Here is a 943,385-nt window from a genome sequence, read left to right as displayed (position 1 = left end):
ATATTGTGTGTGTTTGCACACACACACATGTGTGCTTGTGCTCACAGGTATGTGCATACCCATGTGTGTGCAGGTGCCCGTGGGTGGGAATGCATGCAGACATCAGATGTCATTCTTCCGTCCCCCTATTACAATCATGGTGCGACTTGCAGCTTTTTGTGTGGATTCTGGGATTGGACTCAGGCTTCATGTGCAGCAAGCACTTTATCTACCGAGAAATCGCCCCAGTCCCCATTAATGGTATTTTTGAAGTGGCTTCTTGGTCAGCTCTGTCCTCTACATGACACACCTTCTATTCCTTACATCTCATTTCATTTTCTTATCTTATTGCATTTGCTTGATTTAATGTTGGTTTTTAATAATGGGGATAGGATCTCACCATGTAGCCCAGGTGGCCAAGATCTTGACACCCTTCAAGCTTATTTTTAGGAAATCCTTTGTGTATTTGGATGAAGCCTTACTCTCTCTGAGGAGTGTGTGTGTGGGGGTGAAGTAGAGGGAGCAGGAGGAGGGGAGGGAGTGGGAACTGAGATTAGTATGTAAAATGAGGAAAGATAGTTTTTTTTTTAAAAAAAAAGAATAAATTTAAAAAATTGTGCTTACTTATGGGGTGTTGTGTGACATAGTCACACATGCACACATTGTGTGACATTAGATCATGGTAAGTCTATCTATTGTATCTCTATTCATCAATTCTTTGTGTGGAACTCAATACCTTCCCTTTTAAGATTTTTTTTTGGGAATATAGTTGTAAGGGAGGTTGGCCCCCTCAGGGTGCAGGGCATATCTGTACGCCAAATCCTTAGCACAGAGGAGATTATTACCCTGGATGGGCAAGCAGTGGGGGTGGGGAGGGAGAGGCTGCAAAGGCAGACAGCAAGCAGCAGCAGCAAGCACAAGCAAGCAAGAGCAAGTGTTTCTGCAGGAGTGGGTTTCTAAGGGGAAAAGCGGGGCGTCTGCTAGGGGGAGTTGATAACTCCTGATTGGGCATGTTAGCTAAATAATTCATTTTGATTGTCGGACCTTGGTGCTTGGCTCAGGAATGAGTCAGTGGCCAAATAGGGAATGGACCTTGGGGCCTAGCTTTAGGAATGTAATCTAATGGCTTTTAGGAAGGGGAAAAAGAATAAAAAGCAAAACCCTGTCTATGCGATGTCAGCCATTCTTGGGCCTGTGCTCGCCATGCTTGGCCCTTCAACAACATACTGTTATTGCCATCTTGTGGGGCGACACTTGCTTCACACTGTAACTCAGTGTCCATTGTCCACCCTCCCACTGTCCTCCACGTTCAGTTGATGTGGAACTGTATGATGTGTTCACTCTGCCTTGCCTCTGACTTCCCCGAGGCTGGTTTGAAGCTTACTACTATAGCCCTTGCTGTCAGCTCCCAGGATTAAAGCGCCCCTTGTTCAAACATGTCCACAATGCCTTCCCGTCCTGTCAGTGCCTTTCTTTAAGCCAGTCGTCCTCTCCTGGGATGACGTCACCAAGCTCTTACCTCTTCTCGCTTTCACACTTTACAGCCCTCTCCCATCATTCCCATCAAACAGCTTGAGTTGCCCCACAAAACCACAAGTCAGCTCATGGCTTTTACTCACAACTTGCTGCTGGCTTTGCACCACTTCTAGCAGGCCAGGACCGCAGTGAGGGCTCCGGGGAGAGGCAGAGATGGAGGGGTGAGCTGGGCTCTGTGGAGGGGCTGAGGTGGAGGGACGAAGTGGGCTGGGCTCATGTGGCTTGCTCATCCATCAACTGTAGTGATATTTTGTTTATGTTTTAACAAATAAAGCTTGCATGAAGATCAGAGTGCAGAGCTAAGCCAATAGAGGCCAGGGAGTGGTGGCACACACCTTTAATCCCAGGACTCCGGAGACAGAGGCAGAGGGATCTCTGCTAGTTCAAGGCCACGCTGGGCTATACAACATTGAATTTGTCTAAAAGAGAAGCAGAGCTCACACAAAAGTGATCCCAGAACTTGGGATCACACTCCTTTAATCCCAACACTTGGGAGGTGGAGACAGGAGTGATGTGGCTGGGCCGAGAGAGAAATATAAGGTGGAAGGAGACAGGAGCTAAGGGCAGTCTGAGGTTTGGTGGAGATAGCTGGAGTCTGGAGATAGTCTGAGGACAGGACTGTCCCTTCTGTCTGAGCACTGGTAGAGGTAAAAGAACTCTCACGCAGCCATCCATGCAGTAGTACACAACCCGTCCATCTCAGCCTGCATACCTCCATCCTTCCCGCCATGATGATAAAGGACTAAACATCAGAATCTGTAAGCCAGCCCCAATGAAATGTTTTCCTTGTTAGAGATGCCATGGTCATAGTGTCTCTTCACAGCAATAAAACCTTAAATAAGACTGTAAACAACTCAAAATAGCTGCAGGAAGTCCCCGAAACTGACCTGATTCACTAGGCCCCTCCCTGTCAGAATAAACATTACAGCTGAGAGTCCACCACAGAGGGAAAAGGCTGAGCTGTGAGGACGAGTCTCCTGCAGAGAAGACCCTGGGACCAGATCAGCTGCCCAGAGGAAGCAGAAACCAGCTGAGCTGCCTGGAAGAGGCTCAGACCAGCTGAGGCACCTGGAAAGGAAAGGCCGCTCTCCAACCTGCTGAGCTGCCTGCTGGCTGTGCACTGTGCTCCAGGTTCCCAGCTTTGTGGGCTCTGGGGTGGGCTTTGGTAATGCAGCTGTTTCTGAGCTATTTTTGCTCCTATAAGTAACCCCTCCCCTACATTCCTGTGAGCAACCCCAGTAAAACTCATTGGTTCACCAAACTGGACTTTGGTGGGATCTGTACTCTAGTCTGTCATGGGTTCCCTGTCTGAGATGAGAAGACTTGGATGTTGAACCCCCCCCCTCCACTAAGTTTTGTCCCACAGCAGGTGGCACCATCCCAAAGACTGGAGTGCTGGGATGGAATGAAAAGAGAAAGTCAGCCTCTGTTTTTCCCTCCCTCCCTCCCTCCCTCCCTCCCTCCCTCCCTCCCTCCCTCCCTCCCTCCCTGCCTGTCTCTTGCTTTCTCTACCTCCATTCTTCCTTCTTCCCTCTTTTTCTTCTCTCTCTCTCTCTCTCTCTCTCTCGTCATCTTGTCATCTTTTTCCTTCTCTTCCTCCCCTCTCCTCTCCCTCCCCTCCCCTCTTCTCTCTTGTTCTTTCTTCTCCCTTTGAATCCCTCTCCTCTCTTTCTCTCCCTCCCTCCCTTCCCCCTCCCTTCCTCCTTGTATTCCTGTGAGCTCAAGGCGATTCTGGTCTACATAGTGAGTTGAGGGCTAACCTGGACTACATAGCAAGTTCCAAAACAGCCATAGCTACAAAAAGTCCAATTCTTTTGAACATACATTTACATAATTAAATTATGGAAGTGGTACAGAATTGTTATAGAGATTTTTGGCAATCCAAAATATAGAAAGCAAAAATCTTTAGGAAGTCCATCTGAGAAAAATGGCCTTCACCACAAATGCTTCTGGGTAAGCGGGATATTAACATAGGAAAGACTGACAGTGCCCTCTGCCTCATCTTGGCTCGGAAAGTCCCTTCCATGCAGTTGCAGATCTGATTGGAAGGCAAAAACGAAAAGCTCCCAAGCCTCGGAACGGCTGCTCATCCAGTGAGCCATTATCAGCTGGCAAAATAAGAACTTCTGTCATTAGAGAGGGTGAAAAAGAAAACTAAACTTTTGTTTGTTTGTTTTTCTGAGACAGGGTTTCTCTGTGCAGCCCTGTCTGTCCTGGAACTAGCTTTGTAGACCAGACTGGCCTTGAACTCACAGAGATCCGCCTGCCTCTGCCTCCCGAGTGCTGGGATTAAAGAGGTGCATCGCCACTGCCCACTGCCCAGCTTGAAAGAAACTCTTTTTTTTTTTTTTTTTTTTTTTTGGTTTTTCGAGACAGGGTTTCTCTGTGGTTTTGGAGCCTGTCCTGGAACTAGCTCTTGTAGACCAGGCTGGCCTCGAACTCCCAGAGATCCGCCTGCCTCTGCCTCCCAGGTGCTGGGATTAAAGGCGTGTGCCACCACCGCCCGGCTGAAAGAAACTCTTAGAATGATGGTCAGTTGGTTATCGCTGTAACCTGTGTGAGGGCTAGTGTCCAGAAATAGAGTCATGGTTCACAGAGGACAGAAAGCCCCACGGAGGGAGTGCACGGAGGGATGGTGCTCCTCACAGGTCATGTTAGTTATTTTCTCATTACCCGACAGAACAGCTTAAGGGAGAGTTTATTATGGCTGTTCATGAGTACAGTTCATCATGGCGAAGAAGGCATGCACTCATACTCAGGAAGCAGAGTCATGAGGGCTGATGCTCAGCTCTCTTTCTCCTTTTAATCCAGTCTAGGACCCCAGTCCATGGGATGATGCCACCCACATTCAGAGTGGATCGTCCCACCTCCATTAGACAAATCTAGAAACTCCCTGGCAAATAAGCCTAGCAGTTTGTTTACATGTTAAGTCTAAATCTCATCCAATTGGCAGTCAGGATGAACCATCACACAGGATATTGGCAAAGAACATGGAAAACTACTGAATCCCATCAACTATGAACAAGATACAAATAAACCACAGTATGAAGCCACTACCAACTCCACCAACAATTGAAATGAGAGAGCAGTATTATGTGAGATGTCATCTTGACCTATTGGGCTTCGGGTTATTTGTTATGTGACTGTAGCTAGCTAATGCATTCTTCTGGGAAGGGCTTTAGTAATGTTTCAGAGGGTTAAAGGGGTACCTTTGGGAGTCAGGTTTTGAATGACTTAGTTTTGTATTATGTGGGGGGGGGTGCTGCAGATGAGTGAAGTATAGGAGGAGGTCAGAAGGCATCAGACCCCCTTGGAGTTGGAGTTACAGGTGGTTGTGGACAACCTGATGTGGGTACTAGAAGCTGGACTTGGGTCTTCTGTGAGAATAGTACTTTCTCTTAAATCTTAAATCATTTCTCTCTCTCTCTCTCTCTCTCTCTCTCTTTTTGGTTTTTCGAGACAGGGTTTGGAGCCTGTCTTGGAACTAGCTCTTGTAGATCAGGCTGGTCTCCAACTCACAGAGATCCGCCTGCCTCTGCCTCCCGAGTGCTGGGATTAAAGGCGTGTGCCACCACCGCCTGGCTTGAATCATTTCTCCAGCCCACTAGAATTCAAGGTTTTAGAGCTGAATATATCTTCTTTTTAGATGCAATGTAAAGCCAGGCAAAGGTGGGGCACACTGTAGTCCCAGCACTGGGAGGCTAGGCAGGAGGATGTGCGTTTGAGGTTAACCTGGATTACATAGTGAGAGATTTCTTATCCCCCACTCCCCAAAAAGCAACGACCCAAAGGCATTGAAAACATTAAAGTTTTTGGAGAACTTTTTACTATAATTGAATTTCAGTATAATGGCTCTCATCTCCACTTTCCGTGGCCAAGGCTGACTCTGCTTTGACCAGCAGATTTTATCCCAAACCTGGCGAGCTCCGGCCACCCACTGCAGCTGCTGTGCCCTGTGCTGGATGCTGAGAGGGAAAGGCAATTCATGCGAGAAAATGCTCACCAGCAAGCATGCAGGAGCATGTCACGGAGATGGGGTCTGAACTATGAGCTGCCACCCATGGGGCACATTGCACAAGCTTTGGAGTGCACAGCAGCTGCTTAGTCTGATTCTTCTGCCCTTTGTATGACCAAACCATGGTGTGTCTCTAGAACCTTCTACCTGGGACCCAACTCATTGTCACACCCTTACCCACAGATAACATGACCACCCTTGATGGAACTCAGCAGCAGGGGCAGGAACTGGTCCTGGCCTTTCGACAGAACAGCTTGACAGGCTGCCCCGTGGCTGTGCAAGCTTTTAAAGAGCCAGTCCAGGCTCAGCTCTCCTATTCTCAAGCTCTACCCAGCGACTCAGTTCACTTCCTGTTGCCTGCAGATCAAGAGGCAGCAGTCTCAGCTCCTTCTCCAGCACCATGTCTGCCTGCATGTTGCCCTGCATGTTGCCCTGCATGTTGCCATGTCCCGTCGTGATGACAACGGGCTAAACCTCTGATGCTGTAAGCCAGCCCCAATTAAATGTTTTTCCTTTATAAGAATAGTCATGGTGGTGATACACACATTAATAGAAATGGGCCAAGCAGTGTTTATATGGAAAAAAGAAAAAAAAAAAAAAAGAATAGTCATGGTCATGGTGTCTCTTCATAGCAATAAACACCCTAAGACACCCATCTCAGTCACACTGGTGCTCCGTTCCCACACTCACTCTCAGTGACCATGGAGGGTTATGACATCAGTTACCCTACAACAGCCCACCCTCTGCCCTCACCACACCCTTCTCACATGCAAAATGCCTTCACCCCTATCATTCCCAAAGCCCTGTGAATGCTAGCATTGCCTTGGAGTTAGAATCTCACACCATTAATTCTAAATCCCAGGTCTCTTACCTTCTCTGAGGTTGGGCCATGGATAGAATCCTGAAAGTTGTCCTTTGACCTCCACATACATGGCATGCTGTGTGTCCCACCCAAATAAATAAGATAAAAACAAAAATATGCATATAATCCAGGCACGGCCATTGTGAGAAGTAAACACCTACATACCATCCTCACTGACACCCACTTCTGACCCCACTTCTTGTCTCACGCCCAGCACACAAGTGTGTTTTCTCTCCCTGCTCTGGAAACGCCATGCAAATGGGGTCTTATGATCCCTGGCTTGTTGTAAATGCCTTCTTTTGCTTGACATCAGATTTTAAAGGTCCTCCTATGCTGTGTCCTATTTCGGGGCTTCACTCCTTTCTGTGGCTAAATACCATTCCTCGCTGTCTCAGTGTATGGACAGGCCCCGTTTTGTCCACGTGATATTTGATGGGCATTTGGGCCATGCCCACTTTTTGGCTTCTGTGAACATCTGTGTGTGCATCTTTGTGTGGATATATGCTTTCATTTTTAGGTATTAGTCACTTTCCTGGCTGCTACAACAAATGCCGGACCTAAGCAACTTAAGGGAGGGCGCTACTTTGGCCCACGGTCTGAGGGTACAGTTCACCGTGGTGGGAAAGCATGGCCACAGGAGGCCGTTGGTTACATTGTGTTCACTGTAAATGTAAAGCAGCTGGTTACATTGTGTCCTTAGGAAGCTGAACATGCTGGTGGATAGCTTGCTTTCTTCTTTTTAATTCAGATCGTGACTACAGGGCATGGGATGGTGCCGCTCTCACAGACAGGCCCGAGGACATCTCCTAAGTGGTTTTGAAACTGGTAAGACTGACAGGAGAGATTCCCCATAACGTGTGTGTGTGCCCAGAATTGGCATGCTGGGCCTCATGGAATTCTACCTGAGAAAGGAGCAGACTGGCTTCCAGAGCCATCCCAGCGGCTCACATCCCCATCAGCAACCCCCGCATCCTTTTTTCTCTGTCTTTGTGGACTCGTGTCCTTATCTCCTTTTGGTTTTGATCTGTAGTTCTCTGCTGCCTAACGAGCCCAGCATCTCCTCATAGGCCTCCGCAGAATACCTGCCAAGGTCCTCCCTTCTTTAGGATTCTATTGCAGGACCACTTTACACATTCTGATACAATCTTTTAGCAGATGCGTGGTTTAAAGTGTTTTCTTATGGCAGGTTGTCTTTCTCCTTCCTGAGTGTGTCCTTTGATAAACAATGTTTGGGTTTGATGAATTTCCTGTGCCTAAAATTTTGTTATTGTCCCCCCCCCTTTTTTTTGTTTGATTCTAAATTTGAGACTATGATGTTGCAACCCTACGTATTCTGTCTATGTGGTCTCCATTACTGGCCTGAAGCTTGCCAATTCAGCCAGGCTGGCTAGCCAGCAAGCCCCAGGGATCCTGCTGGCCCTGCCTCTTCAGTGTTAACAGTACACCCGTGTGCCACCACTCCTGGCCTTTTTTTTTTTTTGCACGGGTTCCTTGTGTGTGTGAGACTGAGGCACATCCCCAATTCCTACTCTGTGTCTTCTATGGGTGGTTGAGTTTATGCTCTTCCAGGCAGCCATCTGATCCCGTGTGAGGAAACCCAGCAGTTCAGCCTGGATCAGAGAGACAGTCCATCCCTGATGCAACCTGCTGAGCTGTCAGGGGTCCTAGGATAGAGCTGGGTCAGTGTTGGGGACTACTCAGTGAGACAGAGCCTAGTCAGACCCAACAGTCTGGAAGCTTCAAAAGGTAGCTGAAAGACCAGCCGTGGATGTCCCCTCAAGGGCCTGCAAAAGGATGGGAATGGGCAGGGAGAGTCTTAAGAGGGAAGGGTTTCTGTCTTATGGAGGCTAGGCAGGGAGTCTCAGAGTTGGAGTCAGAACCAGCTCCAAGTCTCCCAGCCCCCACCTCTACATGGAAGAGCTGCCACAAGTTGGAGGGGAGCCCTGGTGGTCAGATCCAAAGACACTGCCCAGCCTTGGGCCTCTGGGGTGCCGAATCTCCTGGGTCACACTCTATTTGCTCTGGAATTCCTGTCCCAGGCTCCTTTTGCCTGGCTAATAGCCATCTTTCTATTTGGGTCCTAATCTGGCTGTCACCCCCTTTGGGCAGTATTTCAGGATTTGCCCAGTTCGGTTTCTGCATGTCCCCTCTCTGCCTCACTCCCCCTGGCATGGGCTCTCTGGGAAATCTTTGCTTTCACCTGGGTTGCAGGCAACTGCCCCAGGGCTCGGGAGGGAGCTATTTTTCCTTCTGCCCTCCCTCATTCCAGCTTCCTAGCTGGGAGCATTCACCCCCATCGCTTTGCTGATTCCCCCATGCTGGGAAAATTGCAGAGCTGACTGAGGGCTGGCAGGGCCTGTTGAGTCCAGCCTCCTTCTGGGCCCCCGCCTTGCCTTCAAGTCCTCCATGCCAGCATGATTTACTGGACTTAGTGGGCCTATTTGCCAGGTGTCTGGCCCTGTCTGGAAACAAGTGGTATGTCTCAAGGTGATAAACGGGCACAGTAGGGCTCAGCCTGAAGCCAGTGGGTGTGAACAGTGCAGCCTGGCTGCCTCTGTTCTTATTGCAGACTTCAGCCAAGAAAGCATTTAAAAGATAAAACCCCTGGCCCTGAAGTTTCCTTGTTCCTAGAACTCTCTTCACACACTATTTATGTTTTGAGAAATCAATGCAGGAAATCCTGTTCAATATGCTCTTTAGCTGGAGAGATGAGACTCTCAAGGTTCCTCAATTTGTATTCCTCCTAGAAGGCAGATACCCACCTGCTGTGACCATGGCATGGGGTATGTCCTCTCAGGGCTCAGGATGAACAACCTTGAACCATGCTGGGGGAAGTCTGTGTCCTTGGCTTGTGAGTATTCTGAGTGATTAACATGACTCAATGTGGCCCTGCTGGGGCTCACAGTGAGCTAGCTGTTGGAGACCCTGCCAACATGGTGTTGCCTGAAGAAGAATCCATCCAACCCCTTTCTGCTGCTCTGTACTGGAAGCCCAGGACTGTTGAAGGGGTTGATCAGGACCATGTGTGTAACCAAGGCTGACCAGCCAAGGACGCTGCATAGGAAGGTGAGGATTAGATGTTCCCAGCCACTGAACACTCTTCTCTAGTTGTCCCAGCTCCTCCCACAGGGCCCCTCTCATCTTCTTCTGAGCCGCCTTAACTGGGCTTCTTCTGGGGCATTGGATAAGACAACCATAACCTTCTGAGCCCTAGGCAATGCCCTGTGCTGAGTGAGCTAGTGCCCCCTTGCTGTTCGAGTGTGTAAGTACCCTCTGCATGCCTGTGTCTGTATGCATACATGTGAGAACATATGTGTATGTTTTTTTGTGTGCGTAGGTGCAAGGGCATGCACACAATGTGCACTGTAGGCACGTGAGTGAAGAAGTCCATATGTATAGTCCATAGGCACATGTATGAAGGCACTCAGATGTATGCACATGTGTGAGATCACATACATGTGTATCCTGTTGACAGGGGGTAAAGTTGTGATGGTTAGGGTAAGCATTACTGGTCAGCTTGCCAGATTCTAGAGTCACTAGGGAGATGGGCCTCTGCAAATCTGTGAGGGATTTCTTGATGGCAGTGAGGTGTGAAGACCCTCCCACAGTGGGTGGCACCATTTCCTGGCCAGGGACCTGGACTGTGTATGTGGAGAAAGGAAGCTGAGCAGGAGCAGCAGCAGCAGCAGCAGCAGCAGCAGCAGCAGCAGCAGCAGCAGCAGCAGCAGCAGCAGCTTCCCCTCTCTGCTTTCCCACTGAGGATGTGATGTGGGCAGCTGCTTCAAGCTCCTGATGCCATGGCTTGTCCTTGGATGACACAAGACTCCATGATGGACTGTACCTTGAACTGTCAGCAGAAATAAGCCCTTCCTCCCTTGGGTGGCTTTTGTCATGGTCTTTCGTCACAGAAACAGGAAAAAAAAAACAAAAAAACAACTAAATCACTGCCCTTTCTGCCTGGGCTGCAGCATGGCCCTCTGTGTACGTGACTACTGGGTACAGGGCTATTTCAGAGGAGACTTGGGACCTGGGCTGCCTGGGTCAAGCCTTGCCTCTGCCACAGCAGGTCACCAAACCTTGAGAGTTCACACCTCTGCCCCCAGCTTCCGTTTCTATAGAAAGGGATCCCCTTCACCCCCACAGCCCAATGGAAAGCCTATGGGGTGCAGCAGACAGTGATTACAGCCCAGTGTCTGAGCTGATAGGTCCCCAGAGATCCCCTCTGTGTAAGCTGAGCCAGGCTGAGCTGGCCACTGGGGTCCCTCACAGTCTCTCTCAGCCTTGTAATTTGTCCTATGGGAGTGGCCCAGAAGCCTGGTCCCCCACTGTGCTCATGGCCAGAGTTTAGGGTGCGCATCTGGGCACGTGACAAACTGCAACTTCAAGTGGGGGGGCGGGCTCCTCAGCTTGGTCCTCCGGGCTGCTGGGAACCAGGGTGCTCTTTCAGTTACCATTATACCAAGAGAGATTCCTCCAGGGGACTCAGGGTCTGTCAGTTTCTGTTTGGCCACTGCTGCGTGACAGTCACCCTCTGACTCTCTCTTCTCCTTCCTTTGCTCCCTGCCCTCTTTCCTTGAGCCCCTCTCAATATCCATCCAAGCTCCTGGTGTGAAGTCTGCTCATACCTGTCCCGGCTGTGGTCTTGTGGTCTCTCACAGGGATCGAGGCCAAGGCCATTCCATTCATGTATGTGTGTGTAAAGGGAGCAGGAAGGGGAGGAGGCAGCTCACAGGAAGAGAAGGCCCCGAGTGCCTGTCAGTTCCTCATTTTCTAGCTGAATCATGGTGGCATCTTGCTCACACCTGCGCCCCTCTAAACTGGGCTCACATGCTCTTTATAGCACCATTGAAGACCAAAATGCAGTTGTGGCTGCCTGAGATCTTTGGAAATAGCATAGATCTCCTTGTATTTCTGCTTTATTGGATGCTTCTCATGTAAACTAAATGTTTCTGTTTAAACATTTTTTAAAAATTCACCCAACTAAAATTCACACACTGAGAAAAGTTGAAACGCACACAGAGCTATGAAAGGCAAAGCTTCACACTGAGTCTAAGGGCTGCTGCTTGTATTCAGCCCCCTATAGAGGCAGAGACAAGAAGAGGAGATTCTCAGGCTGGGGAGGCTGGACTCTTTCTGGCTCTGCATACTCACAGGCTGTGTGTCCTGAACAAGTGCCACTGAGCCCATGGCCAGACCTGAGAGCTTGGCTCTCCTTGTTCATGGTCAGGCTGCCCTCTCTCCGGCTGCACTGTTGGGTAGGCTGAGTGCTCGCTGCCTCTCTTGGGGATTCACAGTGGAGAAGCGCTGGTCTGCTGAGCTAGCATTGGCTGGTCATAGCTAGGGTTTTGCAGAGGCTGAGCGGCTCCCATCAGGATTCCAGGGGTAGTTTTCACTGCAAAAACGCCATATATTTTGGGTTTCCCCACTTGATTTGCTGGAGACGCCTAATGCGATCTGTTTTGTGTATTTCAAGTCATCTATCCAGAGACTTTTAAAAATTGTAATAAAATACACATAGCATAAAAAATTTCCATTATAATGGTTTTTTGATGTCAGTTCAGTGGCATTAATTACATTCATATTGCCGTGTGACCATTGCCACATCTGTCTCCAGAACTCCTTTTTATTTTCTTTCTTTGCCCCCCCCCTCCCCCCACCTCCTCTCTTTTGAGACAAGATCTCATATGGCCTAGTCTGGCCTCAAACTCAGTATGTAGCTGAGGGCAACCTTGAACCTCTGGTGCTCTTGTGCCTCTGGTTCTCCGGAGCAATTCACCTCACTGACTCTTCTCCATACAGGTTCCTCATCCATCCTCTTCTGTGGTCCTGTCACCACCATCCCACTGCGCTGTGACTCTGACCCAGATGTACCCTCTGGGCTGTGAGCAGACAGTACAGGGTGCTACCGAGTAGCTATGAATGCTGGCTGGTCTTTCTAGATGGGAAAACTGAGTCATGGGAAGTCACCCTATTCATCACGGCTTTAGCATCTGGAACCCTGGTTACTAATCTGTTCTTGATAGCTGCCTTGTCAGTGACATCCTATTCGGGTGCCAGAAAGGAGCCACTGACTCTCAGTGGCCCCGTTGCTGGGAGCGCCTCGCTCATGTCAAAGGGAGGGGCAGGGCTGCTACTGGGCGATGCTGAATTGGACTTGGTTCTGTCATTCTTACAGACCAGTGCTGCTGGCTTCTCAGCTCAGCTGTGTGTGGCAATTTTTCCTGGCAGGCCAGGCTCCGAGGTTCCAGCAGGCCAGGCTCCAAGGTTCCTGGAACTCGGATCGCAGAGCCGGCAGGCATCCCCCGCCCTCGTGATCCATGAACAGGAGTGGGGAAGTGGTTTGGTGCCAAGAGCAGTCATTCAGTCAGGGGTGGGCTGGTTCCATAGGGGGCTGGCAGCCAAGGGGACCCACATGAGGGCAGAGAAGCAGGCTGGGCAGGGCAGGAGAGAGCAGAGGATTAGAAAAGGATGGAACGCAGGTCTGTGACTTGTAGAAGGCAGAAGCTCCAAACGTTTCATCTGCTAAGTGATTGACGTAAAAACAACTCCTCTTTGAAGAACACTGTGTCGTCTATCACTGAAGGGCTTCCCTCCCTGAAGCACGGCCTCTGGTGTCTGGAATGGTAGTTTATACTGGGTTTCTCGGTGCGCGTAGACAGTCTTCTGCCCGCTCCCAGGCCTTAACCTTGTGGCTCCCACAGGCTGAGGGCTGCATTTGTCCCAGCAGTGGTAGGGCTTGGGCTGTGCAAACGGCTGAGAGCCAGAGGCCTGGTTGGGGTTCTGTTCTGTGCCAGGCGGCTGGCTCGTGGTTTGTAAGTGGCCTCCACAGCTGGGAGGGAGTGTGGTGGTGTAATAAATAGTTTGGTGCAGAAAGACCCGAGTCAAAAGGTCCATAGACCACTTTACAGGTTGCATTGTGGGGGCGGGGGTGTCCCCTCACCTTCCATCTCCTCTGACTTCTCGAGACATCAGGACCCTGACACCGTCCTCCACAGGCTCTCAGAACTTTATCTGCTATCTGTGAAATTCTGAGCCCACAGGACACCCAAGGCCAGGTGAATCAGGTGAACTCAGTGAACCAGGTGGATGGGGTGGTGGCAGCTGTGTCAAGGGCAGCTTCATTTGGAGATGGGTGTCAGTACTGTGAGTGACTCCCATGTGTGAGGCAGGGAGGGGGTGCTGGTATAACACAGACATCTCTGGAGGTGGCAGCGCCTGTGCCGAGGTGGGCAGAGATGTATGGGACCCAGTGCAGAGGAGGGAGCGTGGCTGCCCGCCCAGCAGGAGCGACAGGCAGAGCAGGCCTGGGAAGACACGGACTAGCATTAGACCTACAGACCCCGAGAGGTCTGCCCCTTCTAGGAGCAAGATGGGCCATACTATTTTATTGATTTTTAATTTTAGTCTTTTTATTGAAATGTGTTTCTCCTACAGTGTGCTTCACCCAATGTGCGATGCAGCTCACTGGATGGCAGTAGGCTCGCAGTTGTATCTTCATTACTTTGTGAAAAAGATGGTTTTGAGTACCCAACCCATAGCAACTATGCATCATGGAGTATGGCCTTCTCCTGAGAATGTCATATACAGTGAGGTCTTCTCTTGGCTATATCATACAGTATGTTCCTCTGCTGGGCATGTCATATAAAGTGTGGTCTCCTGGGCAGTTCATGCAGTGCAGTCCTCATCTGGGCACAGCATGGAGTGAAGACTTCTCCTGGGCACACCATGGCATGTGGTTCTTCCCTGGACATGCCATACAGAGTGTGGGCCTCTCCAGGACACGTCATGGAGTGTGGTCCCTTTCTGCAGTGATGTCTTTAGTGACCGGCTTCCCTGAACATCATGTTTTCATGGTCAGTCCATGCTGTGGCAGGTGTTAGAGTTTCAGTCCTTTCTGTGCCTGCCTCCTGTCATCATCCTAATGCTTCTGAGGCCGTAGCAAGGAGGACCGTGAGATTGAGGGCATGGTGGGTGGGGGAGGATCGCAAAGGAAAGGAAAAGAAAGGCAGACCTGGTAGGCTCATGGGTTGGAAAACTGTGCCTTTGAGCTCACTTTAATGTCACAGGCATTTCAGAAGAGCTGAGCACTGGTTTCCCCTAATGCTTGTGTTGAGTCTCATTTTTGGAATAATTACTTAGGGATTAGCTAGGTAACATTTGTGCATGACACAACATTTAAAATAAGCAAAGAAGAACTCCAAGAGTCCAGTCTCCTTATCATCCTGTCCCAGGCCATCAAGACTGCTTCCCCACAGACACCCGTGGATAGCCTAGGGACACGTAATCGTATTATCACCAGCCCAGCATCTCTCAGCTGGAAAGAGGGTTTCCTTATGGTCTGTGGCTCACCAGGCAGAGGCTGAGTTCCACAGCATCTAGTGCCTTGTAGCACAGGTGTCCTTTACCTATGATGAGGTCATGTCTGCATGGCGACCCTGTATGCATAGCTGGCTTTGTATGGGCCACATATGAAGTAAGGGAGTGGTCACTCTGGCTCATGTTTCTGGAAGCTCAAGTCTATTGGTCTGAGCATGTTGTAAGGCCAGCACGGTGTGTGTAGAATGAACACCTACGTGGCAAGCCAGGAGATAAAGAGACTGAGAGGAGAGGTATCCCCTATTCTCTGATGACCTGAGGATCTCCCACTGGCTCTCTCCTCCTAAAAGTCCTCAGTATCTCCCAATGATCCCACCTTGGGGGACCGAACCTTTGCATATAGACCTTTTAGAGACACCCACCGTCAGGTCCAAACCATAAGCTGAAAGGACATTTACCACACCCTACCTATGGAATGCCCTGGCATCAATGCTCAGAGTCATAGAACATTGATCATTTCCCCTTGGAATCTCAAGGCCCCTGGGACATGCAGTCTCTCAGGAATGCACCATCGCATGTTGCCATCCTGAGAAGGCACCCAATTTCCAAGTTGCAAGTGCAGTTCCTACACAGCGTGCATTGCTTTTGCACTGCTGTGGAGGCAGAGAACCTGAGCCTCTGCAAGTGGGAGACTGTGTTGGTTGAAGTAAGTGTCAGTTTGCCATAGCCTAGAGTGCTGTGGGAGGAGGCCTGGAAGAGGGAGCACCTGCATTAGGTTGGGCTGTGGCAGGTCTGTGGGGCTGTCTTGATTGCCTTTACTGTGCTGGGAAGATGCGTCCTGAATGTGAGTGACACTCTCTCACAGACCGGTCCCTACAGTGTAAGAGTGGAGAAAGCAAGCCAAGAGCAAGCAAGGAAGGACCTATACCTCCCCTCCACAGTTCCGCTGGACTGGTGTCCAACTCTCTTGTGTAACCTCATTGCCAGGGAAAGAGTGGGGCTCGGGTCTTTGAAGCATTTCCCTACCCCTTCCCCTCAGTCATCTGCTTGCTTGTTACTGCCTTCCTGGCAGCTGGCTCTGCCCACACAGGGCCTCCTCCCTCAGGGATGCCTTTAATTAAGGAATGTGTCCTCTCGTTAACTTGTCTTATTGGTCAGTATTAGTCCCTCACAGCTAACTACTATCCAATATAAGAAGCAAACCACTCCTCTTGATGGGGAAATCAGTCATGGAAGTGGACATTTACTTAGGGGTGCACAGAGGCACCTACACATAGCAGGCATCTTTTCTCCTTGTCAGTGTTGGCTGGCTGCAAGGCTGAGCAGGAATTTGATTATTTTTATTTATGGGTATGCATGTGTGCCTGCATGAATTTATGTGCACTACGTGTTCAAAGGAGCCTACAGAGGTCAGAATTGGATGTCAGGTTCCCTGAAACTGGAGTTATAGATGGTTGAGAGCTCCATGTAGTGTGGGGAACTGAACCTGGGTCCTTTGCAAGAGCAGTAAGTGCTCTTAACTGCTGAGCCATCATTTTCCTAGCCCCAGAACTGGAATTTGAAGTGAAGTACTGCGTTGGTTAGGGTTTCTATTGCTGTGACGAGACACTATAATCAAGGCAACTTGGAGAGGAAAGGGTTTATTTCAGCTTACACTTCCAGGTGACAGTCCATCAAACTCAAGGCAGGAACTCAAACAGGGCCGGAATCTGGAGGTAGGAGCTGATGCAGGGGCAATGGAGGGGTGCTGTTTACTGGCTTGCTCCTCATTATTTGCTCAGCCTGCTTTCTTATAGCACCCAGGGCAGAACCCCAGGAGGGCACCACCCACAATGGGCTGGACTTTCCCTCATCAATCACTAATTAAGAAAATACCCTACAGGCCAGATCTTGTGGAGGCATTTTCCCTTCTCTCAGATGAATTTAGCTTGTGCTAAGTTGACATAAAAGTATCAAACTTTAATCAGTTTGAACAGTTTTGCATGCAGGCTACCAAATGGGCATGTACCAAAAGTACTTAGGCGGTATCAGCACACAGTAGGAGCTTTAGTGATATTGGTCAGCTAAAAATTGAAGTTGTTCTTTGGAGCTCCCATATAAATGATATAAGTGCCTTCCAGTTCAGGCCATTAATTGGGCCTGCAAGGAAGTGTGCATACAGTGCTGGCACACAGTGGGAGCTTAATATGGCTGGATGGCTAAAAGGGAAGCTGGAATCGAACCGTTATTATCTCCAAGGAGTGTTAACTACGGACTACCAACCAGAAGTGCCCAGGTGGGGGCTTGCACACATTAGGTACTCAGTGGACTTCTTGGCCTGTACCATCATCCTCTGCCTTGGCCCCTCTCCCCAGTGCCTTCCCATGCTCTGCCTTCCTTCAACGGTGTCACCCTCACCCCACCAGTGACAAGGGACTGTAAGCAGAGGGTGGGCCTAGGCTGACAAAATGCAGGCTTGAAGCCAGATGTTTCCACAAGAAAAAGAATTCTAAAATCTTGCAAGTCTTTTGCAAGAGAGTCAGTCAGCTGAAGCCTTCCTTGGCTGCACTCCTTTCCGCTGAGATGTGGCCCAGAGATTAAGCATGCATCTGCAGCACTTTATTTCATTGTTTTTGGCTAGGATCTTACACTTCAGCTGAGGCTGGCCTCAGATTTTTAGTAATTCTCTTGCCTCAGTCTTCCCAGAGTGCTGGACTATAACAGCAGGTGTCCACTACCATGCCTAGATCCATTTTTTTCTGGTCTCTTTTTCTTTTCTTACTTTCCTCCCTTCCCTCCCCCCCTTCCCTCCCCCCTTCCCTCCCTCCCTCCTTTCCCTCCCCCCTCCCTCCCACTCTCCTCCCTCCCTCCCTTCTTTTCTTTCCTTTCTTTCTTTCTTTCTTTCTTTCTTTCTTTCTTTCTTTCTTTCTTTCTTTCTTTTTTCTTGTGACAGGTTTTCTCTGTGTAGCCCTGGCTTTCCTGGAACTTGCTCTATAGACCAGCTGGCCTCACAGTCACAGAGATCTAATGCCTGCCTCTGCCTCTCAAGTGCTGGGATTAAAGGGGTGCACCACCACTGCCTAACTTACTTTCTAGTTTCTTAGCAGATGTTATTCTTCAGAGTGACGTTCAATTCATGCAAAAATTGGGCATCAAGCATGGGAGCCCACATGTGCTCCGTCTGCCTCACAGCACACACACAGCCTCCCCGTGTCATCATTCCCTCAACACGGTCCCTTCTGTGTAGCAGTGGCCCTATGGTGACGTGTAATTGTTGGAAGCTGACCTCGGGGTCACTTATCTACTGCCTGCTGACCCTGCCTCTCCACTGTCCCTCATGCAGAACAGTCTGCACCCTGGACACCCTTTATACCCTGCCCAGAATTCTTTTGCCAGCATTTATGGATTACATGGACAGGTCTTGTGGACTATATTCTAAAATACTCTGGCTGAGGGACTCAAGATAGATGCTATTTGCTGCCCTGACAGACTGTGAAATGCAACCCTGTTCTTCCTCTGGGATTTGAGTCAAGAGCCACCTCAGTCACTGCAGCTCCTCTCTCTGACTCTTTTTTTTTTAAATATTTATTTATTTATTATGTATACAATATTCTGTCTGTATGCCTGCTGGCCAGAAGAGGGCACCAGACCCCATTACAGATGGTTGTGAGCCACCATGTGGTTGCTGGGAATTGAACTCAGGATCTTTGGTAGAGCAGGCAATGCTCTTAACCTCTGAGCCATCTCTCCAGCCCCCTCTCTCTGACTCTTTGGTGAGGTAGCTTGTGGCTCTGAAAAGAATCAGATAGCCAAGGTTCAGGTTCAAGTCTAGCCTTGGCCGGCTGTAGGGGCTGGGGCAAGGTCAGTGTCCTTGGGCTTCAGTTTCCCGGCTGTCCAGTGTTCAGGGAAGCACTCACTCACCAATGCCTCATCTTCCCTGCCTCCCAACGAACACCCTTCTCTGGGACCTTTCTCTGCAGGCACCTGAAAAAGCAGAGCCTTGTGGGCTTGGCTCAGCATCCTAGGCTGGTGTGGAGAATACACATGCCTCCTTGGAGAATCCCACATTACCTCCTTGGCTCTGTAGTACTCAGGAACTGGGCATCACAGACAGTGACAATTGGTTTTCCCTGACTGGGTTCAATGCCAGGATATAGGGGCCCAGGACAGACTCTGGGCAGGCGTGTAAAGTGGGGAATGCTCGAGGGTATGGTCTTATCTTAACGTTCACATGTGTAGCCTGCGGATTTGAGCAAAATAAATGGGAACTCCTCAACTAGAGGGGCTCCCCAAGCAGTTATTTTGGGAGGAGAATGATGCAGAAACACAGGGAGGGGTTTGAGACTTCCCAACCCCAAATATGGCATCTGGGGTGCACCTGCCTTTTTGCATCATCACAAAGCCCACAGCCCGTCTTTATGCACTGGCTTTTGCACAGTCCCTGGGGGCCAGTGCAGCTGGCATTGATTGACAGCCCTAAGAGACAGGCTACAGTCAGTCTGAACCAACACAGGACCTAATTTGAAATTCAAATTCTGCTAAACAGAAAATTAATATGAATCTCATGTTTTCTTTTCAAGGCCCAGCTGTGCCTCTGCCAGCCAGCATGGCAGTCGCATACAGTCCTATTGCTCCTAGCTACCCACAGTTTCTGATATGTGAGGAGGAAGGGTCTCCTCTCTGCGTACTCCACCTGCGAGTAAGAAGAGCTCCAACCTGGAACCCCAACACAATCAGTCTCAACCTGGAGCCCAACACAGAGAACCTCAGCCTGGAATCCAACACAGAAAACCTCAACATGGAACCCAACACAGAGAACCTCAACATGGAACCTAACAGAGACAACTCAACCCAGAACCCCAACACAACTCAACCCAGAACCCCAACACAACCAACCTCAACCCGGAATCCAACACAGACAACCTCAACCTGGAACCCAACACAGGCAACCTCAACAAGGAATCCAACATAGACAACCTCAACCCAGAATCCAACACAGACAACCCAACCCATAATCCCAACACAAACAACTCAATCCAGAAGCTCAACACAGACAACTTCAACCTAGAACCCAACATAGCTAGCCAGTTTCAATCCAGAATCCCAACACAGCCAACCTCAACCCAGGACTCCAACATAGACAACTCAACCCAGAAGCCCAACACAGACAACTCACTCTGAGGAGGTACAGAAAGGGTACTTAGAGGCAGCCTGCTGGGTTTGCTCCACAAGAGGCCTTGGATTTAGAGCAGTCTTGGTTGGGGTCTCTGGGACTGCCTATCAGGTCTGCTTTGTGGGCAGAGTGAAGGATGGGAAGCCCTAGCCAGACCTGAGAGCAGAGCTGAGGAGTCCATTGGGCCCTTGCAGAAGGCAGGAACCTCCTTCCTGTCATAGATTTACAGTCTTTCTTGGTACATGCCTTGCTATCCCACATACTCCTTACCCCTGTGGGACAAGGCCATGACCAGGTTTAATCTACCATCTCTCTACTCAGTCCCTTTCAGAACATCCCAGCCATTCCCACTCTTAGTAACCCTCAGTGACTTTCTATTGCCCGAGAGGCAAGATGACATCATAATGGCAAAAATGGGCTGCGAGTTCAAATCTTGATTCAGCCATTTCCTTAGCAGAATCATAGCTGCTTTGAACTTGTTTGCTAATCCATGAAGTGGGGATTGGAGGGCTGTTGGGCCCAGGTGTGGTGGGATGTGGGAGGAACTGGAGACACTATGTATGACAAGTTCTGCTTCTTTTGCATTTGTTGCTAATCTGGGGTCAAGTCAAGAGAAAGGACCCAACCCTGGCACTCCTTTGTGTCCTCCTATCTAGAGCTCCCGTGCTTGGCTTCCAGAGTTCTTCTTCTGGGGAAGGCCATACCTGTCAGTCCCTCACCAGTATACGAGGAGCAAGCTGGGCCAAGTTCATCTTTACTGTCATCCTCGGCCTTGGCATAAGCCTGCCTCCTGCTGGGATAGTGAACCTTGGAGGCTCTAAGGTCCTCTATGGTGAGTTTTTGTTTTTGTTCCTTCTAGTCTGTCTTAGGAGGTCTCTGTGGAGATGGATGCTCAAATCCTAGCTTCCTCAGGCCCCATGGGTATCCTAGCCCCTAAAGCAGGGATTTAACATTACATGCTGCTCATCCATCCCATCTTTGGGACTCACCAGCCAGGGCCATAACCTGTTTTGGGCCCTGGATGCTGGGCTGGATGTTATGCCCCGTATGACATGAGGAAAACATCTGCTTTCCTTGACCATCTTGGTGCAGATGAACTGTTTGGAAGAGGTGTCTATCTGCCCTGAGGGCTTTGGAATGCAGGCATGAGGGCCAGAGCGTCCTTCTATGCTTGTTCCCAGTGATCTTCCATGCCTGGCACGCGGCGGTGCTCATTGATGAGTAGGTGACAGGTGAGTGATGTCGCTCAGAACCCTCCTTCACCTGGGGAGAATGGAATGGAACTGTATAGTGTCTGAGCGTGGGCAGACGTATCAGTGTTTCTGAGACTTCTAGAACAATGTAAAATGAAACTTTTGTGGACTTCTTGCCTTGGTCCTTGAGAGTCAGACTGCCTCTAACATTTCCACCAAGTGATCAGGAGGGTCAGTGCTCTGTATTCATGCTCACTTTGGACATGAACCATCCTTGCATTCCGGAGATTCTTGGCCATCAGACACTTGAACAAAGCAGGCTTATGCTTGTTGGAGCTTTGTTTAGGACTCTTCCACCTTTGTCCATGTGTGAGCTGGGCTGTGCTTTTCTGTCCTTGTATTTTGGTATTAATAGCACTACAGTGTGGTTGCCATTTGTTCCCCAGTGGTTTACTTCTTGGGAACTCACTCCTCAATGTGAGGACCTTCAAGGTAGGAAAGTAACCAATGTCACTGGGGAGCTGGGCCCAGCCACACTGTGGTGGCAGCTGGGAGGGTGGAGCCTGGGCTGCTGTTTATCAGGCAGCCTTGGGAGAAAAAAAAAAAAAAAGCTGGGCTTCCAAGCCAGCTCAGTGGGAAAGGTGCTGCCACTCCCAGGTCCCGTCTGAGTCTACACGTCCAGCACCCACCGAAGGCTGAGCCTGGCAGCCCACTGCTGTGAGGATCCCTGAAATCTGTTGGTCAGTCAAGTTAGCTTATTCAGTGAGCTCTGGGTCCAGTGAGAGACCTTGTTTCAAAAAACATAAGGTAAGGGCTCAGTGGTTAAGAGCATTGGCTGCTCTTCCAGAGGACCTGGGTTCAATTCCCAACACCCACATGTTGGCTCACAGCTATCTGTAGCTCCAATTCCAGGGTATTTGATGCCCTCTTTACCTTCCACCACCCTTGTATGCGTAAGGTACCCAGATACTCATGCAGGCCAAACACCCATATACAATAAAATAAAAATTAAAAAAATAAGGTAGAGAGTGATGGAGGAAGGGACCCATCATTGACCTCTGACATCCCTGTGCACATGTGCACTCCTGCACACACACGTCACATACATCTAGGGAAGAGATACCATGAATTAACTCTGATGATTGAGTTCCATACATGTGTGGTGCACAGCTTTGTTAGGGTCAGCCTTGTGGGAATCAGGGTCAAGGGAAAAAATACAGAAATTAAAGCCAAGACCGGGAGGAACCCTGAAATACCACCCTTGGGTACCAAGAGCTACAGAGACCAACGGCAGCTTTTGGGCAGCTGTGTTGTGAGCTTCCGGATGTGAGCTGCTGTAGTGTCTCTAGAACTTTCCTACTTGGCTTGACCATTTAGTCTTGGGAGCTGGTGGGGAGGGGAGGAGAAAGAGAGCTGGAATCACGGGTGGGGGTGATGAGTGTTTTCTCACAGGCTACACGCCAGGAGAGTCTTTGTTTCCATAAAAACGGCAGTGATGAAAGCTCTAGGGAGAAAATTATGGTAAAAACACAATAGGGAGACGCGCACACATTGCATGATACAGGTGCGAAACTTGCAAATACAAAGCTTCTAGAGAAAGTTGGCAGGACTGTTACCATCTCTCAGCTGGTGTTAGAAACAACCGATGTATCTCCATAGCTAATATTCGTGTCTCCTTCAAGAGAGGGGGCTGGGGTCGATGGCAAGATGTCACTTTCTCCGCAGTCCTTTCCCATCCTGCGAGGCAGGTGTGAGTTCCAGGTAGAGAATCTGGACAATGGCATTCCCTGGGGAGGGAGAAGTCTTTCTCTGAGAAAGGCTGACAGAAGGTCAAGGTGGGCGCCTGCATCTGCTGGCTGCTACACCAGGCCACTTACTTCACCTCCCTGTTAGGGTTACCTTTCTGTACAATGGGCTTCGAGTGTCTGAGAGGACCTGCTTGTTGCAAGGCGCTGGCAGGCAGTATGCACCTGCTGTGGTGTTTTGGGGTCTATTTTGCAGAGAGATGGCAGACAGAGGTAGACGGAGAACACTCTTTTGACCATGCTTAGAAGAGGGTGGGATAGGACTTGGCAGCCAACCCTGCTGTCACTCGGAAAGAGGGTTTCTTTTTATTTTTTTATTGAAAGTTGACATTTATTTTTTTAAAAAACTATCTGTTCTCATTTTACATACCAGTCCCAGTTCCCACTCCCTCCCCTCCTGTTATCTCCACCTTCCTCTCCCCCCATTAACTCCTCAGAGAGGGTAAGGCTTCCCATGGGGAGTCAACAAAGTCTAACACATTGCTTTGAAGCAGGATCAAGGCCCTCTCCACTATATCTAGGCTGAGCAAGGTATCACTCCAAAGAGAATGGGCTCCAAAAAGTCAGTACAAGCAGTAGGGATAAATTCTGGTTTTTCTTCCAGTGGCTCCACTGTCTGCCCCAGCCAACAACTGTCACCCACATTCAGAGGGCCTTGTTTGTTACCTTGCTGTCAGGCTAGAGTTGGTGGGTTCCCATTAGCTCAGTGTGACTTCTTTGTTTGTATTCTTCCTCTTCCTACTCTTTGTCTGGACTTTGGGAGCTCAGCCCAGTGCTCTCCTGTGGATCTCTGCCTCTGCTTCCATCAGTTGCTGGATGAAGGTTCTGTGGTCACAGTTAAGATAGTCATCAGTTTGCCTACAGGGCAAGGCCAGTTCAGGCACCCTAGGAAGAAGGTTTCTTGCAGGGTCCAAACCCAGACAGCTCCTACCTCCAACCTGCTCTGACTGTCCTGAGGCCCTATTTGGGAAGAAGCATTTGCACCCTGCGTGGATCTCAGTCAACAGCCAGAAGAGATGAGAGACTGACTGTCCCAGAAGAAGGGAGCTCCGTTAGCCGGGGCCTTAGGATTTGGGCCACAGTGCAGCTCCTCCCTGGGCTCCAAGGACCCTGCACATTTCAGGGTTGCAGCCTCAGGATGTGTGGGCCAGCTCCTTACGGGAAACCTCTGCAGTGCATCTCCCTGTCTCTTTCCATGGCGTCTGTGCACTATCCTCCAGGCTACCCATGGAGAACTCCAGGACCTGAAGACCAGGGCAGTATGGGTTCTTGAGTTCTTCCTGACAGGTGGTATGGATTTGCACAGGGCTGTGCACTCCTCCCGCAGACGGGAAATCCTCTCCAGATAACACAAACCCTGTAGCAGTGTGAGTGCTGTACAAATATTTGCCACACTGCTTTGTGTTGGGAATCATGACAGAAAGATGTCTGGATGGACAATTTGCAATAGATGCATTTTAGTTTTCTACATGTTTTTATTTAGAGTGTAGGTATGTGTGTGTGTGCGCGCATGCGCGTGTGCGCATGCTTATCTCTCTCTGCATGTGTGTGTGGTTAGATGACAACTTGTGGGACTCTGTCCTTCCACCATGTATGTTCCAAGAATTAAATTCAGGTTGTTAGGCTTGGCAACACAATCAGTATCTACAGGCTGAGCCATCTCTGATCCCATTTTTTCCTTATTATTTTAGATCTTTGGTTGAATCCATAGATTTGGATTCACTGGATGCAGAATGGTCAACTGTATACACATATACACTACCATACATATACACCACACATACTACACACACACTACACACTTATGCACCATATACACACATACACATACCATACACACTACACATATGCCCACACTGCACATAAACATATATACACACACTACATGCACCACACACACTAAACACGCATATACTACATAACAACACACTCATACAACACACACATATACTATGCACACTACACAGACACTATGAATACTAAACACACATTAGATGCACACATGTATAACACACAAACCATGCACATACACATTACACACCACATACATATCACACACCCACCACACTAAACACACATACCATGCACACATATAAACACAGCACACACATGCACAACATACACACATACCATTTGATTGTGGAGAATGTTACAAAGTGACTAACAGGTGGGTAGCAGGTACAGGGTGGGCACTCTGGATAAAGGGATGGATTACGTCATCGTAGGACAGAACAGGTCCACCTGAGTTCTCATCCCAGTACTCACAGCTGGACATAAAATCACATTATGGATGTTTAATTCTGGAAATTTCTGTTAAATATTTGGACTGAGGACGACAGAGGGTGACTGAAGCTGTGGCTAAGAAGAGATTTCAGCCCACTCCCCTCTGGAGAAGCCTCGTCAAAGCTGGTCTGTGACAGCTAGGCCTAGAGAGGCACCACACCGAATCCTGAATCTCTCGGCAAGTTCCCCATGGATTCAAGGGCGTGGCTTCTCCTGCTGTCCATCACATGGATGTCTATTTGTTAGTGGCCCTGAGGAACTCTGCTCCTGCAGGAAATCCCGTCCGGGAGTCTTACATTCCAGCCACGTGCTTTTTTCTGAGCCTTCCTCCCGGCTTCCCCCTGTAGATCAGCCCTGTCTGGGAATTTCTCCAGTTTCTCCTGCGATTCTCCCCCGCACTCCTGCCCGGTACCTCTGGCGAACCTGCTCTCCTCTAGCTGCTCCGATCAGCTTTTGCTAATCTCTTCTCATAAATCACATCCCAGCCATTAATCATGCTGTCCCTAGGAGCAATCTCCCTGTTTCTTCCTGTGGGTAACAGCGCAGATTCCCCGCTTTCTGCCCCCAAATGGAGATAGATTCTCTGCCTGTGGGTGCGGGTAGAGTGGCCACGTCCTGTGCTCCCCCTGGGTGGGGCAGGAAACCGCTCCAGCAGCCCTGCGCAGGCACAGCTGGAACAGCAATATCAGCGGCAGGAGAGGCTTCCCAGTCAGTCCTCACCTGTATTATAGGTACCACTGTGGCCCAGCCCACATCAGGCGCCCGCTATCTATCTGAACCTGGGCTCCATTCATCATCTTCCTTTTTGCCTCACCCAGTCACATACCCTTCACACTTTAGTGAGAGCAACCTGTATCTGGCAGATCTGACCTGCCTAATCTACAGGAGGGAGGGCCCAAATGCTCCGCCTGCCTCTGGGGGAGGGGATTGCCTGCCTTTCTTTGTTTACACTCTCCTCCAGACAGGTCTAGCCCTATGACCCAGGGATGTTGACCTACCCCTCCTCTGAGAGCCTGTATGGGCTATGCTCTTTTTTGGGTCTCAGTTCAAGCTTAAGTAAATGTCAGCAGCGATGATGACATTCTGTTGCCGCTTTGGTTCTTCCTTGTCCGTCTGGCACTGAGTTAAGTACACATTAGATAGTCACCGTCTTGCAGACCCTCACTATAACCTCTGAGGTCCTCTGTGTCTTTCGGGCTTCCTTTTTTAGATGGGAATGCAGGTCCAGAAGGTCTGTGACTAGACCGAGGTCTTACAGCTAGTACTGCTGGGAGCTCAGGCTTGCTTGTCTGACTGATGTGGTGTCTCACTATGAAGCCAAGGCTGGATTTGAACTCACAATTCTAAGTACTAAGATTACAGTACTAAATACTAAGTATAAATACTAGATTACAGGTCTGTGCCACCGTTCCTGGTTTGGCACTGGGGTTTAAAGCTGGCCTGTCAAAACCTGGGATTTGTCTTCTTGCCTAGTATATGTGGGTCCCAGCTATCTTCTTCACCCTTTCCGTCCGCCATGTCTGTCATTGACGCCTACCACAGATTACCCCGTGAGCTCTAAGTTCTCACACCTAACATCAGAGCCCAGCAGTGTTTGCTGTGTTTGGGGTGTGTGTGTGAGGGCCATGGGTCCTGCAGGCACAACTGTGGACCACGCATGAAGGAAGGGCTGGTCCGTGGAAACAGAGATGTGGAGAGGGCAGCGTATCGCTGCAGTCACACATGCACTCCAAGAACATGGGCTCAGCAGAGCCAGGAAGAGCCTCTCTTGTGTCACTTGTGATAAGGACGCCATTTACCTGAGCCAGCCTGCTAGGCATCAGTCACAGGCTTCGGTCATACCTAGCTTGTTAAAAGTCAACCAGAGGGTGCACAATTTCCTAAAGAGACACCCAGGGTGAGAAGAGAGAGAACCCAGTGCACCCAGTTACACACACACACACACAACTCCTGTATAGAATGAACATAACTTGTTTTTTTTTTTTTTTTTTACCAATTCTTCCCTTCCGCTGTAGGAGAGGCCTTGGTTCTTGTTAACTCATTCTCCGGGGCTTCCAAGTGGCCTCTCTCCGACTCTCGGCTTATGCTGCTGTCGCGGACATTCTGTGTTTCCCAGTCTTCAGCTAGCCTGTTGTCATCTCCCTGTTCATGCTGATGCTGTCGCGTGCCTGCCAGTCTTCGGGGTGTTTCTAGATATGGATTTGCTAGGCTGACGAAGTCATGTCCTCAAAGCTTCCCCAGAGAATGCTGAGGTATCTCCCAGAGGCCATGCCTGTTAGGAACAAGCTGTAAAAATCCCCAAGTCTCCACTTGGACAGTACTGAGTGTTAGCAGCCTTTAGATCTCCTGCTGGTGAGCGTGGGGACTTCCTTGACGGTGACACAAACCGCTGCCAGGCCTGATGCTGCTTCTGTAGGGTGGCTTTCCTTGGCTCCCAGTTCCCAGAGGGCCAGAGAAGCAGAGAGCTCCAAAGGGTGGGTCTCTGAAGCTAATAAGTTAGATGAGGCCATCTAGTCCCCAAGAAGCTCAGGAGGGAGTGGCCAAGATGGGGCAGGGCCTTGCAGCTTATGGGCGGTGCCTGGAAGCTCAAGGATAGACCTTAGAAGGCTTTGCTGCTGTGGTTTGGAACTGGACTATCTTTGGGGCCCTTGCTCTGCCCCTGGTCTCCTACCCTATCTCCTGCTCCTCTGCAGAGGCTAACCTGGCTGGTTGGATGACTCCCTAGCTGCTTGCTTTCTGATAGCAAGGTTGAACTTGGGTAGTCTGGGTCATTCTCTTTCCCACTGTCTGGATCAGTGACAAGGAGGACAAGAGAGCTGGTTGACTCATGCTTCCCTAGACTCTGTCACTCGGGGCGCTCTCTCTACCCACTGACCATGTACCAACAGCTGCTATTCAGGGCCATCTCTGCACCCAGTGATCATGTGCCAATGGTTGTCATTGTGGCCGTCCCTCCATTCACTGACCACACATCAGAGGATATCATTTCAGGTCTCAATGTTCAGAATCAGAGCAGGAATGTGCGATTCTGTTTAATGGTCCCTCAGCACCCAACAGTTTCCTGAACAGGCTCCGAGTCTGGACCTGATCCCAAAGGTCATAGAAAGGTGATATCAAAAAGCATCCCCAGCCAGATGTGGTGGTGCACACCTTTAATGGATCTCTATGAGTTCAAGACCAGCCTGGTCTACCCAGTGACTTAGGGGCCAGCCTGCTGTAGACAGTGAGTTTGCATCTAGCCAGAGTTACAGAGTGAGGCCCTGTCTCAAACAAATGAACAAGCAAATAGACTAACAACAAACAACAAACCTACCCGCCACAGCCTGCATGTTTAGTGATAAAACATAGAAACCCCTCCAGACAGGTTGAAAGACTAGAACAGCGTGCTGGTGAGATGCTCAGCAGGTGAAGCATTTACTGCACAAGCTTGATGACCTGAGTTCAATCCCTGCAACCTGTGCAAAGCTAGAAGGACGGACTGATCCCATGAAGCTGTGCTTCAACTTCTACATGCATGTTGTCACTTGTGCCCCGCCTCTCATACACACATACACACAAATACATAAACAAACAAACATTTAAAAGAAAGAGCAGCATAAACTCGTGTGTCACTGTTGATCTGGGAGTTGTTAACATGTGCGTATGTACATTTACAGAGGATCTAGAGCTCACACACAGCACAGATGCACAGAGGTCCCTCAACACAGGCACACCCTCGAGGCTGTCAGTGACATGTGGAACTGTGGCTTGCAGTCTCATGTGAGGATGGCATACACGTACATTACATGAGTATGCAGACACACTAAGTGTTTTCCTATACATGTGCTCCCGTGATGAAGTTTAGGTAGTGTGTTAGGCATAGTAGGAAAACAACAACTCTATCATAAGAACAGTGTGAACCTAGTCTATCGGAAAATATTGCGTTTATCTCTAGAATATTTCCAAAGTCAGTTGAGTTTGGGTAACTGATGCAGCAAAAATCAAAGCTGGGGGTAGAGATTCCTTGGCACAAACAGAACACCACATGTGGTTTATCTATAGGTACATATGACAGTCACACACTGTCACATGTACATATGTCATGGTACATATGACAGTCACACACTTAATGTATTCAAATTGCATCAAGGCCTTTGTCTAACTGAATGAGGCCAATCACATCATGGAACGCTACCTCCTTTTCCCAGAATTCCTCAGTTTGGGCCTATTCTCACGCAGCTTACTTTCTCCCTTGACACCCTGAGTCAGTCATCACGGGATCACCGTACTCAGCATTGTTAAGGTTGATGTGCTCTTACTGGCTAACACATCTACTCAGATTTGCCGAGTGTAAGACAGTGTTCAGCGTCCCACCTTCCCGTCTCCCTTCATCTAGAATAGTCGCCCCCTTTCTTCTCAGGTAACTGGGTTTGTGGTGTGTGGGAGCCCAAGACTGACTTCTGAAGTCCCCCTCAGCCATTCTTCACCTTACTTGTTAACAGAGAATGTGGTGGTTCTGACGAAAATAGCCCTCATTGCCGGGCGGTGGTGGCGCCTGACTGAAGCCGTGTTTTCTGCACGCTTGGGGAAGGAAAGATCTTTGGGTGGGGGTGGGTGGAGAATCTAGCCTTGTTTCCAAGTTCCTGAGCCCCACCTGACGCCTCTGGACCAGAAGTGGTGTTTAGATAGGGAAGAAGGAAGCCTGGAGGGGATCTTAGGAGGAGAAGGCCTCCGTGTTCTGGCTGCACACCCCTGCTTACGTGTTGTTGGGTGTGGGTTCCCAGGTAGCAGAAGGAAGGGTCACGGATCTGTCTCCAAGTTCCCTTTCTACTGCCTGGTTGTGCCGCTCTGGATGAGGAAGCCACCTGGAGGTCCCGGGTCTAGTTTCCCGGTTCCTGGAGATAACACCTGTCCCTGCCCTCAGGCTTATGTGAGTTAAGAGAGGAATAGGAAAGAGCTGGCCAGACTCTGCTTTGTGGCTAATCAACAGTGGCTGTGTTTCTTTTTGTTTGTTTTGTGTTTTGTTTTGTTTTGTTTTGAGTTTTTCCAGATAGAATAATGAAATCCCAATTGCTTAGTCCCTGGGCCCACTGTTAGTAGCTAACAGAAGTGGGCGGGGATTACAGGGAGCTTTCTCAGGTTTCCCACAGCTGTGACGTAGGCCCATCTCAGCCACCAGGGACCCTTAGACTGACCTCAGCCTGCACAAAGTGAGGGGGGACTTCTGCTTCCTAGAATGTATGGGGCTCCCCTCCCAGGACACACAAAGTCAGGGGACATCGTGTGAGGGTCTGTTCTCTTCTTCCAGCATGTGGATCCCACGGATCAAACTCAGGTTGTCTGTGTGGCAAGGGCCTTTACCTGCTGCAGGGCCAAGAGTGGGGGAAGGTGTGGTAAGAGGAGCTGAGGGGGTGTCCTGTGCTTCCTGAGACTCAGGTGGGCACTGAGGGCATTAGGACATGGAGGGACATAGCAAGATCCAGGGCTGTTGGGGTAAGTGCCCTGAATGTAGACGGAGCAGGTCACCATTTGGAGTTGCTATGATTTAATACCTGAGGCAGGAGGACTTGGAAAGAGAAGCTTCATTTCTTACAGTACTGGAGGATAGGCAGCCTGAGGTTAGGGAGCTGACAACATCTGGAGAAGACCTGAATATGGCTTCACCCGTGGTAGAGGACAGACTGGCAAAAATGTTCACGCCTGAGAGCAGAGGGCTCCATTCATCCCTGTATCAAATTTCATCCTGCAGGCAGAGCTCACAGTCTTCACATCTCTTCAGGGTCCTGCCTCTTGGCCCTGGGGCCTTTAGAAGAGCTGGGCAGAGTGGACCGAGTAGAGCTACGAACGAGCAAGAAGCAGAGAGAAAACTTGAAGCGACCTAGTGACATACTTCCTCCAGAAAGGCTGTACTTAAACCTCCCTAGACAGCACAGTCAACTGGGGACCGAGCACTCAGGTACCAGCGCCTATGGGGGATATAACCACCCAGTGGTCGGCATGCAGCTCACCTGGGTTTGGTAGCAGTGCAGTGAGAGCCAGGCTCCCGTGCTCCAGAGAGGTCAGAAGAGCTCTAGGCTGGGATTCAGGCACTGGCGGAAAAGCAGCCTGTCCCAGCCTCTCAGATGGGCTTGTAGAAGGCCTGGGGACATTCAGCTATCAGAAGTTATGCCAGCGCTTGTCAAGTCTCTGTCTCAAGATAGAGACTAAGCTCAGAGGCATCAGGCAGAGGTTGGTCAAGGAGAGTCTGCCTCAGGTCTTTCTCCAGCTCTGGGGTGGCAGCCGTCTTTGGAATTTCTGAGCTTGGAGAAGCATCACTCCAACTTCTGCCTTCATCTTCCTATGGTGTCACTATAGGTACTGGGTCATGCTCTTCTTTCTATGTGGTATTGATCCTATTGGATTAGGCTCACCCCCCACCCCCTAGTGTAACCTACCTGAGGTAGTGACCTGTAGCCACTCTGTCTCTGAATTCTGGCCTACCTACCAGGGAAAAAATTTCATCCATGACAGTTTAAAACAATTCTTATGGGCCTGGAGAAAAGGCTCAGTGGGTAAGAGCACTGGCTGCTGCTCTTCCAGGGGATCCAACTTCCAGAACCACATAACAGCTCACTATAGTCTGTAAGTCCAGTCTGATGTCTTCTTCTGGCCTCTACAGATGCTGCATGCGCTGTACACAGACAAATAAAAATAAATTAACAAATATTCCTGAATAAAGAAACACATTAAAAAAATAGTCGAGGGCTGAAGAGATGGCTCAGAGGTTAAGAGCACTGACTGCTTTCCCAGAGGTCCTGAGTTTAATTTCTGACGACCACAGGGTGGCTCACACCATCTATCTGGTACCCTCTTCTAGTGTGCAGGCATACGTGCAGCCAGAACACTGTATACATAATAAATAAGTCAAAAAAATCAAGTGGTGGGGGCCCATGCCTTTAATACCTGCACTGGGGAGAACAGGCAGGCGGATCCCTGTGAGTTCAAGGCCAGCCTAGACTACAGAGTATGTGTTCCAGGACAGTTAGGACTGTTAACACAGAGAAACTCTGTCTCAAAAAAACCAAACCAAGCCAAACTCAAAACATATTTATTACATATATTTATTTGTGTACGTGTATGTGGGGGAGGGGCACATGTCATAGTATAGTTGTGGAGTCAGCAGACAGCTTGTAGGAGTCACTTTTCTCCTTCTGACATGTGGGCCCCAAGGATCAAACTCAGGTTGTCAGGCTGTGCGGTAAACGCCTTTTACCTGCTGAGCCACCTTACAGACCCGTGACAGTTCCTATGAGGAACTTAGTGTTGGTTTAGCGTGTTCCCTCTTACCACAGAGAGCCTCTGTGACTGGGAGACACTGCAGTGCCCTTGGCCCTTTCACAGAAGGTGGGAGAAGAAGGTGAGGTGAGGGTCCCAGCTCTGGTCTGTTGTTACTGCTGCAACTGGGGAGGCCTGGCCTCTCCAATACCCAGAGCTCTCATCTGGGGAGACTGAGCCCTTGGCCATCATGGCGGATCCATCTTTAGGCCAAGTTTATCCACACAATTGGGAATGGGCTTCATGTTATATGAGTAGGGCAGAAAATCTGCTGTCTCAGGGCCTTACTGGCCCAGGAAGCCTTAGGACTGGACAAGACCTGGCCAACCGTGGAGGGTGATGTGGGACAGGGGCTTGAAGTGTGGGCAGCTGCTTTCGATGCCATAGGGAAGGTGAGGTAAGGGATGGTGCTGGTGGATGTTAGGTCATTCTGGCAAGGATGCCGACTGTTCCTGGAGTGGGCGTCTTTCACCACGCTGCCTCATTTTAAGAGGCCCGTGGAAGTCGCAAAGGTCTAACTTAAGCAGCAAGCTGGTGCAGGCCTTTTGAACCCTTCTCCTGGGCTTACTCTGGACTGGAAGCTACTGGAACTCTAGGGAGAGCCAAGTCAGGGGTTAGGGGAGGTCATCGACACAAAACTAGCCTGGTTGAAGTTCATGGTTTTATCAGGACTGGGGACTATGGCTGAAATGTGGTCCCAGGATGCCTTGTTTCCCTTGAAACAGTGCTGAGTCCGCCCACCTGACCAGAGGAACAGCAGCCAGGCAGGGCAGGGAGGTCCAGGTCCAGCCACTCCTGTGGCTCCTCTATGCCCATGCAGTGTGGTTGTCTGATTCCGCTGTCTCCCAGGTCTCATCTATGCCCTAGTCACTCATGAATCAAACGTGGGCGTGGCCTGGGATTGCAGTGTAGCTGCTGGAGAGTGTGATTGACCTGGTGTGCCGTGCTGACAGTGTAAGAGGGTTGGTCTGGGGACAGCGAAGTGTTTGCTGCTTACAGCAAGCCCTGTCAGTGCCTCTCCTTCCTGCATTTTCTTCTTGGCCTTGGGGCCTGCAGAGTTGGCTCTGAAAGCCCTCTGTGGACATTTGAATGAAAATGGCCCCCACAGGCCCATGGGGAGTGGCACTATTAGGAGGGGTTGCCTTGTTGGAAGAGGTGTGGTCTTGTTGAAGGAAGTATGTCAGTGGAGATGGGCTTTGAGTTTTCAGATGTTCAAACCAGGCCTAGTGTTGCTGTCTCTTCCTATTGCCCATGGTTCCATAGGTACAGCTCTTAGCTACCTCTCCAGACCCATGTCTGTCTGCATGCTTCCAACTATTGCTATAATGGACTAAACTTCTGAACTGTAAGCCAGCCCCAGTTAAATGTTTTCCTTTACAAGAGTTGCCAGTGTTATGGTGTCTCTTCACAGCAATAGGAACCCTAACTAAGACATCCTTACTCCATCACCAGTTTGCCGATGTGACTGGACCTCAGGTGAGTGCTGGCCCAGGTCCAGAGTTGCATAGGCCAAGTTCTAGTCTTAGGTCTGATGCATGGCTAGGGATCCAAAGGCAACTCCAGAGAGAAGCGACACATTTGGCTCAAAGTCCTGGGTTAAGGTCCATATAGGGAAGTCAAGGCAGCAAGACCATGACACAGGAGGTCACATCCCCAGTCAAGAACAGAGAATGAATGCATGTATTGCTCAGCTCACCTTATATGCTTTTATATAGCTCAGAATCTCCTGCCTAGGGAATTGTAATTGGGTTCTCTTTCTCTTTTCTTTTCTTTTCTTTTCTTTTCTTTTCTTTTCTTTTCTTTTCTTTTCTTTTCTTTTCTTTTCTTTTCTTTCCTTTCTGCCGCCCAGCTCCCAAATAAATACATGGAGACTTATTCTTACTTATGAATGTCCGGCCTTACTTGGCTTGTTTCTAGCCAGCTTTTGTTAAATTAATCCATTTCTAATCTTTTATGTTTTGCCTCTGGACTTTTTTTCTTTCTCTATTCTGTATACCTTTCTTTACTTCTTACTCTGTAGCTGGCTGTGTGGCTAGGTGGCTGGCCCCTGGCATCCTCTTCTCCTTTTCCTTTCTTCACTACTTCCCCTTCTCCTCTCTTTTCCTCTTTATTCTCTCTGCTTGGAAGCCCCACCTGTCCTTCTCCTGCCTTATGATTGGCCATTCAGTTCTTTATTAGACCAATCAGGTGCTTTAGACAGGCAAAATAGCACAGCTTCACGGAGTTAAACAAGCGCAACCTAAAAGAACGCAACACATCTTTGCCTCATTAAATAAACTTTTCACAGCATAAACAAGTGTAACACACCTTAAACCAATAATTCACAACAGGAATGGTGTCACCCACAATGGACTGGGCCTTCTCACATCAATGAATATTATTAACAGTCCCCCACAGACATGCTCAGTAAACTCCCTGGGTATATGGGACAGTTTCAGGCAGTGCTGTTTTGGAGCAGGTTACATGGTAGTGGAAGCTGGGAACTGATGCCAGGTGTAGGCTCCCCAGATACCAACCCCCTAAAAAAATTTCCCCAAAACTCTGGAGATGGTCTGTTCCCATTCATGCTCAGAGTCTGCAGTGATACTGAGCTTACAGGTGGGGACCAACCAGAACACGCTGAACTTAGTTCTACAAGAACCTTCCATGCTGTCTGCATTGCTGTGGAAGCTACTGTAGCCAATAGCTTTTAAGATACCAGCCTACTTGGGCGTGATCTCTTATACTATAAATGCAGTTGTAAAGCATGTTTTCTCTCTCTCTCTTTCTCATTCGCTTCTGGCTCTCGCTCTGGCTGTTAGATTTGGTTCCTGTTCCCCATTCACACAGAGGATTATGATCTGTGAGTCTACTCCTAAATAAATCAGCCTTTATTATATGTAATTCTGAATTAGTGTGGGATTATTTTATAACTTTCAGTATCATCTGGCACCTGAACGTGGGGACCAGTCCACATTTTTTGGGATTGGTTTGCCAGCTGCATGGTGCACTGGGCACTGACTTTCCCACCCATGGCTCTAGCCATCACTCAGACGCAGCAGGCTGATGCTCAGCACTCCCTGGCTTGTGACCCACATGCTGCTCCTTGGCATGTTACACACCAGCCTATGCGCTGCTGCCTACAATCCCTGTGGTGCACGCAGTCCACAACTTGCAATGACAGAAAACTTTGGGTTTTCTCTTTATCTTGGACCTCAACTCTCAGAATCATTTGACCACCTTAATAACTGCTCTTAATTTGTTAAACAAAGCATATTTTTCAGTACCTAAGTAAGCAACATGTGCTGTTCATTGCTGATAGTATCTCTCGGCCACGTGGCTGCAACTGCGACACCTGCTGGCCGATAACAATTATTATATCAACTCCATTTCATTGTAATTGCACTACAACAGGTAATATCTGAAAAACTACAAAAATGACTACTAACATAACAATAATTATTTAGCTTATACTATGGATGATATTCTACAAGGCTTGTGTGATTTTCCTTCTACATCCCTTTATTTTATTCTAGGAATTTGTTTTAATTTTCATATTATCTCATTAAAATCATTTGACAACAGGCCCAAGAATGAGGCACTTTTAGAAATAATACAGTCTTTACAGACTAATAATGAACAGCTAGTTAAGGGGATCAATACTATGGAGAGGGATAGCATTAATTTAACAAAATTATCTGAAAGAACTTGTGCTGAATATACACACAATCAAAATTATGTCCAAGGATAAGACATTATCTTTACTGGACAAGTTTTATACCTTGGAATCCTCAGTGAGGCCATTAGAGCATAACACTGGACAGGAGATTCAGATTTTATAAAAGTCTGTAGTAAAAAGAATTGAAAAGATTGAGGAATTTATTGAAATTGATGAACAGGGACAGAAGGTACAAGGACAGGATTTAGCATCATCAGTACATGTCAGATGCTGGGATGACTTACAGAGAGTTTTAATTGCATATCTGGTAATTTCCTCAGAAAGATCATCTGACACAAAGTACCCTAAGGTGCTCAAAGAATATGCATGGGAACCAATATGTATGAGTGATCTAAAAGAAATTAAACAAGCAATAGTTTCTTATGGGCTACATTCACCTTTCATCAGGGGAATGGTGAAAATGTGGGCTTCAGGCAATAAGGCTACCCCACACAATTGGCTTCAGTTAATCTCTGTGGGGCCTTACAGCAATGATTCCACCTGGTTGGTATGAGGTTATGATGCTGATAACGTTGTTATGAGACTAATTTTTGGGTACCAGCTGCAGAAATGGTGCACCTTCTTACAACATTCTGGCCAGAACTCCAAATAAGAACTTCAAACAAATAAACAATCAAAAAATCCCCCAAACCCTATCAACTACTTAGAGACCATTTGCAATTATACAAAACAGCAATCTTGAAACTTATCCATCATTTTTCTTTTACAGGATTCCATAGAAAGAACATTGCCCTCAATCTGATGGCTCTAAGCAATTCTAGAAGATGATGTCCCTTCTCCCAACAAAGTTTGTCCTCATGGTTAGGGACACCATTTAGGGGTTGTTTACTACTCATATAGGGTTGGGATTTGGGGTGAAAATTATGTAGGCCCAGAGATCTAAAAAAAAAAAAAAAAAAAAAAGGGAAAACTGAATGGGATAATAGGTAGATTAGTGTGAACTTACTCACACTAAAAATATTAATAGTGAGTAATAGAGTGAATACTTGTGAGCTATTATTTATGGACAATGTACATTGTTATATATTTTTGATATTGATACGAGTTCAAATTATATTTATTATATTGAATATGCTTCTATTTCTGTTTGCAATATTTGTACACCTATGCAAAGTTATTTTGTCAGATTGTATGCATGCATGTTTCTACCTTTGTTTAAGATATTTTGTATATTGATGCAATTTTAGAATATATTTATCATATTGCATTATATATTTCTATCTCTGATCAAAATATTTATACATTGTTTATATTTTGAGGTCATTGTCCTCCTTTTCTGCACAGTTGTTTAAAGATTGTTTAATATTCTGATATGAAGTCTTAATCTTTATATAGGTATTAAATATTATAGGTCAATAGTCATTAATATTTGTTATACTTATAGTCAGAATAATTAGGTTCTTTAGATATATAGAGATTGTATTCTGCATAGATAGGTAACCTTCAACCACCTCCAAGATCTGTAGAACATGGCATTTCAATAACTTAGGATTCTGTTAACGTGATGCATGATTGCTCCTGGCAGCACCGATCTATTTCTGAGAAAGTGTTGAACACCACAGACACTTCACTTGGAGTTTGTTCTTGGCACAACTGGCCTTTGGGCAAGGAACTGTCCATGTCTCAACCACTGACAAAATACACAATGTCCAGACTGGACAAGCAGGATACAAGAAAAAAAAAGACTGCAAAACCTTGCCTAGACAGGGTCAAATGGTTCTGAAAATTTTCCTGCCTCTGAAAATGGTCTGTCAGTTACTCTAGGTCTTAGCTAAAGTTGGTTGCTTCAACATTGCAACTTTGGGTGATTGCTCAGGCAGCCAGTTGTCTCTGTCATCTACTGCTCCTTTTGGAAGGTGCTTGATTGCATTTCTTGCCTACTCAAGTAATATACTCCCTTCTCAGGCCTTTGATGGGGTTGAAGATTAGATAGTCATAGTTACCATCCTCTTAAGATCTAGCCAAGCCATTTCCAATACATTTCCAATACATTCCTTAGGATAGATTGTTTATTAAAACATTAATAGAGCCAGGCGGTGGTGGCGCAAGCCTTTAATCCCAGCACTCGGGAGGCAGAGGCAGGCAGATCTCTGGGAGTTCGAGGCCAGCCTGGTCTACAAGAGCTAGTTCCTGGACGGGCACCAAAGCTACAGAGAAACCCTGTCTCGAAAAACCAAACCAAACCAAACCAAAACAAAACAAAAAAAACATTAATAGATTGTTTATTAAAACATTAGGATACATTCCTTGCTTAATATTGTTTATTCTGGTTGTAATTCTAATTTTATACTTGATATCTGTTCCTAGTGTACACAGTTTTGTATTGGGCTTGGAACTCTTTTATTTAAACAAAAAGGGGAGGAGCTTCTACAACCAATAGCTTTTAAGATACCAACCCACTTTGGTGTGGTCTCTTATACTATAATGCAGCTGTAAAGCATGCACTTTCTCTGTCTTGCTTCCTGCTCTCACTTCCAGCTGCTAGATTTGGTTCCTGTTCCCTGTTCATGCAGAGGACTGTGATCTAGAACTGTGATCTGTGAGTCTACTCCTAAATAATTAACACTTTATTATATGTAATTTTGAACTAGTGTGGGATTATTTGATAACTTTCAGCATCACTGCGTGGCCACAAAGTGGGAGCACTATCCGGGCTCTGTTGAGGAGCAGTAGTTTGCAGAGATAGATGAGCACGCACACAGGAACAGCAGAGCAACAGGACCAGTGTGAGGCTGCAGCAGGAATGGGGAACACCACCTCTGGGAGAGTAGGTGTCAGGAAGGATTTCCTGGAAAAACAAGCATCAGTTTTAAGAGACGAGCAGGAAGAACAAGCCAGGGCTAAGGGAACACCAACACGAGCATTGTACAAAAACCAAGGTGGGATGTGTCCAAGGGATGTGCTGGGAATCAGTTTGGTCCCTTCTTTCTTCCCATAGGACTTACTGGTGATGAGTCCAGAGAAAGGCAGTGTTCACCCATTGAACATCAGCTTCTCAAGTTAGGGCAGGGCTAAGCCTGGGTGCTGCATCTGCACAACTGGCCTATGGGGCTTAAGCAGCAGCATCTATTTCTCAGCACTCTGGAGGCTGAAGGCTGAACCAGGATACTGTAGTCTGGGTACTGGTGAAGACTCTCTCTCGAGCTTACAGTTGGCCGCCTTTAGGGAGAGATGAAGGGAGGGGAGGGAGAAAAAAGGAGAAGGGAGGAAGAAATGAAGGGGAGAATATGAGAAAGAGAGAATGTGCTTTGGTGTCTTCATTTTTTTTTTGCTTTATTTTTAATTATATGTTTGTCTGTGTGTCTGTCTGTGTCTGTTCATGTGAGTGCAGGTGCTGGTAGAGGTCAGAGCTGTAGCCACAGGAGTTTGTGAGCTGCTCAGTGTGGGGACTGGGAATTGAACTCTGGCCTCCTGGAAGAGCAGTGTGTCTCCTCTTATGTGCTGAGTCATCTCGCCAGCCTTTATAAGGGCGCTAATGCCATTACGGGGGAGGGGGGCACCCTCATGAACTCATCTAACCCTGTTCACCCTCCAGCACCTCTACCTCCAAATGCCACCACCTTGTAGGTTAGGGCTTCCGGGTATGAGACAGGAGACATCTCTTCTGTTTGCAGCAGAGGAAGACCCTTCTGGCCTGCTTGTCTCTCAACCTCTGGAAGGTATGAAATCAGTTTTCTTTCATACTTGGAAAACTGCTGATTTTGCTGGCTGTGAGCAGCCTCTGGGAAATACAAGGCCCCAGCTCCCCCTCCCTGGCCCTGTCACACTGATCACCAGCATGGATGAAGGGGATTGTATACCACGGAGGGCCTGCGCTTTGGAGAGGATAAACCGCCCTCTAAATGCACATTATTGTTATTTTTATTACAGGCATCAGAGCAAAACCACTGGTTCAAAAGAGCTAATTTAGTTAGATCAGGAGTAAGAGCTACTTGAGCTGAAAACTCATTCTCCTTGGTGATATTTCCTTTGGGTATAAATCAAGAGAAGGGCTTTTAAAAATATTTTTAGTACAAACATATTTCAATCACCCGGTCAGTCACCTCTTAGCATGGTTACTGAACAAGGGCTCCTGGGAAGAGAGAAACTGGCAGGCTGTGGAGTTCTGCAATCCTCCCTTCCCTTCGTACTATATTTGATTTCACTGATCTGAAAAGGGAGGAAGGGAAATTACCGGTGTATGGCAGGTCAGGTGTCCTGCGAGTGGCAGAGGGCTCTGTGACACACCTGACCTCAGTTGGAAATTATTCTGGTAGTCTCAGGTGGGGACTCCATGAACGTCCCAGCGTCCAGCATGCCATGCACCAGATTTGCATTAAGGTCAAGTGTCCATTGGAGGCTAAGTGCCTTAAGTCATGATGGATAGCCATGCCACATGGCTGTGGATGTTCCTAAGCCCGTGACAGACATTGCTAATGCAGGCACAACTTCTCACTAAGCCTTGACCTCTACTGGGAGCTCCTGGAAGATATTCCTGATGGAGCAGTCTGGGATAGTTGATCTTGGTTGTCAACTCAATTGGACTATGGTTGTGAGACACCTGGGGGAGTGGTAAGGTAATTTTCTGTGTGCTTCTGTAAAGATGTTTCTGAGCTGGGCATGGTGGCACATGCCAGAGGCAGGCAGATCTCTGAGTTCAAGGCCAGCCTGGTCTACATAGTGAGTTCCAAGACAGCTGGAGACATACAGTGAGACAAAAACAAAAACAAAAAAAAACTAAAAAACCCTAAACCAAACCAAAACAAAAAGATGTTTTTGTTGTTCATTGATATCTTTAACATCTGAGTGGGCTATTGGAGAAGACAGAACTGTAGAAGGTGGGGCCTGTTTGGAGAAAGTGGGTACCTGGGGCATGTTTCTTTCTTTCTTTCTTTCTTTCTTTCTTTCTTTCTTTCTTTCTTTCTTTTTTTTTTTTAGGTTTTTCGAGACAGGGTTTCTCTGTAGCTTTGGTGCCTTTCCCGGAACTAGCTCTTGTAGACCAGGCTGGTCTCGAACTCACAGAGATCCGCCTGCCTCTGCCTCCCGAGTGCTGGGATTAAAGGCGTGCGCCACCACCGCCCGGCTTGGGGCATGTTTCTATGATTGCATCTTGCCCTGCCCTCTTCCTGTTGTTCTTCAGTGTCTCCTGATGCCATGAGGCAAGCTGCTCTGCTTCTCTGCCCTGATGTTTCTTGATGTTTCTTCCAGTTGTGATGTCCTTTCTCACCAGCAGGCTCGAGTGATGGGGTCAACAGCCGTGGGCTGAGACCTCTGAAACCAAGAGGCAGGACAAGCTCATCCTCCCTTGAGTTTGTGCTTGGGGAAAAAGCTGTCTGGCACACTTGCCCAGCCTGGAAATACCCTGGGCTGGCGAGGAAGAGCTGTGAGGGCTGTAAGGGCAATCCACATGCTTCAGAAGGCATGGGTTGGAGGGATGCCTGGAGTGACTGCTGGGATGCTCAGCCAGGAGGATCGGGAGTTCCAGGCCGGCCTGGGCTACATAGTGAGACTGCCTCAAACAAGCAAGAAGCGAACTAAAAATTATAATTAAAATATACACACCATACAACTTTGCATTCAGCCATTTCCAGAAGTGGTCCAGGGTCATCAGACACATTCACACTGCTGTGTGACCATCACCACCTTCTCCAGAACTCCTGAGGTCTGTGTGACAGCAACTCCCCAGCCCCTCTCCAGCCCCAGGTAGCAACCATTTTCTTCTCTGTGTCTGATTTTGTCTCCTGTGAGGACTGGCTTATGTCCCAGAGTGTAAGGTCCCCAAGCTTTACCCATGTACGGTGCTGTGATGATGTGGCAGAGGGGGCTGTTATGTTCTGCTAACTCTGTTAGGAGTTAGGAGATGCCCTGCCCTGAACCTGGACTTCTGTTTGACTGGCCCTGAAAACATGTTTCCTTCCTGCTGTGTGTGAGCTTCTTAGGTATGAAGGGAAGGCAGTTTATGCCCATAGTGCTTGGCTCCTTCTTTCAATTAAGGTAAGAAGCTGCCTCCATGGGTGCCCTGTGCCTTTTCAAAGACTATGCAGACCACTGGGAGCGGGAATTGAAAGGCAGCTTCCGTTCACGGTGAGTCACTTTGTGTGGGAGCATGCCACCTTCCCCATGTTTCCTGTCATTCTAGGAGATTCATGCAAGTGGCCTCTGCTGGCTGTGGTGACAAGAGCCTCTTGAGAAAGCAACGGAGAGCTTGCCACAAGGAAAAGGCAGCAGAGGCCTGGTAGGTGTAGGCCACTGTGCCAAATCTGCATTTCCAGAAAAGATAAAATCACTTGCCACGTTATGCCTGCTGGTCTCAGGGAGGGTGCTCTAGCTGACTACTCAGAGACTCGCTGAGGTTTGGACCCAAACAATCTGGTTCCTCTGAATAGAACTGACTGATGCTGAGTCAGGGTGGGGCTGGGTGCAGGGCGCTACCTCCCCTTCCTGTGACTGCTGTCAAAAATGACCACAGTGTTCTGTCACAGTAGAGAAAGCCACAAGTACAAGGTCAGAGTGTGGGCAGGCCAGTTCCTTCTGCAGCTGGGAGGGAGGCTCAGGAGGCCTCTGCCTGACTTCTGTTGCCATGTTGCTGAAGGTTGTGCTCCTCAGACTGTTGGCTTCAGCCTCTCCTGCTCCACACGGCTTCCCTCCAAACCTGCCTCTCTCTCTCTCTCTCTCTCTCTCTCTCTCTCTCTCTCTCTCTCTCTCTCTCTCTCTCTCTCCTATTTCCTCCCTCTCTTTCTGCATGTATGCTGTATGATGTTTATGCAAATATTGCATAAATTCAAAAATTATCTGCATATGGGGGCATATAGGTGGAAGTTCAAGGACAGCTCAGATGTTGGTCATCGGCTCTCATCTTTTCCCTCTTAGCATCTGCAAGCATCAGGGGTTCCACCATCCTCATGCCCATCCTTGCTGCAGGAACATGTGGGGGGTTGATTAAGATCAGCACCCATAGGCTCATATATTTGAATGTTTACTCATCAGGGAACGACACTCCTTGAGGAAGATTAGGAGGTGTGGCCTTGTTAGAAGAAATGTGTTATGTGATGGTGTGGGGGGTGGACTTTGAGGTTTTCAGAAGACCAAGCCAGGCCCAGTGGTTTGCGGCTCATTCCTGCTGCCTGCAGATCCAGATATAGAACTCTCAGCTCCTTCGGGACCGTGTCTGCCATGTGTGCCACATGCTTCCCACCATGATGATAATGGACTAAACCTAAGTCAGCCCCAGTTAAATGCTTTCCTTTATAAGAGCTGCCCTGGTCACTGTGTCTCCTCGCAGCACCAGGACAGTGACTAAGACAGAGTGCTAGGGTTATAGACACGTGCTTGCACACTGGGCTTCACATAGGACCTGGGGATTCAAATTCAGGTCTTTAAGTTTGTGCACCAAGTGGTTTAACAGACAGAGTCATCCCCCTAGCTCTCTCTCTCCTGTGTTTTATAAGGGTGTCATGTCAGGGACTTTGGACCCACCCTGAACCAGATTATTTAGATTTAAACTTGAGATTTCTATCATATCTTCTTCGCAAGGACCCTGCTTCCAGAGAATGGTAGATTCACAGCTTCTTAGGGTCAAGGTGTGGATACATCTTTGTGACGGGAGCATGCCAATCACTAAAGAAGACAGCTGCTTAGAATAACTCTCAGGGTTGAAGTGGTGTGCCAACGAGGCAGGTATGCCAATAGCCGATGGCCATGCTGAGACTCAGAGGGTAGGTGTCTCTGCAGAAGGGACAAGGAAGCTCAGGGCCCGGGCACGGGTTGTGGAGTCTGGCTGGGATATGTGGAGGCAGAAGTCAGACAAGAGCTATCGTGGGGTGAGCGCACGGAGGACCAGCTCAGGGGTCGAAGGATCAGGGTGAGAGTCTGACAGAGCGGTCCCAGTTGAATCTTCAGCAACAAACTGACTCAGATCCGGAGAAGCTAAGACCCTGAGCTTCTGGAGGTTGTGTGAGGGTGGAGTGGCTGAATGCTGTGGAGTTCAAGGTGAGACTGATGGCTGGTGGGTTATGGAACCTGGCACAGTGTACTTAACATCTCAGAGCCTCGCTCTTCTCATCTGTAGAATGGGATGGTGGTAAGAGGGGAGGGCTGCAGGAAGGCATGGACACACTGACCTTTCAGTCACCAAGAGCTACTGGTATGGTCATTCTACTCTGTCCAAGACGGGGCAGACCCTCAAGGAATGGCAGCTCAACAAACGGGGACAGCTGGAAGCACATTTCTGTCTTTAAAAGAGCTTTACTGAGGTATAACTTACACACCATAAAATCCACCCACTTAAAGTGTGCCCTTCAGCGGTCTGGGGCCAGTTACAGCTGTGTGCAACCTTTCCACAGCCCAGCTTGGGAGCAGCCAGCATCCTGCTCCCATTCCGTTCGCCATACCTGGGCCATGGGCAACACAGCGCTGCTTTCTGGGTCTGTAAATTTCAAGTAAATGGAATCATATACTGTGGGATTTTCTGTCTGGTTTGCTCTCACATGGAAAAAAATATTTATGAGGTGCATCCCTGCGGCAACAGGTTCCCTAGTCCTGATGTGTCACTGTGTGGGGATGCTGGGCTGTACCACCCTCAGGTGTCGCCTGATGGCACTTCCTGTCTGGGCCGTTGGGAGAACCCTCAGCTATGGTTCAACTGTGCATGGCTAGTTTTCCATACTCCTTTAGCGGGGCAGTTTAATGTCACCCCTCTTTACAGACCGTTGAGTAGGGGCTGAGATACTGTGTTGTGAGATATTTAATGTGAACTTTCTGAAAGCTACCATTTCCCCCCGAAGAGGTTGTGCATCGTACATTACCTCAGCCATGTATAACGTCTTCCTTACTTTATTTTAGCAGGGCTGGACACTGAGCCCAGAGCCTGGTGCTTTATAGGCAAGCGCTCTATCACTGAACTGCATCCCCAGACTTGAAGTCCTGTCTTCACTAGAGTTACTTGCTGGATATGGAGATTTTTTTTTTTTGCAATGACTAAGGATGTTAGTGTCTTTACTTTGTTGTCAGCATTTACTTGTGTTTCTGTCTTTTCTCATGTATGCGTGTCTGTCTGTCTATGTATGTGTGTGTGTGTGTGTGTGTGTGAGAGAGAGAGAGAGAGAGAGAGAGAGAGAATAGAGGGAGGGAGGGGGGAGAGACAGAGACTCTTTAGTAGTGGTGGCTGTCCTGGAATTTGCTATGCAGACCAGACTGCCCATGAACTCACAGAGATCCCACCTGCCTCTGCTTCTTCAGTACTAGAATTAAAGGTGTGTGCCACCATGTCCAACTATGCTCATGCTTTCTTGAGTGAAATGTCCGTTCGAATTCAATTCTTTTCTCTAGTTTAAATTGAAAATTATATTTAATGTGTGTGTGTTTGTATGTGAGTACGTACATGTGTGTGGTGTTGTGTGTTGTGTCGCAGGAGCTGGCAATCTCCTTCTACCATGTGGGTCCCAAGGACTGACTTCAGGTCCCTAGGCTTTATGGAAGGCTTCTTTACTCACCGAGCCGTCTTGCTAGCCTGAAGTTTCTTTTCTTCTTCCTTTTAAAAAAAATCATTCTAAGTTTTAGGAGTTTTCTGTAGAGTCAGAAACTATTTGGTCCTTTATCCAGTGAGCTGTTTGAGCATTTGCCAGAAATCAGTTTCCTCAAAACCTGCCTTCAGGAAAGTCTGCGGTGCTGACCTTTGAGAGTGGGCGATGTATTGGGGCAGGCGGCACTGGCCTTCCACTTTTGCTTTCCTTTTCAAGATTGTTTTGACAACTCTAGATCTTTGGATTTTCCATTGAAAATTCAAGACTAGTTAGCCAATTTCTATTTAAAAGCCTACAAAACGTTGACAGAGATTGGGTTGACTTTCTAGATCAGTCTGTGGAAATTGCCATCTTGCTAATACTGACACTGCTAGCCCAGGAGCAAAGACTGTCAATCATCCTTGATTTCTCTCAGTGACGTTTGTGGATGTCTGTGTGGCTCCTGCTATTCTTCTGTTAGATTTCCTCCTAAGCCTTTTGCTTGTTTTGATGCTGTTTGAAAGAAAGGAATCCGTGCGCAGTAGCCTGTTTGGTAGCTCATTTTTGTAAAAGTACAACTAATTTTTATACATGGCTCTTTCACTGCACAACCTTACTGTATTAGTTATTCTTCTATGGCTGTGATAAAACACCACAACCAAGACAATTTAGAGAAGAAAGCGTTTATCTGGGCTTGTGGTTCAAGAGGGTTAGAGTCCATGATGGCAGAGGAAGCAGCAGATGGGAGACTCGGTGGCTGGAGCAGCAGCCGAGAGTTCATGTCTTGAACCACAGGGATCAGAGAGAGGGAGCTGGGGATGGTGCCTGACTTTTGAAACCTGAAAAGGCCACCTCAGTGACTTCCTCCAGCAGGGCAGACCTCCTAAACCTACCCAAACAGCACCCTAAGTGGGAACCAAGCCTTCAAGTGTCCAAGACTATGGGACCTCTATGTTACTAGGTTAGTTTAGTAACATAAATAAAAGCTATCTTTCGAATGATAGTTTAATTTGCTACTGAATGTTTGTTTTGTCTTATTTTCAGACTGAACATCTGTTGGCTCATTGACTAAAGCTGATGAACATGACACACATGTCTGTTTCTGATCTAAGGGGCTGATAGTCATTTTTCTTTTTATTATTGAGTATGAAACTGACTGGGTTTTTAGAGATGTGCTATACCAGGCAGAGGAAGTTCCTTTTGTAGATTAAATTAAAATATCTTTTGTCAACATGAGCACTGAATTTTTCAAACATCTTTGCTTTGAGAGAGATGTTTCCTCTTTGTGGGATACTGCTTTAGTTGATGCCTCAATGCTAAAACAGCCACACTCCTAGTTAGCTCTCACTGGGCAGAGTCCTGGTCAAGCACTAACTGGATTTGCAGTATTTTTCTCAAGGACTTTTTTTTTTTTTTCATTTAGTAAAGGGTTTTCTTTTTTGCATTTTCTTCCCTGTGTTTATTTGGTTTGGCCTTCAGGCAGCAATGAGAACAGTTCCTTTATTTTTTTCCTGAGAAACTGCAGGTGTTGGTACCCTTTTTTTCTTAGATATTTATCAGAATCCATCAGGAAAGCCACAAGAGTCTGGCTTTTTATTGTGGATTTTTTTTTTTTTTTGGTTTTTCGAGACAGGTTTCTCTGTAGCTTTGGTGCCTGTCCTGGAACTAGCTCTTGTAGACCAGACTGGCCTTGAACGCCCAGAGATCCGCCTGCCTCTGCCTCCCGAGTGCTGGAATTAAAGGCGTGCGCCACCACCGCACGGCTTGTGGATGTTTTTAAATTGATAATTTCCTTATTTGTCATCTTGAGTCAACTTGGATACCATGAGTATATCCAGAAATGCACCTGTTTGTCTTTAGTTCTTTGATTAATCAACATTAAATCACTCTCTCTTCCTTTTTCTCCCCTTCACCACTTTCTTTCCAGAATCTTGCTATACAGCTCAGGCTAGTCTCAAACTCACAATCTTCTTGCCTCAGTCTCTTGATTGTGCAGTTGCTGGCCTGCCCTGCTGGCCTCGGCTCTCCTTATAGAACTTACGACCCATCTAATTTCTGTTTGACTGGTAGTGGTGTCTCCTTTTTCATTTCTGTTATAACCTTTGTTTGTGCTTCTCTCTCTCCCCCTTTCATCTGATTAAAAGTTTATCAATTTTATTATACTTTTTAACATTCCCTTTTGTTTTTGTTTTACTGATTTCTCTGTTTTTCTGCTTTCTACTTCTGACAAAGGTGTTTAAAGGTATAGACTTCTTCCTAAGCACTCCATAAATTTTCATCAACACAGACCCCAGCTTCAGCTGGACCTTGGTAGCAGCCTGGGCTAGGATGACATCCTGGCTCTGGGTGGAAGAAATGGCCACTCAGGTGGGAATGGTTCTGGCAGCCGTGTGGCTGCTGGACACAACCAAGGCCTCAGGTTAAGGCCCCAACCCTGGGCATCTATGTGACCATAGGTGTCAATGCAGGACTTGGACTTCAGCTCAGACCCCAGCCGCAGTAGGACCATATTGACCCAAATATTGACTTAGGCAGCAGTTGAGTCTGGATGTCACCATCGCCCCCAGAGGCAGTATGACCCTGAGACACCGACAGGGCCCTTGACCTCGGGTGTTGCATAGCCTTCAGACATCAGTTCAGACCCTGGCTGCAGTGAGACCATGAACCCTGACATGCCCCCCTCCACATCGTCATATCAGTGAATAGCTGCATAGGTCACTCAGGTCCAGATGCATCCTGGTCCTCAGACACCAACCTGGACTCAGAGAACTGGTTTGACCCTGGGCTTCTTCATGGTGATCAGTGGCAACTGAAGCCATACATGTCAGTCTGGGCGCTGGCCGCTAAAGGGCCACAGACCCAGACATTGCCCTTGGCAGCAGTTTGGGCCTGGATGACATCTTGGCCCTGGGTGGTAGCATAGACCACCCATATCTGTATAGTCCCTACTGTGGCATGGCCCCCTGACTCCAACCAAAGTCCCAGGCCTTGTGGTAACCTGTGCCACAGAGTTCAACATAGACCCCCACTGCAGCTGTGCCATGGACCCAGACCTGGCCTCAGGCGGCAGCTTAGCCTGGCTGACATCCGTGCTCTAAGTGGTAGCTCTGAGCACTCAAGTCAGGATGGCTCTGATGGCAACTCGACCCCTGGACACCAACAAGGCCACAGATGAGACTCCGACCCCAGGTTTCACGTGGCCTTTGGCGCACTGTCAGGACCTGGACCTGGCACAGGACCTCAGCTGCAGTAGGATCGTGGATCCAGACATCCTCCTCGGCAGCCCCCTAGGCCTGACTGACACCATGGCCCCGTACAGCAAAGGTCTCCCAGATCAGTACGGCCCCAGAGGCAGCTTTACTCATGAACCTGAACTCGGCTCCAGGAGGTAGCCTAGCCCACTGGAGTCAGCGTGGCACTCGACAGCAACAGGCCTAGGGATGCACCATGGCTCTCGGCAGCAGCCTGATCTGGACATCACCACAATTCCTTGTGGCAGGCAGACCTCCCTCCTCAGTCTACGCCTCACCGCTGCCTCAATGGACCCAGGAGGCAAGCTGGCCTCCGACATCCGCCCATTCCTCTCCATCTACCTTTCTTCCTTTATATGTCCTTCTGCGGCGGCATATGAACCATTCTGCCCCCCTTCTCCCCCCATATTTCCTTAAAATGATGGGGTCCACATACCTGGTGGCATTAACCGCTGGGTGGGCTCTGGCTCTTTTCCCACAGGCCTGGGCCTAAGGACCTGGGCTTGCTTTTTTCTTGCCTGCTGGGGCTTTGAGGGTCCCAGCAGGCCGGGCTGGACCCCATTGGAGCAGACCTACATCAGGCGGGTGTGGCTGTCTTCCCGCCAGTCTGGGCCTAAGGACCTAGGCTGACTTTCTTCTTGTCTACTGGGGCCTCGAGGATTCCTGAAGGCTGGAATGAACCGGTATTAAATATTTTTTTAAAGATTTTTTTATTGGCCGGGCAGTGGTGGCGCACGCCTTTAATCCCAGCACTCGGGAGGCAGAGGCAGGCGGATCTCTGTGAGTTCGAGACCAGCCTGGTCTACAAGAGCTAGTTCCAGAACAGGCTCCAAAGCCACAGAGAAACCCTGTCTCGAAAAACCAAAAAAAAAAAAAAAAAAAAAAAAAAAAAAAAAGATTTATTTATTTATTATGTATACAGTGTTCTGTCTGCATGTTTCCCTGCACGCCAGAAGAGGGCGCCAGAACTCATTATAGATGGTTGGGAGCCACTATGGTTGCTGGGAATTGAACTCAGGACCTCTGGGAGAACAGTCAATGCTCTTAACCTCTGAGCCATCTCTCCAGCCCATATTAAATATTTTTAATGTCACACTTTATTTCCTGCTTTTTAAAAAGCTAGTTCTATGTCACCTCGATACAAGTTATAGTCATTTGAGGGGAGAGAAGCTCGATTGAGGAAATACTTCCTTTAAATTGGGCTGTAGGGAAGCCTATAGGGCATTTTCTTAACTAGTGATTGATGGGGGAAGGCTCAGCCCATTGTGAGTGGTGCCATTTCTGGGCTAGTGGTCCTGGATTCTATAAGAAAGCCGACTGAGCAAGCTATGGGAAGTAAGTCAGTAAGCAGTACTCCTTCATGGTCTCTGCATCATCTGCAGAGGTTCCTGCCTCTGGCATCCCATCCTGTTTGAGTTCCTGTGCTGACTTCCTTCCATGGTGAAGAGTTATTTGGAAGTGTAAACCAAACAAACCTTTTCCTCCCCAAATTGCATTAGTCACGGTGTTTCATCGCAGCAGTAATAACCCTAACTAGGACATTATATATTTGAGTTATATTCTTGAGTAATCTGTGAGCTAAAAGCACTTTTAACTTGTCATATCAATGCTAACTTTTTAGATTTGTCTCAGTGTGTCTCTCTTCTTCCCCATCCGTGTGCTAGCCTTATTGCCTGTATCTTTAAAATAATAACAGAGAAGTGAGACTATTTCACATCAACTTTCATTCTTTTCCTTCCTTCCTTCCTTCCTTCCTTCCTTCCTTCCTTCCTTCCTTCCTTCCTTCCTTCCTTCCTTCCTTCCTTCCTTCCTTATCTTCAGCAAGGCATATCAAGGAATTCTACTATCAAGGAATTCTACCAATATTTTTTTATTACTTCTTTAATACACTGTTGTTTTTTCCTGTTCTTTTTTCCACTTTCATTTTGATAGGATAGTTTTCTGGGTACTGACTTTTTTAGTTGACTTTTTTCTTTTTTTTTTAAATAGCTATTCTACCCCGCAATGCTGTTAATTATATTATTGTTTCTCAATATATGATGAATTGTTTTCCTCTTGCTTCTTTCTTGGTTTTCTGTTTTTCCCTTGTTTGGTTGTGATGTTACAATGTACTCATTTCTTTAACGTATATGGGGGTAGTAAGATTGCTTAGACATTTAAAAGTTTACTACAGCTTAGAAAATTTTTTGCCATGTTTCCTTTACATATTCTTTCCGCACCATCCTCCCTCTCCACTTGTCTGGGGTTCTTACTTACGAGTTTCTGTGTGGATGCTGCCTCAGAAGCAGCCGAGGATGATCCGTTTTCCTTCTTGTGTCTTTGGTCATGAGGTCTTTATTGCTTTTACTTCAATTCCATTGATTTTTCTGCTCTCTCAGATCTGTTGTTGAAGCAGTTCAGTAAATTTTCCATATTATTGTACTTTTAATTTTTAGAAATTTTGTTTCTTTAATGTTTTTCCTGTCTTTCTTGAGACTCTATTTATTTATTTATTTTTTAAATATTTATTTATTTATTATGTATACAATATTCTGTCTGTGTGTATGTTTGCAGGCCAGAAGAGGGCACCAGACCTCATTACAGATGATTGTGAGCCACCATGTGGTTGCTGGGAATTGAACTCAGAACCTTTGAAAGAGCAGGCAATGCTCTTAACCACTGAGCCATCTCTCCAGCCCCCGAGACTCAATTTATTGATTTATGGTTGTCAATAACAATCTGTTTTCTTGTTAGTATGTTTCTTGCCAAGCCCAGTATCCGGAGGCCTCCAGATACTACCCCATTCCTGTAGAGAGCAGATAGTATTTCCTTTTCTTTGTATTTCTTATGTTTTGGTAACACGCAGCATCAACGCATGGTAACCACCATCATGGATGCCAGCACTAACTGTGGTGTTCTCTCTTTGCTATGCTGCTGCTGGTGCTTGGGGTATTTTTTTTTTTATTTCTAAACTGAATTTTTAAGGCTGGCCCTTGTGTCTTATGTCTGCATAGCTCAGAGACCAGGCTAACCTCAGTCACTTAGGCCTAGTCAGCCTTCTGTACGGTGCCAAGAGCTTTGTGTGGGAAGGGAACATTCAGAATGCATACGTGTCCAGTCTGCTTGGCTGCCTCCTCTTGCTGGAACTTTCATGCTTGCTGTATGTCTCACTCAGCCTTAGGATCAGCTAGAACCCAGCACTCGCTGGAGTCCTCTGCAGACTCCACCACACCAGTGCACAGCCATGCTACCGACCCCACCTCTCAGACTGTCACCTCCAGCGTCAGTGCCACCAAGCAGGCGTGATGCTCTCAGTTCTAGATTCTGGGGTTCACCTTCAGTGCTGCGGGTGCGACTCCTGCTGCCTGTTTCATGGGAAAGGATCCCCAGGCTTGCCCAGCAGGAAAGGGAATATGGGGCTGAAGCTCTCAGGCGTAAACCTCCCCAGTCTGGAGTACCGTCGTGTGGTTCCACAGCGTGGAGATACTGCCTCCATCAGTCCTGTGCAGCTCTTGAGACGGTTTGCCAGCCTCACAGTTGATCGTGAGTATGTGTGCTGCATCCCCGAGGGGTGTTTCTGAATAGCAAGTGCAGAGGCGAGAGCCTTAGGAAAGATGAAGTAGGAGGCAGTGAATATGAGGTTGAAAGGTGTCCTGGCTGAGGCTGGGCAAAATGCCTTTTAGGGAAGGAGAAACAGGGTGGCATCTCTCAGGGGAGCGATTCAGGATGTCAGAGGAACTCTGACTCCCAGCACAGGGCTCTTTCCTTAGAGCACATTGCTGTCTACAGCAGTAGTTGTTGCTGAGAAGTTAAGATCTAGAAAACAGGCACATCTACTTGTCAATCCTTCATTATCCTTTCATCCTTACACACTGCTCATCCATCCATCCATCCGTCCGTCCGTCCGTCCGTCCGTCTGTCCATCCACACACCTACCTATCCATTATCCATCTATCTACTCATTCACCTACTCACTCATAATCCATGCATCCACCCATTTACCTACCCATCTTCTCATCCATTTACCTACATGCAGCTACCCATTATCTATCTGTTCATTCATCTACACACTCATCTACCCATGCACTTCTCCAGCCATCCATCTATTTATTCATCCATACACCCACTCACTTATTCATCCATTTACTCACCCACCTTCCCATTTACCCCTACTTATACTTTCTTCTATCCATCCACCCACCTACCCACCTACCATCCATCCACCCACCCATCCATCCATCCATTCATCCACCCACCCACCCATCCATCCATTCACCCATCCATCCATCCACCCACCCACCTACCTTCCCATCCACCCATCCACCCACCCACCCACCTACCATCCATCCACCCACCATCCATCCATCCATCCATCCATCCATCCATCCATCCATTTCTCTACCCACCTCAGAATGCAAGTATCTGCTATAGTGAACAAAAACTGGATATTCCACGACTTAGTCTCAGACTGTGGATACTTTACCTCGCCTCGCAAGTGCAGTTTGAAAGTTTGAAGACATAGCCTGTACCTGTCCACTAGTTTTCATTAAAGAAGGTGTTCTGAGGAAAGCAAAGGGTTTTTTTTTTCATTTTTTTTTTGTTTGTTTTTTTACGAGACAGGGTTTCTCTGTAGCTTTGGAGCCTGTCCTAGAACTAGCTCTTGTAGACCAGGTTGGCCTCAAACTCACAGAGATCTGCCTGCCTCTGCCTCCTGAGTGCTGGGATTAAAGGAGTGTGCCACCACTGCCCAGCTGGAAAACCGAGTTTTAATCAACCCCCAAGCTGAAACTGTTCAAGCCATGATTTTCCACCAAATTTTTACGATGAGAATTTTTTTTTTTTTTTTGGATTTTTTTCGAGACAGGGTTTCTCCGTAGCTTTTGGTTCCTGTCCTGGAACTAGCTCTTCTAGACCAAGCTGGCCTCGAACTCACAGAGATCCGCCTGCCTCTGCCTTCCAAGTACTGGGATTAAAGGCGTGCGCCACCACCGCCCGGTACAATGAGAATTCTTAAACCTGGAAACAGTTTAAATCAGCATCAGTCTCACTTTGAGTAATTTGGTAGCAAAACTTAGGATTTCTATAATGGAGCGAACAAGAGGCCTCTTTGCCGATGCCTACGAGAGTGGAGACTCCTTCAGAGAAATCTGGACTGGGGAGGCTTTGTGGTGAGCTCCAGGCCTGTAGTGGGCCCAGACCTTGCCAACTGCTCCTGGCTGCCAGTGTGGGAACCAAGAGGCACAGTGGAGGGTGAGGATGCTCTCTCTAAATGAAACAGGAGCTTTTTGCACTAACCCCTGAGTCTTCTCTCAAAGTATCCAGACAACCTCTGAGTACTCCCTCCTTAGTCTTCCCATTGACCTCCAGCAGCCATGAGTTCCTAGACACAGCCTTGGAGGAGCTGAGGGTGCTTCCTGCTTGGTCCTCTCATCAATCTCCAGCAATCACGAGTCCCCTCTGGCCATTCCCGAAGAGCTCCTGAGTTCTCCCTAGGGGGCAGTGATATCAATGCCTGCATGATGGCCTGTGCTCTGTGTCTCTCAGCCTCCCATGCCAGCCCCAGCTTGTGCGATGTGGATAATGGAGGGGACTCCTAGGTCCCAAGCTTCTGGAACATCTCGAAGTTCACTGGCTCTCTCTTTTCTGTCATATGTGATCTAAAAACCACAGACTTTGGGAAAGGACAAAATGAATTTTTCTTGGGATACACACTGAGACCTGAGGCCGGTTTGGTATGATAGTCCCACCTGACTTCTCCCAGTTCATTCCCCCAGGACAACTCACAGAAGCTTTAGAAGCTACAGGGAGACACATTGGCACCGTCTTCACACAGGCGTACTTCAGAAGGAAGGGAGCCATAGTGCCCCAAGCCCACAGGGTTTCCCATCTGCTCTCTCACTCTTACCCTGTATGGTTCAGTTCCTGGGCCTCCCCCTCCCCTTCTCTGCACGCCTCTCCTCTTGCTCACATCCCATTGCCCCTAGCCTGGACCCTTGTCCTGGATGCTCGGCTCTGCTTTCCCTCCAGCCTTTAGAAGCTGCCAGAATTCACTTTCTGAATCATAGATCTGACCATGTGATTGCTATTCGTAAAAAGACTAGAAGGTTCTCTTTGACTTCAGGATAAAGCATAGGCATGTTGGTATGGAGACCTGAAGACTCTGGGTCTGTCTTCCTGGAGGCTGGCCTACACCAAGGGTCCCCATTGCTGCTCTCTGGGCAGCCTGGAGCTTCCCTATCCACTCCTGTGTACCTGTGGGTATGGTGTGGTGGTAGTGGTATGTGTGTATATGGTATGGTGTATGTGTGTATGTATGGTGTGTGTGTGTGTGATTTGCTTCTACTGGGTCCTGACTCATCATTCAAGACCTGTACATTTGTATTTTTCTCGGACGCCAGCGCCTCAGGCAGAATAAATCCTTCTTCGTCTTCCTTCAGCCACATTCAGCACACATTTCCATAATGGCCTGTGTTCTCCAGGGTGTTTGCAGCTGTTAAGCAGAAATAAAGAGCTACAGGGTCAAAAAGTTGGGGAAACAATGGGAATGAGCAAAGTCAGAGAGGATTTTAAGTTGCAGCACCTTGCAGCCCTTAGTGGGCAAAGTCACATGACTTCTTAAGAGGGGCAGAGTCTGCAGCAATTTCTGTCTGAAGAGTGCCCAGGGGCTGAGGATCTCTAGGGTCCTAAGAGAACCCATCCTCTCTTTTTGACAGATGGACAGACTTGGAGGGGATGCTGGAAGGATGAAGCATGCTTCTGTGTGTGTGTGGGGGGGGGGTGGCAGGATGTGGGTGTGGGCGGCAGTGGCTACTCTTATTCAGAACACGGTGCCCAATAGATGCTTGCCTAGTACATGGATGTACTCTGTGACTGCAGGGCAGGTGTCAAAATGGGCTGTCATGGACTCCACCTCATAGGGATGTCAGTGGGACAGCCTAGGGCTATCCCTCTATAGTCCTAAAGAGGACATTTCAGTAGCATGAATGGCAGTTACTATTTTCTAAATGGTTTTTGGAACATGGTGCAGGAACTCATTTATATGCATGATAAGTGGGACTCCACTGTGATTGGGGGCTGGGCCTCTTTAAGAGGCAGTTCTAGTAGGTAGTTCTTAGGCAACCTGGGTTGTGCCCTGGGGAGTGATGCGGGAGTGTGTGCAGGTGTGTGTATGTGTACATGTGTGTGTGTGTGCGCGCATGTGTCAGGTGTGCATACCACATATACTCAATCTCTCTTTCTAGGCTTGAACTCTGATTATCCCTTCTCATTCTTCTTGGTCTGAGTGGCTATCAGCATGCAAGCCCAGGAAGGCGGGGCCCAGGAAGGCGGGGATTTTGCCTGGTTCGTCTCCTGCCATCATCCTGGCGCCTGAAATGGTGCCAGATACACACTAGGTGTGCATTAACTGTGCCTCTCATCAGCACGAGGGCCTGGCTGGTCTGCAGAGGGGTGTTCCAAGGGTCAAGGAGCCCCTGGCTCCACCACAAAGCAAACCCTTTAAAATTCAGCACAGTACAGACCTGCAGACTCCACTACTCTCCTGTCTCTACTCTCTTTATTGGCTTACCAATGTGCCTGTTCTGCCTCAGCCTCTGGCTCCTGATCCCAGCTAAGGATCTGACCCACTGCTGTCCCGCCTGCCTTGCTCTGTTGCCCCTGACAACCTGATAAGGAGATGCCACACTTGATCTTTCTGGCTCAGGGCTATTGCCTTTTATCCCTAGGAGATGTCTCTGTTACTTGCCACCGCCAGAGACACTGAAAGATGTGGGGGTGTGCCCTAGGGGCCTCCCTTCTTGATTGAGTCCCTTGTTGCATGTGGCACTCACTCCTGGGTTCCTTATCTGTCTCTGAGATTGACCCCACTTGGGACAATGCAAGTTTCAAGTTTGTCACATGTATAAAGATTAAAATATCACCTAAGAGACCTCTGGTAACTTAAGAAAGCTGTGACTTTCGATGTGCAAGTGCGATGGTCAGTGAGAATCCCTCCTCTTTCTGGGACACAGTGAGTGTGCAAAAGACAGCATCCCTCCTCTTTCTGGGACACAGTGGAGTCACAGGATTGGCAAGGGACAGGGTTTGCACCAGAAAGCCAGGGCTCAGCTGAGCCCTACTCTCAGTTTACTGGGCACCTAATATTTATTACTTTCTGAATCCTTTAACCTTTCTAAATTATTCTTTATTTTACCTTAAAATTTTGTTGAATTTGTCTTCTCTCCATCTTCCTCTCTTGTTTTCTCCCCCTTTCTCTATTTTCTACCCCCTTTTTAGTTTTTTTGGGGTGGATGGTTGGTTCTTTCTATGTAGCCCAGATAGACCTTAGACCTGCACTGTCACCCCCATCTCTCTTGACTTCTTATAAAAGTCCGTCAGTGGAACCAGTCGTGGTGGTACATGCATTTGATTCCAGTTCTTTGGAGTCTGAGAGAGGTGGATCACTATGAGTTTGAGGCATTCTTACATAGTGAGGTCCAGACCCTGTCTCAAAAGAAGATGAAGAAGGAAGAGGGGGAGAAGGAAGAGGAAGAGGAGGAGGAGGAAGAGGAGGAGGAAGAGGAGAGGGAGGAAGAGGAGAAGGAGAAGAAGAAGAAGGAGAAGGAGAAGAAAGGAAGTCATTGTCATCGCTCAGGGTTGAATTGTCTGGCGTGTGCGAAGCTGTGGGCTCCATCCAGCACTGGGGGGAAATGGTAGGGACAATTGTCTGTACTGGAGGCACAATAAGATCACCATAAGAGCTTAAGATGACTGAGTGCTGCGGTTCCAACCTCAGAAAACGTGAGGCTAGGAGTGAGACCCAGGTGTTGCAATGTTCCTCAAGTTTCCCAGGGAAATCTAAAATGTAGACTGGGACACTGAGATAGGGTTGGCTTTCAAGTTTGGGATATATGAGATCTACCGGAGTATGTGCTTAGACCTAGGCCCGGGGTCACACTTGGGGTCTTCAGGTTTTTCTGGATCTGGGTGGGGCTAGGAGCCTGCCTTCTTCACCAGTTCTCTGAGAACATAGCACATGCTCGCCCGGGCACTGCATTTTGAGAAGCACAAGGTCCAGACAGGCTGGACTGTTTGACAGCTGAGACATCGGAGGACCAGGTGCGGTCCCTGGAGAAGCAGGACACTGAATTATCAGGGTCCCCTGCTGTGACCCATAGGAGCTTCCTATGGACACACTTCCCATTGTCTGTGATGTGTGAATTTTGTGAGCGAGTCCACCTGGAGCCAGGATGGCCTACAGTGGACATTCAGGACAAATCCTGGGGTCATCATGGCACTGACTCCCAGAACCTTCCCTTGGAGCATCTGCCTAGTGTCACTGTCTGTGAGGCTGTGAGGTCCAAGGAGCAGGATCAACCTTTGGTCCTCTCTGGGGCATGGAGCAGGGAGCAGAGCTGCTGGGGAGGGTGTCTGAGGCTTTATCTCAGGACCTCTGTATTTTAAATACCAGGAGCTTTACAACCCTGAAGAGGATTGCGGTTTTCTGATTCCCTTGGAGGGCCGGTTCTGAATCATAGTTCTTGTGCAAGCCTGGATCCAGAGGCTGCTGCTAGGCTTCATGAAAGGCACCCCTATGGGCCTCACATCCCCATGTCTGCTGAGCCTCTGGCCACCCTGGCATGCATTGCCGACGGTGCTCCCTCCTCACTGTAGCCGGAGACTCAAATGTGATACCTAGAGGCGGTCAGCCACTTCTCTCCACCGTCCCCACTTTCCCTACATCACTCTCTTGGATCTCTGTGCCCCCAAGTCTTTGTTCTGGGTCTCTGAGGAAGGTGAATGCAAGGAAGTGGGAAGTGCCTGGAAGTGGGGTGACAGGTCAGCAGAGATTACCTCTATTCTCTCCTCTGTTCCAGCACCCTAGCCGTTCTCTCCCTAGCCGTCTGGGGGAGTTGCCTCTGGGTCTCTGTGCCTGTCCTCATTGCCAGGATGGCTGCTATAAAAAAAGCAATAATCTCACTCCCCTTTTTCAAACACTCCAGCCGCACTCTCTGTCTCTGAATACCAATTGAGCTACTCCTGGGCATGCCAGTGGGATCACCGCTCAAGAGCTTCTTCCCTCTGCCAGAACGGGCACCCGTGGTGGCTGTGGCTGGCTCCCTCTTGACACTCACTTCCTTGGTTGACAGGTCTATGTTACTTCAAAATAAGTGGGGCATCCCCCACTCCTGCTCCCTTCACCCTTCATTACACAGCAACTTTCTTTTTTTCCTGGGTGCCAGCTAGTAGCTAAGCTAGTTAGCATCTGTCCATCCTGCTGGGCCCCAGCCTCCTCGCCTTCATCAGAGTCCGTGGATCCAGCGGTAGCTGCAAACTGGGTGATCCCAATAGCTTTGGGCTCTGGGTTCATGGAAGAGATGAACCAGCCATAGTCTGAAATTCCTGTAACCTCACTGGAGCAAAGATGATAGATTGTTCTAGAAAGATCCCTGGCAGGGCATCACACCTGTATTCCAGGCCTGGATAGTCTTGTCTCTTCATGGGGGGCCTTGACCAAGTCTCTGTGACCTGAGTCTCGGATAGGCAGTGATGGCCAGTAGTGGCTTCCATCCCTGTCCCCTGCCCCTCGCTGGCTTCGTCCTCCCGGAGTTGAGTTCCTGAATGGAGTAGTATTCCAGAACCCCATTGCCAGGTGATAAGAGGTATGGGTGGTACAAAGGACGCCATCTTGGACCAGAGCACCCGGGTTGGAATCTGGCCCCTGACATGCACTGGCCAGGAGACTTCAGGCTGCAACTAAACTGAGTGTTTTCTCACTTGTAAATGGAGACAGTTCTATCCACTAACTGTCCTGGTCATGAGGTGGCATATGACAACTTGCAGTGGCAACTTATCAGGTACAGAGCACCCCAAGAAAATGTCCAACACATAGTAGGTGTTCAATTGTCTGCAATAGTCTGAGGCTGTTATTACTTAGAAGCTTTCCAAAATATTAAAATACAATAAAGCCAAACTTAGCCAAAGTTGGAGGAGACTACAGAAATGGTGGCTTATAGTTGTGACTTGGAGCCCCCTTCTCCCAGCTGGGAAAGACCCCATGGGAGTCAGCGGCACTTCCTCCTAGCTTCCCATCCCTCCCCACCCCGTTCCTCCCCACACTGACAGGCTTCACCGGCCTTTCCTTGTGAGACCAAATGCTGCCTTGCTGTGCGACCTCCCTCCTTGCTTGGCTTTGGGTGTCAGTTCCTGAAATTTTCAGGTTGGAAGTTGACATCAGGGTGTAGCCTGGGCACATTCCACAGGAGAAGGCCTTTTTGGACACCTGGCAGGGGCTCCAGTCCCGCTCAGCCCAGGGCCCAGGGGCAGCCCTGACCAAGTGGCCCCTGCTGCTCAGGAACTCCTGGAGAGGGCACTGGAGCACCAACCTTGGCAGCAAGCTCAGAGTTTGCTGGGGTTTTGTCCTCCACTCGTCTTGGTTCTCCGGAGTGAAGAGACCCAGCAGGCAGTGTGGTGTGACCCGGACCCGAGCTGGAGAAGAGAGGAGGCAAGGCTCACCTGTACTCCTGGCCTTGTTTGGAGGGCTCCTGCTTTATGCTCTCATAAGCCGGTCTGGATGGCAGAGGGGATGGTAATGATGACTGTTTTCATAAACAAGAAATGAAAGCGGCCAAGTGACTTTGACTGGAAACTTAGTGGGCTCTGGATCTAGTTTCTATGTGCTCTGTGGTGGTCTGTACCATCTGGCTGGGACCTCTCTCTGTCCTTCTCGCCTGGATACCCTACACAGGTGTAGTCTTCTGCTCAGGGGCTCCCCCTGGGGGTGGGAGATAAAGCCCGTGCCTGAGATACAGCGTTGGTCTTGGGGTGACACCCCAAGGCTCCTGCACAGTTCTTAACTGTGAACTGCTTGGAGCATCCCTGGTTTTTGTGACTCTCAGGCATCCCCCCCCGAACCTCTCCAAAAGCGCCCAGAGGAGGCGCTTTCACTACTTTTGCTGATGGGCAGCTCTGAAGTTGTTTGGCCTCTAACCAGGCTACTTGGGTGTGGCCTGTCTTTCTTTGTTGCACCCCGTTGTGCCCCAAGTGCCTGGAACTCTGGCTGGCCAAGTGTAGAGGTTCCATAACCTCCCGAGAAAGGCAGGGAGAATGGAAAGAAGGAGAAAGAGAAGGTTCTAGGGTGAGCTTGGGAGTCACTGTGAGGGAAGGAAGGGGGTCTTGGAGGTGTTACTGCGCTCAGGACATCCTGGTCTGGCCCGGCCCAAAGCTGTGGTGGCTCGCGCGCAGCCGGCAGGTGGCGGTGTTCCCTTGACTGCGTGGCGGCTTTGAGTCCCCTCCTCCCGCGCTCCCTCCCTCCCGGCTCCTTTCTCTGCGCTCTTGCTCCAGCTCCCAGCGCCCTCCCGCTCTCCCGGCCGCGGTGTCGCCCGCACCGCACCGCCGCTGCTTACCGGCGACCATGGCGCACCGGGGAACCCCAAGCGCCCCGAAACGTCCTGGCCTCACCGTGCTGGCCCCGAGCTCCCATGCTCCGCCGCCGCCGCGCTGGCCGCGCTTGTGGCCGCTGCCGCTGCCTCTGCCGCTGCCGCTGCTGCTGCTAGTGCTGGTGGCTGCTTGTGGGGCGGCGGGGCGCTCCCCTCAGTCCGGGAGCCTGGGTTCCAGCGTGCAGGTCACTCGGCTGCTGCACGCGGGACGCCCGAAGTCCGGAAATCGCGAGGATCCTCAGACACGAGGATCCGAGCCCAGCGCTCCGGGTCATGGTCCGGGTCTTGCTTCGGGTCCCAGCCCAGATGGAGTCCCAGCTCCGGGCAAGGGGCGCAGGGCGCGGGCGGCGCCGGTGGCCAGTTCTGCCTCGCGCGTACAGGTCTCGCTCATCAGCACGTCGTTCGTGCTCAAGGGGGACGCGACACACAATCAGGCAATGGTGCACTGGACAGGAGAGAACAGCAGCGTAAGTGACCTCCGCGCGCCCCCTGCCCTGCCGGGACACCTCTAGATACTCAGGGAGACCACCACAGACCCCTACTTCCGGACCACCCGCGGTCATCCCTGATGGGCATTCTTGACGACTTGGGGGACTCGTGTCACCTCGGCGGCGCCCCTACTGGCTTTTGGCTATGGGTACTTTTGGAAGGGTACTCAAATTTGTGAGACTCGGTCTCGCTCATGTGGCATTCCCGGAGATCTGGGGATCCCAAGCATCCTTGGCTTCTAAATCTGGGCTATGGGGAAGTCCTTAGAGTCTTTCGGATCCGGGCAGCATGACTCCAGGTCCTTGAGGGCCACCTGACTCTGTGCGGCGTGGATGGTGGGTCACCCACACACTGCACTGCACCCAGAGGCTCCAGCGTGCACCTCTGGAACTGCTGGCTCTGGAGTCCTTACGACCCAGATCTACGCTGATTTTGGGGGTCCAGGATATCCCTGTCAGTTTCATGCCCTGTTCTAAGACTCTTAATTCTAGGATTGTTCCTCGTCGTGTCTTTGGTCCGCCGGGACTTAGGGGTGTTTAACGTTATTTAACGTCGTGAGGTCTTCAGCACAGGGTGCCAACTCTCTGCCTTTCTCCCACACCTCTCCCTCTGGATGGAGAGCTCCAAAATCGTTCACCCTCTAACACAACCAGATCTAGGAACTAGACCCATTCCTGTTTTGGTAGTGCACCTCAGGGGCTTTGTTGTTCCTGGTTAAAGATCATAGTCCCTCTGTCCCCTCTGGGCTGTCCCAGGTGTATGCACACCAGTTTGCAAGTTTGTGCTATTCAGGGAAGTGTGTTTTCATGAAGGGGAGCTAGAAATCTCTCGTCAGTGGCCTGTCCACTGTCCACTCACACTTTCCACTTGCCCACCCCCACCCCCAGTAACTAACTCCACCTCTTCTCTTTATCTTCCAAGTTTGGGGGGAAATACATAGGACCAAAGTCCCTGCATGTACTGGGGGTGGATTGGGAGGGGTCTCCTCTTTTGGACGTCGGGGGCTGCAGACAGTTTTACCCCTGTCCTGTCTCCTAGCACTCTTGGTGACTATTAGGAGGCTTCCATTTGTGCTGGAGAAGGGACAACCATGTGGCCTTGGCTGGCCCAAAGCCCAGTCCTGCTGGCCCCTCCCCCACTGGCTCACTGTGGAGGATGCAGGTGCCTTCACTGGCCCCTTGTGAACCGCAACTCCGGGAAGACTAGCAGCCCTCAGAGGGCAGAGCTAGTGCTGTGACTGCAGCTGGCCAGCAGGGGGCAGTTAGGGCGCTGATCAGAGTGAATTAGGGAAGGCGGGGAGGGGGGGGGGCGGGGGGGCTTCTCCCAAGAAGGGTGTGGAGGTGTTCTGCTGTCCTTCTCACCTGAACTGGAGCACGTCCTTCGACTCTAGGTATGTCACTGGTCCCAGCATCTCAGGACTGGCTGTACCTGAAGATAAACTGTATCCTCTGTGCCTTAGGCTATTCTTCAGGACAGAAAGGCAGCCAAGAAACCAAGGACGGAAAGGAACAGAAACTCACTGAGAGTAAGCTCCATGCGTTTGGAGTGTTGAGACTGATGATCCAACTAGCTTACTCTTGCCACTCTGTTGCTTAGCTTCTTGGGAAGAGGGCATGCAAGAAGAGAGTGAGACACTGGGTGGGTGGGGGTGAAGGATCCACAGGAGAGAGGACCAGCTGCCTCTAGGATGGGTTTGTGTCCAACTGAACCCCTTCTAGGCTCAGAGCCTGGCCCCAGAGTGACCTCCTTGGAGAGTTGAGGATGGAGAATGACTGACCAAAGAACTGGGAAGGAGACTTGAGGGACGCTCTTCTGGAGCCATTATGACGGGCAGGTGTCAGACGTGGACACAGCCTGGCCCTTAGACGACATCTAGCTGAATGTGTGTGGGACCACATGGAAACAGTGCCTGGGCATCTGACTCGACCCTTCTCTCTTCTCCTCCCTCACTGCACTCAGCCCGGGACCATAAGGAAGACAGGATGGGATTCTTTCCAGAAAACCTGGCCACCCGTGGCTGGAGATGTGCTCAGAGGTTTACCTTGCCCGAGAAAACCCAGGAATAAAAAAAGATGAGTGAGGGCCGCCTCTGAGAGCTGCCCCAGTAACCTGGGCCCTTTAGACGTGGCCCTCTCAGATCTGATTGTACACAGCACATTCTTTTTTTTTTTTAGTTTTTCAAGACAGGGTTTCTCTGTAGCTTTGGTGCCTGTCCTGGAACTAGCTCTTGTAGACCAGGCTGGCCTCGAACTCCCAGAGATCCGCCTGCCTCTGCCTCCCGAGTGCTGGGATTAAAGGCGTGCGCCACTACCGCCCGGCCACAGCACATTCTTGACGCATGAAGTATCTTAGAAGTGCCCCGCTCCCTCCATGCTCAAGGTGCAGTGGCAGGGACAAAGATGAGAGGCAGCACTTGGCAACTGACTGGACCTCTTGCTCAAAGCCCCACCTCTGTGAGCTTACAGGAGACTGGAGCAGACCGAGGGACTCTTTGCTAAGTGCTGTCTTTATGAAGTTGCCTTCTGCTGCTCGCTCCTGCCCTCTGCGGATGTGGTCCACGGCAGAGCCTTGGCTTTCTCCTGTCAGATGCTTTTTTCAAAAGGAGAGTGCTGGGGGAGGGGCACAGGCACTTCAGAAATGGCATTAGAGCGGATCCCGCTAAGGGATGGGCTGAGGGATTGCGGGACTCAAGCTGGTTCCCAGACAGTCCCTGTCACTGCAGCTCAGGGAACATATGTGAGTTTTCCTCGATTCTTCCAGCTCCCATGGAGATAGGGACAGGGATTCGCTTGGAAGTTCAAACAGGGCCTCTCCAGCTGACGTTTATCTGTGGCAACACATTGTTGTATGCGAGATGAATGCTTCATGGAAACCGACCACGGTTGCCTTTTGAGAGACCCAGATTGGCCTGTGCACACAAGGCCCTGCGTCTCCACACTGCCCTTGGAGCCAGTGAGGTTGTACGAAGGCAGGAAATAGAGCACAGTGCTGGGCTCCATCTGATGTTGGCAGTTTCTTGTTAGCCTGGTAGGAGTATGAGGTACTGTTTTTTGGGGGATTGCTAACTTTAACCAAGCACAGCTCCCCCAAGTTCCTTCCCACAAGGCACTTGCATTGCAACTTTGACTAATGGTCCAACTTGGACATGAGCTTCCCACAGCCAGGTCCCATATCTGTACCTCAGACTGATGGTTTACCTCCACCCTGCCTGATCACCCCGTGCTGTGTCTCCCAGTAGGAGTGATGAGTGTTCACAGGTATTTCTGGGCAAATTAAGCACACTCCACCCCAGGCATCTGGTTGGACTTCCTACCTGTGTCATTTCGTATAAATACATAGAGCCCAAGGTGGGTCAGAATGTGGGTTCTCTGTTGGGAGGTCAAAGGCAGGCTACCCGCCTCCATTTCTTGAATAGAGGTATCATGGCCTATGCCTGAGTTGTATAGGAATTTGGTCATGACCCCTGCTGCAGGTCAGATTCCTTGAGGGCAGGTGGATTAGTTTGCTCTAGCTTTGTGACAAAGGACCATGATAGCATGGGCCCCAGGACAGCAGACTCCTTTTGTCCCTTTGTGCTTGCACCTGGGATGGGACCATTCCTTCCAATTGGGACACCAGTATTGGTTATACTGGTATTGGGTTATAAGGCTACCTTGTCAGACTCGTTATAATGGAATCACTGTTAGAAGCCCTACTCCAGAGCTACTCAAGTTTGGAGGTCCCGGATTAGGACTTCAATTGAAGGACTTCGGGGAAGGGGCTGACACAGTTTGGACCCCTTTGTCATCCTCGGAAAGTCACACCTGGACCTCAGAGTCATCTGGTGGGAGAGATGAGATGGCCGTAAACTGGCAGATATGAGAAGGGAGGATAGCACAGAAGAGGTGGCCTAAGGCCCGGCTCAAAGCATGAGTGGGGGGAGCAGATGAGAGAGGGAGAATGTTCTAGCAGTAGGGACAGCCCAAGCAAGACCTGTGAGGTAGGAATTTGAAGGTCACAAGTGCCCTGTAGAGACACTGGATGCCTTGTGTGGGAGCAGAAGCCTGAGGAGAGAAGCTGGGAGGAGAGTAAAGTTTGCCCATGTCCCCCGGATGTGTAACTGAGGAGGCCATGGCAGTGTTGGGTTGGCGGATAAATAAGCTCTGGAGCCTGCTGGGCTGCATGTGTCTCAGGTCTGGGATCCTAGGATAGATGGAGGGGATGCTCTGGGCCTCCGTCTTTACCATGGAAAGGGAGACTTGGCTGGGCAAGAGTCAGATTTTCTACATGAAATGCATAGCTCAGAGCATGGCATGTAGCCAGAAGTCAGCATGATACCCAGCCCGGGTGTGGCCAGAAAGGCCGTAGGAGGGGTACAGGGTTGAGGCTAGTGGGACTCTGTACTGTTTGGGTTGTGCCTGGGCTGTTCTGGGGAGATTGAGCCTGAGGGAGGCGTCCAGGTAAGGATGAATGATTTCCTGTCAGCCTCTCATGGTCTTCAGTGCTGGGCTCTGAGGCTCCAGGTCAGTCTCCAAAATGAGTGGGTCCTTTCCTGGCACAAATCTAATTTAGAGCCTTGCTTTCTTCAGCTGTGGTTTTGCTGTGTCCAGGTAGAAGCATCTGAGTGACTCCCAAGCATTTGCAAGTTCCTAAGTACAGGACTCCGGGGAGCCACAATCCCTTTGCTCTGGGCTGGAGCAGAGGTCTAGCTTCCCATGGACGCTGAGGCTGACAGCCTGTGGGCACTGAGTATTTGTCCTTGCAGCCACTACAGAGGTGTCCAGTGACCACCCAAGTGAGACCGAGACCAAGGATGCTGTGGCTGATGTTGAGTGTCTGTCACACGGGCTGTCAGGAGCTCACCACTGGCATGCAACCCTGTCAGGACCTTAAGTCTAGTGTCTGGATGAAGAATGAGGAGAGAGACAGAGATGCCTGTGCCATGTGACAGGCGGCAGTCACAGAGCAGTGTGCCGTGACACAGAATCTATAGGGGCAAACCACAGGTGCACACTCTGGGGGCCTCCTGATCTATGCTGAGGGTGTTCCAGGGTCCCGTGCTGAGGGTGTCCTGGGTTCTGTGCTATGCAGAGTGTCATTATATGGAGGGATCACAGGTGCTGATCACACACCAGAGCGGGGGAGGTGGGTGGGGGGGTAGGGGGTGGGGAGCGTCTCTGGTGACACTGGGAGCCATTCTTGAGGGCAGGGGAGGCAGGCTAAATTTTTCTTTGGGCCCAGGCTGACACTCAGGAAAGGCTTTTCAGTCCTTGTGATGACATCTTTCCGTGTAAGCATTTGATGTCTGGGGGAGTGCTGCAAGAACCCCAGGGCCTGCAGTTCCTCTCAGTTGTGGTGGCGTCTGAGGAAAATGAAGTCAACAACCACGTCAGTGAGCTACGTGTGGGGAGCAGTGGAGGCCTGGATGGGAGGGGGCGTTTGAGACTGGAGGGGCTGCAGACCCCTTCCCAGTGCATTCCACCTGAGCCAGGAGCTCTTTCAGGGATCTTCCCCGCTGGGGTCTGACAGAGACTCTTGGCTCTGGTGGCACCGCCCACTTCTAATGTCCCCATTGGGCACCTTTTCTGACTGGAGGCTGACAGCTGTCTTCCTCTGCGTTCTCCCCCAATGTCAAGGATGTGGTGTCACTGTGGACCAAGGTTCTCTTGCAGTTTGAGTCACCTTCTCTGGGCCCCTCAGGGCTGATCTGTTCTTGATGCTTCTCAGGGTCCCTAATGGTGCTTGGTGTCACTCTCCTAGTACCTCCTGTAGACAGACCCCAAGGTCCTGTCCTGCTTAGTTCTCTACAGGGAGACCCAGAGTCCAGAAGACCCACCTCTCTGTGTGTGTGTGTGTGTGTGTGTGTGTGCGTGCGTGTGCGTGTCTCTCTCTCTGTGTGTGTGTGCACATTTGTGTGTGTGTGAGTCTATGTGCTGTGTGTGAGTCTATGTATGTGTCTCCATGTGTGTATCTGCGTGTGTGTGTGTGTGTGTGTGTGTGTGTGTGTGTGTTGGACTGGGCTGAATGAAGGGCTCTTCATTTAGCTCCTGTGTGCCAGGTGGGGCTCATGGCATGTGTCAGCATGAGTGGGAGAATGGGGGTGTAGTCACTAGTGTGAACCCCTGTGTGGTGGGTTCTCAGTCTCTGACCTTGGGGAACCCTGCCCTGTCCTCCAGGATGTCCGCTTGTCTCCCCATTAACTCTGGGCTTTCATTCCTCTCCACGCTCAGTCAGAAGCTCACACCTCCAGTACCTGTCCCTGCTGAAAGTGTTTACCCATGCACCCATGCTTTCTTGGGTCTCAGTTTCTTTATCTGTAACATGAGCAGCAGTGCCGGGTGATTTCCAAATCACTAGCAACTATGGACTCTATGCATACATTTAATTTATTCATAGAGATGTGGTGAGCAGGACTGAGGAGTGGGAGGACTTGCAAGGCCTAGTGCTGGCACACACAGCTCCCCCTTTCTTTTCTTTTTTTTTTTTTTTTTTTTTTTTTTTTTGAGACAGGGTTTCTCTGTGTTAACAGCCCTAGCTGTCTTGGAACTAGCTCTTGTAGACCATATTGGCCTCTAACTCACAGAGATCCGCCTGCCTCTGCCTCCCGAGTGCTGCGATAAAGGCGTGCACCACCACCGCCCAACAACTGTTCCCTCTTAAGGCTGCTGTAGGTGCAAGCCTCAGTGCCCCAAGGCCCCAGTGTGGACTCCAGCATCCGGCCCAGCCAGGCTCACCCTGATCCTGCTGTTCTACTTGGGGGAGGACAGGACATCTCTGAGCCTGCTTTTAGTTGGTAAAGTATGGATAACTGTTCATGTGTCAGGCTGGTAGATGGGCCTGGGTACCTGTGGAGCCCGGGCAGCATGGATGGGGCCTAGCCATGTTGTCAATGCTCTCTTCTACTTTGCGGTTTCCCAAGACCTTGGACATCACTTCTTTGTTCTTTCTTTTCTAGCAACAGTGTAGGCCCCAGCTCCAAGGAGCTGTGGACTCAGCTAATATTTGCTAAGCATTTCTCGTGTTCCTGGCAGGGTTAACTACCAGGGCCACAGCACGGAGCCCAGGGAAGCAAAGACCTTGCCTGGTGAGATGCTGTGTGGGGACAGAATTCTGCCTAGAGTGTCCTCAGGGCTGTGTGAACTTGTGGACGGGAGAATTTGGTAGGACTTCCTGGAGGAGGTGCAGAGGGAACCAGTCTGAAGAACAAGGAGAAGAGCCTCACCCGATCCGAGGTGGAGCCTGGGAAAGCGGGGATATCGAGACCAAAGGGAGGCGAAGAGCTGAGAAGCCTGGGGAGTTCACAGGCAGAGAAGAGCGACAGCTGCCACCAGGGAGCCTGGCACGGAGGTGCCAGGACAGCCCTTCAGCAAAGTTCCTGACACACTTCACACACCCACTTCTGCTTTAATGAAGGGCCTCTTTAGTCTGCAGTTGCAGAAGGTTCCAGAGCGCATTCTAAAGAGGTCATAAATTAGTTCATCCGCGCACCCCCATAAATTAGCTCGTCCGTGCACCCCTGCAGGGTTAGAGCGCAGCCTGTGACTTGCACAGGCCTCTCCAGAGTTGCCGTTACTCCATGCTGATGAGTTTCCAGTCAGGCCAGGACTTGCCAGCGGGTGATGTAAAGGAGCGAGTTGGAGCGCCTGGAAAACCAGCTGGGTGCCTTCATGGGCGCCTGAGCTTACAGGCTGCCATCTGGTTGGAGCTCTCTTGGGCCCGTACTCTAAGGGGGGGGAGATTTCTTATCAACCCTTGCAAGGGGTCCACTTATGCTTCATCATCTTGAAGGCCCTCTTTGGGTGCTTCGGGAGTCACCAAGGGAGACTGAGCCCTGAGGGTGTAATGTCACTAGGACTGCTGCTCAGGGCCTTTATCTTCCCTCTGGGGGTGTAGGGAGCAGGACTGTGCGCTGCCCCCAGGACTTCTAGGCTGTAAAATGTGGATAAAATCTATGTGTGTTAGGTTGGGCTTTGGCCTGGGCATTATGGGCATCAGCAGGGTGCACACTTGTATTGGATCATTTCGTGGCTGCTTTGACTATGGGAAATCCTTTCAGGGTTTCGTGTGAGTGTGAGCTGGATTCTGGGTGTGAAAGAAGTCACATGATGGTGGGGATGGGTAGGCTACCACACAGCAGGTTCATGCAATCACAGGTCTTCCTGGACCTGCCCCACAAGACGGGAAACTGAAGACACAGACATCTAACTCCCAACCTGTGTAGGTGCTGGGTGATGGCGGACACTGGGCCTTCTCCACGACACCGTCGGATCGCTGACACTTTGCAGTCCACAGAGTGCTCATCATCCTGAATCCAATTAAGCTGCATTCATCATTTGAACATTGCCTGAGGGCTACCTGAGGGAGCACAGACCCTGGAAAGCTAGGAATAAGAAATAAAAAGTCCCCCATTCTTTGAAGGTGGAAAAGCCCCTTCCTAGTTTGTGCTTCTGTAGCAGTTGGTTGCTTATTTGCACAGAAAATTACAATCATTTAATTAGTTTCTCCTCACACCAGCTCGAAGATCTTAAAATAACAGCACTCTCCTTCCTTACTAATTTTCTAGCAGAAGCAGACGATTTGCTCCAGCGTTGAGCTAGCCTCAACTTGAGCACAGCGTGTCTCTTGCGCACGCCATTTCCTGATGTTCATGGATAAATCGAGTTCAAACGAGAGCAAGAAAAGAGCCAGGTCAAGTGCAGGCTCCCGTGTAGATCAATCTGAAGTCCGAGAGTTCTTTTGGAGTTTTCTTGCCCTTGCATGTTTTGTGAAGTATTGGAATAGATACTGTTGCCAAGGCTCAGAGGAGAGGGGCCTCTGCCAGTGAGGGTCGCCTCCTGCCTCTGCCTCTGATGTAGCTTGACTTTACTGTAGCATTCTTCTCTGTTTGCAGAGAGCGCTGGATTAGGGACAAAAAAAAAAAAATGAATAACCGCAGCTCCTTAGAACCGCCACATCCGGCAGCCTGTGCCCCCTCATTGTATAGATGATACTACCATATCGTTTACGGCTGTGACCAATACACATGCAGTTGTCTTCAGGGCTTGCTGGACACACTCATCCCAAGCACGATTTGAATTTCATTAGTACCGAGCACAAGCTCTCGCTCTCTTTCAAAAATATAAGAAATATTTTGGGACCAATGAGATGGCTCAGCAGGTGCTTGCTGCCAAGCCTAAGAATCAGGGTGGGATCCTTGGAACCCACATGGTAGAAAGAGAGCCTCTGACCTCCACACACATGCCACAGCATGCACAAATGCATTCGCATATGCACATATATACAACATGAGAAATGTAAACATTTTTTAAAAATAAATATTTTTATTTTTCTTTACTGTGATTTGGGTTGTGGTTATATAACATAAATCATTGTGCCTATTTTTAAATTCAGAGCTCAGAGGCATTAGGGCACTTGTGTTGCTGTGCAACCATCCCCACCTTTCATTTCTAGAATGTTCCCCCAGCTGAAGCTCTGTCTCTACTAAATGCTAATTCCCCTAGACCTGGCAGTCATCACTCAGAGTTTGACAGCTCTGGACCTCACGTGAGCGGGAGCTACAGTATCTTGTCCTTCTGTGATTGGCTTGTTAGCCTCCTGTCCTGTGTTCATCTATGCTGTGACGTGTGGAAGCGTGTCCTCTTTGGGGGGGCATATACTAGTCCATTGAATGGACTGAATTTGTTTCCATTCATCTGACGGTGGGTGATTGATCGTTTCCACCTTTGGCTGAGTGACTGAAACTGTGAGTGCAGACCCACAGAACCTCGTTTAACCCTGGCTTCAGATTCTTTGGGCATTTCCTTGGAAATAGAACTGCTTGGTCACAGGGTGGCTGTTTAATTTCTGGATTGAGCATGAACTTGAATGGTATCAAAGTCTTTTTTGTGCTGCCTTGAATTTTGATACCTGCCAAGTTGGTGTATGTCTGCAATCCTCAGAGAGCCTTGAGTGCCTTGGCCTGCCTGTGCCCAGGAAGGAGGGTGGCGCGGCTGTTGCTGGAGCCAGCGTGCTTCTGAGACTCCGAACAGAGGTTGTTAGCGAGCTCAGGAAATCTACATCCGCCACCTTGTGATACAGAACTGGGCTGGTGTGGTGTTGGGCCAAGGGTGGGAACCATGGAGGGCTGGACTTGTGTGGTACCGGGTCAAGGTGGGAACCATGGAGGGCTGGACTTGTGTGGTACCGGGTCAAGGTGGGAACCATGGAGGGCTGGACTTGTGTGGTGTTGGGCCAAGGGTGGGAACCATGGAGGGCTGGACTCGTGTGGTACCCGGTCAAGGTGGGAACCATGGAGGGCTGGACTCGTGTGGTACCGGGTCAAGGTGGGAACCATGGAGGGCTGGACTCGTGTGGTACCGGGTCAAGGTGGGCATCACCATCTTGAGGTAGAGGTATTCTCCAGGTGTTGTGGAAGCTTCAGATCCCATTTCTAGTTCATGCCCCTTTCTCTTCCTCCTAGCTTTTAGGCATTTTTCCCTATTGACTTCCTCATTGACCAGCTAAGTAATTCAATTTTCACTCCGTAAAAATAAAGCACTCAATAAAAATCCCTATGTTTTTCTCAATTTATTCCCATCAATACCTCTTAACCCTGCTGGAGTTTGTTGTCTGATTTATCATTGATGGCCGAACAGGGCTTTTGGGTGTTTGAACCCAGCCATCCAAATACCCTGCTCTGTGATTTGAGGCAGCTTCTGGGTACCCACCTTCCTCTGAGCCAGGCCCTGGGGGAAAGCCCAGCACACAGTGTTGAGTTTCCTGGCTTGGTGAACTCCTTGTCTTGGCATGGGTGGGGGTTCCTACCTCTCTATACCATAGACCCCACACACCTCATTTTTGGAGAAGTGTTGTGAAGGACTCTCCTGGAATGTAGATTTTATAGTTACTGCAAAATGGATAGGTATAAAGGAAGTTATCAAGACACAACTAATCTCTTTGAAAACATTTGGTAAGAGGTGTGGGAGCTGTCATGATTTTGAAGCTGTTACCAGTGTAAGGCCTTTTGAGATGCAGGACTACCGTGACTTGTCTAAAGTGATGGCGGCTCTAGTCCTGATGCTACTGTTGTGACTTTCTAGTGCAAGGAATCGCCTCATTTTGTAGTCTTGAGAATAAAGACGTTGTTTCTTGGGCTAAGGCCATGGCTCTGGAAGAGTCTGCACGGAGACACACACAGAGAACTGGGCTTATGTGGTGCTGGCCAAGGGTGGGAATCGTGGAGATCTGGGCTGGTGTGGTGCTGGCCAAGGGTGGGAATCGTGGAGATCTGGGCTGGTGTGGTGCTGGCCAAGGGTGGGAATCGTGGAGATCTGGGCTGGTGTGGTGCTGGCCAACGGTGGGAATCGTGGAGATCTGGGCCTCCGAGGAGGCTGTGCTCCAGTGCGTGGCAGATGCTCAGTTAACGTCTGCTTATGATGCGATGCCACAGGAGACCACTGACCCAGCTCAGAGGCGCAGCTGCTGAGCTTCTGTAAGCACAAAGGAATCTCCATCTTATGCTGCAAGGCCCAGGTACACCACCACAAGGGGAACAGCTAAGAAATGGAGATGTATGTGTCCTACTCAAGACGAGCCAGGCCGGAGGGCAGGAGCTGCCTTGGTCCTATTGGAAGCTGTGCAGTCAGACTTAGCACAGGCTGTGCCCATTGCTGGACCAGCCTCGGCCCTCCTGTTTAGGTCAGCCAGGAGCCATTGTGCTCAAAGGAGAGAAAACTCTCTCTCCCAAAGGAAGTTGGGAAGTTTAAACAGTGCCCTTGTCCTCATCCCATCTCACTTATGAAAGGCAGAGCCAAGCAGAAAACCCAGGGGACACAGCTGCCTAGCCTTTGACAAAGAGGGTTGACAGAGATCAGAGACTGGGAAGGTGGAGTTGCTGGAGAACTTTCTGGAAAGAGCAAGTGGGAGGATTCAGGTCTCAGGGTTAGCGGCAGGGAGAGACCTTCCACAGAATACTTTGCTAAGTCGCTTTTCTTCTCCACTGCCTACCGACTCAGCCACCTGTTAAAATGTTTTACTCTTTTGAATTTCTGAGGGGCCCACCACCCATCTCCCACGTAGACCACACTGAGGCTTATTACTACTTATAAACGTCCGGCCTTAGCTTGGCTTGTTTCTTGCCCGCTTTTCTTAACTTAAATTATCCCATTTATCTTTGGCCTCGGGGCTTTTACCTTTCTCTATTCCTGAGTAACTTTTCTTTCCTTTTCACTCTGTGTCTGGCAGTGTAGCTGAGTGATTGGCCCCTCTCTTTGTTCTATCTTCCTCCTTCTCCACGTTTCTCCGTCTATTTATCCTCTCTGCCTGCCAGCCCTGCCTATCCCTGCTCCTGCCTCGCTATTGGCCAGTCAGCTCTTTATTAGCCCATCAGGTGTTTCAGACAGGCACAGTAACACAACTTCACAGATTTAAACGAATGCAGCATGAGCAGAGGCAATACACCTCAAAATAACATTCCCCAACAGTCACCCTCGTTCCTTCTGGGACACCGCCTTGCGGTCAGCGTCCAGGAGATACCGGCTTTGAAAGTCTGGGGATCCCTCTGTGCAGGAGCCCTTCAGATGACCTCTGCATGACCTCTGGGGCCTTGGCTTCATTCTGTGTCTGGGAATTGATAATGCTATTTCTAGAAGGCTGAAGAGGTGTCCTTCTGAGAGGTAATGATTGAGCACCTCCTGCTTGCACCCCCTCCTACCTCCTCCCGTTCTGCTTGTCACCCCCCCCCCCCCCCATGCAGCCTGGGTTAGGGGACCTCCTGCCTATGCTCTGATGTGCTGGACTGTGCTGTTCTTGGTGGCCTCCTTGATGAGGGTGGCTTTGGTGGCTGTGCTCTGAGGAAGGGCTCTCTCCCCTGTATGGGGCCTCAGTTTCTCCATCCACTAAGGTGCTGTTACCCCTGGACTATCAGGGAAGAGACTGGTCACACAGTTGCCAGAAATCATAATTTTCTGGCTTCTTAAACAGGGTTTCGTGTGGTTCCATTTTCTTCCCATTTCCGGAGTTGCTCACTTAAGTGAGACAAAGGCCCTCAGCCCCTCATGAAACACTCATCTCTAGAGCCTGTCTCTGAAGAGAGCCTTTCTCGTTGACATCTGGTTTTTCACAAGTTTCCTGATCTGAGTCATTGCTGGAATGTTACCTCTTAAGAGCAAGCCAGAATTTCTCTCCCTGTCGCTGGAGGCGGAGCAGAGACCTGGCAGTGACCAGGAAACCTGAAACCCCGCGCAGAAGGGGCTGACATAAGGGACAGGGTCCCTGAGCTCTCCAGCTCGGTGCTGGCTTTGCCGGTCCTTCCTTGGGCGAGGTTCTGGGAGGCAGACACTGGTATAGAGGAAGCTGTGGCACCGGGTGGCCTCTGTCTGGCCTGGCTGCTCCAACTTGGCGTTTGGTTCTGGCCACTTAAACTTGTGAGCTGATGTTGTGGGGGTTTGACGCTGTTTGTCCATGTGGCAAGACAAGGAGATCTATTGCCCCTCTTTTCCAAGGCAGGGGAAAGCCCTGCTTCCTATTGTGTTTCCAGAGGCCTGTGGTGGTGGTGGGGGCTACTGTTTGCTAGAAACTTTGAGCATGGCCAGACAGGAAGAACAGTGTCAAGGCTGATCCACTCTTTCCTGCCCTGTAGACACACTGTGTGTCAGACTTGGTTCAAAGGATTCCTGAGCTATGATGTCAAGACCCTCCTGGCTTGATTGATTCAGTCTTAAGGGTGTGTGTGTGTGTGTGAGAGAGAGAGAGACAGAGACAGAGACAGACAGAGACAGACAGAGACAGAGACAGACAGAGACAGACAGACAGAGAGAGACACAGAGAGAGAGAGAGACAGAGAGAGAGAGAGACAGAGAGAGAGATGGGCTGGGATGCTACCCACAAGAGCATGGGAGGTTGCGCAAGGGCTCTGCAATGGGTTTTTTAGCACACATGAAGCCACAAGCCCCGACTTGGATGTGCTTTCTTAGATCTTAGTGTGTGAACCCCAACACTGGTCACTTGGTGTCCACCTCAGCCCTGCTGCCCATGCTCTCCATCACTCAAGTTCTTCCTCCACCAAGGGCTCCACCACGTGACTCTGCTCCCAGTCCCAGCCAGCACTGCTAACTGGGTGGGGTAAGAGACACTGAGAGGCTCTGTGCCTGGGACACCTGCTAAGCCGAGGACAGCATTGTATGGGCATTGCTGCCTGATTCCCCACAGACAGATAAAGCAGGTGATTGGGTAACTGCTCTAGGCTCTGCCTCCATCCTGGAAGCCTGGCCACACCTCCCCTGGGTTTCACGCTGGCCTTTGTGGGTCTCGCCTGCCTCCCTCTTTGGTCTTGTCACGTAGCCTGTGGAGAGTGGCCTCATCTCATGCTGGCTTGTGAGCTTCTGAGGAAGAGGAGGGGGTTCTGAGACTAGCCAGGAGCAGTGCGCACAGTCTGTGTGCCAGGAAAGGGTGACAGGCGGGGACACCTACTCCTGCAAAGTCAGCCCATCCTGCCTGCCTCAGTGGCCCTGCAGCCACACTTGCCTGTGACCACACTATCCTCCTGGTTGTGCAGCCTCTGTAAGCTGTTAACCTCATTAGCTTTGTCCTGTTCCTTAGGCAATATGACTGGCCAGGCCTGGCAGACCTGGTGGACCTGTACAAGACCCTTGCTGAGCTACCATCATCCACTCACACACTGTCACCCCAGTCCCCAGTCCAGAAAGACTTGGTCTTGTGTCTCTCACCTCGCTCCTCTAGGCTTTCTCTGAGGGTCTGATTGTCCCACTGTCTGGGTAGAAAGGGACCTGTATGCTGGAGCCAGGAAGGGCTGGTTCGCCAGGTGTGGTTGGCTACCTCATCCTTTGGAGCTGCTCTGTGGGTTCTGAGACAGCCCCAATCTAGTTTTTCTTGTCTCCTGAGCTCCCTTCCAACCTGTGGGGTCAGGGTTGGGTATGACTGGGGAGGGAGCGGAGTGCCAGTGAACCCTTTGAGCTGCCAGTCTGCCAGTCTTTGCTATGCCTGGGCTTGGCCTAATTTGCCTTTGACCCAGACAGTCAGTGTGTCAGTGAGAGTGATGTGGTTGGAGCAGCTGATTCATCTGTGAAGCTGTGAGGGATGTCGTGGCCAGACCCTTCACACAAGGGGGTGACATGGCTGGGTTGGTATCTGCCTGCCTGAGGTGACAGCCCAGTGGGAGGGGCCCATGGTGACTTGGGCATGGGTGGGCAGGAGCTGGGGGGAGGAGGCTCTGAGGCAGAAGCCCAGTGAATGTGTAAGGAGTCCTCTCTGTGTGTGTGTGTGTGTATGTGTGCACGTGCATGCATTTACAGAGGATGACATCATAGAATTGTGGTAGGGAGAGGACATTCAAGGTATGACATCAGGCTGGATCCTGCTAGCCACACTTACCCCTCTGCTAGGGTCCATGGCCCCGTTGCTGACTTGATGCTGGCTCACAGGTGACCACTGTGAACATCCTACCTGTCTGCATCAGGCAGACGATGCCTGACCCCCTTGAACATGCTCCCAGGGAAACAGGAATATGAGGTGTCCTCCTTACTGTCAGGGCTGCTCTCTGATCCTTTACCACCTGTTGGTTCCCATCCAGAAGCCCATGGCCGTGGAGCCTTAGTGGGGCTTCGTGAGTCCGAACACTGTGGTGACCCCAGGACCTTGAGTGGGCTGTGGCTAGCTGCACTTCTCAGAACTCTGCTTGGCCAATGGCAGGGCTGAGTCATGGCCGCAGACTCTGTTCAAGAAATCTCACATTTCTCCATATTTTTCTCAAGGCGATAAATTCTGCACCAAGGCCCCTATTCTACTGCAGGAAAGAAAATCCCCAACCCCCTGCCTAGAGGAGCCTGGAAGCTTCTAGAGGTGGTGGAGGCCAGGAAGGAGGAACCTGGAAGGGCGTATCCTCAGGGCAGGCAGTGACATGCAGTCCATCCTCTTACACTCACTGAGGTAGCTTTTTAAAGGCTGTGGTTTGTTCTTGCGAAATTCCACCAAGTACAGACACATCCCAGTGGCCATGAAGAGGGAAGCAGGTGTGCTGATGTGGGGGCCACTTCCAGGAGGGGCCGTGTGTGCCTAAGACTCCATCCCTAATCCTCTAATCCTTAATCCCCTTAATTCTCTCTCCTCTGGAAGACAGTGAAAGGGAAATTTTTTTATGGCTGTGGAAGTAGATAATGATTGCTCTCTGGTGTTGGTCCGCATAATTCTATCAAGAGTGTCCTGTTATCTGGGTGGGTAGCCTTTACCTGTGGCCCCGAGTACTCAGCAGCTTCCCATCCAAGTGGTGGCGGCTGTGTGTGTATGTGTGCATGCTTGTGTGTGTGTGTGTGTCTTATGTGTGATTCTTATGGAAACTGAAGATGGTTGCAGAGTGTGGGAGGCAGGGTGGCTCCTGAGAGTGTCACTCAAGGCTTCATCTCTGGGATGCTGCATTTTGTCTCTTGGTTCTAGAACCTTCCTTTTTTTTCCAGTGTCTGCACCCCATACTCTTGACCTTGACTGTGTTCTGACTGACAAGTCAATTCTTCCCAGCCAAGTTTCAAGTTGGGTGCTCGCTTCCACTTCCATCTCCACTGATGTGCCTTGTAATGTTGTTCACAAGAGCAGACTCTTGGTCACAAGTCACAGAAGTCCAGCCTCTGCTAACTGAAGTGAGGGATTGGAATTCACTCAGAACCGAATCACCCTGTGCTGGCTTCAGGCATGTCTGCCTCTAGGGGCTCTGATGTAGGCACCAGCCTTGGTCCCTCAAGCTGTCTGGACTCTGGCTGTCTGTGTTTTGCTTCCTTCTTGAAGCCCTAGGCCACTCTGTGAGAATCAGGCTAAAGATGGCTGCATACCCAAGCTTGCCAAGAAGCTTACAACCGAAGCTCTGGCCTTGCTTGAACCTTTCTTGTTGGCCGGAGGTTAAAATGCTGGGTGAGCAGTCTGGACTCACACACCCACCCTGAAACCACAAGCACAGATTCTGGGGGTGGAGTTTTATCTCCATAAATAGATCAAGTACCCCTAATGCAAGGAAGCCCAATCAGAAATTGTTGGGGAAATGTGACAAGCCCTAAGTGTGGTTGTCATATCTCTGGAGAGAGGGACCTCGAGGTCACCTCTGTTTAACACCGATGATGTATTTCAGCAGCTTTGGGTACAGCCCCAAAATCAGAACCCAAACAAGTTGAGAATCTCCGTGTAGGGTTAGGGAAGACTGGTCGTTCTGGAGCCTGGCCAAGGCTCGCATTGCAGAGTTGAGGAAGGCCCTCTAGGAGATGGGAGGCTCAGCAGGATTCAACCTCTGAGATCGGAAATGCTGTCAACCAGGTCTGGTCTTCCCAGGCCAGCACCTCTCCAGAGGGACCTGGAGAGGCTGGAATAGTGGGATAGTGGTTCGGGGTCTCAGGAGACAGCATTGTCCACAAGCCTCAGGGGATTTTCTTCCTCACTCCCTTTCCCCGGAAGAGCCTGAGGTTTCCTCAGGGAGTGAGTGAGCCTTACTGTCCCTGGAGGTGAGGTTGTTTCCTATGCCAGGAAGCTGGCTGGCAGGTTTTGTTTGGGCGCCTTCAGCCTCCAGCCTGGCATTAGTGACTGCTGAAGTGTTTATAGGAAGTTGAAGTGGAGGTGAACCCCAGATGGGAATCCTTATGGAAATCCAAGAAGGAAACCAGGCTCTGCCCACGGCCCCGCCTGCCAGGGATAGCAGGAAGGCGTCTCATCCATCAAACACCATGTGGGCACTTGCCATGTGTGTGTGGTCTCCAGGGAGCAGTACTCGAGCATTCACAGGCCCTTAGAGTTTCCCGGGTGCTTGGAGGGTGCCCACTGGGGTACCCCCAGACATGGGCTGCTTACCCCTTGCTGAGTCAGCACATTCCAGTGTGTCTGGTCTTTGCCAAGAGGTGAGGTCAGCATGGAGATAGGCTTGTGCAGGTTGAGGAGGCTGCAGCAGGGCCACTTCTGCCTGCTCCTTAATGGTGGGCGTTCCTACATAGGTAGCTCAGAGAAGGCGGCATGGATTCAGTGCTCAGCGGTTCTGAGCTCTGCCCAGTTGCCCTGGTTGCTGGTGAATGGAAGAAAGCAGACGCTAAAGAGAGATTGGCTTCCTCAGCCTTGGAAGGGGGACCTCCCACTTCACAGAGCACCTAGGTCATAGTGTGTCCACCTGGAGCTGGGGTGCAAGCTCTGTGACCTGAGGTTGCTGCAATGGGTTACATAAACACCTGTTATTCAAACAATACAGGTTTGTTTTTATCCTAGATGCCAGAAGTCAGCCATATTGAGCCAAAGTTAGTGGTGGGTAGATCTGTCTCTTCCAGAGGGGTGTGTGTGTGTGTGTGTGTTTGCACTTGTGTTTATGTGTGGTTGTATGCTTATGTGTATGTGTATATATGTGTATGTGTTTGTGTGTATATGCTTGTGTGTATGTGTGGTTGTGTGCATATGTGTATGTACATGTGTGTATGTGTGTATGTATATGTGTGCTTGTGTGAATGTGTGTTTGTGTATGTGTGTGTGCTTGTGTGCATGTGTGGTTATGTGTGTGTATGTATGGTTGTGTGTGTGTAGGATCTGTTCAGCTGCTGCAGATTTTCCAGTTTCTGACCCATTGGCCTTTCTCTCATTTGTTGCCTCTCTGCTCCTAATGTGACAGGTCTCTTTCTCAGGATAACTTTCCTGAATCCCTCGGGGAGGACGCTGTGGTGACAGTGGGCAGTCCTCCCCCCTGCCCCGATCCTAAAACCCTCAGTGCCATCCACAAGGCCCTTCATTAGAGAACCTCTACCTGACCCTGAGACTTGGCTGTGGGCGTCAACTCCTGACGTCCTCCTCCAGTACAAAGGTGAAGACCTGGGCTTGTAGCTCAGGAGACCCACTATCAACACTGCAGCCCCTCTGAGGCTGTGGTTTGATGCTATGTGTTAGCTTAGAGGCTTCCTGATGGGGAATATTATTAAGGTGTGTGGCTTCTGTTTATGCTGTGTTTGTTTAACTCTGTGAAGCTGTGATTCTTTGCCTGTCTGAAACACCTGATGGTCTTAATAAAGAGATGACTGGCCAATGGTGTGGCAGGAGCAAGGATAGGTGGGTCTGGCAGGCAGAGAGTATAAATAGAAGGAGGAAAAGGCGAAAGATAGAACAAGGATATCATTATTTTTTTCTGCTGTGTAGTACTCCATTGTGTAAATGTACCACATTTCCATATCTATTCTTTGGTCGAGGGGCATTTAGGTTGTTTCCAGGTTCTGGCTATGACAAACAAAGCTGCTATGAACATAGTTGAGCGCATGTCCTTGTGGCACGATTGAGCATCCTTTGGGTATATACCCAGAAGTGGTATTACTGGGTCTTGAGGAAGGTTATTTCCTAATTTTCTGAGAAATCGCCATACTGATATCCAAAGGGGCTGTACCAGCTTGTACTCCCACCAGCAATGCAAGAGTGTTCCCTTTACCCCACAACCCCTCCAGCATAAGTTATCATCAATGTTTTTTGATCTTGACCATTCTTAGGTGTAAGGTGGAATCTCAGAAAAAAAATATAATGACATCTTGAAATTTGCAGACAAATGGATGGATCTAGAAAACATTATATTGAATGAGGTAACCCAGACCCAAAAAGACAATTATATATACTCACTCATTAGTGGTTTTTAAACATAAAGCAAAGAAAACCAACCTACAAATCACAATCCCAGAGAACCTAGACAACAATGAGGACCCCAAGAGAGACATACATGGATCTAATCTACATGGGAAGTAGAAAAAGACAAGATCACCTAAGTAAATTGGAAGCATGGGGACCTTGGGAGAGTGTTCAAGGGGAGGGGAGAGAAAGGGAGGGTAGCAGAGAAAGATGTATAGCTCAATAAAATCAATAGAAAAAAGAAAATAATTACTAAAATAATAAAAAAGATAGAACAAGGAGAGGAGGACACTAGGGGTCAACTACCCAGCCAGCCACCGAGTAAGAAGAAATGTAAGATATACAGAAATAATGAAGATAAAAGCCCAGAGGGAAAAGGTAGATGGGATAATTTAAGCTTAGAAAAGCTGGTAAGAAACAAGTCAAGCTAAGGCCGAGCATTTATAAGTAATAATAAGCTTCTACATGTTTTATTTGGGAGCTGGGTGGCGGACGCTTCAAAGGAGACCAAAAAAGAACAAAAACATCCAACAACAGCTTCTTATGCTGCTATCGTAGGAGTGGCCTGCTCTTCACACCGAGACCATGCCACCTTCACCCCTCTGCAGCCTCCTACTGACCATTTCTGACAAGTCCCTGCCCCGCTGGCTGTTTCTTTCACTCTCTAGCCCCTGGCTTGCCTGCTGTTGCCCTTTTTAGGTCCTCCATTCTAGAGACAGCATGGTCCACCCTTGCTGTCCTTTTGTATTCTGTGATCACCTCAAGGTGCAGGACCAGATCCTACCATGACCATGGGCATTGTGGTACTCAGCAGGTAGCTGGGGACAGGTCTGTGCATGGGCACTAGTGGAGAAGCTGTAGGTGGACCAGAGGAAAGGGCCTTAAAGTGATGTGTGTGTGTGTGCGCGCGCGCGCGCGCGCACATATGTGTGTGCGTGTGTGTGTGTGTGTGCGCACGTGTGTGCATGCGTGTGTGTGTCTATATGTGTATGTGCCCACATAGGCCAGAAGAGGGTGTGAGAATCTCTGAAGCTAGAGTTGCAGGCGATTGTGAGCTGCCTGACGTGGGTCCTGGGAGCCAAGCTCAAGTCATGTAGAAGAGTGGGGTGCACTCTTAACTAGGCAGTTATCTTTGATAAAACCATTGGCTAGGCCTGCCACCTCGAAGCCTTTCTGACCAGCCTCCTCCTGTGGCCAGGCTTTGGCTCTGCAGAACACCCATGCAGCGGGAGGCCCAGTGTCGCCTACTTGTCAACGCTGAGGCCTTCAGGCTGCTGTGGCATCTAGAATGGCAGGTGGCTCCTGGTCTGGGGAAGGGAGCGGCCTCTGCACCTGCCACAAACATATTCAGAGACTGTTGTTAGTGTCCTTGGGTTACTTCCTGCTCAGTGTGTGAGACAAACATAGAAACAAGGGAATGAGACAGTACCCAGTTGTTAAGCATGAGTCAGAAGAGAACCCACGTTGGGTAGGGCCACTGTGGCCCAAAGGGCCAGGAGGACACCAAAGACAATGGGGGTTTTCCATGGATGTATGTGCTTTGGAGTGTGCAGTTGAGGACCTGCGAGAAGGGACATCTGGCTGGCATTACAGGGACAGAGGTCAAGCCTTCCTCTGCCACAGCTAACCGAATGAACTTAGGCAGGTGGTAGCCTCCGAGACCTGGTTTCCCTGAGTGTAAATTGGACCCTTGGCTATGTGTGAGCCTCCCAACCAGCCTCCATAAGCCAAGGTCTTGCCCTGGATGTTCGTGTTCCCGAGGACTTGGCTAAGCTAATGGTCATATAAGACAACAGGAGAAACCCTGGTGAGGCATCCATGCTCTTAACTACGCCTGGCTAGCGGCCCTGCTGTGGCCAGGTATCCCCCATCTGCATGCCTAGGATGCGTCCTAATGGTTCTCTTTGCTTCTGCCTCAGAGCAGGGAAGTTTCAGATGCAAGCCTGCTTTCATTGTTGGAGAGCAAACTACTTACCCAGAAAGCTGTTGATCATGCCATACCCCGCCCTAAGTTAGCCCATGTTGTGTAAATGGGAATTTATCGTTGTTCAGTGAATTCTAACATTGTGGAAGGACACATGTTCATCTGTTTCTGTCGCAACAAAATCTCCTGAGGATTCATAGGCTGAGGAGTTTTTCTTTCTTTGCGTTTAACTTTTCATAGACATTAATTATAGATATCGACTCCAGCCCAGGAAAGTTATTCCTCCCTCCAGAGTCTGAAGGCATTTAAAGACATCTTCCTGCCAAACCCATGCAACCCTCACCCTGTGTGGGGTGGGCACGTGGGCCTGAGGAGTTAAGGATGCTTGAGAGCATGGCAGACCCATCCTTGACCCCCACCACCCCAGACCCTGCTTGCCCTGAAGCCTCCTGCACCGCTCTTGTCCATGCTCTTGGGAGATGACCAATGCTCAGGGCAGTGAGGCCACATTGCTGTGATAAGAATATGTATCTCATTCCCTGAAAGCCACCCGAGACACATCTGAGGGCTTCAAAACAAATTCACCAGCAAGATTTAGAGATTCGCTAGCGTCCCCTCCAACCCTAGAAGCGGAACCTGAACTCGCTGAACCGGCTTGAGGCTGTGGATCAGAGGCCTGGTGCCATTGTGTCCTGTTTGGTGGAGGGAGCACTAGTGTGGAGATGTCCCCTCTGAGGACACAAGGTCAGTGCTAGGAGCTATCCTAAAGCAGAAATCCACGCTCAGGGACAGCAGGTGACAGCCCCTGCTCCCCCTGTGTGGGGCACGTGTTAGTTATGACGTGACATCTGCCCATCACCTTATATGCTTTGTACTCTGGGTGCCTAAGGCACAGCCCACAGTAGGCCTGGGGGCGGTGATTGAAGATAGTGGAACAGAGCATCAGAGGGAGAGGGACCTGGGCAGTCCCTGGTGCCATGTGGTGAATTTGATTGAAGATAGGAAGAGAGTGTGGAACAGAGCATCAGAGGGAGAGGGACCTGGGCAGTCCCGTGGTGCCACGTGGTGAATTTGCAAACCAGTTTCCTGGAAATATCAACCCGTCATTCACTTAGATGAGTAGGTTGGTTCAGGCAAGTGGATTGGCTGCTTTCTGGCTTAGGGACAGGGGGGCCATGGATATTTCCCCAGTTCTGGGAAGTTCAGTGTCCAGAGATTTGAGTCAGGTACTGTTTTTGAGGGTGTGGCGTGACTGCTGTGGACATTTGGATGAGCGTTCGTTCCTTCCCACCACAGCTTGGGCTCCGAGCAGTGGCAAGGGAGAGGGAGCGAGATCCAGCGACCAGGTCCACCGCCCCCACCCCCCCACCCCCGTGTTGCTCTTTGTTTCCAAACCTGCTGGAGAAACTAAATGATTAATTAAGCGGCACCCACACAGATTTTTTTCTTCAAGAATGATTTTTTTTTTTTAAAAAAAAAAAAACAAAGCAATGCTCTAGTGGCTTATCAGAGTGGGTGGAGGGGAGAAAGCTTTAATGGTCTTAATAAATCACAGTTACTCACATGCGCAGGCAGCAGGCAGAGGAGGTGCCTGATTAAGCATCTAATTGTGTTCATTGAGCTGGCCACGCCCCTGGAGGGGTGGCCATATTGCCCAGTGATCTTGTGAGCAATCCCTACCAGGCTTCTTGCTTCTTTCCTTCCTGTTTCAGAACCAGTGCTACAGAGGAGTCTCTCCGACCTTTGGCAGTCACCTTCTGGTGATTTCTCAAGGCTCTACATGAAGGTGGATATGGGAGCCTCCTTAGTTCTCTCAAGGAATGGGGTGTACAGCCTCCACCCGTGGCAGGCATGGCCAGAGGCACAAAGACTCTATAGTGACAATCTGTGTGGCCTGCCCCTCTTTGGCATCTCAGGTCTGTGATGATCAAGAGTAACGGGGGTTGCCAGGTGCTGGAGGCACGCACCTTTGATCTTAGTACTTGGGAGGTAGATGCAGGTGGATTTCTGTGTTCACGGTCAGCCTGGTCCACAGCGGGAGTTTCAGGACAGCCAGAGCTACTCAGAGAAACCCTGTCCTGGTGTATGTGGTATGTGTGTAGCTGGGGTCATGTGAGGGTGACCCGTAGCCACTGGCCAGTGAGCACAGCTGCTGTGTGAGTAATGCCTGCTGCATCTGGAACATGGCAGAGTTTTGTGCGGGACTGGTGCAGGCATAAGGGACAGAAAGACATGCACAGTCAGCTGAAGTGGGAAAGGCAAGTGCACTAAGAGCAGTTTCATTCAGAAGAGGGTCGGCAGCTTCCTGGAAGGGGAGATTCTCAGGGAGCCCCCACTTGCCAAGTCTCTCCTGAGGTAGCAGCTCAGACAGGGTCTGTCTTGCCTCAATGGATCTTATTGGGAAGTATGGCCACAGACCTACAGACAGTGACATAAACCTGGTTACTGCTGGTGGATAAACCTAGCAATAGCAACCTGAAGGATCTTGAGTAGTCAGGATAGATCTGGGGAGGGGGCATTTTGGAGCCAGAGGTAGGAATGAGTCTGTCTCACTGGGGAGACAAAACATGGCAGTGTCTGACCCAGCAGTCTCCCTCTGAAGCATAGTTTGAAACTCATGTCTACGTTGTAACTTGCACATGAATTCTCTGCTCTATTTTCATATCCCAAAGCTGGCAGCAATTCTAATGTCCATTGCAGACCTGTGAGTAAACTAAACATGGTATATCCATACATATCCATACTACAGACTTTAATTCGGTCATGGGAGGGAGTGGAGTATAAACATTCACTAAAACATGGCTGCACCTCTAACACCTTCTGCTAAGTGAGTCCCAGAAGGCCTCATATTGTTTGATTTCCTCTTATGAAATAACTACAGTGGGGAAGTCTATGGAGGCAGGAAGTAGACTGGTGGAGGCTTTAGCCTGCAGGAGGTTGGGGGTCAGGAGCTAAGGGTGAGACAGTGGAATGTTCTGAAGTTGCGGGGGGGGGGGGGGACGGACCTGCGGATGTCCTCAAAACCTGGGGTGGTGCCCTTGGGTGGATGAGAGGAGCACAGGGGTGATGTCTCTGTGAGGCTATGAAAAGAGGAAGGAGGGAGACCGAAGGGTGGTGGGAAGGGGCCGCCTGCTGAGAGACACATGGGCAAAGGTTGGGCAGAGTGCAGAGCTGGCACAGCAACAGCAGGCACAGTGGCAGGGTACCAGGGCTCCTGGGTGGGGGAGGCGTGCAGAGGAGCTGCACTGGCGAAGATCATTCTTGTGCACTTCATCTCTGTTGCAGCTCTCTGCGGTGAGAGCCCCGAATCTCTGCTGTGGCTCTCTGCCCTGTATCTCTGCGGTGAGAGCCCTGAATCTCTGCTGTGGCTCTCTGCTATGTCCCTCTGCCGTGAGCTTTCTGCTGTGACCTCTCTATCATGGCTCTCTGCCTTGACCCACATGTCTTCCTTCTCTCAGTGTGGCAGGAACCTTCTAGGCCCCAAGCCTTAGAAGTTACTGAGAGCCACTTCCATTATCAAAGACCTGTCCAGGTTCCAGGAGGCTGATGCTCTTCCCTTTCCAGTAGAGTAATACCACAGAATTTTGGGGCTTTACCTGAATCCTGCCATAGTGAGAAAGTGTGCTTGTGGCAAGTCTGAACCACAAGCAGCCTCTTTAGCTCAGGACCTCTGAGATGACAACATCCCTGACCTCTGTATGACCGAGGGCTGGAGTGCCCTGTGGCCAGTCTGAGGTCACAGCCAGGGTCTGCCCCCAGGTCAGATGCCTTGGCATCCACATATCCTTCCAGAACTGGGATCCAGGGCAGCGCGTGATGGGGCTTGAGCATCCCTGTTTGCTCAAGGGTTAAGTCTGGTTGAGGGTCGTCTGGTGTGGAGATTGATGAAGAGGATTTATTGCTAACAGGTGGAGGGCACAGGCATTTCTGAAGACCCAGAGATAGCGTTCCCCTGAGACCCACTAATCCAGAGGCCATCTGTCCCCATGAGTCATTTCTCTGGTTAATATGCAGAAACACTGCAGGTTCCAGTGTGGAGCTGCTGTGGACCACAGCACACAGAGAGGGCAAGAGACTGGCCCTGAGTTCAGAATTCCTCTGTTTTCTGGGGGGTGTGGGGGCTGCCCCACTCCCCAGGTCACGGCTTGGAGGACATCCAGGAACTTCTGGGTGTGACTCCTTCCTGTTTTGTTTTCCCAAACTGGTCCTGCCCCTGGTTCTCAGAGGTCTCACTGGATGACATGCTTCACTGGGTGATTTCTGGACTCGGGTTGAGGAGAAGGGAGTCGCCTTTACGCCTCATGTGCGCCACACCCGCTCGGGCTCAGAAGTCGAGCATGCCTGTTAGCTCCTGGAGCTAACCAGATCTTAGCTGTCTGTTTGGTCCTTCAGACTGTACCAGACTGGTGCCAACCTCGAGTGCCCCCTTTTTCGGACTGAAGATGCCCCCCCAACCCTCCAGTCATGTCCAGGGCCTGGTGCTTATATGCTCTTTGGCTGTGCACCCTGCTGTGTGGGTGGAGGTGGGAGGTGTAAGTTTCTTTCTCAGATTCTCTGAAAAAGTGCCCTCAGCACCACATGGTGAGGAGGGATGAGGCTGAGGGACTGGTCAGTTAGAGTGGGTGGCTGCAACGGCACTTTGGATCTTCTAAGACTCCCAGCCCCAGCCCACACACAGCAGGTATAGTGGTTTAAATGAAGAGTGGCCCCCATATGCTCTGGTATCTGAATGACAGGTCCCCTATTGGTGGGACTGTTCCAGGAAGGATTAGGAGGTGTGGCCTTGTGGAGGGAGATGTGTCACTGGGGGTGGGCTTTGAGGTTCCAAAAGCCCATGATAAGCCCAATCTCTCTCTCTCTCTCTCTCTCTCTCTCTCTCTCTCTCTCTCTCTCTCTCTGTCTCCATGCCTCCAACTCATGGATAAGATGTCAGCTCTCAGCTGTTGCTCCAGTACCATGCCTGCCTGCCACCATGCTCCCCACCATGATAGTTATGGATTCATCCTCTGAAAACGTACGCAAGCCCCCCAATTAGGTGCTTTCTGAGTTGCCTTGATGCTGGTGTCTCTTCACAGCAATAGAAAAGTAATTAAGACAGGAGGTGGAACCTGGGACCCCTCACTGCAGGGAGGTTGTGGGACTGGGAACAAGCCTGGCGTGTCTGCTCTGTCCTCATTGTCACTGATGTCCAAGACAAGGGTGAGGCAGGCCCAGCTTCTCTCAAGGCCTCACTTGGCTTCCAGATGGTGTCTTCTCCCTGGGTCCTCACAACATTATCCCTTTGTGACCCAGTGCCAGCCGGTCTCTGGGTGTAGGCCTCCCCTTGTGACCTGTAACCTCAAGATTTTAGTAAGGATTCTTTCTGGTTCTGGGGTTCACTGCAGCCTGTGGATATGAGGGGAAAGCCAAGCCCACCGCTGTCTTAATTACTTTTCTATTGCTGTGAAGAGACACCAGCATCAAGGCAACTCAGAAAGCACCTAATTGGGGGGCTTGCGTATGTTTTCAGAGGATGAATCCATAACTATCATGGTGGGGAGCATGGTGGCAGGCAGGCATGGTGCTGGAGCAACAGCTGAGAGCTGACATCTTATCCATGAGTTGGAGGCATGGAGAGAGAGAGAGAGAGAGAGAGAGAGAGAGAGAGAGAGAGAGAGAGAGAGAGAGAGAGAGAGAGAGAGAGAGATTGGGCTTATCATGGGCTTTTGGAACCTCAAAGCCCACCCCCAGTGACACATCTCCCTCCACAAGGCCACACCTCCTAATCCTTCCTGGAACAGTCCCACCAATAGGGGACCTGTCATTCAGATACCAGAGCATATGGGGGCCACTCTTCATTTAAACCACTACACCTGTTGTGTGTGGGCTGGGGCTGGGAGCCGAGTTGGGACTGAAGCCATAGACTTCCCTTATCTCCACCACGTGCTGATTCTGTGACCAGTTGGTCCCTCCTCATCCCAAACTTTTCACCAAGTGGCAGAGTGGTGACGCTGCCCACACAAGTTGGCAGTAAAGGGGTCACAGGTCACAATGAAAGCAGGAACGTGGCTTTGAGCCAGCCCCAGAAGAGCTGAGGAGGACTTCGTGATACCATCTGGGGCAGGAAGCTGGTCACAGGCTGTGTGGTAGTTTTGTGGCAGGGCTTTGGGATAGCCACACTATTTCTGTGGTGGCTACAGACTCACTAGGCTGGGGCCAAGAGCTACCCTCTAAGGACTCTGTCTATATGACCCAGGGCCACCACTCAGGTCCAGAAGGCCCATGGGTGCCTCTTACAAGGGCTGGCACCCTTACAGCTCACTGGATACCTACCTGTTGCTCAGGTCATGGTCAAACACCTGTGCCTGTGGCACAGACTGCTCTGGGCAGGTGCCTGAAGGGGCTCGGGGTAAGGCCCACCCTGCCTCACGCATTGTCGGCCTCTGAGGTCCTTGGGCTCTGAGTCTTTTTTGGGTTTGTTCCTTGTGTCCTCCTTGGATCCCAGGTCAGGTCTGCCCATGGGAATTTCCCTGCTCTCTGAAGTCAGGGTGCCTCCCCTTCACAGGTGGCCCCATTTCTTCTGCTCTTCCTATTTCCTCCCTTCAGGATCTAGCGAAAAATGGAGCCCCCCCCCACTGATAGGAGTCCCTAACCTGGAAAGTTCAAAGTGTCAATCCCCCACCCCAAATGAAGAAGGAGTCTTCTCCCTTGTGTAGGTGCTGAGAGCATTTTGAGGAGGATCTTCCCTGTATGGGGAGATTGTCTTCCAGCTCAGAGAGCCCCACTGAAGGGAACTGGTGGTCCAGGTGCTGGAGGCTATGATGTTTCTCTTGGAAGCCTGGGCTCCTCCTGGCCTCCAGGCTGGTTCTCTTTGCTTATTCAGAGGGTGGCCGAACTTTCAGGTAGATGGTCTAAGAGCTACTGGCAAGGTTGACTGCGGTGTGGTGGCAAGAAATGCCATCTCAGGGTCACATCTGCCATTGAGGTGGGAACAGTGTCACCATGCATGTGAGGGAGACAGGCCACATCACAGTCAGGATCTCCAGTGAAATGAGAATGCTGGAGGCAGGTGGGTGGACAGACAGAACACCTACATCAATTGTGAAATTGTGTGTATGGGTGTTTTGCCTGCATCTTTGTCTGTACACCATGTGAGTGAAAAGCCTGTGGGTAGGGTATAAGATCCCCTAGAAATAGAGTTACAGATGGTTGTGAGCCGCCATGTTGGTTCTGGAATCAAACCCACATCTCTGAAAGAGCAGCCAATGCTCTTAACTGCCAAGCCATCTCTCTAGCCCCAACACCCATGTCTTTATATTTGTGCATGGAAACCTTTCGTGGGGAGTGCCATCCTTGGGCAGGTGGTCCTGCGAGTGTATAACCATGCCCCAGAGTTCCCCCATCTCCATTTCTCTAGCATTGAGATTATGAGCATGTGGCATTTTTGACTTGGGATCTGGGGATGAAGCTTAGGTCTTCACACTTGCAAGATAAACACTTGAGCAACTAAGCCATTTACCCAGCCCTGTCTCTACTTCTCTATAGGCAGGTTCACAGGGCCTAGGAACCAGTGTCATCATCTCCACCTAGGAGCTGGTAGAGATGCCACTGCTCAGGTCCCCTCTGCACTCTGACGAGGGTGTCATGTGTCACAGGGACGTTCGGGTTTGAGAAGCTGAGTTTAGATGCTGTACCTGTTAGTTTTATGTCAACATAAAACTAGCTAGACTCATTGGGAAGAGGTAATTTGTATTGAAAAAATGACTGTATGATTGGCCTGTAGGCAAGTCTGTGGTGCAGTTTTCCTAATTAGTGATTGATGTGGGAGGGTCTAGCCCATTGTGGGCAGTGCTGTGGGAGGGTCTAGCCCATTGTGGGCAGTGCTGTGGGAGGGTCTAGCCCATTGTGGGCAGTGCTGTGGGAGGGCCCAGCCCATTGTGGGCAGTGCTGTGGGAGGGCCCAGCCCATTGTGGGTGGTGCTGTGGGAGGGCCCAGCCCATTGTGGGCCGTGCCTTTCCTGGGGTGAACAACAAAGGCTGAAAGCCAGTAAGCAGCACTCCTCCAGGGCCTCTGTTTCAGTTCCTGCCTTGAGACCCTGCTCCGACTTCCTTCGCTGATGCCCCACAGCCTGCAAGCTGGAAACTGAAAGAAATCATTTCCTCCCCGAGCTGTTTTGGTTATGGTGTTTTATCAAACGGTGACAGAAGCCGTAACAAGACAGGTGCTGGGGGCACAATGGTAGCTTGAGAGGGCCACGCTGAAGCCACCATCCCACATGTCCTGGGGCTCAGCATGGAGAAGGGCTAGAGGGTCATAGGCTGTGGTCCTTGTGGTACCTTTGGTATGGCCCATAGAGGGTGGTAGGGAGAGCCCTATCTAGCAAGACTGATAGGGAAGAAGGGAAAGGGAGGATCATCTGATAGGTGGGAGGAGGGCGGGCAAGCCCTGTTGACACTGCTGGCTTAGCATGGGGAGGCTGCAGTGGTCTGAGTCAGTGCAGGGTCATCCCTATGGGGTCCTTTCTGGGTGCCACTGGCTCCTGGGGCCCATGTCCTGGTGTGCTAGTTAGTGAGTGGCAGGTGGCCTAATTATAACACAGCCCCGGCAGCTCAGGATGTCCACTCATTCTTTTTATCATCTCTACAGCCCCCCAGGGTTCCCATCCAAGCTCTTAATTTGCTTCTCTGCCAAGCCTCACGGTCCATGACCTTTAGACTTAGCTGCTCGCCTGGATACAGATCTGTGCTGGAGCTTTGCATAATGTGTAACCCCCCTCCCCAGTTTGCACCAGCTGTCTTGTCTCTGCAGGAGGGTGCCCTGCTGGGAGCTGATTGCCTGCTCTGAGTCACTGTGGGCCTGAGCTCCATCTGTGGGTGGCAGTGCTGTGGGTGTACCAGGGACCGAGTCCATGTCCACCCAGAAAACTGAAGGGCACAGGCCAAACCAGGGCCAAGGTCAGGATGGGCAGGGTCCCGGTGACTCCTGCTTATGACTCCTGCTTCCCCTGAAAAGGGTTCTGTGCCAGATCCTCTCTGCTCCCTCTGGTACAGGTTAGCTGAGCCTGGGGAGCCTGACTCCAGTGCTTATCTGTGCTGTCATGTTCTCCCTGACAGTTGTCCTAGCTAAAAACAGGTGTGGTCCTCTTACCCCGGGCAGTGAAAAAATGTCCCCATGTGTCTATAGAAGACACAGCACCCAGACAGCAGGAATGGCCTAACAGAGGCATGGTGAGGTGAGCTGCTGGGGTAGGGGCAGGGGCAGGGGCATGGGCAGGGGCAGGGGCAGGGGCAGGGACAGGGGCAGGGGCAGGTCCAGGCAGCCCCGAGTCTGGGCAGGATTCTGTGCTGGTGTACACAGACGGACGCTGCAGTTTTGGCTGAACTCTGTTCCCTCAGCCCCTCTCCACCTTCTGCCGCTTGCGCTTGAGGAAGGGCTCTCTGGGGTCTGTCCCTGAAGTAAGCCTGTCTATGGTTGTCTCTGGTTGGGGAGGGAGGTTACTCAGTGGGGGAAGTGACAGCTCTGTGCCAGGTGAGTGGTGGGGACATGGCAGGAGACGCTGATTGGGAGAGTAGAATGTGAATTCTGAGGACCAAAAGCTGGACTCTGTGGTGGGACAGACATGGATCCTGCTGGCTTCCAGTGACCCCTCTTCCCTGACCCTCAGTGCCACTTGGGGGGATCTAGATTCAGAGTGTGGGGGAGATACTCACTCAGTAGATGGTGGCCCTGTGCTGGCCTCTGGGAGGTGCTCCATACATTTGCTCTCTGGTTATCACTCTTGATGCTGCTCACACCACTCTCTGCCAGTGCTCAACTGTGGCTAGTAGGCATTTGGTGGGCAGGCAGGCATGGACCTGATGAGGGATCAGACTCTGGTATAGCCTGCAGAACAAACCTTGGGTTTGGAGCTGTGAAGACTCCAAGAGGAGCAGCCTTGCTATGGTCATTCCAAAGCCAGGCCTGGTCCTTTCAGTCCTGAGGTCTCTGTGCCCGCAAAGGCATCTCTGGATGCCATGAATATAGGGCAAGTGGGCATCCCTCTGAGTAACTAGAGAGAGGAGGTGCTCAGGGTCTGGCCCCTGTTGTAAAGTGGGTGGGCTGTACCACCTGGGTGGTGGGCACCTGCAGTGAGGAGCCCTCAGTGGCGGGCTTGGGAAGCTCAGGTGGAAATGCTACACCTGAAGCAGAGCCTGCAGAGCCAAGAGGTGCCTGGCAGGATGCCACAGCCACAGTTTGTGGCAGGCTGTGTTGTCACTGCTGTCACTGAGTTTACAGACAGGCGTAGGCACTGCAGAGCCCACAGGACTGATCACACATCCGGAATTCTTCCCTGGGCTCCTGTCTGTGTGAGGCATCCATCCGGGGTCTGAGGGCATGGCAGCAAGAAACCTGGTGAGATCCTCTAAACAGGATCTAAACAAGATGCAGCAGCACACACACACTGGTTAACATGTGCCTGTGCACCGTCATGTGTGCAGCCACACATGTACACTTACCTATCTGCATATCAGTGTGCACACGTGTGTGGAATGGAGATGAACCAGGGAGTGGGTTTGTGGACATGGATCGAGTTGGCATATTTAGGGAGTTTGTAGATATGGATCGAGTTGGCATTTTCGATAAGGAGGCCAGAGGATGTCTTTCTCTAAATGGACCAGGGAATTCTGAGGGAAGAGAGGGGCTGGGGGAGTCTGTATTCCAGACAGCAGCCCAGCAGGTACAGAGACCCTGAGGCAGGCATGCATTGATGGGCATGAGCACCAATGGTTGGCAGCAGGGCTGTGAGCTGACGAGAGTGTTCCCTACCAGGAGGTGATAAACAATAGGGCAAATGGCTCAGACGAGGGGTATTGGTGTGAGCCTGTCAGCATCCTGACTCCCACTGCTGCCCAATAGCCATTGTGGTTTAGACTCTAATCCAGGATGACTTCCCTCAGGAGTAAGATGCTTCTATATGGAGACCTGGCCTTGGGGAAATCGCACAGTTCAGCTAGGGGCCAGACTCATCTGTGAAGGGCAAGAGGGCCGTGCCTGGTTCGGCGAGCTCACGGTGCTAGCCTCTGATACAAGTTGCAGATGGCTATATTTAGTTCCTGGCAGAGGCAACAGAGAAGTCCGGGGCCTCGAGTCCAGCCAGGAACAGAAATAGAAAGTGAAGTTTCTGCTGAGCTACAGATAACAAGATGATTTCCACTGTTCTCTTTAGTAAATCCAACTTTAACAGAATTGATTGCAATAAAAATAGATGGCCTTTCACGATGCTGGAGAAAGCCTGCAGTCCAAAGGGATTCCTGCTTCAAACAGTTTTCCTTTGTGGTTGGGAAAAGACTTTTCTTCCAGCGACTCTGTGGGCCAACAGCAGATCTTTCTAGAAGAGACACCCTTGGCTGCTGGCCCCTGCCCACCACAGCTGTTCCTTCCAGGAGGACCCCACCCACATCTGTCTTTCGCAGTCGTGGCAGGAACGTCCTGCCTGAGCCCCAGACCCCATGGCCAGTCCCCGTCTCGGCGCCAGGGCTGTTACTCTTTTACCAACCTCGCCAGTTCTCACAAACACCTGCCGTGGACAGGTGTGTGCTCCAGGGCCACTCCCGGGCTGCACGAGCAAACCCTGTGTTCACCACCATCCCTAGAGGAAGCTGCTAGTCAGGGGCTGGTGTGCGATTCCATGCCTTACTGTTGAGCCTCAGTTTTCCCATCTGGAGAGTGGGAGTAACCTCAGCATGCTGAGATACTGTGTAGAAGGTCCCATGGGACCATAGGAAGATGCACCCTGAAGGCAGGTTGTTCATATCTTCTGGAGGGGGAATTTCTCCAAGGCTGGAATTGTGATGCTTTCCCAAACTGTATCCCTGCTCTGTAGCCTGGGCTGGCCTTGCTTTCTTGACACCCCCCCCACCCCGTCCCCTCTGCCCCCTGCCACACATGTACCTTCCTAGACTGAGATTGCAGGCATGGGCAGATAGATCCAGTCCAACAGTGCATTTTCTGTCATTACTAGAGACCCAGCCGGTGAAAGCAACAGGGCCAAGACTAAAATCCTGGTGGGACCTTCCAGACTCAGCATAGCTCCTCAGGTGCTGCAGAAAAGGACAGGAATGACGAAGCCGTGTTTGCAGGGCCCAGATGAAGTTATCATCACGGCGTTCTTCCATGAGCAAGATGACCTAAGAAGAATAAGCAGGGATTTTATTAAGTTTTGGATGCTGGCTCTTGAGAGAAGAGGACTCAATTAGACGTGATTGGAAGAGGCTTTGAGGTGGAGGAGAGTGGCTGGGGAGCCCACACAGGGGATTTGCATATGTTCATGAAAAGTCACAGGTGTCTTGTCCATGACCCTCGCACAAGTCAAGGCCCTGGCGGAGGACGTAGCCAGGCAAGAGCCACAGCCAGACCATTCCTCACAGTGGCCACTGAGGGGCGCCGTTGGCATAGAGCAGCTGGGTTGTACTTGGGTGCCAATGGGACAGTAACCTGGTAGGAGCGTGCATGCGCACATGGGGTGGGGCCCAGGTGAAGTAGAAGTTGGGCTTGGGCTAGCCTCTTTGTGTCTGCATCATTAAATAGCTAGACTAGGTGTGAGGGCTTCTACCTGAGTCTGACTGGATTTGATCCACTTTCCCTCTTTTCAGCCCTGTGCTTCAGGCTTTGAAGCAAGGGAAAACCCCCTCCCCAGTGCTAACAGCACAGATGCCCTCAGCTTCCCTCGGAGGTCCACTCTGGCCCTCTGGCCATACTCCATATGACTTGACCTGAGGCCCTTCTCTCTGGCAGTATGGATGTTCAGGACACAGGCTCCCCCATCCTTAGCCATAGCCATCACCTTCTAGCCACCCCTGGGTTCTTCTCTTGTTCACTGAGAGTCTTTGGTTGGTATGCCCAGCCAGGCTTGCCTGCTTCCTTCCTTCCTTCCTTCCTTCCTTCCTTCCTTCCTTCCTTCCTTCCTTCCTTCCTTCCTTCCCTCCCTCCCTCCCTCCCTCCCTCCCTCCCTCCCTCCCTCCCTGTTCTTCTTTTTTTAAATATTTTATTTATTTATTATGTATACAATATTCTGTCTGTGTGTCTGCCTGCAGGCCAGAAGAAAGAGGGCATCAGATCTCATTTCAGATGGTTGTGAGCCACTATGTGGTTGCTGGGAATTGAACTCAGGACCTTTGGAAGAGCAGGCAATGCTCTTAACCTCTGAGCCATCTCTCCAGTCCATCCCTTCTTGTTCTTTAGCCCTGAACCCTTCCCCTCTCTAGGAAGTAGAAAAGAATGCTAGCATTCAGTCCACTTTCTCCTCTTTACTCAGCCCAGAACTCCAGTCTGTTGGATGGTGTCCCCCACATTCAGCGTGCTTCTTCCACGCCCTGTTAACCCTCTCTGAACACAGTCACAGACGTCGCAGCAGCCTATCTCCTAGGTGACTCTAAATTCTGCCAAGCTGACAGTGAAGACGAATGATCACATAGTGTCTCATCCTCACTCTCCAAAGCCCTGCACGGAGGGACCCATGACAGGACAGCCATCGCAAGGCCCTTTACTTGTGAAGCGGGTCTACCTGCCTGGAATCCCCCAGGCTCCTAGCCAATGGCCACCCTAGAGACCCGTGCAGCTCCTTCTGCTTTTCTTTGCCTTCTGGGAGGAGTTCTGCTTTCTTCCAATCTTCCTGACCTTTTGCCCTCCCCTGGGTCAGAGACACTACCCTCAGCCTGCAGACCCTGAGCTCCCCAAGGGACTTAATGAAGATAGTAAAGCAGAAGCAGCCTCCTGGGAGGGGCTGGCGATGCTTGCAGGGCAGGATCCACACTTGGCCCTGGAAGCAGTCACGTGCTGATTGTGAGATAGAAAGCTAAGGCTCGCTGAGACATTCTGAAAAGAACATTGGCCCTTTCCCATGTTTGGAGAGAGACAAAGGAGCCAGGAGACTGCCCTTTGATGTCTTTGTCTTTTGAAGTGAAAAGCTCAGAGATTCATCAAAGAGGCGAGGCCCCTGCCTTACCTATCCCTGTCACTGAAACTGCTCTGGTAAAGGTGGGCATTGTGGGGCTGGCTTTGTGCCTGGCCCCTGTGGGCAGAATGGGTACCACACAAAGGGACCCGGTGTCCTGATGGGTGTGAGCTCTACTTTTAGCTCTGGCCTTCAGTTTGGAGACAGCATGTGTTCTAGGTTGTGGTAATGGTTCTATTCCCATAAAGATCTACTACGCACTCCAAAGATAGATGAAGCACTTGCGAGATCTGTAGTAAGCACTTGTGTGAGGCCCTGGGTTCAATCCCCAGTACTGCACAAACCAGGTCCAATGGAACATGCCTGTCATGTCAGCACACGGGAAGGAGAGGCAGGAGGGTCAGAAATTCAAAATCATCCTTAGCTATATAGATAGTGTGAGGCCAGCCTGGACTATATGAGACCTTGTTTAAAAAGAAAAGAAAACAAATAATAATAATTAAAAATAGCAGAATAAGGCCCAGGCAGCTGCGTGTGTGTCTGATACCACAGAACTTCCTGCGTCCTGGGAGCAGGGTGTGGTGGCCATTAGTCTGGTCCTTGGCCATGCACAGGCTTCAGCTGTTCTGGAGGAAGGAGAAGGGGAGGCCTGCCCAATCCCCCTCTAATCTGGAGAAAGGAGAGGGGGAGGCCTGCCCAATCCCCTCTAATCTGGAGAAAGGAGAGGGGAAAGCCCACGAACCCCCCTCTTATCTGGAGGAAGGAGAGGGGGAGCCCATCGAACCCCCCTCTTATCTGGAAGAAGGAGAGGGGGAAGCCCACTGAACCCCCTCTAATCAGGTTTTACTCCTCTAAGAAATGTTTTACCTGTGAATCACCTTGACGACTCTTTCCTGGGGACTCATAATTTGTTTGATACGTAACGTGGTGTCAGTCGGAATGAAAGATAAACTCTAATTTGCTGGGAGCTCCGTGCTGCGTGAGTGAGGGTAATTAGGGTGATTTTCCCTCCGGGATGCCGTGACATCCCCCCTCCCCCTCATCGTGGAGGTCGGCACCAGCTGGAATCACAGGGTGCTGCCTCCAGGTCTGGCCACTCCAAGCGGGTCTTCCCTGGTCCAGGCTGATTCTACAGCCCGAGGGAACACCTTTTAATGTCTCCTCTTCACCTTTCCGTTGTGGCTCATTTAGAATCTTGAAGCTGCAACTTGTAAATGTCTCCCTGGAGGGGAAGCTGTGATCTGTGAGTCTCATTCAACCACAGGGCTGGTGGCCCCAGGCCGCTGTTGCGGAGCACCTCTGTGGGTAGCCGTTGATGGAAGGTGCGTGTTTTACACCTGCCTTGATCCATAGTTACCAGACGCAATGTAGGATGTTCAGCGGACTTCAGTTTCAGATAAACAATGAACAGTTTGTGGAATAAGAACATCCCAGGTATTGCCTGGGGACAGGCTTAAGCTAAGAAATTATTCAGCAATATTTGAACTTAAAATTCAAATATCTCATGGGCTAGATGTTAAAAATGATTCATTGTTTGTTTGAAATTCAAATTCAGAAATCGCTTGGGACACACTTACCTAAAAACAACTCTTACAAATCTGTTGTTTGTTTGAAGTCCAGGTTTGCCCGTACTTCTTGTCTGTGTTGGCTATCCCTGCAGCCTGGCACTTAGCAGTCTGGGTCTGTGACTCCCTCTGTTGCTGCCCCAGGGCTTCATCTTTCCTGGGTGTGGGGGATCCAGATGGGATGCTCCACCGAACTGATGTCCCAGAGTAGCGGGAGGCACTGAGATACCATGTGGAGGTCCTTCTTGCCTCACCAGCTCAGTCCGCACACCTGCCCTTCTCTCCGCTATCCTGAAAGATGACCACTTTAGAGCCCCTTCTTACTGCCCCCTGTGTCACGCAGGTGGGTAGCTTGTCGCAGAATGGAGGAGCCAGGGCTTGGTGAGCTGAGGGTGCCAGCTTTGTCCCGGCTTCTGCCTTTCTGAAGGCTCTTTATGTCTCCTGTGGGTTCTGGTTGGTGCCATAAAAAGTGCCATCTGTTCTACCATGAGCTCCAGGGTTTCCTGGGCCATGCTCTTATTGCAAATGTCTCTTGAAGATGAGGAGTGGACGGGGGAGCATTGACCAGGTGCGTTCAGGCATGGGTCATTTTTGAACTCAAAAGTGCTCCCGCCTTGTTCTGTGGGTCACCTGGATAGAGGGTGTACTCAGTCTACCCTGATACTCAGACACAGCAGGACACATGAGAACTGATAGTACCCTTGGCTTCCGTGGGTGCAGCTGGACTGTCTGGGGCCCCAGGAGTGCTGTTGCCATCTGGGCTGATGGTTCCTTTTGGCTGTGACAGCCCCGAGTACCCCAACCCTGACCATAGCTGCCTTGCTGGTTCTGTGGGCTTCTATCCACCCTGGGTGATTGGGTCTCAGAGGAAGGTTAAGTGGGTGATCCTCTCTGAACCTTGAATCACGCCCAACTCTTCAGTCAGACCAGCACTTCCATCCTGTGTACCTCCTCTCTGCCCCCCACTCTGCACCAGCCAACTACGTCTTTCTTTCCTTCATTCTGTCTTTATGGACAGATGTCCTTCCTCTGTTCAGTTTCTGGAGTCTGCTCATTCTTGAGACGCAGTTCTGACCCAGTCAGCTCTTGGGTAAAGCTTCTGCCAGTGCCACAAGACTCCTCCACTCTTCTTCAAGAACCCCAGCTGATGTTTTGTTGGTCTTGGATCAGAGTTAGCTGTAAATAGGTCTCACTTGTCACCCCAGGGAGCAGATCCATGCCCCACCCCATCAATCCCAACCCAGGGTCACTTGGCTTGAGCTGACATCTGACAACACTGGTAGGACAGGAGAATCCAGGAAGTCCAGGGTAGTGGCGGCAGCCACTGTGACATCCACAAGCTGCTGCCCTGGGATTCTCTGAGTAATGCTGGCGCATCTCGTCTCTCTGCTTCTGCTGTGTGAAGTCTGAGGTTCCCTCTCGATGTGCACTTTGGGACCTTGCTCCATCACCGCACGGAGGGTTTCCATCCTGCCAAAGCGGAGTAGCTGCTGTCCAGCATGGAAGATGGCAGTAACTGGAATTGGTGTGTGCTGGAGTTCAGTGAAAAGGGTGTGGCTTGGCCTTAAGAGACACACAGAGGAGCTGTATGATCACACTTGGGGCTATGGGCAATCTTGGTGAGGATACCAAGATCAGATGAGAGGAATCCTACGTGGGCAAAGCCCAGGAAACCAGGCACCAGCTTCTAGAATCTTCTCACAGAGGAGTCACATAGGACACATTCAGGGAACTAGGGAAGATGCTGTGTCCAGGGTTACCTTCTGCCCAAACTCCAGGTTCCCAGAAGGAAAGCAGGTGCTGTAGGCACAACCCTTATGCAGCCAGCAGGGGCACAGGGAGACCCTCCCACCCGCTGGGACAGATACTGTCCTCAGTTCAGGTTCTTGTTGCCTACTAAGCACCAGGGCTCCCTATGGAGAAAGGACGCTTGCCATGTCTGCAGAAGGCCATGGAGCCCACCCCTGAAGCCTGCTTTCCCTTTGCCAGATGTGTGCTTCTTTCTGGGACTGAGGCAGAAAGGGAGATTCAAGTGTGTGCTGGAGTTGTGCTGGGTGTGCTAAGGTCCATGGTCAGGAAGAAAACACTCACCCTCTGCAGTGTGGAACTGACCCCCCCCCCCCACTCTCCTGAGCCCCTGCCTCTGTTCCCACTTGAGTCTCTGTATCAGGAACGAGAGCTTGGACATACAAACACATGGAAGGGGCCTTGTGAGAGCCAGCTCCTCCTCTTGGCATGCAGAGTGGGCCCTTTCCTGGCCTGGGAGCTTGTGACATTCCAGCCCTCCTCCTGAAGCTCTGCTGTGGAGGCAGGTCCTTATGCTCAGGGAGTTGAGGGGAGTGTTTCTGACCCTCTCACTTAAGCAGAGATGCCCCATCCTCCCCAAGGACAGCCTGCCCTTTCCGTGGTGGCGTGCTCCTCCAGGAATGACTGTCCATCCTTGAGAGAGGCCCCAGCCCCCTCCTTGCTCCTGGCCACCACGCTGCATGTTAATTAACGGGGGAGAAGGGGGCCTGCCAGGTCCTTTCAGTGCCTTGCATTCTCAGGGGTGATAAAGAGTAGGGCGAAGGCACTGTGGGTGTTGGGTCTGGCCCCACATCCCTGGCTCTGAGCCCCAGGGCCCCATTGAGCCACTGGGGAGCTGTGAGCCCTACAGACCCCCTTGGTGCTGTTACTGGGACCCCTTCCCTCCTCTGCCCACCCACTGCCCACACTCTTGTTAAACACTCAAGGAAATCCTTTGGAGCAATTAGGGACGTGTGGAGCCAACACAGGCTGCCCCAGCAGGCTTCTTTCTTAGCGGTGGTGGTGTGGGGGCTGAAAGCATTGGTAAGAGAACTGGCCACTTTAATATTCAAGGCAGAACAGCTGGGTTGCCAGAGCCAAGCTCCCCTAGCCGGCCTTCTGCCCCTCCTTGGCCAGTTGGGTGGGAGGCCAGGGGAGGAGAGGAAGCAGCCCTGAGAACCCAGGTGGCTGCCCAGTTGGGCTGCTGTGGACAGATGCAGATGACCTGCGGGGGTCTGGACTCTGTCCCCTGGAGAACCTGATGTGGTTCATCCAATGAGATGGCCATGGAGGCTGAGCCGGTTCTTCACCTCCCCTCACTTGGAATCCTACTGGTACCCAGTTTGCCATTCGACCCTTTCTGAGAAGGGAACAGAATGACAGTGGTGACTCTGGTCCTGTCGAAGTGCCCTGCCCGAGTGGTGGGAGGATAGCTCAGCAGTAACTTTGCACCACAAGGTTGCCATCCTTGGTCAGTACTGACAGAAGCTACAGCCAGGCATAGATGGAGGAGTGCAAGCTTCTTCAATGGCCTGGCACTCTGGGACTCAGGACTCCGCACCACCCCTCTCTTTTCTTGGTGAAGCCTACATTGCTGCCTCTACCCCACAGATGCCAGGATCCCATGGTCACCATCATGTGACACTGTTGGGCTCTCTCCTTCCTCTTTGGTACTCTGAGAAGACATGCCTGTTCTTTTCCAGGTGTTTCTAGAAAACCCACTTTCACTTGCAGCTTTGATGACAGCCAATCTTGCCAGCGGCTCCAAACCAAACCAAGGCAACCATGTCTGGGAGTCAGGCCGTGATGAGTTCATTGGAGGCTGGGCAGGGCAGAGATAGTCTGCATTCTGACACCCTCAAAGGCGCTTTCCCTGAACTTAATGGGCAGGCTCCTTGTGTGTCTCCCCTGAGGCTGGAGCACCTAGCACTAAGAGGGCCCAGAGGATGTTGTGTTGAGGGTCAGAACTCTTCCCCCCTGGTGCTGCCCACCCCACAGCCATACTCCTTTCCTCTGGCTCTGCTCCAGTGGGCGTGTCTTCTGCCCCAGCACCCAGAAGCCTAGCAATTGCCCTGCGTCAAATAAATACTCAGGGGGATCAGCAGACCTAACTAGGGCAGAGCCATCTGCACAGCTAGGCAAGAGGTCAGGCTGTGGCAGTGCACAGATGACCCGGATGAGGTGTTGGGGGACCCTAGTTATTTCCTAAGCTCCTGTCATTAGTGCTATTCATTCATACTACAGGAGGAGTGAGCAGAGGCCGTGGCACATCAGAATGGAGGGCATGGCCTCTCTGTTTAGATTTTGTCTGGTACAGCCTGTTGTGGCAGCTCAGGATTACCGAGTGAACGCCGTCCTCGGTTCGGATGTACTTATTGGCCACTCTCATTTTCCCGGGAGATGAAATTATAACAGGTCTGCAGCGCAACACTTGGGCAGATTCTCAGAATGATAAACAAAGTCACATTCGTCCCCCCAAAATATTCCTTTTGATTGTCACAAACACATTTCTCCATACATACTCTGCGGGTTTGGGGACTGTGCATGGCCTGGGAAACAAAGCTGAGCCCAGACACGGGAGCCTTAAGCTGTCTCTTCCTATGTGTGTTTTTCTTGGCACGTTTGTGGTGAGTACGGTGTTAGGAGAGCTGGCAGGAAGGGAGCATGGTCTGGAGGCCAGGGGCAATCTGGCTTTGCTGCTCTGGAGGAGTCAGGCCAGGCTGTGGACTTTGACCCTGGAGAGGACCATTGTGGGAGCACTAGCTGGTGGTGGGGTGGGACTTCCTGAACCTGAAGCCAAACAACCGCTATTGATGGCTGTTACTCAAGGGGGTGTTACTTTGCCCATCCACACTGCCAGGAGCCGACCTGCAATGTTTGGAAAGCTAGCTCTTCCAGAGGAAATGCTCCCTGGGAAGGATGGAGAGCCAAGGACAGCCATGGAGGCCTAGGCACCAGGAAAGGTTCTCAAGGTTCGCCCAGGGACCGCTCAGCAGCCTACTGTAGCCACCAGCCAAGGAGCTCCCCCAAGTTGGCTATCGTCTATAAACTGGGGTAGTTCTATGACTGTTCAAGTTCTTGGAGGAGCTAGATAAGGAGATGGGTTGGGGTGGAGCCTGACCAGGTGGAGAGTGCTCTACATCTGTGGGGTGAAGGGACAGGCCAGGTCCCCCTGCTGGTGATGTGAGACAGGAGGGAGAAACTTCATAGCGGCAACACCAGCAGTTCATCCTGTCTGCGCAACTGTCTTAACTTCTCTGGGGCTCTAATTCTCCCTCCCTCCCTCCCTCCCTCCCTCCCTCCCTCCCTCCCTCCCTCCCTCCCTCCCTCTTTCTTTCTTTCTTTCTTTCTTTCTTTCTTTCTTTCTTTCTTTCTTTCTTTCTTTCTTTCCTTCTTTCTCTGAAACAGGGTTTCTTTGTGTAGTTTTGGAGTCTGTCCTGGAACTCGCTCTGGACCAGGCTGATCTGGAACTCACAGAGATCTGCCTCCCTTTGCCTCCTGAGTGCTGGTTTTAAAGGTGTGAGCCACTACTTTCCAGCTAATTCTTTATCTGTAGAAAGGGGTGGTGTCCTCTCCCTGATGGCTCCTCACACGTGTTGGAGATCAAGTTTAAGAGAGTTGGGCATGGGAAAAGTGGTTGCTCGCTGACCATGTGACCTGGGCTAGCCTCTGACTAGTCCCTCCCCCCCCTCTCATTTCTCATCTGTAATTTCCTTCCTCCAGGCACACATTTATGTATGATTTGTGATATTGTAATATTACAAACTGTGCTCTGGTCAGACACCATGCAGCCTTGTGAGGCAGCCGTGGCAGAGGAGGATTGCTCCCCCACATGGCCTTGTGAGTGAGGCAGCTTCTGTTAGGCCAGGCATAATTTAGGCAGTTCAGACATAGAGTTCTGGGAGGTGGTACTTGGGGGTAGAGTAGTTGTGACATTATAGGTGACCCCTGATTGTCTCCAGAAGCACCAATGGCCCTTCATGTATGTATGTTGCACCCTCTTTTGGCCACAGTGTGTGGGGATATATGTAGTGTGTATCAGTCAGGGCATCTGGGTAATGGCACAGTAACAAACATTCCAGTTCTCAATGACATAAGTGCTCTTTGTTATTACAGCTCATGAAGCTGGGTGTTGACTATCCTGTCTTCATGGCTTTTGCTTGGTTGACATCAGAGACTAGGGCTGAGTCCTCTAAAGGCTTGAATAACTTGGGGTTGCCAGATCCACTCTCTCTTTGCAGCCTTTTCTTGGGGCTCTGCCCTTCTCAAATCACAGTGGCTCACAGGAAGCAGAAGCTAGCATGCTCCTGTGCCTTATGGCAGACCACAGAGCTGCCTGCACTCAAGGGAAGTGATGCAACCTTCTTACCTGCCACAGCTGCCATTTGTGATCGCTCATGGGGCCAGGCACTGCTGTGAGCTGGCCATGTCATCACCTTGAAGCCTCACCCACGCCTGGCGATGAGTCTTATTGTAGTCCCACTGTACACTTGAGGAAATGACTCAAACTGAGAGTGCTGTTTTCCCTGTCGAGTAGAGAGATGTGTGTGTCCCACACATGGAAGTTGCTGAGACCCTAATTTCTCCTCTCTAGTGAGAGCAGATTTTTTAAAAACGCATTCTCTGAGCATGGGCCAAGATGCACAGGGCCTTGTTCCCAGCAGATGAGGTGGAATGTGTCCTCTACAAGAAAGGGGCTGCAAGTGTTTCACTGGTCACCTGGGCCTCACATCTCTGCATCGCTTTGGTCAGAAGGCTGTGGTAGTTCCAATCCAAAGCCATATGGATCCTTGGTCCTTCACAGTGGGAACTCTCAGATTTCTGGGTAAGTTTTTAAGGGCCAGCTTATTCCAGCCAGGGCATTGAGAGTCTTAATAAAAACTGTGTGTACGTTTGCTTGTTTCCATAGAGACCACTCAGGATTTATGTCCCCGAGATGTGTCTTGGACCCTGTGGAATGGCGCCCATCTTCCTGACATTCTCCTGATAGCCTGCAGGTCTTCTGGGCAGATGTGTTATGTGTTGGTATCAGTGGAAGAAAGGATGGGCTTAGTGGGTGCCAGGTGCCACATAAAGAGGCCAGAGCCATAGGCAGTTGGACCAGTGGGTTCCCTCTGTTTTGTTCCAGAATGGTGGAAACCCAGGTTTCCATCCAGGACAGACAAACGCTAGGACACCAGATCAGCGTGGCTTGTGGGAAAGCCCAGGTGTGCTGGGCCGGCAGCAAGCTCAAAGCTCTCGTCTCCACAGCGGAAGAGTAAGTGGTTGGAAAAAGACAGAGCTCATTAGACACCAGCTTCTTCATTTACAAAATGAGATAAAATTCTAGAAAACTAGGAATAGGAAGATGATGAAATGTGAAAGATCAGAGGAAAAGAAGAAAAGAAAGTGAAATAGGAACCCTCTTGTTGACAACGTTGGTTATTACCCTTGAAAGGGACTGACGAGAGTCAGCTGGAAACCAACAGGAACTATAGGACCAAGAGATATACATTGTCACAGGAGCAAGGGAGGCTGACAGGCTAGCTCACCACATCCCAGACTGTTCTGGATGGTCTCTTCTAGTGTTACCTTGGGTGCTGTAAGAGAGAGAGGGGTAAGTAAAACAAGAATAATAAAAGCTCAGGGTCAGAAATTGGGGTTCAACCTGAAGATCCAAAAAACAAAACAGCCAGCCACTGGCTCTTACCTCAACCTCAGTCTGAAATGGCGATCCTGCCTCCAGGAATCTCAGAATGAGACTGTGTGTTGAGAGCTGTTTCCTTCCATTTTATAATCCTCTCTAGAGCTGAGATTAATTAAAGGCATGCACCACCATGATTAAAGGCATGCACCACCTGGTTCCTATGGCAACTAATGTGGCTACTGGGATTAAAGGTGTGTGTTACCATAACCTGGTCTGTGAGGCTGACCAGTGGGACTGTTTTACTCTCAGATCTTCAGGCAGTCTTTATTTATGAAAATACAGTTGAAATGCCCCTACAGGTAAGGCTCTCAGGAAGAATGGTTTTCAATTTAATACGTGGTGAATAGCCAAATGGCCCATCCCCCGATGCTTACAATCTGCAAGAACTCACAAGGCTTAGGTGGAAATATCATTTTGATGACCATCATTAGAAAGATAGTTCTAACAGGAGAGGAGGTGAGGAGTGGAAAAGCCCTGCCACAGGACAACGTAGGAAAGATAAACAGGAATTCCAAAGGGGAAATGTCACGCAAATCAGTTTTTGAAATTGTCTGCAAGTTTATCCACGTAACTGAGGGATTTTACCTCTGAGTGCTAGATGGGTTAACCCCGGAAGGATGGCTAACGAACCATAGGCCACTTGATGATTCTAGTGAACTAGCGATCACCCATGTTCAGAATCAATCGGTCAATCGGTGGGCAGAAGCCACGCAAGAATGCACACATGAGTGAACCTCACAAAGCAATGGCTACTAACATCTTGGGCACAGCTCGCCCATCTTCTCAATGGGACCAGGATCAAGAGGCACCAAAATCAGCAAGAGCAGGGGTGGCCACTGTCAGGAAGAGTTACTGTATTGCTGGGGGTCACACGGGAGCCAAACCCATACACGGGAGCCAAACCCTTACACAGGCACGAGTCAGGCGAATAAACACAATATTGAAAACATATTACCTAAACACACACGGCAAGTTCCTGAAGAATTAAAATTTGAGAGATAAAATATTTTCTGAATGGAGACGAATAATGAATATCATTATATATTCAATTGCTTTCTATAACTATGGGCGTTTGTTACTTGAAATAATCACCTTTTCTAAAAATGTAAGTAACTACTGAATTAAAAACTTTAAGAGAAAAAATGGGCCCATTAATGTGATTGACATCCACAGCGGCTCACACTCACGTTAGAACAAGAGTATGCCAGGATCTATGGGGTGGATGTGTGGCTTCAGGTGGAGCTTGATCAGGGCTCCTGTGATAGCTTGTTCCGTCTCTGTGCTCTGCTGTGTGAAGGGCTTTTGTACTGAGGGCAGTAAGGAGTCCTTGTATTATCTTATTGGGACTTGAACGGACAAAAATTTAAACACACACATATATACATTCATACATCTGTACATACAAACATACATTGTGTGGGGGGGGCATGGGGGTGTTGCTTCATGCAGCTGTTAGGGGGTCCTGCTTCATGACTTCTCGTGAACTAAGTGCTGGACCAGCATGCTTGGGAAGAGAGTCTAGGCTGAGGACCAGGACTGATAGTGGTTCTGGGAGGGAGGCTCCCTACTCACCTTGGCTGCCCATGGATGCCTTAACGGGCAACTGGCAACCCTCAAAGAGTGTTCTGGGACATGGTGAGCGAGCCCGTTAGCCTCCCTTGCTCCTGTGCCAATGTGTGTCCCTTGCTCCTGTAGTTCCTATGGGTTTCCAGCTGCCTCTTGTCTACCTGGCTGGATTCAGTTACTCCCCTTTCATGGATAATAAACAACCCCTGGTGGTGAAGAGGGTAAGGGGTGTATTTACCTTGAACTGAAAGTTACCTGGGATTGGTTCATTTGTGCCAGCCTGGCAGCGTCTGTCCCTCACACCTCCTGCCTATCTGCTACGCTGCTCCCACCAATGTGGCTCACATCCTTGTGTTTGCAAGATGGCTGCCATACTTCCTGACATCATGCCTACGTTCCAACCCATAAATAGGGGAGAATATGGAGGGCGAAAATCTTCCAAAGAGCCTAGGCCTTTGAAACAACTTTCCCACCCAGGGGCCTTTGCTTGTGTCTCATTGGTTGGAATGGTCACATGATTATTGTAGAGCAGTGTTTTCAGAAGGCATGTCAGTCAGTCAGTGCATTGCCTTTTGGACAAAGGCTGATTATGGTTGAAGGATGAAGGGGATGTGGGCACCTGGGCAGCCACACTGTGTGGCAGAAGGCTCGCAGCACTAACAGTGTTATCCGGCGTGTCTACAGCCTGGCCTGTGCTAGGTAGAGCATTCTAGTGGTATGAATGTGTATCCTTTGGGTATATGCCCAAGAGTGGTATTGCTGGGTCTTGAGGTAGACTGATTCCCAATTTTCTGAGAAACCACCATACTAATTTCCAAAGTGGCTGTACAAGTTTGCTCTCCCACCAGCAATGGAGGAGTGTTCCCCTTACTCCACATCCTCTCCAGCATAAGCTATCATCAGTAATTTGGTTCTTAGCCATTCTGATAGGTGTAAGATGGTATCACAGAGTCATTTTGATTTGCATTTTCATGATGGCTAAGGATGTTGAGCAATTCCTTAATGTCTTTCAGCCATTTGTATTTTCTTCTGTTGAGAACTCACTGTTTAGATCTGTACCCCATTTTTTAATTGAATTATTTGGTATTTTGGTGTCTAGTTTCTGACATTCTGCAGACACTAAGAGACCATAGGTGCCAGCCCAGACTACAATATCCAGCAAAGCTTTCAATCACCATAGATGGAGAAAACAAGATATTCCATGACAAAACCTGATTTAAATAATACCTATCGGGCAGAGGCACCGGCGTGCAGGCAGGCCCGGGTGGCGGAGGCACCGGCAGTCAGGCCCGGCAGGCAGGCCTAGGCGGCGGAAGCACCGGCGCGCAGGCAGGCCCAGGTGGCGGAGGCACCGGCAGGCAGGCCTAGGCGGCAGAAGCACCGGCGTGCAGGCAGGCCCAGGTGGTGGAGGCACCGGCAGGCAGGCCTAGGCGGCGGAAGCACCGGCGCAAAGACAGTTCCGGCCGGCGGAGGCACCGGCAGGCAGGCCTAGGCGGCGGAAGCAACGGCTCACAGACAGGCCCGGGCGGCTAAGGCACCAGCACGCAGGCAAGTCCGGGCGGCAGAGGCACCGGCGTGCAGACAGGCCCGGGTGGCGGAGGCACCGGCAGGCAGGCCTAGGCGGCGGAAACACCGGCGCACAGACAGTTCCGGGCGGCAGAGGCACCGGCAGGCAGGCCCGGGCGGCGGAGGCACTGGATACAGGATAGTGCGGGCAAGAAACAGTGAAGCCTGCACTGAGAACAGATTGCCCCGCTACAATTAAATCAAACCCAATAGATAGCATCGGTAAGAGGAGATGGGCAGACGCCAAGGCAAGAATTCACCCAACAATCTGAAAAACAACATGAAAACACCAGAACCCAATGATCTTACAACACAAGGACTTGAACACCCTATCACAGGAGAAGAGGAAAAAACTGACTTTTTGAAAGCAATAGAGTCCCTTAAACAACATGTAAAAAACGCCCTCATAGAAATGGATGAGAAGTATAACAAAAAGTTTGAAGAAATGAGTAAATACGTAAATGATACCCTGGGAAGCCAAGAAAAAACGATCAAACAGGTAATGGAAACAGTCCAAGAATTGAAAACTGAAATGGAAGCAAGGAAGAAAACACAAACTGAGGACCAGCTGGATATGGCAAATATAGGTCAACGAGCAGAGACTACAGAAACAAGCATAATCAATAGAATACAAGAGATAGAAGAAAGAATCTCAGATTCTGAAGACAACATAGAGAAAATAAACGGACTGATCAAAGAAAACACCAAAACCAACAAATTCTCATCACAAAACATTCAGGAAATATGGGACACAATAAAAAGACCAAACCTAAGAATAATAGGGATAGAAGAAGGAGAAGAGGCACAGCTCAAAGGTCCAGAAAACATTTTTAACAAAATTATGGAAGAAAACTTCCCCAACATAAAGAAAGATATTCCTTTGAATATTCAAGAAGCATACAGAACACCAAACAGACTGGATCAAAAAAAAACGTCCCCTCGCCATATAATAATCAAAACACAAAATATACAGATTAAAGAAAGAATATTAAGAGCTGCAAAGGAAAAAGGCCAAGTAACTTATAAGGGTAAACCGATCAGACTTACACCTGACTTCTCTATGGAAACCATGAAAGCCAGAAGGTCCTGGATAGAGGTACTACAGAAACTAAGAGACCATGGATGCAAACCCAAACTACTATACCCAGCCAAGCTATCGTTCACTATCAATGGAGAAAACAAGACATTCCAGGATAAGAACAAATTTAAACAATACGTTGCCACAAATCCAGCCCTACAGAAAGTAATAGAAGGAAAATCACAACCCAAGGAATCCAACATTGCCAACACTGCCTACAATAACCCAGGCATCTAGCGACCCTTCAACAGCACAACTCAAAGAAGGGAGACACACAAACTCTTCTACCAAAAGCAGTAAGAATAACCGGAGTTAACAACCACTGGTCATTAATATCACTTAATATTAATGGTCTCAATTCACCAATAAAAAGGCACAGGCTAAGAGATTGGATACGAAAACAGGATCCAACAGTCTGCTGTTTGCAAGAAACTCATCTCAACCACAAAGACAGGCATCTACTCAGAGTAAAGGGTTGGGAAAAGGTTTTTCAAGCAAATGGTCCTAAGAAAAAAGCAGGTGTGGCCATACTAATTTCTAACAAAACTGACTTCAAACTAAAATCAATCAGAAGAGATCGACAGGGACACTTTATACTCATAACAGGAACGATTCAGCAGGATGAAGTCTCAATCCTGAATATCTATGCCCCTAATATAAAAGCACCCACTTATGTAAAAGAAATATTGCTAAAACTCAAGGCAGACATCAAATCACACACACTAGTAGTAGGAGACTTCAACACACCTCTCTCACCAATGGACAGGTCAATCAGACAGAAAACTAATAGAGAATTAAGAGAATTGTTGGAGGTAATGAATCAAATGGACTTAACAGACATCTATAGAACACTCCACCCAAATAGGAAAGAATACACCTTCTTCTCTGCAGCTCATGGAACCTTCTCGAAAATTGACCACATACTTGGAAACAAAGGAAACCTCCACAGATACAAAAAAATATCAGTGTCCACCTGTGTCTTATCAGATCACCACGGATTAAAGTTAGAAGCCACCAACAAAGCTACCCCCAGAAAGCTGACAAACTCATGGAAACTGAACAGTCAACTACTGAACCACACCTGGGTCAAGGAAGAAATTAAGAAAGAAATTAAAGTCTTCCTTGAATTTAATGAAAACAAAGAGACAACATACTCAAACCTGTGGGACACGATGAAAGCAGTGCTAAGAGGAAAGTTCATAGCACTAAGTGCCCACTTAAAGAAAACGGAGAAAGCATACATTGGGGACTTAACAGCACACCTGAAAGCTCTAGAAAAAAAAGAAGCAGACGCGCCCAGGAGGAGTAGAAGACTGGAAATAATCAAACTGAGGGCAGAAATCAACAAAATAGAAACACAGAAAACAGTCCAAAGAATCAATGAAACAAAAAGTTGGTTCTTGGAGAAAATCAACAAGATTGACAAACCCCTATCCAAACTAATTAAACGACAGAGAGAGAACACGCAAATAAATAAGATCAGAAATGAAAAGGGGGACATAACCACAGACACAGAGGAAATTCAGAGAATCATTAGATCTTACTACAAAAGCCTGTATGCCACAAAACTGGAAAATGCAAAAGAAATGGACACTTTTTTAGATAAGTACCATATACCAAACCTAAACCAAGACCAGGTGAACGATCTAAATAGACCTGTTAGTCGCGAAGAATTAGAAACAGTTATCAAAAATCTCCCTTCCAAAAAAAGCCCAGGGCCAGATGGTTTCAATGCAGAATTCTACCAGAATTTCCAAGAAGAGCTAATACCTATACTTCTTAATGTATTTCACAATATAGAAACAGAAGAGTCATTGCCAAATTCCTTTTATGAAGCTACAGTTACCCTGATACCAAAACCACACAAAGACCCAACCAAGAAAGAGAATTACAGGCCTATCTCACTCATGAACATCGACGCAAAAATTCTCAATAAAATACTGGCAAACCGAATCCAAGAACACATTAGAAAAGTTATCCATTATGATCAAGTAGGCTTCATTCCAGAGATGCAGGGCTGGTTCAACATACGCAAATCTATCAATGTAATCAACCATATAAATAAACTGAAAGAAAAAAACCATATGATCATTTCATTAGATGCTGAAAAAGCATTCGACAAAATTCAACACTCCTTTATGATAAAGGTCTTGGAGAGATTAGGGATACAAGGGGCATACCTAAATATAATAAAAGCTATTTACAGCAAGCCAACAGCTAACATTAAATTAAATGGAGAAAAACTCAAAGCCATCCCACTAAAATCAGGAACACGACAAGGATGTCCACTCTCTCCATACCTCTTCAATATAGTGCTTGAAGTTCTAGCAATAGCAATAAGACAACATAAGGGGATCAAGGGGATCCGTATTGGAAAGGAAGAAGTTAAGCTTTCATTATTTGCAGATGATATGATAGTATACATAACCGACCCCAAAAACTCTACCAAAGAACTCCTACAGCTGATAAACACCTTTGGTAATGTGGCAGGATACAAAATCAACTCCAAAAAATCAGTTGCCTTCCTATACACTAAGGATAAGGAAGCAGAGAGGGAAATCAGAGAAGCATCACCTTTCACGATAGCCACAAATAGCATAAAATACCTTGGGGTAACTCTGACCAAGGAAGTGAAAGATCTATTTGGCAAGAACTTTAAGTCTTTGAAGAAAGAAATTGAAGAGGACACCAGAAAATGGAAGGACCTCCCTTGCTCTTGGATTGGGAGGATCAACATAGTAAAAATGGCAATTCTACCAAAAGCAATCTATAGATTCAACGCAATCCCCATCAAAATCCCATCAAAATTCTTCACAGATCTGGAGAAGACAATAATCAACTTTATATGGAAAAACAAAAAACCCAGGATAGCCAAAACAATCTTATACAATAAAGGATTGTCTGGAGGCATTACCATCCCTGACTTCAAACTCTATTACAGAGCTACAGTACTGAAAACGGCTTGGTACTGGCATAAAAACAGAGAAGTCGACCAATGGAATAGAATAGAAGACCCTGACTTTAGCCCACAAACCTATGAACACCTGATTTTCGATAAAGGAGCTAAAAGTATACAATGGAAAAAAGAGAGCATCTTCAACAAATTGTGCTGGCAAAACTGGAAGTCAATCTGTAGAAGAATGAAAATAGATCCATATATATCACCATGCACAAAACTCAAGTCCAAATGGATTAAAGACCTCAATATCAGTCCAAACACACTGAATCTGATAGAAGAGAAAGTGGGAAGTACTCTACAACACATGGGCACAGGAGAACACTTCCTACGTACAACCCCAGCAGCACAAACACTAAGGACATCATTGAATAAATGGGACCTCCTGAGACTGAGAAGCTTCTGTAAAGCAAAGGACACTGTCACTAAGACAGAAAGGCAACCCACTGACTGGGAGAAGATCTTCACCAACCCCGCAACTGACAAAGGTCTGATATCCAAAATATACAAAGAACTCAAGAAATTAGACCGTAAAAGGTTAATCAATCCAATTATAAAATGGGGCACTGAGCTGAACAGAGACTTTTCAACAGAAGAAGTTCAAATGGCCAAAAATCACTTAAGATCATGCTCAACTTCCTTAGCAATCAGGGAAATGCAAATCAAGACAACATTAAGATACCATCTTACACCGGTCAGAATGGCTAAAATCAAAAACACCAATGATAGCCTCTGCTGGAGAGGTTGTGGAGAAAGGGGCAATCTCATCCATTGCTGGTGGGAATGCAAACTTGTGCAACCACTTTGGAAAGCAGTGTGGCGGTTTCTCAGGAAAGTCGGGTTCAACCTACCTCTTGACCCAGCAATACCACTATTGGGAATATACCCAAGAGATGCCCAAACATACAACAAAAGTATATGCTCAACTATGTTCATAGCAGCATTGTTTGTAATTGCCAGAACCTGGAAACAACCTAGATGTCCTTCAATGGAAGAATGGATGAAGAAAGTATGGAATATATACATATTAGAGTACTACTCAGCAGTAAAAAACAATGACTTCTTGAATTTTGCATACAAATGGACGGAAATTGAAAACACTATCCTGAGTGAGGTAAGCCAGACCCAAAAAGAGGAACATGGGATGTACTCACTCATATTTGGTTTCTAGCCATAAATAAAGGACATTGAGACTATAATTCGTGACTCTAGAGAAGCTAAATAAGAAGGTGAACCCAAAGAAAAACATATAAGCATCCCCCTGAATATTAACCTTCATCAGGCGATGAAAGAAGACAGAGACAGAGACCAACATTGGAGCACTGGACTGAAGTCTCACGATCCAAAGGAGGAGCAGAAGGAGAGTGAGCACGAGCAAGGAACTCAGGACTGCGAGGGGTGCACCCACACACTGAGGCAATGGGGATGTTCTATCGGGAACTCACCAAGGCCAGCTGGCCGGGGACTGAAAAAGCATGGGACAAAACCGGTCTCGCTGAACATAATGGACAATGAGGACTACTGAGAACTGAAGAACAATGGCAATGGGTTCTTGATCCTATTGCACGTAATGGCTTTGTGGGAGCCCAGGTAGTTTGGATGCTCACCTTAATAGACCTGGATGGAGGTGGGTGGTCCTTGGACCTCCCACAGGGCAGAGAAACCTGCTTGCTCTTTGGGCTGAGGAGGAAGGAAGACTTGATTGGGGGAGGGGGAGGGAATGGGAGGTGGTGGCGGGGAAGAGGCAGAAATCCTTAATAATTAAATTAATTAATTAATAAAAAAAATCAGCAAGAAAAAAACAAAAAAAACAAAACAAAAAAAAAAAATAAATAATACCTATCTACAAATCCAGGCCAAAGGAAAGAATTAGAAGGAAAGCCCCAACCCAAGGAAGTTAGCTGCACCCACAAAACACAGGCAACAAATAACATCATACCAACAAACTCCAAAGAAATACATATTTTTATAATGAGAAGAAGGGAATGGAACAATTTTACTTTTGGTGCTAAATATTTTCCCAAATGACCATGTACTAGACAGTTCCTTTGTGTTCATGACATCCCAAGTGACCGAGCCATTTGTTAGTTGGGATACCTGAGGGGAGATGGGTGTAGCTGGTAGCATGCCAGGTGCAAGCTAGAACCACTGCAGTCATGCCAGGTCTTTCCCTGCCTGTGCCCTAGACAGAAGAGATTTCTATAAATCAAAGACAAAAGCCCACAGCTGGCCCATGGTCATGGGCGGCACTCTGCCAGGAGATTTTGAAATCCCCTGGTAGCGTTGGGTTTTCAGCATCACTGGTGATGGGTCCCGACTTTATCAGCCTTCTGGACACAGACCCCAACAGCCTTAGCCTGGGTAAGACTAAGATATGGCAGCTTTCCCGGGCTTCGAGGCCTCTGGAGGTCAGACGGAGATGTACGCTAGTCAGCATGTGAGTGGTGCAGCCCACGACATGTGACTTTCCTTAACATCAAGGCTGGCCATCCCCAAGAGTGAGCCATTCTGAGTTCCCTGCCAGTGTTCCACCCTGAGCCTGCAGTGCAGTAACCCTGCCTCCTGCAGCCCTGGCCACTGCTTATCCCAGCAATGTCATGTTAGAGTCACAGGGCTTCTGTCTAGGGGACAGGAGTGAGGACCTCCAGAGGCTGAGCTGGGAGCCATGGGAAGCAGACCCCAGGCTGCAGACTTGCTCATTTGGATTCCAGGCAGGTCCCATGTGGAGTGGGGAATGGCAGACATGTGTCTGTGTCCTGAGGACTAGCCCCTGGATGTCACACAGGCAGAGGCTGTGTTCCTGTTGAATGGTGTGTGACTTGCGACGTGTACATAAGTCTGGCAGGTGAAATTCTGGTCTCGGGCTCCATCCAAGGCTACTTTAGGGGATCATGAGGCTCTTTACTGAAGATGTGGGGGTGGGTGGGAGGCTTCCTTACCATGTATCTTGCAGCACAGGGAATGGGGGTGCAGAGGTGTCTGGAAAGGGCGCAGGAGCTGAAGGCCCCAAGACAAACACCATGATGGGGGGGACTCAGAATCCATTTGTGTAATGAGGATAAGAATAAGAGCTTGAGGTTGGCCATAAGGGGAATGTGGGAGCCACATAGAGAAGTTGGGATCTTCCTCTTGGGGATCAAGGGATGCTTCTGTTAAGGCCCTAGCTTTCCCCAGGCTAACCTGCTCTGGTCAGAGCTGCACCTGTCATCAGAAGAGGCAGAGGCAGGCGGATCTCTGTGAGTTCGAGACCAGCCTGGTCTACAAGAGCTAGTTCCAGGACAGGCTCCAAAACCACAGAGAAACCCTGTCTCGAAAAACCAAAAAAAAAAAAAAAAAAAAAAAAAAGAAGTCATGGTGGGTGACCCATCCTTCATTAGCAAAAAGTAGGTCGGAGCTCACGGGGCCTGGTCATCCTGCCAGACTTGAACTCAAACCTTTCAGAGAGGGACACAGGAAAAGCCCCTATACCCTATTTGGAGCTGTGTCTTCAGAGACGGGACGTTACTCTGTCCCTTAGTTGTGGGGTTGTGTCCCTAACTTCCTGTCAACGAAGGCATGTGAGGAGGGCTGACTGAGGAAGCGATGGCTTCAGCCCATCTTCAGTGGCAGGTCCTGATATGACGGAGTGAGGACTGTATTGGCTGTTGAGGGTACCTGACTCTTTCTCTCTCTTTGTCCCAGACAAGGATGGGCACCACAGACTCCCCACTGAAGGATTTCTACACACTCTCCGGCCTTCTTTCTTCATTAGGCACATCCAGGACCCCCTCTCCCTAGGTCAGGTCCCAGTGTCACTGCTTGGGGTGGTCCTGTGTCTCATGGGTTGAGACTGTGCACGTTGCTGGGGTCTGCACTGTAGCTGGGTCCCAAGGTCAGTGTGGTGACCCTGAAGAGCAATTCTGGAGGGATGCAAAGTCCAGCTCTGAGTACTGTCTGGGTGAGTTCTACTCAAGTACTGACCTAGTGCCAGCTGTCAACCCCTTCTAGAGACTTCATTAATTTTTAAACTAATTTTTTCTTCTAGAGATTTCTTGCTTGTCATAGGAGGCTCAATGGAAGAGGCAAGGACTGACTTACTGGGCGCAGCAAACCGAGGCACGGAAAGGTTAAGTAGCTTTCCTTGGGCCACCCAACCAGCAGTGTCTGAGCTGAGCCTTGAGCCAAGGCAATCGCTTCTGAGGTCATAGTAGCTACCCGTGTGCTCAGCACCTTTCCCGAGAGCAGCCAAGGCCTTGGAGCAGCCCGGCACATGGTTCCCCATCCTGGGGCTGGTCCAGATGCAGCAACGTGGTGGGGCTTCCCTCATCTTTCTGATCACCACTGGTATCTTGGGGCCCATGCTCCACATGGGTCTTGGGTGTTCACTGGCTGAGTGGGGGGTGCCAGCCCCATCCACTCCTTAGCATCATGTCGGATGTGGGTGTCAGTGGAGCTATGGAGACAAGACCTGGGCTGCCACTCAACACGGAATGTCGTTAATGATTTGCACCTCAGCCATGAGCTGGTGGCCTGAGAAGCTCAGAAGAGGATGTGAGCACATCCTCACTGGGTGCCCTTCTGCCCCACACTGTAGATTTGAGCAGGTGTTTGTGCAGGAACTGACTGAAGGGTGCACAGTGAGTGGATGGATCAATGCATGAAGGAGTAGGTGGATGGGAGCTTGATGCATGCTATCCAGGATGCCCGTGGGCCCTTCTGCAGGAGTGTGTCAGCATGGGTCTCTAAATTAACCAGGGAGGTGCGCCGCCACCTATAGTTACACTGAGAAGCTAAACCCACTGAGGTCTGAGGGTCCCTGACTGGGAATGGAAACAGCCAGCCTCAGATTCCACACGGCCTAGGTGGCAGTGGAGACCCCTTGTCTGACCAACAGCATAAGCTCTGCGTTCTGGCCCTTTCAGTCTTAGGCAGCTAGCAGGTGTCTCCCCTGTTTCTGAGTGCTAATTTTTACAGGCAGGCTTTTCATCCAAACTTCAGGGGCCAGGAGAGCTGGTGACGTCTTTGTGGTGAGCTTAGGAGGAGATGGGTTTGCCAGCCAGCCCCCATGAGGCGCCATGAAGGTCATAAGTGTTTCATATTTAGATATTGGGCCAGATCGTGTGGCTTCTTGAGTAAATGTTTGTTTTTGCCAGGGATGGCCCGCGTGGTTGAGACTCTCGGGGTTGCATTCATGCAGTGCAAATCACGTCATGGAAATTTATTTCCTCTCCGTGTGCCCCACCTCACCCCGGGTTTATGAAACATATGGATCCTTCTTTAAACAATCCCTCAAAAGCTCTGACTTGCAAATTAGTTCCTTGAGTGATCAGCTGTATATATTCTGCACTTAATAAACTCCGTTATTAAAGAAGAGGCAATTGCTTATTCGATTACAGTGGATGAGGAGCGAGGTTCCGCAGAACACTGCCGGAGACCCAGAGCTGAGCAGTAATAAAGGGAGGGAAACACCCTTGAACTGGCCTTGGCCTTGGTGCGTTTCATAGAGGCAGAGAAGGTGGCAGAAGGCCCAGCAAAAGTCCCAAGGTCCTTGCAGGGTTTTTGGGCACCCAGCCTTGACTTCTGGTTTTGTAAAGCTGTCTGTGATCACAGACTGAAGATGCTTCCGTCTGATTTGTGTGGATTTGGGGGATTTGCATTATGCATGAAATGCAATTTGCATTTCATTCTAGAGAAAAGAACAACATTGATAAATACATTTTTATGTGTATACAAAATAGATTTGGGCAAGATATGGGGGTCCTTGGAAAGGAGGTGCATATAAGGAAATTAGCTTTATAGAAATGGTATTAGCAAAGTGGAAACAGGCGATACAAACTCCAAGAACACCAACAGGAATGCAGAGGCAGACATTTCTATATGTTTCACCAAGCCAGCCTATGCACAGCCTTCTGGGATCATCTCACAGGTTGCCTCCTCCAGGAAGCCATCTGAACTCTTGTCTTGCTTTTGACTCCTTGCAGTTTTCTGGGCAAAGAGCAGCAGCAGATGTTGTGGTGGTTTCTGCCCCAACCCCTCTTCCCCCTGCTAATCATCCACTCACCCATCCATCTGCCAATCATCTATCAATCTACCCATTTCCAGTCTACTCACCAATCAGAGAATATCAATCACTCTACCAATCATCTATCAATTTATATCTACCAATCATTTACATATCAATCTATCTACCAATAATCTATCTATCCACCAATCACCAATCAATTTTTCTGTCAATCATGTATCTATCATCTATCTGTCATATATGTATCTATGTATATATCTACCATCTTTCTATGTGGGTATCTACTATTTATCATTGTTCTACCTACCTATCTACCTACCTGTCATCAGTCATCTGTCAATCATCTATCTACATATCTGTGCATGTATGTATGTATATATGTATGTATCCATTCATCCACCCATGTATCCATGTATGTATGTAGGTATGTGTGTCTATCTATCTATCTATCTATCTATCTATCTATCTATCTGCTGTAGCCTAAGGCTGGAAGACCACATTCTCCAGGCATAGTTGGATAAGTACACACAATACCCTGAACCCTGGCTGGATGACATATAAAACTCAGAACACACTGTACTGAACTTTTTCTTTTAGGTCACCAACTGTCTCCTAAATCATGACACAAAGACTTATTAGTTTTTTGTGCTTGGCCGAGCTTAGGCTCGTTTTCTTTTAACTTAACCTGTTTCTCTTTATGTACCTTTTGTCTCAGGGCTTTTACCTTCTTCTGTATATCTTACTTTTACTACTTCTCATGTCTGCTGGCTGAAGTCTGTCTGACTTCCAGCCTCAAGTGTCTCCCTCATTTTCTCCTCTCTCTTCTCTTATTCTTCCTTTTCTCCATGCCCCCTCTCTCTATTTTCTCTCTCTGTCTTTATCTCATGAGAGCATGTGTGAGCACCAAGATTTCTCTTCCTATTTATTTCTCTGCCCACCAGCCCCTCCTATCCTTTCTGCCTAGCTATTGGCTGTTCCTCTCTTTATTAGACCAATCAGGAGCCTTAGGCAGGCAGAGTGAAACAATTGTAACACATCTTTACATAATTAAACACACAGCCTTACATTGTTAAACAGATGTAGCATAAACAAAAGTAACACTCCTTTACACAGTTAAAGCAATCATCTGCAACATAAGGAAATGTAACGCATCTTTGTCTAGTTAAAATAATGTTCCACAGGCCGGGCCGAGGTGGTGCACGCCTTTAATCCCAGCACTCGGGAGGCAGGGGCAGGTGGATCTCTGGGAGTTCGAGGCCAGCCTGGTCTACAAGAGCTAGTTCCGGGACGGGCACCAAAGCTACAGAGAAACCCTGTCTCGAAAAACCAAAAAAAAAAAAAAAAAAAAAAAAGTTCCACAACAACACATAGCTATGACATCATCATTGAGGAGTGCCATGGAAGTCACTACCGTAGCTGTCATCCATCTGCTGAATCATTCTAGTTGGAAGCACGGGGGTCTGACCATTCACCTGCTCACCTCTCATCCCTCTTCTCATCCTTCTTCATGTATCTACCCACCTTTTCAACACCATTCATCCATTCATCCATTCACATACTAACACACCTATTCCCATCATTTCACTCCTAAACTCTACCTAGTCACTCCTCTGTCCACCTAGTCACCATCTAACATCCAGCCTATCCTATCCACTCATCTAGTCACTGTTTATCTACTTACTCATTGTCGACCGTCCACCCCTCCATCCACTGTGATAGTGACTTCAATGGCATTCCTCAGTGATGATTTCATGGCTGTGTGTGCTAAGTTACATGTGCCATTCAGCCAGGGTTTTGGGGTATCACGTGACCTTGCCCAACTATGTCTGGAGAAGGTGGCCTTTCAGCCTTAGGCCACAGCAAGAAGTTCCAGGGAACCTCGTGTAATGGCAGCCAGCCAGCATGAGACCTATTCATGTCTGGTGACTTCTGTCTTCTTCCATGGCGGTCTTTTCCTGGCTTGGTTTCAGGAGTTCATCCCCAAAGCTTGGCATTTTCCTGCTGCTCCCTCTCTGGAACCAGACATGGGGAATGACGTGTGACACTCACTAAGCTGTAATTTCTTTATTTGGGAAATTGGGCAAAATAACTCTGTGTGTGTGTGTGTGTGTGTGTGTGTGTGAGAGAGAGAGAGAGAGAGAGAGAGAGAGAGAGACTCTGCAGACTCTGTATAGGGACCCTCTTACTGCTTTAGAGATCAGTAGTGATGTCTGGGTGTCCTGCAGGGTAGTGTACGAGAGAAAGGATGGATCATGACAGGCAGGACCTGGGAAAAGCACTTCCCCTACCTGTTCCCATAGTCTCACCTGGGGCATTCTGGGGTGCTGGTGCTGGACCCTGGTATGGAGTCAGGATGCTATCAGCGTGGGGATTGCTTGTCTCTGAAGAGGCTATTGTCTTGTCTAGTCAGAGCCTATGTGTGATGTTGACATGGAGCTAACTATCTTTCTAGTTCTGAGTTTACTGTTGCCTTCTTGGCTCAAGGTTTTGTCTTAGTCTAGGGAGCCTCTTTTGACCCCCACTTTCCCCTAAACCCACAGGCTCTGCCAACCTGGCTTCCCACAGCTCCTACGAGGGTCACAGGGCCCTTCTGTGTGGGAGCTGAGGGGCTGATAAAGCCTCACGGTGGACACTGTGAGCCATTGAGATGGGGGCCTGTGTTCGAGTCCTCACTAGACGTTGATGCCAGGTTGGTCATGGAGCCTACGAAAGCCACCTGGGTCTGTGTTCTTCCTACTGTTGACCATGGTATCAGCAATCTGGTGGAATGCCTCTTGCATCTTTTCCATCGATTGCTAATTCTCACGTATATACTAGTCCTGAGGAACTAGTATATACCAGGTCTACCAAGGTCCTAAGGTCACCATGTTCCTGTCCTTCAGAAGCTCCCAGGTAGAGGGAGGCAGATAAATAGAGAAACACAACTATGGGCGTCAATACCAAGACTGAAGGAAGCTGGGGAAGCTACGGGGTTCAGGCGCCTCCTCCAAGACACCATGTGGGTCTTACAAGTTGTTACCTAATACTGCGAGCAGGCACCCCTTGCTACAGAGCAAGAAGGGGATAGTACCAACTTTCCAGGTTGTCTGTGTCCTTCACTCTCAGCCTGGCCATTGGCCATGAGGCTGTGACAATCTCCTGTTCACTATGGCCAGTTGAAGGGTGAGCCAGAGATCTGAGGGAAGGAGGTCCAGCAGGCAGGCTTGTGGTGGTGTGGCAGGAGCCTGTTCAGTGTCACCCTAGGACCCGATAGGCTCTGCTGTCCCACAGAGATGGTCTCTCTGTGAGCGCGTGCTTCACTTCAGCTGGGAAACGTCTGTCTGGGGACAAGGTGGGGCTGTGAGAAGCAGGGAGTGTTTTCCTTTCCTGACTCCTTCAAGAGCCATTACTATTATTGGTTGCTGGCTCCTTCTGCACCCCCACGCCTTATTCCTAGAAGCAGGGTGTTAAATTCATAGATACTTGTTTTCAGTTTCTTTGTATAAAACACCTGCTTGGGTCTTTGGAGAAGCCTCATACGAGAAGCCCCCTCCAGTTTTGAGGGCCAGCTCCAGCTGGAGTCTGCCCCTCCCATCTACCTGCAGCAGACAGAGGAGGCTCACAAAGCTGGTTCCCCCGAGCTCCCACAAGGAGCCTCCTATTGCCTTTCCCCTCTCAAGTGCAACCCCGAGCCCCAAGGCCTGGGATTGCTGTTCCTTCTATGGCACTGAAGCTAAAGCACCCAGGGGAGGGGGAGTAGACAGGAGAAAATAATGCAGATTTAACCCCTTGTCGAGCCCCTGTGTGGATTCTGGCTCATGGTTTAAAAGGCTTTTCTTCCTTTCAAACCATAAATTTCTCTGTTAGGTGTAGTCATTCGCAAAGCAACAGGCTTCCTCATGACAGTCTGCTCAACTAGATGGTGCAGCGTGACCACCTCACCATCTCCTCCTACCCCCTCCTGTCAGTCTCCTTCCATGCTTTGTGTACATGCGCACATGTGTGTGTGTGTGTGTAGTACCTAGGCTGTCCATGTGAGAGAAAACTTGTAATGCTTTCCGTCTGAGCCTGGCTTGTTTCACTTACTATGGTGATCTCTCAAATGGAATAATACATTTTCCTGCAAATGACATATTATCTTACCTTGCTATGACTGACCAAAAATCTAATGTGTGTGTGTGTGTGTGTGTGTATCACATTTTTGTTATTCATTCTTCTGGCAATGCCTTCTATTCATCTTTATCTTTTTTTAAATATTGTGGAAAATGAAATTTATTTCAACCTGCAGTTCCAGATCATAGACCATCATTGTGGGAAATCAAGGCAGAAACTTCAAACAGCTAGTCACATCACAGACACAGTACAGAGCAGAGAGAAAGGAATGTGCGGATGCTCGCTTGCATGCCCTCAGCTTGACTATTACACAGTTCAAGACCCTGTTGCCTAGGTAATGGCGTCACCCGCGGTGGGCTGGAATTCAACCTTATCTCTGATGACCTTAACTTCTTTGTGAGTGACAGGTGAGTTGGCTGAGGCTAAATGTGTGGACATGAAGGAGACAGACAGACCGCGTCTGCTTATCTCCATGTGGACCTGTCAGTGACCCACCAGGGAAGGCAGACCGCAGTTAGGTATAATCTCCATCAGCAAGGACAGTGATTTATTGAGCCAGAGTGCTCCTGTGAGCGAGGAAGCTTAGAGGAAACCTAAAGGAGGCCGCAAGCCAATGTGCGGTGGGGGACATAAGGAGGCACCAAGCCAGTCTGCGGTGGGGGTGGGGAAGCTTCCAGGAGGAGGTGGCGCCAAGTGTTTCTCAGAGCTCTTGTGATGGTGTGACCCTCAAAGATAGCAGCCCATGGTCGGGGGAGGACTTGAGTTTAGGGTCAGGTGCAGAGGATAAAGTGGGGGTTGGGAGGAGGGTGGTGATGGAGGGAGGTGATGAGGGCACATTACGACTGAGGGAGGGAGAGTACAGCAGGGGCAGAGGAGGTCCTTAGGGATCTAAAAGCATGCTGATGACATTGGTGGTTGACTGGTTATCGGGGCGGAGGAAGGAGGCAGAAGAGGTGATGGCAGCAGATTCAGCATTGCTGTCACTGGTGTCCTCTCTTCCAGGCCCTGGTCTTGACTTGGAAGAGTCCCAAGGGTTGCTGGCTTCCCAGTGTCAGGTTGAAACCTGGGTGACATCATGGTACTAACAATGCTGTGGGACTTTGAACTAGCAAGACCTTGAGTGGATGGGACAGGAAAGTGACCAATTGTAGAGGAAGCCAACTGTGTGAAGGCTGCATTGGTTGGTTGGGCCTGAGAGGTGTTGCTGGGGACCTGCTGTTGACCACAGCGATGCTGTTCTTGATGGTGTTCTAGAGGATTTTAAGAGACAGGACTTCATGCTAGTCCCTCCCACCTGTGAGAGGGACTTCCGTTGAGATGTGCTCTTTACAGATGGAATTAAGTTAAAGACTTTTCAGTGACATTGTCTGAGAAGGAAGGATGGGAAACCCACACAGAGCAAGCTAGGTGAGATAAACCAGAGCGTGGGTCCTCTAGTCCGAAATGAACCAAAGACTGAGAAAATGGCCTTTGTTTCTCTGTAGACCACTGCTGGTCCCTTGATTCTCTCTCTCTCTCTCTCTCTCTCTCTCTCTCTCTCTCTCTCTCTCTCTCTCTCTCTCTCTCTCTCTCAGAAGAATCTTATGAAGTCCAAGCCCCTTATCCCCCTGCCTCTACCTCCTGAGTGCTAGGATTACAGTGCTCCACCTGGCCTTGCCAGGCCCCTTGGTTTCTTCCAGTGATTCTGAATTGAGGCTCTGGGCTCCAGAGCTGCAAGAAAAAGACATCCCTGTGCTTCTCAGGCCCTGTGTGAACTGCCCTGTCCTCAGTCCTAGCAACTAATGTGTTTTAAAATCACACCCAGACATCTGCCACGCTCAGGGACTCTGCCCACCAGCAGGGCCGCAGCACAGGCTGTAGGGCCTGAGAGCATGTGTGTGCAAACCAGGAACACGTGTGAGTCCAGGCTGTAGGGGCTGAGAGCATGTGTGTGCACACCAAGAACACATGTGAGTACAGGCTGGCTTGTGGTCCTCTCAAGTGTGGGCAGGACTCTACCCTGCGCAGGATGGGGGCAGCACACCCCCTCAGCTAGGGTTCCACCTCCATCTCCTGGAGTTGAATATTTTTAAAGACACGTCTGGCAACTAATTGTTGCTGAGAAAATTGTGGCTTAGAACACTTAACCTAAAATTAAAATGTGCCGTTTCACTGGCAAAGAAATCTTCCCGAAGCCGCAGTTCCCTTGAAGCCACTGTCAAGGAGGTGAGGACCAAAATAGTTCCCTTTCACTTTTGCTAGGCGCCTACCAGATGTAGTGCGAGCAGAGGGGCCTCCAGACTGGGAGGACATCAAGGAAGGAGATGTTCTGCTTCCGAGTTTTAGTGTTAAACCCCCGGAGAAGGAAGTTCAAGGGCTCAGTGGTCTCCCTTATAGGCACAGTGTGCAGCAAAGGGGTTCTGGTAATCTCTGGGCTCCCTGGCATTCGTCCACGCAACCACTCATCCATCTACGCCAGATGATTGGCTCATCCATACAGAAGTAAAGACAGCCCTTGATGAGGGATGGAACATTTCTGTGACTCCAACTGGTGGCTTCTGGACGCCTTTCCAGTCAGCCTTGTCCCCATTTCGCTTTGGGGACATTGCTCCTCTGCTCTGAGCATGTCTGCCATTTTGCCATTCTCTCAGAGAAAGAGCCAGAGTGTCTTTGTGGCTTACAAGGCTCTAAGGATCGAGTTCCTGTATCTTTTGATGGCATCTTCCTCTCCTGCTTCAGTGGCCTCCCCTCTCTACTGCTTTGTGAGTGGTCTTGGCCTGGTCACCTGCTTTTTCTTGGGCCTAGAAGTGTCATTTCTTTAAACAGCCCCATCTTTCCTCCTCATCTCCTCATCCTTCTCAAGGATGCTCTCTGGCAGTTCTAAAGTGTTGACACCCAGGCCCTCTTCTCAGGCACCTTCCTGATTGTGTTGCTCAAGACAGTTATTCCCAGTAGGATACCAGGTACCTAATCAAGCCTCTGTTTTATAGCCCCTTTCCAGAGCTCAAGCTCCGTGCAGGCAGGGCTCCATCTGCCTGGATATACTGTGGCCTCACTGACACTGGCTTTGGCAGGTGATAGGAGATGAATCAATGGTAACCACACAAAAGGCCCGGGTGTTTGATAAGGAGTCCTGGTCCAGCCTCCTCCTCCTCCTCCTCCTCCTCCTCCTCCTCCTCCTCCTCCTCCTCCTCCTCCTCTTCTCCTTCTCCTTCTTCTTCCTCTTCTTTTAAATTTTGAGACAGAGTTTCTCTGTGTAGCCCTGGCTGTTGTGGAACTCACTATGTAGACTAGGATGGCCTCAAACTCCCCGAGATCCATCGACCTCTGTCTCCTGAGTGCTGGGATTAAAGGCGTGCACCCCACTGCCCATCTTTGATCTTTTAACTTATAAAAACTACATTTAATTAATTAATTAATTAACTTTTGTGTGTGTAGGTCAGAGGGGGTGTCTCCTTTCACTCTGAGGATTCTGGAGATAGAACTCAGATCATTGGGCTTGGTGTCAATTCGCCTCACTGGTCCAGTCTCTGGGCTTTAAGCCTTGCAAAACATGCCTACTACCACGTGCCAGTGTGTGTGAACACATGTGCACAATCGGAGGCCTTTGAGGATCACAAGTCACTCTAAGTAACTTGGATGGGCCCTTCATTCTGACCACTGAGGTTCTTTTAAAAGTCCTCTGCCCTCATTACCAGCTGCAAATGTCATGATAAGTGTGTCATGGCCAGGCAAGGAAGGAGACCAGCAATAAAGGAGGTGTGGTCTTGCCTTTCAGTGTTTAACATCCAAAGACTGCATTTCATCTGCACTGAAACTCTCAGATGTGCTTTGAGGCTGCCATTATTTGACTACCATTGAGGACTGGCATTGATTAAAAGCCACATTCTCACTTCGGAGATGATAAAACGGGAAAATAATGCAGGTCCAAGAATCAATTGTCTGTGAGAATAATGGACCATGCAGATACCGCCTGGCATGCTGGCTTCTTTGTAAATGTGGGCAGTTGGAGTTTACAGTCTGCAGAGCCTGGAGGTCCTCGGCTTGTGTGCACAGAGGCCACAATGGAGGCCAAGCCTGTGTGTGTCTGCGGAGAGCTGGCCCTGAGCTGGGGTTCGGAACTTCCAGCTGATAGAGAAGTCATGCCATCTGGGGCCCCCAGCTTGGGATAATGGCAATCAGATCCTGTGCTTCGGGGCGTAAACCGAACTCCCGCAGAGGCGGGGCGGAATGTGCCCGCAAGTGGAAGCCTGCGACAGTTTCCAGAGTGTTTGAGAGTGCTTCCGCTCCAGTTTCCACCATGACTGAGGCTCTCCAAGACCCTTCTCTCTAATCATTCCTACTCACCCCGAGGGCTGGAATTTCCCACCCACTGAGCCCTGGACAATAATGCAGCCGGGTTGAGGGGCTGTGTGTGGAGAGTCACAGATAGAGGCAGAAGTGTCAGGAATCCTTTCCAGGATTGAGGTGACCTGTACCCCCACCCGCTGCCTTAACTGGCTGCTAGAACAAGTATTTTCATGGTGTGGAGGGAGCTTTGTGTTTTAAATCACATCTGGCTGCCAGCTTCTGATGAGATGCCCAGCATCCCTTATGAATATTTAGGAGGATGCAAAGCAGATGTAAATGTACAACGTGAAACCATATCAGTAGCCCACATGGCCAGGGTGGTGGGACTCTCTGAACAGTGAGGGGGTGAGAGGGAAACCACATAGGAACCTTCTCCCTTCCACTCAGTCCTCTCCCAGCCTCAGGAACCCCACAAAATCCTATCTGACGTCTTATCTCCAGTCCGATGGTTGTCTTGTTTCCCAGAACAGCCCCTGGGATGAGGCATGGATTTGAATGCAGGACTGAGGTAGATGGCCTGCTGACCCACTGTAGTGTCCTGTCAGCAGGCAGCCTGAGCTCAGGTCCTACGGAGACTCTGGGAGACAGTGGGGGACAATCACGGATGATGTTTCTCCTGGGGAGTGGGGAAGCTAGGCTGCTTCAGCCTCCGTCAGCACTGCTGGAGGACTGCTTCCATCTGGCACATGGGTCCTGCTCAGAAGGGCTGAGTCTGGGAGTGAGAGAGGAGAGACCCAGACATGGAAACTCAAGGCCAGCATGTGGAGTGAGTCTACAGAGGGCCAGAAGCTTCCAGAAAGGAGTGGGGGTATGACTGGGGTCTAGGACCCAGATTGGATATCACGTTCTGATTGCATGGTTATTACAATGGGCCCCTGTGAATGGGGTCTACACATATGGAGAAGGGGATGTTTTATTCTCCAGCAAAGCTTTTTCCTCATCTTGTGCCAGGATGCCCCTGGCAAACCAGAGACATGTGCCAAATTGGGCAGCAAAGCTATGGCTTCAGGAATCTCAGAAGCTAACAAATAAGAAGACGTTGGAATTGGGGTAGATAGTTCTCTCAGTAAACTGCTCCGTCCAATTAGCTGATCCCAGCTCTGCTGGACCATTCAAGATTTTCTGGGTGGGCTGGGCATGGGACAGGTTGCAGCTTATTCAAGGGGTTAATGTTGTGGGTTTGAAATCACCTTGGATGAAATTTACTCCTTCCTTGGAAACCATGCGACTGGCAGGGTCCTTGACTCTCTGAACCTCACCACATTCCTCTACCCACAGAACTCAGAGTGGATCCCACATCCCCCAGCTGCTTGGAAAGATGAGACACGGTAGTGTTCTGAGCTCTTGTCTCAGGAGTGAGCTTGTTATAGTGATGAGGGTCACCAAAGGGATGGTGTTGGGGTGTCTGACATGGAGCCAAGATCTAGAGATCTGGCAAGTGCCCTCCACACATCTGCTCTGGCACAGTCTCTGCTGCCTGAAGTCGGAGCGGTCAGATTGAAATGAGAGTCTGTGTCACTTCCGCATAGGCAGCTCTGGGTTTCAGGTGTGCTAGCTGATCAGAGTAGGAGCCCATCATCTGCCCGCGGAGCTAAGGCAAGGACAGGCTTCACTCATAACTGCACTTGCTCTCGCCTCGCAGTGGCCCTGTTCAGTGCACACCTGTGCTCTCCAATGGGGGGGGGGAGTCAGGCTAGCTCCATGGAGATGCCTGCTGTGGATCTGGAGTCTTGGTCTGGGTCTCTGCTCCCTCTTCACCATACTTACTGCTTCTTGCAGTGTATTTTTCTAGTTTCTGAAGTTGGGGTTCTGTGGGGCTGTCCAAATGAGAAGATGGGGGCACACAGGGGCACACAGGGAGTGGTTGGGGAGGGGAGCACCAGATGCCTAAAGCTGACTCCTTCTTTCCTTCCTTCCTTCCTTCCTTCCTTCCTTCCTTCCTTCCTTCCTCCCTCCCTCCCTCCCTCCCTCCCTCCCTCCCTCCCTCCCTCCCTCCCTCCCTCCCTCCCTTCCTCCCTCCTTCCCTCCCTGCCTGACAGGGTTTTTCTCTGTAACACAGGCTGGCCTCAAACTTAACAGCACTCCTCTTGTCTTTCCACCTCCTATGCTGGGATTGCAGGTGTGCACCTGGCTCACTGGCATCTGTAAATGCAGACGCATTGTGTTTAATTCTCATTTTTGATGAGACCCTTTTCAAAATGAATCATATAATTTTCTGGGACAAAGGAACAGCTTCATCATGGCTAAGAATGTTCTAGAATCTAGAGATTCACCCTTAGGTGTCTGTTTTCTCATCTGGAAGAAAGAGGAAGACCACAGTGTGTAAGCATTTGATGGACAGTGTCCCTGGGATCCAGCAAGTATCCTAGAAACAGATAGCAGCAGATATGATCGCTAATCTCTCCCTAACTTGAAGTCATCATTAAACGTGTGAGGATGAGGCCATAAGGCTAAGGGATGCTGCAGATGGGTTTGATTCTGGCATGCTTGCCTACCAAATGCATCCAAATAAAACCAGTCAGCTGTTTGCTCAGTCACCCCAGTGCCTGTCACATGCCAGGCACGTGCTGGGCTCTGGCCAGCTGCTGGAATTATCTGGTTGTCAGGGGCAACTGGACCATGTGAGGGGCCAGTGCCAGGGGTCCCAGGCTGCCTGGAGTCACCACAGTGCTGTTTACAGACGTCTTTTCGTGTAGAGTAATGTGGCCCTGCTTCTTGTTGTCGCTTCCTCCTGCTGCTAGCATGCTGCTTTGAGTTCTTTCTGGTCTCCCATGGCCTCGTAGCCTACAGTGCTAAGGGGCCATTGTTGTAAGCAAAGGAGGGCATCGTGCCTTCTGAGCCAGTAATAACGGACACTTTCCGATGGTGAAGCTAGGAAGCTTTGATGTGTTGACACTGTGACATTTACTGTCCTTCTGGCCAGGAATTGACCCCCTATGTCTGACACCTCCTCCACCCCTCTCACTCTTAACAGAGCAAACATTTTATGTCAAGAGTCTGGGTCCCCTAACTCTTGCGGGGGGAAGGCAAGATCAAACATGTCCAGGTAGTTTGCTGCCCTTAAGTCTGGAGCATGTGGAGTGTCCGGCAATACACTGGTTCTCGGAGGAGGAGCTGCCTGCCCAAGAATGGCCACACCCATGATTGGAGGGCACTCAGCTCTCTGTTTTAGCCAAACACGCCTATCCAGGCTCTTTCCATGCTGGGACTCTCAGCTCTCCGGCTGTTAGGGAACTGTGCTATGTAAGTCTCATTGTGCCATGATGCCAAGGCCCACATCTGGAGTGCTGCTGGTGTGTCCCGGACTGGAAGAATGTTACTGCTGCATTCCTCGATTTTGTGGGGAGCAGCTAGACCCTCATCCCTTGATGCCTTCGCCACAGACAGGGGGAGCTGCTAGCCCAGCCAGGGATCCAGCCAGAGATGACTGTCTTGTCCCTTGACAGGCTGAGTTTTATAATCTCTACAGTTTCTTCCCACCCCAGGTGTAGCTTCCTCACTAGCCCGCACTCCCATGAAGACTTGACCTGGCATCTCATTCTCACTCAGTGCCACCTCTCTCCCTCCTCCTCCCTCCCCTCCTCTGGTCTCCTAGTGATGTTTGCTCTCATCTTCAGATGGAGCTGAACTCTCAGTGGTGATGATGACACTGGCTGCAGGGGCCCTGGGCAGTGCAGACTGTGTGCTCTGTGGATGGAACTTTCCTTACCATATTCAAAAAGAATCAAGAAAGTTTTACAAAGATGTGAGATGGTATAGAAAGCAGTGGTGGAAAGGAGGAGTCAGAGAACACGGGTGCAGACAGGCTCAGTGCATGTCCTGTTGAAGGCCAGCCCCAGGTATGGAGAGCCTCCTGGCAGCTAAAGCAAAGAGAGAAATATGCACAGATCAAAGAAAAGAGACCCCAATGCTAACTGAAGGCAGTAGGCCCGTCAGAGAGCCCTGTGATGGGCAATCTGTTTCCTTCAGCTGGCACAGCGTCTCAGATGCAGTTTGAGGGGTTAATCCCAGAGCCTGTTTCATAGGGGGTGTCTGAAGAAATCAAGACCCCAGTTCAAGGTCATGGTTCTCTCCACTCCAGAGGGCCCAGTCTGTTCAGGTCTTAGCAGCCAGAGAGGCACATGGTAGGGGGTGGGTGCTGAGAGAGGCCACCCACGGAGCTGGCTGAGTCCTAGAACGGGAAGCATTTTGAATACTCAAAACCTGTGAGTGACATTTGTATCCACAGCTAGTTAATAGGACAAGATGAAAACAAAATGGGAAAGGAATGTCTGTCTGTGTTCATTCCCACCGTTAATTCACCGTGTTGTACACTGTGACCTTCAGCTGAATATGTAATCTCCAACGGCGGGGCCGTTCCAGCTAGGTCCCGCCCACAGCTGAAACTGAACTTCAAGCTCCTTGCCTTTCTTTCCCAAATGGATGGAGCCTAGTTTCTGTAGCTGTGCTCTGCAGCCCAGCATGAAGTCAGTGCCTGGCACCCAGGCTCCGTGCCCCATCTGAGTCACGGGAGGTGCCTGCATGACCAGGGCCTTAGAAATGATTTGAGGAGGGAATAATAATTGAGATCACGCTTCCGTCTTCCGGGAGGCTGTTCTGAGAGCTTCATTAGCAAAGTGTGTAACAGCCGTGCCGCACAGGTTGCTGGGTGAAATACAAACTGTTCAGGGCCTCTGAATTTTTTAAGCTCAGTCATACAAAAGAAGGCATGATGTTGATAAATACCCATGGCTTCTCACTGCTTCTCGCTGTCAGCCTCACATGAGGAATCAGAATTCAGGGTCACTCTCGTGATAGCACACCCCATTCCTGCCTTCTGGCTGCGGTTGTCATAGGAAGTCATAGCCTTTTGGTAAACGTTGCCAGTCTCTCTCTCTCTCTCTCTCTCTCTCTCTCTCTCTCTCTCTCTGTGTGTGTGTGTGTGTGTGCCAAGTGTGCAACTCTTTGGGGAGCCCCAATGCCTTGCTTTGGGGGCTTGAGTGCCTGCTTCCTCCAGTAGTCTTTTGTACCATGTCTGAGCTCACTTGCCCTCAACAGACCTTTCCTGTCCCTGCCAGTTACACAAGGCCACCATTTGTTTCTTGGCCAGCCGTTCTTACACACCTAGGGCGTTTTTACTCCTATGATGAGCTGCCTGCAAGGGAGTGAGGGGGTGGTTCCACCTTGACGGCAACCAGGAGTGGATCGCAGGTCTCTGGAGTCACCAGATCTGGTTCTTCCTTCTTTGGCCCTCTTGCCTTGTCCTTTGGTACATGCTCGTGTTCTCACCCTACCGCCTTCCCGTGTGATTAAAGCTAGCTAGTGGGGAGAAAGTTCCATGATCATTCGATTTCTCCTCCTCCTAAGTGTGTGTCTTCAGTAATAGGGTCTCACCAGCAAATATTGGTGGGCAACCAAGAACCCTCAATGTGATTTTAAATAGTATCCCAGACTCCTTGAGTGGTCTCCAGGATACTGCCAGTGTCCTCATGGGTGAGATGGGAGGGGGGGGAGAGACTTGATGGGTTCCACAAGAATGCGACGTAGGTGAGGGGGACCTCGATTGTACTTGCCAGAGCAACAGAGGTCTGGGACAGACCCAAGAGTGTTAGTGGGTTCCAGCTGTGGCTCCAAGAGCCCTTTCTTGTTCTTCTGGTCTCGGGTTCCTGTGCTACCCTGGCTGTAGCTTCCTCTGCCAACATTTTGCCCATGCTAAGTACAGGTCTTGGGATTCCTTGGGGGAATCTCACTCCTTGCTTGGTAGTGGACTCAGACTCTCCTTGGGAGCAAGCAGATAGAAGAGGAGAACCTACATTCAGATGAGGAGAAGCAGGGCTTTCTGGACAGAGATGGCGATGGCTTCGGTGGCGGATCTCAGGCCAGGATTACCAGGTCTTGCTGACTGACGGGCATCCAGATGGGTCTGAGACTTTCAGGAGCTGAGTCCTGCCCCTTCTGCACCATGGTTGCTTAGGCTACAGCCGCTCCTGAGCAGCTGGGACTAGTTCAGAAGCCTTTAGCTGATGGTTGATACGTCTGAGTGCCTGGCTCAGAAACTTGAGCTGCGTATCCAGGAGGAGGCCAGAGGGAGTGACCTTGGCTCCACCCAGTTTCCAGTGGTCTGGGGGACAGATGGCCAACACAGAGCTCTAAGTCATGTCCTTGTCACTCAGAAGTGGGTAGATGGGTGGGTATGTCCCACCCACCCTCCTCTACAGAGATAACCCAGTTTTACAAGTTTACAGACAATACTTCTTTTTTTTTTTTTTTTTTTGTTTTGTTTTGTTTTGTTTTGTTTTTCGAGACAGGGTTTCTCTGTAGCTTTGGAGCCTGTCCTGGAACTCCCTTTGTAGACCAGGCTGGCCTCAAACTCACAGAGATCCGCCTGCCTCTGCCTCCCAAGTGCTGGGATTAAAGGCGTGCGCCACCACCGCCCGGCAATACTTCTTCTTTAAAAAAAAATCTTTAAACAAGCTACTATAGTTCGCTGCTCAGCAGCTAAGGTGCTTGTTTTGCACGTGTGAGGACCGACCTGAGTTTGGCCCCCAGAGCTTGCACTGATAAACTGGGCGTGGTGGTGCATGGGTGCCGTCTCAGTGCTGGAGAGAGAGAGAGGCAGGGGGACCCCCGTGCTCAGTGGCAAGTCAGCCCTGCCTAATCAGTGGGTTCCAGCCAATGAGAGACTCTGCCTCAAAAAGCAAGGCTGAGGGCTTCTGAGGAATGAAAACACAAGCTGACCTTTGACCTCCACAGTCATGCATACACATGTACACACACAGCCCCTCCCCCTTCACCAGGAAAGGCACCCTGATACTGATATTGACAGCCTTTAATTTGACACTTGACTGAGAGGGAAGACAGAACTTGTTGGTAATTTGAGAGTGTTGGTCCAGCGTTGCAGGTAGCCTGGATTTGTGACCTTGCTGATTGATTCAAAGAGTCAAGGATATAAGGATTTTGCTCTCTGAAGGTATGGTTGCTGCTTCTGAGGGCTTAAAGCATTGTTTTGGGCTTGAGAGACAGCTTAGGGGTTAAGAGCACTGACCGCTCTGCCAGAGGTCCTGAGTTCAATTCCTAGCACCCACACAGCAGTTCACAACTGTCTGTAACTCCAGTTCCAGGAGATCTGACACTCATCTCACACAGACATACATGCAGGCAAAGCACCAATGCGTGTAAAATAAAAATAAATAAATTTTAAAAATGTTTTCTTGTTTAGAGAAAAGAATTTAAACTGTGCATCAAAGCTGCCACCCCCAGCTTCCTCCACAGCTTTGTCCATCCCTCTGGATCCGGTGGGGAGGAGGCGAGGTGTTGGGGGCACTAATCTGGACCTTGACAGCAGGGCCCCTTTATAAAAACCAGCCCCGTGGCGGGCCTCATCTGATGGTTCTGCAGTGCTGAAAGACTCAAAAGCTTGGCACTAATGAATGATTGGCTAATCTGTGGAAATCCCTGGGAACTGGCCCGACTTATCTGCCATGTCCTCAAGACGCGCCCTGAAGAAGAGGCCAGCTGGACCATGAGAACTTGAACCTTTTGTGCACCCCAACGTGCTGGAGTCTTATGGTGATGCCCTGCTGGGATGGGGCCTCGCTCTTTCATTTTGGAGGCCGTTTGAAACAGAGGGAAGTGGGGGCTGTGGGCTGCACACATACTCCCGGCTGCTGTGCACAGTACCACAGATGGAGCGTAGACAATGGGAATGTAGGTCCCACTCTCCCCAGGCTGGTATTCAGAGGTCAGTAGTGGCTGAGCTGGAATCTGGGGAACCCTCATCAGCCTGCCTTCTGCCTGTGCTTTCCCCTTCTTCTGAGATTAGGGACCTCCCAGGCTGGGTCCTCCTGTTACAACCTCTTTAAATCCTCAGAGCCTCTTCAAAGCCCCCATCTCCTGACAGTCTCTCGGGAGTTGGGGGGCAGGGTATGGTTCTGTCCATCACAGGGGCCTCGGCTTGAGCCCTTCTTGAGATCCTGTTGCCTAGACAGGTGCCCTACCTACTTCAGGAACCTTCCCTTTTCTCTCTGGGCTTCTAGACTGCTGTAACATCCAACGGGTCACTGACCAACTCATTTCTCCCCTCTGGGGGTGCCACTGAGGTTAGAATGGGAGACAGTGGGGTAGAGCTAACAGTAGCAAATACCTGTCCAGTCTGACATACAGGGGTCTTTCTCCTAAGAGCACCAGACACCATTAAGGAAGCCTGGAGGCGGGTGCAATTAGGGATCCTCTGGACTGTAAGGTTCCCTCTGGGTCTTCACAGGTACAGACCCCTCACTGGGACACGCTGCTTCTCCTCTGCACCATGTCCTGGTCTGTAGCAGGCCTGCTGCTCACCCCTCTGCTTCAAGTACCTGCCGCTCTCGCTGGCACGGAGGAAGTTAGGTAAATATTCATTGACAGAACGAAGGCTCCCGCTGCCTGGAGAGGTGCTGGACACCAAGCGGGCACGTGATAAACGCCTGATGAATTGGATGCGTTGAAGTCAGCAATGTGGATCGGCAGCCACTGCCGAGGAGATGGGGGCTGCAGTTAATAAAGCCCTCACAGACCTGGGACATGAGCGAAATATCACAATTTATGTAAAGCTTTTCATTATAACTCTGCGGGGACGTCCCTCCAGTATTAGCATTTTCCAGACTCTCTTATCAGCCGCACTTCAAGGATAAAAGCCGGAGCTGCAGAAGGCAGCGTGGGAGAACAAACAAGAACTATTTGCACATCCCAAATAGAGAGGGCAGTGGGCTGGATCTTTACCTGCCTCACCTAGGCAACACTGCTGCTTAGGAGGAGGACAAAGTCTCTTCTAAGGGCTGGCACTGTGTGTGTGCATGCATGTGTGTGCATGTGTGTGTGTGTGTGATATGCTGGGAGTGGGTGTTCTGCTCTCTCTCTTATTTTCTTGAGACAGAGTCTCTCACTGAACCCAGAGCTAGGTTTGAGGCTGACAGGCCCCGGTGACCCTTCTTTCTGTGTCCCCGATAGTGCTGGGGCTTCAGGGGGCATGACTTCTCCCCCCCTTGCCCATGGGCTCTGAGAATTCTAAGTCTGAAAGTGTGTTTTACCACTAAACCATCTCCTAGCCCCTCAATGACATTCTTTTTAATGTCTGCTGTCCTTGCATTGGGGCAATCCTACTTTTCCCTGTGGGCATCTGGGAAATGGGGTGTGGGCGTCTGGGAAGTGGGGTGTGCAGAAAAGGCAAATGGCATCTTCTCATCCTGGTGTGTAGAGGGTTCATCCTGGTGCATTAGCCCTGTGCTGATAGAGAACACATTTTGAAGTCAAATGAACTTTGGATCCACACTTGGGCTGGTCTTTCAGGCTGTCAGGCAGGGATCTTGGATCCTGGCTGCGGTCACAGCTGCCCTTTACCTACCTTGGAGGCCTTGATGGCAGGCTCAGGGGAGCAAGCTGTCTCTGGTGGTGAGGGTCACTGTGGTTCTATTGTGTATTAGGACAGTAGTGGCCACTTCTGTAGCAAACTACTGCAGCATCGAGCACAGGGAATTCCTTTGTTCCCATGAGACCAGGCTCTTCTGGGTAACACCTGCAGTCTGTTGGATGGCTTCCCTTTGTTGGAGGCCTCTGTATTCTGCAGCCTTCACTTCCCATTAGGACAGACAGAAGAGAAGCCCACAGGCCATCACGGGGACCTGGGGAGAAGGTGCAAGACCTTCAAATTCGAGCACTGTCACCCCATAAGATGAGGCAGCAAGTAGGGCCACGTCATTGGACAGCAGGGATAGGTGAGGAGATACTATGGGTGCCTGGAAGCTAGTGACTTTGTAGGCGGTAGCTCTTATTCCTGCTGTGTCCAGTGCCACTTTGAGCCATTCCCCTGCATCCACTTCAGCTTTGTCTATTAGGCTGCAGCTCCTGTCAGGTGAGGTAGGAGATGGGTGTTGCCCTGGCTCAGTGCCCCATGTATCTATGCACTGGCCAGATGGGAAATCATGGCCTGCTGAGGGAAAGACTAATTCGTAACAGGTCACTGGTAGGCCACCATGCTCCACCAACATGCTTCTCTCTGTCTCTCTGTCTTTGTCTCTCTCTCTCTCTCTCTCTCTCTCTCTCACACACACACACACACACACACACACACACGGAAAGAGAGAGAGAGAGAGAGAGAGAGAGAGAGAGAATGTGTGTGTGTGCGTGTGCGTGCGTGTGAGAGTGGGTGCAGGTGTGTTTATGCAGACGTGTGCACATATGTGTGTATGTTGCATGTGGAAGGCAGGGATGCCCTCTGAATTGTCTTGTTGACTGCGTGAGGCCGTTTGTTTATTCCACAGATGTAGACAGGGCCTGCTTGAGCTCCAAGCAGGGCTGGGGAGACTGCGAAGATCCAGGAAGGAGTCCTTGCAGCGTGACAGTCAGAGAACTAACAAATGACTGTTTAATTATTCCAACAGGTAATTAATGATTCAACAGGGACAGGAGGAGACCCCTGACTGTGGTTGGGGAAGGCTTCTCTGTGGAGGGGACAGAGATATCCAAGGGACCAATCAGAAAAGGCTAAGGAGATGAGGTATTTGAAGAAGCATTCATTGCCCCCCTCCTAGGGTTAGGGTAGGGCATGCAGTGTGTGCAAAGATCTTGAGGGGAAGAGAGACCTTGGCTATTCACTTTGGAGTCAGAGGGAACTCAGGATGGGTAGAGCCCAGTGCATGTGAGGTGGAAGATGGGTGTGAAGCCTGTGCAGCCCGTGAGAGGACTTTACCAAAACTTAGCACAAGAGGCCAGGTTCTCTTTCTGTAGGAGCCCCGTGGCTGAAGAGCCTGTGCGGGCCTAGCTGTGCCATGAGCTGACACTGGGTCCTGATTTAGACAGGACAAGGTAACAAGAGGACAGAAAGCCACCAGAAGAATCCCTGGGATTGGTGACGGCTAGAGGTGAAGCCAGGTGTCTGTCCCCACTGTAAAGGTCCCTGGTTTCTGCCTGGGATGCCTGGGATAGTGGCCCATCCTGCCTCTGTGCTCCAGATCCCGGTTTGTACTTGAGGGTCAAGGCCTGTGATCCTCCTGCAGTGGTGGAAGTGTCCCTGTGAGCACAGGCAGGAAACTGAGGCATGTGGCCTGGCTGAGACCCACCCCCTCAGGCCCAGCCTGTGGGGTCTCTAAAGGAGATATGCAGAGCTGGGCAGCCAAGGGCTGTCCACGGATCTTGTACATGGGTGGTCCATGTTCTCGTGTGATTATCACCAGAGCCCAGTGAGGAGTTCTGTCTCGGAGGAGAGAAAAACCTGAGTGCGGAGGAAGGTCCCATAGGTTGCTTAAGGTCGCAACACAGAGACATAGCTTGTTCCCACTTGAGTAACGCATGCCAATCATCCTAACTGTCTCCACAGCAGGGGTGGGGGAAACCAGTACTCAGGTGTGAGGGCTGGCTGACATGAGGCTTTGGGGATGGGAGATAGGAAACATTTCTCAGGGGAGAACTTGGGAAGTAGTTCTGCCTTGTTTGGGGAGTGAGGCCTGATCCTGGCTTTTGGCACTAAAGAGCGTGCTGGAAACATTCCAGTCCTCGGGGTGAGAAGTGAGTGGATGCCCCCTTTCAGGCTTGAATCTCCCCACCCTCCACCCCCTTCAAGGCAGCTGTCAAGGCCCCTCCTGAGCCTTGTGGAGCTCAGAGGACCTGAGGCAAGGGGGCCACCCAGACTTGCTAAGGCAAAGTGGCAGGTTTGCCCATAGTTAGTGCTTTCCTAGGGGTCTGGCTGGCCTGGGAGGCAGCAGCCACCTGCCATCAGCAGGTCATGGGAGGAGAAGTCTGCATTGGCTTAGGTGGTTTATAGCTTTCCAATTGTTTGTTCTCCTACATCCGATCATCGTCGAAGGAGAGGAGACCTAGGCCGCGTTGGGAACTAACAAAAGCTGGTGTTGGGGTCTTAGTGGACATTTGCCTGCTGCTCGGTCACATCCAGCTGCCTTGGTGGAGCTTGGAGGACTGACCGAGGTCCTGCATCTGTGGTGGGTAGGATCTGTGACTTCCTTCACAAGGTGATAAGATGACTCTGGTGCTGAGTCCATGCCCTGCTATGAAGTTTGGCAGCATGCTGCATGGTTTTTCAGAGGCAGGTCTTAATTAAAAGTAGAAAACATGGCTAAGGAAGGAGGATAGCCACAGCTGGGGTCTCTGTAGTTTCTCCTCTGGTTTTTCTTGGTCGGGAGTCAGGGACCTGGATGGTAGTGACTAAGGTTTTCTTGACCACACACCTTTGCTTCCGTCCTGATTCCTTTCTCAGCAGGTCACACGCATTCCCTTTGCCTTGCCACAGTCCCTGGGGAAGAACTTTCAGTCACGGTCCAGATTTCCACTGAGTGGATCTTCTTGGATGTGTTGGGTTTGCTGTGGTTATTTTCGGTTCTCAGTGAGCAGAGCTGGCATTTCTTCAGCAGGTGGTTCTAAAGAAAGCCCTGGACAGAGGGGTGAGCACTTGGGAATCCCAGTGAGGCTCATCTCCTGCTTTCTTTAGGGTTGATGGACAACTGACTTGGCTGGGATAGCAGACTTCGCCTCAGGATGCTGGACATAGGCCAACATTTTGGATTCTGGAACAGTCAGCCTCTTGGCAGGAGGCTGTGAGCAGTGCACACGCGTGGTGATGCACGGCTGACTTTGCATGCACCAGGGCTCACGCACATGGGCTAATTTCCTATAGCTTATGGCATTTGCTTCTTGTACAATGCTAACTCTCCATCCAGCTGGTCATACTTGGAATGTGGCCCCACTGGAATTTCCCCATTTATTAAAGGTATATCAGCACAGCCCAGTTACTGTGGCACGCACACACACACACACACACACAGAAAGACAGACAGACAGACACACACACACAGAGCGCTCTAATATGTGGTGCTGAAACAGGGGCCAAGGATTATATTGTGTTGTAGGAGAGATGCATGAAGTCAGGGTGGGCTTTTGTTGGCAGATGGGAGGTGGGCAATCTGAGCAAAGGACTGTTAAGGGCCATATGGAAGGACCAAGTGTCCTCTTGGGTAACAGAGCAGTGGCCAGGAGCTGGAGGGAAGGAGGAAGCATGGTCCGAGAGATAGCTGAGATGAGACACAAGGGCCGAGGGTAAGGGATTTGTCCTGTGGGTGCATGGCTATTGTCTGATGATGTCTGGGAAGTCACTGCATGGAACTTGGCCTGATCTGTCTTCGTTCTCCACAAACTGATAAGCAAAGCAATAAATAACGCCTGCACCATTTCCTGGTTGACTGTGTTCTACTACTACCTTGGTCTTGGCAGTACCTGGCCATGTAGAGTTTGGGTAGGTCAAGAGTGGTGCTGATACGTGACAGCCCAGCCATCCTCAGAAGCTTGTTGGTGCCCCATCTCCCATTGTCTTACACCAGCTGCAGTCACCTAGATGGAGGCCTGAGAACGGGGTGCTTAGTTGCACAGTCTGAGCCTGTCTTTCCATGTGTACTATGAAGGGGCCATGGTCCTAATGAGCCGTGGAGTCTTGGGTTCTTGGTTCTTCTCTGAGGAAGACCGCCAGTGTGCCAGGCTCCTTGTTGGTGCTCTGTGAGTGTTTCATTCTGGGACGTATATGGGTGGGATCTGGGCATCACAGTGTCAAAGAAGTTGGTGGCTCGCCCTTCCTGTTTCCCTAGCGGCCCCCTTGGAACTCCCTTTCCGTCTCTGCTCCTGGGACTACTTTGTGTTTGGTAGTTGGTCGGTCTGTTCGTTTCTCTGCCGGCTGTAACTGGAGAGGAGTCAGTGCACCTGGCTGCTGTTGAGAAGCGCAAACACCAGAGTCTGCCACGGCAGCTGGATATCACGGCTTGGCATTCAGCCCACCTGGCACTCGGTTAGCCTGGGGTGGACATGGCTACCCTTGGTCAGGAGCAAGTGAGAGGTGATAGGAGATGGGTTGATTGCCTGCCCTGTGTCGGCCACCTCTCTCCTTCTCCACCATGAAGGAAAGAATGAATGCCACTTCTGATGCAGGTGGGGAAACCGAGGTATCAGTAAGTGAAAACTGTGGCCAGGATCTGAAGATGGTAGGCCCGAGCCTGAAGCTACTGTGCTCTTGCCTAATGGAGCTAAGGCGGACCAGATAATGTCCATTGCTCAGATGGGGAGACAGAAGCTGATCCCAGGCCATGTGTTCTGTGCTGTGAACTCTCCTCCTATGGAGAGGGAGATTTCCATACCCAGCCTTTGGGGAGATGGAGCCGTGGAGATTTCCAGGTCATCATAGTAGTCTCAGCACTGAGCAGGGAGCACCTTTGTCAGGGAGCACCCTCCCTAGTCCCAGGAGCCCATTAGTACCTGCTGTGGGTCCATCTTCCTGCTCTTCCACCACCCTGAACCAAGCATCTTCCTCTGCCTCCTCTACTTCCTGTCCTGCCTTTCCCTCCCTTCTTCCTCTTCTTTTTCGCCCTTCTTCTTTCTCTTCCACCTCCCTTTTCTGTTTGCTTCTAACTGCAGCTCCTCCCACCTCTCCTCCCCACTCCTTCTCCTCCCCCTCCTCCTTTGTGCCACAGAGCAATCCTCATGGCCACCCACACAATGAGGCGATTGTGAGCTGGAGTCCTACTGAAGGCCAGGAACATGGCGGAGGCCTGATTTTCATGAATGATCAAATGCCCAGCCCGGCCCACTGCAGGCAGCAACCTGAGCTTGGGCGGCCAGCCGGGTGGTTTGCTTCAGGGCTTTGTCTGGGGATGAAGAGACCCTGGCTAGGAGCCATGTTGCCTTGGCAGTGGGGAGGAGGGACAGGGATGGCCGTTGGGGCCTGTAGGACAGACTAGGTCAGCTGGACCCCAGAGCCATTAGCCACTCTTTGCAGGAGGGGGGCAGGGGACAGGACCCTGGTCAGAATCTATGGGTGGAAAGGGTCAGGCTGGGCTCATGTAGGATTCTGGGGAACAGGCCTACTATGTGCCACCTACGACATTCCCACAGTGGACAGGAAGATACTGGAACCATGTGAACACAGTGCTCGCGAGGGGTGTGTGTGGTTTTCCTTCTGCGCTATCCAGAGGACTCATTTTCCGGCCAGGGCTTTGGTTTCCGTATCTGTCTGGTGGACATCTCAGCTCTTCCCCTTCCTGGATGTCATGCAGGTTGGTCAGGGTGGGGACACAAGGTACCCACACAGTAGTAAACTTGAGTAAAGAAAAACAACAAGCCAGTGCTGATGGCAGTGCCCCAGGGCTTCTCTGGGGTTGATGTGGCCCTGCCCTCTGCAGGTCTGCGTGGGATCCTCGAGAACAGCCCTTTCCAGCATTAGGGTTGAGACTCTGCCTTGTCTTCCTGGCTGCAGTGACACCTGCTGGTGGCCAGGCGGCTCCTACTCCCATGACTTCTGAAGTGGCCCTCCCAGGCCCTGCCTCCTAGGTACCCAGGAGAGATTATCCGCTGAGCTCTCCACACTGGCATCCCTTAGGAGCTGGAGTCTCTCGTCCCTTGAGTGGGCGTTGGTTTTTCTGTCTAATGGCTTGTCATTGATGGGCCTCATCTGGACAATGGTTTCTCCCTCTGATAGTGTGTCAGAGACGAGCCTCGGTGTGGATAATGGCTTTTTTCCTAGCGGCATGTCAGTGACAAGGCTAGCATTTGGCTGGTTTACTTGGTTTGTTAATGGAGGTTCGTGCCAAGAATGGGCAGCGGTGGACAAGTTCTGCCTCTTTTTCCCAAAGACCCGTGGGTGGGACCTGGTAGACTTGCGGAAGCCCTACAACTCTGTAAGACCCCACTTCCCATCAACCGCCTTTCCTCATCATGGACACCTGGCTCGGTGGTGGCTGAGTCCCCTGGAGGACCAGTGGGTAGCACAACCATAGCCTTTTGTCAGTACCTAAGTCTCTAAGCCCCAGTGTCACCTCCCATCCAATGGGATCACAGTTGCTCCTCAGAATAGTGGGATAAAGACTGCAACCACTGAACAGACCACAAACCCTGCCACCAAGGGAATGAACAGAGAACTCCCCGGGAGGCTGGGGGCCCTCTGTGATGGGCAGTAATTTCCTCCTTATTCCCCATAACTTCATACTCTTTGACTGTTGGGGATATGGGGGACCTGTGTGCCTCTACTTCCCAGTGTCCCACAGGTAAAGTCCACTTGACTGGCCTAGCCTCTGAGGTGCAAAAACAGGCCTTATGACTCTCCCTGTCCAGACACCAACATCTTTCCTCTGGGGGTCTGCTCATCATGTCCTTGAGTTCCTGAGCTGCTCGTGCATCTTCTCCTGTCTTAAGATGAGAGGATTGTGTGCCTCTGCGGCAGCCTGGGGACCATCCCCACCTTCCTGGGGTGATCACAGCTTCCACCAGGCCCCTGCTCTTTGGTGGGTGGTGACTTTAGGGATTCTACATGCAGCATGACACCTTCCTTCCTGACGGGCACACTGGCCACAGAAGGCATCACCAAATACCCCTTCACCACCAAGCCACACTGGAAGGGGAGCCATGCAGGGCTGCCAGTCAGTCATCAGGGCATAGCCCTGCCCCTGGTCTGAATGCTACTTTTGTGTTCATTTTTATCAGACTCTGCCCTTCCCCCACTTCAGAGACCCAGCTCAGTCCTTCTTTGGTTCATGACCCTCTCTGAAGGTCAGGGAGACTGTGGGGCCAAGTAATCAAGCCATTCAGAGCTGACATCTCCCTTCTAAATTCCAGGAGCTCTGGAATTCTGGGTCCTGTAACCTAAACTGACTTCCAGGGCCAAGATACATCTTTCGGACTATATCTTTATCCTTACATAGGTTGTGTGACCTGAATGTGCCCAGGTGTGTCATAGGGGAGGATGCAAGAGGAATGGATCTTGCTTGTGCAGGCCGACATCCACATGTAAGCATGCAAGGCCTGGGGCTGAGCTTGGACTGTGGTACTGAGGGACAGTGTGAGAGAGGGGTGTTGTGAGGGTGGCCTGGTCCCTCCTGGGATCTTACTCTGGACTCTGGGATGATTTCAGGGGTCACGGCAATTTGAAATTGAGGTTCAGGGCAGATTTTTCTGCAGATTGCTGGGAGCTTTTTCACTCTCTGCCAGGTTAGCAGCCCAGCTTTGAACTAAACCTGGAAGCAATGACACATCTGCAAATTTGGAGGTGGGAGCTTTTTCACTCTCTGCCAGGTTAGACCCGGAAGCAATGGCACATCTGCAGATTTGGAGGTGGGAGTCAGGAGGACAGAAGTGAAGGACAAGGGTGAGAAGTGGCTGCCCTAATTCTAACTTTGGGCTGTGGTTGTGGGTGTTGTGGGGAAGGAAGGCCTTGAATCTACTGAATGGCATCACCTGACTCAGACCTGTGCCTCGCTAAAAGCCACTGTGTGTAGTACAGAAAGCCTGGGGTGGCTGGGACAGGTGCAGTGTGTGGGTGGTGGGGAAGCAAACTGTGCAGGAGTTAACAAAGCAGTGGGCTGAGTCAGGCCTTTGTAGTTGTTGACCATTGTCCATGCTGACGACAGTCACGTTGTTAGTGTGAAGATGGGCAGAAGCCACTCCTAGAGTGATGAGGAGCATCTCCAAGGGGTTTCCAGCTGGGTCCTCATGAGAAAACAGTGTTGACCACCAGGGGAACAGTGGCCCACCAAGGCCTGGACCCCTATTTACTCCAGCTTGGCTTGCTTTCTCTAACAAAGCCCACCTCCAGAGCTGCCCATATCCTGAGAGGGAGCAGCTTAAACTGTCCTGAGAGGCCATCCAGCCTGGGACCTTTCCCCCTCTTCTAAAGCCAAGAACGGTGGTCAGCCTGTTCTATCTGGGTCTAGGAGCCAAGCATTGTGAGCTCTTGGGATCTTCCTGTGCTGCCTCCTTCTCAAAGCTGTGTGCAGAAGCTGCTCAGGTCTTGAGTCTGAAAATTGCATTCACCCTGGTTCTTTCTTCACCTCAAAGCAGTGGAGCCCTGTGGATAGGTAGGCCTGGCAGACAGCTTGTGATCTTGCTATCTACCTTACTCTGGGGCTCAGAAGGACCTAGGAATCGCCTATGGGCATTTATACTCCCCATATTCCAGCCTCAGCACATCCATCTCCATCCACCCCAACATGTGGGAAGTCTACCAGAACCACTGAACCCAGCCCCAGCCAGACTCCTCTGCACTCCTAACCTGGCAGAAGTGTGTGTGTATATGTGTGTGTGTGTGTACGCGCGCGCGTGTGTGTGTGTGTGTGTGTGTGTGTGTGTGTGTGTGCAGGTGCCTGCTCCAGGTTCACTGCACTTGGAGACAGACCTGGTGAGACAGGTTTTTCTTGTTGGGGACTGCTCAGTCAAGATGGAGGAGATGCGCTGCCCTCCACTGGTCAAGGAAGGATTAGGAGGCAAAGTGGAAGACTGCCTCCTAATGAGCACTGGCTGGGTCTTGGGACCATCAAGGGTAATGTTGCTGCAGGAGGAGGAACTAGGAAGGAATTGTCTGAAGGGAGAGAGGGGTAGGGGGCTTTCCTCAGAACTCAGGGCTAGGGAGCTGAGGGTCTCTGAGACTGTTGCCCTTCGTGTGAGAGACCTTTGTTTCAGTGTCTCCCACACTTTCTCAAGGCCCTGAGGAGCCTCTCGGGAAGCGGCACTGGCCGTGCCATGGCAGAGCTCCGAGGACCATCAGCGCCATCAAAGCTTCATCCCGGCACAGTGCATGCACTGACTCACAGGACATGTATTGACAGTGATGTGCTCCATCCTCTTAGCAGACAAGGAAACAGGCACGGGCTATAGATGTGTTGTGCCAGACTCTGAATGTCCATTCCCTGGACTGCCAATATTAATATAACTGTGGTCAGTGGGGCATCTTCTGCCCTAGCCATTGCCAGGCTAGTTCAATCTCACTTTGCAGCAGTCAGGTTGCTAACCGAGGCTGCAGCTTCTGCAAAATCACTGTGCAAGGTAGGGTCTCTTCCCATGCCCTTCCTGCCCTCTTAGTGGCTTCTGCTCCTCCGCTCAACTTCCATCTAGAGTGGCCTCTCCCCTGTCTGAAGGGTCAAGTGACCTCAGGGACCAAGCCCTTCTCTCTCTGAGTCGGGTCCCTGGGCCTTCTCCGCATTCCATCACACAGCCAACTGACTTACATTCACTGCCCACCACTCAGCTACTTGTTCAGAGCACCAGTGTTTGCTTAGTGGCAACTATGCCAGGCCCCAGGAGGTGAGCCCCTGTCCCCACGGGGTATGTGTTCAGATACGCCCAGGGCAAGAGGACAGCTATGGGCACAGGACCACAAAAGTACCTGGGCGGGCAAGTAGAGGAATGAGTGAGGCTGGGTTAAGGGCATTCGCAGTTCTTAGGAACCAATCCTTATGGGCCGCCGTCCAGGATTCAAGGGCAGAGCTGGCACCAGTGGCTGGTGGGGCATGGAGTGAAGAGTTCCCTGGATCCTCCTGCCCAGGGGTGGCGGAATCCTGAGATCCTCAGCCCTGAAGCAGCCCTGTGTGTGTATGTCTTCTCACAGAAGGAGGTGGGACAAGACATCCTCCCTCCCATTGGTGCCACTGGCTCCTGAAGGCCCCGAGGCATGCAGATACCCAGGAGGATGGCGTTTACATTGGCAAACCTTTTCCCTCAGTAAGCCTCGAGGCCTGTCCCCCTTGCCGCAGTCCCTTTCACCCCGGGCCCCCGAGACCCACAAGGAGCACCCGACCACTTTAGAGATGGATCTTGAGTCCTGTGACACTACACCAGCTATGCCGCCGTTCAGTCTGGTGTGAGACACAGTTCCGCTCGTTGGCTCTCATGGCTTGTCACAGCCCCATCACCCAGAATGTGAGCTCTTCATAGCAGGCAGTGTCCTGTAACCCTATTTGTGTGTCACCACCTGCAGGGATGCCAGGTGTGGTGACACACCTCTCAGGAAGCATCAGCGTCATTTCCAAGGCTCTCTGGGATGGGCTTGCCGAGTATGTTCCCGCCACAGGCCTTGGCACGTGGCGTTTCATCAACTCCCTCCTAGCAACCAGGTGTCTGTGGCTTTCTCCCCACCCTGACTGCTCTGTGGCCCAATTCTCTTCTGTTTTCCTAAGTGATGTTCACAGTTGAACCAGGCTGTGTCTTTTTCTGATTGATTTTTTGTCTCCCTTCCCCAGTAATGTAAGCTCATATTGTCTGTTTTGTTCTCTGTTGGATCTGCAGCTTCTAGAACCGTGTCGGCATGTAGTGGGCAATCAATAAATATGCCTCCTTTGAGCATGCGTGCGTGTGCGCCCCCCCATGTGTGTGTATGCCCCTGTTCCCTTTGATGGGTTATAATTGGAATATTGTACAGTATTTCATAGCATCAGGAAGCACGATTCCGTCTGACTGGTACTTCCAAACTCCCTGATCAGCCATGACTAATCTCAGTGTGTGCCTCCTGCTGCGAGAGGACCCCCTCCAAAACCAGCACTGGGCATTTTCCTTGGATGGGGAGGGTCTCCATGCCCAGGGGCCACTGGGGTGTCTCGGTGTTGGGGTGGGGTATTACTGTAGGAGGCATAGCTCCTGGCTATTCCTCCACATGCACACACGAGAGCTCGGACAGGGTAATAAACAGCAAAGCTAATTTGATTTTCCCAAATGAGTGTCCCCAGAGGACTTTTAAAAATGGAGCTGGCACAGGGTCAGGGAAAGACAGCCACTGCGGGGAATGTCGGTTCCAGAGGGAAATCCAATATTCCAGTCAACGAGGCAGCCCCCCCTCTTCATTAAGTGAGGGATGGTGACTTCTTAACCTTGTCAAGAACCAGAGGTCTTGGCTTGACTCATGGTTGTCCCCTGCTGGTGACAGTGTTGATGAATGGGATAGTGATAGCCAGGGGTTCTCTGCTTTCTCTGGCTCGTGTGTGTGTGTGTGTGTGTGTGTGTGTGTGTGAGTGTGCACGTGTGTGCTCTGGTGCATGTGTGGAGGTCAGAGGACAGCCCTAGGCATCAGTCTTTGTCACCTTACTTGCGGTAGGGTTTCTTGTTTGTCCCTGTGGACTCCAGACTAGCTGCCTCGAGACCTTCCAGGAATTCTCCTGTTTGCCTTCTAGCTCCCGTTGGTGTTCTGGGATTGTAGACATGTGCAGGTTACTGTGTCTAGCTTTATGTAGGCTGCAGGATCCAAATTCAAGTCCTCATCTCTATATGCTCTGTGGTTTCTTCTTTTCTCTCCCTCCTCCTCCTCCTCTTGCTCTTCGTGAGAGTATGCAGATCCATATAGAGGCCGGGTTACTGTCAGGTGTCTTCTTCAACCGCTCTTCGCTTTAGTTTCCTCACTGAATGGAAACTTACTGATTTGGCCAGCCGAGGGACCTTCCTGTCTCTGCCTCCAACACTGAGGTCACAGGTTCATGCTGCTGCTGTCCACTTTCTTGATGGGTTCTGGGGATCAGACACAGGTACGGATGCTTGAACAACACGCATTACAACTCTCTGAGCATCTCCCAGCTTTGCCTTTTCTCCTGCACATCGGTTGCTTCCTCATTACCCATCATGCCCCACTGCTCCGGACCTGCAAGGAATGAATGGCCATCGTCCTGGATGCCACCGGTTCCCTCAGTCAGCACTTGTCTTCCCTGTCCTGTTTTTGTCCACACCCTGTGACCCAGTGCACTGTCAAGCTCAATTCAAATTGCTTTTTTTCTTAAAGAAAAAATCTTTTGTATTATTTATTTATTTAGGGACAGAGTCTCACTATGTCGTATGGCCATGAACTTCACCCTGCCTCCACCTCCCTTCCGATGTTAACTTCTGCATTGGTGATGACCTCAGTACTCTTTAAGCTCCTTTGGGAAGTGGGTGCTGTGCACTTTTAGGGGTTCCATTAGTGGTCAAGGTGCCCGCCAGAGCCTTGGGCAGCAGCATACAGCTGGTGCTCACTTATGGCGTGTTGAATTCAGGATGGAAAATACCTTCCAAGGCAGACAGAGCTCAGGTTGGACCAGAACCACTGTCTAGGTGGTGATGGTTCTGTCCTCTATGAACCTGTCCTGAGAGCTGCCTGAGACACGGATGGCAGATGCAGACAGGGAAAGCCCCACAGTTGGGTATCCCCCCCCCAAATCACCTTTTGAGACGAGTGTGCCTTGGGCTGTCCCCAGCCTCTGTTCATAAATGGAACTTGATGCCCAGATGGCACACCATACACTTACTTGTTCTCATTTATTTCTTCAGTTGTTCAAGAGACACCTGTGGGGTCTCTTGGCGCTGGAGATAAATGGCCGAAGCAAATCCTGACTTTGCTTTCCTCTTTTGCCATCATGTTCTCATCTGCGTCAGATGGTTAAAACTCGAGAGTCAGGACGGGGGAGATGGCTCGGTGTAAGAACGCCTGCTGGCCAAGTATGACGGCCTGAGTTTAAATTTCCAGCAGAGGGGTTTTTAAAAAGCCAGGTGTGGCTGTGTAGCTTTCTAGCTATAACCCCATTGTTGTAGGGGTGTAGCTGCCAGGCTGGCTGACAGAAAGCAAACTCCAGGTTCAGTGAGAGAACCCCCTATCTCAAAGGAATAAGGCAAAAAGTGACAGAACTGTACCCCTTACTTTTTTTGATCTCTGCAAATGCACTCGTGCACCCACAAACACATGTATGCATATACCACAAACATAGAGACACTCATAATATACACACATGTATGCATATACCACAAACATAGAGACACTCATATATACACACATGTATGCATATACCACAAACATAGAGACACTCATATATACACACACACATGTATGCATATACCACAAACATAGGAACACTCATATATACGCACATGTATGCATATACCACAAACATAGAGACACTCATATATACACACATGTATACATATACCACAAACATAGGGACACTCATATATACACACATGTATGCATATACCACAAACATAGGGACACTCATACATACACACATGTATGCATATACCACAAACATAGGGACACTCATATATACACACATGTATGCATATACCACAAACATAGGGACACTCACATATATACACACATGTATGCATATACCACAAACATAGAGACACTCATATATATACACACATGTACACGCATATGCATATACCACAAACATAGAGACACTCATATACACACACGTATGCATATACCACAAACATAGGGACACTCATATAATACACACACATGCACGCACACACATTGAAACACACTAAAATAAACACAAGAGACAATTGAGAAATACACAGGAAATCCTCTAGTCCTCTAGTGACCAGGACAGCAGGGTCCCGGTGGATGTGTTGGGAGAGGAGATGGGTCTTATCTGGTTCTCTCTCACCCTCCATGTCCCTCTCCCCTTCTCTTTAGGCGTTATTCGTCTTAGCATCCTTTCTAGGTGTTGTATGGAGGTTGCAGAGTAGGGAAATTTCCTTTCTCTTAGCCCAGCCAGGTAGCACAGGATGCTTATTGAGCCAGCTGTCAAAGACTAGACACTCGCTGAGTCCTTACTGTAACATGTCCCTCATGGTCAACCTGTATAGCTGGGAGTGCAAATGGCACGCATCCCGTGTGTTTGGGAGACAACAGTCCCCTCCGAGTATTTCCTCTTCCTCAGATAGGAGTACTTCCAGCTGAGGGAGAGAATGGAGACCTGTGGGACAGTGGGGCTGGAGGGCCTGCCCATCAGGCACAGACCAAGCAAGAAGATCGTGACGGCTGTTGGGAGTCTTTCCTAGGCAGAGGCCTAGAGGTCAGGGCCTAGTGCAGGACTCCAACTGCAGAAGTCAGCAGAAGTCTGGGCTGGGGTGTGTCTCAGTGGATGCCTGAGGCTTCCATTCCCAGCACCACACACACAAAAGCCAGAATGACTCATTGCTCACTGGACGCTTTTGTTCTTAACCTGAAGTAGTATAGCATCTGTGGTGGTGTAGCTGAGTCATTCTGCTGGGGAGATACATGGAGGTTTTGCATTCGAGAGAGCTGGTTCCGACCAATGGGAACCCAGGGAGTTCACCTGTCTCAGATACTGTGACCCTGCCTGGCAAAGTGGGACTCAGGCTGAACCAGACAGTGAAGGGACCTTGTTTGTCCCGTTTGATTACTTTTATTCTATTGAGACAGGGTCTTGCCTTGTGGGTCAGACTGGCCTAGAACTCTCTATCCTCCCGAGGCTGGGATGGCAGGTGCACACCAACGCACCCAGCTTCTTGTCTCATTTCTACCTTGTTTTCTTTCAGATTCCCTTCTGCTAGAACCCATCCTGTCAGAGGTACTGACCAGTTAGTTCTTAAACTAGATGTGGGGGTGACCTCGCATGATTCTCTGCTGCCTGTGGACCATTTCCACCCTTCTCCTCTTCCCTGTAGGAGCAGTGGGTGGTGGGCAGGGGGAGGACAGCTTTGTCTGCTCTAACCCAGCACTTTGGGTTGAGGCCCAGTGGAAACATCTTGCTGACTGGCATGTGTGGTCCAGAGTGGGTGTTTGACTGGTGGTTCCAGTCAAGGCTGTGTGTCTCATCCACACTCAGGTCCTGGTAGCTTCTGGAAAAGTGGAAAGGGGTTGGCTCAGTTATGTGGAGGTGCTGTTGGCAGGCCTGACCATGCCCATGGTGTGTTTCTGGGTTGCAGTCTTTCACCAACAGGGTCTTTCATGCATCCTCCAGCATCCCTTTGCTGGATGAACACGCATGGGTGCAAAGACAGAGTCGTCCCCGTGTTCTGTTTTGAGGTTGACGTTGATACACCTCAGACAGAGCCAATCAGGATAGGGTGTTGAAGGAAGCTACCACACCCAACTACTTTCTTTCTTCCTTTTTTTACTTTTAAGAATTTTAACTTTTAGCCTGCATATATTTTTAAACACACTGTAAATCATTTAAAGGTTTTCTTTGTCTTTGAATCTCTCTTTACTATATATCTTTCTTTTTCTGACCACATGAGCCTTTAAATTACTGAGCAATATGGGTAGGATTAAAGCCGTGGCTTTGCCAGCTAGATCCAGCCCATTCCTTAGCTTTCCAGCCTCATGGCGGAGGTACTGCTGGAACCATTTTTATCGCCACAACTCTGTGGCATTTCAAAGTCCCTGCCAGCAAGCAAGTTGCAGCATTCTGCTCACAGATCACACTCATTCGTACTGACTGCCTGAAAGAGTCAGAGTTTGCCCTGGCAGGACAGACCAGAAAGCCAGCATTTTAAATAAAACAGCACAACTTTTTTCCTGCTACGGCTGAAAACAAACAAGCATGCAGCCAGATTTTATCAATACCATTTAAGTGTTTCGTAGCAGGACCTCTTAATGAGCTGCAGGGTTTTGCAGCTAAAGCTGAGTCAGGAAGCCTCTCTTAGCTGAGAGCGCTTGCTTGCTTCTAGCAAGCAGAGCAGACCCGAGAAATTGCTGCTACCAAGAAAACATGTTTTACTCTATTCTTTCCCAAGCTTTCTCAGGCTTTCTGTGGATTCGGTCATCCACATGTTGGGGGCCATTCTGTTGTGGGAGCTGCGGGCTGCGTTCCTGCCACCCAGCTCCCAGCCACCTGGCTAGCTTATGCCCCGAAATAGCAACACACAAACTGTATTCTTTTAAACACTGCTTGGCCCATTAGCTCTAGCCCTTACTGGCTAATTCTCATATCCCGATCAACCCATCTCTAATAATCTGTGTAGCACCAGTCTTACCGGGAAAGATTCAGCATGTCTGACCTGGTGGCTTGCTTCATCGCGTCTGCCCTGGAGAGCAGTGGCCTGGCATCTTACCTCACTTCCTCTTCCTCCCAGCATTCTGTTCTGTTTACTCCACCCACCTATGTTCTAACCTATGAGGCCAAGCAGTTTCTTTATTAATTAACCAATGACCTTCCTCCATCAATAGGGTACCTGGGAGGTAGACAGGGAACATTGACAGAAACACTGGAGGCCTGTGGCTCTGAATTCACAAAGGGTGACCACTGTGGGGCAGAGGCATGTCCTGTGCTTTCCTAGGGCCACCTCCCTTAGTGACACCTGTGGAGCTGGAGGTGGTAAGCTCCGTGCTAAGGAGAATGGCAAGACTTCTGAGGCAGCATGTACATAGGGGCCAATCTCTCGGTGCAGAGCAGCCAGGTCAGTGCTTTGGCAAGACAGGATCTGGAGTCCAATGTGTGGCCCCGAAAAGACTCTGCTTGGTTCTGTTTCTTGAGACATCTGATTCTTGGCACTTCCTCTGTATGGTGGGGAAACTGAGGCTGAGAAAGACTAAGTATTTCCAGGCCTGGATGAGTCGCAGGGCCTGGACTGCTCTGAAGACAGACATCAGTTGAACGGGCCCCTGCGTTCTCTCCTCCTCCCCTTCACCAGAGCCTTTCAGAGCTAGACAAAGGCATTGCTGTGCCTGGAAGGCCTGCTCACGGTCCCCAGGGTGCATTCCGGAAGACCCTGCGCTTGACCTTCCTCGCTTACTTCCGAGCAGTCTGGAAGTTTCTTCCGTAGCAAATTCATCCAGAAAAGGAGAGACAGCCCATAGCTGTGCTCAGTTTCTGGCCCAGCTCTCACGCCATTCCCTGTGGGCTTATGCTCAGGGGTGTTTTTCCTCCTTAGTGTAGCAGGAGACGGATGCCCTGGGGTGAAGGCCATGAGGGACCAGGGCTCAGCTCCATGCCTCCTCGGCTGTGCAGGCAGGATTCCTCCCTGGACTCAGCTCTCCAGTCATTTCAGCATTTTCCATCTGAGGGAAGCAGCTGAGGGTGGGTGCTGACAACTGTTCTGTAAACAGCCAAGGAGGACAGCTTGGCGGGGCAGCTGCAAAGCTGAGAGCAGGAGCGTGTGTTTGTGTGCGTGCGTGCATGCATGTGTGCGTATGCCTGTGTGTGTGTGTTTGTGTGTGTGTGCGTGCATGTGTGTGTATGTCAGCCTGACTGTGTGTGAGGAAGTGTGTGTGCGTGTTGGTGTGAGTGTGCATGTGTGAAGGTGTCAGTATGGGCATAATGAGTGCATGTGTGTCAGCATGCATGTGTGTGTAAGGGAGTATGTATTTGCCTGTCAGTGTGGGTGATAGACTGCGTGTGAGGATATTGATGTGCCTGGGCATGTGCATGGTTGTGAATGGGGAGATGGCTTTTACCCTGTTTTTGCTTAGAAACTGTCTTTGCCTGCTTGGGGTACTTCTGTAAGCTGCTTCTGCAACAGGACATGGGGCCTGTTCTGTTCACCACTGTGGCCTATCCTAGGCCCTTTCATCTGTATCCTCAGGGTCTTCCTGGCTCTGACCCAGGCTGAGTCCCTGTCAGATTTCCTGATGTCTTTGTACTCCACAAGAAGAGGCCAGTGCTTACACACCTAATGATGGTGGGATCCTCCCAGGTCCTCTCCTCATAGCTCCTGCTCCAGCCTTCTCAGCAGCCCAAGGCTTCTATATCTAACCCGGAGACCTATGGTGGTGCCTGGTGCCAACGCTTGGGAGAGATCGGGTGATGTTTGGCAGCACCATGGCCTCCCCTGCTCAGTGGGGTTTTATCCCTTTCTTCTGTGTGAGTGAGGAAGCAGCCTCAGAGAGGTGAAGTGAGTCACCTAGGTCACCCTGCACTGGAGGAAGGTCAGTGTCTTGGGGTACAGGAGCTGTGTTCCTTCCTGTAGCAGAGTATATCTCCACAGGATCCAATGATCCATAGGCCCCTTCTGGGGTGTCCTGGCAAGAAACTGATGTGGACATGGGTGGAGACCTAGCTTCCCGTGAACCTCAGTGCAGCTGAGGCAAGGGCTCCCTGTCCAAACTTTGACTGTTAGTGTGGCTGGGCCTGCTACAGGCCTATGGCTTCAGCCTGTGGCTGAGGTCCCTCCAGGCACCAGAAAGGAGGGGACCCTCACTGGCGGAGCCAACCTCCTTTCCTAAGAGATTTGCCGAAAAGATTTGGCCTGCCTGTGCCCTTGTGCAGCACCCAGTCAGGATGGACAGAGGCTGCCCAACTCCCCTGTGCTGGCCTTGGCCTGTCTTGGATCTTCTGGGTAGTAGTAGCTCTGCATGGCAAGGAGGTTACCCTTGTGAAAGGTCTGAGGATCACGTGCAAGGGAGAAAACTTCTATAGAGCGAGAGAGGCTATTGTCCGGCACCCGGTCTCTGCCAGTCACTGGCCTCAGAGACCTTTTCTTTAGCAGTGGGCTGCTGGACTGCACACTGGGAGAGAGCTTGGGGCGTGGCTCAAGTGGGGGAGAACATGCCTAGAATGCATGAGGCCTTGGGTTCCAGACCTCTTCACATACAGAGACTGATATTAAATCACTTTGCACAATGGAGAAGCAGGATTTCTATGCATTTTGTAAGTCGACTTTTGCAAAAGATTCTACCGTAAGCCTGGCTTGGGAATCCCTGTCCTGTACTAACCCTTGCCCCCCCAAGTCCCATGCCAACTCAGCCAGCTGTGCAATCCCTTCAGGACAGGACCCAAGGCAGAGCTGGAGCTGAGCCCGGAAACTTTTCCAGGGCCCTGACCTTGTATCTAGGTTAGCCCTCTGTGGTCTTGAGAGATATTAAGCTGTAAGAGATTTTTATCAAGAAATCTTGGCCAGTCACCCCAGAGGAAAATACGAACTGCTCCTTGCTGTGAGCTAGGTACGGCTCATTGAATTTTGGGGTCACACCGCATCCTCCAGGGCAATGTACTGGCCTTAGGCAGCTTTGAAAAAGAGACAGTTCTTTTGTTATTTTTGTTTTTGGGCTTTTTTTTTGAGGGGGTTGCTGGGAAATACAACAGGTTGCCTACTCTCACAGCATAAAGTGGGGCTGAGTGTTGGCATAAGCACTTGCTCTGTAACTGTCACTTCAACAGAACGAATGTGACACCCCACAGCCCCTCTTGTCCACCCCGTCACCTTCCCCGGAATCTGCTTCTTGTTGGCCTCTCCTGGGCTTTGTGTAGTGTGTAGCACATGCTCCTTGTCTGGATTATGCCACCAAGCGTCACTCTTCCGACATGCATGTATGTCACGACGTGGACCCATAAACATGTGTCCCCTTTATTTTCCCACTTGCTCGTGGTAAGCACATGCCTGGGCTGTTACAAACGCAGCCACCATGAGCCTTCCTGCGTATGTCTTGTGGGCAAATAGTCAGGAGAGATGGCTCAGTCACATTGGGAATCCATTTCATTTCATTTATTAAAAAGCAGCCAAACTTAGGATTTTACATTAGCGATAGCAATGGATGCTCCAGTCCCTCCCTGGCCTTGACCTGTGGGTTTGGTGAGAAGAGAGAATGACCCTGCTCTCTGTGCTTTCTGTGGCATCGTGCAAGTGCAGAATAGGCTTCAGGGCTGTGAGATGCAGGAGTGAGTGTTTAATGGATTTTGATTAATTGTTAAAACCTGCCATGGCTGCACACACATGATGCTATATATCTGTAATCCTAGCACTAGAGAGATGAAGGGAAGAGGATTGCCATGAATTTGGTGCCAGCACAGGCTACAGAGTGAGACCTTGGTGACTCAGGAAAAAAAAAAAGGAAAGACATTATATACAGAGTTTGGGGCTGGGGGCCTTGTGAATTATATACAGATTGTGGGGCCCAGGGATCTTGTGAATTATATAGAGAATGCGGGGCTGGGGGCCTTGTGAATTATATACAGAGTGCGGGGTTGGGCACCTTTTGAATTATATACAGATTGTGGGGCCCGGGGATCTTGTGAATTATATACAGAGTGCGGGGCTGGGCACCTTTTGAATTATATACAGATTGTGGGGCCTGGAGATCTTGTGAATTATATACAGAGTGCGGGGCTGGGCACCTTTTGAATTATATACAGATTGTGGGGCCTGGGGACCTTGTGAATTATATACAGAGTGTGGGGCCTGGGGACCTTGTGAACTGGCCTCATTGAGGCACCCACCTTTGCTAGCTTGACAAATTCATCCATAACATCCATAATGAAGAGCCAGACCTGGGGATGGAGGTGGAGGAGGAGTGGCTGTCCCCTTGGCTCTAATTCTTTGTCCTCCTCCCCACTGTGGGAGGTAGGGGGTTTTGAGTAAGTTGCTGGGGTTCAAACTAGCCTGTCAGCCCCAGAATGAGTGACGGCAGGCAGGTTGCCATCTGAGAGCACCAGGCCTGATGGTGGTAAAGGCCACGGAGAGTGGTCTGTGGGTGCCTGGGGTACAGCAGGCATTCTGCTTGTGTGTTCTGGTCCTTTCCTTGTGTTCCCATTCTGGGCTCTGGTTGACTCTCCTGAGGAAGCTGGCTTCCTGCCTGTCTGCCTGTCAGATAGAGGTGCAAGGGCCCTTGACCCAGAGGAGCTTAGAGTGGGGCAGGGAGTCAGATGAGATCATGGCAGCCGAGAAGGTGCCAGGCTCTCTCTTTTCTCATGCTTTTCTTCCTCTCAGGGGACTCCCTGTATCTCCTGCAGTCCATTTCTGTGGAGGAGCCTCCCTTTCTCTTGGTGATATTTATGGTGTCTCTCACCAGGGACTTACTGCAGGCCCTGTGTCTGCACATCTGTTCCCCCCGTGTGGAAGAGAGGAAGCTGGTACCACTCAGCCATTCTACCGTACACTCCTCCCATCAGCACCAGCCACCTGTGCACCCAAATTTTCTCCATTCCTTCCTTCGGTCCATCTTCCCTCTCTCTTTCCTTCCTCTTCCCTTCTTTCTTCTCTTTTCCCCTCCCTCCTTCCTTTTAGCCATCCATCCATCCATCCATCCATCCATCCATCCATCCATCCAGATAGCATGTATTTGTCGAGTATCTCTTGTGTCCCTGACACTGTGCTACAGGAAGGTACAAAAAGACTTGAGCACTTTTGCTGAGTACATCAGTGCAGTGTGGCTGGGTTACTTCTGAAAATACAAGCCAAGTCAGTACAATACAAATACAAGTCTTGGTGTGTGCTTGGGAGTGAGAATTCTTAAGTTCTCATGTGTATCAGCAAGGTGGACCCACGCAAGTCATCTAACCTTCCAGCGCCTTTGCGTGGACTGGATGAGAGGAGGAATACGAGATCCTTGTCTTAGCAAATGTCAACTCGTTATTAGCTGTGAGGGCTGACAGTGAAGTCTGAGTGCTGAGATGTCCTCTCAGGGAAGGAAGAAATGTGACTCAGGACACAGTTCGTGCATGGCTCTCCGCCATTCTGGACGTAGGTGCCAGCCGCTAGCCCTCAGGGTCAGGAGGTTAGGGGACTGTTACCCCTCCAAGGCTTTCAGGACACCAGAGGAGGGCTGAAGAGTCCCCACTGCCCTGAGATGAGTCTCCATAGCTCACAACTTCAGGATATCACTAGCATGATGGCAGAATGGGTACAGGCGCTTGCTAACCAACTCAAGGAGCTGAGTGTGATTCCTGGGACCCACACACATGATGGAAGGAGAGAACTTACTTCTGCAAGCTGTCCTCTGTGGCATGTGTTCCCCTGAACACACAAATTAAAAAGACATTAACTGGCAGTCTATGCCTGGGATAGAAGGGACTGGGGACCCAACCATGACAGAGCTGTCAAAGGCAATGGCGATCGTACTGAGTGCCAGATGCCCAAGCGCTGTGGCTTCTCTTGGGGAGGTGGTGTATGGAGGGACCCCTAAACAGAGACCTGGGGATAAGGAAGGCAGTGGGCTGTGAACACACGGAAAGTGGGGTATCTGTGGTTCACATCAATGGGACACGATTTTTAGTGCAGGCTCGAGTCTTGCTCTGAGCCTGGAGAGGATGGACTGGTTTCTGAGGAATGGTGCCTCCTGAGTCACGTTCTAGGAATGTCCACTGTGGAGGCTCTCAGCATCCTGTGCCTACCACCCTAGAGACTCCATAGCCTCTACCCCCACACCCGATGAGCCTTCCTTACCCTCAGACTTTGAAGTCTCTACTGTCTTCCAGTTCACCTTTTCTCTCGCTGTGACCTGTGGCTCATCTTTAATTTTGTTTCATCTGTCTTCCTAACTGTAGCTTCCTCAGCCCTTTTTCCCAGGACACCAAGTTAAGTTCCTCTTTTGATATAAGTTGTCTAGGGGACCATGACATGTAAATGTCACCCATGCCCTCTGCAGCTTTCTGGAAGCATAATCTGAAGTTAAGTTGAACTATTAGACAGCAACTGGCAATCTGCTCATCCCCTTCGCTGTCCAGCTGAGTCACTATGTACCGGAAATTATGGGCAGAGCTGGGTGCCCCCAGTCTACAAGTCTGACCCCAGGACTTCAGCATGTGGTGGATTTGGAGACGAGGTCTTTACAGAGTTGACTAAAATAAAGTCACTGGGGCAATCCCAATCCAAATGATCTGTGTCCTTATAAAAAGAAGAGGTAGGCTCAGACACATGCAGAAGGAGGGCCATATGAAAACAGGAAGTGATGTCACCTGCAAGCCAAGGAGAGAGGCCTCAGGATGAAGTATACCCAGGGCTCTAACTTCAGGCTCTTTAGCTGTGGGCTGTAGAAGTGTGCTGTGTGACCCGCCCACTGAAGTGCTTCCATAGGCAGCACTGCACGCTGTTGCCCCAGAGCCTGGAGGACAGTTGAAGGGAGAAGAGCTGAAGTGGCATTCAGTTGCAGCAGCCGTGAGACACACTGTCTGCATAGCGGCCCCCCAGAAGTTTCCCCAGATGAGTCTTTCTGTTCTTCACAACCCCCTGTGCGGAAAAATCATGCTTCTCTCAATCTGCAGCGAAGAAACGAGCAGAGAGAGTGCCGATGTCTCCCCTTCAAAGCCCATGGCTGAGTTCGCTATTGCCAACCTCCCCTGCCCCACTCGGCACTCGTGTTTCCAGACACCCTGCACTATTGGGTGGATGGCAACCCCACTTGGAGTGGAGCATCCGGTGGAGGCAGAGGTGCCCAACTTACTGACAGCACATGGGTGAGGTGAGGGCTTCCTTCTTTCTGTGAGCTTCTGTGGGAAGGCGTGTGTGAGAGGACACGGGTCTCACTAATTCATAGCTCAGCCGTGATAGGTGAATGCCCATAGCATTGGCTGCATGGCTAGAATCTTCTTCTACACAAAAGTCTGAGAGATTAAGAAATGACTTGGGTGAAAGGGAATGTCTCTGTCCCACAGACAGTTTAAGATTAGCCTGGGGGAGGTGTGCGCAGGCTCTCCACAGCCTGCCTTGGGCAGCTGGCACTCCAGGAGCCTCTTCCTGCCCCTCATGCTCCTTATTTATATGTTTGCAAACACACACGGCTGCACATGCTTGCCTGTCCCGGGAGAATTTAAGTCAGTGTTGTTGCTGGAGAAAGGTCACGGTCGTCTGGGATGATTCCCGCTATCCAGAGACAAAACACCCCGGCTTCCTGCCATGACTCCGCTCATGGTTCAATGCTTACTGTAAATTAACCTTTCTGTCTCCATTTTTAAAGTGTCAGGATGCTGAGCTTCAGTCTACATGGAGCCCTGGAGGCCAGGTTACCCTAAATCCCTAAGGATTCCAGGTATACAGCTGGGTAGCGATGCTTCCTCCTGCAAGCACTCACCGAGTACCTGCCTTGTGCTGGACCCTGGATAGTTGAGGGAACACAGAAGGGAGTAACCATCACCTCTGGAGTAGGCAAATAGCTGCATAATAAATACCCAGCTACCCATGGGACAAAAGCTTAGAAAAGGAGAGGTGGGGGCAGCGGCCATGACCCTGCAGGATTCTCTCTGGTTACCGGACTGTATTCCTCTGGTGTCCCACCTTAGTGGGCTGCAGGTGTGCTGTCCGCGGTTAGGTCATGGCATGGGGCTGTTTGCCAAGGATTCCTCGGGTCTGGTAGAGTCCCCTGCATGAGCACATGCGTGCAGGCACACCTGTCAGGCTTTCTGCTCGCTGCTGCTGTTTGGGAATGCATTTCTCCTCTTTGACTCTTGCTTCATCCCAAAGATGTGACTTGACTCAACCCCATGGGTTCTGAGGAGGATTAAAAGAACCTACCTAGAGTCCGGTGGCTGGTGTATCCTAAGCCCTTGCTCGATGGTGGGGAGTCGAAGTCAGAGTTCTCAACCTGGGAGTTGCGACCCCTTTTGGGGGTGGGTCAACCCTTTCACAGGGCTCACCTAAGACCATCCTGCAATCAGATATTTACATTATGATTCATAGCAGTAGCAAAATTACAGTTATGAAGTCGCAACAAAATTACTGTTGTGGGGTCACCATGATATGAGGAACTGTATTAAGATGTCTAAAGGGTTGCAGCATTAGGAAGGTTGAGAGTGGCTGCTCTGAGCTCTTCTCAGTGGCGCCCCTTCTCAGGGCTAGACCACTCTTCTTCCCTGCCAGTTCTACTGAACAACCTCCTCCTGGAGGGAAGCTTTAGGGGTACAGTGCCTTGACGGCTGATAAACAACTGTGTTTAGCACTGTCATAGGGAAACACAGTTTAGCTGCGTTGTCCCCCATGTCTCTGTGTGTCCCCAAAAACTAGTGACTCGGGACTTGTCGCTTTGTGGAAAATGTGCACCGTTGGAGACTTCTTCTCTGACTGCATTTGAGGTTCATCTCAGCCATAGTCTCTGCCTCCTTCGTCTGTTCCTTAGCCACGTGTGGAAAAGCCACAGGTTGTTAACTTGCCACCTGGTTGCTCCCATTGCTGAGCGGTTGGTGAGAGGTGTGTTTGGTGTTTAGCTTGTGCTGCACTGATTGGCTGTGTGCAGGAGACAGATCATTGACTCCACACTCGGGAATGACGGGCCACCTCCTGCACTTCATCGGCAAGGTCTCTTCTAAGTGGAGCTAGCTTGGGTTTTTATGGCCAATGAATCAGGTTGGAGCCTCTGATCTGTGTCAACAGACCTACATAGCAATATTTCCCAAAATGGGCTCTGATGCCCACCTCTTTGTGTGCGGTGTGTACCTGTGTGTACACACCCATATAAATGCAGAGACCAGAGGAAGATGCTGGGTGTTCTCTATCAATCTATGTCTATTCCCATGAGACAGCATCTCCCTGGATGGAGCTTGCTTTATTTGTTTGTTTGTTTAGCTAGACTGGTAGCCAATAAGCCCCAAGGATGCTCCTGCCTCTGCCATCTCCTCAGGGTTGGGGTTATAGGTATGTACAACCACACACAGCTTTTTACATGGATGCTGAGATCCGAACTCAGGTCATCAGGTTTCTGCCTCAAGCGCGTTTACTCACTGAGCCATCTCCCCAGCCCCAACTCTAGCTTCTCTTGAAAACAGAAATGGGAACAGTTATGGAGGCTGGGCATTGCCCGAGAGGCCAGGGATCAGATGGTGCAGTGTCTAGCTGCCCACCCTTGGCCTCGATCCCTGCTAAACCTTTACATGTCTCCTGTTCCTTCAGATGGTTGAGCTGTGGCATCTGGCTACTCAGTTGTCATGGGGGAAATGTATACATTTGTTAAAAATAGATTCCTGTTATAGGCGTGAAAATTAAGCCCAATAATAAATTTTGCTGGAGGGTTTTTGGGAGACTCAGCTTTAGGGAGCTCCTTCCCACACATGGTGGTGGCTCGAACGAGGGGTGGTTTTTCTTGTTCCCACTGGACTGTGGCTCAGCACAAGAGGTGGGTGTGCATGCCACCAGGCGGAGGTGTGGTTTTAGAGATGGGTCTCCTGGGAGAGGAGGCGTTTTACTGTGTTGGAAGGGCTGTGAGGTTACCTGCTGGGAAGATTCACACTTGATGTTTTATTTTGAGGCTGAAGCTTTCTGACTCTATTGCCAGATGGCTGGAGTGACAGCTGACATTAGCCAGACGGCTGCTCGGGGATTGAGAAATGCAAACATCCACACATTTGCACACGCTGCTGTTAGCACTAGGGAGGGTGGGCTGTGACTGATGGAGTTGGTCAAGGCTTTGCTGACCCCGGAGAGCTTGGTTCTGGGTCGCCATCGGGTGTTTGTGGAAGCTGGGAAGGGGTGGAGTAGGAGTTGGGAATGGTAGACCAGGCCTTGTGCTACTTAGCTCCCCGGGGCCCCTCAGTTCTGTGGGGACTTTCCGACTGGTAGGCAGAAGCATTAAGACGTGGAGGCCTGGCAGGAGGTGCCAGGTGAGGAGTGCTGGCCTGTGTGTGTGTCTGTGTGTGTCAGTGTGTGTGTGTGTGTGTGTGTGTGAGAGAGAGAGAGAGAGAGAGAGAGAGAGAGAGAGAGAGAGAGAGAGAGAGAGAGGAGAGAGAGAGGATCTCAGCCAAGGTCAAGGTGAGGTTACGTGCCCTGGAAAGTGTAGCATGAGTGATACTGGCAGATGACCTGCAGCCAGGGCCAGGAAGGACTGTTGGATTTCTCATCAATGGGGCTTTAGGGGTGGTGGCCATTTGTTGGGGAGAATAAAGAAGTTAGAACCACCGACTTGCTCTGACTTCACCTGAAGCAGACCTAGAACTCTTAAACTGTGTGTCATACAGAGACATCAGACAGGCTGGGTTGGAACCAGCTGCCTAGCCCTGTCCTTGAGGGTGGAGACAGACATGGGCACCTAGGCCTGAGGATGAGATGATGAAGACACAGACGAACTGGGTTTGTACTCCACTCATCTCTGAGCCACCCTTGACTGTGCAGAGAGAGTCCCCTCCCTGTTTTCCTCCCTCCCCCTCCTTGTCTCCCTTTCTTTCTCCTTCTCATTCTCCCTCCATCCTCCTCCCCTCTTTACCTCCCTCCCTCCTGAGCACATTGCAGCATGGTCAAATCCTTCCTGTGTTTATTTCCTTCTTCTGGATCCCACTGAGATGCTGTCAATGGTACAAATCTGCCCTCCCTTCACCAGCTCCGCCTTGAGGTGGCTGCCTCCACTTCCACCAGGGCTCTTCAGGGACCCCTGGGTGAATGCTGCTGATCAACTTACAAGAAGGATTCTGTGACGGCAAGAACAGGCAGCGGCCTCTCCACACACCCGCCTCTAAGCCCCATCTCTGCTAACGATCCCTGGGGCCCTGATTTCCAATGGGCGGGGCCTGTTGTGACTTTCACAGCTGTACTGAGAGGAAGGGCAGAAATGCAGGCCCTGAGCAGAGCAGGCCAGGAACATGGAGGGCACAAACCAGACAAGGCCATGGGCACAGGCAGCCTCTGGCGTCCTCCCCAAAGACCATAGATGACGTTGTTCCTGACCTTTGCGATGACCTTAATGACTACCTCCCTTTACTGTCTTGCTTCAGCTAGGTTGCTGGTGTTATAACACGGGAAGCCTTTAAACTGTGTTGTTGTTCAAACATCACTTAGTGATGAAATGGGCTATCACATATTCATAACCGCCTACCTCACAAGTGTGTGTGTGTGTGTGTGTGTGTGTGTGTGTGAGAGAGAGAGAGAGAGAGAGTAAATAATGAGTTGTGAGCATTAGTATAAAGTGCACATTATGGCAGGATGAACAGCAAAGGACACTAGGCGTGACAGCACACACCGACAATTCCAGCACCCAAGAGGCCAAGGAAGGAGGATTGTCACAAGTGTGAGGCTAGCCTGAGCTACAGAGTGAGACTGTATTAGTTACTTTTCTCGGGGTTTTGATAAACTACCTGGTCAAAGCTACTTGAGGAAGGAAGGACTTGTCCTGGCTCATGGTCCGAGAGTGTTGTCCATCGTGGTTAGAGGCTGTGGCAGTGAGTGGCTGGAGCTATGGCAGGAGCTTGCGGGTACACAATCAGCTGGAGTGGGGAGCTGCCTGCTGGTGTTCAGCTGTTCTCTTTTTACTCTGTCCAGGTCCCCCACCTGAGCAATAGTATTGCCCCTCTTTAACCCAGTCTGGAAACTACCCCACAGATGAGCCCAGAGGTTGTCTTGTAGGCTAGGTGGTATACCATTCTGGCACAGGCGGCAGGCTGGGATTCAAACCCAGGCAGTCTGGCTCTAAAGCCTGTTCCTTTTCCACTAAGCCAGGCTGCCTCGGTGTAGTCCCTGGTGTTGGTGCCGGGCTCTGCTCTTCTCCTAACCTGTGTCTCTCAGTGACAGCCAGGTGGATGCAGGGGACCTAGTGGGGCTGTGTTGGAAACGCTGAACCTTGAGGGCGGATGCGCAGCGCTCACCAAAGCTCCCTTCACAGCGGATTCTCCTGTAGCTCAGAGGAGGCTAGCAGGAGGAGGAGAGACTGTCCACTGCTCCGCCCCCGCTAGCCCAGCTTTCACGAAGGACTTTTGCTCTGAGTCACTGAGCCCAGAGCTCTTGTCAGGAAGGGCGTGATTCACCTCCTGGCTCTCAGTCTCCTGTGTGCTTTGATTACATTGGAAAGGAGAGAGAGAGTGAATCCTTGGGACCTGGGCTGTCCTTGGGGTCCATCTGGTGTGGCTGACTGGACAGCATGCTCTGGCCATCGGAACAGGTGCCCATCTAGTTCAAATATCTAGTTATGTTGGATTTAGAGGGAACCGAGGTATTTTTTGTTTCTTTGTTTAGTTTTCATTTAAAAAAAAGAAGAAGCAAAGTTGTTATGTGTAGACATGCACTGGGAGCTCTATTGTCAAGCAAGGACACTTTGGTCACTCTCTTAGGCTGCACCAGGTCCCCCAAGGGTGGCAGTACAGTGGCTGAGCCCTCAGGCTGGTACCCTTTTACAGGTTTGATGCTGGCTCTATGGAGTTACTGAACTTTGGGGAAGCTGTTGTCTAGAAATAGGAACATGGAGAGTCACACTCCTGTCCCTCAGAGAAAGTGAGTCCTGGGGCCAGAGAAAAGGGCTGGACTGTTGCCCAGATGCAGGATGCAGTTACAGACTGCTGTGCATCTCCCCTTGGGTCCTCTCAGCCTCTCTGAGGTGGTTTGGCCCCTTTAACAGGAGCAGGTGCAGGAAGAAGAGGACTGGGGGGAAAGGCGGGGTCATCTTTGGCTCCTCCCTCAAACACTGGTCCTTTAGAAGTGGGTGGATTTGACACCTGCTGACTCAATTGCAAAGACCACCTCTATGTGCCTCAGTGTCCCTGTCTGTAAAATGAACTTTTTGCAGTGAGATCTAAGTAGGATGACAAGAACGAGAGAACGTGGTGCCCTGAACATATAGGCCTAGGAAATAGATGGATGGATTGATTTATGAGCAGATGGACAGATGATGGATGGATGGATGGATGGATGGATGGATGGATGCAAGGTGACCAGAAGAGCAGCTGAGAGGAATAGCTGGGTTTCTCTCTCTGAAAGGGAGAAACTCTCTGCAGGTTCTCGAGGCCTTGGCAGGGCACCCTGAGCTGGTGTGGGGGCTGCTCCCCTGAAGATGATTTCCAAGTGTTCACTCTGGATGCAGATGAGGTTTCCTGATAACTACTGAGCTCGCCAGACCTGGCCTCATGCAGGCAGCACTTTGGAAGGCCTTGGGCAGGACTTGTTGGGCTGTACTCTGTAAGTGACCCTTCAGTCCCCTGCAGCATGAGTGCTTGGACGTACTCCCAGCTGTCCTTTCTGACGCACAGAGACCCCCACATTGCCACTCTTCAGGCGTCTTCTGGATGCTGCATGGGCCCGCTGGAGTGGGGACCCCAGCGCCTGTGGGTAAGGGTAGAGATGAACAGGACAGCCACCTTAAAGGGTGTGACTTTGATACTCAAGTGAATTTCATGAGACAGAGAAGCAGGGAGGGAAGTTCCCAGTCTCAGAGACAGTGGCACAGAGACAGACGGGAGGGGTTGTATTCTGGGGGCTCACAGAACAGGGCTTATCTCTTCAAACCAAATATGGGGAGCTGAGAGGTTTAGCAGAGCAAGACAGATTAGCAGGGTGTGAGACAGGGAGTATGGTTCCAGGGGAGGTCTAGCAGTTTTCAGACTCTGAGCCACAGCGCTTCCTGTATGGCTTCCTTGATGCAGTTTGCTCCTGTAAAATTAGGATGTATTCCCACCCCCATGTGACACTTCAGCGCCCTCCCCCTCAAGGCGACACTTTAGTAATGTAATCCTGAGTGCAGAGCCCAGCTCCACCTGCCTTTGACTGTCACTTTTCTTCTCTTTATCTGATTTGGATGTCCTGACTGCACACGTAACCCTGTCCATGGCCAGTTTTTCTTGGGAACACTTCACTGAAGCCGAACACGGGCAAGTTATTATTCTATCAGGGTTGGGGTGGAATCACCACCACACACCTGAGTGGCACTGAGACTCAGCAGGGACCTGCTGCCTAGGCTGAGGGGACACAGATGTGCCAGGCAGGCCAGTGGGTTTTCTCAGATGCTCCAGGACCGAGTGCAGGTTGACAGGGAGGGGCTGGGAATGGTGGGTAGCTCCATCTCTGCTCATGCCCCAATGCCGTCTCAGCCCCTGACACTCTGGAGCCATTCCTGCCCTGCCTGTTCTTCTGGTCCACCATAGCATTCTCCTCGGGGAATGGGGGCATCAGATCTTTGTGGGACACAAAGACTGTCTCAAAGTTAGTCTAGGTGACCTGGGTTTCATGGTGGACGATTCTATCTTCATTTCCTGTCCCTACCAGAAGTCATTGCTGTCAGAGTGGGCACTGGCTTCCTGGATAGTGGTGGGAACTCTCTGGAGCCAGGATCTGGGTCTCTGGAACAAAAGCAGAGACCATGAGGCATTCCAGCCCCTCTGCTCAGGTTATACATGATGGAGGCTGAGGCCCTGGGGGAGCAGAGCAAGGTTGCCTCTGGCCAGGCCTCCTGTGTGAACTGCCCTCTGCTTCTTCCTATTCAGAAAACACCTAAAGGAGGACATCTTCCTGCTGCATAGAACAGTGAGGGGCCATCCAGGAACCCCCACGGTAGGACCCATCTAGTATGCTTTCTTTATACTAAACCATATACTCACCTTCATTTTCTCTGGCACATGCTCCGAGGCCCTCATAGCTAGATAGTACAGGGGCCTCCTGAGGTCCAGTACCTATGATGGAGTTAGCCTCCTCAACACAGGCTAATGTCCTAGTCACCTCTGAATGACCTCCAAACTGGGACGGCCAAGGGGCTAGAGAGGCTGGACCTGGGCCCTGGCCAATGGCCGACTGAGCGTCTGTGGGCCTAGTGTTGGGCAGGAAGTTCTGTCCACTGGAGGTTGAAGGGCAGGGCATATGGTGTGGGTGGCTCTGGCGTGAGGCCAGCATGCCCTTGCTTGCTTGTGAAGGGTCTATATATGGGCAGTGGCCCTGGGATGGATGGAGGGCTTTGTGACTGTCCCCTGTCGCCTAGGGCTCTGCATCATCAGTCACAGTGGCCCCTGAAGAAGTGTGAAATCGAAGCGTGGGCAGTCCAGCTCCCCCGAAGTTTTGGGGCAGCTCCTCCCCACCTCAGCTCTCAGGGGATGTGGCCTCCTTGCTTTGTATCTGTGTCACCCCACCCGTGTCACCGTCTTCATGAGCTTCTTCATTGTCTGTCTGTCCCCAGACCACTTTACCGGCTAATAGTGACAGGATGAAGCCTAGCCAGCAGAGAACGTCCTCATCCTATCTCATCACTCTGTTTCCAAGAAAATTTTCACTCTGGGACACTGGGGTTTAAATGTGGATGTGGTGGTTTGAAGGAAAAGGACCTCCAAAGGGAGTGGCACTCTTAGGAGGTGTGGCCTTCTTGGAGTAGGCGTGGTCTTGTTGGAGGAAGAATATCACTGTGGAGGCAGGCTTTGAGGTCTTATATATGCTCAAGATACCGTCCAGTGTCTTAGATCACTTCCTGTTGCCTTTGGATCATGATGTAAGGACTCTCAGCTCCAGCATCAGGTCTGCCTGTGTGTTTTCTTGCCTCCCACAATGATGATAATGAAGTGAACCTCTGAACTGTAAGCAGCCACCCCAATAAATGTTTCCTTTAGAAGAGTTGCTGTGGTCATAGCATTTATTCACAATAGACACCCTAACTAAGATAGTGGGGGGCGCTCTCCACCCAGCTACAGGACTTAGCCCCCATCTGACGCCCCAGCCAGGCCTGATTTGGTTTCTTCCCTTCACAGCTGCTTCTCCTGTGCTCCCCTCCCCCCATGCTTGCTTCCCTATTCTGAAAACATCCAGTGTCTTTCCAGGCATGAGTCCTAGCAGTTACTATCCCTGAGATCTCCTCTTACTTCTGCTGACCTCCAAATCTGTCTGCTCCTCCCAGGTCTGGTCCCCCATGCCTTCTTTCTTGAAGCTTTCTAAGAGAAGCTTTACTAAGCTCCAGCTGGTACAGTCCCCTCTGTGGCTCTTCTGGAGTTGTTGATGGCACTTGGTAGCTTCTTTTGTTCCATTCAAGGTCAGGAACTTTCTGTTCCATGTCTCAGCTAGCTGTCTTCCCTCCTGCACAGGGTGTGAGATGCCACGTGCCAAGCAAGTGTCACCACTGCCTGCTCTTGGCCACTCCAGGAGGCAGCAATGTCAGCATTCTTATTTTCCAGGGGAGGACAGAGGCTCTGAGAACTAAAGCTGCTCACCCAGGGCTCTGCAGGAGTTGGAGCTCAGATCTGTGCACGTCCCCATGTAGCTGCTCCTTGGCTGTCACATGTAGAAGTCACAACCTGCAGCCGCAGGCGCTTGGCTCACCCTGGCCCTTGGCTTATTGGCTGGCTGAGGTTCTGAGCCCAAGAGGCCCTGGACAGATTTCCCTTGGTATGGCAGCTGGTCAGTAAGATGTGTTCCTCCAGGCCCCAGTAGATAGGGACAATGCATGCGGGAAGGAAGTCCAGTCAGGAGGCACTGAAGGCTGTCCCTGCATGTGTTCAGAAAAGCTGTGTTCAGAAAAGCTGGGCTTCTCTCCCTGTCTAAGCAGGGAGCACAGATTCAACTTCTTCTTGACAGGGATTTTAGAAGGGCCTGGAGTTCTGAGCTCCTTTGCATGTGGCCCGGGGCTCAGAGGCAAGCCACCAGGCTGCCTGCAATTAACCTACCTGGAAAGACCTACTAAGGCCAGAGGAGTAGAGCTGTGAGGGGCTTCGGGCAGAGTCAAAGGGAAAAAGAAACTTGCTATCCAGAAAGGAAGACATGTCCTTCCCAGCCATACTACAGTCCCTGGGAGTGCAGCCTTTCTAGGTGATGTTGGGTTTTCTTTTGTAAAGACTTCCAGGTCAGAGCTCCTGCCATCTCCTTTTCATGGAAGAACTGAAGGTATGAGAGCTGTCTGGCTGCTGTAACAAGCAGTCCCAGATTCAGTCAGTGGCTTACAACACCTGTGTTAGCGCACAGTGCAGAGCTGTGACTTCTGCAGCTCTGGGAGATAGCCCAGTCCCCTGTCGTTTCTAGCACCCATGGGCCACCTTCATTTCATTCCTGTCCCACACATCACTCCAGCTACTGGCTTTGGAGGCCATGTGTCCCCCTCTTCTTTATTCATTCTCCCCCCTCTCCCTCTGGTAATGGCATTTCAGCTTATGTGGATGATCTGAGATCAACTGCCTAACCCAGGCCCTCAACATGAACAGGTCTGCACAGCCCCTTTGCTGGGTGAAGTGACTGTACTGTGTTGCTGGGTTAGCACATCTGTCTTTGAGATTTCCACCATGCAGTCTGGGGACAGTTCGAGCCTGGGGACCCTGCGTTTTCCCAGAGGCAGGGTGTGTGATGGAGCTGTACCCACCACATGCGCCTTGACTCAGGGAGCAGCAGAGACATCTGCTAATGGAGTATCATGGCAGTCACAGCCAGAATTCGTCCCCAACTCTCTCACTCCTCCTTCTTGGCCCCAAATCTAGAAATGATGTCATAACTTAGCAGTAAAATCAGATTTGGAAGCACAGACGATTGCTATCATGGGTAACCCTGCTTGCCTCAGAACTGTGTGGAGGTTTCTTTTGGCCCAGGAAACAGATACACAGAGGGAAAGAATGTTCTGGAGAATTCCCAGAAGTCTACAGCAAACTATGGCGCATCTAGGCCCCCAGATGTCTCCCTTCATGTTTACTTGGCTGGGCTGTTTTTGGTGCTGGGGGATAACCATAACCGCTGCTCTGTCTCTGTCCCCAGGGCTTGAGCTCCTTCCTGTGAGCAAGATAGACTGATGTGGGGGTGATGCTGGGCTAAGCCCCAGAGGGCAAGGAGATCCAGTGGTTGGTGCCAGGCAGGGAGTGTAATTGAGGCAAACTTAGACATCTGTGCTGGAGAAGCCTATGGCAGCTGTAGGGAGTAGGCTGGAAGGAGGAACAGAGCCCTTGATAGGGGACTAAAGTCCGAGCTTGTTTTCTTTGGACGAGAGACTGATGCAGGAGGGTGGCCTAGTCTTCCCTGGACATGGCTAGAGACAGCTTTTTCAATAGGGTTTGATGGAACCTGATCCCTTAGACTCCAGCTGCCTGAGACCAGGGAAGTTCAGATCCAGGCCACCACAAGGAGGAGGTGTATGCAGGTGGCAGACCCTTGCTTCTAGTTTGAATATACAGTGTGTATCTTTGCACAGATGGGAACTTACAGAACTCATGGGTAAGGTGGGGGAGCTCCTGGACACCCTAGCTGAGGGGATAGCTGAACCTAGGTATGGGTAGAAGAAAGGAGAGCAAGTGGGGGTTACCCCATGCACTGAGCAGAGGGGCTTTCTTAAGTTCTCATAGTAGCTCTTTCTCAGGGTAGTCTACCCACAGCTCCAGGGACCTTGTGAAATGCTGGCTTTGATACGGTGAGTCAGGGTGCATCCAGAGACCATTTCTGATGAGATCACAGGAGACCAAGGAGGCTAGTCTACAGAGTGTGGGGGAGGCAGTGGTACAAGGCTTACAACCCATGTGACAGATGGGGAACCTGGGGCACCAAGAGAAATGAGCACCAGGAGAATGGGTGTGGCTGGTCCTCTACCTGGCTGTCCTGAAGGTGAGGTTCTTCCCAGGGGGTGGTGAGCTTCTTAAGGCATGAACACCCCATGCTTGGGAAGGAAAACACCCCCGTGTCTGTGGAGCATCTCCTGTGGGCCAGGCTTCCCATGCCCTTACTGCAGGTGGCATCCTGTTTTTGCTTCCTCTGAGCCAGAAGCTAGGAGAAGCTCTGTCACTGTGACTTGAGTCTCCAAGCCAGGATAGGAGGACTTTGGGCACCTACCTGTTGGTCAGGGACACTGCTGCATGTAGGAGTCCTGGGGACTGTCTGCATCTTCATCCATGTCTCAGCTCTTCTGAGTCTGCTTCATAGGAAGCAGCCCCTCAGAGGCACCCTTGGTCCCCCTTACAAGGGTGTTTTTTTTCTGGAGTTAGACGGTGGCATTGTATATGCTCACATGTGCGTGTATGTGTGTATGTGTGTGAACAGGCAGCTCCCATGCCCACCTACCTATGCCAGACTCAGAGTGGTGGAATAGTCAGACCAAGCCCTAGAGATCCCTGGGGCCACACTCTGGGGTGGGTATGTCAAGGACAGATACAAGCCCTGTATGCAAAATGTGTAAAATACCAGTCTCAAGTAGATAGAAGTTAATGAAGAAATATACCAACTTGTATAACCACAGTCCCTACCTCCCAAAGTCACCTACAGATGCTGTCATCTGTCCTGTGCTAGGGCTCAGAGACAGTCGCCTTGAGGGACAGAACTGCCAGAGAGACAGAAAGTATGGGCTTCACGCTCAAGCCCCAGCTTTGCCTCTTAGCATTAGTGCTTAGACAAGATTCTGTTTTCCTATCAGTAAAACGAGGAGTGTCTTCCTGAAACTGCTGTTTACTGAGGCTTTGAGTTAGCATGGAACTCCAGTAGTGGGCAGACATTTGGAAGGAGGTGTTAGCACAGGGTGGGCAGTGCCATCAGGGTAAGACAGACACTTAGCTGGAAGAGGATGCAGCTGGCAGGCAGGTGGACAGCTGTCCTGCTGTGCCCACGACCCTGCCGATAGGGGTCCTGTCCCTAGTTGGCTTTTGCTTTAGGGTTTGGAGGAGAATCTGAGTAAAGACTTGGGAGCCCATATCTGTCTTTGGGATGGGTTTCGGCAACCCCTTCCTCCAGGAGTGGCATTAATTCAGTAGCTGGGTTCTTATTTCTCCATGGCTTTTATTTAATCTGAAGCCAAAAGGAACTGGCCATGCCTGCGCAGCCTGTGGTCTAAAGAGCTGCTGGGATTATAGTTACCTTGGCGAAGGTGTAGGGTGGGCTCTAAGGTAGGGATTGGTTTGCTCCTGGGCCCGGGACTTAGGCTCCTTTTCTGGTGGTGTTTGGGAGAGAGACACTTGCCTAGGAGACTTGGTTCTGCCTCTGTCTCAAGAAGAGAAGACTGAGGTCCAGAGAGAGAGCCTCCACTTGACCTGCAGGACTGGCCAGGGCCTGGCTCTGGGTGCCTCGTCTCCTCATTGCTCAGCACCCAGGTCTCCCATAGCATTCTCCACCCTGGCTATTTCCAACCATCTGAAAGTAATAAGGGCGAAGCGAGGGATGAAATACCTTTAACATGAAGTTTTATCTTGCGGTTTGTGATTCTTTTGGTCAGAACACTTCTTAGTGTGGAGCTGGTGGGGGAAGGGCCAAGGAAGCCGTGTGTCCCTGCCAGGACCTCACAAGGAGTGGCCAGCTGGAACCTCTGAAGTCAGGCAGCTCACAAGAGTGTTCCTTGACCTCCCTCCTCCACCTCTACTCCTCTGGCCAGACTCCCCGCATAGCTGAGTGACTCTCCACCCAGAGCTGCTGGGGTTAGGCCTGCTCCTAAACCTTCTGTGACTCCGCTCACCTTAGGATCTGGTACAGACTCGGGAGACTCTCTGGGGTGCTAAGCCCCTAGAAGTGGGCCTGAGTGAGGGTCTCCTTGACCTCTATGCTCCCCTATTTCAGCCCTGATTTCTTTTCTCCCTCCTTGCTGCAACGCCGCTAACATACTATGGTCCTTGTCTCTGGCCAGTCCTCATTCCTGTTTCCCCAGATTCCAGCACATTCTACAGCCCCTTATAACCCCTGAGACTCCACATCCAGAGTGTCCAACCCTTGTGGCCCATGAGCTCTGAGGACCAGGCTATGAATGTTTATCACTGTGTTCCCAGATCTAGTACTTAATATGTTACATAGTCAATATCTGTGGCCGGTGTTGGTGACTGGGTATCACTGCCAAGCCTTTATTTGAGGCCTAGGCTGAGCTCTCAGATGGGTAGCACATTTGGATGTGCTTGGTTCAGGCAGGGCCACAGACAGGAAAAGGACAGGGCACTGGGGACATGGAGAAAAGGAGGAGGTAGACCCTGAGGACATGGAGGGGAGAGGAGAGTGTAGCGTCTGCACTACAGGACAGTACGCGAGCTGGGAACTAGGCTGAAGATTTAAAAACACAAGCACATGGGGACGTGGGTCGTCCTTGAAACAAGAATGCCAATTTTATTGTGCTCCGGGGAAGCTTATATAGCCACGCCCCAGCTCTTGGGATTCCCAGCTGTAAAAACCACCAGAAACCACTCCCCTGCCATCAGGAACTCATAAGGGTCTCATGCTCAAAGCAGCTGCAGGCACAGGAAAACAAGTTGTTTTGCTCAGTTCACCCCAGTGGGCAAAGGGTCTGAGGCAGGCAAAGAAAGTCAAGGGGCCAGAGATGCAGGCAACGGCTGTCTTTACTGTCGGGAGGTGACGCTGCATGATGATGGGCTGGTGACATGGGTTCTATGGGAGCTAAGAATCTGTTCTCCTTCCTCAAGACCCCATCTTCTTGCAGACATTTCCTGGGACCAGATGCAGGGTCTCTAACCACCTAGGCCAATGAGAACAAGTGAGTGGGCCATTTTCCTCTTCCGGCCAGGAAACTTCCTCCCAGCATCTTCAGTCTTTGTGGAAAGGCCAAGAGAAGTCATGGTGCCTGGGCCCAGAGGCTGCTCTGAAAACCAGACTAGCGAGGTTAGACTCGGGGCCGAGTGGCCTGGGGCCTGCCTGATTGACTTGGATCTGAATGCAGGTCTCATGTGATCTCAGAATCACTCTGTGTGTGGCACAGAGGTGCCCATCTCATGTGAAAATGAGGGATTCTTACCATACAGCAGGGACATGGAGACTTGTGGGTCTAATGTGGTTCTAAGTGCCTGGCATACCCTGGGAGTTTCTGAAGTAATCTTGGTTCAGCGGCAACAAGATGCAGCTCTCTACATCAGAGCTCTACTGTGCTCCCTGCCACCAGCCTGAAGGCTCCCAGGGCAAAGTCACAGCCTCCAAACATGGTCTTCTTGGTCAATCAGCTGGCCCCTGTGCTCCTTCACTACTGAGCATGCTCTGCGCTGGGATGAGTGACCTGGGTCCCCAGTCTGTGTGAGAAGTGCAGTCCAGTGGCACAGGGAGACAGTGGGGATTTTATGGTGGCCAGAATGGTGAGTGCTTTGAGGGACATGTGGGCAGGACAGAGGAGATATTCCTGGGAATGTGGCCTTTAGACTTATGCTGGCAATGCTCGGGTGCTTCTGGGAGCGGTCAGACACAGGGCTGCTGTGCAAAGGCCCTGAGACAGGAAAGCTGCTTTATTGGAAGAGCTGTGTGAGATCAAGAGCTGCTGAGGTGGGCAAGCCACAGGGTGGGATCACATAAGAGTCTGAGCAGCCTCAGGAACCCCAGGAAGTCCAGCTACCCTCAACCAATGTGTATAGGGACAAGCTCATTTCCTCTTGGGGCTCATACAGCCACTGTTGTCGGTCCTGGGCTTTCCTCACATCTCCCTGGAGCTTCCTGTATCTTTGCATACTTGTGCCCTTGCTAGGATCTCCCCTGGCCTATGAGCTCAGGGCTCATCTGACTTACAGCCTCTGAGGGATCCAGGTATTGGTTCTGGGGATCTGGGTCCCCCACAGCTGTAGAATATACTGTTATATATTCCATATGCAATATATATTTACTATTATATATGTTAAAGCATTGGATCAGGAATGGATGGATCAGTGAATGAATGAATGAACAAATGAATGGCAGGCTGGGCTGTGGTGAACACAGCTCCCAGATTAAAGTCCTCTGCTCCAAGTCACTCTGTGCTGGTGGGGAAACAGCAGGGCCATGGTGGGGCGAGGGAAGACACTCTGATGCCCTCTCCAGTGCTAATCCAGTGTGCCTCCTACTCCCACTGCTGGTTTCTGGCCCCACCCCCCAGATAGCACATAAAATGGTAATGCTCTCATTTATTCTTTAAAAATTAATCTAAAAATATTTTATGCAGTGTCTCGATCACAGTTGGGAACTATTTAATTAATCCCAAGTGGTGGGACACCAGACAGCCACCTTAATTGGTTACAATTCCTCTGGCCCACACGGCCTATTTTGAAGCTGCGGTTCCCAGCCTGAAAAGCGTGTCTGCAAGAGTTTGGGACACCTGTCTCTTCCACTGCCTCACTTCTGTGTCTGCCTCCCAGGCTTCCCTCTGCTGCTCCAGGGCCTTCCATTGGAGTTACAACTTAGGCAGCTTTGAAGTCTCAGGTGTGACTATGGGGGTTGGCAACCTGATGTCACCTGACATTTGTTGGGGCCCAGATCTGAGTTGTGGGCTTCATGAAGATGAAGTGGGAGAGATCCTGCAGGGGAGGGAGCTAAAGTGTGACTTGCAGATGTCCTCCAGGAGAGGGAGGCATGCAGTGATTGGCAGGTAACCTCCAGGGGAGGGAGGCATGGGATGATTGGCAGGTATCTTTCAGGGGAAAGGGGAGGCGTGGGGTAACTGGCAGGTACCATCAGGAGGGGGTGGCCCTGCACACGTCTTTCCTCGTGACAATGTGTCCATGTCCTACTTTAGAAAACACAGAGGGAAATTCTGTGGAGAATCCCACCACGTGTTACAGGTGTCTCTATCAGAGTGAACAGCCATGGTTACTATTCATGGGGCCTACAGCCATTGACCAAAACCACTCCCTCCTCCTGGTGGGACAGAGTGGGAGCCCACAGTTAACCAGGGTGTGGTGCCATCGTCCATTTATGAAAAGAGTGTCTCCCTCATGCCAAACCCAGGCCTAGAAACGAGGAGACAGTGTTTAGTGGCTGATTAGAGGTCATGGAGATGGGACCTGCCTATTCATCAGCACTGGAAGGGGCCTGGGCCTGGCTGACTGGTCTGAAGGCTCACTGCAACCTCTAGAAACTTTCACTGGGACTGGAGTTGGGCAGGATCAAGTGGTTACATGTGTGTGTGTGTGTGTGTGTGTGTGTGTGTGTGTGTGTGTGTGTGAAAGAGAGAGAGAGAGAGAGAGAGAGAGAGAGAGAGAGAGAGAGAGAGAGAGATTCCTCAGGTGCCATCCACTTTGAGTTTAGAGACAGGTCTCTCATTGGCTCAGAGCTCACAGGTTAGGCTAACTATTGGTCAGGTAGCTCCAGGGGTCCTCCTGACTCCATCTGCCCAGTTCAGGGGCTATAAACATATGCTATGCCTTTTAGTGTGGATTTTTGGGAATTGAACTTAGGTCCTTGTGCTTGTGAGGCAAGTACTTTAGAGATTGAGCCATCTCTCATGACCTCCAAAAGTGTCTTGTGCCCAAAGCCTGGGGTTCCAGCCTCCAGGAGCTGCTTCCTGGTCCCCAGTGAGGGGGCTTCTGCTGCCCCAGAAAACCATGTGGATCTGTGGGCACTACTCTTTCTGTGTTTGGAGTCACTGGAGCTTGACCCTTGCTCCATTTCCCACACGTCCTTATATATTTTGTAGCCAGGCCTAGGCCCATCCAGCAGGAAGCTGCCCTCTTCCATTTATGGATGGAGGGAGCCCAGGAGCCGTCATGCAGTCTTAGGAGATAGCAGGTTTGAAAGGGAAGTGACAGCATGTGTGGCAGGAACCCTGGGACACAGCCTGCTGTGTGCTCCTGGAGCCCAAGACGGAAGTGAGGTTCTTCAGTCTTCCCTACCCACAGGGTTTCTGCTGTCCCCATAATGAGGCGTCCCCTGTGAAGTGTGGCATACAGTAATCTGCCTTCAAGAATGTCCAAGTGGCTAGCCGGCTGCTCATGTGGTCGGTAATTATAACCATTGTCAACCTTCCCAGCCGTGGGCAGGATACATGCTAATTGGATGTCTCCCATTGTAAATCACAGTTGCCAAGGTTGAAGGAGGAAGCGAGTACCTTGAAGGTAGCTGCACCCGTTTCCCTCGGTGCCTGTGAAATCTCTGCCTTCACTGAGCAGCCCACAGGGCGCATAGATCAAGGGATGTCAGGTGGATGTGCGTCTGTAAAGGAACTGTGGGGGAGAGGACAGAGTGACAGTTCCTCACCCTGTTGCTGTGGTCCTGGGTCTGTGCATCTGGCGCCCTTGGGAAGGAACAGGAGGTGGTGCCCAGCCTGCCTGGCTGCGCCTTTGCAGACAGCCGTTCTGCTGTTTTTGAACTGCAATGGGTAGATCTGTGACCACTGCACAGGAAACAGGAGTTTCTTCAGGCTCATGGAGGCTAGGCACACATAGCTGTCTGTGGCAGTGTCAGCCTGTGGTGCTGGAGGAGACACTTGGGCCTTTGGAACAGGCCTTCTGAGGGATCACTTTGGGTCTGAGACCCAAGCTGCTGAGTGAGAGCCAAGCAAGTGACACGCCTGAGCCTTAGCCATCATGTCATGGTGGGGTATGTAGCCCCCCCCCTCCACCATATGGAGCTAGCAAGTGCATACCCAGGCCTCTGCCTGCGTAGGACAGCCATTGGGGGCTGAGACTGTGTGGGGCCCGTGTTAGACTTCAGAACCAAGCATCTCTGTGGTTGTTTTCCAACCTTGTTTATGTGATTGTTAACCAGCCTGCCTCAGCTTCCCCATCTGGAAACCAGACTCATAGGGAGTCAGGATGAAGTGCAGTGCTGGATGAGGAGGTGACACCTCACTGGGAAGTAGCTAACACACAGCATACAGTAAGCACTTCCAACGCGGGCTTCCCAACCAAACGCGCATTACGCCTGTGGCCTTGTGGAGGCCAGGACAACCCCATTGGGATTCTGAGATGGCCGAGTGCAGTCACGTGGCCCTGTGCACATGGTGGGCACCTGCCTTTGGGCTCTTTGCATGCCAGTTAGGAGAAGATGGCAGTTCTGTGGGGCCTGTTGCTTGTCCCAGGCACCGGTTAGACTGTGAATGTGGACATGGGGCATAAATGCATTTTGGCTGTAGATTCTGACATTCCTACTGGCCCACTTACTTGAAGTCAGGGCCACCTGTCCCTAATCGTTGTGAATGAATTTACAACCAGGCCTTTGCCCCCTCCTTTGCTCCCAGAACCAGGCCTAGGATTTAGGTCTATGTGACCACATGAGCACCCCACCTGCAGAGTCTGACCACGTGAGCACCCCACCTGAAGTCAGACCATGTGAGCACCCCACCTGCAGAGTCTAGCCATGTCAGCATCCTGTCTGCAGAGACTGACCACGTGAGCACCCCAACTACAGATGTTGGCCACATGAGCACCCCATCTGTAGTGTCTGGCCATGTAAGCACCCCGTCTGTAGTATCTGGCCACAAGTCTTCTTTCACACACTAAGCAGTCATTCAGACATGGAGGGCCATGGCTCCCCAAGAGGTTAGCCCAGGTACCCCATGGAAACTTCTAGAAATGAAAGCCAACCAACCTTCCCAGACCTTTACTGGTACTGGCCACTGATAGAAGACTAGACTGAGTCAGGAACTGTGGGCTGTCACAGCAGTGGGCCTGTGCCTTAGTCCCCTGGGTCCTCACAGCAGAGCCAGCAGGTAGCCTTTCCTTTGGAGACAAGGAGGTAAGGGTCTGACCATTCCAGGCACCAGGGGAAAGTTCAATGGGCAGAGTGGGGGTAGAGCTTATGAGGGTGGAACCGTGTGTGACGTTGACCCACTGAGTTTATCCCAAACTAGGGCAGGAGGTCAGGAGGAAAGACCATGCTGGTGTGAGCGGGTTCATTTTTGGAAATGAGGCCTAGTTGGCAAAGCTGATTGAAACTTCCAGAGTCTGTCTCCACTTGCCACCGCAGCCAGACTCATTGCTTATCCTCACAGCCAACATATGGTCCGCTCAGCACCATCCTGGAGGAGGCAGGAGAAGAGCGGGATTTGGAAGTCTGTGCTGGGGGCCACCCAGACCCACATCTCGTTGTTACAGGGGGAAGTGGATGTCATGACAGCCCCGGGTCTATGTCCTTCCAAGCAACTCTCAGCTCCTCGGTGAGGACGGGGCTGGAGAGAACCTAGCTTCCCCTTGCTGCTGGCTGTTTGTAGTGGATTTCCTTCCAGGGACTTGGATGGATGGGAAAGGGACAGGAAAGGGAATTTTACACTGTAATAAAAAATGTCACCACCCTGCACTGGGCACTGACTTTCAAACAAGCCCCTGGGGCTGTGCAAGCTTGCTCCTGAGGGCTGCCAGCACTGTGTTTATTTCTTCTGGGTACCTGATATGAAACTTGAAAACTTCACAGTGTTGTGGCACGGGAAGATTGAGTGGCGTGGGGCTCATATAGAGTGTAGAAAGCGCAGATCAGACATGATTGCAGGGCAGCAGGAAAGCGCCAGCCTGCTTCTTTAGACAGAATTATGTGTGATTTGGGGAGAGGCTGCCAGAGGTTTACCACCAGCTATGCCAGTTGGCAGGGGGATGACAGCACTCAGTAAGGGGGACTTAGGGTCTCCAGGTGTCTCTTCCAGTGCTCTGTGGAGCCCCATCAACGCTGTTGGCTAGTAGGCTTCTCTGAGTCGAGTCCCAAGGTGTCTCCAGTCCTCAGGTTCCCATCTGCGCCTCACAGTGACCTTAAAGATGCGTGATCACGATGTCCCTTTTCTTCTTAAAAGCATAGAGTCATGACATCCAGGAAGTCAGCAAAACTCTGAATCTCCAGTGCCCTGTCCACCAGGCTCAGTCTGCCCTCTGCCACTCTCCACCCACGCTCCAGTTTTAGGCGTTTCTCTCTTCCCATCTCTCCTACCTCTGGGTTTCCTGCTCTTGCTCCCTCCACATGTGGTGCTTTCTCCCCCTCAGCTGTGCCCAGTCTTCCACAGACAGCCCAAGTGGAAAAGTCATTGTGTCTGTCGATAATGTCCAGAACTCAGCCTTTGGCTTCAGTGACTTGACTTTGTTTATCTCCCTTCAGACCTTATTAATTTCCTCCTACTGTCGGGTCTGTGCCCTTTGCGGCTTCTTGAGGTCGGCCTCGGTGGCTGGAGCTCATCCCTGCCGTCTTTCACACACATTGAAGCTGCACATCTCCCTCTCAGGGCTGCTGTGGCTGCATCCCAAACAACACCGTGCTGCGTTTCTCCTTCTGCTTCAGATACCCCCTTTGGTTTTCTTCTTTGATATCTGGGTTATTTAGAAATCTTTTGTTTTCAAATGTTTGAGGGTTTCTCCGGTTTCCTTCTGTTTCCGGTTCTTAATTTAGTTCTATTATGGCTCAAGAGCACAGTTTGTGTGATTTAACTCTTCTAGATTGACAGAGACCATGTGAGCTGCCCAGGGGAACGCTCCGGATGCACTTGGAAAGAGTGTGTTCTGCTGTTGGGAGATTACTCTGAATGTCTGTTAGGTCCGGTTGGTTGATAATCTCACCCAGCTTCATATTCTTACTGATCTGTCTAGGTATTCTAATCATTATTGAGAACTGTAAATTGGTGAGTTGCTTTTCCCCTTTTGGTTCTGTCCTCCTTGCTTTTTGTGTTTGGGGACCATGTTATTAGGTGCATATATATTTGTACTTACTTCCCAGACCCCCAGCCATGACTTTCCAAGGATTCTTGCCTGTTGTTGACTTGAGGTCATGTCAAACCCACTCAATATTTTTCTGGCCAGCATCTAACACAATGCTCCTCTCTTCCATGTAGTAAATCTTGTTGATGAAGTGTAATCTCACAGTCATAAGGGGCAAGATATTGACAGTGGTTATTTTATTACACTTTTTGTTTGTTTATTGTGCTATGCTCACATGTGGATATCAGAGGACAACTTGCTGGAGTCAGTTCCATTCACCACATAGTCCTGGGATGGATCTTAGGTTATCAGGCTGGGAAGTGCACACTTTTATCTTCTGATACCTTGCCCCAGCCCAGTATCAGTTATTTTAAAACTAAGCACAGCCCCCGATGTGCTATGTACATGTATTTTAATGTTATTGGATTAGACTATGGATTTTCCCCCAGGGAGGTCATCAGAATAGCTCCTCCAGGTCTCCATGTTTGGTGCCTCAGAATCACCTATCTAAGGTGGAGAATCTGTAGGGGGTGGTCACCTGTCTCAGGTGTATTACCTGTCAGAGGTAGGCACCTGTGGGAGATAGCTCACCCATCTGAGGTGGGCATCTGTGAGTGGTAGATCACCTGCCTGAGGTAGACACTTGTAGGAGATAGCTCACCCATCTGAGGTGAGCATCTGCGAGTGGTAGATCACCTGTCTGAGGTAGGCACCTGTGGGAAATTGCTCACCCATCTGAGGTGGGCATCTGTGAGCGGTAGATCACCTGTCTGAGGTAGACACCTGTGCCTATCCCAGTTCTGCATTCTGCTTGCATCTGATTTGGCAGCATGGCTGACCAGCTTTCCTGCTTGGTCTCTTGGATCTTTTGGTGATGGACTTCCTAAGTTTCATGTGCACCAGCTGTCGTGAATAGAATTGAATAAGGCTAAAATAAAAAAGCACCTACTATGTGCCAGGTATTCTGCTGGGCCTTCTTAAAACCCATGTCAGCCTTTCTTTATCCAATGAGATTTTCATAACCCTTTGCAGATGAGGGACCTGGGATCCAGGGAGTGTGGCATGTTTGGTCAAGACCACGCAACAATCACGTAACAGCTGGAAAGTTCCTTTGGGTGTTCTAGATCCCACCCCTAGTTCAGTTTCTTCATTTCTTCATTCTCCCTGAGGGCCAAGGATGCCACTCCTTGTGGTGTGTGTGTGTGTGTGTGTGTGTGTGTGTGTGTGTGTGTGCTTTGCCTTTGAGATTAGAGTTCCCTGACTTTAAACCATGGTATCAAAAATGAGGGGAAATGAGCCGGGCGGTGGTGGCGCACGCCTTTAATCCCAGCACTCGGGAGGCAGAGGCAGGTGAATCTCTGTGAGTTCGAGACCAGTCTGGTCTACAAGAGCTAGTTCCAGGACAGGCTCCAAAACCACAGAGAAACCCTGTCTCGAAAAACAAAACAAAAAAAAAAACAAAAAACAAAAAAAACAAAAAAAAATGAGGGGAAATGCTGTAGTAACTATATTTTGAGGCAAATTAACCTTGATAAGATCTTCAGTGTCATGTATTAGACTATTTCCCTTAGTGATGCATTAAAACTGTCAAACCCGGTATGATTGCACAATTAGCAAGATTACACATGATGTAAATTTCAATTCATGATTACAGTGTCTGTGCTAATAGATTTGCGATTAACACCCTCAAACCATGCTGGTTCAAAAGGACAGCTTCCTGTGAATTCGCCCTGAGTGAGCAGCAGCTCCAGCCGTGCCTGTGACGCGTGGTGGGGATGGCTCCTGCAACATCTAATGATGTCCCAAGATTAGCAGTAAAGAGGGAACTAATTAAGGATGGTCTCTTGGTGAAGCCCGGGAGCAGGGAAGCTGACGTGAGCATGTGGTGGGTCACCCCGCCTGCCTGTTGGAGTTCCTGGGGAAATGGCTCTCCCCAGACTCCTGGCCTTCATTCTTCCATCCCTACTGGCTTTCTAGCAAGAATTCTGAAATTGAAATGCAGGCAGAGTTCCTATCATGAAAGGAACTGTTCTGTAAACTTGAGGAATAAGGGTGTTTAATGTCTGTTGTGTCCTCACAAGATGCCCTGTGCCGTTTATAGGTGATCTTCTTTGTGTGTTCATTTATTCTGCTCTTTCTACAGCATAACCCCATGTCGCCCCACTCCGTGGAGGGGGACACTGAGTTCTAAAGAATATGCTCAGATGGCTTGTTGGAAATGGCTCCCACGTGGGTCTCTTTGTTTTCTCCTCTCATTCTGTGGGAAAGCCTGCTGTTCTGATGGGAAAGACCTCACCTGGACAGAACATGTTTGCAGCGTGAGCCAGTATGAGTCTTGGTTGATGGAACTTCAAATGTGTCCCACAAATGGTCTGAATATCACCATTTTAATGCTAACATGGGGACTACATACCTATGGGTGGAAAACTGGCTCCCCACCCTTTGTCTGGGGTAGGATGTAGTGTCAGATGCCACACTAAGAAGATCTGATCCTTTGTGTTGGGTTCTGTGCTTGGGTCCCAATCGATGGGCCATTCTGAGGGCCATACAGCACGGCTGGATGTGTGGTTCTCATCGCCCAGCACAGAGCCAGGTGCAGAGACTGCTGGGTGATTTTGAGGGGAGGGGTAGTGATCAGGTATGATTCTGCAGCCTGGGATGCAGGAAAGCAGCAGGTGTGTGTGGGTGAAGGTTTCCTGCATGGCAGCGGCAGGGACAGCAAGGATCAGGCATTAAAGGACTTTCATTAAGGCCCCTCGGCAGCCTTTCTAATAAAATACCACCAGTCATAATTGCTCTTTTAAATCGGCTATGAATAACTCCTGACTATTAATTGCTGCCATAATGGCTAAGCTCCCTGGCAGAGTCAGACTCACTCTGGAGCACACCCCAGGCACAGCTCCTTCAACCAGGTTCATTCTGCATGTTCTCTACAAGTTCAAAGTGTGCCCTGCACCTGTCTACCCTTGCTGTGCTGTCTTTGGCCCCTTGGCTAGGGAAGTTCTAGAGTGATCTCCGTGTGTGTCTGTGTGTGCGTGTGTGCGCGCGTGTGTGTATGTATGTGTGAGTCTGTAAGCATGTATCTATGTGTGTGTTTACAACTGATGTCCTCTGGCCTGTTGGAAGTATGTTGTACCCGCTGCCCTTACTTCCCCCTGGTGTCTGACCCATGACCCATAGCCAAACACGACCCCAGTGCTCTGCTATTGGAGTCAAAGTCACACAACCCAAGTGCAGTTGTGAGCACAGAACAGCTTGTTTGTTATTTCCTGACACACCCTCCTGATGTGGCCCTTCAGAGGTATTCCCAAAATGGAGCCTGTACTAAACCAGCATTGGGGTGACCGTCATCTGTCACCTGACTTAGAGTGGCATCACCCCTCTCTCTTCTTTCCTTCCACCTCTTTCCCAGCTTTGCTTCTTCTGCTTTGTCTCTCTGTTCCCACCCCTTTTCTGCCCTTCCCGCTCAACTTCTTTTGGGTTGACTTATTTGTCCTTTTTATTTCTGCCTGCCTGACTCCCTTGTTAAATGGGTTCTGGGTCACAGGATTCTGGCCAGGACTTTCTGTGAGAGTCTCTGTGGGACAGAGGAGGTAGGCAGTTTGATGGAGGAAGGTCATTGGTTAAATAATAAAGAAACTGCCTAGGCCCATTTATAGGCCAGCCCTTAGGTGGGTGGAGTAAACAGACAGAATGCTGGGAGAAAGAAGCTGAGTAAGGAGTCGCCATGATTCTCCCACTCCAGACAGACGCAGGTTAAGATCTTCCTGGTAAGCCAGCTCATGGTACTACACAGAATATTAGAAATGGGTTAGATCAATATGTAAGAACTAGTCAATAAGAGGCTGGAATTAATGGGCCAGGCAGTGATTAAAAGAATACAGTTTCCGTGTAATTATTTCGGGGCATAAGCTAGCAATGTGGGCGGCCGGGTGCCGGGGATGCAGCCCAGCCGCTCCTATTACAACAGAGTGGCACCCAACGTGCTAATGAACTCCACGTAAAACCTGAGAGGGCTTAAAAAGGACAGAGAGAGAATTTAAGACAGCTTTATGCTGTTTGTGGGTTGTGTGCGGCAAAGAAATTGTCCTGACTCAGCAACAGGAAAAAACTGGCTGTTTTAAAATGCCGGCTTTCTGGGCTGTGCCGCCATCGCGATCTCTGTCTGGCTCCTGCGGGAGAAAGAGTCTTTGAATGGAGCATTTGGAGTAAAGTGCTACGGCTTGCTTGATGGCAATGTGGACTGCTGTGTGCCTGGAACTGTGAGTGGTTCAGGGGCACCAAACGGCTCAGAGGCACATGCAGCTCCACCACGCTACTGGTGCAATGTGCAAGGATCAGAGGCACGAGCGGCACCGCCATGTTGGACTGGGCGGGGCAAGCAAGCAGTACCTGTTTTTGTTAGCGATTTAAAAGCACAAAACAAAGTGCTCCTGGATACTAAAAAAAAAATACAGATTCACAATAAAACAGATTCAGACATAAAAGATCACAGTGTTGATGACTGTACGTAGGCTTGAGAGAGAGAAAAAATATATAAAGAATAAAGTTAATGTCTTAAAAAAAAGGGTGAAGTCTTTAAAGAGACAGAGTACAGATAGTTATAGATTAAAAGAAATAAAGAAAATAAGCCACGTAAAAATGGAAAATTCACAGAGAGTCTGGATTCTTTGTATTATTGTGTTTTCTTTAAAATTTTTGACTGTAAAGGAGCTAAGGACAGAGAGACATTTCATTATATGGGCTGCCAAGCTAAACCAGAATGGATATAAGGGTATTATGATTTCAGAATATGGGTCTAAGGATATGATGCTTTGGAGAGGGTCTTCTTTTGTTTTCACAGAGGATGAGACTCTGTGGATTGCGTCTATCCCGATATGGTATGATAGACCACGCCCTCCTGAAAGGTTACTGTGAACACCTTCAGAAAATTACTTCACTCAACTGCCAACTGAGATGACCCTGGCACAGAGGTTATCCCATAAAAGACCTGAATAACAGCGCCCCCATACAGCAGGAAGCAGTTTGGAGAGAAAAACTGCGCCCATGTTCCCAAATATGGTTTATAAATGTTCTTTTACATTTAAAGGGGGATATGATATAGATATGAATAATTTGCTTTGGTGTGGATTTGAAGGTCAATTTTGTTATATGTATATGTATTTCTGATCTTGATTAAGGTATTGTGATTGTGTAGTTCATTTAAAAATGTAATGTATAATTAGGAAATATAGGTTGCTAATGGATAATCATAAATAATAGTCAAGCTTGTAGTGATGTTAGTTAGATTTTCTAGATATATAGAGATATATTTCAATTAGGCATTCTTCATATCTTTCAAAGACTACAGAACATGGCATTTAATGTTTTAATAACTTAGGGCTTTTCATGACAATGAGATACGTCTGCTCCTGGCAGCACCAATCTACTTCAAGAAGAATATGGGCATCGAAGAGGCTTCTTATGGAGTTGGTTAGCCATTTGGGCAAGAAACTACTCTTGCCTGGACTGATGCATAAACTGGACACAGAGAACCCACAGAGAGAGGACTGCTGAACTTGCCTAAAGGTGAGATGGTCTTTCGGGGTTCCTGACTCATGAAAGAGTCTGCAAGACATTCTGCAGGACACAGCAGAAAATGACTGAACTGTCTTTGGAATTTCCTGCTTGATGAAAATGTCTGCTGGATACTATGGGCCTGAAGGTTGAAGATGGATGCCCCAACGGTACAAAAGAACTTTGGGTGACTGTCCAGGCAGCGAGATGTCTCTGTCATTTCTAGAGTTTTGGATCTCTTGTTTACTTAGGTAATATTATATCCTTCTGGAGTCTTTGATGGAGTTGAAGAATGGATAGATAGTTACAGTTTTCCTTAGTTATGATAAAAGATAAAATAGATATAAATATTGTAACTGTAATTCTTGCTTGATAACTGTTTTGTTATATGTAATTTTACTATGTCAAAGTGAACACCTTTTTTGTTTAAACAGAAAAAGGGGAAATGATGGAGGAAGGTCATTGGTTAAATAATAAAGAAACTGCCTAGGCCCATTTATAGGCCAGCCCTTAGGTGGGTGGAGTAAACAGACAGAATGCTGGGAGAAAGAAGCTGAGTAAGGAGTCGCCATGATTCTCCCACTCCAGACAGACGCAGGTTAAGATCTTCCTGGTAAGCCAGCTCATGGTACTACACAGAATATTAGAAATGGGTTAGATCAATATGTAAGAACTAGTCAATAAGAGGCTGGAATTAATGGGCCAGGCAGTGATTAAAAGAATACAGTTTCCGTGTAATTATTTCGGGGCATAAGCTAGCCATGTGGGCGGCTGGGTGCTAGGAACGCAGCCCCGCCGTTCTTATTACTACAGCAGTTCGTACTCCTCTGGCCAAATCAATGTCCCGAGTAGCTTTAACTACCAACTTGGCATGTCTAGAGTCACCAGAGAAGGGAGTCTCAACTAGGGAAATGCCCAGACCAGACTGTCTGTGGGACATTGCCTTGTTAATTAATGAAGAAGGGTTTTACCATCGTGTGAAGCACCATTCATTCCCTCGGGAGGCAGTCCTCGACTGTATAGAGAGCTGGCTAAGCAGGAACCCATGAATAAATCAGTAAGTAGGCAGTGTTCTTCCATGGTTTCTGCCTTCAAGTTTTTGCTTGAGTTCCTGCCCTGTCCCCCCCCTCAATGATGGACTGTGACCCTAAGGGTAAGCTGAAATAAACCCTTTCTCCCTTAAAGTTGCTTTCGGTCAGGGTGTTTTATCACAGCCACAGAAAGGCAACTCCAACAATCAGAAAAGCCGGTCCACCCTTCCTTACCTACACAGCCTTTTCATCCACCCATCTTCGCACCCTTGTTTCCATCTGTAGCTATCCATCTCCCACCCGCCCTTCCTTCTTTTCTTCCCCACCTCTACTGCACACAGTTGCCCTCCGATCTACTCACCCATCCATCCCCAGCCCATTCATCCCCTTGTCCATTCACATACCTACTCATTCATTTAGCCACCCATCCTCTACCATCCACCCCCACTCCCTCCACACATCTGCCATATCCTACCACTGTTACACCCATCCCCACCCATCTCCACCTCCTCACATCCACTTCTCCATCTACCTACCCATCCATACAATTTTCCATCCACCCAACATTGCCTGAGCATCTGCTACGAGCAAGGCACTGTGGATTCAGTGATGATGTCTGGGGTGGGGGTGGGGGTCATTGCTCCTTCTTCTGGATTCTCAGCTATGGTTGTTTCAAATGTTCAATATGTACATAAAAATCTGTCTACCTCATCAGATTTGGGGCATCTTCAAGAGCTGGTCCAGGTCTTTATCCCCTCACTCCAGGGCTAAGGTGGCAGCTTTTAGTATAAACTAATTTGGACAAATGAATGACCTGGAACTATAACTTAGCTGTTCAGTTTTTATGTGACCTTGGAGGGGAAATGGGGGCTGGAGCCTGATCTACACCTTGTGTCCAAAGGGGGTCAGGGATTCTCTATGTCTCCTAGTTTCTCTTCTGTTGTTCTTCTGTGTGTCTTGTGGTTTGTTTTTGTCTGTGAGCTAGGGCTTGACATGAGCATCAGTGCCTTTCCTGGGCTCAGCCTTAGGGGAGAAGCCAGTGGTGTGTCTCGCAGCATGTGCCTGTGGTCCTGATAGGCTGTGCTATCTCTCTGCCTTGGCCTGGGCGCGGTGTTGTTTGTGTCCATCCGCGAGTCCTGGCAGATGGGCATGTTGCATCCTTAGGGCCATTTCAGAGACTCACAGTTGCCCCAGTGTGAATGATAGAAGGGCCTGTCTTAGCTACGGATGGAAAAGCAAGGCAAATGTCTTCAGTCCCGGGCCTGACGTGTTTCATTTCACAAATAAAACCTGGTCACAGTCAGAGCCCTTATCATCCCAATGTGTCGGACACTGACGGTGTGTGGTGCTCAGCTTCAGGAATGTGACGTGACTCCTTGGATTCTCTGTGGGCTAAGACAGGCATGAGGGTCACCACATAACCTCCTTTTCTGAATTAGGAAATGACTGAGACATTCAGCCTCTTTCTCAGTCCATTGAGTCTGTGGTTCGTCTCCTCCCAACATGGAAGAACGGTACTTGCAGTGATAGTCCTGTTGGGACGGGGTGGAGGGGACATTGGCTAATAGCAAGGGACCTATGGATGCAGCTTCAGACAGGCAAAGGCCTGATCCTCAGAACAGGATGTTCCACAGTTGTAGTTGAGCAGAACCAGGGTGCTGGGTTGTAACCACGGCATCTAACCTGGCAGCTACAGTGTGAGCTAGAACTTGGGGACCTTGCAGGGCTGTAGATAGGACCCTGACTGTTTATGGGGAATATGTACATCTCAGCCTGGCCAGTGTGGGCATCCCTGGAGGGACACTTACAAAGGCTCTGGACGTTAGCCCCTGGTCTAGCACAAGGCTCAGTGAACTCATGGACAGAGGGACATAGCCATGTGCCTCCAGGCCTACTGCAGTGGCCTACTCTGAGCCTATCAGAGCCTTTGCCTTGTCCCACAGCACTGGTTGAAAGGGGCTGCAGGAGGACCTGGGGCTGGCAGAGCCTCTGGGGACTGGCAGGGATGAGAAGATAGAGCCCAGCAGGATGGGGTTGCCTGTGTTCTGGGGAGGCTGATACAAGTTCAAACGTCATCATCAGGATGTTGGGTAGGGAGTGTCCCATTGGCAGCGAGCCTATTCTGGAAGGTCTTCCTCCTTAACCCTCCTCGGATAAATATTTAAAGTCTGCAAAGCCACTTGCAGCTTGCCTGTGACACGCGCCTCTGCTTTCATGCAGCCCCAGCCTATACCACGCAGCATGCTCATTTCACTCCTGGAAGGGGTGGCTCCCAAGGCCCACAGCTCTGCTTTCTCAGTGGACCCGTGCCTCATTGCTAGCACGATTTCAGGTCCTAATCCACGTTATTCTCAGCACGGCCTCCTCTCCTCGTGCCCTGCTGCATTGGGGCACTCTTGGGAGGAGCCTCAGAGTCCCACACAAGCAGACAGAGGCTGCCCTGCTCCAATGCAGCACATGAACAGGCAGCAAGACACGCCTGCTCTGGATCTGGACATGCACCTGTGCCTGTCGACCTGTGACAGGCAGGGAGACCTCACTCTGTTCTGTGACCCCATAAAGATTTCAGAGGGGTCCAGGAGCTTTCCGGGCTAGAGCAGAAAGGAACACAAACAGATTAAAGGAGAGAGCTTGTCTAGTACAAGTCGATAAAGTGCTAGTGTGTGTGTGTGTGGGATCTCCGGCTGAAACCCTAATTCTACAGTAAGTGCAGCCCAGACTCACCCTCATCAATCGCCAAGCTACTAATTCCTTTTCCTGTGTGCTAGAGGGGGTTGCCAGGCACCTCTACCTTTCATAATGACATGGCTTTTAGCAATGCTTTCTAGATTTCAATCTCATGATTTGTTTCCGAACAGTAAAAAGTGATAGAAAAATATTTACAGGTTTAAAAAGTCTGCATTTTGCTAACAATACCAGATCCAATTCATAAACAGACCCCCAGAACTATTTCCTTCTTTTGGCACAATTCTGGACTTGGAAAGCATTCTGGACTCAGGGGGAGGAGCTTGAGCTGGGTCCCTACCCTGACACTCTCCCCAAGTTGCCTTTTCACCCCGTATGACTTGCTAGTTCTGGTGTGCAGGGTGCTCATTCTTCCCTCAGCTCAGAATGCATTCCACTAACTTGAGGCCGTCTCAGAATCCGTGGAGACCACAGTTCTGGCATATTATCTGCACACCAGAGGAGGCTGCCCACAGTGACTAAAGGTTCCATGTCCTTCACATGGAGTATGAGTCTGGACGATAATCTTCATTCATGCTCTCGCCAGGGCTTGGGTCTGGTGGGTGGGGCTCCTGCAGGGGTGATGCTGAGACCCCATTGCCTTAACCTTGGGATGCTGACATTGCTGGGACTTCTGAGACCTTCATTCCCCACATGTGGGTGAGGTGAACAGGGAAGTGGATGGCCTATAAACGTTGGAGACTAGACCTCCAAAAGCGCAGAGCCCAGGGTTGGGTAGTAGACACCAAACCAGACTTTGGAATGCTGGGAAATGCCATCTGCTGCCAGTCCTGGAGGACAGCAATCAGCCTTTGGGTAGAACACTTAGTATTGCTTGACTCCGCCTATCATTCCTGCCTGAAAGAGATTGGGAAACCAGGCCCCAACCCTATCTTATCCTGCTTCTCTGCCCCTCCCCTACTCTTTGGGTGCTGGATCCAGCCTATTCTGACGTTTTTTTTGTTTTGTTTTGTTTTTTTTTTTTTTTTTTTGTGTGTGTATGTGCCTTTATTTACAAAGAGTTCAAGATTAAAAGACAATTGAAAAGGTACTAAAAATAAAATTTGACATTCCTAGTATGATAACTATGGCTAACCGTAATTAAGTTTATACTTCAAAATAGTAGAGAATATTTTTTAATACTATCAATAAAGAAGCAATTTTTCAAAGTTTGTTCTGACTTTTATGTCCCAAGTCTGCTGCTGCTTCAGGGTCTTGGCACTGTCTCATGCTGTCTGAACCACTGTCACCTACCCCCACAGGACTGGCCTCTTCCAATCCTTCAGGACTCACTCCTCTTCAAAGAGAACCTTTCTCATCTGATAGCTGAAAACACCCATCCTTGGCCCTTGGGCACACTCACCCCCAGACCCCTGCTCTGTTGAGTCTCCCCCACAGACTGATATTCTCCTCTATAGTGTGTGCCTTGCTGAGTTTGCTTTGATTTTTCATCTTAGCAGCTCTGTCACTATATCAAAACACCAGAGACTGGGCAGCTTAAACATCAGAAAGTTCTCTTTCATGGCAGTGGAGGGTGGAAGCTCAAGATCAAGCTGGTGCCTGACTTTCTGGGTTGACGAGGGCTCTCAGGCTTGCTGGCCACCACGTTCCTGCCATGTTCTCACAAGGTCTCCCATGCTGTGAACGTGGAGAGAGCTCTCTTCTCTTCTTGTAAGGGTGCCACCCTCGAGGCCATAGCTGAACTTAATTACAAAGGCCCCACCTTCGGATAATGCTACACTGGGAATGAGGGTTTAAGCATAGGGATGGGAAAGCCTTTGTGCATAGCAGTCTCTCTGTGCCAGGGCTAGAACACTGGGCAGGGAGCTCATGTGCCCCCCGCAAAGCCGCATCTTTGTGGATTAACAGGCATCTCATCATACAGGATGGTTTTCTGAATGAGTGAATGTATTGATGAATGAATGTTTGGGGTCTCGATAGAGGGCCCAACCTGCCCGCAGACCAGGCTCATCCTGCAACAACTGCTGGCCACCTGTTCTTTATACAACATGTGCCAAGCACCATACCACACATTTTATGTCCATCATTTCTCATCTTCCTGAAGAGTTGAGGAGTGATCAGAACATCCCTGTGGTGAGGAACTGGTGTGGGGAGGAGCGCTGACATTGGGAAGGGTCATGGGGCCTAGTGTGTCTCCTTTGCCTGTGACCCGAAGCAGATAGACTTCCCAGTTTTCTTCAAAACCACAGTTAACATAAGCTTTAACTAGATTGGCAGCTGCTAACTTTCTGAGTCCCTGGTGGGAAGTAGGCTCTTCCTCATGAAGGGAAAACAAATGGACCCCTCTCCCTGGTCCTCAGAGCTTAACAGAAACAACTTCAACTAATGGCATGGCGCACATGTTGGAGAGCAAGCAGCCCAGAGCTGAGATGCCCGAGAAGATGGAGTAATGTCTGGTTCTGAGGAGGATGCTGCTTGCTAATGATGCTTCTCCCTGCTGCAGGAGTGATGGAGAGATGTGGTGACGATGCAATAATGATGGTGCAGTGGTGAAATGAAATGCAGTGGTAATGGAGGGAGTGATGATGTAATGATGATGAGTGATGCAGTGATGATGCAGTGATAGAGTGGTGATGCAGTGATAGAGTGGTGATGCAGTGATAGAGTGATAATGCAGTGATAGAGTGATGATGCAGTGATAGAGTGATGATGCAGTGATAGAGTGATGATGCAGTGATAGAGTGGTGATGCAGTGATAGAGTGATGATACAGTGATAGAGTGGTGATGCAATGATAGAGTGGTGATGCAGTGATAAAGTGGTGATGCAGTGATAGAGTGATGATGCAGTGATAGAGTGGTGATACAGTGATGGAGTGGTGATGCACTGATAGAGTGGTGATGCACTGATAGAGTGGTGATGCACTGATAGAGTGGTGATGGTACACTAGAGTGATGAGACAGTGATGATGCAGTGATGATGTAGCGATGATGGGGTGATGGGGTGAGGATGGAGTGTGGAATGTTGATGCAGGGGTGATTGGGTGATGATGGAATGACGAGGCAGTGAAGATGATGCAGTGATGATGATGCAGCAACGATGCTGGATTGGAGTGGTGATGCATCAGTGGTACAGTGACGAGTGAGAATGGCATATGGAGTGATTGTGGAATGGTAGAGTAATATCATGATGATACAGTGATGACATAGTGATCACAGAGTGATGATGGAATGAGGAGGTGATGCTGGTACAATAGAGCAATGATGTAGTGATGGAGTAGCAGCACAGCGATGATACAAGGGTGATGGAGTGATGATGGGCTGATGGGATGATAGAATGACAGCTTCATACTTTCAAGATGTTGTTTAGAAGGTTCTTGAGAGCATCTGAGCTTTGGGAAGGAATAAGAACTTGAGGCAAGTCTAATTCCCTTCCTGGTTTCTGATCAGAGCTTCCCTTTCGGTGTGATTCTGCCTGTTACTTGTACCCCAGCACCAGCAATTCTTGCGTAAAATCCAGATGGCCCCAAGTCTTCAGTTACTGGGCTCCCCTGAGGGATGGTTCTTCTGCATACAGTCAGTGGGGATCTGAACATGCGACAGCTTCCTCCAGTTTGGGTGTTCAAGGCCTGCAGAATCTCTGTTGGTTCTCCTGGGGTCCCTAAAATGGCACCGTGTATTCTGTTCCTCAGAACAGAATGGGGCTCTGGCTTCCAGGAATGCACCTGTCTTAAGAATGCGGAGAGTTTTCTCTCAGATCTATGAGGAACACCCGGCCATAATATGGGGAGGAAGTCCTAAGAGAAGAGGGCCTGGTGGTGATGGACACTTACAGAGCCCCGGCTGCATACCAGGCACTATGCTCACATGATCTGCAGTCCAGGAAAGCCTCCTGGGTTGACCTCAGCACTCCTATTAACCAAGCTGCAATTGAGGAAACTGTCTGGGAGGCCCCAGAGCCACACAGATGAGAGGATGGTACGTGCTAGTTGTGGTTAGAATCCCAGATCACAGAGGCAGGATCGAGATGGGAAAAATGAGCCACTCTGTCCACACTCCCGAGCCCTCAAGGCTCTCTTTCCTCTTCACTCAGGCTATGTTTCAGCCATCTAAGTGAGGAGCCCCATTGTGCATGTCCTTACACACAGGTGATGGTCCTGGCAAATCATGGAGTAGCCCTCATTTCATTGTCCCCTGAGAGTGGAAGGTGCTGAGAATAGCAAGTGTGTTGTGGGTGTATGGTGGCTCTCTTCCTATGCAGACTCCAGCGACTCTTCCTTTGGAGATGGAGGTGGCAAGCATCCTCTCAAGCTGTGAGTCAGAAGAAGCTGATATAATACTGTTTGGGTCTCAGGGGTCCTGGTCCGCTGCTCTTTTCTTATCTATCAAGCCCCGAGATCAGAACAGCTGGTGAACAGTTGTACATGTCATCGTTTCTTCTGTCCCTCTCAGGTTCCTGTTTAATGAGCCTTGGGTTAAGGGGTTAATTTGGTGGCAAGATCTTAGCTGTTGCATCTTCTTCATGAGTCACCTTTCTGCGTCGGTTCCCTCTCCCCTCACTGGAGCAGACACCTCAGGTTGTCATCATGAAGAGGCCATCGTTCGGATCATGATTTTAGGATGCCATCACTGCTGAAAATTTTGCTTTGGGCCTGTGGAGAGGATGCACCTCCAGGTGGGAACACGTTGAGGGGAACCACTTGTTTTGTAGCCAAGGAACAAAAGGGATAAGAGGAAGAGACTTGGGTTCCACCATCCTCTTCAAGGTCCCAGTGACTTGAAGCACTCTCTTTAGCCCTCACCTCTTAATGGTCCATATTCCTCCAAATGGTGACACCCTGGGGTCCCGCCACCACCACACAGGTCTTTGGTAGATTGTTCCTGATCCAGTTATTGCAAATCAGCAATGGATGCCTCTGCTGTCCTGGTGCTGTGGTCACAGTGTCTCCAGGGAGGGGTCGTACTTTGGGGAGCAAGCAGCATTGAGGCTCAGAGCTTCCCAGGCTTAGATTCCAGGACTTGGCAGGGTGATTGCCCTGGATCATTCTCTGGATGTGACTAGTTGGGCATGGGGCTCTTGGACTGCTGTGCCCCTGGAGAAGAAGGCCCCTGTGTCTCTATCAGCTCTGTAAAGGATGACGTCACTGATCTTGTCAGGGTTTCCCTAAGGATGTCAGCACAGGACAGAGGCTACACCCAGAGGGAGTGCGGCATGCCTATCATGTGGAAGGCTTGAGACTCTTCAGATGAGTCTTTGTCTCAGTCTGCTTCAGTAAGTAGCTAGAGGTGTAGGCCGAGCAAGTTAGGGCTAGTCCCCTCTGTCCTCTTTGTGTGTATGTATCCTGGTTTCTTCTGACTTCATTCGGACTGAATGAGGGTCATCCTATTGACTTTACTTTACCTTAACCTTGGAACCCATTCTGGAGTCCTGGCATGTGGGGAGGGGAGCACATGACCTGCATACAAAGTCTGGGGAGACAGCAGTGCTGGTCACAGTTACTGACAAATGTGGGATCTCTGGTTTCTGAGTCTAGGTAAAGACTTTTGACAAACTGAATGATACAGCCACATAGGGCACCATATCACCTGAGTCCTGCTTACTGTGCTCTAAAGGCCTTTTTGTCCCTAATGCACTGTGGCTGGTTCCCTTTGAGAGGGCAATCGAAGATACATGTTCATGGGTCCAAAGACTATATATTCAAATTCAAGATGCGCCATGGCCCGGTGTGATACCATCCACAAGTTGCAGGTTTCTGGGAGGCTACATTGCAGCATCACCATTGCTCATGCACCCCTCACGTTATGGCAGACCCCCCGCCCCCGAGCCTGTACTGGCTGAGCTAGACCTGGGACTCGTGCATGGCGAGCACTCAGTAGACCATCGTTATTAGCCGTGACAGAATGTTCAGGCCCCTGGGTGGAAAGAAGGTCAAGAGCATACAGCTCAGCTTCCAGGTATCCCACATCAGAATCTCTTGATCTTGTCCACTGAGATATGTCCGCAGGTCTCCAGCACCCACAAACTCTGCTCTGACGATGGTAATTTATTTTTAGGACAAGCCACTCAGGACGTGGGCTCAGGCTGCTTGGCTTGTTTAGCTGTCTTTGTGGAAGCAGAGGCTGCCGCAGGATCTAAAAATACTCAAGTCCATTTCCTCGTCTGTGTTGCCGTGTTGGAAGGCTCTGTGGTATTCCTGAAGGGCTGAGCCAGAGGAGTCCTACAACCGCCAGAAACACCTCTGGCTTCGACCTCTGCCAGCCACTGTGGGAGCCTCACTCTGCGGGAACAGATTTACTTCCCGGCTGAGCATACCCCATTTATGACTGCAAACGTTCATGTGAGTGGGGTGGAAATTAGGCCAACAGGATGAAAAATAAATAGCTCTTTAACCCAAGGGAGACGGACGGGCCCCAGAGGGCAGCTTCCACTGAGACCCCTCCTCTCGCATCAGGATGACACCCCAGGGGCTGGTACCATGGCAGGTAGACGGGCCCATCTGGGCCAGAGCGACATTTACTCCTATGCCTGTTTACCCAGAATAGGGACCAGGCAGCACTAACGACAGTTGTAGTGGTGTAGGTAACAGTGGCTGCAGCTGCAGGAGCATAGCCTGCAACAGTCATGGTCCTGCTTCAGTGGGCACGCCATTTTAATCACTGCTCATGGTGCATTATTTCAGCACATACTCATGAGGTGTGTAATTATCTTTTTAATATTCCCACCATTAATTGACTGTTAAATGTCGTTGATCTGCCTGCTGTGAGCCCGGTAGGAGACAAGGCCACCCTGACAATGTCATTTCAGGCTTTCTTCACAGACCTGCCATGCCATCTTGTAGATCTTCCAGGTGACTCTGAAATATGAGATTTTCCCCTGGTGTCCCTGAGGGACAGCAGTGGGGAGGAAGTCTGACCCTTCCTGACATGAACCCCCCTCTGGTCTTGTACAGCACTGTCTTCAGGGTTTCTATTGCTGTGAAGAGACTCCATGACCACAGCAACTCTTATAAAGGAAAACATTTAATTGGGTGGCCTACAATTCAGAGATTCTCTCCACTATCATCATGTTGGGATATGGCGATGTACAAACCAACACAGAGCTACAAAAGTAGCTGAGAGTTCTATAACTTGCACAGGCAACAGGAAGTGAACTGAGTGTCACACTGAGGGAAGCTTGAGCAAAGGATACTTCAAAGCCCTCCTTCACAGTGACCCAGTTCCTCCAACAAGGTCATGCCTACTCCAACAAAGTTACACTTCTTAATAATGCCACTTCCTATAGGCTTATGGGAGCCAATTACATTCAAACAGTGGCAAGAATTAGTGGGTCTTATCACCAGATCCTGGGCAGGCACATACCATTCTGGGTCATCTTCATGATCCCTATATTCCCGGTGGGCCTGTATGCTCCTGAAAAACCATCATTATTGTCTTCAGGAAAACATCAAAGTCCTGGACTGTAGTCAGCCCTTGCCTTACTCCTTCCTCTTGCTCCTTCGTCTTCCTCTAAATACCTCCTTAATGTCTTACCCAAAAGGAGCAGAATGACACTTTCTGGTCCAGCATCAGCCTCCTAGAGCTCATAGCGAGTGACCCATGGTATTCTGATATCAGCTAGGACATAGTTCTGCTTGTAGCAGTACTCTGTGGACCAACTGTGCCTACTCTGGACCGATGGCAGGACTTTTACCTGTATCTCCTGCTGTAATTGCTCCCAACTCTGTAAGGTGACAAATGTGTACTCTCTCTAGTCCTGATGGACAGCCACATGGCCCCAGAGAGCATGGGAAGCCTGTGCTGTAGAAGAGTTGTCCCAAATCCTGTGAGTCCTGCTACTCCTGCAGGAGCAAGCTGCAGTGCAGAATCCACGGGAGGGCCGCCCTGTGGCTTAGGAGGTGATCTGCAGCTCTCTGGGGGATCCTGCCATGCAGAAAGAGGAAAATGGTAGCAGGAGTGGGCACTGGCTGGCATTTATTCCAGCTTGTGTTGCAGAGAAGCTAGGCCAAATCTGCCCAAAGTTTACCCCTTAGACTGTGGTCAAAGCTCCCTCGGGGACAGGATACACTTACACACCTCACTGTACCTCGCAGGTGAATTGTATGTGAGCTCTAAGGCAGCAGAATGACAAAGGAGTTGAAAAGCTCTTGAGAGTCTTTGAGATGCCAGGCTCTTCTAGATGATGCTGACTTCCCCATGCTAAGATCTGCGGCTCAGAGTTATTGCCCATTCGGGGTATCACGGTGGCCCAGAAACCAAACAGTAAGTGGATGTGTACGTGGGTACCTGGGGTTGTGAACCTGGGATCTGAGGTCGGGTGGGTCTGGTGTCAGAGTCCTTGAATGCTAAATGAGAGCTATGGAGATCATGGGCAGGAAGTCACAAGAACACTTCACTCAGAGTCACTGATCTCCCGTGGGCTTGTTCTACTTTTGTTCTTGAAGGTGACACTTAAATGGGCATTCAGTAGTACATGGTATGGGAACAGTGCTAGATGGTAGGGATGTGCAGACAGATCTGTGCTTAGTGGGGAATGGTGACTGGGCCAGCTGTGGGTCATGGCACCTGATTCCGTAGATGCTGAAGGACATTCAGTGCATGGGCTCCTAACTGGCCAAGGTAGATGTAAGACAGTGGATGAAGGATGAGGACCCTGGAGCCCAAGAAACTGGTGGTGTACCAGTGCAGCGGGAAGGGACTGTGCTTACATGGGGCAGAGATGCTCCTGGGAACCCCTGTTGACATCTCTCAACCCTCAATCTTAAAGCTTCAGAGCTTTGTTTTATGGATCAGTTTTGCTGGGGATACATGTGTCCTGTTTGGATCTGATGTTTCGTTTTTGTTCTCTGATAATGGGGTATGTGACCTTCTCTGGGCCTCTGGTAGCTTCTACTCTCCCTCAGGAACCCAGAGTCAGCTAGCCTTGGCAGGAGTCTTGGGTGGCTGCCTGGTTTGAGAGCTGAGAGCTTGGTTGAGTGCCCACCTCGGATGCTCAACTTTGACCTTCCTGTGACGTCATCGGTATGTGTCTGTAGAAGTCGGAGGTCAATGGTTGTGTGTGGGGCTAGTGCCAGGCACATCTCCCCATTGTGTTCCTGGAGTGAGTTCACTCCTGCCCGTGAGGATGCCCTGAGCAACTCAGCAGTCAAGGCTCTGGCTTCCTTTTAGACTGCCTGTCTGAATACCTGGGGACTCGGCTTATAGAGGCCGAGTGTGGGGTGGTACTGACTCTCTGGTGCCTCCTGTCTCCTTTGCTTTGCTTCTGACACCTTCCCTGAGTCTTTTTTGACTTTTTTGAAAATGGGAGCACAGCTCCTGACCAGTTCTGTTTCTGATCTGTTCTGTTACCATGGTTCTGGATCATTCTGCAGTTCCAGCTCCCAGGTAGCACACCCCAGTTAGCAGGCCTTCTGTTTCTTTTTCTAGAGTGTTTTTCTCTAGCTCTTATCAAAGCCCCTCCCTTCACCCTCCCCGCCTATTCCCCATCAGCAGCTTCATAATTTAGTGAACAAAATACATAATTTGGAGGTAACTTCATTAGGTTTAATTGTACCACATGGATGCCAAGTGGGTTTGAAAAACGATGATCGATTATGAGTTCCCTCATGGAAATATCATCAACATAATGGCTTTGAAAACACGTCCGTGTCTCCGGTGACTGCTGCCCCCATTAATGTCACCCCTTGTCAAGAAGGAGAGAGGTGCTCTCATTGCAAAGTGAACGCCTACAGCTGTTACCCAAATTAGCAGTGCCTCTTCCGGAGCACGCATGGCAGACAGGCCTGCTGCCATGCTGAGGGAGGGCACATGCCGCCTGTCCCACTGCCTGGCATGGGGTGGATGATGGAAGGGTGGCGGCTCCTGTCTCTATCACTATAATCCGCAGGAATTGGTTCTATGAATAACATTTGTTTATGAAGTGAAAACCGAGAGACTGCTTGCCTGACTCTGGCATCACAGCCCGAGACAGCCTTCTTGCCAGTCAGCAGCTGTAAGGCTCCAATCAGCCTGTCCTTCCCACAGTGGCTGAGGGATGAGGGAGTACAGGGAACTGCACGGGTGGCATCTGTGTGGTACAATTAAACCTATTGAAGTTACCTCCAAATCATGAAAGGGCAGATGGAGCCCTGCGCGCTGAGTCAGGACCATGAGAATGTCCCCTGTGTCTCTAACACCCACCTGCAGCTACAGCACCCCTGATTGCGCACCTCAGTCTGGAAACTAGGAATGTAGTATCATAATGGTGAGCTCTGGGGCTTGCTAGGAAAAGGTGCCCCTGGCTAGTCCTGTTACCCAGTGTTCTCCTGTTTCTCCATACCTCTCGCAAGCAGGTTTCACTGCCCCAGAGGAGGAGCTGGCATTCCAACTTTAGACCTTGAAAAAGCTACCACCAGCTTCCTCTAACAAATTTGATTTTCCATGCATAGTTGCAGAGCTGTTGATAAGATTCACTGAGCAGTGGCTCAACACCTCTAGCCACTGGGCAATTTCTGGGCTAGGTGCCCAGACGCACCTAGAGCAGCCATGCCTATGCTATGGCCTGGGTATAGGGTCCAAGAGGGCTTGCCTATGAGAAGCCATAGTTCCCATCACAGGCTGACCTCAGAGACCGATACCTCTCTGGGTAGAGTGTGAGCAGTGGTTAGGCTAACCATCTCTGCCATCCCACCACCACAAATATCAGCACCACTATCACCACCATAATCAATACTATCAGTACCACATCAACATCATATACCACCACGATCACCATAAACTCCATCACCATCACCACTACTCACTTCAACATCTTCATCACCACCACCATCACCACTATCAACACTACCACCATTACCACCAATACCACCATCACCACCACCATCAACATCATACACCACTACTATCAGTACCACCATTGCCTCCATCACCACCATCATCACCACTATCAACATTACCACCAATACCACCATCACCACCACCATCAGCATCATACACCACTACCATCAGCACCACCATTGCCTCTGTCACCACCATCATCACTACTATCAACCATCAATACCACCATCATCATTATTATGGTCACTACCACCATATCCCCACTATCATTACAATCACGACTGCTATTTCCATGAATAGCATCACCACTATCACTACTACCATCATCACTACTATCATCAGTACCATTTTCAACACCACTACCACTTGACCATGAACACCATTGTAACCATTGTTACCATTTCTACAATCATCACAACTATTTACATTACCACCACCATATCCACCACCACCACTGTCAATTCCATAACCAGCACCACCACCACCATCATCAGTATTGCTACTATCAACACCATCACTGTCAATATTGTCACCACAGTCACCAACACTACCACACTTTGAGTGTTCACTAAAACAGTTGTGACCTATGTTGTAGCAAAGGTCAGACTCCAGTGGGAGCCATGGTTAGAGTTCTGTCAACTGCTATGGCACCAGTGGGCTCTGGGAGGTGGTTGGTTTGATCTGACTTTTGGAATCCTGGCTCTGGTTGCAGCATGGCAGGTAGAAGGGAAGCCCTGATGTCCCTGATGACCATACCAAGTGGCTGCTGTTGTCCCTGTGAGAGGGGAGGGCCCTAGCTGAAGTGGAATGTAAGGTGTATGGGAACAGGGACTGAGGGAATCCCAGCGTGCGGTTGGAAGGGAGTGTGTCAGTGGGTTCAGGGGTTTGTCGAGAGGAATGAAATAAGTGGGTACAGGCTCAGATGGATGCTTGTTCCAAGGTAGAGTTTTGGGTCAGGTGCCACCAGGCATTCCCCTTTTGATGCAGGGGGTCAGTGACCCTCACATATCCTGACACCCATAGCAATTTCACACAGGGGTCTTGGAGAGCCCTGGTCTTTAAGACAAGATACGGGCACTGTGGGAGAGAGCTGTCTTCATGCCCTGCAGCACTGGGCACATGGGCATCTGCCATTCCCAGAACCTGCATGTGGCAGGCTGTAGGCTGCTGAGTCCCACACCTGGCTTTGTGGTTGTGCCTCTCACCGGAGCTGCCCTGATGAGAAAAGGCACACAAGCATTCACTGACACCCCGGGAAGAGAAACCACTCATCTGAGAGTTTCAGCCAACCCTTGCTTCTCTCTCACTCAGCAGGGACCAGGGGCACCCCTCCTAGGACTGGGCTTTCCCCACCCCCACGGCTGAGACTGAACATCAGTAGAATAAGCCCAGAAGTTGGTCAGTGTGGCTTGGCATCTCCAGGTATAGGATGTGGGCTCACTGTCCTTATTCTGGTTGTCACAGCAGCAGCAGCAGAAGTATAGCCATACAGTTCTATGCCAGAGCCACAGAAGCTAGGCGGGGAGAGTGGGCAGGTGCCCAGGAGCCCTGCTGCTGACTCCTCCATGGTGTTTCGGTCATCTGTGGATGGCAAGGGAAGGCCGGAAAGCTTTTGGCACTGACACTCCTTCCTCCTGTTCCCCATGTCTTAACTTTGCCCCTTATTTTATCTCTGTGGAGAGCACTAACCCACTCTAGGCTTCACCTGGTGACCGTGGTCTGGTCAGGCCCTCTGAGGACCAGACGGCCTCATCTTCTTAAGCATGGTGTGGTCAGGGCATTCATCCCTCATACCCTCACCCCTGATGACCTAAGGCAAATGGGGAGTTCATCCCACGCAGAGACAGGCCCCCTTACCTGGTCCCATTAATATGCCTCATGAAGAGGTGGATCGTACTTGTGGTGTGTGTGCGTGTGTGTGGTGTGTTCATGTGTTGTTTTCCCCGAAAAAGATTGGACATCCTCTCGGAATAGAGGCCTGTGTCTCTGGGTGCAGCGGAAAGGCTCAAGAGTTGGTCATGTAACCGAGTTCCCTTCCTCCATTGTCCCAACATCTCTCTTCTCAGCATCCCGTTGGGCAACCCCTCAGCTGAGGCTCCCATGAGAGAGGAATTGGGAAAGTTTCTTGGGAGTCCACAGGCAGGTTGATGGAAGCCTGTCCTGGCCAGAGACGCAAGAGGGAGCATCTTCAGAAACAGGATCAGTTCAGCGTATCACGGTTCCTAATCAGGATTCCAGAACAGTGGTAAGCTCTGCCCAGTGTCTCAGAGGACAGGCCTCAATGGAGCCTGGTGATCGCAAAGACATCACCGCCACTGTGTTAATGGAAGCACAGATTTTTCTGCAAGGGACGCTGACCTGATTGACTGTCCAGGCAAAGCCACCATTAGAGGGACGCCACAACCCTGAGAGTATGTTTAGAGATGAGAGATCCAGTCAGTTTGCTAACAGTGAAGTGCAGGTTATCAGACCTAACAGCCTGGGTGTGGCTTCCCACTGCTCTGCCTTGGGCAAGTTGCTTAAGCTCTCTGGGCTTCAAGTTCCCCATGTGAGCATTCTTATTCAGCGTTGTCGAAAGCCTTAGGTGGCAACTTTGCCAAAGGACACCCACAGTACTGGGTGCAGCAGAAGACGGTGGTCTAGGTGTGGCCCCCACCCACCCCCATTGCTTGTTCGGACTGCTCGTTTGCAGTGAGGGTGCCCACTGGCACAGGGAACACTGCCAGCCTGCTCCTGAGCTGCTGCTGGCTCCGAGTCTCGCTAGGAAATTGCTCATTGCAGCAGTGGCAAAAGCATGCATCAGATTCACAGTTTATTTTTAAATAAATTTGGGGGAGTGGAAAACAAAAAGAGATGGTTTCAAAAGAAAGGCCTCCAGGCATGACAGAGACATTGGCAGGGTCCCAAACCCTGACCCCAGATCTCGGCTCAGGAGATTCCTCTTCCAGCGGCCCCTCCTGCTCTGCCTCCTGCTCTCTCTTTGGCCCCAGGAGGCTTGGATCTTTTCTTCTCCTCAGGGTTCGTGGCCATCCCTCCAGTGTCTAGCTTCTGTGTCCCCTGGTCCCTGGTGGTGGTGATAGTGATGGGTTGGGCACCCAGGGCCTGACTCTGGTCGTGGTACCAGGGAACAGGCTCTAGGAAGGCTGTGCCTGAGGACCATCTTGGCCCTGGAAGCAGCTACTCTGTCTGGAAGGCCCTAGCGTGTTGACAGGAATATTACATGAGTCAGATCTGCCCTGGACTCTGTCAGCTCCTGCCCCTCACTGTCGCCTGTTCGCGTAGACAGGGAAACCGGAGTACTGAAAGCGAAAGTGGTACTGGCCACAGGATGCCACTCACAAGCCTCCCCTGAGGCTGTGTCTGCCTTAGAGGTCACATTAAGATAGAGGTGGGTAGTTGTAAGCTCACTCTAGCCCCCCACTTTCAGCCCCTTCCCCAGTCTCCACCCCTCTGCTTTGTTTTGAAGAGTGGTTCTTCCTCTGCCTCTTCCCCTGTCAAGCTCTCTGCAAAGCAGCCCCCACCACCCCACAGTGGCTTTTACCAGGACATAGCCCCACTATCCCTGTCTTCTGGCAGGCAGGGAACACAGGAGCTGTGTGAGCTTGGGCAGTGAGCTGCCTCACTGAGCCTTTCTGGATTTCCTCCCGAGTGAGGCTGGGTAACAAGCTCTCGTGTGGGTGCAGTTTCGAGAGGCTCAGCACACCCAGGGCCAGCCCTTCCAGCTGTGCTCCCATGGCAGGCCAGCTGCATCCCACCTCCTGCCAGCCTTCCCCATGTCCTCCATTCTGACCGAGGGGCCCTGTCTCCAGGCTCTCCCCAGAGTTGTGTGCAGAGCAAACAAACCTCAGAAGTCACCAGCCCTGACAGCAGCCGGGCCACGTTCCCGGTCTCTGTGACCTGCAGCCTGACCTCGGGTTTCAGTTCCACCCTGGCTAAGAAACCTTTGGGTCTCTGCAGAGTCCTTTGAGATCCAGGGTGTGAACCCAAGCAGAGGCCTGCACCACCAGGCCTGGGAACCTGCTTTGAGCCAAGATGGCTCTCCTTGGGGAGAAGGAGGGGGGAAGTGTATTCAGGGGACAGCTGGGTTGCTTGGGAACCTCGTCCTTACAATTCCTCGATAATGAGCTGTAGAGAAGGTGAAAGCCGAATTAACTCCAGAAGACACAATTAGGGTCGTCAGCAGCCAAATTCTTATTGAAAAACAATAAGCAGATGTTGCCTGAGCTGAAAGGGATAGAGAGAGAGAGAGAGAGAGAGAGAGAGAGAGAGAGAGAGAGAGAGAGAGAGAGAGAGAGAGAGAGAGAGAGACTGTGTCCTGTGTGAGGGCAGAGGCAGTGTGCCGATACTACCGTACCACTGGTTTGGTTACCACACTGTGTTCTGTGCCATGGTGGCTCCAGGGGCCCCTCAGTCCTCCCTCAGCCCTGAGCTGTTTCTCAGGTGTCGACTGTTTCCTCTGCTACGGTTCCTCTGACTGGACGTTGCTGCAACTCCCTTTATTCCCCAGCTAGCTCCTCCTTCACACATCCCAGCCCTTCACATCCCCATGTTGTCTTTGGCTATTTTCTTCCTTAGATCCCCAGTCAGTAGGTGCCCATTTGTCTTCCTGGCAGCCATGGCCGAGCCCTCCCTACCAACTTGAAAGCTGCTTATCCAGGAAACTGCTCTCTTTGGCCCTGCAACCTAGAATGCCACCTCTTCCCTCGGCCATGCCCACATTCTGAGAGCTGCGCATGCGAGCCAAGGCTTTCCCAGATTCAATTGTGTATTGGGTAGGTGATATCCTCTCTGGCCCTTTGGAACCAATAGCATGTTGGAGGCACCAGTGTTCTCCCAGCGCTGCCAAACTCAGCATGGAGCCCTATCACTCCCTGCAACCCAGAGCTAAGGTGGCTCTGCCCTGCCCTACTGAGGATGTGCCATCCTTCCCTGGTTTCCATGGTGATGTCAGTTTCCCATGCCAACTGTCTTTGGGAGGATTTTGAATTCATTATTTCATATGTAGGTCTTGCACTCCGCCTCCTTCTGCTTCAGGTTTCGATGTCTTGATGAGCACTTTGTCCATCTATCATCAGATGAAGAAAAGCACAGGTTGAGTCTGAACCCAGGCTGTCCTTTCTCTTGTGTGTGGGCCCACAGATGGTCGGTGGTGTCGATCCTGGGGCTTCGGAGCTGCGGATTTTTGTTTCGCAGTTGAACTGGACTGCTGTGTAGCCAGTCACCCACGCAGAGACTGGGGAGCATGCAACAGGGAGCTTCATCACTCTGGAGCCTTGCACCCTGCAGAGGATGCTGTGTTGATTGCATCTCCCAAGCCTCGGTTTTCACGCGTGTTGATGCTCATGACAGCTCCTGGCTTAGCTGTCGTGATAGTTGTGCAAGATGACAGAAACAGGGTGCCTGCATGCTGGAGAACTGCGGAAGGGCAGAGTCAGCTCTGGTTGGAGGCTGTGGGCTGGTGGGGGTCTGAGCACAGCTGCCCAGTGTTGGCATGTGCCACAGGACAAGGGGCAGGAAGAGGGCAGTATGGGCAACCTGTGCTAAGAGGACATCAGAGGAGACACCAAGGAGCGGACTTGGGCATCTCCACATTGACACCTGTTGTCAAAGATCTTGGCGGTATGTCATGGCCAGTTTGTTTCAGCTCTGGACACTGCAGAGGCCTGGTGTACAGAAGATGTGTGGATCTGGCGTTTATACGTGGGATGTTTGTAAGTCAGTGGTTGATGCAATGAAGGTACTTGTTATTTAACATAGCTTTGTTGAGGGATAATAATTGGTATACACTAAAGCGTGCCTTTTTAAAGTGCATTCCTTGGTAACTTTTCATCCTGTAATATGAACACAAGTACTGTGCTCCCCTATAACAGCACCCATTAGCCTAGGGCCTTGCCCTTTGTACTCAATACCTGTGGCTCTGTTTCTCACTCAAACATGCTGCCTTTCCCAGAATGTTGTGCAAGGGGCCTAATGTGGAGTGTACCATCTTCTGAGCCAGGCTTATTTCATACTCACTGCAATCTGTGATATTAGTCTGCATTTTATTTTTGTGGCATATACTCCTTTAAAGAGAAAAGGTCTTTGTTGGCTTGTGGTTTCAGCACAGCTCAGCCCATGGAAGCAGAACATCATGGTGAAAGAACATGCATCATGGTGGAAGGGCATGCATCATGGTGGGAGGGCATGCATCATGATGGGAGGGCATGCATCATGGTGGGAAGGCATGCGTCATAGATGGAGGGCATGCGTTGTAGAGGGAGGGCATGCGTCGTAGAGGGAAGGCATGCGTTGTAGAGGGAGGGCATGCTAGAGCATAGATGCTCATCTCACGGTGGCCACAGAAAAGCAAGGAAAGGACCAGGGCTCCTAGAATCTTGTTTAGAGACAGACCCCTCAGTGACTTCACTTCTTTTAGGTCCCACCTCTTAAAGTTTCCTCACCAAATAGCTCCACCAAATGGGACCAAACTTTTAACATCTGAGCCTGTGGGGCACTTCATATCCAACTTATGCTGCCTAAAGACCATCTGTGTGGTGTGTGGCAGGAATTTGTTCCTTCGTGGTGCTCTGTGGTCTCCTGACACACAGGCCAGCAGTTTCTTTGCCGTGCCCCTCACTGAAGGATGTCCTGGCAGCTTCTGTGTTCGTTCTTTCCTGTTATGTGCCAGCTTCTCTGAACACGCACTGGTCTCTGTATGGACATACACTGCTGTTTGGCTTGCATGAATAATGGGTGGGGTCCCTCATGTATGAAAGGATGTATTTAACTTCATAAAATAATGCCTAGTTGATTCTAGGGCCATTCAGTCCCAACTCTGGGTCAGGAGAGCTCCAGTTACCCCATCCTGGTACCTTCCTGTATTGTCAACTTTCATATTTGGGGCATTCTTGTAAGTGTAAGGTGTGCTTTGTGTTTCAATTTACATTTCTCCAGTAACCAGTGGCACTGAACACATCTTCCTAGGCTCATTTGCCATCTGTAGGGTTATTTTGGCAATGGGAGTGCTCAAATAAGGGGCTTTGCTATTCTCCCCATTAGACTGGCCTGCAGGCATATATCTGTGGGGGCATTTTTGTGATTGACAGAGGATGATGGAGGAGGGTCCAGGCCTCTCCCTGGACAGCAGAACCCCTGGACAGGTGGGTCTGCGATGTATGAGAAAGGGAGCTGAACAAGCCAGAGGGAACAAGCCAGGAAGCAATGGTCTCTGCTCGGCCCCTGCCCTGGCTGCCCTTGATGCTCGGGTAATGCGCTGTCACCTGCAACAAGCAAACCCTTCCTCCCCAAGTTGCTTTCGGTCAGTGTTTTAGTAGAACAAAAGAGAAGCTAACTAAAATGCTACCTGTCTTCTCAATCCCTCCCTTCCCCTCCCCTCCTTTTCTTCTCTGCCCCCCACCCCTCCCCCATCTTCTCTTTGAGGTCCTGGAGGTGGAGCCCAGGCCTACCAGCTGCTATGCAGTTGCCTCACCCTGAGCCACACCCAACCCCTTCATCAAGTGCTAGTTGTCAAGCCCTAAAGAAACTCGGGACAGATACCTGAGTTTTTAGTAGTGATAGATCTAGTTTCTTTATATTTTTTTTCTATTGTGTTATACGTATTGACATCTCAACTGCGAATCTTTGTCTAACTCAAAGTTGCTGATTTTCTGTCCACCCTTTTCTGGGAAGCTTGCTGGTTCCAGTTGATCCTTGGCTCTGGGGTCCACTCTGAGTTCCCAGTTGTCTGAGATGCAGGGTGGGGACTGGGAGTCTTGTTCAGAGAGTGGAGCATTTGCTCATTTGTTTAGATGCTGTGTCAGTCAGCCTCTCAGGATGGACAGGTATGGTAGAGGGACAGCGTGAACTCAACCAGGCTCCTGTTGTGGCCCAGGTTTTTCCAGTGTGTGTTTGGGGCAGGGAGGGGCTGGGAAAGATCTGTGTAGCACTACCCCCTGAATGAGGCCAGCTCAGCGTGACTGTCTGATTCTTGTCACAGTGGCAACCCACTGCAGTAACATGCTGCCACTGGGGCCCTGACTTCGCGGATGGCCAGGAGTGATGCCTTAGCTACACCATCTGGCCACAAACCACCTTTGTGGGCCCCATGGTCGGACCTTGTTTTTCCCTGAAGGCCATGCCTTCAAGAGCCGAGCATCTCCCCAGAGCAGCTTCTGACTCCATCTGACATGGGCTCAGGTTCCATTACCCTACCTCTGCGTGCACTGGTCATTTTAAAGAGACTGTGGGGACCCGGGGCTGGACAGGCTATGTGGGCCAGGAGCTTATCTTCTAGAGGGACTTAGCCACAGGTAAGTCTTCATCTGGCTCCTCACAGAGAAATGTGCAGCCAGCTCCAAGTGTCCCCAGACTTCTGGTACAGCGACAGGGACAGAATGTGAGGGAGCCAGGTGACTGCAATAACTCGAAGCCAGGTCAGGTAGTGGCGCTTGGCTCAAAGTAGGAGCACATCTTCGTGCAGCTGTCACAGACACGACCCCTTCTGCTGCTCAGTGTGTGCCCAGGTTGCAAATAGCTTGCTTGCTGGAGGACAGCAGGAAAATACAGAAGAGTGAGAAACTGACTCATGACAGCCAGCAGCCATTGCTCGTTGTGCAGATGTAGACACCATTCTTGCCTGTGTGCTTTTTGCACGCATGTCTGTGGGCACACACGCACTTCTTTGGACTCCAGTAGATGTGTGTGTGAACGTGTCTGGGGGGTCTCTGGGGAGGTGCGTGCGCGCACACACACACACATCCCTGTTGGGGGTTTCTATGGAGATGTGCACATACACATGTCTGTATTGGTTTCTATGGAGCCATACAAGCACACATATTTATAAAGTTACCATAAAGAGATCATGTGCCAGATTCCAGCTCAGTAAGTACTTACAGCTGTCTGCTGGACCCCGGCTCTGCAGTAGGGCTGGGCACAAACATGGTTTGTGTCTGCAAAGACCAGGAAATGGACAAGTAAACAGACATTTCAGCGTCCGTGTGGAAAAAGGGAGGGCATGCCATGTATACCTCCAGACACACTGTGTGGTAGTTAAGTGTTTCTGCTACAGTTTCTGAAATGGTCCCCAATTGGGCTGGTCTCTGGCTTGTTATTATAAATGTGATGTTGTTATAAAGTGCAGTGAGCACGGACTCCAGCCTGGGATGCTGACAAGCAGATGTGCCGGCACAGCACCAGAGCTGCGACGTGATGGTAGTGACAGCTCAGATCTCTGCCAAAGGTTCTGATGCCTAGAAAGGGGGACATCAGAAAGCCCCGTGGCCCTTTGCACTACAGGATCTCAGGAGATGCCCATCGCTGGTTCCCAGATGCATGCCGTGACTACATCTTGATGCACATGAAAATAATTTTTGCCAAATTTGCACCATCATTAACTTTCAATCATGGCCAAATTTAGACGAGGCTCTTAGTTCAAGTTTTTTTGTCTTGTCAGAGTGATGGAGAGGGCTCTGTTTTTAGCTGCAGGGGATGGTGATGGGGCCCTCCCTCTCCCCCATGGAGGAAGGCTCTTTCTGCCACAGCTGAGATGGAGCTCATCAACCCGGAAGCTAGCCAAGGACTTGATGGGATGTGTCTGCTGTAGAACAGCTTCCTCCATCCAGGGAGCCTTTGGGTTGACGTTCTTAAGATGCAGTTCAGCCCCACGCTTGGCCCCTGTGGAACCATCTGCAGTCCTGCTTTGGAGAAAGAGGCATTGTGAACACCCCGGGGAGAGCTTGTAAAGTGGATTTCAGAAAGGAAAATGTTTCGCATCCAGAAACTTCCATCCTCCCCACAGGAGTTGTCACATGCCCGGAGTTCACTAAGAATGTAAGACTGCCTTTTCTCTCGGCTCTAGTTACAACCAGGTTGGTATGAATGGCTTGCATAAGCCAGGGTTGCCACTGTTCACCACAGAAGAGCTTTCATGAAATGCATGAATAACGAAGGAAGAGGATCTCCACGGCCACAGAAAGGAGATGGATGTGGTCACCGAGAGTCACCTATTGTACCTTGACTTCAGCTCCTTGGCTGATGCCCACAGTCAATGGGTCTTTCTGGGGAACTGAATGCACCTGTCTGGGTGTGCCTGCCTCCTGGTACAGGCTTCTCATGAAGTCTCTCAGAGTATTTCCACCAATGGTCACTCCCTGGAGCCACCTTCATCTCATTCTGGTGGTCCAGGCATCTGGAGCCAGATCCAGTCTGTCTTGCCCATCCTATGGCTGTTAGAGGGGAGTCCATCCCCTACCGCCGCCCCATGCAGCCCACCAAGATCAGCCTCAATACCAAACGAGCATGCTTGAGGCAGTCACCAGAAGGGCCTCATATCAGATCCCCTCTTTTCTGGATTCCCTGACCCTTTGTGTCTGTCGTGTATAGTGCATACATCTCAACATCTGAACCCCAAATGTACAGTTATCATGAGGTCCTTCTGGCTCCTGTCCCTGTGCTGGGAGTAGTGGCTGAGAATTCAGGCTTGCAGGGAGTAGAATCTCCTGCACTACTGCTTTGGGGCTCAGTGGTTCAGTGGTAGAGTAGATGACTACCGCAAGCAAGGCGCCAGGTCCAATCCCCAATCGTGTAAACACAAAGGTTATTGAGACATGTCTGTCATTTATTTCTGGGTTTATTGGTTTATGAACATGTTCATCAAGATCTGGAGCAGTCTAGAGGGAGGTCAAGGGTATTGTAGGGGTTTTATTAGTGTGGACAAAAATGCAGGTGCAGCCTGTGTGGTCCAGGTCAGAAATGTACAGATCCAGCCAAACTGATATCTGAGACATGCAAACCTCAAGACTACTTGGCTGGCATACTGTGACACATAGCAGAGGTGTCTCCATCCACCGGAGAGCCGTAAGTGGTGCTAGCCACCCTCTCAACCCTCCTCCCACTATGGGTGGGAGGATGTCCCGACTGATTACTTCATGCACACATTGCTCAAGGCTCTGGGAGATTGGCTCTGTGCCCACAGCCACGTAGCCAGGGGAAGCAGAACCTGCTAAGCCTCTGGATTCCTCTTCTAAACAGAGGCAAGGGACTCACTAGAAATATGTTGGATTTACACCAAAACCCTCTCAAGTGCGACATTCCTCTAGGCCTTGCTATGCTTAGAAAACATGCCACAGACAGCTGCTGGAGACCTGCTCTAGAAATCGCCAAATGTTGTTTTAAAGAAACGTCTTGAAATATCAAGTCTCAGGCCTTCAGAGCTCAAACGTGACGAGTCTTCTTCCATTGCCCAATATGCCAGTTCCGTCTGTTTAATCAACTGCCCCAAGCCCCAACTGGAGACACACTGGAAGATTCCCAGGCCTCCAAGGTTCTCAGCAACGGTGACTTCTGAAAATGACATGAACATTAGCAGAACCCAGCACCTCCTTCCGGCCCCTTCTTGAGGGGGCAGTGACCTTGCAGAAATTGCAAAGGTCACAGCTGGGCAAGGACCCCAGATGTCGCTCCTCACAGACACACTCATTACTAGGCGGAGTGTAAAGGTTCAGGGTGAGCTGTCACTCAGAGCCTAACTCCTCTGAGATGTTTACTTTAAATGGTGACATTTCCCCCAGAGTATTAGCTATTTTGTTGTTGCTGCTGCTGCGACAAATGCGGCTTAAGGAAGGAAGGGTTGGTGTGGGCTCACAGTCTTAGGGTACAGTCCGCTGTCTGGGAAGGCATGGTGGGTGGCAGAACCTTGCTTGGCATAGTGTCCACAGTCAGGAAGCAGAAGGAGAGATGAACGCTGGTGCCCAGCTTGCTTTCTCCCTTTATGTTCAGTCCAGGACCCCACCCCTGGGATGGTTCCTGCCCTTACTGGTTGCATCTCCCCTCCTCGGTTATACCTCTTTGGATTCATCTTCACAGACACGCCCCGAGGCCTGTCTCCTAGGTGACTCTAGACCCCATCATGTTGATAGTATTAAGTACCACACTATATGACTTAGCTTCTGGGGTCTTAGACTTTCTTCAGATTCTTAGCTACAAATGTTAGGGCTCCCTTATCTCTCATTGGTGGATTAGCTAGTCATACTCCTTTGCCTTTCTTGGGATGCTGTACGAGATTCTTATTTAAGGGAAAGAAGTAGCTTAATGAAGAAGAAAACTAGACAGTCATCTTTTTGCTACTGTAGTACACCCAAGAGTGCCAGCTTCTAACAGGAAAGCCTGATCATGGTTTTGTCAGTTGCAGTACATGGTCAGTTGGCTCTGTTGCTATGGCCTGTGGTGGTATCTAGGTGGAAGGGAGCACAGACAGGAGCAAAAGTATTCATCCAAGAGAGGTACCAAAAGACAAAGAGCAAGGGGCTAAGATCCCCAAATTCCCTTCAGGAGTGTGCTCCAATATTGTAAGGACTTCTCACTAGGCCCCACTTCCCAAGGGCTTCTCCATCCCACAGAGACCCACCCTGGGGACAAAGCCTTTAATATGTTGAACTCAGGTGGGGGGTGTTTAAGGCCCAGGCTCTAGTAAAAGTCCCACAAAGATGCCCCTAGTGGGTGGTTCTGCTGCAGATATTTGTTTCAGGATTTCCCTGAATGTCAGATTCGGGGTGAGCTGTTTGCTCACCCAGATGAGACTGATTCTGCTTGTCTGTAGACAGGATGGCTGACCTACTGTTGAGCTGTGTGGCCATCCCTACAGTGGTCAGACACCGGGACACAGTGGGAGGAGGCCCAGGAAAAGTATGCTCTGCCGGAGGCTGCAGGCACCAGAGGCCAGCCTTTCCCAGGAAGTGATGTCAGACCTTTCCCTAAGTACAACAGAAATACTCCCTCCTGCAGGAACCCCATGTACCCATATGCCCATCTTCCCTGCTACAGGGGACATCACTTCAGCTGCCCCTGTCATCCACACCATCAAGCACTATTTAAACCTTCTCTTTGAAAGCTATTCCCAGGGAGCAGGTACCTCTAGCCCCCATCCCCAGACAACCCTGGCAGAGGCACAGAAGCCCAGAGCTTCTCTTCCCACTGCACCACACAGCCTCTGTCTCGTAGCTACATGCAACCTGGGTACCTGTGCTCCTGAGGGGAGAAGTTACAGAACGGCCCAAAGAATGGACAGAAGCCCTTCCTTCCATAGCCCTTACAGTCCCAGCCTGAACTTGGCAATGGGGCCTCTGCCTCCGCTGGTATCCGAGCCTCTTCTTCTGAGCATGCCAGAGGCCATTGCTCCCAGCTGACTCAGCTTACCACTTCCTCCTTCAGCAAGCACAGCCGCCACTGCCCAGTACCAGGTCCCTCAGCTCTGCCATGACAGCTTGTTTCCAATAAAGACTCTCAGAGGCAGTGAACATAAGGACATTTGGTGGGATCTGGGGAGAGAGGGCGAGTCTGAGAGCTAGTTAAGGAATTTCTGGTTTCAAAGTAGGCTCAGCAGCCCTCATCCACCTGCGGGAGATACCCCAGGCACTGCTAGTGTGGAAGCATCTGAGCAGAAACGGCACCATGGCTTGTCCAATTACCTCTCATTGCCAGAAATAGATCTGAGAAACGCCGGCTCTTTCAGGTAGGAGCCCATGAGCGTCGTGTTCAACAGCAGAGGGGGAAAAAAAGAACCGTGTAATTTCATTAATAATTTTTGCTTACAGGACTATTAAGAAAGAGTGATGGGTGAATTAAAACTCAATCAGGTTATAAAAAATGAAGAGTAAATAATACTTGGGAAGGATGGCTGTGGTGGGAAAAGCCTGCAGAGACCCGCCCATTAAAACACACATTATCCCTTAAACAGAGTCAATGTAGAAATGCAATTCTCTACAGATCAGTAACGCTCATACATTTATTTTCTGCTGGCTGGTTTTGATTTATGGGGTCCTTTCCCAGCTCATTCTCAGCTCCTCTTTAAAGTGCTGGTTTTGTGCCTGTGAAAGGCGGGTGACTGATGAAGGGTTAGGCTCTCAGTCATCTGGCTCCACGGTCCCTGCTGGACCCCAGCAACTTCCCAAGGGCTCGTGGAAGGAGCAAGCAGGGCCTGTCATGGCCCCTTTCATCTGGGACCAGTTCTTGTGAGTAGCAGTTAGGGACGGTGGAAAGGGGACCCAGATTTGGGGAACGTTTCTGGGTGCATCCCCTTGGCAAGCTGAGCCTTTGTGTTTCCATCTGTCTGTCTGTTGGGCTGACATAACAACGTGCCCAGATGCAGCACAGAAGCAGGAGAGTGTCTTGGGTCTCACCTCACTGCTAGGGGGCTGGAAGTTGGAGAACAAAATGATTCTATCAATTCTAGTCTTCATTGGCTACACACAACACTACCTCTGTTTGTCTTAATGGAGCCACTGTTTTGTCTTGGAAAAGGCCTTTCTGGGAATTTAGGACCATTTTACCTTGAAATCTTTTTTTTTTTTTTATTTCAAAGCCTTTTATTTCCATTTTGCATACCAACCACAGTTCCCCTCCTCCAGCTCCCAACCCCCACCTACTCAGAAAGGGTAAGGCTTTCTTTTCCATGGGTAGTCAACAAAGTCTGACATATCAAGTTGAGGCAGGACCAAGCCCCTCCCTGTGTATCAAGGTATCTCTTAATACTTAAGGCTGAACAAGGTATCCCTCCATAGGGAATGGGCTCCAAAAAGCCAGTTCATGCACTAGGGATAAACCCTGGTCCTACTGCCAGTGGCCCCACAGACTTCCCGAGGACACACAACTGTCACCCACATTCAGAGGGTCTAGTTCTCACCTTGAGATCTTAAGTGACACACACAAAGACTCAAGATCACACTCAGGTCTGAGTCAGTAAACTATTTGGGGCACCACTCAGTCTACCCCCATCTAAGAACTGCAGGACTCCAGATATGATACTACTTTGGCCTGGTCAAACTGAAGAGAAGGTCCCCAAAGTTATCCCTGAAGTGAGCATTGGGGTGTAGAGAGGTGCAGGGTGGGGAACAGAGGGAACGAGCTTCAAGTTTGCTGAAAAGAATCTCAAGCTTGGAAGGATGGGCGTGTTCAGGTGAACCGTGCATCTCTCCATCCTCACGTATATATGACTGAGCTTGGGAGCTATGCCCATGTGCATTCAATTGTTTAATCCCCAAATCTTCAGAGTACTTGTGGCAAATACGGGGATTAGACCCCCTGTCCCAGAGAGCCTAGCAAAGATCTTTGATACCTTGAGGAACTGTCATGCTGGCCTGCTTCTCTGAACCATGATGGCATTGGTTTTGCGACTCGGTTCTGCTGAGTTTGACTAGGTAGGGGAGTCAGAGGAACTGTGAAACACAGTCCCACCACCCTCTCAAATCAGAGCTAGTCTCCATCTCTGCAAAGATGACGGAGGCCTCATTTGGTCCTCTTCCAGAATCTATCATAGTGTGACAGGAGCACAGGCGACAGTGTGGCCCTGATTCACAGCCTGGGTTCCAGGCAAAGGCCACAGGGGAGCAGGGCCTGCACTGGAGGCCGCTGTCTAGTGCCGGGGCATCCTGGCTCAGAGTCTGAGGAGGAGACCCTGCTGAGCCTACACTTCAGGATGTCAGTCTGGTCACCGCAGGGACTGATTGTTGCCACCCGGCCCACTGTGGCCTTTCCATCTGGCAAGGGGCACTCTTTCCTCCAACAATGCTGAAAACAGCCAAAAGAGGCTGCGTGGAGGTGAGAGGTCAGGCCGGAAGTCTAGGGCTGTGTAACACTGGCTAAATAAGCCTCCCCCATGATGCTCTGCTTCCCACAGATGGGGGCAACATGTCTCACAGGGACAAGAGCAAGCGAGGTTTAAGAGAGGTGATGCCCATGCAGGGGGCTTAGTAGGACCTCAGTAAGAAGGTGGCATGAGGAGATATGCCTGGCTTTGTTGCAAGAAGATGCATCCCTGATGTCCATGTCTGTCCAGTTTGTGAGCGCAGCTAGAACCTGGTGTCCCAAGCCACATGACCTCCCTGGAAGACGAGCTAGCTATACAGAGGTTGCAGGGGCCTCTTCTACATCTCTCCTTAAACTCCTCTAAGTGACAAGTGTCCACAAGGTGAGTTATGACAGATACCGTGACATATCCCTGGCCCAATTGTGCATCTGGTGCCCCCTAAGACTCTGCCTGGTGGGATGAAGGTTCTTGTTTTGCACCATCTCCTGGCTTCTCTCAGTGAGGAAGGGTGGTAGGCACCAGCAGGCTGGGTCACATGGGCCATTCCTGTTCCGGCTTCTCCCTTCTTCTCATCTCCTGTCCTGTCAGTCAGGAAAGACTGCACTCTGAAGTCCTGGAGGCATATGTGATGGGCTCGGTTCTCGAGAGGGAAGATTGAGGGTCCAGATGTAGGGTATTTCCTGGCACACAGGGGTAGGAGATGTCTGAGGACCGGGCTCTCCTGTTTAAAGCATTTTTATTTTTCCCGTTGACTGGTGTATTTTGGAAGTCCTCTCTTATAAACTGTTACTTTGAAATAGTAAGAAAACAGTAAGGAGTTGCAGCAACAGTCTAGCAGAGTGTCTGCACTCTCTTCCCCGCTGCGCCTTCTCCTGGTGATGGCACTTTATGCAGCCCAGGACCTTGGCAACCAGAAGCCTGACCCTTCACAGAGAGACGCCTCTGGGCCTTGGTGGCTAGAGCCTGCTTCTTGAGTCCTACAGGCTTTTTGTCTCTTTCTTCACTGTTCCTCCAAGAGGCGGAGGGGGCTGGAGCCTGCAGGGCTCTGGAAAAAGCTCCCAATTCTTTCCTCCTCCCCCTCCCTCTGTTTTCCTCCACTTCCTCTCCTCTCCTCAGGTCTCCTCTCTCCTACTTCTCCCTTCCTCCCCTGTCTCCTAACCAGACTCCTAATCATAACTCTAACCCTAATCCAAACTCCGGTCCTAAGCAGTCTAAAGAGTTCATTCCTAACCATATCTTAGCTCCAGCTCTATTGCCTCTGTTTAACTTCAAATCAAACCCAGCCTTGACCCTAGTTCTGGCACAGAACCCTAGACCTTACCCCAAGCCCGACCTTAACTTCTCACCTCAGCAACATACCCACCGTGCACAGGCTACACCTTGCACTCACTTTATCTTCACTGTGACCCCGGGTGACAGAGTGGCGTCATCAGAGAGGAACACATTGTGGGTGCTGCCAGCCAGGGTTCTGACAAGTCCCTGAACGCAGAACCTCCATCAGGAGACATGGGTTATACATGAGGAGGGGACCATACAGCAGTTATTAACCCAGGGACTCGGGCTTAGCTCCTATAGACAACTCAACAGGGACCCTGGGCATCGACAGTACTTTAGGACTTTGGGGGCAGATTTGAGAAAGGCCATGGCCAGAACCAGAGCCTTGTGGGTATTTGGGGTTGGTGCTTTGTTGACCTGACTGAGGTACTCTGATGGAGGTCTCCCAAGTTAGTGAGCCAGCACCTCTGCCTGGCCTTCTACATGACTGGATTGCCCCATCCCCTTTTAAGTATGGTTCCTCCTCCCTAGTAAAATAATGCCCCATTGATTTCTCTTAAATAGAATTGATTCTTCATAGAGGAGGAAAGAGGAATCTTGGGCAGGTAGGTAGCAAGATCTATGCTGCCTGACTGGCTGCCTTATGGCAGAGGGGGTCTGGGCTGTAGGGATCAGAGAGTTTCAAATGGGGTGGAGTGGTTGGTCAGGCTAGGAGAGTCCCAGGGATTAATCCAGAAAACTGATCCTTGCTTGCCATGATCTGACTGTAGCTCTGTGATCTCCTGATGGGCCTGTGATGGACTCTGTCTCTATGTCTTGGCTTCCAGTCTGGGACGGGGAAATGATGATACTGACCCATGAGCTGGGACCAACTGCCTTAAGAGGGTGTTGTCTGCCCACACCTCAGGCTTAGGCTCAGAAAGCCTGGGCTCTTCCAGAGGCTTCCTGCTGCCCTTGCGTCAGCAGTCAAAGCCTGGGCAAGGCTAAGATGGCCACCTAAGGGAAGAGCCAGAGCTTCTTAGGCCATGAGGCAGGACAGACACCACCTCCAGGACTCCTACCTTGGTGTACCCTCACTAGACCGACCTCAGTTACTCCCCAGCAAGCGTGCTTCACAGGTATACCAACAAAATTTGACTTCTCATGTGACTGCTGTCAGGGGAGAAAGGAAGCTAACATTTATTGGGTACCAGCTAAATGCTTTAGTCTAGAGCAGGTCTCCTTTGTCATGGCTGTCAGTGTCACCCGTGGAAAAGAATGTCTTCTCATGTTTGGTAGACCAAACAGACAAGTCATATTCAGAATGAAAGGTTATTGCTGGCCTCATCCATGGAATGACCATACACTGGACGGTTCCCATCTGTTAACACACACACACACACACACACACACACACACACACACACACACGGCACATGCGGCAGAATCGAGCAGCCAGAGAAGGTCCTCCCTGCCAGGTGCAGCCAGATTGTTGCCAGGTGGTCTTAGGCCTGGCAAAGAACACCCCTCTGAGGCTTGCTTGCTAGAGGATGAAGAAATTGGGATCTTGGGAGGAGGCAGCCTGGTGATTTTATTTAAAAACTTTCTTTGGAACATGGGGAAGCCCTGGTTTAAAAGATGCTGAGTACTGGACGTGTCTGGTTGAAGTCTGCACACACCCCCAGGGGCTGCTTGGAAGGTTTTCATGGTCCCTCACTGTGGTCCTTCCTTGTCCCCTGTTTTAATGTAGAAATGGCACGGTATGGTGTTTAAGGACTTCCCACTCATGCCCATCCTCACCCAACCTGTGAGTACCCCTCATGGTGCTCTGTTGATTGCCAGAGGAGAGTGTTCTCTCCCTGCCCGGGGCTAGAGGTGTGCTCTTTCCAGTCTTTAGCTGGAGCTTCCGAGGACATCTGTGTTTCCAGTGGAGGAACATCTGCAGGCTAGCTCCAGATGTGGAGTTGCCAGGTCAGAAGACAAATGGGTTTGAGATTTCTTTAGCTGCTGTGATTGTCCCTTGTAAGAGGGCAGGGCTGCTTATGCCCCCACGACAGCTTGTAGGAGGGTCCTTGAAAGAGACTTATGGATGAACAGGTCTGTCTTTCCCATCCTGCCTGTAGCCTGTCTAAGGTTTTCCTCTGCATCTGGGTGGTAGGTGAGATGACCCCAAGAGAGGACCTTCGAGTAGCTGCGAGATTAGCCTGTGGTTGAGTATGGCATTCCTGGTGAGGGCTCTTGGACTTGGCCAACTCCTCCCCCACTGGGTGGATGGGGACACTGAAGCTCAAGCAGGCCAAGTCACTGAGCGTGGCCTCATAGATACTGAGTCACGGTGTACTGCTGCCTCCAATGCCACCAACCCTTGGGCCTCCAGAGTGACAGCCAGTCTGCTTCATGCTGGAGGGAGGGGTCATTCTGAGGCTGGGGCTCTTGCTCTCTCTCCCCAGCTGTGGCTACCTACTTGGCAGGCTGTGCCATTTGCACAGTAGGCATGCTGTCGTCTACAGAGCATGGCTGTGAACTTCTGTCAGCTTAACTGGGCCGCTCCTAATTCCCTCTGGCTCAGAGGGGCCTCCTGAGAGCCTAGTAGTCCTTGAGCTTCTGATTTTCTGGGTATTTGGGGCCAATGCTCCTTCTGGCTAGTGCAATCAGAATGGTCTCCAGTGTACCCCTCTCCCCAGGGACAGCACTTTACAAGGTGTCACATCTTTGCATAGCCTAAAGGGCAGCAACCTTTTGATGAAGTCACAATGGAGCAGGAACTCCATTATAGAGGCTTGAGTCGAGGTCTTGTCTAGCCTGAACAACCATGGGACCAAAGAATTAAGCTTTAGCAGTGTGGAACCTGGGGGGCATCTCCCGCTGAGGCCCAAGAGAGTCAGGCCTTTCTAGAACAGGATGGAAGGGGGAGGGACTGGGTCAATCTGGCAGAAGCACTTGCTTTCCCAGGAGTCAGGAGCTTGTGGCTTGCTGAAGGATGCAGCCTCTTATAGAATCCCACAGCCTCTCTAGATCATTGTGCACTGACCTGTGTGTGAGCCCCTGCTCCTCTCCGCTGTGTGGCACACATCACATCACATACACCCTGGCCAGTGCCCTGTTTAGAATCTTTAACCCAAATGCAGAGGCAGAGTTGTCGTTGTTGGGGCCTGGGAATGTGGGCACCACAGGTGTGGACGCTGGCTGCCTTTCCCTGTCAGAGTCCTGCCTTCGTCGTTAATGTCACCGTCCTTGTCACTCATCCCCTCATTCAAATCCCAGCAGCATTCTTGCTGTGTGACCCCAGGGACGTGCTTTCGTCTCTGTTCCCCCACTTTGTTCATCTGTGCAGTGAAAGTGGTTACCCCATCTATTCATGGATCTGTGTGGGGTGCATGTCACACACGGAGTGGAGGAGACAAGATTTAGTTATTTAATGGTATTGAAGAGGTTTTCTCACAGTCTGCTCCCCTGCCCTCCCCCATCGGCATCTTCCCTCTCTGGCACCTCCTAGGAGGGCCAGTGCATCACAGCACCGGGAGCTGCAAGTGCAGATCCACCCATGACCTTGGGCTGAGCTTCTGACCCCAAGTAGTGTGTGAGTTCTGATGGGATGGCAGGAAACCCCCCTATCCTGGAGCCCACCTCTACACTCAGGTAGGTTTCGAGTAAGGCAGCGTGAGAATGCCTCCCTGGGAGCTGGCCTTGTTCATCTGAGCTGGTTCTCAGTTGATTAAATAGCTCAACAATTACTAATGTGCCAGCACCTGGCTAGGCTCTGGAGACAGTGTGGGCCAGCGGCGGGTGGAGGTCCTCCCTCTGGGAGCACCCAGCCTGAGGGAAGGTTTCCTGCGGGAAGGAGCACAGACCGGAAGGAGTGACCCCGGCGTGTGAATCATTGCACATGTAGTGTCCCAAGTGATAGTCCTGGTAACGAGATCTTGCCTGTCCCAACCTGGCCTACCAGGGACTGAGCAGTGACAATGAGGATGGAGAGGACCAGGCCTCCAGGGACAGAGGAGCTCTGGTCCCTTCCCATATGAGTGAATAAAACATGAGTACCGGACCAACTTCTGAATGTGCATGGCAGAGGTATGACCTGACCAGGGTCTGCACAGACAAGTAGATCTGGGAAATCTGGAGACTGATCTCACTCCAGGGGGGATGATAACCCAGGCTAGACCACACCAAAGGCAGGCTTTCCTGCTTGGATGGGAGGATTTGATACTGCGTGGGGACTCTGTGGTAAATGGACCACTGACCCTGGCCTTTCACTTTTCTCATGAATTCTGGGGCTGGATTCACAAGGCCTTTTTCCTTCCTCATCTCCCTTCCTGTGGGGAGTCACCCTTTCCCTCCCCTCTGCCTTCCTGGCACTACATGCTATCTGTTGATTGACAGATCAAGCTGGGCCTGAGAATTTGTTGGCTCTCCCTCCCTTTCTTTGTGATTATTTTTGGCTCCGGGAAGGCAAACTGTTTCTGAACCTTTCTCTGCTGGCTGTTCTGAAAGTGTGGGCCTCAGTGGGAGGTGAGGGCTTCCCTGGTTTCCAGTCCTAATGTCACTGAAGAAGCAGCTTGTGCTTCGATGAACAGACAGGTGGAGGCCAAGCTTGGAGGCATTCTTGAGGTCTCTGGGCTGTTCTGCGAAGTACTGGTTCCTTGCCTCACTGTGTTGGATGAAACCTTGGGGTACAGCAGGGACCAGCTCAGTGTCACAGGAGACCCTCCCCTGAGCAGCAATGTTCTGGTGGGCCCCTGCAACATCTTGAGAATAGCTGGTCTGGCAAGCAGATGCTGGCAGAGTGTGAGGAAGGTCTCAGTGGGCTTGCTGACCCATGAGAGTCACTTTGCAAACCCCAGAGCCTCAGTGTCAGGCTATTCAGGAATGAGCTCCATATTGAGGGCTGGGGACTTCTGAATCTGCTTCTGGCCTGACATGGAGGAGCCTGTGCTTGCTTGAGAAGACTCAGGACTGAGACCTGGTTTGACCTCGTAAGCTCAAAGCTGGCTTGGGTTAGTCTCTCAACAGCAATGCTGGCCAGACCGTTCTTCACGGGGCTCCCAGTCCGGTGATCTCAGAACCTCCATAATTGGATGTCATGGGTTTCTTTCAGTGGTTTGGAGTGCCACCAGAATCCTTATGTCCGGTTCTGGGAAGGAGAGGGCACCAGGATTGGGGACAGTGATGAACAGGGAACCCCGGAAAGCCCTGTGCTTGGGCATGATATGTATATGTGTGTTGTGTGTGTATGATGCCAGGTTGGTTTCTTAAATGGGTGTGTCAATCTCCTCAGCAGTAAAAGGAAACAATTGTAATGGCCTCTCCTATGATGTACCAGTCAAAGTCAGATGGGCTCCATGGTCAGAAGAATAAGTACCCAGCACCCTTGAGATAACCGCAAAAAGGAGATCAATTCCTAAGACCCAGAAGATCAGAAGTAAGAAGAGAAACTGGGTGACCGTAAAGGTGACCATTGACCACTGAGGCCTCAAGAAGCTGCTCTTATTTTCTGCTTGGTGGTTCCTGCCATCTAGGCAGGGCTCCTGTGGGCCAGGGGTGTGGACAGCCCCTGTCAAGAAAGCCTCAATGTTCCTGTTTCCTTTCTGTGCGGATCAAAGTACCCACAGCTATGGGGGTTCCACCCATGCTTCAGACTTCTCGTGGGAGGTTTCAGTTGTAGCCAGGACCCCTGAAGGGTGTGTCATAATTCTGAGGTCCTTGAAACCACATCTGATAGAAACTTCTGAATCTGCTTCTGGCCCGACATGGAGGAGCCTGTGCTTGCTTGACAAGACTCAGGACTGAGACCTGGTTTGGCCCGTAGCATGTATGGTTTGGCAAAACATTTGGACTCTGTTTTGGTTTCTCCATCTGAGAGACGGGGCACTGATTAGACCATCTTGGGGGCTCTGCGTGTGAAGGGTTGAGTGAGCCTTGCAACATGGTTACACCCTTGTCGTGGTGTAGACATGTCTGTTGCTATGGCTGTGGGTTCCCTCCACTGCTTTGTTACCATAGCAACATAGTTCAGGAGACTGGGGACATGGAGTTTGGTGGGATCTTAGGTGGTGACTTCTTGGCTGTCTGGCTTTCCCAGACCCAGATCATTGCAGTGGCCTCCTTGTTGCAGCCCCTAGCAAGATGATCCCAGGCCTCTGACTTAGAAGCCCAAACTTCCACTGCGAGTTAAAGGGGGTGGTGGCGCAGGGACTCAGTCCTCCCAAACAAGTTCTGAATGGTCTTCTTCATGGAAGTGGGGGTACAGTCAGAGTTATGAAGACCCCTGTCTGGCATTGCTGTATTGGTTTTTCTGTTGCTTAGGCCCCAGGAACACATTTGTTACACTGTGTACACTGTGCCCACCACTGTCCAGTGTTCACACTTAAACACGGGACAGAGCTAGGAGCTTGGTATAGGGACCATGAGAAGTTGAGCCTAGTGTGGGATTCTGGAAACCTTCTTCAAGTCAGTATGGGGTAGACAGAGATCTGGAGGTCGGTAGAGTGACCAAGACATGGAGCAGTATCTTAGTTACTGTTCTAGTGCTGGGAAGAGACACTATGACCAAGGAAACTTATAAAAGGAAACATTTAATTGGGAACATGCTTACAGTTTCAGAGGGTTAGTCCATAATCATCATAATGAGAAATCTAAGGGCAGGCAGGTGGGTAGGCAGGCGGGCGGGCAGGTAGGTAGGCAGGCATGGTTCTGGAGCAATTGCTGAGAGCTTACATCCTGATCTACAGGCTGGCTGCAGAAACAGAGTGTGCAATTATGAGTCTGAGCCTGGTATGGGCTTTTGAAGCCTCAAAGCCTACCCCCAGTGCCACACCTCCTCCAACAGTGCCGTATCTCCTCATCCTCCTAAACAGTCCACCAGCTGGGGACCAAACAGCCAATATACATGAGCCTATAGAGGTCATAGTCATTCAAATCACCACAGGTGATGTAAGGGCAGAGGGTACCAGGCAAGGCACTTATACGCAGGGCAGAGCTGTATACAAAGGCCTGGTTGGCATGGGTATGGCATGCGGTATAGTCTTGAGTGGGTACTGTCCCCAGTATACAAAGGCCTGGTTGGCATGGGTATGGCATGCGGTATAGTCTTGAGTAGGTACTGTCCCCAGGAGGCATGAGTGGAACCATCCATAGCAATAGAATCTGAGTATGAAGGCGAGAGTTCCGGGAAGACTGTCCACCTCTCCGCTTCTGAGCCTCCAAGGACCTGGTCCCAGAATGGAGGGTGAGCCCCACCTGGTGGCCCAGGCCATGGACCAGGTCAGGGGGTTGATTTCATCCTGGGCATGTGGGTAAAACTGTCTTTGAAGTCCCTTCCAGCTGTCACACTCCAGTTCCTCAGAAGCCCCCTGGGATAGCAGACTGTATGAAATATAAATCAATAGGTTAAGACCACACTTGTCTCCTACCCAGCGAGGCCCTGTCACTCTGCCTACCTCTCTGTCTTTGGAGGATCGTCTCTGACTCGGGCAGGCCGAGTGCTGACGGGAGGAAATCACTTTGTTCAGACAGAGGTAGAGCCAATCTTGCCTTTGTTGACAAGGCTCTGGTTTTCTCTTTAATCATCGCTGCCTCATGGCTGTAAGCCGTCCCAACTCACCGACACCCTCCCCTTCTAGCTCCCCGCTCTAATCATCAGGGAAAAACATACTTGATCAGCCAGTCTCTTGGGACCCATGCCTGGGAAGTTCTGTTCCTGATGAGGGAGGACCAGAGGGGTGGACATGGCCAGTGTGGTAACCCCAAATTAAGGAGGCTAAGGACTTCTACTAGAACCAAGCTTGCCCAGATTCACCTCCCAGGGTTCCCATGACAACGGGAGTGTTAGGTGTTGGTAATATGGACTGGCAGTGAATGAAATGGATTTTGATGTACATGAGAATCCAGCCACTAGCCGAGTAATTGCAAACCAATGTGTCTCCCCCTGGGTTGTATGGCCCGCTTCCCTCCCTCCCTCCCTCCCTCCCTCCCTCCCTCCCTCCCTCCCTCCCTCCCTCCCTCCCTTCTCCTTCCCTCCCTCCCTCCCTTCCTCCTCCCTCCCTCCCTCCCTCCCTCCCTCCTTCCCTCCCTCCTTTCCTTGCTTCCTTGCTTCCTTCTTTCCTTCTTCCCTCTCTCCCTTCTTCCTTCCTCCCTTCCTCCCTCTTCTCTTTCTTTGTCTTATACGCATGGGCTTTGAAGATCGTCTGAGAGCTTTGGAACACATCTTTTTCCATTCTCTGAGCAGTTCTATTTTCTTCACTGCTTGGTCAGGGGCCCCCTGTGTGTTGAGTAGTTTAACAAATAAAAGTGTCTGCTGGTGATTTATGGACCCCTCCGGCTGTCACCCTCACCTTCCAACCCCTGTCATTGCTCTGCAGTCCGCAACCGGGAATGACAGCACAGCCTCAGGGGCCGGCTTCTCTCTAGGTCAGCCACATCAGGCAGCTATTTCCATGGGTTGCAGGGAATACATGGGCACATTGATGTGCACACAGCCCTGCCCTCAGAAGCTTGCCAAATGTGCTTCGTGCTTGTTTGGTTACTTTCTTCGTTGTTGTGGCAAAATACCCCACAAAAGGATCATAGCAGAGGAAGGCTTTGTTTTAGCGCACAGCTGGAGGAGTCCAGTCCATCACGGTGGGGAAGGCACAGCAGCAGGGACATGAGGCAGCTGGTGGCATTTCATCCACAGGAAGGAAGCAGAGAAATGAGTGCTGATGCTCAGCCCACTCGCTCCTTTTTACCTACTCCAGGGCCCAGTCCATGGCTTGGTCTTCCCGCATCAATTAACCCAGTATAGTGCAGCGAACTCCCTGACCAGCAGGAAAGGACGACCACCAGATGAGGATTCTTCCCAAATCATGCTTTATTGGAGCCTCTTGGTTGAAGGGAGAGAGGAAGCGAGGGGCCCTGAGTGCCAAACGGCAGCTGCTTATATAGGGGGTAAGGGAACGTGTCGTGCCTGGATTGGCCGATGCGCGCCTGCCCATGCTCCTGGCCACGGGATTGGCACTAAGCACATCATCGTCACTGCACATACAAGAGGCACGGTTCCACTGCATTGCCTAATATGGAGCTGTCCAGCAAGCGAGGCCGGGGCCAAGCGCCATCTTGTAATGGCGGCCACTCAATCGGCTCCCAGCAGTATAGAAATTCCACCATAGACATGGCCGAACACTTGTCTCCTAGGCGATTCTAGTTGATAGTGTTAATCACCCTGTGGATACTGGGACCAGAGCCTTGCTGAATATATGGCCACAGTTTGGGATTCTCTGAGGCCGAGTTTAATGATTCCCACCGGGTGGCAGCAGGATTGGGATGTCTCCAGAGTCATTCTAAAGGGAAGAAGGAAGTTTCCAAAGCAGAAGCAAGGCCCGTGTCTCAGAGTTGTGATACGCTGCCATCAGGCAGTGTGGTTTGGGGGGCCCAGTGTGGTTTGGGTGGCAAGTGTCACCGCAGTCCTCTCTCAGAACCTTGAAACCAGCTGATGTCTACTTTTTCCTTTCTGTTAACACCACAGGTCATCTTGATCCTGACGAAATACTACCATGCAGACATGGGGAAGGTTCTGGAAAGTTCTCTGTGGCGGTAAGTCAGCCCGATGGGCTTTTCTTTTCCTACACCTGTGGATCTTCGTCTCACAGTCTCCTGGCGGAGGCCGGAGTCCCACCTGGGCTCCTGCAGCTCCCGCACACTAGTGGGCCCCACAGCTATAAAGACACAATGGAGATGTCGAAAGGGGATTAGGACTTTCGTCAGCCGGACAAAGGGCCCTGGCAGACAGACAACTGTTTGAAAGGCTTCTTTCCTGGCTCTTTTCTGTCTGTTGTTTTCTTGGGGCTCTTTTTGCCTCCTCCCGGAGGAGGAGGCTGGCAGCGTGAATCCAGGTCACTGCACAATATTGCTGGCTCTGCTCTGGACTCTCGAGGCAGCTCCCAAGCCCCCCAAAGCTCAGGCTGGCCTCATTGTTAGGGTAGTTTGCTTTCTTTCCGGCTTAGCCAAAGAACTGTAAATAAATAACCCACCCAGGCGGGTATCTATACGTGAAACATGAATTGGGCCCAAGGACATCAGACCATATTTGATGTCTGAGAGGGGCGGAGGGAGGAGGCTGCAGAGACCATTTTGGCCATTATCATCATCAGTTCTGGTCGGAGCGTGAGGACCTCTCGGGCTTCGGGTGGGATCTTTTCTCCCACGGGAATTTACCACTGTAGTCCCTCTTGGTGTGGGATCATTTTGCCTTCTTTGTGTGTTTTTCCGGTAGTGATTAATTCATTTTAATTTGGGTCTGAAAAATACCTGCCAGTTGGGACCATTTGCTTGTTTGAGATAGGGTCTGCATCCTAGGCTAGCCTAGAAACCCATCATGCAGTTTCTTGCCTCTGTGCCCAGAGTGCTGAGACCAGGCCTGCATCCCTGTGCCCGACTCATCAGAAGGACTTGCAAGAAGAGCTGCTTGCACCTGCTTGCTGTGGGTCTTTCTTTAGCTTTGGCTTTGCTTGTACCGCAGGGCTCTGGCACCCTACTTGTCACCTCTCCATGGCATGTTAGGAATGTGTTTCCATGGTGCTGGGGGGGAGGGGGTGCAATGACAGTGTTACCTGGGGTGAACTGCCCAGGTTACTGTAGTGCTAAACCCCCTTGGGTTTTGTCACTGCCCCTCCCCCAGCCTTTCTGCACCAGCTCTCCCAGCCAAGAACTTACCTCCTCACGTATCAATCTGTTCCTGCAATGCTGGGGAAAGCGGTCAGGAACGGGCCATGTTCCTGTGTGGAGGGAAAGCTGTCCTCACGTGATCTTGATGCTCTCAACGTGTCTTGAGGAAGGGAATACTGCTGCAGAATAAATTAGGTGTTAAATTCCAGTGGTGGGACCGGTGAGGTGGCTCAGTGGGTAAAGGCATTTGCCACCAAGCCTGTCAATCTGAGCTCAACCTCTGGAACCACATAGTAGGAGTAGAACTTCTCAAATTGTCCTCTGGCTTCCCGCACATGCACCAGAGCACATGTGTACACGTGTGTGCACATAATGAAAAATGCATAGATGGATGAACATAAGATTCTAGTAGCATCAGCTTCTTTGGGGAGTAGCACTAGAAGCTTGGCTTAGGGGTGTTACCTGGGGAGGGCAAGAGTGAGGGGCACCTTCCTGCCAAGTGGAGTGTCTCATTTTGCTGCCACAAGGATGGAGGGAGTCTCCTTTCTTCTTCTACATCCAATAAAAGTCCCCAGACTTTGGACACCAGCAATCTAGTTACTCTGTTCCCGCCCCCTTGGATACCTTCCCTGGAAATTTCTGGAATGCTTGCTTCCTCCACTCTCAGCTTGGCTAAAGGCGCAGGCAGTGGAACTCTCTGGAACAGTGTCTGGTGTTTGGGTAGTGAGCTGCTTTCGTGGGGCAGTCAGGCTTTTGAAGGCACTTGCTGGGTGTAGGTCCTACTTTGGGACCTCATGGGGTGTGGAGGACAGAGAAGGCTACCTGGGGTCGGGACTCCTGGGTGACAGGCTCCGAATTCTTCAGAAACAGATGGGGGGATCCCAGCGGCCAAACCGCCCCTTTAGAGCTGTGGGCCAGGCAAACTTCCTTTACAGAACCTCTGTTTCTTATCTGTCTGAGGGGATGAAATGGAGGAGAGAGAGGCGGTGAGATGGAAGGAGGTGGCTCCCCAAACATCCCAAGGTTGGTACGTTGTCTAAATTTGGCTTTTCCCCAAAGCAAAGCAACAGATTTAAATTTTCCCCGTCCCTTTCTCATCACGGTCTCTCCACCCAGACGTTTCTCGGCTTGATTAAAAATGCATTCAGAAGGTCTAGTCATTTCCAGAAACTTCCCCCATCCCCTGCGCGGGTGCAGTGACTTTCCGTGTTTAGATTATGCTGCTTTTGTGCTGATGTGCCTGCACGGGCTGAACAGTCTGAGAAGACTGAAGCTCAAGTTTGCATTCCTTCCCCCTCTGCTCGTAAACCAGGCTTCCAGCTGCACATGGCTCTGAGGCCTGCACCACCATTACTTTCCTAGTGAATCAGTTGATTCTGTCTTTGAGCTTCCATCCAGGGAGGACCCAGTGCTCCCAGCTCCTACCTGGGGAGGGTCCAGTGCTCCCAGCTCCCACCTGGGGACGGTCCAGTGCTCCCAGCTCCCACCTGGGGACGGTCCAGTGCTCCTAGCACCAGTCTGACTATTTATCTAAACTTTGCCAGTTTGTCAGTATCCCAGCATCCTCTTGATTCCCGGTGAAGAACAGTTTCCATGCTATTCTGATTACATTTTCTCTTTGGAGTCTTGTCTGCTCTTACCTTGCTCCCTCACTGGGACAGGGCAAGGAGCACTGGGAGGCTGAGAGCATGCCCGTGGGTCCTTCCCTGGGCGCTGCCTATCTGCTGTCTGCATTTGAGGCCTGTGAAATAGATGGTTCAGGTGCCAGTGTCTGGGGAGCAAATATTAAATGGGGTTATTAAAGACACACTTATTGAACACACACCGAGCCTCCCAAGAATTCTCCTGTGTAATCACAATAAATACATTTTTAATGTCAGGCCTGGTATTTACATTCTGGAAATGGCTCTGGGAAATCGAAGTTGAATGCATTTTTAATTGTTCTGTGTTTAATGGACCTCACGTCAGCAGCATCTCCCTCCCGGCTTCCTTGACATCACATCTTCAGCATCTTCTGTCTGCATCCTCCGCCAGTCTTGGGTCCTTTGATCAGTACAGTACAATGGGTTTGGAGAGACATTCCCACCTTAAGATGTGCTGACCAGCACCAGGGAATTGAAGTCACCTGTCTCCTCCTCCCCTGGACTCACAGGCCCTGGCCAAGGCCTCCTCACTCAAGCCAGAGTTGGTATATTCTGTCTATCCTTAAAGCTCTAGGCACAGTGGTTACTGTGCTGCTGGACCAAATGACCACACTGGGACACTTAAAACACCAGCCATGGACTTTCATAGTCCTGGAAGTCAAAGGCTAAAACCATGATGTCACAGGGCAGTTTTTCCTCTGAAGACTAGGAAGGGGGCACTCATTCTATCCCTGTCAGACCCTAGTGACTTGAGTCACTGAGTCCTTACCTCTGTCTTCTGTGTGTGTTCATACGGATGTGTGTATACATGTGTACAGGTACATATGCGTGTGGGTACACACAGTGAAGGTGCATATGTATGTAGGTACACACTGTGCAGGTGCATATGTATGAAGCTACACACTGCCCACAGGTGCATATGCCCCACACACATGCGCCTGTGGAAACAGAGCTCAACCTTCCATGCTATTCCTCTGGAGCCATTCACTTTTGTTTTTAATGCAGATCTCTCACTGATCTGGAGTTGGCCTTGTAGGCTAAGCTAGCTGATGAGCAAGCCAGGAACCCTCCTAGCTCCACCTCCCAGCTCTAGGACTAGAAGTGTCCACCCCAATGCCTTTTTTTTTCATGGGGTTCTGGGCATTGGACTCGGTTCTTCTGTTTGCACGGCAGGTACTTTACAGACTGAGCTATTACTTCAGTCTTCTGCTTGCTTCTGTTGTCACATGACCTCCTTGCTGTGGGTTCCTTCTAAAGACAATGACAGCTGGGTTTAGCGCCTGGCCAGATGGTTTGGGATGTTATCTCAAGAATCTTAACTTAGCCACCTCTGTAAAAACTCCCCACCTCCCTCAGTGATGCATGGGGTTCAGGACATGGGCATCTCTTTGCAGGAGCTACCATTCAGCTCATCTCGTGGTCCATCATTAAACTTTGGAGATGTCATCTATATTGAATTTCCTAGACGACCGCTGGCTCTTGCCCTGTCCTCTCTCCCTCGGTCACATGCTTTTTGTCCCTCCTCATCCACAGCTAGATACCTGCTGCCCTCCCAGCTGGGTACTCAAGACCCAGAGACTTGAAAAACAGTCTGGTGCTGCTGATGGACTCAGTCCTACCTCGTGGCTCACATCTGCCCTTTCCAACCCTCTGCCCAAACCTCTGGTGGCCCAGATATCAGGGCTGGCAGGCGGAGTTGGAGCCACCACGGGGATGTGGGAACTTGGGTGCTTCTGGTCTCTGGAGGGCTTGTGTTATATTTGCACTCACTTCCATAACAGAGCCGTAGATTCATGAGAGATAAAGAGAGGCAAAGGGAAGAGGAAGCGAAGAGAGACAGAACTCTGGCTGCCACCCACTCTGCCCCCTGGGAGAGTGTTGCTAGGTCTGTCCATACTTCAGGATCCAACCCCATCCCCAGGCAAGGCACAGCAGTTAGTGTGACGAGTGACTCCTGTAACAGAACAGATCGCAGGACTCCGGGTGCTGAGTGCTAAAACTGAGCCAGCCCTATGGACAAATCTGTTCCCTGGAACCCTCTGGAGACCAGCCCCTCAGGAGGCCCTGCACAGTACTGTGCTTGGGGTTCGTGTTTTCACCAGCACGATTGTCCTCAGCCTTTGAAAGCATTAGATTTCCTAATGGCCTCCCACACAACTGTGGTTCCCTGAAGCACCCTGCATGCATGTTCTTTACGTGTGGTAGTCACATCCTTCAGACCCTAATGACCCAGTATTGGCCACCTGGGGGCGCTGTTTACCCCCAGTGAATGTGCCTGGTGTACAGAAACAGATCTTGCTTCCCTGTCCAGGACTCAGGATCTGGATGAAATGCAGATTGGGATGCCAGGCTCCGAGGTGGGATCTTAGGCTGCATTCCAACAAGCTCTAGGAAAGACTGATGCTGCCCATCCATAGAACAACGTGGCCGGTGGTTCTGGAGTACCCGGGAGTCTGTGAGGATGAGCTGCTCACTGGTAGACTCTGGTCAAGCTGGATTCTGTCCACCTCAGTGACTGTGTGTGCTGCCTGCTGTCTGGCATGCATCTAGAATTGTCCCTCAGTCCTGACTCTATCACCATTCAGTTCCGCTCACAGTCAACCCCTAAGGAACTGCCCTGCCACTCAATGTATAGCACCCCCATCCCCAAAGGGGAACCCTGTCACCTCTCTCATTGGAAGATTTGTGTTCCTACTTACATTACCTCTGCCACTATTAGAATACAAGTCAGCTGAGCACGGAGACCTGTCAGGTCCATATGGTTGACTGCAGGATGCCATAACCAAACAGTGACTGGGCTAGATATGTGTGTTGGGCCTGGGTGCATGAATGGGTGGACGGATGGATGAACTGATGAATGGGAGGTGATGGATAGATGGTATGTAGATGTATGTGTGCATGTGTATGTGACTAGCTGGGTAAAATGATATCTGGGTAGGTGGATTGACGAATGGATAGGTAGATGGACAGACAGACAGATAAGTGGATGCACAAATGTGTGAATGAGTGAGAGTTGACAGTGTGGTTTTAGGAAACCATTGCCGGGATCTTGAAGGCTCAGTGATGATGAGGTCACTCTAGGAGAAGCCAAGAGCACAGAGTTGTCACTGATGCTGTCAAACAGGGAAAAGAGGCAGGGAACATCCTGAGCCAGGAGAAAGCTAACCACAGCCCACCTTCCCACTCCTGCCCTCCATCCTGGGCTATGGCCCCCAGGATCTACGCTGGGGGTGGCTGTTGGGCAAGGTAAGTTTGAATTAGGGCGTACTTCCAAGATCCAAAGGGTTCTGTACTAGAGCCACCCCTGGGGCATCCCACAGGTACATTTGACCTTGGCGCCTACGGAAGGAGCAGCCAGGAAGAGCCTCTGCAGCTTCGGAGTGGACCGATCCAGGTTTCCACTCCGGATGGAATCTGTCATTTTTGCTGGGGGAGGAGAGCATTCCCTTTCTCCAGGCTTCTCTTTAATTATGGAATCTTTGACATATAGAGAAAAGTACAGAATGCAGTAAAACACCAGCCTGGGGACCGATGGCAGAGGTGGACTCGTGCACATTTAAAAGCTCTCTCAGGTCCTCCCAGCCTGCCTCTGTTGTACTTAGTCTGATGTCCTGTGGTCCTGGGGTCAGGGGATAGGAAGCAGGCATACTGCCACAGGTAGGTAGTGGAATTAGGGTGTCATTTTCATCCCAGCGAAGCCTCACCAGCTCAGCCATTACACAGCTGCCAATTGTTTGCTCTCCACACTTAGAAACAATAGATTCCAATAAAACCCACCCTTTGCCCTTCTGCTACATGCCCCCCTTTCTGCTCTCTACCTGGAAGTTATCTCCATCTTGAGCTTGGGGTGGACCATTCTGGTTTGCTTTATAGCTTACCTATAAAGCAAAACTCTAAATACATGCAACAACTCATAAATCACAATTTATATCGTCTCAAGACAATGTGTGTTGTGTGTCTCTCCGTAATCAGACGTCTAACCACTGGGCTTGTTTCAAAAATTGATATGAATGGCATTCTCCTGCTTTGGGCATTTGATTTATGTTCTTAACTTTGTTCTGGTAATTTCCCCATGTTGCACGTGGATCCTCTCTGATGTGTGCATTCTCCATCATGGGATGGTGATGTTGATGCAGCAGCAAGCCTTCGAGCCATAGCATAGTGAGCTCCGGGGCTGCCTCTCCAGGCAGTTATAGGACAGCGTGCAGGGCCGGCTGGATTTCTTCTCTCTTCATCTTACCAGCTTGCCAGTGGGGTGGCCTGCTCCTCCATATCTTGGATATCATCAGACTTTGCCTGTATGTACTCAGGGGCCACCGGACTGTGACTCAGTGACCTCCTGAGGTGGCATGTGCTTTCTCATGGTCACGTGCAGGCCTTCTCTGTGTGACGTAACTACACAGGCACTGCTGTATCCCTCTGCTTTCGTTAAGGAATTTAACTCTTTCCTAACCCTTTCCTCTTCATCTCCAAGTCCCCAAATGTCAAGATGCATTTTCCTAAATGTGCTCTAAACCCTCGTGCCTGGCCCTGGGGACTTTTCTATTTCCAATACCCACAAAGATACTTTCTCCTAAGAATGTTTTGTCTTTCCATAGTGAGCCTGTGGGTGGTGTGTCTCTTGGCAGTGTGCCAGTCTTACCTTAGACATCATTTTCCCAGCACTGGACCAGCAGTGTGTTAGTTGCTTCAGGCAGGTCTCAGGGTCACTTGTAGCAGCGAGAGAGGGCATGGGATCAAGCGTTGCTGTGGCAGGAGCAGTTCCAGGAGATTCGGCTATGCACATTAGCAAGCATGGGAGTGGGAAAGGAAGGGTGGAGCCTGTGCAAAGGGCTCAGCATCTCTGCACACATCCTGCATTCCATGCAATGGTCTCAGGCAACTTGCCACCTTCCTTCATATCATAATCTTTTATTTTTAATTCATTTCATTAAAAAATTTAACTGTCATTAATTTGTTTAATTTTCATTTCTATTTAGTTTTTACAAATAAATGTTAATACTCAAGCTTTGTTATATTGTGCCTTTGTTCTGTTGATTAAATCCTGGGGTAGAATTCCCCAGAATACACTGTGGGAATCTGTTCTATCTTTTGCTTTCATGTTCCAAGAGAGCTGGGGTTTGAGATTTTCAGATCATGTCTATTTCCCTGTGACATCACTGAATTGGGATATCATTGTATTTAAAACTAGATTTGATTCTATCTTTCCATAACATCTCCCTCACACCTCGTTCTCAAAATTCACATGCTGCCCCTGAGCAACACGCAATGTCTCTTGTCATAGGCTGTGTTAAGGCACCGTGCTCTGTAAATGCCCAGTGGGAGGGATCAGAGCTTTGAGACCCAACGGTTGGACAAATGGCTCCCAACACTCCTCCCTATTAAGAAGGGTGAGTCCTCTGTGGAGACAGAAGCCATGCAGTGTACATTCCAGCTTGATTATCCCAAGGGAGAGGTGGACAGAGCTGGAGGCAGGGTGTTTGACTGCCCACGAGGCAGCTGTGACTCCCAGGGTATACAGTGTCTTTCTCGGTGGCCTGGACGCTAGGACTGGCACAGCATGGGAGTGCTGATGGGTCCTTGTCAACAGGCAAAGCTGAGCAAGTGCAGCCACAGCTTCCAGAGAGGAGCCCTGAAGGAGCCTGCTGTGTCCTTGGTGGCATCTGGAGGGCACCAGTCTTGCACTGTTGGGCTTGTGTTAGCACCCTGTGTGCCAGGCTTTGGCATGCCATGTACATGCACACAGAAGTTGGTTTTGAGCCTTGCTGAGTCCCTGTCCCTCCTGGTGATCCCAGGGGCCTCCTATTCAAGGATCCCCAGTGGTTCAATCCAAACCCATATCCCATAGTTATTACAAAGATGGCTTCTACCCCAAAGATGGCAGTTGTCACAAAGATGATATCTAAAACAGGTATCTATAATGTATATGAATTTTCTGAGGGGTCAGAGATCCCTTATGTCCCCTAGTGGCCTCAGCACATGGCTTCTCATCTGCCCCTGTGCATGCAGAGAGCTGAGTTAAACTCAAACAAGCCTCAGGGCGGATAGGGCTCTCAATAGAGGCCCTGACTTGGAAGTTTTTGAGTCTATTCAATAAATAATCATTTGTTTTGAAGCAGCAGTTTGTGGGCCTGGTGTCCACCTATAATTTCAATACTCAGGATACTGAGTTGATGTCCAGACTGGGATGTGCTATTAGGGACAGACCAACCAGGGATAAATTTGGGTGACAAAGAATTAGTGAAAATTTAAGGACATCCTTCTGTGTCCCTAGTCCCCTGTAACCTCTTATCTACCCATCTACCTATTATCTATTTCCCTCCCTCCCTCCCTCCCTCCCTCCCTCCCTCCCTCCCTCCCTCCCTCCTTCTTTCCCTCATTCCCTCCCTCTTTCATCTAACCTCTTCCTCTACCTTTGGTTTCTCATCCCTCTCATCTTTCCATTCATCTCCCCTCTCTATCATCTCTCTACCCGTTTATCATGCATTCACCCATCCATTTCCTCACCCGTCCTTCCGTACAGCTCTCCGCCCATCCATCTATCCATTTGTGCAGCTGGCTCAGCTGTCTATTGTTCATGCATCCCTTCCACCAAACTTGTAGTAATATGAGCGGCGGGGCTGCGTTCCTGGCACCCGGCCGCCCGCATGGCTAGTTTATGCCCCGAAATAATTACACGGAAACTGTATTCTTTTAAACACTGCCTGGCCCATTAGTTCCAGCCTCTTATTGGCTAGCTCTTACATATTGCTCTAACCCATTTTTAATATTCTGTGTAGCACCATGAGCTGGCTTACTAGGAAAGATCTTAACCTGCGTCTGTCTGGAGTGGGAGAATCATGGCAACTCACTGACTCGGCTTCTTTCTCCCAGCATTTTGTTTTGTCTACTCCGCCTACCTAATTTTCTGTCCTATTAAAGGGGCCAAGGCAGTTTTTTTTATTACTTAACCAATAAAACAACAGATAGAAAGATGACCCATCTCCATCACAAACTATTGGTTCACCCACCATTCTCCATTCATCCATATAACCATCCACTCACTCACCCGGCCATCTTTCATGGTTTGAATATGCAATGCCCCCCACTGGCTTTCATGTTTGAGCAATTGTCCGCATTTCCTGTTAGTTCTCTGCTTTCTGTGTGTGGATTCGGTGTAACCAGACAGCTTCCTGCCTCTAACACCATTCCTTCCCTGCTTGCTGCATTGTCTTCCCCATCATTATAGACTTTATCCCTCTGGAAGTGTCAGCCAAAATATGTCCTTTCTTCATTAAGTTTCATTTGTAAGCATATTTTATTGCAGAACAAGGAAGTAACTAAGACAGTAACAATTCATTATTCTCTCTCACCTATCAACTCACCTATCCATTCCCTCATTCACCATCTACCTATTAATCTACCTGTTCATTCATCCATTATCATCAAATATCCATCTATTCCCTCCATCATCATCTTCCTGTTCCCATCATCCACTTCATCCATTGTTCATTAATCTGCCACCCACCCACCTGCCCATCATTAATCTATTATATCCATTCATCATTCATACATCCATTCATCTACTTATTGCTTACTGTACCTGTCCATCTACCCACTTAGCCATTCATCCTTCAGTATCCACCAATCCATCTGCCACCCACACATCCATCATCCTTTCCATTCATCCTTCATTCATCCTTCATCCTTCATCCTCCATCCACCCATCATTAATCTAATCTATTCAGCATTTTCCATTTGTTATCCATCCAACCATCCATTTACCTATATATACATATTTCACCTATCCATCTAACTTATTCAACACCCCAAATCTACCAACCCATCCAACATCCATCCACCCATTATCATTTCCATTAATCATTAATTCATCCTTCATCCTCCACCATCCATCTAACCATCCCATCATAATCTCATCTAGTCATCACTTTTCATCATGCATACATACAACTATCCATCTATCCATGAATCCGTCCATCATCCACCCAGCCACCCATTCATCATTCATCCATTCATTTAGACTTTCAGTTAGAGTAAACCATAATTGGCACCCAAGACTCTTAAGTATAGAGTCTGTAGATGAGGAAATCACCCATGGCAGTGTGAAACAGTCCTCACTGACAGGAGACTTGAGAAGCAGGGAAGCTCTAGCCATGCCACCCTACTGGAGAAGGAAGATAGTCTTCTCTCCTAGGATCGCTCTGCCTGTGTAGTAGTCATCCCAGTTCCTCCTCACCCTCCCTGATGGTCCTCTTATAAACATCTGTCAAGTTTATGCAGCCACCAGTTCTTTAGTTAGCTTAAACTACACCACAAAGAAATGCTGGGGGCAGCACTGGCCCTGGAGGGTAATGGCAGCATTGTACCATTCTCTTCTGGCCAGGCCTGTAGTGCAGCCTCTTAGTAGGACCTGACTGGTCAGTATTTACCATGGGCTTCACCCTGGCTGTCAGGCTGCCTGCCTTTCATCCATTCCTTCCTCATCCTCTATAATCTCAATATTTGACCCAGCTCTGCTGGACCTAAATGGCCACCCTAGAGTGATGATCACTCTATGGAATGGCTTATCCCATGTACTGCAACAGCTCCCAGAAGCTGGCCTGCAGGTCAAAAGCATGCCTTGGCAGCAGTGTTTGCCTGGAGTTGCCTACCTAGTTGTTTTCATGGGCCCTGGCTTATTGCCTACTGCAGTGGCAATTGTCTCAGGTAGATGAGCCCCAACTCCTTTTATGTCTATGTGACAATAACTATCTTGGATGCTCTTTTGAGAAAAGAAGACGGTACTGGTGGGGAGGTCTTAGTATTCTGAGTCTCAGGCCTGTGTTGAGCCCAAACCCTCTTTGGACGTTGAGACCTTCCCTCTGGAGCTGTTATTGCCTGCACCTGTGTTGGTGTCTCCCTGAAGCCTCTGTGTCTTTCCCAGAAGCCCTTCCCAGTCTCATATCCCACTCTGAGTGGTCGGGTGCTTCCTGCACATCTCCCAGGATGGGGGTAACAACCCACCACATACATGTTCCTCATGGTCATCCCCTGCTTCCTACGATCTGGTCTTCCTGTGTTCTCTGCTTTCTCAGATTCTCAGACCAGAGGTGAGTCTGGGGTTTTGCTGAGCAGAACAGCACCCACAAGGTGTCACTCTGGCTTTCAGCCCCGGGCCTCTCTGCTCCTATGTATACTGGACAAGGCTATGGTCATTTAGGAGGTCTTTGGGATGGGTGTTGACAGATTGCCCTCTAGAAAATTCTCCACCCAAAAAAATTCCTGCTAAATATAACTCATAATCATCCCAGAACTTCAGGAAACTATAAAAAAGATGAGGCGGGAAAGCAATCCCTGTGTTAGTCCCACCCCACAAGATTAAAGCTATTAATATCTGCGATGAATATTCTCTCCAGGCTTTTAGAGATGCAAATATATACATGTTTTATAAATGTTGAATCCCAAAGGAATTATGTATTAAACACTTCTTATGGGCTGACTGTTTTCACAGCTGCTATTTTTAATGGCTGTATAATACACCCTGATCTAAAGAAGGTATTATTTATTTAACCAAGTTCTTGGTTTTAGACATCTGAGTCATTGTCAATTTTCACTAAGGCAAAGATGTGAAAGTAAAGAGCCGTGGCACCCGACCCTACACGCATCACCCTGCGTCTTGGAGTCTACTTGGAATAAGTGCCTGAGAGTGGATGTTCTCTTCTGCATTGGGGTCGGGGTGCTGGGATTCTGACATGGGTGAGCATGTGACGGGTTTGTTGAGGTTGCTGTTGATGTTACCGGGGAATTGAGAAATTGAAGAGTCCTTCAGACAAGAAGAGAACTTCAGGCCCTCCCTCCCTCCTGGTGTGACTGTCTCCTGGCTGAAGGAAGGCTCGGCAGGGTGAAGAGCAGTCATATTCGTGCTTCTATAAATCCTGCGTGAGGACAGTGTGGCCTCTGACCCCAAGCACCTTCCTTAGTGACTTTTATCAATGCTGGACAAAAGCAACTTAAGGAAGGATACAGTCCCTATGGTGGAAAAGCTGTGCCAGGAGGGTGAGGCAACTGGTCACATCGCATCCACAGTCAGGAACCGGAGAGAGGGAAAGAGGGGGAAAGAGGAACGCTGATGCTCAACTCACTTTCTCATTTTCACTATGCCTGGCACCCCAGTCCACAGAATGATGTTACCCATATTCAAGGTGGGTCTCCCTTTTTAGTTAAATCTTTGTGAAAACTGCATCACAGACACACGTGGAATTGGCTCCTGGCGGGTCTAGATCCTGTGAAGTTGAAAATGGATATTAGCCATCATGCCTTGGCTCTGTGTCAACGCCCTGCTGCCTCCAGCACTGAGCTTGCTGCTGCCTGGGATGAGAGAGGTGACCCTCATCCTCCATCAGATTAGCCTGGGCTCACATACAGCCCTGGACAAGGGATCAGGAAGGTGAAAGGAGACAGGCTCTCAGAGCTTGCACAGAATCACTTCTATGTGTCTTAAAGTAACTCACAAAAGCCGGGCGATGGTGGCGCACGCCTTTAATCCCAGCACTCGGGAGGCAGAGGCAGGCGGATCCCTGTGAGTTCGAGACCAGCCTGGTCTACAAGAGCTAGTTCCAGGACAGGCTCCAAAGCCACAGAGAAACCCTGTCTCGAAAAACCAAAAAAAAAAAAAAAAAAAAAAAAAGTAACTCACAAAGAAGAAAAGGTCTGAGATCCGGGCAAAGGTTTGCTTCCTGATAGAGACCATTGCAAACGGATTTAACACCAGGCGGGAGCTAACTGGAACCATTGTTGCCAGCAGGGCTGGAGTGTGAAGAGCAAAGGTCTATGGATGTAAAAAGTTATTTCTAGGCTGCCGAGACTGCTCTAGGGCCCAAGCTAGTGCAGAGAAGGGAGCTGGGACTCACTCCAGGGGGTGGTTTTTCTACTAAGCAGGCTTCCCCTATAGGGACCAGCTGGCCATGGACGCTGAAGGTGTCTGGGTCAACTCTGAGCATTGTTAGGGAGTGGAGGTGCTAAGGCCTCGGGTGGCTCTGAGACCCACAATAGGGGGCCCCAGTGTTGAGTCTGAACCAGGGACCACTGGGCCTTGCCTGACTCAGTTTCTATTGGAGCTTCTGCCACTGCTCTTTCAGCCTCTAGAATGGTCTCCTGGGGTATGTGAATTCTTTCAGGCCTTGTTCTTTGAGTGCAGGGACAGATCTCTCCCAGGGGAGTACTCCCACCTCAACTGCTCTCCACAAACATTGGAGGGTGAGGTAGAGGTAGGCAGAATAGAAGCTAGACTCAGAGGTGGCATGCTGCACCTAGTCCAGGTAACTGTACCCCAGCAATCCAGAGGCTTCGCCAATGGTGTTTTCTTTATGTAAAGACCACCAGACGAATTACCAGCTGGTGTCCTCTGACAGCTCTCCTCTAAGCATGACAAGGACCCAGGTTCCTTCCATATTGTGGCTCTACATACTCCCTAGTTCTGGCTAGTTCTGGGTATCTAATCTGTGCCTGCTTCAGACAGAGGAGTTCAGAACATAAGGACAGCCCATGGGAAGCCCTGCCCTCTTGCCTCAGCCTTGGTCACATGTCTGCTCTAATACAAGGGAGGATCAAAATCATAATGCACTGTGCACCTAGAGACGCACTTACTGTGACCACCTGGCCGGGCCTAGTAGAACCTGGCCATAGTGGCCTTGTTCACATTAGTGTCATGTGCAGAAAAGGTTGTTCCATGGACTGACTGTAGAACACTGGGAATCCTCTTCTTCAGTGCCCACCATTGCTATTTTCACAGCAACAGTCTCCCTCTCCTTAGGGTCCCATGACCCCTGATGCGCAAGGCCTGGCAAAGCGCAGAGCACATCTGAAGGACCTAAGGCAGGTGTCATGGGTCACAGGAGGCTGATGTTCAAGTGTGGCCTCGGACAGTGGTTCTGGTCTTCCGTAGACTCAACCCCACAGCCTCTCTTAGTTCCGCCAATCTTGCCTTGTAGCTTAGAACCCGCTCACCAGCTAAACTCACAGCAACGGCACCCCAGGGAGGGTGTTGGAATTCAGAACTCGCCACCTGCCAGGCCTGTGTGGTATGTGTGATGCCACATGAAGCTTAAGTAGTTCACAGGCTTGGCACTGAGTCACCTGCTGTCTCTACGCCCACCATCCTGAGGACGGCAGGGGGCTACCTGCGCTTTGAAATGTTGCACCAGCAGATGGCCGCCATCACTTCTGTTTGGCTTTGTTTCCCTTTGTGGAGGAGTCTTCTCTGGCCCTGCTCCTGGTTCTCTCTTACACACGCATGCTCTGCTACTCAGTGCCTTCTGCACCGTGCAGCGTTTGATTTAAAATTCGACCTAGGTCCCCAGCAGGACTGCTGGCTGGAGGCCTGTGGAAAGCAGTAGGCTTCATGTGATCAGAGGGAATGGTCTCACCCTGTACCACCTTCCTACTATATCAGCTTCTCCATCTCCTCCAGGCAGGCCAAACCCAGGCTCTCAGATTGGAGATTTGAGTTCAAGTTCTGGCTCTACTTACATGACCTTGGGAAAGCTGCTAGCTGTCTCTGAGCCCATGTCTATGGAATGGAGATGAATGTGTGGCCTTGGTTTGGAGTCCAGGTAATGGATGTAGAATGGATAGGCCAGTGCCTGGTTTCAGATGGTGCTGACATCATTCTTTATCATTCTTTGAGAAACAGCTTACAGGGTTGGGACGGAGGGACCAGGTTCCCAACTCTTGTGGATCTCTTTGGTGGTGGGTACCTCCAAAATGATAGGTCCATCATTGCACTCCACCAGGCACTGGGGGTAGCAAGTGGCAGCCACTGTCCTAGCCCCCAAGTGATCCAGAACCTCTACCACCATTTCCTGTCTCCACATTCCCATCACCTCTCTGGAGACAACTGCCATGTCCTGTCCTTCCTGACCTTTGTCTCCTCTCTGAGCACCTCACCCACATGTAAAGCAGGGTGCTCTGTGGACTGGCGTTGTGGCCTTGGAAGTCTTTATCCTTTGGTGCTCCAAATGCCCATCTGCCCTGGGACACAGCAATAGCCACTTTCCTGCAGGGTACCACATGTCACAGCTGGAGCTGGGTCACTTTCCTCTGTTATCAGCCCATGCCTGTGGCTCTCTGTTCCAAAGCCTGAACCTTCCTGTCAGGTCCTAGCAACTCCCACCTGGACACCGGCCCTAGTCATAACAAGGTCCTCATGCTCCTATCTTGCCCTTAAAGCCAAATTCCAAAGAACAGGCGAGCCCTTCATCCTGCTCAGCTTGAAACTGACCCCTGACAAAGGTCCATGTGACCCTTGGACATACCCCCGGGACCCTCAACCTCCTGTCCCTGGCTAGTCATCCAAAGCCAGGTCCTCTCTCACTCTGGCCACCCCACCTCCCTCCCCTTCCACACCCATCTGTGCTCTAGCTCAGCTCTGTTCCAAGCCCTCTGACCTTCACAAGGCAGCTTCCAGGAGATTGTCATTCTCCCCCAGCCCCCCCGAGCTGCTGCAGACTCTGCCTGAAGCATCTCTCTCCTGAGATCCCGTCACCCCTCTTGTTTGCTCTCTACTGAGTTTCTCGCCGTCTCCTGAAATTTACATACAATGCTTAAAATTTTCGTATTATTTTGACATTATTTTAATGTCATTTTCTTTTCCAAATGTCGTCGCTGGCATTGTTTCTTTGTATGTGGCTCATCTGCTGTGCATGTTAACAGGCTTGTGTGACAGGCTTGAGAGAGCAGCAACCTTCTTTGTCACGGTCATGTGCCCCTCCACCTCCCCACCCCGAGGCCCCATCGCTCCCATCTCTGTGCTTTGACAAGGGCTGCTGGGATAAGCCTGTGGGATAGAGCCAGTCTTCTCAGGGGCGTAGAAAGCCCCACCTCCTAAACCCCACCCCCTGCCCACACACATACTGGTGGAAAACTGAGCATTGGGCTACTTCCTTCAACCTAAGATGCCGGCCTGGACTATTTTGCTTGGATGGCCCAGCCCTCACCCTCACCCAGCACCTGACTTGGGACAACACTGAGGGAGCCTGGGCATCATCCTGCAGTTCCTTCAGGGTGTGGTACCTTCTGTGACTTCTCATGGCTCAGGCCCTTGGGAACGGTAGGGTCTTCTGAGTGTATGAAGGCCAGAGGGCATGGAAGAGTAGGAGTCCCCCTGCCCAGTGTGTAGTTTTGTCCTGTGTCAACACTGAAGTCCCCTACCATGGCCAGCTTCAAGCTGTCAAGCCATGTCCCTGGGTACAGAATGGGTTAGAGGTGTGACCTTCATCCTCTCTCCGCCACCACGTGACTGCAGTGGCTCTCTGCTGTTTAGGGATCTGGAGTCCCGAAGTTTTATAGGAGCTTTTGGATCTGTGAGCCGAGTGTGTAGTTACCCGAGAGGGCATGGTAGGCCCCACAGAGCAAATGGGACATTTTCAGCTCTCCCCAAGAGCTCTGGCCTTATGGCTTGTCACTCTCCCAAACCGTCGTGTGTTCCTCAGCCATGCTGAGTGGCTGGGGCTGGACACTGAGGTGTGGACTGGAAAGTGGCTGTTTCTGGATGTCTGGTTTTAGAACATTCTGTTAGTTCTGAGTCTCTAGTTCCCTGCCCTTTGAAGTAAGCCCCAAGAAGTGGGGTGTCTCCAGGCAGGAAGGCATATGAGGCTCTATCTATGACTCACCTCAGCCTGGGAATCCCTTGACCCCAGAAGTGTGCTCTGACTTCTGCTGACTTCATGCTTTTGTCAGCCCTTCCTAGATGCTAATCCTGATTTCAGAGCTACATATGGAACCTGGATGTACCCAGTCCTCTGTGCTGAGGGAGTAAGGGGTCATGAGGAAAGAGCGAGTAGCTTGCTTTAAGTCTCCCGGTGTGTTGATCACACCACTCCTGGTGGCGGGGGTGGCTGTCTCTGCTGGCACGCAACCCCCAGCATGGGTGCCTACAGCAGCTCACAAGAAGCCCTGTGCTGGCATGACTTTCTCTAGGAGAGTCTCAAGAGAAGCCAGCAGGGCAAGGGACGTAGTCACATCCTGCACGGGCACCAGGAGAGGCTGTCTGCCTTAGGGATCCTGTAAGTTCTCCCACCATATTGTCATTGTGGCTGGATCCCGTTTACCTGTGGAGGGTCACCCAGCTGGCATGTGCTGAGAATAGTATTGTGACCTGAGTTTGAGGGAATCCAGGCTGTGAGGTCTCTATAGATGCTTTGGGGGAATCTAGTGTGGGTGCTGCCTGTGTGGGGGCAGAATAGATCTTTAATCTTCATGAACCTTCTGCTACCTGTGGGCCCAGCTCAGACAACCAGGGAACCCAGATGTACAGGTTCAGGTGTGGCTTCTGGATTCCAGGCTACACGGGCCCCTCCCTGGGCTTGCTTCATCCCTGCAGAGGCCAGCACTACATCCAGCCAGCTTGGCAGCTGGCAGGTTTTCAGGCTTGCTGTGTTCCCCAAACCCCTGATCCTGATCACTGCAAAATGACCAGTCTCCAGAGTCCTATAGGACTGGCCTGGGTGGTCCTGGGCAGTGTCCTAAGTGTCTTCCTCCTGAGATGCCGTCACTGGTTCCAAGTCCCAAAGAATCCTGCCTACCAAAAAGGTCACTCTCTCTTCCTGCCCTTCTTGGGGCTTTCTTTTGTGGCCTAGGGATTGCCAGCCTGAGAAACTGGTTCAGAAGTGGTGTGACTTTCCCTTGTATTCTGAAACTGTTCCTTCTATCCTAATAAGCAGCTTAAGTTGCTAGTCACCCTCCCAGGTCAGAATCCCACGGGTGTCTGGTCCCTCCCAGGTTGGCAGAGGCCTTGTAGGCAGCAGCAAGGCTTTCCAGCAGCATGTAGGTGTTGAGATGCCCCTTCCTTCCTGGCTGGTGGAGGGGCCCGCCCAACCCATAGGCGTGTTTGCCCAGGTCAGCAGTGGATTTCAGACTCACCTTGTGGAGCCTTCAACATGGACTCATACGAAGCCCCCACAGAGGCAGCCCTGAGATTCCAGCTCCATTGGAGGGGTCAGCAGGGGTTCAGGGCTCTCACAAGGACGTCCCTCTTGTACTGGGTTGTGACCTGGGGGAGCCCATCTCCATCAGGCCCACATTTGTTACTGACCTACCAGTTTGAAGAATGTTTTTAGCAAATGAACCAGTTGCCAGACCTTGATCCTGCCAGGAGTTTGGAGGCCATGGACCCTGACAGAGTCCCTACCTGTCTGGATCTATGCTGGATGGTGGCATCTGATGGATCCCCACGGCCTTTGTGGTAGGAGTTTCTGACATCTGTGCACCTGGCCAGGCTTCCAGAGCCCCTGCTTCCACCTTAATTCGGGCACCATGGTCCCCAACTCCAGTTTCTGCATGTTTAATGTCCTGCTTCCCACCCTCACAGGAAGGATCTGTACCGCTTTCAGGCGTGGCGAGGACAGCTGCTCTTCTCGAGGTCCCTTCTGAAGAATTCAAGGTTGTCCTATTGGTCCTTGTCCCTCTGCTGAGCCACTAGGTGAATTTGTGGGTCTGTTACCCTCGGTGGGCTCGTCTTTCTCTCCTCTTGTCCCTCTGCCTTCCACCATGAGGTGCAGGAAGAGTAAAAATTCAGGAGTGTGGATCAGGTGAAGTCCCTGTGACCGGGCATAGGAAATCTGTGCCCTGCCAGCCGCAGTCGGCAGTGGGCCTGTGGGGCTCTTCCAGGAGTGTTCTAAGACAGACTCTTGTGGGCCGTGTGTATGTGGGGACATATTTGATCAGTGGTCTGAGGAGGCAGCTGACTCCAGGCCTGGAGGTTGTGTGAGAGTCAAAGGAAGGGATGAGGAGAGCCCCCCCCCCCCCGCCTGTCCCCAGCTGTAACTCTGGAGGCAGTGAAATGGGCCCAGAGACAAAGAAAGGACATGGCACTTAGCACTTCCTGGCCTTTGGCAGGCCAGGCCTATCTGACTGGTGATGTCTCTCTGGAAATGTCAGGTCAAGAAAGCCATGAGATGTCACATACAACTGTTAGAAAGTGTCCCTTGGGATCACTGCCAGGACAGAGGAGGGGCCTCCTCTCTGCTCTGGCCCAGGGCTCCTGGGGAGAGATGAATGAGCATTGAGTGGTGACTATGGCAACCTCAAGCTGTGCTTTGGGATTGCTTCATCCAAAAGGCTACAACTGTGCATGGCCACCCAGTAGGCGGCTTGTTCACTGCCTCCTACTCCCTTATCTTGCTCAGGGCTGATCAGGGGGACCCAGGTCCATCCAGGCGACAGTGCCAGCACACAGGATTCTAGAATGCCCATGTTCCTGGATGGTGGCCCAGTTCTGTTGCCTAAGAAGCCAGGTGTGGCCCTTAGGAAAGAATCTACCCACGTTACTGGGCAGCCAAGCCAAGGTAGTCTCATCCCCACCCAGGCGATGGGTGACCATGCATGGGAACTCGAGTGCACATCACAGATGTTTGGGCATCAGCTACATGCAGGTCTGGTGCTGGGCTTGAGGCCTTGGTGACATCACCCTCAGGGGCTGTCAATGAGGGACTCATGAGATACTGAAGACTACACACAAGAGAGGCAGGCAGTGGGTACCTGAGACAGACCGGTGCCCCCAAAGGAAGCTTCCCTCTGGAAAAAAACACCCATGGGAGGTGGTGAGGAGGGGATTTTGCAGCCCCGGGGACCACGTTCTTTTGTTAGAATAAAAACAGCAAGCATCATTTGGAGAAAGCTTCTGGTTTATGTAATGCTTGCTTGGTCAGATTCCCCAGAGGCCCTATCGATTCCCAAGATAAGCTTTCCTGATCCTGATAGGTCAATGGGTGCTAGTCTCTAAGGGAAAGAGCTTGAGGACATCTAGAATTGTCTCAATATCCCCTTGAGGCGGGCATGATTCTCCTAGTCTACAGATAGAAAAACTGAGGCTCAGCAGATAAAGGGCCTGCTCACGAGGGTGGAGCTCTTGCTGTGGCCCCTGCCACAGCCATTCCATACCCCTCAGGCCTTCCCCAGAGCTCGCCCAGCGGGGTTTGTTCCCCTAATTTTAAGCACACCCCAGACTACTTAGCACGAGGATGACTGGAGTCTAGGTAAGAGGACAGATTCCCCTTAGTGTGACAAGACACGAACAGGCGTGCTCTGAAGTCCAAATATCTCTCATTGGTGGTAGCCAATAACCCAGGCCCCTCTCCCAGAAAATGCCACTCATGTTCCAGCTACCCCACTGGGAACCAGCCACAGAGATCCCAGCCTGAGAATACCCAATGCCCACCCCGACCTATTGCTAAGCCATTTGCCTGACTAGTGGCAGTCCCCTCTACCCTTCCCTCTGCAACTGCTTTGGCTTACAGCTGGGTGTTCACCCACACAGGAAGCCTCTGACAGGTTTCCCCAGGCCATCAACACCACAGCAGGGCAGGAGAGGGTGACTTACAGGGGAAGGGGCAAGGACTTCCTGTTTATGGCAGGGGTGACAGTTTAGGGCAGAGACAGAAAGGTGAAGCTGTCCAGCATCAGGAGAGCACGGCTTTGAATGTCAGCTCCACTCAACCCCAACTCCCTCCCCAGAACTTCAGTTTTTCATCTATGACATGGGGGTGGGGTAGCACCCACCTCATAGGGTCCCCTTGGGAGGTAGAAGCCTGCAGGTGGGATCAGCCCTGGCAGGCTTTGGGTTCTGGTGGCCGCAGTCATGGCTGCTCTTTGACTCCAGAAGCTGGCTTTTTCCACACAAGACGCTGGCAGTGTTCCACGGCGTCGCACATCTCAGCAGCCTCTGGACTCTTGCACCAAAAGCTAGGGCCCATGACACACTGATCCGTGCCTAGAAGCGGGACCTTGGGGCTGTGGCAGGCCCCCATCTTCTTGCAGAGGTCCGTGGGGTCCATCATAAACCTGAGGCTCTCTATGAGCACAGGTTCATATTCCGCTACGAAGCGGTTGCACTGCAGCACATACGGCAGCGGCAGGATGCGGCAACCACCTTTGAAGGCATTCAGGATGTCCCGCTTGGTGCTCTTGCGATCCAGATTCTGGGAAGATACGCCCAGTATCCTTTTGCATCCTTGGCAAAAGCTGCCCTGGTTTTCTTCATCCACCAGCAGGGCTGGTGTGGTTGCCTCAGCCCTGGAAATGGATCTGGCCTGCCTTCTGTTGTTGCACAGCCGGATGGTCTCACACACTTTCTCTGGGGTGACCCTGGTCACAAGCTGTACCAAGTTGGGGCTGTAGGTCTCCACCAGGGTGATGCACTGCTGGACCAGAGATTCGGGCATTATGGAACATACTCGTTCCAGAGCGTGGGTGACGAGGGCTTCTGTGCTGTTGGTCATGAGCCACTTGTCCATCTCCTGGATCACGTTCAAGCACACATCGCAGGTCAGACCCAACTGCATCTGCATCTCATTCTTCCTCGGCAGTTCCATCTCCAGAGAGGGGACTCCATTCACAGCGGCCATTTGAGCCAGCCGGTGGGCAGGCTCTCTCTGCTCCTCACAGAAGCCCCCCTTCCTGCAGACCTCCTGTGGGTGGAGAATCTGCAGCATTTGCTTAGCGGGGACAAACTGCTGGCGGATGTAGTTCTTGCAGAGCGCAACCAGGCCAGGTCCCAGGGATTCACACTGATCCTGGACAGCTACCTCTGCTGAGGTCAAGTTAGACTCCAGAGAACCCTGGAGTCGGGAGATCAGCTGGATACAATCTTGGCATACAGCACCCCCAAGCATCTGTGATGGGTGGAAGCTGAGGGCCCCATTGGACAAGAATGGAGCCATCACCTCAGTGGCATCCTCTTGGGTTGGCGGGCTCTCTGAGGTGGCAGTGGCTAGGTACCTCTGCAGTGGCTCACAGAGGGTGAGCGCAGTACACACTGGAGCCAGGGCACTCCCTGCGGTTCCACTGAGCATGCCCAGAACAGCTGTGCTATGGATGCCCACCATCATCTTGCACTTAGCTGAAGATTCCAGGCTCGGAAGCCACTCACAGGTCTTCATTAGCGATGCCAAAATGTCAGACTCTGTAGCATCTGGGTTCATCCCGTTACCAGCAGCGGCTGCCACATCCTGGCATATACTGCAGGGCAGGGTCCTGACTGTGGGCTTGCTCCAGACAGCACTCTGGCAGAACCTCACAGCCTGGCACTTCGCAGCTGCCTGCAGATCCTGACACCATACCTCAGAGCCCTTGGCACACTCCTGGGGGCCCGAGATGGGGCTGGCGTTGGCGGCCCCCAGGAGACCAGACAAGAGAATCAGAGCACACAGCATAATGCCTATGGTTCCACTGGCTGCAGCCTCTGCTTGGTTGTGGCTTTAAAACTAGCTCTCCTGCCTGGCCTGCTCAGCAAGGGTCCCGCCTCCGGCTCCTCCCCAGCCTGAGTCAGCGCACCACCTGCATGGGTGCTGGCCCCAACCTCTCTGGCTTCTGCCTCTTGGCCTCTCCACCTTCAGTGAACATCTCCCTCTCTTCCCCTGAGTGATCGCTATTTTCAAAGACTAGCTTCTTCGGGAATGAAGTTTCTTTCTGTTCTTGTCACACCAGGGCTGCAATTCTAGACTGAATTCCTAGAGTGACTTATTTCAAACTCATGGTCGTGTGCTGGCCATAGGCTCTTTCCCCAGGGCCCGCTGTTCAGGGGCTGAGTGGACTGTTGACCCCACAGTGCCTGTGTGAAGGCTGCTGGCATGCAGAGCCTTTCATTCTGGAGACTTCTATGGGAGGCCGAGCGTGGGCTGGTCCCGAGCAGATGCGCATGATGTTTGCTGAGGTTCACATGTACAAAAGGGTTTTGTTTCACTGTTAGGTCATTTGTTATCCTCCGCAATTTTGGAAACAGGCATTAGGCAAGCACAACACACAGGTGGCCAGAACCTCATCCTGTTGATTCTGTGGAGCCTTCTGGAGCCAGACTCACCTGTTATGATTGACATGTAGCTCATCACTCCCGCAGGAGTGGGCAGATCAGGGGCCCTGAGGGCACCATGGAAACCCCACATGCCTTAGTAGCATGAGTCCCACACGTGGGTATCTGTGGCTCAGATCCTGGGGCTCTGGGTGCCCAGAGGAATTCACTTCCTAGCTATGTGGGGCTGGTATCCCAGCTGCCTTTGCAACAGCTTTGCAAAGAATGCAGATGGTGCCTCCTGTTGCCCTCCTTCTAGGAGGCTGGGCTGTAGAGAATGGGGCATGAGATTTGCTGGGCCCTTTACATGTCTGTCAAGGACTCTGCTTCCTTTGGGCCAGGGGAAGGAACAGGCTTGGTGAAGTGGTGAGGCTGGGCTCTCTTAGCTGCAGGGCCACCAGGGCCAGTTGGGTGAGCTGTCCACAGAGGTGGGGCTGCAGACAAGGGGCTCTTATCTAGATCTGACTGGGCTGGCCCGTCTGACTCACCCGACAGCACCTTACCCGGGTGCTGTTTACGGAACACCCACTCACTTTGTTTTCGGGGCTCAGGCATGTTTTCAACCCTACAATCAACTCTGTTTGCCAAACGTGTGACCTGCCGTTTGACTCAGTTTTGATGCCAACTCCCCAGAGTTTATCCAGACCCTGCCGTCAGGGGTTTGGACTCTGGCTCAGTCCTCTCCACCTGCATCTACAATGTCATGGTTCCTTTGCCCCTCTAAAGTTCAGGGCCTGTTAGGAAGACCCCCAGAATGCAGGCAGGCTGACCAGTTTATCCCCCAGGACCCAACTTAGGAACCACCAGGGGAAGGTGCCAAGAGCAAGAGATGGGTAGGACATGGACCCTATCTAGGAGTGTCAACCTCTAGACTATCTGTGGGTTATGCGGGAGCACTGCCCCTTCCAAGCCAGAGTCGTGGGTGAGAGATGGCTGAAAGCCCCAGTACTACAGGCTCTCTGGTGGGCAGCACTGCCCGGAAGCTGCCAAGGACACTAGCCCAAATCACCTTACCAGTATAAGTTCAAGTGTAGGCCAAGGAGCTGTTCAGAACATACTCTAGGCTTAGGGCCTCTGTTGTATTTCGTTTTAATACTGTATCTAATTTAGATGACAGTTGCAGAAGCAATTCAGAGAATGCTTGTACCTTCCCAGGGATACTGATAACATTCATTCTCTCTGCATCATTCCGTTTTCTTCTTATCCATCCAACCATTTGTCTACCAATCCATCCATCTCTCCACCTGTCTGTTCGTTTATCCATCTGTTCATACATCCATCTGTCCATCTATTTGTCTACCTAGTTATCTATTCATCTGTTGTCCACCCGTACACCCATTTCCCATCTCTCCACCTACACATACATTCATTCATACATACATTCATATATCTATTGTCCATCCATTCATTCATCTATCCAGTTATCTGTCTGTCCACTCATTTGTCCATCCACTTTCTATCCACCTTTCCATGCATCCATCTATCCAGTTTTCTATCTGCCTGTTCATCAACTTGTCTATTCATATAGTCTCCCCCCATGTACCCATTTCCATCCATCCATCCATCCATCCATCCATCCATCCATCCATCGATTCAACTATGTATCTGTCTGTCCTTCCAGTTATCCATCAATTCATCATCTGTATATTTGTCTATCCATCTGCCCATCCATTGTTCTCTATGTCTGTCTATCTATCTATCTATCTATCTATCTATCTATCTATCTATCTATCTATCGATCTATCTATCTATCCATCCATCCATCCATCCATCCATCCATCCATCCATCCATCCATCGGTCTAACTATGTATCTGTCTGTCCATCCAGTTATCCATCCATTCATCATCTGTATATTTGTCTATCCATCTGCCCATCCATTGTTCTGTATGTCTTTCTATCCATCCATCCATCCATCCATCCATCCATCCATCCATCCATCCATCGGTCTAACTATGTATCTGTCTGTTCATCCAGTTATCCATCCATTCATCATCTGTATATTTGTCTATCCATCTGCCCATTCCAGTGTTCTGTATGTCTTTCTATCCATCCATCCATTCATCTATCCATCCATCCATCCATCCATCCATCCCATCTATCATCTACTACCCATATATCTGACTGTCAATATGCATAAATCTTTACATGCAATGTGTCACAACTGCTGTGGGCGGCTGTGGGTGAAGGCATTGTGTCTCTTTACCCATTTCTTCCATGTGTCATTCCTAAGAATGAGGGCATTCTCTCCCATAACCACAGTGCACTTATCGAAACTGAGAGCTGCAGTGTTGACCCAGTGTTATCCACCCTACACCCAGGCCAAGCTTTCCAGGTGCCAGAAGTGCCCTGTTCTGAGAGCTTATCTCCCAGGCCTGACTCTACCCCAGTCCTATGATACACTCATTGCACACATTGCTTTGCTCATGTCTGCCTGGAGTCTTGATAGGCAGGCCTTGTCTCTGTCACACTAGGGCATAGGTTGTTATAGTGCCCAGGCCCCTCATTGGTGATGCTTCATGATTGGTCCAGCTAGGTCCTATAGTGGCAACCCACCACAATACTCTGGTCCCTTGTCCCTTACTTCTGTCCTTCCTGGTGACACTCCTGTCCCCTTCCCAGGGCTCACCTTCGCTGTCTAGCCAGGGGTGGACCAAGGATTTACCAATCATTCCTTTCACACAATATTCCCCAGGTGCTTATGAGCCACAGCTCGAGTGGGAGGAGGATGGAGGAAGTGTGGGCAACACCCTTGGACACAGAGCATTGATGAGCAAACACAAAAGGACCTTCCCTGCTGTGCAGGGTGAAAGTGGGGACATGGCAGGAAGCCATGTGGGGTCAACGGTAGAAGGGGGTTCCCTAGAGAAAGTCTTCAAGAGGGCCACCTCAATGGCGTAGTAAGGGCATCAGCCATTTGGTGGGGGATGGGGACATGTGCTGTTCACATGAAGCAGTAAGGAGGGGACAGACTGGATGATCACTAAGCTGTTGATCTGACCCAGAGGAGTCAAGAGCAAGAGGTGACATTCTTTAGGGGGCCTCTGGGAAGGGAGTACCAGGTAGGAATCATGCCTAAGACCCTTGTCTGGTTCCTCTGGGAGTGCCCATCCATGAAGAAGCCTGCAGGTGGTGTGAGGTGAGGTGGGGAAGGACAAGGAACCTGAGGGTGGGATTGGGTGAGCAAAAGACAAGCTAGAGCGGAGGGACTCTGGCCTGTGGGGGCCTCTAGTGAGCAAGTCAGCTGAGGTCTCATCACTGCCCACCCCAAACAGAGCTGGTCCTGTGGATCCACAGAGCCCACTACCTACCTACCAACTCAAAGATAGTCAGCATGCAGGGTCCTTGCCCCTCCCCCATAGCTGGGAGGCCAATCTCGGTCTGGCTAAGTCACTCGTGAGTACAGTGGAGGACAGGCCTCATTACTTCTGAAGTCTTGCTGTACTCCAGCTCTGACCCCTCCTCTGGGTCCACCAGGCTAAGAGGTCAGACATGAGGTCTTGGATTCTGCCCCTCCCATTGCTTTACAACCACAGAGTGGAGGCTGGAGCCCACCAGCCAAAGCCTTGCACCCCTGGCTCCCTCAGGAGCTTCTGGGCCAGGAGCAGGAGTGGACGGTACAGAAGGTCCTGAGGCTGCCTGGCTGGTGACTGCGGCCGGAAGCCAAATATGGTCTAGCTAAGAATAAACCAACTCATCCTCCCTGTTCTAAGGACAGAGTCGGAGCTGCCCCTCCAGGCTCTCGGGGAGCTCTGCAGATGCTGGCTGAATCTGTAGCCGGGTGCCCCATCTTTGCACCTGTCAACAGCTGACTTTCCTTTTTATCCCCATATTTGTTTTCTCCTCTCATAAAGACCCAGTCATGATTAGAGTCCCAGGGGAGAATAGTTCATCTCAGTTTTTTAGTGAAGACCTGAGGTCAGCTGCCAGGGTTACACTTCAGCATACTTTGGGGGACTCTGGGGAGCATACACCAACCCATGACAGGTGTGTCCTGGTCTCTGGTGTCCTTGACCCTAATCTTTCACTATAGCTTAGATTACTCCTGGTTCCAGGAAGCCTGGGGGCAAGGCAATGCAGTAGAAAACTTGTTTAGAGTCCAATATGTTGCTGAGCCCCTGGGATCACAATGCCTGGACGTTTATGAACCCCTCCGTTGCTTGCAGGATATCCTGGGCATTTAGTACTGTGGCTCCATAGACCGCACAATCCCCCAAAGCCAGGACTCAGGCAGATGAGACCCCAGGCTTGAGCCTCTGCTACTGGTGACCTGTGAGCCGGACAGACCCTGCAAGTCCAGGAACCCATCATGGCTGTTAAAATGTAGCATTGTCGTAGGTCCCGAGACTTAGGACCTGGGGACTCTGTGGCCCCATGGTGGCTGAACCCAAATCCTTTTGTAATTCTCTCTCTCTCTCTCTCTCTCTCCTCTCCTCCCTCCTTACTTACTTCCCTTCCTCTCCCTCCCTCCCTCCCTCCCTCCTTCCCTCCCTCCCTCCCTCTCTCCCTCCCTCCCTCCCTCTCTCCCTTTCTCCCTCTCTTCTCTCTCCTTTCCTCTGTCTTCACTTCTATGTGGCTGGGACAAGCCTAGCTCTCCAATACTGGCTATCTTTGTGTTGTCTTTCTTGGAGCAACAGTCCTCCCGACATGTCAGCAGACTCCTCCAGTGTTTCTCAGTTCCCCTCTGTGCTGTTCCAGATCTCAGGTCTGAGGAGCCACCTGGCCCACCTTGCTCTTAAGCACTGGCGGCAGGCAACAGAAAATCCTCACTCAGGATAAGTAGGTCAGCACATCTCAGGTGGACGAGGAGCTGGACCAGTGGGCAGGGTCCCTCTTCCCATGTGGGAAGAAGGAAAGCAGCAGGCCTTAGAGCATCCTGATGCTGGTCCTGGTGGATTAGAGCTGTTCTCATGTGTGCATTCAGCAGTTATTTATCGGGCATCGATTCTACACCGAGTGCTATTCTGGGTGCTGTAGATACTGGAGCTAACTAGATAGACGGCAATCCAAGCTCCTGGGACTTACACTCCAAGGGAGGGAGTGGGAATTGAGCAATGAACACAGTAAGCGTGGTAGTGGAGAACAGGGCAGGGAGCCAAAAGAAACCCTACAAGTTGCAAGGGGACTGGGAGAACCAAGAGCATGTGGTCAGGTATGGCCTTGATGACATGGCAGTACTTGTGTGAGGATTCCAGAGAAGGCGTGGGAGAAAGCCAGGAGGGAGTGTGATTGTGTACTAAGCAGGGAGGTTGGCATGTACAAAGGTCCTGAGGTAGGTGGTACAGGAATGGCAAGGAAGCAGAAGTCTGGGACAGAGTGAGTGGGGGAGGGAGTGGGAGGAACCAGAATTAGAAGAACCACACAGTAAGGATCTGGCTTGACCTCTGAGGGAAGTAGGGGACCACTGCAGGGGTTCAGGCAGAGCAGTGGCATGACCTGACAGGACCTTTGTGGTCCTGAGGCAAGGGTGGCAGTCAGGAGAGCCAGTAAGCAGGAGTTAGAGGCAGTAGGGCCCAAGGGGTGGCGTGGGCATGGGTGGTGACCTTGAATTCCAAATCTGCTGGCGGATGGATTTTCTGGTTGTTGCTTTAAATTTGGGACAGGAGAGAAAGCATTTGAGGCAGCCCATTTGGCCTGAGCTATGGAGAAAACTGGCACGAGGAGGGGCTTAGGCAGGCACACCTGTCCTGGGTATGTCATTGCGTCACCCAAGGGAGAGCGAGTGCCTGCCCAGGGTGAGGTGTGGAGGAAGCCAGGGAACACAGGGAATGGGGCCACACCGTGGGCAGTGGGAAGGAAGGATGGGCGGGCACAGGCTTACACCATGGGGTAGCTGTCCCTCCCCATGAGGGACATGCGGAGGAGCACACTGGACTAGGGCAGGAAGAGGGGACGGGACTAACATAATATGGACAACATCCTGTGGTACATCAACAGGGATGTGAACCCCCCTCCCAGGAGTTAGGCCTCAGCAGGGAGCTGGCTCCAGAAACAAGGGTGGGATCCCCGTCTCTGGTGGCAGTTGAGGTCTGAGATCAGGCTGTTCAAGTTGGTGGTGGGAACTGGATGAGGGGAGCCAGAGATGGCTGGGAGCCCAGGAGAAACATTAGGTGTAATTTACAGGGACGTGGGAGTGGAGTGCACGGCTTGGCCTAGTCAGGTAGAGATCTGTGAGTAGCCATGGTTGGGCACCCTGGCCTTGCTATAGATGCCAGATGGGAGGCAGGAGCAAGGGAGGCAGTGGTGGGCTGTTGGGAACAGGGGGCCTTTGCTCCCAGAACGTCGTGACCTCTGCCAGTTCCACAGGTGCCTTGCTCACATGCGCCTTCCTCACGTGTCTCAAATGCCCTCTAATCAGGGTCACACCTTGATGTGCTGGAGTGTTAATTCCCTGGGAAGCACTGCACTCTGGGTGGGCTGGATGGGTCATTTGAACTTCCACCCTGGCCTGGGGCAGGACAGAGGTGAGACTGGCTGGCCAGGTACTGGGAGCACACTCCTACGCCAAGCGCCAATGCCTACCTCCCGCCTCTTTCCTTCTTGTCTTTCTCCTTTGCCTGCTGTCTGCCCTTCCCTCCTTGCCTCTCTCTCTTCCTCAGTTCTTCTCCTTTCTTCCTCCCCTGTGGTTTTAAGTGCTTCGTTATATTTTCCTTACAGTCAGTGAGAGGGGCTGGCTTATTGAGGAAGGAGGGATGTAGGGCAGAGGCAGAGAGAAAGGCAGGGAAGTCACAGCTGAGACCCCTGAGTATCCAAATTGTTGAGTAAGGCTGGCCTGCCATGGGGGCTACACTGATCCCAGCCTCCCGCCAGGCCCTGTCCCCAAGTGAATGCCCTTCCTTCCTAAGAGCATGTGCCTTCTTCTGGGTCTGCTGAGGCAAAGTATGGCACAGCTACCGCAGTAGGAGGAAGCTTGTCTCTTCATTCTCAGACCGCGTCTTTGATCTAGGTGACTTTGTGCTTTCACCATCCCCTAGGCTGCCATAGGGATGCAATGAAACTCAGCATACAGAGGGCCCTGAAGAGATCCCAGCATCCCTGGGGTAGGGTCTCAGTCCCACCTTCACCCCGCTGCCACTAGCTCTGCCCACACAGCTCCATCCTCATGCTAGGACATGCCTTGCAAGCAATCCCTTGGTGGGACCTTGTGCCTGGGGTGGCTGGGATTGCGAAGGAGGATCTGTTTCAGCTTTGGGAGCATCCCTGATGCTCGGTGTCCTGCTGTGGATGCAGCATCCATGCAAAACTCTGCCACTGCCCTTCCAGGCTCTCCTAGGCATCCAGACTCCCCTGCATGCTGTCTCTGAGGGAGGGTGTGTGGTTGATTCCCTGTGGCCCCTCCCTTTGAGATGGCATAGGGAAGAAATGATACGGTGACCCGGACTGAGGTGGGCAATGAGCTTCAGTGTACTGAGAGGCTCTGGCACTGACATCGTTGCCAGGCTCTGTTGGCTATGGCCGTCTTCTTTTCAAGATCCTTCTCTGGCTGCCACAGCAGACACTAACAACCCCAGCCCATCCTCCTGCCCACAGGCCTGGGAGGGTCTACCTGAAACAGGCATCTGCTGAGGTCACCAAGGGAGGCCTCAAGATGGTTCACGCAGGCTGAGAGGCAGGTACCTGTCCTAGCCCAGAATGAGGCTGAAGTACTGTGGGCAGAGCTGGTGGCAGGGGGATGAAAGTCAGAGACTCAGGAAGACCCTACCCGCAGGGATGCTGGGTGTTAGGTGCTGTGAACTCACCTCCCCCAGATCCTTAATTTCTGGTAAACAACTTGTAATGCTTGCAGCTGCTCTGAGCAGGAGACCCTCAGGAGTTCCTGATGGCAGGGGAGTGGTTTCTGGTGGGTTTGGCTGGGGTGTGGCTATCAGTTGAGGATACCTATATGGGCTGCCCCTGGACACAGCGAGGGGGACATTCCTGTTTCAAGGATGACCCGTGGCTCTGTCTGTGTGTCTTTGTGTATTTCAATCTCCAGCCCCTCGCCTGGTTCACGAACTGTATGGTAGGCATAGAGCACAGACAGGCGTGATGCACGACAGCTGGGATCTCTTCAGGGTCCTCTGTATGCCGAGTTGCCTTGGATCTCTATGGCAGTCTAGGGAATGGAGAAAATGTCCAGTTCTGCCAGGGGTTGGCTCAATGGGTAATCAAATGACCTCAGACTCAGGACCAAGGAGACAAATCCTGATCCTAAGGGCCCCAATCATATTCTCCTTCCTTCGTCCAATAGGGCCCAGAAGAGCAAGGACATTCTCCAAGGGCACTAGGGAGCCTCTGGGACTGGCACAGGTGTGCTGACCTGATGTGCAGGGCTTAGCTGCGGGGGGTGGAATCAGGCTGTGGAGGACACGCCCCGGGTACAGAGGTGAGGGAGCGTCCTTCATTGGCCATCTCTGTCCCTGAGTAGACTCTGTCTAAATACTCTCTTCACACGTACCCCTCATCGGCAAAGTCCCCTGAAAGCCCCCAAGCAAGTTTGGGAGCAGAAGGCACCCCTCTGAAGAGAGATCTCAAGCACAGGTCTGACAGTCATCACTGTGGGGAGAGCTGTCACCTTGTGGACCCTGGGAAACAGTGTGGGTGTTCCACCTGACGGAGGAGGGGTTGTTGCTACCATATCAAAGTCCTGTCCATCCCAGGCAAAGGACAGGGCTTCTCCCCAACCCCAGTCTCCCCTGACAAGCTAAGAGTCTGATTTTGAGTCACAGAAATATTCATGGGGGGTACCTGAGTTGGGGCAGAAGTGACCCCTACTCTAAATCCAGCTAATCTGCTTTCAGATCTTGAATCCCTGTCCACTAAGCACCCCAGTTTCTACCCCTATAGCCATGACTTGGGGTAATGTGCCCAGAGAGGCCACAGCATAACGAATGTCTGCATAGGGTCTGCCTGCAGGAACTTAGTAACAGGAAGCTTCCAAGAGCCCCTCCCTGCTTTCTGCAACAACCACGGGACAGAGTCATACACCTGGCCCACCAGGCCACGAATGCATCTGTGGGACCTAGGAGGGAGACTATCCCAGCTTAGAGATCAATAATTGCAATCAGATGAGTATATGGAGGACTTGGGTAAGCTCTGCTGCACCCTCCACCTGGGGCCAATAGAACCTTATAGAAAAGCCAGGAACATTCCATTCCCTCTGATGCTTCCCAGGAGGTCTTTTTGTTTTGGAAGACTGGCATGGGCGTCTGGAACAGCTGAACAGCCCTTGGGGGAGGGTGCAGAACAGAGGCTTTTGTCTGGGAACCCCTTTCTGAGGCCCCCATAAAGACTGGCGGAGGGATGGTCCCAGGCAGGGCAGAATACTTGCCTTGCTGGGGTTTGATGTCACCAAGGCTCCAGCTCACGGCACACAACCCCACTGTGGTTCATCCTCCTCTTTATCCATCATTTTGACAAGCTGCACATAGCATAAGCCTTGTGCTAACTCATAACCCTTTCTTGGGAATCACTCAGCTCTGGCTGAGCCCCAGGCACTGTCGCTGTTGACCCATTTCACAGACAGAAAAGCCCGTTCATACGCTGGAAGCATGGCCTTGGAAACACGAGTGTTCCGGTGTCAGATCTTCAGTCTCAGGGGCCATCTGAAGCGGGCTGGGGACGGGAACCAGCTCTTGTAGGCTGCAGATTGGAGATGGGGAAGGTGGAGCTGTGTCAGCAAAATCCTGCAATTAGGAAGAGATTCAACATCCGTGGAGCGATAATGGAGCTCGACCTCTCCCAGGTCAGCAGATGTGCGTGTCCTGCACATGTGTTGTAGATTCCTGAGAAACACCACGGGGCCAGCTGTGTCTACCCCACCCATGACACTGTTGCTCGCTCTCTACCCAGGTACCCATATTCTGCTGCCTTTCTGGCCTGTGCTAGAGTGTTCAGGCTGCCCCCTGCTGCTTAGGCTGTGTGTTCCTCTTACACAGTCTGATTTAGTACCTGCTCACAGATGGATTCACAACTTCCTTTCTGAGGAACCTGTGCTCCACACCCCAGCTTTCTGCTGTTGTGGTCAGGTCAGCCCCAGGCTGAACATCCTGGTGCATGGGAGCCAGTGAGGAACCAGCCTTCTTCCTGCGGCATCTGAGTTCCACGTGGGCTTCCTAGTCCGAGACCCGGGCTGCCTGGTCACCTTCCTGGAGCACCAGGAAGATTTTCTTCCTCTGTGCCTTCCTTTTTACTTCCTCTCTCTCTTCTCTCCCTCCTAATCAGAAACTCAGGACAATAGGGTACAGTTACCCTCCTATTTGCAAGATGAACTAAGGTCAGCTGCCAGTTATTTCGTCTCTGTCTCTGCCTAAGAGGCAGGCCTTTCCCCTCCTTTACCTGTCCCCTTCTTGGTGGCAGTGGCCAGTGTTCATATGAGCATGCATGTGGCTTAGGAGGGATGCGGTCATGAGAACTGGTATGCCCCGAGGTCCGTGAGCTCAAAGGTGTCTATACTAAACTTTCACAGCAAGCCGGGGTGGCCTAGCTCCATGCCTGGGCCTCTTCCACTTCATCTTCCTTGTCTGTCCCCAAAGACCACAGAAGACTGGTCTTGTAATGTCTCCTGAAGTCTGTGGCATTCAGGTTTCCAGGCATCTGCAGCTTTCTTGGTGGTTCCACTAAGCCACTGCGCCCCTAACTAGGTTCCTGAGGAAGGCTGTCAAGGGCAGCAGGAATGAGCAGAAACTGGACAAACACCTGAAATTCTGTTTATTTGTCATTTATTTATTCAGTCATCTTTGTTACATAGCCCTGAGTCACCTAGTACTTGCCCTGTAGTCTAGTATAGCCTCAAACTCGTGTCTGTCCTCCTGCAATTAGGAGTTTGGTGGCTTCATCATGGCGCTGGCTGACTGTAACTGACCCGTGTCCTCTGTAACTGACCACTATTACAGACACTGCTGGATGGACTGTATCTGGGATCTTGGTGCCCCCTCCCTGGCCGTGTTATAGGCTTGATTCTCAGGCACAATTCTATGGGAGGTGGCAGGGCCCAGTGAAAGGCCTAGGATTAGGGGACCCTTGAAAGGGTTACTGGCATCCTGGCCCTTCTTCTTCCTCTCTTTCCTCAAACAAGTGGTGAGTGGTTCGCTGTGTCACATGCCCCCAACACCATGCGTTCACAAACCCCCTCGAGAGGCCTAGAAATGATGCCTGGATTGTGGACCAAACGTTAGCCACACAACCCTTTCTCTTCATAAGCTGTTCATGCCAGGCATTTCCTACAGAGACCCAGAGCTGACGGTAACAACAAGGAAAAGAGAGACAGCTGCAGTTAGGTTGCTTCTAACCCAGTCTATGACTCACTTGCCCTATGGTGGTCAGACCCCAAGCTCAGCCACTATGAAGCCAGACTGGATGACACTCACCCAGCCCCAGCACTGGGGGCATGCACAACCCTGGCTCCAAGGGCATCCAGAGGATAGAACTCGGTTTTATGAGGACCCACCCTAGTGGTGGCCAGTGTAACCTTGGGAGTACATATCTGAGGTCCAAACATGAGGGCGTTATCCCCTTCCCAGTCTCTGAAAGGCTCCCAGTGCCCCACAACATTCCCCTTATTGGCCATCATGACTCTGCTGTGCTCCACTATATGGAGAGACACTTGGGGCTCTCGGGTCCCTCTGCCCATTCACAGTCCCAGGCCTCCAGTGGTGTCCAGCGCCATGGCTGGAGTTGTGGGCTTATTGGCTTTTCATGTGCAGAGCTGAGTGCCCTGGGACTTGGGAGTTCAGATCTGGGAAGCAACGCGCTGCCCTCCCTTATCCTGCCCGTTACGTGGCATCCGTTTTTCATGGTCACTCGACAAGCTGGTTGCGTTTTCACACATGCTGCCATGACCCTGCTATGAACTTGCAGCGGCCTTCCAACACCTCCAACAGCATGTTTAACACACACGGCTAAGCCTGAGCTTTGAATCTTTCATGCGGCAGGCTAGCAAAGGCACCTCATTGTCATCAAGGGCTTTGATCTTCCCCCTCCCTCCTCCAGGCTGGAGGGATCAGAAATGCCCAGGCTGAAGGCACATCTCAAGTATTCCAGAACCTTCTTCAAGATGCCCTGCCAGAAATGTCAAAGGAAATTAGCAAGAACTGATGTCAGGCTCAAGGAAGCAACATTCAATCAGTGGCACCATTCTCTCCCCAAATTGAATTATTCATCATTTCCCGCTCTTAATAAAATAATTACTGCCTTGAGTTTGCCCTCCCTTTGAGAGGGTCTTGCTTCTTATCAGAATGTGAAAGGGGCTAAGGAGGAGTCCCCGGAGGGGGGAGGAGCAGGAGGCCACGGACACCTCCCCCATGACCAGCTCCTTGATCCAGGTCCACCACCCTCCCCTCCTAGTGAGCAAACATACGTCTATCTGACTTCCAGCTGCCAGCCTGGACATCGAGATTCTTCTCTGTATGATGGCTGCAGATGCTACCTGATTATCAAGGGAAGTGTTGCATGGTGACGATCACTATTCCAGGAACTCAGGGACTGCCATGACATACCTAAGTAGGAATGGGGAACAGGGTGAAAAGGAAGAGGAAGTGGGATTCTAGTGTTATACCAAAAGGTCCTGTCAGTGACCTCGCTGGCAATGCTGTAGGGATGCCTGTCCTCTGTCCCCATGGCTGGTGTTCATCCTCCAAGGGTGCAGCCCAGACCCTCACTCAGGCCTCTGAGTCCATGTCATGACCCCATCCACAGGACCCAGGAGCACTCTGGTAGCTTCAGCATCAAGCCCCATGTCCTGTATCCCCAGTCTATGTATTCTGGCCACTCTACTCACACCTGGCACAACAGAGAGACCCTTAGGAATGCTGCTCTGCCTGCCTCAGCTTTCCTGTCTCTTGTGGGAGTTAGACATGGCTGGAATCTGATGGGCTCCCCAACAGACTCACCTGTCCAGGTACATGGCTCTGGGGAATAAAAGTGAGCCTTCTAGAAAGGGCAGAGCACAAGCTCAGGAAGAGACATCAGGACACCCATGGGGAGCATTCGAATCTGGCTATGGGCTCCACACCCTCTAGACTGCGGTAACTGGGAGATGCGAGGACATGGTGTGACTTCTCTCCTTGCTGTGATAAAATACCTAACAAGAAGCAACATGAGGTTGAGAGGGTTTATTTTAACTACAGTCCGAGGGTACAGTCCAAAGGTCTGATGGCAGGAGTGGGAGTCCTGTCCCCTGGTGTCAACAGTCAAGAGACGGGAAATGAGCTCTGGATGTCAGCCCACATTCAGGGTGGGTCTTCTCAGTTAACCCTCTGACCACACATCCAGACACCTCAGAAGCCTGTCTCCTAGGTGACAATCCAATCAGGCTGTCAATGTGGAATAGTCACGACAGACAGGGAGCTCACAGAGCAGCCAATGGGGAGCCTACATTCATCCCAGCTCCTTACCCAGACATAGGGTCGAGATTCTTTGGCCTCAGTTGCTTCTTCTGCAGAATGGGTAGAAGGTTATTGTATACTAAAGTCTGACTTCAGTGACTGAGTGCATGGATAATCGTGCCAGTCTTTGTCCCATGTTTTTGCTGGTTGGTAGTGAGATGGCAGCAACTAGTGTCTAGGAACTCAGACAGAGATGTGGCCATCCTCGGCACAGTCTGGCATCCTGTCTTCCTGTGTACCATTTAGGTCCCTCCAGCCCACATTCCTGCTCTTGTTGCCACCTCAGAGCCCTCCAGGGGTAGGCCCATTTCTCATGTGTTCTGTGGACTCTATGTCAGATCTGGCACTGAGGGAAGTTTGGTGGATAAAGGCCCCTGCTGATGCGGTGCTGGGACAGCTGTTGAGTGGACTGGAGGAGTGCATGCAGCGGGCACCCTCTGAGTCTAGCTGCCAGTCACCATCCCCATGACAACCCCTCAGAGAGGTCTCGAGCAAATGAACTACATTCCAGGACCATGGTCTCTTCCTATTGAGAACGGGCAGAAGGCAAGCATCATTGCCGAAAGATGAGGATTTCAAGTGGCTGAGTGTGGGGCTGAAGTCTTTGGTCGGTGATTCTTGCAGGATAGCAGTGGGGCAGTGACCCAGAGAACATTTGGGGAAACTAAGTCACTGGTAGTATATGACCCAGGACTTAAAGACAGAAGCCAGGCCTTGGCCAGGAAAGCTGGCCTCCAGACTCAGTCTTGACATCATGGCTGAGTGTCTTTCTGAAGAAAGACTGTAGAATCATGGACTCTGAAGCTCTGGCCCCTGTGTCCTTAGGATGGGCCACACAGCCTGGTTTTTCAAAGGAAATAGGTTTGTGTGAGGGCCTGAGATTTGAACTTGGGATGTATGCTGATGTTGACTGTGTGATAAGAGGGCAGTTATTTGACTTCTAGAGCCCAAATCACATATTGTGAGCATGAATTGGCAGAAGAGATCCCTCACACTGTGGGTGCTTCGTGTGTGAGGTGTGTGTGTGTGTGTGTGTGTGTGTGTGTGTAGATCTCTAGGGTGGGGCTCAATGGGGGTGAGTTTACATCTTGTCCTAGCTGGAACAGTATAAGCTGGAGACTGGCAAAGCAATTTGCTGTTTGACTTTGGGGGATAAGAACAGTGATTTGTGCTTATTGAATTTAGAAATGGTGAGAAGGAAAGTTTGGCAGATCTGGGGAGATGCTGTCATTCTCATTTGCTGCCCTGGAGTGTTGCCGTGTGCATACAAATGGCCTGATTAATGTTTCGGTGGGGGCCTCATGCTCACCAGCCTTGCCCATGCTGCACCAGAGCCTGGGAACAGGCAGGAGGAACCTTCCAGCAGGCAACCCCAGTCCAGGAGCCCTAGGAGCCTGAAGAGGGCCATATCTGAGCGTCTAGTGTGCTGAACCAGCATTAACTCATTCATCAGCGATGCACACAAGTTTCTACACTGGACCACAGTGAATTGGGGATGCTACAGTGAACTGGATACATTTGTACAATTTGGAACTTTCCAGACTAGAGAGCAAGAAGGATGCAAACACCTTCACTGTCAAGTGGCATCAGAATACTCTAAGCTGACCCGTCTTCATGGAAGAGTCAACATGGGCGGGAAAATTGGAGAAGGCTCTGTGGGCTGGGAAGGTGGGAATTTTAATGACAATCTATGGAATGTTCACTAGAAGGGAATGTACCATGTCGGTGAAGATACAACCAAAACTCTTATGTTCTGAGGGGCTGGGTTATTCAGGAAAATGGGCACACCAGTTGGTTGGGGCAGAGAGTCTTGAAAATCTCACTAACAAGGGGGGGCCTGAGTCTTAGCGCAAGCCATTGGAGGGTTTGGGGTAGAGGGGGTCATGCAGGAGGATTGTAGTTCAGCAGTGCGATGGATTGGTGGGTTAGTGGGTTATTGTGGAGTGAGGGACAAGACTTGTGGGAGTGTCACTTCCTTAGAAGTACCCAAAACGGTACTCTGATCGTGTTCTCTGTGGTTGGTGAGAGGTTAAAAAAATAAGCAAAAGCAGAGAGAGGAGAGAGAGAGACAGAGAGAGAGAGAGAGAGAGAGAGAGAGAGAGAGAGAGAGAGAAAGGGAGGCTGGTCAGTGAGCTAGGTTGGGATATAGAAGCTGGGGTCAACAGAGATCCAGCTATGGCTGTGTGTAGCTCAGCCTCACCTGGAACCTCACTTCTAGCCGAGGGCCGGGCACATGATGATCAGTGCTCCGGGTCAGAGTCCCAACCGTGCCACTCACTCTCTACAGAAACAGTGAAAAAGGCTCACAGTACCAGGCTTGGGGACCGGAGAAGTGACCGTCATTAGCGTCTCACTGTGTGTCAAGCCTGTGTGACCCCAGCTATGGTCTCTGAGGCCTGACACATGGGTGTTTGTGTATCAGAGCAAGGCTGGAAGCAGATGTTGGCGTTCCTCCCACTCAGAGCCCTTCCATCAGCACAGTGTCAGCATTTACCCTCCCAGCTCAGTCTCTGCTCACCCAACACTTGTCTCTTTTTAACGCAGCAGAATGATACCAATTTCTGTTCTCTTCACAGTGTGGTGCTGGTGGCATTCTGGCTTCCCCAGGATACCGGGGAAAGGTGTGATATCTCCCCAGACACCAGCACACAGACTTCCCTCTGCCATTATAACGAGGGGATGGCAGCATCTTGGGGGAACTCGGAGCTGGAGTTTCTCATTTCCGCTGATTTTAATGTTGCTGCCTTCCCAGGGGCCTTGTGCTTGAGATGAACAGGCACTTTTCGAGTCTGTGTCTTGTTCTCTTATAAACACACATCCTCACCGTAGAACATATAGCAAACACTGAAGGGGAAAGTTTACCCACAACCTCACTCACCGAGGGTAATATAACTCACTCCTTGCAGCAGCCGTGCACTTGAAATGACATGACAAGCTTTCTGCAGACCTGGTGGGTACCAGTCATGTGGAAGCATGGTTCTCAGCTGCTCAAACTGTTAAGTCCCCAACTGTGTCCACAGGCCATGACCCAGGAAGGCCACTGGGGCTCTAACCAGTCTCAGATAAGGACTCTGAAGAACAGAAAGATTGATGCTGTGCAACTCCAGAACCCTCTCTGGAGAGCCCTTTAGAACTGTCCGCCTGGATGGGAATGCCATGGCTGCCTGGACCAGAGTCTCCCATGACCCAAACTGAGGACCCAGCACTTTCCTCTGGGGACAGAGCAGCAGCTTGTGATATCAACTGCTGAAGTAGAGGCTTCGCCCCACATTCTCTTAAGTCCCTTGCTGCTGTGGCACTGGCAGCCTGCCCCGTGCCTTCCACCGTGCAGGTGTCTATTCTATAGGACCACAGATTCTCCTAGCACTGCAGGGGGAACAATGCTAACGTCAAGTGACTCTTTCCCAGAGCTGGCCCAAGTCCCTGGCCTTAGGAGCCATGTGTTCCCCTAAGCTTGCAGATCCCTCACTGTGTGAACACACAGCTGTACTCACCACACTGCCTGCCCCAACATCTGTCCATCATGTGTTTAGGTCCTCAGTCCTCCTCAGCACTGCCTCTGCCCATAGGCAACATCTCAAGCCAGTGTTTTATGGTGACTGGATTGCAGAAGGCTGAGGCTGTTTTCTGACAGCCAGGGGTTGAATCTGAATGTTGCGCCTCACCTTTGCAATGATATGGGCCTGTGTATGAAATTGAGCCTATCTTTGCTGGAATCCTTGCTCTTCCACTGAGTTGCTATGTGGCCTGGGACAAGTCAGTTTATGTCTCTGAACTGCAATGTACTTACTCATTTATAAGATGGGAAATAGCCAACTCTCCCTTGAAGAGTTGTGAAGGTATATTTGAGTGTTGTCTATAAGTGAAAAGGGTGGAATCTGATGGTGTGTCTTAGGGTTTCTATGGCTGTGAAGAGACACCATGACCACAACAATTCTCATAAAGGAAAATGCTTAATTGGGCCAGGCTTACAGTTTCAGAGGTTTAGACCATTATTGTCCTGGCAGGAAGCATGGCAACATGCAGGCCAACATGGTGCTGGAGAAAGAGCTGAAGTTCTACATTTTAATCCATAGACAACAGGAAGTGAACTGTCCCCCACTCTGGTCATAGCTTGAGCATATGAGACCTCAAAGCCTGCCCCCACAGAGACACACTTCTTCCAACAAGGCCACACCTCCTAATAGTACCACTCCCTATGGGCCAAGCATTCAAACACATGAGCCTATGGGAGTGAGACCCATTCAAACCACCACAGGGTGGTGACAATAATGGTGTTGATAATGGTTATACTGATGATAATGGTGATACTGATGATAATGGTGGTGGTGGTGAAAGGGATGCTGGTGATGAAAGTGATGATGATGTTAGTGATCAAGACCCTGGTGATGGTAAGGTCAGGTCATGATGCTGATGGTGTTTATAGTGCAAAGCCAGGATCTGGATGACAGGCCCAGAGCTCAGGAGTGAACCTCACAGCAATGGTTCTCTCCGTGCTCCCTGCTATGAGAGCCCCCAGGTAATACCCTGAATCTGAGCTGAGGGTGCAGGAGAGTGGAAAGTGATGCCTTAGACCCACCAAACAAGTCCCTTTCAGGATTCAACACTCTTCCAGCCCCAAGGCTTGTAAGTCAGGGACACTTCTCCCCAGTCCTGCCTTTCGCACTGCATCCCTAAGAGCTCTGGTTTGAGAAGGCTTAGGTCTACCTGGTGATTCTGACACACAGGTCACAGTGGGGTCCCTGTCCGTTTGCAAATACCCCAGGTGATCACAGTCTCCACAAGGCTTGTGATTCCTGCAAAACACTCCTCCCCACAGGTCGGCCTGCCAATGGATCCTTCTTCCTACTCCATCTCTTTCAGCAAGGGTTCAGGGCCTCTGTGCTCCCCAGTTGCCATCTTTTCAATCAAGCCCTAACATTGCCCGGACTCCACTGATGAATTCGCGATGCCCACCGCTGTCCTTGCTCCGCTGTGCTTAAAATGGTGATTTTGGTTGATCTGAAGTGGGCTGGGTAAGGTGGGATGTCCAGAAGGGAATGTGGCGTGAAGTCCATTGCTTCTTTTCAGGAGACTTTCTGCCTTGAACTAGAGTTTGTAGAGCATTGCACACCGAGCCCGCAGCACCTGTCAGTGAATGGGAGTAGGCATGTCCCCTCAGTGCTGTGGATGGAGACCCAGTATCCCATGTGCAAGACAGGTGGTCCTCACTGCTGATGACCCTACCTGCTCACCATGGCCATGCCCTTTCTTGTATGTGCTGCTTGGGGCTGTCACTGTGTGGGGTCACTGTACAGGTCACCATCCAAATGTGATTGTCTCCCCCTGTTCCAACCCCAACCCTTACAAGCTCCATAGTTTGCCAGTAAGATTCCTGCCTTTGGAGGGAGACCCGAGGTCCTGGACCCCGAGTACATCTACAGCCAAGGGGTCCTTGGCACTCGGACTTCTGTTCCCCAGCACCATGGGCTCACTGCTAGAGTCACAGAACAGTCTCGGATGCCGATTCAGGTTGCTACACAGGGAGCAGTAGGCCTGGGGAGTGGTCCAGGATGGAGGAAGGGCCTAGGCTGATTAAAAGAAGTTCTTTCCCACCTACAGGGTGGGGATACTCAGAGCAGGCAGAGGAAGCAGCAGCCAAGTGTCCTGGTCAGGGAAACGCAGAGTGGTAGTGGCCACACCAGGTGGTAGCATGTCCTTCTCTAATGTGAGGGCCCCAGGGTACTCAGAGTCCTCCCAACCGACTAGAGGAAGTGTGCAAAGGGAAGAGGCGCTGCACCCAGGGATCTTGGCCTCATGCTGAAACCAAGCCGGTGTTGGACATAATCCTTCAGGGGGACTGTGGGGTGCAGGACCCACCCAACAGACAAGGAGGCCTTTCCTACCCAACCTATATGTCAGAATGGTGGTCTGGTCCATTAAACAGGGCTATACAAAGACTGGTTCTGGGGGGAGGGCTCCTCATTGCTGTCATCATTAGTCTCCCACGGTTAGGCCAGCACAATCCAGAGCCAGCTTTGATGAGAACTGGTTAGGATGGACCAAATCAAATTAAGCTTCCTCAACTCAGTCACACAGAGAGCAACTCCACCCAACCCCCACTAGTGATAAGGCCAAGACGCTCATGAAAACATTCTAGCATTGCTGGCAAAAGTAGATTTACATCCTTGATTCATTTACCAAACATAGTACTGAGCCCCCAGCATGTGGTATATATGGTTTTCATGCTAGCTTAATGGACGGCTTGCCAGGCATGTTCCCCTAGCCTTGGGATCAGCCAGTTGCTATTCTGGACAATAGTTACTAATTAATTTTCATGATATTAATATACAAAAAAGGTTACTACTAGTGGCATGTGTACAATGGCCAGACAACACATACCTACAGACAGCTTGCTAAGGAAGCCCATGGAATGGGGACACAGCCAGGTGCCATAGCAGAATCTGTAGGTGGTCAAAAGATGATCAAGGAGACAGGGTGTGTGTCCCACAGAGACCTAGCCTAGAGGGAGGCATGATACCTGAAGGGATAGCACCAACAAAGGATGGGGTGTCAAGGAATGCTTGTTGGGGAGAGCTGGCCTCATCCCAGGGCATTCCAGACCATTGGCTTAGTCCGTAGAGTCCAATACGGATAGAACAACAGGTTCAAACATTCAGGGACAGAGTGACCATGGAATCTTCCAGAAGCTTAGCAGACAGGAACCTAAGGCTTATAGTATGGGGATCCTGGATAATAACACTAGAAGACATTGGGAACCCAAGGTAGAAAGCAGATCACCAGGACCTGAACCGCATTGTCACCTTAAAGGCAGTGGCAGTGGGTTTGATATGAACAACACTCAAAGTGGGACTACTGGGTGGCAGGCCATTTTGTGGTGGGACAGGAAGGGACAGATTCTGCCTGAGGACACCAGGGACCGGGAAGCAGATGGAGAAGGCTGGGCTCCTGGGTTCAGTGGTAGCTAAGGATGGGGGGTGAGTCACCACCTGCTGTGACTGCCCCAGATGCTTCTGAAACAGCAGCACATGGCTCTGCCACTGCTCTATTTAAAATCAGACATAGCAGTACATCCCTGTCATCCCAGGGCCTGGTGCATGAGGATCACTGCCCATTTGAGGCAATGGACTACACAGTGGTTTTCAGGACAAGCTGGACTATAGAGTGAGACCCATCTCAAATGAGCAACTAGATAAGCAAAGCCCCCTCTGCCATCCCTGGGAACTTGGCATTACTTAGGGCTCCCCACCTTCATGGTGCTGATGTACTTTGGCTGGTTGGTGGCTGTTGACTGGGTTTCTTGTCCTGCCTGATTTCTGTCCTCCCACAGGTCCCACAGCCTTTTAACCCCAAAGAAATCACACAGAGGTCTATATTAATGATAAACTGATTGGTCCATTAGCTCAGGCTTCTTATTAACTCTTATAACTCACATTAGCCCATTACTGTTATTTGTGTTATCCACATGGCTCGATACCTTTTTCAGCAGGGCAGGTCACATCTTCCTTCTTTGGTGTCTGGACAGGACTGGGAGGGGGTGGGGAATTGGCTTCCTCCTTCCCAGAATTCTCCTGTTCTCATTGACCTGCCTCTACTTCCTGCCTGGCTACTGGCCAATCAGCATTTATTTAAAACATAATTGACAGAATATGACAATTGTCCCACACCAGGTGGCTGCCCCTGGGAGACTGGAACTACTTCTAGGTGGTATCTGCTCACCCCCAGTTCTTTAGGTCTTTGAAGAGCCTGCCATGTGCTCACTGCTCAGGACTCAGTGCTCACTAAGCATTCAGCCTGATGAGTGCTTGGTACTCAGGATTGGATGAACAACTGAGTGGCAGAATGAATGGGAAGGGGCAGGCTTGACAATGGACAGGAGGGCATGTGGAAATTGGGTGGCTCTAGGCCACGTGTGGCTCCTGTTCCTTCCCAGTCTCTCATTGTATGCTGGTGGGCATCCTACCCCGAAACATCAGAAAGTGCTCTTTATTAATAGACATACCACTATTTATTAATAGACACACCACTATTGGGTGAAGAGGTACAAGAGGTTAGCATTGAAGGTGAGTTCATGGGATACAGTTCTGCCTACAATGTTATTTTGAGAAATCAAGTGAACACTAGTGTAGAGCCGGGAGCAGCCTAGTACCAGGGGTGGGCTGTAAACTGCCCAGCCAGGAGAGCCTGGATGGCAGGCTAAGGAACAGGGCCACATCCCAGGGTGTTAGGGTCCTGAATGAGCTGTCTGGGAGGGAGGCAAAAGTTCCTGGCCAGAAAGGCAACACTCATGGGGCCTCTGTGTGATGGTGCCTTGGGCTCTACCTGGAAACTTGGGGTTACCGGATCAGATGCCGGCAGCTCCTGGCCCTTTGTGCTGAAATGATGACAAATGATAGTGGTGGCCAAGAGAGGTCTGGGGATGGTATTGAAAGTGGGCTGGACACAGACATATTGAATTAGAAACCCTGCCAACCAGCGCTGGCGTCCACTACCACAGAGCCAGGGTGGCTACACTCAGAGCATGAGGCTTATAAAGACCAGAGCATGAACCCCAGACCCAGCCAGCTGGGGATACCAAGCCATCCAGGGCTACATGCTGGCCATTCAGGCTGTGACTGACACAGAGTGAGAGGGCGTGATCCAGGCCTTAATAAACCAGAGCCTGCTTGCCCTGCCAAACTGTAGCCTCCCGTAGTGGAAAAGAAAACACTTGGATCCGGCATGTGGCAATAGGATTGTAGAGATGGCGTGGGTGGCGTTCGGGAGCATGTGTTGCCATGGCTGCCAGCCCATGTCCCCCAAGCCAGTCTGTTATTAGCAACGAGTCGCCCCCTTGAGCTACTTCCCTTGTAGAGTACAGGTTTGATGCTTCAATGTCAAACAAATGTTCTCCTCTTGGTCAACAGATGTCATGTGGGTTAAAGGAAGAAAAACTGAAGCAGGGGAGGCCCACAGAGCAAGACTAGGTGTCCATGTCCCCAGTCCCACTAGCAGCTCCTTTCTTTGAGGCCTAAGGGCCCACTCACCTTCTATGAATGGGTGTCTCCATTGGTTCCCACGGAAGCCAGTGAGCTAAATTGTGTCTTTCCTGTCCCCCCACTCCAGCAGGCATCAGGAATGTCTCTCAGTTGTGACAAGGACTAGTCTTGAGCCCTGTTGGTAGAAAGGTTGCCATGGATATGCTTAAATCATTGTGGGTTCAGAGCGAGATTCCCGGGATGGGGGCAACTGGAGAATCCCTCCCAATGAGAGTGGTTTTCACAGGCGACCCATATCTCATGGTCACCCCAGGTGTTGTGCGGTTCTGTCTTGTTCTCCCGTATTTACTAGTTACCGTTCAGGCCCCATCTTTTGGGAATTTACTGCATTGCTAGTGGAGGGGGCTGGGAAAGCCTCCTCACTGTCATAGTCACCAGGCTGTCAGGACATGGCCTCCTCTGAAACAGGGTCTTTGCAGTTGGGATGCACGTTACTGAGAAGGGCAGTCTGGGGTCCTGTGACTCTTGTCCTTAGAGGAAGAGAGACGCTGAGACACAGAGGGTGGAGGCTGTATGACTGGAAAGGGGATAAGGGTGGTGGGGGCCGCAGCACCAACACTGCTGCCACCAAAAGGCAAATGCCAGGGAGCACAGGAAAGCACCTCCCATTGCCTATCCTAGTCTGGGGCTTCTGTCCCTACCACGTGGGACAACAGGTACTGTCGTATCCAAGCAGCCAGCTTACCCTACTCTTTGCTAATATCAACCATAGATCGAGTCTCAGGCTAGCAATGTTGTCCATACAACTTCCATTTTAGGGGACCCGCAGCCACACCCCTGGAGGTGAGTGAGCTGTGTTCCTGAACTATCCCCAGAAACCCAATTGAAAGAGTCAGAGGCCATATCTGGGAGGCAGCAGACCCAGAATTCAAACTCGTGTGACCTTAAAAGCCCTCTCCCGTGTCTACAGCATTATTTCCTCAACTTCTCCAAGCACTGAAGTGTTTCTATGCTTTTCCCGAGTTTCCCTAGAAAACATGGTGTGAGAAAAAGCATGGGTCATTTGGGTTCCTTTTCAATTAGGACCTCATTGACAGGGTGTAAAACGGAGGCAAGCGGGTGGAATTTCGTCAGTGGAGGACAGATGAAAACACAGAAATAGAAAAAGACCTCAAAATCACCCATCCTGAAGGCCCCTTGATCTCTCCGCTATGGTCATGGCGTACAGGACACATGGCTGAAGAATCTGTGCTTGTAAAGTGATGGGTTTAGCCTTGTGGAGACTCAAATCCCGTCTTCCCCATAGAGGCTGCTGACTGGTGCTAACTCCTACTCTTCCTCTGTCTCCTATGTCCTTCCCTTGTGGCTTCTCCTTCTTTGTCTTTTTTAAGGATGCTGGCCATTGGCTGTAGACTCAGAGAGTCAAGATAACCTCACAGTTAAAGTTCTCGGTCTCATGACACCCACAAGAACCTTTTCTAGCCGGGCGGTGGTGGCGCATGCCTTTAATCCCAGCACTCGGGAGGCAGAGGCAGGCGGATCTCTGTGAGTTCGAGACCAGCCTGGTCTACAAGAGCTAGTTCCAGGACAGGCTCCAAAGCCACAGAGAAACCCTGTCTCGAAAAACCAAAAAAAAAAAAAAAAAAAAAAGAACCTTTTCTAAGTAAGTTATGCACGAAGCATCCCCTCAAACACTCACATGCTGAAGGCCTGGTCCCTAGCTGGTGGCACTGTTGAGAGGTGATTGGATCTGGGGGTGCTGTCTTTATCATTAGGTCAATCTATTGACCAGCTCAGAGTTGAATGGCTCCCTAGCAGTCGGGCCTGGAAGAGTCTACCACTAGTGGGGATTGTGTTGGAAGGGTATATCTTCGCCTGGCCTCTTCCTGTCTTGCCTTTTCTCTGCTTTCTGGATGCCACAAACTGATCATCTTTGTTCCACCATGCTCCCCCACTGCCATGACGCCGGTGGAGTCAGCCAGCCAAGTAGGAAATCCTCTGAGACTGTAAGACAAAGTATATCCTTCCTGCCTTAAGTTACTTTTTGGGGTATTTTTGTTGTAGCAACAAACCATGAAACCAAGGCCAGGCTGAAATTGTGAGTTGGGACGTGACGACCCAGGGGTGGGGGTCAGTATCACGTGTATTCTAATCTCCGAGAAAGGCTGATTCTGCAGTCTCTCTTCTCCCTGGGCCTTAGAGCACCCCTAACTCCTGCTTCCTTGAGGACCAGTTCCAGAGTCTTAAAGCTATGCTGTCTCCTCTCTGGGCGGTGGCCTTGAGATGCCTTCTGTGTAAGCACAAAGGGCCACTGCGTGTCTTTCTCCTGAGGCCCGAAGGTCACTACTTTCCCTGAGCCCAGCAATAAGATCATGTCAGGCGGTGCCTCCCTTGCCCGTTCCTCTCATTCCACCCACAGTCAGCACTGAGGTCTAGGGGCCTGCCTGCACGTTCACAGGAGCAAATATAACCTAGATGAGCCTAGAACATCCACAAATTCTCCAGGGAGTGACAGGGCATGATCTAGAGTTCCTGGGCAGGTTTCCTCTTCCTGTGGGTTACCACCTACATAGGGCTAGGCACCCATCTGTCAGCCACCTGTGGGAAAATCCAAGGTGGAGCCTCAGAGTGACTTCTCTCTCGTTTGCCTCTGGTAGAGAACAAACTGTGTAGACCACCACGCTGCAGAGATAGGGCCTGCAGAGCGGCTTCTAGCAGCCACAGAGTGTGATGGAGTGGCCCTGCTTCCATGGAGCTCAGAGCCCCTCTGTGGTACCCCCTCCTGCCCCCAGCCCCCTGCTGCCAAGCCGCACGCTCCTCTGCCTCTCTTCCTCTCAATTAAGCCCCAGCAGCTAGAAGCCGAGGGGCTCTGGCTGTGTGAGCTCGGCGTTTTAATTAGGGGTCACTGTGAATGGTGTTATTTCCCAGGCTGGCTTTGAGAGGATTCTATTAAAACCTCCCTTTGTAGACATCAGACCTTGCCCAGGTCTATGCAGGGACAAAAGAAACAGGATTCCAGACGGAGCTGCTGGCTCATCAGGGAGTGGCAGGCTTTCTTCCTTTCTTCCTTTTGCCTCATGTGCTGTAGCCTGGACGTGATTGATAGGTTTTAGCATTCAAGAAAACCTGGCCCTTCTACCATCTAGACTCTGTGATGAGGGGGGTGTTAAAATTAAGATAGTCTCAGCAGCAATGAGTACAGTAATCAATTAGTGATGTCTGCCACGGTCCCAGGGTCGACTCACAGGTCTGTTTGCTCTCTCTTGTCAGGCCCTTCAGTCCTGTCACAAAGAGATCATTTATTTCCAGCTCAAACAGGTTCAGTGAGATTTCAGAAGAACCGCAGCTGTTCAGGCTGCTGGCCAGGTCCCACCTGGCAAAGGAGAGTCAGAATCCAGTCTGAGGCTCTGGGTAGAATTTTGTGTATCAGCCTCAGTCTCAGAGCTGGAGAAATTGTGCTGGGAAATGAAGCAGTTGCCCACACACGCTTGCCTTGCCCCCAGTGTGATGCAGATGCTCTACCTGGACAGTCAGTACCCCACTATCACTACCTCCTAAAGCCCAGGGCCAGCTCTTCCTAGAACGCAGACTCCTTTAGAGGACTTGCATGCCTCCCTGCAGCTGCTGGTAACTGCCCAGAACAGAAGGAGCCGTTTCCTTTACATTTTTAGAGACTGAGGGTCTGTGAAGTGGTGGGAACAGTTAGTGGCAGGGGAAGGCAGGAACACATAGTGGTCACTTGGCCATTGAAGACACAGCGTCTCTGCCCCATGAATACCTGCTGATTCCAATGGCCTCTTGGGTTTCTTGCCTCCTGAGTTATCTAGATGACATCCTTGCACTTCCAATCCTTGACTCTTATGAAGCCGCTCTTTAAATGAACCAAGAGTGAGATGTTTAAACCCCTCGTGTACGTAAGTCCGCTGATTGCCACATGAGAGGCCTGCTTGACTTTACCATGCCACTGGATCCATCTACACATTAATGCTTTCCTGCCCATTCTCTCCTCTATCTGCCAACCATTCATCCATCCTCCTATCTCCCTACCTATCCACCCAATTGTTCATTTGTCTGCTCATCCATCCACCCATTCATCCATCTAGCCACCCACTCATTGCATCCATGCACACACTCATCCATTCATCCTCCTATCCGCCCACCTGTCCATCACTCACCTACCTTTCAACCCACCCAGTCATCCACCTATCTACCTATCCATACACCTAACATCTATTCTATACCTATCTTACCATCTGCCCACCTACTCACCTATCTTTCCATCCATCTATCCATCCACCCATCATTTACCCCCATACATATACCCATCCTCCCACCCGCCTGTATATACACTATCCATGTATCCTGTATATACACTATCCATGTATCCTGTATATACACTATCCATGTATCCTGTATATACACTATCCATGTATCCTGTATATACACTATCCATGTATCCTGTATATACACTATCCATGTATCCTGTATATACACTATCCATGTATCCTGTATATACACTATCCATGTATCCTGTATATACACTATCCATGTATCCTGTATATACACTATCCATGTATCCATCATTCAACCGTGTGCACACCTATCTATTCACCCGCTCATCTGCCATTCACTCACCTACCCATCTACCCATCTTCACACACATCTATCCACCTCGCCATCCATTAAACCCTCATCTGTATACCTACTCACCCACCTACCCACCCAACCACCCATTCATCCTTCCCTTCATTATTTAGTGAGCATTATCCCATGCCTAGCACTATGCTAGTCTAGTGATGCCCTTGAGCCTAACCTTCTAGCTGGAAAAACTGGGATGTTGGGTATATGGATAGGTAGTTAGGTGGATGACTAATCGAATAACTGCTCAGAATGATGGGAACAGGGAAAGACCAGATCCTGTGATTCTTCTTGGGTCAGCAGGTGGCAGAGGGAAACTCTGACATCTTTTTCTGCTTGGCCAGGGGTGTGGTTAAATGTGTGAGAGCTTTGTGGACAACCCTCCCCATGGAAGAGGGAGATGAGGTCCCTGAGACCATAGAGCTCCCTAGCTTTCCCCTAATTCCCTCCTGTTGATAGGTATGGGCCACAGTTCCTTCCTCTGTCCAGCAGCCTCTCTGCCTGGCTGTTCCTCTCCCTCAAGCTGACTGTCCCTCTGCCCCAGCTGTCCATCCGTCTCCCCTAGCTGTTTTTCCATCATCCCTGGCTGACTGAACCCTCCCTACTTCCCCTTGCTGCTCTTCCTAGAGGCTTACAGAAACTTCTGTTTCTTTCCAGTCTCCCTGGGATATAAACCAAGGCTACCTTCTCTGTGGGCCCCCTTGCTGTAGGAGGATTGAAAGGGTATGATTCTGGGGGCAGCAAGGCATGGTGCCAGGCTTGAGCAGGGCATGCTGAGTGCATGCAGCTCCAGCCGTTCCTATCATGCCTTTGGCCTCTTGTGAACATAGACACCCACACATGGTGGGAGTACTGAGATAGGGGCACGGAGGGCCAGGAGTTTGGCTGCCATTCCTTGGAGGAACCAAAGCCTCATCCTCTCCCTTCTAGTCAATCTGAAACCTCCATATACTTCTAAGAGAAACTTCAGCAGGCATGGACCACTCAGAGAAGGGTTGGAAGGCAGACACAGTCTTGTCTTGGGTACCCCATCAGGATGGCTGGTAAACTTGCCCCAAGCTGCAGCTTCCAGGGTCTCCCACCCCCACTCATCCCTATAACCATACTCTATTGATCTCTCTGGGCCTGGCTGCTCAGATCCTGTACAGCAGCAAAGGTCCAAGGCACTTAGTTCTCTGTGCATGGCTTACAACCCTCAGGGTAAAGTCAGCAAGGTATGTCCACACTATTGCAAATGATGGGGTTTCCTTATGTTCCGTGGCAGCATGGGGCTCTCTTGTATAAGCATCTCCCCCTTTCTGCACCCACTCATTCCTGGTGGGCAACTTCGTAGGTCCCAGGGACCAGCGCTGCAGTGAGGGGGATCTTCAGTACGTGGCTTGCAGCTCCTTTCTTCCTCCTACTTAGAGGATGACAGATCACAGGTGGTTCTATTTTTAATGTTTTGGGGGAATCTCTGCATTGTTTTCCATAATGGCAGTGGCTCTGTAAATAATTAACCAGCAAGCCCCTCCCCAGCTGCGGAGACTGCGGCCTGACAAGCGACCCGAAGGAACCAGCTCTCAAAAATGTACCTGAATGTTTTATATAATATGAGGGCGTTGAAAGCTTTCTCCATAATACAGCCAGACTTGCAGAAGGTAGGGTAGAGGAGAGAACAGATATTGTGTTCTGGGTGCCTTAACCCTGGGGAGGCTTGGTCACCATCTCTTCTGCCCCTTGGCTGCTGTAGCCAATAAGCCCATTGGCCTCAGAAGCTGTAAATGCTCCCTCTTGACTTCCATGGTCTAGATGAGGCTCCCTTAGGAGTCTGTCTATAGCCCGAGACTCAAGAATCAAGACGACCCCTTCCATCTGTAGCTCAGTCCTCCATGGTCACTGCCACCCACAGCAGATATGGGAAAAGAAGGTAAAGAGTTCCAGCACTCAGGGTCTGGCCCAGAGGCCATGTGTGCATACCGTTTCTGATAGTATACCACTAAGAGGGACCCATTGAGTCCCAGAACTCAAGTTGTATGAATTTAGAAAACTCTGCCATCGTATAGCCCAAAGCAAGGGGAACCTAGGTGCACCATTGCTGTGCCAGGGGCCATCTCCTGACACCGTCTCTAACACCTGGGGACCTAAAGATGCAATCTGTGGAAACAAGAGCTGGCTTCAATTGTCACCAGCCCCAGGTCTCTTACCTCAGCCCATGTCCTTGGGGCAAGGCAAGCCCATGATTCCTCGCATCTGCAGCAGCAGGGTGTGAGCCCAGGCCAGCATGGCCTCTACGCTCTGAAGTAGAGCTGGCCTTGGCGTAGGGTGCTGGTGGCAGGTAGAGTGGAGCCACTAGTGCCAGTTTCTCCTTGTTTCTTGTAGCTGTGACCTCAGGTCCCACCACGACCTTTCTCGAAGTGGACCGTAGGTTCTGTCTTGACATTTTCCTGAGGAACCCCCTTGGGTCTAGGTAAGAACGCGAAGACTCTGGGGTCACGCGGGCTGTGTTCAAACACTCCCCACCTCCATGTAACTGTGTGACCCTGCACACACTTCCCTACTTCTCTGGGGCTGTGTCCTCAGTGGCCAGATTGGGGACAGTCATATAGAGATGGGTGAAAAGGCTGGTGTCCTCCCTGGGCCCACTTCCTGATCTGTTAGGTACAGCAGGATGGGTCTCCCTCAGGGCTTGTCATCATTTCCTGTGGGGTTCTCCATTCTGTCCCCTCGAGGGACCCTGTCACTCCCCCCTCTGTTGTTTCTCCTCCCCCAGTGGTCACTGGAGTGTGATCTCTGACCCAGCTAACTAGGGTGATTAGAGTCTCCCTTGCCTCATACCTCACGTTGGCCCTGGCTGGCTGCTTTGGCCCAGGTTAGTTGGAGAGTATAGGCAGAGCTCTGGTCCTCTTAGAACCTTCGGTTCTATAGGGCAGCAACCGTCGGGCTGGTCACCTTTTTCCCATAGGGAAGGAAACTCATGCACTGAGAATCCTCAAAACTCCAACCCTCAGAGTACCACACCTGCCCCCATCAGCCCAAGGTCGCACAGCTGCCAAGTGGTAGAACTTAAATGCACACTCAGGGCACTCTGACCCAATGGCCTATGCTGGCCACGCCCCCAGGCTGCTGACTCAAGCTGGCCATGGTAGTCATTTGAGATGATCCTGTACTCCTAAGAACCATCAGCCAGCAAACATCACGGTTCAGTCCCAAAGGAAGTGCCAGAATATGGGGCACAGCAGCTGGTGTGAACTGGTTCAAGGCAGTTTCTGTACCTGAGAGACTTGGTTCTTTACTGAGGTTACCCAGAAAACCATGTAGCACCTGCCTGGGTCTGGCAGAGCCAGTGTGTAGACAGCAAGGCAGGATCAAGGGCCAGAGTAAGACCCATAGGCAAGGGAGGGTTGAAGCTGGCCATAGAGGAAGCAGCCAGACTCAGAGAGACCCTGAAGTTCGAGGCTAATGATCAAATCTGAAGTCTTGCAAAGGAGACTGGGCATGGTTTGTGGTGAGAATTTGGAGCTGTCTTGAGAGCATGCATATCTTGCTTCCAGAAGGTTCTTTGGTACTGTATGAACACCATTCTGAGAAGGGAAAGGAGGACACGGAAGCCACGGCCACATGATACCAAAGTGGCTGCCTGTCTGTGCACCCTTACCACACTTACCCTCTTAGATGCCCTGCACCCTGTCCTCCCTGCAAGTTGAGGTGAGGAAGTGAAAACCTGATGGGTCCCCAATGTTTGTCCTGGGGCTTCTGTCCAGGGTTGGCACTTCCTTCACTAGTTTACCTGGAGGGCTATGCCCTTTAAGCCTCTCACAATGCACAAGTGTCCAGCTGTTGAGAGGCAAGGACTGACATGTAGATCTCCTACCAAGGTCAAGCCCTTCTTTCCATACCTCCCAGATCCAGGAATAGAACTTTCCAGAAAGCTGCCAGAGTCTCCCACTGTATCCCTGTTCCTGGCACAGGGCAGCCGGCCAGTGACTCTCTGCATGGAAGCTAGAAAATTAGCAACTTAATTTGGGTTGTCAGGAAATCAGAGAGGGAAATATGTGTTTCCAGGGGCTCATTTTCTTACAAACCCAGCATGATGAAAATAAAGAGAAAGGCTGAGTCCCGGGGAGAAAGGACACTTGCTAAATTTATAACAGATTCATTATTCATGGGCTGGACCTGAAAAGGCCACAGCTCCGGAAAGCAGCTGGGCTGAGCAGGGAGAGTCTGTGCCGATCTCATGAGTCTCCCCCATGGAGCAGGGAGCAGAGGACACGGTCGGATGAAGAACCTACAGGCTGTGGACGGCATGTTGCTTTGAGGATGGCTCAGCTCCATCGCTGGGGTAAAGTGGTTTCACAAGGGATGGCCACACGCTTTGCACACCGAGCCCGTGCTCCCCGTGGTTTAGAATTTGCTCAATTGTGTGCCATGGGATAGGGAAGCAGGGGACCGCAGAGTTGCAGTAACACCAGCACAGCAGCAGAAGAAATGGAGTGGGTTTGTCTGCTCTTGTATTGCTGTGATAAACACCACGACCAAGAACAACCTGGGGAGGAAAGGATTTGTTGCAGCTTACAGCGGTAGCCCAACATGAAGGGAAGTCAGGGTGGGGCCTCCAGCAGGACCCCGAGGCAGGATCTGAAGTACAGGCCATGCAGAGTGCTGCTTGCTGGCTTGCTCCCCAGGGCTTGCTCGGGTTGCTTTCTTATACCCAGAATTACCTCCCTGCACAGGGGTGGCGTGGCACAAAGTGAGCCGGAGCATTTCATATCTAACATTAATCAAGGTAATGTCCTACAGACCAATGTGATGGAGACATTTTCTTAACTGAAGTTTCCTCTTCCCAGATCATGAGCCTAGCCTGGGTCAAGTTACCAGGACACTGAGGGTAAGCGTGGTAGCCAGATGACTAGTGTCTGTGACTATTTCCAGTAGCCAAGGCCTTAGGTTTGAAGACAGAACCACATCCATCTACCCTATCTCCCTCTGAACTTCCCATTTCCATGTTCAGGCTGCTGTAAATTTTGAGAACACAGGAGAATGTGAACACTATACTGTGTGTCCCTTGTGAGGCCTGGGCTCTCCTGAGGAGATTCTGGTTCTATCCTCTAACAGCCCCATAGGGTTGTTGCTGTTGTCACGTGGTTGACCGTGGCTCTGGGAGGCAAGGGACTTACCTAGTGCAGGGCAACTTTTGACTGGGTGAACTGCATCTTGGGTAGGGATGGATGCTGGGCGGGGTATACTTCCATCTGAGTCACTGTCCTGGTGCTGTGAAGAGACACTGTGACCACCACAATTCTTACAAAGGAAAGCGTCGCATTGGGGTTGCCTTACAGTTCAGAGGTTTAGTTATTATCAGCATGGCAGGAAGCATGGTGGCATTAGGCAGACATGGCGCTGGAGAAGGAGCTGAGAGTTCTACATCTTAGCAGGCAGCAAGAAGAGAGTGTGAGCCACTGGGCCTGGCTTTAGCATTTGAAACCTCAAAGTGATCCCCCAGTGACACACTTCCTCCAGCAAGGACACACCTCCTAATGGTGCCACTCCCTATGAGTGAAGGGGGAGGGGCATTTTCATTCAAACTGCTACACCTGCCTTACACACAGTGCCAGAACAACTGCAATGATATAGTCCTGTCCTCCTTGCTGCCAAGATGGGGAAGTAGTAACCAGAGAAGCGTTTCCTCCCCTGGTTCTTCCTGCACTAACATCAAGTAAAGGTCAGTCTTGTCCTGGGAGCATCCAAGCTCCTCAGATGGACCAGTAGAGATGTAGTGGCTGTCAGGGGCTGAGACAGGGGTCTGATGAGTTGTAACTCCCAAGGGAACACAAAGTCAGGATTTCCCCATTATCTCCAAATCCCTGTCCCTCACACATGCCACACTTCTGCCTTGTCACACACTGTCACACAGACCAGCAGCTTTCGTCTTCTCCCAAGTTCCAAGGGTAGGCGACACCACACAGATGGGGATATTAAGTCACCAGGGTGACTGTCTTTTCCCAGGGCCTGGCCTAGCTGGAGAGCCAAGCAAAATGAAGTCCCCAAAGGGAAGGCTGGGGCTTTCTCCAAGCCTCAAGCTGAGGACAGAAGTGACATGCAGAGTCTCTGGATGATCAGTAGGTGTGTATGACAGAGGCCGTGACCCAGCTACTGTGTTACCACTCTCCTCTTCAAAAGATGAGGGGGAGGCCTGCTCGAGGCTGTGTTCTTTGACATTTAGTTGATAAATAAAACTGCTTGGATAATAAGGGGGCTGACTGCACCCTCCACTGCAGACAGAGCTTGGGGGACTTCTGGGAAGTAGCCACAGCCTATCACAAGGCTGGGAACCAATATGCAGAATTGCCAGGCCCCCAGCATGGAGCTGTACACAGGACATGTCATGTTACCACTCTCTGGGGCCTGAACAACCTCCATGGGCTGCCTGCCTCCTTGCTCTGAGTCAATGAGCCTCTGGGTCACACGAGGAGGAATCAGTGGTGTGGACCAAGTGTAGAGCCAGAGATACTGCGGGATGCACCCTGCAAGACCCCCGCTGGTGCAAGGAATGCCAGGAGCTAGGGATGAATGAGGCCCTGCCCTCCCTCAGGCAAAGTGCCTACAAGCTGGTATGATACCTTAGATGGACACATGCTGACAGGGATCTTGTGCAGCTGGGCTCAGAGTGGCTGTGAGTGACTTTCCCAGAGGGTCCTGAAGCTGAGACAGGGAGCCAAGTTGAGGCCAGGGCAGGGCACTCAAGAGGAGCTACAGAGGCAGGAAGGGGGAGAAAGTAGTGTGGGAGTATGTGCCTTCATGTTCACGCATGGGTATGTATGTACGTGTATGTGGATTTGTGTGTTGTGGGTATGAACATGTAGCAAGTACAAGTTTGAGTGTGTATGTGCCTGCTGTTCAAGAGTGACATGCCGTAGCATGCACCATTAATCTGAGGTTTAGTGACACAGACAAGAATGATTCTGCTGTGTCTTTGATCCTGGAGGCCATGAGCGACTGTGGTGACAAGGTTACACTGGTTCCTTCCCAAGATCTCTGGACTCTGCCGGTGTGAGTCAGGTAGCAGCACCAGAAGTAAACGAGGGCAGCACTGAGGACAGTGTGTCAGTGACAGGCAATAGGTACTGAGCTGCATCCTCCAAGATGGAGACCCTGGGATATTTTCTGTCTGACCTCCATGCAGCCATCTGGGAAGCACCTTGAGTGAGGTTGAAGCAAAAAAGCTGAGAACAAACAGGGCTGTGCTGGCGGAGGCAGCTTGACGCCTCGGAGTCCACACGCCAGAGCCCAGATGAGCGGAGGAGGCAAGGGCAGGTGCCCTGGGTACAGCTATAGAGTTCCAGATCTCAGGATCATGCTGCATTATCCTTTAGCCGTCTTGTGAAGAACTGTAAGGCCCAGCATGCCCCGAGCATTGTGACAACTATGGGGCACAGAGTGAATACCACTCTTGCCTTCCGGATTCTTGTGTCTTCACCATGTTCAAGTCTACAGCGTCCCACAGACTTGAGAGCACCCTGCCTATATGAAGGTAGTGTCCAGGTGTCAGCACAGGCATTCTGGGCTCCAGGGCTGCCCAGCTTGTGTGCAAGGCTGCCTTTGAAAGCCAGGGGTAAAGCCTTGTCTTCATGGCTTTTCTGTTGCAGACAACTTCTAGAGGAAGAGTTTATTTGGGGCTCACGATTTCAGAGGGTTAGAGTCCAGGATCATCATGGTGGCAGCAGGCACGCACGGCCCTGGAGCAGTAGCTCAGCTCAGCTATTACATCCTGATCCATAAGCATGGGGGGATGTGGGGGAGAGAGAGGGAGGGAGGGAGGGACGGACGGACGGACAGACGGATGGAGGGACGGAGGGAGGGATGGAGGGACGGAGGGGGGAGGAGGGAAAGAGAGGGATGGAGAGAGAGCACTTTGGGAATGGAAATGGTATGAGCTTTTGAAACCTCAAAGGCCACCCCAAGGGACACACCTCCTCCAACAAGGCCACACCTCCTAATCCTTCCCCAGATATTCGGATATATGAGCCTATGAGGGCCATTGTCAATCAAACCCCCTCAAGTCTGGAGAACCTAGAGCAGCAGGGACTGAGCAAGGGCTGGAAGCGCAGGTACCCTTGGCACTGGGGTTCTTCTGTACCACTTATGAAAGGCCCCAGCAGCCTTGAACCCCATCTTCCTGTGTCTATCCCTCAGACTAACTCACCCTTCTCTGTCCCACCTGCTGACACATACAAGTTGTCTTTGTCCCTGGAGCCCAAACTTCAGACTTGAGATGGACGGTGATGGGGAAAGACATCACGCTGAAGCTGGGGGTGTGGAACAGACTGAGAGGAGACCCAGCTTCCATAGGTTGTATCCTGGAAGAGCCGTATGGGACACTGGGCTCAACTGATGGTGGCCCTGGCTCAAGGCAGGAGGAAGGAGAGTCCATAGGCAATGTCAGGAGGACCCTAGTACTCCCTGTGTGCACCAAGGGCTTCCTCAGAATCTGTCAGGCACCTCAAGATGTGGGCTGGGCGTCACATTGGGAGGGATGAAGCACCTGGAAGAGGGCCCTTCTGAGATGTGGCGGTCCAGTGTCAGCAGCTGCGGTTGGCAGTCAGGATGAAAACCGGGCCTCCTGCTGTATCCTGCCTGGGGCACATTGCTGCTGGCATGGTGTTTTCAAACTGGTCTGTGGGCAAGGTGGCAGATGTCCGTGCACCCCAGTTTCCCTATGGATGAGGTAGGGGTATGCCACCTAGCACTGTGTGCTCGGCCTCTGTGCCTCTCCAGACTGAAGGAGGGTGTAGGTGTTTTCCATTCTGTTATTCTGCCTAAGCCTGTCTCCACTGGGGAAATCCTCCCCCACTAAGGCACAATTAAATTTCCCAAATTAATTACGTACCTGACAGCAGGATTGGTGATTTCCTAATTCCCACTGTAATTACACGGCAGGAACAGTCACCCCGGTCTCCCCGGCGGGTGTGGGCTGTGCAGCAAGCCTGGCATTTGGTCTGAACCTGGCTGGGCTATACACTTGCAGGGGACAGAGGAGATGGGGGCTGGCTTCTGCTTACAGGCCTGTCCCCTGTCATTCTGTCTGTCAGCTCTGTCACATGGGCGCAGGCAGGGAGCAAGTGGAGCTGTGATCATGAGACACTGTGAAGTGGCTAAACCGGTGCTCTTTCATAAACAGGACCATCAAAGTCAGGAGATGGTCCCTAGGCTGTGTATTGGGGCTCAGGACATACCTGGGGAGGGCAGGAGAGCCTGATCATGGAAGATGGGTTTGCAAAGCCAGGACTGGAAGCAGAAGTTCAGATGCACAGCCAGGCCTCCTGCTTCTCTACCTAAGGGGAGAAGTTCCTATGCTCAGAAACCAGCTAGAAAGATGGGCAGCCAGCCTGGTGCTCAGCAGTAATGCCCCCTGATGCGTGGCATCTCCATTTCTTCTGTAACAGTAGTCCAAAGAGAGAAGACTATCATAAAATCATTAGGAGGTCAGTGACCTGAAGAAGTGGCACTGACTCAAACGCGGTTTCCTTCCTTTGAAGAATCTGGCTACTCCTTCACCTCCCAGTGTGTTTATTGGCAAAGCTCTGCTTTATGTTTAAAATTAAACAGCTGGAGCTGGAGAGATGTCATGGTAGTTAAGAGTGTGTACTGCTCTTCCAGAGGATTTGAATTCGGTTCCCCATATCCAAGTAAGGCAGCCCACAATGGCCTCTAACTCTGGCTTCAAGGAAATCTGATGCCTCTGGCTTCTGTGAACTACTATATTCATGTATGTGCATGTATGTGAGCATGTGTGCATACACACACACACACACACACACACCTGAGAGGATGTGGTAGCATCACATCCCCTCATGCAGTAGCCCGTGGTAACTGTTAACATTAATCAAATGCCAAACACCAAGTCCCTACAGGAAGTCCTCTGCCTCTTATTTCCATCACACAAATCAAAGAATTGACTTCACGTGTGGACAAGACAGAGAGAGTCATGGGACAGAGAGGTGGCTTTGAGTTTTAAACGATGATGTTCCCTGCTGTAGATGGAGCGGAGAGACCAGGAAGGTGGGGATGGTCCTGCAGTTCATGAGTCTGGCCAACAACCAAGAACCCTACTCAGAACGGGCTGTGCAGTAGGAACTGAAAACACAGAGGGACGTGGCCCCTGTTAGGGACACTCTGGCACAGAAGAGGAAGACTCTTGTGTCCTTTCTCCCACCCTCAGTTTTCCCCAGAACCCTCCATGATTCGAGCAACAGGAAGTTTCCAAGAAGTTGCTGGAGAGGTGGTGGGTGGGGTTCTGTGCAGGGCAGGGAGAGAGAAAGGGGCGTGTGCAGATAGGCTGTGCAGTCAGGATAAACGCGTTGTTCACGGAACACTTCTGAGCTTATTCTTTTGTGGCTGTTGCACTCTGGACAGATATGAGAGCTGCACTCTCCCCCAAGCCACACCCCGGCCTTCAAGTCTATTCTTGGCCATATGCCCCTTCCCCTAGGGGACATGGACACTGACGCCATTTTTCACGTGGAAAACCTAAAGCTCTCAGAGTGACAGTGAGACGGGCCTGGCGGTGGTGGTAAAGGAGGATGGCATTGTAGGGTGGCCCTAGGATGAAGGTTGGCACCAGTGAACCTCCAGCACCATCAGCATCCGAGGATTGCAGTGGGACATTTTCTGGCTCTGATCTCAGGCAGGCCCTGGTGGGAGAGCAGCTCAGAGCAGCCTTCATGAGGAATGAAATCAGCCCCGAACCACAATGCTGCCCTTCCAAGCCACAAGCCCTGGCAGGCAGTGCCACCATGGCTTCAGGGACCACGGAATTGCATCTCTCTCAAAACGCTCCTTTTTTAATTTTAATTGCCATGACGGGCATAATCCCTCTGATCTCCATCCACCCTTGACGGTGGGTTTACTGTAATGAACTCTAAGTGTGCCGCCTCTGATCTCTGAGGCTATTTAGTTCCCTATTGGAGGACAGTCTGCTGCTGGTCTGGGAAGACGATTCCCATTGTAGCTTGCTTGTTTTCACAGACATTGCAACTCAGGGTCTTCCCTTTCCTTGGGGTCCCGGGAACAGGCAGATCTTCCTCTGCCATTTGTTCAGCGCCCTGCCTGAGAAAGCCCTGCTGCTGGCTTCAGTATAGACAGCGACCCTGCCCTGCCTAGCTGCCCACAGCCCTGCTGAATAGCGTCCTCCTGCCTAACCCCTGCTAGCAGGGCGTGTGACTTTCCATTCCAAGACCAGCTAAGGTTAAAACATGGAGTGTGCAAAGTCTAGAGGGTGATGCAGCCGTGTGTGTGTGTGTGTGTGTGTGCCCTGTTCCATCTGCAGCATACTCAGGTGTGGCACTGGGGTGTGCAGTCCCACCTCAGGGCCTTGATCCCCACAGGGACCCACCAACCCTCTAGACATTCCGGTCTCCACTCTGCATCTCCTCCCTGAGAAAGGTTTTTCTAGTTTGAGTCTGTTGCTGTGACAAACACCACCACCCAAGCAACTCAGGAGAGGAAAGGCCACAGTCCAGCTCTGAGGAAAGTCGGGGAAGGAACTTGAAGCAGAAACCACGGAGGAATGCTGTTTGCTGGCTTGCCTTCTGGTTTGCCCACAGACCCATGCTTAGCCAGCTTTCTATATAGTCCAGGACCATCTACCTAGGAAGTGGTGCTGCTCAGTGTGCTGAGCCCTTCTGTGTCAATTTAAATGGAAACAATCCCCCATAGAGGGCGGGGTGTGCTCTGGGCAGTCTGACTAGTGGTTCACTTCGCTTGGTCCTCTTGGTGACCGTAGGGGAAGGCATGGTTCACCTCATTCCACAGCAGAGGTCCTGAGGACCAGCAAGCTGAATGACCTGCTCAGGGTCTCTGTGGCTTCTGTAGCAGTGTGACACAGCCCTGCGGTGCTCACTGTCCTCCAGGAAGTCCCCGCTCTCTTCCTGTTGTGGTCCTGATGGGCCTTGAGCTCCCCAGGAGCCCAGGAATATGTGCAGACGGTGCTCTATGAGAAAGCAAGTGCGCTCTCGAATGACCAGGGCCACACTCATCTCCTGCTTGTCTACAGCTGGACCTCAAAGGGAAAACTCACACTCAGAACCAAGGCCTTCCCTGGGTGCATCAACTCCCTGTGGGTGCTCCTCCCTGTTGTATCTTCCCAGGGAATGCTAGTCCCCATCTGTCTTCTCTGGGAAGTAAATTCTAGTCATGAATGGGGGCCGTGGGGATGAGGATGGAGTTCTCGGGCCCAGGAGCCTATGGTCAGTGTGCTCTCTTGCCTCTTGCATCATTGTCTTACTCTTCAGAAAGGTGACTGTGTGCTGACCTCTGGCAGGTAATCACAAGCCTGGCCATTCCTAGGAGACACTGGCATGGCCTTCCCTATCAAACCCAGACAGATAAACACTATATATTTCCAGCATACCAGATCTGGGTCAATGAAGACAATCTCTACCTGACACAATAGCTGCCCGGGTCATCACTAGAGTCGCTGACACCCCCTCTTTGAGAATCCACAGCGGATAGTGGCTTTGGCACTGGGGGCTCTGCTTCCTCCTGTGGGCTGGAAGGGGACATGGTCTCGGCCTGGGTTCCTGGAGGCGTGCCCAGCTTAGGTTGGCAAGAGCAGCTGTGGAAGTGGGAACCCCGCTGCAGGGTGACAGCCCGTGTGCCCGGTGAGCAGCAGTAGCAGGGTCCGTGCCAGGAAGTGGAGCCAGGCGATTCCAGGGACAGGGGCCTCATTTGGCCTGGAGGGTGGCAGGAAAGTTCTGAAGACTGCCAGGGGGCAGCGCCTTTGTCAGAGACCCACCATGCCATTGAAAACCTGTAGAGCACCGCTGAGAGCTCAGGCCCCTTGTCCCCCAGAGTCTAACTTCATCGTTGGTGACCAAGCGAGCAATGTCACCTCTAGTGTGTCTCCTCATCTGCGTGGGAAGAGCACGCTGTCAGGCCTCAGTCACAGAGGGGCTTGGGGAGGGGGCCACTGCCTGGAAGGTCTTAGCACGTGGTAGCCTTGAAGCTGGCCTACTGTGTTATCGTGTGTTATCACACTCTGCCCTTGCGGCTTCCCCCTTCAGCAGCTGGTTTCCTGCCTACCCTGTTCCTTCATTGCTGCTTTCCCAGGACAGCTTGCCTGCCTTGTCACACCCCAGGATCATCCTCACTGGAACCCCTGAGAAATGTCCCCCCATATGCCTGACACTTTCTCTTAGCTCCTATGGCTCCTCTGTCAGGTCCCCAAGTCCCAGGTCCCCCATACACCTGAGGCTTTTCTATATGCTCAGGTGATACCTTCCTTGAGCCTTTGGAAATGCCCACACTTTCTCTAGGTCCTGGTAACCCTGTGGTCCCCACCTTTGGCTATTGAGAGACCCTTACATTTTCCTAGGTTCCAGAGGGCGCCACACCTTCCCAGGGACCCTGGGATCTGCTCTCTGGCCCCATCTCATCTTTGACTCAGCCTTGTAAATGTACAGCCCTGGAGGCATGCACGTCTGGCAGAAAGGCAGTTGATGCCACTGTGCAGAGGGTCTTTGAGGCTCCTGCCTAGCAGAATTTAACCCCTCTAGTGCTACCTGTGAGAAGGCCTAGGGCCTGCATGGAAGAAGGGCCTGGGCAGTAGCAGGCATTCCTGAGATCTTCCCACAGTGTGCAGTCATGCCCAGTGGTGCTTAATACCTCTTTACCCACTGCTCCAGCCCAAGGCCTCAGCATAGGACATGATCAGAAAGTCTGTGGAATGGTTTCTTGCAAAGGATTAAAGTTCTCAGTGTAAAGGAGGTTCCAGGGCCAGGAGCCAAATTGTCTGGGCCAAGTTCACAACCACATTTCCATCCCAGGGTGCTGGTTGGACTGCAAGCAGGAGTTTAAAGGAATCTGTGGTGTTGGTCAGTCCAGCCCTCTTCATTCCAAAACTGTCTGCCAGAAAACCTCACAGCGCGTGGCACACTCAGGGCCATAGCAGATGTGGCAGAGGCCAAAGCCATATGTAGAAAGCCTGGTCTGGTGATTGGGCCCACAATATGGACCACCCCCTGGGAGTTCAGGCTTCAGAAAACCGGATCCCCCAGTGTCCCCTGCATCCTTCTTCTAGCCCATACCAGCTCTGGCTGAACTGCCTGAGGCTCAATATTGGACTAGGTATTGGACTAGGGGGAGCCCTGAGGCCACAGCAACTCTCCAGGCAATGGCATGTTGCTCCCATGTTAAGGTGTCCACTGGTCAGCTGCTGGTACATTACCAGATATCAGGATGACTCTGCCGGCCCTGCTGGGTGAAACATAGCATCAGGAAGGCTCTGGGGGTCTGGGGAATCATGCCACGCCTCAGCCCCAAGTTGGTGGGACAGACCTGGAGCTGATATGTGACTTCTGCTGAGAGTCCTGAGGTTGCTATTCTTTGGGCCACCAGGCTTCCTGTGCCTCAGTTTCCTCATCTGCACATGGGCAGCCACAACATGTTTCAGTGCAATTGGATGCCCCTGCAGTTCCTTCTTTCCATTGCACAGGGCTTGCACATTGGGGGCGGGGCAAGTGGGGAGGTTGTGTTCTCTCCCTCAGACTACAGATGCCCTTTGTATCAGGAGAGTCCAATGAAATTTTTTGTTGCTGTTCGGTTTGGTCTGGTTTTTGTTTCATGACGTTGCAGAAGCTAGAGGCACTCCATAGAAACCACACTGCAAGCTTTGATCTTTCCCAGGCTGGCCATATGTAGGAGCCTCTCTGTCAACGCTGGGAAGCAAAGAGAAGAAACAACCAGGCTGCGGGGCTGGGCTGCCAGTATTCTCTGAATCCTTGTACTCAATGAGTTATATAAAACAGTCAACACTTCCTTATAGCGTGGGCTTTGTAGATGAGTTTTTGCCACTGAAAGTTAACGGGAGTGTGCTGAGCACACCTGAAGTTGACTGGGTTCAGCTCGCATATTCCGGGGATATTAGGCAGGCTAGACTATATTTGAATTTTTTGCTTATGATACTTTCAATTTATGATTGAGTTTGTGGGGCCATAACTCACTGTGAGCAGAAGAATATGTTTGATGACCTGCCTGGCCCCATCCTTCCTGCATCCCTTCCTGCCTCCTACCTCACTAGCCGACACCCTGTTCCCATTTCATACTCGGTCTCTTAAGCCACATCCCAGAATTTTTCTGAATGGCACCATTGTCCTTAAGATGCCCTCTCTAGTAGTGACTCCCTGTCCCCAAGTGATCCTGGGAGGGCTAATTAGGATATCAGATTCCAGGGCAGTAAGAATCTAATTCCAAGGTTCCCTCTTGGCAGGGTCTATAGAACTTCCTGACCCCTGAGCAACCAAACCAGTGGTCCAAGGCCTGTCAGTACTGCACCTGTTCCTAATGTCACAGCCGTTTTTCTGTCCTCTGGAGCAGGACAGAATCTTAGGACAGGCTTCTCCAGGAATCACATCTCCAACATACACCACCTCTGTTTCCTTGTGCACAAAGTGCAGGTGTTGGAGCTTGTCTCCAGAGAGATGAGAGGTCGCCTGGAGGTCCCCTGCAGGCTGCCACATGCAGACTCCTCATCATCATGAAGCAAAAGGTGCACACAGCCATCCGCACTTCGCTGAAGGTAGAGGACAGTCCGTTGAGTGGCAGCAGGATGAACCTGGGCAGCATTGGCTTCTCTTGGATGCTGCCTCTGCTCCCATTCTCCACTTTCAGGACAGGCACGAGCGTCCGTCCTGGACCCTCTCCATATACATATACGTATACGTAGTATACGTATACATATACATATACGTATACACCACACAAGTGCAGGCCCTGCCATGGGATGGGACTTGCAGGTGGCCTCACTGGGAGGGCCCGGGAACACTTGCCTGGAGGAAGTGTGCTTTTCTCATACCTGGGTGTGATTTTCAGGTTAGCAATGGGAGCCGAGTGTGAAAACAGGGGTTCATGGTGGGAGGGAGGGAAGAAATGTGCCCCACCAGTGAAATAATTATAGAATATGAAAATGGCTTAATGAAATCATTTTTAAAAAGAGAATGTGTGCAAACACTCAGCAATTAAGCAGCGGATTCACAAATAGCAATTTTCCAACTGTGCTCGCCTTTCGTGTTTCTACTTGCCCGGTTTTAGACCCTGGGTTTTTAATTTTTAATTTCAACGAACGAAGATTAGAATTGTCTCCGTGCTGCTGAAAATGGGAAAAAAAGGAAAAACCATACAGCGTTGGACAGTTTGGATACTGAAAGCAAGGAAGTCACCTAAGAGTGTGCCCTGTTGTGGGGAGGGAGATACTTTGTGAGTACTAGTGTCCTCTCCCTGCTCCCTCCTTCCTCCTCCACACCCTTTCTGAGGAACCAGACCCACTTAGTATCAAGGCTGGTGCATAGACATAAATCCAGTCACAACCACCCCAGCCCTTTTGCAATGGCAAGCTTGACCAGAGAGGGAAGCCTGCTAGCCTAAGCTCACACAGCCTTCACATTGGGCACCCAGAACACCACCACAGAAGCCTGGCAAATACTGGCAGCTGTGTGCTTGGCTGTTGGACCTTTAGAGGTTCATGGTGACCTCACTGTCACTGGATCTGGCAGCCTTAGACCCAGTGCTGGCTGAAGGGTTCCACCCTGATCCACCCAGACTTCTTGCTGGGCACCAAGGCAGCTTGTCTTCTAGTTCCCAGACTTATCTGAGGCTGTAAATGTTATTCCCTTTCTTTGCCTGCATTCAGGGTCCCCTAAGAGACAGTTCCAGCAAGCAGATAAGGTGAGCTCCATGTGGACATGCTGTGGCATCCCTTCCCTCCTTCTGTCCAGCCCACCCTGACCTGGGGCAGAGGCTGAGCCCAGTGCCACTCATGCCTTGGCCTGTGGTCTTTACTCTGAGTGTCACTGCCCGGATGGCAGCTGAAGCATTCTGCATCACTGCTGACCCCTGGCTGCTGCCAGCAGACCTCAGCCAGCCTGGGGAGGGGTTGGAAGAGCTCCAGACACCCAGGTTCTGGATGGTGTTGTCCTCTCAGAGGCAGCACTGCCCTGCACCTGCACATTCCCTGGCCCTTCAGAGGTCCCGGCAGGGGACTCCACGGTCCTCAGGTCCTGAGCTTTCCTGTGACTTGCGCTTTTCTCTCCAGCATCAATGACTGTCTGGGGGCTGGTGAAACCTCAGGCCTCTTGGGCATTCCATTGCCATCCTCTCTCAGCCTGTCCCTGTGTCATCAGTGAACAGTGGGAGCTACAAACAAGAGTCAGATACCGTGGGCATCTAATTTGGGATCACCTGTGTAAACAGTCAATAACCACAGCTGCCTATGTGAGTTGAACAAATACTCTCCAAACCCATGTCTACCCAGAACCCCACAATATAGCTTTACCAACACAAGTTCTTTATGTTGCTCTAGACTTGTGGTTCAAATCTCATGTGAGGACAGAAGTGGGTACTAGAATGATATAGCCACAGACCTGGAGACTAGGAGCCCGCAGGAACTAGAGGCTCTGAGCCCTTAGACTGCGAGAGTATGGTTACTGATGTTGAAGCTCCCAGACTGTGGTGGTTTTGAGGCCGCCTAGAGACCCCAACCCATCCACCCACTCGCCCTGTCCATCCTCACTCTTCTCCCGACCCACTTTCTCCCACTTCCCAGAGCTGGGATGACCTAGGTTACTTGAGTACTGCAGTGTGTGTGTAGCTTTGAAAATATACAAGGTTCAGTCTGAGTGCCGTGGCGCTGATCTGTGACCCCAACAGTTGGGAAGGTCAGGATGTCAAGGCTGTTCTCTACTAACCACAAATCTGAGACCAGCCTGGGCTACGGGACTAGGTGGTTTTGTTCTTTGGAGAGAAGCACCATGGGTTAAAACACAGCTGTGAAACACCAGGCAAAACTACTGTGTTCTCTTCTTGGGAACAGGTGACAGTCCCTGTCCCCTCTCAGTCTTATTTTCTCCACCTTCTAACAATGAGGACCGACTGACAAGTGACCCGGGCCATTCCCCTGTTTCAGAGTATCATGTGCCTCCCACAGACCAAGTGAAAACCAAGCCAACTTTTCCTGGGGTGGGGTCTCCTACGCTGCAGAGGGGCAGGGTCCTCCATCTCTTAAGGTGACCTCTGCCCAAGCAACCCTATCATTAGCAGGAACCAGAGTGTTCCAAACAGCAGGTGATCACGCTTTGTCCTCTTCTGAGACAGTGAAAGCAGTCAAGACCAAGGTCCCCTGAGTCACTACCACTGGTCCCTTGAGCTTCTTGGAGTGAATCTCCCTTGGACACCTGTCGTCCTTGTTGGGTGCATCTGTTTGCCTGAGAAGCAGATGCCCATGGGAATGGTGAGGGTGGGCATGGACAGAACTGCCCACTGGGAAGGCACATCCAGGATAATCTCCCGTAACTGACTTTATGAGGACCCATGCAACTGGTGCTTTGCTGGAGACTCAGGGCTAGGGCCAGATGACAGCTGCTGAAAGGTGTGAGGTACCCACAGGTTCAAGACGTCAGTCACAGCTTCTGCTCTGCTGGGACCTCAGAGGCCGCCAACTCCAGCCCTCAGTGTCTCAGAGGAGAACGATGCTGACCCCCCTCCAGCAGCTCGGAGCAGTGGGGACTGAGCCCAGGGTGGGACTCCTCCCCAGGATGGGTGAGGAGAAGGTGAGAGAGGGGTCAGAAGGAGGTATCCCAGAGCCCAGGATCACTCCTAACTTGATCCCAGCTCAAGCCTGGCCCTGTCCACAGCAAGGGCTGTCCTGACTCCCAGCTCAACCTTCTTGAAAGGCACCTTCCTGACCAGTGTCACTTGGCTCCCGTGTCACCCGTGTTCCCTCTATCTCTGTTCATATTCCAAACCCTAGTCCAGTTCAAGTCACCGTCCGACTGTCCTTCCTGATTCCAACTGTAGCCTCAGTGGTCCTTCTAACGCAGCAACATAGTGGCAATGAAAAATCCTGTGTGGTTCATGCTGCCCCCAGGCACCCTCTAAGTGAACCCCACATGGTCATTCCGCTGGCCTGCTGGGACAGAGCTTTCCAGGTGAGGACTCCGCCCTCACAGGCCCTGCCCCTTTCTCGGAGGCACTCCTGATGTCACCTATGTCCAGACATGAAGTCCTGACCTGGCATGTTAGGAATAGGGGCCGTGTGCGTTGTACAGAAGGCTCTGGTGATCACATACAAAGAGAAAGGACATAATGACAATGATGTGGAGAAAATCTAAGCATAAAAATGAGAAAAAGAAGGAAGGCTGCTGATGAGGGACTCTGGCCACAGAACATTCTAGAAGATGCAAACTGGCACTCATGAAAAGACTGGTGCTGCTGCAGGACCAGAGGCATCTGGGAAGCAGGCTGAGCCTGGGGGGTGTTTAGGGCAATGGAGAGACTCTGTTCTGCCTGATGCCACAGTGGTGGATACCTGTCATGGTAAGTCTGTTGGGCCAGCCGGCCCTCATCAGGACAATGACAATGGCATCTGTGTTGGCTCATTCTTGGGACAAATGTGTCCTCTGTGGCAGGGAGGGTAGTGGCAGAGAGGGTGGAGCCAAGGGCATGGGCAAACTGAGCTTACCTCATAGTTTTGTGGCGATCTGGAACCTGCAATAAAATGAAGTCTATTAACTAAAACTAGGGGTAGGTGAAATTAATTTCAGCGATGATTTTAATTAACTCAATATATCCAGAATATTAGTATGTCAATATGTGATCTACATAAAACTGACAATGAGGTATTTTACATTCTTTCTGGGCCCTGAGCCTTTGAAATCAGCGTTTCCAAGTGTTTCTGCCTTTTGGCCAGATGGACCGCATTCCAAGTGCTGTGGCCTCAAGTGGCCAGCCGGTGTTACATTGTAAACTGGATCCAGCCCTTGCTGCCCCTCCCCTACTCCACTCTGGTTGCTCCAGAACTGTCGGCTCCCCAGAGCCCACTCCTGCCCATCAGTTGGGGCAGCTGGGGACTGTGGGTGTCCTTGTTAACATGCCCTCAGCATTTTCCAGGTCCCTTGGACCTTCAGCTCCATTGCTGCCTCCTTGACTCTCCCACCCAACTCTTCATTTTTCTGCCTGACTCTTCCAGCCTCTCCTCTATCTCTGACTCAGGTATCTCTCTGTGTCTCTGTCCGCTCCGTCTCTCTATCTCAGTGTCTTCTCTTTCTCCCTGTCTCAGTCTCTTTCTCTCCCCCGTTGATCCCTGTCTGTCTGTCTGTCTGTCGGTCTGTCAATATTTCCCTCCCTTATACATGTGTCTCTGTCTCTGCTCCCCTCTCCTTTTGGAATACCACATCTGTGTCCTGTGGCTGCTGCACAATGTTAAGGAACTGAACAGGACCCCTCCACTATTCTGAAAGTCCCAGCCCCGAGCAAAGGAGGCATCTTGGGGCTAGTTCCTTTGGGGGAGCTGATGGGGAATCTGTTTCCATTTCCTTCCGCTCCTGAGGGCTGTAGCCCCCCAGCCATTGCTTCTTTCTCCATGTGACCCCTCCAGTATGATCTTGGCTTATCTTGATGACATTTGTGAGATCTGTGTTTCACTCATAGTTTTGATCGATGTGTTGTCAAAACTACTGGCCAGCCAGGGGCAGGTGCTTTTTCCAGGCAGGCACAGTCTCCTCCTCTTCCTTCAGATCTCTGTGTATCACTTTGTTGTGGTGGTTGCATTTTGCTACTTTCCTTCGCATGTGCCTCCTTCCCTCCGTCTCCGAGGCTAGCCCACAACCACAGGTGTCCTGGAGTTCTCAGCTTTGGGCAGCTTCTGTAGTTAGGAGGATAGAAAAGAAGCTGGGCTGGTCGGAGCGGGGCTGATGCAATGGGTAGCAGCAGGGAAGGGGTGGACTGTGAGGGGCTGGGGGGACAGGCTCAGGTCTCAGAAAGGGCAGCCAGGGAAGATCCAGCTGCATTAGGCTGCCGGCTCTTAGCTTATAAACAACCGTTGTTTCTACAGGGCTCTGGGCCGTGTGGATCAATTTCTGCTAATGGGGCCTCTCACTTCCCCTCACCAATGAAAATCAATTCTCTGCGGTTTGGAGAGCAAATGTGCCTGATTAGACAGCAGGCACATGGTGGCATCTTTGTTCTCTTGCCCCAATCCTCCTAGGGAGGCAGGAAGAAGCCAGACCCTAGATGGTCCCCAGGGACCCTACCCTGATGGGCAGTCCTGAGAGTCAGAGGATGGGGACTGGACTGCCTCTCCTGTTGGCCTAAGGGACCTTGTGACCCTGAGGTTTATAAAGGGCAGTGGGGACTTGTGGCCACCAAGCCAGTGATGGGGGCGGGGATGGGGGAGGAGCGAGCTCTACAGGAACAGTGAGCACACACTGTGGTAGGGGATTGAACGCTTCCAGGGGGTGGAGTATTTACTAAAGGGGCTCAGGATCTCACTTGAGCCCCTGAGCAAGAAGCCCTGGCCTCCTCCAGCCTCCCTGCAGTCCAAGAGGAGGGCAGATGCTGCTGAGGCCACACAGCAAGTACAGGAGGCAGGCAGCACCACAGCCAGGAGTCAAGCCCAGGCATCACGTGATGCTGAGATCTTAGGCAGAAGCATTGACCAAAGCCAGAGGCCCTGCCCAGCCCAACTCTCCCAATGCGCTCGGCACAGTCTGCAGTTCCCACATATTTTAGGTGGCTCTTTATTATTTTTAATCTGTGTGTAGGTGTATATCTGTGTGTGGGTATGTGCTCATGCGTGCAGACGCCCCAGGAAGACAGAAGCCTCGGATCCCCCAGAGCTAGAGTTACATACGGGAGCTGCGAACCGAACGCAGATCCTCTGGAAGAGCAACAAGTACTCTTAGCTGCTGAGCCGTCTCTCCAGCCCCAGTTCCCACATGTTTTAATTAGTCATAGGAAGCCACTGTAACTTACACTTCAGTGCAGAGGTGGTTCTGTGGTCTGATGTATCCACAAATAACAGCACAAGCCTCAGCATCTCTCCCTCCTGTTTTCAGTGGCCTTGGGGCTTCAGTGCTCAGGGAGCTTTTGGGACTTTCCGCCGGCTTCCCCTCACTCTGAGAGGGAGGAAAGGGGCCAGGAGGGACTTTGGTGTGGAGGAGCTCACTGGGACAGCTCCTGGTGGCACAGATGCTGGGATCTGATTCCCAGCAGGTACTGAGCTTGTCCCTGCTGTCCTGTGCTCAAGGCGGGGGTCAGACCGAGCGGAGCTGAACATTCAGAGAAGGCAATGGAGGAACAGATGAAAACATCGGGGTCTCAACTCATTCAGTGACTGTGCTGAACGGGCTGTGACCTGGCATCAGATGGGCCAGTGTTTGAACCCTGAGTCTGCTGCTTATCAGCTGAGTGGTCCCTCATGCAGGACATGTTCCCTTGATGCCTACCACTCATCTTTTGAGGTGAACAAAATGGAATAGATCTTCAGGGTTTTGTGGAACATTGTAGAGATGGAAGGATCAAGAAGTTCTGACTTCTGTGTTGGGTGGCAGTGGTGTACTCCTTTAATCCTAGCACTCAGGAGGCAGAGGCAGGCGAAACTCTGAGTTCAAGGCCAACCTGGCCTACAAAGTGAGTTCTAGGACAGCCAGGGCTACACATAGAAACCCTGTCTCTATCCCTCTACCCCCGCCAAAAAATAAAGTTCTGACTTCTGGTTCTCGGCCCAGACCTGGGCTGTAGACCTGAGCAAACCTGCTGTCTGCAGGGGAGCCCAGGCTCCTCACTTACACATGGAGTGGGGACATGATTCCCCTGGGAGGATGGAGAGGACAGCACTGGGTGTCTCAGCTCTGCCGGTGCTGGCACACCATGGTGCTGGGAAAGCCTTCACCTGGGGGACACGTGTTGACAATTGTCTTTCTGTTCCCATAGGTCCTCAGATTTTGGGACAACCTACACCAAGCTTACTCTCCAGCCTGGTGTCACCACTGTCATTGACAACTTCTATATTTGCCCAGCCAACAAGAGAAAGGTACGTACATACCATCACCGGGTGGCCGACCCTTGGCATCTGGCTCTCCATGACTGCCTGTTCCGCTGGTCTGGTTCTGCTCTGGGGTCGTGGTCTGGCGTGAGGCACTTGTCCTTCAACTCTCGTTCCTTTGGTTCATTTTGATGAGTGTATTTGAAGCCATCAGCTGGGCCTTTGGAGGAGAGCCTGCCTTCTTATCTAGGGCACATTCATCTTCTCCTGTCCTGGAGGTAGCTCTGAGGCTGGCGGCTGAATCAGATCCATCTGGCTCAGAGTCCTGGCGGCAGCTCTGAGGCCCTTCTCAAGGATGGCATCTCTCCGGGGTTGGTTTGGTTTTATCTAAGAGCGTTGCTTGCTGTCTCTTTGTCTTAGTTTCTAGTTTCTTCTTCCGTCTAGATGTAGAAGAGGGAAGAACACGGGCAACCCCTCCTGCGTGTGTTCGGCTATATCTTGGTGCACCTGGAGACCCTAGTATGAAGTCAGAATGCTGGACTCAATCTAGAGAAGCAGTCTGAGGTCACAGGAGTGGATTCAGGCAAAGCAGAGTTCAAATCCTAATTCACTTCTCTGGGCTTTAGTGTCCCTGTAGAGAAATGGGTGTAGCCCGCATCTCACACAGAGACTTGAGTGAGTCCTGCATAGTGCTCCCTATAAGATCAGTATCTGGGTCCCAGGGGTACTTGGTTGGTGGTAAAAGAGAAATCCCAGCAGTTTGCTACTGGACACAGGCCGAGCTGCTCTCAACTTGAAGGCCAAGGCTCCTAAGATGGAAGGGTAAGGAAATGAAGTTTATTGAAGGCCTTTCCTTGAGGATGCTGCCATCCTCAGATTTCCATGATGGGAGACTCACACGTACAAGTCAGCTTTTATAGGGAGGGGGAGAGATGCATGGGCAATGGGCATGAAGACCACATGCTGGGTGGTACCTTCACCCATCCCATGGCTGTCATGCTGTCTCCACTCCCAGTGTCCCCCACCCCACATTCTGACCAGACTTTGTCACCAACCCTGGCCTCCTACAGTGCTTGTGTTCTTTGTGTTAGTGGATATGCAGATTAAGGCATAAGGAGGTCCTACTCCTGCAGGCCACCAGATGTTTCAGGTTCTAAAATCTAAAGAAATGGTGTTTAGAAAGTAACCTACTAGTCACATAGCCATGACTTTCTATTTGTTTGATGCTGGACAAAAGGAGGGGAAAGCTAGTTCTGCCAAGGGCCAACCCCAGAGGTGCATCCCTGGTAGAGCCTGGGGCCTGTGTTTGAGCATCCCACAGAGGGCGTGGAAACACAGATGGTGCTGCTGCAGGAGTGCGCCATGTACTCTGGTGGCCGTAGTTTCGGCAAGGATTCCAGGACTCAGAGAGACAGTGGAGCCTTACCTGAGCAGGGCCCACTGCAGGTCAGGTATGTGGGAGGACCGGAGCCTGCAGAGTGCCGCAGTGGAGCTGCAGAGGAACTCAGCTGTTTGCTTTTTGTAAGATTTAGGTTTAATTTTTGATTCTGTGTACAAGCAAGTTTTTACCTGCTTGTATATTCGTCTGCCATGTGTGTATACCTGGTACCCATGAAGGTGACATCATATCCCTTGGGACTGTAGTTACAGGTGATGAGGAGCCGCCATATGAGTGCTTGGAACTGGACTCAGGTCTTCTGCAAGAGGCACTCCTGACTGCAGCCCCCGCCACTGCTTTTGAATGGGGTGCCATCTTCTCTGCTAGAGCAGGTCATCTGGCTTTGGATCTTCTCTCCTTGACTTCTGCTACCGTGAAAGCTTCCTCCTGGACAGGATGAAAGTAGATTTGGGAAGGCCACTGCAGAAGACCAAGGGACCCTTGTCTTGGGGTGTTGGCAGATAAGGAGGAGGAGGGTGGGTTGTTTTTAGCTTTTCCTGCCTCTTCTTAGACCCCTCTCTCATGCCTCATACAGGCAATCTCACTCCATCCGCAGCTCTCCCAACAGTCAGGCATTGCTATCGCAGTTCCCAGGGTAGAGATCTGGAAGGGAAGGTCAGAGTCACCTCACCACACTCCTCCTAGTAGGAGACCTGCGTCTGAAACAGCTTCTCATGTCTAAGCTAAGGGGACAGGATATTGTCCACATTCAGGGCAGCTGTGGGGGGCCTCTACCAATCAGGAACCCCAAGTGCATGGAAGGATCAGGAAAGACCCTTTTTCTCCCTATCTGCCGCGTGTCCTTCCTGCTGTAGTGGTGATGGTTTGTGTGACAGAAGTGACCTTTGAAAGTAGATGCTGAAGGCCAGACTCAGTAAACAGCTCCATGTTCCCATTGCTAGAGCAATTCTCAAGTCATATGGGTTCAGCCAGCATTGGTGCCAGGGCGGTAAGGAGTTTACAGGGCAGCCTGCAGGCTGTGTTCATATATGAAAGGAAGATGGCAGGGGTAGCCAAGATAGTAAGAACCAAGAGAGCCTCGGATGCTGTGAGGGTAGGGAAGGCTTCCCGGGCGGGGGGGAGCAGTGAGGTCAGGCCTAAGGTTCCTTCTTGGACTGGGACCACAACCTTGAGCCACCCCCGCCAAGCCTCAGTGATGGTGCATACAACAGAAAGCCGTGATGTGTGGACTATGGGCTCAGTAGAGAGTTCTGGAAGAGCCTTCTGTGCAGTCTGGTTCACATTCAGAATTCTTGGCTTCTGCAGCCGCTGAGATGGGGCAGCGAGACATTTGCAGTTTTAAAAGGACACAACAATCAGCCCTGCTAGGGATGTGTGGTTTGAACACTCCCTGCATCCATGCTGACTCAGCCTAACCCAGCCCAATTCAGTTCCATGTTGCCAGGGGGCAAGAAAATGGCAAGTCTTTGCCTTATTCCAGGCTCAGTCTGCTGGCTGTTGGCTTGTGCTATCTGATGTATCCTGGTTCCCCTCTGGGCCCCATTTTCCCCATGTGTAAGTGAGGACTGCAAACTGAAGGCTGTGCAAAGCCCCGTGAGTTCCGTTCTCCTGGCCTCTGCTGGCCTCTCAGAAACCCATGCACGGGCAGAGCACCCACTGGGGAAGCAATCCCAACTTGGCTCTGTCCACACTTCAGCCATCTATAGACCTCTACAGGAGGCAGCTGGGTCTCCATGCTCCTCCTTGTAGGCTCCGGCAGTCCACTCATAGATCAGGCAAAGGTCTGACTGGTCACCGAGCTGAACCCTGGTGCTATGGATGAAATGCTTTGCCCAGGCCAGATGCAGGCTGAGGACCTGATGTGACCCCATCCTTTGCTGGACCTAGGAAGCTTCATGGATAGCTAGAACCTTCTAGAACCTTGGAGAGCCCAATGGGGCCTGAGAAAGCCTGGAGTCCATTCAGCATGTCTGTGAGAAGATTAAGAAAAGACACCAAAGTGGATGCCCCATCTGCCCCTGCCCCCACTTTGACTGTGATGTGGGGTGGTAAGGCCGTCTCTGGCAGGGCCCCTGTGCGAGGCACTCCCTGTTGTAGCTCTGCTGCAAAGTGGGAATCCGATTAGGAAGCCATTTTGTAGCAATTACAGACGGAGCCGTCCTTTTTTGGCTTCTTAAGAGACCACTTTGGGAGCTGTCTTCAGAACGAGCTCTCTTTGATTTTTGTCTTGCCTGCAATATAATCAGAGTGTGGCCCTAGGCATGACTTTCTGCCACCTCAGACATAACTCTGGCCTGTGACTCTCCCTTCCGAGTTGCCGTGGTCCTCACACTGGCTTTATGTGGCAAACACATCTCCAAATGGTCCCCAAGAGTGCTGGAGCATGGAGAGCTGTGAAGGTCTGGTCCTGAAGAGATGCCTACTGAGAAAGGCTTTTAAGTGTCATGTTTTGCATTAAAAATTCATGGGGATTGTCATCATGTACAAGGTATTTATGTTGGATTGGATGCTGAAATCTCACACATACCTTGTCACCAAGAAAACCCTTGAGGAACGGATGGCCTGAGAGAATGCTGATTCCCAGGTCCCCTGTCCACTTTACTGAGGCCCTCCCTGTGACTTGTGGCCAGAGTATGTCAGTCTTTCTTCACTCATCCCCTTCCTTCGCTCCCCCCCCCTACTGCGAGGCTCATGAGAAGCCACCTGCCAGCCTTACAAGGTGGGGAACAAGTGGATCAAACCACAACCCTGCATCTGAGAAGCTGGCATCATTGCCAAGAGCCAGTACCTGCATTTTGCAGGCAAGCCAGTGGTGACAGGGAAGGCAGGGTCCCCTAGGACTCAGTTGCCAGAGAGGCTGCTGTGTGCAACCTTGCATGCATGTGTCCTAGAAGAACCCCTGGGCGAGGGTTCCTGCAGTCTTATGTTTTACAGGGGAGAGGGAGAGGCCCAGGTGGGTGAACAGACTTCCATGAGTCCTCACAAGTGGGTCAAGAGTGCCTCAGTCCCAGGTGCCCCATCAGGCTTCATCCCCATAGGAGCCCAAACAGTGGGAGGAGACCCGTGCAGAGATCTGACAGCAGCTTGGATCCCAGGTCTGTGGGTCTCCTGGGATGACGTCACAAGGGGGGTCTTCCAGCTCTATTGATCGTCAGCTCTGTCCCTGCCCTCAGCCCCGGCCTGTGGATTCCTCTGGACCCTTTTGAGCTGTGTGATGCTCTTGCTGGACTGCATGTGTGGGTCTGCCTGCTGCCTTTACGGGTTCTCCCCACACTGCTAGCTTCTTTGCCAGTCTGTCTTTCCTCTCTCCCGATCTTCCCCTAAGCTATTGTGAGTCCACAGTGCTGAGCCCAGCTCTACCTTGTTCCTGCTCCACCACAGCAGAAGCCCCATCTCTGCCCAGCTCACAGACGCCCTTGTGGTAATCCAGGTTCTCCTCTCCTCTTCTCTGGTGTGGGCCAGAGCAGTGTGTAATCTAAGATCAGCTCCTGTTCCATGGCTATGGCAGTGCAGGCTTAGTTCTGTGCTTGGAGAATACCAAGGACAGCCCAACCCCTCCAGTCACTGCAATCCAGTCAGAACACAGCAACCTGGTGGCTCTCTCTGACACTGTGGAGGATTTGAGGATCCCAGATCCAATCTCAGTCTAGACTTAACTCAGATTTCCCAGCAGTATGTGGGTCCTTTTTCCTTCCCACACTGAAGTACGTGCCCAGCTGTGCTGTCTGCTGCTTTGAGGTCGGTCCTTCTGAGGGGCCTACTTTCTGCCTTGGGCCTAACATCTGATCAAGAATGTAGCCCAAGGAAAGAAGGCCCGAAGGATGGGAGGACAGGCTTTTTGAGGGCTTGGATCCCAGGCTCTGTGCTTCCTAGCCCTCAGCTTCTGCTTACAGGCTACAACATGTGGATCACGATATTATCTCATCTCTAGTGACCCATCCTCCAGGGATGCTTTAAGGTTCTGAGTCTGCGTGTGTAACTCAGAAGGGGTCAAGTCCCTACTGTGCATCCTGTCTTACCATGGCTGACACCGGGCTGAAACTTTAGCCAACCTCTGTGTCACCAGCAGAACCACTGACTCCCTGTGAACCAGAAATGATCTGAGAAGCACATTTAACTTCATGCTCATATTTAGACTGGACTTTGGTACATGATATCTGTGTCTTTTCATGACGTAGAGGATGGCCCTGCCGCGGCATACTTACATATGGCTTGGCAGCCAGGACTCATGCTCAATATGCCTCAACATGTACCAGGAGCATAAAAAGCTCTGTGTGTGTGTGTGCGCGCGCGCACGCATATATGCATGTTGGGGGTCTCAAGCAAGCTCATGCTGTGCTTCCGAACGAGCAGGTGGGATGATCATTTTCCCTGGGAAATGGCTGTGTGGGTCTCAGGGAGCACTGAGAGACTCAGTGTTGCTGCACATCTGCAAATCAAGGTCGTTCTCCTTGATACGCTCCATCAAGATATCATGAAGAGCAGGGCTCCTCCAGGGCTCCCTGGCAGCCTATACAGGGCACCTCCCCATCACCTTCCTGCTCCTATTCCTGATGGAGTCACCACCGTCTTCCGGGCTTGTCTGTTCTCTCATCTGCAGCATTCCTCCCCTGGTCCACAGCTGGATCAGAGACCAGAGGCCACATCTGTATCCTGGACTGGAGGAGTGGCAGGGTGGCAGGGTGACAGGGGGAAAGGAGCAGGAAGGGACAACTTCTCAGTGAGGCATCCTGGCATGGTGCCTGGGTGTGAACACATGATGTCTTGACAGAATCCACAGTGGCTGTGCACAAGAGAAAAGGGTGCCAGGCAACGTGAGAGCAGACATGTCCTCTTTGATCCTGGTGTTCTAAACTGAGTGTCCAGAGACACCAGCAGTGTGGCAGGGTCCCTGGATGCCATACTTGGAGCCATGTGCCTATGGTGATTTGTCAGCCCTTGCCTGCCCCTGAGGAGGATGCCCTGACCCCTCCGTACTGAAGGTGAGGCTTTGCCTTAACAGAGATGCAGCCTGGGAGCAGCTGTCAGGCCTTGAGATAGAAGTTAGAAAAAGAAATGCAACAGGAAAGATATAGAAAGTCCTTCATAGGGATGACTTATGATCAGAGTAAGGCTGGGGGGGGGGGCGTTGTCATGGACACCATAGTGGGACAGGCCCAGAGAAGAGCCTTCAGAGAAACCCGCAAACAAGGGGATACCTGACTTTTCTAAGTTTGGGGGAAGCTGGGGGAAAGTTTTGCACTGTTGTGATTTAGCTGAGGCTAAGCCTGTGTGACAGAGGAGCACAGAGGTGCCAGGTACTGGGTAGGCCCATTAATTACTAACTGTAAAAATAACAACACTGCATGGCTTCTCAATTTTCTGTTAGAGAGAGGGGGTAGGGAGAGAGAGGGAGGGAAGAAGGGTTTCTTAGAGCCACTGGCATCTTAAAGAGGCAGTTTCATGGTCTGTTGGCTTGGTCATGGCAGCCCCTGATGCTGACAAAGCCAGGCAGCTTGGTCCTCAGAACCATGGTCAGTACTGCTGGTGCTCAGATCTGCAGCCAGAGACTGGGGCTCATAAAGCTTAGTGGGCTGATGAAGGTTTGCCATCTGGGATCTGGTGTCCCCCAACCCTTGTGCATGGTCAATACCCTTCTTCTACCCCACCCTTCATGAGACACACTCTAGCATCCCTCCTCATCCCGTGGGTCAGGACTGTCGTAAGCATGGGGAGACATGCTGGGAATGTGGCCAGCAAGGACACAGAGAATCGAGATTTCAGGACCTTACCTTGTACAGTCAGAGTTTGAGGGTCTTAGAGGTCAGACTCGAGAACAGATAATAAATACCACAGACTCAGGAAGCTTCTGCATAGGGGAAGGAAGGGATCTTGCAATTGATGTGGCTTTTATGGAACTCCTTTGATTGGAATATAGGACTGGAGAGGCGGCAAGAATCAGGAAGAGGCAACTATTTAACCAACTACCCATTCATCTATCTTTCCATCTATCCATCTGTCCATCCACTCACTAGGCCAGTGCCCATCCCATTACCAGTGGTGCTGCCTCTGATCCCTGTGAGTCTGACCTTGGTGGTCAGTGATGTCCTGTCAAAGAGGGGATGCCAATCCCTGACATGAGGTGCCTTTGAGGAGGTAACTTGAAGGCCCCAGAATGGAACTTGGAGAGTCCACCACCCAGAGTGTCTGGGAAATGGGGGAAAGAACTGTGTGTGCTTACTTCTGGGCCCGTTTTCTGGGTGGGCTCCCTGGGGGTACCAGCCCAGGATAAGCCTCTTCAGATCTTTCCCTATTTGATCCTGAGCTCTATCAAGCCTTAGCATCAAAGAGGAGGCAGTGGCCCCAGTGTGACTTCCCTGCCGTAGGGAGCAGGACTAGCATGGATCTGAACACTCCAGCTCTCTGAACAAAACTGGGACCCCTGGGTCATCCCTGTTGGCCTCTGGCCTCTCTGGACTTGTTTCATGAGAAGGTTCAAGCTTGCAGAGTCTTTTTCTTCCAGAATGGTGGAGGGCCAGTGAGAGAAGCCAGAGCACAGGACCCTGGTGAGAGTTCTATCAATCTTTTCTGCCAAATGACAAGGCCCAGTACACACACACACACACACACACACACACACTCCAACCCCCCCCCCCCCCGTAGCCAGTCACCTCTCCTGTTCAAGGAACACCAACTCATTGGGCTGCCTATATACAAATATTTTGTTTCAGAAACAGTGAACCCCTTGCAATGCCAGCCTAATGCATAAGGAATTAAGCCATCTGAAAGTCATTAGGATACCACTGGAGAGAGGCCAAGAGCCCAGGCTTCTCAGAGATACCTCCAGGGCCTTTCACCTCGGGAGCTGGTCCAAGGCAGATAAGACTCAATTCCGTCTCTGAAGATGCATAGACTCTCATACCCCAAAGTGAGGATGAGCAGAATGAAAATGGCCTCAGGGCAGTCACTCATGCCACAGTACGCCCTCTTCTTCCTCAAGGATTCCACAGCCAGGAGAACCTACTGTGTGACAGGAGCTCGGGTCACCATGGTGACTCCTTGTGTTTCTCATGAGTACAGGGAGTACTGAGACTTCAGGAGGACCCAGCAATGACAGAGGCCACACACACAGACAAAGCAGTATCCTCGAGATGCTAAGTAGGGCCACGTTGTCAGGCTCCTAGGGGACTAGTGGCTGCCCCAGGTCCCTGATCATCAAGGATTGGGAACTGAGTGGATTTGCGTTTACGTGCTCTGGAGCCCAAATACTTCTTTCTCCATAGCCTTGGATGACAGTCATTTTGTACTGAGATGCCCTGTCTTTGGAGCCGGGCCTCTTTCACACCACCCATGTATACTGAAGGCTTTGTGACACTGTCATCAGGGACAGATCTCTGTTAGCTCAAGTTGTCACTGGGTACCATAGACTCACTGAAATAAACAGCAATGCCCATTTACTTCCTGTCTTAGAGGCTGCACGTCCGAGATCCAGTGCCAGCATGGATAGCTTCTGGGGTCAGTTCTCTTAGATTGCAGGTCCCATTGTCTGTGTCCTCACATAGGAAAAGACATGTCCAGATTTAGGCCTCTTCTATAAGAAAGGGTCCTGGTCCCTTTTATGGTGGCTGCGCTCCCATGTTCTAGTTACCTTGCAAAGGCTCACACTCCAGATGCTATCACCTGGGGTCAGGGGTCCGCATGTGACAGAGCCGGGGGAAAGCTTGCTTTCAATACCATGAAGGCTGCTAGGTCCTCTCTCTCTCCTTCCTCATGACCATGGAGATAAGAAGTCGTCATTTCAGTGGTGGCTTAGATACGCTCAGAACTTGGCCTTGGGCACCAATCTGACAGAAGGCAGAGCAGTCTTGAGTAGGGTTCTGGCATCTCTCTTTGTCCTGCCATTTATCCAGGGTCTGGGTATCACTCCAGGTACCCAAAGAGGGGGTCTGAGCCTGGGGTGGCTCACTGGTCCTTAGGTAGTTCTGTATCTCCTAACCCCTCTTTACTTTAATCCTACATATCTCCTTAAAGGGAGTCCCTGCTGACTTAGCATCCAGTAAATAAACAGCTCTGTCCCTTTGGAAAAAGAGGAGACTGTGGGTTTACTTCCCTTGTGCCTAAAGGCAGCTGAGAGGACCCAGCAAGGTGACCATATCGCACGGCGGGGAAGGCCAGCAGCTTTATCCTGTATAGCCACAACCAGGGCATTTTCCGCACCTGGCCTCACTGAAGATGAAAATGCCCGAAAGAGCATGCAGATGATTTTCATTTCCGGGACTGATCCTCATTCCCACAGCTGTCTTTGCTCCCATGCTAATCCTCACTCTCACGGGTGATGTCCATACCCACGGCTGATCCCCATTCCCTCTTCTGATCCTTGCTCCCATTGCCTATCCCTCCTCTGATCCCTGTTCCCATGCTGATCCCTGTCCCCCTCTGCTGATCTTCATTTTCATGGCTAATACCTAATCCCATGAAACCCTGCTCAGTTTCTGTTAAACGAGAAATGGGACTCCAGGACACATCATCTGATAAGCTGTGTTTGCTGCAGCCTCAATTTCATCCTTTTCCATGTCTATCGAAAACAGTTGCAAATATTGTTTTTATCCCTTGTGTATTGGGGCCTCTCATGAAGCTTAAAGGATTTCTGTTTGGTAAAAATAGCTGGAGTTTGCAAATGGGCTCCACACTGGGTTTCCCCAGGCAGGTGCGAGCACCCTGCATAGCTGGGGGAGGGGCTCCAGCTTCTGCTTTTTATTTGCAGCACCCTCTGTCTGCTTTCCCAGTCCCTGAATCCCAAGGCTGCTAAACCAAATCTGTCCCATGCTTGTCTGACAAAGATGGTCTTCTCTGAGCCTTTGCTACATGAATGACACCACATCCACACAAGGGTGCAGGGCCCATGGCTCCCAGCATCCCACATCCTGCCCCTCCCCTGCCCTCATGACTTCAGCAACCTTCTCTGGGTCACCCTGGCATTCCCTCTGCTTACAGAACCCAGCTCTGCCGGAACACTCTTCATCCCTGGCATATGCTTGGAGCCTTGGTCTGGCTTTGAGATCCTGTTTTCTAGCCTGGGCCTGCTCACCTTCCCACCTCAGCACATAGGACTGCCAGTTGTGCCCACTGCCAACTGACTGCAGAAGTGAGCCCACTCACAGAGCCTTTGCTCAGGCCCCACTTCCCTCCCTCAGTTCTCCAAGTCTCACCTACCTTTTCTAACACCAGCTAAGTTCAGGACCCCAGCATGGACCCTTCCACCCTTCCCCTGTCACAGCCTAGCAGCAAAGGTGCCCCTGTGTGGGGCTCTGGAGCCATTCTCGGCACCGAGGGGAAACACCCACGGGAAGACCTGCATTTCTTCAGCCGTTGCCTCCAGCTCCCAGCCCCATGCCCGAATAATGCCTTGAACAAGTGACTGTGTGGTGAACAAACTGACTTTGAAAAGTCCCTGGTGAAATTTAAGAACACAGCACCCACTTGTGGCTGTTTGTTTCTGGCCAGTGCCTGGGCTTCTGCTCTGTACCGTTCATGCCCTGCCTCCTCCATCCAGAACACAGCAATTGTCACGTTCTTTTCGGAAGCAAAGAGAATTCTCTTCCTACAAGTAATCCGTGATCAGAATCGCTGGCTAAAAGATGGGATGGTGTCACCAGAAACACTCAGTGACCACGTGTCTGTCGCTACATGGGGAAACATGTCCACCTCTCCATGGTTCTTCTTCTGTCAGTCTGATGGGGGTGTAGGATAAAGGGAGGAGATACAGCCAGAGTTGAAGCTCTCTGACCGCCTTTTTTTTTTCTATTAGCCATGCACATGGGCCGACTCTAGGAGTCTCCAGTGCTGTGGATGGATGACATCGACCACTAGGGAGCTCATCCTTTGTCCTGTCTCTATGCACTGTGGAGTCCGAGTGACATCCCTTCCCCCAGAGATGCAGACATCTGATCCCCAGAGTCTCAGACTTATCACCTTATGTGCCAACCCAGACTTTGAGGATGGGATTAAATTGAGGATTGTAAGGCAAGGACACCACCTCCCCTGAAGAGCCCCACTGTCACCACAAGATCCTTAGAGGAGGAAGGCAGGGGTTTAGATAGAGATTGAAGATGCTGTGTTGTGGCTCTGCAGGTGAAGGAAGGGTGTGCAGCCAAGAAATGCTGGCACCTCTAGACAAAATAAAGCAGAGGCTGACCCTCCACACTCATTGCCATCTCCTGAGCAGGTCAGGGGGGTCACTGTAGAACCAAACCTCAGCCCTTCAGGGGCCTCCTCTGGAGAAGGGGTACCAGGGGGTGACATTGGTGAGAAACTCTTACGGGAAAGGACCTATTGCCCTACCAAATCACCATAGGCCTGGTAGTTCCAGACATCATGGGTTCATTGCCCTGTATGTCTACAGAATCAAGTTTCTAGTGTGTCTTCTGAGTCGAGCGCCAGGAGCAGCAGGGGCCATGACTGCTGCAGGGTGGAGCTGCCTGCTCCCTACCTGCCAAGAGGCTATGAACCAGCTGCACCCCTGCTTTCGGGGAGGTCTTCTGTTTAGACCATGTCATTTCCAAGGCGGGCTCTGGTGGCTTGCCCTCATCTTTCCTGGCCGGGGAATGTTTCGGGATGACCTCTGTGCTCCTAGAAGTTTCAGTGGTGCCTTGATTGTTTTCTGCCATCCATGGTAGAAGGTGCTAGAACTGATGAACACAAGCAAGGTGACTTTGCTATTGCGGCTTTGCGGCACAGTGCCCCTGCCTCCCAACCCTTCCAGAGGAGTCTTGCTGTATTTGTCAGCTGGGACTCCCTGGGGGCTCTCTTTCCAGTTTGATCCAGTGGACATCTGCCTGTCGTTGTGCTACTAGACATGTTGGGTCCAGCCAAAGGTCTGGATACTGAAAAAAATCCCAGCCCAGAAGGAAGGTAGAGGAGAGGATAGGCAGTCTGTGCCTGAGCACTGGACAGAGGGCCTCTCAGAGCTGGCACATGCAGAGGAGCCTTGACCCGGCGACGAAGAGCTGACTGCAGTGGAGATGGTTCTGTGCATCCCACGCTTGCTTGCTGTCCCGCTGCAGAGCTGGGTCTGCTCAACCATCAGGAATTGGGTGTCCGATGCTCACGACTGCGTCACCTCAGGGCCTTTGCACCTGAGCAGTAACAGCATGTTAGCCCCATTCCCATCACATGGTCTTTTGTGACTCTGAATAATTGATTGGCACCTGCTGGGTCAGGGCTATTCATGAAAGGAGACTGGTTCACAAAGGATTGGGTGTATGAATAAATGATAATGTACAGATAATACCACCGTGTAATTACTGGGGTATAGGAAAGCAGTTACACGGCTAATTATGCCTCGTCACCGTGCCGCCAGTTCTGTACATTGTGGAGTCTAAAATGGCTACAGGCACAGAAAAACTGCTCTCCACGTGGGTCATAAACAGGAACTCAAGGACATGGCTGCGGCATGAATTCTAATTGTCATGTAATTAGAGAGCAATTAAATAGCTATTTGTCCCATATAAATTAGCCATTAGCTGTCCTCTGTGTCCTGCTGTACTTTTAATAAGGTATGGTGTCTCCCTTACTGACAGGAAAGTAAATACCCTGAGCTTTGGGGGAGACCCAGTGGGGACGGGGTGGGCGAGCCCCTGGAGTTTCTGGCCAGGGGTCTTTGTGGTTTCTGACCTTGGCACTGATGGGCTAGTTTTCTTTCTGTGGCTAGAAGATAAATACCTTCGGATGGTGTCTTTGTACTCCAGACACTGGCACATTTAGTGAGCCAAACGGTGATGCTGCCTGCCTTGTGACCCTGCTATTCTCGAGCTCTTTGAGAGAGATCCTGGTTTCTCTTATATAGCTGTGCCAGCCACTGCTCCTCAACTCCCTGACTATCTATATCTATATCTATATCTATATCTATATCTATATCTATATCTATATCTATATCTATATCTATCTATTATACACATGGGGGGGCTGTGAAGGCAGAGCACCCACCAGATAACCACAGGAAACAAAGGCAGACCTAGAGGAGTAGAGCCCTCCTGCTCCCTCCCCTCCCTATGTGAAGAGGGAGCCTGGGCACCCGGTTCACCTTAGAGGCTCCACAGTGCCACCCAGCGGTGGCCTCTCCCTCTGGCGCACCTGCTCCAAGGCAGCCCGAAAGTTTGCCTCACACACACCTGCCAACCTCTCTCTAATCACGAAGTCCATGTTCATAACATCTCAATGAACTGAGGTATGGCAAGAGCAGAGGCAGAAAGAGGGGTTTGGTGGGAACGGGATAGATATGAAAAATAGCTGGGGGAGGAGGTGGGTGTGAGAGCCAGGGAAAAGTTGAAAGACCGCTGTGGATGCATGGGGGCAGGATGTATGGGGCAAACAAAACAAGTGAGGTGTGGAGGATGAGCTGAGGGAGCTCTTGGGGAGTGAGGATGGAAGGTGTCATGGATAGAAAGATGACCAAACACCAGCCTGGGAGCCCCTGCATCTCTGCGTGGGTGTTGGATGCCTTCGGGGAGGAGAGCAGGAGACACAGCCATTGCTGAGTTGCTCTTAGTGTTCTGATTTTTTTCTTTAATTATGAGGTACAAATAATTTATTTATTTCAAAAAATAAAAAAGATGTAGTTATCTGTCAAAGACAAAACTATATTTTCAGCATTGAACTTCAAAATAGTAAAATGCTTTTCAAAGCTAACAGACACAGAAGAGTCTGAACTTATGATTTTATACCCAACTAAACTGTCCTTGTAGGTTAGACTACAGCCATCTATAAATAGAAAATAATAAATTAGTAAGATAGTAAATTATACACACCAGGGATGGTATCTAAGGCAAGATATCTTGAAAAATATTTGCTGCAGAGGCATAGATGAGGTTCCACGTGGGTAAGACAGAAGCAATTAGCAGCGTACAGTGGGGACAGGGAACAAGCGGCTCCCACACACAACTGAATGGGTGGGAAACTGTTATCTGTGCCAAACTATTTTCCTAGGAAGGAAAATGTATCAATGAGGATGGAATATGGAGAAGAGAGAGACGGAGGAGAGGCAGAGGCAGAGGGAGGAGAGGCAGAGGCAGAGGGAGGAGAGGCAGAGGCAGAGGGAGGAGAGGCAGAGGCAGAGGGCTGTCAGAAAGCGCCAGTCCCCTTCTTGTATTAGACCCAGGGAGAAGCGTTCCTTGAGAAGTAGTTTCGTACAATTTTTAAATAGCCTTTGCTGTACACAGTCAGGATGTTTGTCACCCATGCAAGTGAAAAGGAAGAGAGGCACACAGGAGAGAACACAAGCAGAAGGGAATGGTTGACAGTCAGAACACTCGTAAACTCAGCCACATGAGATGGGGAAATCCCAGACGACCAGGTGGCCTCATCATAGGTGCAGGTATTGACCTTGGCTTTGCATCCTGTTGGGGAGGGAGGGCTGAGAGAGAATGGGGCGAGGGAAGAGACAGCATCTGCTTCCCATCATTCCCAGGGGCACACTCTGGAGGCTAGATGTTGTCTATGGACCTGGTAAGCCTACAAGGTAGGGAAGTCATTTGTCAACTGGCAGATGACATTGTGATTCCAGATGTTATGATTAGGACCCCTCTGTGTCATCTCCATGGCGAGCCAGCTTGGCTCTACCTCAGCTTCTACCCCAGTCAAGAACACTTTCCCATGAGCTGGCTCTGGTGCTAGATAATCCACTATAAAGATACTCACACCCAGCAACCATTTAATTAAAGAAAATTGTGTGTGTGTGGTGTGGCCACATGTACCATGGCATGTGTGGTGATCAGAGGCTAGCTCTGCAAGTCAATTCTCTCCTCCCACTTTTGCACGAGCTCCAGGGTCCAGCTCAGGCTGCCAGGCTTGTACAGCAAGTGCCTTTACCCCTTGAGTCATCTTGCTGCCTGCAGCAGCCACGTTTGAAGTGGCTGAGGTCAGATGTTCAGTGTATTTGAAGGGAGAGAGATGAAAAAGATATCCTTATGCTCAAGATGCTGCTGGGGCCTGGCAAGACGTACGGGGTTTCTGCAAAATAACATAAATGCTGCCTTTGAAACTCTTGGAGTGCAGGAGCCCAGAGCCAGGCTATTCCCCGTGATAGCCACTGTATGAAGTCAGCTCCTGAGAGCTAGCTATGCAGAGGAGAGTGGAAAGCAGTTGCTTGGCCAGACCGTGCCAGTAGATGCTGTAGCTCAAGGTGAGTGGTAGGAAGGGCATTGCGCTGGATGCTCCAGCAGGGTGCTTAGGAGCCAAGGCTGCCAGTGGGTGGGACTAGGTGCTACTACTCAGGTGTGAGTGTGCAACCATCCTTGCAGGTATGGTCTGTGTCTGGGTCTGCAGCTCAGGCCAGGTCTTCGCTTGGCACAAAGAACGGAACACGGCTGAGGTGCTCAGTGAGGTGGTTTGCTCTAGCCAGTCATGGAAAGTTCTGAAATTCCCATCAACAAATGACCTCTAAAGCCCCCTGCAGACTGAGCACTTGCCGTTTAAAAGTGATGGTGATTGCATGAGACGGACCATTCGAGAACCCCCAGCCCTGTGCGTGTGGCACTGTTAAACTGTCATTTTAATGGCCACTTTCCCAGGGAGCAGTTAGGTGCAATCTCTCTGAAATTGCCTCTGGATGAGTTAGAGCAGGCAGAATTCAGATAGAACTTCCTAGAAGGCCCTTTCCAACGATGCCCAAGCCTTAGCCCTGACAGGAACCTATAGGAACCAAGAGTACAATGCCTGGATACCACATACCAGTCCTACAGACTAGGGAGACGCCAGGGCAGGTGCTCAGCTGTGCCTCCATCTGCCGCCCCACATAAACCCGATTGGGAGATGCTCTCATTTCCTCATCCATCCACACAGGTGTTCAGACTTGGGAACCCAGTCAGTGTTCTCATTCTGTGAGGAGGGTGTACGTGACTGTAAACGTCAGGAGTGGCCAAGATGCTGTGGAAAGATGAGGGGAGCTGAAGCATGGTCTTGGGATGCTGGAGATCTCCACTAAGCCTGGTTTTCACAAGGAGAAAATCTATGTGCTTAAGGACATGTGCTAATGCCCTACACTCCAGAGATCACCTTCCTCCCCAACCATTCAGTGGCATGTCTGCCTCTCCACCTGCCTAGGCAGCCAACCAGCCATCTGTCGATCCAGCCATCCACTTGTCTATTTGTCCCTCACCCATCCATTCATCTGTTTGTCCATCAAGTCAATCATACATACATCAGTCCATCTATCCAGACATCCACCCCCCTCAATTGGCACCAGGCTATGCCATTGGCTTACTGTCTATTCAGTGGGGAGACGAGTATGCAAAATCACACATGGGTGGTCAGGGCAGATGCAGGAAGGCTACAAAGAACACAGCAGAGGACCATTAAGTTTGTATTTAGTTCATCAGTTCTAGAAAACGACTCTGTTCTTCACCTCTTCCTTACTCTTATAAAGATCATAAACCCTTCAACGGAGTGGTGAGGTGGCATATGACTCTTCAGATTTGAGCCTTGCTTACTCTGTCTGTAAATTGGGGGTAGATTTACAGATCTCGCTTCTGGATCTTGCGAGATCGAAATGTTGTAAAGATAAGAAAGGACCGTGATGACTGTCGTGTGCTTTACAGACTGTGAAGTGTCCTAGCAACGCAGAGATTCATCTCTTTATCACACTTATTAAGTAGCTAGAGATTAATAACCAACCATGGAGACTGGGAATTGAATTAACTGCCGTGGGCTAGATTCTATTATCATAATTATAATCACGTGCTCATCCATTGAATATTGGCCAAGTGCCCTCCACAGTTAAGCACCTTTGGAAAGTCTCCTTCCTGTGTATGAACCACGTGGAGTCTCTTGCTTTGAGAAGTTATAGGAACAATACTGGGTTGCAGGATACAGTTTCCATGGAAAGGAGTGGATGAAACCCTGGGTGTTGCACTGTTGATAAATGGTTCTTGGCTCATAGCATGTAGAAGAGTCCCACAAACATGGTCTGAGTGCTCCACACTCTGTGGCCGTAAGTGTTCCTTGCCTGTGAGTGCTCTGCATCTGTGAATGCTCCATGGTATGGGTGCTCTGCATCTGTGAGTGCTCTGCATCTGTGAGTGCTCTGCATCTGTGAGTGCTCCATGCCTGTGAGTGCTCCATGTCTGTGAGTACTCTGCCTCTGTGAGTGTTCTGCATCTGTGAGTGCTCCATATCTGAGTGTTCTGCGTTTTTGAGTGCTCCATATCTGTGAGTTCTTTTCACCTGTAAGTGCTCCACATCTGTGAGTACTGTATGCCTGTGAGTGCCCTGCATCCATGAGTGCTCACATCTGTGAGTATTCTTTACCCATAAATGCTCTGTGTCCATTAATGGTCCACTCTTGTGAGTGCTCTGTGTCTGTCTGTGAGTGTTCCAAATGTGAGACCTCTATCCCTATGAGTCCTGTGCCCGTGAGTGTTCCACACCTGCAGGCAGTTAATGCCTGTTAATTATCCACACCAGTGAGTACTTCATGAATGGGAGTAGTTTGTTTCTGTGACTGTCCTATGCCTGTGAGTTCTTCACATCTGTGAATTGTCCATGTCTGTGAGTGTCACACATCTGTAAACACTCCGTGTCTGTGAATGCTCTCAGCCCAGGAATAATCTTCATGTTCCAACTCCATTTGCAAATGAGGAGGATCAGGTCCAGAGCAACCCCGGTGGTGCCTCTACAGACATAGAGACGGTAGGGAATGGATTGAGGTCAATCAGACCCATGAACAGAACAGAGAGGTGTGTTTGGCAGGAAGGAGCTCATCGTGACCCCAGAGCCACTTCGGGGTCCTGTGACCCATCACACTCTTCCCAGCTGTCCACCTTGACCAGGATCGTGTCAGTGGGAAAAGGTGAGTTAGTGTCTGTTTGGGAAACAGAGCCTCAACTCGATTTTGCTTGACTTCAGTGGATCCAAGGTCCTGCACTCCACTGAGCGGCTGCTGTGTCTACAGTGATGTGGAGCCTTCCTTGAGAGTCTTTGCATCTGTTCCAGGAGATTTGTAGACTGGCCTTCAACCCCCATCTTTCTGGTCCCATGCACCCACTGGAACTCCTACGGGGGTGAAGCAAGGCTTGTCTTAGCCCTGGATGCCTACTTAGGTCCACAGCTCAGCTTCCTAGGCCTCTTTGAGTTGCCCAGTTCCAGGCCTTTTCTGTCATCTGTGATGCCCTGCTCTTGGCATTTGACCTAACATATGTCACTTCTCCCCAGAATCATATCCCAGTGCCCCTGGGCCCATTTGCTCATGTTAAAGCGCTGCCCCTCTGTGAGAGACTTCAGCACTGTAATGGGGCTCAAACTATAGCATCATTGTTCACACAGTGTTCCTGCTGCTCCAGCACCCCATTGCCTCCCTCTGGGCTCTACGTGGCCCCTGGAGCCTAGGCTATGACCCTTCAAGTCTCCTGGGTCCCTGTGCCCATGCTGTGTGCCAGGCTCTGGCAGGTGGAATGGGACTTGTCCCCACTCTGTGGAGCTGGATGAGAGAATGGTGAGACTGAAGAGGGCCAGAGGATGACACTTCTTCCCCAACCCTTGCAGCTACAGCGGGGGACCAATAGGCCTCTTGAGGGTTGACAGGGACAGGATGTAACTGAGAGATCTGAAGGGCCTCCCTGGGGCTGCCTTTATTGGGGGAGGTACCTTGGACAGATGGGAGCCTATCCAGATATATAGATTATTTGGTGATTATCAGGATATATAGGATATCTGGTGATTATCTGGATATACAGGATATTTGGTGATTATCAGGATATATAGGATATTTGGTGATTATCAGGATATATAGGATATTTGATGATTTTCAGGATATATAGGATATTTGGTGATTATCAGGATATATAGGATATTTGGTGATTATCAGGATATATAGGATATTTGGTGATTATCAGGATATATAGGATATTTGGTGATTATCAGGACACAGAGGATATTTGGTGATTATCAGGATATATAGGATATTTGGTGATTATCAGGATATATAGGATATTTGGTGATTATCAGGATATATAGGATATTTGGTGATTATCAGGACATATAGGATATTTGGTGATTATCAGGATATATAAGATATTTGGTGATTATCAGGATATATAGGATATTTGGTGATTATCAGGATATATAGGATATTTGGTGATTAGGGTCAGAAAGGACCCTGGTTGGATAATCATAACCCCTATCAGACTCTGTGGATCCCTAAGACACAGCCTGGTTGTGGTTAAGAAACCGGTTGCAAGGTACCTTAGGTCTGAAGAGGCCTTGGTTTGAGTGGCCCTCCCTACTGTAAGGCATAGTGAGGCCCCGATCCACTCCGTGCCTTTCTCCTGCCAGTAGCTTGGGTAACAATAGCACCACCATCCCTCTAGAGATGACCCTGCACAGTGACCCACACTAGCATCATCCCAGCCACCCCTGGTAGGACTGTGATGCCACACTATGGGCCATGCTGCATAGGACCTGGTTCAGACAGTGTGTGGAACTGGCGCTTCTCTCCCCACCAGCCTAAACTGTCGTGTGCGTGTGTGTGTGTGTGTGTGTGTGTGTGTGTGACTACAGTGGTGAGGCCTGAAGGCTGTGTGTGTGTGTGCGTGCGTGTGTGTGTGTGTGTGTGTGGACTACAGCGGTGAGGCCTGAAGGCTGCTGCAGAGGCCTTGGCCAGCATTCCAGGACATGCAATAAGCAGAATAGATGCTCTAGCCCTTGCGGCTTAGGAGCCTAGGAAAAATGTGGGTGGCTGAGTGCAGGAAGCGGCTGGTAATTAGCTCTATCGATCTGTTTGCTCTGTCTCACTCATCCTCATCCCTGTCCTCCTGGCAGCAGGCAGGGAGGCTGTGGGCAGGCTTCCTGAAGCAGCTCTTTATTTACTCAGTTCCTCTGAAAAGTGACAGAGCGTCCAAGCTGTGGGGGAGGGTGGAAGAATTGATTTCCACTTGGAAGGGGGATTAAGAGTAGCTGTTAGCTGGAGGTAGGCTGTAGGTGGAAAGAGAACAGGTGGGGCTTGGGAGCAGGGCTGCCTTGCCTCCCTAAGGGTCTGGGAAGGGCCTCCAGATTCCACCTCTAAGGAAGAGGTAACAGTGTACCTCCTTGGGGAGGCTGTTCTCTGTGTCCGAGACCTTGTTTGCTTCTTGGCCAAGGTTTAAACATGGCAGCTCAACTGTCCACATTCACATTCTCACAAGGCCATCTGCTAGCCCCCAGTGGGAAGAGGGAAAGTTTTATGTAACGTTTCCCTTTCTTGGGTTTGCATCTTTGTGTGTGTGTGTGTGTGTGTGTGTGTGTGACATAATGAGGTCCTTGACTGTAGTTAAGATGGACAGAGACCCTGGGAGTTGGACATCTGAGGTTTACCACACCAGGTGGAAATGTGGCCCTCTGGTTACTGACAGAAGCCAGGCCAGTGACCTCTGCATGGGCATAGTTCATGAGTAGTGGCCTAGCCTTGAACCCAAGCCTTGTAATACTACATCTTTGTCTCCTGGTCAACACCTCAGGACATTGAAGTCAGCTTCTGTGTCTCATTCATCCACATATCCTGATCCCAAGCCAGGTAGGAGTCCTTCATGACTTTGTTTACCCTGTCAGCACTAAGGGCTGCTGTGAACAGATATATCATGGGACTATTGGATCTGGAGTACAGGCTCCCAAGGAGTAAGTGCAGACATGAAGTAGATTAGGGACATTTTGGGAATTCATCTATCTATCCACCTGTCCATTCATCTGTCTGATCTATCTGTCTTCTGTCTGCCTATCCATTCATCCATCTGTCTGTCTGTCCATTCATTCATCCTTTCATCTCTCTGTCCATTTGTTTATCTGTCCATCCATCTATCCATTTATCTTTCTATCCTTCTGAATACCCATCCATCCATCCATCCATCCATCCATCCATTTATTCTTCCGTCCTTCTGTCCATCCATCCATCCATCCATCCATCCATCCATCCATCCATCTATCCATCCAGTCAGCCAGCTAGCCAGCCAGCCAACCAGTAGCATTTCTGGAGAACCTATTGACCTGAATGAGACACCTGTGATGGATATTGGTGGGGTTCCTACCCAGGAGAACTAATAACTTACTGTGGAGAGGCATTGGGAATATCTGAATTATTAATATCACAATTAACAAATACTTTTAATTAGTCATTGCTAGTAATTGTAGCAAATTGCTCCTAGAATAATGTTGGGGGAAAAATAGTCAAGAGGCCCCCGAACAGACTAGCAATGGTCCTGATCCGGGACGTGTAGGGGATAAGCTATGAACATGAAGTGCAAAGGCCCTGGGGCAGGAGAAATAAATATCCAGAATGTGGCTTGAGGTGGCCATGGTGGTGGCTGGGTAGGGGAATGAGGGGATGGCCTGGAGTGAGCGTGGGCAGCCGACTTTGCAGGCTGAAGTGTTGATAGAATTGGGCTCAAATGACAGTAGGGTCTGGCAACTTTTTCTATGAAGGACCTGATAGTAAGCTCTCTGTAGACTGAATGCATTGCTTGCTCTCTGCTCCACACTCCACTTTGTTTTGTGTGATTTCATGTTGTGTCGTTTAATCATCCAACCTACACTACTATTCCATGGCTGCGATGACAAAGCCAGACAAACAGGTCCTTAACATGCCTATCGGTGACTGCCACCCTTAAGGAGGCCAAAGGCTGAGGGGAGGAGCAAGTTAAACCCCTCTGGCTATGACCGCTTCTATCAGCTCCCATAGGCTGTCCAGGTCATGGTCTCTGAATTATGGCCACAGCCCGTGAGCTCTGCCTCATGTGCCTGTGCTGACATCTCCTGTCCACTGGAGGATGCAGTCTCTGGGGTAAGGCCCCAGCCCATGCCAGGATGACATCATCTTCCCTGACCACAGCTACGATGATCCCATTCTCAAATGAAGTCATGTTCTGAGACTCTGGGTGGACAGAAACCTGCGACGTGGGGAACTGTTTACCAGATATACCATCACTCTGTGGATATGAGCACAGTTCCCCAGCCGCACAAAAACCCACCCTGGATCACCAGACAATCCAGGAACAGCCATGAGAAATGTCTTTCCTTCCACAGTGATGCTGGGTAGGGTGGGCTCTTGAACCACTGTCTCTCTCCATTCATGGACAGGGTCAAGTTTCCTACCATCTCCTCCAGACGGTAGCTGGCTGGGGGCTACTTGGCTGTGTGGGCATGCCCCTCAACCCTTGGTTGGGGAAGGTTCACCAAGACAGAATGTGAGGGAAAGACCCTAGAACTCTGAGGTAGAGAGCAAAATGTCCCGCCCACCCTATTGCTGGGAGCACTTCCATGCCCCCACTGATGGGGGACCCACTGCCCCTGTGGCACAGCACAGAGGGAAATGTGCACAGCGCTGGTCCCCCCCATCCACCAGGGAAGCAGAGCAATGTGCTTGTGATGAGCCTTCTGCCCTAGAATCCAAACGGGTCTAGCCACTTATTTAACTGTTATGAATGGGGAGGGCCCCCGCTATCACTAAGCAACCTAAGTGGGAACAATTTGGCTAAAATGTAAACAACCTAATTCCAGAGAAATGATACTTGCTAGAAATTACTCTGTAACAGAAAATGTCAGATTAATTTATTTGATGACAGCCATCTCCTCTGCCTCTTGCCTTAGATGTTCGAAAATCAACCTGGAAGTAGCTGGCTGAGGGATCCCAGCCAACCACAGCAAACCCCTGCTTCCTGGAAAGGCAGCCTTGCCAAGGATTCCTCTGTGGGTTGTGAGGTCGCAGACCTGCCTTTAATCTCTATCATCTATAGTAATAAGATGAGTGCCTTTTATCCTGCATCCTTCTTGACCCACAACCTGACTCAGGAAGAGCCCTCCTGGCCAGTCCCCAGCTCTTCCCTGTCCCCTGCTCCTGGCAGGTGCTGGTCACTAAATGACTTCATGGGCTCAAGGCACGCTCTTGTACGTGTTATGCCCAGATCTCTTTCTTATACTCTGGATTGGGGTCCATCCTCATGACCTTATTTTAATAACCACCTCTGTAGAGCTCTCTCCACATAAGGTCATATTCCAGAGGACTGATGTCCTGGACTCCCTGCTGATGGTGCTAGCAGTCCTGGGTGGCAGTGTTCCACACACTTGCAAAGCCAGGCTCAACATGGGCAGGGCTTCACTGAGCTGATAGCCTAGGCAGCTGCTGTTAGCTGGCTTTGAATGTGACCCACGTGCATGCCTTTCCCTGGTAACAGGCATGTTCTCAGAACCCCTACACAGAGGGAAGACTTGCATGGTGGCCTGTGGTACAAAGGCTCTTATGAGTATTTCTTTTTCTCCAGAAATGAAACAAAGGCTCCCAGCTTGGGAGCTGTTGCTTGCTTCCCCTGGGGATCAACAGACCCATTTACCTGTATAGCTCATGTCTTCCTATTCTCCATGATCCCTGGAGCAGCCTTGGCCTCTCTCCCACAGAGGCAGCAGGATTTGGGGATGAATTCACTCCCCCACATGCTCCAGAGAGGAGAATTACCTCCTGGCATTTTTATATGAGGTGGAGACTGTATTGGCTCAAGCTGAATTGTTCCTCTGATCTGGGATCAATGTGACAAGATTTTAAAAACAAACAGCTGTTTTCAAACAATTTCCCAGCCTATCCTTGAGACTTGAATCCCTGCCTTTCTGTATGTGTTGAGAGGAGGAACAAAGGTCCCAGGTTTCTTTGCCATTGTCATCAGAAGAAGGTAGCCCTCAGGAGATTGAGGCCGGAAGATTACAAGTTCAAGGCAAGACAGTATTACATAGCAAACACCTGTCTTGAAGAGGAGAGAGGAGAGAAGAGACGGAATGAGGGAGGAGGAGATGAGGAGAGCAAAAGATGTCATGATGGAAATACTGGAGGAGACAGGATGCTCTAAGGATGCTGATACAGTGGTCCTGATGTGATAGTAATGGTGACTAGGAAGATCTGATGAGGAGGTGATGAAGATGGTGACAGCAGAGATGAAGGGATCAGGACAGTGATGGTCTTTACTACTATAGCTGAGCTTCTTAGGGGAGCCATGTATCATTCTCTCTGTCACCACACTGCTGGTAAGTGGGTGGCAGTGGTTCCCCAACATGTTAGAGCTAGAGTGACTCACATGGCTTCCACACAATCATTGTGCCTCTCAGGGTGGGATGGGAAACATAGGACCCAACTTGCAGGAGGAGCTTTGATCCTCATCTCAGTGGCCAGCATGCGGCATGCGTTGTTCTCACTCACTGGATCTGGCTGGAGTTGACCCGTGGCCTGCCCTGCCTCCAGTGTTATCCGGGAAATGTGTGTGTGTGTGGGTGGGTGGGGGGGGATATGCGAATACTTCCGAATGTGGACATCCTCCCCTTCCCAGCCGAAAAGTGTCTGAGCTGACAGTCAGGTTCAGGTCTGCCGACTTCAACACCCACATCATTTCCCATATGTGTTGTTTGGTTGTGTTTTGTGTATGTTGTATAGGATATGTGTGTGAACGTGTGTGTGTGTGTGTTTGTGTGTATGTGAAAGTGCCCATGTGCAGGTGTGTGGGAGACTAGGAGGATGGTGGGTATCCACCTTCATCACTTCCTTCAGAGAAGGTCTCTCACTGAATCTGACACTCACCATTTTTTTCCTATGCTAGTGGCCAGCAAGCTCCCATGATGCTCACCTCTATGACCCCAAACAGTTCTGGGATAACAGGCATGTGGCCACTCCGAACCTTTTATATGGGCACCATGGATTCAAATTCATGGCTTCATGCTATGCAGCTGGTGCTCTTGCCACCGAATCGTCTTCCCCGTGTGTCTGTCAGAGTTTTAACTCTTAATGTCAGTTTTATACTTAGAGAATAGCAGTGACGGTAGTACAGAAAGTGGCCTCACGTCTGTGCCCAGTGTCTCACAGTAGCAGGTGCCGGCTCCTGTGATGACCTGAAGATGCCCAGCTTTGCCAGAGTGCCCCTCTTCGCTCCTGGACACTGTGTTATGTTCACTGCCGGAGTCTACTAAGGCTTTTCTAGGTCATTTTAAACGGATTTTTAACATTCCCTTCTTGATGACTGACCATTTGAAGGTGGTCCACAGGTGTTTTCCAGTGTCCCTTTACTGGGGACCTTTTATAGCTTAAATGCCGCTGTCTTTAGGATGTACCTCTGACGATTCTGACCTTGGTCCCCTGCCTGAGCAGGTGTTCACCTTATTTCTCCACTATAAATGTCTCCCCTGTGACTCCTTTGGTACCACACTCCCTGTAAGGAGGCCACGATGCCCAGCTCCTGTGTAGGGAATGCGCCCTCTATGGGACAGGGTCTTCCCAGCTTGTGTGAAGACAGACTCATCTCCCCTCCCGGATTATTTACTCTTTCAATCAGCTGTTTACATGAGGGTGGGCTCATGAATATTTATCGCATCCTCAGCTGTAATCCAATAATGCTTTATTTATTTTATTGTTTAAATCATCCCAGCGCTTGTTGCGGGGAGCTCTGTCAGCTGGCTCTGGGTCCCCGTGAACAGATGCCTGTCGTTATGAGCCTCATTCTGGCTCTGAGCACTTCTTTCTGCACTTGCTGGCACCACACCATGCCCCAGGCTCACTGTGTCAAACGCCTGCCAAGTCCAGCACTGGCCATTCCTCTAAAGAACTTCAGTTCCTGTTACTGGAGAAGAGTAGAACCCGAGATCCACATGCGAGATGGCACACTTAACTCCCCAGCATGTTGGGGGACAACTTTCCCACCCACACTGCCCTTAGCATCTAAGCACCCCTGAGCTACCCAAAGCAAACAAAAACTTTCAGGTAGTGAGAGCATCCCCGGAACCCACCGAATGATCTGGAGGGCCAGGAGGGGTAGCTCCCAGAGCAGGAAGCCCCTGTGACTCAGAGATTGCCTCACAGGCTGTGAATCTGGTAGACCCCACTATCCCACGGACCTCATGTTTCTTGTCGAGACCCACATCTGTGACGTTCTGGCATCTACAGCTGTGGCTGATGAGCCAAAGGGTTCCAGGATGCTGCTCAGGTTTCTAGTGTGTTCAAGGACACAGTGTCCTTGCTGTCCATGTTCCTATAGGGAAGTCATAGGTCAGAAGGCATGGCCCTATATGAGCCTCTGAGTGTGTGTGTGTGTCTGTCTGTCTGTCTGTGGCCTGACTGCTCTTCTACCTTAGTTCCTGGCTCAGCAAGGAGTGGGCTGGGATACAGGGAGGATGTGTTCCTACTCCATCTTTCCTCTTGTGCTGACATGATATGAGCCAGGGTGCCAGCTGGCTCCAACCAGCTTTCTTGATCTCTGTCAGCATCTGGGAGAAAGAGAAATGGCGTCCTACAATCACCAAGAAAGGGTCACCTCATCACAGCTACTTCGTGCCAGCTGGTTCTCCTGAAGACCGTGCTGTTCAAGAAGGGGCTACTACCAGCTTGGCACTGGGAGCTGCAGCCTCCAACCTTCCCCATAAAGAAACCTCTAGAGAATGTAGTCAGGGCTGGGGGCAGCCTTGGAGCAGACCACCTGAGCCATCATCTTCCCTGCCCTCAATATCCTCTTGTCCCCAGTCACCTAAAGGGTGAGTATTCATGGAACAGAAAGCCATTGTCCCACTCTAAAATTGGTGGGGGTGGGGCAGGGTTGGTGCACAGTGGGGTGATTTTTGAGGAGTGAGCACAAGAAGCTAGTTCATCTGCACTGGTCTCAAACACTGCCTGAGGAGCCACTGTCCCTTTGCATCCCAAGGAAATCGGAGTGCATCAGGAGCAGGTCCATAGCCACTCTCCCAGGAAATTTCAGTTCTAAGCCCAGCATCTCTCATTCTAGCTCATCCGTCAGGCATACAGGACAGGGAGCTCAGGTAATGCTTGTTCTTTCTCATCACACATGGGCTTAGCCTAGCATGCGTGCTAGACATATGGATAGACATAACAGATGGTCCCAACCCAGGATAGGGAAGGTGAGTGACCCAAATCAAAAGATAACCCAGAAGTTGCTTGATGGGCAGACGGCAGAGGTGACAGGCCCTCCAGGGGTCTCTATAGACACACAGGCCCTGCCATGTTTGAACAATGGATTCTGAGAGATAGGGGAACTCTCCATCCTCCTGCAGGAGCCTCTTTCCAGGCTCTCCTCTCCCAAGCTTGTAGAAGGTGTCATAGAGTACACCCAAGAAGAGGCATTGCCCCCAGAGCAGAGATCCAGGAGGAAAAGGCACCACCAGGGCATGTCACCCCAACCACACCCCCCTGTCATTGTCACAGTGCTGCCCTACCTGGTCTGCACCAGGAGACTCTCCCCAGCTTTTTGAATAGGGGCTCCAAGACCTTGACCATGCCCTGCTAGGAGGTGTGCCTCACCATGCCAGGACCTTCAACTTGGGCCTTAGGCAGGCACCTCACACAGACACTAGCGATGGGGTCGTCGTAGCCACTTTCCTGGCTGGGTGGGCAGCACCACTTCAGGTACCTCATCACCATTAACCGTGCCACTGCCTACCTCATCATCAGATTGCTGCCCTCCTAGGGCAAGGGTGAGCAGTACTGCGTCCCGTGAATGGATGAATAGGTGCATAGGTGAATGAATGGATGGTTGGATGGATAGATGGACGGATAAGTGGGTAGGTGGGTGGATGGATGGGTGGATGGATGGATGGATGGATGGATGAATGGGAGGATAAGTGAGTTGGCACTGAAGATTATTGACGCAGGAGAGCTAGTTAGTTCCCAGCCGCTTAGGCCAGCTTAGACTCAAAATAATCACACAGAAACCATATTAATGAAATCACTGCTTGGCCCATTAGCTCTAGCTTCTTATTGACTAACTCTTACATCTTAATTTAACCCATCTCCATTAATCTGTGCATCAACACAAGGTCGTGGCCTACCAGCAAAGTTTCAGCACATCTGTCTCCAGCAGCTCCATGGCGTCTCTCCAACTCTGCCTTCTTCCTCCCAGCATACAACCTACTTTTCCCTGCCTAGTTCTGTTCTTCCCTGCCATAGGTTCAAAGCAGTTCTTACTCATTAACCAATAAAAGCAACACACAGACAGAAGGACCTCCCACCCCAGAAGATCCCTTTTCTGTCTCCTGTCCTCCCCTTCTCTGCCCCCTGGTGTGGACAATGCCCTTTCTACTGCAGTCCATCCTCAAGATGGACCATGGTCAGCAGAGACAGATAAGAGTACAAGTTGGGCCGGGTGGTGATGGCACACACCTTTAATCCCAGCACTCGGGAGGCAGAGGCAGGCGGATCTCTGTGAGTTCGAGGCCAGCCTGGTCTACAAGAGCTAGTTCCAGGACAGACTCCAAAGCTACAGAGAAACCCTGTCTCGAGAAAAAAAAAAAAAAAAAAAAAGGAAAAAAAAAAAAAGAGTACAAATTGGGTCTTCTGCTATGACTGGTGGGAAGTCACTTCCTCCCAGTGCCCACCATGATCAGGCCCTGCCTGCTGCTTGAGATTCTGCGTATGTTATTGTCTAGGAAGGTCTGTGAGGCCAGAGCTGAGGACTGTGCCAGACTTGGATGAAAAAGAGGACCCTGGCTTGGAGAAGTTCTCATACTGCGACGGGCAGTGGGTAGGACTGAGGTCCAGTGGGGCTGCAGGATCCATAAACAAAGGCAGAGAGTCAATGGAGACTGGGCTGAGTCACTCCCCTCGTTTGTGGACACCCCCTGTGTCCAGAGAGGCCTAGACTATCCAGCCTCACTTGGGGCTGCCCACCAGGCATGCCAGACAAGTGCTAACATTTGACCAAAGCTGTCTCATCTTGCCTACCCTGGGCTCTGCAAAACCCAAGAGCAGCCTGCTCTGGATGGCCCTGGACTCCCTGTGAACCAGGGTCCTCTTTCAGTCACTTCTCCATTACAGGAAACTGCAGGACGCTTATCCCTGCCTCTGCTTCTAGATACATATGCTGCCCCTTGCCAATGTTTAAAGGGAGGCACTGAACACGCAGCGAAGCCTGTTAACAAAAATGTTCTCAGGTGAAACCCCGTGTTTGCCATGGAAAATTTAATATAAATAGTACTTGCTTGAGATGAACAAAATGAAGATATTCGCCATTCTGTCTTCTCACCCCTGGGAACAAGTCTGGGTCTGCTTTGGTTTTTGCATGTTTGATGATAATAGCCTTGAAAATGAAATGTGTCCTGCACACAGACACACAGCCTCACGGGGACGGAAGAGTGTTGACTTACCTTCTAAATGCTGGCTCTCCATTATCAACCCCAGGCCAGTGGCTTTCCCGAGTTTGCCCTGATTAGCTTGCATGTTTTAAATGCTTGCAATGAATAACCGTAAACACACCAAGTCTCTTTGGAAGATTTTCAGACCAAGAATTTGTTTCTGAGACTTGAAGCTCTGCCTGGGGGAGAGCCTGTCTAAGCAATGCTCATTTCTACCCCAGAAACGGCTCTCGGCAGCCACCTCCAGACCTTCCCTCCCCAGCCCACACCCCTCCAAGCCAGGGTTCTCATCCTTCTGTTTATCTCTTCCTCTACTGCTGATATGAGTAGCAAGTAGCGACAACCACCTTGGGGCCACACTGGGAGCCTGCCATCTTCAAGTTCAACAACCTGGTTTCTGAAGTGTCATCTGCTCTCACAAGAACACATGCTCTCCACCAGTGTCCCCATGAAGCAGGAGCTTGCCACTGAAAGCTATTGTCCTTAGCAAGGTTAACCTTTCCAGGGAGGTTCCTTCCCTCATACGTGTAGCTGGGTCACAGTCCAGTTGTCAGGTCCCCAGTTGTCAGGTGACAAGCAGAGTACGTTCAGTGTCACTGGGCTCCTCAGTAGAAGGAGAGTCAATCTCTCCCTGGCTTTCGGGTCAAGTAGAGGCCGAAGTAGAGTTCAGAGGTTTCTAGATCCCAGCTCTAAGGAGTTAGAGAGGTAGAGGACAAGGACAGCTGTCATACAAGGCACTGAAGAGAAGCAGATATCAGCGCACCTGGCCTGGCTGCTCAGCTCAGTCTCTTCCAGGTAAGCCCAGAGCTGGTGTTTTCAGATTGTGCCGAGTGAGTCCCACTGGCTTCACTCATAGGACAATCATCAGTTCTCGCCCTGGACCACCGCTCTTCTGCAGCTCCTCCACAGCCTCCTCCACAGGCTCTTGAACCACAGCAGGGGTTTCCTGCCAGTGTTGTCCCTGCTCAGGCTGAGTTCGGTCTCCATCAGGACCCCTCCATACCTCTTCCTGTCACACACACACCCTCCAATGCCAGTTTCACAGAATGCTGTCCCCGTGCACTATGTGTGATCTCCTTCCTGGCCCTGTCTCTAGATGTTAGTGTTGCTTTATGCTCTCCAGTGACACTGTCACTTGGGAAACCATCCCTGTGTGTTCACTGGTTCCTGGAGTGTCAGCCCCATGTTGGCTCTGCCCTATGTACCTTCGATGCCCCAGTGGTCCTGTGTCCTACCTCAGGAGAAAATAATGGTGTTTGTCTGTCCCACCTCAGAGGACTGAAGGAGAGGTGGTTTCCCAGGAACCAGAGTTGGAGCCCAGCACTTCTTCTCTTAGATGATAGAGACATGTCTATACCGTGCCTTAGGTTAATGAGTTTCCTTTGATTCTCCCATGGTTGCCTCAATGTCATGATATCGCCTGTGGTCTTGGGAGCGGGTAGGCTTTTGAAAACCAGGGCAGAACATTAGTGGGACTGAGGCTTGTTGTGGAAGGTAGAGTAAGGAAGGGAGACGGAGATAGGGGGAAAAAGAAGGAAGGAAAATAGAAAAAGAGAAGGTGGCCACTTACTGGGGAGCAGAGTATAATCTACAATATTCCCTGGGGGCTTTGGGGGTGCTGTAAAGCTGCTGCAATCATTTGTAAGATGGTGTTCCCAAGATGCCTTAGCTCAGAAGAGGCTCCCTGTTTCTGAGGTTCCTTCCCTCTTCACACTACCCCCTTCTCCTGTGGGGGCACTACCTTCCTGGACTCCTAGGCATCCCTCCGGCCTAGTCTACCCCGCATGTGACCTCCAGGTCCTGGGAGCCCTGAGGCCTGACATCAGTGAAGGGGCAGCAGGATGTATTCAGGGCATGGAAGCATTCTCTGATGAAGATGTGCTGGAAGTGGGACCTGGGACTCTCGCTGTATGAGCCTGGCCCCATCCGGGTCTCTTCCTGAAGGAGGATCTGAGGGATGTTCTCCTGTCCACCCTGCCTGTCCTGTCTGACTTAGTACAGCTCCCTGGACAAACCAGGCAAGTGTGGATGGCCCACTTGCTCTGCCTACCGTGTGTACAATATAAGGAGCCACAGGAGCAGCCATTTGTGCTGTATGTCCTATGCATGCCACAACGTCTGAAACACAGCTGGTCAGCACACAGCTGTGAAGACTATCGCGTCTGTTTCCATTCTTTTCCCAAGCTGCCACTGTGTATTTTATGTTTGTGTGTGTGTGTCCTTGTAGCTGATGGATTTTCGTTGGAAGCTGTTTGGCCAGTGTTTAGATTTCATCACTCATGAGAAAGAAAGTTACATGTGCCCAAGCTGTTCCTGAGGTGCTCGGCAGTCAGAGGATAGCTTTGAGTATCCATCTCTGAGGCAGGGTTTGTTGTTGCTGCTGCTGCTGCTGCTGTTTTGCTGCTATTTCACGGCTGCTCTGTTAAAGGTCAGCTGGCCTGCGGGCTGCTGCAGATTGTCCTGTCTCCAGCAATCTCACCGTAAGACCCCTGGGATCACAGGCCTGTGCTGCCAGTCCTGGCCTTTGCATGGGTTCTGGGATTTCAAACCAGCTCTTCGAGTTTGGTGGCAAGCCCTTTCATCCACTCAGCTGTCTCCCTAGTTTCTAGAGTTTTAGCTCCTGGGCCACACTCCCATGTTTATGATCACATGTAGCTGGGTAATCCTTGCCCTGTATAAAGGCTTTAGAAATTACACTGGGTGTAGAAGAACTGCTGGATCATCAGGCAGAGGTTCCAGGTCTGGCTGTCACATGTTCGCAGTGAGCCCAGGAAGTATCTGTTTCCCTTCAGTAATTTGACAAATGAATGATTCGAGTTCATAATTAAGAAATTAGTGTTTTGAAAGGCTCTGTTGGTTTGCGGATTGATGGCTGACTTCCCACGTTTGGGGGTGGGGAAGTCACATCTCAGAGAGTAAGCAAGATCCGAGTGGCTGAACACAGCTATGTGTGTGCAGTGTGAGAAATGAGGACGCAGGACTCCAGGGCCTGGCTGCTCCTTGTGAAATGCAGGGGTGAATTGCCAGAGCTGGTTTAGTACCTGTGGTTTCCTCTTGAAGCCCAAGTCACTGGCTTAGCTCAAATGCCATCCCGTCAAATAAAACCCATATAACAGGGTCAAACAATCAGCAGCTTCGGAACACGAACATGCTCGCAGCTATCACCGTGGAAGGCGCTGTAAAAACGCACTTGAATGCATAAAGCGGTGCTTTCTGCTGCCTGCGATTGGCGAGAGGAAGCCATGGGAAGGAAATCAGATGACAGCAGCCATCAGAAGCCTGCCAGGCACATCCTACACATCCCGTGTGACTAAAACAGGGTCGGTTTACCCCGGGAGGTGTCTTTCTACACAAGGGAGTACTTCTCCTGGGTGCTGAGAGATAAATAAGAATTGGCAGAAGAAAGCCCAAAGACCTTGTGTTAACAGATATGTTTATGTGAGGAGGGGTTACAGGGACATGCGGACAAGAGGTGTTATGAGACAGAGGGTCACTTGGGTCTGGAGCTACTTCAAAGAGGAAGAACTACATGGGGGGGGGGGCGCTGCCAGAGAGCAAGGGGCTACCCACAGAAGTGCTCCAGAGCCTAGCAGAGCTGCGTGGCTGCAGAGCATGTGTCTGTGTGTCTGTGTTCATACAGGAACAGAAGCCATCAGCTCTTGTGCCACAGTCCTCTGGGATTTCCAGGGAACCAAAAATGGAGATAGCCTCTGAGCTTCCACAGTTGTGGAGCCCGGAAGAGGGCCAGTCTCCTGGCAGCCCTATTGAGCCTGTTTTCTGTTTTCAGGGCTCAGTGTTGGCACAAGGGTGGCTGGGGGTGTGGTAGGGGAGCCAAACCCGTAGTGTTAATCAGAGCGAAAGGGGCGTATAGGGACAGCAGGTGGAACTAGGGGCTCGGTGTCTCATTCCCACACGACTCCCAGCATTAGCACTCAAGTGGGCAGGGAGAGGTCAGGAGGGCAGAGAGGAGAGGGCTCTTGACTAGAGTAATCTGGAGTGTTTCCTGGAAAGCTGCTGGCAGCGACTGATTGCTGTGAGCTGTGCCCAGCCTGTTCACAGTCCAGTCATCCCCCAGTTCAGCCATCTTTCTGTGTGTTAACTTCTGTCATCTGACTGAGTGGGAACCACCAGCTTCTCCGTGCCTGTGGCAGCGAGAGCTGAGGGCAGTCCCTGCTGCTGGCTTGGCCCTTGGGTTCTGCTCTAGGCCTGGGATGGACTACAGTTCTACGCAACCTTATGTCTTGGCCAGCACAGTCTTCTCTGGGCTCAATTTCCCCATCTGTAAGATGGAACCAGAGGTTCTCACAGGCCTTGGGTTGGGGCATGGGGACAGGGGTGGGTTGGACTGGAGAGTCCAACAAATCAAACAACAAGATGTGCTTTTTCCTTTGCACACTGGCAAACGTGGAGGTGACAATGGCAGCAGTGATGACACCCAGGCTGGAGAGGAGGAGGTGTGTTTCTAGTCATCTTACATATCACAACTTTTTTTAGAACTGAGTGCTGGGACAAAACACCAATATCAGGATGGGTTGGTCTTCTCATTGCCTGGCAGGAAGCAGCTCAGGAAGGGAGGGACTGTAGGGGCTCACAGTTTGAGTGTGCAGTCAATCATGGTAAGGAAGGTATCGCAGCAGGAGCCTCTTGTGACTGTGGCAACAGGAGCTTGAGGCTGCTGGTTCACATCATCTGTGTATGATGAACACTGGTCCTCAACTCAGTTTCTTTTTAATCAGTTTGGGGCCCTAGCCCATGGAATGTGCCACCCAAGTATGGGTCTTTTTACTTCACTTTAAACCTCCGTGGAAGCACTCTCTCAGACAGAGGTACATCTCCTTAAGTGGCTCCAAATTCAGTCTCCTTTTGATCATGACCCTCAGTAGGTCCATCCTAAAGGAAAACTGAGATATGCTTCATCTGCATGGCTATGGTGGCATCTGAGTGAAGGACTCCCTGTCGCCAGAGCAAGGTGCCCAACAGCCATACAACCTGGCAAGCCTGCAAGCTTCCCATGGGCTGTAGCCTGGCTGCTGTCCAAGGTCCTGCACCAGCATTGCCTGGCTGGTCTTTGCAGTGCCTATGGGAGCCTCTAATCTGACCTGTGTCTGATGGACACCCAATGCCAGGAACCTGCCCAGGACTGAGTCCTAAGCCCACTTCTGCAAAGGTGTTTGTTCTTTATAGGTGGCACAAAAGCTGGGGGGAGGGTAGCACCTACAAATGCACCAGCTCCTAAAGGCTCAGTGTATCCATTTCCTTTCTGAGTGTGTCCTTGAACCTTGTTACCTGGTTGGAGTATTCTATGGTCTGAATTGTCCTTATTTTCCCATCTTCAGTAGGAATGCTTAGTCAGCATCATTTTAATGACTTCAAAACAGTCTTTGAGGGGCTGGAGAGATGGTAGTTAAGATCATAGGCTTTTCTTTCAACGAACCTAAGTTCAATTTCCAGCACTCACATGATGTCTCCCAACTGCCTGTAACTCCAGTTCTAGGGATATCTGATGCCCTCTTCTGGCTTCTGGGGGCAGTGCATGCACTTGGTGCACAGGTACACATGCAGATGACATTCCCACACACGAAACAAAATAGAAAACACAGCCATTACATGAGATTCTGAGGACCTGGCCATTTTTGTGGTTATCTGCTGTTTGTCGGGATATACTCAGTCCCAAACACACTGAGTTGTTCACAGGCCTTAATTTCAGCATCTCAAAGAACTTTGATTATAGATACTCACCCCAATCATACCTATTGAAAGTGGAGCTCAGACATGGTCACAAAGCACTTTCAGGTGAATACACCTGCTGATGTCAAAGGCCACAGTCCCCTTCATGTGATGTGATGACACAAGCCCTGGATATATCATGTAGTAAATGTCCCTAACCAAACAGCTGGGCATCCACAATATGTATGTTTCAGAAGATGGTGGAGGGTAAATGGGCCTCTCATGAGCCCTGCCTTAGAGCCAGAATTCGTCCATAGGGTGGGTGACTGAGGCCTGGCCTAAGGTCCAGGACAGTGGGGATGTAAGGGGCTAACAGACTCTGTCACTCAATGGTTCCATCTTGACATGGGCAGAAAGAGGTGGGGGGTGGAGATCCCAGTGGCCTCTGCATGGGGCAAGAAGGAAGGAGACACAGGAAGAATGAAAAATTGCAAGGTCCATCAGGTCTTTATATGCAGGTCCTGGCTGGCACTGGTCTCTCTTGGGAAACTAGAAGTGTACATTGAAGAAGAAGGTGCTTCTGTATATGGAAGTGGAAGCAGTGTCTCTCTGTGACACAGGTCTGGGCAGGGCTCTGCCAGCCTCCAATAGGACTGTTTCTTCTTAAAGGAGGGATGTCTGGGGTCTAGAGAGTAGACAGGATGGATAGACCTAAAGTTGGGCCATGCCCAGGTGTTCCTGGGTGGTGAGCTGTGTCTCTGCCACCCTGGCTATGAAAGGCCAGGCTGCCCCTGTGATGCATTTGAGGGAGCTGGGGTCTGATCTCTTCCCTACCTCAGGGCTCAGATGGAAGGACTCCCGTTCTAGAGAGCGTTTGTAGGTAGGACTCCAGGATCCCTGTGCTGGACACTGTGCCCCTTCCACTGTGGGCAGTCCAAAGTGACATGAGTCCTCCCAGTGCTCAGCTGAGCCCAGAGAATGGAGCTGGCTTGTTTGACAACTGTAGCCAGGGGCTCTAGGGCTGTGAACCAAGCAAGTGGCAGCACTAGGGGAGATGTTGCTCAAGTCATTCATGGTCTGTGACCAGGGGTGTGAGCGCCTAAAGGGGGGAAGGACTGTGCCCTGGCTCTGGGTGAGTTAGTGGCAGGGCCTGGCATATTGCCTTACTGGGATGACAGAGAGGAAAAAACCATAAAATTCAGCATGGCACTGGGGGATATTTCCCTTGGACTTACATGGCTTGGAGGCATACAGTGGCACTTGAGGCGCCTTCAACAGCAACAGTGGTGGCATTATTTTTGACCCTGAGTGTAGTCCACGTTCTGGCACCTCAAAGCTTTCGGGCTTCAACCTAATCCTCAGGGAGTAAGTGGGAGAGGGGCACACCAGCAATCAAAGCTCAGAAAAGGGAACCGTCAGGAGCTACCTCTAGTATGTGAGGAAGGCCCTGGCCTTCCTCCGCCTGCAGCCATTTCTCCACTCTGATGAAATCTCCCCCCACAAGCCAGGAGTTCAGGAATTCACACCCCCTCTTCAGGTGCCATGGATACTAGTTACAGAGTATTGTGGTTAGATTGTCGCCTTTGAAGATCTTGCATACGCCTGAGCTAATTGCTCCATAGTCATGCTTTAATCATCAGTGTTTACTACAATGGAGGAACTGGTGTTCGCCTGCTGGTTCCATTCTCCTGTTCTCCCAAGGCACCAGTGTTGTTTGCCCACTGGTTCTGTTTTCCTGTTCTTCCTCTGATTCATCCCTGCTGGCTAAAGCGTGTTTCCAAGCCCTGCTGTGTGGCAGGAACCTCTTTCCAGGCTGTTCAGTTTACTGACTTCATCACAGCTGAAGGACTGGATCCCAGAAAGCCAGAGTTTTATCTTCCTAGTGTCACAGGGACTGCTCGTGCCACGCATTGCTGCGCAGTCTGGCCCATGGCCTGTCCTGCTGGCTGTTCAGTCTTACAAACTTGGGGCTGCTGTGCCCTTAGTTTCCTCCCAGACATTTGGCTTCATGCTGTGGCTGAGTGGATGTTTCTAGAAGTTGTTTCATCTTGGCTTCTTCTTCAAGAACTCCTGTTGTTTTGAAAGCCATGTTTCCTCCTGGCACCTGGACATCCACCATTGGTCATTTTCCTCTTGCTCTTCTGCTAGTTCTGTCCTCTCACAGAGACTTCCCTCCATCTCTCGGAACAAGTATCAGAGTGTCTTGTAGCTTCCAAAGTACATATCTTCATATGGGGGGAAGCTCGCCTGTAAAAGACGGACTGTGGGTTTGCTCAACCCCTTTCTGTCCCCCTGGGCTCTGATGAACCTGCCTCTCCCCTAGAGCACACCAGTGCCAGCAGCTGCCCTGTGTCTCCATAGCAGTCCTCCCTGCCTTAGGGGACATAGGAAAAGTCCCCAGGTGCCACCTCTCCCTCCCAGGACATGACCACTTCACTCCAGCTCCTGACAGGTTTTGTCTCTGTAGACACTTAGCAGAACATGGCTGTATGATTTCAGAGCAGGGCTCAGTTATGTCCCCACAGCCCACATCATGGACAGTTCCAACGGTGCAGGCCTGCTGCTCAGCCACAGGAGAAGGCTGGGTGGCACACTGGCCCAAGTGTAGGGCAGCATGCAGTATCCGATTGCTCGCTTCTGGCCTCTGGCATTCCTCCTCAAGTACTACCAGTCCACTTGGGCTAAGGTAAGGTCCTGGCTCTGTGAAAGTGGAGGCTCAAGAACACTCTCCATTGTGTCAGGGGAACTTGCCATTTACTTGCTATGTGACCTGGGTCCAGCTGCTATGCCTTCCCTATGTCTCGGTTCACTGTCTGCAAAGATGCTGGCAGCTCTGCCTCCGGGGTTGACCCTTCAGAATGAGACTTCTACAGCTCTATAGGCCATGGGCACCGTATGCTATGTGCAATGTTAGGAGGAAGACAGACACCCACCATAGACACACACACACACACACACACACACACACACACACACACAGCCCCAAGCCCAGCAGGGTCATCTGTGGAGCCAGGCTGGGCCCATTGTAGGATTCCTATTCCACAACCCCTATTGAAGTCTTACCCCTGCCTGTTGCTTCCCTGCTGATATCAAAAGGCCAACCTGAGTCATCTGGATGTAACATCCAATCCATAGGGGATGCCAAGGGGACCAAACTAGTCTTCCAGGCTGACTTTCAAATTTAGGCCTGGAGCCTTTACAACAGGCGATGCTCTCCCGCTGCCTCATGTGAGAAAGGTTGAGGTGCTGCTCCCAGAATAGCCTCCTTGACCTTGAGGATTCAACTGCTCACTCAGCACCTCCTCCAAGGTGAGCGACACTGGGGAGCCTAGAAGGCTCCTTCAGACTCTGCCCTGTCCTTAGAGCACTGCTCCCTCTACTCTGCCTCCTCACAGCCCTGACAACCACAGCTTCACTCTGTCCCCTTGAAGTGACTGACTGTCCTTCTTGGCCTCCAGCCCCTGGCTCTTGTCCCTAATCAACATGCTGTTCCCTCTCTTCTGGTATAGCATCAAGTGATCACTGATGTCAGAAGTGGCTGGGGGGGACAGTAGCCAGTTATGTTCACAGGTAACTTGGAGACAGTGGTCAGTCCTGTCTATGTGAGGTTGGGGAGAGTGGTCAGTCCTGTCTATGTGAGGCTGGGGAACAGTGGTCAGTCCTGTCTATGTGAGGCTGGGGGACAGTGGTCAGTCCTATCCATGTGTGACTGGGGGACAGCGGTCAGCCATGTCCATGTGTGACTGGGGGACAGTGGTCAGTCCCGTCCACATGTGGCTGGGGGACAGTAGTCAGCAATGTCCACGTGTGACTGGGGGACAGTGGTCAGCCATGTCCACATGTGACTGGGGGACAGTGGTCAGTCCTGTCCATGTATGGCTGGGGGACAGTGGTCAGTCTTGTCCACATGTGGCTGTGGGACAGTGGTCAGCCCTGTATGTGGCAGCACCAGGCAGATGATTCTCAGAGGCAGGTAAAACATTCATTCACTGTACAGAGTCAGGCAAATGCTAAGGAAGGAGGACTTACTGGGAGATTAGTAACCAAAACATGCTTACACACACACACACACACACACACACACACACTCAGTCTTCTAATTTCCTACAGCAAAACACACATCCAAAGAAAATGGCCAAACGCAGTGCCATTCCTTCCTGGCCTCTTTCCCGCAATGTCAGTCAGCATGTATTTCTTCTTCGGAAATAAAGTGGCCATGCTCAGTCCATTGTGGGTTCAACACTGCCACGCACAGTCCAGCATCAGTGCATTCATAGTGTTGATTCATCTGGAGCTAGTCCAGAACATTTGCGCTGCCCCAGAGACACTAGAAAACTGCCCTAGGCTGTTCTCTTTAAACTGGCCGGTTCTGCACATGTCACATAAATTGGGCTGGACAGTGGGTGGATCTTATAGATGACACTCTGAGGGTTCACTGAAGCATGATTATTAAAAACTCAGAGACTGATATTGGGGTTCAACCTGAAGATCAGGAAAGCAAAGCAGACAGCCTCTGGCTCTTACCTCCAGAAATGGTGATCCTGCCTCCAGAAATCTCAGAATGAGACTGTGTCTGAGAGCTGTCTCCTTCTATTTTATAATCCTCTCTAGAGCTGGGATTAAAGGCATGCACCACTGGGATTAAAGGCATGCACTGCCAGGTTTCTATGGCAACTAGTGTGGCTACTGGGATTAAAGGTGTGTATTACCTCTGCCTGATCTGTAAGACTGACCAGCGGGGCTGTTTTACTCTCTGATCTTCAGGCAAGCTTTATTTATTAAAATACAAATTTAATGCCACTACAGTTTACCCGATCATAGTATGGGGTGTCAGGATGGCATTACTTTTCATAATATTCTATTGTTGGGGAAAGCCACATTTTGGAGTACAGTTGTTTTGAGTTTCTCAATGGTTCTTAGGGTGGTTTCCATCTGCGGGTCATTGTGTGAGATGCTGCCGGGTGGGTGTGTATCTATCTGAGTTCTTGTTGATTCTTTGGAGTGTTGTTACAGACTGGACTTGGCCTCACTATGGAGCTTTCCTGTGATACATCTGAACACTGGGACTTTAAGAAGCTGATTGACAGTGAATGCAGCTGGGGGCGGGGCTTGATGAGTGGGATTAGTGTCCAATAAGAGAGACACAGCATGCTTTCTGCCTTGAGCAGGATCATAGTGAGAAGCAGCCACCTGCTTGCAGGAAGGGCACCTGTCCCAGGAGCTCAGCCCTCTGGCACGTTGGATTCAGATCCACTTGTCCCTAGCATTGTCACCCTTGGGCATAGGGCTTGAAGCCCTGCCCCTGTCTTGATTGAGAGGAGAAGGGGGGCCTTTAGAAGACACTTACCTTCCCAAACCTGGCACTGGGCCATTGTCTCACTACCAGACTGCTCAGTGATTCTGTGTCTTTAGCTGTGCCTGATACTTGGGGGGCCACTTCTGATACTTGGGGGGCCATGCAACTCCACCCACCTGCCAGCTTCACTCTGGGCACAGTAAGACAACACAGACAAGAGCCCTGCTTTGAGGGATTTGTGATCCATCAGACATGGCTGTCCTGGCTGGGAAAGAAGAGCCTGACCAGCGGCCGATAGAGGCGGATTGATTTTAGAGTGAAGCATCCAGTGGGCCAAGGTGGTCGCAGGTGCAGTAGCAGCATGGCCCATGGTTTCCATGGAGACCCAACTGCCTAGAGTTTCCCTTTTAGGCCTATAGCATCTCGCCTCCCTCCCAAGGAGGGTGGGCTCAGCTGCAGGCTGGGCTCCCAGGAGCGCCTCCATCTTCTGTCACTTTGACAGCATGAGCTGGCCCGTTGGGAAGCTCTGTCCAGCTGCTGTTTCTCCCATCCTGCTGCAGACGACAGTGGCTTTCACTAGCTGCAGCCTTGCCACTCCATAGGGTAGAGGGTGGAGTGGAAGGAACTCCTGCGTGGAGGAGGGGAGGCGCTTCTGGGTGGAGGTTGGCCAAAGCTAAGCAAAAGGCAAACCACCGCATCAAAGAGAACCGCCCCACCGAGGAGCTGAGGCTTGGGTCATTTTAGAGCACCCCACACCTAGCCCATCCCCTCAGGGAGGGTTTCCTGAAGCTAATTTGTCATCCTAGTAGCAACAGCAACAAAAGATTAATGCTCTCTTTCCGGCTGGATGGACTTTATTGTGCCTTAAGGTCCATTTCTCTAACTGTGAAGAGGGGTCCTGGGGGATTCAGGGCCTCTGGGGTTTCCTATCTGTCTGACAGCCACTGTCCTTTGTCCCTGCTCCCCTGGGGAGAGGTTAGTGATGTTACCATTGGTGAGGCCCCTGAGGTCAGGACACATCAAGGTCCCATATCCCCAGTGTCACACAGGAATGCCTCCAGCTGACATATCCCTGGTACCCTGGCCTCAGGTTACAGCTGCTGGCTCATTTATTGGGGGGAGGCTATGTCTTAATGTGGACCCTAGCAGGTGGCCCCTTCCTTGCAAATGGAAACCCACAACGTCCTGATGGTCAGATCAGGCCAAAGTCCCCTCCTGCTTTCCGTGTTTGCGAAAGACCCTAGGGACTGACTTCTAGAACATATAAGGTGGATTTGAAGCAGAGAGCTAGGTTAGAAACGTGTGGCCAACTGAAGAATGATGGATCAAGCCAAGGTCACCTTGTGGTGCCTGTTGCTGGTATCTGAGGACAGTGGTGCGGGGTGTTGCCCCTCCCCATTGGTGTGGTACACCTGGAGGCTGGGTTTAGGCCATGGTCACCATGACCTTTACTCCCAAGGTTCACATAGAGCCACTGAGGTTATTGCCAGGGCATCCCAAACCCTCCTTGGAAAAGCTGAGGCTGCTGTCCCAGAGCAAGGTGACCCAGTCGGAGAAAGGGGCTGGTGGAGGAGAAGAGGGAGCAGAGAAGAGGTTCCTCTGTCACACCCTTGTTGGCCTGGTGTGCCACAGTGACTGTTCTTGGCACTCATGTGTGTGGGCACAACTCCTTGGGGCTGTTTATGTGTGTGATTCCACTTCTGGGCCCACAGCAATCCTGCTCAGAGCCCTGCTGTGTCCTCAGAGGACATGGGCACCTACTGCTCCTTGGTCCTTGGCAATCAGAGGGCCACGGACAAGCAGCATGGATCCAGGGAACAGAGCCGTGGGGTGGAGACCCAGCAGAGTTAGCAATGCCCCAAGTTGGCATGTGGTACCTGGCAAGCCGTCACCACAGCCCATGGGAGAACTGCATCCCTGGAGGGTGGTGAGGGTGAAATGCAGAGCTTGTCTTGGAGAAACAGAGGGTGCTGGGGGACCAGCTGCATCAGTGTTGGTCTCAGGGTTTATGGCGGTTACCGTCACTGAAGTTAGGGCCATGCCTGCCACTCGGCGCCTTTCTCATGCATTGAGATATAGCCGGAGCCACTATTCTCCCAGTGTGTACAAAGGGAGAGACTAGAGCTCAGAGAAGCTTTGTGACTTGTGGAAGGTCAACAGCTGGGAAGTGGCAGGTGTCTGCATCTGTCAGGTATGTAGACCACCAACCTGGAAATGGGGGGAGGGCATCTGAGTATGAAGCAAGGACCGTGCTTATAGAAGGATGGTGGAGACAGCAAACGAAGAGAAGGGAGGAGACCACGCAATAAAATGGACCGGCTGTTTGTGGCCATTTCCAAGTGCCTGTGTGAGACCACGGACAAGTTACAAAAGACAGACAGTGTGTGACTGGGTGGTCTACCCTGCCAGGCTTGGGTCTCAGCGATTAAGAAGTATACCACAGAAAGCATGACCTTCTTCTTCGATTTGTCCCAACATTAAATAATGACTAATTTGAATTTAAATATGTGGCAGAAACCTGCGCAGGGCTCCATTCCCTGGGAGGAAGGGTGTTTGATTACTGGCGGGGTCATGCATATTCATGACTCGCTTCCATTGCACCGACAGGCTGTTATTTGCTAACTAAGAAAGAATGGTGTGTGACAGAGAGCTAGGGAGAGAGGCATCCCCTCCTCGGGACACAGGGCAATAGGAAGGTCTCCAGGAGGAGAGCAAGCTGGGGTCTCTCCAGAACCAGGGTGGGCTGGCATGTCTTCGCTGCTTTGTCAGGCTGATCCTCGTGAAATGCCGGGTAAAAGAGAGGTAGAGGAGCACAGCCCATCTTGGTGAGGTGGAAACCAGGGCCCATGTGCAAAGCAACATAGACACATAGCTAATGGGGAATGCACTCAACACCCAAACCCTGTGATCTCCAGAGACCTCCCCCCAACCCCTGTGCTGAGTCTCCTGTGCAAGGTTCCCCCTCCCCCATCCCCCAGCACAGCTGACTCATTACAAACACGTGAGCAGTTTGCATGCATTTTTGCTTGTTTGCTTGTTTTTTTTTGTTGTTGTTGTTGTTTGGAGATATCTTCTACAATAGCCGAGGTTGCCTTCTAACTAGCAATCCTCTTGCAAGTGCAATCCTCCCACCGCCACGCCTAGTTCCTAACTGAACTCTGCCTCATTCTGTCCACTGGGAAAAGCAGCCTAGGAGCCTGTTGCCCTGTGCCTCCTCACCCTGTGTCTAGGAGCTGATGAAGAGCCTCAGATTGGGCACTAGGCACCTGGGCATTTTATTTTATGCTAACGTGGTATTTACAGAGGCGCTTGTGGTAGGTGGCAGCATGCCCCCTTCCAGGAGTCAGTGTCTTCATCCCTGGGAGCTGTACACACATCACATGCAGCCCTGGATCACCCCATGCCAGTCCAATCACAGGCTCCTGGCAGCTGAAAGCCCTCCTGGGTCCAGAGAGAGAGAGAGAATTTGGTGGCTTTGGGCCACGGCTGGTTTTGCAGGTGGGAGGGGGTCAGAATCAAGGAGTTGTCAGGAGTGGGAGTCCATGTTCAGGGGACACTGGCTGGTTCGTCAACTAGACACATACCTAGTTGGATCTAGGAAGAGGGGATCTAAACTGGGAGAATTCCCCCAAGATTAGCCTGTAGTCAAGTCCATGGAGGCCTTTTCTTAATTGGTGATTGATGCGGGAGGGGTCAGGAGGGCCCAACCCACTGCAGACTGTGCCACCCTCGGGTAGGTGGTCCTGGGTTGTATAAAAAAGAAGACTGACCAAGCCATGAGGGCACGCACTTTCCCATGGCTCCTGCTTCAGCTCCTGCCTCCAGGATCCTGCGCTGTTTGAGTTCCTGTCCTGACTTCCCTCAGTGATGGTCCGTGATGTGGAAGTGTGAGCTGAAGCAAACCTTTTCCTTCCAGTTGCTTGTGGTCATAATGTTTTGTCACAGCAATAGAAACCCTGACAAAGATAAGGAGTCCTCCCTAGAGTCCCCATCGGGGACATAGCTTCTGTTGGAGTCGGGCTTCTGACATGGAGAATCCCGAGGTGATAAACTTGGGTCTGAGGCCACCAAGTTTGCTGTTCATGTTCCAGAAGCCATAGCAAAGCAACACACCCTGGGCTCCTAAAAGGCCCCAGGTGCCAGCAGCTTTAAATCAAGCTATAGCCGAGGTTTTGCAGAAACCACTGTCTGCTGTCTGAGGGCCCCACAGAAGGTTCGGGGCATATTGGTCCTCATTTGTGAGCTCATCTGAGGGAGTGGATCACAGAGCCCCTTCACACTGGAGGAAAATTGGGGCTGGGTCCAAACCTGACTCCTTCTCTTTCATCCACCCTTTGTCCTCCAGTTCCGCCATGGCTGCCCACTGCCCATCACGCTCTTCTTGTGGACTCGGGTTCCCAGCCCTCCCTGACCCACAGACTGACTGGGAAATCTGAGTTCTGGGTCTGTAAGTGTAGACAAGGGCCCTACACTGGATTCTACTGTGGGCTGGTTGTGCCAACTCGGGCCCCAGGGAGCCTCCCTCATTCTTTTGGAATTCAGGCCAGGAGGATTAAAGACGGATCAGGGGACCTTTGAAGAAAACCCAGTCCTTCCCCAGCCCTCCATGCTCCCCACTGTGGAGTCCAGAGAGCTCTCTAAAGCTGCACAAGCGAATATCTCAGAGCTCTGACCCGGTAGCCCTGCCCCTCCTCAGGGGTGCCTCCGCTCGGCTGAATGGGTTTTTCATGGACACACTATTGCCCAATTCTGCCCTGTCTGTGTTTATCCGGGATTATGAGTCCCCATGCTCTCATGTAGGCCACTATTTCAGGACCTCCCCAAAGCATCATACTATACCAGGCCATTTCATCCGACCAACACAACATCCCAGCAGGCAGCAGATAAGAAAAAAAAATCTCCTTTTCAATTGGCAGAATAGCCTGGAAGCAAAGCAGTTCCTCAGCCTGAGCTGAAACCCAACCTGCATCCTTACCCCTCCCACTGACAGCCAGAAAAAGAAGTTTCTTTCAGAATCTCACCTTTACCCTTTACCTGGGCCTCTTGTTCAGAGCCTGAAGGTCTCATCAACCAGTCACACCCACGCCTTGTTTGACACTCCCATAATCATTTTAAATAAAAGAAAGTGCAGGCCATGCCAGGATGCCTTGTCTTGTCTGGGGTTAAATAGGGCCTGTACTAGCCCCATGACATAGGACCTGACTGTCGAACCTTTGTACTTGATCCTGGTATCTGGGAAGGAGGAAAGAGAGCAAGTCCTTCCCTAGCAGCCCCTAGGGGTCCAAAAGACTTCCCAAAGCTGCACCCAGCACCCCTGCCCTTCCTCAAGGGTTCTCCCACCCCTGGCTGCTATTATGGGAGGTAGAGACCATGACCTCAGAAGCTTATCTGCAGTTTCCCCTTCCCAGCTCAACACTGAGGGAGTCAGGTGGAAGCAAGAGAAGAACCCTGGCCAGCCTGGCTCCTGGTGGTACAGACAGAGCCTTTGCTGCCAGCTAAAGACAAAATCCCTTATGGTTATGGGGACAGAGGTTCAGGATGAACTTTCATCAAAATCAGCCCATTCTTTGCACAGTGAAATCCGGGTGTCACCATTTAAGGAGGCTTTGCAATGACACAGACAAATGACACAAACGACTTGAACAGAACCTGGTCCACGGTGGGTGTAAATCCTGATGGTCTCCCTACCTGAAGATCAAGGCCAACAAGGCTCATGCTGTCTGCTGCCACTTCGCCAGATCGCCAGGTATCAACCATGGCTGGGCTCCCATTTGCCATCTCTCAGGTACCCGCTATCACATGTTAGCTGGAGCAGCCATCACATGAAGGCATCTGGGATGGCCATGCCCCACTGGACACTCATATGGTTGGCAGTGCTACTGACCCTTGACGGAGGCTTATCTGCAGCTCCTCTGGGACAGTGGCAGGCCATTGGTAGCTTCCACATGCAGCTCAGGTGTCTCCCAACGTGGTGGCTGGGTTTATAGAGGAAGGTTTCTGAGCACACACCCAAGGGCTCAGATGGGAGGTAAGCCTCCTATGATTGGCCCCTGGAGTTGCAGGACTTTGTCTCTGCTGCCAAAGGGGTTGATAAGATCATCCAGGAAGCCAGGACTGGTGGGGGGGGGGCTACTGCAGAAGAACAGGTGCAATGGGAGCCATTGTATCCGCATTGGGAATACAGTCTGCTGCAGGATCTGGAATTCTATGCAGCACACCTGTGGCGGTCACAGTACATGGACTCTGTCCAGAGATAGAAGGACCCAGATGCTCTGATCTTCCTCCTCCGTTGTTACACCAGGGCTCAGCTCCCAGTGCCATGGCTGTTAATGACAGCCTAGCCACAAGTGGACTGAGTGTCGTCCATGCCTATGGGGTAGGGTTGGCCTCAGATAGGCAATGAGAAGCTGGGGCAGGCGCTGGCAGTTATAGGTGAGGATTCCATGTGCCAATTAGCTGAGGAGCCCGGCAGCTGAGCAGCTGTAACTTATTTTACAGGGAATTGCTCAATTTTAAATGAATCATATTGTCATATTATGGTTGACTCATCAACCCCAGCCCTCCCTCTGCCCTCTCAAGAAACTCTCTTGCGGAAGGTGCCCGTGGCAAAGCCCTTGCTCATAAGTGTTGCTGTTCCGACAAGCAGAGGTCAAGCAGGCATGCAGGAAGCTGTCAGCACACTCCAGCCACGGCCTCCTGAAGCTAGTCCTCCGCTTAGTGTTTCTCCTGTCTACTAGGACCTGGCCTAGGCCTGGTGACGCAGAAATGAAAGCACCCAAGCCCCGCACTGAAATGCCTCCAGGACAGCAAAGCCAGGAGGCAGAGACAATGAACTGTGAAGAGTCAAGTGCAGACACCAGCTGTGTGCCTCTGAGTGTGTGCAGCTCTGTTGTGAGAAGGGTCATTATGCCTTTTGCAGGCTGTGGTTGGATCGCCTGTCGTCAAAGCTCATTGCTCACTGCATCTACGTATGGCCTTGGGTGGGAAACAAGTGGGGCACATTTTTGGGGAAAGGGGAGACTCTTCTTTGCCCAGAGCACAGAGACTGCATGCATCAGCCCACGGCATGCATCAGCCCACGGCATGCATCAGTCCGCAGCATGCATCAGTCCGCAGCATGCATCAGCCCACAGCATGCATCAGCCCACAGCATTCATCAGCCCACAGCATGCATCAATCCACAGCATTCATCAGTCTATAGCATGCATCAGTCCACAGGATACATCAGCCCACAGCATGCATCAGTCCACAAGCAGCTGGCCAGGCTATGTGAAGACAGACTTTACACAGAGTGTCTTGAAGTTCACAACTTTACTTTTTTCTTCACCTCACCCTGCTTGCCAGCTTTGGAGATGGTGCTGAAATTATAAATCAACAAGATGCACCCCCTCTGCCATTGTTGCCAGAAAACAGCTCCCTGGGGCTGCCTGTGGATCTATGACCAAAGTCATAGACTAAATAAACTGTGACTTCTGTGCCCCCTCCCTCCTTCCTTTCTTTAGCATCCTTTTATAGAAAATTTCTGCTCAACAGGGAAGCATAGATTCCAAAGAGAGTAGGGAGAACTCTGATAACAGAAATCCAGGGTAGAGCCATGAGGCCGTTGCACCATGAGACCATGAGACCACAAGACTGTGAGGCCATGAGACCATGAGACCACAAGACTGTGAGGCCATGAGACCATGAGTCCTCGAGTCCTTGAGACCACGAGACTGTGAGGCCGTGAGACCATGAAGCCATGAGACCATACTACATGTGGGCTCAGATACATCTGGGGTGAGGTGGCCCTCAGCCTTCTCAGTCCAGGGACCCTCTGGAGCCTCCCTGTCCTCCAGTCTAAATTTTAGGTGATGCCGTGTACCAATGAAAGACCCTTTCTGAGTACTACCCCTGGACAGCACCAAGGTAGTACAGAGGTAGAAGTTAGGAGCTAGTCCCCAGATACCGACAAGGCTCCTGGTCTAGAGTGTCAAAGGGCATTCCTTGGCACTCAGCCCCGTCGGCAGTGGCCAAGCACCTGAGCGTGTGTCCCGAGCTAGCACCCTGTCCACAGAAGCCCACTGAGCGCCTCTGTTCCCTCATCTGAAAAATCAGCACGACAGTCACGGTAACCTCACTGAGCATACTGAAGACTACAGGGAGACTCTTGTGGCACAGGCTGTTTTTGCTCACAATGCCCCTGACATCTAAAACGTCTCTCCCAACACCACCACATTAGCTGTGATAATGCTGCCTCCCAACTTGGTTCAGTCTTGACTCTGCAGGAGTTAGTATCCCCCTGCACAGCTGAAGGTTCAGGCTGGAGATATTGACTATACCCCATCCCACGGGGCAGGAGCAGACCAACAGTCTCGCCTGGGCTTCTGGCTGATGGAGCTGGAGTTCTGAGGGTCCCTGTGTCCACTACTCGGAATGGAGAGTTTGCTTCTGATGCACACTCATTGGTGACAATGGAGGACACGGCTCAACAGCATTGAGTGGAGATATGCAGAGGGCCAAGTGTGAGTCCAGTGGAGTTTCCCAGGCCCCCCTTGGTTCCCCAACCCTGATGGTCTCCTAGATGCACGGTGGAGGGGATGGGGAAGCCCGGCTGCATGGACCACTGGCTGCTCTGAAGCCATGTGCGACTAAAGGCACTCACCTTCCTGCCTGCCTAGTCTTTCTAGACCAGTTTCCGACCCAAGGCTCTCCGGGGGTCCCCGCCATCCCGTTGGCACACCACAGGCACCAAGGGGCCTAAGAGCTCTGTAACAGGAACAGAGCCAGTATTAAAAGTTCATCTCCCAACGTCACACACAGCCCTTGCACAACCTGGCAGTTTCCTGTATCCAACACAGATGTACTGTCATGATTCTATGATGTCATCATCACGTGGTAGAGTGGAGGTTCTCTTTACACCACCAGCGATGCACCCCAAACCTTTATGGAATGTTAACAAGCAGGCATGTGCCAATGGCTGACCAGTCTACAGTGGACGTGCCCGGGGGTCTCTGCCTTTTGTGGGTTTTATGGCCCAGCACCTGCTTCTTCTGAAGGCTGCCTCCACCTCTCCCCTCTGCCTCCCTGTGGTGGGAAGGTTGGTGGGTGGCTGTCTGTATCACTGCGAATGGGGTTTTAATTGGCGTGAAGCAGCCTCCCCCTTGCAAACCTAGCTCCGTGGCATGCCATAGCTTTCTCTGAAGACATAAAGAGTGAATGCATTGTGAGCCTTGTGTGGAGGCTGCACACACAGTAGAGACTGCACAGAAATCAGCCAGACATTCTGGGAGAGACGTCCAGTGGCTGCAGACAGGATGCGGAGGCAAGGTGGTCCATGGAGGGACCCGGCTCCTATCCTGGGCTGAGATGACTTCACCCCCAGTTGGAGCGCAGACAGCATTCTTTTGACTCTTGTTGCTTTTTATAGGGACTTGCCAGACCTGCGTGTCAGATTCTGTCTGCAAAATGCCCTTCGGGTGCCAAAACTCGGTTCTTTGACTCAGGGAAAACGCTGTTTAATTAGCAGGCTCCAAAGATACTCAATTACCAGTTAAATTGGGCCAGAAGAAACTGTTCCTTCAACTCTCCTCTTTCATTGTGATGATGCCCGTTTCCACCCCCTCACACAAGCTTATTAATTTCTTTTAATGCCATTTTTAAAAAGATGGTGCGGGAAGAGTCTACATTTTTGGGGAAGGGCCTCTCCACTGGGCGGGATGCTGGACAAGGATGTTGTCTCGCCATGGGGGCATCAAGGAGTCCTGAGGTTTATGGAGAAGGTGGGTGCAGCAGAAAGCTCTTGCAGGGTCCGACCTACCCCACCTACCTTGGCCAGAGATAGAGTGTGGGAATAGAACTTTGGTCTCTACCAAGTCCCCACTGAGAAGGAAGCCACCATATCAGATTGGCAGAGTTTCCTGGAAGCCCAAGGGACTTTGAAGACTTAAGATTCTGAGCTTTGAATCTGGAAATGGCTGAGTGGAGCCCTGACAGAGTCAACTGTGAGGTGGTGTCTGGGGACTGCTGGCTTCCGCCAACAAAAACATAAAGCCGTTTTTGAGGAGAGGCTACATATGGGCTCTACTGTAGTACAGGGCCTGCTGTCTCAAGAGGGAGAAGCTACCACAGTGGGGAGGGGCCATAGTTGTAGGAGGAGAGGTCTCGCAAAGAAGATGGGCTGCTGTGATGGGAGGGGCTGAGGAGATGGGAGGGGCTGCTGTGATGGGGAGGGCTGCTGTGATGGGAGGGGCTGCTGTGATGGGAGGGGCTGTTGAGATGGGGAGGGGCTGCTGTGATGGGAGGGGCTGCTGTGATGGGAGGGGCTGTTGTGATGGGGAGGAGCTGCTGTGATGGGGAGGGCTGCTGTGATGGGAGGGGCTGCTGTGATGGGGAGGGTCTTCTGTGATGGGAGGGGCTGTTGAGATGGGGAAGGGCTGCTGTGAATGGGAGGGGCTGCTGTGATGGGAGGGGCTTCTGTGATGGGGAGTGGCTGCTGTGATGGGAGGGGCTGTTGAGATGGGAGGGGCTGTTAAGATGGGCGGGGCTGCTGTGATGGGAGGGGCTGTTGAGATGGGAGGGGCTGCTGTGATGGGAGGGGCTGCTGTGATGGTGAGGGCTGCTGTGATGGGAGGGGCTGTTGAGATGGGGAGGGGCTGTTGTGATAAGCATGAGTGGAGATGTCACAATGGAAGTGGCTACCGCTATAGATTGGAGCTGTCAGTTCCCGTAGTGCCTGGGAGACAAGGAGTCTCTATGAAGAGAAGATGTGCACAGATGCAGGCAGAGTAGCTGAATAGCACTGATGATGCTCTGCTGATCTTCTCTGAGGGACCCTCATGGTGTTCCTCCTGTTCCCATGTGTGTCTGACCCATGGCGCATGGAGTCCTAAGCCAAGCTTGGTCAGGTGGGAGGGCGTGGGTTCAGACAGGTCAGTGGGTAATGCCTCAACTGAACCAAGGATAAGACCTGGAGGCAGGGCTGGCTGTCATCCAGGTAGACAAAGAGCACTATGAACTGCGCTGCAGGGGAGAGATGTTCTGGAGTGTGGATGGAGACCGAACTGCTCCTTTCCAGACACACAGAGTTTAGGGGAGGTCCACACAGTCATTCAGAGAAGGCTGTACTAATTGCTGCGGTAGTCCCTTGTCCCGCAGGTTTTGCTGTGGCTCTGGGGAATTGCATTGCTGCAAACACTCCTGTGGGTCCTTCGGGGATCACACTGCTGGATACCCCCTCAGAAATAGGTGTGCTCCTGAATAGGAAGGGTCCCCGAGGGCTCGGGCTAGCTTCACATCCAACCAAGGTGACCAAGGCAAGTCCTGCACTCAAACCTCTGTCTTCTTCTCTTTTTGTGGGCCACTGAGAAAATAGTTCTCTCCTCCATATTGTGACCATGTGTCAAATGCCATGTGTGTGTGAGCCATGGGCCATGTCCACTGGAGGTGATGGTGTGGAGCTCCCGTGTTAGTAAGTATTGGGGGCGGGGGGGCTTCCCTTGGCCTTGGATTTTGTGCTGGCTTTACTATCACAGTAAATGCCTCTGGGAGGGGTGAGAAATGAGGGCCTTTGACGGAGGCAGCAGGAGAGGCAGGGCAAGGGGCATGCGTGAAGCTCCTTTTTTGCCCTTGGCCTCTGGGCCTAAGCTGCCTTTTAAATTTCTTGTTTTTCCTGCACAACCATGTCCATTTTGACATCTCCCTTGGTGAGTGGTTCAGCCTGGGGCAGTGGCATCTGCCTGAGTTGTTAGAACAAAGGAACTGTAAGATGCAATGTGACGGTGGGCACAGGTTGGTCAAGGAATCTGGGGCTTCCTCACCGTATTGAGAGATAAGGCATGGGGTTCCTAAGTGCCTAAATGTTCAAGGCTTGGTACAACCCCCTCCCGCTCTCTATATGAAGGCTGTACTAACTTATACCGCTGCATTAACAACAGGCTGCAGACCTGAACAGCACAGCCCTGGAAACTGGGTGTCTGTCTTAGTTAGGATGTCTATTGCTGTGATGAAACACACGACCAAAGCAACAGAAGAAAAAGGTTTATTTGACTTATACTTCCACATCACTATTCATCATTGGAGGAAGTCAAGACAGGAATTTAAACAGGACAGGAACCTGGAGGCAGGAGCTGTTGCAGAGGCCAGCGAAGGGTACTGTTTACCGGCTTGTTGAGCCTGCTTTCTTATAGAACCTGGGACCACCAGTCCAGATAGGCACCACCCACAATCATCTCGGCTTTCTCCGTTAATCACTAATTAAGAAAATTCCTTACAGGTGTGTCCTCCATTTTTGCTTTTTAGTTAATTTCAGATGTAGTAAAGTTGACAACCAAGAATAGCCACCGTAGTTAGTGTCCAGAACGGTTTCCCTGGCCAATGTCAAGGTGCCCGTATGTCATACGCCCATCTGAGGCCAGAATGAAAAGTCCGTTTCTCATTGTTTCCAGCTTCTGAAGTTCCTCCCTCTGACTGCCTCCGACATCCTTCTCCTAAGATGGTGAGGACACTGGGCCTCCCCAGATGATCCAAAGCGAACTCCCATCTGCCAGGGCCCTTGATCTGGGAGAAGTCGTATGTGCCTGGGCTCCAGAAAATAATGAGAGAAAGAGTTTTGGGGGGTATACCTTGGGAATCTGCTATTCTGGTTACCACACGAGTGATCAGACATTGGGCTAGAACATGTACTCGAAGCCAGGAGAATCTGTTTTGTTACATGGTGCATAGAATTCTGCCCAGAATATTTTGCCAGTGTCTGAACAGATCTCCTGTGGTCCGGTTGACTGAGGAGCCCCAAGTGATGCTGACTGGAGCTTGTAGAGGCTGTGATTTAAATCATTGTGCTAACTAGGTTTATATCAACTGTACACAAGCTACAGTCAATCAGTAGGGAAAAAATGAACTTTAATTGAGAAAATTCCCCCACCAGACTGGCCTGTGAGGCATTCTCTTGGTTGATGGCTGATGTTGGGTGGTTCAGCTCACCGTGGGTGATCATCTGAGCTGGTGGTTCTGGGATGCATAAGAAAGCAGGTGAGCGGACCATGAGGAGCGAGCCAGCAAGCTTCACTCCTCCATGGCCTCTGCTTCGGATCCTGTCTTCAGGATCCTGCTCTGAGTTCCCGACCTGCCTTTCATGGATGAGGGACTGCAGGACATAAGACGAAATAAACCCTGTCCTCCTCACCAGGTTGCTTTTGGTCATGGTGTTTTAACACAGTGAGGGGAATCCTAAGATATTTGCCCTCATCCTTAGTAATTTTTGCCTGATTGACTGTGGATTTCCAAAAGAGGAGATAAAATTTCTATAGTCAGCCTCAGATTTGCCAAGTTTTAAAACAAGTCGTTCTGCCAACTTTTCATTTTTTTATATTTTAATTTATTTTAGGATATTTATTTAGTGTGTGTGCGCACACACATTCACATAAGTGAGTGCCAGAATATGAGTGTTGTAACTGCCGTGCCATTGTGTCAGGCCTGGATCACGTTTTGGAAACATTGCCTTAGTTTCTTTTCCTGTCGCTGAGAGAGAAGCCCTGACTGAAGCAGCAGAGGGGAGATGGCGTTAGCTTTCCTCACGGTTACAGGTGCCGTCCATCATGATGGGGAGGTCAAGGTGGCAGGAGCTGGAAGCAGCTGCTCATATCACACGCCCTCAGTCAGGAAGTAGAGATGGATGCTGCTGCTGCTGCTGCTGCTGCTGCTGCTGTTCAGCTCCCCTTCTCCAGGTCTGTAGTCCAGGCCTCCAGCCAGGGAATGGTGCCAACCACCATGGGAGTCTTTACATACCTCTATTAATATAATCAAGGAGTTCTCCCTCCCTAAGTATGCTCAGGGGCCCAACTCCCGGTCAACTCCAGATATTCTCTCTCTCTCTCTCTCTCTCTCTCTCAAGACAGGGGTTCTCTGTAGCTTTGGAGCCTGCCCTGGAACTCACTCTGTACTCTGCAGATCAGGCTGGCCTCCAACTCATGGAGATCCACCTGCCTCTGCCTCCCGAGTGCTGGGATTAAAGGTGTACGCCACCACCGCCCGGCTAGTTTCTCTTGAATGGACAGTAACCATTTGAATATTAGGAATGTGGAGATGGCCCCGTTGGTTCACTGACTGAATCCATCCCCCCAGAACTCATTTTTTAAAAAAAAACCTGCACAACCAAGTCCACTTAGAATCCCAGTGCTGGAGAATCAGAGATGAGGCCCTGGGGCTTGTTAGCCAACCAACCTAGACTAGTTGACAAGTTCTATACCAGTGAGAAAGCTCATTTTTAAAAAAAGTGTGGACATAACACCGAAGGAACAGTAAGTACCTGAGGTTGTCCTCTGACTTATACACCCACTTATATACGTAATACCACATGCATATATACGCACATGCACACGTGTGTACCTTCATATGCATACACAAAGAAGAACGAAATCAGAACACATACATGGTTACACTGTCCTGTGAGTCAAAACTTCTATCCATGTTGGTCAGCTCTCTCCCTGGCAGTGAGATCACATTTAAAATCTTACATATACACAGATACATGGGCTTGCTTTCATCCATTTGTGCCAGTTATAATTTCATTTCAAAATTTCATTTGTCTTTATAATTTAGGCTCTTTTCTTAATTAAATGTTCATAGCTGGATTTTTAAAAAAGACTTATTTATTTTTATGTTGTATATATGGGTATTTTGCCTGCGTGTATGTATGTGCACCGTGTGCATGCAGTGTCTGTGGAGGACATAAGAGGGCGTCATATTACCTGGAAGTTGAGTTACGGATGGTTGTGAACCACCATGTGAGTGCTGGGCACTGAACCTGAGGTTATCTGCAAGAGCGGCCCGTGCTCTTAACCTCCAAGCCATCTCTCCAAGCCCTTATGGTAAGATGTTTAAAGAGGAGTCTAGCAGTATTTGTAATTTGCTAGAATGTTAGAATCCTCAAGCATGTTGTAACCATTGGTAATGTATTGGTTTTACATGAATATCTTAATTTTTATTTCTATTTTCACATTTCCTGTTTCTACATTCTCTTCTTGTTGGTCAGCATTTTGGTACTAAAACAAAATACCTGATATAAGCAGCTTATTTGTTAATCAATAGTAAAACATATTCATAGCATCCAGAGGGGAATCCCACCTCTGTTGATTGGTGCCCATGGTCTGGAAGGTTTTAGTCCTTGGTCAGTTATCCCTGCTGCTTGGGGCCTGATGGGAAACTCCCACTGGCCTGAGGGCACGTGGCAGAGCAGAGCCGCTCACCTCTTGGCAGGTAGGAGATAAAGGTGAAGGAAAGGACTGGATCCCAACATTCCATCAAGGACATGCCCAAGTCCTAACCCTCTCCCACTCACCCCCCAAAGGTTCCACACCACCCCCATAGCATCAAACTGAAGGCCCACCTTCTACATGCGGGCCTCTGGAGACCTTCCAGACCCAAGCCTTCCTGTGTTAATCTTGCGCTTATGTCCTTGCTTCCACTCTTCCCATTGTGTCCAGAAAGTCTGAACACTTGCTCAACAGAGTCTTCCATCTTGTTTTGTTTCTTTCAATCCCTTCAATTTCCTATCACTACCATTGGCTCCCAGGTCATAGACGTCCTCACGCTTTCTGCTAGAAACCCCCTTTTGACTGAGAAATGTTTGTTACACTGGATAAATAGGTATTTAAAATAAGTAAACAAATCAAAAACTCACTGGTGATGAACTACAAACAATTAACTTTGAAGCAATTCTAGAATATATGTACAGTTTTACCAACTTGCACATTGACATGTTTGTGCTTGCACATAAATCCAAGGATATACTGTTTTGATTCCTGCTGAGGAACAGTGATGGGAAAATACCAGAAGTCTCTGTTGTCTGTAATTAAAACCTTAGGTGCCCACAAGGGCACAAGCTGTACATGCAACAGATCAGCGAGGTTGTATTGCACGATAATCTTGAATGCAGACCTGAATGCTCCAGGAGGCTCTGTTGGCGTTGTGTGGTACGGCAGCATGAGCAGGGAAAAGTGTGTGTGTTGTATGTCTAGATCCAAGCTTTCAGTGAAAATACACATCACCAAATGGGCCAGCACTGCCAGGAACACCTGAGATCTGGGACACATTTATCTCTGAAGTTAGTCTTTGGCTGTGGCCTCTTCCGAAGCCTCACACTGTTGAAAGTTCACAAGGCGTGTTCAGTTATTCAGCCCCATATGGGGTCATGACCTGCAGCTGAAGCTTTGGTCTAGGTAACACCCATGTTCTTGACAGTTTTTCTATATGTCCCTTCTTGTATTCAGATGGTCTTTAAAAACTGCCTTGTGTCCGGGTGCCTGATGTTCCAAAACAATGTCGCCTCATCCCCGCAGCGGTTGTAGACACAGAATCATCATGCTCGCTCACAGACAAATCAGGGCAAAGAAGACAGCAGATTTACTTCAAGACAGTCATGCCCAGCTGTGGTGGATCTGAGGTCCAGCCAAGGTTCTGACTCCACACCGGGGTTTAGGCTGCTGGGGTCCACCAGTGTGGATTCTTGTTCACTCTGTTGATTAGGACCAGGGTTCCTCGGGAAGGCCATATTCCCAGATCCCATGGTGAAAGAGTGGCCAACTAGAAGTGGGTTCCCAACCCTCATCCCGGGGCTCAGTCCTTCCTCAATCATACATTGTGAGCTTGGCTCTGACTGGTGAGGCCTTCCTGTGTTTGGCATGGTGTCCCACTACAGTAGACCTTAGACAGGATCTGAGGACAAGCAGCTGCTTAGTAAGTAGCTTCAGAGGTGGCATGGGGGAGGGACTTGGGACAACAAGCTAAGGAAGTCTACAGAGATCTGAGATCACACAGATAATTAGCTACAAACCCCTGGGAGCCAGGTAGGTCAGGCAGCATGCCCCTGCCCACCTGCCCCAGCCTCCTGTCCTAACCTGCCTGCTCCAGGCCTCCTACACCAGCTGCCAGTGCCCCAGCATTCTTAAACCCACCCTTCCACCCCAACCCACCTCACCTACCTGTCCCCACCTTCCGCCTCCTCTCTCCTGCCCCAGTCCTCCCTCTCACTCCACAAGTAAGCGGCCCCTGACGTAAGCGCCGTGGACACCTCTCCAGAGCTGGTTTCAGTTACTGGAATGGGAGCAGCCAGGGCATAAGTGGATCTCGTTTCTTGTTTTCTCAAATCATAGTCATTGAATGACCCCATCTGTGGGGTCAAGAGCTGGTGTGCAGTGAGGGACAGCGCTCGAGGGAATTCTTGGCACAGAGAGGAGGGAGCCCCGAGGGCCCTGAGCAGCCACCGTGAAGCCAGAGGAGGCTGTCGCGTTCCCTCCTTTAGCGCTGTAGAAGGCAGCTCTCACACTCCCAGTGAGGAAACTGAGGCACGAAGATGTGAAGTGAGTCATAGGGGGACCCCTCTAAGTGCTTCCTTCTGTGTCAGGGACAAGATAGTCCCTAGTCAGGGAAGACTGCCACTGCGGGAGACTACAGATCTGTCCCTCAGGAGACAGCTGCAGGGTAGGGGAGGTGGAGGAGGTTCCCAGCCCCCAGTTTGGCAGGACTGCCCCAAGTGTCTAGGCAGGGACAGGGCAGGAATCAGGCACTGAGCCACAGAGCCCCCTCCCCCGCAGCTCCTTGTGCCCTCAGGCAAAAGTCCCAGCCTGTAACAGCCACCAGGGGTCATTCCTGCTCCAGGACCTTCCTTCCTTCACCTGCTTCCCTGCCCTGCCAGAACCAACAGACACTGCCCCTTTCTCACCCTCCTCAGATCATCCCACCCCCCACCCCCACCCCCACAATCCTGCCACTGCCACTCCCACCCTGCCTCCACCCTGTGCCTCCCAAGGAAGGACTTTTGACAGGCTGGTCAGTGGCCTTTTCTAGAAGCTCCGCCCTCTTACTGAGCCTCTCTGCTTTGGGAATATTTGCCTGTCTCTTCTCCACTTCTCTTATGATTCTGTGGCTAACGACATAGAATCAATCTTTCTTTCTTTCTTTCTTTCTTCTTTTCTTTTTGTTACAAATAAAAGACAGCACCCCACCATAGACCCTACCTTTACATCTTTATAAATTGCCATATTTGGTTTATGCAGCTTTCAAGCCTGGGAACAGGGTCCATGTTCCTGCCCTACAGCCTGAATGACCCTGAACTCATGAAGCTAGAACACACTGGTACCTGATAGGGTTTTTGTTGTTGTTGTTGTTGTTCTTTGTTTTAAGACGGGAACTCATGTAGCCCAAACTAGCCTTGAACCTTCTCTGTAGTGGAGGGGACAACCGTGAACTTTCTGATCTACCTGCCTCCCAAGTACTAAGATTGCACGCATGCGTCACCCCACCTGGTTTGTGCAGCACTGGGGATTTAACCCAAGGCTGAGTGCACGCTAGACAAGCGCTCTACTCATTGAGCCACATTCCAGCCCTCTACAAGCAGACTGGTTAGACAGGCAACCTGGGACAACAGAAGCTGGGCTCCACCACAGCCAGGCCCCAGGGGGAGAAAGCTACCCAGGGTGGAGAGTCCCAACTGGTGGCCTTCATTGCCTGTCTCTCGGCAAAGTGCTCCGAGAAGCCTGGGTTCCCCACTCTGGGTACTGAGATGCACTTGGCCTCAGGCTGGCTGGAATAGAATAGGCTGGTTTTGCTGGTTCCTCTTAGCTTGGGATGGTACCGTTCAGCAATTCTGTTCTTGAGACTAGCAAGCAGGAGACAGAGCCTGGAGTCCTCAGAGATCTGCCCTTCACACTGCCAGGGTCCCGCCTGCTGTACTTTCCCCGCTCCCAGAAAAGTCTTAGTCTTGGCAGGATTTCATTCAATTCTGTTGTCACCTCCTCCAGGCAGTACTCCAGATGCTTGCGATTCAGACATTCACTTTCAAACTCTTCCTCATCCCCAGTCACTTCCCTCCTGGCCTTCATTGGTCTTTGTAGTTATCGGGTTGAACTTCCTGGGAACCATGTCCTGCTCTGTGTCTGTGGCCCACAGACTAGCATATAAACAACCGGATGACATACTGAGCAGAGCAGCAGCAAGGGTGGTGAGGGCTCCTAGGAGCAAAACAGAAGCGACCCTGTGATGTGCTGTGGGAGATGAGGAGGCCAAGTCCAGGACAGACACTGTGATGTATCCTCATCGCGCCATTTCTGTATCTTAGTTCAGTATCTTACCCCCAGTCTGTCACACAGAGTCCCTCTAGCCCTGTGAGCCAGTGTCACAACCAACCCTGGTCTCTGTGTCTGGCATTGCCACCGCACCAATATTACCCTCCCCTCCCTTCCTTGGCTGTTGTCCGGGTGGACACGCTGGTGAGTCCCTGACTGAAGTGACCCGCAGGCGCTGCTCTGTAATCGTGAGATGGTGATTAGTTCGCTAACGCCTGCTCTGGACAGCTTCTCGGGCCCAGGCCTATTAGAAGGACATGCTAAGGAGGGTTCACAGTGTCAGAGGGTTTTTTGGAGCTCCTACCAGCACCAAGATGCCTGGCTTTCAAATGCTTTCGGGGAAGTCAATCCGGCACTAGCCAAGGACATTGTGGACAAATGGCTTTTAGATATCCCATCCACCATGCCACCCATCCCTGTGTGTTCCCTTCCAAGGTGCATTGCATCATTGTGCCAATTACATGACATCAGCAAGGGACAAGGATGAGGATCCAGGGCTGTACTCTTCAGAAGTTATGGGTCTGTACCTCAGGGGACAGAGTCCTCTGTCCTCACTCTGGTCCCATGACATTTCACCTGGGGGTGGTAGATGGGTGCCTCAAAAACTATGGCAAAGTAGTAGGGGTGTCTACCCTCAGTCTTACTGATAGATCCTTTTCTTCTGTGGGCCTCTTGAAGGGTCTAAAACCCAGAAAGCAGGAATGACCAGCTCTAATGGACTGCTAGAGGAAGGGGTGGCTGCCCTGCTACCAAGCCTGGCATCTGGAGTCTTAGGGAAACAGCTTCTCACTGGGTTGGGGAGAAAGAACACAGGGGGTCGCGGTAGCAGGCAGCGAACCCCCCGCCAAAGCACAAGGCTGAGCACTGGAGTGTCCCTCAGTCACTGAGTTCCCAGAAGTTCATAAAGATGTCTGGCCTTCAGCCCACGCGAAGTCCCAGTGACAAGAGAGGAGAAAGGCAGCTCCGCCTGTCACACACAGAAGACCTGAGCAACACCGTGAATAGCCCTCCCAGGGCACGCATGTAGGAAGGGATGGGTTGTTGGCAGCTACCACGGCTGTGAAAGGTTGCTGAGGGACTGAGGGGCGGGACAAACCTTCCCTAGGACTGTCACCTCTAAAGACTGACACCAAGGCCTGGGTGGATCACCTGAAGCCTGTGTGACAGAGGTGTTGTTTGCTGAGTCTGCCAGGTGCAGATGAAGCAGTCGGGGATAGAGGGTCCCAGCTCTGCCTGGTTGAGAGGCCTGGGGTCTGTTCACCTGTCTTACTCCTGTCCTCAAGCTGATATCACACCCATGGAGTGGCCAGTACGTGGTCGGGGCTGCAGGGGTTACATGGGGGGGGGCGTGGTGTTCTTCAAGTCCCATCATGATTTTACTTGGCTTGTGAACTTTGAACCCACCATCAAAGTCCCCTCTGGAAGTGGCCTGGGCATGGGACATACATGGTTTTGCTTACTGCCAGCTCCTTGGTCTTTGTGTTCCTGTAACCACAAGCAAAACTTGGTTTGAATGGTTTTGTGGAGAAAATGAAAAGATTCACCGTCCTCCACGGCACAGGAAAGCCAGGCAAAGGTCATCTCGGTACATGTATATGGCATGACTGCCCCAACTTCCTCCTCTTGTGACCTTTGACTGCCATTGTGGGTAGTGGGGGAGCTGGAGTCAGGGTGGATGTTCTAGGACCTGGGGCTGAAACACAGTGCCCTGCAGCTTCCAGAAGCAGCTGCCTGAGCCCACAGTGGGCACCCGTGATCCAGGGAAGGACTCTGGCCTTGTCCTTGTCTGTTGTTGAATGTGTTAGGGAGCCTGGGGTTTAACTTAATGAGGCATGGCGTGGAGAGCTGAGGAATGGTGGTGACCTGTTGGGCACATGGGAGGAGAAGGAGCTGGAGGTCAAGCCGAGAACCTCAGTGAGAAGGGTCACTGAAGTTGGATCATGAAATGGTGAGATCACCCAGACAGAACATGACGGGACTCCAAGATGGTTTCAAGGTGGCTGGCTACAGAGTGGAAGGAAAGAGGCTTGGGTGTGGGAGGATAGAGAGGGGACATGGGGTCAGCAGAAGAGGACAACACCTGCCTCCAAATCTCTACTGGATATCCAGGTGAGCTCTTACGGCTGCCTCCAGAACAGGCCTCAGCCTAAGCCATCAGTGTCCCTATGTGTAGGGATGATGCCCAGGTAGGACCAAAGATCCTCGTCCTCAGTAAACCTGCAGCTTCCAGCAGAACTTGCCAGGAGTCCGGCCTGGCATAAAGGAGCTGTGTGCTGTAGTGTGAGCCACCCCAATGCCACAGCATGTCTATACTTCCAGTTTCTGTCATGTGCATTTGTCATAGGTTTGTCCTAGCCTGTAGGCCCAGGATGATTGGGACAAAAGAAGTCGGGGCTGGCTCATTCCCAGCTCCTCCTCTGAAAGGTGGGAAAAGGGGAGACCTTGGGAAGAAGCTATTTTTAAACCCAGGCCCCTGCCCTGACCCAATCCCAGGTCAGTGCTGCTCCCCAGACTGCAGGCTGCCGCTATGTCCTGGGATATCTGAGAGGGAGGGAGGGACATGTGGCCTACAGCCTACTATCCCCACTCTTGCTGCACTCAGTGTCCCTTTGTGCACACGTCACTCTTCCAGGCTCTTGAGCCACATTCTGTTAAAGCAGCTTTTCCAACTGGCTCCCCATGCTCAGTGATGCCGGCATGAAGTCCTCACTTCCCTTCCCCCAGGGACTGACGGACCCCTTGACACCCCTTAGACCCAAATTCTTCTCTCACAATGACTGCCACTCATCATAGGTAATAAGGAGCCACAGCTGGCCTCACAATGGCCACAGGGGACTGCTGGGCTCTGAACGCACGTCAGAGACTAAAGTGCAGTGTGCATAAAAAGTTTAGAAAGAACTGAGTTAAATTTGAATTTCACATAAGCAATGGACTATTCTTACTGTGTCTCAAATATCATACATATATTTATACTAAGCATTTGTTCGTTTACTGGAAAATTTTATCCAGGCCATCCTATGGGCTGCCACCCTGCTTCTCCTAGGCTCCAGCCACTGAGGACATGTTTTGGGGGATGGAGTCAAGCCTGCCAGCGGCCTCCAAGCTCGGTGGCTGAGGCGGTGGCACATCACCACAGTTACACACTCGGGGAGAGACTGGTTTTCATCTGGAAGCATCCTGAGCCTTCCCCGTCCATGATGAGAGCAATGTCTCCCCAGATGCCCTCCCTCACAGCTCCAGGTCTGGCTCCCCTCCAGTTTCCTTATAAGACGTGCCCAGGTAAATCCCTCCCTGGGAACTTCCAGGGCTAATTATGCCACATCAAGCCACAAAATGAGTTTTGCAAAGTGGCCTCAGCCACGATGGAGCTGCCGTGCAACCTAATTATAAAACCCACGGCGCTAGAAATCTCAAGGCAGAGTGACTTGGACATGACGGAGACATGTTTTATGCTCATAACTCAAAGAGCTTGTTTTAAAAACCGACTGTAAAACCATTTAATTACTTGGTTTTAAAACCAGCCATGTGGAAATTATGTTTCTTCAATGTGCATTTTGGATGTGATTTCTGGCAAGCAAGCTCCACGGTGGTTCACAGCACTTCAGGCTCCCCAAAGCAGCCTCCCTGCGCCTTCCCCAAGGCCCTCATATGACCCACTAAACCCCTCAGCAAAGGTGAGGAGCCAGGACCCAGAGACAAGGCTCAGTAGTGCCTAAAATGGCAGCTAGTGAGCAGGAGGCACACAAAACCTGGAATAGTTGATGATAAACTTACGTTCTTCCACTGCCTATTCATCCACCCTTCCACTGCCTCCCACCCCACACTTATCGAGCTACTTACTCCCCAACTACTTACCTGCCCACCCATCCTTCTACTCTTGTCCATCCATCTATCCATGTCTACTCATCCATTCAGCTACTCTCCCTTCTGTTCACTCATCCACTCATCTATTCTTCCACCCACCAAACCCATTTACTCATCCATTCATCAACCCACCTTTCCATCCATCCACTCACCCAACTGCATATCCATCCACCCAAGTATCCCCCTTCTACCCTCCTACCTACCCATCCATCTCCCCATTCACTCTTTACCCATCAACTCATTTTCCACTCATTTGACCATCTTCTGTCCATCCACCATCCATTCTTTTACATTTCTACCCATCCATCTACCCATCCACCCATCCATCTACCCATCCATCTACCCATCCACCCATCCATCTACCCATCCACCCATCCATCTACTCACCACTCACTCCCTGCTATTGATCTGCATAATCAAAGCCAGTTGTGTTTCTGTTCACCCATCTAAGTATTTACTTGTGCACACACACATACACACACAAACTACATATATATGTATGTATGTGTATTATAAGTATATATGTTCATTTATCAGTCTATCCATCATGCATGTGTCATCTGTCTGTATATTCATCTACTCACTACTTATCAATATATATACATATATGCATATATATATATATTCACACACATATATATATGTGTGCACAATTACACAGCAAGCCTTTAGCCTTTAGACAGCTCTTCCTGTACCTGGTTTCTGGGTAAGCAGAAATGGAGTGAGCACCATGTACTCTCCAGCCCTAGGACTGTCAGAGCAGGGAGACTCTGAAACTAAGGTCCAGATGAGCAGTTCTAAAGTGGAGGAGTGAGACTGGAATGGTGGGAACTGGACATAAGCAGGGAGTGAGACGTGCTCCATGGAGGAGGTCCATTTGAGTTGGTCGCTGATCCCCCAGCTTTCCCTCTGTCCTTTGAGATATCACCATCACCACTTCAGATACCACCTAACACCCCAGCGTTTCCCAGCCCCAGTGTCCACTCAGATTCCAAGCTGTGTAGTGACATCTCCTCCACCTGGTGACCCCCTGGCATCGTGGGGGTCTCCATCTTGTGACATTGTTTTCTGCTCCTGTGACCACCTCCCAAAAGTGACTCAGAAAGTTTTGCCAATGTCATACAAAGGCTGTTATCTCCCTTCTCCCCATCCCTGAATCCCACATCAAGTGTGCCATGTTCTGCCCCTACTGTTTCTATCAGGTGCCAAGTGTCTGTTATCACCTGAGTCAATGTGTAGTTACACACACTGGCACTGTGAACAACTCTGGCATCTGTGGCTCCCACTGCAGGCCTGTGAGGCAGCAATGGGAGTTCTTTGCCTTGTTCAGAACCTAGGCTGAGACCAGGGATGAGAGTTCATGAGTGAAGGGCCAGGGCCATGGCAGGGCTCCCTTTTCAGCATATATGCTCCTGTCTCCCAACTGGCAGCCAGTCAGGTCAATTGTATTGTGACAATCAATTAATCTGATGATTCCAAGCCTCCTCAAGTACTTCCCCTTCCTGCTGCCCATGAAGTCAATGCGCTACTCTAACCTATCATAGCTAAGAGCTGGCATCCACATGGTAGATCAGCGGTAAGAATCTGCTCCAGGCTACTGTGACACCATCCACTGTTGCCCATGGGAGGAGATGCCTAAGCAGTTTCTAGAGGCTTTGCTGGCACTGGCTGTGACTAGTGGGATGTCAGCAGATGCCCGGTTAGAGCCTGGCCAATGGAGGGGAGTATGTGGAAGTGGACAGAAGAACCGTGAACAGGTCCTTCTAGGACCTACCTATCACAGCTACCTGTAGTTGCCCTCCCTCTGCCCCCCACCGTGTGTGTGTGTGTGTGTGTGCGTGCACGCACCAGGGCAATCATGATGAATTCGGAAGTGTAGAACATGTTTTTCCTGAATTGTGAAGCTCTTTTATGAACAAAATCTTACAGAGAAGCACAAATAATAGATCAAAAGCAGGCAGTGCAGCTGTGACAAGGTTTGGGGCTAGAAACACTGTCACCTGTCACCTGCTCAGCCACACTCATAGAGCTGGGTGCCCTCAGGGAAGAGTGTTAACCTCTCTGGAAAATGGGGATCACGAGGCTCTACATCTTGGGGGGACCCAAGAGTGGACATGGTGACATGACCGGACATCTAGTGACAGTGAATTACACCTGTCACCTTGTCTTCAGGGTGTCAGTGTGGCCGCTACACCTGTGTTCCACACACTGTCACATCTCCCCAGTGTCGCAGCAATCCTATGAGTTATAATTAGCATGACTGGGATTAATTTAATGGCATTGTGATAAAGAGTGCTACATCCTGTCCTGAAGCCCAGCCCTTCTTCCCTGGCTCCTCCAGAAGGAGAGATACCCAGAGGAGCCTTAATTAGGGAAGGACCAGCTCATTCCTTGCCAAGCTGTACCCCCCCCCGCCCCGCCCTTCTCCAACCCCAGCCTGAAGCTCAGGAGATAGAAGAGACAGAGAGAGGCTGTCCCGTGCCTTCTTGCTTTCCAAGGCTTTGGTTGAGGCTCCCGAGGGCCACTGAACTGATCCCAGGCCATGTGGACGCACATAGCTAGAGGTCAGCTCAGGTGTGCTGCCCGTACAGCTCTTTCTCTGCTGGGATGGCACTGGTAAGTAGAGAAACTTCTAGGCAGAGGTGGGAGGCCTTCTATCACTAGGAGCATTCAAGCGAAGCTCAGGGATACAGGTGATGATTTCCCATCATAAATCCCTCATGGTCCAGCTTGCCTTTAGCCAGCTCCATCTCTGTAACCCAGCTAGGGCCGAGCTTCAGGTGTCATTGAGTTTTAGAGGAGGTTGGAACCATCTTACCTTACCTGATTCACATCCAAACCCAGCCTTGCTTTCTGTTTTATGCCTGTGGAAGAGGCTATGATCAGGCCACCACTGGGAGGACTCTGGGTACAGAACAGCATGCACCCTTTCTCTCAGGACACACCGCCTGTTTGGTCAGATCTCAGGTCTTATAGTTTCCCTGCAGTGTCTGTGGGCCCTGGGAAAATCCACTCCAGAGCCCTCTTCTTGGAAATGATGTCACCATTCCTTTCCCAAGAAGAAGGCAAGAAGGAACTGGCGAAACACATGGCCACCACCACTGCCATGTTCAAGGACTATATGATAGCATTAGAAGTCACGCCTTTCTGCGACTACCAGTCCCTCAGTTCCATAACCACTAGTGAGCAGAGCTACCAACATCCCATGATTGCCAGTTATTAATACCCCACTACTGGTTATCAATATACAGACACCAATATACCACTACTAACTAATGCCTTAAGACATCAATAGCCTACCACCAATATTCAGTTGACTCAAAAACACCACACCCTGCCACTGACCATGGGGCTGCAAGACAACACATCCCACCACTGACAACAAGGCTCAGACACCACATCCTGCCACTGACTCAGAACACCCATGAGGTTCTGAGGCTTAAACATAGAGACACATGCAGAATGTCAGCAGGACCTTACATCCTCACTGTGTTTGAGCTTTTTGTGGTACTGCCCTGTCCTGATCCAACTGGCCTGTGGCATTGTTCTCTCTGGTCTGTATCCCATCTCTGCACCATCTCTGCCTCCCTCCGTGGCTTGGTGCTTCCCTGTCACATGGCTGCAGCTCAGGCCTGCCTCTCCCATCCTCTCCACAGCTCCTGAGGCCTTGGCCTCCTCATCACCTTGCTGCAGGATGGGTCTCCTGCCCCATCCACTCTCTTTTATGTTTCGTTAAAACTCTTCCTGACAGGAGCTGAAGAGATGGCTCAGCGGTTAAGGGCATTGCCTGCTCTTCCAAAGGTCCTGAGTTCAATTCCCAGCAACCACATGGTGGCTCACAACCATCTGTAATGAAGTCTGGTGTCTTCTTCTTCTGTCCCGTAGGCATACATGCAAACAGAGTATTGTATACATAATAATAATAATAATAATAATAATAATAATAATAATAAACTCTTCCTGACAGCGTGGGGCCTCCCAACCCCCTTTGTTAAGGGACTGAGTGCTCCTTTGAGTTCACATTGCTTGTTTCTACCTGTCTGTCATTACCTGTCTGCCTGCCAGTCTGCCTTGTGAAGCCAAGGATCTTGGCAGCACTTACTCTCTAGTTCAGTTAAGGTTGGGCACAAAGGACTAAAGGGCACCTCGTGTGTGTCCTTTCTCATCTCTGTAGGTGGGTGTCAGAGTGACTACCTTGCTTACTTCCCGGTTCCACATTACCAGCCACTGTGTGGCTGGGAGAGGAGCTGCTGTCTCTGGTACCTGGGCATTGCTGTCTTGAGATACTTGAAATTATTTGTTTTTAAGAAGGAAAAGTTTTTGTGGCTACCAGAGGTCCATGCCCCACTGACTTTGCTGCTGCAAACCTGTTCTTACTGGATATACCATCATAAGAGCTTATGGCAAAAGTAGCTTATTGACCCCATGGTGGCTGAGAAGCAAAAAGAGAAAAATGTAGAGGAAGGGGCTTGGGTCATGTCCCCTTCAAGGTCACACCCCCCACGAGCCTCCCCTCAGGTTCCACCACTCTACACAGGGTAGGGACCAAGCCTCTATCACCTGGGCCTTAGAGAACCCTATCTAAACGCCTGCAAGGACTGGCTCCCTTCAGTGGAGCACCGTTTAAAAGATGCAGAGAGCATTCTGTCTACTCCTGGCACACAGTGGATGAAAACGAGGATGTGTGTGACTGTCCTGGGTGTGGTCGAGGAGAAGATGTTATTGTAGATATGAGGGAGAGCACAGCCAGAGACATCTGGAAGAGTCCAGACTGAACATGGTCGGCAGAATGGACCAAGCCATAAGAAGAGAGAAAGAGGGAGGGAGAGAGAGAAAGAGAAGAGAGAGGGAAAGAGAGGGGACCAGGAGCTAAGAGTAGAGGGTCATGAGAGAAACCAAGGGCAGAACCAGGACAGCACATGGCCAAAGTATATGAATTATATAGGAATCAGAAGTTGGGGAAGGAAAGCTCAGAGCCTGGAGAGGTTTGGGGGAGGGGAAGGGGCAAGAAGTCCCTGAGAGGAGCCAGGACGCTGGAACAGATAGATACTTGCTGTGCTGAGAAAAACTGGCAGCCAGATCTGATATGTAAGCAGGCACCTCAGTTAGCCATTTGTTCCCAGGTTCTTTGGGACCAATACACAGTAAGCATTGATCCAAGCCTGATAATTTGTCACCTGTGTTGTCCACGCTGAGTAATCAGTGTGTCACCGCCATGTCACTCAAGGCTATGGCTGGAGACCGGGGTTTCCTGTGTAAGGTTCTTCTCCTGCCATACAGGTAGCTGCCACTAAGGATCAAAGAGGAAGCGACAGTGAGGGCCAAAGAGGGAGCTGCAGTGCGGGCCATTCAGCTCTATCCTCACTGGGTTCTCTGAGCAGACGAGCAACAGTTCCTAAGTGAACGTGCAGGGCAGGGCAGGGCAAGTTGCTCCGAGGTCACCATCACCCACCCCCAGGGACAATGACCAGAACGGTAGAGCTGAGGAAGCGCTTTAGCCACCTAGATTAGTGGTGACAATGGCATCCTAGCCTCTGGTTGTGAATGTTTGACTAGAAAGCCTTAGGGACCACTACCCAGGCACAGTCAGCTCTGCAAAGCCGGAATACTAACAGTGCTGCCATGCGTTCCCTCGCCTTCCGTTGTTCAATTAGGGCAGATGAATGAACAAATTGTTCACTGATATAATCTTACACAGTTAGCACAACTGTCCTGATAAAAGACAATCTCGCAAAACACAGTCACTCCTGAGAATTCACCATCCTCCGCACTCTGCTCAGGCGAATGAGCTTCTTTGCATTGTCGGCGAGATGCCTTCAGACAGGCAAACAAACGCAATTAAGCCACATTCCCTCCAGGGCCGCCATGCCCAGCTCCTCAGAGAGCAGCGGTCTCAACAACAGCCCCGCCTCGAGTTTCATGTTATTGACAAGATTACCCATAAATCAAGGTTGTAGAACGTGAGGGTGAGTTGCTTTTATGTCTCCTGAAATACATCTTCCGTCTTCGATGACTATCGATCAGGTGCCAGGTTTCAAGGCAGACCCTGGCCAAGGGGAAAGCAGGCCTCTCCTCTCAGTTTACAAGGATGCCCAGGGACAGTTCTTGGCATTTCAACAATTGTCAAGTCAGTAATTAAAGCTGAACCAGCCCTTAGCTGGCAATCAGATCTGTGATGGTGTTTGAGTGGCTGTTTAACTAAATCAGCGCTGGGTGCTGCTCACCAGCGCAAGTGTTCACACAGAGGCAGAATAGCAAGACAGCAAGCAGAGCCACCCACGCATCAACATGGGAGCTTATGGTTATGTGTGGCCCTGGGCAAGTCACTTCCCCCTCCAGGCTCCCCCTCCTCTGTCTGGAAGAGAGACAAGGGCGTCTCCCACCCAGGCTGCTCTGAAAGACTACGATTTGTGTTGATGAATACATCCTGTCCAGAAGATGGGGTTGAGGAAGTTGTGCTCTCTGGTCACCATGGTGATCCCAACACTCCATATAGCCCTGATGTAGATAAATAACAGGAATCCTATGTATGGTGCCTCCACAACCCCAGCACCCTGCATCCTGTCAATCACTACCTCTGGGCCAGGTTCTCCTCCTCCTTTCCTTCATAAGCTCTGAAGTAACTGTTATGCCCAGATCACAGAGATCGCCAAAGACCAACAAGGAGAGCCGGGCGGTGGTGGCACACGCCTTTAATCCCAGCACTCGGGAGGCAGAGGCAGGCGAATCTCTGTGAGTTCGAGGCCAGCCTGGTCTACAAGAGCTAGTTCCAGGACAGGAACCAAAAAGCTACAGAGAAACCCTGTCTCGAAAATCCAAAAAAAAAAAAAAAAAAAAAAAAAAGACCAACAAGGAGTCTGAATCTGTATGCAAAGGCAAAGAGTCTTTATTCAAACTTGTGCTTGGACCCTTTGTGTGTCTGACACAATGGTACAAGTTCAGAGGGTCTGGAGCTCAGTTGGAGTGGGCTTTTTTTTTTTATCATAGCAGAGGTTAGGGTGAGGATTTCTAAGGTTCATGACCACTGATTGGCTGACATTTGTCTAGGGGTGTCTTGGTGAAAGGGGATGGGTGTGTGCTGGGCTAAGGGACATCTGGTGATCCTATCTACAATGATTGGAACATTAGGTCTTTTCCCCTTGGATGTTGAGTGGTTCGTTCCTTGGTGGTGCCTGGGTGGTCTCAGCTTGTGGTCTTTCCTGGAGTCAGGTGTTGCATTAGGGTTAACCGGAACTCAGGCCTACTTTCTGGCTGGTCTCTATCGAGCCTATCATGGCAACAATGTTGCCAAGCTGCCCACCTACAGTAGCCTCTCTCCAGGTTTGGTGGTGAAGGAGATCCTCCCCGTAGTCTCAGGCACTTGAATACTTCATCCCCAGTTGGTGGCCCCGCTTAAGAAGGCTTAGGGGTGGGGACTTGTTGAAGTATGTCACTGGAGGTGGGCCTTGAGAGTTTAAAGACGCTTCTAGTTCATTTTCTCTTGTCCATGCTTGTGGTTCAGGCTGTGAGTCCTCAGCTTCCTGCTCCTGTAGCCAGGCCTTCACTCTGTCGTCATGGACTCTAACCCTCGGGAACCATGAGCCCACATAAGCTCTTTCTTCTCAGAGTTTGCCTTAGTCATGATATTTATTCCAGCAACAGAGAAGTCTCTGCTCTGTCAGGTAAGGGCACTCGGGGCGTCCAGCTGAGAACCGTGTCCCTGCTTCAAGATGGACAGGCAGTACCATCTATCCACTCTTGCTGTAGCCTGCTAGCTCCTTGTGCATTTGTTTGTTCGTTCCTTCCCGGGGGTGGTGGGCAAATGTATGCCACAGTGCACATATAGGGGTCTCAGGGCAAGTTGATAAGTTCTTTGGCCCCACTGTGGTCCCAGGGATTGAACTCAGGTCATCAGGTTTGTACACCAAGTGCTTTCATGCCCTGAGCCCTCTTGTCTTGCAGCACTCCTGGTAAATTTCTAAGGCAGTACAGCAGTTCACAGCCAGGGGCCCAGGGCGCTCTGATCCTATTGTGATGTATTCTACACAATGGGAGCTCAGATCTCTTGGGAATCATGCTGTGACCAGGTGTCATCTGCATCCCACCCCAGCAGATATTTCCATTTTGTCACCTTGACGCAGGAACGAATTCTCTAGCTCACAGCAAGCTCACGCTGCTGGAAGAGATTGTCGTGAGGCAGCCAAGTCCTGGATCTTGTAGGTCAAAGATGAGAAGTCAAAGACATGAGCACCAAAGACAGGACTCTGTACAGAGAATGATCTGGATGAAGTGTGCATTGTTCAGTAAGCAAGGAGGGAGTGGACCAGATCCTGGTGTTTCACTGGTGGTATATAAGGTATAATCAGAAACTACAGCAAGTATGGGAAAGGAGTTTAATATTGGGCTCCCAAGGCTTCCCTAAATGGTAGAGAGTGAAGGTTATAGGCTGAGGTGAAGGTCACATGTTAAGATGACTGTCCCAGGCTGGAGGGAAACTGCTGTCCATTGTCCCAGCTGTCCTCTCGTCCTGTGCTGGTCCTGGGAAGGATGCTGGTGTTCTGGTGGAAGCTCTACCCTAGTCCCTGGTATCCACATACCCAAAGAGTCTGGAATGTTCTGGTAGAAGTTCCTCCTCGTCCCCCTCCCTCATCTCTTTCTCCCCAATCCCCGCCTCATCTCAGCAAGCCCACAAAACAGAGTTCTTCCCCCAGAGATGCCTCAAGACCACCCTCACAGGGTATTTAAAGTGCTCCCCATAAAACAGACACATGGGTTTTTGGTCTCTTTTCTCTACCTTCTGGCGGGGGGGGGGGGTTATCTGGGAGCGTTTTACCTATTAAACCTGGGCTTTTTCTAATTTGGTTTGATGTGGTCTGATTTGGATTGCTGTGTTGGCCGGGAGGCTTATCAGGGTGCAGAAACTTTTCAGCTGGGAGCATGAGCGAGTCCCTGGGTCAGCCCAGAGAATCTGTGGAAGACCAGTGAACCTGCTCTCAACCTGTCCACTCTCATGTGAAGACTGCTCAGTCTAGCATGTCATGACGGTGGGGGGATAGGCTGGCAATCAGGCCAATTTTTTTCCAAGTCACACTGTCTCATTTCAAAGCAGTCAAGAGAGCACACTCCAAATGACCTTCCCTGGAGTAAGCCAAGCCACATCTGGCTCCCAACCCCATGGGTGGGCATGCCGTCCCCAAATGCCTGCCTCCAGGCCAGCTTCCTGCCAGGCTCACCTTGACTATCTCTCCCTCGCCTGGGCATGTCCCAAGAACCCTGGGGACTCAGACTGACCCCTGGTCATCTTCCTAAACCAGTCATCCTGTCTCCTATCCACATAAATGTGAATGACACAGGCATACACATCTGTCCATGCCAGCAGGTCAGAGACTTCTATGTGGCCCAGTCACTCAGTCCCTACCAAAGCCCCGAATCCCAACTACAATGCATCTTTATCAGCCATCCATCCTTTCTGGCATGCTGCCTTTGTCTCAAGTCTCATTTAGCTAATAACCCACCTGGCTTCACAGGCCCCATCCTCTTGTTTACCCAAGGCCATATTTCAGGCAAACTGTCTCTCAAGGGTTACCAAATAGACCACTTCTGCCACTCTAGAGATCCCTCTTGTGGGTACCAGTGCTCCCCCCCCCCATTTGCAAGTCTGGGGAATGAGAAAGGTCTGGGCCGGTGAATTCTTATTTCTCATGACTCACTCGGGCCCAGATGAGATTCTAGCAGGTTCTAATTTCAGATCTGGGGGTGGGTGCCTCGATGTTTGTCTCCACTGTCTGCATCTCCAGCTGTCAAAACTAAGTTTCCTGAGTTCCCAGCTGGCTCCAGCTGGCTGGCCAGGAACAGGTTGTCAAGTGGCCAGGGTGGGGGGTGTTCAGTAGACAGGTGACACCAAGTCTTGAGCTTGGCCTGGCAGCCCCACCCCCAACACATATACACAATCACACATACATACGTAATGGAGAGAAAAGGTCTATGGGACTGCCAGGCAGGGCTCTGGCAAGCAAAGATGATGTATTTTGGTTTTCTGTAAGCCCCACATAAGTGACTGCATTCCGATGTGTGCCACTGGGGCAGGCTGGGTGTTAGCGCTACCTTTTGGAAGAGACGGGCTGAAAGTTTCGTGGCAGGAAGTGGACCAGGGAGGTGACATCTAGCATCTTGTGGTCAGAGAAACCACAAGAAGCCTCCAAGGAAAATGGTCAAAGGGACGCATCAGACCAGGAGGTACAAACTGTCCCGTGGACCCCAGCAGACAGGAAGGAGAGCTGACTGAAGCTGGAGCCCAGAAGAAGGCATGTTGACCCATAAGCATCCGGGATTCCTGATACGGCCAAGGCAGAGATCTAGCACAGGTGCCACCCAACCTACCCCCACTTCTGCCAGGAGCTCCCCAAGCCCTTCCTGCGTGGCTGACATTCTGTAGAAGCCATCTGCCTGCTGCAGCAGGGGAGCAGGGTGGGGTCACACATGGTCAATGCTCCAGAACATGGAGACCCTCTCTCTGTCTCTGCAGGCCTTAGGGACAGAGGTATTTTGGAGGAGAGGTTCACCACAATAGGGACTCAGGCCATGTGTGTGCACTGACAGTGATCCTAAAGGAACCCACTGACCAGGGGTGGGGGAGGTCCTTGGAGTCTTCATGAAGTCAGAAATCCATCCCTAACATTTTGGTGACTTGTAGAGTTCTGGGAGCTATCTCTGGCCCTTGGGGTAGGGAGAGGGGCCTTTGAAGGATCTTCTGTTGTATCAAGCTCCCTGGTGCTTGTTAGTTGCCTTCCACACAGAAGCAACCATGCCCTAGGCCTTGGGTGGTGCAGAGGAACATCAAGGGAGGGGAGCTGATGCAGTCACGCTAGCGGTGAGCTCCATACACCAGGCCCTCAGCCTCTCTGGCCTCAGCATCTCCTCTGAGAAGTGAGGGCAATCACAGTTCGTTGGCAGGAATGCTGAGTGCTAGCAGTGCCCCATATACCTGTCCCTGTCCCACGCCCCTGCCCCTGTGCTGGGCCCTGCAGCTTACTACTCTTTCCGGAGGCTCAGTCTTTAAATTGCCCAGCCATCAGTCAAAGGAACGTGTCAGATATTTCAACAGCATGATTGAACATGTTGCGTCTGATTTCAGGAAACCCAGCCTCACGGCCCCCAGGACCTAGCTCAGGTACCATATGTCTCCTCCAGAATAGAAAGCAGTAAAAATACACCGTTGAAAATAGAGTCTGCCTCTCAATTTGGAAGTGCAATCTGCCCGCCTCTGCCCGCGAGCTACTAATTGATTTGCTTTTTGCCCCAGTATTCCCATCCTTGTCAGCACCCCACCCCCACTCTTTCCTGGCTCACTCTCCCAGCCCAAAGGCTGAAAATAGACCCTGGTGAGATTATTGGGCCCTTGGTACCTCTCACCCCAGGGTCACCTAGGCAGAGCCCTGGGCCCACCTGAGGGTGTGGTGGCCCCTGCTTAGCGCTCTTACTCAGTAATGAAGTCACAGCACCTACTTGGTGTCAGTTGAGGTATCTGGGCTGGGATGTGGCTACAGCAGATGAACCCAGCTCTGCCACACTGTGGGGGGGGGGCTTCCCTGGAGAGAGCACAAGGGGCCACAAGGTTAGTGGTGCAGGCGATTCCGGGTGAGGGTCAGGGAACCTCACTGACTCTGTACCAGGGAGGGTCTCCAGAAGAGGCAGTCTCTGGAGAGAGCCTTGGTGGACAGGAAGCTAGTTAATAAGCAGATATTGGGGTACAGGTTGACAGGTGTGGGGCCACCTGCAGATAGGGCTTCCTTATCTAGGAGTTTGCGCTCAAGAACTTTTGAAGTTTTGGTTTGTTCCTTTGTGGTCTTGAATCATGGTAGAAGTTCAAGGCCAGCATCTCAGTCATCAGTGACAGAGTTGGGGCATCTCCATCCTCTTGGGTATCTGTGCAGGGAGCAGCAGCACATGCCCAGAAAGGCAAGGTGCCTATCGTCTCAGCCCCACTGCAGAAATACAGAACTAGGGTGATTGACTGATACAGGAGCCTGGGATAGGGATGGGAGGTGGGCCAGGGACCCCGCTTTTGGGACCCTGTCCCATCTCCTCATTACCCTAGTCTGCCAGTCAAATCTACCCATTCAAGGCCCACCTGTGTGCACCTCCTCAGAGAAGGGCCCCTGGCTCATAGTTCAGTAGCCATAGAAGAATGAATGAATGAATGAATGAATGAACGAACGAATGAATGAACCTTCACTAATGTGTGCTACCAGGAGCAGTGAGGAGGAAGTGAATGGCCTCTAGGTTACTTGAATATTCATGCGGATATTCTCCCAAAGAGAAAAACAAACACAGGCTCCTATGGGAGTCCAAGTAGAGGTGGGACTAACCTTCTCTCATCCTTGCATGCGTTATATCCCCTATCCCAGGATGGAACAATTGCCAACCTCACCCACACCTGTGCTGGTGGTCACTAGAGGTACAACACAGGAGTTGCTCAGAGCACGCAATCCAAACAGGAGGCCCGTGACAAGCAATTGCAGCATCAGAATGCATCACGGGAAAGAGCCTTAATGAGGGGTATATGGGTTCTGGAAAGAAGATTGGCCAAACCAGGGGTGCACCCACCCAGAGTCTATGGTGGATAAAGGATGTTAAGTGGGTGTTTGGCGAGCCAAACACAGGGCATCTTTTTTCTTCTTGTCCAGGTGTCTACACATAGTTTGAATTATCTTTGGAAGGACAAAAGGATGTGCCAAAGGGACACGGGGAGGAGCTGAAAGTTCCTGAGAGCTCCAGCTGGATGCTTTGAGGAAAACAGTTTATGAATTACAATGCAAAGTGTAAAATAAATATTCATGAGCCACCGGCGATATAACTGAATGATTAAGTAAATAGCAGGGGAGGCGCCGCCAGTTCTAGTGCAAAATTCCAGTCACTTCATAGCTGCTTCACCCTCGGAGGCAAGACGCTATCCCATTCCAAAGAGGACAGGTAAGCAAGCCACAGCAAAGGAGCCTGGCAAAGGCCACCTGCCAGCAGGGCACAGGCACCACAGGGTGTCCTGGTGACAGTGCCTCCCTCTGTGAACTTGAGCGAATACCATCACAGTGGTGTTTGTTGGGAGATCACAGGTGAATATGGGAAACACACTAGCAGAGGCTCCCTGGAGAGACCCCTGCAGGAACCAGTCTGCAGGCCTCCCCACAGCCACATAATGGAAGCAGGAGAAGCTAAAAATGTCCCCAATGGGATCCAAGAAGACCTGACCAACTAATCACACAGTGTCTGGTATGAGGTCCTGGGACAGAACCAGGCAGTCAGCAGCATCTGAGCCCAGTGTGGCGGTTAGATAATGCTAATTGGCAGACCTCTGTGCCCTTATTGTGACAGTGGGCACATCTTCCACCTGGAACCATTACAAATAAGTTTATTAAGTAAAATCTGGAATCCTAAGTCTCCACTTTAAACTGACTTCTGCTCTGGCTTCCTCTGTGGTCTTTGGTTTTTCTCTGCTGTCACTCATTCCTGCTTGCGGCCACATCACTTGCCAATGCAGAGTGCCACGTGCTTCCAATAACCCAGTCACTGTAACAAAGGGCGCAGAATCCATCACCCACGGCTCCCACCCTGTATCCGTTCTCAGTGCCCCTCTGCAGCCCTTCCCTGAGGTACCCTGCTCCTCTGCACATGCAGGCTCATCTCTTTGCTCTGTTACACAGAGTCTCTCCCATGCCTTCCTGAACAGAGATAGTGGGCTTTATGCTGGAAGAGACTAATTAATGTTCCCAGGGAGCTCGTTAAGATTCCTTGGAAAGAAAACACGATGGGATTATCATCAGCTCACTTAGAGCGGAGCAAGCGCTCTGTGCAGCCCACTGATCCTCATGGGTCCTTCATTGTTTTCTCCAGAGAAGCTTGACCTCTGTAAGGCCATCGCAGCAGCATCCAGACAGAGGCTGGTCTCTGCCCTGCGCCCTCCTGAAGCTGTGTGTTGCTCAACTATGCTGGTTCCCAGCAAGGCCCAGCAGAGGGTCTTTCCCACCATAGTGCCCCTCAGAGCGTGTCACTGCCATCACCGCAGGGATTATAGAGCCAATGGCTCCGGCACCCCTTGCCTGGATACTGTGTGGTGGGGTCACTTTCCCAGCTTACCCAGACCTCCTGACCCTAAGGTCTGGCTTGTAAGGAGCTCTCCAATTGCCCCTTTCAACTCTGAAGCCCGCCTGTGACCCACAGTGTGACAATAGGATCTTGGCTACCTCTCTTGGCTACTCCATGAAGTAGAGGGGAGTCCCAAGAAGCCCAAAGGAGAAGGTATCCATGGGGACTCTGCAGCATAAAAAATTTAAAAGGTGGTGGGTAGGTGGCCTTTCAGTGCACAGGGGGTGCCTCACACCAGGGTTCCCCGAGTGTCCTGGGCACCACAAAACTGGGTAACATGGTGACTTCCTCTTGGGAGGCTTTGATGAGGCAGAGCACAGTGTGGAACCAGAGAGCATCCCAGTCATGGCGTCTCATTAGCTAGGTTCAGAGCCACACAGGACGTGAGGTGCTCCTCCAGCCTGTGGGTCTCCTGTCACCTCAGATGCCGCATAGAGAGATATGGTGTGCACATCAAAGGGACGTGGCATTACCCACAAGACCAAACTGCCAGCCTCCCAAATGGCCCACTCCAGTGAGCCCCTCAGGCACCTGCCTCCAGCAGAACAAAATTTATGTTGTGGAACTGTAAGACAGATGCCCCCCACCCTGTCACCCTGGGCAGAACTTCTGCCATAGCTAAGGTTGTATGTGACAGGGCTGAGTACAGACTGTTCTCTCAGGGTGAAGGCTGGGCATCCAAGGGAGGGTGTGCTGGATTCCACTCCAGGAGGTTCAGGGAACCATTGCTCTCTGCCTCTTCTAATGCCATGTGTCCAGTAGCCCCATGTCCCCATCTCTGTGCCCTTGTTTCCTCTTATGGGGACACTGCCAGTGGACTTACCCTAAATCTAGGATGGCCTTCTCTTGAGGTCCTGCACTTGTCACCAGTGACCATGCTTCCAAGTAAAGTCCTTGTTGTGACGGCTACGTTGGGAAGATGGACGGACGTTTGTATCCTTCACGTAGAACATACTGACTAGTATTCAGTTCACAGGCCACCGCAAATCTATTGGCGCAATTGCCAACTAGTGCCGATTCCCTTGATAGCTGGTCAACGTAAAAACTGACTCTTTAATTTTTGTTGATATTGTTTTTGTTTTTTTAGAGATAGGGTAGCTTTGGAGCCTGTCCTAGAACTCACTCTGTAGACCAGGCTGACCTTGACCTCACAGATACCCACCTGCCTCTGCCTCCCGAGTGCTGAGATTAAAGGCATGCGCCACAACCGTCCAGCTGCCAATCTTAATTACCAATATAAACTCTCGGATCACGGTCGCATAGCACACAGATGTACGTGCACGGATGTCCACATGTTTTTGTTCTGATTTCTTTTTGGTCATGTTGAGAAGAGAGACCCTCAACTTAGAAAATGCCCACACCAGACTGGCCTGTGGGAAATCTCCACCAATGGTTGGTGTGAGACAGCTCAGCTCACTGTGCGTGGTACCAACTCTGTGCAAGTGATCCTGGGTGCTGTAAGAAAGCAGGCTGAGCAGCCAGTGAGCAGCCCTCCTCCAAGGCCCCTGCTGCAGCTCCTGCCTCCTGGTCCCTGCCATGTTTGAGTTCCTGCTCTGACTTCCCTCAGTGATGGAGTGACCCAAGGGTTGTGAGCTGAAACAAACCCTTCCCTCCCCAAGCTGCTTTTGATCATGGTATTTAACACAGTGCTAGAAACCCTCACTGAAACAGTAGGCTACAGCATGGTGACAAAGGACTGAGAGGCCGCAGCTGAGTTCAAGGAGTTTGTGAGATCTAGCTGGAGGGAAGCAGACAGCCGACAGGGGTGGAAGGGGACTCGCTGTGCCAACAAGATAATGAAGCATGCTGGGGGCTGTGCTGCCAAGTCAGTCACGAGCTCAGAGCTGAGCTGAGCTTCCGTGCCAGTCACACTTCAGGAAAGAGGTGCAGAACAGCACAAACTGTGAAGCGGAGGGCAGGACCAGATCCAGAGGGTGAACAGATGTCAGGTCGTATGGGCAAACAGGTGGGCAGGGAGGGGACGGCAGTCGGAGTAGACCGTATCAACCATGGGAACCGAGTTAAGCCGATGCCTTCAAGGCACTTGGGAGTTCTCGGCTTCATGCTCCTAAAGCTTTTATGAGTCAGAGGACAGGTCACCATCATGGTGTCAGGTGACCTCTTCTTTCCAGAGTCCAGGTAAAGGTGTTTCACCCTTTCCTCAGTCTGCCGTGTCTGATAAATCCCTGGCCTGTTTGTCCTGGTGTAATTTAATATGTCCATTTAATCGGGGGAGGGGGGAGTGGGAGGTTAGTTTACTTTGATAAGTCTCAAGGGTGACTTTAACTGCTTTTAGGAATAGGTCTTTTCACTGGGCAGGTGGTCTTGTTTACATGCCCACCGAGGTGCAATCATCTCCCTCCCTCAACATAGGGCCAAATCCTGCTGGTAAAAAGGACTCTTTGCAGGCCAAGAAGAGACCCAAACCCACTGTTTACACAACATGGAAGGTCTTAGAGCAGGACATGCTCTCAACACTCGCTCTCCCAGGGCTGAGTGGACAGAGACATCTTTTCAGGGGGCACTAGTCAGTCGGCTGCGGTGACCTTGAATTAGCCCTCCCGCTCTGTCAGCCCCTCACCCCATCTTTGAGTTCTAGGTTACCCCATCTAACTCATCATTCTCTTCTTCAGGCAGATACCTCCACTCCCATCACCCACTTCCTACATACCCGCAGCTATCTCCTGTATGGCAGACACCTTGAACTTCAAAATTCCAGGTCAAGCCTTAGCTCTGCCATGGGGCCTGCTGCAGTCTTCATGAAAGAGTGGGGGGCAGTAAGGGAGAACAGCCCTCTTAGCAGTGACCCCGATTTCAGCCTCACACGCTGTGTTTCAGATCATCCTGGTGAGCTCGTCCCTTGGTGACCGGGAGCAGAGCCTCTTCCTCAGCACCGACGAGGGCACCACCTTCCAGAAGTATCCTGTCCCCTTCCTCGTGGAGACCCTCCTCTTCCACCCAAAGGAGGAGGACAAGGTTCTTGCCTACACCAAGGACAGCAAGGTAAGAGGACATGGGATGTGAGGTCGCACGACCCAATCAGACAAATATCAGGACAGAAGCCACTTTCCTGTCAGGGCACTCTGAACCCCCAGCTGGCAAGGCAGAGCCTTGCTTGACCTGGGAAGCACGAACCTCAACGTTGCCCTTATTGACACATACGTGGCCATCTATCAGCATGGGAGTCTCACATCGATGGTGTGTGTTACAGTAAATGGAGGTGGCCGTGACCCTTGGCACACAGAGGCCTGTGAGCTGCATATGGAGATCCTAAAGGGTGCTGGGTCCTCTGCCTCCCCCCCATTGCCTCAGGCTAGTAGATGCTGAGGTGTGTATGGGGGGGGTCTACTACATGGTAGCCATGGCGGCCAGTGACTGCAGATCTGGGGGCTTAAATGACAGAAATCTGTTTTTCCACAGACCTAGAGGCCAGAAGTGTAAAATTACTACTCTGTGATGAATTCATGTGTCTCTGAGATTCTAGGGAGAACTGGTGGTCACCAGGTGCTTTGTTTTTTCTTTGTTTGTTTTGCTTTTGTGAGACAGGGTTTCTCTGTGTAGCTTTGGAGCCTGTCCTGGAACTAGCTCTTGTAGACAAGGCTGGCCTCAAACTCATAAAGATCTGCTTTCCTCCAAGTGTTGGGATTAAAGGCATGTGTCTCCGCCGCCCGGCATGCTTGGGTTAAAGTGGCATTGCTATATCTTTCAGGACATCCTGGTGAAGTCTCTGTCCATCCTTAGAATGCCCCCTGCATGCATTTGTGGACATCCTTGGTGTACCTACGTCCATGACTACATGTCTGAACCCTCCCCAAGGCCGTGTCTTTTATGAAAGCAGAGGCAACTCCACCCCAGGCCCACCAGATAATCCCCATACCCTAAAAGCACTTCTGGAAAGCCATTTTGGGCCTTATGAGGGCATGGTCACCACCAGTTCTAAGGATTAGAATATACCTGTATTAGAATGGAAGAATAGCCTGCCACCATACCATATAGCAGGCAAAGGAATGGTCCTGGGAAGGGTATCTGGCCCTGGTGACAGCTAAGCAGTTCCTGCCACATTGTGGCTATCAGGGAGAGCACCAGGAAGAAGAACAACAGCCCCTCCCCTCCTGCCAGCCAAGCTCTTCTCCTGCCTCTGTACCCAGCCAGAGGCCAGAACAGCAGCCAATGGAAACTAATACTCATCAGCCTCTGGGAGAGAGACAGATGTGATGGCCAGCATGAATCCATTATTGGATCTATCCATGGTTGGGTGGATGGATGGATGGATGGATGGATGGATGGATGGATGGATGGGCAGATGGATGAGTAAATGGATAGGCAGATGGATAGATGGACAGGCTGATGGATGGATGGATGGATGGATGGATGGATGGATGGATGGATGGATGGCAGTTGGTTGGATGAATGAACATATGTAACTAAAGTACAACAACATGGTCCCAACTTCCATGTTTTTCGAGGATCCTGTGTCTCTTCCTTGGTGCTAACACGCAGTTATGTTTCTGCTAGTGTTTGATCACAGTCTCCAGATCACACAAACTAGGGCTGACCTCTGGGAAGGTAGCCATGTTAGATCTATATTTCACCATTTTAATCTCAAGTGTTTGCTGAAAATATATGCTGGGTGAATAGATTATGAGTGAGCATAGGAAAGGATAGATAGATGGGGATTGGTGTGTGGGTGGAAAGGTGGATGATTGGAGATGGATATCGGAAAGGATGGATGGATGGGAAGATGGGTGGGTGGATGAGTAAGGGAATGGATGGATGGGTAGGTGGATGGATCGATGGATGGATGCGTGGATGGATGGATAGATAGCAGTTGGTTATATGAATAAACTTATGGGTCAGTGATAAATTCCTATTAATGGGGATCGGTCGGGTAAGAGCCCCAAGTGGAGAAGGGTGGTGGCCAAGCCCAGCTATCCCCACTGCTCAGCCTCCTTGGCAAGGCCTAACAGATATTGTCTTGTGTCCCTGGTCTGTGGCTGCCTGTCTGTTCCTATCCCTTTCCCTCAGGGCTGCACACCATTCTGGGTATTAATAGTGCTACTTAGCCTTCCATGTAATTAGACCAAAGCGCAGCTACGGCGAGTTATTTTCCTGAAGAAATTGACTGTGTTGCAATTGCTCTTTAATTTATGGTGCCCTGAAAAATTAATGGAGCTGAAACCTTGGTTATTTTCCTTGGCTCTTTCTGTGGTGACAAGGAAAGAAAGGAGAGGAAAAAGGTTTAATTGCTGTTATAAAAGGAATGAGAGACTTGGGGAAATTAGAAAGTAATGGCCATCTTGAGTTCTGGGGGGGCTTAGTGTTCTGTCAATTCTCTCAGATGCCCAAGAAGCCGGGTGTGTAGTAGACTCATGCCAACTCTCACTCCAAACCTGCTGTTAGTCAGGCATCTGGACACCCTGTTGAGAGGTGGGCATTGCGAAGGCCCCGGCTCAGAGCAGTGCACTGGGAATTGGTCCTAGGTCTTCAGGTAGCTCGGACTCTGCCAGGTTTTTCTGGAATCCTCTGGATGTGGTTTCTGACTACTAGGGTGCAGGTTCCGTATGACTCTTATCTGGGGAACATGCTGTTCTCAGTCTTTAGGTAGCTGGAACTCTGCCAGGTTTTTCTGGAATCCTCTGGATGTGGTTTCTGACTGCTAGGGTGCAGGTTCCATATGACTCTTACCTGGGGAGCATGCTGTTCTCAGTCTTCAGGTATCTGGAACTCTGCCAGGTTTTTCTGGAATCCTCTGGATGTGGTTTCTGACTACTAGGGTGCAGGTTCCATATGACTCTTATCTGGGGAGCATGCTGTTCTCAGTCTTCAGGTATCTGGAACTCTGCCAGGTTTTTCTGGAATCCTCTGGATGTGGTTTCTGACTGCTAGGGTGCAGGTTCCGTATGACTCTTATCAGGGGAGCACGCTGTTCTCAGTCTTCAGGTAGCTCAGACTCTGCCAGGTTTTTCTGGAATCCTCTGGATGTGGTTTCTGACTGCTAGGGTGCAGTTTCCATATGACTCTTATCTGGGGAGCATGCTGTTCTCACCACATGAGTGGAACAGAACACAGTTTCAGCTTTGACCAGACAGAGCCGTGCAACAAGTCCGGGATTAAGTTTTTTGCTGTCTGACTTTTCCCTTGCTCTGCCATTTCCCCACCTTTCCCCCTTCTCCTCTCCTACGTCTGTCCTCTTCCCAGGTGTCTGCCCTTGCTCTGACAAAGGCTCTGTCTCACTTGGGGTTTCCTTTCTCACTATCATAAATTGGGACACAATCTAAGGTACCTTACTGCAGTCTGGCCAAGCTTCCTGGCTAACACCCAATATATATTTCTTTCAAGTCTTAGGATGCTCCCAAGGCTTTAGGACCAGGAGGCCCTCCTTCCCAGCTCTCTGGGGACTACTCATCACCCACAGCCTCATCTCCCTGGACATGAGCTGTGGACCTGCTTACTGGCAGAGCTGTGGTTAATAGCTTGTAAGATAAGGTCAGATTCACATTGTTTTGCTTTGCTTTGCTTTACTTTTTCCCCCTCTTTCAGTCAAGAACCTGTTCTGAGTCTGGGGAAACAGCTCAGTCTGCAAAGTGCTTTCTGTACAAGCATGAGGACCTGAGTTCAGATCCCCAGCAGCTATGTAAAAGCAGAGTAGACATTTGCCTCTGCACCCCAGAGTTGAGCATGCCCTCTGGAACATGCTGGATAGCAGAAGTACCCCAAGAAAGGAAGGAAAATGCTTCATCTTGCTTTGGCTTTCTTAACCCTGTGAGTTCATTCCTCCTCCGACCCAGCAGTCTAGCTGCAAGGGAGTCAGTGCAATGGCAGGCATTAGCATCCCCCACCTAGGAAGACAACAAGGCGTTCTGAGGAATAAGGGATGAAAACTGAGGATCTTTAACAGTGATGCCCTCGCAGCCCAGGGCAGAGCTGCTGCCCCTCTGGCCTCATATGAAAGACACTGATGTGCACTCCTAGGATATACCTTCCCTGATGTCATCTTCTCCTTGCCTTGGCTGCACTTTCTCACCTTCTCAGGGCAGCGATGCCATAAAAGCAAATTCCACCACTCTCCTGAGATATACCCTCTGGAGCTAATTTTAGCTACAGGAACTACAGTGTCCCTCCAATGTTTGTTATTGTTTATTTTCAACGTTTATCTTTTATTAAGCAGAAGTGTTCTGTTTCTGCAGCAATTGATGGCAGATAGTAAAATCGCTGCCCCCCTTGAGAATGAACTAGAAAGGCTTCATAAAACTCTGGGATGAGCATCATAAACACAAGCACATTGGTGGTGATAACAATGATAATGCCACTCATTTATGTGGAAACTTTGTCACCAGGCCCCTAAACACTTGTATTCTTGACTGACTGGCTGTGGCTGTGAGCAGTACTCCACCAATTTGCAGATGGATCTACTGAGTCATGAGATGGAAAGGGGCTGCTCCCAGTCAGTCAGTATGACCCAGAGAGAATACCAGAGAGGACCAGCCATCCTTCCTAGGGACACTGCTTCACCACTGACAGTACTGTGAACTCGGGTCTGTGAGATGGGAATTGCTGCTCTGTGTGAATGCTGTGTTACACAGATCGATGTACTTACCTCTCTCAGCCTTAGTTTTCTCGTATTGTAAAGATAGAAAAACTGTTAATCTAATGGTTGTGTTGGTGAGTGTGTTATGTGCATGAGGGTGTGTGTCATCTGTGTGGGCTTGAGTTGTGTCTGTGTGGGCTTTCAGTGAGACAGTGTTTGATATAGATCGCAGCTACAGTGAGTCATGTGCCTTGGTGGTTGTTGAGCCTTAGACCATGCCAGGCCCAGGGCCAGGGGCTTCACAGGATACAAGAGGACCTTGCCTGGCCTTCAGTCATCCTAGGGAGGAAAACTCCCCCTTTTAAAGCCCTTTTATAAATGGAAGGCAATGCTTTCTTATCATGTGAAACAGAACAGGTGTCCTAGCATAATGTCCAGCTACCTGCTAAGCTGGTTGGCATCCAGCCATGCTTCTGTGTCTAGCTTGCACTCTCTCAGCTTCTGCTCAAAAGGCAGAGGTGAGCATTCCCATAGAGACCACTCAGCCCACCAAGCCAGAAATACTTAATCTCTTGCCCTTTCTAGCTAGCCCTTGCCCTACGGCCAAATGTGCTCATTCATTCAGAAAACTCACTGGCGTACCTGGCAGACAAGGATGCATTTGGCAGTGGTGCAGAAAGTGAGCCAGGTGAGTGAGTGCCCCAGGCAACCAAGGCTACAGGAAGATGGGAAAAGGAGTGGAAGGAAGTGAGCCTGAAGCTGGGGCTCTAAACCCAGGCCCAATTCCCAGTGCACTGTTCGGAGCTAAGGGGCTTCCACTGCGCATTGTCCAGATGCTACCACTTTGTGAGGTGACTGAAACATCCCACCACACCTTTTTAAGGCAGGAATGTGGAGTAGGTTTTAAAACGGGAAACTGAAGCTTAGAAGAGCCTGGAGCACAGGCATGATCCTGCAGCTGTGGATGAAGGGCTCTGACAGAAACCGTGCCTGGAACCACAGGCTCCCACTTCAGAATATCTCTGCCAAGAATGATGTTTGGTGGGTGAAGAAACCAAGCACCACTCAGGCACAGGGAGAAGAGCCACAGGCAGGAATTCCCTTCCCATCCAACCTCCCTCGTCAGCTAAAAGTAACAGATAATACCACATGGCTCTGAACCTAGTTCAGATGGAGACAGGTTTCCACATGCAGAATTACATGGGACCAAAGGGGCTGCCAATGTCCGCATGTTTCCAGGAACAGAGGAAGGGCGCAGTTATGAGACATCCACAAAACCCATGAAATAATGCAAGTGAAAGGTGCCCTGGGGACAGTGGTGACAGACTTGCCACATCCATGCCTACTATCTCAGTATGTGAAGACTTGTCATGAATACCATTCAATAAAGACATGAGATTGCAGGGCCAAGGACATAGGAGAATGAGGGAGATGTATGTTGGGGTTCGCCATGTCTCTCATGTAGCAAATGCATGCCTGGGTTTTATGTTCTACAGCTGAGCACCTAAGCTGGCCAGCTTCGAGTGGGACTGACGGGAGAGAAAGCCAGTCTGTCTCCATCAGGTCCTTCCCACTGCCCCATCCTAACAGGCAGAGGACCTGGCCCACAGGAAGTCAACGTCATGCTACTCAAAACTTCCCCCGACCCTGCCTGAGAGAATTAGGTCACAGCCCACACTGGCTATGCCCTGTCACCCTCAACCAGTAGCCTCTTACTCGGCTGCCTGCAGACAGCAGCACTCCAGTCGGGTCACCAGGGCTTGTGCAGCAGTGTCCTACAGAGGGAGCTGCACTCAGGGAAGTCCTGAGAAGGGCTAGAAGAGGAAAAGAAGAGGCAGGGTCCCACAGGAATGTGCCAGACTGCGTGTGCCGACCCAGGCTGGAAAGGGAGAGGGAACCCACCCTGGAGACCCTTGGGTGTTTGTTCTTTGTCCAGCTGCTGTTAGACACCCCAAGAATTCACATACCAGCCAGCCTGAGTGAGAAGACCTCCACATGAAGCCCCCCTTTGGTTTCAGCCCTTGGTGGTTGGCCTGCAACTCTGTGCCTGCAGGACAAAGGTGACATCCCTTGGGGAAGCCTTGCAGCAGATCACTGTCGCTCAGACCTCCCTGCCAAAGCTCTGTCTCTCTTTTGTCTGCCCTGCAGCTGTATGTGTCGTCTGACCTGGGGAAGAAGTGGACACTTCTACAGGAACGGGTGACCAAGGACCACGTGTTCTGGTGAGATCCCTTTCCATGGGAGTTTAAGACCCCAGGGGAACTCTAGCCTCCTCTGGGTGCTCCTGGGGCTGCCCAGGGCTCACCATTATTTAGGCCTTGTTCCCTGGTGGCTTTGAGATGTTTAGACCCTACCTTGTCCTCTGTATCCTCCTACTTGGAAGAGGTAAAACACGGGGACCCTGGCACAGTACAGCTCGAGGTAGCTCAACACTCTTGGCTGCCCTGCTCTCAATTCCTCACCAACTCAACCCCATCGCTCCTGAGAGGTGCCCTGTGTCAACCTTGCATGCTCCAGGGATGCCCAGGCCCTGTGGGCCTAGGCTCACTCTCCTCCCCCACTAATTCCATGGGACTCATTCCTCACGATATCACAATGTTCAACCCTGCCAGGAGCCAAAGACCCAGAAGCCTCTGAGGGATGAAGCAGGGGAGAGGGTGAATGAAGGTGGAATGGGCCTCAGGTTTCAGGCAAAAACCATGTGGTGCTGGCTCCCCATTTGCATGATCTTCTGGGAGCCTTTTCAGGGACTTGGACAGCATTCCAGCCCCCCCCCCCAGTCAGGCCACTCTGAAGCTCAGGAAGCGCATGCTGGCTGTTCAAACAAGACCATAGAGAATAGGCACCTGCATAGGGTCCCAGGCAGTTAAGAAGGGCAGAAAACAAGGACATCTGGCCCAGAGCCCACACTGTGCCCAGCCGTGACCATGATTCCCACTCTAGACATACACATATCTTCATGGGCTTTGTCTTGCATGCACACACATGTACATACATACATGTACTTTCATGTCCTTTCTGTCTTAGTGCAAATGGACACAAAACTTTGTACTGGCCTCCCAGCCAGGCCAGAGTCCTGTCTCCATTGGGAATGCATGGTGAAAATGGCTTCTAGCCACCCTCTTGAAACTCCATGCTATCCTCACAAAGATTCAGTTCCCATGTACTGGAAGTTGGTTCTGAACACTGGGTTCTGGCATCTGTAACCTCTGCTCCTGGGAAGAAGTGATGGTTGTCCCTCTGCAGCAGCCCACTGTAGTACCCTGCCTGAAACTAGAGGTCTGCTGTCAGTCACAGGTCCAACTCCTCTGTCAGGAGCAGAAACTGCCTGTGGAGTCAGTCCCAGGATGTGGGGACTAAGGTCAGGAAAGGTGATTTCTAACCTCCGTGGGCATGAAGACCCAAGGGAGACTGTAGCATTGCCCCCTGTCCTAAGCCAGGCTGAGGAGTGTCCCAGCCTGGCTCATGGAAACTCTCTGGCTTGAAAAACCAGATGCAGGAAGAATGGGCTAGCATTCAAACTACTATTATCTTAGACAAGCCAGAGTGGCTCTGCCCACAAGCTTCTCCTGTGACATGGGGATGTGCCTGATGTGTGGGAGAAACATAGGATGTTTGGCAGTGAAGCTGGTTGGATCCCTTCTGGGATGTGGTGGCAGACAAGGGATGGCCCCTGTTTTGCGGAACAGATAATGCTGTTTTGACAGCTTTGTCCTTGGACTGACAGCAGAAAGCACCAGGACTCCTGCTCTGTCACAGGCCTGAGTCATTAGCAGTGTTGAAGCTGCACAGCATACTGGCTCCTTAAGGAGACCCTGAGGAGTGCACAGCAAGGTGCCTGTGCTGGGGCTCTTGCCTCCCATCAGTGGTCAGCAGCCTTGGAGTAAAAACCACAGAAGCAGACACTGGCCAATGCCTTGTTATGTGTGAGCAAATGAATGGGTGGGTGAGTGAACGCATGGGTGAATGAGGGCAAACCGATGGACTAAGACATAAGTGGGTGGATGAGTATTTAAACGGCTGTCCCCTGCTCCCAAGACCAGCCAGTGTATGTAGCTATTACCTGGGTCCCCAATGCCTCTGCCCCAGGAAGAGAAATTCCTGCCCATGTGTATATGTTGCCCTTCTCCTTCTCTCTCCTTCCCCCGTCCCCTCCTTTCCTTTTTCCTCTCTTTCCTCTTGCCCTTCTGTACAAATGAGCTCATCTGGAGGTCTGGAAGAGGGGGGTGTACTACCGGCGAAAGGTCCCAGCCTGAGATTCCTGACCCCTTAGTCCTCATGTCTTATTGATGTCTGTCCCCAAGGCCTGGGATGGTGCTGCCAGAGTCGAGGGTTCCACTGGCTCCTGGAGGTGCTGTGGGACGTCTCTGGATCCCGCCGCTGCCTTTCTCAGGATTGGCACAGGCTTTTCAATAGTGTCCTACGACCTGGACCTCAGGAGCAGGGACACATGGGCTCTGAGAGGAGCATGACTTCTGGGTCAGACAGACCTGGTGCTGGTGTGAGCCTCGGGCCACCCTGGCCAGTGCCTTGGGCAAGTCACACAGTCCCTGGCCTGTGAGATGCAAGACTCAACCTTGACTTAGCAGAGTCTGGTGTGGGTTAGCAGGGGTGTTATGAAGGAACACTGTTCTCATAGAGTTTCTGCCAACACTGAGGGGTTGGGATAAACATGGAAGGGGTTTTTCCCAGCATCCCATGTTATGGGCAACTTGACAGTCATCTGTCAGGTAAAGAAGAGGCAGCCACTCAGATCTGGGTTCTAATTGGAATCCCAGTGAACCTGTCAGGGTTCTGTGACCGTGGCATTTCTCTATGTACCCCTAAGTTTTCCTCTGTGCAGATTTAGGCCAGAGGTCCCAGCCTGTGCCTCAGTTTGCGGGGAGACCCTGGGGGAGGAGGTGAATCTTACAAACAGTTCCTTGAACAAGCAGGTGCCAGCTTCACCAAGCTTTATGCAGTTTCATTCAGGCTCCTGTTGAAGCTTCTACGTCTGGTGAGGAGGGCTGTGTCTTCTTAGACCAAGGGAGGCCATATGGTCAGTGGAACCCCAAGAGAAGGGCTTTAGCCACACTTTTATTGATATCGCCCTTGGCCAATTCTTTTCCAGGGCTGTGTCTGGGGTGGACGCCGACCCCAATCTAGTCCACATGGAAGCACAGGACCTCAGTGGAGGTAAGTTGGAGGTGGTCACTCGCAGGTGTCCCTGAGCATCCGTGTCCAAGGGCACTGCTCAGCCTGGCCCTTGTTCACTGGCACATTCTCACTGGGCAGCCCTGTGGACCAACCTCACTATTTTCTGATGTGTCATTATGGGAAGCACGCTTCTTTCCCGCTGGGGATGAATTGAAGCGGAGGAGCCCTGCTCTGTGGAAAGTCTATTAAAAGGGCAATTTGTTCTGGCTCCCGAGCATTGAGTGTTTCCTACTGCATGGCCCCACCCAGCCTGGCTGAGAGCTGAGTTGGCTCAGGGTCTCTGTTACTCCCCTCCTGTAGGCAGGGCTGGGGTGACCCAGCCTGTAGCTTCCTGTCTCTTACAGCCCTCACACTGAGCAACCCACTCACTTGTGTATGCGTGTTAGTCTCTTGTGTTGTGAAGGCGGCAGAGGTCATTGTCCTTCCTGGTAGTTCTATGTAGTTCCCAGGCACCAACCAGGGAGAGCCCTGCGGGTCCTGGGTAGTTAAATTTGCTCCTCCTGCCTATAAAGAAGGAAGGATTGACACACGTGTAGTGGCAAACACTGGGGCCACACAGGTCTGTGCAGGCAACTGCTGACAGATGAGGACATGTGCCACTTATAAGTTATCAGTCGGGGCTCCGTACCTCCAAGGGTGGGACCACATGTTACTGTAGCTACTGTTTTGGTAAGCAGGGAACAAAGCCCAGAGAGGAAGCCATTGGGATGGCAGGTTTTAGGACACACAGTTCAGACAGGGTTGTACAGAGGTGACGCCCGAAGGCTCCTCGTGGCAACAGGCCTGGCTGAGAGTCAGGAGGTGCTGTGTCCCAGGGGGAAAGATTAGCTGAGTCCTGGATTGGGGCTGTTTAGTTCTTCATGTAGCCTCCATCCTAGAGGAAACAGAGCCTGTGTGCAGAGCCTGAACTCTGCATCAAGAGCCCCTGGATCAACCTGGCACATGAGTGGGACTCTCACCAGCTCCTAAAGACCTCACACTCACCAGCCCCTGCCTAGAGCCCTGCTGGAGCTGTCTTCAGAGCCTGACCATTCAAAAGTCCATTCAGAGTCCCAAGGTCCAAGCTCCTAACCGGTGTCTCCATTATTTGCTAGTCAGCCAGACCTTCCAGAGGACCCTGCTCCAAGCTCACCACACTCCTGTAGCTGGCCGGGACTGCCTGCCCCCCTTTATCCATCACGGGGCTTTCCCCATCACCCCCAGACCACCTTTCTGTCAGTCACTCCTCAGGACCCCACAGCACGCTAACACCCAGCTTTCCTGTGTGTTCTCCTGGCCTGAGAGCTCCTTAAGGCTGAGTGCCGAATGACCCTCCTCAGTGTCTCCAGCATAGCTGTGGAATGAAGCCAGACACCCTGAGTACACCCCTGTGTGGGCATTCTTCCTATGGGATGGGCAGAATGATGCTCACGGCCCTCGCCATTGTGGAGTGGCCTCATCCATTTATCTGCCTCTCTCCAGAGCAGCAGTTATCACTGCTCCCAAGAGCCAGCCCTCCATGAGAGTCACTCACTGCTTAGGACCTTTCTCCAGGCGGTTTCCTCATGAATAGCGCATGAATGAGAGGGAGAGTAAGTGAATGAACGAGTGAGTGAGAGGATGAATGACTGAAGAGTAAGAAGAGTCTATGGATGGATGAATGGATAGACGGACGGATGGATGGGTAGATGGATGGATGGACGGACGGACGGACAGACTGACGGATGGACGGATGGATGGGTGGGTGCATGGGTGGATGCATGGATGGATGGATAGATGCATGGATGGATGCATGGATATGTGAGTGAGGAATGAGTAAGCAGATGAATGACTGAAGAGTGAGAGTGGGTGGACGGATGGACGGATGAGTATTTGAGCAAAGAGTCACTGAGCATGAGCAAACAACCCAGGGCTCACATGAGTGGAATGTCCTCAGTGTGTCTGTTTCCACTGGCCCCAGAAACGCCTCTCAGGTTGGAGACAGCAACTTTCTCACAGAACCCAAGTGTTGTACCGGAGCTTATGAGGGCAGATAGAAGCTTTAGGGGAAAGAGGGCCGAGAACCACCTACTTCTCCCCACGTCTGTGAGAGGGTGCGCATGGCTGTGGGGCCTACTGAGGTTCCTGAACTGTTTGGTTGCCCCTTCTGGTGGAAATTGCTCTCTGACCACCCGCACTCCCTCTCTGGGAGCTAAAGAGATCTTGAGTGGCCTCTGGCCCGCTGGGCAGGCAGACATCCAGGCAGGCGAGGCCCTTTAAAGTGTGAAGCTCCAAACCAAGTCAAGTTGCTGCCATTACAAAGCAGTGGGAGCCTGGGAGGCCTCGCTGCTCCCACGTCTCCGCTGCCCTCAGTGGGGTCTGCATGTCCTGGCTGCTCTGTCTCTTGCAGGCTGTCGGTACTTCACCTGCCTGACTCACAACTGCTCCGCTCAGCCCCCCACAGCACCCTTCGCTGGCCTCATCGACCGTGGCTCCCTGACTGTGCAGGATGAGTACATCTTTCTGAAGGTGAGTGTTCCAGGTGCTGGGAGGTGACAGAGCAGGAGCCTTTGCCATCAGAAGAGGCACTAAAACATCCTTCACTCCCTAAGGGCCACTTAGCAGGGCTCAGCGGCTTTGTGCCTGTGCTGTGGCTGCAGCATCTAACAAAGGCCCCCAGGCTTGTTAGGACCTTGGCTCAAGATTGTTCCTGACTCCTCTCTCTGCTGCTCATCTGGCCTCTTGCCACCATCTGGGGCCCACAAATCCAAATATACATATTTCTCTTGGTGCCTCTCATGCTTTGGGTCTTATCCTGGGTGCTTTACTCCTCCATGACTAAGACTCTGCTGCAGTACCCCCTAATGTATATCTTGGGCCAGTCGGGACATGTTAGTGAATGCAGGCAGGAAGGCTTCTTGACCACGCTGTGCAGCACACACCATCTTTATTGTTTATTTATGTGCTCAGCAAAGTGCTGACGAGACCACCCTAAGGATGAAGGGTTTCTTCTGCTTCACAGTTCCGGGGAGACAGTGCACATGGCCGGGGATGTATGGCGCAGGAGCCCCAGGCAGCTGCTGGGTCGCACACAGTCAGAGAGCAGAGAGTGGGCGCTGGTGCTAGCTCATCTTCTCCTCCTGTTCAGTCCTCGGCTCCAGTCCGTGGAAAGGCACTGCCTACATATAGGGTGGCTTTCTCATCCCAATCAGTCCCAATAACCTTTCATAGCCAAGCTTCGGGGTTGGTTTCCATGGTGACCCTAAATCCCATCAAGTTAACAACCAAGACTGGCCATCACTATCTCCAAGTTCATCTACAGAGATAGGTCATTTCTTTGGATCCCACTGCTGGTCCCCGCTCTGCCCTCTGGAACCATGTGAGACAAGCTCAAACTCCTGCCCAGTGTCCTATCACCAGAGGGTCCTCCAGGTTCCCATACTCCTTCCCTGTCCATTCTCCATGGCACTCCTTCCTCAGCATGGGCCATCATCTTCCAGCCTGGCAGGAAGCCCTGGGCCTACTGACCCTAACTGTATCACCAGTGGTCATGTCTGCCAAGTGGTCTATGTTCTGCATTTATCCCTATGGGTTCTGGGACCTGTCTGTTTGAGTAGTCACTGGTTCCCTCTTCTGCTCTGTGATAGTTTCTGTTGCTTGAGAGGAAACCAAACCCCTGAAAACACAGTAGTCCTATCAAGCATCGCACCTAGGACTAGACAGCAACCCTCCTCTTCTCTGGGCATTCTCCTGCTGGGACTGAGGTAGTCCACCAGGGACCCACTGCTTCTCCCTGCTTGGCTCGCATCAGACCCGGTGACATAGCATCACCTTCAACAGGGTCTGCTGGCATCTGGCATGTCTCTTGCCCCATTGTCACATCTTTGGTCTGCCCTGGTAGAGTGGCGCTAACTTGGGAATCAGCAGGACTCAGAACCTCTCTGGCAAGCTATACTTGGGCACGTCCAGAGCCTTACCAGACTGGGTAGAGTAAATGTAAGGTTACCCCATAAGAAATAGGTGGGGGACCCATGGTACCTAAGTACAGCATCTCTTTCTGGATTTTCCTGGAGCAGGAGAGGTCACAGGGCTGAGACTGGGCTGGGATGCTGTTGGTTCCACAATTCTGAAGCTACGCTCTGTGAAGGTGATGGAAGATGACAGAGAGAGATGGTTATGGAGGGCTTCTTACCAGACCATATAGGTGTCAGGTGCAAAGTTGCCACTGCTTCGCTCCAAATGAGCCATCAGACCTCCTCTTAGCCTCTGCTTGATGCTCCATGATATGGGCTGATGGTCCCTCCCCAGACATCAGAGCACCCACACAGATAAGCAGCCCTGCTGGGCCCACAGGTGACACTGAGACTCCAGCCTTCCCAGCTCCCAATTGGTTCCAGTCTGTCAGAGTCTTGCCACAGTGTGGTCGCCCTGGGAGGAAGGAATGGCATAAAAGGGGCTGTGTGGGCTACTAACATGCCCCGATTTTGAACTCAGGACAGTGCAATGTGCTGTGCCTGTCCCTAATCCACTCACCAGGCAAAGGTAAGGCTCTGCCTTTCAAATCCTCTGTGCATTGCCCTGTCCCCAGCACCTGCAGGTAGGAAGGAAGGACTTGGAGATGAGGTTCTCTTTCCCACCATGCTTCATGGAAAGTCCTGCTGCCTTCACAATCAGTTCCCAGCAGGACTGGAGGTGGCCATACCCTTGTATGCTAATCCTCTACCAAGGTGCCCCAGTGGCCTCCTCAGGGAGTGAGAACAAGTGCAGCCTGGCTCTGCTTCTGGCCCTCAGCTTATCTACCAGACGGGCTCCAGGAATGAGCCCATCAACTTCTTTGGGACACTCTGTCAGGCGTTGCATCCTATACCTGTTGGAGGTCTTCTGTCTCACCGAGTCCCAGGGTGTGCAGGTTTCTATGTACGTGGCTGTCTGGTGAGAAGCTGGTGTGCAGGCAGACTGCTTCAGATTCGAGCTCTGAGAAAGGCTCTGGGCTTGCTGAGGGTAACACCAGCTTTCAGAGCTCAGTTTCTGTGGAAACGGGATGGTGCTCTTAGAGGAACCCATGGAGCAGTCCCAGGGGGCTGTCCTCCCCACCTCAGTGGGTAGCTACTGCTGTGGGGAAGGGTTTCAAACCTTCCTGCCACAGGGACCCTTCCTCCAAGGACCCAGGACCTCTGTGTGTCCAGGTCATAACAGTTCTGCAGAGGCCTGGACACCTCCAGACTGTGGACTCCCTTCCTTCACAGATGACGTCTTGTCTAGTGACGTTTTGTCATCATTGCAGAAGAGGAACCCCCATGGGCGTGGCCACTGGCAGAGTGGCCTGCTTTCCATCTGAGAGCGGGACTCCACTGGAGGTTCTGTCCCTGACTCTGTGTTTCTCCCCTAGGCGACATCAACAAACAGAACCAAATACTATGTCTCCTATCGCCGCAGCAACTTTGTCCTGATGAAGCTACCCAAGTATGCCCTGCCCAAGGTGAGGTGGCCCATACCCACCCTGTGCCAGATGCAAAGTCTTTGAGGCCTTATACACTGGGGTTTGGGGTCCCAAGGTCAAGAGGGGCAGAAACTAAGAATGGATGTGGCCACGCTTCCTCAGCCCCTGCCTGCCCATCCACTGTTCCAGCCAACCGGGCCTCAGCTGTGGCAGCTCTGTCCTCTGGGCACATAAAATCTGAATGAGAAATCTGGGAATAAAACAGCTTTGGGAAGAGCAAGAAAAAAGTGGTTAGAAGAGAAGGCAGAGCATATGCAAAGGACCTGGGGCAGAAAGCACAGTCAAGGGCAGTGTGGAATGGCAGGGAGATCATGCCCTCTAGGACCAGAAGCTGTTTATCTTTCTCATTTGACTTAAGTACCTCAGACTCTTCTGAACCAAAGGGAAAAGCCTGTTAGGTCTTTCTTCAACATTTTTTCAAAAATAGAGAAGATGAGAGGAAACTAATGAGCTCACTAAAGGAGCTGCAGTTCTGGCTGAGTAAGCAAGTTCAGTGCTAATGGTTTTGTTCCAGCAAAGGCAGGTGTTCTGGTGGTGAGGGGCTTTGCTAGGTCTGCTGGAGTCACAGCACAGCTCTAGGGATGTGCGCCCTGGTCCTCGTGTGGAGAAGCCTCGTGTGGGGGCTCTAACAAGGAGCCTATGGCCATAAGTCATGGTTTTTATGACCTTGAGTATGGCTCTCTGGGATCTCCCAGCACGTGAACCCTCTACCTGAGACCTGTGCCCTGCTCTCTCCTGCTCACCCAGGACAGCAGAGCACAGAAGAACATCTGTCTCATCAGCAACCCACAGACCCACTAACCGAATTTTCCTAGTCAGATTCTGTTGTTTTATGGTGAATTTGCATCTCTTTCCAGCTTCCCCCAACATGATATCTCTTCTCTCTTCATTTTTTTCTTTTTTAAGAGACCTGACTAATGTCAAGAAAACCAGAGTGGCTGGCGCAGCATAATCCCTTCCCCCATTCCTGCCTTGTCCTGCCCCACCCCCTGTCACAGGCCAAATTGACTTTGCTGTAGCTAACTCAGGAGCAGGGCTCCCCAGCCTCCTGCTTAGAGTGACAGTGTGTCTGATTGGCTTTTCTAGATGGATACATGATCGCTGCAGTAACAGACTGGCTGCAGGGACTCGAGCTGAGGAGTCTGCTCAGCCACAGTCTCTAGTCCAGACATGTGGATGTACCTGTAAATGCACCCCCTACAATGTGGGGGCTCACGGCTAATATTTTCAGGAAATGGACTGAACACACAGACCTTCAGCATCTTAGTCAATTTCTATCAGAATCCCACCCCATGGAGTTAGATCATGCACAGCACAGTGTGATCTGGTTCTATGTTGTACCTTGCCTCCCCTATTCCATGTCTAAGGGTACGGCAAATGATGCCATTTTGCCATTTTGACCTACCCACTCCTGAACTCTCTGAAAGGTGGGCAGCTGTTAGGAAGAGCCAGCATCCTCCATTTGAGGTGTTGACTTGTAATGTCTGTTTTAAAAGCCTCAACGCTCCCTAGCAGAGAAAAAATGCTCACGAGAAGAATTTACAGAACCACAAATTACATAAAAAGCATTCATGGGGGTGAGGTGAATGCAAATTTACTTGAAAAAAATCCTGTATTTGTAATGAGTTTATATAAAGTAAAACAAAATGCATATCACGCATAATAGAGGAGGGATTGACGCCGAGAAGGATGGCCCAGTCCAGGTTCCAAGAGCTCCTCTTCCCTCCGGCTTTGGCAACACCCAGCTGCAGAATGTAGGCTCTTGACTATTCTGGGTCTCTGTGCTGTGTTCTAATGCCTCCAGCATCTAGGTATCAGATGGTATAGTAAGGTCAGTTTTGACAGGTTAAGCCTTCAACCTAGGAGCAATATCCCTGTCTGTCCTCACCTCACAGCAGGTAAATGTGTGTGCTTTCCTGAAGCAGCTAGTCAATAGCCTGTGTGCCCAGGTGAACGCTATGGGCCTTTCTCTCCTACACTGAGGCCGATGTTCTGATGTCCATAGCCACCATCAGCTGAAGCAGGGCCAGAGTCCATCTGCCTCCCTTTTCTTTGCCTCTTTTTCTCTTTGGGAGGTAGACTTTCAAGGCCCAGCATATCTAAATGTATGGAGAGGGGCATAAAGTCACCATGCGGCACACATGCTGGTCTGGGTCTCAGTGTAGACAGAGCCTTTGGAGATCAGAGAAAAAAAACAGACTGCCTCTGTAGAAAAGAAACTGTTGAATTTTCAGTTAGTGTATCTTACATTCAAATACCCAGCTTTAGGTGGGCATGTTGGGACATGCCTATAATCCTAACAATCAAGAGGCTGAGGCAGGGGATCATGAACTTGAGGCCAGCATGGACTGAAAAGTAAGACCTTTAAAAAGTCCAACACACACACACACACACACACACACACACACACTTTCTAGTTTCAGTCATAAAAAATCACAAGGTGCACAGAGAAATTGAAAAAAACATTATCTGCTCAGAACTAAAAATCATGCCAAAGAAAGGCCAGCTGGTCGACCTGCCAGATGAACTGATAGAATTGTCTCACAATGCTCAGAGAACAGCAGGAGGATACTATGCACAAAAGAAATGTCCATGAAGGTGTCTGAATAGAAACCCTGGAACTGTAATTAGAAAGAAATAAGAAAAGCAATAGCAAGGAAGTCCATGAAACAGGCTCCAAAACAGATTTGGGCAGACAAAGGATGAATCAGAGAACCTGAGAAAAAGACAGAGGAAGTAACCAAATATGTGGCCTTCTTGACACCGTCATCAGAGCAACACATATTCCGCAAGAATCCTGAAAGGGCAAGAGAACAGGGGCAGAGAGGTTGATTTAAGGAACAGTGGCTCCTACCTCCCATAATTATGAAAGGCATGGATGTGACTGTCTCCAAGGCTGGCCAGTCCTAAGACAAGGGCACATGCAAAGATGCATTCTAATCAAGAGATAAGTCAGAAAGAGGAAGAGGGAGTCTGGAAGGCAGCATGAGAGATGCCACTCATCCTAGACGGGATTCCCTGCTTAGATAATCTGCGGATTTCTTACTGGAAGCCCCAGAACCTGAAGGCAGGGAGCCAGAGTAGCCATAGCACTGAAAAAATAGGAGGAAGGTGCCAGCTCATGCAAGCGCCTTGTGAATTTCACATAATAATCTGTGCTGTGACTGGAGAGGCGGCTCAGCAGTTAACAGCACTTGCTGCTTTTGCAGAGGGCCAAAGTTCGATTCCCAGCACCTATGTTGGGAATCTCACAACCTCCTGTAACCCTAGGTCTGGGGATCTGATTCCCTTTTCTGGTATCCATAAATGATGTACATTCACACAGACACACATACACATAAAAACTGTAAAAAAAAAAAAAAAAGAAAAAAGAAAAAAATCTATGGAAATTTTCTGCTGAGATTCCATATGAAGGTCCATGAGAAATTTCTGCCATAATGCTTATTAAAATGTGCTCAAAACCTTTCCATATATGTATAGTATATTATAATTTGCGCATAGTTTATAGTTGTAGCTTAAAAGTTTTAATTTGTATATGAGCCTGTGCACAAACGATGTGGCTCATAGACATTATCACATCCATCCGCTTGCCCAGGCCTTCCTCCATTTTCCATCTCCTTGCCTCAAGATAATGATACGGAGAAATTCTTGGGGAGTTCTCAGTATCCACCCCGTTCCTTGTCTTAGATTAGCCAAACTCATAGTCTAGCCGCTGCTCGGCGCCCCAGGGAAAAGGCTGCATTTCCCATCTTCCTCTGCAGCTACACGCGGTCACGGTCAGCCAATGAGATGTTAATGAAGTTCCCTTGTGTGACTTCTAAGAACACCATAGGGAGTCCAGCCTTCTCATCCTCTTCCCCTTCCTGCTGCCTTGCATTCAGTGTGATGGTGAAACTCCAACTCCTGTCCTGGGCCCTGAAGACAAGTACCATGTCACAAGACAGTAGAATGATGGCCCAGAAGGAGATCCTGCCCTTGGTGACTTTGTAGGACTTCTACACTAGCCTGGCCACCACTGGACTCCTCTTGTAGGCAGGAGGGATGAACACCTGTCTTCTTGAAGCCTCCTAATCCCCCTTGATAAGACATATTCACCAACTAGCGTTTCCCTTCTGCAGGTCTCTCCAGGCCACATGCGCCAACATAGATAAACACGTGAAGGTTTTGTGCTTCTATTAACAATGGAGTTAAGGGATATTTTTAGCTGCTTCCTTAATAATGAAAAGAGTGAGGAAAGTAAATAGAAGTTTATGAAGGTGCAAAATATTTGTCACATAGTCATCGAGGCTTTTGTGTGCCCTTCTCAGTCCGGGCCCATGGGAAGGGACATAAGCAGCCTGCTGTGGAAGGAACAGACCTGACAGTCATGGCAGCAGGTTGACAGCATTCAACAGGCATTCTAGAGACAGTCCCTGCCTCTGCTATGGCAATCTCCCTTCTTAGAATTTATGGAACAGAAACAAACCAAGAGGCAGGGAGAGACCCGGGTTTGGAAACACCCGCTGCAGTCCTCTGGAGCAGGGACAGGACTCGGTGAAATATGACTGGACCACAAATGCGTACCATGCGGGCATTAGCAGCGGTGTTCATAAATAACGTTCATGGCAGAGGAAGAGACACCCACGCGGTGTGCGGAGCAAGCTGTAAACCAGACGTGGAGAGTGCGTGAATCATGCTTGGGAGAAGGCCTGAACATAAACATGTTGAAGTGTTAATTCCAGGTCTCTCTAGAGGGGTGCTGTGAATGGCCCCACGAAGCTTCATAGCTTATAGGAAGCATTTGTCCAGGACGTCTGACCAGCGTATGTAAGTGGCTTTGGATCGGGACTGTCACCTGAATTACTGCAGCCGCTGTGCAGGCTCCCTGTGCTCAACACCCTCCCCATATGCTTGCCCCTGCCAAGCCTTGTAGGAAGGATCCACTTTGCACCTAGTTCTGGTGCATGTGTTTATCCACCACGGCCCAAAATGATGGGCACGACCTCCTTGCAGGGCAGAGAGATGGCCAGCAGCCACAAGCGGCACATCCCACCTCCTGCCCATAGCTCAGAGACTGTAGGTGGGTATGCGGGTGTTAACCAGCGTGTTCCCACAGGCACCTCACAGACTTCCATCACCGTGCTGACCAATCTCACATATAGGACTGGGCCCTGCAGACTCCTTCCTGGGTTACACACTTCTTAGTCCATCATTTCTGTGTGTCAAGTTATGTCTGTAGACTCAGGGCTCAGATCCTGCACCTGTGAGGTCCTCCAACTGTGAGGGACATGACAAGTGCTTCACACACTGAACCCCTCTTCTGAAAAACTCCACCAGCTCTGCATATTTTAAGGTCCTTGCTTTGTAGTCCAAGCTAGCCTCAAACTCCTGATTCTACTATCTCAGCCTCCTGGGTGCACTGGCATTCTCAGCTCAGCTCAGAAAATGCCCTTCTGAACACATGGCATAGAGAACAGTCTGTGGGTGAGGGGAAGGGCTGAGTGCCAGCACTCAGGAGCCCAGTGAGCCTGTCATCAAATAAAAATCGCTTCCTCCAAGTGAGCACACTCAGAAGGGCATGAAGATGGTGGTATGCCTTCATGTGAGGGCACCCCACACCCCGTGTCTGTCTCTGCTCGTGTAGCGTGGTGGTACTGTGTTAGAGGCTGGGAGCTTCAAAGGCATGGAAAACTCGGAGTGATGTCCGTTCAGCTGTGCGGTGGGAGTGTTCCAATCCCCAGGCACAGCCTCCCCAGCTGCAGCTGCCCTGGTTGCAGCTTCTCTGGGCAGTTCACACAGGCCTGGACAACAGGGAAACAAGGAACCGGGCTCAGCCCAGCTTTGTCTTTCACATGCTGGGGCTCCCTTTCTTCTGAATTGTACAGTTGTTAACAGATGTTGACGTCTGCCTGACCCACAAGGGGGAAACAGGCCTGGAACCATTGCCTGGGCTGCTGTTCTTCTAGCATTTTGTCCCATGCTGCTGAGGTCTGGGCGCAGAGGAGGGTAGACAAGTGGAGCTTGTCTGTTGAATGCTGTGCGGGGCGCCATGCTCAGATTGCTAAGGCAGGTTCTCCATTTCCCAAGCTCAGAGCAGAGGCAGGGCTGGCACCAGATCCGAAAGGCAGATGTTTCACCAACACGTGCTGGGCAAATGAAGGGCTGCTTGACTCCCAGGAGCCTAGCCCTATACCCGCCAATCATTCTGATCATGTGAGGTACTTGAGGGAGCCTTTCCTCATTGTGAGGAGATGGACAGTTTCCAGTTGGACTGGGAAAGAGGAGGCACCCCCCAGGTACCCCCTAACCTGGTGTGAGGGGTCCTGACCTCACTCCCATCTTGGAGGTGTGACACTGAGGTTCATAGAAGTGACATCACTTATCCAGGACCACAGAGCTAAGCATGACTAAGCAGGATGCCAGCCTCAATCAGCGGGTCTCCAGGGCAGCGGGGAGGTGGCGCCTGCCCTCCAGGCTACCACCTCTGACGGCATTTCGGTCCCCAGGACCTGCAGATCATCAGCACGGATGAGCAGCAGGTGTTCATAGCCGTACAGGAGTGGAACCAGGTGGACACCTACAACCTGTACCAGTCAGACCTGCGCGGAGTGCGCTACTCGCTGGTGCTGGAGAATGTGCGCAGCTCGAGGCAGGCCGAGGAGAACGTGATCATCGACATCCTCGAGGTAGGCACCAAACAGGGTAGGAACAGCTGCTCGTGCTCCCATCCCCCTCCTTCACGGCCTTCTTCCTAGCCCAGGGGTTACCGATCCCTCCAAAGCACCAGATGTTTCAGGCTTTGGTGCCAGTGAGGCTGAATCATAGGGGCTTAAAGACAGAGAGAAGCTGATTTTCTAATGAGGTTCGTTGGAACAGTGTTTACTAACGAGAAGTAATTCCTAGCAGGTAATATCTTGCAGAAGGGGAGTCAGTCTTTTCACGTGAAAGGCTTTCCCTGTGCAAAGGCAGCCACGCCAGGTGTGGTCCAAGCGGCCAGCTCTCCTGGAGCTGAGAGAGGCTCTCTCTCTACTGTTCCCCTTCTCCTGCCCCACGGCTCCTCTTTCCTCTCCCTGTCCTGAGAGCTGGAGTCTGTCACTTCTGAACCACCCCTCCTGCCAATCCCCACCCCTCCACATCCATTGTCCAGATTCTCCAGCCTGACCCGCTGTGACATGACCTTGCCCCTACCTGCCTGAGATGTCTGTCCCTGCCTCACCTCGGCAGAGATCCTGGCCTCACTCCAAGCTTCTGGAATCCACGTCAATGCTCTCCACCGGTGAGAGTGGCCTGGTCCTCAGGTCCAATGCACAAAAAGTCCATTAAGCACCTGACATGGGCCTGGCCTGGACAGGCCACTCACAAGTCTCTCTTTTCTCTTGTGGATTCTATGGCTCAACAGACCACCACTCACCCCCCTGCAAACCCCCGCCCCCACCACCAACCTTCCAAGACAGACCAGATCTGAGCAGAGAACTCAGATCCAGCCCGGCCACACTGTCCACCAAGATCTTCTCTCACATCTGTCCCAGGCCAGTGGAGACAGCCCAGGCAGACAATGGGCTTTGTCCCTGTGACTGGGAGGGGGCCTCCCAGGTGGAGGGAACATCAATGTATCTCCCGCTGTCAGCAGCAATGTGGGGCCATTATTCCCAGCAAAATGATGAATGTAATCGTTTGTTTGCGAGGAGAGCCCATTTGTCAGTGCTACCTCCCAGCTGGGCCGCAGAGGGACAGGGCTATCCTGCGGGCCTCCCCTAGTGCTCAGGATGTCTCTGGCCACATCTGTGCACTGGAGCACTCAGAGGTGCGGCTGTGGCCCCAGGCCAAGCTGAGCAGTGATCGATGGGACATGGACAGGTCCGATGGGGGAGGTGCTATCTACGCTCTCCATAGATATGCCACGCTCATACTGCAAGTCACTGGCAAGGATTCCTCACAGGCTGCCCATCCTCCAGACCCCTGCCCCCACGAAGAACATATCTCCTGGCAGTGTCCTTAAGCCCCCACTATCAGTGCTCCACAGTGCAATGCCTTTTCACAAATCTAGGTGGGAGTCAGGGTGGGCCTCCTGGAAGAGGCGGTGTGCAGCCCTGAGATGACGCAGAGCAGGAGTCAGCTAGGTGAGGAAGCTGTGAGCTGAGCCATGCCTGGGGACCACCAGAGAGAGCCTGGGGGACATGAAGCAGTTGAAAGACAGCATCCACTGCCCATCCACCCGTGCCTCCGAAGTGACTTATCGTCTCTAACTTCAACCAACGGGGTAGTGACAGGATCAGCTCTGGTCCTGTATTGCCTGGGCTCCTATCTAGGCTCTGGTATGTGTCTGCTGTGCTGTGCTGTGCTGAGCTGTCCTGGGCAGGTGACTTAACCTCTCTGGGCTTGGTTTCTAGGCTTTGAGGCACTTTGTTGAAACTGACAACGCCCTCTTCTAGGGCTACTGCAAGGACTCAGGGATGCTTTTCTTAGGGAACAGCAGGGCTCCATCCAACAACACTCCATGTTCCCAGCGCCACCTACTCCAGGATTGGGAATGGTGGATGGGAAGGGCTTGTCTTGGCAGCCGGCATGTGAATCTCCTGCACGTGGCCAGTATTGTTACTATCATGGTCACTAGAAAGCCAGCAGCATGTCCAAGATGTCCGCTGTTGAGTCACGGGGTGTTTCATCTGCGTGTCCCCTGGTTGTGTGGCCTCTTTGGGTCCTATTGAGTTCTGACAGAATTTTTCTAAGCTGCTGTCTATGTTAGAGTTAGGAAGATGGCTCAGGGTGTCACAGAGTGTCGCAGGCCAAATCACCCCGCTTCGTGGATCACGTGGTCAGACAGTGTGTCACAGGACGCTGTCCACATACTTCCAGAAATGTGTCTGCCTCTGCGGAGGAACAGAGATGTGTCTGCCTCCGTGGAGGACCAGACGGTCCAGTGCAACAAATCCTGATAACATTGGCAGGAGAGACACTGGGGTCCTGAGAATGTGCTCACAGTAGAAACACAGCAGCTCTGACTGCAGGGACAGAGGGGCGCATGGCAGAAGGACCTGGACCCAGGCTCTACAGACTTAGAAAACGGCTGGGCTGCCCATCCTGAACTGGGAAGGGAGTCAGAGAGCACAGCCCTGGAAACAAGCAATCATTCCCACCTGTGGCACCAGGGGGCGCTCCCTGCTGGATGGCAAGGTCACCTGGCAGTGGGGCTCCTGTGTTTCCTTCTTGGTCTCCGTTTTTAACTGGCATGTCCTTCCTAATCGCCCTAATTGATCTCACATTGTGGTTCAGAAGCCCATAGCTCACTCTCTGGTTTCACAGGTCAGTGTGTATAATTATACCTGTTCAATAAGATTTACAGCCTTTGAGCTGATAAAATTTAGACAGGAATTTTTTAAATTATTTTTTAACTTATACTAATGTAATAAGAGGAATGCTTCAGATGTCTGAATGGGTGAATGTGTTTCACATGACAGACCCATGTGTGTCTGTGGAGATCAAATAGGACATTTACTAAACTCATCCAGCCATCCATTCCTTTCCTGATCCCCAAAGCCCATGTCAGTGTGTTGCACACCTGGCAAAGGGGAGTCAAGGCTACAGGTGGGCTTGAGGCTGCTACTCCAGAGACAGCATTGCTGTACACTGTCTACAGAGCCTTGTCATGGAGTCCTTGGAAGTGGACTAGGGAGGCAGTTAGGGTCAGACAAAGGAAAGCTGTGATGGTGGCCAGAAACTGCATTGCTGGCTTTGAAGATGAAGAAAAAACCCTGACGTCAAAGACTGTCATTGAGGAATAGATTTCTCCCTACAGCCTCCAGACAGGAGCACACTCCTGACAATGGATTAGAGACTCCAGTCAGAGTTCTGACTACCACAGCTGTAGATGAGAAGTGTGTTGTTTGATGCAATAAATTTGTGATGTTGCAACACCTATAGGAAGTAGAGATACCATCCCTCTGTATACTAGTCTACCCATCCATTCATTTATTCATCTATCCACTCATCCATCTACTTACCTCCCCAACTTACTGTCTACCCATATACTCATCCATTCATCCACATAGCCACCCATCCACTCATTCATTCGTGCATCTCCTCATCTACTTACACGTCCATCCATCCATCCATCCATCCATCCATCCATCCATCCATCCATCCATCCATCCATGTAGTGATGAGGCAAGCAGGCCTCCTTTTCATCCTGCCTGGCTCCCGCATAGGTAGCTTTACACCTGAAATAACAACACACAAATTGTATTCTTTTAAACACTGCTTGGCCCATTAGCTCTAGCCTCTTACTGGCTAACTCTCACATCTTGCTTAACCCATTTCTAATAATGTGTGTAGCACCACGAGGTGGTGGCTTACCGGGAAGGATTCTAGCCTACATCCGTCTTGGGTCAGAGAATCATGGCGACTGCCTGAATCTTCTTCTTTCTCCCAGCATTCTGTTCTGTCTACTCTGCCTATCTAAGCTGCTGTCCTATCAAAGGGCCAAGGCAGTTTCTTTATTAACCAATGAAAATAACACATAGACAGAAGACCCTCCCACATCACATCCATTCATCCATTATCTGCCCATCAATCCACCCACTCATTCATCTACTCATGCTCCCATCCATCCATCCATCCATCCATCCACTCGTCCCCTAACACATCCTCTCATACACAATTCAACCCATCTGCCCATCCACTTACTCACCTCTCCCACTCATTCATCCTTATCTACTCATCCATGATCCACCCACCCATGTACACATCAGTTCATCTATCCATTCATCTATATGTCTACCCATCTACCCATCCATTCATCCACAAGTCCATCCACCCATCCAACAGTTCATTCATCCCTTTACCCAACCACCCATCTACCCACCTGTCCATCAGTCAATCCACCTCTCCATGCATTCATCCACTGATCCACTCAGCCATCTGTCTGTCCATTCACCCACACATCTTTCCATCTATGTTTCATCCCACCCACCCATCCATCTACCTACCCAATCCTGGCTCTGTTCCTGCGTCTGTAACAGCACCTCTCTGGTGGACTATCCACCTGCAGACATGCACATCAAGAGTGACCACACTGACTTTTCAGACTCCCAGTGCTTGTGTGGAGAGAGCTCCGGTGACCTTGGTAACTGTTTCAGCCTAATTAAAATCCTTAGCTCTAGAGTTCTGAATAAAATGCACAGTTGTCTGAACACCAGTCCCGTGAGGAGCTTTGTGAGCAGCAGCGCCATGATTTACAGGGGGTAGAGATACCTCGGATGTGCGGCTTAGATGAAGGAGCATCCCTACGCCTGCCTCACTACCCTAGAAGTGCTCAGTGAATGTGACTTTAAGTCTTTGCCAATAAGGGGCTTGAAGAATAGGGTGTTCCTGCAAGGGCACCGCTGAGTTTAATGTGATGAAATGCCCGGCTCTTGTACTTTCTTTGAATCAACGCAGTGGCCACTCTTGGATGTTGCAACCTCAGCTGGGGACCTTGTAAGGCCCCTTGAGAAAAAGAAATGAAAGCCAAGTGGATCCTGTCAGTGCATGCCAAGATAAACAGAGACCTTCCCATTGGTTTCTGTTGGGCTGTGGGGCCCCAAGGAAAGCCGAGGAGTGTTTGCTGTGGCCCAGGACCTGCCCTGCAGGTCTAATAGACCCAGCAAGTGAGGGGATCCTGGGATCTGGAGTGGGATGGTGAAGGGGGTCCTTTCATCAGATACACTGGTTGGTGAGGGGACCAGGGTCCTCCCTGGTATCTGGTGGCCAGAGGTCCTCAGTAAATAGTGCAGTGTCATACAGATCCCCTGACCTGGAGTAGGCAGTGCTCTTCCATGCCAACCTGGGGCCAGTCTCCTTGTGTCAGGCTGCACCCAGGTGAAGCAAAGCCACATGCAGCGTCCTCAGTAGGGGACAGTGCCTGGCTACTGTGGTTCTGGGTGATCTGTGTGGGGCCTTATGGTCCTTCTTGTGTCTCCTCAGGTCAGAGGTGTGAAGGGAGTCTTCTTGGCAAACCAGAAAGTGGACGGCAAGGTGACAACACTCATAACCTATAACAAGGGCCGTGACTGGGATTACCTGAGGCCACCCAGCACCGACATGAATGGGAAGCCCACCAACTGCCAGCCGGTAGGTACCCTGCCCTGTCACATGCCTCCAAGAGAGTGGCGCAGATGCCACTGCTAGGGTACACTCAAGACACGCAAGCCACCAATTTCTGCTAGGCATAGGGATGCACCCAAAGGGAAACATGTACATCATTCTTTTCCATGAAATTACAGTGTGAGAAACTGCCCAAACCCCAGTCCTTCACTCTTCCTCAGATCCACAGGCCTATCCAGATGGCTCCAGGCCAGGGAGCCACTGGCCTCGTTCGACGCCTGCTATCTACAGCTGTGTGTCCCACCAGGCTAAGTGCCGGTGTGACCCCATGCATGGTGCTAGCCGAGGTCCAAGGAACAGCAGGAGCAGAGTCTTCCAAGCCTGCTTCTGAGTATTGCTGAATGTTGCTGAGGGCTGGGGTGTGATGGAGGAAGTATATAGAGTGTCAGGAGCTGCTAAAGGCAGCATTTTTCCACAGTCGCCAGGTGGCCACCGAGTGTGAGCTGCCCTAAGGAGCAGCTTTGCCTGCGCAGGCATGGGCACTGTGTCCTGAGTTCTGTTCCACCCACTCTCAGGTCTCCTCTCCAGACCCCACTGTAGATGCGGATGGCTCACAGCCCCTGCCCACCTGCATGAGGAATGGATTGCCTGCCATTTGTAAAAACCCTCTTGGGTTCATAGCTGCTATGACAGGCTGGTTTTCGCATCATCTTTGGGAAAGTTAAGCCACATTAATCTGCCCAGGCAACTTTCCGCTAAGAGAAGGTTCATGTCTGCAATTACTCAGCTCAGTGAGGAGGCAGCCTCTGTGAGATTTTGCATCCCGGAGCAGGGGGTACAAGGACAGTGGCAAGAGAAGAAAGTGGTCAAGCTGCCCAGGCAGGCAGAGATTGCACCTGGGACCAAAGCAAAGTACCTGGAAGCCAGTGGGCCACAGATACATCAATGACAGTCCGAAGCCCTGGTTCCCACCTGAATGCCTGTAGCCTCCATCCAGAGAGGGACAACACAGACTGACTGGTGACCAAGTCCAGGCCTCTAAGCCTGACAGTGTCATTCTCTCAGTCACTCGGGGCTCACAATTCTGATGGCAGGGACAAGGTTCCTGGGAGTCATGCCACCCAGGACCAGCTGGGGTCTTTGTCATGGTCTTGGCACATGTGATGATGCTGTCTTTGAGCCAGGGACAGGCTAATGGTGCTTCTCTGCTGCCTTTCTGCTCTTACTTTTGGTCATGTGTTGGCTCCCAGGTCTCTGACTGGCTTGGTGGGGGATGACTCCTTCCAGTTATGGGGAAATAGATACACTTATATAACAGAAAGGTTAATCAGATCTCTGATCTCTCTCTCTCTCTCTCTCTCTCTATATATATATATATATATAGCATGTGAGTGCACATTTATATAAGCACATGTCAAAACCGTGGACTAAGGGATGTCTGGAATGTCTTCCTCTGTTTTTGGCCTTATGTTTTGAGATGGGAGGGTGTCCCTCCACTAAACGTGGAGGTCAACAATTGGTTAGACTGGCTGGCCATCAGACTCCTAGGATCCACCTGTCTCCACCCCCTTACGCTAGGACTTCAGGTACACGCGCAGCTGTGCCTGGCCTTCGTGGGCATGCTAGGGATCCACACACAAGTGCTTTACCCTCTTCACTGTCTCCCCATGCCTGATTAGGTCTCTCCTAACAGGATGAATTTCATCTGGGAAATGGGTTTGAATCTGCTGGTGTCTGGGATCTGAATGGAAGCCCACAGAAACCTATGTATTCAGAAGCTCCACCATGTCCGAAATACTTCTAGACAGAGCTAGGGTTGGGGCTGCCACTTCCCTCTGTCTACCCAATGATCCAAGGTTTGAGTTGCTGTACAGTTATGTGGAGGATCTGCCAGCTCCCACATGTGAGAGAGCTGGAAATGGATAACTCACCTGCCAGCCACCTTCCTGGGCTTGATGTACAAGTTCTTTGGGGGTCCTGCTTGCCTCCTGGCCCCACTCTGGGCAGCTTCAGAGGACCTTCCACCTCTGACCCCTGCAGAGCCTGGGCAGGCATGTCAGGCCAGGACTATGGGAAGCGTAGGAATTGAGCCTCAAACCAAGGTGCCCAGTAAAGGTTCTGGATGGAGGAATGAATGAATGGATGGATGGATGGATGGATGGATGGATGGATGGATGGATGGATGAATAAATGAATGAGAGCTGGGGCTGCACAGGCCCCAAGTATCACACACATTCTCTGGCCCAGCGATCCATGTAGTGGCCATGTAGGGAAGCCCATCCCGAGGGGAATCCGGGCCACAAGGCCCCTTCCTTGGGGAAAGTTGTAGCCACCTGGAGGCCCTCTCAGACCTTGAGTCTCCATCAGACCATGTCTAACTGGTCTAACTGGTCCCTTCTGCACTGCTCAGTTCCCTAGGTCCCAGGTAACTCCTGCTGACGTCATCCCCATCCTTTGCATCCATCACCCGGCAGCCCAGCAGCCGAGTGAACATAACTTCCCACACTCTGTCCATTCTTCCAAGGCACCCCTACCCAGCCTTGGCTGACGAAGGCCACAGGGCAGATCTGGCTGCAGAACTGATTTTCCTAGGATGTTCTCACCTGCTGACCATCCTTCCTTCTTTCCTCCCCAGCCGGACTGCCACCTGCACCTACACCTGCGCTGGGCAGATAACCCCTATGTTTCAGGCACAGTGCACACCAAGGACACGGCTCCTGGCCTCATCATGGGTGCAGGTGGGTAGCTACAACAGCCTTTACAGCCTGAGGGAAGCTCCTATCTCAGGGATGGGAACTGAAGGTTATGAGCCTGGGGCCTTGGTGTGTCCATCAGAGGCAGTGTATCTCCTCTCAGGAGACAGAAGTCCCCTGGAAGCCCTAATGGTGGATGTGGGATGGAGGGAGGGAACGCTAGATAAATGAGTGGATGCATGCATGGGTGGATGAGCATATAGATAGGCAAGTGGATGGATGGATGATGGATAGATTTGTAGATAGATAGATAGATAGTTGAATGGATGGGTGGTTGAAGGGGTGGGCAGGCAGGTGGCTGACGGTTTATCCTGACACAGCCAGCTGGTTCATCAGAAAGCTCCTGTAGTCCAGGCCATGGTGGAATTCTGGGGAATCCAGGCCTAGTTTGTGAAGCCATATGTGTCCCGTGCTGTGAACCTACAGGTTATGCTCCTCAGTTGAAGCCCCATTCCTTCCATAGCAGCTTACATGAAGCAGAGCATCTCTGCTCTGGACTGGCAGCATCTTGGATGGGATGCTGTCTACCTAGGGACATCTCTAGGCTAGGGCTCAGCTCCCGCTGCCTGCTTCATCTCCCGCACGTCACGACTGTCCCCTCCACAGGAAATGAATGTGCAGCTGCTGTGTACTTGCCTTTTCCCCATGCACATGGCCTCCAGGACACTGTCCCCAGATACTCATGCAGTCCTCTCATCTCTCAGGGACCACATGCTGCCCCACCTGGCCTGACCCTGACCACTATCACACATTTTACCCTCAAATAACACCTGTGGGCATTCTGAAGCACACAAGCCTGTTCACCTTGGAGCTAGGCTGGAGCCTCTTGTGCTGGGCTCCACTGGGTTGAGCTCTTTCTACACCGAGGGGACCAGCTCAAGCCCAGCAGCCACACTGGGCCACTGTCTGGAAAGGAAGCCAGCCAGGGCCTGCTGTAGGTGATTATGGTTGAAATGCAGGCCTCGGCACAGTTTCCCTTTCTGGTGTCCTTCAGATCTCGATCAGGGGATCTGCCTGGTCTTAGAGCAACACAAGCTTTTCTGTTGGTCCAGGTAACCTGGGCTCGCAGCTGGTGGAGTATAAAGAGGAAATGTACATCACATCTGACTGTGGGCACACCTGGCGGCAGGTAAGGTGCCAGTGGTACCTGGTGTTCGTCAACTCTCCAGGGCTCTCTCTGTTCTATGCCCCTCCTCTCACAGGGACTCTCTAGTGTCCTGAGTGAGATGTCTGCCCCTGACTACCAGCCTCAGAAGCAGCCGAGGCCTCTGCTGTGGGCTAGGACCTGTGGGGATGGGGCTAGTCGGGGGTGGGGCCACCTGCCCAATGCTTTGTGGCTTCTGCTAAGTATTATACATCCTAGAAGCACTTCACAGCCAAATGTGTCCCGGGGACATCCAGGGAAGGGAACTGAAGTCCACATTGACACCTCCTGCTTGGCTTCACGCTCCTTCAGGCCAAGAGGTTACAGCAGTGGAGACACAAACAGAAGAAGAGGATGTGAAAAGAGCAGGTGTAGGACCCTGGAGGACGTCCCGTGTGTTGCTGTGATGAGGGGTGTGATGAGGGGTGTAGCAAAGGAAGGAAAGAGAGTGAGGAAAGCCTGCCTGTGAGAGCCATCCCCTCAGTAGCAGGACCTGTGCAACTCCAACCCCCAGCCCCACGTGGATGTCATAGCCACTGGTTAGAGGGATACTGGCCGCCATCAGCCCTTAGCACAGGAACAGTGAGGACACCAACAAGAGGCCTGACAGGTCCCACAGAGCCCATGACACATAGAAGCTGTGGGTTTCTACCCCTGAGGAGTGCCTCAGGAGGGCCCTGCCCTGTGAGACAGACACTGGCTGCCTTCTGGGGTGGGTGGGGTCCTGGCTGAGTTGGTCTTCCAACTTCCCAGAGAGATGATCTGGCTGTAAGCACTTGAGTAGATGGCCTGAGCATCAGAGTCCAACTGCTTGCAGACAGGAGAGTCCTCTCCCAGGTCATCTCCCCCGTGCCTGGCCATGCAGTCACCTTCCTGGGAGGCAGCAAACACTCACCACGGCATGCAAAGCTCACCTGCATCAAAGACCAAGGCCACTGCTGGTTTAATAAGCTGCACCAAGCAAGGCATCTGCAAAGGGCAGGGGAGATTTATTGCATTAAATATTTCTATTTCGCCAAAGCCAGTGAAGCCGCTGTAGGGTTCTTAAAGGTCACTGTCTGTCCACTTCACCAATGGCAGCGCTGAAGGAGATGGATCAGAGGGCAGGGCAATCCTGGAGTGACATAAGCCTTAAGCCAGGAGCCACCAGCCAGGCCTGGTGGTGCTCACTGCAACCCCAGCGTCTGCAAGGCGGAAGGAGTTCTTGTGCAGGTTCAAGGCCTGCCCGGTTGGCAGAGCAAGATCTTGTCTCCAAACCTAGATAACAAAGGGCACGAGCTCCCTGGAATGATCAAAGACCTCACTAACAGTGCTCTAAGTCCCTGCTAGGTCTCTGAAGGGAACAGAGAAAGGCTGAGCCAGGGATTGGTCTGTGTCCCCTCTCAGCTCTGCATCCCAGGGGCTGCTTAGGGTATAGGGAGCTGTAGTATGAGGCCACTCATTTTTTCCCTGGCTGCTCAGACCTGAAATAATTACACAAAACTGTATTAATTAAAACATTGCTTGGCCAGTAGTTTAAGCATATTGCTAGATAGCTCTTATATTTTAAATTAACCTATTTTTAGTATTGTATTTATACCTTCTTTCTCCCAGCATTCAGTTTAGTTTTCCTGCCTAGCTCAATTCTGCTAAGCCACTGGCTGAAACTAATAAATATTAGTTTATTCATTAACTAATAAAAGCAACATATCTACAGAAGAACTTTTCACACCAGAGAGCCACAGCATAGACACTCTCTGAGACTTCCTCGGCAGTTTTCTGATATTGTCCCTGACCGACTTACCGTTGGGCCTAGTTTCCTGGAGTCAGGACCTCTCCCGCTCCAGCCAGGGCCCCTGATCACTGGGTACATGCTCTGCAGCCCATACGTGCCAGTCTACTGAAGGACTCGCAAGGCCTAGTGTCCCGGAGTGACTGAGGCCCACACCTGGCTCTGCCTCTCCTAGCTGTGAGGCCTTGGCATAGCCTTACTGCTGTGAACCCAGCTTCCTCTTTGTAAGATGGCACTTGCCCTGGGATATCAGCATGTGGCTGTGACCAACAGAGCTGTTCCTCCTGGTGGCCCTTGTCAAGTTGCCTTTACCTCCCCCCAAAACCCTCAGTGACCATTCCTTTATCCGCAGAGCATTCATTCACTAATTCATCTGTATGGTGGTCATTCATTCATGTATTCATTGACATGCCAGAGTCCCAGGTACCCAGCTCAGACCTCCACTGAGATGACTCCAGGGGGCTCAAAGTCATCTGTCTCCCAGTAGCTTCCTGGCTGTGATGGAAGATGTTCCAGACTGTGGGGAACCAAAGTGTGGCCACATCTACCTGGTATCAGAGGTATCAAGGAGCCAGGCTCTGTCACTGCACCCTGCATTGGCCTGGGGTTCACCCTGAACTCACCTCTGAGTACACTGTGCTTCCTATTGCTGGGTCATTTGCTGACCCGAGGCCTTGAGGGCAGGATTCTGAGAGAGCACACCACAGTTTTCCCTGTCCCCAAGGGTAGATAAATTGCCACTTTCCCCAAGCCTCACTCCTTCCTCGTGCGCTAAGCCGTGGGTAGAAATGGGAGTGTTAGGTAGAGAGCTGGCATCCCCTCCTGACCAGGCTCTGCCCTTGCCAGGGTCTCACCTGAGAGTCTGTATCACCCCCACAGGTCTTCGAGGAAGAACACCATGTCCTCTACCTGGACCACGGCGGTGTCATTGCTGCCATCAAGGACACGTCCATCCCCCTGAAGATCCTCAAGTGAGATCATGGGCAGAGGGCACTTAGCATTCTAGAACAGTTCCCTGGGAGCCTAACACTGGAATGACCCACACCTTCCAACCTCCCTGAGGTGTCCCAGAGATTGACCCATATGACTCCCAGGCTGAGTAAATACTACAAAGACTAGTCAGGGTAACACGGAGAGGGCTGAGGACTGAGGAGTCCAGGGAGGCACCCTAAGAATCAACAAGAACCTGTTAGTAGAGGATTGGGGCCAGGGTGTACAAACAAGGGAGCCAGTGGGTACCCAGAAAGGAGTGGGCTAAATTGAGGGCAGGTAACGTTGGTATTTAACAGGCAGAGTTGGGCAACTGCCAGGCAGTGTCACTGCGGTCTGAAAAAGAGCTGTATATCTTGGGAGGTAACATCCCTGTAATATTGGTCACATCACTGACCCAAGAACCTGAGTTGGGTCCCTATTGCATGCTATTACTAGGTGTTTCCAAGGCTCAGATGTCCCCACTATTCATAGGAGCAGTGCTTGTGTGGTATCCCGACAATATGTCTAGGGCAGCAGGCCATCCCATTGCTAATTAGTCAGGGATGCCACCTGGTGCTGGCAGGCATCTGCTGCCGTTTCACCTGAGAGAGGGAGGCTGCGGTTCAGCTATGGCCTGGGTGTGGCGATGGTCCCAGAGCTGGCCTCTGCTGGATACGAGTCAGGCCTGAGGGGAGAGGGTCAAAGAAAGGAGTAATCTCATGCCACTCTGTGAACATTGGTGGCCTTCCACAGGTTCAGCGTGGACGAGGGCCACACTTGGAGCACACACAACTTCACCAGCACCTCCGTGTTCGTGGATGGACTTCTGAGTGAGCCAGGGGACGAGACGCTGGTCATGACGTGAGTGAAACAGGAAGGTGGGAGGAAGACTCAGGTCAGAGCCACCCCAGGCGGGCTGGGTCTGGTCATTCTGAGGTGGCCTCAGACTGGGCCCCTTCTTGTATGCCCGTCATCTCCCTGTCCCAGGCCAGTGACTCCTTTTCTCATCCTGGCCAGCAGGTAGGGCTCTCTATCCCTGCCCAGCACACTGACTGGCCAGGAGGGGAACAAAGCTTCATAGGCTTGTCCCTGGCCAGTGCATTCTGTCACCTGTCCAGCTGACAGTATGAGAACAGTACTTTTCTCGGCCGTGTGGCACAACAGAGTTCTGCCATGGGAACCTTATTTGATGCTGGCCAGCCCCCATCCCATAGACTAGTCAGACAGACAGGGTGACCTCACACTCAGCCTAGAGTGGGCTCTGGCATCCTCACAGGTATGGCCTTGCTGTCTGTGGTGTGGGCGTGAAGGGCCAGCTGGGCTCTTAGTGGTTCACATCCCACCTTTGTCTTCCATGAGCTCACGGGATGCTCCCACAGATGTCCATGCAGAGGAGCCCTGAGAGAGCCTGACTGTCTCCCATCCCTTCATACTCACCCCTGTTGGATGATCATGAGTCTCCCCGTGTCCGGTGGGGTCACGGCTGTGACTCTGAGCTCAGATGGACACTTCAGGATCAGCTGTGTATGCCAAGCTACAGAGCAGGAAGCACTGAGCACAGCAGAGCTGAGGCTAGGCCACCAGGGTAGGGGAGAAGGGTCTGCCCCTTCAGAAATCTTGCAGCCCATCTAAGGTGTAAAGTGCATTTATTGAGCACCTATTGTATGCTGACCCTGAGGTCCCAGGAGAGCTAGCAAAAAAACATACCATGGACTTAGGGGCCTCTGAGGACGGACAAAGAAACCTTAACTTCCTGTTTAGAAACTGCCATTGTGCTCCCCACAAGGTGGATAGGGACTGCACAGGATATCAGACTGGGTGGCATGTGACTTTTAGGGCACCGGGAAATGAGCTCTAAGTAGGCCAGGGGTGGGGACAGCCTCCTGGGGATGAACAGAAGCTGGATGATGGATAGAATGGGGCAGGAGGACATGGATCAAGCCTTGCACCCTTTCAGGCATAGGAGATAAAGGGTCCCAAAGCTACACATTCCTCCTACCTGCAGGACAGTGGCCTTGTCCTCACTTCCTCAAGAGCTTTGTGTCTGTCTCGGATCTACCAGTGTGTGGCCTTGCTTACCTGACCCTCCTGAGATTCCGGGGAGGGGGTGTCCTTCAGTCTATATCACTAATGTGCCTGGCTGGACAGCACCTGGTGTGTGGTTGGAGCTCAGTAAACAAACTTTCAGTGAAGCCACAACAGCAGACATATGGGTGACAAGGATACAGACAGACCTCCACATTCCAGGAGCTAAGGAGGGCTGTCAGAGATGGCCAGGCTAAGTGACCCCGACCAGGGATCAGGGACTGTTAGCCCAGGAGCATCTGCTGCCCACACTGGCCAGTGACTGTCAGGAAGAAGGCAGGGGAGGGGGTGAGGACTTGGCCTGCATGCTTCTCCTGACTCCTGGTCCCAGGGAGCATCCATAGAGTTCTATGAAAGGTCCATGGAATCCCCTGGAGTATCCATGACCTCTATGGAACCAACAGAGCATCCCTGTGCCCTGTGGAGTGTCCATAGCCTTAGGGAATCCCTACAGAATGTCCAGGATTCCTCAGGAGCAGATGGAGTCTCTCCCCCACAGTCAGACTGCCATGAGGAAGCCCACAGTGGTGCTGGCCTCACAGCCTCCTTCTTGGGTGACCAGAGGAAAGCCAGGGCAAAGGTGGTATGTGCATCCTGGAACAGCTGAATACCAGGCATGGAAGGCTGAGCTGGTCCAGGTCTCCCTCTACCTGGCTGCCTGGCGGGTAGGCAGGTTGTTCATGGTCAGATCCTCCATGATGCTATGACCTGCCAAAGCATCGTGGCTCATTCTGTGGGCCATCCGCTTGAAGGCCGTGGCTTGAGGCAGGAAGGGAGGTCACAAGCATGACACTTGGCGCTTATCAAGAGAAGCGTTTGGGGACGTCTGGCTCCCTGACCTGACTGCATCTTGGCTGCGGCGGACTCAGCCTGGTCCTTGGTCTTTTTGCAAGGATGATGAACAGTTTGTAGGGCTGAACCCACAAAAACGGGAAGAGGGGCTGCCAGCCAAGGTGAGAGCCCTGACAGGGCTCTCGGAGCTCCAGAAAGCCAGCATTGTTCCCGGGCCTTAGCTTCTGCTGCCAGGCCCCACCATGGGGACACCTTCCACCCTGGGCACCTCCCTGCTCCGCCTCTCCCCTCACTTCATCTTGTAGTCTGCATTTTGTCGCTGCTTTGGGACATTGGTTCTTTGTGTAGCCAAGGTCCTCAGATCTGGGCCTGGACCCAAATGCAGCTTTCATCCCTGTAAATGGCGTTTCATCCGAGGAAAGCAGCAAAGTTCACAGGCAGGCGATTCGTGTTTTAAGTGTCTAAAAAGCTCCCTGAGGTTCCTATGGAGCCTTTCACCAAGCTGCGTCTTCAAACAGCTTCCAGTTTCAGTGGACACGGAGATCATTCACACGCCTCAGAGGAGACATGGGCTGGCAGAATGAAAAGCTTTTCTGTCTGAGCCTAGAACAGGACCCCGTATACGGCACCTTTATCCTCATCCACCCAAAGGTCACATCTAATCACTTTGTCTGGACATTGTTCACCGCGCTGCCCACAGTTGCCTCTCCCAGCACAGTATATGGCAGAGGGGCCCCCAGCCCTGGGCAGTACTGTGAGGGCTCTCAGCCTGGAAGGGCTGTGGGCCGTACATATGGAGGAGCCAGCAGTTCTCCTCATAGTATGGCCCACATTTCCTGCTCCCTGTCAAGCAGCCAGTGGCCCTTTGACCTCTCCTGCTAGGACCACTCAACTAGACGAGAGACACTCACAGTGGGAGTTGAGGATTGGGCTTTCTTCGCAGACAGGAACTGAAAAGCACAGAGTGGATTAGCTGGACCAACCTGCTTCTCTGTCTGAGCTTAGAATGCAGAGTATGGGACACTCCTATATGGAGGGCTGCATGGCTGTCACACTCAGGATAACTGGTCACGCATCTTAGGCCAAGCCTCACAAATGTGAGTTGCCAGGCCCAGGTACTGGATTGCCATCCTGGGTGAGTCCCTTCCTTAGCCTGTTTCCTTTCAGAGGTCTGGGGTGATCGGCATGCATCCTTCACAGGATGTGGTAAAGCCTAAAGGGGAGCACAGAAATGTGGGTCCCCCTCTCCTGCTGTCTGTCAAGGCGATAATGGGATCATGATGAGAGGAATGCCAGGTGCCCCCAGACAAGGCCAGCCATGGTCTGCAGAGAAGGTGGACAGGAGGAGTAGAAGCCAGTGTGGGGCGCTGGTCTCGGCTCACCAAGCTGAGCATGCTTAGGATCCATGCATCACTGGGTTTTCTGTGTGTCTGTCCCTCCCGCTACTCAGTGGGATGCACTGTGCTGTCACACTGACCCTTTCATCCCACTGTCCAAGTCATACGCTGACTTGTCATCTCCCTGGAGTGCCAGCTCTGCCTGGGGTGAATAGCTTGGAGCCCAGTTTCACATGGCAGACCCAGGGAGGCCAGCAGAAAGGCAGGGAGAGCCCAGCTAACACTAGACATGCCTCCGGCCCACACAGACCAAGTGCAAAGCCTGGTGTGGAAGGCTCATGGAAGGAAGGGCCTGGGGAAGCCAAGAAGGCAAGGAGTCTGCCCACCTAAGAGCCTGCTCCTGTCAGGAAGTGGGCTGCACGAGTTGGGCAGATGACCTGTGCTGTGCAATCAGCAATCCACAGAGAGTGATCCCCCTGAGGGTGATAACATCAGGCAGGTGTCGGGGAGGGCACACTCTGGGGCAGGAGAGGTATCATCGGTGCTAGTACAGGGAACCTGAGTCTGCACACCAAGGACTGATCGCTCTAAAGTGGTCTTCCTTCTTCCTCCCCTCAGGGTCTTCGGCCACATCAGCTTCCGCTCTGACTGGGAGCTGGTCAAGGTGGACTTTCGGCCCTCCTTCCCCCGACAGTGTGGCGAGGATGACTACAGCTCCTGGGACCTCACTGACCTCCAGGTGGGTCAGGTAACCTGCAGTCCCAAGGCCCTTCCCTCCTCCAGGAAATCTCACAGATGTCAACATCTGGGCATCTTCCCTCCCAGGGATTTTCTGGCCCATCCTTGTGCCTATAACTACTTGATCTATGGCTCTTTATGACCCAAGGGTCTGCAGGGCCTGAGCCCCACCCTCTCAGCATGGAGGTCTCATGACAGGATGTGGGACTTTACTGCTTGTGGGGAAATTGGCAAAGACGATCTGACATCAGGGTCTGGGACCATCCGATGTCACAATCCATCATCAGTGTCTAACCTTCACATTCGTATTGAATGGAACATCAGCTCTGGTGGTACAAGAGAAGCTGATACTTCATTGGGTACCTGGGAAGTGTGAGCAGGCCGCTTGTATGCCACTAAAACAAGGGGGAGTTTGTAGCCAAGGAAGATCAGAAGCTGGAAGTTTCCTAAAGAGAGATACCTGGAGTCAGGCTCTGACTGAACCTCTAGCTGGGACAGTGGCTGAAGTCAGTCAGCAGCCAGATATCTCTGGAAGTGGAGATCCAACATCGAGAGTTCACACATGGAGAATGGCCTGACTAGTGGCTCAATGGCCCTCTGCAGAAACTGGTTTACAAGAGAGTGCTCAGGTGGGCCTAGTGAAGGCTCCAGGACCTGATTTACTATGGCACTTCCTGCCAGTCCTGCCCCATCACTACAAGGGGCCTTGTTATTGGGATCAGCACAGCCTATTGAGAATCTATTGTGTGTCCGCATGAACCCTCTGGTCATGGCTCATCCCCAGATGGTCACACACCTGGCCCGTGTAGGCCCAGATGTTCTGTGACCAAGGACCAGTCATATGGCTTAAGATGAGGGAAGCTGGGCCAGTTGGCTGACATGTCAAGTTCTTTTGTACCTCAGTTTCCCTGTTTGTCAAAGGGGGCAAACGCCCCATCCCAGCTGCCACCAGGGCAGGAACAACAGGACAAGCCAGTGTAGCTGTCACCTTCCTCTGCTGGTTCCTCACCCTGGTGTTCTTGCTACAGGGTGATCACTGCATCATGGGCCAGCAGAGAAGTTACCGGAAAAGAAAGCCCACGTCCTGGTGTGTCAAGGGGAGGAGCTTCACATCGGCACTCACATCACGTGTGTGCAAGTGCCGGGACTCTGACTTCCTCTGGTGGGCACTGCGCCTCCCTCCCTCCCTCCCAGCTGCTCCAGCCCCTTTATATCATGTTGATCTTGTTCCCAGAACCGGGGTGGAGGCCACAATGTTCTTCGAGCATCATGGGATCAAGCTCTGCTCACCTAGTCCCTTTCCTCCCGCTAGGATTATATTCCACTCAGACACAATGAAACTATGACAGTGTAGTCCACAAAACTTCCACCCCTAGCCTGCCTCACCCTCCTTACCCTGCACTCTATATTCAGGCCTCTGTGCCCTTTCCAGGGCCATTGGCCCTGGCTGTACAGCCACTCCTTGCCACCTTCTATCCCCCTGTATCCTGTGAGCATCACTCGCTTCCCCAGAAAGACCTCCAGGCCCCGTTTCATTTTCATCCTCCTTGTTCTGGAATGAAGCTAGTATGTCCCATCTGTTCTCCTCCAACACAGACCCGTGGATTCACCCATGTTCCCACAGATAAGCACGTCTAGACCTGTGGTGTAAGTTTCTCCACCCTAGCTGTCTCCTCTAATCTCACCTTTTAACCCAGCTTTCCCTTCCCAGTGACTACGGGTTTGAGCGCTCATCTTCCTCTGAGTCCACTGCCAACAAGTGCTCTGCTAACTTCTGGTTCAACCCCTTGTCCCCTCCTGAAGACTGTGTCCTGGGCCAGACCTACACCAGTAGTCTTGGGTAGGTACACCAACCCAGCAAACCAGCTAGTCACCCTGCCGTCCACCAGCCGTCTACCTATCTACCCATCTGTCTAGCCTTGCCCCTATCTATCAGCCAGCTCCAGAAGTGGAGCCCAGGCAAGCCATACACTGTGCTTCCTGGCAGCTCAGAAGGAGAGACCATGGTCCTGGTGCTGGGCTCAAGTATGCAGGCAGGGCTCGGCAAGTCACCAGACTCACCAGACTGACCCAGTGACCCACAAATCCCATTGAGCTGTTGGGGCCAGTGTTAGAGAACTACCTTGAGTTGGGACAACACAGAGAACAGAGGGGCAGAAGTAGTCCCAAGTCTTCCAACGGCTGTGGGACTGCGATCCCAGAACAGCTTCACCCTTCTCTGGTCCTCCTGAGTCTTTCACACTGTACTGTGTTGGTACCAGAGACATTTTAAAGCCTGGAGTACCTGCTTACACTAGACTTCCAGGTGGAAGCCTTGGTAGATCACTCTCCCAGCCCCTACCTACCCCCAGGTTTCCCTCTGCTGTGGCTGAAATCTCAGTCCTAGGCCTGAGCCCATGGCACACAGTAAGTGTCCCTACAGTCTGCTATGGTGGTCACAGACTGTGGGATGGGGAAGTGGTAGGCAGGCCCTTCTCCCACCCTGGAGCAAGCTGAATAAACTGCTGATAAAATATCAACTTCATGTAGAAATACCAAATCCATAGCATCTGTGGAACTTCAACTTCAGTGGGGCCCACACGCTCCATGTGATGGGCCTATTTCCTCATCCTTTGGGATGGATTCCTTATTGCTTATCCTGGAGAGCTAGAAGAAACAGGCAGGACCAGGAACTGAATGTGTTAGTCTTGGCTGTATACAGCCTGACATCTGTCATCCATCCACTCTCCTATCTAACCCCATCCATCCACCCATCCACCCACCCATCTGTCCATCCGTCCATCCATCCTTCCATCCATCCATCTATCCATCCATACATACATCCACCCATCCATCCACCCACCTGTCCATCCATCCATCCATCCACCTGTCCATCTGTCCATCCATCCATCCATCCACCCATCCATCCACCCATCCATCCACCCACCTGTCCATCTGTCCATCCATCCATCCATCCATCCGTCCACCTGTCCATCTGTCCATCCATCCATCCATTCATCCATCCATCCACCCATCCACCCATCCATCCATCCATCCACCCATCCATCCACCCACCTGTCCATCTGTCCATCCATCCATCCATCCACCTACCTGTCCGTCCGTCCCTCCCTCCATTCATCCATCCATCCATTCTTTCACCCATCTACCCACCCACTTCCATCTATTTCCTATCTATATATTTCTACCAAATGTCCATCATTTCATCCCACCCATCTACCCAACCTTAAATCATCTATCCACCCACTCGTCCATCCATCCACTCATCCTTATACCCATCTACTTCACCTACCTCCTATTCATCTATCCATCTATTTATTCCATTAATCTACTCATTTATCTGCCATCCACTTATCTACCCACCCACGTATCCACCCATCCTCCCACCAATCTATCTACCCATTCTTTGGCCCCCACAAGTACCCATCTTTCTAAACTCATGTACTTTTGATACAGGTCCTGCCTGATACTTCAGATAAGAATTCCTGCTTGCCAAGCCCTAGTGGGGCTGCCAACGTGGCCGTCATGACACTGTTGGATGAGTGGGTGGATAGATGGGTAGTGGGTAGGTGGATCTATCCCAAGAGGAGCAGCACGCTTGCTTATGGTCACCCAGGAAGCCAAGGCTGAGCCCATCTCAGCCAGTCAGCCCTCCATAGTTCTCAGCATGACCTTGGATTTAGACCTACTTACTCCTTCTATCATCCTTAGCAAATAAAATAAACAAAAAGCAAAAATAAAAAGCAGTTATTAATCTGGGCAATATAATCAGGCCATGGATGCTTCAGCTCTCCAAAGCAGATGGACACAGCCAGCCCCTCCCATCCTGATGCTCAGGGCTCCCAGCTTTAAGGTAGACAGAAGCAGCCATGAGGTAGCATAGGGAGCAGGCAGCAAATGCGACTGTAGAGGTTGGAGCCTTGAGTTGCTTCAGGAGTGGAGACCATCCCTACCCATCAAACCACTGTCCATCCTGGACCTGACCCTCCCTCACCCACCCAGGTACCGGAAGGTGGTGTCCAATGTGTGCGAAGGTGGTGTGGACCTGCAGCAGAGCCCGGTGCAGCTGCAGTGCCCCCTGACAGCACCCCGGGGCCTGCAGGTGAGCATCCGCGGAGATGCAGTGTCTGTGCGGCCTAGAGAAGATGTGTTGTTTGTGGTGCGGCAGGAACAGGTGAGCATTCACCCTGGGCTGTCACCGGAGGGGCAGTTCCAGCCAGGCACACAAGGTTGAGGCTCTGGACAGTTTGGAGCATGGCCACAGAAGCCAGCCTGCCCCTGAGGGTGTGGGGGCCACAGGACCAAAGCTGGCCTCTTAGTTCAGACCAGCATTTGAAATGAAACAGATACAAGAGTAAGTGTGTGTCAGATGTTCATCGGGAAATGGGCTCCACATCACACATGTACGTACATGGATGTGTGTATGTGTATGCGTGTGTACGTGCATGGATGTGTGTATGTGTATGTGTGTGTGATCTTGTATTTATCAAACATTGACACAAAATCAATATCTCCCCATAGGTGACACTAAATTTCTTTTATTGATTTCTTTCTTCTAATGCTGAGGATGGAACCCAGGGCCTTGTGCAAACTAGAGAAGCCCTCTTCTACTGAGCCACACCCCCAACCCAGCGCTAAAGCAAGTTAAATCTCTAATTATATTGATTTAGTTTATCTGGAATCCCAACAGAAGCATAAAGGTTTTTTTTTAATGATTTATAATCACACATCCAGAGATAACGCCTTCTGTGTGTATATGGGAATAGATATAAATACAAGTTTATATATATGCACACACAAATATATATGTATTTTTTCTCCACCCAGTCTCCCACTCATTCTATTTTTACTTCAGAACAAGTGTTACATTCTCTTTTGATTTTAAAAATAATATATGCTCATTGTAGTATATTTAGGAAATATATTTATAATTTTTTAAAAAAAACCACCATACCACCACAGACATAAATACCACCCAAAATTCTGTTCTCGCAGGGAACCGTTGACTTTTCTGTTTCCTTCTGGTTCACAAGACACATCCCCAAACTCTGCTTATAGAAACAGCTAATGATCCCTGCAAGGAATTTAAAAATGACATTCAAAAAACCTAGAGGCAGAGGGAGGGCCCCCTCTCTCCCTGGGGTTCTGGGCCATCTTCACTCACAGAGGCAGAGGGAGAGCCCTTTTTCTCCTCCAGGATTCTGGGCCGTCTCTACTCACAGATCAGAAGGAGTCCAGTTCTTTAGCTAACAGATGTGAAGGCTGATATGGGGAATTCCTGATCATGCCTGCTATGCTCAAACATGCTTTAAAAGGTGTCTGGTTTAGAAGCGGAGACATGGTCTCCTGAAAACAGGGAAACTGAGGTTATGGAGGACTCAGACTGGCCATACCGAGTACCTGTATATTAGACACTCTGACAGCCACTTCCTGTTGGAAGTACAATCTTAAACTGTGCACTCTATAAACTTATATCATTACAGATGAGAAAACCGGGATGTAAATGGTGATCCCATTCTCACATAGTTATATGGTAAAAAAGAGGAAGAGATGGCGCTGTGCCCTCTAGAGGCCTCTGGACTCCAAGCAGACATTGGCCAAGTTTGTGGTCCCCAGGCCTAAGCTATACATCTCCCCCCCCGCCCCCCCCCACTCTCTCTCTCTTCTTCTCTCCCTTCTTCCCTCTCCCTCCCCTCGTCTCCTCTCCCCCCTCTCTGTCTCTCTGTCTCTGTCTCTCTCCCCTCTTTCTTCCCCCTCTCTCTCAGGCGTCACCTCCTGCCCAGGTCCTCTCACACAGCCCTAAGGTTCGTTTTGCCTTCAGACAGCCCTGAGTTAGGACCGGGTATTTCTTTAGTAGCAATGTGTTGGGATGAGAGGACACAGGCCCTGGTCAGCCTGGGGCTCCCTGAACCCTCAGACTAATCCAGCTCTCTAATTTGAAGCCCTCAAATTCCTGGTCAGACATCCCAGAAACATGGCCATCTGCTGCCCCCTAAAGCCTGAAACTGGAAACTACAGCACACCTGCGGTTGACCTGAGAGGAGGACAGAGCATCTTCAGAACCCTTGCTGGGTTGCTTGTTAGAGTGGGCAGAGTTAAGGGGAGCAACACAAAGATGCCTTGAAATTGGGAATCCTGGGACAATGCAGGCCTTGGAGGGAAGAGAGTAGGGGCATGGGACTGAGGGTAGGCACATACACACTTACACTGTGACACAAACTCCCTTACACACTCGTAGACACTCTGTAGGCACAGTGTGCATTCCTCTACCACACACACCTACTCTTATACGCGACTGGACTTAGAAGCAGGGCTGGGTACAGGGAGCACGCCTTTTCTAAATATCTAAGAATTCACGGCGTAGGGGGATGGAGGCCAGGAACAGACCCATAGACACCTGCCTGCTCTCGACAGGTGCAGAGCAGCCTGGGAGAGGCGATGTCTCTCCACCCAGCAGCAGCCTCTCCCCTCAGCCCTCAGACGTGAGCCCGAAATAGATCACACACCTGCAGAAGAAGTGGGAAGTGTAGACTTTTAGGACCCACAGCGAAGCCAGCTCAGACACAGGCTGGAAGTCCTCATTATGGCTGGGGCTCCAGGCTACACAAGAAAACCCTGGTGTGCCAGCGCCATCTAGATTTGGAGCCAGTAAAACTGTCAAGAAGATAAAGGTAGTTACAGACCAGAGGGCGTTTGTTGGCGCAGCCCAGTGGGCAGTAGAGCAGGACTATGCAAAGGATTCCCGTCAACAGATGAGCCAGCCAGTTTGAAAATGAGCAAGAAACATGAGGAGACGGTTCATGTAGCAGGCTGCACGGGTGGCAAGCAAGCACGTGGGACGATGTGTGTGTGCTGTGAAGGATGGGGACCTCAAAACCACAGGCAGACACACCCACTTCCTGAATGCTACCCAGAACTCGCCCCCTCATAGGAATGAATTGGGTGAGGACATTCTCCTTGATCCTCATCCAACCCTGCCAGGAGAGCAATGGGGAGAGAGTCCATCTCCAGAGCCTGGACCCCTGAAAGCCTCAGTCTTGCAACCTACAAAATGGGCACACGAAGCACCATTTATTTTGGGTTCTGGGAATGCCCCCCAACAAAGCTTCAGCCAGCTTCTGGGCATTCTGGGAGGCCCTTGACTCATGGCTGCACTTTCCAGGGTCTGTCTCTGTGCCCAAACAACCCTCTCTCCTGGTGTTCAAGTCACCACTGTTTTTTCTTCAAACATCCTGCCCATGGGTTTCTTGCACTCTATGCCCCATTGTGACCTCCTTTTAATGACTTGCAGCTTCAGATTTATTTTAAATGTCCATTTCAGAAGGTTCCAACCCAGTATAGTGTATTCAGGAGAAAGTTAAATGAGCATCATTTATATATAAATTTCCTTAGCTTTTGAGGTCTGGACAGTGTAAGTTAGGAAGATTGCTGATGGCCAGAGAGGGCTGACGAGGGGAAGAGGAGAGTGTGGGGAAGGAGGGAGAGAGGCAGGCAGACTGGGGAGGGGAACTTGAATATAAAACAAGAACTCCATCTATCGTGGGCTTGAGAGTCAGGGTCAGCTTGCATGCGGAGTTCGATACCACTTGGGGACAAAGTCACAGGATCTCCTTCCTGCCTGCTCACACAGTTGAGTCTTATTCCTGGCACAGTGTGGAATGAGATGAGAAACAGGAGCCGCCTTGTCACAGGAAGACAGTTGTGTCTTGTTTGCTGTGGTTCCCTGAAGAGACCTCATGGTAGTGACCAAAGCCTTCTCCATTTTCCCAATCTCCCTCCCAGCCCCATGGCTTGGCTCAGGCTCAGGCATCCCCCTGGGCCCCACACAGCCTCAAACTGCCTTCATCACCCATGGGTGTGCGTGTTCTGTTCTAAAGGAGATCCCAGCCTTGGTTCCAGGAGCTGTCTCCTAGCTCAGCCTGCTATAGGCTGGAGCTTTGAAAGAAGTGTCAACCTGCTGTCTGTGGCCCCATAGAGCCTACATCTTCCTACAAGCAAAGGAGGAGGGGACAGGAGGAGCAAGGGACAGGAGGAATGGGCACCTAGTCCCAGACCCTCACCTTGAGAGTCACTCCTAAGTGACCCTGTGGTATTTCCCTACAGGGTGATGTCCTGACCACTAAGTATCAAGTGGATCTTGGGGATGGCTTCAAGGCCATGTACGTGAACCTCACTCTGACAGGCGAGCCCATCCGGCACCACTACGAGAATCCTGGCATCTACCGTGTGTCTGTTAGGGCTGAGAACATGGCGGGCCATGACGAGGCTGTGCTCTTTGTCCAGGTCAACTGTAAGTCCACTGCTTCTTTGAGGCGATTGTACCTCCTGTGGAATAGAGATCCGGGGCTATGGAAAAGCATAGGGAATCTTGAGGGGTTGCTACAGGTCCTCAGGCCGTAAACAGAAAGGCAGGCGGGCTGGGCTCAGACCTGGCCCCAAATTTTATTCACAAAAGTAATGGTGCAGATGGTAAGAGTGGTGGCCAAGGTGATAGGAATGATGTTAGCAATGGTGGTGGTGATAGTGATGTTGATAGTACTGGCGATGATGGCGGATGATGGAGGTGATGCTATAGGTGGTGATGACGATGGAGGTGATGATGATGGTGATATTGATGATAATGGTGATGATGATAATTATGACAGTGGTGGTGATGATAATGGTGGCAGTTGCATTAGTTAGTTTTGCATGGCTGTGGCTGTAATGCCTGATGGAAACAGCTTAGGAAAATTTAATTTGGCTCACAGTTTTATAGGGCTTCATTCTATCTGTCATAACAAGGAAAGCATGGTATCATCCACAGCAAGAGCAGCGTGTAGGACCCAGTGGCTCCTCACATCACAGTGGTTCAGAAAGCAGGGAATGAGGCTGGGGTGAGTGGTTGGGCTGTAACCTCCAAAGGTCTGCCTCCCGTGGTGTCTAGACCAGCCTCCTAAAGGCTCCCAAGCCTCTCTAAAAAGTGCCTCTAGGTGAAAAGTGCAAACTAAAATCATGAACTTAGGGGAGGCATTTTAGATTTAAACCACAGTAGCTTACCTCTGGTCCCCAGAAGCACATTGCAAACATCTCTAATGCTAAATGCATTCAGTACAACTTCATGAGTCACCATGGTCTCAGCAGTTCCAACCGTGCTCAAAAGCCTAAGCTTAGAGACTCCATTCATACCAAAGAAATCTCTTAGCAGTCCTTGTGAAAGGCAATTCTCCACTTCCTGTCTACAGTAAACATTACCCCTGAAAAGCAGGAGAAAAGGGAACAGCAAGAAAAGATTTGATCAAAACCAGCCTGCAGCACAGCAAGGAAGCACTGAGTCCCACAGCTCCGCATAACTCTTGGAACATGTGCTGGTGTCGTGTCCTTCCCATTTCAACACACTCTCCTACACACAGCATCCATTCATTGCCTGGAGGTTTCCTCTACCGACTCCCCATGTTTCTGAAACCCATGCTGGGGTCACCAGTGAATCTTAAGCCCCACCCTCAGAATTCATGAATTGCCCCATCAGGGTCTCCCTGCAGGGAATTTAACCCTGCCATGCACACATTGGCTGGCTTAACTTTCCTTTAAAATCTGAGTACAAGCGTGTGTGACCCTGGGACTCTTGCCTCCAGTGTGCCTGAACACCAAGTGCCACTTATCCAAATCCTTTTCTCCAAATAACAGCAAAGTCTTAAACCTGTACAGTCAGATTTAGTGACAGCAGCGCCCCCACGTTCCTGCCACCAGTTCTTTTGCTTCTCTGTGACCACAATACCTGACAGGAAGATCTTGAGGGAGGAGTGTTTACTTTCTCTCAGAGTTTCAGAAGGTTCATCCACAATGGTTGAGAATCACAGTGGAATGGTTCAGGAATGTGTGGCAGCCAAAGGCTGCTCACACTGTGGTAGAATAGGGGAGTAGAGACTGAGGTTTTCATTAGGGAGCAAACAAGCAGCACCACTAACTGGGGATCAAACATTTAAAACATGAACTAGTGGACATGAACCTTAACATCAGTGGTGATAATGGGAATGGTAGTGGTGATGGGACGGTGAGTGTCGATGCCTGTGATAGGTTGTGGTGAGTGATGATTGTAAATGATGATGATAATGATGGGTGTGGGGTGCTGCTGCTGCTGCTGCTGCTGCTGCTGCTGCTGATGATGATGATGATGATGATGATGATGGGTTGTGATGAGGGGTGGTATTGGCAGTAGTGATGGTGGTGGTAGTGGTGATGATAGATGATGACGGTTGTGTTGGTGATCATGGTGATGGTGGTAGTGATGATGGTGGTGATGGGGATCATGGTAGTGATGGTAGTAATGATGGTGGTGATGGTGCTGATGGTAGTGATGATGGTGGTGGTGGTGATGGGGATCATGATGCTGATGGTAGTGATGATGATGGTGATGGGAATTATGGTGCTGGTGGTAGTAATGATGATGGTGATGGGGATCATGGTGCTGTTGGTAGTGATGATGATGGTGATGGGGATCATGGTGGTGGTGGTAGTGATGATGGTGGTGGTGGTGATGGCAGTGATGATGGTAGTGGTGATGGGGATCATGGTGCTGATGGTAGTGATGATGATGGTGGTGATGGGGATCATGGTGCTGGTGGTAGTGATAATGATGTTGGTGATGGGGATCATGGTGGTGATGATAGTGATGATGGTGGTAATGAGGATTATGATGCTGATAGTAGTGATGATGGTGCTGATGGTAGTGATGATGGTGGTGATAGGGATCATGGTGCTGATGGTAGTGATGATGATGGTGGTGGTGATGGCCCCAATGACTCTGATGACTAGTAAGTAGTCAATGAAAGCTTCTGTGCCTGACTCTCTCCTAACACTCAACTTCTGGGGACTCTTCAGCCCCCCTGCAGGCTCTCTACCTCGAGGTAGTCCCTGTCATTGGCATCAACCAGGAGGTGAACCTCACAGCTGTGCTGCTGCCCATGAACCCCAACCTCACTGTCTTCTACTGGTGGATTGGCCACAGCTTGCAGGTGCGCCCTACACCTCTTCCTGGTTCTCCCTCCCATATATTGCCATCTGGTGTGTCAAAGGGGGGGGCAAGGTATTGCCCTTAGTACCTGGCCTCAGGGCACAGTGTGGGACCACTGGAAGGGACTGATCCTTGCCTTTCTTCACCCAATACCTGCCCTGAGCATCGGCTTGGGGCACCTCTGAAAAGCCCCTGAATAGTTATGTGAAAGACATGGAACAATGTTGGCTGGAAGTTTGGGTATGGCATGTGTTACTTTAGGCTCAGGGGAGGCTTTCCTTAGCAAAGTGATGAGGGAAGGCATCACTGCAAGGCATAGAACTTGACCTCACTCAGACTATTGTACACTGTGAGCCATGGGGAGTTATGATCTGTTCTTGAAAAGGAGACACAACGAGGCCGCAGCGCATATGATGAGGGAGCAAGAATCTCCATCATTAAGACCTAGGGAGGGGCACCCTTTCCTCACTCTGTGTGCAGTAGCCTTACATCTCCACAGACATGCTGACACACAGGGCTAAGAGAAGGGAAGGGCTTCAAGTATAAGGTCTTGCCTCTTGTAGTGGGAGACTTGTAAAAGTACCAGGGCTCTTGGTTTGAGGCTCTGTGTAGCTTTGCCACCTGAATGCCCCAAGCTCCATACTCACCTTCCAGAGCCTTTGCTTATAGAAGGCATAGCTTGACCTGTTACCCAGGTGATGCCACCACTCACCCATGATGAGGCTATCTGCCTCCTGCCACAGGGCAGGGTCTGAGCTCCTGCTGGGACATTACCATGAGTGGGACAGTGACCTGAACTGGGATGGGACACAGAGCCTGACCTGTGCTGCTTAGAAAACAAACAGAAGGCTCTAGATGAGGCCACAGGCAGCCTCTTCTAGAGGCCGTGCCATGCTATGGAGGCAGGGCATGTTCCCGGTCCAGCTTGGAGCTAGGGTGTGTTAGCATCCCCCACACCTCCCAGACACTGCCAGTGCAGAAACCACCAGCCTCCCACTTGCTTATGAAAGCCAGCACAGTCCCAGGATGGTCCTGACAGTGGACCATAGCTCTCCATCCTGCCAGACAGGCCTGATCCTGCTTGTGCCCACAGCCTCTGCTTTCCCTGGACAACTCCGTGACAACGCGGTTTACAGATGCTGGGGATGTGCGTGTGACGGTGCAGGCTGCCTGTGGGAACTCAGTACTGCAGGACTCCAGGGTCATCCGTGTCCTGGGTGAGTTATCCCCCTCCTTCCTACACAGGACAGCATGGGTGCACAGCTGGAGAGGGCCCGTTCACTCTTGGGTGGTCCTAGGTTGTACAGGAGTCCAGGCAGATTTGGGTTCTGTGACTGGCTGTATGGCCTTATTGAAGTGCCCCAGATTCTCTGACCTCAGTTTCTCCCCTCTATAAAATGCATAGTGTGTCGTGTGAGTCCCGTGAGTCTGTTGCTCAGTGATTTTAACAAGAACAGATGAGCATCCATATTGCCGTCCCTATGGACTTGCCACTCTGAGGATGGTCCTTAAGAAGATCTAGGGATGGTGATGGTGTTCACTCTCTGGGGCTGTCAACTCCTCAGTAAAATACTGTGTCTGGAGGAGGAGGGGTCTCCCCAGTGCACACTACCCCTTCAGCACCCCTGAAGTTCATTCAGCTTAGTCCCTCAGTCGTGGACCACAGACATCAGTCACATTACCCTGCAGGCTGAGGGATGAGGCTGCCCTGGGCTGGTCCTGCCTTCCCTGCCCACAGCATAGGATGTTGGGTCACTGTTCACAATACACTGTCCCCTGAACCCTCTACTCCCCATATCTATTTCTCACTCGGTAAGAGAAAGAAGAAGGAAGCCAGCGGAGGTGACAATATGGGGTTAGGACTCCCGTGACTCTAGAACGGAGCTGTGGGCCCTAAGAAATGAAATGTGGGTGACAAGATGGACCCTCTAATCTCATGTGACTATTGGCACAGTGGGGTGGCCAGTGGGTTGAAGTATATGACATCATAGGGTAGAGTTCATGAAACAGGTGCATGCAATGCCACGCTCCCTCCCCGGATGATAGCCACTGATAGCCACTGTAGCCATCAGTACATGTCAGGCACTGAGGGCTGAGCAAAAGGAGGGCTCTTATCTTCCAGACACAGAACCTGGTCCGTGGGGCTAGCGGTGAGGCTATCTGGACCATCTGGCATTGCTACCTTGTCCAGGGTCCCAGCCACACCCCAAACCTCACAGGCTCCACCCTGTCTCTTCCAGCTCAGTTCCAGGTGGTGCCTCTGCAGTTCTCCAGGGACCTGGACACCTTTAACCCCAACACTCCTGAGTGGAGGGAGGACGTGGGGCTGGTGGTCACCCGGCTTCTCTCCAAGGTGCCCTGTAGTTTGAGCTTCAATTCTATCCTGAGCCATGGTGTGGTTTGTAGGCTGAGAAATGAGGGTGGGACAAGGCTGGGGCTGCTTGGGAAGTGGTGGGTTGCCCTGGGTCGTATGCTCAGGGGAGGGACAGGACTACATTGCCAGACACCGTCAGTTCCTTTACTCTGAAGAGCTCTTAAAGCCACAACCAGTTCCCATCTGTGGGGTGCTTTTTCTGTACTGGACTCCTCAGACATAGAAAAAAAATGTGGGTGATTACTTCTCTTAGTCAACTCATGACAAAGGTAGTGGATTGGAGTGGGCAGTGGGATACCTAAGTCCCTCGGTGCCCAGAAAGAAAGAGGCTAGCCCCCTAGCTAAGACTACCACAAGCAGAAACCCACCCTGACCACACTTCCTTCATCCTGTGAATGCTGCTGGCGAAAGAGTTCTGGGTAATGAAGGATGAGCAGGAGTTTAGCTCAGCGGATATGGAGTGAAACTCCCAGGAGGCAGAGGGCTCCCCAGGAGCTGAGCTTTGTGAGCTAGGGGCTGTACAGGTATATGGCTAGGGCTGGGCCAGGCTCAGGATGGGAAATGCTTGCAAGGGCAGGTCTGAGCAGGTGGGGCAGCATGAGGGCCATGGCCAGAACCCGAAAGGGGCTGAGAGGCAGGAATGTGGAGCAGGACAGGTTACCAGGACATACCTAGGTCAGGAAGAGAGGGCAGATGTTGCTGCAAACTTAGCTTGTGACAAAGGATGAGGAACAGAAGAGGATCCAAGTGTCCTGCCTGTCCCCACAGGAAACCAGCATCCCTGAGGAGCTGCTGGTGACCGTAGTAAAGCCAGGACTGCCCACCATAGCGGACCTGTATGTGCTCCTGCCCCCTCCCAGGCCCACAAGGAAGAGGAGCCTCACAAGTGACAAGGTATGTCCATGGCCACCTGATCCCAGGTGTGCCCTGCACGCAGGGCTGGGTGGCTGAAGGCATAGGTTGAGTCATTCCTGACAAGCACATCTCCATGGGACATCACTTGAAGGTTTATTTCTTTCTATAATGCTGTCTGACCTGGGGTACCACCATCTCCTGGCATCCAAGGTTGGTGAGATAGGCAAGCTTCCAGGGCAGGAGGCTAGGCAGCTTGTGGGGATGGTTTCCACCCTCTAACATCATCGTCTGGAGCTGTCATCTGATCTCAGCTTCGCTGCTAGGGGTACTGGGACACACAGGTGAGCACTGTGGAAGACCCTGGGCCTCAGGGCAAACCAGACGTCAGCTCAGCAATCCTAGGGTATCCTCCATGAAGTGCCTTGACAGGGGGCACCTTGGGGACTGTCATTAGAGAGACCCCCATACGCTGAGTAGCCTTGTGCCAACTGGCTCCATTCTGAAGGTGAAGACAAGGTCACAGGGACAGTGGTAGCCAACCAGGCACCCAGGAGGTCATGGGATGACCACCCCCTGGTGTTGGTGTGCAGGAGTGTGCTTAGTGTGCACCTGTAATGAATGTTCAGGGTGCGGATGGAGGCAAAGCCTTCTCTCCTCCAAAGACTGGGATTCTGTGCCCATTGCAGCTTCTGGCTCTGCTCAGTGGATCTAGCTAAGATTAGGATCTCAGAGACGTAGCCGCATGGACATGAGTGTCATTGGGCACAGCTGGGTTTCTATGCTGGGTCCTGGACAGTGGCTGAAAGGTGGTGACAGAAACATGACGAGGCCTGGACAAGATCTGATGAGGGCTGTGAGCCTCAGCTCTTGGCCATGTCACAGGGGTTGTGTTCCCCCCAGAATTCCCTAACCCACCAGCTCCTCTGACTCCCCTCTTCGGAGGAGTGTCCTGCCCTGCCTTGTGTTTGTGGTCTTCCACTTCCTGCAAGCCTCACTGACCATTACCATGGTGGGGACTTCGGGAGTACTCCAGGTCTTCCATTCCCCCCCTCCCATACACACACACTGAAACCTGTCCTCTGTTCTGTGTTGAAATGAGAGTTTGTTGATAGTGGGACTACCTGCACCATCAGTGGCTCCTAGCGAACCCCACTGGTGGGCTCTCCTGCTGTTCCCTGATGAGAACACAGAGGCATTAGACAACATCCCTTCCCAGGCCCAGGGGCCTCTCCAGTGACCTCCTTTGCTTTCAGAGACTGGCAGCCGTGCAGCAGGCACTGAACTCCCATAGGATCAGCTTCATCCTTCGAGGAGGGCTCCGTATCCTGGTGGACCTGAGGGACACAGATGAAGGTGACAGACCTGTCATGGGTCCTTTCTGGGTCAGGGTGGGCATGAGACCAGGCCAGTGGATGCTGGGAGTGATTGTAGGGCTTGTCTGAACCTTTATCTGGCCGCCAGAAATTCCTCTGCCTGGGGCATCCCTGGCTAGACACATCAACTCTCACACAGCTAGCCCTGGGCCTCACCATCTTGGCATGATCTGTATGGAGGCAGCCACCACAACCATCAAGAACCTGCCGATTCACCAAAACCAGTACAGAAGAAGGGTGCTGCTCCCCTCTGCAGGAAACACAGGCAAAGTAGGCCCTACTTAAAGTAGGATTTCGCCAGGAAGAGAGGCCAACCCTCCAAGGCCACATATCATGTTCTTTATCCTTCATAACCTGCTGTCCACTCAGCCACGTGTGAAAGTCCTTCTTGACAGCACGAAGTAGGCTCATCTAGGCCAGGGCTGGGGACAACCAGCCCACAGCTTCTCCTCTTGCTGTTCTCCTTGTAGGACCTCAGAGGTCAAGTGGCAGTGGTGGCTACTGGGCTGTGGTGATTCTCTTTGTCATTGGGCTCTTTGCGGTGGGAGCCTTCATCCTCTACAAGTTCAAAAGGTAAGGCCTCCCAGCAGCCTTGGCATGTGGCAAGCCGCTCATGGCACTAGAGGCGGTGGCTTCCATAGGCCATAGAGGAAGGTGGTATGAGTCTTTTCCTGTGCTGGTGACCAGGAGGCTCTCGGTTTCTCTTCTTCTCAGCCTTGTCCTCGTCACAGGTTCAGGGCATCTCTTCCTTCACTCATCCTCCCTGGAGGGTACACTCTTTGCCCTACAGTTGAGGAGGCAGGATTCGAGGAGGCACAATACTGAGCCTAAGGCTGGTGCGACAGGACTGGCCTGTTGTACCTCTGCCTCCCGGCTTCCCACACCTCAACTATGGCTGCCACAGGGGCTTCCAGTGACCTGAGGGTACCAGAAACTCCAAGGGGGACTGAGAGACCATGTGTCTCCTACACAGACCTTTAACCCCCTCTTCCCTCTGTGGCCCATCCTCACAGTGTGCATGGGATAGCTCCATGGATGTTGGGAGGAAGCCATGCCCCTCATCTTCTCTGCCAGTGTGCTGAGTGGGGCTGATGGCTGGCAGAACTGAGTCCTCTTCACAGGCTCCACTGGGAGGCGGCTCTGGGGTGGTGACCATGGGAAGGTACAGGCCCACTCGACAGATTCAACTACAAGGATTCTGGTGATAGGCATGGTAGTGCTACCTGAAGGCAGGCAGCCACCAACCCCCCTGTGAAACCCGCCTGGATTCAGGGCCTGTGCCTGCTATTTGTTCCCTCTAGCAAGGACACCCTTGGAACACTGTGTTACAGGCCAATGTGACAATACCTTAGTCACCTCTGTCCCTTGGACCCTTCATATTACAGGGCCAGGACCTAAGTGACAGGCAGCCCTTCAGGTGGTCTAGTTTTGAGCATACCTCAGAGATCTGGCCGGATGCTGTCCTGCCACAGGCCTGCCTCAGTCAGATAAAGGTTTCCCCCCTTCACAGCCGTAGTGTTATTGTCTATAAAAGGGGATGCAAAGGAAGAGAATGAGGAGGGAGAAAGAAAAAGAAGCTGGCTAAGCAGCATTCCTGCCTTGCATGGCTCCAGGATGGTGGGACATGAGGCCTGGGTGGAGAGATAAGTGGCAGGACCAAGCCCTGGGTCTGGGTGGATGCCCATGGCCAAGCAGACGGATACTCCTGGACATCTGCATGGGTGGATGTCAATGTCAATGTGAGCATGGATTCTCCTCTAGACTTGGTCCCATCCTGTGTGGGACATGCAGGGCTGTGGGTGGTCAGTCAGAGGCCGGCGGTCCTGCCTGCGGTAGATGAGGCTCATAGCAGGGACAGAGTTCTGGTCCCTGTGGGTGATTGTCAGCCTCGCTCTCCAGACTCCCCAAGTGTCCAGAGGTTCTTCTACAAACTGCCCCAAGGATGCTGCCTGTGGTGCTGGTGGCCCAGAAGACAGGACACTTCCTGCCATGTACCAAGACAGGGAGGTGCCAGATGTGACCATAGTGAGGCTGGTCTCACATCCTCAGGGCCAAGACCATCATTTTGAACCAGCTCAAGCTTTAAAGTTGGGGGAGAGGGATATGTTGCCATAGAAACAGAGAGCTCAGATGGGGGGCCAAATGCCCCCGCAGCCCCAAGGGGGAAAGGCAGAGCAGGGCAGAGGAATTCTGAGCAGTCAGTAGAAGGGGACTTTAGAGCTTTAGAGCACCGTTTTCCTTTCATCCGTCTGGGCTTTACGCGCTGCCTAGCCCGAGGCACTAGGGGGATGGCTGTGTTCTGACTGACGCTGTCCTCAGCACTGGGATGCCAGGTAACAAGCCGCTCAATGTTCCCCAGTCTCACAGCCACCAAGCCCCTTGCGGGGCTGGCAGGACTGTCACTGGTTACTCAGGAGTCTATAGTGACTGGTAGGGCCACCCCCAACATCTATGTCCATCACTTAGGTGTCCCTTCCTGAAGGGGACATGACTCATACCCCCTCTGGGCACAGCTAGTTCCTCTCCTACTCAAGGGACCGAATGTGCCTACCTCCACACGCCTCCGCACGCTCTCGCCACCACCACTCCCTGCCTCAGTCTCTGTGTCTCTGAATGGGCATCTGACCTTTCTATATTTGGCTGGAGTTAGTGGGGCTATTCTCAACACAGTGGGCCCTGCCTGTGGCTCTGAGCCCCAGTCCTAGTGGGGCAGAATGTGCTGTCACCCTCTCTGCTTCCCCCCGGGGCCTGGACTAGAAAGAAAGTGGACAGTGGAGTCTCATGAAGTCTAGATGGACAGAGTTCAACTACTGCCCCTCAGGACTGCCCCAGCACTGTGTAGGTGTGTATGTGCTTGTGTGTGTATGCACATGCACGTGCGTGTGTGTGTTTGTGTATGTGTGTGTGTTACTGTCCTGGCTGCCAGGTGCTAGGAGACAAAGAAGCCAGAGCTTCCACAGCCATAGTGTGCCTGGATAAAGAATATGTAGGTGATTATGTGCAGCTAGCGGTGGACAGCAGAACATTGGGTAGAGGGCACATACTGGAGGGTGGGCTCTCTGGGGAACAGTCTTGCGTGGCACTATCTACACCATGCCCACAAGGGACTTGGGATCAAGGACTCATTCAAAGCGGAGCTGTATCTCTGGCCAGCAGGAAACGCCCGGGCAGGACGGTGTACGCCCAGATGCACAACGAGAAGGAACAGGAGATGACGAGTCCCGTGAGCCACAGCGAGGATGCCCAGAGCACCATGCAGGGTAGGGGCCAGGGCATGGGGACCCTGCTTCTCACACCACCAAGGGGTCCATCAGAGCCCAAGGGGCACAGACCGGGCCAGCCCTGCTAGAGAGTGTCTCTGGCCCATGAGTTCTGCCACAATAAAGAGAGAGCCCCGGGCCAACAGGGTGAAGTCAGAGACTGCCTGAGGGCACCCTCCTGGGAGAGTGGGTGGTCAGCTTGAAGAGCCCTCATAGAGGCAGGGAGCTCCCTCCCAGGAGCGTGAGACTGCCCCACCCCCATCCTCCCTCGCACTCCCATTAGCTGTTTACTGAAGTGCAGAGTTCAAAAGCATTGTCCATATGGACCCTCAGAACAGCGTGTTACCATTTACACAGGATTTCCACCAAGGTAATTCCCTTCCTGTCATGCCCGCAGGGAGAGGACCAGACCTGTCACCTTGGCTGTGGCCCCCCTCCTCATCTCCCTTATATCATTTTCTCTGTCCTATGGCTCCTTAACTGGTACAGTGCCTAGGTTTAACCAGAGCCCTACTACCTGAATCTCTGTCCCACACAGGTCCTACCCATAGCCCTTTGGTGTTGGTGGGTACCTCTGCCTACCCACCCTTAGTGGCTGTGAGCACTCTGCAGAGTGTGGCACACAGCAAGGCTCTGTACAGGTTAGCTGTCACAGGCATTCACCTGAAAGACCTGTATCCCAGTCTGTTGGTCCTCAGAGTCATGATGGCCCCACCTTGAGAATTTGTGACCCAGCAAGGTCTTCAGTCACCCAAAGGGGCACAAGGGCAGTTTGATCCCATCCTGCATCCTCCAGGCCTTCTGAGCGCGAGGGGCAGCTTCCCCAGCCCTTCCAGCCACTCCCCACATCTGCCAGCCCAGGGCATTGATCAGAGGATGGATGTGCAGCCTCTGGGGCCCTCACAGCATCAGTGACTTACCGAGCACTCAGGAGGTCCCAGACCTAGGACTTCTGGTCATTGTCTGACCCTGGGAGCAGCGGCTGCTTCAGTGTTTGCAGATGGGTAGCTGGAACTTGGCCTTGGAGTCGCTCGTGTGACAAGGGGGAGCTGGAGGAAGGTAGCCTTGTGCATAGCCTTATGCTTAATTTTGTGCTTTGCAGCCAAGTGCACAGATAACCGGCTCCACTCTCATGCAAGGAAATCATAGCCTCTGCTAGGAGGGTGTAGGGTCGCGGGAAGACAGTAGTCCACTATCCTGCAGCCACATGCGACATGTAAGCTCCTAGTAACAGTGCCAGGACACTGTTCATGGGGACCTTGGTGTGGATTAGACACTGCTTATGACAGTCCTTCTCCATGGTGCCCTGGCAACTGATGGTACAGAAGATTAACTGGGGCCAGTGAGGTGGAGGCCCTGATGGAGAGTCACACGGATAGCTAGATACAGCCCCCAAGCTGGCCCCCACAGCCTGGGTAGCACCAGCCCCTCCCCCTGACTAGCACCATCTGTTTTGTGCACACAGCAAGAGAGGGAGACAGCTGTGAAGAACATCCCCTGGTCTCACAATGCAGCCCATGCGGGGACATCTATTAACCTGTCTTTGACAATCACTGTGTTCCCTCTCTCCCCCTGTCACCCTCATCTCCCTCCCTGTCTCCTGGTCTATACCTCACACCACAGTGCTTTTTGCCAAGAGGGGGCAGAGCCTCAGCCCTTCCTGCGCCCCCTTGCTGCCGATGCCAGGGTTAGCCCTCACGCAGGTCAGTGAGTGCCTCACTGCACAGCCCTCTGGACCACTGCCTATGGTGGCACCCGGCACTTTCTTCCCTCCTGTCACCACCTAGGACACTGGAGACCCCACCCCCACCCTGCACCAGGCACAGGGGATGTCACAGTGCCCACTGCATGTTGGCCCCAGGTACATCTGAGGTCACGTGTGTTCCTGTGTGGTCCGTTTTCCACCATCTCCACTAATGGGCTGCCTCGTTCTGTTCCCTAGGCAACCACTCGGGTGTGGTCCTGAGCATCAACTCTCGTGAGATGCACAGCTACCTGGTGGGCTGATGGCACCAGCTGGCCAGGACACTCTCTTCCTGCTTCCTCCATAGAGGGCGCAGGACCACCAGTGCAGCTGGAATGACGTCCCCCCTGAGACCCGTGGAAAGGCCATCTCCTCTAGCTGTCCCCACTCAGAGGACAGACACCTCTCCCTGTCAGCCCCAGCTGACCCATGGGGTCCTGGGGCAGCCGACTCATGACCCACCTGGACACAGGCCTGTGGTGCCACACCAAGTCCCCACCCTTGACTCTGAGGCATCACAGCCCTCAGACCTGAACATGATGCCCTGGCCTGGTTTCTCCCAGCCCATTCCTGGGGTGACCCCGCAGCCACCCCCAACACCAGACTTGTAGACCTGTCAGCCCAGGCCCACAGTCCCCAGAGCCAGGAAGTCTACAGGCCAGGCCTTCTCGGCATCCCCCTCCAGGCAGCCACTCTCTCCATTGCAGGGTTAATACCTGCCTCGGTAGAGCTATTTGAGTCTGGGGGCTCTTTCTTTTAACTTTCTGTTTTCAAGGCCAGGCAATAGAAGCCATCTAAGATCTGTCAGAATCCCACTCTCAGAACCCCTTATTTAGGATGCCCAGGACTTAGTTTAGAGGGGCAAAGATCCTCTGGTTTTCCCTCAGGGGTAGGGGGCAAGAAAGGAAGGGACCCTTACATGCAGTTCTTGCTCAGCCTTCCACTGCCTCTAGGTTGATGACTCTGGCTTCTGCCAGGCCTGGGCTCTAGAAGAGTCCACAGGCCCCAGAAAGACACATGAGCTGCATGCATCTGGCTTTGATGCCTTATGGTTGGAGAGACCCATGTAGAGCCAATCAGAAGAGCTGTGGGAGGGCAGTGTCTCCTGGTAAAACGAAGTAGAGGACCCAGAGACCGGTGACATTTTCAGGGTCATAGAAAGCAAGCAGCAGAGGTGGCTCTGGGGTCAGCTCTCTGCTCCTACCCTGCAGGGTGCCTGCTGCTGTCTGCTCCCATTGCCTGGTCAGGGGCCCAGCACAGGCTGACGCTGTGAGCTGGCACAATTCACCTTTTGCCTTGAAACTGAAGTCAATACCCCTTCCCCCTCCCCTCCTCTTCCCTCTTCCCACCTCCAGACTCTTGTTGCCCCACCAGAACCCAGGCCTAGACCAAGGCCCGGGTGTCTCTACACCTTCTGCTGCTGCTTGGTGCATCCACCAGCACCCACCAGTTCTCCCCGAACAAGAGATGTGGCCTATATAAGAGGAGAGGGCTACGGCAGACCCTCACGCAGGACAGCTCCAGAACTTGGTCTCTGTTAGAGGATGGGCTGGATGTTCATGTCACAGACGGAACACATAGACCAAGGCAACTTTGTGGGGCACAAAGATGGTATTTGGACAGTCCCAATTGTACCCCAGCATCCCTCACTTCCTGCCACTCTCTAGGGCTTAGGGGGTCCCTCCAGCGGTGACTGTAGGCTGCTCTCCTTGGGAGGGGCTATAGATGGGAACCTAGTACCAGTGAAGGCAGTGACACCATAGGAATTTTGCCCCTCAGACCTTCTTGCTGTCCCAAAAGAAACCCAAGCAGAGCCCTTTCCCCTCATCCATGTCCCCACGTCCTTGTTTACCCAGTGTCACACAAAAGGAGATGCTCATGCGCCACACAGTCCCCACCACGTCCAAAGTCAGCACAGAACCCCTGGACATAGCCCCCCACTTTAGCTCACCAGTGCCTGGAGTAGCAGCTGTAGGTCTTTGCCTTCGGCGAGCACGCCGTGCCCCTCTCTCGGACACTTGAGTAGGCTTTCCCTAGCTATTTGGATTTCATGTTACTGTTTCTCTTAAGGACATTTGGAGTGTGTAGACCCAGGAGCCTCCCTGGTTCTCATCTCCATAACTGCAGGCCACTAAGCAGGCACGGGGTTCCCCTGCTCATCAGCTGAGGTGCCATGCATTGTACAGCCAGGGGCAAAAGCACCCACTGGCAGCCCAGATGCTACCAGCTCAGGGGCTCATGTCACTCTCCACTGGGCCCTGTGCATACCTGGCATGTGGGCATAGCAGAGGTGATGAATTCTTTGTTTTTCCTTTCTAAAAAAAGAAAAAAAAATCCAATAAATCATTTGTGATGCTTTTAACAAAGATTACATCAACAGGGTCTGTGTCTGCCTTAGTGTGAAGATCTGCTTTATGCTTTATGTATAGAGACACCTCAGGCACATACATCACCCCGTCACACACCATATCACATGTATACCGCCACACAAATCACAGCACAGCACAACACATACCAAGCCAACATGGTCCGCGTCTGCCTTAGTATGAAGGCATGTTTACTGCTTATCTATACCTACTTCACACCACAATTTGCACCACACACATACCATGCCACATGCCACGCAGAGAGTGGGGGGTGTGTTCCCTTGGTAGGGGAAGGGCCTAAGGCTGGAAGTCCCTAAACAGACACTGACCTGGGTATTTTACGGGGCCCTTGGGTAACTTCCCTTTTCTCTATTGTCCTATTCAGAAACCTGCCTCCCATGCCTTCCCGCTGTTTCTTCCCACAGTGACCGACAGCCTGCTTTGGATGTTCTAGTTTACCTATGTCTGCCTAACTCTTGTTCCTTCCCCGCCTCTCAGAGATGTGCACCAAATGTTGTTACGGCAGGGGGAGGGACAATGGCCCCTCTAATTGGTCCATGTGGAGAGAAGACAGTGCTGAGGGAGGTTTCAGTCCAAGAAAGAGAAGATTCCATGGCCTACTGAATGAGAGAACAGGTGACTGACTTTCTAGAGACGTGCCGCAAAGCACCCCAAAGCCTAGCTGACCTTGGTGGGGGCAGGGCTGGGGTATTCTCCCTTTTGATCCCTCTGGCTGTAGCATTACCATAGCCTCCAGGGGTGACGACTGGACACCTACATCAGTTACCCCAGTCTGGAACTGTGAAATATTTGGATAAAACTTGGGCAAAAGCCAAACATTTAAATAAACTTGGATTAGATGTATATTTTCATTTTGAAGACAGTCCTTGTAATTGTTACAGAAAGTAGCCCAGTAACTCAATTGATCTAGGCAGAAGTTTGACAGCAATGTGCTGAAGTTCGAGCTTTTACAAACCTTCTATAATGTTCTCAGACCTTCAGAACCTGCTTCCTTTCCAGTTTTCTTTCCTACTCTGGAAAAACACTCAATCATATTATAAGAAGCCAGGACATTAACAGACCAGCACTCAACAAGCCCATCTGTGACAATCTGTTGCAAGTTGACACAGGTGATGTCATGGCAATTATTTGGCTTAGAAGATAGTGCTGTATAACAATCCCTTAGCAAAAAAAAAAAAAAAAAAAAAAAAAAAAAAAAAAAAAAGGAGAATCCAAACTGCATAGGTAATAAATTCATAATTACCTGTGTAAACTGTGGGTGTCTTAGAGTTTCTATTTCTGTGAAAAGACATTATTTCCTTATAAAGGAAAACATTTAATGAGAGTGGCTTGCTTACAGTTCAGAGGTTTAGTCTATTGTCATCATGGCGGGAAGCAAGGCAGCATGCAGGCAGACATGGTGCTGGACAAGGAGCTGAGAGTCCTTACATCTTGACCCACAAGCAACAAGAAGTGACTTGAGACACTGGGCGTGGCTTAAACATATATGAAACCTCAAAGCCTGCCTCCACAGTGACATACTTCCTCCAACAAAGCCACACCTCCTAATAGTGCCACTCCTTATGAGTTTATGGGGACAATTACATTCAAGCTACCACAGTGCAACATGGTAAGGTTCCAGTAAACCCTATAGGAAATGCAAGGGAGTCTTCACACAGGACCCAGAGAGAACTCCCATAACCAAGCTTCTGGTTTTGAAGGAGTATAAGTAGTAGATACAGATAAAGTTTTTAATCATATATTGTAATAGTCACAGTTCCCTCATTATTTGGCTCTTTGTGGTTCTCCTTTATCCCTGTCACAGAGTTGGAGGGCCATCTGGACTCAGGAGAGGTGGTTTTGGAGGACATCGAGATAAAACATGCTTGGGTCTGAAATGAGAAATCCGGACTCCATCTCCAGAGCCAGCCTTCAGGGAGCTCAAATAGTGCATGACAAGTTAATGTAATTGCAAAAGCCATTTGTTCCTCTGTAAAACTGAACCCAGTGGTTTACACTGGACAAGAGACTCACTGTTGAGTCTAGTGTAACTTAAGTCCCTGGCTGGACTTGGGGTGACCAACTGCTTGGAGACCTGTAACACCCCCTTTTATCTTAAGGACTCACTAACTAGAGGACTCTGTGACTATAGACGACGAGTCTGAATTCTCCCACCATCTCCTGCAAGGGAAACATCTCAGGGGATGCTAGGGCTGTGCCTCCTGACAAAAGAAAATCGGGTTTTCTTGCCAAGGAATCTAATTCTGCCCAGGATTGAGAAGGTAGCCAAGGGACATCTGTGGAAGAGTTTTGAAGCCGACTTGTCCCATCTACAATGAGGCGGAAGAGAGAGACGGTTTGGGTCAGGGTTGCCCTCTTCCTCCCTACCCAGATTCTCTAGTCCACTGGATGGGTGGGTCCCATCTGTCACCAGGGAGGAGCTAGTGCAGTCCAGCCTGTCCTGGGAGGAGGTTGGACTGAAGTCCACACCTGCTGATGGTTCAGCCCCTGCCATTTCCTGGTTTTCTCCTTTGGTCTTCAACAGGGTCAGATTGCCATTCTGTCCCCAACTGTGGGGACTTGGGCCCGGGTCCCTAGAGCCTCATTGTTATTCAAGACATTGATGCCACTAGTTCTCAAAACATTTGATTTACCATAAACCACAGAAGCTTCAAGGGGCACAGAAGGGCCACTTGCCATGTTCTCTCTGCAGCTGCTCTGCTGATCCTATTTCCACGGTGAAGACATTTCCAGTGGGCAGTAACTCAGCCACATTCACAGAGCTGGAGACAGAGTCAAATGCAAGGAGGAGGCAGGGAGCCTCCTGCCCATCAGCCCATTGTACAAATGGTCATGGGTATATACTAGGGGGAGCCCAGAAGCCAAGATTTGTGAACCTCATTCTGGGATCTACCCACCTGTCAATTCAAAAATTCTTCCAAGTGTCAATCATTTGCAGAAATCCCAGAGGAACAATTTGCATTGCATATGTTCTGATTCTGAGAGAGAAGATCCAGGACACAGAGTTAAAACCAGAAAAACTCAGTATTGCGGGAACAAATGACCCCCGATAGTCAGTCGGTGCTTCCCTCGGAACGGCCATAAGCCAGGCCTGTTATCAGCCACAACTGCCAGGCAGGGTTGACACTCTGTGCAGGTTTACACCCAGGTGTGCAGGCTGGAGACCTTAGGCAAGATAACTCCTGAGTATGCAAGTTTCACACCTGTGACATGGCCCAGAGTCTGGTATCACCCAGTTGAAACAGGTTACATGCAGCTCACGGGTTCTTTTTAACTCGGGCAGCAAGATTTCAAACACGTGCTGAGTCCAATCCAGCCATTGCTATTTGTCATCTACCTCACCATTTCAGCAGGAACCAGCCATCGACATCCACCCTCCCGATTACATCTCTAAAGAGAGGGTGGATCCTCAACCCTGGAAGGAGCGGCCATTATTTAATTGGGAGGAAGCGTCATAGTCCCAATCATCATCTGGATAGGTGACAATCACGACACAGCTTGTGGACATCTGAAAGGTACGCTTCATCACTAGGAGAACAATATCCTCCAACCTCCATAGAGCCCTGGGTATAGTGGCCAGCCCAGGAACCAGCCAAGAGTGTGGTATCTGAGGTCGTAAAGCAGCATTGGGAAATATGGCAGTAGTGGAGCAAAATGCTGTGCTCTATCCTAACTACAGGTTCGAGACTCAGCCCAGATACTCAGAGCCCACAACCTGATTATAGAGCCCCCAAGGCCTCACCCATTCTTGTTCTCTTGACCCTCCGACATCCCTGCTGTGCCCGAACCCCTCTGTCACCTCTGGGTTTTTCCCAAAGGTACTTCCTTTTGTGATAACACATGGCAGAAACGGAAGTGCTTAGGAAGCACAGGAACGTGTAACAGCCTATCGAGCTTCACCCAGTAAAACCCAGTCCATCTGATTCTCAGTCTGTGCCTGGAGACTTCCTGCTTCTGATTACTATTTCCCATGAAAGGTCACTGCTTTACCCTCCAGTTTATATTTAGACCAAGACTGTGTACAGGAAAATATCAGGTGCTCTTTCCTTCTTTTAAAAATTTTTTTATTTATTTTTTCAAGATGGTATTTCTCAGTGTAGCCGTGGCTGTCCTGGAACTCACTCTGTAGACCAGCTGGCCTCAAGCTCACAGAGATCCTCCTGCCTCTGCCTCCCCAGTGCTAGGATTAAAGGCATGCACCACCAGGCTGGGCAGCAGGTGTTCTTAAGACCTGTGGAATGAAGAGTTCCTAGGGGGCTCTGCTGTTGCTGCTCGTCTTTAGACAAAGGAAGATATATCAGAACCTATCCCAGATCTTTTTTTATCCCTCCCCACAGGGTCCTCTGGAGATTTTTACCTACATGGACTTAGGTACCTGTATTCTCTCCTTCCTTATTAAAGACCACGAAAGCAGACAAGCCTGTTTAGATGTCTGTCCTCACAGATGTGCCTGGGACCCTAATGGATTTCTAATCTCATCTTGCCTGTATAGGACCCATCACTTGAAAAAGTTTTTGAAATGTTTGACCTTTTTCTCAAATGTATAACCAATAAGAAAGCAAAGTAAGCATGTAAAGAATTTCCTTGTAGCCGGGCGGTGGTGGCGCACACCTTTAATCCCAGCACTTGGGAGGCAGAGGCAGGCGGATCTCTGTGAGTTCGAGACCAGCCTGGTCTACAGAGCTAGTTCCAGGACAGGCTCCAAAGCCACAGAGAAACCCTGTCTCGAAAAAACCAAAAAAAAAAAAAAAAAAAAAAAAAAAAACCCCAAAAAAAAGAATTTCCTTGTAATCTAGAGAATACAGAATACTCTTTTTTTTTTTCCAGCCTGTTTGTGCCATAGCAACCAGAAAATGAAAACATAAGCAGGAACCAGGTCTCAATGGGGCAGAAACCAAAGCAAGCAGTAAAGAGGAGAAAATGGGGAAAAAAACTACTTGGGTATGCTGGGCACTCAAAGAGAAAGGCATTAAGACCAAGAGGAACCGCCATCTCCAGCAGGCTGATCCTTCTTTGCCTCAGCTCACACCACACCACACCAAACACCACACACCAAAATACAATACATGCAGCACAACACACACTGCAATGCTCACACTATACCACAACATACACACCTTAGCAAATACCACACATCAAAATGCAACACACACACAACACACACACACTGCAACACTCTTACACTATACCACAACATACACACCTTAGCAAATACCACACATCAAAATGCAACCACACAAACAACACACACACACTGCAACACATTCATACCATTCCATAATATACACACCACACCAAACACAACAGACACACCATACATACTACAAGACACCTACCACTATACACACACCACCACCCATACCACATCAAACACACTATATACCACACTAGACTACAACATACATGCCATACAATGCCACACATGCCTGCACACACACACACACACACACACACACACAGTCACAAATGCCCCTAGGATTGTGACCCCCCGGGGCAACATGTGCCCCCAGTGGATATGTAGAAATAAGATAGACGGAGGCCGAGCACACGTTCATGTGCACACTGCCTCTCTGCCACATTTTCTGGGCCACAGATGCCCTTTTCTGAAGAATCCAGGAGGATTTTCCAGATCAAAGTCTTCAAACTGACCTCCAAGCCTTGGACACCTCTGATCTTGAATTACCCCTCTACCTGGGTGCTAGATTAGAGCAGGGCTAGGAGGACAGTGAGACCAAAACCCACCCTTACAGGTGATCCCAGGCTGGCAGAGCGTACTGGCTCATTTTGGATGTCAACTTGGCACAAGCTGGAGTCATCAGAGAAGAAGCCTCAGTTAACGAGCTTCAGCTGTAAGGAAGGCGTTTTCTCAGTTAGTGATCAACAGGGGAGGGCCCAGCCCATAGTGGGTGGTGCCATCCTTGGGTTGGGAGTCCTGGATTCTATAAGAAAGCAGGCCGAACATGCCATGTAAAGCAAGCCAATAAACAGCATCCCTCCATGGCCTCTGCATCAGCTGCTGTCTCCAGGTTCCTGCCCTATTTGAGTTCCTGTCCTGACTTCCTTCAGTGATAAAAAGCAATGTTGGAAGTGTAAGCCAAATAAACCCTTTCCTCCCCAGCTTGCTTAGAAACCCTAATGAAGACAGGGAGGGGGAAAGTGACCACATGGAAGCTGAGAGCAACCCAGTCTAGGGACAGGAGCCAGCTTCCTGCAGAGAAGCTGTGTTTGTTTTTGCTGGATGGGAGCTGAAAGCTGAGCATTTGGGAGGATATACAAAGACCAGAGAGCCTTGTGTGTGTGCAGTGTAGGAGCTGGAGAGGGAAGAGGGGGTGCTTTGGAGAGGGCAGGATTATACCATGTCCTCTTCCTGCCATGGCCCCTGGGACTTTGTATTGATAAGGTCCTTCACTGAAGGTGTGCTGTGAGACCAAGACATAAAGATGATATTGCAGGTGACACCTCCCAACAGCACACCCCTTCAGCACTCAGCTCCCTCCTCCTCCAGCCCTTCTTCCAGCTCCCTCACAGTCACCCATGCATGCCCAGGCCCTCACACCTCTAACCTAGGTGTCCAGGGCTCAAGTGCTGCAGAGCCTCCTCATGCCTTGAACTGTGCTCTCAGGTCTTGGCCGGGGGCATCAGTAGTGAGTGCCTGGGGACTTACAGAGGGACAGGATTTGCAGGGAAAGGAGGTTCTATGTTGGGGCATCTGTAGGCACTTCCAATGCAGCACATGGATGCCTGGTCCAGCCAACCTCCTTCCATGAGAGCTGTGAGAGACGTCCATGGCTCCTCTGCTTCATCCCGGAATCACTGGCCGTGGAGATGCCTCGAGGTGCAGGAATAGCAGCCAAGCATGGTTATGTTCTGTGGAACTGGGTGGCAATGCTCCCTTGTCATAGTATAAATGAGACTGTTTGTAACAGGAATCCCAAACCTAGCATGCCCAGTCCCAGTATGCTCATGCACTTGGCCCAGTCCAGGACTTGCTGGCTCACCGCTGGGCTAACAGCAGCATTGGCAGCCTGCAGCTGATGTCATTATGACCCACGTGTTCAGCTCTGCTAATGACCTACCTAGATCTTGGCTCAGAAGGCAGTACTGAGCTGCGCCTACCAACAGGGCAATGATGGGTCAATGGCAACTCAGCGATAATGACAGCTTCAGTCTTGGCCACGCATCAATTCCAGCAGAAGGCACATCCCACAGCTCCATGGGCCATTCTGGCAGTCGCCGTGAAGCAGAAATGAAAACCATTCCATAGTGGGGGGGGGGGCTGATTTGCAGTGCCAGCCAGATCTGGGAATGCTCAGACCACCCATGACCACAGCAGGTGCCTTTTTGACATGGCCACAGCAGGGACTGGTGTGAGAAACAAATCCTCATTTCATATTAAGAGCACTGGAGACTCCAAGTAGTGAAAACAATGCAGTTAATTTTATGACCTCACAAAGTTAGGTCAGCCTAAAGAAAAGGCAAGGAGGACTGGTTCATAGATGTAGTGCAAAAAAACCATGGTGTTTGTATGTTCCTAATTACATTTCCCTTCCCCTGAATTCTTCATTGGCTGAGTTCTTCGGGGGGATATAATCTTCAATGGTCTTGCATAGTCCCTGCCCAAACTCCCCATCCCCCTGAGTCCCAAGATTCCCCCATTTCTGCTCCATCACATATCTGCATGTAACTTTTCAACCCTAGGATAAACTGAGAGAGCCAAGGCAAGCAGGCACCAGCTGCAAGCTAAGGAAGACAGGGGCCTAGTGCTTCCTCTAACTGCAATTCTCTGATGTGCACTATACACACCCCATTCTTAAAATGGGCTGTAAGGATCTATTTCCTACTTTTGTGGGACCAGGAGAGGTAAGGGGTGAGAAGGGAGAGGGAGCCCTGGTCATGGACGAGGTCAGAAAAGGGAAATGGTCCCTCAGACCCTCAGGCCACTCAAGGTAAATGGGGAAGCTAGGAAAGGAAGTCATAAACAGCTGAAGTGTGGCGCTCCTCTAAAGGTTTGGCCCACAGAGCCATGGTATTCTGATTGGGTGCAGCGGCGGGTACTGGGTGAAGACCATCCTAACCATGGTATTTTGATTGGGTGCAGCGGCGGGTACTGGGTGGAGACCATCCTAACCATGGTATTTTGATTGGGTGCAGTGGCAGGTATATGTCTTAAGGTTACTGAAAGGCTGGAGATTTGGACTCTACATCTTCCTCCTGTTAAGTCTGGAGGTTTTGATCAGATCACATGGCCAACACAGAAGGAAGCATTTGCTTCATGTTATGGCATCTCCTGCACCACCCGTCTGCTATAAAGCCAGAGTGCAGCTTCCACATAAAGGAATAAAAAGGCAAGATGGCCAGGACACCCACAGACAAGCGCCATCAAGGATCTCTGCATTTGACATCAGGGACAACCAGAGATGCTGCCATAATATAGTAGTGTGCCTGGACTATGCAAGATCAGGGCTAAGCACTGGCTGGGATGACCTAGCCTTGGTTCTAGGGTGCAGGAGACAGGCTGTGGTGACGGACTGTGGGTTTCTAATCTGTGTGGGCTAAGTGCTCCCTCTCTCCCAGTGTGTCAGGAAACAGGAGTCCAGCAGCCTCTGGACCCTCCTCAGGCTACACAAAGAAAGCTTGAAGTGAGTCTGTGGAGCTCATGACTGTAGCTTGAAGTTGTCCTGTCAAGAGCTGACTAAGAACAGGGCAGCAGGGTTGGTGGGACTTGAACTCTGTGGAGCGCTGATTTGGGAAGGTGTGTGGGACTGGGTTTCTGTCCAGAGTGGCATGCTTATAAAGGAAAAACTGGTTTTTAAAAGTAGAAAATATGGATATAGCATTGTTCAGAAAGCAAGCAAGAACCTTCAGGGGCTCTCTTGCTGGCTAAGGGGAATTCAAACACCACTGGTGGAGAGCAAGGAGCAAGAAGGGCTGTGAACACCAGGCACTCAATGGTATATCTACATGAACGTGGGAAGGAAGCTGAGGGCAAAAGGAAGCATCCATCTCAAGACTCTCAGAGGAGATGCCACCTGCATCAAGCCTCTGCTGCAGCCTGGCTGGGGTCTGCTGGTCCCACCCCTCACAGGCTTTGCCATCTGTTTTCAACTCAGCATAACAATGTCCCCTGTAGAGGTCTCTTCAGCAGTGGAGGTAGAAGGTGAGAGTTCATGTCCCAGAAGCAAGGCCTCTGCATCTCAGGAGCAGGTCTCGTCTGCAACCATTGTGAGCCCTGTAAGCCCGCTATAGTAACAGACTGTGATCTAACAGCTGTGGGTGGGTGTATGATGTGAGGTTCCCCTCTGTATGCTGTGAATATGTTTTATTACCATTAGTTAATAAAGAAGCTGCTTTAGCCTATGGCAGGGCAGAACAGAGCTAGGCAGGGAAAACTAAACTGAATGTAGGGAGAAAGGTAGTAGAGTCAGGGAGATGCCATGTAGCTGCCAAAGGAGAAGGATGCCAGAACCTTACTGGTAAGTCACAGATTCATGGTGATACATAGATTAATAGAAATGGGTTAATTTAAGATGTAAGAGTTAGCTAATAAGAAGCCTGAGCTAATAGGCCAAACAGTGTTGTAATTAATATAGTTCCTGTGTGATTATTCAGGTCTGAGTGGCCGGGAATGAAAGAGAAGTCTCTGCTTACAGGTGTACAGTGGGTGGGACACTGGGATACACCTCTGCAGGTCCCTCTGCAGGCTGTGATCTGAGGTTGGCCCAGAGACAATCTAAGGTAAGCCTAAAAGATCTGCACCCACCCACTGAGACAGTCGGACCGATCTATGGGGAGTTCACCAAGGCCAGCTGGACTGTGACTGAAAAAGCATGGGATAAAACCGGACTCTCTGAACATGGCGGTCAATGAGAGCTGACAAGAGGCCAAGGACAATGGCACGGGGTGTTGATCCTACTTCAGGTTCTGGCTTTGTGGGAGCCTAGACAGTTTGGATGTTCAACTTCCTAGATTTGGATGGAGGGGGGAGGACCTTGGACTTTCCACAGGGCAGGGAACCCTGACTGCTCCTGGGACTGGAGAGGGAGGAGAAGAGGAGTGGGGGGAGGGGGAGAGGGGCGGGAGGAGGGGGAGGGAAATGGGAGGCGGGGAGGAGGCGGAAAATTTTTTTTTTTTCAATAAAAAAAAGATCTGTAGCAAAGGGGATATGAGCCTCCCTGTGGGTGTAGATTTAGGCGTGGTTTTTCTGAGCCTCTAATTTCCATTTTCAATTTTTCCTGACATGGCCCTGGGACTGGCCTGTCTCACTAGACCCCCTAACTTGCTCCTTGGAGACCCAATCAGCAGAATGTCTCGTTTGTAGCAGTCAGCATCACATCTGGTAGAATGCTGAGACAAACATCCCTAGAGGCAGTAGGCCAAGGCTCTGGATTGGTTAGTCTGCACATGGACATTCAATTGGCATTTCTAGAGGCAGACTGGACCTGGAGTGAGCCATACTGTAGGCCAGCCAGACTCCCAGAGGGAAGGTTAGCACCCCAGGAAGGAGATGCCCAGTTCTACTCCGATTGGTGCTTCTTGGGAAGGTTTATGAAGGGTATTTGTGAGGGTGCTCCCCATGCTCCTGAACAGCTTGGGCACCCACATCCAGCTCAAGAGGAATGCACACCTGTCCCCGCCCACTGACTTTATCCCAGCTGTGCCTCCCACCTGCGTTTTTGACTATCCAGTCCCTTCCCATGAGGAGAGAGCCAGTTTTTTTAACAGTCTTATAAAACTGATGTCTGTCGTAAACTTCCTGAGTCACAGACATCTGATAATGTCTCCTCTATTTCCTGTGGGGGCTCCTCACATGTATCTCTGATGAGCTCTGTGTTACAGACCATACCCCAGAGCCTGAGAGCCCTGGGGGCCTCTGTGGCCCAGCGCTCAGTCACCCTCTCCGGTTTAAACACTGAAGAGTCCCTTTTTTCTCCAGCAGCACCCCAGGACTCCAAACCCTGAGGGCTCGCTTACAAACAGGCTCAATGACTCAGTGGCCAGCCCTGGACAAGGGAGGGTGGGCCCTACCTTCTCAGAGCTTGTACAGCTCCAGGAACCCCCACAGACTGAATGCCCGTGGGGAGTACTGTGTTCTCGCAGGCACCCTGGAGCTTGGGTCCCATCTCCAGATCCAGTGCAGCAAGACCCTCCGTCATCTGTGATAAATGGCTGGAATTCACCCAACGGCCAACACCTTAGCCATGAGTGGGTTGAGTAGGCGTCTGCGTTTGCCCATGTCCTGAACACCACCACATCTCTCACCATGGTCCCCAGGTGCTTGGTCCCAATGGCTCTGGATCCAGATGTCAAGCCTGGGAGTAGGTCCTAGACTTAGCTCCTGCCTGCGGCCATCATGCTCCCCACTGGGCATTTTCTCCACAGTGCTGGCTCAAATTACTGACTACAGCCCCCGAGGCAGGCGGGGCCTCCCTGGGTGGGTTCCCACATCTGTTCTGCTCTCTGTCCACTAGCCAGCCACCAGCTGACAGGGTACTTGTGGAGGCCCCAAGAAGCCTGCAAGGCGCCCTACTCCTCTCTACAGGACTTTAACCATTTCCCCAAATCCTCCACAGCCCACCCCAGCTTTCCACTCACCTCCTGTCTCCTTGTTCCACACTGGGCAGCAAGCAGTTACTGCCCAGCTCACATAATCCCTACACCTCTCAGAACTCTACGAAGGGATTTAAACTTAGTCACCTCACCTAAGATTCCCTACATCTCATGGAACCTCCACTGGGAGAGTACACCTGTGTTCTGCGGGCTCCCCGAAAGCAGTTTCCAGTTTACAGGGGACTGGTTTCTGTCCCCGGAAATGATGACTCAGGCAACTCTGGACATCTTGGGCTGCACTGTGAGCCACGGTCAGGAGGACGTGAGGCTGGGCCGCACAGCACAGCTTTATTAAAACACAAACGAGTCCCGCCAATGGGCGCCAGTCGATGGGTACATAGTTACAACAGTAGAAAAATCAGTTTGTAAAGCAGAAAAGTTGGATGAAGTGACTACAAAATGGGGGGAAATGGGCTGAAAACTAGGATTTTTCATTGCAAGTCTCTCTGCATAAAAATTTTTACTTTCTGAATTAAATACATTGAGCTGAACAATCAAAATATATTTACAGTCATTTCAAATGGGCTACCAACATAGTTAACTAAAAAAAACCTTTCTCTTTTCTTTGCCTGTGTCTTTCCAAGATTATTTTAAATATGACTTTAGCTTTTTTAAAAAATACAATAAGGAAATAATTACATTCATAATGTGAAAACATTTTACAACTTGGAGCCACGAGCAGTTCATTTGGAATACCTAGAATGTAAAAACTGGGGTTAAAATGGAAAGCAAACCATTGTTAGAAAATCAATTAAAAACATTATCACATTAGAAACACCTTTGGTCCCTAAGAAGTATGAATTGAAGACTCCACTTTGAAAGGATAATCCAATCTGGTGTGTGGGAAGTCGAGGTTTCCAAAGCCAGTACAGTCCCCAGCTACTGGCAAAAGGTGTCCCTTAAAAAGAAGGGGCAGGCTTCCCACACCAGCGACGTGGCCACACATGGCTTCGACCTCTTCCCGGGGCTGAGCTGTGTGTAGACAGCACAGGAGTGTTCTTATCATCTTCAGTCTATTTCACAGTAGAAAACCTGCCCTCTGGTGTGGCTAGTAGTACGTCAGTGGGGACAGGACCCAAGACATTCAGTTAATTTAAAAATATGTCATGGATTTGAAATGTTTCTGGTTTAAAATAGCTTTAGAAGAAGGAAGAAGAGGAGGAGGAAGATGGCAGTCAGTCATTTTGATGTGGCCACCCCCAGGGAATGGACCTTGGAGGTATCCTGTGTGCTGGTGAGGTTGGGTGTGGGTGGAGGACTCACTTGGCTCAGGTATCCCCAGAGAGTGGCACGGGGTGGTTATCAACAGCAGGGGAGGCTTGTCCCTTGTCTTTGGGAGGAGAGATCAGGGACACTCCTGCTGCTGCCTGCATGTGAATTCTAACCGGGGGACTGCCAGCCCCACACAGTGGATGGTAAGCCTTCCTTGGTGGCCTAGGAGCCTGGGACATTGCTTTTCAAAGTGGGTTTTCCGAAAGTGCCAGTTCTCCAGTCCATCAGTATGGGCTTAGCAACAAAGAAACAGCCAAGAGCAAACTGGGAAAGTGGCTGAATGAGGGGGATAGCTGGGCGAGGCAGCACCCAGTACCAAGGCATGCATAGGGAAGAGACAAGACACTGGCACATGAGGCAGGAGAGCAGCAAGGATTCTGGGAGATTCTGAGTGCAACGGGTCCATACCCAGCTCACAGGTCATCCTGGCTGACCCATGCTCACCCTTGAAAGAACACTGGTACATGAGACTGTGTGAGAGTGAGGGTTCACACCCGTGTCCCAGCCAGGGACCACAGCAAGCCCACAGGCTAGCATGATATTTGTATGCAAAGGGTTAGTGAACAGACATAAAAGTAAAGGGGACTATGAAAGCTGGTGACATCTTGCCAAACTGTGATAAAAGTAGACCCCAAGAAACACTGTGGCCTTAGACAAAGAGGGATCCCAAAAGGTGGGGCACCTCCCATGGTCCAGAGGACCCAATAGCTCACAGGAGGAGGATGGCTCAGCCCTCTGCCCACCTGGTTCCACACAAAGCAAACCTGTGCCGTGGATGGCTGGGGTCATGCCTGTGGCTCTGGGAGGGTCACAGAATGAGAACACTGAGATCCTGACCGGATGTCTCATGGGTGTCCAATATGTACATATATAAATTAAAACTATATTTATTGAACATATACAAATAAATAACTTATTTTGAAGCAAATGCTTTAAACTATCTTTCTGACCAAATCTAAGAACATTAAGGAAAACACAGGACAGCAGAACCCTGTGTCAGGAGCCTTGCCTTCCCTGGGACCTACTTTAGATGGCTCAGTGGAACTTACAGGATCCACTAGGGTAGAGTGAATTACAAGCCCAGGTTTCTTAGCACACGATATAAATACCAGGATCTGGAGCTACTGTGTTCATCAGGACAAACCCATCTGCCATATTTGCTGGACATCCCCACACCATTACAGACGTCCCTCTATGCTGGCCAGAACTGGATGTTAAGTTGGGCATGTTCTCCTTGTTTTGGTAACAATCAAAGCCTGGCACAGCTTTACTGGCAAAGCAGGCTGCCATCAGAGTGGCCAAAAGCACGGCTCTGAGACCCACAGGCAACAGATTATGGCAGGTCAATCCCTCTTTCCTCTCAGAGCACCAATGTCATGTGACATGAAATGGTCACAGCTCCCTGTGATGACCCAAGGGCTCCCGTAGTTGCTGCTCCGTGAATAGGCTACATCCCTCTTCCTGGTCCTTCTCCACAGTTCCCTGGCAGAAACTAGTCCACACAGATGCTGGTGTGGAGAATCCTAACCACCCTGTGGAGGAAGGCACAAGAGTGAAGCACCGTAGGACAGTTGAGGAGGGAGGACCTCCAGATGAGCAGCTTCAGATGTCTGGTGTGGTGTCCCTGTCCACTGGTGACCATCTTGCTGCTCTTTGGTGACTCTAAGACAGCTGCATCAGGGCTGAAGCACAGAGCATGGATCCTAACCATGAAGGCTGTCCAGAGAGCAAGCCCAAAAGGCACCTCGACAAAGTGCCTGGGAAACCTTCCTCCTGTGCGTGCTAAGGACATTCTGCACTGGAGTGGGAAGGCTCGCCTCCGGCATCGCATCACCAGGTTCTCAGTCTCGGGAATAAGCCCATTGCCTGTGTATAACTGGCCCTGAATTAGTCTGTGGGGATGGCTAACTCCCCCTCACTGCCTTCAACTTCCCATGGTGGAAAGGTCTGGACAGTATCCTGGAAGCCCAAAAAGCCAGTTTGACTCTCAGACCCCTAGGATAGAGGCTAGACCCATCCATGAGCTATAGGCTGGGGCATATTGAGCAAATGAACTATCCAAGAAAGAGTGCACAGAGGTAGGCAGGGGAGGGGAGGAGACCCACCCAGTCAGAACCTGGGCACAGGAGGGCACCTGTGAGCCATGACTTCAATTATAAAGGGGAGGGAGGTGCTCTGGAAGGATCAGTCTCTGTTCAAAGATGGCCAAGACTTGACTGTGGGTTCTCGAAGCTGCTCTGTTTCCAAAGGAAGCTCCAGCCTCGACTGTTAGATCTACAGGCAGACAGTGACCAGTACACCTCCTGGGCTGAGGAGCTCCTGCCCAGCAGTAGGGGAGGCAGGGGTCTCAGGTCAAGGCGAAGGGGCAACTGCTAGCCAAGGACTGAAAAGCTCAGTGCTGCCTCTCAAAATACATCATAAAATGGGAAACGGGCCCTCTGAAAAGTCCCTAAAATCTAAGCTTAGCACGTGATAAAAAGGGACATTTTCTTTAAAAGAAAACATTAGCAAAAAGAATGACTTTTCCATCCTGGTAACAAAAGTGTCTGCCCCCAAACCAAACCAAACCTTAAAAATCACTTCTCAGCACTATTCCTCATGGCTTCACCTCCAGTGACAAGGGGACAGGCGGAGGGGCTGCTGCAGAGACACAAGGAGTTCATGCTACTGTAGAGCAGAACTCTCTGGCAAACAGGATGATGTATGGACTCTGGCCGTACATGGGGAAGGCTTGGGCCACTCCATCTCCCAGGGGCACATGGTCCATGGCTGCAAGCTAGGGTTGAGCTGAGAGCCTCAGAACCATGCCTGCCCCGTCTGCCAGAGGGTACTTCAAAACAACTTGTCAACCCCTTTTGTTTCTGCTTTCTAACAAGCAAATTTGGACACCAAGTCTTAAAGTAAATTTTCCTAAAGGGCACTGTCATACAGTAGAGAGCGTGCATGCACGCTGGCCAAGGGTCAGCGTCAGACTCAGTCCAAACTTCTGAAGTCATGCTCAGGCCACTTTGGGAGGCACACGTATCACACTTGAGGCTGGTGGCAGGACGCAGTCTCTGTCTGGGTGCGGCTGGCCTCCCTCTATGTCCCATTCTTCAGTTCCCACTCCTGGAGAAGAGAGGGGTGTGAGTGCAGGTGATTTGATCCTGGCCACCACAAGTCACCATGGCCCTACACAGTGTGGGGGCTCAGTCACAAACAACAGAATGCAGGCTCCCCCTGAACAAAATAGTTATACAGCACACCCACTTCTATGTAGCCAGTCAGAGATAAACACAATCCAAGTACCCGGCAGGGGCAAATAGGGAATTGTGGCCTCCGGACGTGGGACACTCATCAAGATGAACAAGGAAGGGAGTGATGACTCCTGGTACATCATGGATCTCCAGGATACCATGTACTTAAGGACTTCATAGAGCCCGAGTCTATTTATGTGCAAGTTCAAGGTAGTCAGGTTCATAGAGACAAAAATACCATGGTGGGTACCAGAGGCACGGGAAGAAGGCCTATCAGGGACAAAGTCTAGGAAGATGACGTTCTGGAGGTGGATGCCAATGAGACACACACTTGGAAATGGTCAATAGATCAGGATGGATTTGCTTATTTTATCACAAGAAAGTGAAAGCTGGAAAGTGTGGATGGATGGGTGGATAGATGTGTGGATGGGTGGGTGGATGGATGGATGAAGATGGGTGGATAGGTGGGTGAATGGATGGGTGAATGGGTGGATGAATGGATGGGTGGGTGGGATGGGTGGGTGGATGGATGAATGGGTAGGAGGAGTGGACACAGTAGCCACCAGGGGTGGCAGCAGCCCCTAAATGCTATCCTTAGACATGGTTCTCTCAGCACCTATTCTCAGTCACCATGGAGGTATCTGGGGAGATTTGGATGGGGAATCCGGTCAGGTATATCCCTTTAAAGAACCGAGCCACCAGCCAAGCCTACAGTGCCCCACCCCCCACACTCCACCCCCTTGTGCGTATTTCTGTTTTTGCCAACAGCTCCATTAGAGTTTTTATTTCTGCCAATGCTGTGCCATTAGTCATTAATTACACTTGAACTCTTGATTCTAAAAAAAGTCAAGAGACTTTTCAAACTAGTCAGTATGTCCCCAATCAAACCTCATGTCCAGAGGGGCCCCTCAGACACTAGGGGCATCCTGCTCAAGTCCACTCATGAGGCTGTGTGAGAGACTAGCCGCAGTGACAAGAGCATCCACACCTCCCATCTATGCACTGGCAGCAGCTGGGACCAGAAGCAGTGACCTCCCTCCTATGCGGTACGGCACTGGCTAGAGGTGGCGGTGTCTCACTCTGGCAGTCATAGATCTTTGTCATCAGAAGGGGATAAGGCTGAAAAGCCTGAGCCAAGGAATCATTTATTTTTATTTTTCACAGCATGGCTTGACTTCTCCCCACCTTCTCTGATGGTAAAGAAACTGGGAGAGGAATCGCACAGCTCCAGTCTAACATGGCTCAGGCAAAGTGGTCCTCTGCAAAGGAGAAGATGGCTATAGACTAAGAAGGCCTGAGGGATGCCACTGGAATACCAGCTCAGTAACCTTCCCCAACTAGCCCATGGAGCCTTCTAGAAAGCATGCTTGCTGGAGAAGCACACACACTGAGAGGTTGGGCAAGCACAGTTCCTACCACCACCCCAGGACACCCTAAGAACACAGTACAGTCCTCGCCCTGCATGCAATCTGTCCTGCTGAAAGCAAAATGCTTCTTGCTCCTGTAAGGGGGCTTAGGCTGCTGAAGGACACATCGATGCCAGCTGTGAGAGCTTGAGACTCGCAGGGTGCATGCCCAGTCTCCTCCGTCTTCAGAACAGAGGGACACTATCTGGACTCATATCCCACCCCCAGGCCCACTCAGTTCCACCTACAACTGCTTCCGTCACCATGGGTGAGAAGTGCTGGCTCTGGTCATCTGGAAATTATGCTTTGAGAATTCCTAGGATTTAATCATGGCAAAGGTTGTTGGTGGCTCCTCTCCCTGACTGCAGGAGAAGAGGGATGCTGGCTGATGGCCAGGGTGCTGGGGACAGCCTGGAAAGAGAAATACCTTTCTGGTTTTTATCTTTCTTCTTTGGAGAATCACAGCATGTAAGTGCTGGAAAGGACATTGTGGTCACTCAGCCCAGTCTGTGCTGCCCAAAGGAGGACAAGCCCAAAAGGATGGAGCCTGTTCACTTCTGAGGTGATCTGAAGCTCTGGGGGTTCCGGCTTGGTGGTTGTCTTTGAACCCCAGTCCCTAAGGATGAGTGTGGGAACTGGAAGAGGCCGAGTGCCAAGTGCAGTGGGGTTCACTTTGAGCTCGGGTATCCGGCTCAGCAGGGAGGCTCACCTTGGCCTTCTGCAGCACGTGCCCACGGCAAGGGGAGTTGCCTGAGGATGGTTGGCTCTTCTTCAGGACGGCTGCACTGTTCACAGGCAGGGGCCCCTCAGCATCACTTGTATCACAGCTGGAAATGGGAGAGTTTTCCAGAGTCCGATGCCGAAACACAGGAGACTGTTAATAAGAGGAGAGCCCTGTGTGAGGGGGGTTCTCAGCCACTGGTATTTCTCAGGGAAAAACGGTTTGGTAAAGAAGAAATTGATTTGGAAATGGACAAAACTAGGAAGGACCACCACAGCCAGTGCCCGAGCACCTTTTGACAATGCATTAAAAAAAAAAAAAAAAAAAAAAAAAAAAAGAAGCTGAGGCCTAGGGATGGAAGACTAAGAGGCAGGGTTCTGGGTCCACACAACTGCCCTCACCACCTCTTGCCTATCCATCCACATGGTGCTTCTTTCTAAGTTTGCAAATGCTTCCTGGAGTTGCCTGCTACCGAAAGGGTCAGGCCTTGTTGTAGAAGCTGCCAGTACCAGACAGCATTAGCTTGGGGTTCACAGGCAATGAGTGATCCCCAAATGGCACTGAGGGTCTGTGACCATTCTCACTTTTGCATATGCTGGAGAGAAATTTCCGGAAAGCTTAAAATGAAACAGCTTATCTCTTCAGTTAACTTGGACCTGGCTTTGACTTGCTGGCTCTTCTACATAGGATTGCAAACTGTCCTTTGGGAAAGCATGGCACCGGGGAGACCATGTTATCATCACACAACACAGAACACCGAAAACACACTTGGGACATGCAGGATGTCGGCCCAGAACTGCTGTGAAGGCTACTAGCTGGGGCACTCCCAGATCAATGTTTGAATAACATAGATCTTTCCTTGGACATCTTCAGAGGCAGCACTGACTCTGGGTGGAGGTGCTGGTGCAAAGAGGGTGTCCTAGGGTGGCCAGGCAATAGCTGTCTACAGCGGAAGCACCTGTAACACGCTACTCTTCTGAGGAAGAGGGTTAGTTATAATCACACAGAATGCCGCCACCAGTGCCAGGGGTGACACATGAGATGGCAGAGCATGGCCATCCAGTTCTGAGCCTCTAAGGCCAGGCTTACTCCTGGTCAGGGGACAGTTGGGGACAAGAGAAAGTCTCAGTGGCTGAGTCAGGATGATAAGGAGCCATGACTAAAGGTAAGGGCTCCGACTTGACAGGTGACGCTCTCATGTATGCCCCAGATTTAGGGGCAGAGACCATGTTACTGTCACCGTGGCTTCGAGAGACCTGGCGGCATTGTCAGGGAGTGCTCATGGCAATGAGTTCCTGCCTAGCAAGCTGGCATCAAGTCAGAACTAACCATGCAGAAGACAGCCATGTCCTCTGCCTTTAAATACTCTGGTGAACACAGAAGTCAGTGTCTCCACACACTTGGCACCACCCATGGAAGTGAAGAAACTGCCTGAGAGACCATGGGGCACTTCCCTGTGCTGTGCCTTCAGAACACTTACCTGTGGACTTGATGTCCCCGACCTGGGCTCAATAGCCAGTCCTAGGGTGACGCCCCCTGCCAGGGCCTTCTTCAGGCTCTCCTTGACCTCGGTCAGCTCCAGCTCCAGGCTGACCCGCTCCGCCTCCCTCTGTTTGCACTCCTCCTCCAGCCTCTTCAGCTTGTCCTCCAGGGCCACCTGGGTCTTCCTGCCTGAAATCCCAGGGACATATGGTCACCTCACAGAAGAACTGACATTGCCCACAGCCTGATCCTACTCAAAAGCCTGAAGGACCTTCCTGACACTCACTTAGAGGGCATGGTGTCCAAAGGGGCCCCTGACTGGGCAGCTGAATAAGGAGGTCTCAAATTCTACCAGTTACCTGCAGGCTATGGTGTATGCTGCTGTGGTCGGAAAACATAGCCCACGTCTCTGTAGGACGCCACATAAGTTCTCCAGGGCTTGCCAGCTAACTTATTTATTTGAAATTTGATGCAGTGACCAGCTGGGCAGGAAATGTACAGAGATGGACACTGAAGAAAACCAAGTCAGTGAGGTGGGCAAACCACAGGACACAGGGAGCCTGGCCTGTGAGAGACAGAGCTGGGGCCTTTCTGCACCTCTGTCCTGCCTGTGCCTTGACACAGGAAGTAGAGGAGATGATCAACATGCACCATGTTCCCTTATGTCATAGACTTGGCTTGCCAGGTCTCCCAGATAGCCTGATGTTGACACCCTGCCCAACCTGGTCCCACAGACTATCCTAATGGGCCCATCTACACCTCCTTTCCTGGTCTCTGCTCCCAAAACTACTTCCCCGAACAGCCATAATTTGGAAAGAGTTCAGCTCTGGTTAAGCAGGATGGGCAGATGTACCAGCCTCAGCCTGCACTGAAGCCTTCTGGAAGCCAGGGTCCCCTCTGGGCTTCCCCACCTGTTGGCATCTCCCTTCTCAGCAGGAAGAAGCTAAATCTGAAAAGTTGTGCCTCTGTCAGAGGGCCAGGTACAAGGGAAGATGTTAGTTTCCACCCCAGACTGGGAGGTCTGGCGAGGAAGGCACAGCCTGGGCCTGGGTACCACTCATCTCCAGACGTGACTACCCTGAGAGCCGTTCCTTGCTCACTGTCGCTCTTTCAGGATCACTAATACAGTCTTTTCCCTGATCCCCAAACCCAGGTACAGCTTTGCTCTCCCAGGCCTTTCTAAGAATAGAGAGCTGCTTCTTCCTAGGCAAAGTTCTGTGAAAACTTCCCAGCCCCAGTGGCTGCTTCCTCCATGGAAGAAACACTAAGTCACCTCAGACAAGGAAAAAAAAAAAACCTGCCAGCCTTCTCGGCCCTTAGCAGCTGAGGTTGAAATTGCTGGCATCTCACTAGGTCAGGTCACAGTTCCTGCCTATGGTGGCACTGTTCAGCCAACCCTGTGCTGCCCTGGGCTCCCTACAAGGCCAGCACCCCAGGGGGGCAATGCTACCTTGTGGTGCAAAGGTCTAGAGGTGAGCTCAATGAACTCTAGAGCTCCCCGGGACACAGGTGCATGGATCATCAGAGCTTCCCACCCAACCCCCACCACACACACCTGCATTCACTTCGATGGCGGCCCTCAGGTCCTTCCTCTCTTTCCGGAGCTGTGCTAGCCTGTTCCTCAGGGCCTCTTTCCTCTTCAGCAGCTCCTCCTCTTTGGACTGTAACAGCTTGGCATCTGCTTCCACCCGGTTCTTACCATATTTGTACTGGTCAGCATCTAAATAAGGAGTACCAAGAGTTAGCGCATCCAGAGGGGTCAGACTGCCAAGGTCTGTTGCTCAGCGCTCTACCGCAGAGCTGCTCCTGGCTGGTCCTGAGGAAAAAGGGGGGTTACGAGCAGGGACTCTACGTACCTCAAATTCTCTAATACTTTGATCTGCACATTTACAAAAAGTAGATGCATGTCCCTAACACGGATAACTGCCTCCGAAGATGCTTGGTATGGAGCAGACACTCAGAGGCAGCCCCCATGACAACTAGAGATGATTGGCTCGTCAGCAGCTTGCTCATACAGTACCTGCCCTGAGCTGGCTCTACCATAATTGGCCACTTTCTTAGGGATTTGGGCATTTCCTATGTCCGGTCAGCATCCCTTCCCTGACCAAAAAGATCCCCCTAGACTGACACTGCCAGACTCACAAGGCAAGGATAACCACCTTGTCTCATGAAACCAAGGCACTTCCAGGAAATTCCATGCCAAACTGTACAAACTCCCCTGTCTACACCAATACATCTCCCAACAAACCTGCAGACGACAGCTTATAAATTTCCTCACTATGTAGTCCCCATGCAATCAACTATACAACTGTAATGCATTCGGCTGAACTCGGCAAAAGCACGGGATGCAATTATTTTTCTCTTTTGTTTCCATTAGATGTCACCAAAGTTAATAAAACATTCCCTACAGAAGGTCCCACTAGATACTGGGATAAATCATCCATAAAATAAAGCAAGCGGAGGACCATGAGAATCGCCTGGCTGAAGGAGCCCGCGTGGGATTCAGATCTTGCTTAACAAGGCATTTTAGGCCGACTCATCCCTCTGGCTCCTGCACCTCCCTGAATGAACAACACTAAGAACAAGAGTGTAAATACACCCAAGGCATCAGGGAATGAAATTACAAAGAAAGAGCCAAAGGAAGTCTGCGACAATGAGGAGATAGCCCTACAGGCTCCTGACCTGCCTGCTTGAAATGCGGAGTTGAAAGCAGAGGCATAGACAAGCTCCTGTCAAGAACGCAAAGGTTCCCTGGGGCTGAAGCAAACAAGTGTTGCTCAAGTCCCATGGCTCATCCATGCTTTGACTATGGAAAAGGATAGTCTCTCTGTGCCCTTGTTCTGACTCCGAAGCAGATACCAGCATGGGCAGGTCTGAGGCCTTTTCTCTCCCGCACCAGGGGGGTATGGAGGACCAGAGGTGAAGGAAGCTAGTTATCTACACTGTCCCAGAGGCTGGTCTACCGACTGCGAGGCTGCAGACTGGAATGCTCAGACAGGAATCCCAGGTGGCATTGACTGGCCATGATTTGGCATGGACACTTCCCTGCTTGGCTCAGACTGATGGAGGAGCTCCAGGACCAGCAGAGCTCCTTGCAGTCCCTAGGCCTGCGTTTTAAAGCTAGCATGATGATCTCCCCCACACCCCCAACAACAAGCGGGGTGTCCTGAATAAACACATCCCATCAGCATGCTGGCTGAATGGCTGACCACCCAATGCAATGAGGGCAGAGCAAACACAAACTCAAGAAGCCAGCACACCCAACTTTAGCTGCAGATGGAGAGCTGCTGAACCCCAGGCAGGCTGCATCTCCCTCTGTTTGGTCTATACGGTCGGCTCTGAAGTCAGAAAGCCTGGTCTGCTGTGAGACCTCTGGCTGTCCTGTTCTACTCGGGGTACTTCCCTCACTGCACAATGGGGTGCACGGCACCTATCCTGATGACACAGCTATCAGAGGTCAGCAGGGATGGAAGGTGCCCTCACTGTACAATGGGGTGCACGGCACTTATCCTGACAACACAGCTATCAGAAGTCATCAGGGATGGAAGGTGCTGGTTGCTGTGACAGGTCACTTTGCTTTGGTGCCCAGTGCTCAGCCACCTACACGTCTGACCGACGAAGCGGCTGCCTTCAATTTATGTGACTTTGTCACTGGCGTTCTAGGGACACAAACTGAAGTCTCCTGGACCAAAGCCCCAGTGTCTCATGGTTGAATATCATACCAAAAAGCCAAGCAACCGTCACAGAGGCTGGGTTAGAGATCCTGGCCAGTGAGAGGGGGAAGCACATTGCCCTACCTCTCAGCACACCCTCAAGCCCGGTATCTGCTGCAGAAGTAGCCCAGCCAGCCTCAAGTTGACCAACTGCACCAAAGCAGGAAGCAAGGAGCCAGAAGGGGAACTCACTTGATGCTGTCCGTTTCACGCCACCTGCAGAATCCACTTTTTTTTGCTGGCTGCTTGGAACCTTCCCCTTTACGGAAACCCCATTAGATGCCACCGGAGGTTTTTTGCTCTTCAACTGTTGAAACACACAGAGAAAATTAAAAACAATCAAGCAAAAGCACCCTTTTACCTAAAGTTATTTCTTTTAGTCTTCAACTCTTAAGTGCAACCTACTAGCATGGTCAGAGGGCAAAGGAAACCAACTCAGTTTCCAGCCAACGGGCTTTTGTGATGTCCCTATGGGAAGCTTCCAGCAATGAAGGCTGGACACCCAGGGCTACCAGGAAGTCTGTCTGCAATGGGAAGGATGCTGTGTTTCTGCTGGGGCCTCAAGTGTGTTGGATAGAGAGCAGCTCTGAGCGACCATGCACAGGTGTGCAGCAGAACCTTCGAGAGCCTGAGACACTGTGTGTCTAGAGGTAAGTTGTTTTTCCATTATTGGGCTATTTTTAGAGAAAAAATCTGGCTGTGCAGGGAGGTTCTTGCCCTTAACTGAGCAATGCAATAATGGGGTACATAACCTCCTTTCAGATCACTGATGAATCATCTGAGGAAGGCTGCAAGAGACATATATATCATAAATATATACAAGCCTTAGCCAGCTACAGGCTTAAAAAATTCAACAGTCCCCTCTCACTCTTCAAGGCACAGTTCACATGGCAGGCAACACTGCATGCCGGGCAGTGAACTCAGAGAGAGAGGAAACTTGACACCCAGGTGCTGTCATCCCCAACTCTCACTGCCTGCCTCTCCTTCCACTGGAGGTACAGTGTGGGGCTGCACACAGATCTAGCTGCAATTCTGGCTTGTCATTTGGGGGACTCTGAGCCTGCCCTTCAAAACTTCCCGAACCTCCGGCTGCTCACTTAAAAATGTAAAGACACTGGCATCTCCCTAGGGCTCCTGATGATACTGCACAGCCATGCACAAGATGGCAACCAGGAGCTCTCTGAGTGCATGGCCTCACCACCAACGGGTTCCCAAAGGAATGACCAGCCTGTTTGGAACAGAGACTAGGCTGGGTAACAGTGGGAGTGTCATATCATGCATCATGTGATTCCTGACTAGTGAGAGGACACTCCAAATGCACAGGTGGTAGATTTACCGAGCTAACCAAAGACAGCTATGATGCCAGCAAACCGACAGATACATAGGTAGGACTCACTGGCCAGAACTGGGTGGGGATCTTCATGATACTGGCAGAGGCCGGTGGAGTTCACACTGGTCACTCAGCGGTTCACACCCCTCCGACTCCTGGAGTCAGACTCTCCAGGGATAACATCTGAATATTTGTGCTACCACAGCAAGATTTCCGTGTCGGTTCAGACAAAGCAGTGTCTGGTGCAATAGTGAGTCACCACTACGTGGATGCCTAGACCTTGCCTGGTGTCTGCTATTTTCTCAAAACTACCCAAAGAATGAAACGGAACATGGAAAGCCTGGCCTCTTGCTTTACGTTCCCAGAGTGTTCTTAAATGAGGCAGCCAGGACTCCAGACAGAATGCTTAGGTCAAAAATTGATGAAGGCAGTTCATGTCTGCTCTGAAATGCTGATGCATGTCACAGAGCGTGGGCGAACAAGGGTTCAGTCAGCGCCCTCCTGTCACACAGCTACAGGAGGGCTCACGTCATAGTCTCCCAGACGACACACTGGCTCTCAGCATGGTGCTGGCCACATTTACAGACAGGAACTAACCACTCCCTGGGGGCAACCGTTGCTTGCTTATACCCAGGTAGAATATACCAGAGAAACCTGCCATTCCAGAATCTTCTGGAAAGTTGCATGGCCTCTTTTCATAATCTTTGACGTAATTCTCAAAGTGCACTGGGGAATCCTCCAGGAGCAGGGGTGGGTGAGCCAGAAAATCTGGGAGCTGGTCCCAAATGGCTCTCCAGTCCCTCCGTGGCTAACTGTGAAGTAGGCTATGGCTGAAGACTGTAACATTTTGGTGTGTGGGAGGAGGCGAGTATATGGTCACTGCAGGTCCACTGGTGATGTCGGGGAGTTTGGGAACGCAATCTGTACCTGGGAGTGTAGCCCGAGAGACGCCCTCCCCACAGAAGAGGTGTTAGTGACAGGTGGGGAGCAGGGTGGGCTGCAGGAGGTGGGGGATTTGTAGTGGTTAGAGGACAGCCTGTCAGCAGGTGGCCGAGATGCCCTTCGGTCAGCAGGAGAGGAGCGAGCAAAGATAGTCGGTGATGGCAAGTTATCGTAGAGGCCCGCGTTATCATAAAGCACCTCTTCCGCCAGGCCTCTGCTCCCACAGCCAGGAAAGCCGCCATCCGTGTCCCACTGCAACACATACGGCCAGACGAGGACAGAGAAGATCAGCACAGTGAGATGTTATTAGCAGCCCCCCAAAGCTCTGCATGGCCAGTCACTCATACACACACAGGTCAGGCATAACCCCCACAACCATGGGCTGCTTCATAAGGGCCCCTTTGCCTTTGGAGTCATAAGAAAGGTTTCTCTGTCTTTAAATTGTTCCCAGAGTCACTGGATTATGATGGTTTTGTTCTGTTTTTCAAAATGAAGAGTTCTGAGCTGGCATTGCTAGCCCTAGAGACATGGAGTTTGAAGTTCCCTGATGCACGGGAAATAAGGTCAGGGAGTTGGACAGCACCCGGAGCTCTTTGCTGCACGAGAAGGCACGTGAGATCATGGTCAAGGGCCCTGGCACCTGTTGTGGTTCGGACACACTGGTTTATTTATCACTTACTCCACTTAGCAAGCAGGGGAAATGGAGCCAAAGGCAGCTCACACAGCTGGGGAAAGGCAGAGCTGGGCAAAGTCAGGCTGCTGGAGGAATGTGACTGATACCAAGAACACCCTGAGTTCATCCGTGCTGCCTTGTGGCCAACAAATTCACCATCAAGGTCAGCGTGGTCTAAGTTCCACAGTTGAGCACCTGAGAAAGATTGCCATTGCCAAAAAACCCTGCTGAAGACAGAAGTCACGTAACCGTAGGATGCAGGGTGCTTGGCTTGGATGGAACAATGGCATTACGCTAGCAGAGGAGCTGAACAAAGAGTTAACAGTTCAAAGCCATGTCTCAGGACACAGGGACTCCAGAGCACTGGCAGGAACCTAAAAGAAAGCCCAAACTCTTAACTACTGCCAGATCCCCCCAGGCATTAAAGGTCTTTGTAAATTGCCCTGCATTATAAAATGAAATATTAATTCATGTATTCTGCCCATTTCAGCCTGTTTTTTTTTTTTTATGTTCTCCTGCAGCGCTCCTTCTTGCCAGACTATAATTATAGCCCTTTGTTATAAAAATAGGAAAGGCCTAAAATCCCAGGGCGGGGGCGTCTTCTGCAGCCACATCATTGTCTATTTTTGTGACGCTGGGGACAAGTGCACAACCTAACACAACGTAGAAAAGCCAGGGTGGAGCGCTGCAGTGACAGCCCCACAGATATGCAATGGTCTATACTTGACTCTCATTTTCCTAAAATAGCAGGGATCAAGTCATGTGGAATACTTAGTAAACAGTGACGAATCCCACAGAAGTTTCTAGAATAAAAGTGAGTGTGTGCAGAGCCCTTCCCTCGCAAAGATTCAAAGGGAGTGCAGAACGAGCTGAACTTTTACAGGGGAAACGGTACTGACGCTCTGAGCATTTGGTCATAAAGTGTGGACTTTATGGAACCCGGAAATGAAGCCTCCGAAATGCAGTCATGTGGTAGCAGAGGCCTGCGCACAGGAACAGGCGGAGGAAGCCTGAGCAGGGATGCCATGTGGAAACAAAAGGGCAGGACGCACGCATACACACACACACACACACACACACACACACACACACACACACACACACACGGCATATGTCTCAGCTCTTAGGGCCCAGCACATGTGTGTAGGGAGGATTCCTCAGCACGGAGCTGTTTATTTCCACATCAAACCATGGGTGAGCCTGGGGAGAAGCACCAAGGGTACCTGAGCCAGCGTGATGTCTGAACTGCCAAGGGGACCAGGACATATGAGCGTGGTATGATTCATCAAGTCCCTGCAATACCTTGCTCACCTCCTGTTTGTGTGTGTGTGTGTGTGTGGTGTGGCTATGTGGAGGCCTTGTCTAGAAGGCAAGGCCTGCAGAAGGCTGCTGAGGCCACAGGCTGAGAAGGGCAGCATACCTTTGAGGTTAGGTACCCTAGATTCTGGAGTACAGAAGCAGGTCCCACACAATGGTGCTGGGGCTACACGGATACAGGGAGGCCACAGAGGCCAGGCCTCACCTGAAAATCGTGCAATAGCAAGAATAGGGGAGGGGGCTGGGGACCATGATGACACACAGGGTTGGCCGAGAGCCCTGCTCACAGCGCTCACCAGACATCACTGTGCACAGGGCTACAGGGCCGCAGAGCAGAGGTCACTGGGAGGACTCCCAATGCACAAAGGAGCCTGGCTCCTGCCATCAGAATATTGGGGAAAGAACAAAGTCGGGAACAGTAAGGATGCAAATCTAAACAAGGTTGAGAAACTCTTAAGAAATACCGGCTCCTCTTAGACCAAGTTTCTCACACACGCTCTCCCACACCTGCTCACTGCACAGACAGGCACAGGTCAGGCCAACAAAGGTACACAGTGCCCAACCACCAGCCAAATAATAGATGCCCAGCAGGGATCTGCTCATGATCTGGAAACATTGGACAAAACAGGAAAAAATAAAAACTAAGGCTAAATAGACACACTTGAGGCCTGCTTGACAGCGAAGCTGCCACAGAGCATCCCCGCTCTGTGAATCTGTCTGATGGCAGGGTGGCGGCTGCAGCCGTGCTGGGCATAACTAGTCAGAGTAACGTAGACTGTTGTGTCTAACTGACGCCAGCTGTGGAACTGAATATTCTTCCAGCTCTGTCTATTTATTTTAACTTAAGTCGCCGTCTTCCGTCTTGGGTGATGAGCTGTATGTGATGACGATAACAGAAGTAGACGAGCTGTCTACTAGGGATCACGTGACCTGCTGTTCATGTCAGAGACCAAGGTTTGGGGGAGCAGTGGTATAATTCTCCATCTCAATTCACTAGAATGGAAAACTAGGCACTCCAGGACAGAAGTAACTAGCAATTTGCCTTCTAACAAAACTGACCATTGGCTCTCAAAGGACACTCACCGAGCCGTTGACACAGGGGACGTCATCATAGTGCAATGCTGTCCCGCTGGGGTGGGCGTAGCCATTGGAGATGCTCCCCAGGTATGGGCTCGTGGACACTGCCCGCCTGTTCATAAAGCTGAGAGAGAAAACATGGACATGTGAGTTAACCAGCAGGGCCTCTGTGAACCTTGAGGCGACCAAAGGCCATGCCAGGACCTTAGGCAGATGCATATGTCATCTTCAAGGGACTGGGGACAATCCTCACCCAGAGCCAGGACAGGCACCAGCACAGACAATGAACACCATATATGGGGATACACAGCAGCATCTACAAGTGGAGCGGCCCAGACAGGTACCACTATTTTAAACATGGCCAGGGAAAGCATACACCCAGGGAGGGCACAGCAGCTCTTTCTGATTGGCTGGCTGCTCCTCTCATAGCAATGAACCAGTTTCAACCTGTCTATAGAGACTGGCCACTCCCAAAGGCAGGGGTCAGCATGGCCTCTGCCACTCCCTGGCCTGCTGTGGGATGTTCGTGTCTGCTCAGCCAGCACTCGCTGAGCTCTGGCTGACACACAGCATACTTCAGATGCTCCCTTAGCTTCTGGAGGCCCTGAAAGTAGCCATGCTGAGGCCTCAGAATCCTGTGCTGCTGTGATGCGTGTGACCTATGTGCCTGGGTCTTGGTTCCCTAAAACCTTGGGATTTCCTAATGATAATGGGAGCCAGCCGCCTTTGCCCTCCCATCCCTGGAAAGCCTGACGGATTTGGGGGTGGGGTGCGAGTGGATAAGGAAACACTTTATGATCAGAGTCAGGGACTTTCAGCTCTGACAGGGTGGAAGAGCTCCTGGATGGGAGACACCAGGAAGGCAGTTTATGCAGGGAAGGCACCATACCCAGAGAAGCGAACCCAGGAGGAATCTGTACCCAGGCAAGGGGTTCACAAGGGAGGGCACTAGATCCAAGGAAAGTGCCGCACGCAGGAATCGCCATACCTAGAGAAGGCATGTACCCAAGGAAGGTGCCATATCCAGGGAGGGCACTGTAACCAGGGAAGAGGTGGCAGCCTTGTACCTCTCCTACCCAAGAGCTCCATGCTGGTGGATTCCTAACACAGCAGTGACTTAGCAAACAAAGCACTTCCTAGGGTCTAAGAAGAGTCTGTGGGGTGTAAGAACCTCAACTTAACATCTACTCTTTAACAAGAATGGATTTGAGTGACGTCTGAAATGAACAGGGTCCTGGGACGGAGCTTTTGATCTTCAGGGCCTGACACTGTGGACATTTCAGAATTGTCCTACAGTGGACCCCTGTTGGAGTCCACAGAGAACTGGGATGTCACCTGATGTGAGAAGAGCCCGTACCCGGCAGCCAGAGGTGGAGAACAAGAGTCTGCACGTAAACGAGAAAGGACCGTTTTCCTCTCCTCCCCATGCACGCTCCCCAGAGAGCCAGACAGAGCACATTGGCCCTCCGTCTGTCACCGCCCAGAGACATCAAAAGTCACCAAGAAAAGTCAAGCAAAGCACAGTGCAGGGCAGGCTGTATTCACCAGACTCCAACTCCCCCGTAGCTCCACCCCCATCCCCGGATTCCTCCTTCCCAGGCTGTGTGGTGTCAGGACTGCTGGGAGGAGGGGAGGCTCCTCAGCTCCTTAAGTGTTCCACCACCCCAGTGTCCAAAGCACAATGAGGAGAGATGGGCCAGCCTCTCAGAAAGCTGGGCTTGTTTCTGGAGAACTGTGAAAACCCAGGAAGAAAGAACCAAGGCAGCATTTTCTTCTAACTGGGAAACTAAAATCACATAAAGTTAACAGAAATGCATTTCTCCCCAAACTTTGTTTCTCGAGAAAAGTAGCTTGGGGCAGCACAGCCAAACACCTGTGTTGCGCTGCACACCCTAATGGCCACACTCTCACAGTGCACTGCTGCCCCCTGCTGGAAGAAGGTGGCAAGCATGGCTCCTCTGGCAGATGCAACAACTTAAGACACCTTAGCTTATGAACAGTGATAATAATTATTCTGCACTTAATCTACGTCAAATTAAGTGTAGGAGAGCTAAAGTCACAGGAAGGAGAAAATGCAAAAAGGAAAGACTGACTAGCCGTCTAGGAGTTCCTGAATGTTTCACATACATGTTTAAGGGATGGACGGAAAGACAGTTGAGGGCTGTCTGGGGGAAGGCTGGGAGTGAGGTAAACAGAAGCATGGCAGGACCCCCCGCGTGCCTGCACCTGCTAGAGCCGAGCATAGCCACTGCTGAGCACTCAGCGCTGCACGTAAATTCACACAGCTCTTTTCCCTCCCCAGCAGGGCCCTTGTCTTCACTCCACAATGTCAGGCTCTGGCACCAGGTCCAGGGCTCATACTTATGCTCAGATATCAGGAAGTATCAAGGACAGTCAGAAGAGCACAGGGTACCCTAACTGGACACACTTCCACTTCCTTCAATGGGGATACCTAAAGGACTTAAAGAGCATATATACACACTTCCTCATTGGCAGAGGCCTTCTCCACTGCCAGAGCAGCCTAAGGTTTACAGAGAGAGGCACAGGGCCCTAAGAGAACTCCTGCAGAGCCAAGAGTAAGCAGGAAGTCAACGATCCCCTCTAGCAATCTTTCCACATGGTCTTTGGTCATCCTCAGGATGTGTCCCCAGTGTCCAGCACCATCCACACTGTTACATGCCAATCTCCCAGGGGAGTCCTGTATGTTTTTTTTTCCTTTTTCCTATTCCTTTTCAGAACATTATTGCCTTCCTTCCTTCAGTCAGGCACAATGGCTGATAATTCTCCTAATCGTTTGGCGAAGAATCACCACACGGCCGCCAAGTTATAAAAAGTGAAAAATTAACTTAATCCCAGACTATCTATCGCCTTGGCAAGCGACCACATTTTGAAGGCTGTTCCCTTCTTCAGTCTCCTCTCTGTTAAGTTTTATGGGAATGCTTGGCTAGAAAACTAAAATATGAAAATTAACTTTATTGCTAGCTAACATCCCTAAAAAGATTCTAATGAGCTTTAAAGAAAAGATTCCTAAACTAAGTTCATGGCTTATGCCTTTTTAATGAAGAGTGTTTTTTTACAGCAACCTGCATTTCTTTCTCCAGGCTGTGGCCACCCCACATTTGGTTTAGATTAAAACCCTGCTCAGTTATAAAGGAAAAGCTGGGCCGTGTACAGAGAGAAATTCAGGGTTTCTCCTGAATGTGGTGGTCTGTTTGCTGATTAGAGTCAACAGCAAGTGAGTTTTTCTTTGGGGATTTTAGTAATGTCCACATAGGTACAGATAACAACTATTAATATTTCAAGCTGGAGATCTCACAGTATGAGGCTCCCCACTTAAGTTCTTGCCTTGACTTCAGTGATGGACTGTAATGTGAAACTATAAGCCAAAATAAATTCTTTCCTCCTCAAGTTGTGTTTGGCCATCATATTTTACCATAAAAACCCTAAGGTATGTCTATACTCTGTTTCAAAAACTGGATTATTTGTTTTCTTAATGTTCAGGGTTTTTTTTAGATCTATGAATATTCTAGATAATAAGCCTTTTGTCAGATGTTTAACTGGTGATGTCCCCTCCCCAATTCTATAGGCTTCCATGTTGCTAGAATGAGGGTGTCCTTTGCTGCACAATTTTCTTTTCATTTAAAATTTCTACAGGAGCCAGGTGGTGGTGGTGGTGGTGCACGCCAGCACTCAGAAGGCAGAGGCAGGCGGATCTCTGGGAGTTCGAGGCCAGCCTGGTCTACAAGAGCTAGTTCCAGGACAGGCACCAAAGTTACAGAGAAACCCTGTCTCGAAAAAAAAACAAAAACAAAAACAAAAACCCAAAAAAATTTCTACAGGAGTCATATAACTTGCAAGGGACCAGAGGGGAGGTGGGGCTATCCCAAAGAAGGAAAAATAGGATATAGAGTTATAAAGGCCATTTGGAAACCTATTATAGTAGAAGCACCCTAAAATATATAAAAGGGATTTAAGTGGAGATACCATATAATTGGGGAGACAACGCACCAACTTGACATCTCATGCTACCAAGGAAAAGCCCCAGTTGCAGAAATGGGTTACATCTTATTGAGTCATCGGCCCAGGGGATCTCATAGCCACCCGAATGTTACAGGATATTGCCAGTGCTTTTGGTTATCTCCACAACCTGATGGTGAGATCCTATTGCTGCAGATACCATTTACTTACCCCATCAAACCCTCAAAAATTAGAGCTAGTGCCCAAAGAGAAGTTTCACCACTACTGTCTAGTATTCATAGTGCTGGAAGGTACTATACACACTATAGGAGAAGAAAAATAATCATTACTCTAACCCAGCTATAAACCCCATTGACCTACAAAAGCAATTTGCATACTGATGCAACAGTGGCATAAATGTTATGGTAGTAACCACCCTTTTTTTCTTAAAAATTGACATTAAGGCCCATTATAAGATGGAACACATACCTACTAAAGTGGACTAAGAACCTAAGAGTGAACAGGTCCTAGGGGAAACCTGCAACAGTTATTCTGTTGAAGGCATATAGCAATAAAATGATTCCTAATGAACTATTGCTATACCCAAAGATCAGCGCATTGCTCAGCCCTCATCAGAGAGACTGCTTCTTACAGTAGATGGCAACTGACACAGATAGGTACAACTGGACAATGTATAGAGAGTGAGAGACTTGGGACCATTCAGTCCTAAATGGGATGCTTTTATCAAATGCCCCTCAAGGTTTAGGGATCTAAGAAGAAGAGGAAACAGAAATATCGTAAGAGCCAGAGATGGTGGATGACTCCAAGGAAACAGTGTCTCCCAGACAGAACAGAATATATGTGTGAGCTCACAGAGACTGTGGCAGCACACACAAGATCTGCACAGGTTTAAATCAGACAAAATATCAGCATGGAAGAAAAGTAGACACAGGGCTCCACCGTGAACCAAGAAGTTATTTGTACCAGGTACGGTGGTGCACGCCTTTAATTTTAGTGCTCAGTTAGCAGAGGCAGATGGGTCTCTGTGAGTTTGAGACCAGCCTGGTCTACGTAGTGAGTTCCAGGGCAGCTAGAGCTATGTAAAGGGACCCTGTTTCAATACCCCCATCCCAAAAAGAAGCTATCTGCAGTTGATTCCTGCTAAGAAAGGGAAAATCCACTTTCTTCAATGGAATGTCACCAGGAATACCAACCACATTCTATAGCTGGCCCCATGCCTAGGAGTAGTTGCCAACACAAAAAGAACCCAGGTGTATCTCTGTGTGTATACTGATTTGGTAATGATTTGGTAGTTTTTGTCTTTGGGGCTTTGTTTTGTTTTCTTGTTTTTTGTTTTTTGCTTTTGTTTCAAGAGGGAGATAACATAAAGTTGAGTGGGTGTGGGTTGAAAGATCTTGGAGGAGTTGTGGAAGAAGAAAAAATACAATCAAAATATACTGCATAAAAATATTTTTAAATACTTTTTAAATGTAAAAAGAAGAGGTCAGATACAGGGACTGATCTATGTGTCTGGGTGCATTTGGGCACATCACAACTGGCCCAGGATGCTTTATTCAGACTTCCTAGCATTAAGGGATTCGTGACTGGGTCCAGCTCTTCTGTGAAGAGTTCCTGCCCACTAGCTATTGAATTTAAAAGAAAATGTGAGAAGTGTACTCATTTAAAAACAATCATGAGTTTATCATATTTTATTGTAGTGAATACGTATTTGTGTGCATATGAATTTATGTATACATTTATACACATAGATCTCTCTGTGTTTATGTGTGTGTGACGCTTTTCCAACATAAATAAATTATTAAAGAAGGGGACATTGGCTTTCAGGTCTATAAATGTCTCTCTGAGGTCGGCGGCTGGGTTCCAGTCTTGCCTCTGTACCTGCTGGTCACACTCAGCTGTTTGGGAGAGATACGTGAGAGAATACAGCCTCACAGGGATGGGATGCTGGGAGGTAGGAACAACCCACAGCTTCTCGTGTGGCTGTGGACAGTTTTCGATGCTACCCCAAAATTTAAAGAGTGGCCGTCTCTTGGTGACCGGTTATCAGATGCTCTGTATACTGACATGGAGGTCCCAGACTGACACTCTCCTAGGGAACGGCCCTTATCCTGTCACATGACCACTGTGTACATCAGAGTGGCCCCACTCTGTGATCCTGCCCCTGTGAGCTGAGGAACCGTTGAGCTCCCAGGACTGGTATAAATGTAGAAACCACCCTCTGAGCAAGCCGCCCTTTGATGGCACCAGAGTTACTAATTGCTTTCCTACAGCCACAGGGGCAATGGGTCCAGTCTAAGGTTATGTATGTCTAAAAGGCCCAAAGTCTATCAGTTGTCCTATTTTTTTTTTTTGAGATGTGATCTCATGTATTCCAGGACAATCTTCAACTCACTGTGTAACCAAGGATGACCTTGAACTACAGATCTTCCTGCCTCCACCTACCATATTAGAGGAGTGCACCAGTTTGTGTGGTGCCGGGATTAAACTCAGAGCCTTGGACATGCTTAGGCAAGTACTATACCAACTGGGCTGCATCCCTAGCCCATTGCTTGTCTTTCAAGGTTAAAAAAAACAAACAAACAACAAAAAAAAAACACCAAGAAATTTGGTAATGGCAACCAAGCAACTCACAAGCAACCTGCTGCCTGGGAGTCCTCCTTTTATCCACTGTGCAGTTCTGCGTCTCTGGGCCAGGTGGGGCTCACTGTGGCACTCAGAACACCAGAGCAACTGGAGTCTGCCTAGCAAATGCATCCAGGATTCTCTACTGTCACTATATGAGGGGGACACATGCCAGGGGCACAGTGCTGTGGAGAAGCCTTTTCATCACCACAGCCTGGACGACAAAGCACATGTCAAAACATCACAGAAGGTGAACACACCTCAGGTGAGTATGGAAAAAGCCCCAACCTTGTGGAACAGCTGAGGATGCTGAATGCCCAGTGATACTGAAGGCCAGCATGGGCTGAGGACTCCACAGAAACCGCTGCTCCAAACAAACCCCTCATTATTATTGTGATCAGGAAGCGTTCTGGTTCAAACGTATGCTTTTGCACAAAGTAACATTATTTGTTACCACTTAAATTTAGAAAGTGCCACACCAACAGATTTAAGATCTTGGGCTTTGTTGGGCAGTGGTGGCCCATGCCTTTAATCCCAGGACTTGGGAAGCAGAGGCAGGTGAATCTCTGAGTTTGAGGCCAACCTGGCAGAGAGAGTTCTAGCATGGCCAGGGCTACACAGAGAAACCCTGCCTCAAGAAAAAAAAAGAAAGAAAAGAAAAACAAAAAATAATCTTGGGCCTTATTTCAGCAACACATAGAATCCTTTCTGCTTTCTAGAAGGCCCCTGACACACAGAAGCTGGCAACAGTTACCCAGCTGCCCACAGAACAAAATCAGGACTATGACCTGTTGGTGCAAATAAAAACAGACACAGCTCCTTATTGTCTCTGACTACAAGGGCAGAGCTAAGTAACTATAATGGACTGTCTGCCCCAGGAAGCCAATGCTACCATCTTCAGAGAAGTTTGACAAATTTACTCTAGCAGAAATCCCACCAACATCAGAGCCACCAGGGCCAGCACCCCACCAAGGAAAAGTCCTCAGGTGTGCTCTGGTTTGCACACTCACCCGGCACCTATTGTCAAACTGTAGAAGGAGAATGTTGTTAGTGCAGGCCTTCCACAAGCTGTGCAGGAATCTTACCAAAAGGTCTGTTTGGCCGTCTGTATAACATTTGCTGACATCTCCACGTCTATGTAGTCATAGTGCAGGGCTCCTGGATCTGTTGAAGATCCCGTCTCTGCCAGTAAGATGCCAATCCATCTGCCCATGTCTTCAGAAGATGATGCCTGCCACAGGGAAAAGAGCATGACTCATTTAACCAAAGACAAAGAGGTGTGACAGGAAGGGAAAGAAAACATGGAGAGACACCATGTAGCTGCTGAAGGAGAAAGATGCCCAGAACCTTTACCGGTACACTGCAGCCTCGTGGTGATAGACAGATGAACAGAAATGAGTTAATTTAAGAAAAAGGCTAGCTATGAATATACCTAAGTCATTGACCAAACAGTGTTGTAATTAATATAGTTTCTGTGTGATTATTTGGGTCTGGGCAGCTGGGAAATGAAAGAGCAGTCTCCATTTACAAAATGGTGTGCCAACGTGAGTCAACTACATCCACATAAGACCTGAGAGAGCTTGGGAAGGGATTCTAGACACAAAAGAGCAGAGATAAACATGGTTTATTGGTAGCAGCATTTTCTCAGGTGAACTCTGATTGCTAGAAGAAAGCAAAGGCATGATTCCTATAAAAGAAGGCTTCCTGACTCATCATTAGCTGTGTGTGGCTCCTTTAAGAGCTGGCTTCCTGGTTTGTGTTGGTGTGGTTATGGAGCACTTAAATGGGGTCTGTGAGCAGTGTGATACAAACTGCTTAATGGCGACATAGATCCACTGCATCCCTGGAGCTGGGGCAGTGAGCATGGGCTAAATCTCACCTGGGGGTCATGGGAGCATTTACTATTTTAGATTTATGTATTTTATGCATATAATGTTTTTGCCTACATGTATGCACGTGAGCCATGTGTATGCATGGTACCCAAGGAGACCAGAAGATGGCATTGAATCCCCAGAAATGGAGTTTCAGATGATTGTGAGCTGAAATGTAGGTGCTGGGAATCAAACCTGAGGACACGCCTCACAGTGTGTTCAAAGACTGAGGGTACATAGTAAAGGAATGCTGTCAAGGGCTGAGGCCCCCTGAAATTACTACACACACAGGTGAATGGATAATTACTGAGAACTTTTCTCAGTAGAGGCTTACTAATTCAGGTAGAAGGAATTGAGGAATGAATGTCATCACTCAGCCACCATCACCATCAGAGGGACTGCTGCAGGCCAGTCTCCAGTGCTGACATAAGATAGTCTCAAGGGCTCTGTCCACATGACAGAGGGGGCATGCAGAGGCTTTCAGCTTGGAAAGGGCCCAAGGTATATGCAGTGGTTTATCTGGGAAATGTTTCCCAGAGTCTCGGGCAGTTGAGCACTCCGGAGATCCCAGTTGGAGGCACTGTTTGGGGAGGTTTAGGTGCTGCAGCCCGGATGGAAGATGAGAAAGTATGATACTGGGGGCAGGCTTTGAAAGACAAAAGCCTCATCAACTTCCGGTTTGCTCTCTCTGCTTCATGCTTATGGTAAAGGATGTGAACGCACAGTTTTCTGCTCCAATCATGCTGCTTGCTGCCATCGCTCTCCCCACATGATGGGTTCTTGTTACTCTGGAACCCTAAACCCAAACAAGCTTTTCTTCTGTAAGGTGCCTTGGTCATAGTGTTTTATCCGAGCAATAGAAAAGTAGCTAAGACCGTGTTCAGATGAATCACATCACTAGGGAATACATGACACCTCCCTACAGGACACACCATACTTCCACCTGGTGCCTGCAAGGGTGCCAGGATAGCCAAGCATCAGGAGGGGAAGGAACATTGCAAAGGAAGGATCTTCTACAATATAAAAGGGTCTGTGCCGTGGGGAGTATCAGTAGTATGAACTGGATGGAGTCACTGGCAGGCTTGGAGGATAAATAGCCACATGGTTTTCATGTATACATCAGGCACTAGGGTCGTGCTGGCATAACTGGAAAATTCAGATTAAGACCTAGGCATCAAGGGAGAGCATGGCACCAGTATTAACTTCCATTCTTGCCATCGCTGAGGTTCTAGCAAAGTGGTGTCCCTTGCTTTTGTTTTTATTTTTATTTTTACAAACACACATGGAATTATTTAAGAGTAGAAGGGGGAGGAAATCCACAAAAGTGTGTGGAAATCTGTGTTTTGGGACATCAGGAAACACCACAGTGGGGGAAAACAAGGCCCTTCTTTGTACTGGTTCTGTAAGTCCAAAAGCATCTATAGATTAAAGTTAAAACATGAAGAAGCATAGGCTACAGCCTCCAGCCTTCCTTGCTGGCCCACGGCACGGCCACCAATAAGGCTTGAGAACAGAACCCAGGTCACCTCAGCCCACAGCCCTGTGTGTGAGCACTGTGTCCCCTCAGCCCACAGCCCTGTGTGTGAGCACTCTGTCCCCTCAGGCCCACAGCCCTGTGTGTGAGCACTGTGTCACCTCAGGCCCACAGCCCTGTGTGTGAGCACTGTGTCACCTCAGGCCCACAGCCCTGTGTGTGAGCACTGTGTCACCTCAGGCCCACAGCCCTGTGTGTGAGCACTGTGTCACCTCAGGCCCACAGCCCTGTGTGTGAGCACTGTGTCCCCTCAGGCCACAGCCCTGTGTGTGAGCACTGTGTCCCCTCAGCCCACAGCCCTGTGTGTGAGCACTGTGTCCCCTCAGCCCACAGCCCTGTGTGTGAGCACTGTGTCCCCTCAGCCCACAGCCCTGTGTGTGAGCACTGTGTCCCCTCAGCCCACAGCCCTGTGTGTGAGCACTGTGTCCCCTCAGCTCACAGCCCTGTGTGTGAGCACTGTGTCCCCTCAGCCCACAGCCCTGTGTGTGAGCACTGTGTCCCCTCAGCCCACAGCCCTGTGTGTGAGCACTGTGTCCCCTCAGCTCACAGCCCTGTGTGTGAGCACTGTGTCACCTCAGGCCCACAGCCCTGTGCATGAGAACTAAGTCACCTCAGTTCTGTAGAAACAGTTGATGACTTGGAAGACACCAGTTCAACAAGCTCTTTCTTGTCCTTCAGGAGAATGAGTTCACTCTCCGCTATGCTTGAGAAACAAACAAGCACCTGCTAGGGCTGTGGATATTCTGGAAGCTATGGAACTTTCTTCTCTTCGTGGACTCAGTACTAAGCATGCCCACAGAGGTAACTCACACTCACTCCACTCTGGGCTCCTCTCCTTGGCTGAACACCCAGTCCAGTTCTCCTCTTCCTGTGTCAGCCCCTGCCTCCTCTCCCCTGGGGCTTCTGACACGTGCCGCTGAAGCTTCCCCTTGAGACTGGCATTTGCTGAGGACAGCTCCCTCCACGGTCTCAGTTGTCTTCCCCCAAAGGTCTCAGATCACGCCAAGGTTTGCAAAGGATGCTGACCCTAGCCCATCACAGGCAGGCGAGGCCAAGAGGAGAAACAGACTTGGCTGCCGTCAGGTCAGCTGAGAGCTAGGGGGAAATAAGCACAGCATCCCAGACTTGGACTAAGCCAGGGCTTCTGGGACACAGTTTGTTGCACAGCAGCCGCCAGGGGGCTCAGTCATCTTCTTGGTTCCCCATCAAAGCAAAACAACAAAAATCTACCATGAAAGCACTTCTGGAAATAAGCACCACATTTTGAAATTCAAGACCTCATTGACTGCCTGACTGGCACCTTGACCTTGGTCAGAGTCTCACACCCACACCACAGCCATTTAAGGTTTTGCTCTCCAGGTGGCAGACAGACAGCCCACATGTCAGCCCACTGCTCCATGCCTAACATAGTCTCACTTCCGCTGACCTCATGGCATGAACGCACTGACATATACCCTGGAAAACAATCTTGACATCTGTGAATGCATGATGTGTGTGCATATCTTAGTCATAACAAGGATAAGGGGGCGGGGAATAGGAAAAACAAGTCTGGATTAATGGCAGGTAGAAAATAACAGGACGGAAGACTAGTGAATTAGTTCTCCAAAAGCAGTCAAGTAGCCAGGCAGTGGTGGCACACTCCTTTAATCACAGCACTCAGGAGGTAGAGGCAAGCAGATCTCTGAGTTGGAGGTCAGTCTGGTCTACAAAGTGAGTTCCAGAACAGCAAGGACTACACGGAGAAACCTTGCCTTGAAAAACCAAAAAGAAGAAGAGGAGGAAGAAGAGAAGAATGAGGAGGGAAGAGGAGCCTATGCAAGCTGTGCAATCCCTGACTCTCTAAAAGAGAAACAAAGAACAAAAGTACAAAACAGAATGGACCAAGGGAGGGAAGGGGCTGGATCAAAATCAGACCCTGAAGGGAGCCAGGGTCTTCTGTAAAGGACCAAATCATGGTGGTGTTGAGAGAGCCTGTGCACACCTCTCTGAACAGAGGCCCAGGGAATCCCTTACCTCTAACACGGCCACCTCCTGTCCATTGCGAAGCAGCCGGAAGGTAAGTGGGTGCTTGGAATCCAAGCCCGGAATCACTTCACAGCCACGCAGAGGGATGGAGACAATGTGGGTCTTCAGGTCGGCCCTGTCCTTGTGGAAAATGAGCTTGCTGTCCTTCACTCGGCACCAGCGCTCCCGCCAGCGGCTGTTGGAGAGCACATTTAGGTACCCTGCGGAGAGAGGATGCCACAGCTCAGTCTCCTGAGCAAGCCAAGGTACCAGTGAGCCCTGCCCATGTCCTTCGTCTGTGGTCTCTTTCAGACCAGGAAAGTGCCATGAAACACATGCTCATGCCCCGGGTGTTAAGTGTTACTAAAGAGAGAAGAACCATTATTACACAGCCAGCTCTCCACAGGACCTGGAAGCGTTTCACTGGTGCAGAGCTATTTCATGTGTAAGAACCAATTTCAGGGGCTTGGTGTTTACATGGAAATCACCTTGAGATAGTGACCGTGGACGTGCGATGGCTAGAAGGCAAAGGGGACTGACAGCTGCCTGCATGTAACGGAAGCGAAATTGCATGCAAAATGATCTAACTGCAAACACTGTAAGAGAGCATGGAAGACAGAGAAATAGAAGTATCTGAAGATGAAAATTCTCCAGGAAGTGGGAGGCCTGGGGAGTGGTGTGCTCCCCAGTGCTGGATGTGTTCCAGCAAGTGACGGAACGTGGCTGGTATGAGCTCCCCACCCACGGGCCTGAGGCCTCCTCCTGGTCTCTGTGTTCTAATCCCCACATGTGGAAGCGAGGGCTTCATCTCCTGGGGAAACTAACACAGATGAAGCCTGACTGCCTGAGTCTGGGTCTGTGTGGTGGTGTTCCTGTCATTACAGGCATGATAGTATCTTCAGTGTATCGTATAGAGATGTGATGTCACACATGATAGAATTACAGGGAGAATTATCCCCGAAAAGAGAAAAATCCTCAAATACAGGAAAATGAGAATTTGGGGCTATCACAAAGCACATTTTTCTAGAAAAGACTGAGGCATGAATTGGAGGGTCCATGGTGACTATGGCAGCTGGGGCAGTGGCTGTTATGGCCTCCAACTGTTCCACACTGCAGATACCAACACTCAGAGATCAGGAAGGGATTAAACAGCAGGAAAGGGCAAGCAGCAGGTGAAAGGGAAGGAAGTGAAGAACGCTGGGCGTCACTCAGCCGCTCGCAGCTCTTGCACATCGACACTCGCATGTTCAGTGCTAGGCAAAGCTCTGTACATCTCTGATGAGGATTCTCTAGATACTGCTCAATGACTAGCCAAATCTGCCAAGAGTGGTTCTCACCTAGGCGTGGGTCTCCTGCACACACACACCCTAAAGTGCACCTCATGGTGAACAAAATTGCCATTCGCCAGGTAGTCCATGACTGTGAGGTCACAGACACAGGGACAGAAGCCTGTGGGCTCCAGCGCAGGGGGCTTGCTGCTCTCTTGTGTTCAGGGAGCTTTTAAACATGTTCCCCAAAGCCTACCCGGGAAGGAGGAGTCACCCTCAGGTGTGGGGTGCCCTACCAGAGGCCACAATCAGATCCAATGCCTCCATGAAAGCAGAGGAGACAGAGAAGAAAGGAAGGAAGGAAGGAAGGAAGGAAGGAAGGAAGGAAGGAAGGAAGGAAGGAAGGAAGGAAGGAAGGAAGGAAGGAAGGAAGGAAGGTTATTTCCAGTACAGCTGCAGGCCTCCCTGGATCTTCAGCCTGTAGAACACTGCACTGATCCTGCTCTTTTTAATGTGTCGATGGAACTGCTCAGGTTTGCTATTATTTTAGAAGGAAAGCCCGCCATTAAAATGCAGTCAGACGAACATCTTAGCGGACCTGTGGCTATCGGTGTTCTGACCACTACCTACAGCAATCAATCATGCCGAAAGCCACACGCTGGACTTCTGAGTAGATGTCACCTGTGTCAACAGAGCCTAAGTGTTTTCTGAGCACAAGTCCACAAACAGGGTGGCAGGAAGCCCTCGAGTAATTTGATATACTCTGTTGGCAAGGCTCACACATGCATGAACTGTTTAACCACTGTTAAGGAGTCGCCCTCCCTGGGAGTGACAGGACATTCCTGTGATCCCAGCAAGCAGCAGGAAGGGTCGGGGAGGATCATGAGTTCAAGACCAGCCTGGGCTATATAATAAGACAACAACAACAACTAACCAGTGTGGGTGTACATGAATATATTTCCATCACTGACAAGGTAGATGTAGGAGGACATGAGTTCAAAATTAACTTGGATGGCACAGGAGACCCAACCTTAAAAAACAAACAAACTAACTAACAATCACTAATCTATGGCATCCTGGGCTTCAGGAGGCTGCCAAATATAGAAAGTGGAAAGGACATGACTTGTGCAGGTCTGCAGAGCCAGCAGTTGAGCTGCTCTTGGCTGGGCCTATACAAGGAGTAGAAGACACACAAGTAAAGGAATCCCAGTGACGACACTGTAGAGAGCCTCAGATACCAGCCGGGGCAGGTAGCCTCAGACACTGGACCAGGCAGATAGCCTCAGACACCAGCCGGGGCAGGTAGCCTCAGACAGCAGCCTGGGCAGATAGCCCTGGACACCAGGCCAGGCAGATAGCCTCAGACACCAGCCTGGGCAGGTAGCCTCAGACACTGGACCAGGCAGGTATAGCCTCAGACACCAGCCCGGGCAGGTAGCCTCAGACACTGGACCAGGCAGGTATAGCCTCAGACACCAGCCCGGGCAGGTAGCCTCAGACACTGGACCAGGCAGATAGCCTCAGACAGCAGCCTGGGCAGATAGCCCTGGACACCAGGCCAGGCAGATAGCCTCGGACACTAAAGCAGGCAGGTAGCCTCAGCCAGTGCAGGCTGGACAGAAGGTACTAGGGCACTGTGTCAGTAGTGAGAATAGCATAGAGAGAGACTAGTTCACACCTGGGAACTCAGCAGCAACACCCTGAACTGCCCACGACTCTGATTTAGGCTCACAGCTACGAGCTGCTTCCCCATGTGCACACAGCTGTCGCGGGACACCACCCACCACTGGCACAGACAGCGGCACTGGTTCTGCCGTGCTCTGTCTCCAGACGGAATCTGGCCACAGTCACCAGATGCTGTAGCTTTCTCAGCGTTTCAACCACAGAGGAATGATTGCATGAGACAGGTCCTCCCCTAATTTAGACCATGACTTCATGGGACATTACCATATTTTAATACATTCTTGGGATTTAAGTTTCAAAGAGAGGGAGAGAGAGAAAGCAAGTTTCCCTGGATAACAGGCCTGACTCACATCAACAGGAAGCTCTCAGACATGCCCGTTTCTGTGTTTGTCAGCTGGCCTCCGTGGTACCCCACTTACTCAAAAAGGGGGTTTCCAAGTTTTGTTTTCTTGGGGAGGAAGTGTGGAGATGAGCGAGAGTAGGCAGAGAATGGCTGGGCTCCCCAGGCAGGAATCGGGACTCAAAGGGTGAGTCCCACGCTAGGTACCAACACCAGGGCCTTGCGAGATCTTCAAGGGGATCAGTCAGATCTTCAAGCTGAAGCAGAAATCTGCCACAAGAGGGTACCAGAGTGCAGCCAGGACCTGAAGGCCTGCACTTCAGACTGGCATAGAAGTTGGGGGCTTCAGGGAACTATAACCCAAGCTTTACATAAACAATTACATGAGGGGTTTATTGTCTGATTTGATTCATTTTGTTTTCTGTTTTTGTGTTTTGTTTTTTGGTTGTTGGGTTTTTGTTTGCTTGTTTGGTTGGTTGCTTTTGGTTTTTGGTTTTCAGAGACATGGTTTCTCTTTGTAGTCCTGGCTGTTCTAGAACACACTCGATGGATCAGGCTGTTCTCAAACTCACTGAGCTACCTACCTTGGCCATCTGAGTGCTGGGATTAAAGGCATGCACCACCACCACCTGGCTTGACTTTTTTTTTTTTTTATCCCACTCATATTAGAGTAAGGTGCCAATATATCTTTAAAACTGGGTAATTTCAGTTTAATATTTTGAGATTCTTTCTACTCCAAATTCAACAGAAAGCAAGGCAAGACTAAACAAGGTTCCATTAGGATTACAAAGCTAACGCTACAGACTAAGATTCCACATTTTTTCCATCTGACCCTGGGCAGGGCTGGTGTGTGGATGTATTCTATGGACGTCAAGGCGCAGCAGGTGAAGAAATGGACAATGACAGTAAGTGACATAGGTGCTCGGACTACACCGCTCACGTCCACTGGCATAGGTGCTCGGACTACACAGCTCACATCCACTCTCGCCAAAACCAGGACATTGCTGGAGCCCATGGCCCAGACAAGCAGCCCGAATTTCCAAAGCAATGGCTTTACTACCATGTGCTAGGCCCCATGCTGGGTGATGGGGACACAGCAGAGCAGTGTCTGAATCTAGTAATGCAATGGGAGGCTTGGACAAGACTGAGATCCCAAGGAGGTAGCCAGAGAAAGTTTGTGCCCAGAATGGTGTGACTAGTGGCAGGTGCCTGTGCTGGGTTGACAGAAAGGAGGAGAACTGGAAGGAACTCACACTTCCAGGTCTCAAGCTTGGCTTATAAAAGAACAAGAACCCCAGAACTACATCAGCCCATGGACAGCCTGATGAAAACCACTTTGGTGTGGAGTCTTGGTGCATCTCTAGCGTACACTACCTGGAGGGCTATGGGAAGAGCTGCCAGACCAACACTAATGCATCCCTCAAAGGCCTCTCAGGAGGACAGAGACAGAACCTGGGGTAGCCCAGCTGTATTTGCTGGTCTGCTCTCCAGTCCATGAAAACCCTGCAAGAGCACCCAGAAGGCCACAGCACCCCACCCACCATATCAACTGCAATCAGTGTACAGACAAGAACCGAGCTCGACCCAGTAACTCCAGGGAATCTTTTCTGCCTGCTCAGCTGCTCTGCTCTCCTGGCCCATCAGCTTAGCGCTGTCTCCCAGCAGCTGGAAGGGCTCAGCTTGGCAGGGTCAGTCCTCTGGGCCTGAGGCCAGTTCCTTTCCTCTGCCCAGAGCCCTGCAGCTGCACTGAGGGGCTGAAAATGGTCATTGTTCCCTGTTCCCCTAGAGACACTTCCCCTGGTCTGGCAAAGAGCTGCTTGGCAATTTTAGAGTTGTGTGGCAGAGGCCAGAGCTGTGTGCGGCAGATGCCTCGGGCCCCTGAGCGCAGGATCACCCACACTTTGGAGAAAGTGACCAGCATGGAGATGAGGCACTGTGTGACAGCAGCAGTGCCAACAGAGCAGCTTCTGGGGAGGCCTGCAAGGCTGTGCTCTTCTGATAGGATATGAGTGACAGCAAGTCAGAAAGGGTTTCTGGGAGTGGAGGCCAGCCATCTGTCTTCATCGAGCCCTGAGACTCGGGGCAAGTCGTGCCCCTCTCTGAGCCGCAGTGTTCTCTTTCACAAGAGGAGGATCCACAGCCTCACTTGCTTGCCTTGTTAATGCACAACCATTCCTCCTAAAGGCATCTTTACCTCTAGTCAGGCCTTTAATCCCAGAACTCAGGAGAGGAAGACAGGCAGATCTCTGTGAGTTCAAGGCCAGCCTGGATTACATGACGTGACCATGTCTCAAAAAAAGTAATTTCTATTTCTTCTACTGAGTAGTTGAAAAAAAAAAAGAAGCAAAATTCACTTTAACTCCTGACTTCAGCCAGGCGATGGTTGTGCACGCCTTTAATCCCAGCACTCGGGAGGCAGAGGCAGGCGGATCTCTGTGAGTTCGAGACCAGCCTGGTCTACAGAGCTAGTTTCAGGACAGGCTCCAAAGCCACAGAGAAACCCTGTCTCGAAAAACCGAAAAAAACAAACAAACAAACAAACAAAAAACAAAACAAAACAAAAATACTCCTGACTTCAGTCATCACAAGAGCTGATAACAAAAGCAGGGAGCAAGACTATGTCCCCAGGAGCCCCAGGAAGATGGAGTCTGGCCAGGAGCAGTGTGGCAGTGTCCCCAGACCCTCCCCACTCTGTCACTGTCCTGTCCAGTTGACTTTACTGAAGCAAATTCTCTCCTCATGGAAGATAATGTGATGTGAAAGCCACCATCACCAGCTGCCCTGATTCTGTCCTCCTGTCCCCAACAGCACTCTATGAGACCGGGCTCCTGGTACCTACAGAGGCTATGATTCCGTCCTGATTCAGTTCCAAGGAGCATGCTCAATGGGCACAGCGGGACTGTAAACAGTGACTTTGAATGAAGGAACTTTGCAAATGCTGCCGGGAAGTAGAGTCTGCAACAAGAATACACAAGGACAGCTCCATGCCATTCTTGTTCTCGCTTTAGTTTTTCTGACAGAGGGTCTTGCCATATAGCCCTGGCTGGTTAGTGCTCACTATACAGCCCAGGCCGGCCTTACTGGCAGCAACCTGTATGCTTCTGCCTCCCTGGTACTAGGATTATAGGAATATCTAAAGAAAGGAAAGGACCTAATGGTAGAACACTAGCCTAGAACATTAATACTGTAAAACAAAACAAAATCAAAGGCAAACACCCCTCTTTGCACTTATGAAGTTTTCCTCCTTGAAGGAACTCCACAGTTCTCCTCAGTGTGGTGACTGGGGCCATTACAGTGATGTTGCTTCTGCTCTCACGGAGGCTGTGATCAATGGCCTGGCCACAGCCTGTCTTAGGTGCTTTGATAGATGATGCCCTCCCTCCCCATGCTTTCCCCATGGCGGCCACCGCTGGCTGCTACACATACATTCTTCTGGTTTGCTTCCCTGTTTGGTTCCTCTCTTCAGCCCCTGGCCCAGAGGCCATGGTGGGCAGGACTGGCTTGGTTGCTGCTGCATACCGCATGCTTTACTGAATCCCTGACAAAGCAGCTCTCCCCACCCCCACAAACGGATGGAAGACAGACCGTGGGATGGACAGCTGTCTCTGGATCTACAACTTAAGTCCGAGGTATGATGTGAAGGAGACTCAGCCTGCCTTGTGCCTCTCTCCTAGTCTGGAAACACTGGAGTGGAACCGGGGAAGGTGGCGTCAGTCAACAGAGAACATAGTTTTTAACCTTGAAAGAACTGGGGAGAGCATTGCAAACCCCTGAAGATTCTTCCGTTACTAAAAACTGAAAGTGCTTTCTGTAATTCAGAGGGCCCCAGAGCACACCCAGGGAGAGTCTGCTGCTGCTTTGCTGCCAGCACATGGCGGGGTCTTACCACAGGTGGGCACGTCCTCCTCCGCTGATGATGTCTGCTCATCTGTGGATGGCTTCTTCTTCCCCAGACCGATGATCTTGGTGATTTTCTTCCCAGTGACCTTGGACACAGTCCCCTTGGCATCTGACTTGGAGGTTTTCTTTCTCTTCACTGTCAACACAAAAGTGTGTCTTAACCATTCATATGCCGTGGAAAATCACAGCATTAACCACCAGGCATTTCTTCCCCGCAAACTGTTACTAATCGTGCATGAGCATCTGTGATGAGCCAGCTGGGGGTCCAGATGCTGGGGTCACTCAGGAAGCCTGTAACCTCAGGAAGGATAGGTATGCACATATGTGCACACAGACATGCGTGCATTATCAGACACATGTGCTGTTCTGAAGGCAGCAAAGGATGGCAAATAATAGCAAGAACCATGTGGAATGGGAATGACTGGGAGGACGGCTGGTTGGTCAGACAGAGCCTGCCCAGGGCAGACTTTTGGCTGACTGCTCAGAAATAGGGAATGAGTTCTGTCTGTCCCAGAGGGAGCAACGGCCAGGCAGGAAGATAGGCTGACACACACTGTCAGTGTGGGAAAGATGGCGTGGTCCAAACGAAGCTGTGTCATTTCAGTAATGACCTGGCTGACAAGGGGCAGGTCTCCAAGGAGGGAAGGGAAAAGTGGGTCCTCACTAGGGGTCTCTCTTGTCTATTTTAGACACTTCTCTGAGCTTCTGTGTCTAGAGCTCTCAGACTGGAGGTCTACTTTTCAGACCCTCATCTCTCATTTGACTAGGGCAGTGATGGCTAACACCTATCAATAAGTAAATCTAGAAACATTTTGTACAAAAAGAATTTTTGACTTCCCCAGCAAAATCAGAAGACCTGGAAATCCCGGCTCCCACATGCATCCTCTTGGGGCAGAGTCCATGCAGCTGACAATGGCTCCAAAGTTCTGACACAGGGCAGTTCTCATCTCTCCACCCCAGGGAAGCTGATTGCCAACTGGTATCCTGTATCTGCTCCTACTCAGCCATGTGGACACCCCTCTCCTACCCTCAGACACGGATCCAGCTGAATCCCAGGGATGTGGCTCAGAGAAGTAAGAATGGATGTGGAAGGACACGCTTAGAGCTGAGGGACCAGATCCTAATGAAAGACCCCAGCCCTGCTATATTGCCTAAACCCAGCTTAGCCGTTGTAACGCCATTTTGCAGGGCCTGCACACAAACAAGTATAGGTCCAGGGCAAGGTCAGTGCTCTTAGGTTGCCAAACAGAGGTTGCCAAACAGAATGTCTGTGGTCAGACATCTGACCTGGGAGGGGAACAGAAAATTCTGGGGAAACCCACCTGCACCCTAGATAGAGTCAAGTCAGTTATTATCAGATCTTGATGTTCCTGAGGAACTTGTCCTCAGGGTGAACCCCTCGCCTTATTTGTACTGACCAATGGAATCCCTGTAACCACGCATCAGCTTCTGTGCCCTGCTTTTGCTATAAAAGGAACCCTCACCCAGTCTGCGGGCGCGCAAGTCCTCCGAAAGACTTTGCCGCCCGCAGGTACCTGTGTCTACCTAATAAACCTCTTGCAGTTTGCATCCGATCCGTGGTCTCGGCTTGGTTCTTGGGTCCGGGGGTCTCCACCTGAGGGAAGGTCCCTACCGGGGGTCTTTCACTTCTACTCAAGAGCAGCTCTGGGCAAAGGCTTGTCAGCCCGTCTCAGTCTTGTATGGGTGCCATGTGCAAGCCCCTTTCCCAGGGGTCTCCTCCACTGGGACACAGCCTCCCTGGGGTGCAGTTCTGCATCAAGACCAATACAGCATCTCCTCACTCCTTACACACCCCTAGTACAACCCTTCAACTGCATTGTTTGTGGCAACCTCTTAAGCAACACAAACCCTTTTAGAATGCAATGGGTAAGTATTCTCCTTTTTCAGGAACGACTGAACCCCAGGATATCACACGGAATCATTTCAGACACAGAACATCCAGAGGCGTGTGATATGCTATGGAATAATTCCAACCCCTCCTCTAAACAAGTGTGCTCATTCGTAAGCATCCCTCCCCATCCCTCTGGTGCAGAGGAGGAAGCAGTCCTCATTTCTACCTTCACTGCCTCCCTCCCCTAAGATCAGTGGGTGAATCCCTGTCTCTTCTCTGGTGTAAAAGCAAGTAGCAGTATCTAAGAAAAAAGCTGCCATACTGTCTCTAAAGATGAAGCCATAAAGAATTTGGGGACAAACAACATTCTATACTGAGTGTCCCTGCCATGGCCCCATAATTCTGACCCCAAGAGTATTTGGAGATGGGAGTCCTGAGAAAGAAGGTTAGATGAGGTCACATGGTGTGAATGACTGATCCCCAAAGTAGTGCCCTTTTATAGACTTCACAGAACACCTGAAGACACAAGCCAGGAAGAAAGGCCCCCATGGACCTACCCTGACTCTGGCCTTGATCCTGAGCCTCTGCAAAACCCTAGGCTGCAGTATATGTTCTTACAGACATTTTCAAACAGATTAAGGTCTCCTGAGATCTTAGGCGAAGTGAAGGGATGCCCATGCACCCCCCTTTCCATGATCTTACACACATTTACTTACTGAGTACTGAGAACCTATCCAATGCCTTGGTGGGAAGACCCAAAGCTTCCTTACTCCACCAGACAGCAACCCAAGGCAAGATCTGGGTCATTTCTTCTTCAGTCCACCCAAGCCACAGGGAGTGGAAGTGACAGGGTTTGGTTCCATCAGTGGTTTGCCAGGAACCTGTAGATGAGCGTCACTGTGTCCTACTCCCAGGCAAGGGGGAAGTGAGGAGACCAGAGACACTCTTCCCAAGGCTCTACCCTGAGGTAACCTTTCTACTCGGGAAGTGGGACTCAGAGAGAACAGGATTCGGAGACTCAGCATAACTGAGACCAGCTCCTGCCAGCAAAGTGCTTGCTGGACTCCAACCCCTAAGGCAGAGAATGATCACATCCTAGGTCATCCTTGGAAAAAAGGCCCCTATGTAGAGACATGACAGAAAAGCCACCATGGACACTTTGTGGCGATTCAGTGGGGCAAGGGGCAGTGTTTAACATATTACCACATTCAAAAGTCAATAGAGAACTCTCAACGCAGTGAGGTTACATGGCAGAACAGTGGAAGGGCTCAAAGAGCATAGATGACCAAGACCCTAGTGACAGACAGAAAGAGAACATTAATCGCTCAGTGTGTAAATGCCACAAATCTAGGCAGCCCACTTTCTCCTACAGAGATGGAAATGAAATTATTTTCTGTCTAGTCTAGGGGAAGCAGGGGAGGGAGAGGTCATATCATCAGGCCCCTGGTTCAACAGGTCCACCCACAGACACCCTGTTGAGGACTGTGTCTCAAAGGACACAGCTGGGTGTGGGCAGCCCAGTCTAGGACTTTGATCATTTCCGCCACATCTGCTATAGGACAGTCACTGACTCCTCAGTGTTCATCCGGAATGAAGAGATGGGCATCTCACAGCTGAGTTATAGCTTTGATTGCTGCCTTCTCTGGTGAGACCACAGTGTGTAGAGAACATGGAGGAGCTCAGGCTTCCTCTCTGTGACCACCACACAATCCATCACAAAGGGGACAAGTTAAAGAAAGCTCGACTCACATTTTCCCAATGCAAAGTGGAGAACAGTAAGGATCAAGAACAAGGGTAAGGGGGGCTTAGGGTGCATCTGGACCATGAAGTTCCTTTGTGATCTCTGACGAACAACTATAATATGCAAAGCATAGGGTCAAACAAGAGGAAAATGTGTGAGCCAGGTCATCCGGTCAATTCCCAAACACAGAAAGCTGAGGACAAGAGGGGCTGGAGAGACTGCGTGGCAGTTGAGAATGTACTCCTCTCACAGAGGATCTGAGTTTGGATCCTAGCACTCACGTCAGGTGCCTCACCTCTAACGCCAGATATCCAAAGCCATTTTCTGGCCTCCATGGGCACCTGCATGAACATGTGCATATCTCTCACATAAATAAAAAATCATTTTCTTTTTAAAGAGTGAACAGGAGATTCCTAGGGACAGATACAAAGCCTACACGAACAGCCAACAGATACATTACTCCATAGACCCTAGTCACACAGGTTCATGGGGACTGGGGGACATGAAGCAAGAAAACTGACCTATCGGCTGAGCTACTGTACCTTGGCAGTGAAACAGTAACTGGTGTGTGGCACCTCTGATGGCCCAGCATGGGAGGCTGCGGCCGGAAAACTGTTTGAGTCCATGAGGCTAAGATTAGCCTGGACAAAGGGACAAAGAGACTATCTTCCAACAACAACAACAACAACAGAAATTAGAGCCAAAAAGAAAGAAAGGAGCCAAACAGCAATGCAGGAGCCACTGAGTATCCTACCTCTGGGCAGAAGTTAAAGATAGCTTCCCACACTGAGGTCTTCATTATATATAACATAACTGGTACTAGCTCTTAGAGGGCAGGACTAAAATTACACCCGAACCAGACTGCATTGGAAAAACCACAATGAAGAAACAGACAGTGTGACCTTCCGGAGTGAACTGTCACTGTCTGGGCTCCAGAGTTCTCAGAGCTGGGACACTGCTGGTGCGGCACACGATTCATTCCCAGGTAGGAGCCCTCCTCTAGGAGCCACACGAGGAGAGCTCAGGCACCCCGAGCAAGGCCTCAGGTCCACAGAGGTCTGGATCCCCCAACAGACCCTCAAGTGGCACCCATCGCTTCAGCACATACTCAGGAACAAAATGTCCAGCCACGCAGATGGGGGACAACCTTTAGGAAACAGATATTTCATAAATGACTCGCAGGAAGAGCATGTGCAGAGCCTTCAAAATCTCAAGAGCAGACAACCCCATAGGAATATGGGCAAAGGATCCGAGGAAACACCACACCAGAGAGATGCACGAGAACATTAGACTGCTCACCGCTGGGGAGGCCACAGCTGCACACCACCATCTGCCCTACCAGAGAAAGGCTGCAGGCCAGACAGGGACAGCGATCCCAGGAGAATGTGGAGCCTCGCAGCCCCACTTCTGGATAGGTTCTTGAGAGACATGTCCACACAAAACCCTACCTGGGAGTCAGTATGTACTCACTGTCCCCACATGCCATGCCCGTGTGGAGCCAGAATACCCCCACAGTTCCCATAAATCCTGCCCGGGAGTCAGAATGTCCTCACAGTCCCACCATCCCCATATGTTCTACCTGAAAGTCAGAACATTTTCACTGTGCTGATATTTTGTTCGTGCTTTAACAAATAAAGCTTGCCTGAAGATCAGAGTGTGGAGCTAGCCACACTAGTTAGCCATAGAGGCTGGGCGGTGGTGGCACACACCTTTAATCCCAGCACTGTGGAAGCAGACAGATCTCTGGGAGTTCAAGACCACCCTGGGCTTGAATCAGTCTAAAAGAGAAACAGAGCTCATACCTTTGATCCCAGCACTGTGGAGGCAGAAGCAGACAGATCTCTGTGAGTTCAAGACCACCCTGGGCTACATGAGATTGAATCAGTCTAAAAGGGAAACAGAGCTCATGTGTTTGATCCCAGCACATGGCATCACATGTCTTTAATCCAAGCACTAGGGAGGCAGAGACAGGAGCAATATGGCTGAGCGGAAAGAGGATGATAAGGTGGGAGGACACAGGAGCTCAGAGCATTCAGTCGGATAACTTATAGAGACAGGATACCCCATTTGGTCTGAGGATCCCATAGAGGTAAGAACTAGTGGCTGGCTGGTCTGCTTCTCTGATCTTTCAGCTTTTGCCCCAATATCTGACTCCAGGTTTTTATTATTAAGACCAATTAGAATTTGCAGTCCATTCCACAGTCCCATATGTTCCACCTGAGAGTCAGAATGTCCCGCGAGTCGCTGTGTGTCCTTAGCAGCTTTCACCTCCACAGGGAACGCTGTGCAGCAGCTCTCATGCTGAGATACGGGAAAGAGACCCCAAAGATACACCCTGACCCCAAGTGAAAGCAGGAAACGGGGTGGGAGGGGGCAGAGGTGACAGAGAGAGTGCAAAGGAACACTGGGGTGACAGAAATGCTCTCTCTTTTTTTTTTTTAATTTTTCGAGACAGGGTTTCTCCGTAGCTTTTTGGTTCCTGTCCTGGAACTAGTTCTTCTAGACCAGGCTGGCCTCGAACTCACAGAGATCCGCCTGCCTCTGCCTCCCGAAATGCTCTCTTGACTGTGTTACTTGCTGTAGCAATCCCAATAATGGTTAAGTCAAAGCTGGTGTGCTTTACTGAAAGTCATCTGTATTGCTAAAAAGTCCATTAAAAACAAGAGACTTTACCCCCTGCACATCCTTGTTCACAGCAGTTCTGTTCTCAATAGCTGAGGGTCAGAAGCAACACAAGTACCACTGGTGGACAGCAGCATGCAGTCCACATAATGGAATATGATTCAGTCTTGAAAAGGAAGGTAAGGCTCTCACTACAATACAGACAAACCTTGAAGACATCATCTGGGTGAAATAAGGCAGTTGTAAAAGGATAAGTACCCAGGATTCCACTCGCATGAGACCCCCAGTGTGTGGAATCCACAGAGATGGAAAGTTGAATTGTTGGGACTGGGGAAGAGGTGAGGGACTTGGGTTTAATGCAAACAAGGTTTTTATTTGTGAAGACAGAAAGTTCTAGAGATGGACACAGGTGATGGCTACACAGCACTCTGTGTAAGTTTAATGTCCACAGGAAATGTTGGAAAGTTATAAATTCTGTGGTACATGTATTTCCCATGGCTTGACAATAATTTAGATGCAGGTAGAATGAGAAAGAAAGGTTCTGGGCTGTTGCAAATCAAAAGTCCTCCCTTGTGTTCTTGGGAACAGAGGGTGTGATGCCTGCATGGCTGAAGCACAAAGACTTCCCAAACAGTCACACTTTTGGAGCTCAGATATTCTTGGCACACGTGTTAGAATCTCACCTTGCTCTTTTCCATTGCATGTGGTGACTCCATTTTCCACGACACCTTCTCCGTCGGAGCTGGGCCTCTCTGAAGACAATTTCTATAAGGACACAAGGATCACGTTATTCCCACCGTGGTCATGCAGACCTGGTGAGGTATGGTAGAAAGTGAAACATTATCTCAAACGTTAAAGGACACATGGACAAAATTGGCACACTGCATTCGGACCTCATTGAAGAGCAATGAATGAACCAGGTCATTCACTCCTTTAAGTCCACATCTTCACCCTTCGTTGGTAATACAACAAGCCACAGAGTCTGTGAGAGGATCCCTGCTCAGTCCAGAGCAGGCACTGAAAATGGACAGGGGCAGAATTGTAGACGTGCCCACTGAAGTGCCGCACTTCTCGTAGAAGGCTATTAAAACTAGCAGTTATGAATAAAAGGATTGAGGTCTGAGGGGGCAGACACAAGGGATACCCTGGCTAACCAATACACTGCACATATGTATTGAGATGTCTCACCAATTCCTCATAAATACACACAATTCACATACACAGAAAATAAAAACCATTAACAAAACCAAAAGCTTCTTGAAAGCTGACATCTCTCACCTTCTCCAGTTCAGCCTTGTTCACGGGGGCACTGGCGCTGGGTGGTGGAGAACACTCTGGATCCACAGGGCCGCTGCAGCCACTGTAGGCTTCTTTGATCACCTGTGGGAATGAGACACAGTATGAGCCTGCCCAGAGGCAAGGGGACCCAAGTGATGGGCTGAGTCCTGTGTGGGCAGGCAGTGTGGCAGGGGAACTCGAGGGTTCAACAGCACCTGGTGTTTGAACTCACGTGGACTGGAATTTGTCCATTGATTCACCTATTTGCTCCCCAAATCACCTGCCCAGTCCTGGCATGACACTAACTGGGAAATGGCAGGAAAATATACTCCAGGTTCTCTCTGGAAGGCCCCTCCCACAGCACTGAGGGTCATCAAACGTGAGGGGCTGGAAAGGTCCTCGCACTTAAGAATATGTACTGCTCCTGAAGAGGACCTGGGTTTGGGTCCTTGCACCTGCCAGGAAGCTCATAACTACTTGTAATTCTAGCTGCAGGGGATTCGACACCTTCTGACCTTCTCCAGCGCCTACACTCACATAATCAAAAATAAAAACTTTTTTTTTAAAAAAAAAAAAGAAGAGGATATCCAACAACCTAAAGAACTACAAGAACAAAGCATGATCCTTTCATGAGAAGGTATTGGCTACCTTAGAGCAAGAGGATTTGGGGACCGTCCCAGGATGACACACGAACGGTAAGCTGAGTATCACAAGGCTTTGGCCATGTGAGCTGACAGGAAAGCTCCTAGGCAGAAGGAACAGAGGTGCAGAGGCCCTGCAAGAGGGAACAGGTGTTTAAGGAGCCCCCTTCGGCCTGGGGAGGAGACAGTGGTAGAGAATGGGTGGTGGATGCAGGAGTCCAGGGCATGCCCCCTTCAGGCCTGGGGAGGAGGCTGAACTTGATCAGTGGAAGGAGAGATGGAAGGACCGCCATGCGAGGACAAAGAGCTCCAGAGCCGGTGTGAATGGCTCTGCCGCCTGGCTTTCACCTTGGCACAAAGTGAACTGTTCTGAGCCTGAACAGCCTCCTCTAAGGAGCGTTAATGTTCTAGATGCTTCCATTCTTCCAAATTCATGTTGAAGATTAAACCCCACAGCAGCAGCCTGGAATGGGGGGGCGGTTTAGAAGGTAGCAGGGTCTGCGGAGCCTCTGTGAAGACCTTAGGCCTCAGAGAAGAGCATCCAAGCCTTCGCAATAGGACACAGCAACTAAGAGCCATCTATGAAGCAGAGTACACACACACCCTCTCTGGTCCCCCAGTTTCCCAGCACCTGGATCGTGGACTTCCCACCCCTACAAATATGACAGATAAATTCCTGTTTATGAATTGCAAGTATCTTGTTATGGACTAAACCCCTGAGATGCTACTTTAAACTGTCAGTTTGATACAATATAGAGTTGCTGGGGATGGAATCTCATGGAGGGATTGTCTAGATCAGGTGGGCCTGTCTAGGCAGATTGTTCCCATTCCATTCACTGAAGTGGGGTGGTCCACCCATTGTGGGTGGCACTATTCCTTAAATTTGGGTCCTGGACTTTGTAAGTATAGAAAGGGACCCGAACACAGTGAGCAGCAGCCATTCTTTTACACTGCTGAGGGGATGATGTGAGCATCTACTTCAGGTTGCCTCAACTTCCCTGCAATGATGAACCTGGAAGCTAAAATAAGTCCTTCCTGCCCTGAGTGGCTTTTATCAGAAATAAAGACACTATAGACCAAGTCCCGCAGACAATGCCCCAAACACAGTGTGTGTGAGTTCTTGTGGGAAGGAAGGAGCATTATACAGGAGAAAAAGAAAAACCGGTACAGGGAACATGGGTGAGCACCGTGAAGGAACTGAGATGAGGGAAGGGCAGTGACAGCGAGGCTGCAGAGGTGACAGTGAGGCTGCGGGGTGACAGTGAGGCTGCGGGGTGACAGTGAGGCTGCAGGTGGCAGCGAGGCTGCAGGGTGACAGCGAGGCTGGGGGTGACAGCGAGGCTGGGGGTGACAGCGAGGCTGGGGGTGACAGTGAGGTTTGGAGTGACAGTGAGGCTGCAGGGTGACAGAGTCCTGTAACCTCATCTTGTAATTGTAGCTTTAACTAAGGAAATTGGCTGCAATTATACAAACAACCCTGAAATTGATGAGTTCTTCATTCTCACCAAAGCCTGCACTCCAGAGGCTGCAAAGGCATGAGGCATGGTCTGGTAAAGCCCTGTCTTCTTTTCTCTTTGTTTTTTTCTGCCCACAGGAGAAGCATGTGGTAGCATGTTTCACCTATTCTTACTAGTCCTAATAGAGGAAAATGCTGTGTTTGCACATGTGTCTGCCCATCTGTGTGCGCATGCGTGTCTGTCTGGATGCCTCTCCGTATGTGTGTGTGTGTGTGTCTGGATGTCTCTCCATGTGTGTATGTGTGTGTGTTTGTGTGTGTGTATCTGCCTGTCTGTGCACACATGTGTGTCTGTCTGGATGCCTCTCCATGTGTGTGTGTGTGTCTGCCTGTCTGTGCACACGTGTGTCTCTCTGGATGCCTCTCCATGTGTGTGTGTGTCTGCCTGTCTGTTTGTGCAAGTGTGCCAATCTGACTCTGTGTTTGCCTGTCTATGTTGTATGTGACTCTGTCTGTGGAAGTCTCTGTGTGCCTGCGGGCCCGAGTGACTCCGTGTGTGCTGTCCCCTGGAGGAGATGTGCATTCTCTTGACTCTGTACAGCTCATCCCCCAGAAGGCAGGCCTCCTCTCTCATCTAGGCATCCTGCTCCAGCCCCCTGCTATAGGCTGTCTTAAATGTCTCCAGAGGCCATATGTGAGAGAGATCAGTAGGAGGAAACTGTTAGGTCACTGACTTGAAGGGGATAGTGTGCCCCTCACCTCCACCCACTACTCTCTTCCTAACTGTCCCAAAGTAAGCAGCTTCCTCTACCATAGACTCCTGCCATGACTGTTGACCCTGCATAAGCCTGAATGCAATGGAGCCAACTAACAATGGACTGAGACACTGGGCTTGCACTCCTTCAAAGTGTTTCACTCAGACTTTTTGTCACAGTAGCAGAAAATGGACTGGAACACTCCCCCGTAACCCTAGCTGTCCTGGAGCTCACTATGCAGGCCAGGCTGGCCTTGAACTCACAGAAATCTGCCTGCCTCCACCTCCTAAATTGGGATTAAGGGTTATGTGCCACTATGCCTAGCAACAAAAAAACTTTGAAGGTCTTATTAGAAGGAAAAATATGCAAATAAGGAAAAATGAAACTTGAGATTTTTCTATATTTTTTTAATTGAACCAAGGAAAAACATGAATAGAATAGAGACTGTCACTAAAGCGAAAACCATGAGCTAAAGTCCACTAGTCCTTTGCCCCAGTGTCAAAATATGCAAAAGCAAAGGAAAAGAAAAACCAGCTGGCATATGCACACTTCAACCTCTTTCTTCCAGACAGGCCGAGCCCTCCTAAGGAAGACGATGGCACCTGGCTATCAATGCTGGTTCATGACAACGTCTTCCCAAGCTCCCAGGAGTCCACCTCACATACTCGAAACACTCAGAGTGCCAGCGACTCCCTTCTCTCCCAGCTAGAACTCAGGCCCCCTGTGGAGCAGAGCCATGTGACACACAGTGCTGGTATGGGCACGTGATATCCACCTGGGGCAGGCCAAGAGCACAGAAGACGCCTTGGCACTGTGAGACTCTGTCTTCCCCTAGCTCCAGACCAACCTGTCCAGACCACAGAGAAAGCACCTGAGGGAAGGTGAGCATGGTGGCTCTTGTTCCCACAGGGTCCCCACCAATTAGAGAAGTCCAGCTGCTTCATTCACTGTCCTCAGCATCATCAAAAGGCACCTGTGGGGTCCCCTCCAGAATGACAAATGAGGCTCTGCCGTTCAGGGTCCTTAGAGACTTCTTAGCATGTGTCTATGCAAAAGGCAGTATGAGAAGTTCACCGTGTACTTAAGAGAACGGGATGCGAATTGGAAAATCACAGCTCCTCCACACAACAAAATACTCTGTGGTAATTTTGTTTGTTTTTAACTCAAGCCCTCCACTCCAGAAGCACAACCTCTGCACATTTTTATGGAAACCTGATCATGCTGCTTCTGGGAATGCTGGCTCTTGTCTTGTGTTTGACCTCTGCACAGAGGCTCCTGTCTGCACTTCTCTACATGCATGTACATTTAGTATCGGATAGGCGTGCACACACACACACAAACACTCACACACTCAGGTTTCTGGCAAGCACTGTGGATGATGGATGTAACAGGCAGATAGGACACATGGCTCTGATGATGCTTTTGCAGAAGAGTGAACAATATCCTGTGCTGGTCAAATGCTGCCTTGTGTTTATCAGACTTTGTAAAAGCAAGGACTTTCCAATTGTTACATTAAACCTATTTCTAAATGTCTCAGAACAAGCTTTGATAACAGTAGTTTTGGGTGATGAGATACTTGTCTTTGGCTATAAAACAATTCCTAGTAGAGAGTGGAAAAGCGTTTCATAGGGACTCACAATGACAGTGGGGTCACTCAGTGGGAGAATGTCCTTAGAACATATGAGGCATGGACTCAATGCCCAGGTAGGAGCTTGGGGCCTTAAGGTGTGTTCTTGGGGCCTTTACAATGTCTTGGGTCAGTGAAGGTAGTACTGGGCCGGTCAGGGCTACTTGCCAAGACATAGTCTTAAAAAACAAACAAAAAAATTTAAAAAATAAAATAATAAACAAATAAAGTGGAAAATAAGTCTTATTGTAGGAAAAAATGAGCTGATCAAAAAGTTTATTACATAACTGAAAGAACTGAGACAATGAAGAGGGCACACGGTATTTCAACTTTACCACACAGAACAGCACATAAAACCACCACCCTCACCCTGACAATACAGAACAAACTAGAGAAACCAAAAAAATCCAAAACCAAAAGCACAGTTATAGCACTTTTCAAAGCCATCTGAGCATAGGGCTACCAAGAAGGCACAGTGAAGGAAACCCTAAAGATGAAGGGGTCTTGGAGAAAAGAGGCTCCCCGCAGCTGCCCTCCTGGCTGGCAGTAGATAAGGGAAGGGGTCAGCAGGGTACTCAACCAAACTCAACTGCTCAGGGCCTGCAGGAGCCAGTTCTCACCCTTCCCATCTTCCCTGAGAGGGTGAGGAGGGTCCAGAAGGCAGGCAGGGAGGAGGCACACACTAACAAAGCAGCTTCATTCAGTGCAAGGTGCCTGCTTTGCCAAGGAACTCCAGATGCACAGCGAGCATTCACCAGGACGGTTCTAGCTTCCAAAGTCACAAGTTGAGGCTGAGCTTGAAGCAGACAGGCTTTAGGTCTGGCAGGCTAGACCTAAAGAGATCCACAGGCTGCTCCAGAAGGCTGGTCACCTGTCCACAGCACATGAGAGACCTTGCCAGTTCTCTAGTCCCAAGCCATGCCCCTGTGAACACTCAGCACTCATTCTGAAGGCAAGAGCGGCACGAAGCAAAGCAACATGGCCCCTACTCTACTGTGCCCAAGAGACTCACAGGAAATGGCAGAGGGCAGTCTCTGCAGTGTCCTTCCACTCACTCCAAAGCCTATACAGACTCCTCTTCAGAAGCAATCCCAGAGATGGCCCCAGTGCTGGAATGAACAGACACTAAAATAGCTACGACGGAAATGCTGAAGCAGCCCATGAAGTGGAGGGTGGCACACAGACAGATGGGACTTCAGACAGACGTGCTATATAGAGAAAGATGGGAAAGTGCTGGAATGGAAGCTAGGATCCATGTTGAAGCATGCATGAGGGCACAGTGGGCCAGAAGCTTCCCAAACAGTGTGGACAGACCATGAGGAACACACAGCCAGAGGGCCATGGGGTGAGGAGCTGCTGCAGCACAGGGAACCCCAAGTCTGTGGGAGTACCCAATGAGAGAATGCATATAATGGAGCTGTCAAAGGAGGGGAGACAGGGCAGACATCCATGGATAGGACAATGACCTAGCTGCTTCAAAGCTAATGAAAAACAGCAACCTTTGGACAAATGACAAAGACCAGGAAGGCTGACACTCTGCACAATACCACAGGGAGAGTCACCTGCTGGAAGTCCAAAACCAAAGCAACTTTAGAGACCCCAGAGGCAGTGACATCAAACATGGGAACAATGGCTGTGGACAGGGTTGGTTTCTCGGGAAGAAGAACAAGATAATGGCTTTCACACTACCTGAAAATCCATTTTCAGAAGGCCTGCACTGTAGGAAATGAGCTTTCAAACATTTTTGATTTAATTAAAAAAATTCCTTTGTGTGCGCCTATGTGTGTTTATATGCACATGAGTGCAGATGGCCATGGAGGCCAGATGTATCATATCCCCCTGGAGCTGGAGTTACAGGCAGCTGTGAGTCATCTGGTATAGGTGCTTCAAACTGAACTTGGGTCTTCTGCAAGAGCAGTATGTGTTTTAACCACTGAGTCATCCTTCCACCCCTTCCCACATTGAAACAAAACACCAAGTTCTTTGGTGCAAAGGGAAATGACACAAGATGGAGACTCATATCTAAGAATGAAAGAAGAGGCCAGGCATATACGCCACTCTGTTTCCCTTTGTCCCCTTCTCAGGTGGGAGAACCAGGAGTTCATGGTTCTAGGCACAAAACAGAAGTTCCCTGAGAAGAGAGAGTTAAGCAGGGGAGGGATGTATCAATCCTATCCGCACAGGGCAGCATTTGAGGCGAAGAAGAAGAAAGAAGAAGAAGAAGAAGAAGAAGAAGAAGAAGAAGAAGAAGAAGAAGAAGAAGAAGAAGAAGAAGAAGAAGAAGAAGAAGAAGAACAGAAAGAAAGAAGAAGAACAGAAAGAAAGAAAGAAAGAAAGAAAGAAAGAAAGAAAGAAAGAAAGAAAGAAAGAAAGAAAGAAAAGATCTTTAGGCTCCCAACAAATCTGAATTATTCAGAATCTTGTTTTTAAAACCTCTATCACCTGTGGCTCAGCAGATAGGTAAAGGCACCTAGAGCACAAACCTGACAGCCAGATTCAATCCCAGGATCCCCCAGTGGACGAGAAGTTATTGTAGTCCTCTGACCTTCAGCATGCACACCACAGCACATGCGCACACGTACACACGCACACACAAATAATAATAACAACAATAACAATAATGGTTCTGATAAGGAGCTGATCTAATGTTGGATCTGGAAGAAACTAGACTATCTTAGGATCTGCTAGGCTGGGACAATTAAAATCCTATGACAGAAACCCCTTTGTTGCTTGACTTTCATTGTTTTATTGGCATACATTGCTATTTATATATAATAGATTTTTAGTCATAGTCACCCTGTTGCCCTCTCTTCCCCTACCCGACGTCCCTTCTCTTCCTAACTAGCCCCTCTCCTTCCGTATCTTTTCTTCTTGTGTCCTAATGAACATAATCAGGGTTAGCCACAGAAAGATGCACAGTAACTTACACAGGTACTGGCATGGTATCGGTGGTATCAGTGGTACCACTGGAGAAAGCATCCCTTCTGCCCCAGCTAGCCATCAACTGCTCAGAGAGCCTCAGAATACCAGCATGGCATCACACCCTCCCCACTGGCAGACCTCACCTAGAAATCCTCACGGAGAAGCAGGGCCTTGTGAGCCCCTCCACCCCCCTCTAGATCTTCCACTTCCCACCCCCTCTTCCACAATGTTCCCCAAATTTGAGGGGGTGATCCAGACACCCCATTAGAGCTGAGTGCTCCACAGTCATTTTGACTTCCATTTTGAGGACTTCTTAGGCTCTGGTACTGCAGAAATAATAGCACAACTGTTAAGTAGAGTAATCAATTCAAACTTTTCCGAAAACGATTATCTGCCTTGTATTATTTACTTCGCATGTAAGAAATGCACTAAAATTAAAATCCCTGCAATTAGCTTCCATTCACGAGTGGAGCTGTCACGCTATAATTAGTTAAGCGCCTCAGCTTGGAAGCAGCTCACGCACAGGGAAGGAGGAGTCAAGGTTATCTCGCTCCATCAGCATCTTGGAAGCACGCTGTTTCACTTGTCTATATGCCAGCTGCTCAAGGACTCAGAGTGACTTCATGTGCAGCAGTCAGAAGGGAGCTCAACGGGCTGAGTGTCTAAGGCTGCAGGGTCGAGGGTGAGCAAGGACCGTCCACGGTCCTTTCCATAGGGAAGAGTGAGCACCAGCCATGATAGCCAGGAAAGGAACTCAGAGAAAGAAACAGTCACCAGAAGCTTCTCACTCCACAACTGCCCTTGCTCCTTCAGTGAACAGACAGGCTAAGACCCCGGGAAAAGGAAAAAAAGACATGGGCGAGATGTCGGTCACTTGGTCAAACCAGAAAACCCGACGTCGGCACCTGGATGGATCCCTGCAGAACAGGACAGCATGTGGCCTGAGACCCAACTTCTCCATTATCAAATCAAACCACCAATAGTGGCAGGAGATTCGGAGACCATGAGTGTCTGGGACAGTAAGTCTGAGGACCCAGATAAAGAAGCTGGTGCAGCCTTGTGTGCTTGTCACGGCAGCGCTGTGGGGACAGTGAGATGGTTCCCCAAGGCTCGCTGATCAGGCAGTCTAACCTTCTCTGTGAGTTCTAGGCCACGCAAGTGGGAGGTCCTGTCTCAGAAAACCAAGATGGATGGTACCTGAGGAATGTCATGAGGTTGTCCTCTGGCTTTCAAATGCACATGTCGCATACATCGCTCATACTACACACGCACACACACACACACACATACACACACACACACGCACACAGAGGCAGCATGAGTCAATGAGATGGAGAACCCTCTGTAAACCCAGAAGACTCCGAAGCTCCAGCAGCATGGTGAAGCTCTCAGTCTGGAGGCTACACAAACCCCCAGGAGAGATTCCTGAGCCTGAGGCTTGCAGGAGGGGAACATAGAAAAAAAGAACTCTCCCCAACTGCCTGGGTGTCACAAATTTCAGGAAAGCCACAGTCACTGCTGACAGAGTGAAACAGGCCACCTTTGTGTGATTCTCTGGGCAGCCAACCAAGCATCTTCATGGGTCTGGAATTTGTGTGCTTCTAGGAACCATGGGAAACCAAGGTTCGTGGTTCCCCAGATATGGTGTGTATTCATCTTCATTGTCAATTGCCAGGTTTTAGAGTCACCTGAGACACAACTGTGGGAATGTGTTTGGGGATGTTTCCAGAGAGGATTAATGAAGAGAGAAGACTCACTCTAAATGTAGGTGGTACTATCCCATGGGCTGGAGGCCTCTGGCCAAATAAAAAGGGAAAAGTGAATTGAGCACCAGCAGCCATCTCTGCTTCACCACCAAGATGGACAACAACATCAGCTATGAGTCGAGGCAAGCCCTTCCTTTCTTAAGTCACATTTGTCAGAGTTTGTCACAGTAGTGAGGGAAAGGGGTCTTTAAATTGCATGTCACAGGAACCATGGTCATAGATGTCCAAACACATTGTCACCTCCTTCCAGCCCTGTTCTCACCACATGCCATGATGAACTAAAACGTTGGGAAGACAGACATGCCCAGCTTCTTCCTAATGGCACGAGGAGCAGCTGCCCTTACAGAATCACTGCCCAGGGCCATGGAGCGTGGAAACTCAAAGGGATCACGGAATTGTATTTGCTTTAAAGCGGTGGTTTGTGGTTATATGAGAAGCTCCCAATATTGCTGCTGTAAGTATTATTTCAAGATATTCTCATTGCAAATACCATGACCAGCATGGGCATAGAACAGATACAACAGACAAGAGAACAAGTTCCAAGTTCCTGCAAGGCCAGGGTAAGAGCCACCACGTCCATCTCCTTCAGAAGTAAAAACCAGACCAGCATTTTAAGAGAAATTTAAAACTATAAAAGGGACTTTCCAAATTGAAAAAGAAACAGGGCTTAAAACTATGGACAATGCCCTAAGCTCCAACACAGCCATGGTAGGAGGCACAGCATTTAAACTGCCATGAAGCTGTGGGGCAGAGCCCTCATGGGCTGGGTTAGTACCATCAGTACAGCCCAAAAGAGCCTGCAGGTGACCTCTTTCTTCACCACACGAGGACAGAAAGAAGGTCTCATCAGAGGCCAAAGCCACAGCCACCTTGACTTACACTTTCGAACCTCCAAAGCCCAGGAATAAACTCCTGCTGTTTCAAGCCGCCCCTCCTGGGGCATTTCAGCAGGGCATCCTGAGCAGAATAAGACAGGTTCTGAGACCAAAATTATAACGCAGCAGCAGAGGGACCAGACAGATCAGAAACAAGGAAAGTAAACTGGACAGGACCAAGAAATAAGTCAGACCAAAGGAGAATGAGAGACAGAAAGAAGCGAGAGAGTAAAAAGTAAGAAGGTCCCTCATTTAAATGTCATTTCTGGGAATGGCAGATGAGTCAAAGTAATACTAAAAGCAACAGCAGCAGGACAGATGGACAGCCTCCTGCAGCTGGGAGTCAGGAGAGTGAGATTCTACCAATGCGTTCACTATTAAAAAACAAAACAAGGAATAGCTCTGTTGTTAAAGGCTGAGACTCACAACCAAAACTTCAAACACAAAGATGGCTTATTGGGTAAAGACATTTACTACGAAGCCTGACAACTTAGGTTCAATCCCGGAGACCCACATGGGCAGAACAAAAAACCAGCTTTCACAAGCTGTCCTCTGCTCTCCATATGCGTGCCATGCCATGTGTGTATGCATATGTGTGTATGTGTGCACACCCACCCCTGTGTGTGTTTGTGTGTGTGTGTACAAAATTAAAATGTAACTTAATTTTTTTAAAAAAAGGCAAAACTCCCAGGTGAATCTGAGTTTTTGACTAATTATCTATCAAATGAACAAGAGCCCAGGAAGAGGTCTGGAAGTAAAGGGGGCTCGGTGTCATGGCAGCTGGCCTACCTTCAGCCACTGCTCAGCCTGCTCCTTGCTCTGGACAGCGAGAACCAGTGGGTCGGTGCCTTGCTGGGTGATTTTCAGCTCATGCTTCTTCTTCTTGCTGTCTCTCGGGATGTAGGTGATGCTGCAGCCTTGCAGCGGCAGCTCCATCTGGGGCTGCTGGTCCTTGGAACTTTTATAGCACTGCATGGAACACAACAGACCAATTAATGCCATGAGGACACGCTACCAGAAACAATGATGAATGCCAGCACAACCAAACCTGCCATGCTAGACAGGGTTCAGGGGGCAATGGGACAGAAGTATGATGCAGCAGCCAACTGACAGGTGTGATATAGACAATCCGCTGCCTACCCACTCCTACATCTGGCACACACAGGTGTGTGTTCATTCAGCTGAGGTCTATGAAGCATCTAGGCCATTATTGAGAAGACATTGATCGGGCCCGTGTTCTATATATTGAAGCATCTTCATAAAACCACACTTATTTTTATGTGAATATGAGGTATATAAAAGAACTATTAGATCTGTTGCGACTGCAGAAACCTACTGTGGGCAGCTAGTACAATGATGAAGATGCTTAGAGCTGGAGCCATGGCTCAGCCCTGGAGAACTCACACTGCCCTTGTTGAGAACCTAAGCTTGGTTCCCAACATCAGTTGGCTCACAACCACCTGTCACTCCAGAACTGTCTAGAGATCCTGGAAGAGGCAAGCCCAGGCTGCCTCCAGATAGGACTCTTCCAGGGCTGCCACTAAGAGCCTGAGGAAGGGTGAACAGGCAAGACTCGGTTCAAGTGAAATGCATGGAGAGCCCACAGGCCCTAGAGCTGGAAGGCCATACTGGGTGTGCCCTGAGAGGCTGACCTTGACTCTCTCAGCACTAGATACTGGCAGGCGCTGGGGAAGAAGGGTGACTTGGCCTCAGAGTCCCCTCAATGGAGGCAGCTCTCCCAAGGCTATCCATCAGCTATGGAATGGGTGCTTCCGTCTTGGGCAACTGCCTGGGTGGGTGCAAATTTGTCTGGACATGGAAATAAAGGCCTAGAGATGGAGTCGATAGATAAGGTTGGTAGCAGAAGTTCTTGGGACAAGATGGCCACAGAAGGCTAGGCAGGATGCTCAAGGAAGAAAAAGCAAGCTTTCTCTCACCTGAATAGTAGAGTCATGGTTTATTTCTGAAGGAAAATAAAACACACACACACACCACCACCACCACCAACAACAACAACAACAACTTTAAGTCAAGTGTGGGAGTGCTTGCCTATAATCTATCTCATCATTCAGGAGATGGAGGAGGGAGGACTGAGAGCTCAAGGCTAGCCCAGGCTACATAATGAGTTTGAGGTTGACCTGAAGTACATAGCAAGACTCTGTCAAAACAAAGCCAAAATCAAATAAAAAGCCAAGTTTCATCTTGCATTTTATCTAGCATGGTGTCCTCCCTCATTTTCTATTTATTTCCTTGACAAGCCGTAGAAGTTATTACCATCATGGGGCAAAGAGAGGATCTCAGGAGAGGTCAAATTGCAGAAAAAAAGCAGGGGAGGAGGAAGACAACAAATGAGTGTGGGACAGGGACCAGGAACCTGGGCCCCAAAATGCTGACCCTGCATCAGCCCTGAGGCCGCCTACATCAGGAATGCAACTTCTCTTTCACATGAGAGCTGAATTCATTTGAAAATGTTTTATATAGCATGTCACCATCTTGCAGCTATTGCATCAGATTATAAATAAGGGCTGTGTTAATATTTTCATGCTTTCAAATCCCCGATGGCATCATTTTTGGCATATCCTATGTTTGGAAGAAATTCAGGCCACACATGTGGAAAAAATATGTACTTTGTTTTAAAAAGCTGAGCAAAAACATGAAGCACATACCCTGCCCTCAGAGCCTATGCAAGTAAGACACCCATAATTCACCATGGTCTCTCTTACAGTGTTATCTGCTCCACTAAATGTGCGGAAACAGAAACTCAGATTTTCTGCTTTAATGACTCACTTTTGAGCAATTGCTTCCTGAGATTAATTTGAAGACAAAAGACAAAAACCGTACAGTAAAGCCCCTGACCTAGTGACCAGTCATGGTTTCTAAAGGAAGGGGGGGGGGTTGCAGGAACGCAGTCTCCAAGGCTGCTCTTTCTTGGAGATCCCTAGGGGACAGCACGTGTGGCCAGAGTTCTGTGCCTTCCCCACCCGGCTTCTGGACTTACTCCACCTTCCTGTTTGCCTCAAAAACAAAACAAAAGAAAAAACTTCTTTTGGAAAGCAGGCTTTCCAAAAGAATGTCCTTTCCCTCTGCCTTCCCCTAGGCGCCTCCACAGGCTCCAGGCCTCTGCTGTGACCTGGCTGGGAGGAATTTACTGACTCACAACAAATGAGAAAGTCTATCTTGCAGCTTCTGGCAAGTCTCAACACTGCTCATTTCCACTGACACAAGTCACAGGCCCAGCAGGATGGGAAGGACTTGGGTGTGGGGCAGCCATGTGCCCTCCCTGCAGAGATGCCAGCCTGCCTGGGCTGGGCCCTGCCCTGGTGCTTGCCTCCCCTGTGGTAGCATCTGCATGCACCAGCTGCCATCCTGTACTTCAGGAAGTACTGTCAACGGCACAGCCCTGGGCTCCTCACCAGCAGCTTGGTGTCCTTGATGACGCAGAGCAGCTTGGTCCACTGGCCAAACCGTTTCTTGCGCAGCAGGAAGGCGCAGATCTTGGCGTCTTTGACCAGGTCCATAGAGGCCTCCTCCGAAGGCCACTGGTGCCTGGTTTTCTTCCCTTTTCCGTCTTCTTCCTCTTCATCATACGACTCATAGGAACTGCTCATGGCGTCAGAGTCATAATCTATAGGAGAAAAGGGCAGAGGTGAGGGGCAGACCTCACAACTCACCTCACGTGGACACATTTCCAACGCCTGTGAACTCCAGTGAGACGAATTTTCTCCCTGAGAATGAAAACTCCAAGACTCGGACAGTAGAAACTCAAGAAAATGCTTCAAATGCAATCACTAAACATGGAGATTTATTTTTAAAATCTCTAGACTCTTTCACATAGACAGGATGATGTCACGCTGATGGCAGCATTAGCTACACTCTGCCTTGGGTGGTCACTCAGGAACCTTGTCCATATAGGGTCTCTACTCTTTATCTGGCCTGTATTAAATATGCCCCAAGTCTGTTTGCTGACACTTCTACCCACAAACCCAGAACACTCAGGATCCACCAGAGGCCACCACTTCCCACTGGGTCACCTTGGAGCTGGGGTGGGATTTGCCCCATCTTTCTGACAGCATGCCCTTCACACAAGGACACATCAGCTCAGGTTACAGTTTCTCCACACACCTCCTGCTCTCTCTTCCCTTGGGCTCTCTGCATAGACCACAAGCCGCCCCCATCTCCTCCCTCTCTGCTGACATAACGTGTGCTCATGTACTAGTATTGAGCTCAAAGCTTCTCCCAGAGAACACTCCTTGATATCAAAGCCCACGTCATGGGCTCAAGGGTGATTCTCTGGCACTCGTGTGCTGAGGTCTGCAGGCTAACATGACTGCACATGGAGATGGGGTTTTGGGGTTATACTTAAGATAAAATCTATTACCAATGTGGCTACGACCATACATGTGGAGTCCTAATCCCATGAGAGTGGTGAGAGAGGAGGGCAAGGGAAAGAGGGAAGGGAGAAGAGAGAAAGACAAAAAGAGAGACACTATCAAGACAGGACTGAGGACACAGCCAGAAGGCAACACCTCTGAGATAGATCACCTGTAAGATAAACTAAGAATTTCAGCATCCCACCCTCCAGGGACTGAGGGTGATCTGTGGCAACAGCCTGAACAGGCCAGTGTAACACCCGACATAACACCAACATAGCCACGAGACCCTTGGGACACTGCACACAGCCTAGCAGACTCCTCATGGTGCACACAGTCAGCCATCCAGGTCAGGCTGTAAGTCTGGGGAAGTGAGACCATCTTGTCGCATGGGACAGCTAGGTGCACAGTCAGAGGTTCAAGCACACATGCAGATCCTTCAGAGGGACAGTCGCACACTCAGGCCTGAAGTAGGCTGGAGTAGAAGTGGCGCACACACACATTACCTGGGGAGTGGTAGCAGGCCTGAGTGTAGGGATGGGACTATAAAGAGGAGGCGAGACCACATGGTCTGAGAAGTGCTGATGCAGAAATGAGGGTTTCAGTTAGTACACACCAGGCACAGAATGATAGACAGGCCAGCTCCCCCTGCTACCCTCAGAGCAGCAGCCTTTCTCTCTCATCTCTCCCCCTCTTTACATGGCGGCCATTTAAAGGAACATATCAATCTTCATTTTTATTAAAATTAAGGAATTAAGCCTTGAACCCCCCCCCATTTTTACATACAGTTCAATGGCCCCAAAGCCTATGACTGTGTGGGCATTGTACGGCAGGGCAGAGACAGAACACGGTCTCTGTCCCCAGCATGATGGAGGAGAGAATACTTCTAGAGAGGTCCATGTTGTCAGATACAGGGAACCAAGAGTCAGATATACCAGACACTGGGAGAACAAGATTGTCACCCAGCCCCTGGAGAAGCTCCTGGCAGTCATCCAGAAGTCTGAGGAAAGTGCCAGAAGCAAATGCACCCTGGGAAACAGCACAGTTTCCAGAGCGTGTGGCTACTTGGTGTTGGCAATGGTGTGGAAGCCCTTGAGCAGCACGGGGCCAGTGGCGGTGGGCAGGACTGTTAGTCCGTGCTGCAACCCACCCTAGGAGCCTCACAAAGACAATTTGCTTTAGGGCAGAGTGTTGGGTGAACATGGACATTTAAAAATTATTCTGCTTATTTATTGTGGAGACCCATACGCCATGGTACACATGTGGAGGTCTGAATTGGGGAGATCATTCTCTCTTTCCGCTATGTGGGTCCTGGGGATCAAACTCAGGTCATCAGATCTGAGGGCAAGTGCTCTCCATTGACCTTTTTATACTCTTTCCAATAAGTAAGTATATAACAACAAAAGGAGTTTTAGAGATGAGCGTAGGAACATAGGGTGTCACAGCTTGAAGCAGAGTCAAGAGGAGGTGGAGGCATAAGAGGTCACACAACCTTGCATGGGCCGATCAAGACCAGCAGTGGACGGCTTCTAGTCAAGAATAATCATCCTCACATGTATCGGAGAGCATGGGGTTCACCTCAATTCCTAGAGCACCAGAGCTCAGCAAACATGTGAAGAACAGACAGTGGGTACTAGGGGGTAGCTAAGTCAGCTCTGAGGGAAAACCTGCTGAGCTCACTCGCTCAACCTGGGGCAGCATGGGAGGAGGTGAGCAGGGCTTCTTCCTGACGACCAGCCCACCAGACTGGCCCAGAAGACTTCCCCAGGACTGTTCCCCTGCTATGGTAAGTGTGGGGTCACTCCCTCAAGAACCTCTGTAAGGCCTTCATAACACTCCTTCTCTAATGGAATCGCAGCGGACACAGGCTCAGCCCACCTGCCTCCCAGTCCCTACTTTACAGTGCCTCCCTGCTGAGGCCACACCACAAGTCACTGGTAACACTGAAGTGAGACACTTGCTCAAAGGGACACAGGATGACTCTGGTCACTGCGGCTTCCCCGGGTTTGCAGGCTCTGCTGTTGCACTGTCTCCTGGTACTGGCAGTACAGGTGTTTTGTCACAGCAACCTAGGAAGGGCTTCCCTGTAGCACAGGGTCACGCAGCTTCTCAGGGCAAAACTCCACAGGCCTCCAGGCAAAAGAACACTTTGTCTGTAGCATCCAAGGTGTGGAAGACTGGGAAATGCCCTCATAGAAGAAAGAAATCCAAGACAGGAAAAACTTCACTTTCATGTTTGCCAATAAACCTAGCGTCATCACAGTGGATGCTCAGAATCACTTGAATACATTCTGCCAATTTTTTATTTTCTATTTATTGATTGATTAATTGGTTGGTTGGTTGCTGTTGTTTTGTTTTTGAGACAGGGTTTCTCTGTAACCTCCCTGGCTGTCCTGGAACTCACTGTAGAACAGGCTGGCCTTGAACTCACCGAGATCAATCTGACTCTGCCTCCCGCATGCTGGGATTAAAGGTGTAGGTCATTACACCCTGCACCAAGCACTTTTTTAAATAAAGGAGAAACTATAGTCTGCAAACTTCCAGGTGCCGGAGTCTAAAGTGACCACCCTGCAGATCAGAGCAACCCTCTGCTTTCCAGGAGCACCCAGTGGTCATGGTGTACACAATGCAGGGGCAGGGGACTGGGGCTTGATGGGAACCTGGAAAGGCACTTGTCCTCAGGCAGCACCCAGGCTGCTCTTGAGCTGGCTGCTTTCCCTTCCTGAGCCCCCAACACTTTCACCTTCCAACATCTCTGTTGATGCTGCTTTACTGAAAGTTATCACCAAGGAAGAAAGGAAGAGTGCCAAGTTTCTATGCAGTAGAGTCTTCAGGTAAGGTCACATGATTTCACAGGAAGACAGAAGAGGTGAGAAAACACGGCATGGCCTATTAATGCTCTGGAGACCTCATGACCCCAATCAGCAACCACTCTCTTTCCTACATAATCCATCTGTTCCCTGAGCACACACTGAGATGCTCCACCCAGCATCCTGCTGAGAGGGCACTAGTACCTGACACTCAGAGGAGAGGACAGCATTAGTAATGACACCTCAATTCCAGGGGTGTTAGAGAAGGTACCAGTGTGTGTCTGGGTTTAAAAGGAAGATTACTGAGGTCGGCATCAGGAGCCTGAGGGCCATGACTTCAACAAAAATTGTCCAGTAAAACCTGCTCTGCTCATCACAAAAGAAGAGCCTGCACACAACAGGCAGCCTGGGAGAAACCTTGGCCTGCAGGGCTGTGCTTTGTGGGGACCAAAAGAGGCCAGGGTGGGGCAAAAGGAATGTGCCACAGAACCGCTTCTCTCCCAACCTCAGGGAACCTCGTCTGCCCACACCTGGCTCTGTGGCACAAGGCACCTCTGAGCCTGACTAACCACAAGCTATATTTATTGCCTTCCTTAGGTCCCAGATCTATCGCGCCCACATTTCTGTGGTGATGTTTAACCCTGTCTCCTCCACACCCAGTGCCTTGGCTCACCACCACTCCTGTGAATGAAGGGACCACCCTGACGGGTGGCTGCCACTCACTTGAGGTGATGTACTCTGGAGCTTTTCCAGGACTCAACGGCACGGCTTCCTCATAGTAACCCTCTGGCAGAGAGGACGTTGGTAACGGCGGAGGCCCGCTGTCAGGAGGCTGAGGGCGAAAGGAAAACCATGCTGAATTAGGATGGCTGCTGAAGGCAACCCAGTATCTCCTCTAGAGAGAAGCTGAAGGTCACCAGGACCTGCACCACTTTTCCTCTTCACGTCCATCCCCCAGCCTCACTCTGGCTGGTCACAGATCACTCAGCTTCCACCAGTACCTGAAGGGAGTCCCACCTTCACGAGGGCACATTTCACCTGACTACTACTGGCACATAGTAAGCCATCAGAAACCTGCCCCCAAATCCATCTGGGCTCACTCACACTTGCCCTCTCCAGCTGAGACAGGGTCTGTGTATTCCTCTTCACCCTCCTAATGCCTGCCAGACACTCCATGGCTGAGTGCCCCCACAGACAGCACCAAACACAGAGGAAGTGTGTGCCCATTCCCAGTGCTCCTCTCAGGTTGGGCAATAGAGCGAAAGCAGTGCGGGTCCTGAATCACTTCCTGCCTGCCACTCTCTGGAGCCAGCGTCTGTTCTTTACTTAAACCATCCATCAGAATTCCTTACAAGCTCTGGCTGTTCCACTATCCACACCACAACTTTAGACCATCGAAGAGCTAGGAGTTCCCTAGCCCAAACCAGATCCTACCAGCCTGCAAGATGCACCCCAGATCCTCTCTTCCCGAACTTTCCCAGCCACTAATCCATGCCAGCCCCTTCTCTGCACAACCATGGGACCCTGCTGATCCTCGCTCTTGTTGGTCCTTCTACCAAGAGAAAAAGACAAACGGAAAGAGGTCTGGTTGTCCAGGAACCATGCTCCCTGCCTGGCAATGCACTCCAGCTTGGCTGTTCACAGGTCCCAGCGGTCAGCCTGGACGGGAGCCCTGCAGGAATGCCACTGAATAGCCTCACGCTATGCGGATGCAGAAAGCAAGGCCCAGAATCTAAAGCACGCTGCTCAGAACCAGACTTGCTCCTGGCCTAGTTGGGTTTCCAGACACCCTGGTATCTGTTAAAGACCTTTTCTAACATTCCCCCTCCTCTGTGCATAGTTGATTCACACTATCTATGTTCTGTGAATAATCAGGAAGTGGCAAGCTCCCTCCAGTTCGGACACCACTCCACTGACATCATGGGCTTTGTTTTTATTCTTAGGCAAACCCTCCAGAATGTGACTCCATCACTTTCCACTAACTCTTAGTCCAAAAATCCTCTGTGAGTGACTAATGACTACTGCACGCCCACCCTACCTCCTCCTCCTGCAGCTGGAGAGAGGATTGATTCCCAGTTCGGCTAGCAGAATACTATTACCCAGCCACTTAGGCCTGTTCCCTGCAGAAACACCTCCAATCCCCTCCTACCTACCTTGCTCCCTGGATGGTCACCATCCTGCCAGGGTAAAGGGCCACCTTTGTAGGCAGCTATCACTCACTGGAGGGGATTACTTCAGAGCTGTCCCAGGGCCCATGCTGGTTCACCCAAAGTCTTCCTGTTCTTCCTAAGGGACTGACCTAAGAAGAGTCCTGAGATGCTGTGCTTGGCATTGGGTGAAGCTAGACATTCAGCCTGGAATCCTGCAGCTGCTTCGTGCACGAGAAGGCAAGGACTCCACCTTCCTCTGAGCGTGGTGAAACCAACTGCTCACACCCCGGACTGTCTCAAAGAGCTGAGACAAACTAATGTTGGTGTGCATCCAGGCCAGACCGCCCTCCAAGGAGTGTGAGTAGGAAGGAGGTTTGAGAAAGGCCGGTGTGTACTGGGTGGGGTTTGTGATCAGATGCAGACAAGCCATCAAAGTCACAGCCATCAGAGACACACTTTAGATCTCACGGTCCCACCGCTAGAAACGCAACAGGAAGATCCTATGAGCCAGTGAGAAATAAAACGAGCTAAGAAGTTCAACAAACGTTTCTGGAAAAATCTAAACAACCATCAAAGGAAGAATTCTGGCCAGTGAGATGGTACAGCAGGTAAGCACACTTGGAAGGTGCCTTGGTTTGCTTCCTGTTGCATGATAAACACCATCGCCAAAAGCAGCTTAGGGAGAACAGAGCTTATTTTGTTTGAAGCCTACAGTTCATCATGAAGAGAGGACAGAGCAGGAACCTGGAGACAGGAACTGATGCAGAGGCCATGGAGGAATGCTAATTACTGGTTTGTTCCTCATGGCTTGCTCAGTTTGCTTCCTTATACTTCCCAGGGCCACCTGCCCAGGGGTGGGACCATCTGCAGAGGGTTGGAAATCTTCAACATCAATCATCAATCAGGAAAAAGGCTTAAAAGCTTGCCTACAATCTGATCTTATGGAGGAATTTCTCAATTGAGGTTCCCTTTCCCAGATGACCACAACTTATGTCAAGTTAACCAAAATAAATAAATAACAAACAAAACAACAACAAAAACCCTAACCAGTACACTGTGTAAGCCTCAAAAGCCAAGTATGATGCCAGAACCCCCAGAGGAAGGAGAGGACTTGCCCTCTGACCACCCAAGCACTCTGTGGCACATGCACCACGTTCACACACAAACAATAATAATAGAGTATCTTTCCAGAAGGAACGATGCTCAGACACACTTCCACACAACACAGCGTGGCCAGGGGTCACTGAGCTGACAAACCCCATCAGCACTGATGAGTGGAAGAATGTGGTGGCTCTGACCTCTTTCTAGATTTCTTGAGTGTTTCTCGTTAAGAAACACAAAGGCGGGTGGCTGCTCACCTAAAGTGCTAACACAAAGTTGCCTTTCTTGCATGTGTCTGCATAGCTTACATTTTTAATATAAAACTTAGCACTTTTTGGCTATGTTTTTTCTGTCTTTTTTAAAATAAAATTTTTATTTGTTTATTTTATATCCTGGCTACAGTTTCTCCTCCCTCCTATGCTTCCAGTGCCTTCCCCCCAGCACCACTCTGTTCCCACTCCGCAGTCCACTTCCCCTCCGCTTCTGTTTAGGAAAGGGCAGGTCTCCCATGCATAGCAACAAAACATGGCATATTGAGTTGCAGTAAGACTAAGCACCTCCCCAAGTACTAAAATTGGGCAAGCTGACCTAGTATGAGGAGTAGGGTCCCGAAAGCCAGTGAAAGAGTCAGAGATAGTCCTTATCCCCACTGTTAGGAGTCCAAATTATTTCATTTTCAATTATGTGTGTGTGAACATACATGTACCTGTGTGTGTTATGAATGTCAGTGCCTGTAGAGGGCAGAAGAGGGCACGAGACCTTGGCACTAGAATTAGTGGTAGATGTGAGCCCCTCAGTATTCACCATCCTGATGTTGAGCAGAGAAGGGTGGGGGAGGGAGGAACTGAACCATCACACCATCACACTAAGGCTACCTTGACAATAATGGACTAAACCTCTGACCTGTACATAAGCCCCAATTAAATGTCTCCCTTTATAAGAGTTGTTGTGGTCATGGTGTCTCTTCTCAGCAACAGAAACACTAAAACATGAGCCTATGGGGGACATTCTCATCCAGATCACAGAACCCTGCTGACCCAGCGGTGTTGTGAGGAGCAGAAGCAGAAACAGATCACCACAGAACTGGTGCAGGCAGCAGCCAGCACCAACACACATGAGGAATCCCTTTCCAGAGAAGTGCCTGCCCACCCAAACCTCTCAGCACTCGCAGCAAACCAAAGTACAGCTAGTTCAAGAGCTGCACACCAATGGGACCTCCTGAAACTGAGAAGCTTCTGTAAAGCAAAGGACACTATCACTAAGACAAAAGGCAACCCACTGACTGGGAGAAGATCTTCACCAACCCCGCAACTGACAAAGGTCTGATCTCCAAAATATATAAAGAACTCAAGAAACTAGACTGTAAAATGCTAATCAACCCAATTATAAAATGGGGCACTGAGCTGAACAGAGAATTCTCAACAGAAGAAGTTCAAATGGCCAAAAGACACTTAAGGTCATGCTCAACTTCCTTAGTGATCAGGGAAATGCAAATCAAGACAACTTTAAGATACCATCTTTCATCAGTCAGAATGGCTAAAATCAAAAACACCAATGATAGCCTTTGCTGGAGAGGTTGTGGAGTAAGGGATACACTCATCCATTGCTGGTGGGAATGCAAACTTGTGCAACCACTTTGGAAAGCAGTATGGCGGTTTCTCAGGAAATTCGGGATCAACCTACCCCTGGACCCAGCAATACCACTCTTGGGAATATACCCAAGAGATGCCCTATCATACAACAAAAGTATATGCTCAACTATGTTCATAGAAGCATTGTTTGTAATAGCCAGAACCTGGAAACAACCTAGATGCCCTTCAATGGAAGAATGGATGAAGAAAGTATGGAATATATACATATTAGAGTACTACTCAGCAGTAAAAAACAATGACTTCTTGAATTTTGCATGCAAATGGATGGAAATTGAAAACACTATCCTGAGTGAGTTAAGCCAGACCCAAAAAGAGGAACATGGGATGTACTCACTCATAATTGGTTCCTTGCCATAAATAAAGGACATTTTTTGAGCCTATAATTCGTGATCCTAGAGAAGCTAAATAAGAAGGTGAACCCAAAGAAAACATATAGTTATCCTCCTGGATATTAACTTTCATCAGGTGATGAAAGGAGACAGAGACAGAGACCCACACTGGAGCACCAGGCTGAAATCCCAAGATCCAAATGAGGAGCAGAAGGAGAGAGAGCACAAGCAAGGAACTCAGGACCGCAAGGGGTGCACCCACACACTGAGACATGGGGATATTCTATGGGGAACTCATCAAGACCAGCTGGACTGGGTCTGAAAAAGCATGGGATAAAACCGGACTCGCTGAACATAGCGGACAATGAGGGCTGCTGAGAAGTCAAGAACAATGGCACTGGGTTTTGATCCTACTGAACGTACTGGCTTTGTGGGAGCCTAGGCTGTTTGGATGCTCACCTTACTAGACATGGAGGGAGGAGGGAGGTTTTTGGATTTCCCACAGGGCAGGGAACACTGACTGCTCTTCGGGCTGCTGAGGGAGGGGGAGTTGATTGGGGGAGGGGGAGGGAAATTGGAGGCGGTGGCGGGGAGGAGGCAGAAATCTTTAATAAATAAATAAATTTAAAAAAAAAAAAGAGCTACACACCTCAGTGAGAAACGAATCCAAGAGCTGTCCAGAAAGCCCAGCTCTTCGCGGAGCTGGCTCTATTACACTTATGTCTGCTTTGGTTTACTGTAGTCTCCCTGATGTGAGGCACTGGAATACATTCCAACTTTGCTGCACATTACATGTGTGCTCACTGGGCTTGAGAAGTCCCCATCCTCACATGGCAAGCTCAGGAGCACACCCAAGAACTCCCAGGAGCACTTGCACTGGTTGCTGAAGCATATCCATCCGGCAGAAGTCTGCAGTTCACACGGCCCGCCCGCCCAGCGCGGGCTGCAGGCATGTTTACTTGGAGGCAATTTGAGAACAAACGGACATTCCCTTGGCTTTTGAGAGCAGCATCTACGTTACAAAGCTGACCCTTGGCTGGCATTAGGAAACAAGTAATAAATAAAGGAAAGGAAGAAGCTGGGTGTGGTGGCACATACTTTTGATCCCAGCACTGGGGATGCAGAGACAGGCACATTTCTGCGAGGTTTTTTGTTTGTTTCTCAAGACAGTGTTTCTCTGTAGCTTTGGAGCGTGTCCCGGAACTCGCTCTTGTAGATCAGGCTGGCCTCGAACTCACAGAGATCCACCTGCCTCTGCCTCCCGAGTGCTGGGATTAAAGGTGTGTGACAGATTTCTGTGAGTTTGAGTTTGAGTTCTAGGATAGCCAGGGCTACAGAGTGAGAGCCTGTTTGAAAAGGAAGGGAGGGAGGAAGGAAGGAGAGGGAAAGAGGACGGAAAGAAGAAAACATAAGCTATATGCCATCTTCAAATGCTTTAATTTTAATTTACTTGAAAAACGGCAAGAGATAGTAACTGCAGAAAGCTGGCATATTAGGATGTCCCAAAGGGTCAGAATTCTTATTTAAATAGTCTTAAGTAGTAATGAACTTCATTTCTGTTGTTGTAGTAAAATATCCTACTAGAGAAAAACATGGAGAAGAATGGGTTTTCATTCGGCTTCAATTCCAGGTTCCAGTCCATAACTGGGAAAGTTGAAGGCACCTGGCTGCTGCTTCTTTATGAGCATTACAACCATACATAGATCCTTCATCAAATTATCACTCCATTGGTCCCTGCTTCTCTCTGAAACAGCCAGAGCCTCCACTGCCCACCTAACTCTTCACCACCTGCCAAGCTCCCACAAGAAAGGCCCAATCAGCTCTGAGCATCCAATGGCTTTCCAGCTGAAAATTCCCGTCTTCCAGAATATTCCCTCAAAACAACATGCTCATTTTATTATAGCAACAGGTACTGATAGCAACAGACAGAAGGTGGTATCCAATGTTGTTACACACCACAACAGGCAGAAGATGATATCCAACATTACACTCCACTAAAAGGCAAAAACCAGGACACTACAGCAGTTTGCGACATGGGAAATGATTCTAACTGGTATAAGTCACACGCTATGCTGGGATTTATGTTCTTTTTCCCCCACTACAAGCCAGAGAAACCCTTTTCCCACTACAAGAGAAAGCAAGCAAGGACAGACATCATGTCTCTCCTGATAAACTCACAGTTCCTGCCCATCAGCCTGCCAAGCACTGTGGCTGCCTCTGGGCACTGCCCACCCAAGCCCCAGCATCTACCGGCTTACATGTACTACACAGTTCTGGGTACATCTGGCTCACTCTTGGATCTGTGCCTTCGTCTGGGATCCCCTCTGCCCCATACGATCTCCTTCCCATTGCATCCTTACCTCACAAGAGGCAAACTCTCCACTAAGTCAGTCTGTCAAGATTAGTGAGCTGGCCGAAAGCTAGCCCAAGGCAAACAACTGAGTTTACTGACAAACTCAGTTTTCACTAAACACCCTAAGAAAGGCATGATGGAGTGTGTCTGTGAGCCCAGCACTGGGAAGCAGAGGCAGGAGGATTACAAATTCCAGTCCTGCCTGTTATAGACAGTGAATCCCAAGTCATCCTGGGCTACAGACAGGGACCTATCTCCCACTATCTTCCAAAAACCCTCATAAAAATGTCCTAGAGTGTCTTAGCCAAGCCCTGAGCTGTCATGGGTTGACACAGACATCATCCAGTTCTACAAAATGACCAGACTGATGGCCACACAATGCTAAACGCTCATGGCCAGCAGGCTCTTCTCTAAAGTACATACCAAACTGTCACTGGGTGAACTGGATTGGAGGGGAAGTCCACAGAAATGCCATGGCTCAAAGTACTGACCCATCAGTGAGAACACTTCTTCTGAGACTGGCACCCAAGGACTCCGTCTCTCCAGGAAGCCCATGTGACATGCAGTCCAGGTCAGAGCTGGACACTGCACAGGAGGAGTCATGCAGCCCCTACAGCCTCCGCCATTCTCCTGCCTGTTTCTAGGTGCACACTCCTCCCCCACAATCCTAAAATGCTCCCCAAGACACAACGTGTGACGACGGAATAGAAAGCACAGCACGTGGGCCTGCCACAGAGTGCCACGGGCTCAAGACAAGTCTAAAGCAAAACATTTAAACCAGAAAACAGTGGACCACTGATTTCCATCCAGCTTATATTTTGGAGAAACAAATTAACAGTAAAAAATACTAATGTTGTTGAATGAATTACTTTTGGAATATAGGTTCATGTAGCTAAAAATAGTAAATGATATAATAATAATAATAATAATAATAATAATAATAATAATAGAAAGTTTCTACAATAGGAAAGGAAAAGAAAGCAATAATTAAAAATAAGTTTATGGCCCAGCAAGACGGCTCCGCAGGTGAAGACAATACCCTCAAGCCAGATGACCTGAATTAGATCCCACATCCTAGATGGAGGAAAATGACTCCTGCAAGTTGCCCTCTGACCTCCAATCCCTCCCCATGGCACACGGACATGCTGGAGCCTATTCAGGGAACAGGTCCAAGCCTGGCAGGCTCCTCCCACCTGTGGCCCTTTCCCGATAACAATTTCTGCTTTTCCTGCTTATCAAGTGACCTGAATAAGTCACATATCCTCAAAAACCTTCTCCAAAAAATTGGTAGCCACAGCCCTCACATGCCATAGAGCAGTGGCTCTCAACCTTCCTCATGCTGCGACCCTTTAAGATACTTCCTCATGTTGGGGTGACCCCCAAGCATAAAATTATTTTGCTACTTCATAACTGTAATTTTGATACTGTTATGAATCATAATGCAAATTGTCTGTGTTTTCCAATGGTTTTAGGCGACCCCTGTGAAAGGGGCATCCCTTTGGGGGTTGAACAACCCACAGGTTGAGAACCACTGCTCTAAAGTGCTTTGAGAGTTTTAAGAAGCCTCACCAAGAGGGATTACATGAAATAACAGCTATCCCTTCATCTTTGGTTACCACATTCTTCCGCCTTAGTTGTCTTTAGCCAATCAAAAGCATTGTGTACAAAGTTCTGTAAATAACCACTAAATTTTAAATCCCTTTTACTAGAGTACATGGTTATAATTACTGTTTATTAGTAGTATTCATTATTGCTGTTAACATCTCACTCTGTCTAACTATAAGTTAAGCTTTTCAGATGTCTGTATAAACAGAAGAAAGGAAAGCCAGAGAAAGGAACAGCACTGTGCAAGGGGCACCATGGGCAAGGGGTCATAGCATGAGGAACAAACACGGCCGTGGAGACAGACAAGCCATGATCCTGCATCTTCTGGTTCAGACCCTGCCAGAAAAAATACATGACCTAGCCGGGCAGTGGTGGTGCACACCTTCAATTCCAGCACTCTGGTGGCAGGGGCAAGCAGATCTCTGTGAGTTTGAGGCCTGCCTGGTCTACAGGGTTCCAGGACAGTCAGAAAAGCACAAAGAAACCCTGTCTCAACCTCTATGCACCCCACAAAACATATGATAATCCCACACCTGGCACAGCAAATGTAGAAAGAAGCAACCAAGTGATCACTTTGCCATCATTTGCTTGAAAGTCAAATTCCCCTGATTAAGCAAGTTGCAGAATATAAAGATACAGAAAGAGCTGAAGGGAGATGGCAATGGCATATGAGGACATCCCAGTTTGGAAAAAAAAATATAACAAAAAAGAGAGTTTAAACCCATTTGAAACACATAAACTCAACTGAAGTGTACATTTCTGGAATGTGCACATTTTTTCTTGGGGGAAAAAGCAAGATTTCACCCTGGAGTACAGCAATGAGTGTCAGAGGTCACACAGAAAGAGGGTGGAGTCCTCGGGCTCTCCAGGCATGGTTCTGCCTGCTGTGTCTTCTGATTCCCCTTCATCTGTCTTAACAGAACTCTAGTAACCTGTGTTTCCAGGGTTCTACAAAGAAACATGAGCTCCTTGTCAAATCAGCAGCTACAGGACCCTGGGAACACACTCCCAAGAGCACCTCAGGCACAGAAAAGCCTTTCACCTTCTGGCTTCCATCACAGGCCTGACAGGTACATGAGCAGCCCAGGTCGGGGGCAGTGTGGACCGTGGGTAAGATGTCAACTCACCAGCCATGGCTGAGGGATCTCAGGCAGAGGCATCTGGGGAGGTGCTGGCAGGTTGTTGGCCTCTGCCTTCTGAGCATGGTCCTTCACTTCAAAGCCTGTAGGGATTAACCAAAACCACAGATGCGGGTGAGGAGGAGGACACTAGCAGTAGCCTTTCCTGAGCCCTCTAGAGAATGGTGCAGACATTTATTCTCTCTGATCCTTTACAGCAATCCTACAAGGGGGCATCATGGTTCTCCACATAACGGTGAAGGGTCTGCCTGTGACCAGGCCAGAAAGAGAGGAAGGGGAGGGAGAGGTGGTGCACAAGAATTTATGAAGTGGGTAGTGTCAGAGGATAAACAAAGGAAGAGAACAAATGAATACACTTTAGAAACACGGAGGAATTAACAAGGGTTCGGAAGCCTAGGACTGGACCAAGGACACAGGCGGCCTGCGAGACTCACCCTTGGATGATGACTGTATTCGCAGCAGGATGTTGGTGAGCACGGCCTTTTTCTCTCTGACAGTTGACGTGAGGTACTCATGGTCCAGGAGCTCCAGAAAGAGACGAAGTTCAACTATTAATTCTTCCATTGCTGGAAAGAAAGGAGAGAGGAGGAAGGGGCTCATTAGGCTGAGGGTTTGCAGGTGTCATTCAGAGTGTGCGTTTCTCCCCAGTGTCTCTCCTTCAGTCTGATCACCAGATGAAGCATTCTAGCACGAGAAGTGAGCTCGCTCAGCCAGGCCCACTGCACACTCATGATCCTCCCACACAGTCCACTCATGGCTCCTTCACCCTCACTTCGAGGCATCAAAGCTCAACTGGAGAAGAGCCAGAGCCAAAGTCAACAGTTGGAACAGCCCCAGAGTAGACATTATTCCATGTCAGTGCCTGATGCTGAATTTCAGTATACAGAAAGAGACCAGAGTTCAAAACGTCAGTTTTCAAGTAGCCATCAGCACACAGGTTACACATGCAGCCCCAACTTGCTCCACTGAGCTGCTTCCATCACCAGGACGAGAGGGATGCTATACACACTACAGCAAAGATACTAGGTGTCAGGGCAGCAAAAGTTCAAGTTCGGGAGGTGAACCACCCCCCCACGCTGAGTCCTTCCAGCTAAAATGCTGGCAGACATTGACGTTTTGCACAAGACTGGAATGCAGGGTTGTATCAGCAACTTCTAACTGATTATGTGAGCTCTAGGGCATTCCAAAACCCTTTGCAGGGTTGGCAGGCCCACAGGAGTTTCACAACTGTAAGACCCTATCTTCCTGCTGCTACAATGACGGGGCAAATAAACACAAAGGTGAAACTGCATGCATACACACGTCAAGCGCTGGCACGCAGCCTCGAGCACTGGCACGAAGCTTCAAGTGCTAGCACCTAGGCTCAAGTACTGGAACCTAGCCTCAAGCACTGGCACTAAGCTTCAAATGCTGGCACCTAGCCTCAAGCACTGGGCATCTAGCCTCATTAATGACATGGTGTTCTTCACAGCTGGTGAAGGGCACTCTTAAAACATCCTTGACACTACTCAGGTAGTAAAAAACATTGCAGTCTCAACCCTTGAGACTGGCCCGTTCCCCTGCTGTGGCTCAGGAAGCCCTTCTGCAGATGGCAGCACGCTGGTCTGGAGAAGAAACTACAGAGCCTGGAGCCACCTGTGTCACCTGACTTGAACAAATAACGGGCCAACTACAACTACTCATTCACACTTTCTTTTCTTCTCAGCCACTAGCTGGAGCCTCCTGGGTGCTAGGCAGGCACTGAGCCACCCCCAGGTCTACCCAGCCAGCACTTCGCAGACACCTCTTACAAACAAGCTAACTGCACTCATCACTTCTAAGGAATCAGTTGATAGTTGGTTTTTTTTCCAATGACCTTTTTGAGGTTCCATTAGGAATTTTGGAGACTATGTCAGCCACCGTGAATGTGACAACCCCCAAGACTGTTTTTCTAATAAGGTTGGAGTGACTCTGAGAAACAGAGCATTTGAGTATCGCACAATGTCATCTGTCCACAGTGAAAGACCTGCACAGCTCGGGTAGCGTATAGCATGACACAGACAACCTGAAAGGTAGTGACCTGACATGGTCTCCTGTGGTCCAGGGCCAGAAAACATCAGAAACCCCAGTCACCAAGCTTACAGTGCAAAGAGAGCAGTCACCATTTTCTGTCAAGGTCACCGACACTCCCCCTTCCCCCCACTTCCTGGCTATCTAGTCAATCGAGGGTACTTCCATCATTAAGATGTCTTCCCCTCAGTCTGAATATAGATGAGAATCCAGCTGTCTTCCACTGAGCCCGATGTCAAGCACACCAGCAAACGGAGTGAGCAATGTCTCTTTCTGCTTGCCTTGTTCTGGCAAATGAAGATATTTTTCCTAAACCTATCTGCTATGTGTTAATATGTGATGTTGACTAGTGTTTAATGAATTAACAAGTATCTTTAAACTGCTAGCTATGGACCAGTGACCTTGCACAGTGGGCAAAGCCTCATCACCTGCTGAGACCCAGCTTATTCTTTGCTTACCTCTAGAATCCTAAAGCACAGTCCATACAGAAAGCAGTGCAGGAACGGCACAGGACAGCCACTGACAGCTCTATGGAAAAGGCAAGCTGTGCCTACTCAAGTCACTGTGAGGACCCTTGGCATCTGGTTCAGCTCTCAATAAGTACTGGATATGTCTGGGTTGTCTATAAGACACCAGGGCATAGGGGGCACCGGTACTTTACAGGGACAACAGTCAGGTCTCACAGCAAAGGGAGACTAGGCTGGAAGAGTCGGGGGGCACAGCTGAAGCAAGGTCCCACTCTGACCTGGAGAAGCTGTCTGTGCATAGCAGTGAGAAGGATGGACGATTGAGGTAACTCCTGGACAAACACGAAGAAGGCCCCTCTCAGAACACAGATGCTAAGCACCTGCACACCAGACCACATGGCCTGTCTGGCTCATTAGGAAAGGCAACAGTTCTGGGGGGTCAGGGGGATGAGAGTGCCCATGCTTGTTGGAGCCACCTGCTGCAGTCCTGAGACAGCACGGCCTCACCATCTAGAGGTGGGAGGAGAGTCCTGGCCAAAGCCACTCAGGTCCAAATAGGAGCCCAACCAAGGGTTACAGCAGGCACACTGGGAGGGGCCCTTCCAATCCTCCTTTCGTACCTTGACACTGAATTCTGTTCTCTGAATAAGAGACATTAACTCTTTCGAGATAGCATTCAAAGAACCCTGTCACCACAACACGCCCCTCAAGACCAACCCTCCCACTAAGCTTTGCTCAGCACTGTACAAATCATTCTCCAAGACAGCGTCTGCTGGTAAGATGTTCAGCTTGCCAGTCCTAGCTCGCTTTCTGTTGTGAGAAACACTATGACCAGAAGCATGGGGAGGAAAGGGTTTATTTTATCTTATGCCTTTCAGGAAAACCAAGGCAAGAACTGAAGAGAAACCATGAAGGAACACTGCTTACAGGCTGTCTCTCTCTCTCTCTCTCTCCTCTCTCCTCTCTCTCTCTCTCTCTCTCTCTCTCTCTCTCTCTCTCTCTCTCTCTCTCTCTCTCTCTCTCTCTAGCTTACTCAGCTACTTTTCTTATACAGCCCAGGTTCACTTGCCAAGGAATGGAAACCCCACCTTGCGTACATAACCCTACCTAGGAATGGCACCTCCCATGGTGGACTGGGCCCACCCACCTCAAGTAGCAATTAAGGAAATGTATCATAGACTCAGTCAAGGGCCAATCTGATCTGAGCAGTTAATTCTTCAGTTGAGAGTGTTTCGAGGACTGAAAGCCTTGCTCAAGGCTGCAGGCCACTCTTCCTGCTGGACCCTGGCCCGAGGACTGCACACACACTAACTAGTGGTCTCCTAAGACCTGAGCATTTTTCAAGCTCTTTCCTCAAGGGTCCCTCGTGATCTATCATCTCCAAAACAGGTGGCAGAGATAAGATTAAAAGCAGCCTGTGACTGGCCTGTGGCACAGGCTGAGGAGGCTCTGCAGAGTGAGACACTTTGTCAGACACCCCAGTGCCCTGTGCTGGATGGAATGGCACAGACGGAGGCAAGGGATTTAAGAACTGCCAACCTCCCCACAAAAATTCCCCCCAAAATGCCCTCATTCCAGTCTACTTGACACTGTACTAAGGGGCTCATAGTCTGTCTCTTCCCCCAGGCAGGGGGAGATGTGAGCCAGGAGCCTCAGGGAGCCTCTCTTCGCGGGAATGTCTAACATGATGGCTGACTGGTACCTGCTCTGTGTGCTAGGTCAATTCACTAGTGAACTTCTAGTCTCCTTGACAGGCAGGGTTTCTGAGATGTGTCTTAAAGAGAAAATTGCCAAGGGAAAAATATGCTGTCCCTGAATAGCAACTGTGGCTTCTGTGAAATCTTCAAAACTGAAGAGAAGCGTGGCAGGAGGCCAACTGGGACATGGCCCTTCCCCTGGGCAGTTCACACCTGGCAGGGCCTCTTCTGCTGAAGCACATTCTCAGCGTGTGCTGAAGGGACCCAGCTCTCCAGTGGCAGGGAAGGGAAGCAGCCACCACCCAAATGTGGCCATGCATATTTTCCCTTATAGGGTTACAGTTCAGACTTCTCCAACAGCTTCTTCCAAACACTTCCCCAGGCCTCGGCATAATCCAAGGAGGCTGCTTACAGGTTGGCCTCGAGCTCCAAGTGGTAGCGGCCGAGCTTTAAGTTTCCTTTGGCTGGAAGACAGCATCTGATGATCTTTAATAATTGTGATGGCATCCATCTGAATGCCTGAGTGACTGTGGACGAGAGTCACTAAACCTCTTTCCTTTCCATTCGCTAATCTGTAATGTCGGAATCTTAAGAGTCAGCTGCCCAGCCATCCTGGCTGGGAAGATCCCAGAGGCTGCTGGGAAGATCCTCAGTCCAGATACTGTTGGGAATGGCACCTGAAGCTTTCCTTAGCTTTTGTGTGAACAGAACCATGACAATTTGCTCAGCTTCAGGCAGATGCTGCAAGAATCTTGGCACTATCATCCATGTTGGAAGAAAGTCTATTTGTAGGAGCATGGTTATGGTTCTGGGCATCGTCCTTGGCTGGCGAGCACTTTAGATCCAGGTCAGACGAAGTTCCCAAGGACTGGTGTGAAAATCCCCAGGACCCAGCCTTTCCAGGAAGTATTATGATTCTTAAGAGAAGTCCTAAGAGAAAATACCCTTCCATTGGTTTGTAGAAAACTAAGACAGCCAGGATCTGGATGTGATTTCTGCTTGCTATAGTGCAAGTCAGCTCACAGCAGCACAGGGGAGGACTTTCTGATTCATATGAAGAGGCACAGGGAGCTCACAGGTCACTTGGGGGAGTGCAGACACGACACGGGAAGCATGCTATCCCCACCCCACTTACATCTGTCCAGCTTAATCCACTAAGTTTAATTAACTAATTCTCAAACATTATGCTCACAAGGTTGTATTCAAAATTTAAAGACCAACCAGATGCAGTCCTGGGCATCCACACTCCCACAGTCCAGAGCCATGCACAACACAGGGAACCATAGCACCAGGAACAGGAGTGGCAAAGGGTTTAGAAAAGTGGTCTTGATTTCTCTCCAATTTGAAAAGATAATTCCAGAATGAGGACTGAGCCTGTGCAGTGCTGGTGAAAGGTTAGAATGCAAATAGGCACAGCCAGATGAGGAGCGAGATAACTGCTGACAGCGACCTAAAGACAGAACGGGGTGCTATGCTGCTTTTCATTTCCGTTTTCATGCGTGTGCATGCTTGTATGTATGTGGGCACACATGTCTGAGCACATGTACATGTATGGTTTATGGAGGTTGATGTTCATTCTTATCCTTGATCTCTCTTCCAACTTATTCATGGAGGCAGGATCTGTTAATCAGATCAGGATCTTATCTCATCTCTCTAGCTATGTACTCTGAGCACCCGTTCTTTGTCTTCCCAGGCCAGAACGAAAGATGGCTGCCACACACATCCAGACTTTACATGGTTTCTGGGAATCCAAACTCAGGTTCTCATGTTTGTGGGGCAAGAGCTTTAACCACTGAGCCATCTCCACAGCGTGGGAAGGGCATATTTATGCTCTATTCGTTGTAAGAAAATGTGACCATTACAGAACTAGAAACTCATTGCAGAGATGTCTGGGTACCAAGGGCATGGTGGACAGTATACAATCCCATACACTCAAGTGAAGAAACAAGAAAACATCTCTCAGAAGCTGAGAGTCAGAAGAATTGTGACTACTATGAAAAAGCAAGTGGGTCAGAATGTCTTATGTCATCATCTTTGGCTAGCACTGTTATAGTTGGATTTATTGTTATACTACTTATTCCCATGCAATTAAAAAACACAGTTATTAATTTCAGAAAAACTTTGGTTTAATGGAAAAACTTTGAATTTCCAAAAACAAAGTTATGACCATAAGAATTAAGTTGTTCACCATAAAGTGTTTTCACTATGGGTTACCTAAGTGCACCAAGAACTTCAAATCAAATCACTCAGATCAGTCAAGGATCTCTGGTAGCCTCTCTCCCACAGCCTAAGTAAGTTCAGGTCCCATCAAATCTCACATGGTCACTCAGTGGATCCTGAGCCCCCATCGTTCCAGTATCAGCAAAGAAGGAACATAACAGACCAGGCAGTGGACCGAGACAAGATGGGGAGGGCATCAGTTACAACCTCATGGGCAGATTCCCTAAGAGATGAGCCAGGAAACGGGCATTGTGAACCACAGCACTCAGGGAATCCAGATCTCCTCAAGTGAACCCTGTCAGTCATAGCAAAGCCCCCACAACCTCTCCCATCTGCATATCACTTCAGCAAAGACTAAAGAGGGAAACATAAAACACCTAGGAGAAAACATTTAGAATTTTACAGTAGCCTCAGATTTCCAAGAATACCAAAAGTATCAAATATATTTAAAAGACAAAATTTTTGAAAAAAAAGTATTTTTTTTTCAAATGAGAGACCACATAGAAGAGACATGCCTGACAAAGTGTTTCCGCCACTACACTGAACACTAAGCATGTACAAAGGCAAACAGCCCAGCAATGAGCAAGCCAAGGAGTGAGACACTTTCCCATTAAAGCTGCAAAGGGCCCCTGAGTGTGTAGGAAGGTGCTGCAGTCCTTCATCACAAATGCACAAACCAAAGCACCGTGGTATTCCTACAGTTACCAGCCAACTAAAGTTTAAATGACAGAAACACATTTCCCCAGTGGGAAGAGATAGGGAATCTTACTCCACTCCTAACCCTCAGAGGACAGTGTGACAGCATCCTAAAGTTAAAGATGCCCCCACTTGTGCCCAGGAACCCATGTCCAGGGACTTACACAAGACACATTACTACACACATCCACACAAGAATGTTGGCAACTTTATCCAAAACAGCCAAAAACCAAGTCCAACCTAAAGGACCATTAACAAGGCCCAAGGCCTCGTTAAACTGTATTCAGTCCAGAATTACCCTCAGCAATAAAAAGAAATAAAGTACACACATAAAACCCAGGTAAATAAACCAGGCGGTGGTGATGCACTTCTTTAATCCCAGCACTTGGGAGGCAGAGACAGGTGGATCTCTGTGAGCTTGAGACCAGCCTGGTCTATGAAATGAGTTTAAGGACAGACAAGGTTACAGAGAAACCCTGACTCAAAAAAACACAAAATACATACATACATCTACATATATACATACATATGTACATACATAAAACCCAGTCAAATCTCTCAAAAGAGCTACATGAAGGGAACACCCACTCATAAAATGAAATCCCAGTAAACACAATCCCAGACTCAGGCACTGCACCTGACCACAGAGCCAATCAGGGCTTCCCCAGATCTGGGTGTAGGAGGTTGGCCAGGTGACTCCAGGGCTGATGATGAGTTCTACACTCACAGACTGAGGTTCTGTGAGCAGCAGAGATCTGGAGAAACCCAACAGGCCAAGGTAACCAGGTTAAACAGGAAACACTGTCCTTTCTGGTAATATGAGATCTGCATAAATATAATTTTAATAAAAGACTACTGGCTGGCAGCAATAAATGGATTAGGAGCAGGGATGGGGAGCTTAGCTGGCTTCCCACAGGAGGAAGGCAGGCTCTGCTGCAGGTACCAGGGAAACAAGGGCCCATACTCACTGCCACTCAGGGCATGGCTCTTGGAAATGGGGTTCTTCCAAGCAGAGGGAGAAAACACACACTCAAACACAAAGGAAAGCATGGAGCCAAATAAGATGAGTAAGTGGGCTTTCTCATCTTGTGGGTGAGAAAAATGAGATTTAAGAGAGGCAAACAGCTCACACAGATCGAAAGAACAGAAACCATCAGGTCATACCAGTTCTGTCTTCATCCAAAGATTCCAAGATCCTGATGAAATGCAGCTGGTCTCGTAGGGGAAGAGGTCAGGAATGTACAAAGCATTGGCCCATGGGGTACAACATTTGGAGAGAGGCATGACTGCCTAGCCTGGGCATGGTGCATGGTACAGAGGTCAGGTGCTAGGGAATGACATCCTTTGTGGTTCTCTCGAATCCCATTGACAAGCTTCCTTCACAGCAACAAGGCTTCTAAGTCACAGGGACAACCAGGAGATGTGTCCTATGCACGCCACTATGGTTGTAACTAAGCAGACACGATCGCCTAGGGATGAAAGGCATTTGCAAAGGCACAAGGCTCAACACAATACAGAAAGATTACTCATGCTCAATATCCCTGCAAGGACAGGGCACATGGGCACAATAGACCTGGCACCACCTCTAAACAGAGGAACAATCACACTGAAAGCCACTCAGGAGAAAGAAACAATCACGCACCCTGCAAGCCTGTGCCACAGCCACTGAACTAAGCCCATACTACAGCTGGCACCACCTGACCACGGGGACAGCAGGCTCTACGCTGGAGGGACACTGGCTGGCAGCTTCCACAGACCTTCTGCCATCTCCAAGGGAGACGTCCAGATCCATGAGGACCTCCAGACAGCTGGCCAGTTCTAACCTGATCATGTGACTCTTCACTGCTTTATTAAATAAAAAAGCCTACCCTCACTGAGTTCTTAAGACTACAACTTTGGGGACTGGCGTGATGGCTCAGCGAGTATAGGTGTCTGTCGCCAAGCTTAACGACCTAAGCTCCATCCCCAGGACACAAATGTGGAGGTCGGAAACTAATTGCTGCAAGATGTCTGTCCTCACACATATGCGGCACACACACCCCTCCCGCTCGCATGCACAGAAAATAAACGAATAAAAATACAGTTCACAAAAACTACAACATCGGGCGCGAGGGATACAGTGGAAGCAGTCTTCCAGAACCCCGAGACAGCATCCTGCTAAGCAAGCCTCTGCCACCTCAAACTCCCTCTACTATTTCCTGCCACATTTCCTGCACCCACCCCAGTCAGCCTTCCAGTTAAGAAGGCAGGAGAGGGCCACACAGTACTCTCTAGATGACAGACAGAGAGAAGGCACAATCACGGCCCAGGAAGGCCTCCACATTGTCTCACAGACACCTTCCACAACCCAGGAAAACAAATGCATCAAGGGGTCACAAGGTCTGCCAGTAACGCCACAGGAGGTGGTGACAGGACACAGGCTTTCTCTAGTATATCTGACGAGGCCACGCCTCTTTGCACCTCTTTGCCCTGTTCCACAACAGTCTGAGGGATGTTTAAGGGTGCAAGTATCAGCAATGGATAGAGGACGACTCACACTCCCTGTCTTTGCAGGAAGAGGGGAGATGAGCCTAAAGGCCCTGGCAACCCCTTTCTATCAGGAAAATGACACCCGATCGTGTGTTGAGAAAATACCAGCTGCCTCCCGAGCTCTGCGCAGGCTCAATCACACTTCCATAGTAGGAAAGCCAAGGCAAAGGCACGGGCGGCACGACCCCTAAGAAGGGCAGACCTGCGGCAGAAGATAAGGGACCTTCCGAGTGCCACCTCCCCCTCCGTTCCACACCCACCCACCCGGCGGAATATTCCACCAGTCTCAGAACTGCTGGGTTTTCTGCAAACCAGGAAAAGAGCCTACACCACATCAAAGTTCCCTGCATCTGTTCTGGGTTCATGGAAATAAACTCTGAAAGGGAAGGCAGGCCTGAAACCCAAGGCAAAGCACATTATCCTAACACCGTGGAAGCACTGGGAAGGGGGCACAGAAGCAAAGAGAAACGTGGCCCCATGAGGCACTGGGAAGCCTGGCCAGTGATACCAAAGTCCATCCTCACATCCCTCAGGAGCTTTCTCACTGGCCCCTACAGCTCAGCTGTCCACAGAGACTGCAGCTGAGCTCCTGCATCCTTCCAGCCCTTTCATTGGTCATCAGAAGGTGCTGAGACCAGGGGCTGTGTCATCCGCTCTCTTCCAAGAGCTAGAAGGAAGAGCCTGGGGCTCCTGACAGCAGGCATGAGACAGCCTTAAAACTCCAAGGAGGATGGGCCATGGCTCTCCAGGGAGTGGAGGCTGAAAGCTGGCATCTGTCTCTCCTCCTGGATCCCAGGCAGATGGCTTTTCCCCCGAGTGTAGGAACAGGAGGCAGGGCGGTGGGCACCTCGCTCTGGGTAACATATGCCAGGGTGTTAATGGAAGCAAATTAGAGGCGAGGCTTGTCTCAGGGCTGCACTTGAGGGACTGGAGCTGCTGCATTCGCAGGATGGGTGAGAGCCAGGTTCCTCTGGGATGTGAAACTCCGGGCCTGGAAGTTCTGCTTACAGCTCTTTGGACGTAGCCTCGAGCATGCTCTGTAACGCCGGGGTGGCCAGAGGTTTGACTGCAGACATTATTTTGTTAAATGTCCCATGTGTAGAGCTTGGCACAGTCTTTCGACACAAACCAGGCCTTCAGAAAATCCTGGCAACTGCCACTTTCATTCCCGGTATAATCGTCTACACAAAAGGAAGTGTATCAAGAGTTCCTCTCCACCCCCAAAGAGCAGGTGGAAAGATTAAAGAGAGATAACATGCAGCCTGCCCTCTCCACAGTCACCGCCCAGTGCTCACTGGACCACTGCTCTGGCTGCCCCTCAGAACCCACATTAGTCCCCTGTGTGCTTTACAAGGAAGCTATTCCTCCAAACATGGCTCCTTTCTACCAGGAAGGAATTGTGATGCAAAGTCAGCACCACTTCAGAAGACAGGAAACTTCATAAAGTAGCTAGGCTCAACAGTGTTAGGAACATCCGTAACATATATACTATACAAATACAGATGCAGAGTCGGGCGGTGGTGGCACACACCTTTAATCTCAGCACTCGGGAGGCAGAGGCAGGCGGATCTCTGTGAGTTCGAGACCAGCCAGGTCTACAAGAGCTAGTTCCAGGACAGGCTCCAACAACAACAAAAAAAAAAAAAAAAAAAAAAAAAACCCACAGAGAAACCCTGTCTCGAAAAACCAAAAAAAAAAAAAAAAAAACAAATACAGATGCAGCACACACACACACCCCGTATGCACGTGCGTTCAATACCATCTACACACTGCTACTTCCCAGGTGTTTGCCTCAGTTTTAGACCCCTGCCCTGGATTCCAGCTATTTGCAAGGGCCTTCTGTGGAGTACTCAGGCATAATCACTGTGGAATGCGGTGGCAATGACTAATCACAGGTGTGAGACACCCTGGGCAGCCTGGGGCGGTGATAAAGCATTACAGAAATAGGGCCTCCAAGGGATTAGGAGGTATAGGAAAAGCGGGACTTTCAAGCAAGATGCTGCCTTCAGAGCAGGAAGTCAGAGCTCACCACCCACCATCCAAACCAAAACCAGAGAAGTCTCCCTAGGCACCCCTTCTAAATGCAGTCCTCCTGGCCCATCACCATTGCCCTAAGCTGGCCCATCATCTCTCTATCCCCCTCCCCACCCACATCTCTCTCTCCTCCCTCCCTCCCTCCCTCCCTCCCTCCCTCCCTCCCTCCCTCCCTCCTTTCCCTTCTCTCAGGTCTCTCTTGCAAATGTCTTCTTTTCCTCCCACCTCTGCACTCTGGCTTTACACTCAAATACCTAAGAAAATATGCACACAGAGAAAGGGCCATGTTTGGGGACCCTGGGTGAAGAGCAAACAGAAAAACCTTTGTACTCCTTTTGAGACCTTTCCAAATGTCTGAATTATTTCAAAACAAACAAAGAGGGGGAACCCACCACCCCTCTTCATGAACCATCCTATTCTCTCCTGGCCAGGGACTCTCCCCATTAAGCCCATCCATTTTTTTTTTTTCCCATGAAACACTAAGAAGTCTTCATCTCCCACTACAGTTTGGGTAAGGTTCAAGGGTGGTCCCGGGGGCTCTGCCCTCTGCATGGCTGAGCAAATGGACCTTAATGAAGTGGAGCACAGAGAAGGTTATTTCTGGCTCCTCCATGGTCTTTCTCTGACTTCCGGTCTCATCCAAGTTATCCTATATGTTCCCTGAAGCCGTTTGCTGGGAATTCAAGGCCACCTGATGACCAGCTTTCAGCCACAATACTGTGAGCAGAGGAAACTCCATAAAGGATCCCAGCTTGATAGTGTCGGTAATATGAGGAGACACCACACACACATTTTAGGGATATATCCCCCACAGTTTGTCCCTCACATAGTCTCAATTTCACAGCAATAAAATACACAGAAATGGAGACGTTCAAGGAAACATTTAAAGTACTTTGATGCTGGGATAGAGGGTGGAGCATGCTGAGAAGATGTAAACCTTCCCCTGGACCTGAAGTACCATGAGGGTCACTCCAGAGCTGAGCAAGGTCACACTACAACAGGCTCACAGGTACCACCTGATAACTAGTGTCTGAGTGGGGATGACATTTCACTAGTCACTTATCCATCACAGAAAATGCACTACAGCAAACTAGAATGTTCCTGTTGGAAAAGGACAGTAACAAAACTTATCTTTTTCCAAGAAAGACAGACATTGAAAAGGTCTTTATTTCTACAGCACAAGACCTCATTTTTATCAATAGACTGCAAACTAATGAGCCTCTGCTTCTTCTGAAACCCCAGATAAGTGTGTGGTGGCTTCTGCTCACCCATCTGGACCCCCACAGGATCTAAGAACAGACAGCAGAAGCTGGACTAAGGAGTAGGTAACTGGGCCTAGCAAACTGAGTACCAGAAGGGGGTGGTGGGTGAGTGAGAGACTTGAAACAAGATGGAAAATAGGTTTCAACCAGCACAAAATACTAGCCGATTGTGGGCATCTGAGAGGCTGGGATCTCAAGGGAAAACAAAGAAGAGTATATCTAGGGGAGCCAAGCTCAAGAATTCATCATTAACTCTGTGATTAATAACCAACATAGCAGTGATGGTACACATCTTTAATCCCAGCACTTGAGAGGCAGAGCCAGGAAGATTTCTGTGAGCTTGAGGCCAGCCTGGTCTTCAGAGAGAGAGAGAGAGAGAGAGAGTTCTGGAACAGCCAGGGCTATATAGAGAAACCTTGTCTCGAAACTAGAGAGAGAGACAGACAGACAGACAGATAGAATGGCAAAGGCTATGCAGAGAAGCCCTGTCTCAAAAAAACCAAATCAATCACTAGTGTGGCAAAAAGCCTCAGATGTGTTTCCTTCTCAATGACTGTAATGATCTTCACACTCACATGCCTCCCTTCAGACCAGGCAACAGTGATGACCCAGAAATCTATTTGGCTGGGAACTTAGCTGTCTCTAACAAAGTAACGCTGAATAAGTCTTGCAGGAATAACATTCTCAGTGACTCCAATTATTACCAAGCCATGAAAACCTGCAATCAGAGAGAAGCATGAGATAACAGCCACATACCCAGAATGCACCCATCCTGCTCCCCATGACAACTGTTTATTGGCAAATGGTCTTTTCCTGTCCAAAATATCCATTCTTTTTCAGAGCCTGAAACTGAATGTTGAAATGACCAAGGCTAGCAAATAAAGATGGAATGTGCAGATTCCAGGAGCAGGCTGGAGAGGGGTGGTGAGGACTGCGCATGGAGGCAGTAGCAGGCTGGAGAGGGGTGGTAAGGACTGCGCATGGAGGCGGTCTCCACGGGAAGAAGACAGCTGTCACCAACTGCCACTGACCCCTTTATTGACCCTACCCATGCCAGCCTAAAAAGCGCCAAGTGTGCATACCCCCCAAACAAATGGCTTCTGAAACAAGACCTTCAACAACAGGGACCAGAGCCCAACTCCTAAAAACCACTGAAAACCTGGGAAAGCCAGGAGCTGTGGTTTCCATCCCAGCTGCCATAAGCTGGCAACGGTGTGAGGGTTCACTGAAGCACAGGAGTGGATGGCAGGGGCACATGGCACAGCAGCCAGGAGGAGCACGGGCCACAGGCAGAGAAAGGGCTATGCAACAGGTTGGATCAGAAGCCAAGAACACCACCGGCGCCTCTGGGGAGTTCGTGTCTCTAAGCCCAGCTCTGCTTTCATCAGACAAGGGCTTTGCCTGTGTTAAGCCTTGCAGGCTCCTCTGCTGGGAGTCCATCCCGGACCTTAGCAATGCCCTCCCCCGTGATAGCGAAAGTATGCTCTTCACAGCGAGACTAGTTCCAGAGAGGAATGCAGTGTGAGGCCTGCTGCGAGGAAGAGGCTGGAAGCCGGCTCACAAGGTGGACTGACAAGGAAACACACAGAGTGTGCCCAGTAGGGAGAAGGAAAACTAATAAAGCTAAGGGGCCTGCTGCACCCCAACTTCTCTAAGTTAAATTGTATCACATGCCTACACTTTCCACCAGGACAACTCTGACCAGGCCATCACTGGCTCCGTTATTTTCATTTGTACTACCACACGCCAGACCTCCCTCTGTCATTCCACAGTCTCAGCTGCAGAAAAGCTCCTACTAGAGTCGAGTCAGGCACCACGATGCCACCTGGGTGTGAGGGAGGAGGTAGGAAGGGGATGAGAAGTGCCAACCGGGGCAGACCCTGGGGTCAGGGAGAGCTGCCTCATCCCAGGCAGGCAGCATGCCAAACGTGCCCTCCCCATGGGCCCCTGGGTGGCTAGACTGGATGAGCAAGAATGTTCCTGCAAGTTCTATCATTTTCCTAGATACAGTTGGAACAATGAAGGCTGGAACTCTGAAATCTCAAAATGCTCCCAAATCCTAAACTTTCTAACTTCATGCAGCTCCACTATGGAGTTCTGGATCAGGAATGTTTGACCGGTGAAGTCAACGCAAGTATTCCAAATTCTGAAACCAAACCGCTATAATCTGAGGCCCCAACCACTTCAGTTAAGAGAGGCTCGACCTATAAAGATGCAAATTCTGAACTCAACATAAACAGAGACAAAGCTCAGAATTCTGCAGGAACCATCATTCCCCAGCCTCTCACATCCCAGCATCCTGGAGATGCTGCAGCAGGACCCACCCTCTCATTCCCATCAAAATCCACTTAGCTGGGAGTGGAGACATGACCCAGTAGTTAAGAGTACCTTCTGCTCTTGCAGAGGACCCAAGTTTGGTTCCCAGCATCCACATCAGGTGGCTCATAACTGATTGTAACTGCAGCTCCAGGGGATCTGATGCTTCTTTAGCTTCCACAGGCTTCGTGCACACATAAACACACACACACACACACACACACACACACACACACAAACTACTAAGTTGGTCATTAAAAAAAAACCTCAACCTTACTTATATACTTAAAAATAAGCTTTTAAAAAAGAATACAGAGGATCTTTGGACAGCTCTATTTCTAAAATTTGGGGCAGAATAAGTAAAATTTTCATGATTCCAAGAAAATCAACAATGCATCCTGACTGGCTGTAAAAAGAGCCATCTTTCTGAGCCAAGCATGAAAGAGAACCCAGCTGGTTGGGGACAGATGATAATCAATTCTCAGTGGGCTCTTGGTCCAGCTCACAGAGCGATGCGGAAGGAGAAAGCTATCAATGACCAGGCACCTGGCTACTTACTCGCCACACCATCTGCTTCTCCCCATGCAAATTTCAAATGAATGTGCCCTGTCTGGAGACAGAGCAAGGGCTGCATCTGTCTTTCCAGTCCCACACAATGGTGACTAACAGATTCAAGTTGCACCTTAAACAGGAGCCTAACAAACCTTGATTCTAAACCAAGAATAAACAGAAACTTAAATCGATTTTTCCCCTTTTCTAAAGTTGTCATTTCCAAAACTCCTTCTGTGTTTTATCCGTTGATAAAATATAGAGAAGTGGAGTTGAAGGGCCTTGAAAACGACTGTCTTCTCGAGAAAGGCAGGGTTCCTTTCCCCATCTATGGTGCATAGCACAGTGTCCCCTCATTGCTACACAGAGGAAGGCCAGGAGCTCACCACACAGGGAAGTGTAGGAAAGCCAAGCAGCTGAGAAGCTTCAGACGTGGCTCTTGGTACAGTGCCTCTGCTTAGCATCACATAGATTGGGTTCAATCCCAGCACGACAGGGCAGAGGTACACCCATGTGACCTGTAGCAAAACTGTGCCTTGACTGCCACTTCTCTATGAGTACAGAGACCTCCACCCACTACTGCAGGCTGTAACTCCCATGCTATACCATGTCGCAGGTGACCCACATCTTCCCCTCTGCAGCTGTTGTCTTTAGATTTCTGCTCTAGAGTCACACCTTGAATCTAAGCACCTGAGGAGAGTCAGTCACCCAGAGTGACCTGAGGGGCCTCAACTTATTACAGTCCCTGATCACATGACAGCACCTGCCAAGAACGGACAGAAAAGCCAAGCCTTGCCTGGTCCATTCAGGAAGTCATTCAACAAATGGTTACGTGTTCTCTGTGCCAGGCAGTGACTATATAGTGATAAAATTTTCCTTTTTTCTTGTTTTGTTTTTTGTTTGTTTTTTTAAGACAAGGTTTCTCTGTGTTGCCCTGGAACACACTCTGTAGACCAAGCTGGTCTCAAACTCCGAGATTCTCCTGCCTCTGCCTCCTGAGTGCTGGTATTAAAAGTGTGCACCACCACTTCCCAGCCTGAGAAATCTCTTTTTCAAATAGAGAAAGATCAACCAAAACGCAGGAGCCGGCGAAGGCTACAGAGAAATACAACGCAGGAAAGAAAGTCCCTGCCCTGTAGCTGTAATGTTAACATGGAATGAAAACGGAGGCTACCAAGGGAGGATGGAGCAGGAGGCACAGCTCAACAGTTAACTGCATGAACTGCTCTTGCAGAAGACCTGAAGCCAGTTCCTAATACCCACCCACATCTAGCCCATCAGAACTGCCTGTAACTCCAGCTCCAGAGGAGATCTGACACCTCCGACCTTCACAAGCACCTGCATGCTCATGCACACACACACACACACTTTAAAATGATTTAAATGCTCATATTTCCTTTTAAAGGAGGACACTGAAAGCTCACTCCTGAAGTTTGTAAGGAGACATCTTTCTCCCCTCCATCTTGCACTCCCCACAACCAGTCCAAAAGGTTGAGGAGACATCACATTTTCTGTTTAAAGACAGCTCGAGTTTCGGATGTCTGATAGGCATACTTCTGCCCTTTTAGGATGAGGCTCTGTAAACCATCTGGCCAATGACAGAATGTCATTTTTTTAAAAGAGGAAACTTTAAATGTAGGCAAGTGTGCATGTTTATTTAAGTGCTTTGTGCTCACACACGAGCAGACTGCGCTAACAGATTTCTCCGTATTTGGCTGACTTTGCCAGTTGCCATAAACAGGCTTCTGCATCTTTTCTTAATTGTTTATAAATAGCGCCAACACCCGAGAATGTAAATCAAGGCAAGCTGCCTACACTTGGCTCGGCTGTGATGGCGGTACATGACAACTGCCAAACCCGGGAGAGGCAATCCACGGCCTGCGGCGGATGCCACAAAGCTGCCTTGCATTCCTACGACAGCCAAGGAGACAGAAGCAACTTGCTCCCCACAAAGACAGATGATTCCTTTGTTCGGCAGACAGACACTTGCTGGCTCCGCGTTGGTCTGCCCTGTCACATCCAGTGAGATTCCATGTAGTCTGCATCTTGGAATCCCCCACAGGAACGTAAAAGTGCTGCCGAGTCCATCTTACAGACACAAGGAATGGAGAATTGAATACACTGCCCAAGACGTCAGGCCAGAAATCTAATCTGCAGCAAAGGCTAAGCCCCAAACACCTTCCTGATCCATCACACTGCCAAGATGAGATCCAAGTCCCTTCCAGGAGCAAGTCTAGGGACACCCTCCTAGTTTGCTTTTTGTTTCTGTGATGAGCACCATGATCAAGGCTACCTGGGTGGGAAAGAGTCTATTTCAGCTCACAGATCACAGTCCACCATCAGGGAAACCAGAGCAGGAGCTCAAGGCAAACACTGAAGCAGAGGCCATGGAGGAACACTGCCCAGTGGCTTGCTCCCCTGGGCTCACTCAGCCTGCTCTCTTATACATCTCAGGCCCACCAGGCTGGGCACATCTCACAGTGGGTTGGACCTGCCCACATCAATTAACAATCCAGAAAGTGTTTTGTAGAAAGCCACAGGGACCCTCTTCCCAGATCACAGATGTGTCGTGGTGACCCGACCCCCCCGCACCCCCGAGATTAGCTATTGCAAGGGCACTATGTGAGTCACAAAGACCAGCCAGAGTTCTGTTCCTCTGAGGATGCTGAGATAATCACCCCGGCTAGCACTCGCCATGCCGGGCTCAGCGCTGCATCCTGTTCCATTCTATTACAGTGTTGTGTTTCATCCCCATTTACTGGTCAGAAAACAGAGGCCCATACAGAAAGGAAGTCATCCGTGAACACCTGTCAGGATCTTTTAGCAAACACTGAAAAGCAAATATTCCTTTAGTTACCAGACATAAAAATAACAAACACCAGGGTCTGGAGGGATGGCTCAGTGGTAGGAGAACTGATCTTTCAGAGGACCAAGGATCAATTCCCAGCATCCACATGATGCTTCACAACTTCCTGTAAGTCCAGTTCCCAGGATCTGACATCATCTTTTGGCCTGCAAGGGCACAGGGCATGCAAGTGGTGTGCCACCATACCCAAGAGCAAAGCTCCCATACACAAAAATAAAACAAATAAAAATAATCTTTAAGAAGTAACACTATAGTAACAATAAAAATTAAAAAGCATACAAATAGTGGAACTGCCCCTTCCCTATAACCTCTACCCACCACCGCCTGCTGAGTTTTCCCCAGGAGCCTTTCTGGGCATCTGGAAATAACTACACACACCTAAGCGAAGAGGATCCCTACATGACCTGCTCGCAGCCTCCTGCCTCCTTCAGTCCCGGAACAACGCAGAAAGATGAGGCTTCATGCCAGTGGCCCTTCCTCCCATCACTCACGGGGCTGCAAATGTTCGTCCCTGTTCCCTACAGCATCTAGAAGCAAAGGTTATCTGTGGTTGGTGAGCCTGCGTCATCCAGATTCCTCCACAGGGAAGGATATGCTGCCCTGAAGAGCCATGCTGGGCAAAGCCATTGACTTCCTGTTTTGAGTAAAGACGGGTTGCCCATGAGTTAACACACTGATGGGGAACACCGTGTCCTAGACATAGCTGCAGGCTCAGGCTCTGCCAGGCCCACAGCCCAGATGACAGTTATCTCTGCCCCAGCTGCTTCCTCCTGCCTTCACTTCCTGGCATCGATCCTTCATTACCTGAAGACTCCACTTATGCCATCTTTCTCCTCCTTGAAACATCCGTGACACCCTTCACTCCTCTCTGTCTCCCCACTACCATTTCCTGAGCTCTGATTGTAATGATGCAAGATTAGAGGGCTCTTTGTACATCACACACACACACACACACACACACACACAAAAGACATCTCAAAGAGGGGAGCATAACATCTCAGCAAGCAGCCAATGTGTTAGCAGGTTTGCTGCATGCCTTTGTCAAGGCCACCCTAAGGCCACCCAGGACAGCGATCCACAGAGACCCCTGGTGAGTCAGGCTAAGACTCTTCACAATGAAGAGACTCACTGCAAAATCAGCAGAGGGTAGGTACAGAGCATGCTCAGGAAACCAGGAGCAAACTTCTGGAATCTTCTCGCAGGGGAATCACACAGGACACACCTAAGTCTCTCCAGCAGTAAGCTGTGACAGCACACATAAGATATTCCAGCAGGACCAGCAGTGACTCTGAATTCAGGGTTATCACTGGGGGCAGCTCACACTGGTGCCCTCTACACAGCTTGTACCAAAACTCCAGACTCCCCAAAAGAAAGCAAGTGTCTACACTGTCTACACAGCCAGTAGAGGCCCAGGGAATCCCTCCCTCCAGTCAGATCAGGCACCATCCCCAACCCAGGTTTTGAGACACAGCCAGCAGCCCTCACACACACACAGACCTTGCCTAGATGGGGTTTGCTGCTATGAGGCCTCTCCATTGCCCCTGGCACTCATGTCTGTTTATACCTACAAGCCCTGTCTTCTTTACCTCATCTATTCCCAGCCTTCCCACAGTAGGTCTTCCTTAAGAACTAAGAAATGGTGAGCCAATTCTCAAATTTTTTCACACAGGAAAAATATTGAAATTCTGGTATTCAAAAACAATAAAAAGACATCAGAGAAATACAGAAAGGAAGAAGGCAAAACAAGAATGTCAGAGAAGAAATCAAAGCATCACATGGGTTGGAAGAGGTGCAAGGACAGGTGAGCAGTGTAAACTCACCGAAGCTTCCAATCATCCCCAAGAAAAAACACTAGGATTCCATGGGTAGGGGGGCTTTCAATGGCACACAGACCTCCACGGGTGGGACCTAAGGAACCCGTCACAATTCCAGGGGCCAGCAGGACTCATCTTCCTTAAATCCTCACTGTATCTAAGACCAAGCCCTTTCTACCTGTACTTCTGACAACCTGCATGAGAAAATAGGATTTTAGGCGGCGTTCAAGTTCGGGAGAGAGGTGCATGGAGCTGGAGTGTGGAAGCCCAGAGTTCCAGCCATGAATCCACGCTCACAATTAATCTTCTTATCTGTGAAAGGGGGGAAACACTGCCTGCCTCACAGCCGCAAGGGTCACATGAAGAAAGGTGAGTGCACGAATTCTATCAGATAACAGAAAGCTGTCAGTATTAGAGACCACTCACGGAACCTTTCAGCAGCGCCTACTACGTGCTGAGTAATCCGTCAGGCCTCAGACACACAGGGGACTGGAGACCTAAGGGTCCCGAGCCCGGCTGTGCCTTAGAGTATCAGTGAGGAAGGAATGGTAGGTGAGGAAGAAGCTGCTTCAGTAGTCGAGCAGCTGGGGCCAGAAGCCTGGGTCTGAATCCCAGAACTACCACTTGAAGGTTCTATGACACCAGCGTTGATAACAATTAACTTAGCATTTGAGAACAGCCAGGTGGAGGGTTTTGTATGTTCCCAACACAAAGAAATGGCATGTCCATGGTGACAGCCCAGGTGTCATGCAGATCTGATTATTATACATACATGCTGCAATGTCACCTTGCTCCACATGCACCTATAATTACCATGTGTCCATAACAAATAAAACGGAAGGCCTGGTGTGGTGGAACATGTCTGTGACCCCAGAACGTGAGAGGTAGAGGCAGGAGGATGGAGTTCAAGGGCAGTCTCAGCTTCTTAGCATGTTAGAGGCCAAACTAAGACCACATGACACCTTGTCTCAAAATGTCAAAATAAATGAAGACATAACTGTTTAAAAAGCGTTCTGTGGCCTTGGCAAGGTCTCTAACTCTGTCGTGCCTCCTGCTCCTTACCTGTAAAGCAAGGCTAATGACAGTAGGGCTTGGTTCTCACAGCCAAGGATGACCTTAAATCAGATAAAACATCACAGTGGGGGGCTCGATTGCACCTGAAACATCTTCAAAAGCACAAGCAGGTTTGGAATTTTCCAGAATGAAAAGTACAAAGCACTGTCACAGACATTATCTTTTTGACCCTTGGAACACCTCTCCTAAGAGAGCAAACATAACAAAGACAGAGGGCCTCCAGACCCCGGGACTTACCAGCAGGGAGGGAGTTGCCTCCTCTCTCCACACACTCGAGCCTCACACCAGTATTGCTTCTAGACACTGGAAGAAATGGTAACCTGAACTCAGAATAATGACCTAGAACCACCAGCCCACAGAACCGAACCACTCACTCACAGCCCTAAGACGCCTCTCTCTCCTGGACTGCCACGGCAGGAATCCAAGGCTGGGAGCCTGGAGCACCATGCTCGATGGCTGGCAGGTCCATCTTTCGCAAGATCGTCCCATAAAATTAGTGTCACACTTTTTGAAAAGACAGTGTGACTTTTATAGAACCATCCACTCCACTTGGAAGGAAGGTCTAATAAAACCGCAGAAGGAAAGCACACTCGCACAACGACAAATGAAGTTCATCTGTCACAGGCTCAAGTCTGAAAGCCCTCTGGGCACACAGCTGCTCTTCTGGGCTGAAATTGAATTGCAAGGGACAAACAGATCAACTTATTGAAAGAGATTTAAAAATTAAAATGCCCCATGTAAAAATTCCTTTAACTTGGATTTTTGGTTTGGTTTCGTTTGGTTTTTCTGGGTTGAATGTCATAGCTGGCTCCTAAGACAGCACATACTCGTGAGATGTACACACTAGTGGGACCAAGCCAGGCACTTCAGCAATGCAAATGACTGCAGCAATACAGAACACTTCACAAGGAGGGCTGAATAGGGATGGATCAGTCAGGTACAATCCCAACTCACAGGATCACTGCCTACAGCAGTGGCTCTCAACCTGTAGGTCATGGCCTCCCTTTGGGTCAAACGACCCATTCACAGGGGTCATATACCAGATATCCTGCATACCAGATATTTACATTATGATAGATAACAATAGTAAAATTACAGTTATGAAGTAGTAACCAAGTAACTTTATAGTTGGGGAATCACCACAACATGAGGAACTGTATTAAAGGGTTGCAGCATTAGGAAGGTTGAGAACCACTGGTTTATAGCAATAACAGACTTGACTCTAAGAATCTGGGGCCCTAGAAATTTCAGGCCAAATTTCAGCCCTATTCCAAGCTCTACCAGTACCCTAGGCCAGCAGCTTCTGTGAGCTATAGGCAAACCATGTAGAAAGGAGGAGGAGTCATGTCTGCCTTTTTCACAGGACTCCTTGGGGCAGAAGATACGATCTTAGGTTTTAACGGTCTGTAAGAAATCACCATTGCCATTAATAGCAACAGGGTGAGATGAGATCAGAGCAGTCTCCTCCCCAGCAAAGGAAAGTGGCGTGGAACCACGCACGTAGTCAAACGTGGTGGTCCATAAGAGGCCTGGATAATGCCAACGCCCACCTCCCTCCATTGCCTCATGCCTCCAAGCGGTCACTCAGAAAAGAGGGTTTCAACAGAAGAGGCATCTTTTTCTGATGGTTTTGATGCTATAAAAGGTAAATTGTTGTGGCGCATTTTCAACATGGGGTGCACTTAGATTTCATCAGAGCCACAGAAAAGCAGGAGGTGCTGTGTCCCTCCCCACTGGCTGGAGGATGATTGTCTCGGGACTCTGAGGATGAAAAGGTACAACTGACTGAGCCCAGGATCAGAGAAGTCTTGAGTCCAACATTACTCATAAGGTAAGGCTGTGTCCTCAGCCAATAGGATGGAGAATCTGGGAATCGGGCACGTGCTACCTATGGAAGAGGAGCCAGGACTGGTGTCATATCAGCACACTGGCCATGTTTGCCCTCTCTCAGCCAATGTCTCTTTCTGCAGAATGGTGTGTTAGAGACTGATTTATTTTCATAAGTCTTTTAAATTTGTTATAATCTAATTTTCCACAATGTCACCCAATCTTACCACACAGTGAAGCAATTAGATTTTTTCCCCAGTAAATGCTTTAGTTAGCCTGTGTACATGCTCCTAGCAAAGGTCAAAAAACACTCCAATGTCACAAAATGGCATTTAATTTCCTGAGCACAACCCAGAGAAATACAGCGCTGGAATCTTCAAAACATTTTTAAAACACACACACACACACACACACACACACACACACACAGAGCGACTGCACTTCCTAAGCTGCCACAGCGCTTCTCCTTTCCAGACCACCCCGTTGTTCAACTGCCCTCTTCATAACACTCTTAACTGACACCAGGAGCCTTAGTACAGCTGCATACCCACCACGGAACAGACCATCAGCACCTGCCTCTGGCTCACTGAAGATGATCTTGCCCTAATGTGGGTCGCCAAATTCAGGAAGTAAATACAGAGAACAATTCTCTGACTATCTTGTCCTGTATCCAGATAGACACGAGTCTCAGTTAAAACAAAATAGAAACGCAGAGAAGGCTGGAAAGATGGCTCAACACTAAAGAGCACTTGCCGCTCTTGCAGAGGTGTAGTCAGAGACTGATGTTCGGTTTCTGGCTGCTCAGACCCAAAATAGTCACACAGAAACTGTATTAAATCACTGCTCGGCCTATTAGCTCAGGCTTCTTATTAACTATCTCTTACATCTTAAATTAACCCATTCCTATTATTTTGAATTTTACCACGAGACTTGTGGTTTACCGGTGGGCATCTTTCTCCTTTGGCAGCTACATGGCATCTCTCTGACTCTGCCTTCTTTTCTCCTCTGTCTCTGCTTGAAATTCCCACCTTGCTCTATTCTGCACTGCTGTAGGCCTTAAGCAGCTTCTTTATTAGCTAATGGTAATAAAACAAATTCACAGCATAAAGAGGGGAATCCCACATCCCAGAGGGCTCAGACACACATCAATCATCAATCAAGAAAATGTACTCCAGACTTGTATATAGGCAAATCTTATTGTGGTTCTGTTCCAACTAGGAGTCCCTCTCCCCAAATGACTTGAACTTGTGGTCAAGTTAATATGAAACTAGACAGTACACAGGAACACCTGATACACAAATGGTGTACTTGCATACATGTGGCAGATATTCACACATAAAATATAAGTAAATAGTCTGGCTAACCTCACTCAGGATAGTGTTTTCTATTTCCGTCCATTTGCAAATATATATATATGTATATATATATATATATATACATGTATATATATGTAAATAATTAAAGGGTCAGAGGGGCTGGAAAGGTGGCTCAGCGATTAAGAGATCTTGCTGTTCTTACAGAGGACTTTGGTTGGTTCCAAGCTCTCATGTGATGACTCACAACCATCTTTAACTCCAGTTCTAGTTCATTCTTCTGACCTCCAGAAGCACCAGGCACATATATGTACATACATGCAGGTAGATATTCATACACATAATATAAAAATAAGTAAACCTTTTTAAAATTGAAGAATGAAAGGAGCCTTACAAATCACATACTCATAGCTCCCCTCCACAGCTGAGCATCAGTGCCCATGTAATAAAGGAACAGCCTGGCTTCAGGATAGAGCCAAACTCAGCAGTGAGGCACCAGGCTGTGGCTTGGAGCATGTGCCAGGACACTACACTACTAATGAAGGGGGGAAAGGGTGAGCACAGACCATCCCTCTCACGCCACCGTCATTCAGCAGGTCACACGGCACCTGTGGAAAGACCTGTGCTTCCCAAACACTGCGCCTGGCTGCATTTTATCACTGTAGATTTCACAGCATCACTTGAGGCTTTCCTTTACTCTGCTAGAACATGAAGTCAGATGTGTGCAGAGTACATAATACATACTGGTGTACTGGTGGTTGCTAGGTGCTGGGGACTCAGCACTGACAAGAACAACAATCCCTGTTCAAGAAGAGGTGGTAGGCTAAGGAGGAATAAAAGGGAGAGAGGCCAATGAGAGAGTTAATAGAATGAAGGGGTGGGGCTGGATGAGGAGCACCCACCTGTGCTGGGCAGCACCTAGAGAACACTATTGAAGAAGGGCTGCAAGGAAACATGTCCCTGACGTAGCTGAGGATGCTGCTGTCAGTTGGCTCCCGTGGTTCCAGGAATCATGGCTGTGGTGGTTTGACTAGGAATGACCACCATAGGCTCATAGATTTGTAGGCTTGGTCATTAGAGAGTACCGCCACTTGATAGGAATTAGGAGGTGTGGCTTTGTTCGAGCAGGTGTGGCCTTGCTGGAGGGTTTTGTCCCCGAGGGTGGGTTTTGAAGTTTCGAATGCTCAAGCCAGTCCCAGTGTCTCTCCTTCTTCTTCCTGATGTCCAATCAGATGTAGAACTCTCAGCTGCCTCTCCAGCACGGCATATGCCTGTGTGCCGCCATGCTTCCCGCCATAATGATAATAGACAAAAACCTCTGAAACTGTAAACCCGCCCCCATTCAATATTTTCCTTTCTAAGAGTTGCCATGCAGTGGTGGCGCACGCCTTTAATCCCAGCACTCAGGAGGCAGGTAGATCTCTGTGAATTCAAAGCCAGCCTGGTCTACAGAGCGAGTTCCAGGACAGGCTCCAAAGCTACACAGAGAAACCCTGTCACAACCCCCTCGCCCCAACACAAAAAAAGAGTTGCATGGTCATGGTGTCTCTTCACAGAAATAGAACATCAACTAAGACAATGGTCATGGAACTCACAGCATAGAGTTCAGTAGAAGAAAGCAAAGCAATGGACCAAACAGCAGGCTGCCCATTTGCGGAGGTTAAAATCAGCTTTTAGTAGCAATGGTCCAACTATAAAAGTCCTTTGGATATATTCATTTGAAATTCAAGTATCCCACAGCACAAGATTTTAGTAGTAAATTAATGCTACCAATTAAAATCTAAAATAAAAATATGTTCGGTTCAAGAGCTAAGAGTGTGTTGTCGTTGACAAGTTTATTTCCTCTGACCTGTTTGGTTTTATTGCCAACTTGACACAACCTAAAGACACCTAGGAAGAAGGAATCTCATTTGATTGCCTCAATACAATTGGTTTATTGCTGCGTCTGTGAGAGGTTGTCTTGATTTATGATAGATACGGGAGGCCCAGCACAGCATGGGTAGCACCATCCCTAGGCATGTGTATCTGGGCTGTGTAAGAAAGACAGCTGAATGTGAGCCAGTGAGGAGCTAGGAGGCAGCATTCCTCCATGCTTTCTATTCTAGGTCCTGCCCTGACTTCCCGCTGTGATGGGTTTTAACCTGGAAGTGTCAGCCAAACAAATGCTTTTCCTCCTCAGGTTGCTTTTGCTCGTGGTGTTCATCACAGCAACAGAAAGAAAACTAAAACCAATTCTTAATATTTATGTTGGAAAATGACAAGGATGATGAGGGTGGTGGGGCCATGATACCGTCAGTCACTGAGTGCTTCCAGGGCTGGCACTGAGCTGAGTCGTTTATATACATTTGCATAAAAAACCTCAGACAGTCCTGTTGGGCAACAACAGCCTGATATCCATTTCATAGGGGAAGCCAATTAGGTGTAGATAAACTTAAACATTGGCCTAAAATTACACAGCATTTGGTGAGGCTGAGGACCAGCCCTTGCTAAGGAAGTACTGCTGTTTCTGAAACATCCTGCACAGTCCTGGGGGGACAAGAATGCAGTAAACACCTGCCGAGTACTTCATACTCAAGGCTATCCCGCACCATTGAAATGGGATGTACAGTGGGCCTGCAAAATTAACTATCCACTTTCTCCTCCATGGAGAGAGGGGAGAGGGGTCAGAACAGAGTGAAGGTCAGTGAGTATGCTCGTGGAAGATTCCAGGAGGATGGAGTGGCAAGCTGTTCCCATGTTGTCTGCATGATGCTGCCATGATTTGCAAGAAGGCACAGCTGGAGAGAGGCAGCATCAGCAGTGCTGTCTACCGGTGACAGCAGTCCACCTCAGACCAAGGTCCTCAGCCTCTGTTGTTCAGAGACCTTCAAAGCAACTGCTCCCTACACTCTACACCCAAAGATCCTACCTCAGTTGGCCTGGTATATAAGCAAGCGTGCTTTTCTCAGAAACCCTCAGAGGCAGTCAGGGTTGCAAGCCCTTGTCCCAGGTACTCACACACTTGGCCCAGCTCAACATACTCATTGAGATTCTGAGCACTAGAGAATGGCTCAGACAAGGCAGCCTCTACCCTTGACAACATGGGAGTGTTTGCTCTCTTCTTTTGGATAAAGAAACTAAGATCTCCGATTTATTCCAGGCCAAACCAAATAAACTCACAGGTGAAGAGAAATTTGGGTGTAGACTTCTACACAAAATACTTCCTGTTTCTCCCTGCCAGAAGCCTAGGGACTAACTGAGCCCGGGGAATTCTGAGAGGAAATTCATGTCTGAACCACATGCATTCATGTGCAGCTGCCTACACATACCCCAAAGCACACCAACGGTTCAGATCTCCCTTTTTAAAAAGAGTGGAGATGGAGGCCACAGCAGCACAAAACAAGACAGCTCTGCTTGCTCTACTCCCTCGGTGTCACTGCTGCCTCTGCTCTGAGCCCCGGGGACTGAGAAAGGAGGGCACAAAACAGAAAGCTGGGGATACTGTAGCTGCAGAATCCCCCTCAGAACAGAGAGGTTATTAAAGGAATTCCAGCCACCAACCAGGAAAGTAAGTGAAGAGTCACTTTGTCCATTCTTAGGAGATGGAAAAGGAAGCAGAAACACACACACACACACACACATACACACGCCAGCTGAGAGAACATTTAAGGTGTTTCACACCTGCACATGTTTCGCAATTAGCAATTCAAGCCTTCATTTTGCAAACCTTGCAAGTTCTCCTGCATCGCTGATCTTTCTAGAGGTTCTTTGCTGTCAGGGACTGTAATGGATGGTGCTTGGGTTGGCTAAGACATGTATTAATATAAGAAGAGAGGGCTCCGGTATCTCCCTGCATGCCACCCCACCCCACCTCCTGCCCCCTGTGTTCCTTTCATTGTCTCAGTCTCTTGGCTGACCCGGCATTCCCCAGAAAGCCAACACGCTGGCAGCCCTGTCACTGGCTGCTCTGAGACCACAAAAGCCAGAAAGCCCTGAGCCAACGGGATCCATCTGCCTCTCACAGTCTTCTACTTGTCATGCGGGTCACTCTGTGAACAGACTGGCTGAGGAAGGCTTTGGCAGGTTACCAGAAACTGACTCCTCTCTCTCCTGTCCTCCTGCTTAGGAGTGGAGACTGCCTGGAGGGCAGGGAGCTGAGAGGGATGCTTTCTGAAGGGCACGATCTGCATTCCTGCCCCTCCCCACTGGAGACACCACCACCACATGCAGGCAGGAGCTTGTGCCTCCTTCCCACAGCTGCACCGTGGGGCAGGTGTCTTAGCTTAGTGCAGCTTGCCGTGAAGACCTAAGTGGGCTGCCTCAGGCTGGACCTCACTCACCCAGGGGGTCACAGGCATGACCACACTGTACCTTTCAGGTCTTTAGGCAGAATTACAGATGTGCCTTCTTCATGTTCCAGAAACGTTGTTGACACAGCTGTATTCCCCAGAGGCTGTGGAGCAGTATCACACCGTATCTCACCTGCTCTCCCTGGGACCTCACGGGACACCCTGCTTCATCAGCTCCAGGTTCATTGAGAATAAAACCAAGAGGATGGGTAAATAGCTCAGCAGTTCAGAGCACTTCCTGCTCTTGGAGAAGACCCAAGTTCAGTTCCTAGCACCCACTAGTGATGCTTCATAGTGCTTGGAACTCCAGCTCCATGGGGACCCAACACCCTCTCCTTACCTCTGAAAGCATTGCGTTCAGATGCAATGCGTGTGCGCGCGCACACATACACACACACAACACACACATGAGTTAAAAATAACTTTAAAAATAAAAACACCAAATTCACAAAAATTCAGTGAGTTTCCCCAAAACACCCCCTCTTGTTAGAAGCAAGACATAAAGGAACTTTTGGCTCCTGAGCCAGTACTTCAGCCAGTGTGCCACACAATCCCTGTGGGGCTGGGAGTCTTCCCTGACCTTAAAACTGCAAACAGAAATCTCTCACATGTCTTCCAGCTTCCTCACAGAAAGCAATTTATGGATTTCTGGCGGTATCTGGAAAGCGCATAGACCACTTTCCAAGGTTCCTTTAGTTGTGACTTGGACAGATCGTTCTAATGCAGTGGGGAGAGAGGCATGAGAAGGATTGCCGAGGGAGAGGGACAGTGACACCAACTGTCACAGCCACATGCGTCCCTGAGAAAGGTGTGCTTGAGGAAAGGTGACATGAAGTCCCATCAAACACAGAGATGAAAAGGTGTAGAAAGGACAATGCGTCCCTGGCGAGATGGCCGAGAGGTGAAAAGCACATACTGTTCTTACCGGGGACCCGAGTTCAGGTCCCAGCACCCATGCCACGCAGCTCATAACCACCTACAACTCCAGCACCAAGGGACCTGACAGCTCTGGCCTCCTCAGACAACACCTACACTCACGTGCACACACACTCAGATGTACGCACGTGCACACACACGCATAATTAAAACGAATGACAGAGGCTTGACAGACTGGAGAACTCAACTCATCTCCCATCCACCATGCGCATGGACCACGGTTGTTTGGTCTCGCCATTACCCTTGAAGGGCATCCTGATGCCTCCGGAATAATACTACTACGTGTAACGTGTATATACACAAACAGGTTTGGAGTGACCACGTTTTCTTTTCTCCGAGATAAATGTCCTCAGGTGCAACTGCCCATTCATACAACTCCCAGTTTAGCTTCTGAGAGACTGCCAACACGTCTTTGGAGGACCACCCACTTTCCTTTCCCACCAGCCCCTTTGACCCAGCTTCACACAGCATTTGCTCTCACTATTTTTTCTATTTTTTATTTTAGTGATTTCTTTTCTTTTCTTCTTTTTTTCGAGACAAGGTTTCTCTGTGGCTTTAGAGCCTGTCCTGGTACTCTTGTAGACGAGGCTGTCCTCGAACTCACAGAGATCCACGTGCCTCTGCCTCTGGAGAGCTGGGATTAATGACATGCCACCACCACTGCCCAACTATTTTAGTGATTTCTAACTGTGGACAGGTTTGTTACTGTTGTTGTGGTTGGGGGGTTTTATGCAGTTTTAAACCCAGAGAGCAAGCCGGGCGGTGGTGGCGCACGCCTTTAATCCCAGCACTCGGGAGGCAGAGGCAGGCGGATCTCTGGGAGTTCGCGGCCAGCCTGGTCTACAAGAGCTAGTTCCGGGACAGGCACCAAAGCTACAGAGAAACCCTGTCTCGAAAAATAAACAAACAACAACAACAACAATAAAAAAAACCCAGAGAGCCTCACACATACTAGGCAAGGACTCTCCCACTGAGATAGATCCCCAGCCCATGCTGGCTGTCTTTTGTGTACTTATTGGTTACCTACACATACTCTTTGGTGAATTACCTCTCCATTTTGTTTTTTTAACATTTTCTAGTTAAATGGTTCCACTGTTGAATTTGGAGAGTTCTTTATGTGCTATATATACTAATCTTCTATCCAATACATTATTTGCAATTTTTTCTTCCCAAATGTATCTGCCCTTGTAGTCCCTTAAAAAGCATGTGCACTTATCAGGGTTTAATTTCCCACTTAACGCACAGAAGCCATCACTATGAGCTGCTTCCAGAGGGTGTGTCTCTGCATTACAAACTGTGCAGCTGAACCTTGAGCATTCGTTCAGGTGCTTCACACTCTCTGCAGACAGAGTGGCTCAGTGTCAACACTGCAGAAGGAAAGGTCAGCGGGAGTCAGTGACCAGTACACAACTATCCAGTGCACAACTATCTAGTGTGATGTGCATATTTCACTTCAGCCTGCCTCCAAACGCTGGCTACCTCACTGTCAGCCGAGCCTCCACCCGTATGGATGAAAGAGGCCGCTGGGGATCAGGATCTGTCAGATTCCACCCTGCTGTGTCTACTGTGCTGCTTGCTGACCATGAAAGTTCCTTTTCCCACAAGAGTACACTGCCTCACTGCTATCAGGATAAATGCCACTTCCCTCAGGTGGACTAGAAGCCTGGCAGGGAGAATGACAAGGCAGGGTGAGTATAGAAGTCAGTGTGTCAACTGGAGCCACATAGAAGCTTCCTCGGGTTCTGTTTAGATCATCAGCAAAGAGTATACAAAATAGCCAAACGGTCTCTTGATTTTTAACTCGAGAAATTTTTTTTAAAGACAGGGTTTCTCTGTGAAACAATCCTGGCTGTCCTGGAACTCACTCTGTAGACCAGGCTGGCCTCGAACTCACAGAGATCTGTCTGCCTCTGCCCCCGTTGGATTAAAGGCACGCACTACCACCACCCGGCAGAAAAAAAAATGTTTTTTAAAGCATGGGAAGAGACGGTTTTGGAGGAGAGAGAGTGGACTGAGGGACAGCAGCCTTCACAATACCCATCCTCCTCACTAACAACTTCACCTTCCTGGGCCATCTCTTTGACAGTGTGTAAAAAATCAGCAACACCTTGACATAAGCAATGTGGCTTAGACAGGAGAGCTACAGATAATTTCCCCCCAAGAATCTACAGCACAAGAGTGACCCATGGAGCTGGCTCCAGTTCCTATAAATACTCAGGCAAAAACTGATGTCATGCATTTCATACAGGGGCTGTGCCACGAAGCCTGCAGGCAAGCAGCGGCCACTAGTGCAGGCCTAAGATTTCAGAAAGACTTCTCAGAGCTGGGGAGCCCCAGGCACTGGTCTCCCTGCACTGACAGGTGTCTCAGCCCCAGTGTCTAGTTATCAGAAGTGCATTTTCAGGTCTGTACCTAATGTTTTTAAAAAATTCTCTAAATCTGAAATTCCCTTACAGAAAAAAAAATGTTTGCACTCTGTAAGAGACAAGAGGGAACAGCTCATTCAGTGTGCTTGCCACGCAAACAGGACACAGCTCCATCTCCAGCAACAACGTGAAGACTCAGGCGACAGTGCTCTCTTACAATCCCAGCACTTGGGGATAGAGACCGGAGGATCTCTGGGGCTTGAAGGCCAGACAGCCTGGCCAAATCAGTGAGCTCCAGGTTCAATGAGGGACCTTATCTCTGAAAATAAATTGGACGGCTCCTGAGAAACACCAGGGATTGACCTCTGGTCTCCACATATGCATGTGCACATGCACACGCACGCACGCACACGCACACAAACACACACACACACACATCCACCAATACATACACAATAAATAAATGAAAAAATCTAAGAGGAATTAAACTCAACAGTTATTGTCCATCAGGGCAATATGTCAGTTTCACAGTAGTACTCAGGAGGTGCACAAACTCTGAAATTATAAGACAAACTCAGGTCCTAGTCTAACACGTACCATGACACCCAGCAAATTATTGTATTATCTAATTTTTCCAACTGTAAAATATCAAAGAATAAAACATTTGACCAAGGAAGAGGAAACAGGCAGTCACACATTCTGAGAACAAAATAGAACCCGATAAAGGAAATCCATGTGTGCCAATCAAAAATTGTGCATGTGTGCATCCTTTGATTTCACGCCTAGGAATTCAATCCATGGACATGGCCATGAAAATCCACGAGAACTAGGAACAACACAGTACAGCTTGTTATCCCAGAAGAATGGGAATGACCTTTCCAGGATGGTCCAGGGAGATAGCGCAACTCTACAGTAACACTATGAATGAACACACTCGTCCACGGATGCTCAGCTGAATGCAGCCTCCTCCTGGATGCATTCAAAAGGAAGCAGCAAGGGTTCCAGAGCAGCCAAGAAACGCCCCTGAGAATACTGCTGCACTGCTTAGAGTCAAGGCATTTGACACAAGAGTCAATGCTTTATCATAGCTACAAAGTCTAATACTGCCTCACAGGCAGAAGCAACGCACTAGTCAAGAGCAAGGGAAAGTGCTATCGAAAGGGGCATTGCTGAAGGATGCGCTCAGAGGCAGCTCTGACTGGGACATCACAGAGCCATGCGGAAAGACAGTTCTTGAAGGAGTGAACGGTGGTAAAGGATGAATGGGCAGAAACAGCCATATGCCAGGACAGGGACACTGAAAAGCACAAGACACTAAGTGCTTTAGAAAAAGGTTGATGCTACCGGGTTGATTATGAGTTGATGAGAGTGACTACCTGGGAGTTAACTAACTGAACGCCAGCTGGGAGTCTGCACCCAGATTATGAGCCTTGAAGCAGACTTGAGATTCTACCCAGCACCTTAACAGTGGAAGAGACTGACGGATGCTAGACACACCACACACACACACACACAAATCACGCCACGTATGACTCAACTGTAGATCATCAATGGGAAAAGAGAAGACAGGAAGCTGTCTGATGCAGGGAGCCTGGTTTCACTCTGCCATCTTCATAGACAAAAGAATGTAAAGCTGTATCTATTTTTAGGGCACTATCAATATTCTAGAACTCTGTCTATATCTGTCTGCCAGCTGCCACACAAACTCTCACACTCAGGGTGGCTGAACAACAGAAATCTATTTCACGGCATCTGGAAGCTGAGATATCCAAGATCTGACTCCTGGTGAGGCCACTCTTTCTGCCCTGCAGACAGACATCTTTCTCATGTGTCAAGGATGGAGATGATAATGCTGTCTCATGTCTCTTCCCATCAGGGAACTGACCTCATCAGAAACCCCTCTCCACCTCATCTAGACCTTGATTAGCAGAGCCCCCACCTGCTAGTGACATCCATCACACTGGTGGTAGGGATTCGGCATTAGCATGGGGATGGGCACAAGGTCCAGTCCCCGCCTTTCAATAAAGCCTAAAATAGCAAAACAAAAGGAGCAAAAACAGAAAAATGTGCCTGTAAGTGAACAACACAGTGATTCCTTTATTATCTGACGACATACAAGGGCCAATGTACGATAAATGTCTATGATTAAACGTCTGTGCTAAGAAGAGTTGGAATCAGAGATAAATGGTAGTCAGCCCAGCATGGTGGCGCACACCCACTACACTCCCTCTCGGGAAGCAGAGACAGGAATATCAGGAATAAGGCCAGGTGGGCCTACATAATGAGTTAGAGATCAACCTGGGCTCTACAAGACCCTGACTCAAACAAAAAAAGGAAGTTGGTCACAAACCCAAGTCACTCTCAGTCACATAATTGCCTTCTCACCGCGTCAGAGTGTCTGTGCTCTTTTTGAAAATTACTGCATTTTCATTTTATGTGAATGAACGTTTTGCCTGTGTAGCAATTTGAATGAGAAATGTCTCCATCAATAGTCTTGGGCATTTGCACACTTGGTCCCCAGTTGGTGGCACTGTTTGGGAGCATTAAGGGGAACAGGCTTGCTGGAGGAAGTATGTCATCGAAGGCCGACTTTGAGATCTAAAGTCTCCGCATGCGACTTCACACTTGCAGTTGAGGTAAAGAAGTGAACTCTCAGCCTCCTACTCCAGCCACCACGCCCGCCACTTGCTTCCAGGCTTCCCTACTATAATGGCCTCTTAGCCCTCTGGAAACCTAAGCCCAAATAAATACCTGCTTCTATAGCATTGGTTCTCAACCCGTGAGTCGCGACCCCTTTGGGGTTGAAGGACCCTTTCACAGGGATCACAAATCAGATATCCCCTCTATCAGATATTTACATTATGATTTATAACAGTGGCAAAAGTACAGTTATGAAGTAGCAATGAAAATGACTTTATGGCTGGGAGTCACCACAACACGAGGGACTGTATGAAAGGGTCGCAAGATTAGGAAGGTTGAGAACCACTGGTCTCTCAATTGCCTTGTTCATGGCGCTTTATCACAGCAATAGAAAAGTACCAAAACTGTCTGCATTGTTTATCTGTGCATCACGTTTGTGTCCCGTACTAGCAGGGGCCACAAGAGGATTTGGGGTCCCCTAGAAGTAGAGTTACAGATGGTTGTGAGCCACCATCTGCATGCTGGGAACTAAATTCCATCCTCTGCAACAGCAGCAAGTGCTCTTAACCACTGAGCCATCTCTTCAGTTCCATGAACACTGTGTTCTCTTTCCAGCATCACTGAATCCCAGGCTGCACACATCAGGAAGAACCCTTCAGAGCCACAAACTTCACAGAAACCTTTGAACCAACAATGAAGGTCACAAAAGGAGCTGCAATGAGGAAGTGACCATACTAAGGCTACATTAAAAATGTAGACATTTTACATGCAAATTAAAAAAGAAAATAGCTCTTAAAGAATCTAACTACATCTTTGAAACCAGGATAGTATGTATGCATGTGCCTGTGTGTGTATGTATAACCACATATCTCAAGGAATATAGGAGTTTTGAAATTTAAAACATAATAATATGGTCAGGTGGTGTTTAATCTCAGTACTTGGGAGGCAGAGGCAGATGGATCTCTGTGAGTTCAAGGCCAGCCTGGTCACAAAGCTCCATGTCACAAGTTCCATGACAGCCAGGACTGTTATACAGAGAAACCCTGTCTCAAAAAACAAAACAAAACAAAAAACCATAATAAAAAACTTTATACAAGGATCTAGAGAGAAAAAGTTGGGAAATTCTTCCTGAAAAGGAATACACACAATGGCTCCCTGGGCAGAGCAACCTCCCTGTTATTCCCAGACATCTATAGCAGGTGAGCTCAAGCTTGGCAAGCCCATTGTTGGGCTCTAGTAGAGATTCCCTCATGGAGGCTGACTGGTTACAACACTGGCCATTGCTGATAAGCTCAGCCTCTAGCCCCGTGCTCCCCAGAGGCTGGGGGCGGGGCTGAGATTCTCCACCCTCATCCTGCCCTAAAGCTCCTGGCAGCCAGCCCCAAGCCTGAAGCTGCCTCTATTCTGTCATCTCAGGGTTATGCAACTATGGCTCCAGTAATGCCAAGGTCCTTGGATGCTTTGGGCACTGAGACAGAGTATTAGAAGGGAAGATGTTCCTATCCCCTCCATCGCTCTGAACCAAGAATCGAAACAAGAACCAAATCTGCATTTCTTACTATCACAAGACTATACTTAGGAGGATGGAGGGCAAAGAAGTAGGGATCAGGAGTTGAGGGCAGGGGGTGACTCAAATCCTCCCCTTCCACAATTGCACCCTCACATGCTCTCCCTCTCTCTCCCTGCTCCCACTTCCTGCTTCTGTTCCTCTCCTCTCTCCCTCTCCCCCTGCTTCTCTCCTCTCTCCCCTCTCTCCCTCCCCTTCTCTGCTAAAACATTCAAAGTAATGGCCCCTAGGGATCAGAGCTGGGGTAGACAAGGGTAGGGTTGGCTGCTATGTTTTTGTTTTAAGCTTTGAAGAACTTTTGACTCTTAAAACTGTGTGCTTGTGTAACTGTGTTTAAAATGGGTATTTAATGTTTAAACAAAAATCTGAGACTTGACCCACAAGACGATAGTACTAAGTGTGCATTCCTAAACTTTAGGGAGCCCAGCCACTTTGAAGACATGTGGAAAGCTGTAAATCCTCTCCCAGGAGAAACACACCCACACGCAAAACATTAACACAGGCGTTCAGGGCATTCCTAAGTCCACCAAACTCAGAATCGATCTTAAACTTAAAAGTTTGGGGCTCTTTTTACTCTTACTATTTTCTTCTAAAAGAGGTGAGGGTGAGACTCAGGGCATTGTACACCCTAGACAAGTACTCCACTGCTGAGCTACACCCCAACCCAGATTCCGGTTGATTCTGGTTCCTCATAAAATTCCTTTCAGAGCAGAGCTGTCCTTTGCTACACAGAGATGGCGGCGGGCAGGGAATTGAACTTAAATGAGAAACCATCACAAAGGGCCATGCTTGGTCTTACACTCACTTGGTGGTCCTCTCGAGTGGCCCCTTGCCTGCCCCTTGCCCAGAGACACATTGACTCCCCATTAAGGAGACCAGGCATTATCTACTGGGCTTCCCCTGCGTCTTGAAACAGTGGATACACCGACCGTTAGAGCATGACTGACAGCTGAGCGGGCTGAGTTCATTCCAGAAAGAAGGGGTCCTCCATCTAGCCCTAGGGAAGGCAAGGTCCCAAATTCCCCACCTGGGTGTTTCTTCCACCAACAGAATCTCTCTAAGGACTTCTTGGCAAAACTCTAAGCTCAGCAGGCCACATCGGTGCTCCAAAACAAACCCGAGCTGTAGATGGCTGATCTGTCTCTGATACTGTAAACCTCCACAGAAAGTCAGAACAATATGCCTTTGTTTTCGAAACAGGGTTTCTCCCCATGCAATCTGGCCTGAAACTCTCAATGTAGCCCAGGCAGGCCTGGAACGCATGACATCCTGCTCTGCCTCCAGGGTAAAAGGGTTTGCTACAAAAGCCTGACAGCCTGAGTTTGGTCCTCAGATCCTAGCATGGAAAGGACAAACCTACTCCTGAAGGTTGTCCTCTGGCTTTCATAGTCCAGCACGTGTGCACATGCACACACACACTACACACACACTCATATGTCCAAACACAACGGAATCGCTGTGTCCCTGGCAATTTGTTTAAAGTGTTGGTGCCTCGGTTTACAGGACTGTGAATGGACAGTAATAAAGCAACCTCACAGGATGCTGCAGTAAGAGGACCAGGTGACTTCAGTGGGCAGAATGACTAACCACTGTAAACACCCATGCCCAAACCCTGGAACCTGTGGCTGTCACAATACATAACAAACTGACTCTTCCTGTGTGATCTAGGTGGTCAATCGCAACACATCAGCCTTCAGATCAACTTTGGGTAGAAGAGCAATGTGCATAAGGGATATCACACATCTTTGATAGGAGGCCACAGTCTGATCTGAGGGTCACATGTGGCAGCAAAGGAAAGAAGAAAGGAAGGGAGGGAGGGAGGGAGGGAGGGAGGGAGGAAGGAAGGAAGGAAGGAAGGAAGGAAGGAAGGAAGGAAGGAAGGAAGGAAGAGCTTTTCAGAGTAAATGATGGTCTGGCTGATGGGGAAATGGGAACCTACACCTATGGCTGTAAGAAACGCTTAATGGCCAATGACACATTGAGCCAGGAAGCAGCTCTCTTCTAGAGCTGAGCATCGCTACCCTGACAGTTTGCGCTCAGGAACAGTGTGAGATGGAGTGTGTGTTCGTTGACGCGGTTAACTTTGTGGTCGTCAGAGCAGCAATAGGAAACTAATAAAGAGACATCAGCTGTGAGAGAAATAGAGTAGCCAGCAGTGTGGCGTTCAGTGACTTCCTTAAAGCTAGAGGCAGGGCTGGGGGCTAGGATTTCATGTAATAGCAAAGCACTTGCCTAGCAAGCCCAACCTCCTGGGTTCAGTTTCAGTGACACACACAGGCACACACATGCGCGCGAGCGCACACACAAACATGCACGCACACACGCACACACACACACACACACCACAAAAGGGAGGGATGGCCACATTCCACCCAAAACAACAAATCTTGGTCTTCCTTACAGTCACCAATTTCTGGAATTCTGATTTGCCTAGGGCACTACAACCTTTAAGTTTCCCAGAATGCACTGCCTTTCCTATACCCTGCAAGTCCAGCAATACCAGTGTTCCTGGGAAATTGAAGCATCAACCCCCATAGGAAAGAATGGCTGTGCTCAACTGGAGTACAAGTCTGCTCTCCTGCTGGACTGGGCCTGCTTCTTCCTGTCTGAGTCACTGGTCACAGTGCTGAGCCACAGCACTGCGCCTCCCCACACCACAGAAATTCTGTGTGTCTGTCGACGCTCATAGGACGGTGCATGCTAGCATTCGCATTTTTGGACAGAAATTCTTTGAAGCCCACTGCTGAGTTTGTGAGCCTCTCTGTTCTTCTGTTAGAACACTAGGGCAACAAAAGTATTCATTAGGAGCTGGTGAAGAAATATGGACAGGCAGACAGCTGGGCCTGAGACACTGTACACCTTCCAAGAAGTCTTGGGGAGAGAATGGCCCAATCAAACCTCGTGTTACAAGAGCTGGACCCAGCCTGACACTTGCTCCTCACTAGTGGGACACTGAGTTGTAACAAGTGGCTGCTTTCCTGGCCTTGGCCTCTGACTACCTTGACCTTTGCCTTCCCCAGTCTCCAGCAAGGTCCCTTAGGAGCCAAAACATCAAGAAAGAAATCAGTCATTAAAAGGAGCAGCTTGTAATCTGAGTGGTGGTGGCACTCAGGAGGCAGAGGCAGGCGGATCTCTGAGTTCATGGCCAGCCTGTTCTACAGAGTGAGTTCCAGGACAGCAAGGGCTACACAGAGAAACCCTGTCTCAAGTAAACAAAAACAAAAAGGAATGTGCTTGTGGCTTTGAACTATTACAGAAACCATCAAAAGTTCAGTCTCTTTTTGTCTCTCTGTCTCTGTCTCTGTCTCTGTCTCTCTCTCTCTCTCTCACACACACACACACACAACAGAGACTTGTTTTCACATGAACCACATAACCAAACTGGAATTTGAACTTGATGATTTCCCCAAAATGTCTCTCAAATGGTACCCATCATTCAGGATTTAAAACAGTGCTAAGGAAAGTTTCCTGACAGCACATCCTGGACACTGCGTGTCTATAGAAAAGCAGAGGAACTCGAGACTTGATGCAGCATTCTCTTATAACTTTGGCAACATAGTATTTTAAAACTTACAAAAAAAAATCCTCTGTCTTGTAGTTGATCTTCCAAACAATCTCCTTGTTTTTGTTCGTTGGTTGCTTGTTTTTAGGGTATTACTAAGACCTAATGCGCTTGCACAGATCAAGGAACTGAAATTGCAAGAACCTGACTTAAAAAGCCTTGTTAGGGCTGAAATCTAACTCAGGACCCTCCTGGAGAACGACAGGAAGTTATCCTTAATGCCACTGACATCTACATCCTGTCAACACACAGGAAGGTTCTGGGACCAACTGCAATAACAGACACAGGAACCTAATGATGGAAAAGGTAACCCAGGAAACCCTGGGTGGTAGAGACAGCACAGACCTAGACATACAGTCTGAGAAAAGTCACTCCTCCACTGTTATGGATCACAGAGGTATCAAACTCCAGAAAAAGGGGAAGTGACATCATGGTTTAAACCTTCCTGGCAGTCGCAGAATTATCCCAGACACTGTGCAGACAGATGGTCCCTAAACAACATGATGTGTTTGGTGATGGGTGAACACGGGCAAGAGGACCATACTGAGACTGTCCAAATCTAACTCTGCCCCTGTGCAGTCTCCACAGAGAGCCCTGCCGCTCCATCTGCACAGAAATCAAGGTGGCTACAAACAAAAAGTACTCATCACAATGAGCCTGAGGGGGCTAGGGTCAAGTTAATTATTTAAAAAGAAAGAAAACCGCAGAGAAAATCCAGAGGACTTTAAAGACGCCTCATAAAGTAGACTTCCCCTGCACAGCAAATCATGTGGAGAACTGAGGAGACAAAAGAGATTCAAGCTAAAAGGGGGATATATTCTGAGTAAATGTTGCAGTGAGGAGCATCACCCGTGGACGGGATTGCCATTATTACTTTCAATCCCTGTCATTATCGAAGTAGCTGAGAGAACTGTGTCCTTTCTATAGACAGACACCAGACCAGAAGAAACACTACACACCGAATTCTCACCTCACCGCATAGGCACACAAACTAGCATTGAAGGGTTGGTTTCTCCTCCGGAACTTCTCCTCCCAACCCTAACTGTCTGGTGACTCTTTACATGCACTAAGATGAAATAAGACTTCCAACATTTAGACAGAGCCCAAGATATCTACTCAGGGCACTCTCAAAGTTCCATTTGCTTCAGAGTCTCCCAGATAAAATCTCAGCTATAAACTGGGACCTGGAAATGCACACAGTTGGCAGGCTTCATGTGACAACAGACCAGCAGATGCTCTTGAAAACAGATCCACACCCAACGGCTTCATTAAGGGAGAAATATGATACAATGAGGATGCAAACAAAACACAATGATAAAGGGTTTGCAAAGGGCTGGAGTGATGCCTTGGGGATAAGAGTGGTACGGTGACTGAGGGGCAGCTCATGGTCAGCAGTGCTGGCTGCTCTTGCAGGGGATTAGTTCCCAGCACCCATACCAGGAGGCTCACATCGGCTTGCAATTCCAGATCCAGGGGATCTGACGCCCTCTTCTGACCTCTGAAATCATTCCAGCATGTGCACACACATACACACACACAGAGGGGGGTATAAATCTTCAAAAAGGTCAAAAATTTAATTCTAATTTTTAAAAAAGTATGCAAGACAACACCTAAAAGTGCAAGCTCCCATCACAGACACCCAACATTTTAAAAAAATTGTTACTTAATGTTTATGGGTGTTTTGCCTCCATGTGTCTGTGTACCACATGCACGCAGTGCCCATGGAGGCCAGAGACAGTGTTGTATACCCTAGAGCTAGACCGTGTGGGTGTAAGAACTCAAACCTAGGTCCTTTGCAAAGCAGCCAGTACCCCTGACTCTGAGTCTTCCCTTGGCCCTTGCACAGCCTTTGTAAAAAAAAAAAAAAAAACCAAAAAACTGAGAAGCAAAGAAGTAACTTATTCTTTAGACTACATTTTTCAAATATCCCCTGTATTTATACCTTTGCCACAGGCCAACTTCCCTCTACTATATTTGGTTAAAAGAATGAAGGGTTTAAGGGCCAAGAATGTTCTTTAAAATTGTCTAGTTTAAGACCCTCAAAGGTGAGAAGGCTAAAATACAGAGAAGAAACTACCCAGAAACAGACAGTTAATCAACTTCAGGGCCAAAATTAGACTTAATAAACTCTGTTCAAGTACTCTACATCATAAAACATCCCAGTCAGACAGAAAAAAAAATGCTTTGGAGATTCAAGGCTTTGTAGCTTTAAAACAACATGAAAATACCTGGATTTGTGGTGTAGACAAAGGACTTCTCATTTGACCCTACCTCCTGCCTGCTCCAGGCTCAGACTGGGTCTGTGTCTATCAGAGCATTTTTCAAGCTATGTCAGGTAACCACTTTTGGCCCGAACTCACAATGTCCCTTTAATTCACAGGGTAGGTCCTGAAGGACACAACTAATTCAGGAGGTCTCTGGGAGAAAGTACTGAGAGGCAAAGGCTGGCAAGAGCTAAGCACCCAGAGATGAGCTGGTGGAAGGGCAGAGACTAAGTGTGGATTTATAACGAGGCCACGATGGCTAGAAGCTCAGTTTTCTTTGTATCCCTGCTATTAGACATGGGCTATCTTTTAGAACAAATTGCATGTTGCTTATTGAAACTCCTTGCTCCAACTGCCGCCTGCCCTCTCCTCTCCAGAAAACCACTATCCTGATTTCAACACACACACACAACAACAACAACAACAACACCAACACCGCCACCACCACCATCATCATCATCCCTGAGATATGACAAGTGGATTTTAAAAGGATCTATCGGTAACTAATGAATGGCTTCTACTTTAGTTAGTAACTGAGGAGAGCCCAGCCCGAGGGGCAGCATCATCAGGTCCCCTCCCTAGACCTCACCCCAGGGCCGCCTTCATAAATCTGATCTCCAACTGTAACTGCTTTGGCTTGGTTCCCTGGGTGTGGATTTTCTTGATTCAAATGCACTCTGCAGCCCGCCAAGTTCTTGGGAGAGTTTCCTCCACTTGCCAGGCGCTGGCTGGGAGCTACAAGTCAACTCTGGCTTTCCAGATTTTTTTTTTTCCAACGGAAGAAATCAAGAAACAGAGGGCAAAAAGGCTCCCCTCCCTTCAATCAGCACGGCTCCTGGGTAAGAAACTCCATGGCTGAACTGCGGCTCCCAGCACAGTGACAGCCCCACGTTCCCTAGGGACCCGCAGGGTAAAGGGCACGGATCGTGGGCAGACTACTCTGGGAGCACGCGCAGCGTGTTCCTTCCTCCCCCCTTTCTCGCCCCCCTCCCCACGGCGCTTCAGCTCAATGGGCAAGGACAATACCGATACATTGAAGAACGGGTGGCAGTGGTCCTCTTCAGGCCAACTGTGCCCAGCACGCACAAGGCTTGGCTCACATCACCGAAACGCCAGTGTCCAATGTGCACCCAAAGCGGGGGCTGGGACTGGCAAAGCCTGGGTTGACAAGCCATGGGACACAGGAAAGACCCACACACACTAGCGGGGGAACCAGAATCCCACGCGTGCATGTACACGCTGTCACCCTCAGAAACACACGAACTCAGTCGTATCAATACAGGACAGAAACAGCTTTTCCACCCGCGAGCTTCCCCACACACAAAGTCCACGCAGTTACCTCCGGAGCCACCCACCACATAGGGGACTAGGAAGGAAAGGCCTCACACAAGGGTTCCTCCCAAGTCCCTCTCAGTGACAGTCAACCAGTTACAGATAAGAGGAAGGGCCAAAAGAGCCCACTCGAAGGGTGACCAGGACCTGGAGGCGCAGAGCCCTGGTGCCACCCGGCAGCGAGACAATACCAGGGCGCACGGACTCGCGAATGCTCGGGTCCATCTGCGCTGGTCCCTTCGGGGTCCCCGTCCTTCCAAAGCACAAGGCGGCAGCCACAATCCCTCAGCGCTTCGATCTGACCCGCTTCGGTCGACTGCCGAGCCAGAGACCACAGTCCAGTCTAGCGACTGCCCCAGAAAGTCCGAAGACGTGGTCTGCCCTTTGGATATCCGATGCCAGGATCTATGCCCAATCCCTGGAAAACCATTCCTGCCCGCCGACTCTCCAACCTTGTCTGAGAATCTTGCAGAGCCTCGGGGACCCTACCTAGCCTTGGGGACTCTGTCCTGTCCAGGGACCCTACTTAGCCCAGGAGACCCTATCTAGTCCTGTATAGGGACCCTGCTCTCTCCGGGGAGACTCTGCCCTGTCAGGAGTCCATGGTCAGCCCTGTCTAGCACCCTGAAGAACCTCGGGGACCCTACCCTGCCCAGTCCTATCTAGGGACCCTGCCCGGCCTGGATATCCTGCCTGAAGACCTTGCCGGGGGACATCCTGGGACACCTGGCCCCTTTTGGGTTCAATGCCGCCGCCGCCTCACCTCAGGATCTAGTGGCTCAGAACAGCCGAGAGGAGCGCAGCCCGCGGAGAGCCAGCTGCCTCAACAATGGAGCCCGGGGCGGGGCCCTGCGCGGCTCAGTGATCGCCTCCCTGTCGGGGCCAGGCGCAGAGACAGCCGGTGTGAGCTGTGGCCGGAGGACTCTGCGCAAGCGCGACAGGCCCCGCCCTCCACCAGAGTCCCGCCCCCCCGTAGCCTCAGGAACCGCCCTCTAGCCAATGGAGAGGGAGCTACGCAGAGGGGGCGGGGCCTGGAGGAACAAAGAGAGGTTGGGCGGGGCCGTGGGTCGGGGCCAGCGTGTGGGACCCTTCACTGACCTGATTTAGCCGCTGGGCTCAGCGCCCACGTGGACTCGATTCAGCTGCCTCCAGTGCTCATCCCAAACCTAGAATTCTGGTTTCTAAAGCTGAGAGCCAGAGACCTGCCTGTTTGACAGAAAAGGAAACAGGCTCAAGGAGCACGATCTCTTGTCATCCGTATTTCGATTCTCAAAGTCTTGTCAGTCTTCTAATCATTCAGCAAACATTTCCAAGCGTGTCGGTATCGTTAAGAGCGGAAGGAAAGTGAATTTGGGCCCTCCCTTTAGGAGTTGTGCCTAGCAGGTCCGTTTCTCTGCCGCACTTTAAGAACCCAATGTTAGTCTCGTCCTTCAGAGCTTTGGGTTTCGTAATCTCTCGCCAGGCATGACCCCTCCCCGCCTACCATCCCCATTTATCCACTTCTTTTAAAATCCGCGGACGCCTTAGAGGATTCTTCTGGAAAGTATCCCTACAGCATCTCGAGTTTCCTTCTATCTCACAACCTGCCTCTCCTCCCCTCCAGGATTTCCCCTCTGCCCCATAGGGCAAGGCTACCAGGGCTGGAGCCAGCATCCTTCTCCCGGTATGAATACACTGACCAGGAACCTCTTCCACACACACAGTCACTGCAGGATCCAATCTAGCCGGCGGTGACCTCCACTAGATACCAGTTGGACTGCACAAAATTCACAAACTGCTTACTACCAAAACAGCTTCCACAGACAGTTCAGTCTGCCACACCTTGGAGAGCTGCCTCTCAGCACACAGGAGTCCAGACAGAGCCTCATGCTCCGCCAATCAACAGGTGATCTGCTTGCCCAGGCCCTGTGGCCTCTTGATCCAGCCCATTCTGAGAGAAGAGAAATTATCCTCAGGCATGGGTTTGATTAGTGTGGTGGTAGGTGCTAATTGCCAACTTATTGTGACAACCTATGAAGGGTTATTTCATCTCTGGGTATACCTGTACAGAGAAATTCCCTAGATTTTGGTTGAGGTGGGAAGACCGGCACTAAATGTGGGTAGCACCATTCACTGGGCCTGGTCACTGTTTTTATAAAGGAGCTGTCTGAGCTCAGGTATGATGTGACCAGATGCCTCCGGAAAAATAGCTAAGACACTCGGGGACAGCCTCCTGAAATAAGGGCCTGGACTGGGACAGAGCAGCAAAGTACTGAATTGTCATGCCCATGTTTGGGAAAACGGGGGGGGGGGGGGCACGGATAAAGGGAGTCAAAGAAGAGAGGGGGGAGGGGACGGAGGGGTTAGAGAGGGCAGAGTGGGAAAGAGTACAGTCGAGGTGGCTGTGACGGCCTAGAAGGTTTTAAGAGCGGGAATTTCTACAGCCAGCCAACCCAGTCTGTGTTACCCTATCATCCTGGCATCAGGAGGTGTCCTGTCCTCCACTAGCTTCAGGTCTGCCTTGTGTGAGCAGACAGGAGTTCAGGGAGGGTTGGGGAGTGGCTGGTTCAGGCTGGAGTCAGGAAAGGGCTGCAAAGGAGTCCTCCAGAACCTCACACACTCTTCTGTCTGGAGTTCAAGCAGTGCAACCCAAGTTTTAGAATTGGTTTATCTAAGGTGACAGGTGGGGTTGACATCTGCATAGATTTCTGGCCAACTTACTCCACAGCAATAAGATGGAGATGTGTATCACAGCTCATGCAAAATGCCTTTCCTTACTTCTTTTTGAGCCCTCTGCACTGACTCTGGTCTGTGCTGTACTGAGGCATTAATCTTTGTCCTGGCTCTGGGATCAGGTCACCTCTTTCTCCTTCATGTTTGGCTTCCTCCTTCACAACCGAATGAGGGACAAGAAGGCCTCTGAGGCCCCTTCCACGCATGTGCCTTGGCTTCACTGAGGATCACTATGACTTCAGTTAAACTCTCCATCCTTCCTCTGGTAAGCTCTCCATCCTTCTTCTGTTAAGCTCTCCATCCTTCCTCTGGTAAGCTCTCCATCCTTCCAAACACACATTTGGCCAAGGTTGACCTGGCATTAGTGGGTGAGCTATGTATGCTTCTTGACCAACACCCAGACCCTTGTGCTAACTAGTAGTTTACTTATGACTGTTCCACCACCACCCACCCCTAACGACGGCCACCACATGCACCTGTCTGTGTTGCTGACTTTGATCCTGTATGGAAGGTAGACGAGAGGGCCAGGAACAGGGGGCAGGGCTTAGAGCCCCCGGGTCCCAGCTTGAATCCCATAACTCCCTTATGCTGCAACAGCTCAGCATCCTCCTGCGTCAGCCTCTTGTATGCTGGGTCTGGCCAACAAAATTTCTTTCTTTCTTTCTTTCTTTCTTTCTTTCTTTCTTTCTTTCTTTCTTTCTTTCGTGTGTGTTTGAAACAGATTCTCATGTGTACCTCAAACTGGCTTTGAACTCTGTAGTTATCAGAGATAAGCCTGAACTCCCAATCTTTCTGCCTTAGCCTCCCAAGAGCCGGGATTAGAGGTGATAAGAGGTGTGAGCTGAGCCACCATGCCCAGCTTAGTTTCTTGAAGATAGCTTTGTCGGTTCTGATTCTTTTCAGATTCCAATGCAAATTGTCTTTCTCTAATTACATTTCACATGACACCACCCCAAATCCAACAGGACTCCTGAGAACGCTAGCAAACTCATGGCATCATGTTCCAGTGTGCCCGGGAACAATGCAACAAATGGTTGCTTGTCTAATTCAAGCAATATGTGTGTGCTGTGTTCATTTATACAATTCCATTTTTTTAGAGTTTAAGGATTCCTTCAGGGGCTAGATGGATGGCTCAGTGGTTAAGAATGCTTACTGTTCTAACAAAGGATCAGAGTTCAGTTGCGGCATTTTACAAACACCTGTAACTCCAGCTGGGTCCTTCTCAACCTTTCTAATGCTGTGACCCTTTAATACAGTTCCTCATATTGTGAGACCCCAACCATAAAGTTATTTCATTATTACTTCATAACTGTAATTTTGATACTGTTGTGGATCTTAATGTAAATATCCAAAACTCAGGATTTCTGATATGTGATCCCTAAAGGGGTTGGGGTCGAGACCCACAGATTGAGAACCACTGCTCCAGCTCTAAGGGTTCTGATGCCCCCTTCTGGACTCCATGAGTACCTGCACAGAAGCACACAAACAAAAGCTTTCCTAGCTAATACAACAGTCTATAGAGACGTTTATGAGATATATCTGTCTTAAAATCCCAACACTGAGGAAGCAGAAGCAGGAGGATTCCCAGTCTAATCAGTGAGTCCCAGGATACTGAGAGACTTTGTCTCTACAACAACAAAAACAAAGGCAAGAATGCAGAGAGATGAGAGGGTGGTTAAAAACGCCAGCTAGTTACTCTTGCGGAGGACCCAGGTTTGGTTACCAGCACCCACAAAGCTGCTCATAACCATCTGTAACTCCAGTGCCGTGTGATCAAAGCCTCTTCTGACCTCCACAAGCGCCAGACATACACACGCTGCACAGACAGACATGCAAATACAACATCGACACTAATAAAGGTAAGTAAATCTCTTTTTGAAAAATTAAATAATGACATCCAAAGTTGACCTCTGGCTGCCACACATGCACAGCCACATCCACACTCACACATGTGTGCATGCATACACACAACATGTCACTTTGAGGGGTGTTAGGGTCTTCAGCTCAGGAAGGAAAGCAGGTGACCTCTGTCATTCCTGAAGCCTGGTTCAGCCATGGGTGCCCAGTGACACACCAACCTCCCCACTCCGTTGGTCAGAGGTGCCCTTGTGCTGGGAACAGGCTTCCCAATTGGGACTGAGCCAGGCAGCCCGACTCAGTCCTTGAACAGAACAAGAGAGCAGATTTCCCTGCCCCAGAATTCTGTCTGCTTTGGGAGGACAAGCCTAGCTTCTGGAAGGATTCACAACTAATGTAATTTGTCTAAACGGAGTGAAGGTGACCTGTGGGCTTTCTTCACCTCTGAGAGGCATCCAGGGAACCTGAATGGTTAGAAGGGCTGACCCCGAGCAGCTCTCAGAGGCCAACACATGGGGATGGGAGTACTCACTGCCGAGAGGCTCGGAGCGAAGGCAGGGTCAGCGGCTTTGGAAGGAGGCAGGGAAGGATGAGGCTGGGGTCAAGACCATGAGGCCATCTACCCAATAGAGGCATGACTGTAAGAAGCCTCAGAGATGCTTGTTGTCCTCTGGGACTTGGGTCATCTCAGGTCTTATAAAAATCACATGACAACGCAGACTCAGGACTCCACGGCAGGGTTCCCTGGAAGGAATGTCATTCGCCACCCAGAAAACAGACACCACCCTCATTAGGCATGCCCATCTGTCCCTATAACTGCCTCACTCAGTTCACCTACTGATAGGAAGTAAGGGCTCCTTCTCATGCATCTTGGAAGATGTGACCTTTCAGGACACAGCCAGCTCTTCCTACCACCTGCTATGCAGGCAAATGAGGATTTTCTTCTAGCAGGAGACATAAAGATCCAGCAGCCATAGCCAGCCTATGGGGGCCCACAGGACCAACTCTGCTCAGGAGAGGACAGGCATCGCTCCCACACATTCAGCTAGGTACCCCTGGGTGTGTGCATGGTGCCCTTCGCAGGCCGCTGTGAGGACCCCGTTTCCCTTGAGAGGGAATGAGGAGGAGGCAAGGCACATGGCATGGCAGGCTAAGCCAGACCACATCCTAGTCCTGGTGATACAGATTTTAGGTGAACTAACAGGCTCACCGAGTTCTACCCAGGTAGGACCTGGGTCCAGCTTTGAGGTGAGGATAGGTGGCCATCTTTGAAGACTGTTTTGTACTAAAGCAATTAGGTTACATCCTCCAGCTCAGTGGTTCTGGTTTGGCACTGGACATGGAGATGTGTCTTAGTTTGATTTTTATTTTTATGATAAAACCCCATGACCCAAAGCAGCTTGGGGAGGAAAGGGCTTATTGGCTTGTATGTCCTGGTCACAGTCCATCACTGAGGGAGTCAGGGCAGGAGGGAACAGAAACTTGGAGGCAGGAACTGAAACACAGACCACGGAGGAAGGCGCTTACTGGCTTGCTCCCCAGGGCTTGTTCAGTTAATTTTTTATGTACTCCAGGAGCACCTATCCAGGGGTGGCACCACCCACAGGGAGGGACCTCCTGTGTCCATCAATAATCAAGAAAATGCCCAATAGGCTTGCCTACATGCCAATCGTATGGAGGCATTTCCTCAGTTGAGGTTTTCTCTTTCCAGAATGACTCTACCTTGGGTCACGTTGACAGAAATCTATCCAGCACGAGGTGGGTTGGCACCCGGGAAATGAACAAGCAGCCTCCGTCTACAGTGGGTGCATTGGGGACCCCAGTAGGTATTGTCCCTGGTCCATCCTCCACCTCAGTGTGTCTTTTCCCTTCTGGTTTTACAGCAGCAGGCTCTGTGAGGAGCATAGGCAGGCCAAACACTCAGGATGGCCCCTGGCTTGTGGTTTGACTCTCCTAGCTTCTCCAGTTCTGTATCCTTGCCTACTCTACTCCTTTCCTGACCACCCTCCCTCCACCATGGCCTCTGCAAGTCGAGGCTGCTGACTAGATAACCCTTACTCTTGGAGCTTCCTGCCATCCAAGGGAGGGCCCAAGGCAGAGCATAGTGCCTTGCTGGATGAGGTAGGGATTTGAAGTGTCTGGGCTGTTCTGTTCAGAGGAGTCAGGTCTGCACGGAGGACAGCTGGGCAGTCATCCCACAGCAGAGAACTGGGAAACTAGCTCTCAGATTACCAGACTGGCCTGTAATCACAAAGATCTGCCTGCTTCTGCCTCCTAAGTGCTGGGATTAAAGGTATGAGCCACCACCACCCAGTTTGTTGTTCTTGTTCTTGTTTTTGAGGCTTATGACTAGGGCTGGTGGCCGAGGGCTACTGGCCAGCTTCGACACTGGGTCAGTCACTGGAGAAAGCAAGGGAAGGTAAGAGGCTCGGGACTTCTAACCCACTCCCAGGGAGCAGAGTGGCAGCCACGTGTTGTTGCCCATGGCTATGATGTAATCAGCTGTGTGTAGGTAGCAAAGCCACAAACCAAAAAGGACCAGGTGTGGAAGCTGCCAACCAGTCAAGCCCAAAGAAGTATTCAGAGGTAGCACGCCTTGCACTGTGCCTCTCCTCAGCTATGCCCTGACCCAGACAAGGTCCCTGACAGTGCACCAACGACACAAATGAGTTCCCAAGTCCGTGGTATCTCCCCAGTGAAAGACTTAAAGGGTCATGGGGAGGGAGAGGTCATAGGAAGCCAGCCTGTGAGACAGAAGCTAGGAAAGCCACCTGGAGTCGCCACTGGCATGAGACAGAGCCCTCAGCTCATGGAACAGTGATGAAACTAAATTGGATCAGGGTTGCCCAGTAAATCTCCTGCAGGGCCTGGGAGGCTGGTGGATTTTTGCTAGTGGGGAAGAAGCCCTCTAATGCTTTCTGGTGATCAGAGGTCATGGGATTATAGTCTGCCAACTGTCGCAGGGGCAAATATGCTTTTGTTTTGCCTTTGAGGGGAAAAAAGGTCTCACATAGTCCAGGCTGGCCTTGAACTTCTTTCTGATCTCACTCTCTGGCATTACTAGCATGTAGCATCATATCTGGATGATGAGGGTCCTTGGGATTCAGGGACCCAGAGTTCTGATGGCAGCTGTCACCATTGGTAAAGGATGAGGGCCTCATCACACATCCTCACATCTGGAGCAGACAGTACACTATGGATCCTGTCAAAGGACCAGATGTGCAAATACTTTCGTCTAAACGGGAACAGCAGTGAGGACAGTGGCACTGGGGCTGCCCAGCCACAAGCCACGTGTGACTACTTAGCTTTACACAGATTGTCATTTAAAATTAAGCCACAGTGGTCATATTTCATATTGATAAGTGGCAGGCCAGATAGCATGACTCTAGAATGCTCCCATCATCACATAGAGGAATGGGGGCCATGCTGGTCTAGCATCTTCGTGACAGTTTGGAGTGGGCACGGGAGGTGGTTGAGGGCTTACCTGGTCATAAAACATCCTAGGACAGTCATTATGTGTGTCGGATTAGTCATGTGCAAGTCTGCGCCTGCAGTCTCAGAGCTAGATAAAGGGCCAATCGGTGAACTGATGAAGCACTTCCAGGGGTGCGGGAGCTCCAAAAAGTGCTGGAGCTGCAAAAATAAGGGGCCTATGTTTCATCCCCAAACCCACATTTAAAACAAAATATAAAACAAACAAACAAACAAAAACACAGAAACAGCAATGTTGCTGTAATTCCAGCACTGGGGAGGCAGGGACAAGAAGATCTCCAGTGCTCACTAGCTAGTCACTGTAGCCTAAACAGTGAGCTCTAGGTCCTGGTGAGAGATTCTGTCTCAAAAAACAAGGTGGAGAATTCGGGCTTGGTACTGTAAACCTGGTCAGGAACCTGTGCCTGGGGAGGTCGTGGCCCTGTGGGAACCTGCTGCTGTTGCTTTGTGAAACGGGCATGGCATCGAGTTGCCTTCTAAGTAGCCATGTTTATAACCATGGATTAATGCTGCTCTCACCAGAGAAGCTCTTCTTTGTAGTGGGCTACCATTAGTGCAGAGACTCAGACTGATTGCTCAGCTATACACAGGACATCAATGTGACCTCCTCTAAGGCTCTGGGAAGGTTGTGGGGGAGAGAGCAGAAAGAATGTAAGAGTCAGGATGGGAGGAGCGCTAAGAAATGGTGTCTTCTGGACATGTAGTGGCTGCTGCACCCATAGGCTCATGGCAGTGCTGGCTGTGTGAGATTTACAGAAGTCTCAGCCCATCACCATTCCAGCATGGATGGGGAGGTATTCTTTTGCCCCACCCCTCCCTGAGTAGCTAGAGGCAATTAATGGTTGCTGCAGGTGTGTGTGTGTGTGTGTGCATGCATGTGTGTGTGTGTGTGAGAGAGAGAGAGAGAGAGAAAGAGAGAGAGAGATTCCTCAGTGAGTGGTGTAGCCATTGGCAAGTTGCTCCTACTCAAGTAAATACCCACCACACACATTCCCATCTCTACAGAGAGCAATGCAAGCAACACTACACGCGTGTGCACGCACACACACACACACACACACACACACACACAAAGATACATATAAAGTAGAACCAGAAAGGTGGTTCCACTGGTAAGAGCACTTGCCACTGAGCCTAATACCCTGAGGTCAATCCCAGGGACCCCCCATATTGGAAGGAGACAACTCCCCCAAGTTCTCCTTTATTCTCCATGCATGCAATTAGCATGTGCACCTCCCACAGCATAGAAATTTATATTAAAAATTTTAATTCATTTTTAAATTTAAATTAATTTTAATTTATTAATAATTATATTTATTTATTAACATTGGCATTAATAATTAATGTTAATTAAATTAAAATTTATAATAAAAAGTTATGAAGGTCAGCGAAGGACTTAGTGGTGAACAGCTGAGATTTGGCAAGAAGGGGAGGACATGAGAGGGAAACACATTATATGAATGTGCGTGCATGTGTGTGTGTGCATGCACTTGTGCACGCCCATGTAACTGAGGAATAATAAATACAATTTTTTTTTTTTTTTGGTTTTTCGAGACAGGGTTTCTCTGTGGTTTTGGAGCCTGTCCTGGAACTAGCTCTTGTAGACCAGGCTGGTCTCGAACTCACAGAGATCCGCCTGCCTCTGCCTCCCGAGTGCTGGGATTAAAGGCGTGAGCCACCACCGCCCGGCAATAAATACAATTCTTAAAAATAATAAGATAGAGAGCAACCAGGGAAAACTCCCAATGTCAACCTCTGGTCTCCACAACCAGGTCGTACCTGTATATTCATACACACACAAGACTGTGGTACACACAGAAAGGTACGAGGAAGGTACTTGAGGAATCTGGGAATCTGAAGCAGGCTGGTGACTTTGAGTCGGCAAAGAGCCCTGTGGGAGCCATTTCTAAGAGCAGCTGGGAAGAAGAGCAGGGCTTACCTGGGAGAGAAACCAGTGTGCAAGACACAGCCATGCTACCCAGAAAGTGCAGGATAAGCAGAATGTGTTGTGACATTCAGCTGCCCAGTAGGGACAGAAATGCCCAGGGACACTGAGGCTGGAGCCAGGGCTCAAGGCTGCTAGCCATTTGGCACTACTAGATTGCTGTTCTAAGGTTTTGCTCTTGGTTGTGGGGTGACAATAAGGCACTTGGAAAATGAGTGGTAAGTGTTGTATGAACCACAATTCCTAAGACAGAAAAGCATACACCTGCACCCAGAGGTCTTTATCATACTGTCACGATACACTGTCCTTGGCTTGTCCAGTGACAGCAGTGCCCAAGGAGAGACACAGACAATACCTGGAAGGTGGAATTGCCAAGACTCACATTGAGGAAACAATGTGTTGATATTTTGTTTGTGCTATAACAAATGAAACTTGCCTGAGTGTAGAACGAGGGATGAGTTAGTCATAGAGCCTGGGCAGTGGTGGCACATACCTTTAATCCCAGCACTTGGGAGGCAAAGGCAGATGGATCTCTGTGAGTTCAAGGCCACCTTGGGCTGCAATAGATGGAGCCAGTCTCAAAGAGAAACAGAAGCAGTGGTGGTTCACACTTTTAATTCCAATACTTGGGATCATGTGCCTTCAATCCCAACATTTGGGAGGTGGAGACAGGAGTGATATGGCTGGGTAGAGAGAGGAGTATAAAGCAGGAGAAGACAGGAGCTCAGGATCCAGTCTGAGAACTTGTAGAGACAGGATACCCTTTGGTCTGAGGATTTCCTAGAGGTTCTTAACTAGTTCTTAACTTGTGGCTGGCTGCTCTGCTTCTCTGATCTTTCAGCTTTTACCCCCACTATCTGACTCCAGGTTTTTATTAAAACCAATTAGAATTCGCGCTGCAGAACCAACCATGAATGTACCAGCTTCTTGCTTGAGTAGCAGCAGACCGCGGTGCTGCTTAACACAGCAAGCATGGAAAAACAAAACAAAACAAAACAAAAAAAAAACAAAAACACCGAGATCATTAGAATTGTCAGTTATTAGTATAAGATTAGAGAGTGTGACACATTTACCCCAGGATGCCATCAGTACTCCTAAAAACCCCTGCTGACCTTTTCTTTCCTTCCAGCCTTTTCCCCAGCCCCCGGCTCAGCCTTTTCCAAACACCAAAGCTTTCAGAATATATGACGCTGTTCACAGCCTCAGCATCCTACAGCACTGTTCCATCTGCCTGGGATGCCTTTCCCTGTTATGCTGACCAGACCCTCCATCTTTCAAGACTGATCCCTGGCACCTTCTCTGTAAAGCATGGCCTGACATCAGGGAGCACATTGGGGGCCCCTTTGGACCTTTACCATGGAACAGCAGTTAGCACCAAATCCTGCCTAGGTTAGGCAGATGCCCCTGTTAGCATGATGTTGGCTACCTAGGCTGACCAAGCCAAAGCTCCAGCCCTCATGGCCACCTCTGGATGGGACAGGAGTCCCTCCCAGGTGGCCTGTCCTGCTCCATGAACACAACCCCACCCATGCCTCTGAAACCAAGCATGCTTGAACACATTTTATCTTTTTACAAGTGTGTCACCGTTTATTTTCCCAGGTGTCCAGGAATCAGACATGACATGACACCTCATGAGTGAGGATGTGGGGTTCTCCGGTTGTGCAGGTCCCGACTGCTAAGTGGCAGGAAGCAGATTAAGTACCAAAAGTTTCCCTCCATGGCCCAGCCATGCTGGCGAGAACTCCAGCACGAAACAAGACTCAACGTGTCCTGGGATGTGAGAATGTGTGAAAAACAGCCCAGAGGAGGGAACAGCTAGAGTCAGTCAGGACCACAGTGTCCACACACCCTGTGGCAGGCATGCTCTTTTATGTCTGTCACCAGGGCCCTAGTTAGCTCCCACTTCTAGACACCCAGGTTGGAAGAGGCGCCACCTCTACTCGTCTCTCCCGCAGCACTCAGTGCCTGTGTCAAGGCTGCGTGGGACAGCATGGCTCCTGAACATGTGTGTTTTATGCTGTGGGGGCTACAGTGAGTGTCTTTACCCAGAAAACTGGTCAGGTTCCTGTGAGACAAGTCCACAGTGGGGAAACCTTTATTCCAGGACTTTGGCCATCAGGGGGCGCTCTTCTCTTTGAGATTTAGGAAAACGACGGTGAAGAAAAAGGAGACATACACTTCACATGTATTTACAAACGGCACTACTGAGCGAGTCTGTCTTTGAGGCGGTCTGTGTGATACATACAAAGGAGCAGGGACGCAGGGAAACAAACAGATGGGCTCCTGCCTCTGAGGAACGCGGAGGACTGGAAGCACAGAGGCCTGCACAGTGGGGGTGTAAGGCGGAGGCATCCCCTTTGGAGGGACCGTAAAACTAAACTCTGCATATATGTCTTCTTATGTGTAAGGAAGCGATACTTTTTAATAAAATAAAAACTTCTGTGGAACTTGAAAGATATCATTTAGGCAACTAAGGGGATGATTTGGAAGGGCACAGTACACAGAGCACTAGTTGGGGGCACCCTGTCAGGTCGACATTCATTCCCCAAAAAAGATCCATCACAATAACCGCAAAACATCACAGTCCCACTGCCTCTCGGACATGGGCCTGGCTCCCCTGCCTCAGCCCATCTGCGTCTGTTCATGCTCTGAGGAGTCTCACGCTTACCACCCCTGCTGTGTCAGGGTCTGGCACTAGCGAGCCTTTCACCCGCCTCCTGGACACATCTTTGCCCAAGTGCCTAGCACAGGCGTGGGCACACCACACACCAGGGCACTGGGAAGGTGCTGGGTTGGCCGAATGCTCTGGGCCATCTCCTACGATAGCTGGCTGCGGCATTGCCCTGATCTCAGGGTGTGGCGGGAAGGAGCGAGTCAAGCTGGCACCTGGCCCTAAACTACAGGAGGAGCATCCTTGCTGCAGAAGGTACGGTGCCTGCTGGATGCTCCTCGGGGCCTGGCCCCACCCCGCCTCCCTCAGGCACCCCGCCTGCCTCACTGACACAGAGAAGCAGAGGAAAAGTGCAGGAGGGGGATCTGGGAGAGGGGCAGTGGGGTCCTTCGGCTCTGCCCCCCAACAGGCTCCTGGAAAGATGCTGGCAGCTGTCAGAAGAGAAGGGCTTTCTTCTTGAGGTCATTCCTCTTCCACAGAGCCAGGCGGTCAAACTCTTCGATGCTCATCCCAAACACTTCTTGGAACTCCTCAGGTGACAGGTGTCTCTTCAGACAAGGGAAAACAGGGATGGTCAGTGAGTGGTGCTTGAAACTGAACCTGAGAAGTTGCCTACATTCTGAGAAACACTGGCTCCTCACCTGGACCCTTGTCATAAAAGCAGCGCGGAGGCCTGGCCCCTTTGCATTCTGTGCCTGTCCTTTGGGTCCAGTTCTTACTTAGTTCTGTACACAGGCTTAACCATGCAAGGCTACCCAGCCTATCTATGACCCTTGAGGACGATCAGTGCAAAGATAAGAACTGAGGCTTCTAGGCCAGTGTTTACCGCGTCCTGATCCAGACGGAAAAGGAGCCTGAATGTCTCCAGTGCTTGTTCTTAGCCTGCAGTCACCTTGGATTCCAGGAACAACAGAGACTCACAAACACGTCCCCATGATAAAATCACACAGTCCCCCAACCCCAAAATTGCCTCACGGGAACCTTCTTGTCCCTCAAGCCAGAAGGACTTCTGACCACCTGGCAGAACCAGAAGTGACACAGTGACCAAGCAGGCCACTGCTGGACCAGGACTGAGCACGTCCACTCCCCTCTCATCCTGGTCCGGTTCTCCAGCTGCTCCAGATCTACAGCTAGATCACGTCAGCTCTCAGGATGGCTGGAAGGCTTGCTCTCCATCTTCCTAAGGCAGCTGCAAACTGACCTTTGTCTCACTCCACTGCTGAGCAGTCGTGCTAGGGCCAGCGGCCAAGCCTGACCCATCATGACTGCAGGCTCTGCAGCTTTTGCCCTAGAAATCTGCTTAAAGTTTTACAGCAGTAAGCCTGCCAGGCCAGCTCCCTGTGACTCTCAGGTGGAGCAGGGCTGCCACTGAGGATGAGTGACCTCGTTGGCATGTCCAAAGCTTCTTTGTGGTGAAAGAAACAAAGCCTAGAGGGCAGTCTTGGTAGGGGATACACAGGGACTGGCATGGGACTGCCATAGCACCCTTGACTACTGATTCCCACCTATAAAAGCTCCCTGTGGCCAAGTTCAATAGCCATGCCCTGCGACAGGACTCCTGCCTGCTCGGAGCCTTTAGGCTGTAGACTCCTATAGGCTGACTCATTTACCGCTTTCTTTAATTGGGATAGCGACTATTCAGACAGTGTATTCTGTTCTACTCCCATCTCCCAGCTGAGAAAGCCAAGGGGTACGTGCTGGCTAGTTTTGTGTCAGCTTAACAGAAGCTGAAGTCATCTGAGAGGAGGGACCTCAATTAAGAAAATCCACCTGGTGGTAGTGGCACATGCCTTTAATCCCAGCACTGGGGAGGCAGAGGCAGGCAGATCTGAAGCCTGCAGAACATTTTCTTAATTAGTGATTGATAGGGGAGGGCCCAGCCCATTGTGGGTGGTGTCATCTCTGGACTGGGGTCCTGGGTTCTACAAGAAATCTGATTTATCAAGCCATGATGAGCATCCGATATGCAATACTCCTCCATGGCCTCGTAGCTCCTGACTCCAGGTTCCTGCCCTGTTTGAGTTCCTGTCCTGACTTCCTCTGATGATAAACAGTGAATGGAAGTGTAAGCCAGATAAACCCTCTCCTCCCCAAGTTACTTTTGGTCACGGTGTTCCATCGCAGCAACAAAGCCCCTACCTAAGACAGGTGACCATGCAGCAAGAAGTCAAGCTGGGCCCAGACCATGGCACAACCACCCTTTCACCTTGGCTCTGACATGAGGTCCCAGGCCAGTCATTCTGAGTCACTGAGCCCAACTCCTGAGTTGGGGTGTGCAGGGCTAAAACATGTCAGCACCTCCGTGGAGCTTCTGAGAGGAAGTCTGAACACCTGCATCACGGCCCCCCCTCCTGATGTTTTGGGGATTGGGTGGATAGAGTCAGAGCTGGTCAGCATTTAGTATTAGGCCCAGCTGTGACTGTGTGTGTGGGATCTGGCTTTGCTCATGGTGGTCCCCAGTAGTAAGAACAATCCTGATAGATCCCCATATTATAAAGTGGTCTGTCCCTTCTGTCCCCGGAGCACTCCTGGCCTGTTATTCTCACAGCCGCCTCACACACAAGGCTGAGGAGTCACTTCTCAGTCGAGTTGGGAGGTGCACACCTGTAATGCTATACCATTTGGGAACTGTAGACCGGAGGGTCAGGAGTTTAATGTCATCCTCTAGTTCAAGGCCAGTCTGGGTCGAGACCCCGTTTCACTACTCACACACCCTTCTAAGAAAATAGAGGGAAAAGAAAAAAAAAAAAAAAACCACTTCTTGTTCCTTGAGGCACACTCAAGTGACCTCAGATAATCCCCCCGGCCCCTCCCTTCCCCTCAGCTCAGCAGGGAGAAAGGAGGGAAGCTGGAGATAGGATGGGGTAGCAAGAAAGCAGAGGGAGTAGGCCTGGCTAGGACAGTCTCCTGCCGACATCCTGCCCCAGCAGGGCCTCTTGACTGTTATGGGAAAGAAGGGGGCAGGTCCTCAACCAAGTGATGGAGTGAGGGATAACAGCTCTCCTGCCTGAAGCAGACACCCAGAACAGAGAGAGGGACTCCCACGGTCCTCAAGTGCCCACCTTCACTGCATTCTTCCCAAGGATCGAACGCAGAAACAAGCCAACTTTTGACAGTGGGGAAATAAGATGCAATGCAGCATCATTAAACCCAGAATAACATGAACCTATAGGCCTCGAAAACATCAGGCCAAGTGCGAAGAGCCAAACGTACCGCACATGGCATGACTCCACTGAATGAAATGTCCGGAGCAGGCCTCGAAGAAACAGAAGTGGATTGCTGGGGTGGCGGGTGGGGATGAGAGGGGTGGATGTTTTGACTGATGAAGGGTGTGGGGTTTCCTTTTTGGGGGATGAAAACGTTCTGGACCCAGATGGTGATGATGGTTGTGAAACTGGAAGAGTGCAGATGCATGAGTGGCACACTTCAAAATGCTAAAAGCAGCAAATTTTGCCACAATTAAAAAAAAATGTTGGCAAAAAAGAGTACAGTCTCCACAGCTTTAAAGCAAAGACACTAAAGGTCGTTGTAATGATCAATAGTGAAAAATGGATGAGAGATGGGTGTGGGGACACACGTGGGCAATCTCAGCATTTGGTAAACTGAGGCAGAAGGATAAGGAGTTTAAGGCCAGCCTTGGCTACATAGCAAGTTCAAGGACAGGCTGCACTCTAGGGGATCTTGTCTCAGAATGGGTTAGAGGATGTAGTAATCTCTGAAAAGCTTAAAAACCAGATCTTGTTACTGAAACTGTGTGGCGTGCTCTGAGTTTTAGAGTCCCAGAACAGGTGATCTGGAAGACGGGCCTGGAATCACACACATGCACACAGCCATGCTCACAGCCTCCACCAAGCCTCCCAGAGGTGGAAAGGAAACATCTGCCTGGAGAGATCAGGGTGACTTCATGGGCTGAGAAGGTCACTCCTAGACCACCAAGACGAAGAAGGTACAAGAAGGGAGACCCTCGTGGTGCCTTCCAGAGAGCGGGCCAGTCTCACTTCTGGGGGACATCGTTGTGTGGTAGGAAGTCCTAGGGCCTTCAGCACCTTTCTCCCTGGGTCACCAGCAACATCTCCAATTCTCTAGGCCTTGACTCAAATGTCAGCTCTTCCAAGAGGGCCCCAAGGCCACACAGAGTCCCCTGCACCAAAGTCCAGCTAACCTGGTTGACTCGGCTCCAGAAGGGCAGCAGGTCTCTGCTCCTCAGGGGACACATGTGTGACTGTTGTCCTCTAGCACCCCTTCTGTCACCTGCCTCTGTCCCCAGCTCCCCAGTGAGCTTCCTGGCCGCTGGCATCCACCAGAGCCCCTGCCTAGGTCTATTTGTCTTGCCGCACAGTCCTCAAGTGCTTCTCCACCTGAATCAGGAAGGGCCTGGGGGCCTGACCTGAGTGCTCTGAACCCCTCATGGTCACCCTTGGACATCAGGGTTCAAGGTGTTCTGTCCTCATCATACTGAATGGACAAATTCGAGCAGGGAAAGGACACGTGAACCTCGGGGTCCTCACTTCCTAGGTGGAGTCACCCTGGGATTATTGCACCAAAAACACACACAGTTAGCCTAAGGGTGTGTGAGGACCAGCAGGGAAAACCCAGACCCTCTGCAGCAACCTCTTCCCAGTCAGCAGACCCTGGGGGCCCACAGAAAGAACTCAGAACCCCAACCCAGGAGCCACCCACCGTTGAGTGGCACATCAACGTGGCCACATAACCTTAACTGCAGGCAGGAGCCCCTCCAGCACCTCACCTGCCTTTCTTGATATATACATTGTATATACCAATTCTTCTAAGCCCCAGGGCTGGGGGTTTGATCAAACATTGGCTATATGTTACTGCAAAGGCATTGGGGAGGCATGGTTATCATCCAGTTACTGTCTATGAGAAAATGGTTGCCCTAGAAAATGTGGTTGGGGCTCAGCCAGCATGTTGAAAGCTGAAAGAACCAAAGGAGAGGAAATAAGCTCAGCCTCTTGAGTTGCTACATCTCAGAAGTCCCAGGCTCAGGATTTGTGAAGCTCTCCTCTGAGCAGGTGCCTTGGCATGTGTTCCGCACCTGCACATGTATGTTTGTATATGTCTGTGTGTCAATCTTCATAGTGTGAGAAAATATAATGAGAAAAACAAGTTAAAGACAGGTTTGTTTGGCAACTCATCTACTTACTGTAATTGATCTAGAAGGTAGGCTAGCAGAGTGGCTACAAGTGCTGAATCCCATCTCTGCCTCTTGGGTACCATGGCCCTGGAAGCCATCTGGGTGCCTCGTGATGTTGTGAAAGAAGTGTTAAAATACGCCATGTGCTTGGAAGGCAGCCGACCACACAGAAGGGACAACAGCGCTATCTGCGATGCTTAGCCATGTTCATGCTGTCTACGTTTGTAAATCAGGGCACTACGAAAGCACTTTTCTCCCCCAGCTGACTACACAGCCCTCCGTCCATGTACAGCGTCGTATACAACACTACTTCTTCCTGTTTCCTGCAATCATCACTTTGGACCACATCCATGGCCCTTCTCCATGGCAATCTAGGTATATGCAAGGCTATCACTCAGTTTAGAGGATGGGAGGCACACAGGTGGCCACCTGCTACTTAGCACTGTAGATGCTCAATTTAGTATTTCTGAGCCTTCATTTAAATGCTTACAACTGTCCAGCTGACAGGTGCAATCCTTGGCACCTGACAGGCAAGAAAGGCCCAGAATGGTCACTTGTCCACAGCCACACAGGTAGACATTACAGTGACTAGATTCGCATCAGCTCTCACTGGCTCCCAGTGCTCAGCCTCTCCCGTGACACTACCAGGGATGGCAGAAGACCATCTTAGAAGCAGAACAGTGCCACCTTGGATGAACAGGGAGGGCATGCAGGGAGTGGCTCAGATTAGGACATTCCATCTTGGATCAACAGAGATCCTGTCCCTTGGACTGGGAACTCTGGGCCCAGAAGGTCTTCAGAACACATTGGGGGCTGGGTCCCTCTGGGAAGGAGACCCTTGGAGTACTATGGCCATGGACTGAGATTTAGATCTTCCAGGATGAAGAGCTACACATCTGAGGAGGGAGACATGGCTTTTGCTCCAGGTATGCATGTCATGTGATGCATCTGGCCCCCTGTGAAGTCAAAGAGGACCTTCACAACTGGAACACAAGTCACTGGCGATCACACACTGCAGAACTGGGCACCTATGTGGCACCTTTGATTGCTGCCAAGCTGTGCCCAAATGCCATCACCATTGGTCTCAGTGCTGCTCTTCCGGGAGGCCACCACATCTCATCCCACCCAGGCTGGCCACAGTCAAGTCAGGAATGCCCTGCCCACCATGTATTCTTCATGTTTAAGGTCTGTGATCTCAACTTTCCAAATACGGCCTGAATTCATTTACATCTTACCTGTAGTCATGCTACCCCTATCCAAGTTACCATCACGCTTTCTAGATGACCCACACTGGCCCTAAACTCCCCGTCTGTACCCACTGCCAGCCTAGATTCCACAATGCAGCCACCGGGCATGTTGTAAACTGAAAGTCAAATCTTGTTACTGTCACCAGGCTAACAGCCAAACTGCCTAGCACAGCCCAGGACCCTGTAAGGCCTGAACTATCATTCCTCTACCTACTTAGGTCTAGTCTGTGAGTGGCAATACTGTCCTTAGGACCCTTCAGGAAGCCAGCCTTCCTGTGACTTCTTGGCCAGATGGGGGCAGAATCCCATGGACTGGCACAGAAAAGGTCAGTGTCAAATCTCAGGGGGGAAGCAGGTGTTGAGCTGAGTATACAGTGAGAGAGCCTTCCTTACCTGAAAGACAACTCAGTTGCTGTCTGAGTCACGTGAGAGAGATTTGTGGAAGCTTGTCCTCCCTGAAGAGATGGCACTGGGGCCTCCCAGAAGGCATTTCCCCTTCCCATTCCTCTTTGTGGCTTTCTGGATCTTTACAAGTTATAATTTGGTTTCAGCTATAAAACTAAAGCTCTCTCCCATGGGGTGGGAGTGGGGGGAGTCTGTTACTGTAAGAGAACCCCACCACACCCCTTCCAGGGCCACATCCCTGTCCCCAAGCTGATGAGGAAGAAAAGACAGATGTGTCCGCCCCACTCTGGTAACTACTCCAGTTCCTGGGGCTGGCTGAGCTTGAAGGGGAAGATAGCTAAGAGTCATACTCTTGGGTGTGTTCACCTGGATATGAAAGGTTGAATCCCCTCCCTAGGCTACAGTTGGCTTCAGCAGACACACAAGCAAAGCAGAAGTCACCGGAGACACACCCCAGCCCTACAGGGAACAGGGAGCCCTGGCAGGCTCTCAGGAGACTGGAGGAGCTACTACTGATGTCGTCTGAGCTCCGAGCATCATCTAAGGGTGAAGAATTTAGTCCAAGAACCCTCAGTAACTTACCTACAAGGACATACCTTTTAAGGAGCCAAGACACAAAGCAAATAGGATCCCTCCAGGCTGACCCTGATCCTGACCCATGAGCTGCCAATGACCAGCTACACTCCTTTATACAGTTAGCAGTACTCTTGGCCATGACCCCATCACCAACAAGCCCAGCTTCAGCCAGAGAGCAAGACGTCCCACTGTGGACCATTGATGCCAATGTCATAATTGACACCCAGGCAAGAACTCGTGGGGCCCACTCTCCAAGACCATAGGCAGAACCCTGCCCTTTAGTGTCCTCCAGGCTCTCCATACCCTGACAATCTCATACAGCTTCCTAACCAACCTAGCTGCTGGCCCTTCCCATGAATGATATGCCCATCAAAATACACAAAAAATGTTTCTGTGGCCTTTTTTCGTTTGCAGTGAGCTCTGGCTCCAGGTTCCTTGGCTGGTATGATGGATATGTACCATGTGGACTGGCTGCTCTGAGTGACTACTTATTGGTGATCTTGCTGTGTTTTGCTATGCTGTCCTGTCCCCTCCCTGACCCTCCCTGCAGTGGACACTTGCCACCTGCCTGTTGCCCAGCAGCCTCTTTCCATCTCAGATGGCAGGTCTCAGTTTCTTCCAGGAATAACCTAGGTCTCCCCAGCTCAGGTGACAGCAGCAGCCCCCTTAACTCCAGGTAGCTGGTTGCTCAGGCCATGATATGCCCTGGGTAGAACTGGTTGGGTTGAGGTTGTGGTGGGGCAATGACCACCCAGAGGCTCAGTACGGGTTGTATGAAGACAGATGAGAGAGAGACGGAGCTTGAGCTCTGGGGAGAGCCGGTGTAGAGGGAGCACAGCCACTGGATATGCAAGTACTCTCAGTCCTAGATCCAGCCATATCCAAAGGGCCCTTCAGTCACTTGAATTCATTGCTTTCCAGTGTAAGTCACTATGGGTCAAGAACCCGTTGGTCAAAGGGGGCACCACCTCCCCATGCAGCATCAGGTTGCCTCATCTCTTTTCTGCTGCCCCCTCCCTGCACAGAAGAACTACTGCTTGCCAGGGTCCTGGGGAAAGGGCTCCAAACAACCTCCAACTGCACAATGACATGCTTAAGCCGTTCCCCCGGGTTTTCATCGTAAGTAGAGATGAAGGCTCAAGGGCACATGACTGGCCAGCCGAGGAAAGACAGTATGCTGCTATGATACTGTCCCTGCCAGGGCCACACCCCACAGGCTCTGTACAGCCGCTTTACTCATGTTGCCCTGTGCTGTCACCACTGTGGCACCATCTCCTGGTGTTTACGTGTGTGGGAACCCAATCTCGTGGCCAAGCTCTATAGAGTCTCAACAGATACCTCCCTACCTTGCCTTACCTCCAGCCTCGTCCGGTCCACATCTTTGGGCAGTTTCACCCGGATTCGGTTGGTTACGATGAGGGAGTCATATGGGTATATCTGCCGGGAAGACACCACATGGTTATCTCAGAGGCAAGAACCCCTGGGTTGGCCAAAAGGCAAGCTAGGATACATACGTGTATGGGCTTGGACACGCACATCTCATAGAGAAAATGCAACAAAAAGGAACTTTTAACCTGGACAGGTACATCGCGGTGGGTGAGGTCAGTAGTGCAGGAGGCCCCTTACCTTGTACTCTGTAAAAGAAGAGCAGAGACCACAGGACTGGTTTAGGAACAAAACATCCATGCCCAGGATGGGAGCAATCTTCTTTCTGGGCAGCCCCCACCCCCAGTCAGCTGGCCTATGCTCGGTCTTTGGTCTCCTGAGCAGACTTCATGGGTCTTTCTCTGTTCTTGGACTTCAAGAGAGGGGCCAAGGGTCTCCCACAGAGAGCAGGAGGCATGGCCAGGAGGCTGGAGGCCATACTGGAAGCTGGGTAGTGGCACTGTGCTCCTAGGCTGGGAGGTGTCTTTCCTGGTGCTCTGGGTTACTCTGAGAAAGACACCTATCTCGGTTCACCCAGCTGTGCAGTGGGTTCTCCAGGGAAAACTTTCTGAGGGGTGTTGTGGAGTCTGACACCTTTACCAATATGCATCCCATCACCCCAGTCTCCCGGCTCTCTTTTTTAACAAGGTCTCACTGAGTCTAGGCTAGCTTTGAACTTACTATATAACTGAGGGTGACCTTGAACTCCCGATTACCCTGACTTCCCATCCCAAGTGCTGGGATTACAGTATGCATCATCCCGTGTGGTTTATGTGGTACTAGGGATAAAACCCAGAGTTGTATGTGTGTGAGGCAAGCACCCTACCACCCCAGCCACACCCTAGTCCCTCTTCATCATGCTTTGCTTATTATTATAAACCGCCAAGCACTGTACACTCCTTCTGGTAATGTTTTTCTTTAGACTTAAGGTATCATCGTATAGAAGTTAAAGAGGTGCAGATGGCAGGAGCTCCATATACACAGGAAGGGTCTCGAGAATCTTGGCTTCAAACCATTCTGGAAGGAAGATGCCTGTATGAGGCAGGCCCTTGGTCCTCCCACTTGGGACTCTGAAGTCCCATATCTGAGGCTGGGGACTGGGACAAGCACTTTAAGGGCAAGCTGTGATGCCCTGGCGCTGCCATCTATATATGAACTGGTATTCAAGAGCAGGGTTCTGCCAGCATTCCAGAGGGTAACAAGGAGGTGAGCATGGCCAGGCGCATGGCTCTGCTCAGAGGTGGGAGAGGAGCCATTGGTGGCTGCCACATGACCTGGACCACTCTCACGCATGCCAGCAGACATAGTGGACAAAGACCAGAAACGGGGTTTGACCTACGCTGTTCAGCTCAGACCCTGGAAGCTGCCTGCTTGGGACTCTGGGCCCTACTCCAAGAGATTCATAGAACCTAAAGAGTCATGACAGGCCCCTGCAGCACAGGATAAGAGAGCTGAGGGATCAACAGGGATCCCCAGGGGATCCTTCGTCCATGGTGCAGAGCCTTCTGCCAGCAGGTCCCGGAGGGATAGTCTCGGAATGAGACTGGTAGACATGTGCTAGTGATTCTGGCCTAGCCAGAGACCCACAGGGGTCCCCACTGTGTGTACCTCGCGTGCCCCAGCTGGCATCCGGGTCTGCTCCACAAGGGGCCAGGTTGGCATTCTGGAAGAGAGAAAGAGAGAGAGAGGCCGGCAAGAGGCAGTTTGCAGGGGGCAGGCAGTAGGAGGCTTGGAGACATCCCCAGAGCTTCCTGGGTTCTCACACTGCTGGAGGAGCAGGGTGTTTGGCAGGTTTAAGTGACAGACAGATGGTAAAGGTGAGCTTTGGAAGGAGAGTACCCATACTCTAGGGAGACCCAAGAGTCATCACAGTCACACTGTGCCTACAAGACAGCAAAGGGGCACTTTCTGGCCACTTCCTCCTGGGGGCTATGCATCATCCATACTCTATTCCCAGAGTCCCCAGTGCCTAGCCTAACTACACAGCCCAGACTGCCAATGTCCATGCACCTCAAAGCTCCAAGACAAGAGGGGCCTCTGCCTCTCTGCGGAAACCATAGGCATTCCCACAACTCCGGGATCATCAAGGATTCTGGTGTCCAGAAGTCCCTGGTACCCTGGACAAAGAGGCCTTGTTCTGACATTAATACCCAAGAAGTGACATTCTTGGGGGTAGGGGATGTCACCTGCTGTCATTAATAAACTGTCATGTAAGCGGCATCCATCGTGGTCATTGAAGCTCTTTCTTTCTCTTCTGTCCGCTTGGAAAATGCATATGTACAAGCTACCTCTCTGTCTATAGAGGTCCGCCACTGTAGGGTGCACCACCCGCAGCACCGCCCCGCACCGCACCACCCTTGTCTTGTCTGACTCCTGCCCCCGCCATACCTGCTGTCTGTACCAGACCTGTGGGCTGAGCTGAGCTCCCTGAAGAATGCCTGACATTACCCCAGGCCCCAGCGCAGTCCAGGGGTTGAAACAGGGTCAGAGCTGCTGGGCAGAGTTTTTGAAACCGGGCCCAGGGATTGCATTTCAGCAGAGCACCGCAGGTAGAGGCACCGTGTGCTCCATCTACAGATACAGTTACAAGAGGAGCTGCTTCTGATGGCCCTTACAGCAGACGACAAGCTGGGGGGCAAGCTGGGAGCGGGCTACACATCCCAGAGGATGTGGAAGCAGAGGGACCCTGCACGCTAAAATCCTTCATCTGAAACAGAGAAACAGAGGCCCAGAGATATGACATTACCTTCTTCCTGCCTCAGAGCTGGATCCAGCAGGCTATAACTGGTGAGAGGGTGAGTGTTGAAAACAGAGGATTGGAGCAGGCCTTTATTTAAAATCTCGATATTTGGCTTATCATGGACTTTTGGACATGGATTTGGATATTCTCTCTCTCTCTCTCTCTCTCTCTCTCTCTCTCTCTCTCTCTCTCTCTCTCTCTCTCTCTCGTTTTGTTTGTTGAGATGCCTTGGTGGTTCTGGAACTCTCTATGTAGACCAGGCTGGTCTCAAACTCATAGACCCCTCCCTGTCTCTGCCTTCCCAGTGCTGAGATTAAAGGTGCACCTTTAATCCCTACCAAGTCAGGTAGATTTGGGTCTAACACCACTGCAGTAACATGTGATGTACTTCAATGATTCCATCCTCGGGTTCAACTGTAATTTGCCTCTCTGGGTCCTAAGCCCTGCATCCTTGGCCAGGTGTCTTTGCATGAGTCAATAACTCTCCATGACCTCTCACCATTTACCCTTAGAAGTTTTTAAAAACAGCTCTTGGGAACATTGTCTCAGCCTCAGACTGGCACCTTAGGCACACCTGTCCATCAGAGAGCCTCTTGGCACAGTGAGGCCAGTCTGCCTGGTCCCAACCTTTGCAGCCCAGATTGACTGGCGCTAAGGGTGAATGCTGCCACCTAGTGTTTGGAATCTTGTATCACAAACAGTTGACTCTCCAGGCCAATACCTCCAAGCAGAACAAGCAAGCTTCCTCAAGCCTTCTAGGTCTGAGGAAAGAGAGGAAAGATAGGAAGTGGGTCATCCTGCAAATGGAGGAACAGGAATCTTGGTCTAGAGCATAAAGAATGGAATCTATGCCCCATGTGGCTCTACAGAACACTCAGCGCAAGCAAGTCTTGGGTTAACCTGTATGTGTGGACCAGCAACAGAGAAACGGCCCAAGACTGTACTGCTTGGCCCCACCCTGCTTAACTGCTGTGTGTTCTCAATGAGATACCGGGATTTTTAGAGGTGACATGCTATTCGTCTTCCCCAACGGGGCACTTACCAGCTCAACTGACACAGTCTCCTATCTTGCTGCACCCCACAAAGTGGGAAGCCCCCTCAGGCTTCCAGACAAGGCTCAGAGAAGTCAAGCAACCTTGGTGAATTCACACAGAAAATGCACAGGACTGTAGGAGGATCAGTCCATGTGCTTTGCTTTCCTGAGACTACACTATAACCGCTAGTAGGAGTGAGATCATAGCCGCCCACACTGGCGGCTGTGATTTTCCTGCTAAAGCCACGTAGGAATGAACTGTCTGACTCAGCAGATGCTGGTGCAGAAGAGGGCACGAGGGTTTGCTTTGAAGTCCTGACTCATGTGGAAACCATGCTACAGAGCTCGGGAAAAGATCTGACAGCTGGATCTGTTCTCATAATCACTCAGATATAAGAGCCACCCCCTCCACCCTGGTGAGTTCTAGGAAATAAAGACTCCGAAAGTTACAAAACTTGCCTCAAGACGGCTGGGAGTTCAGGGCTGTCTAATTCAAACACACGTTCTTTCCAAGACCACAGCTGAAGATCTATAGTCACATAGCAGCCCCCGCCCCCACCATGCCTCTCTCAGAGACAGGTCTTATGGAGCCCAGGTTAGCTTTGAACTCACTATAGAGCTGAAGATGGCTTTAAATTATGGTCCTCTTGTCTCTACCTCCTGACAGAGACTTTAAAAATATAAAGTTAAATAGTTTGAGAAAGAGTCTCACTATGTAGCCTTGAATATCCCGGAATTTTCTATACAGACCAGGCCGGCCTCTAACCCACTGCCTCTGACTCCCAAGTGCTGGGATTAAAGGTGTGTTTGGGAGACTCTTGTTTACTAGACCTATGTTTTATTTTAAGAACATGCAAAGTGCCTGTCGGCCTTGCCTGTGATCGCTGTGCTGTTTGGTACATTTACGTTTCTGAGATCTGCCATGGTTCAGTAAGCCTGGAAGACTGGCACTCTCCGCATCTCTGCTCCCTCTTCATGTATCATTTGTTTGAAACTTAACTTCACTTTGCTGTAGCATCTCTACTCCCGCCTCCCATCTGTGATTTTAGCATCTCTTTCTTACCATTTCTAACGAAGAACACATTTTCAGTGTGTATCTTATAATGCCATGCTACGATACTATTTTTCTAACCAACCTGACAGCCTGGGTTTTTTGTTTGTTTGTGTTGTTTTTGTTTTACGCTATAATCTATTCTCTTCACAGGTAACACTGGCATTTCTCCAAGCGGGGCTTCTTCCAGGGATCAGCCACAAGGACCTTCAGGTGGTCAGTCACCATTATCTTACTGATGGGCCAGGTGGCACATGTCAATCATTCCTGTGTCATTCACAGGGGGACCTGCAGCAGGCAGCTGCTAGCCTGCTGGACTATGAGCATCGTCCTCCTGCGGCAGGTTTGGGCATCAGGGCATTCTCATGACTCTCGGCATGTACAATGCTAGGGGTCACTAGGTCTGTGACAAACTCCTCTCAGATCAAGACTCAGGAGGACTTCTGCCCCTTCAGATGAGAAACTATAAAAGTCATGATCACAGCTATCAAGCTCTCACTACTGGGACACATGGATGATGCTTTGGCAGCTTTTCTCAGATACTGTCATTTGTTTGTTTTCGATAGAATGTTCTCTGGAGGCCTCCATCTCTTGGATTTTGGTCTCACTAAATCTGTGCGTTGACTTAGACGGCTCCCCCCTCCACACACACATGAATCCTTTCTGATAGCAAAGCACCCAGTGAATGATTCTGGGGCACTGCGGGTCACCGGCAAATGTCTGTGGGCAAGCACTGCAGGAACTCTAGAGAGAGGGGCCAGACTTGAGCTGCTGGGCATGGCTATAAAAGGCTGCTCAGGTAAGTGAATAGCCAGCCTTCTGCTGAAGAGACGGGGGAGTGCACACGAGTATTAGAAGGAGTGAGAATGAGCAGGAGCATGGGCAGGGGACAAAGGATCCCAGGGCCAAGTGGAAAGTCTTGTGAGGATGGACTCCACCTTTGAGGCTCTCAGAGTTCAAGCCCAGGGTGCTCAGATCTGCTCACTCTCCATCCCATGTTCACGTAAGGCCTGCCTCATGGTACTGCAGAGTTAAGATGATGTTCACAATAGTTTTGGAAAGAAGATGGATTCACGAGGGTCCAGACCACCTATTTACAACTGGACTAGGAGGAGCCAGTAGAGAACATGACCTCTGCAGACAAAGTTCATCGTTGACACAGGCAGGCTGAGACTCTCCCAGGGGGTCGTCTTTTATGTGTTCTCACAGAGGGTTGACTGGACACAGGCTGGGCATGCAGACAGTCTAGTGTCCTTCCTTCCCTCCATTCACCAAGCAAACCCCAGAACTTTGCTTGAGCTGGGGGACATATTAGCTAGATCAAGCCAGGTCACTGGCACCTGAGGGCCCCTTGCTTAAAGAGCAACTGTTCCAGATAAAAAGAGAACATTCTAGAAAGACAGACAGGGCTCCCACAGCCCCTAGAGCCCTGACTCTGAGTGGAAGGTTTGACATCTGGTGTCAGAGGAGTCCTGTGTGGTTTCTAGCCCTCTGCTGTCCCTGTGGAAAATAAATTCCATTGGAGATAACTCAACGAAGCAGGCAACATGCAAGGTCCATTCCGGAGCAGGAAGAGAAGTTAATGGGAGGGGAAGCCATGATCCTTTAGATTCCATCCATGCAGAGGCATCTGTATGGGGGACACCCTGAGGCTGGGTCTTGGACAGAAACACAGTAAATCAGAGCCTGATAAAAAGGAGGAAATCAACAGCTAGTCCCAAAGGATGCCTGCAGCCTCTGGCGATGCCTCCCTGGTCTTGGGAGCGTCCCATAGCCTTAGAGAGAAGCATATTTCAGACAGCTGGCCCTGAGTTCACATTTTGATAAGACCACGCCAGCACCACACACACACACCTATTTGATTCTCTTGATAAGTGAATTGTCTTGATTTATATACAGACTTCCTGACACTAGGAAAAGCTCCCTGGGTGATGGAAATTCTCTTGGAGCTGTGAGCCTATGTGAGGCCTGGGGGTTCTGGATCATTAGGACACCCCAGCCTACAGATCTTCTTTGAGAGCCAACATGGTTATAGGCTTCTCATGAAGGGCACTGGACCAGGGCACATGCCAGGCTCTCTTTGGGGTGGCAGGCTGAAGGCCTCCTGCACTTGCATTCATGGGACTTGAAATTAGAAAGGTAATAAAGGACATGTTCCTAGTGACCACACGTTAGTGACATGGGATAGTTATGGCGCCACGGGCACAGAAACACTCCAACATTCCAGATTTGGCTGGATCTAGCCACTAGAGAAGGAGGTGAGGCTGAAGAGCATCTCAAAGCAGTCCTAGTCACTTCGGGTGACCTACATCTCCCCCTGGCTTCCGGGGCACAGCAGAGAGAAGCCAGAGTATGGCCAGGTGCAGTCTTGTTACTCTTGATGAGAAAAAGGCTCCAGTGGCAGCATCTGGGGCAGAGCATCAGGCAAAGGCAGATGGGCAAGCAGGATTCCTGTCTTTTCTGGCTGCCACAAAGCCATAGGGACAAGTGCAGGTAGGCAGCAAGTGATGGTTAGTGCCCCACAGGTGGGGAGGGTCCAAGTACCTACCCGGAGGTCCAGGCCATCCTTCCTGGGTCCTGGGAGAGTGTCGGGTTTGGAATAAGGGAAGCCTGTAACAGACACAGCACAGCCTTGTCACGCACTCAGCCCGGCCAGGCGAGGGCAGGACCCATGACGCTTCCAATAGAGACAGGACTAGGCAGCTGAGAATAAGCAGAGGCCCCTAAAGATAATCCGTGTGCCTTGTTTGTGACCTTCTATCCCCAAAACACGGGGGGGGGGGATCTGAGCCAATTATTAACACAAGAAACATTGAAACGGGGCCCAGCCCAGCTGGTACCCAACTTCAGGAAAAACCTCAGTATCACACCACCCAGGCCTAGCTCCTTACCCAGATTCAAACATCCTAGGCTAGGTCTGACTGTGGCCATCCTGCACTTTGACGGCCACCACAGGTCACCACTAGTCAAATGGGGCTGGGGATCTTTGAGGTTGGTGAATTTCAAATCCAATAGTGATTCCTAGCTTCTCTTTAAATGAAATGGGCCAGACAGAGACACAGGGGTCCTCAATGTTCACTAGCATGAAGCCAAATGCCATGGGAGCTCCTGGGAAGCCAGGGAAAGGCTCAGGAGGGCTATGGGCCACACCCCACAGCATTCACACTGAGGTGTCCACTGAAGACTGATGTGAGCACCAGGGACAAAGCTGCCACCTGTCCTGTCTGCCCTGCTGCTGAGCATGCCGGGTTAGGCATTACCTCGAGGTGCCCTGTGGGCTCAGAGACCCTCTTCCCAAGGGACCCACTGAGGAAAGTCAGGAGCCAATGACAGCTGAAGGGGCTAGATATCGTTCTCCTCCAAGACGAGGCTAGCAGCAATGAAGAACTTGTCTGTTGTGAGGATTCTCGCACAGATTCGGCTCTGCTCAGACCCTACTGCATCAGAAGTCTATGATTCTGCAAGCCCCCTAGGCCCCTTGGATGAGCAAATGTCTCAACTGTGTTTCTGGCCCTCTAGTCAGGGACTGCACATGGCCTTCCCAGGCTCAATATTCAACCTCTCCCATGCAGTGGCAACCTTCTTTCCATAGGTCACATGTGTCTCCCACCTACCTAACAACTGCCTCAGACAGGGCTGAGCAATTTTAAAGAATCATTTCATTTTTAATTATGTGTATGTGTGTGGGAGAGGGGAAAGGGTATGAGCATGTTCAGTGCTGGTACACATGGGTCAGAAGAGGAGGTCAGAGGCCCTGGAGATGGAGTTATGGGTAGGTGTGGGCCGCTCAGTGTGGGTCCTGGCACCTGAGCTCTGCCCCCTGCAAGAGAGCAACACTCTTACGGAACCATCTCTCCAGCCCTGGTCATACTTTTCCCATTAAGTTGGAAAGATGGGGGTGAAGAGATGGTTCAGGGTTTGATTCCCAGTACCCCATTTTCTGGCCTCTGTGGGCACTGTGTGCACATTAGTGCACAGACATACATACAGGGAAAACATCCATACACATAAAACATTTTTTTTAAAGAAAGAAACTTGAGAAGGGCATTGGTGGCCGTGCCACCCCACCCTCTATGCCCAGACTTTTTCCTTTCTGAGGTTTTGAGCCTATGCACTTATCATCTTCTCTCTGGAGAAGGTCCCTTAGCCACTCTTTAAGGTAACAACTTCTCTCAGCTTTCCCCCACCTGAGGAGGTCCCTGTGCCTTCCATCCCGGAGTACATTCCCACTGAATGTAGAACTCACAGACCTCCCACTGGCACAGGAAGACATGCCACTCGCTTCAGGTCCCTGTTGTTTCCACGTGGAGTCAGCTGCCACCAACTAGGGCTTCCTGGAGATGACATTGCTCTCCTCACTGTGGACTTTCAAGATTTTTTTTTCTAAAACCTTAGTGTTCAGAAGCACGTCTTGGTGTGGACCTTTCTGACTGATCTTCTCTGGGGTTCACTCGGTCACATGACCTTGCAGGCTTCCATCTTCTGCCAAGTCTGCCATGTTTTCAGCCATTGTCGCTCTGAATGTTTCTAACCCATTATTTCTCCCCTTCAGGGAATTCACAACACGAGCAACTATTTCCCAGGTCCCTGGTGCTTGCTTTCCTTCTCTCCGTTGTCCACACCAGAACGAAGATCCTGACGCCCACTGTGGGAGTCAGTTATTCTGTCCCTGTACCCACACAACAGGTTTTTCATTATTTTACTTTTCAGTTCAATGCCAAGTCCCAGTTGATTCCTTTTTGAAGTAATTTGTGTTTCTTTCATGAGACCTTTTCTCTATTCCAGTTTCGACACAGCTGCTGACTGAAGCATCTTTATGACTGATGTCATAGAATCCCTGTCAGATGATGTCAACACCAGTTCTCTCCAGTGTTCTGGTCTGGGGACTCTTTCTCATTCCAATACTAACGCCACAGTTCTGGGTGCTGCAAATCAGCTTTTGATTGAGTCCTGGATATTCGGTTGCTGTGACAGGAGGTGGGATCTTAGGTAGTCTTACATTTTGGCACACCACGGTTTTGTTGGGCCCAGTGCGCAGGGCCGGGCACATAGACTGATTCCTGTAATCAATGTTTTACAGAGTGCCGATCTGTAAGCTACTCCATTCTTCTCAACTTGCCTGGGGTTGCTAGTGCCCACCACGATCCCTGATAGAACTGCCTGTCTGTCTGTCCCACCAGCTGGGAGGCAGAAGATGCCAGTGATAAACTCTGGACCTCCTCCCTGCAGGCTCCATCCCAACCCGTGACACTGCAGGGGTTTCCAGCCTCCTCCTCCTTCCCATCCTGTGGCTGCTTGCTCTGCTATAGCCCCTTCTTTCAGGTATACTTAGCAGCGAAAGCTAGACAGGTGTGTCTACCGCGGGTGTTCCTGTCCTCTGAGTTGCTATCTAGGTCTTGTCACATTCAATCTCTCTGAGGGGGGGATTGGCTATTGTGTGATTTTTAAAGGTCCCAGAGTCCCATGTACAACAGAACAGATAAATTTTGTATTTAAAATCTCTTCACACATTCAGAGTGCCATCTCTGTGCTCAAGGGCCTCTGTGCCTTGGACACAAGGGAGCTGGGGCCTAGGCAGATCAAGTGACCCGTATAAAGATCAAATGACCCTAGCAGGCCTTCTAGAGACCTGCATATCTGATATGGTCAGAAGCCTTCAAGAGTGTGGCCAAATGTGGATATGACTGAGAAGTGGGTGTGCACAAGAAGGGACAGGTACAGAGGACAGAGGACCCCCAATAAGTTCCCAGCTGTGTGCTTATGATCCTAGGTTGTATCAGGCCCTTTAGGCACTGGACACACTGCTAACTCCTGGGCTAGGCCCAGGCTTAGCCTAACCACGAACTCCTACACCAGCTCTCAGGCCACCCATAGCCACTATAAAGCATGCTGCTGACTGCTCTTGAAGCTGGCTTTGTTCTTGGCTCTGTCCTCCTTCAGAGTGGCTCATAAGAGGTCAGGGAAGCCACTGAAGACTCAAGACATGTGACTGAGAGCGAGAGGGTGTGTTCCCGGTGCAGTGAGCAGTGCAGGCTTCTCACAACACCGGAGAACATTCTTCTGACAACTGACCAACAAGCCACAGCAGGCCACCATGCCTTTGTTGGGGTCCAGTACATGACTGCCACTGCCTGCTCTGTACAGGGTAGCTCCTCTCAGCTCTGGACAGCAGCACTCAATGGCCCTGAGCACATGTGCTTTAGGCTGTAGAAGCAGACGCTGGTGGAACAGGCTTGAGCTGGCAGCTGCAGGCTCGCTGCAGCCTGGCATATGAGTCTGAGTGTTCCACCTGGACGTCCTCACAGGACTGCACGCCCAGGTGCCAGCCCCTCATCCTGCAGGTTCCCGGATCATTCTTGTTGTTACATATAAGGAAATTTCATACTATGGAGGCTTGCTAGGGACCCAAGGTCACTCAGGAGTGCCTTGCTAGGGCTCTACCTGCTGGGCCCAGATACAGGTTCAGAGCTCTGTGTCCATTCCTCTTTGGGTTTCCTGGTTGTATTAGTTGCCTTCAGTTCTTTCCTGAAAGCCATGCCTGCTCCCATCTTGTGTCTGGCTAGTCCCTCTCACCCTATACCATTGTGTCTGTTTTCCTGAAGCTCTGCAGAAGTCACTCTCCAAACCTTCATATATGCTATGCATTGCCCAAATACCTCGCTAATGCAGATGCTGGCAGCTATCACCTTTCATCCATCCAGGTCCTAGATCATGGGAGAAAACTAAAGTCCCCTGGGGCTGTCACTGCACAGGGTGGGGTGGGGGCTGGTAGCAATGACATGGCCACACAGTTTGCTAGCCCTGCCTTTACCCTCAGCTGGATCATCCCTTCCCAAGCATTCATTGCTTTCGGGACCACATCTTGAGGCCTGCTGGACAGTGACCTCCTCCCCAAGGACTTCTATATTCCCATGATACAAGCCACATAGCAGTTGGCTTGCATATGCCACCTGACTCACCCCACCTCACTGCAGTGCCACGGGACAGGAAGCCTTTTCTGTTTCAGGCCCTGCTCTGGTTCCACACCTAGAACAGGGCTGGAACATAGAAAGTGTTCAAGGACTGTGTGCTCGGTGCCTGGACTGCTCCTGCCCATGTGGACCCTGATTTGGCGCTGAAAATGCCAAAGATCTTCCAGTTCTGATATCTGTGGACTCTGCCGCCTAGGGATGTCAGTCACAGCTCTACCACCAGGCGCTTGGCCGTCCCCCTCAGTACTCCAGGGAGACTGACAGGTCATAAGGAGCCTGCTCTGCATACCACAGGCAAGGGAATTCGGGTCAGCTCTTTCTCACTGTGAACTCTGCGGGGGGTCAAAGGGATGAGAGAAAGTGTGGCCCACCTACCCTTCCTTCCTTCCTTCCTTCCTTGAAGAAGAGAGTCACAGAAACCTGTCCTGTAGCTGGCTGCTGCTGACTGGCTGAGAGGGAGGACAGTGAGCTAAGAAGCAGAGACGGGCACATTTCATCATTCCATGCTCTATAGGGGCCTCATGTTGGAGGGCACAGAGATGACAGCAACGGTGAAGGCACAGGCCAGTCTGGGGTGAAGTGGCCTCTGCTGAGGTCTTTCCTGTACTTCCTGGATGCTAAGTCAAAGAGACTCATTTGTCTCCAAGCCCCAAGGCCCATGCCACCCCGAACCCACTCCTCCCACCTTCCTCTCAACCTGATGATGTAAAAGAGGGGTTTACTCTCTGGAAACTTTGGGACCTTGCTAGGGACCACAGAAACCCCCTGGCAGTGTCTTCTACAGCCCAGGTACTTGAATTAAACCACTATCATGCTTGTATCTGCGTGTGCACGTTTGTATTCACATCTGTGCATAAGAGACCACAAAAGAGAGGATAGGACAAGAAAGGTCAGGAATGTGGGACCCAGAGGACATGTGTCCACAGGGTGCAAGCTAGGGAGGAGACTCAGGGCTTAGAGTCTCTCTGTAAGGCCTTCAAGCCCTCCTCTTATGAGAAAAGCCAACCTTGTCCCCCTTTGTGCACTCAGAAGACATTAATGAACACTCGCACAGAGCCAGGAAGCTCCCGCATAGGACACAGAAGGAATGCAAGCACATCTGTGATAAAACACATGCCCGTTGATAGGGCAGTAGAGCCTGGCATAGAACTGCTGCCCTGTGGGACTGTGCAGCACCGCTGGGGTGGAGGTAAAGGCACAGGTGCAATGCTAGACCCTGTGGGCTTCCTGCTCAAGAAATCTGAAGTCAGGACACCAGAGGGAAGCAGAGGCAGGAGGATATAGTCATGGCTGTTGGCACATAACAGGTGGCATGGGACCAAGCACAGGTGTCTGGGTTCCCACAGGCCAGGTGCACCCACATAACAGCTACTTCCTGTCCACACCGTTCGTGTTGGCTTGCTGCAGGGATGCAGCAGAGGAATGGGATGGCAGGCAAGTCCCTGTCACTGTGGGAATGACCACTGAAGACACCTGGAACAGCCTGCCTCACAGACACCACTCCACTCAAAAGTGCCCGGGATGAACAGCCTCATTCTGGCATCTGCAGATGAGAAAGAACCACAGGGGGTGGAGGGCACATGCACGGGCCGCACAGCATAGTGAGAGCAGAAGCGGGACCCTGAGAGGTACCATCTGTAGCTGGGCTTCTTCCCACACTACATCCCTGCTCCCCCCCCCCCCCCGTCCTGAGGCACAGGCAGTCCATACATCCCAGTGGGAACTGCTGAGAGCACAGGCTGGCCAACACGGGGAGAGTCTGGGTGAAGTCATGGGAATGGAACCCAGCACTTCCCTAACAGAGCAAAGACCAGAAACTGGAAAGCATCATCCTGAAATACCAACATAAATTTTTGGCCCCCAGCTAATGCCTGGATGTCAAGACACCACACAGGGCAGTGAGAGCTAAGGGCAGCCCTATGCCCTGCTCTGTGGGGGGGCCTCCACTACTCAAGTACCACAAAGCATTTGTGCACAGCCAAAGGAGGATAGCATCTGGGACAGGGACTCTTGGGACAGAGGGCTAAGGGAGGGTATGTGGCCACCCCAGTAGGCCCGGGCAGGCACGTGGGATCTCCACCTCCTCTCATCACGCCTTCAGCTAGCTCTTCCCCTAAGAGAACCTACAGGAGGACCCAGACCTATGGGGCCCTCCCATGTTCACATCAGCCTGTGTGCACGGTCTGAGATCCCAAGGGAGCTCATCTGCTTACAAAGGCCGCACATGTAACAACAGTCCCATTGCCGATTAGTCACAGTGTCTGGCCGGCTGCATCTCCACTCCTCTCTGCTGCAGGGCACCTCTGGTGTACAGTGGTCAGAGAGTGCCATCCACCGTCAGGAGGGAAGGTGGGTGGGGACAGCCCTACTGTTCACTGATGGCCAGCCAAAACCCTCTTGCACGCCCAGGGCCTAATGAGTCAGCATTAGTGCTCTGGTCTCTATCACAGTCAGTCATCAGAGAGCGCAGATTACACTCAGAGTTGGTGCCATCATGACGCCAGGTGCTTGTTCTGCTTTTTCACACCATGGAGATTCTCATGACCTCCATTTCCAACCATAGCCACAGAAAACAAGCCACCACCACCCCCATCCCCCCGCCCCACTCAGCAGATACCAGAGACTGCTTCTGGGAGAACCTGAGTCTGCCTGCAATCCTGTGCTGGCTCTGCCTGTGACCTACAGCATCTCCAGTGAACAACGCAATGGGCAATTACACCATTCTTGAGAATCATTCCCAAGCCAGACTTCACAACACCCCCAAGGCTTGCTGTTGCCTGAGATGTCAGGCCATATCTCCTAGAATCTCCAAGTGCCTTGCTCAGGATGTCATAGGGACCAGGACAGTGCCTTGTACCAGTTCCAGGTCTGGACTCACCCCCTGACCATGACCACATCAGCACCCACCCACCCACCCAGGGAAAGAGGCTGAGTGCTGTTCTCTTTGCTTTCTTGTCAGCTAGGAGAAAGCCACAAGGGGGCATTGTGAGCACACTAGTTAGCTGCCTCACTGCAGAGGTAGTGGTTGAGGCTGGGGCTCAGACCTTTCTTTAGCTGGCTTGATTCACATTTGATTGCTCTTTGGTTGATTTTGGTTTTAATTTTTATTTTTTGAGACAGAGTCCCCCTATGTAACTCAGACCGGTCTCAAACTCACAGCAATCCTTCTGCCCCATTCTTCCAAATGCTGGGATTACGTGCTTTCTCTTGGTTTTAGTGTTTTCAGGGAGGAAAGCTGAGATTTGGTGGCCCACTCAGTAGGGGCCCTTGGCTGGCAGTGTCCAGTACACATCAGAGGAGCCACTCACGTGAGTAGAGGCTGTCCCCAGGCATCCTCGGCAGAGGCTCCCGCTCAGCCCCGCTGCTGAGGGACAGAGATTGGCTGTCCAGATCTGGAGAATTTGTTCTGGTATCTGCATCCCCTTTGAGAAGCAGCCAGGTAGTCTTCTGCAGAGGAACAGAAGGTTATGGGAACACTGAAGTCATCTGCCATGGTGAAAACACCTCACCAGAACCTTCTAGTAGCTTCTGTACATCTGGCTCATAAGCCAACCCCGCTGCTTTTAATACCAGCCTTGCTATTAAGGGTGTCTCGTTCATACATTCTGCAAGTTTGTCAAGCAGCTGGAGAAATGGCCAAATGCTGCCCACAGCCTGCTGCTGTGATGCCCCTGCCCTCACATCCTCTCTGGCCGTTTTCACAGCATGGCCACATCAAAGAAGTATATCAGTAAGGTCTCCTACCTTCTACTCTCTGGCCATTTATAAAAAGCACCCGCCAAGCTGTTCTAGAACCTTCATGTCAAATACCCCAGAGTGTACTGGGTTTGTTTCCTCAGTCCCACAACCATGACTGGCTGCACGGCAGAGCTAGGACACTAGCAGAGAGTGTGCTCATATCGAGTGCAGGAGGAGGCAGGTGGGGGTGGCTCCCACCCTGGGCCTCCCAGGACCCCAGGGGCAGAGTAAGAGGACTGGAGCTCCAGCCGGAGGGGCTGTCCACCCTGCAGCAACGTGGCCCACTGCATTACCTTCCTGCTGTCCTGATCAAAGCTGCTGTCCTCCACCTCCAATCGCCTGGTGGCTGGAAGGGAAAAATCCGTTTGTAAAGGCAGCTCGCCATGTTTGTCCTGGGGGCCCTGCTTTACATCATGCTCCAAAGTCAAAGAAAACCAAGGAAAAGGACAACAGAATGAACATCTTTCCCGGACCAGGATGCACTAGAGCTACCTCCTCAGGGACAGGGCCCGGAAGGTGGGTGTGTCCCGAGCAAAGTGACACCTCTTCGCAGCTCCAGCCACACCTCCAACCAGGGGAAATGGAGTCACATTTTCAGACGAAGTCACATTTTCACTTGGATTTGATAAGTATACTTTTGACCTTGTGAGGGGGACCCCGAAGGGACAGAGGTCTCAGTCTCAGAGCCCTTGGTGCCAGCCACAGCTGCATGCTTCTTGGGTATCACTGCTTCTTTCTCAACATGAACTCTTCAAAACTGGAATTTGGCCCATCTCACAGATGGAGAGACTGAGGTTCAGGGAGGTGGCTTGCTCTGAGGTCATGAGCCAGCATGGATTGAGGGGAGGGGGCTGAGAGTGACATGAACTCAGACAGTCAAAGTCCGAAGTCTCCCCTGCCTGTTCCTCTGAGCTACCTTCTGCCTGCCCAGCCCTGAACTCTGCCACTGGGAGGAGTCCACAAGAAACAGCCAAGAACGACAGTACACCCGGAGACGAGCCCACTTGGAGCAAGAGTTCACACCCTCACGACAGCTGGCCAAGGAGACTCTGGGCAGCAATCTGTCATCCCGCTGGACTGACCCTTTCCCAGGAGTAAACAGAGAAACCATGCAAGGCATGCTGGTATGTTCCAGGACCTGCCAAGACCTACCCCAACCCTGTGCACACAGCAGTGTCTGGAAGCTCTGGGGTCCTCCCCAGCTAGGGCTCAGTTCAGGGAGGAGAGCAGGCGGGCTTCTTACCTGCAGCCTGCGGTGGGCTCAGCCCTGCCCGTCTCTTGGAGCGCCCTGCCTCCTGCACCACCAAGGACAAAACTGACACCAGGTCAGAGAGCTTGGACATTGGGGACTGGGCTACAGGACCTTGACAAGATAGGGCCAAAATTGTAAACTGAGTACTTCCATCCTAGACATCAGGACTCTGTGTCTCCCCGCCCCGCGCTGCCTGTCTCTTCCAGGGAGAGACCAATTTTGGGGGGTGAAAATAAACCCTCTGCTTTTTCCACATACAGGGGCTAATTACCCATAGACCTGCTGGGGAGGGTCAATGGAGGGACGCAGAGGGGTGGGCAGCATGACTCCTGTGACTCGATGGCTGTCACCGAATGTGGCTAATACACCAGCACTGACTCTCAGCAGCTGGCCAAGGGCACAGGGACAAACAAGCTGTGGCCACTCCGAGAACTCATTTTTATACCCCCATCATCTGTGCCAAAGAATCCAGGCCAGGGGCTCTTCAGGTTGTGAGATCCCACTCCAGTAACCCAGGCCGCGGGCTTTCAAAATTCCGTATAGCCACGGGTAACACACTAGCCAACACGCTACAGCATAGTGCTACGCAGGGCTCCAGAATGCTCCTCCACTTGCGAGAATGTTCTGTGGAGACTTGACAAGGGTCCTCTGTAAACACCACAAGCTATGACAGATGTGTAGTGTGTCGGGCCAGAGCCAAATTCACCAAGTATTTTGCACTGTCTGTAGGTTGCTCTGGTGGCGCAAGCCTTTAATCCCAGCACTTGGGAGGCAGAGGCAGGCGGATCTCTGTGAGTTCGAGACCAGCCTGGTCTACAAGAGCTAGTTCCAGGACAGGCTCCAAAACCACAGAGAAACCCTGTCTCAAAAAACCAAAAAAAAAAAAAAAAAAAAAAAAACAACTCGGAGCCTCAGTTTCCTGATCTGTATAATGGGAAAATGCCACTCTACCTTCTCCAATTCACAAGAATCAGGTGAGAAGGTGTCTGAGAATACAAAGGCTGGTTTACAGCTTTGCAAGGCTAGGACTAGGCCAGAGGTCAACCCTGAAGGTAATCCGAAAGCAGCTCTTCCCTCCTTCCCTCCTCTAATTCAGTTAAGTCTGAACACACTCATGTGACACACGTGTCCCTCTGGCTGCCCATCTGTTCACTTCTGTCTCCTCCCTTATCCTTCCACCCACCTGCTCACCTACCTACCCACCCAGACACTAACCCATGCTTCTGCTCATGTATCTATACCTATCCACTAAGACAGCCATCAGTTATCCAATTTATCCATCCACTCACCCACCCAGCCACTAAGCTATGTATGTATGTATGTATGTATGTATGTATGTATGTATGTATGTATCTATCTATCTATCTATCTATCTATCTATCTATCATCTAACTATTCATCTATCATCAATACCCACCAAGCATCAATTCCTCCATCCATCTGCCCATACACTAATCTACCCACCTATTTATCCATCGATCTCCCACACACCCATCCACTAAGCCATGCACCTACAACTATCTTCTATCCATCACACACCCACTAACCAACTCCCCCATCCCTGTATCCACAACTTTCCAGTTATTCACCCCCACTCACCCATGCATACCCCTCTTTGTCTTCTCCATTTCTTTGTTCACTGATGCATACATTCATCCACGCTGCCCTGACCCCATTATATTGGGCCTCTGTCACCTAGCCTTTCAGCCTCACCCCTGCACCTGCCCCGTCCTGAGCACGAACACAAAACAGACATGATGTTTTTCAGCCTCAGCTGACTGACTTCATTCTCCCTGCAAGGTGTAGACATTACAGGGCCTTGCCTTCGCTCACAGGGACCTGCATACAAATCTGCCTCTCCACTGAGCAACGAGTAGGAGATGCTCAAGGTCACAGCACATCTGATGTGCCTGGTGCCTCCTGGAGTGTCTCACACACTGACCTCCAACACAACAGGGGAAGAAGAAAGCGGATGGATGCACACAGCCCAGAGCTTCTGTGGGAGCCACGCAGCTTGCCTTTGGTGGCACCTATACTTCTATAGCTCTGGCTTCCGGGGGGGGCATTGACTGTGCTCAGAGGCAATCTGTGGCCATCAGACAGTCTCAGCTCTGCTCTCTCCTGGAACTCTGTCTGCCATCAGTACAGAGCCATCCCTGTCAAGCTCGGTGAGTGTCTACACACACACGTTGATAGCTGGGCCCTAGTCACACCTGGCTGGTACTATCACTAGTAGGTGGCATTTCTGTACACATGGGGAGGGGAGGGGAGAGTCTCTCAGGCTTGGTGTCTCTCCTCAGGTCTCAGGGTTCCAGAAGGGCGTGGATGGGGGTCTTGCTTCTCTACTCAGGTCCAGACTAGGTTTCTGAGAACAAGACCCATTAGCAAGACTTCTCTTACCTTGCCCAACACATATCAAGCATCAACCTGTACAGTTTACATTGCTTTGGAATTATATTCAGAGAGAATGAACGTGTTCACATGTGTGTGCATGTGTGTGTGCATGTGTGTATGTATATATGTGTGTGTATGCAAGCACACACACTGGGAGCAACTCTACAGATTTTTCAGCTTCGGAGGGCAAGGATGTACTTGATCATATGATCTCAGGGCAATTCTATGGATTCTGCTTCACAGGGCAGGCTATGTTTTGCCATCCCTATGGTTCCAGCTCTGAAGTAGAGCCAAACACATAGTGGATGCTCAAAAACCACCCCTTAGATAAATTAGTGAAAGCTTCTGGCATCTTTAGGCACTGGGCTTCTTTCTATGAAGCTGAGGGAATGGCATCTGTGTGCTGACTGCTACCAGAACTGACAGTGGCATCAGAGGAAGAGCTACAGAACTGGCACCTCTGCCTGCTGACTTCTCTCTCACCCAGTGTCCCTCTTCCAGAGAAAGAGGCTCATCGTCCTTCAGACCACACAGAGGAGCTCCTCTGAGGCCCACAGGCCTGTGTCAAAGTGCTCTCTGGAACGACTGACTTCCTACACTCCTGTCCCATGTCCCTCAAGAACTTCTGCTAGGCATGCCCCACTGGGTACCAGATTTCTAATGCTCTTTATGGGCACAGAGCTACCTGATACCTGGTCTTTCATCATATCTCAGAAGACAACCCCAAACGAACGTGAGACTCAATCTTCCAGGGAAGAAACCCCAGAGAGTCACAGCAAGCCCTTATTCCCATCTTCAACCAGGGACCAAAGAACTGGAAATAGACAGGTACTACTCGGATGGTGACCCTGAGAACATGGGTGGCCAGGTCCCCTCCCCCACTCACTCATGGCTGTCCCAGCCTCATGCTTGCTTAGAAATCAAATGTGAACCTGGTGAAATAGCAGTTCCATCCTGGACCTGGACAGCCAAACCGTCTAGGAAGTCTTTGAGGAAGCACCATTTGTCTTAGACAGTCGTAATGGTCACTATAAACTGTCAACCTCTGAGGACCCAGTATCACCTTGGAAGTGAACCTTCAGCTGCATCTATGAGGAATCACTAGCTTTGGGGTATTCCCTTTGGGGAAGGAAGGGTGGTGTTGATTACGTTAACTGGAGTAGGAAGACCCACACTAAATGTGGGTGACCATTCTCTGAGCTGTATAGGAAGGAGGAGTCTAGCTAACACTGTCCTTCAACACACTCTGCATCCTGGTGGTGCCCGTGCTGTGACTAGGTGCTTCCCGCCACTGTGACCTCTCTACTGCGAGGGGCGGCACTCCTGAACCAGGAGCTGGAAAGAACCCCTCTTACTTCCGTCACATTTGTCAGGCTGTCTTATCACAGCGGCAGGAAAACAAACTAAACAGTCTAAAAGCGGATGTCTTCTTTCCTCCGAGAGACCGCCTTTGGAGAGCCCCTTCTGTCAAGCAGCTCTGCCATTTTCAGAAACTGCCTGAAAGCTCTGAGGCACAAGCCTAATCCCATTTCTAAGGAAATGAACCCTGAGGAAGGAAGCATTTCTCTCTGCTAAGTAGCTGCCTCCCCAAGGTGACAAGGTTGGATGCTGTACATGTATGCAGGAATGTGTGTATGTATGCAGTTGTGTGAATGCAGGTATATGTGTGCACACAGGTGTGTATGTATGTGTAGCTGAGTTTGCATGTGAGTGTATATAAGTGTGTGTGTGTATACAGGCATGTGTGAATACAGGTGTATGTGTGCACACAAGTATGTATGTGTGTGCAGGCAAGTGTGCATGCAAGTGTATGTGTGTGCACACGCATGTGCAGGTATGTGTGTTTGCAGGCATGAGATTCCACTTTCACAGGGCAACACAAACAGTCCACAGCTTCTCTTGAGCTGCAGACGATCCTGAAGCTTCTGACTCACGCAGCTGCCAAGACCCTGTGCCTCCTCCTGCCTGACAGGCACTACAAGCTGATCCTTGTGATGCCTGGTGGTATGGGGGGGGGGGGGCGCTCCTTATCTTTTGCCCCTGCTTACTCCATTTTTATCACTTCCTACTTTTCTTCATATCTTCTCTTCCTCCTTAAAACCAGTAAACGCTAAGCAAGTAAAACTTAACTGTTATAGAAATACAGTCAGTTCCCAAAATACCAAAAAAAAAAAAAAAAAAAAAAAGACAACTTCAGTTGATTGGGTCAGAAGTCAGCTGCACAGTTATGAGTGCTTCATGGACTCAAAAGCATCTTGCCTTCTACCCCAAGTGTCACCTCCACCCAGTGGGCACAGGGGCCCAGCTATCCTCATGGCTCTCAGAGCAGGACTGAGACTCCGGCATCAGAGAAGAACACTACTATAACCAGCAGCGACCATGTCCAGTGACTTCAGAGTTGAATGCTGTGAGTCAATACATCTGGGGGAAAGGCTTGGCTGCTTGCAACATGTTAAATATAGGATCTTAAGCTAATGGAACAGTCTTGTGATTCACTGTCATCTCGCAGGGGCTGTTTCAAGCTGGAGTGAGGATTAAAATACTGCTGCTCATGCCTACATCGAGCTCCAGAGCTCCTCAGGGAAGACTTGTGGTCAAGTTGCCTTGATGGAGCAAGCACTTGGTGGGGGTAGAACGGTGAGCAAGCACGCTCACGCGCACACACACATGTACACAGGTAGGCATGCACAGGGCATGCATGCACATGCCCTACCTGTAACCAGGGGTGGGGAGGCCTTATGAATACCAATGGTCTCAGTGTATGAACTGGAAACCAAAGGTACCCCTGCACATCTGTATTTCCCAGGGGTCTTTAAGGAGCTTCTTACTGCTAAAGCTCTCTAGTCACTTGTGGTTTGCACAGCTCACTGCATTCTGCATGAGTTTGCATTGCCAAATGCCTGGTCAAGGTGGTGTATGCCAAGATCTGCTTCTTTACAAAAATCAGCGTACAGAATCCTGGACTTGGGTAACTAACTGTGTGGTTCCTTCACACTGGAGTGGCCTGCAGACAGTGTCCTATGTCTAGACTACAAGGCTGGTGCCTGGGAACTGGGAACCTGATCTCCCCCAGGGGCTCAGGTAAAAGACTTTAACCCTAACACTCTGACTCAGTCTGACCCTATCAGACACAGTTGGTCAATTATATAAAGTGACATTCTAAGGCGAGGTGCCAAGGCCAACTCTGCCTGGACCATGGGTATTAACCACACAGTCTTAGTGTCTAGTGGTGATGCAGAGGTAGCAGTGGTTAATCAAGGCCCCATAAATTAATCTTTTCCCTGGGCTCTGGGTGATACAGAACCCATGGTCCTCCTCCAAGGCTGTCCAGCATAGTGCTGCAGGGGTCACCTAATGGGTGTTCCTTTCTTTTGTTGGGCCTTTTCCCCCACTTTTAAGACTAGAGTTCTCTTCTTGGTAAAAGGTGTCATAGTCTAACTGTCCCCACCCATCTCTTGGAGAGAAGTGTGCTCTCTGCTTGGATTCTGGAAACCAGGACTTCAGTTTTCTTCTTTCCCTCTGAGAGGAGGAGGAAAGACAGAGTGTGGGCCTCTCCACACTGAGGAATAAAACCCAACACAGTAGGCCTCCAATAAGCTGGCTACCGCTTGTCAGTATGGAAAGGGGGTGCTTTCCTTAGCCACATCTGAAAAAGAACTGTCCATGCAGAAATCTCTCTTCCCTCGCATCTTAGTGATGACATAACAGTCCCCACGCTGTGCGCAGCCCTTTACAGTTTAGAACTGTCTCTACCCTCATGGTTCTGTGAGCAACTCATACCCAACCCCATAGGGATGAGGGGGCAGAGGGGCAGGAATGGCGGTGAGGAAGTGGAAGACACAGTGGGAAAGGGGTCTAGTTTGCAGATGAGGAAACGTAGGCTCATGGTGCTGAGGTGATCTGCCCTGCTCACCCAGAAATCCCAGTTCTCACTCTTCTAGAGTCCTGCTCCATGGCCTGGTGCTGAGGTGACCTGCCCCACTCACCCAGAAATCCCAGTTCCCACTCTTCTAGAGTCCTGCTCCACGGCCCAAGCACTCTTTTCCTTGTACTTCTGTCCCAGGTAGGTTCATGTGGAGAAGATGTGGGGGTCAGAGGGATAGAGACACCCTTGCTAACAACCATCTCTAGCTCCTACACAATGCAAGGAACCCCATCAGCTGAGGGCAAGGCATCCTCTTCTGTCACAGATATTCCCAAAAGATGGGGCCTAAAGCCTCCCTAAATTGCGGCTGGTTCCAAGTCATTATTTTTCAAAGATCAGGCCTGAGTCAGGGCATGGGCGAGAAGCCCCCCATTTCCTCACCATCTCGACTGGGGCCCCCATGGTAGCATCAAAAACACAAAATAAAGGTTCTTAGTTCTAGCAGCTGCACCCCAGCCCCAAATGCCATGCATTAGCCTCTCCACATGTCTCCTCTGCTGTGAAAAGCGACCTCCCAGGTCCCTACTAGTGAGCGTGCATTTAACATTCAGTCAGCAGGGCCTCCCCAAGCCTCAGAGCAGGACACAGCAAAGGGAGCATTCAGAAGCAAGAGGGTGCAACAGGCATGCAGGCAAAGCACGGCAGCAGAGCCCGACAGACCAACCATACCGTGCTGTTTGTAGATAGGGGGTTTCCTATAGATGTTATCTTTTACGCCAGTGTCTGGGAAGAAGAAGGAAAGAGAAGGAAAGAACGTGAGGGGAAGCAGGGAAGCAGCTGCAATGCTCTCCACCCTAGGGTTTCTGTCAGCTCCTGGCTCACCCAGCCTGGAATCACCCGCCAAGTTCACAAACAGAAAGTAGGCTAGGCTGAAGCCCCACACCTTCACCAAGCATTCCCTACTCTAGACCTCACCTCATATGGGAAGGGGACAAGGAGAGAAGTGGACAGGGAAGGAGGCAAGCAAGAACCTTGAGGTGCTGGGGGAGCCCCTTTTCTCCACCTTGATCCAGAACAGAAAACGTTTTCTCAGTATTTGTGAGACTTGGAGAAAACCCAAACATGTCAGTTTGAGGGGTTAATGCAAACCCATTGCGTTAGGATTTTGTATTGTTTGGGGATAGAATCTTTTTGTTTTGATTATTTTTTTATTTTATTGATTTTTATTGAGCTCTATATTTTTCTCTGCTCCCCTCCCTGCCTCTCTTCTCCCCTTTCAACCCTCCTCCAAGGTTTCCATGCTCCCAATTTACTCAGGAGCTCTTGTCTTTTTCTACTTCCCATGTAGATTAGATCTATGTAAGTTTCTCTTAGTATCCACATTGTTGTCTAAGTTCTCTGGGATTGTGGTTTGTAGGCTGGTTTTCTTTGCTTTATGTTTAAAAATCACCTATAAGTGAGTACATGTGATAATTGTCTTTCTGTGTCTGGGTTACCTCATCCAAAATGTTTTCTAGCTCCATCCATTTTTCTGCAAAATTCAAGTTGTCATTATTTTTTTTGTTGTGTAGCACTCCATTGTGTAAATGTAACCACATTTTTCTTATTTTTTCTAAAGATTTATCTATTTATTATGTATACAGTATTCTGCTTGCATGTCTGCCTTCAGGCCAGAAGAGGACACCAAATCTCATTACAAATGGTTGTGAGCCACCATGTGGTTGCTGGGAATTGAACTCAGGACCTTTGGAAGAGCAGGCAAAGCTCTTAACCACTAAGCTATTTTTTCAAGACAGAATTTCTCTGTATAACAGCCCTGGCTGTCCTAGAACACGTTTTGTAGAACAGGCTTGCCTAGAACTCAGATTAAAGGTGTGCACCACCACCAGGCAGAATCTTGTTTTGTAGTTCAGGTTGGCCTTGAACTTGTGCTACTCCTGCCTCTGCCTTCTCAGTGCTGAACAACTGGTATGCACCACTACACCCTACTCCATGGAGTAACTTTTAAGGAAGCTTGGTGTTTGGGGATGCTCTGACAACTTTGGTGCTGCCACAATGGTGCATGAGGAACCAACAAGTACACAGGGACCTACCTGGGATGTGGAAGTGGCGTGGCGCCTGCTGATAGGTAGAGGAAGGAGGCCTGCTGTCGGAGAGCACCGAGAGACTTGGGGTGCTACGGCCACTTTCGCTGCCTCCAGACGGAAGAGCAGAGGCAGTAGGTGAGGGGCAAGAAAGCAAAGCAGACAGTTTCAGGCAAAAAGAGCTGATCTGTAGTGAAGCCCCTCTCTCCTGCCTGAAGGAAGCCCACACCTGAGTCTTCCAGCCTGGGTTCTATGACTTCTGTCCCAATGGGCAGTGTTCCTGGCCCCAGGAGGTGGAAGGGACAAAGGGGCAGTGATTGAAGGGCCAACCGTGTGTTAGTGTGTGGGTGGTGGGCAGAGCCCAGGATCCTGGGGTGTGAACACACACCCCAGGCTCACAGTTCCTGCCTCCCTGATGTAACTTATGCAGGAAGGTCCTGACTGCTTTGAGATCTCATCAATTAACTGTGAGAAAGGGACTAAGGTGTAGAAATGGGTCAAAAAGTATCCCTTACAAATACTTTGCCCATGTAGGAAACTGGGGGTCAACATTCATCAACTTCCACAGTCCTTGATACAGGCTGTTTCTGACAAGCAAAAGGAGCATCAGTGTACTCTGCTGCCTCCAAGTTCTGCCTCAGCAGGAGCTATGTTTTGTGTTTTGTGAAGGATGCCAGATGATCAAGTCACCCATCAGACACCTGAGTGGATGCCCCACCTCCCGCCAATGCAGAATGCGATGGATAGAACACGGTGGCACTGGACACGTGATGAGGAGCACGGCTCACAGCAGGACACCCCACAGCACAAACGTTCCCTTCCTAAATTGAGACGTGGGAAACTCTGCAGGGCTGTGCCTGATCGCCTGGCTAAGAAAGGGGTCTCTGGATGCGAGAACCATGCCTTTGAATGGCAAGATCAAGCAGCTGGACCCTAAGGCCAATGGGACAGAAGCCAGGCCTGAGTAGACTGGAGACGACAGGAGCATCACAGACAGGCAGGGAGGGCCTGGCTGCAGGAGGGCCCAGTAAGTGGCCACCAAAGGAGACTAGTGATTCCTACTCTGGGCGTCTTCTCCTGCCTGAGCACAGCCACTGAATTCACCTGCAAACACCAATGGGGCTTTGGAGAAGTCAAAGATTTTATTCTAGAACTGTATGGAGCCTTCTGTCTGGCTGCATCCACTGAGCTTCTGTTCTTCCTGGCAATAGCAGGGGTCTCACCCAGGAAGATCGGAACCATAGTCTCCTGTGCATGACACCATGACTCCACGTGTCACTTTAAGTTATGACAAACACGGCAGCTTTGAAAACACAACTGTAAGCCATCTACCCTGGCTGAAGACTGTCCCTACTGGCTGGCATCCCTCACATGACCAGGCCTTTCTTTCTTTTATCTAGACTTCATGGTCATTTCTGTTACCCTCACCCAGCTGACGGAGGATTCTAAAATGTTCCAACATTCCTGTCCACTCCAGAGCTTGACCTTTATATAGTGCGATGTTCCCTGAAATGATAAGTGAGGTTCCTACATGTAGGTGCACTCACTGATGTGGGGGCTACAGTTTCTCAGCTGATCACAGAGGCCAAGACCAAGGGAGCTGAGGCACAGTGTGGTAGCCTTGATGATCCACAAGGACCCTGTCACATTTACTAAAGTAGCCTTCAATACCAGCCACCTTGGTCTCTGCCTGGGACACTGAGCCTTCCCTGCCCCTTGTCTGACCTGCAAGGCCCTTCCCAGGCTCCATACTGTCTAGACCTTCCTGGTTCAGACTCATGATCTGGCTGACAAAACCCTCAGGAGGCCAAGGCCACCACAGGCCTTTCTCTTTTCCACAAGCATGTTCCCCTGTCTCGTGTAGCTGAGAAAACATCCTGCTGACCTCAACCCCACAGACGTGCCTGGAGCTCTGCTGTGGGCTTTCATGGTGTGCCCATGTCAGTCCCACACAGTGGGCACCATCTCTGTCACCTCCTGAGAAGGGCAAGGACTATGCTATGTGAGGTGGGCACACTGACTACTTGGAAGCCAACTTTCCCACCGGATCTCTGTGATGAGGTCGCCAGGACCCTAATGTCACCCAAGGACAGGCATGGAGGTACCTTTGTCCAGGCTCATGCCTCTTTTTGGAGGTTTCATATCCAGGGTGTTTCTGACACCTCCGGTGGAAGGGGCCTGTACAGGACTGGGCAGCCCAGGTTCTAGGTGTGGCCTATGACTTCTTTCAGTTTAAGTCAATGTTTTACTTTGAAATAGTTTTAGATGGTTCTAGAAGATGCCACCCTGCCAGAACCTGGAACCACTGTGTCCTATTAACTATACTTTGAGTTTCACCCACTTTCACTTGAGATCTTCTCTGTCTCAGCACCCGCCTAGGTCATCACACTATACCCGTGGTCACACCTTGACTTCTCCTAGCTGTGACCAGCATCCCTTGTCACAGGTCCTGACTTCCTAGAACACTGGCGGGGGAAGGTACTACAGAATGTCCCTCACCTGGGACAGAAAAAAAGAGGGGTTATAGATTTAGGGGGAAAGCACAGCGGTGGCATGTCATCCTTGTCACATCTCCCCCAGGGTACTTGCTGTCTGCAGAACCTGGAGCTGGAGCTAAGGGCCTTGCCTGGGAGCGATGCAGTTCGAGATCTTAGTCTGCACTCGGCTAAGTGGAGGGATCATGTCCACTACCTCCACAGATTCTGTGCAGAACTCGTCCCCCATGCTGTTATTTCAGTATAGATTTGTGGACATTGCATCATCTATGAGTCCAATGACTCATCATTTATTTTCTTGCTCCAACTATGGTTGCTATGACTGCAGTTGATTCTGGCCTTAAAGATGCTGCAGCTGACTCTAGCCTGGATGCCATTACAGCTGGCTCTGGCCCTGAAGATGTTATAGTTGGCTATGGCCAAGATGCTGCCATTGTCTCTGGTTGAACTTTCCCAAAGTCACATCTGAGCAAGACTAGTTCACAACACGTGCCAGGATCCTTTGACGACAATGGCCAAGGCATGTGCAGTTTCTACTTGGAGTCTCCTTGAGGCATCTACCATACATCCTGAGGTTGAGGGACCAAAGTTTAGGGACCTGTTTTAGAGATGAAGGAGGGAGCCATTAGCAGAATGAGAAACACCTCCTGGGGCATAGTGAATGCTGGGGTTTGGGCCTGAGGCTCTGCCCCTAAGTTCTTCTGCTTCCCTTCCTTTGCATGCCACTAGGGCTGTGGAAGTGCTTCCCATCAGTTCCCAGAAAAGTGACATCAGCAGCATGTGTTCCCTTGTCAACCTACACCTCCTGTCCTTATCAAGCAAGAGTCAGGCTGAAACCTTATACCACCCCAACCAAGGTCTGAAATTCCCACTAATGCACTGATAACTTTCACCAGTCCTTCACCCGCTGCAGGTCTGGAGCAGTGAGGCCCTAGGCACTGAGACACAGCAGGAGGGGATGATGTCTGGGTTGAGTGGACGGTGGAAAGAGGGTAGGTCAGGAGAGTCCTGGCACAGGAAGATGCGTCTACCTGGGGCCCTCACCCAGCATCAGACAGTGTGGTGTTTCTACTGTGTCCCAAATACTGCAGAGCACCCATGGGGAAAGGAATTCTCCAGAGCCTGGGCAGATGCCACACCTGTGGCTGTGTCCTGTGGACAGCGATAAGCTGCATGCCCAGAGGCTAGGAACAAGATGCTCCCCCATGAAGATCTCAGGGTCTGTAACTCATTTATCTCCTCAAGGAATGTTCTGGAAAGACACTGGAGAACCCAAGGTCACAGTCTCCCATGGAAGTCAATCTGCGGGCAGAGTTATGGGTTCCTGTTTCACTCCACTAAGAAGAGGAGCAGCAATGACCAATGTCTAGCATGTGCCCTTGTCTTTGGTCAGTCTGACCAGGGATCCGGATGTATAGAACTACCAAAGGCAGGGCCGTGCAGATGGGAGAAGAACTGTGTCCAGCACCATTGAGCAAAGGGAAAAAAGACATTCCTCAGAGCCGTCAGGCTCCCTCCAGGTCCCGGGAGCACCCCTCACTCTGAGACTCCCACAGACATATGATACGTGTGTATCAAGGCCCCAGAAGCTGCCACTCTGCTGCTCTAGGGATGTGCCATCTGGGGCTGTACATCTTCACTGGAGACTCAACCCCTGCTAGAGACTGGGATGTGTGGAGAGCCCATGAAGGAGCAAGGAAGACATGATAGTGCCAAGGGCTCTTCTCAGTGGGGCCAGGGGTGAGAATAAAGATGAAGGAGAACGGGCTGTTTACTGACTGCTAGTGACAGGAGCTAGCTGTCAGCTGCTCCTGCACCCCATGGAATGGAGCTTTCCATGGGTGCCATTGTGTGTCTCTGAGAGACAGGGAACTTAATGTATTGCCCAGGTACTCTTGAGAAAGTCGTTGCTATGTTTTCTAAGTCCCCAGATGTCATTTGCTGGTGCCTTTATCAGCTGGGCTGTGTAACAAAACTCACAGTTCAGGGTCTACATCCATTTCAGTCTCCTGTTTCTCACACATCAAGAGTCATGATCAAAGCTCAGAAGTGGGTTTTGGTGTTGTTATTGTTTGTTTTATTTTGGGGGTATTTCATCCTGGCTTGTTGACCATCTCTCCATTGATGCCCAGGCCACCAGTCCCAGCAGATGAGATCCCACCTTGAGACCTCACCCTACCTCTATTGCTGCTTTCACTGTGTTCCTTGAAACACTGCTACATGGAGGTTTGACCATCAATATGTGAACTTGGGGTCTACATAACTCAGTTCTTAGCATGGAGAAAAATACAAGGGTGTCCACTCTTCCCATGGAAGTCACATATATGGGTCTACAGAATATGGATCATGGCTGGTTCTGCATCCTGAAAAGAGCCTGGGGTTAGAGTCCCCTGGGTTGAGTTCTGAGCCAGCCGCCAGGGGTCTGAGGATGTGGACATCACCACCTCTCACTTCTCAGCTCCTGCTCCTGAAGGCTGACACTATCAGATGCGCCCCACCACATAGAGTTGATGGGGAAACGTGTACAATGACGCCAGTGAGGCCCTAAGCGTGGAGCAAGATGTTCATCGACATACTCTCTCCAGCTGCACTTTCAGTGACAAATCAACCCTGCTCTCCTTCCAGGAACATGGACACACTGACGAAATAGAGCCAGACACACACAACACAGGAAGAACACAGGCATGAGACACAGGGCTCTGGAAGCCATGCGGAGACATGGGACGAGCACCCCCCGCTGCGCACTGCACGCCTTACCTCGGAAGTAGGGGATGTAATGATGTCTGAACACGGATGTAGGGCTTGGGTGTTGGGACAGGGACAGACAGCTACTGGTACCAACACTCACAGTACCAGCTGCGGGCAACAGAGAGCAGTCAGTAACCCTGGGCTCCTCCACCCCAGAGCCACCAACTTGTCCTAGTCCCCACTTGGCCAGGGACATTGTCCCTCTGCTCTCCTGGAGCACCTGAAGAGGGTCACCCAGCAGGCTGTGGGACATTCTCCTCCAGGTGGGGTCAGGAGATGCTGCCTCTGGGACACAGGGTGGCAGCCAGGGCTTGGGACACAGCCTCTGGTCCTGCCTGTGGCTCACTTTGGGGTGTCCTTGAGATCAAGGACAATGGGAGGGCAGCTTCCAGAGGTCAGGGAGTGATCTGTCACCAGCATCCTCACGGCACTTGCCAGCTCAGATAGAAAGCTTGGCTCTGTAGGCTTTACCCCTGACCAAGCACTTAGCAGTTAGGCAGGCCCTCTTGGGGATGCGAAGTCAGAGGTCAAGTCACAAGAAGCCTTAGGGGAAGGGCTCAAGAAAGTCACTTCTATCCACACACTTACTATCTGTTCATTTTCTCACACACTCACACATCTCCATTCATTTACTCAATCATTCATTCATTCACTCACTCAGTCGCTCAATTCTCACTTAAACTTACACTAACCATCATTAACTCACTCATTCACCCATTCACTCACTGACTACCCATTAACTCACTCACTCATTCCCTCACTCAGTTGCTCATCCACAACCCACTCATTCATTTACTCACTCACTCATTCATTGACTCATACTCATTCACACACTTATCCACCAGCCCAGCCACTCAGACACTCACTCACTCACTTACTCTCCCATACACACTCACTCACCCTCACTCCTCACACTTGCTAAGCAGGAAGGAACAGGTGTATTGCAAAGAACCGATGACAATGATTGCAAACAATTAAGTTGATTTTTCCACCAAGTTTTCAGAACTAAGAGCTATGGCCCATAGGTGTGAAAATGGGTCATGCGCGGCTGGAAAGGGAAGAAGCAGGCTGGAAAAATCCCTCCAAAAGGCATCGCTTTTGTGCATGGCCCCTGTGGCTTCCACATGCCAGCTCAAAGCTGAGGAAGACGATGCAAATTGAGGGGTGGGGGGGGATGAGGCAATAGGATTGGAGGCCCTGTGCAGGGCTCTGTCCCAGCTTGGAAGGACATAGCGGTCTATTGCCAGCCTCTTTATTAGGATGGCTGTCTGCAGCGAGTGATAGGTACAGCATTAGACATCCTGCCTGGGTGGTGGTGTAGCCATTGACTTTGACTCCTCACATCAAGTCCTTCCAAACTCCTATGGGCTCACAACAGGCTGTGACTCGGTGTCCTGCCTCATGTGCTATTCCACATTCTCACTGTTCTGTTACTACCCCCCAGATCCCCACTCTAGTTGCTCCATGTGGGCCTCGGGGCAGGATGCTTCTCGGGATGTGCACTGTGGATTTAGACAGCTTCTCCAGCCCCAGGGTGACCAGCTGCCTCATGGCTACCTGCTCCTAGGCATAAGGCAATCCTTTTCCTTATGGCTAAGTGACTCTCCATTAACCACCTACTGGCTCCTGCCACCCCCAACTCCACCACTTTTCTCAGTGAATAAAGCAGTTACTTTCTATCTGCAAACTCACTGAGAAGAACAGCCTCGTCAGGGGTCAAGGGAAGCAGGGTGGGGATAAATACCTGGGCGACTGTAGTGCTGGGGTGACCGTGATGTTGGGGTGTAGTGCCCGAGGCTGACGGAGCCAGCAGAGCTGGGGCTGGAGGTCCGGCACTGCTTGTAGGACCGATCGTCCTGATCCCCCTGGGTGGGAAAACAGCGTGAGAGCACCTGGGTCAGAAGCACTGACTGCCTTTCATCTGCCCCACTGTATTCGCCCTCTAGATCCCAAGGGCAGAAACAACGCAGCCCTAAAACAGGGTCTCCGAGCACAGACAGAGCACATCCGGACAGCGAGGTAGGTCTGAGCCATAACAAGCCCCCTTGGCCTGATCATGGGACCATTAGACATCCACCCTTCTTGTCCATCTGACCCTCTGGAATGGGGTGAAAGGACCCTACCTGCATTCTCCCTGCCCCATTTCCCTCCCTCTTAACCATCCCCAGAACTCTGGACTTTTGGAACGGGTTGAGAACACACTGAAATGCTCCCTGTGTGTGAGGGAGGACCTAGATGTTCTGGGGCACCGTCTGAGGTGGGAGAGTACCCAGACAACAAGGCCCACAAGCGCTGATGACACAGCCCCTATCTCAGCAGGAAGAGGAGCTTCCGAGAGCAGCCAGAGCAGGCGACAGCAGCATGAGATGGCATGGCACCATGGTTCGAGGATTAGACTGCCCATCCCTCAGCAATGAAGTCTGGTGGCCTGGGTCATGCCAGCCCTCCTATCCTCATCTCAACCCCAGATACCCCACAGCACCAGGGTCCCCACAATGGCCCAGGTATGGTTTCTAAGAAGACAGGCTGAGGAGGTCATGGAGGGACAGGCAGGGGCTCTTGCCGTATGTGGATCCTGCTTCTAAAGCTACAGGAAGTAAAAAGCATTCCTCAGTCTGAGATGACAAGGAAATCCTCACTCTTGGGATCAGCTCTGTGGGCTGGAATGGGACACTCCCCAAGGATAGGGAGGAAAAAATAGCCCAGTTATTTGACATCTAGGCTCCAGTTTCCCCATGGAAGCTGTCTCTGGGAGATGGTCTGGGCTAGAGGAATTAGGTATAAAATGATGGTAGCCGTGTCCAGCACAGAGAGAGGACTCAAAAGTGTGCTGTGGACTATGCCCTCCCCATGGACTCTGTCACATGGCTGAGGGTCTGAGAGGCCACAATTTGCCCCACTGCTTCCAAGGCAAGAAGAAGCCCTGCAGTGCTGTTGAGCCTGTTTGACAGCACAGCTCTCCGAGAATGCTCAGCCACAGGTCCTGGAACTTCCTGTATATCTAGTTGGGGGGGATAGAAGGGGACCTCAGCTCACCCAAGGAAGTCATGACCCAGGCCAGGAGCTGCCAGGCGACACCACATCCCCTGTGTTGGTAAAGACCTGTCTGCACACACAAGGGGGAGCATGCAGATGAGATGCGATTATAAAAACAACCAGCAGGGGGCCCCGGTGAGGTGTGGCTAGGGCCATGTGGCCCTCAGGCCGCCATGCTGGTCATCTCTATAACCCTGCAGTTGGTAGCACCATGAGCACACAGGGCACAGGCATAGGAGGTGGTTACCTCAGTCGGCGTTGGTGAGAGCAACTGAGGCGACTGTGGACACAACAGAGCCGTCTGTTAGTGCGCTGTGCCAGGGGTTGCTTTGGGTAAGAAGGCTGTTTGGTAACCACAGGCAACACAGGCACCCACATTCAGTGACCTGAGACTCTAGCTAAGAAAAAGCCCCACTACCAGAGATGGCTTGGTGCTACTTGGCCCAGCGCCTTCCTCTACTCAGCCCACCTGATCCTTATTCTCCACAGAGACCACGAGTTCAAAAACAAAGCAGTTGGTGGTTCAGGGACCACTCTAGTAATACCCAGTGGGCTCGACTCTTATTTTCTCTGGAGAGGACAGATGGGTGGGGGACAGCAGAAAGAGGGTGACTAGGGCCATGGGCTGGGAGGAGCAGGGAGACAGAGGCTCAGAGAGGATGTTCCAGTCCTTATGTTTCCAGCCAATGGCTCCTCTCCGCTAGAAGGATGGCTCTTCCACCTCATTCAGGACACTCAGAGAGCAGGAACCAGAACCAGTTCACCTGGGCCCCTGTGAGCCCTAGCTGAGCCTCACTTGGTCATGGTTTTCTTAGGTACAATTGGGAAAAATAATTCCCAGGGGCTGGGCCGGATACAGGAACAGAAGTGAAAACTCCGCTCTTGAGAATGGTCCACAGGGATGAGGCAGTGAGGCCATAGTGAAGCCACTGGGTACTCTGTATATAATGTACCCTACAAGAGCCTGAGGTTTTCTATGTTATGTTGCCCACCACGCACCATCCTGGGCCTCGGGAGGAAGTGGCATTTTAGTGGGAACACCCCTTCCTTCTCCAGGACAGCCTGGTACTGACATCTGCTGAAGCAGGTCTCACAGGCAGTATAGGCAGAAGGTATGAGCTTGTGGTCAAGCAGATACTGGAGAGGGTAACTCCTGAATCACATAAAGACTCTCCCAGGCTGTCCCACTGTCCTCTGAGGGACAGGCCCTTAAGTCAGGACTATCTGTGGGTCACATGGATCTTGCTTTGTGGTCTCAGATGCTGAAAGAAACCTCAGAGGTCTCCAGATGGTGTCTACAACTCTATGCCACACACAAGGGGCAACCCTGTGTGACCCAGGGATATAGGACAAGGTTGTCAACAGTCTGTGGTCCTGTATATCACCACTGCCCACTAAAGCCCTTCCCACCAGGGCTTCCTGAAGCCAGTGCAGGAATTCCAGTGCTCCACTCAGGGAGAGCCCTGGTGGCATCCTGAAGCTGACCACAGTGGGACTTGAACCCAGCTCTGAGGCCTGACTTCCATGTCCCTGAAGATCAGCCAAGGAAACAGTCAGTGCGTGGTCTGGGGGGGGGGGGGGCTTTGGATCTCAGAGGGACACAGACAAGTTGCTTGATCTCAGAGCCTCTTCAGTTCCCTGCTGCCCAATGACAGGATGTGGGATGGTGACATCCACACCCAGCTCAGGCACACGGTGGGCGGCACAGTAGCCATAAGGCCAGTGAACCCCCTCCTCAGACATGCACACCAGGATGGCCACCTTCCAGTCCCTTTGTTCTTCTCCATCTCTGAGTGGCCCTCAGAGCCTGCAGGCTTGTCTGGAAGCTATGATATATGCAGGGCCAAGCTGGGCAACTCAACACTATGAGGTATGTACAATGCCCCAGGTCTTGGCTTTCACTCCCTGTGAGGCCTTGCTGAAGCTACAGAAAGGAGTCAAAAGGAGCACATATTAGGAATAACCATTTTTTCTGGCCCAGGTGGACATCTGTTCTGAGCTCCACACACAGCCAAAAACACACTAAGACCTCCTGACAGAAAGAAAATGAGACTCAGTAAGAGCTGCAGCACTCAATGGAAACAGGCAGCCTAAATAAGACATCACCAATCTATACTGTCTACTTTCAGACATCAACAATGGATCCTGCCTACTTTCAGGCATCACCAATAGATGTTGTCTGCTTTCAGACATTACCACTAGATGCTGCCTACTTTCAGGCATCTCCAATAGATGCTGCCTACTTTCAGATATCACTAATAGTTGCTGCCTACTTTCAGACATCACCAATAGATGCTGCCTACTTTCGGCAGTGCCAGGAATCATGACCCATATTGTTCAACCAGCATAGAGATGGACTCAAGGAACCCACAGAAGAAGAGCTAGCCTGGGAATGTGGGCTCAAGCCCATATGGTCCAGAGAGGGAAAATGACATAGTTCACGTGTCATGAAAGCACTTAGTAGCCAGGAAAATGCAGACATTTTCGGAGTGTGCTTCCCTTACCCCAACTCTGCTCACCTCCAATTCACTCTCAGCCTCACTTCCCTGAGGGGGGCGTGGTTAGTTAGGAGTGCCTTAAATAAGATGGGCGTGTTATCTGGGGACAAAGAAGCTGAGAGCGGTGGCCATCACTAAACTCTGTCCACAAGAGCCGGCATCTGGGGAAGCATGCAACACATGGTGACGATCCATACCTCGCCATAGCTCTGCCTGTCCCCAATGGCCGAGTGGCTAATGTAGGGTGAATAGGAGATCATGTCGGGCCGGTCAATGTTATAGATTGCTTTGTTTTTGGGAAGAGCAGCCAAGTCCCTGTAGTCCAGGATCTCATCGCCAAGCTTCGCCTGATGGGAGAGAGAGCAGAGGAGCGAACACTGATGTCACAGGCCAGGACAGAGCGACTTCACAGCCAGCAGTGACATGGTCCAGCAAGGTCTGAGCATACCCAGCCCCCAGGAAAGGTGGGACAGGGATGCAAGGCCCAGGACCTGATCACAGGAATAGCCTCGGGATCAGACACTGAGGTTGTTCATTATGCCCATAATGTGTTGATGGACCCATAATGTGCCTGACAAGGAGACTGAAAACCACCCATGGTACAGGTATACAGCACAAACATATATCATAGATGTACATGCACACAATCCACTGCTCACATCAATGCACATCAGGACACGCAGAGTGTGCCTTTCCGAGGTGATGAGGGTGTGCACAACAACTAAAACTACACTCACTCCCATGTGATAACACACACCTGCTGGCTCACAACACACCCATATACCGGCATACCTACTTGCACACCAGGAGTGACTCCCACAAACTTGCACACGTGTGTGTGACACATACACTAGTATAACTCACTCTATCCACACCAAATGAGCACACACGATGACATCTGCATTCATTTTCACTCTCTCTCCCCTCTTCTTAGCAGTTTTGAGCAGGTACAGAAACGGCAGCAAGATGTCTGCTCAGCATTTGACAGGGTGCTGGGACACGGCCCACATGTGTTCACTGCCTGTGAGATTCTGTGAGCCGCCATGCTGGCTCAGATGAGGTTCATGTGGCTGCTGTTGCGCCTGCTTATTCCTCCCTGCCGTCTCGGACAGCGTCCCACTGTGCCCATGCTCTCTGTATGGTCCCATGTATCTGCTCTGGTCCTAGGAGCACCTCCACCCTCTCCAGTCCCCAGCCTGGCTCTGGGCTGGTCCCTCCCTGCTCAGGTTCCATTTCTGCATCAGTCTTTGCCAGGTCTCCTCTGCCGGGACAAAGCCTCAACAGCCACAGCAGACACTGAGCTGCATCTGTGACAGAAAGTCACAGCTCCCTGTGGTGGGGACACTCACAGTGCTCCCACTTACAAGAGAGTCCAGCGCTCAGAGAGGCTGGACAATTTCCCCAGAGTCACTCACCTAAGAAGGCATGGCAGCTGAATGATTCTAGAACACTTCCCCCATTGGTACTCCCTGTCGTAGCAACTCTCAAATCGCAGCTGCATCAAGTGGCTCTCCTGATACCCCCAGGCATCTTCTACCTCAGGCCACCCACATCTTTGTCTTTCCAGAACCCATCAGGCTCTCCAGAGCCCAGCAGCCCTCACCCATCTCTAGGAAGCCTTTCTGACTACTAGACTCACTCCAGGGCTCCCTGGGGACATTTGGCAGAGAGAGTCTTGCACTTAGCCTTGCACTATGACTGAAGGCCTAATGTTTCACATCTCTGACCATTCTTCTGGAGCCCAGGGCAGGTCTCGAAATACCTGAGGTCAAATGTTAAGCCAGGGCTTATGATCACTATGGACCATTCCATTGGGATGTTCTAGCTGTTTGGACAAATGGAGCTCAGGGGATCTTTCCCAGACCATCAGTTGATCTTGGTCTCCTCTGCCCCCATTCTATACGTCCTGCCCCTTGGCTCCTGTAGTTTCCATCCTTCATCTGAGAGCTGTGAACATGCTATCCCCACTCATGGAGGTCTCACTTCCATCCAGGTCAGAGGGCTGACCTTCTGTGTACTGCATGTCCTCTCCTTCATCCCCAGGTCAGGACTAGAGTTGTCCGGAACTCCACCGGCTTGGTCACATTTTGTCTAAAGCTGAGCAATCAGGCGTCTGCACAGACTGGGTGGTGGGGTTGGATTCACCCAGCTTACAAATGAGCTTTCAGAGGCCCACAGGGGAAACACCTTGCCTCTGATGCACAGCCAGACTCTGGACCTCACAGGCACTGGCTGAGACTCAGCACAAGTGTCCTCCCAGGGTTCTAGAACCCTCTCCCTCCACACTGTGGTCACACTGACTCTGCATGGCATATTTGTCTCCTGCCCACCGTGAGGCCTCTGATTCTCACCCGCCATGTGGCCCCTTGGCCCACCAAGGTCTGTCTGGCGCCATTTTACGACACCTTTCTCTTGGGGAGCTGGGCAGGAGCCTTCTGTGCATGTGTGTGGACCTGCATAGCGGCTTGTAGGCCCACATACCCTTCCTTCACATGGCCTTGGCTGACTACCTAGAGACCAGCCATTGCCCGCCTGCAGGATGATGACCACAGCTATGCTCCATGCTTCCCTCTCATCACCAGTCAGTTGAGGACAAATTCCTAGCGGCCTTCCTAGGCCGCACGGATGTGTCTGGGCCTCAGGGTTCAAGTCACTCCCCAGCTCTCTACCCATTTTCCCCCAAGGTAGTGCTGAGTGTCCAGCCTCACCCTTAGAGCCCACAGTGACCATCTTCAGCAGACTGCAGTCTCCACAGAACTGGCCCAGTGGTGACCGCACCACCACCCCACGGCACTCTCCACGGCCCTCACTTACGTAGATCACACGGCTTGGGGACCCCGACGTGCTTGATGCGGGCACGGAGACAATGCTCTCTGAGGAAGTCCTGGTTTCCTAGAACAGAGTTATACAGGTTGACCTGGAGCCACGCTGTTGGGCACCTTCTGGAGGCATCTCCAGGATATGGGCAGGAATGCCAGTGAGCTTGGCAGGTGGAATTTTTTCCCCTTTGTAGGTTGAGGGAAGTCTCGGAACAAACGCACAGGCTTGGAAGAACAACTGAAGACTACAATAAACACAGCAGGCCATTAGTGAAGATAAGGTGTCCACAACCCGTCACTCACAAAAAGCTCAGAATGTCCCAAGGGATACTGGGGTGAGGTTATCACGTCTCTGAGGATGAAGGCAGGTGGGCATGTCTAGCAACCATGTCAAGCACCATCTCCATGGTGTATGGAACCTCTGCTATTCTTTGATGCTTAGTTCCTCTCCTTGAACAAATGTCAGTCCTCTAGCCACACCCAGCAGTCACACTCTCCCTTCTGCTGACCCAGCCCTCAGGCTGTCTCAGCTACTCCTTCCTCCCTTACCTAGGCTCAGCTCTGCCAGTACCAGGTGGTGCATGATGTCACTGCGTAACCAGCTTCCTCCCAGTCTCTGCGGTTGACAGTGCCCAACCCTCCTTACATGCCCTCCTCCCCTCCCCTCTGTGTCGCTAGCTCTAGCTCCTCCTTCCCCTCCCTCATACAGATCCCCTGAATGCCCCACACCTGGCTTTCATCCTTACAGGCAAGGCCTGTGCCCTGGCCACTCTAGACCCCTTCTCCTGGTATAGTTCCCCGCATGCCCGTTCTCGTGTCTCCTGCTGGCCTCATCTAAGAGGAACATATTTCCACCAGGTGTTCCTGCCTCTCAGAAGATGAGAGCTCTGACCCCTCTGCCCTGGGTCTCATGTCCTCCCCTGCATATCTTCAGTGACCCATACCACCACTGCCTCTCCCCCACTTTTCCTCAGGAGGCTCTTTTTTTGCCTCCGGAGTCTACCATGCTCCTCTCCTGAGGCGGTTGACATCTGTTAAGGCCCTCATTGGTTTTCTTAAATTTCCTATGATGAGGTCCTTTCCTGGGACCTCAGAGTGTGACCGTGTGGAGATGGGGTCCTCACAGAGGTCACAAAGGTAAAATGGATCACTGGGTGGATCTAAGCCAATCTGCTTGGAGTCATCCTAAAAAGAGTTCAGAACATGAACGCACACACAAGCATGTAAGAAAACAAGATGCTGCCACCAACCCCAATCAGAGAGGCCTCAGGAGGAGCCAGCCGGCCGGCCATCACCTGCAGCTTTGATCCCTGCCACAGGGAGGCAGGGAATGTGTTGGAACCTCCAGGCTAGAGGAACCAAGCCTGACCTGGAAGAGGCCTCCCCTCCTGAGCTCCTCCTACACTTAGCATGACACCATCAGGGACAGGCAGACACCAGGACCAGACGGGCCACACAAGGCAGCAGGGGGCACAAACCTGTAAGGCACAGGGCAGGGTGCCCGGGCAGGGCTGGCTGCAAACAGAGCTGTGCATCTAGAAGGGAGAGAGGAGGGATGGCGTGAAGCTTGCTCTTTGGATCCTGCCATCCCCTCTGCAGCTCCTGCGCTCTGGACCCCTCAGCACCGAGCTCTGCCACCCCTCGGGGCCCTTGATTTCTCAGCACCTCAGCTCAGGAATACACTGACAGGTACCCCTCCCTGGTACCACAGCTTTCGAGGCTGATGGGAATGGGATCGCCTCATAGCACTGACTGTCCAGTCCTTAGTCACCAAGTACCTCAGAACTGCTCCATCCACTGGCCCCCTCATCCTGTAATTGGTGCCTGTAAGATGGGGCCTGCTCTTCTAGAGGGGAGAGGCCGAGTGGGTACTGTTCTCCACCAACCCTGGATGATGCCTGCCTGGCCCCTTCTCTGGAAAGTGGCAAGATGCCCAGATAGGGGCCTGCTATTCCTGGCGTGCACTGCAGACCAATGTGGCATTCAGAGCATTGTCCCTTGGTCATGCCAGGGGAATATCTGAGCCAGCTCCGCAGAGTTGGCAGAGATGACCGCTGCCAGCTCTCTTTGTGCCATGGGCTCCAGCCACTCTGAGCAGAGATGATGTAAGCCCTCCTTGGACTCAGTGCCTAGCTCTGTGGGGGAGGGTAGAGGCCAGAACCTGACTCACCATCAGCAGAGGAGACAGGGAGAAGAGCTGGCGTGACTGTCGCCATGGTGAGAAGATGGGTACTATCCTACCCCCTCTGCCATTCCTAACCTGAAGTCTGTTCCCAAAGACCCACAGTGAACTTCAGTGCCATGTTCCCCACCTGGCCTTGTGGTACTGCCTTGTTTCTACCCACAGAGGTAAGAATAGGTCCTGGAACTGGAAGGAAGTCCATGAGCCTCATTTGCTGCCCTCTCCCCAGTTCCAGGTATAGAAAAAAATACATGGTGGGTACCAGATGCTGTGCTAAGGATGTCATGATACCTGTGGGCATTGGGTGCTGTGCTGAGGATGCCATAATACCTATAGGTTCTGGGTGCTGTACTAAGGATGCTATGATACCTGTGGGCATTGGATGGTATGCTAAGGATGTCATGATACCTATGGATACTGGGTGCTATGATAAGAATGCCATGATACCTATAGGAGCTGGGTGCTGTGCTAAGGATGTCATGATGCCTGTGGGTGCTGGGTGCTGTGCTGAGGATGCCATGATAGCTGTGGACATTGGGTCCTATGCTAAAGATGCCACAGTGCCTGTGGATCTGGGCAGTCATGACTACATCTCCCAATGTCCACTGCACCTATTCCAGATGCTCAGGACCCTGTAAACAGTGGTTCTTGTCCACAACATCTTCCCTGCCTGAGTAGAGGAGGGACAGCGACACAATTGGAGTGGCTTTCCAAACAGCAAGGAAGACTCGAATTTCTTCCTGCTGGCCTGGCCCTGCATGGATAGACCAATCAGGATCCAGGATCTTAAAGAAGAATGAGTCCCCTGAGTGTCCTAGAGATGTCCCAAGGGTCACTTGTTATGGTGACTATTAAGCCCAAGACAGGGAATCCATTTCTTGTCACTGGGTAGAAAGTAGGTTCTGCCTCCACTCAGTGGCAGATTTCAAGAGTCAATAACAAACACAGGTGCCGCCTTCATGCTGTGTTTCTCAGGGACAGGAGTTTTCATAAGCTAGTCAGGCCTGCCTGGCTTTCCTTACTCAAGGGCAGGAGTCTGTCCCCTTCACCCTCAGGTCTGACCAGACATCAGCCAGTCCTGGGAAGCCGGGGCTCAATACCAAGAAGTCAGCTTGTCTCAGGCTGCCCAGGCTCTGCCCCAAATGTTGACTGAGGGAGACAGCCTTTATGTTAAGCTACTCGCTTCTGTACAGACCAGAGAGCCTAGATGTAGGGCCCGCCTGCACAGGCCCAGGAAAACAAGGCTGCCTTATTCCCTGGTCTGGCAGCATCCATCCCTCAGGGCGTTCCATCTGGCCAGGGACCACAGAAAATGAGGAAGGCTGTTGTCGCCTGCAGCTGGTGTGGGGCAGGGCCACCCTACCCTACCTGGTCCTTGAAGCTGACTGGGGAAGGGAGAAGAGCAGGGTACCAGCAGCTCTCTTTCCTAGCTCAATCTCTGGTCAGGTCATTTTCCTGAGCACACGCATGCGTGAGAGTATATCTGGGGCCTCTGGGCAGGTCAGACTCCCTCTTCTGCTGAGTGGTTGGGCAGCAAAGGGGACCCTGCAGGCAAGATGGTGTCAGGATCTATGGTCACATCTCCACAGACCATGACTGAGGGCAGGGATGCCCTGAGTGGCAGATGCATAGTTTGCAGAGAGAATCAGCCACTGACGGAAACAGAGCATACAATGTGCATTACTCATTGGCCTCCTACCTGGAAAGCCACAGCAAAGACTTAATAGGATGTCAGCGCAATGAGGCAGAAGGATGCACAGTCACTGGGGGGTGGGGAGGTGGGGAGGTGCGGGGGTGGTTATGAGCTCCTCACAGCCAATGGCAGGGCTGCTTAGAGGATCCTGGACAGCGCCCTGCTAGCCACTGCCTCCCTGTGTTCCTCCCTGTTCTGTGTATCCCCCTGCTTCTGTTACAGCCAGACTTCCCCTCCCCTCTCCCCCATCATTTCCTTCTCCTGTGTTTTTCTTCTTCCTCCTCCCACTCCCCTTTCCTCTTCCCCTCCTCTTTCTGCCCTGTACCTTAACCACCCTGGAAATCACTGCTGCTCTACTCCCAGGGCCTGGGTTTGAGCTCTGTACAGGCTCTCAGGCACCCTCTGGATGCTGTGCTTCCTTCCCACCCAGCGTGGCTGTTGTCTCTCCATAATCCTGGTGCCTGACACACAGCAGGGCATCTATGGTGCTCAGAGCCTATGCCTTCCTAGAGACTGACCTTTGCTCTCAGCCTCTAGGAGGCCATAGTTACCTCATCTTAGCAGCAGCTGTGTTCAGGGAGGGCTGACCACACCTGATCATCTCAGGGTATGGGTGACCATGTCGGCAAGACCAACCTGTGTCCTAGGACAAGAGCCTCGGGTTGCAGGGGCTCAATGGATCTGATACGTGGGCTTGAAGAGTCACACTCCTCCCTTGCTGGAGACCTGGTGAAATCTCGAGCATGGAGCTTGCCTGGTTGGCAGTGCTCTATGTGCCCTGTCCTGCATCTGTGTGGGAGGGTGACATGCCTGTCCCCACAAGGGAGAAGACAGTAGAAGTTCTGCTTTGGGACTTGCTGTGTATTCCGACCAATCTGCCCTCAAGAACTTGCTCTATGGCAGGCAGGCCAGCTATCAGTGAGGGTGTAGGACCTGTTAATCCCAGGCACAATTTGGGCCCACAAATGTTCTGATGGCCATAGGGACAATTAGGGCTCTTCTAAATTATCATGGCCATCTGTGTTCACTGACTAGACAAGAAAGTCAGCAGGGCTGGGCTATCTGGTGTCCATGGGACCCCATTAGACCTACATGATTGCTCATTGACCTATCTGATCCCCTACCTTGTGGCCCTCTGTCCCCTGAGCCTGGCTGTCCTGCAATGCCTCAGAGACCTGGCTGAGAAGCATGAGTAGGCTGGCCTGTGTCTCCCCTTCTAACCTGCATGTGGAGAATACACCAGGAAGCCACAAATCTCACCAACCTTGCTCTTGTCTTCAGTCCTGGCTGCTTGCCGACATGCCGGGTGCCAGATAGAGGAGCCTGTGGATAGATTCCCAGAGGAAGAGGTCAAAGAGCAGTTCTGGGTACGGTACCCACGTATGACTACCTGCTCAATATCCTTCAGACAGGCTCCATACCTCCTCTCCATGACACTGAGAGCAGCTTGGCTCATGTGGGGTAATGGCATGAGGGAAAACATAGAACTTCCCAATGTGATCTGATTACTTTTGTGGGCACCAACACGGGTTCCAGGGAGCCTGGGCACACTGCCCAGCCTAAGCTAGCCAGAGGGGTATTCTTGGAGGTAGCATCAAGTACAGAGGCAGACATAGGGAAGAAGCTCTCATGGCTGAGATACCATGAAAGTCATAGCACCACATTTGCCAGAGCTCTCTCTGATCATAGCATCAACAACCTGCCAGAGACCACCTTCATGGAGAGAATAGCTATGAGGAGCCAAACAGAAGACCTCAGAGTGGCTGGAAATGGTGGGGGTCCCACACAAGGCCCTGGCCATAGTCTTCAGCTCCCCAGAGAGCACAAATAAGTGCCATTAGCCTGGTCAGACCCTCACTGCAGTGTGGAAAACACACGGGAGGGCAGCCTGAGAGGGCAGCCTGGACTCCATGCCCACAGAAAGCCCTGGCAGGCCCCACTGCATTGGCTCAACATCCCAGACTCATGAAGAAGATCTTTGTTTCCAAAGATAAGGACACTTTCATGTGAGCACGTGTCCCCAAGCCACTACGCCAGTGAGCCGTGCTTGGTATTGGCTGGCCCTCTGTCTAAGGGCTTCATTTACATCTACAGCGAGGCCTCTGCAGAGGGCCTCCCACAGAGCAGCCATGGTGGCTGGCCTGACTCTCAGGATCTCCCTTGGGAACAACAGGCGACAATAGGGATGAGACTGCCACATCTGACATCATCCCCAGTCAGGGAATGCCTCAGAAAAGGGAGGCCTGTCTCACACACAGATTGGAATGTCTCTCTGTGGTTACTCAGCATCAGTCTATAGACAGAACACAACAGATGCAGCTGCTACCAGCTCCGTCCCTTGCCCAACCCTGTCCCAGGACCCCAGGAGAAAGAGCAAGTTGCCAAAGAGATGAAATACAAACAAGGTCACTGATCGTGCCCACCCTATTGCTGGCCCCTGGCCCCCCAGTCATTCCAGTGTCCCATGGTCACGTGATCTGGGATGAAGTCAAGCCCCTCAAGCCTCCTGCATCTGTCTCTCCTGCTAGCCCTGGGCAGGGGTTGAGGGGTGAGCTCTCTCCTCTTGCTGTATTCAGTCTGGTGAGGACCAAATCACCAGGCTGAGTGAATCCTCTGCCACTTTCATTTTGAATGTAGGCTCCTGGTGGGCTCTCTGCCTTCCTAGTCACCTATTCACCCTGCAGCTCCAGCCTCTCGCCGTGGCCAAGCCAAGCCCACACCTCCTCCAAGCAGCACTCCCAGCCTTTCTGCTAGTGTACCTGGGATGTCTTGGCCTCACAGTCGCTCCCTCTGACTAACGGCTCTGGAGGGTAGGCTGACCAAGCTCTTGCACCAGGCCCTGACTGAACATCTTAACCTAAATGATGTCATTCCCAGTAGAGTTTTGAGATGAAACTATGCTGCCTCTTTGACTTTCCAAGAGACAGGACCGGAAGGAAACAGACGTAACCTCCCTCTCAGGCCTGAAAGACTGGCAAGCTCCTAAGCACCTGTGTGACCTGGAGCCACCTTCAGTTGGTTGCTTTGTCCCCATACTGCTTCAGGGGGGACAGTGACCTGGCGATGCTGTCACCTCTCTGCTACTCCTGCCATTTACAGCTTCATTACATCTATACCACCATGCCCTCTGCTCGGCTGTGGGACGCTCAACCTATTTTAGGGAATGAAACATCGGATGGTTCTAAAGTGAGACATATAGCCATGAAGGGGGCTAAGCTCCACTGTTGTTTTCCATTTTGACACTATCACTGTAATTTATTTTTATTTTATTGGTATTGGGGGGATTGCCATGGCACATGTGAAGTGTGTGAAGGTCAGAGGGTACATTCCAACAGCCAGTTCTCTCTGTCCACCTTTACTTGGGTTCCAGGGGTGGAACTCAGGCCATCAGGTTTGTGCAGTCAGGGGCTCCAGCCATGAAGCCACCTCTCTGTCCCTATCACTGTCCCTATCAATAGAGTTTTGATAGGGTTCTAGGGAACACATCGGAAGGCTCCTTTCTCCAAATTTCCCTTTGCCAATGTTGTGAAGACAGCTCCTTTCCACCCTGCAGGAAGGAAACCTGGTCTTGCTGCAGTGTAGAAGGGGCACCAAAAGGCTCAGGTGGGGCACAACTAAAGTCTTTGAGTCCTCACGGCCTACTCTTTGGCAGCCTGATCTCACTCACTCGGGTTCACTGATACCCTTGATGGCAGTGTCGCTGACTCGAGATCACAGTCAGTGTGTGATATGCCAGCTCCCAGCAGCACTGTGGGAGTTTTTCACCCTGAGCATACCGTGCAATAGGCACATCCGAATGCTTACCTTGCAGGTACATCTCCTCGCCCTCTGAGAACATCTGGCCGCACCTGACGCATAGCGCGCACGAAGGGTGGTAGTGCTTCTCCCCGGCCTGGGCAAAGCACAAAGCAGGTAAGTGTTGCCACTGCGCTGGGTGCCCACGGGGCCATAGCATGCAGGGTGGGCCTCTGTCCTGTGCACACATCTGGGGAAGTGAGCACATCAAAGGCCTAGAAGCCACTGGGATCAAAGATCTGCACAAGCTAGGGCATATCCAGGGCCTGTTCAAAAGCTGGGAGACCTAGCTCCACCTGCCTGATCCTTGATCTCTGGAGACGAGATGTGCAGTAAACTACCCCTGGGTGTGACTGTGGACAGATAAATATAAAAGGAGGGTCTGGTCCCTTCACCTCTGCATGGCCTAGGGGATAAGAGTGGAAGCAAGAATTGGAGGGTGGGAAGGGGCAACTTCATTTCTCCAGTGATGGGAACAGGGAGCATAGATTGGGGTTTTGGGGGTTTGGGGGGGTTGTTGTTGTTTTGTATCTCTGTACTCCTTAATTCTCTCAATTAGCACTTTCTAGTTTAGTAATTCTTTAAAAGTCATTAAATTAGATTACAAATTTTAATCCTAAAACAAATAGATTACATTAATTGTAATTTTTTGCCTCTGGTTTACTTCTACATGGTGCCAAAAAGAGTCCTAGAGTGCTGTTTCCACCATCCTCAACAGTGAGCGCTGCTCCCAGGGTGTGGCAGGTGGGCCTGCCGCTAAATGTGAAAGATGAAGCCGTGTCTCACAGCAGCCTAAAATGAGAAGAGGCTCCACGCCCGCTTCTGAACTTGAATCTTAATTGGCACCCTCCTGAATAAGAAGTGGGGGGGCGCTAAGAGCACCTTACCCCACTCACTACCTAGGTCTGTTTTCCCTTGGAAAAACTAGGCCAAGGCCCCTGCTTGTGGGAAAGGAGAATCAAGACTCTCTCCCATGTGGGCCTTGCCAGCTGCTCTGCACTTCCTCCTGGCTATCAGCTCAGCTTCCATCCACGCTCATGTCTCAGGCCAAAGGATCTTCAAGGCAGAGAAGAGAGACCCCCAACCATGGTGGCTGACCCCAGTCAAGGCTCCTGCTCATGTTAACCCTGCCACCCGGGTTCCTCTGGACTTCCCAGCCTCACCAAATGGCCTTTTTGCTCCCAAAGCCACCTCCTTCTTAGGAGTCTTCCTGATACCCCCTAATCTCATCCCTTCTGACCCTCACAGCTTGGCGAGTATCCAGGCTTTTTCTTTCCAGAACACACTGGACTTAGCTGGCAGGGCTGGTGCCTGGGCCCTTCCAGGACTGAACTGCTTCATGGGCAGTGGCCATACCCCATGCCAGCCTGAATGACAGGGTAAGGGTCTGGGTCATTTTGGTGATTACAATAGAGAACAGTGAGTGGGCAGGGGAATGCTGTGTTTTGAGTTCTGAGCAAAGGTTGAAAACCACTCTGTAATTTTAGAAAAGTCAGCTGATAGCCAAAGTTGATGTTCCCCAGTTCATGACCTTCCTTCCTTCCCCCTACTCCCCACAGTCCTCCCAGCAGGCCTGTGACAGCCCCAGGGTAAGCAAGCCCTGTGTCCACTTGTGAATTTAAAGGGATATAGAACACTGATGGAAATAGTTTCTGAGATACTAGGTTCAGGGCTGGAGAGATGGTCCAGTGGTTAAGAGAGCTTGCTGATCTTCCAGAGGACCTGAGTTCGGTTCCCAGCACCCACGCTGGACAGCTCACAATTACTTGTAACTCCAGCTCCAGATTATTCTATGTCCTCTTCAGGCATGCCACACACGTGACATACATGGAGATATAAACACATTGGAGAGATAGAGGGAAACAGAGAGACAAAGCGACAGAGAGACAGTCAGGATTTCCTTCTGTAACAGTTGTGCCATCCCTGTGACTTGCCACATTATGCGTGTGCACGCGCACACGAGCGCGCGCGCACACACACACTACTCAGTTCCACACATACTAGGGGTTTAGTTCCTTTATATAATATACTGTGGGTGCATTTCAGCCTTCGCTGTCATAAAAGCCATGGGGCAGAGGGAGACTTGAGCAGGGCCATTTGGTGGGCAGACACAGCAGAGCTGGGATAGAAGTCCAGCAGGCCCCAAGTGCACACATTTCAGACTGGGCCTGTGGGATCCCAACCCTACCTCAAAGTACTCGACTCCGGGGTGGAGATCACATATTCACACGTCCCCCTCAACCCTCATGCCCTGAACAAAGACAGAGAGGAAGCGGACAGTCTGAACAGTAGAGAAGAACAGCCAGCACAGAGGAGCCGGACCCAGGTTTATCGGGTCCATTTGAGAGGGTGGTGACTGTCCTGGGGTGACTGGAAAAAGTCCACAGAGGCTGGGTGTGTTTGTGGTCCTAGCTTGTATAGTGAAAATGTGTCCAGGTGCACATGGCCGCTCCTCTCTGCATGTAAGTGTGCACATGGACACTCAAGTCTAAGAGTTTCATAAACAGACAGAGGGCCTAACTACAAGATCCAAAACAGCACAACTGTCAAGAGAAAAGCTCGCACAGAGCCCTTATTAGCCTGGACAGAGACTTAGATTGGGCAACCAAACCATAAACAAAAGAAGGACAATCGGAAAGCAGACTTTAGCAAGACCTGCCAAAAGCTCCGGTTCAGCAAAGGGCACAGGAGGAGGCTAAGAAGACAAGCAGAAGAAGGGGAGGATAGCTTTGCAAATCATAGATTCAGTAAGGCATGGGATCCAGAGTATGTAAAGAACCATTGCCATTCAATGGGACACAGCACAGAGAAGAAAGGAACAGCACTTTTTGCCTGTGGATGATGCTGAGGAAGTGTTATTGAGTGTTCTCATCTCCCTGCTGCCAGGTCCAAGTCAGGCTCCTAAAGAACCTGAACAGATATGGAAGCAAGCTCTTATTGGAGGGTGCGGCTTTAAACCATCTCTGAATATCTGAGGAACCACAGAGAACACTCACTGCCACAGGGCAGGAGGCGGATGAAGCCATGAATGAAAGGCCACATAATGTGCCTAAAAGAACAGTGAAACCAAAGGCAGCTGAGAGAAGATTCTCAAAGACTAGGTGCCCACTAGTGGAAAGGAGCTTTCCTTCTATGACCACAGCCAAAGGCACCCTAGCCACCTCTGTCCTTACAGCTATCAGTCCTGCCATAACCTGCCAGCCATCACCCTGCCCACCACCGAGGAAAGCCACCTAGAGATTACTTTTGCACAGCCAGGAGAAGTGAAGTGGTTAGAACCACAATGGCAGCAGGAGAAAGGACAGCATTGTTCATTATCTCGGAGGACCACAACTCTGTAGATGAGGCTGTCGTTCAAAAATGCCACACTGTGAGTGGCCAGCTTGAGAGTGGCTGCCACGCTGGGAAGAGAGAAGGTTGGGAAGTGAACCCTGTTCACACCTGAGATGTCCAGTGTTTCCTGTAGGCCCACATGGTTCTGGAAACTCTGGTGGTGGTTGTAGAGGCGGCTAGGGTGGCAATGACCACCCTGGTCATGAAGGAAACGACAGGGACCATTGTATGGTGGATATAGTGGCAGTGTTGATGACTCTAATGAGTTTGGTAATGATGGTGGCTTCGGGAGAGGTAGTCCTGGTTCTTCAGGAGAAGGCAGAGGCTATGGTAATGGCGGATGGGGCTATGGTGAAAGTGGCTATGACAGCTTTAACAATGGGGGACAGGAAGGAAGTTTTGCAATGACAGTAGAGGCAACTGTTCAGGTGGAAATCACAAAACTCAATCTCCAGACTTTGCACCCATGAAGGACTCTGGAGGAAGGAGCTCTGGCCCTGTGGTGTGGAAGTTCCTAACACTCTGCCAAACCATGAAACCAAGGTGGCTGCAATGGGCCCCAGCAGCTGCAGTGCTACTGAAGGGGCAAAAGGTTCTAACCATTGTCCAGAAACAAAGTCTAGCTGGCCAGGAAGGCTAGAGATGTGACAGGGAACAAGACTGTGAACTCAGGACAGTACCTGTGATGGGCTGTGTAGCAGGGTGTTTGCTTCTGTTCTGGGGGAAGCATGTAGCTCTCAACAAACTATTTTGTGTGTTTGTTTGGTTTGGTTTGGTATTTTGAGACAGGGTTTCTTTGTGTAGCCCTTGCTGTTCTAGAGCTAGCTCTGTAGACCAGATTGGCCTCGAACTCACAGAGTTCCTAATGCCTCTGCCTCCCAAGTGCTGGGATGAAAGGTATGTGCCACCACTGCCTGCTTCCAAGTGTTTTAACATCAGGTTTTTTCACTCAGTCAGTTGATTGTCAAGTGTACTGGTTTGATCATGACACCAATTAGGTATGTCTTTAAAAAACAGAAGAAATTGGTTGGAGAGATCTTAAGAACTCTTAAGAGCTTAGGAGGGCTTGCTGTGCACCCAGGGGGGATGAGTTCAGATCCTAACACCCATGTAACAAGCCGAGCATGGTTTCATGTACTCCTCTGGCCTCTGAGTGCAGGTGCACACAGCCACACACCTCTGCACATGTATGTAAATACACCATGGATGGGGGTGGGGCAACTTGGATAGTCACTTCTCCAAAGATGCTAAGAAAGTGATGGAACAGAAAAGATGGTCAATGTCACACGTCACTGCCATAGGGACTTGCTAATCAGCTCCTGACCTGAGAAGACTAGGTGTCTCATACCCACCAGAGCAGCTGTACGTGTACAAGATCAAGACCATGGGAAGCCTGTGGGGAATTGGGTCCACTTGCTGTACAAACTAGAAATCCACTGCGTGGTGTCTAAGAAAGACTCCTACGCCCAGTTCACAGCAACATGGCACACGCTGGTCAATGGCTCCTAAGCTCACACGTGCCCCGTAAAGGAGGCAGTGCAGCACATCCATCCATAGGATGCTGTGTGTTAGACAGGAGGAGGCACCCACAGGTGCCACAGTGTGGACAGCCTGTAAACACTGAAGGAGAGGAGCCAGTCATGCAAGGTCAGCTGTGTGACTCAGAAACACCCAGAACGGGCAAATCCACAGAGGCAGCCAGGGGCCAGAGGTGACCTTGCCTTGGCTCTTTGACTGGTGAGGACACTCAGGTATGTCAAACCTCCCCCACCTCTCCTCTTGCTGCTGCTGCTACAAACAAAGGGAGCACAAAAGGCCAGTGAAGGTGACAGAGTCAAAGCTGAATATCTTTGTTGTTGCTGTCACAGCCACGGTCACTGTGTTTCCCCTACAGTGAGGGGTCTTGTAGTCATCTATCCAAGCAGGGTTTCCCAGGAAGACCAAAGCATCAAGAGCAGGCTGCTTCGGCACTGAACGTCTGTGTCACTACCTCTGCATCCCCAGCAGGCAGATGGCCTAACCCTTTGCCTATTTGGGGCTCAAGATGGCTCAGATTTGAACAGTGCATCAGAAGCCCAAAATGTTTTGGCAATGTGTGGTTTTAGAAAAATAGCTTATGCCTCCCAACAAGCAACTGTCATCTTTAGCAAAATAGACCAAGGCTGGCTATGGAGATGTGAGTAGCTCACAAGGGCACAAAGCTCCTACAGCCCCAGTAGGGCCAGGCCAGTAGGCAGGGCTCCAAGGATTGTCCCCAGCAGCTCTGCAGAAAGGGTCAGTGGCACCTAAGTGGGGTAGAAGCCTCATGCCTTGAGACGCTGCCTCTTCTCTGCAGGGTGGAGCAAGGGACCACTCCTCACATAGCCTGCAGAAATCTGGATCTTCCTAACCGAGCCTCACATATCCGAGGCCAGTACCTTCTTCCTCAGACGCAACTTGATAAAGCAAGTTGTCTAGGGACCTGGACATGCCTTCTTCTGCCCCTGGGTTTTCCTTTGGTTTCTCCATGGAAAGCAGAGCTGGACCTTCATGTGGCTGCTCAGAGCCCAGGGCATTCCTTGGTTAGTCTCAAAAGTATATATGCCTTTATTCTTGATTATTTTTGAAATGTTGGGTTTGAACTCAGAGTCTTGCCTTTGCTGGGCAACTGCTGTCCCACTAAACTATATCCCAGCTTTTGGTCTCACTTTGCACACGGGCTAGCCTTGAACTTGCAAATCTGCCTCTGCCTCCTAAATACTGGAATTCTAGGTGGGTGTCACCATACCTGGCTTGCAAATTCCTTGTGAATCTCCAAGACTGAATCCAGATGTTAAAAGTCCTAATTGCATGAGGAAATGAAATTTATAAGGCAAAGAATCAAGACCCAGAGCAGGCGCCAGGCAGCCCAGGAGTGCCTGATGGCTGCAGCTGTACTGAGTCCCCAGGGCTCTTCTACCTGAGTCCTTGTGGGAATCACTTGCTCCCAAAAGAAGAGCCAAGTTAGTACATGCCCAGCAAAGCCCCAGAGGTCTGGAGTCCCTTCCCAGACTCTGTCTCTGTCCCAGCGCTTAACCCCCTTACCACACACACCCCTAGCTCCTCACTTCTCAGGGTCTGTTACCAACATATTACCCCCGCCCCAGGTTCCCCTGTATCCACCTCCCATCTTGATCCTCACCATCATTGCCACTTAAGATGGCATCTTGGGAAGCTATGCCATATAGCCACACAACCACCCTTAAGGCCCACCAGGGAGGCATCCATGAAAGGTGCTGAGAGGGAACACAGGCCCACAGTCAAGCACAGTGCTCCCTGGGGATAGAGAGTTCTGCCAAACACACATGGGAACAGGTGAGGATCCCAGCCTACAGTGGTACACACACTCATGTCTGTATGTGTGCTTGTGTGCCTATTCGTGTTGTCCATCTGTACATATGTGTCTATGTCTCTGTGTCTGTGTGCTTGCATGTGGCATGCTGTGTGTCTGTGCTTTTCTGTGTCTCCGAGTATTGTATCCATGTGTAAGTCTGTGGGTTGCTTCTCTCTCTCTCTCTCTCTCTCTCTCTCTCTCTCTCTCTCTCTCTCTCTCTGTGTGTGTGTGTGTGTAGGTGAAACACAAAAATATCATTTTATCGTTTGTTTTACATAAGTCTCTTGAATACGCTTCTAAAATAAGCACACTGGTGAATGGTTTCAGGGGCTTGAGATGCAATCTTCATTGTTGTCTTCAGCTTTCAAATGCTCCCAACTACTTGAAAACAGTTTTTTTTCCTCTGCTGGTAGTAAAGAGCACATGTGTACAGAGTGACAAGGCAAGTGCCCATGGGAATACAGAAGTGGGCAATGGAAAGCGACATTCCACATCACAGGAGATGCGTATGGAAACAGACGAGCTTGTGTGGGTCCCTGACCCAGGCCAGAGCAGGACAGGCCTCCTCTCCTCACCATCCTTCATGGCAGGGACCCCATTACCTCATGTTTGTGGGACAAGCCCCCAGCTCACAGTGGGACACAGAGAGCCCCATAGAAATTAATGCCAGGAATGGAGAAGGAAAGAAAAGGGAGATGGGGGAGGGAAGAAGTGAGGAAGGAATTAATTAGTGGTCTCAGTGGGGCCTGGGCTTCATGTTGCCATGGTGATAGCCATCGGTATAAAACTGCACTGAAAGTGGGGTCCACACCACGGTGCCATCAGGGTTAATAAAGTGGGGCCAAGTTACACCCCCATACCATGCTCACCCCCACCTTTGCAGAAAGAAGAAATAGGGCTTATAAGATGGCTCATTAAGGACTAGGCTCTGAGCCCTGCAAGGGATACAAGCTCCTTCCACACCTTTCTCCTATACCCAGCTCCAAAGGACTCCCTAAGGACATGCCTCATGAACCCTCCAGCAAACTGCCACTCTCTGAGTGTTGATTTCAGCCACTTCAGGTCTCTGCCTGTCAGCCAGGTGTGAGCTCTGCCTCCTCGCGCACATGCCACATTTATTCTCACCTGTCCATCTCTAATGCTCCATGAGCCCACATGGCGCAGGCTCCTCGGAACTGCTGCCAGTGACAGGAGCGACAGAGGACAAGAAGAGTGAGGAGTACCCTCCATTGCCAGGAACGCACATTTCCCAGGCGGTACTGCTTGCACCAAGAGCTTAAGATGGCACTGTGCCTACCTCACACAGTCACAGCACAAATGGGGCTATTGTGGGGGAGCATAGGAGGCTCCCACGTGGGCCTCACAGAGAGGACATCTGGGGGTTGAAAATGGTCTTGGGGTCAAGAGGAACCACAGGCACCTCCAGCAGCCCACCCATCTGGCTCAGCACAGCTTCTGCCAGCTCTGCCAGGTTTCATACCTGCACAGGGTCTGTCCCCAGCCCTTTTCAGCGCACGAGCCCTGAGGGTGCCACCCTCGCCTTCAGCCAGCCTTCATATGCTTGTCCTTTTTTTCTTTCTTCCAATAAGTCCCTTGTTCTTGCAGCTCCCCAAGAGCCCGGTGTCACCAGCCGGGCGCCAGCATGCCTGGCCCAGCCTCAGGCGGTGCCACTGCAGCGCTGCTCCCTTCTGCAGAGCTGGCTGTCTCCACCCGCAGCTCCCACCTCACACCCGCCAGGAGGATGCTCAGAGCTGTGCTGAGTCCGCGGCACAACGACTCAGTCGTGCCACCTCCAGTAACTACCACCACCACCACCGCAGCACACTCGCCCCCAGAAAATGCAAAACCAAAAGCATGCAATTCCCTGGAAGCCCTTTTCTCCTTTGCCGTGGGCTATAGAGGAAAACCAGGACTGTCCAGATCCTACCAGCTAGGAGAGCCCCTTTCCACAGTCCAGAGAGAGTACACAACAATACTTCACAGCACCTAGTCCCTACTTCTGCACTTGGCTCAGAGACACAATAAGGGTGCTCACTCTACAGATGTGGTCATGTGCTTACTCTCACCATGCAGGAGGAACACCAATGGCCTCACAAGGATGTCCCTCCCATGCATTATCCTGGGGCAACTCAGAGCTGAGATATGGGGCATAGCACATGTCATAACACAAACCTCACCAACTCTCTCAGCCCAACTCTCAGCACTGGGCCAGGTCTGCCCACCTAAACTAGCTTTTCTAGGTGAGGGTCTGCTGGGCTCTGCTATGAATTGAGTTGGGTTCCCAAACTGTGCTTTTAGTAGCAACAACAATGGCAGAGCCAGACCCCAGATGCACCCACATCAGCCCACAAGGTCACGACTTGGTGAGATAAGATTAGGTTGCCATGCCCCTCAAGGTCTGCTCTCGAGCAGAGGTCAGGAGATTTAGGGCAGCCTTTGTCAAATGTGGCTCTGATGGGGGTTTCCCCACACCTGGCTGAGCCCTAGAGACTTCTTCATTTCTGAGGACAGCTGTGTGGTCAGCCAGGTGCACAGGTGCCAAGGAATAACAGAGAGGCAGGGGCCCCAGGTCCATAAGGGAAGTCAGCGATGATTTCCTGAGCTTGAGGTCTTCTGTGGGAGCGAAAGTGCAGGCTTCGGTGCACTATGGAAAGGGACACTGAGAGTCAGGGAGGCCAGGTGTCCTGTCGAAGGGAAGCAAAACCACACAGTGGTCGCAGTCACAGCCATCTCAGGGGCTGACGCTGACAGATGCTCTTTTTTAACAGGAGCCACTTAGGCTGTTTTAAAAAACTCCCTGGACACATAGAACTCAGGAGCAGGGAGAAGGAGGATCAGGAGTTCAAGGTCAGCCTCAACTATGCAAGTTCAAGGCCAGCCTTGGGTTACATGAGACCATGATTCAAAAAAAGTTAAAATAAAAAAATAATGAAAACAAAAGTCATCATGGATGGACTTCCTATTCAGGGAGAGAAACAGGGAAGGATACTGGGCAGAGTGAAACTCCTGAGTCCGTGGGAGGAGAAGGCAGGGCAGGGGTCAATGGGCGTGGGACCAGGCAGTGGGATGGTCTTTTGTCCTCAACCATGATTTGTCTGTATGAATACCAGCTGTGCTCTCCACACAGGGCAAGACTCACAGGATCCACAGGAGACAAAAGTCACAATCTTACTACACAACCCACTCAAACAACTTGAAGACCTCAGTGCAGAGGCAAGTGAGGTTTATGATAAAGAGGCGGAGCAGCCAGCCTGCCTCGGGGCTAGGGAAAGGCAGAGCCTTATGCCAGAGCCAGGTAGGCCAAGGGTGAGGTGGGAGAGGACCAGAAGACTCTAACCAAAAAGCAAGCTTTTACAGTGACTGCCACAAACTGTGCAAGCGTTTGCAGTTTTGATTCGGCAGCCATGTTTCTGTGGACTTATCTGGACGAGAGTACGAAGATTGCTAGCATGAACTGAGCCTTGGGAAAAGATGTTCGCTGTAGCCTTATTTACCAAGTAAATCAGAGTATGCCATGTCTAACAAGAGGATGAGCCTAGCACGTCTCAGGTCCCATGTGAGGAGGTGTGTGACACATGTTAACCCGTGCATACATCTGAGTGAGCTGTGTCAGGCTATGGAAAAGAAGTGGGTCACAAGAGATCCACGCGACCTCCATTAGCAAGAACTCTGTACGGAGAGGGAGAGGCTTGGATTATGCCAAGGGTTCTGGGCACAGGGAAGGAACAACTAAAAGATTCGGGGCTCTTTCTGAGATGACTTAGCTCTTAGAAAGCGCCAGCCCCGGGCGCGGGCTTCTCACCTCCAGCACGCGGCCTGTGATGTACTTCTCACAGCCATCGCAGCGGATGCCAAACTTGGTGTGGTAATCAGCCTCACAGTAGGGCAGCCCATCCCTGCAATAAGACAGGCAATCAGGACGGCACGGGGTCACCCGCTTTGTCCCCAACATGCAACAAAAGTCATAAGAGAACTTTCTCTCAACATGGAGGCAAGGCAGCTTCCTCCTGCTCCTAGGGATAATTCCTGGACAGGTAGCATTCATTTACCACCTGCTTTGCCAACTCATGGGAAACATGAAGGGATGAGGCCTCCTCCGGCCTGTGTCTTCATGTGTGGCTGTACACCCAGCCCTGCTGATGGCAGCAGGAGTCAGTGCAGAGGCAGACTGTTCTAGAAGCTGTGCTCAGGAGAATGGCCAACTCTCCCGTGATGGGCTAGCTATCAGCCGAGCGTCATGGGAAGACAGTGCAGACAGGACATCCCCCAGCTTACCTATCCTCTTTCCCCAGCACTGTGAGCCTAGCAATAGATGAAGGGCCGCAAAAGCAAGAGAGAGATCTCGAGGAAGGGAATGCTGAGGGAGGCATGGAGGATGTGGGTGGGACCTTTATCACTCCACTTAGGACGGGAAAGAGTTCCTGGGAGGAGATACACAAACAGCCTTGGACTCAAATGCCATGTCCCAAGTGTATCACTTAACATGACTGAACCTCAGCCCCTCCCACTAAAACAGGAGAAATGAGAGTGAGGTCTTCATAAGAGAAGGAGATGCTGGGGGCTGGCTTAAGAAAGCACTGTCAATGTCCAGGACTATTGCTGTTGCTAGCTGTGGCTGTCTTCAGCCATGGGCCACAGCTCACCAGGAGTTAGTGTGGAGGTGACAGGAGGGAGACACCTGCATACCCACCGGAGCTGCAGCTATGGTGAACTCTACCTAGATTTCTGCAGCCAAGACAAGCAGGCATCTTTGGGCTGTTGGGGTTTAGACTGGGTGCCATATTCCTTCCCTTAATACTGGGGCCCTTGCAAGACCCCAGGATGAGTGCTGCAGGGCTGGGTGCCCCCCTGTGACTGTCCTCCATTGATCCCAGGAGAGAGGACACAGACCTAGAGACCCCACAAGTTCATATATCTACAGCAAACCCAGGAAGTTCTTAGATTCCATCTCCATGGCAACACCAGTGTGATCTCCCCCTCAGTTCTGGGATGGCTCTGGAGGCTGCTAAGTAACATGCTGGTGTGGGTGAGCCACCAACGCCCTGTGTGGTGTGGAACCTGATGGGGCAACTCTGCCATTTTCTTCAGAGTCCTGCACACCAGGCTCTGTCCGCCTGAGTCACTCCCACAGTATGACTGTGATGGAGGCTTGGGGACTCAGGCTTCACAGACCCATCCGTCTGGGTGGAAGCCCACTTTGGCTTGGAAGCATCACTTTAGGCAATGTTTCATTTTGTGATCAATGGGTCACATGGTCTTCTAACCAGGAACACAGAGAGGTCCCTGGTACTCTCTATTCAGTCCCGTGTGACAGAGTATACTGTCGATCTGGGTGCCAGCATGAGCACAGTGGCCTCTAGGACTCTGTACATGTACTCCTGAACATTTGTATATATGTACATATGTATGCATGCACATACATATGTACATATATATGCGCACAAACATGCATGTTTATGTGCACTGTGTGCATACATGTGTATTTGTGTATGCGTGTATATGCATACATGTGTGCATGTGCGTGTACATGCATGTGTGCATGCATATGTGCACACACACTCCACTCTATGCAATCTTACCAGGGGACCTTTTCTACCTAATCAATCCGTATATGAATTCCAATTTTGGAGCATGGAGGAGGACATTCCTGTGCTAGGGGCACTCTTTCAATCACCACCCAGCTCACTTCACCTGCACTTTCTGCCTCACCTCCCTGATCCCAGGGTTAAAATATATTCCAGTTTAGTCAAGCAGTGGTGCCACATGCCTTTAAATCCAGAACTCAGGAGGCAGAGACAGGTGGATCTCTGTGAGTTTGAGGTCAGCCTGGTCTATAGAGTGAGTTCCTGAACAGGCTTGAAAGCTACAGAGAAGTGAAGCCCTGTCTGGGAAAGCCAGTGTGTGTGTGTGTCCCAGCTCAAGACATGATTCCATGGTCTCTGGCAAATGCTGCCTCCTCCCCAAGCAGGCTCACCCCCTAACAGCATGCTGGGAGAGTACTGAGCCAATGGGTAGAGGATATCCCAGAGTCCATCTCTGCAGATCAGAACATGTGCCTGTAAGCTCCCATGCTCCCATGGGGACAGCCAGACTCATGAGTCCTTGCAGCTAGCATCGATCAGCTGTTATGTGCTCCGCAGAGCATCCAGTGCCAGGAATGTCCAGGCACCAAGCAGGTGGTAACATCCTGGAACATAGGCAGGTGTTCTATGAAGGCAGAGCTGGCAACCCCATTCCTCTGCTTCAAGCCACAAGTCAGAGCTGGAGCTGCAACCCACTTCAGCAGGGCTGCTAGTGAGGAAAAGGAAGGCTGCGGGGATAAGAGCAAGTCCCGGCATTGGCTCTTTACCCAGGAACAGGATTAATTGGCCCACCAGGACTGGGCGCCCTGCTCCACCTGAAGCATCCGGCAAGGCCTTTCTGGGCTGTCTCTGTCTGCCACACTCACTTGCTGATGTACTCTGCATTGTCTGCCACACTCACTTGCTGATGTACTCTGCATTGTCTGCCACACTCACTTGCTGATGTACTCTGCATTGTCTGCCACACTCACTTGCTGATGTACTCTGCATTGTCTGCCACACTCACTTGCTGATGTACTCTACATTGTCTGCCACACTCACTTGCTGATGTACTCTGCATTGAGAAGTTTCCCACAAGTCTTGCACTTGAAGCAGCCCAGGTGCCAGTGCTTGTCCAAAGCCACCAGGGCTTGGCCATTCTTGATTTCTAAGCCACAGCCCCCACAACCTGAAATAGAAAACAAACAGACACCTTCACTGTGGGCCCAGGGGCTTCCTACTGCAAGGCCCAGCAACCCCACCAGGGGCATTCAACCCCTCAGAATCTTAGGCCCCACAGAATCACCCAGAACAGCCCTGGGGGAGAGGTACAGACACATTGGTGTGCTAAAAGGACCCTGTCCCACAGTTTCAGGGAGCCCTTGCACAGCTCGTGGTAAGGCTTGATGCTGTGTATGAGGAGTGCTGACACTAGGCAGCCTGGGCTGGAGAGTGGGTAAACCAAGGCGGAGATGAAGCTGGCCTTCCAAAAGATGGGCTCCATCATAGTGCAGAACCATATCCTCACACCAGGGTGTGCTGAGTCTAGGCTGGCCTGGGGTTGGGGCAGCCTGCTTGTTTGTGCCTGGCAGCTCCTGGTACAGAACTTCCCACCCTTTGCTGGAGGCAGAATGTTGAACTTACACATAATATGGCATCTCATCAAAGGGACATGACTTCCCCGGAGAGATCTGAACCCCAGCCCTTCTTTGTCACTCCTACTCCTGGCCCCACATCCCCACCTTTCTGGCTTCCCCTCCTGGAGAGCTGAGTCCCAGCCTTCACCTCCACTCCCCGCTCATCTCACCCACCTTGAGCCCCCTCCTAGGGATTCGCTTTGCTCCACAATCTCCAGCTCCACCTCTGGCTATGAGGCCCCTGCATTTGGAATTCTCTTTCCCTCTGCTCTCTGTACTGGGGACTATCCCAGGCCCAGACGGCTTTTCGGTACCTGCCCTACTCATCATCTCTGCTTTCTCTCCCCGAACCCTACCTCCACCCCTGCCACGAAGACCAGTCATTCTTCATGGTGCCAGTGTCCTGGTCTGAAGCTCTGATCAGGAGGCTGCCTGATGCCTCTGGCCTCCCACTGTGCCCACCCTGCTCCATGCCACTGAGGGCCCTGGGCCTCGGGTCCTGGCTCTACTTTGCTGAGCAAACTGGTCCCTCCATATAGGGAACTGCTGTAACAGGGTCCCTGTCACTCACTGAAGGATGTGTGGGCTCCCAGCAAAGTGGAACAGGCAGGGAGTGTAGGGAGAGCATGCAGGGGTGACTGTGGGCAGGTGTGCATCCTGCCTGCATGTATCTGTGCAAGGATGTGCTGGTATTTTTTATTTTTATTTTTTTTTTATTATTTTTGGCTTTTTTGAGACAGGGTTTCTCTGTGTAGTCTTGGATGTCCTGGAACTCACTCTGTAGACCAGGCTGGCCTCGAACTCAGAGATCCACCTTCCTTTGCCTCACAAATTCTGGGATTAAAGGCATGTGCCACCACTGCCCTTTTGTTTTGCTTTTGTTTTTGTTTTTGAGACAGGATATTAATATGTTGGCCTGATTGGCCTCAAACTCATAAAAATCCTCCTGCCTCTGTTTTCCAAGTGCTAGGATTAAAGGTGTGTGCCACCACTGCCTGACTTATGTATGGGTATATTATGTGCTGTGTGTAGCCTGTGTGGGCACAACTGCTTCGTAGTTTCCAGGGCTGGGAGCCAGGACCCCTGGGACACTGAAGTCTTGTCTCAGAATAGGCACAGCCTTTGCTTCTGTAAACACCTCCCACAGCCTTAACGTTCCTTTAACCAGTGCTGACTGGAGCACACAAGCGCTGCGTGGACAGTCAACATGCTGTACTCACTGGCAATAATGACAAGGAAGATGTTGGCATGTGCTCAATACACACACACTTTGGGCTTTTGCTTGTTGACATAGGGTAGTCCATGCTGTACTCAAACTCACTATGTAGTTGAGGGTGACTTTGAACTCTTGATCTTCCTGCCTCCACCTTGCTAGTTCTGGGATTACAGAGACACTCAGTTATGCAGCGTTTTATGTGGTGGTAGGCCATATTTTGTGAGCACCAAGCCAGTGGCTCCCAGGCAGGGATGATTCATTCCCAAAGGACTTTTAACAAGATCTGGAGACCCTTTGATGGCTCCAATAGGGGCAGGCCTCTGTGTGTGCAATGTGTGATTGGAGGATATGCTAAGCCTCTTGCCTAGCTCTGTATAGAGGCTACCCCAGAGAAAATGGCCCCAAATATCCATAGTGCTGGGACTGAGCAGCTTCTCTGGGTAACGGCTGGCCTATGGGTGACACCACACCAGACTGCGACATGTCTCCTGCAAAGGTGCCAGAGAGGCCATCTCCAGGTGAGGCTTCCGGGGCCCAGGCACTAACTGCCTCCCAGCTGTTACATGACCGCTGCCAAGTCACTTGTGCATACCAAGGCAAGGGTGATGTTCTTGAGGGCTAATGACAGCTCTGACCCACAGAGAGCAAAGGCAAGCACAGGAGCGAAGGCTGTACCTAATGAATGAGGAAAGGCAGGTACAGATGACATCTACCAGAGAGCCTGGCTTTGCTCTAACGGTTAGTCCTGTGGCCAGAGCTGGGGCTGCGGCAGAGGTCCCAGGAATGACTGCCACTCTATTGCCACCAGCCCACCTGGTACTCCAGAGTAGCGAGTGGAGGACTATCTGGGTTCCTCTGCCTGGGATTCTGTGTCTCTGGTCCAACATAAAGCTGCTCTCAACAACCTCCCCCATGCCTGTCCCTGAAAGGTTTTAAGGAGTGTTGTCATGGGAACGCAGTGTCTTCTGTTGATGCCTCTGGTGCCCTGGCAGCCCTGCATGACTCTGCCAGTGGCAGAGCAGTTCTGTGACAGCTACTGCCTATCTGCCAGTCATAGGACATCCTTAGCAGTCTGCGAGAGATCTATAGGGTTTCCCAGAGATATCTGTTTCCCACCCTGCACACTGCATATGGCTTGGCCATCAAGGTGGGCCATGTCTTGTGCCGGCACCAAAAGGGAAGGACAGAGAGGAGACTGGGAAGGCTTCCTGGGGGAGGATGCCTAGCACTAGGTGACAGCAGAAGGGATGTGGAATGGAAAACCTGAGGAGGCTGTGATGGGCACAGCCTGTGCAGAGGTTCGATGGCAGGAACAGGGAGATTACCTGCTGGGTCCCCGGTGTTCAGTGCTGTTACTGTGCTGGTCCCATAACATCAGGCTCAGCCACCCCCCATTCCCCCCACTCTTTCAGCTTAGCACCCACCATACAGAGGCCTAGCCGCACTTACTCCGGAGGCCTTGGGCCAGGTGAGCACTACTGCCCAGCGTCGTGGGCGGGGAACACTTCTGGCACACACACTCCTTCCCATTGAAGGTCACACGATCCCCAGGAGGAAAGGGCAACCTGAAATGAGAATGAACATCCTGTTGGCCACCCCCAGTCCTTCTCTCTCGGTGTCACTCCAGGGCATGGCTCCTGACTCGGCAGGCGGTCCTCTTTCTGGGAGATCAAGAACTTGATAGACTAGACTGGGCCCAGGTCCCAGCCGTGCTGGCTGGTCCTGCAACCTCCTCATCCCTTGGCTGACCTGGGTTCCCCGTAGCTCACAGATGCTGGCACTTGTTGCCTGCCAGTGCTGTGGTCTGAAAGCTACCATGATGCATCTCCCCAGGTACGGGGGGGACTTTAGGACTGAGTGGGAGTCCCTGACAGTCTCTAATATGCTAGGACATACTCAGGCTGTGCAGCCTCAAAACCCTACGCAGCCTCTCTGTGTTCCCGTTTCTCACCTGCAAGAGAAGACTAACAGCATGCATCACAGGCTTGCCATCCATTCAGACATCCATGGTGGAACAGGCTAGCCTAGACTCCAGGGCTGTGAATTCCCAGTGGCCATTTCCCTACAAACTCAAATGACTTAACAGAGATATATTCTAGAAAATGTTCTCAGTATAATCAGTGCCATCGTGCCAGGGAATACCTGGCCAGTGCAAAATGTCCCCGTGGCTCTCATCTACTACCCCTCTTCCCATATCCCAGACAACAGAGCCATTCGAGCATTCTGTTCAAGGCCACACTGCCATGATCTGCCCGTGTTGCCACTCCTCATGACAGCAGTTTGTTCTTTTTCAGGACTGAGTATTACTCAAGCACATCTGTCCAAAGGCATCTGGGTTGTTCCCACTTGGAATTACCAACACCTGCATCGTGGGAATTCCTGGTCACCTACTCTTGTGATTCTGTCTCTAAGGAAACTGTACCACTTCACGTCTCAGCCCTTGCTGTGTGGCCTGGCTGTCATAGCTCTTTCTATTACCCACCATACTTTGTATCTATGCCAGCAGGTACAGCTGCCATTTCACAATTGTTTTGGTCGATGTCCCCACTAGCTAATGGTGCAAATGAGGTGTGTTTTCTGTATCTTTTGGTCATTTGCATATGTTCTTTGGTGAAGCATCTGTTAAACCCTTCGGCTCCTTCTGGATGTGTCCTTTGGATTGTAGAAGTTCTTTACATATTTGGCCTATATTGGTTACTTCCTTGTTTCTATGACAAAATGTCCAACAAGAAACATCTTGAGAGGAAGGATTTATCACTCCCTGTTTTGTAGATTTTATGTTTTTTTGTCTGCTCTGACACAGAACTTAGGCTATTGCTGAGGGTAGCCTCCTACTGCAAGCTCCTTTGAGATTCTGCTGATACCTTTGACATTAGTTCCCTCCAGACTTCAAAACCATCACCCTGTAGCAGGGTAGGCCTACTGGGGTCAAGTTCACTTAGCTCTTGTGTGTCCAATAAAGACTTTTGTCTCTGTCTCTTTTTATGGTGCCTGTTTATTGGTGCTCACTATTCTCGTGCCTCAGTGTATAACCCAATGGAGTTAGTGTGCCCAGGGATGGGACACCACCATCACAATCAATTTCAGAATATTTCAATCACCATTTTTATCAACAAGGTCAGTCAACTCTGGGTCAGGTTAATCATCCTGCAGAATGGCCTTGGGCTGAGTCCGGCCTTCTTCAGAAGGACTTTGGCTAAGTACAGCACGGGTGGATCTTATTTTCCTGTTGGTGCTTACAGACATCATCTGTTTCCCATGTGGTGTGGGAGGTCCTTCTGTCTATGTGTTGCTCTTATTGGTTAATGAATAAAGAAACTGCCTTGGCCTGTTGATAGGGAAAAACTTAGGTAGGTGGGGAAAACTGGACTGAATGTTGGAAGAAGGAAGGTGGAAGGAGAGATGCCATGGGTCTGCCACCAAAGATGGACATGCTGAAACTTTGCTGGTAGGCCACGACCTTGTGGTGATATACAGATTAATAGAAATGGGTTAAATTAAGATGTAAGAGTTAGCCAATAAGAAGCTGTAGCTGATGGGCCAAGCAGTGTTTTAATTAATACAGTTTCTGTGTGATTATTCCGGATCTAAGCTAGCTGGGACAAACAGCCCTCCCTCCTACAGATTGGCACCCAACATGGGCCCCTCTCTGCAACACCCATTCTCTTCCACAGACATGGTGTTTTGTTTGTATTTTTGGGATGGGGGTTCTGTGTGGCAGTCATATTTTTCCCGGTGTTTTTAGACTTTTTTTCTTGTAAATCTTTAGCAGTGTGGCTGTGATGTCTCAATGGATTCTCACATAGGGTTGACTGAATATCAGGGTGCTCTCCTATAAGAGTCTCTGAGATTTGTGGGCTGTAGGCTTCTAGCTTTCATCAAATCTAGACAAGTTTCAACCAATATTCCATAAGGACTGGTTTTTGTCTCCAATCAGGCAGACAGACAGGTAGACCAATAGAGAGGTAGACAGTGACTCTACATCCACTCCTCTGTGCGCCAGTGTGAAAGTTTCTACTGCCATTTTTGAGCTTCTATTAATTTTTTGCATATGGCTGATCACTTCAGGAGCAACATGTTTGGCTTCTAGATGGCCAGGGGTTTGTTTTTGTACCACCATAGCTCCCCCACTTCTGGGCACAGTCTCTGTTCAACAGCAACAGAGTGGACATGACTGTCCCCATGTCTGCATCTGCTGATATCAACCCTGGTAGTCTCCACTAACCTTTCTTCATGTTTGGATCATCGTCTCATCTGGGGTCTACACTTCTGAGTAAATACTGGATGTTATAGAATTAATGCAGTTAGATGCAGGGTTCTCACACCTTCCTGGAAGGAGGGTGGACTGCCAGCCTTTAGGGACATCTCAAGGAGGCTCACCCTTCATCTGTGAGTGCATAACAGCCTCTGCTCCAGGGTGGACCACCCCTGCAGTGCTCAGCAAGGATCATCCACTGTGCTTAGAACTCAGTGCCACTGGGAACTGTGTACAGCACAGCAGCCTGGCTGTCCGTCACCCCACTGATGGCTCATGTTGACTGTCAGCTTGACTGAATTGAGAAATATCTGGCAGGCATTATACTACCTCTGGGTCTATCTGAGAGTGTTTCTAGGAAGGAAATCCATCTTGAGTGTGGGCAGCAGCAGCAACATTACGCATCCATCTAGTGTGGGCAGAGTCTTCGAAACCATAATGGGCAGGACAGAGCAGGGAAGGGCAGGGCTCTTCCTTTTAAAGCATTTCACATGGGCAATTGTTTCCATGGAGTAAAGGCCTCTTGATGGTGACATGGCTGACGTGACTAGGTGTTTGGCCTGAGACTCACAGCGGCCAGTCTCTCCCCTGTCTCATACATCCTGCCAATACCACCTTTCCATTCGTCATCTCTCCCTGGCCAGGAATACCTCCCTCTGTTCTCTGTGGTCCCCTGGAGTCAGCCTCCAGCAGGAAGCAGGACTGTGGCCCCAGCTCCGTGTGTGCTTGCTGAAGGCCAACTGTGTGTGGTGTCTAGTCTGGCTATGTGCAGTGGAAGAGCCCCACCCTACCCTACACCCTGAAAGGTGCTGCCAGTTGTCACTTGTGCTTTGGTAGATTGCCCAAGGTGGGCTCTCAGGCCAGCTGTGGCAGGGCCCACCACGTAAGGGTGCACATGGAAACCATTAAGGTATTTCTGGAGACCTCTGACCCAGCCACACTAGAGAGCACACTGCAACTCTTCCACGGGAAATGTCCCCCACTGAGCTTCCTCCCCTGATGTCTCCTGGTCAAAGGCTCCATTCTGGCCTTGGGTACATGCTGTGACTATAGCTGAGTGCTTCGAAAGGACATAGGAAACACCACCCAGGCTGGACACAGCAACACTGTGTACAGCCAAGCACACCCTGCTCCTTCCTCACCCTGACCCGTGTTTGCTAGCCAGGGACCTTTCCTGAGGGCAGGGGAGGGAGGTACAGGGACCCCAGAACGGCTGCCATTGGTCAGAAGGCTTACTGCCAGGGTGGCATCCAGACTCTTCACGGGGAGTCCACTTGCTCTATGCCAGGTACCAGGGACCAGAACCAGGGCTCCCAGCCACCTGTGACAAGATCGTACCTGGTGTTGGGCAGGACACAGCTGTGAACCAGAATGGGTCAGCATGCAGAGAGACAGGACAGAGGGAGAGAGGGAGGAAGAAAGAAGGGATCTACTGGGTGGGAGGGAAGGAGAAGGGAGAGGAGGAGAAAGGAGCTACCATCCTCCTGCTTCCTGCTGGAGACTGACTCTGAGGGACCAAGGAGCTACCCACAGGACCTGCTTCCCCCTTCTGGAGGCATCTTCCCTCTTGGCTGAGGTTCCAAGGCCAGAGTCAGTGTCTGTGGAGCTGTGGGCCCAGCACCCATGGACTGAATGGATGATGGAATGAGGCAATGGCAGGAATTAGGAATAACAGGTGAGACACCTCTGGGGTGGGATCGGGAGCCTGGGGCGGGGAGAGGGCAGTCCAGGGGTGCTGGGAACAGGTGGCAGTGGTGAGGATCAGGCAGAGAGCAGTCATTTGTGGAGTCCAGAGCCAGGACGGTGGCTGGGTGGGTTTGAGGAAGGTAATATGTGAGACTTCTGGGGATAGGGCCATGCCATCTGCAGGCGGGGACATAGGAAGTAGAGCCTTGGCCTGTGGGAGTGGGTGGACAGGGACAGACTGCCATCTGGGCAGGCATGGCAGGAAGCAATGTAGACAAGAATGGAGCTGAGACCAAGGCCAAGTGTGAGCTAAGGAAGGCCACCTGGGAGACCAGGGGTAAGAGCGTTTACTGTGGGGTTGGATGGAGGCAGCTGAGGCCTGCCAGGAGTCAAAAGATGGTGGTGCCCAACAGGGTAGGCCCAGGTAAGGGCAGTAAGGGCTGTGGTGGGATTGAGCTTGGGAAGCTTGAAGACCCGAAGGAAGTGCACAGATGGTGTACAAAGACTGGCTCTTGCTTTTGCTCACAGCCAGCTCTCTCTTGAACCTGCTCTGGATGACCCCAAACAAACCGCTGTACCTCCCTGTGCCTGATGAGTGAAGATGGAGTGGAGCCAGGGCTCGAGCCAGAAGGAGGGGCAGAGGTCGGCAGGGCAGAGGCTGGGCCACCCACCTGCACACAGCGCACACGAAGCAGTCAGGGTGATAGGTCTTGCCAAGTGCTGACACCACTTCCCCTTCAATGAAGCGGTCGCAGCTGAAGCAACGAGTGCCATAGAGCCGCTGGTAGTCACGTGTGCAGATGTGTTCACCCTGTCGTACGAAGAAGCCACCCTCAGCCAGGTCACAGCCACACGCTGGGGAGAAGATCAAAGGCTGGATTAGCAGACTGACCAGCTCACGTCTCAGGGCCAGCAGATCTGACCCCAGCCCACCTGATACAAGGTCCTACAAACCCAGGATGGTACTCCAGGGACAGACACAGGCTTCGCTGCTAGCCTAGAGTCATGTGTATTTGTCTTGTGGAAGTTTCCAGAAATAGGCACTGAGGAACTGAGGGCAGGACTAGCTTCCCACCATTTCTAGGGCGTGAAGAGGCTCTTTGGCCTCTAAGATCTTGTGAGCCCCTTCAAGCTGCTCCAATGTTAGAATGCATGAGCAGGTGTGTGTGTGTGTGTGTGTGTATGTGTGTGCATGTATGCATGCCCATGGCAGAGAAAGAGAGAGAGAGAGAGAGAGAGAGAGAGAGAGAGAGAGGCTGCTCTGGGTTGCCAGTGAGAGGACAGCTGAGCCCATACGTGGTCCCCTAGTCCACAGAGAAACTTCCCAGTGCCTCCCCCTTGCATCTGGTTCTCAGAGGTCTCAGCTCCTGACCCCTGTAACATGGCAAGGCCAGATCCAGAGCAGAAGGAAAACCCACAGGCTCACTGTGAGCCTCTAGTCTCTTGTCCAGACACACAGCTCCCGGGAGCGGAGACTGTTGAGACTGGTGGACGAGCAGAGAAGACTGCGGGCTGTGGACCGAAGTATCTACCCTGGGACTGCTGGTCAGCAACAGCAGGCAGGCCCCAGGTCAATTTCTGAGGACACAGTGTGCTCCTCCCTCACGCTCCCCAGCCCCAGAAGCACACGCGAGTGAGCCATTCAGCGTCTCAGAATAGCCTAGAAGTTGTCACAACAATGCCATTTGCAGAAACATGGCTCCTGGTACAAAACGAGAGGGACCTTCCATGTTATGTATGTGCATGTACATTCCTTACAGCCTATGGCAGCTAGATGCCAGCCTGGAGCCATGCTGGATTCCTTCTCCACACCGAGTCTGGGAATGAAACCCAAGGTTTAATCTTGTCCCACTATAGATCAAACAAATGTTCTTCTGCGAGAACAGGCCATGGGGCTGACAGATATGCACAGGATTATACCTCTGTGCCTTGGAGACACAGTCACAATATTCAAGGTGCTGACTCTGGGCTGTGTCTGCTTGTCACAGCTGTGTCAACACTGGTCAGGCCTTGAAAGAGGATTGTGTGCAGAGACATGGAGCCGAGAGAGTCACACTATAACATAGGGAGAGGCATGCCCCACGCCCTGAGAGACTCCGCCGGCTCCTGGCCCTGCTGCCTCAGCTGCCTCCTGGTTTCTGGCTGCTCTGAGGATCCCAAGGTCACCCCAAGGCAGTGACATCACAGACCTCTGCTCCTAAAAATAAAAAGTCCAAGTTCACCAGTAACTCAAGTCCCTCATCGAGACAATGCGTCTCTATCACATTACAGTTAGAGAAGGATCAAGTTAGCAGAGGCCTGGAGGGAGTGGGGAGGTGCTCATTTTTGAGGGACACGAGGGTTGGCAGCAGCTGATGGGAGGGCAGGGTCAGGGTCACTTCTTGGAATTCGTTCTTTCTTGTGTGTAATTCGTATGTCTTTGTGTGTCTATGGAGGCCAGCGGACAACGCCGGATGTCTTCCTCGGCTGCTCTCCATGTTTTCTTTTGAAACAGGGGCTCTCAGATTCAGCTGCACTGGCTGTCTGGTGAGCTCCAGGGAATCCTCCTGCCTCTGTCTACTCACCAGTGCCAGGCTAAACGGATGCACACTCACACCTAGCTTTTTCTGCAGGTTCTGGGGTTTTGCATCCAAGCTGTAGACAGTGGCTGCTGCTCTCTGTAGGAAAGTCCCCCAGAGCTGACATGTCCTTTTCTCTGTGGATGGGTGGTTTGGAACTGTGTAAGATGACAGAATAGGCTGGCCCTCCAGACCCCGACTCATGCCCGTTCTGTGGAGTCTGCAGCACAGGCTTTCCTGACTATGCTGGGAGTGAGGTGACCATGTCATCATTTTTTTTTTCTCAAGCAGCCCCAGTCACAGTCCTGGGGTGGCCATCACAAAGGATTCTGGAGCTTTTGTCATGTGTGACAGTGGGGAAGGGGCTAGAAAGATGGGGTGTCATTGTGAGAACGCATCAGGGATGACCATGACGCCCTCAAACCTGGTGGCTCTCGGGACACCACTGAGAGCCATTGCTTATGTCCTAGGATGAGGCCTCTGAAGGCTGGTGTCTGGCTCAGCTGAAGGCAGATCCCTCGGGGTCCCAGAATGCGACCCAGTAAGAGCTATCTCAGGCTGTTTCCTGTCACTACCCCACAGGCCATGTTTCTCCTGTGGAGGCTGACCATCCAAAACTGACAGCATCCGGGGTGTTTTGGGGGTGGCCCCTTCTGCAGAAGATTCTCTTTTCAACACCAGGACTTTCTTTATATGCTGTAGCTGGGCCAGGGGACCAGAGTGGAGCGGGTAGTGCTCCTCAAACAGAAGCCCAGGCACCTCTATAGGCTCAGGGGCCAGAGAGGACCTGGAATCAAACCCCTAGATGCTCCTAGTTCTACATCCCTTCTCTAAGGTCAGTCACCAGGCCCTCTCCCTTCCCCCCCACACAGCTGACTTGGTGGGGTCACCTCCCATCCAGGGCAGCTTTATTCTTGTCTGACAAATTTCTATCTTCAAGGTATAGTCAAATGTACCTCCTCAATGGACTTCTTTCTGGAAGCCTCTGGACCCTCCCTATAGACCTCTATGTCCCAAGGATTTGACTACTATTCTTCCCAAACAACATTCCCTCCCCTCACTGAGGGTCACCGTGATGAAGGCAGTGTCAGTCTCCAGACAGCCATGGAGAACAACATTGCCAAGTCAGAGGGCACGAGCATAGTACTTGCCCAAATTGCAGGGATGCACCTGTAGGCTCCAAAACACTATCCCTTTAACACTACCAGCTCTCTTAGACTATACGCCATGTCCAGTGGGTGGGTCCTACCCACTGTACCCTGTGAGTACTTTTTCTCGCATTTCTTAGATGTTGGGTGGAGGTGTGCTTAGTCCCCAGCATGCACATGAAATGCAGGACAGAGGAGAAGGTTCCAAACCTAGACAGGTGTGCTGGAAAAGCTGCACACACAGGCACACCTGCTGGAGAGGCCACGCACACAGGCACACACGCTGGAGAGGCCGCACACACACAGGCACACCTGCTGGAGAGGCCACGCACACAGGCACACACGCTGGAGAGGCCGCACACAGACACACACGCTAGAGAGACCGTGCACACAGACACACATGCTGGAGAGGCTGCACACACAGGCACACATGCTGGAGAGGCCGCACACACAGGCACACCCGCTGGAGAGGCCGTGTACACAGGCACACACACTGGAGAGACCATGCACACAGACACACCCTCTGGAGAAGCTGCACACACAGCTTCAGGCCCTCTTCTTATCTTCTTGGTATTATTTAAGTTTATTGTGTTTTTTAGGCTACTTTTTATAAGCAAGGAAAAATAAGTGACTTTCATTTAGAATGTTTGCAGGACCACTGAAGGAGGGAGGCAGCATCGGTGCAGCAATCCCCCCTGAACACTACTTGCTACTGATTTTGCACAGCCAGCAAAGGCCGCTGACACTCTGTGCAGTACCCCAGTGGCTCCAGGATTGGCATCTCTGATTCTGGGCTAGCTGCATGCCTCCACCCCTGCGGACCCAGAGTCTCCTATCTCCCTGAGAGTACTCCTTTGTTACACCAGACAGTATTCTGGAAAGACACAGGCTCAGGACTCTACAGATGCTCAGGTGTGGCCAGAGAGCTTTCTAGACCCAGAAAGAGAGAAGGGTGGCTGCGAAGCCCAGTTTGGGGCACTCTGTGGCCAAGCACAAGGCCAAGTACACACTCACCTTTGCACACAAAGCACCTAATGTGGAAGTACTTGTTCTGCACGCGCAGCACCTCACCCTTGCACACATTCCCACAGGTGCTGCACAGGATCGCCGTGCTGGCTGGCTTCTCCAGGGGGTCATGAGCAGCCTGGGGCTGTGACACTGCAGGGAGAAAGGAGCCAGGTTAAAGTGAGGGACACTGAGCACAGGGAGAGCAAGCAGGAGGCCTCCTGGCATGCCCCCACCCTCGGCACTGGACCCACATAGCATGAGGCGATGGGTCATTCCCTCCTTCCATCTGGGGTTAAGTGACATTCAAGTTGTATGACAGGTGACAGTTCTGAGGGCTAAGATCATTTGGTAAACCCACTGTGGGCTCTGTTTGTGGCTGCTCTACTCAGGGAGCTGTCTTATCCATTTCATTGCATACTTATCTATGATGTCCCAACATATCTCTGTGCACTCCTGGAGTAGCAAGGCAACCATTGTTCCCTCTGGAAGAGCAACTAACCCTTGTTATATTCATCCAGTACAATGTTGACACCCAGAGTCTCAGAGGGACATCATCGACCAGACATCTCAGTGGCCCTGCAGCCCTGGGACCCTTAGCCTCTTCTTCAGACGGCTGCATCCCTCTGAGAAATGGTCCCACATTTCCTTCGGTTCCCAAAACACCAGACTAAACATTGTCAATGACCCACAAGAGTCAGCCACAGTCAGGTAGGCAGTTGAAGGAGGCATTGGAGACCACCAGTTCAAGAGCCAGGGTTGTGGTCCTAAGACCAGGCACAACCAGGCACCAGGAATGACCCTGTGGCCTACTAAAGCACCTGTAGATGCCAGCACATGGGATGCTGGGCCATGATATGGAAGCCTCAGGTCTGCCCCTGTAACAGGGAAGTATCCAAGAGACTCTCAAGTTTTTACATTAAAGCAAAACTGAGTTTACTAGAGGAACTAAAGAGCCACAGGTACCAGGTTGCCATACAGGGATCATGTGGGTCTGTGGCCAGAAGGAAGGGACTACCAGGCCCTGGCTAGAGAGGTCACACACTCGGTTGATACATAGACTTGCCACTCCAGTAATGGACCCAGATATATATTAGGACATTATAGCCATGTGTGGGACATTGGGTCTCCGAAGTTCAGACAGGGACTGAGGAGGCCAAGGAAAGGCCATTGGCTGTCCAGCATGGCCTAATATCATCAAAGGACATTTCCTGGGTAGTCAGTAGAGACATGATTAAGAAAGAGGTCAGAAAGATGCAGTATAGCTAGTCTTAACGAGGAAGGACCATGAGCCATGAGAGCTGGCATCTCCAGAAGCCAGCAAAGGTGACGTGAGGGTTCCACATGCAGCTATGGAAGGAACAGTCACAGCCTCAACTTCAGCCCAGCATAACCTGCCCAGCCTCGGTCCTCCAGTGCTGTTCACCTTCATTATTGCAGCCACAGGACACACACAGTGACAGTGATAGAGGGGACAGTGTGGAGCACACTAGCCATCTGCCCCTCTCCCCTTGCAATGGGCAGGACCTACCACTAGCAACTGCGGTCCACAAGAGTAATCTTAGCCAGCTACTGTATGAACCATCAAGCTGAGAATGGATGCAGAACCATGCCTGAGGACTACAGATGCAGGGTGGGGATCCATGGCCTACAGTCACAGGCCAGAGAACCCAGATCCTTCCATCACACAACCCTGTGCCACAGCCAGCCATGCAGAAGGCAGGTGTTATCTCTAGTGACATCCTGGGAGCTAAACCACACCTTTGCAGCATGATCCAACAAGTCCAAAATGAGATTGCTCACCTACAGCTGCTGCCTGACCTTTTCCTCCGTCTCCCACCTAGGACCGGCCATAGAAGCCTCTAATCTGTCACTTAGACATCCACCTCCAGGTACCACTTCAGCTTACCCAGGCCGATAGCTTCCGGGGGTCTCTCTTCACCCTCTCTCTTCCACAGGACTTTTCCCACCTCTGTGACCTATGCTAGTCTGAAGGCCTCAGTAACAGTGGTGGTCCCTCAGCAGCAGCATGATGCAGCCCACAGCCCTTGCTGTCACAGGCAGCTAGTCTCTATGCCCACATCCTCCCAGCCAGCACCTTGGCCTGGCCATAGTGGAACTTCCATGACACTTGCCCCCTCTCCCTTCACTACTGAATTGGATCAGAAATATCCGTCCATGCTATAGAAAGTTGGCAGGAGGCCAGAGAGCCATGGTCTCTGACTCAGCGGGACTTTGAGAGACTCCGTGTTGCCAGGGCTTTTGGCTATGGATAAGAAGCTGAGCTAGAGTTGATGCTCACAGCTGTGCATGGCTGGTCCAGCGGGGGTCATCCGTGTGAGTCACCCTAGTCCTGTGTGGCTCAGAGATACAGGGTGGGGCAGCACTCCTGAACATTTATGCCCTCCCAGTTTGGGACACAAAGGACAATGGGCAGCATCTTCTGATCAGACAAGGCCGGGATTATATGGCCTGAATCTGGCTCAAAACCAAGGTGAGCAAGAAGTCATCTTCATATTTTGGGGTCCCATGAGCTGTGGGGTGAGCTGGTCTGGGATACAGTCTCAGCTCTGCCTCTTGTGGGGTGTGACTTTTGAGAGAGTTCCTGTCCATCCTACTCCACTCCCCACCCCCACCCCCGCCTTCTATCTGCCTTTCCATCTGTCCTGCATATCCACCCACCCTCTGACTTCGATCTGTCCTTCCATCTGTCCTTTCCAACCACCCACCCTCTGCTCACATCCCCTGGTCCTGGGGAAAACCAGGATCAAGGGCATAAAGATTTGCTTAGCAACCAGCCCAGCAAACACTGATGTTTTCCATAACAATGACAACCACGTAGTCAGGAATAAGTGGGGGCTGGGTGTGGCTCAGTGGCACAGCACTTGCCTAGCGTGCAAAGACCCTGAGTTCCATCCCCTGCACCAGTTCCTAAGTTACTGGAAATGCATCTGGTTTGAGGGTAGAGCTATATTAAGAGTGCGGATTTGCTGGCCCGATTCCACTCTGCCCACTAGAGCTGCCTGGAGCTGTGGATCTGGTAGTGGTGCTGCCCTCTGGTGGTTAGAGGAAGAGCTGAGCTAGCCCAAGAGAGGGATGCCAGGAAAAGCCTGCTAAGCATCCCTCTAGACTAGTGATCTGGTTGCAGATTTGACGTGCACATCTTTCGCCCCTAGTAGGATTCAGCCCTAGAACCTGATGCAGTTGTGGACTAGCAAGGTCAAGTGTACCCATGGAGAGGTAATAGCAAGCCTGCCCAACCTGCTTCCTTCCTTCTCACCCCACCCTGCTAGTGCTTCTCAGAGCAGCAGTCAGAATCAGGCCATCTCCAGCTACTTGTGGACAACAAGACAGAGTCAGACAGATAGGAGGACATCGGGAAAGCAGAGTCCCCGATTGTCCCGTGCGGCATTGGGCATCTATGGGGGGAGGGGGACAACGACAGGGAGCTGAATGCTGGCAGAGGAGGAGTACTCAGGATGCAGGGGTTTGGTGTGGTTCATCCAGTGACCCTAAAACCACGCCAAATATAGAAATGCCCAAAGCAAAGCTGAACAAGCTGTCCTTGAAGGTCAAAGACAGCCTGGCAACCAGGGGCACACAACTGTTAAGAAAAAGCAATCTTTTCAACTAATAAACTACCCCAACAAAGCCGACAAAGACCCAGGCGCCTCTGAGGCAGACATCTCTGTCCTTGCTTGGCTTGGGCTGGGCAGGGCACAGATTCCCCCTTCCCTAGCTCCAGGCCAGACGCTGTGAAGTCAGTCACCAGGGAACACAACAGTGTAACTTGTAGCCTTCTTTTCAGCACCCTGCTGAGGGGTCTGTTCAGCCCTCCTGACACCCCTGTGAAGCCAACATGGTGCTTACCTCACAAGCAAGGAACTTGAGGCCAAAAGCAACTGAATAGGACACGGTCAGCCATGCCAAGACTTGGAAAGACCAATCAGGAAGGGGCAGGGAGGCAATCCTGAGGCTCATAAAAGGGCCAATAATCCAGGGGACCCAGAATTTTTAAATGTCTTTGGTGAGTCCAAATCATCCCATAGCTGTTTATCCCAGTGACTTTGGCTGGATACATGGCTGGGACCTGACTATGTCTGTCCCATCAGAGGGCCTCTCTCTGGGTTGCATTTGAGAGAGCAGGCATCACTCAAGGCCTGAAACCCTACATCCTGTTTCACAGGAGTCCAACTTGGGAGGAAGGGGTTTCGCAGGACAGAAGGCCTGCTCCCTCCCAGGAGGCTGATCTGGGGCCTGGTGTTGGTAGGGCTGAGGAATGAAACCCTCGAGCATCTTGGTCCGAGGTGAAGCATCCCTGGCATCTCCCAGAGGAGCAGCTGATAAGGCACCCACACTCCCAGCTTCATCAGACACCAGCTTCATTTCTGGGCATCTATGCTCACTTTTCAGGGCCTGTCAATCTTCTGCGTCCCCTGCCAACCCCAGCTCTAGTTCACAGAATCACAGCTGGTGGTTGCTTCTGGGCTTCCTCATCATTCCTGGATGTGCACGGGCTCCTTAGAGCCTGAGCTGAAGGCCTCTGGGTCTCCACCTCCACCTTAAGAGCAAACCCCTGTACCCCTGCCTCTGGAAAGTCCTCCAGGATTTCCCCAGGCTGGCAGGCCTTCACACCTGACTGCATGTGGCAGGCACCTGGGCGTGGCATCTGCATGCTAGAGGGTCACTGCCATCTGTCTGTCAACTGCCCCGGACAGGGAAGGCCTTTGAAGGAGTCAAGTGACATTCATCACAGCCTCTGAGGCCCTGACTCAAAGCCTGTCATGATGGGCTTGAGGGATTGAGATGAGGCAGAAGTCTCTTGTATGTCTCCAGCAGGGCAGCAAAGAAACTCCTGGGCATGGAAGGTGACTTAGCATTAAGCAGAACTGGATGCCGATCCCTGAGGAGCTACGTAGGGACCATAAACACATGTCAGAACTGGATGAGCTACGGAGGGACCGTAAACACATGTCACCAAAGGAAAGCAGCCAATCTGGAAATGCTGCAGCCCATGATTTCTACCACGGTTTTCTGGAAAAGGCAAACCTGGCGACAGTCGGTAAGTGGCTGCCAGGTGAGGTGGCGCACGCCTCTGATGCAAGCACTTGAGGCACACTCAGACAGAGCTCCGTGAGTTCAAGGCCAACATGGTCTCTAGAGCCAGTTTAGGGTTGGGAGAGGGGAATGAACTGGGAAACTCTAAGAGCAGCCTGATAACACTGGAAAGGCGGAGGCATGTCATTGTATCTGTCCAAACCCACGGGACCTACAAAACGAGCATGGACCCTAATTCAGTCACAGACGTGTTAATGGTGTATGTCAATCTGTCCCAGCAGTCCTAATGCACATATTGTACATTGCAAGATGTGACAACAGGAAAAAGCCATGCTGGGAACTCTGCCCTTTCTGTCAATTGCAAGGAAATGCTACACCCAAGGCCTAAATACGAGTGTGCAGGATTGTTGCTCCGTAATTTCTAGATCGGCTCTAATAGGTGGTTAACAACCTCTTACTGTGATAATAACAGGAAGTGTCAACTCAAGTGGTAGGGATCAGTCACACCAGGCTGTGACTACTTATACTTAAGCCCTGTGACAATGAACCCCCAGTGCCAGGGAGCCTTGTCAGAGTAAAGAGAACAGGTTATGGAGACTGTCAACTTTAACTCTATCTGTGAGGACAGCACCCACAGGACTTCACTGCAACCTACACCTCTTATCCCCACAGCTGGTCTCCAGCTGGGCACCTGCCCTAGAGCTTGGAGAAGCCGAGAAAGAGTCGGCTGCATGATACTGGAGAAATGGCCAGACTCTCAAAGCCTGTTTATATAAACCTGGGGCTAGTTTGAAGAGTTCTGAAGGTCACACCGAGGCAGAGAAGTGCCCTGTGGTGTCTGACAGAGGTGGCATCTGGGAACAAAGCTCCCTCCTGGGCTCAGAGGCCAGAGTTGCCATAGGCTGGGTCGGGAAGGGATTACAGAAAAGGGAAACCATCTCTTAAGGGACCGCAATGCCTGCGGCAGGGCCCACACACATTCCTTGAAAGGCTAAGTGGATATTCTAGGTTCTCAAAGTCCTGCAGTCCCTCCTCATCAAACCTGGGGGTGGCACCATGTGTCACATGTGTATGTGTTATCTCCAGCTTCTCCCATGGGATCCCGAGCAAGGATGCTGTCTAAAAGCTCTGCCTTGCCGTTCCCATTGCCCAGTCACCGGCCCATCCTTCAGTGATACCAGTCATTGGGAACTCTGCAAACTCTGCCAACTTCCCTGTGTAAGGGCCAGTGCCGTGACCCTAAGGACATTAGCAGTTCCCCTCTTCCTTAATTTTCCTGATCAACACTTCAGACCTGATCCAGTGCAATGAACCATACTGAACCTTGCAAGGCCAGTATGGTCCAGTGAGCAAGGCAAAAGGTCCTGGTCCTGGACATGCTCCAGTGTGGACCCCACCTCACCAGAAATGCCCAACCACCTCCTATAGAAGAGAAGATGAAGGCTGGGGGTGGTCCCAGCTAGGAGAATGACTCAGTGTGGGTCTGAGGCTGGTCTGGAAATCACTGGCAGAGATAGATGTGCCAGCCGGACACCACATAACACATGGCAGGAGGGCTACATCATCAGGAGGGGCTACATCAGGGGCAGTCAAACTCCTATTTGACCTGGATGGCTGAGCACTAGCCGTGCCGAAATCCCTGAGTCTTTTCAACTCTTATTTCCCTTGCATGGCCTGACTCCCATACTATGTTCCATCCTTGCCTAAGCACCAGTGGTCCCTGGACCCTTGAACAGGGGCTCAGACCTGGCTAGAAGTCAGAAGCCCAGGTTGATTATACTTTCTGTTTTCTAGGGTAGGAGGAGGTGTAGGGAAGGTGTGTCAGCCAAAGCCAGGGTTCTTTTTTTTTTTTTCTTTTTTAAAGCCAGGGTTCTTAATGGCTGTCACACTCTAGCGGCCAAGGGAGCTTTGGAGAGCCTTTCAGCTACTGTGTGTATTACACAAACGGCTGCTCTGGGGTTCCTGAGTGTTCTTTGTTCTAAAGATACGAAGCAAGGTTTTTGTGACCAGGCATTTCTTGGTCCCATGGCTCTGGTTTATCCACAGAGAGGGGTGTGATGTCTAAGTCCCTCTCCCTCTTTCAGGTGGTTCTGTGACAATGAGCTGGGAGGACGCTCTAGGTGGAAAGCCGATATCGCAGCGTGGTGAACCCACGGTCGGCAGGAGAGCCTCTAAAAGTGACATGGGATGGAGGCTCGGGCTGGGCAGTACCTTCTGGGACAGGAGAAAGCACACTTTGCATGCTGGCCTGGATCCCTGTGGGTGGCTGTCAATTAGCCTGTCTGTGTCCCACTTCTGCCACCATACCCACACCCTTCCAGGGACACACGATGTGGGAACTCTGAAGGAGCCCTCAACACACCAAAATCCACGACAACCTGCAGAGGACATGAACAACACGCTACCATTGGGTGTAGATGCCCAGGGACAGGGTGGGAAGAGTACAGGGTCTCTGGTGGTTGTAACAAATCCCCCAGGTTGTAGGGGACAGAGGAAGCCAGGAGTATGTGAGGTCCTGAATGAATATGTATTGTTAACATAGGTACAGCCATGTCAGGTGCCAAAGTACTATCCCATGGGAAAAGGGCAGAGCCTTCCCTCCTGGCTCAAGTGAAAATGTTGATAAATGTGTGCAGAAAATGTTCACCATAGCTTTCTCTGCCCTAGATGCTTACAGCTCGGAAACTGTTCCCCATAGCGACTGCTCCTGTTGAGATTAGTTCAAGTCCCCACTACTTGTTCATCTCTCTATAATAACCCTGTCTCTTGGTTCATCCATGGGCAATAACCCCGCTTCTCTGTTCAACTCTATATAATAACCATGCTGAGCTTCTGGGGTGCTGAGCCTTCTCCATGAGAAAGCCCAGCCCACCTAAACCCAGCATTTCTGTCTGTCTGTGGGTCTGCCTTTTTTTCAAGTCAAGTCAATGGGAACTGTGCAGGACTGCACCAGGGGCATCGTGGCTGGGTACGTCCCTAAGACGCCTGGATGAGCAAACATAAGACCTAGGTGCCACTTTACTGAAAAGGGGTTTTTGCTCCCCAGAAGCATCCTCAGCAGTCCCATCCCTTGTCCATAGCAGCCACACTCAGGCCAGCCTCCTGCAGCAGACCCTCCCTCCTTCACACACCATGGAGTCACATACAGATGACGCCATCTACCCAGGCTCACCCAACAGCCCTGTTGCAGAGGCTCTCCTCACCTGCCCACACCGAGATCTCAGACTCTAGCCTCCAGAACTGTTTCTTAAGTCACCCCGTCTGTGGCGTCTTTTGGCAGAGCTACAGAAATCTTACACACTGCCTGTGGGATGGACAACGTTGGAGTGACAGAGTCAAAAGCACCCTTGTGACCCACCCATTGCCATTCATATGGAATGTCCACACGACAGTGGCTATACAGGGCTGGCCCATGGTGGGGGTTGATAGAGAGAAACAACTGAGATGGTCTGCTCCAGAGGCAAGGTCTGGGAAGAACACAGCTGAGAAGCAGCCTCAGCTGCTCCATCTGGCCATGGCTCCCAGGGAATACTAGCTTCAGCCCTATCTCTTGCAGCCTCAAGCAGCGGTCAACATCGTCAGCCACCATAACCTGCAGGATGGCATTTCATTGCCAGACGATTCAGCCTCTCAGGACCAAGAGCATCTGCTCTCACAGTAGTGTGCAGACCAGGGACATGTGGCCATCTGCCTCCACCCAGATCATCAGTGTCCAAGCCATGCAGAAGGCCTGTGGTGGCTTCTGCACAGTGTGTCCCCATGTCACACCACCTTGTGCTTCAGCAACAGAAGCAGCAGCAGCAGCAGCAATGCCCACACAGACTCCTCAAATCTAATAGGAAACAGGAAGTGCATCTGGAACAATCAATCATCTCCTCACAGCTGGTCCAGTCCTGGGTCATTCTGCCACAACCTAACTCAGGAATGCCAACATTTGATTAAACCAGCTCTGTTTCCCCGGATGGGCTCCTTCTCGAGTGGGACCTGACCATAGGTATATCCTGGCTATAACTTAGCTTCTCCCAGCTCCCCACCAGGCCTCTATAGATGGGTGGCTAGCAGATAGCACCCAGTCTGGTGGGTGCAGTAGACCAGCTGTAAGCCTTCATGCAATCCAAATGGTCCTGGAAGTCTTGGCCCTGAGTTCAACACAAAGTGATGAGGGGATAAGAGGCCCCGACTCAGGGCACCCCTGAATCAGTAGCCCTAAAATGATCAGCTCAGGGCTGGAGATGCAGCTCAGCTGGTTGAGTGCTCGCTCAGCTAAAATGCACGAAGCCCTGGGTTTGGCCCCCAGCCCTGTATAAATTGGATGTGGTGGCATGTACCTGTAAATCCCAGCCCTCAAGAGGATCTGGGTCATCTTCCAGTACACGGCAAGTCTGAGATCAGCCTGGTCTATGTGAGAACTGATGTAGAAACAAATAAATGCACTGGATTGGAGCAGACTGGTCATCACCGGCACGGGCTTGTTCAGGTCACGAGATGACATCCAAGTTTCAAATGTGCCTCCTGGGTGTGAGCACACAGTTGGCACTCAGTTTGGCTTGCCACCAACTGGTGTCACCTATAGGCCGTCTAAGGGATCTAAGCCTTAGAGGGTGATGTAACCCCTACAGGGCCATACAGTATGAGACAAGCAGGCAGGGATGGGTCTTGATGTCTCCCTGAAGGCTGGTTCCCTAGCCGTCTGGCTCCTTCCCCTTGACTTCTTGGCTCTTCTCATGTCCTCCTCAGTGGGTCCAAGGAAGGCTGGTGTTGGGAAGGCATTTCCTGAGCAACTAATTAAAGCTGAGATCGGAACTGCTGGCTGGCAACCTGGAAAGCTGACCTATAACCTGGCTGAGGTTCTGACAGGCCACGTCTAAGAAGTAGGTTTCCGGGCAACTTGAGCAAGCCAACAGGGTCCAGTCACAGAGCACAAGGTTAATAAAAGGTGGACAAGGGTACACCAACACTCCGTCACGGCCTGCCAGCTTGACCAGTCCTGGCCAGGCCAGTTTCCGGAGACATGGAGACAAAAATATCTTGTAAGTACATGAGTTCACTGTTGTTAGAGACCCAAAGAGAAGCAAGGGTTGAAGGACATGACAGTCCCCAGTGCCTTATGCTGTTTGGTGGCCATTCTGATTCTAGGTGCCATAGTAAGGTGAGACTACACAGTGATATCCTCTCCCGGTATAGAAGCGACACCTGTCCTGGGAGGCCCTGCCTTCACAATCAATGTCCAGAGTGCCTATGGAGCTCCAAGGAAGGGATTTATTCAGCTCAAGTTGCTTCGGGACATGGTCGCTTTCACCTCAAACCCTGGGAACCCCCAACCCCTTATTTTCGACATTCTGGTTGAGGTGAGGTGCTGCTTCATTTTGATTGGCCTGTGCCTGGTTGGTGCTGTTAAATACAGTTAGAGGTCTGCCTTGGAGACACAGGCTTCTCTGCCCAGTTTTGAGCTGGCTATCAGCTGTGACCGCTTTGAGAGCTTCCTGTCACACCTGTGACCAGTGGCTCCCCTGTCACCCTCAGAGCAGCACCATGGCCGCTTCACAGGGCTCTTCGCAGCACAAAGGGCTTCAGCTCTGACAAAGCCTGATTTCTCTGTGTTTCCCTCTGTAGTTCATGCTCTTGGAGTCATTTCTAAGAAACTGTCGCCCAATCCAAGATAATGAATATTTATCTAATTTTTTATCTTAGCCTTTGCATTTCAGCTCTTTCTATAACTTTCCATAAATAGAACGGCCTCTCCCCTGCCGCTGAGTGTCTCAGCAGATGCTGGCTCTCTGTAGTCTTCTCCTGGCGTCTTCCTCTGAGGAGCGGTGGTGTGGTTTGCAGTTGTCCCAGGGTGGGATGTGGTGCTGTGTTCTTGCTATTGCTGTCTTCGCGATGGGTAAGCTGAATGTGTCAGCTCCCCACAGAGAAGACAGTCATTTAGGAAATGGACATGGTCACTTGTCCCCAGCTCCAGTATCTGCAGTATCTTCAGAATAGCATGGAAGCAGGGTACTAAGAACCAGCCACCAGGCCCAATCCAACCAAACTGAGGCCAGGAGTGAGCACTCTTTCCTTGGACCATCTGGTGGAATAGCCACTGCTTTTTCTTTTGGAAGTGCAATACTATGCAAAATAGCTTTATGTCAACTTGGCATAAGCTAGAGTTATCTGAAAGGAGGGAACCTCAATTGAGAAAATGCCTCCATAAGATCTGACTGTAAGGCATTTTCTTAATTAGTAATTGATGGGGGAGGGCCAAGCCCATTGAGGGTGGTGCCATCCCTGGGCTGGAGGTCCCGGGTTCTACAAGAACCCAGGTTCTATAAGACAGCAGGCTGAGCAAGCCATGGGGAACCAGCTAGTAAAGCAGCAACCCTCCAAGGCCTCTGCATCAACTCCAGCCTCCAGGTTCTGACTTCCTTTGATGATGAACAGTGTTGTGGAAGTGTGGGCCGAATAAACCCTTCCCAACTTGCTTTTTGGTCATGGTGTTTCGTCAAAGCAATAGAAACCCTAAGACAAATATCAAGCGTGTGTTGTTTGCACCAACATCCAGGGAACAAGGATATGGGCTAGGGTCCTTGCTTTTGGAAAGACCCTACAGATCAGGGTCAGGCAGAGATGCCAGAGAAGGATGCCTGGATCCTACTCCCTAGAGACCTGCTAGGCACTGTGCCTGGTTCTCATAGGAGGGTGGGAGCATTGTTAATAGAGGCATGAGCCTGGCCAGAGATGGCTACCCTGAAGCCTGTACAACTGCAGGCCATTTCAGACCTCTATTCTGGGTCCAGCTCCTTTCCAATCTCCCCTTCTCTCTGGGCCCCCAGACCTGTCCCACCATGCTCACCCTGCAGGCCTTCCTACCAACACACAGCCCTCTAGACTTAATGCCTTAATCTCAGAGGCATGGCATGCCCATACCAGGAGAAGGGACGTTCCTATTATAATCCCTATTGACTGGCTTCCTTGGTGTAACTGTCGATGCAGTGGGGCCTGTATACTACAGAACGGTCACAGTGGCCTTGACCCCTTCTCCCGTATACTAATTATTCTTTCACCAGCTGTGACCACCACAGTGCTTCCAGACATCGTCAAATGTGTCCCAGGGAACAGCAAGACCCCTTTGATAACCACTGTTTTAAAGAAAAGAAAGACTGATGGAGACAGAGGTTGGGGAAGGAGGGAGCAGGCACAGAGAATCCACAGCCCAGCAACTCCACCCCAAACATAGGTCAGAGGTGCTGGCCTTCCTTCCTGTGAGCCCCAGTTTCTTCATCTATAAAAAGGGGTCACCCACCTCATCCCACACACTGTGAAAGTCCCCCGAGCCTATATATGATTGACATGATTGACACCTATAGGTGTTGGCTTTCACCATAACCACGAGACACCGAGCTGGATAGCACTCCCTTCACGCAGGCTCCACCCTCCGAGCTCAACCATGGGTCTCAAGATCATTCCTTCTCGCTAGAAGCTGAGTCTTCCTCCCTGGCTGACGGGAGTGAACACACAGCTATTTTGAGCTTTACCTGACCCTCCTCCAGGCATCCCCATGGAGCGGCCTCCTCCAGAAGTGTCAGTAGCGCTCCTTCCAAGCCTAGGCCCAGCAATGTGGAGACTTCAGGTGGCATCTGGGAGAGTGGAGAGCCTCTGTGGCATTTGCGGCTGACACATCTCCCAATCACATGCCAGAGAGTCACATGGCAACTACTACCCCCAAGGCCAAGGCAGGGCAAAGCCAAGCCCTTCCTGGAACACTGAAATAGCATCCTGCCACATTGCTGCTCCAGAGATGCACCTGTTTCTCAGTATCCGGAAAGGGAACTCTGACGAGGCACTGGCAGGGTGGCATAACTGCTAGCCCCTGGGTTTGTGCCAAGGACAGTGAGTTTTCAACCCCTCGGGGCTCTAGGTAGTAGGGGCCACAGCCTGTACCAGTGTTCCCAGATGCCTTAACAGCACCACCAAGGGGCACACATGAATGTTTACAGCCCTGCTTTCCAGAACTGTTGGACTATTAAGAGACAGGGAATGCCAAGTGGGAAGAGAGATAACCTAGGCATAGTGAGCCTGGCCTCCGGTGCCCTGTATATAGGAATACCAAGTGGAAAGAGTGACCGTCTGGGCATGCTGAGGTCAGTGCCCTGTGGGCAGGCTATCCCAGGGATGCTACAGGCTAAGCTTGGCCCGCCCATCCTCCCCACATGCCTGGTGCTCACTGAGAAAGGGAATACATAGGGGACTGTGATGTCTACACCTGGTATTCATTTCTACACTCTGTCTGCATCTCCCCCATCATAGGAATAACTGCCATGGCTGGTGGCCTCAGGGACAGGAACAGGGACACAGAGAGGGGAAGGAGGTAAAGATTGTCACAGGTGACCTTCCTGTGGAGTCTGGGCTCTGGGAATCAGTGATGCCCATAGCTGGGGTACAGATGAGCTCCTGAAGGAGGGTCTGTGAGGAAAGAGATGGAGAGGAGAGAAAGAAATCCCAGCCTTAGATTGAGTCCTGGCTGTGGGTGGAGTTTTGTGTCTGCATCCTGCCCCATGCACCTTGTGTTGGAGAGAGCAGGGTCCTCTGGAAGGTGGACCGCAGCTCTAGCTTTCTGAGTGGGACAACAGACAGTGTGACATAGACCCAGGAGCATCTTTAAGCCTCCTGTGTGCTGAAGCACCTTGTCTCTGCTCACCAGTGGGGTGATGGGGCCCCAGGAGTTGACAGTGACTGCCTCATCAGCCACCATGCCTTCCCCACCAGCCATAGCACACGGTCTCCCTGCTTGTCCATTCTCAATTGTGTGACTGGGCAAGAGAAGCCCCACCTCCAGCTAATTGGCTCAAGCTAATGTGAAATCTGCATACTCCATTTCGAGGGACATGTTTGCTTGAGGGATGAGGGAATGCTGGCCTGGGCTTTGGGGAAGAATACTCCCCTGCCCCAGGTCCTCCAGGACGTGCCCCATTTTCTTCCTGAGGCTTTGGGATGAGGATGTGAGGGAGATGTGCTGAAGCACCATTCCTACACTCCATGGAACCTTCTGTGCTAATGCAGAAGGTCTCAGAGAGACAGAACTGCACTCCTCACATCTCTAAGCCCCAAGGATGAAGTGAGGGGCCTCAGCCTCTTGCACTATGCCCTCTGTCATTGGCTAGTGGCTTCCAAACTGCTCACACAAATGGACCTGCACACTGCAAATAGCACACACACACACACGTATATTGACCTGCAGTGGGTGGAGTTCACCACTCTAGAACCCACAGCCTCTCACTATCAGGAGTGTTTTCCTGTCCTGTGACTCTGTACAAGCAAGTTCATGTGGTTGGTCTGGACCATGGCTCATAGGCAGAAGTGACCATGTGACCCATTCCCCTTCCAAGCCTGAGCAAGCAAGTCTGGCCACTCCTGCTATGCCTCTGTGGCTGTGGCAGGACACGTGAGGCAACCTGTGGGCCTAGGAGGATGGTGAGAGAAGGAACAGAGGTCCCACACACCTAGCAAGAGCAGCTCATCTTCGGCCCACTGCACACCCTCACAAGTGATAAGAATTCGCTGTTGGGGCTGGAGAAATGTCTCATCAGTTTAGAGCACTGGCTGTTCTTACAGATTACCTGGGTTGAGTTCCCAGTACTCAATAGTAGCTCAAAACCATCTGTAATTCTAGTTTCAGGGGATCTAACCCTCTCTTCTGACTTCTGTGGGCACCAGGCATCTACATGGTACATATACATACATACACTCATACATGTAAAGTAAATAAATTTTTTTAAATAAAAAGAATTTGTTGTCAATGAATGCCTGTGACCTTGGACTGTTATGCTGTGGGTATATAAGTGTCCTGGGTCACCCAGGACAAATCATTGCTGACTAGGTACTAAGTATAACAGTTCTAGGGACCAGAGGCCAAGTGAGGGGTCACTGGGAAGTTCAGGAGTAGGTAGGACCAGCTTCTCTGGACACTCAAGGGGAGATTCCATCCTTGCCTCTCCCAGTGCTGTGACAGCCTGACTCCCATCTCTGCCTCTGGGGTGATTTTCCTTCCTTATGGAGCTGTCTGTACTCTCCCCTTTCTTGTAACTGTCTGTGACAGCACTTGGGGAGAGGGCTCTGTCACATGATCCTGGGCAGTCTCCTGTCTCAGCGTTCTTATCCACCTGTGATTCTCCTGTTTTCCAACTAAGATGACAATTGCAGGTTGCAGGGCTGTTGGCTTGTTTGTCTGTCTGTTTGTTTTCCCAGCCTTCCATACGTAGTAATGGTTTGGCTAATGTGACATTAAGGTTGTGCCGGGTCCCCTCAAAGCCACACTTGTCCTTATTGTGAGAGATGTGCTCTGCCGTTTCCTATTCAGTTCAACTTCTTATGTAAAGCCTGCTGCCGCGACCCACTAAACTGATTTCATGCCAGAGAATGGGTCGCCACCTGCAGTGCAGAACATTCTATCCCAACCCCCACAGCTGTTTACAAAAACCCACAGTAGAGTCTCCACCCACCCATCCCATGGACACTTCACCTACTCTCCATACTTGGCCTCATGCCAGAGTCCAAGGCCTGTACCCCACCAGTACATAGGTACCAGCTCAGACCCACAGGAGCCTGAGTTTCTGAGAGAGAAGCGTTTGCTGAAGGAAGCAAAGGCTTCGGTATCATGGTGTAGCTATCCAACTCATCTCTCTCTGGAGTTCCACTGATGGGCTGGGAAGAGCCCCACCCCGGGAAGAGCCCCACCCTCAGAATCCCTTATTCACATTTTCACTCAGCCCACCACAACCTGACGCCCCAGTGTTGTGACTTCCACTGACTTCCGGAAGTACACCTGAACTTAGGATATTTGCATATGCATAACGGGATGGAGGGGACCCTGCCTAGACCTCAGATTCATTTACCTTACGTCGATCTTCTGCAGTCTGAAGGTAACTTGACATCATATTTTAAATAATTTTGTGCACAAAAATGAAGGTGCATGCTGTGGAATTTTCTATTTGTGGCATCGAGCAGGAGCACCAAAAGTTCAGGGTTTGGGAGCATTTTGAGCTTTGTATTTTCAGCTGAGGCACCCTCCAACTAGGCTAACAGCTTCACCTTTTTTTCCCCCCTGGAACTAGCTCTTCTAGACCAGGCTGGCCTCGAACTCACAGAGATCCGCCTGCCTCTGCCTCCTGAGTGCTGGGATTAAAAGTGTGCGCCACCACTGCCTGGCTACATCTTCACTTTTGAATGTGGCTTAAAACAAGTAAATTCAGGTACCAGAAACACGACACCAGAGATTTTTCAATGTGTCTTTAAAGTAAATAAGACAATGATGACTCTTCATGGACAAACACACTCGGGATCGGAGGAGCCTGAGACCTTGCCTAGGCGCTGGTAAGGAATGTCAACCCTGCTCTCTTAAGGACTGCCCCCCCCCTCCCCGTCAGCCTCCCTGGGATACCCGCATACTCTCAAAGCCAGGAAACGGCTCACTGCTGTCTTCTCAATCACCGCAGCAAACCCACTGCCTCAGTTCTGCCATTTCATTCTCTTACCCAGCACCCTGTGACCTTTTCTTGGGGTCTATCTGTCCACGTGTAGATCAGGGATGTGTCCCACTTGGGTTTTGGGAGGCTGAGGAGAAGATGTGCCGGGGCATGGCTGGCCCTCAGGGCAGGCCTCTTCTGTCAGTTCCTGTCAATATCCAGGCCAACTGGCACAATGTCCTGTGAATAACAGGCATTGATTCCCCACAGCTCCAGAGAGCAAAGGCACCAACTTGATAAATGCCAGGCCCGCATCTCCTCTGTGACCTAGGGAGGGCCTTTCCCCATCTCCTTCCGGCCTTGTTGATCACAAGCCATTGGCTGTCCTTGGCCTGTGGCTGTACCACTCCCATGGCCATAACATGACCTCCTGGCTCTACCTACCATCTGCCTTTCCTCTTCTAGGGACAACAGTCAGACTAGATGAGGCCACCCTATGTCAGGAACCCATATTGACTAGATGTCTACAGCGGGGCAGAGCTGGCAATCAGGGAAGCCTCTGGAGCATGCCCCACCCCCTAGCATCCTTCTTCCCGCTTTCATCAAGGTGACCCTCAGGCTTGGATCAACCAGAGCCAGAGATCAGTACCTGCAGCACTCTCTCCTCACACTCTACTGCCACCACTGACCTCAATCCCTGCCCTCCTGACCTGGGTCCCCTGTACAAAGGGCCATCTTTGGGTATTCATGAGCCCTCCCAGAACATTTTGAGAACTCGGCATGGACACAGCCCTCCCTCAGTCCCATCCCCTTGCCTGTCCCCAAGCTCCTTTGCTGTGCACGCCCTGGAAGTCAACCCACCTGTGCTCCTCCTCACCTCAACCAATGCCACTGCGGGACAGTGCACCACACAACTCCCCTTTAGAGTAATGCCCAGGGCTCCTAAGGAACCCATAGGTCTTAGCCACAGTGGAATAGAGCCCTGAACCTGGACAGCGGAGCTCCTCAGGCAGATGTCCTCCTCTATGCAGAATACACACTCCTGCTCTCAGCAATGCAGGGAGGGCCTGTGGAGCTAGGCATGGTACCACAGACAAGGTGTCCATAGTCTCATCCTACATGTCACTCATAGGCTAGGGGTGTGGCATATGATAGACACATAAGTAACCTGCTAAGCTGACTATGGTCAGTACAGTATGGAGAGGGGAGGAGGTGAGCTCCTGGCTGCCTGAAGGCACAGGGTACAGAGGCAGAGGACCTCTCTAGGGAACGACAGTCACATCAACCTTCAAATGATAACAAGAAGCTGAAGAAGGCAAGGGCAGACGGTAGAGCCCTGCAGCCAGGAGACAGCAGAGGCAGGAGGAGCCCAGGGGAGCCTTGAATGCAGGATAAAGGGGTCTCTTATCTTTTTGGTAGGTGGTCAAGGTATTAAATGAGTAACAGATCTGAAGGGTTAGGGTCTACGCTTCCCCTTCCGAGGGCCTCTCTCTACCATACCCTGCCTCTGAGTCCAGCAACAACTGCCCCAGGCAGGAAGCCACCACCCTGCTGCCCCCCAGCACACACCCTTCCCAGTCCATCAGCCAGGCTAAAACCAGAAGGGACTCCTCTCCCTGTGTGACAAGATGCAGTTCACTCAGCAGCTGCCATGACAACGCAGTCCACACTCCAGCTCCTTCTTGAATCAACAGGGCCATGACAAGCAACTGGACAAAAGGCAAACCAGGAGTAGATGGAAAATCCACAGGCACAGTCCTCCGGGATCCCAGCGCTAGGACACTGGCATGCCCCTCCCCCGCTTCAGACCAGTGTCCTGCCTGGTCAGAGCATAGATGAAGCCCACAGGCCACTAGCAGGCAGGTTCCAAATGGGATCAGGCATCACAGAGCCCTGGCATCAGCTCAGAGGCCAGTGCCCAGCAGGCCCCTGGGTGTGGAAAAGGGACCTTATGCTTTCTGTGTAAGTACACACTGGGCTACTCTTGGGGAAGGCAGTTTGGCAGAAGGGATTGGGCCATCCCACCTACAGGAATGTCCTTCCTCTTCTATCTCAGGGTGCATGCTGAGCCGTGCGAGGGAATTTTCATGGCAGCCAACGTAAGCCTACAGACTCAGCCCAACCTGATGCCTCAAGCAAACAGATCTTGGTTCTTCAAGCACATCAGTAACGTTAGGCAAAAGCAAAAGAACAGAAGGTAAAGATCATTCTAGAATAAAGGACAGAGGAAGGAGAAACACGACAGCCAGCTATGGTGTGGAGCCTAACCGGGACCTCCAAGGAAAGGAGGGAAACAGGTCCAGGATACCCGTGAGCAACCTGTCCTGAGATGGAGCTCAGTCCCCAGTTAATAGTTAATAATACCAAGGTGGTAGAAGCTACCTGTGGCCCAGGGGATCATGAGGACTCTACTCTGGAAAGAATTGATGCATTTCTCATGGGACTGACTGCCATGACACCAGACCACCCATGTGACAGATGCTAATGCAGTTGTCCAGCTCCTGGCTTCCTTTCTCTTTGCCACCATGCAGTGACACAGCTGGGCCCTCACCAGGTGCCAGCATGATGCCTCCTGAACTTCCTGCCACTGAAGCCATGAGCCAAACGAGACATGCTGAACAGAAGAGCAAAGGTAACAAGACATCGGCAGCAAGCGTGCCCAATGAGATGGGTTACAGAGTGTTTGCCATGATTTATTTTTACAATTTCTCTGCAATTTTTCTTTCTAAAAGCGCATATTTTGTAAAAGCGGGTAGAAAGTTGATGAAGCAGAAGCTAATTCCACCAGAGAGAAGATAGAGCTCGACTTGCTTGCTCGCCCTTCAAAGACTTCTGCAAAAACACAGACAGCACAGGGCACAGAACTGGCTTCACAGCTGTGCAAACCTATCCCTTGCCTCAGTTTCCCCATCTGTCATAGAACTGGAAAATCCATTTTGTAGTCTAACTTCCTCATTGTCCTACTACCTCTGGCACCTTCAGCAAACACAACCAATCAATCATCTGTCTGTCTTAGCCACCCACCCCAACACACAGACAGACAGACATACAGACACACAGAGGCACACACACAGACAAACAGATGTACACAGATAGACAGACACATAGAGACACATACACACAGAGAGAGATAGACACACATATATAGACACACAGACACACACAGAGACAGACATATAGACAGTCACACACGGAGAGACATACACACACACGACAACAACAATGCTTCCCACCTATGAGTTCCAAAGTAGGACTGAGTGGTATAGGTACCTGGCTCAACCTAGTGTAGGGTGAGGAGCAGAAGCAGCCAGTCCAAGTGAACTAGCATGTGGTTAGAGTATAGAGGAAGCACACCATGGACTGCTGGACGGGAAATGCGATGAGGATGAGGTCGGCTCTAAAGGGAAACGAGTGTCCCCTGAACCCAGTGTCCACCCCAGAGGCTGGTACCTAGGTACCACCTAGCTTCCAATTTATCAGCTGCAGATTGGACGCTGGGACACACAGGCAGATGTGGAAAGGCAAACACAGTTCATCCCAGCGGAACAGCATCAAGTCTCAAAAGGAAGGGCATTCTGACACGTTAGCACTTGTGCGAACCCTGAGGACAGAGGCTAAGTCACCAAAGGACAAGAATTGTGTGATTCTCAGATAAGAATCCCAGTGGGAAGAACTCACACAGATAGAAGGAAGACTGCTGAGGGCCAGGCCAAGATGGGAAAGAGCAGGCTAGTCTCTGGAGGATCTCACGATGCATGCCTGGACTAACTGTGTAGCCCAGACTAGCCTGTAACTCACAGATAATCAACTGAATGCTGGGATTAAAGGCATGTACAACCACGCCTAATGGATTTCCGTTGCATAAGATGGAAAATTCTGGAGGTGGGAAATAATGATGTTTATATTGACAGTGTACTGAGTACCCCTGAATACTCCTAAAATGGTTCAGTGGGTGGTGCTGTGCTGTATCCATGATTTAAAAACAAACAAGCATAGGACTTCCCACAGCCACCCTCTGTACCTAGGGTAGTGGATGGGGACTGGCAGGGCTAACTAGAGAGAAGTACCATGCCACCCTGAGGCAGGTCTGTGGGTCAGCAATCCATCATACCCCAGAGTCTCTGTTGGCTGTGGACTCTGACAACAAGGTCCACTCTCCAAGCCATGAAGGTGCCAGGGACAGAACATGTGGGGAAGTGGCACAAAGTGCTTGCTCCCAAGCCACTTAGTCACATTACAGGGCACCAAGCAGCATGGCCATGGGTCCAGCTTGATTTTCAAGAGCCAGCAGCTAGTTTCCCAGCTCAAGCGCCAGCCACCCCAGGCTGCAAAGTGCTCAGATGTCTCCCTGAGTCTGGCACACCGAGGCTGGCCATTGAGCCATTGCAGTGAAAATCTCTCTATCCATATGTTGGGAACCTCTACCCAAGGTGACTGTAGGGTGGAGGCTTTGAGCGGTAATGAAGTCAGAGCAGAGCCCTCAGGATGAGACCAATGTCCTAATAAAAGACACCTAGAGAGCTTGGTAAGAGGGCACCAGACAGAAATGCAGCATGCTCTCACCTTGGCCTTGGAGCTCTGGCCTATGGGTGGGGAGAATCCATGTTGAGCCTCCAGGGGCCCTGCAGCCTGGCACTGCCATTCCCAGATGTGTGCACACCTGGCCCAGAGCTGTGCAACCATGCAGTTTCTGGAAAGTAATGGAGCCCCACCATGACTCAGAGGCTGATGAATCAGGGCATCCAGAACTGGCAGAGGCATCCCCTTTCCAGGCGCGCCTGGTTAAAGTGAGTAGACAAAGAGGCCACGAAACAGAGCCTGGAGAGACAGACAGCCTGTGTCATCTGAGACAGAATAGCAAGGGGCAGCCAACAGCTGAGCCCTCCATACCCCACTTCCAGCACCCTCTCAGAAGAGCACAGCAGGGAGCTACCAGATGGGGCGTCATGAGGGGGTGGGTGACAGGGACAGGAAGGGAAGGCTACCCAAGACAGGGAACAGCCTGTGCAAAGGCGTGGCTGTGAGAAGGAAGAGAGGCCTGGGCGGAAATCTCCACAACTGAGCAAAGTGGGGCCAGGGAATGTGAGGTGACAGGGAGGTCAAGGAGGGGAAGCCATAAGTCAGCCCTTAGCCAGGCTACTGTGAGGCTGCTACCCCCAGAAACAGTCCCACCAAGTGTTCAATAGTGCAGGTACTACAGAAATCAACATGGCAGTCCCCCAAACACCTAAGCACCACGGGTTCCCTGGGTGGCGTCCCCCACCAGGCTCACTGTCACACGGTTGCCGCCCCAGCAGTAGCTATCCAGTGTCCGTCATCATGAACAAACACAGTGTCCGTCCAAACTGTGAACGCACCATCAATGGGAAGGACAGTCATGTGTAACAGCACATGCCCGTAATCTCAGCACTTGGTGACTGAGGCAGGAGGATTGCATCTTTCAGACCAGTTTGAGCTACATAGCAAGACTCTGCCGCAGAAAGAAAAAGGAAAAAAAAGGGGGGGGGAAGGAAGGACATTTTTCCACCTTCTAGAACACGGATGAAGCTGGAGGACATTGTACTGGTTAGATAAGCTAGTGCTGAGATATAAACAAGGGAGGAATCCATTCGAAGGAGATCCCAAAGGTACACACAGAGTACGTGGAGACAGAACAGGGAATGCTGGGAGAGGTGGGGGCAGGGGTGAGGTCAGTGAGGACAGAGTTTTGCATGCAAGAGTTCTGGAAATGGACAAATTACTAATGGCAATTATTAATTACTAATTATAACTGGTCACTTAAAGGTAGTTTAAATAGTAAATCTTAATGTTGTAAATTTTTTACAATAAAAATCAAATCAAACAACTCACCAAAACAAAAGCTGCTCTCTACCTGAAGACAGGAGAGACTCTGGCTGAGCCACAGCAGGGCCCAGGAAGTAAAGTTGCTCTCAATGGGGACAGACTTGTCATGGAAGGAGGTTGGATGCTGGTGGAGGCTCAGGAAATGGAACTCAGAGGAAAACAGACAAGGTACCCAAGCCGGGGAGGTCTAGAAACCCCTGAGAGGAGCTGGAGGAAGGAGACTGTGGCTGCAGTCCTTCCTGGGCGGCCAAAGGACCACCTGCTCTTTCCAAAACAAACCCTCCTCTTGCATGCCTTGCTCCTCCTCCTGGCCCTGTGCTGATATTAAAGATGAAAAAGAAACCTTGAGAACATTCAGGTAAGGGCACAGCCACAGCACAGGTCAGCCCCCTCAGGGACAAAGTCACTCGGGACAACAAAGGGGACAGTTAGATTTCCCACACTCCAGGGTCAAGGGCAGGGGAGTGGCAGCCAAGAGATGCTTTGGACACTGAAAAAAACAAAACAACAACAGCAAAAAACAAAACAAAACAAAACAAAAAATACCCACAGAGGAGGCCTGGGCAAGTGGACAGTGTCTTTAGAAACTCCACAATGGACAGCAGAGCCAGTGGCCCTGCTTGACCCCAAGCTCAGACAATGTCACCTCCTCTGGGCCTCCCCCTGCCTGGTCTGGCCGCGTTCACACAGCCACTTGAGTCCTGGCAGACCAGATGTCACCAAACATCAGAAGGTGGTGAAAAGGGCCCAGCCCTCGGGCCTCCGATCCAGCTTTACCTCTCTCCAGCCTTGTGGCCGTGGCTCTTTCTTCCCTGCACGGTTCTGAAGATGCTCCACAAAGTCTAATGAGTCTCCAATTTCAGACTGCTCTGAGATGTGTGCAGCCCTGTGCAGATGGAAGCTGTAATCATGGATCATAAACCCACAGGCCCAGGCCCGAGGCTCGACCTGCTTTAATTGCTGGTTTCTTCCTGTTCTGCAAACCGCAGCCTCCCTGCAGAGTTCAGAGCTCGCCCTGCAATTCATTTCTGCCCACCAGAGTTCATGGGCACCTGGGGAGATGGCTCTTGCCAGACACACACACAAGCACATTGATGTGGGTCAGGTGGCTGATATCTGAACGATCCAGTCTCCTTTAGTAGGAGAAGAAGGCCTGTGCGGCGCCAGGCTCTGGCTCTTGGCCTGCGAGTTGGGGAGGCAGAGGTAGCTGGCCTCTCCCCTCAGCCCTGAGCTGCTGCAGCCCCCAGGATGAGGTGGCCTTTGGGAAACAGGTTCTGTTCCCACCTGACTCTACAGAATTGAAAGCAAAGACTGGCGGCTCCAGGGTTTCCATGCAATTCAAGCCCCTCCTTGCATCTCTGGCTCTCATGGTCTGTGTGGCTCTGGACACTATGGTCACCTGTTCTTAGCCAGGAACTCTCCCAGGGCAGGGACCCTATGTCCTGTCACCACTGCCATATGCTCTACCTCGGGACAACATAGAGGGCCCCCAGTGCCCAGGGAGAGCACTAGTGGTGTTTACGATGACTTTTCACCTCTGGGTGTGGAAGGCATATGGCCCGGTCCCCAGACCTCCCAATCGCCCTCAGTGGTTCTGATCCTGAAGAACCAAGCCTTGAGGCCTTAGCTTCTACAGCCTTAGCAGCTTGGTTCAGTTCCCAGAGGGCTTGCAGAGGCTGCAGCATTTGTAGCTGGCTGTTGGCTCCTGGCAACTCTAGGGCATGGCTGTGGTCACATCGTGGACAGGGAAGGGACCCTTGCCCGTGACAAGTCATGTAGCCCTGGGCTCATGGTTCCTTTCCCCAGCATGCCCCTCAATTAGAGCTGTGGAGCCCCTGGCCCACCGCAGAGTCAGCCTGAGTGGCCCTCAACAACACTCAGGACTGGGAAGAGATGAAGCGTGTGGCCTCGGTACCTGCTTCCCTCCCATCTGTAATGACAAATGCCCAGGTCCTCCCTTCATCACACCAGTTCTTAGTACTGTCCACCCCTCCCTCCCATCTTAAACACGATGTCACCACAGTGGTCCTTGTGGCAGGAGGGGCAGGGCTTGTGGAACATAGAGGTCCTGGACAGACCAGCTGTACCAGCACAGCTCAGGGGACCAGGAATCTGCATTACTGGCGCTCAGGTCATTTGGCTTCTCCTCATCTTTCTCACCTCCCCATGCTCCAGGGTTGGGGACTTCCCTAGACACAGCTTCTCAGGACCAGAGAAGTACAGTGCCCAGCAATGCAAAGACAGACGAGGAGCTCACGAGGCCGATGGCACAAATGAAGCTATTCCACGACATCCTCCTGCAAGGGTGGCTTTTTCTCACTCCTTTGTCTGTCAAGCTTCTATTTGATTGTATACCACCTCCTCCAGGCAGCATGCCAGAATTTCATTGAGATAAGGCTCCACCCACAGCCTCCTTGAGAAGTTCTTTCTCACCATGTGTAGTCAACATATTGTCTGTCTTCCTCAGTGGCTGAGAGCTTCTGGAGGAGGAATGGCATCAGGGACAACTCTGGCCAGGAGTTGACACAGAAGTGACTCTACCAGCTTATCTACAGCCACTGTACTATACTGGCTGTGTTAGGGACCAGTTGCCTAAAGGACACTGTGGGGGAGGGGCTACCTTGTCAGAAGGTGAGATCTGGAAGGCATGCCTGCTGGTATCTGTCCCATCAGCAAGTGTCATGTCCTTCTCAGGCCCACGGATGGCAGACTCAGCTCAAGGGGAGCTGCCGTACATCATAGAACCAGCTGGCTGCCCACCTCAGAGAAATGCCCCACTACCTTAAGCTGCCCAGATCTGAGCAGAGCACTAGTGAGACACACTGAACCTCAGGGTGTGTAGGGGGCTTGGAGTCAGAAAGAGGAGGGGCCTACCTGAGAGCAGACCACCAATGGGAGAGAAACCCCAGAGCCCCTGACATGGGACAAAAATCACCCCCAGACTCTAACTTAGGGTTAGATACAGTTTCTATGGTGCCAGCCAAGGGGACACAGGTCCCATTGCAAGTAAAAGTAAGGACTCACCTTTCCACAGTATATACCAGCACCACAACACATCGGCACCACACACACCAGCACCACAACATACAACAACACACCAGCACCACACACCAGCACCACACACACCAGCACCACACACCAACACCACACACCAGCACCACACACACCAGCACCACACACCAACACCACACACCAGCACCACACACACCAGCACCACACACCAGTACCACACACCAGCACGACAGCACACAAGCACTGCAATGGCTGAAGAACGGGTGTCCCGACCCCTGAGCGCTGGCTCTATCTGTGGGAAGGGGTGGCTGGAGAGAGGAAAGAGTCTGTACAGAAGGATAGCCCAATGCTGAGTGTCACTGGGAAGATTCCTCCCTGACTCAGTGTATCCTCCTATAAAATGGGTGACACCTCAGGGAGGTAAGGTCATCGCTCTGCTATCGATGACCCCCATGCCACCAGCTCACAGGCAGTTTGCTCCACCCATGAGAGGGATACTGTTAGTTACCTCAAATCTGCTACCCAGACTGTATTTCCCATTTTATTCCATCTGAGCCCTCAGCCCACAGGATGGTGCTACCTGTGTTCAGGGTGGGTCTTCCCTCTGCCCATCAGTAAACTCCCTCCCAGATATGCCCCCAGGTGTGTCCCCTGGGTCATTCTAGGCTCTGCTACACATTGGCGGTCAATATCAGTCATTACTGACGGTTTCTATCACACACAGGGCTGCCTCCTCCACTGGCATTAGAGTTGGAAAAGCACAGTGGGAGATGCACATTCTTGGCCTGCAGATCTGAGCCCCACTGCCCAGCCCTACCTGCCACATGACCTTAGGCAGGTGACACTTCCTGTCCACCTGGAGCACAATGCTAGCCAATGGGACTTGGCTCTGTGAAGGTTGGAGGTTGCACCTGCACATGTCCCCAGTGTACCCAGGGCCCTCGGGTGCTATAACGACACAGGCATCAATTGCTATGAGATAAAACAGTGATTCCCTGAGGATCAGCCCGGTCAGCAGCCAGGGTTCTGAGGTTGCCACGCCCAGGGTATATTTAGCTCTCTGCTGAGGCCCTGCCAGGTGTGAGCATTCCATCTGACCAAGGGCACAGAACTTCAGAATGGCAGCAAATTTCTCATCAACAGCGGGGAATTCGCTCCTGCTCAGAAATTCCTCTTTCATTTATAACAGTGGATGCAATCGTCACCAGAGATCATATCACACATGCACTTGGGTCCCTGGGCTGGCCGCATGCCAGGTGGCACTTGGAGTTCTTGCTCTGAAGTGAGTGAATAATGCCCGGGATGGAAAGGCCAACAGCTGCCTTGGACTTCAGGGGAACATCCTCGAGACCAGTCTGGGCAAAGCCGTCAGTCACACGGAGTTAGAGGTAAAAGAAGGGTTGTCATAATGCCGTCATCTAGTGATGGATTTTCCTCTAACATGCTTGTTTTAAATGTACCACTGTGTACAAATGTATATCCTCAATTTTGCCTCTACCACCAGCCATAACTCTAACCTCATTATCATTTTAATGAGTGCATAACATCCCACCCTTGTTTAGAAGTTCTCAGAGCTGTCCAGAGATTCCTGGCAGTCCCAAGAACCTTTTGAGGCTCTAGCAAGCTCAAGACCATTTTGCTACGAAGACTAGAATGTTCTGGCCATTTGTTGATTTGGACAGTATGGTGGTTTGAATCAGAATGGCCCCCCTAGAGTCACAGGAACTGGAACTATTGGGAGCTGTGGCCTTGTTAGAGTAGCTGTGGCCTTGCTGGAGGAGGTGTGTCACTAGGGGGTGGTCTTTGAGGTCTCAGAAGCTCCAGTCAGGGACAGTGGCTCACTGTCTCTTCCTGCTGCCTGCACATCCAGATGCAGAACTCTTAGCTTCCTCTTCTGCAACATGTCTGCCTGTATACCATCATGCTTCCCGCCATGATGATAGTGGACTAAACCTCTGAACCTGAAGGAGGGCCCAATTTAATGTTTTCCCTTATAAGAGTTGCCGTGGTCATCGGGTGGTGGCAGCAGCGCACACCTTTAATCCCAGCACTCAGGACGCAGAGGCAGAGGGATCTCTGTGAGTTCAATGCAAGCCTGGTCTACAAGCGAGTTCCAGAAAAGGCTCCAAAGCTACACACACAGAGAAACCCTGTCTCGAAAAACAAACAAACAAAAAGAGCTGCAGGTTAAGGTGTCTTCACAGCAATAAACTAACAAAACACATACTGAGTGTTCTCAAAAGGTGCATGTGTTGAAGGTTTGATCCCCAGGTGGTCCCATGGAAAGGCAGAATCCTTCCAAGGAGAGACCTAGAAGGAGGTCCTTGGGTCACTAAGGTTAAGCCCCGTCTTCATCTCTTGTCCTATTGATGTGATGGAACACCTTACAAAAGCAACTCAAGTAGTTTCATTCACACATTACAGTCCAGTCCATCAGAGGGGGAGGGGAAGGTGGCTGGAGCTCAAGGCTGCTGGCCACATCGCGTCCACAATTAGCAAACTGCGAGATGTGAATGAGCGATCATAGGGTCAGCGATCAGTCACTTTCTCCAGTTTATACTGTCCAGACCCTCCCTGTCTAAGGTGGGTCTTCCCACACTCTCTAGCACAGATGACCCCCACAGTCCCATCTCCCTGGGGATTTCAGACAATTAATAGTAACTGGCACGGCCTTGGAAGCAGACAGTGAGGTCCCAACCTCTCTGCTTCCTCTTGCTGTTTCACTCTTAGACACGGGTCCCATTATCACCATCGACAACCCATCAGATGTCTAAAAGCAACAGACCTGCCCGCCCAGTGAGGGACCAGTATCTCTAAAACTCCAGATCCAAATAGGTACTTTCTATTCATAAGTTAAACGTCCTCGGATCTATTGTGAGAGCAACAGAAAACTAATAGAAAATTGTCTAAGAGGTCGATTCATGGACTGTGGCTGTACCTAAGGAGGAGGACGAGTGTATGGGCTGGGAAAGGAGTTTGGAAGCCTCTGGAGGAATGGGCTAGAGGAGACCTGGAAAGCTGTTGGAGGAGCTCAGGGGGACCATCCTGGGGAGCTTAGAAGACCAGATACTATAGTGTACAGTGGAGTCTCTGCTGAGGATTCAGATGGAATGGGGATTCTACCCAGAACCGGGCGAGATATCTTTCTTGCTATAGCTCAGCAAAGAATATGGCTGTATTTTTCAATGTCCTGACAGCATGTATGAGGAAAAGCAAGAGGAGAGCAGGCAAGCTTATGTGACAGAAACCATGTCATACAACACAACACCACGCTTTGGCATGGGCATCACTGGCTGTAGCGTGGTAAGTGCAGGCTGTGTTTAGCTAGATTAACAAGAAGAATGAGGAGCAAAGAGGAGCAGAGCAGAAAGATTTAGAAACTTCATCTGGACCAGAAGGAGCCTGTATAAGGTTTTAGCTGATAGACATGACTCCTACAGGGCTCCTGGGGTCCTGAGGGACAGGGGAGTGATCACAGAGGCACTACAGTCACAGAAACCAGAGACATAGAAGGCAAGTCTGTCTTAGAGAACTTCCAGAACAGAATTCTTTCTTGAAAGAGCACCAGGGTGCTCTGTGTGCCCCAGCCCTAAGTTGGACCAACAAGACATCCAGAAGTCACCTCAGCAGTTGTGATCCAAGCCAGCTCTGGCACAACCCCCACCTCACAGATCTTGAACTATCCACAGGATGCTGGTTTCACAGGGGTGCACAATGTGGGGTTATGGATCATAATGGCTTTCACTGGCATGACAGAGGAAGGCCCAGAAAGGCCAGGCCAGTGCTACAGGACTGAAATTCCTGCAAACAGCCTCTGAAAGAGTGTTGCATAGAACCATAAAGTGAAACTGTAGCCTGTGGTGTCCCCAGTCCAGGACCTTATGGATGAAGAGATGCTGACGAAAGCTGCAGGTAGCACAGAACCCCATCAGAGAGAGGCCCTGGGTGCTACAGCCAGCAAGCCAGAGTGCCATGGCTGCCTAAACCCTGGAGGGCCTGCACCCTTCTGCAGTGCACCTCAGATGCTGGCCATGCAGAGTTAGGGTTTCATGTCTGTACTATTGCGTTCTGGTCTTATTTGGGGCCAATAACTTCTATTTTCGTATTCTTCAATTTTAAATAACAATGTTTATCTCAGAAAGTACATTTTTTTTAAAACAAAAAAATCCAGGGGCTCACAGCTTAGAATATCTGAGTCTCATAAACTTTGAACTTGGACTTTTTAATTTTTTGTTTTCCTGTTGTTTTGTTTTTGTTTTTGTTTTGTTTTGTTTTCAAGACAGGGTTTCTCTGTGTAGCCCTGGCTGTCCTGGAATTCACCCTGTAGACCAGACTGGCCTTGAGCTCAGAGATCCACCTCACGGCCACTGCTTCCAGAGTGCTGGGATTAAAGGCGTGTGCTGCCACTGTCCGGTTGAATTTAGGCTTTTTGTTTGGTAGATTTTGTTGTTCTTATTTTGAATTTGGACAAGAAGCACTGGGACAGGCGAGACAGGCTGGGTCTTGGGAACAGAGGGACGTTGTCTGAACCCCGAGGTGGACAGGAAGCTTTGCATCATGCAGGGATGCAGTTTGCTTTGGGGTTTGGGGGTTGTTTTCCCCCTAAGGCCCCAGTGAGGAAGGCCAGGTTCTCAGGTGGCACTATTGAGAGGTGGTGGCAGAATCTTCAGGGACTGTGGCCAAGGGAAGTTCCAGGCCACAGAGAGAGTGCCCTCAAAGCACACAGTGGGGCATCAGCCTCTTCCTTATCCTCTTTTGCTTTCCTGCCACAAGATGAGAAGAATTACTCTGCCAAGGGGCCCCCACCATTGTGCCCACACCCTACCAGAGGCCCCAAAATCCCTGGGACTCCCGTGGAGGGGAGCTCATAGAAGCAGTTTTTGTTTATCAGTGATTGCCATGGGTCCTTTCTGGTGGTGACAGAAGCTGACAATCACCTTCACTGTCTCCTGACTGTAGTGGCCACACGTGTGCTATCACAACCAACTGATCACAGAACCAGACATCAGAGTCTGGTCACCATCTGTGAAGCCGGGTGCTAAGGAGATTCACAAATCTGAAGAGCGACTTTGCACTCACTGACTAAGCTCATGAGTTTGCGCGAGAGCCGTTTATTACACTTTTAATTTAAAGGTTTTAAAAAATTCTGCATTTTAATTGCTAGCTCAGCAACTATCCTTAAATGCAACCCACATAAAAGCACTTCAGGGTCCTCAGCAATGCTGGGCCCTGGAGCACCGGAAGCCTGAGAGATGCTGCTGGCATGGACCTTGGCCTTCATGGCCTGTGATTTCTGCCTGGGTGGACAGTAGATGACATCACGACATCACCCTCCCTCTGTTGTGGCTTCTGATGCCCAGCCCCCAACCATACTCACAGCCGCTCCTAGGCAGCACCTCCCGAGGCAGCACCCCGCTCTCAGAAGTCCTAGGTACTTAAGGCTCAATATGTTTCCCTAACTGCTTCCAAAGAGACAGCCCTATCTACCAGGTATGTACGTGGCAAGCTCAAGGCACACTGGGTGTTTAGATTTCGTGAATTAAGAGACAGATTCTTCACCCTACGAGAAGTCATCCTCACACTCAGACTCTACCTACAACAACAGGAGACGCATCCACCCTAGCCACAGACTGCTGCAGAACCTGTATTGACTAAGAGTCACCAAAAGATGTCATTTTCCTCCTCAAAATATCTGGAAATATTGTACTCATGTGGATAGTGGTGGTTTTGTGGTTTGGATAAGATGCCATGAAGTTGAAATCGATGTCACTCAGGATTATCCGGGTGATATAACACCTGTCCTTTTAAGAAGGAAGCAGGGGGGATTTACACACGCAGGTCACCATGGGAAGATGGAAGAGAGGGTTGCAGGCCCTGGCCTTAGAGACTGAAGTGATGAGGCTACGAGTCATGGAATGGAGATGGTCACCAAATCAGGGAGAGACAAGCTCTGACTATCCTGGGGACTGTGGGCAGCACAGCTACACACTGACGTCAGCCAGGCTGAGCTCCTGGCCTACCGAGTCACGGGTGGACACACCTGTGCTATTCTGCTCGTTCCACTTGGCTCCCAGGGACAACCAACAGCCAGGCACCGCCCTGGACCTTGGCTCTGGGTTACAGTTTCCAGGTGACCAGGACCAGCATGGAAGGACCTGGCTTTAGGTCACCTCCTCTCACCATGAGCATCAAGAGCCAACCAGATCCCACATCTGAGAGAGGGGAGGCCTGAGAACCCAGCAGAACAGAGCTGGGCCCTAAGTCAGGGGTTTAGGGATGAGAGATAAGAGTCTCTGCAGCTCCAGCTCCGCTACACCCTACCCTGAGAACACAGAACCACGGTGAAGAATCTCATCTGGCGTCTATCCTCAGAGGTGCCAGGGACACATAAGCCCCATGGGGGTGTTGGGAGGGCTTCCTGGCAGATGTGATGTTCAAAAGGGCACTGAGGGGTGTGCAGGAGTTGAACTCCATCAAAGCAAGATTCCCCCATAGGGGAAACAGTTTGGGGTGGCTGCAAAAGAGGACTTGAGGGGCAGCAAGGCTGGTTCTTCTGAGACATCTGCCCTGTTGGCTTTCCACGTCCCGTGGCTCATGACCCTTCCTCCGTATTTGGAGCCAGCTGCCCGGGAGCTCCCCTCCTGGCTCTGCTTTGGTTATCACTTTTCCATCTCTTCTAACCTGCCTCGCACCAATGAAGACCCACCCAGGTAACCCAGAATCACGTCCCCATGGTGAGGTCCTCATTTAGTCACATCTGAACACTCCCTCTGCCCATGCAAAGCTGACACAGTGACAACTTCCAGGAATTAGGACAGGAGGCCCCTGGGAGCCGGTATCCAGCCCTCGCATCATCTAAGAAGCATATCAGAGTGTCAGTAGCAGCCCTGGGTTGCACAGCAGCCAGGACCTGACCTGAGTCATCAACAGGGAACTTCATGGGTTCAAAGGCAAGGAGGGAGGTGACGATGTGATAGAGTTGAGGGCTCCATGGTCGTGTGGAGCTGGAGCAGGCCAGAACTTGAGTGGAAAAGCAGCAGAGTCCAGATAAACGGTTGGAGGGGCAGGGAGAAGGTGAGCAGGACCAGCAGTAAGGACAAAAGAACTTGTGAATGAAGGTTTCCAGAACATTTGGAACAGCTCTGAGCTTGAATAGGGGCAGACTTTGATTCTTGGACCTAAGGAAGCCTCAACCAGGCTGAGGCTAGACCCACCAGGCTCTGCCAGAAACACTAGGTGGGAGCAGCCTCAAGGTGACTCCTCCCCTTCCTCTTCCTCTTTCCCCTCTTTCTCTTCCTTCTCTCCCTCTTCCTTCTCCATTTCCACCCCTTCCCTCTCTCCTCTTCTTCCTCTCCCTTTTCCTCCTCTGTGTCCTCCCCACACCCTATAACTCTCTCACCTGTCTCCTCCCCCTCCTTCCTTCTCCCAGCACACTGCCCTGTACCCAGCAGGGGCACCTTCCTTCACCTTGGGGAGTTTTACTTGTCCCACACAAGACAGTGTGGGGTTTAAGCTCTCCCAACCAACTCTGTTCCTAGAGAAGTCACTGTTGAGGAGAAAGACCCCAGTTTATTCATGGGGCTGTGAGAATATTATGTTCCCAGAGGGCTGCAGAAAAATCAAGCCCATCTTCCCTCCTGATGCCCATCCTGAGGTTCCCTCCTGCCTCTCCCCCAACATTCTCTCCCTCTGGCCTCCCATGGTCCCCTGCTAGTTAACACCTCCCTTCTGTACCCACTCTGAATAGAAGTCAAGGCCATTAATGACAAAGGACTGGAAAGTCACAAGTAATCTTGGTGACAGTGAAGCCAGTATTTGGGACTCTGCTTTTGTGCCTACTAAAGCACCAAAGCGGGAGTGGGGACACAGGCTTGAAGGTGTCATTTTCCATGACAGATCTTGCAGACACTGAAACCGCAGAGAATCCGTTTTCTGAGTGACAGAGGAGCCAAGTCCGAGGCAGAACTCAGCTGCACCCACTCAGTCTTCCTCCAGGACAGGTGTCAAGGAGCCACCTCCCTACCAGGAACACTCTAAGAGGCTCAGAGGCTCTGGGAAAGAGTCTGAGGTCTGTCTTGCCCTAGGACAGACTCCTGCAGGCACAGTAGCTTCTATTCCAGCATGCTGACTGACATCACACTGCTGCCTCCCTGTCCCTTCCTGCATCTGGGTGTGAAGATACCAAGGCCCGAAAAGCTCAACTCAGGAGATATGACTCAACGCAGCACACGGGCCTCTGAGGACACAGCAGAGGCATCGCCTAGGCACTCCCTAGAGATCAGAGGTGTAAACAGATCAGAGAGGTGCTGGGCTAGCGGGCAGTCAAAGGAAAGACACGAAGCAAAGTGGCTTAGGAGGTAAGCTGACTTCAGAGGACGACTTCGGGTGTCCCCAAATGGTGCAAGGTGTTTCCGGTGTCCCTACACTCCTGCTTGCAAGTATCCCCAAAAGCTGGTGCTAACTCTGCTCATAGGTGGGCAAACTGAGGCAAAGGGCAATTGGAAGAAAATACCTAACACGGGGGCTTGGAACTCCACTGTGCCATGGGCCCCTATGCTCTCCACTGAGTACCAACTACCTTCAGATGGGGGACTCTTAAGCCATGGAGCAGATGGCATGAGACCCTCTGCTAGCACCCACATGGTGCCTGCCTGGGACACACGTACTCACCATCAGCCAAAGCCCCCAGGCAGACAGCTTCAGGGGCCAGTCCCTGTGCTGAGCCTAACAGCGAAAATAAGGGTCTTAGAATGAAAACCCACCGGCCACCAGCCTTAATCCTTCCTACAGAGTCAAATGGCAGTTACTATATATGCAAGTCAGGAGCCTCTTCCCAGTCCGGCTGTTAGTCCTTCCACATCAGAACCCTAACCCTAACCAAATTGTGAAGGCCAAAATACTTCCCCAGAAAGGAGCCTGGCAACATCAGATGAGGAAGACTGGCAGGCACAGTCACCTGAATGATGCTGGCCTCAGAAGGTGACTTCCTGGCCAGGCATACTCCAAGGGGCCCTTGTTCCTACACACAGGTAAGCTAAGTCACATGGAGGGGCAATTACTTGCCCAAAGTTGCACAAAGGGACACCCTGGCAGGGCAGGGCTGTGGGAACCAGAGGAGAAGTAGGCATTGTGACTACCGGCTTCAAGTGGATAGTGGACTCTGGAGGGCCAAGGCCCTGCATGTATGCTGGGGGTATCTGAGGCAGGTATCAGAGCTGTATATTCAAGAGACCAGGAGTTGAGATGACCTATAGGGGGGCATGTGAGCTGTGCATGGTAAGATCCCTCTCTGGTGGCCAGAGCTGTCAAAGTGTGGATCAATGAATCTAGGGGGAAACTTCACAGAAAGCAGAGGAGGCTGCTGAAGATATGTACTGGCAAGCCCCGTTTCTGGGAAGCTGGAGCAAGGTTCCCTGGCTCAGGTGAGAAGACAGGTACACAAATCCCTCTAAGAAGCTCTGAGGTAATGCCCCAGGATCGGACCTGTGCACACAAAGCTCTCATTCACATCGCCAAGCAACAGAAACTGCCCCAGCTGATGGCAGGGCATACAGGTGGAGGAGGACCAGACACTATCCACTCCATCTGAGACACAGGGAAGCTGGGGCTGAGGCAGGCCCCTTGGGGCTCAAATTCCAGCCCATTCACTTACCAATCCTGTGATCCCAAGTAACTACCAGGACCTGCAAGGCCTCAGTTTCCCTCTGTGTGAGGGAACCCCAGCACTAGGCCTGTGAGGTACGAGGAGGATACAGGAGAAAGCAGATCCCCAGTCTGGCCCGAGGCCCTGAGGAAGTGCCCCGTGAGCACGGCTGCTGAGGTGACATACAAGCCCGTCCGTCCTGCCTGGGTGCTGTGGATACCCTAGAAGCCCCGAGCTGTGTGGTGGTGGAAACATTCCTGGAGTAAACAGAGATGAGGCGCTCCAGTTACTCCGTCAGGGACCAGCAGCCATGAAGCTCTACGCAGTAACTTGGTTGAAGCCCAGCAAGCTTGAAACAGCCAAGAAGCCCCCATCACAGCACATGATAGTGACCAAGTCCAAGTGACCAAGTGCTGACACTGCCTCTCACACTGTCCTCCTGCCGTTGCTGTTTTACCTGCTCCTTGAGGTTCTGCCAGGCAGCTGGTAATGGTACTGAGTGTCTAGTACCGTCAGTCCCCCCAAGACCCTCATATACAATCGGGGAAATACATAGGACGACAGAGGCAAGAAGCCTGCCCAGAAGGCAGGTCGTACCCACCTCCAATGAGGCTGGCACGGCCACAGGAAAGCACAGGAGGGGTATAAGAAGCCTGTGCAGAGGACAACCACAGAGTCTAGAGCAGGTGAGCATGGGGCCAGCATCCCTGAGGCCCAACAGCTGCCAGTGTCAGCAACTGTGGCCTGGCCTAGCCCTGAGAATAGGCCATGGTCCCTTTCAAAGGGTTAGTGACAGGACAGGGCCTTCCTAAGACCTGACCCTCCTCCATCTCACCAATTCAGAGCTCTCCAGCATTGGGCAGGTAGTTTGGGAACATTCAAAGGGTCAGGGGACACTCCCTTTCCTGGGATATTAGAATGGGTTTCCAAAGAGTTCATCAACTTCAAACCTGATTCTAGAAAATACTAAACTACTTCATTAGCAGAAACTTAATTTGGAGTAGCTAGTTTAAGAACTAACCTTGATCATCACAGGGGGGAGGGCGGGGGGAGGTCAGAGCTTGGGGATACAGAGCATATGGAAGCGGAAAGTGCCAGCCCGTGGTCCTCAGAGTCCTGGACAAATGTGACTCCGGACACATTTCAGGGTTGCGAGGGGGAGGGGGAGGATTCATCTCTGTTGCACCTTACCCACCATGGGGTTGTTAGGGGAGACGGAACATAGTGTGTCTGCCTGTGCGCCAAGGACAATGAGATGCCCCTCTGTGCTCTGTGCAAAAGGCAGTGACTCCTACAGAGTGAACAGCCGTTTCCCTGCAATTGTGGGTTTCCAAACCCATGTGCACCATTCCCAGAATCAAAGCAACACTGCTTCCTGCTCTTGAGTCTACATAATGTCACAAAGAGGAGTGGGGCAGTGAGTGGATCTCAGACGCCGCCTCAGACACGCTGGCGATTCTCCTTCTCAGCCTTTCCTCCTTGTGTGGGAGAGCTGAGATCACATGTGATGTGCAGTTTCACTGTCCACTGTTTCTTTTTATTTTTTTTATTTATGTGTGCAAGTGTTTTGTCTGCAAGTATGCTTGTGCACCCCCTGTGTACCTGGTGTCTGAGGAGGCCAGAAGGGAACATCAGATTTCCCTGAGGTCACAGAAGGTTGTGAGCCACTATGTGGGTGATGGGAATCAAACCCTTGTCCTCCCAAAGAGCAGCCAGTGTTCAGCCACCTCTCCAGCTCCCCTCTGCTGTTTTTTAATGAAATTGGCTTCCTTAAACATTCTTCCGCTAATGCTGAGAGGTCATCAGATCCATTGTTCATGCCTCCCACACCCACCTAGGATGCAAGTTTCAAGAAACTGGTAGTTTCCTCATGTTTTTGTTTGCTGCAAAGTCTCAGAGCCTGAAGCGGTGAAGGAACACGGTAGGCACCTAGTAAATATTTCCAGGATGAGGGCATGATGTCTGGCATTCTTTGTTCACCACCGTGGCTGGTGACCTGTTCTGCTATGTTAGTGGTGCCCAAGCAGACAGCTTGTGGCCACATGCTGCCCACTCCTGGGATAGGAGGAGTGAATGACACATTCCAAGTGTGTTAGATGGTTGTATCAAATACTCTCCTTGGTCCTGGAAGGGTGCCTGTCCGTCTCCAGTCCTCATTGCCCCATGTGGGGGTGGGTATATCCGGAGCATCCTCAGGTCCCTTCCAGCTGCCTACACAGCATCCATGGGAGTAAAAGGTAGAGCTGAACCAGGCTCCCAGGCCTCCACTTGTTGTGAACTGAATTCACATAGTATAGTCCTGACCACAATGCCTTAGTCTGTGGCTGTATGAGGGGATGAGGCTTTGACAGAGGTCACCAAGATAAAATTAGGTCACCCTTGTACCCTCATCCAACCAGCATGGTGTCCTGAGAAGAGGAGGAGAGAGGACACAGACACACAGAGGGACAACTCTGTAAGGACATAGGGAGGGGATGCTGTCTACAAGCCAAGAAGAGAGAAATCAGTCTGTTGATGCCTTGATCTTGGTTGTTTGGGCTCCAGCAACATCCAAAAATAACTTTCTCCATAAAGCCCCTGATCTGTGGCACCTAGTTACAGAATCAATTACATAGAGACACAGAAACAGTTTTACAGACACACAGATAGACACACAGACACACACACACACACACGGTATATACATTTATTTTCCTCAGCTTAGTTAGCCCTATAGTTACCCCCAGGGACATGTAGGTTTAGCAACTACACAGGCCTTACTCAAGACCCTGTGCCTGTTGGCAGAGCCAGCACAGGGTTCATCAGGTCTGAACCAGTTTAGATGCCTTCCCGGCCTCCTTACCCCCACTGTGGTCACATGTGTTCCAATGCAAAGAAGCAACCTCTGCTCCCAATACCACCTTCCAGTCTCATCGTCTGAGGGCTATCACTGCACACACTGCTATAGAGATACCTCCAATAGTTGGTGAAATCAAGGCACAGAGAACTGCATGACTAGTGTATTGATCTGGATCAAGACCTGACTGCCATGGAATACCATCTCCTTGTACCTTGCTGCAGTGTTCTGTAAGCCTTTCCCTGGCCACTTGAGACTAACAGGCAAACACAGCCAGTGTGGCATCCACAGGCCTCAGTGCCCCACCAGAACCAGCATGGAGTAGCACTGTGCTGTCAGACCCCAGCAGCGCCCACTCTGTCCTCACCACAACTGGGAAGGCACCTAGCCCAGGAGGCTGTACGGGATACCAGGAACACCATCACCTGCCTGTCTGGGCATAGTCAGGACCAGTATCACTCCATGACACCTGTCTGTGCCAGGTTCCAGAATGATGCCAGCCTTTCCCAGGGAGGCACAGGGGAGTCTTTCCCTGTTGACAGTGAATGTTCCTGAGCTGCCGGATGTACACTGCAGCCACACACTGGAACCTCGGCGCCTCTGTCCACTCTCCTCTACTGTAAACGTACCGTGTGTGTAGTAGGCTGGCTAGAGCCAACACATGAGAGACAGGTGAGCCAGACAATACTTGAGCTCCATTTCCAAAAGGAACCCAGGTCACCCAGCAATGACAACGACCGTCCACACTCCTGAGGGGCTGCTGTGTGCAGAGATTTCTCACGTAGAGGGTAACCGAAGTTCCAGATGAGCAGGCCAAGACTGGGAAGACGCCCCAGTGCTAGGATCACCAGACACAGACCACAGCTCAAAACCCAGTCTCCTTGCCATAACAACCAGTCTTCCTCCCCTGGGGACAAAAACTACAAATGCAGGGAGTGGGCACCTGTGCTTCCTCTGGGGCTCCTGATTACAGGAGGACGAGAAGTATCAATTATGGTCTGGAAACATGAAATTACCCTACGTGCACCCAGCCATTATCCCCACCACCATTAGATAAATGTCTGGAGGCCCTGCCAAGTCTGGGGATGGCCGCCCCATATACCCCCAGGTAACAGGAGGGCTCCCACTTCCCATGCCACTTGCTCTTAGTTACTCTCAACACCCACTGCAGAAGTTCCTCCTTCCTTGGCTAGGAGGGAGAGGGGACAGTTTTCCAGAGGAGGGACTCCAGGTTGAAAGCCTACAGTCAGCAGTCCCCAAGCTCATTCCCTCCCTGCCCACTTTCTCCCAGAGGAAGTAGCTGGACATATTGGTTTATACAATGTGGCCAAGGGCCATACTGCTGTCAGTAGCAACTTGGGCTTGGGGGAAGCATACTGGAATCAAGGAGCCCTAGGTTCAAATCTCTATCATTTGCCAGAACTCAAGTCATTGGAGTCTGGCCATAGCTCCTGGAAATGGAGGCCTGCCCCTCTCTGCTAGGAAATGAAAGGATCAGCCCTTCCCACAGGCCACACTCATAAGGCTCAGATGGGTGCACCCTGAGGTGATGTGCAGACGCTCCCGCGTCTGAGTCAAAGCCTTCCAGCTCTAGATCTCAGTTTCTCTCTGAGCACAGGCACTGCTGGGCTGCAGGGATGTGGGATTTTCCAGCAACGCACAGAGGCTGTCAGATCCCTGTGGGTGGGTGCAGCGGGAGAAGCAGGGCTGAGACACTCAGGACTGAGGGGCTAGAAGGACAACGCGCGCAGACAGTGCCGAGACTGACACACATACAGGCTCTGGCACTCAGATCTGCAGCAGCGAAGCTGGAGCGCTCAGGGTCTGCCAGACGCCACCACCCAGGCTCTGCGGGAACCGCGCAAGGGCGGAGTCCCCTGCTGCACAGCTCCGCCTGTCATCACACCTCTCTCCACGGTTAGGACTGCGATGACCCAGGGCCTCTTAATGGCACCCACGTCCCTTTACTGAAGCAACCTGGAACCCCCCACAGAGAAGCAAGGAGTGGCGCCTGCCAGACATTTCTGCGCAGCTACCCTAGCTGGCACGGTGGGAAGGGTTTCTGGCGCACGCCACGGAACTCCGCGACCCGGCTCAGGGAGAGGGACTGAAGGCCGGGCTTTCGGGGCTGCACACCCTGGAGCAAAAGTTGGGTGGAGCCGCTGTACTCAGGGCACTGCAGTGCAGGTGCAACCTGATGGCCACCCAGTCCTCGAAACCCTGCCAGGACTGCAGCTCGGAACCCGCGGATCCCCAGTCTCAGCACTCACCTGCACTCATGTCAGCGGCAGCTCCTAGTAGGGCGGTCCCCGCTCTGCGACAGCCCGACAACTGGGCCCGCAGGTGCGGCGCTTGCAGGATCCTTTGCGCTCCTGTGGCCAGAGGCTCAGAGCACAGTACCCTCTGCCTGCAGCGCCACCGCAGCTCGGGGCTCCCGTCCCGCCCCCTAGCCCCGCCCCTCAACTAGGCCCCTCCCCTTGTCGAGTCGCGGAGGGTCGCACCCTGGGATGTGTAGGCGCCGCGCCCCCGCAGCCCGCCTGCGTGACACCGCGGTTAGATGTGAGGACTACAAGTCCCAGTAGGCTATGCGGTTCGCGCAGGCGCAGGCTGGCGGTAACGCAGGTGCCCTCCAGCACCTGCTTCTGGAGCTCTGCAGAGCTGTCAACCGGTCTAAAGGACAAGACTGTGGCTCATTTCAGTACCGGGAGCGAGACGAGGGAGGCGCAGGGAAAAAGGATCTTGGAGTAACTCTTCTGGAGTGATGGAAGGTCTCAGAACCATATCTTCTCTTCCTTCCCAGTACACAGAAAGAGGGAACTGAGGTGGGGCAGGGGGAGCGGGCCGGGGAAGCAGACCAGGAGCAGTATTTAATGACACACACCCCCCAAGGCGAGGTTCTAACGGGTTGGGATTCCGGCACAGGTGTACGGACTCCTTGTCTAAGCGGTTGGCCACCTCGCCTTACGCCCAGGCGTCGCTCTTACGGCTCGGCTGACGCTGGGTGGTGCACACTGAGAAGACTCTGGCACATCCTACTCTCTAGCCATCCTGCCCACACGGTGACCGATACCCTTGTGACGTCAGGCGTCCAGAAGAGAGCAGGGCGTGGAAACAGACTGAAAGGAGAGCCTGCATAGGGAGGCACAGGTGGATTCTGCCGTGCGCTGGCAGTGACAACAGGTGGGCACAAGAGCCCGAGAGGAGACGGGCTAGAGAGAAGAGAGAGCACGGATGCGCAGGGCCCAGAGTGGAAGCATGCAGGACGTGGCACTGAATGGAGAGGCACAGGCCAGGGGCGTTTGGCCCGGATTAGGGCTGTTCGAAGTAATACTGAGACAGAAGCAGAAATGCCTCTCCGGCGATCAGTATCATCCATCTATTTCAAAGGGGACCAGGAGGCCAGAGGCTCTGGTGAAACCTTGAGGGGAGCTGCACATTCCTCCACATCCTGTAAACCAGGAGACCCTGCTGGCAGCTGTGCTTCAGCAACAGGTGCCCACCAAGAGCACAAAGAGCGGGACTGACTCTGGGATCTTTTGCCCAGAAAACCAAATCACCCAGGAAGTTGATAACCAAGGTAGGGTTGGCCCAGCAGCAACTTATTCATGCACAGAATTCTGTAGGGCTGGATCTGACTTGTAGCAAATCAGTCAATTTGAATAGATTAAATTTAGACCTTGTTCTGGGTCTGCAGGGTTATGACCCATGGGTGATCTCAGCTACTTGCTTTCTCTCAGTACCTCAGTTTCCTCACCTTTTAAGTCACAGTTAATACCCTTGGCTTAAATTAGTAATACAGAGAAAACTGTTCAAAGCTACTAGCCTAGAGCCAATACTGAATAAACAATAGTCAAGATGACAGTAAATGTGGGGTAAATGTGGGCCCATCACCCTCCCTCAAAGGATGGGCCAATTTCACAGGGATCCATTCATGATTTCAGTCAACAATGACTTGGGAAAATCAAGTCCCATGATTCACCGTTACCAAGTCCCGCTGCTGCTGTTTGAGCAGCCAACCTGGAGAGGGCGCCGAAGGCTTCAAAGAGGGCACAGGAAGCTCTCCACATCCTTAACAGCCGGACCAAGACCCTCCCACTGACCAATAAGACTCAGGGATGTTGTAGGGAGGCTGCTTGTTTGTCCTGACCGCCCAGAAACAAAATAACGACACAGAAACTCTATTATTTAAAACACTGCTTGACCCATTAGCTCTAACTTCTTATTGGCTAACTCTTACAACTTAATTTAACCCATTCCTAGTAATCCATGTATCGCCACGAGGCTGTGGCTTACCAGGTAAAGTTCTGGGCATCTGTGTCTGGTGGGGCTACATGGCTTCTCTCTGACTCTGCCTCCTTTCTTCCAGCATTCAGCTTAGTTTTACCACCTAGCTCTGTTCCACTATAGCTCTGCTATAGGCCTAAAGCCATTCCTTTATTTATCAATGGTAATCACAACATACAGAAGGAATCCCACATCACCTTCCCTTTTCTGTTTAAATAAAAAGGAAGGTTTTAACTTCAACACAGTAAAATTACATAACTCGTTTCTATTAATCTGTGTATTGCCACATGGCTGTGGTTTACCGGCTAAAGTTCCAACCAGCATCTGTCTCTGGTGGTTCCATGGTATCTCTCTGTCTCCATCATTCTTTCTCCTGGCATTCAGTTTAGTTTTCCTCACCTTGCTAAGTTCTGCCCTGCTATAGGTCCAAAGCAGTTTCTTTATTCATTAATGGTAATCACAGCATACAGAAGGAAATCCCGCATCACAGGGGCAGATGCAGATCAAATGTGGGAGACACATTCTTGAATATCAAGCCTCCAGAACCATGAGACCTCTATTTTTTTTTTTTTTTTTTTTTTTTTTTTTTTTGGTTTTTCGAGACAGGGTTTCTCTGTGGCTTTGGAGCCTGTTCTGGAACTAGCTCTGTAGACCAGGCTGGTCTCGAACTCACAGAGATCCGCCCGCCTCTGCCTCCCGAGTGCTGGGATTAAAGGCGTGCGCCACCACCGCCCGGCCGAGACCTCTATTTTTAATAACCTACCTGGCTCAGGTGTGTTGTCACAGCAACAGAAGATGGTCTAAGATAAGTCAGTCTCTCTTTCTGGAAAACCCTAGAGGGAGTGGAGCTTTTCTAGGCACCAGGGCACCAGGGGAGGGATGGGTGTGGTCCAACCCCTGGGACTGCAGGCAACTTCAGATGTGTCATTGGCCTGTGCCCTTCCAGGGAGGATCTGTCTGTACACCACTGCCTCTCATGGGATCTGCCTTCTTTGGGATTAGAAAACATTTAAAGACAAGAGCATCCACAGTCTCCCTTTGTTCTGACCCAGAGTTCTCCTAACTTGGGTTCTGGGGCAATCTCTTGTGTTTATCAGTCCTATGTTGGAGCTGCTACAATATTCAAAGTCATGCCCAAAGCCACCAAAGAAAGGGATGAGGTACACAGGAGACAGGACAGGATTGTCAGAGCCCCCAGTGGGCCATAAGGACATCCAAGGGTGCTATGTCACTCCTACCTTTAGGAGAATAGCCTAACCACTGATTATGGAATGTAGATCATCACAGGACGAGGCACAGAACAAATAGACAACTCCTAGCCTGTGGCCTGAGTATCATGAGTTCTGAGTATCATGAGCCAGTCACTGCTTTCTCTTGGGCAACAGGTTATCAACTTGAGATAAGGGAAACAAATGAAGTTGATGCTCACATCTGAATCCGACAGTGCAGCTAACGAGCTCAGCCCGTCCTGCTATGTCTTGTAGGAAGTTTCTTCATGGTTGGGACCTCCTGAGACACATGGGCTGTGACTACAGTGAGGGCTCTTTCTTTATCCATCAGTGCCCAGAGGACAAGCCCAGGTCCCTGCCATGCTGCATGGCCTTTGCATTGCTTCCAGGTAAAGAGCATTTGTCTTGGAAGTATTCAGTTCCTTTTTTTAGACAGGGGGTCCCTGTTGGAGAAGGTTGCTTGTTGGCTCCTAGCTGCCCGGCTAGCTTAGACCCGAAATAATCACACAGAAACTGTATTAATTAAATCACTGCTTGGTCCATTAGCTCTAGCTTCTTATTGGCTAATTTATATTAATTTAACCCATTTCTGTTAATCTGTATATCACCACGTGGCTGTGGCTTGCTGGGTAAAGTTCCCAGCATCTATCCCCTATCCCTAGTGGCTCCATGGCTTCTCTCTGACTCTGCCTCCTTTCTCCCAGCATTCAACTTAGTTTTCCCTGCCTAGCTCTGTTCCCCTATAGCTCTTCTATAGGCCCAAAGCAGTTTCTTTATTCATTAACCAATAAAAGCAATACATAGACAGAAGACCCTCCCACACCAGGTCCTCCACCAGGAAAGCAGGTGGAGCCCCCAGTGTCAGCCTCATGGAGACAACAGGTAGGATGACGGCCGATGTGTGGAAAGTTAAGACAGGAGAGCTGAGTCTGTTCATAGGGCAGAGGGGCCCCTTTGGCAGCCAGAGTTGAATGAACCTCACATGGGGCCTTGGCTCAGGGCATAAAAATGGAGGATGAATGTAAAACTGTACCTGGGGGGGGGGCAAACAAGAGAAGGAAGTTATAGCCAAGGGCTGTTGTGCCTCTGTGCCAAACCCTGCGATTTAGTTACATTGTCTCAAGGGTCCTATCATCACCATAGTCACCACTACCATTTTACAGACAGAGAACTGAGGCATTCACTATTACTAACTGCAGCCATTAGAATGTATCCAGACCTTTTGGAGAAGAGTGAGCCATGGGTCATTTAGTAATGTGCCCTCCAGAACCTGTCACTGCCTACAAAGAACGTAAGAATCTAAGAGTCACACGTGGAGTGAATGGTCAAAATGGGTCCTGTCCCACTGGCCCATACCTTATTCTACCTCTGGCTGACAGGAATGTCCACCCTTCTGGAAAACACGGACTAACTCTTTGGGCTTTCTCCTTGTAACAGCCTCTCCTGAGCCCTGCTAAGTCAGTGCCCTCCAGACCCAGGGCCATTCACGGCCATGTCACTTCCGAGCCTCATCTTCCCTCTCCTACCTGGCTCCATCCCCAGCATCGGAACTGCCAGGTGACATTAAACCTTCCTCATCTTAGTGTCCATGGTGCTCCTCCTGGTCTCTAAAGACTCCAGGAGTCACTAGCCCAGAGGAAAGGGGCCCGCTGAGCTGAGGGGTCAATGTGTGCCCCACCATGCCTCTCCATTGACACCCCCACTCCATAAAAGAAGAGGCCAGAGCTGTCAAGCCCATTTCATCCTCTTGGCCCTCTCCCTGGGTCTGAGGAAATTTCCCTTAAAGTGAGCCTGGGGAGGGTGACTCAAGGCAGCAAGGCTCACATGGGACCTGGTCTAGAAAGATGTGGGTCTGGAAATGTCACAGTGCCCAGTTCCTGCTTGTAGGGAGCCATGGCAGAGCTAGACCTGCTCTCCAGCCTAAACTGTGGCCCCCACATGGAGCGGAAGCATTGATCTGCTTCCCAGCCCAGGAGAGAAACAAATGAAATAGGCTGTCACTGTGGGCCTTTCCAACCACTTAATAATTTAAAGCCATGCTATGTGAAACCAGGAGGAGGCCAGCAGCCAACTCGCCGCTCTGCTCTCTCCGTGGCAGTCTCTATAACCTGGAGGTTGTAGTACACACCTTTAGTCCCAGCGCTCGAACCGCAGAGGCAGGTTGATCTCTGAGTTCTGAAACTCAGCCTGGTCTACACAGTAAATTCCAGGACAGCCAAGGCTGCGCAGAGATACCACGTCTTGAAAAACAAAACAAACAAAAAGCAGTGTCCACACCTGGGCAGACAGCTGTGGCCAGCCTCAGCTCACCCGAGTTCTTCCTGGTGGATAGAAAAAGGGAGGGATGCAGGATGGTGGCCGTCAGCCCGGACTGTCCCCACTGCTGCAGACATGAAGTGATGTGTAAATACAACAGCGTGTCTTCCATCACTGAGTCATCATGGCACACGGTTGCCATGAGAGCCAGAAAGAGGCACAGCGTAAGGTTACGTCTGAGAAATAGCACACACGAGGCCCCACACTGCAAGCCGCTGGATGGACTGGACTTGTGCTGCAGAAGCAGAGGAGTGGAGAGCACGTGACAGAGAGGGTGCATAGCAAGCCCTGGATGAGCTGGCAATGAGGGTTGTATGACAAACACCACAGGCTGTGCTGAAGGTGCCTTGAACCCTTTAGAAATGTGTCTTCTCCCAAACCTAAAAGATGGAAGTTCGAAAGGGAGATGGGAGGAAGGAAGGGAAGTGGGGGAAATGTATAGCTCAATTAAAAAAGAAAAGAAATAGAAAAAAAAAAAGATGGAATTCAAGGTCGGGTGGCTGGAAGGTTGCCCTTTCTGAGGCTTCTTTGTTCAGGGCCCCTCTCCTTGGCGTATCAGGAGCACCCCTTCCTCTCCATGCTCTCCTCTTCCTCTGCATCTCTATCACATTTCCCCTTCTCCTAGGATGTTGCTGGGCTGGGCTGAGGCCCATCCTGGTCACCTCATCTTAACTCTGACATCCTCAACAACCTTGTCCCATGTTGTGATGGCTAATACAGATTGTCAGCTTGAAAGAGTCTAAACCACCTGGGCACCTTTTCCACCCTCCTCCCACCCATCCATCTGTCTCTATCAGTTGGTTTCTCTGGAGAGCCTAGATGACCACCCCTTTGGCTTCCAGGTGCCCCAGGGTAGGCCTGGGCCGAGTATGGCCTGTCCTCGGCTTCTCACACCACATCCTAGCTCTTGCTGCCACTTTTGTCCCCTAACATCTGAGAACCAAGAACCCATTTCAGCACAGTTCCAGGTCCTGACTTCAGGGCCCGGAGCCTGCTCCTGCTTAGGACTGGTTCAAGTCCTATCTCTTTTGGGTGGCCACAGCCACCTTCTTGTGGTCTCTTTGTCCTCATCCTGGTCTCCCCATCCCTATTTCAGCAAGGGAAAGGCACCTATTAGCAATGCATATCGGTCCCTGAAGCCATCCTGCTGAAGGCCCACACTTGCCTCTTCCTTATCCTGCAGGTGGCTCCTGCTTGGTGCTCAGAAGTCAGCCCAGCTGTCACTTCCTCTTAGGTAGCAGAGTTGGGTGTTCTCCTGGACTCCTACATATCCTGGGCTCCCCCTTTCACAGGTGCTAAGCTTTTTCATGCTGGCAGCCTCTAGAAAAGCTGAAGCTGAGGTAGAGAAGGAGCCAAGTGAAGGATGGAGTCAGAGAACCAAGGCAGGGGAATGCCTCATTTGATTTTTCAACTTCAGGAATAGAATGGTAACAGTCCAATTTGTTCTAAAGAGTACTTGGAGTGTCCTTCCAGGAAAAGCTTTCTGTGGAAAGATCTTAAGAGTAGCGGTAAGAACATTTAGATTAAGGGATAGTGTGGAAAGACGAGTCGATGCTGCAGGGCTGCACTCAAGCTCCTAGCCATGCTCAGGGACCGGGGTCAAATTCTGAGCCTGTGCAGTGCGATGGATGGAGGCATAGTGGCTGAGCACAGCCTTGTCTCCATCTCTGCGTGCCCAGGCAGAGAAGTGCACTTTCAGTTACATTCAACTTGATGTCCATGGGATTAAGACCATTGCTGTGAGGTTCACATTTGCTACTCAGGACTTGTGTCAACTACTCTTGCAGGTCCAAATAGGAAAGCCAGCGGGGCTTCACCCACAGCCACGACCAATGCAATGTATGTCTCACGGGGAGGCTCCTTTTCCTAGCCTTTCTTTCCTTCCTGTCCCTTTATGCTGCTGGAAACAGAAGTTTGGGGTTTACTCTGGGTCCCCAAAGTGTTATATTATGTATACATATATGTAGCTTTATTATTAATATTTTTTAAAGTGTGTGTGTGTGTCAGTATGGTGCATATGAGTGCAGGTACCCAGGAAGACAAGAGGCATTGGATCCACTCTGGAGCTGGAGTTACAGGTGCTATAAGCTGACCAGCATGGGTGCTGGGAGCCAAACTCAGATCCTCTTCCAGATCAGCATGTGCTCTTATTTGCCGCGCCATCTCTGTTTTAACAGTATACATACAGTAAAGAAAAACAGTGCTTTAATATGAATAAATAAAAATACTTTAAAAATGAAATTACACATAATTTTACAGGAAAATATGTGATGTCATCCACTTCCAGGGATTCTTGCTGAAGCTTCTCTAACAGAAGAACAAGCAAGACCCCAAGTTTCTTTACTGTACTGCCCCCTGGTGGGAGACTGCTCCACTGCTGCCTGCTGTCATGGAGCACCCTAGCATCTCAGAGGGAAGCCTCTGTCCTCACCCTACATAGGAACAGAATGGAAGGGACAGTTTCCTGCTGGGTTACTTGCCCATTCTGAGGTCTTGGTGCCTAGGTGTTCCTAGCTTGTGACCATTGTGTGATTAGGCTCCAGGATAAGAAGGGGACTGCTTGAGTCTCTTCTAATCTCCTGGCTAGTTACCTAGTTACCTGACTCCCAGTTCCTCTCTTTCTGGTGGTACCCCACCCAGCACACAGTTGATTCAACAGTAAGTCAACCCTGTGTCTAGCTCAGATGGTTCTGGATGGTCACAGGATGAACCCAGGTCATGAAGACAGAGCTAGACTACATCAGCCATCACCCAGGGTCCCCTAGACACAAGTCTATCCAGGAGGGTAGACGACCCAAGCCTGGCAACTCTCAGGTCAGCTAGTTAAGTAAAAGATGATTTCAGTGATGCCCCTCCTGGTCAGATTCAGGGCATCCTAGAAGAGTGAACCCAAAGCACCCCTGGATCAAGTCAGTCCTGAGATCTACCTCTGAACTTCTAGGGTCAATGCCAATGGACACCTTTCTGTTTGAGCCATGTGAACTTGAACTTTGTTTGCTGTGAAACTCAACCTGAGCACACAGATGATCAGGTTTTTGTGCCACTGGAATGAATAAATGCCACCCAGCGTAAGCATCCTTGGCATGGCCTCTATCCAATGGCTTGAGGTTTGCTTCTGCCTAAGTGTGGAACATTCCACAGTCCCCCACCCTCTTGTTTGTTCCCTCTTCTGACAGACATACTCAGGGAAGTCCTGGGACTCTGGGTGACATGACCCCTCTCTAGAACTAGAAGGAAAGATGAGAGGTTCTGCTCCAGTTGGGGTTCAGAGAGAACAAAAGGCAGCAAGTGCCGGACAGCATTCCCAGCACCCCACTACCAAGAAAGAAAAGGAGGACATACCCATGATAGGATAGTCCCCAGACTCCAGTTTCTCACCCCCACCCCAGTTTTACAAACCCCAGTGAGCCCGCGTAATCGTCCCTTCATTGCTAATATACAATATTGTCCAAGCATCAGAGTAGACTTCTACTTTGCAGCAAAGAAGGTGTGACTTTTATCTTGGACCAGGACATCCATTTGTCTTCCCACCTCCCCATCTCTGGGAAATTGCAGCTTTTGGAAGCAGCCAGGTGGTGGTGGAGCATGCCTTTAAACCCAGCACTCCCGCACTCTGCCTCTTCCGAGACAGGCGGATCTCTGTGAGTTCAAGGTCAGCCTGGTCTACAGAGCAAGTTCCAGTACAGTCAAAGAAACTTTGTCTTAGAAAAAGAAATGATATATATTGCTGGAAAATTCTTTCAGTTTCCTTTTATTTCCTTAATATATATACCTGAGTGTGCATATGGGGGAAGCAGTCAGGGACAACTTGAAGGAGTTAACTCTCTCCTTCCACCATGTAGGTCCCAGGACCTGAACTAGGACCTGAACTCAGGTTGCCAGGCTTGGCAGCACCCACCTTTACTAGCTAAGACATCTCACAGGCCCATCCTGCTTCTGGACTCTAGCTCTCTCCTTCTAAGCCCATCCCTGGGGGAAATGGGAAGCAGGAGTCGGGGTGGGTGGGGGTTGTGTCTCTGGCAGATAAATGGTTATCTCACCTCTTGGAGAGCAAACTAGGGGCTTTCTTTCAAGAAGAGATAGGCAGACACTAGAGGGCGCTGCAATTCGACTCTTAATCAAGGTCTATGGCCCACCAGTTGTCTGTGCAACCTGCCCTTTGTGAGGCACTCCCAGGGTCCTGTATCCCATTTGAGCTTCATTCTTCTCATCTTTAAAAGGGGGCATGTTCCCTTGCACCTGGCAAGTCAGCTATGAGATCTGCATGAGCAGGTACTGAAGAAACGCCCCCTGTACTTGTGAATAACAGACTACAGCCTCCAGTGCCCATGCCAGGAGGAAGGGGAAGTAGCGGGAAGCCTTGCATGCTCCCCTACTTGTCCCTATCCGTAACATGGCACAGTGGCCTGACAACTGGGGCAGGTCCTAACGTTATCACAAATGATCCAGTCCTTAGACCAGGCTGTTATCTAAACCTAAAACTCGACCCGTGGAGCCATAGTATTCATGAGGGCCTGTTGGAGAGGGGGTGGGTGGATTTTATTGTTGCGGGGATAGTTGAATGACAGTGCTGTATAAAGTAGAAACACTAGGTACTGTGTCACACGTCTGTAGTCTATGTGTTTAGGAGGCAGAGGCTTCCTTGAGCCTAGGAGTTCAAGGCTAATCTGGGCAATATAATGATAGTCTCTAAAAGCGAGACAGTGAAAAACTCTTTCAAGAAAACAAAACAGAACCTTGCATGTACACTTTTACTCTCAGTACTTGGGAGGTCTACTGGTTTATATAGTGAGTTGGAGACTAGCCAGGGTTGTGTAGACTATCTCAATGAAACCAGAGAGAGAAGGGCTCTCTGTATGCTAGATTGTGGGGTCCCATATACTACTTATAATCCTTCACTGACCCTGTATCTTGCCCCTTTGCACAGGCAAGCAAATAGCAGGCCCAAGGGAGGGAACTTTCAGGCCACGTGACTATGGGTGCTGGCACTGGGATCCAGCAGCCAGGACCACCACACGCTGCAGGGACACAGTAAAAAGAAAGCTTCTCTGCCAGATCATTCTGGATTCTGGAATGTTCTAGACAGCAATGCCTTTTACCAAAGCTGTGGCCTGCTCACCCATCTTGCAGGGTCTGTGCTAGCCCATTCCTGCTTCCTTCAAGAAACTGCTCTCCCGGGCGGTGGTGGCGCACTCCTTTAATCCTAGCACTTGGGAGGCAGAGGCAGGTGGATCTCTGTGAGTTCGAGACCAGCCTGGTCTACAAGAGCTAGTTCCAGGTTAGGCTCCAAAACCACAGAGAAACCCTGTCTCGAAAAACCAAAAAAAAAAAAAAAAAAAAAAAAAAAGAAGAAGAAGAAGAAGAAGCTGCTCTTACAGTTTCTTAAATGGGACACTTCTTCAGATGCAGTAGTGACTTTGACCACTGCTGTCCAGGACAGGGGTGCCCACACAGCCCCTCAGAGCCCAAGGCCAGGAGCAGAGGCACAGCCAGTAGGCCTAAGGGAAGGGAGCCACCATTCAGTGCAAATTGCAATGAGCCCTGCCCCCTCCCTCTCCTGTTTCTTGCCCCACTTAACCTGTGGCCAGTCTTCCTGGGTCACACAAGTGGCATTTAGGAGTGGTTGTATGACCATGACCGGAGGAAGTTTCCTGATCCTCACAGCCTGCCCGCTCCCCCACCTAGTCGTGGATGGGATAAGTAAAAGCACAAAGTTGGGGAGCTGCAAGGCCTTGACAGAAAGCTCCTTAGAGACAGGGCTGCAGTCTTCACAAGGAGGGCTTGATTGACTGATGGGTGGTGTCAAGGCAGCCTAGGACTTCCTGAGAAGCTAGACTTGAAAAAGCAGAAATCCAGCAGGCCACAGGCAGGGGACAGGAAAACAGGTCTGACCCACCTCAGTCGGGAGTACTCAGGCTCAGAGATGGTGAGGGCCCTTACTGAGGTCACATAGTCCAAACGCAGTGCCAGGAACACACACAAGATGAGAACTGGTGTTGGGAGAGGCAGCCTGAAGTTAGGCCTCTGGCTGAGACTCTGTTCTTGCTTCATCAAGCAGCCTGTCTCCATCCTTACACCTCTATCAAGGTCACACACGGGTGAGGAGGTCAGAGGACAATTTGAAGGGGTCAGTGCTCAGCAGAAAGGGTCTGAGACTTGTCCCTGATCCCTTTTAGCCTAGTGCCCGTTTGTCTTCCAGGTTTCCACCGGGAAGAAGTGGTAAGCCAGGACAGGATCATCCTCTCTAGACTGGGACACTAAACACTAAATCTGAGCAGCACGGATGTCCCTTAGAGAAGCAGATGTTGTTCTGACTAGAGATGGAGAAACAGAGGTGGTTGGGGGAGGAACTTTTATATAGCCATCAAGGACATAAGTGGCTCTTGGGATCAGTAATGCAGGTGTTTACAATATAGGCAGGGGAGGGGGACCCACCTCAGGTTGGTGACAACATCTGAAAATCTGTCCTGAGGAACAGCATGAACAATTGGGGTGTCCTGACCAGCACTTTGGGGGTAAAAATTGGACAAGAAAAAAGGGAGCTTTGTTTTACTTGTTTTTTGTTTATGTATTTGTTTGTTTGTTTAAGGCAAGGTCTCTCTACACAGCCCTACCTGCCCTGAAGAGCAGGCTGGCCTTGAACTCAGAGAAATCCACCCGCCCCTGGCAAAGCCACCCCTCCAGCTCTTGGTTCCAGATGTCCAATACATTCTTTAATGGCTAAGACATTGGTTTTAGGACATATGCAATGGATCCATGTTTTAAATGAAGTCAGGCTCCACAGAGCCGGTCCTCATCAGCAGGTTATGTTGGGGTTCCATGCACTGGTTCTTCCTGTCAATTCTGAGCTCAGACAAGTTAGCCTGAAGGAGGTAAGTGTGGTGCAAGGCTGCTGTCAGAAGCTCATAGGCAGAACCAGAGAAGGGGCAGCTCATGGTGTGCCCCCTTAGGTGTGGCCCGGGGACAAGGTAGGGAGCCACTACCTGATGCTGCCACAATCTGGAAGGTAAAGAGGGCACCTGCTAGTGCCAGGAGTTCCCGAGGGTTCTGGCAGAAGCTTACTTCTCCCACTGTACTCAGCTAAACTGAAAGAGGTACCTGTCCACCTGCCGTGGAGCTGGGAGGGAAGGTGTAGGCCCTGTGAGGGGACCAGTCAGGTCAGGGAGGCAGAGCACTGAGCCTCCTGGTCCTGCCCTTCGGGGCTGGAGGAATTCATGGGAGCTGTTTGCTCCATTGCAGTCCCCGCACCCCATTTGGGACCTTCCAGGATGGCATTCCCTCAAAGCAATTCCACTGCTCGAGTCAATCTGTGAGCCTGGAAAAGGGACAGCTTTGCAGACTTTGTTGATCGGGGACACCCAGACTGAAGGCACAAGGCAGGCACCCGGCAAGTCTGGAGACGCAAGCCTTTGGAGAGGTGGGGGAGCAGGTTGGATTAACCTTTTCTAAGGCCCCAGGCCTGGCCACTCTGCTAATGCTCTCCAGGGCCGCCAGTTCCTACCTACCCAGACAGTGTCACTAGGGGCATAGGGGGAGGGGATGATCTCCCAGTCACACAGGTTCTGCCATACCTGTCTACCCTAGGTGTCAGCCAGCAGCAGCCCTACCTGGGTGGTGACAGATAGGTGTGAGAGAGGTCACCAACGTGCACTACAGAGCTGGAACACTCATGGTGGGGGTTGGCAGAATCCCAGGGCCTGGAGCAGCCTTGGAACCACAGGTATGCACACAAAGAATAGAGCAGAGAAGGAGGCAAGGCCTGGACATAGGAACAGTGCCAGGGTCCCCTGAGGACATGGTATCATCATGGACCAGAGATTTGAGAGCAGGTCCCATGTACATCCTAAAAAAATGCAAAGAGAATTGCCACACATCTAGAATCCCATTGGTTCATTGGTACATTGGCACAGGTAAGAAAGACTGAGTGGCTAGCTCCTGACAAACCCTAAGCCTGGCTGGCGTAGAGTGTTTCCTGTCTCCCTGCTGAGCTGGCTCTGTCCCCTCCCCCCCACCCCACCCCCACCAGTACAAACAACAGTAAATAGAGAGTCAGAATCCCGCAGGATGACTGATAAAAAACACAGGGGTGGGGGGTGGGGTGCAAGTTCCTGCACGCTCACACATGCGCAGAGAGTGGCCAAATCCTCTGTGTACACTAACTCATCCATTGCCCCGTGCTAAAATTCCTTGGGTTCTTTCATTCAGAACGGGAAGAAAGGGAAGCCCAGAAAGGTTGAAACACACACACATTCTTGGCGTCACCCAGTCGGTCAGGAGACAGCAGCCTCACCTTGGCGGCTAGGGGGCCCTAGCGGGCAGGGTTACAGCCACCTGTTGATAGCAGGAGTGCTATTTAGAGCGGAGATTCACAGACTCACTTGCTGACAAGGATTATTTAGCAACTCTTAAAAAGAACCCAAGTTTGTCACCCTCACGAAGCAAGTATAGGGACCAGGACCTAACTTTAGGGACATCCTCATTTGGGAATAGTTTCTCTAGACACCATGTCTTTGCGGTTGGTTGCTTTGCTGGCTCTACACGGGGCCTCGAGGCATACAGTAAGTGCTCTCCCAGTGCTGGCCAACTCCCGAGTCAGTCATCTCAGCCCCACCGGGTGAGAGTGAGGCAGCCATCAGCGTCCTAGCACAGCCGTTCCTCTGTGAGCTGTCCTAATACACCGCCACTACTCACTGTTGAATGGGCTCCTCTCGTACCCCCCAAAGCCTGCTGCGCAGAGTTCCTAAACTGCTCCTCCACCCTGCAGGGGAATGCTGACCAAGAGCTGACAGCTGATAAGGAGGAGGAAGGTCAAAAGGAGGCTGGCTCTTTCCCAGCAGGGCGGGCCCAGCCGGCTGATGACTCAGGTTGTCTGATTAGAGACCAGTGGCCTGGGCAGGGCCTCCTGAGGACTGAGACAGTCATCCAGTGCAGGTGAGGGACCTGGAGGCTCCCTAGCCACCCCCTTCCTCCTTGGCAGTGTCTGCTCTCCAGGCAGGGTAAGTTCTAGAGGGTTCTGCTTGGTCTGCCCCACGGTGTGTGTGTGTGGGGGGGGGAGACTACAATCTGCTCACCTGTGAGAACAGGTAAGGGCTATAGAGGGGGTGCTGGGGTGGCCAGTACTTGAACAGGTTTGGTCTGGAGCAGCAGGGAGTACAGGTTCCAGGTGGCTGTGGTCAAAGAGAGGGACCCTGGTGTTCTCCAGTCTGAAAAGTGTATGGAACTGGGCCCTGTCAGGGCTGAAGTCAGGTCTGAGGTAGAGGGCGTGGTCTCCCCACACTACACAGAGCCAGACTGGACCAGTGCCTTGTGGAGTAGCGAAGTCCCTGTGGTCTCGGGGCCACACGTGTTGGATGAGTGTCTTTGGGCAGCCCCACTCCTGGTCTCGGGGCCACACGTGTTGGATGAGTGTCTTTGGGCAGCTCCACTCCTGGTCTCGGGGCCACACGTGTTGGATGAGTGTCTTCGGGCAGCTCCACTCCTCTGAGCATCAGTCTTCTCATCTAGCCACTGAGGGTGTGCTGCTGGGTGCCCAGAGAAGTGTCTGCATGTGGCCAGTGACCACAGTTGCTACTGTACAGTACCAGGCATGCTGTAGACAAGCAAGAGTCCTGCAGGGTCTGGGATCTGATGGCATGATGCTGACTGCCTTTTAATGTTTCCCACCTGCTGGACACCAGCACCAAAGACCAGGGATCCTGTGCTTTTCTCCCAAACTCCTCTGTTCTCAACCCAGCACAGGCCTTTCCTCCCCAGGGGCTAAAGTTGCTGCCAGCTACCAGCCCCTGAGAACAGTAGGGCTCTGACATCCTCCCATCCCCCTCCCCTCTCAGGCCAGGAATGAAAGGTAGTACTGCTGAGCGGGTCTGTTGGCCCTTGGATTTTAAGGCTGCCCCGGCCTGGTGAGTGTCTGGACTTTGTACTGAAGCTCAGAAGGCCCGCTCAGGCCCTAGAGAAAGGGGTAGGCCTCCTGAGAATCTGTTTGTCCCTGGGTGCCATAAACCCAGGAATGTCTCCTTCTTGCCCCCCAGGGCGCCTTTGTAACCTGTGTGTGTATTGTAGTAGAGGCATGGCCCCAACAGAACTTTGTTCATGGTGAAGGGTGTGTCTCTGCCCTCCAGGAACCCAGCAGGGCTGAGGCTCACGATTCCACAAATTTGGAACAAAATGCCATTTCAAAAGCCTGCTTCATTTTCCCTGGTGCTTCAGGACTGTAGGAGAATCCTAGTTTCTGTAGTTAACAGAAGGTGTGGCCCAAAGTCCTGTGCAGGTGCTGCTGTAGGAGGGCTGGGGTGTGACCTTCAGCAGGATCCCATCCACTGTGCCCACCTCTGAGCCTCAGCCATTTGTTGTTCAAATGTGTCTAGCCTTGTCCTCTGGTGGGGATTTAGAGACTTCAGTATTGGGAATGTGTCAGATGAAGGCAGGGTGAGAGTCCTGAACAGCCTCTGTCCTCTTCTGTTGGTGCCTCATGTCAGGATAGTGCAGGGATGTTAACGTTTCTACAGCTGTGATAAACACCAGGACCAAAAGCAGCTGGTGTGGGGAAGGCTTTCTTAGCTTACAGTTTGTAGTCCATCATGCAGGGAAGCCAAGGCAGGGACCTGGAAGCTGAAACTGAAGCAGAGGCCATGGAGGAGTGCTGCTTTACCCCCCCCTTTTTTTTTTTTTTTTTTTTTTTGGTTTTTCGAGACAGGGTTTCTCTGTGGTTTTGGAGCCTGTCCTGGAACTAGCTCTTGTAGACCAGGCTGGTCTCGAACTCCCAGAGATCCGCCTGCCTCTGCCTCCCGAGTGCTGGGATTAAAGGCGTGCGCCACCACCGCCCGGCCTCTTTGTTTCAAGACAGGCTCTCACTATGTAGCTCTGACTGTCCTGGGATGCACTGTGTAGACCAGGTTGGCCCCAAATTTAGAGATCCACCTGCCTCTACCTCCTGAGTGCTGTGATTAAAGGTGTACTGCCTGGCCTGCTTTTTCTTTCTTTAGACAGAATCTCACCATATGCTCTAGCTGACCTGGAACTCATGTAGACCAGGTTGGCCTAAAATTCACAGAGATCCACCTGCTCTGCCTCCCAAGTGCTGGGATTAAAATGTGTATGCCACCATGCCTAGCCAGTTTGCTTTCTTATATATCTCGGGACCACCTGCCCAAACCACCCACATTAATCATTTATCAAGAAAATGGCCCACAGAGGAGCCTACAGGCCAATCTTATAGAGGCAGTTTCTCCGTTGAGGTTCCTTCTTCCCAGCTGGCCCTAGCGTATGTTAGACAAACAAGTAACCAACAGAAGGGGTTATCCACTCAGGAGCTAGTGCAGATGTTAATACAGCTGGAGGCCTCTCCACATTCAAATCTCTGAATGTATTATTCTGTCCCAGAACCACTCTCCCAGCTTCAGTTTTAATAAGATCCACCATGCATTTGTAACCCATGGAATTATTTTTGTTTGTTTGTTTGTCTGTTTTGCCTACATGTCTTGGAGTGTCCCCCTGTCCCCCTGATTGTGTCTCCACTGAGGTCTGCTCTTTGTTCTGTGCTGGTCAGTGTCTCCTGAGAACACCAGGGTGCCACGCCCATCTTCACAATGTCATCAGATGGTTTCATTCCAAAGTCCCCTGAACTCCCCTGTGACACCCTCTCTGCAGGCCCCATGCATCCTAGGAACCTGGTCTCTTTTCATATGCAGAGGAACGGAGTGTGCTCTAGTGCCCAGGTGGCATGTGGTTGCTCCTAGTGCCCAGGTGGCATGTGGCTGCTCCTGCCTTGCTTCTTGCCCGATGTGTCTCCAGAGCATACTTCGTGGGCATGCAGGGAAAGTCCTGACTTTTTATCATTGCACTTGCTATGCAGTGTGGGAGGGAGTGTGACTTATCCGACACCAGGCTATTTCCAAGGTGCTGGGTGTTGTAAACAGCTGGGTTGGTTGGCACCTGTCCCCACACCGGAGGCAGCAATCTGAACAGGAGAATCCAGGAATAAGGCTGCTGGCCAAAGGTGACTGCAATTGTGATTGCAAGTCTTAGTGACCTAGTGGTGCTCTGATCTAGGCTACCTGCCAAGGATGTGGTGACGGATGTCAGTGCTGCTGATCTAACCTTGGCAGTGACAAAGGGGGCCTTGTCAGGGCCAGTCAACATCTTGTCAAGTTTTAAGGTAATAGATAGGAATGGGGGAAGTCAGCCCTCTTTGGACTACCGTTGCTCAAATGTAGGTGTCTGGTGAGGTTGGTTACCAGCTGTTTTTTGTCCCCACTGTCGTCCCCTCGGGGGTAAAGGAGAACTGGGACCACCATTGCAGATGTGTCTCACCATGGCATGTGCTTGCCTCCACCTCCTTCCTCTGTCAGGTCCATTTGGGACTCGTCCACCTTGAGTATCACATGGCCCAGCACTCTACACCTATGCAGCCTCCAAGACCTGCTCAAGAATCACTGAACTGAGTTCTAAAAGTCTTCCCTGGCTGCAGAGCAGAGTGAATGCCCCCGCGTGTCCCCCTACCCCGTTCCACATACACAGTAGGATTTGCCTGGGTTTGTGAAATTGGGTGATGGGTTCCCAGGACCCTGCTTTTGGTACTGACCCTGGCCCCTTGCTTTGCTGGTCATGAGTCTGTATGATAGGATTGCTCTGGTCCCCTCTAAACTGTCCTGGGGAGGTCACCATGTATGGTACACTTAGGGAGTAATTGTCAGGTTTCTTGCAGTCGGGGTAGAAGAGTAACATGTTTGTGGAATGCACTGGGTGGCCTATGTCGTGTCCCCCCCACCCCACCGCCCCGTTTACCTTCTGTCTGTGGTAGTTTGAATGTATTTGGCCCACAGAAGCTCTAGGGAGTGGAGGAGGCTGGACGAAAAACACCTTTAATCCAGACCTTGAGGCTGGATTGCACACCTTTAATCTTGGCCACACCTTCTGTTGGAAGTGTATCACTGTAGGGTTGGGCGTTGAGGTCTTTTTCTTCCCTCAGTGTGACAGTCAACTTCCAGATGTCTGCAAGATGCAGCACTCTGGGCTCCAGCACCATGTCTGCCTCCATACTGCCGTGCTCCCCTTCATGATCGTAATGGGCTGAGCCTCTGAACTGTAAGCAAGACACTCTCAACTAAATGTTTTCTTTAAAAGAGTTGCTGTGGCCAATGGCATCTCTTCGCAGCAATAGTAACCCCAAGACACTGTCTCAATAACTTTTCTATTGCTGTTAAAAGATGTCATGACCAAGGCAAATTCCAAATGAAAGCATTTAACTGGGACTTGCTTCCAGTATCAGAGGATAAATCAGTGACAATCACGGCAGGGAACTTGGAGGCAAAGAGGCAGGCGTGGCACTGGAGCAGGAGCTGAGAGCTTACATACTGATCCAAGGTAGGGACAGCTTGACACAGGCCTTGGTGTGGGCTTTTGAAACCTAAAAGTACTCCCACCCATGACACACCTCCTCCAAGGCCACACACCTCCTAATCCTTCCTAAACAGTCCACCCACTAGGAACCAAACATTCAAATATATACCTATGGTCAGGCAGTGGTGGTGCACACCTTTAGACCCAGCACTCAGTAGGTGGAGGCAGGCAGATCTCTGAATTGGAGGCCAGTCTGGAGTTCAGAGTGAGTTCTAGGACAGCCAGACCACACAGAGAAACCCTGTCTTCAAATACAAACAAACAAAAACAAAACAAATCAAATATATAAGCCTATAGAAACCATTCTCATTCAAAGCACCACGCTTAGCTAAATTTAGGGCCATTATCTTATACCTTGTGTATTAGTCGGGGTTCTCAAAAGGAACAGAACTGACAGAATGAATATAAATTTTGTCAACATATAAAGAGAATTTATTAGAATGGTTTACCATCTCTAGTTCAGCTACTTCAACAATGTCTGGAGGTAGTTTCTCAGTCCACGAGGCTGGATGTCTCAAGTGGTCTTCTTCAGTATATGCTGAACTCCTAAAGAACGGGGCTCCAAATCCAATGAGGGAATGGGCTTGCCTGAGTGGGTGAGGGCAGGCGAAGAGAGCAAGCTTCCTTCTTCCACGTCCTTTACAGAGGCTGCCAGCAGAAGGTGTGGCCCATATGAAAGGTGGGTCTTCCCAGATTAAAAATAAATCTTTTTTTTTCTTAAGAAAAAGAAAAATCCTTCACAGGTGTTCTCAGCCACCTGCGTTTTAGCTCATTGCGGATGTGGCGAGCTGACAGCCAAGAACAGACATCATGCGTTGAGCGCTCCTCCACCTGCTGCCTCATTTTCTTCCTCAAATTGTTCTAGCTGCATCCACTGGGACCTTTTCAAGTGAGTACCAGTGTCCTCTTGGCATAGACATATCACAGTGTGCACCTGTTGAGCCACCAACCATTCATTCACCCATCTATCTGTCTGTCTGTCTATTGTCTGTCTGTCTGTCTGTCTGTCTATTGGTCTGCCCGCCTTTCGGCCTATCTGCTTATCTACCTATCCATGGTTGATTCATCAGTCCATCAGTCCACCAATTGTACTCTCTGACCTCTTGGCACCTCCAGCCACTCCATGACCGTATGGAAATGCATTCAGTCACATTTCCTGAGCCCCAGCTGTCTGGGCACCCCACCTCCAGGCCATTTCCACCCATCTACAGCCAAATTTAGTCACTGGCCTATTGCCTGCCCTGTCCCAGTGCTGGGGGTGGAGCTATTTTATTTGTCTGGCCCCGATGGCTATCATTGCCACTTGACCGTGAACTCTTGTGGGTGGCTCGGCCACATCTCTGATGTTCAGCACTGGTCCATCTCTACTCTTACCCTGCTGAACTATCATGAGAATAGAGATAACAACTTCCTTTGTGCCCCCGCTTCTTCATACCTAGCAGATGCTGAGCCAGGCAGACCTGGAGGCTGAATTTGAGGTAGCTATCCAGAGGACTCATCTGAGCTGTCGACTCCAGAACCTGCTCTTCCTCAGTCACCTCTGAGGAGAGTTGTGTATGGGGGTGAACAGTGGGAGATAGGTGTCTGTCTCCAGGTTGTCTTTTGTGTACGAATAGTATGAATAGAGGCGAAGGGCAAGCCCCTTCCTATAGCAGACGAGAAGAGACCCCACAGTACACACCTGGCTTGGCATCAAAGCAGTGATCCCTCTGGTCACTCCTCCATTACATCACCTGGGAAACATCACAGCTGGGCTCCGGGGTTGTGAAGGGTGCAGGTGTGACTGTCACCTTGGGGCTTCCTGCTCAGAGCAGGCAGGGAGGGCTTGCCTGCGGATGCACCTCTGTCTCTCTAGGGCCATACATGATGTTCCACAGGAGGCGGGAGGGAAATATAGGAGCCAAGCCTGATTCCAGGCTCTAGGTAAGCAGTCCCCTTGCACTTAGCTGGAACAAGAGCAGGACAAAGGAGGACTGGGTACATGCAGTTTGCTTGGTTGGAGAGATGAGGAAGGGGGCCTTTGGCATCCACAGCTGATGTTGAGCTTGTAGCTGAAGCAAAGGTAGCTTGGGGTGTGTAGCGTGGCAGGCACACCGACAGCAGTTGAGGTTTGGCTAGGAGTGAAGAAACGGAAAGCGGCTGAGAAAGCTAGTGGGTCTGTGTGTGCCTCCGTAACAACCGAAGTGGCCTCAGAGCTATTGCCCCCATTTTAAGTCTGTGGCTGATGTTGGGGGGCAGGGTTGCAGAAATCCCCGCTTCAAGTCCTCCTGCCCACCTTAGAGGGCAGTAATATGGCCTGGGGAACCTCAGTTTCCGGGAAGAGGTCTTTTGTTTCTCACAGAGGTGCATGGGAAGTATGTGCTTAGACTGGTTGATGTTTGCAGGACACTGCGGAGACACACACTGGTTTCAGGGCTAGGCAGCTTTGACACAGGGAATCAGGCTAGGGTGCATCCCCAAGGCTGTACCCATATGTAGACAGGGCTGATCTCTAAGAATTAACCTGGAAATGAAAATATATTGAAGTCCCTCTTTCCTGTGCAAGGGGCCGAGGGCGAATCTCTTCACAAGCCTCAGTTTCCCCGTGTGCAATCCTGAAGGATGTCAACTGCTGCCTTGTCACCCAAAAGTCTTCGTTTAGAACCACGAGAAAACAGATGGTTTACTGTCCTCTGTGTGACTGCATCCACCCTCGCAGAGTAGAGAAAGTTTGCATTCCTGTATTCTACACAAGTCACCTGCTCCCACCATCTCTTAGCCCCATCTCATGTCCTAACAGGGATTCCCCAGCACCGAGCCTTTGCATGCCCAGTCTGTGACAGGGGCCTAAGTGAGCCACTGGTATTCAGGCCAGCATGACCCTATCTGCCTCGAGGCCTCAACAGAGCAGTCCACAGACCACACTTATAGGCCAGACCTGGTCCCCTGCTGTGAAAAGTGGTGATGGAGGATGGTCATGCCTATCCTTGGCTACTTCTCTAATGCCCCATTATGATGGCAGAATTATAACAGACCCGATAGTCAGCAAAGCTAAACACATTTCTTCTCTGGGCCTTAAAGTATGCTTGTCTTCATGTTCTCTAATGATCTTTAAGGCGCTGCTGGAGGCCTCTGCTCTACTGAGCTCAACATTTTTATAGTCTGTTACAGATTAACCGCAGGGCCAGGTGGCTAGCCTCTCCTAGCTGCCCGTGTTAGGGAGTGGGTTGCTTCCCAAAAGCTTAGTCCTCTGGGATATACTTGGGCTTAAGTGGTTTTCAGAGCTCACCTGTCCCTTGGGAGACCCCTCACAATAATACATCTTTGCCTAGTTTCCCTCCAGAGTTTGGCTTAGAATCTTCCACTTCCAGGAAGTCCTGCTCTGTTGTCCGCCTTACCTGCCCTCCAAGTCAGTCCTGGCATCCTGGTGTCAGAGTTGATACAGTGGGCCACCATGGTTTTGGGGCTTCAAGCCACAGCTGAATCCTGGTGGGCCATGTGGACTCTCCTATTGGTAGAGCCTGGAGCAGAAGATCCTTGCAATGGCACAGTTGTCTCCAAAGAAGCCTTTGAGTGTGCCACACAAGGGACACTACGCAGAGGGGGTGGAATTAGAGCCTCAGAGTATGTTTGGGGAGAACAAGGACGTTGGGTGTGAGGGCCGGGAACTTTCCTTTGTCCCCACTGTGGTATAATGGCACCATGGCCTCCCCGGGATGGCTCTTTTCCCTGTCGTAGATGCATCCTGCTTTTTCATTTAATAGTCGCAGGACAGTCCAAAATAGTAGTTGTGCCCATGACTTCATTAAATGTGTGCCTCATTGGCCTGGGTGGGCAGGGAGAACCTGCCTCAGAAGGCGAGCTTCTGTCAGCGAGACCTCCCTGAGGAGGATAACATACCTTCCATGTAGCTCCATCTGTGACTTCCCCTCCTGGGGCAGGTGAGGAAATGAGAAGAACTGGGACAAGAGGTGGGGCGGGGTGAGGAGCAACTGGTCACGGGTCACTCTTGTGCCTAATGCTTCTCAGTAGCACCTAGGATGCTACTAAGATGAAGAGAAACAAGAGAAGTGGGGCCACTGCTGTTTGGCTTGGTGTTTAAAGCATGCACCTGGGATGCTCTGGAGACCTCATCTCTCAGGGTAGGGCCTGATTCTTGGGGTTCCTAGGAATAGGGCCTGCTGCCTCTGTTTAGACACAGACACCAAAGGGTAAGGGGGTAAGGGAGAAAAGACCCTGGTTCCAGTGCTTGCCTACATTGAGGGACCCTGGGAAAATTAACTCTCTATTTGATATCAAGTCTATTGGGGTCATGGAGATGACAGTTTCACTGGGCTGTCACAAAGTCCCATGGTGTGGTCTACCCAAGGGATCAGCATCATGGCAATGACAACTTGAACATGCTACAGCCATGTCATGGATCAGAACTGTGGGAACCGAGAGCCTCCAAACTCTACTTTTTGCAAAGGGGAAACTGAGGCTCAGGAAAGTGACAGGTCCTTCTGGAGGGATCTCAAGAGAGGCAGGCTGGGGTTTGAGTGGTCCTCTGGAAGCCAGAGCTATGTGGTTCTGTTTTGTACCTCATAACTTCAGGATGACCCTACTGACGAGCCCTGGCTCAGAAAGATAGTTCCCCTACTGGATGGCCCTGTAGTCCCTGCACACACTGGGGGAGACTCTCAGAAAATCCCCCTGGACTTGGGCCAAGAGAGCAGCTTCTGAGACAAACAGGATACTGGTTTGGGCGCAGTGGGGACAATAGCCGGGAGAGGAAATACTTCCAGACCCATGTATGGGTGTGGGCTTGCAGGGACCTCTACTGACACAGCTTTCAGAAAAACAGGCCCGGTGGGAGGCTAGCATCCCACGGGTCTGTGTTCTCTGGAGAGAGCGGTGAAGCACAGTGTACTTACATCCTCAGAACCCCTCACAAATGGAGACAGTCAGGGGGAGAAATACTTACAGTACCTAGCCAGTGTGGCGGGCAGACCGGCCCCATCTTTCAGGGTGGGTGCTGCACGGGCCTGAAGTCATGGGGAAGTTCTCAGGTCAGGCTGCAGTCTGTGGGAAAGGGAAAGTGTCTACCCGCTCAGGTCGGCTCCAAGGCTGTGGTTCTTGCAAGCTGAAAAGGAGGCTGGCCCGTTCCAGAATGGACCCGTTGGAATCAGAGGGCTGAGATGGTGCCAGGGGGGAGTGAAAAGCAGCCCATGTGTATTTTGTGTGTATGCATGCAGACATATGTGCGAGGTCTGTGTACCCACATACGTCTCTGAGGCCACCCACATGTCTGCATGCATGTGTATGCATGTGTGTAGCAGGGAAAAGGGAACAGAGAGCTGGACTGGGGTTAGCAGGGCCTGAGGGCCGGCTTCCGGTGGACTTCCCCAATCTCAGCACTGAGGGTGTCCCCAGCCTTCACCACAGAGCACGGGGCTGGCAGTGACAGGGCCTGGCTCTGGTCCACAAGGAGCTAATGATCAACCGGTCAGTGGAGAGCTTGGAGTACTCAGCCCGCCTTGGGTCTCCAGGCCCCTAGGCTCAGGGAGGAAGCAGGGCAGGAAACGGGGGCGGTGGCAGTACTGATCAGTCAGCCAGCCGGCTGTGGGCGGCCCCTGCCTGTCCAGGCCAGCTGGAAACAGACAGCCTGTGGGCCGGCCAGTCAGCAAGGAGCTGAGCCAGAAGTGGCCACCTGGCACCTGTGTCCCTGGGCCTGGAAGGCGGTTCTCTGAAGAGCCGAGTGCAGGTAAGGGGGGCTCCGGACAGGGGCATGGATTTTGTGAGTCGGCTGTGATTGGTAGAGCCAGGCTTTGCCACAACTGTATCTAAGAATAGTATTCAACCTTCCTCTTTCTTCTGGCTTGTTTAGGGTTGGGCTGTGCCAGAACCCTGCCAGGGAGCTGTTAGAGACTGGCACTCAGCACCCCAGGGTTCTTCTGCTAGACTGTCAAGATTGCTCAGATGAGACCAACAGCTAATTGTGATCTGGCCCTTGCGAATGCGTCCTTGAGGTCGGGACAAGACATAGGATTCAAAAGCAAGTGGGCCCCAAGTGTTGAACTCTAGTTTTTGTTCATTGCAGGCCATGACAAGTACGCCCATGCTAGCATGGAGCTGTGGCGCCCCTGTGTCTGTGACCAGGCCACTGTGAGGTCAACTGGGTCTCTATGTTAACCAATGAAATGCATATCTTGGCTAGGGTTACTGACTACTGTCTCTGGAGACCTCAGCAGGAACAGCCTGTTTTAGGGCTCTAGGACTCCAGGGCTCCAGGACCTGTGCTCGGGGTGAGGGGCCAGACTCCTGCCACCTGACTTATAGTCCCCTGCTTCTGGGACCGTGGCTGGGCCAAACCTTGGGTTCCACATCTGTGGCATGGGTCGAGTGAGGGTCATCCTCCTGGCTGAGGTAAAGATGAAGCCTGAGGAGGGTGCTGAAAGGTGCCACCTTTATGTGACCGTCACCAGGTTGCCGGTTTCACGGAGCTTCTTTTTTTTTTTTTTTCGAGACAGGGTTTCTCTGTGGTTTTGGAGCCTGTCCTGGAACTAGCTCTTGTAGACCAGGCTGGTCTCGAACTCACAAAGATTCGCCTGCCTCTGCCTCCCGAGTGCTGGGATTAAAGGCGTGCGCCACCACCGCCTGGCAAACTACTGTTCTGGCTAGTTTTTTTTTTTGGTTTTTTTTTTGTTTGTTTTGTTTTGTTTTTTGTTTTTCGAGACAGGGTTTCTCTGTGGTTTTGGAGCCAGTCCTGGAACTAGCTCTTGTAGACCAGGTTGGTCTCGAACTTACAGAGGTCTGCCTGCCTCTGCCTCCCGAGTGCTGGGATTAAAGGCGTGCGCCACCACCGCCCGGCTTCACGGAGCTTCTTGCAGCAGGCGGGATGCCAGTGTCTTAAGTGTGTGGAGTCACAAAAGCCGCGATGTGGGTGTGTGAAGCCCATTTCCTAGGAGAAAAACCTTCAGGCTGTTACCGTGTTTATGGCTGCCACAACAGACTGTGACAGAAATTGTTGTCTTAGGGTTTGAAGGCAGGAGTTAGAGACAAGGAAGGGTACAGCCTCCAGAGTTCCCAATGCAGGGTCCTTCCTGCTTCTTCCAGCCTTTGCTTGGGTCCTAGTGGCTCCTGCCTCTGTCATGTGCCCTCCTCGTCTGTGTGCCCGGGTCTTTGTAGACCAGGAAGAGACTCACTCTAATCTGGCATGACCACCTAGTCTGTTGGGACCATTCTAATCCAATATCCAACAGGACTGAGGTCAACTTCATCTGAAACCACCTGTTTCCAACCAAGTCCCCACCCTGTGGAGAACACTGCCACCTCCAGGCAAAGACTCAACAGTCCTACAAAGCCTAGGCTCAGGATGTCCGTTGCTGGTTCTCCAGCCAGACCTTTTGGGACACAGGCAAGGCCAACCATAGAGGCTCCTCCGTACAGCCTACAGTACTGATGCCGGCTGTAAGCCAGCGTACTGTCTGCCTGCTTGATGTTCCTAACACCTTGAGTGGGTGTTTTCGTTCTCATTTTACGGGTCGGTAAACTGAGGCATAGAACATTTTCCCCCACTGAGATTGGTCCTAGGTCTCTGTGTTCCAGCAGTAAACTAGGTGGGCGTTGGAGATCAGACCCTCAGTGACGGACCTGGGGTCACCTGATGCTTTTGCCACCCGAGGAGAAGGCAAAGGCTGGAAGGAGACTCCGTGCACCACTTTTGGTCGCTTGAACCCAGCAAGTGTACTTTTGAGGCTTCTGGATACCATCTGGGGCTGAGGTGACTGGACTCCGGGTTGCTTCTGTTACTGGAGCAGGCCAAGCAAGCCTGTGGAGGTCTGTGCAGGGAGGAGGTGGCTCCACATTTGCAGACAGGGCCCACGTCCTCTTTGGGGCTCCTAAGCCCCACTGTGATTGCAGTTTGGGGGCCTTCAATGAGTAGGTGGGAAGTTCCCGCAGCTGGGAGTCCTATTTCTCTAGAAACACTTTAAGCCCAGCCCCAGGTCTATGTGATACCCCTGAGTACCTCCCTGACCCAGGAATGGAAAGTTTAGTGGGCATTGGTCAGCTTCTGTAGAGACACTGGCCAGCCTGGAGGTAGGGACACCTGAAGGTCTAAGTTGCAGAAAGAGAAAGACTAAGAACACTGGGGTGGGACATGGTGACTTGAGGGGGCAGTGATTGGGAGCCACAGACCCTATAGACCAGGGCCTCACTCAAGAGTCTGGATCAAATACTTGGTTGAGGGCCCCAATGTGTTACACCAGAGGGGATCAGAAGTCACCTACCCCTTGGGCATGTACCTATCCTCACAGACCTGGGCAAGAAAGACAGTAGGCCTCTGCGATGGTAGGAACCAGGGTGACCATTTGCTAAACCAAGGCAGGGAAGGACACAAGTCCAGGCTCAGGCTGGACTTAGACTGTGGAGGGGGTCACGCGGATAGGGCCAGTGCATGAAGGATGTCCTGGAGGATCTCATACATAACGAGCTGGGACCGTCCCTTAGGACAGGGGACAGGAGGGCAGACTTGGTCTGTAATTATGTCCCTGTGCTGTGAATTGGGCCACGCCAGGATCCTGGGGCCTGCAGTTGTTTGTTTGTTTGTTTGTTTGTTTTATTTTCCTTTGTGATTGAATGTTGAGGTGAACAGGTGTCTGTAGGGACCCAGGGTCCCCTTGGTACCTTTGATATGAGATATTTCTTTCCTATCTGCCTATCTCAGATCTTAGCCTTCAGGCATAGTTGGAGAATGAGAAGGATTTGTCCGCGTGCCTTTCCATGAAAGGCAGGTGCTAGATGGGTAGGTAGGTCAGGGGCTCACTGAGGCCACTTCTCCTGGGGACCCAAATCTCCTCCCTGTGAGCCTCTCTCCCTTTCCAGCTGCCCACACCCAAGGTTAGGTGACCCTCTCTTTTTGTCACAGAGCTAACCACCTGCAGCTGACACTCCCTGCTGTGTGACTGACTACCCAGCTGCTCACAGGCCTGGCACGAGACTGGCACAGGGTAGGGGGCAGCAGTGTTTATTGCAATAACAGAATGGGGATCCCGCCACCCCTGATCTGTAGAAGGGGAGATGCCATGAGTTAGGCCAGGGCCAGTCCTCATGGTGCCAGCAGTGCCCATGGGGGCTTGCATTGACTCCTCCCATTCCTGATTCAGCCATCTAGGGTTCTGTCACTCTGTGCCGAATCCCTGCTGGGGTCTCTGTGGGCAACTCCCAGGGAAAGTCCCCCCCCCACACACAAGATGGCCAGCCTCCTGAAAGCTACAGGGCACAGCAGGTAGAAGGCTCTTGGGCTCACAGTCAGTATCAGTGACTGGAGTTACAGGTTCCTCCCCACTGCTAGAAATGAGCATCACTCCAGCAGTGACGGTACACACCTTTAATCCCAGCACTTGGGAGGCAGAGGTAGGTGGATCTCTGTGAGTTTGAGACCAATCAGGTCTACAAATTGAGCTCCAGGGCAGCTAGGACTATTACACAGAGAAATCCTGTCTCTAAATAAATAAATAAATAAGAAGTTTGTGCACAGTTTCAGCCTCAGTTTCCCCATTTGTAAAGTGGAAGTTCCATGGGCCTTGGCCCCAGGCAGTAGATAGCTGGTGAGTAGGTGTGTGGCCTATGTCTCTCGAAACCTCCTAAAGCTAAGCCTGCTGGCTGGCCCAGTTCCATTCACCTGGGCAGTTCTTGGGAAGGGAGCAGGAACCAGGCCAGGCAGTCCTGATGTATCTAATGTACAATGAGTCTCATAAAGGTTCTGTTGCCCTATTTTTGGGGGAAGACCTCACAGCACCCCTGGCCTTTCTACTCCAGCCTCTCCTCCCCACTACACCCTGCAAAAGCACTGAACAAAACCCCAGGCATGGCAGCAAACCCCTTAGTCCTGGGTGAAAGTTTGCTGGCACCTTTGCTTTTTGCATCATAGGCCTGGGCTCCTGCCCATCCTAGTCCTGTGACCTATATCCTAGATCTGAAGGGAGCCCAGATGCCCCACTTCCCTATCTACCTCTGCTGGGGGAGTTCCCCATCACAGATCAGTAGGCATGGGCCATTCATGGAGGCAGTTGGTGGCACATGTGGGCACTGGTTCCACTCTGCCAGCTGGGTTTCTGGGTCTGTATCTGAGTACCCCATGCCCAGTATGTGGTAAGAAAGGGTAGGGTCAGACCGTGGACTCAGTAAGAGGGTGTCCCCATGGCAATTCTGTCTACAGAGATGAAAGCCTCCAACCCTCGGCAGATACTCTGTCCTGAAGTGAGAGAGGCCTGTGGGCTGGAGTGATCAGAATGACATTCAGCCAATCTCTATATAGGGCCCTTTGTCCTCTCTGAGGGTGTTGTGGCTAGCTAGCCCTGTCACAATTACCAAAGCTGAGAGTCTAGCCTGTGTTCCATAGCCCTGCCTGTGGCCCCTTCCATTGATTCACCTGCATCTGGTGCTCTGTGTCCTCTGATGGATGATAGAACCATTCAGGAACATGGCTGTCAGGTTACATTGTTCTTCTATCACTTCTGACACCAGGGAACAGTGAGGCACAGTAACAGGTCCTGGGGTCACCAGTAATACTGAGGTCATGGGGTCTGGAACCCCATAGCCTACAAAACCGAGATCCCTTCTCTCCCCTTCCCTCCTTTCTCTCTCCTTTCCACTCCTTATCCCCATATTCTCCCTTCTTTCCCTCTTTGCCCATTTCTGAGCTGATTCCCTCACCCCTAGCTAGATGGGGTATCTGGTCATCCCATTGAAAATCAGGATCCACAGGTGTCTGATGGAGGCTTGGGCTCATTCCTGTCCCCACAGCATCCTGTACATGTGTTGAGTCATCTACAAGGATGTCTAAGCAGCTGTCTCAGCTCGGACACTGAGCCATTTCTCAGGGACCTCCTGGAGAGCAAGAAGGGAGATACCCAGCACCGCTACCCACCCTGTCTTGTCAGATGAGGTGCCTTTGATTTGATGTTCCCCTTGATGCCGGGCTCTGAGGAAGCCTAATTCATCTGTCTCACTGAGCTGGGGAGGAAGTTGTCAAGTGGAGCTCTGAAAAGTTGCTTGGGGGATTCACTAGGTGAAGGGTTTGGGTTCTCTGGGCAGAAATATCAGCCTCTGCACAAAGGCCCCACCATTGTAAAAACGTGGCAGACATGAGGGTCTGAAGAGGTGGGTGAGATGGCCTGAGGTGTGGGAAGAACATGCAGAAACTTACGGGTCTGGTCCCCAGATCAGGCTGTGGGGTCACCTGTGGCAAACAAAGCTCACTGCCGGATCTTGGAGGTGCTGGGCACCCTGTATTGCCAGTCTTCTCTTGACCTGCTTCTAACCACAACATCCTGTCACTAAGAGACCCGTCATCTGACCACTGTCCTCTCTCCACAGAAGGCCAACAACATGCCCAGCTCTTAGCCTTGAGGCCACTGTGTGTCATGAGGAGCTCCAGAGAGAAGGAGGTGACTTCTGACCTATTCATCATGGGACGGGGCCCCGAGGAGCCTCCAACAGGCTGTAGCCATGGGGACCAGATCCACAGTGTATGCGTGAGCATGCCCACTGGTCAAGAGAGAGCAGGGCCTGAGGAGACTGAGGCAACAGTCAAAGGTGGTGAGTACAGCTGCTGAAGGCCGTCTTATCCTCCTGTCCTCTTGTCTACTGCACGTACTTCTGACTCCTCCGTGCTGACAGAGCACGTGGGTACCCTGGTGCTACTCACTGGGCCCACTGGGTTCAGTAAAGAAGGCCAGGCTTCTGACCTGGGTGCAGTGCAGCTAGGCCCAGTGAGTCCTTTGCTGACCAGGGGCCTCTCTAAGAGCCTCAGTGATAGCAAAGTTGCCCTGGAGTCAACTTGCTCATCTAGAGAATATTCTAGAAATACCCATGATGAACTGACTAGTCTATGCAATGCTATCCTCCTTTGTCCTCATTGGCTCCCTGCATTACTCAGAGTGGAGTGCCCTCCCATAAGGCAAACCAAGGCTCAGGCTCTATAGTGACCAGGGCCAAATCAGGACTGGAGTCTTTTCCTGAGGCCTGAATGGTGCCACCTGCTGTGTGGCTACCCAGACACAGCTGGGCGCTACAATGAGGAAGCCAGAGGGGCCACATCCCAGGAGGGCTCATTCTTATCATGGCTGCCCACTGGGTACTGCTAGACTTGGGCCTCAGTTTCCCCCACTTGAAAAACTTGAGAGGCAACCTTAGCAACCCCATGGGCCCCATCACTGCTGTCCTTAGGCCCTGACAGAGAAGAGAGAGGAAGAGGACCAGCCCTCCCATTTCTCAGCTTCCTCATGCTGAATGACTGTTACTTGCTCAGCTGTCCGGTCTTTGGCCTCTAGAGCTAGCCAAATGCTACCTTCTAAGTCTCTCCTGGTTGACACAAGAATGAATGACATACCAAGAGAAGGGAGCCCTAACCTCCCAGGCAGGCCTGGTATGCAGAGGTGTGTGGAGGCTGGGCACCTGCCGATTGTAGACCTGCCATTTGGGCCTTCTGCCCCTGGGTGAGGAGGAAGAGGAGGAGCCTGGTGGTCTGGTACTGACTCAAAAACAGGAAATGGTCCTCCCAGGAAGGGAGGGTTGACTGGGGCTGGGGCCTGGGGAACCCACAGCTTGCCATGGCTCTCCTTTTCCTGGGCAGGAAAGCAAAAGGGAACATGCAGATAAGCAGGGAAGTCCTGAGGGTCACCCCCAGGCCACCCAGGGAGAGACTGCCAGCGTCAGAGCTGAGAGAGAGCTTGGGAAGCATTGTGGGCCACGTGGCCAGAAACTTCCCCTTGGGAGGCTGCTCTGTGGGTCCCAGAGATTGAACGCATGTTGTCAGACTCAGCAGCAAGTTCCTTTACCAGCAGGGACATCTCGCCTGCCCCTCTCCATGGTTAGGATACCTGCCATGCACACAGGTATAAGCTTTTGTGCAGACACGATTCTTCATTTCTTTTGAGTGGATGCTTAGAAATTGGAATTACTGGGTTGTAAAGTAAACCCTAACATTGCAGCCACCACCATCACTGCCACCGCCACCATCACCACTACCACCACCATCACCACACACACACACACACACACACACACACACACACACACACACTGTGGCATCAGAATGGCTGTAACCAGGCCCATCCAGTCTATAGACTTCTGTCTTGAGTACCACTGGCAGCAAGGCTACGCAGTGGATAGGACATCCTCAGTCCTGAGTCCTGGAAGGGTGGGGGCGGTGCATCAGAAGTCACAAGAAACAGAGTAAGCGACTCTCCTCTCCAGTGAGTGTTTCCAATGTGGCATTTCTCCGTGTTCACTGCCTCTCGCTCCGAGGGTATATATAGACATGACAATTTTTTTCTAAATTGTTCGAGAGCAAATTTTAGACATGCTGCCGTTGCATCTGGAAAGACATCTGGTAAGGGGGACATAGTCAGAGAATTGAACTTGAAGAGTGGGCAGAGCCATGGGATGTGGACAGTGCCCTGAAGCTGCAGGGAGTAAGACTGTATGGAGCTGCATATACTGACCGAACACCTTAATTCACTCCGACGCCCATATCGGGTTCCAGAACATGCTGGGTCAGGACCTGTTTCTTGCAGCATGCTACCAGGCTCACAGCTTACCCCCTTTGGGGGGTTTTATGAGGCATCCCGGGTGACTGATGAGAAAGGAGTCTAGTGGGTGCCAAGCCTTCTTTCTGAAGGACCGGGTTGTTTGGAGAATCTCTTGCCCCTCTAATCATCTCGTCTGGTATGTTGCAGATGCGGCTCCTCCCCCCAGTATGGCTGAGCTGGCTGCTGAAACCTGTTCCTGCCAAACGGCAGTGTATCCCACAGGTGAGCATCAGGGCTTGGGTCTCACAACAGACCAGATCTGTGGTCTATGCTACTGGCTGATACTTGTAACAGCAGCATAGAGGTAAGTTGGTAGAGTGGGCGGGCCTCCTGCTCACCATGGTTGGCTGGCTCATTGCTTTGAATCTAGGGCAGCAAGTCACAGTGGGGGAGCTTGTCAGGAAAGAGCACTTGTCCTATGGCTGGGAATGGAAAGAGAGAGGATACTGGTCTTGCAATCTCCCTGCCTTCTCCAGTGACTCCCACTCAGCCCCAGTTTTGGTTTCGTTTCTTTTCTTTCTTTCTTTCTTTTTTTTTTTTTTTTTTTTGGTTTTTCAAGACAGGGTTTCACTGTCCCTTTTTGAACCTGTCCTTGTAGACCAGGTTGGCCTCAAACTCTCAGAGATCCAGCCTCTGCCTCCCGAGTGCTGGGATTAAAGGCATGTGCCACCACGCCCAGCTGGTTTTGTTCTTTGAGACAGGGTAGCCTCAAACTTGAGGCAATCCTCCTGCTTTAGCCTTCTGTGTGCCAGGATTATAGGCATGAGTCACCACACCCAGCTTTGGCCTTCCCCTTGAAAGCCCCACCACCTCCTAACACCACAAGCTAAGGACTAAGACTTCAATACAGGGCCTTGGGGAGGGATCATTCCAAGTCACAAGGTAAGCAAGTGTAGAGAGTCTCGGGAGCATGCAAAAATCCACCCAGGGCTTTGCCACATTAACATTTTCTGGAACAAGGCAAATGCAGGTTCCTGCTTCAGGGTGCTAAGGATAGGCCTTCGATCCTAAGCGTCTCCACACAAGAAAGGCTGGAAGGTCAGGGTCAGCCTGTGCTTGCCTCTGCACCCGTACACTAGCATCTACTGAGGACAGTTGAAGCACTACATATAGCATTGGGCTAACGAAATTCCCTTAGGAGCCTCTCTGTTGTCTCCAGCTGTGGGAGGCCTGAGCACCCGGCTCTGCAATTGAACTTTCTCTTTTGCCATTATCCCCATCTTCCTCGGAGTCCCCTTTGGGGTGCTCAGTGCTGCCCGTAGTCGCTTGGGGTGCACGAACCATTGGGCAATTGCGAATGCAGAGCCTGCCCTTGCAGGGAAAAGGGAGTTCAAAAGCGGTCACTGCTCAGGTTCCTTGTGAAACGTGAGATTCTGGAGCAGTGCTTCTCAGTCTTCCTAAAGTCGCGACCCTTTCATACAGTACCTCATGGTGTCGTGACCCCCAACCACAAAATCATTTTGTTGCTACTTCGTAAGTGTATTTTTGCTACTGTGGTGAATTGTAATGAACCTGATCTGGGGGGGAAGTGTCTGATATGCAACCCCAAAGGGGTCGTGACCCACAGGTTGAGAACCACTGTTCCAGACACTTCCACACTGCTCAGACTCTGGACCTTCACCACTTGGGGTGAGAATATTGACATCAGAATCCCCAGGCCAGAAAATGCAGGCAGGTGCTCGGGACTATCCCAAGGACGTAGGATCCAGCATCTCTCCTTCCTTCCCTCACGCTCCTCTCCCATACCCCATTATCCTCTGTGGAGAGAACGGCCCCTGAGAAGGCAGCGGCAAGTGACCTTGAGGGTCAGGGCCCAGTTTGATTAGCATTTCCAAACACTGGGACAGATAAATTGGCTGCCCAGGGTGAGGCATTAGAGAAAATGGCAGCAGAGGGAGGTCTAGCCCAGGTTAGGCCCAGGGCACAGCAGGAAAAAAAGCTGAGACAGGGCCGAGGATGCTTTGACGTCTTGAAGCAGCAGAGAGGATCACACAGGGCCAACAGATCTTATTTTGGGGACAGGGTGGAGTCACTAATCACACGGGCAGCTTGCATTCAAAGTTACTGGGCTAGATGAAAAGGCTGCCACCTCAGCCACATTGGGAAGCTCTCAAGAGCTCTGAAACCCAAATGGTTGGCGGCCACTGCACGTAACATGCAGACAAACGGGGTATTCACCATGAAGAAAGACCCACTGGATTGTGCTACGCTGCAGTTCTGGGAGCCAGGCCAGGTCATAGTACACAAGGTTCTGGATGTGTGGCGATCAGAACACTGTCTGAGAGAGGCCCGGGAGAGCTGGCTGCAGCTCAGCTGTCCCTTCCCAGCCAAGACATCTTAAGGGTGGGGACTCTTGGTAGATTGGTAAAGGTGTGGGCGGGGCCCTTCTGAAGATGGGAAAGAGCCAGTATGGAGGCTTCAGAGTGCCTGGCATGCCCGTGGTGGTTTGAGTTGGGCCCACCTCTGCAGCTGGGTTGTGGGAGTGGGAGAATGAAGGTAACAGTTACTAAGGGACCCTGGCTGAATGGGTACTCTTTGCTGGCCCATGGGAAGGATGAAACACGAATCCCCTTCTTTCTGTACAGGGTAGGCACAGCTAGGGAAACCACGACTGGAGAGGTAAACGGTGGCCCAGGGTCCTGTCCCCTACTTGAGGACACAGACAAAGAGTTGAGAGAACAAGGCTGAGAGGGAACAGCCACTCGGGCCTTTACAGGCATTGTGGAGTTGTATGATGGACTCCTGCTGAGGAGTGGAAGCTGTGGGGAGCATCTCCCCCATCAGGCCAGATAAGCTGCCTGAACCACCTTCTGCTCCTTCAGACCTGACCCTGCAATTGTTGGCCGTGAGGCGGAAGAGCGGACTGCGGAGCCCCAGCCTGCAGCAGGCCCTGAGGAGCCGGCTCCGCCTGCTGGAGAATGACAGCCGGGAAGTGGCCCGTGTGCTCAGCGTGAGTCAACCCAGGGGCCTAGACAGCAAGGACACAAGAGGAAGGTGACAGAGTTGAAGAGTCACTCAGGACAGTGAGGGACAGGACTGGGCTGTGTGTCACCATCACAGACTTGGGGTAGAATCATGGCCCGTGTGAAGGCAGCTCCTTTAGCTACACACTGGAAAATCTTAGACTTTTGTCTTCAGTGAGACGCTGTATCACATAACCACCACCAAACCCCTAGTACAGCCCTGGCCCTCGAGCTGCTCAACAAACTGTACCTCTGGGCCGCTGGCTCCAGGATTTGGATCCCAACTGACCACTTACAATAGGAAGTAGAGGACAGCCATAATGAGTTTTTGAAGTGTAAGGGAATGAATCCCACACTTGTCATCCCAACCAGGGCCATTTTTCAAGCTCTCTCCAGAGCCAAGCACCTGTTCTCTGAAGCCACGGGGGGTATTGTCACTCACTGTCTCTTCCTCTTAAGGAATTGTCAGCCAGGTTGCTGTCCATCCACAGTGACCAGGACCGGATCGTGGTGACATTTAAGACTTTTGAAGAAATCTGGAAGTTTTCCACCTACCACGCTCTTGGTAAGGCACAGTGGGCATCCACAGTGGGTTGTAGCGCCCCCTTTGGAGAAACCTAGCATTACATATGGGACTGAGCTTTGTAGTCCCTCCCTGCGTTTCTCAGAGGGAGGCTGGGTGTGTACACCCAAGCACACCCTGGTACAGCCCTGTCTAATCTATAGCCTGTGGGCTATGTGCTGTCCAGGAAGGCTCAAATGTGGACCAACACAGACTCATAAATTGACTTAAAACATGAGTTTTTGATTTGGGTAGTGGTGCACACCCTTTAATCCCAGCACTCGGGAAGCAGGCAAACGTCTGAGTTCAAGTTCAACCTGGTCTATAGAGACAGTTCCATTCAGAACAGCCAGGGCTACATAGAGAAACTCTGTCTAGAAAAACAAAAAACATGAGATTTAAAAAAAAGAATCAGTTGTACAATTGTTTCCCGGTGTGGTTTGTAAGACTTTGTAGATGACAACAATGTATTCACACCTGCAATCTCTGTGGATTCACCGGTTCTCAGCCCCCCAGGCAGGCAGAGGAGGAGTCACCAGAAGCTGCTGCATTGCTCAGTCTCATATCAGTCAGCTTGGCCTTTGTGTACTCTCTAGGTACCAGTCAGGGACTTTGCCATCCAGAAAACAGTAGCCTGTTTAGTTCCTGCCCTCCATGTCCACCGACATTTGTAAATGAAGGGTTCTCTCAGCATTTGCCCTGACTTTATAAAGGGACTGAGGCCAGGCCTCCCAGCTAAGCAGTCCTTGATAACAAACAGGATGGATGGTCCCTGTGCGGGCAGGGACACCCAGCATCCCACAGGCCTGCACAGGTTTGATGGAAGTGAGCATGGAGGACACCGTCGACATCACAGTGCGCAGAGCACTGCACTCTTGGTGTCTCTGAACCCCAAGACACAAGGCCAGATGAAGTAGTGAGTGAGTGGGCAGGTGTAACCCTAACAGCCCAGATAGTAAGATAGGGACCCACAGAGTCTGGAGAAGAACCGTCTGTCAGGGTCCTCTCTGCGTCTGGTATTTGAGGTCTTGGGGTCCTCTGTCCCTCCTAGAGCCTGTTGATAGTCAAACCTGGTCTTGCAGGCTTCACGCACCACTGCCTGGAGAACCTGCTGGTGGACCAGACCTTCTGGTTGCTTTCACCCAGTGAGGAGGAGGAGACGGCCATTCTCATGTATGTAAACAAGGATGCCTTGAAGCAGACACACAAGAGCCTCCTCACCCAGGAAGGTGGGCAGCAACGGTGACCGTGGTTAGATCTCACGGGGCTGGGGACACTGTGGGGGACAGCTCTAGACACAGGAGTGTCATGGGTGGGAGGCATGATGTGGCATAAGGTGCCCTAGACACTGTCAGTGGTTAACAAAACTGTATGTGACTCTCAAAGAGGTAAGGGGTAAAGAGAATGGAGAGGAGGGGTTTTTGTCTAGAACCCCATGCTGCTGCTCTGAGCTTATTGGCCTCATAGAAAAAGGTCTTGAGTCCCCAGGAAGGAATCTTGGGACTGCTTTTTTCCCCTGGCCATGGGTGGACACCAAGATGAGGCCAGGCTCCTCGGTGACATTGAAGCGCAAAGGGACATGGGAATCCCATGTCTGTCCCTGAATAGTGCAGATGGGAAACTGAGGCCCAGAGTGAGTCTGAGCATGCCTCACAGTGTCAGTGGAGGTGAGGTTGGGACTTTCTTTGGGCCTCCACAGATGGGTATTGTGGGAAGAAGAGGGTACAGTGGGCTCCTGCAGGGTCCCTGCCCTTACTATGGGTTTCCTTGAAGTTAGGGCTGGTTACCCTGTTGACCATGTCTGTCCTTTCAAAGGGCCCTTCTTTGTTCTGTGTCCTGACCACCGTGTGAGAATGAGGCTGGGACCCCAGGGTGCAAGGAAGGGCTCCCAGGCCCTCAGGCGGACTTCAGGGGTCCCTCTGGGAGTGGCCATCCTGGAGACAGACTCATCTTCCCCAACGCCCAGCACATCCTCCAAGGCAGAAGCCGCAGAGGCCGAACCAGAGCCCTTGACTCCATTCCACCAGTAGGTACCAAGCTCGAATCTCCATCCTGAGACCTTGGAACAGAGGAGGGGCTGCAGGAATTAGCTAAGAGAAACTGAGGCCCAAGGTGGGGGTAATTTGACCAGGCCACAGAGCAAATAGAATCCAGGAGTCGAAATCCAGATCCTTGCCTGGGCTGTGGGCCTTCAAATTGCTGGCCCCAGTTGCTCTAGGAGAGTGGCAGGGCAGGTGTTTTGCCAGGGGAGGAGGGTAGGGGGGGTCTGCCGGGCTCGTGGTAACAGGGGCAGCAGTGCCCCCTAGGGTGAGGCACCCAGCCTGGGTAGCACCACACATACCAGCCGCACACCTGGCAGGTATGTGGAAGAAGGGGCGGGATCCATGTGCATCCTGAAGGGCTGCTACGCCTGAGCATTCTATAGGACACACCTGTCCCCAGTTTGAGACCACGGCACAGACCTCTTCTCCCCACTCCAGGTGGACTCTCAGGGTCCCATGGGATCCTGTCGATGAATCCATGGATAGACCGGGGACGCCTGAAGCCCAGCTGATGGGTGAGTATTAGGAATGTGAACTCACAGGATACCCCATTGAGACTGATTCATTGGAAGATCCTAGGCTTGGCTGACTGGCTGGCCTAAAATCCGTGGGTCAGGATGGAGGGTGGATAAGTTTTCTGGCCCTGTCCTGGGCCTTCCTCATGAGGAACTGATCCTTCAGGTTGCCCTTGGGGTGGGGATGGCAACAGATTTCTCTTCCCCTTGTGGAGCCTGCTGGTGTTTGGATGGTTCCTGTGCCTGCTGCATGCACACAGTCTAAGCTGCGTAAGGCTGAGTTCTGTTCCTGAAGGCTGGTGGCCTAGGGCTGAATTCACCAGTGTCTCAGCCTTGGTGGCCCATCTGGTATGAGGATCAAATGGCCCCTCTGAAGACCACAGAGAGGCCCAGCTCCTCAGACCTCAGAAGGCAGGCTTCATTTCACACACCTCTGGCCAAGTTATGGACACCAACAGACGTCTGAGGGCTACCCTGTCTGTCCACAGGGCCTTAGCTCTGACCACATGGCCTTCTCCCTTCAGGATTTGGCCTGGCCTCTGTGGTAGCTGACTTCCAGGGCTCAGGGCCCGAAGAGATGTCCTTCTGTGTTGGTGATGTCATCGAGATCATCGGTGCCCAGGTGCCTGGCCTGCCCTGGTGTGTGGGCCGGCACGTGGCCTCTGGCCAGGTGGGCTTTGTGAGGACTGGCCTCGTCAGCATACAGGGCCCGGCATCTGAGTGAGTGGCAGAGGTCCCTTTCCTGAACCCCACACTGCTCCTACGGGGATGCTGCCACCTGCCACTAACCTCTCAGGAGCCACCTGGGCACTGTCCTGGGCAGCTCCTCCCTCTCCTCCTGCACTGAACCCTACTCAGCCCATCCAGGCTGCCACCAGCTGGGTGTCCATTCACAGTGTCAGCTCTGCATGCTTTGGTGAAAAGTGTCCACTTGCTAGGCATAATCTCCACAGTGGGAGCGTGCGGTGCAGCTGCTGAGCCGCTGTGGCTCTGGGGAGTGGGGAGTGTGCCTTCCTGCTGAGCCCAGCACCCACTGGTCTGGGCCTCCCTGGCTTCTGACTGGATACTTCAAGTTCCCAGTTACTCCTCAGCCATGTCTGTTTCCTCCTTGCTACTATCTGTCTCAGCTTTGCTGGTGACAGTCACAAAGACCCAATTCCCAAAGGTTGCCTTCCCAGGTTCCAGGGGCACAGACATTTTGAGGGTTTTCCATGTCCCCTCTTCAACACAAACTTCTGGACCTGGTTTCCATGGCCTTAGAGTCCACTTGCCATCAGCTCAGCTCTGAACAGATGTGGGCAACCCTTCGCTGTCACCTGGTTCCCCGGGGGCCCTGCCAGCCTGGAATCCCATCCCGAATCATTAACCCCTGGCCCTGTTCTGTCTGCTTGCATCTGCTCCAGCCGAGGGGACCTCCAGAGGAGTGCTCTGGTCATTTCCGGATGAACTCTGTATAGATTTAGACAGTGGTGGGTGGGAAGTGACTGGGGAGTGTCCAGTGAGCCCAGCTGAGCCTACTGTTGGTCAGTTCCTGTTTTCCCCTGGACGTGGCCTGGTTAAGACCTCAGTCGAAGAGCCTGGAGATACAGCTGTATGCAGAGAACCTGTCCTCTGCTCCTGTCCCCTCTATAGCCACGCTTCCCTCAAACTGGACACGTTTCAATGGCCCTGTGGCCAATGGATCCCATAGCCGACTCTCAGATGCGGTTTATAAGGCTGCTGCCATCCGTATGAGTTCCCTCCCTTCTAGCCCCCAATTTAAAGTGTCCCTGTCAGTCAGAGCAGGCAGACACTGGCTGGACCTGTGTACTGGTCATACTTAGAGCCACATTTTCCAGCACTCCATCAGAAGGTCAGCATGCATGCAGAATAGGGACACAGCCTATCTACGCCCCTTGGGTGACCTCCACAGACTCTGCACCCAGCTCCAGGGACGGAGAGCTCTGGGCTCTCCTCTTCTGAGTTGTGCAGTGTCGCTTTATGTGATAACCTCATTAGCTCAGCTGGGTCCTTGGTCTCTCAATACAGAGATGGCGCAGCTCTCCAGGCAATGCATCCTCTGTCCCTGGCCTCTTGGCAGATGTGGGATCCTAGTGGCTTTGGTGGTTCTGGTCTGGAAGAGCTGTGTTCTGGTCCATTTTCCCCTGTCTCCCTGGAGCGTTGGGGGTGTTGGCATCATCTTTCACAGCAAGGGACTGTATCCACTTCTCTGTCACTCAAATATTTTCTGGCATTTCTCCTGCCTTGAACCTGGGGGCTCCCACCTTGGGAACAGCCCAGAGGTTCTTCTTCTTCTTTTTTTTTTAATCTCTCTTGATGTAATCAGAGACTCCTACAGAGAAGGTAGGAGCAGACAGCAACATCCATCCCTTACTAGCTCATGGCTGAAGCCAGCTTCTCATCTTGGTTGCTTTGTTCTCTCTCTCTCTCTCTCTCTCTCTCTCTCTCTCTCTCTCTCTCTCTCTCCCTTACATTTGTCTCAAGACCCTCTGAGAATGAGTTCTGCAAGTCACAGACCTTTACCCCTTTTCAGTATTTGGCTCTTAAAGCCAGGATCTCAAGTATAAGCCCAGGGCGGGTGTCAAAACTCAAGAAATTCACATCTCCACCTGTTCACATCCTGTTTACAGCCAAAGATGACCTCCGAGAGAGTCTCACACTCCCTGTATCACCTGCCTCACTCCTTCCCCACAGCCTTCAGAGGCCCGAGGAGGCCAAGGGCTGGGCCAGGCTGTGGTTTCCTTGGTCTATAGAAGGTGCATTTTAAAGTTTCACATTCCCCTGCTAACTTAGTCCTACAGGCAAAATACCTTCCTGCCTCGCTCTTCCCTTTGTCCCTCTCTCCCTTTCTGTGTCCTTTCTGTGCCCTTTCTGTGTCCTCTGTCTGGCTTCATGGCCACATGAGCCCCGTCCTTGTGTTAGGTACTATGGGAAGAACTGTGGCTTCACAGGGGACGGTTCAAGTGGGGCTTAAGAATCTGCCCAGGCACTCACCTTCCCAGGACCTTTATAATCTAAATCTCTTTTTTTAAAAAATGAGAGATTATTTTATTTTATGTGTGAGTGTTTTGCCTGTGTGTATGTCAGTCTATGCACCAAATGGGTGCTTGACAGAAGAGAGCATCAGATCCCCTGGAACTGGAGTTATAGATGGTTGTGTCTAGGAGCCAAACTCAGAGATCCTCTACAAGAGTAGCAAGTGCTCTTAATTTCTGAGCTGTTTCTCCTGTTCACTTAGTCTTTCTTAATCTTGGACCTAACAAGGGTCCTCTTGGGTTTTGTGTTTTGTTGTTGTTTGTTTGTTTGTTGCCGAGACAGGGTTCTTCTGTGCAACCCTGACTGTCCTGGAACTCATGCTGTTGACCAAGCTGGCCTCGAACTCAGAGATCCCCCTGCCTCTGCCTCCCAAGAGCTGGGATTAAAGGCCACCACCGCCAGGCAGGAAGGCTTTGTGTATATTTGGTGTCTCTACTGTGGTTGAGTGGGCCCAGCAGTTGAATGAGGGAGAAGAAATGGGTCTTACTGTGAATTTTTGACTTTTGTTTATAAAAAACAAAAACAAACAAACAAAAACACCCTCCCAAGTTCAGCTGTAGAGAGATACATGGTTGCTGATCCTGCTTCCTGGATCTGGACAGCTCCATCCTACAAAGAGAACACAGCTCCCAGGGGGCAGTGTCCTCTGTGAGGTAGGAAATGCAGTGGAGTGAAGCCACCTGGCTCTTACAGGAGCTCAGCTGACCCATGGCTCTGTTCCAGAGTTCTGGAATGACACTAAACTCAGTTAACCTGAAGGCGAGCCTGAAGGGGAGCGACTCCATTGGCCAGGCTCCTTCTGCCCACTCTCCCGGGGGCCTCCTGGACTTTGAATTAGTTCTTCTAATTGTGGACTTTTTTTTTTCTGTCTCTCTAGTCTGGAAAGTGCACTTTTCCTTAGTGAGGAAGAAAGATCATTCTTCCGCCGAGAGGGCCATTTCTCAGATGAGGATGCTCGGCGGCTCCTGAGCAGAACATCTGGCACAGATGTGTGCACCACATGCAGCCTGGGTAGGTGCGGGGAGTATGTGGCACCTCTGTTTTCTCTGTGAGCTGGGGAGGCATAAAGACTGTTCTGAGTCAGATTAACCTGGAGTCTTCCCAGGGCAGATTCCTGGAAGAGCAGGAACTTCTCTGAAGGGTGTGGTCCAAATGCTTTGCCACTGGGTGGAGTCCAGTGGTCTGGTTACGGCTACACGTGATGGTTGCACTCTGCCCTGCTAGCGCCGGGTTCATGTGCCCAAGAGATCTGGGTGCCTTAGTCCCAAGAGAGCTGGGTGCTGGTTGGATGCCTCTGGCTCTTTCTAAGCTCCCTAGGGGTTCTCTCCTCCCTTTCCAACTACACCACCTCTCTCGGGACATCCTCAAAGAAGCAGTGAAAGTCCACCAGGGAGCAGGAAAAGAAAGGCAAGCCAAGAATGTGCCCTCAGGGCTGGGTGCAGGCAACCCAGAAGGCAGTCCTGAGGCCCTAGCTGCAGAGGAAACCTATCTCCACTGTCATCAGGCACCAGATGACACACCTGAACTCTTAGTTTCTGAGGGTAGGACAGCCTGGGGACCCCATTGTGATCTGACCAGCACCCTTACCAGTACATGGGGTTGGATCCTCTGCCAGTGCCCGTCAGATTCATTTTACCCAGCTCTAGACAGAACTGGCTCCAAGGTTGTTGAATCCCAGGATCAGAACTACCAAAGGCAATGCAATTCCTCTCCGCTAGACAAGCCTCAAAGTTTTGTCTGATGTTATAACTTCCTGGTTTTTATGTGTTTTCTTCAGATCTTTTCCTTATTTGGTTGCTATAGCAATCCAGCAGGCACTTAGTGCCAACCCAAGGAGGTAGGAATGAGGCGCCAGTGCCACCTGGGTAAAGAGTAATCAGCAGAGGGGAGACCCAGCTCAGTTTGTTCCACAGCTGTCTGTGCCCCTCTTGTCACGGAGCTGACAAGGATCACAGGCATCCTCAGTAGGATGTGTGGGGATGGAGACACCAGGGCTAGACATGTGCTCCATCATTGCCTGGAGACATCTGAGAACATGGATTCTCGGGCCCTGGCCATCGTAGGCGCTAGTGACTGGAGAGCTTGCATTCACCTGGCTGCATGAGGCAGGACGCAGGGTGCAGGCGGAGGAGTGACTGCTTCTCTTTTCCCTTTCCTAGACTTGTTAGAAGAAGCTGAGGGTGAGCATCTGGAGCAAAGAGGTAGGTATCACCCTGTGGTTCCTCCACTCATGGCTGAGTCTCAGGTACCAGGTGTGAACACAGGGCAGAGGCAGCAGTATGGGGGCACCACGGGCACTCACCACCAATGCCATGCCTCTGCAGGATGTGGGGTGTGTGGGATGGGTGCCCTGGAGCTCCTCTGTTGCACCTGTGGAAACCTTGGGGACCCAGATCTCTTCCTGTAGATGCATGGCCTCATCAGGACCTCCCAAGAAGGCTGGGCATCCCTCTCACCTTGTTCCAGCCCATGCTGCTGTGGGTTCCTTTTCAAGACCAGATGCAATCACCCAGATTTTCCACTGAGGGCCCATTGGTTAGGGGTTGAAGAGAAGGTCCCCCACAACTTAACCTTAGAGGTCCCTCCCTCTTGGGGCCCATTCCGGAATGCCCTTCCCATCGCTCCGCTGCAGCCATCTTTTTCCCTAGAGGGTCGAAACAGGGGATCTAGAATTGTGAGCCCCTCAGGGTCCTGGGATTTTCCCAAGCAATGGACCCATCTAAAATTAAGTGGGATTCAAACAAGAGGGCCAGGAGGAGGCTGGTGCTGATGGGATGAGCAGCTCTCTCCTGGGTAGTCTGTCCTCTGCCCAGGATAACCAATCCAATAGCCTCAGGTCTGTTCTAAGGCTTTTCAGAATAGTAAAGAGATAGATTTAAATAAAAATTTTAGATAGTGGTCTCAGGCTGGCCTCAAACACACTATGTAGCAAAAGAGAAACTTGAACACCTTTTCTTCCTCCTGCTTCCCAAGTGCTGGAACCATAAGTGTGCACTACCATGCCTGACTTCAGATTATGTGAACATATTTTTAGAAAAGATTTATTTATTTTTAATTTTTTTGTGTCTAAGTGTGTGTTTGCGTGTGTGTATACACAAGACATGTTTTCCTGGTGCCTATGGAGAACAGAAAAGGGCATTGGACTCCCTACTGTAACTGGAATTAAAGATGGCTATGAGATGCCATGTGTGCAGGGAACGAAGCCTCTGGAGGAGCCACAGGTGCTCTTAACTACGGAGTCGTCTCTCCAGCCCATGTTTTGAGCATATTTTAACTTTCAAACTTGAGAGCAAAGAGGCTCTTTTATCCCAGTGGAGGAGCTCCAGGGCCTTTGTTCATTCATTTCCTTCCAAACAACTCTGTGTTAAGCTTGTGTTTTCCCAGGAGAAAACAAGTGTCTGCTCTGCCCCATGGAGGGGTGTGACTTTGGATCTGAGCCCATCTGAGGCCAAGGTCCTGCTAGCAGATGGTGGTAGATTGTGCTCAATGGCCAATCTGTGACCCTTCCCTGGGGTCATTCCCCAAGGAGACTGTCCCTTTCTCGCTCTCTTTTTTTGTTTGTTTGTTTTGATTTTTCAAGACAGGGTTTTTCTGTGTAGTTTTGGCTGTCTTGGAACTCACTCTGTAGATCAGGATAGCCTTGAACTCAGAGACCAGTCTGTCTCTGCCTCCTGAGTGCTGGGAGCAAAGGTGTGTGCCACCACCACCTGGTTGACTGAGTGGTACAGCTGAGGCCAGTGACCACAGCATCCCTGTCCTCATTGTCATTGGTTTTGTCTACCTTCTCCTGTGTGTGTGTGTGTGTGTGTGTGTGTATTGTTGAGTATTGAACCCAGGCCACATGCATTGTGGATACACTGTTTGTCACTGAGCTATGACCCCTACAGCCTGGTTAACTTTGCCTATTTTATGTGGCAGCCTTTGAGCCCATGCTGATTAGTTGTGCCAATGGCTGTCAGGGATTTCATGGCTTCTAGAGTCTGAGGAATCTGCAGAATCACACACCTGTGACTGACTCTTGTTGTGGGCCAGGTGTTTAGGTAGCTTTCCATTCTTTCTAAAGAAAAACCGTCTACAATTCACCCCTGTGCTCTGACGAGCAGGGCCTCTGAAAACTCTGCTGGCCAAGAGCAGGTCAAAGAGAGGGGCCTGCTGGGTAGGAAAGCTGACAAGAGCCATCAGGACTGACCCTGATTCAGCCTCCAGTGCTGTGGAATCCGGGTGGGACAGTGTCATCCAGAATCTTCAACTAGAGGAATGGAATAGTGGGTGGGGCAGAGAAGGAGGATATCACACAGGTCAAGTTAGGACTCGGGTTTAAGACTAATCCAACTGCACCTTCTGTGACTTCTAGAAATGACTCTGCCTCGCCTGAACCCAGAACCACATGAGACGCTGCACATGGTAAAGGACATTCTAGAACGGTGCAAGACTTTCCCCGACCACCCTGAAGATCCAATAGCCTGGAGCCTGGGAGCAGTGTCCAGCAGAGTGAGTTCAGCAGACAGTGAGGAGCCCCACTTCTGCCTGGATCCTGAAGATGACTGGACAGACCCTGAGCCTTTGGACTCACTGCTGCAGGTCCTGAACGCCCCTGGTTACGAAGCCCACTTCCGGGGCTTGTATGACATCTCACTTCCCTGGCTGAGCACTGTCCTCTGCGGCTTTGACGATGAAGAGGAGTTGGCCGGACGCTTGGCACAGGCCCGAGGAGTTGCCAAGAAAGTCAATTTGGGCATGGCCTTGGCCAGGCTCTGCCTGCTGCTGGGGCGACTGTGTGCCCGGAAACTGAAGCTATCCCAGGCCCGGGTGTACTTTGAAGAAGCCCTGGGAGCTCTAGAGGGCAGTTTTGGGGACCTCTCTCTGGTGGCAGCAGTGTATACCAGCCTGGCTACCGTGTACCTAAAGCAGAAGAACGGGGAGAAGTGTTTACAGGTGGCACCCAAAGCCGCAGCCCTTCTCCTCGGGACACCAGGCCACGCGTGTAACACAGACGCTGAGCTCCTAAAGTACGCACTGCGCAGGGCCATCTGTGGCCTCAGCCCGCAGGCCGAAGCCCGGGCCTGCTTCCTGCTAGCCAGGTACTACACCCACCTCAAGCAGCCTGAGGAGGCACTGCCCTACCTGGAGAGACTGCTTCGCCTCAACAGGGATGTGGGGACCCCACAGGCCTCATGGCCTGAGGACTGTTACCTGCTTCTGGCAGACATCTATGGCCGGAAGTGCCTGCCCCACCTGGCACTGAGCTGCATCAGGGTGTCCTCACTGTGGACTAGGTGCTCATTGGCCGGCTCCTTGAGGAGCGTGGACCTGGTACTCCAGAATGCTCCTGGGCCAAACAGCCAAAGGAGGGCAAGCCACCACCTTCCCTCTCAGATTGCTTACTACCTCAGGCAGGCATTGGCCTCTCTCACTCCAGGCATAGGACAGGCACTGTGTGGACCTCTATATGCCAGTCTAGCTCAGCTGTACAGCCACCATCAGCAGCACAGCCAGGCCATTGCCTTCATGTCTCAGGCTGCAGAAGCTGACACGGCAGCTGGGATCCACGCTGTCGTGGACCGCTTGGTGGCACTTGCCTGGCTGCACATGCTTTGTGGGAAGAGCGTAATAGCCATGGACATCCTGAAATCCATTTCAGATGCAGCCGTGGCCAACAAGGCCCAGGAGTGTGTGATGACCAACATGGTAGCCATGGCTCTAAAGAGGACGGGCAGGACCCGACAGGCTGCTGAGGGCTACTTCCGAGCTCTGCACATGGCCTACAGCCAGGGTCACCTGCAGAGTCAGGCAGTAGTCCTGGCTAACTTTGGGGCCCTGTGCCTGCAAGCTGGTGCCCGCAGCTTGGCACAACACTACCTGCGGGAAGCTGTGGGGCTCTTCTCCCAGCTGCCCAGTGGTGTGTGTGGCCGGGACTTCACCCAGGTTCTCCTGTGGTTGGGCCAACTGTGCACCCGCCGGGCCCTCTCCCAACAGGCCAAGTGCTACTACGAGTGGGCCTTTCTGGTGGCTGTGGAAATGGACCATCTGGAGAGTAAGTACCACCCTTGTCCCCTCTCCACACCTCCTGGGGTCTGCGTGTCGTACCCTGGGGTGGGAGGCAGAGGACAGGGGCTATTTGTCCTCCAGGTAGTAGAAGCCTGGAGATGTTCGCCACCATCTTTGATGCAGCCTCTTCCCTTGCTGGGCTAGGTATAATGACATGGGGAGTGAGCCAAAAGTACCTTGCTCTAAGGACTCCACACCCCTGCCCCAGTGCCGGAATAGAGGTTACCTTAGACAGAACACTGAGCTAACACAAGCCTGGGGTTCTGTGAACCAGACCTCCAGAAACGTTGTCTGCACCCCTGAACACCTCCCATGGCCTCTTCCTAGAAGTCATCAGAACCTTAAAACAGATCAAATTCACCCACAGGAACCTTGTACAGGTGTGATCCCAGCCCCATCACAAGTGAGACCATGTTGTTCTTGCTGGGGTCTGGAGCTGAACAGAAAACTGATGGCTGGGTAAGAACAGCCATGGAGAGGGCGATCCATGTGCTCACAGGCAGCTCTACTCCGGCCTGTGGCTGGCTGATATTTCTTTGGTCTGAGACTGGAGGATTGAGGACAGGCTAGCCAAGCAGGGAGTGCTGGGTAAGGCACCTAGAACAGGGTGACTGAACCCATGCACTTAGCAGTATTGGATGGGAAGCCTTGGCTGGGGTGCTAAGCATGGACCAGGAACCCTAGCCTGTGGTTTGCCCCTTTACTAAGAGGACTGGAGAGCCATCAAGTGCAACTGAACACCCGCTATGACTGTGGGGAAGACAGAATAGGTGAATCTGCCTGGATTCTGTTCCCAGCAGAGACCTAACCCACACTTGAGGTCTCATGGACACAGTTGTGTGGAGGGAGCCAAGGAGGGAAGCAGGGTCCAATAGGTAAGGAATTGGCAGGACAGATTCTGGCATGAAAGGGATTCTGGGAAGTCTCAGGTTACATCCTCCCTCTGTGGACCAGACTTCCACGGCCTCAGCAACATGGCCACAGAGTCACCAGCCCATCCCTGCCAGGCCTCCCCAGATACCTCAAACTCAGACAGCAGCAGCAGAGGACCTAGTGTATGTGTCCCTCCTCTCCTAGGAGGCTGAGGGATAACGCCGGGGCCGCAGGCCAGGTCATCAGTGAGTCAGTGTTGGTGCAGTGTGTCTTTCTGGAAAGTGTTCTGGTGTGTTGATGGGCAGTGGTTCACGGCAGTCTGTCCTTTCCACGAGACTGTCAGCAGTGTGCACCCTCTCTTCTGGGTTTAGAAATTTGCAGCCTCTTTTTCTTGGTCAGGCTGGCGAAAGGTTTGATTCTGTCGATGTTTTCAAAGCATCAGACTGGCTTTGCGAGTTTCCTCCACCGCTGGCCTGCTCTCACCAGCATCACATCTGCTACGTATTAGTTCAGTAAGGTGGGAGTTGAGGTTTGAGGTTTTTCCTCCTCCCTCCCCCTCCTCCCTTCTCTCCTCCCTGTCTCCCTGTACCTCTTCTTTCCTTTCCCTTCCTCCCTTCTCACCTTCACCTTCTCCCCACTTCTCCCCCTCCCTCCCACCTCCATCAAAGCATTCACAGCTATCAGTTTCCCCCAGCTCTGCTTTTCAACATCCATTATTCTATATTATTATTATTATTATTATTTTGTATGGGTGTTTTGTTTCATATATATCTGTGTAGCACATGTGTGCCTGGTACCCCAAAGGGTATCAGGTGCCCTGGCACTAGAGTTACAGGTGGTTGTGAGGCACCATATGGATGCTAGGAATCAGCCCAGGGCTTCTGCAAGAGAAACCAATGCTCTTGACCATTGAGCCATGTTGCCAACCCAATCATCCCTTAAACTTCTATGCTTCTGTTTCCCTATGTCTCTTCCTTTAATCTCTGGCTATTCAGACATGGGCAGATTACTTTCGTATATCTGTGAATTCACCAAATTTTCTGATGTTATTGATTTGTTTGTCTGTCTGTTCAGCAGGACTGGGAACCATCCTAGGGCCCCACGCATGCTAGACCAATGTCTGTAACCTTTCTGTATTCCCAGACTTCTTTTGCTTTTACTAAAGATGAGGTCTCACTAAATTGCCCAGCCTGGCCCTGGACTTCTTCTGTAGTTCAGTTTTGTTGCTGTGCAGCTGAAGAATACCTTCCTTATGACTTCCATCCTTTTGCATTTACTGAAGCTTGGCTAGTGTGTTTCTTTAGAGACTGCTTCATGAGCCCTTAAGAAGCCCTTGAGGTCAGGCTGATTTTATGGCTTAAGCCTTCTGCCTGAGTGTTGATTTCCGGGTTGTCTTCACTGTTGGGGATGCCACATGGCTCCCAGCCCCTCCCTGGCTTTGGGATAGCCCAGCGAGCCATGGCTTGGAGCCTGGCCTCCTGAATGAAGCACAGGCTTATGGGTGCCTGGGCTAGGCTAAATCCATTATTCTATGTGGCAGGCTCCAGGCAGGATGCTGGCTGAGAACTGTCCATGTGTCCATTTGTATTGAGCTGCTATTTCCCTGATCTCTAGGCCAGGATGCAGGTGGGAAGAGTGTGGTGAGATAGACACAAAAGGTGTGGACCAAGGCAAGCACCTGGACAGGTCCCTTCCCTGGATTGGCTGGAATAGCCAGCACTATCTGCCGGCTTCCCTGGTATGTCAACTAATGGGAACATCGTGGTAGGCTATTCTACAGAGCCTGGCTCTGGGCTCAGTATCCCCATTTTTGAGGACCTGACTCATGGAAGAGGCAGTCATACACTGGAACCTTCAACCCCTCCATACACGGGCCCTGGGGTGCCTCCAAGGGGATGGAGCCAGGAGAGTGACATCCTGTCTCTGTCCCCGCCCAGGTCAGTTACAGGCTGTGCAAAAGCTATGCCACTTCTACAGCAAGGTCATGCCCAACGAGGTGCGATGTGTCATCTACCATGAGTTCCAGCTGGCGCTGGCGCGCAGGACAGCTGACAAGGTGCTGGAGGGTCAGCTCCTGGAGGCAATCAGCCAGCTCTACCTGTCTCTGGGCACCGAGCGGTAAGAGCACCAGTGCAGGGACACAGAAGGCCTGGGGGAGCTCCCCTGCCAGGAACCAGCCACATCCCAACCCCTCAGGGCTGGTATCATTCCACTCATGACATCTGAGTCCCAGCATAGGCTTCTCTGGTGAGGGACTAATCCTCCTACCCACCTGTCCCCATTTTCTCAGTTACACAAGGGTCCCCACTACAGGCATTTCGAAGCCACCCATGCTATGGTTGCCGCTGTGAGCTGACCTCCACTCGCCTCCTGGTCTTTAGTTGTCATTCTGAGGCCAGGGCAGCTGGGTGTCATTCACCTGCCAGACATATGGTGGTGGCCACATGTTCTTCAGGCTTCTCACCATAGAGGGCAGAGCCAACTTCCCTGGAGCTGGATCTCAGGGTCATGTTTAAGGTGTGACCAACACTGAAGTTCTGGGTAGCCTGAAAGCTGACAAAATCCTCAACAGACACCTCCTCTAAGGCAGGGACACTGAAGGAGGGAAGAGCCTGAGATGAAACAGGAGATGCTCCTGTCTCAACATAGAACTCACAGCAGGAGCAGCGGGCTAGCAGCCTAGAGCAAGCCTTCTGGAGTATGTCTCTGGACTGCTGTCCATCTCCCTGGAAGCTTGTTGGAGGTGCTCAGCCCAGGCCAGGCCTCGGGTCAGAAACTCAGAACAGGGACAGTGACTGCTGAGAGTCGTCCTCTGTGCTACTGCTGTGTGTACAGTTTGAGAAACCCAGCCTAAGATGTGAATTCTGCCCTATGCCAATGTCTCCCTAGTATCCAGAAAAGACAGAGGCTGTGTCTTAGTTAGGGTTTGTTTATTTTTATTTTATTTTGCATTGGTGTTTTGCCATGGGTGTCAGGCCTCTTGGAACTGGAGTTACAGTTGTGAGCTGCCATGTGGGTGCTGGGAATTGAACCCGGGTCCTCTGGAAGAGCAGTTAGTGCTCTTAACCTCTGAGTCATCTCTCCGGCCTCTAAAACACCATGACTACAAGCAACTTGAAGGGGAGAGGGTTTATTTTCATTTATACTTCCATATCATAGCCCCTCACTGAGAAAATCAGGGCAAGAACTCAAAACAGGGCAGGAAGCTGGAGGCAGGAGCTGATGCAGAGGCCATGGAAGGTGCTGCTTACTTGCCTTCTCCTAGAGTCAGAACCACCAGCCCAGGGATGGCCCCACCCGCCATGGGCTGGGCCCTCACACATCAGTCGTCAATCAAGAAAGCACGCTGCTGGCTTGCTCAGAGGCTAGCCTGGTGGGGACATACTCTCAAATGAGATTCCTGTTTCCTAATGACTCTAGCTTGTGTCAGGTTGCTATAAAACTAGCCATTACAGACTGGATTCAGCCTGTGGGGGTTGTAGATCATATAGGGTTACTTACACAAAGCTGCCTGTCTTCCCTCTGAAGAATTCCCCTTGTCTTTCCATGCTGTGTTGGGGTGCCTAGGGCAGGACAGGATGCTGCCCACAGAGGATCCCCTCAGGTCCTGACCTTCCAGACCATTCTGGAGGCAGATTCTATTCTGATGCCTGTGTCTGACCCCAGGGCCTACAAGTCTGCTCTGGATTACACCAAACGGAGCCTGGGGATTTTCATTGACCTGCAGCAGAAGGAGAAGGAGGCGCGTGCCTGGCTGCAGGCCGGCAAGATCTACTATATCCTGCGCCAGAATGAGCTGGTAGACTTGTACATCCAGGTGCGCTCAGGGCCATCAGGGTGCACTGGCTTGCTCTCTCACCACCCACCCCACCTAACTACTACTCATCTACCCCCAACCACCCATCTACCCACCTCACCCATCATCTACCCATCTAACTACCCATCTTACCCATCATCTACCCACCTAACTACCCATCTCACCCACCATCTACCCACCTAACTACCTACCTCACCCATCATCTACCCACCTAACTACCCATCTCACCCACCATCTACCCACCTAACTACCCATCTCACCCACCATCTACCCACCTAACTACCCATCTCACCCACCATCTACCCACCTAACTACCCACTCACCTACCCATTTACCTGTCCACCAACTCACCCATCCACTTGTCTACTCATCCACCTACCCATCCACCAATCAATCATATATCCACCCATCTACCCTCTCAACCAACCCATTTACTCACTCACCCATTCATCCATCTCCCTGTCCCTCACTCCTTTGCCCACCCATCCACCTGTCTACCCATCTGTTCACTCATCTGTCCATCTACTGTCCATCTGCTCATCCTTCACTGTTGAGTACCTACGGGATCCCAGGGGCCTGCCTCCCACTCTGGCTCCCTCAGTCTCCTTCAATGCCCAGACTATCTGACAACCATCTGAGCTCCCTGGGCAGAGGGCGGGCTCCTCACAGTACCCATCTTTTGTTAGTACATAGCAGGTGCTCAGTGTATATAAGGATGCTGTGTCCACGCTGCACAGAAGGACTTGCTTCAGCAGCTCATGGTCCATTTACTTCAAAACATGTTTATCATAGAAGCTGTGATGCTTCCCAAACACAGTGTACAGATGTACAGATAAGGAGCACAGGAGCAGCACTGTGCACTGAGGATCTAGGATCAAGGAAGGAGCCCAGGCCTCAGAGGGTCCATGGGCTGTGGCAGGCAGCTGCATGGAGAGGGCCGGCTGAGCCTGAGCTTTGAGTCAGGGTGGTGAGCTAGCGCCACCTGCTGGAAGAGAATATTAAGGTCCAACCTAAAAGCTAGAGAGTGGGTAGATTTAGTCTCTCATCACTGAGCAGTTTGTTGGGCGTCTACTATGCACCAGGCATTGCAGGAATCCCTGGACACAGCAGGGAAGCCGCAGCCTTAGGCCCTGTCTTGTGGCACTGATGGGCGAGAAGGTGGGCATGGATGGGTTAGGAAGAAGCAGGATGTGGTGGCAGCCATAGGCAATGTAGGGGCAGGGAGTTGTGATTCCAACATGGTGGGCAGGCCAGAGTCCAGGTCTCAGTTGTTCCATGCTCACCTGGGCAGCCCACACCTGCTGGACTCTTGGGCTGCAGCTGGACCCACACTTCCTGGCTCTCAGGTCCTGAAGCTTGCTCTTCTCAGAGCCACAAACGCACAGAGACTGAAAGACTGGTGCCTCCAAGTGTGAGGCCGCCCATCTCGGAGGCATGACCACCCCAGGTGGTACTATCTCCAGAGAACTTCTGGTCTTTACAGGTGGCACAGAACGCAGCCCTGTGTACTGGGGACCCCAAGCTGGGGCTGGAACTGTTTGAGGCAGCTGGGGACATCTTCTTCAATGGCACCTGGGAGCGGGAAAAAGCTGTATCTTTCTACCGGGTGAGTGGCCACCATAAGCAAGTAATGTGTGCTTCACATGGGTACCTCTAGGTGGGCACAGGTGTGGCTGGCGTAGGCTTCCCACCAGGTAGCTAGCTTTCCTAGAGAGATCTTTGAGTCCTCTGTAAAGCACAGTATATGCCTCATGCTTGCACACAAATATCTAAAGCAGCCCTGGGTGAGAAATTTTGTCACCTTGCAGATGAGGAAGCTGGGCTTCGAGAGGGACATAGGTATGTGTAAAAGGCCACATAGGGTGCCAGAGAAGACATGGCTTCTCCTCTGTCCTCATGACTCATAGTGTACAGCTGACTCTGAGTTCACATGTCATGCATTTTAGTAAAATACTTGATTGTCCCACTTAAGCCCTGTCTCCTGGGCAGAGAGGCGCAGGCTGTGCTGAGGTGTAGTTGATTAGTGACATCCCAGCCTGGGGTGTCAGGACAGAACTATCCATGAAAAGACCACACAGTGGGGGATGGTGGCAGTTCCTTGTACACATGTGGGCCCAGGAGGTATTGCCTGGTGGGCGCTGCAGAAGCCTAATCTCAATATGTGGACAGGACCAGGCGCTGCCCCTGGCTGTGACCGTAGGGGACCAAGAGGCAGAGCTGCGCCTGTGCAACAAGCTGGTGGCCCTTCTGTCTGCACTGGAGGCACCCCAGGAGGGCCTGGAGTTCGCCCATGAGGCTCTAGGACTCAGCATCACCCTAGGTGAGTCCCCAGCCCCGTGCTCTGCTCTGCGCTCCATCCTACTAGGTCTCCAGTCCCAGGACCGCGAGCAGAGCAGACATTGCTCAGCGTCTCCCATCTCCTGCACAGGCTGGCTGAGGCCCACAGCAGCTCTGCTGAGCTGGCAGGACCTAGCCGGGTCGAGCACAGAGCAGGCAGGGATGTAAGGGCAAGAGAGCTCTGAGGCTTTCCCTGCTGCTTTCTCTTGCTGCACCAAATGCTGGCCAGCTGCCTTCCACACAGGTGGACTTGTATATGCTGTCCTCTCCCATGTCCCTCCCCCTCTCCTGTCCTCACCTATCTGCAGCCTGTTGCTTAGTGCTAGGCTTCCTTCTCCCCAAAACTGAGTCACTGGCTGGGAGTACCTGTGCTCCTCCCGGGAGGGAGCCCTGAGTGGGGCCCAGGCCTGCAGGAGGAATGCAACTGAACTCAGAGCACTGAGTACGGGCTCCATGAACTGGCACTCGAGCCCACCCACGCAGGTTCCCTGTCAGCAAGGCTAAGCCTGGGGCTCTAAGCATGGCTCCCTAAAGTACCAGACTGGGCTGAGCATATAAGGCAGCAGCCACAGCCAGTTTTTGAGCCCTGTGCCTGAGAATGCATAGATCACAGACGGGCCTAACTGAAGGCACCCCCCACACAGGAAGCTCCATGTAGACACAAAAGGGGGCATGTGAGCCTGCAGCTTTGCCAGATATGGAAACAGAAAGGGAACCACTGTCATTAGCTCACTTTACAGCTGACAAAATGAGTCCAGGGACAGGGAAGACGTGGCTAGAGCAGCCTGGTTCAAGGCTGTGAATGTCCACAGCTGCCGTGATCTGCTGCTGCATTTACACGCATGCTCCCCCACCCCCCGACTGGCTCATGCCATGCCTGCCCCACTGGGCAGTGTCCTCACCCCTGCACCTCCACCTGTATCCCCAGGTGACCGCCTGAATGAGCGCGTGGCCTACCACCGGCTGGCCACCCTGCACCACCGGCTGGGCCACGGAGAGCTGGCTGAGCACTTCTTCCTCAAGGCTCTGTCACTCTGCAACTCACCCCTGGAATTCGACGAGGAGACCCTGTACTATGTGAAGGTGTACCTGGTGCTGGGTGACATCATCTTCTATGACCTGAAGGTGGGCAAGAAGGGGTTCTGCCTGGGGTCGAGACCTTGCTCTCCTGAGTGTGAGGTCTGCACTTACAGTCATGACCACCCAGCAATGGCCTCACATCCTCAGGGAGCAAGCCCCTGTTGTGAGAAACCAGCAAGGTCAGCACACAGGGCTAGTTTCTTGTGCTGGTCAGGCTTGGCCCTCTCAGGTAACAAGTAAAAGACACAGGGTTACCATATACCAGCAGTGGAAAAGGAGTTAGGGTGCCTCCTGGATGTGGTGACTCCCCCGAAAGAACATAAAGGGACAAGGACATTTATGATCATTGGCCCCTGAGACTCACATTGCAGAATGCAGCCCACATCCTGCTGCCTCTTCCAGGAAGCCCAGTTGGAGTGCCGGCCTTTCCCCACAAGTCCTTATTGAATTCTGTGGCATTTTCAGTCCTCAACATCTGCCTCACTGTGAAGGAAATTGAGATTCCAGAGGGAGTATACCGATCATAGGCTCCCTTTCTGAGTCTTAGCTAGTCACAGCTCCAGGTCCATGTGTGAATCTGAGCTGCCACACACATGTGCAGACACACATGCTTCAACTCTTCTTCCCACTTAGCTGGGTGCCCTTTCCTCCAGAGCTTCTCTTCCCCCTGAGATACAGTACCCCCGTGCTTCCTCCTGTCCCAGCGATAGCCAGGGAGGAGTGGGCCATGTATAGAGCCCAGGGTGAGGAGTGCCCACCACCGTACATGGCCCACTCTGCTCTGTTCTCGGGTTCTGGCTCTGTGGGGCTGGTGCAAGAGGAGATATTGGTAGATTGTGGACTTTTTTGCCAACCAAGGGGACTGTTACAAATGCTGAACAAGGGGAGGCAGACTGGGTGGGGTCTCAGAAAGCCCCTCAGTTCACTCTTTTGGAGACCTCCAAAAGAAGTTAGGGTGGTGGAAGACTCCTGTGGGGTGGATCCAGAGGGAGTTTGCATCCTATTGGGATGCTGAGTTTGAGGCAACGATGCTCTTGATCTGGGAGAGCGTTGCATCACACCTCATCTTAGTTCCCAGGGAAATGGGCCACTTGTACAAACACTCTGGGGCCAGGAAGCCCCCAGAGTCAGGGAGGCTCTGAAGTCCCAGGGGACCCATCTTCTCCAAGGAAGGTATCATACAACCCTCTTGAATGACTAGGGGCGAGGCACAGTAAGATCCAGGCAGCCAGGAGGCTCAGGAGAGAAGCAGAAGCCATGACAAGTCAAGGCCAGAGGTTCTGGAATCCTGGAGGAAGGAGGGAGCTTCAGAAAAGAGGCACAGATGTGTGCACAAGGTGGACCTGAGGGGCAGCCATAAAGCTGTTCCTGGTCTCCTGGATTGCTGGGGTAGGATAGACCTGCTGCTGCTCTGAGCTAGCCCCCAAGCTGGTGTGCTTTTTGCTGGGACAGTTTTTTTTTAAAAAAAATGATGTTCAAAGACAAGGACCAGAAAACTCTAGAGGCTAAGTTGTGACTGCAATGGGAAAAGATGGGATGCACTCATAGTAACCTGATATGGCCTATGGGTCAACCATTTTGGATGGGTGTACCCTGGTGTAGTATAGCCCTTGGGGGTTGCTCCAGGTATCCTCCCCACTCACTGCCCCCCACCCCATGGCAGCCAGTCAGCTAAATCCCAGTCAAACACATCTACCCGCAGGACCCCTTTGATGCAGCTGGGTACTACCAGCTGGCACTGGCAGCGGCTGTGGACCTGGGCCACAAGAAAGCTCAGCTGAAGATTTACACACGCTTGGCCACCATCTACCACCACTTCCTCATGGACCGGGAGATGTCCCTCTTCTTCTACCAAAAAGCAAGGACCTTTGCCTCAGAACTGAACCTCCGCAGGACCAACCTGGTACCCCAGCGCTTCTGTGGCCTGGCATCCTGGCTGGCCCCTGGCTACTCATCCTGACAACCTGAGAAAGACTTGTACAAGGGGACTTTATTTTTCGGGTGTGGGTGACTTATTTGGGGGGTGGGGGTGCTGAAGAAAGGACCAAACAGTAGTAAATATCTTTCAGCAACTGCGGTATCTTCAATGTGTGTGGTATGTGTCCCAGTGGGTGCAGGCTCTACCCCCCTCCCAGCTCCCTGACCCACTTTTCTGGACCCACTCTGCGGCCTGTGCCCACCTTGTCTCCAGTGAGGACTGAGCCCAGCAGGTGTTTTCAAGGCCTCTTGCTGGCTCTCTCATGGTGTGGCCTTTGCTAGTCACTTACCTCAGTCCTCTGTTCCCTTGTCTATAAGAAGGTAAGGTCGTGATTGTTCCTCGGCAGGGCCTAAGGTGGCCTTGTCTCCCTCTCTTCTCACTCATGGATCTGACACAAGCTTGCGTCTTTCATCCTTCCAAGTTAAGGGCATGATGACCCCTATTGACAGTGGGAGATATAGGGGACCCAGATTATCCATGTCACAGCAGGTAGGAACTGAATCTCAGAGCCAAGTACAGTGACCGCTCTGCCTGCCTACAGGGACATGGACCCTTAGACCTCAAGAGCAGCTTGCGAGCCTCACCACCTCTGGTGATGTCAGGAGAGCCATAGGCCATAGGAGGACGATTCTCCCTGCTCAGTGTCCCTTGGTCCAAGGCTTCTCTGGCCTACAGAGTGCTGCCATTTTCTGCCTGAGAATGACCTCATGGCCACCCTTCCTGCCATTGCCTGCTCCCCTCTGGCCTCTGCTGTCACCTAGTCCCTGAGACCTGGTGTCCCTCGAGTCTCTAGCCCAGGCAAGGTGCTTCAGACAGTTTCTTTACTAAGCATGGACACCAGGGCACGGGAAGTTTGGGAGTGGTCAGAAACGCTCCAAGCCCTTCCATTGCTTCCGGTGGTGTTGACAGTGTCACTGTCCTGCAGCCCCCCTGTATCCCACAACACTATACTCTCCCTCAAATCTCTCTTTAAGACGAACACTGCAGGCAGGAACTGGGGTGTCCACTCTGAACAACTTTGCAGAAAACCAAGGAGAATTATCCACTTTTCAAAGGCTGAAACAGATGATCCTCCCTGTCTCCCCACCAGGGAGCAGCAGAGAACTTTCCAGAATCAGTTCCTCCCCCACCCAAGCCCTTTACCAGTTGTGGACAGTCCCATTCCCGGGTGGGCTGGGCCACAGGGGGAGAGGAGGTAGCCTTCCTGAAGATGAAAGGTAATGGTGACCCACTCTGGCCTCAGCCAGAGTCGTGGTAAATAAGGCCACTTGGCTGAGGTCATACCCTGCCTGCTGTTCAGCAAGGAATTGTCCACAGCCTGGGGGTCCTCAGTTGCCAGCTGTCTCTCTTTGAGCCCAGGTTGGTCAGCCCTGAAACAAAGTGGCTGCCTTGGGGCTGAGGTAAGACTTGGGTAGCAGCATGCCCAGGAGATTTAGGGTGTTCCCTGAGCTGGCCCTCCACAGGCCTGTTTCCTGTTATGATGCTCATGATCCCAGGATGCCCCAACAGCCATACCATGATACACCAAGGCTGAGTGACACTGGCCACTGTCCTGACCTCTCAGACCCTTTGTCTCATCATCTGCAAACAAAGAAGCCCAGCTTTGAGTTTCTGTGCATGATGAAGGAGACAACACGGACCCAGAGCAGCCTGCAGAATCTCTGCCCAGGCAGGAGTGGAGGATGGAAGCTGGGGTGCTCAGGCTCCACCTAGGCCTGATGCACCCCTCAGCATGGGTCTAGGATATCCTGTGGCCTGAGGAAGGCTGCAGCAGCCAGCAGGCCCATTGCCCATGGTTCAGACTTAGATGGAGCCTAGTGTCTGTTAAGTCTATCCAGCCACCTTCCTTCACACACGGCCTGACTTTGAGGCCATGGGGCTATGTCCACTCTCTTGGGAGCATGGCCACTCTCTGCACCAGCTTTGTTCAAGGGCAGAAAGATGCAGGCATTGAGGAATCCAAGAAGGCATGAGGGCAGGATCACCAGGACCCCCTGTGTGAATGGACCAGAGCTTCGGGTTGCTTTGCTGTGCAAAGTGGCCTTCCCCACCCACTGTGGCATCTCTGCAGAGCCAGTCCTCCTGACCAGACTCAGGTTGACAGCCTCTGTGTCCTAGGGAGGCAGGAATTCTAGGCTGATATCTGTAGAGAGCAGGGGCATTGGCTCTTGGAGATCGAGGATGCCTCTATGACCCTGTCAGCAGGGTGAGAGCATCTCTTTGGGGACTCATCAACCTGGGAGTGGGGACTTCCAGATATGTCTGAGGACAGACACAGGCTCACCCTAGGAGGAGGGCAGTGGGTGTGGATTTCTCACCCATGTTTCCCTGTTCCCAGAACCTCCATAGCTCCCTCTCAGGAGGCTGGGAAAAGGACCGCTAAGTAATGAACTCACACTAGATGGCCACTTCTAGACCAGAGGCCAGGATAAAGGCTCCACCAAGCGGTCATCATTCAGTAATGACTAGGCACACCCATTCCCAGCATGGCCTGTATTGGGGCCAAGTGAGGCTGCACTAGCCCTGATCTCAACGGTTCACTCTGGAGGTAAGGATTCCCTTCCCCCATAGGGCATGAGGATCAGGGGCTCTGTGGGAACAGCTAGGGCAAGCACTGGAGGGAGAGGACTCAGTTCCACCTTGTCTTTCAGCCATCACAACAATGCAGCCACCTGAGCTGAGTCCTACCACTGCCAGCAGGGGGCATCAGAGAAAACCACTTAAACCAAAGCATGCAGTCATCCCCACCTCCCAGAAATGCCACCTCGGGGACCATGGCATCAGCACATAGGCCTTTGGGGTACAGCAACATCCAGTCCACATAGCTCTGAGCAAGTCAACCTCCCCTAAGTCCTGGTCCATCTCAGGAGCTCTGAGGCCCATCTCAGACATGATCATAGGAACCATGTGAGGGTATGAATCTCGATGACTGTGTCACTTGTATTTTACTGCTTTTGCTTCAACAGAGGTCACCACATGTGGAAAACATTCTACCCACCATTCATGCTCCCTGCGAGCAGCTCACACTCATGGGCTTATGGGCTCCTGCTTACCCCATACGACCCCATGCAGATAGGTCCTTCACAAGCTTTCCCTGCCATGCACCCCTCTTGTTGTTTAGTCTCTCCTCCCTGAACACCCCAAGAGCCGCAATCATAGGAGGCTGTGTGATCCCATCCCCCTGGCACTTTCCTCTCACTGAGATGTCACGGTTGGGTCTCAGGTACTGCCTGTGATGACCAGCTTAGGCTGGCTCAGAAGAGCACAATTCTTGCAGAGCAGTGGAGGTCAGGAGGCTCCCAGAGGCAGGAGGTTGAGTTGAAAGTCCCAACCTTCTGGAGAACTGGCAGGAAATGACGCTAAGCCTCCAGGGAGGCTGTTTGGAGGATTTTCTCCACGGGGCTGTCTTCTTCCCTGAAGTCCGGCGGCTGCTCTCCAGGCCATAGGTCTGGGGTACATGAACGTGATCTATATTTTCTGAGAGGCTTAGAAGAGCCACCTAGGTTGGATTTCTGCCAGAGCAGAGCCCGCAGACTGCTTGTGTCAACTATGGTGACTATTGAACTTTTCTAAATTCCAGCCTCAAACTTCTGAGGTGGGTAGCTGGAGGCACTGCACTGTGGGGTTGAGGGGTGTCCCAGAGATGGTGGTGAACAGGCCCCGGGAGCTGAGGCTAGCAGGGAGGTGGCTGGGAAGGGCAGAACACCCCAGCCCAGCTCCTGTGTCACGTGCTTAGCAAACCTGAGCAGCAGGGAGTGCAGAGAACACCAGCTCTGGGGACTCCAGTTACTTCTGCTGACTGTGTCATTCCAGTCCACATTCCTCCAGTCACACCAGTGTTCAGTGTGCGGGGAGTGGGGGTGTCTCCCTGTTCCTCACTCCAGCAAGGACACAGAAAGCCAGTCAAGGCCACCTAGGAGTCTGCCTTGCTCCAAAAGCACAGATTTGATAAGGATCATGTTTGCAAGGTTTTTGTTGTTACTCCAGGGTCACTCTGGCTCTCTGACGGGGTGACTCCAAGCAGAGAGGTAGAAGGAGGAAGTTATGTCAGGAATCCGGAAGTGGGGCAGGGTAGAAGCAGAGGAGCTAGGGTGTCAAAAGTTTGTCTGCAAGGTGAGGGGTGGGCTGCGGATCATAGTGGGGGATGGGGCAAGGCTTGGAGGGGTCACTCCCCTTGCAGAAGTCCTAGGGTCCTACAGGTCCCAGGCACAGGCAATGTCTGAAAACAGATTTCCCTTTGGTCGATGTTTCAAGGCATCCCCTCTCTCTTCACCCCTGCACCTTGAGCTTCTGCATGTCCACCATTCCACATAGCCAGGATCCACAGAGTCATGGGAGTGCCACTGTGCCCCCTGTGTGTCCCCAGGGTCTTTTCCCCTAATCTGACATTTCCACGGAGGGACTGCTCTGGCCCTAAGTACTGCAGTACTCTTGTGAGTGGCTGGGTGGATTCCTCAGCTCCCTCCTCTGGGACTTCAGAAAGACCCGAGGAGCAATACTTCACTGGGTGGTTCTGAGGACCCAGTCAAGCAGGGTTGCTTGCAACCGGCAGCTCCCAGATCACCCACAAAGGTACCAGATCCCTGCCTGATGGAATGGGGCCAACGTGGATGAGGTCAGGATCAGAGTACATATTGAGACCCAAATAGATCAGACAAGGGAACCCAAAAGTTTCCTCTCAGGTCCTTTCTGTGAGTCACCGGCTCAGATGATTGGTGCAGAAGGGAGGGACAAATTAATTCTGTCCAAGAAGTTATCTGGCACACTCCTATAATCCCTCCTCTGGGCAAGCCCAACTCTAATGTCCCATCTTCTGCACAGCCTGCTCTGGCTCTGGCAGTCAGGGATTCACACACACACACACAAACATACACACAGTTAAAGTGTTTCCGACTTCTTTAGTTCTGTGCCGTCAGCCTCCTCAGTCCTTTCTATAGAGGACACTGAGACTGGGCAAGAGTGAGGAATCTCCAGTCACATAGCTGCAGTTGCCCAGCCTACGCTAAACTTCCCACACCAGAGGGGCCAGCCCACCGCTTCTCACCAGCAGCCAGTCAGGACTGGAGTCCTGGGCTGCCCCTTAGAGACTCCCCAAGTTCTGATGCCCAAGCTTCGTACAGGCTCCTCTGCCCCTGCAGATCCTATAAGCTGGATCACCCCAATGGTTGACCTGAGCTGCTCAGGCTCCCCGGACAACTTACTGCTATCTATCCAAGGTTGTCAATAAGAACAGGTATGTGGGGCGGGGCGGTTCCCTTCCGCCTCAGTACTCCCCTCTGTTGCCCTTCCCCACCTAGGCCTGCTTCTTTTCTCTGTTTAAGTACTCACACTGATATACTGTATGGGAAGCCTATCTTGCTTATTGTGGCCGTTGTGACCCGGCTCTGTGGTCGACATGGCTGACAGACAACAGGCCCTGGCTTCTGTCTGTCTGTGGGGCAATGCCAAGGTGCAGTAGACAAGGCTTTCTGTGTCCCATACCCTTCACCCTCTAGGCCTGCTCCGGCTGTAAGTACCTCTCCCTAAGACCCCTTGCCTTAGGGTTCAGGATTTGGATCTCTGCCCTTTAGCCCCATAACCAGGGTTTTCCATTTTGAATCTTGTTGCCAGGATCAATTACTTCTGATCAGTCATGAACACTTGCCACTCTCTCTCCATGACACACAGGCAGGAGGAGATCCCCATCCTCCATAAGGCTTCCCACACAGTCACAAGCTCTCCAGGCTGGCCAGCCAACACACCCTTGACTACCTCTGAAATGACCAGACACTCTGTCTGTGACCAGGTGGGTCACCTTCCTTTCTGACCCTTTGGTTACTCGGCTGTGAGATCCCAGTCTGTGAACAGAATTGTGTTCCAAGAGTATACGGTGCTCTCTGGGGGCTCCAGACAGGCCAGGCCTAGGACCACTGTGTGTCACTGTGTAGCAGGACAGGGAGCGGTTCCCAGTCTGGTCACACAGCCCAGTTTTAGGGCCAAGTTCCTGATCTAGAGTAGAGCAGAGTGACTGAAGTGCTGCGCCGTGTGGAAGACATGATGCCTTCCGTGCAGACGGACAACAGGACAGAGGGCAGTAGACGTCTACCTGGGCCCTGAGCCACAGAAGAAGTTGAAGTTCAGTGAGGACTTAAAACGTATTAGACATTTAGAAGTTTCCCACCTCCCTGGCCGTCCCAGCTCCTCGGTGCTGTTCACACGGCCCCAGGACTCAGGATGTGATTGAGGGAGCCAGGGGCGAATGGGTAGAGGCAGAAGTGGGCAGGGGAGTCCAGACTGCGCCAGTAACTCCTGGCTGACAATGCGTCTCAGGGCGTGCCTGCGGAGTGGGCTGCAAGGAGGGATTGATCAACCCTGCCAGATGGGAGGGTTTGGAGCGTGAGCAAAGGCTGGCCAGGGGTCACTGAGGGAGGATGAGAGTCGCGCTGACGGAGTAGCGGGACTTTCTCTGGCTTTCTGTCCTCTATCCCTGCCCATGGCCTGAGTGTGTCTGTCCAGCACCATGAATAGGAGTAGAGAGATGAAATGGCAGGTGCTCCCATTCAAGACAGCATTCCAATGGTGACGATCAAGACGGCTCCGGCAGGAAGCAAATAGACTGTGAGGAATGGGGGGCACAAGATTGTCTGTTCACTGACTGGAGACACCCCCTCCTCATTTGCTGTAGCCAGGGAGCTGCCTCCCTGTTGTTCTCTTGCTGAGCTCAGCCTGGGACAGCCCTGGGCTGGGCTGGGCTGGATAAACACCAGGCAAGCTTCCCCTGTCCTTCCCCCACGGTTCTAGTTCCAGCCATGGACCATGGCCTCAGGCTCTGCTGCCTGAGCCCCTTAGCTCTGGGGCACACAGCTCCCCACTCAGGTGTTCATGTCCTCTGCCCACCAGGTGTCAGCCGCACAGACTCCACTGCCCGTCTATCTTTGTCATCCCTGAGATAGCTTCCACCTTCAAATCAGGACCACTTTGACTTTTTATCTTGAAGTAGTTGTAGATTTGCAAAACAGTTTAGACAGGTCCTGCATCCTTTCTCCCAGCATCCCTCAAGATCACAGGCTATGTACCCTGGTACAGTAGGGACACCAGGGTGGCGGCCTTGCACTACTGCCTGTGACTCCATGTTATCACGTTTCAGTAGATTCCTGTGCCCGCCACAGCTAAGAGACACATCTGGCAGCCACATGCCTGCAGCCTCCCTGGCAGACTTCTTGCTGTTACCACCATTTCAAGCTATGCAATGAGATGACATGCATGCTTCTCTCACTGAATCCTTGCATCCATCGCAGGCTTTGTGGGGACCAGTGATGCTCTTCTTCCCGTTGACGACAGCGTGATCTGTGGCCCGCTGGGGACAGACCATAGCTGCTTCAGCATTAGTTTGGCACAATTGGCAAGTCTTCGGCAGTTGTAATGAACGCGCTGTGGGTCACCCTGTCCCAGCTGTCATGCGGACAAGTCTCTCGATCGAATGGCTGGGATTCAGCAAACAGGTTGAGAAGCCTGCGAACCATTCTCCGCCATGGCAGCACCACTTTAGGTTCTCTGAAAGGATTTTGTTTGTGATTGTGATGTGCATACATGTTTGCACGTGTGTTGGCATGTGTGTAAATGTACACATGTACATGTGTGTATGCATGTGAGCGTGCAGGCGTGTGGAGGTCAGAAGTTGCTGTCAAGTGTCTTCTTTAGTCACTCTGTTTACTGAGTCAGAGCCTTTTACCTGGATCCAGGACTTGCTGATTGGGCTGGTCTCTCCAGCCAGCTTGCTCCAGGCACTAGCTGCCCCCACCCCCATCTCCATATCAGGAGCACTGGGACTGCAGGTAGACACCTTGCCTCTCTGGTCTTTTATGTGGGCGCTGGGGCTCCACCCTGCAGCCCTCACACTTATACAACAAGCACTTTACCCACCGGATCATCTCCCAGACGTTCCTGGGAGGGTTTTGACAAAATGAGAAGAAAAAGAAAACTGGTCCTTGCTTTCGGGTAACATTAGATGTAATCTTTTGCTCCTTGTATCTCTAGCTCTGAATCATCCAACTTCTAGAAAATAAAAATACATTTTGCACTATATATTTTGCAATCAGAAAGAAGCAATTCTCTAAAAAGCATGTGATAAGACATGCAGATTCTCAAGGAATCAAGTTTTTTTGTTTTATTTTTATTGTTTTTTTATTGCATTATACATTTGCTCTACTCCTCTCCCTTCCTCCCCTCTCCCTGTCTACTCTCTCCAATGACTCCCACGCTCTCAATTTACTCAGGAGATCTTGTCTCTTTCTCCTTCCTATTTGGATCTATGTATGTCTCTCTTAGGGTCCTTTTTGTTGTCTAGGTTCACTGAGGTTGTGGATCATAGGCTGGTTTTCTTTACTTTATGTCTAAAAGTCACTTATGAATGAGTATATATTATATTGTCTTTCTGGGTCTGGGTTTCCTCACTCATTATGGTTTTTTCCTAGATCCATCCATTTGCCTGCAAATTTCAAGTACTAAGTCCTCCATTGTGTAAACATATCACATATTCTTTATCCATTCTTTGGTTGAGGGGCATCTAGGTTGTTTCCAGGTTCTCGCTATTACAAATAATGCTGTTATAAACATAGTTGAGCACATGTTCTTGTGGTATGACTGAGAATCCTTTGGGTATACACCCAAAAGTGGTATTACGGTAGGTTGTTTAAGAAATTGCCATACTGATTTCCAAAGCAACTGTACAAGTTTGCACTCCCACCAGCAATGTAGGAGTGGTCCTCTTACCCCATATCCTCTCCAGCATAAGGTGACATCAGTGTTTTTGATCTTGACCATTCTTACAGGTGTAGGATGGAATCTCAGAGCTGTTTTGATTTGCATTTCTCTGATGGCTAAGGATGTTGAGCATTTCCTTAGGTGTCTTTCAGGCGTTTGAGATTCATTTGCTAAGAGTTCTCCGTTTAGGTCTGTACCCCACTTTTTATTGGATTATTTGTTCTTTTGATGACCAATTTCTTGAGTTCTTTGTATATTTTGGAGATCAGTCCTCTGTCCCATGTGGGGTTGGTGAAGATCTTTTCCCATTCTGTAGGCTGCTGTTTTGTCTTGTTGACTAGGTCCTTTGCTTTACAGAAGCTTCTCAGTTTCAGGAGGTCCGATTTATTAACTGTTGTTCTCAGTGTCCATGATATTGGGGAAATCAAGCTTTTTAAGACAAAGACTTTGTAGGTCTGTCAGTCAATCCACAAATACACACATCATCATGAAGGACCCCTTCCTTGACCTTTTCTGTTGGACTCTTTCCCTATTCCCTTCCAAGATAAACTGTCCCCTTTCCTAGTCCCCCACTGGATACAAAACCTCCTTCCTCCTTTTGCAGGGACTAACACTGCCCAAGAGAGCAGCTCTATCCCTGAGGAAGGATGATGTCATCACAAAGGTATTTCCTGAGCACCTAGGGACAGCTGGGGGAGCCTGTGTCCCTGAGATGACTTGGATGGAGATGGAAAGCCCTATCCTGTCCTCCACTCCTGGGAGGCTGACTTCATCTCCACTGCACAGGCGAGGTGCTAACAGCTTGGATGGTGGCATCACTTGCTTTAATGCTCAGTCTGGTGGTGACATGGCTGAGATTTGGAGGTGGTCTGTGGGCCCAGGTGTAAGACACTTTGCAAAGTTGACAACTCTGAATGTAGACCAGAAAACATGCCCCTGTTTACCCTGGGTGTTTACAGTGGTGCTCGATAAATGTTCTCCAGGGAACTTATATTGTCTGACTCTGTTAACAGTGTCCTGCCCAAGACAGGGAGATTCTGGGGATCATGGCAGAAGGGGCCAGGGCCAGGTATGTGAGGTCCATGAAACCAGAGCAGACAGTAGTTAGCACGCTGAGCCCTGAGACCCTCACCCTCCAAGCCGTGTGATTTGTGTGTCGTGTCAGGTCATCTCAGCATCTTGGATTCCCCACCTGCACAGGTGGGGTCGGCTTCTAGGCACCGCCCGAGCTGCTCAGCTGTATGATCAACCAGAAGGCAGGTTTCTTCTACACACTCAATGACTTGAGACCCTCCCGCCCACTGTCTCTCTGAACAGGAGCCCTGGAGTGTGTGTGTATGGGGTAGGTTTGCTCTCTGGGCCACTCAGACATCTATGTGTCCTATCACACAGTACCCATGACTGACCCACTCTGCATCTCCATGGAGACAGCCGGTGTGTACCGTGATTCTCCCAACCGAGGAAAAGTGCCTGCTGTGGAGAGAGCCCAGAAGCCACAGCAGAGCTGCAGGCCTAGCTGTCTTTCTCGTGGATCTGTGAGGTGATCACCATCGTGTGACTGAAAGTCTGCTTGGGGCCAGAGTTGCTCTGTCTGCCACAGCCAACTTCAGTTCAGCTACTGTGCGAGTGGCACAACGAGGCACCAATGCCTGGAGTCCCTGCTGCCCGTCCTTCCCACCATATCCCAGCTGACAGAGTCCCCGCTGTCCCAAGGGCCAAGAGACCTGGTAGCCAGTGTTGGGTTCCTCCCAATTTGATGGGGTCACATGTGTGTCACATAGGAAGCCCTCTTCTTTAGCCCTCCACTGTCACCACACACACACACACACACACACACACACGCACACACAGCACTCAGAGCAACAGGGAATAAGGCCAGTGTACACAACAGTTTCCAGATGCCACGGTGAGAGGAGCCTGCATTCAGCACTCACACCCCAGCTCACCTGCGTTCATCCCTCTCAGGGGCCACCACTCTGCCTGCCACACAAGGGGCTCAGCCTTGACTGTTCCGTGTGGGCCAGACAAGCCGCAGAGCAGTTCACCAGGGGTGGGAACATGCCATCGGAGGGAGGGTTGCAAATACGAACAAGTAAAACAAAGATTCCCTGATGGGGGACTATGGTGGCTAGAACAGTGTACTGGTCGTACTTGGCCTGACTTTTTCAGGGGAGCCCAGGACCATGTGGGTCCAGAGGTAATGCCTGTCTCATTTAAGGAGTCACTACCAAGTCCAAAAACATGAAGATGGAGAAGAATCCCAAGTCATGGCAGTGAAGACGGTGCCATGGAAGAGCAAAGGCCCTGGAGCTAGGAACAGCACAGATTCCTGGAGGACTCTCATGGAGCCAGGAAGTAGAGAACTAGATCCTGGGGAGCCATAGCAGACACAGAGAGAGGGGACGGACTTGAGTTAAGGTTCCCAGAAGGCTTCAGGCTTGTCCAGAGCATGAGCCAGTCATGGGGACCTTAGTCTAGGCTTGTGGGAAGGAGATGCCTCAAAGATGAAGTCACTTGCTGCCAGTGCTGTGTCTGCACATAGCTACTGTGAGGGCCCCGCAGTGACCCCAGTCAGAGTCCCGCAGGCAAGGGGCCCTCTCTGACAGGGCAGCCACAGCAGATGTGTGGCTGGAGCTTCCTGCCCACTGAACAGGAAAATTACAGGCCGGGGCTGACGGGGACCAGACCCTGCTGCTGCCGGCGCAGTCTGCTGGCAGGAGCAGTTGGCCCTTGCGCCACAGCCTATGGAGTTTGTCACTGACCACATCATGCTAGGGCGCATAGGGTCAATGGGGCACTGGGTCTGAAACTCCAAGTGCCACCAAGATGTCCCTGATAACTGTGGTAGCGGCACTCCTGTGACCACCCTGAGTGTCTATCCCACACAGCATGTGAACTCGGTTGTCTGAGCACACATAGGTTCACACTCCAGCCCCAGCCACCCTACAAGTTTGACAGGAGTCTCTTGTCAGCTCTGCATCTCCCCACCTGGCCTAGTCCCACAGTCAGCCTCAGAGCGTGGGCCAGATGGCACACCTCCTCAACATCCCCCTGTCACCCTCCTCCAGGAGGAGTAGGTATTCAGCCCATGCTCCATGCTTAGCATGGGGCTATTCACCCTTCCCCTCCCCTCACAAAAGAAAAAAAACCCTGGCTTGAGAAGAGAATCCTGCAGCCACTTGGGACAAGTCTGCCCAACCCTTGGCTTTGGGGCAGGAGTGTGAGTCCTGGGAGCCAGCTTGGCCCTCCACTGACCCTCAGGGAAGCAAAGGCTCCACCTCTTTGTCCTCAGTTCCCTATGTTCTGGCCTGCAGAATAAAGCAAGCAGGGCAGGGCAGGGCAGGACAGGGGGGCGTCGAGCCCATTTCCCCCTCCCTGACACAAGCAGTGCACAACTCTGTCCGGTGAGACTGTGGGCAGAGGCCTCAGGTACAGCAAGCGTTGCCCACTCTGGCTCTCACTTCAGCTCCTGGCTCCACAGACGCAGTCTGGGTTGGACTTTGACCATTGTCACTGGACATGCGAGAGGCCACCCTGCTCTCCCTATGTGTGCTGGTAGACAGCGGAGAGGGAAGAGTCGCAAGCTGAGTACAGGGCATGTGAAGGAGGGGGAGGTAAGGGAGGGGAGGAGGCAGATGATGCCATCCACATTCGGACACTGTAACCCAACATCTGAGAGCGGCTAAGTTTTACCGAAGAGAGGCGTGCTTGGTTCACAGTTCTGGAGGCTAGAGCATCAGAAATGTGGCGGTGGTGTTTGACGGTGTCTGCCGAGGCCTTGTGCTATGTAGTGGTGTGGCACTGGGCATGACGTGGTGAGACAGAGGAAACTGCTGGCTCAGGACTCGCTTCCATTCGGAAGGCCAGTAATAGTAATGCCATCCAAGGGTCCCATCCCCGTGACAGCATCTATTCCCAGCCACCTCTCGAAGGCCCAGCCTCCTCATCCTATCTGACTTTAGGGATGACGTTTCTGACTGGTGACGTTTAGAAGGGCAGTCAGAATGCTGCAAAAAAAAAAAAAAAAAAAAAAAAAACCCGAGCAAATGCAGTAATGAGCTGGCCATCTCGTGGTCAGCACAGAGACATCTTTCTTTGGGTCACTGGTTCAACTTTTGTGAAACTCTACAATTATCCCAGAATGAAAATCCCAGAAGACAGTGGCATCACTGGGGAAGGTACAGTGGGGGGCATCAGAGGGGTTGCACACAACCTTTGGATGTGGCGGAGAAGATGAGGTGACTTGGGGAGAGGACAGCCACATAGCATGGCCAGTACCAGCTCTCCCATCCCAGGAGAGGCGGTGGTGTGAAGGCTGGAACTTCTGCAGTCACATAGAGCAGGTGTGGGAGGGGTCAGGGCTGAGGCAGAAAGGTCTGGGGGAAAATGAGTCTCTGAATGACACCAGTGAATCAGAGGACAGAGATGGGTGTGTGTTCAGAATGGGGAGAGGAGGAGGTCCGCGGGGCTGGCCAAACAGCTCTCGGCTTCTGTTTCCTCTCTGAGGGCATGTGCAGCCCCGTATTCTTGAAGTACTCTCCACCATTGGCAGGTATGGGAGCAACTGCAGTTCATCACCAGGCAGGTGGGGTGGTGTATGCACACACGGGAACACTATCGGGCCCCAAAGTGGGCAAATCTGTCATAGGTAACAATATAGAAGAACCTAGACAACTGATCTGGGCACAGGAGGGCAAGGATGGCGTGATGTCACTCATAGGGGATCTAAGAAAGCTGGTGTCACTGCAGCAGAGAACAGAAGATGCTCACGGGGCCCAGGAAAGGGGAGGCAGGGAATGAAACACTGCTGGTCAAAGGACCCAGTGTTCAGACAGGCAGGAGCTGTGGTCCTGAGACCTTCCGCCCTGGGAATCACAGCGAGCAGTAGCTTCCAAATGCCCAGCTGTGGTTTCCAAGGTCTTATCAGAAAACAACGGGGAATGAGGCAATGACCATGTTAACACACCGTTCACCCGGAAGGAAGCATTGCCTGTTCGTTGCAGTGAACAGTGGTGATTTGCGGATCAAACACAGGATTAAGCCTGGCATGTTGGTTGGCTCACACCTATAACCTCACCACCGCTGAAGCACAAGGACTGCCAAGCTTGAGGCCAGCCTGTGACTCAAAAAAAATAATAATAATAATTTCTTTTTAAACTGCTATCTTCCCTGCTCAGTTGGCTGCTGACAGATCTGGGAATGTGAGTAGAGTTCAGTTGTGTGCCCACGGGTAAGCGCACCAATAGACAGCTCCCCATGGTCACATAGATGGCCTTTGTTAAACTCAGTAGGTCATGGGATGAAAAGACATGAATGTGGAAAAGGGAACTGGAGGAGGAGGGAGGTTGAGGGGATGGGAGAAGGATGAGGGAGGATGGGCTAAAAGTAATTGGAATGCATCATATAAATGTGCGAAATTGTCAGAACAAATTTAGCTAGTAGAACATTAAAAAGATCAACACTGAAAATAATGTTTTTTAAATAAAGGGCATATAGAAAGTAATGTAGTCGGGCCCCAGCTGAGCAGCCCCAGAGAGTGGGGCTTTAGAGGGATAAAAGAGCAGAGAGGTTGCCACGAAATGATGCTGAGGAAGGGCAGCAGACAGGCCGTCAGGCTGGTGGCCACTGGCAATTGGTGGCTCCTCCTTGCCTGTCCTGTAGCAGTGATTTGGAGAGGCAGATAGAGAGCAACTGCTCAGAGTTCTCCAGAGAGGAAGGGAGAAGAGGAGAGAGAAGAGAACTTGCAAGGACTTGCTAGAAGCCTACACACTGAAGTCTGAGCCACCCAAGGAAGGACGAATGTAGGCTGTCTAGGAACCCAGGGTCAAAGTGGAGGAGGGACAGGCCTGGAGCATACCAGAAGTGAACCTATTAGAACAGCTATAGAGGGATAGGGAACAGGTGACAGGGAGCAGAGAAGGTGCCAAGACCACCCAGTGGGAAAAGAATAATGTCAGCCCAAGGGCACTGGGGAAGCCAGACATCTGCATACAAACAAATGAGGCCAGGCCCCTTACCTCACTCCACACAACCTTGTTCAAGACCAATGGTGAACCCAAAAGCAAGAACTAAAGCCAGGATGCCTCTAAAGACACCAAAGAGAGACACTGCAATCATGCCTGAAAGAATGACAAGGCTCAAAAGATAGCTCAAAGCCCTCTGAGTGCTGAGAATAAATGCCCGTGTCACCACACTTACCAATGAATATGCAGAGACATCTCTCCCAGATAGAGACACAAATGACCAAGGACACACAGAAGACATGTGGTATTGCCCGCTCCCTGGAAAACATAAATCAAAACCACGAGGAGACCCCACGTCACAGCTACTAAAATGGCAACAGAAGTTTTTTGTTTATAAAACTTTTTTCCATAAAAAAAGTCTTTTTTTTTAATGGAAAATACCAAAAGTCGTTGAGGGTTTGGAGTAAATGGAGCTTTGTGGTTTTGGGTGGAAAGTGGTACCGATATGGAAAAGCCTAGTGCTCCTTAAACGGACAAGCATGACACCACTACATGGCTTAGTCATTCTGTTCCTAGGTATATTCTCCAGAGACTCGAGACCATATGCTCACGTAAGACCAGACAGGAATGTTCATGACAGCATTTTTTTTTCATGGTAACTGAAAAGTGAGGGGAAAATCCATGTGTTGGCAGAAGAATATACAAACATGTGTGGTCTAACCGTGCAATGGAATATTATCCAGTCATGCTAAGGAAGAGAGAAGGACTGATTCATGCTGCTGTGCTGATGAACCTTGACTCGTCATGTTCAGGGAGAGGAGGCAGACACAAGACCACAGTTCGTATGATCGTATTCATGGGGGAAGCACAGAGCAGCTAACTCACAGAGATGAACATGTTCGGAAACTCATTGTAATGGTAGTTGTATATTTCTATGAAGACGCCAAAAAATGATCAGCCGCTTTAAAAGGGGGAGTTGTATATGCAAGTAGGTAGATGTGTTTCAAGGGTTAAATGCTTAACCAGGGATGGGATTAGAGAAATGGGGGAAAGGATGGATGGGGTGGGATTGGGTAAGAATGAGGGAGAGGATGGATGGGGAGGGTTAACCAAAACTAAGGAGATATGAGAAGTCCATATGGAAATTCACTACATTGAAAGCTCATCTTTTAAAATGCTCTTTTTTAAAAAAATTATTTATTATGTATATAGTGTTTTGGGCACCAGATTTCATTATAGATGGGTGTGAGCCATCATGTGGTTGCTGGGAATTGAACTCAGGACCTCTGGAACAGCAGTCAGTTCTCTTAACCTTGGAGCTATCTCTCCAGCCCTAAAAATGCTCTTAAATAAATTTGAATGGAGGTACCCTGCATAGGTGGACAATGGTGCTCCTAGAAGACACAGATCATTAAATGAAAATCTCAGTGACAGATATGGGATACCTGCCTATGAGCTGTTAGTCAGGGAGGCCCCAGAGGCTCCTCAAACAGCATGGGCTGTTGCCATTGTTCTTGGCTTCCCACCATAACCAAATGATAAGACCCTATTGCTGGAGACACCACACACATTGGGCATAGGATACAGAAAGATCAACCTGGAACTGACTAGAAAACTTCCTCCCTGCTGTCTAGTTTTCAGAATGCTACAGGATATTGTGCAGGCTGCTGGGGGAGGAGAGACATTGGTGGTCTCACCCTGCAACCACCCCTGCATGCCACAATACCGACCTGTCAGACAAGGTGTGCCCACAGGCACAATATCGGCACGACTATTATCGGAGTTACCAGCTGTTTCTGATTGACTCTGAAGCCTGTTCCATCGGAGGGAATTCATGCCTGATACTGTAAACTTGATCAAAAGTCCATGGCTGAAGCATCCATAGATCCTTGGTTGTTTTGCTGAATGGACATATTGTAAAACTTCCTTCTAAATATTTATATTTATAACCATAGGTTAGCGCAGCTCTCAACCTTAATCCCAGGAGCTTCTTTTTGCGATGGGCAGCAGTTCATATAGAGACTCATAATAATGAACCAACCTGCCTCCATTTTAGATTTGAAAGCCCTCTTACAGTAAAGACAAACTAGGCTCATTCCTATGTATGATTAAACCTCTGTTTGTCAAGGATTGGGCTATGTCCCACATGTAACCTTAACTACAAATGATTCTGTACTGCCTGTTCCAGGAAATCATGTCCTTGTTTTAAAAAGTTGTAACAATTCTCTTGCAACCCTACCTTTGTTTCAAAAGGTTGTTATGACTACCTTGTTATGACCACCTTGCTATGTTTTGCTTCTGTAACCCCACCTATTTTTCCCACCAGCCTCCCCCTACCTCTGGTTTGGAAACTCCCTACCGGTGAGTTATAAAAAACCTTGTCTTCCGCATGTTTAGTGCTGACCTCTTGAATGCCACCGTAGTGGGAGGCAGCCCGTGTGCACAAATAAAAACATTTGCTTCAATCAATTGCTTGCTTTAATTAATTTGGTCATGATGATTCGAGTCGACAGTCTTTCTCCTCACATTTTGGGGATTAACAATAACTGGCCAAAGATCATCACATCCAGTCTTCACGGGGCTCCTAGACACAGCTAGCTGCTGCTCCTGCCCTTCTCAGCACCCCCATGAGGGAGTTCCCAAAGGAGGGGCTGTAGACAGTGCCTTATATCATCACCCCAGCAGGGCCCACCCTGTGAGTCACCCACTAACATGGACTGAGGAACCTTATCACATGCCAGGTGTGGCCAGGGATGATCTTTGACATCCCCCAAACCATGTAAGCTGTGACCTCATCTGATGATATCTGGGCTGTGGCAAGGGTAAGGTGCAAGGGTCTGGAAAGCCCAGTTTGGCTCTACTGTTCTGCTATGACCTAGCAGGAGGGACAGTCTGGGGTGACCAGAAAGGAGGCAGATGCTGGTTCAGCCTGGCTGCAACCAGCTCCGTGTTGTTTCATGGTGAAGAGTTATGGCATATTGGGCAGGGAAAACAAAGATTGATGAGACCAGATGGGTCAAGCCAGCCACCTACCATGACTCAAGAGAGAGCAGCAGGGGAGAGCCAGTCCAGAGTCCACTCACACTGGTGGATGACAAAGTGCTTGTTCCTCCAGCTTTCTTGAGAATAGGAGGGGCTGCCCCTTCCCTGGTGGACCATGCAGGAGATGCCAGGGTCCTGGAGGTCAGAGGCCTGGGGTAGTGGGTCACTCAGACTGCAGAGACAGACCCGAGGTGTCCCTGTGACTGAATAAGAAGCTGCAAAGGGCTAGAGCAGCAGGGGGAGCCACTGCCCTGCCTTTGTAGACTCCCTGGGAGCTTCCAGAAGAACAAAGACAGAGCCCGGAACTACCTCCCTCCTAGAAGAAAAGCTACAACTGGGGTTTTGCTCTAACTCCAAGCCTCAGTTTCCCTTCTGCACAGGGGACTAAATCACTATACACAGTCACGGTTAGGATCAGGTCAGGTGACCATTCAGGCTAATGTGATTGAGAGGGGAAAAAATGGACTTGAGACTTCAGACAAAATGGATGCAAGTGAAACCCACTGTCTTTTTCCAGGCTCACTCCCAGGCCCCTGATACGCACTCACCTCTCAAGCAGGAAGGCGCGGGGAGCCAAATAACACATGCAGAACAGCCTGCCAAGCAGAAGCCAGGACCTCTTATACACCGTGGAACATCCAAGCCACGAGCCTGAGACTCTGTTTCCACATTTGCACACAAAAAATCTGGAGCAAGGACTGGTCTACCCCTTTGTGGAGAGACAGCAACACCACCCCTCGCCCTGACAACCACAATCTACGTGTTCACACCTGGAGCCCCACCTCCTCTCCCCAGATAATTCTGTCTGATGAGGCCACTCTGCTTCCTGGCCATTGGGCATTGCCTAGACCTCAAAACATGAGAGTTCCCAGGAACCAGATTGCTCTTCAATCCTGTCTCCCTAGCCCTCCACCAACAGCCATCCACCGACCCATGGAAGAGAGGCGTCGCCACCCCACCCCACGCCACGCCACGCCACGCCACACCGCACCACACCATGCCCTCCAGTGCTGCTGGGAAACTCCAGGCAGGTAGCAGCTTCTTGCCAGGACCCTCCACTTTGTTTTCTTTCTCTTCTGTGTTGCAGACCAGGTTTTCCAGCTCCTGGGACTGTGTATTCAATCTAGGATCACCGACTGGGACAAAGGTGTGTGTGTGTGTGTGTGTGAGTGTGTCTGTTGGGTCCTCTGACTCTTGCAGTCTCCACTGCCAGGGACTTGACATCCCTGTGACCAGTGCACTCTGCGGCCTGGCCTGGGTCTGAAATAGCTTTCGGTGAATGCACAAGAAGGCACTGTGAGATGTGGGGGTGAGCTGAGGAGGGGTGAGCTGAGGCGGGGTGCTTTCTGCTCCTGCACTGCCTGGTACCTTGGTACTTCCAACCACCCAGAGGTGAGAGGTGCTCAGTCCTCCTTGTAGGAGAAGAAACTGAGGCACATCAGGCAGCAACCAGAGTTCTAGATCTGGGAGAGAGAATAGACCCCTAAGAGAAGGCAGATGGGCCCCCCCTAAGCTGGGGGCATGCCCTCCAGTTGAAGATGGGAGGAGGGGGCAACCAGTTGTTTCCTAAGTATCTGTCGCAATGTCCCCAGGGGGAGTGATGCAGACCAGGGGCGTCTGGGTTTGTGGCCTTGCTGAGAGCTCTCCTGCTCAGGAGGGTAGAGGAGGGGTACCTCTATGGAGGAAGGCTGGGGACAGAATTCAGAGTTGTTATGTCTCTGGGGTTGTAGTCAGATCCTTGGCTAGGACTGGGATATTCCATGGAAGTTCCCATTCCCCAGGCCCTCACCATGGGCTAGCAGACCTGTCACCCAAAATGCATCCCCCACCAGGCAGGCCTGGAGCAGGAGGCTCCGGATGGGTCCCCACCAGTCGGGGCGGGGTCCCGTGGGGCTGGGGCGGGGCTGACGGCGGGCAGGGCCGCCCCTTCCAGCGAGGGCGGGCGGCCTTGGCCTTTAAACGCCAGTGGACAGTCGGCAAGGAGAGGCCCGGGTCAGTCCCCATACCATGTTCTTGCGCTCCCGGCCAGAGTGCGCCTGAGCCGCCCCGGCTTCGGTGTCCCCGCGGGTCTCGCGTTGCCGCCTTTTTACAATGCAGGCGCGCGCGCTGCTTCCCGCCTCGCTGGCCGCGCTGGCCACGCTGGCTGTATTGGCGCTGGCCCGGGAGCCCCCGACGGCGCCATGCCCTGCGCGCTGCGACGTGTCGCGCTGTCCGAGCCCGCGCTGTCCCGGGGGCTATGTGCCCGACCACTGCAATTGCTGCCTGGTGTGCGCTGCCAGCGAAGGCGAGCCCTGCGGTCGCCCATTGGACTCGCCTTGCGGGGACAGTCTGGAGTGTGTGCGCGGTGTGTGCCGCTGCCGTTGGACCTATGCTGTGTGTGGCACGGATGGGCACACCTATGCCGACGTGTGCGCGCTGCAGGCTGCCAGCCGCCGTGCCCTGCAGATCTCCGGTTCACCAGTGCGTCAACTGCAGAAGGGCGCCTGCCCCTCGGGTAAGCTCCATCAGAAATCCTAAGGCTTGTTCTGAGTAAACCGAGGCCCAAAGGGATTCTGCCCGCTTCCGGAGTACCACTGGGCAGCCTTTTAGGAGCAGTTCAGACAGTCCTCCAGCTTTCTAAATGGAGAGACTGAGGTAAATGTCCTCCAATGACACAGAACATGTTAGAATTGAAAACTAGTGTGGCAGCCTGGTAGTGTCTGGTGGGCTGTGGAGCTCTGACCCAGAAACTCCACTGTTTCTTAGAGTCCTCTAGTGGTTTAGAAGGGAGCAAGTGAGGAACAGTCTTTTCTGGTCTTCAATTTCTGCTCTTTGAGTTTTCTTTTCTTCTGTCTATAGCCAGGTGGTCTTAGAAGGGCAGTTTGGGGCTGCAGCCAGTATGTAACTCACATCCTCGAGGCTCCAAGGGTACAGTGTACAGAGGGAGAATCCTAGGTCAGCCTTCCCTGGTTGGCAGGTGGCTCTCGGTCATTTCTTACCTTACAACGGAACTCTGTACATCCAGGAAACTGCCAGAAAATATGCATCTTGTCTGGGGCATTGTTTAGGATGCCACGCTTTGCTCTTGGTGACGGGGGCTCAGTGACTGATCCTTAATGCAGCTCAGCCAGCCACAAGCTCATGCCAAATGAGACCCCTGTGTGTCCTTAGCCTGAGGTCACTCAGAGGACACCTGGGAACCAGACAGAGGGTCATCGGGCCATCTCTTGGGTAACAAGGCTGAGTTTTCTCTGTGCTGTGTGGAAGGCATCCTGGAAAAACGCACTGGCATGAGCAGACCTTTGTGGGCATGGCTGTGACTGGACACACTGGACGGTGCCTGGAACTCAAGCTGGGTGGCGATGGGACTTGGTGGCTGTAAGCATAGTGCTAGAGGCTGGCTTTGCCCTGTCAGACAGAGCTGTGTAGTCTTCTGAACACTCAGGTCCTGTGCCCCCAAAAGGCTAGGGGGCTGAACATTCTCCTGGGGAGTAGGTATATAAGCCTGAAGGGGCTCTAGACAACCAGAGGTCAGAGAATGAGTGGCGGGCACTGCTCTTTCCTGGTGAGCATCTGCCTTCTCCCTAGGCTGGTGACCACAGGTGTCCAGGCTGGAAAGTGTCATGTAGGATTGTATGGATCACATGGGTCAGCCATTTCTGGAGAGTTGGGAGGAGGATGTCCTTATCTGTTTTTTGGTATTATAATGAAGTGTGGGAGACTAGGCAGGTTATAATGAACAAACACTCATGTCTCAGAGTCTGGGACCTGGACGTCCATGGTTGAGGCCCAGCGAGGCTCAGCAATGTGGTGAGAGCCGTGATCCCTTAAAGGATGCTCAAATGCCATGGTGGAGTAGAAGGCAAGGAGGTGGCATGGGTGAGAGACCCAAAAGGGTGTGGCACCGTTTACAAAGGCCTTAGCCCCCATTCATAAGTGGGAGGATTTTATAAGGTCTACACCTAAATTTTGGAAGGGCTTTAAGTTGGTATGGTTGGGATCACAGGCCACACGAGGGACAGTAGCCCAGTGCTCTCTTTGGGTGGACACCCAGGGTGTGCTGGGTGCTGGTTCTGTGTGCCCATCTTGGGTCTTGCTGTCTGAGATGCAGAGGGTTCGGGGTGGCCAGGCATCTGCCCCGTCCTCTGCTAATTTGCTGCCATCTTGGTTGTGTTTGGTGTACTCCACCCCCCCCCCCCAGTCTTCCATGTGGCAGGATACTATTAGCACTGGGCTCTGGGCAGAGAGGGGCAGGGTTGGAACAGGCTCTGTTCTTCACAGACTGAGCCATCTGTGAAAAATCCTTTCTGTGCCTGGCTGTCCCTTAACTGGTAACAGTGTATGGTATGAAGCAGATCTTGTTAGGGCACTTGAGACTTATGGACCCTGGAAGGCACAGAGCAGGGAGAGAGGGGAAAAGTCAGCCTGAGGATCAAGCAGGTATCCGTCATGAAGAACTGTGGAGGTGGCTGAGAGTCTGTGGGTGCTGGCAGGACCCCGGGCTTCATAGACCCACATTGTTTCATTGTATTCTGGGTCCTCATCCATAAATGGTCTGGTGACGGGCCTGGGAGAGACCCAGCGTAGCTCCAGTGCTACTTCCTGTACTGGGTGCACTATTGCGGTTGTGCAATGAGGCCCCTAGGAGAGGTGCTAATTTGGAACAATGAACAGGGCTCACTGTCAAAGATGGGGCGGGTGGAGAGGCTCAGGCAGAGCAGAGACCAAGGTCTGGTCTAGAGTACTGGCCACCATCAAAGCTCAAGGTGCCAAGGAGCTGAAACCAGAGATGCGGGGTCCATTACCAGGGATGTTAACAAGCCAGGCTCTACCACCCATCCTCAAAGGACCAACTATAACAATGTGGTCACATCTGGAAGAGGAGTAAAGAGGCTCAGTGACAGCTCCCCAAGTCCATCTAGGGGTCCTGACATGAGATTTAGGTTTAAATAGAGGGATAGAAGTACATACAACCAAGCAGCTCTCTCCCATCCTTGACCCATCATCGTCTCTACTGTGGTCTCTCCTGCAAGGGGGCCTGATGCATCCCTCTCGCTGCCTGCAACCTTCTCCTCCCAGCATGAGAGTCGTGGGGGATCCAATTTCTTAGGGCCCGTTGCCTCAGTAGTCAGAGGGGAGGGCCAAGTGTTTTTCAAAATGTCTTCATTCCAGTCAGGATGGCTACAACTAGACAGGACCAGTGACCTTGAGCCTGACCCCTGTCCATTGTGCACTTTGACCTGGATGGTCCAGGTTGCTGCTAACTCCAGGGACATCATTCACAGAGGCATCCTGGGCTTCTCTGCCGCTATTTCCCGCGGCTCAGAAACTCCACACACTAGAGCGAGTGCCGGGCTCACTCCATGCAGATGAAATTGGCCCAGGCAGTCTGGCTGTCTCTAACTGGTCCTCCCAACTCAGCTGCCAGCTCCACCCCAGGACATTGATGTCTCAGCCTCTGTCACCACTGCACCTGTCATCGCCTCCTATCTACTGTGAGTGTGGTCACTAATCAGCCTGACCACAAACCACAATGCCCAGATGCTCTGGGTTCATGAATGTCTCGGAGGCAGGGAGAGCGGGTGAGCCCCACTTGAGGGTGATGTCTGAGAGGGGGCCTCCTGGGGAACTGGGATCTCAGAATAGATTGGGTAGCAGAGGGAGACTGGCTTCTACACTCCTGTATCACAAGACCCCCTCAGCTCCCCCCACACGTACCTGTACCCTCAGGCCCTGTGTCTGCCACCTGACACAAACACACACACACATACACACACACACACACACACACACACACACACACACACACCTCCATCTTCTGCAGCCTTCTCATCTTCTGGCTACCCTACTCTTTTCCCTCCTCCTACCTCAGGGCCTTTGCCCACGTTCTGCTCACTGCCCACAGTTCCCTCCCGCAGCCTTTTCTAGTAGGGTTCCTCTTCCTGGCCTTCGATGTCCCACCACCCCAGCAGCCTTCCCTACCACTGTGCCTCATGGCTCGGCCTATACCACCTGTCCATTGACCTGTCTGTTCTCTCTGCTTCTTGCTCACTCTGGGCCTCATGGTGGGGGTGGGTCCTGCACCTGGTTGCACACAGTAGGGGATGGTATATGAATGTCTGGGTCCATGGCTCCCTGTGGCTGTCCTGGTCCCTGTTAGATGGTTCCCGTAGGAATGACAGTAGTTGTTAGGTACCGCCTGCAGGTTAGAAAAGCATTCTCATGAGAAGGGTCCCTTTGCTACAATGACCTGCTCTCGGGCTGGCTTCTTGGAGTCCATGTCCCACATCTAGCCCCCTTTGGAACTGGGTGGGGGTGGCTTGGGGCAGTTCCCATACAGCTTTAACCAGCAGCGTTTAATGTGCAAGACCCTGCTGGCCTCTCCCAGCCTGTTTATTTAAGAGCTTTGAGTGGCTTTTGTGTTCATTCTTCTTAGCAGCTTCTAGGGGCTCAGAGTTCAGCATCTGAGACTAACCAGGCAAGAAGATGCATCCTCTTTTGGCCCCTCTGCCTGCAGGGACAGCAGAATTGGACAGTCGTGAGTGGGGATTGGCAGGACGTCAGTGGCCTCATCCATGCATTTGATGGTGGATAGGATTGTGTGTCATGGCCGGGTACAAGGAGGAGCGCCATGATCTGTGAGTCCAGAGGCTCTGTCAAATCCAGGTCCTTCCTTCAGCTACCTCTAGGGCATGCAGAGAAGCCATGCGGTGATAATGTTGCCTAGACAGAGTGGCACTCACTTGCCTGCTGCCCCTGGTGTCCTACATCACCGAGAGTCTGTGCGTGCTCACTGGCCTGGAGGAGCTCTGGGCACAGTGAGGCAGAGTCCCCCTGGCAATGTCAACTACATGACAGGCCTGGGGCACCACAAGCTGTACCTGTATATTTGTGGTATCAGCATGACCCATAAGCCACACCCTCCTCCAGCAGAAGCTCCGAGACCTGGATATCCAAGCCCTGACGGCTCAGTGGCCTCCCCTTCTGTCCCAGCTCCAGTCTCAGGCTCTTGCTCCCTGTGTCACTCACCTTTGCACATGCAGTCCCTTTGCCAGGTGTGCTGATCCCCCCTTCCTCAAGGCCCAGGCCAGCAGGTCACCAACCCTACGGTGACACTTGTACCCTCACAGAGGGTTCTCTAAAATAGTGTTTTCCAACCCTCCTAATGCTGTGACCCTTTAATACAGTTAGTACCTCATGTATGTTGTACTATATATATCATCCATATTATTTTATTGCTACTTCATAACTGTAATTTTGCTATTGGGATAAGTCATACTGTAAATGTCTGATACATTGTCCAAGGGGGTCGCAACCCACAGGTTGAGAACCACTAATCTAGTGCATTCTCAGTGCTTGGGTACCCAGACTAGGCTGGCCCTGTAGTGAGCGGAGAGAGTGGAGCAAACAGCTTCAGCCCGGCCACAGCTTTCCTGCCTGGAGTGCTGATCAGCTCACTGCTTTTCCTTCTCCTAAAAGTTTCTCTGTCCCTAAGTGACCCATAGCCCCCGTGGCCACCAACATCAGCTTAAGATCCCTTTGTGGTTTCCAGGGACTCAGGCTGCTATCTGTAGCCCTCAGACCCAGGTCCTGCCTAGGGGATGGCAGATGGGGAAAGCAACTGCCCAGCTTGGAGCACACATACCACACCCCACCTCTCCCTCACAGCCACAGCCCAGGGTACCAAGCCAGGTGCAAGGCATCAAGCCCAGCACACCGGGCACTGGGCACCAGGCCCTGAGTCGGGTTCACTAAGCTCTCTAACGCTGATAACCGTGGCTGTTTTATAGGTTGGGAAACAAGGCTTAGAGAAATCAGGTGGCCTGCCCAAGGCACACAGCCAGACCCCTAAACCTAGATACATCCCAGCTCTGGGCTGCTCCTGAGCAGTGTGTAACAGCTGGTTAGCTTCCAGGAGGGCCCAGCTTTGACCTGTCTCTGGCTTGGGGCCAGCCCAGCACCTCTGGCTGTGATATCCAGGCTCTGCTGGCTGGGGCAACCTCTGGAGGAGATGCTGCCTGGCCACCACTGTGCTGTGAGGCTTTTCTCACTTCACAGCGATTCTCAGCTTCCACTTGTGCCTGAGTGGGGAGGGGCAGTACAAACTGGCGAATGCGGTGTTCTCAATGCTGCCTTCAGTTGTCCAGCACCATCTGCACATCAAATACGTGCCATGCATAGATTTGCCATCCCCGTTAGATCTTACACCACACCAAGCCTGCAACATCCGTGGAGGGATGCCACTGTGTCCCCTGTAAGAGAGCAGAGGCACAGTGGACTCAGGAGACTTACAGGGTCTTCCTGTTAAGAAGTGGCAGACTTGGGGGACACCGTGGAGGAGCCAGATATGGGGATCTGAGCCAGGCTCCTCTACATGTCGACTGTGTGCTGGCTCTGGGCTAATGCACATAGCTGTATGCTTTGCACGCTGTAGAACTCCAGGGGATGTGGGCACACACACAGATCCCTGTTAGTAATGCCGATGCAACCGTGCAGTGTGCAGCCTCTGGTCGGTGCATGGTGTCCCCGTGGTGCGCCTCTGCCATTCACTTCCCATTCTGCGCCTTTGCTTCCTTACTCTTCCGCAGCAGTTTTGACCGTCCAAAGCACCCGCACCATCCTGCTGAGAGTCACCCACTGTCACTTAGGCGGGAATGTTGGCGTTGGAGCCCTGAGGCCAGCTTCTCTCCCGGGGGTTACTTCTTACAGCCCTTCCTCTCCCAGGAGGCCCCAGAAACCCGGCCACAATGGCCGTGCTCTGTGTCGGGCTGCGAACAAAACTTCCGGGCCTCAGATTCTGTTTGTTTTTGAAAAACAACAAAAAACCCAAAAAAAGGCAACAGCTGAGTGTGCCAAGACTAAGGCCTTCAGAACTTGGCTGGGCCTGGCCTGGGGGTGGGGCTGTTAAGAAACCCCAAATAAACAGAGCTGTTTCCTGGCCCAGCCAAGCCAGTTCATGTGGGAAGCCTATGGTAGGGGCCCTTGTGTGACTCACAGTGACTCATCTGAGAGTGGGGCCCGATTAAAGGGCCATGCCTGGCAGGCCCTGACCTGGCGCCGGGCTAGACCTGCCATTCTAAGATAGCATTCCTATTCAACCTCAGTTTTGGGGGCTGTAAAATGGGCAGTAACCGCTGCTCTGGGGTGGGGGTTCCAAAGCCGCAGGTTGGGCTGAGCAAGTTCTGTTTTTGTGGGGCTGGTGGCTGCATCCTCCTCCTCCCTCCTTCCAGGAAGCTCATGGGGTTGCCTGCCTGGCTGTGGGATGAGCCAAATGATGTCTCTGTGCTGGGGAATGGGGACGTGTATAGTATCTCTTTGGCTGTTCTGTGGTCCTGTGCATGAAGAGCCAGCCTAAAGCAGTGTGCTGTCCTGGGCCCTGCTCCAGGCCTTGTCATCTCCCCAGTTGCTGTAATTTATTTTAAAACACTGCGAAGAGAAGTCACGCCATGATACAAGGCTCACATAGGAGGTTTATTGGAAGAGGAGAGAGAAGAGGCACAGGGGGGCAGAGACTGGCCCCTGGGGACAAGAGTGGCAGAAAAGAAAGAGAGAGAGAAACAGAGAGCAGAGAAAGAGCTGGGAGATGGGCAAGGCCCAGCTTTTATAAGGGAAAGCAGTGACCGTGCACAGCAGGTGCTCTTAGTGGCTGACTATCCTGTCAGGACCCAAAGGGCAGACCAGTACAGATGCCTGAATACTAACACCAGTTACCTACCAGGTAGAGTCCTAGCTGACAAGGTCCTTTTGAAACTCAGGTTCTAGCCGGGCGGTGGTGGCGCACGCCTTTAATCCCAGCACTCGGGAGGCAGAGGCAGGCGGATCTCTGTGAGTTCGAGACCAGCCTGGTCTACAAGAGCTAGTTCCAGGACAGGCTCCAAAACCACAGAGAAACCCTGTCTCGAAAAACCCAAAAAAAAAAAAAAAAAAAAAAAAGAAACTCAGGTTCTCTCTCTGGAACGAAAAGTGGCCTAAGAGCTTGGAGCAGCACCACGGTGGGTCTGCTGACTGACTTGAGCCTCCAGGTCAGCACCCAACAGCCTGGAGACACAGGGACTGGGAGGCCTTGGCTCCTGCCTCACTTCTACCCCTGCCCATAGTGGGCCTGACAGGCCAGGTGGGCAGAGCCTGGGGAGGGGTCTGTAGGTCCTGGAGGTGTCGAGCCCCAGGATGGACTGGGCAGGGAGACAGACGGGGTGTTCTCTTCTCCATGCTGTCCACGAGAAGGGCGGTCACAGGCACACGGGGCCTATAGCTCAGCCCACTTAGAAAACTTCTCTAATGACTTCCTGCCTCTCAGGGGCAGCAGATGACTTTGCCCATACAGGGTCCCTCTGTAACCCTATCTCACCCCAGGTTTCTTCTGTTCCAGCCCTGTTCACACGTCTCCATTCCTGGCTGGTCACTGTCCCTCACTGCCAGCGGATGCCAGGGCTGGGTTCACAAAGGCCGTGGCAGATGTGACTGGCTACGCTGCACGGGAGGCCTGGCTAGGGGTTGTTTCATAAGCCTCCATTTCCCCACCTTGACATTTGTGGCTCCAGTCCTCCCAGGTTGCAACTGTGGGAGTCAGGGACATTGCCAGGCTGTGTGTGGGGACAGTGCTGGCCCACAATTGTTCCAGAGCACAGGCTTTGGTCTGTACCCCTCTTATGGCTGCTGCTGTGGACATGTTTGTTTGTTTGTTTGTTTTTCATCCTCTTTGATGGTGTGGAAAACCAGGTTTATGAGGTGGAGGCTCAGCCCCAGAGAGCCATGTAGAGCCCTTTCACATCACCAGGTACTAGTTGGCTTCCTGGGACAGGGAATGTCACTGTGTACATTCTTATCAGTTCACCCAGGATCCGTGAGGGGTCACCTTCAGTCCCACTTGTTACATGGGAAAGTCAAGGCCCACAGAGGGTAAGCGACTTGCACAGGACCACGGCTAGAAGACAGCAGGTCCCACTGAGTCCTGTCGTGTGCATCTCCCAGTCCTGTGCTCCTGCGAGAGCCCACGAACCACCCAGAAGCAGTGCCAAGGAGTATGGTGTCAGAGGCCGGAACCTGGAGGCCTCAGCACAGGCTCGTGCCACCCACATGCCTCAGGCCTGTGGTCCTGGCAGGCCACAGCCCTGTTGCTGATGACGGCAGGAATCTGAGCCAGTGATTAAGGTTTGGGGGATGTTTGTGAGCTGCCTGGAAGTAGGCCTGGGCTATAGCCAAGTCAGACAAAGGCGGGGTGCTCTATCCACCCAGGAATCTATAGCCCGGCCAATGAGGAAGGGCCTTACAGAGGCCAGATGGGGGTGGCTCAGGAGAGGAGGCCTCGGGGACTTTCACTGAGCCCTTATGTATTGGTACACTGGTCCTTAGGCAGAGACAGGCAAATGGTCAGTTCTGCAACATCTGTCACATGGGAGCTGGTCCCCAGCATCAGTCCTGTGCTTCCTGGAGCAAAGATTCAAACCTCTCTACGATTCCTGCTCAACACTGAAGAGTCTGGTGGGGAAAATGTGCAGGGGCTCAACTCCCAGAAGTCCTAGTTAACCGTTCTCCAGAGCAGGGACTACCATCTCAGATGTCTGGGTATCTCTGCACTTCTGGGGGATGGGGTGCAGAGCATGCTGACATTGGCTTTGAGTCCAGGCAGGGGTCCCCAGCAGGGCCTCTTTCACCCTGGGTCTAGGGACTGCTGGGAGCCAGCAGGTCTCACTGACACCCTTGGTCCTTGCTGCCAGCGCAGGTCTCCACCAGCTGACCAGCCCGCGGTACAAGTTCAACTTCATCGCCGATGTGGTGGAGAAGATCGCGCCAGCCGTGGTCCATATAGAGCTCTTCCTGAGGTGCGTGGGGGCCTGAGTTGCTCTGCAGCTTCCCAGCCATTCCCAGTTGCCCTGATGCCTACTGCCACCGAAACTAGACGTGATTCCAGCAGCCAGAGGCACAGGAACAGTTGGGGTAGAATGAGTAGCAACTATGGGAGTTGAAGGCTAGCCTGAGGTGAGAACCCTAGTAGTCTAGGAGATAGAAATGGGGACGGTCCCGCTGAGGTACCAGCCCAAAAGGGCAAGTGTGTCTGAATCAGGCATGAGGGAGAATGTGCCAGCTCGTGGCTAGATGCGGAGGAGACGGGGGATTGACTGAGTGGAGGTGGGTGGATAGGGAAGCAGTTCCATCCATGGGAAAGGAAGCCGGCTGTGTGATGTGTGGCCTAGCATCCTGGCAGGATCCCTCTTTACAGACAGGGGCGGAGCCTCCTCCCTTCCTCCCACACCCAGTATTCTATCCCAGAGATGTTTGTGCTGGATGAGGAGGCCCTGCCTTCCAGACATACCAGCCAAGGTCCCATCACTCACATCCGGTCCTGAGGTCTCAATTTAGACCCCCTAGAGAGAGGCTGGTTGTGGCAGGAGCCTCAGGACTCTAGACACAACAATCTCCACCCTTCTCACCCTGCAGCTGAGGGGAGAGAGCCAGCTGGGATGGTGGAGCCAGACAGGAGCCCACCTGATAGGGATCAGGGACGCTGGTGAGCGGCTTATTAGTCTGACTCTGGTATGGAGTTGCCTGGTTACTGATGTCAATCATTATCCCCTCCCTCTGTGCTCCATTAACAGTGGCAAAGTCTCATGGTGGCAAGGTGTGTGTGTTGTGTGGGGGGGTGGTCTATGGCGAGGGAAGAGGATAGGCCATACTCATCCAGGGTCTAGCCTGAGTTCTGAACCACATTGGCTCTGAGTCTGTTTCCTTAAGCCATCCTGGGGCTCCTGCTCTTGGAAAAGAGAGGTAGATGGGAATTCAGCCCCTGTGGGACTATGGGACCCTTCTGCTTGCCAGGTCCCTGCTGTTACTGACAACTTATAGACCTATGCCTCCCAACGCTTTTACACCCACACACACACACACACACCCACACACACACACACACACCAACCACATCCTACCTGGAACTGAGGTTTGATTTCAGCCTGTCTGACCCTGGAGCATCTCCCTGCCATATCCGATTTTGACCCTGGGGTGAAATCCAAGCCACGTAACTGAGAAAATTTACAAATGAATGTACTAAGAGGCTGTCTCAACCAAAGGGGGCTGAGGAGGGACTATGTATATCTAGAGGGCCTGGGGCACTAACCCTGAGCTGGTTAATCACAGGCTAAGGCATCTGGGTATCAGTGATGCCTGGCTTGTGAAGCCAAAGCCTTAAGGGTGAGTAAGGCCCCAGTAGGGCAGATAGCACAGAATCTTCCAGCTGCAACCCTTGACCTGTGAAATCTAGGTTCAGGGCTCTCTTGGGCCCTGTCTGCAGTCTTGAGAAGAGCTGGGTGTAGCAACCCCGAGGCATGACTGGTGGGTGGAAATGCTGCTCTGCCCTGCCTCCTGCCTGACCCTAGCACGTAGTACCACATCTCTGGACCTCAGGCTCCCCTGAGAGCTTCGTGCAGCCGTGGCTACCTAGGGCTGCGTTACAGAGCCCCACAGACTGAAGGATTAAACAATGAGCCTGTTGCCTATCCACCCCGGAAGTTGAGGTCCAAGATCAGGTGTCTGCAGGACATCCTACCCGGATCCCAGGCTCGCTCTTAACTTCTAGTGGCCTCAAGTTTCCTTAGGTTGGAGTGCATCCTCCCCACCCACGTCTCCCTTGTGCCTCTTCCGGCTTCCAGTCTTCTAGAGGTACCTATGCTTGGACATAGGGCCCCTACTCCATCAGAACGACTCAGCCCTGCCATGCCTGCAGAGATTCACTGCCAAATGAGGTCACTACTTGATCACATCTGTATGGAGGACACTGACCCACATGAACTTGTCCCTGGCTTCAGGGAGCACTTAGAATGTTTGCTGCTTTCCCTGGCCTTGACAGGCTGAGGTGACATTTTGGAAAGACTGGCACATGCTCAAGAGGGCTAGACACTTGGCTTCTTTCATCTGTTTAGTGTTTTCAGGGCCTGTATACTATTTTTTTGTGTAACCCTAAGGAAGGTCCCAACCTGCCGACCTTTGCCCCCTCCTATCCTGAAAGTAGGGTCAATGCTCCTTAAGCAGACAGACCATTTCCCAGATGGGAAGACAGAAGCTCAGAAGGCCTACAGAGCCTGCCTGAGGACAGCTAAGGTCATGGGTGAGGTTGGACTGGCAGTTAGTGTCCAGGGCCCTACTGTAAGGCATTGGCGCCACTGTAGGCTGGTGCGTGCTGGCATGTCAACAGGTACCGTGTCTCACTGCAGCAAACTGCAGATCAGAGATGATAGTCATATCTTTATGGCCATGAACCGGGTCTAGATTCAATGTTGTCAAGGACACACCCACAAGTGATAGCCTCAGTTCAAACCCAGGTGGTGGAGGGAGTGGACTCCCCCAGGCCAAGGCCTTGCCCTGAATGTCCCCTGTACTTTCCTGTCCAGACACCCTCTGTTTGGCCGGAATGTGCCACTGTCCAGTGGTTCGGGCTTCATCATGTCAGAGGCTGGTTTGATTGTCACCAACGCCCACGTGGTCTCCAGCTCTAACACTGCCTCAGGCCGGCAGCAGCTGAAGGTGCAGCTACAGAATGGGGATGCCTATGAGGCCACCATCCAGGACATTGACAAGAAGTCCGACATCGCCACTATCGTAATCCACCCCAAGGTGAGTGGAATGGGTGCCTTTGCCTGTCCGAGCAGTGTCTTCCCCAGACCACACAGTCGTACTATCTCAGCCTTCCCAGAGGATAGCCGTGATCTGAGACCCAGGGCCACTAGCCACGTCAGACCCGAGGCCTCGGAACTGCGTTGCCCAAGGTTCCAACACCAGGAGCAAGCAGGACACAAGAGGGAGGGACAGCATCCACACCTCCATACCTCTTTACTGTCCTAGCCGGGCCCACATCTGGAGTTCCCTGTCCCTGGGAGCTGACAGACCAGGGAAGTCAGTTTCTACCCTCCACCCCTGTGTCCATACTTCCTCTGGCCACCATATGACCCTTTATGGTCCCCAGCAGCGTCTAGAAGCCCAGGTAGCCCAGTTAGTGTTCTCTCTGTTTGTGGTACAGCCCCAGGAGGGAGAGCCCTCATTACCTAGAATCTTACAGGAAGAAACAGAACCTTGGGAAGATTAGAATTCTCATCACTTGGAATCTGAGGGGAAACCCAGGCTCGGAGAGATTAGATCACACACCTAAGATCATGGTCAACAGTGGCAGGGCCAGCCTAGATGCAAGGCATCCTCAAAATGGTTTTTATTACACCCACTGGTACCATTGCATGGCCCTGGGATGGCCATGGGGCTTCCTGTGTCCCCTGCACCCACCATCAAACATGTCACTGTACCGTTAGTGAAAGTCAGGCACATTGTTTCCTGTTGATATCGCTATGTGGAGCCTAGCCCTCCTGGATGCAGGTTCTCAGTGTCCATGGTAATGGGTGTTTGCAGCGTTCACTACCAGTGGAGGATCCATAACGGACTACCCTGTGCAGACTCTATAGTCCTGAGCCCTGTCATGGGTTGAGTCTGGGTGCATCCTTTCTTCATGATAACACAAAAACCGAGGGTGGGTGGGACAGACTGAAGGGCTGAAGTGGTAGGAACTCTTCACACTGTGGAGGCCCAACCCCAGCTTCTCTGTGACCAGCATGCAGCTCTGCTGCCGTCAGAGTGTCCAGGCCGGGAGAAGCTGTATGCTAGCTAACCCATGTGCAGCTGTAAGAAGCGATAGGGCCACACAGGGTGCCACAGCTCTTCCAGAGCTTCCCTGGGGTTAAGAACAGAAATGCAGAGACTGACCAGGGACACTGCCCCGAGGTGCCTGGTAGAGCGTGCCTGGCTTTCATTGGTAGCACAAGCCTGGTGTGGCTGCCTTGGCACCATACCCGCCCTGGAGCCTCTGAAGTTCAACCTGTGCCCTGCAGCTCCCCAAAACATATGCACATACATCTACCTTCTCAGACGGCAGCAGCCTCAGAGCTGGATAGCTGAGTTCACAGACAGATGGATAGATTGTGCTAGTCCCGTGCAAAACAGTGTTCCATTACCTAGTGTGTCAGAGTAGAGTGTTACCTTCCCTGGCCTCAGTTTCCCTGCATGTCTATATTAGGATATCAAAGATTTCAAACTAGGTTTTCCTGGGCCTTGGTAGGGCTCTGGGGAGCTATATACCCCTCCTTAGAGCCCTCTGTTGGGTGCAGCACACCAAGCCTTGGGGTATCTGTAGCTTTCAGCTGACCTGCAGAGCAAACTGTCATCACTAAATCTCAGGCTTAGCTGGGCAGTAGTGCACGCCTTTAATCACAGCACTTGGGAGACAGAGGCAGGTTGATCTCCGAGAGTTTGAGGCCAGCCTGGTCTACAGAGTAAGATCTAGGTCAGACAGGGATGATAGAAAGACCTTGTCTCAGAAAACAAGCAAAACCCTAACAAACTGCTGGACTCAAGGATGTCAGAGGCCAGGCCTCTGTCTGTCTGTGTGCTCCCCCATGACAGACATTTATGACCTCCTAAGATAAGCCTTGGTTCTGTGAACTCCAGCCTCAGTCTCAGCCAGCTGCTGGCCTGGCTTTAGTTCACGTTGGCGACTTGCCCCAGTTTGGTCTCAGGGCAGTGAATCGCCTCCTTCCTCTCCAAAGAGCAGCCTGTCAGGATCCCTTTCTGTGGTCTGAGCCACTGTCCTCTCTCACACCCCTCTTCTCCTTCCAGAAAAAGCTCCCTGTGTTGCTTCTGGGTCACTCAGCAGACCTGCGGCCTGGCGAGTTTGTGGTGGCCATTGGCAGCCCCTTTGCCCTGCAGAACACCGTGACAACGGGCATTGTCAGCACTGCCCAGCGGGATGGCAAGGAGCTGGGCCTTCGGGACTCAGACATGGACTATATCCAGACAGATGCCATCATCAATGTGAGTCCTGTGGGCAAGGCTGACCTCAGTGACCTCTGACCAACTTGTTCCCTGTCCCATCATACAGCACACTCTCTAGGAAGACCTTTCATCATCTCATGCAGAGGTTTCACGCAGTGACTGCCTCCCAGAGATGGGCCACCTTGGACAGTTGCAGAGATGGGGTGGTCCAGTCACACCCCTGGAAGGTCTTAGTCTGCCCCACACAGCTTGGCACTTTACTAGGTTTAGGATGGCACACAGCTCCAAGGCTGGGTGCCTTGGTATGTGCCCCCTCTGTGTGTTCCATGACTGGTTGATAAAGCCATTCATGTCTGCAGAGACTACCAAACTTCAGACACTGCCTGTTCTGCAGGTGCCTAGCAACCTCTGGTGAGTTGTGGAGATACGTACGTGCACAGTTTGTACAAAGACCCAGAGGGACAGAGAGGTAGCTGCCTGCTGATGTCTGTGGGGATTGAGCACCAAGGCAGTGGAAGTCAATTCCAGAGACCCGACTTGTCATTGACCTGACTCAGTGGTGGGGAAGGAGCTTGGGCACCATAAGGGGGTTTGTGGCACAACTAACACAGTGTTTCCCCTTTTGCAGTATGGGAACTCTGGAGGACCCTTGGTAAACCTGGTAAGTGTTTGCTAAAGTGGAGTGTCTGGTTTTCTGAGGCTTTGATCACCCAGAGGCCCAGGCTGGAGGTGGATGCAGCCCTAGGGACTGCATGTCCAGAGGTCAGTAGTGTGGCTGGGTTGCAGGAAGACCTGAGCACCAGGCCTGTGCTGCCTGGAACCCTTGGGGACAACTGAAAACAGTGCCAGGCTGGGACCATGTGCTCCATGGTGACACTGGGCAGTGGGGGCTCAGATCAGGCTGATATTGCCCTGGACTTTGCTGTCCTCAGTTATAATTTAAGATGAGAGGAGAGACCACCTCACTCCTTCTGGAGTCAGGCTCAGCTTCACCCTGGCTGAGATTTTTCTGGAATAGGGTGGTAGGTTCAGCTTGGATCCCAGACTCTGAAGACTCAGTGTAGCCTGCCTCCAGGAAACCTGTCCATAGAGTGGGTAGTGTCCAGACTTGATGGGAACACGCACTACGGGGGGTACCTGAGGCGGCTCTGAAGGGATACAGGCCTCACCCCTGACACAGACCAGGGAGGAATTCCTGGAGATGGGAGCATTTAGTGAGGGTGTGGAGACGAAAGAGTGGGGGAGGAGGCCGAGGATAAGACAAAGGTCACGGGGCCCTGTCAGGGCGGGAGAAGACAGCAGTGGGGCAGCCCGTGGGCTGGGACTGTGTCTAGCTGACACTTAGGCCACTTGTGTAGGTGGCTGTCTTCTCCACACTCAGTAATTTTCCAGGCAAGCTGCTGAGGGGGAGAGATTCATGCAGTAGGGCCTGGGCTAGATTCTTTAGTTTCTGCCCTAGGCCCCAAAGAGCTTCTCTGACCAGCTGGTAGTGCCCTGGTTAGGTTGTCTGGGAAGAGCATCCAGCAGCCCTCCAATGGCCAAGCAGCTTTTGGGAGGGGTCCTGCCCAGGAGTGGGTTGCATTGACTGGGCCAGCTCCTGCTCTCTTGGCATTGGTCCCATGAAGCTGGGCAGGGTGGGGACCAAGCTCAAAACAGATTACAGGCTGCTGCCCTGGCCCCGCTCACTGGTCTCTCCTTTCATGAGAAAGGGACAGAAGGGGCCACATCTCTGATGGGATTAGATGATGTTCTGAGTGCAGTGGACACTGCCTCCTAGGGCAGAGGGCTGGGGCTAGTAAGGCAGGCTCAACCCAATAACTTCTTCCAAAGTTCTCTCCAGAGGTAGAAGAGAAGTCCCCAGGATTTGGAGGTTACACAGAGTAGGGGAGGTGTCACTGACCCCAATGTGACCTAGAGAGCCATCTTTCCAGGGTTGCCGGGGGCTGCTTGGGCCATCTTGGTGGGTCACTGGCAGCCAGCTCTGCCCCTGGAAAGGGTGCTCTCTCAGCTCAGCAGCAGCTGGTGACTTGCTTGAATGCCTCCGAGTAACCTCCACATTCTGCCCACCCTGCTCAGGATGGTGAGGTCATCGGCATCAACACGCTCAAGGTCGCAGCTGGCATCTCCTTTGCCATCCCCTCAGATCGCATCACACGCTTCCTCTCCGAGTTTCAAAACAAGCATGTAAAAGGTAAAGAGCTCACTGGAGGGGCAGGTAAGGTGGGGCCCCCAGGACGCGGCCCAGCCTCACCCAGCTTAGCCAGGAACCACCTGCAGGGGCTGTGGAAGCCATGTTTACTCGTAGACTAGGCCCTTCACCCTCCCTAAGCAGCAGACCCAGGACTCTCCTAGGGTTTTCCTCCTTGCCTACCAGCTCAGGGCCACATTCTCCTCCTCCTTCAGACAGTTTCTTTCCAGGTCCCACCATCCAAGCTTGGACTCCCAGGGCTCTTCCTAGTTGGCAGGAAATTGTGTTTCCTTCCTGCTTCCTACACGTCCACCCATCCATTCATCCCCCACTCATCTACCCACATCCAACCCTCCTATGCATTCATCTTTTTACTCATTCCCCAATCTACCCATTCATCTGTATGCCAATCCACCCATCTTTTCTATTTACTGTTCCTTCCCTTCATCCATTTACTACTCACCTACCCACTTAGCTATTCACCCACCAATCCATCCATCCATCCATCAAACTATCTGCCACTCTACCCACTAATCTATACATTTACTCACCTGCCCACTCATCTTCCCATTTATCCATCCATCAGTTCATACATCTACCCGTTCATTCATTTATTAGTCCATCCATCCATTTACTACCTACTCATTCAGTTATTTATCCATACATCCAATCATCCATCTATCCCCCTACCCTCCCACTCACTCATTCACCCATCCACCAGTCTGTCTGTTCATCTCTATACCATTACATCCATCTATCCTCATGCTCACACTCTGTTCCCCGATCTGCCGACACACGTACCCATCCATTAATCTGATCATTCATCCTCTATCCTTCCATCTCTGTACTCATCTACTTGTACACACACACCCATCCATTCATGCATTCATCCATCCACCCATCCATGGGTTCACCCACCTGTCCTCCTCCTATCCTTTCATGTTTCCACGCATTCACCTACCCGTCCCTAAGGACCCTTATCAGCCTGTTCAGTCGGCCTAGTAGGGCATCCTCTGTTCCAAAGGAGCAAAGTCCAAGAACCCAATCCTTGGGAGTTACCTTCTGCCAGCCCCTATCCCCTTATCCCAGTATAAGCAGGAATTTCCCATCCCTCTCACCCTTATGGGTGGCCATCTGCATCCCTCTAGGGAGAGGACTTGTCAAGGACAAGGTAGCTCTCCAACTTTTTAGTTGGTGATCATGGCCACAGTTCAGAAAGGGGCCCGCTTCTGATCTCAGGCTCCTGGTGGCCCTCATCATTTTCAGTCCAATGAGCTGTCAGTTGCTGTGTCTCCCACATCCACCTCCTGGCTGATACCCAGGTCTGACCCGACTCTGCTGCCCACACGCTCTCACACTGCCTCCCTGTCTCTTCCTAGCCCTCTCACCAGCACTACACTAAGAGCAGGAGCCTGCCTCCTGCTTGCTCCTTCCTTTGCGGCCCTGCCAGCCACACACACAGACCCCAGTACAGCCGAGACTGGTCCCGTGAAGAACTGCAATTGAGGAGCCTCGTTCTGTTCCAAGTGGCCCTGTATGAAGATGTCAGGAGCATGCAGAGCCTGTCCTTCCCAAGAATCCGAGGCACCTTCTGGTGACCAGTGGGAACTAGCCACCTTTTCTCTCAACTGTAGGAAGCTCAGAATTAGCCCAGGGTTCTACCTTTGCTCCATCGGTTGCCTTGGCCCTTTCTCTAGTGACCAGGGCTTTCCCATTTATCCTGTGTGTGCGATCAGAGCTCCATCCACACAGACCGGCCTGTGGGTGACTTTGGTGTTGGACATGGCCCTGTGGCCTTCTGTCCCCTTGTCCCCACTTCCACTCTCAAATAAGAACTCACCGGGGCCAGATCTGCTTCTCCACTGGACAGCAACTGTCCCAGTCATGTGTCCTAGTCACTTACCCTGGGTTCTCGGGACATGCTTACCCCATCCCTAGAGCTGTGTTATCACGTAAGGACAGAACCTACCACCGAACGGTCTGGTGGGGCTTAGCTAAGTAGAGTCTGTTGGCTTAAGGTCCTGAAATTTGTGCTTATTTATGCCTTTCTTTTTTAAATAAAAACATTGGATGACCCAAACCTAGCCAATCTAAGTTCTTTAACACATTTCTTTATTAAATCAGAGAGGCATCTCTTTTCTCATCCAAGAGTTAGTGCAGGAGCCTGGGGAGCCTGGGGAGCCTGGGGAGGGGGTCGGATTCCTGACTGACCAGTGCAGTACTGTTCAGGGGAGCTGTTCCCTTGGCTGTGAATCAGAAGCTTCAAGGTAACGGGAGAGGCAGGCAGGCAGTGGGCAAGGCACACCCCTACCTCCTCAGGTCAACAGATTCCCTTTGAGGAACTTCCATGCTTGGTGGAGTCCCAGATGAGGAGGTGGGTGGGCCTGGTGGGTACATGGGACCTGCCACAGCAGCAGGGGCTGGATAGGAGCTTGGGCTGGGCCCTGATTCAGTGGCAGAGCTGCTGTGCCTCTCTGCATCCTTCCGGAGACAGCCCTGGGAACCTTGACAACCGAGGATGGGCTAGCCTTGGACCCAGAGGTCTGACCTATCCTCAGCTCCTTCCCAAGACTGGGCAATCACAGTAGGTGTATAACTGGCTGAGCTGCCCTGCCTACTTCTAAGTGTGCGTTCAGCTTTCTGAGCTGTCCCTCTAGCAGGGAGGGAAACCTGGAGGAACTTGGGATTATATAGCATTTAAATGATGGGCCTGGGTAGGAAATATGGAGAGCAGAGGAGCTCAGGAGATGGGGATGTACCTATCCCAGCAGGATAGGTACTGTGGGCAGTGCAGGATACCCCAACGTCCCAGGAGGCCAGTGTGGGGGTGGTACTGAGGAGACTTTCAGAGCAGGGGACCTACATAGGCTCAGTGTTGTGGGGCCTTGGGGAAGGAGTCATGGTAAGTAAGACACGTTGGCTGTTGGGTGGGGGTCAGTGGCTGAGAGGAGGCAAGAAGACATCAGGGCAGAGTCACCTTCTCATGGTTGAGTCAGGCTTTGTTTGAAGGTTGAGACATGGGTTTACTGAAAGGCAAGAGGTTTACCAAAAGGAGCCAGGGAGGGGCTTATTGCTGAGTGGGGAGGGAACCAAATGCCCGGAGCTGTCATGACATTTGGCTGGGTTCCTGTGCCCTGACCTGAGAGAGATCACAGACAGACAAAGGGAAGCTTCCTTAGTGCTGATATTCCTGAGACACAGGGACTCACAGACCGGGCTTCTAAAGTTTCTAGAATTACAGCTCCAGGGCGCTGGGTGTGGGGACCCTCTGCGCCTCAGCTCTCCTTGCCGCTCTCCACGTCTCTGCATCCTCTTTGAGCTCTTCATGGTTTTTTCGGACTGTAGTATTGTTCTTGGTCATTTTCTTTCAGAATCTCCCCTCTGTTGATCTCTGGAACTCTTTAGAGCTTTGGGTGTCAGGGTCTATAGCTCTCAATGGCCCTCTGGGGCTCTCAGCTCCCTTTGGAGCTACCGCTCTGAGCTTTGGGTGTCAGGGTCTATAGCTCAAGGCTCTCTGGAACACTCCTCGTTGTCTCTTTGCTGCTGCCAACTGGACTGGGAACTTGGGGAGGGGTCTGCTTTTTGTGCAAACAATTCAGCCCACTCTATCTGTGATAAAGATCAGAAGTAGGCAAAAGACCAGTCAGTTAGAAGCCTTTATAGGGGCTGAGGGATGTGTCCTTATATAGCAAAAAAGAGCATAGTAGGATCCTACCAATCACAGTACACCTTTCTGTCCACCAATCACAAGCCTCCCAAGAGCACAGCTGCTTTTCTGCCAATCACAAGCAATTTGTGATTGACAGCTCCCACAGTCACCAGGGAGGTACTGCCCCATCCCACCCCACCCCACCCTTGAACTTGTTGAAGACTGCAGCTGCCAGGGCTGGAGCATCTGCGAGAGGGGTTGTGTGGAGGTCACCAAGGCTCCTCAAGGCTGGAGTGAGGCATCCCGGAACTGTCTGGAACTGGCCTGACTGGAGAGAGACCTCCTGGCTCCAGAGGCAGCTGTGGTTGCAGAGGTTCTTGCAGCTGGAAGTCCCCACCCCCACCCCCAAGGACTATGGAGTGTGCACAACAGCCATACAGGCCGCCAAAGAAGGCTTTGCTTGGCTTATAGCCCCTGTTCAAGGCTGTGAGACAGAAGGGCCTGTCAGCTGCCATTCTGGAGACCAAATGGCCTGCTCCTAAACGCTTACCTTGTTTAAAGAAAGAACAAACCCAGAAACACTAAAATCTGCTTGCCTCAAGAAACTTGTATGGGAATTTAAAAGTTACCTGTGTCCCCTGCTTACCCTTGGGGCCAGGCACTCCTCCAACCTGCCTCAGAATGACATTCTCAAATATGGGAAGTCCTTGATGGAGCTTTGTCCTTGATATTGTTTGGAGGTGTGTGTGTGTGTGTGTGTGTGTGTGAGAGAGAGAGAGAGAGAGAGAGAGAGAGAGAGAGAGAGAGGCAAGTTTGGTTTAGTGGTACTTTCTGTAGCCCCTGCTCTCTAGGTCCAGAACATTCTCAGGTACCCAACTGTCTCAGCCCTAAGGGACCCCCTTCCCTTCCCTATCTCGGGATTCGGTTGCTGATGCTCTGCTGCTCATTGAAGTGGGGGATCCTTGGGGGGCAAAGTGAGGATTCCCACCTGTACTAGTCTCTTTCTGTCTGTGCCATGTGCACCTTACAGAGGTGTTTTCCCCACAGAGATCGGGATAGGATGGCAGAGCTGACGGATACAATGTACTAGCCCTAGAGAGCCAAGAGAACCCCACTACTCCTCCATACCTCAGCTCAGCAGTGTGCCTAAATACCCAGCCTCTGTGGTTGGGGCTGGGGTACTGCCAGGTGACCTACAATAGTTGCTCCCTATCTAGGATGTCACTGACCTCAAAGGTGGCCCCAGGATGCTGCTTTGCTAAGAAGGCATCCCCCATAGGAAAGGGATGAGGCCACACTCCCTACACCCACGGGAAGCTGAACTTGTGCTTTTTTAACATGGCCTCAGGCTACAGGCCAAGTGGAGGTGTCAAAGGAGGGGCATCCTGGATATCCAAGCTTGGGAATTGGGCTTCATCCTGTCCTGATCCAGGTTCCTGGATTTAGGTGGCATCCACAGTGAAGTCCCACAATCCCCACCTCACCCCCAGCCTCTCCTTGCTTGAGCTGAATGTACATTGCTAACGGGACATCGGGACATCGAGTGAGTGTCAGAGGCACTGTCCCTAAACCCCAGGGCTGATCTCTCAGTGAAGGGCACTCCCCCATCCTCCCTGAGCCCTATGCTCTTCTGCCACCTATTGGCAAGTCTCCAGGCCCTCCCTCCTGGGTAGATCTACCCCATCACTCAGCATCACCAGCCAGCAGAGCCCTAGTTCACTACAGAACTACTCCTGCACACCATGGACCCTCCCATAGGCCTCAGAACTACAGCTGAGTGTGTCTGTGGTTCAGGTAGGATCCAGAACCCTTCAGCCCAGTTCCTCGGGGCATTGTTGCTGCTCATTCATCCTTTGCTCTGGACAATGGATTGTTCTAGCATCATTTGCTCTAAGGACTTTGCTTTGTCCACACAAATGGTTTTCCAGATTTACCACAAATTAAGCTGTTCATCCTTGTCCTCGTGCTGCATGGCTTAGCGCCTGTGGCTCTTCCAGGAAGTCCTGCGGTCAGGGGGTCTGAGTGCCTGTGGCTCTCCCAGAAAGTCCTGAGGTCAGGGGGTCTGAGCGCCTATGGCTCTCCCAGAAAGTCCTGAGGTCAGGGGGTCTGAGCGCCTCTGGCTCTCCCAGAAAGTCCTGAGGTCAGGGGGTCTGAGCGCCAGTGGTTCTTCCAGGAAGTCCTGAGGTCAGGGGATCTGAGCGCCTGTGGCTCTCCCAGAAAGTCCTGAGGTCAGGGGGTCTGAGCCCTCTGCTCTTCCTCATCCTCTCTGCTCTCCGAGCTACCTTGCTCCAGATACTGTTGAGAATCAGCTTGCCGGTTTGTATGGAAGGAAATCAAAAGCCAGATGGTGTTTCAATTGGTGCTTCAATGTGTCTGTCAAAGACTTTGGGGGGAATTGGAGTTTTAACAGTGTTGCAACCTCAGATGCGGGACCACAGCATCGGGCTTTTCTCGGCGTGTTATACAGAGTATACAGTATACTGGCCAATTTCTGATGGTCTGCTACCAGAATCTACAAGCAAATGTGACTTTGGTATGTTGAATACTTGATAACTCATGGGTTCTAGTAGCTTCTTGGTAGATGTCACTGGGTCTTCTATTGTAGAGGATTGTGTGGTCTATGAATAGAGACAGTTCTTCCATTTTCCAGCTGAATGGCCCACCCTCGTTCCCCAAATCGACCAAAATATTGAATAAAGTTTTGGGGAATGGCCTTCCTTGTCCAGTCCCTGCAGGAAGAGGCATTCAGTCTTATGCCAGTAGGCTTACTGCTGGCTAAAGTTTTTATTATTATTAATCAAGTTGAAAAGTTTCCCTTCTGTTCTGGCTTCCCATGGGTGCACAATGTAAGGATTTGCTCAGTGCTTTCTGTGTGTCTGCTTAACTCATAGTATGTTTTTTTTTCCTTTTCAGTCCATAATATAACTAGAATTAGATGATTCTTATTTTTTTATTTTTTTAAGCATTGGGAACTGAATCCTGGTCAAATACACGGTAGGCAAGTGCTCACCAATGAGTCATGTTCCCAGCCCTCGTCTAACTTTTCATTTGGAGTCAGAGTTTCAGCACATGGCCCAGGCTGGCTTTAAACTCACTTTGAACCTCAGGTAGGTCTTGAACTTGCCACTCTCCTGGCTTAGCCTGTGGAGTAACTGGGGTGACAGACCTGTGCCACTAAGTTAGGCTGCTCTTTTTTTTTTTCTTAGTTATTTTTGATACATGGTTTTTCTATGAAACAGTCCTACCTAGCTGCTCTGGAACTCGCTCTGTAGACCAGGCTGGCCTTGAACTCAGGAGATCCTCCTGCCTCTGCCTCCTGAGTGCAGGCTGATCTTTTAATGTTAAACCATCCTGTTCATTCCAGAACTAAATCTTTCTGTTGTGATATATTATCTATTTGGTGTGTTGGATCTGATTGCTGTAAGCATTTGAAGCAGTTTTGCTTCTACCAAAACAAGAGGTTGACAGTCTAGTTTCTGGATTTGGTCAGGGGACACCAGCATCACTTTGAGGTCCTCTGGAATTATCTGTAGAACCTGGTCTGTTTCTTCCTTAAACCATCAGCTTCAGCAGCAACATCCTCTGGGTCTGAGCTCTTTGTGGGAATACCTTTAACTATGCATCAACTTCATTGCTAGATGGAGGACCTCCGGCCATTCATTTCTTCTTGAATGAACGTAAGTGGGGCTTTCCAGACCCTGAGCGGTGGAATGCACGGACACAGCAGTGGAAAGCTTTCCTTGCTGCCCTGTGTGGTCTGAGGGTCTGCAGCCAAACCTCCTGTCTAACTCTTGACTTTGGTAACTATCTGTCTTTTTCTCACGATCACACTGGGTAATGATTTGTCCATTTTACTGATTTCAGAGGGTTGGAGTTTGGTTCACTAACATCTCTGCTGGGCTGTTTTGTGACTCATTGGTTCCTGTCTTTTCTTCTTCCTTTGAGTTTCACCTGCCACTTTTGCTTTTTTCCTTGTTTTTAAAAGGAATCTGAAAACAGTGGTTTGAGACTTTCCTCCTTAAATTAAAAAAAAAATTGGGGCTGGAGACATGGTACAGCAGTTAGTTACTGATTTTGCAGAGGATCTGGGTTCAGTTCCCAGCACCCACATGGCCACTGTCACTCCATTTCCAGGGGACCCTATGCCCTCTTCTGGCCAACGTGGGCACTGCATGCATGTAATGCACATAATACAGATAAAATACTCATGTGCATAAAACAAAAGTAAATACATCTCTTTAAAATTTTTTTGTTATTTCTAAGGGAGCCATGTGTGCCCTGGTATGCATGTAAATGGGTAGAGGACAGCTTTGTGGGGGTCAGAACTCTCCTTCCATCTTTATGTGGGCTCTGGAGATCAAGCCCAAGTCACCTAGCTTGTACCACAAGAACCTTTACCTACTGAGCCATCTCTCCTGCCTGAGTCCTTTTCTTTGATCTGGGTTCAGTTGTGCTTTTGCTTCTAAGATCAGCCTCTATGTCCTGAAAGTTTTGGTTAGGGATTGTTTCACTGATGTGGCTGAAACCGTTCTCTCCTTTCTCCTTATGTTCTCAGTCACTTACTTCCTAAGCATCTGGGTTTCACAGGCTCTTCCTACTGTTGATTTCTGGTTTAATTCCACTGTGTTCAGAGAATTTTAGCAAATGAAAACCTGAAAGGTGTCAACATTGCTTTGGGTTCAGAACCTTTCCCGTGGTTTCACCACTAGAGCAGCCAGGGGTGGCAGCGGGGAAGGTGAGGGAGGGAAGGGTTTGGGGAGGCTCTTGAAAAGGGCACCTCACTGTGACCAGCATTCTTTGGGCATCACCAGGTGATGCTGCATTTACAGAGGGGGCAGAGAGGTGCGAGTTTAGGCCCCAGCAAGGCCAGTGGGGCCTCAGCAGTGGGAAACCTGGAGAAGCTGGAGTAAGGAAAGAGTTCAGCGGGGGGCAAAGGTCAGAGCCAAATGAAGGGTGAGAGAGACTAAAGCCACCTGCCAGGAGCAGATTAGAGCCAGAGAGCAGTCAGGGCAGGGCAGCCCCAGGATCCTGCTCATAAACAAAATGGCTCCTGGTTCCCCATCCTACCGAGTCTCCCCTTAGGTCCTTTTCTCAAGGGCAGTGACCATGTAGCCTAACGGAACCTACTGTGTTCCATTTCCAGACTGGAAGAAGCGCTTCATTGGCATCCGGATGCGGACCATCACGTCAAGGTGAGTGCCACGGTGACACCCCTCTGTCCTGTCTTCCCACAAGCCGCTTCCACACACTATGCCCAGCTGCTGGCAGGTGTTAGAGGGGTCAGACCTACCACCATTGCCTGCCGGATTCCTTCTGCTCCTTCACAACTCTCTTTAGATGCCCCTTCCTCCAGGAAGCCTCCAGAATTTGCTTCCTAGGGTTCCCCTGATAAGTAATTAAAACTAGATGGCCTAAAACAACCAAAACAAATTACTGGAGGGTTCTGGAGGCGAGGCACTGAAATTGGGGGCCCACAGCCCTCACTCTCTGAGGTTCCAGGGTGCATCCTGCCTGTGTGTCTCAACTCCTTCTGGCTGTGGGTGCTCCTCATCAGGCTGAGCCCTCATCCCTGCCCGTCTCCACATGGCCTCCTTCACCCTGCGTCTGAGCCCCAAAACTGCCAGTCACTGGATATGAGAGCTGCCCAGGTCCATGACTTCATCTCGAGGTCCCTGACCAAGCAGAGTGGCAAAGACCTTGTTTCCAAACATGGTCATGTTCTGAGCTCCTAGTGGACACTTCTCCGTCTCCACAGGCCACTTATATAGGAGAGCCGCCCCTGTTTGCACTCAGCACCTTCCTATGGCACCGTGCCACCCCACAGTGTCGGAATGGCATGTCAGGTGTCCTCCTACCCTGCCTGCCACCTTGACTGTGAGTTCCAAGGAGATGGCTGTGTTCCCACCCATCTCTTGGCTCTGGCCCTGGCAGAAGTTCAGAACAGGGCAGCTGCCTGGAAATACAGGACGTAGGTGATAAAGGGGGTTGGGGAGGAGGGAGGAGGAAAGTCCAGCCCAGGGATGTGAAGGAGGCTTCTCTACACTGTGAAGCTCTGTGGATACTCACCAACCACCCCTTGCTTCTTGCTTCAGTAGCTGTCAATCTAGGGAACAAATCTTCAGCAAACTGCAGCTGAGACCAGTATACCAACTCATCTTTATATTGTGTGCCTCCCCAGCCACCCGTCCACTTACCATCTGTCCAATCTTCTCTGTCCACTCCATGACCGAAGCATTCTCTACCTTCCCACCCAGTGCCTCCTGTCCTTCCACCCACCCATCTGTCCTTCCTCTGCCACCCTTTCTAACCTGTCCTTCCATCTAGCTGTCCCTTCTCCACACCCACAGCCAGTTGTGGCCGCTGAGCAGCCCCATCTCATGGGCTCAGGGTGCCCCGAGAGCACACAGGAGGCTGTTTGTCTGGCATGGGTGGTGGCGGAAAGGGAGAACCACATGTTAGGGAGTTGGGCTGGAGCTTGGGGCTGACACAGAACTGTCTTTCCAGTCTGGTGGAGGAGCTGAAGGCCGCCAACCCAGACTTTCCAGCGGTTAGCAGCGGAATATATGTGCAAGAGGTCGTGCCCAACTCACCTTCTCAGAGGTATGCCCCGCCAGCAGAGGGAGGGCTGTGACACTCAGACACAAGGGGGTGTGTGTTGGGGCTTGGGCTGAGCCTGCTCACTGACCTTATGTGACCCACAAGCCTCCTGGCAAGGAGCTGTGGAGTCTGGCCTCTCCTCAGAGCCATGGGAAGGATGAACTGTCCCTGAGAGCATTGGCCACGCCTGTCCTTGGAGCAGAGGGATCTTTCCTTTGCGAAGCAGAGGCTGAAGAGTCCCTGCTTGGGCCAAAAGCTGTCTCCAATCCTCTCTCTCTCCAGAAAGTGCTTTGGCCTCAGTTTTCTCACCTGTAGAAAGGACCTGATTCTGTTAACTCCCCATCTCAGAGACTTTGTCACTGACAAATGAGATGAAACCTTTGTTTTTTTTAAGAACTACAAAAATGTTAGATATAGACATGGCATGGTGTCTCAGCATTTGAAATATAGAATCAGAAGGATTGGGAGTTCAAAGTCAGCCTTAGCTAGATAGAGATCCAGCCTAAGCCACATGGGACCCTGTCTCAAAAACCCAAAATCCAACCAAACAAATCAATGGAGTATTGGAGCATCGTGAGTTGAGGCCATGTGCCCCATGTGGTCATTCCCTGGCATCCTGGCCTCTGTCTCATCCATGCTGTGATGGGTAGGTCCTATCAGTGGTCTTGAACTATGACTCTGGGATCTAGAAGGACCCCACTGGCATGCAGACTACTGTGGGGAGGTGGGCCTGCTCCACCTTCTGCGGTTTGGACATCACTGGCTACCACATGTCACTGGCTTTCCATTGGTGTTCTTTCTCAGAGTTATTTTGTTAAACTGCTGCTGCTGAGCCCAGGTGAGCCCTACCTGAGCCCTGAAAGTATGTGCATGCTGAGGATCTTTCTCCTGGTTGGCAGAGGCGGCATCGAAGATGGCGACATCATCGTCAAAGTCAATGGACGTCCCTTGGTGGACTCCAGTGAGCTGCAGGAGGCTGTCCTGAATGAGTCCCCACTCCTGTTGGAGGTGCGGCGGGGGAATGATGACCTCCTCTTCAGCATCACGCCTGAGGTGGTGATGTGAGGCTACCGTCATCCAGTGCCGCGCCAAAGCCTACAGAAGGCAGAGGCCCTACCTTCATGAGATCAGGACGAAGGGCTGCTGTGATCCTCAGCAGGCCCAGCAGGCTCCTCTCTGCATCGGGGCCTAACCAGGGGTCTGGATCTCAGCCTTGACCCCGAATTCCAGTTCCGATAGAGGAAGCACAGTGTCCCCTTGGACCAAAGGCTCCTGATGTCACCTCCTGAGTTCTCTGGATTTAGGAACTCCCAGAAACTTCCCTGAAAATCTGTCCTTGCCCCAGCTTCCTGTCTGTACCCTCAGGAAGGCCTGCCTAGCACCCACCCCACCTCCTCTCCCCTAGTCCCAGTGCCTAGACCTCTCCCCTCACAAGGACTCTCCTGACCCCATCTGGTTCCATCTGCCTCAGCACCCCCTCATGGTAAGACAGGGGCTGCTTGCCCTGCCACCTGGCATCCCTGGGGGTCAGGCCCCGCAGCTGTCCCCTGGAGAAGTCAGGGTCCTGACCTGGAGCAGGTAATGTTCCTCACTGCTGAGCTGAGCCCTGTGCTGGCCCAGGCAGGCAGGAAGCAGGGTGTCATGATCACAGGCTCCAATCCTGAGAGCTCATTCTCCTAAGGTGACCGTGTGGTGGCCAGAGAGGGAGCTGGCACCTGCCTGAGGTGCAAGGACTGAGCCACTTCACCTCTACACGCAGTTCTGGGTGCACCGGCCATCCCTGAAGACTGCCACCCAGCAGCCAGCGGGCTCCCAAGGGCATCCTTGTTCTCCCTAGTGTTTCGAGTGTGTCTGTGAGCTTTGCTGTAAACTTACCCCCACTCCCCATGTTGCTTGTACTGTATGTTTCTCTACTGTACGAAATTAAAGTTTACAAGCACAGAGCTATCAGCCAGAGAGCTGTTTGCATCCCACCGGCCGGGGTTCCACACCGAGTACATCACTGGTAACAATCTGAGACATGTAAGCTGCCTTTCCATGTTTATTCAGTGTCACAAGCATCGAGTGGCATGGAACACACCAGATGTCAGGGCTGCCGGCTGCTGTGGGCAACCTTAAGTCAGGCCTCTGGGGACAGTTCCTTCACATCCAGTTTTGAGGTTTTACATTTCCCACCCTGACACTACCCAACTTCTGTTGCCATGGGAAACAATAGCAGCTAGAAGGGCAAGGCCCCCCAGTGAGTACCTGAGCCCCTCCCTACATACTTGGCCATGTGACTGAGCTCTGTCTCTGCCTGCCCTTTTTCTTTTCTGTTCACAACCACTACCCACAGCCCACAGTGACTGGAAGCAGGAGTCAGTCTGAATTTTCCAAGAGGAAATTCTCTTTGGTGTGAGGCTTTGGGGCTGGAGACCCACAACCACGCTGTTCTGGACCATAGAGTTCGAAAGGATCTGGAACCTTCTAGCTCAACCCACACACAGGGGCAGGATCAGCTGGATGACCCAGGCTGCTTCACTAGCATAAACTGCAGGCGTTTTGAGTGACCCACTCTAGGGCTCCTGTTCCCCAGCCTCAAACACCCAGGCCAGCTTCAGCATCTTTACTGGGACCCCCTGGAGACAGAGGCCCTAACTTTTGGCAGCTGTGGAGAATGGCTGGCTGTGTGCTGTATAGCTAACTAGAAGGGAAGATGGGTGTATACTTCAGTGCTCAGGCAGAAAGGACTAGAAAGGGGCAAGAAGCAACTTTGTAAGGAGTGTGCCTGATAACCCGCTTGCCACTCTCTTGACTTTGGGACACAAGCGCAGGTTACCACAGCATGGCTATCACAACATTTTCCAACCCATGTCATATCCCGCCTTAGATGCCCATTGCCTACCCACTTCTGTCCGCCCTTGTCCTAGTACAGGCACCACTAGCATCTTCTGAGAGACCAGACCAGACTTCAGAGCCTGGTAGAGTCCATGCAGTGTTTGCCCCTCCCAGCTCCCACCTGGCTGGACCAAATTTAGTAGGCCCTGCTTGCTTCTGTGGAGACCCTGACACAAAGACGTCACAGCTCACCATAAACATTTCAGACCCAGGTCTGTGTTCTGCTGTTCATATCATGTATTAGTGCCTTGCACGCGGTGAACAGAGGCTTGGCTCCCCTCAATGTCCATCCCCACCTAAGCTTTAACACCCCAGCTAAGTCTTCCTTTCTAGGCCATGTCCACCCCATAGCAGTTGAGAGATGGGTTCACAGGGCCCTCCTCTCTCAGACACCAACTCAGCCAAGCTGCGCTACCCTGGGTTTGTCTGGACCCCCACTGACTCTAGCACTGAGAACCCACAAGCCCCTGGGCCCCCCAACAGCCTGACCCAGTACAAGGTGGTGTGGTTACCTCAATTTCCCCAGCTGTAAAGTGAAATTAATATTATTGCCCTGAATGAAAAGGCATACAGGGATTGCCTGAGCTCCAAAGGGCCCCCCACCTGTCTCCCCTCTTACTCTTCCTACCCTACCACTCTCTTCTCTGGCCTCTGGTTGACTTTATATAATATGGGCGGCTGAAAGTGGAGTCTCTGAGCTCAGAGGGACTGACTCTCTGGGTTCTGACCCAGTGGCTTTTAGCTCTGAACTACAGTATTCAGTGAGGTCATGGTCATACACCTCACAGCCCCTAGAGAACCAGGAACCCTTAGAGAGGGCTCACCATATGCTAGGGACCAGTCCCCACACCCCAAGGCCCTGTGTGGGTGGCCCTAGCAGTCCCCTTCCTCTCCCAGCCTTGGGAGAGTGGTCCCTGACCGCTCCCAGCCAAGTGGGCTGACCCTCAGCTGCTCAGCCAGCTGCAGTCTGTGAAAAACAACTTTTTCAGAGTCAGCCAGCTGCCGCCCGAGCGTTGTGCAACCCTTTGGGTTCCCACGAAGCCCCAACAGCTAAGTTCCTACCCGCCCTCCACTATGTGTCCCATGAGACTATAAACAGGGATGTTCACAAGGCTACGCCATTTCAACTAGGAGCTCTGTTCACAAATGGAGTAGTCAACTCGGGGCCCGACCTTCCAATGCCCTGCTGGATGTGGGGAAAACTGAGGCCCCGAGAAGAAGAGGATTGTTCCGGGTCATACATGAACTGATGGCTGGTCTCCATGTGACCTGGTCAGGTTTGACTCGTCCCTCAGGTAGGTAGCAAAGGCAACAATTGCTACAGGACAAATGGTTCCTCAGTGAGGAGCACAGAGTGGCCTTGAACCAGCCTTGACCATAAGGGCTCATCCTGTCCTCCCCACCACATGGGTGGCCAAAGACCCAGCTGAGGGGAGTAGGAGCCCTGGGCTGTGCCAGCCCCCACCCGGCCCCTCGCCCCAGCCTCTGCAGCACACGGTTACCACCCAGTCACCGACTCCCTCTCTACCTACTGTCGCCCCTCCTTTCTCACACAGCCCCTGGGTTCTCGGTCTTCAGGCCTTCCTGGATCCAGCTGGTGCTCTTTTCTAGTCCTGGCCTTTGTCCAGAGATTCCCCTCACTAAAACCTTCCCCAGATCCCTGGGAGTGGGACAAAGACACTTAGTGACAATCCTCTCAAGTACATCTTCCAATGTGGTCACATTGAATAAATGTCCCTTTTCTGTTTTCCACTGTAAGGTTGACTCTCTGAATTGACTGATTGGTGATGGGTAGCTGAACCCGGCCTGGGCACAGACTGTGACCCCCATGCCCAGTAACACCAGCGCTGACACAACTGTGAAGACAGCACCCCCTATGTGCCCATCAGCAGTGCTGGCCAGCGGCCTCGATCTCTGGAGGAGACCAGGATGTGCTTGTTGGACACCACCCCCCCCCCCCGGGCCTATGTCTAACATACAGACAATGCATGCTTTGCTCCCCAAACCCAGCGTTCCTCTGGAACTCCGTGAACCCATCTGCCCAGGAGTCTGAGAATGCTCGGGTATTTTCCCTGTCAGGTTGCCTGTGGTCAGAGTCTGGCCTGCCTTGGATAGTCCCCAACCCCCTTTCTTAGGACAGGTATGCAAGGAGCCAGCAGTGGCTTTCATGTGTCTTCAGGGGTTATTCAGAAGTGGGAGAAAGAAGTGTGCTGGCAAGTAAACGCACCTGTCACAACTGCCGTGACTGGAGTTTAATCTCTGGGGCCATACAGTGGAAGGGGACAACTGACTCCTGCAGATTGTGTATGACCTCTGTATAACTGTCACGGCATGTGTGTTCAGCATCACACACACACATACACACACACACACATATATACACACGACTCCTTGATTAGATGAAAGATGTGAAAATGAGTTGTATGTGGGCTTAGCTTGAGGACTGTAGTTTACATCCTATTGGGGACCACCTAAGGCAGGGTTCCTGTGCAGGTCAGACTCTGATGACAGGCAGCCTGCCTGGGAAAATGCTTGAGCAGATTCAGACTCCCAATTTGATTGAGAATGGCTCATTATTTAAATGCTTGGTCCCCAGTTGTGGAATGGTTTGGAAAGGATTGGGAGGAGTCACTGGGGGGGCGGTCTTAAGGTTTAAAAAGCATCTGGGATGCAGAAGCAACTGGATCTCTGTGAGTTCAAAGCCAGCCTGACCTACAGAAGTAGTTCCAGGACAGCTATGGCTGTTAAAAAAAAAATAAAAACCTGTCTTGAATAATAAACAATATAACAAACAAACAAAAAAGCTCAGGGCATTTCCAGTTAGTTCTCTTTCTGCCTCCTCTTTGTGAATAAGGATATATAAGCTCTTGCTGATGCTCCAACACCATGCCTGCTAGCCAGCTGCCATTATGGTCATGGACTCTAATACTTCATAACTGTAAGCCCCAATAAATTTCTACAAGTTTCCTTAGTCCTGGTCATCACAGGAATAGAAAAGTAACTAAGATGCACACATGCATGCACACACACAAACACACCATGTACAGACATACAGCTGTGCACACACACATACTTAGGCTGTGCCCCTAAATACACCACGTGTGCAGAGTCGCACACATACAGAGCTGAGGGCACTAGAGACCCATCCGACACAGGTGCTTAGAGACATCTGTTGATTTGTTGGACATCAACCATGAATAAAATGTTCTTGAATTTTCTCCATAGCAGCTGACAGATTCCCTGATGGCGTCACAGAAATCACTTCCTGGAAACAGTACAGGCATCTACGGCAGATGGCTGGGAAAACAAACCCTGACCAGGCGCACGATGTGTTCACCCTGCCATGGTTTGACTGAGAAAGGCACCCCAGGCTTGTGTTTTCAATGTTGGGGCCCCAGCTGGTGGAGCTATTAAGGGAGACGGTGCCTTGCTGGAGAAATTAGGTATGGGGCCAGGTCCTTAGAGGTGCTCTGTTCTTGGTTTCTCTCTGTCTCTTTCTGTCTGTCTGTCTCTGTCTCTCTCTCTCTCTTTCATTCCCCTCTCCTTCTCCCCACCCCTTTCTTCTGCCTGCCAAGAGGTGACCACATACCTCTAGCAAGTACTTTGTAATGTCACTGAACATTGCCTTGAAAATGGTGGGCATAAGACATTTTACATTATGTGTGTGGATTTGTTGTTGTTGTTGGTTAGTTGGTTGGTTTGGGATTTGGTTTTTCAAGATAGGATTTTCTTCACATAATCCTGGCTATCCCAGAACTCACTCTATAGACCAGGCTGGCCTCGAACTCAGAGATCTGCCTGTCTCTGCGCCCAAGTCAAGTACTGGGATTAAAGGCATACACCACTACTGTCTGGCTCATGCTATTTTTTTTTTTACCACAATTTTAAGATTAAAAAAAAAGTATACTGGCCCAGCCATTAGGCAGACAGCATGACTGAGGGGGAACCAAGTTGTGATGGCAATAGAAGCAAGCAGAGGGCAGCCCTACATGTGCTGGGGCACAAGAGACCTGGTCCGCAGTCTGGAGCCTGTGGTAGGGGGTGGGACGCAGCTTGCATCATGACCATGTAAGGAGACCAACCCATGGCAGCATGCCTAAAGCCCAGCAGCATGAGGCGTGCTGCCTAGGTCACTTTGACCCTGGAGTCCAAGACTGATTTCCACCTTGCAAGGTCCATCCCACCCTTGGGCCTTGGTGTCTGTCCTTGGAGAATGAAATGCTACATTCACCCCTAGTTCTTCCCAGCTTGCGTATGCATACCAAGTCTGCTCTGAGGGAGTTGTCAGGGCTGAACCCAAGGGACAGTAGAGAGGACCACACACCATCTTTAGCTACAAGGACTCTGCCTGGTGGGGGTGCTGTCTCAGTGTGATGTCTTCTCAAGCAGAGGAAGCATCTAACCCAGCCAGGCAGATAGGATGCTCTCTGGAGTGACATGTAAGCTGTCTTTGGATGAGTGGGAGGGGAGGTGTGGGCAGACTCTGAGCTGCTTAGGATTTGCATTGTTGTGAAATGTTGCTGCTGCGCTAAAGACAACTTCAGGGAAGGAAGGGTTTTCTTTGGCTCATGGTTTTGGAAATCCTAGTCCATGTCAACAATCCCTGTTGTACTGGGTCTGTGCACTCAGGAGTGCAGGCAGAAGAGGTTGTTTACATCCTGGTAGCCAGGAGTGGGGGTAGTTGGTGTTTCAATTTCCTCTTCAAGGGCATACCTCCACTGACCTAATTTCCTCCCTCTAGGCTCCAATTCCTGAAGGTTCTATCTCCCAGGACCACTAGAGCCTGGAAACCACGGGCTTTTGAGGAACATTTAAGATGCAAATCATAACACGCTTGAATTCAAATCCTGGACAAACTGCTTTTGTGGGTCTTTAGCTTTCACAGTGATAAAATGGGCAGTGATACAGAGGGAAAGGGGATGTATACAGATCTCACAAACAGGGACCCGTGTTAAGTCACTGGAGGCTAGTAGAACTGTCACACTAAGGGGGTCCACATACGATGGCTGATGGCTGCCACCTTAGTGATGAAGCACCGAAGTGTCTGAAGCGAACTCCCTTCAACAAGCAGGACCCACCTGTCTCCCCCATACCTACCCCATCCCCACCCCACCCGGGCTTCTCTGCCCACTCCCCTGGCACCATGGTTACACTGGTGGGAAGTGGCCATTTCTCAAGATGAATGGCCACAGTGTTAATGTGCATCTTCATACTGAATGTGGAGGAGGCCTTGATGTCTCCGGTTCACCCAAGGGCTGGACTGGGATCCGGCCTCCACCCGCTGGAAGCCAAGACTTTTGCCAGAAGTCCTTGTCACCCCAACACAGACCCACTTTGTCTTTTGGTGTCACAGAGAGGTTTGTTCGTGGGTGGGATCCAAGCGACCATGATCTTGACAATGTGTTTGCTTTCATTCCTGAACTTGACCTAAAAATAGACCCGCGTGAGGCAGCTGCCGAGGCACAGTCCCGCCTGGCCCGTGGTGGGTCTGGGAGCTTGGAGGGCCTGGATGAGGCCTTGAGAACAGCAGGTGTGTGTGCACAGCCCTGCCCATTGGCTTCCATATAGCCAGGCTTTGAGGTAGATCTCGTCTACATGGACTAAATGTCACCTCCTCGAGCAGGCCTTTCTTTGACCCCTTGGCTGGAGGGCTTCCCAGCAGGCCAGTCACACAGGCACACAGACGGGCCGAGTCCACCTGACTCAGCTTTGCATCCTCAACACTTGGCCTGTGTGTCATGAACGCTCCGAGTTCGAACCTACCCGAGTCCTGCCTGGTCTCTGCTGATCTCGGGCAAGCTGCTCCTTCTCTCTAGGTCTGGGCTTAGGCCTGGAAAGCAGGTGGCAACCCTCTCAGGAGTGAGCACCCTCATTGTATAGGTACCCTCTCCTTTCTGCCCCTGAGCCCCAACTCCCACATGAGCTGCTCTCTCCCAGGAACCACTTGGACATGTAAGGAGCCATAAAAGTGCAGACCTTAGAGGCTTTTCTAAGGATTAAATGGGTTAATTCAGGTGAAATTAAACTAACCTGCCTGGTTCTCGATGTTCCCAAATGTTAGCAATCATCATCACCAGCATAACTATTATCATCGCTATCATTGCTACAATCACATGATCACCACCAGCACCAGCATCCCCACCAGCACCAGCATCACCACCACCGCTATCAGCAGCAGCAGCAGCATCACCACCAGCACCAGCATCGCCACCATCACTATCATCATCATCACCAGCAGCACCAGCACCACCACCACCACCATCAGCAACAGCAGCAGCAGCACCACCACCACCAGCATCGCCACCGCACCAGCATCACCACCATCACTATCATCATCATCACCAGCAGCACCAGCACCAGCACCACCACCACCACCACCACCAGCAGTAGCAGCAGCAGCAGCAGTAGCACCACCACCACCACCACCACCATTATCAACACCACCAAGTGCCAGGAACAAACGGCACCCTTCAAAGTCACGCTCCCATTAACCTACTTTACCCAGCCAGCCCCCACCTCCCCACAGCCTAGTCCATTAGTGACTTCACTGAAGATGAGCGCCCTCATTACCCAGCTGCCATTCAGTAGCACCACAAGGTGAGTTCGGAGCCCTCAGCACATGACCCTTGTGTCATGACTAAACCACCACAGCAGCATTTCAGCAAACGGCCTAAATACCCGAGAGCTCCACAGCAGGGCACAGGCCCCACAGGACCCTCACTGGAGGACCATATTAACCACCTATTCCCTTACATTTTGACCCCCAGGGCTTCAAGTTACAATGTGTCCCTCATCCTGTCTTGTAGCAAATTTCTCTCCTGAGTGTGGTAGGGTCCATCTCAGGCAGCCACTACTGTCTTTCCTGGCTCCAGTGTGTTGAGGTTTCTCCAAGAAAACAGGACCACTCACAGCACCCTGTTTATTTATACCATGATGAACCCTGAGTGTATAGCATCCTGCCCTATGTTTTTAGAAAAGGCTAAGGCTTGGAGATGTCACCCTCACCCTGTGACTGGGTCCTTAAATGGTAGCCATGGGAAAGAAGTCACCCTGATTTCTCATTCCGAGCTTCTAGCAAATGGCCTGAAACTGGCTGTGGGACCCTGGCTCCTGCTTAGGGAACCACACCCCATCCATGCTTTCTCTGCAGCTACCTTGCTGGAGCAGGCTGTATCCATAGGCACCTGGCCCCACTATGCTCTGCAAGGACCACCCTGATGCCTCATGCCTGCAGCCTCCACTAGGCCAGGGGTGGGTCTGGCAGAGACTGCACCTGGTGTGGCAGCTGCTCGATTCTCCCCTCCCAATTGGGAACGAAACACTCAGCTGCCAACCAGCTGTGCCCAAGCATCCTCACTCAAGCATAACAGCTATGTTTACCTCAGCAGCAGAGGCCAAGGCTGACACATACAAGACACCCTAGACGCTCTTAATCCCACCTCTGAGACCTTCTGGCTGCTTCCTTCAGCATGGTGATCTAGCACTTATTGCTTTGGGATACCAATTCTGGGCACAAGGAGCCCATCTAACCACCATTGCCATAGCAACGCCAGTGTTGACCACTCACATGTGGAAGGCATTGTACTGAGCACTGATGTCCATGATATCATCAAATCCTCAAGTGACCCTGGAACCATATTTGCCTTCTATTTTTACAGAGGAGGAGACACATGCAGGCAAAGGTGCTTTCCTGAGTGTGTAACACGAAGATGGCAGAGATGCAATGTGAGCCCCAGTCCATAGGATTCCAAAGCTGGAGTTGTATTGGCCACATCTGTCCTCAGCCCTGGCCTTCTGTACCATGAGTGGAGGCCTCTCTCTAGAACCGGGGCTTCTGTGCCTTTGCTGGCAAAGACTGGCTTTGCTTGGGGATGGCCAGATGCAGACAACAGTAAATACATGTTGAGTAATGAATGCACGCTTTTGCCATCTCCAGGACTGGGAGGAGCTGACACAGACCTCCTGGACTCTGCCCTCTTCTTCAGACTTCACCAAGTAACTGCTCTGGACCCTAAGAGAAAAAGTGAGTGACCTCACCCACGTAGCCACTCCTGAGCTCCTCAATATAGGCCCTTAATCAAATGCTGCTTTTTGATTGGATGTTGGGTACGGTTCAGTGTCGCTGAGGAGTCAGAGGACACAGGAGCAAGACTTAGCCTGGGGTATGTCCTGTGATAGGGAAAGCAGTGCCCATGGTGGCTTTCTGTTACAGGTAGACAATGGCGTATGGGTGACACCAGCTTCCGTGTGTCTCCTGTGGTCGCTAGAGGCGTGTCCCACACAGTGTCCTGAAAGACCTGAGTACATTGTGTGTGATCGGGCCTTTTCCACTCCCTGAGTCACTTCTCTCTCCAGTCAGGGCTTCCTGAGATCATCTTGTCCCTGGTCAACTTCTGGGGAGTCTACTCTAAGCCTATCCCAAAACCAGGAAGCAACAGAAATGCTGCTTGGTTTCATGTCCAGTCTACTCCCTTGCCTTTACAGGCCTCCCTGCCAGGGCAAAAGAGGCCAGGGACCCAGATTGGGATAGGTCGAAGGTTTGTGAGGGAGCAACCTTTGTGGGCTCAGTAAACCAGAGGCAGATTCCCAGGAAAGCCAGGCATTGAGGGCTGAGCAATGTGAGAGGAACTCCTGCACACCCCGGGCCTCCTCAGGGCTCCCCACTGCAGTCTGCAGATGGGGTCCACGATCTGAGACACTACAGCTGAATTTCTTAATCTCTGTTCCATCGTTCATCTTATGAGCATTTTAAAATAAAGGACCCCAGCTGGAGAAATAATCCCCCCAACCCATCAAGGCCGTGGAAAGTGGGAAGCCGCCCAGGCCTTCCATCTCCACAGATGAGAATCACAGAGGGGCCTGGACCCCGGGATACCTCCCTGACAGAACTCTGGACAGGAGGGGCTGCCAGACTCCAGGAAGGAGACGTGTGGCAGCCGCCTTAGTGACACTCCTGGGCCCCATCCAGGTCACTCTGAAAAGATTCGGCTGCTAAACTCATCTGCCTGGGCCCCTCTTGGGCCTGCTTTCTGCTCTTTTTGCATTTTTTGTCCAAAAAAAAAAAAAAAAACAAAAACATTTACTGCTCTTCTCAAATGTTAAAAGTAACACATGTTTATGGTATAAAAGTCATATAAGCACAGAGAAAAAAATTAGGATTGCTCATAACAGCGCAAATGACAGCATGTGCTCTCACACAATGCACAGGCCACCTGATTGCAGGCCTGCCTTGCCTGTTGTTTTGAGACAGTCAGCTTGCTGGGGGTTTAACTGGGCTGGCCTTGAGGCTACAGGTAAAGGCAACCAAGATGCTCTTCTGGTGACACCAAGCCTTTCTGTCCATGAACATGGGATGCCTCTTCCTTTACATAGCATCTTGACTTTTCAGTGTTTTGTCTACATAGGCATCTTGTTGTACTGAGAATAATATCCAAGCAGGAGTCAGCATATTTCTGTTATAACACTCTGTGACATCCGATCTTTCCCTATACATTGCTAGCTATGCCATGCACAGATTTCCATTACATGCAGACATTACAGCAACACAGATAGCTGTTCCCCAGCACTGTATCCCACAGGCTTGTCGTCAATAATGGGAACAGTGAAAGCATGCCCGTCTTGTTCCCTGTGCAGTGAGAATTGGGCTGGTAAGATGCTCAGGGGGTAAAGGTGCTTGCTGTCAAGGCTGACCACCTGAGTTTGATTTCCCGGGCCCACTACGGAAGGAGAGAACTGACTCTTGCAAGTTGTCCTGTGACCTCCATACATGTGCTGTGGACCACATGCATGTACACACGTGTACACACACACACACACACACTTTTTAAAAAAGCTCAGAAGATAGCTAGCGAACACTCAGCCAGCCACCATCTCACATGTACTTGGCCCTGACTCAGTGTGGTGGCTCAGCCCTTATGGGTGCCAGGCACAAAGGACTTGAGTCCCAGGAGTCAGCTAAATGCCTGAGATCATAGCAGCAGCCCCCTGTGTCATGCAACACCAGCCCAAGGATACAGAGCCAGCTTCCTTCCGGGGCAGGTCTGTTTTACCATCATAGTTCACAGTGGGTTCCTTGGGACATTTTTTTTTGACCTTATGCCCCCTGTTGGCACCCTCATAACTGTTGGTAGATGCCCTGAGACCTCACCGACAGCTCCTTCATCTTTGTTGTTGAGATGATTGTTCTTGGCTGTCAGCTGGACTAACTAAAACCCAAAACCCAAATGACTGGGCACACCTGTGAAGAATGTTTTTTCTTTTCTTTTTCTTCTTTCTTTCTTTCTTTCTTTCTTTCTTTCTTTCTTTCTTTCTTTCTTTCTTTCTTTCTTTCTTTCTTTTGTCAGGGTTTCTCTGTCTGTAGCCTTGGCTGTCCTGGAACTCGTTCTGTAGACCAAGCTGGCCTCAAACTCCGAGAGCTCCATCTGCCTCTGCCTCCCCAGTGCAGAATTAAAGGCGTGCACCACCACTGTCCAGTGAAGGATTTTTTTTCTTAATTAAGTCATTTGGAGTGGAAAAATCCACTTCTCATCTGGATCTTTTGTAGTAGGAAGATTCACCTCTAATCCAGATCTTTGAGGTAGAAAGCTCCACCATTAGTCTAGACCACCCCTTCTGCTGGCAGCCTACATAATGGACACTGAAGAAGGAAACGCCCTCTCTTTGCTTGCTCTCACCAGCACTAGAAAATCCATTCCTTCACTGAATTTAGAGCCCACTTCTTTGGGCTTCCAGTATATACTGAAGATCATCTGAGATACCCAGCCTCGTGGACTAAACTGGACTCTTGGACTTTCTGTTCACAGCCAGCCATTGTTGGATTAGCAGGACTGTGAGTCATTCTAATAAATCCCCTTATATATACAATAGAGGTATTCATTATAAATTCTGTTACCCTAGAGAATCCCGGCTAATACAACTTTGGCTCTTTAAATAAGACATTGCTGGCTGCAGCACACCCAGACACCCAGAGATGAGCACTGATCCCAGAGGTGCTGCTTGGCAAATGCTTGATACGTGTGTGAAGCAGAGCAGATCACAAAGAGGAAAAAACAGCCAGCGTCCGAGGACCTCATCAAGATTCCTCAGCAGCAGCGATGCCCCCAGAGAAAGCTCGGAGATGTCCAGAGCCACGGCTGGTTGTCACACAGTGATGCTGTTGGCATCCCATGAGAAGATTCGAGTTCAGCATCCTGCAGCTCACAGGGTGGCCTTTCCCCAGGTTAGGGAGCCAGCAGCTCAGACGGTCTGGGTCCAATTGAACCTATGAGTGTAAGGACACTCAAGAAAGTGGGAAGCCCTGAGGTGGGGCTCTCCTGTTCAGCCCACACTTCTTTCTTTCTTTCTTTTTCTTTCTTTCTTTCTTTCTTTCTTTCTTTCTTTCTTTCTTTCTTTCTTTCTTTCTTTCTTTCTTTTGTCCTTTCTTCCTTCCTTCCTTCCTTTTTTTGGTTGGGGTTCAGTTGAACAGGATGGTGGAGTGGGAGGAATGGTCTTGGAAATGGGGCCTACCTAGCCACCAAGGCCTACTGGGCAAGGATTCAGGCCTCCAACCTCCGAAGCCAAAGCCCTGTAGGGTACTACTTTGCACTGAACTGGAGCTCAGAGAAAGAAAACCTCATGACAGGACCTCTGAGGCCACTGGGGTCTTGTCGCTTTATAGCCAGGAGGTGAAAGATGGCCTAGCATGCCTAGGTGTGGCAGAGTAGAAGGCCATGGGGTCTTAGAATTCTAAAAATAAAAAAATTCCAACTGGGATCGTCCTCCTGCAGCCTACCGGTTGTCCCTCCTCTGGGGACACTTGAAGGCCCAGGCCACAGGTCACACAGGGCCTGCCTCTGTGGAACAGCCTCCCACTGTCTTTACTTTCTAAATTCTCTGTGGCAACATGGGGTAGTCTCTCTGACACACATGTAACATTCCATGGGCTCTTTTCTAATTTTATTTATTCTATGTGTGTTTTACGTCCTCTATCTTGATCCCATTTATTTTCCTGTCCCTTCACATCCACCCTCCACCCCTGCACAACCCCCAAATGATATGAAATTTAAGAGGGAAAAAAAAAGGAAAAAGAAAAGAAAGAAAAAAGAAAGGAAAGAAAAAACAAAATAAAAGGGAAAAACTTTAGAAATCTCATCACAGAAGTTGCGGTATGACACCTTGAGTCATAAACCCCTTAGTCTGTATATCTTCACTTGCAAGTGTTCATTGCAAAGACATTGGTTTGGTTCCAGGTCTCTGGTTTCTTCTACTCTGTCATTGCTGGGCACTCACTTGGGCTCCTTCTGGATATCCGGTTGTGCCGTGGTGTGGAGATCTTACAGCTTAGGTCCTTTCACCTGCTCCAGTAGATGATAGATGGGGTGGGTGGTGGGGAGGGCTGTGTCGTATCCCTGGGTCTGGGCCTGGGCAGCTGTGCTCTCATTAACAGGGTGATCCCCATGTTGCCCAGATACAGTGCAGGGCAAGCTTTCCCGTGTGTTACTGCTCCCTTACCATCTCAGCCTGCTTCCTTCCCTCTCTCGTCTCTTCAGGTATGCCTCTGTCCACAGGATCTGAACCATTGTGACTCTCCCTCTCCCGTGAACCACCATACCACATGTCTGTTCACACCAATAGTTTCCGTCTAGCCAGTACTGCGAGGTACCAGGTGAGCATATGCTCTCCCCCACAGAGCCCGGAGAGGATGGCCCCAGACCTGCACATAAGTCTCCTTGACCCACACAGGGCACCTTGGGGGTGTGCTGGGTCATGCTAGCTCATCACAAAAACATCACCACAGTGCCCAACCACCCGGCACTCCTGGCTGCATGGCGTGGGTAGAGGGTTTCTCTGGACTCAGGTCGGGGTCTGGGGATTAGGATTCTCTCAACCTGTGGCTTGCTGGGCCTCGCTCACCCCAGTCGTGTGGCTCATGGGACGGGGGCTTCTCTGGACTCTGATCAGGGCCCAGAGGTTGCTGTGGGCTTTATATGCATCGATGTCCACCTTGTTCAGCTATGTAAGATGGAAATAGGTTACTTTTAAAATAAAAATGAATGAATTGTATTTAACTGAATACTGTCTCCCCCACTAAAAATCAGAGTAGCCTACGAGTGCAAGCCTGCTAGTGAAACTTAGGAGCACACAGGTCAGCATAGGCCCACATCCAGAATGCTGATGCTAGAGGAATCCTGGGAGTGATGGCTCACTTCCTCCATCTTGAAAAGGGCCTTGGTCTTCCAGACCTCAGCCCTGTCCTCTGGTCCCCAGCACTGCCTCGTTAAGAACTCCAGGCAGCTAGGTCCTAATAGTGACCTGGGGGTAGCAGGTATGTACCTTGAAGCAGGCTAAAAGTGCAATGTCACCCCTAGAGTGGATGCCACCTTGGTAAATTGACGGGAAGTAAAAGTCATGTCATGGGGACAGTAAAAGTCACTTGGTTACGGCAAAATGCTCCTAGCCTGAGGTGTCATGGTGAGTGTCAGGGAGTGTCACAGACACACAAACTCAAGCAAGCCTAGACACGCCTATGGGAAGAGGGTGGCCCATGAGGTGTGGGTCTAGGGTCAGAGAGGGAGAAGGCCTATGGCCAGCCAGTATGCAGCTCAGGGCCTGTGTCTCATGGTCTCAGATTCTGTGTGGCCAGATGAGACCAAAGCCTGTGAGTAAGGGACACATTAGTGTCAGCCCTACAGCCAAGCATTGCCTGCGATACCCCAAGCCACAGGCAAGCAGACTTCAGAGTTGCAGCAGCAGCAGAGCCAGAGACCAGGGGCTTCCACCTCCCCACGGATACCAAAAGACACAAAATCAAGAAGGTTGCATGACCGAAATCCATAGAAAGAACCACCATCCCATGGGGGTCAAAATGAAGGTGTCTTCAGGGGCACCCTGTGGCCTGGGTTCATCTTGCAGTCCTGGCAGAGGCCACAAAAGAAGACTGTCCCATGTTGTGACACGCATGCTCACATACACATGCTGGTCTCCTGTGCACACATTGCTCACCTTTCTCATAGCTGCACAGGCCCCGTCCAGTTGCCAACTGACAACATGTTTCCTCCTCCCTGTCTCTGAGCCTCTGATGTTCAGAATAAGGAATGAGAACTCTGTGTCCCTTTCAGCAAAACACTGGGGCCTAGCCAGGTGGTTCAGGACTTTCAAAGCCACCTCCATCCAAAAACCACAGAGGCTTTCTGCAGAGGTCTCCGAGGCCTGATGCATGGCCAGCAGAATGTTGTCAGAATGTGCTGGGCCAGCTCACACATGGCAAAGTCAAGGACTGCATTCCCCAGGGTGCTGACCCAGTGATGGCCACTGTGAGGGCCCTGGGAACCTCTTCATCATTGCCAACCCGGTGTGTCCAGAGACAGGGAGGGCTAATGTTTGCCACTTTTGCAGCTGGGCTGGTGCTGATGGGGTAACTGAAAACGGTGGATCCAGCCATGCCTGGGTCAGGATCAACATGCCCCCAGACACTAGGTTACACCATCAAGTCATTGTCCTTATGGCTTCAGCTCCCTTGAGTTGAGTTTCTGCACCAGGTGATCACGAGTCCAAATGAACCCAGTAAATGTCACAGTGTCCATATCTGAGAGCCACCATGTGAGGACCTGCACCAGAGGAACACGGGATGGCAGGAGCTCCTGCGCTGTGGAAATAGTTGTGGGCGAATGAGCCTTGTGCCCTGGAATCCCCTATAGCCCACTCTCCTCCCTTTCCTGCTAGCCCAGGGCCACGGATGGCCTCATGGCCACAGGTGCTTTAGTTTCTGTGAGTCTCTTCCTGGTGGTATTGAAACAAATTGAATTGCAGTTTTCAGATGTGTGGGCACAAAGATGAACATGGTCCTCTATTACACAGACACTTATTATTTATTTTTTTAAAACATAATTTTTTATTGATGCTTTGGAAATTTCACATCATGCACCCTAATTCCACTTACCTTCTGGTCCCCCCACATCCTCTTCCCACCCCTGAAGTGCCCACTAAAATAAAATAAAGAAATTAAAAAAAAAAAAAACAAAAAAGCAAAGCAAGCAAACAAAAACAAGAACAAACAATCAAAAATAACTCCTTCGCTTCTCCTTCTTTCCTGCCTCTCCAATACCTCTTTACTCATCCCACAGCACTGGGAGCTCTGTGTCACACACACACCCTTCTGTCCAATCAGCTTTACTAGCAAATGTTCATTGCAAGGAGTCACTGGTATGGCCCAAGGCCTTTGGTTTCTGGTATCCCATCATCAATGGGTCCTCACCAAAACTCTGGGTTATCTTGGGGCCGCCCCAGTCATGGAGATCCTGCAGGTATTGTCCCACAGGACCAGTCCCTTCACTCCAGCAGGTCCTAGATGGGGTAGATTTTAGGGTAGACCAACCCAAGGCCTGGCTATGGGCCTGACTGGTAGCTGAGCTGGTGAGTCTGGGCCACTGGGGCCACCTGCCTCAGGCAAAGCAGACAGAGCCAGCTCCCCTATGGCCATGCCATCAGGGTTGGTTCTCCCCATCCTGTGGGGAAGGGTAGAGTCAGCGCTCCCAAGTGCAGGGGCCTGCTCTCCCGTGAGGGTCGGGGAGAGCTCTTCTGCTGCAGTGTCCAGTGAGAGGCAGGGCCAGCTTTCCCTGGGCTGGTGAAATGCAGGGCCACCTCAGCAAGGGCCTCTGATTTCATCACACATGGTTCCTATAACCCCCTTGAGGTGACACAGGCCACAGACCCCCAACTGCAGCTGGACCATGGACCCAGACATGACCCTTAGCAGCAGCTTGGGCCTGAACAACATCCTGGCTCCAGGGGGATGCACTGGTCACTCAGCTCAGGATAATTCAGGCAGCAGCTTGGCCCCGGTCACAAACAATGCTACAGGTTGTGGCCCTAAATTGGGTTTCTGTGCCACCTTTGGTGGCAACATGGGACTCAGACTTCAGCACAGACCCCAGTCGCAATAGGATCACAGACATGGCCTTCAGCTGCAACTCTGGCCTGGACGTCACCCTGGCATTGGGTAGCAGCCCTGGCCACTCAGATCTGTATGGTCCTGGCTTCAGCAGGGCCCTTAGACACCGACATGGACTCAGGTGGCTGACCTGACCCTGGGCATCCACTCGGCCCTCAGCAGCAACAGGATCCACATACATCAACCCAGATCCTGGCTACAATAGGGCCCAGGAATGGCTCGTAGCAGCAGCCTGGCCCTGGATGGCACCATGGCCTCGGGCAGCAGCCACGGCAGCATGGCCACCAAACACCAACAAGGTCACAGGTTGTGGTCCAGACCCCAGGCTTCCATGTGGCCTTTGATGGCAACATGGGCCATGGATTTCAACACAGACCCTGGCTGTGATAAGACCACGGACCCAGACATGGTCCTCGGCAGCAGCCTGGGTCTGGATGTCACCATGGTCCCAGGTGGTGGTGAAGGCCACCCAGATTGGCACAGCCGCAGTGGCAGCATGGCTCCTAAACACCAACATGGCCTCAGGTGGTAGCCCAGACCCGTAGAATCAGCATGGCCCTCAATGGCAACAGGAGTCATAGGCATCAACGCAGACCCTGTCTGCAGGAGGGCCATGGACCCAGACTGGTTCCCAGATGCAATCCTGGTCCAGATGTCACCCTGGCACCAGGTAGTATGTCACTCAGATCTGTACGGCCCCAACTGCAGCATGGCCCTTGGGCACCAACATGGTCCCAGGTGGCTGGGCCACCACACGGCCTTTGGTTGTAACAGGAGCTGCAGACATCCACTCAGATCCTGGTGGCTGTAGGGTCACAGACCCAGACACAGCCCTTGGCAGCAGCCTGGGACTGGGCAACACCAGGGCCCCAGATGGCAACACAGGTCACCCAGACCAGTGTGGTTTCATCCCTCAGACACCAACAAGGCCACAGGTTGTGGCCCAGACCCCAGACTTTCATGTGGCCTTTGGTGGCAACATGGATCACAGACGTTAACACAGACCCTGGCTGCTGTAGGGCCGTGGACCCAGACGTGGTCACTGGCAGCAGCCCAGCCCAGCCAACACCATGGCCCCAGGTGGCAAGAAGACCTCACACATCAGCCTACTCCTCACTGCCTTCATTTCTTCCTTTCTACCTCTTTCCACAGCACACGAACCATTCTGATTCTCTCTCCCATTTCTCCACCACGTGTTTGCTCATCATAATGCGACCCACTTGCTCGGCGCCAAAAGGTGCCAGGCAGGCCCGTGGATGCCTTCCCTTCCTGGCCTGCGGCTGGCTAGCCCCCATCTATGCATAACTTCATGGAAGGGCATGGATTTCTTTGATACTATTATTGCAGATAACTTTTCTTCTTATTTCGGGAATGGGGCTAACATTCCTATGGGCATCTTTTGCATAGTGTGCCTTCTGTTGCGTCTGTTATGTCTGGGGTATGTTGTTGTGGGTCAGACAGGGTCCCCTGAGTTCAAATGCCACTATGAATGAAGAGTCTATGTCCCTCTATAATTTTCTGTTGCATCATTTCTGGATGGGATGGTGCCTGAGGATGGGGCATCTAAGGGGTGCCCTAGTTTGCTTTCAGTTGCTGTGATTTAAAAAAAAAATTATTTTGACCAAAAGCAAATTGGGGAAGAAAGGGTTTGTTTGGCTTATGCTTCTAGGTCACAATCTATCACTGAGAAAAGAGAAACTTCAAGACAGAAGCTGGGAAGCAGAAACCATGGAAGAATCATGCTTACAGGATTGCTCCATCAGCTCAACCTTAGCCAGTTTTTGTATACAACCCAAGGACCATCTGCCTAGGGACGGTCCTGCCCAAGGTGAGCCGGGCCCTCCTATATTAATCATCAATCAGTCTCTCATAAACATAGCCACAGGCCTATCTTCAACTGAGGCTCTCTCTTCCCACCTGACTCTATATTATGCCAAACTGACAATAAAAACAGGAGGTGATGAGGTCATGAGGGTGGATGCATATGATGGGAAAAACATCTGTATTACTCTATTTTCCCTCATTATAGCAAAATACCTGACTGAAACTTATTTATAAAAGAGATTTATTTGTTTTTTTTTTTCATTCTCAGTCCTGGCTCAAGGTCAAAGGCAACATCTGGTGATGGTCTTCTTGCTAGTAAAATCTAGAAGTAGCCGAAGATATTATGGCAGTGTGTGTGTGTGTGTGTGTGTGTGTGTCCCTTCTTATTACAAAGCCACCAAGATAAAATCATGAAGCTCCACCCTGGTGTGTCCTATCCAATCCCTATCGCATTATTATTATTATTATCATTATCATTATCATTATTACTATTATTATTATTTGATGTGTGTATAGGCATATACATGACACACAATATGTATGTAGGCCAACTTTTGGGGGTCAGTTCTCTCCTACCTTGTAGAAGTAGGACCTCTCTTGTATCTGCTACACCGTATTCTCCCAGCTGTCTTTAGAGTGTCCAAGTGGTCCTCTTGTCTCCATTTCACAGTAGGGGTGCTGGGATTGCCGATGCACACCACCATGCCCAGCTTTTTGTGTGGGGAATAGGGAATCGAATTTAGGTCATCAGGCTCGTGTGATGCTTTTACCCACCGAGCCCCCTCGTTAGCCCAGCTGTGCACTATGAAGAAGGCTCCAGTGTATTCTTGCCCTGGCTCCACCCATGAAGACAAGACTAGAATGCAGCCAACCACTTGCAAGTCAGGAAGAAAGGCCCCTGCAGCTGCATGCAGCTGCCGCCTTTGTTCTCCAGCTGCTGAGCCTCCTGGTCTCTGACTCTCATCACAGCTCATACAGACCCAGCATGCACCCAGAAGCACCCCAAAAACGCAGGGCCAAGCTTTCCATTGGCACATGGTGCAGCGGCCCCAGAAGAGGTGGTGCAAAGCTGGAGCAAACTCAGGAAGGGAAAGTCAGAGCAAAGAGCCCAAAAGGAGAGGTGAAGGGAACAATCTTGGTATCCCAGGCAGCCTTTAGGAGACAGAGGGACCCCACCTAAGACCTCACTTGGTTGGTACCCAGTGGCCTGCCAGAAATCTTCATCTATTAACCCCATTCTAGCCACCTAGAAACTATCAGGATTCCTTGGCTCTCCCAGCCACATATCTAGTAAATCAACACTATCTAACACTGGCTCTGGGAAAATGGAGGCTTCCTTCCCCAGGATTGCTGGCAAATCAGTCTCCCCCAGCCATGCACAGGGGCCCACAGGAGAGGGAATTCACACACACACACACACGCACACACACACACACACCTCAACTCCACCAGGTATGCATAGTCCAGGCTACCTAGAACCATTACTGAAAGCATCCATGTTCATGCCTGCTCTGAGAGCCAGAATAGACAAGCTAGGCTTCTCGCCACCTCCTTTCTGGAAGGCATGGACTCCTTTGCTTGACTCTGGCAAGCACAATGGACTTAGCTGTGAGGTCCCCAGGGGACAGTGAGAAGTGAGACACTTCCCGACAGGGCCGTGGCAGGAGAGCTGATGCGTCCTAATGAGAACCAGAGGCGGCTGGAAGGCTCTCTCCGGCATCCCATAGTGTGTTGGTGCCAGACTGGAAACACAGAACCTGCAGCCTGCAGAGGGCTCTAAGTTCTGCAGAAAAGTCTGGAGCCTGCCCTGAGCAGAGGTTCAAGGGATTTGTGTATTGTGTCTCCTTTTTTTTTTTTTTTTTAATTTTAGCCATTCTGACAGGTGCAAGATGGTATCTTAAAGTTGTCTTGATTTGCATATCCCTGATCGCTAAGGAAGTTGAGCATGACCTTAAATGTCTTTTGGCCATTCGAACTTCTTCTGTTGAGAATTCTCTGTTCAGCTCAGTGCCCCATTTTTTAATTGGGTTGATTAGCCCTTTACGGTCTACTTTCTTGAGTTCTCTATATATTTTGGAGATCAGACCTTTGTCATTTGCGGGGTTGGTGAAGATCTTCTCCCAGTCAGTGGGTTGCCTTTTTGTCTTAGTGACAGTGTCCTTTGCTTTACAGAAGCTTCTCAGTCTCAGGAGGTCCCATTTATTCAATGATGCCCTGTCTGCGCTGCTGGGGTTGTACGTAGGAAGTGGTCTCCTGTGCCCATGTGTTGTTTTTTTTTTTTTTTTTTTTGTTCCTGTCCTGGAACTAGCTCTTCTAGACCAAGCTGGCCTTGAACTCACAGAGATCCGCCTGCCTCCCGAGTGCTGGAATTAAAGGCGTGCGCCACCACCGCCCGGAGGACTTCGGTTCTTTTGCAGACAATTTGACAACTAGTGACAGGGGTGACAACAAATGTGAGGACTTCCGGGAGCTACTAAGTGTTCATCATGTTTCACCTTGGTTCTCAGTCTTTTCTTCCCCTACAGACGAGGCGACCAAGGCCCTAGACTCCAACGGGAGTCCAGTGTACTTATGTTAACATCATAACCTGAGCCTTGAACACGGACCCCTCCACTTCAAACCCAAAGTAGCCTGGAGGGCAGGAATCTGTCCCCTTAGAGGGTGACCTGCAGCACTGAGGACTCTGAGGCTGAGGTCCCCTGGCAGCTTCCTCCTGACTCCTGGTCTCTTAGAGCAAGGCACAGGAGACTCTGGGGTGGATTTAGCCTTACTGAGGTCATTTCTCTCTGTTGTTTTGGACCTGCCCTTCATCCACACTTCAAGACAAGAGGGGGCTCTGCTTGGAACAGAACTCTCTAGTCCACTAGAGAATGTAAAGAGAGGAGACTCAGCTCCTGCTCCAAAGGTGCAAAGGCCCAGCTTTTTTTTTTTCGCCACGCTTTAGCTCCAATGTACATAGCAGATGGCTCCAGACCCCAGGAGAACCTGCCAATCAGCTAAGTACGCAAGTCGGAGCTCTTCAATAAAAGGGTCTCCCCACCCCACAGTGAGGTGTTGCTGGCATAGCAGCTCAGCCTGCCCAGGAAGGGAAGTACTTTTCCCAGTTCCCAGCTCTTAGCTTACAGAAGCCCTTGAGTGAGCTCTCCCGTCTCCTTCTCCCCTCTCCCTCTCCCTCACTCTTTCCCTCTCTCTCTGATGCCTGTACTGAAGACCAGGAACCCCGTCAGGGCTGTACTGGAGCCCACTATCACCCTCAGCCTCCTTGGCACAGCCACCAATGCCTGCTCAGTCCTCCTGGTTTCTGTTCACTGCTGTTTCAGAAGCACTGCTCTATGCTTCTCTGTGCTGTGCAGAGAAATTGTTGAGTGAGCAGCTCTGGGTGGGGACAGCAAAGGGCTGGGAAGAGATGTTCCCAGCAGGCTCTTCCTGTGTGGATCAGGAGCTGGCTCAGCACACCCTTAGCCAAAGGCTTGGGTACTGAGGGTGCCAGAGCAGGGAGTGCTAGGGGCAGGTGTACTCCAGGTGGGTGGGCAGGATAAGGGGCTGTGCTGCTGAAGTCAGCCCTGAAGCAGCACCAGCCAGGCTCCTACCGACTGCCAGGCATGTGGCCTGGCATCCACAGCTCACCCAAGTCTCACATTAAACACAGGGGACACGTGTGACAGTAAGAGACTCTGTATCCACCGCCTTTCCTCAGTGACACATCAGCTCTTCACTAAATGATTTTCTAAAGGCAAACAAAGTCAATACTTAGTCCTGTTCGTAATGATGTGTAAACCATAACTTTCCTTTTCTCATTCAGGGGATGCAGAAATGAGCATGAAATAAGACCTTTCAAGACAGTGTTTATTTTGATTCTTTTTATAGGGCTGGAGAGAAGGCATAGTAGGTAGGAGCACATGACTGTTGCAGAGGGCCAGAATTCAGTTCCCAGCTCCCACGCTGGGCATCTCATAACCACCTATGTAGCTTCAGCTCTAGGGGGATCTAATGTTCTTTTCTGATCTCTACAGGAACCTGCATTCGTGTACACACACATATGTACACATATACACACGAGCACACACATGCACTCATACACAATTTAAAAATAAAATATTAAAACTTTCTATTCATTATTAATTGTGTGTGTGTGTGTGAGTGTAGGTATGTGGGTGCCACAGCACACATGTGGAAGCCAAAAGATAACTTTCAGGAGTCCATTGTAGGCTCTAGGGATTAAACTTAGGTTGTCAGGCTTGCACGGCAAGCACTTTTACTGACTGAGCCAACATGCTGACCCAAGATAGCAGCAGGAGAAGGAGATGTCATGCATGTATAAAGATTTGGGAATTAGAGTGGTTTGAGTTGCTACACTAGTTATGGTCCTTGGAAGGTGAGGAATAGACCCCTGCGTGACGGGCCTTTCCCACCCTTTCCTGCACACAGGGATTTCTAAATGAGAGTTTTGTACCCAGCCCAACTGTCATTGAGTCTGAGCCTAGGAGGTGTGCATTGTCAGGCTACAGCCATCGTACCTCCCTTGACCTCTACTAGAGCAGTGTAGTCTGGGCACCATCAAAACAGGAGACTAGAGTCAGTGTAGTCTGGGCACCATCAAAACAGGAGAGCCACCAAAGCTGAGGAAGATGCCCAGAACACCCTGTGTGTGGAATGGAATTGGCATTAAACACACATATAATAAAGTAATAAAGGCCATTGATACCTGTAGCATGGGTCAGAGTGTAGCTCACTAGTAGAGTACTTGCCTAGCATGCACAAAGCCCTGGGCTCAATCCCCAGCACCAGCACTATAAAATAATAATAAGCATTAAACTAATTAATAATTAGTTAAGCAAAAGTAAAAATCTTCACAGAGTTAAAGATTTAAGAAAGGAGAGGCCATGGTGCATTGTTTCAGTCTGCTGCAGATGACAGGGTCACCCTGTCCTTTTGGGGGGTGAAGTGGTAGGGAGCAGCTGTGGAAGGAGAGGATGCCATGGTCACCATATGAAAAACACTGATGACCAGAAATGCAAGGATGTTGTCAGGAATATGAAAGTAGATTCCCAAATAATTCAATTTTAAAGGGAAGAGTTGTCCTCAAGATGGATAATTAAAGTTGGGGAGACAGTCTAGCCAGAGGAGTATTTAACTTCTTTGGTTGAAGAGATCACATATAAAGAAATAGGAATCAGGGCATCTCTTGGGTCAAGATGCCCTATCATACAACAAACATATATGCTCAACTATGTTCATAGCAGCATTGTTTGTAATAGCCAGAACCTGGAAACAACCTAGATGCCCTTCAATGGAAGAATGGATAAAGAAAGTATGGAATATATACATATTAGAGTACTACTCAGCAGTAAAAAACAATGACTTCTTGAATTTTGCATACAAATGGATGGAAATAGAAAACACTATCCTGAGTGAGGTAAGCCAGACCCAAAAAGAGGAACATAGGATGTACTCACTCATATTTGGTTTCTAGCCATAAATAAAGGACATTGAGCCTATAATTCGTGATCCTAGAGATGCTAAATAAGAAGGGGAACCCAAAGAAAAACATATAAGCATCCTTCTGAATATTAACCTTCATCAGGCGATGAAAGGAGACAGAGACAGAGACCCACATTGGAGCACCGGACTGAAATCTCAAGGTCCAAATCAGGAGCAGAAGGAGAGAGAGCACGAGCAAGAAACTCAGGACTGCGAGGGGTGCACCCACACACTGAGACAATGGGGATGTTCTATCGAGAACTCACCAAGGCCAGCTGTCCCGGGTCGGAAAAAGCATGGAATAAAACCGGACTCGCTGAACATAGCGGACAATGAGGACTACTGAGAACTCAAGAACAATGGCAATGGGTTTTTGATCCTACTGCACGTACTGGCTTTGTGGGAGCCTAGGCTGTTTGGACGTTCACCTTACTAGACCTGGATGGAGGTGGGGGGTCCTTGGACTTCCCACAGGGTAGGGAACCCTGATTGCTCTTTGGGCTGATGAGGGAGGGGGACTCGATCGGGGGAGGGGGAGGCAAATGGGAGGCGGTGGCGGGGAGGAGGCAGAAATCATAAATAAATAAATAAATAAATAAATAAATAAATAAATAAATAAATAAATAAATAAATAGAAATAGGAATCAGGGGCTAGAGAGATGGCACCCCAGTTTAGACCACCCATTGTTCTTGCAAGCTCACAACCATCTATAACTCCAGCTGAAGGGGGTCTGATGCCCTCTTCTGGCCCCCACGGGCACCGAGCACTCAAGCGGTGCACATGCAGTCAGAACACTCAAAAATATAAAATAAAATTAAAAATCTGGAAGACAAAAGAATTAGGACTCACAATGGCTACACAGCAACTAGGCGTTTAAACCAAGCTAAAAGGAAGCGTGTGTGTTGGGGTGGGGTAACGCCAGAGCCAAGGGACAGGCCTGGGCATGTAGGGATAGCAGTCTGGGTAAGGGATGGGGACCTTTCTCTACATAGAGTGCATGACATGACCTAGTTCTGGCCTCTTGGCTTGGCCTCTACCAACAGATCCTAAGGGAGCCCTCAGGATGGGGCCATGTGTTTCTGGCTTTGTACACAGCCCTGCACAGCTGCACTGGCTGGATACACTGGCCATCCTGCCTTCTGCAGGGGACTCGGTCTTGCTCTGAACCAGATGTGAAGCCAGCCCTGATGTTTTTCTGTTTGAAGCTTGCAAGAATGAGGGCCAAGACCCATTTGTACTCTGAGAACAAGATAACATTCTGGTCCCCTCCTGTCCCCTGGTGGGAACAAACATCTCTGGGTGTGGGGGAGGGGCAGATCCCTGACTCAGCCCATCTTCCTTTGGCTTCATGGCTCCCTCCATATTTCTGGCAGACTCTTCAGCTCCGGCAGCAGCTGGCAGCTTTGCTTTCTCCTTGCGTCCCAGTTTCTTTGCTAAGCTCCACATCTGCCCTGATTCTTCTCCGTGCAGGCACAAGCTCTGCCCTCTAACACCCTGGTGCTGGGAGTGGATGACCTCTCTGGTACAGAGCTTTCTGCCAGGCTGCATGCTCAAGCCCTGAGTGGTAACTATTGCTGCAGCTTCTCAAAGACACAAAGATCCCAGGCCGAAGGAAGCAGGAAGTGATGTAAGGGGGACATGGCAGGTTATCTGCAGGGATTACCAGAACAGATGCCAGCATTTTAATAAGTATTTGTGGAGACAGACGCCAGACCTGATTGTGAACTGACTCTCAGCAACTTTTGGTGATCTTAAGGCTCTTCCCTGGTGGGTCCTATTCTTCACCAGTGGGGGTCCAGCTAGTACTCTATAAACCTGGGCTTTGGAGCACAGGGTATATTAGAATTCAATGGAGGAGGAAGGAAGAGATGAGAGTTACCAAGGACCCCAACCCCCTCCAGCACCTGAGGCTTCTGCTAGCCTCCAGGAAGGGATGTGATTTCAAGCCGAGGGGACTCGTGCCTGCCTCGGCCTCTGTGACTACACGCTTGGGCTGTGGAGGGGAATGCGTTCCAGGATCCAGATCTGGAGATCACCCACTGCTTCAGAGACCTGCAGCTCTTCCAGCTGGACAGACTTGCTCTGCAGGGACAGCTCTTGGCTGGCACTCAAGGCCCTCTGAGTTTTGAGTTATAGAGTTCAAGAGTTCACACTGGTTCCCTCTATCCCGCGTGGCAGTCTGTTTTAAGTTGGTTTATCCCATTTAAGGCTCTTGATCCTGAATTGAAAACGAAGCACCTACCATTTGGACTCTTGCTATCTGCCCACTCCAGTCTTGGAGGGAGGTGGGACAAAAAATGCATTGGTGTAAAATCAGTCTCTATCGACTGTCTCTGTGGCTCAAGGGTCGGGGACACGGCTCATGATCCCTTGGGCCTGTGCTGGGTGTTTCTTGGACTGTCCTTGCTTCCCAGGATGGACTCCAAGGCTTGCCAGCTTTATGTCACCTGAGAGTCATTGGAAAGGAGACTCTCAGGCCACACCCTCAGATCTACCAAGTTTGAGCCTGCACCGGAACGAATGCCTAGGGACGCTATGGTCTGAGCTCACTACCTTCAAGGGCTTAATTCTCACCTGAGTCTTCTTGAAAGGTTAAAAGCAACAAGTTTTGGGGATGCCCTCATACCAGCAGGAGCCAGGTGACAGCTACAACCAGGGCTGGATTTGGTTTGTGCTGGACTTGGCCTCCAGTGACAGGCAAGGACCACGCACACTGCCCGTGCCTCAGTTTCCTCCCATGTAATGTACTTCAGGGAGGGATTCTACATTTCACACACACCCCCGTGGGCCGGGCAGATGGGCACAGCTAGTAAGGGCTGCAATCTTGAGACCATGAGATTCAGAAGCCAGGTTATCTGTCTGAGCTGACTCCAGACAGCTGGAGTATGACCAAGAGTGGGCTCTCTGTCCTCTCTGCACTTCTGCTGGCAGTGAGGAAGTCCCTGGGGGAAGTAAGGGCAAGTCCTTCCCAGTGACACTCACAGTGGAACCTGGCCAGGACTATGTGCTTGAGACACTTGTTAAATTGAATACCACAGAAAGAGACTTGCAGTTCAGGGTCAGTTTGAGAGAACAACCAAGGCATAGTGGGTGTGGGTGATGCTCGGGGAAGTCTCCCTAGAGGAGGAGGCCCCTAAGCTGGAATCACTGGGAGAAGGGGTAGGGAGATGGGGGCATGGGCATGGAGAAAGGGGACATAAAGTCCCCCACCTTGGGTGGTGTGCTGGGTAGTTTTATGTCAACTTGACACAAGTTAAAGTCATCTAAGAGGAGGGAGCCTTAAGAAAAATGTCTTTATAAGATTGGGCAGAAGGCATTTTCTTAATTAATGATTGGCGTGGGAGGGCCCAGACCATTATGGGTGGTGGCATCCCTGGGCAGGTGATCCTGGGTTCTGCAAGAAAGTAGGCTCAGCAAACATGGAGAGCAAGCCAGTAAGCAGCACCCCTCCACGGCCTCTGCATCAGCTCCTGCCTCCAGGCTCCTGCCCTGTTTGAGTTCCTGTCCTGACTCCCTTCAATAGTGAGCGGTGATAGAAAAGTGCAAGCCAAGTAAACCCTTTCCTCTGCAACTTGCTTTGGCCACAGTGTTCCATCGCAGCAATAGGAACCTTAGCTGAGAAAGGTGGCAACTGGATCCCTGTGAACAAGCCCTGCGGCAGGTGGCGAGATGGGAAGGGCGGGGCCCGCTGCCCAGTTCTGGCTGATGGACAAGGTACATAGCAGGCCTTCACAGTCTGACATGCTGGTGCCCTCTAGTGAGTCACCCACCGGAGCACTATTACCAAGCAGGAGGAAGAAGGTTGGCAAGAAGCAAAAACCAGACCTGGGCTTGGGCAGGGTGGGATGGGAGGGTGTTCCCTGAGGCCTGCAGGCAGATACATGGGGAGGTGTCCCAGAGGCCTCTGGGTTGGAAGGGCCAGGAGAAGGGTTTCATCCCATCATCTGGGAGCCTGGTGTAGGAAGCCATCTATTCCTGAGTTGGAGGACCTGAAAGTGCTCCCAGATGACTTGTGGATCCGTCACAGGAGAGGCAGAGCTGGGAGTGGTCTCGTCTGAGCACTGCCGCTCCATCCCTTCAAATGCTAAATATTTTGGGTGACTCTTTTCTTTTGTGGTCCCAAAGTCCAGAGGGTTGGATCTACAGAAGATCTAGAACATTGCCATCACGTTTGTGACTCTGAGCCAACATGCAGGCCTGGTGGATTTCCCCATTGGGTGCTTCAGCCTCCCTTCTCTGTTCTACTCAGAGTCCCAGATCCATATGTCTACTCCTTGGTTTATCTTCAATCTCGCTGCCGCCCACTGGCCTGCAGCCTCCACGAGAGCAGGACTCTTCGTCAGTCTGATTTGTGGCATTCAATTAGGTCAGACCAGGCAGGGATCTATAGAGCATGCGTGCATTCGTCAGGATTCTCTAGGGGACGGAACCCACAGAATACATGCATATCATGGGGGAATTTATTGGCCTGGCTTATGCAATATGGGCTGGGTAGTCCAATAATGGCTGCACAGCGGAGAGGCTGAGAATCCAGTATTTGCTCAGTCACCAAACTGTATATCTCAGTGATCCTAATCGGTGCTGAAGGCATAGAAGATTCCTAGAGAATTGTTTGTTAGAGCTCAGTGGAAAACCAAACAGCTGAAGAAATTGGGTTTTGATGTCAGCAAAGGATACGGCAGCGGCAGCAACAAGGCAGATGAACACTCCAGGGAGGCAGGAGCGTCAGCACGGAGTAGCTTTTCCCTTGGATCTCCTTACATCTGGGCCAGCAGCTGAAGGTACCACCCTCATCTGAGGGTGTGTCTTCCTATTCCAAATAGCATAATCCAGAAAATTGCTCACAGGTATGCCCTAAGGCTTGTCTCATGGGTGACTCTAGATCTTGTCAGGTTAGCAGTCAGTATTAACCATCGTGAGGGCTACTGGTGATGGACATTCAAGCTGATAGAACTGGAAGGGTCTTGAGTTGGTGACCCCCTAGGGAATGCCAGAGGGAGAGCAGATACCCCAGCCATGCTCTGACCAGGCTGAACAGCCCTGGAAGGCACCCTGGAGGAAGAGGGCTGGGTCTGCCTTCTCATTACCAAGCCTCAAGAACCATTACAGACTCGGGTTAAAGAGGCACGGAGATGTGACCCAGGGGTTGGGCAGGGAACCGTTCAGGATGGGGAGGAAGGGGGTAAACAGAGACAAGAGCCATGGTGGACGTAAGCAACACTCTGTACAAAGGTTCTGAACAGCCCAGTGCCTCTCTGTTCGGGAAAGACCTTATGGGATTCAGGGCAGACATGGCCTCACCCTTTGCACAGTGAAGTCAAGCCAAGGGGGAGGCAGGGCTGGCTGGCTGAGGTGTCACAGAGCAGCTGTTGGCAAGCGTGTGTGGGGTGGGGCAACTGGAGGCGTCTAAGTCCTGGCCTCTTGTTTTGGTTTGGGGCGTGTGTGTGTGTGTGTGTGTGTATGTGTGTGTGTATACACCCACATATGTGAATTAAAGAAAAACAGCTGTGAGGCTGAGAGAAGGGATGTTCTGAGAAACATCCGATATCACAGTCCAACTTGCAAACTTTGGATGAGGCCTCTAAATATCCCCACAAGCAGAGCCATTCACTGTTGTGGAATATGTGGAAATGTATTGTTGTGATTGGTTTAATAAAGAGCTGAACAGTCAATAGCTAGGCAGGAGGTATAGGTGGGACGTCAGGGCAGAGAGAGGAAGTGGGGGATAAATCTAGGTGCACAAGAGATGCCAACAAGGCACAGAGGGAGTCAGACATAAAGAATGAATGAAAGATTAAAAGCCACAAGGCAAAATGTAGATTAATATAAATGGGTTGATTTTAGTTATAAGAGCTAGTTAGGAGCAAGCCTAAGCTATAGGTTGAGCTTTCATAAGTAATAAGAAGTCTCCATGTCATTATTTGGGAGCTAGCTGGATGGACAGAGAAAGACTCATTACAAACCACCAGGTTCTACATAGGCAGGTCCAAGCTGCCTTGCCTCTGGACAAGATACAGACCCCCAACCCGCATAATGCCAGTGGTCTCTGCAAGCTCAGGCAAGCCAGGAAGCTTGATCCCCACAGGCACCCAGCACACAAGCTGGCTCTGCAGGACCTGTAGGCCTGGCTGTACTGTGCCCACATACATGGCAGTAGCTGACAGGCAAGCTTGGCTACACTCGGAAGACAGACACAACCATACAAAGCCTGGATACTAAGCCATACTCAGCAAGAATACATGGCTGTGCTGGGGCCCCCAGTCCACAGACCTGGCTGTACTAGACAGGAAGCTCTAACTGGGCCGAAGGTACACTAAGTCACATCAGGCCTGCAGACCCAGCTGTACCAGTCTATCTTACCAGGTCTTTAGACCCAACCTTACTAGGCAGACAGACTTGGCCGTACTAGCCCAGCAGATGCAGCGACACTGGACCTGCAGAGCTGGCCCTCACTCTGCTGGGCAGGAAGACCTGATAGTCCTGGAGAGGCAGACCCAGTCATACTTGGCAGGCAAACTCAGTCTTACTAGACCTGCACACCTGGCCACGTGAGGCAGGCAAACCCGGAGGCCCATAAATCCAGGTTCATAGACTCAGCTCTTTGAGGTCTGTCCATACTGGGAGGCACATTTAGCTCCTCTAGGCATGCCGTCATTGCCATCTGGGGGAGGAAGACTCAGCAATATCTGGCCTGAAGAACCAGCTGTATTTGGCCCACAGGTCTGGTCATACCAGGCAGGCAGACCTGGCTGTACTGGGTCCACAGATCCAGCTGTCCCCCCTAGAAGTTCTGCCACCCTGAGCTTATGCCAAGAGTGAAGGCTGCCTCACCGCTCTGGCTGTCCCCTTTCCCCTCCCATTTCCTCTCACTCCTACCTTTTGCCCCTTCCCCAATCCACCCTTCCTCCACCTCTGATCAGAAAGGGGCAGGCCTCCCATGGGTGCCAACAAAGCATGGCATATCAAGTTAAAGTAACACTAAGTTCCTCCCCTTGTATTAGGGCTGGGCAAGGCAACCCGGTATTAAGAACAGGTTCCCAAAAGCTAGCCAAAGTGTTAGGGACAGGCCTCACTCCTACTGCCAGGAGTCTTACAAGTAGACCGAGCCACACGACCATCACACGTATGCAGAAGGTCTAGTCTGGTCCCATGCAGGCTCTGTAGCCATGGGTTCGTAGCCTGTAAGCTCCCATGAGCAGGCCAGCTGATGAAGCACTTAGTTTAAGATTTGAAAAAGAAGCCTTTGCTGAAATGACTGCAGCTAGATGGCTGTCCCCAGTGCTGTGACTGTAAAGGCCTGGAAACTGGGTCACACTGGGGGTAGGGGACAATGCTGCCTGGGGCTGTGAAGGGAAAGCACTTGGGGTACAGAGGTGCTAGGAGGGAGTTGACTGGTGTGGAAGGCTACCAGAAAAGGTTTGCTTAATGTATGTATGGGACTCTGAGGCCCAGCCAACACTTACAGGGAGACCAAGTGCTGACTGACCTATAGGCCCCACAGCATGGTGTGGGAACTATGCCTGACACCCAGTAGCAGAAGGGCAAACCAACAGGTACACAGTGAGGTGGCACAGTCAGAGAACAAGAGTCCCGACACCTGGTATCACATGATAACCGTGGAAAGGAGCAAGACCACACACTACATCGACACGTTGCTAACTGCAATGCCAGCCTGTACGGACTAGTCTCCAGGGCCAAGCACTGACTAGAGGACCAGCTGGACAGTCTCTCACTATAGGGCATGCTCAGCTCTGGAGACTGGGAGCTGAGTAGCTCTGTGCAGCTTTCTGTGTAAGCGCCACACATTGAACAGAATGACAGAGGGACCTGGAGGTAGAGGTGGACTGAGGGGGGTGGGGACTGGGTGGCAGGGGCTAAGGGAGGGGGACGAGGGTTTTAGCTCCTATGGCCTTCTCATGGGGTCACTCAGGGAGAGTGGCATGCAGGCCAGGGCTAGGGTCTGTGGGAAACACCAGCATTTGGAGCAAGGCAGGGAAGGAAACTCTCCCCGCAGTAAGGGGTCAGCAGGCATCTCTTCAGCCTGGCACAATGGGAGGAAGGCACATAAATACAGACTAACTCCCTGAAGAGATCGTCCCAGCACAAGTTATGACAAGATCATTTACTTTCCCAGGCACCAGAAAACAGAGGAATTCTTTCCTCAGGCCTCCCATGTTCCCGAGGCTGTGTTTACTTTAGGGTAGTAAGTCTCCCAGTAAAATCCAGAAAGTTCCATAGGCTCACAGCCTTGAAGCTATATCACTGGGGCTGTGGCCCTGGAGTGAACTTGAATAGTTTCTTTGGGTCCTGCTTCCTTCCCACATAAAACGAAGCCACAGGGTCCCTTTCAGACTGAATGAGGTAACCCAGACACAGAAAGACAAACATGGCATGTTCTCACTCGTAAGTGGATATTAGCGGTAGACATCTTTTGTATCTTTTGAAGAGATCTAGACAAGAAGTTTATAAGGCAGGATGCAAATAGTAGGATTAAGAAGAGGAGGAGAAAAGGGACTAAGAAGGATAGGATTCAGTTTCATATTGATGCACTGGTCAGAGGCATCAAGCTGTTTCTTACATATTAAAGATCTATCTGGAGTTGTTGGATCTTATCTCTGACTATACCTGACTAGTTGACATAGAAGCGACATTGCTACCCGAGGAAGAGACAAAGACCACCTATCTCTCTCTGCAGGCATCAGTGGTGAGCCCCAGTGAAGGAGAGATGGATAAGGGAGTTACAGGGAACTCAGTCAGTCTGCGACAGCCTGGTAAAATTTCCTGACCCTATTAGGATGGGCTGCTGGGTAGAGGTGAGGTCTCTTGGTTGATAAACTTCCGTATGTAAGATCAACTTACATAAGAAACAGAGGAGAAAGTTTAGAGATAGATTTTTGGATGATTTGATTGTGTGGTGGCAGAAGTTGTCATCATTGACAATGCCAGTTTTGGCCATTTGTACTGTCTTGAGGCCAGGGTGAGTCTTTAATAAAATCAGAGTCTGCGCAGGAAGAGGGGATGGGTAGAAAAATGAACACCACTGGAGGGAGTTTCTATAAGCTCCAAGTGGGGGCGAGGGACAGGAGTGACAAGGTCACGGAGACCTAGAGGGGCTTAAGGAAGCTGTGGGGCTTAGCAGACAGCTCTGAGAGGGAGGAGGCCAGAAAACAAGGAGGATTCCAATAGTGGGGAGGAGTATCTTAGTAACTAGAGAGTTGCCCACATGGTGAGGCTCCGGATCATGTAGTGGGCTCCAGGAACCAGAGAGAGGACATTTACCAAGTAGGTGAGGAGAGAGGGATGTTTAGGGCAGGTAGAGGAAGAAGGAGCTGAAGAATATGATGGTAGCAGAAGCCAGCAGAAACCAATGATCTGTACACATCTTAAGAGTTAAAGCACAACGCAGAGAGGAACATGGGATGTACTCACTCATATTTGGTTTCTAGCCATAAATAAAGGACATTGAGACTATAATTCGTGATTCTAGAGAAGCTAAATAAGAAGGTGAACCCAAAGAAAAACATATAAGCATCCCCCTGAATATTAACCTTCATCAGGCGATGAAAGAAGACAGAGACAGAGACCAACATTGGAGCACTGGACTGAAGTCTCACGATCCAAAGGAGGAGCAGAAGGAGAGTGAGCACGAGCAAGGAACTCAGGACGGCGAGGGGTGCACCCACACACTGAGGCAATGGGGATGATCTATCGGGAACTCACCAAGGCCAGCTGGCCGGGGACTGAAAAAGCATGGGACAAAACCGGTCTCGCTGAACATAATGGACAATGAGGACTACTGAGAACTGAAGAACAATGGCAATGGGTTCTTGATCCTATTGCATGTAATGGCTTTGTGGGAGCCCAGGTAGTTTGGATGCTCACCTTAATAGACCTGGACGGAGGTGGGTGGTCCTTGGACCTCCCACAGGGCAGAGAAACCTGCTTGCTCTTTGGGCTGAGGAGGAAGGAAGACTTGATTGGGGGAGGGGGAGGGAATGGGAGGTGGTGGCGGGGAAGAGGCAGAAATCTTTAATAATTAAATTAATTAATTAATAAAAAAATCAGCAAGAAAAAAAAAAAGAAAGTGTATCAGGCACAAAACTTTGAACTCACCAAGATAGGATAGATAATCGAGTGTTTTCTCTGAATTTTTCAAATGTAAATAAACTAGACATTTCAATAAAAAAAAAAAAAAAAAAAAAAAAAAAGAGTTAAAGCAGCAACCCGAGTCACTTAGAGATGTTAAGACATGGGTACTATGGGGTGAAGGGAGACCACTGCTGAGTTGGTCAGTCAGAGATCCTGAAACAAGCAGAATTTTGTTTTGTTTAACTGGGAGGCGCAGCTCACAACGCCTGTCTATGCTCTATGTGCTACCATACAGTTTGTGAGCTTCAGGCAAGGGACTGGAGATTGAAACACATAAAGACAGACAGAGAGACAGAAACACGGACCTCTGGTTACTGGTAAGAAGCCCTTTATTCAATAGCACCACGGAGGCTTTATACCCAACACAGTCAGGTGAGCCAACAGGTGAAAACCTTATCCTCTGATCCTCAAGGCCAAGGCAACACGTGCTCGTGAAGCAGAGCTGGTAAACAACTTTGACACAGCTTTCAGTAACTCAAATCAGAAGGAAAGTAAAGATCTCTAGCAGGGAAGAGCAGTTGGAGGCCAGGACTCCAAATGGTCCCAACAGGGAGGGTGGAAATTTTAAAGAGACTTAGGGGAACAGTCAGGTGGGCCAACAGGTGAAAACCTCATCCTCTGATCCTCAAGGCCAAGGCAATACGTGCTCGTGAAGCAGAGCTGGTAAACAACTTTGACACAGCTTTCAGTAACTCAAATCAGAAGGAAAGTAAAGATTTCTAATAGGGAAGAGCAGCTGGAGGCCAGGACTCCAAATGGTCCCAACAGGAAGGGTGGAAATTTTAAAAAGAGGGGAGCAGAAGTTTCTTTAAGAGGTGAGAGAGGAGAGGCTTAAGTCCCATGAGGCTTTGAAGAAAAGAAAGTGGGTATTGAGCCTGTGCTATATATTTGGTGACTTTTGCAGTTGAATGATGAGAGGGAGGTGATGTTTGAGGGGTTTGGGGTGTCCCATGGCCAAGGATATACCTGAGAGGCCACTAAGGGGAAAAGTATGATAGATTGTGTGGTTTGGAGGAGGAGGAGGAGGAGGGGAATGGCTGTCGAGCCTGGGGTCAAGCAGATGACGGGAGCAAAATAAACAGAGGCTCCCACTTTGGCCAGAATGGGATAGGTTGCCACCACTAGGAAGGAATGGGTAAGGGAGTACCCCTGGAAATACAGCTAAGTGGTGGGGTTTGGTGAGCCTGGTAAGGCTGTCCCCCTGCTCTGACAATAGAGGAACGAGGAGAGGTGGGTCCCCAGAACTCCATCAGAACTGGAGAACAGGGCCTGGTGTCCATAAAGAAGGAGATGGACCACCCTGATACTGTAATAACTACCTTTATGTCTGAGATGGCAGTGGCCAGACCAAGGGAGCCTGAGCCCCCTCAGTCATCCATGGCCAGACCAAGGAGGTCAGATGAAGGGTGATCTGGGATTGATGTCTTCATGCCGTGAGGAACATGGGGACAATCAACACCCTGATGCCTTCTTGATGGCACCTTGGACATAGTCTGGGTGATTTATGAGGGTTTAGACAGGACCATGCCCAGTGGCCCTCCTGACCACATTTGAAACAAGGACACAGAGGTTGTCAGGCTTTAGTAGACCAGAGAGCCTGGGGCTTTGTTTTGGCCAACAGAGATGCCTTAGCCATCATCAGATATTTTTTGTTTTAGGTCTTTTTCATCTCTCCCATGGTACACCTTGAAGGCCATGGTTAAGATTTCTATCTGTGGAGTCAGAGGCCCTCTCTCTAGATGTTTAAGTTTGACCTTAATATCAGGAAAATTCTGGGAGAGAAAGCAGAGCATAAGGAGTTGCCTTCCATCTGGGGTCTCAGGATCCAGGCTGGTATATTGTACGAGGGCCTTTTGTAAGGTGGTCTAGGAATTGAGAGGGGATTTTACGCCTTTCTTGGATGACCCCTTGGATTTTTTCATAATTTACCATGTTAGAGACTGGCCAGGAGGTAAGTCACACGTCAATACCTACCCAGGGTGCCTATTATAACCCCATTCAGGATCCTGGTTAGGGACTACCCTAGCCCCAACTGGGTGGGTGTCATCAGTTTGGTGGATTTCATCTGCATGGCTAGCCTGGTCCCAGATTTGCCTGTGCTCCTCTGCAGAAGGCTGTTGGAGAGAATCATATGAGCATCATGCAAGGTGCAGTTGTAGGACTGGGGAATACATTGGATACCCAACTTGTTAACATAGAACAACACAGAGAGTCGAGTACTCTACATTAATGCCACATACTCAGCCCTGACTAGGTGGGCAGCCTGTCGCTGAGGCAGGAGAAAGGGAAACCAGACAGGTTGGAGAGAAAGAGGAGGCTCGTAAGGGAGAGTTTGCTAGTGTGATCAAAAATAGTGGAGGAACCATCTGGCGTGGGCTTCATAGCTAGGAGGAGTTTCCTCCGTGCACGGTTTATCCCAAATGGCATCACACTACTTGGATCCTCTAAGATTACCTAAGTGTAGATTTTTAACCATCAACCCCAGTGTTACAGACTTGTCAGATTTGTAACCTTACCCGATATACTTACAGATCTTGAGGTAAGATTTATACCTCACCAAATTGTGTGAGATGAGCACCAATGGTCCCCATTGGGAATAGTCAGTCTGTCCCTTCATTTTGTTTTGCTCTCCTTCCTCTGTCACATACCAGGTGGCTCACCTGAGATGGGACAGAGATTTTGGATCTTTAAACATGCATGTTTAGGTCTAGGGGTGGAGGAGCCATTCCCCAACTCCAGAACCAGCTTTCAATTGAAGTGGGATGACAGTCTAATGCCACTCATACCTAAAAGACACCCGAATTCCTATAAAACTGAATCCAGTAAGCTGAGAACAAAGAACGCTTAGAGATAGGAAAATTTTGAGCTGTAGACATAGAGGACACTGCAGGAAGGAGCTGAGAGATGCACCAGCCAGGCAAGAGCTAGCCAGGGATGTGGGTACTGCAGATGGCTTACCCCTTTGCTTCCTTTCCTTACTGGGTCCAGCTTCCAGCTCCTACTTTGCAACAAGTTTACAGATCTACAAAAGCTAGTTCCAGGACAGGCTCCAAAGCTACAGAGAAACCCTGTCTCCAAAAAAAAAAAAAAAAAAAAAAAAAAAAGAGAAAGCCTGAGTGTAGGGTGTAGGGAATGGGCAGTCTCTTCTGTTTCCCCAGTCGCTCACTGTATTTGTAAAGATCCCAACTAATATTAGGATCTAGGGTGCTATTAGGTGGTCATTTGGATCTAGTAGAAGGAACATTGAGGCCAAATTTGATTGTAAAAGTGAAGAAATTTCAGGTCGGGTGCCAAGAGTAGAGGCTGGAGGTTTTCTGAAAGGCATCCCAAGGGGAATGGGAGGGAATAGAAGACATGATGGTTGAGAGAGAAGGAAAATGTCACTGCAGCCTGTAGTTGTGAGCATTTCCAGACTCCGGAGAGACCAAATGAAGACCAAGTTGTTCAGTGGGTTGTCACCACACTCAATGGGGGTGGGGACTTATCACAGCTAAGCCAGGGGAGAAACTTGGTGCCTGGTAGCAGGGCTTTCATAGAGGCCAGATCCCATCCATGGGAAAGGGTCAAGAATAGGGTCATAAAAGCCACAGGATCCTAGAGGAGCTGAGGGATTAGAGACAACTCCAGAGGGAAGATGGGAGAAGAGGGCAGGAAGGGGTGCAATAACCCTGCTGGGCCCAAGGAAATTGCAGAGTTGCAGCTCTGAGAGTGGCAGGATTGAGTCAGGTGAGGAGGGCCAGCCATAGCCTTAAATATCATAGCTAGGGTACCTGCAGCATGCTTCTAATAGGTCTTTATAATAAAAACCTCGAGTCAGATATAGGGGTGAATGCTGAAAGATCAGAGAAGCAGAGCATTTTTAATCTTGGGAGCATTTGGAAGTGTCATGCCTTTAATCCCCATGCTAAGGAGGTGGATACAGGAAGGGATATGGCTGGGCAGAGAGAAGAATATAAGGCAGGAAGGAGTCAGGAGCTCAAGGCATTCAATCTAAGGATTCCTAGAGACAGCATCATCTATTCGATCTGAGGATTCAGGTAAGAACTAGTGACTGGCTGCTCTGTTTCTCTGATCTTTCAGCATTTACCCCATGTCTGACTCGGGATTTTTATTATTAAGAACAATTAGAATTTGTGCTACATGAACCTCAGTCTCCAAGAGTACCAAAGGGATGTCAGACACTGAAGATGGACACTAAATGTAAATGGACTAAATGTTGTAACTGTAATTCTTGCTAGATTACTGTTTTGTTATATGTAATCTTGCTATGTTAAAGTTAAAACTTACCTTTTTATTTAGACAGAAAAGGGGAGGTGATGTGGGATTCCCCTCTGTATGCTGTGAATACCACTGGTTAATAAAGAAGCTGATTTGGGCCATTGCAGCACAGAGTAGGGCAAGGTTGGAGTTCCAAACAGATAAAGGAGATAGTAGGTCTACTCAGAGAGACACCATGTAGCCGCCGAAGGAGGCAAACACTGACTGAAACCTTACTGGTAAACCACGAGCCTTGTGGTAAAATACTAAATAATAGGAATGGGTTAATTTAAAATGTAAGAGCTAGCTAGGAATACACTAGTCATGGGCCAAGCAGTGTTGCAATTAATATACTTTCTGTGTGCTTATTTTGGGTCTGGGCAGCTGGGAACGAACCAGCAGCCTCCACCAACAAGACACTCAATGGTCACATCCTCAGATTCAGAGAAATGTTTACCGACCAAAAGGGAAACTTATGTACTTGCTGCTCATGGATGGGATGCTGAGCGATCAGTGAGTCAGATCTCAACAGTAAATTTGTTGAGCCAGTTGCAGGTGGACTGGAGATGAGGGATGAGGTCCCAGGTAGCTCAGACAATGAGGCGGAGCACAGGCACCAGGAGAGCCTATCCAAGTTGTGGAACCAAACGTAAGCATTGCAGCTCGGATAGAACGGTATCCTGGCAGTTGGGAGCCAAGGAATACCACAAAGTCACTGTTAAGTGTAGCAGCTCACAGCTCTGCTCCAGGGAAAGGTTCCCTAATGCAAGTGTAACAACTCTGTTCCAGCAGCCGAGGGTTTCCCCAGTGAAGTTGTTACAGCTCCAGAGAAGTGTTACAGATCTGCTCAGGTGGGCAAAGTTACAGCTCTGCTCTGCTAGGGGAAAATTTCCCCAGCAAGTGTTACAGCTCCGCTTAGGTCCCCTGGAGTCTAACAACTCTGGTCCACTAAAGGAGGGCTTCCCCAGCGAAAATGTTACAGTTCTGCTGTGTTCTGCTCTGCTCCAGTTCTGGTCAACGCTGCTACAGCTGAACTCTGCCCCAGCGAAAGTGCCACACCACACAACAAACATCACTTAAGAGATTTATTGGGAAGAACCCAGTAGGGTGGCTGCCTTGAGGAAAGAAGCAAGAGCGAACTAAACAGGGTACAGAGCTTCATATAGGGTTTCTTGGGGGTGGAGCTATCCAGGTCCTTGGGATTGGTGGATTTTTGTGGTCTGATTCTGGGGCAAGTTCAGGAATTGTTGGGATTTTGTGCTCAGAGATTGGTGGCATTTCAAGTTCAGCAACTGCAGGGATTGGTGAGATTCTGCAGCCTGGCTCTGGGGCAAGCTGGGGGATTGGTGGGATTTCAAGCCCTGGTCCTGGGGTCAAGTCAGGGTCAGGGTGTTTTTCTTGGCCCAGGTCTTGAGTCTAGTCAGGGGAAGGGTGTTTTTTCCTTGACCCTTTTCACCCTACGTTCCTCAACTTTTTGTCAGTTTCCTGCCTCAGATGAAATGAGCCTTGCACGTTAGTCAATAGTCACTGTGACAAACAGTCGAGAGAGGTGAAGGAGGAGGGGCTCAGCTCAGCTCAGGCTTTCAGAGGGGTCCAGCCGTGCGTGGCTGGTTCTGCTATTCCTGTGATGAGGTGAGCATCACTAAGGACGTGCATGGTATCCTCTAGCTCTTCATCCTGAGGTAGTCAGACGAAGAGAGGAGGGGGCCAGGGACAGGATTCATTCTTCAAAAGCATGCTTCAGTGACCTGCTTCTTTTAATGGGTCCCACCTCCTAATGCTTCCCCCACCTTCCATAATGCTGTCAAATTATGACATCATCAGTGGATCCTTCAGAAGGGAGAGCACTTGAGAGTCGACTGCTTAACCAAACCCCTCTGAACTCTTCTGTATCAGGAACCTATCGTTCAATATGGTAGCTTTCAGGATACAACTCACATTCAAACAGTAATACCATGCTTCTGCATGTCCCTGAAGGCTAGCATTGCTGTCCAGTGACAAAGGTCAGGACATTGAGCAGAACCTTCTGCAGCAATTCAGGGTCCTCTCCAGTGCCGTCTTCACACTACACAGACTCTATGGAACAGAGATGTCTTTAAAGCCCAATGATATTGTTCATTTAATAGATCTAAAAGGGGCAGCAGCTTTTGGCTTCTCGTTTCTTCTGAAGGTTTTTTTTATAGAATTTGAACTCCAACAATAACAGGATGAAAAATGCATCTTCCCCTGGCCAAATACTCCATCAGGTTGTATCCAATTCCAGCATTATTCTGCAGCCATCTACACCTCCTGACCACCAAAGACCTGGCTCCATCCCTCCTTGCGACAATAGGGCCTGCCCTCTGCTCACCACTAAACACCCCACCCATAGTCATAAGGGGCAGCACAGGCAGCCCTATGCATGGGTACATACTACATACAATCCCTGCCCTGATGCAAAACAGCCAACCAGCAAGGAAGGAGGAAGGTATAGTCAGCACACACACACAAGCTCAGGTCTCCCATGCGGAGGGTGAGTATGTATGTCCTGCACACTCCATAGTGAGACCACAGTGTGCCTCTAGCGGGTGGTGCTCAAGAGGTCTGCCTTGCTCTCCAGCATCTGGATCTACCCGTATCACTTCTCTACCAATTATTTGTTCATTTCTTTTGGTCACAGATAGGTATAGGAAGTGATAGGCTGCCATGGCTCCAATGCCAAGTGGACAGCCAGTCCTCCTTGTAACCCTGCAACCATGTCCACCCAAGGCTGCTGAGCAGGGAGTGGAGAGGTTGAGATGTGTGTAAAGGGCAGGGAGCGGAGGTGTCAGGCCCTTAGGTGCTAGTCTGGGCTGGAAAGGCTGTTTCCCAAAGATCAGTGTCGAGATGACCATCAGCTAGAAACAGAACTGGGGACCAGGGCTACTGCTCAGGGCAGGCCTCAGGACACATAGCCTTCTTAGTGGGAAGCACATTTAGTGGGAACACATCCAATGGCAATTCTGGTCCTGGAAGAGGCTCAGCCCCATGGTGGGTAAGGGGGAAGCTGAGGGCTAAGCTATGTGTACTAGGCAAGAAGAAAAATAGCACAAAGTAGAGCCTCTCATCTCCCTCTACTTTGGTCTCCATTAGATCCAGGGACAGGCCCTCCCTGTCCCAGGACCACTGGCTGCTGACTTCCTCCCCAGATTCAGGCCTGGAAGCCAGAACTGCCTAAGGATGTGGAAAAACAGGCATTCCCCTGACCCAAGTTCAGTTCAGTGGGCCATGGGTCTTCCCTGTGTCCCAGATTGTGCTGGGGATGACACACACTGTCTCAATCAGTCCCTGACAAGCCGGTGGGGCAGGACATGGTAGTTTTAGTACAGAGAAATTAAGTGCAGAAAGGTCAACATGACCATAGCAAGGGACCGAGCTTGGACGTAGACGTGGGCCTCCTGCCCAAGCCACCTGCCTACTCTTCCAGGGGCTGAAAGGATGGATGCCTACCTGGCCAGGATCCTGACCTCAGAGAATGACACCATAGAAAAATCCTCCTAAAAGTTTAAAAATCTTGTTCTGTGTCAACAAATTTTTAAATTTTGAATAAACATTAGGGCTTTCTGCAAACTAAACTAAAAGTTCTGCAAAGTAAAGCAGCCAGGGAGGAGGTGGTGAGCAGGATTCACTCTGGGATTTTGTTTTCATACCCTGAAGCACCCAGCCCTGTAAGTCTATCCGTGGTCTCCTCCCGCAATGCAAACAGCACTGCCTGACTGTATTAAAACACGCCTGTGAACCCCACCAAAAGAACAAGCATGCTCCACTCCGAGCCCAGTACCAGTGGCTCAGGACCAAGCCAGCCAGGAAGGAATGTCGTCTTCAGTGTCATGAACCTAAGGATAAGCAGAGGGACATCTCACGCTCCAACTTCCCTTCACGCATGTCTCCCTGATGACTTTCCCTTAACCACCATACTGGGAAAGTCTCTGAGCATCCCATGGCGAACTGAGTCACTTTCCCAGCAGCTGCTAGGGTGAGGGCGAGGGGCGGTGGAGGAGGAGGTGGTATAGAAACTTGTTCACAGTCAGTCCTTGCACTTGCCTGGGAACAGGGCAGCTGAGCATTCCTGGGAAGCCATGAGGAACTCTGAATGGGTTCTCCCACAGAGCTGCCCTGGCCTCTAGGATTTAAGATCTAAGTCCGAGCCTGAGGGACAAGCCCTGATGTAAGTTTCAGTGATGGCAAGTTGCTGCAAAATAGAATCAGGACAAAGCAGATTGCCCCAGGGTCACTGGGCAGCTGGGGCGACTGAGAGGAAGGATACATCTGTCCCAAAGGCGTGGAGGCACCTCTGTGGGTGCTGGTGCTGGGCTCACCTGCTGTAAGCAGCTAGGTGCTGGTAGCCAGGGGGCAGCTGCAGAGGAACTGGGTCCAGTAAGATACAACACTCACAAGCAGGCAGAGAAGTTTTGCTGCTCACTGAAGGCAGCAAGCACAGCAGAAGGCAGGGCCCAAGAGCACTGGTACCCAAGGCTCAGTAAGGCAGCTAGGGGCGATGGGTTCTCTCTCAGACAGGACCACCTTATATTACTCAGGGGCTCTGAGGATGCCCTGCTCTGGCACCATGTCGCTCACCAAACTGAAGAGCTGAATAGTATCGGGGGGGGGGGAGGGCTACACAGCCTGGGGGCTCCAGATACCTCATCTGAGAGCCCTGAACTCTCTCCACCTCCCACCTGAGACCTGCAGCAAGGGGTACAGCAGGTGGGTGAGGCCTTCCGGGACCGATGGCTCGGGGCCTCGGCCTGCAGCTGTCCTACTTCCTTTGCTCTGCGACACTCTCAGGCTTGTTTCAGGCTTTGCTGTGTGACATCCCACAGACTGGCTCAAGTCTTGGGTCCACAGAGGGGATACAGTTGTGACAAGGAGCTCCTCAGAAGAAACAAGGCCACTTCCACTCCAGCATTGGAGTTGGTCTTTAAGGCTTACCCTTATCTCTGAGACAGTGACCAGAGGCCCTTGAAATTGTTATCTTGTTTCTCACAAGGTCACCCAAACCTACCAAAGAGTGAAGGAAAAAGAGGTTTCCACCACTAGGTACTGAAGTTAGTCTATACGCATGCCCCTAGCAAAGGTCAAAGAGCGTTCCAACATCACATGATGGCACTGAATTTCCTGAGCACAACACAGAGAAATGAAAGGCTGGAATTCTTGAAAAATCTGCCATAGGGCTGGAGACATGGCTCAGCAGTTAAAAGCACTGGCTACTCCTGCTAAGGGACCCGGGTTTGATTCCCAGCACCAACATGGCAGGTCACAACTGTCTGTAATTTCAGTTCCAGAGCATCTGACACATTCTTCTGACTTCTGTGGGTACCAGGTAGGCATGTGATGCACAGACATGCATGCAGGCAAAATTCTCATATACATAGAATAAAATAAAAATCAACAAGTCTGAAGAAAGAGCCTTAGATGAAAAGACAACCTTCCTATAAAGAGATTTTCTCCTGGTGTTGGCCTATGAGCAAAATAGAACCTCCAAATGAATCCCAAAGAACCCTTTGGATCTGTGGACCAGAGAAGTCAAGTTCAACTGCCTAAGAGATTTCTGGAAAAGATCAGAGTTCAGCCTTTCCTTACCCCACTGGAAAGAGAAAATTAGAACCAGAAGACTGGGAGCAACAGACGCGGGCAGATCTCTGAGTTCCAGGCCAGCCTGATTTATAGAGTGAGTTCCAGGTCAGCTTGGTCTACACAGAGAAACCCTGTCTCGAAAAACAAAAATGAACAACCAAAGGGGGACTGCTAACGTGAACGGGACAATAGCAAGAGAGAGGGTCCCACCTCCAACAAAGTGAGCGTTCAGGCCTGTGCAGGCTTCAACAAGCTAGCCAGCTAAGTCTATCTGATCCCTACCTCACACCATGCCCCGTCAATAAATCCTGAAATGCACCCAAAGACAAATTCATGCAAGTGAAAATGATCCTGGCCTGAGATGAATTCCTGAGTGTGGCTTCCAAGGCTGCAGCACACATGCTTCTTGGGCTTTAGAGCTAGAAATAGTTCTGGTTTTTGAAGCTTAAGCTATCTTAATCAAAATGAGAAAGCTACTACATCACAAGGCAAATGAACAATGAAGGAAAATAATCCACAGAGGCTATCTAAGGTTTCTGCTTTCCTTATGTAAAAACATGTTACAGACAGCCAGGTATGCCGGTTCATACCTTTAATCTCAGCATTTGGGAAGAGGCAGGCAGATCTCTGTCAGTTTGAAGCCAGCCTGTTTTATCTAGCAAGTTCCAGGATAGCCAGGGCTATGCAGACAGACTCTGTCTGCAAACAAACCAAACTAGGAAACAACAACAACAACAACAACAACAACAAAAAACCCAAAACAAAATAGATACAACACTTGCATTTAACTGTGTCCTTAGGCATAGAGCAAGCTCAGTGGAAAAAGGGCTGGCCACACAAGCATGGAGGTCTGGGTTAAGATCCCCAGAGCCCCCATCAAGCTGTGTTTCTCCAGTCACAGTGCTTCTACAGCAAGGTGGCAGGCAGGGAGAGACAGACATTCGCCTGCTGTGCACAGGCTCTAACGAGGGAACAGAGTCATACTCTGACCTCTACATGTGCACCAGGGCATATATACCTGCACACACACTCACACACGCACGCACGCACGCACACGCACCTAAATATCTTAAAAATAATCTAAGGACAGTGTCACCACAGGTCAGCAAGAACAAATGAGGACGGGTTGTGAGGCGAGAGGACATACAGGTGACACTCAGGCAGTATCAAAGGCTGCTGCTGGGAAAGGCTTCCACCCTGAGAACATGAAGACTCCTGCCTTCCCTGGGAAGGAGCTGGGGAGGAGATGACCAAGCGCATCTCTTGCCGGCCTGACTTGTGTGCTTCACAGATCTGGTGTGTGTGTATGCAACAAAATGCCTTTCCTTAAGTGAGATTGCTGCACAGCTAGTAGGCACAGCTATTAGGCACAGCTGGCCACTGCTCATCTTGTCTCTACTCTTGTATAGCAACTCGCTATCCAAAATACTACAGCAGAGACTAGAGCGAGACCCAGCAACCCCTTTCTGAGAGTTATCCAGAGCTAGCCACATTCAGGACCATAACAGGTCCACATGTGTCAGTCACAGTGAGATCGAAGTGCAAGCCTCTAGACTCAAGCCTCTCAGGAAGAGGCTGATAACCTTGGAGGTCCATGTGGGTTGATGGGAGAAACAGCCACACCATCCTTTCAAGTGGGAAAAGATGCCCCCAATATGTGAAGAAAAGCATCCAATAGGATGACACCCAGTGATGCAAAGCCAGGTGATGCTGGAGATCCTTGGGAGAGGCAAGAGGACCACACAACACAGGTCACTCCCACTGTTCCAACTTCTCCTGGGTGGAGGGAACCTGGCAGGAGCCAAAAAACACAGTGAACAGGCTCTGTGCCTTGTGATCATCGCAAATGAGTAGAAGGTGTGAGGTCACCAGAAACACTTGTTTTCTTCTTTGAACTCTGCTGTTGCCCAACAGCGCCCAGTGATGGGCACTTGCTTCACAGACCGAGACACAACAGGAGAAAGCAGGACTGCAATTTCAACACTTTATTGCCAATTATTCAAGTTTTTACTGCTGTTTACAAATGTTTTGTTTTTAAGGGACCTTTACAAGTCTGTCTTTACAATATGACCCCTGGCCACATGCCTGTTTCACATGCCACCAGCCTCACCCTCAGGCCTGAGGAGTGGAGTGCATGCACACGGGCAGAGAATAGGGGTACAGGCTTCATCCCTGCAAGTCTTGTGATGCCTGCAAGCTAAGAGGACCGCCATCAAATTCTGGGTGTCCAGAGAGCCAGTCTCTGCCCAGGGACAAAGATATACCCAATAGGTGCATATGAAAACACACACACATATTTTAAAAATCCACCAAGTCCACTTTGTGCCCACACATAAGCTCTTGGGTGTGTGAGCATGCGCCAGAGTATGGTCAACTCACCAGTGGCCACTCTTAAAAGAAAACTGACCCTCCTCCCCGAGAAGCCATAGCTGCTGATACATTTTTCTATCATTTGAAATCTGCAGGCACTGGAGCCATCAATGGAAGCTCTGCAGTCTGACTGCCTGACCCCAGGAACCGTGTGACTTGAGCCAACACTTTACTGACTTTGGTCACTTCTGTGACATGCTGGTCAGTCTCCAATCTGACAGGAGAGTAAACCAAGCTCCCACACAAAAATATGGTCAGACAAACAGGTGGCTGAGATGACCACTGTGTGTGGCAGAATGGGAGGGCACAATCCCCAAGAGCTGGCAAGACCTAGGAAGACCTAAGACTTGGTCTCCACTGTTGGGAAAAGCCACAGATCCAGGTGGAGGGGATCATCTGTGAACACATGGCCCTCTGGTTCCATGGGGTCTCCAGTTGGTGGTCCCCAGATCCCACCCATGCAGTTGGGTTGGAGCAGAACTCTGGAAGGCGGCTGAGCCAGGGTGGGGGAGTTGACCAAGAGCAAGGTGGTGAAGAGGCTCTTGGGCTCGGCAAGCACCTGGGGCTCAGAAAAGGCCAAGGGTACAGGATCCTTCCTCAGCTGGTAAGGATGGCAGCATGGTTCCCGTACCTTTTGGAAGCATAAAGGTCTGGCTGTAGCCAGTGTGGTAGGGGCATGCCGTGTGGATTTGCTGAGGGACACTTTGTGGGGACGGATGACACTGGGCATATTTATCCTGTTTTAGAAATAAAAGAACTGAAGCCACAGCCAACCAGTCACTGACAGAGTGGGGATGTCACGGTGAGTAGGTTAGATGTCCCTACCACCACGCACTTCCTCAGTGGAGATGCTGGTGCCACCAAAAGAAGTGGCATCACCCCCCCCAAAAAAAATATCTTTAAATTATGTCCATGGTATAAAGCCATAAGTGGCAAGTAAAGAGAGTCATGGCCATAGCACAGAAGGGCTAAGGAATCAGAAGGCAGAATAGAGAAGAGAGCTTTGCAAAAATCTTCCATGGACCCCAAAGTTCACCTGAGCAGAAGCCTTCATTGTGAGCCCTGACTTTACCTTCCTATTATATCCCAAGAGAGCATGGATAAAATCCTCTGTTAAAGTCCTAAGGCCCTCAGGGAGACACATTATGCAAACTCCCTGACCCTGCACATGCAACACGACCTTTCCCCATTTGAGGATGGTTACAGCAGGCTGACTAGGCTCGAGGAAAAGGTACAATGCGCGTGTTTTCCAGTATGTGTATCTTGGTGTCTCCTGGGTTCAGGCCTCTGGATCAGCTGCTTCTGCTGTGGCTGCCTCTCCCACCACGGTTACAGCTGGGACTTCGGCCTGATGGTCAAGGGTTTGTTGGTAGGGAACTCAGGCCACCAGGTGGCACGCTCCAGGATCCCCTCCTGCTGCAGGATGGCTGTCCACAGGTTTTTATACAGCTGTAGGCAGGAGTAAAGGGCTGTCACTAGCAGAGGAGAAGTGGCCAGCGTGGTAGCCTCCGGCTTGTGGGAACAGGAAATTCCCCACGATCACTTTTTAGGAAATGCTAAGAAGATGCATGCTTAATTTATATAAGCCTTTTATGTTTTAGTAGGAAGTAATTAAGAAAATTTAATTATAAAGTGCCATAAAAGCATTTCTGATGGGAACCATCCCCTTGTGAGATGTTTCCTCCCTGGAAATGCTGTCTACAGTGACCACCCCTAATTCACACAGGTTCCTTGCCCCGACCCCTACCCTCACCTCCCATGTTCGCCAGGACATGATCTGCCTTCTCTGAGACCTGTCTCCAGCTGCTCTCGGAATGCACAAGCCGGGAAACTGGGGCAGGGTTGGGGACCTGGGTCCCACTAGAGTCTTAGCTGTTCTTAGCCACAGTTCCTCAGTAGAAAATAGGCAGGGTGGGTGCTATCTAGGAGGAAGGTACAGACCTAGCCAGATCTTACACCTGCAGCAGACAGGGACACCTAGGGCGGAGTCAGCTAGGGCAAAGCCACAACAGAACAAATGGCTCAGAGGGACCCATGGCACATAGTTGCCCTCCTGCACTGCAGACCTGGCCTGCTCCCCCATGTGGGGGTGAACTTAGCCCATTTCACAATGCTGAGCACTGTACTTTCTCAGATCCCCAGCTGAGTTTGCACATGGGAAGCCACGTCTCCCTGCGAGAGTGGGTCAGAGCACCCCTTCCTTACGCTGGGGAGTATGTGCAGTTAGTCACCCTACCAGGGGCCATGGGCTGAGCTGCGGCACTGAGAGCCACAAGTCCCTCTCCATCTAGGGACGGCTCTTCTCTACCTCCAGCAGTTCCTGATCAGAGGCCAGGTGCTGCAGTTCCTTCTGCAGGTGACAGGCCTCTGCATGCAGTGTCTACAATGCAGGTCCTGCTGGCAGATGCCTGAGAGGCCTGGCAGCTTAGGGGTGGGGAGTCCAAGTGAGGCAAGCCTCACTCCCCGGTGCTCTCTCCATACCCAAAGTCCTTGGTCCATCAATTCTAACACCAGGACCCACTGGCTCTGCTGTGCGTGGGCCACCTGATAGGCTTCTCTGCACCTTGGGCTCTTACAAAAATGATGTGATCACACAGTTGACCATCGGCCCTGCCTGCAGACGCTCCTGATGCACCTGGGAACTCTTTGCCCAGCCACAGCTCATATTGTCTTCCTGGACGACCACCCCAATGTATATGCAGTTTGAGTGCGCCAATCTTGGGGTTCAGACTCCTGGGGCAGGCCCCTCACAGGCTTGTGAAGCCCTGAGTCTAGTGCTGCTTGCAGACAGCAGGCTTCATGCCCTTGCAATTGCTCTCCATTCACAGAAGGCCACCGTGGTCCTGGGGTGAAGAAGATAAAAGCACCCCACAGTTCACTGCCATCAGACCTCAGCACAGGGCTGGGATACCTTGCAAAGTCATGCTGCCAGAATAACAGGGGCATAACCCCACAGGTAGCAAGGTACTGCAAAATGCTAAGCTACCAGTGTTTCCCTACACGGGCATCACCTTGTGCTAGGGTGTCACACAGGAAGCTGCTTCTGAGCTGTCAGGGCCACCTGGCAGAAGAATGGGTGTTTGTGTGAGGGAGACAGAGATGGCAGGGCTCAGGGCAGGCTGAGTGGACAGAAGGGTACTCCAGACAGGGGTGCAGCCCTGTGAGGGCCTTGTGATGGGAACCACCCCGTGTACTAGAATAGAGGGCAGAATGGGGCTGGGGTTGGAGGTCAGAGCAGCGCAGTCTAAAATGACAGGAGAGAAGCAACAGAGGTAGGCACGGCAGGGCAGGAGGGTGCAGCAGGGGCGGGAGAGTCCAGTTGCTGCTGGCAGATGGGATAGCCCCGTGGACAGAGAGGCCCAAGTCCACTAACTGCTTCTAAACAAGCCATTCTAAAACTTGGTAGCAAGTGGGCATTAGGAAGTTAAGTGAGGAGTGTGGGGCTGTGTGGGTCGGCACAGAGGGGCAGAGGCCCCCATGGTTGGGATGACCAAAGGGTAGTCAGCTGGCATTGGAGGGCAGGCTAGGGGGAGAATCTGAAGATGCTCAAGGCTTTACAGCAGAGAAGGCAGATGGGGTCATGTCTGACCTGAGGGGTCAGTCAGGGCCAGGGTGGCTAATGGTGTCTGTGACTGCGCTGCAGGGCCTATGTGGAGAGCAGGCAGGGAGGGTGAGGAAGCTGGGATCTCAGTCCTCAGAGAGGACTATATATCACCTCAGGGCAACAGTGCAGCTTCCTTGTTCCGTAGGGTAAAGGGCCAGCGGGCATGGGTACCCAAGACTACAGAGCTGGAGTGACAAAGGGCTGTGACACCACCTGATTTCTCTTGTCCCCAGGAAGCCCCCTGTGAGAGACAACTTCCAGGGAGGCACCCAAGACTGTTCACTACCTTAGGACCCTCAGGCTCCAGTCAAGCCTCAGCAGCGACAGGGGTCACTCCCCTTACCTCACCATCAGCTCTGCCAATTGGGGAGCTCAGAATAAAGTCAGGAGGGGCGATCACGTCCACCAGAGCCACCGCATCGTCTTTCAGCTGTTGGGAAACAAAGTTTGTCCACTTGGCGATGCTCTACAGTCTCCAGGGCAACAGTGGAGTAACAGAAGCACGCAGCCGGTTGCTACAGAGCCCTGGAAACCTGAGCAGGCGCACAGAGCTCTGAGGCCTCACCGGTCTGGGTTATGGACTCCCTGGGTGTGTGTTTGCATTTTTCTACCGTGTCGCCATCCACTCAGGACAGCCAGCGTTTGCTCTTGCAGCAGGGCTGTGCAGCTGGCAGAGGTGACGAGTACAGCTTGTTAGTGCGTCCCCTGAGGCTCATCCCCAGCCTATGGCCAAGCTGACAACTGCTATTCTGATGCAGGAAAGGAAGTCCAGAAGCCACAAGGACAAAAAGTGCTCCTGAGCTCCTGTGAAAGCTATCACGCCTGCAGCGGAGGTTCCGTGACCCCTGCTTCCTCACACAGACGATTATTAAGCCCCACAGAGCAATCTGCTACGGAGACGCCCAAGGATTTTCTGGAAATGCAAACTTTTTTTTTCTTCCTGCCAAGCACACTGAAGTTTAATGTCTAGGTGATGGAAGAGGATGGGCAGGTAGCCTCAGGATAACGGTGGGGGCTGCGTAGTGTGGACAGACAAAGGTGACGGGACTCACCTGCACACACAGGGCCAAGATAGCATCCTGCATTGCTCTTCCTGCTTGTTCACCAGCAAGGTAGCCACCTGCAAGCACAATCTTATCACACACCCCTCAGCCCTGTGACCACGGCACATCAGAAGTGGCTTTCCTACTCAGCACCATTAGGCCTTTGGGACAGAGGTGTCAGGGTATCACAGCACTGACCAGCCTACTGTGATGTCTCGGCAGAAATGTGCTGGCTCAGGGCCAGTTCTGAGGTTCCTTGTCCCTGGGCATGTGTCAGTCCTGGCTAAAAAGCCGTGAGGGCGGCAAGGCCCTGAGGCTTGGGGCTGGCAAAATGCCACCACAGGAGGAACAAAGAGTACACAGGTAGGCAGGTGTTGGCCTCAGACTGCACAGGTGCCCAGAGGCACTGCTGTGAGGAGCTGGCATCCAAGAGGGGACATGGGGATCTGGTGTGTGGGGCACACAGGCCTCTGAAGCCACCAGGGGTCAGAGTAGGAAACCCTGCCACTTGGTGCCACCTCAAGCCCACAGCAGCCTTCCTGTGGAATCTCAGCAGTGGTCTGTGTAACTGGGAATGTGCGGGTGACAGGAGCTACGTCTAGGATGCTTCTCACTGAAGAGGAAGGCACCTAGTCACTAGGCTGTCTTGGCTGAGGTCTAAGTTCCAGTCTCACCTTGGTAGAGTAGGGCCATGTGCTGGCTCAGGGACCACAGGCCATAGAGCATGCTGAGCCGCCTGAGCACAGGCCGCAGAGACAGAGGCACGCTGGAGCTGTGCGTGTGATCGTGGAATTGCTGTACTACGATGAATTCCAGGAAGACCAGGGCCAGGGGCTGGCAGTAGTACACCTGCAAACAGAAACGGGACCTGGTGTCCTGGTGTGTGCTGGAGGCAGACGTCACTACAGCTGTACAGCTGGATCTCGTCTGAGGAGGAACTACATAGAACTGCAGACCAAAGTCCACATCTGAACACGCATCATAGGTCAGTACTGTGAAGCCAAGCAGCACGGGGACACAGCATGGTGAGCACACACACACACACCTCTCCAAGTGAAGCTAAGCCCTATGAAGGGAAGGCGGTAACATTTACATACTCCAAGACAGCCCACTTCTACTTGGCCCAATGCTTAGCTCTCAAGAGAACAGAGGCCCAACAGACTGTCACTATAGACCTGTGGTGCCAGCAAGAGGTTCCAGGGCATAGGACCTGTCCTCCTGGGTGACTAGGGAGGGTAGAGGAGCACAGGTTCTACTGGACAGGGCTAATGTCGCACTGTTCTCTGGGGTTTCCGAAGTGCAGTCCCCCTGTTCCTATACTGACTGTGAGATTGGCGAGTAGACTCGGGCCCTATGGGATCCCCTCTCTAGTCACAGACTGATCACCTCCTTAGGGAGACTAGCCACCAAAGACCCCTTGGGTGGCCTTCTCTAATAACCGACTGCTGATGACTGTCAGCACAGCTTTCCCTGCCCCCAGTGCACTGCCTCGCCACAACTTTTAAATCCACAGAGGATTTCAACCCACACAGGTGCTGCCTATGACCCCAAGCACAGGCTGCTTCGGGGGGGGGGGGACACTGAGCCAGGTGGCCAGAGAGCAGGAGGTGCTGCGGCCCTCCCCATCTGAAGGTGATGACGAAGTGCTAAGTAGAGGGGCGGGGAGGGGTAAGGGAAGGAGTGAGGGGAGGGCTTTTGAGGTGCTGCCCCATGAAGGACCCTTACTGTGGGCCCAAGTTCTTCCACCCCACCCTCCACTCTGGCTGTTGCTATTCTGGCTTCCAGCAGTCACCATGTGGCCCTGTACACGCAGCACCCTTCTTCTCTCCCATAGGCAGCAAGGCTGCCACCTTTACAGAGTGCAAGGGCGGGACACTGACTTCTCACGCCAGAGCAGCTGGAGATGCAAACGGTGACGCAAACCTACCTGACTGTTGTTTCTTGCTTCAAAGTCACTGCCTGTCGACTTTTTCTCCTGAGAGAACTTCTGATGACTCCCATGGAGCAGGTAACAGACAAGCCAGTGGTACGCTGCCAGGGGGGCTGCAGAGGGGACACAAGAAACAAGTGGGAACATCTGTCACCACACCTGTCACCCCGGGCAGACTGCACTGCTGGCCCTGTGTGCCCAGTGGTCTTCATGAGGCCAATAGAGGATGGGCGGCTTTGTGGACAGGGAAACCCAGTCACTGAGGGCAGCTACCAGAGGCCCTTTACCAGGTGGAGTTGACAGGGTGGGTGGGTCTGACAGCATTTCCACACCGCCATACAGATCACAGGGCCAATCAGCTTGCCAAGACACAGTGGCTGCTCTTTCAGGGGCACTGAGGTCTGCATGGGCATCAGAGTGCCCAGTTGCCAAGGATGGACAAGGCTGAGAGGGCGGGCACCTGTATTCCCATCCTCATCCGCTGGCCAGCCAGAGGGCAGTAGGTTGGCCCTTGCCCTGCCAAGGCCTCAGTCTGGCATGCTCCCATTGGCAGCAGAGAGTCAGTTACAGAGGGGAGGTCCAGGGTGGGTTTCCGGGACCTGGCAGCAACTTCAGCCAAATGGCAGAGAGGCAGAAGCGGGTGGGGGCTCATCCTTCCTGCCATACCTGAGCTGACTTCCCACATTACTCAGGACAAAGGGCACTGGTGAGTGAGGACACACAGCCTTGGATGGGAAATAGGTTCTGACCACATGGCGGCGTCCATGTTATCCACACCCCACGGTAAAAAGGCCCAGACCCCTGGTTCAAAGGACCTGCAGATTTCAGGGACCAGGGAGCAAGGGGATCTCTTCTAGGCATCTGGTTATGGGTCAGAGCTCCTGGGAAGGAAACAGGGGGTCCAGCCACAACAGGTGTGGGCCCATTTCCTCTGGTGTCACAGAGCCTGTTCCCAGGAAAATGATGCATAGAGTATCTGGCTGTGATAGCCTCGTGGCTAATAGAGCGAGGCCACCCTGGGTTAGGGCAGGCCTCAACTCCAATAACAAGGGGTCCTTATGCAGAGACAAAGGACATCCTGCGCCAACAGAGGCAGAGGGTAGAGTGTCACAGTTACAAACCAAGGGTGCCTGGAGTGCCCAGGATCAGGGAGAGGCGAGGAAGGACCACTTGATTTTGGATGTCTACTTTTACACTGTGAGACAATAGATGCCTGGTCCTCTCAGTACCCAGACAGCCCCAGAACAAGATCCAGGCTTCAAGGATGGTCATCCTTGAAACTTAATGTTGCCCTTAGCACGTCAAAACCCTGGAGTCAACTTCTGGAGGTCACAGCTGAGGCTGGGATACTGCCCACCTATTCTAAGCTCATGTGGCTCATTGCTCCCCAGTTCCTCCAAAGGACCAAGTGATGGGTAGCAGGAAAGGTGGGTGTCACACAGACCTTTCCAAGATTTATGGATGGCAACAAAACCAAGGAAAGACTGCAAACCAGAAAAGCACCTGCGCCCATCACCCCAGTGTAAGCGCCACTGTCCCTCCCTGTGGCCAGGTGCATTCCTGGGGTGATGACAGGAAGAGAGGGGCAACGGAGCAGAGAATGTTAGTACCTGTTGAGTCCAACCAGTCAGCTTTGCTGGAGCCCGTGAACTTCCGGCCCAAGATTTCAGGATAGGCTTCCAGGAAGTCCACTATCTTGAGAGGGCGTGTATATGGAGCTCCACCTAGGGTACACACTTCTGTGACATAGGAGAAAGACATGGAAGCCCCCACCCCACGACAGAGCTTGGTTGCTAGCTCAGCCACCTCTGGGTAGGTGCCTCTACTCTGTCTGCTCAGAAGCGCCTGGGCCACCAGGAGATGGCCTTTATTCACCCCGAATATGGTCCACCTTTGCTTTAGCCTTATATTTTTGAGATGTGTCTTTTTAGGGGGTTTTGGTTTGGGGAGACAAGGTTTCTCTGTGTAGCATTGGCTATCCTGAAACTCGCTCTGAGGACCAGGCTGGCTTGAACTCACAGAGATCCAAGTGCGGGGATTGAAGGCATGTGCCACCACCACCCGATGAAACAATGTCTTGCCTCCAACTTGAGCTGTTCCTCACTGGCCCGAGTACTCAGACTATGGGACTGTGCCACTGTGCCTGACCTGAGGACACAGCCTGACACAGCTTACAATCCCCAGAGACTGAGAGAATACAGAGTACTGTACCCTGCTGAGCTCAGCCTCCCATAGAGGTGCCTACCTTGGAGCTTGTGCTCCAGGAGGCTGAGCAGGTAGTTGCTGGTTTGCTGTAGCAGGACATTGTTGTCACCTTCATAAGTGCAGTTTGGATCATTGTCATTTCTGAGGTCACCGAGCCTATTTACTGCAAAAAATGCCACAGTGTCACTTAAAATGCCCCCCCCACCACAGGCCCACCCAGCCAGAAGCAGGAATTCTCGCCTTCCTGCCCCTTGGCCCACATCTACTGGCTTTGCCCCAGTTGTTCCCCATCCTCAGGGAATAAAAGTCACTTCCAGGAAGGCTGTGGGATGGCAGAAGAACACTCAGCACACGGCTGGAGGCCGTGAGGACCTAGGACAGTCACCCTCCTGCCTCCTGGTATTACCTGAAGAATCGCCTAGCAGAGCTTCTCCAGAGTGTGGGGACCACTCCAGAGACAGGACATGGGGCTACTCTTCTATAGCTAAATGAAGCCTTAAAAAGCCAACTTCCAAGCTGAGATTGCTCCCACCCTCACGCCTTCTCTTGCTATGTGAACAGTCGGGGCCTGCGTGCACTTCATGAGATGTGCTTTGCCCAGGGTGTGCCTGAGGCAAGTTGTAAAGAACCAGCCTCTCAGCCCTTCCTCTCTGATGGAAAACATTCCCTGTGAGGGAGTTGGAGGATCAGCCCAGCCCCTCCATGCTCTAACTGACCCACAAGGTAAATGCCTGGGGAGACCTCCAGACAGTTGACATGTAACCTTGATACGGCTCTTTATGTTCCTGTTGACTCTGGTCCCTGCATCCTGACTGGTAAGTCATGAGCCATGAGTCAGTCACGTCTGCATCTGTAGTCCTTTGAGAAGTAATTTCCTTATTTATTTAAAACCAGAACAAAGCTAAACTACGTGTTTTTGTGAGTTATAGAAACAAATAAAAGCCCTACCAAGGAAAGCCCTACTGCAGAAAAGATAAAAACATAATCACAAATAACTGAGACGTGGCCACTGCGAGCTGGTGCCAGGGAAAGACGGAGTGTGTGTGTGTGGGGGGGGGAGTGGAGGATGGACCAAAGCATGCTGAGCTGCAGGGACAGAGTAGCGGGAACACGGGATCCAGAGTATCACAGGAGCATTGCCAGCTCCACGGTAGCCTGCGTCACCTCTCGGGCCACTGAAGGGTTGCGCAGTCGGCAGCAGCAGTGGCTGTCCTTGAGCAGGCATTGTCAGTCATTGCTGATGTGACATCATTGGTCAAGCATGGAGGTCAGAGTAACCATGCTAAATTAACGGTAGGGAAGTATTACGGGGCCACGCCCCTACTATAGTAAAGTTAGGACTGTATACCACAGTGCTATAGGTCAGGTCCTCTAACCATTTATAGACACCGACTCATTGAAAGAACCTATAGGCTGTGTGTATAAGTCCACCATCTTCTAATAAGAAAATTGAGACATAATGAGAGTAACCTGTCCAGTTACCATGGAGACTACACCAGGAGAGGACTGGGCCAGCTGGTGGTTCACCCGCAGCCATGTACTAGCTGCTTGCATGATGTGAACCTCAGCATCAGTAAGGCTCAACTTGCCGGCTTTCAGAACTACATTAAACCAGGCTAGTTCCCTAATGAGTTATCAGCCAAATGTAGCACTGAAAAAAACCTGCTAATTCCACACAGCTGCATGCTGGGATCACACGTTTCATACTTCCTTTACCATCCTCAATTGTGACCAGGAAGCATGAAGTATTAGAAAGTGGGATCCGGCTAGGGCAGGAGTTGGTGAACTTGCACTGTGATAGACCAGAAAGTAAGTATTTCAGATCTCTGTCACGAGGACTTGGCATTGCCACCACAGTGTGGAAACAGCCAGAGAAAGTGTATGAGTGGATATGGCTGTATTCCAGAAACATCTTACCAGAAAAAAACGGCTACACTTCATGGAACCCTGACCTAGCAGCCTATGGGAGGGCAGAGGATGAAAAGCTGCCCCAAACTAACCCAAACTTACTGGCCAGATAGCCGTGTCCCCCACATGCCTCACGACACTCCTGGATCCCCCGTTGGGCTGTCCACGAGGCTAGGGGCTTGCCAGCCGACGACAGAATGTGGATCTCACGTCCAAGTTCTGCCTGTGGGAGAGAACCTGGTGAGGAGAGGTGAAGATAGACTCTGGCAATTCCAGTCGGGCCCTAACTTCAACACTAGTGTCAAAGAAAGGAAACCCAGCTGTGACGAGAGGAGTTAGGGAGCACTTCAGAGCACAGGCAACATGGGCTCTACTGCACAGGTTCACAGCAGGAAAACAAGCACACCGCAGCTGTGTATGGAAATACATCTCAAGGGCAGCAGATCCACTACAGACCGCTGGAGCATGCCTATTAGACACAGCTCCTACAAAGTTAATGGATGCATACTGAACATGACCATCTGCAGAGAGGGCTACCAATCAGGGGCAGAGATGGGCACAACACTGCACAAGCAGTGTGGCCCTCTGAGGAGAGGGAAGCCTAGGACCGTGGTCACGCAGATGTTTGGTGATGGCCTGGCAGCCAGACACTGCTGGGCCTTCCTTCCTGAAACTCAATCTCCTTCACACACATACTTCATTTCTACTTCACCGAATGCAATGCCCGCTACACAAAATGATCCATTTGCTCAGGGGTGTCCATCTCAGCTACGGACAGTTTCAGTTGCCACTGTGCATGGATGGGTTTAATCACAGGCTTTCAGAAGGAAAACAAATAGGAGAACAGTGTCAACAGGCAGGTTCACAGACTCACTAGGAGAGCACGATTGGCCCCTTCGTGCCAGCAGCAACCCTCAGTGGCCTGTTCCCTTCCAGGGACCCATACCAGTCTGTGCAATGCCTCAAGCTCTCACTCCGGGTCTGTGCTGAGCATCCCAATGCCGCTCATGACAGGCTGTTCAGGATAAAGTGGGTACTCACAGTTTGCAGCTTCTAATCTGCTCCGAGACCCATGTCTTTTGATTCACATCTGATTTTCACTTGGGGGCAGCACAAGGAAGGGCCAAACACCATACCATAGGCTGCCAACAGAGAAGCCGGCAATGGACTTCCCCGTGCAGAGCAGCTGACCCAGTGGGGTTGCATGCTCACTTCTGGCACAAATCCTGGTCTGTCAGCTCAGAGAGTGGATTCAGACCTCCGTTCAGTTGTTTATGAAAAGACAAGAGCCGAGTCGTCCTCTGAGGGCGGCGATGCAGAGTGTGAAAACCACTCTGCTCTCAAAAGAAGCTGTGAGTTCTGTTCTGCCAGCACCCATCTCTAAGAAATGGGGTGATGGATGGAGTTCAAACTGCAAGTCACTGGGCAAGCTAAACCCCAAGCTGGTAGGGCAGCTGAAGGAACTCACACAGGCTCTGTGTGCACAGCCAGCTGCTTTGTTTGGCCCCAGTTCTGAAACGGGGCTGCTCAACCTCAGCAACGGCAAACCAGATGCCTTACCTGCTTGGCACCGTATTCTCCCTTGAATAGGTCTTTCTGAAGCTCCATCAGGTATGAGAAGACTGTCTTAGAGAAGAGGTCCAAGGCAAAGGCAGCTGCCAGGTATGGGAGTAGGCGCCATTGCTGAGGGAAACAGACACATGGCAGGTACTCAGAGGGGTTGGCCCAGTCAGTCAGCCTACCACTGGCCCTGGGAACCCAGAGTCAGCTTCCTTAGAAATGAAAGAAACCCATTGCTGGTGCCAGTTCAGCCCAAGACAGGCACCAAGTTTTACGCTTATTTTCTGGGTGCGAATGCTTTGCCTGCATGTCCTACATAGGCGCACCTCATGTGCACCTGATGCCCAAGAAGGTCAGAAAAAGGTATCAGATTCCCTAGAAGCTGGAGTTACAGATGGTTGTGAGCCACCATATGGGTGCTGAGAATCAAACCCAGGTCCTCTGGAAGAACAGCAAGTGCTTTAAACCACCAAGCCTTCTCTTCAGCCCCAGCACCATACTCCTTGAACCCATGAAAGGTGATCAATCAGTCACACTGGGATGAAGACTCGCACACTAGCACCCGACACACACAGCACACACCCACTGCCGGACAGACAAATGGATGAGATGAATGGATTGGAGGGGACAGGTGGAGCCTAAAGGGACCCAGTGAGCTACCGTCATGGCTGTCCCATGTGTGCAAAGTGTCAGACAGTGAGCCAGTTGTTTCCATGTGACAGCTCTACAGCATTTTGCAGTCCCAGGAAGTGGCAGCACCAGCGAGGACCTGGGTTAGAGCTCCTTAGCTGCTGGGCTTCCCAGAGTAGTCAATACGTCATTGCAATGGGCACAAGGACGCCAGCACAGTAGGGTACATGAGCCACCCAGGCATGGAGGAACTTTTTATTTTTAATAGTCACTTCCTAAACAGCCCGTTACCAACGTAAGAGGGAAGCGAAGAGAACAGGCAATTCTGTCTCACTTCCTCAGACTGTCAGTCAAACACCTACTTAATGCAGCTCTCGGCACCAGACCTAAGCCAGATTTAGCAACCAAGTCACCTCCCTGACCCTTGTCCCCATAAAATGAGGCTATGACTGCCCCTCTGCCTACAAAGGGCACCTAAGCAGGATATGCAGTGGGGATCACAGGTAGCTATGATGCACCCCTTTCCACTCATGGTCTCTATGCCTTGCCCCATTGCTGCCTCAGAGGATGCAAGGCTGGGTACCACTTCTATTGCTTTAATGCCAGAGTGTTTAAAGCTCACCTGCTGCTCCCAGAAATGACTTCCTCGGGGCCATTTCTTAGGGATGGGACAGATGAGTCAAAGAATGTAGCCAGACCCAGAACAGCATCGCCTGCCCAAGCAGGGTATCTCATCTGTGCATTAGGCAGACTTGTACCTGCCACCGAGGACCTTGGCTCTCCTCTGCCCATCCTTTTGAGCATACATATGCTTTTTTAACTAAAAGCCACCCCACGGCTCTGGTGCCTGGCAGGTGCAGTCTTGCCCACTGTCCTATTGTTAGGGCAGTCCCTGAGGCCAAGAAGAGCAGAAAGCAGGGAATGATTCAGGTGGCCAGTACCTGCAGTGGATAATCAAGGACAGGAATTTCTTCCTCATCTGTGGGTCCGAACTGACACCGTGTGGCTGAGAATCGGAGTGCTATGGTCACTGCCAGTTTCAGGTTGGTCACAGAGAAGCCAATAATGGTGATGCGTCCTGAGGACAGGACGCCCAAGGATGCTCTGAAACGCCACCGGCCATCCTGGGGAAGAAAAGCAGTGTCTAATGTCAGCCAGACATTGTGCAGCCTCTGAGAACGTCCCAAAGATGAAGGTGTACCCCAAAGAGGAGAGGGATCCCAACTTGCCCAGGGAGGGAGCTCTGAGGAGAGGAGCACTGTGACTGAGCTGTGATCTGTCCACCTGAGGGCCTGCCTTTTCCTGCATGGGCATCAGAATGAACGGTGGCCCAGTATGGGGCTCCACGTCCACCGGGCACTCTGCTGGTGCAATGGCTCCTGGGGGCCCAGTGTTCCAGCCTCACTGTCAACAGCATGGCCGTCCTGCTTGTCACTGTTTGGCAGGAGCTGTGCTCAGGTCCCTTGGCGGTACTGTGGGACAGCCTGATGTCCTTGCCCGCTGTCCCCTGCTACCGTCTGGGGTTACTGCTTGGATCCTTCTTCCAAAACAGTGTAGTGTGGATAAGACAGTCTCCCAACAGGGAACATCTGTCACAACCTCGTGTAGAGAAGACAGTTTTGTTGGCACTAAAAATGTTTAAATTTGCCAGGTGATGGTGGTGCAGGCCTTTAATCCTAGCACGTGTGAGACTGAGGCAGAGGCAGGCAGATCTCCAAGTTCCAGACAGGCCTCGTCTACAGAGTGAGTTCCAGGATGGCCACTCCAGGTACATCACAGAGAAAACAAAACAAAACAAAAGTTCAAATTCAGTGGCACCCCGAGGAGCAGAGGGAACAGTGGCAGCTGCTCACCTGTGCCTGGCAGCATGATTTCTGCACCTTCTCTCTAATGACTCCATTTCCCCCTGGTGTCAGTAGACAGCTTTTCCTTACCTTCCTCTTTCAGCAGTCTCTCCCTCTCCAGCTGGGGAAACTTGTCTGTCACCTCTCTGAACCCTACTGTGGTAGGCAGGCCACTCACCTTACCAGAACCTTCCTCTGCCTTCTTTCTTTCAGGACTTTCACATCATGGTAAATTTTAATTGGTCGTTTTCATATTATTCTTATATGTGCCTTATGTGGCTTCTTAGCTCACAAGGTTAATTTCTCTCCAGTAACTTTTTTGTATTCATTCTTGCTTTTCCACCAGATGAAGGGTGAGAGTTGTCTGAGGAATGTCCTTCCTGGGAGTACCCCCGGGACATCTCCTCCTGGAGTTCTGTTCTCAGGGTCAGCCACCTGCCCGTGTGTGTGCTCACCACTCCCCAGAGCTGTGCTGTGGGATGCCCCATGGCTCATCTCTATCCATATACTCTGACCACTCTAGGTTATCACCACATCTGGTTATCCCAGCTATACACAGCTTTTCAAGTGACCCTCCTTGCTGCTATTAGTGAAAATGGCCCCATAGGCTCATTTGTTTGAATACTGTCCATGGAACTGTTTGGGAAGGATGGCCCTGTTGGAAGAGGTGTGTCACACTGAGGGGGCAGGCTTTGGGCTTCAAAACACTCACACCATTCCTGGTGTGTCTCTCCCTTTCTTGTGAACCAAGATGTAAGCTCTCAGCTATTCCTGCTGCCATGCCTTTGCTCGGCCCCCAGACTCTAACCCTTTGAAACCACATGTTTCGAATTAAACACTCTTTTATAAGTTACCTTGGCCATGGTGTTTAATCACAGCAATGGTAACCAAGACATCTATATGATCTGGGAGAGCAGTCCCCTACCCAAGAAGACATGGATACCTAGGTATAGTCAGAAAATGCTGCCAGATTCTGGCCACCCCTACCCACCAACACTGTGGCTAAGCTCCTTCTCTGTTGAGGGCACCAAACTCAACAAAGACTGGTTGGTGTGTGAGGTACCTAGGGCCAGCTTCTCCTGGGGTGATCTCCAACACACAGAGACAGACACTTGAGAAATTCTGTCCACAGATACCAACAGCCCACTGGTACCTTAAATGGGGTGCTGTAGGTGCCCTCGGAGGTGACATTCCCAGTCCGGTCCAGGAGGCTCTGACGAGGAATCCGAACTTTGTGGAACATGGCAAATCTGTGCAGGGGAAAAGGTGGGCTTATATCATGCAAGTCCCACAAGAGCATGTCACATGGTTCCTGGGCTTTCCTCTTCTCCCCAAGAGCAGCTGAAGGTAACATCACCCCCACAGACAAGGTGCATGTGTAATGGGGCCATGTGTGGACCATCACTGCTGAGCTCTTTATTCCCCGGGATGGAGGTGCTCCCACATCACTGGAGAAGAGAAGCTCCATGCCCACTACCCACTTGTGCACAGCTGCGGCCACACACCTGACGGGGGACTGACATCACTGCACCCCACACTTCAACCTCAATTCAGAATTCCCAGTACAGAGGGATAAAACCAGCACATGGTGGTTTAAAATGCTAAATGAAGCCAAAGAGCCTACAGCCCGGTCCACTGATTGGGAACAGTGGTCTGCTTCCCCTGAGCAGCTAGGAAGAGGGTATACCAGGCGTTGCTAGGGACACCGGGCACTGACAATCCAAGACATTTTGCAGTGGTAAAGTTTGTGGAAAGCTACAAATCTATGTCAACTGCAAAATAAAACACACTTGAAAACCTATAGCAGCGAGTCTGGTGGCTGAGATGCTGCGCATACACAGAAGACCTCATCAGTCACCGGCAACCATCTGCGATGACGGGAGGCAGCCTGGGGCTCCTCGCCCGCATCTGACCTCCTTTAGCCCCTGGCTGGAGGCAGCCTCCCTCCACCTGAGTCGCCCTCACTGAACAGCAGGCAAAAACAAAGTATTTCACAAAGGACTCACCCTGCTCGAGACTACCATGCTTGCTACAGCTGCACCTGACCCAGATCCCTGAGGCCTTCCCCACCTCTTCCCTGAGAACCATGGGTCTTCCTCTGAGGGAAGCAAGCTGCCATCTCCTCTAGGAAGTCAACACAATTTCCTGCCCATTCTGCAAAGATCACAAGACAGATCCCTCATCTCCAGGACACCAATGGGTAGTCCTATTCAGAATGATTACTCGGTTGTCCCTGTTCCCCACTGAGCTGGTTTCCTGCAGCAGATTCTTGGAGCGGTTATGTTTTTCTACAAGTCTACAGTGCCTGGTCCCTACCAGGAACTTAGTAAAAAGGAACAGAGGTGCTGGGGTAGGAGGGAATCCTCCAAGGAGAAGGAGCCCCAAAGACCATGTCCCAGAAGACACAGTAGCCCTTCCCAGTTCCCACAGAACAGAGCTAAGAAGAGCCCTTGGGTGACAGATCTGGATACAGTGCACCCAGCTAACAGAGCGTGCTGTGTCTGGCAGCCACCTGGCCTGCGCCCAGCCTACAGGCCGCACACAATGCCCCATTTTTAAGAAAACCCAGCCTGAGCGCCAAGCCCGAGGTGCTCCATCTGTTTACGTGAAAGCCAAGGAATGCTTTTCAAGTCCAGTGTTGTCAACGGAACGCACTTTTTAAGGAGTGGAAAATCTTCCCCCTTTCTGCCACAGAGGTAGAACGAGTCTGGACACACTGGTGCTTGTGAAGTTCCCACTCTAGTGTTGGAAAACCTCACACATGCTCTTCAGGTCACTTTTTTATTCACAGAAATGGTCAAAGGGGTCCAATTGGTGGGTGATGGGCACACCACAATCGTGGTCTCTAGAGGGCAGGGGATACGTGTGCAGCAGAGTGCGACGGTGTGACACAGGGAGTGTGGGGCACAAGGCACGCGCGTGCATGTATGTGTGATATGGGATGGGTGTGCTACATGGGGGATGGGAAGGTGAAGCAGGTGTGTGTATGGGGGTATTTGGATGGGGGCTGTGGAGGCTTAGTGTGTGTGTGAGTGTAAGAGAACAGCAGGACGGTGACACGGACACCTTTATGACCTAAGGCCAGCGTTACGGGAAAGACGAGTGAGGGGCTAGCGAGAGTGTCATAAGCACGTAACGCAGGACACGCATATAACATGGGGCGTGTGGGATGAGTGTGGCAGGTGTGTTGGAAGGGTGTAGAGAGTGTGTGTGTGTCATATAACCTCCGCCCTGGGTGTCCTGCTGAAAATTCCAGCAACTTCCTTCTCTGGGCCCCCCCTTGAGAAGACCAGTGCAGCCCCACCTGGAGCAGATCCTAATCCAGGGCTCCTCAGCCTCTTCAGAGAGGACTCCACAGGCCCCAAGGCCCGGCCTCATTATGATAACTACTGTGGAGTTGGGCTCAGTGTCTTCTGGAAAGATCCTTGTCTTTAGAAGGTTTGATTGAAAGTGCTCCGGGCAGCTGATGCTGCTCTGGATTCCTAGACAGTCCTGACCCCTTCGGGGAGTCTCACAAAAGGACAAAAGTTCACTTAGAAATGGACCCCAGTTTAAAAGCAGCACTACAATTTAAGAGAGAGAGAGAGAGAGAGAGAGAGAGAGAGAGAGAGAGAGAGATAGAGAGAGAGAGAAGCAAGCAGCACTAACTTATAGTGCTGCTCTTTGAATTGAGGCCTAACACCAGCGGAGCAGCCACTCAGTCCTGGAGCTCTGGCGTCCTCTGCTGGTAGCCTGTGGTCAGTGCAGGCAGGAAGCTTAGTTTAGTTTCTTCCAAGAACTCAGTGGCCTTCTGCTGTGACCAAGCATGACAGAGAGGGCACAACAGGTCACTGGACTGGTTTGCTTTGCTGGAACAGCTGCTCAGGCTGCCCTGCAGTGTGTCCATGGTGACGCTCAGCCGAGTCTCTGCCATACCTGTACGCTGAGGCTCGTGTTAACGTCTGATTTGGTGCCTGTGAGACCCGTTCCAGGACACTGTCCACTCCCTAAAAAACAGGAGCTGCCTTGATGGGCCAAGTTCAAACTCTCTGTTATGTCCCAAAGTTACTCTAACTGCTCTAATCTGTAGACCAGGAAGAGAAGCAGACAGAGGCCCTGGGACCACTGGCTACATGTTACAATACTCCCCAGCACAAGCCAAGGTCAGCCAGGCTGCACAGAGCCCTCAGTGGGGGAGGGGAGAACACGACATGGGGGGACGATGACACAGGTCTGTGACTTCTGAGCCCTGATCTTTCTCCTTAAGCTGATACTGCTAGGTACTGGTGCTTCTGGCCCCCTCTACACCGCCTGAGGCCGGCCTGCAGAGTCAGGAGGCCTGAGTCCTCCCCTGGTCCTGCCCCAGCCTTCTGGTAATGGGCAGACAGGGGAGTGTCCAGGATAACCTTAGGAAGCACCTGGTACAGGTCAGGATCTCTCTTGGGAGGTGGCTAGACTCAGTAGCCAGACACAGCAGCTGCCTGAGGTAACGCTGAGAGCCTAAACACACAGAACTGAGGTAGACAAACATACTTAACACAGCACAGGACTCAATGCTTGGGGATGCCCTATTTGGCCTCTTCCACAGTCGAGTTACCTTGTGGGCAGAGAGGGGTCTAAGTGCACTGGGCCAGGCATCCTGTAGCTGGGTGGAACGTGCAGACACTGACCCGGAGGAACACAGGAAAGCGACCTAGGCTGCTGGCAGCTCCCTTGAGGGCTAGGCATAGAAGAAGCTGGGCTAGAAATGGTAGGGATGGCAGTGAGCCCTACTCTGTTAGATGCCACTCAGCTGCTGCCAACCTGGGTCTCAAAGACAGATGTTCAGAGGCACTGAGAACTGATGTGTATATGTGTTGCTTCTACTGGTTGATTAATAAAGCTATTTCAGCCAATGGCTTAGCAGAGCAAAGCCAGGCAGGAAATCTGAGCAGAGATAAAGATAGAGAGTAGGTGGAGTCAAGGAGACACCTGTAGCTGTCGAAGGAGACAGACGCCGGAACCTTACCACAGTCCCACAGTGATACACAGATGAATAGAAATGGATTAAGATGTAAGAGCTAGTTAAGAAATGCCTAGGTGACTGGCCAAACAGTGTTGTAATTAATATAGTTTCTGTGTGATTATTCAGGTCTGGGCAGCCAGAAAACGAACGAGCAGTCTCTGTTTACAGAGAACCCTTGGGAGCTGGCTTCACTACTGTTCCTCCATCTGGGACATGACAAACCTCAGGCCACCCAGCTGTCGTACCATGGGAACTCAGCCTGGTTAAGGAATAGCAAAGGTCCTTCCGGGCTCAGCCCAGCCCATGGTATTCACTCCCATCCGAGTGTTCAATGCACACGGCTACAGATCAACCCTGCTTCCAAGCGGCCCTAGGATGGGAGACAAAGGCACTTCCCTGACCATCGTGCGCCCAGCACTTTGCCAATTGCTGCCTCAGAGATTCAAAGTGAATATTCATGGCAGACTCCACAGTGGACAACTAAGGCCAACCACCAGGAAACCTCACAGAGGAAGGAAGGGCCTCCCAGCCTGAGGTTTCCTCAGGCAGCAGGGGGAAGCCCTAGACTAACCTGGGAGCTTGCAAAGCCACACTGTGAGAAGCTGACCCACAGGGTGCTAGGGCAAGGCAAACCTCTCGGAATTGAGACCATACAGACCATTGTTGCTACTCAAAGAAGTGCAGTGGTGGGGCCTTCCAAAGCCAACCCAGGCCCTGAGACACCCACGCTCCTGAGTGAGTGTGGCACTGGCAGCCAGCTCCAGCCTGCGGGAGCCCCAGGGAGGTAGCATCTGTCTGATGAGGCCAGTGGCACTCACCCATTATCCAGGCCATTCTGCCCCAGCTTCTTCCCTATGTCACCGACCATCACCCCCGGCATGGGAAGCAGAGTCTTCGGGTCCCGAATCTGTACAAAGCCATGAGGAATAATAGCCAGTTAGTGTTTCAGCGGACAAGGCGGCATGTCCAGACAAAACGACCATTTTCAGGGGCAACTCTAGATAGCTCTGAGTCATACCGGGTCCCCTGGAGTGATATGTCCAGGAGATGGAGTTTTCTGTGGAAAATGGGCCTCTGCAGCTGTCATAAGGCAGAGCCCTCAACACAAGATCACCTGAACTTCTGGATGGGCCCTAAATCCATGATAGGTATCCTTACAAAAGGTGACAGACTCAGAGAGGGGCAGAAGCTGGTATGACATGGCGACCAGTGGATAAAGCCAGCAGCTGGGGACGGCAGGAATGAGCATCCTGAGCCATCAAGGAATATGCTCTCGAGCCCAGTGGCTCTCCTGACTTAGACAAGCAGCACAGGGTGAGGTGGGGGCCCACACTGTTTAGGGGAAGTGCAGAGATCCTGTTCATGCCTCAGACAGAGGACCTGCAGGATACTCCAGTATAACGACAAAATGGCTGTGCACACGTGCTGTGGGAAGGCCAACCAGGACAAGCTATGCCGATCTCATCTCCCCAGAGGGTGCCCACTAAACAGTCCCTACAGGAATGCGGGCATGACTGGCTATAAACTCTTGACCCAGGGGCTCCGCCAAAAAAGCCAGGTTTCATTCCGCATGAAGCAGGACTGCCAACCATAAAGCAGAGGCCCCACTGCCTCCCTTCCCCTCAAGGGGATGGGGACAATGTCTAGAGATGCTGTTGCTCTAGATGGCAGACACTGATGGCACACAGTAGTGAGGACCAACCACGGATCTGCCTACCCACCCGGAAAATACATCTAATTCCAGAAGGCCAGAAGCATTTGGGTGGGACAGTCCAGGGTACAGTATGGGCTTAGCATGTGGGAGACCTTGGGTCCAAACCCCAGAACCAAGAGGGAAAAATAGGGAGGAAGAGTGGGTAGGTTGAATCTAGGCTTCTAGTGACTTTATATGAGTCACTAGCTTTTTATTTTGTGGATCTGATTTTATTTAACTTTAATATATATAATAGTAAGGCTACAGCTCAAACATAGGCATCTTTTAATTTTCTATAATCTTTCAGTAAAGATTTAGATGCAAACATTTTGGAAACCTTTTGAAATAAATGCCATAAGAACTGAACAAGTTGAGAGACAGTAGAGATGACCAGGAAATGTCAAGGTTTGGATTCCGGTCCCCAGAGCTAAATGGTCTTCAGCCCATGGTGTGGTGGGGAGGTGGGACACGGTATGTCTTTTAAAGGACAAAGCGTGTTCCTTAAGAGGTTACTGAGACCCTGGCCACTTCCTGTTTCTTCTCAGGCACAGCTTATTCAGCTTCACACTCCTGTCAGGATACCTGGGCTGCCACAGGCCTACGGCAGCACCAGAGCCAGGAGGCCATGGACGGACACCCCAAAACTGAGACTGTTTAACCCTCTCCTCCTTTGAAGTTACTGTGTTAGGAATTTTGTTACCACAGCAGAAAGCTAACATGGGAGCAACTAACAGGGCAAAAACAGTTGGCAGTGTTCAAACAATCAAACTAACAAGCCCACTAGTGGGGCCTGGAAGGATGGCTCAGTAGTTCTTGCAGAAAACACGGGTTTGGTTCCCAACACCACATCAGGCAGCTCACAACCAACCCACTTCCAGCTCTATGGCACCAAACGCCCTCTTCTGGCCAACACAGGGATTGCATGTACATGGAGCACAGTACTCAGCCATACATATAAAATAAAAATAAGTAAATCTTTATATATATATATATATATATATATGGCTGGTGCCAGTTTCCAGTTCATCTGGAAAAAATTCCAAATGAAAAGCAAAAAATACCTAAGGCCATGCTTAACTCATAAATATCAATTGTGCAAATTCACCTATCCATTTCCCATGGTATGTGCAAGACTGTCAATCCTGCAGGGCAGCATGGACTGTGCCCTCTATACAGGTGCTCTGCAGAAGAGGGATGGTGAGGTGCCCTGAGTGCGGATGCTCTGCTGGAGGGGGATGCTGAGATGTCACTGAGTGCGGATGCTCTGCTGGAGGGGGATGCTGAGATGTCACTGAGTGCGGATGCTCTGCTGGAGGGGGTGCTGACTTACCACTGAGCTCCTCTTACAACAGTTGTTTTTTCTGATTTTTGAGACAGAATCTACTACCTAGGCCAGATCTGCCTCGGTCTCACAATCCTGCCTCAGTCTCCTGAGCGCTACTGACGTGTGACATGGTGACAGACTGCCGGGTGCTTAGCACCACTCAGAGACTCTAGCAGCATTGCAGCCCTGTGGTCTAAAATTGAGGCATGCTACAGGAAGCCAGTGCCTGCACAAGCGTCTTTAACAGCAGTACAAGTCTGTGCTTGACAGCACCGTACCTGTGGCTACAGGTAACTGTCTCCCTGGGGACAGCCCCACCCAGGGCTTACCTGCACCAGGAAGGAATGCAGTCCATGGCACCGGCCATCCGGCATGTAAAGCTGAGCAAACACCACCGCATGAGTTGCTGTTTTGCCCATGTTGCCCACCCAAAATTTGGCAGCCTCGAAATCCGGGGAATGTAAGATGAACTCCTGTGAAGGGAGATGGTGACTTTGAAGTCAGCAACCGAGACCAGAGAATGGCTTGTCCTCGCAGCGGGCTGATGCCTAGGCTCCAAGCCTCTGAGCCAACAGCAAGAATGGACTCAACATTGTCTTCCTGTGTGGGCCAAGCTGACTTATTTTTGTCCCAGGGTCACCTTACAGAGGACATGGAAAATGAGGCTTGGTCTCTCACACGATGAACTGCTGGCTGGCACTTTGCCCGCGGAGGCTGACACTGGCCACATCCTGCCAGCAGAGGTGTGCCACATTCTCTCCCGAAAGCTAATTAACGGGGCCTGCTTTCCCTTTGTTGCCCTGACTATGGGCACCTGCAAAGAGCATCAGCCTTGGAAAGGGCCTTTGGGAATGGATAAGGGAGGCATAAACTGGTGCATGAGCTGGGGCCACATGTCCCTGGCACGGATGTGAGGCAACTTCTGGTTCTGTTGAGTCAGTGACTGCCCCACAGCCTAAGGTATGGCCCTGGAATCCTTTGCAACCAGTCAGCATGGGCTTCCCACCCACAGAAGAACCATTGAAGCCACAGGCACCAGAGTACAGTGGGAGCAGACAAGGCCAAGGAGGCAGAAAGACCAAGAGCAGGTCAAGAAGCAGGCAAGAAACCATGAAGATCTATGTGCTGGCAGGTATGACAAAGTACACGGCGGTCCCTTTCTTGCTTGTCCCTGCCCTGGCAGGGCTGCACATTGTACGATCCATCCCATTCTACCACAAAGCAGTTCAGGCTGGAGCCCACAGTCAGCCATGTGGATGAATGGGCAGTGAGCAAGAGCTGAACACCGAGCTCATTTCTGCATGCGGACCCTCTCGATCACACCCCAGCTAATGGAGAGGGCGAGGCTTCCAACAGCACACAAAGGAAGGTGGTGGCAGAGCACGATCCTCAGACAAGGGGAGAAGGGGGCTTCCACACCCCATTCACTCAGCATGGAAGGCAAAGGCTTCATGCCTCAGCACAAGGCATGCTCTCAGAGGCATCTGACAGAGACCTCTAGTAAGAGTGTGTAAGGGGACAACACTCTTGATTAATTATCGTTCACAACATTTCATGTGCTCCACAGGGTTCAGGGGAATCCAGAACCTACCTGGGTGGCAGGATCGTAGTGAGCTGTCGTCCGCATGGCCTTGGTGTTACTCCCATGACTCAGTTCAGTCAGAGCAAAACAGCCAAAAATCTGAACATTAAAGCACAAAGTGACACCAGGTGAGAGATGCGTTCCTGTGTGTAGTCCTGCGGGGATCTTTCCACCATGATCCCTGGAAGACCAAAGCCAGGAGCCCGGGCACACTTCTCCCTGCCTCTGCAGGCAGACGATGGCACGACTGAGCTACCCTGCTGCACTGGATACCATTCCCACCTGCTGGCAGCAGCCTAGGTTGAGAATAGGCGGTGAAGACTTTTACAGCCAGAGGAGGCCTCGGGGGCATTCAGGAAGACAGGAGAGCTAAGTCCACAACCAGACAGAGAGGGTAAGGCAGCGCGCCAGCCTGAGGGCACTCAGAGAAGCAGGGCCTGGCCTCCCAGGGGTCTCCTGTGGCCTGCCTGTCCACGGGTAAGAATGGTGATGGCTGGCCACGGCTCACCGTGGCCGACTCACCTCCAGGTTATACATCTTTTCAAGGTACTTGAAGCCCAGCTCAGAGGCAGAATTGAACAGTGCGGATCCAAACACCTGAAATGTAACACAGATGGGGGTGGGGGTGCGGGTGGGTGCAGCCAGCCGCTCCTGGCTCAGGGCAGGCACACCTCACACCTACCCCACACCCTCTTTACCTTATATCTCTTCCTACTGAACTACTGAATGAATATATTTTATCCAAGAACCCATGGGTGTAAATTTGCACCAAAAGCCAAAAATCTTGTCACTGACTCTAAGTTCTGAATATTTTTGGAACCAGGTGGCTGTGGTTTGTGTCTGATGCGTGTGGCCTTGTGTGGACATGGGTTCCCTGCTCTCTACCACACACTCACCAAAAAGTGGAGGACACATTTGGTAGCCAGGGACCAGTCGTACATGCCCAGGCTGTTAAGCAACACCGGGATCTTCATGAAATTCTTAAACAGTTCATCCGCGCAGAAGAAGTCATACTCGAAGATCCGCTTACAGCGAAGGAAGTTCAGTTCCCGTTGCTTATCTAGCGGCAGATCAGTCCCAGGGGAGCGGGCAAAGAGAGGGTCATTCTCCAGAGTCTTGAAGATGGTTTCCTGTAAACACAGGGCATGGGTGTCAACCTGAAGGCCAAAGGTGAGGTTTCAGGTGCTCTTACACATTTGGTTTCTCTCAGTGCCATGGCTGCCTGGCACCTAGTCTGATCCACAATCCCCCAGATGAAGACGTCCATCCCAGCTGAGAAGAGGACATAGGAATTCCAAGATCTTGTCCAATCCTTCCTTCTGGCATCCTGGGGCCCATCTTTGGGTAAGAGGAGACAGGCCACACTGTCCCAAGAACTATCCATACCACAGAGATATGAGGGCCGGAAAGGTCACTTCTGTCAGGGAATAAAGACACAGCCAGACTCCACGTGACCTCACCTTGAACTCGAGCACATCCTGGTCGTCCCAGAAGAGCAGCAGCTCCTTGGAGCTGAAGGAGGCTCTTGCTCGGTAGACACTAAGCGGGCCCTTGGGGATGTCTGGCCATAAGGCACTGTCTCTTCCTTCTGCTGTAGATCCCATGGTACTGTCAACCTGCACAAGAACCAAACTGCCGCATGACGCCATTGCGAACAGCCACACCATGTCAGAACAAGAGCAAAGTCAATGGCTCTAAAGCAAAAGTAGCCAAGTGGTAAAGCATCAACATGGAGGCACCAATGTCCAAAAGAGAGGGTGAGGCAGTACCCCCCTCCTGGACTGCACTCCTGAACAGTGAGGACATGGGCGGAGCTGAGCCATCTGCGGAGGGAGTGGGAAGAGGGCCAAAGTAAACAGGCTGTGATAAACCAGGTAGCTGTGGACAGTCCATCCTGAGGACACTATGGTCTTTGGAGTAGCAGGAAGTTCAGGTCCCTCATGGATCATTAGGCCCAGAGCCAGGGAGCTTCCCCTCTGGAATCTGGCTGCTTACAACACACGATGTCCCTGCTCACCTGGACACAGGCCCACTGGACACAGAAGTCGAGACTACTGTCGGTCTGTACTCAGTACTTAGGCATCCCACTCACAGAGCAGGTAGGTGCTTTTCACCAAAGAACCGTTCTGGAATTCTCTGGATAAACTGGGTCTTCTTCCAGAGACCCAACTCATCATGGCATAGAGGCAAAGGGCCTATGCTCTGGCCAACAAGAATCTGAGAGCCAAATCCAGGCAAGGAGACCCAAACACCTTTGGGATCTGCTGAGGTGACTGTTCAAACGGTCTAGGACTGGATTTCAGGTGGTGGTCACAGTGCTGGCAATGTTTTCCTGTGACAGGGAAAGCAGGGGCATAGCATGGCTGAGCACCTGCCCTCACAGATCAAGTCCTACAAGACCTTCCCTAATTCTGAGCCAAGAAGGCTGTCCCCACAGAAACATAGGCCACTAAATCCAAGGCCAGACGGAGGAAACACAGAGATGAAAGCAAGGGCCCAAAGGAGAGGCGAGGGAAGGACAACAGAATGAGTTTCTGGAACAAAAACTACGTCCTGGTAAAGACTGACAGGACTGGAAAACTTCTACCACCTGTTCCCAGGAAAAGAGAAAGCTTGGATTCTGGCCAGGAGACAGAGGACAGGGACATCAGGACCCCCATACACCAGGGGCACTGTAGGAACACAGAAGCAGGAGTCAGCCCACAGAGGCAGTAAGGGGAAAGAGGCCATGGAGAAAACATGCACTACAGTGGAAGAAGACACAAGGTAAAAAGGGAATGAAGAGGTTAAAACAACGGAGTCAGGACTGGAGAGAATGCCCAGTATTTAAAAGGGCTTACAGTTCTTGCATAGGACATAGATTTGGTTTCTAGCACCTATCTGAGCTTACAAGTGTCTCCACTTCCTGGGCATCTAACACGTCTCTGAACTCCTTGGGCTCCGGCACACATGTGGTTCACAGACATATATTCAGGCACACACACACACACAAAGATAAATATTAAAACAAGCAAACAATGAAGGTAGCAACACTAAGGATAGAGACACAGATGCCTGCTACTGGGTTCGAGACAGACTCGTGACTGGCGAGAGGCAAGAAGACTCCAAGAAACAAGGCCAGTGGCAGGGAGCAGTAGCCAGTTTCCACGAGACTTCTCCCTGTTAGGGAAACACAGCTGGGCACTGCTGCTTGCTACATATTCTTGCTTCAAACACATTGTTTCTAATGCAGACTATTAGAACTAACTACAGTGCAAGTAAGAACGGCTTCTACCAACCCCGACCCAGCTTAGGAAAGACACAAGACAACTCTGTAGATGGGCACGAGTCGTGACCCCCTTTGTGGGCCAACTTACCCTTTCACAGGGATCCCCTAAGACCATCAGAAAACACAGGTACTTATACTATGATTCATTAAGAGTAGCAAAATCAGTTAGAAAGTAGCAATGAAAACAACTTTATGATTAGGGGTCACCACAATATGAGGCAATTTATTAAAGGGTCACAGCATTAGGAAGGTTGAGGAGCACTGCTGTAGATAGGTAACTAAGATTTTGGCAGCTGTAAGGAGAGCTTAATTAATAGCACTTGGAACACCTTCAAGACCCAAATGAGCTACCTGAGGTAATCAGCCTCCCGGCAACACTGGCCAGTAACTCAATGCTAGCAGCTAACATCGGCAACAGAGCCATCAGCAGGGAGAAGCAATGGGGGCTGTGACCACCTAACTGGGTGGAAAGCAGAGGATTTTAGTTTGACAATTCCAGTCCACATAAGCAATCTCCTCTGCCTTCACTGTCTATAATGGTCAAACCTTACTGTCAACTTGACTGGACCTGGAATCTCATTGAAAACTTATTTCTGGGTGCACCTGAGGTTGTTTCTGGAGACATTTAACTGAAGGAGGACCCAAGGTAAACATGGAAACATCATCCCATGGGCTGGGGTTCCATATTAAATTAAAAAAGGGGGGGGCAGGCAAGATGGCTCAGCACTAAAGGCATTTGTTGTCAAGCCTGGAGACCTGAGTTCAATCCTAGAGGCTCACATGGTAGAGGGTGAGAACCAACTTCCCTAGTTTGTTCTATGACTCTCCCACACACACACGTGCATGCTATGGTGGGCACATGAGCCTCTGCCCCAGAGTATAAATGAATAAAACAAATTTTTTTCAAATATAAGGGGTGAGGGTGCAAATGGCTCAGTAGGTTAAAGTGCTGGTCATCAAGGTTGATGCATGGAGTCTGAGCTACATGAGAGGACAGGATCCAACCACACACGCACGCGCGCACACACACACAAACACACACACACACACTACACACACGGTAGGAGGACAGGATCCAACCACATGCGCGCACACACACACTACACACACACACGCTTACACACATGGTAAGAGAAGACAGAATCCAACCACACACACACACACACTACATACATGGTAGGAGAGGACAGAATCCAACCACACACACACACTACACACATGGTAGGAGAGGACAGAATCCAACCACACACACGCACACACACATACACAAATAAATCTCAAAAACGGCCAGCTGAGCATAGCACTTGTCCCTCGCCTGCCATGCTTCCCAGGCGTGATGGACTGTGCCCGTGAGCTGTGAGAGTAAGCAGGGCTTCCTTCCCTCAGTTGTTTTGTCAAGTATTTTGTCACAGCCACAAGAACCATAACTAATGAATTCATATTGTGTTTACAGAACTGGAGAGGTGGCTTGGCGGTTAAGATCCCTGGTCGCTCTTGGAGAGGACCTGGGTTTGGTTCTCAGCACTCATAGCAGCTCACAACCAGCTAGCTCCAGTTCCAGAGGATGGGACATCCTCTCCTGTCCTCTGCAGGCACTGTACCCACATGCTGTATACACACACACAGGTGAACACACACATAAAATAAGTATGTGTGTTGTTGTTGGTTTTTTACTCTTTACTCTTTGTTCTTCTTGCTCTTTACACTTTGGAGGCCCGCCACCCAGCTCCCAAATAAATCCCACACAGAGGCTTAATTCTTACTTATAAACGCCTGGCCTTAGCTTGGCTTGTCTCTGGCCAGTTTTTCTTATCTTAAATTATCCCATCTACCTTTTGCCTCTGGGCTTTTATCTTTCTCTATTTCTGTATACCTTTCTTGATTTCTTTCTCTGTTGCTTGCTGTGTATCTGGGTGGTTGGCCCCTGGTGTCCTCCTCTCCTTGTTCTCTGGCTCCTTCTCTTTCCAGAGTTCTCCTTCTATTTATTCTGCCTGCTAGCCCCGCCTATCCTTTCTCCTGCCTCGCTATTGGCTGTTCAGTTCTTTATTAGACCAGTCAGGTGTTTTAGACAGGCAAAGTAATACATCTTCAGAGAGTTAAACAAACGTCCCACAGCATTAACAAATGTAATACACCTTAAAATAATATTCCACAACATGTGATATATATTATATACATACCACATACATATCTCCCATACCTGTCATGGGTTATACACCTGTAACCCCAGCACTTCTGAGGCAGAGGCAGGAGAATGTGGTGTTAAAGGCCAGCCTTGGTTACTTAGTGAGTCCAAGGCCAGTCTGTAACCACATGAAACCCTGACTTAAAAAACAAAAACAACCCTTGCACATGTTGTCACTTGCTTCTTGTCTAGCATGCCACAGAAATTCGGTGAGAAGCAGCAGTCTTGTCTTTTCAACAATTCTGGAGCTCCACGTAAAAGAACAAGGTTCTCACCTACACAAAAATTATCTCCCCCATTCGCAGATCTACACATACAAACTAGACCCACCAAATTTTTATAAGATGACGGAGGAGCCAATTTCCGTCATCTTAGATTTGCAAAACACTCTTGGATAAGGCATGTGATGGCTAATTCTGATCACCAGCTTGCCTGCATCTACAGTCAACTAAAACACAAGCCTCCGGTTATTCCTGCGAGGGATGCTCTTGTTCAGATCATCTGAAGCAGAAAAGCCCCTTCTGGTGGCACTGCCCAGATAAAGGGAAATGGAAGGAAAGTTTGCATTTTTGCCTGCTTGCTCTCACTCTCACTGGCAAGTTCATCTATCCTGTTGTGGAGGCATTCCTTCCCCAGTATTAGAACCAGCTTCCTCAGGACTCCAACAAAGACTAAAGACCAGGAGCTCCCCAGGAACCTCCCAGGACTACAACTCCCAGGACTGCTGAGCTATCTAGCCTTGTGGACAGAGCAGCTACTGGATTCTTGGCCTTTCAGAATGAGACAGCCATTGTCATACTATCCAGGTCAAATCCTGTAAGCCAATCTAATAAATTATATACACAGTTTACATAAATATATAGATACAGATACAAATACATAGCGAAAGGACGTGAGTCAGCACAGGACACACAAAGATCAAGTTCTCAGTACAAAGGAGATGTATTTGTAGCAGAGTGACAAAGACGGGGGTAGGAGACAAGGGAGGGGGAGACTAGGGGCAAGGGAGGGGGAAGGAATATTTGCCCCAGAGTGACAAAGGACGGCCTCTGGACAGAGAGGACAGATGTGACTCATGGGCAAATAGCAGTTTGTAAAGGGAAAAGGGAAAAGCCCGTGTTAGGATGAGGTATCCAATTAATTTTAATTGGACATGTTAGTTGGGGTTGTCAAAAAGGGGCTTTTGATTGCTGGACTTTGGTATATTCATAGCTGGACCTTAGTGGTCAGTCTCAGGAGGAGGAAGTGGCCAAATAAGGGAATAGACCTTGGTGGCTCGCTCTAGGAATGTAAACAGGTTTTTAGCAGCAGGGAGAAGGGTAAAAGGCAAAACCTGTTGGCAACATGTGTGCCATGCTTGGGCCTGCTAGAGCCCTTCCTTTATATCCATTCTCTCAGTTGTTTCCTTTCGAGAACCCTGACTAATACAGGCCATCGTAGGCAAGAAGAGAAAGTGCATTTCATTTCAATTACAAACACCTGTGGCAAAGGAGCAGCGTGCTATGCAAGATCCCAGAGCCTCATCAACTCCCAAAGGTCCCAGGCCGCCTGAGGTCACCACCACAACTACACCGCAGTACAGCTCTCACCAACAACAGCCCGCAGAGCCAGGCTGTCTTGGCTCCAGTCCCAATAGATACAGTTTACCAGGCCAGTGACCTTAGCCAGTTATTTTACCACCTGCTTCTCGGAAGCAAGGATATGGTCACACAGGACAATGTCTGCCTAGGAGGTTCCTGGGACACAAATCAAGCACTTGAGATGCTTCCTGCACTAAACAGCAGCTTCGATATCATTGTTCACCAGTCTTTCCCTCCATTTAAAATAAAACATGAGGCCTTAGTTTTGGCCTGAAGTCCTCTAAGTACAGCCCCAACAGACCAGACCCAGGCAACACTAACACTGCACACTGCCTTATCAGACTGAAACTTTTCAGGCCGCCTGGGAGATTCCAGTCCACCTGGCCTTATGTGAAGATTTCCTCTGAGTCTTCAACAAAGTAGCTGGGGACTCCACCTTCACGGGTCTGTTCCTCGTCTCTGCTTCCACTTTAAAAACACAGTTTCATGCTGGGCATAATGAACTGCCCTACTGTTCTGACTACTGCCAAGACTCGTGAGCCAGGAGGATCGGGTTCAAGGCCTGCCAGGGCAATTGAGACCGTTAAGGAGAATGAAGGTCTTGGGTATAGATCAGTGGCAGCCGGCTTCCTAAGATTTTGCTAGGTCTGCGGAAAAGCACGAAGAGTATCCTGCCCAGGCCCAGTAGGGAGCAGTCCATAAACACTACAAACAAATTCAATCTACAGCTAACTCTACTCAAATTCTGTCTTAGGATTACTCCCTGCGAAGGGACAGACTCTAAAAGCTGCAGTCACCTCTTTCTCGTACTAAAGAGCATGACCTCGGGACAGGCTGCAAACTCCCCTGTCCTGTCCTGAACCTCCCGAGCCCCGCATTTCCTCACCGCCCGGATCCAGCTTGGGGTCTGCGGTGCTAGTCACCCCGGCGTCCTACGCACATTGGTGATCAGGAGTGTCCTGGTGTCTGAGGGCGGGGCAGGCTGGCGCCGCCTGCCCGACCTCTTCCTACCCATCCTGGAGCGTGACGTCATCCCTCCAAGCCACTCTCCGCCCTTTGCCCCAAGTCTTGGCGAGCTGGTGCCACGTCATCATTCCGTGCCGACCCGTAACCAAGGAAATGCGGATGCCTGCGAAGGCACTGCTCAGATGTGTTTCTGGGTTTGGAGTTACAGGGTTTCGTCCTGGTCGCCCTCGACCGGGTTAGAGCCCTCGAGCTTACTCAGAAACCGCCCTTAGCCGAGGTCAGAGCGGTCCTGTTTTGGTCCAGGCTTCTTGAGACTCTGGGGGGCACTTCCGGGGAAAGTGAGACCGCGGCTCTTTTAAGATACACTTTATCCAGAATTGTTACTAGTTTCCCAAAGGGACCTCCTTACCAGGAACTCCTAGAATAGTGCTCCTGAAAGAGGTCCTCCAACCTCCAGGAGCATTCCCTAGTACATTTGTGCCTGCACACATTACACAATAATAGTAGTGTCTGTGGCAGTGGAGTTGGATGGGTGGGGGAAAGAAAACCGTTGGCTGTCAGTTCTGTGTAGGAGCGGTACCATTGCAGTAGGTAACCATGCAGGGTGGCCTGGCAACCACATATTCCGCCTCCCCTGGCCATGTCGTAGTCCTGTCCTGCCCATCCCCCACCTCCACCCTCACAATTCTCTAGTTCTCTGCCTCTGCCAAGCCCTTCTTCTCGGGACTGCCTCAGCGTGTTTGGATGCCATTGTTTCCGTCTTTATTTAGTTCGGCGGTGGTTGGGTTAAAGATTTGCCCAACCCAGTGTAATGCTGAACTTTTCCTGCAATACCAGCACCAGGGAAGCCAAGGTAGGAGGACAGTAAGTTTCTAGCCAGATTGGCTGACAAACCAAGGTATTGTGAACTAAATAAATCAGTCTGTCATTCTTAGCTCTGACCTGCTGTTCTTCAAGAAAGCTTCAAAAAGCTTGGTAGCTTTTGCCCACCTGTCCTCCAGCTCCTCCCAACTTTATGAACCCCCTCTGAGTCTTAGGACATTGCCTAGCCTGTATGTGACAGAGAACTTCACTGGACATTTGTGTTGAACCCCGGGTGACAATGAGACTGCAGGATGGTGGAGAGAACTGGCCCCGCCTTCCTCAGGTCATCAGAAGAAAAGGGTTGCTTCCTGAGAAGACTGACAAAGGCTGCAGGTGGGCTGGCTCTTTGGACGACTCAGGGAGAGAGGCCTGGCAACCAGCAGACCCCACCCTTGCTCCCTGGTTACTCACTTTTGCTTCCACCTCATTCCACTGCCCTGAAATGCCATCCCCCTTTTCTGTCACTTGTTCTGTTGCTGTCACTGGTAACAGTAATATTAGCACATTTTTGTTAGGTGGTGGTGGTAGTGTATACACACTTGACTGTACATTGTTAAAGTTTGCGCCCACATTCTGCTCACTTGTCTCTTGCCATACCTTCCCTGTCACCACCACAGGAAAAGTGACAGTCACCACAACACTCAGTAGAGGATGTGGAGAGGATTCAGCACCTACTGTGGCTGGCGACAGCCCTGTCGCAACCATTCACATCAGCCCCCTTCTAGTTGTAAACTGTACAGCAGCGGGCAGCCCGAAGGGCGCTGGGTTGGAAGATGCACACACAAATGTCATTGTGAATGTGCCTACTGTGAACCAATGGAGGGAGAAATCCCACTGTAAATCTTATTCAACGCAACGGTTGTCAGCCTGAAAAGAAAAGTAGGCTCACGCTCTCAGGAGTCAAAGAGCTCCTGTGGGACTAGGAGAGCATCGCAACCCAGCCATGAATGGCCTGACTGATCACAGCATAGCTGATGGTCAAGGGACCTAAGGGAATGTCACACAAACCATGTTACAGGGCCTTGCTGCAGGATTGGCTCGTTGGTGAAGACATACAGATGTGTTTATGCGGGCTATTTACCCGGATTGCTGCAATCTCAGGCAATCTTCTCCCCATAAGCCATGCTACAGGCAAACTCGAGTAGAGAGGAGGGAAGTGAAAAGCCTTGCCTTTCGATATGGAAGGCATGGGAACCATGAAAAAGCCCAGAGTGTCAGGGAAAGTATGGGTAGACTTTTGGTCAAGATTCAAAAGAGGAGAAAAAAAACAAAATGCCAAACCACAGATCTGAATTCAGTGAGTTCTTGTATCCCAGGACAAAGGTTGTAATAGGGACACGAGGTCAGAAATGGAAACAGAATCAGTTTAATAAGAAAGGGAAAAGAGCTGGAGAGATGGCTCAGCAGTTAAACAGATCCCCTTATTTATGGGCACTTTATGGTAAGTGCACCCCCCCCCCAAAAAAAGAGATCCAAGGAGGAATGTGTTGCCTGCCTGCCCAGTGGCACCCTCAGAGGGCAGACAGAAAAATTCTTCACCTCCACTATGGCCACACTGGTCTCAGACCCCTGTCTAGCCTTGCTGGTTTCCTTTCCCTAAAGGGTAGGACTTGCATCTCCCAAGAATCCTTGCAGGACATCTCTGCTCTGCAGTTCTCTGGTCACACTTCCTAATCTTGGGACCAGCTATGTGCCATAAAGCATCCTAGCGCTGTGATGTGCGCGTTAACAGTGCCCTTCAGAGGGAGGGGTCAGGAAGCTGTGATGTGCAGGTTAACAGTGCCCTTCAGAGGGAGGGTTCGGGAAGCTGTGATGTGCAGGTTAACAGTGCCCTTCAGAGGGAGGGGACGGGAAGCTGTGATGCGCACGTTAACAGTGCCCTTCAGAGGGAGGGGTCAGGAAGCTGTGATGTGCAGGTTAACAGTGCCCTTCAGAGGGAGGGGACGGGAAGCTGTGATGTGCAGGTTAACAGTGCCCCTTCAGAGGGAGGGGTCGGGAAGCTGTGATGTGCAGGTTAACAGTGCCCCTTCTGGAGGGAGGGGACAGGAAGCTGTGATGTGCAGGTTAACAGTGCCCTTCAGAGGGAGGGGTCAGGAAGCTGTGATGTGCAGGTTGACAGTACCCTTCAGAGGGAGGGGACGGGAAGCTGTGATGTGCAGGTTAACAGTGCCCTTCAGAGGGTGGGGGTCAGGAAGCTGTGATGTGCAGGTTAACAGTGCCCTTCAGAGGGAGGGGTCAGGAAGCTGTGATGTGCAGGTTAACAGTGCCCTTCAGAGGGAGGGGTCAGGAAGCTGTGATGTGCAGGTTAACAGTGCCCTTCAGAGGGAGGGGTCAGGAAGCTGTGATGTGCAGGTTAACAGTGCCCCATCTAGACGGAGGGGACGGGAAGCTGTGATGTGCAGGTTAACAGTGCCCCTTCTAGACGGAGGGGACGGGAAGCTGTGATGTGCAGGTTAACAGTGCTCCTTCTAGAGGGAGGGGACGGGAAGCTGTGATGTGCAGGTTAACAGTGCCCTTCTAGAGAGCAAACAAGATCGGGTATAGAAAGACAGAGCACAACAGCAGCAGCAGGATCTGTGAGGTTCTGGTTAGTGCACGGAGCCCTGCCAGGGGAGGGACAGTTCAGCTGACTCCTAACGAGAGAGACGATCTGGAAATGTTTAATCTAGAAGAAAGGCCCCAAAGCTGGAGTAAGCCTGGCTTGTTTGAAGAATCAAAGACAATGGGACAGGGCTTAGCAGGTGGAAGAAGGTCAAGGAGTTAGGTTGGAAAGGGAGGTGGATGGTTGCTGTACTGAGAGGCGAGAGCCACGGCAGAGTAAACAGACACCCAGTCCAGTAGGATATTTTCCCATAAGAAACCTTCCCAGGACACCAGCCCACATCAGTCAGATGGGTCTTCCTCTTCCCCAGGCGGTGGCTTTAGGATTTCCAAACTTTGTTCCAAACCTAAGCCTGTAGGTTTCTCGGATCTCTTTCATCCCAGGTTACGTGCAGCAGTGAAATAGGCATGTGATGACATACCTGTAATCCCAGCACTCAGGAGGAGGAAGCTGGAGGATCACTAGTTTGAGGTCAGCCTGTGTAGAAATGCAATTGGCCTGGCAGGCGTGACGGTATTGTTTTCATATATGTGTAATTGTGTGTTTGTCTATGCCTGTGAGCATGCACATGTGCATGAATGCAAGTGCACATGGAAGCCAGAAGACGGCATCCACGCCTTTGGAGCTGGAGTTACAGGTGTTTCTGAGCTGCTAGATATTGAACTGGAATCTGAACTCCAGTCCTCATGATTCAGCAGCAAATGTTCTTTTCTTTTGTTTTTATTGTTGATTGTTTTGTTTTTCAAGGAAGGGTTCCCCTGTTTAGCCCTGGCTATCCAGGAGCTCACTCTGTAGACCAGGCTGGTCTTGAACTTGGAGACCTCACTGTCTCTCCCTCCCAAATGCTGTGATTAAAGGCCTGTACCAAGAGGACCCTGCAGAGAAACATGTGCTCTTAACAGCTAAAACATTTCATCATCCCCTAGGAGTGACGATAGTTTTAAAAATTATTACTCCCCTCTCATTTGGCTATCACACCATTGAGAAGATGGTCCCCAGCTAGGCCTTTAAACCCAGGATTCAAGAAACAGAGTTGAGCAGATCTGAGTCTAAGGCCAGCTTGGTCTACGTAGTGAGTTTCAAGTCCCTCAGTTATACAGGAAGATCCCAGCACAACTGTGAGCTTGTGCTTCTAGGTATGTCATTACACCATCATTTAGTTCCTATTTCCCTGCTGTGTGTCAAAACAGCATGAAAGAGACCCAAGAAACCTGCAGGCTTAGGTTTGGAGCAAAGTTTGGAAATCCAGAAGTTACCAACTGGGGAAGAGCAAGAGCCATCCAATTGATGTGGACTGGTGTCCTGGGAAGGGTTCTTTTGGGAAACTGTCCTACTGAACTTTGTGTCTGTTTACACTGCCCTGTGGCTCTCGCCCCTAGCACCACACTTTGCTTTACTGTGAGGCGTATCTTATAAAGTCTCTGCCCCATTTCCCCAAGCCCTGACTTGAGCATCCACCAATTTGGGTCTCTTTAATTTGTTTTGGTAGAGATGGTAGGACATCCAGGCCCTGGTAACATGGCCTATTACAGCTACCAGGGTCCAGGAAACTTTGGTAACAAAAAGACCTTGCCTCAAAAACAGAAACAAAATCCCAAACAACAACAACAACAAATCACTTTATAGTCTAATAGCAACTAAAATGAGGAATGATAGCCAGCTTTATACCAGAAACCCCAAGCCAGCGATACTTCCCCTCCTCCCCCGGAAATACTCATTCCCCCCGGAAACTTTGCCCTTTAATTTTGGCAACACCGACAGATATATACATGAGCCTGTGTTCCCCACTGTGAAAGCGGCAGTGACCTAGGGAAGCATTTTGTTGGGTTCTGGCCCCTTTATTTGGACAGCCGGGTATTCTGGAGTCTGACTTTTGGGAAGAGGCACAGATCATTTCTCTTTAAGTCACTTGTCACTGAGTTTTCTCTCTCAGCACTTTTGAGGCTAAAGGAGCCACACTGAGTCACTAACTTTTCTGTGTTTCTGCACCCCACACACACACATCCCCTCCTCCCCCCACCCCTCCACACACACACATACACACACCTTTTCAGGTTCAACAGATACTGACTTGTTGGCCAGCCTCCTCTGCCAGCTGGCAGCATCTTGGGGACAGTCAGCTTAGCTCTGTATCCCCAGTCCCGCCCACATCTGCAGCTACCTTTGGTCACTGTTGATTTTTGGCCTTTGCAGCACAGCTAAAAACCTTGAATAGATTGGTATTACCATTCAGCAGGCCGAGGCTCTTTTCACTAACTGTACAGAAATCTTGACGAGGCAAAAGGAAAGTTCTTCAAGGGCTGTCTGGGTTTGATGGGTTTTGTAGCTTATGTTAACAGTGAGTTTATGGTAGCACGCAGCATGAGAAGCAAACAGTGGCGCCCTCTAGTGTTCATCTGTGTAGGAGGGACCCTGAGTCATAGCTCTTAAATACAGCCTTTCACAGCGCTAGTGTGACAGCTCCCGGGTGGAGGGTGTCTGAGACCCGTGGCTCTCTGGAATTCTTCAAGCAGCCTAGAGCTGCTTCTCTCTGACTCTTTACAGCCGTCCATCTTCTCTGTACCCTCTCTTTATTCCCGATGTTCTGGTTCCGGCCCTGGCTGCCCTCTGACTTTTCAGCGGCTTCTCTTGCTATGACAACCGGCATGGCTGCCGCCAGTGCCGCGATTTGCTGTTTCTCATACTGTCCTCATTGATGTGGCGGCTGCTACCATCATCAGTTCTCCGCTGCCACCCACTGCCAGCTCCTGCCACCCTCTGCTTCTCCCACAGCTCCTCTCTGTCACTCCCGGGGTGCCGTCATTGCTGCTGCTCCACTGTCACCTTCAGGAGCTGCAATCTGTTCCAGCGGCAGCAGGCAACTGTAATTGTGTGGCTGCTTCAAAGTGTCCATGGAGCAGCCTGAGGGTCACAGTGAAACCCAGAAGCAGCAACGAGGTGAAACTTTTGTCCCCTCAGGTGTTGCCAGCAGGTTGGGAGGTGAGGCTGAGGGGCGAGAACTTGGCTCTCTGGACCACAGAGCAAAGGCGTGCTGTTGGAATGTGCTGAAAGAAAAACACAGCTCTCACCTCAAAGGGAATAAGAGATAGCTTAGTCTGGAGTCAAATATGAGTGACTACGGCTTAAATACTATGTGGTGAGTTTCATGACAGATAGTAACAAATTTCACAAAGTATTTTTAAAATACACTTGCGGGTACCATCAGGTAGGTGGGTTAGAACAATGTGCATGCACGAATGGCTGATGACATTCTTAGCCTTCACGTCGGTTTGTACAACAAATACTTGGTTGGGTAGCCAAGTTATAGCGAAACAGGGACGTCTCTGATGTAGGTTTCTTATGTTTTTGGATGACAGCTTAAGCTTTGGGTTGGCAGAAGTTAATGTTCTACCAAATTAATATATTTCAGAGGTTTTCCTTTTAGTCATAGGAATTTTGGGTCAGACACAGAGACAGGCAATCCACGGCTATGAAAGCGCCAGATAACCATTGTAGATAATGCTGGCTTTGAATCTGCATTCCAACTCTCAACAATCACGAAATTATTTCTAGTCAACCAACCTCGTAGAATTCTCCACGTCGTGTGGCTTTCTGCTGGGACCACCGGTTACTTTGGTTTGCTAAAGTAACAATGCCTCCGCCTCCCCCATACTTCTCTCGGTGTTACCAGCTTTGCCCTGCAAGAGGTAGAACCTATGGGACCAAATTTCATTTTGGGGGCATAAAATGGATATACTGCTCTTAGGAAACTCTTATTCCCACGCAGGAAAGCAAGTCAGAGAGCAAGAGAAGAGGGCCAGTTCTGCACGTTCAGCCAAGCAGGCTCCCCGGAGACTCGGTCCACTTGGCATTCCACGCTCCGCTCCGCCCTCGTCACTGCCCAGTGAGGACGCCTAACCGGAGGGTACCGCCCACTCTACAAAACAGAGAGCCGACTTCCGCTTCTAGCTCCGAGACGTCAGCGCGCTGCCGGTTTACGTCATCGCAGCGCGCCGTGCGCGGAGACATGGCTGAGCTGGGTAGATTGCGGTTGTCTGACACTGATGCTCTGCTACCCACGGGTTTTTGGGCCGCCGTGGCCGTTTGGCTGGAGAGGCCACAGGTGGCCAACAAGCGGCTGTGCGGCGCCCGCACCGAGGCCCGCGGGAGCGCTTCCCTGCCCCGCGCACAGACAGAGAAAGGACCGCAGCGGGGACAGGAACCCGGGTTGGAGGGGCATGACGCGGGGGAACCCGGACAAGCTTCTCCCGAGGGAGAGCCAGGCTTAGGACCTAGGGCGGGCCGCGAAGGCGACGTCTCCGCGGCTGACCTGGACTCTCTGTGGGACCGAGTCTCCCAAAGCCTTGTCCACGACAATTCGGAAATGTTGGCGTTCATCTCTGGGCCCGCGATGGGTTCTCAACCTGAAGCCCCTCAGAAGCTCGACCTGGTTCTCAGAACCGTCATCCCGAAAGCGAGCCCTCGCTGCCCGCTTACAGCACCGAAGAAAGAACTGGTGGTGCAAGGTGGGAGCGTAGTGGGAAGAGCGCGAATAGATTGAAAAGCGTTTGCTTTTTGAGACAGGGTCATATATGACCAGGAATTTGCTTTGTAGACCAGGCTGGCCGTGAACTCAGAGAGACTTACCTGTCTCTGCCTCCCAGGTGCTTGGATTAAAGACGTGTGCCAATGTGTGCGGTCTGAGATGCATGTATTCACAGGTCTCTAACATAACTGTAGGGCCTGTGTCTTTGCAGGTCGTGGACGTTGAGTGGCTTTGAGATATACGTGGGAAGTGTCCTCAGTAGAGGATGGGATTGTTGAACAGATGCTGGAGGTCTGGAAGGCTTCCGGGAGAGGTGAAGGATGGGCTGGATGTTGGAAGATACTTTAGCATCTGTAGAGGTAGCTGAGCAGGAATCTGCCCGGAGAGGTGACTTGTGACAGAGCCTAGTGAGACCACATATTCTTGAGTATTGAGCCTGGATGGATGACAGCCTGTTGGTCATCAGTAGTGGTTGTACTTCAGACATGAACTTTGAGTAATCCTAGCCTTGAGATTTCAGGGATCCCTGCCTTGAATTTAACCCCCACAATGTGTTGCAGATTGCTGCAAATGTAGTGGCTGGTGGAACAAACTGATCCTTGCTCAAAGACCGGGGATCAGAATCCTGGTGGGCTCTGCTGTTTTCCAAGTCCTGGACTTTTGCAAGGCCAAATCCGAAAACTGACTGACTGGGCTCTTCCCAGAAAGACTGGGCCTCCAAGCTCATCCAGGCTGTCAGGATCCAGTGTTCAGGGTTGTAGAATTGGGATCAGTGTTTTGCTCCTAGAGGCCTCTTTGATTCTTTTGTCCTGGCCCCTGCAGCAGTGCCTGGCCCTTTCATGCTTTGAATGGACCTCCCTGATGTCCTACCCTGCATCCACTTGTAGAAAGTACTCCGCCATTTGGTGCTGATGGGAATGAGTTTGGCCACTCAATAGCCCAGAGTACTTTCCTTTATAAGGTCTATAAAGTTCCTCCTTTACATAATACCACATACTCCTGAGTAATGACCTTTAGGATATGGACATCTTTGGGGACCCCTGTGTCACTGTAGGTGCATGTTGCTTCCTACATACTATTGACTGTGTCTCTGCCTTCCCGTCTCCCAACTATCTTTACTGAGCTGAGCGAGCTTTAAATGGGGTCTGTCCAGAAGGGAAGTGCGCTGGGTGCTTGGAAGAGGGAAGTCAGATAGAATGCCCCTTCCTTTCTTTCGGAGAGGTACCATCTCTCCATCAGCAGTGCTAATATGAGGATTGCTTTCTCCTCAGGCTTCTGCAGGAGACTCATCGTAGTATTCACCTCCATGCATGGGAGCCCCCATGGCTTTTAACTCGGCTGTGCCCGTTTTTAGCTGTAGGACTCTGTGCCTAAGTTTCTTCATTTGCAAAATCGGATACTAATAGTTTAGTGAAATTACTCACTATAGGGTACTTAAAACAGTTGGTGGTGCGTGTTACATACTTTTCAATATGGACCTGGCACATAAGCCTAAGCCTGTCATTCCAACACTGGGAGGTGGAGGCACAAAGATCAGTTCAAAGCCGGGCTCAGCTACATAGCAAGTTTGAGGCTGATCTGTACTGCATGCACCTCTATCTTAAAAAACAAACAAAAAAAACAAATCACTGGACGTGGTGGCTCATGCCTTTAGCTTCAGTACCCAGGTGGCAGATCTCTGAGTTTTAGACCAGCCATGGCTATAGCTACATGGTGAGACCTTGCCAAAAAAGAAAAAAAAAGACATCTTAATGTAGAGAGCCATGTAAGGTTACCAGTTGATGAGGTACAAGGCCTTTGGGCCTGAATAGCAGTCCAGGTTCTTCATCTACAGCCAAGGGTCTCCACCAGGGACAGAGTTTAGAACAGCGGTGACCTGTTGGCTTTGTCTTTTCCCTCAGATGTCACCAATGGGAGTGTCACCTTTTTACCCTTGGAAGAAGATGATGAGGGGAATTTGGAGGTTAAGATGAGCAATGTGTATCAGCTCCGGCTCCATCACAGTGAAGCAGAATGGTAAGAGCCAGATACCACTCTGTTGCACTGCTGTGTGATGTCCTATCCCTGGGCAGCTGGAAGGTTCTGGGTGCAGAAGAGCCAAGGTCTTGTGTTGGTGGGATGGTCTCAGATGTACACTACAGTCACCACTCTGCCTGTTCCTGGTGCTGGTCCTGGGTTGGTGGTTACTATGTAGCTGGAGTCCCCGGTCTCTACATTCCACATGACCTTCATGGTCTGCAGCAGCGAGTTAGGATTCTCTGCTAGTCAGCTTTCTGTTGCTGTGGCAAAATACCAAAGAGAATCACCTTCAGGAAGTTTCAAGGCCAGGGAGATGACTCCATTCACAAAGGTGCTTGCTTCAAATCTTACAACCTGAGTGATCTCCAGAACACACATGATGGAAGGAGAAAATCTGAGCATGCACACACAGACACACATGCGTGTGTGTGCATACACAGACACATACACACAGATATACATGTATGTAGTAGTTTTTACAAGGTCTCAGAGGTTTTAGTTTGTGGTCTCTCCTCTTTGATTTTTGGACCTGTAGTGAAAAGCTAGGAGCGTGTGCTTTAGTCAAGCCTCTCACTCGGGGCAGCCAGGAAGCTGACAGCAAGAGGGAGCCATGGGCAAATTCTGCCCTTCAGGAGTGCACCTCCCCCTCCCTACTTCCTCCAACAGAAGCTCACCCTCTAAAGCTCCCACCACTCCCAGTGGCCCTTAAGCTGTGTCTATCGATGAGTCAGCCTGTTGATGAGGTTGGTTCTCTCGTGGTCCAGCCACTTCCAACGGTCACACCTTTAAACTTGGATGAACTGGGGACCAAGCCTTCAATGCAGGAGCCTTTGAAGACCTTTCAAATCCAGGCCAAATTCATAGGAACTTTAATCCCGTCATCATGCTGCTGTTCGTAGAGTTTGATCAGAGGAGTGGGTGGCATTTCCTGTCATAGTTAGAGCCCTGCTTGCTACACAGTGTAGACTTGTCACTCAGTGGTGTAACACTGACTGTTGTGTGCCTTGACAGGCCCTGGGTTTGTCACAGCCACACATGCAAAACACACACACACAGAGTGGGAGAAAAAAGATGTTTTAGTTCCTGCTGTCTTCTGGGGAATAAACATAACTTAAGAATAAGAATTGAAGCAGCTCTTCTTACTGGTATTTCTTTTATTTTTGAAGGTTCATATCTGTTTTAATTTTCTGTCCAGAGAGGTGGCATTCAGATGGCGTTGTCTATCCCAAACCTGCCTGGCTTAGAGAAGAACTGCTGTCCAAGCTGGCCAGGTGGGCTGTGGAGAACAGGAAGAGTGAATTTAAAAGCACCCTTTCCCTGGTGTCCATCCTGCGCTACAGCAGGCTGTACCAGGAGCTCAAAGAGAAGTACAGAGACATGGTAAAGGTAATACTCCAGGAGTGTCTGAGGTCCGCCATTTAACAGGTGACACAGCCAGTGCCTGCCCGGGAGACTCTTCCCTGCGGGCATCCTATGAAGTTCAGGCACCACACTGAAAACCCACTGTGGGTGCAGGCAATGTAAACCAAGTGGGTGTTCCGATACATTTTTAAACTCAGGAGTAAACTTTTTTATGTTTTTCAGGAACCCAAAAGGGAAATTTTAATCAAAAATATTAAGCATTGTGTTAGTTCCTGTATTATAAAGTTTACATTTTGATTAAATTTAATTTTTGTTTTTTGAGCTAGGGTCACCCTGTAGCCCATGTTAGCCTGAAACTCATGGTCCTCCTGCCTTATCCTCCCAAGTGCTAAGGTTACAAGCATGTGCCACCATGTGGGCCTGACTAGTTAAAATTTTAAATAATTTATATGTGTGTCTGTCTGTGTGGGGATATGTGCACAGGCATGCAGTTGCCCACAGATATAACAGGGTGTTAGATCCCCTGGAGTCCATGCAGTGGTGGTGAGCTTTCTGACTTGGGCTCTTTGCAAGAGCAGAAAGCTCTCTAACCTCTGAGCTGTCTCAGTAGCTCTGGCCCCATTCACTTACAGGTGTTACTAAAGCAAGTGCTCCAAAAACTGCAGCATGCTTCCTGATAACACAGCCTTGAGCTAGTCCTTGTGCTTATAGGGCAAAGTTGATTCATTATAGAGATATGGTTCAGGTCTGTCTGTACACAGCTGGGCTCCCTTCTCCTGGAGCCCCTGACCCAGGGGTCTTCTGTGGACTCTCCATACCTTTAAGAAGGTACTCCTGGTTTTCAGCTTTTAGATTGTTCCCAGGACATGGTTTGTCTGTTATGTCACTCACTGGCCCCGTCAGTTCTGTACATGGCTGACTCTCAAGGTGCATTGTTGTCCTGCCTGTCAGCAGAGCCTGGCCCTGAGCACTTGGCCTAGTCTCCTGAGTCTGTCTGTGTCTGTCTGCGTGCTCATGTGTGTATGTGTGAGGGTGGATACACCTGTGCGTACACATGCAGTCCAAGGGGAATTTGGAGCTAGGAGCTAGGCCGGCAGTCAGCAAGCCCCAGTGGTCCTCCTATTTCCAGTGACCCATGGCCATACATGGCTTTTTATGTGGGTGTTGACGATCTGAATTCTTATCTTCATGCAAAGCAAGTTCTTTACCTACTGAGCTTCCTTCCTAGCCCTGCCCTACTCCTTCATTTCATTAGAATTATCTTTATCCGGATAAACTGACTTTTTTTCTGTGTCGGACATCTTAAACTATATTGTTGATGCTTTGGACACTTTCTGTTCCATACATGTAGTGTTGTACCTGTGTTCTTGTATGAAGCTCTCTTAGTTGTAGTTGGTTTGACTTAGGCTGTTAGGAAATACTTTAAGTTGTTCAAGGCAATTTCACAGCTATTTACATATTCCCTGAAAACATTTTAGGTTTGGCCTGAAGTAACAGATCCTGAAAAGTTTGTCTATGAAGACGTGGCCATCGCTACATACCTGCTGGTAAGAGCACTTGGCAGTGTTCACTCATGGAGTGTGTGAACCTTGCTTCTGGCAGATGCTGCTAGCTGTGGTGGACCAGTCACCAAGTCAGGCTTGTGGTTTGCTCTGCTGTGAAGTGACTTCACATCCTGCACGAGCACAGAGCGAATGTGAATCAGGAATTGGGGTGTAAGAGGGCTGATGGGCCGGAGTCAGTGAGACACAGTTGTCGCTGTGGAGGCACTGACGATCCAGTGCCACCCAGCTGCAGCCTGGGCCTCTCTCTTTTTTTTTTTTTTTTTTTTTTTTTGGTTTTTCGAGACAGGGTTTCTCTGTGGCTTTGGAGCCTGTCCTGGAACTAGCTCTGTAGACCAGGCTGGCCTCGAACTCTCACAGAGATCCACCTGCCTCTGCCTCCCGAGTGCTGGGATTAAAGGCGTGCGCCACTATTGCCCGGCTGGGCCTCTCTCTTCTAGTCTGTCCTTAACTTGCTGGCTAGCCAGCTCAATTGGACACTTCTTTAACTCAGTACTTTTGATTTTCTTATCTATAAAGCATTTAAACTAGAGATTCCCAGTTTCCCTTTAACTTCTAGTTCTCTTAGTTTGGGGCACAGGGTTCTTTGGTTGCTAAGGCATGCAGAAGAAACCCTGAGTCTCCTTTGCATGTTGGTGCCTGGAGATGACCACTGGATGTGGATGCCATTTTTACAGTGCTGGGATCGAACCCAGGACCTTGTGTGCTGGGCTCACTCTAACATGGTTACCTCTGAGCTATACCCCGACCCTGAATGAATGTAGCATCAGAGGAGAAGAGTAGGGCTGGGGGACCCCTGTGTCCTCGGGCCAAAGTCCCCATCTGTTCTGCACATTCGTGTCCCCTATCTGGGAGCCCTGGGCCTTGGGAGAAGTTTCTTCATCCTTCCCCTCCCCCGTGGCATTAGTGTTTGAGTCTTTCTTTTTCTTTTTCTTTATAATACTCAGACTGGAACCCAGGGCCTCACACATGGCAGGCAAGTGCTCTATTACTGAGCCATTTGTCACAATTCCCTTTCTAAAATCTTGAGACAGGATCCCACCAGGTTTCCCAGACAAGCCTTGAGCTTACAGTCCTCCTGCCTCATCTTCCCAAGATGGCACATGTATGCCTTTTTCTGTTAGGTTTGCTCTGGAACAGCATGAGTCAACATGTGGGTTGTCTTTACTTTGTCTCTTTCTTCAGATCCTATGGGAAGACGAGAGGGCCGAGAAGGGAGTCACCACCAAGCAGTCCTTTGTGGACTTAGGGTGCGGAAATGGCCTCCTGGTTCACATCTTGAGCAGTGAGGGGGTGAGCATGGCCCTGTTGTCTTGTCTTTTTTTTTTTTTTTTTTTTTTTTGGTTTTTCGAGACAGGGTTTCTCTGTGGTTTTGGAGCCTGTCCTGGAACTAGCTCTTGTAGACCAGGCTGGTCTCGAACTCTCACAGAGATCCACCTGCCTCTGCCTCCCAAGTGCTGGGATTAAAGGCGTGCGCCACCAAGGCCCGGCTTTGTTGTCTTGTCTTAAGGGTCCTATAGGTTGGGCAAAGGGGACCCATGTTTCTTGTTTTTAATTTTTTGAGGCAAGGTTTCAGTAGCCTAGTGCTTGCTGTGTCGTCCAGGTTAGCCTCAGACTCACAGAGAAACGCCATCCCTGACTCCAAAGTGTGCAGCCACCCAGCTCCAACAACACTTCTTGCCTGGACTCAAGTCAGCCTGGCTCAGACTGGTGCCCACAGCTCCAAGGTGGAGCTTTCTGGGGTGTTTATAAAGGAGTCCTTTGCAGTGGTGTCCCTGTGAAGACCTGGAAGCTGGGTCTCCGTAGAGGTGACAGGTTCTGTGGTCCTCTACCCAAGTGGGGGAATGAATAAGGTTGCAGCAGGGTGCAGAGATCTTGATGGGCTGATCACAAGCTTGCCTTCCCCTGTGTGTTCCCTGGGCACTGCCTTGGGACGTAGGCCACTGTGGTCCCATTTGAAGATCTGTGATGCGTTCTCACTAGCCATACAGGTGTGTAGTGTTGCCAGGAGTTGAGAACTGTGCCAGTCATGTCCTGCCTCTTCTGTGTGGCAACGCAGTGCCTGCAGACTTGTTTGGTTTTTTTTTTTGTGCCAGCTTACTGTAGTTGCCCGAACCTAACCCATGGTTTCAAAACTACTTATTTCAGCATCCAGGCAGAGGGATTGATGTCCGAAGAAGAAAGATCTGGGACCTGTATGGACCCCAAACTCAGCTGGAGGTACTGCTCTCCCCGCTTCCCCCCACAAATCTGTAGCTCTAGCAAGACTTGTCTCCTAGAGTCAGCTGTTGGCAGGGGCACCTCTGGATTCAGCCACTGTAGGAGTTCACTTTAGTGTGAGTACTGAATGGGAAGGAGAGTCAAGGGACACTGTGAGCTCTGCGCAGTCTCTGGTTAGAGTGACCTTGCTGGAGACCTTCTTCCCTGAGCTGTGCTGTTCATGTGTGTGCATAGGAGATGCTCCATGCTGTCTACAGTGGGGAGATGTCTTTTCCCCCCCTCTCAAGGCCTGCTGCAGGAACCTGTTCAGACACCCGCTCTGAGTGATGACATGCAGCAGCCCCACTAGTCTTATCTCAGTTAAACCTCTCTGGAAATAACCTCATATACTCAGAAGTGTGTTTCCTAGTGACTCTATACCCCATCAAGTTGGCAGTCACAATTAACCATCTCAACATGATGAGCACCAAGTATTCATCAGTGCCACCACTGTACCCATGTGCCCCCACTGCCCCAGACACTGTCCAAGCTGCCACTGCCTATCTGCCCCCACTGCCCCAGACACTGCCTACAGCTGCCACTGCCTGTCTGCTCACTGCCCCAGACAGTGCCCACAGCTGCCACTGCCTGTCTGCCCACTGCCCCAGACACTGCCTACAGCTGCCACTGTACCCGTGTGCCCACAGCTGCCGCTGCCTGTCTGCTCACTGCCCCAGACAGTGCCCATGATGCTGCTGTACCTGTCTTCCCCCACTGTTCACAGCTGCCACAGTGACTGCCACTGCTGCCCAGTCACTGCCCACAGCTAATACTATTCATCTGCAGCAAAAAGTACAACTTTAGAGACTATTGCATTTTCATTCATCATACCTCTTTTCCAAGTTGAGATGATATGACAAAGGCTTGAGGGGTAAGGAGCTCACTGCCAGTCCCTCAACTCATTCTTCCTTCTGTATTCATGGTTGCTTTCCCAGGGATTCTTAATTGCTTGTTGGTTTATGTTATAGGAAATTTTGTGTTTTGATTATTATATGGCGAGGGAAAGTTTTTTTTTTGTTTTTTGTTTTTTTTTTTGATCCAGTCTAATCGGTGTTCTGTATGCTTCTTGTACCTTCATAGGAATATCCTTTTTAGGTTGGGAAAGTTTTCTTCTATAATTTTGTTGATTATATTTTCTGGATCTTTGAACTGTAATTTTCTCCTTCTTCTACCCCTATTATTCTCAGGTTTGGTCTTTTTATGGTGTCCCAGATTTCCTGGATGTGTTGTGATGAGAATTTGTTGGATTTGCTGTTTTCTTTAATCAGTGCATTTATTTCCTCTATAGTATCTTCAGTATCTGAGAAGGTGAACTTTTGTAATTCCAACACTTGGGAAATAGAGGCAGGAGGATCAGCTATATAATGACTTCAGGGTTAACCTTGCATGAGACCCTGACCTTAAAAAAAGGAAAGAAAATTGAGAAATGTTTTTAGGACTGGGCATGGTGACATATGCCTTTAAGCTCAGCTCTTGGGAGGCAGAGGAAGGCAAACTCTGAGTTCTGTACCAGCCTGGTCTACCTGCTGTTGTTGGTTGTTTTACTCTTTTGGCTCTTTGCTCCTTGTCACTTAGTGGGCCCACCACCCAGCTCCCAAATAAATCACACAGCAGCTTATTCTTATGACTGCCTGGCCTTATCTTGGCTCATTTCTAGCCAACTTTTTTTTTTTAACCTGAATTAATCCATCTACCTTTTGCCTCTGAGCTTTTATCTTTATCCTACCTCTCCCCCCCCCCCCCCCCCGTTGGTTGTGTAACTGACCCCTTCTTTTCTTGTTCCTTGATCTTTTCACTCCTCCATCATCCTCGGATTTCTCCTGTTTATTCTCTCTACCTGCCAGCCCCACCTGTCCTTTCTCCTAGCTATTGACCATTCAGCTCTTTATTAGACCAATCAGGTGTTTTAGACAGGTAAAATAGCACAGATTCACAGTTAAACAGATGCAACATGAAAGAATGCAGCACATCTTTACATCATTAAACAGATGTTCCACAAACAATGTAACACATCTTAAATTAATATTCTACAATAGTCTACAGAGTGAATTCTAGGCCAGCTAGTGCTAAATAGTGAGACCTTATGTCCAAAAAGAAAGATGCTTTTAGCGTCTCGAGTTTGAGGACTGTTGGTAAGCTGGCAGGTGCATAGGGAACCCTTCAGGTGGATGTGCGGTCCATAGATCCTCATGGTTGGTGCCTAAGACTCTGAATTATGTGTGAGACTGATAATCCACAGGAGTGATGTAGCAGAGTCAGCATCCCTGTGTCCTCAGTCGGGTCTTACCCCTCTGCTTGGAATGAACTTCAGACTGTCGCACTAGTAAGTCCTAACTGAAGGAGCGGCTGGTTGGTGTGAGGAGCTTTTAGGAAATGTATAGAAGTTTGAGCTGTTTATTAGGGTTCCCCAGCACCTGACTCAGGAACCCCTTCTAGTCCCAGTGCCAACACTGCTGGTTCTAGTGTTGAGTATTTCAGTGGAAGTCGGCTGTGTTTCTGTTGCACTTTCTGCCTGAGCTGTGTACTGCTGGTGTATTTCCCAGTGAGTTTGTTTCTAGCTGCATTTGCATGGTGTCTGTGATAGCTCTGCCTAGAAATCCCATCCATCTTGACTTAAGCTTCTTTCTAACCCTGTTCAGTGCGAGTGTGTTTAGAATTCCTTGTTAATATGTTGCCATGATGATCTCAGATTGTCTTAAGTTTGTGCATCAAACAAGATGGTTGCAATTTGCTATATTCAGAAGGTCTTTTGTGAAGCAAGTCTGGCCGTTTCCAGGGCAGTGTAGCCTGGTAATGGCAACCCAAAGTATAAATAAGCTCTTGATTCATGAAGAGACAAACGGGAAGGTTTACAGGTAGAGTGAGTGCAATGATAATAAATGTTGCTAAAGGCTTGTTCTCCTTTGTGGTAATGCACCTGGCAATTGGCCAATTGTACATTCAGTGTCTCAGCGTCTGTGTAAACAGCACCACAGTTGTAACGCTTCTCCTATGAGGCCTGCTGTAGGGAGCTAACAGTCCTTCTGTAAGACTGGTGTAGAGCAGTGCTGGAGAGGCAAGCATGGTCAGAGTGCTACTTCATCCCCTGGGGTCCGTCCTGCACCATCTCAAGTTGTGATGGACCTCCTTCCTCTGTTTCCCCGGTCAGTTCTCTAAGATGTCACTCAGTAATTCGAGACTGACTGCTGACCTCCAGGAAGGGTGACGTGCAGAAACTCAGAAGGGCAGGTGGGTGAGATGTCACTGCTGAGAGTTCACTGACCATAGTGACAGAATAGCCCAGAACTGAGCAGACTTCATGTCCTCTTCTCAGAGGGGACCAGTCGTCAGCTGTCTCTCCGTTGGTTGCTTTCTGTGTTTATGTAGGAAACAAGTTTTAGTCATCACCCTGAAAAGTGCTCTTTTGGGGGACCCCAAAAGTTGCCAGGGATTTGTGTCCTTGGAGACCAACTATGGGCAGGACAGTCACTTCCTCCTCTAAGTAAGTTGGGCACAGTGGAGGCCTAGGAGGATCGGTGTAGATGTACTATGAGTCATGGTGGAGCTTCTGGCAGATGTACTGACTGCTTCCTCTCCTGTGACATTCTTAAGGAAGGTTCCATCATCCCGAGTGACAAGACCCTGTTCCCTGGTGTTGATTGGCTGATTGGTAACCATTCTGATGAGCTCACTCCCTGGATCCCTGTCATTGCAGCCAGGTGAGTAGGAAAAGCAGGTGGCTGTTTCTTCCTGTGCACTGATGTCCACGATAGCGGCCCCTAGTCACTGTGGCAGTGCGGCATTTGACATGGTAACTCGGAGCATTGAAATGACAGTAGCGTAGATATATTGAGTAAATTTAAATCTACCTGCTTTTCTTTTGAAACTGTGGCTACTAGAAATCCTAAGCCACACATGTTTCCTCTCGTGTTCTGTCAGCCAACACTGATCCCAGTTACGTCATCTTACGGCATTTCTGTCCCATGTTCATAGGTGTGCACCTTTTTTGGAAAGTATGCTGGTTTTAGAGGCTTTGACTTCCTTAGACAGATCCGCTGCACACTTAGACAACACTTTGTAGAGTCTGAGACACTGCCAGTGCCTTCAGCCCCACCTCTCTTAGTCTTCCATCAGGGCCTCTCCCCACCAGGACGCTGAGCTGTTTATGCCCCTAACTCCACTCCAGGTCAAGTCTGAAACTTACCTTTGCTGTCCTGTCTTGAAATTCACATTTTTTTTTTTCTTTTTCAAGATAGGGTTTCTCTGTAGCTTTAAAGCCTGTCCTGGAATTCACTATGTGGACCAGGCTGGCCTTGCACTCACAGAGATCCGCCTGCCTCTGCCTCCCGAGGGCTGGGGTTAAAGGCGTGCGCCACCACCGCCCAGCTGCTGTCCTCTCTTATTTTCTGATTCCTACCTGAAGTTCCAGCTCTAGAAAGCTGATGCCACAGTGGGCCAGAGTAACTACACAGGAAAATTATTTTTTATTAATTCAATTTCTGTTTTGTTGAAAGATACAATGTGCTGCATGGATTTTAGAGATTTGTGGGAAACGATCCGGTGTGGTGACTATGCCTGTAACCCCAGTACATTGAAGGTGGAGACAAAAGTTAGGAATAAATGGTGCATTTAAGTGCATTTGCATCTGGGCCACATGAGACCTGTTGGCCTTAAAAAAGTAGAAGAGAAAGACCCATTACTTTAGATGTCAGAATACCAGGAGCAGCTTAGGTACTTGACCTTCTGCTGCTTGTGCATGCTGTGATATGCCTACTTATCTGGGTCTCTGTGCTGGGTTCCTCAGGTCTTCCTGGGTCTCTGTGCTGGGTTCCTCAGGTCTTCCTGGGTCTCTGTGCTGGGTTCCTCAGGTCTTCCTGGGTCTCTGTGCTGGGTTCCTCAGGTCTTCCTGGGTCTCTGTGCAGGGTTCCTCAGATCTTCCTGGGTCTCTATGCAGGTTTCCTTGGATCTTCCTGGGTCTCTGTAAAGGGCTCCTTGGATCTTCCTGGGTCTCTATGCAGGGTTCCTTGGATCTTCCTGGGTCTCTGTAAAGGGCTCCTTGGATCTTCCTGGGTCTCTATGCAGGGTTCCTTGGGTTTTTCTGGGTCTCTGTGCAGGTTCCTCAGATCTTCCTGAGTCTCTATGCACGGTTCCTCGGATCTTCCTGGGTCTCTGTGCAGGGCTCCTTGGATCTTCCTTGATGTTTGTGCTGGGTTTCTAGGGTCTTTCTTGGTCTGTGCTGGGTTTCTAGGGTCTTCCTTGGTCTGTGCTGGGCTCCTTGGGTCTTCCTGGGTCTGTGCTGGGCTCTTCGAGTCTTCCTGGGTGTGTTCTGGGTTCCTCAGGTCTTCCTGAGTCTGTGCTGGGCTCCTCAGGTCTTCCTGAGTCTGTTCTGGGTTCCTTGGGTCTTCTTGGTCTGTGCTGGCCTCCTAAGGATTTCCTGGGTCTCTTCCTCCTCTAGGTCTTCCTACACCTGCCGTTTCTTCGTCCTGCCCTGCTGTTTCTTTGACTTTGTGGGGCGATACCACCGGCGGCAGAGCAGGAAGACACAGTACCGTGAGTACCTGGACTTCGTGCTGGAGGTGGGACTTTCCTGTGGCTTCCACATGCAGGAAGACTGCCTCAGGATTCCTTCTACCAAGCGGGTATGTGCCAGGGCAGGCGCGGGGCTGGGGAGTGTGTTCTGCTTGGGGCTCTTCCAGGCATTTCCTTCAGAGCCCATCTTCAAGGCCTGCACCTTTTTCCCAAGTGGCGTCATGCCAGCAAGTCTTGCTCCTCTGGGTTGAAGAAGGTTCAGTCTGGGGTGTCAGAGATCTGTGTTTGGCACCTGCCATTCCACTGCTCATCATGAAAACCAAGGAAGCTCATGCAGTTTATGATCCAGTGTTACCTTTGGGTAGTATGGGAGGTGCCCAGTCAGTGCTAGACAGCCACACAGCTGGTGAGGACCAAACACATCAGATGCCCCATTGCTCCAAACCCAGAGCACATGGCAGGACTGGGTGACCCCAATGGAATTCCGTTGGCTCCTTTTGCTGGTGTGCACTCTAACTCTGGAGTTAATGACCAGGGGAAGGTGTGGAGGAAGTTCCTTAGATGCTTTGGGTACCTGCATTGTTTCGGGTGTCATGCTGGCAGGTTAATATACAGCCTCTTTCTTACACAGATTCCCCAGCAACTTTCAGAGTTGAATTGTGTCGCTCCTGGGGCAAAGGCAGGCCTAATAAAGACCGTCTGAGTGAAGCATTTAGCTAACTTACTCCTTCCATAGATCTGCACCCACATTCCTCACTAGGTTTTATTGTTGGCTTTTTTATTTATAAATCTTGTCTGTTGGTATCTGTTAAAAAAATGGAATTCAGGACTTAGGGTAGACCTCAGAGGGCAATGTTTCCCACATGTGCAAGGCCTTGGAATCTATCCCAAGTACAATCAAAAGGCTGAAATAAGGATTTCTGTCTTCTTATAACTGATTTCTAAAACTTTGGTCTAAATTGTTATTTAGCACAAGCATGCTCCGTGAAGAATGTTGCAATATGATGTCTCTTCAAACACAGGTCTGCCTCATTGGAAAATCCAGAACATATCTGCCTTCTTCAGAGATCTGGATGGATGAGCAGAGGACTCGGTACCTCCATAGCAGACAGGGTCACTCCCAGTGCCCGCCTGGTGAAGGACATATGCCTTCTGCACCCCAGGCAGCTGCCCACGATATTGGTCCCCAAGACAGCCACGAGACCTGCGATGCTGGGGCCGAGTGCATGCCTGACACCTTGGCTGCCGAGGGAGGAGTAGCCCCAGCCTCAGGGCTCTGGATGCCTGGGTTCTGCCCCAGAGAAAAGGCCGAGCGTGTGAGGAATTGCGCTGCCCTCCCTCGAGACTTTATTGACCAGGTGGTTTTACAAGTAGCAAATTTGTTGTTAGATGGAAAGAACTTAACCACGGGGAGCTCTGAGGACGGGAGTCTGAAGACCTGGAATGAAGGAGGTAGGCCCTAACTTCCTGGGCAGACTCTCTCGCCAGCATGGGCTGTGGGTCTCTGTAGCTCAGCATTCCCAGAGGATGAGAGTGAACAACTGTCCATAGTTTAGGGAAGGAAGGTGGAGACCAGAGCTACTGGTGTTCTAGCATTAGAAATGATGCAACCAGAGAACAGGTTGCCAAGTGTCAAAAGCCCTGCTCCCTTGAATGCAAAGTCAATACTTTCATTCAGTGCAGTCCCTAAATATAAAACTGTTGCCATGGAAGAGACAGTTGCATCTGATTGCTCATTGGTTGGAACCTGCATATTAGAAACAGGGAAAGTAGGGTTGCTCTTACATTTAAAATTGAGGTTGTCAAAGCCTTCAGCACTGCTTCCTTCCACCTGTGACCACTAGAGGGTGGTATGGGGCCATCTGCTGATTAGAGTCAGGGTTGCATCCGAAGCTGTGAATGTTGCCTAGTTCTCACCCTGCACAGGAGCAAGTGGCCCCTGGCATAGCCTAAAGCAGAATGGCTCCACTCTCATCCCCCATGCCACATTCTCATCTGAGCCTCTTGGGTCCAGGTTTCTTCCAAGTCACTCCCATATGTGACATGGCAGGACCTTCTTGTATGTTCTCCTTCAGAACTAACCAATCCTTGAGGCCCTCTGGGCCACTGGCCAGAGTGGCCTTGACTCAGCTGCCATGTAACTTGGAAACCCATCACTCTGTGGTTTGGGGCTAGCATCACTGTTTAGATGCTAAGATGGGGTCCTTGCAGAAAGGCTTCCCCAGAAGGTTGGAAGAACTCAGGGCAGTGCTGGAAAGGTGTTGTGGATGTGGAGGTTCCTGAGTGTGCTGTGCAGCAGGAGTCCTGGTTTAAGTGAGACGTGCTGGGAATTGGGGGACTGTTGGACTGTGCCTGGCATGGGAGCCCTGAGCTAGCTGGACCCTCTTCAGACCTAGGTCTAGAGACGGCTCTGGGGCCTAGGTCTCATCCTGCCGGCTACCAGGTGGAGCACTAAGGTACCATACCTTTGTTGATGGGTGTCCGGAGGCCTAGGCTCGTTGGAGGCTCTCAGGTGCCCTTGGGTGAGAAACATCTCTGTGAGAAGGGAATGGTCCTGGGCCTCAGAGCCCACAGACAGCCTCTCCCCGCTCTGCCTGGTGGAGGCCTGAATGTCTCGCTCAGTAAGCCATTCTGGACACTGGGAAGGAGCCCCTCGGGTCTGATTTTAGCCTCCAGCTCTGCAGGATTGGGTTTGGCTTTGGGACCTGACAGTCTATGCTGGCTACAGCTTGTAATCTGTGTTGTGTGCGGACACCTGCTTTTCCACAGGGAGCCTTTCCCTGGCAGAAGTGGCCGCAGAACTGAGCCCGGAGACCCTGCAGCGGCTGAAGCGGGAGTGTGGAGGCCTACAGACCCTGCTCAGGAATAACCATCAGGTGTTTGAAGGTAAAATCTATGAGGTCACCATACACTGTTCATCCTGCTTGTCCCCAGCAGTTCCTCTCTGTGCATTCTGTAGAACTCTGCTTTTTGTCCCCAATGGCTGTGATACTTAGGTGCTACCTAAGTATGTTTATAAGAACCAAGTGGACAATATGACAGCCCTGTGCCCACCCAGCCCATCACCAGCTTGTATGTTAGGGTGAGCCATGGCCATCATTCTCTCTAGGTACACTCCAACCTCGACTCAGGTTCCCTGTGTCTTGGTCCAGGTGGTCCTGTCTAGGATAAGCCCTCCATTGCTTCTGTAATGCCTACTCCTCATACAGGGCTGGTAAGCCGGTGCAGAGCTTGCTGGCTGCATCTTGTGTCAGTGCAAGAACATTTGTTCACCTCTGTTTCCTGCAGTAAGAAGCATGCGAAACTGTAGAGCCCATCAGGCAGGCTGGGGACATGAACCATCTCCTAGACTCTGCTTAATGCCTCCACCTTACCGGCCTAGCACATGGACTCGGGACCCTTGAGTGACCCTCCTGGTAGACTGAGGCTCTGCTCCAACACTGGATTCCACAGCTCCAGAGAGGAAAGGGGCCCGTTCTCCATGGGTCATGGCTCCGTCCCTGCCCTGCGGGAGTGTTGAGTCTGAGGATGGGGAATGGAGGATGGCAGTGTCCACCCAGAGACCCGAGGTGTAGACAATGCCATGAGGTCACCAGTGTGTAGGACTAGCACAAGTCAGGAAGAGCTGCAGGACCTTCCCGCAGGCCACTTCTGCTTCATGGAGTGTGTGTCTCCCTGACATAGCCCCCTGGAGGTGTTGCTGAAACCAAGAGCCCCCCCCCCCACATGTCCAGATGAGCTTCCCAGTGCCTGAAATCTGTGCTAATTTACAAAACTTGAATCAGTTAAAATCCTACAGCCTGAGGGGCCTCCCTGTTTTCCATGTTTTCTTTGGTTCCATGAAGGACCATCGCTCCTGTCCAGTGTAAATATGTGTGTAGGGGGTTAACAGCTTCTCTGTGAGTTCACTTCGGGGGACAATTAGTTTTGGAATCACTTCTGAGTAGAAGTCTTAGAGATCAGAGCCGTGTGAGCGTTCTCTTTGCGGTCATGCAGAAAGTATGTGCTGAAGCTGGGGCTTATCTCTGCGTGGCGTTTGGTTTGGTTTTAAGCTGATGTGACTCTGGGTCATCTGGAGGAGTGTGAGCTCCTGAGGAAGCAGCTTTCCAATGGCTTAGGTCAGCTCGCGTGAACACTGCGTGTCCATGCCATGTTGGCACTGACTCCGCCTCGGCTCCACCCCTTCCAGGACTTGCATGACTGTCTCTTCCTGTCAGCTGGTGAAGCAGCCTCCTCTAGAGGACTTGGCCATAGCTCTGATGAGTTGGTGGCAGCCCAGGCCAGGCGAGCCCCTGGCACTGATGCTCCTGAAGACAGGGCACACCCTCAGTGCTCTTCCTGTTCCCTGGGTCCCAGCATGTTCTAGCCAGAGGCTGCTGTTGTCCAGCAGCTGATGAGTAGAGAATTCTCTGTTTCTTTGCAGTCCCACAAGCCTCCAGCAGGAGCCAGGAATGGGGGAGGGGGGGAGACAGCAGAGTTGTTTCCATAATTCCAGTTCAAATTAGTAGCACATTTCCCAGAGGAGAGCTGTTGGTGGTCTGACTTGAATGACTGGCATGTGCCCTGGAAGGCTGGCCCTTTGGCACCTGACACCATCTTTCCCAGAGTGGTGGCTGTGGGGCCAACGGGGAGCTGCCTGGCATCCTGTGTAAACTGGGCACACTGGTAATGCCCTGCATACTAGATGTTGGACTCCTTGTGTGATTAGTGGTCCCCTTTGATCTTTATACTTAAGATGGTCTTATCACATAACCTTGCAAATAGCAACCAGAAGTGTAGCTAGGCATGCTACTGGCTTATAGCCATTTGGGGAGGTTCTCCTGCTGGCCACTTTGTCCACAGAGAAGGCCTAAACCAGCATTGAGGGCAGGCTTCATGTCCACTGTGGCTTGGCCTCAGATTGCTTAAACATGTCAAAACTTCTAACAGGGACTCCTGGCCACGTGCAGTCAGATGTCTTCCTGCTTCTGGAAGATGCCCCTGAGGCTCCCCTGAGCACAGTTCAGAGAGTTCTGGGCCCACAGTAATTTGAGTTGTGTCCTGTGCTGCACTGGGGAGATCTGCTCTGGAAATGTCTCTGAGTGTCCTGAAGTGACCTTGACCTGGACTTTAGTCCAGGGAAGACCAACCTCAGCCCAAGGGAGGTGGTTACATGTGATGTCACTTGACTCTGGGGACTTCAAGCCATCCCTGAAGATGAAACCCTCCCTGTATTCTAGGTACCATAGGGTCCTCTCAGGACTCTTTACTCAGGTTTCCAAGGGAAATATTTATTCCCAGGATGCTGATGGCAGCAGCCAGCCTCACTGGAGCCATACCACAGGGGACCCCAGAGCCGACAGGAAGCTGTGTTCACACACACACACTCAGCTCAGTTCTGGAGGTCACTGAGCCAGGCTCCCTCAATGAGGCACTTTTCTTCCTCCCGCCATGCTGACTGCAGGTAGTTTTACAGCCCTGGGCAGGCCAGAAGGTTTGGTTGCTTTGGCCAAGTTTCACATGGAGCTGTTGGCTCCTGAAGATGAAGTGGCAGGGCAGTGGGCTACCTGGCCATTTCCTGACTAATGTGCCCCTTGCACCCAGATCCTGTCCAGCAGGACTCATAACTAGAGGTCCTTACCTTGACCCTGCACCCCTCTGTCAAGACCCCCCACAAGGTGTGCTTCTCAGTCTTTACACACTAATGACATTCAGGCTTTCTGTTCTAAACTCAGTTCTGAATGGGCAAGTTCACATCCGAGACTGGCGGCAAGAGCTGCAGAGGGAGAAGCCTCCAGAAGCCAAGCGGAGCCTGCCTGCGGAGGTGTTCAAGACGCGCATCTGCTGGTTCTTCACTCACCATCCTGATGGCTGTGTGCTGCCTGCTGCCCTTTGCCCCTTTGCCCATGGGCCTGAAGAGCTGCGCCTGTCCCAAACCTCAAAGAAGCAGAAGCAGGCTCCCTGAGTCACTTCCTCAGTGGTCTCCAGCTGATGGCTCTGTGGGTCTCCTACCTGTCTCCCCTGTCCTGATGACACCCTTTTGGGGTGAATTGACTTCGGTGTGACTGTCTGTGCATAGCCACTGTCAGTCACTGGCACACATCTCCAGGCCGTGTCAGCTTCTACAAACATGACCTTCTCATTCTTAGGGCTGTGTGCCCAGGTTCCTCTGCCTGTGAGCTTGCTGCAGGGTGGTCACAGGCTCCTACAAGCAGAGGCACAAGACTTTTCTGTGAGGCCGTTATCAGAGTCCTAGAGAGCAGCTTCCAGAGTCACATCCTGCCACCCTTGTTCCGAGGCATAACTCAGTTGAACACTGCCTCATCCTTACCCTTCTCTTCGGCACCCTGTCCCCAGAAGTGTTTTACAGTTTTTCCTTTCAGAAAAAAATTATTTCCATTTAAATTTATTTTTGGTCTTACACAAAAAGTGGTACTTACTGCATCTCTGCTGAGTGTCCTGGGGACCAACCTCTGAAACTTGATATAGAAGTGTCCCGGTGTCATCCGAGCCAAGTGAATGGCGTTGTTCAATCTCAGAGCTGAGGGCCCTGCAGCATCCTGGAGCAGGGCGGCCACCGTGGGGTCTTGGTCCCAGCTGATGAGAGCCCACAGAATTTGCTCCCACCTTTCTTTGCCAGTTTGGCAATCACAACTCCAGAGCAGTGGTAGTGATCTGCACCCAGGCAATGTCGCCACCTCTGTCTTGGATGGGCTAGGCTGTATGTCCTCAGGAACCAGGACTCACATTGGGATGGGGGGCAGCCTCTGTTCTCATTGGCCCTGCCTGTAATTGCCTTTTCTCTCAGGTCCATAGGGGCCCAGAATCTGCAGGGCCCTCTCCCACCTGACCCTGCAGGTACCTGAAGATCTAACCTTGGTCCTCTAGTGTGTAGTGGCCAGGCTCCCATGGGCAGGGAGCTTGGCCTCCCTGAGATTTTCCTGGGTTCCATGTTAAGGCAGCAAGACTGAGGGGTGGGACAGCGTCTTACGTTTCCACTTTTTCTAGTTCTCAAAATCCCATGATGAAGCCTGTCTTCTGGGAGAAGACTGCAGAAGCTCATTCAGAATGAGCTGTGGGCTCACTCCCATGACTGTTTAGTGAAGACCGCTTCCGGAAGCCCCTGCATGGGAAGAATGTGAGCAGGGTTAGGGACGTGTGCATGGGGGAGGAGAACCGTGTCTGTCTCTCTACAGCCCTGCTGCATTGGGCTTTCTGTTAAACCCATATTCTACCAGGTCAGTGATAGGACCAGAGGCGCAAGTGAGCTCAGAGATGAAGAAATGCCCAAAGTCAGGATGCAGCGATGGCTGGTGAGCATGCATCCCAGGCTAACGCCATGCAAGCACATGTGTGCATAAACAGGGCGTTTGTCTGGAGCGTGGCCAACTTGGGTCCATTAAAGACGTTTAGCTTCTGAGTCTTCAAAGTGGTTGTGATCAAAGATGAGAGCTCAGCATTGGAGGGGAGGGCTGCTGTGTTTGAGAGCACAGTAAGAACCTGAGCATCGTCCCTGGGCAGGTCAGCAAGGAGGGACCCTCAGGTGATTTGTCTTTTGCTGTGCAGCAGATGGCAATGAACCTGGGGCTTAGGACAGTACAATAGGGATAGGCACAGCTTTGGTGGGCCTTCGTGCTCAGGTCCCTCCTGGCTGCAGCCAAGTAATGGCCTAGGACTGAGGTCTCAGCAGAGGCTAGACTGGGAAAGGATCAGTGCCACATCACACAAGTGGTGGCCTGATGGAGGTGGGTCTTGTATTAATCTGTTGCTTTTATTGGTTAATTAATAAACTGCCTAGGCCCATTTGATAGGCCAACCCTTAGGTGGGTGGAGTAAACAGAACAGAATGCTGGGAGAAAGAAGCTGAGTCAGGGAGGCGCCATGATTTTCCCACTCCAGACAGACGCAGGTTAAGATCTTTTCTGGTAAGCCAGCTCATGGTGCTACACAAAATATTAAAAATGGGTTAGATCAATATGTAAGAGCTAGCCAATAAGAGGCTGGAACTAATGGGCCAGGCAGGGTTTAAAAGAATACAGTTTTCATGTAATTATTTTAGGGCATAAGCTAGCCATGTGGGCGGCTGGGTGCCGGGGACACAACCCTGCCGCTCTTATTTCAACAGAGGCCTGTCACTGGTGAGAGGTCCTGCCCACATTCAGAACAGGCTGGTCAAACTCATGAGCACCAGTGGATAAGAATCATGGCCCTGTGTGCCAACTACACCCCATGTCCATACTGTTCCACATTCCCCCAAGCACCTGAGGATCTGTCTGTGGTGACCAAGTGTCAAACACAAGCTTGGGGGACAGTGCACTGTCACACACAACAGTCTCCTTTCCTTTGGACTCCCCTCACACTGAGATGGCTTCAGAGCAGACTTCAAAAGGTTCCCCAGGACATTCTAACTGTTCCCGGCTCCTAAGCCGGGGCCGTTCCCCACCCCAGGCAGAAGCAAGACTTGTGCTCAGGGCACACACTGTGACCAGGACCCCACACTACTCGGTGCCCACTGACCTAGCTTGCCTTTGATCCTGGGCTCTGCCAGGGCACAGGGAACTCATGTGACCTGGCTAGTCCCTTCTACTCCCTCGACCTGGGGCAGGGACACAGCAGTTTTGTCGGATGCTGAGTGTGCACTTCTGCTGAGTAGAGAGGCCAGGGCGGGAGAGGGCTGTAGGCCTGGCTCTTGGCCTCTCCAACAGGGAGGCTCCAATGGGCCCACGTCTGCAGAGCTCAAGCCAGTTTTTGGATGAGTGAAACAGTTGGAGCTCCAAATGGAGAAGCTGCTAGCCTGGTTGGGTGGGGCCTGTCTACTGGCTCAGCCCCCTAAGGCTCCCCCTGCAGAGGGCAGCTGGGAGGAACAGGACTGACTGCTCACTGGGATGATGCTTCCACATCATGGCCCAAATGGCAACCAGTCAAGGAGTCGGCCTGAGGCCTGACAGGTTCTCTGTCTGGCCTGCGGGCCCAGCATTCAACCTACCCTGGTGATACCTCCAGCATTGAGCCCACCAGGAGCCACAGACAAGCCGTGCCTTCCCAAGTGAGGCTGGCTCTACAGTGCACTATGGCCTTTCTTCCTACCTGGCCCCGAAAGAGTCCCTGACCACCAGCCAGGCAGCGTCTCCATTGAAAAGCAAAGATGTTTCTTCTAGCTGCTTGGCTCTCTAGAAACACTGAGCCATGTGGCAGTGATTTATTCTGCTGTGGCCCACTCCAGAGCAAACAAGGCAAAGCCCAACAAGGAGGATTATGAGAGGAGGAGGCCCAGAGGGAGAGGGCGGTTCTCGGGAGCTGCCCAGAGCCTCCCACTGTGTTCTGAAGCCATCTCCTCCCCTCCTTTTTTCTTCCACTCCTTCCCCTCCTCCTACATACGGAGTTGGAAGGGTCCTAAATGGACCCACACACAGCCCACAGGCTGTTCTGGGAACAAGGCTGGGATCAGGTCTGTGTCCATGGGGGCGCTGCCCTGACCCTGTCCTAGTTGGATGAGCTGCAACTCCAGACAGGACGTGGAACTAAGAATTCGAGCTGGAATTGTCAGCCTGGGCCTCCCACTCCTGAGACTGTGCCCCAGGCTGAAATGTATCTCCAGCTACAGGGAAGGGAGACAGGCTGGATGTCATTCTGGTTTGTTTGAGACCTCACTGCTGGAGTTTTCCTTCCCGCCTCCTGTGAGGCCCTAAGTGTTACTAATTGTGCTGACTAGTTTTATATCAACTTGACACAAGCAGGAGTTATCTGAAAAGAGGGAACCCCAACTGAGAAAATTCCTTCATATGATCAGGCTGTAGGACATTTTCCTGATTAGTGATTGATGGGGGAGGACCATGGTGGGTGGTGCTATCCCTGGTCTGGTGGTCCTGGGTTCTACAAGAAAGGCTGAGCAAACCCTGAAGAGGAAGCCAGTAAGCAGCGCCCCTCCATGGTTCTGCATCAGCTCATGTCTCCAGGTTCTGCCCTGTTTGAGTTCCTGCCTTGACTTCCCTCAGTGATGGACTGTCACCTGGAAGTGTAAGCTGAAATAAACCTTCTTCCCCAAGTTGCCTTGGTCATAGTGTTTCATCGGTCATAAAAACCCTAAGACAAGTTGGTACCAAGATAGTGGGGTATTTCTGTGACAGATCTGACCAGATTGTTTTCGGGAAGATTGTGGTAGGCCTTTGGAACTTTGGACTAGAAAAGCCATTGAGTGTTGAGAGCTCAGTGGGACGTCTTTATGGACAAGGAAGATAAGCAGAGACATTAATGGGGAACTGAACATTCTCCGATGCTAAGTGACTCATTAGAACTTTTGTGGCTGTCAGAATGATGCAAGTCCAGGGCCATATCTTAGGCTGTCACCAGTCCATTTAATAGCAACCTATTGCCCACCTCCGTGTGTGGTCTAACATCCTCATGACAACCAGGCAGACTTGCGGACTGTACAAGCAGATCCCTAGCTTCCGCCAACCCAAAAACTAAGGCATCTGAGGCCTGACCAGGTTTTCCCACTTGGCTGTAACCCCCACCTAGCTGGTGTTCCCAGCAGTATATTTGAACGAAGCGTTCCTTCACTGATAACATTTTTTGTTCTGTTTCTATAAAAACATCATGAAACTGACTGCATTGCGGGGCAACCTGAATTCATGCCCCTGGACCTCAGCCATTCATATCTGCATAAATTATCTCATCACCTTTGACATAAGAGCTGGGTTTTTTGTCCAATGTCTCACATACTTGTGAGGGAAGTGGCATTCAGGTTCTGCTGACGACTGGTCCCTCTTTGTGGTTTTGGGGTTTATTTTGTTTTTGTTTTTTATCTGATGTGGACAGAGGGAGAGGAAGAGGCAGTGGGAGTTGAGAGCAGACGGCAAGATTGTGAGGGATGAAGAGAAGTTAGGGAGAGGACAGGGAAGGACATCCCAGGCTCCAGAGAAACAACGAAGGTAAAGCCATCCCGTCCTGCCCCCACTGTGTGTTTGCTTAGACAGTGCTCTTTACCCCACCCCACAACTGTCACATCTGCCTTGACAGCACATTTGAGAGTCCCATGGCTTCAACTATGGCCCAGGTGTATTAACCAAAATAATCGCCAAGTTATGTCCTAAAATAGCGACTGATCTTACAGGAGTGAACATTTCAGGTGACTCTGACCCTCATCTAACTCTGATATATATGTGATTTTTGCCTTTAAAAATGATGTATCCTGATTGGTATGTAGAAGGAGAAAAGATTGTTTTAAAAAATAAATTAAAAAAGAAACATGTTATATTCTTGAACTTAGACCCTAAGACTTTTTGGAGGTTCAAGCCCACTCTTGGTCTGGCCATCAGTTAAATGGACTTAAAACTCTTTTGCTTGTTTTGTTTTTTGAGACAGGGTTTCTCTGTGTAGCCCTGATGTCCTGGAACTCATTCTGTAGATCAGGCTGACCTCAAACTCAGAGAACCACCTACCTCTGCCTTCTTAGTGCTGGGATTAAAGGTATGAGCCACCACTGCTCAGCAGAAAGTTCTTTCTTGTGATCAAAAGCCAGCTAATGAAAATTGAATATCCAGGCAGGCATGTGGCACACACCTGATAGACTCAGTTCTTGGGAGGCTGAGTCAGCAAGGGCTGGGAGTGTGCCACCACCCTAGCCTAGAACTCAGTCAGTGAGGGCTGGGAGTGTGCCACCACCCTAGCCTAGAACTCAGTCCGAGGGCTGGGAGTGTGCCACCACCCTAGCCTAGAACTCAGTCCGAGGGCTGGGAGTGTGCCACCACCCTAGCCTAGAACTCAGTCAGCGAGGTAGTCAGTAACTGTCTCATGTGTGTCGTTACACTAGTTAGGTAGTTGACTTCCTCATTCATTCTACGTGCATTCTGGTGAATGAGCTGGAATAATTGCTGTCCTAGGGACGATGAAAATATGACAGCCATTTCTTACATCAGACACACACACACAAAATAGACTCTGGATGGATCAAAGCACTAATTGTAAGAGCAAAATCTAAATGCTTGAAGATGCACTGGGGACTGCAGAGATGGCTCAGCGATTAAGAGCACTTGCTGCTCTTGCAGGGGACCGGGGTTCTGTTCCCGGCATCCACATGGTGCTCATAGCCATCTGTACCTCCAGTTTCAGGAAATTAGACACTTCTGGCCTTCTTGGGTACTGCACACACATGTTGTACATACATACTTGCAGATAAACACTCATGCACAGAAAAATAAAATAATAATTTAAAAATAAATCTTGAAAGGTCCATTGGGGAAAGTTCTTACAGTCCTGGCTCAGAGCACAATTTCCCATCCAGGACCTAAATGTCATCTTCCAGCATTTGCTCACATTGTGGCGAATCCTCCAAGGCAAGTGCACGGGCAGGCATGGAGTGGAGAAGACCTGCCACATGCACAGCTGGGGACCAGTCCAAGCACAGAGCTGCAGAGCCCTTGTAGAGAGCCAGAGAATGTGCAACCCCCTCCCCTGTCATGCTCCTCAGCAATCTCCTTGGTGCAGAACTCTGCCCTTAGGGAAGACAGGGTGGAGAGAAGCAAGACTCCGGCACCCCACAAGTGAGGTGTCCTGTCAGTGAGAATCCAGCTCTCAGGCGGGTCTGCCTGTGTAATTCCCATCACAGGACCAACACAGAGGCAAGAGTCTGTGCAGACACCTGCAGGTCTCACCTTGTTGCACGTTAGTTACTGGAAACCTTGCAACTCCTGCACACATCTGTTTGTGTGGAGAACCCCAATAAATGCCTGTGTTCTAAGGAAACTATTTACAAAGTCACATCAGGCCTTAGCTTGCTGGCCTCTGCTTACTGCAGAGGAGCTATGTACTGAGAAACAGTCACAAGCTCACTTGCTTTGCTAAGGGAGAATGTGTTAGACTCCCAGAGAGTGCCAGGGATGGTTATGGAGAGGGGTTAGAGCAGGACATTGACTCAGGCCAAGTTGCTGGGATGGAGGTTCTCAGGAGATCTATCTCTAGGAGACATGCTTTTTTAAGGTCCTTCCTTGTGTAGCCTCTCCCCACTTCCGGGGGCCCTGAGTAGAGGTAGATAGAGAACCCACCCGGGGGGCCCACCTCAGGGGCCTTCCCGTGCAGAGGATCAGGACAGTGGGAAAGATGTATTTCAAAGGAGGTTCAAGAATTTGCTGGATAGGAAGTTCTTTTCTGTGAAGTTCAAGGGTGCCTGTCGGAATCCAAAACATTCCAGCGTGAGGAATGTGGACTTGGCCTGCTAAGCCAGCAGCTGGAAGCCTCTGAGATGGCTAGTCTGAACTGAATTCCTGCAAGGTTCAGGATTAAAGGCAATGGGCAGTCTGCAGCATTCAGACACTGCAAATCAGGCAGACAGGGCAGGGATGTGGAGCACCACATGGGAAATATCACTGAGGGTGGCTGATGCCCTTGGGCCTCCTGTACCACCTCCATCCCTCAAGAGCCATGTGCCAGGCACAGCTGCCCCACTATAGGCTCTCAGTCAGTTGGGGACGAGCTCGTTCCTCTCTCACCTTGGGACCAGCACAATCTTGGGGAAGCTCTCTACTTTGTGAATAGCCCTGAACTCTGTTCCTCTCAGATGTTTTCTCGTTTCCACACCACAGGGGCAGAAAAAAAAAAACTTCTGCCGAAGTCACTGTGACCACGTGTGTGTCCCACGTTCTGAACCACATCATAGTCTTGCCAAAGGCATCTTGTTTAATTTGAATATTTATTTATTTATTTGTGAGTTTCACCATACACAGATGTGTGCATAAATGTCACAGTATGTGTGTGAAAGTCAGAGGATAGCTTCCAGGATTTTATTCTCTCCTTCTACTGTGACTCCCAGGGATCGAACTCAGGTCGCCAGGCTTGGCAGCAAACATTTCTCCACTGAGCTATCTCGCTGGCCCATCAGAGCCATTCTCAAGGACCACGAGTCATCCTGTCTTGGCTGCTGATGCTGAGTAGAACTCAGCAGTGTGAGTGAGGCAGACAGAAAGACATGGAAAATTAGGGCCCGGGAGAAAGAAGGGAGCCCCTCATCCCCAAGTCTGGCTGAAGTCTGTCAATGGCTGAGTATCAAGAAAGACAACAGCAGCACCATCTGCTGTCGGGGCTGCCAGCAGAGGCACGATGTCTGTTTTCTAAGAATGTAAAACAGTGATGGGCTGGGCTTACAGCCCGAGTAGCGTGGCCTTGCTCCATCCCAGCTGTCTTTGTGAATCACACCAGAAACTCCATTTACAGAAAGAGACATGTCCCAAGTCCCTGTGAGCTCTGGTGGCCCTGGTTTCATCTTATCAGGTTGCAGTCCCCTCTAAGACACCCCAGAGCCACTTGGTGGTCTCAGAATTCTTAGCAACTTTTTGAGATATAACTTGAGAGCCACTGAAATGATGTGCATGGCTAATGCCGAGTCACTCAAACAGGATGGACCTGGGAGGCGTCTTTCCTTCTATTAACCCTGTGCCAAAAACCTAGGTTTTAAAATTTTTTTTTTTACATTCATTCATTCATTCATTCACCCCCACATACCTTGTGGGTGAGTACTGGTGTGTGTGTGTGTGTGTGTGTGTGTGTGTGTGTACGCACACGCTGCACTGGGGATGATCAGTTAAACTAGTACGCTTGGAAAATTCTAGCTCAGTGAGCCCCTCTCAAAAGAACAAGGTGGCTCCTGAGGAATGACTCCCGAGGTTGCTCCTGACCTCTACCATCAGCACACACGTGCATCTACACACGCAAGCAGACAAGCACCCATTCACATCATACACACCAAAAAAGCAAGCAAGTAAGCAGGCATGGTGGGATATGACCCCTTCTCCTTTGGGGGGGGGTCTACACGGGAAAATACAAACAAGATCAGAAATGTTGATACTCCATTTTCCCTGTCTGTAAACTGAGGTGAGGTGTGGGCCCTAGCCTGTCCATATCAGGACTGTAGAACTGGACAGAGTCTAACTCTGGGCTGTAGAGCAGGGGTGTGGAGTTTGGTAGAGGGACTGAACCACTACCTGGAGTCTGGGCCAAGCTGCCCATGTGGCACGGGCTGCCACCTCAGCTGTGCCCAGCATGCCGGAGTCTCCAGAATAGCTGCTTCCTGTGCTGAGTGCTGCCTGCCCTCCCTCCCCTGGGAGAACATCCAGCCCCTGAGGGGGGAGGGAGTTCCAGGCTGCCCAAGCAGCCACTGTGGCCATGGGCTGCATATGGTGGGAAGCAAGGGTTAGATAAGTCCTCATGGAGTGGTTTGACCTTCCCTTCATTCCCGGGGTTCCTAGGTCCCCACTGTGGGGACCCAGGCAGGCCTGGGCAGGCTCAGCACTGGCAGCAATTCGTACTTGGCAGGATAGAACTGTGTGGGTAGATGTGCAGCAGCGAGGCCAAGGGAGACTCAAGGGTCCTGGCCACAGCCCTGAAGTCACAGCTGTGCGGCAGCAAACCCAGACTGGTTTCAGAGTCAGGGAGCTGAGTGTTGTGGGTGGCACTTGACAGGGCCGGAGAGTGGTGCTAGCGAGATACAGGTTGTAGTGGGCAGAATGCCTAGATGCTCTCAAGATTTTGTCCCCTAGTGTGCCCTGGGATAATCAACTCCCTTGCACTGTGGATAGAACCTGTGGACCTGGTAGAATTCTCCTCCTGTGCTACAACTGACTTTTAAAAGGTGAGGTCCATCCTGAGTGGGCCTGGCCTAACCAGTCAAGCCACCAAAGAGTGCAGGCTGTTACCCCAACAGGGATGTACCTGAGGGGTGTTCTCTGCCCAGCTCTGAGCAAGGAAGGGACTCATGCCAGGATTTTGCTGCCGAGGGCAAGATCTGGGCAACAGGCTTCAGGAACCAAATCCTGCCCATAGCCTTGGGAGCCTGGAAGAGAACCAGACCATGACTGTCCCTCCCTGACCTGGAGTCCTGTGCATGGAACTGGCTGAGTCCCACCCAGACTTTGACCCAAGGGGATGGAGTTGACCCAGTAGGCACCAGCTGCGGCTGGTCATGAGCTTCTCAACTTGGAGAATGCTTCAGTCAGCCCAGGCTCTGCCCACTGCCAAGCTGAAGGGCAGAGACGAGGATTCTCTAGACAAGTACATAGTCTTACAGGTTCCTGGCATGCTGGATGCAGGCTGGACAGGGTGGTCTGTGGGCCATTTTCTTTGAGAGGTGTCCCTCTGAGAGTCCTCCTGACCACAAAGCCCTGCCTGAAGCTAGTCATCTGTACCTTGTGCTGGTCCAGGTCCTGAACGCCCGTGAAGGTGCATAGGACACCAGGGATAGCTCACTGTAACTCAGTGGGCAGAGCCACGTCTAGCCAGGAGGTCAGACTGCATTGTGAGCCTTGGTGAAGGGCAGAGGAATAGAAGCTGCGGGCACTCAGGGACACCTTGGGTCTGATGGGTGATGGGCTTAGGGTCAGTCAAGCCCTTGCTGACTGCAGGTGCCAGGACTCAGAAAGGGACCACCAACCCCTATGTTCTGGGGCAGCTATGTGCCTGGCACCTCCTTATGACCCAGAAAAGAGGGGAAAACAGGTGGTAGACAGCCAGATGGATATCACAGGTGTCCTGTAAAATGTCAGTAATGCTGTCACTGGCTGTGCATGGTGGTGGCTGTGATGGTGGCTTTCTGTATGTCACTACTGGTCATCTAGCAGAGTACTTTAGGTTCTATTACAAATGTCCATGCGAGGGAGTGATTAAGGCCTACAAATAGCTGGCTTTAAGTAAAGGAGGTCACTCTAGACCACCTGGGGAGAGGCCTATAGAGGGGCCTCAAGAATGGATGAGGTCAACTGCTTTAGACACCCATGTCACAGTCTTCCTTCAAGTTAGCTTCAGGGATGTTCCAGAGACTCCCATTGCCCTGCAGTCTGGTTGCCACCTGGCACTGAACCCTCAAACAACCTCAGGTCTGTGTCACTCACTGAACCATGACTATGGTGACAGCTCCTCACCTCAGGTGAGGGAAAGACGGGGTGCAGAGCCACAGCCATCAGAACCTAGTGGTGAGAACACCTTAAAAACACCCTTTCATTGAGTGTTTGTCCCGTGCAGGCTCGGAAAGGGCCCAGAATTCAACAGAGGTCAGAGTTCATGGCCTTCACTGGCACTTCAGGGGAGAGTCTACGATTAAGCTAGGGTGAAGGACAGGCGAGAGCCATTGTGTTGTCTGGGGGCTGAGATGAACTCTGAGTTCATCTGGGGAGCTGCCTAGGAGTCAGTATCAGACCATAGCCATGCGGTCCTGAGGACGAGGGATCGCTTTGGCTCACAGTGTGGGGTGGTCCGCCGTGCCAGGGAGGACACGGCTGCAGGAGCCCAGTGCAGCACACCACCCCGTGGTCATGGTCGGAAAGCAGAGGGAGATGATTGACTCTCAGGTGACTTTCTCCCGTTTTTCAGTCTGAGACCTTAGCCAACGAGACGGTACCACCCACAGTGAGGGTCTTCCCACCTCAGTAATCTACAGATTCCCTCACAGACATGCCTGGAGGTTACTTTCCATGGTGAGTCCCTAAAATTGACAGCTGAGATTCATCATCACACCAGGCAAATCCCTCTCCCACTCTGCTACCTGCAGCACCCTTTCCTGTATCTGTAATGGGGTGACCACCTCACCAAAGTGGAGGTGTCTTCAGCAGATGACCAGTTTTGTGCTAAGGTGGACACACAGCCTGTCTCTGCTTTTCTACCCACAAAGCTGAGCAGCTAAGCAGCCTCATGGCTTGCATCTGGTGTTATGATATCGTAGATGAGGTCTGGAACCAGTTTTCTCACGGCCCGCTGGCGTTAGGGCTGTATGGGACCGAGATATGAGCCAGCTACAGCTGGAAGGAGGGCCTTGTGCTGGTTAGTGTTTTGTCAATTGACATAAGCGAGAGTCATTGGGAAGAAGGAATCATGATTGAGAAAATTCCTCCACACGATTGGTCCGTGCGCAAGTCTGTGCTATATTTTCTTAATTACTGACTGACATGGGAGGGCCAGCCCACTGTGGGTGGGACCACCCCTGGGCAGGTGGTCATGGGGGCTGTATTAAGAAAGCAGGTTAAGCAAGCCCCGAGGGTCAAGTCAATAAGCCACACTTCCGTGTGGTCTCTGCTTTGGTTCCTGTCTACAGGTTCTTACCTTATGTTACTGGTCTGGCTTCCTTCAGTGGCGGACTTTGAAGCTATACAGCGAAATAAACCTTTTCCTCCCCAGGTTGCTTTTAGTCATAGTGTTTTATCAAAGCAATAGAGACCCCCAGACAGCTGGGGACTGAGTTGCAGTGGGCTTTGTGAATGTACAGTGGGGAACCCGGGTGGAGTAAATAACGCCCCCTGCCCATGTCAATAACGAAGGTCACTGATCTCTGAGCTGTTGGGGACACCATACTAGGCTTCTTCCCAGAAAGCGCTGGCACCTGGAGTCAGCTGGGCAGATTGCAGAGGGCCACCACGCCTAGGGGTCCATGACCAGACCAGCTCTCTGGCTCAGGCCAAACTATGTCCCTAGGTGTCACTACCCTGAGTTGCCCTCAGTAAATGCTCACAGTGTGACAAATGAAGGTCTGGCTTATGCCTGCTGCTGCTGTCCAATCTCCCCCCTGACCTCCTTCCTCTCTGGAGCTGTCACGGGTGGCCTGGACTATGAAATTTGCCTAGGTGTGACATGTACCCATTCTTTCTCACCTGGCTTCAGGCATTCTTGTATCAATGCAGGGAAAGACAGACACTTGTCTCTAAGCTCTGCCTATCTCAGGGTAGCCTTGGTTGAGTCTTTAGCCACCGTGCCCCAGTTCTCCAAACTTTAAAATAGATATCAAAACATCTACCTCCTAGGCCTGGGCCCTGGGGCCTGGCCAGGTGGAGTCCACACTTGCCTGGCTTCTGGGACGATGGACAGTGTGAAGTGTGACCAGAAGGCACCTAGGAGGGGCTGACTGAAGTAATCACCCTCAGAACAACTGTTGACAAAATCAGAAGCAAGGGACCCCTGTGGTGGCTTGAATGGGAAATGTCCCCCATAAGCACACTCATGTGCATTAGCATGCCCTCACCAGTAGGTGGAGCTGTTTGGAGAGGTTACGGAACCTTTAAGAGATGTGGCATTGTCTTGTTGTCATATCTGTCCTGCCAGAAGGGATTCTACTACTCTGGAATAATAAGATAAAAATAAAAATAACAACAATAAAAAATTTTCTTCCCTAAGGTGCTTTTTTTCATGACAATGAGACATATCTGCTCCTGGAAGCACCAATCTTCTTCAAGAGGATGATGGGCACTGAAGAGGCTCTCTTATGGCATTGGCTAGCCATTTGGGCAAGAAACTGCTCTTGCCTGGACTGTTTGTTGCTATGCTGTATGAACTGGACATGCAGGGCCCACAAAGAAAATGACTGCTGAACTTGCCTAAAGGTGAGATGGTCATTTGGTGTTCCTGCTTCATGAAAGAGTCTGTTAGACATTTTGCAGAACAGAGAAGAAAGTATCTGACAAACTGCCAATATAGGCAGAACTGTCTTTAAAATTTCTTGCTTCACAGGAAAGTCTGCTGGATACTATGGGCCTGTAGGCTGAACTAGATTCCCCAATGATACAAAAGAACTTTGGGTGACTGTTCAGGCAGTGAGATGTCTCTGTCAATTCTAGAGTTTTGGAAGTTGCTTACAATGCACTTCCTGTTAACTTAGGTAATATTATATCCTTCTGGAGTCTTTGATGGAGTTGAAGAATAGATATAGTTTTCCTTATTTATGATAAAAGATAAAGTAGATATAAATATTGTAACTGTAATTCTTGCTTGATACCTGTTTGATTATATGTAATGTTACTATGCTAAAGTTAAAACCTTCCTTTTTATTTAAACAGAGAAGGGGAAATGGTGGTGTGGGAGGTCCTTCTGTATATGTGTTGCTTTTATTGGTTAATGAATAAAGAAGCTGTTTTGGGCAGTGGTTTAGCAGAATAGAACTAGGCCGGGAAAATTAAATTGAATGCTGGGAGAAAGAAGGCAGAGTCAGGGCTGAAGAGATGGCTCAGAGGTTAAGAGCATTGCCTGCTCTTCCAAAGGTCCCAAGTTCAATTCCCAGCAACCACATGATGGCTCACAACCATCTGTAATGGAGTTTGGTGCCCTCTTCTGGCCTTCAGGCATGCATACAGACAGAATATTGTATATATAATAAATAAATGAATATTTAAAAAAAAGAAGAAGGCGGATTCAGTGAGAAGCCTTGTAACCCTGCCAGAGACAGACACTGAACCATGCCAGTAAGCCACAGCTATGTGACAATACAGATTAATGGAGATGGGTTAATTTAAGATATGAGTTAGCCAGAAATATGCTTTAGCTATTGACCAAACAGTATTGCAAATAATATGGTTTCTGTGTGGTTATTTCAGGAATCTGGGTGGCCAGGAAGTGAACAAGTGGTCTCCTACTACAATATACCATTCTTGATAGCCCTGCTGGACCCCTATTACACCCCAAAACTCCTGGAACCTGATAAAGCTCCTGATGTTTCATGGCCAGAGCATGCTAGGGCCTGCTCCAGGTACAGCCCACAACCTAGAGATCTCATCCATGCACAGATTCTTGTTTGAACACCTCTTCTGGCCCCTCTGAGTCTAGCTCTTCTTCCATGATCTCCTGCTCCTGGATCAGATGCTACCCTGGCCTACTTCCTCCCTCAAGTTGCCAATATGCTCAAAGCCACATGACTAGGACGGGGAAGAGACACACTCTCCCACAGCCAAGGGTATCAAGAGCCATGAGTTGAAGGGCTCTGTGTCCTGAGGTTGTCCCCATGAGGTAGCCTTTGAGAGTGTCCCTCCAAAACCTCCCCTTTCATTCTCTCTCCAACCACTGGGCAGCTAGCCACTGGGTCACTGAGGTTTGGTGCCAACTGCCATTCCTACCAGCTTACATCTTAACTGCATATGGCTCAAAACCCAACAAGCTCAATGGTGGGGAAGGTGTGACTACTTCAGGGGACCAGCCTAATTGACAGTAGAAGGGCACAGGGTTCTTCCCCTGAGTTGTCAGAGGGATCAAGAAGACTGTTGGCATCAAAGAGGCTCTCTAGCAGCTGTTCCCTTTGTCCTCCCATGGACTTGCATTTTGGGATGGTGCCTGGGGCAAAGGGCTGGGCAACCACATTCAGCACCCAGTACACACCACTACCTGCTGCTGGTCCTAGCACTGCTAATTACCCAACACCACATAGTGTACGTAACACCCTCTCTGGGTGCCTAGAGCCCAGGCTTGCCTCACCCGAGCTGTTCTGGACTCTGCCAGGCTTCGAACCTCTGGGAGGCTGCAGCATCTGCTCTACTGCAGAACTCTCCCTGGACAGCTCCTGGATTCCAGCCAGGAGCACAGTCCTGCCACCACCTGTGGGACCCCGGCAACCTGGCGTTGGTGGTGTCGCTGCTGTCCAGTGCTCTAGTGCTGCTCTGCTAGGTCCACGGTGCAGAGCTTCAGGAGATGCTGCCTTTGAGCCATTTGCTGCATTGGACATTCCCTCCACTATACTGGATGGGCTGTGTTCATTGGCTGCCCCTCGTACCAGAGCACTGGCGTCCTGGACACTTGGCTGGCATCCAGTGCTGTGCAGAGCACTGGGAAGCTGACTGTGGACTTCTCACTGAGCTCATAGGTATCTATTGCTGGACTATCCATGGGACCCACCACACCTTGAGTGATGTGAAGAACATGACCTGTGGTGACACAAATCAGGTGACAATAAGCACAGCAGCAAGAGTGACAAGGCACAGGGCTCAGCTCCAACTGCATGCACAGCAAGCAGGGCGCGAGTGAGTGGGGTACTCCAGAGGGCGGAGACTGTCCCCATGCTCCTATACCCAAGAGCCCTCCCTTGCTGCCTGGCGACTATTGTATTAGGGCTTCCTGCACCCCTCCTGGGGCTTTGATAACTGTCCTAATAAAAACACTCTTGAGGCCAACAGCCACATCAGAATCATTGGGTCAGGGAGTGTCACACCCCACATGTGTGCTCCGACTAGCCGCTATGCCCATCACTTCAAGCCAGAGAAGACCACTGGTGCCATTGTCAGTGCTGAGTGCCCAGGATGGCCAAGCAAGGCTGGGGAATGTGGCTATACTGGAATTCCAGTGGCAGTGTTCTCTTGGGACCCTGTGGATCGCTCTCCCTGCTCCAGGCTTTGAGTCTTGTGTAGCCAAGTTCTAACTGCCCTCCTGCCTACTCAGCTCAATCCTGGCAGTGCCACCTTGAGACCTCTGTTGTGGCTGCCCGGTCTGGTGCAGGGCTTCTGGCAGATGGCGAGGATGTGGTCTCTTCCCCATTGGGAAAGTGTAACCCTGTCTGTGAGTTCCCCATGAAGAATCACCTAGTGGAGGATTGGGCTATCTTTGCTGATGAGCCAAGGCTGGGTTATAGAGGAGATCCTGTTCCCAGGACAGCTGGGGTTGGAAGAGGGCTGGTAGCTCAGTGGAGATTATTTCATCAAGTCTGAAGGGCTGTGAACTCTAAGCTGCGTGGGTTCCGATGCATGACTGCGGATGAAGAAGAAGTCCCCACTGAGGGCTGCACAGCTTTGTATGCGTGAGAATCAAACCTGCTGGGGAAGAGGATCACAGGAAACCCATAGTTCCCGTGGCATTTAGCCTGCGTGCTGCCAGACTCAGAGATGAGAGGCCAAGTCAGGAGTCTTCAAAGAGAAGGGTCAGAGGTGGGTTTTCAGGAGGCTGGTGGGCAGACCCAAGTGTCCTTGTTGGGAAAGGCTGAGCCCAGGTGGACCCAAGTGCTGCCTTGCACGGCTCTGACCAGAACAGCTGTGGAGGTGGTTCAAGCTTCCTGGGGGTGGGTCTGCTCCATAGAGGGACAGTAACCTCTCACCCCAGTCTAAGTGGCTTGACCACAGCCTCCAGCTGTCCCGGGCATAGAGGATGCCCATGAAGGCATCTGATCCCTAAAAGTCATCTGGGACAAATACTTCAGCTAGGAACAGAGCTAAGTGCTACGTTGGTGTCTCACAGGTGCTGTCCCCAAGCTTGTGACATGTGCACACAAATGGACCACGGCAGCGAGGCAGTGGGGCAGTGAGAAGTAGCTGGCAGGCAGATACGCATATAGATACAATGGTGACAGCGTCTGATCTGCGACAAATGATGAAGCCCAGAAAGACTGAGCATATGGAACACAGGTCATCTTTTTATTTTTTTATTTTTCACTTGGGTACTGGTAGCCCTGGGAGGCCACCCAAGAAGCTGTGGGTAGAGAAGGCAAGGAATAAGGGACCAGGTGTGTAGAAGGATGCTACCATTCTCCCAGATATAACCTGGAGTTTGGTCACTGGTGGGCTACCTCCCCACCTCATGACATTGCCTTCAGGTTACACAGTCCTTCAGGAGGGTCCAGTGAGCTAGGTCCTTGATGGGCCCTGCAAGTGATGGAATCAAAGTCCGGGGAACCTGTCTGGACCACAGCCCCACACAGAGGATCGGAGCGGTGCCAGCGCCCATGCGGGGTGTGTGTGTGTGTGTGTGTGTGTGTGTGTGTGTGTGTGTGTGTGTGTGCGTGCCATGGTACCTTTGTTACACAAGCAGCTTCCCTGGGAGAGAATCTACACAGGGGATTGGCACGTGAGGCATAACCGACCTCATTTTGCTGTCTCTGACCAAGGCCTGGCTCACTTCCAGGTGGGGTCAGCTCTGGGTTAGGACCTATCTCCACTTCTGGTGCAGGCTCCGTCTACCAGCAAACCAAGGTTCTTAGGTCCAATCAGCAGGGATTTTGATGATCAGCTCCCCAGAGCCTCCCACAGCAGGGCAAGTCCCTTTCTGGAGGAGGCGGGGCTCCTGGAGGGGTTAGGGGCAAGTTGGTTTTTATCTTTTTTTCCTCCTCCTCCCCAGCATCCCTTCTCCAGTGTCTGGCACTGCCGGTTGTAACCCGACTCCTGCGCCGGCTCCTCGCCCCCCACCCCCAGTCACTTGGCCCAGCAGCGCCACCCGCGCGCCCTGAGTGCCACATCACTGCACCCTCCAGCGCATCTGCGCGCCCACCATGCCTACACTGCTGCTGCTCCTGGCTGCCCTGGCTACACCGGCCGCTGCCGCACACCCCAGCTGCTCGCCTGGACCCCATCCCTCCGGTAAGGTCACAACTGCTCCTCTGGGTAGATTTTAGACAACCTCCCTCAACCCACCTGGGATCTTTTCTCTCCCTGTGGGTTGTGGGGCTACCACCTAGATAGAATGTCCTAAGGGTGCTGCTACCTTGTGACCCTTAGGCGGTAGAGAGAACTTTGCTGGGGCACTGGGCTTTCTCAGCAGCTCAACCAGAGACCCCAGGAAGAGAGCATAGCCTGGAGGGACACAGCACCCGCCAGTGCAGAGCAGGCACCTGGACTGGTGGGATCTGTAAATGGGTCGGAGTGAGCAGGTGCCAGGACTGTGAGGACAAGGCCGTCTGAGTCCCCTGTCCTTCCAGGAATGGGGAGGTGCTGGCTATAGCAGATTCCTGACCCTTCCTTCCAAACTCCTGGCTGCAACGTGTATAACTTGTCTTTGGAAGTGGCCCAGAGAAGGGTGGAGTGTTTCTGCAGGGATAGGACAGGGATAAGGGAGGGATCAGGGATCTTAACTGAGGGTCCCGAGGATGAGTCTGGAGTCCTGAACTCCATTCTGGTACCACTGCCTCTCCAGAAGCTGGGATCCAGTTTCCCTCTGACTTGGGTGGGGGTGCATCTAGTTCACATTCTTGGGGTCTTTAGCAACAGCAACCACCTGAGTCTAGCTGAACCTCCCCGCCGCCTTCAGAGCCCATGGTATCAGATGTAGGATTTTAAGAGCTAGGATTTGCAGTCACCCGAGAACCCGCCTGCTCTGGCCAGGTGGATGTTGGGAACACAATGTCCCTTTTCTTTGCCCTCAGCCTGGGGTTTTCTCCCCACCCCTGGCCTCCTCTGGCTCTCGGTCCATCCTGCAGAATGGACGGTGCAGGCCAATTGGTCAAGTGTGTATGTGGGCAAGTCGGTGTGGACCTGTGTGCAGTCTGTGGCTGTCTAGCACTGCTAAAACTTGCAAAGGAGGATTCTTCTCTGAACTCCTGATGTCTCAGAAAATGCAGAGGCAAAAGCTTGTTTGGAACCTGTGCTACAGGAAGCCTTTCCTGGTCTGCCCCATGCCAGGAGCACTACCCCCCAGACCCCAGACCTAGGTTGCTTTGCAGACACCTGATTCCTCACTCAGGTGAGCTGTGTTCCTAGCTGGGCTGAGCTACACCACAACACATCAGGAGTATTTTAGGGGGAGGGAGTAACTTCTTTGGGTCCAGTCTCCCTCCCTAGGGCACATATGGAAGTTTAGTAGGCTTTCAGATTGTGGATGCTTCTGGATCAGCTGATGGTTTCAGTCCAGGGTTCATATCTAAGGATGGTCACAACCTCACTCTCCACCTCCATCCCATCCCCTTGTCCCAGGGGCCAGGAGCAAACCTGGCATACACTTCTCTGCCTGGTCTTTACCTTGGCAGAGGGCTCTAGTTCTTCGCTGAGCCTAAGTTTGGGATCTTAATGTGACACCTTTACTGGGCTGTGTGACTGGGGGCAGCTGCCCTGATCTACCCCAACCCCGGGGCATTCTGACTTCTCTGTTAGAGGGGTCAGTTGAAGAGAGAAGGTGGGTCTGAGGGCAGCTTCCATCCCTGCCTTGGAGAAATGCTGCCATCTTGTGGTTGATGTAGATCAGCCATGGCGGACTTCGAAGAGGGAAAAAAATGGGTGAGACTGATTTTAAATAATGCGAAGTTTAATCCAATAATCTGGAATATTACTTCAATATCTCTTCATTGACATAAAAGATGAATGGAGCGTGTTCTGGTTTGCTTCCTATTGCTGTGATAAACATTATGACTTGGGGTTTGTTTGGCTCACACCTCCTGAGGAAAGTCAGGACAGGAACTCAGGGCAGCCTGGAACCTGGAGGCAGGAGCGGCTGCAGAGACCACAGAGGAGTGCTGCTTACTGGCTTGCTCCCCGTGGCTTGCTTAGCTTGTGTTTTATACATCCTAGTCCCATGTGCCCAATAGTAAAGGGAGATTGTCCAGGCTCCCACCACATGGGCGGGTGAGCCCAAAGGCAGGCAGGCCAGTGGCTGGACCCTTCTCTGTTCTCTGCTGCACTGGCTCATGTTCCAGGTTCTTAACAGCATGTTTAGTGCGAGGAAGGGAGTATGTCCTGGGGTGCCAGGCGCTTCTTGTGGCTTGGGTACACACCCGGAGCCACACCCTAGGAGTCTGTAAGTCCGCCCCCATCGTTTAAGAGGAGGAAATTGGGCGTGATGCGCTCTCCTGTCATACCAGCATGTGTGAGGAAAGCAGGGGAGTTAAGAGTTCAAGATCATCCACAGCAACATGAAGAGAGTCCAAGGCTACCTGTGTGTCATGAGTCCCTGCCTCAAACCACCAAGAGAAACCCCCAAACTCAAAGATGGTAAAATCCTAGGCAACCCTGTGAGTGCCAGGCAGAGGTATGGTGTCTCAAATGCTGCCTGTCTCATGACAGCCTGGGAACAGGATCAGAATTGAGGCATCCTGACGCAAAGTCGGTACACTGAGCAAGAGGGTTCTAGTCACCACAGTGGGACTGAGCCCCTGGCTGCTTTCTCTGTGGGTGGTAGTCACAGGCGACTCACTCCCGTGGTCACCTGCTGCATGACTCTAGATCTTGTGAGAGACCTAAGGGTGCTGTGCCCTGCCAGGCTCCTGGCTGCCATGTTCCACCAGAACAGGACAATATACAGTCATTTGAAGTACGATTAATAAAAACTCAGAGAAATTGGGGTTCAGCCTTTAGGTCAGAAAAACAAAACAGCCAGCCACTGGCTCTTACCTCTGCCTCAGTCCAAAAAGGCGATCCTGCCTTCAGGAATCTCAGAATGAGACTGAGTCTGAGAGCTGTCTCCTCCCATTTTATAATCCTCTGTAGGTCTGGGATTAAAGGTGTGCCCCTCAGTTTCTATGGCAACTAGTGTGGCTACTGGGGTTAAAGGTGTGTGTTACCACTGCCTGGTCTGTAAGACTGACCAGTGATATTGTTTTACTCTCTGATCTTCAGGCAAGCTTTATTTATTAAGATACAAATGAAATGCACCACAGTCATTTGCCATAGTTGCTATGCTACCAGAGTCCCTCTCCCATGCATGCATGCTTGCTCCTGAGAGACTCCTCTTTTGACCATGGTCATTCTACCACGTTCCTGGCCTTGCCTTTTCCCAGCCCAAGCCATCAAAGTCCTTTCTGGTCCTGTTTCAGGGTCAGTCCAATTTAAACCCAGCACAGTTTCCTCCTTGGCATCTTCTTGTGTACAGGGTGTCCAACAGGACTGTGGATGGACATAACTGCTGGTGTTCGAGGGGTTTTACAACCCTTCCTGGATTTTACTTGGGAGCTCACGGGGTCTGGCTCTTAGGAGGGCATTGAGACCCCACAGTTGCAAGAATAGTTTTGTGTGTTGATTTTTCTTTCCAAAAAGGAGTCCCCAACTCGCACAGCTCTGAGACCCCCGCATTTCCAGTGTCCTTGGGACTGGGATGTCTGTTTGGATGACTCTTGGAATAATGTTCCATCTGAGTGTGGTGGTGGAGGGACATGGGCACAGTCTGAGGCTGATGGCTCAGGACACTGTGGGAGCTGGTGCATGGCTGGCTATGGGGGTGTGACCACAGGGACCTCCAAGTTGGTTCCAGGCTGGGCCAGAGAAATGACAATGCACCCACCTTCTTAGACAAGTTGTACGGTTTGTCAGACTCAGGTTCCTGACCCGAGAGTCAGGTATCCGTGATGCTTTAAGTTCAGACGTCAACAGTGCAGACCAGTGGAATGAAGGCGGCAGAGCATGGAACAGGGCTGGTGCCCAGTGAGTATTTGGCAAAGGCTGTGAGGGAGAGATGTGTGCCTGTGTCTGCTGCTAACTCAGAGTTGTCTCTCTTCCCAGGTAACTGTCAGAGGCTGGCCTCTACACACAGTGGTAGGTACCACCCCACCCATGCTTTGTTTTGTAGGAACTCTATAGTAGTTCCCTGACCTCCATGATGTCAAAGCAGAGATGCTGACATCCGATGTGGGAGCCTAGCAGGCACAGCAGACACAGTGAAATTAGACCAAACAAAAGGATAGCCTGCTCTTCCTGCCCAGCTCTGCCCTGGGGTATGCTAGGAGTCCCTCTAAGGCCAGCCCTGCATTTGTTTCTTGCTATAAGATTCCTTTTCTTTTCTTTGGGGGTGGGGGTGTTATTCAGGGCAGAGCCCAGGGCCTCTTGCATGTTAAACACAGGCTGTTCTGATCCACACCTCAGCACAGAGATGCCACCCTTGACTTCTGGCTCTGCAGGCCCAGGTGGGCTTGTGAACTGGGGCCTGTTCTTTCCCACAACCCCCAGATCCTGGTTTTATCCTTACTGAGACAAAGAGGGACAGAACATCTCACTTAGTGGCTTCAAGGCTATGCATTTAAAACGCTCATGACAGGCTTGAGAACACAGCTGTTTCTCTGGAAGAGGCAAACCTCTCTGATGCCAGCTATGTGCATCCAGTGTATTCTCTGTGGAGAAGATTTGCAAAACCAGGGAGCATTTCCCCCATAGAACAACCAGTGTCATAGCTGAGCTTGGGGGCTCATGCCTGTCACCTCAGCATTCAGGATTACCATGAATTTGGAGTCAACTTGGGCTACATAGAAGTCCTAGGTCAGCCTGAGCTATAGAGCAAGGGCTGTCTCAAAAATACCAACAAACTGGTCCTGGCAATATGATTCAGTGAGCAGAGCTTGCTGCCAAGACTGATCACCTGCATTAAATCCCCGGGGTCCTCCTTGGGGTAGAAGGAAAGAACTGACTTCTTTAAATTGTCCTATGACTTCCACGCTCCAGCTGTGGTGTGAACCACCTATAAATAAATGAATTCAAAAATCCTGAGAACAGAAAATAAGACAAAAATTAGCATATCTAAAATGCTTTGAAAAGAAAGCAGCTGAGCGTGAAAACCGTGTCTTTTGCACACCATGACATGGGAAAGTGGCAAGATCTTGGGTCTGCACCACATAATGTCTCTGATGGGAGTGGAGGAGCAGGGGACAGGTGGCAGAGGGAGAGACTGGAAGTGAGGGTACAACTTTGTGCCCAGCAGCTTCCGGGGCTTCTGGAGAAAGTCAGAAGGTCCTGCTGGCAAATGGTGGCTGCAGGAGGAAGGAGACTTGGAGCCATCTATACTGGCCCGGCGCAAAGTGTCCAGTATCAGAGGAGCCAGCATTCTTTGGCCTGCACTTATAATTTCCTTGTAAGAGGAGGAGCAGAACCAGGCCTGCCAAGTGCATTTCTGAGAGGGCCTAACCTTGTCTCTAGAGGACGGGCCATTCTATGTGTTCTATGTTTTCACGGACATCTCTCCTTTGGGGCTGTCTCGAGACTTGTTTCTTCTTCTACCAATCTACTGGCCTTATCAAGCATCTCTAGGCAGGGGAGGCAGCCTGCTCCCATTCTGCTAGACCTTTGCCACTCTGTCCCATTTGCTGGTAGGTGGCTGGGTGTAGTCAATTCAGAGGCCTCCCTGTGTTCTCCCATAGACCCTGCTTCCTCCACGGTAGTCCTGTCCTTGCCTCTCCCCACAGACCGAGTGCTCCACCATGGCATGTCCTGGCCTTAGGTGGTATCTACTTGGGCATAGGTCATCAGCTGACCTAAGACTCTCCTTCTCCAGCCACCTGCGTGGACCTGCATCTCAGGACCTGCATCGATGCTGCCTACAACCAGACATCGTTTCCCACGCCCCTGGCGCACCGGTCGTGGGAGACGGTGGAGGCCAGCCCTGAGTACATGCTGCTGGGTGTGCTGCACTTTCTCCTGGAGGGCCAGTGTAACCCTGACCTGAGGCTGCTGGGGTGCTCTGTTCTGGCCCCCCGATGTGAGGGAGGCCACACCCGAAGACCCTGCCGGCATGTCTGTGAGGGCCTGCGGGAGACCTGCCAGCCGGCCTTTGATGCCATCGACATGGCCTGGCCCTACTTTCTAGATTGTGCCCGATACTTTGCACCAGAAGAGGAAGGTTGCTATGATCCTCTGGAACAGCTCCGGGGTAAGGCAAGGCTTTGGGGTGCTCCAGGCTGCACATTAGCTCTGGGGGTTATTGTGTGGGCAGGCAGATGTCAGGGGTCCACTAAGACCATGTGATAAATAGATCAATAGAGCCCAGGATGGCACAGACAAGCAAGAAGAACCACATTCTGGTGCTGTCTCTGCTCTCTGTAGAAGGGTACCAGTAGGATCATAGGAGTGGTTATCCCGTTGCTAAGGAACCATTTCTCAAAGGCTCCTGCTTCAATGGACTCACTTATCAAAAAGGAAAGTATCCCAGTCAGGCCTATGAAGAAGCCTCCCCACAGAGAGGCTTCTGCCCAGCAGACAGATGGGGGGGGGGGCATGGGCATGGTAGACAGAGTGCCTAGCTACAGCTTCCTCCAGAAAACTGCATTGCATTGGCCATGCCTCTGACCTGGGTTGGGAAGGGAACTCCTCGGCAGACCTGCTGGCCAAGGCTGGGCCTGAAAGATGACAGGCTCTGTGAGTCCCAGTGCCTCTTCAAGCGGACTCTTTGGGATGGCAGGACGTGTGATGTAGGCCGCAGAGAGAAGGACTTGGCGGGCCTCTAGCAGAGGAATTGGCATGCAGAATGGTAGTGAGTAGCTCATCTCAGGATGTGTGTGGAGGTCCCAGAGGGCTGCTTGGCACAGCGCTTCAGTGAGCACAGCTCTGCCACATTACACAATGGTTAGAAAGAGCACCCACCGGGGACCAGCACCCACCATGCAACCCTGGCCCATGGAGCTTTCTGTGGGACGGACACAAGTACTTCCATACTGTCCAAGGCAGAAGTCACTAGCTGTGATTTAATATTATTTTCCTGTCTGAACTCAACAGCACCGCGTGGCCTGTGTGTTGGCTGGTGAAGGGCAGCAGCTGGACTGTGTGGGCCTGGGCATCCTGTGGCCTTGTTTTGCAAGCCCTTAGTCTTCTGCTGCATTTGGGAGACAGGGCCAGGGAAGAAGACAGCAAAAGGACTTCCATTGGAATCACTCTGGCCAGCCATTGGTAGATGGGCTGGTTTGTCCGTCCTCATCTACTGAGTGCCTACTGTGTACTGAGACAGAGGGGCTTTGGGGAGGATGTGTGAGTGGCTGGCAGGAGGTGCGCCATGCTGAGCTTGGTCTTGGAGCCTGGTATTCCTCTGGGGAGGACTGGCTGGTTCACGTGCAGGTACAGAAGGTGGTAGAAAGCGCTATGCCGGCAGGACTGTGTCCACAGTGGGCTCAGGCTTGGAGGTGGCAAGTGAGGTTGGGGAGCAGAAAGGAAGCCAACCCATTCTGACTGAGCCTGTTGCCTCAAGAGAGCCCAGGCACTGCCTGCTGGAGAGGCATTATTCTGGGCATGTCTACCACCAAATTGCTAGTTTCGTCTGTTCTTTCTTCTCAGTAATCATTTTGAGCAGAAAGAAAACCACAAATGGGACACAACGGGTATGACATTAACTCTTGGTGGCCCTGGGTGGCCTGCAGACAACAGGACAAAGGAGGGCCCCAGAGCCGCTAGTTGCTGGGCTTCTGCTATGGAGAGGGACAGGGAAATGAGGGGGCAAGTGCGGTGTGTGGGGGTCACACTGTGACCTACCACTGTCCCAGTCTCATCCTCTTCCTTGTGGGTTTTCCCTGTTGAAGAAGGGTTTGGGAGCGATGTCAGCAGACTGCAGACTGTGGAAGCCACTCTGGGTCGTGCTGCCTGCATCATGCAAGTATTAACACAGTGCAGGCCATGGCTCCAGTACAGTGGGGTGCAGAGCGGTGTCAGGGTCCCCGTTATGGCAGGGTTAGAGGCAGACGGAAGCCTCTCAGTGATTTCTGTAGGCCGAAGAGTCCTAAATGCACCTTCTCTTGGGAACTACGTTTTACACTGGAAAGCTCCCATCAGACACACACATATCGCTGTCATTACACACTGGGAGTGGAGATATGTTCCATATGCATCTCCTGGGCACCGCCAAGGGCTACCTTGTGGCGGTAACATCCAGGAGGCCTATGTGTCACCTCCACACCCCAATTGAATGGCAGTGTAATGGGGTTGGGGAGGAGGCTGCTGGGAGAAGCGGGTGAGCCATCTGAGCCGCGAGCCCCAATCCCACGTCTTTCCTCAGGAGAGCTGGATGCCGAGGAGGCCCCGCCCTCAGGCCTGCCACCTACCTTCATTCGCTTTGCCCACCACTCCTATGCTCAGATGGCCCGGGTCCTGAAGAGGACGGCGGCCCGCTGTTCCCAGGTGGCCAAGACCTACAGCATTGGGCGCAGCTTTGAAGGCAAGGACCTGCTGGTCATCGAGTTCTCAAGCCGCCCAGGCCAGCACGAGCTGAGTGAGTGACCACGTGAGGCCCGGGTGTGATTCTGTCCCTGGGAACAGAATGCTGCCGACCCACTTAGCTTGGGGTACACAAGCCGGGAGTGGCCATTTGGCGTCTCCATCTGCTTACCCACCCATGATCACCTGGACCTGGTGACGCTTGGGGGCTGTGATTTGTGCATGACCACAGTCCTCAATGACAGTATGAAAAAGGATTTCTTCAAGCTGGGTGTGGTCATGCACACCTTTAATCCCAGCACTTGGGAAGCAGAGGCGGGAGGATCTCTGT

At 50.9% G+C, this 943,385-nt stretch overlaps 9 protein-coding genes across 30 annotated transcripts in view; 5 read left to right on the top strand and 4 right to left on the bottom strand.

The window, feature by feature from the left end:
- The first annotated feature begins 61,200 nt into the window (after window positions 1-61,200).
- Window positions 61,201-445,134, top strand: Sorcs2 (sortilin related VPS10 domain containing receptor 2). 3 transcript variants are annotated; one of them, XM_057771883.1, is made up of 27 exons: window positions 61,201-61,744; window positions 228,348-228,415; window positions 301,669-301,768; window positions 382,107-382,271; window positions 388,945-389,018; window positions 391,907-391,971; window positions 394,361-394,479; window positions 397,340-397,429; window positions 403,936-404,115; window positions 409,391-409,537; window positions 412,146-412,248; window positions 413,316-413,392; window positions 416,058-416,149; window positions 416,904-417,011; window positions 420,983-421,103; window positions 422,131-422,264; window positions 422,814-422,942; window positions 425,102-425,201; window positions 429,203-429,389; window positions 431,957-432,090; window positions 433,183-433,306; window positions 434,330-434,442; window positions 435,232-435,357; window positions 436,572-436,671; window positions 437,162-437,264; window positions 439,845-439,951; window positions 441,894-445,134. In XM_057771883.1, exons 1-27 carry the CDS (start codon window positions 61,253-61,255, stop codon window positions 441,956-441,958), a joined length of 3,423 nt encoding a protein of 1,140 aa, XP_057627866.1. In that variant the 5' UTR covers window positions 61,201-61,252; the 3' UTR covers window positions 441,959-445,134. The 3 variants fall into 3 exon arrangements, with proteins under 3 accessions (XP_057627866.1, XP_057627865.1, XP_057627864.1); XM_057771882.1 differs by having other exon boundaries at window positions 425,102-425,273; window positions 439,848-439,951; XM_057771881.1 differs by having other exon boundaries at window positions 425,102-425,273.
- Window positions 249,741-251,318, bottom strand: Psapl1 (prosaposin like 1). The gene has a single exon (XM_057771884.1). The coding sequence runs from the start codon at window positions 251,313-251,315 to the stop codon at window positions 249,741-249,743; it is 1,575 nt and encodes a 524-aa protein (XP_057627867.1). The 5' UTR covers window positions 251,316-251,318.
- Window positions 445,135-455,912: 10,778 nt separating the features above from the next.
- On the bottom strand, window positions 455,913-571,712 carry Afap1 (actin filament associated protein 1). Of its 4 annotated transcripts, none has more exons than XM_057772061.1 (18): window positions 571,574-571,712; window positions 527,537-527,668; window positions 527,091-527,185; window positions 517,497-517,605; window positions 513,007-513,218; window positions 510,383-510,562; window positions 499,552-499,653; window positions 498,957-499,038; window positions 492,045-492,194; window positions 484,877-485,088; window positions 480,544-480,689; window positions 472,865-472,982; window positions 469,777-470,043; window positions 467,712-467,826; window positions 465,362-465,526; window positions 463,805-463,995; window positions 462,313-462,477; window positions 455,913-460,069 (listed from the first exon to the last, which is right to left on the bottom strand). In XM_057772061.1, the coding sequence occupies exons 2-18, from the start codon at window positions 527,664-527,666 to the stop codon at window positions 460,043-460,045; spliced, it is 2,466 nt and encodes an 821-aa protein (XP_057628044.1). In that variant the 5' UTR covers window positions 527,667-527,668; window positions 571,574-571,712; the 3' UTR covers window positions 455,913-460,042. The 4 variants fall into 4 exon arrangements, with proteins under 4 accessions (XP_057628044.1, XP_057628046.1, XP_057628045.1 ...); XM_057772063.1 differs by having other exon boundaries at window positions 469,990-470,043; XM_057772062.1 differs by lacking the exon at window positions 571,574-571,712 and adding an exon at window positions 548,913-548,958.
- Window positions 571,713-582,887: 11,175 nt separating this feature from the next.
- Ablim2 (actin binding LIM protein family member 2) lies at window positions 582,888-704,699 on the bottom strand. Of its 14 annotated transcripts, XR_009057243.1 has the most exons (23): window positions 704,545-704,699; window positions 664,447-664,590; window positions 660,398-660,581; window positions 655,235-655,350; window positions 651,995-652,121; window positions 649,174-649,267; window positions 638,696-638,783; window positions 636,156-636,214; window positions 632,495-632,551; window positions 631,012-631,089; window positions 628,395-628,544; window positions 625,947-625,979; window positions 624,408-624,528; window positions 622,673-622,771; window positions 617,430-617,531; window positions 616,066-616,119; window positions 609,069-609,188; window positions 608,119-608,171; window positions 607,396-607,534; window positions 593,901-593,955; window positions 592,382-592,501; window positions 592,224-592,304; window positions 582,888-584,035 (listed from the first exon to the last, which is right to left on the bottom strand). XR_009057243.1 is itself a non-coding variant. In XM_057771499.1 (22 exons), exons 1-22 carry the CDS (start codon window positions 704,552-704,554, stop codon window positions 583,922-583,924), a joined length of 1,971 nt encoding a protein of 656 aa, XP_057627482.1. In that variant the 5' UTR covers window positions 704,555-704,699; the 3' UTR covers window positions 582,888-583,921. The 14 variants fall into 14 exon arrangements, 13 of the variants coding, with proteins under 13 accessions (XP_057627482.1, XP_057627473.1, XP_057627480.1 ...); XM_057771499.1 differs by lacking the exons at window positions 609,069-609,188; window positions 632,495-632,551 and adding an exon at window positions 599,665-599,726 and having other exon boundaries at window positions 592,494-592,501; XM_057771490.1 differs by lacking the exons at window positions 582,888-584,035; window positions 592,224-592,304 and adding an exon at window positions 599,665-599,726 and having other exon boundaries at window positions 592,455-592,501.
- A 19,634-nt stretch (window positions 704,700-724,333) lies between these two features.
- Sh3tc1 (SH3 domain and tetratricopeptide repeats 1) lies at window positions 724,334-762,393 on the top strand. Of its 2 annotated transcripts, none has more exons than XM_057771900.1 (18): window positions 724,334-724,390; window positions 734,845-735,063; window positions 737,205-737,279; window positions 739,880-740,007; window positions 740,480-740,585; window positions 741,665-741,811; window positions 742,398-742,608; window positions 743,063-743,139; window positions 743,664-743,859; window positions 747,053-747,186; window positions 748,335-748,376; window positions 750,530-752,209; window positions 755,034-755,214; window positions 756,763-756,913; window positions 758,397-758,519; window positions 759,083-759,233; window positions 760,179-760,375; window positions 762,033-762,393. In XM_057771900.1, the coding sequence occupies exons 2-18, from the start codon at window positions 734,889-734,891 to the stop codon at window positions 762,288-762,290; spliced, it is 4,032 nt and encodes a 1,343-aa protein (XP_057627883.1). In that variant the 5' UTR covers window positions 724,334-724,390; window positions 734,845-734,888; the 3' UTR covers window positions 762,291-762,393. The 2 variants fall into 2 exon arrangements, with proteins under 2 accessions (XP_057627883.1, XP_057627881.1); XM_057771898.1 differs by lacking the exon at window positions 724,334-724,390 and adding an exon at window positions 729,124-729,223.
- Window positions 762,394-782,021: 19,628 nt separating this feature from the next.
- Htra3 (HtrA serine peptidase 3) lies at window positions 782,022-811,214 on the top strand. Its single transcript, XM_057773217.1, has 9 exons — window positions 782,022-782,549; window positions 791,757-791,856; window positions 794,416-794,638; window positions 796,682-796,876; window positions 797,466-797,498; window positions 798,914-799,028; window positions 807,818-807,866; window positions 809,179-809,274; window positions 810,171-811,214. The coding sequence occupies exons 1-9, from the start codon at window positions 782,147-782,149 to the stop codon at window positions 810,334-810,336; spliced, it is 1,380 nt and encodes a 459-aa protein (XP_057629200.1). The 5' UTR covers window positions 782,022-782,146; the 3' UTR covers window positions 810,337-811,214.
- A 46,145-nt stretch (window positions 811,215-857,359) lies between these two features.
- On the bottom strand, window positions 857,360-890,116 carry Acox3 (acyl-CoA oxidase 3, pristanoyl). The gene is made up of 18 exons (XM_057772295.1): window positions 889,980-890,116; window positions 883,521-883,676; window positions 882,957-883,190; window positions 882,583-882,657; window positions 882,070-882,159; window positions 880,808-880,951; window positions 878,280-878,368; window positions 873,631-873,727; window positions 871,575-871,757; window positions 870,004-870,126; window positions 868,546-868,666; window positions 866,576-866,698; window positions 865,941-866,054; window positions 864,328-864,443; window positions 863,075-863,249; window positions 862,410-862,477; window positions 861,701-861,787; window positions 857,360-859,202 (listed from the first exon to the last, which is right to left on the bottom strand). The coding sequence occupies exons 2-18, from the start codon at window positions 883,662-883,664 to the stop codon at window positions 859,083-859,085; spliced, it is 2,103 nt and encodes a 700-aa protein (XP_057628278.1). The 5' UTR covers window positions 883,665-883,676; window positions 889,980-890,116; the 3' UTR covers window positions 857,360-859,082.
- Window positions 890,117-897,531: 7,415 nt separating this feature from the next.
- On the top strand, window positions 897,532-918,033 carry Trmt44 (tRNA methyltransferase 44 homolog). Of its 3 annotated transcripts, none has more exons than XM_057773025.1 (11): window positions 897,532-898,030; window positions 899,952-900,066; window positions 901,236-901,449; window positions 902,910-902,978; window positions 904,179-904,286; window positions 905,142-905,213; window positions 908,844-908,950; window positions 910,687-910,870; window positions 911,783-912,212; window positions 913,530-913,646; window positions 916,475-918,033. In XM_057773025.1, the coding sequence occupies exons 1-11, from the start codon at window positions 897,532-897,534 to the stop codon at window positions 916,702-916,704; spliced, it is 2,145 nt and encodes a 714-aa protein (XP_057629008.1). In that variant the 3' UTR covers window positions 916,705-918,033. The 3 variants fall into 3 exon arrangements, with proteins under 3 accessions (XP_057629008.1, XP_057629007.1, XP_057629009.1); XM_057773024.1 differs by having other exon boundaries at window positions 901,236-901,455; XM_057773026.1 differs by having other exon boundaries at window positions 897,928-898,030; window positions 901,265-901,455.
- A 16,563-nt stretch (window positions 918,034-934,596) lies between these two features.
- Window positions 934,597-943,385, top strand: part of Cpz (carboxypeptidase Z) — a 20,585-nt gene continuing 11,796 nt past the window's right edge. The window contains exons 1-4 of the mRNA XM_057772310.1: window positions 934,597-934,810; window positions 938,654-938,686; window positions 940,413-940,787; window positions 942,897-943,109. Of these exons, the coding sequence (XP_057628293.1) occupies window positions 934,723-934,810; window positions 938,654-938,686; window positions 940,413-940,787; window positions 942,897-943,109 (709 nt within the window). The 5' untranslated portion in view covers window positions 934,597-934,722. The remainder of the gene's footprint in view (window positions 934,811-938,653; window positions 938,687-940,412; window positions 940,788-942,896; window positions 943,110-943,385) is intronic.

The sequence above is a fragment of the Chionomys nivalis genome, chromosome 6 (genome assembly GCF_950005125.1).
Source record: "Chionomys nivalis chromosome 6, mChiNiv1.1, whole genome shotgun sequence".
In the NCBI taxonomy this organism is placed as follows: Eukaryota; Metazoa; Chordata; class Mammalia; order Rodentia; family Cricetidae; genus Chionomys; species Chionomys nivalis.
The sequence above is the reverse complement of the archived record's forward strand: the minus strand, read 5'-3'. Positions and strand labels throughout refer to the sequence as shown.

What these genes read in the sequence shown, in the direction of transcription:
- Trmt44 (XM_057773024.1), top strand. Translation starts at nt 897,532, where the DNA reads ATGGCTGAGCTGGGTAGATTGCGGTTGTCTGACACTGATGCTCTGCTA. An exon ending in GAAAGAACTGGTGGTGCAAG is followed by an intron (nt 898,031 to 899,951) that starts GTGGGAGCGTAG and finishes CTTTTCCCTCAG; the next exon opens with ATGTCACCAATGGGAGTGTC. An exon ending in GGATTCCTTCTACCAAGCGG is followed by an intron (nt 910,871 to 911,782) that starts GTATGTGCCAGG and finishes CTTCAAACACAG; the next exon opens with GTCTGCCTCATTGGAAAATC.
- Afap1 (XM_057772061.1), bottom strand. Translation starts at nt 527,666, where the DNA reads ATGGAAGAATTAATAGTTGAACTTCGTCTCTTTCTGGAGCTCCTGGAC. An exon ending in AGGCTGAGCAGTGGCTGAAG is followed by an intron (nt 499,654 to 510,382) that starts GTAGGCCAGCTG and finishes TCATTCCCACAG; the next exon opens with GTGATCAAAGAAGCCTACAG. An exon ending in CGGGGACATCAAGTCCACAG is followed by an intron (nt 462,478 to 463,804) that starts GTAAGTGTTCTG and finishes TCTTATTAACAG; the next exon opens with TCTCCTGTGTTTCGGCATCG.
- Acox3 (XM_057772295.1), bottom strand. Translation starts at nt 883,664, where the DNA reads ATGGGATCTACAGCAGAAGGAAGAGACAGTGCCTTATGGCCAGACATC. An exon ending in ACTACGATCCTGCCACCCAG is followed by an intron (nt 880,952 to 882,069) that starts GTAGGTTCTGGA and finishes CTCCCTTCACAG; the next exon opens with GAGTTCATCTTACATTCCCC. An exon ending in CCTGGAGCACAAGCTCCAAG is followed by an intron (nt 866,055 to 866,575) that starts GTAGGCACCTCT and finishes TGTGTACCCTAG; the next exon opens with GTGGAGCTCCATATACACGC.
- Htra3 (XM_057773217.1), top strand. Translation starts at nt 782,147, where the DNA reads ATGCAGGCGCGCGCGCTGCTTCCCGCCTCGCTGGCCGCGCTGGCCACG. An exon ending in CATATAGAGCTCTTCCTGAG is followed by an intron (nt 791,857 to 794,415) that starts GTGCGTGGGGGC and finishes TTTCCTGTCCAG; the next exon opens with ACACCCTCTGTTTGGCCGGA. An exon ending in CCCAACTCACCTTCTCAGAG is followed by an intron (nt 809,275 to 810,170) that starts GTATGCCCCGCC and finishes CCTGGTTGGCAG; the next exon opens with AGGCGGCATCGAAGATGGCG.
- Sh3tc1 (XM_057771900.1), top strand. Translation starts at nt 734,889, where the DNA reads ATGAGGAGCTCCAGAGAGAAGGAGGTGACTTCTGACCTATTCATCATG. An exon ending in GAGCCTCCTCACCCAGGAAG is followed by an intron (nt 741,812 to 742,397) that starts GTGGGCAGCAAC and finishes GTCCTTTCAAAG; the next exon opens with GGCCCTTCTTTGTTCTGTGT. An exon ending in ATACAGGGCCCGGCATCTGA is followed by an intron (nt 743,860 to 747,052) that starts GTGAGTGGCAGA and finishes CTGTCTCTCTAG; the next exon opens with TCTGGAAAGTGCACTTTTCC.
- Sorcs2 (XM_057771881.1), top strand. Translation starts at nt 61,253, where the DNA reads ATGGCGCACCGGGGAACCCCAAGCGCCCCGAAACGTCCTGGCCTCACC. An exon ending in CTGGAAAGTTCTCTGTGGCG is followed by an intron (nt 228,416 to 301,668) that starts GTAAGTCAGCCC and finishes CTGTTCCCATAG; the next exon opens with GTCCTCAGATTTTGGGACAA. An exon ending in GGATTGGCCACAGCTTGCAG is followed by an intron (nt 432,091 to 433,182) that starts GTGCGCCCTACA and finishes TTGTGCCCACAG; the next exon opens with CCTCTGCTTTCCCTGGACAA.
- Ablim2 (XM_057771486.1), bottom strand. An exon ending in TAGGTGCTTTGTGTGCAAAG is followed by an intron (nt 660,582 to 664,446) that starts GTGAGTGTGTAC and finishes TCTTCTCCCCAG; the next exon opens with CGTGTGGCTGTGACCTGGCT. An exon ending in CGAGGAGATGTACCTGCAAG is followed by an intron (nt 636,215 to 638,695) that starts GTAAGCATTCGG and finishes ATCTATCCACAG; the next exon opens with GCTCCTCTATCTGGCACCCG.
- Psapl1 (XM_057771884.1), bottom strand. Translation starts at nt 251,315, where the DNA reads ATGCTGTGTGCTCTGATTCTCTTGTCTGGTCTCCTGGGGGCCGCCAAC.